This window comes from Manis pentadactyla, chromosome X (genome assembly GCF_030020395.1).
Source record: "Manis pentadactyla isolate mManPen7 chromosome X, mManPen7.hap1, whole genome shotgun sequence".
NCBI lineage: Eukaryota > Metazoa > Chordata > Mammalia > Pholidota > Manidae > Manis > Manis pentadactyla.
This window is the reverse complement of record NC_080038.1, coordinates 92,224,847-93,378,279: the sequence shown is the minus strand read 5'-3', so window position 1 is coordinate 93,378,279 and position 1,153,433 is coordinate 92,224,847. Positions and strand designations below refer to the sequence as shown.

The window sequence follows — 1,153,433 nt, the reverse complement described above, 5'->3', positions numbered from 1 at the left end:
TAATTTTCAGATATGACAGTAAAAGCATTATGAAAAAAGAAAAAATTCAAAAACTGAGCTTAATCATCAAGATTAAAAATGTTTGTTTTGCATAAGACAGCTAAGAGAATGGAAAGCAAGCCAAAGAAGGAGAGAAAATATTTGAAGAATGTATTTCTGATAAAGAAATTACATGAAGACTATATAAAGAATTCTCCAAACTTAACAGTAAGAAAACTAAAAACTCAATAAAGAAATAAGTGAAAGATTTGAACACTTCACCAAAGAATATAAACAGATAGCACACAAGTATTTGCAAAGATGCTTGACATAATTAGTCTTACAGAAATGAAAATTAAAGCCACACCTATTAGAATGACCAACATTAAAAAGACTGACCATGTAAAATGTTGGTGAGGATGTAGAAGAACTGAAACTCTCATACATTGCTGGTAAGACTATAAAATGTGGCCGCCATATTGGAAAACAGTTTGGAAAACAGTTTGGCTGTATTCTTATAAACATATACTTACCACACAACTGAGCAAAGCAATCCCACTCCTGCACTTCTGTCCAAGTGAGGTAAACACTTGTGTTCACACAAAAATCTACATGAGAATGTTTAAAATAGCTTTATTCATAACTACCCACAACTAGAAACAACCAAATGTCCCTCACCAGAGGAATGAATAAACAGATTGTAGTATATCCACACAGTGGAATATACTACTACACATATGAACATAAACCCATACTATTCAACAATAAAAAGAAATGAATTTCTGACACCTGCAACAACATGATGAGTCTCAGATTCATTATTCTGAGTGATACTTATATACTATGTGATTCCACTTACATGTTATTCTAGAAAGGGCAAAACTATAAAAATGTAAAACAGATCAGTAATTGCCAGGGATAATAAGGATGTGACTATATAGGACTACACAGTTGACAAGAGATTTTTTGGGGGGACAGGAGGAGAGGAGAAGGCAGCGATGGAACTGCTCTGTATCTTGATTGTAGTGGTATTGGTTACATAACTCTACATTTGTCAAAATTCATAGAACAGTCACCTAAAGCAATGAATTTTACTGTATATAAATAAAAAATGATAAAAAATTGATGGACTCAGATATACACACACAGTGTGAAAAAAAATCATTTGCCTAGTTTTCTAAAAGTAGAGAGAAGTTCAAGAATGAGTAAGAGTAAGACCAAAGATACTATGATGTATACGGAGAAATGGCAACAATGTATTATTACTAAGGAGTAATGCTGAAATAGGAATGAATTTATGGAGGTCCTTGTATGCCCTGCATGCCAGAGTCCAGCTCCAGCCGAGGTGTGGGTCACGAAGGAAAGGACAGCGTCGGCGAGTGAGGAGATGAATGAGAAAATGAAACACCCGATCAAGGTTGAAACATCTCCTGACATCAAGTGGCAGGGTCTTTATTTTTATATCTTTTTAAGGTTTACATAATGTTGAACATTTTTCTTTAATCATGAATAATACAATCCTTTTCTTGTCAGTTTCTACATAATTCCAGCTTATTACCCTTAAGTAAATATCATCATTTCCTCTAATAGTAGCCGTTTAGCATTTAATTTTTAACTTTCCCCTAGTCTATTTTGATTAGTGATTCATGTGAGCTACGTGCTAGGTGCTAGACAGAAAATGGCATGAGACAGCGTGTGGGCTATGATTTTTACTTTTAAGTGTGTAAGGTTATATAGAATTTAAGATATGTGTCTAAGGCTATATAAAGTTTAAGCAGGTTATATAAAATGCAAGCTATATGTCTTTTGCTTATTGAGTGTAACACTATATTATTAATTAAATCCTATCCTACACATGTGGGTTTAGGCTTACATCTAAAGTCTAGGGATGGTACTCCTATCACCCGGAAGTTTTGACATTCTTCATCATTCCTACGAATACAATAGGAACACCTTATTCTTTCATAATATTCATTCCAAAATTTCAGATGTTTACACCTTTCCTCCTGCGTCCACAGGCACTAGGGCCTTGCAGTCCTCTTTAATCTTTCATGTAATAACACTAAATCTGCTCTTACTACTTTACCATTAATACAGTAATATTTTGTCATAGATTCATCATTAACTTCTATATATGGGATGTTTGTAAATGTAAATCCTCCTATTTTGCTCATAAATTCTTTCCTCGAGGGGGATACCAGAGGCATCCTCTAATATTATAAGCAACATAAGGGGGGCCGTGGGCAGTGAAGACTATTAATCTCTTTTTATTACTTTGTTGTTTTATGTAAGTTTCTTGGGAGAATGGGTTTTTCCATGGCCCAGGTTCCCATAACTCCTTCTCTGCCAATATTCTAAAGAAATCCTGGTTAGTCATGTTTGAATTGTTACAAAAGGGAGGATAAACTGCATCTAGTTTTAAGAAAGGCTTGGGTTGTTCTGCCTCACTTGTTTGTGGCAGTATGCCTGGAACAGTTGGTCCCATAACACTGCTTTTGTTTCCAGAATTGCTGCTTTGATCAAAATTTTGGGTTATGTTATTTACTAAAGATGAATCAATCTTAGATACATAAGATTTCCCATATATGAGCCCAATCACCAACATCATAACTGCAAAAATAAGTGCGGGAATTAGCAGGGGCCAGCTATGAGGTTTCCTGTTTTCAGGATTCCTCCTCGTGCCTGGGCCTTGTCAAACAGCATAAGCAGCATGACCCGCGCCACCTGCAAAGGGATTTTGACCTTATACTATAGGGAATGGGAGCTATTGAATGTTTTTGATGAAGAGAATGATATGGCTGGCTTTACATTTTAGATAAATTAGTCTGGCTCTGATATAGGGAAAGGATTTCACACATAGAAAGACTGAAAGCAGAGAGATCAGTGTTTGCTATCGTCCTAGTGAAAGATGAAAAAATCCTGAGGTTAGGCAGTTGTAATAGGAATATAAAGTAGGGGAATGTTTCTGAGATCTATGGAGTGTGGGTACATAAGCCCAAAAGAGCTGGAAGAGAAGTAATGAACTCAGATAAGGATTTTTAACTTTGAAGGGCTTCAGGGTACCTTCTTCTTACCATCTTGTTTCAGCCATAAGGGAGAGAATCAGTACTACTTGATCCTATTCTAATTTCCATGTTATGAACACAGACATGAATCCCAATTTTTAAATAACAGAGACTCACGTTTTTCAGATGTTTCTATGAAATCCAGATGGCAAATAAATAACAGTGATTCAATAACCTATAAGTCAGGATGACCATATATTCCATTTGCTAAGAGATAGTCCCTGTGTATTCCTGATCTCCCAGAATTATAGTATATCAATAGTCATGCTTCCTTTCATTCTCAAATGTGCCCTGGTTTGGATGGTAAATTTACGGTCACTCTAACCTATAATAGCTTCCCCATTTGACTATTTTTCAGGCAAAAAGAAAAAGTAAACATAAAAATGTCAATAAATTCATCTTCTGAATATAAACCAAGAGGGATTTGTCCACCTACAAACTTAAAAACAAATGGAAAGCTATATAAAATGAACATAAAAGTAATCATTTAATAACATAAATGTACCAAATTAATGGACTTGATCCTCAAATAGAGTTCTTCACATTTACTTTTCTTCCCTTTGTACTAAATTTTGTGTAAAAGTTAAAGCCTTACTATGCCTTGGTACTTAAAAATTTCAACAGAGTGCCCCAAGGCTTTGAAGGGAATTAGGAGGTTGTGACTGGTTGCTAGGTACCTGACTGTTCTCCTTTGAAGAGTCATCCTTCATTCTGTCTGCTATAATCCTGTGAGGAGCCAAAGCAAGCTTGCTCCATAGGGTTCCATGTGAAATATCAGGAATTCTGCACTAAATCATCACCTCTCTCATGCTAGGTCCACATGGGGCAGACAGGAGAGAAAGAAGCATAACAACTTTGTTTTGTGGCACACTGTTCTGTCACATCAAGATTGGTTTTTGATACACCCCAAACCCTGTTTTCACACTCTGACCATAATGCTAAAATATAATTCTGGCCTGTGTAAGCCAATATAAAAGTGACGGAAAAATTGAGTTACTGAGCAAAGAAGATCGGAAGAAAAATAAAATTGTATTTTATTATTTCTACTCATCCTACTTCCATAAAGGACTTGAGGCAATAAAAGAAATAAGTAGTTTTTGTAATGAATTACAGTCATTGTTAGCACTAATCAAATGAGGAGTAGCCAGTATGTTGCCTTTTTTTTTAACTTCTTTTGCTTGATCTTTAGTTTTAAAATAAATTAAGAGTACTACAAACCTTCATAAGTTCAACAGCTTGAATAAGATACTAACTCAAAAGATTAATACTTGACTCTTTTATCTCTGTAACAGTCTGATACCTTCAAGCTTTCTAAAATGAAATTGAATTTGAATAAGGATAGCACTCCTAAGGTCTGTAAATTGTCAGTTCTCAAAAGGTTCCTTCTTTATATTCCATATTCTCTTTCTAAAGCCTATGTGACAGATAATTTAGACCCAATTCTAACTATAAGATGGAACATGCATATATATTTTTATCTCCCAGATAAAAATATATATATATATATTTTTCCCAGAACAGTCAGGTACCTAGCAACCAGTCACAACCTCCTAATTCCCTTCAAAGCCTTGGGGCACTCTGTTGAAATTTTATTTTTAAAGGAACTGATGTGCTCTTCAGTTCCATTAAACCTCAAAGGTATCTACATAAACTTTATCCACAGAAGATGTTTTGACATGGTCAGCATGGACTTTTGCAAGGAGATAAAGGAAAGGGTTCCCTTCAGGTTCCCTTACCCCAGAAGGACCCGGAATAGGTACTAAACCAGTTATCACCACCATCTTTTCTATTATTTATTATGTTATACTGTAATTTATTTCTGTATCTATCTCCTCCACTATACTCCATTAATTGCTTGAGGGTAGGTATGGTTCTCATTCATCTTTATTTCTCTGGCACCTAGCATGAAAGGAATTTAGTAACTTGTTGAACAAATGAATAGAGTCTCATTTAAATTTTGCTAAAGACCATATATAAAACTCTTTAACACTGGGCTTCTTACATAGTAACTGTTCAATAAATGTTAACTGTTATTTGCTGTAATGCGGTAAGATAGAGCTAAACTGGAACAGATTCCTACTGGCTATTAAGTTTGCAGGAATATTACTAGCTGGCTGCTAAATTGTTGATAGAAATAGTCCTTGATAGGAATATTTACACCATGGAAATTGGCAAATGTGACAATTCCACATACAGATACACCTCCCCACTTCCAAGTTGGCAGTTAAACATTTACCAGCACATCACTGAGATCAGATAACATACTATCCTGGGACTTGAATTTTTTTTAATGTTATTGATGTGCATTTATAATGTGTACATGTGATATGTGTTGTATATAGGAGAGAGATGGGAAATGAAAGGGGAGCATGTGGAGACAGGAAAGAATCAAACTGACATGAGACAGATTAACAGAAGAAAAAAAAAACTATTCATGCCTTATCCTTCTGTCCTAGATTCTGAGCTCTATTCATGTGCTCTCATGGGTATATGTTACTTTGTGAGTTTTCTGAAATCACTGCAGGAATTTATAGCAACTTCCTAAACTAGACTATTTAGTAAAACCCTTAGTTACAACATCTGCTTCTTTTGGGCTTTCCCCATCTCCCACTGAGCCTGAAACAGGGCTCCTTACCAAGTCAGTGCCTAATCAATACTATTGACTGATATTAATTATTAATAACATTTTAGATAGTACTCTTGTTTCTATACCTTTCCAATGACTACAAAATCTACAAAACAAAGTAAAACAAACCCATAACGTAAATTATTTATATTGATAAACAGTGTATATGATATTAATTATAACAAATCAATTAACAACTGATATACTCCTACAATTTCTAAATAATATCCAGTAACTAATATTTTCAGTTTCAACTTCATACTATAAACTGTTGGTGAAAAAGAAGTTTCCTGTACCCCTTAAGGTTCTTCCAGCTAATCTAAGAATCAAATTGACATGAGACAGATTAACAGAAGGAAAAAAAACAAAGTTTAATAACATAAGAATGGGGTATCCACCGATATAGATTCCAAAGACATTCAGGGAGAATGAGGTATAATATCATCCAGAACCAAGGAGAAGGGGGTAAGGGTCTGAGACTTCAAAGGAAAAGGGAAGTGATTCACAGGAATATGAAAAGAGTAAATGTTTGGTAAACCAAACACTTGATGGGCCACACAAAAACAATGAGGCACAGAAAAATTTTAACAGGCTTTGTCACATTCTTTCCTGTTGATCACCCCTGGTTTACATAATAATATATCTATCTATTGATAGCTCTCCTCCTGGAGCAGTTCCTCCATCTAAATTGTTTTTATGCAGTTGAGGGTAGCAGGGAGGTTAAAGTGTTATAGTAGGGTAGGTAGTTAGCCAGACAAGACAGGGAGGGGGTTGGGGGACATTGGCTGGTGTTTACATTCAATTAGATGTTTGTTTATATTATGAACATTCCACGTAAACTGTTCTCATGGATGTGGGGAATGAGAGTGTAGATAACAGACCTGCCAAGACTGACTGGTTCCAACATGGAGACACTGACCCAGGTTTCACCTCAAAATACATCATATGCTCATTAGCATACTAAAAGTCACACCCCTTAGCATATGACAGGTCCAAGGCAGACCATCTAAAGACAAAAAGAGGACATCTACCTATTTCCCAGAAATCCCCTCCCTATTCTGATAAAACCCCCACCTAACCTAATAAATATTCCACCCCCTACTTAAACCCCAGCTGTAAGACCACCCAACCTGAATAACCACACCGTGCTGCTCATCTCTGGAGCATGCCCACACTCCCTCCTTGAGTGTGTAAGCTGCTTTATTTATCTACTCTTTGCTTGTACCTGCTGCGTCTGCTCATGACTTCTTTCTCAGAGTTAAGAAACCTCTCCCAGGTTGAGGTCTCACCTAGAGCACAGGACGATCTCCCAAGATTGGATTTACCACCAACAAAATTATCTTTCTGAGTCTTTTGGGCCTTGATGATTTTCACCTCAAAATAATCTGCATGCCAAGGTGGCATATCTTGGGGCAGCCTGCCTTTGGTCCCTACACTATAGATGTTTCCCTACAGTGATCAAATCCACTAACCACTTCTTAGAACCACTGCATTTCTGATGCTGGGGTTCTTGTTTGAAAAGTCAAAGAATGAGCTTCACAAACACCCAAGGTAAGAGAGCCAGGGAGAGTCTTTTATTTAGAAATAAAGTGAGAGGAAAGAGCTCCTGGCTCACTCCAGGAGGGGACAAGAGAGCCCGTGATGGTGCGTTGTCTAGGAGTTTTATAGGCAGATGAGGATTTTTTGAGAACATAAAAAAAAGGCTTAAGGGTGTGGACTTGTAACACCTGCCCAGGTTGGCTGGGTCATTGTCTGATTGCTAGGGCTGTTTTACAGTGAAGTCACGGGTTATGCTGAGATACCCTTGTGAAACACTCAAACATTCCAGGCCAAGTTGCTCCTGGCCTTTTGACCTTTAACTGATCTCACTGAAGATGTCTATATCTTTACCCTAGAGAATTAGTACCTTGACTTTGCATAATGCTTAACACAGAGTTTCAATAGGAACTTCTTTTCCCATTGTAGCATTGCTCTGACTGTAAATATTCTGCCCTACTTTTCCCGGAGGACCTCACCCTACTCTGACTACACCCACTGTTGGATTCTCCCAGAGGAGGACGCCGCCCCAAATCACTCACGGAAGGCATCTCTTGATGCAACAAGCAAGAGGAATTTATTCAGAGGCCAGCTAGCTGGGGTCCATGCGTTAGCCCGACGCAGCGGGTCTCAACGAGGACCCCGAACTCACAAAGCCAGAAGTTTTTATAGCATTTTCAAAGGGGCAGTATTTTCTACAGTCACAATACAGTGTTTTTTGTTTTTTTTTTTCATAGACACATAAATTTTCGGCTGACGCCTCATCCTGGGGGTCTGATTAGATAAAATCACTTTCGGAATGTTTAGGGTGGTTCTAGCAAGATAAGCTTAACTGATTGAGGTTGGCTAACTAAAGGTCACTACAATTAACACTGGCTGACTAACTTGTTTTTCAAAGTTCTAGTAATTTTTCTCCTTCTAGGTTAGAAAATGGTGTTTGAGCCTTTAAGATGGCTGTGCTTATGCTAACTTTTGATTCTTCAGGTTCTACATTTCCCCACTTCTCTTTGAGGGCATTCCAATCATGGAATGTTTGTATCTTCTTGTTGGGTGAGTGAATAATATTGTTGCTTCAACATTAGTACATGAACGGCACTCACTCTTTCTCTAACAAAAGTTATCAGCCGATTCAATATGCAGGGTCCTAAAGTGAGGAGCAACACAAGGATGAGTAAGGGCCCAGCCAGAGTGGATATCAAGGTCGTAAACCATGGGAACCTAGTGAACCAAGATTCAAATAGCCCTTGGCCGGCTTCTCGTTCTCTCTTTCTCTGGTCTAGCCTCTCCCTAAGCTTTGACATTGAATCTCTTACTATTCCGGAATGGTCTGCATAAAAGCAGCATTCTTCCTTTAAAGCTGCACACAATCCTCCTTCTTTTAGAAACAGCAGATCCAGCCCTTGTCTGTTCTGCAAGACTACTTCAGAGAGGGAAGTCAGAGATTCTTCAAGTTTAGTAATGGATTGCTCTATGGTTTTTAGGTCTTCATCAATAGCTGTCCTTAGTCCCTCATAATGTTGGTTCCCTTGGATAATAGCAGCTGTCCCTGTTCCTACTCCGGCTGTGACTCCTATCCCTAACAACACAGCTAAGGTCAGCGAGACCGGCTCCCTCCTATATCTATGCCTAGGTTCAAATTCAGCTATGAATGAGAGGTCATCATGATACATCAACCTGGGTACCAGCTGAACCATGATACAGAAATCGCGGGAGGAGTTGAAGGCAGAAGTAGAGACACATGGGGTCACTCCAGTGTTACAAGCCCACCACCCTTCGGGAGGAGGGACTAGATACTCATTTTCACCTGAGGAGATCACAGCTATGGTTTCATTACACAAAGCTTTATGGGTGGGGGGGACTGAACCTAAACATTTTCCTCTTCCAGTTACTTCAGTCAGAGTTAGCTTCTTGTGGCTTCCCCAGCTACAGATCTCGTGACGGGTTGTCCTGTTAAAACTGCCTAACAATCCCAATCCTTCATAATAAGGCGGCCCAGAAGAGAAACACAACCAACAGGATTCAGTAGTGTTAGGGTTGGTGGTATTTAAGACCTGAAAAGCCCCTTCAAGGAGGTTGAGAAGGCGTTGTCCGGTGCCAGGAAAGGAGGTGACTCGACCAAGAGTGGAGGTGGAGGGAGTGGTAGCAGAGTCCATAGGTGGGGCTAGGGCCTGTTTTGGGGCTGGGGCTGGGAGACGCGGTTGATCCCGCAAGACAGCGTTGGGTCCTACTGGGACAGCCGGAAGAGTCTCTACCTTAAGCCTGAGCATAAACAAGACTCCATTATCATAGCCACTCTGGTAGAGTCTTAGTCCCCACATAAGCCCTTTTTCCCAGTTTGTTGCCCTTTTTCCTGCATCTGTGAAAGAGATGTCAATAGGGTTGCAGGTGGGATTAGTCGTGCATTGGGCACGAGCGGTATTCCACTGGATTTTTATGAGGCCTAGAGGAGATTTCCCTGCGCTTCCTGTCAGCCAATGGCATGTCCCTGTTTGTTCACAACCCCAGTTTTTGCAGAAAAAATCTGTCTTCCCACCACACTGTGAGGCCTTGGCACTATCGGCTGAGGGGGCTGGGCATACATAGAAGCAGGTATTCTGGAGCTCTTTCATGGTCCCAGAGCCCCAATGCACTGTATAATCTCGAGTACCACATCCGGGTACCCCAACTTTATCTTCATACCATGGGTCTTGTTTGAAGAGAGTGCACAAATCTACAGTGAGGGTAGGCCACCAAGTTCCCCTAGGGTGTTGTCCTGTTAACTGGACTACTACTTGTTGGGAAGCTGGGGTAATGATTTGCCATGTGAGTAACCTGGGTTCATGGGGGTTAGGGTTCTGGAAGGTGGGAAGTAACTGGGTCATTAGAATTAGAATTGTTAGTGACACAATCATTTTTACACAAGCGAAATTTAAGAGGGTTATCAGTTCGAATTACTCGCCAGTCCGGGTCTGGTTGAGGCGCTTTCTTCAGATGTGAAGCATGTATCCAGGAAGAGATGCCATCTACTTTCACAGCTGTAGGTGTGGTCAAAAGGACGATGAAGGGTCCTTTCCACCGAGGCTCAAGATTGTCCGTTCGATGTCGCCTTACGTAGACAGAGTCTCCCACTTGGAACGGGTGAGGTACTGAAATGTCCTCTGGCCGATAGGCTTCTCAGATAGAGGCCCACACTTCTTTCTGCACAACTTCCAGAGCCCGTAACCTTTCAAGCAGAAACTTATTAGTCACAGATTCAGGGGATACGTGGAGGTGAGCTGCATTTAGCGGAGCCGGGGCTCCAAACATTATTTCAAAGGGTGTTAGTCTAAAACGGCTGGGGGCGTTTCTAACTCGGAATAAGGCGAAGGGAAGGAGGACCAACCAATCATATAAACCAGTCTCTATGGATAATTTAGTCAGGGTCTCTTTTAGAGTTCTATTCATCCTTTCTACCTGTCCTGAGCTCTGGGGCCTGTATGCACAATGCAATTTCCAATCCGTCCCCAAAATCTTGGCCAATCCCTGACTTACCTGGGCAACAAAGGCAGGGCCGTTGTCGGAGCCGATTACCTTTGGGATTCCAAACCTGGGAAATATTTCTTCAAGGATCTTTTTAGACACCGTCTGAGCTGTCTCAGTTTTGGTGGGGAACGCCTCTGTCCATCCTGAAAATGTGTCTAGGAAAACTAGAAGGTACTTATATCCATACTTAACAGGCTTGATCTCAGTGAAGTCAACTTCCCAGTAAGCTCCTGGGCGATCCCCTCGAAGTCTTTTCCCGGATGTTACTGGATTTTTACTCACATTTACTAATTGGCAGGGAACACAATTTCTTACAACCTCGTCAGCCAGTTTTCCTAATCCAATAACATGATAAGGGGAGTCTTGAACCAAGGTCTTTAGGTTTTTTGCTCCCAAATGTGTCAATTGATGCAATTGCCTTAAGTATTCTTCTGCCTCTCTCTTAGGCAGGACAACTCTCCCTTTTTCAGACTTGTATATCTCGTGGGGTGAGGAATTTTTAAACCCTAATATGTTTATACAAGCGAGGTCTTCGGGTGTATACTGGAAGCTCTTAATACAAGTGGCCTCCAGGTACACTTGGAGGGGTAAGATATTCATTCCCTGGGCTGCTTGTTTTGCAGCTTGGTCTGCCCTTCTGTTTCCTTGAGCTATTAGAAAGTCACTTTTTTGATGCCCAGGGCAATGTATTATTGCCACTTCTCTAGGTCTATGGCTGGCTTCTAACAAATTTAAAATTTCTTGCTTGTTTTTAACATCTCTCCCGGCAGAAGTCAATAACCCTCTCTGTCTATAAATAGCCCCGTGTATGTGAGCGGTGGCAAAAGCGTATCAGCTTTCGGTATAGACGGTAAGTCTCTTACCTTCTGCCATCTTTAGAGCCTGAGTCAGATCGACGAGCTCTGCTTGCTGTGCAGAAGTGCCCGTTGGAAGTCCACTGGCCCACACGATTCGGTTATCATCCACTACTGCAGCTCCCGCCATTCTCTTACCATCCATAATGTAACTGCTCCCGTCTGTATACCAAGTCAGGAGTCCTGGTCCTTCTAAAGGCTGATCTTGTAAGTCCTGGCAGGTCCCCGCCTCCTCAGCCAGGATTTCCTGGCAGGTATGAAGTACTTCTTTTTCCAAATCGGGGAGCAGAGTAGCTGGGTTTAGGATGGCGGGTGGGGCAAATTCCACACGTTCACGATTCAGGAGTAAGGTCTGGTAGTGAGTCATTCTGGCATTTGACATCTATCTTTCGGGTGGTTGCCGGATTATGCTCTCCAATGCATGTGAAGCAACCACAGTGAGTTTTTGTCCCAGTGTTAGTTTGTCAGAATCTTTAACTAAGAGGGCCACAGCTGCTACTACTCTCAGGCAGGCAGGCCACCCACTACTCACGGGGTCTAATTTTTTTGACAGATAGGCGACAGGTCTCTTCCAAGGTCCCCATTGTTGTGTCAACACTCCTCGAGCTACTCTGCTCTGTTCGTCCACGAAAAGGACAAATGGCTTAGTTACGTCTGGCAATGCTAGAGCGGGTGCTGAGAGGAGGGCTTTCTTGATATCATCAAAGGCCTGTTGTTGCTCAGATCCCCAAACAAACGGGGCTGTCCCCTTGGTAAGGGGGTACAGAGGGGCGGCCAAGGAAGCATATCCGGGTATCCACAATCTACAAAACCCCGCTGTCCCCAGAAACTCGCGAACCTGGCGTGCTGTAGTGGGGACCGGAATCTGCGTCACAGTCTGTTTCCGGGCTTCAGTAAGCCACCTTTTCCCTTTTCTCAGGGAATATCCCAAATAAATCACTTGTTGGCAGATCTGTGCCTTCTTAGCAGATGCTCTATACCCTAATTTGGCAAGTTCAGTCAAAAGGGCTTCAGTGGCCTCTTGGCAGGTCTCCCGGGTGGGAGCGGCTATCAATAAGTCATCAACATATTGCAGCAAAGTTACCTGTGGGTTTGAAGCTCGGTAGAAAGCCAAGTCCTGATGTAAAGCCTCATCGAAGAGGGTGGGTGAGTTCTTGAATCCTTGTGGCAAACAAGTCCAGGTCAATTGCCCAGTAGTTCCTGTGGTGGGATCTTTCCACTCAAAGGCAAACAGCGGTTGGCTGTTCTGGTGCAAGCGCAGACAAAAGAAAGCATCCTTTAGATCTAAAACTGAATACCAGATGTTTTTTGGGGCCAGGGAGCTTAGTAGGTTATAGGGATTTGGCACGGTGGGGTGAATGTCCTGTGTCCTTTTGTTAACTTCTCTTAAATCTTGTACTGGTCGGTAATCTCCCGTTTCTGCCTTTTTTACAGGCAGCAAGGGGGTGTTCCATGGGGATTGACATTTTACTAATATTCCCTGTTCCATAAGCTTCTGGATATGTGGCCTAATTCCATCCCTGGCTTCTTTACTTATTGGATATTGCCTCACAGTCACTGGTAAAGCTGAAGCTTTTAGTTCTATGATTACAGGGGGCTGGTTCTTGGCGAGCCCCATGCCCGCCGTCTCCGCCCAGGCTCCTGGGAATCGGTCGAGCCACTCCTGACTAATTCGGGAGGGCTCTGGTTCCATAAAAAGACAGTATTCGTCTTCCAATCTTATGGTCAGAATACTCAAGTTCAAAGGCTTATTTTCCTGATTAGTCACCAGAGGTTTCTCAGCTTGAAAAGATATTTGGGCTCCTACTTTGGTCAAGATGTCCCTTCCTAACAGGGGCGTAGGGCATTCCGGTATAATGAGGAACGAGTGACTTACTCGTCCTACTCCTAAGTCTACTGCTCTTCGGGTGGTCCATGCATATTGTTTCTTGCCTGTAGCTCCAATCACCCAAGACTTTTTGCCAGAGAGAGGGCCCTTGTCTTTAGTTAATACAGAATGTTGAGCACCAGTGTCTACTAGGAACTCAACGGGTTGCCCCTCCACATTCAGAGTTACCCTGGGCTCGGGGAGGGGTTCCGAGCCCCGTCCTCCCTAATCTTCGTCTTCCAGCAGAGACAACACCTTTTTTGGAGGCTTCTGCAGTGGCTTTTTAGGGCATTCTTTCACCCAATGTCCTTTCTCTTTGCAGTATGCACATTGATCTTTATCCAAAGGAGGCCGGTTGCCCAGGTGCCCTGCCTTACTAGTTCTACCACTAGAGGGCGGGCGTCCCTTACCTTCTACTACTGCGGCCAAGATTTTTGTTAAATTTCTCTCATGCTTCCTATCCCTCTTTTCCTCTTTACTTTCTTTTTCCTTTTCCTTCCTTAATTCCTTCTCTTCCTCAGTCTCTCTCTTATGATAAACTTTCTCAGCTTCTTTCACCAAATCTCTCAACAACAAATCCTGTAAGCCTTCTAGTCTCTGAAGCTTCTTTCTAATATCAGGCGCTGATTGCCCAATAAAGGCAAGAGCCACTGAAGCACTGTGTTCCTCAGAAGTGGGGTCAAAAGGAGTATACCGCCTGAAGGCTTCCATCAGGCATTCTAAGAACACTGCGGGTGCCTCAGCGGCTCCCTGACTAACCTCTCTTACCTTGGCCAAATTGGTGGGGCGCCTTGCAGCCCCGTGAAGACCTGACACCAGAGCCTGGCGATAGATGGTTAGTCGCTCCCTACCTTCTGGAGAATTAAAGTCCCAGTTGGGTCTGGTCAGTGGGAACCCCCTTTCTATATCATGAGGGAGTTGCGACGGTTGTCCGTCAGCTCCAGGCACGTTCTTTCGTGCTTCCAGGAGGATCCTTTCTCTTTCTTCCGTGGTGAAGAGTACCTGTAAGAGCTGCTGACAATCATCCCAAGTGGGCTGGTGAGAGAACATCAGGGACTCTATCAGTCCCATTAGTCTCTGCGGTTCCTCTGAAAAAGGAGGGTGGTTAGCTTTCCAATTATATAAATCAGCAGAGGAGAATGGCCAGTATTGCAGAGGTTGGAAAGGCGGGTCTCCTTCCTCCCCGAGAATGGGGGCCCCATAAGACCTGAGGGGAAAAATACCTGATGGGTCCAATGCGGCCCCTCGGCGCCGCCGAGTTCCCTGGGCCGGTCCCAGAGCTGGCCCCGATGCCTCGGTACCAGAGGCTAGAGGCATCGGAGGTGCCGGGGCCGGAGGCACTGGGGCCTCGGCCGCCGGGGCCTCGGGCGCCGGGGCAGAGGCAGGAGGGTAAGGAGGGGGATCATCAACCATGAGCAAGTCTTGAGTGTCAGGGTGTATTTTGGTGGTCTCTTTCCCTTTTCCCCGAGGTTGAGCCTGAGCCAATAAGACTCGAGAGTTCTCTTTCTTTCGCACCCAGGGCTTTACCCAGGGCGGTGGATTTTCCACCAATTCTTGCCAGACCACAATGTAGGGCTGCTGATCCGGATGTCCCCGAATTGAATTCTGGAAAACAACAGCTTTTACTGCAAGCAGAGTGGAGAGGTCAAAAGTCCCCTCCGGGGGCCATCCAACGTTAAAAGTGAGCCACTCGGAGGTACAGAAAGTCTGCCACAGCCCTTTTTTAACTTCTACCGACAAGTCATGCGCCCTTGCTCTCACTTCTGTCCAATGACCTAACGTCAGGCTAAGGGGGGTCGTCACGGTCTGTCCCATTGTCAGTATAACAATTATTAGACACGTAAAGGACACATAAAACAGAGACACACAGAGATTAAACACACAGCGGCCGCTTTTTGTCTTCCTCAGATTTCTGACCAAGAACCGGAAGGAATCAGTGGGCTGATACTCTCGGCGCCCAAAAACCAACCCTATCTCATCCATTCACTTTTGCGGAAAAACAGGTGGGAGGCCACCAGGCGTCCCTGGCCCTCCAAACTCCCCAGGGCGTCCCCCAGGGTTGCAGCCTGCGGTGCTCCAAGTACGTCTACCAACCGCAGTCACGACCCCTTACGGGACCGGGACGGCTGCCAGACAGAGGGTACCCTTTTCAGAACTCCGACCGGTCTCACTGAAAAGCAGAACACAGAACACAGACAACTCAAGGCGCCACTAATCTTACCTCTTCCTCCAAGAACAGCTTCGGGAGTGAAGCGGGGTGAGCGCACGATCCCAGACGAGCCCCCAAATGTTGGATTCTCCCAGAGGAGGACGCCGCCCCAAATCACTCACGGCGTCTCTTGATGCAACAAGCAAGAGGAATTTATTCAGAGGCCAGCTAGCTGGGGTCCATGCGTTAGCCCGATGCAGCGGGTCTCAACGAGGACCCCGAACTCACAAAGCCAGAAGTTTTTATAGCATTTTCAAAGGGGCAGTATTTTCTACAGTCACAATACAGTGTTTTTTGTTTTTTTTTTTCATAGACACATAAATTTTCGGCTGACGCCTCATCCTGGGGGTCTGGTTAGATAAAATCACTTTTGGAATGTTTAGGGTGTTTCTAGCAAGATAAGCTTAACTGATTGAGGTTGGCTAACTAAAGGTCACTACAATTAACACTGGCCGACTAACTTGTTTTTCAAAGTTCTAGTAATTTTTCTCCTTCTAGGTTAGAAAATGGTGTTTGAGCCTTTAAGATGGCTGTGCTTATGCTAACTTTTGATTCTTCAGGTTCTACACCACCTTCCCTGTCTCATTTCTTCCAGATCTCTGTTGGGTAGAAAAGAGTTAGCAAGCTTTCTGTAAGGGACCAGACAGTAAATATTTTAGGCTTTGTGCATCATATAGTCTCTGTTGTAACTACCTAAAAGCAGCCATAAACAGCAGTAAGTGAATGATGCAATGAGCATGAATGTGTTCTGTGGGTAAAATTGTAACATTTCCAGAATATCTTGCCTGGCTTTAGCACATCTGCATATCAATAGGCGTTCAGAGGTGGAAAGAAGTTTGGCTTTAGTGCATTTGCATCATTCCTCAGGGTGGAGAGAAGTTCATCTCCATATCAATGAGAATTACCTGGGTAATGGAGGGCTTATCTGTACCTGAGATGTGAGGGGAGGGCCTTTTTTGCTTCTGCTAAAGCAGGAAATAGAGAAGAGCCCTGACTGGAGTTTTGTAAGCAATAAACAGATTTTAAACTTTATTTCTCCCTCTGACTGATTTCGGTTTTTAGAGGTATTTTGCACCAGGATTCCCTCTTCCGGGACTAACATGTTCCATAAAAACTTTATCTACCACATCAGGCAGGCCATAGTTTGCTGACCTGAAGTAGAAGATTCTGTATCACCAGAAGTCAAGGTCTCCTCTTGTACTTACTCCAGGCAAAGATTGCTCTCATTCACATCGATTTGTCCTTTTTTCAATACAGAAACCCATGTGGATCTTCCTTCTTCAATATAAACCAGTGAGTTTGATCCAGACACATGTGTTCACAAAATGTTGAAAGTAAGAAAGACACATTTGTGCACATGTGTCTTTTTTTCCCATTTCTCCTTTACTCTTTTGTCCTTATGTAAATGCAAAGCTATATGCTGTTCTGCTGATTTTGGAGGAAAATACACACAAAGAAAATTATTTGGTTCTAGTAGGGGAGATGGGCAGGTTCATGGTCCAAGGCTGGGGGAATTTTAACTAAAGAAGTCTAGACTGACAAGTATAGAAACATTTTGCTTTTCATCCTCTACCAGTCATGCCAGAGGAGTGACCAGTTAAAGAAAGCAGCCCTGCCCTCTCAGGGGGACCTCGCTAATTCCCCCTAAATCTGTTCAGTTCCAAGTGCATGATACTCCTTCCCATGGCGCTACTTCTCATGACATTGACTTACTTAACCAATTTGAAGAGGATTAGGGGTTCCATTGGCACTTACAAATGAGTTTCCTGTGGTGGAATGAGAAACATGTTCTGGCAGCTTTGAGCAGTAGCACAATGAGGTAGAATATCAGATAAAGAAGTCCAGAGATTGTATCCTACTTTGAATTCAAGCTGATATCAGAAAGGCCTTAAAGGTTCTGTTTTAATTTGAAAATTGAGATTTACCAGAAGCCAAGAAAGACAAACAGTCCTCATCAATGCAGCATTTTTGCAAGTTTAATCCACAAGTTCACAGTTTCTTTGACCCTTGTAGTGCTTGAGATTGCTTTGCTTCTCCCAGAACACCATGCAATAAAAGGAAGCTGATCAATGAAGAGAGACCTATGCTGCATGTGAAAAGATAGCTATGGGGAACTATAAAACCATTTTATTTCATGGTTGAATATATCTAATATTTTTCCAATATTTTCAATTCAGAATTTTTATCCTGCTTAAAGCAAAACAAAAGAAAAAGAAAGCCCTTTATTTTAACTTTTGAAATTTGTTAGAAACACTGAGTTGGCCTTTGTTCCTGAAGAGATTTAGTTTATTTATTTTGAGAAGGGAGACAGTACTGAGTCGGATATTCCAGCTGTTATAATTTTGAAGTAAGTATAAATGTGATTTAGAAGCATATTCACCTTGCCATGTGCCTGCTAGTGAAAGATAGTAATGAAATCCTCAGCAGACGTACCAATTGCAGCAATCTTAATGAACTGGAGCCTGAAAACCATCAAGGAATAGCCACAACATCTACAATACAGAGAGCAAACAAGGGAGAAAACAATGATAAACAGGCAAAATGTTAACAGTTTATTCTCTGCAAGACTTGCATCAAATATCCCCCAGTTTCTCTCCATAAACAGAAGTGAATATGGACTACTTCCCCTTTCACCAAAACTGAATGTTGAAGAGAAGCTCCAGTCTCATTGACTAATTCAGCTGTTCCTTTAAACTGAATTTTTAAACATATGGGCACACAAACCAATCTATATGCAGAAGAATTCTTTGAACAGCATGTAAACGATTTGGGATTACATGCTAGGTATCACACAAGTGAATTTTCACAGTACAAAATAATGAATTTCTTTATTGTGACACTTGAGATAACAATATTAAGAATCTCAGCTCAACTTTAAATTTCTCCCTCCAACTGCTGCAGTTTCTTAGTAGGAGTATAACAGCATCTTTAGCTTCTGGTTTCTTCCACCAAATAAGAACTGTTCATCTCTACTAAAGAATGGTTCATCAATCTTTTCAGTCATTCAGTCATTCAATAAATATCCACTGAGTAACTCTTACTTGTCTAGTATTATCTTAAGCACTGGGAAGGAAGAGAGAAATATGTCATAAACACTCTAAAAATTACATTCTTATTAGGCATGAGAGAATATATATAGAAACTGGTTATATCCAAAAAAAGTGAAAGGGGAACATCCCTAATTTAAGACTTTTATTTCAATCCAACAAATGTCCTTTTCACCATTGTAAAACATATTGACCTTGTGTTTTGGTTTATTCATGTGTGTCTGAGAAATTCCTCTTGTCTGCCACCCCTTTCTTGAAAAAAATTACTAAACTAGGACCTACCATTATATGCAGGTTGCTGACAACCAGGACAGAGCAGGCAGGGATGTGGAAGTGACCTGATGAAGCTTGTTATTAATGATGTGTGAGGATGAAAAAGTTCAGCCCTGAGATTTCTATTGATATATTTACTGGTGCACAGTACTGATTTCAGCTGCTAATTCTGCTGCAGCTCAGTTGCCTGGGGTTTTGCAGGTAAGTGGAGCCAATGTGGGGAAGAGGAGACAGGAAAGGAGAAAATGTCTTCAAATATGAAGGTACTTTATGATTTAAGTAGGGTTGATATATAATTAGTATGCACTGTCTAGGCATCTCGTCTGGTCACTCAATATTCTAATTTTACCCTGGATGTAGGAACCAAATTTATTATATAAAGAACCCAGAGAATTGAAAGAAAATGTGGCATATACATACAAGGAAATATTATTCAGCCTTTAAAAGAAGGAAATCCTGCTGTATGTGGCAGCATGGATGAACCTGAAGGACATTATGCCAAGTGAAATAAGCCAGACACAGAAAGATAAATACTGCACAATTCCACTTACATGAGGTATCTAAATAGTCAGACTCATAGAAACAGAGAGTAGAATGGTGGTTACCAGGGGCTGCAAGGAGGGGGAAATGAGGAGACACTGTTCAATGGGTATAAAGTTTCAGTTATACAAGATGAGTAAGTTCTAGAGATCTGTGGTACAACATTGTGCTTATAGTTAACAATACTGTATTATACAGTTAAAAGTTTGTTAAGTGGGTGTAGGGAAAATGGAAGTTCCATGGCCAGGATCCTCACCTGATCCTAATCTTGCCCACTGTGTATGTGCAATGATGTAATTCTTAGCCTTTTGCACAGGCACATGCTTGCATACTGTTGGCAATAACCCATTATTGCCTGTGTTGCTATAAAAAGAGCTCCGCCCAGTGCTAAGAGCAGAGGAGAGCAGAGGCTGGAGGTGGAACAGGGTCTGGAGCAGAGGCAGCACCTGAGGCAGACTTGCTACTTGCAGACTGCCCTGGAGGCAGACAGGATTCTAGCACCTGACCTACTGCCATGAGAATAAAGCTTGTGTAAGCTCCTTTTTACCTCAGGCATTCCATTGTTATTTTCTGGTCTCACCAAATCCAGAATGAACTTGCCTGAAGCTGGGAACCCACTCTTGGCTGGGAGCTACAGATGGCAAATTTAATGTTGTTTCTTACAATAAATGGGAACAAAATAAAATTTTGAAGAAGTGCCAAAAAAAAAAAAGAATTAGGGTTTTTGAAAGTGTTGCCTTTGAACTCAGGGCAGAGGTGCCTTCTGAGATGAGTCTTTAAAGGACAAATAGGAGTTAGGCTTGCAAAGGGGGTGGGGGACATTCCAGTCAGAGAGAATGCACTCATAAATAAGAAACATGGCAAGTGTGGGTGAACTTACAAGTAAATAAGTGAGGATGAAGAGAAGGGGTAGAGGCCGGAAATGTACACAGGGTGCAAATCATAGCTGGTCTCATATGGCATGTTATAGAGTTTGAATTTTATCCTAAGAACCATAGGGAGCTATTTAAAGGCACAGCAAAACATATGGAGGAGTGGGGGACCAGTCATGTGATCAAATTTGCATTTGAGAAGGGTACTCAGGCTGCCACTTGGAGAATGGATTGGATTGGGCAAAGGCAGGGAGTGAAGGTAGTTTTGAACAGCTGAAGTATGCAGTTTTGCTGTACTGGTACATCAGAAGGGACAGGTTACCTGACTTTGGAGATACTAGTAAGGGGCAAATAGACTCAAGAAAATTGAAGCTGTCAAGGTAGTGAATGTCTCACTATAGGAAAGAGCAGCTATAATGGGATTGGGGAAGGAGTGAATTGGAAAACTTGGAGGTAATAACCAAAGAATGGATTCTTGGAGTATTAGATTTCTTAGTTGGTGTGGTTTACATTAATTGTGATATTGTGCTTTATAATAAATACATATTTTGGTCTTTAGTCTGTTATTCCTGGCTCAAAACTCCCCAAAGCCTTGGAATTTCCTAAGCAGTAAGAGCAAAGGAAACACCTTCTGTTATAATATTTGGTATTTTGTCCTTAGTTACTGAAGTCCAGTTCAGAGTCATAAAGGTGAAATGAATGTCTTGTAATCCATAATAAGCCCCTCTCAACTACAACTGAGTTTGTGTTAGTGATGTGACTTCTGGAAAACCTCTAAAGATGGATGGAGGGGCTAGTTGCCAGGGAAACTAACTAGGATTTGAGGGTTGGAACTGTCAGTCCCACCCCCTGGTTCCCAGGGAGGAGGAAAGAGGGAGGGGAAGCAGGTTGAATCAATCACCAGCATTCAATGAGTTCATCAACCATGCCTCTGTAATGCAGCCTCCATAAAAACACAAAAAGATTAGGTTCAGAGTGCTTCCAGTTTGGTGAACCAGAATGCATCCATGTGCTGCCATGCTGGCCCTAAACTCCACTAGCAAGTTGGTCAGAACACAGATAACAGCCTGGACTAGTGATTGCCATCTGAAGTCAGGGGGGCAATCTTATGGGAATGAGCCCTTAACCTGTGGAAACTGATGCTGTCTCTGAGTAGGTAGTGTCAGAATTGAATTGAATTGTAGGACTCTAGCTGGTGTTGGAGAATTGTTTGGTAGGGGGAAAAAACCCACACATCAGAATTGGGTGCAGAATTGTAGTGTAATGAAAATATCTATAGTGTAGCCATGGAAGATGAATGCAGAGCTAAGGGTAGAAGTGGACAAAGCACATAGCTGCAAGAGATTCAGAATTCTGATTGTGTATCAGAATCATCCGTAGTAGTTTTAGAAGTTGCAGAAGCTGAGATTCCCATTCGGAGGGATTCTGATATAATAGATGGAACTCAGACAAGTGCACTTTATTTTATTTTATTTTTTAATTCATTTTGTTATCATTAATCTACAATTATATGAAGAACATTATGTTTACTAGACTCCTCCCTTCACCAAGTCCCCCCCACAAACCCCATTACAGTCACTGTCCATCAGTGTAGTAAGATGCTGTAGAATCACTACTTGTCTTCTCTGTGTTGCACATCTGTCCGTATGCCCCCCCGCACATTATACATGCTAATCATAAGGCCCCCTTTCTTTTTCCCCACCCTTATCCCTCCCTTCCCACCCATCCTTCCCAGTCTCTTTCCCTTTGGTAACTGTTAGTCCATTCTTGGGTTCTGTGATTCTGCTGCTGTTTTATTCCTTCAGTTTTTCTTTGTTCTTATGCTCCACATATGAGTGAAATCATTTGGCACTTGTCTTTCTCTGTCTGGCTTATTTCCCTGAGCATAATACCCTCTAGCTCCACCCATGTTGTTGCAAATGGTAGGATTTGTTTTCTTCTTATGGCTGAATAATATTCCATTGTGTATATGTACCACTTCTTCTTTATCCATTCATCTACTGATGGACACTTAGGTTGCTTCCATTTCTTGGCTATTGTAAATAGTGCTGCCATAAACATAGGCATGCATCTGTCTTTTTCAAACTGGGCTGCTGCATTTTTAGGGTAAATTCCTAGAAGTGGAATTCCTGGGTCAAATGGTATTTCTATTTTTAGTTTTTTGAGGAACCTCCGTACTGCTTTCCACAATGGTTGAACTAATTTACATTCCCACCAGCAGTGTAGGAGGGTTCCTCTTTCTCCACAACCTCGCCAACATTTGTTGTTGTTTGTTTTTTGGATGGTGGCGATCCTTACTGGTGTGAGGTGATATCTCATTGTGGTTTTAATTTGCATTTCTATGATGACTAGCGATGTGGAGCATCTTTTCATGTGTCTGCTGGCCATCTGAATTTCTTCTTTGGAGAACTGTCTGTTCAGCTCCTCTGCCCATTTTTTAATTGGATTATTTGCTTTTTGTTTGTTGAGGTGCGTGAGCTCTTTATATATTTTGGAGACGTGCACTTTTAAAACACTTTTCCAGATGTTTCTATGCACAAGTTGAAGTTGGGAACCTCTGAGCTGAAGTTGGATGGATTGTCCATACAAACCCTGAATGTCCAGATGACAGCAAATTCAGGCAAGATAGAAAGCAAAGTCCTCACTGAATGTGAGCTAGTGAAAAGCTAATCATCAGTATGTGAGGAATGAGAAGAGGAACTGATGGTGGCATAGCCAGAGTGCAAGAACTTGAAAGGAGCAAAGGTTTTTCTCTGGAGGTTGAAGGAGTTAACTCAGCCTCAGAGAACAAAGGGTGAAGGTGTCAACCTCACCTCCCAACACTGACTTCCTTTAAACGGGTTCACACAGCACAAAGCTGTTTGCTTATCCCCCAGTTTGCCATTGGCATTTCCAATTTCTATTTCACTTTGTTCTAGGAAGAAATGGTTTCACGGATGTTCTCACATTCTGAAGCCGTACTTTCCACTTTTCAGAGCTCATTGCCATCTTTTAAATATTTCATTTACTTTTAGGTGACCATAGCCTCTTGAGGGGAAGGGTGAATCCTATGGACTTGTATCCAGAGATTTTAAAATGCACCAGTTTCTACAAGATTCAGTTTTGCACTTCATTTTGGTTTTCAAGATATTTGTGCGAAAGAGGATGAGGACGGAGTGTTATTAGGTAATGTAATTAGATCATTTTCGATAAATGGAATTCTATAAAATACATTATGAAGCATTTGGACTAAAGGAAATCCCAAATGACTATCTCTCTAATAGCACTAGTGACTGTCTCTCATAGGAGTAGTAGTTTTAGTAGTGATGGTGGTGGAGGTGGTGGTAATGAAGTATTACAAATAAATGTAGAGTTCATCTATTATAGTTTATTCCTTATCTTTTAAATTGTTTTCATTATAAAAATAATGCAATTTCCATGTAAAAGTATTAAATAATTCAGAGATATCTAGAATAAAAGTAAATGTTCTCTTTCCAGAGCAGCACTCCCAACACTGCTTTCCCAGTGTGCATCTCTTTCCAGAACTTACCCTATGGATTTATAAAATGTACACATATATATAAATATGTAAATGTATTATACATTTTTCTGCAACTTCTCTTTCTGTTAGCAATATATTCACAAATATCCTTCTATGCCAGTATATTTGGATTGACCCCCATTCTTTTTAGCATCTGTGTAGCATTTCACACTATGGATGCACAATAATGTTTTTAACACATGTCCTTTCTTAAAATAATTCTTCCATAAATTCCTTATACACATATTTTTGTGTGCATATATTTGCATATAATATTGTGTGGTAATATTTCTGTAACATATATACCTAAAAGAAGTATTACTAGGTCAAATGGTATGCATATTTAAAATGTTGATAGATTATTGCCTGAGTGTCCTTCAAAAAAAATTTACATTTCTACAAATACTGAGTGCCCATTACCCCCACCCTCCTGCCAATTATGTATATTATCAATCTTTTTCATTTTATAAATTAGGTTATTCTTTTTATTTGCATTTCTTTGATTACAAGTAATGTTTCTTTTATTTCAGAAAAGGCTGAGAGCATCTTTTCCTGTTTTATTAGCAACATCTCTTTTCCTTGAATTTCTTCATATGCATTAGCCTTTGTAGGGGGGATTGCCTCCTTCTTAATGATGAGTAGGAGTTCTTTATGTATTGTAGGTATGAACTCTTTGTTTATTATCTACATAAAAAATATTTTCTCTACATATAATGCCTGTCTTTTAATTTTGTTTAGTATGCATTTCATAATACAGAAAGAAGTTTTTAATTTTCATGTAGTTATAGCTTTCTGTTTCTTCCTTTATGGCTTCTGGCTTTTAAGAAATACTTTTCCACACTCAATATTATTTTAAAGATAGGTATTCTTTTACATTTTCTTCAAATGTATTGCTGCAGGTTGAGTTCCTCAGTATGCAGAATCTGAGACAGAGTTTAGCCTTCTGGATGTTTATGAGGAAATACTCTTGGGACCAACACCTGTGCAATGGAAGGAAAGGAAGCAGAGTGGTCAGAAGAAGAAGCTGAGCTACCATGTCGGGCTAGAGACAATCTCAGCCCACCTCACAGGCAGCTCTGGGGCTGAAAGGCCCTTCAAAATTTTCTTGAGTTGGGCTGAGACAGCCAAGCCTATATATTCCTACATTTCATCACTCACTGGATGTGGGCTACCCTGGGCAGGGGTGTGACCCTGGGTAAGGGGATCTTTGTAGCACAGGCAATTACTGAAGCATCTGAAGACTGTCTACTGACAGAGCTCTCAGCAGCTGGAGCAGTAAGTCCTTCACTGAAGACATCTTGGCAGGACTTTGCAGGGTCTACCACATACATGTTTGGGTTAGAGTCTGTAATCCATCTGGAATTTATTTTTGTGTATGATATGAGGTAGATAGAAGTTCTGATTTTCCTATTCAAATAGCCAATTCTTCCAACATTTTCTTAATAGTCCATCATTTTTCATGTATTTTTAGTCATTTTTTTAAATCTCAGGCAAAACACTCATTAATTTGAAATCTACTTTTGTGGTATTTGTGATAATGTAGATATAATGTGGATATTGCCTTTTAAGTTAAGAGGAAAATAACTGTCTTAGTTCAGACTGCTATAACAATGTACCATAAACTGGGTGGTTTATAACAACAGATATTTATTTTGCATGGCTCTGTAAGACAGAGGTCCAAGATCAGGATGCCAACATGGTCAGGTTCTAATGAGAGCCCTCTCCAGGGTTACAGATTGCCCCACCTTCTCATTGTATCCTCACATGGCAGAGAGGGTCAGCTCTCCCCCTCTTATAAGGACACTAATCCCATCATGAGGCCTCCACCCTCATTACCTAATTGTCTCTCAACTTCCCCACTTCCTAATTCCATCCTAATGGGGGCTAGGGTTTCAACACGAATTTTCAATGGGGCACAATCATGCAGTCTGTAACGTTAATCAAAAAACAGAAGAATGTATCAGATCAAGAGCTACCAGAAAGAATTTTCTGTGGTTGAAGGTTTCTTTTTTTCATTAGTGTCATAAATCATCAAAACCAGAAGGGAACATAGTGCATATTTTCTAGTCTCCTCATTTCCCAGGGGAGAACTCTAAGGCCTGAAGAAGTAAGGATAGATTAAGAACTAGAACATAAGACTCTTGACGTCCAGACCAGTGTTATTTCCTCTATACTAGGTTGGTTGCTTCTAATACATCATTTTATAATATAGGCCTGTGAGGCTTTTTAACACTGTCATTAAAATATTTGTTTATATTCATGTATACTTTCTAATATGTCCTCTAGTTAAAAATAAGGAAACAACATTTCTTTAAGTAATATTCTGTAATATTGACTCTTCACAAAGCTCAACTGGGCTCTCTTCTCATCATCTAATTATTTGAAATTAGGGTAACATTTTTTGTACTGGCCCCACTCTCATAGAAACCACAGAGTAATTAGCAAGTCGAAGGCACACCAAAGGCAGATGATACTATATTGGCTTGTAAGGATAATTGTAAGTTTACTGATAAAAATCAATTTTTATCGGCTCACTTATACTCCATAATAAGGCCACTGTGGCACTTCCTGCTCAAGGTACCAAGTGAGAGCTAGTGCGTATTTGATTTTAATAAATACTGTCTGTGGGAAGCCCGGACAGGAATGAACAGATGTTGGAACCATATGATAATAGTGTGGCAGGGTAAAAAAACCTGTGCATTTATATGGCACACCTGGTGTTTATGATACTTTTGCAACTTTTATAACTACAGCATCTGGCCCTTTGCTGCTGTTCTTTAATTTTCAAATACCCAGGATCTTATGTCTCTTGCAGTGTAGACATGTCCATCAGAGGGAAAAAAAAAGCAGTAAACATGTCACAAATCGTGCAGAGAGACTACTGCCTCCCCACAAGGAACTTGTGTTAAAATCATTAGTGAAATAGAAAAATATGAGAAAACATTTAGCTCAGCCTTTCCCAGGGAAAAAAGACTCACTCAAGGATTACTAGATCAGCCCTCTGCACTGCAAATTTTCCCAATATTTTAATTTGTGATAAGGTAAATTGTAGAGAATATCTGAAATACATATTGCAGTCTAGGCTAAGTTATGCCATTTTTATTCCTTTTGATTTAAGTGATGTGGATTGAGGGGGACAGAGAATATAATTTGATATAACTCAAGTTTGATTGAATTTTGTGATTTTTTTCTGAGCTTTAGGGAGTGTTCATAAGCTAAAAGTTACCAAATGTAAAATAGTCCATGTAATTTTTCAGTCATTCTAATGAGTAAATTGAATTAGTAGTGTAACTCACCCCAAGTTGAGTTTTAAAAGTCACATGACCCACACACACGGCTTTATAGTAATGTTCATTTAGTAACTCTAATTTTCTGAGGCTTTCTGGACTAGAACTTGGTAGAAACTTCAGAGTAGTGAATAAGATCTAATTTCAAATCATGCTCTCTGAAGATGACCCCTTTTGACAGGATCCTTCTTTCAGAAAAAAACATCCTACCTGGATTTCTGTGATGATGAGCCTGTTAGGGTTTGTCAGATGTCACTTGCATTAAGATTTTCATGAATTGGTTAGATTTCAGTGACAACCTGAAATCCTCAGATCAACCTGAAACCACTAACTTAGGGATGGAGAACACCTAGTTGGCTAGTGGATCATGTATTCTTTCTCATTCGGCACCAGGAACCTTCAACACAGGGCTCCAAGAGACCACTTCTAAGCATTGAGAGTTGGCTTAAGAGATAAACAAGGAGTGAGGGAGAAGCAGCATGAAGCAGGAAAGAAGAAAAAACCAGTTCAAGGATGCTTTGTCAGGCGGGCCACCACTATGAGTGCCAAATCCTGTAGGACCATCTAATTTGCTTTATGAAATGCACCCCGAGACCATCCTTCTAAAAGAAAGGGAAAAGCATTGAATCATCAGCTCTGTTTGCCATTGGCTAAAGGTTGCCCTGCAGGGTATTAACTTCCCCCAACCTACTCCAGGTTGCTCCTGCTTGAATGTCAAATGCCTCCTTGGAGCTTGTCTAGGCAAAGAATCAGAGAAGCCCTGCAGCCAGAAGTGAGAGGCATTCATGTCTGGACAAAGACAGGGCCTTGCCAGGTGGTCCCTTGCATTGAAGCTGTTTGAAGCCTATTCAGTCACCCAGGTGTGACTGGCTGGGTGAAGAAACCAGAGGATTTGAAGTGGTACACAAGGAATGTTCAACATACCCTATACAGGACCTGCCACTGGGAAATTACTAAAGTGCTTCGTACAGTGGTAACAAGCAGAAAGCTGTTTGTTTGTTTTATACAGCTGTTGTTTTTTAACTCCCTCACATAATTTAAACCTGAACTGTTTAAGTTTGTTTCCCTTTCAATTAGTATTAATGAAATAATGCCACTGAGATTGGTTACTATGATAAGCATCAAGGAACAGATGAAAAATGGATTTTTTTTGTTAGTATTTTATCCCTATTAGCAAGGAAATTCCATAATCATGCCATTACACATAATTTTGAATAAGCAGCTTCTCATAATTATGAGATATAGAGTTATGGAATCTAATTTAAATAATTCCATTTATTCTCTGAAGTTTTTAATCATATCTGTGATTTTTTTCAAGACCAACAATGACAGGTTTACCTTTCGTGAAAGAAGACAATTTACTTATCAACAAAATCTTATTGTATCATAATTGTTAACATGTCTATTTCCCTTCCTGGCACTAATTTAAAATATTTTGAAATAATAAAATTGCTATAACTTAGCTTTGGAGATGCTTCACAATACTCCTACTTAGCCCCTTTGCTAAAACTTCCCAAGCATACATCCATGCATATTAAGAATGAGGTGGAGGGTTGAGAGGGGGAAGTTCATTTTTGAATGCAGTGTTATTACTATCTGCCATTTATTGAACTCTCAGAATGGGCTACTTGCTGTGATAAGAAAATGCTATTCATATATCATGTCATTTAATACTCACCAAGTAAGTGTTTTTATCCCCAATTCGCAGATAAGAAAAGTGAAACTCAAAGAGGTTGAGTAATGTCAGTAGTCACATTGTAGTAACTGATATAGCCAGGATTCGAATGAGTACCTTTTATTTTAGCATTAAGGCTGTTGTTCAGTGAATTTTGCTGCCTTTGATTTAGATGTCTAGAATGACCAAGTCTTTGTGTACTGAATCCCTTAGAAATTTGGTCCTTTGGTAGGTGTCTGTAGCCAAGTGTTTGGAGGAATCTGTCATTGCTCACTCCTTCTGCAGCCTAGAGCTATGGACACCCTGTCCAGTTTGGCTCCCAGGTCCTGTCTAGAAACTCTCAGCCACAGTCAGATCACATTGCTTGGCTTTGTTCTGGTATAGTCTTAGAGCATTCCAACATCACATTATTCCTCAGGAAAGTAATGAATAAAAACCAGCACATTACTCAATTATTTCTCAATAAAACTGAGGAAAAAACCCAACCACATGTGTGTTCATCAGTTCTCATCATCCTTACAGATGTTCGTTTTGAGAATTTTTAATGAAGTTTCTAAACATTATATCCTCAACTGTACTAACAATTTGAAAGCTTTGATGCTGTTTGGGCTTCTTTCACAGGAATGGTCTGCATGGCCTCTCTAGTCACTTTAAGCCCATATCACAACCATCTACATTCTCAAATATTGAATTCAACAATATTCTTTAATGTCATTAAACTCACCCATTTTAACATGTCCAAGTACACATGTGGGTACTTAATGAAATTATTATTCTTTATTTCTCATCCAGTAGAAAAGACCCAACTTAGGCAAAATTGGTTAGAGGCAATATTCTGGGCTCTTTATTTCTAGAACATGTGTGGCTCAACCTGGAGGTAACCACATTATCTCTGCCCAAGTCTTAGCAAATGTTTCTCTATAATTGGTAATGCTTGACTAAATTAGCCTGTATGTCATGAACCAAGACTGCTGAAAAACCATAGGCTTAATTAATTGACAGGTAGAACATGTCTTTCTACACATTCTGGTTCCTGTTGGAGCACTTGTGTGTTCAAATGGGTCATCACACCAAGACAGAGGTCAAACCTTTCATCTTGTTTTGCTTCAAGTTTCCAATTGACATATGATACCATTTAGTGGTAATAAGAATGATTAAAGCACTATAAAAAGTGTCTAGAGCAATAATTAGCTAACTATACATCAGAAGAACAAAAGATACTTAGAAAGTTTGCTTACCTAACTACTAAACTTTGCTCTGGGACAGGTCAGAGTTCTTCTGCTTGGCAAGTTGTTAATGTCACTTCCTTCATTGAGCAATCTACAGATGATGGGGAGAGTTGAATTACCTACAGAGAAATTTCTGAATTATGGGCTCAAGAATCGTTGTGACAGCTTCTGAGAGGGAACAAATGCTTTCCTGAGATAATTGTACCACTATCTCAAATCTTCACGTTGACCCTGGCTCATGAGGGAGTCATGATCACCCTGTAAGTCACAGCAGTCTAACTGTTGGAATGAAGGATTCCAATATCTCAATGATTAAACAGCATAAAGGTTTAGTCCTCATTCACCACATAGTCTGAATATGTGATAAATAGGAATCCTTCTACAACGCCATTCAGGACCCCAGGCTCCTCCCGCGGTGTGGCCTGCCATCCCCAAGTGCCTCCGAGTCATCCTCTGGATCCTCTGCTTCTGGCTAGATGACAAGGAAAGAGAGAAGATGGGAAAGGTTCACCTGTTCTCAATCTGTGACACACATCATCTCCACTCACATTCCTTCAGCAAGAACTCATTGTGAATGGCCCCACCTAGATGCAAGGGGGCTAAGAAATGTAGTCAAGTGGTATGCCCAAGGAAGGGAAGGACGTGGATTGCCCCTGACACAACCAAAACATAGAGCACAGTCCAAAGTGATTCACCATTGCAGCATGTCCTTCATTCACTATGTAGTACTTACCAAATGAGGCCATTACTTTATTTGTTGACTGGTTGAGGTTTACTTGTCTGTCTCCCTAGCAAGAATGTACTGAGGACAGTGACCATGTTTGTGTTTTGCACTATTGTATTCTCAGTTCCTGGCATACTCTCTGTTATTTTGCAGGCACTTAAAGAGTGAAATGAATGAATGCCAGTGACAAAAATGAGGCAACAACTATAATAGTTCCATAATTCTAAGATGTACGAACTAATGAATAACAGGTTTTCAGTACAATGGGAAATTACCATCATAATAAACATATATTGATGATAAGACACATCCAGATTTCAGAAATACTAGTCTTAAAAATGTATAAAAGTTAATGATAATTCTGCTGATGGGCTCTGAAAAGTTTCACTGAGGACATGTCATTTGAGCAAATGGAGAGATGGTATTGTCAGGTTAAAAACAAAGCAGAGAAACAACATTTTGGATGTGGAAAATAACATGCAGAAAGACCTTACGGCTTGCTCCCTTTGGGAACACTAAGTAATTTGGTACAGTTAAAGTGAAGAGTGCTTGAGGGGAGGAACTAGAGATGAGTCTGGAAAGGCAGGCTCCAGCAATGAGATGTCATTGACAACTTCTAAACAAAGAACTGATGTTGTCAGATTGGTGTTTTACCAAGTTCATTCTGGCAGCACTATGAAGGGTATAGCTGAGGGGGTCTAGACTGGAGTCAAGGAAACCAGTCATGAGGCTGCTAGAAATGTGGGAGGTGAATAAAAGGGTGTTTGTTATATATGTCAGCTCAACAAAATACAGTATAACAGCATAATATAATCTCTTCTTTACAAAGGATAATGAAATTTAAGGAATAAAAAAACATTTGTCCTATGGGATTATTTATTGTAGACAATTTCTAATAACCACATCAAATTAGGTTGAACCACCCTATGAAAAATAGAAATCACTGTGTTATACAGAACTCTTCTTTATAATTATATTCTTTGCTAGGTCCTATTTTGAAACCCAGCTTTTTCTTCTATTTTTCCTATTAAGATCATTCGATCTCTATCACCTATTAAACTATGGGGATGGGGTATTTTGCCCTCTTTATGCCCATCCCCAGAGCTAGCCTTTCTCCTGTGTAAATAGGAATTTATGCATTACTTTTCAATAATTTGTTTACAGATTTGAGGCACTCCTAATACTCCTCTTATTCTTAACAGCATTGTGATTATAGAGCTGAGAAATATAAACTTTCCAATGACTGCACTTCTGAGAATACTGAAAAGATGGTGTGCTTTCTAGATTGATCACAGTTTAATGAGAAGAACACAGGGGCTTTTATAGTCAGACTGACTTGAACTGAGTTCCAGCTCTGCCACTTCCTAGCTGTGTGACTTTGCACAGGTCACTTCACCACCACTTCACTGGGTGGTTGTCAAAAGCAAGCTGAGCTAATACAGGAAAAGGGCCATGGACACTGCCCAAGGGCTAAACTAATATGGATTGCATCCACCCCCCAGGGCCCTAGCCAGCCATCTAACTGCCCACATGCTCAGATGCACCCTTCTTCTTTCCACAGCAACACTATAATTTGAATTGCATTCACATAGTGGTTCAATTATTTTTTTCCTTTTGTTGTATTTATTTATAGAAAACATTTTTGTATAGCATTTCTTGTCTCTCGTGTTGCATTTGTAAAGTTGTTTCCTCCCCTAAGTGCCACAGTAGACAATTCTACCCTGTTCTTCCCATCAGCCTTTACAGCATTTTCTTCAACAAGATTTTGGTTTTTTAAAGTTTGTTTCCTTATCAGCAATAAAATTAGTTAAAACATCAGATCAATAGCAATCATTTCTTAGCTGTTCCCTTTAACATATACTTTGCTTTGTGTATTTCTTCCAGTTAAGCACAGCTGACCCTTGAATAACACAGGTTTGAACTGCAGAGGTCCACTTACACATGGATTTTTTGACAAATCATATTGGAAACATTTTTGGAGATTTGACACAATTTGAGAAAATTTATTTTCTCTAGTTTACTTTATTACAAGAATACAGTACATAATATATATAACACATGACTTTTGTGTTAATTGACTGTTTATGTTACTGGTAAGGCCACCAGTAGGCTATTAGTAGTTAAATTTGGGGGGAGTCAAAAGTTATATCTGGATTTTAAACTGCATGGGGATAGGGTCAGCATCCCTAACTGCTGGCTTGTTCAAGGGTCAGCTGTAGTTCCATAATGGTGCATCCATAAATCCCCAATCTTTCTTATTAAAAAATTTTTCTTTGTTTTTTCAAAGCTGTAAGCACTACTTCTCTCCCATTAAGGAAAGAGTTTCAGTGAAATCTCGATTTTCTAGTTTCCAGTTTAATGCACACAACTTTATTATCTTTTTTAGTAGGTGTTAATACTTGGATTCAATCTCTTTGCCCTGAACTTTTACTGAGGTTTCAGCATTTTAAAGCCTTTCTTCCACTCCCACACATCTAGTTATTCTTAGTCTGTAATCATTTCATTTAGGGCCTGGCTCTGTTAGTTTTTACTTAACCTCTAAGTATCACCACAAACATCCTCGCTTATTCCTCCTACACGACTGCTCTAGCTATGCAGACTTGAGTATATTAAAAAACAGTGGCTTCCTGTGCTGCATTTAGTACTTCTGTGTATGTGTGCGTGTGTGCGTGTGTGCATGTGTGCGTGTGTGTGTGTGTGTGTGTGTGTGTGTGTGTGTGTGGTGGTGGTGGAGGTAGAGGTGGTGGTAGGGAATCCCTTAACAAATTTTGTGTATCTTAAAAGACACTTTTTCTCTTTATTTTACAAGGTGGACAGAAATCATGTTTTCCATGCAATTTCTCCTTGCTACATTAAAAGCAACCTAAGTCAGTATTGACATCACCTGGAAAGTGGAGACTGGCTCAGCAGCTCCTTCAGTGAATTGAAGCATCCCCACCCTCTGCTGATAAAGAAAGGGACATTACAAAGAGCACCCCCTGCTTCCAGCCTTTAACAAAGAGTCATCTCCTAAACCACCGAATATACTTAGAGAACATATAGTACAGTCTTCCCTACTCCATCAGCATTTCTGAATATTGCCTTGGGCAAGTCTATGGTTTTAACATTTTCAGTTGTTAAGCTAATGGGATCAAGACATCTATAGTATTCATACCCTGAACTCATGAATTGTTTTGATTTACATTCTGGAACAAAAGTAACCACGCATAAAAATGCCAGACTCCAATCTAGTTGGGTTCAGCAGATATTTATTGAATGCATACTGTATGCCTCTAGTCTAATACATGGACCCCGTCTGATTTATAGAGGATATTTTCATACTGATATTTTGGGTTCCTGGATCCCAATTCTACCACATGTGGTTGGGAATTTTCCTCAAACATCCAACAAGCAATTCTTGGACACCAACTGTGTGTCCTTCACTTCAGCTTAATTCTGATGCAGTCTATTCAGAGACAGCATCAGATTCCACAGGTTAAGGGCTCTGCCTCTTCCCATTCCCCCAACCCCGACTTTAGATGCCAGTCACAAGTCCAGATTGTCACATGTGCTTCTGACCAATTGACTGTCTCTTTGGGTTCAATTACTTAGCTACAGTGGCTCCCAGAACTCAGAGAAACATTTTACTTACTTGATCCCCAGTTCATTATAAAAAGGATATAATTCAGGAACAGCTAGATGGAATAGATGTATAGGGCAAGGTGTGTGGGAAGGGGCACAGAGCTTCCATGCCCTCTCTGAGCTCCTCACTCTCCCTGCATCTCCACATGTTCACCAACCTAGAAGCTCCTCAAACTCTGTCCTTTTGGGTTTTTATGGAGGCTTCATTACATAGTCGTGATTGTTTATCTGGTTGGCCACTGGCGATTGATTCAACCTCCAACCCTTCTCCATTCCACAGACATGTGTGGGGATAGAATTATAAGTTCCAATCTTGTCAACTATACCTCAATAAAAAATAAAAATTAAAAAAATTAAAAGTTAAAAAAAATTCCAACCCTCTAATCATATGTTTGGCTCCACTGGCAACCAGCCCACATTCTTAGATGCTTTCCAAAAGTCTCCTCACTAACGTAACAGGAGACAACTTTATTGCTCTCATCACTTAGGGAATTTCAAGGGTTTTTAGGAGCTCTGTGCCAGAAACAGATATGAAGACCAAATATATATATATATTTTTTATTATTATAAATCACAATATCAGAATTGATGAAGAAGATAGGCCAAAGTCTGGGCCTCGCTTTCCTTATCTAGAAATCCTAGAAGCTATTGGGAGTTCTTCAAATCTTTAAAAACCTCTGAAAAGTCAACGTTAATCTTCCTTATATCTTTCAACTCAAAAAAGATTTCCAGCATTTGGGGACAGGGAGAGTACAGAAAGCCACAAAAGACCCGTGTAAACTACTTTAGGCAACATATCAAAGGAAAGTGAATATGTTGGCATTTCTTGATTACCTTCACCCTGGTAAACCTGTGTCACCCAACTGTAGACAGATATGTGCAAGCTGTCCCCTGCTGTGATGGAGGTCCTCAGATTTCTCCATCACAGTCATTTGGTCATTTAGAATGACCCAGTGTAACTCTGGGGGAAAATTCCAGGGCAAAATACCTCTAAAACCAAAATCAGTTGAAGGGAGTAATAAAGTTTAAGAAAACCATTTATTTCTTACAAGCAGTCGTCCCATCTCACTCTTGACCAGGCTGCAGCAGCAGAGAGCTCCACTCATCCTCTCCAGTTCAGATAAACCCTCGCAGGCCCTTGTAATTACCTATTGCTATTTCACCCCTTGGACTACTGCTCTTCACCCCTTGGAAACACCTGTTGATATGCAGATGCACTAAAGCCAGGTGAGAGTTTCTGGAAATATTACAATTTTACTCACACCCAGGCAATCCAAGAAGCAATTGGTTCCCATACACTGACATCTTCACCTCTCCTTTGGTGCCATCACACCTTCACCCACACCTACTGTGAGTAAAGATACAACCATTTTTTGCCAATATAAAGGAGGAAAAATCCTCTTCTATCTTATTTGGTCTCTGGCTGGGCCTTAGAATTAAACTGACATAAAACCAATATATAGAAGAAAAGCATACATATTTTATTGACTTTTTGCATATACAAGAGAATAAAGACCCAAAGAAGCAAGCAGAGCACAAAGGCTGTGCTTTGTCTATACCTCTTAGACAAACAAACAATAAATTTGTGAACAATTGACTAGACAAAGAGGTTTTGGCCATTGATAGGAAATGGTAAAGAAGTAACTAGGTTTGTTTATGCAGTCTTCTCTGCCCTGAATTCCCTATCTCTGGTGATAAGGATGTTTTCTATTCTGTTACAGGGAGGATACCTTTCACATGGGAGATTTATCTCCTGCTTTCAGGAGGACAAAGGAGGGTCAGAGTGTCCTTCTTATACCAGCTATTTAAGTACCTTTAATTAAAAATAATCAATATGCCAAAATGGCATATTTTAGGATGACATATTCTGCTAGCCTTCACCAAAATATGGGGAATGTTTTCCAGTCACGTGTGCTAGAGCATTGTTTTTGCAGCAGTGTGAGGAAAGAAAATGTTTGGGTTAGGTGAGGGGCTGAGAGAGACTGAGTTGAAGGCCCAAGGGAATGGAATGCCATCTACATTGGGTCCTTTGGACTGGCTTTGGAACTCTATAGAGAGAACAGGTTAGAGGGAGAAGCTGAGGAACAAAACACAATCCTGCTACCCAAAGACAACATCCTTGACACAGAAAATGTCCATACCCTTGTAAGGGAGAAAAAATAATTTTCCCTCTACCCTTCTTGGTTCTAGGCTAAGAGCCCCCTGTAGTAAAAGACAGATTAACAAGAGAAAACTAAACAGAAGTTTATTGACATGTTTACCTCACTTATATATAAAAGAGACTTAGGAAACAAACTCCCAGAGATGTCCCAAGTCACCACCTTAAATATCATCTTCAGCTAACGACAGAAAAAAGATGTTGAGGGGTGGGGAGGCCAATTATAGGAGGTCACCAGGAAAAGCACAGTAAATGATGGTAAGTTTGTTATATACATTTAATTTGGTGCCTTCTCCATTGATAAAATCTCTTGTGACTTAGAGTCAATCTTCTCTTCCTGGTAGAGAGAGGGAAATATCTACAAATGGAGATTTCCTTAATAAGTGTGAATGTTCCTTACAAAAGTGTAACCTCTACTCTGGTTTCAGAGATTCTTCTGTGTCTGCTGTTTCTTAGAAATAATCAGCTCAAAATGATCTTCATGACAAAGAGGCATATTTTGGGGTGACATATTCTGCTACCCTTCATCATTATGGTCTTTAACAGCAGTGAGGTCTCACCAGAATATTTAAAGGGAATTGGGTACAAACAAATGGGAGTTAGAAAGGAAAAATATAGAAAATACTGCTCATGAAAATAACTGACAGGCTTGTTTGTAAGCTCATGTGAAGCACTTCTCTGGGGACTCTCAAAAATAACTGGGGAACATTTGCAGGTTGTAAGGCTGAGACCCTGCTTTACACAGTTGGAATTTAGCAAGTCAATGAATATCTGGGTTACAGCGGGTAATACTTTTCCCCATACTGGCATACAAAGCACAAGGTACAGAGAGCTACAACTCAACATTGTGATGTTGTAGCCTCAAAAAGAATTTAGCCTACTAAATAGCACATCTCCAGAAATGAAAAATTCTGTAGTCACTCTGTAAGGAACCCAGACCCCACCTCCAAACTCACCACAACACATATACACACATATTTAATCTTGTTCGATTTAAAAGCAGCTTGCAAGGCTGCCTGATCAGTCTGTGCCCTTACCACATTCCATCCCCTATCCCCATGTCTTGCCTGATGGTTTCAGCCCTGGGCAAGTTCACTATGGATTCAGTGAGACCGAGGAATGATAATGGGACATTCTTGGGGTGAAAGGGTTTATTAACCAGCTTGTTCTCCCAGTGATAAGTTGAGTACTAGAATTACATCTGCATATAGTCTACAGGTCTACAATCCACCTCTATCTCTGCCTCCACCCAGAGCCCTGGGCAAAGCGCTTTATACAGTGATTCAGTCAATAATAGCTTATTGCCTATGGGTGTGGAAGCAGTAGCCTAGTAGTAGGCCAATTACATCATCAAGTAGTTTAGGGTCAGGTGAGGCTCCTGACCTTAGGAACTTCCACTTTCCCCATCCCCTATCTCCCAGTAAAGTGCACTTGCTCTTTTGAAACATTTGGTTTCTTCTACAAAGTGTGATCTTTTCTTCATAGTGTCCAGTTGCCTGCAGGAAGAAAAATCTTTTACCATCCAGTTTCTCAGTTTCTTTTTCACACCCTCCAAAGCCCCCATTTTTTAAAATTACTCCTTAGGGCAAAGGTTTTGCCTTACTCGTCATTGTCTTTTCTTTTTTTGTAAATTTTTTATTAAGGTGTGATTGATATACATTCTTATGAAGGTTTCACATGAAAAAACAATGGGGTTACTACATTTACCCATATTATCAAGTCCCCACCCATACCCCAATGCAGTCACTGTCCATCAGTGCAGCAAGATGCCACAGATCCACTATGTGCCTTCTCTGTGCTACACTGTTCTCCCTGGGATCCCCCACACCATGTGTACTAAACATAATACCCCTCAGTCCCCTTCTCCCTCCCTCCCCACCTGCTCTCCCACACCCCTCCCCTTTGGTAACCACTAGTTCATTCTTGGAGGCTCTGAGTCTGCTGCCATTTTGTTCCTTCAGTTTTGCTTCATTGTTATACTCCACAAATGAGGAAATCATTCAGCATTTGTCTTTCTCCACCTGGCTTATTTCACTGAACATAATGCCCTCCAGTTCCATCCATGTTGTTGCAAATGGTACTATTTGTTTCTTTCTTATGGCTGAATAGTATTCCATTGTATATATGTAGCACATCTTCTTTATCCATTCATCTACAGATGGACACTTAGGTTGCTTCCATATCTTGGCTATTGTAAAAAGTGCTGCGATAAACATAGGGTTGCATATGTCTTTTTGAATCTGAGAAGTTGTATTCTTTGGGTATATTCCAAGGAGTGGGATTCCGGGGTCAAATGGTATTTCTATTTTCAGTTTTTTGAGGAACCTCCATATTGCTTTCCACAATGGTTGAACTAGCTTACATTCCCACCAGCAGTGTAGCAGGGTTCCTCTTTCTCCGCATCCTCACCAGCATTTGTTGTTCTTAATCTTTTCGAGGCTGGCCATCCCTACTGGTTGGTGTGAGGTAATATCTCATTGTGGTTTTAATTTGCATTTCCCTGATGATTAGTGATGTGGAGCATCTTTTCATGTGTCTGTTGGCCATCTGAATTTCTTCTTTGGAGAACTATCTCTTCATATCCTCTTCCCATTTGTTAATCAGGTTATTTGCTTTTTGGATGTTGAGGTGTGTAGGTTCTTTATATATTTTGGATGTTAACCCCTTGTCGGATATGTCCTTTACAAATATATTCTCCCGTCCTTTGCCATATAAAAACTTTTTAGTTTGATGTAGTCCCATGAGATCATTTTTGCTTTTGTTTCCCTTTCTCAAGGAGATGGGTTCAGGAAGAAGTTGCTCATGCTTATATTCAGGAGATGCTTGCCTATGTTGTCTTCTAAGAGTTTTATGGTTTCATGACTTACATTCAAGCCTTTAATCCATTTCAAGTTTACTTTTGTGTAAGGGGTTAAACAGTAATCCAGTTTCATTCACTTGCATGTAACTGTCCAGTTTTACCAACACCAGCTGTTGAAGAGGCTGTCATTTCACCATTGTATGTCCATGACTCCTTTATCATATATTAATTGACCATATATGGTTGAGTTTATATCAGGGCTCTCTAGACTTTTACATTGTTCTATATGGCCTTGTGCCAGTACCAAATTGTCTTGATTACTGTGGCTTTGTAGTAGAGCTTGAAGTTGGGGAGCATAATTCCCTCTGCTTTATTCTTCCTTCTCAGGATTGCTTTGGCTATTCAAGGTCTTTTGTTGTTCCATATGAATTTTAGGATAATTTTCTCTAGTTCGTTGAAGAACACTGTTGATATTTTGATAGGAATTGCATTGAATCTATAGATTGCTTTAGGCAGGATGGCCATTTTGACAATATTTATTCTTCCTATCCATGAGCATGGGATGTGTTTCCATTTATTGGTATCTTCTTTAATTTTTCTCATGAGTGTCTTGTAGTTTTCAGAGTATAGGTCTTTCACTTCCTTGGTTAGGTTTATTCCTAGATTTTTTTTTTTATGCAATTGTGAATGGAATTGTTTTCCTGATTTCTCTCTCTGCTAGTTCATTGTTAGTGTATAGGAATGCCACAGATTTCTGTGTATTAATTTTGTATCATGCAACTTTGCTGAATTCAGATATTAGATCTAGTAGTTTTGGAGTGGATTCTTTAGGGTTTTTTATGTACAATATCATGTCATCTGCAAACAGGGACAGTTTAACTTCTTCCTTGCCAATCTGGATGCCTTTTATTTCTTTGTGTTGTCTGATTGCCATGGCTAGGACCTCTAATAGTATGTTGAATAGAAGTGAAAAGCCCCCATTTTATCCCTTACAATCACCACTTCCTCTTCCCTTTGTGTCTTTCCATCTTCTTTCTATACTCCACATACCTCTCTACTAGGGTGAGCTTAATTTCTCTAGGAGCAAAAGGATTGAGTTTTATCCCCCAGGGAATTTACATTTGACTACCAACCAAAAGAAATTAATTATACCTGAGGAAAAATGGAACTCCAGCAAAAGGTCCTGTAAAGTTTGTGTGTTGTGGATAAAGTAAAGGTTCCTATGGCCAGGATCCTCACCTGATCCTAAACTACTTGATGATGTAACTGGCCTGCTGCTAGGCTACTGCTTCCACACTGTAGGCAATTAGCTGTTATTGACTGAGTCACTATATAAAGAGCTCTGCACAGTTCTCTGGGTCGAGGCAGAGTCCAAGGAGGATTACAGACCTGCAGACGGTTGGATGCAGACATAATTCCAGTGCTTTACCTATCGCCGGAAGAACAAGCTGGTTAATAAACCCTTTCACCCCAGGGATGTTCCATTGTCATTCCTTGGTCTCACTGAATCCATAGTGAGCTTGCCCAGGGCTGAAATCCATTGGCAAGACATGTGGAGAGTGGGTATTTACAAATCCAACCACTTAACAGTTGCATACTTTAGAAAATGGAGTAGGCTCCTTCATTTTTGTAAGGCCTTGGAACTTCAAATCTACACATCCCACTCTTTGCATCTTTTCTTGAATTCCATTTCCTTACACATTCCTCCCAAGTTTTCCAGGAAAAGAAGCATTTTCCAATTATCACAATAAAATCTAGATTCTGCTAATCCTAGCTGTTTTCTAGGCAAAGAGTAAAAACATACCTCATATAAGATGAGAAACAACTGATATTCTTGGGTAGAGGGATTTTCCTGGTCACCTCCATGTAGTTACTAAATTATATTCTGAGTAGCTGTACATTCTAGGGTTCCTTTCATCTGAAGAGTTTGAGATCTCTTATTGGTCTAAAATTTGAAATAATAATAAAGGGTCTCTTGGTAATTAGTGCAAAATGGTCTTAATATGGTCTTGAAACAATACCAAAATGGTCTGGAAAAAGCCATCATTGGGAAAGGGGTTGTTCTTGGTTCTAGTTTGCAGTAATGAGGACAGGACCTTAGTGGGTGAGCTTAAATTATGCTGTTTTGTTATTCAGAAGCACTGGGATTGAGACTGATCCACAGGAATTGTGCATTCATAAATAGAAGTAGGTTAAAGTAATTAATCCTATGTCTTACAGTGCCAACATTCTCTCCCTTAAGAGAAATTACCCAGAGTCCAAGGCAGCTAACGGCAAGGTGCAGTGATAAAGTGGTTGAGTTCTCTCTGATTTGGGACCTGTTATTTGTTTCAATATATATTAGTCTGATGTGTATGAAGCACATGTTTTAAGCCAAAGAGCAAGTGTAAATTTGGCATAACCTCATATCCTTCACAGTCACAGAAATGGAAAATGCTTTCAGAAACATTAAGTCACATTTTTAGAAGCAACTCACTGGAACTATTCAAGAAGCAATTAGAGGCCTTCCTCGGGGTAAAAAGCTTCAATAAAATGAGTGGGTGATTTCTCTTGGTATTTTTTATATTTCTAGTTTCATGCTTAATGAAATGGAAGCATGAGAAAGAAGCTCTGCCTAGTGCTGTTTTTTTCTAGGGTAACTTTGTAATCATTTTGAAAATTATAACATTATTTAGGCTTCTGGAAAAATAATTGCATTTAGGAGTCTTACTCCTACCATGTTAATCCTGGATCTAAGTTACTCATTCATTCATCTGATAGAAAATACTGAAACAACCTTTATATATTCATTCGCAGAACAAAAAATAAAGATTATTCTGCAATCTAAGATTTTGCCAGCACAATAGTATGCATATTCCTTTAGAGCAAACAGAGAGTGCCAGGTATGTACCAGACATGGTGCAAATTGTCTGTAGATAAAGTGAAGTTTCCTACAGCCAGGATTCTCACCTGGCCCTGGGTGGCTGACTCACTACACACGTGTGGGCAATACGTTGTTATTGACTCTATATAAAGATCTCCGCCCAGTGCTCTGGGCAACACAGTGGCATGGCTTCAAGGCTCAGGAGAGCAGAAATGAGACTGGAATGGTAGCAGTACTAAGGACAGAGACTGAGATGGCCATTGGGGTAGAGAGGCCCAGAGGCAGAGACCGGCTTGCTGCATGCAGACTTGCTCTGAGAGGATGGGATTCTGCACTTGACCTGCCACCATGGGAATAAAGTTGAATATAAATCCTTTCACACCAAGAACTTCCCACTGTCATTTTTTCAGTCTCATTGAATCCATTGTGAACTTCTTCAGGGCTGAAACTCATTGGCAAGACAGTGTCATAAGTAAGTTACTCCATTAAATACTACAAAATCCTCAGACATAGGAATTTAGACATTCCCATTTTAAATGTGAGGCAACTAAGACTCAAAGAGGTTAAGTGACTTTGCCCCATTAAGTGGCAGAGCTACTCCAGTGAGGTTCCAAAGCCCATGGAATAGCATGTATTTATCACAGTATATAGCTTCCTCCATATATAACATGGTTTTAGGCCACATAAGTAAAGACATATGCCAGTCTGTGGGCATTAGCACCAAAACTCCTAGTCTGACACTGATTAGAGAGAGCCCCAGGCAGGTGTGGGAGAACAGAGTTGAAATATAATGTGCCTGGAAAATATAGTCACTTGCTGGCTCAGCAACAGATTGGAAACCCAGGGACTGTTAGTTCTCCTCAAAGCTTTTTTAAGCACAGATGTGACCTTGATCTCACTAATGAACCATGCTGGCCTCAGTTTTCTCATCTGTGACTTAGAAATAGAGACTTGGAATACTTTGAAACTTAACCAAATGACAGGAAATTTCAAGAACCTAGACTCTCATACTTAATGTACAACATTACATAGTTCTATATGGAGTTAAGTATATACTGTATACAGAAACGTGAACAAAAGACCTAAAAATGCTATTCCCCTGTAGGAAAAAGAAAGCCATGTAGGTTTTTTCTCTGCTAAGCAATGTCACCTTGATGGATATGTTAAAATAGAGCATTGAGAGAATGGGAAGTTATGTCTTTTCCACGAATAATCTTTTTGAATTTTGTTTACAGAGTTAGTCAAACTAATATAGTTTTAATAAATATAGGGTTAATAAAATAGTATTTTTGAGCTTATGAATTGTTAAGCCTATTTTTTATAATGATTAATGATGAATCATTTTATAAATCCTGGGTAATTTATCAAAAGAGCAGCCTGCCTTTAAAACAGGTGTCCTGGGAACTCAGAACCTCCATAATACAAAATTTTTTGATTCTCTAATTTGGGGAGCTCTAAGTCACTGGCAAATAGAAATAAAGACAAGCAAAGTAGAAGATATCTACTCTCAGTTATCCATATTACTTCCATCTTCATGGGACTTAACAAATTCACCTATAACAAAATGTAAACTACAAGTAGAGTCAATTTCAAAAGAGATCTAGCAGTGTTATCTAAAAAAGATTGTGTAGCTTTTATAAAAGTATTTGTCTTTCAAGTGTTTTGTCCCTGATGTGTTATGTTAAAGGATTTTTTACAAAAAGGGGGGAGTAGCAAAACTGTGTGTCTGCTCCAGAGCTCAGATGTTTTAAAAAATATGAACTGCTTCCCTGGAATTATTTTTTTAGAAGGAAGGGTTTAAACTTTATTTTAAATAGAAGGTATAAAGTTGCTGTGACAAAGATCAAAGAGGAGACCAAAGAAGCTGATAACTTCCCACTGAATTCCACTTCTCTGAACGTATGAGATCATCCTTTGATTGAAAAAAAAGAAAGACTGTACTTTCTTCTTATTGAGGTAAAATGGGTGTATAACATATATTTCAGGTATACAACATTATAAATCGACATCTGTATGTACTACAAAGTGATCACTACTAAAAGTCGAGTTACCATTCATCACCAGCAATTGAATCCCTTCACCAATTTTGCCTACCCTCACCCTTCTGCTCCTCTAATAACCATCTGTTCTCTGTATCTGTGAGTTTGTTTTTGTTTTGTTCATTTGTTTTGATTTTAGATTCTATATATGAATGAAATCATATGGTATTTGTCTTTCTGCATCTGACTTTTTTCACTTGGCATAATACCTCAAGGTCCATCCATGTTGTTGCAAATGACAAGATTTCATTCTTTTTTATGGCTGAGTAATTTCATATATCTTATCTTCTTTATCTATTCATCTATAGATGTACACTTAGGTTGTTTCCATTTCATGGCTCTTGTAAGAAATGCTACAATGGACATAGGGGCAAATATATATTTTTGAATCAGCATTTTTGTATTCTTTGGATAAATACCCAGAAGTGGAATTGCTAGATCATATGGCAGTTCTATTTTTTATTTTTTTAAAGATTCCCTTTTCTCCACATCCTCTCCAGCACTTGCTTTTTCTTGTCTTTTTGAAAACAGCTGTCCTAACTGGTGTGAGGTAATATCTCATTGTGGTTTGGGTTTGTATTTCCCAAATAATTAATGATGAATGGTGTTGAACATTTTTTCTTGTGTCTATTGGCCATTTGTATGTCTTCTTTGGAAAAATGTGTATTCAGATCTTCTGCCCATTTTTTAAGCAGGTTGGTTGTTTTTTCCTTGTTGAGTTGTATGAGTTCTTTATACTTTTAAATACTAATCCCTTAGTGGATATTTGATTTGCAAAGATCTTCTCCCACTCAGTAAATTGCCATTTCATTTTGTTGATGGTTTCTTTCACTGTGCAGAAAGTTTTTTGTTTGATATAGTCCCATTTATTTATTTTTACTTTTGTTTCCCTTGCCTTTGAAGTCAGATGCACAAAAATATCACCAAGACTGTTATCAAGGAGCTTACCACCTATTTTCCTCTAGGAATTGTAAGGTTTCAGGTCTTGCATTCAAGACTTTAATCCATTTTAAGTTAATTTTTGCATATGTTATAAGGTAGTGGTCTAGATTCATTCTTTTGGATGTGGCTGCCTGGTTTTCCCAACTCATTTATTGAAGAGACTTCCCTTTCTCCATTGCATGTGCTTGGCTCCTTTGTCATAAATTAATTGTCCATGTATTTCTGGATTTATTCTGGGCCCTCCATTCTGTTCCATTGATCTGTGTGTCTATTTTTGTACCAATGCAATACTGTTTTGCTTACTATAGCTTTGCAGTATAGTTTGAAAGAAGGGAGCATGATACCTCCACCTTTGTTCTTCTTTCTCAAGATTGTTTTGGCTATTCAGATCTAATATGGCTCCATACAAATTTTAGAATTATTTTTCCTAGTTCTATGAGGAATGCCATTGGCATTTTGATAGGGATTGCATTGAATCCATAGATTGCTTTGGGTAGTATGGACATTTTAATATCAGTTCTTCTAATCCATGAGCATGGAATATCTTTCCATTTATGTGTCTTCTTCAGTTTTTTCATCAGTGTCTTATAGTTTCAGTGTACAAGTCATTCACCTCCTTGGTTAAATTTATTCCTAGGTATTTCCTTCTTTTTGATGTACTTGCAAATGGGGTTGTTTTCTTAACTTTTCTTTCTAATACTTCATTAGTAGTGTATAGAAATGCCATAGAGTTCTGTATATTGATTTTCTTATCCTGCTACTTTACTCAATTTATTTATTAGTTCTAACAGTTTTTTGGTGGAATCTTTTGAATTTTCTATAGATACTATCAAGTCATCTGCAAAGGGAAAGTTTTACTTCTCCCTTTCTGATTTGGATGCCTTTTATTTCTTTTTGTTGCCTAATTGCTATATTTAGGACCTCCAATACTATGTTGAATAAAGGTGTGAGAGTGGGCATCCTTGTCTTGTTCTTGATCTTAGAGGAAAATCTTTCAGCTTCTCATCACTGAGTACAATGCTAGCTGTGGGGTTGTCACATGTGGCCTTTATTATGTTTAGCTACATTCCCTCTATACCTGCTTTGTTGAGAGTTTTTTTAACTATAAATGGATGTTGAATTTTCTCAAATGCATTTTCTGCACCTATCAAGGTGATTATATGATTTTATCCTTCTCTTTGTTAATGCGGTCTATCACATTGATTGATTTGTGGGTGTTGAATGCTCGTTGCATCCCTGGAATAAGTCCCTCTCAATCATGGTATATAACCCTTTTAATGTATTGTTAAATTCAGTTTGCTAATATTTTGTTGAGGATTTTTGCATCTCTGTTCATCAGGGATATTAACTTGTAATTTTCTCTTTTTCTTTGTGGTGTCTTTGTCTGGTTTTGGTAACAGGGTAATGCTGGCTTCATAAAATGATATTGGAAGTGTTCCGTCTCCAGTTTTTGGAAGAGTTTGAGAAGCATAGGTATTTGATAGAATTCAGTGGTAAAGCCACCTGGTCCTGGATTTTTGTTTGTTGGGATTTTTTTCATTACTGATTCAATCTCCTTATTAGTAGTTGGTTTCTTCATATTTTCTATTTCTTAATTCACTCATAATATTTTATGTTTCTAGTAATCTATTCATTTTATATTGTCCAATTTGTTGGCATATTTGTTCATAGTAATCTCATATGATCCTTTGTATTTGGTACCAGTTGTAATTTCTCCTCTTTCATTTCCAATTTTATTAGGGCTCTCTCTTTTTTTGTTGACAAGTCTGGCTAAAAGTTTGTAAATTTTGTTTATCTTCTCAAACAACCAGCTTTTAGTTTCATTGATCTTTTCTATTGTTTTTGTTTTTAGTATCTATTTCATTTATTTCTGCTCTGATCTTTATGATTTCCTTCCTTCCAGTGACTTTGGGCTTCATTTATTCTTCTTTCTCTAGCTCCTTTAGGTGTAAAGTTAAATTGTTTATTTGATATTGTTCTTGTTTCCTGAGCTCTGTAACTTCTGTTTGGAACTTTCTTATGTGTTCTGTATCTTTAGTGAATATCTCATTGCATTCATCCATTCTTCTCCCTAGTTTGCAAACATCTTTATGGCCATTACCTTAAAGTCTTTATCAGATTGATTGCTTATCTCCATTTCATTAATGTCTGTTTTTGATGTTTTGTCTTTTATTTGGAACATATTCCTCTGCCTCTTCATTTTTCCTGACTCTCTGTGTTTGTTTCTATAAATTAGCAAATCAACTGCCTGTCCCAGTCTTGAAGTAGCCTTGTATAGGGGATGTTATGTGGAGCCCAGAAGCACAGTCCCCTCTGACTTCAAGAGCTAGGTGCTTAAAGGACATCCCTTGTGAGGGCTGCTGTGGCAGGGCTGCATCTGTGGTACAGGGGTGGGTAGGGCCGGTACCCAGTCCAGCTGAAACATGTTGTTGTGCTGCAGGTTGGGCAGAGTTCTTATCTGGGTCCACCCACCCTGGCTCTAGCAGGTTAGAGATAGTTCCAAAATTGGTACCCAACAATGCTGACATTAGCAAGGTAGGATGAGGTTGCAAATATGGCACCTGCCAGTATCTCCATCCTCAGAGATAGTCCCAACATTTTCCCACCTCTCCAGCAAGCACTTTAAGATTAGCAAGTGGGTCTCTTTCACATACAGTCCAAGTACTTTTTACACTGGTGCTTTTGCACTGCTTCAGGGAGAGAGAATCTATATGCACGCCCTCCCTACATTTCTGATTTTCCTGGACATAGTCCCTGTTGGTAATCAAAGCATAGCATTTGGGGGCTCATCTCTCTCATGCAGGATCTAAGGGTTGAGGGTGCCTTATGTGGAACACAACCTTCCCACTCTCAGGGAAAGTTCTGTGATTTTTGAGATCCCTCCCAATTGTGGGTTGCCACACCTGGGATGGATGGGGTGTTTTGTTCTGTTTTTTGGTGAGATGGTATCTCCACCTCTCCTACCCTTCTTGATGCTGTCCTTTTTGTCCTTTATTATGGAGGCTCTTTTCATCCAGTTTTCTAGTCTTTTTCAGAGGAAATTATTCCACACATAGTTGTATTTCAGTTGCATCCATGGGAGAGACTGAGTTCCTGATATTCCTGTGCTGCCATTTTGAACCCAACTCCTGACTATACTTTTGTCTCACATTTTTAGCTTATCCAAAAATAAAGTCTTAATGTAAGTGACCAAGAATAAAGAAATGCTCTAATAATGATACACCTAGATGATAGACTATGCTGCAACCAATATAACATGTTTTAGAAGAATATTTAATAACAGAGATAATTTATAACATAAAAAAATAACAAAACAAAACTATGAGTATGAACTCAATTTAAAATATTAACTAGAAAAGATAAACATTAATGTTGAGAATCTCTGGTAGTGATTTTTATTTGATCCTTTATACTTTTCTATTTCCCAAATATCCTATAGTGAACATATATTTGTTCCACTATTAGACAATGAACATTTTTTAAAGTCTTAAAGTTAAAACTTCCACTTATTTTTAAACAAATGACATGTTGACTTATTTTTATCATTTATTTATATTTCTCTAGAGACAAAAGTTATTCTGACGTAAGGCCAAGAATGACAGAATTTTATTTTTTATATTATTTCTACCTCTCTTTATGTCAAAGTATATGACATTTATACTTGAGAATTCTGTAAATCCAAGCTTGAAATCTTCCATTTCACTTGATGTTTAGCTTTCCTCTGTAAATAAATCCATTGTATTTATAACTGTCAAATGTTAATATTTATACAACCATTTATTTATAATTCATTTATTCACTCAACATTCACTTGTTGAGGAATATAGGTATAATAATACCTCAGTGCGAGGATAGTTTGGAGTAGAGAAAATTAGGTATGTCAGACCAGTTAGGCAAAGTAAGATGCATGCCTGCAACAGGGTGATTAGGATGAGAATGTGAAGAACAGAACAGAGTGAAGAGATATCCTGAGAGTATAAAGAACAGAACTTAGTAACTTTTCTTGTATAGTTATGTACCAGATTGGCTACTATGTACCAGATTGTATGCTGATGTAGATTGTGCAACAGCAAACAAAACATAACTTCTCCTGATTTTTCAAACCTCCAACACAACCTCATTCACTCCTCCTCCTTTTCAATTGATAGTCTGGGAAAACAAGCAATCGGAAGAGAACTTAATTACAATGCCACCTACAAATCTACCAATCTTGCTACACCTTATACTATATATTCTGCCATTATTTCTGCTAAAATGGAAGATCTGACTGCCTCTTCTGTGTGTCCTGACTGTCATCTCCTATCACTTCCTTAAGACATCATTCTCATAACTGCCCAGCTATTTAGCATCATCAAAATTTCCCCTGCTAATAGATCGTTCTAATCAGCACACATTGTTATTCACTCATCTGAAACAAACATTCACTTGAGTTCAATACTTTCTCCAGCCACCATCCCATTCCTCTGCTAAAATTGATAAAAAGAAAAGAAAAAAAATTGAGAGAATTATTTACCTTGGTATCTAGACTTCCTCTCCTATTCTCACTAGAAACCAATCCACTTAGGATTTTGTCCTGATAACTCTCCCAAAACTGCTCTAGTAATTGTCATCAATTGACAATCAGGTTGTAAGATCCAAAGGGAGGTTGGATTTCATGGAGTACAACCTGCATAGTCACACTGAGCCCACATGTTTAGAGGAGCCAAATGCTTGGTTTCATGCTCTGCTGTCACCATCTTCAAATTCTTGATAACTTTTGAACAAGGGCCCCACATTTCCACTTTTTCACTGGGCTCAGCAAATTATATAACTGGTCCTATCCAAAGATTATCTTGAGTTTTCATTTTTCTACTTATCAATAGCATTTGGCTCAACTGATCACATATTTTTTGAAACCCTTTCTTCACATGACTTCATGATCACCACACTCTTGATTCTTCTACTTCTCTGCCTCTCTTACCTGGTTTGTCTTTGTCTTCCTCACTTCTAAAATTTTGGGTATCCCAGAGTTCAGATCTCAATGTTCTCAATCTACCTTCCTTCTCTGAGTGACTTCATTTAGTTACATGACACCAAATTGCATTTAAATACTAATGCCACTCATTCAAATTTATATCTCTAAGCCAGAACTCTTTCTTGAATTCTAACCTAGAAGCAACTGTCTACTCAATATCCTTACTTGGTTGTTCAATAGGTAGGGTGACTCAGTTTGTCAGAACAGTCCCAATTTATATCCATTGTTTAAAAATAAGTCTTTCTCTCACACTCAGAAGTGTAATAGTTTAGAAAGAAAGTAAATGACCACCCTACCAATAGACATCTCAAATCAAACATGTCCAGAAATGAACTCCTGGAATTCTTCTCCATATCTCACATATTCTTCTTCATCACAGTAAAGGACATCACTCTTCACATAGTTTCTCAGGACCAGAGGTGGACTTACTGTGTCATAAAGCCTTCATGACTCCTTACTTCCATGCATCCTCCTAAGACCCTAAAATTAGGTCTTAACTATATATTCACACTGTCACATGGTTTTGTAAAATTTCTTAAGATACAAGTTATTCTGATGTTGAGAAGTAAATTTGAAAAGATACTTTGGAATGTTTCTATAAGGCAAGTAAAAATTTACAGACTCCTGATTTGGCTGAATATAAAAGTTACTCCTTTTGTCTTCTTTAAATTTATTTATTAATGCACAGAGAGAAAATTCAGGTAAAAAATTAATGAAATATAAAGCAAAAGTGATAAAGATGAGTCATTAAATCAATAGAAATTATTCTGACATTAAGAAGTGAATTGAAACATGTATGCCAAAAGCAGTAATCCACTAAGAAGAAAAGATACATTTTGAATAGAAATAATGAATAGGCTCTTGGATTGTTTAAGAGTCCAAATAGTGAAGAGAAGTGAATCACATGAATATATCGGGAAAAGATTTAAACTTCTTGCTGATTTGATACAAAATCCTGACATTGATAAAGATAACATAAAACTCATAATAATGCCCCTACAATGAGCTCACTGATGCAAAACCTGGTTAATGAATGTCATCAGTTCAAATAGTATTTTATATTAGTTACTGTACAAGAATATTTGAAATTCTTTGAAATCTTACAGCTCATAAATTAAGTAAGTGTGATAGAAGTTTCCCAAATTTGACAAAATCCTAAACCTGCACATGGCATTACCGTTAACATGTTGGGAAGCTGAAAGAAATGTGTAAAAGATGTCAGCAATAAAAAAATTGATCGACTACGCTAGAAGATTGACTTCTCAGAGTTTGTGGTCAAAAACTATGGGAAAAAAGATAGTATAGCAGTGTACCAGGCAATTAATTAAGAAGAGTATTGTGTTATTTTCCTGGATTTGTGTCATATGTGTAATATGTATCAGCTTTTTAGAAAAATGATTTATTGTGATAGCTTTTCTCATTCTGTAACAGTTCTCTATAGCTGCATAACAAATTACCCCAAAACTTAGTGTCTTAAGTAGTAAAACATGTATTGTTTTACAATACCTGTGGGTCAAGAATTCAGAAGTGTTTTAGCTTGGTAGTTCTCACTCAAGGTCTTTTATGAGACTGTAGTTAAGATATCAGCTGGGCCTGTAATCACATGAAGGCTTGAATGAGGATGGAGGATCTACTTACAAGATGGCACACTTACATGCCTGGCAAATTATGCTGGCTGTTTGTGGGAAGCCTCAGTTTCTCCCCACATGAACCTCTCAATAGGGTTTCTTATAACATGACAGCAGCTGAATTCCCTTAGAATGAGTGATCCAAGAATGAGCAAAGTAAAAGCCACAACATATTTTATAATTTAGCCTCAGGAGTCAAAAAACATCATTTTACAGTCTTCTACTGGTTACCCAGGTCAGCCCTTTCTAGTGAGTAAAGGGACTACCAAAGAGTATAAATATCAGAAAACAACTATCATTAAAGGTTATCTTGGAGGTTTGCTACCACAGTCCTCCCTCTGGCCACCAAAGATTCATGACCTTCATATATAAAAAATATACTCCCTCTCTCCCAGGTCCCCAAAAAGTTTAATAACATTCCAGCATTAGCTCAGAATTTAGAGTCTCCTCATCTAAATCATGTTCTAGTGTGAATGAGGCTCCTCTAGTCTAGTTCTGGAAGCAGAACTCCTCAAAAACAGTTCCTCTTGGTCCAAAGACCTGTCAACCAAAAAGATAACCTACCTTCTCTCCACACACACAACATACAACAGTAGGAGAGAAATACTATGATAACCACTACAGGCACTCTGGTTCAAGAAGGAAAAAAACAGCAGGCAAACTGGGTCAACAGAATTCTTAAATTTAGCTGGACAAATGTCAGAAGTTCCTTGATTAGGCCTATGTGCTACTCCTGCTCAGGAATTATTCTGCATGACCCTTGGCTCCATCTCCTGAGCTCTTAGTTCTACCCTCTGAGTCCATGTTTGAAGTTACATGATTTTCTCAACCTTCTGCTTACTTATAAATCTTTTGGGGTCCAAAATATTCTTTTCATTTTCTACTTTTCTTTTCCTTTCATTATAAGCTAACAGTATTTCTTTCAATATGATTTTTTAAAAAAAAACCTTTGTGAATATACTCTGCATGTTATTGGGTGTTCACACCATTAGACAAAATCTCCTTAAGCCTTTTTCTAACTTGAACTTCTGATGAGACTGCTAAGACAAAACTTAAGCTTCTTAGAAGGCTTATTTTGTAAATAAATGGATCTGTACATCACTGTTTTGAGGTTTTTTTCAGTGACCTTAGCAAAGAATTTTATAGCCACACTGATCTTCCTCTTCATATCCTGTTTTTCTGATTGACCTGTATTTGATCCTTGCCCCTGGGCCATTCCTTAAGTTTAGCAATTTATACCATCTGGAGAGGTTGAGAATTTTCAAGACATGCAAGACTGGCTTCTTTCTCGGCCTGGTTTTATTGCGAGATAATTGATGTATAATATTGTATTAATCCATGGTGTACAACATAATGATTTGATAAATGTTAAAGTGCTACAGTAAGTTTGGTTAACATCAATCTACATAGTTACAAATTCTTTTTCTTGTGATGAGAACCTTTAACATTCTCTTAGCAACTTTCAAGTTCCAAGACTAGCTCCTTTTTGTTAACAGTAGTTCCTTAAGCTTACTACTCTCTTGTCACATTTTATTGTCAACAGCAAGAAGAAATTAGGAGGCACCCACAACACTCTGCCCAGAAATCTCCATAGTTAGATCACCCAGTTCCTCAGGTGTATTTCCTACTTTCCCCATTAAGGTGACAGTGTTGCTAAACTTCCAATCACTATATTTTCAATCCCTTTACCCCCAGTTTCCAACAATGTCTTCTTACTTTCTTTTAAGCCCTCATCTGCAGCTTCCTTAAGACCCATCAGGATTCTACTAACAGTATTGTCAATGTTCTTTAGGCTTTCTCTAATCTCTCCTTAAAATTCTTCTAGCTTTTTCTTAATATCTTGTTTCAAAACTTCTCCATATTGCATGGTAATTCTACTCCTGGCACCAAAATCTGTATTTTACATCTTTTCCTACAAAACAAATTAGCCTAAAACTTAGTGTCTTAAAATCATAAACATTTATTACCTCACACAGTTTCTGTGGGTCAGGAATTCAGGAATGGTTTAGCTGGGTAGTTCTGGCTAAGGATCTCTCATGACATCACAGTCAAGAAATTTCTGGATGCAGTCAAGATTCCTGGGGAACTTCTTGGAGGTAGGCCATAACACATTCAAAATAAACATTTACCTTCATACCTTATTTTCATTTGTAACTTTATTATGTGTATAATTTTCCATTTCCATAACACCTGGATCACCAATAATTCAGACCAAAAATCTTGACCTCTCTCCTTGTCTTATATCCTATGGTTAGTCTGTTAGTATATTCTGTTAGGTCTACTTTCAAAATATATCCCTAATACAGTCACATATCACATATGCCACTGTTATGATGCTTCTGCAAATGAAAATCATCACTCTCCAAGATTACTGCCACAGTGTTTAATTAGTCTTCCTGTTTCTATCTTTGTCCTCCTACAGTCTATTGGCAATAGAGCAAAGGGATTGTTTAAAGTAAAAGGCATATCATGTAATGGTTTTGCTCAAACCCTCCAATAACGTCCTATCTACCTTATGCAAAAGCCAAATACCCTTACTTGTTCTTTAAGGCCCTACATGACCTGGCCCCTGTCTGACTTTCTGACAGCATAACTGCCTCTCTCCACCTGCTCACTATGCTCCACCTACAAAGGCCTCCATGCTGTTCCTATCTCAAAATCTTTATTTTTGCTATGTGTTTCCTTCAGTGCTCTTTACCCAGATACACCTGTCTTGCCAATGGGTTTCAGCCGTGGGCAAGTTCGCTACGGATTCAATGTGACCAAAGAAATTGACAGCAGAACGCTCTTTGGAGTGAAAGGGTTTATTACCCAGCTTGTTCTCTGGTGGTAGGTCGAGCACTAGCATCTCTGCCTCTGCCCAGAGCACTGGGCCGAGCTCTCTATATAGCACAATAATGGCTTATTGCCTACAGGTGTGGAAGTGGTAGCCTAGCAACAGGCCAGTTAGATCTTCAGGTGGTTTAACTTCAGTGAGGACCCTGGCCATAGGAACCTCAACTTCCCCACACTCCACCCCTCCAGGATTCTCACATTACAATCTACATGCTTTCATTCTTCCTCAATGGTTCCTGTGCAAGAAAGCTGGAGCACTGTAACCAGATTCCACAGCAACAGAGGATAACCAAAACTTAGAGATAATAAAAATTAAGATACAGCAAGATTTTGATACAGGTAACAAAAATTAGAATAATCCTCAAGCCAAAGGAGGTTCCTAATAACAAAATGATAATAATCCTCAAGCCAGAGGAAGGTCCCAATCCACAAAGACTTTAGGGGCAATAAGACACATGTTTTAATGCCACCAACATAGGCAAATCTTGTCCATCAGGTAGGATGCATGCAAGAGAGTGTTCCTGTGATAGGACTGTAGCAGGAAGGGGGTCCCTTCCAGGTCTAGTATACCATGCTTTTACTCCTTTCCACATGGGGGTTACTGAAGGGTCTATATATAGTGCTACTGGAGGTGCATGCATTGGCCATAATGATAAAACAAAACTGTCCGGTAAGATGTTCCTACCTTCTGGCCATTCAGGATATACTACTATGATCTTTGGTGGCCACTCTGCTGTTATTCCTGGAATATACAGGAGGCCAGCTTCCAGGCCTTGTCCCCAGGGTGCCAGGAGAGCCAGCTATCCTTGGTCCATGTGTCAAAAGGTCCAAGGCCATGTCCACTCAATGGAGTCTCCGTGGTTCAGAGCAATTGGTACTGGCAGCATGATGTTATTCTGGTGGCTGAACTTCGGCTTCAGTGATTCTTCCTTGTTTGTACTTGCAGTTGTATAGGGGAGGCAGCCATATGTGTTAACATGTCTACGGGGCTCAGGGCTCCCTTTCAGGGTCTCTCATTCAAACACCATAGCACAGTCCATAAGCAGACTGACCATCCCCCCAGACTATTGGTATCTGACTTTAGTCCAGATTTCAAGAAGCCATTGTGCCTCTCTATCATGCCTGCTGTGGTAGGACTGTATGGCACATGAAACTTCCATTTGATTTCCAGCTGTTGCACCCATTCTTACAGTGTATGTCCAGTAAAATGGGTGCCCTGATCACTCTCAATCACCTGTGGTCGGCCATAGGCAGCAAAGAGATGCTCCAGGCCTCTTTTGGTCATCTGCTGGTCTGCACAATGGGTAGGAAAAGCAACCAGAAGTCCAGTAGCTGAGTCCATACAAGTCATGGCATACCAATATCCTTCTGACATGGGTAGAGGCCCAATATAGTCTATCTGCCACCTGATGAGGGGTATACGCCCCTTAACTATTGCCCCATGTTGCTGGGGAACTTGGTGTAAGTCCCTTTTGGAGCACACGACACACTCCTGCAGTGTTCTACTAACTTCTTCAAAAGTCAAATGCAAGCCTGACGAGTTACAGCCCACATTGTCTTTTGATCAGAATGAACAAATGGTGATGTAACCATTGGGCTTTATCAGAGGCAGGCTTCCCTTCTAACCAACATATCTGGGACAATTTATCTGTTTCATCATTTCCTGGGGATGCCAGTGGCAAATGACCGATCATATGGTATACTGTAATTGTTTTAGTCTGACCACAGGCCCATAAGTCTTGCCACAATTCTTGCCCCCAAAAGGGGTCAGTGACCAACCAGCCAGTTGGCATGGTACCAGGTTGGTAGCCACAGGGTCAAGTCCCAATAGACAGCCCAGCTGTCAAGGCAGACAACTATGGGGGAGGGCTCCTGGCTGATCACAAGCCACACAGCCTGCAACTCTGCTCATTGGCTGCTCTTCAACTCACCATCTTCCATCCACATTATCTTAGTCTTAGGATGGAAAGCTATGGCCCTTCATTTTGGGGACTGACCATGGCTGGAGCCATCTGTGTGCCATGCATCTTCAGCTATATGGTCTCTTCCTTCCTGATAGCGACTCTCTGCTACTAATGGTTCAAAAGCAAGTTCTTCCTGATTTTCACTAGTATACATCACCGGCCCCAACAAGTGTTGAAGTACTTCACTCAAGGGACTACTAGAGGGGGCACTACGCTGCTGTAGGTCAGCATGCCACTTGGCCAGTGTGGTCGTTTGTGCCACACCACTCCTTAGCTTTTGGGTCCAGTCTCATACCCACAACATGATGGGATTGGTGGTTATTACCTTTATTGGGGCCATTCCAGTGATGGGTTCTGTAGACAGCATGGCGTGATACATGGCAGTCAGTTGTGTTTCTAGCAAAGTGCATCATACTTCTGCCCCTTTCCAGAGTTGTGACAAGAATCCAATGGGTTGGCAAGTTCATTCAATCCACTGTCAGATTCCCCAGCCATAACTGTCTTCAGTGACATGAACGTCCAGCTCACAGGGCCTTTATGGGTCTATCACACTCAAGGCCTGCACAGCCTTGACTGCCCATTTTGCTGTAGTAAAGGCAGATGCACATGTCTCATCCCAGTCCCACCTGATGCCCTTTCATACCAACTGGTATAAGGGCTTCAGAATTTGTGCCAAGTGCAGGATAAACCCTCTCCAGTAGCCTAGAAGACCCAAAAACTCCTGTAGCAATGCCACAGTTGTGGGGGTAGGAAAGGCCCGGACTTTATAACTGCTTCTGGTATCACTTTTGTCATACCCGACCAGATGAATTTGACAGAGAAACCAGGTCCCTGAGCCTTGGTGCTGTTCTCAGCCCATCTTTTCTCCTGTAAATGTTGCAGCAGTCTAGGTGCTGTACCTTCTATATCTGAAAGAGAATCGGACGTGAGCATGACATCATCAATATAATGGTATAGGCGCACCATTGGTGGTTTCTCCCATGTAGCCAAGTCCTGGGCTACAAGTCCATGACAGATGGTGGGGCTGTGGAGGTATCCTTGTGGAAGGATGGTGAAAGTCCATTACCATCCTTCCCATGTGAAGGTAAACTGTTCCTGAATTTTCTGCTCAATGTCAATGGAAAAGAAGGCATTAGCAAGATATACCACATAATAATATGTTCCTAGTTCATGGCTAAGAGTATCCATCAGGCCTGCAATAGAGGGGACAGCAGCATGCATAGGGGGTATGACCTTATTCAGTTCTCTGTAATCCAGTCATACGCCAGGAGCTATCTGGCTTTTTCACTGGCCACACTGGGGAATTGAAAGGACTATGGGAGGGCTTTATAATACCCACCTTTTCCATCTCCTGGAGTTTCTCCAATATCTTTATGCCCTCCAGGCAGTTTGTATTGTTTGGTATTAGTCACCCACAGAGGCACAGGCAAAGCTATGGGTGGGTGCCTAGCATGTCTCTCAGAACTGCCTTCACCACACATACTCTCAGTCTGAACTCACCTGCAGTGGTCTGCAACCATAGACCCTGCAGGATATCAATCCCCAAAATATACTCAGGGATAGGAGATATATACACAGTATACTCTTTTTGGGGTAGATGTCCTATTCCCAAAGGGATTTGGGCTTTCTTCACTCTGTTAGCCTTCCCCCCATATCCATCTATGATAGTGGGAGTCCCAGGGAACTGCTCAGGGTTACCATGAAACAGTGAACATTCAGCTCCAGTGTCCACCAGAGCCAGGACATGTTGTATTTTCACTGGGGACCAATGGATAGCTATTTCAATATGTGGCCTCTCGTCCCCCCCTGGTCCCTCAGGGCAGATACCTTGATCTTCCCCTCAGTCAAACTGTGTTCCCCAATCATCTTCCTGTGTGGGCTCAGGTGATGTTGGCTTGGTCCCCAGCAGGAAGTCTTGCAAACACACAGGCCGTACTTGTGGCTCTGTCTCTGACCTCTGTCTCTTTGGTCTTAATGGCTGGAACTGCTGCTCTGGTTTCAGCTATTGCCATAGCTCTAGTAAGATCCTATTTGACTTCCCATCTAATTTCCTTCCATCTGCTCCTGCCTGTATTAAATCAACCCACATCTGGGTCTTTGTAACCTTCATGGGGCCCTGTAAATTCTTCTTGTGTAGTAACAGGTCTTATTTCTTTCCAGATTCTCATTGCTTCAGCCTCTCCTAAGTCTGCTACTCTACGTGTCTCCTCACTTATGGGCTGCCCTAAGTGAGGGGAAAGAATGGCCACTAGAGACCCAAAGAGGGATGTAGGAGCCATTTTTAGTACAATATTTCTCATTCCAGTAGTGAAAATCTTCATCTGGGCCATAACTCTCTGGACTATAGATGGCATTTCTTATGCCTAGCTCTCATAGCACCTGTTGGAGTTCAGCATATGTCTTCCATCTAACAGGAGAGGATTGTAGATCACCCGGATTGGGCCACACAGCCCAAAGTGCAGCCATAAGCCGATCAAGGAGGGAGTGACTCACTGGGGTCTGATGTGCATTTTGTAATCGCTTCCTCAAGGCAGGCTGCACTGTCAGGGAAGATAGCTTTCCCATCTCTGATCCCAACAGAACAATTCCATCCACCCCTAAGTCCCACAGATGCAGGAGTCAAGCTGATATTGACTCCAAGGGCTTCTGCCTAAACCGGGAGCCCAAATCCACCAGCTCAGCCTGAGCTTAGGGGCGGAGCATAGAGTGCTCCACCACCTGGGGTAAGGGCTGCTCCTCTCCTAGGGGTACTTTCAGCTGCTGGGTCTTTATTTTCTTTAGAACCACTGGGTGTGCTTTCAATACAGGAGGCACCAGTGCCTCTGGCATCACTTTTTCATCCTTCTTGAGCTCCTCCATTTCTGGGGCTGATGGCACCTTTCTCTCCCCTCCCCCAAGTGCCTCCTCTGCTACAACCTTTAACATTTCTACAGTGCCTCGCGGCAAAGCTACCCCAATCTTCAGAAGGTCTCTTCCCTTCATCTCAATGCTTCGCAGCTGACGTTCTCGTACCATCTCTGCCTGTGCTTCCCACAGGAGTTTGTCTTTTTCCTTAATGGCCTCTTCCTCCTTCAGAACACCTGGCAGCACTGCCATCTCATCTCCAATGGCACCTTGCTGCTGGTGCTCTCATATCAATGCCATCTTTTTCTTCAGGGAATCCACAGAAGTTGGAGCTCATGTTCTCATGCTACCATTTCTTGGGTCTCCTCTGTAGACCTTTTTAATACTGTGAGAAGCAACCAACTCACAGTCCCTGCTGCCTCCCAGGCACTCTGCTTCTCAAAGGATCTGCTTACTATACCAAGGGCCACCCCTACTGCCTCAAGTGTCACCTCCACTTGCCTCCAGTCCTGGGGTGGTGCCCAGTCCTCTAGGAGGCAAGCCACCTCAGACCACATACCCATTGGGGTACGATCCACTGTTTCCTCATTCACAGGGGCAGCCCACTGAAGCACCTCTCCCATAACAGCAGCTTGTCTTTTTTCTTGGTCAACAGTGAACCCTGACGACTTTTACCAATTGTCTTGCCAATGGGTTTCAGTCCTAGGGAAGTTCGCTATGGATTCAATGTGACCAAAGAAATTAACAGCAGAATGTTCTTTGGGGTGAAAGGGTTTATTACCTGGCTTGCTCGCTGGCGGTAGGTTAAGCACTAGCATCTCTGCCTCCGCCCAGAGCATGGGCCAAACTCTCTATGTAGCACAATAATAGCTTATTGCCTACAGGTGTGGAAGCAGTAGCCTAGCAACAGGCCAGTTACATTTTCAGTTGGTTTAACTTACGTGAGGATCCTGGCCATAGGAACCCCAACTTCCCCACAAGACCTCTTTTTTTAATAATATGGTACATATTTTGCCCTTTAAATCATTTTTTATTGCGTCTCACCCTCCACAAAAAATGTAAGCTCTCTGAGGGCAGGAAATTTGTTTTCTTCGTGGTGGTATTCCCAGCATGTGGAACAAGGCCTAACATGATAGATATTCAAAAATATTTGAGTGAATAAATAGATGAAGAATGAATGAACAATAGAATTTTTGGAGAAATCACATTAGACCTAGGATGATGCAATGTTACTGTGGTCAAAAGGAAAAAAGGATTAAAAAATAAAAGCTATGATTGTGTTTGTTAAATGCTGTAGAAAAGTAGAAGATGATACTGAAAAAAGGACAGTGAAAAGAGAAAGGTCAAATTTGGTGATTAGATTATTTGATAAAGTAGTTGTGATACAGTTGTGGAAGCAGAAATCAGTGCCAGGAGGTAATGAGTCAGATAGGGAAGCATATAGGCTACAAATATCCTTTCAGAAAGAGGATAATGAAAGAAAGGGATGGAGAGGATGGTAAGAGAGGAAGGAGAGAGGTGAGAGAAAGAGAGAACAATAGGAGTGTCTTGCCAATGGGTTTCAACCCTGGGCAAGTTCACTATGGCTTCAGTGTGACCAAAGAAAATGACAGTAAAGCGTTCTTGGGGGTGAAAGGGTTATACCCAACTTTATTTCCAGGTGGTAGGTCAGTCACTAGAATCCTGTTCACTCAGAGCAAGTCTGAGTGCAGCAAGCCTGTCTCTGCCTCTGTGCCCCTCTATCCGCACAGCCGTCCTGCACAGCTGTCCTCTGGGCCTCTGTCCTTGGTGGTGCCACCACTCCAACCTCCACTCTGCTCTTCTGCAGTCTTGCAGCCCTGCCACCATGTCATGCCCAGAGCACTGGGCAGAGCTATTTTTAGAGTCAACAGCCATGTATTGCCCACAGGTGTGCAGTGAGCTAGTCAACCAGGGCCAGGTGAGAATCCTGGCCAGAGGAACTCTCATTGTATCCACAAGGAGAGAAAGCCCAGTGCAGTGGTTAAAATCTTAGGCTTTGGAGTCAAACTATTATGGATTCAAGTCCAAGCTCCACTACTAACTATTTGCATGATTGAGGCAAGTTGCTTAAATTCACAAGCCTCAGTTTTCTCTACTGGGAATGATAATATTACCTCCCTCATAAAGTAGATGTGAGGATTAAGTTAAGTAACTCATGCAAAGGGTTGAGTTTAAGTTTAATAAACATTCTGGAACATCCTAAGAGCTTAGTAAGTGCTATCTTAAGAATAAGGGCCTTGTAGGATTGGGCAAGTGGGTTTTAGTATTTTGATGCCTTTCAGGCTACTGGAAGTCTTGATCATGCTTAAAAACTAAGGGGAATAAGCTAATGGAGAGAAGAGATTGAAGATGTAAGAAATGCATGAGAGAAACAGAAGTGAACCATCATTGATAGTCCTGAAAAGAGTCAAATTGAATGAGAAGAGCCTCTTTCTGACATTGAAGTAGGTAAGGACAATTGAATGTGTGACAAGGAGAAATTTCAAAGAGGGAGAGCTGACTTGTATTTCATAAAACAGAAGGAATCAAGGCATCTCCTGAGAAGATGAAGATGTGGGGCTCAAAGCTGCACAATGCACAGCCTCATTCTTCCAAATTTGCCTTTGCTTTAAAGGCTCAGACATTAGCTCTGTTCAGATATATCTAGTAATTCAGTGTTTTCCACAGTCTCCAGTACAATCATATACTGCCTGTCTTTACAAGAAAGAGAACATAGCAAGTCCCTTTTTAAATGATGATGCTCATGACCTGGTAAGTTTTATATATATACACAAAGTGTGAAGTGCTCATGATAAATCTCAAACTAATTTTAAGAGGTTTTTGTATCTTTCATACTAGGTTATTAGTAAATATTTCATAAATGGGTAGGTAAAATCACTGGGCATTGTACTGCATTAATCAACATGGTGAGGGGGGCGGAAGATGGCGGCGTGAGTAGAGCAGCGGAAATCTCCTCCCAAAACAGCATATATCTATGAAAATATAACAAAGACAACCCTTCCTAGAATAAAGACCAGAGGACACAGGACAATATCCAGACCACATCCGCACCTGAGAGAACCCAGCGCCTCGCGAAGGGGGTAAGATACAAGCCCCGGCCCCGCGGGAGCCGAGCGCCCCTCCCCCCAGCTCCCGGCGGGAGAAGAGCAGGCAGAGCGGGAGGGAGACGGAGCCCAGGGCTGCCGAACACCCAGCCCCAGCCATCCGGGCCAGAGTGCAGGGCCCTCGATACTGGGAAAACAGGGCAGCAAGAACAGTGAGCAGGCACTGGAGGCTGGGCGACAGAGGACATAAGAAAAGCGCGCGACCATTTTTTTTTTTTTTGCTTTTTTGCTGCTTTGTTTTGGCGAGCGCTTTTTGGAAGTCTTAAAGGGACAGGGACCCCAATATTAGGGAAACAGGGCAGAAAGACCGGTGAGCAGAGGCCTGAGGCTGGCACCGGAGAATAAAGAAAAACGAACGACCACCTTTTTTTTTTAATTAAAAATTTTTTTTTTTTTTTAATTAAAAAAATTTTTTTTCTTGTTTTTTTTTGTGGTCGTTGTTTTGTTTTGGCGGGTGCTTTTTGGAAGTCTTAAAGGGGCAGGGCGGGCCACTTAATCCAGAGGTAGGGAATTCGGGATCTCTGGGCACCCTAACCCCTGGGCTGCAGGGAGCAGGGAGGCCCCTTACGGAGATAAATAGCCTCCCAGCAGCTCCTGCTCCAACGCGACTCCACCATTTTGGAGTAGCTGCCCGAGCCAGGCCACGCCCACAGCAACAGCGGAGATTAACTCCATAGCAGCCGGGCAGGAAGCAGAAACCCTGTCTGCGCGCAGCTGCGCAGCACAAGCCACTAGAGGCCGCTGTTCTCCCAGGAGAGGAGGGCCACAAACCAACAAGAAGGGAAGTCCTTCCAGCCGTCACTCGTCCCAGTTCTGCAGACTATTCCTATCACCATGAAAAGGCAAAGCTACAGGCAGACAAAGATCACAGAGACAACACCAGAGAAGGAGACAGACCTAACCAGTCTTCCTGACAAAGAATTCAAAATAAGAATCATAAACATGCTGACAGAGATGCAGAGAAATACGCAAGAAAAATGGGATGAAGTCCGGAAAGAGATCACAGATGCCAGAAAGGAGATCGCAGAAATGAAACAAACTCTGGAAGGGTTTATAAGCAGAATGGATAGAATGCAAGAGGCCATTGATGGAATTGAAATCAGAGAACAGGAACGCATAGAAGCTGACATAGAGAGAGACAAAAGGATCTCCAGGAATGAAACAATATTAAGAGAACTGTGTGACCAATCTAAAAGGAGCAATATCCGTATTATAGGGGTCCCAGAAGAAGAAGAGAGAGGCAAAGAGATGGAAAGTATCTCAGAAGAAATAATTGCTGAAAACTTCCCCACACTGGGGGAGGAAGTAATCAAACAGACCACGGAAATACACAGAACCCCCAACAGAAAGGATCCAAGAAGGGCAACACCAAGACACATAATAATTAAAATGGCAAAGATCAAGGACAAGGAAAGAGTGTTAAAGGCGGCTAGAGAGAAAAAGGTCACCTATAAAGGGAAACCCATCAGGCTAACGTCAGATTTCTCAACAGAAACCCTACAGGCCAGAAGAGAATGGCATGATATATTTAATACAATGAAACAGAAGGGCCTTGAACCAAGGATACTGTATCCAGCACGACTATCATTCAAATATGACGGTGGGATTAAACAATTCCCAGACAAACAAAAGCTGAGGGAATTTGCTTTCCACAAACCACCTCTACAGAACATCTTACAGGGACTGCTCTAGATGGGAGCACTCCTAGAAAGAGCACAGCACAAAACACCCAACATATGAAGAATCGAGGAGGAGGAACAAGAAGGGAGAGAAGAAAAGAATCTCCAGACAGTGTATATAACAGCTCAATAAGCGAGCTAAGTTAGGCAGTAAGATACTAAAGAGGCTAACCTTGAACCTTTGGTAACCACGAATTTAAAGCCTGCAATGGCAATAAGTACATATCTTTCAATAGTCACCCTAAATGTTAATGGGTTGAATGCACCAATCAAAAGACACAGAGTAACAGAATGGATAAAAAAGCAAGACCCATCTATATGCTGCTTACAAGAAACTCACCTCAAACCCAAAGACATGTACAGACTAAAAGTCAAGGGATGGAAAAACATATTTCAAGCAAACAACAGTGAGAAGAAAGCAGGGGTTGCAGTACTAATATCAGACAAAATAGACTTCAAAACAAAGAAAGTAACAAGAGATAAAGAAGGACACTACATAATGATAAAGGGCTCAGTCAAACAAGAGGATATAACCATTCTAAATATATATGCACCCAACAGAGGAGCACCAGCATATGTGAAACAAATACTAACAGAACTAAAGGGGGATATAGACTGCAATGCATTCATTCTAGGAGACTTCAACACACCACTCACCCCAAAGGATAGATCCACTGGGCAGAAAATAAGTAAGGACATGGAAGCACTGAACAACACAGTAGATCAGATGGACCTAATAGACATCTATAGAACTCTACATCCAAAAGCAGCGGGATATACATTCTTCTCAAGTGCACATGGAACATTCTCCAGAATAGACCACATACTAGGCCACAAAAAGAGACTCAGAAAATTCCAAAAGATTGAAATCCTACCAACCAACTTTTCAGACCACAAAGGCATAAAACTAGAAATAAACTGTACAAAGAAAGCAAAGAGGCTCACGAACACATGGAGGCTTAACAACACGCTCCTAAATAATCAATGGATCAATGACCAAATCAAAATGGAGATCCAGCAATATATGGAAACAAATGACAACAACAACACTAAGCCCCAACTTCTGTGGGACACAGCAAAAGCAGTCTTAAGAGGAAAGTATATAGCAATCCAAGCATATTTAAAAAAGGAAGAGCAATCCCAAATGAATGGTCTAATGTCACAATTATCGAAATTGGAAAAAGAAGAACAGATGAGGCCTAAGGTCAGCAGAAGGAGGGACATAATAAAGATCAGAGAAGAAATAAATAAAATTGAGAAGAATAAAACAATAGCAAAAATCAATGAAACCAAGAGCTGGTTCTTCGAGAAAATAAACAAAATAGATAAGCCTCTAGCCAGACTTATTAAGAAGAAAAGAGAGTCAACACAAATCAACAGTATCAGAAACGAGAAAGGAAAAATCACGACGGACCCCACGGAAATGCAAAGAATTATTGGAGAATACTATGAAAACCTATATGCTAACAAGCTGGGAAACCTAGGAGAAATGGACAACTTCCTAGAAAAATATAACCTTCCAAGATTGACCCAGGAAGAAACAGAAAATCTAAACAGACCAATTACCAGCAACGAAATTGAAGAGGTAATCAAAAAACTACCAAAGAACAAAACCCCCGGGCCAGATGGATTTACCTCGGAATTTTATCAGACATACAGGGAAGACATAATACCCATTCTCCTTAAAGTTTTCCAAAAAATAGAGGAGGAGGGGATACTCCCAAACTCATTCTATGAAGCTAACATCACCCTAATACCAAAACCAGGCAAAGACCCCACCAAAAAAGAAAACTACAGACCAATATCCCTGATGAACGTAGATGCAAAAATACTCAACAAAATATTAGCAAACCGAATTCAAAAATACATCAAAAGGATCATACACCATGACCAAGTGGGATTCATTCCAGGGATGCAAGGATGGTACAACATTCGAAAGTCCATCAACATCATCCACCACATCAACAAAAAGAAAGACAAAAACCACATGATCATCTCCATAGATGCTGAAAAAGCATTTGACAAAGTTCAACATCCATTCATGTTAAAAACTCTCAGCAAAATGGGAATAGAGGGCAAGTACCTCAACATAATAAAGGCCATCTATGATAAACCCACAGCCAACATTATACTGAACAGCGAGAAGCTGAAAGCATTTCCTCTGAGATCGGGAACTAGACAGGGATGCCCACTCTCTCCACTGTTATTTAACATAGTACTGGAGGTCCTAGCCACGGCAATCAGACAAAATAAAGAAATACAAGGAATCCAGATTGGTAAAGAAGAAGTTAAACTGTCACTATTTGCAGATGACATGATACTGTACATAAAAAACCCTAAAGACTCCACCCCAAAACTACTAGAACTGATATCGGAATACAGCAAAGTTGCAGGATACAAAATCAACACACAGAAATCTGTGGCTTTCCTATATACTAACAATGAACCAACAGAGAGAGAAATCAGGAAAACAACTCCATTCACAATTGCATCAAAAAAAATAAAATACCTAGGAATAAACCTAACCAAAGAAGTGAAAGACTTATACTCTGAAAACTACAAGTCACTCTTAAGAGAAATTAAAGGGGACACTAACAGATGGAAACTCATCCCATGCTCGTGGCTAGGAAGAATTAATATCGTTAAAATGGCCATCCTGCCCAAAGCAATATACAGATTTGATGCAATCCCTATGAAACTACCAGCAACATTCTTCAATGAACTGGAACAAATAATTCAAAAATTCATATGGAAACACCAAAGACCCCGAATAGCCAAAGCAATCCTGAGAAAGAAGAATAAAGTAGGGGGGATCTCACTCCCCAACTTCAAGCTCTACTATAAAGCCATAGTAATCAAGACAATTTGGTACTGGCACAAGAGCAGAGCCACAGACCAATGGAACAGACTAGAGAATCCAGACATTAACGCAGACATATATGGTCAATTAATATTTGATAAAGGAGCCATGGACATACAATGGCGAAATGACAGTCTCTTCAACAGGTGGTGCTGGCAAAACTGGACAGCTACATGTAGGAGAATGAAACTGGACCATTGTCTAACCCCATATACAAAAGTAAACTCAAAATGGATCAAAGACCTGAATGTAAGCCATGAAACCATTAAACTCTTGGAAGAAAACATAGGCGAAAACCTCTTAGACATAAACATGAGTGACCTCTTCTTGAACATATCTCCCCGGGCAAGGAAAACAACAGCAAAAATGAGTAAGTGGGACTATATTAAGCTGAAAAGCTTCTGTACAGCAAAAGACACCATCAATAGAACAAGAAGGATCCCTACAGTATGGGAGAATATATTTGAAAATGACACTTCCGATAAAGGCTTGACGTCCAGAATATATAAGGAGCTCTCACGCCTCAACAAACAAAAAACAAATAACCCAATTAAAAAATGGGCAGAGGAACTGAACAGACAGTTCTCCAAAAAAGAAATACAGATGGCCAACAGACACATGAAAAGATGCTCCACATCGCTAATTATCAGAGAAATGCAAATTAAAACTACAATGAGGTATCACCTCACACCAGTAAGGATGGCTGCCATCCAAAAGACAAACAACAACAAATGTTGGCGAGGCTGTGGAGAAAGGGGAACCCTCCTACACTGCTGGTGGGAATGTAAGTTAGTTCAACCATTGTGGAAAGCAGTATGGAGGTACATCAAAATGCTCAAAACAGACTTACCATTTGACCCAGGAATTGCACTCCTAGGAATTTACCCTAAGAATGCAGCAATCAAGTTTGAGAAAGACAGATGCACCCCTATGTTTATTGCAGCACTATTTACAATAGCCAAGAATTGGAAGCAACCTAAATGTCCATCAATAGATGAATGGATAAAGAAGATGTGGTACATATACACAATGGAATACTACTCAGCTATAAGAAAAAGGCAAATCCAATCATTTGCAGCAACATGGATGGAGCTGGAGGGTATTATGCTCAGTGAAACAAGCCAAGCGGAGAAAGAGAAATACCAAATGATTTCACTTATCTGTGGAATATAAGAACAAAGGAAAAACTGAAGGAACAAAACAGCAGCAGAATCACAGAACTCAAGAATGGACTAACAGGTACCAAAGGGAAAGGGACTGGGGAGGATGGGTGGGTAGGGAGGGATAAGGGGGGGAGAAGTAGGGGGGTATTAAGATTAACATGCATGGGGGGGTAGGAGAAAAGGGAGGGCTGTACAACACAGAGAAGGCAAGTAGTGATTCTACAACATTTTGCTATGCTGATGGACAGTGACTGTAAAGGGGTTTATAGGGGAGACCTGGTATAGGGGAGAGCCTAGTAAACATAATATTCGTCATGTAAGTGTAGATTAGTGATAGCAAAAAAAAAAAAAAAAAAGGGCAGTTCCTGTGTGGTAACCTCCAACGAGTTCTACACAAGGGTATAAAGGGCATATAAAAGCGTAGGCAAAGGGTCTGTTTGTGTTTATACAGAGGATCAAAGCCTAATTGGGCTACCCCGAAAATGAACTAAGATACGATATGAAAAAGAACTTCCAACATCTGCACCCTCTGGAAGACTCATGCCAGAAGATGATCATCAAAAAACCCCAACAAAGATCCACGCACTGCTACAGCTGTAGATGCACTCATCCCACCAGTTCCTGGTCCTGCCATGGGAATGAGGAAGGAGATATCTAAGCTGGCCTGTGCATACAGTAAAACAACAAAATTGGACTGGATCTATACTGTTGGAACTCAACCAAGAATTTGGAGAAGTGCAAATTGTAGCACTCCAAAGTCTTACAACTACAAACTATTTATTGTTAAAAGAACATATGGCATGTGAACAGTCCCCAGGAATGGGTTGTTTTAATTTGTCTGATTTCTCTCAGACTGTTCAAGTTCATTTGGACAATATCCACCATACCATAGATAAGTTTTCACAAATGCCTAAGGTGCCTAACTGGTTTTCTTGGTTTCACTGCAGATGGCTGGTAATTACAGATATGCTTTGGTTATGTAACTATACTCCTATTATGTTAATGTGTGTGTGCAATTTAAGTAGTAGCTTAAAACCTATACATGCTGAAGTTACTCTACAAGAAGATATATCAAAGAAATAATCAATCTTCCCATGTTTTCTTCCGCCTGCTACTTCTATAGCTTTTCTTCTTCCTTCCTAATTACAACCCTTAAATAGAATTCGTGCCTCATATCAAATTTACCGAGTATCATAATTCTTCCAAGTGGTAAAGATACCTCAAGACAAATGCTGGGCATAGAAGCCACAGGGCATAAATATGCAAAGAAGTAAAAAGCTAACTTTTTCAAACAATAAGGCTTCTCTCTCACTTACCAACTTCACATTTCCCTGTATGGCCCCGGAAGATGACTGGTTAGCCAGAGACGGGTAAGATTCCTCAAGGGAGGAACAACCTAAGACAGGCACAGTCGCAGGGGGGCCATCAGGTGAGAAATTGGGGATCAACAGAGGTGAGGCTTAGAACCTCACCCCCCCGTTCTGAGAGAAATCTTCTGCATACGTGGATGTTTTATTGCCCTGGTCTAGCTTGGATTAACACATAGTCTACAGGCACACACCTGATCATCTACATGTGCTCTCTTACAACACTAAACTATGTTTTCTACCTTTATCTTGTATCTACCTACCACTTCAGCATTTTATTAAAAATAATAATAATAAAGAGAGAAATGTGGTATCCACATATAAATCAAGTATAAAAACCAAATGAGTATTCATATTTGAACTGACTGTTTATAGTTCATAATGCATGAGCAAAACCGAAAGTTTCTGTGATGACTGCCCTTGTACTGTTCACTATGTAACTTATTCATTATGTAAGAATTTGTTCTACATGTAAAAACTTGTTTGTTATGCCTCAGAAGATTGGAGACTGACAAAAATTAGGCTTGGGGTGGATTAATGATTGTGCATTGAGCATTGACTCCCCTATACAGAATTTTATTGTCGTTAACAACCATTTGATCAATAAATATGAGAGATGCCCTCACAAAAAAAAAAAAAAAAAAAAAAAAAAAAATCAACATGGTGTTTGTGTGGTAAAGATTTTCTATTTTTCTGTTTGCTAAAGCTAGTTTACCTAGTAACTTGTTGTTGTTTGTTTGCTGTTGGAGAAAATGGTTTCTTCTAAATTGAATTTGGGAGAAGACAGAGAGAGGATACTGGGTGGGCTGCTCAAATCCATAGTAGGGTAGTCACACCAAAATAATCACATTGAATTGAGCTGCTATTCTACCACTATGGCAGTGAAGGTTAGTAAAAAAAAGTAACACTCACTACTTTCTGGCGACACTACTTCACTCCAAGGTTGACTAAATCTATTTACAACTTTGAATGAAGGGTAGAAATGGTGGTTCAGTGCCTTGCCTGAGGATTTTGGCCCTGGGCAAGTTCACTATGGAAGAGGCAGTGAGATCAAGGAATGACAATGGAAGGTTCTTGGGATAAAAGGGTTTATTACCCAGCTTGTTTCCCCGGTGATTGCTCGAGCATGAGAATTATATCCACAGTGCTCCTTCATATCTGCCTCTACCCAGAGCACAGGGCAGAGCTCTTTATATAGTGACTCAGTCAATAATAGCTTATTGCCTACAGGTGTGGAAGCAGTAGCCTAGCAGTAGGCCAAGTACATCATCAAGTAGTTTAGGTTCAGGTGAGGATCCTGGCCATGGGAACTTCCATTTCCCACACAGTCAGCCCTTAGATGTGAAAAAATGTTTTGGTCTATGAGTATTATTACCATCAACAACAAACATTTGTTAAGTATTCAATACTTTAAGAGTAGTTCTAAGGTCAGAGGAATGATTTTAAATGTCACTACTTAGGAGATTTATCAAGAAAAAGAACACTTCACTTGGAAATTAGTTGGACAGTATTTTAGAAAAACAACTGGGTTATCTAAATCATTGTCTCATGTGTCTGCTAAATTCTAAGCCAATAAAATATTAATTTAATGTGAAATATGTATTGTATTTGTTCACACCTTTAGTTTAGATAGGTTCATGACAGCTGCATTTTTTACATGCTTTCAAAAACATTTAGAGAACATAAGTATTTATTATATATCACTGCTTAAAGCTATCACTTTCTTGCTATTGTACCCTTAGTAAAGTTACTGAACCCCAATGAGAATTGTTCTTGTGGAAAATTTAATTCATTTTATGATAGATTTTAAGAACACAGTGCAACAAATGATAAGGATTGCATATATTTTGTTTCCACTTCAAAACTGTCCATCCCTTAAACCCACACCTTAAAGTTATTTACCAGCCTAAGTGTCTTGATTAGAATCAGGTGAAGAATGGTGCCCTCCCCACAGGCAGAAATGAGACAAATCCTAGAGAAATATAGACTTGTTAAAGGCTCAGGTATTTAAAGAATTGCTTTTCAGGAACCTGTTACAGGAAGTATGTCAGGGAGAGAGGCACAATGCCAGAAAGAATGAAAAAAGGAAACAGGCTAGAAGGGAAGTTATATTCCAAAGAAGTGGCTTTTTAAAAGGAGGGGCACTTCAGGATGTTTCAGGGAGAGATTATTCTGAAACCTTTAAGAAACTGCTGACCCTTCTGAATTTCAACAGTGCTGAAAAAAGTAAATAGTTTTAAACGGGAGTCACAGGAGAATGCTGAGCATGCTCTAAATGATGAAGTGGCCCCAGGTACATATGTTACAAGGTATTAGGCTGGTATTTCAGTTTTGCTTCCTTTTTCTTGTGTCCATACATTAGTGTTTTTTAGTTTATTTACTTGGGGTTCATGGAGTAAGTGAAAATCAACTAGGCCAACTAATTCACCAAAGTTTCAGTGAAGAGAAATATTAGGTAGTAGAAATTGGTACAACCTTTCTAGGAATTTGCATTGAATTTCAAGGCCCTTAAAAATATCTGTAGCCTTGTCTCAGTAATTTCACTTCAAGAAATCTTGAAGAAATAAGTAAATGTGCATACAGTTTTATACACAAGACTATAGAAAACTAGCAATCTTTCCTCCCTTACCTTCCATTACAGATGATTTAGGAAGTACAGAAAAATATTATCATGATAGAAAAATCACCTATAATTCTATTACCTGGAGACACTCTAATTACACTTTTCTTGATGTTATTTTCTTCCAAACCCTGGTGTTAGTTTTCTATTTGAGGAAATGTCAAATTACCACAAATTTAGTCTCCCAAAACAACACAAATTATTATCTTACAGTTCTGTAAAACAGAAGTACAATGCAGGTCTTACTGAGCGAAAATCAGGGTGTTGTCATGGCTGTATCCTTTTCTGGAGGCTAAAGGGGAGAATTCATTTTCTTCCCTAGTTTCTAGTGGCCCCCACATTCCTTGGCTAATGGCCTCCTTCCACTGTCTTTTAAGCCAGCAATGTTATATCATGCTTTCCTTCTACTTCTATTTTGAGATTTTCAGCATGTCATTAAAAGTTTTCTTTAAAGATGTAATTCTTTATTTTTTTAATGCTAAGTACTGTTTAACTGATTTTAGGGCTCTACTGTATTTTATTTAAACATTTTGCTGCTTTTAGACCTGTAGGCTATTTTCAACATGTTTGAAACTTTAATTCAGCACTGCTTATGAATAAGCAGAGATTAGTTTTGAATGCTCTTATACACTATACAGATGAAATTATACAGAATGTATGTGCTTGTATCTGCTTTTTCTCACGCAACATTGTATTTGTAAGATTCATCTAAATTGTTTCATATAATTATAGATTGTTCTTTCTTCTATAGTATTCCATTGTGTGAATATACTACATTTATTTGTCCATTCTACATTGCATATTTAGGAAGTTTCCATTTGGGTGCTGGTGAGCATATGAACACAGTCTTTTGATTATAAACCTAGGAGAAGAATTGCTGTGACAAAGAGTATGCATGTAGTTAGCTTTCATAGATACTACCAAACCATTTTCTGAGGTGATTATGACCATTTCACTCCCACCAGCAATGAGTGAGAGTTCTACTTGCTCCATATCCTTGTCAACATTTGTTATTTTCTTTATCATTTTAGACATTTGGTAGGTTGACTCATAAATTTTTATATATATTATCTTCAGTATAGTTCTATAGTTGCAGCTCTAGGTTTTCTTAAATAGTCATTTAGTAAAGTGTTTTTTACAATTATAACTTGTGTCCTTTTCTTTAAATTGTTGTTAAATTTTAGTTTTAGCACATTGTGATCAAATAATGTGTTTATTACCTCTGCTTTTTGGAATTTGTTTTCTTTTAGAATCTAATGTGTGATCAGTTTTATAAATGTAAAAGGAATGGTTTCATGCCCACTAAGATGGCTCAAACTTAAAAACAAATACAAAAACAGAAAGTAAGCGGTGTTGGTGAGGATGTGGGGAAAGTAAAACCCGTGTACATTGCTGGTGGGAATGTAAAAGGGTTCAACTACTGTGGTTCCTCAAAAAGACTAACATAGAATTACCACATCACCCACTAATTCCACTCTTAAGTTTATATCCCAAAGAATTTAAAACAGGTAGTCAAATGCATGTACACACATATTAATATGAGCACTAATCACAACAGCCAAAAGTTAGAAACAACCAAATATCCATCAACTGATGAGTAAGCAAATCCTGGCATATACATATGATGGAATATCACATAGCCATAAAAAGGAACGGAATACTGACACAAGCTACAGTGTGGCTGAACCTTGGAAATATACTAAGTGAAAGAAGCCAGACACAAAAGGTCACATATTTTTTTACTCCATTTATATGAAATATCCAGAACAACTAAATCCATAAGAGATAGAAAAGAGATTGTTTGTTTCCAGGAGCTGGAGGATAAGGGAGTAGAAAATAATGGCTTAATGGATATAGGGTTTCCTTTTGAAGATGAAAATGCTTTCAAACTAGATTGAGGTCATGGTTGCACAACACTGGGAAGTACTAAATGACACTGAATTATTCACTTTAAAATGATTAATTTTATGTTCCATGAATTTCATCTCAATTAAAAAAATTATTTATGACAAGACTAATGACTACCATACGCCTCTAAGGAAGAGAGAAAGCTTGCAGGACATTTTGAAATGTATGTAAGGTAAAAATAAATTTTTGAATATAATGTGACTTTATGGGAATCATTTCCATGGAACTAATCCCCGTCTTCCTCTGTAGTTCATTTGCCTCCTATGACAACATCAATATCATCCGATACATTTATGTATCTTAAATTTCTCTCCATGAAGGTCACAGTCAGCAAGAAGCTTTGCCCAAATATTGAGTCCCTGAAAATCATTAGGTTTTTCCCTTGTCACTTTGTATACCAGGCATGGTTGCCATCTGAATATTTAAGAGCATTTGTATAATTCTTCAAGAGGAACTAGCTTTTAGTAGGGGTCAAATTTTATCAGAATTCTCAGATCTGGCTCAAGATGCTTTCTCTGTATTTTTTAATGAAATACTGGCCAGCCCTGAAAAGAATCCATCAAAGTAGCTAAGAAATAAAAAAGATTAGGTATGCTTACTTAGGAAAAGAGAACAGGTACGATTACCATTTCAGACTGCAGAGAGTTCATGCTATTCAGACCTTACTGTGCTTGCTGATTAAGAGCCTATTGATAAAAGTGTGATCACTCTAAGGTCACTCAGGATTGCTCTTTCTGCCCAGAGATGTTGTGGTGGTGTGGTCAAGTCATGAAGTTTAATCTTTTTTTACTTGCAAAATAAAATGAAAGATACTTAAGTTATTAGAGCAGTTCAAAATAATGTGTCTAATGGTTGTGCAGTCACTGTCCTTATAATCCAAGCTGACACTAATGACAATGGTGTTTTCTATCTCAGACTTCTCCACCTCTGCAAAGCGATATACAGAGAATCATGCAAGTGGTGTGGCCTGTGCAATGCCCACTCTGTCTTCTCTGACCAGCCTCATGCGAAGCTTTATGGATGTTTGAAAGCAGTGGGCCCAAGAGGGTGTAAATAAGGCAGTAGATGGGGGTTTCTTTTCGGGGAAGAACACTAGAGACATGAGGATAGATGGGAAGAGGTTGTGATTTGATCAGAGAAGGGAAGGAAGTGAAAGAGAGAAAGGCTAGTCCTAAGAAATTTTTGAGGTTTTGAAAAATTTTTAATGGTTTTCCAAATCCTGCTTGCATTCCTTACTAGATGTATGACCCTGAACAGCTACTTCTACTTTACCTTTCTGTGCCTCCTATTCTTCATCCATACAACAGAAATAATAATAGAAAAAGTAATCATCAGGTTGTTGTGAGGAATACATGACGTCAACTCACGTGAAGCATTTAGAACAGTGGTTCTCAAACTGTTGCATGCAGCAGAATCGCCTGGGAGGGTTTGCTAAAATAGAAGGCTGGCTACCCTCTCTCGCCAAGTTGCTGACTTAGCAGGTCTGGGATGGGCTCGAGACTGCATTTCCAGCAAGTTCAGAGATGATTCTGATGCCACTGGTCTGGAACTTTGTAAACCATAGATGATTAGAATGATGTTTGGCATATGGCAAATTAGGAAGTGCTGTTTTATAAAATTACAACTACAATTTATTAAGGATTTCCTGTATGCCGGACACTGTGCAGATTATTGTATGGGTATTGTCTCATGTAAGCATGACCACAAATCTCTGAAGAAAGTACTGTGATCAGCACCTGATCCCAGATGAAGGATGAACACCCAAAGGGGCTGGGAACATTGGCTAAGGCCCATAGCTTATAGGTGGCAGAGAGGCAAATGAACTCCATGTGTCCAGCTCCAGACATTATGCAGGTGAGTGTTCAAATATGTTACTGTCTTCCGTTCCAGTAGTGCCTTGACCTGGCCTTGGGTACTACTGGGTGCTGTTCTCTTTGGCACCAAGGAGCCCTTCTCTTTGCCAGGCGGTAGTACTAGATCTTTAAAAATGTTTATTCTTTCCCATTGTCACCACCCTTATATTCTCTGCCTGCTAACCCCAATCAGGGAGCATTGCCCAGTGGTCACAGCCTATTTCTGGAATGCCCTCTTTTCCTAACACAAATGTGTCCATATTCTATTTTTCATCAATACTTAGCTCAGATGTCATCTTTAGAAAGACCTCCCTGATCACTTCTCTCTCTCTCTCTCTCTCTCTCCTCTCTCCCCTTTGTCTTCTGTCTCTTTCACTTTCAACCCAGAAGAGTTGATTGTACTCTTCTGAGAACATAGTATAGTGGCTAAGAGCACAGGACTAGATTTGGATTCTAAACCTACCTCTGCTCCTCACTAACCATATGACCTTGAACAAGTTACCTAAACTCTCTGGGCCTCAGTCTCTTCATCTCTAAAATGGTGATACAATAGTGCCTACCTTAGAATTGTTGTGAGGATCCAATAAGGTTTTTCCATATAAAGTACTTTTAACACAGTTTAGGGATATATAAAAAGTACTTAAAACATTAGCTACTATTTTATCATACAATCTTTGTAATAAAGTCCATACCTAAAGCCTATACCCAGTGTATCATCTTATCATACTGTATTATCACCGTCTGTTTCCTTACTCATGTCTTTTGCTGGGCTGGGACCATCCTGTGGAGCTCTTGGCCCCTGTAGTCTGTATACTAGTCATTCTCAAAGTGTGGTTCCTGCTTGAGTTCATGGTTCAGGCATGGGCCTGGGTCTACTGCACACTGGGACCCCATTCCTTTGACTTCCAGGGGAAGTACTATTTTTTGTTTTAATTATCTACATTAGTGATTCTCATAGTGTGGTCCTTGGATCAGAAACTCTGAGGAACCCAGCAATCTGTATTTTCAAAAACCCTGCACTAAAGTTTGAGAACAACTGCTCCCCCATACCTGGCTTAAGAAATATCTGATTTCCTAAGGGCCTACTCTCTATTTGCCTTCCTTTTTTTTTTCACAAGGCATATTGGTTTTGAGATTTTTCTAGGGTCATACTCTAGCAGCATCACACTGAAATAGACATTCCTGGACTTGGAGTTCATATCAAGGTTATGAAGAGAAGAAAATACAGATCTCAATATTGTATAGTATTCTTAAATTCACTGAGTGTCAGGCAAGCTGAAATTTTCTAAGACTATGCCATTCCTAGGAGGAAAATATCATTTTTAACCATCCCTATCGCAATTAATAAAGCATCAAAAGACTTAAGGAAAACAAGCCTCTCTCGACAACAACAAAAAACACCCTTCTTTATGCTAAACTAAAACAATTTCCCATTGATTTCAAGATATCTCTTAATCACATATTTAACTCCTCTATTGAATCGTACTGCCTATTTATGCATACACACAATTACTGACAACTGTAGAGAATTTTAACTCCTTGAGGGGGTTCCAGACACAAATCCTCGGTGTAAAAACAAAAGTGTCAACTTTAGCAAAATGCTGTAGGTTTCATTTCCATACTGCAATGCTTGTTTGCATAGATGCAAGCAAGAGTCTAGGCTGGTGAGGCTAAAGAACCTCACTCTTGGCGGAACCTTAGAGACTATTAAATGGGCTTCCTGTGGCCTAGCTATGTAACTCTAAGCAAATCACACCCCCTCTCTGCCACATTTCCTCATCTATAAAATAAGAGCTTTGGACTTGGTGTTGCTTAAAACACATTGCTTCTCTGAAGTTTCTACATGGCCTGAAGGACAAGATTTAGAGTTAAAGTGAGTGAAAATCAAGCTCACCTTCTTGTCAATGGAATTGTAATAACATGACTCTAAGCAGGTCTTGTTAAGGGCTATGTAGAAGCCACTGGAGATCAGCAGACATTAGCAAACTGATGGTGGAGGTGGACTTTCTCTGAGTTTAGCCTGCTTCCTGAGTACAGGTAGGATAAACCCTAGGCCCAGGGCCACTTAGAATCACCTTCCCTGTTAAGGACCACCCAGACTCATGCTGTTTAATTTCTAAACTGCTTCCAGTAAATTGTCCTTGTCTCTAGGACATCCCTTCCCAGTGAGAGTGACTGTGTAGCCAGAGGCTCAGAAAGAAGCGCAACTCCTAGGGTCCATCTGGAGTTCTGCAGGACTTCCTAAGGAGGATCTAGGCTTGGTGTACCAACTCTCCCTGCATGCTTCAGGCCATTCTGCCTTAGAGGCTGCCTCCATCTCCGTGGCTAATGCAGCTTGGGGATTCAACTGAGTGTGTCTTTGAAGTGAGTGCCGGAATGATGCACCCCTTCTTCCATCTATTTTGGTAAACTGCAAGGCATTCTTTAGAGCCTCTTAGATATCTAAGAGTGATCCATAAAATATCTTTGAATCAGGAAAGCTTTTAGATCATTGAGTATTTAAGTGAAGTTTTACATTCTTAAGCTTGAACCTATTTGTCTTATTTGTAATGTCCATTCTTAATAAGTTTTTCTGAAACAATGATCAAAGGAAGAAAGAGCTTCTGATTCACTCCCAAGAAAGGAAGTAGTGATACATTAACCCATTCTCCACCAAGCTCAGCATTCAAACTCATTGTGTTGACAGTGCTGATAAAGCCATGCTAGAGACATGTCTAAAATTACAATTTGCTGCCCATGGCAACATTAATTGGCTCATGTGCTGCCGTGGCAACATTCCCATCAGCTCATCCTATACAATTTTCTATTGCTACCTTAACTTCTAAATGTCTGGATACATAGTTGTAAGTTTGATGCTTCCTGATTTCACATGCCTGATTTTCGACCATTACTCTTATTTTACTGTTGGTTTTCATATTTAAACGCCAAGGATTTTTTTAAGCTAGTAAATACTAAACCAGCCTCAAGATGAACATAAGCATCTGAGTGCCCTGGGATCTGGCAGTTAGACAAACAAATACAGTCTGAGCAGATGCTTGAACAGCCAGGGGAGGCCTTAGGCAGCATGGAGTACTCAGACTGCAGGAGATGCTGGCAGAGCCCAGAGACCAGCCTTTCCTAGTTTGTAAGCAGTCTAATCCCCCAACTTTATGTCTCCAGCTTGGGGGGTTTTATTTCAGGCCTCAAAGTAGGTTCCAGTAGCTTTACCTCACTTCTCCCAAACCTCTGCCTGAAATGCCCCATCCCCCAGAGGCCTATGCCAAACAAACCCGAAGGGAAAACAGTATCCTGAAGCAGCAGAAATGAAACCCCACGAGTTCTAAAATGCTTCCATGAATTTTAAAATAAGAGTTAATATTTGCAGAGCATTTATTTGCCAGTCATCATACCAAGTGCTTTACCTGGATTATCTAATTTAATGCCTACAACAGCTAAGGAGGGTAGACACTAGTATTTCCTCCCATGATATCAACAAGGAAACATGGGCTGAGGGAAGTTAAGTGTCTTGCCCAAGATCCCATCCTAAACCCTGGGCTACCCTGTAAGTTGTATGTGAGGGGGCCACGTGTTCAGGGCTGCTAATGCTTAAGACTATGCCAGATGTGCTGAGCAGCAGGTAAGCTGCGTGCACACGGGGAAGGGGCAGGCACTCAAGCCCAGGGCTGTGACCCTGCAGTCCATTGCCCAAATGTTTATGTCACTATCGCTAGAGTGTAGCTTTGCTGGGAGAGGTGATTCTGCCAGGTACAACTCCACAGATAAAAACCACAGCAGTCAAAAAATTGGCCTGACAGGACACCAGGTGGCAAGAAATAAGGAAGAGAACAGCAAAGGCCTGGGTGATTTGAGGGGAGCCTGAGGATCCATGGGAGGCAGAGAATAAATAGCTTCTACACATGGTTTGCCAAATGCACCTACTGAAAGTCTCATTTTAAAAAATCCAGCCAACACACCAATGAGCAGGTGAATAAGTGGTTGCTAGCAGGTGCACAAACCATAAAAAAAAAAATCCCCTTTTTCTTGCACAGTCCCATCCTTGACGGCTGTTCTCGCTGATTCTATCCTGGCATGCCAAGATTGCTTCAGCGCCTGCCCTTTGAAACACAATTATCCTCCCCAGAGAAGTCCAGAGACTCTGGGTCAGGGAGAGTTCTGCAGGTCACCAAGCTATTCTCCTCAGGCCAAGGAAGCAGGGCAAACAGAAGTACCTTCCAGAGGCTTGAAGAAAATGCACCAGGAGGGAAGAGTGGGTCAAATGGGAAAAGAATGCTCCAGAGAACTCAAGGTGATAGTGACTCTTGAGGAAGGTGCTTGTCTTTTCCTTGAACACATTGAACTTTGTCCTGTGAGCATTAAATCCAGTTTACTTTAGTCATGAACACATGCCTTAGTAGTCCGTGGCATCACACAACTGCACTTTTATCTCCAGGCTTATCCCATTTTGACCTCTTGGCGTATTTCCCCACCAGCCCTCTGCTGCACACCCATCAGTTGTTAATCTGGAGGATGGAGGTAACATAGCCTGATTCTCTCCCCTGGAACACACCCAGCTCTCCACCTTGCACACTATGCTCTCCATTCATTTGCTGAGCGCCTTCTCTGAGCGAGGCTCCAAAAGGTAGTCAGGCCCAGCACCTCCCCACAAGAGAGAAGAGCGAGCCATAAAGAAGTGTTTCCCAAATCTGAGTTTTCCCTGGCCTCAGGAACTACAAGCACAGATGAGGCCACTTAATGGCAATGACCTGGTCCTCTGCTGCTTACCCCACCTGCAATGTGGGAACTTCAGTCTCTCTGTCAATAATGTTAACATTTTCAGCAGAAGGGCCCTTCCAGTTTTTGCTTAGAACCCAGCCCTGGCTTTCCATGTGCCTTAGATGTAGCTAAGGGGGGAGCTGATTCCAAGGGGCGTTTGGTAGAAGGGAGACATGAACTCAGGTCTATTAGATTGCAGAGCCTGAAATCTTAACAACTGTACTGCTGTTGCTATCTCCATACATTGAGCATTTTGCTTATTTGAAATTATGAATTTTCCAGTAGAAATTTTGTCCTTGCATTTACACATTCCCAGTCTGAGTTAGGACTGTGGTCATAGGAGATGCGGGCAAGGCAATAAAAAAATGATTAAAGCCCCATGTCCCTTATAAAGCCAAGTTTACAATCTCTCTCAGCTGTGGAAACTGAGAATTAGGCTTCTAACAAAGCACTTCCTGATTCTAAAGGTAGAGAATCCCCAGAATTTGTCAGCAGGAACACTAGACTGACAAGCCAGGCTGTAAGCTACTGAGTACGAAGTACTGTACAGACTGTTCTCCACTTTTATTTTTAGAGTCTTTTTTGTGTAATAGTAGTAGCTGAGGCTGCCTGCAATCCCTTCTTGGAATACATTCTGCCCTATTTGTCTCCCCTAAGACTATGGTTTCAAATTCATCTAATTACTTCCCTGTGCAGCATTAAATCAAGGTGGCTTCAAAATTGAGATGACCCAGAGAGTTTAATTATCCTCTAATGTGCCTCACTGTGGCAAAGGTGGATTTACTATATAAATAACTATTCTAGAGGACAGCAAGGGTTTTGTTTGCTTTTATTTTGTTTTGTTTTATAGAGACAGAGTATGAGATTTATGTGGCTTTAAACCTTGAGTGCCATCTTTTTCAAGTAATGGTACACTACAGCAAAACTATTCACATTAACTCACTCAGAATCTTTTTCCCTATTTCTCTTAAAAAAGAGACTGAGTCCAGTTTTTAGGAAAACTCAATCAGCTATCACCCCAAGGATTCTTGTTTTTCCACAAAAATCATTGATGTGTTGATGAGCATTGGTGCTATTTATGGTGGGGTGTCATGCCAATGGGTTTCAGCCCCAGGTAAGTTTGCTATGGACTCAGTGTGACCAAAGAAATGACAGTAGAACGTTTCTTTGGGGTGAAAGGGTTTATTACCCAGCTTGTTCTCTGGTGGTAGGTCGAGCACTAGCATTTCTGCCTCCACCCAGAGCACTGGTCTGAGCTCTCTATATAGCACAATAATAGCTTATTGCCTATGTGTGGAAGCAGTAGCCTACCAAGAGGCCAGTTACATTTTCAGGTGGTTTAACTTCAGTGAGGATCCTGGCCATAGGAACCCCAACTTCCCCACACTCCACCCCTCCAGGATTCTCACATTACAATCTACATGCTTTCAGTCTTCTGCAATGGTCCCTGTGTGAAAAAGCTGGAGCACTGTAACCAGATTCCATAACAGCAACAGAGGAAAACAACAACTTAGAGATAATAAAAATTAAGATACAGCAAGGTTGTGATACAAAAATTATAATAATCCTCACGCCAGAGGAGGTTCCAGTCCACAAAGACTTTAGGAGCGATAAGGCACATGTTTTAATGTCACCAACATAGGTAAATCTTGTCCGTCAGGCAGCAGGATGCATGCAAGAGAGTGGTCCTGTGATAGGACTGTAGCAGGAAGGGGGTCCCACACGTTTACTCCTTTCCCCGTGGGGGTTACTGAAGGGTCTATATGTAGTGCTACTGGAGGTGCATGCACTGGCCACAATGATAAAACAAAACTCCCCGGTAAGATGCTCCTACTGTCTGGCCATTCAGGATATACTTCTGTGACTTTTGGCGGCCACTCTGTTGTTATTCCAGGAATACAGAGGAGGCCAGCTTCCAGGCCTTGTCCCCAAGGTGCCAGGAGAGCCAGTCATCATTGGTCCATGTGTCAAAAGGTCCAAGGCCACGTCCACTCAATGGAGTCTCCGGGGTTCAGTGCAGTTGGTGCTGTCAGCAAGATGTTATTCTGGTGGCCGAACCTCGGCTTCAGTGATTCTCCCTTGGTTTGTACTTGCAGTTGTATAGTGGAGGCAGCCATATGTGTTAACATGTCTACAGGGCTCAGGGCTCCTTTTCGGGGTCTCTTGTTCAAATGCCATAGCATGGTCCATAGGCAGACTGACCATCCCTGCAGACTTTTGGTATCTGACTTTAGTCCGGATTTTAAGAAGCCATTGTGCCTCTCTATCATGCCTGCTGTGGTAGGATTGTATGGCATGTGAAACTTCCATTTGATTTCCAGCTGTCGCACCCATTCTTGCAGTGTATGTACACTAAAATAGGTGCCCTGTTACCTGTGGTTGGCCATAGGCGGCAAAGAGAGGCTCGAGGCCTCATTTGGTCATCTGCTGTCTGCATAATGGATAGGAAAAGCAACCAGAAGTCCAGTAGCTGTGTCCACACAAGTCATGGCATACCGACATCCTTCTGACACAGGTAGAGGCCCAATATAGTCTATCTGCCACCTGATGAGGGGTATAGGCCCCTTAGCTATTGTCCCATGTTGCTGTGGAACTCAGTGTAAGTCCCTTTTGGAGCACACGACACACTCCTGCCGGACTCGACTAACTTCCTCGAAGGTCAAAGGCAAACCCACCGACTGGCTACAGCCCACATTGTCTTTTGCCCCACATGCAACAAACGCTGATGTAACCATTGGGTTATATCAGAGGCAGGCTTTCCTTCTAACCAATGTATCTGGGCCAATTTATCTGCTTCATCATTTCCTGGGGATGCCAGTGGCAAATGACCTGTCACATGGTATACTGTAATCATTTTAGTCTGACCACAGGTCCATAAGTCTCGCCAAAATTCTTGCCCCCAAAGGGGTCGGTGACCAACCAGCCAGGTAGCATGGTACCAGGTTCATAGCCGCAGGGTCAGGCTCCGAAAAACATCCCAGCTGTCAGTGCAGACAACTATAGGGGAGGGCTCCTGGCTGATCACAAGCCACACAGCCTGCAACTCTGCCCATTGGCTGCTCTTCCCCTCACCATCTTCCATCCATATTGTCTTAGTCTTAGGATGGAAAGCAATGCCCCTCCATTTGGGGGGCTGCCCACAGCTGGAGCTGTCTGTCTACCATGCATCTTTGGGTATAGGGGCTCTTCCCTCCCGATAGGGACTCTCTCTTACCAATGGTTCAAAAGCAAGTCCTTCCTGCTTTTCACTAGTACATGTCACTGGCCCCAACAAGCATTAGAGTTCTTCACTCAAAGGGCTACTAAAGAGGGCACTACGCTGCTGTAGGTAAGCATCCCACTTGGCCAGTGTGGACATTTGTGCAACACCACTCCTTGGCTTTTGGGTCCAGTCTCGTGCCCACCCCAAGATGGGATAGGTGGTTATTAACTTTATTGGGGACATTCCAGTGATGGGTTCTGTAGCCAGCAAGGCATGATATACAGCAGTCAGTTGTTTTTCTATCAAAGTATATTGTAACTCTGCCCCTTTCCAGACGTGTGACTGGAATCCAATAGGTTGGCGAGTTCATTCAAGCCGCTGCCAGAGACCCCAGCCATAACTGTCCTCAGTGACATGAACATCCAGCTCACAGGGCCTTTATGGGTCTATCACACTCAAGGCCTGCATGGCCTTGACTACCCGTTTTGCTGTAGTAAAGGCAGATGCACATGTCTCATCCCAGTCCCACCTGATGCCCTTTCCTACCAACAGGTATAAGGGCTTCAGAATTTGTGCCAAGTACGGGATAAATACTCTCCAGTAGCCTAGAACACCCAGAAACTCCTGTAGCAATGCCACAGTTGTGGGGGTAGGAAAGGCCTGGACTTTGTCAATAACTGCTTCTGGTATCACTTTGGTTTTACCCAACCAGGTGATCCCCAAGAATTTGACAGATAAACTAGGTCCCTGAACCTTGGTGCTGTTCACAGCCCATCCTTTCTCCTGTAAATGTTGCAGCTGTCTAAGTGCTGTACCTTCTAGATCTGAAAGAGAATCGGACGTGAGCATAACATCATCAATATAATGGTACAGGTGCACCATTGGCAGTTTCTCCCATGTAGCCAAGTCCTGGGATACAAGTCCCTGACAGATGGTGGGGCTGTGGAGGTATCCCTGTGGGAGGACAGTGAAAGTCCATTACTGTCCTTCCCATGTGAAGGCAAACTGTTCCTGAATTTTCTGCTCAATGTCAATGGAAAAGAAGGCATTAGCAAGATCTACCACATAATGGTATGTTCCTAGTTCATGGCTGAGGGTATCCATCAAGCCTGCAATAGAGGGGACAGCAGCATGCATAGGGGGTATGACCTTATTCAGTTCTCTGTAATCCAGTCATACGCCAGGAGCTATCTGGCTTTTTTACTGGCCACTCTGGGGAATTGAAAGAACTATGGGTGGGCTTTATAATATCCACCTTTTCCAGCTCCTGGAGAGTTTCTCTAATCTCTTTATATCCTCCAGGAACTTTGTACTGTTTAGTATTAGTCACTTGCCGAGGCACAGGCAAAGCTATGGGTGGGTGCCTAGCATGTCCCCTCAGAACTGCCTTCACCACACATACTCTTAGTCTGAACTCACCTGCAGTGGTCTGCAACCATAGACCCCGCAGAATATCTATCCCCATAATATACTCAGGGATAGGAGATATATACACAGTATACTCCTTTGAGGGTAGATGTCCTATTCCCATAGGGATTTGGGCTTCTTTCACTCTGATAGCCTTACCCCCATCTCCATCTATGATAGTGGGGGTCCTGGGGAACTGCTCAGAGTTACCATGAATCAGTGAGCATTCAGCCCCAGTGTCCACCAGAGCCAGGACATGTTGTATGTTCACTGGGATAGCTATTTCAAAATGTGGCCTCCAGTACCCCCTAGGTCCTTCAGGAAGGTACCTCAACCTTCCCCTCAGTGGAACCGTATTCCACAACCATCTTCCTGTGTGAGTTCAAGTGAGGTTGGCTCACTCTCCAGCAGGAAGTCTTACAAACACACAGGCCATACTTGCAGCTCTGTCTCTGACCTCTGCCTCTTTGGTCTTAATGGCTGGAACTACTGCTCTGGTTTCAGTTGTTGCCATAGCTCTAGTAAGATTCTATTTGACTTCCCATCTGATTTCCTTCCATCTGCTCCTGCCTGTATTAAATCAACCCACATCTAGGTCCTTATAACCTTCATGGGGCCTTTTAAATTCCTCTTGTGTGTAGAAGACCTTATTTCTTTCCATGTTCTCATTGCTTCAACCTTTCTTAAGTCTGCTACTGTATGTGTCACCTCACTTATAGGATGTCCTAAGTGAGGGGAAAGAATGGCCACTAGACATCCAAAGAAGGATGTGGGAACTGTTTGAAGAACAATATTTCTCATCCCAGGAGTGAAAATCTCTTCATCTGGGCCATAATTCTCTGGACTATAGATGGCATTTCTTATGCCGAGCTCTTGTTACACCTGTTGGTGCTCAGCATACATCTGCCATCTAACAGGAGAGGATGGCAGATCACCCAGATTGGGCCACACAGCATGAAATGCAGCCATAAGCCAATCAATGAGGGAGTGAATCCCTGAGGTCTGATGTGCACTTTGTAACCACTGACTCAAGTGGGGGCTGAACCATCAGGGAAGCCAACTTTCTCATCTCTGATCCCAACAGAACAATTCCATCCACCCCTAAGTCCCACAGATGTAGGAGCCAAGCTGACATTGATGCTGAGAGCTTCTGCCTAAACTGGGAGCCCAAATCCATCAGCTCAGCCTGAGCATAGGGGCAGAGCATAGAGTGCTCCACCACCTGGGGAGGGGGCTGCTCCTCTCCTAGGGGAACTTTCAGCTGCTGGGTCTTTATTTTCTTTACAACCACTGGGCATGCTTTCAACACAGGAGGATTCAGTGCTTCCAGCATCACCCTTCATCCTTCCCCAGCTCCTCCATTTCTGGGGCTGATGGCACCTTTCTCTCCCCTCCCCCAATTGCCTCTTCTGCTACAACCTTTACCTTTTCTACTGTGCTTTGCAGCAATGCTAGCTCAGTCTTCAGAAGCTCTCTTAGCTTCAGCTCAATGCTTTTCAGCTGGCATTTTCTTGCCACCTCTGCCTGTGCTTCCCTCAGGAGTTCATCTTTTTCCTTGATGGCCTTTTCCACCTGGCAGCACTGCCATCTCGTTCTATAAGGAATCTTTTACCTCTTCAATGGCACCTCACTGATGGCGTTCTCATACTGCCTTCTCTTGCATCAATGCTATTTCCTTCTTCAGTGAATCCACAGAAGTTTGCAGCTCACGTTCTGATGCCACCATTTCTTGGGTCTTTTTCAGGAGCATGTCCTTCTCTTCTGTAGACTTTTTTAATACTGTGAGAAGCAGCCAACCCACAGTCCCTGCTGCCTCATTGGCACTCTGTCTCTCAAAAGACCTACTTACTATACCAAGGGCTACCCCTACTGCCTCAGGTATCACCTCCACTTGCCTCCAGTCCTGGGGTGGGGCCTAGTCCTCTAGGAGGCAAGCCACCTCAGATCACATACCCATTGGGGGACAATCCACTCTCTCCCCATTCACAAGGGCAGCCCACTGAAGCACCCCTCCCATAAGGGCAGCCTGTCTTTTTCCTTGGTCAACAATGAATCCTGCTGACTATGCCAACTGTCTTGCCAATGGATTTCAGCCCCAGGCAAGTTCGCTTTGGATTCAATGTGACCAAAGAAAATTGACAGCAAAATGTTCTTTGGGGTGAAGGGGTTTATTACTCAGCTTGTTCTCTGGTAGCAGGTCGAGCACTAGCATCTCTGCCTCTGCCCAGGGCACTAGGCCGAGCTCTCTATATAGTGCAATAATAGCTTATTGCCTAAAGGTGTGGAAGCGGTAGCCTATCAAGAGGCCAGTTACATCATCAGATGGTTTAAGTTCAGAGAGGATCCTGGCCATAGGAACCCCAACTTCCCCACAAGGGGTTAAGTTAGAACATAGCAATACATATGTTAAAATGAGAGCAACACAGATTAAGGTATAGGGAAAGAAAGCCTGTTGACTTTTTATTGTTTGACTCATGTACATTTGAGAAACCAAAATTTTATTTTGCTTTGAGTCCTTCCACTCAATTTCTCTTTTAGTCTTTCCTGCTAAAGAAGAATGCACTATGGCTTCAACGAGAAGATTCTAAATGCTCTCTTAAATAAGATAGCCATCTGTTGTCACATAGTATTTCTGCCCCACACATGGAAATGAATCCACAGCTTGAAAGGCTTTATTTTCCTGCTAACAACAGATAGACTTTCTAGAAGGGTTTTGTTTACCTGCTCCATGAGGAAGTGGAACCAGTTGTTCTGAGACTGCTTTGAGTATGATAGGATCAGGCCTTAGTACCCATTTTAGTTAGCATTTACTTTACACTGCAAAGGGCATGGCAGAGAGACTCTAAGGGTCCCTGGAATGAGGACCTCACCATTCAAGAGGAATTTCCTCATTTCATTTTTTGTTCAACCAATCTTTCATCCTTGAGAAAATCTGTAATCAACTCATACCAAAATAGAGCATAGCAAAGGAGCTACATTGAATTGAATCTGTTTAAAGTCATGGAACTTCAGTGGGACCAAAGAGAACCGGAGCCAGAAGGGAAGGCAGTATGCAGCAGACCACCTTCACCTATGCTGTGCTCTGCTCCCTGCTCGCAGGGCCTGGCTACCTTTGCCATTTTGTGAGTTTTTCATTAAAATACCACACTTTCCCAGCCCTGATGAAAGCAACAAAGAGATACTATGACTAGGCATTCCAATATGGATTAAGAATTTCTACCAGGTGGTTTAGGGCCATGAAACAGCATTGTCCTGCAAATTGGAAACCTGAGAACTAGGCCAGGATTTATTCATCCTTAACCTGGGGGCTTCTGAGCCTCAGCTTCCTCATCCTTAAAAGGAGAATGAGGATTGAAAGAGGATCTCTGTGTTAACTTTCAGCTCTAACATTCTGTGATGTTTCCCTTCTTCTCCTCTTCATCTTCCTCTGGTTTGAGGCAAACCACTGTCTGAGCCTAGGGGACTGTCTGAGCTATATGAGGCACTGGGTCTTTGGACCTGAGCATGTACATGGCCAAATCCATCTTTATTTCCTAGGCAATGAATCACTCACTACCTTCACTCGAACTCTATGTAAATGTGTCTCTCCTTGGGCCCCAGGGCTCTAAGACATGTTAGGTCATCCTTCCGTTTGGCTCTATGATCTCTTCTACTTTTTTTGTTTTATTTTGGCCAGATAAGAATGGTGGTAACACTTTCCTTTTTCATATGCCTCCAATTCAACAAGTATTAATCAAAGGCCTGCCAAGTTCCCACTACTGGACTTGAGGTCATGTTGGATAGAAGATATGTAATATGTATGTATACAACATTTATAAGCTCAAGCTCATTCCTTGGGGAAGGTATGAGATTTACACAGGAAATAATTATATATGGACCAACATCTGTAAGTGGACTGCATCCAAGACAATTAAATGTCATGTCATATAGTGGTGGCTATATAAGTCATGGGCCATCAAGGAGAGAGGGGCTTGTAATGATTTAAGGGAGACTTCCTCAAGGAAATAGGCCTACAACTGGTTCCTAAATGATGGATGGGATCTGAATAGGTGGAAAAGTGGGAAGGCCTTATATGATGGGAGTGCAACCTTAGAAAAGCTACTGTATTCCTCTATTCATTGAGGTTGTTTTGGCTTCAAGCAACAAAAACTATGTAGACTTTTGCTGCTCAAATGTTACCCCTAGACTAGGGGCATCAACATCATCTTGAAAATTGTTGGCAATGAACATCTTGGGTCCCACCACCGACCTACTGAATCAGAATGTGCAGTTTAAGAAAGTCTTCAGGTGAGTTGTATGCCCATTAAAGTCTGCCTAGCGTTAGAGTAGGGCAACTGTTCCCAACGTTGATAATATTGGTGTCAAAAATTGAGAAATAGCAAAATTAAAACCACTAAATCAATAAATAGTATTTAGTGAAAGTTGATTGTGCATACAAGAACAGTTTGCAAACTGGGAGCTTTCAAATTCAAAGACATCTGTTATGAAGCTCAGGGGCATAAAGTTACAGGATAGCTTATAACATAAAAATGAGAAAGTTGTGTATCCTTTTTAATGAATGGTTCTTACAATGGATTTCAGACAGCAGGGATTGGTTAAAAGTGAGTATCTCATACCACTTTAAGGATGATGACTTGTTTCTTTTATGATTGTGACTTGCCAGTAAACTTGAGCTCTGGGCGAGTTCACTATGGCTGAGACCGAGAAACGACAATGGAATGTTCTTGGGGTAAAAAGGTTTATGCCCTGCTTTACTCTCACAGCGGTAGGTCAAGCACTAGAATCACATCCAGATCCAGCAGTCTGCAGGTCTGTAATCCACCTCCATCTCTGCCTTCTCCAGAGCACTGGGTAGAGCTCTTTATATAGTGACTCAGTCAATAATAACTTATCGCCTAGGGTGTGGAAGCAGTAGCCTAGCAGCTGGCCAGTTACATCATCAAGTAGTTTAGGGCCAGGTAAGGATCCTGGCCATAGAACTTCCATTTTCCCCACATATTATCTGAGACATTTGCTTATGTTCATGAAATTAGATTTTGTTTTGCTTACATGGCTTAGATGGCGTTTGCATTAGGAATTCCCAAGTCCAGTGCCCATTTTGTATTTATTTGATCATTGGGATCACCTGAGGAAATTTTTTAAAAAAGTAGTGGATCTCACTCCTATTGGCCTGAAGCTAGCTTAAATCATGAGCAGTGAAGGAGTGTCCTTATTGAAATGTCACTGGAACGTGTCTTGGTATTGAAGAACTAACTCAAGGAGGCCAGGAACCAAGGTAGCTACAGAACAGTGTCAGACACATTTCATGAATCTTCCTTCTAGAGCAGTGCTTCTCAATTCTAACATCTACTCCTAAACCAATCAGCTTTGGACAAAAGAAAATAGGAATGATTATTTTATATCCAGTGTCCTTCTATAGAAAAGGAAAATTCTGAGCTAGACAGCTGCCCTACAAATGTCTGCTGTAATACCCTGACACATATGAGTATGGAATGTGCAACTGGAGAACACACAGAAAGACTTGGTGCCTTCTTGCAGTTGAAAGCTTCTTGGCTTAGATAACTATGATCATGCTCACATGTAATCTTATTTCTTCTTTGTATCATTTGTTTCCTTTTAAACATTTTGTAAATGGCTAATTTCTCAAAATCTCTAACAGTACAAAGCAAAATACCATGAAAAGTAAGTCTGCCTCCTACCCTATATCATCCACCCTGCAGTCTTCTCAGGTTCCCTGCACAGAGACCACCACAGTTAAGTCTCTCACATTTGCACCTTTGCAAAGACTGAAGTTTATAGCTTTGAGTTTGTTGCAACAAGCCAGTGCTATTTGGAGAGTTTCCATAATCATATTATTATGGAAAGACTTTCCAGGAAATAAATTGTATGTTAGCAATCTGAAATGGAAACTTAAGTAGATCAAATTAACATCATAATACCACCTTACCCGTGTATCACAGTACTTTAAATTTTACAAAGCACTTCTATATGCATTATCTCATTTGATCTTACTATTGATTCTGTGAACTTCGGCAGGGCAGGTATTTTCCCTTAATTAAGCAATTTCTGAGGTTCAGAAAGGTTATGATTTGTCCCATAATCCTGTTTCCCACCAAAACAAAAGGAGTTCTGAGGGTATTTTTCACATATCATAAGTTTATTTTCAACACTTCTTATAGCAGCCTGCTTGCCCCTGGCTGCAGAATTCTACTTGGGTTACCCACTAGAGTATGGCATAGAACTCCTTCCACCAATTAAAAAATTCCCTGGAATTTCCCAGCTACTATGATTAACTAACCAAACTCAAATTTAAGGATGGTAATACCTTGCAGTTAACTAGAATTTTCCAGACTACCACACGGCTTCATATCCAGACAAGTATCAATTCAATAAGTATGTCATCCTACTCTGTGCCAGGCACTGTTCTAGGCACTGAGGACACAGTGGTGTACACACAGGCAAGCTCTCTACTCTCACAAAGCTTATATTCCATTGAGGAAAGAGAGACAAAGAAGAAAACAAATGAATATGAATTATAGATGGTAATGAATGCTATAAAGAAAATAAAAACTTGGGCAGGCTGAAGTCCAGGGAGATTTGAGGATAGGCAACAATTTTATGCTGTTCATATCAGAACAGGGATGGCTATCCTATTCTCAGACTTCTAGAGGGGTATGAAGCGACCATTTTAATGGTCTCTAGAAAGAAAACATTGCTTCAGGGGATCAGCAATACTAAATACAGTAGGTATAAAACATCTTCACTAGGTTAGTTGAAAGTGTGCACCATCACTTCCTCCTGAATAATAAGCAATAATGATTCACTGAAATGAATATTCTTCTATAAAACTCTAACCCATTTTTTGCTTAGCCCAGTGCATTTTCAATCTAATAAGAGTTAGAAAAAATTAATTCACATGTGCTCAAATCATTACATTTTTATGTTCAACAGTGTCTGATATATAGAATCTATAAAACTTGTGTTATTACAAACTGATAGGTTGTGATGGTGCATAATAAAGTTAAACCAGCGTTCATAGGAACAATTCACAACCCTAGGACAAAAAAAGCCAACTTCTTAGTGAAATCATCTGCCCTGAAGGGGAATGTTGAACATGTCTTCCTATGTCCACCAGAGAGCCAGTTATCGCATGCCTCTCAGGACCCCTATAATGTGGAATTCCCCCTCAGGGCCAAATCTGGGGTCTACCTTCATTTAGACTCTTAGCAAAATGAACAGGAGGATGCCAGACTCCCTGTCCCAAGAAAGGTCAGGAACCAGTGAACTGAAGGCTTTAACTTACACTATAATAGCAAAGACAGGCCCTTTTTGTTGTTCCACTTGACATCTAACATACAATACTGTGCGCTGCTTTCATTTGGGTCATTTTACATGAGTTAACTTAACTCTCATGGCACTCTTACAAGGATAAGTATTATGTATTAGTTTGTTAGGGCTGCCAGGACAAAATACCACTCAGTGGGTGGCTTAAACAACAGAAATTAATTTTCTCAAAGTTCTGGAAACTGAAAGTCCAACTTCAAAGTACTGGCAGGGTTGGTTTCCTCTCTCCTTGGCTTGCAGGTGGCCACACTCTCACTGTCTCTTCACATGGCCTCTCCTCTGTGCATGTGCACCACTGGTGTTTCCTCCTCTCCTCCTAAGGACACAGTTGTATGGATTAGGACCCTGCCCTACTGGCCTCATTTTAACTTAATCGCCTCTCTAAAGATCTTCTCTCCAAATAAGGTTACAGTCTCAGGTGCTAGGGGTTAGGACTTCAACATACAAGTTTGGGGGTACAGTTTAGCTTGTAACATACTATCCCTATCTTTCCATGAAAAATGAGGAAACTGAGGCAGTAGGCAATTAGATATCTTGTCTCAGGCAATGTACCAATAAGTAGCACAGCTGAGAATGGAACCCAAGCCATTTGGCTTCAGAACTAACTTGCTTTTTTACTCACTACCCTGGAGTACCTTGTGTGCCAGCAAGGTTGGTTACCTACCCCCCTCCTTAAGTACCCCTTAGCAGACTGGTTTCTCTGCAGTTTCTCAGATGGTGCAGGATGGAGACAAACTTGTGACAATTACTACTAACTGAATTTTATTATTGTTTTGAATTTGGGAGCAGGGGAGTGTGGGATAGCATTTGTTTACCCAAAGAACAGTTTGTATGAGTAAGCTCCATGGAAGAGGATAGCTCTGAGGGACACCCCCACCTTTCTGATATCACAATGCCTACTGCTGGGATGCAAACAATTCTGTGAAGCATAGAATCAGTGAAACTTGGCTCCTCTGCCAGGTCACCAATGTCAGGTCTCCTAAGCCCTCTGTGGCTGATGCATTCTGCATTGGTCTCACTTCCTGTTCTCAGGAGGGAAAAGAAGGAAAAGGTTAAGAAAAAGCCTTATCAGGGTAGACAGTAAAGGTGCCCTAAACCCCCTAAAAAACTCCACTCTGGAGATGACAGTGGGGATATCTGTCAGCCTTCTGAGCACCTCCCATCCTGCCTTGCTTGTTTAGAATTACTTGAGCTTATTGTTACTAAGTTTGTCTGCCTTTATCCTTTCTGAAGAACTGTTTTGAACAGAATCTTTCTTTTTCAAAGTGGAAGCAGGAGAGTGAAGTGCAATCTAGTTTCCAGGATGAAAGTTGCATATGTTGTAACTGTAAGAAGTCTGCCTTTTGCAAATATTACAACACCGATAAGATGGTTTTGAGAAATACTTGTCATTGGCTTCCAAGGGCCACATACTTTGCACAAATTTCCAGGTTTATGGAATAAATCCATGATTTTTAAGTGCTTTGAAATGATAAGGCCCTTTTAGATTTCTAAATGTCGCACCTGAAAAGATTTTAAAGTAACCAAGTGTCCAACACTGGCTTTCTTGTACAAAGAAGTCAAGACATTACAATCCAAAGCTACCTATTAGTTAGCTTCAGAACTGGCTTTTTCTGGGTTGTGCTTCTCCCTCTGCCACAGTCAAGAAATGGGCTTGCAAATCTTATCCTTCAATTTTCAAGCTGAAAGAATATTAGAGATTACTTAGCCCCACTCCTTTATAAAGCAAGGAGGAGCCATTTAATGATCTCCAGGGATTTAGGGGCGGTTTTTCTTGTTCACTGCTGCCCGGCACAACATTTGACCTATGATAGGTATTCAATAAGTAGTGTCAAATGGGGAAATGATTAGGGACTCCTATGGCTGGAAAAGACCTTACAAAAGGCCATCTGATTAATTCCCTAACTTTTTAAAAGCCATATTAAATGCTCTACAAGATTAAAGATGGCGGCATGAGAGGTGAGACAGAGGCTTCCTCCTAAAACCGCATATAATACAAAACTATAATTAATACAACTAATCCTGAGACAGCAACAGGAAAGAGCATTGCGCCAGACTGCATACACCTGGAGAAAAGAGCAGACCTCACAGAACAGGGTAACATACCAAAGCTGTGGCCCAGTGGGACCCAAGCCCTTCCCCCACCCCAGCTCACCAGCAAAAGGAAGAGAAACTGAGCAGGGATGGAGTGGAGGCCTGGGACTGCTGAATACCTAACCCTAGAGATCTGCTCTGAGAGCAAAAACCTGCATTTCATGGTGCTTGCATGATACTCTCGTGATTATGGGGTTGGAAAGCTAAGACAGGCAGAATTCCTGGAGCAATTGAGATTCCAGCTGCTTGTGGAAAGCAGGGATCCATATCCGGCTGCTCTGGAACAAAAGATTATACCTGTGTGCTTGGCCCACTGGTTCAGTCAGTGGAGACAGGCATAGCAGCTGGGAAGCAGGAACAGTTCTTTCCTACCCCCAGGCACCAATACCACTCCCCTGAGACCCCCAAGATTGCTTCAGGGGCTGAGCAGCTCCAGAGAGTAGAGCTTCTGGACACTAGAGGGCGCCATATACAACTATGAAACACCAAAGGAACCTTGTCCAGAGTAAAATTATTAATACAACTCCCAAGAAAGATTTAAATGACATGGATCTCATGACTCTTCCTGAAAGGGAGTTCAAAATAAAAATCATTAACATGCTAATGGAAGTACAGAAAGATATTCAAGAACTCAGGAATGAATTTCAGTCAGAGATCCAATCATTGAAGAGGACAAAGGAGGGTATTAAAAGCAGATTGGATACAGTGGAGGAGACGATAAATGAAATAGAAACTAGAGAAGAGGAATACAAAGAAGCTGCAGCACAGAGAGAAAAAGGATCTCCAAGAATGAAAGAATATTGAGAGAACTGTGTGACCGATCCAAATGGAACAATGTTTGCATTATAGGGATACCAGAAGAAGAACAGAGATAGAAAGGGATAGAAAGTGTCTTTGAGGAGGTAATTGCTGAGAACTTCCCCAATCTGAGTAAGGAGATAGTCTCTCAGGCCATGGAGATCCACAGATCTCCCAATACAAGGGACGCAAGGAAGATAACACCAAGACATACAGTAGTTAAAACGGCAAAAATCAAGGATAAGGACAGACCATAAAAAGCAGCCAGAGAGAGAAATAAGATCACATACAAAGGAAAGCCTATCAGGCTAACATCAGACTTCTCAGCAGAAACCTTACAGGCCAGAAGGGAGTGGCATGATGTATTTAATGCAATGAAGCAGAAGGGCCTGGAACCAAGAATATCTTATCTGGCAAGATTATCATTTAAAATTGAAGGAGGGATTAAAGAATTTCCAGATAAGCAAAAGCTGAGAGAATTTACCTCCCACAAACCATCTCTACAGTCTATTTTGGAGGGACTGCTATAGATGGAAGTGTTCCTAAGGTTTAATAGCTGTCACCAGAGGTAATAAAACCACAGTGAAGAAAGTAGAACAGCTAATTACTAAGCAAATGCAAAATTAAATTAACAATCCCCAAAGTCAATCAAGTCAATCAAGGGATAGACAAATAGTACAGAATATGATACCTAATATAGAAAGAATGGAGGAGGAAGAAAAAGGAGGAGAAAAAGAAAAGAACCTTTAGATTATGTTTGTAATGGCACATTAAGTGAGTTGTTAGACTCTTAGATAGTAAAAAAGTTAACATTGAACCTTTGGTAACCATGAATCTAAAGTCTGTGATGGCAATAAGTATATAACTATCGATAATCACCCTAAATGTAAATGGTCTGAATGCACCAAACAAAAAACATAGAGTCATTGAATAGATAAAAAAACAAGACCCATCTATATGCTGCCTATAAGAGACTCACTTTAAACCCAAAGACATACACAGACTAAAAGTGAGGGGATGGAAAAAGGTATTTCATGCAACAAATAGAGAGAAAAAAGCAGGAGTTGCAGTACTTGTATCAGACAAAATAGACTTCAAAACAAAGAAAGTCACAAGAGACAAAGAAGGACATTGCACAATGATAAAGGGGTCAATCCAACAAGAAGATATAACCATTATAAATATCTATGCAACCAACATAGGAGTACCTACATATGTGAAACAAATACTAACTGAATTAAAAGGGGAAATAGAATGCAATGCATTCATTCTAGGAGACTTCAACACTCCACTCACTCTGTAGGACAGATCAACCAGACAGAAAATAAGGAAGGAGACAAAGGTACTGAACAACACATTAGAACAGATGGACTTAACAGACATCTATAGAACTATACACCCAAAAGCAGCAGAATACACATTCTTCTCAAGTGCACGTGGAACACTTTTAAGAATAGATCACATACTAGGCCACAAAAAAAGCCTCAGTAAATTCAAAAAGGTTGAAATTGTACCAACCAGTTTCTCAGATGTATATTGCAATACAGGCCTACCTCAGCAAAGAAGAACAATCCCATATAAGCAGTCTAAACTCAAAATTAATGAAACTAGAAAAAGAACAACAAATGAGGGCCAAAGTCAAGTAGAAGGAGGGACATAATAAAGATTAGAGTAGAAATAAATAAAATCGAGAAGAATAAAACAATAGAAAGAATCAATGAAAGCAAGAGCTGGTTCTTCGAGAAAATAAACAAAATAGACAAACCCCTAGCCAGACTTATCAAGAAAAAAAGAGAGTCTACACACATAAACAGAATCAGAAATGAGAAAGGAAAAATCTCTACGGACACCACAGAAATGCAAAGAATTATTAGAGAATACTATGAAAAATTACATGCTAATGAACTGGATAACCTAGAAGAAATGGACAACTTTCTAGAAAAATACAACCTTCCAAGGCTGACCAAGGAAGAAACAGAAAATCTGAACAAACCAATTATCAGCAACGAAATTGAACTGGTAATCAAAAAGCTAAGAACAAAATCCCTGGAACACTTGGCTTCACTGCTGAATTTTATCAAACATTTAGTGAACACCTAATACGCATCCTTCTTAAAGTTTTCCAAAGAGTAGAAGAAGAGGGAATACTTCCAAACTCTTTCTATGAGGCCAGCATCACTCTAATACCAAAACCAGGCAAAGACACCACCAAGAAAGAAAATTACAGAACAATACCCCTGACGAACATAGATGCAAAAATACTCAACAAAATATTAGCAAACCAAATTCAAAAATACATCAAAAAGATCATTCATCATGATCAAGTAGGATTTATGCCAGGGATGCAAGGATGGTACAACATTCGAAAATCCATCAACATCATCTACCACATCAACAAAAAGAAGGACAAAAACCACATGATCATCTCCATAGATGCTGAAAAAGCATTCGACAAAATTCAACATCCATTCATGATAAAAACTCTCAATAAAATGGGTATAGAGGGCAAGTACCTCAACATAATAAAGGCCATATATGACAAACCCACAGCCAACATCATACTTAACAGTGAGAAGCTGAAAGCTTTTCCTTTAAGATTGGGAACAAGACAAGGATGCCCACTTTTCCCACTTCTATTCAACATAGTACTAGAGGTCCTAGCCATGGCAATCAGGCAACACAAAGAAATAAAAGGCATTCAGATTGACAAGGAAGAAGTTAAACTGTCCCTGTTTGCAGATGACATGATACTGTACATAAAAAACCCTAAAGAATCCACTCCAAAACTAGATCTAATATCTGAATTCAGCAAAGTTGCAGGATACAAAATTAACACACAGAAATCTGTGGCATTCCTATACACCAACAATGAACTAGCAGAGAGAGAAATCAGGAAAACAATTGCATCAAAAAGAATAAAATACCTAGGAATAAACCTAACCAAGGAAGTGAAAGACCTATACCCTGAAAACTACAAGACACTCTTAAGAGAAATTAAAGAAGATACCAATAAATGGAAACACATCCCATGCTCGTGGATAGGAAGAATTAATGTCATCAAAATGGCCATCCTGCCTAAAGCAGTCTATAGATTCAATGCAATTCCTATCAAAGTACCAACAGCATTCCTCAATGAACTAGAGAAAATCATTCAAAATTCATATGGAACCACAAAAGACCTTGAATAGCCAAAGCAATTCTGAGAAGGAAGAATAAAGCTGGGTGCATTATGCTCCCAAACTTCAAGCTTCACTACAAAGTCAGAGTAATCAAGACAATTTGGTACTGGCACAAGAACAGACCCATAGACCAATGTAACAGTCTAGAGAGCCCTGATATAAACCCAACCATATATGGTCAATTAATATACGATAAAGGAGCCATGGATATACAATGGGGAAATGACAGCCTCTTCAACAGCTGGTGTTGGCAAAACTGGACAGCTACATACAAGTGACTGAAACTGGATTATTGTTTAACCCCATACACAAAAGTAAACTCAAAATTGATCAAAGACTTGAATGTAAGTCATGAAACCATAAAACTCTTAGAAGACAACATAGGCAAACATCTCCTGAATATAAGCATGAGCAACTTCTTCCTGAACTCATCTCCTTGAGAAAGGGAAACAAAAGCAAAAATGAACTCATGGGACTACATCAAACTATAAAGTTTCTGTACAGCAAAGGACACCACCAACAGAACAAAAAGGCATCCTACAGTATGGGGGAATATATTTGTAAATGATATATCTGACAAGGTATTAAAATCCAAAATATATAAAGAACTTACATGCTTCAACACCCAAAAAGCAAATAACCTGATTAAAAAATGGGCAGAGGATATGAAGAGACAGTTGTCCAAAGAAGAAATTCAGATGGCCAACAGACACATGAAAATATGCTCCACATCACTAATCATCAGGGAAATGCAAATTAAAACCACAATGAGAAATCACCTCACACCAGTAAGGATGGCCAGCATCAAAAAGACTAAAACAACAAATGCTGGTGAGGATGCGGAGAAAGAGGAACCCTCCTACACTGCTGGTAGGAATGTAAGCTAGTTCAACCATTGTGGAAAGCAATATGGAGCTTTCTCAAAAAACTAAAAATAGAAATACCATTTGACCCGGGAATCCTACTCCTTGGAATTTACCCAAAGAATACAAGTTCTCAGATTCAAAAAGACATATGCAACCCTATGTTTATCGCAGCACCTTTTACAATAGTCAAGATATGGAAGCAACCTAAGTGTCGATCCGTAGATGAATGGATAAAGAAGATGTGCTACATATACACAATGGAATACTATTTGGCCATAAGAAAGAAAAAAATCCTACCGTTTACAGCAACATGGATGGAGCTGGAGGACATTATGGTCAGTGAAATAAACCAGGTGGAGAAAGACAAATGCCAAATGATTTCCCTCATTTGTGGAGTATAACAATGAAACAAAAGTGAAGGAACAAAATAGCAGCAGACTCAGAGACTCCAAGAATGAACTAGTGGTTACCAAAGGAGAGGGGTGTGGGAGCGTGGGTGGGGAGGGAAGGAGAAGGGGACTGAGGGGTATTATGTTTAGTACACATGGTGTGGGGGATCACGGGGAGAACAGTGTAGCACTGAGAAGGCACATAGTGGATCTGTGGCATCTTACTACACTAATGGACAGTGAATGCATTGGAATATGGGTGGGGACTTGATAATATGAGTACATGTAGTAATCACATTGTTTTATCGTGTGAAACCTTCATAAGAGTGTATATCAATCACACCTTAATAAAAAATTTTTTTTAAATAAATTTTTAAAAATCCTCTACAAAATACACATTTATCCTGTTGCTGAAGGCTATCAAAGAAGTAAATTTCACAACCTCTGTAGTAAAGTATTCTATACGCTAATGACCTTCACTGATCAGAAATCTCTTCTCTGATGGATTCTTTGTCCCTCATTTGCACTATTCCCAAGTTGACTGTTTCTTTGAAGGACAGTGTTCAGTTTGTCTGTTATCTCTTTCTCTAGCCTGAATAGTCTTCACCATTTTGATGTTTTAGTCATCTCCTTGGTTCTCCTATAGGACCTCTAAATTTTTCTCTTCCCTTTTAAGTACAGAAATCACTCTGAATGTACAGAAGTCAAATATTAAAAATGATTACAAAAATGTAAATGAGATGTAGATAAAATCTATTTCAAATGCAAATTCATACAAAAATGATGAGGATAAGCCATTTCTCTTTATTACAACAGTACTTTCGAATGGACGGCTGGGTTTGGCAGGAGGGAAAGAGTGAAGAAGAGAAAACGTTTTTTATGTTTTCCTCCATTTTCCACATGAATTTTTTTCAGTACACCTGATGGTCTATGCCTGACAATTCTCTAGGTGACTGCTATTTCAAATGCATTGTCGTGCCTGTTAGTTGAACTGCAAATTGTCACCTCTCTCTCTTGGGAGTACAGCTGCCTAGAGAGACTGAAGAAAAATCAAGAAAATCATTTCTAATTACTGCAGTACTGAGGCTGACCAGAAACATCACAAATCCAACTTATTTCTCACTGGAGTGGTAAAGCCTCAAAGTAGCTGGCTGTTTTCTTGATTAGCAACAATAGTTGATTGTTAAGAATATACTGTGGTTTCCCAGAACAAGACTGTAATTTGTGGGTAAGTTGGAGGAGATAATAAAGGAGGTTTCATACCCTAGTGAGAAACCATCATGGGGTTTTGTTTATTTATACAGCTTGAATGCTTCAGGAAATTGAATTTTTATCATGTTTTTGTACCTTTAGTTTCTAAGCCTTAACCCATTCCTATGGGAAAAAATGTTGCCGAAAGGGCAGCTTGCTAGCTAATGCACACACTGAAATGGCAGAGTGGACACACAGGTAGTTTCTTGACCTTTTTGTTCTTAGTGAAACATCAGAAATAATAATAAACATCTTTCAAATCTCCAAAGAATAGCATCAAGTGAAAAATGGAAATAGGTGTAGTCCCATGATGCTGCAAAAATATTTAGAAATTGGGTTTTCACTCATGTTTATTTCTTTGTCAAAACTATACATGCACAAAAAGAAAAAAAAAACCTATACATGCACAAAGATTAAAGAGTCAGATACTACATCATTCTGTAGTAATAAAATATTAATTCTATAATATCAGAAATATGATTCTATAATAATATGAAAAACAGTTATTCCTTGGCCTCCTCCATACCCTATATATTCCTCTCTGGAAGTAACTAAGTGGACTTTTTTTTTTTAATGCTTAATGCAATTAGTCTAAATCAGCATTGTCCTATAGAAATATGAGAACCCCATGTGTGAATTATAAATGTTTCAGAAGCAACATTTAAAAAGTAAAAAAAGGAATATTTTATTTAAACCAGTACATGCAAGATATTATTTCAAAATATAATCCATCTTTAAAAAATCAATGAGATAGCTTACATTCTTTTTTCTTTCATACTAAGCTTTTGCAATTCTGTATGTAGTTCACATTTATAGCATATCTCAATTTAATGTCAGATTTTCATTGGAAATACTTGATCTGTCTTTAAATTCCATATAATTTTTAAAAGATTTGCATACTCTGGTTGTTTCAGACACACTTAAAAGCTTTCCAGTCATTATATTGAGTATAAGATCTTTACATTTTAATTGGTTAAAATAAATCAGTTTAAAAATTCACTTCCTCAGTTGGACTAACCATACTTCATATGCTCCATAGCCTCATGTGTATGGTGACTATTGCATTGGACAATGCAGGCCTAAATAATATGATTATATTGTTTCTTTGTTTTTCATTTTTGATGTAATACTAACATCCCACTGTCAAAAATAAGATTTAACTCTCTGTCCTGCCCCACCTCACACAAACATATAATAAGCATACTCTCTATCTTCTTATCTTTCCCTAACAATTACATCATTTATTAAATCAACATTAATAGTTAGTAGTTGTCTTTCTTCCCTTAGTTTTCTATATATGTATCCTTTCCCATGTAAAATCCCCTTTAATACATTAAGATATATCAAGCATTATATCAGTTTCACCTTGGCAAAAACATCTCCTGTATCCTTCAGAGTGGAGTATGCCGAGACTGTCACTGTCATTCTGGGAATTACCTTTGCCTGTCTTCTAAGTTGGCTCCCATGTGACTTTTATTACCAGCCTTCCTCCTTCTTGTTTTACTGCTCCATTTTAGTGGAAGATATGCCCTAGTTATTTTCTGGAAAGTATACATGTGAAAGGGGGATGTTTTTTTAGACTTTTCAAGTTTGAAAATAGTTTGTTTATCCAACCTCACCCTTGATTAATAGTTTGTTTGGGTATAACTGTCTAAGTTGAAAATAATTTTCTAACATTTTGAAGGTTTGTCCCATTACCTTCTAGCTTCCAATAATACAACTGAGATTTTTTTTTTGCCTTGCTGAGTCCAATTCATTCTCTTTGAAAGCTCTTTGTCCCAAGTATACTGAAATTGTGTAGTGATGTGCTTTGGCAATGGGCCCTTTCAATGTACAGATTGATATCTTTTAGGAGTGGGAACTCTTCTTGATTATCTCTGTGATTTTCTTCATTACATTTTCTGTTCTTTTTTTCTGAAACTCCTTAATATTCTAATGTTGGGCTTCCTGTACTGATCCTCTAATTTCATTACCTTCTCTCTCCCTTTTCTATCACTTTGTCTTTTTACTCTACATTCTGAAAGATTTGCAATAACTGTCTTTAAAGCATCCTATTCTTTTGAGTGTTATTTCTGGTATCTTTAAATTTCTGAGATGTCTTTCTTATTTTCTGAAAGGGGTGTGTGTGTGTGTGTGTGTGTGTGTGTGTGTGTGTGTGTGTTTAAAACTTGTTTCATGAACTTTTTTTATATCATATATCTCACTGCATAGTCTGTGTCCCTAGTTCCTTTTGTTTGGTTTTTGTTTATGTGTTTGTTTATTGTTTTGGTCTCTGTCATTCATATTAGAGACCTTCCTCACATGTCTGATCATCCTTGGCAATCTGTTCATATTGGAGAATGAGAAACAAAAAAGTCAGTTATAAACTCTGTACCTGCATGTTTCATTGCAGGGTATTCTGGTTGAGTCATTTCTTTGGGGAACCCCTGATTTCAGTATTTTAGGTCTTTCCTATTATGTTGGTTAGATCCATCCAAGAAAATACTTCAGATTTGCTGCCTAGATAACAAGGTTAAAAGAGATAAGTGGGGAGAGCACAGGAGATCTCAAGATTCAACTTGTATTCCTGCCTTCAGTAAAGTACCAGTCCTCGGTGATGATGAGTCCCCTGCCCAGAGCCTCTATTTCCCTTCTACAGAGAATTCATTCCCAATTTTCTGCCAAGTGATGGGAGGGCTGGTTCTCCAGTGCATTGAGAGGAAAGGGGGACTTGCTAGATCTCATTATTTCTTAATGTAAAGTTTGACAATGGAAACTGACTCATTTCTCTTTCCCCATTGTCAGTTTAGAATGAGGCTTTCTTGGGGTTTCTAAATCAGGTATAACTTATCCATGAGCTTTCCAGCTGCCAAATTTTACTGCTCTGGTCAGCTTTCATATTTACCTTTAAGTGTTAGTTTATGCCTCTTAAAATATCCCTTTAACTTTTAGGAGAATCAGAGGCTAATATTTTTCTGTAATCTGCCATCTTTAATTTGAAATCATGCTTGCTATTCTTTTGTGTTTTGGGGATACAACATTAATTTTTTTGGTACAATGATGTATGAAACTGTTCCTTTCCTGAATCCTAACCCATTTTTCTCTTTTTTGAAAATTTTCTGCAAATCCCAAGCTGCCATGGTAATACCTGCCATCCCATCCTTGTAGTAGCGGTGCACAGTGATTCCCAGTAAGAAAATGTGTCCAAACCCTGAGTGTACATAAATAACACTACACTGAACTAAGTGATTCTCACATTGCATTGGGTTTTTCCCTTGATAAAAAAATTTAGGTTGGGAGGGGGAAAGCAATGACAGATGCTAAAGATGCTCTAATTTCATTCTTCTGAATAAGCTCTTTTAATTTATTTTTATCTTAAAAAAATTTCCAAATGTCACCAACAAGCTTTACCTTAATGACTTTCAACTACAACAGCACTTAGGTACTGTATTGATGGGTAGTATCTCTTTTCTCTTCCTTGCCTACTTTAGGCTACGGAGTGAGTAAATCTGTTAAGAGCCCAATATGTATTTGCATCTTCCCTGCTTTGTCGTCTATAATTCCAAATGTCTTTGTTTCTAAAACTGAAGAATTTTTATTTTTTTATTCTGTAGTGTTCTATTTGATGCTTTCCCCATAAACTACTTACTGGATCTCCAAAGTAAATTATAACACATTAAGATGATTCCAATGTATTATTTGTCACTACATCTCTATGTTATGGACATAGACTGGCTTCCTCAGCAAAGAGTATAATTAACCACCAGGCCAACCCCCATCTTCTTACATACAGCCTAAAAGTCAAGGTAAAAAAGATAAATTAGAATAACTACTATTTGTCAAAAATTATTTGAGTTGTCAATTATTATCTAGGAGAGAGTCTGGTGCTGAGCAAGAGCTCCAGAAATCAACCACATTATGTCCAACATGTCTTACAATCAATAAGATAAAGCTTTAACCTTAGGTAGAAGTAAACGGTTTTTCATGGAATATCTAAAAAGCATCTATACAGTAATAGTGGTCTATTTTGAAAGATCATGAATACTATGCTAATCCTAGAGTTATATTACTGTACTTACTTCAAAAGAGTTGTTAGTCCATATAAGACTCAGCATTCACAATAATAATATTTCCAACACAATCCATTGTGTGCTTGGCACTCATTGGCTATTTAGCTATCTATGTCAGAGTCAACATCAGGTGCGACTTGGGTGTTAACGTTTATGAGCCCTACTGAAGGTGTTGGTTCCCGTAAGTGAGCTGATACATAGGAAATATTTTTAAAGTTTAATCTTATGTCCAATTTTATCCCCACCTCTAGGTAGTCATAGCAAGCATTGGAGTTTGGAGGGTGGTGGTGGGCAGTGAGTGGGTCAGGGGTGCATTTGCTGGAACTACTTCAGACTGGAATCTTGAATTCTATTGCTTATCTTCTCTTCACTGACAGACTTGATTTGCCTTCAAAGACTACAGTTCAAGAGATTAGGACAGATAGGAATATATTCTATCTGTGATACTTTTAAAAAGTACTTTTAAAAAAAGAATATAACATACTACACTATAATGCTTTCCAATAGCAAAACAAAGAACTAAGTTTTACAAAGGTTGATGACTGAAAAACTGTAGTTCAGGCAAGAAGTTTTACAGCAATTGCTCAGTTGGTTTTCCAACAGTTCACTTTGCTTTGGTCTGATGGTCAGAACCCAAAAGACAGAAAACTCCAGTAATAAGACCTGAATAACACCTGTCATCCTGCTAAATGGCTTGCTCTGAAAGTCATGGATATATTTCCTTTATCACTGTAGTACATCTCTTACAGAAGTACCCCTAAAGAACAGATAAATGTCTGGATGGCAAAATCCATTGCTTTGGGATAAACTATTGTGAGAGGCCCATGGTATTCAGATCAATACCAAAACAGATGTGCATCACACCATCATGCTAATCACTATGTATGCCGCAGTAAGAAATGGTCTTTGTTAACAAATGCCACAGCAAGAAAGGGGGTCATTTTACATAAATTGCCTATACATGAATAGACACACAAAAAATGGCAAGAAGATCGCACAGAGAAACCAAGGCTCCAGAAATAATTGATTCCCTCCAAACAGAATTTCCCATGGCCAAATCCAGAGTCCTGAATGTGCTGCTATACAATAAAGACTGGGATCCTTCTGATTTACTTTTGGGGAATCTTTATAATATCTGCTCTCTGTCATGGAAAACTGTAGTAAAAGTACACTGCATAGGGTGTGCAGCATGAAGAAGGCTGTGTCTGAGAGGGAATTATGAACAACCAACAGGATATCTTTGGTTGAATTCTGTTACAACCAAAATTGACAGCACCTAGCATAGAGCCTGGTGGGTACCAACTGCTCAAGCAAGAAATAAAGAATAGTGGATGGTGGTGCTGGCTATGATGATGATATTGATCTCACATAATCCAGCCTTAAGAGTTGGACGTATTATGATGTAATGGACATAAATCTTTCTAGCAATCTACTTTTTAATGCAGAAGTCCTGGACTTTTAGAAATTTGGTTTTGGAAGCATTCTGGCCACTCTCTCAACTAAATAGCAGAAAGCAATATGCGAACTAAATCAGGGACCTTCCTGTGTAAATTACTAAAGTTTTAGTCAAAGCCATTAAATAGTCTATTGGAGAGATGGAAATACTACCTTATTTTATAAACTCTAATACATATTTTTTCCCTTTTTAATGTGTCTTCAGTTAGAATGCATGCCTTAGCGAATGGGTACATTTCTCCCTTTTTTTCCCCCACCAAAAAGAAAAAAGAGAGAGAGAGTTAGCAAATGTTTTTGAGAAATATGGTAAGTAACATTGTGGAGGAGACAAGGTGTTGCCCCACATAGCAACGTGTTTCTCTCTTCTTCATCTTTGGTTAAATTTAGAGAAAAGAAGTAGGGTTTCTATAAACTCGAAAGTCAGAAGGAACATTATCTCAGATTAGCCAAGCAAGGTGAATTGGCTCCCTACAAAAGACAAAGAGTAGCCCTTAACTGAGAGGTAAGTACTCTCGCCATTTTGGCCTCCAGTATAAATACCTGGATGTTGAGGCCATACGAGTATGTAATTGACTACAAGTTGTAACTTGAAATGATGTCATAAAATTAGAGATGGGTCAAACTGGTACCAAAATGTACATAAGCACACATTTCTTTTAAAAGACAAAAAAAAAAAAAAAAGCAAAGCAAAATCTTAAAAGCTATAGACAAATTATCTCCTTATAGGTTTAAGCAAAGCTTTTTTGTCATAAAAATTATTTTAATAAGGATGCTTACCTTTTCCCTAAATCACATGTTTATAGTTTATGCCTTACTGCTTGCACTATATGGCTGTGCCATACTACCAGCATCTGGTGGCAGCATACCTAATTTGAGAAGTTTCAAGATGTTTTTTCTTCTTTTAACAAGGTAAATATTCTCTGGAAGGGCAAAAACTAGAAATATGAAGGACAAAAAATATCACACATGCTTATCCAGGTACTTAGAGCCCATCTGTGGGCACTTATTAGTCCACCTCCTTATAGAAATAGACTACTATTATCCCTTCTGACATTCACTCATACGTTTATTTTCTTGGTTGCAAATCTGAAGTAACTTCACCTTGATATGTGTATTGAATCATAGTTTTTTTTCAAAATGTACGGATTGCCAAAAGTTGTAGGTAAGCTTGTGGGCTGTGTGTATGGCTCATGAATGCTTTGATTAACTTGTTAGTGAGACAGGTGGAGTCTCATTATATGAAAGTTTGTCCTGATGAAAAAATCTTAAGTATATGATAACGAACTTGTACAAACAGGGCTTGTCCTACACAAAATGATGAAATGTGTGAAACTTCCCCTCTGTGCCCTGCTACCTTCTCTCTTTTTCAGTACCTCAGATCTCCTTCAGTGACTTTCTCTCTCCAGGGACCTGTTCCGGTTCTCTCCTCCCTGTCCAGAATATAGCTTCTCGGCCACCCCTCCCCTAGAGCCTGCCCAGGGCTTCTCTTGCAGCATTTCCCTAAGCCCAACACCTACATTAAAATTGATCTGTCCTGTATCTACTCTCAAGCTCTTCCAGATTCTTGATGTAGGGGTTTCCAAGCTTCTCTCCACCACAATGCATGTGTCTGATGATATTCACATACAAGACATGGATCCCATTAACAAATTAGGGTTTCTACAATTCTTTGTGCACAATCTGTAATTCTTGCCCACTCAAGAAAACATATCCAAGTACAAAAAATAGAAGTGGTAATATTTTAGGGCTGTCCTTGAACATGCTCTAATTTTATTTTAGAAATAAATCTTTTAAACTTCAGAACTTTTTAATCAACCACAGTATTTATGCAATCTCACAACTGACTGTGACATACCAATATGTTAAGACATCTGAATACACTATTCTGGTCATGGTCTGACACAATATGTTAGCAAGTTGATCTGAGGATCAAACACGTGCTAAAATTTGTTGAGCTGCCTTCCCTTTATCCTCCAAAATATCTATGGTAACATGAGATGGAAGAGAGTAGCGTTTTGATAGATGATTGGGAGAAATATTTGGGTCTGACAGGGCCTTTTATTAGCTTTTAAATAGTATCATGTAGTCAGTTTCATACTCTACCAATGCTTGCACCAGTCCTTTGTATTTTCCTCAGTCTTGGTTTAGTAAACATCTGTGAGATCCATTACCCAGCACACCTTTCCAAAGGACTAACCTCTCTTTGATCTTCATGATTGCCCCTAAAGCTGTCAGACACTGTGGCTCCAGCCCCTAGACAGGCCTGTTGTTGAGCCAGTTTGGGTATGGGGATGACAAGGGAACCAGTTTCCTTCTGGGTGGCTAAACAAGAACATGGCATCCTGAGCCCTGAGGTTGCCATGGCTTTTATGATGTGAGTAAAAGCAGCTGCAAAACCTAGACCTCAGAGGACAACAAAGTAAGCTCAGATGACATCTGAGTTCTCATTTTATTTTCTTCTTGAAGCCCAGTTACATTTCTGTCCATGGACTTTCCGAGACACTCCTTTGTCTTAATTTTTTTGTCTTAAGCAACATTGAGTTGGTATTCCCATTTTCAAACACAGAAATCCTAAGTGAAATATATCATAATAAAATTTCATTGAATGCATTCATAGTCCCTTTCTTAAAGGGTCTTTTGGGGTGTGACTTCAAGAATGCATTTTCATTCTATTACACTTTCTATTTTCTTTTACATGATGAAAAAGGGGGAAATAAAATGTATATTACTCATCTGTTTACATTACGTTTAAAGATAATCTCTTAGAGGGACCAGAGCATGATATTTTTTGTATCAAGCCTAAAGTATCTGGCATGGCACCATATGCATGAGAGAACGTAGTAAATACTTCATCACAATGTTACATTTGATAATGAAAAGGTAAAACTTCAATTGTCCAGGAACTTCGAGAAACACCAAAAAGAGGAAAAGGTGTGATTGAAAGAAGTTTGGCAGATTGGATTTTCCAGATGGCTGCAGTGATAACTCCCATCTTTTATTGCTCTCTAGAAAGCTGCCACTCCTCCATCAAGATGTGTGGTCTACTTCCCCTTTCTCTTAAATCTGTCTGCGTTTGTGACTTGCTTGCAATCAGGAATGAGGTAGAAGTAATGCAGCAGGATTTCTGAGGCTGTCTTTAAAGGTGATGTGGCTTCTCCCTAGTTTGCTGGAATAAATCATTCAAAGCTTTCAGACACCCTGTAAACCATCCAACAGCTGCACGGCTGCCACACTGTAAGGAAACCCAAACAAGCCTTTGCTGGTTCTCTACATGGTGAAGAACTGAAATTGTAGGAATAGAGAGAAAGGCCCAAACAGCCCACCACTGTCCAGCACGAGCCACTGTCAGACTGCAGCTGCATAAGAGACCCCAATCCTCCCAGATAAACCCTTCCTGACTTCCTGACCCACAGAAACCATGAGAGGTGATTACATGACTGTTGTTTTCAGCCTCTACATTTTCGAGTGATTTGTTACATAGTTATAGTAACTAGGACAGAAAGAGTAACCTCAAAATCTTCCCTGGGCGTCTTTGAATATGAGCTGCATGGACAAACTTGAATAGAAGACCTCTAGAGGAATTCTGTTTATCCAACTCTCCAACAAGATGCCAAGACGGGAAAGCATAACAGATTTCAGCAAATCCATCCTAACTAATATTGGTAGCAAATCTATCCTAACTAGTATTGGTACTAATAATATTTCTTTAATTGGCTTTCATCATTTACTGTTTTCTTGTTGCTGTTCTACAGGCATATAAGAGTTATTGACAGACAAAAACATTTGGGAATCAGAAACCTCAAAGCAAAGGGGATGAGCAGATTTATCCTTAGCTGTCTTTTTTTTCTTAAGAATCTATCTCGGCTTAAAAATAAATAGAGCTGGCCTTTCTTTAGAGCAACACCATTTTATTTAGTGCTTTCTTGTATTCATTGCTCCCATATGTGAAACAGGGTGGGAATGAGTCAGATGATGGATTTGGTGGTAAAACTGTTTTGGTTACTCAATGATTGTCAGTCTGTAGTGACGTATAATCACAAAGACTATGCTGGTAGACAATTGAAAGGAAGGAAAAGGAAGAAGAGAAAAATCAATTTAGATATAATGGCTTATCCTGCTAATATACTAACTGACTTAATAGTTACTGTAAGTTCTTCTGATACTCATATGCCCCTTACAAAATGATTGACTCAGATAGCAAATTGCCCATGCAGGTCATTGCCATTCCTCTTTGTAGGACACCATGTAATGTGCTCTATATAACTGGAGGAAGGTGAAGGTCTGGAGAGATGTCTGCGATGGGGTTTGTGGATGAAACAGTGGCTTTATGTGATGTTGAACGATATTTAAGAATTCCCATGTAACCTTCTACATTCAGGGAGAAAAAAAATTCTTCCTGATACTTTAGAAATTAAAATGCAGTCACCTACCCTAACCTCAGTACTCAGGGGAGTTACTTCATCCATGAATTTCCAGGACAGCTCTAGTGTTAACTCAGCATATCCAAATAGTACATGTAAGTTTTACTCAATCATTTAATGGTTTTTCCCATCTACATGTGAGAAAAACTTTGACAGGCTATGAAGATATATTTTCTCTAGGATCCCAGAACATGGAAGCTGTTTTTTGCCAAATGGCACCCTTGTGGTCTTTAAGTTGATGCAGCTTCTGCCAAGTGTCTAACTTTCCCCCAAGGAGGAAAAGAAGCCCTTGGAGAACTGGGCTCATTAAGAATGAAAGGTATGTGAGGTTCACTCAATAAATGTCGAGCACAAGTAAAATTTGGCTCTGTGGGAGGCAGTTCGAGATTTTGTTCCTGATGATCCCTGTTCACCATTCTCTGATAGACTGTTGAATCTGGGAAGAAAACACCTTGTGAGTGAAAGTACATATGGCAAATATTAATGATATTAATGAATACTAAGCCCTGCTCTGCAGAGAAATTTAAAATATGATAGTTCTAGTTAAGACTGATTTCTTCTGGAAAATAAGGATTGGTTCTAGTCAAAATAGTACATAATGGAGAAATGCCCTGACTTAACATATATATGTTTAAGTGATAAAATACTCATTCATGAAACTTAATGTTTGTGGCCATTTCATTATAATTGTCATTATTTTACTTAATCAACATAGTTTTAAGAGCAATCTAGGTAGAAATATATACCCTGGCTCAGACAATGTAGTTACCATATTCCTGAGCAAGCATAATTTCTTTTCAGCTTCACCTTCATTTATTTCTTCAGCACATCTTTTGAAATAAGTGACTTACTCTTGAATGACAGAAATAGGAGAAAACGCTGTGTTCACCCTCCCCTCATCTTCTCACCTGCCAGAGAGCTCCAGGTAATTGTGTTTATTGAGCTGAAATTCACATAACATAAAATAGACCATTTTAAAGTGTAAAATTGAGTTTCATTTCATACATTCACAATGTTCTACAACTATCACTTCTAATTATTAATTCCAAAATATTTTTAGAACTCTAAAAGGAAACTCCATACCCATTAAGCAGTAATTTCCCATTCCCCCTTCCCCGCAGCCCATAGGAACCACAAATCTGCTTTTTGACTCTATAGGTTTACCTATTCTAGATATTTCATATAAACTGAATCACACAACATGTGATCTTTGTGTCTGGCTTCTTTCATTTAGCATAATGTTTTGAAGGTTCATCCACACAGCAGCATGTATCAGAATTTCATTTCTTTTTATGGCTGCATAACATTCCATCATGTGGTATATCTTTATCCATTCATCTGTTGATAGACATTTGGGTTGTTTCCACCTTTTGACTATTGTCAGCAGCGCTGCTCTGAAAGTTTGTGTATACGTATTTGAGTATCTCTTTTCAATTCCTTTGAGTATATACCTAGGAATGCAATTGCTAGGGCATATGGTATTTTCATCTTTAATGTTTCGAGCAACCACCAAACTGTTTTCCACAGCAGCTGAACCCTTTTATATCCCTACCAGCAATGTATTAGTGTTTCAATTTCTCACCATTCTTATCAATACTTTTTACTCTAGCCATCCTAATGAATATGAAGTGGTATCCCATTGTGGTTTTGTTTTGCATTTTCCTAATGGACAATGATATTGAGTATCTTTTCATGTGCTTAATGGCTTCTTGCATATCTTTTTTGGAGAAATGTCTATTCAAGTCCTTTGTCCATTTTTTATGATTGGTTTGTCTTTTTGTTGTTGTTGAAATGTAAGTGTTCTTTATGTATTCTGGATATTAGACCTTTACCAGATATATGAGCTTCAGGTAATTTTGAAATGTACTGAGCTAGTTGTAATATTACACATGCCTAGTTTCAGACAGTTGGTAGTAATCTTTCATATAAATTCCTGGACTTGTTTCAAAGAAAAATGGGGCCTACACCAATTTGTTGGCCTTATATATAGAAAAACCTAAAAAGAGAGTGGAGGACTTACATCTCAAAATCTAAAAGCATCAGCAATGGAAGGAAGATTGAATTCCACATTTTTTATTTCAGTTCAAAAGCAAATGTCTAACTCTCCTTTTGCCCTGGAAAAAAGGGAAATGTGTTTAGAACATGAATTGAATTCCTCTTACCTTAGAAGATTAGTACAGTGTAACTAGCTAGAGGAAAGGCATTTTCTCATTCATAAGAGAAATGGTTTAAGAAACTAGAAATAGCTAGCCTAGATTGCAGAAAACTCAGGGGATATGATAGCTATCTACAAATATTTTAGGGGCTGTCATGTGGAAGAGCAATTAGAATTGATTTATATAACCCCAAAGGGAAAAACTAAGACCAATGGGTAGAAAAACTTCAGGGAGACAGATTTTCAATTCTATAAAAGGACCACACATTCTAACAGTCAAGGTGATCCAAGGCTGGAGTGTGCTGCAGGGGCAGGAAGTGGGCTTCACATCCCCGGACACAGGAATGCATGGCTCTTGAATCAGGTACGTTGGAATCCCAGCTCTGCCAAACACACTACCTGTGTGACTTGGGGCATGACTTACTCTCTTCAAGCCTCAATTTTCTCATACATAAAATGGGGCTAATAGTGGTTACCTTATAAGAATGCTATAGTGATTTAATGTTCCGTCCAGGTCATGCACCTACTAAGTACAAAGGTGAGTAAAATGAACAGGACTCAAAATGAACTGTTTCTCTTTCTTTCTCCCTCTCCCTCTGTTTCTCTTTCCCTTTCCCTCAATCCTCCTCCTCACCCTCTTGTTTCTTCCCCTCCTTTATGATGTAAGTGCTCATAGTTAAATCTGCCTATATTAAATATGCATATAGTATAACTCTTTTCAATTATGATAGTTATGAGGTATTCAAACAATAGGTAGGTAACTCCTTGTCAGGGATGCTATCTAAGGAACTCAATATTGGGTAGTTAACAGAACTAAATAGCTCCATCCCTACTTTCAACCTGGGCTGTGTCAATAAGATGCAGATTTAAAAGCTACAGCATCTTCACTGGTAAGTTTGTTTGCCTTGACAAACTGTTCCCCTTCCTCTTCCCTTCCCTTTTTTTTCCTGAACTAGTTGGTCTTAAAGTCCTTAGAAGAGAAGAGTCCAAGTAAGGTAGCTATCCACACTGTGAGGGACAGGGACAGTTGAGGAGCATAGAGAAGGGCGTTGTAGGCAAAACAGGGTGAGGGGGGCATCTACACATATGGGGATGCCAGAGCAGAAATAGAGTGAAAAGGGTGCCTTGTGAAGAGAGAGCCCAGCAGGAGGTAGCCTAGAAAGAAGTCAGTACCTAAGCCCACATGGGTGATGGCCTGGTAAGGTCTATGGGAACATAGGCAGCATTACAATCAGTCCACACTGGGACAGTGACAGGAGCCTAGCATGGAGTTTGGAGCCTAGGTGAGATAAGAATATTTGCTCAGGGGTAGAGGTGGTACCAATGATGAGAAAGTGAACGCAGGAAGATTTATCAAATAAGAAAATACATTAAGAAAAATGGGTGCAAGATTTCTCATTGTGTAAGAAAAGTTAAAATATGGAAAAGGAAAAAATTAGAATGAACACCGTGGTGTTGGGACGGAATTGCAGTTACTGACTGGTGTGAACTTATGGTTATCAATATATATAAATAGAGAAAATGAAATATAGATGTTAATTTGTGAATATCTGTATATACAGTATATACAAACATATGTTTCCTTGTTCTATTCACGGAGAAGGCCTGAAAATAGTGATACCCCAATAACCATGAGCACAGCCACCACTCAGATCTTGGTTCCTCGATACCCTTTTTCTACTAAAAGGAATAATTACTCTTTGGAGAAATGACTGATTTGTGGGGCAGGGCAGGGAAAATACAGAGTGATCATGGAGTATACTGTGCTAGAAAGTAAGGAGGTGCTCAAAGAATGATGAGGATATGTCTAAAGGACACGAGAGCCAGTTTGAATGTCTCCCACTGGCCAAATCTTGGAATTTACACATCAAAAGTAATACTGTACTTATAGATGACATAATCCTATATATAGAAAATTCCAATTACCCACAAAAATACTACCAGAGCTAATAAACGAATTCAACAATGTTGCAGCATATAAGATCAACACACCAAAACAGTTGTTTTTCTATACAATAGAAATGAACAATCCAAAAAAGGAACTTAAGGAATAATGCCATTTACAATAATATCCAAAAGAATAAACTACCTAGGAATAAATTTAACCAAAGGGGAGCAAGACTTGTGCACTGAAAATTGCACAACATACTTGACAGAAATTAAATAAGATATTAATAAATGGAAAGACATCTCATGTCCATGGCTTGGAAAACTTAATATTGTTAAGATGGTAGTACTCTTCAAAGCAATCTATAGATTGAATGTGTTCCCTATCAAATTTCCAAAGGCCTTTTTTTCCCAGAAATGGAAAAGCCTATCCTAAAATTCATATGGAATTATAAGATCCCTGAATAACTCCAAAGAAAAATGTAAAAGGAGAACAAAGTGGGAAGATTCACACGTCCCAATTTCAAAATCTAACTACAAACCTAGAGTAAGCAAAATACTGTGGTGCTGGCATTATGATAGATAGATATTATAGGCTAATGGAATAGAACTAAAAGTTCATCAGAAAAACCATACCTTTATAGCCAGTTGATTGTCTACAAGAATGCCAAGACCATTCAATGAGAAAAGAATAGTCTTTTCAATAAATGGTGCTGACACAATTGGATATCCACTTGAAAAAGAAGGAAGTTGGACCCCTACCTCACACCAAGTAGAAAAATTAACCCAAATAGGGATCAGCCACATAAATAAAGAACTAAAACCATAAAACTCTTAGAAGAAAGCATAGGGGTAGATCTTTACAACTTTGTATTTGATAATGTATTCTTAGATATAAAACCAAAAGCGTGAACAACAAAGGGAAAAGCATAAATTAGACTTCATCAAAATTAAAAGCATTTTTGCATGAAAAATCATTAAGAAAATAAAAAGACAACCTACAGAAAGAGGGAAAATATTTGCAAATCATATATGTGATATGGGTCTTTTATCCAGAATATATAAAGAACTCTTACAGAGTTCTGTTTTACAATATATCAAGAACTTGGCCTCAGAAGAGACAAACAATCCAATTGAAAAATGGGCAAAGGACTTTAAGAGACATTTATGTAAAGGAGATATTCAAATAGTCAACAAGCACATGAAGATACTCAATATCATTAGTCATTAGGGTAATACAAATCAAAACTTCAATGAGGTTTCAGTTTATACCCACTAAAATGGCTAGAATCAAAACAGAAAATGACAGTGCTGGTGAGGATGTGGAGAAACTGGAACCCTTATACACTGCTGGTGGGAATGAAAATGGTTTAGCCACTATGGAAAACAGTACAGGGTTTTAATCTGGGGATCATGGTAATGTTTTAGGACTAAATAGAGGTGGTGGTTGCAGAGCATTGTGAATGTACTAAATGCCACTGAATTGTTCATTTTAAAATAGTCAGATTTATGTTATGTGAATTTCACCTCAATAAAAATCAATCAGTAAATATTTATTGATAGTAACTGACATTATCTGTTGAATAAAATAGGAAGTCCTGAGCTCATGGTGATAATAACTTTTATAAATAAATAAATTGGAAGTTTGATGAGGAATGGGTCTCTACATGGCTTTAATATGTTTTCTCATAAAATATTAATAAGGTCATTGAAGATGCTTATATTAGAGGAAAGTAGGTGATGGATACATGAGACTTGCTGTACAATATCTTTGTTATAAATCTAAAATTATTTTAAAATAACACATTTAAAAATGTGCTAAAAGGGAAAGATTAAATTCATAGCAGAGATGGCTGGCAGACATTAATTTAATCAAATTACCAAGTGAACACCCCCAATAATGGGACAAATAGAAATCACATGGCACATGATAGGATTCCATAAGAAACTACAGCATCACTTCTGTGATGCTCCTGCCAAAGGTCCATAACCCAGACCTAATTAGGAAAAAACATTAGACGATGCAAATTCAGGGAGAAACTACAAAATAGCTAGCCTTGTTTGTAGGAAATATTTACAAAACTAGTATGGTGGACTGATGGAGCACAAACTTACTTTGAAGCAGTTCAGGGAAAAATGTTATTTGTACTGTAATTGCAACATTTCTGTTATCTGAAAAAGAATCTGAGGTTATTCAAGACAAAGAACAAGAAATAACATCAGTGTAGTAAGGGTGCTGTCCCCTGAGCGCATGGAATGGCACTATACACCACCTAGCCTGTAAGAATTGGATTGCAGTGACTGCTCTGCCTGCGACTTGGGAAGACCAGCTCCACCATTTATCCTAATGCTCTTTTTTTTCTTAGGGTAAGTTATCCATGACACAGCTCATTACCAAGGGAGCAGAGGTGAAGGGGGAAGTCAGGAACACAGGATGCTGCCTGAGGAAGGAGCTATGTGTAGGGGATGGCACCACGTTCCCACCTTGTCTTTGGAGAGAGAGATGATTAGGAGCAGCTAGAGTTTATCACAGCTACCCTAACTGCCTTCTTTTCTCCCAGTGGGCTGGACAGTTGCCTCCCACTTGGAGGACAGCTCTGTGTAACAGCACTTACTGTGTTGCCTCAACTGGTGTCTTGTTATCTTACTGGCAAATCCTTCCATTTTCAGGGCCGCATGCCTGTTCAAAGTAGACTCTTTCTCTTTTTAGTTGAGCTTGGCTTTGTAGTTACACTGTCAGACTCTTTTATGAGGACATGGGGTAAGAGCAGGGGACTTTAACTCTGTGAGGTAAGAGAGTCTCATTTCTTAGCATAATGACCAGGCAGAGTAAAACCATCTAGGAACCACTGCATAAAAGTAATGTCTATCAAGTGTGCAGTTAAGCAGTACCTAAATATAATAAAGTGCAGGCAACAGCATCCACCCAGCCACACATGGGCAGATTACTCCCTTATCCTTTTATATTATGGTATGACAGAACCACTTTCAGAGAGAAATTGGGGCTTCTTCACAGCACTTGTGAAGTTATTACAAGCTTAGCCCCAGTCACATGGGCTGCATCTACAAACACTGTCTCTTTAGAATAAAACTCCCTTTAAAACTCTCTGTCTGCTACTAGACAAGCAACCCATGCAGTTGACAGTGATGCACATTGGTTCCAGTTCCCATCCTTTCTGGGGGCTTTATTTTAGTTTTTGTACTATATTAAGAGGCTCTGGGAAGGGGTATCCTGTGAAGTGAAAGAGAACACAGCACCCACTAAAATCTTCCTCAGTTAAGCTGCTGGTTTGGAGTTGGCAGCGGGGGAGGAGGAACACACAGGTTATTTCTATGAAAGTGACCCTTTGAGCTTGGTAATGACACCACCCTAGCAGGATCACTCACACTCATTTAAGCTGCTTAGATTAGTGCGACTTGGCCCTTCAAGCACCCTCCTTACAGTATAGCAAAGCACTTGCACTCCCCGTTGAAAAGCCACTGACTGAAAGGGGTAGCTTAGGGGGCTCCACCTGCTGATCACAGGTCACAGGGACCGAGATGGAAACTTGGCCTCATTCCCAATGAACTGGCAAGAGAAATTGTTTAACTTGGCATCTGTGAGGTTGAAGCCAGAGTAACTATTATGGCGAACCAAATGACTGTGCAAGCTGATGTGAGGAGGGAAGAGGAGCTACAAGCCTTACAGTAAAAGCTTCTGCTTGCAGAATGGAAATCAGGAGCAGACCCACGGCACATATGAGACTTCAAGGCCCCAAACAGATGAAACAGATGATCTGTCTCAACACTTCCTAGGCCCTGTGTGGTCTGGCTGTATTTCCCGTCATTTGGAGCCTGCAAGATTTCCTGTATTCCTTCACCTAAATCCTTTTTATCTAACTTAGTCTGAGTTAATTTATGTGTTCTATACATAATTGACCCTAGACAAAAATATAGGTAGATGCTTTTTATAGGCAGGTATAATATTTACTGGGTGACTATTATCTTCCAAATATTCATCTAGATGTTTAAAATACAGTAGTGAAAGAAACCAAACCCCAGCCCTATAGAGTTGCTATTTTAGTGGGGTGTATATTTGGCTCAGTTGTCTTGCCTTTCTTTTCTCATCATTCCTATTTGGAAAAAGATAAAACAGCACCCATCATGATTTCTCATTATTCTTATTTGGAAAAAGATAAATCACACCTGGATCATCAAATGAAAAAACTAAAACAATTCAAAGACACCAAAACAATGACTTTTGTGTCCTTTATTTAAGGGAAAATGGTCCATGGCCTGGGGGAGTCCAGTGTCTCACAAGCAGGGGAGGACTCTTCCCAAGAGATTGTGGGCAAGAGGAAGTTTTAGAAGAGGCATCCCATAAGCAGGGCATGATTGGCTAGGAGATCCTCTTTTCTAGGGTCAGGTAAGCTAGCTAAAGCTGAGGTGGTGGGTTGTGATTGTTGTTGAGTTTCCTTGATATTGAGGAGTTTCCTGTAAGTGCAGGCTGACTTAGGTTTACATTTGTGACATGGGCTGGGCCTACTGGGATGGCCTCCATTTTGTGTGTCCCAATATACAAATTAACTTTCTCAGGACTCATGTGATGATGAAATGGGATATGTGCATGTAAATGTACATGGGTATGTAGAAATGGAATAAGTACATTAGAGTCCTTGACACTAAGTATGTGTGCAATAAATGGTGGCGGTAGAAAAGAGAAGCCAAAAAAAAATAAATCTATAGCCAGCAGGAAGCTTGCGAAGGAGGACAAGTATAGACAGGTATGCAGAAGGCATAGAATTCTTTGTATCTTTGCCTTTTGTAATCCAGAAGGTAACTGTCTTTCATCGCTATCAGTGTCTCCAGCAACAATCTGCTTTCCCACGTTGTGACTCATTTATAAGTGTTTACTCCTTCTTACCCTACCCAGCAGAAAGACAGGCAAAGATGAAGAGGGAGCTAGGTGCAGTAACCTTACTCAGTTACTCACTATGACCATGGGTAGATTTTGTGTATGGGGCCTCAAGTACCCCCTTGTTGATTTCTACCTGCCCAATAGAACAAGCCTCATTATAGCCAACCTCACAACTATGTACAGAGAGGAATGCCAAACAGATGGACCAGAACTGGTTCTAAATAAAGCAAGCTTATTCTGACAAGTCCTAAAAACAATATTCATTTAAAGAATTTTCTTTAAAGTATCAATATTTTGCAGAATGGACCAAAGGTGTAGGCACCCATCTTGACCAAAGTGCTTTGGGGGTCAGCTGCATTGGGATCACCTGAGGGGAGGGGGCCTTTAGAAAGATTTCTGGGCTCCCTTCCCCAACCTGGAGCCATTGAGTCAGATTCTCTGTTGACGGGGCCCAGGAATCTACTTCCCTGGTGATTGTCCACCTGGCTAAGCTTGAGAATCACTGACCTGAAATGCTACCATCAAAGATTATTTGGTTTGGTGCTTTGGCCTTTTTAAGATATAAATATTTCTAGAAAAGATAATGTATTAAGATGTGAATGTAATGAGCGTGAGTTCATTTGTAACCAGCTATCCAGCATCACAACTCAGAGCAAGACTGGAACGGAGAGAGAATGATGGTCAGGAAGGCACTGGCTCTTAGTAGAGCTATCACACCAGGGGAAGAAGGAGAAGAAGTCAACACTTCAAATTTTCCCAGAAACCTGTTCCACCACCTAGTAGACAGGCCTTCTGTGGAAGCTTTTCAGTATGCAGTACATTCCATCAGGACTTGTACTTAAGCTTGGGTCATGCCTGTCTGACAGGCGTGCTACTGAGGATGACTGTGATCTTTGCTGTGTGTGTGTGTGTAAAGGGGACCTTCCTAGGTAGGGCTGGTCTTGCCCTTGGTTATGTGAGTGAGGAGGGGTGTGGGGAAGCTTTATGTTCTCCTTTAAAGGCCTTTCTCAGGGGATGGGAGCAAGGATTCACCATGAAAAGCTCAAAGCTGTTCCTTCCCTGGACCAAATTGCGATCACTACTGAAAAACCCCAAACGCTGTTATTGTCCCTGCCTTTCCTATTGCTGAATTTTAAAAAAAGACATCATTAGGTTTGTGGGGAGCAAGCTGCCTTTCTTGTTAAATGCTATAAAGCCAAGCCTTGTGGGCAGCTCTGGCTGATTATCAGGATTTTCAAATTGACTCTTCTACTGTGTAGAAGGAACTTAATTCCGTATCTAATTTTAATCTGCATCCCATGGTCAGGCGTGTTGTGTTAAAGCATTTGTTAACATTTAAAGAGGGGGACTGATTATATTGATCTTTCTTGTGTAAATTGGCCAAGGTGATCAATTTTGGGTTGTAAACTTTTGATGTTTAAATGCATTACCTTAATACCATTTAAGTGCAGTCAATTGTCAACCCCATTAACCCATAGTGTGCAGCCTGCATTCGGAATTTAACATTTCCAGAATGATGACATGAGCAGAATTTAGCAATTTGCACACAAAGTAGATCCGCTATTCTCTTACAGGTTATTTTCTGTGTGTGCTACTGAAACAGTCAGTCATGGGGTCTTGGGCATAGTCATTGACTGCACTGCCAGGAATCCACTCTTCCTCCCTTATCCCGTCTTACGGCAATCATGAGAATGAGCAGATTTATATTAAGTCAGCATTCAGGCAGTGAGAATACAGGTAGGGAAGGATTAATAGTGGCATCTGTTGTTGCAAACCAACAGGAGATAAACACAAAGGCAAAATGTTGTCAGCATGAAGCTACTGACACACAGAGGCAAAGGGCCCAGTGATTCCCATGGTCCAGAAGACGTTCATGGACACAAGGCTGCTTTGACCAGGTGGCAACAGAATCACCAACAAATAATCCTCTTCCAAAGGGCTTTCCCTGCCCTTTGCCCATGCAATGGATTCCCTCTGTAAGGAAAGAACTTGATTAAATGCTGTATCAGTTTGGATTAGGTACAGCTGTGAATGACAGCAAACCCAAATTAACAGTGGCTTAAACATACAAGATTTAATCCTCTCACATGGGACATCTAGAGGTTGACAAGTCAGGACAGGGTAGGCAGTTCCATAAAATTACCAACGACATAGGCTCGTTTAAGCTTGTAGCTCCATCATCCCTAAGGTATGTCTTTCATACTTAGAACCCAAGATGATTGCTTCAGCTCTGGCTAGTGTGTCACCTTTTCACACAATGGAAAGGAAAAAGAGAGCAAAAGGCAGTGCACCATTTTCTTTTAAGGATACTTTCCAGTAGTCACAAATGAAACTTTCACTTAATTGCCCATGGTCAGAACTTAGCCACATGACCATACTGAGGAGGACCAAGGGAAGTTGGGAAATACACTATTAAGAATATGTTCTGAAACTCATAGCTTCCTTACATAGATAGAGTATATATTGAAGGTCACCTAGCTATCTCTGTTCCAAGCACTGTATGGGTTGGAGATGGGGAGAGAATAAGTGAGTCAACCTCTTTTATTTTTGCCCCTGCCATCATGTATCAATGACTCTCCATTTCTCCTTATTCCAACCTATCTGAAAAGTTTCTTCAACCTAAACAAAATGAAACAGCATCCACAAAAATCCAAAAGAAGGAGAACAAGCATATGTCACATCAGCGTTTCTCCCCCAAATGGTCTTAAAGCATTCATTTCACTTGCTCACTTTATATGGCACAGTTTTTTCTCACTTTTACTCTGTTAAGCTAAAAATGTGATTTCTTTTTTTTTTTTTGCAATGCATTTGAACTCTCATTAAAGCACACCAGTTGAGACATTAATGTTTTTAAATAAAGATAACTTCGCTGTGATTTTGGATACCCCAAAAGACACCTACCTACCTACCTAACCTATCAATCATACCTACCAACCTATGGTACCTACCATTCCAGATGTCCTCACTGTCCACTAGATCTCATGGAAACTTGAAGCCTCACAGTGTTCCTATACCATGTGCTGAGGGTTCAAGACCCAGTTCTGGGGTTATTGGGTTCCCCTGGGATTGAATATAGTCCTTTTCTTAGGAATCCTTTATTAGTACCTGAGAATTCTCATTTGTTTGGGGAGGTCTGTTACACACATCTTCAGAAATGAATAAATCTCTAATAGCCATGATTCTCAATCTGTGGATTAGCCATGCTTAGTGATTCCTCCCAAACAGGCTTTGCACAACTTTCTATTATATGCCCCCTGTCTGTCTCTTTGCCCACTTATGTGTGCTAAGGGAATGCAAATTTCAGTTTAACAGGAGCCTAAGCAAAATATATTTGAGAATATAACTTCCCCCGAAATAGTATACAAAGTAAAATAGAAATGATTTAAAAATTATCAGTGTCACATTCACTGATGTGAATAATCAAGAAATGACTGTACAGTAAAGCCTCATTATTTTGGGCCCCAGCAATTTAGAATTTGTGATTAAATTTCTGCACAGTTCCTGTTCAAATTACCATTCCACTATCTCTGAATGAATGGTTAGGTAAGCAAAGTAATGGTGTAAACAAGATTGCAAAGGGGCATGTTTTAACCTAGGAGGGATCGATCTCTTTTTAAAGGCTTTGACACATTACGTATATGCATGCAAACGAGTGCTGCTCATTACAAATAAGTCTTATCTAGTCATTAAAACTCTTGTAACAGGACTTCATTTGGAAGCGTTTTGTTACCAATTAGTTTGTTACTATATATTATTGGAAATAATATAACTACACTTAATTTTTAAAATACATAACTTAGACCCTTCACAAATTGAGATTAACCTTCCCCATGTTTGGCCCGTCTCATTGAGGTTTCCCTGTATGTGTGGAGCTATATTTAGCTAACCACAGGCTGAAACTAGCCCATTTATAGATTAGTAACTATTTCTGCAAATGGGCCAACTAATCCTGCCTACCTGCAAAAAAATATTCAGGATAATTTTAAACTACCTGAAATATTTACAAGCTCTGAGCAAACTCAGTGAAAGCACTCATCAGACATTTAGACTTTGATTCTAGTCCAACCACATCAAATCACAGCCAATGATCTTAAATGATTAGAATAGCACTGATAGTTTGTCTTTGTTTTTGTAGATCTGATCAGCCTAGTCACAAATCAGAGTAATTAGATATGTTTAAAATAATTAGAAACAACAAATTATCATTTGTAGTACATTAATATCAAAGGCTTTTTGGTACAGTAAATCATGTAATCCTGACAGGTGCTTTATTACTAAAGTCCCAAGACTTAGTTCCTTGGCTTTGCCAGTAGGATCACTGGGGAAGCAGTATTTTATTTTAACTAAGAGCATAAGACAACATAGTTCAAACCCCAGGTTTTCTACTTTTACTTAAGCACTCTATAAGTCAGTCTCCTCATTTATAAAATGGGGAATACATTCCCTACTTCAAAGAGTAAGAACTTAGCACAGTGCCTGGGAAATATTATTATAGCTGTCATTACTATTAGTTATAATATTTGCTGAATTTATGTATCAAGGTTACAGAACTAAACAACTTTAAAGGATTCTGACAGCTCCATTGGTTGTTCGTTGCAACATGCTCAGCCAATGAGGTTCCCCAGTCATTAGCCTTTAGACACTGCACAGTGTTGAAATCTCAGTTAACCTTTTTATGCATTGACACTACTTGAAAATCCATTATGAACTGTGTGTGAGTATAACTGAAAAGGTCACTGTGGGATCAATAGTATCTTCCAAACTAAGCACATGTGAAGTATGTCCTCTGATTAGTGAGTGTGGCTGCTATCCAAATTGTCTGCCACCTAGACTCTCCATATGCCACGACATATTGTATAAATGTAAGAAATTCCCAGGCTTGTGGCATTGCAATGATTTTGAAGACATACTCACAGATCACAATTGCCCAACAGAAAAGCTGTATACAGCCTCAGCTGAATAGAACAAAACAGCAAAATGAGTGAAAGTCTGTCTAAAGTCAGCAAAGCACGTTCTTTGTGGTCTCTTACTGAATGGCAAACCTTTCAAAAGGCAGTGTTTATTCCTTCTCAGCATCTCAATCTAAGAACACTGTGTAAACTATTCACTAATCTCTATCCCTTCTAAAATATTTATCATTACTTTACCCACAGGACCAGCCCCAGGTGCATGAGAGAAATTAAAAGAATGAGATTAGTCCTTCCTCAAACTCTACTCATACAAATTAAGAGGTAGAATTTGTCAGATAAGAAAGAGTGGAAGTGGAAGCTTCACTAACTGGTGTGTGTGTCTATGAAGCTGTTAGATATGTCACAAGTGATTTGATGAAAATAATGAAGTACTGATAGTTGGGTATGATTTAATTTCTAAAGAGAGGGAAATTGAAGTGATCCTTCCAATGATGTAACTTTCATTTACTTACATTCCATTAATGCTTTCTTGAGTGACAGCCAAGGGGCAGGGTTACACACAGAAAACAGAGTATTGTATATAACTCTGGGCATATTCAAAGGGAAGTAACTAGACATCAACATCCTCTATTTCGTATGTTGCAACTGGGAAAAGAAAGGGGGTTAAGCACTGGCCCAGAGTACACTAAGGCACCTGCTGCCACCAGGCTTTGTCTTGCTAAGAGCTCCTCATTTCGTTGTGTTCGCTCATCCTCCCTCTCATGGCCGCCCCCCATTCCCTCAGGTCTAGGGCTGGACTTCATTCTTCAAGTTTATTTATTACCAATCGGGGCCTTAAAAATACCACTCTTTTTTTAATTCCTCTTTTCTGCGTAGGACCATGTGTTTTTGGAAGGCTCATGGAGCCACAATAAGCTGTTGTAAATGAGTTCACATTTGCCAGACAACTTATGTTACAGTAAGAAAAGTTTTGGACAAAAAAAATGTAAAAGTCTGTGTTAGGTAAATGATGAAGCCCAAGCACAGACATGTAGAGTGATACTGCCACCTACCCCTCCAGGTCACATTACTGTGTAATAATGGGGAAGTCTACTTACAAGAGTCTAAGTCTCTCCACTTATGAGATGAGTTAAAGAACAGTGACCTCCATTTTTATTGACAAATTCTAAGAGCTAGTATGCTTTTTAAAGGGGGTTAAATAAATGCTAAGCAGTAGTATAAACAAATTTCACTTAAAACAATGAATAATGGAATCTGTGCTTCATTTATCATTTCTAGCAATGCAAATATATCAAAGAAAGCCAGTCATCTTTTTGGCTTTCATGGAAAATTTGCAATTCAGAAATCGTTCTTTGGGTTCTTTACTCCTTCCTGTCCAATCTATCATTGACTATTGAAATTGGTGCCTGTATGTTGGTTTTGTGTCTCTTTCCCAGTGATCTGATAGGGATTAATGGTAGATAAAAGGGTACTCTGTTGAAACAGTGTGGGCCTGAGGTTGAGAGTGGAGGTTAGGCTGGAAAAGGTGAAGGAATGTATGCTGTCAGTCTGGAAATGCAATTAGTAGGCCCACAATGGGAACTTCCATGTCTAAATGCATCCCAATTTCATATTTGTTCCACTTTTCAGAATATATCCTCCATGTTCCATCCATGTATGCCTGTCTTGGCTCTGGTACCCATGCACTAATCACAAACTCAACTTTCTACTTTTCCCATTGGATAGAATGTCTGTCTAATCAAGAGAAATTCTGTATTGCTCATGCTTGAATATTATGGCAGGAGGGTTGTGGTGCAGGATAAGAAAGCACTCTTAAAGAAGGAATAGATCAACATCACAAATTCCTTTTCAAAATATTTGCCCCATACAGTTTGAGTTGGATCTGCCCCTATTAATAAAGTTACTCCCTCATCTTTAAAAAATATGTGTTCAATATTGAAGCATAAAATAATATTTTTAAAATATTAATAAGAAAGAATGGTTATACAATGAGCTTGTGTTCCTCCTACCCACCCAATTTAAAATATGAAATATTACTATAAACTTCAGTCTCCCAAATGCCCTTCTCTGGTCCTATCCTGATCCTATCCATTCCCTCAGAGATAGGTCATCACTACCCTGAATCATGTATTGATCAATCCTGTGCAATTTTTCACAGTTTTGTCACATATATTTATATTACTATATAATATCTTATTCAGTTTAATATGAGTTTAACCTTAAATTTTTAAGAAAGAAGAATGTTATGTTTTATTCTGCCCCTTGCTTTTTTCATGCAATATTCTGAGACTCATCCATGTGGTTGTATGAAGCTGTATTTTACTGATTTTCAGATATGTTATACAACCTGTAAATTTGTTCCACTTTTGATAGACCTTTGGTTTGTTCCAGTTTGGGGAGACTAGGGACAACAGTACTATCAACATTCTTGTCCATGTCTCCAACTGTGTGTGTTTTACCCATTTTGCTGTTATGTTGTTTCTGTTTGTCATAATGATTTGTAGGATACATACAAATGTGTTTGTGTGTGAATGTATAATCTAGATACTAATTCACCATATGTTTTGCAAATATCTTCTCCCAGATTATAGTTTGTCATTTTACTTTCTGTAGGATGGCTTTTGATGAACTGAAGTCATTGCTTGGTTTTAATGGAGTGCAATTTCAACAATCTTTTCCTTTATGATTTGTGCTTTTCGTATCTTCTTTAAGCATTGCTTTCCTACCATATAGAAATAGTTGTTCTCCTAAAGTGCCTTTTGAAACAGGTTTTTTTGCCCTTTACATTTAAGTCTTTACCTAAAAAGGATTTCGTGTATATGGCATAAAACAGTAATCTATTCTGTTACTGTGTAACAAACCACCCCAAAGCTAAATGGATTAAAACCACAATTTGTTATCATCGCCCACAGTTCTGGGGATTGACAAGTTTATGTGGGTCGTTTTCACTTGCGGACCCTCACACAGTTGCTCTCAGATAGTAGCTGAGTCCGGAGTCAACTGAAGGTTTCTTCATTCATGTATCTGATGCCTGGGGTGGCATCCTCTTTCCACATGGCCTCTCCAGGTGACTGACTTAGACTTCTTCCCAGAATGACAGTCTCAGGGTAGTCAGACTTCTTACATGTCACCTAGCTTCTCCCAGGGCAAGTGTTCCAGTAGACAGGAAGTACAGATTGCCAGTTTTTAAAGGCCCAAGCATACAAACTTGTCCATATTCTATTGTTCTGAAGTATTCTACTCAGAAAAGTCGCACAGACTACCCAGTCTCAATGGTAGGAGAAATAGACTCCACTTGTCAATGAGGGGAGTTTCAAAGAATTTGAGACCATTTTTAATTGGCCACAGGATCCAAATGTATTTTTTCCTTTACAGATAACCAGTTGACCCACTAAAACCTGTATGGTGTCACAACCAACAAAAGACCCCTTTTAACTTTAATTTTCAGGGGAGATTTTTCCCTGCCATCCAACACTAAGTTTTGAGGTAGTCAATCTTCTTTAGAATCCCTTAGTCTGTGAAGAGGAGTCTTTCTTTCCAGTTCATCTTTGTGCCGGCGCCATAGCTTTTTAGAATCCTCATTTTATGTGAGAATAGGGGTCTTAAAGCAGATTTCGTATCTGGTCATCCCTGGTCTTTATCTCTGGTTTCCCACACCCTGTAAGGCCATCGAATAGGGAAAGCTCAAATCCAGTTTTGTTAATTCCCCCCAGGCAAAAGCAAGCCTACTTCTCAGGATTCCTGCTTTTGTTTTGTTTTTTTGTTACCTCCTCTGAATATTCCTTACTTTTCTTGACAACTTACTTATGCGTTAAAGACACACACAGAGAAACACACACACACACACACACACACGCACACACACACACACACACACACACACAACTAAACAGCATTGTTGAGCAAAAATCACAAATTAATGAATGCTAGTGTTTTGAGGAAAACGAAGGAGATCAAAGAATAAGCATGGAAACTGTGCTCCAGGAGCGCGGAATTCAATGAAGTGTCATTGCTTCCTTAATCACTATAGTACACTGACTTGTTTGGCTTTGTTTTTGCATTGCTATTGTTATAGAAATTGAAATTTTTGTAGCTCACCCCATGGGGATAGGGGATAGAACACATCCCATCTAGGTAGAGTAAATGAATCACTACTATCTTACTGAATTTACAAATAGCATTCTCCTAACAAGGTAATACTTCAAGCAGCATTTCGTAAATTTGCATTTGTTTTCCAATCATTATTTCCAGGTAGATGTGAATATCTGAGCCTTCAGAAAGAGATGAATAGATGAGGATTCATGGCAATTTGAAAGAGTGGGGTTTTGTATTATAGTTTTTGTTGTTATTATTCTGTATGTTGGTTTTACCTGGGGACACTTTTTTCTATCCTGAAGAGAAAATCATTAAAATGTACAGTTCAAAGAAAGTTTTATTGGCAAGTGAGGTTTTAAAACAAAACTCTGGACCTTCTCACATGCCTGAACCTAGGATGAAATGATACAGTATAGCATTGCTATGGTCTGAATGTTTGTGTCCCTCAAAATTCATAGGTTCAAATCCTAACCCCCAAGCTGTTGATGTAGGAGGTAGGACCTCTACAAGATGGAGGTAGGGCCTTTAGGTGGTGATTAGTGCCCTTATAAAAGAGGCCTCATGGAACCCCTTTGCCCATTCCACCACATGAGGATACAGAAAGAAGGTACCATCTGTTAACCACAATGTGGGCCCTCACTAGGTACCAAATCTGCCAGTGCCTTGATCTTGGACTTCTCAGCTTCTAGATAAATTTCCAGTGTTTATAAGCTACCCAGTCTCTGGCATTTCATTATAGAAGCCCAAACAGATTAAGAAAGCAGTCAAGAACAAGCTCTTTCATGTGACTTTCTAGCTCCACCATTTCTTAGATCAATAATTGTTGTCAAGTCACTTAGTCCCTCAACCTTAGTCACCTCATCTGTAAATGTAGATAAATGAATGTTAAATGAGGTAATACTTGTCAAGTGTAAGTTTAGCTGTGACACTTATCTGCTGGCACTTTAGCACATAAATGGTAGTTGTTCTACTTGTTGCTCTTATGATGATTAGTAGTATGAAATGAGTTGCAGGAATGAAGTATAAAATCAGGGGTATTTGTTATATGTACTACTTGATGGCTAATAGGAAGAAAATTAGTATTTTTTACATATTAAGATGACTGTTTTACCTAAGTTGGCTTAGAACACCTGCACCAAAATGGCTGTGGTAAATTTCCTGCATCTTTCAATAAGGACCATAATAAGTCCTTCATCTCACAAAAGGGAATAGTCTAGTTTGTGGACAGAAACAGTTTCAAGTAATCTAGCTTTCCTTTCAATCATTAGTGTATTTCAGCTAAGGTTGAACAGCAATGTCTACCACAGCAGAGCAAGGCAATAGGAATTAAGAAGAGTCCAATATGTTTAAGATTGTTTGTTGTATTTTTTACTTGGTCAAGAAAGTGTTAACTGAGCTGACTTCTTCAGCTCTTACCATTGCACTTACCATTTTTTTTAATGATCACCAATGGCCTCCATAATTCAGATGTAAGTGGTTAAACAATTACCCTTTGCATTTGGACTGAAAAAAAAAGACAGTCATTTAATTGCTAGTAATTTCTCATCATTATACAAAAGCCCTTCCTCACTTCTCAGTACCATAATAACTGCTAGACAAAACAGCGATTTGGCACACAATAATTCGTTTGGCTACTTAAAAGGCAAACTATAAGTCCCAGTGGCTTCATAGAGTATATAAGCCATAGGGCTGAAAAGCATACTTTCAGGAGTTTTTTAAGAACGAAGGAAAGGGATCTCAGTAAGAGTTGAGGATGAGGGAGCACCTTGTCCTATCCCATTGTTTCTTTCTAATAATGTGGTTGACCAGAGCCACACAAGTGTCTGTGACGGTTTAGTCCTCCTCCTCTTGGCTTCCTCCCCCTTTCAGACTTGTGCCTTCACCCCATACATGATTTCCTTACCATATTCTTGGAAGTGACTTGTTGTAATGACAGATTTGAATGAATAATCCTGTCTTTCTGGATGAAAGAGGAAGAAAAACATACAATATCCATCTTATTCTGTGGACTGATTTGCAGCTGCTCCCAAGCAGTTCACAGAGGACTAACATGGGTTTGATGAGAGAAATCTGGGGTGTCAGGAAGGTCACACCATTTCTGGCAGCTTCCTTGTAAACCGGATCCAAGTAATTTATTCATGATGGTATCTATTTCAATTGTAGAGAGACAGAGTAAAAGAAAATAGAGTCTGAACAGTGACTTGGAAAAGAGAAATTCTTAGGCTTTACTCCCAGCCTAATGTCATCTAGCTCTGTAGCCTGGGTGTGCATCCCAGAAGGGTTCTCCAAGGATTAATTAGCTTCTTAAATGCTTTGAATGTGAAAATGTGCTAAATAAACATATGACAGATTGAATTCACCAGAGGAAAAGAGAGATCTGGAATGGGGCTGGCGGGAGTGAAAACGGTTATAGAATGATAGATTATTGGATGTTTGCTCATTCTATTTTGGAACAATAAAAAGAAAATATCCTTAAGGAGTATATTTACCTTATATAAACTGATGGAGGGGAAGAAGAAGGTGAAGAAATCACCAGAAGCTAATAGAATACTGTGATCCGTAACCAGCGACTAGAGGCAGGAGGCTGACTGAGGACGAGGGTGAACCATATAATAATGTAGAGCAAGGCTCTGTAGCTAGGAGAAGAAAAAAAGCTAATTTTTCAAGAAAGGAAATAGGACACTGATCTGAGGAAGCAGAGAGCACTGTATACAGAAAGAAAGAAAGAAACAAGACTGGATAATTAGGTGGATTTGTCCCAGAGGAAGTAAGTCAGGAGGAAGTGGAGGTGGGTTATATTAATGTCATAGGTAGATGGACACTGTAGTACTAAACAAAGGTTGCTGATCCAAAATATAGGAGTGGAGGCATGATGCAGTGAAAACTACAGGGAATGACTGAAAATGAGATTGAAAATTTACAGCTGTAAGATTATAAGCTAGTCATAAAGGGCTGCTTATTGGGTTGAAAAGAAAAAGAAAACAGTGAAATACTGAGGAAGTGGATGGTAAGACAGCACAATATGGTCCAGAAGGTAGTTTCAGACAGATATTACAATATGAAAAAAGAGAGAAATGGAACGATAACATGAAGAAAGAACAAAGTACTAAACATTAGATGATACTGAGGGTGAGGGGCAGGGCACTTCAGGAAGAGACTTGTACTGTAGTAAGACTGAGTGTGGATCTTAGACATGCATGCTGTCTAGGATTGCAGGAAAGGAAGAGTTCAGAAGCAGGAATATAACAATTGGTATATTATATGGTTGGCTCACTGAACCTAGTGTTTCTTCCCCCCATAATTACATTAGATGTCCAGTTTGCATTTGCTTCTGCAGAATGAATGTGTACATCTGCTCAGATCACTCTGCTATCATATTAGCCTGTCCTTCAAGAAAATAACAATCATAGCTTGCATTCCCAATTAAGAGGTTTGAATATTCCCTATTCCCCATTATTTCCTTTCAAGGCAGTAATTCCACCCAGCACGTTTGGTGGTACTGTCACTAGTCCAGACCTCTGGGAAATCTACTCCATTGATATCACTTATTTAACTCCAGTATTAAATTTTTGACTGGAATTTTGAAGTTAAAATCTTGTTATGAGCTTTTATTTGCTTATCTTTATTTTACACAAAGTTGGACCCAAAGTGCTTACAGAGCATTTCTTGAAACCCAGATCACAAAATTATTGGTGATTTAGCTAGTTACCTCTTCTGAATTGGCTAGATAAAAGCCATAAACCTTAATTACATAATAAAGTTTCCTTCTAAATATCAGTATCCCTAAGAGAACAATCAGCTGCAGTATCCAGACCAAGATTGCATGGGCAAGATCACCAAGTATCCCACATGGGTTTGGGGCACAGGCTGTTCCCAGTTCATAGCTGCATTGCCAGCTCAGCTTCACTTAATCCTCTGCCTGCCCTGCTTTATGTCAATAAAGCTAATTGATCCACAAAAGACAGGGGGGCCTTCATTTGGAATAAAGTCGTCTCTTTAAATGTTTAATCCTGAACAAGAGCAGTGGTCTCACCTGTAAGTTATCCCAACTAGCCCCTCAAGACTGGCCCTTCTACTTATTTCAACAACATGCTTGATATGCTGTTTATTATTATTATTCCCAATAACTTATTCAATACAAATATTAATAAGTGCTCATTGCAGAAAATTAAATAAATGGAAAATCACAGAAGGAAAAACAGAGGCAAGGGACTTGAATTGACATTTCTCCAAAGAAGGTATAAAACTGGCCAACAGGTATATGAAAAGATGCCCAATATGGTCATCAACTGTTCATCAGGGAAATGCAAATCAAAACTATAATGAGATTTTTTTTTCCCCCCTGGTGATCACTAATCTGTTCTCTGTCTCTATAATTTTGTCATTTGGGGAATGTTATATAAATGGAATTATACAGCATGTAATCCTTAGCGATAGGCCCTTTTCCCCTACATTGCAAAATCCCCTTGTGATACTTCCAAGTTGTGCATATCAATCATCGTACACTTCTATATAATGAGATTTTACCTCATACCCGTTAGGATGGCCACGCCACTCTAAAAAAAAAAAAAAAAAGAGGAAATACTAAGTGTTGGTGAGGAGATAGAGAAACTGGAATTCTTGTGCACCATTGATGGGAATGTAAAATGGTACAATGCTATGAAAAACAGTTTGGAGTTTCCTCAAAAAAATTTAAAATGGAATTAGCTTATGATCCAGCAATCAAATTTCTGGGTATATATCCAAAAGAATTGAAAGCAACATTTGCACACCCATGTTCATTGTAGAATTATTCACAACTGCCAAGAGGCAGAAGCAACCCAAATGTCTATCAATGCATGAATGAATAAAGAAAATGTGGTATCTATGTTAAGATGGAATATTGTTCAGCCTTGAAAATGGAAATTCTGTCACATGCTGAAGCATGGATGAATCTTCAGGATATTATACTAAATGAAATGACCCAGTAACAAAAGGACAGATACTGTATGATTTCACTTATAGGAGATATCTAAAGTAGTCAAATAAAATGGTAGCTACCAGGTGGGAGGAGGGGAAATGAGAAGTTATTTAATGTGTATAAAGGTTTAGTTTTGTAAGATGTAAAGGTTCTAGAAATCTGTTGTGCAAAAATGTGAATATAGTTGACACTACTAAACTGTACACTTAAAATGGTAATTTCATGTATTTTTTCTTTAGTACAACTAACATTAAAAAAAAAAAAAGAGTAGCATGAAAAGCCCTTGTGTGTTGATTACTTGTGGACTTAAGCCTGGAACACTACCATGATGTGAATGAGCCTGGGCTAGTCTACTGGAGGATACAAGAACACATCTCAACAGACAGTTACCCAGCCCCCAGACAGCTAACCAGTCGCCAGCCAACCCAACAGCCAATCACAAACACATGCCTGAGTCACGGCAAACATCAGCTAAGCCTGACCCAGATCTGCAGAACCACCCAAAGGAAAACAGCCCAATTTGTTAGCCTGCATATTTTCGAGCTAAATAAATGGTTGTTGTTTGGGGAAAAAAATAAAATAAAACAGAAATCACTCAAAATTCTTCCATGTAGAGGGAACCAAGGTGAATTTATATAAGCTGTTTGTATGTGTTTATGCACGTAATAGTATTCTATAACGCATTTGCACCTTTATTTCTTTAATCCCAATGCCTTGTAATGGGGCATTTAACATGTTTTCAATATTTCGATATTGAAAATAGCACTGAGATGAGTGCTTTGTGGGTATATTTTGTATGCAACTATCACTATTTTCTTACAAGAGTTCTTAGACATTGGATGTGTGGGTGAAAGCTATATAAATGACACAGCTGTCTTAAAAACATTGACTGAATATTTTTCAGATTGAGGAGGTGGATTATCTTTTCACATCTGGTCACTTTTTTAAAAATCTAGCGTTGTTGAACTGCAAAAATCATTTGATTACTTTGGGTGAGCAAACTAAAAATAAATCTATCAGCAATGAAAACAGATATTAGTGGGCAAGTTCTTAGCACAGAGGAGAGACACACAAATGCAACCAAATAGAAAAAAAAACTTATTGCTGCTGTGCCAATGTCTACCTGGTCTATAACATGTAGCAGATTTTTCAGTGCCTGTGGTGAAATGTGGCACACATTTGTGTGAGAAACCAGGCACTAAGAGCTTCATATGTTAATAATACTATGAGATCCACTAAGTTTCTAGTCTGTAAATGTCCCCCAAACATTTAGTTTTATCCACACTCTTGAAGAAATAATACTAAGACCTACTTTTTGCCCACCTTCATCTGTTTTAAATGCCAGCCAATCTATGAATGGTTCATATCAGAAGGCTATTCAACTTAAGACTATCATTAAAATGGTGTGAAACAACTTTGTTTTCATGAAGTAAGACCTCATCCTAGCTAGGTATTTTGGACTTCATGCAAAGGAAACCCTTGTCCTTTTCAACTGAGGAGTAAATAGATGTTTAGTCTTTTTTACTCTCTACAGTATGGTATGACTTGGTTCTTATTTATGCCTACAGATGGAGAAAAGGAGAAATATTTCTGTAGGCAGACTAGAGTACATAGCTTAAACCAACATGATGAGTACAGAATAGGACATTTGGATAATGTTCAATACCAGTGACTTTCTGGATGACTGATTTTTTAGGGGCATTCCTATAAACACAGAAGGTTTAGTTGCCATCAATAATATTTTTAATGGAGTTCTGACTGTTCTTGGTAGTTCTCTGCACATACTCCTTTAAGAATTAGCAAAACTTTGAATCAGCATGTAGGCAACCAATAACCAGCCCACCAAGTTGATTTCTTGACCTCAAATCTTCCAAGGCGCTGCTTAAGAAGTAGCTTTTTCTATAAAGTTAGGGAAGCTAGCCATTTACTACCATCTTTATACACAAAGCTTCCTTTTCCAATATCTGGGGAGTGTTTGTGTATTGGAGGAGGGTCAGTGTGTGCAACTAGGGGAGAATCTCCAATAGTAAAGCAGTTTGGGGGAGATGGTCTCACTGAACCCCAAGAAAACTGTCTTCACTGATACTCCATGACCTTCATTCACAAAGCAAATAGTAAGAATAAATCTTACTGAGTTGTAACAATGGAGCCAAGTCAGTGTGAAATTGAGCACTAAGAACAAATTTTAAAAGATGCTGTCATTGTACTTTGGTAATCATTAAAGTAATTTTGTTTTGGTAGCGGCCATTGGGATTTGGAACCTACTCCCCGCATTTCCACCCCCACCTGCCATTATTAAATGCAAGCAGGGCTTGTTAATATAGTGCTATGAGGAGTGATTTTAACTCTTAGAAGAACAGGAGCATTTCTGATTTCTCTTTCATTTGCAAAGTATTTCATGAGTTTTGCAGACAGCACTGATGAAAGAAATGGTCCAAATACCCATTCACTCTGGCCCTGACACACATACACACACACACACACTCTCTTACTGGCAAGAGGTTCAAGTAAACATGAGTTCTCCCACTTAGGAAAACATTTTTAGGAAACTTTTGTGGTTTTAGCATTTACAGCTTAAATATGGGATTTAGCAAGACACAAAAACATCTCTTTTCTTTCTTGCTTGCTCTCTTTATCTCTCTCTCTCTCTCTCTCTGTCTCTCTCTCTCTCTCTCACACACACACACACACACACACACACACACACCCCTTTTGGAAAGAGAAACTTAAGCACAAAAGTTTCTCTGGTGTATAACCTAGAATTGGTAGATTTACGGTATTTTAAATTTAAGATCTATGATTAAATTCTATCTCCCTTACCCCAAAAATATGGGTTAAGTGTTTTCTTTTTAACCAAAGACTCTTTTATCTTAGAATTTCTCACTGAAGGAATAATTGAAGGAATATATGGCCTGGATACCCCTGAGATATCTTATTTGTAGATACAGGAAATAGAGTGAGATTGTGAGCAAGCAAATGTTTTACACATAAATTGAAAATGAAACTAAGGTAGCAAAGCAATTAACAGAAATGAAAATTGTTCATATTGTTCTCTAGAATTCTTGTGGGTGATGAATTGCCATAGCTGGAAACTGTATTTTCAAGTTGTAAATCTTCATATGACTAACACCTTCCCTGTCTCTTGAAATGAAATTAGAGAACAAATATTAAGATGTAGTATTTATGTATCTGTAAAATTATAATACCAGAGCAACAGCATGAACCTGTACCTGAAATATGGCCACAAGTTATTAGTTGATGGCCATCTTCCCCCTATTAAATTACATGGCAGCAGGTAGATAGAAATGGAGGATAACTGAACCTCATAGCCTGTATCTTGTCAAGGGCTTACAAGATTTCCATTGAAGAGGCCAATTCATGCTGGCAATATTTATTTTAATTTGGATTTCTTCCATGTATTAAAAATTCAGTTGACTGAAAAGGAAGATCAGAGCCATCTTATAAACATCTTTGAAAAGTGCACTTGCCACACCTAAATAGGTATGTTTACTGTAGAATGCTTTTGTAAGTGCATATCTCTGGCACATGTCACAAGTGTTTCAGCCAACTGTTAAACTGGTACATCAGAAACATAGTGCTTCTGTTACCTTCCCTGGTCATCCAGTGTGAGCTGCTTCCTCAGTTTAAAGATTACTTGGAAAAGATTTAGCTAAGAACTTACAACAGCCCTCAAACATGTCCATCAATCCCTGGGTACCATTTATATATACATATATATATTTTTTTAATTGTTGCCTCCATAATCAAAGGACTAAAACCAAACCAATTCCATCAGAGATAGAAAAAGTCAAGCTTTGATCCACAGGTCAGCAGTTGTTAAATCTTGAATCTAATTACATCAGCTAACTCATAATATGGAAGAAGTATTTAGAATCAGAGGACATTGATATATTATAGAAAATATGAAAAGTACAAAGCCTTTAATTCTTGGAATTTAATCAGAGTCTGAATGCCCACTCATCTGGAATGCTGTGAGGGAGATTTCTGTATTGGGTATGTCCTCTGAGGTCCTTTCTAACTTTCTGATTCTATGAGTTGGAGGTAGAACTATTAAATATGAATATTTGAGGCAAAGTCTTACCCTGATTATTTAAATAGCTTTCTTACAGAGACACTTGCATGAATTAGAAGATCCTCCTTTAGGAAAGGTGACAAAATGTAGCCCAGAACTCTGTAACAAAATACCTGGGTGAACAAACTGAGTTTAAGTGTCCACTAGTTTGTCCAATTTATACTACCCTTTATTATAATTCATGTTCCCTTTAATTAAAAATAAGTCTGGAGAGGTTTGGTGATTAAAAAGTGGCCTGTATCAACTAAAACCCCTACAGATAACAATTACAAACACTGGGAAAATATATATAAATAACTGTTATTTGAAGAAACTGGAAAGAATGCAAAGCCTTCAGAAAGTGTAGGGTTTTTGACCTTTGAAAAAAGGAACCCACACTATTTGAGGACCACTTTCGTACTTCTTTTCCCAAGACCAATCCCTAGTCTGAGCATCATGGGGATAGAGGAGAGTTTATAAGCAGATTTGGAAGCACCTGCCCCCACCACAGCCAATCTATGGTTTCTCCCATTCCAGGATTCCAGCCTCGAATTCCAAACACTATAGCAGCCACAAACTCCATCTAACACAGGAGACAGCAACATTTTTGTGCAAAGGGCCAGTAATTGTTTAAGTCTTTGTAGGCCACATACAATCTCTGTTGCATATTCTTCTTTGCTTTCCTTTTTGTGTTTTTATGAACTTTTACAAATGTAAAAACCATTTTTAGCTTGAGGGCCCTAAACAAAACAGACCAGATGTGGCTAGGAGGCAATAGTTTGCCTATTCCTGATCTAATATCTTGGGTCAATAAGATTGCAACATCCAACATACATGTATTTAGATCCCCAGAAGGAGAGGAGAGAGAGAATGGAAAAAAAAAATTTGAAGAATAGTCTCAAAATTTTCGAGATTTGGTGAAAAGCATCAACGTACAAATCTAAGAAGTTGAGTGAAACCAAGAAGTATAAGTACATAAAAAAACAAGGCCCCTCATGATTGAATTTCCCAAAAACAAAGATACATAGAATATCTTGAAAATAACCCTTTATGCAATATTAACTCTAAGTAGACTGAAATGTTTAAGGATGCATATCACAATCCATAGAGCAAACTCCAAAAAAATAATACAAAAAGGCAAACTTAAAAAGCTGTAAGAGTAATTTAAATGGAAACCTTTTAAAAATAAGCCCAAAAGAAGACAGAAAAGGAACAGAGAAACAAAACAATCACATGGCCAAGAAAAAACAAATTGAAAAGCAAAATAATGGACTTAAATGAAACCAAATCAATAAATTATTTGACATGTAATTAGACTGATCTGTCCAACTAAAAGGCAGAGATTTACAGACAGTCTTTTTTAAATGTGACCTTACACTATGGTACAACAGGCAATGTGTTTTGATATAATGACACAGATAGATTGAGAATAAAAGTATAGAAAAAGTTATATGGCACAAACAATAAGCATCAGGAAGCTTGTGTGTCTGTTATTATTAGACTAAGGAGACTTTAAAACGGTATTACCTGCAATAAAGGGGGAAATTTCATACTATAAAAGGGTTAATACATGAGGAAGATAAGACAATCAAGTCTGTGTAGCTAATAATATTGCTTCAGTCAAAGCTGACAAAACTAAAGGGAGAAATAGACAAATCCATACCCTAGGTGGATATTTTAATATCTCTTCTCAGTAAGTGATAGAAACACTAGAGAAAAAAAGTAAAGGTTTAAACATTAGCAACCAGTTTGAATCAATTGACGTTTTTAGAATATCACATGAAGAGCACACATTGTCAAGTGTATCTATAATATGTTCACCAATATAGACTGTGTACTGGGTCATAAAATAATTCAATAAATTTTAAAAATGTAAACCTTACATAATATATTCTTTAACTATAATGGAATTAAATTGGAAATGAATAAGACATACAAAAAAATGCCCAAATGTTTGGAAATTTGAAAACATACTTGACTATAGGGCATTTTCCTATGTTCCAAAAAAGAAGTCACAAGGGAAGTTAGACAATATTTCAAACTGAGTTACAAGGAAAACAGTATACAAAAATGTATGGGTTGATGCTAAAGCAATACTAAGAGAAAACCTTATATCTTTAAGGCTTATATTAGAAAGGGAGAGAAGATTAAAATCAATAACTTAAGCTTCCAACTTAAGAGGCTAGAAAAAGGGTCAAATTAACTGAAAATAACAGAAGGATGAAAATAATAAACTTAAGAAGGAATTTAGTGGATTAGAAAGTAAATAAAACAAAATTTGGTTCTTTAAAAAATTAACATAATTGGTAAAGCCTTGTCAAATTTGATCAACATAACATAAAACACAAGTTACCAATATCACAAATATAAGAAGGAATATCACTACAGATTCCACTAGCATTAAAAGAATAATAAAAGCATATTATTAATAACTTAGATGCAATGGATAAGTTTCCTGAAGAACACAACTTACTAAAACTGATATAAGAAATATAGACAATCTCAACTGAGACATCTCCCCAGAGCATGCAAAAGGGAAACATTTACAGGCAAATGTATTAATCTCTGCTGCTTTGAGCAATGGATAACAACTGAGGCGAACAATAGACTTAAAAAATAGTTTGGGAGGAAAGACTGAGAAATTAGATGTTTTGGGGAATAGGGCTTTGAAAATCTCTGACATATTCCTGGGAATCTGGAAGGACCTGCACATGCTCATAAGAGACCTGATAAAACCCTCATCTCTCACCTCTGGCTGCCTTTCAGATTCTGCTCAAACAGGAAGTGAAGGAAGGTAAGGCAGAGTTCAAAATTGCCTAGTTGAGTATGGAGGGCATATTCCAATAGCACACACAGACAGTGCCCATTTATGAAGAGTAGAAAAATTTTAAAGTTCCAGCCTTTAAAGAAATCTCTGTATAAGAACTGGCTTACCACTAAGTTGAAGGAACAGAGACTTCAGCAGCCATATGCAACAAAGAATAAAGACTACAAAATCAGTTCAGAAAAGTCTCAAACAACTATAATTACAAATGGCAACAACAATCTGATTTACAGCATTGCCACATTATACTTTTCAAAATGTCCAGTTTTCAAGAACAACAAAATTATAAGGTAGGAAAAGAAATAGGAAAGTATACCAAATACTTACAGAAAGAAAGCAATCAAAGGAAACTGTCCTTGAGGAAGCCCAGACATTGGATTTACTAGACAAAGACTGAATCAACAATATGTTTATAGCACTAAAGGAAAACATGTACAAAAATCTAAAGTAAGCCATCAGAAAAATATCTCATGAAATAAAGACTATCAGTCAAGAGATAGAAATTATAAAGAAAAATAAATATAAATTTTAGATTAAAAAATACAGTAACTGAAATGAAAAGTTCACCAAAGGTACTCACTGGCAGATGTTACCTGGCCTGTAAGCTCAACTAAGAATATCCAGTCTGAAGAACCAAGAGAAAAATAAATGAAGAAAAACGAAATGAAAAGAGCCTAAGATTCCTGTAGGATCCAACCAAAACACATCAACATATGAACATGTGCATAATAGGATGCCCAGAATGAGAGAAAGAATATTTGAAAAAATAATGTGTGTAAACTTCCCAAATCTGATAAAAAATATTCTATACATCCAGAAAGGTCACTGAACTCCAAATAGGATAACTCAAAGATGCCCACAGTAAAACACATTATAATGAAACTGTCAAAAGCCAAAAGAAATATAGACCACGGGTAGAGGTAACTACCAGTAACCTAAGAACACAAGTTTATATAAAAGTCAGTATTAATGGTGTTTTTTTACTTTTTATTCCTCTTTTCACCTACCTCATTTAAAAGGGAACTGTGTAGACTCCAAGAAGGGACTAGTGGTTACCAAAGGGGAGGGGTGGAGAAGGGTGGGTAGAGAGGGAGGGAGAATGGGATTGAGGGATATTATGATTAGTACACATGGGGGGGGGGGATCATGGAGAAGACAGTGTAGCACCGAGAAGACAAGTAGTGACTCTGTGGCATCTTACTACACTGATGGACAGTGACTGCCATGGGGTTTGGGGGGGACTCGATAATATGGGTGAATGTAGCAACCACATTGTTTTTCTTATGTAACCTTCATAAGAGTGTATATCAATGATAACTTAATAAAAAATTATAAATAAAAAAGGCAACTGTGTAAGACAATAATTATAATTTTATTTGATGGGCACAGAAGGTAAAAAGATGTAATTTGTGATAACAGCATAGAAGAGATGGTGGAGCTATAATAGGAACAAAGTTTTTAAATACTAATGAAGTTAAGTTGGTAATAATCCTAATTAGATTGTTAGAAATCAAATGTTCATTGTAGCTCTTAGGGAAACCACCAAGAAAACAGTATTCGCCACAGCCAAGTGTAGAAGAAACCCAAATGTTCCTCAGCTGATGAATGGCTTAAAATATCATGGTGTCATACAATGGAATACTGCTCAGGAATAAGAAAGAATAATTAATACATGCAACAACTTGGATAAATCTCACAAACATTGCATTTACCAAAAGAAGCCAGACACAAAAGATCACATACTGTATAATACACTTTATATGAGTTCTAGGATTGACAAAACTAATCTATGGTGATAGAAATCACAACAGCTGTTGTCTATGAGGGGTGGAAATATGACTGGAAGGGGCACAATAACACTTTCTAAGGTGACGGAAATGTTCTATTTCTTGATTGGGGTGGTGTTTACATGAGTGTATAAATTTATCAACCATTATAGATTTGTACACTTAAGATCAGTGCATTTTCTCCATGTAAACTTTGTCCTAATTATAGAAAAAGTATGGTAAATCCTGCAGCTTATTAAATCAGCATTTTTATTCAAGTTACTCTAAATATAACATCAAAATCAGTAAAGTAGTACTAGGGAGAGCACTCTTCATAATTTTGTCAGTGAAAAAGACAAATAAAAAATTACTAATCTGTTAAAACCACAGAGATATCACCTCACACCAGTTAGGATGGCCACCATCCAAAACACAAACAACAGCAAATGCTGGTGAGGATGTGGAGAAAGGGGAACCCTCCTACACTGCTGGTGGGAATGTAAACTAGTTCAACCATTGTGGAAAGCAGTATGGAGGTTCCTCAAAAAACTAACAATAGAAATACCATTTGACCTAGGAATTCCACTCCTAGGAATTTACCCTAAGAATGCAGGAGCCCCGTTTGAAAAAGACATATGCACCCCTATGTTTATCTCAGCACTATTTACAATAGCCAAGAAATGGAAGCAACCTAAGCGTCCATCAGTTGATGAAGGGATGAAGAAGATGTGGTACATATACACAATGCAATATTATTCATCCATAAGAGGAAAACAAATCCTACAATTTGCAACAACATGGATGGAGCTAGAGGGTATTATGCTCAGTGAAATAAGCCAGGCGGAGAAAGACAAGTACCAAATGATTTCACTAATCTGTGGAGTATAAGAACAGCAAAAACTGAAGGAACAAAACAGCAGCAGAATCACAGAACCCAAGAATGGACTAACAGTTACCAAAGGGAAAGGGACTGGGGAGGGTGGGTGGGAAGGGAGGGAGAAGGGGAATAAGGGTCATTACAATTAGCACACATAATGTAGGTGGGGGTCACAGGGAAGGCAGCATAGCACAGAGAAGACAAGTAGTGACTCTAATGGGGTATGTGGTGGGGACTTGATAATGGGAGGAATCTAGCAACCACAATGTTGCTCATGTAAATGTATATTAATGATACCAAAATAAAAATGTAAAAAATTACTTAATCTTGGATTTTTTTAAAAATGAGTCAAGTCATTTATTCTAGGAATAAATACTGTCTTTCCATGCAAAGACCACTTCTCCAAGAAACAACATTTTCTGTATGTATAAACTTCTTTGTAAAGATAGGTAGACTCCTTGAGAAGTCCACCATTCCCCACCTACCCCCAAAAAACATGAATTTTGTATTTTGTAAAAATTTTAGGTAATACTTATGTAGGCACATTCAACTGGGTCTCTGCTAGATTTCCAAAGGGTTCATGTTCTTCATGTAAATACTACTACTTAGAAGATGGTTTCTTTTAAAGTAGTAATGTCAGTCAGAATACCTCTGCTTCAATAGCAGCTAAAATTCATTTCAGAAGTCTAAGGCAGTGAGAAATTCTGCCCGAGGAACAGAGGAGGAGTTTGGGCTGGTTGTTTGCTTCCTTGTCTCTAGTTTATAAAGAGTTGTGTTGTGTGGAAAAATCCTCAGTTTGCTCAAAAGTAACGTCACTTTCCTGAAGAGGATCTTCATTATATTACCTAAAAGTAATGTGTACATTTGACAGTGTTTTTCATAAAATCTCTTTTAAAATGTCTTTTCAATAAAGGGGCTCCCAAGGGGTCAAGTATTGTCACTCTTTCCTCAAATCACATTCACCAATATCTCTTCATACAAAAGGTCTTATTTTAATTTGAGACATCTCAATAAGTAGACATCATTCATTTAGCCGATATTCACTAAACACCAACTATATTCAGGAACCTAGTTGGGGAGAAGAACTTCCATGCCTGTCCTCAAAATGCTCACACTCCAACAATGAGATTTCTTTATTCAGATGTATTAGGTTGGACCATATGATTGTCATTTTTGTAGGCCAAAAATAGTAGATTAATGGCAATTGCATATGGATCAACCTAATGTAATCTGAAAGGTGTTCAACCTAATGCAGCTCAGAAAAAAAGGACAGATCCCTTTCAGATGGGGTTGTGAGTAGATGGGCAAGAGGCAGAAGGATGGAAGTTGCTCATTTGTTTGTTCCCTTTGTGGTCATCATGAAAATTCACTGCCTGCCAATCTAGATTAGATAAACACTTCATTTGTGCTTTTAGAGGGAGAAATGTAAAAATAAGAGGGATGATATATAAAGAGAATGCAAGTGCGGAGCCACTCACAATCTGGGCTTGTGAGTAAGGCACCGTGTGATGCTGAAATGTCTCTACTTAGAGTGCTTACTACCTGAGTTTGGACATGGGGTGCTCTGCATGTGAACACTGGAGGATCTTTGAGGGATGCACACAACCCTTGAAATTGTAAACAAAAGCATCTGTGTGTTGTTACATGCATTTTTCTGGAGGCAGGGGACATGGAAAGACAATGTACAGTGCTCATCAGATTCTCAAAAGGTCCATAACACCAAATAGGTTGAGTACCATTAAGATATGTGCACACAGACTTTGCACATGAGTGCATATACTTGAAGGGAGGCTATGATCAGTGAGCCATAATGTCCAGAGGAGGAAAGATCAGTGAATGATTTGGGAGGGAAGTTTGACACCCAAGGTTAGGAGATTCTCTGCAATGGGTTTGGTGAGAAGTAATGAAGTGTAGGACCATGGCAGTGTCAGAGAGGATGGAGAGCAGAAGGAGAGTGCAAGGGCTGCAGAGGAAGGATTGGCAAGGTTTGGCAATTGATTAACTGAGAGGCTGAGAGAGAGAGGGTCTGAAGTTGATGGTACAATTTTAAGCCTGAGTGAATGAGAGGATCAATTCACCAATTAAAGATATCTTAAGGTGTCAAACATTCTCTACAAAAACCATGCCTCTGTTTTTTTCTCATTTTTTAAGAAACTGGATTGATATTTCAGCTTAACTCTTTATAATGGGAAATTTCAAACCTATACAAAAGTAGAGATAATAGTATGTTGAACTCCTTTATACCCATCACCCAACTTCAACAGTTATCAATATCAAAAGCCAAGTTTCTGGTTTAGCAACAACATAGCCTTAAATTAAATTCTCTGATAGCCCAGTTCTCCATGGATAGGGTTTCCTCTATGATCCCCCTAAAAGGGTATATAAAATTGTGTATGTGTACATTTGTAGATCCACACAGAGAAAGAATCCATAGCTTCTGATAGGCTCTATGACACAGTCCTATCCCATTCTTTCCCCCACCTCCCATCCCAATGGAAGCCCTGGGCCTATAAAAAGAGAATTTATTTAAGACATGATCTCTGGAATCTTGGATATAAATTAAGCATTACTCTTAATAAGTTATTCTGATTCTTCAAAACCAGGGTACTAAGGATACAGTATGTACAATCCACTCAATGAATAAATTCTAAATAATAAGGATCTAAGGGTTGTGTGCATCCCCCAAAGATCCTCCAGTGTTCACATGCAGAGCACCCCATGTCCAAAACCCTGACTCATTTGGGGTCAGGGAGGTCTACAACATGGAATTATGCCCACAGAGGATATGTCTAGATGGGTGTGGTCTATGGACTTTCTGTGAGTACTGGTTTAAAAGTATGTATTAAAATTGTAGGAAGTCAGAGGAGGAAGCTCAACAAGGAGATGGGTGTTGATTACAGTTTTCATTTATGCATTTAGCAAGAATTTATGGACTGTCTATTATATACCAGACACTTTTCTAGGCCCCAGGTATACAGAAACAAACAGTCTCTACTTTTGTGAAACTAATGTTCTAGTTGGGAACACAGATGTAAACATATATCAATAAAATATGGTAACTGCTAAAAATGCAAGACACAAGGAATAGCATGTGCAAATGCCCAGTGTTGGGAATGAGCATGAAACTATCTGTATACTAAATCATGGCCACACTCAGCAGAAACTAAAATCTTAAATGTAGTTGATGCTCAGATAATGAGGAAAATCATTGTGCATGAGGGAATTTGAGGGACAGGTAGGCAGAGGACAGACCTGTGGGGCATTGGAGACCCATAGTAAGGAGTTTGTCTTTGAAAACTATGGGAAGCTTTCAAAGTTTTTAAAACAGGTTCTGGAAGGAGGGAAAGTGAGTTAATATGATCAGATCTGCATTTAGAAAAGATGAATTGCCTAGCATGTGAATATCAGATTTTGGGAGGGGACACAAGTACATGGTGAGTGATCACTTTAGTGGCTATTGTAGAAGTTCAGGTGAGAGATGATGGCTTATGTTAGGATGGTGGTGATGAATAAGGAGCAAACTGAGTACTCTGGAATACCTTAGCCCACTGAAGAATTTTAGCACAACCCATTGCAATGGTTAGTTGGAGCCCCACAACACATACATGTTAAGTAACACATAATTTCCTGTTTGTTCAGCTGTTCAACTAGGGTTAATGCTCTGGGACATGCCAAAAGCCACATAGTAAGTGACCAACTCAGGCCTTGAGCACAGACACATGCTCAGGTTGTGAATACAGATAACAACCACTGGTTAATTCTGTAAAAGCAGTTGATCAAGTGGCCCTATGTAGTCTTAGCCTCAGCCAGTCAACACAACATATTGACTGAATTATGCAGAAAACAGAACTATCCCACAAAAATAGCCTCTAGTGTACAAAGAAATAAGCACCACCTCAGTATGTACAATCCACTCAATGAATAAATTCTAAATATTGAATAGATACTATTGAACCTAGCACTTGGCTCTGCAAAATTACCAAGGGTGATTCACAGTGCAGATATACCAAGGAGCCTGTTTGATAGGGTGATTTATAACTATTTAATGAGAGTATGGGGCAAGTCAATTGTCTTAGGTGTAAGTAAAGGAAGCTTAATGATCCTTTCTCCTAAGCCAAAAAGGTAGCAAGTCTGTTGATTTCCTTCATGATTCATATTCTGCAATGGTGTTTTTTTTTCTCTTATTAGACTCTATGTAAGACTGCCATTAGTAAAAAGGTGGTAACCCTTTAAGACCAGGCTAGCTGAATAATGGAATCCAAAAATGCCATCCTCGGAAGGCCTTTAGTTTCTGGCTGAGATATTGCACAATTTATCTCATGAGCCTCAGTTTACAGAAGCCCTCTCATTGGTCTGGCTGATCCTGCCCTGCCAGCTCTCCAGAATCCCTGACACCTAGAATCTTACCAACCTCCCATTCATTGGCTGCCATCTTTACCACTGTCCATATCTGGGTTAATATCAAGTTCCTAAATACAGCCTATTGTCCTTCATGTGACATTATTGGAAATGTTTGGATGAACAATCTCAACCAGGGGTTCTCGATCTGGGTAGGTGTGAGAGTCACTTAGCAGAGCTTCTTACAAATGGAGATTCCTTGGTCTGCTTTTGTGTTAAACTCACTAGAGGGTGATATCCAGGAATATGAAGTTTTAGAACACATCCCAGGTATTTTGGAAGCAGTGGACCAGTGTTTTGGGATCTCTGAAAACTCTTTAACTTGGGTTTCACTTATAGGTTTCAGATTCCCAGAGCAGGAAAGATGGGTAGGCATGTTGCCCTTTATGCTCCTCTAAAGAAAGAATTTACCATGTCCTCGAGCATGATAATGAATTACACTAATAGTACTAACCCCAATTGGTGCAGAAGAAACATCATTTTCTATTCATAATAGCAACTACAATTTACTGAGTTCTCAGTATGTGTTAGTCACCACGCTGTGTTTTTCACAATTTTTAAAATGTAATCTTTTCTTCAAAATTCCATGAGGATTTGCATTCATCAGATGAGAAAAATGACACTCTGAGGGTTAACCAACTTGCCCAAGAGGAATTGACCAAGTTAGGATTCGAATCCAGGACTACCTGATGACAAAATTCATGTTCTTAGCCACATGACCGTTACCTCACAATAAACAGGTGGCAGACCCAATGAAGGTCTCACTCTTCTTTCAGGTTCTCCAAAGCTCAGAATAAAGTGCTCTGTAGTGTAGACCAGACATCCCCTCTGCAGTTACTGGGGGATCAGGGCAGATAAGACCCAGAGTAGCTGCCCATAAAGAAGGATTTGATCTCACAGGTGAGTCTTATGAAAATGGCTGCATTAACAACCATGAGGCAAAAGCATAAGTGATTTATACATCCTGCTTTTAGGTTATTTCAGCCATACAGTTTCAGTTAGTCTCAGCCACGTGCTCTATTTTGCCATGATCCTGTTATTCACTGTGAAAACCCCGGCTGACCTGAGATGGCCGATACTGCAGGTGAAGCTGCTGGCAGCCGCAGAGGTCCCTTGATGCTACTGTCTTCCTGACCCCTGTAACTCCCCCACTCTCCTCCCCCGTGGTACGCACGCAGTACTCTCTGTTCACTAGCACAGCCAGCTGCTTTTGTTCAGACCGCAAGGAGTGGAATAAACACAAAAAGGTGCCCTCTCCTTCATCATTAAACTATTGTAATCAAGGGAAAGCGCTCTGCTAGTCACAAGAAGTTGATGGATCTGCTGCAGAGCTCCAAGAAGTGGACAAGAAACAAAAGGATTTGGTAACAGATGTGATTCCTGTTGAGTTATTAACATTTGTATCACAAGCTCTATTTCTGCTACATTCACCAGAGACAAACAACATGCTAGCATTGATCCTGCTATTCAGAAAGAAGTTATGAGGTGGCGGAGTACAAATGCCGCCTATTATAAAAATCCTATTGGAATGCTGTACGCTATTACTTGTTCTAAGATTCCTCATAATTCAAATGAAATACTTGCTAATGGTTTTATTTTTAAATGCAAAATTGTACTTTAAAAATAACCTATAAAATGTTGGCACCAAGTACTTACAGAAACATTTGTTTTGGCATTTCCTTTCTCATAGTACACATACCACATTTCATTTTAAATCATGTTACACATATTACAACCTCAATAATGCACCTAAGGAGCACTTACCAATCAAAGAAAGGATTTACCTATTTCTGATTATCTATGGAAATTGGATGAGAGCACAGTGCTCCCTGAACAACGATATCTTAATGTAAAGGGTTAAGCTACCACACATACAGACAATAGAGGTTGTTTAGTTGATGCACCATTCAGCAGCAGGATGGCCCCATGCAAAGATTAGGGGCTTTTCCTTTGCCACCTTCTGAAATGCTTCCTTGGTCCAATTTGTACAACTAAAGATAGTGAAATAATTCGACATTGGCAAAGTGTCTGTCAACTATATGAAGTGACAAATGAGGCATAAGTGAGTTTTCTTTATCACATTTAGATACACAAAAGTGGGAAGGGCAATGTCTAGTTAATCTTTCAGGAAAGTCCAGATACAGAAACTGATACATTCTAAGTTGCTTCTATTCATAGTGCAGCTGCTTGGAAAGATGTGATTTTATATATAGTTGCCCCTCTCAAGAAACACAGGACTCTGATTGCCCTCTTCCTGCCACTTAAGTGTACAAATAGATGGACATTACTTTACAAACCAAGTCAGCCTTTAAAAAAAAAAAAAGCCCTATAAGGGTGCCACCCAGCATCCTTGCCTTTCATTGTGTCCAAAATCTGAAAAACAATTGTCTCAAAGCTTTTCTTTTTGTCTTCAGAGTTAACCATGATTTATCTCATGACCATATCAGGAAAGTTTCTAGTAATGCTACCTAACTTACCATTTGTTTCTTCCATGAGATCGTTTGTATACCCATAAGAATATAGGCAGTTGGGATTTAGGTGGAGAGACCCACCCCCTAAACTCAATTGCAGGCTAAATCCAAAATTATGACAACCTCTATTCAGAAAAAAGTGTGTTTCCCAGCACATTATTCAACTTGAAAATTTCATATTTTGATTCCTTAGGCATTTTTTTTTTTTTTGCATTTAGAGTTACCTCAGGAACCCAAGTTTTTAGAGGTAGAAATAATCTCAGTGTAATGACCACATAATAACTTGTTAAGGCCACTTTTTATTCCAAGTAAATGCTATCAAGGCATGCCAGTCCCCACAGTATAGGGTGGACTGTCTACCTGTTCTTTGGACTGTATTTAAAACAGATTTCTCCTGAAGTGACTCAATATTTCTTAGAAGCACTTGACTCATTTGCTATATTAACTTATTCTTACTGAAGAGAATACAGAATATAGTTCCAACAAATTATGTTTGGATGAGTATCAGCATGTGTACCATTAGCAGAATTCTATGACAATTAATTTCTATTGTTGATTGGCTGACTGTCTGGTTGAACACCAATTCCTCCACCATCTGTTCAGAAATTTCTGACAGGAGAAAAGGAATCTGGTAAGGCAAACATTTTCATCCTATCTTTGGACAAAAGCATACTTGTTGTGCAGTGGTTTCCTCCTGCTTTTCTTCCCAGGTTTGCATACAGCATACAGCACAAAGCTGGGTTTAAAAGTGGAATCCATGAAAAAAATATCAGCAGCTAGCCTGAAGAAGCAGTATTTAGGACACTGAACACACTCAGCAAGATAGAGCTTTAATCAAAGCAAACTAGAACATTATCAGTGGCAATGAAATTTGCTCACAAAGCTGGGCTCATCAGTGTTTCTGCTCCCAACTATCTTTTTCTTCCCACCTCCCTTATTTTTTTCCCCTTCTCTTGGCTCCTTAGAGCTGAAGTAAATCACGTTGTGAAATAAGATGCGTTTGAATAGTGAACACATTAAGATTTCACATTCTGCAACATAACAATGAACCACCTTATGTTAGAATTCAAGCTTGTTAGTAAAGCTCACAAATATTATCATCTCCTGTGGTGGCAATTTCCTATCCATCCAGGGAAGTGATTTTAAGTCCCAGAGCCAACACCAGCCATGACCTGTGAGCTGCAGGTAGGGGTCTCTGCACTGCAGTTCCACATTCCACACTGCACAGTATACAATTCATACTTGTACATGAGGGTGTCAGCATCCCTGATGGATTGTTTGGTGGTGTCATGTTGATCACATAATGGGAAAGGTAGCTCAAAAGGACTTTTTTTTTTTCCGAGCAGCAAGGATATTCCAAGGAACAGTGCAAGGGCCCAGGCACAAGCCTACAGGACCTGTCGACTGTGTGGAGTGCAGCAGTGCAATGTCCATGTCTGAAAAGGAGGCAGGCAGGCCGGTAGAAAGCCTTTCCAGCTAATCACAACTATTCAACAGCCTACCTATTCAGTGGCCTTAGTAAGTGCTGCTTTTCTCTGCTCTAAGCTGTAGTCCAACCCTGGGAGTTTGGCAAGAGTAGAATTGGAGAGCACATGGCCAATCTGATGATGGGTAGGAAACACTTGGAGAATTTGAGACTACCAAACAAAGCAATTGCTACCTCTGAGTGCCATCAGTCTCTCCCTGCCTTCTCTCTCCTCCCCTCTCTTACATAGAGGGGCTTGGAGTCTTTGAAAAAGCCAGAGAAGAAATATACTACCTACCTCCCAATAATAAGGAGGATCAGGTTAGATGAGGAATTCTTTAGGGGATAAATTGTCCATGCTTGGAGTGAAATGGGAAACAATATTTTTTTATTGAAGTAAGGTTGACATACATTAGTTTCAGGTGTACAGCATAGTGATTTGACAATTACATACATTATGAAATGCTCACCATGATGACTGTAGTTGCCATCTGTCACCATACAAAGTTATTACAATATTATTGACTATATTCTCGATACCGTACTGTATATCCCCATGACTTATTTTATAACTGGCAGTTTGTACCTCTTAATCCCTTTTGTCTATTTCACCCATTCCCAACCCCCTTACCCTTTGGCAACCACCAGTTTGTTCTTGGTATTTATGAGTCTGTTTCTAGTTTGTTTTTTAGGTGCAAGCCTAGATTGTTTATTTCAGATTTTTCTTGTTTATTGAGCTAGGCCTCTATCGCTATAAACTTCCCTCTTAGAACTGCTTTAGCTGTATCCCACAGATTTTGAAATGTTCTGCTTCCAATTTCATTTGTCTCTATGAGTTTTTTTATTTCCTCTTTGATTTCTTCATTGACGCCTTGGTTGTTCAGAGTACCCTGTTCAGCCTGCACTTGTTTGTGTTTCTTTCCAGTTATTTTCTTGTAGTTTCTAGTCTCATATGGTTGTGGTCAAAAAAGATGCTTGATATGATTTTAATTGTCTTCAATGTATTGAGGCTTGTTTTGTGACTTAACATGTGATTGATTCTGGAGAATGTTCTATGTGCACTTGAAAACAATGTGTATTATGCTGTCTTTGGGTGGAATGTCCTATATATATCTGTTAAGTGCATCTGGTCTAATATGTCATTTAAGACCACTGTTTCATTACTGATTGCCTGTTTGGATGATCTATCCATTGAGGTAAGTAGGATGTTAAAGTCCATTACTATTATTGTATTATTGTCAATTTCTCCCTTTATATCTGTTAATATTTGCTTTATGCATTTAGGTGTCTCTATTTTGGGTGCATAGATATTTACAAATGTTATATACTCTTGAATCGATCCCTTTATCATATGTAATGCCATTCTTTGTCTCATGTTAAAGTCTTCATTTTAAAGTCTATTTTGTCTGATATAAGTATTGCTATCCTAGCTTTCTTTTCATTTCTATTTGCATAAAATATCTTTTTCTATCTCTTATTTTCAGTCTGTGTGTCTTTAATCTAAAGTGAGTCTTATAGGCAAGCATATAGATGGTACTGGGTTTTTTTTTAATCCATTCAGCCACACTCTTTTTGATTGGAGCATTTAGTTCATTTACATTTAAAGTAATTATTGATAGGTATGTGCTTATTGCTATTTTGTTCATTGTTTTCTGGGGTTTTTTTGTAGTTCTTCTCTGTTCTTTTCTTCTTCTCTTGTTCTTTTTCCCTTTTGATTTGGTGACTTTCTGTAGTGTTATGTTTGTATTCCTTTCTTTATTTTTTGTATATCTATTATAGGCTTTTGGTTTTTAGTTACCATGAAGTTCATATTAATACTCTATGTAATAGCAGTCTGTAATTAAATTGATGGTCGCTTAAGTTCAAACATTCTAAAAACACTACATTTTTACTCCCCGCCCCCAACATTTTATATATTTGGTACCATATTTTACATCTTTTTATTTTATTCCAGACACTGATCTGTTCTGTATCCTCTAATCTGCTGTGTATTTATCCTCTAGCGTATTTTTCATTTCAGCTATTGTATTCTTCAGCTCTGATTAGTTCTTTTTTATATTCTCTACCTCTTTCTTGATGTTTTCACTGAGTTACAGTACTCTTCACTCAGGTACAGGAAGCATCTTTATGACCATTACTTTGGACTCTTCATCAGGTAGATTGCTTATCTCTTGTTTTGTTTTAGTTCTTTTTCTGAGGTCTGTCTTGTTCTTTCATTTGGAACATATTCCTCTGTCCCATCATTTGCCTGACTCTGTGTTTGTTTGTGTATATTAGGTAGATCAACTACATCTCTTGGTCTTGAAGGAGTAGCATTATGTGGAAAGCATCCTGTGGGGACCAGAATGTAATCCCCCATGGTCACTAGAGCATGTGCTTCAGGAATGTCCCCTGTGAGAGGCATGTAACCTTCTGCAGTGGCTGGGTAGTGACTGCTGTGGGTTTGCTGGTGGGTGGGGCTGGCTGACTCCCTCTATCGTTTGACACAGCTGCTTTGGAGGGACATTGGTCCCAGCTGAGGCTGCCCCAAAGGGAAACAATTTCTGTTTCTTTTTTTAATATCAAAATTCTTAAGACAAAGTGTGTCAGCGATTTTGAGTTTATAGAAAAGGTTAACAGTAAGCAAGTAGATTTTTTCAATTGATTTCAGAATTAAACTCTGTACTTCTGAAAGCCTGGAATTTGGCACATTTCAAATCTTTATTGAGGGCTAATTGCTATGCTTAGCTAGGATACAGATGAAGAAAAATGTCTTAAAATTGACAAGAGATCAGAGGAGAGATAATATGCTGATGAGAAACACGTTTGCATTTTCCTAACTCAAAAATAGTTTTCTAATTGGGGGTTTTGACAGGGAAAGTTAACCTCTGAAGGGCTCTGGAATGAAAGTAGATACTCTGATTTCTAATCAACTGTGACCTCGAATGTACGTTGACTGAATTCCTGCTTTAGGAGGAATTAAACCTAAGGTAATTCAGGAGTAAAAGCAAAACTGTTTTCATCTTCCCAGAAAAGTTGAATACCAGCAATAGGAAAAATGCTTCTGAATGGTTTATCCTCCCAGAAGGGGAAAGGAGATTGCTAGAAATATGTCTAAAAGAATAGTGTAGCAAGAGTCTGTTGGGGATCTCACATGCTTACTTACCATGGGAACTCTGAGAAAGCAAGGAATACCACCAGAATCACATGCTCTGGTCCCACAGGGGAGATAAGGATGATGTTGCAGGAGTGAGTGGCTTCTGGGAATTTAGGGACACAAAGTCTTAGATTTTAAAGTGTTCTCAGTCTCTTTTCTTTCTGTGTTGTCCTAGGATTCATTCTCCCAAGAGAAGGAATTTGCAGTCAATATAAATTCCATCTCATAGTCAATGAGTAGAAAATAAAATACTCACTTTGATTGCAGAGGCACTGAGCAGCAGCTCAAGAAAACCTTTTTCTGGAGTCTATTTACCTATTAAAACCATTTTACTTTCTCCTCCCTCTCAGCCAAATTCCTCAAAAGAATGGTCTAGTCAAGATTCACTGTCTCTATCTACCTGCCTCCCAGTCACTTTTCAACCCACTGCATTCTGGTTTTCCTTCCAACCCCTAGAATTCCCCATCCCACCTCACCACCACAATTCCCTTGAAGATGTCCGAAGTATGGTAGCCAGTGGCCTGAATATAATAAAAATCCAAGTGCTTTTTTTAGTTTTGTTCTATCTTGTTCGACCTTCCATGAGCATCTGACATTTGACCTTCCTTCTTCAAGTTCTCTCTTCTTTTGGTTTCTGTTACACTTCTCTCTATTCATTTCATTTCTAATTATCTGACAACTCCTTCTCAGAGGTTTTGCAAGCTTCTCTTCCTCTCCCCAGTCTTTAAAGGCAGGTGCTCCTAAAAACTACCTTCTGCATCTTATACTTTTTAAATTCTGCCTGCTTCTTGTGGGCTAACTCATACACTAACATGCCCTCAGAAATATAACTTCATGCCTGACCTCTCCTTTGTGCTTCAGTTCTCTATATCTGATTGTCTCACTGGCATCTCCACTTGGATGTCTTAATAACACTTCAAAATTCAAACTCTGAAATTTAAATCATCTTCCTCCCCAAACCAGTTACTTGTCTTGTTTTCCTACCCTAATAAGTGACTTCACCATTGTCCCCACAGTAAGTTACCCATGCCAGAAACCAGGTACCATCCTTGATTCTTTTCCATATTTTTCCACATCTAATTTTAATATACTCTACCCCTCAAACCTGCCCATCTGCTATATCCCCATGCCACTGCCTACTAGCTCCAGCCACCACTGCCTGTAGTCTGCCCCCTACAACAGCAGCCTCTAAACTCTTTTCCCCTCACCCCTCCTTGCCCTTTTCCAATTAGTTCTTCCACGCTATAGTCACACTGATCTTCACAACTGCAACTTTGATCATCTCACTCCTTTGCTTGTAACCCGTGTGTAGCTTCCATTACCACTTGATAAAGTCTAAAGTTTTACAATGTATTACAAGGCTCCCCATCATCTACACTTTTCATACCTGCCCAGTCCTATCTCTTATCAGTCCTACCTGTACTGGTGGCAGAGAAATCAATGATGAGCTCAAGCATCATCAAAAACAAAAACTGCAGATGCTAATATTATTGCATAGAAACTATAGCCACTAAAAGCCTTTGGAAAAGGGCTGTTAATTTTTGGAACTGGTTGCATTCCTCTGGGATGAAAAATTTGTTTTTGTCACAGGGAAAGAGTAGGAGACTTTTTGTAGTTAAGATTCTACTTAGGGAATTCTTAATTCCACTCCCCATATACAAACAGAGTGACCACTTCTTCTGAGTCAAGAGAAGGAGGAAGATGGGTAAGCCCTCCTTGCTTGCCTACTCTCTTTATTCCATTGAGCTATCCTATATTTACCAGCTACCACTCACTCCCTTCCCTCCTTAGGTTTATGTCTACAGCTAATATAAGCTTTTCAAAGAGAAATCACCCAGTACCTTTCCCCTGATACAGTGATTCCTCACCTGCTGCTTACTTTCTAAACTCAAAATGGAAAAGGAAACAGAAAAAGAAACCCTTCAACTTGCAAAATAGATGCTGAAAATGGTAAAGATACAGAAGAGAAATCAAACTTGGCATGTGCACATTTCTGACTGAGCAACATACTTTCCCTTTATCTGAAGATCTTTGATTTTGGAGCAACAAAGTTCTAGAGAATTCAAAACAGCATATTGAGCATGTTTAATGCCATATTGTCTCCTGTACCTTTACAAAGACATGCTGAGATGTGTTTCTTTGAATGTTCACACATGTGGTTATTTGAATGTATGATTCAAAAAGAAAAGGAAAAAGAAACAGAAGGGAAAAGACCTTGAGGTGATATTAAGCACCATGAAGCAAAATTGATCTCCCTCTACCGTGTTTCTTCCAGGAAGCTGGTGTGCTCAACAGCATTCTCCAAAACAGAAGCCAAATCACCTACATTTAATGGTTGGGCTCATCAGCTGCAAAGGGCTTTCTAGAAGTTTTGTAAACAATAAAATGAATTCAAATAATGACAAAAAAATGTATGTGTGTGGGTGGGGGGGGGGGATATTGTAGTCCTGAAGAATCGCAGTGGCATTCATCTGAGATTCTACTTTTAGATCAAGTTCAGGAAAAAAGGCTGCCTTACTTCTCAACACTGTATTATGATTCTATACCCTTAATTATTAAATATATTAATGATGTATCTGCTGACTTTTAGAATTATAATTGGAATTTCTCCTGAAAACAGCCATTTGCACATAGCAAATGTCATCAAGAATTAGCAGATGTGGTGTTCCTTTCCGACACATTCAGATTCCCTACAGCCATGAGCTAGTCTTCTAAGAAAGTACATGTATATTGGGTATTTTGTTTTACCATAATGCCATGTTAAAACAGCACTAAAAATCCTACAGTATGGGTGACTATAACTGTTTTTATTACCTGGATTTGCATCTTTCTCTCTGGGCCTTTTCTGCTTTCTCCATCTCAGGATCTCTCTTTGTCAATATAATGGAGGGGGATGTGTGTGTGTGTTTGTGTGTGTGTGTGTGTGTGTGTGTGTGTGTGTTTGTGTGTGTATCTGTCTCTATTTTTCTCCCCCTTATAGCTGTCTATTTCTGTCTTCTTCTGAAACTCTTCCTTAAAGTATGTAACTGTCTCTCTGACTCTATTAGTCTCTTGAGTGCTTGCTGCTATACATCTGTTTTTTTTCTGTCTTTGTCCTTGGTGAATTTCCACTCACCCTCCATGGATGAAGGATAACTTACATGGAAAGCTCTTTCCAGACACCCTACTCCCTTTACTTGCCTTTCTTGTAGCCCTTTTACGTTGGACTATAATCTGCAGTGAGAAGGGATAGTATGGTTGACCATGTCTGTTCTCAGAGCAGTCACACATAATATTGAATATAGTTGAATGATACTGTAAGCTCCCCCGACAGCCCCCCAATTAAAATGTGCACTACTCTAATACTTTAATACTCATAATTTTACTGTTAGACCCTAGGCCATTGCTACTAAAATGAGAGGCAAGGTATGCTTTTCTCAGTGCATGGTCTTGGACAATGGTTTTAAACCAATGGTCCATGCAATGGCACAATAGCTTCTCCGGTAACTTGCTGGGTAGAGGCACATATCTTTCCCTGGGTACACTCATCCCCAGCTCCCTGACACGGCACTTATATATTAGAATGATGTACCTTAAACTTTGCTATGCATCAGAATTCCCTGGAGAAGCTTGTTAAAAATACAAATGTCTAGATCCTACTCCAGAGTCAAACTTGGGGAGGGGGATGCTGGGTATTTGTATTTTTAACAAGCTCCCTAGGGCATTCTGATGCTCAGTCAAGGATGAAAATCAATCATTAGAGAAGAATTTCTCTAGGTTAAGCATTGGTCTCCTCCTGGACCTCATTTAAAGTAAAAATACTTCTAGAAGAGCAACACAGTGAGAAACTAATGTCTTGGGATACATGAGTTTACTATAATGGTTTTTAGGCATGAAGGAAAGCAATAATGTGTTTAGCACACACTGGTCACTGAGCTCCATGATGTATGACTGTTAGGAGAATGCCCCATTCCCATGGCCTTATGGGTAATGCTCCTTCAACTAGACCAACACTCCTGAATTCTCTTCCCACTCTTATTCATTTTCATCTCATTGGTAGGGTTGCCAGAAAAAAAACAGGATACCTCATTGAATTTGAATTTCAGGTCAATGACAGATAATGTTGGTACTATAAGTATGCCCTAAATGTTGCATGGGACATACATGTGCCAAAAGTTATTATTTATCTGAAATTCAAATTTAACTGGGTATTCTCTATTTTCATATGCTACCCATGGATGGAGAAATGAATTATCTGAATAGATCCATTAGTCTCTGTTTTGCATTTGGGTATAAGTAAGAGGACATTCTGGGTAAGTTTGTCTGCTCTGAAGACACAAACTCTCCTTCAGGTGAGCCATCTCAGAGAACAGAGGTAGAAAGAACTCATACGACCATTTGGCTATATATTAAAGTTATACACTTGAGTTCAGCATTATCAGTAATAAAGCTGATATCTTTATCTTCATTTGCCTTAAGCCTGTGTCTTATTTCTCAGTTGGCTTTAAAATCAGATATTAATTATTTCCTCCCCTGAAACCCCAATGGTTATCTCATTTAATCTTCACAATACCTCTGTGAAGTAGGTGTTGTGATCCCCATTTTACAGTTAAAAAATGCTGAGATACTAAGTTAAGGAATGAAAGGAGCAAAGTTTAAACTTTCTAACACATGATTTGGCCTTAGGCATTTGATTGGAGTAAATATTTTCATCCCATTAAAGTGCAACTGACATCTAAATCTGTTTTTTATTTGACCATTTATAAAATACTGGCCTTAAATCACAAGAAAAGAAAAACCCTTCAGTACTAATGGTACCTTTATCCTGTTTGACAAAAGGAAAAGTGAAGTATTGTCCTTTAACTCTCATCCTATGTTGTATGAATGCACAAATAATTTTTTTTTTATAAACAACAAAGCCACTGACCAAGATAAAAGGCAGCATGCCTAAGGGGAAAAAAAATTCCCTCTCCTCAAACATCAATTAGAAACGTTTATTAGTGGTATTCGATTGACAGTTCACATTTATTTCCAAGAAAAGAGAATGAATCCTCGTTAGGCTAGAATGCTTAAGACACTGCAGGTAGAATGTAGCGCTTCAGAGTAATTGCTGAAGACAAGTGACCTTTGGAATCTAGCATTAGTCAGTTTGGGGAAGGGAAAGAGAACATAGGCAAAAGACCTGTTCAAAACTCATCTTTAGTCAATAACCCTTTATTTTAAGCCATGAATATATGCTATGCATAAGTATTAGCTTTCTAAATAAATTAAGGGAAGGTAGGAATAAGCAGTCACTTGAAAAATGATTGCTTGTTGATTCTTAAATGTGGATCTGAATATGAGTCTGTATATCTGTGTGGATCTTTGAGTGAGACTACAGATGAGTTCAGGTGTTTCTATACATACCTGCTGTGCTTGACCCTGTAGCTTGTGAGCTTGCTCTCTCTTCATCTATTACTATATAAATAAAACAAAGACACCTGATGTCAGGCCTGTTCAGCTGGAGTCACTAATGCAAGATATCTGCAGGCTCTGTGCAGCCAAGTTATCAAGGTAGCCCTGAGCCAGACTGAAATATAGAACATTAGAAAATATTTGAGAGTTTCAACCATACCAACTGGTGGTGCCTAAAGTTAGTGCTATTGTCTTAGACCCATTAACTCTTGTGCCTGGCATGATGCTGGGACATCTGGGTGCCGCTTCCTTGCCCCATCTTGCAAATTGGATGGCTCCACTATCAATTCCTGCTGAATCATGCCCAAGGTCACCATGCCTCTCCGGTAGTTTACATTAGATTTTCAATTATTGTCTTCAAAGGTAAGCCCTATACTGCCCTCTTCTATTGTTATTTATTTCTTTATCATCTTGTAGCTATTCTTCATTTTCTGTGTATTGAATTCTGTTCCAGTTCTTACCAGGTGATCATTTCCCAATACCAGGCCTGTGGGTGCCACTGCTGAGAGTTCCCACCTTCTCTGCCCACAATGGTGCAAATGTTGGTCTTTAAAGTCTGTGGACTTTTTGCCTCAACTACACAAAGCTCACTCATCATACCTGTGCTGCTCTAGTTATTATACAAATCCATGTTCTATGAATATTCTAGCTGGCATTTGCTGTTGTAGTAAGAGGGCTTCTTTTGGTCTGTGGTGGTTTTAAGTACAAATAAGAATATCTTCTTAGCTAGGGAAGATTTTTTTCTCCAGTCCTTAAATGTCCTTTTGTGAGTTGCATCTAGTCTTTCCATGGGCTTATGAGACCCGAGTCAATGTTTTTCTTTACCATTGCATATACAGTATGAGTCTTGGGCAAATTGTGAAATGTCTTTCTGTGGTGCCATCCACCCTCCTTCCTGGATAATAATAATCATAAAAATAGCTAATGTCGATAATGTTTCCCAGATCCAACTATGATGTTAAGTTCTTCATTGTTCATTATCTCATTTAATCCCCAGCACAACCTTAAAATGTAGAATTTGAGTTCAGGAGTACACAAACCTTGAGTTCAGGAGTGTTAGCATAGAGCCTAGCACATAGAAGGCCTTCAAATGTGTTGAATGAATAAATGAAGTAGGTTCTATTATTACCCTCCTGTTTTAGAAATTAAGGAAATGAGGCTTGGGGAAGTTGACTATCCCTATATCACACAGTTAGTAAATGGTAGAGCCAAGACTGTGATAGATCCATCTGATTCCATAATCTGCATCCTTAGCCACTATGCTATACTGTGCCATTTTTCAGTAAACCCATTCCCACCCACTGGGTACTCAACAGCCCCATGCCTTCCACAGAGAGTCCCAGTTGGGCCAACCACCAAAAGCAGTGCCCGTGCTCCCTTTATGACATCAAAAAGATCTGCATCGTGAATGCAATCATCCCTGTCAACTCATTTATATCAAAGAGCCCCTGGATTAACATTCTTGTTTAAACCTTAGATTTTCAATCCAGTCACTTGAAGAGGTAAACAGGAGTGGCAATTCCACACAACATGGCAAGCCACTGAATAAATTTTTCTGGTTCAGGACATTTCAACTGGACCTTTCAAATCATAACATGTAGATGTCCTGGTATTTAAGGACATTGTGAGACACGATCACTTTTCCACTACATTTAGCACATTAATATAGAAATGTGGTGAATGGATTCCTTGGTGGTTATGAGTAAGGTAAGAGGTCATGCACTATAGTAAATTATCACATGTGATAGGACACCATGCTGGCTTCTGTCAGGGGGTGGGGACAATAGTGGTACAAAGCTGGATCAGGCAAGGTCCCTACCCTTCATAAGCTTACAAATTAGTTGAAGAGTTAAGGCAATTCAAGAGTGAAATCAATTCCGTAATACATGAGCTGTCACAAGGCTGTCTGTGATTAACTTCCAAATGAGTAGTCCAGACAGTGAAGGCTGAGCTCAAAGGCGTGAGACTTCACTGTGAGCTGGGAAGGCATCACTGCCTAGGTGACATCTCAGAAAGTTACTTCCTTGCCTCCTGGTCTCTGGCCCATTATTTTCAAAGCACTTATCACTCAGATAGTATCTTTTCTGAATGGGCCTCAGCATATTTCCTTATTTAAAGACAATAGCCTGTCTCTATGGCAGAGCAATGCCGTAACCTTCAGCTAGGAACTTCCTCTGCCTAGATTCTATTTCTGTCTACGTTAAAAGGAGAATAAAAATGCAGCTGTTGCCAAATTTGTGTATCAGGTTACCTACTGCAAATACAGATTCCTGGGCCTGGGTCCACCCCCACTGTATCAGAATTCCAGGACTTTATATGTAAAAATACGTATTTCCATTTTGGAATACATATGAATGAACTATGCTTTAAAATAACTAGGGAATGCTGGATGAGACATAAATGAAACAAGATTGACTATGGCTGGTTAATTGTAAAGGCTTGGTTATGATTATCTAGGAGTTCTTTTTGATATTCCCCCATTTCTGTATATGTTTGATTTTTCCATAATAAAAAGTTAATAAAACTAAAAATGAAAGAGTTTATATTTGTCAAAGGCCTCCCAGGTATTCAGATGCGGTTGTTTTGCAGACTGGTATTTAGGAGTATTTAGACAAGATTATCTCTCAAAGCTTTTCCAAATAAGACATACTGTTTTTGTACAAAGAGGATAACACCTGAAATAGGACAAATCAGGAAGTGCCTTTTTTGTTAGGGATACATGTTAGTTTTGGGGAAGATAAATTTAGATGTAACCATAGAAGGTTAAGACAGACACAATGAATACTGGCTATTGTTCTGCATAGAGCTAACGCTCAGGACAGAAAGGTTTTTTTTTGAGGTGGTGGGCACTGAAAAATAGAAGTCTTTCTGATCAAAGTAACAAGTAAGTAAGCAGCCAAGAGGCTCCTTTGGAGCAGTTAGTGATGACATCACTCAAATAAAAACGAAGAGTGATGATGCCAATACCTTTGTAGCATCTTTCAGGCTACATTTACATTGTCCATTTGAAGCTCATACCTCATTCATGAGGTAGAGGAGGAGGCTAAATGAAATGACTTGGGGGGAGGCATTTACAACTTCTTACAATAGTCTAGGATTCAGGGGGCTGTGTTGGCATGGCAGGTTTTATCATTCTCCTTTTCCAAGTGTGCCCACAAAAATTCAAAGCAGCTTGGATTGTTCAGATTAGTTGGACATACCAGTATTTGCAAAGTCTTAGAACAGGTTTCTTCAGTCTAGGCACTTCATAGTATACAAAACGTTTGTGGAGATGGAAGGTTTAGCGTTTGAAAAAATCTGCATCAGACCTTGGGTTTCTTTGGCTGATAGAGGTAAAGCTTCTTTGTGGAATAGTAATTGCTGGAAGGTTAAGTCTTGGGTACTACCCCAAGAAATGATGGAAATGGTGGCATTGTCCCAGAACTTTGGACAAATAGATCTAGCAGACAGGCAGATTTATCCATAAGATCTGAAAATGCAAAGTATGTTTAAAGGCTTCTTTAGAAACATTTGAGAGAAAAGGCTTCCCATTTAAAAGGTTAAGGATTAAGTGTGTTCTTAGGTGTCTGCTTCCTTCATCAGGGCTTTGAATGACCACATGGAGCTCTTCTTCAGCTAATTCCTAGGAATACCATTTTGTCAATCAAATATTTTGTACATAACAATCTGGAAATTTACCTGTCACCTCACAGAATTGTTTATGGCCTTTCCTACATATAAGATAGCATCAAAGTGTTAATGCAGTTGATAGCAGCAAGTCTGAAGTACAGTATCTCAAAAGTACAGTAACTTTTCCACTAATTGGGGGTGAAAGCTTTTCTGCAAAGTTGATCTTGAAAATATTATTAGATGGGGAATGAGGAGACCTGAGTTCTTATCTTAGTTTAACCATTCATTAATCTATATTGATAAGTGGACTTCAGAAAACTTTAAAAGTTGATCCATATGTTAAGCATAGTTAAGATACAAAGAATAGTGACATGCTTGGCGCATCTCAGTTAATGAAACTTTATTTTAATGAACAGCCATACAAGCCTTCCCAAGAAGTTGACCATCGTTCATCATACAACAGTAAGCTATCCTCTCACAAGGAATGTTCTAGTAGTCCATCTTCTACTGCTCTACTGTGTGTGCTTCTGCTTCTCCCACTAATGACCAATGGAGTGGCTCTTTTTGAGCCTTGGATTGAAACTCTTCATGATTAAAGATCTGGTTAGAATTCTTATGCCAGACTGTCACCTCATAGGCCAGAGGGGTCAGCCCATAGGCTTTTGGGCCCACTGTTGATCCACAGTCCAGTTATCTATAGCAAAGTACCTGGGTCACGTTGTAACTCTTCATCTCTTCTCACTCATTTTTGGAAAATCATGCATGTTTTCAATGGAGATGAGGAAAGAAAGTGGGCAGGAATAATTTTATCTAGTGGATACTTCCCAAACATTTCCCAAATGAATTTTTAGCTAATAGGGAGATTATTTTGTATAACGGATTATTTTATTAACTCAAAATTATATATTGAACAAAAACTTTGAGTATCACCAAGGGAGGAAATTTTCCATTAGTCTTCCTAATCATAAGGGTTAATGGAAATATGTACAAAGGATGAGTTAAGATTATCTGAAAAGGATAGCACTTTGACAGAATATTTCCTTTTTGCATTTTTAAATTAACTCTACTTTTATTTGACTTTTATTCCATTTGTCAGCTGGAAATAAAAAAGAGAAGTCACAGCACAAGTGCACATACACACACATACATACACACATAGCACACTCATTTGAAAAATCATTATATTAAAATGGCTTTGCAAACCTTGCAGAAAACTGCCTAAATTACTCAAGACCCATAGTTCTCACCAACAACATCTTAGATGTGGAAAAATGCCCCTTATTGTATCAGTTGAAAGGATAGTTAAAATAGCCACAATTGCCAAAAAAAAAAAATCCAAATAGCAGAATACTTGAGTAGGTAGAGCAATTGTGAGGCCAATCATTTTTATGCTCTTCCTGTAGCATGCTTTTTTTCAGATGGACTATAGGGACAGCATGTGATATTAGAATGTTTGGAGAATTATGACCAGTTAGAAAATAATTTGAATTGTCCAATGCTCTTTAGTTAAGGTTTTCACCAACAGGAGCATTAGCATGTTATGCCTCCATCCAAGGTCATAGGATTCTGTGTGGAGTTTACCTATGCTGTAAGCTGAGGCAACCTAGTCACTCAATCTGACATTTTGAAAATCTAGGTCTTCAGTTATCCCCTGGCCCAAGTGTCCTGCATCTTTTTGTGTTTATGATTTTACCACTTGATTAGAGACAGGGAGTTAGTATTTTTCAATTCTGGGATTTGACTGAAGCTTTCCAGTTTGTTAAGGTGGCTCTTCTGTCCAACACTGGCTCTACTCTTATGTGAAATCCTGAATGGCATGTGGTGCTAAGAAACAACACACAACACATTATGGTAGCCACCCATTCCCCATCACCATCACCAAAAAAATTTTTGTTACTGCCGCTCCTTAATTTCACTTCAAGAATGATAATTACAAGCATACCAGAAAAAGTGGGATGGATAACTTAATAGAAGTACAATTATTAAGTGTTTAGTGTAAGGTGATAGCTACCAAGATTTGACCCTGGCAAACTATAATTTAATAATTTGAATAGAGATCCCATCGTTACCATCTGATACCCATGCAGCTTCTAGAAACAAGCTGTCTGTTTAGGGCAGAAGACAATCAGCAGGGGCATTCAGTTTCATGCTTGTCTGGTCCCTTGGCTGAGGGAGGCAGCCTACAGCTTAGGGATTAAGTGGGTAGGTTTTGATTCCTATAGCCTTGATTGGGTTCTTCTCTCTAGGGGAGTTCGAATTCATGTCACTCTCTCCTACACAGAGAGTCAAAACAGTGTTAGCTTTCAGAGGAAAATAGAGAAGTTTGGACTGTGGTCTACTCTGAGAAGGAACAAAAGGGATTAGTCCTGTCCATTGATTTAAATATTTATTAAGTTCTTACTAACTTTGCTAATCACTATTGTGAGATGCTGAGGATATAGTGATATGTTTTGGGCCCTCAGGGAGCTTACTATCTAGACAAGATGTGCTTTAATCAAATAATCACTCTAGTAGTAATGACTGTTTAATCACAAACTGTGGGAAGTATTCTGATGGAAAGAAACATGATTTTCTGAAAGCATCTAGCAAAGAAAACTGACCTAGAGTAGACGGCTCAGGAGGTTTCTCTATGGTAGAGACATTAGAGCTAAGATCCAGAAGATGAGTAGGGGTTAACTAAGGGTGTGTTTATGTGGGTGTGTGAGTGGAGAGGGGATAGTGGTGATGAAGACCATTCCAAATCCATGGAAGAGCGTATGCTCAGACTCTGCAGCACAAAGAAATGGGATCTGGTCTCAGAACTAAAAGGAAGCCAGCATGTGTAAAGCACAGAGAAAGGGGGAGACTAAAACCTCGTAGACCCTGATAAAGAGTTTGGTCTCTATTGTGATCACCAGGAAACCACTGAAAGGTTTTATTTAGGCAGGTACAAAATGAGAATTTTATTCCTAACATCATGTGGGTATCTTTGTGGAGAATGGACTTTTGGGCAGCAAGAGTGAAAGTGGGGAGACCCAGTTAGAAACTAGGGCAGTAATCCAAATGAGAGGAAATAGTAGATGAAGTCCTGAATGGACTAATCAAGGAAAGTCAATGAATAAATCAGCAAGGAATTATTCAACACCTCTACTCATCATCTTGAAGGGAGATTCATCTTCAGCCTCCCACCTCCCTTTTTGGCAGCCCAGCTTCTGCCCAATTACCAAGAATTCCAATGTAATGGAGCTGAGTTAATAAGGTGTTACTTTATTAAAAGTATTAGCATTTAGGGAAATCTGGAGAAAGAATTGATTCAAGTGCTGTTAACTAGTGTTCTCAGACAGAACAATATTTCTCAATCTGTGATCCAGAATCCCCTGGGGGTTGGAGGAGTGGGAAGGGGGAGGCCTTATAAAAGGTCAAATTCCTGGGCCCTACTCCAGACCTACAACATCAGAATTTCAGGGTAGAGCTGAGGAAAGGGCATGCTTAACAGGCCCCCCTAGGTGCTTCTGATGAGCATTAAAGTTTGAGAAGTGCTTATGGAGGCTACTTTGGAGATTGACTTAGAACAAGGTAAATGCCTCTGACAGAGAAGAAAGGAGTGGGCATTGCAGGCTGAGGATGGTCCTGAGAAACTGTCGAGAAGTGAGAGTCAGCCAGCTGGGTGCAAACAAAGAGTAATAAGTAGACTGACTTTGCTAGGGTGCAGGAGCCTCATTGGGAGCAGTAAGGAATCACCTCGAGTAGGAGAAGGGACAGCATTCCTAAGACAGCAGTCCTGCCAAGCCCAAGATAGACTGAAGGAAGCAATTTCTATAATCCTAGAGTCACTGCATGAAGGGTTCATGGGACTGCAAACTTGGAATTTCTGTCTCTGAAAAAATGAGGAGAGCATTAATACCACTCACTGGTAGCTTAGCAATAATAGTCAACCTTACTGAACTTGTACTGTGTGCCAGGTATTTTGCACAGTATTTATAGGTCTCACATCATTGAATCCTCACAGCATTCCTATGAAGTAAAGACTATAATTATCCCCATTTTATAGATGAAGAAGCTAAAGCAAAGAGAGGTAAAAGAACTTGCTAAGGTCACATAGCTGGTAAGTGGCCAAACCAGAATTCTAACTCAAGTCTATCTTTCAAAATCACACCTTTAGTTACAGTGCTGGGTCACAGGGTCACTGTGGTAACTTACGCCTACAAGAGTTGATAGTACTCTACATAAGGGTGCATTCATTATAATAATCATTATGTATGATGGAGGCTTGACACTGGGGGTCTAAAGAAAATTTGGGTCATACTAAGTCTTGACTAAGGCCTGGATAAGCACTCAATCTCATGTAGTGCTGCCTCAAATCTTGGGCATGAATCCATAGAAAAAGATAGAGATGGCAACCAGCAAGACTGTCCTGAACTATGACTGGGAATTAAGCAAAGTTTACCTCTGTTTATCTCAAATATCCTCTCTCCATCCTGGGCCCTCTCTTGGCTTTCCCAGCTAGCTGCCCAAGTTTCAACCCATTCCCACTTCTTCCCTGAGTGCCTTCCCCAGTTAAGTTCTAGTCTGGTCACTTTATTAAATCTAAGAAATTAATAGCTTCTAATAACTTTGTTTCTGAACATGGGCTTTCTGTCTTAAGGCAAAGGTGTGAGTAGAGCAGCAATTAGGTGTAGGAGTGGTGGAGTGAGGAGCTGCTTCTGGATCTCGTCCTGTCTAGTTCATAGGAAATGTAGGTGACAGGCTGGCACTACAGTGTGGAATTTCCACTGTGATTCAGAGGTGCAATATAGGGCATAGTGAATATTTTGCAGTTACCTGAAACCAAGAAAACTGAGAGTTAGACACTGCAATTCAATATACCAAGATTAAAGCAATTATTGTAAATTAGCTTAATCATTCCTCCATATGCCTTCAGAGGCAGTTTTTTTTTTAACCTATTGTCACTACCAAATAAATGGAGGCTTGTAAATACAGATAAACTTAATTTTTAAAGGATTATCCATGCTCAAAGGTTCCAATGCTTTTAATTAAAAATGTCCTCATTCTATAAGGGAAAGTATCTATATTGTGGCAATGTGAAATACCAGGAGAGCATGTATGAAATATGGGAAAGAAGTGATGGCTTAACATGTGCCTGTTTTGACATTCCACCCACATATTTTTATTTTAAAGACAGCAAGATCTACTCTTAATATGGCCTCTGACGGACCCTGGAGCTCTTCAAGGCCAGAGAACATGGAATAACTGAAATGAGTCCTTCCCTTTCAAGCCACAGATTTTAGACTTGTGTTTCTGGAACACTCCAGCAAGGAATCACTAAGGGACTACTCCAGAGGGAGAAGAGCAGTGCTTCTCAAGCTTTAATGTGCACAAAAATCATCTGAGAATCTGTTAAAATGAAGATTCTGATGCAGTAGTCTGGAGTGATGCCTGAGAAGCTTCATTTCTAACAAGTACCCTGGTAATTCTGATGCTGCTGATCCATTGAGTACATTTTGAGTCACAAGGAACATTCTAGATATAGTGTCCAGTTACTGAGCCCTCTTTGGCTAGTAGCACTTTAAGTCTGAACAGAGTCAGTGGGAAAGTCGCACAGTTCTATCTGGACCAAGTGAAGGACAAAGGAAACACATAGGCAGATAGCTTTCCTTCTCCTCAGGGGTTCAAATACATGGGCTTCAAGCAAAACGTACGAGAAAGGTAGTTGCTTTCTCAAGCAAAGGAAAAAGTATGCCTAGTGGTTCAGAGAATGTGTTCTAGAGTCATATTTCCTGGGTCCAAGTTCCACCTCTATCACTTCCTAATGGACACCTTGGTCATGTCATCTTTTCTCCCTGAGCCTCAGTTTACTTCTCTGTAAACTTGAATAATAGAACCTATCTCAGCATGATTGTGAAGATTAAATGAAATAAACAGAATAAAGCCTTAGAATAGCATTGGCTATAGAGTGCTCATTAAGTGGTAGCTATTGTCAGACTTTCCATCTTTGAGATGATCCCATTTAAGTACTACTGGGCTTTACTAAATCTAAAAGGAAAAGAAGCGATGCAAACTCAACAGTCCAAGCAGGTTTATTGCTAAACCTGAGAGGGACCCCCTCCATTCTGGTGAGCAGAACAAAGAAGGCATCTCTTACAGGCTAAGAGGCTTTTTATGACCAGGTTTTTTCGCAGGGTTTTTGAGGGGATGGGCTTGTGGCTTGCTGACGTGTCCTCTGGAAAATGTTTGTAGCTTAAGTAAAATGAAACCTAGGTTTCTGAGATGGCCGGTGGGCTTATTCAAAATGGTGGTACTCCTGTCTAGGCTCTATCATTCCTGGCTCTAAAGGGGTATAGGAAGACAGGTCGCCGTTCTTTTCTTGGCTACTTCCTGCTGAGAGGGAGTGATGAAGGGGGTTTTCTTATATTTTGAAGCAGGAAAGCCGTTTGGAGGTGTTCTTGAGTAGTTGCTTCGGAGATGGCCGCCATCCAATCCTGTAAAAATCTTTGGAAATGGTTAATTAAGCAGAGAAGGAAAAGAAGGAGGGTGATAAAGGTTAATGGGGCTAGGAGAGGTAGAAGGTAACCAAGGGTTGCAGATGCTGACAGTGTAAGACTTGGACTCAGGCCAGGAAGAGAAAGGTTAGAGTCCCGTGGCTGAGAAGATTGGAGAGGTTGTGTGAGGAGTGTACCTGTAGGGGCTAGTGGAGAGCAATTTTCGGGGGCTGTGGGGATAAGGAGTGCAGCTGATACTCGGACCAGAAAGCAGAGAGGCCAGCCTTTTATCCCAAGGTTGAGTTGTTTGGTCAAATAGGCAACAGGCTGGAGAGGTCCCCGGCCAACTGTGCAAGTAGCCCTAATGTTTGTTCCTTTTTGCTGGCTAAGAATAGAAAGAAAAGTTTATTAGGGTTAGGCAGAATCAAAGCAGGTGCCTTGAGGAGTGATTGCTTAAGGGCCCAGAAAGAAGCAGGAATTAAGTCTGTCTCTGGTACTCTTTCTTGGGGCTCCCCATGGCAGGCCTCATAAAAGGGTTTTGCAATGAGTGAGAAATTTTGGATAGCTAAGAAGCCCCAGGAAGGAAAGAAGATCTCACTTTGTGGTGGGGAAAAGGAGATTATTAATAGCTTGTTTTCAGAAGGTGGGTTTGCAGTGAGTGGTAGGGATGAGGTCAAGACCAAGGTAAGTGACTTTTTGCTGTACCAGTTGAGCTTTGTGTTCTGACACACGGTATCCCCTTTTCTCCAGGGATCTAAGAAGCGCGATAGTATGGGATATAGAATCATTTTTTGAGGGGCTGCAAAGCAAGAGGTCATCAACATATTGCAGCAAGTGACTGGGGGTGAGGTCAAGGGATTGAAAATCCTTTAGTAGTGCTTGGCCAAAGAAGTGGAGGATGTCCTGAAATCCCTGGGGAAGAACTGTCCATGTGAATTGTTGGGTGAACAGAGATATGGGATCTGTCCAGGTGAAGGGAATCAGGGCTAAAGGGAATAGTAAAGAAGGCATCTTTGAGGTCTAAGAAAGTCAAGTATTGAGTACTGGGGGGATATGGGAAAGGAGTGTGTAGGGGTTGGGGACTACTGGGTGGGTAGGAACAACAGCTTCATTAATCTTTTGTAGATCTTGGACTAATCAGAAGGAGCCACCAAGTCTTTTTACAGGAAGGAAGGGAGTACTGTGGAGGGAGTGGGTAGGGATAAGTATTTGGGCTTTAAGAAGGCAACTGATGATGGACTGGAGGCCAAGATGGTCATTGGGGCTCAGAGGGTATTCATTAACTGTGACGCTTGAGTAGGGTCTCTCAAGGCTATTTTGAGGGGTTGGTGGTGTGAGGCTATAAAAGAGTATTTTGTGTTCCAAATGGGGTCAACTTGTGACTTAATAAGCTGTATTGCCTCAGAGAGGAGGGCCTCTTTAGAGGGTATGACTGGGAGACTGAGGGAGGATTCCAAGGGAAGTGAGGGAATGTGTAAGGATGCCTCCATGCTGTGGACAGTGGACAATATCTCTTTTCAGAGGGGTGGTGGGTCAGTGGAGGATTACCAGAAAGGAGTGAGTGAAAGTAATATGGCCCAAAGAACAATATAAAGGAGGGGTTTGAGCTAGTGTTTCAATTAAGCCTTTCAGCCCAACAACCAAGATAGAGGAGGGAAGCAAAGGTCCCAAATATTCAGTAAGCACAGAGAGGCTGGCCCCCGTATTGAACAGAAAAGAAACTTGACTTCCTGCTACCACCATTGTTACCCGGGGATCTGGTGATGTCGTCCTGAGGGGGGGCCTTGAGATCTGGGCCATGTCAATCAATTGCTGAAGACAAGGCCATGAGGGCTGCCCAGTCCTCTCTAGATGTGTCTGGTCACCTGGAGAAGAAAGAACTCAAAGGAGGGGCTGACTTCCTTAGAGAGCAGTCCATTTTCCGGTGACCCCATTGTCCACAGTCTGGATATGGCTTTGTACAAGGCCAGGGATTAGGGCAAGCTTTTGTCCAGTGGCCCAGATTGCCACAGCTGCTAGATGGGTGTGGGGTGGAGCCTTTTGCAGGCTTGTCAGCAGGAGATCAAACTAGGGATGCCAGAATCTGATATTTGGCTTTACCCTGTTCTTCTTTCTCAGTTTTTGTTCCTCATCCCGGTTGTTGAAAACTTTAAAGGCAAGGTCTATGAGCTCTTTTTGGGGTGTTTGCGGTCCGTTTTCTAATTTTTGGAGCTTTTTATGACTATCTGGGTAAGACTGGGAAATGAAGTGGAGGTGTAGGAGAATAAGGCCCTTAGGGGAGTTAGGGATGGTGTTTGTGTTTTTGATCACGGTCTCTGAAAGGTGGTTCATAAAGAGGCCTGGGTTTTCATCTGCCTCCTGGGTAATTTCCCTGAGGCGCTCATAGTTGACCTGACCTGTTTATTTTTATTTTTTTCTATCCCTGCCAGGAGGCAAGTGATCACGGGATCCCAATTTGCCCTACCAGGGTCACCCAGCTGGTATGTCTGCTCAGGGTTTTGGGGCTCAGTCCTGGGGACTGCTCAAGCTACCAGAGCATAATTAGCAGGGTGCTGGTGGTAGAACTCATCAGCATGACTTTCGGCTGCATGCCAAAAAGAGATAGAAAAAGATGGTGGATGAGAAAAAGAGGGTAGATGAGAGAATGAGGTAAATGTCCCCCCAAGTGAGGTCATACATTTAAGTAATGTGGAGGAACTCTTTCCTGAATTTATTGGGATTTTCTGAAGAGGACCCCATCTTTTCTTCAATATGCTTCAGATCATTAATTGAAAAGGAGATGTGAACACAAATGGGCCTTTCAATGCCTGCTACCTCACAGAGGGGTAGGATAAGGTGAGAAACGGTCTGGAGAGGTATTGGGAAGTGAGAGTGTGAGAGTGTGTCTGAGGTGGCGAAAAATGTGGGTTTGGAGAGGGGGTTGGGTTAGAAGAGGCACATGTGCTGGCAGATATCAGAGAGGAAGAGGAGGAGGGGTGTTTGGTGGGGAGCCAATGGTGGGGAGGGATTTGGACTTTGCTGAGGCTGTTGGGGAGAAGGATGATGATAAGGCAGAGGGTCATCAGCCGAGTCGAGCTTGTCAACAGAGGAGGGAACAGGGCGGTAAAGGTGTGATGTTGTCAGGGTAGGGGTAGGAAATTTTTGTTTGGCAATGGAACTTTAGAGGGATTTTGTTTGGTGGGAGGAGATTTAGGGGGCTTTTGTTCGGCAAGAAGGATTTGAAAAGAGGAGAGGGAGGAACAAAGGGAGGGTTGCTCACAGAGGGTGAAGAAGGCTTGGATATAGAGAACCTCTGACCATTTGCCAGTCCTCTGGAGAAAGTTATCAAGATCTCAGAGAATTTGGAAATCGAAAGTACCCTCAACTGGCCAGCATGACCTGTTATCAAGTTTGTATTGGGGTCACATGGAAGTGGAGTAAAAGATCAGTTTATTTGGTTTAATGTCTCCTTTTAATCCCAATTGGGAAAGATTACATAGGAGACAGCTGAGGGGGTGTGTCTCCCTATGTTTTTGAGGGAGAATTGGCCATTGTGGGAGGGTGAGAAAGGGTGGCTGAGGTTTGGAAACAGGCCCCCAGGACATCTCCCTGAGATGGGCTTCCCAGCTGGAGTCTGTGGCCTCCCAGAGCCAGACGAGATTGTTCTGCATGCTGAAAGGAAGCATCCCCCCCTAGTCAGAGTGCAGGACATCCTTTTGTTAAGGTGTCCCAAATGGAGAACAGAAAGGATAAAAGGGAAAAAGGGACTGTGAATCAACTTTCTCTAGGCACCAAGAGAAAGCTGATGAAGCCAGAATCTTACGTTCCTGGGAATGGTGAAGGATTAGTGGCTGGTGGTGGATGTGTAGATTGAGGTCTGGCAAGATGGTCCCTGGACTGGAGTTTGTGAGAGGGGAAGGGAAATGTGGTGAAACATAGGAGGCTCTCAAGGTCTAGGAGTTAGCCAGGGATGAGTTGCTGCTGCCCACTGCTTCCCAGCGTGCAAAAGAGCGCCTCCTGCTCTCAGCTCCTGCTCCCAGGTTTGGACAAGATAAAAGGAAAAGAAGGGATGGGAACTCGACAGTCCAAGCAGGTTTATTGTTAAACCTGACAGGGACCCCTCCATTCTGGTGAGTAGAAGATGTCTCTTACAGGTTAAGAGGCTTTTTATGGCCAGGTTTTTTGGCAGGCATTTGAGGGGATGGGTCAAGAAAAAGGTGGGCTTGTGGCTTGTTGATGTGTCCTTGGGAGAATGTTTGTAGCCTAAGTAAAATGACATCTAGGTCTCTCTGGAATGGCAGGTGGGCTTATTCAGAAAGGCAGTACTCCTGTCCAGGCTCTATCAGAAGTGCTAGCCAGCCATGGTAGTAGTGCCATATCTACTTTTGATGTGACTCTCAAAACAGCTTCAATTTTTTGAGACTTAAGAAAAGTTAGTGATTTCAGATTTAAATAAATGGAATTCTAGGTTAAAGTATGAAAATGGAAGGAAGAACTCCCTGGCAGCAACTATGCTTATTTTGTGCTTTGACCCTTGTCGCTGCTTCTGCCTACATCTTCTCTGGTTGAGAATCACCTCAATGAAGAAAGAATGATTTAAAAATAAAAGCAGATTAGAGAAATGAACTGTGTTCTGTCTCTGCCAGAAAGAAATGTGAAATCTGGGCAATTATCCAGCCTGGGACAGTCTAGGCCCAAGGGGATGGGAAGGGAGAGAAGTATGCCTGAGAAAAGACCTTTCCAAGTCCATCAAATATCCACAACATCACAGAGTTATGAGTGTTGTCCTGGGATAAATAAGGACATTAGACATAATCCCTGTTTCAGGGGCTTATGGTTGGATTTGGGAAGATACTGGAATAAAATACATGCCCTCCACCCCAACACACACAGATAGGCAACCACACATTCCAACCTGTTGCCCAGCTCCAGGGATGACACCTGTTGGTTAAAGTAAAGGGTGTGTCTCTGGGGAGTAAAGATTAGTCTAGAAGGGAAGGTTGAGTCAGACTGTGAAGGTCCTTGAATGTGACACAGAACCTGTGGACAATTAAAAGTTTATGATGTTTTGGTAGGGGTAAGTGATACCATATGCAAAAGAGAATTTTAGGAAGACTAATCTGGTAACAGTATGAACAATTCAATTTAACAAACATTTACTGAGTATTAGTATAATACCAGGTCCAAGGTACAGGGCTATACAAGGATACAGAAAAAAAAGATAAAACCTATACCCTATGCCTTTGGAGCATTTAGCCCATTTAAATTTGAAGTGAATTTTGATAGATATGTACTTATTGTCATATTGTTAATGGTTTTCTGGTTGTTCTTGTAGTTCTTCTCTTTTGTAGTTCCTTTCTTCTCCTGTGATTTGGTGAGTTCCTTTGGTGTTATGTTTATATTCATTTCTCTTTATTTTTTGTGTATCTGTTACAAGTTTTTGGTTTGTGGTTCCCATGAGCTTCATATGTAACATCCTGTGTATGTAGCAGTCTATTTAAATTGTCAATTAAATTCAACCATGTTGTAAAGTCACTACATTTTTACTCCCCCACCCACATTTGATGTTTGTCATCACATTTTACATCTTATCACTTTGTGTATCTCTTGAGTAATTATTGTGGCTCTAGATGATTTTACTATTTTTTAAAAAGTATCATTGATATACAATCTTACAGCTGATAGTCTTATGGGAGTTCCCTTGTACATAATTAGTTGTTTTTCTCTTGCTGCCTTATTATAATGTGTCTTGGTGTGGGTCTCTTTGGGTTCATCTTTTTGGGTGCTCTGTGGTCCTAGACTTGGATATCTGTTTCTTTTACCATGTTAGGGAAGTTTTCAACCATATATCTTTTGGTCTATAAGTAGGTCTTTTGTCCTTTTCTCTCTCTCTCGTCTACTTCTAGGTCCCCTATAATGTGAATGTTATATGTATGCTTGATGTTGTCCCATCCTCTAAGCTATCCTCATTTTTTGAAACTTTTAGATTTTGCTATTCTGATTGGGTGATTTCCACTTTAGTGTCTTCCAGATCGGTGATACATTCTTCTGCATCTCTAATCTGCTGTTGTTGTTTATAGTGTATTTTTCATTTCAGTTATTGTATTCTTCAGCTCTGGTTTTTTTTATATTTTCTGTGTCTTCATTGAACCTCTCACTGTTCATTCCTTTCCAGTCCAGTAAGCATCTTTATGATCATTACCTTGAACTCTTTATCTGTTTTGTTTCATTCTTTTTTTGAGGTTTTGTGTTTTTTTTTATTTTATTTTATTTATTTTTAATTTTTTTTTATTTTTTAGATAATTATTTTTTACTGAAGGGTAGTTGACGCACAGTATTACATTAGTTTCAAGTGTACAACACAGTGATAAAACATTTATATACATAATTCTAGGTTCCAGCTATCACCCTACCAAGCTGTTACAATATCTTGACTATATTCCTTATGCTATACATTACATCCTGGTTACTTATTTATTTTACCATTAGAAGTCTGTCCCTTTTTTTTTTTTTTTTGTGAGGGCATCTCTCATATTTATTGTTCAAATGGTTGTTGACAACAATAAAATTCTGTATAGGGGAGTCAATGCTCAATGCACAATCATTAATCCACCCCAAGCCTAATTTTCGTCAGTCTCCAATCTTCTGAGGCATAACGAACAAGTTCTTACATGGAGAACAAATTCTTACATAATGAATAAGTTACATAATGCAGTCATCACAGAAACTTTCGGTTTTGCTCATGCATTATGAACTATAAACAGTTCAAATATGAATACTCATTTGGTTTTTATACTTGATTTATATGTGGATACCACATTTCTCTCTTTATTATTATTATTTTTAATAAAATGCTGAAGTGGTAGGTAGATACAAGATAAAGGTAGAAAACATAGTTTAGCGTTGTAAGAGAGCAAATGTAGATGATCAGGTGTGTGCCTGTAGACTATGTGTTAATCCGAGCTAGACGAGGGCAATAAAACATCCACGTATGCAGAAGATTTCTCTCAGAATGGGGGGGTGAGGTTCTAAGCCTCACCTCTGTTGATCCCCAATTTCTCACCTGATGACCCCCCTGCGACTGTGCCTGTCTTAGGTTGTTCCTCCCTTGAGGAATCTTACCTGTCTCTGGCTAACCAGTCATCTTCTGGGGCCATACAGGGAAATGTAAAGTTGGTAAGTGAGAGAGAAGCCTTATTGTTTGAAATGGTTAGCTTTTTATTTCTTTGCATATTTATGCCCTGTAGCTTCTATGCCCAGCATTTGTCTTGAGGTATCTTTACCACTTGGAAGAATTATGATACTCGGTAAATTTGATATGAGGCACGAATTCTATTTAAGGGTTGTAATTAGGAAGGAAGAAGAGAAGCTATAGAAGTAGCAGGCAGAAGAAAACATGGGAAGATTGATTATTTCTTTGACATATCTTCTTGTAGAGTAACTTCAGCATGTATAGGTTTTAAGCTACTACTTAAATTGCGCACACACATTAACATAATAGGAGTATAGTTACATAACCAAAGCATATCTGTAATTACCAGCCATCTCCAGTGAAACCAAGAAAACCAGTTAGGCACCTTAGGCATTTGTGAAAACTTATCTATGATATGGTGGATATTGTCCAACTGAACTTGAACAGTCTGAGAGAAATCAGACAAATTAAAACAACCCATTCCTGGGGAATGTTCACATCCCTTATGTTCTTTTAACAGTAAATAGTCTGTAGTTGTAAGATTTTGGAGCGCTACAATTTGCACTTCTCCTAATTCTTGGTTGAGTTCCAACAGTATAGATCCAGTCAAATTTGTTGTTTTACTGTATACACAGGCCAGCTTAGATATCTCCTTCATTCCCATGGCAAGTCCAGGAGCTGGTGGGATGAGTGCATCTACGGCTGTAGCAGTGCGTGGATCTTTGTTGGGGTTTTTTGATGATCATCTTCTGTCATGAGTCTTCCCGAGAGTGCTGATGTTGGAAGTTCTTTTTCATATCGTATCTTAGTTCATTTTCAGGGTAGCCCAATTAGGCTTTGATCCTCTGTATAAACACAAACAGACCCTTTGCCTACACTTTTATATGCCCTTTATACCCTTGTGTAGAACTAACTCATTGGAGGTTACCACACAGGAACTGCCCTTTTTTGTTTTCTTTTGTTTTGTTTTGTTTTTGGTATCACTAATCTACACTTACATGACGAATATTATGTTTACTAGGCTCTCCCCTATACCAGGTCTCCCCTATAAACCCCTTTACAGTCATTGTCCATCAGCATAGCAAAATGTTGTAGAATCACTACTTGCCTTCTCTGTGTTGTACAGCCCTCCCTTTTCTCCTACCCCCCCATGCATGTTAATCTTAATACCCCCTTACTTCTCCCCCACCTTATCCCTCCCTACCCACCCATCCTCCCCAGTCCCTTTCCCTTTGGTACCTGTTAGTCCATTCTTGAGTTCTGTGATTCTGGTGCTGTTTTATACCTTCAGTTTTTCCTTTGTTCTTATATTCCACAGATAAGTGAAATCATTTGGTATTTCTCTTTCTCCGCTTGGCTTGTTTCACTGAGCATAATACCCTCCAGCTCCATCCATGTTGCTGCAAATGATTGGATTTGCCCTTTTCTTATGGCTAAGTAGTATTCCATTGTGTATATGTTCCACATCTTCTTTATCCATTCATCTATCAATCAATGAACATTTAGGTTGCTTCCAATTCTTGGCTATTGTAAATAGTGCTGCGATAAACATAGGGGTTCACTGATCTTTCTCATACTTGATTGCTGCATTCTTAGGGTAAATACCTAGGAGTGCAATTCCTGGGTCAAATGGTAAGTCTGTTTTGAGCATTTTGATGTACCTCCATACTGCTTTCCACAATGGTTGAACTAACTTACATTCCCACCAGCAGTGAAGGAGGGTTCCCCTTTCTCCACAGCCTCGCCAACATTTGTTGTTGTTTGTCTTTTGGATGGCAGCCATCCTTACTGGTGTGAGGTGATACCTCATTGTAGTTTTAATTTGCATTTCTCTGATAATTAGCGATGTGGAGCATCTTTTCATGTGTCTGTTGGCCATCTGTATTTCTTTTTTGGAGAACTGTCTGTTCAGTTCCTCTGCCCATTTTTTAATTGGGTTATTTGTTTTTTGTTTGTTGAGGCGTGTGAGCTCTTTATATATTCTGGACGTCAAGCCTTTATCGGATGTGTCATTTTCAAATATATTCTCCCATACTGTAGGGATCCTTTTTGTTCTATTGATGGTGTCTTTTGCTGTACAGAAGCTTTACAGCTTAATATAGTCCCACTTACTCATTTTTGCTGTTGTTTTCCTTGCCCAGGGAGATATGTTCAAGAAGAGGTCACTCATGTTTATGTCTAAGAGGTTTTTGCCTATGTTTTCTTCCAAGAGTTTAATGGTTTCATGACTTACATTCAGGTCTTTGATCCATTTTGAGTTTACTTTTCTATATGGGGTTAGACAATGGTCCAGTTTCATTCTCCTACATGTAGCTCTCCAGTTTTGCCAGCACCACCTGTTGAAGAGACTGTCATTTCGCCATTGTATGTCCATGGTTCCTTTATCAAATATTAATTGACCATATATGTCTGCGTTAATGTCTGGATTCTCTAGTCTGTTCCATTGGTCTGTGGCTCTGCTCTTGTGCCAGTACCAAATTGTCTTGATTACTACAGCTTTATAGTAGAGCTTGAAGTTGGGGAGTGAGATCCCCCCTACTTTATTCTTCTTTCTCAGGATTGCTTTGGCTATTTGGGGTCTTTGGTGTTTCCATATGAATTTTTGAATTATTTGTTCCAGTTCATTGAAGAATGTTGCTGGTAGTTTCATAGGGATTGCATCAAATCTGTATATTGCTTTGGGCAGGATGGCCATTTTGATGATATTAATTCTTCCTAGCCACGAGCATGGGATGAGTTTCCATCTGTTAGTGTCCCCTTTAATTTCTCTTAAGAGTGACTTGTAGTTTTCAGAGTATAAGTCTTTCACTTCCTTGGTTAGGTTTATTCCTAGGTATTTTATTTTTTTTGATGCAATTGTGAATGGAGTTGTTTTCCTGATTTCTCTTTCTGTTGGTTCATTGTTAGTATATAGGAAAGCCACAGATTTCTGTGTGTTGATTTTGTATCCTGCAACTTTGCTGTATTCCGATATCAGTTCTAGTAGTTTTGGGGTGGAGTCTTTAGGGTTTTTTATGTACAGTATCATGTCATCTGCAAATAGTGACAGTTTAACTTCTTCTTTACCAATCTGAATTCCTTGTATTTCTTTGTTTTGTCTGATTGCCGTGGCTAGGACCTCCAATACTATGTTAAATAACAGTGGAGAGAGTGGGCATCCCTGTCTAGTTCCCGATCTCAGAGGAAATGCTTTCAGCTTCTCGCTGTTCAGTATAATGTTGGCTGTGGGTTTATCATAGATGGCCTTTATTATGTTGAGGTACTTGCCCTCTATTCCCCTTTTGCTGAGAGTTTTTATCATGAATGAATGTTGAACTTTGTCAAATGCTTTTTCAGCATCTATGGAGATGATCATGTGGTTTTTGTCTTTCTTTTTGTTGATGTGGTGGATGATGTTGATGGACTTTCGAATGTTGTACCATCCTTGCATCCCTGGGATGAATCCCACTTGGTCATGGTGTATGATCCTTTTGATGTATTTTTGAATTCGGTTTGCTAATATTTGTACTTCTTTTTCCAATTTCGATAATTGTGACATTAGACCATTCATTTGGGATTGTCCTTCCTTTTTTAAATATGCTTAGATCGCTATATACTTTCCTCTTAAGACTGCTTTTGCTGCGTCCCACAGAAGTTGGGGCTTAGTGTTGTTGTTGTCATTTGTTTCCATATATTGCTGGATCTCCATTTTGATTTGGTCATTGATCCATTGATTATTTAGGAGTGTGTTGTTAAGCCTACATGTGTTTGTGAGCCTCTTTGCTTTCTTTGTACAGTTTATTTCTAGTTTTATGCCTTTTTGGTCTGAAAAGTTGGTTGGTAGGATTTCAATCTTTTGGAATTTTCTGAGGCTGTTTTTGTGGCCTAGTATGTGGTCTATTCTGGAGAATGTTCCATGTGCACTTGAGAAGAATGTATATCCTGCTGCTTTTGGATGTAGAGTTCTATAGATGTCTATTAGGTCCATCTGCTCTACTGTGTTGTTCAGTGTTTCCGTGTCCTTACTTATTTTCTGCCCAGTGGATCTATCCTTTGCGGTGAGTGGTGTGTTGAAGTCTCCTAGAATGAATGCATTGCAGTCTATATCCCCCTTTCGTTCTGTTAGTATTTGTTTCACATATGCTGGTGCTCCTGTGTTGGGTGCATATATATTTAGAATGGTTATATCCTCTTGTTTGACTGAGCCCTTTATCATTATGTAGTGTCCTTCTTTATCTCCTGTTACTTTCTTTGTTTTGAAGTCTATTTTGTCTGATATTAGTACTGCAACCCCTGCTTTCTTCTCACTGTTGTTTGCTTGAAATATGTTTTTCCATCCCTTGACTTTTAGTCTGTACATGTCTTTGGGTTTGAGGTGAGTTTCTTGTAAGCAGCATATAGATGGGTCTTCCTTTTTTATCCATTCTATTACTCTGTGTCTTTTGATTGGTGCATTCAACCCATTAACATTTAGGGTGACTATTGAAAGATATGTACTTATTGCCATTGCAGGCTTTAAATTCGTGGTTACCAAAGGTTCAAGGGTAGCCTCTTTAGTATCTTACTGCCTAACTTAGCTGACTTATTGAGCTGTTATATACACTGTCTGGAGATTCTTTTCTTCTCTCCCTTCTTGTTCCTCCTCCTCGATTCTTCATATGTTGGGTGTTTTGTGCTGTGCTCTTTCTAGGAGTGCTCCCATCTAGAGCAGTCCCTGTAAGATGTTCTGTAGAGGTGGTTTGTGGAAAGCAAATTCCCTCAGCTTTTGTTTGTCTGGGAATTGTTTAATCCCACCATCATATTTGAATGATAGTCGTGCTGGATACAGTATCCTTGGTTCAAGGCCCTTCTGTTTCATTGTATTAAATATATCATGCCATTCTCTTCTGGCCTGTAGGGTTTCTGTTGAGAAATCTGATGTTAGCCTGATGGGTTTCCCTTTATAGGTGACCTTTTTCTCTCTAGCTGCCTTTAACACTCTTTCCTTGTCCTTGATCTTTGCCATTTTAATTATTATGTGTCTTGGTGTTGTCCTTCTTGGATCCTTTCTGTTGGGGGTTCTGTGTATTTCCGTGGTCTGTTCGATTATTTCCTCCCCCAGTTTGGGGAAGTTTTCAGCAATTATTTCTTCTAAGATACTTTCCATCTCTTTTCCTCTCTCTTCTTCTTCTGGGACCCCTATAATATGGATATTGTTCCTTTTGGATTGGTCACACAGTTCTCTTAACATTGTTTCATTCCTGGAGATCCTTTTGTCTCTCTCTATGTCAGCTTCTAAGCGTTCCTGTTCTCTGATTTCAATTCCATTAATGGCCTCTTGCATCCTATCCATTCTGCTTATAAACCCTTCCAGAGTTTGTTTCATTTCTGCGATCTCCTTTCTGACATCTGTGATCCTGCTCCGGACTTCATCCCATTTCTCTTGCGTATTTCTCTGCATCTCTGTCAGCATGTTTATGATTCTTATTTTGAATTCTTTTTCAGGAAGACTGGTTAGGTCTGTCTCCTTCTCTGGTGTTGTCTCTGTGATCTTTGTCTGCCTGTAGCTTTGCCTTTTCATGGTGATAGGAATAGTTTGCAGAGCTGGGAGAAGTGACGGCTGGAAGGACTTCCTTTCTTGTTGGTTTGTGGCCCTCCTCTCCTGGGAGAACAGCGACCTCTAGTGGCTTGTGCTGCGCAGCTGCGCGCAGACAGGGTTTCTGCTTCCTGCCCGGCTGCTATGGAGTTAATCTCCGCTGTTGCTGTGGGCGTGGCCTGGCTCGGGCAGCTGCTCCAAAGTGGTGGAGTCGCGTTGGAGCAGGAGCTGCTGGGAGGCTATTTGTCTCCGTGAGGGGCCTCCCTGCTCCCTGCAGCCCAGGGGTTAGGGTGCTCAGAGATCCCCGGATTCCCTACCTCTGGATCAAGTGTCCCTCCCTCCCCCTCTAAGACTTCCAAAAAGCACTCGCCAAAACAAAACAACGACCACCAAAAAAAAAGAAAAAAATTTTTAAATTTAAAAAAAAAAAAAAAAAATTTTTTTAATTAAAAAAAAAAAGGTGGTCACTCGTTTTTCTTTATTCTCCGGTGCCAGCCTCAGGCCTCTGCTCACTGGTCTTGCTGCCCTTTTTCCCTAGTATTGGGGTCCCTATCCCTTTAAGACTTCCAAAAAGCGCTCGCCAAAACAAAACAGCAAAAAAGCAAAAAAAAAAAAATTGTCGCGCGCTTTTCTTATGTCCTCCGGCACCTGGCCTCCAGTGCCCACTCACTGTTCTTGCTGCCCTGTTTTCCTAGTATTGAGGGCCGTGCACTCTGGCCCGGATGGCTGGGGCTGGGTGTTCAGCAGTCCTGGGCTCCGTCTCCCTCCGGTTCTGCCTATTTTTCTCCAGCCGGGAGCTGGGGGGAGGGGTGCTTGGCTCCCGCGGGGCCGGGGCTTGTATCTTACCCCCTTCGCGAGGTGCTGGGTTATCTCAGGTGCGAATGTGGTCTGGATATTGTCCTGTGTCCTCTGGTCTTTATTCTAGGAAGGGTTGTCTTTGTTATATTTTTATAGATATATGTTGTTTTGGGAGGAGATTTCCGCTGCTCTACTCAAGCAGCCATCTTCCGCCCCTTTGTGTTTTTTTTGTTATTGTTGTTTGGAACATAGTCCTGTCTCCTCATTTTGCCACCGTTTCTGTGTTTGTTTCTATGTATTAGGTAGGTCAGTTGTGTCTCTGTCTTGAAGGACTGACTTTATGCAGTGTGGCCCAGTAGTGAAACCTTCCCTGGTCACCTAGCCATGTGCCCTTCTGTGGACTGCATGCACCCTCTTACTGTGGCTGGGATGTATTTGGAGCAGACTCACTTGTATGTGAAGTTGTTCTGCAATGTGGCTATCTGCGGGGCCTGGCTATGACTACTGTGGGTACACTGATGAATGGGGCTAGACTCTGGCCTGTTTGGCTAAGAGGCCTGACCATGAATGCTGTGGGTATGCTGGTGTTCAGGGTTGCCCAGAGTGTGGCTGGCTGTGAGGCCTGGCTGTAAGAGCTGCAGGTGTGCTGTTGGACGGCACAGGCCTCTGGTGCAGCTGGTCTGAAATCCTTCTGGGACTGTTGCAGGTGCTCTAGTGTGTGGGGCTGGCTCCCTGTGTCAAAGGTCACTTGCTGGGGGTGTCAGTGCCAGACGAGGCTGCCTGCTGGTTGTAGCGGGGCAAGAGGATCTTTGGGAAAGGCATCAGGGTGGGGCAGGACAGTTGGGCAGGGCAGCTTCATAGAGGAACACTGGGCTCAGGTGAGTGGTGCCCGCACAGTAGATGGAGAATGTCAGAAATGGCTCTACCAGTGACTGGCCAGCTAGGTAGAAAGAAAGTGAAAAAAATGGTGCCAGCTAGCACTTTCACCCCAGAAACCATTCCAAGAGATACATGACTCTACAACACACTCCCTAAATTCAATTAATGAATGTCTTTCACGTGTAACCCAGGTGCTTTTCAAACTGCTTCCTTAGTACTGAGACTTGGTGCCAGTGAGGTTGTGCATGTGCCCTTTAAGAGCAGAGTCTTGGTTTACTACTGCCCTCTGGCTCTCCTGGATATAAGCCCTGCTGGCTTTCAAAGCCAGACATTATGGGAACTTGGCTTCCAAGTGCAGGTCCCCCGGGCTTGGGAGCCTGGTGTTGGGCTCAGACCCCTCATTCCTCAGGAAGGGATTCTATGGTTATGATCTCCCTCACACGTGTGGGTTGTGGATCCTGACTAGACCATGTCTTCGCCCTGCCTATCAATCTTGATGTAGCTTTTTCTTTATATTCTTAGTTATGTAAGATTTCTCCTGCTAGTCTTCAGTTTGTTTTCAGAGATAGTGATTCTATATACAGTTGTTGATTTTCCTGTGTTTGTGTGGGGATGTAAACTCAAGATCTTCTTACTCTGCTATCTTGATGCCCCCCCAGTCTATTAATTTTTTTAAATGTAGCTACTAGATAATTTAAAATTACATCTGTGACTTACATTAGACCTCTAATGGGTAGTGCTGTTCTAGATAATGGAGATTTTCAGAGAATGGTGAGTTAAGTCAGGATGGCTGCAGCAAAGGTTGTATGAGTAAGAAAAGGGAAAGTTGGAAAAGGTGAGCCAGGCCAGATTTTGGACAGTGTTGACTACTTAGCTGAAGAGTCTGGACTTTAATTTTGTATTGATCGGTGAGGCACTGCAGGGCTTTAAATGTGGGAATCAGATGATCAAATAGCTGCTTTGGACAGAGGTGAAAGTAAAGGCAGGAAGAACAGTTACGACAGTAATCAGACTGAGGTACTGGGGTCTGGGCTTGGATGGTGACTTTGAAATCAGAAAGAGATGATATAAACTATGCTATGAAGGATTTGATCTGAGTGGAGGTATGAGTATCAAAGGCAACACAAAGTTTTGCAACCTTGGTGATTAGAAGCATGTCAGTGCCAGTGATAAATATGTGAAGCCTAGAGAGGGAGCTGGATGGGGATTGCCTGGGAAAGAAAACAATTTTGATTTTTGACATGGTGAGCTTGACGTGGCTGTCTGAGACATGGGATTGAGGGTATGAGAGAAACAGATTTTTGAGTCTTAGTAGAGATGGTCATGGCAGTCAGGTAATTATAATAATGATTAATATTTGTATGGGATTATAATACACAAAATGCTCTCACATACGTTATTTCATATTATCCTTACAATAGCCCAAGGCTCATAGGGTTTATGGAGCTACTCAAAGTCACACAGCTAGTTAGTAGCTAAGGTACCATGCCAAAACTCACTTTCTATCACTGTAATGAAATAAAATGCCAAGGGAAAATGTAGAGACTCTAGATGATATAATTTCTGTTCTCCCAAACTGGTGCTTGAATTGAGGACCAGGCCCAACCCTGGAAAAACCATCTTAGGTTCTCTTTAGTTGTTTTAAACATCATTTTAGAATAAGGAAACTGAGGTTCTGGAAAGTTCATGTTTATTACAGGACTAGGTAGAAGTCAGATAAAGGCTATGGTAGATTGCATTACTGTTTCCAGTTCAGTTTTTCCTCCCTGTTAGAAAGCACATCCTTGCGTCCTGCCATGAGCCCTGGCAAACTGATGTGCACTTGGTTGTAGAAGTTGTTTTGGCCAATGGGATGTGAGCCAAAGAGTCCTCTACCGCGTATGATCAGAAGCTTTAAAACCCATGCCACGGTTCAGTCTTTTTTTGCTCTTTTTCCTCTGTCATAAGAATGGCGTGTCCCACATGTCTCCTTCAGTCAAGACCTTGAATGAAGAAGGTATATGAAGCTGTGCCACAGATCACCTGTAACTGGACCTTTGCGATGGTGATTGAGGTTTGGGGGTTGTTTGTAGCCAAAGTGCAAACAAGCCAAAGCTGACTAATATTTTCCTGTTACAGGTGCTTTATTTCCATTACACTGACTCTACATAAGTGCTCACTTTTCATTTGGTTAACTTCTACTCATATTTTAGGTGTCCAATTAAATCACTTCTTCAGGAAAGGCTGTTCTTGATCAGCCAGTTTAATTTAGGGCCCTCTCCCCACCATGCACACATACATCATTATTTTCTCCTATAGTATCTGTATTCTTTCCTCCTTGGGCACTTCACTCAGTTGTAATCATATATAGATTTGCTTATCATTGGCATGCTTCACTTGACTGTAAGGTCATGAAGATATGGATTCCGTCTGTTTTTGCTATTATATAGTGCCTGTCACAGTAGTTGTTCAATGGATATTTGTGGAATAAGTGGTGAATACATGAATAGCTTATTGTTAACATGGTGGTTGGATCATAAAGGAGGAAGGATGCTGTAAGCAGGGGAAATAATACTCCTGAAGAACCTTCTAGGTGCAAGGATTAATTACTATTATTTTTTTTTTGGTACTTTTCTTTCGAGGAAACTTTGAAAGTAGTAGCACTTTATAAAACCCTTAAAAGCAGATTCACTCAACAGACTTCTGCAGCCTGGCAGCTTTCCTGCCTAAAACCAGAGAAGCCTGCAGAGGCCTGCAGATAGGCTAGAAGGACACCTTCAAAAGCAAAGAGGACTGCTGCCATAGAATGCTTAGTTCTATGGAGTAAGAGAGTCATCTGCCTTTCTGCTTCTGAGTGGTTGAGACAATTTAGTGAGAAGTGGGAGGGTGGGGAAGACAAAGAGACAATTGGGAAATGGGAATTATGGGCTTGGTATAGTAGATGACTTTCTAGTTCAAACAAGAAAAATTAGGCCTATTTCCCGTCATTTTCACCTGCTGAGAGACCACTTCAGAGACGGCTCTGGACGACATTGCACCAAGCTAGGGATCAAGAGTTTAAAGGTTTGTGCAAAATTGCTGGCTTCTTCTTGACAGGCACATACATATATCTGCATGTTCAGGTGGTGGGAGGGAGGAGGAAGCAACAATTTTGTATTTTAGATCATGAAATCTCTTGTATGGCAAAACCCATGAAGTCCCACAACTTGAACTATTGAAACAGCGAAGCCTCTGGCTGAGGACACAGCAGTGTCAGTGGGTGGAGGCAATGACCCGTGAGGTCCCTTTCCTGCAGCAATGCCCATTACTCCTGTGACCCTAAAGTTCCTGCCTTCTGTGACTGTGGAACACACAGCCAGGATAGGTTACTTAGGCAGGGCAGAGGAGGGGAAGCTTATGGGAATATACTGCACTTTTAAAAAGTAAAATAAATGTAATGAAAAGCAGGCAGCATAATTGCCATGACTTATACCCCATGACATTTGATAATAACAAGGTTGGTACATTACAAATAAGTTCCACATTTACAACTCTGTCTTGATATTTACACTTATTAAATTGTTTAGGGAGGTGGTTCCTAGATGCTGGAGCCCATATATAAAACATATTAGCATAATTGGAGTACAGCCAAATCCCTCAGTGTATATTGCTGATACTTGTTAAAAGCTTGACCTTGGAGGAAAAACCTTCCTCTTTGTCTTCAATCAGTCACCAGCTCCTGAAAATAGTCCTCTGAAATCAACTTTGAGTCATCCACAGTTGGGGTTGCCTGTCCTCAATCCTGACCTTAGGCAGGCCCTCAGCTCCCAGGACAATGGTGAAGGCTATGTTCTCACCTGGGTGAGGAAATTGGCTGTGATTTTCCTTACCTCTACCACACATTCCTTGTCATTTGTTTAATTCACCAAGAGTTGACACTACACATTAATTCATTGAGCAATTGCTTTGTGTAAAAGCCCAGAGATGAATGAGACAGTCATTGCTATCAAGAAACTTCCAGTTTAGTCAAGGACACAGACAACTAACTTTAGTAGAAGATAGAATGAAATAAGGGCCATAATAGGAGTATGAACAAAATGCTATGGCAGCATAGATAACACAATTTATTTTAATGAAGGAAGGAGAATTAGGGAAGGCTTTAGAAAGGCTGCATTGGTCCTTGAAGGATTGATAGAAAAAAAGGGTGAAGTCAGGTGGTGAGGTCATACCAGTCAAAGTGCATGTCCACAGAGTGGCATGATGGTATATACATGTTTAGGGATGTGATAATAGTTGTTTATCACTGGCAAGCTCCAGCATAGCATGGCTGGAGGGATAATGAAGAGGTTTGAAAGTTATGTTTCAGCCTATTTCTGGGACCTTTGAAGCTCATACTAGCTTTGTTCATTAAGGGAAACAATCAGAATTTTTGAAGTGGTCCAAGAAAGACATTTTAGGGAGTAGTCTCCAGCAGTGTGAAGGACGGAAGTGAACTCCTCTGCCTGAATGGGCATTAGGGGAGAGGGAATGATACAGGAGGCTTCTGGTGTTATTAGCCCTTAGAGACTGGGAAAAGTGTAGCGCCCATAATAAGACAGGCAACCTGGCTAGAGGGACTAGTTTGCTGGAGAAGAATGTAATCGGTTGGGAACATACTGAGTTTAGTGTGTGAGCTATCCTTTACAGAGGGCAGGTGGTTCTGGGGTTCAGGAGAGATCTCACAGTCATCTGCTGGTAGGAAATAGGCAAAGCCATGAAAATGGCTAAGATGCCCCTAGTAGTGGGGTGCATACAGATGAACATTGGAGATCCTGCCTATATTTAAGGGTCATGTGAAGATAACCGCTAACGAAGGGACAGAGGAATTTTCTGAGTGGTAGGAGAGGACAGGGTAGGTGTACTTTGTGGAAGAGTTGGAGAAAGTAAGCGAGATGAGGATTAAGAAGAATTCTAGGATTTGGCAATTAGGTGGCCATTGGTGGCCTTGAAGGAGAGAGATTCCCAGGCAGGTTGCTGTTGTTTTTTAATAGGATGGAGGAGACTGGAGGATGCTTGTAGACATAAAGGAAATAAGATGATGGAATAATAGCTGAGAAAAGTGAAAGTCCTCTCAAAAGTACAAAGTACCACAGAACATAAGGTCACAGCAAGTCAGCTTTTTATCCCAAATGCTCTGGAGTCAAAAGGTCATTGACATCTAACAGATGCTTTGATTTTTATTATTCTACTGAATTCTGCTGAGGGGCCTTATTCCTAACTCCTTTTATTTCCCTTCCTTCCCTCCCCCAAGCACCACCATAGGTGCTGTTAGTTTTCAGCCAGGTAAAATATTTCATGGCTTGGTTTTGGCAGAAAGTCTAGGCCACTGTGCTATTATATATCACAGACTTCCATTTGGGTATTTTCAATTTAATTCCTATTGTGATTTTTTTTTCTTTTAGGAAAATGAAGGGACAATAACACAAGGTATTTGGGGGCAGGGAGCTGTGAGAGGGAACAGATTCATAAACCAGGTCCCCTTCCAAAACAAAAGAGTACTAGCACAAACAGAGCCATTCCATGTCCTATGTACCCAGCAGTTGAATGTATTTGGGAGGGAAGCCTATTGGTTCTTTGCGTAGAAAGTATTTAGCATAATGAGACTTGGGCACAATTTGGAAGTTGGAGAGATTCCTGGGAAAACAAGGAAACAGGAGAATTTTCTGTTCCTTTAGAGAGTAGTGAATGTCCAAGAGTCTTTTAAATGTATGGCTTAAAATAGTAACCAGACACTCAATAATTACTAATTAAAGCTTTTTCTAGAAATTATACTCCATCCAGATGCCTTTCTTTCCTGTCAGTATGAGACCAAAACTGAATCAGTACATCTTAAAGCCCAGTCAGTCTTTGTCATTTTTTTGTTTCTTTGAATAGCCATTCATTGTTTTGATTTTGGTAGCATTAAAAAGAAACACGAAGGGAATAGGAAAGGGAAAAAGAGGGAAAGGAAAAGAGCACAACCTTGAGCACTTACCCTTGCCCTCATTACCATAACCACTGTATCACTGAAGTTCTTGTGCCGAATCATGTTCTCCTGTCTGCTCTCTGTCTTTATGACTTGATGCTACTTGCATATACGCTTGTATGAGCCATTCAACAGCAGTGATAATAGGATTGTATCACGTGTCAGAGCTGCAGCTGTGCACAGCCATGGCTTCACTGCAAATATGAGCTCTATCCCTGTGTTCAATTTTTCTGTTGAAAGCAGCTCATCTGTCACTCAGATCTGAAACCTTGGTGTCCAATTTGAATCCTTGATTTTCTCATGCCCTCATGTCTAATTGATTGCCAGTTCTTTTGATGCCACTTGGATGTTTCACTGATGCTATCCTAGTTTAGGCCTTCATTATAAATCAAAAGTATTATTGCAACAGCCTCCGACAAAGTCAGACCTCTGTGACCTCTCCCATCTCTCTCCTATGCAGAAGTTCTAGAATCATCTTTCTTAAGTGCTCCTTATCATTTCTTTCCTCAAAATCCCTCACTATTTCCCTACCATTTATGAAAGCAAGCACAAACCCCACAACTACTGCTGCCTTTCATGGACCATATAGTCTAATCCAACTGAATTATTCAATATTTCCTGTAGATGCATATCAGAGTTTGTACTTCTGCTCATTCCTTCCCTCCCTGCTCAGAAAGGCGTAAGCTCCGTGAGAATAGCAAACACATCTATCTGGTTCACTGTTATGTTCTTAGAGCCTAGTGTTGTGGTTACACAGTAGGTGCTCATTAAATACTGACTGGATGACTAACAGCTTCACATGTCCAAATATACTGGCCCTTCAAATTTCAGTTCACATGCCACTGCCACCAAAAAGTCTAGACTGATACCTCTTTCCCACCTAATACCTACTGCACCTCACCTTTCCAAGTGATTTTTTCCTGAACTGCCATAGGCTTCACCTATACTACCCTTATGACATTGGTCACTTTCTTCCCATCTTGGATTACGATTCTTTTTGAACATGTCCCATCTCCCAGCAGACTGTTAGATCTGAGAGGGAGCTAGGTTTCATTTATGATTGTGTCCTGAAAAGCAACATGCACTGAATGGGTGCTCAATGATTAGAATAACCACACTGGAGGCTTCTGCAAAGCAGAGAAGTTGAGGATTAATTATTTCTAATAATAAGAGCTCCTCAGGTTAGCTCTTAAACACAGAAAGGTGAAAATATTGTTTCAACTTCAATTATCCAAAATATAGGTGAAATACTGGCTGAACCTTTAGTAGCGAAGATCTAAGTGGCTAAAGATTGAACTCTGGCTAATCTCTAAGAACTTGGAACAAAGTCACGGTTTGTATAATTGATGAATTTGCAAGTTGTTTTTCCCTGCAATGGACACCAACTGTAGTCGTAGTTTATTTGCAGTTATTGGGACTCTAGACATCTAAATAAATTCATTCTTTAAATAGGATCTTTGGCTATTGGCTTTCTTTTTATTATAAATCAAAACCATGCCACCATGTTACATACATTGCATATGCATTATCAATTTCCAGGGTGCCACTTCCCTTTGAGTTCTTAGTTATAAGCTCAAATTCCCCTAGTTGTAGATTCTATGGTTTTCAGATTCCCTACTAAGGAATGTTGCCTACTTGGGTCTCTGGGGGAAACCTGGAGTAAACCATTCAAAGGGAAACAATGGTCTTGCCAGGCACTTTGGATCATATCATTTATAGATCTGGTTATTACTTTGTCCAACCCTCTGTCTTCAAGTCAGCCCACCTATGATGAGAGATTCTTTTGAAAGTCCTCCAGAGAATAATTACATACAATCCTTTATTACTCATTCCAGATTTTTACCCCCCTGAGCATTTGAAGCCCATTTGCTTTCATTCTATAATCAAGACAGAAAAACCGTTTTTGTAGAAACAGTTTCCCTAGAGGATGTTAATCACCCTTCTGACTTTTCTGGACTTTTAAGTTGTACAAACACCTCTCCACTACACTGGCAAGAAGTGCTAAAGAATACTTTTAAAAAATCTTATGATTCCCACAGGTAAGTGTGTTTTTGACTATAGCCCTTGATTTCCAACTGACCAGGTCCTTAAAGAAACACTCTTGGGCTTCTTCTGTTCAGTTAAAGCTTCTCCTAGAATGTTCTTATGTCCTATCTTTATATTTTAGTTTGCACCTTTTCCTCATCCTTAATATTAATTATCACAGGCAGCACAATATTTAATTTATATCTTAACTTTATTGAATAATTAAGTATGCATTACACACAGATTACAAGTCATTCTTAGTCTTGCAAAGAGACAGATGTTTATTCCAAGGAAAAATGAGAGCATGAACCCACAGTTCTACTGCTACCTAACTACTTCTGGTTGTCTTGGCGTGGCCACAATCTCCCTGAATACCATCAAAGCACGCTTTGCGGTCACTGCTCCCTTCAGCTGAGGGATTCACAATATCTACAGTAAGTTTGTAAAGAACCCTTCTGTATCAGAGGTAGTTTTATGCCTGCATCATGAATCATAGAACACATTTGGTCAAAGACTCCATAAAAGGGACAGAAGAGCTATCCCAGAGCTCACAGTTGGAACCAATTATTTTTTTCAGGCTAATTGGCGATAGTAGCAAACGTATGAAACCAAAGTGTAGAAACCTGTTTAGCTATTTAACATCAAAGCATGCAGTAGCCTGTGCAAACAATAGCTTTTAGAGACAACCTTGAATTTGGCTTGAGCACTGACAATCCATTTTAAAAAGTAAAAAGTACATTTATGTGCCATGACTAGTGTAGTGAGCTGACTGGTGGCTCCCCAAAGGCATGTCCATGTTTTAATTCCTGGAACCTGTGATGTTACTTTATTTGGAAAAAGGGTCTTGACAGATATAATTAAGATCTTGAGATGAGGAGATTATCACGGATAAGTTGGGTGGATGGGATAAATGCCATCACAAGTGTCTTTATAAAAAGAGGCAGAGGTAGATTAGATATCCAGAGGGAAAGGTGAGGGAAGATAGAACACAGAGAGATTTGGCATCAAGCCAAGGGAGGATGACAGTTACAAGAAACCGCAAGAGGTTTATAGGATTGGATTTTCCCCTAGAACCGCCAGAGAGAGCGCAGCCCTGCCCAAATTGCAAGTTAGGACTTCTTGCCTCCAAAATAGTAACAAAGTACATTGCTGTTGTTTTAAGCTAAAGATGCTTGGAGTAAGCTGTTAACCTAATACAGATTTTAGTACCAGGCAGTAAGGTACTGCTAAAATACCTAAACATTTGGAAGTGGCTTTGGAACTGGACAATGGGTAGAGACTGGAAGAGGCTGCATTTGATTGAAAAATCATAGATTGCTAGACTGTTAGAAATATGAATGTTAAAGGTGCTTCTGGTGAGAGCTCAGAAGGAAGTGAGGAACATTTTATTGGAAACTAGAGGAAAGATGATCCTTGTCATACAGCAGCAAAAGCTTATCTGAATTGTCTCTAGCAGTTGTGTGGAAAGCAGAATTTGTAAAGTTAGGAAAGGAACTTGGATATTTAGCTGAGGAGATTTCCAAGCAAAGTGTTGGAGGTAATGGCCTACTTTCTGATTGAGCTTAAAGTAAAATACAAGAGGAAAGAGATAAAATGAGGAAAGAACTCTTAAGCAGAAAGGACCCAGCACTTGGTGGGTCAGGAAATTTTGAGCCTATTCAGATTGCAAAAGATACTAAAATTAGGAGATTTCCTGTTAGGATGATGTGTTCTGTAGATAGAGCCAAAGGTGTGGCTAGACAACCTTTGGCTAGTACTTAAGAGAGCAGGCATTGACCCATGGATCCATTCAAACATCTCAGTAGAAGCCAGGAATAGAGATGGGATTATTTGGCAAAGATCTGTGAGGACTCTCTTGTCTTACTATTGAATCAATGTGACATACCCGGGAGGCCTACAAAGATTTTGAGAATGTTGCATCAGCAGAAACAGTCCTAGGTTACCCTGAGAGGGACACATAGGACAAAATGAATGAAGGCTGTCAGAAGACCAAAATATTACAGGCAGGAAGCAGGCTGATAAGGCTGCAAATATGTGCTACCCCGTGATATAAAGGATTGCCCCTAGGGCAGAGGCAGAAGCCCAAGTACGGGCACAGAAGCAGAGACTCAATTCATGACCCAGAGGCCAGAGCTGCAGCCCTAAAGCGTTGGGGGCCTGAGACATGGAGAATTATTGTGAGGTCTTGAAACCTAAAGGGATTTTTCCTGCCTGAAGTTTGAAAATCATCAGGACAGGGAACTCCTTTCCATTTTCTCCTTTTTGGAACAGGATCTATAACTATTAACCTTACGCCTGTCCCACCATTGTATTTTGCAAGCAGGTAACTTGTTTCACTGGTTCACAGGTGGAGAGGAATTTTGCCCCCGGGATTTTCACCTAGTCCTGATTTAGCTGATGACATTTGGGACTTTTGACCTGATGATGTTTGGATGAGATTTTAGATTTAGAGTTGTTGTTCCAGTTGATGGGTTGAGACTTTTGGGGGTGTTGGTATGGGGTGAATATATTTTACACAGGGGACAAATTTGGAGGGCCAGAGGTCAGGTTGTAGTGGGTTGATGGTCACCTCCAAAAAGATTCGTCCACACCTTAATCCCTAGAACCTTAATTGGAAAAAGGGTCCAACAGATGTGACCAAGTTTAGGATCTTGAGATGAAATTATCCTGGATTATGTGGGTGGGCCCTAAATTCCAGCAAAAGTGTCCTCATAAGAGAAAGGCATAGGAAGATTAGATACACAGGAAGGTGATGGTGATGTGAAGGTGAAGCAGAGAGGGAATGCTGCCATAACCCAGGTATGCCACTAGCTACCACATGCTGGAAGAGGCAAGGGAAGATGTTGTTCCTCTAGAGCCTCTGGAGGGAGTATGGTCCCTGATTTTGAATATCTGGCCACCTGAACCATGAGAGAATACACTTCTGATGTGTCACACCACCAAATTTGTGGTGATTTGTTATAGCAGCCAAAGAAACTAATATGACTGGTAAACATTTAAAGGGTTTTGCACTTTTAAAAACATTCTGAAGAAAATCTGCATAAATTGGTGCTTTTCACATGGGGCAGTAATAAACCCAACAAAAGACTTAGTATAATATACTAAAAATGCTACTCTCTTGTTTCTGGTGATAATTTTCAAACTGCAACAACACTGCAAATGGCTAGAGCAGGACCATTACAAATCTGGGAAGCAAACCCTTAAATTCAATTATTAAAACTTCATGAAAGACCCTGAAATAGTCCATAATGTTTACAAATAACATATGGGACTGCTTCTAAATACAAAGATATAATTTATTAGTAATAGTTCTTCAATTTTTTTTTCCACAAACTAAAAAATAAGGTAGGTTCACATCTGGAAAAGGTGATACACATTTGTGTTTTCACCTTTAACCAGCTTGGTAATATGGCATGGCAAATACCCCCAAATTTCAGTCAGGATTAATATTTCAAAATAATCATTTTCCCACAGCCGGAAAAGCTGTCAAAAGACTGAAAGAAGCCATACCATGAAGATTCTGAAAAGACTTCATGAAGTCAAAAATACACAGCTTATTTACATGAACTTGTAGAACTTAAGTCTTTGTTGTTGTTACAAAAACAGGGTATGAAATTATGTCCCTAAACTTGTTTGTGTGCGCATATGTGTGTGTCCTCAGATAATTTAAAATGGTAAAATCTCAGATACTGTTATTCTGTCTGATTTCTCTAATGTAGCAGCTTCAGAGCTTTTTAAAGCATAATTGCCAAGAAAGAATGCACTGGAGGAACAGGCAGAAGTCTGAATCACTGTACATCTGTATTAAAGGAAACTGAGCTACTGGTCACTTGTTTACATTATCTCTGGTAGCGACTTGGCAAGCCAGTCATTTGTTCTTTCTGAATATCTAGAATGTGCTTTGGAGGAGTAGAAATAGGATATTCTATATAAGAAATAGTTATAGTAAGAAATCTTTTATGATAATCACAATCATCTGCATGGATTAGTCTTAAAATTGCTCTAGAGAAGTTACACATTATTTGAATGCATATTTTCAAACAACAGACAAGTTAAGTGTAACTTCTACTCTCTCATCTCTTTAAGAAAAATGTACAGCCTATTTTTTCCCCTAGGGCTGTTTGGCAGCATCACTTTAATATGTTAATGTAAGGTAAGTAAATATGATGATGATTGAGAAGTTCACTTGGTCACTGGGATGTGGAATTATTGTAATAGGAAATATAAATATATATTCATATATACACATACATACATACAATTTCTTTTTCTTCTTCAGGCCATCAAGGCAGAATTGGAAAGGGAGTAGGAAGACAGATAAAACAATTGACCTTTCAGACAGTTTCTGCTGCTTCCTGCAGAGAGAAATCTTTTTCCTCTCAGGTTTTCTAGAACTCTATTCCCTGCCTCCAAGGGGGTCATGGGAGAAAGAGGTAACAGAGGCAGTAGAAGAAGTAAACCACAAAGAGTAGGAATTGATATTTACCTTTAAAAATCTAAATAAAGGTAATAGAATTTTCAGGTCTGTCCCCAGCATAAACATTAAAATGTGAGGTTTTTCTCAAAAATAGCCATATAAAGTTATTTGTATAAAGTAGATATATGTGCATAATTAGAAAATACCTCTTTAAATAAAGTTTAAATCACTTTCTCTAACTGCTTCTGTTAAACTTTGGTTTATTTTTAGCAATGATAAGTGCCTGCAATATCATGCTGAAACTCTAGATTGATGATAAATTTAATTTCAAGCCAAAGCAGATGAATCCATCAGCTTTCACTTGTGATAAGATTCTGAATAACTTGACATGGGTGAAGCAGGGCTTTTTTTGCATTTCCAAAGTGGCTTCTCTTACAGAGTGTGCAATATTAGTGCCTCTCCAAATCACATTTGCACTGGCCCTTTCTTTTTCTATGCAACAGGAATTACAAGAGGACATTGAATAATTCTCTTTCTTTTCTTCTCTTCCTTTTTATTTGGAGGGACCTGCATATTTGAGTAAATCTGTAAATTTTTGATAGGCGAAATGTCTTTGAAAGCCTTAGAACTGTTTTTATACCATTCATCATCACCATCAGGTCACACACAATAACAAGTAATCCACATCTTTTCACTAAAATGGAACACGTCTTATGATCCTGATGATTGTGCTCATATTAGTGGAACTGTGGGAGGAGTCTTGGAATAGCTTTACAAATGCACACTATCTCACCCAGCTTCGCTTGCTCTTTGTAGAAATGCAGTTATTCTCTCCCCATTCCTTGAATGCATGTTTTGCTCTCTAAAGGTAAATTTTGTTTACTTAAATATTTTCATGTTCTTTGGCATTGGGAATCACTTGGATGCGAAAGCTCCATTGTGGCGAGAGCGGGACCTTTCCAAAGGTACTCGTCTTGTATCTGTAAGACAAAGAGAAAAAGAACCAAACACACGGTGAGCGTTAGATCTCAGCTATGACACAATGTCAGGTCGAGAGAGGCTTTCAAATAGTCCTGAAAAAAATAACTTCAAATGAATATGTAAATAAGTAACAAGGACCCCAGATCTGAGAAGTACATGCAGCAAGCTTCCAGGCTGAGTTCAAGAGTTCTGCAATCAGCAATAAATGACTTTTCTCAGTAAGTGAAGTCAGAGTGATGAAAGAAATGGAAGAATTCTCTCAAGCACAGTCCCCTTGGAAATAGCAGGCGACAACAAAATTCCTTGGTAAAGATGTTAAATGAAAAGGATCTACGTACAGTGCCTTTTGTTGGAAAGCATTTCAATTCCCCATGAGTTTTCAATCTGCATGTTGGCTACCTCTAGAGGACACCAGCGTGGGCAGAGTAGAAAAGAGTTTTTATTTTTTATTTTTTACAATGATTGCAATATGTGGCAATCAAACCAGCTACTGAGTCTGCCTGATTGTGTGATGTAAACAAATTCAATACATTATATAGTCATTATGGGAATGAATAATGAATAGGTCCCATTCCCCTCACCCATCACAAGAAGAATAATCAGTGTAGAGATAACTGTTGGCAAGAGCTTGGAAAGCAAAGTTTAAAAGCACTGAACGTTGCTGGAAATACTTTCAGCTTTAATAGGAAAAAGGTTTACAGCTCTGCATTGTGATGATGACTATTATGTTATTATCACCTCTATTTTATACTCAGCTTAAATGCAATTGATGTGGGTGAAAATCTCTTTCTGACAAAAGCATAATACACTTAGATTCTCTATTTAGAATGAGACTAGGTCCCTAGAAATAATGACAACCACCAGCACTTACATAAATGCTAACACTTTATACTCGTTAATTTGCTAATTCACACAACATCCCCGGGAGGTAAGCCCATTTCATTTTATCCTATTATCTCTGCTTTAGTGTTGAAGGTTACACAGCAAATCAATGGTATGGTAGGGGATTATAATGCAAAGTTAATGCCTAAATGTCAGGCCTGCTTTGTTCAGAGGTAGATGTTAGGGCCTCCCAAGCTACTACTCATTTCCCGCCTAAGATGATGATGCCCAGGGAACACATTGTCTTGTTCCATAGGGGGGTGCGCTAGGAGAAGTGTTGAGGTTTTGCCATGTACCTTTCTCATCTATGCTAGTGTCTCTTGACTGATTCCCAATAGTCTGTGGTCAATACACAAGGCAAAGCTAACTAGCCTCCATGACCTTAGCCTCATTAACACCATGGTATGAGATCACTGAGCCAAATAGTCATAAGCTTAAAGTGCTTTATGATACAGTAACACCACGGAGAGGTGAGACCGAAAAAGACATTTTCTCTATTCAGAGATATATCTGAGTGATGGATTATTTGGGTATCCTTTTAAAGACACCATTAAAAAATCCATTATGTAGCTTGTGATATGGATCACAATTCAGCTAAAAATGTGAAGATAACATTCCTAGACAAAGGGCATATTACTTAGATGTTACTGGTTTGCATACAGATTGGTTTGGGACTTCCTAGAAAACATTTAAAACTGAGATTGTAATATAATAGTGACCATTACATTGCTAGCATTTAAGCATTCAGTGTTAAAGCTATCAGATATGAGAATGATGGTGCCATTTACAGGATTGTCCCAGCTCAGGGGGAAAAAAAAGGTTCGTGCTTTGGCAGTCCTACATACTAAGGTCAATTGGCATCTGTATTCACTCCAGGAATGCCAATGGCATCCCATATCATCACTCATGGCCCAATGGATTCAAGAGAAATACCACATATAAAAACTCAGCCTCACAGCATTGTAAGAAATGATGTGAGGATTCAGATCAACGTGCAACTTATTGGCAGTGTTTGCTGTAAGAAAATAGACTTCCAGGTCAAAATGAACTGAGGAAAGGGCAATGAAGCTTTTGAAAGGCAAGATAAACAGTGGTTCAGGACCTAAATCCAACTCTTGGAATCTGCAAAAAAAATTATTCTAGATTTCTTCCCCCCCTCCCTCCCTTCCTCTCACTCTTCCTTCTCCATTCTCTCTCTCAATCTCTTAAAAAAAAAATTAGTACCAAATCAGTCCCCATGTTAATAATAACAAGAGGAAGTAATTCTGTAAAGGTCACCACTTCTTCTCTTGAAATGTCAATCTACAACCTTCTTTATGAAAAAATTTCCTTAGAAACAATGGCAGCAATGATTGACCTGGATTTTGTGACTTATTTACAATTCTCCAGTTTTTATTTTAAAACTATTTAGACATGAAATATGTATTTATACCCTAGAGTTATATGGATCAGACCAGAAGTGCAATTTAGAGGATAATATGTTATATGTATGTAACATGAATATATAAATATGTATGTATTCATCTCCATATTCTAATAGTTTGCAATCTAATGATGATACATTTTCACAATTGGATTCATACCTTTTTTGAAGCAGAGATTGAGAATCAATTAATTTTTTTAAATACAACTTCTATATTTATAATATTAAATATTAATGGGTAGAAATCAGTGGCCTGACTCTCATAAGGTCAGGACACATAGGTGACATTAAAATTATAAGAAAGGGGCAAATGTTAGATATTATACTGTTGGAGGTGATGGAGTAATCTGATGATTGTGAGAATGATTTGAATTTCCTATTTGGAAAAATAGGTGGAAGAAGTGGATACTCGTGGAATATTATTTGAGAGCTCCAGTAGACCCCAACCGAACCAAATTCACTTTACTAACCAGTTTCATTCTCCCAACATCACTGATACTAGAATAGTTTAGAAGGCAGAAATAGGGGCCTCCCCTCCAAAAAGTCAGTAGCTTAAAACATATGTGTTTACCTGAGATAGTGTGGAGGAGGTGTCTGTCTTTGTATACTTATGGGGGTTACTGTGCAATGAGATATGGGAAAACACATTTCATTAGAGGATGGGTGAACATGATTTATCATAATCTTCCTCTGCTTTCATTTTCTTAATGCATGAGGTAACATATTACAGGCACACCTTGGGGATACTACAGGTTTGCTTTCAGACTACCACAATAAAGCAAATATAGCAATAAAGTTAGTCAAGTGAATTTTTTGGTTTCCCAGTGCATATAAAAGTCATGGTTAGTCTATTGAGTATACAATAGCATTATGGCTGAAAAAGTATATACCTTAATTAAAAAATATACCTAAAACTGCTAACCATCATCTGAACTTTCAGCAAGTTGTCATCTTTTTGCTGGTAGAAGTTCTTGCCTTGATACTGATGGCTACTGACTGATCAGGGTGGTGGTTGCTCAAGGCTGGGGTGGCTGTGGCAGTTTCTTAAGACAATTAAGTTTGCTGCATTGATTGACCCTTCCTTTCATGAATAATTGTTCTATAGCATGTGATGCTGTTTGATAGCATTTTACTCACAGTAGAATTTTCCACCTCCCTCCTCTGCAGACCTCTACTTCATGTCTCAGCTTAACCATTAGCCTCCTCTGGGGTGAACTTTCCATGCAGCCTTCCCAAATTGGGTAAAGTGCCCTTACATGTTCCCATAACACCCTAGGTTTATCATTATCACACTGCACTTCAACATCTCCAATACAATACCCACAGATGGGAACATTTAAACTTGTAACAAAGGGTCTTTGTGTCTGTGACCTCCCACATTACTGCTTACAGAGGCCTGTATAGTGAAAAAAAGCCTAGAGAGTCTAATATATCCTCATGGCCTAAGAATTCATGAAGGGATTGTATTGTTTGTAAACACAAGGATTGATGCACCTGGAAAGCCTGTGATACACCTCCGAATCCACTGTAGTTGGTTATGCACACCCTAACAGAGTAACGCCCTGTCTTTGAAATACATCCCATCTGAAGGTGAAAAGATTCTGATATAGAGAGTGACCTGTGTTAGGCAGGAAAATAGGCATGAACTGGGTGGAAAGAGAATAAGGCCAGGAAAAAGCCCACTAAAAAAAACCCAGAGTTAATCAGTTAAAGCTCAAAAAGACAGGAGCAACTTGGCCTGGAATGTTTGAATATTCCCCAGATAAAGGAAGATACCTAGGCATAGCTGATGTCTTTATTGTGTTAATCATGCAGGCCCAGCTTATTTTTTAACTAAACCTATATGCTGTTTTTTTCTCCTACAGCCCTAATCAAGTAATTTGCAACCTGGGCAACTAATTTAGCAAGCAGGCCCAGCCTTAAATAACATAGTAAAGGGCAGGAAGGATTCCATCTTAAAAATGAGATTGCATTTTAAAACCCAGAAAGTTATGAAGTAAGATTCTTAACTTACTCTTTAGCAAGCACATAATAGCTCAGCCCACCTTGGGGGCTTGGGCAGGCAGTCTTGTTTGATATGCTCCCAGACCAAGATGCCAGTATCTCAGGGAGAAATCAGAGCAGTAAATTCCTCATGTTAAATTAATTTTAAATATTCAGGGACCACTTAACAAGTCTGTACCCCCAGCCTGTGGTCACATTCCTGAAAAATCCTTATAAGGGGGATCCCCCAACCTTTCAGGGCACTCCTCTCTCTGAGGTGGCCTGCACTTTCTAAATGTATAACCTTTTAACTTTAAACTTTCTCTTTTCAACCCTTCAGTGCACTCCTCTCTCTGGGGTCGCCCGCACTTTCTAAGTGCATAACTTTAACTTTATCCCAATCTTTCAGCATAACTCCCTCTGAGGTCACCCATACTTTCTAAGTGTGTAGCCTTAAACTTTCTCCAACCTTTCAGGGTGCCTCTCCTCCCTGAGGTCGCCTGTACATTTTCTCTCTGTAGGTAAGTAACTTTAAATAAAAGTTTTACTCTGCTTCACTACTGTGTCTCTGCCCTTCAATTCTTTGTTGTGGCAGGGACAAGGACTGAGGAAAATACACAATGCTCCCCCAACAACCTGGTCATAGCATAATGGAGAGAGGGGCATAGTTATACTAAAATTTGCATTCCATGGAGAAAGGGTGGCCAAAACTAAAACAATATTTCAATCTGTTACCAAAAGAGACTACAAATACATTTAACATGCTTCTGTACATTCTGACTATCAGGTTGATCAGCTGAAACCAATGTCAAGCTTTCCCCACTGTCATAAAAGCAAGAAGCTTTATGCTTTTTCTGAGCATAAATTGATTTGGCATTTATCTCAAAAACTTCCCTGAGTCCTGCAGTGAATGGACTAAACCCCTTATTGTATTGCTTCAAAATTCATTCATGCAATCATTTATTCAGCAACTATGTACAAAGCACATCATCCATGAAACACCTGAGGGTCACAAAGTTCCAGATCCATAGCTAAATCTATATCACTAATTTCCTTCTTACTGAAAACTTTGTCAAGTGAAATAACTAAGGAATAAGCATATAGCAGATAAAGCTGAAACAAAACTGTGAGATGAGATGGGGCAACAGACTCGAGTCTGTATGTAGTATGCACTGAGAGTGTGCAATTAATCCTCTAACAAATGGACTGTATGCCAAAGGTACAAGGCCATATCTTGTCTATTACATGAGTAGGTCAAGTTGGGACTGAAAAGATGTGATAAAAAGGCCACGTCCATCATTCATTTGGACAACTATGTGTCTATCTGTTCTCTATGGAACAACTGTGCTTCCTGGAGCTTCATAAGCATGTAGATATATCAATATTGACCTAACATAATGCCCTACTGTACCCTCCCAGCAGGGGAACACAGGAAAAGTGTACCTGGTATATACTGCACATTGTGTTACAAAATATCCCATTTTAATACAAATTCATTGGTTAGAAAATAAAGCAAAAGAAACCTTTATAATTTACTGAGAGCTCTGTTTCCTCCAAAGCTCTTCAAAAAGTGTAACAGATTGACCATTAGTGTGTAGGTATTGTTTCCAGCAGGAAGAGGAAACAGGACTGGGCATATGCAGGCTAAGAAAACCAGGAAAACTTCAGGTTGCTCAGGAAATGTTTATTGAGTAGCTGTTTGCATTCTAAATACTGATGAAAGAAGGATAATTTATTTAGGATGTTATACTGCTATTATCTCATATGAACTTACATTTTCCCCCCCTTGTGTCCCAGAATGCCAAAGCTGTTGTTTTTCTGTGATTTTGGAGATCCTAAATTGAGTGAGTTTCTCACTCACTAGAAATGACTGTAATATGGAAGCTGAATTGGGCTTTGAACTAATTTCTTGGTGGAGGACAGCCAGTTGATCTATTAGTTGACCAGATTGTTTCTCATTATTCTCACCAGAATAGTGCCTCCAAAAAAAAAAAATGTCGAACTCAAACTGTATATGCAATTTGTTGTTCTACTTTTTCATTTCACATCTTATTGTAGAAATCTTCCATGTCATTAAACTTCTGAAACATGATATTTAATGGCTACATACTCTTCGTTTTATGTTGTATAAATATACCACAAGTTGGTTAACCACTTTTCTACTGCTGGGCATTTAAGCTGCTCCCAGTTTTTTCTATTATAAATAAGTCTTACTATGAACATCCTTGTAGTTATATCTTTATGTACACCATGTGTGGAAGTGGCATGAAGTATGCAAAATTAAGCCCAAACTGTATTCTAGAATAGCTGTATTAATTCAAATCCGATTGGCAAAAAGTATATGAATTTATCTCATTGGGTATTAATCTTTTAAAAATGTGTTAATATGAAAGGAGGCTAATGACATCTGATTCATTCTTTTTTCATTTCTTAAAATCCTAGTAAGGTGGAATTTTTCATGTTATTATCTATTTTTATTTCTTCCTTTAAATGCTGGCCATGTCCTTTGTCCATTAATCTATTGGGATCTTAGGTTTTTGCTTTTGTTTTTATTTTTAACTCTACATATTAAAGACAGCAACCAATTGAAATAGTTATTAGAAATATTTTCCTTTGTTAGTTGCCTGTTTATTTGGTTTGTGTTGTGGGCTTTTAGGTTTCATTTTTATTATTTTTCTGTAGCTAATCTATTGATCTTTTTACACTGTGATCTGTTCCTTTATTTTTATGCTTAGAAAGTCTCTAGCCAGAGACATTTGATGAACATTCACATATATCTCTTCTTGTTCTTTAAGGTTTCACTTTTTTGTTTTACATTTAACTACTTAAATGATCTAGAGTTTATTTTGTTATACAATGTCAGGTAAGTTTCCACATTGCTTACTTGCTTGTTTTTTCTCTTGCAAAGAGGAAATGGGTTGTTCCAGCATCATTTGTTGAATAGTCATGAATTTCTACACTGATTCATGATACCTGTTCATACAAATATTACAAATATGTTCCACTATCTATTCTAGGGTACATTTCTGTTTCATTGACATAGGAATTTGTCCAACTATTTTTTGCCAAAACCTGATTTCATTATTTCAGCCTCATAAGATGTTTTAATATCTGGTGAAGATAATCCTTCATAATTTCTATTTTCATTTCAACCATGTTTTTTTAGGGCACATTTTAGAACTCTACATCATATTATAATCACAGAACATCTTGAAAACAACACAGCTTGAAAACGAACCCAATGGGTACTAACTAGGCTATCCTAGTAAGGCTACACAGATGTTAATTTGTTGAGTGCCAATGAGTCAAGTGACTCTCAAGGCCCTAATGATGTTTTTAAGAGTTCTCCTCAGGTTTCTAATTTTCTTAAAGACTTAACAAGCCTCTTTCCCTGTCTTCTGATCACTTTTTCTGCCAGCTGACCACTTTTCCTCTGGAAATACAGCAGAGGCCACTACTAAGGAAAAGTGCATCACCAATTCTACCTAGAGATTTTATAATATGCTTACTCTCATTATATTTACCTTGTCATGACATTGAATAATTGGAATTAAATGTATAGTTTTGTTGGCTATTGATAAAGTCTAGTGCTCCTAGTTTGTAAACCTTATTTTCTCATATTTATAGTATGTTTTACAAATTTGGGTTTTACTAGATACCAGAGGTATTAAACTATATCAAATTATTTTATTCCAACAGAATTATGTACACAGGCTGAAGTGCAAAAATGCATTTCTAGAAGCCAATCAATTAACTCCACTTAACAAATAGTTCTAGCCCTGTTCTACTCTCACTGACAGCATAATGTTTTTAAAACTAGAAACTGGCCATGTTGTGTAATCTATATCCTTCATTACATGCAAATAAATCCATACAAAGAAAACAGAAACCCAGACTACTGCGGTAGTTCAGATTGGCAGAAGAGATGAAAGTTATTTTAACGAGGATGGTAATGGAAAGTGATAATGTTAAAGTAGTTCAGAGGCTACTGTGACTATAGACACACAACTCCCATTAACTGTAATTGGAGTTAAGCACATGTAATGATAACAAAATAGACCCTTAAATGTCTTTCCAATTGGAAAATAAGCAAATGTGTTCCAGGAAGCCGCATGCTTTTGTATGGAAAATAAAGTATTCTAATTGAGATGCACAAATTATTTTCACATTGATATTGTTCAGGGTATGATGCTGGTATTTTTCCTATGTTTGGGGATGTAGATCTGCTAGAGGTAGCGTCTGTACAAAGAATGCTGTTCCTTTTCTTAATGCTCAGCATTCATTATGTTATTAAAGGAAAAGTCTCAATAGTTGCAATGGATTTATTAATTCGGTAGCTTGTTATCAGCATGAAACTGCTGTGCTAGGGGAAAAACAAATTTTATTTTACAAAACTGCAGTAGTGAGATTAAATCACTTTCCTATATTTCATTTTCTTCTTATCCTCCCTGCCAGGTAGTAACTCTACCCTCTATCTCTATTATGAACCTCATATTTTGCAAACTATCAAGTCTCGTAGTAATATAAAGGTACATTATCAAACAAATGCAATTATAGCAACTTTAGGAAGACTGAAATAGTGATAAAAGTAGAATCACATAGTACAACAATATTATTTCAAGGCACTAAAAACTTAATCCATATTAAGCTACAAATGTAGAAAATATGCAATGTTTACTTTTATCTATCAAACATATTTTCATAAAATGTACAAGGAATCTCTTGGGATTTTAAATGACTAGTACTTATGTAATTGATAACTGGAGTATTTAAAAGGATTTTATAAAAGTGGTGTGGCTCAGAGAAAAAAACAACAAAATCAGTATATTGTTCAGTATTTCAACTGCCACAGACCTTGCTATTGATTATCTTCGGACTCAATGTCAAAGCTAGTGAATAGATTTTTTTTTTTAATGTCCTTGGTTTTGTACATTAGCCACGCAATATGTTTGCTTTTTCACTAAGAAATGCAACTGGGACCTAAGACAAATTTTCTCTCTATGAGGTGGAAAGTCTGACGACAGTGCTTACATATCTGGAAAATATGGGGAAAGGCGACAAGTAAAAATATTAATAATGTTAGAAAACAACTGGAAAAGCTCCCAAGTAAATTATATATGTGAAATTTACATTGAAGAGCAAACCAATAGAACCACACAAACTATAACAGAGCTGCTCAGGGGTCCATCACAGTGGCTTACACAGAGCAGTTTCTCAAAAACTGTCTGTTGATTAAGTAATCATCCAATCATTAGCAATGAATCAGGAACTTATCCTTCAGTTCACCTTCTGCCATACTGCTTACACACAAGGAATGTAATCTGCCATTAATATTCAGGAAAGGAAACACTTCTTTCCTTCATCCCTCCTTTCTCCCTCCCTTTCATCCACCCACAAATTTTTACTGCATGAAGTGTCTGCAGAGTACCATGATAGGCACTCTTGCAAGTTATTAGGGAGGAAGGGATAAATGTACAAACAACTATAACATGAAACTAACTATATGTCTCTTATAGCATTGTTTATATAGTCTAAGTATAATGGAAGTTCAGAGTAGAGAAAAATCAGACATACCCGATCGGTGCAAGAGTTGGGGGGGGTCAGGGAAAAGTTCATTCAAATTAGGCCTTAAAAGATAGATGGGGAGATTTCAACAAGAAGAAATAGAAATATATAGTTGTTAATTTTTTATTAGAAAAAGTGAGTGCTATTTCCTTATATTGCTATTTAATTACCAAGTTTGTCCTATTGGGGGGCATGAAAAGCAATGGCTATATAGAGTATCATAATGTCTATACATATTTAACCCTTGTTTTCTAGGAAAAGGAGTAAAATAACACAAGGAAATGCACTGGATTGGCCAGATTCACAGCGATAGCTGTTTCCATAAACTTATTTTAATTTGATTTTTAAAAACAATCCCGAATGATTCACATAGGACAGGAGTTTTTTTCTAAAAGAAAAAAACAAAACAGAAACCACCCAACAGAAATGGGGCCCTCTGGAGTCATCTGAGTAGGTTCTGTTGTAGCCTGGCGAGCACTCTCAAGAGTGGCGGGAGAAGAGCTGCTCAAGGCGTACGTAGATTGCAGTGACTGGGGCCAGCAGTGCTTGGCAAGATGAGAGCTTGAGCAACCATTTGGGTTGGTGCAGATAAATTAGCTGTTAAATGACAATGTGGCTACAGGGTCAGTTCATTCCTACCACCTCTCATCTCTGTGCTTCTCTACTCCATGTCTGACATAGATCCCTATGGCTAGGAATATTAGGCATCAGCCATTTCTCTAACTTTGATCATATGATGGACAATCCTCTGTCATTTTCTGTGACAGTTGTTTGTGATCTGCCTGAGCTTTGTTGCTGATATGCTGACCTAGCATATACTTACTTGTCATCTGATTTTGTTTCTGAATCACTCTAAGACTATATAACCTACTCTTTGGGTTTTTAACATGTACAACCTAGCTCCTGGGTCCGGGCTACCTACTTCTTATTTCTGCTGCTGATGATAGAGTACTCAGCCCAGCTCCACAGCTTCAGTAGCTCCAGGTACTCTGGGGTTATGGAAGCTTGCTGCCTTCTGTTATAAGGCAGAAATGGCAGGCTTACCCCTGCATTATGCCTCCATTTCCCAAAGACAGATCACAGAAATATACCGCTGGCTATGAGTTTTAGAAGAGAATATATTAATCTACAACTTATAATTCATGAGCCTATAAACAGGTGTTTCCCATTAGTAGTGTTCCCCATGTTAGCTGAACCTAATTAGTTAACCAGTTGTATGGACAAAGGCAACCTGTATGGTTAATATCATAGACACTTTAACAGCTGCCAGTGCCATTGTTTTAAAATATAAACTGTCGCTTAAGGTAGAAACCAGTCAGCGGTTGTTTTAAATATGGGCAATTAGGACAGAGTTCAAACATAGCTTCTCAATGTCATATTCATAACTGACAGAAGTTCCTTCGTAATTTTAGTTTCTAAGGCAATCTGTACACAACTTGAGTAAGGCTGAGCCTATAGATGAGTAAAACTGGCTACTGACTAGTAACTTACCCTCATATAAGAAGTCTCAAAGAACCTTTCCTGATTTTTACATCTGCTGGAACAAAGCCAGTCCTCATATTATCAGACAAATGTATAAATGTGGATGTACATCAATGTTCTTTGCAATACTGTTTATACTAGTGAAAATCATATGTAGCCTACATGTGAATCATGGGATTAGATAAATAAAGGATGAGACTTACATACACTAGGGTAATATGCAGCCACTCTAAATTATTATATAGATCTATATGTTCTTGACAGAGGTCCACATTACAAAGTGAAAAACAAATTACAAAAGGGTATATGTCATTCTTTTAGAAAAAAATGTAATTTTTAGAAGTTTCGAAGGATATATACTAATAAAAACTGTGGTTATCTGTGAATGGTTAAGATCATCATTTTTTAAAAATATTTTTTCATGTCTGGATTTTTGGCATTGAGCATGATTCGCTTGGCAAATAAGGGAAGCAGTCTAGATAGGATATAAAAATTCCAGACTTCAGAAAGAAAGCACATACTGTTCTCAATTTAAAGAACAGCCTAGGAGTCAGTAATCTGAATTAATTCACTGTCGACTATACCATCACTAAGCATACTATAATGGAAAGAAAAAAAAAATAAATCAGATACCATTTTCTGCCCTGCTTAGAAATGAAGACCATCGAAAAAAAAAAAGAAATGAAGACCATCGAATGTTCCCTGATCAGAGAGTAGTAGTAGTGGCTTACAAATCTGCTGGCTTTAGAGCAGAAATAAATTTGTTTTCATACACTGTTGTCATTTACAAGTATTTCATGAATCTTACATTCTAAATTCTCAAAGTTAAGGTCTTAAGAAAGGAAACTAGACTCTGTCTCTCTCCAAAGAGATGGTTAAAAATTCAGAAAGATAAGGAAGTATGTCATGACATCATCTCAGAGATTTTGCTTCAGTGGCCAAATCAAATGAGACTTAAATATTGCTTTGTAGCAACATATTACCTACAAATGCCAAAGTCTGTCCTTTGATGGTAAACAATACTGACCCATTTTCAACAACACATGCATACTGCGTTATTCTTCCTGGTTAATGCAGGTGGGGGTGGAGAGGGGAGTCTTGACACAAAGCATCATGTTCCGTCCTACCACCATTTGTACTGGTGCAACATGTGACGATGGAGTAAAGTAAAGCTAACTGGTATATGTAATCTCTGAACTTATTAATGTAGATTACTAGATATGGTTTTTCTAATAAAACAGACCACACTCACACATATGTATCTGCAAAATGAATCTGTCTGAGTATCAGTTTCCTCATCTGCAAGTGAGGATAACAGTACTTACACAGTGGAGTGTTAGAATTAAATGAGATAATCTAGTACCTGGCCCATATTAATCTTTTGATAAGATGTGAAACACACACACATACACACGAGTCAGCCAAGTCAGAAGTGGTTTCTACTTCCAACGGTCATCCACAATTTTGTATTACAGACAAATCAGAGTTCTCTGTGTCTGAGCATGTGGGCCCAAAACATCATTCTGTCACTTAATAGCTATGTTTCCTTAAACTTCTTTTCCCCTTTGTGAACATGAAAATGGTATTTAAAGACCTACATAATAGGATAGGTACAAGGACTAAATGAGACAATAATGTAAAAAGAACAAAATGGTACTTAATACACAGTAAAAAGCTTCTCATTTTTTATATATGATAATATAAGAGTCACATTCCAAAGATTTCAGCATCAAGATCTTATTATACTTTTTAAAGTCTAGACAGTCTCATTATGGAGACTGTGACATGTTTTAGCCACTTTTGGGACAATGGGATAAGATGCAAACAGACATTTTATAAAAGTCTTTTTCAGATTAGCCTATAAAAACAGAGACAATAAAGAACAGTTAGGAAATCAGAATTTATCAAGGTCCTGACTTTCTATTTATTTCACAAGTCATCATGGGCTGGGCTGTTTATATGCCCTTGGGAAGAAATGAAAATCTTCTACAGCAATTTATTTATTTTTCTTATTGTCATTGAGTGGGTACAGAAATGTTGCCAGGCTGCTTTCTATTACTTCTCTGCTTTAGGATTCTGGTTGTCTGGACAGATTTGTCCCTTAGGGTACAAAGAGATTATTTCTAGAGATGCTATCCTAGCTTGAATGATATATTCTAGTAAAACCGGTCACTCCTTTTTCTTTTTTTTTTTTTCTAGGACAGCAGGTTTACCAAGCAACTCACTGACCTTTAATTTGGTTTCCCGAGTAGACCTATTCACTGGAAAGAGAGAGCCTTTCTGTCATAACCTGGCTCTGTTCCCATGTCAGATATATTTCCCTCTGTCAAAAAACTGATCTGCAATTTATTTCAACAATCCTTTCTTGAACACTAATGTGCCTTGCATAGTGCCAGAGAGAAATGAGCCAGTGTCTTCTTTAAGACAGGTATTTTGTAGTGATCATGGCCTTTTAGTTAAAAAATTAGTCTGATGAGAGGTGTTAGGGCTTCTTTTGTAGTCTGGTACATAGTTATCAGTGAAACTGTTTTAGAACCTAGGTTATATTAAATGCTCTGATATAAAAACGAAAAGTCTCATCACCCTTTTTCTCACTTAAACAGGGGGTAGCATATAAAGACAAGTAGAATACTGCTACAGTGAATATTATGATTAGGAGTATATTCTTGTGGAGGACAGAAAAAGAACACTGCCCCTTAGGGGAAGCATCTCTGGGGAGGCTTCACAGAGAAGGCAATGTTCCAGTTGATTCTTAAAGGATAAGAATGAGTTTGCATGGAGGAAAAGTGCATTCAAGGCAAAGAAGACACTGAGAGGAAAGGGAGAGAAGAGATGAGAAAAAAATACATGTGACTATCAGCAAATCGGTGTTGATTAAAAGCAGGGGACTAGGGGCTGTGAAGTTAGAGAGGTAACATCCAGAGATCGTGGGTGGTCTCATGTGCCATTTTAAGGTTCTTAGACTTTAGATGCACGATGAGGGAGTGAAATTGTTAAGAAGGTATGATTTGGTGATCATGTAGTGGAAGAGGCTTAAAGGGGACAAGGTAAGAATTAGGGATTAATTGGAAGATAGAAGTTAGTCAGGTAACTCTAAGATTCCTAGCTTATACATTTGGGAGAATGGTGGTTCTGTTAACTAAGGATATATAAGAGCAGGAGTTGCATTCAAGGAGAAGATGCATTCAGTTTGGGATTTTTCAAGTTGGAGATGCATTTAAAGATACCCAGGTGGAGTTGTCCAGCAGGTAGTTAAATATTACAAGACTGAGGCTCAGGGAAGAGGTCTGGAAAGAGTCTGAGAGACTTGGGAGACTTTTCATAGAGATGGCAACTGAAGCCATTCACTGAGGAAAGTATGTAAAGTGAGGAGAGCAGTGTTCCTGGGAAACACTGATACTTAAGAGATGAACATAGGAAAAGGAATCCATGAAGAAAACAGCAAATATTCAGAGAGGTACAATGTGAAACATTAGAGTGCATGTTATGGAATCTGCAGAGTAAATATTTTGAAAAATGGAACAAGCAATCGTATCAAATGCTGTGGAAAGATGCAGTAAAATAGAGAAAACTATCAGCTTTAGAAATGTGAAGGTCATTAGAGACCTAAATGAGAACAATTTCAGTAAAATAAGGGGAAAAGAAGCCATATTGCAGGAAGCTTGGGGAGTAAATGGAGGCAATGAATATAACTTATACTCAGTTTCCCATGATCCAGAAAGAGGTGATATTTTCATAGACCAAAAGCAGTTATCTCAGGTCATTGTTCCTGACATGCCCAATCCCACTTCTAGCAGAAAATGTGCTGCTCACAGTTTTTTACTTAGGGGAACAACACTGGATAGGCTTCTTTTTTTCAACAGAGACTACTGCATGGACCACAATGGACATATGCTCCCATCAAGAACAGTCAATTCATAGGCTGGCTAGGAACATGACATGCCTTGTGATAAAAGGTACTCAGGAGGGTAATAAACAGGTTGAAAGAGAAATAGAAAAGATGAACACAGAAGGAAATGAAACCCATTTTGTTTCTTGAGTTGTCCTGAGTAAGTTTCTGTTCCACAGGAGTCCAGTAATACAAAGCCATGAATTACACAATGCAGTTGGCTCCTAATGATGGGGCCAACTGCATTAAAAAAATAGTCAGTGAAGCTCACCAGGCCATTATTTCTTAAAGCAGGGTATACTGAAAATATACCTCCTTAAAGCATATGCCCTGTCATCACCTTATAAGTAACTAGCACTCATGGAAATACATACATTTGTTTGTTTTTTTGTATTATATGAAAGCCAAGCAACATGAACTAATGAAAGGCTCACAATAATATAAATAAAGAAAATCAAAGAGTTGAGTCATCCCAGAATGTGATACTATTTCACATCATAATAGATAAGCTGGACACATAAGGACATATGGCAAAGAAGTCAGTACCACCTTCATGGCGTGCAATGAAAATGCAGTCTTTATGGACCAGCTTGCAATTGTTCATTAGCTGTAAATAAAGGGGCAAATGTGCACTGAATGACTTTTCTGTTTTTGATTCTAGCAATCAATGGATTAGATTCCACATTACGCATATTTCAATCCTAGCCTTATCTTCATGTGAACAAGACTTTATAAAATTATAGAGTTGACATCCTATTAAAACTGGATTGTGGGAGTTTCTCAATATCAGAGTTTTCATTCAGTGTAGAGTCTGCTGATCCTGAGTTAGATGACAAAGCCTGGATGTTATTAATGTGATTTTGCTTAGTCTACTTATATAACAGATTTTGTGCATTAGTCTAGGTACAAGGAGTTTATGCCTATTTTTATTTGTCGATATTTGAGTAATAATTTATTAAAAATAGTTTGAAGTCAATTACCAGAGACCCAAAAGAATTAGATTTCCATTAAAATGAATCTATAGATTCCTTTTACTACTATTAAATTTGAGAAACAAGGTACTGGCTGGACTGATCACTATAACCAGACTTTCCTCCATACAAGTCATTCTCCAACCTGCCTTTCCGAGCAGTCTTCTCAAGGAGACCTTACTTCTCAGCTCAAAAGGCCTCAGTGGATTTAAAACAGGGCTGACTTAGCTCAACTTTATTTTGAAGTGGTGGAAAAAAAAAAGACAAAACAATAAAAATTATAATAAGTTAACTTCCCAAAGGGCTTTAGAGGGCTCATAGATTAAAATTCACTGCAAGGTAAAGCATATGACAATAAAAGTAAACAGATTCATTCTAAAGGAAGTAGCTCAGGGAGATTATGATATATTGTAATAAATTTGGCTCTAAAATATATGGCAGCAAAAAAAGTAAAGGAGAAATTTACAAATTATGTACTTTCTCTCTCTCTCTTTTTTTTTTAAACACAAACCCCACTTTATCCAATCAGATTTTTCCCCTATTTCTACTACTCACCCTTGAATCTAGTTAGGTTGGCTTCATAACTGTTCCATGAACACACCTATACACATTCTAGATTTTTTTCTTAAGTGCCCGCCCCTGCCTTCTCCCTCCCATCTTTTAAAGTCCACCCATCCTTCAAAGCCCAATTCAAATCCCACCTCCCTGACACCTCTGACCTTCATTGACTTTTTTTCTCTCGGCACTTCAATAGCACAAACTTAGCTTGCACCACATAATTCAGCTTTACTTTTTACCAGTTTCATACTTTTCACTATCACTTCATGTATTGCCTTTCCAAGATGTTACTTTCATGTTAGCAAAGAATGCATTTCTTCCATCTCTTTATTGGCTTTCTCAATACTAAATAGCCATTCAATATACACCTATTGGTTTTTTTTCTCTGAACAAAACTTTTATAAGGATTTATAGACAGAAGTGTGTCATTTTTTTCCATATAAACATATTTGTGTGGGACAACAGTTTACAAATCCTGTCTTTTCAATACTTTCTTTTAGTATGGGTCTAATTGTGAATCTCTGATATTGGTTTTAGAGATCTCTCTGTTTTTAGGGTAACTGAGGAAAACAGATAATACAAATGGCTAGATTGTGAAGTAGTACATAAAATGACATTTAGCAGAGCTGAGAGCTCCAATGTTGACCACATAAAAACAGTCAATGACTTGAAGGGATAGATACTTCCTTAGAAGACTCTCTTCTTACCAGCCACATTACAATCTTATTCTGAGAGGCTATTTTATCCCATTCTGAACACTTAGTCACAAAATACAATAACCATAAATATCAGAACTTCAAGACCAAAGCAGAATTTGTATGTATTACTTCTACAAGAGCCTCTCTCAGGATTATTTAACTACCTTTTGAAAGATACTCCAATAGTGAATACTTTCTTATAGATTAGAAAAATTAGATGTAGAAAATAGTAAGTATAAAATGTTATACTACATAAATTCCTTCTTTTCTTTAGTAATACAAATAGAATGAAATTCTATTGAAAATACAGGGTATATTCTATTGAAAACACTGTATTTATGAATAGGCCTAATCTGAATGAATATCACATTCCCACCCTAAGGATTTAGGGTTTTTCTTTCAGTTTTTATTTTCTTTGACCTCTGTGTGGCACATGATCCTGTTGACAGTTATTCTGTCCATGAAACTGTCTCCTCTCTTGACTTGTATATTACCACTTCTCCTTAATTTTTAAATTACCTCTTTGCCTGATCCTTAGCTTATAAAAGATCCTTCTGTTTCATTTCTAAGCTACCATTCTTTTCCTTGTCCCTTATATGTTAGTGATTTTCAGAGTTTTATTCTTTGCCCTTTCCCATATTACTCTACATACTTTCCATAAGCTATTCTCCATGGTATATTCATCAACTTGCAAAACTTCAATTACTATACTCTACCTCCTTTATCTAATGGATCCCAATTCTACATTTCCTAGGCTCTAGGCTACAGCTTCAATCATCTTCTATTTTTCCTAATTGTTCTGAAGATATCTCACACTCAAGATCCAAACCGAATTGATTTCATTTACTTTGATACTATTCTCTCCTTTTCATGCTTCCTTATTTTGATGAATGGGGCCATGATATGGGTTGGCTTGGGTCCCCCCTCAAAATTCTTATGTTGAAGCCCTAACCCCCATTATCTCTGGATATAGCCTTATTTGGCAATAGGGTTTTTATAGAGGTAATCAAATTAAAACCAAGTCATGAGGGTGGGCCCTGATCCAATATACCTGATGTCCTTATAAAAAGGAGAAACTCAGACACTCATAAATTGAGAAGGCCACGTGAGAATGAAGGCAGAGATCAGGGTGATGCTTCTGTAACACAACAAATGCCAAAGATTGTCAGCAAACCACCAGAAGCTAAGAGAACAGATCTTCCCTAGCACCTTCAGAGGGAGCATGGCCTGGCCAGCACCTTGACTTTGGGCTTCTATCCTCCAAAATATGAGACAATAAATTTCTGTTGTTTAAGCCACTCAGTTTATGTATTTTGTTACGGCAGGCTTAGCAAACTAATACAGCCATAGTACACCAAGTCATAAAAACAAAAACAAAGCCCCAAATCATCATCCTAGACATCTTCCCTTCTCCTCATACCCAATTGCTCAACAAGTTCAGTTAATTCTAAATCCTGAATCATTCTTGGATCTACTTCTTCATCATCTCCACTGCCACTGCTCTAGGAGAGGCCTTGTTCCACCGCCTAGATTCTTATCATAGACCTCTATTGAACCCCTCCTGCCTCTAACCTCACCCCCATCCCAATCAACCTTCCATGTTGGTAGGAGATTCTGAAAAAGAACCTGGAAGTGGCTTCTCATCACCCTTCACAATACAAAATACAAACTTCTTAGGATCCGAGGCCTCTCACAATTCATTTTACCAGCTATTCATACCTCTACTTTAGCAATGCTGAACTGCTTGCTCTTCCTTAACTATATCATCCTCTCCTATTGCCTCTATAAATGCTGTTCCCATTCTTGAAACATGCTTGTATTCTATTTTCTTTTCCTGCCCAAGAGACTCCTACTCATCTGTTAAGATTCAGCTTGCGTTTTACACTATGATTGTCCCTGTGCCATCTGTCTCCCCCAAATTTCTGTGAGTTCTGCAAATGCAGGAACTGCCATTTGCATCTGTTTCCTTGGTGCCCAGAATATAACAGGCACTCAATAAATGATTTTTGAATGAGCACACAAATGAATATGTTTTTTTTTTAATCCACAAAGAAAGTGAAAAATTAGAGCACAATATTCATGAATAAGTTTGTGTGTGTTATTAAAACTATTCTTTAGGTAAGTTAATTCAGTTTTGATTGCCTTTCTTGGTTAACAGGGCTGGCCATATCTGTCTTTCCTAGTTGTTCGAGATACACTACAAATCTTTTAATTTGCCTGTGTGCTTTGAAGCCTCCAATGACAGAGTTCTATTGAAGATTGGTTAGTTCAACGGTCATTATAGGGCAGAATTAAATTCATCTTTCCACTCTTTAGATCTTTACAATTTTTTTAGGTCTGTCAACTCTCCTTAGGTATCTTGTAGGAGAATCAAAAGCAGTCAATTTGCTGCTACAGTCATATAGTGACATAGGAGAAATGAAACATTGCATTACTACAGAATGCCTAATTGCTACTTTCTACTTCAATAACCAAAATCATTCTTGATACTATTTCATGAAGGGAAAGGGCTAAGTGATCCTCGTTTCTACCAGGTTGTGTAGGTTATTTAACAAAACCTTCCCACCATGACAATCCAGTGAGTTCAGTCATCTCATATTATTGCCTCCAGGCGGCAAATGCTTGAGTGCACTTTTATTATTTTTAAATGCTAAGAAAACCATTCCTAGTTATGCATATCTCCCTTTTCTTCCTCCCTGGGTAGGGAGAGGGCACCATCATACACACACAGAGCTTAGTTAAAACATCACAAAAAACATATTGCCAAAAAATATTCAGTGCTTGTGAAAACAGTAGCAAGTCCCTTTGGACCACAGCATTGAAAGTGTTCCGCTAAACCCTGAATGTGAATTTGCTCAATGGGACTGTGCATGCAGGTGTAGAACAATTATTAGAGTTGATATCTGAATGAGTTCAGGTTCCCATTAGAGCCTGTTTCAATGACCCCATTATTTTGCTTGCACTGCTCCCAGAACTGATCAATTTAATTATTCTGACTAACGAAACATTTAGGACATGAATTTCTGATTCGTTTTAAACCATGTGGGATGTCTAAAAGTGCTTGACTTAAAAAAAAAAACACACACACAATACAGAAGAAATGACTATGAGGATATGTTGGATGCTTGGAAGTAGGGCAGGGCCAAAATCCATGCTGGGCACACAAATGCTGTCTTTACTGGAATGGCTCCTCTGTTTAGATTACTCCTTGGGACCAGTTACATTTTAGCAATTTCACTCTTCCCTGGAATCCTCAAAACAGAAAGTGTTAATTGGGTAATGGGGGTGGGAGCATGGAGGCAAATGAAGATAAATCTTGCACTCCCTGCCATAATGCATTCAGATCCTTAAAACAGCTAATGTTCAGAAGGGCAAATAAGGCACTCTGCCGAGCAAGCCAATTACAGAGATTCTTTGGCAAGGAGAATAAAGAAAAAAGAAAAGTCAGAAAATAGAATTAACTTTAGAGTTGATGTGTAAGGAGTATGGCCTTTTATAGGCAGAAAGTTGAGATCAAATTATGTTTCTTAATAAAAAGCATAGCACCTTTGAGATGCCGGATTTTGACATTAACTTCAGCAATAGTATGTACCTAGGTAAGAAGATACACTGTTTTGATACAGAAATATACTAATTCTCGTAAGTCACAGGTGCTTCATACTTGGCATCCTTAAAAGTAACTGCAACATCACCCTTTCTTCCAGTTTCTATCAATGACTATTAAAAAGTTATGTTTACCCACAGAAAAAGAAAGCATAAGAGTGTAACTGGTCTCCAAAACTTAACAGACACAGGTTTATTTTTCATCACTGAATGCATCCATCCTTCAAAAGAATTGAAGTGACATCAAAGTAGTCCCCTTTGCCCCTTGCCTCCTCTCACTAATGATATGTAATGGCTTCTGAGCCTGCAATAAACGTGTCTGTGTCCAGTCACATTCCCATCATTTTACAATCCAATCCGATTCCAAAAAAAAAAAAAATGGGAAGTCACAGGAGACAAGTACAAGTTCCTGCTTCAAGGCATTCCCTGACATCAGCCTTCAGTTCGTGCTTGTGCTCAAAGTGCCTGATTTGACAAAGCACACAGAGTCAGGAGACAATTCTCTTCACCTCCCCTCCAAAACTGTCTGACAGGAGTCAATAATGATTCTTTCACACAGTTACAATCTAACAATTTTAGATGAAAGTCTGGGGAAACTTTCTACCTATTCCTTACAATATTTTATTAAAGAGGGATGTAAAAATGCATTTGCCTCCGCGGGGCTATTCTCCTCTGGTTCAACTCAATCCATTTTAACAGTTGGCAGTTTGAATAACAGAAGTTACAGGCTGCCATGTACAGACGCTTTGCATGCCACATAAAAGCAAAGGATACAGAGATGGAAGTAAAAACAGAAAGAAAAAAAAGCAGCCTCTCTTCTATAAAAGAATTTCTTTAATAACAGCAGCTGGGAAAAATTTCTCTGAGCTGGTGTCCTTCTCCTACTGTTTTATATAAAGCAGCTACCATACTTTTCTTTCTAGGCTATATCTACTGACAGATTGTCAAATGCAGACTTTTCCCCTTATATTGCAATAATCAAGTACTGTATTTTTAATGCACTCAAAACAAATTTTCTTATTATAACAGTGACAATCCCCCCTATATGCCCACTGTAAAATGATAGATTTTAAATATGCTAATCATAAAAGCAGCCTATCCATAATTATTATTTTTAGGTTAAATAAAATATCAACATTTTTTATTCATGTGTAGGTTAACATTTGCAATTCAGCTTTTGCAATATTAACATGGAATTGAGTATGTTATGGGAAAACCTTTTTTTAAAAAAGAGCAAACTTTAAGACTGGTTCTTTCTTGAGTGGGCTGTCATCATAGCTGCCCACCCATGATCTTCATCATATAAGAGAAAAACTCTGACTTGATGTTAGCCAGATGAACCCATTATTACCTGTTAGCTCTGTCTCTATGACCAGCTGTGACTTACTCGATTTTGAACTTGTGCTTAGAAAGTATGTCTATTTTTATACAATGTGTTGCAATTGCAAGGATTAATAGACACAACATAGTTCACAAGCTTCTGACACATTCAGATTGTAAATTGGTTAGTGTGGAGGAAGGGGAGAGATCAGGTTCTATCATGGCATCTTGATACATGTTGACTAACTACATACCAACCTGTGCACATAAACTTACTTTGGGTGCAATGATGATGTATCTTTAAATGCCAGTTTTCTATAGGCTGGGTCTGAGGGGTTTCTCTTAGGAGAAATAGCTCAGACCAATAAGTAATTAATAAATATGTAATATATATAGTGCCTTCCTGTTGAATGCTGAGCAAAAACTCCAATCTTGCTTCACACACCCCCCCACCACCAATTTTTAGACTCCCTGGCTTTAAAGTACTCCAGAGGGGGAGGGTAGCTGACATTTTGCATCAAATGATTACCTTTCCTAAGCATCCAGTTTCTAGAGCATTTTTTTGATGTACCATTGCATTATCCACTCCGAAATTTGTTACAATTTACTTCCTCTTAGTCCATCCTTTATCAAGAAAGTGAAAACTATTCATCACTATGTCATCATAAACCTGATGACTGATGATTCTTATACCTTCTCTTTTATTGGGCTAAACATTTCCAAACACATCCATCTCTTATCACAGATTCAAGCAAAAAGGAGTTTTTGATATTACATCAGTTCTCATTTCATGCAGGTCAAGAAAGTATTATTTTTTAGAGGATGTCTGTTTTAAAACACTTGTGTAATAGTTTGGGGATAATCAATGCAACATAAGATTTTGGAACTGGAAGGGAATTTATGGATTATTGAAGTCATAAATACTCTGCACAATGAAGATATGAAACTGAGAGGCTTAAAGTAGGGAATGGGATGTAAGGTAATGAACCATATAACTATAATGGTTCTATCACTCATTTATTGGATAATATATGATTATGCTTTTATAAAATATATAGTCATGAAGAAAGAGCAGTAACATGACAGACCATGATTTGTCATATTAATCACTCTAAGGAAGTAATTAGGGAGTAACAATAAGTTTAAAATTCCTATAATTTTATAACAATCACTAATTCAGTTCTTTTGTAAGGAAAAGTTCACTGGACCAGATATGTATGTCCTATCATCATATCTATATATCCTATAATCATATATATGTGGGTAGGTGTGTTATCCATCCTGTAATCTGCATTTTGATGGATATTTATATCATGCAGTGCGCACAAAGTCCTTAAAGTAAGAAAAGACAAGACAGTTGCTTGAGCTAGCATCTTGGTGAGATGCTCTTTGGGATGGTTGGATGGCTATGGATATACACACACAAACATACATAAATGTAGCTAGTATGTATGTCTATGTTTGGTGTTTGGCACCACATTGTCATTAAAAGGCATTAGACTTCTACATAGTTCAGAGAGAAAGGCTAAAAACTCTTCTAGTTGGAAATGTAAGCTGGAAAAGTCAGTGCACTGCCCTCTCTGGTCATTTCATCATGTTACACACTGTTGATGGAAGAAGCTCAAAGCTGCTGGTATCACGTTACCGTTCACTGTCACTGCTTCTGTCAATCTCTGTCCAAACGTTAATGTTACATACAGTAGGTGTTTCAGTATTCGAGACACTGTCTGCAGGGTTTGGCTGTAAGCTGGGTATTTTAACTCTGGCTGATTGGTAATAAATGTAATTCAAAGCCAATGGTCAGGTGAACAAGTTGAATGAAAGGTCTGATTCATAAAGTCTCTCCTCCCAACTACTCTCCAGAAGCTGAATGAGCTGCACATTGTCAATAGACAGATTTAGAACCTGACTAAAAAGCAATACATTTTTTACATGTATTCTTTCTATTTTTTAATTTTGGTATCATTAATATACAATTACATGAGCAACATTGGGGTTACGAGATTCCCCCCATTATCAAGTCCCCACCACATACTCCATTAGAGTCACTGTCCATCAGCACAGTAAGATGCTATAGAGTCACTACTTCTCTTCTCTGTGCTATGCTGCCTTCCCCGTGCACCCCCCCATTATGTGTGCTAATTCTAATGCCCCTATTCCCCTTCTCCCTCCCTTCCCACCCACCTTCCCGAGTCCCTTTCCCTTTGGTAACTCTTAGTTCTTTCTTGGGTTCTGTGAGTCTGCTGCTGTTCTGTTCCTTCAGTTTTTGCTTTGATCTTATGCTCCACAGATGAGTGAAATCATTTGGTACTTGTCTTCCTCCATCTGGCTTATTTCACTGAGTATAATGCCCTCTAGTTCCATCCATGTTGTTGCAAATGGTAGGATTTGTTTTCTTCTTATGACTGAATAATATTCCATTGCGTATATGTACCACATCTTCTTTATCCATTCATCTACTGATGGACACTTAGGTTGCTTCCATTTCTTGCTATTATAAATAGTGCTGCGATAAACATAGGGTTGCATAGGCCTTTTTGAAACTGGGCTCCTGCATTCTTAGGGTAAATTCCTAGGAGTGGAATTCCTAGGTCAAATGGTATTTCTATTTTTAGTTTTTTGAGGAACCTCCATATTGCTTTCCACAATGGTTGAACTAGTTTACATTCCCACCAGCAGTGTTGGAAGGTTCCCCTTTCTCCACATCCTCATCAGCATTTGGGTTCCTCTTCTTTTTTATGTTGGCCATCCTAACTGGTGTGAGGTGATATCTCATTGTGGTTTTAATTAGCATTTCCCTGATAATTAGAGATGTGGAGCATCTTTTCACATGCCTGTTGGCCATCTGAATTTCTTCTTATTTGGAGAATTGTCTGTTCATATCCTTACATGTATTTTTTATGCCACTTACTACTGGGTATCTGTTTTAAAATGGTATGAAATGCTGTTCCATTCACTGATTTTAACTCAAATTTTTTTTCTGAACAACTACCTCTGCATGAAGGGTTTTATTTCTGGAAGCCATAAGCACAATGTGACTAAGAGTAAAAGGAGATGGATGTTTGTGTATATATTGTTCATGTATATGAATCTCATTACATATAACCACATTTCCTATTTATAAAATATTTACCTTTCCTTCCAGACTCCTCTTTTTCTTCTATTTAACAACAGTTTTTCAGTTTATCTTTTTGCATGATTCACGCCAGTAGTCCTTCCTGCCCTCATTTTAAAATACTGGTTATCAGCCAGTGCATATTTCCAATCTCAGTAATATTCCAGCAGTCACATATAAGCTGGCATTGCAGTCACCCCAGTGCATAATGTTATGAGTCAGAAAAGAGTCACAGTTAATATACTTTATTGTACTATTGTACAATTTATTGTACTTTATTCTACCCTTGATACCACCATCTAGTCTAGTCCTTGTAGTTGATTTCTGAGTTTCCACCCCTTACTTCAAAATTTTTGTTTGCATGGTGCTTTACATCATGTACGCTATGTCAATTTCCTGCTGTAATTGGTCAGCATGCCAACATCACGTACCTCTTCAAATACAACTTCAAAGTTTTTTATCAGCTCATAATTTTTACTTAATTGAAATCATTAGTGTAGTAGACACTCTCACTTCATGTTTGTATTCCACTTAAACTGCTTACATAAATTTGAATTGCTTTGTATCAAATTTTCCACATGCCCTAGTAAAGAAATGCTATAGCAATTGTATAAATTTTTTAAAATGAGGAAAAGCACACTTAAATTTTTTTCAAAAATTTTCTTAAAACAAGCCGCATTCTAAACATTTATTTTATATGTTTACAACTATACTATGGGCCCAAACACACTTTCCTTTTGTGGGAAACCAGCCACTTAAAAAGCACTTGGGCAGAAAAGCGCACCACCCTAGGCTCTGAAGATAACTGCCTGCTGAACTGATGCCCGGTTTTTGTCACGTAGGAATAGGGATAATATTTCAGACCTCGGATGGTTACTGTCAGGATCAAATGAAATCTTCTCTGTAGAGTACCAGGCAACAACATGGGGCACACAGTGGGCATTTAATTCATTCAGTGTGTATTGCTGCATATAAATCTGAACCTTAGCTGTGTGTGCTTCATAAAAACATCTCAATGTATCAACCTTGTGGGGAAAAAAAAACTATCAGCTGGCAGGTAAAGGTCAGGAATGAGCTACTGGTTATAGAGAGGAAGGTTGAGAAAATAAGCAATAATAAGCTTACACTTTCGGTATATATTTAGTGGGAGCCAAGAATTCATATTGAGGAAGGATTTAAAATGCAGATTGTCAGGATTTATGAGGAAAGGATTTCCTCTTTTCTCATTACTATAATAAACAGTGATCAAAACATGCCTCATCAGACTTATGGAAGATAACAAAGGGAACTACAACTTCAATTACATCCCTGATTTATAGATAATGTTGCAACATCTCAAACAATGAACATCATATTTTACACAATCTATTTGCAAAGATGTGTGTATATGTGTGTGTTTTAGGGGTGTGATGGGGAATCATTTTTCATTCTATTCTTTTCAAATTAGAATACACTTAAATAACTGTTCCAGAAAGAAAATGCAAATGAACATTAAATACTTACATTCCTTCAAATTCTCTTCTAATATGTGTCAAAATACACGCATTATTGTAGATATAATCAGTGTTTATAGACTCTCTTGTGATCTAATTTTTTCATTTAACATTGTTTGTGTATGCAGTTCCATGAATTGGCAAGCCATGGCACCACCATCAAACTCTACTTGTTTCCTTGTAGCTCCTCCAACACCTCACGTTGTGCTTAGACATTCTAATAGATGTATATTGCTACCTTACTGTTTTAATTTGAATCTTTACTGGCTGGTGAAAAATATGCTTTTCTATGTGACGATTTACTGTGTATTTCTTTTAATGTAAACTTTCTCCTTTTACTTATTTTTCTTTGCTAAATGCTTTGTGCATCATGTCTGCAGGCCCCTGACACATTATGTCCAATATCAACATAACCAAATTTGTTAATTACTCAACCTTGCCTGTACAACTAAATGGTATAGCTATGCGCCTACTCATTGGCAGTACTCCTATGCTTTCAAATCCAATATCCAAATGGTCTCCAATTGCTCTGATACGTCTCTAAAATTTTTCTCAACCTATTCTTCTCACTCCCAGACTACTTCAGTCTCCTCACAGTTATTTTTAAGAAACCTAGAAAGATACCTAAAATACAAACCTGATCATATAACTCAATCTCCAGTTAATAGATTTCTCTTTATTGCTTGCAGAATGAAAACAAATGTTTTGAGTATAGCCTAGAAGGCCTTAGCAATCCAACTCAATCTCATCTACAGCCTAGCCTCAGCTCCCCATTTGTTCCCATAAATTCTACATCTAAATGGCCTACTCACTCTTCCTGAATATCTTTCCGGGACCATGCCTTTGCTTGTGTCACTTGGCCTTCTTCTTAGGCTCTGGTTCCCTTTCTTACTACTCTACCCCAAATGCCTAGGAATATCTTATACATCTTTTAGGTTTCATTTCAAATGTAATTGGCTCCCTGAAGCTTTTTCTGATATTTTTCAACTGGATATGACTTCTTCTATCTGTGAACCTTCGCAGCAGCTTATAGCTTTTTTATTTACCCAGGTAAAATATTTGTTTTATCCCCTTGGAATGGCTTACAAGCTGTTGAGGACAGGGGCTGCCAGTCTCTTACAACCTTCTCTCTGCAAATGCTTTGTACATAGTAGGTGCTCAATACATCTTTCTTAAATATTCCCCAAGACCTGAAAATTCGTACAACAGCATGAGTTTGTCTCCTACATGTTTGGATCATCCCAAGACTTGACACATATATGGACTCAATAAACAAAAGAAGCACAAATGCTTTCAAAGTTATATAACTGGGTAAAAATTTCAAGAAAATATATATTTGTATCTTTTTAAATATCCATGACCCTTGAACAATGTGGAGGTTAGGGGTGGCTAAGTTGAAAACCCATGTATCTTTTGACTCTCCCAAAACTTAACTGCTAATAGCCTATTGTTAACCAGAAGCTTTACCAATAACATCAAGAATTAACACATATTTTGTTTTATGTATTATGTACTATATTCTTATAATAAACTAGAGAAAAGAAAATGTTTTTCAAAATTGTCACAAATCTCGAAAAAGTTTTCTAGCATATTTACTGAAAAAAATCTGCATATAATTGGACATGTACTGTTCAAACCCTTATAGTTCAAGGGTCAACTGTATAAGGCACCCCCCCACTCCAACTTGTCTCAAAAAAGGAAGCTGTCTTATATTCAAGTCCTTACAAATTCTTTAATCATAAGAGGCATTATCTAAATTATTTTTAATATTAAAGTACTCTTTGGAGAACAAATACAATCTCAATTAGTATGAGTTGTAGGTGGTTATGGAGGTAAATTTACAGAATTGCGGGGGGTTGGAGATCATGAAATGTAACACAGATCTAAGAATTATTTACAGGATATGACCTCACAATACTGTTAGATATCATTGTAAAAAAACCTTTGAGAGATCACTTAAAATTTCAATGCAGTAAATACCTAGAGAAGACAAAATATACACATTTAGAATGAATAGAATACTCAACTGATCTAGTGTTATGCAAAAGGATATTTGTGGCTTGGGATAAAAATGACAGTGATGCTATCATACACCAATTAAAGTGTTGTATCTCTATCTAACAACTTTGATGGAAATGAATGTAGTGTGTTCCAGAAAACAGGTGACTCAAAAATTGGCTCTCATACTTCAGAAACACTGATGTCAGAGATATATGTGAAGAACTTGAGCAAAATTATTCTATAAAATGGGACAGTGGGGGCAATATTTCTACATGAAGATATTATTTCACACCATATACAATTTGAATACATCTATAAAACTCAATAAATTTGATATCATAATTAGACATTTCGTCATTTCATCTACACTTCTAAAAGGTTATTTTTGATATTCAAAATGGTCAAAACCTTAAAAAATTGCATTAGGAAAATGGGGGTACCCCTTATCCACCATATTTGTTGTAAATTTTTGAATCTAGGGTGGTACACATGGCTCATTTAGCCCACAATAATAGTAAGAGCTGTAATTTACTTCTTATTTGCTGGGTGCCTTGTACTTCGTTAAGGGACTTGCATAGGTTATATGTCAATGCTTCTTCAAACAATTGTATAGGATAGGTATTATAGAGACATTTTACAAAGGAGGATAATGTACCTTCAAGAAATTAAAAAGCTTGCTCAGGATCATGCAGTTCATATGTGGTGGACATCATCTGTTAAGTTTCAAAGCCCATAGCCCAGGCCACTACACCGTACAGCCTCCTCTGCAGCACTGAGCCTGAATTTCTAAGTCTGGGACTTTGACAGGATGGTGCTTTATATAATAAACAAAGATGAAGTCAAAAGTAGGACAAGAACAAGAAGCTTTGTAATCCATAAATGCATCACCATCTTCAATACTAACCCTTTTAATACATTTTTTATTGTTAATAAATTTTTAAACTAAAAACCTGAAGAATACCATACTCATGATCTATTTAGCCTCATGATTCTATTTCTGGTGTGAATCAGCAAGGGATGCTCTGTATAAAGGAAAGGTTTGTCCTCTGCTTCTCTGACCTTATCTTTCTTAACCATGTGTCTACAGTATACGGATTGACCTGAATCATTTTACTTTTTCAGACATGCTAGGTTTTTATAACCTCTGGGGTAACTTACTCCATCAGTCATGTATAATACTTTCCTTTCCCCATCGTTTACCTCTGGGATGACGTTTCAAGGATACTCCTTAGCTCCAATATTCTTGAGTTTGGTAAACAGGTTAACATATATCCCATCCAAACTTTTAATGATTTCATGATTCGATGGGCTCTGAGCAAAGCCTCATTCAACCATTACATCTTGCAGCAGAAGCACCCTAATTGCTTTGGCTTTTTGTAACAGGGAAACCTCACTCTTTGGTAGTTCATTACAAATGTCTTCTCTAGCCTGATCAGCACCATCAGCTTTTTAAAAAGGAGTAGCTATGAGAATTACCTGCAATATTTCCTCAGGTCTGGAGGACCCTAACCTTGTACTAAAGAAGTAGAACATTTCCTGTTTGGGTGCCAATCTCTTTCCAGATGCTGACCAGCAGAATGTGGATCTTGGTGGCTACAGCACCTTCCAGAGCTAATTTTTTCAGGGAAAAGTTACCAGTCACTCTGAGATGCCTTTTCAAAATTGCAGCTGAGAAGTTGGAGCCTGCCAGCCTGTGAGTACAGTCTGGCTTATTTAATCTTCATTTCTTCTCTAAATGCATTACCTTACCCACATGAAACTCATCTGCCACTTCCCAGCCCACTCATGAACCTCAAGAGAGCTTCCAGGAGTTTATCCTCAGCAGCTTGGCATTTCACTTTCCATGAACTGAGAACAGCTGAGTGTCAACTGCAAACTCTCCTATTTGGTTTCCTTAACGTTTCGACAGAATAAACTACTTCCTCAAAGTAATTAAAGTGATAATGTTTGAAACTGAAGGAGAAATATTAAGTGTAAAATTATCCTCCAATTTAAAAAATGCTCCACACAGTGATAGGCGTTTCTTTTTTTATTTCACCCTTCTTCACAATGATGATGAAAAGTACATCATAACATAAACCTAGATTTAGACATGCTACTGGCCTGTCTCTCTGAAGATACCAAACCGAAGGATTAATCTGCCAAATATCCTACAATGCACTTACTTTCATTGTCATCAATCTTTTCATTTGGTAACCCCCCCCCCCAGGTTGCTTTGTAATTCTATATGCTTCTTACATATTTAAAGAGCTTAATGTTTATCATTACTTCATTTTAAACTTTTATTTCCTACTCTAGGAAGCCTTATTAATTTTTACAATATCCCCTTTTCAGATTGTAAGATAAATAAAATAGATTTCTAGTCTTCTCAGAGATGTCTCGATTGTATGAAGGCTTACTATGAATTCTAAAAAATCAGCTAGCAGAATTATAATTTTCCCATAGACATTTCAACAGAACATAATGAAGACAAAATTTTTAAAATTCTGTTGTAGGTAATTTAGTATGTGAAGGAAATACAGTCCTAAGGTGTTTTTCCACAAAGTAGTGGCATTGGAGTAGGTAATCATTACCTAGGTGTTCCCCTCAACTACAGCCTAGACAAATATGAATTCAACAGTTACAGAGTTACCTTAAGAGCTACCATCAATTTAAGGTCTGTCCTGAACACAGGTTGCTTCGTCAATTAAAGCTCCTGAATGATCTGCCCAAATCCCATATTGTAAGTAGATGCAGCACGATATAGTAGAAAGAGCATGGAATTTGGACTCAGAGATCCTAGGCTCAAAATTTGCTCAGCTACATTCAGGCCAGGATACTAAGAATAAGTCATTTAAGTTTTCTAATCCTCAGTGTGCTCACCTGCAACGTGAAGAGAGTAACCCTATCTTACTGTATTCACAATGTTTCTTGTGAGGATCAAACAAGATATTATAAAATTAAGGTAGTTAATAAACAAAGCTTAAAGTTTTACTGTAATTGGCTTTATTAACTGCAAGGCCTATCTAAAGGTAGACCCCCTTTCAAATGGGTGCTTGATATCTTTTCTACTGTTGGCTCTCTACTTTATGCGACGATTCCTTAAAAAGTATGTATGGTTTTGTGGCCATATTCATGATAAAAACATTTAAGCATTTTTCCATGCCATCTTAATAGGCCCAGAAGAAAGCCTTGTTGCTTTTATTTTATCATTTTCTTTTTAGTTCAGGTTCTTCGGCCCAAGCCAAACTGATGATGCTGAAAACCAAGATATCAAATGACACTGTCATGATCTGAAAATGTCTGCGAAGTCCAATGGGAAGGCTTAGCAAATGTCAGAGTACCTCTAAGGCAAGGCAGATCCTCAGGACAGATAATGATTCAAGAGTTTAGTAGTAAAGATACAGCAGGGTTCTGGGAAAGGCCTGCTTGAGGCTCAAAGGTCAAGCAGCACAAGTTTAATATCGAGTAAAGTAAAAGGTCACTTGGCATTTTGATTAGTGATGCTGAATGGTTGCAGGGTGAGGTTACAGATATAGTGAACTAACACTCCCATTTCAGGAAGTGTCACCATGGATTTTGTAATCCATTTCCCTTCCTTTCTGACAATTAATACCTTAGAAAATCCCAAAGTGAAAAGAAACTCTAAGAAGCAGTCGACTGTTCAATAGTCAGTAGTCTGCTATTGTGTTGCATTGAAAAGGTATTAGAGTACGGATAACTTACAGACCTCCAAGGAAGCGAAATTAACTCTACACATCTGTTAAGAGTGATCCTTCTGGCATGTCTATCACTGACAATACAACTGTTGATTTTTCTTTTGAAGCAAAACAAACACATGCATCAAGACACTACAGAAACCTGAAAGAGGAACTGATCCAAATAGCTGATACTAAATCAAATGATACACATCATCAAACACAGCAGTTGCATATACTGATAAGCACAAAAAGAAGGCGGCAGAAAACTCCCAGTAACAATATCCCAGTACCACCACCATCAATGACAAAATATTCCCAGAAATAGAAAATTAAAGGTTTTTGACCCCCATTGATTCAAGTAACTAGAAGGAATGCTGAGATTTTTGGTGATGTGTGAAAGGTAGCCCTATGCAGTCATAATAGTAAGGATATGTTGCAGTGGTTAGCATGATGAAATCCTTGTTAGTGTAATGATCCATTCTGGTATACAAAGTATAATTGGAGATGGACCTCATTTTCTTCTACATCTTTGTACCTTTAACACTAACATGGGACCTGCTACAAAGCTTGTGGCCAGTAAAAGTGTACAGGATTAAACTTACAGAAACTGCTCTCATGGGCCTTAGAATCTTGTATATAGATGGAGAAAGGGATTCAATAGCAAGTGAGCGAAAACAGATGCTAGGAATTGAGATGAGAGACTCCTTTTCATGTCTGTCTGTATCCCTGGCATCTAGTGCTGTTCCTGGCATGTGGTCAACCCTCAGGAAATGTTGAGCTATCAGTGTGTCACATAGAAGGTAAAATGTGATCAGGGTCCTGAGAGATGGGAGGGATTTGAAGAGGTTTGTTCCCAAACCTCCTGAGCAGCAGCCTCTAATGGAACTAGAGAGGGACATCCCTTCTTTAACCTTATACAAATTTATATGAGTGCCTTCTTCTGAAAGCATGACCTCTTTGTCCATGACACGACATCTCTTTCAATTTTCTGGTAGGTCAGGATTGTATAAATCAGAGTTGGAAGCTGGACCAGAGAACAAACGTCAGTGAATATCTGTCTTGCTGTGGAACAGAGCTACTTTTCACTTTATAGCCTCATGGTTTCAAACTGTTTTAAGTATATATTTTGTTTCAGTTAAATTTTTATTTTGTTCTTATCAAATATCAGGAGATATTTGCCATATCTACCATATACATGGAAACAAAAAGTGAGTACATAAGGTAGAGATGTGACATGTAGCATGGATGATTTTAGCATTTTTAAAAAAGTTTTCAGTGCCTCTATTTATGGTAAATTATGTAAGCCATTGTGACTCTTGTTAGGGATTTTTTTCCCCCCAATATTTATCCTTTTATATTTTTAGATCAGTTCAGCTGAAGAGAAGCCTGTCATGGCAAGGAGGGTTGTTGAAAACATTATTTACAACAACTTATCACCACAATCAGGATTGTCTCAAAATGTATAGTAATAAATCAGATGTAACTTTGATCTGCTGTAACACAGAAGCTGTAATCTATAGCCCTGATTTCACACTTTCTAGTTTGAAGCAGTTTGTTCTCATTGACCTCATAGTAAATAAATGATCTAAATTTGAACATATACATATATTCTAATAAAATACCACTCTTGTGTATTTTATCTTGTCATTTATCACTCTAGACTTTTATCTATCTTAGTTAGATGTAAGATTTTAGTTGGAAGAGTTTTCTCAGCATAAAAGAAAAAGTGTTTGAAAACCACTCTCTCATCTTTTCCCCCAAATTGCTCCCAGAGGTCTCGTTCTAAAACCCAAATTTGATCATGGCCCTCTTCTGTTTAAAACCTTTCAGTGGGTCCTACACCATATAAATGGTACAAATTTTTTTGTATCAGAACCTTTCTTGGCTGCTGTCGATTCGCCAGCCTCATCTCTCACCTTGCCTCTTCACACCTGCACCTTGAGCCATACACTTTTTGTTTCCTGAAGTCCTAGGACCATAGCATAGCCTTCATTTCTCCTGCCTTTTTAAGGAGCTGTGCCTAAAACTAAGATACTGACTACACAGACTGGCATCCATCTACTAGGAAAATAACTTTTTATCCTTCAAAGTTCATCCTAAATACAAAGCCTTCCTTGAGAGCCTTTTTCCACAGACTTGCGTCTTTCTTCCAGTGCATTCACCCAGCTACCTGTATACACCACCATTATCCAAGTCAACATATTTTAATGTGATTAGTTGTTTCCACTTTGGTCTCCCCAACAAGATTGTCAATTATATGAGATTAGTGATGTAGCCTGTCATATCTTTGAATTGGTGATATAGGACAGAATCTGGTTCACATATGTTAAGTAACATAGTCTTGTAGAATAAATAAAATGTGGCTAACTCAGAATTCATCAGTTGCACAGGGACTAGGGTTGATGTTTACCTTTGTTCAGCAAACTCCTTCCCCACAGACAATCTAAAATTAATAGTATAAATAAGATTATAAATAGAATATTTAAAATGCTTAAGAGAACAAACTTTTCAAATCCCCTCAAGTACTTTATAAGCATCAATTTACATACAATTGATATGCTAATAACAATTCAGCCATAGTTGTTCATTAAAACTGGGTCCTTAAGGATCTCCAGTAGGCAAGGGTTTGAATGACTGAATCTTGTTGAGTTAGTTGGAGCTCCTGGACATACTAGAGATAAATAAAAATGCAGTCCCTTAAAATTATTCTATAATTAAAATAATTCCCTCTAAATCAAAATTGACTTTCCAGTTTTGCAAGATGCTTCATTTACTACCATTTCACTTCATTTTATGATACTACTTAATTCCATTCATTGTTATTTTAAGGACTAAAAAATACCCACAAGGTATTGGTAGAGACTTTCTGTTATATATTATAAAGCCCAAATTCTTTGGCATGAAATATATGAACCCCCACCATCTACCACCTGTTCATTCTCTCCTATGTATTCCACCTGTGCCTCCTACCACTCCCCACAACTAACCCTATAGTTCAGTTACACAAACTCCTTCCCTTTCTTGCAGGATACCAGGCCTCTTCATGCCATCATGTTTTTATGCATATTGTTGCTTTTCTCTGCAATGCCTTCACTCATGACCATGAATTCACCCTTGAACGCCATTATTTTTTATCCCCATGCCTTAAAAGACAGTTCCCTAATAAAGCTTTTTTGTTCCTCTAAGACAATTTAGTCACTCTTTTCTCTGTGTTTCCATTGCATTTTGTGGAGACATACATTATTTATGACACTGTGTTTTAATTATATATTTATGCCTACCCTCAATCGAATGAAGTCTTTTGAGTGCACAGACTGCATGTTATTCATCTTTCTATCCCCAGGATCTGGCATTGTATCTGATACAAAGAAGGCACCTGTTGTAGGTTGAATCGTGTCCTCCAAAAAGACATGATGTTGTCCTAACCTGTGATAGCTGTCAATGTGACCTTTTTTGGAAGTAAGTTCTTTGCAAATGTAATCAAATTAAGATGAGGTCATACTGATTAGGGTGGGTCTTCAATCCGATAACTGGTGCCTTTATTAGGAGAGAGTGATTTGGTGACAAGAACACAGAAGATACACAGAGGGAAGACAGCCATGTGACAACAGAGGCAGAAATTGGAGTGATGTGGCTACAAGCCAAGGAATGGCAAGGATTGCTGACAACCACCAGAAGCTAGTGGCGAGACATGGAACAGATTCTCCCTCAGAGCACCCCAAGAGGAACCAGATACCCCGTTTGTGCTAATATATTATGGCAGTCCTAGGAAACAAAACTAATATAGCACCCAATATATTTTTATCAATTGAAAAATAAATGGATAATGAAAGACTTAACAGAGGAAATCCTTTTACTTGGTAGAGGATCTACGTCCAAACAATTTGCCAAAGCAGCCAGCCTCGGCCAACCAAGTGCCTCACAGTCAGCATATGGAGAGTCCGTTTACAACTTCCATGTGTGTTTAATTCTGAGATGCTTCTGGCTAGAGGGAAGGGGATAAACCCAAAACGCATGGAAAATTGACTGCTTCTCTCTACCATCGTCCCCTCTAGGAATACAGCAGAGATCTCAAAGCCACAGCTGAAAGATTTAGAATCATGAATGACTCAATGAAATTGCTTCTCTAGTGTGGGATATTCCCTTTGAAGTTTTGGCTGGTGTTCTGTGCTCTAAAATGGGCCATATAATGCTGGAATCCTCATGTGAACGTTCCCAAGTCTGTGGTAAAGGGAATTGTTGCTACTACTGCTGTTGATTACAAAACTTATTTTAGGGTACTTTTGCAACAAAATTTACACTAATGCACACAATGGGTCTTTATATAAACCCAGATAAGATTTCACTTCTCTAGCTATTTCACATGGGCTTTGCTAGACAAACCTTACCATCCCCTATAGTCAAATAAAATTTTATTGTTCACAAAACACTTTGACACAGTCTTATTTAAAATAAAAATAAAATCACCTTTTATTCATTATTTTTTCATTGAAAATTCCTTTTCTACCTTTCTATCTTTTCCTTAAACTGACATTGATTTCCTAGTTTTTTTTATCTGAAATCCTTTTCTTCATCTGTTTTAAATTTTCCCAATAAGGCTTTTTCCCACTCACCCTATTTACAACTATGGTCCATCACAGTCATTGTAATGATGGCTCTATAAAAATATTTCAGCTCTCACCTTTGTAGCTAGCTCTTCTTATCTCCCTCACTTAAAAACTATAGAGTAAAATAAAACAAAACATTGAGGTAAAGGAAGCCTGCATTTCTTACAGATCTGGTTTGCAGCCAATGGGCACATCATGGTATTTCCTTGTTGGCATGAGAACTATGGCATTAAGAAACATTAGAATTCAATGACATGTACATTCTCCCTCTCTTCCAGCGACCATTCTAAGTCAAAACAGACACAGATGAGTAATGGCAAAGTGTAAGCCCAGAAAGAGACATACATTAATGATGCAGACACTAGAAACACAGATGGTAAAGCATCAAAGAAACCCATACCAACTGTCTCACCAGTCTGTGTTTTTAAACCTCTTCAAGAAGGGCTTGTCTGAAAGTAATTTATAATATTCTGTCCCTGAGGAACCCTAACAGAAATACTGAGAGATCTACAGCTGCCTAACTTGGAGATTTCTACTAGGTTTATAGCGTCTTTTGGTCTGGAACACTTGTGTGGAACAGACTAGTTTCTGGGTCACCGTTCTAAGTAGCCAGGAATTTGATTTTATTTATGTCACACACACAGTAGAATAAGCACTACCACTTACTCAGTGCCAGGAACTAAATTAACCATGTTCCATATATAAATTTACTTAACTCTGTAACTGTATGAAGTAGATAATCTGATTATCTCTATTTTATAGATGGGGCAAATGGGGCACAAAGAAGTCAAACAACTTGCTCCAGTCATGCAACTACTAAGTTGAAGAGCAACTATTAATCTGAATCCTAATTCAGATCCAGGTAGCCTTTTCTTTGCAGTCCGTGTACTAACCATTAGTTATCCAACCTTTCAGAGACTTCCTGAACCTTCTAGACTAATGTGGGTCCAAAGTAGCGAATGCCTTAGCCTTTCTCAGTTTTCTGAATTATGGGTTAGTTTCAGGATCCCATCAGGCTTCATGACTGATTCAGTGTCTGGGGCGTGAGAAAGCTTATAGCAGGTACTGATGAAGTTGTATCAGAGAGGTATGTAGCCTTAGTCTTTGAGAGCTTAAAAATGAGTCAGGCATAAAGGCCACAGGTAGACCAAAGAAAAAATTAAGGACATTTACAAAGCTTTAGACATATCAAGAGATTGTTCAGGTACTGAGAGGAGATGGAAGGAAGGGATTTGGATTCTGTGCAACAATTCCACTATAGGTTAGAACTTGTATACAGGAGGCAATCACTAGACATGCTGCTATGCTCCTGTATGTCTGTGTTACAGAAAGAAATACCATTCGAGACTGATTTCTCCAGCTGACTATGTCTCTGCTAGTTTATCCACCATGACAGGAGGACTAGCCATTAAGCGAACTACATACATTCTAGTAGAACACCAAAGGGAGGCTGGAGAAAATGCAAATGAATTTTAATATGTATATATATATATATATATATATATATGTGAACACATTATATATATGCAAGTACACATATATATAGGCATATACACTAATATATAACTAAAAATTATTAAGAATTTACTATATTCCAGGCTCTGTGCTAAATACTTTATGTAAATTATTTTATTAATCACCACATCAAGCCTGTAATATCGGAACCTATAAAGTATCAGTATATCCCCTTTTACAGGTGAGGAAACTGAGGTACAAAGAAGTATAGTAAGTTCATGAGTGAGAATTTTCAGGGTATAAACTCAGGCTGTCTGGCAGTATAGCCACATAATCTATTGCATATAATTTGAATTAGACCTTATGCCTTCTCATACCCACTTTTTTGCCTTTACATTTACCCAACCATTTTTTTTACCCACCCTTTACATAAAGTGTTTTAAAGTCACCAGAGAATAAAATCAAGGATTTGTTGAAATATCATAAGTTGCAATTCTGTGTTTCAGCACTGGGTTATCCTGGACTTGAATTCTTTCCCTCTTAGGATTTCTATTTCAGGTTGAAGCAACTGCTGCATATATAATATTCCTAGTAAAAATTCCATTCTGTTTATAATTAAGGGAGACTTAGAAGTTAAAGGCAATGAAATTTATCATTGCCATGCCAAAAAGTAAAAAACATTAAAAATCCTTATCAACACAAGAGTATGGTAAAAAAATGCTTGGTTTATTGGCTGAACAACACTCAATTCTTTACTATGTTTAACAAGGAAAAAAAATCAAATGCTATGAAAATGCTGTGAATATTTAATTATCTTAATTAGGATATGTTTTGAAGCAATAAATTTCACATCCTTGCCACACTGTAATAAACTGATGTATGTGCAAGGCAATTGTACAATCAAAATTAAAATACATTCAGTGCACAAAACAGTATAAGAATAACATAAATCCATGTTCCTTATGTTGCACATAAACAGTGTTGAACTGAATTGTGTTGTTCCAAATTCCTAAGTTGAAGACCTAAACCCCAGTACCCCCAAATGTGACTATATTTGGAGTTAGGGCCCTTAAAGAAGTAATTATATTGAAAAGGGGTTGTTAGGGTGGACTCTAGTCCAGTATGACTGGTGTCCTTATAAGAAAAGGAAATTAGGGCACAGACAACATAGACAAAGGAATTTTCATGTGAGGACACAGATTGATGGCAGCCATGTGAAAAGAGAAAGGCCACAGAAGAAACCAAACCTGCCAACAGCTTGATCTTGGACCTCTAGCCTCCCGAATTTTGAGGAAGTAAATTTCTGTTGTTTAAATCGGGCAGTCTGTAGTGTTTGTTACAGCAACCCCAGCAAGCTAATTAATATATGTTTTATGAATAAGCATTCAGCAACTATTTTTAGCCCTTTAAAATTCCTTGACTTAGAAATTCTTTTTCTTTTGGGTTGTTCAGTTAGGAGCATGTGTATTGCTTTTCTGTATGGAGTTGTGTTATCATTAAGACAAACTCTAGCCATCTTGAGACTTTATTTCTTTACCTTATAGGAAAGAAATGTGTACATTTAGAAAGAAAATCATACTGAGTGAAGAATAAAATGAATTAGATGGTGTATTCTGAGGTGATAGTTCTGGAACATAAGAACCTATTCCTCAGAGTATGTATTTGCAAATATAATTTCACCCTGAATGTTATGATCCCATCCATTTGGAAGTTCACTATGTAATTGAGGCTGCATTAATTGCTGATTCAATTTATTAACTATCTATTTCCAATGCTGATTTCCTGATTTCTCATGAAAACTTTTCACATTCTTTTCTCTAAATATGTATAAAAAATCCCATAGTAGGGTTAAGATATTTAGCTTTTTTATTTCTATAGAATGTGGTATATAGTATGAACTCAATAAATATTTCATCAGTAAATGAATGGAATTTTTTCCCCCTTAAGTGGCTTTGTAAATTCCACTTCTCAAAATCATTGAGTGTGTAACTTGGGAGAAAAGGCAGAAATCATTTACTCCAAAGACCTCATTTCATCAAAGGGGAGACTGCTGAGGACTAGAGAGCTTTAGGGACCAGATCAAGTCACACAGGACTAAAATTCTTCTTTGACTCTCAGGGTATATACACTCTTGCCTTGGTCACTAGATGAGTTGGTGGCATCTTAGCATATCACTACATCAGAAACGTTTCTCATACACAACTGTGGAACATCTGACTCATTTTGCAGACTTCATGCTACAATTTGTTGGCTTTTACCTTCACAATGCCATTTCTGGAGAAGGAAAACAGGGATTTTTAAGAAAATGTCTTAGGAAAAAAGTAGATTAGACATTATGGGAGACTTCATGCTTTGGGAATAATCAGAGGGAGAACTCTCCCTAGGGTCTTCTGAAAATAGCTATTGGATTAAACAAATTATGGAGAGAAAAAACTTTTAACGAAAGAAAGCAACCTACTATGACACATATAATAATGGAAATATTAGTTTCAAAGTTCATATAATCAGACAATAGTCAGGAAGTTTTACTAATAATGTTTATCATCATTTACAGCTGTGACAAATTTGAAACCAGGCTTGACTGGACAAGGTTGATGTTACCAGGCAAAATTGCAAGGTAGGTGGCCTACCACCTCTTTTTCAGCACTCCTTCCCTGCCTCTTAATGGGTGTATAGGGCCCTCTTGTTACTCAGTACCCTAGTATGGGGCCCAAGGATATCTCCCCACCATATACCCACGGCTCTACATTACTTCTTCCATTCTCCCTGCTCCTCAATCAAGTATTCCATCCACTCACAATTCAGAGAGTAGTCAGAGTGGAGTACTTACTATGGAGGTATGAAATATTGATTAGAGTTATTCTCATTTGTATTCAAAATCCCCCCACTCCCTTTTTTTTTTACAATAAGATCTTGTTTAACTAAATGCAGCCAAATTGGGAGAGGACATGTAGGAGCCCTTTGGTTGGTGAATCTTCCCAATTCCCCTTATGCATCCCACCTTAGAAGAAAGGTCCTTAACAACTTCACATGCCCTTTAAGTCTTTCTTCTAGACTTCGGAGCTCCGAGTTAAGTGTCGTTTTCACATGCATCACAGTGGGAGATGGTTGTGGCAGAATGTAAGAAACAAAAGGACTCAACAGGCAGCTAAGTGTTCTTAGTTTGAAAGCCCCTGGAAATTACTGGACTCAGTCAATAACCAATTATCTAAAATCTGTATATGAAAGATAGATTTTCCCCAACTTATTATATAACACATATAATAATGCTTTTTGAAATGGCTCATCTGTGTTTAAATAAAAATTTAGTGTGAGTGTTTTTCTTCGACTTTTAAAAGTAAGGACTTGAAAACATAGTCATTATTTTGAGTTCTTCTTTCTTAGAGGAAATTAAAGATGAAACTTTGCATATGTACTTCCCTTGAGATGTATCATAGCTTAAAAACTACAATATTTCTGAAGAGTACAGGTAAATTATTTTATAGAACGTGGATTTGTTTGATGCTTCCTCATGATTAGATTCAGGTTATTTATTTTGGACATGGGAACTGTTCTAGATTAAAGGAGGTTAAAAAGACATTATAACTAAAAGCAACATGTGATATTGGATTTTTTCCTTTTGCCATAAAGGATACTGTCGAATTGATAAAATTTGAAAAAAGTCCACAAATTAGATAGGATTTTATCAATGTTAACTTACTGATGTTGATACATTTACTGTTGCTACATAAAAGAATGTTTTAATTTTGGAGAAATACACACTTGAGTATTTAGAGGTAAAGGGGCATCATGTTACAACTTACTCTCAGACATTCAAAAAAAATAATGAAAGTGTCCATGTCCATGTGTGTTTACAAAAAGGAAGAATGATAAAGCAAATGTGATAAAATATTAATATTTGGGGGATCTGGGTGAAGGGTATATTGAAATCTTCACACTATTTCTGTAACTTTTCTGTAAGTCCAAAATTATTTCAAAATAAAAAAAATTAGAAAGCATAATATATTTTGAATGTTTTTATGCATACGTTAGGTTATTTCCACATTACATATAAACTTAGGCATGAAGATCTGAAAAGCGAGTTTTAACCTGAAACTTTAATTTCTAAATCCACTTTCAGTAAATTAAACCCAAGTACTAAAGCCATTTGACAAGCCAACCTATCTGAAAATGGATCATAGTAAGATGAATAAAAGCAAATGAACTGAATAAAAAGTTAAAATCACATAATCTAATACATTAATAATGTTTTAAAATTGGTTTCTTTTTAATTTAGAACTTAAATAAAATTCTTTCTTAGCACTTGGGAAAATCTCTACCTATCATTTTACAAATGGGCAGGTTTCTCAATATTGCCTTTAATGTACAAGTAACTCAACAAAATTCTGAAATAGATTCTTTTTAAAAATAACAAACATGATTTCACTTTATTTCCATTACAGGTATGTTACTACCTTGCTTGGACATGTTTCAAGTTCTTACTGTGACTAGAAAAAATTTTCAAAAATTTTAGAATCATCTTGTTTGATTAATGAAATCACACCATATTACAAAAGACCAAGTTAAATTAGCATTTTTACAGATTTTTTTTTCTTTTTAAGGTATTCTTCTGCATAGATAACACAAGCAAAATTATACATGGCATATTCGAAAAGCCATTCACAAGAAATGAGCAAAGCATTACACTTTGCTTTAAAGACATGGTGAGGAAACCTAGAAGAAATGGACAACTTCCTAGAAAAATACAACCTTGCAAGACTGACCAAGGAAGAAACAGAAAATCTAAACAGACCAATTACCGGCAAGGAAATCGAATCAGTAATCAAAAAACTACCCAAGAACAACATCCCCAGGCCAGATGGATTAACCGCTGAATTTTACCAGACATATAGAGAAGACATAATACCCATTCTCCTTAAAGTTTTCCAAAAATTAGAAGAGGAGGGAATACATCCAAACTCATTCTATGAAGCCAGCATCACTCTAATACCAAAATCAGGCAAAGACCCCACTATAAAAGAAAATTACAGACCAATATCCATGATGAACATAGATGCAAAAATACTCAACAAAATATTAGCAAACCGAATTCAAAAATACATAAAGAGGATCACACACCATGATCAAGTGGGATTCATCTCAGGGATGCAAGGATGGTACAACATTCGAAAATCCATCAACAACATCCACGACATCAACAAAAAGAAAGACAAAAACCACATGATCATCTCCATAGATGCTGAAAAAGCATTCGACAAAATTCAACATCCATTCATGATAAAAACTCTCAACAAAATGGGTATAGAGGGCAAGTACCTCAACATAATAAAGGCCATATATGACAAACCCACAGCCAACATCATACTTAACAATGAGAAGCTGAAATATTTTCCTTTAAGATCAGGAACAAGACAAGGCTGCCCACTCTCCCTACTTCTATTCAACATAGTACTGGAGGTCCTAGCCACAGCAATCAGACAAAACAAAGAAATGAAAGGAATCCAGATTGGTAAAGAAGAAGTCAAACTGTCACTATTTGCAGATGACATGACATTGTACATAAAAAACCCTAAAGACTCCACTCCAAAACTACTAGAACTAATATCTGAATTCAGCAAAGTTGGAGGATACAAAATTAATACACAGAAATCTGTTGCTTTCCTATACACTAACGATGAGCTAGCAGAAAGAGAAATCAGGAAAACAATTCCATTCACAATTGCATCAAAAAGAATAAAATACCTAGGAATAAACCTAACCAAGGAAGTGAAAGACCTATACCCTGAAAACTACAAGACACTCCTAAGAGAAATTAAATAGGACACTAACAAATGGAAATTCATCCCATGCTTTTGGCTCGGAAGAATTAATATTGTCAAAATGGTCATCCTGTCTAAAGCAATCTACAGATTCAATGCAATCCCTATCAAAATATCTACAGCATTCTTCATGAACTAGAGCAAAAATAGTTCTAAAATTCATATACAATGACAAAAGACCCCGAATAGCCAAAGCAATCCTGAGAAGGAAGAATAAAGCAGGGGGGAATCTCACTTCCCAACTTCAAGCTCTACTACAAAGCCACAGTAATCAAGAGAATTTGGTACTGGCACAAGAACAGACCCATAGACCAGTGGAACAGAATAGAGAGTCCATATATTAACCCAAACATATATGGTCAATTAATATATGATAAAGGAGCCATGGATATACAATGGGGAAATGACAGCCTCTTCAATAGCTGGTGTTGGCAAAACTGGACAGCTACATGTAAGAGAATGAAACTGGATCATTGTCTAACCCCATACACAAAAGTAAATTCAAAATGGATGAAAGACCTGAATGTAAGTCTTACAACCATAAAACTCTTAGAAAAAATCATAGGCAAAACTCTCTTTGACATAAACATGAGCAACTTCTTCATGAACCTATCCCCCCCGGGCAAGGGAAACAAAAGCAAAGATAAACAAATGGGACTATATCAAGCTGAAATCTTCTATACAGCAAAGGACACCATCAATAGAACAAAAAGACATCCTACAGTATGGGAGAATATATTCATAAATAGCATATCTGATAAAGGATTGACATCCAAAATATATAAAGAGCTCACTCACCTCAACAAACAAAAAGCAAATAATCCAATTAAAAAATGGGCACAGGATCTGAACAGACACTTCTCCAAAGAAGAAATTCAGATGGCCAACAGGCACATGAAAAGACGCTCCACATCACTAATCGTTAGAGAAATGCAAATTAAAACCACAATGAGATATCATCTCATACCAGTAAGGATGGCCACCATCCAAAAGACAAACAACAACAAATGTTGGCAAGGGTGTGGAGAAAGGGGAACCCTCCCACACTGCTGGTGGGAATGTAAACTAGTTCAACCATTGTGGAAAGCAGTATGGAAGTTCCTCAAAAAACTCAAAATAGAAATACCATTTGACCCAGGAATTCCATTCCTAGGAATTTACCCTAAGAATGCAGTTTCCCAGTCTCAAAAAGACACATGCACCCCTATGTTCCTCGCAGCACTACTTACAATAGCCAAGAAATGGAAGCAACCTACGTGTCCATCAGTAGATGAATGGATAAAGAAGATGTGGTGCATATACACAATGGAGTATTATTCAGCCATAAGAAGAAAACAAATCCTACCATTGGCAACAACATGGATGGAGCTAGAGGGTATTATGTTCAGTGAAATAATCCAGGTGGAAAAAGACAAGTATCAAATGATTTCACTCATCTGTGGAGTATGAGAACAAAGAAAAAAACTGAAGAAACAAAACAGCAGTAGACACACAGAATCCAAGAATGGACTAACTGCTACCAAAGGGAAAGGGACTAGGGAGGATGGGTGGGAAGGGACAAGGGGGGAAAAGGGGCATTACGATTAGCAGACATAATGGAGGGGGTTGGGGGTACAGGGAGGGCTGTACAACACAGAGAAGACACGTAGTGATTCTACAGCATCTTACTACGCTGATGGACAGTGACTGTAATGGGGTATGTGGTGGCTTGATGATGGGGGGAGTCTAGTAACCATAATGTCACTCATGTAATTGTAGATTAATGATACCAAAATAAAAAAAAAAAAGGAAGCCCACAACCATTAAGCAGTCTCACCCCAAGCCCCTCCTCCTTCCTCTGACAGGATTTACAAAAAGAAAAAGAACTTTGGATGGAAGTGGGCTTGTATTTAATCCCCAATGCCCACATCATTGTACTTTCAATTAAATTAGATTAGAAAACTGGGCCGTGTCATTGAATAGTAGTGCTTTTTCATGATTAAGAAAAGCAACATAGCTCATAGAGCCCTTGTGACATGCCATTCTTTCTAGCCGAAGGCCATCCCTGCTCTTTAGACACATTCAAAAAGGAAGCACAAAATTAGAACTCACAACAGAGGGCCTCAAGGAGTGTCAGAGAGAGTGAATCATACTGCTGTGTCCAGGTTGTATGACCATGTAATCAGACAGGAGAAGAAGAAATTTTCCGGTAAAAATGGCCTTATACACTAAGATTTATGCATCTTATAGCATGAACCTCAATTTCAAAAATGACCTTAAAATTGTGTGTCCATCAAAAATTATGAGGCCAGGGGAGGAAAGAGAGAATATGAATGAAAGAATGACTAGGGAGTTTGGCTTTGGAATGCACCGAGCACTCTAGCATCCTCGGCCTATTCTTTTTCCTAGAACAGAGCAACTTCTGTTGTCAGATATTAGCACATAGGTTTGAACTTAGACTTATCAAAGTGGACACTTGAGCATTTCCATCAGCACTGTTCAGCCCATAAGAATGAATGCTAAACTCATTGCAACTTAGTTCCAATAGGACAGATAATTTCTGGAGGACAAATATAAAAAAGATTCTTAAACAGGGAAACTTGGAGCAATACCACAAAGACCAAAGGATTCAGAATTAGCCAGATCTGGTGTCAACTCCTATCATTTGGCAGTTACCTTAGGTAACTTCCTTAACTTCTCTGGGCCTCAACTGCTTCATCAATAAAATGAGGATAATGATATGTATCCTGTAAAGATTCTTGGAGGTAAATTAGATGAGGGATAGTTCTTGCCCCACATTGGTACAAAAAATGTTAATTGTGTGGGAGCAAAGGTTGGAATGCTGTGAACTGAAATGCGGCATGGAAAAACTGAAGCCCCCTCAAAGGAGGTGTTGGAGCTAGAGTTACTTCTGAGAAAAAGGGTTATCAGCATCCATTCTAAAGGCTGATTTTAAGCCTATAAAGGCTTGGGGAGAAATTCAAACATCACCCCCTATGCAAAATAAGAGACATGCTGGTCATGCTTTACCACCTTAGGGATTTGCTGGCAACTCAGTTATCCACAGATGATTATCCAGACTTTGGCCTTCATCTCCTGGCTTCTTTCTACTTCCTGTTTTACTCATCCTGTTCTGCCTGTTGACATTTATACTTGATTTATACACACAAATATATATGTTATATATATATGTACTCTATATATTTTTACTTTTCTATACTGCAAAAGCTAGGAGAGTAAGTCAACTCAACTTACTGAGAAAAACCTTCCATACCCTAAGCAGAATTTGAGATAGAAAATAATGCATCTGAGCTAGACAGAAGACAAATTCTTGTAAAGTTTTACCATTGGTCTAAGAGGTGATTCCATTGATCCCTAGAAAGGGTAGGAAGCAGGGAGAAAGGATGAGGCATCCACAGGCATTTAGCACTTTCTGATTGAGGTCCTCAGAACCTGACCTCATTCTTTCCTGTGAAGAAGTATAATGACAGTCATGAATGTGAACCACATCTATATTCAAATACTTAGTGCAGAGCAGAGTTGTAAATGGAAATAATTTGGAGTTGTGTATGCTACTTCTTCTTAACTTTCATGAAGAGGAACTTGCATGAGAAAACAGTTAACTTCAAGCATACTTCTGCCTGCTATTTGAAAAAAAAGTGGAAGTAAGTGACACACATGAGGTCGTACAGTCATACTACACAGATAGGAATACACTGTCCACCTTATTGCCTTACTGAGAATGTGACCGTAATTCTGTACTGTGTAGTGGATGGGCATCTTCTATCAGCAGCCTTATGACAGCTAAATGTACTGCTGAGTGGTAGATGAGGCAACTTGGGTAAAAAAAAAGAGTGATTGGAGGAAAATAAAAGCCCACAAGATTTTATGCCTATTTATCAATGTCTCAACCTTTTTTAATTTTAATGGACTTTCAATCTAAGGGCATGTACAGACATATGCAGCTGAAACTAAAATTAAGAGCTGCACTTTATTAGTTGGATGTAAGTTACACATCTGTGTCAATGACAGAGCGGTTTGCTTTTACACTGAGTTGTGACTTCAATAATTATTAGTACCACTATTTGACAATAAAATTCATTTGTGGGGAGGGAGAAGAGGAATGCTTCACTTTTAGAAAAACACTATTTAAATCTCATGCAAATCAATTTCTGTGTTACTGTAGTGAATTTTCCTTTGATTTCCAGAAGATCACCTTGTAGACTTAGCTATATGGATTGGCCATATATTAAGTCTCATTTGAATTTGAAAAACCCCTCTAAGTGAATGAAAATAGATTTTCCCCTCACCACTGAGAAAGAACTAGACCATTCCATTTTAACTCAGTTAAAAAGAGGAGCAAATATTAAAAAGGAAAGAACAGCTTCTGAATTCAATTTCTTTTTTTTTCCTATTAAGACTAAGTTGAAAATTGGATATCCAATTTACCACTGAGAGGATATTCAAATACTTCTGTTCAATACCTCATTGCTTCTAAATTCACTCAAAGGTAAGATTATTAATTCCTCCTGACAGAAAATCAAGATTTAATGAGCAGCTGACAGCCCCTAGGAATTACTAGGGAAACTTAATATGATGGTTTTGACTAAACAATGTGCTTTTACATATATGAGGAACATGCTATGCAGGGTAATGAACATATAGTAAATGTTAATTTAGCTGTTCAATTTTGGACAAGTGATTAATTATGGGACTATATATTTTTATTGAACTTTCAAGGAAAAAAGCTACCTCTTCTCCTACACTGTTACCTAGACTATACATTTTGACGGATGGCCACAAAATTTTCTTGCATTCTTTTTTAATTCAACTAAATAACTATTTTGCTTCTTACTAAGTGCTAGACAGTGGAGGAGATAGAGCAAAACAGTGTTTCTACTTTCAGGACTTCAAATCTAGTGGTTGGTGGAGACAGAATACAGAGACATCTGCAATGCAAAGAGGAAGTGCGTGCCATGGCAGAGGGACAAGCAGAAGTAGCAACCGCTTTGGGGGTGAGTGGGTGGGGTACTAGTGGTGTGTATGTGTTCAAGAGGCAAGTCTTCATGAGGCTTCATGAGGCAATTTATGTTTGAAATGAGTACTGGATAGGGTGAAAACGATGAGGAAAGCCATACAGGTAGAAAAGGTAAGGTATAGTAAGAGAATAGAAAAGCACTCAGTTAGGGTAGAGTACAGTGCAGATTGAAGGAAGCAGTGGAAAACATAGGCAGAAAAGGTCTACTGAGGATTATGCCATGGAAGGCCTTGAATCCAAGTTGATGAGTCCATAGTGTTCCGTTCATCGCACCAAGTAGATTCTAAGTACCTCAGGCATAAAGACTGTTACAATAAATCTTTGCTGTTCCCATAGAAGCCAGGTACAGCATGCTTGGATATAAAGTAGGTCTGCAATAAATACTCAGGGGATTGAATAGGTTGGGAAATTATTTTTCAATGTATTTTTTTCATTTTACTTTACCTTAAGCCATCGTCCTCCCTGCCACCCCCTCAGTTCTATTAAGAAATAATTGACATACATCACTGTATAAATTAAAGGCACAGACCATGATGGTTTGTGAAATAATTACCACAACAAGTTTAGCTAACATCCATCTTTTCATATAGATAAAATAAAAAGAAAAAAGGAAAAAAAAAATGTCTCCTTGTCATGAGAACTCCTAGGATTTACTTTCTTAACAACTTTTCTATATATCATACAATAGTGCTAGCTATAATCACCATGTTGTACATTGTACATTACATCCCTAGTATTTATTTATGTTATAACTGGAAGTTTCTACCTTTTGACCACTTTCCTCCACTTCCCCATCCCCCTACCCCTTACTCTGGTAACTACAAGTCTGATCTCTTTTTCTGTATTTGGTGTTTTTGTTTTGTTTTGTTTTGTTTTTTAAGAGTCCACATATAAGTGAGTTCATTCAGTATTTGTCTTTCTCGGCCTGATTTGTTTCACTGAGAATAATGCCTTCAAGGTTCATCCATGTTGTCCCAAATTGTAGGATTTCCACATTTTTTATGGCTGAATAATCTTCCAGTGTATATATACCATAACTACTTTATCCATTCACCCATAAATAGACACTTAGGTTATTTCCATATCTTGGCTTTTGTAAATAATGTTGCTATGAACTTGGGAGTGCAGGCATCTTTCTGAGTAGTGTTATTGTTTTCTTTGGATAAATACCCAGAAGTGAAATTGCTAGATCCTATGATAGTTCTATATTTTGTTTTTTGAGAATTCTTCATGTTTTCCATAGTGGCTACACCAGTTCACAATCCCACTGACAGTGTACAAGGGTTTCCTTTTAACCAAATTCACACCAACACTTGCTTTCTATTGTCTTTTCTTTTGTATCATTAGTATACAATTATATGAGCAACATTGTGGTTACTAGATTACCCCCATTATTAAGTCCCCACCACATACCCCATTACAGTAACTGTCCATCAGCATAGTAAGATGCTATACAATCACTACTTCTCTTTTCTGTGCTATACTGCCTTCCCTGTGACTCCTCCTACATCATGTGTGCTAATCGTAATGCCCCTTATTCCCCTTCTCCCTCCCTCCCTTCCTACCCACCCACTCCAGTCCCTTTCCCTTTGGCAACTGTTAGTCCATTCTTGGGTTCTGTGAGTCTGCTGCTGTTCTGTTCCTTCAGTTTTTGTTTTGTTCTTATACTCCACAGATGAGTGAAATCATTTGGTACTTGTCTTTCTCTGCCTGGCTTATTTCACTGAGCATAATACCCTCTAGCTCCATCCATGTTGTTGCAAATGGTAGGATTTGTTTTCTTCTTATGGCTGAATAATACTCCATTGTGTATATGCACCACATCTTCTTTATCCATTCATCTACTGATGGACACGTAGGTTGCTTCCATTTCTTGGCTATTGTAAGTAGTGCTGCGAGGAACATAGGGGTGCATGTGTCTTTTTGAGACTGGGAAACTGCATTCTTAGGGTAAATTCCTAGGAATGGAATTCCTGGGTCAAATGGTATTTCTATTTTGAGTTTTTTGAGGAACTTCCATACTGCTTTCCACAATGGTTGAACTAGTTTACATTCCCACCAGCAGTGTAGGAGGGTTCCCCTTTCTCTGCATCCTCGCCAGCATTTGTTGTTCCTATTCTTTTCTTTGTTGGCCATCCTAACTGGCATGAGGTGATATCTTATTGTGGTTTTAATTTGCATCTCCTTGATAATTAGCAATGTGGAGAATCTTTTCATGTGCCTGATCTATTGTCTTTTTGATGATGACCATTCTAACAGGCATAAGGTGATATTTCACTGTGGTTTTAATTTACATTTCCCTAATGACAGTGATGTTGAGCTTCTTTTCACGTACCTGTTGCCTTTCATATGTCTTCTTTGGAGGAATGTTTATTAAGGTCCTTTGCCCATTTTTTAATTGAGTTATTTGGATTTTGCTATTGAGTTGTACGAGTTTTCCTATATTTTGGATATTAATCCCTTATCAGATACACACTTACAAATTTGTTTTTCCCATTTTGTAGGTTCTCTTTTAACTTTTTTGATAGTTTCTTTGGCTGTGCAGAAGTTTTTTAGTTTGTAGTCCCATTTATTTTTTATTTTGTTACTTATGCTTTAGGTGTTATATCCAAAAATCACTGCCAAGACCCATATAAAGGATCTTTATTCCTATGTTTTCTTCTAGGAGTTTCACAGTTTTAGGTCTTACATTTAAGTCTTTAATCCCTTTTGAGTTAACTTCTGTGAGTGGTATAAAATACAGGTCCAGTCTCATTCTTTTATATGTGAATATCTGATTATCCCCACAGAATTTATTGAAGACATGGTCTTTTCTCTATTAAATATGCATGGCTCCTTTGTAAAATATTAGTTGAGTGTATGTGCTTGGTTTTATTTTTGGGTTCTCAGTTCTGTTCCATTGGTCTGTTTGTCTATATTTATGCCTGTACCACACTGTTTTGATGACTATAGCTTTATAGTATAGCTTGAAATCAGGAAGTGTGATGCCTGCTGCTTCCTTCTTTCTTGGGGTTTCTTTGTCTATTCAGGGTTTTTTGTGGTTTGCACCTTCTTCTTAAACCTTCTTTAAAAAACAGACTTTAAATGGCCTTTCTAAGATGGAATCATGAATAGAATGTTAGCCCAATGATTCAGGCAACCATTACAGTTCTGCCTAAAAGAATAATATCATTGCTGAAGCTCAGGGAGTCTGTACCTGAAGCTCTGTACCTCTTGAACCAAAACCATTAAAGTACACTTTATAGGAAAACTGACTTCTAGTTAGTAAATAATGTCATTTTTATATAGGATTTTAGCTTTCAGATGGCTTTCATAGGGAAATAACATTGAAACTAAAATTGGGATGGAAAAATGGAGAAGCAGAAACACTGTGTCCTATACAATGATTTTATTTCTGGTCTCCTCTCTCCTTAGAGGAACACTACAACAAACCAAAAATAAGTTAGTAACAATCCATTTATAAATTTCATTTTGTTGACTGTAATGACAACTGAATCAATTTGGTTTTAGACAATCTACATAATTGTTAACTATCACATAAAATGATATTCATTTAAGTATGTACATTACTGATTTAATATTCTAGAAGCTTTTATTGCTTGGGAAGAGAACATGTTTTATATGCTTGGAATATAATTTAAATAAGCCTTACTCCTTAGTCATTTTCCCCTTCTTTTCCAGCTACAATTTCATGTGGTACTATCTGAATCTCTGGGAGAGCAGAGGGGTGAGAACTGAAGGAGTTTGATAGGTAAGCTACTTCTTGTGTTTTTGATGAAAAAATATAATATGAATTAATCTTTTTTCTTTCAAGGGTCAATAATACACTTACAAAAAAAGTTAAACAATGATTATAATAAAGTAGCAAAGAATCAGTTTACATATGAAGTTGCTGATAGATCTGAGAGTGATAATAAATCATAGTGTCTGACACCAACAGATACTCAGTGTTTACTGAATGAGTAATATGTAAATACTTCTCATTACTATTAGCTTTCAAGACATTCAATAGTAAAATATGTAGAGGCATTCAAAATATGTTAAACAGAAGCTCCACAAGAAGTACCATAAAATGGTAGACATTAAAAATGATTCCACCTAAGAATATGCTAGACTTGCCATGATTTTTTTACACAGTCCTTTAAATTATGTGATAGATTACATATGAAAACCTGTTATGCGCAGCTTCTCCTATTAGAAGTGAATCTCTTTCCGTACCCCTTTAATCTGGGCTGGCTTTTTGACTTACTCTGACCCACAAAATGTAGTACAAGTGACACTGCACTACTTCTGACCCAGACCTCCTGAGACTGTATAGCTTTCAGTCTTGACCTCTTGGTACATGGCAGCGGCCATATAAAACCTGAACTTTCTTCTGGAGAGGCCAGGAGATTAAAAGTGCCAGGCTGAGAGCCTGAACTAACCATGAGGCATTTGAATGAGTCTGTCCTGGGCCATCCTGTCCCAGCAAAGCCTTGGGATAACTGCAGCTGCATGAGAGACCTTAGGTGAGACTAGCAGAATTGTCCAACTGAAGGCAAGTCCAAATGGCAAGATCATAAGTAATTGTTTTAAGCCATTAAATGTTGGGTATTTTGTTTTACAGCAATTCATAATATACACACCTTTTAAATATTAGTACTTATTATTTTTTCAGGCCCTTATTCTTTCTACTCTATGCTGGATCTCAGCCTATTTAATCAGTATTTCTTGGCTTTTAAAAATGTTTCCTTGTCATTTTCTCCACCATATATTGGCTATGACTTTGCTGCTGAGTTTAGCATGTATGTTTAAGGCCAATAAGCACAGTCTTGCATTCCAGGACACAGAATGATACAATCACCACCCAAAGCTCTATCTGGTAAGGGGATTAAGTCCCCCTTGGCTATGTGAAAGGACAATAGGCTAAATTATCAGTTTTGAACCTAAAATACCATCAAGAAAGATCCACTGAGAAGTCCTGTTTCTTCACATTTAACCATAACAGTAAATCACCTTTTTCTGAGCTGATACTCAGGAAGAATTGCCTTTGCTTAGAACCAAATCAGAATATGGGATTCAGTGATCAAACCCATGTCTACATTTACTTATATGTTATATAAATAATATATTTAGTTCTCCAAACAAATACTTTAGCTGCTAATTTGGGCCTCTAGCACCCTTTACCAATTAAATTTTCATATAAACTTTAGCTAAGGTCTAGTCCTACCCTTACCCATCCCTCTACTTGAAGCATGAAAAAACTGATCTAAGGCCTTCTGACTGGGAAGTTGGCATGACTGGTTACCTTATGGCTATGATAAAAATTAATAATGCTGTGGTAGCAGCTCCACAATGCCTAGTAGTCTGCTTAATCTCATGACTCAGATAAAAGATCACCTTTTGAATCAGCTCTCTGCTGATTCTGTTGAAGTCATTTAGGCCTCTATCATGCTTCCACGTAGGCCTATGTGCCAAAACTACCTGAAGAACTGATCATCAACTATCTTTTCAAACACATACTGGAAGTATATTTCACTATCTGCCTTTGCAACTCTCTTTCACAATCCTTGTAGAGTAAAACAATGTTTTAAAGTCCAACATGATCTTAATTGGTAATTTAAACATGTTTACACTTTATTTCTTCTAAGAGGAAATAGAAAACATTTCCTCCTTAGAATTATAGAACTGCATTTATCCTTGTTTTTGAGATTATGCTCCCTGTCTGCCCTCTTTTCCAGGGCATATGATGGAAAGAAAATTTTAGAAAGCAGTTAGTGAAGCCTGATTGTCTTGGCATGTACACACACGCGTGTGCGAACACATACACACATGCATGCAAGAACACCAGAAAAGAGAACCATCACTCTGGGTTTGTCCTCTCCTTCCCAGCCCAAGTGAATCGTGGCATAGAAATGTAGAAATATTTGTATTCTCTTGGGATATGGCAGGAATGGATAGAGTCACAAAGGAAGTATTTCAGATCATTTTATCTTCCTGTTGAGTACTTCAGTAATGTGGGTAAAATTGTAACATTTCCAGAATATCTCGCCTGGCTTTAGTACATTTGCACATACTCAGGGGTGGAGAGAAGTTCATCTCCATGTCAATGGGTAATTACCTGGGCAACCGAGGGTGTGTCTGAACCTTAGATTAAAGGGAGGGGCTGGCTGGCTTGCTTGCTCTCTTCTTCAGGAGCAGAGAGAGATGACCCTGGACTGCAGTTTGTAAGCAATAAATGGGTTTTAAACTTTATTTCTCCCTTTGACTGATTTCGGTTTTTAGAGGTATTTTGCCCCAGGATTTCCTTTCCCCGGACTTACAGGCAATCTGCCCCCTTTTCATTGCATGTGATATACAGGCAATGTCAACTGAGAAGATGACTTGAGATAATGCAAGTCTGCTTTCCTCTGTGATGTGAGTTTGCCTTCCCCTCCCCCAGCTTTGGTTACCATATTACAGTACTACTTTGTGACCTCCTACTGATTCCTCCAGCCTCTGTAAAACTCATTTCATCCCTATTTTAAAAGTGCTAAATGCAAATACCGCAGTGAAATAGTGCTGAGTACCCTGGTAAGTATCTATGTGGATTGGATCCTTGCTAAATGTAATTAACTCTTCTTATCTTCTTTACTTGATTTTTCTTTAATTTCCTTTGCTTCAGAAGCAGAATTCTTGTTTGGCATTTAATATTTGGGAGGAAAAATCATGGTCAATTGGGGAGTTAGGTTACCCATGAGGAATGGGCAATTTTTCCTGTGACTGTAAAGTAGTAGGTAGTTGATTCTCTTACCTCCTTGCTCTTGCTCTCTTTCACTTTCACTTTGTCTCTCTCTCCTGAGAAGTCAAGAGAGGCACATGGATATAGGGACATACCCTCTCTAGAAAGCTCAATGTAGTTGTGTACACAATTACTGGAAAAGTTACAGGATTATGATAAATATAAAATTAAAGTATTTACAACTGGTAATTAGCAAGGGCACGGAGGGTCACACATCTTTTAGAGAAAGTTTCCAACAAGGTTACTAAACCATTGTTTTGCTTTTAGACTATCTTTACAGCTAATTATTATTAACAAGCACTTGTCTTCAAGCTCTGACATTTTTCAGTACCTACCATTTTATACATGATGGATTTGTATACTTATATCTTTTACTCAGCTATATAATGATCAATTCTACATTAATAACTTGGTGATATCAGGTTATTTAAGATTTTCTTTATATTCTAAAATGCAACCTTGTGTTTAAAAACATGGAAAACAATTACATTTGATTTAAGTCCATTAAACCATTCTAAAGTTTATATTACTTCTCTTAATCTCAGCAAGATGCTAATTAATTGCCAGAATATTCTACTGTAGATTTTGCAAATCAATTAAGAACCATTAAAATCTGGTTGGCATTTGTGAGCAAGGGTAAGGAATATAACATTTTATCTCAACTCCTGTGAAAGTGTCCCTTTCTAGTTGACATTTCCAACTTACAGAACTCCTCTTTGTTTAATTAAACACACACACACACACGCGCACACACACACACAGTCACACCCTTGGGGTAGGGGGTAGGAGTGGGAAACAGGACAAAGATAAACAAAACAATAGGAAACTGTGTCCATTCATCTAAGCCTTAAAAAAAATGTAAAGATTTTTCACTCAGATTTTATCAGTGACTCATTGCAGTTCATCTATTTCTCTTTTCTGGATCCTGAATTGAGCCATTTGGGCAAATATTTGCTAATGCCAACAGTGTATCAAGTATGACAAGGATAGAAGACAAGCAGATGGATAATCATGGGCCAATAGCTTAAATTAATGCTTTTGGAAAGCAACATACTTTGTATATAGTGGCATTTCTTTGCTCATTTTTTAAATCCGTAAATTCAACATAATCCTAAGCAACCTATAATGGAGTAAACATGCAATCTGCCTCTTAATGAATGGATATTGTATCCTTATAATGTGGTGGGGTAGTACATGAAGTATAAATTTATGCATATTTTCCTCTATTTTGTTTTCTCATTCTTCATGGTGCCATCCAGTAGGTTAAGGTCTCAAGATAAAATTAAGTTCAGTTATAAAAAACAAAATTACATTTGTTACATAATTTCAGACTCATGCACATTACATGTATCAAAAGTCTAATATTTTTTGAGCTCTTTTAAAGTTGAGTGCCAAAATCAAAGGAATTCATAAATAAATGAGCATGTCAACAGAATTTATATACAGCTGTCCATACCAAGGGCAATTGCCAGGTCACCAGTTTCTTTTTCTCAGGCTATGCCTTTAAATCTAAATTACTCTTCTTTCAGAAGATGACACAGGCTGGTGTCTGGCTCAAACCTAATGAAACTCAAGCTAATTCTAATTTTGAACCTGCAAATTCTTCCAGTATTTGGTTTTTAAAAACCTTAGCAACATTTGAAGGTCAGTATCGAGAAAGGAGATGAAGGACTATATTGTTTTAAGTCAGAATTTAGTGACTCCTTCTACCCTTTAGAGAACCTTGGACTTCCTGCATAGACCTCTCTGGAAGATCTACTCTAATCATAATGAGAATCTGACTACATTTTTTCAGGCTACAGTGCCACACTGCCATGATTGTAGCTAAAGCTCCATAGAGAGTAGGAAGGACTGAAATCATTCTGTCTGCTGATAAATATATTTGTCAATTTATACACTCTTTTTTTTGTAACCTATATATAAAGCTATTTAATCCTTTTGATTAGGTTGCAAAACCAGTTGTCTTAATTCAGTGAACAAGGTTTGTTTTTCTCTTTTCTTTGTATGTTAAGCATTCAGAAAATGAAAATGGTCAGTGGGTCATGAATGCAATCAAAATAAAAAGCAAAAACTAAAGAGACTGATTAAATATAGTTCAAAGTAATCTTATAGTACCAAGGCACTGTCAGTTGTAGAATCTTAGGGGAGGATTGAATCTATGCATAGGTGCAACTTTCTTAATCAGTGTTTTGGAGATAGATCTACTTAGATAGAAATCAACCACATAGGAAAAGTCAATTTAGTTTATCTTCACTTTTGATTTTATTTGAGTAGGAGTTTCTGGCTAGCACAGCATCCTTTTCAATTTGTTTCAGTATAATGTGCAGCAGATACACTTGATTAATGAACTGATTAGCAACTTCTTTAATTATTTTCCAGGAGTTTTTTTCATTATTAAAGCTACAGTGAATCCTTAAAGTTACTGTTCTCTAACTCTGGAACTCTAAAAACTTTAAAAAAACATTTGTTGTTCTGAAAAGAATGAACAGGAAATAGGAGAAATGTCTAATTTCAAAATAGGTTCCTAAGACTTCTCAACATCAAAATCCTGTAACTTTCATTTCTCTAAAAGTTGTAAAAGTTAAGGGGTCACTAAGGTATCTGTCAATGAACACTTTACACACAGCCAAAACGACCAGAATTATTACTGGGGGAAAATAACCACAACAAATATAATAGTTAAGATTATATAAAGCAATGTGGAGAATATTCTGAATGTTATTGATAATCTAGTCATCTTTAAGCCATAATATGTACAGAAACAACAGAAATACAATATTTTGATAATTTAGCACAAAGCTAAGACAGTCTAAATATTTAACCTACTATATTAGTCACCTATTGCTGCTAATATATTACCCCCAACTTTAGTGGCTTAAAAATAAACATTTGTTATCTCACAGTTTCTACATGTCAAGAATCTGGGTTTAATTTAGGTGGTGCTACTGGCACAAGGTCTCCTATGCAGCTGCAACAAGCCGTTGGCCAGGGCTTAAATTTTATCTGAAGGCTCAACCAGGGCAAGAGAGTGAGGCAGGATATTCTTCCCAACTCACTTACATAGTTGCTGGCAGCCGTCAGTTCCTGGACTCATGGGCTTCTCCTTAGACTGCCTAAATATCCTCACAACAAGGCAGCTGGTGCTTCATGAAAGAAAGAGAAAGGAAACGAGATGGAAGCCAGGTCTTTTTGTAACCTAATCTCCAAAGTGACATCCCATCGGTTTTTTCTGTATTCTGTGGTTAGAAGTAAGTAAGGAGGCCCAACGGGTATGGATACACAGAGGCAGGGATAATGAGGGATGATCTCAGAGGCTATTTACCACACATACTAACCTGTTAAAATTAAGCTAACAAATTTACTTACAGAAACCTGAGCTTTATTATTGCACCACCTAAGTGGTTTCTGTCCCTTCTGTCTATTCCTCCTATCATTTCCTAATAGACCTTTCAAATATCAGGTGTGATTCTGAAAGTCTACTGCTCTTTAATGGTTCCTTGCCACATATGGAATGCCATTCAAACTCCTCAATCATGTATTTGGTCTTCCATGACCTGACTTCTTATTCTAGTCACACTGGACTATTTGTAAACACTGTATACTTTTCTCTGTCTGAAATATCTCCCACTCCATACTTACTTCCCACTCCTCCTATTCCATTTTTACCTGTTAAAATTTAACCCATTCACTCAGGACGCAGTTCAGATGCTTATTCTGCCATGAATGCTTCCAAGAGGTCCCTAATAAAATTCAATCCATCTTTCCTCCATATTTCCCTATAATTTAGTTTTTAACCTCTACTACAGAATTATGAATATACATATTAAAATTATTTGTATATATATATGTTTCCTCCAATGTCCTTGAAGACAGGGATCATGGCTTATTTAGCTTTATTTTTCAAACTTTACACTACCTAGCCATGCTTTTAATTCAGCAGTAAATAAATACATTTTTCACTTAATTACTTATGTATAGTTTATATAATCCTTGTATAAAATGCAGACCTCTGTTGGATCTCAGTCAATCTGATGACAACAATGTTGTTATTATTATTATTATGGCAACAGTGTTTTATGAGGTTGCAGAGTATATGATTCTAAATCTAATATTTAAACGTACTTGAAAAGACTGTAAGTAGGCTTTTGGGTTTATGGGTGAGATGGTATGAAACCAAAATGTCACTGTAAGTAGAGGTAAGTGATCCAACGCAGAGATTCTACAAATAGGTATTTCTAGAGTGGAATATTTGAGGCCTTGGTAATTTAATCTACGCTGGTACAAATATTAAATGGCTACTTGTCTTCTAGGATATTTATCATATCTCCACAGTATTCTATTTTAAAATAGCTGATCAAAATGATGAGGATAATTTTCATGTAGTTGTGATGTGTTAAGATCAGACCAATGGAAATTTTTTAAAAAATTAAAAAGTTGACTCATAGTATTTCCATCCTACAGATCTGGAAGTGCTAATGTAGCTTCATATGGTCAATAACACATCTTAGTAATTTGATAACTGGGATTCTTATTCTTGTGAAATTTTATATTGAGTATTCAAAATAAAAGATGGTATTAAGTTTTCAAAAAATACTGTCTTTGTCCGTAAAATGCCATGTATTGTAATACCTGAGTTCCATTGATACACTTGAAACTTATATTCTTTATGATTCACTTAGCTGCATTTTCCTCTAACTTGTCATTTAGTAAACTCCTTGAAATCCTTGGAGTCCCTTGCTTTACACCTGTTTTATTTGTATGGCATCTCCATGAAGTGTAAAGCAATTATCTCATTTAGACAGATCTTCCTGTAAGAATGCATAAGAGATTGGAAAGAACACTCTTTTCTCTGTTGTTTGTATTATTATGTTCACCTATATTACCATGGACAGGGACCAAAGTCTTAATCATTTTCTATTATTTTCATATTTTCTCTAACATATAGTACTTGAAATACTGATTAATGATAATAGGAGTAAATAAATTATATTTGCACATATTGTTATTTTTTAAAATACAAAGCTAGATCGATGGTAGTGATCTTGGCCATTATCTATTCTTTATCAAGTATAATGAACATTTTTGTGGTATTTTATATTTTTAGGAACTTTCTGCTAATTTTAGAATGTTTGACTTCACATTTCATGTCATATATATCATATTCCCAATGCACCTACATTTTTTATATTTTATATTTACAGAAAAATTACAAAGACATCACAGACCTTCCACATACATGCCCACTTTCCCCTATTGCTCTCATTTTACATTAGTGTGCGATGTGTGTCACAACTACTTAACCAACACTGACACATAATTATTAAAGTTTATCCTTTATTTGGATTTCCTTACTTTTCATTTCATTTCCCTTTTCTGTCTCAGGATCTTCTCTAGGATACTGTATCACATTTAGTCTTATCTCTTTGGACTTCCTTAGACTGATGGTTTCACAGACTTTCCTTGTTTTTGATGAATTTAACAACTTTCAGTAGTTATGGTCAAGCATTTCATAGGAGGTCCCTCAATTTGGGTCTGTATGGTGATTTCCTCAGGATTGGACTGGGGTTGTATTTTTTGGGGAGGAAGATCACAGAGGTAAAATACCATTCTTACCACATGAAAGGATCATTTTATCTACATGTCTTATCAATAATGATGTTAACTCTGATCACCTGACTGAGGCAGCCAATGAACCTAATTTTCATAATTTTTGTTCATCCAAAATGTGTCAGAGACTTAAGGAAGTAAACAGAAAGTTGACAGGTAAACAATTTTTTTCACCTATTTTACTTTACATATGTATATACTAAGTAATAGGGTTCATGAAGATGTATTTTTTTTTCATTAAAAGGCTAATGTTGTTGGCTATTTATGGGGAATGCTATTAAAATTTTGAATTAAAAGATTAAAGTTAGGGTTGTTTCACTGAATAGAACTTGCCTTTTGTGCAGTCCTAAATATATAAAACATCAGTTAGCAACTACTATACATTTATAATATAATACTGATGTAATACAATTTATATCTTTCATTGTGATGCCTGAAAAGTCTCATCTCCAATTCCAGAACATGGCCAAGATAATTGTAATATAAATGATACACACAATTTATAAGAATAGGTACAAATGAAAACAGGTTGAAAAATTTAAGTACTCCCCTGCACAAAGGATTTAGGTAATATGGAAGGACAGAAGAATAGAAATACATAAATTAGATGGAACATGACTCATAAATAGATGAGTTGATAATTTGTTAAAGACATGGAAAAGCAAAAGCTGAAAAGTTAAAAAGTACATAAACCAATTCTAGAAAAAATAGGGTAGTTGGAAACTACAGAATTCTGCCATTAAATCAATTAAAAGTACTTTCATTTTTTTCAAGAAGCACTAAGTATTTATATATACCTGGAGTATCATTTTAGGAGAGTTTACTCTATAACTTGTTGGGGAGTATTTATACATTTATATTGATTCTAGTGTAAAATCATTTTATTTTAATTTCTGCTCATTTTAATTGGGTTAGATTGAATACACTACCCTGAGATTCCACAGAGAACTGTTTCTTTAATAGAACATTGCCAAAGGAAATCAACTGGATTCTTCTGAAAATCACCAGAATAAGTTAGTTTTTTTTCATGCTCCAAAAGAAATGAACACAAGATGACTTGTGGTTATTGTGGTAAAGACTGACTGGCTCAGGCAAGAATCATTAATACTGGATAAATACAGTGGAGGGGGATGGGTGGCAGTGTGTAGAACATTATAGTTACGTGGTCTTAAACTATCTCCCTAGAGATTTCTAATTAGTACAGGAAAAAAAACCTATTAAGTGGAGACACCAGGCAACACATCAACCAGGTGATCAAAATGAATATCACCAATGAGAGACAGGAGACACTGTGTGCCTCCAGATGTGAAATCCTAGCACTTCACTTACATAGAATTCCGAACAAGAGTGTGTAATCTGAATCTACAGAAATCCAAATTGAGGAACATTCTATAAAATAACTGACCTGTATTCTTCATGTTTAACAAGATGATACAATGTCAGGAGGAACTGTTCCATAGTAAAGGGGACTAAAAAGACAACTAAATGCAATATATGATCCTGGACTGGATCATGTATTGGAGGGGAAAATGCTATAAAAGATACCACTGGGACAACTAATACAATTGGAAATATGGACTGCGGACTGTGGATTAGATGAATGTATTATATTAATGATAAATTTCCTGAATATGATAATTATGCTGTGGTTACCTAAGAGAATAGTCTTGTTATTAGAAAAGGGTCACTGAATTATAAAAGGGTAAGGGGCGGTTTAACGAAACATATGTGGCCAAATGTTTAGAACAGTGAATCTAAGTAAAGTGCATACAGGAATTTTCAGTATTATTCTTCCAACTTTTCTGTGATTTTGAAAATTATCACAAATAAAAAATTAGAAAAAAGATGAGTTTTGGGAACCCAGTCCTAATCTGCTAAGATAAATGACTTAAGCACTCTGCATATTAAATACAGCAGGCAAAAACAAACTTTTCCATGGCACTTTCAAGTCACTGGGCTAGCTCACTCTACTGTAATTCAACTTTTGTGCTCAGGACAGTCACACAGTCTGCGGAGAGGCTCCTCCTCCTGATGATGAGAAACTAACGTCTTAAGACGGATTTTATTTTATGTTAAGTGAGGAGAAGGGAAATTTATCAGTTTGTTTCTACAGTATGGCAATGATTTCTACTTATAATAAGTTGATACATGTCTTCAAAGAGGATCACAAGAGCAAAACAGGACAGAGTTAAAGCTGCATGTACTTTTGGTTTTGGATTTACCTTTTGGATTTTGTTAACCTATTTCTCACGCTCTCCCATTTTTAATATCTATAACCTGGCAGAGCTACTTCCTTTGTTTCAAATCGCCTACTTGCCGGGTGTGAGGGAAAAGCCTCTTTCTGGGGATGACCCTGAGCCACATTTCAAGATGGAATCAGATTTAGTGACACTTAAGATTTGGGCTAGACTAGAATGCAAAATGAAATGTAGAAGTTTTACAGCTTACCAAACTGCCTCTGCATTCACCCAGAAAAAAGTGTTCCGAAATGTTCAAGCTAGCTTTTCAGAAATATTATAGTTGTAAAATCTGTGACACCAGTAATAGCTGTGCCAAGCATGGGTTTTATTTTAGCAAGTTGTTTACCTATGCCAATGTTTAAATGTACTTCTGTGCAAAAAAATGTGGATAATAGTTCTCTTTATAGAAAAATCAATGCACCCAAATAGTCATAAAATATAACAGTGTATACATGTACATGCATTATGCAAGTACAAATAGATCTACATTGGGCCAGATGTGATCTAATCATTCTGGAAGTTCTGTTTAGGTATATGATACTAAAAAATGCTGAACAGGCTTTTTTCCTCAGAGTGAAGCCATACATTTCACATTACTACTAGCAAATTATATTTGACATGTAATTTTAAAATGAAGTTACTCTAATCTAAAGTAATAGTGCAACAACAGGGATAAGCACTGAAGCCTTTCATAAGACAAAATGGATTTTAAAATTCTAGAGAGTTTTAGTTACAAGTCATTAGAAACGCAATTTAGAACACTTAAAATGCATTTCTTTCAATGGTTAATTACATTAGAACAGCTATTGTTCCAAATGGTGATGGACTAATAAATTATAATAATCACCTCCCTAAAAACTGGATTGCAATGTTTTAATAAGCAGTCTACATGACTAGAGAAGACTTTTTGCAAGCCTGAAAATTTACTTCAGTAAAGTACTGTGTTGGCATACACATGGGTACATATAGATACATGCACATAATAGATAAATATATGTATATATGTATATACATACTTATGGTCTTGTAAAACAGAATGGGACTCTAAAAGGCATTTTAATTGTAATGTATTTGTATGGTAAGTCTGCAAAAATTCAGGTAGCAGATGTTACTAGAATATATATCACATCTAAAAATCATCTCGGATTTATGATGGCATGGTTTATCTAAGTAGATCTTTTTGTATACAGGCCCCCTCCTCTCAATCTACAAAAGTTATCACTATTTACACTATTAGAAACAAAGAAAGGAAGGAAGAGAAATGGAAAGGAAAGGGAAAAAAAAAGGATGCAAGACAGAAGTGGAAAAGGAAGTGGAAATTGAAACATAGTTCTAGTCAGTGAGATGCTAAAGTTTCCTGATAAAAGCAACAGAGAGAACTTTGATTCCCCCCTTTCCCTATTTTTCCTGCCTGGACTGCAGATAGTATGCCTGAAGTTGTGGGAGCAATGTCATGACCATGAAGGAAATGTGAAAAGAATGAGATCCCAGGCCTATCGCACTTGAGCCACTGAACCAAGAGCAGGAGACACCTACTTCCACATTTGTTAAGTGAGAATAATAAGTGTTTATTTGTTTAAGCCACTCTATGTTGGGTTAGCTATTACTTCTAAGCAAAAGCATTCTGACCTCCTCTCTTGCTAATTCCTCAGTTCCCTGCTCCACTGTACTTCTCTCAAACTTTGCTGACAAAACTCCAACTCTTAATCAACCTAATAGTCCAAATGATCTCTATATGTCTACCCAAGTTGATAAAGAGTTACTAGAGAAAATTAAAGAGCCAGAGAGACTATGTCACTATAAATGCATGGACCACAATTTTAACTAAGCCCATTATGCCTTCTATGGTTGCACAGTCACTTACCCTACTCACTTCAAATCTATGACCTTATCACCATCATGGCTTCTATATCCACCCTTCCACTGAAACTGTTTGCATCCAAGGTCCACCAACAAGCTAGTTATAAAATCCAAAAGGACTTCTTAGTATTTACCCTCCTTATTACTACATCCAAAGGGCCACTTCACAGCATCAGTCAGTATCAATTATTCCCTCCTTATTGGAACAGTCTCACTAATTTTTATAACATACTCCTTGTACCTCTCCATTCTTTTATTATTTTAAATGGATTCCAGTTCCCTGGTGAAACTCCAAATTGTCATCTGTTTTCTTGAACATATTAATTATAGCAACTTTTTACTCATGGTAATTTTAAAGTCTATAAGAATGCTAACATGTAGGCCATTTGTAGGTCCATTTCTATTGCCTGATTTTTCCCTTAGTCCATTTGCATCATATGCCTGTTAATGTTCAATTGAATACAGGCATGCTGTATGAAAAACTGTAGAGGCTCTGGATGGTTTTCCTCCAGACAAGATTCATACTACCATTTGTAGGCAGCTAGAGCAGAGGTGGATCATCTTAATCTAATCAAGGGGAGGAATAAACAGAAGTTGAGTTGCAGTCTTCCAAAGGTTCAGTCTACCTCTACTTCACCCCCATTCCTAGAGAGTAGGTTCTTTAAGGGTCCCAAATGAAAACCTGAGGTGTTTGCTTGGGTCGCTTCTCCATGAAAGGTGTGAACATTAACTGTGAGTTGGAGGAAAATTCCACTGTTTTTCAGTCACTTTCTGCTCCACTAGCTAGGCAACCTTATGGCACACACAGTTTAAGAATTTGGCAAATGCCTAAAGGGCAAACTACTGAATGCCAAGTTTACTTCTCTGCTCATCTCTTTACGATTTTGGTCCCTCAAGTACTGATTTGACAGCTCCCAAGTTTTTATTCGTCCCCAGACCCAATGAGATAGCTGAGACTTCTGGTGACTACTTTGTATCACACACCAAGAACTGGCTGTGGATAAAGTGAAGGTTCCTGTGGCCAGGATGCTCACCTGGCTCTGGTTGGCTCGTTCACTACACATGTGTGGGCAATACATTGCTACTGACTCTTTATAAGGAGCTCCACCCAGTGCTCTGGGTGACATGGTGGCATGGCTGCAAGGCTGAAGGAGAGCAGAGCAGAGGCTGGAGTGGTGGTAGCACCAAGGACAGAGGCCCAGAGGATGGCTCTGCGGGCAGAGAGGCCCAGAGGCAGAGACCAGCTTGCTGCATGCAGACTCGCTCTGAGTGGACAGAATTCTAGTGATTGACATGCCACTGTGGAAATAAAGTTGGGTATAACGTTTTATCCCCAAGAACATTTCATTGTCATTCCTTGGTCTCATTGAATCCATAGTGAACTTGCCTGGGGCTGAAACCCATTGGCAAGACACTGGCAAATGTCCTAAAGGGAAATATCGCTAACTTCTCTATAGTTTTCTTACTTGAGAGTTTATCTTAAGCCCTGACATCCTTGGCAGCTTCCCATGCCTTCAAATAATTTTTTTTCTTTCATCTGGCTTATAGATGTTCTTGGTAGAATATTGTTTAGGTTCAAGTTACTACATCATTGCCAGAAGTGGAAATCCTTCTTTGGCTATTTTTTTTCAGTCCCCTCTCCAGGCTCCTTGACATATGATTGAGTCTTAAATATTTCTTCTGCTAGGAACATTTGCCTCTTATCTCCTCTTTTCCTGTTTCACTCCTATAACTCTTTAAGGCATCAAATTAGAATGCTCTAGGAAGTGTTTCCAACTTGCCAAAGTCAGAGTGTCTTGCCAATGGGTTTCAGCCCTGGGAAAGCTCGCTATGGATTCAATGTGATCAAAGAAAATGACAGTAAAACATTCTTGGGGTGAAAGGGTTATACCCAACTTTATTTCCAGGTGGCAAGTCAGTCACTAAAATCCCGTTCACTCAGAGCGAGTCTGCATGCAGCAAGCCAGTCTCTGCCTCTGGGCCCCTCTGTCTTCACAGCCATCCTCTGGGCCCCTCTGTCCGCACAGCCATCCTCTGGGCCTCTCTGCCTGCATAACCGTCCCACTCAGCCATCCTCTGGGCCTCTGTCCTCGGCACTGCCACCACTCCAGCCTCTGCTCTGCTCTGCTCTCCTGCAGCCTTGCAGCCTTGCAGCCCTGCCACCGTGTCATGCCCAGAGCACTGGGCGGAGCTCTTTATATAGAGTCAACAGCCATGCATTGCCCACAGGTGTGCAGTCAGCTGGTCAACCAGGACCAGGTGAGAATCCTGGCCACAGGAACTCTGATTTTATCCACACAGAGTTACGTGACATTTCTATGTCCTTAATACTCGATACTGTTTTCATATTAGCACATAATACAATACATTGTGATTTCCTGTTTGCTTATCTGTACCTGCTTCATGTGAGGACAGAGACAATATCATGTTTACCATTATATTCCCAGGACTCTTCCCACTGTACCTCCAAGTGCTTAGCACAGTATATAGCGCATAGCACAATAAATATTTGTTGACTGAATATCTGGCACTCAGGTGGTGGGCAGCACAGAGAACTATGTGAATCAATGTCCTTTATCACCTTTCTTCACTCTCTTCAGGGTAATCATGCTATGCGGAGTTCCTCATCTCCTTTTCCTCACTGACAGCTCAATTAATATGATTTTGGGAAATCTGTTACACCTGGATAACTTGAATAAAGCCAAGTTGCCCTATAGATCCCTACTGGCATGCAGCTGCATGCAAGTAAAAATCAATCCGAATAAAACATGATTGGAAAACAATGTAAATAGTTACTGAATTCTCTCCAAGGATGCCAAAGGAGGATTCCATTTATAATGTGTAACAAAACAAACATTTTTTTCTATATCGCTAACTCAACCTTTCACACTCAAGGCAGCACATTCCCCATATTTCTTCCCCAATTCCAACATTTGTCCTATACACCTGAAAAAGGAAAGCAAATAAATAGCTCTCTCCCCCTATCTCAGCTCATGCAAGCTCGGTAGTTTACTCTTCGCTCCCAGTATCATCTCTTTATCATGTGGCTCAACTTAGCCTCTCTAATGTATTTAAACTTTTCTGTCTATTTACATTTATACATACATACATACATACATATACATATATATATGTAAAGGACGGCCTGAGAACTGACTAAACAAGCAAGAACTCCTTTTCCTTTCCTTTGGATGGTGGTGCTTGGGGATTACTAAAATATATGTTTTTTTTTTTTTAGTCTTTCATATTTGGATAATTCTCTTTTCAAAAACTCCCTCTGGCACCATATCTCCATCCTCCCTACCTTGTTTTGTTTTGATCTCTAGTCAGTAACTGACCTCATTCATAGTATAAATAGTGTCTCAGTATAAAACCCCAATAACCAAAAAAAAAGGGAAGCAAAAGTTCACCAGTTTTAAAATTCAGTTAGGCTTGATAAAGAACACGTGTCATTTAAAGTCTTTAAAAATGCTTATGAGTCCTATTCTGAGACTTCACAGTCTCAATCTACTTCTTCATCCTCTTATAATTAAACTTGTTTTTCCTCATGTACCACCATCCAAACCAAAAATATAAAATAATCTTATTCAATGTTATTACTTTCATTTAATTGTTAGTACCACAAAAGTGTTTGCTATTGTTTCACTGCAAACGTATAGGATTTCAGTGACATTACTGGATATCCTGGGGGAGACCAACCACCATTTATAACACTGTTTCTGTGGGAAAATGCTTCCTGGATTCCAAACAACTGACATCCACACAGTTTCCCCACTTGAGTAATCAGGATTCAAACAGTAATATGCCCTACATCTGTCTACAGGCCATTTGTAAGATGGGGACTGCCCGTATTTGAAAAACGCATGCTGGTGTGTTGCTTTTAATGGGGGAACATAAATATTAGGATAATGAGATTCCATACCTGAATTTTTCTTCCTAGTTTTCGATTACATTCCTCTATTCTATCAGATTAGAGTCATGTAAATCCTAAAGAAAATTCTGTCAGCACAACAAATGCTCTATTTTTAATCTTTGTAGAATAATTATCCACATGTAAAACACCAGTTAAGTATTCAGGTTACAGAAACTTCTCAATAATTACAGAAATCACAGTTTTTCAGAACCAAGTAGGTATACTGGGACAGAGGTTTTGTTTTAAAAATTCTATGAATTCAAAATGTTTCTTTCATACATCTGTTGAATGTCAATGGCTACCAGCATAAATCAGCCTGGGGCAACAGAGGAGAAAATGGTTAATGGCTATTTCCAGGGTTAGGGAACTGTAAAGCCAGGAGCAACTGAACAACTGGGTAATGAGTGAATGAGGAGTATTCTTATACAGTGCTAAAGTGGCTGACATCAGAGTCATAGTTTGGTAGGGACAAAAATGAGGCCAAGAAGGAAAACCGGAATGGGGCAAATGCTTGTAGAATGCCACATGGAAAAGTACAAGTACAGTGGGTATGATGGACCAGGAAAGCTAGAAGGAGAAGTGGCTGTGTTCACTTAAGAGAATATCAAGAATACCTAGAGGCACAACAGTTTCAAGTGATAAAATCAAAATAGGTGATTCCTGGATCTAAGGGATCAGTGAGAAGCTTGAGTCAAAGTTGACTCCAGGGGTTTGAATCTAGGTGACTGGGCTCGTACTGTTAGAGCTAGAGAAGGCAGAAGGGGTAACGTGCTTTGGAGGGAAGACATGCTCAGCACTGTGCTGGAATGGAGACTAAAGATGATATAAAATTCTATGCCTAGTCTTAGCAGTTTTTAAACAAGTGACAAATGTATATATGATGACACTGGTTTTTGTTTTGCATTCCTTCTTCTCAAGTGGCTTGGTCAAAAAACTTGCCATTCCCATAGATTCCAATAAGAAGAGATTCTATTTTAAGACCTCAAGAGCAGTGGCATTTTACCCTTCTGTTTGATGGGTTACTTTAGGATAAGCATTCAAATCCTTCCTGTTCAGTATCACAATCATCTGTATAAAGCAACCTCTGCATGACTGCTTCAAAGACATCTGTGGAGGCTGTGATCTGCTCAGGGGAAGAAAAGCTTTCTCGAGAAAACTGCACACTCCTGCTTGAGGTTATTTCTGTTAGGAAACTGGTCTGACAAGGCTCCACTGATACTAACTCAACCTGCCAAGCCAAGATATAGTTGTCTAAAGATGATGATGAACTTCGCCAGACAGTCAAAATTATGAAGTGATTGCCAGAGGCCTGCTTTGCTGACATTGATCAAGGTCAGATTTATGTATTTGAAGTAGGAACTGAGAAGCATTTCTCATTTATAGCCATCATGTAAATTAGGTCTACAGTCAAGGGGCATACATGGAACACAGCCACAGGCAAAGGAGTTTCTACCAAAACATTCAACATACACTCCAGAGCATTAGCAGTTTATTGAAGCTCAGATATTCTCTGTAACATCAGTGCCAAAAAGGCCAAGTCAGAAGAAACAGTAGTGGAACCTAAGACTGACTGTATGTAGGCTGGTATATTACAGCCCTTTCATGTTTTTATTTTTCCTAATCAATACATAAGACTGATATACATAGTAGAAAGAATATAACTTTTTATTCTTTGATATCCTTATATTGCACCTCAAAGTCATCCTTTGTTTGTCTGTTTGTTCTTTTGTTCATTCATCTATTCATGTATTCAAACACTTCTGAAGGGCCTATTAAGTTCCAAGTGATATGCTTAAAGCTGGATCTACAAACATGAATAAGACATTGTGCCCCGAAAGAGCTTGCAGTGTAATAGGACAGACAGGTAGGTAAAGAAACAAACGTAAAGCACGATAGGAGTTCAGTGAGGGCAATGTGCTGGAAGGCACCACTAAGGAGGTGTATCAGCCCTTTTGGGGGTAGGGCGAAAGTGAGGTTTAAGAAATGAGCAGGTGAAAATAATACGGGAGGCAGTCTAGGTGCAGGGACACAGTGAGCAAAGTTATGAAGGTATGGTGGGTGGGGTGGTGGATAAGACTGGAAGCTGGGATAGCGTTTAGAAGACTGCTGCAGTAGAGTCAGCCAGGGGTGGTGAGAGATGGAAACAGGGCAATGGCAGTTAGGGTTGCACAGGTGTCACACATTTAAGAACTACTAGTAGGGAAAATAGGCAGGATGTGGAGATTATGAGATGTGGAGACTCAAAGAAAAGGAGGAATCCAAGTTCACACTCAGTTTCTCGCCAGAGTGACTGGCTGGTGCTGTCTACAAAGAATCAAAAAAGGAAGAGATTTTAGAAGGAAAAGCAGAGATAAGATTTAGACACGTTGATGGTGCCTGTGAGACATCCAGATAGAACTGGTCAGCAGGTATTTGGCTATGCAAGTTTGAAGTTCCAGGGAGAACTGTGGGCTACAAACCAGGAGCTGTAAACCACTTGCATGATAGTCAAACACATGACGGTAGGTAAAGTCACACGGAGGGGTTCTTATGTAGAGTGAGAATAACAAGGGCTGAGGGAGGAGCCTTGGTCAACAAGAGCATTTAGTGTGCAAGGAGGAAAGGAAACATCAATGACAGAGGAGAAATTAAAAATATCAGAGAAATCAGGAAAGGGTGTTGTCACACAAAAACCTCTCAAGTATAATTTTGTGGGGAAGTCCACAAACAACTATGGAGATGGCAGAGATTCTGAATTTCTTCCTGGAGTTGTGTTTGAATGGAGTTATAGCAAGGGTGCAATATTTTAATTATCTTCATGTATCTCTTTGTGGGACAGTGTCTGGCTCATTATAAGTTTTCAATGAATAATTATTGAATGGATGACTGTATGACCATTAATGTGTAGACTAGTAAATTACTCAGTGAAATATAAAGGCACATGAGCATGGAAAGCACTTAAGACTTTTTACTATGGCACCTGGGGTACTATCTTGTTGGTAATCAAATGGCAAATGAACATAATGGTAACTATCCAGTCTGGGGATGACTTCTCAGGTAGAGAAGAATGCTCATCTTGGCACCCAAAATGGGCAAGCTGCATAGCTAGCTCATGCATGCTAATCATTAACCCGACAAATATTGAACAAGTGCTATAAATATTTGCCAGATGCTGTTCTAGGCACTGGGGAGTCTTTGGATAACTAGAAGAGTCAAAACTTTCTTCTACCATGGAGTTTACATTTCATCGGGGGAGGAACAGACAGACAGTGAACAAGTAACTTCGTGGCAGGTGGTTATAAATGCTAGGAAAGAAAAATGAAGTAGGGTAAAAGGGGCAAAGAGTAGGGGTACTAGTTTACAGTTTACACTAAAACTTAGTTATCTCTTATTTCTAACATAAAGGTGATCAGACATTTTATGAAAAACGAATTTCAGAAGCAAATGATTTCACGGAAATTGTAATAATAGTAATAATTTAAAATATTTTTAAGTAACGTAGGAAATAGAAATGGGTCATAAAAAATGCAAAAGTAAGAAACAGCTGCTATCTATTTCAAGTAATATTTTTCATGCGCAAATCTGGTTTTGAAACTGCTCTGAATTTACTTGAATGAGCTCTCCCACCAAATCTTTTTCTTTTTTTCCAAATATTGTCCAAAAGGGGAGTGGGGAGGTGGACAAGAGAAAATATGTCAAAACACAGCTTCCACAAGTGAACTGTGGGATTTGTGGAAGCAGAGGAAATAATTTCCTTTGGCAGGGTATATTATTATCAGTACTGGCATCTTTTGGCTAATTGGAATTCCAAAGGACAAAGATAACCACTTAAATAAAATAGGATTATGAATTGTAATTGATATGAATGAGATGTTCAGTCCATTTAATCTCAGTCATTATCTCAGGCTTCTATCTGAGGTTAGTTAGAATTCTTTCAAATGCATTTCTATACATATTAGGAAGGAGGAGCATTCCAGATAGGAGTCAGGGACAAAGGAATACCCCATCAATCTATTTGCCTCTATCTGGCCTCAAAAATAACAGGTGTGTTGGGTATGGAGGTGCAGTGGACAGAGAGGAAAACAAATTTTCCACTAATTTGATTTCAGAGCATAGGCAATAAGAAAAAAAGCCCTTATAAGAATAGATATTCTCTTTGCCTCTAGGCTGAAATGAATTGCCACTGTTTGTGAAAGCCCAGTGAGCAAGAGGTTTTACTCAACTAGCTGCCCTTTTTCTAGGATTTCGAAAGGCATAAAAGGGAATAGCAACACCTTAGAAAATAAAGCAGGCCAGCCCTGGCAGAGGCTGTTATGTAAAAGGTTAAAAAGACTTATATTCTTTGCTTGTCATCAGCAGCTTTACTTTCTTGTGCCCTCCGTTGAGGACTGCCATCTGGTGAATAGACAGGCCACTAGGGAGGCTGCTGAGTAGTGACCAATCAAAACAGTCATCTAGTCTCCCAAATAGCAAGAGGAGTGGTCATGGGCAGGAAAGAGAGATATCTTGTGTTTGTGGTAACGTGGTGCTAGTGCTCTTTCTCCTAGCAAGAGCAAGAGCACACAGAATATTAATAATGAACCTAAGGACAAAAAGTCAGGGTTCCATTTGCCTAAAAGGCATATTGCACTTCATTTGTCAGTAAAACTCAGTTCTTAGTTTTGCCTCTCTGAAATAAAGAATCAGGCTAATTAAAGTGCTAATGAAAGCAGCTATGATTTTTAACCAAATGTACCTCAAATGATGAGCTAATAGTTCAGAAGTATTTGTTGACTGAATGCATGAAAGACTCATTAATCTGCAATTTCATTATGAAACTTAAAAACAGTCATCGTAATACTCAGGGTTATAAGCTCTGTCTAGAGAGGGAAAAGATTATGTGAGGCTTGGGTGTATCACACATGGGGATGCAGCAGCAGTTTGAATGCATATCTAATCCTGTGAATCTCTACTATGGTATAGTAGAAAAAGTGCTAGGCTAGCCATCAGAGGACGTGAGGTCTAGTGTCAACTTTTCTACCAGTGAGGTACGTGAACCTGCACAAGTTCTTAACCTTTATGTAAAAGAAAAGAATTAGTACATGTATTTTAAGATCATTTACATCTTGAAATTTCCATGATGCTAGGACCCAGATGCAAATTACTTGTATTGGCAGATATGCAAATAGTTAATAATCACAAATTCCTTCTATAAAAGCTGTTTGGTTAAATTCTTCTAGGGTTAACATTTCCTCTAAGTTCGAAATAGTTTATAATTTGAAAAGGGAGAGATGCACCCAATTGGTGCTTGATACATGCTTGTAAGTGGAATTAAGATTTTATAACTTCTTAGAAACAAATGAATTTTCTCATGTCCAAGAATTGTTACCAGTCACTTAATTCAGGGGACGAGGAAAGGCAAGGAATGTGTATATGGGAAGAGGGGCATCAGAAGTAGGAAGAGGACTTACTCCAGAAAAAGTATTGTTTTCTATAACATCTTGCAAATATATTCTACAAATGCAGTGACATTTAGTTAAGTGAACAAACACAAAGGTAATATGAGTGTCTTGTTGATGAAGCAAATGGCCAGAAGAACATTTTCGTATCATCCATTTTAGAGATGATTTTGCACTATATTGCCCTAGTTTGTATCTCAAACTGCTATTGAAGACAATGTTGTCTTTTGTCTTCCATTTTACATTGCCTTCATTTTGTCATGATGAGAGCTATAAAACATATCATGCTTTTCTTTCTGTCTTGGCTTCTAGGAAGCTCAGAGCTAAATTTAATGCTCAGTAATTGTTGTCATCCTTAATTCAGGTACCTGGAATAGTTGTGTAAAATTTTCCCTCTAGATTTTAATTGCTTTTTGTTGTAAAATATCTGAAATCTCTCTGGGAAGTAGGTGAAGGATAAATACATTAATGCATACAGGGAGGGAGGGAAGGAGGGAGGGAGGGAAGGAAGGAAGGAAGGAAGGAAGGAAGGAAGGAAGGAAGGAAGGAAGGAAGGAAGGAAGGAAGGAAGGAAGGAAGGAAGGAAGGAAGGAAGGGGAGGAAGGGAGGCCAATTTAGATGGGAGGAGGAAGGATGAGTAACTAGCCCTTGTAGAATTTAAATCTAGAATCGTACCTTGTCAACATGGACCACAGGTAGATCTGGTTAGGATGAAATCAACATGTATTCATGTTCTATTGAGAGGGGGGAAAGCATTTACATATGTGGAAATTAGAGTATATTTTAAAATCATGATCTGAAAAAGTTCATTGGAAATAACTCAGCTTTGAGTAATTAATTCCACAAAAGCACTGTTACTTGTAGGAAGAGTTCTAACTGCTAATAGATGTGGAACACAGAGACCAATACAGAATGTAAAATTCAGTGCCTTCAGCCATCACTGGGACTATACAGGGCAACAGGAAGTTTAAAGAAAAACAAGATAAAACATTTTTGAAAATGCAACATTTGAAAACTCTTTGAAGGTATACAATTTTAATCGTTTCCCTAAAAAAAAAAAAAGAAATACTCTCTGCATACATCAAAAAATCTTTTTATTTCAGTTGGAAAAGACTAAGAAGAAAAGAGGGTTTAAGGATAGCTAAGATTAAAGTAAAACTACATAAAATTCTCATTATCCAGATTGGGTAGGTGAATTTCTTGATTCACTCTTAGAACGGAACACTGGGGAAAGGAGGATGAATGTGTGGAAAGAAGAAAAACAATCTAAGAGGCTGCAGAAAAATGAATAACCAATAAGCTATTTGACAAAGATTGACAGATGGATATCTGGGCCACTGTTTAAACAGTCACCTCTGTTGAAAATTACAGGCATCCTTATCAATCACAGTCACAAGTATACTTCATCTTCTTAGGTTCACAGAGGACTATGCATGGACTGCTATTCCTTTAAACATTCAAAAAACATTTTGAAGGCATCCATGCATTTTAAAAGAAAAGACAGAACATCTAGCTGGTGGATGGCATGTGGCAATAACTATCTTCTAGCCTCTCTTGCAGATCCAGGTGACCTACAATATACTTGCTCTAGGAAAGTTATCCATTTGATTTTTTTTCTTTATAACAGATGTACGTTTTACATGCAATCAGGGAAATGACTAACATAAACCTACAAATGACTAACATAAACCTACAGTAAATCTCTTTTTAAAGTAAGAGATCCCTGAAAGGGGAAAAAATCTCTTTTCAGCTTTCTTAGCTTATCAATTTTGCCAAGTAATATTTTCATTGAGTTTGCTTAAATAGGGGCACATCTGTACACCACAATGAGCAAAACGAAGTAGCCTGGCCTGGCTTTGCACATCTGAAATTGCAACCATTAAAATGTACTGTTCAGAATGTTCAATTCTTTTTATAGGTATCAGGTAATATATGGCCAACTCTCAATTATCTAGGCTAATGGAGAGGAACAGTGGCATGGCTAATTTAAAATAGCAAATAATCCAGAAATTATTTATGTATATTTGGAAAGCCATTTTAAATCCAAAATTACCTTTGAGGTATGAGTCACCATTCAGAAAGATTAGGAACTGAGCTGGCATCAGGAATGCTGAGAGCTGAACAAACTTCATGGATTCTCAAGGCGTTATTATCCCTGCTTCTAGAACTGGAGTGGCTAGAAGCTACACAGGTATTAACCTCAGCTAGGGAGAAAAGCTTACAAATAGAAAGGGCAGGGAGAGTCCTGGAGGATGGTAGCAAAAGAAGTTTCTTGGACAATTCCACATTTTTTCGTTTGGGGATTTTCTCGCTCATTTAAGGATTGAAGCTACATTCACTAGTGCTCTAATACAATGGACTCTAATCCATGGTGAAATCCATGGCTTTAGAAACCAGCCAGATTAAATGAACTCTACTGAGAGGAAATCAGATGGAAAATATAAATTGGAAGGACTTTTAAAACAATTGAAGGGATTTTTTAAAAAAATTTTGAAACATGTTTCTCAGCAACGATTAATAAAATGTCAAGCTGTCTTGGGGATTCTTCTCATCCTGATTTTTCAACATAGTCCTATGCTATTTATCTCCTATAGTTTTAGAGCTACATGTAGATGAACTACTCACTTTAGATCTACATGAGAAATAAACACCAAAATCAAGAACTCCCTTTTTATGTAGGTTTATCTCATTCTGCCAGTTCTGCTTACCAAAAATAAAAGATAGAACAGAAAATAAAACAAAATAAAATGGCCTACGGGCCCTGAGAATCCATACCAGTTTCCATGGCAGTGAGCAGGTCTTTGCATCCATTTAAAGTTTAGGAAGGATTTAATAGCATTTTGGCCCCAAGATGTCTACTCATGTGATTTGCCATCCAAGATTACATTGCCAGTGGCTGGGTCAGCAGGAATTGGCCCAACACTACAGTGCCATTCATTTTCAGAGCTACCTGCCTTTGCAGCTGAGCAGGCCAAGCTCCATGGAGTTCTGCTTCTGTGGCTGACATCTTGCTTACCCTGTAATAGACACCTATTCTCGGGTCTGATGAGCAGCATTACTGGGCGTCTTAACTCAGCATTTGGCTCTATATAATATTATTTCGTTAGTTCTGACATCGGCCATATGTCCAACCTTAGAAAAATTACATTTCTGCCAGTAGGGTTTCCTTTAATAAAAACAGGGCTAGAGGAATGTGGAGATGATGTTTGTAAATAGATTTTTTAAAAAGTCATAAAAGCTATGGGTTTCTGAGAATATGTCTGACTAAGGTCTTAGCAGTTCAAGTTTTTATTAGCAATACATTTTAATAACAATTTATAAAAATGCTAGTGTTTCCCCCCAGTGCCAAATCCTTGCACATATATATATATATATATTTTAAAGCTGGTACAAAACTATTATCACTTTATCCAGAAAGATGTCCTTTCTCACCCCCTCCCTTTTGGTCCTGTCAATGATTCTCAGATGAAAGACATATAAATCATGCATGGCTGTGTGCTTTGTGAAAGTTATGAAAGAGATAGTTTGAATTTGCTAAGTTTTATTATTTAATTGAGAAGAAGAAAAGAAAAGAATCAAGATAGACTGTTGAGGCCTTTGAAGCAGTTTTTCTTCAAACCACGGAACAAATGTTAATAAAATGACAACAGAATTAGACTTACAGCCTGACAGTAATTAATGGGTTCAAATGCTGAGTTTACTGAGTTCAAATGCTCTGTAATAATGTATGACCCTGTAACTGTGAACTAGCCTAGTGAAATGTGTTTGAATGGGGACTCTGGTAGAGGCAGTGTTTGAAACACTATAAAAATTACTCCAAAAGATGGGAAATTGCTTCTGATTCTAGGTTATTATGAATGAGTGAAAAGGAAGACAAAAGAAAAAAAATCAAGTACTAAGAAATTCAAGAGGAAATAGCAAAAAGTTTAATTAGAAAATTATCTAAAAAGAGATGATGCAATATGTGTAAGATAAACAAACTGCCCTGACTCTTCTGTGAAGAGTTTTTGGAATATTTCAAATTGTAGTGACCTGGTCCTTCCCTGAGGTCAGTGAGGCTACTTTTTTTGCAAAAAAAAAAAAAACATAAAAAAATGATGTGATAATGAATTGAGATGATTTTGGAAAATCTAGGACATACCAGAACATGTAGAACAATACTTTAGTATATGTTTATTGTGTATAATTATTTTATTTTTCTAAGTTTTGATTCTCCAAGAAAACAGAGCATGGTTTGTACATTTACACTTCCCACAATACTAAGCTCATAATATTTCCTCAATAAATACTATTGTTTGAATACATTCATATAGCCTGTTGGGTCCTTTTATATGCATGAGTATTGTCCTTCAGAAGTAGATTTCAGTGATCTGGAATCTTTCCAGAAGGAGAAGCTCCTTCTCTTTTGCTACGTAAGGGAAAAAGTCAGATTCAAACTGATATCATGAAAGACTGCTTTGTATAGACAAGTCCATCATTACCCAGAATTCTAGCCTCCTCCAAAGGGAAGTTTAAGCTCTATAAAATATAAACTTTGCAGGGTATGAGCTAGTGCATTTAGAGGATAAACCCATGACTTCCTGTATTTGTTACTTCATAATGTGATGAGTTCATGTGTATTGACCATATATATATAAGAGGGTGGGGGTGGGCTGGGGGTGGAGAGCAGTAGGTACAATTAAAGAGCCGGCATATGCACATTTGCTGCCCTAAATCTCCATTTTACAGAATTCCTAACAATGCAAATTAGGCAGGTCTATTTAAAATTTTCATCTATTCTCTATACTAGATATGTAATCTCATTAGCCTTGACAAAGGTCAAGAAACTGAAAGTAAATCAGTACATAGAGTAGTATGCTTAAATTTTCTTCATTTTTAATTAAGATTCTGCATTACTTCATTTTGCCTATATTTTTTTCTAAGAGTTTTATGGTTTCATGACTTACATTCAGGTCTTTGATCCATTTTGAGTTTACTTTTGTGTACAGGGTTAGAGAATAGTCCAGTTTCATTCTCTTACATGTAGCTATCCAGTTTTGCCAACATCAGCTGTTAAAAAGAGGCTGTCATTTCCCCATTGTATATCCATGGCTCCTTTATCGTATATTAATTGACCATATATGCTTGAGTTTATATCTGGACTCTATTCTCTTCCACTGGTCTATGGGTCTGTTCTTGCGCCAGTATGAAATTGTCTTTATTACTGTGGCTTTGTAGTAGAGCTTGAAGTCAGGGAGCATAATTCCGCCTGCTTTATTTTTCCTTCTCAGGATTGCTTTGGCTATTTGGGGTCTTTTGTCATTCCACATGAATTTTAGAACTATTTGGTGTAGTCCATTGAAGAATGCTGTAGGTATTTTGATAGGGATTGCATTGACTCTGTAGATTGCTTTAGGCAGGATGGCCATTTTGACAATATTAATTCTTCCAAGCCAAGAGCATGGGATGAATTTCCATTTATTAGAGTCCTCTTTAATTTCTCTTAAGAGTGTCCCATAGTTTTCATGATATAGGTCTTTCACTTACTTGGTTAGGTTTATTCCTAAGTATTTTATTCTTTTTGATGCGGTTGTGAATGGAATTGTTTTTCTGATTTCTTTTTCTGCTAGTTCATCGTTAGTATATACGAATGCAACAAATTTCTGTGTATTAATTTTGTGTCCCACAACTTTGCTGAATTCAGATATTAGATCTAGTAGTTTTGGAGTGGATTCTTTAGGGTTTTTTATGTACAATATCATGTCATCTGCAAACAGGGACAGTTTGACTTCTTCCTTGCCTATCTAGATGCCTTTTATTTCTCTGTGTTGTCTGATTGCCATGGCTAGGACCTCCAGTACTATGTTGAATAGAAGTGGGGAGAGTGTGCATCCCTGTCTTGTTCCCGATCTTAAAGGAATAGCTTTCAGCTTCCCGCTGTTCAGTATAATGTTGGGTGTGGGTTTGTCATATATGGCCTTTATTATGTTGAGGTACTTGCCCTCTATACCCATTTTGTTGAGAGTTTTTATCATGAATGATGTTGAATTTTGTCAAATGCTTTTTCAGCATCTATGGAGATGATCATGTGGTTTTTGTCCTTCTTTTTGTTGATCTAGTGGATGATGTTGATGGATTTTCGAATGTTGTACCATCCTTGCATCCCTGGGATGAATCCCACTTGATCATGATGGATAAACTTTTTGATGTATTTTTGAATTCAGTTTGCTAATATTTTGTTGAGGATTTTTGCATCTATGTTCATCAGGGATATTGGTCTGTAATTTTCTTTTTTTTGTGGTGTCTTTGCCTAGTTTTGGTATTAGAGTGATGTTGGCCTCATAGAATGAGTTTGGGAGTATTCCCTCCTCTTCTACTTTTTGGAAAACTCTAAGGAGGATGGGTATTAGGTCTTCACTAAATGTCTGATAAAATTCAACAGTGAGACCATCTGGTTCACAGTTTTTGTTCTTAGGTAGTTTTTTGATTACCAATTCAATTTCATTGCTGGTAATTTGTCTATTCAAATTTTCTGTTTCTTTCTGGGTCAGCCTTGGAAGGTTGTATTTTTCTAGAAAGTTTTCCATTTCTTCTATGTCATCCAGTTTGTTACCATATAAGTTTTCATAGTATTCTCTCATAATTCTTTGTATTTCTGTGGTGTCTGTAGTGATTTTTCCTTTCTCATTTCTGATTCTGTTTATGTGTGTAGACTCTTTTTTTTCTTGATATGTCTGGCTAGGGGTTTATCTATTTTGTTTATTTTCTCAAAGAACCAGCTTCTGCTTTCATTAATTCTTTCTGTTGTTTTATTCTTCTCAATTTTATTTATTTCTGCTTTAATCTTTATTATGTCCCTCCTTCTACTGACTTTGGACCTCATTTGTTCTTCCTTTTCTAGTTTCATTAATTGTGAGTTTAGACTGTTCATTTGGGATTGTTCTTCTTTCCTCAGGTAGGCCTGTATTGCAATATATTTCCCTCTTAGCACAGCCTTCGTTGTGTCCCACAGATTTTGTGTTGTTGAATCACTGTTGTCATTTGTCTTCACATATTGCTTGAACTTTGTTTTTATTTGGTCATTGATCCATTGATTATTTAGGAGCATGTTATTAAGCTTCCATGTGTTTGTGGGATTTTTCATTTTCTTTGTGTAATTTATTTCTAGTTTCATACCTTGGTGATCTAAGAAGCTGGTTGGTACAATTTCAATCTTTTTTAATTTACTGAGGCTCTTTTTGTGGCCTAGTATATGATCTATTCTTGAAAATGTTTCATGTGCACTTGAGAAGAATGTGTATCCTGTTGTTTTTGGATGGAGTGTTCTGTAGATGTCCGTTAGGTCCACCTGTTCTAATACATTGTTCAGTGCCTCTGTCTCTTTACTTATTTTCTGTCTGGTTGATTTGTTCTTTGGAGTGAGTGGTGTGTTGAAGTCTCCTAAAATGAATGCATTGCATTCTATTTCCCCCTTTAATTCTGTTAGTATTCGTTTTACATATGTAGGTGATCCTGTGTTGGGTGCATAGGTTATAACAGTTATATCCTTTTGTTGGATTGACCCCTTTATCATTATGTAATGTCCTTCTTTGTCTCTCGTGACTTTCTTTGTTTTGAAGTCTATTTTGTCTGATACAAGTACTGCAACTCCTGCTTTTTTCTCCCTGTTAGTTGCATGAAATTTCTTTTTCCATCCCTTTATTTTCAGTCTGTGTATATCTTTGGGTTTGAAGTGAGTCTCCTGTAGGCAGCATATAGACCGGTCTTGTTTTTTAATCCATTCAGTGACTATGTCTTTTGATTGGTGCAGACCATTTACATTTAGGATGATTATCCATAGTTATGTACTTATTGCCATTGCAGGCTTTAGATTCGTGGTTACCAAAGGTTCAAGGGTAATTCCCTTACTATCTAACAGTCTAATTTAACTCACTTCGTGTGCTATTACAAACACAGCCTAAAGGTCTTTTTTCTCCTCCTTTTTCTTCCTCCTCCATTCTTTGTATGTTATGTTATGAATCATATTCTGTACTCTTTGTCTATCCCTTGGGTGACATCTACTTAGCCTTAGGAACACTCCATCTATAGGGTCCCTCCAAAATGTACTGTAGAGGTGGTTTGTGGGAGGTAAATTATCTCAACTTTGTCTTATCTGAAAATTGTTTAGTCCCTCCTTCAAATTTAAATGATAACCTTGCTGGCTATAGTATTCTTGATTCAAGGCCCTTCTGCTTCACTGCATTAAATATATCTTGCCACTCCCTTCTGGCCTTAACATTTCTGTTGAGAAGTCTGATGATAGCCTGATGGGTTTTCTTTTATATGTGATCTTTTTTCTCTCTCTAGCTGCTTTTAAAAATCTGTCTTTATCCTTGATCTTTGCAATTTTAATTATTATATGTATTGATGTTGTCTTCCTTGGGTCCCTTGTGTTGGGAGATCTGTGCACCTCCATGGCTTGAGAGACTGTCTCCTTCCCCAGATTGGGGAAGTTTTCTGCAATTACCTCCTCAGGGACACTTTCTATCCCTTTTTCTATCTCTTCTTTTTGTACCCCTATAATGTGAATATTGTTCCATTTGGATTCATCACACAATTCTCTCAGTATTCTTTCATTCTTAGAGATTCATTTTTCTCTTTGTGCCTCAGCTTCTTGGTATTCCTCTTCTCTAATTTCTATTCCATTCTACTACATCTAATCTGCTTTTAAATCCCTCCACTGTATGTTTCATTTCAGATATGGAATTTCTTAATGATTGAATCTCTGACTTAATTTCATTCCTGAGTTCTTGAATATTTTTCTGTACCTCCATAAGCACGTTTATAATTTTTATTTTGAACTCTCTTTAAGGCAGATTGGTGAGTCCAGTTTCATTTGACCCTTTTTCTGGGGTTTGTGAGATTTTGGTCTGAACCATGCTCTTTTGACATTTCATATTTCTGTGTGGTGCCCACTAGTGCCTAGAATTTTCTGTCTCTGGAGCTGTTCAGCCCCTAGAGTGAGGTTGGGGATCATAGGGGAGTGGAGTTGGTGCCTGGGGTGAGGAAAGATCTGTTCCCTGATTCCCATCTGTGGTGCCTGTCTCCGGTGTCAGAGCCAGTGGGCGAAGCACACAGGTGTAAGCGTCTGTGCTTTGCGTCTCTAGCTGTTGTAGGCGGGGCCTCCCTCTGGCTGGCCTGATCCCAGCACAGTGACTGCAGGTTTGTGAACCAGTGCTGGCAGGCTAGGAGGAAGGCGCAGCAGGCTGCCTGTCACAGTGGGAGGCCTCGGAGCTGAGTAGCCAGCCAGGGGGATGGGGCCCCTGAAGCTCCTCAAAGTTCCCAACCAGCTGGGCAGAGCGCACCCAGAAAACCTTGTCCAGATCTCCCCTCCCCCTCACAGCAAGCTCCATGTAAACCCCGTTCCTTCAGCAGCCCTCTCCCTGCTAGGCAGCCTCTCAGACCGCCTGCCTTTCCCTTCCTCCAGAGCAGCCGGGTGTGTATCCCTCCTCCACAAATGGCCGGAATCTGTCTCTCAAGCACTCCATCTGTCTGAGCTCCCCAACGTCCAGAGCACCACACAGTGTAGGTTTCTGCTCCCATAGCAGACCTCCAGGGCTTGGTGTTCAGCAGTCCCAGGCTTCCACCCCCTCCACGGCAACATTTCTCTTCCTCCTGCCAGTGAGCTCAGGTGGGGGAAGGGCTTGAGTCCCGCCTGATTAAGGCTTTCAGACGTTACCCTGTTTTGTGAGGTCTGCTCTGTTTGTGAGGTCTGTGTGCAGTCTGGTTCAGCCTTCTTTCATATTGTTTTAGGGTTAGTTGTATCAATTAACTACTTTTTCATACTATCTGTGGTTTTGGGAGGAATTCTCCGTCTCACCTCTCACACCACCATCTTGAATCCCTCTCTCCATTACTACATTTTAAACTCTCATTTTGTCAACTCTAAATCTATGCAAGGAAGGAGGAATGAGCAATTCCTTCATAATGCAAAGTATTTAGGTTAACAGTGGTATGTTATCTAAGAGGAGGTGTGCAGGATACTAGGGAGTAAAGGCAGTTCAGATTTAAGGGACAGTGGAAATAAAGATTTAAATAAAAGTTCATGTGAGTTTTCTTTTGAGACCTCGTGTTTCATCTACTTCTCATTTTGAATGTTTAAAAGAGAAGAGAGTACAAGAAATTACTTGGTGGCAATGATGGTTGAGGGTGGGGACAGGTGGGGAGGATGGGGATAGTTAACAACAGACAACTGATTGGGTGGGGACACTGGAATGGAGAAATGATGCTGGGTGGAAACCTTTTCCACTTAGGGGCCCACTGGAAGAGGCAATTTCATAATCCTCTTTACCTCCACCATAATATGCTGGCTCTACAAATCCCACCCTTTCCATTTCTGGCATCCATTCACTGGTGCTCTTTTCCCTTCCACTCTCCTCTCAGCACTCAACTCACACTCACTATCTATCCATCAGTTTCTAAGGGCTGTACACTCTGTTGGAGAATGAGGGGCATCTACAGCCTGACTTTTTGAAAAGTTGGTCAACTCTGAGTCTAAAGCAAAAGACTATCTTTTCAAAATGGCTTCTGAATTTCAGCTCTCCAAGACCACAAACTTGGGGACTTTGAAGATGGAGATGCCCTGAAAGACTAATTCATTGTTTTAACATACACAGATACAAAGTCATCTCTTATGAAACATCCACCATTTTAGAAAACTTTCAGAATCAGATCTAATTATGATTACCTCTCATAAAGAGGCTAGATAACCAGGACCTCATCAGGAATAAAAGTTACATTAAGATGTGGCATTATTTTATTAAAGTACCAGAATAAAATATCCTTGACCAATAAGTACTACTGCAGTTTTTTTCTCTAAACACTAGCTAGGAAAAGATTCTTAAAATAAAGATTTTTAAACAGACAGCATTTAGCTGCATTATATAGAAATGTTTGTGTGTATTATGTGGTATTGGAGGGCAGACTCCAGCATGTGGAATCTGTGTGCCTTATTCATTCCACAAATATTCAGTGAGTACACATCACAGGTAAGTTCTGTGGAGGTAACAAAGATAAATTCCTATTCTGTATAAGATAGATGGAGAAATAGAGTGTAGGCTCCCTGAAAGTAGAGTATTTGTTTGTTTTGTTCGTTGTTGTATCTCCAGCATCTACAACAAGGGCCAGCGACCTTCTCCTTCCAAAGGGCCAGAGAGTAAAGATTTTAGGCTTTGCTAACCACATATGGTCTCTATTGTATATTCTTCTTTGTTTTTATAACCCTTTGAAAATGGGTTATAAAATGTAAAAGTGTAAAAAATATTCTTAACTCCAGTCCTGCATGCTAGAATTGGCCCACTAACTACAATTTGCCAATCTCTGGTCTAGGTTATTGCTGAGCTCTAGGCAAAGCACAATGAATATTCATTAAAAATGAATGAATGTGTTCAATGAATGACTGTATAAGCAATGGAGACATGACAAAGATAGCATGGTTAGTGCCTTTCAAGAGCTAAGAGATAAGGAAAGGAGGCAGCTGTACAGAAGTGTGTGTGTGTGTGTGTGTGTGTGTGTGTATACACACATACAGAACTGACAGTCAGGGTTAGAAGACTCAGAAGAGGACAGCTGGAACGACCAAAGAACGTGACATTTATAGCTGACCTTGGATAGGACTTTTAATGAAAAGCAGTTCACAAGAAGTCTAAGTGGAAATCATTTCTGATGACAAATTAAGGAGGCAATTATGGAACTCATGGGTGAATATAGGTAGTTATTTCTGTGTCTTTCAGAAACTATAAACAATTCTGACTTATATTTATTATAGCCATGTAGCTTCTACAGATCTATGTTTATTATAGTCATGTGATAAATTTTGTACTGTCAATGTGTCTATTAGGGAGTCATTCTTAGAGACTCACATGACAATCTGATTAAGGTTGTGAGAAAGAGTATGATGGTCTCAAGCTCATCCTTTGGGCATGCTAATCCTCACAGACCTTTACGTTATAGTAGCTTTCACTACTTCTGAATCTTTCTGGGCTTCAACAGAATTGCATTGAATTTGGACTTCTCTTGTACTTGACATCACTTCCAACACGCAGAAACTAGCCAACTAACAGTCCATGGGGCTGACTGCTGTCCCTGTGTGGGTGAGAGAAACAGTAAATCTGGAATCTGCTTCCTCAAGGCAGCTCCAGTGAGCGATGACTTATTTATCACAGACATGCCTAGGGACACTAGAGAACAGATCGAGGATGCTTACCGGGCAGCTGACTTTACATGAAAAGGTCACTTGAGAGCCAATGAAAACATTATAATCTTTTACTATCATACAAAAAGACTTGCAAGGCAGCAGAAGGTAAAACAATCTATTTACACAACACATACATTCAAAAGCATCATTGGATTTAGATGGTCAACCATCCCGCAGTGCAGACTGAAACGGTGACAGACTATATGTTCCATGTTTCATCAGAAAAGGAGCAAGATGAGAAAGCCCAAAAAACCTAAGAAAGGAAACATCTGGGATGACCAGGACAACACAGGACCCTTCTCATGCCAGGAAAATCTCTACTATGTGGCTTATCAAAGATAATAAGTGCTATGATGAACTTAAGATGATTTCATAGATAATTACCAGAGATATTATCATAAACATATTCCCTTTCTCCAAGAATTTGAATGCAAAATATAGTTAACAATGAAAGTAGGCTGAATCTAATGGAAACATTTTTTTTTTTGATAGCTTAAAAGGAACTCTGGGGCATTACACTGCCTCAGGGTCTCAGCCGTCATCACCGCTCTGCAGCTGTACAAGAGTTCTTCCATTTCATATGAGGCTACCTAACATAGCAGACTCTATTTAGTTTGAAAAAGAAAAATTTGGAAGCAGATTGAATGTGTAAAATTAGACAAGGCATTTCAGCCTGTTTTTCCATTAAAATGAGGGCTAATGGGTACTTATTCCAGTCCTCCTTTCTTTGTGATTTTCTCATTCTTGCTGTTGGGTTGCTCTTATTTTTTCTTTCCGGTCTCTATTTGCTCCCTACTTCCTTTTAACCATTTTTGCCCCAACTTCCAATGTCTTTACTGACCTCATGAGTATTCTTCCCAGGGCTTCTTTTCCTCATTTGGGGAATTTCATTTTTCCATTCACTTCTTGTGCCATTGTTTTTACCATTAAAGTAAAGGGGGAAATGGGAGGACCAAGCTGAAAGAAAAATGTTTGTATCTGGCTCCTTTTAAAAGATTAGACTGAGAATCAAGAGACCTGAGTTCTAGTCTCCACTGTCACTAATCTGCTGTGTGATCTGCAGTAAGCTATTTCACCCACTCTGGGCCTTGTCCTTTTCTGGAAAATGAGAGATTTGGACTACATAATCTTTAAAAACCTTTCTGGCTCTACCATTCCCCATGTATAATTTTCTTGGCAATCATATAGATGACAGTTATTCAGGGAAGTTTAAATACATGTAATTTTTGCTTATATACCTCAATATGCAAGTAGATCTGTTTTGGCCCTTAATACTCACTATGAATTCCTTCATTGTTGGTCCTTTGGAGTACTTCCACTCAATGTATAATTTCTTGAGAAAAGGGACCAGCTCTTCCTTCTCTCAGTATCCTCAGCACTTAGAAGAGTGCCAGTACTTTGTAGCAGTTAATAAATGTTCCTTCTACTTTGTGTTGCCTCATCTCATGACATTTTCTGTTTATAAATGTTAATATTATAGAAGTTTATCACCTTTAACTTAACTATTCAATATCTATGGTTTCTGCCTACAAGTTACCAAGAACACCCAGTTCTTTGGAATATAATATTTTCCTATAAAATGGCAGGGCTAATGGGGAACAACACTATCTTCAGAAAGAGACAGGACTGACTGATAAGGAAATCAATGTTCACCTCCTAAATAATTCACTAAAACTTACTGCTAGGATTCTGCACTGGTATACTACTTGTGTTACTAGAATTTCAGTTCCTACTTTAAATTGTGACTTTCAGAGTAAAAAAGCTTAAAAAGCCATGACTTTTGGAAATGCATTTGAAAAGGCAACTACAGAAATAATAAGTCTTAATAACATTTTGGTTGCTCGAATTCCAGAAGTAAGCCTAAAGTGGTATTATAAAAATTACTCTCACAACTTACACTTTCCATCAATAATAGGATTTTAGTGAGGGAACTCTATTAAAAGGAAGTTCTCAGTTTCATATATTGATCTCACAAAAATAGGAAAAGAAAGTCTAGATCAGTTATAGACCTCAAATTAAAATACTGGCATTTGTTTGGACCACTTTGTTTCAAAAGAATGCTTTTTTTGCATCTTAAAGTTCACATTTCTAACATTTAACGATGATTAATTGTAAAGGACACATGTAAGACTATAATGTAGCTAAATGATGCATTTGTAATTCATGTGAAACAACATAATTAGTTCTCCAAGGGTTCATCAATATATTATTCAACTAAACAGAATACTTGAAAGTCCCACTTGAGTTTTAAATGCAATATGAAGCCTTTATTTTAAGCATGGCTTCCTCTGTATAATATTCTCATAATTATTTTCCAGCAACAAGAAATATTAGGTTGATCATTTTTATTCTAGCTGTTAGCCCCTCATGCTGCGAAGAAAACCACTTCATGGATTCATTTATTTCAATACAAAACTGACATATTTTGGGAGCTATGTTTAAAATAAGAAAAACAAGAGAAGATCTAAGTTCAAAAATGTTGTAAGAGGTGAAATTTGAACTAAAAGAATTATTTTAAAAGCCCACACTTATTAAAAGTTAGAAAATATTTCTATCACTCCATCTGCCCCCCAAAACCTCTATCACAACAATATACAAACAAATAGAAGTCAGTTTTAAGTACAAAATTTGACTCAAGCAAATAAATTACCATCTTTCAATATGCAGCAACATTTTCGTATATACTAAGAAAAAAGCTAGGCCATATTCTTCATTTTGATACACATCTCTATGTACAAGACAAATTCCCTAACACTTTTCACTTAAAAATAATCAGTATATGTTGGCTAAACTTTCAGGTATGAGTTAATGCAAGTCATACAGCTTACACATCTCATAAAAGTTCAGCTTGTTCTTGCAACTACTGTCTGCTCATTGTCTCTGGAAACTCTAAAACTTGAAAAATACATAGTGCTTTTGAAAAGAGGCTGGGTGAGGTCATTCAATGCCTTTTCCTTTGAGACTCCCAGGTAATGATTTTTAGCCACTGTTCTCGGTTTACTTAGAAATCCACAACCCCAAAGAATAGTATTTGTCTTCGTACAGTGGCCTGTCAACGTGCCTCGTTCTATAGAAGAACTCAAATGAGCAGGCATGAAGCCATGGGGCGCAGTCAGTTAAGTACTGCCAAAAGGACTGATGGAACTTTTATTCCTGATGCTGGATTTGGGGAAGGGACGCAGTGGGGGAATGTCTGCTAAATTAGCTTCAGACAACAGTAGCCTGCAGCATTTCCTGTCAGTTAGCCGTTTTCTTTATTGAGGGTTGGAAAATAGAAGGTGGGAGTAAAAAGAAAAGGACAGGAAGGAAGAGAAGAGTGGATTCACAAAGACCCGGCATACGTGCAGGAGTTCAAGTGGAGGATTTAAGAACACATGGCCCAGGATCCCTAAAAGGCACCTGCGAGGACAAAGACCTCCATATAGTACCAAAGGAACAATGCAGGTCAGTTAAGTCACTTGGAAACTGTTTAATATTTCATCCTATTCTGCCTATCTATCTATCTATCTATCTATCTATCTATCTATCTATCTATCTATCTATATAAATAATTGAATGGCTGCTGTGGAATCCAAGTATACTTACAGACATTGTTACCCTGTCGTGAATATGTGTAACAAGTTGTACTGAAATAACGGACAGAAAGAATAGAAAGGCGCTGTGTAAAAGAGGGAGTTTTTTATTAAAGCTAAGCTCATTCGTAGGATATGTAAAGTTCAGGATCATCAGTCTGGCTCTGCAGGTGTGCTCCAAGGACACTACTGGAGACTTAAATTCCTTCCCCCAGAGCATAATTTCGAGACTTATTTAGTCTCAGAAATTAAACTGGCCCCCTTATGAAGTGTCTAGTGTAGTGACACATGTAATTAGGCACTCTGCTATCCTCCTGAGCTAGCTTGTTCTTGTTCACAGTTTCAAAGGAGCCCCCCTGGGGCTGAGCTGGGACCACAGTAGTCTTGATGCACACAGGAAAAGATGAGTTATTTTAGGCATAGGGGTCTCCGAAGGTGAAAGGGCCCCAAGAGACCAACCTGCAAATCCTACCAGCTGAGCTGGGCTATAATAGCTGTGGAACCTAAGAGCAGTACCCCAAGATTCAGAAAGAGAATTCTCAGACCCCTTTATTTAACCCAGCAATTTTACCCATAGTTTTTTACACAAGACATGGAGCAACAGCCAAAAATACAGCTGTTCAGTGAAGACACACTGGGAAAGGTGGTCCTAGCAAACAGGTGTCTCATATCTCCCGTCACAGACCCGGGGCAAACCTACCCCTGAACGCTGTGGCAAGCCCCTAGGAGCATTCTCCTTAGATAACCCCCCTCACCACCCCATGCCAGCTGGCCAGCAAACCAAGAGGAATTTGTTAAGGACATGTTAATCACATTAATGTGAGACTTTGCTCTGTTAACATAGTGGAGACTCAAAGTAGCCATGTTGATTCATATTTATGATTAAAGCTCTGTTACTCTCCCAGTAACAGAAAAGGAGTCGACAACTAGAACATATGCATTAATGTATCACAGTTGTGTGCTTAATGCTCCCTGGCCATGCTACCTTAGGCACCCCAAAGTACAGCATTTGTTTTATTATATGACTCTACCTACAGAGATATAGTTAATGTACAAGTAATAAACAAAGAGGTGTTTTACAAGATCAAAGAAACAGCTGAACTGATCCCAGAGTGTAAGTGGGGATTTACAGAAAGACCTCCCTGATCTATCCATGTCATTTAAATCAATATGGGAACATACTCCTCTCTCCCCTTGGAATCACCTTCTGATATTGTCAGATCCCTGACCCAAACCACACCCTGGACCAGCGATAGGCCTCCTCCCACTGCAGACAGATACCCTGCTGTCTGTTCTCTAGACATTACCTTCTGGTCTCCCAGATTTGGGACCCAACCACTAGCCTTTAGCACTTCTCCCACCCTATGGGTCAATCCTTAGGGACTTTCTCTGGGGGCTCACTTGACCCACTAATCCCATGATGATATCAGACATAAGACAGACATGTTTTGCCATTTCTAAAATGCACACTTTTTCACATAACATCTCTGAGGCTGAGATGTGTCTAACAATTAATGATGGGCTGCAGTTTAATTGGCAGCATTTCTTTCTTTCTTAATGGTACATAAACTAATGTCTGTCTTACAGTTGGTACTATCTTAGATTTAGTGATACACGGCAAGAGTAAACATCCAGTACCTCAAGTCCCCTGATGTGATGGCTCAATATACAGCATATCCTGTGTATGATGCCTGTAGGTTGCACTGCCTTCTTCTGAGATAACTAAGGGTGCCCTTCTAAAGAGGTACCTAAAATATGGACCACAGGGTTTGGTATCACATGACCTCAATCACAGATGAGATAATGGGTACTTGCCAAAAAAAATAACTATGGACTACCAGGAGAGTGCTTTCCAGCAGGAAGCTTCTGTTCTGAACCAAACCAACCAAATCTTTCTTGGAGGAATTTAATGAGACCTGTGCAGAGAGGGATATACATGGTAAGCAGCTGGAGAAGCTCAGAGAGAGGGAATGTTAAGCAGAAGTGGCATGGCAGTGAAAGCCGTGAGTAAACGGACACCTCGATGTAGAAAGAAGAACCAAGAGTATAGGCATCACTGGGAAGTACGAAGAAGAATGAGATAGAACAACAAGAATGGAGGGCGGAGTCACCATAATGGCAAAGCATGAGAGTAGACAGATTAGTAAGGCACAAGTGGAGTGAGGTACAAAGTGACCTGCTCCTAAAGGAAGACTACCGCAGAGTGGTCACAGTGTCACCAATGCTGCTGTCAAACTGCCAGAGCCACTGTTGTAACTGGGACATCCTAGTTTTGATGAGGCATGGCGGGGCAGCCACTGTGTTATTTTTTCCCCATCTCCTTAACACTACTTCACTGAGAAAAACTTCACCATGCTTCTGTTCCTTGCAACAGAAAAAAAACCCTTATACAATATTAAACAACTGCAAGAAAGCAAAAAGTAAAGTGCAAAGAGAGTGTGGTAAGAGTTACAAACTGGCTAAGCCAGAGAAAGGAGGAAGACCTTAGAACACAGGAGTTTAAACACTTGGGGCAGGGTGGGAGGCTAGAGGTGGAAGGCCAACTCCATTCTATCTCTTCTTTTTCCCTTCTGAAAGGGCATTGTCATATATCACAATTTCTTCTCAGTGATAGTATCTTATTGGGACCTGGCTGAATCCTAAAATTGGGCTCTCATTCTCCTCCTCAGCAATAACACTCAGGGTAGAGCACGCTCAGCTCACCTCTTTTCCTCAAATTACCTTGGATTAATAAAACTCACACTCCTTTCCAGCCAACAGATCTAACAATATTCCCATGGTTATTTCAGTGTATTCAGTTCAGCCAACATTTATTAGGGTACTGTCTTTCCATCCAACGTACTTGAAATGGGCCCAAGCTCTTCAGATCAAGGACTGAAAGAAACTACAACTCAGCATTGTATTTATCTCTTTATTTTGAAGTTTCTAAATATGAAAAAGCAAGTTTTAAAATTTCACTTATGGAATATAAAATTATGAGAATTACTTTCTAAGAGAAAACTATCAATCAAAAGCTTCTCCTAATTCAGGGTCACAAGGAACCACTTGTCCAAGTGAAGCACCGATTTGTAGGAGGGTGTTAAAGAGCACTATTTTCATTCTCTGTACTATCTGCTGTGAAGACTGCAAACTGAAACCTGATTATGCTTCTTTTCTTTTTAACATTTGAATGAATTTAAGACTTGAAATGGTAGTAATTCAAATCCAATTTGTTAATCTTTGTAAAGGTGTAATTTTATTACTGTCTTTAGTATCTGAATTCTGGCAATGACCTTCTGGGATAGTTTCTGTCCCTTAAATTCAGTGCTTTTCTTGTACTTCTTTAGTTTTGAAAAGACCAGAGCTTGTTTCACTTGGGTGTCTTTGTTGTTCCTATGGCTTGACAATGTGGAGCGAGCTGTGGTTCTCTTAGATTTTGAATACCTAATAAGCAATGATTTGCTAACGTAACAGAATGATACTCTCCAGGACTGCTCATCACTATAGATCTTAGCATGTAAGGGAAGGGATAAAATGAAACAAAACAGTAATCCTGGCTGAGATATGCATTTGTCAGCAGGACAAGAAAGTGTTCAGACCATATTTAATATGTGAAAACATTCCTTTGAAAACATGCTCTCACAGACTTTTCACCACCTCTCTCTTACCCAGTCATCATGTTCAATACATTTTTAGTCACCTTCTACGATCTTATGTTCTGTCAAATTCATTAATAAAACCTAATTGTCAGAATTCCTGACTCTTCTTTAGACTGGTGGCCTCTGAGGCGTGTTTGTTTTTATATGAGGTCTCAAGTTGCCTGTGGGAACCCTGTCAGTTACCTGGGTACCACTTAAACACCTTTTTGCTTTGACATTGTCAGAATGGAGGGGCAGTTCCAACATGGTCTTTTGTAATTTCTTTTGTAATTTAGCCATTCAAGGGGAAATGCATAGATCAACCTGCACTAAACTTTATTGCTCACCTCAGTGAAGGAAACTGCCCATTAAAATAAGTCTGCTGTTTCTGAGGGGAAAAAAAGTGACTGCTTACAGGCACTGGACAGGGCACATACGTATATGAGCAGGCCAGATGAAACAGTATCGGTACATATATCACTAGAAGTGTAAAATCAAGCTCTACATGTAATTTCCAGTCAATGGGCAGGATGGCCACAAGTAACGTACCACAAAACGGCTAGGAAGTTTTCTCATAGCCTGGATAATTTTATAAGCCAGTTGCCAGACACATACTGTTTTTGGTAACAGATAAGCTCTACGTTGAGTTTGGCTTCATTTCTTAGAGCTCTCTCATTTTCTCTAGTGCTAGAGCCCACAGAGGACTGAGAGACCACTGGTACAAGAAGGATATATTCAAACCAAATGTTAATCTCTTGTTGGTCTAGACTAAGCTCAGAAGATACAGCTTTAGGCAACTAAAACTATAGCTGTACTCTCAGTTCCATAATTGGCTCTCACAAACCTATTTTTCAACAGTTGAAAACTAATCATGTGCTTAAGTTAAAGCTTATATAACCTTGCAGCAAAATGATGATCGTGAAAGTGCCATTTCCATCAACTTTTTGTTTTAAATTGCTCAGAGTATCTCGTGCATATCTGTTTTTGGAAAAGAAGCACAAATTAGATGGAGTTTATTTTTCTTGAAAAGAAATGCTGATCTCTATTCAGAGGCTGCTAATAGCATTATTTCTCCTTCCCTTTTGGTACACAGAGAGGAAGGGAGGGGAGGGGCACTGGGGGAAGGGAGTGTTATAAAGACCTTTTTGTAGAACTGTTTTTTGCACCTTCAATTACCTCATGGCAGGTGCAATGACCACTTTGTGTTCTCTGGAGGACAAAAGTGGCAGTTTGTACTTACAAATACATAACCGTATCAGGAAAAATGAGGCCATGCTGAAAATCTGCCCCAAGATATTTAAAGGACACTGAGTTTTGACTCAGATTTACACATAAGTCAGTGCCAAATGACAAATTTCAAGCTTCACAAGTTCAGACATTGATCAGGGAATTGGAGCTTCAAAGCCACAAAGTTGAATGCTTTTGGACCAAGGAATATTCAACAAAAGCTGTATAAAAATGCATCAATGAAATTTGGTCACCGCAAGTAAAAATCAGCAAGGCACAACAAGGATTTGATGAATGAAGAATGCTAATTTCCATTCTTTGAACTTCCCTGGAAAACGAGAATGGAATCACTGTCAAAAGTTGGTAACTACATTTTCAAAGTGGACTTTTAGTCCACTTGAAAAGCTGTGAAATAATACCATACATTTGTATAGAATGTCATAGCTTACGAATGTTCCTACATACATTACATTTCTTTCTCATATCAAGGTTCTGAGGTAGGACAAATACGATTTATCCTCATTTTATACATGGAAGCATTTAGGGTAAAAGGTTTTCCTGAGGTAACAGAGTATTATGAACTGCATTTTTTGTGTCCCCACCCCGTCACTCCCGGGTTCATGTTTGAAACCTAATCCCCAATGTGATGGTATTTGGAGGTGGGGCCTCTGGAAGGTAATTAGGTCATCTAAGAGTGGGCCTCATGATGGGATTAGTGTTCTAAGAAGAAACATGAAAGAGATGATCTCTCTTCTTTTCTCAGTCATGTGAGGACACAGAGAGAAGACTGGATGTCTACAAGCCAGGAAGTAGGACGTTACCAGACATGGGATCTGTTGGCACTTAGATCTTGGGCTTCCCAGTCTCCAGTACTATAAGAATAAATTTCTGTTGTTGAAGCCACCCGGTCTATGGTACCTTTGTTACAGCAGCCCTGGATGACTAAAATACAGAGCTAGGAAGCATAAAATATTAAAAAATATATATATACACACACACACACACACACACATATTCTAGACAATGAGGGTAAAGACTCTTCTTATTTAGATGTTTAGACATAATATTTGATTATCTTTGGGTGTGAGACCGGTGGTGCTGCTGGCACACTGTGAATTGCGTTTGGTATTTCTAGCATCACACAACTGTCCTAGGCATTTCAGTCCTTCACTAAGTTCAACATCTTTTTTTTTAAGTTCAACATTTTAATGCCCTTCAATTATACATTTACATATGTGTGTATTTAGTTGCCCACATACAGTTAACATTGAAAAGGATATTCTACTCTATGAGAGTAAGCACGTGCCATTATTTTAGTCTGAGATCGTTTTATTTCCTCATTTGGTAAGATGAAGGTATTGACATGACTAATCCATTGAGGCACAAAAAAGTACTGTATAGGTTAGTATAATATTGAAGTAGAACCTCATATTTACTTTCAACGGAGGCAATACGAACAACCTATAGAAAGCCTAATTCTCAGTCAGAGGTATTCAAATCACCAGCTATTGTGCTGTTTTATATATTAATTATTGTATTTCATTCTTGGAACAACCCTATTAGGTAAACATTGTTATGTACATTTGATGTGTAAGGAAATTGAGTTTTAGGGAGGCTAGGTAATTTGACTAAGTTTATGCAACTAGTAATGATGGAAAAGGGGTCAGAATTCAGTTTATCTGATTAAACACTGCTCTTTAACCATTAAGTCCCTAGTGTTCAAACTTCAGTAGTACATAGAAGAATGAGCTAGGGCACTTGTTAGAATGCAGATTCTAGGGCAGCATATACTGTCATTCAGTTACTCTGGGGTGGGTTCTGAGAATCTAAATTTCAATAAGCTCCCCAGGTAATTCTGATACTGCTCTTTTTTTTTTTCAACTAAGTTTGAGAACTAGTGCCATTTATTATACTGCCACAGCTAGCATTGCTTTCCTTGTATTAATTTTGTATGAGTCTTTTTAAAACAAGTCACATATTTGAGGTTATTTCGATTTTTTTAAAATTCATAATGCTCAGTCTCACTGCAATTGAGAAACCAAGTGAACAGAAATTGTGATGTCATATGAGAGTATTGATATTTGCATAATCGCTGCATAGGTATGAAACAACTTTCATCTGATTCAGTGAAGTCAGAAAACAGGCTTTCTGCAGGTTTAAGTACAGGCAGGCAGATAGGTAAGTAGGAGTAAAAGAGAGAAAGGAAAAGAGAAGGGAGAGGGGCAAGAAAGAAGAGAAAGGGAACAAAGTAAAGTAAAGGATTGAGCTACTTTTGAACATAAATAACTACATTTCTCTCAAGAGACAAACAGGTTCTGATTAAAATTTGTGTTTTGACAGCCATGTCTTTTATCTGGTTTTGTTTAGGTCCTTAAACTGAAGACAGGGCACACAATCCAGTTGGCAGTTGTGATTAAGAGGTCAGGCAGTGAATTCAGTACTTAAAAAAAAATCTCTCACTCTTTTTCTTTCTCGGCCTTCAACTGGCACTTTAGTCTCCTAACTTATTCATGTCAGCAGGAAGCTATGGCTGAACACCACCCTCCACTCACAAATCTCCATTATTACCTTTTGCTTCATGGAAATAAATTCAATGACGTTTAGATAATCCAGGCACATATATAGCTTTTCAGTCTCAATTATTGTTTTCTTTTTCGCCTTCTGAACTATTAATCTAGTATGAAAAGCTTAAAAAAATTAAAAGGCTTTTTAGAAAAGGAATCACTTTTGTCCCTATACAAAAGAACAGCAAAAAAGGTACTCCCAAGGACAGAGTCCGTTAAAAATCAGATTATTTCCACCACGCTCCCCTATTATTCATCTGTCAGTAAAATATGTCCTCTCATTGTCTCGGTTTGAATGCCTATTTTTATCTGACCGGAGCTATATGGTCATTTTTGTATTTATTACTAAGTTCTTTAGGTTTCCTCCCTTTCTACCCTCCCCACTCCAGAGCATGTTTTCTGTTCTTAAAAACTGGGCCACATGCCTCTGAGGAGAAAGTAGTGCATTATTTCATTCCCACCTTTTCTTCTCTTTTGGCATCTCTGAGGCCTGCTATGCCCAGAAGTGCTCCTACTCAAGCTGGACCATCAAATCAATTATCACAGCAGTCTGCTTTCTAAATATGAATGGCAATGAATGACAACAGGCAAAGCAAACTTTCAGCTTTGATTTGTCATTGGTAATGTAAATCTTCTTTTTTTTGGCCCCTCCCCTCCTCTTTTTCTCTCTCTCTCAATTTCTCCCAGTCTCTCCCTCTCAATCTGTTCCTCTCTCATGGATGTTGGAGAGGGTCCGGCCTTTTGGCCAAATTCTCCCCCCTGCTGTCTGCAGCTGCATTGTATCAAATCTTCAAATAAAAGCTTCACCTTTGTGAGTCAAAGTCACAAGAGAAAAATGGTACTGGGTGCCATTATTGCTATAAAATCTCTTCTTGCTAACCTCTGAGCCTGATTATTACTGCCTCCAAAGAAGCACAACACTGTGGCATTCTTATTCATTTGGACTGTTTAAAATTCTTGCCTGCTCCAGTATTTGAAGCTTCAATTGTTTTGTGCTTAATGTTGCTCATTTCATATCAAGTTCTTGGTTATGTGAAATACTTTAATTTTTAAAATGTTATTATATCCTAGCTGTTTAAAAAGATTGAGAATGCCATAAAGAAAGAGACTGGTTTAAGCAAATGATAACTAGCTTTCACAATGCTGTATGTGGTCATTAATCCTTCACTCTTGTGAGGAGGTCTACAATTTCTGGTACACTGTAATGCTTTGCTTTTGTTTCTGTTTTTTTCTCTGAAACTGGCAGCAATTCTTTTCATTGGCCAATGATGTCACACTTTTACCAATTATATTTAGAACTATTGCTTTTAAAAATGAGTTCAAAGCAATAACATAACTTGAAAATAACAGGTGAGAGAATAAATTATGCCAACCATAATTATGTGCCATTCTTAGAATACAGATTGTCTTGATTTAGTCAAAGTATGATGAGTTGTATAGGGCTATAGCCCAGAACCAGTTAACTGTTGAATTAAGCTGTTGATTCTGTCATAATCAGTCCACCATAATGAACAATATTCTTCACCTCCTACTTCATGACATGCATACACCGCTCTTTGTGTACTGCAGGTACACGATACAGATACAAAGGAGTATGAATTATAATTCCATCCTTCAGAAAAAACCTAATTGAAGAGATAAGTCACAGATACAAACCAAAACGATGATAAAGGGTACTGTCTGCAAAACATCAAGAGAATGACATAGAAACATGTATTATGTAATGTAGGAAGCAGATTACTTCAAAATAGGGTGGTTGATGGCACCTTCCCAAGGTAGACGAGATCTGCACAATGCTGGAGGGATATGGTGGAGGCATAGATGGGGTTTTCATTAGTACAGAGTTAGGAGAGAGGTTATTCCCAATGGGCAAGCAAACAGCTTAAACTGATTTATTCATGGTTTATTCTTTAAACAATTATTTTTGAGCTCAAAGATCTTTAGTAGCTAATGTATAGATGGTCAACTAATAATGAAGAAAGGAAACCTGCATAAGGTAGAAAAAGTTGTATAAATAAATGGATGAAAGATCTGAAGAACAGTCTCTGTGCAGCTTACCCTTAGGCCAGGAGGTGTGAGATGGTGGATCAAGTTGGCTTTCAGGGACCAGTGATAGCTACAACATACAGGATCCTAGTTTGGGCTGATTCAAGTTTTTACAAGATAGTGTCTGATCTCTTTAGGAATTCTGAGTCACTTCAAAAGAGATCTCAATGGTCAATTTCCATCTAGATGTATAATGGCTGAGGCTATCCTATAGTGGTTGCAATCTATGACTGGTCTAGTCCAGAGTTGGATCCCTTGGGGACTCTTCTTAGACTAGTGTTCAAACTTTCTGTATCAGTTTCCTAGGGTCGCTGTAATGAATTACCGCAAACCAAGTAGCTTAAAGCAACAGAAATGTACTCTCTCACAGCTCTGGAAGCTAGTTATGAAAAAGAGGGTTGACAGCTTGGTTCTTTTTGGAGACTCTAAGGAAGAATGTGTTTCATGCCTCTCTTCTAGCTTCTGCTGGTTGCCATCAATCCTTGGCATCCCTTGGCTGGGAGCTGCGTCACTCCAGTCGCTGCTTCCAACAACACGTGGCATTCAACCTGTGGGGGTCTCTGTGTCCCTGTGTTTCTACCTGGACTTCTTCTAAGGATACCAGTCATCAGATCTGGGACTTACCTTAATTTAGTATGACCTCATCTTAACTTCATTACATCTACAAAGACCCTATTTTCAAATAAGGTCATGTTCACTGGCACAGGGGATTAGGACATCAACATATCTTTTTGGGAGGGCACAATTCAACACCCAACCTTTTTACAGCCAGTTATTAAAGTTGTATTCCTCTAAATGGGATTATATAATCCTATCCCAATGATTCATGTCCCACAATGCTTTTTCTTTTGAACCACGCAAGTTGATGTGACATCTACATTTAATAAATAACCTGACTTTCAATTAAAATGGGATATCTAATTTCTAATCTCATTTAGTACATATTAGAGCTGTCTTTAAAATCTATTCTCTACTTCATACAGCAGGAGCAAGGTACTGAACTCAAAGTTACATTAGGCCCTGTGGGGAGATAAAAAATAATAAAAAAAAGAATTGGCTCCTACTCTCATATAGTTTACAGCTTTGAGGTTTCATTGCATAGAATGTTCACAATGGAAGAGATCATAAAGATCATCTATTCTAAACCACTCATTTTATAGATGAGGCCTTTGAGGCCCAGAGAGGTTAACTAACTTGCCCAGGGCTCACAAAGTTAATTGGGGAAATAGAACATGCAAAGGAAACAAATGGAGGGCACAATTTTAAAGAAACCCTGCAATGGCTAGTGTTTTGCTTTCAGGTATGAGGTATACATTGAAAGTTGATGATGTGCCATAGAGGGATTAGATCGAAGTTTAGTCAGGTGCAATTCTGGAGTAGATGCCAAGGCTCTCCCTCTTCTTCTTTGTCCTGATTCCTGAAGCTTCCAAGATGGTAGAAATGTCTCCCTGACCTTCCTTTTCCTGGGGCATGAGTTTAACTCAAGTTTCAGTTGTCTGGGGAAGCAACACTTTCCAAATAGAAAGGTGAGACATGTTCTCATAGCTGTGCTGCTCTGCCTGTGTCAAATCTCTGATGACAAGCTAACCAGGGAAAAGGAGCCCCCAAGAAGGGTGGAGGCCAGGAGGAAGGACTGAGAAATTATAGATTTGCTATGGACAAGACAGCTGTGATACATGGTTCATTGTTTTCTGTTTCAAAAAGGAAATAAGCAGTATTACTGATTTTGAAGGAAAAGAAAAGGGTACTTTTGCCTAGTTCAAATACAACCAATCATTGGAACATCTTGCGGGTCACCGTGTAAGCTCTCCCTTCTCATTTTACAGAAAAAAGTTTGATATTTTAAAAATGATTATCAGGAATGCAATTAATAACAAACTAATCATGGAGTTAAAGAACAATGAAGTCCCATGACATTCCATCAAAACCTAAATGAAGACTTAACAAAACAAGAAAAAAACTGAAGAAAAAAAAAAAGAGGAAATTACAGGAAGGAACCAATAATTTGTTTATCTTGTTATTTTATAACCAGCATTAAATCATCATCAAATGAGCCTAGTTTCTGACTTAATGGAACTAGCATTTAATCTGACTTGCCTAATAAAAGGATAAGCTTGCTTCTTGCCCATAAAATGCATAAGATTTAAAATTGAAGTAGAAAAGCACCACTTTCCAAGCCTACTATCTGGGGATACATTGAAAAATTAACTATGTTTCTACTAATTCACTCAATATTACATTCAAAATATCCTTTAAATAATTACATTTCTAAGAGCTAACTCTAAGAACTGCAATTTCAAATTAGGTGATTTCAAGTACACCTATATGCCTAGATGTGAATTAACACAAATTTTAGCATCAGCAGCTTGAAAATAGGGCTGCAGAGAAACCAAGTAATGTGTTATAGATTAACATAAACAAATTTACATAACCAGAGATTTTCAAAGACATTGTAGAATGTCACGTTTTCTTTAGGATTTTGAAGAAAGAATAAAATTTGACAGACAATACATTATAATTACCATCTCTATGAATGTGTAACTATGGAATAGAATTTTTGGCTTTACTAGCAATAAGCATTACAGATTGAGTGCTTTAAGTGCATGCATGTCACACTACTTTGGGGATGGTTATGCAAGTGTGACAATACCAAAAAAATGAATTTTCAAGAAATGTTTTTCTTTATAAGAAAGTTACAATGCAAGCTAAGTTTGGAAAGCTCCACAAAGGAGTAACTAACTAGAAGAGTCACTTTTCCACATATCACTGAGTTATGCCTAAAGAGCTGAGTTTTTGTCACTTATGATGTGGCTGAGATGAGGCACTTTAGTGTTTTTTCATTGGAAACTTCATGATCTGTAATTGGAAGAGTACCCCATTACCTACGCATTAAATCCAAATTCTATAATAGTTCCCACACTTTACTTCAAGGGTCAAATACACACACAGAAATCAACATGAGATTTCAATATGACATTTATAGAGAAACCTAATTTCACGTGATAGTTGAAGTCGAAACATACTTCAACTTACTGATTATTTGATTTACCATCTGAAAACTATAGAGATGATTCCCTTCATAACTTTTTCTTTCTAATGCAATGGATGATTTAATTTGAAAAAGGTATATGCTTTTCAAAGAGTAGTACTCATTCAATTGAAAAAAATAAAACTAATTCTACAGCCCAAGTTTTTTTGAAGTTGTATTTCAGAGTACATGTTATGTACAAAAGCACTTTTAAAGCTCTTAAATATTTGGTGAACTTCAGAATTTCAGTCCTCAGACCCAGTATATATATAATTTAATTAAGATTAGGCAAAATGCAAGGTGAACTATACACAACGATGACAGAAAGTAACTTTAGCTTAGAGTGTTTATACTTTTGTTATTTCACCTGTATCATGAGACCAAACTGAACTTTGCCAGTTTATGCAAATCCTTGGTGAAGTGAATGGGCTTAAGTGTAAACATACTTTTATATTACTAGTAAGTTAAACTACTCCTCCTCTTGACTCCAAGTAAAAAGTACAGTTACATTTTATAACCCAATCAAAACACATAGTAAATTACAGGTATATATGACTTACAACAAAATTTGATCATGACTTTCTCAACTCTTTATGTTAATTTGATATGACTTACCTTTAAACATACTGAAATTAATGAGAAAATATGGACATTTCTCTTAGGATGAAAGACTGAGATGACAGGAACTTTGTCTTAAGTATTCATGTTAATGTGTTGGGTTCTAACAACACAAAGTAAAACTGCAATTGAGCTGAATTTCACATGAAATATGGTGCATGCAGGTGGATTTCTAATGTCTTCCTGATGACTCACATACCGTGCTTTATTTTTTAAAAAATGGGTCACGTTGTTCACTTTAGGTTTGTAACACTAATGATATTTTACGATCAGTTTGGGAAGCCCTATAACCTTTCCTGAAATGACCAAGAGATGAAGCTTCACAACTATATTTATTTAGCTAGCATGACAGAATCTAAGACTTGCATTTCAAGATGGCATATCCCCTATATAGCACCGACAGCAAGCCATTTTTCTTGGCAAATAACTGATTGATGGTTCATTCTTAACATGCTTGGAGAAACACATTAATAAGATAACCCATGCCCTTTTCTCCGCTCTGTAATATCTACAGATAATCTCTATTTCAGATGACTCTAAGTAGCTAAACTGGAATAAAAAAGAGCACCTTTCTGGCTCATTAAGGCAATTGCTCAAGCTGTCATTAGCATCACCTCTCTGAAAATGCAGTGCAGGATGCAGTAGGTCTTGTCTGCTGCAGAAACTAATGGCACAGAGCTACCTTTTGACAGCAGGACTAAATTTACATACTTTACATATTCAGTGAGCAAAGGAATAATTTATATTAATCAAATAAGCTATGTTTGGGGGACTCCTCCCTCCCCCATTTGAAATATCCCTATGCATTTTGTAGGCCTAGTCACTGACAACAGCATACTAAATGAGTTAATTGTGCCAAAACAAAAGGGGGCTGTTTCTACTTATTTAACCCTACCTATTTTCTATAGGGCAATTGTAAATTAGGCCTCAGAAGATACATAGCAAGTCATGCCTCCAAAGATGAGCTGCTTTGGTTTTCATCCTCGGACCCCCTAGGCTGACTACCTGTCAGATAAGGTTGATGACAGGATTATGCCTTGAAAAGCTGACAAACCACAGATGTTTATCACTAAATCAAACCTGCTGGGTTTAAACTCTGTGCACTTTAATTATCTCATATTTAATTAAAAGAACTAGATTAAACCAAAAGTGGAGGGGTAAGGGTTCCAGCAAAGGAGAATCAGGGAGTTTGGGGGGGATGACGAAACTTCATTTTCACACATCAAATTTCTCATTCCGAATAAAGCAAGGTTTACATGTAGATGACATTGCAGGCATCATTGTCCTACACAATACTAGAGGTTATCTAGTCCCCCCCAAGAATGATGATCATCTATCCTGGTCTTAACAATCTCCACAGGAAGAGGTGCGGCACATGTTGAGGGCCCTCGGTCAGTTCACCAGAGATGGAGAAAGGAACAGTTTTGTACGTCATCAACCAAAAGATAAGAATGATCTGTGCTCCAAAGACTGCTTTTATTATTCTTTCTCTCTCTCTCTCTTTTTTTTTTAAGGTAAGATAATTTCCTGTCCTTTCAGAGTATCTTGTCTCATAATGGAGGAGTCAAAAGATACTGAATTATTTAACCAGTAAGTACTCACTGACAGTCTTTTCTAGCCATTGGCAAACTTTCTCTGTAAAAGGCCAGGTAGAAGGTATTTTAGGCTTTGTGGGTCACAGGGTCTCTCTCACATCTGCTCAACTCTGCTGTTACCGTTCCAAAGCAGCCCTAGATAATATGTAAGTGAATGAGCATGGCTACATTCCAGAAAAGTTTATTTATGGAAAGTTGAATTTCATATAATTTTCACATCACAAAACAGTCTTCTTGTGATTGTTTTCAACCACTAAAAAATGTAAAAATCCAGTTTAGATTTTAGGCCAGATTTGGTCTGTAGGCCAGTTTGCCATCTCTTGATCTAGTCTACATTTAAGTTACTATGAGGGGAGAAAAAAAATAGTGTGAAACATGGCTACTTTTCATAATGGTTGGAGAAACAAGGACAAAAATATTAAAAGATTGGCAAATAATATAATAAGGGGTTAAAGAGTGTGGGTGTGGGAGTCGTGACTTTGTAATAAGTAGGATAGCCAGAACAGGATTTAGGTAATGAGTAATGTACCAGGAAGACCTAGCTGAATTTATATAGGTGGAGAAGAGGAGGGAAGATAACTTCAGGTGAAAGAAATAATGTGAACCAGGATAACTATGAATGAGCAGGATGCATTTGGGGGAAAGTAAGAGAAAGGCCTGTCTAAGCAGTATCAATTGGAGAAATTAATTCATTCAATAGATCATTATTGATCATGTCTGTGTCGAGCATTATGCTAAATACTAGAGATACTGTGATGAGTAAGCCACAGTTCCTGCCCTCCAATTGCTCATACTCTTGTTAAAAGGAAAAATAAGCAGTTACAGGACAAGATAGGATATGGGATAGGATGCTTCAACTCAAGGGTAAAGCTCTCTGTAAACAAATGTGATAATTTTTTAAATTGTGATAGTTATCGACATTACATCCATTTACATTTAAGGTAGAAATCTGTGATTGAAACCATAAAGGGACTTTGAATGCAAAATAAAAATCTCTTTGTGACTCATCAAGGCCTGAACATTTAAACGTTCAAATTTAACTGCCTTTCCTTAGAGAAATGGCAAGATCATATAAACTTCCTATAAGTAATTTCCAGGGACCCTTTGAATAAAATAATTATTAAAGGAATTATTATTTCATTGGCTTGATTTACTGGAACTGGTCATTATGTCATTGGCCCTAACAACATACATATACCTATCTGTAAGCTTTTTCAGTAGTGAGGGAAATTACCATGGAAAATCCTGGAGTGTTTTTCACTGGAAGTCTTTAAGAAAAGGATTTATTTCTACCTGCACTAGATGGCTCAGGATCAATAATGCCTAGAGCACACCATGAATTTTCAGCTCTATGATTTGAAAATTCTTAAAAGTATTACAATGATTATTTTCACAAATTAATCACTCATTCTTTAAAAATGCAGTGGTGTTACCAGTCTCATTTGAGACAAGAACTAGAAATTCAGCTACAAATGTTCTTAGGAGTATGAGCAAAGAAAATAGGAGCGATCTCATAAATCTTTTGCATGAGCCCCCAAGAGAAAGGCAACATTGCAAGGAAATAGCAGAGTGTGTGGTTTGGAATTAGACAAACTGGTGCTCAGATTCTGATTCAACTGCCCACTAGCTGTGACCCTGGCCAAGCTACTTAACTCCTCTAGTGCTCCATGCTTTCTCTTGTAAACTTGGGAGAATAAAAGCTAATGCTCAGGAATACTGTGAAGATGTAGTGAGATGGCATATGGCACGTAGTGCAAGTGCCTAGGCAGAAGAAAAAGGGGACTGGGTGAAATGAACATCTTGTTGGAACCGGAAACTTTTGCCACTTTATTATCTTAAAAAGCCATGCTGTATAGTTACCCAGTCTTGTTTAAAACAGCACTTAGTCCATTTCTGTAGCTGATCTTGGGCTAACCCTTGTTGCACAAGGAAGATTTACCATTGCAGGGAAGAAGAAATAAGGGGAAAGATTCTCTGAAATGTGCAAATAAATACATAGGTATCATACTACAGCCAGAACACTGAATAAGACAAAATCATGAATAGTACATTTATAATATTGGCTCAGGATAAAAATCAGAATATAGATTATACACAAATCACAATTTTTTCCCAGTGGTTATATGCAGGTGGTGCTGTATATATCACACAATAAAGGGATGAACTGGTTCTTGCCAGCATTCTACCCCAGGCTGCATTTGTGCTTCCTTCTTTGGAAAGTAATAAGTTCATGAATAGATGCTAGTTTTTATGATACGGATGTCCTTCACTATTAGAATCTATTGAATTCAGCACAGACTACATATTCATGAGTGTGCACTCTTCTCACAACAGGGATTTAGACAGTCTACTCCATTAAACATAAGTTTGTTTTTCTTCCAGGTGTTAGCCAGGGAATCACCATTTTGGTCAGTGGCCTTTTCATGATGTTTGTCCTAATGGATGCCACCTGGAAATAAAATCAACTTATGTTTAATGGAATAGATTTTCTAAATCTCCATTCTGAGAAGAGTATTGTTACATGAAGATTTAATTCTAAATAGTAAAAATGAACACAGTTTCATAAAACTAGCTTTGATGCTGATTAAACAAAAACTACATAATTTACCTTTTATTATATATTCACATTATACTGATGATTCTAGCAATTAGAGCCTGCATGCCATCACCAACTTGTTTTGTCAGTTGAATTGTTTATTTTAGTAATCCTACTGAGCTTCCTTGAATATTTGCTGAGGTAAACTGTGCTGTCTGTCAGTCTGTTTGAATTACAAAAGGTGTGGATTACCTTTGTTTTGATCAAGTGATTTGTCACATGGACATACTCTCAGGAACACAATAATCTAAATCATTAATAAATATCAACTAATGTGTTAGTGTGCACACAAAACCTAATGAACTGCATATTCAAACCTTTGTTTCCTTTACAGGTAATAATCAATTTTTTTAAAAAGTCCTTTGAAGTAGTCCGTTCATGCTCAATCGATAGACATACCAAAATCAAACTTAAATAACACAGGCTTGCTAAACATGAAACAATACACACTTGACATTATGGAAGAAATACAAGAAATAATTTTGCCAAATTTTATTTGACCAAGAGGGATGGGGTGGTAAAGGTCATAAATATGCTAGATTTGCACAGTGGTTTTTGTTCCTGGTGTTGAGTTAAGATCAACAAAGATCTGAGCACCTTCCGTGTTTCCATCACTGTGGTAAGTACTGGGGCTAATGAATACAACACAAGTCCCTATGTCTCCTTATAGTCTGGTGTACTTTGAGAACCATTCTTTCCTGTTTACCCTAGGGGAGGATGATGATTACGAAGCGAACAGCAGCAGCCATGCTCATAAGCGACAGTGGCCAGAGGCTGACATTCAGAACATTATAATGGCCTAGTATTCTACTCCCTGGTGTGGACAATGTGATGGCAGTATGGATGGAATGTGGAAAAATACTAAGTGGGAAAACTTTGCTTCTACCTATTTTTTAAAAAAGTATTTCCCTGCCAGCTTGCTCTGATTGACAGTTCTTACAGACTGACCTAATGAACCTTCAGCCTGTGAGCCTTCACACATTCCCTGATAAGCAGTGAACTCGAGTTTTACTGTAGGCATCATCTCCTAAATCCCAGTGATCTGACTGAAGTGGCATGGCCTCCAAATACCACTGCTAACATTTACTGAAGGCCAATCCCAGAAGGAATATTGTCAAACTGATTTTTCAGCTTTTATAGTCCCTCTGCAAATCAGCTCAAATCACATGGCTCCAGGTTGAGAATGAGTACCTAATTGTGTATCCCCATAGAAAAAACATGGTCTCTGCAAGGATTTTTTAAAGGGGTAAATAATGGTATATGAAAACACCAGATGGACACAAGTATATATGCAAATTATCTGCTTATGCCCCTGTAAACTGTGAAATATATTTTAAAGTTATTTTAAAGTTTTAAAAAATCTACCATTTATCTTGTAGATATTTTATTTTTCCATTTCTTCCTTAGCAATTAGAGCCAGATTATGAATGTATAACAGGGAAGATAGGACATATGGCCAGGAGAGGAATGAGTCAGGACTGTGATTCACACCAAAAATATGTCCTGTACAAAGGGAGTCCTTGGGTCACATTTAGAAAAATTCTTCTACACTGTATATCATATTTCATAAAGTATAATGCCACAGGAAATGTATGGAAACCTCTATTAGAAAGGATGAAAATAATGCTTTGGTTTCAAATCTGTATGCAACAACAAGGAGTTAGTCTAACTCTTAGTAGTTTTTTATAAATAACAAGTGATTTACCTTGGAATTAAATGAGGATCATATGAGTCCATACTTGAGGTATGGAAGCTGTGATTAACATTTCAAACTTCTGAAATTACTCTTATGAAGGACTTTTCATATCAGTTATTTTTAAATTAAGTAAAACATTTATTGCTCTAAGTCTTAGATAAAGGGTGTTTCATGAGATTATACTGCTTAGATAGAATTCTAATTTTAGCTTTAAAATTGTCTTCCATTCCTCTTAGAAATGAGAATGACTAATTTAGACAGACTAATTTAAAAAAAGAAATGAAGATATTTTAATCCACAGAAAAAGAGAAAAAATATATACAACACTTTTCTCAAGTCACTTCTTCAAGAAAGCATATTTAACCCAAGAATTTTGGACTTGTCAACAGAAATACCCACAAACATACCTACACACACATTCAAGCTATCCAGGTATCACAATCAGACAGTGTCTAACACCAACATGAAACCAAGCAGGCACCAACAGATTTGTTTTGCTGAACTTCAATTACCCCAAAGCAGTTCAATTTGTATTTTTTCTCTCCAGGCATATGAAAAGTATCCTGATCATTGGTCAGAGTAGTTGAAGTGTGAGATGATAGAATTCTTTTTCTGTTTAACACTTCAGGAAAGAGTCTACAATCAAATTAATTTCTTTACCTCTCATAACTAGCTAACTATATATTGAAGTGGGCATGTGTATTTTGTAGATTTCCTTACAATCTTGATTCTGTAGGTAATGTGAATGACTTTTAAATAGCCAACATGTGCTGGTAAATGAGATCTATCCTCATCAAGGGAGTTACTTTGGGAATTACAGAATCAAGCAATGGTCCTATCATTGTGCGAAACATTTGTGAAGTGCCTCTTTGGGATATATTTAGAGTCAGCCTCACATTCTTTTGAATCGTTTCAATGACAGCAAATCTTTGATCTTTTATAGCAGATCTTTATAGCAGATTTGAGTTTTGGAAAGCAGATGAGTATTTCAGAGCTAAACAGAATAAATAAGCTGGGTAATACCTATGTCTGGTGAAAAACTAGATGCAACTATAAAGAAATGACACTGAATTTCTTCTTTACTTTAAGTCATGGCATTTTGAAGAACATTTATTGGGATAAATAAATTCTTGTTGGTTTGGTAATAAAAGCAATATATTCACTGAAATATAAATAGATGCGTAAGTGTGTGAGTATGTATCAGAATTGTAAAGCTGGACAGGATCACTTATTTTACAGATAACAAAATGAGGCCCAGCACCTAATACCCTCTAGGAAAGTACCCAGTATCGATAACGTGCTTATTAAATGGCAAAATGTTATCTGTGTAGCCAAAATGATGATCTATTGAGAAATACACAGTATGTTTAAAAAAAGTGTTGAGTTTACTAGGAGTATGAGTATACCACACAGCAGTTCATCTGCCTGCTCTTCCCATAGTTCTTTCTTAGAGAATCTGCTCTTCCATACAGTCCCTGGAAGAGGCAAAAAACAATCCTGTGCACTATGTGATCTTATCCATGTCCTGGTTAATTGGAAACAGGTTAGATACTTGACCCAAGGGGGACAAATCCATAGGTTAGCCTAGGCCAGTTAGATTCTGTCACAAAAAGACCAATATCACATAAAGATGTGCACTTGAAGTGAGGGTCACGCTGTCTCACAGCTGTGGCAGTCATGTTTGAGCACAGAAAACTGATGGAGAACAAGAGGAGGCAGAGATGAGTGAGGCCATGGAAGGACAGAGAAAGCAACTTACATTTCTACCTGTTTAGTTTTGGTTCCAATCCAAGGCTCTCAATAGTCTGACTGTTGCTTCTTGTCCTTGGATATCCAGAAGGTCACTTATCATATCCTTGAATAAATCCCTGTTTGCTCAAGCCAGCTTGAGTACATTTCTATTCCTTGTTACCAAGCAAGCCTGAAGACAATGTGTTATTGGGCTTCTATTCACCTCTCCATTAGCTTTCGAATGAAAAATTTAGAAAAATAATTTTAAGTGATTTTATAAAAATAAGTTTTTTATTACTTTGAAATAATTTTAATTAAAATTTTAAATTTAATTCCATGAACGGCCGAATGCCCATGGAGATAAAGTGATTATCTCCAAGTCATTCACATAGTGGCAGGTCAAGGACTAGAAACCATATCTCCTAAGTCAGCACGTAGAACCTATCAGTAGAGTATGCTGGTTCAGAGCATAGACCCTGGAGCCATATGACCTTGGAAATATTACTTAACCTCTCCTTGCCTCAGTTTCCCCATCTATAAAAAGGGGTATTATAATAATAGTACTTAACCTATCCTGTAGGGTTGCTGTAAGAATTAAATTAGTTATCATATGACACAAAGAGTAACAGCTGATTGAACCTGTGTAGGAACCTAACCTAAAGGACAGACATCCTAGGCTCTGGAGCAAAAAAAAAAAAAGAAGATGTTGGAAGGGAACACCAAATAACAGGCAAAGTTCCCTTCCAAAAAGGGCCACGATGAGGACCCCAGGGCCGCCTTCAGTGTACAACAAATATCCCATTTCCCCGGACCCAAGTGTTGGTGCATGACATTTCCTGTCCTAAATTCCCTCGAGCTCCTTGGTATTTCTTCAGAAAACAAAGCTCTGATAGCTTTTTGTTCCATGCAATCAAAAGAGACGTAATTAAGTAAAACACTTACTAACACTACCTTAACTTTTAATTTGAAAATTAAAAGTGATCAATTCCATATACAGGCACAGGCAGTCGGGGATGGCCCATATGCTTCCCATCTCAAACATTTTTTCTAGGGTTCTCACACTGTTTTCCAGCATAGTCAACACAGTACGGTCATTTCTCTCTTTCTGGCTAAAAGTGCTTTATCACCGTCTTATCACTAGGAACTAAATGGCACAGGTTTTAAGAATAAGTAATTAATCACTCTATATCCATTTAGCATCATTGGATTCATTTTGTTCAACATGATAGATAATGGTTTAAGTCTACATTCCTCCAATTAAAATATGGAAATATTCTTTACTGAGGTCTTTTACTCTTAGAAGGCTAACCAAATTCTGGAGCACGATCTATAATTAACATCCTGAAAATAGTTTTTAAAACAGCAAAATAGCAACCTGAGCACAAACCAGAAGAAAAACACGACTGCTGCAAATTGTAAACAACTTCAGATGATTTATAGGAAGAGAATTCTACAAAGCTTCCTTAATGTCAGGATATAACACAGTTTTTAGTGCTATTTAGTTAAACGATAATTATAAAACTCATTGAACTGAATGAGAATTAGGATTGTCAGACAAATGCTTGTAAGGGGTTAATTAATTCATATGAACCACACAGCGCAGCTGAAAATGGGATCATTATTCTAAGCCACCAACTTTGCTTCTCATACTGCCCTCCTTTCTCCATCAAATTCACCCTGTTGCACCCCCACCCCCAGTAGCAAAAGTCAAGAAATAGAAATATTCAAAAGGAAATGTGGGCTAAAGGCATTTTGCAAGGGTACATCAGGGGTAAAAAAATGTCTGCTGGAACACTGGAATGGAAAGATCACTTATTAGTACACCATGGTTCATAACATCCCAAAGGGTTCAATATTTTCATTACGCACTTACAAACATACCCCCACCTCCTTTTTAAATGCCTCATTACAGCTAACCCAGGAGCTTTTTTCTTAAAAAGCTTTCCTCTGAAATTATTAATAATTTGAAGTTCCCTACAGGCCAATGGTATTATTACAGTCAAAATGCATCAATATGTATATATGCTTATATACCCTTTTATGCTATTTTAAATAAAAAAGTATTTAGTGGGAACAGTAAAGAATTTATAAGCTTTATACGGAAAAGCCTAGAGGAAGATGGCAATGTCCCGGATTCCAAGGAAATGGCTCTTGAAGCTTATTAGATAGGTGCAGGAGACTGTAATAGGATTATGAGTTTTGGTTTAGCCTGTCCATCATTTCAAAATCCCCATAACTAAAGGGAATATCTTCATAGGGGTCTGAGTTTAATATTGAATGCTTTATTTAATTCTTCCTATTTATAATGCTGAGTGCTAATTAGTTACATCCACTTTCTTCAGGCTTGTCAATGAGGCAACTAGGAAGCCAAGAACCTACTGAATTAATGGATTAACTGGTTCTCTAACAGTGTGTTCAAGCAACCTAGTTAGCTACTGCAGAGTGTAATGTTAGTATGGGCACAGGAAAGCATAAAATACTCTTGTTATCTTTGGCTTAGGAGCAGAAAACCAACTCCCTGTAAGGAAGGTCTTGATGTTTGATGTGCTAATGAACATTTTAGATATGTAAACTCAGACATTTACTTTCATGTGTGTCAAATATAGCCTATTAAATCCACAATATCTGCTACAAAAAATGAGACTAGTCTTAAAAAAGTTTTTGTAAAAAAGTTTTTTGAAAACAGAAACAAATTTTAAACACAGAAAAGATTGAGATTGAGCCTGACTACCATGAGTTCCTTCATCTACCTTCACTTTTATTGAATCCTGCATCCCCACCTCCCTGAGTCTTCCCATCACTTTCCCACTTTTGGCATTTCACTTGACTCCTTTCTTCTGCAGTTAGATTCTCGAATCAGTCCTTTAGGACCATAAATTCATTCTGGATATTAGAGATCAATTGATGTAGCTCTCTCATAAAACAAGGGGATTAACTGAGATCCAAAGGTCAAGTGATCTATTTGAGGGTCAGGAAAGCTAGGTGATAGCAGATTGGAAAATGAGCCCAAGTCTCCTGATCGCCTGATCAATGCTCCTTCCCTTCTACTTAGCATCATAAGCATCCCACTCAACTATGCCTGAACTCACTGGTATCACTAGGGTGCTGAGCTACCCTTCCAATAACCTGAGATTCCCCCTCCTCCAGACCTTAATACTCTTAGCCTCAAGGAGTTGAGCTATAATTGGATACTGACAGAACACAGCTTAGCTGTGTCTGCTGTGTGCACCCTGGTTATTCTCTATGTGTGCCCAAACTTCCCTTGCCTCCACAGGTTTCCAATTCCATCTTCGTTTCTCATTCCTGAAGGATCTTGCTTTCTACCTTGTTGCAAGAATGAGTCTGTTTCCCAAGAGTTCCGTCCTTTGTCTTTGCCTAGACATCAATTATCTTCTATCCTCTCTATCTTCGTGGTAGAAACAGCTCTCCTTTTTCTCCCCTCATGAAGGTTAACACTCCTACGTTTTATTGCCTTTCTCATTAGCACCTTCAATCTCTCCCTCCTAACTGCTGCCTTTCCTTTAAACCCAAACTAATAAAAATAATAGAAAATAATAGCAGTAACAACTACCTAGTACATACAAAATGCCAATTATGTATGAGGCATCATTTTAGGCACACTGTAAATATTAATTCATTTAATAATCATAATAACCTATGAGGTAGGTATTACTGTTATGCTCATTTTACAGATAAGGAAACTGAAATACAGAGAGGTTAAGGAACTTGCCCACAATACACAACGAGGAAGTAGTAGAACCAGGATTTGAACCTGGACAGCCTAGCCCCATATTCTGTACTCCTAATCATCTCACTGCCTCTTTAACATATGTTATATCTATACCATCACCTTTAGCTCTATTACTTTGGGTGACTTATTGAACTTCCTGGAGTCTCAGTTTCCATATATGTAAAATGAGAGTAGTATTGCTAATTTGTAGGACTGATAAGTGAATTAGTGAGTATATGCAATCTACCATTCCTGGCACATGTGTAGCATTCAAGAGTGACAATATAATAATAGTAATATTAGTAATGATAATAACCAAGCCTAGTTTTTAATCAAGAAAATATTCAAGAATAATTCTCCCAGAGGGAGATAAGTTTTATTATGTGTTTAAGAATCCCTTACAAAGCATTGTCATAAGGACTTTACCAGTGTTAACTCATTAGTCCCCCAAACGACCATGAACTGAATCCTGCTATAATTTCCACATTTGTATGAGAAAACTGAGATAGAGAGGTAATTAACTTCCCCAAGGTCACAAAGCTAGTAAGTGGCAGAACCAAGATTTGGACCTAAGCCGTCTAACTCCAGAGTGTGTACTAGGCAGACTCTCAATGTAATAGTTTGTCATAGGAGGGCAAATTTGAGATCCTCACATGTCATGGGAGAATAGTGTAGATGCATATAGCTACAGTAAGTATGAAAAGATACAGTCTAGTGTGGTGTTCCCCAAATTTGTCAACTCAAAAGAATTATCTGGAGATTAAAACAAAAACAAAATGATAATCCTGGGCCCCATTTCAAACCTAATAAATCAGTCTCTGGGAGTAGAGACCAGTAGAAGTTAATAGAAGAGCAAATCAGAATTATTAAGTAGTTTTTTCAAAATCCCCATGCTTTGGGCTTGTCCCTGGAGATTCTGCTTCAACATATCCATGGTGGTTCCCAGATCTCACCTGTTATCTTCAGGGGATGCTAGGGAGCTAACAAATCATTTTAAAAACTGGTAAAGAAAGGGAAAGAATCAAGCATTTATCCTGCCTTCTCTATACCAAACATACCTCAATGGAAAAATGGCTGATAAGGGTACATTTCTCTTTATAGAAGTATTCCAAACAATTAAATGGGGGGGAAAAAAAGGGGGAATGCTAGAATATCACTCTTTTGAATTAATGGATCTAGGCAATGGTCATCAATAGCTGCTAATAAGAAGTCAACCAGCCATAATATGTTCCACTATAAAATGACACACCAACAACTGTCTTGCTAAAAATATGGAACCTGAAACTGATCTAGTTTCTTCATATAAGTTTATAGGAAATATACAGAGTTGGGAGACAGGCAAAGATATATGTAAATGACACCACTGGGATATAATAATCAAAACACAAACTCTGTCAGACAAATGACCTGGTTGCTTCAAACACAATAGAAAACTATAATTAAAAAAAAAGAGAGAGAGATGGAGAGTTATAGAGGCCAGATGATTACCCCTTGGTATCCACTCCTTGGGACAGTTCTCTCCCACTTTGTTTCTGAGTTGGTCTGTGTGACCAGTAGAATATGACAAAAGTGTTGTCATATCATTTCTAAGGTGAGGACACAGAAAGTTTAATGGCTTCCTCTTTGCTGTCTCTCTTGGATCACTCACGCTTTGGGAAGCAGCAGCCATATTGTGAAGAGACTCGAGAAGCCCTGCAGAGAGGCCCACACAGTGAGGAAGTACACTTGTAAGCAGATTCTCCAGCCTTGGCCAAGGCCACAGATGACTGCAGCCCTGACCAATATTAGAACAGAATCGGTCAGCTAAGTGGCTCCCAAATTCATGACATGGAGAAACTTTAAAATAATAAATATTTGAAATTTTAAGACACTAAGTTTTGAGGGTAATTTGTTATATAGCAGTTGATAACTAATCCAACAGGGATCTCATAGTTTAAAAGAGACTTAATAATAACAAATAGATCTCATTTACTTCCTGATTCAAACTGGGAGGGAAAAAAAGGAGTAGAAAATCCAGGAAATGTGAACAGTGATTATTTGTTATTAAGGAACTATTTTTTAAAATAAGTTATGATACTATTATTTGGTTATACTAGAAATAATCCTTATATTTTGTGGATATGAATATAAACACTTATAGATTAAAAATGTAATGTGTTCTTTCTGTAATTGTAGATTAATGATATAAAAAGAGAATGTAATGCCTACGATTTGCTTGAAAATACCCAAGGGTGGGAGTGCAGATAAAACAAGACTGACCAGGAATTGATCATTGTTAAAGCTGAATGCATTATATTATTCTATTTTATAGATATTGGAAAATTTCAGAATAAAGATTAAGGGAGAAAAAAAGGACTGACTGATCATCAAGGCCCCACATCAGATGAAACAATTACACTAAACCACCCAATTAGGAGAGGCAGGTTACCAACAGCCATAAAGTTCATCAATGGGTACCAGTGCATGCAAATTCATATACTGTCCATACATATCAACATACATGTATCTTTTCTTTTGTGTGGCTATGCTGTTTCTCCCCAGCTAGACATAGGATATTAGCCTGGAAATATTTTTGTTTATTTGTTTGGTTTATTTATAGGTAAGTCTTGCTTTTAAAGCACAAGGTAGATCTGAGCATTTCTGTAGAAAAAAGAAATCAAGGTAAGGCAAGATATTACAAAGAAAAGATGCAGAGGGTAAACTCAAGAAACATGATTCTGAAAGAGGTAAAAGTGAGATGAGGGGCACAATGTGGGCCTCAGGAAGGGGTACTGAGGGAAACAGAGGGACCTTGGAAGGTAAGGTCCTTTACTGAGACTGATGAGAGTGACTCTTGGTTTGAGGGACTGGGGAGAGTAGAGCAAATCTGGAACAACTACCAGGGCATGTGATTCAGTGACCAACAAGTGAGGAGATTACTAAGCAGTGAAGACTCAACTAATGCTACAAGCATACTTCAGACATAAGAGATGAAGATAACATTTGAGATTTCTCCATAAGTGCAGTGAATTTGTTTTTAGTATTCATTTTGTTTTGTTGTTTGTGTTTGATTTTTATATTTAAGAGGAGAGGGTTGAGTAGGAGCTGTTTTTCAACTGTAGGACGAGTATGTACATATTTCTTCTCTTCCTTTGTGGAAGTCTGAAAAAGCCAGGGTCAACCAACAAAGGCAATATCAAAAAAAAAAAACCTCACATTTGAGGCAAGAAGATGTATGGGCCATTTACAAAAGAATAAAGACAATCACTTAAACATTTGTTTCCATGGTCATCCAAAAAGAATGCCTCAATAAATAGCTATGGACACTTAGGAGAGGAAGCTTAGATATAACAATATTGCATAATTTAATAGGACAAACAGTTGTAGAGCAATTTCATTTTAAAACAGAAAAACCTAAAATGAAATCTCAGCTATCCAGAAACCTCAGAGAATGCGTTGATCTGGATAGCTGAGGGTATATAAATTTTAAAAAGCACTTAAAAAAAAAAATCTCATCCATTTTGTATAGTAGTGTTTTGAAGATGTATTATACACTTTGCTGCCTTCATAAAGAGAATCTATTGAAAATACATCTTTGTTGATTCATATAATTATCATGAACATCAAATACTGTGCTGAGCTCTAAATCCAAGAAGGTCCCAAGGCCATACTTGAGGTGTATCTGTTTGTTTCTTCTTTAAATAAAATAGAACTACTCTGTATTTAAAGTTCCTTTTCACTTAAAATGTGTGTTTAAATTATTTTATTTATTCCAATACTATAATCAGCACATGGTCACAGAAGAATATTATGAAAAGTAGGGAAAAAAGTAAAAATCACCCATAATACTGTGATATAGTCACAAAGACTGACAATATTTTGAGGTATTTCATTCTGATTTTTTAGCAAGTATATACATATATTTTACTTCACTGGGATAAGTTATATCCCATTTTTTATCTTGTGCTTTTGCTTTGTAAGATGTTACCTGTCTTGATAATTAATTCATCTCCCCCACTGGAGTCAGCACTGTCCCTTCTCATTGCTGCCAGTGGCTCTTATCATATCTGTCCCCCTCCCAATATGAATTACTATCTGCTTCCAGTTTGCTTGCAGGGGGAGGGGTGGAAAAAAAACCCCAGAAAACCAAATTTGATAGCACTGTGTCTAATAGAAGAGTAAACAGATTTGAGCAAGGGATTAAAAATGCTCTCTTCAGATGAATGTCCATGTGCTGTTGTTTAGGGATTTGATCACATTTCTTTTGCCTATTCAGAGATATTTTTGTTTTTGCCTACTTCCAGCTTTATGGCCATATTTGGAAGAGATAAATGGCATTTCCAGGTAGGCACACTTGCTGGCACTGCTGAATTTCAGAGAAGTGAGGTGTTACTGTACTGCAATGCTACTGAATACCATAAATTGGATGCATGAGTCTGAGCTAGTCTGTGCATCTTTCCATCACACACCTATGTAGACAAGACAGGACCCTGCTTAAATTCATTCTTGTTGAATAAGCAGCAACAGCCTGCATATCTCTTTTCAGGACTGAATTGCTTGTACATCTGTGTCCCCATGCCACCAGGTCCTTGCTCCAATATTAAACTTTATTATATTGTATTATACTAGGCAGAAGCATATGAAATTAATGTTTTTTTAGATCAAAAATTGACAATTCCATATGGCTCAACCTAAGAGTTAATTTTGTGTGTGTCTCTCTTCCACACTAGAGATAGTAAGTAACTCTGAGGGGAAAGTCTACCTTCGTGCCCCCAGGGTCTGGCTATAATGAATATTGAAAATATTTGTTTACAGAATGTGAAAACATATATATGACCTATAAAATGATATAAGTTTGAGATGTACAACATGATAATTTGATATTTGTGCATATTATAAAATGATCCATCACCTTGCATAGTTACTTTTTTCTTTTGGTGAGAACATTTAGCAACTTTCAATTATACAATACAGTATTGCTAACCAGTCACCATGCTGTACATTAGATCCCCAGAAATTATTCATCTTCTAACTAGAAGTTTATACTCTTTGACCAACACCCCTCATTCCCCACTCACCCCCTGGCCCTGGCAACCACCAAACTACTCTTCGTTTCTATGAGTTCAGCTTTTTTATATTCCACATATAAGTGAGGTCATATAGTATTTGTCTTTCTCTGACTAATTTCATTTAGCATAATGCCCTCCATTCAGTCTCTTGTGTTGTTCAGTCCACTATTTCTTTATTGATTTTCTATCTGGATGATCTATCCAATGTTGAAAGTGGGATATTAAAGTCCCCTACTAATCTTGCATTGCTGTTTATTCTTACAGTTTTGTTGATATTTGCTTTAAATATTTAGGTGCTCCAATGTTGGGTGCATATATATTTATAATTATTATATCCTCTTGCTACACTGACCCATTTATCACTATATAGTGATCTTCTTTCTCTCTTGTAACTGATTTTTACTGAAAGTCTATTTTATTTGTTATAAGTATAGTCACTCCTGCTTTCTTTTGATTACCATTTATATGGAATATATTTTCCATCTCTTCACTTTCAGCCTATGTGTGTCTAACTTAAAGTTAAAGTGAATCTTTCATAGGCAGAATATTGTTGGATTATTTTTAATCCATTCAGCCACACTGTGTCTTTTAATTGGAGAATTTAATCCATTTCTGTTTAATTATTGATAGGCAAGGACTTGCTATTTTGTTAATTGTTCTGACTATCTTTTAGTTCCTTTCTTCCTATTTGCTGTCTTCCTTTGTGATTTATTTTATGCAATGGTATATTTCAATTCCTTTTTCTTTATCTTTTATGTATCTATATAGGTTATTTCTTTGTGATAACTGTGAGGCTTACACAAAACATCTTAGAGAACTAACAGTCTATTTTAAACTGATAACAACTTACCTTCAATTACTACAAACACTACACTTTTACTTCAACTCCTCCCACATTTTATGCTATTGATATCACACTTTACATCTTTTTATATTATGCATTCATTAAGAAATTATTATAACTATAGTTATTGTAATACTATTGTCTTTTAACTTTTATTCTAGAGATAAAAGTGATTTATGTACCACCATTACAGTATTACAGGATTCTGAATTTGACTATGTATTTATCTTTACCAATAAGTTTTGTACTTTTCTATGTCTTCCATTGTGACATTACATCCTTTTATTTCAACTTGAATAACACCTTTTACAATTTCTTATTAGACAGGTCTAGTAGTGATGAACTCTGTGAGCTTTTGTTTTTCGGGAATGTCTTTACCTCTCCATTTCTGAAGGAGAATTTTGCCAAGTATAGTATTCTTTGTTGGCAGTGTTTTTTTTCTTTTAGCACTTTGAATGTTTCATCCCTCTCCCTCCTACTCTGTAAAATTTCTGAGAAATCTGATAGCTTTATGGGGGTTCCCTTGTATGTGATGAGTTATTCTCTTGCTGCTTTCAAAATTTTGTGTTTGAATTTTAACATTTTGATTATAATGTGTCTCAGGGCAATCTTTGGGTTGATCTTGTTTGGGGCTCTTTGAGTTTCATGTACCTGGATGTCCACATCACTCCTAAGATTTGGGAATTTTCAGTTATTATTTCTTTAAATAAACTCTCTGTCTCTTTCTCTCCTTGTTCTGGGATTCCCGTGTTGTTTGTCCACTTAATTGGGTCCCATAATTCATGTAAGCTATCTTCAGTTTTTTTCATTCTTTTTTCTTTTCGTTTCTCTGGCTAATTTCAAATGATCTGTCTTTAAGTTTGCTGATTCTTTCTTCTGCATGATCAAGTCTGATGTTGACACTCTCTATTGAATTTTTCAGTTCTGTAATTGTACCCTTCAGTTGCAGGATTTCTGTTTGGTTATTTTTATGTTTTCTATATCTTTATTAGAAGAAATTTTATTTCTGCATTGTCTTACTATATTATTTATTTATCTGTGTTCTCTTGCATTTTACTAGTTTCTTTAGGAAGATTATTTTGAATTCTTTATCAGACAATTCATAGATCACCATTTCTTTGAGGTCAGTTACTGAAGCTTTATTTAGTTTCCTTTGTTGGTGTCATATTTGCCTGCTTCTTCATGATCTATGTAGTCTTGTATTAGTGTCTGTGTATTTGAAGGAGCAAACACCTTCTAGTCTTTACAGACTGGTTTCAGCAGGTAACTACCTCTTCCTATCAGTTCCCCAGGCTGATGGGACTATCTCTGGAATTGCAGTCATGCTGTGTTGGAGCTGGCTCACAGGCTGTTGCAGGGTCTGCAGTTAGTGGGCTTGTTACTAGTGTCATGGTGGGTGTGGATCCTATCTTGTTCCTGGTGGATAGGATGGGCTCTAGGACCTTGTTCAGTATGGTGGTGTTGGGACAAGGATGTGCTTCCAGGTCCATAGTCGGGTTCTTAGACAGCAAGTCTGTTACTGGGTGTGTGGATGGATGTGGCTCCCACCAGGTCCCTGGGAAGGTTCCTGCTAGATCACTAGGTGGATCCCTGGGCAGGCAGGACTTTCCCTGGACTGTGGCTGAGAGGGGCTAGAATTGAGTACAAGGGCTGCTTTAGTGTCAACTTCCAAGACTGAAATCTTCAGACGTAGCTGTGGGGAAGTTGGGGTTCCTACGGCCAGGATCCTCACTGAACTTAAACCACCTGATGATGGAACTGGCCTGTTGCTGGGCTGCCGCTTCCACACCTGTAGGCAATGAGCTATTATTGTGCTATAGAGAGAGCTCGGCCCAGTGCTCTGGGCAGAGGCAGAGACACTAGTGCTCAACCCACCGCCGAAGAACAAGCCGGGTAATAAACCCTTTCACCCCAAGAACGTTTTGCTGTCGATTCCTTTGGTCACACTGAATCCATAGCGAACTTGCCTGGGGCTGAAACCCATTGGCAAGACAGTAGCTCCGGAGGCAAGGATAAGCACATCTCCTCCCAGGTCCCAGGGTAGGCTGGACTGCTAACTGATCTTAGCTGGGAGGTCCTGGAGCTAGGTATAGGGCAAATTCAGCATTTTCAGAGGTGCAAATAGGAGTGTCGTTTACTGTGCTTCTGGACTTTCACAAACTGCAGGCAGGATGGGCTGGAGTCCAGTTATAAGGTCATTTCACTATCTACAGGTGGACCAAATTTGGCAGCCTTGCCTCCAGGGACTGAAGCCAGTAATGGTCCACTTCAGGGTTCACAGTTGAGACTAAGCTCTTGCCAATTATCTGAAGTATGGGTGGGTGTGATTCCTCCCAGGTCCCTCATCATATAGTGCTGGCGGCAGGACCCAGGCCACACACGGCTGTAGCTGTCCTCTGGGGCACAGAGCTATTTTTAGGTATGTAGCTGGGAGCACAGTCAGTGAGTCAGCCACTTAGATGCAAGCCTGCCTTCTCAAAACAGTTTTCCATGGTCTTGGACTTAACCGGGGTTTCACAGTCTCCTACATGGATCCCAAAGCTCCAACAAAAGTACTTTTGTCTGTGGATGGCTGCCACATTATTGTTGTTAAGGAAAAATACAAGCAGGGCACCTTCTATTTCACCATCTTGCTGATGTCACTCCTTACATTTACTTTCTAAATTCTTTCTAGAATGGAATTATGCTGACTTATAAGTATATGCACTATAAGTAGAAAAATGCTTACTACAACATTATTTATAGTAGCAAAAAAAGAAAAGAAATAAATTCAATGCCCAATTTAAGGGTTGATGGAGTGACTTATCATATATCCATATTCTATGATAATATGGAACCATTAAAAAAGTGAATTACAGAGTTCATTAACATATGAAAATGTTTAAAAAGTAAAATGAAAAAGTAGGAAACACAACTGTGTATAAAGTATAATATGAATAATATAAAATATGCATAAAAATACAAGCTAGAAGGAAATAAATCAAAATGTTAATGGTGGTTGCTTCTGAATATAAAGACTGGAGATGATATTGTTGTCTTTATATGTTATATATTTCTAAATTTTCTATAAAGCTCATACATTGTCATTTATAATGTAAAATATTTTAATAGAGAAAAAATATATGACTACGTTTTTGAACTTATTTGGTAAAGGAAAGAGGAAAGGCAAAAGGGAACTGTAATAGGTAAATTAAAATCGAGCGTATATTTAATTCAATAATTTATTCACTCATTCAACAAATCTTTATTGAGGACATACTATGTGCCAGAGACAAAAACAATTTTAGCCATTACTTTTCATATGGGTGACTCCGAATACTTCAGAAGTCCATTAGCACTGTGTTCTGTGTTCTATCTTTCAAAAAATGGAAGTAAACCATATCATTTTAGTCAGATGACTGAAAAATTAGCAAGGGGGGGGAACTGACCACTTTGTAATTCTATAAGTGATGTCCTTCTTCAGGTGGCATAGTTCCTTTTCACAGTCATATTCTTTACCATCAAAATCAAAGATACTAAGAGAACAAGAACCTCTAGTATTTGAGAATAATCCACCCACAGTCATTTCTCAGGACAGCCAAATTCTGATGACCTCAGCATGAAATTCTAGTATCAGTTTTTACAGCATGCTGAATTTGTCATGTGAAGACAACCCCTAGACACTGATAGCTTCTGTTCATAGGTCTCATGAAAGCAAGTGAAAAGTTAAAATATTAATACTGTTATTGCTTCTGATAGAGCTATGGTGACTGTAGCCCATCTGATCATGAGACTTAAATATACATTTGTCTCCAGTAATGGACACTTAAACCAGAAAAACAACATGAAAATCTTTATGGAGATACAACTATAAGTATGAATAAATTGCTTGTCTTAGATGCATATTTGACTATATTGGTTTCTTTTGTAAGAAAGATATACTACTTTTGCAGTCCACTTATAACTAAAATGTTTGAGTCTTTGATTTATCATAGCACAATACTGGTGCTATATATTTAAAATATTTTTCTAGATTGAAAAATAAACAGGAAAAAAAAATGACATTTTAACTCCAGGAGTTGCATGTCCTTGATTCAAAATAATTTTTCTTTCAAAAATTTTATGACATTAGAATAGCTTAGCCAGGAAAATAAAACATTTCCCATATTAGAGACATAGCCACACACACAAAATAAGTCTAAGGTTGAATGATGAAAGCCAGGGTATGGGCAATATTTCCATTGCTTTGTAAATGTGTAATAGTAGAAGCATTAGTTTTCATTATGTAATTATTTAGAACTTGGGGTATGGGGAAACAGGACACTTTATGATTTGTTCTGTTTCATTTAGAAAATATCAGACTTATTCTATATTGATAGTCTGACAGGTAATGCAACTGGAGGTTCAATATACTATATTTACTGTTATTAAACACCTCATAAATTGTGGCTTACATTTTAATTGTTCATTACCTTAATCAATTATAGATATAAATGAACCAATAGCATTTTACTTATTTTCATAATAATGACAGTTTGGGGAATCATAATAAACTTATCTGGTATCACATCTTCTTAACCATCAAATTACCATTCAAATTTTAACAAAAAAGCCCCAGTTTCTTAGATGAATACTGGAAGATCTCTTCATGCAAAACAATATTTCTCTTTTTAATATAATGCAAATTTTGTAGCTGAACATCACATTTCCTCACAGCCTTGAGTTACTCAAGAAGTGGCAGCTGAGGTAGGTATAAGTTGGAACATAAAGTCTTTTCAGGTACTGTAAAAATTTTGAATTTTCCTAGAAGTAATGGCAAGCTGCTAAAGTAAAAGGCATTACTTTAATATAGTAATGATAATAATGAAACATGTAATGTAAAAGCTTTGCTCAAGTTTTAAATACAAAGTTTTAAAATTTCAAAAATTTTTTGCATCTACCATCTCATTTTATCTTCGGAGTCACTGTAGGAAATAAGCTAGGTATCCTCATTTGCGATTAATTTATAAATTAACTTATCAAAGTATAGAAAATGTCCTATCAGTATGAAGATTCCCCAAGTCTCATTGTCAAAACATTTTCATTTTGGGAGGAGTTGGGTGGATTTGCAATGGTAGATTTTCTGAGAGGTTTTCACTTTTTTTTTTTACTTCAAATTTTCCTTTCTTCCTTCAAAACAAAGGTAGATCATTGTGTAGGAAGTTTATTCTGTGACTTTAGGCTGTCACTCAAAATGGCCCATACATCTTAATGAATGCTGCTAATCACATTAATATTCTGTACTACCACAGAAAAGCATAGCATGGAGATATGTTAATAAAAGATACAGGCTGTAATTATAGCTCTTCAGTAAATTGTGGGACATAAGAGCTCCCAGATGGAGAGAGAAGAAAAGAGACAATGCAGTTGAAGGGATCAGGACAGAAGTTGTGGGGAGGTGGGGGCTGCAGAACAAGAAAGTCTCAGATACAAAACAGCCCAAGGAGAGAGTGGAAAAAGTGTTAGAATGGCACCTCGTTCTTACCAGACACCAAAGAGTACATATATATACATATGCATAATATAGCTCATTTTACAAAGTCTGCTTTTCAAAGAGAATTTTATCATTAAAATCCATCCTCCCCTATTCCACATACTTTAAAAGAAACTAACCATACAATTCTAAAGTCATATTTTCAAGCGTGTTACAAGTTAAAAACTGTATACATGCTAATAAATGGTACACGCAAATGTTCATTTAAAAAATTGAGCTATGTAACTGGATTTTATAATATCTTTGAAGACTTCTACCTCCTGATACCCTTGTGCAACTTCCATTAACATTAAAGTACAGACTGATATGTGTTCATCACCTGATATATATATCTAAGTTTTATTGAAGTAAAAGGGTTCTATAGCCACTACTTATTTCTGGGCAATGCAGATTATGAAGGATAGTATAAAAGTTTTTTTTTTTAAGCCTAATGTTTATTTACTACCCTTCATCTAGACGCCACAGCACTGAAGAAACTTGAACTGATATTTGCACAATACATAACAATCACTTGATCCACTGGAAAAAAAAAAAGCAGCTGCTTTGTACATTTAACCATGTTATATAATGCTGAAGACAGAACCTAGTAAATACCATAGCCAATTGAAATTGCATAAGCAATTTTAGTAAGTAGAATGTAAGACATACAGCATCATTCAATGTGGAGTATTTTCACAGCAGTGGTGAAAGGTGCTAACCCATGGCATAATGGGTCCTTCTAAAGGGCACCATGGGGGGACTCACTCAGATAGTGGTCCACCCCATCCTTTGTTCCTTTGACCACAGCTCTCCTTGCTTGTCATTTGAGTGGGGATTTAGTCAGATGAAATTCTCTAGAATTATAATAGGAATTGTTTAGTTAAAAGGCTGGTAACCAATTGAAAATACTACCTCCTCCCACCCCTCCCCAACAATCTTCCTTTTGAATGACCATCAGTTGTTTCACAAGATAAAATACATCTGTATTGTGTAAAGTTGTTTACCTGCTAGTTAGCCAGGAAATATTATTTCGTTTTATTACTTTAATTACAAAAATCATAAAATAAAATGCATATGTAATAACCAATTATGCAACAAATACCTATTTTCAAATTGCCATGGGACGGTTATGGAGTGGTTTGGCCTAGAGCAATTACTAAAACCAGATTTGAATGCTATTATAAAAAGGTGTAGGCTTTCCTTACATAACCCATATTTATATTTATCAATAAAAGCTGAGACTTAGAGCTTGCTCTAATAACTTTGTGGAGAAAGCAGGGCAAGTTTATTATCTGTGATCCCTTCTTTATCTCTCCCTATTACATCTGGGACAGCTCTGTAGTACTTAGGTGATATGACTAAATCTTATTAGTGGAGGGCTTTTTCTATTTTAAGTACAAATCTGGCATTTAAAAATCCCAAAGTAAAAAATTAACATAGAAAATGTCAGGAAATTAAGCAAATTAAAAGATACTGTCAATAGCATGCAGTGCTGTCAAAGGACTAATAACTCCTGTTAAATAGTATCAGGAATGGGTAGTAGGTTTTTGAAAAGTAGAGAGCAAGACAAGAGAGACATTTAATGTCAAAGCATAAAAGATATTTAGAGCACAACAGCTATTACATTAAGCCATCAGTCCTTTGATTATTATTTTATCATCTGTACAGTTGACACAGATGTGTACAAATAACAGTAAAAATCTTTGATGTTTTTAAATTACTATCCTGCACCAGTGTTAACCATGAATCATTACCAGAGCAAGCATAAGTAAGATTCATTTCCAACTTAATGTATTTATATGTTTCAAAACTAGCTTATTTAGGAAAATATAAACTACAAAAATTGTTAATGATATATAGTCCTTTCAAAGCAGTCTTATTTCTTTTTATCTTAAAACTTTATTTTTCCTTCCATGAATGTTTCAAGTGGCAAGTAGTCAGTAATATAAATTACTCACGTGAATTCTGTTTCAGTTAGCCTAAGAAAAATCATAAATGTGAGAAAAAGGCATTTTTAACTTTGTTAAGTTTATTAGAAAGAAAAACATTTATACCATAACAAAATACTAGTTCCCTTGTTCTTCTGATGCAAAATCTTGACATTATTAAAGGCGTTAGAAGAGTAGAACACTTTGGAGTACATATTGAATTTCTCGTTTTAATAATGAAGATGTGGTTCTGTGCAATCTGAAATTAATTTAAAGCTGGTAAAAAAGTAATCTAGTATCTCTGTTTTGTTCTCTTCTATTCAAGTTTAACATGTGGTAGCAGTTTTCAGGACAGCAAGCACAAACGATTCAAATTGGATGTCAAAGTTGAATAAATCAAGTTTTCCCTTCTATTATTTGAATGGAATTTAATTAATTTGATTGCTTTTTAGAAAATTATTTTCTTCTCAATAAAACTTCAATTGATGTAAAATGAACTTCAAAAGCAATGGCCATTTCATAGTGTGATATTCAAATTGAAAACAAATAAAATGATAAGCAGGTGGGAAAAGAGAGTGGAAAAAAATACTACATGAAAAAAATAATCACAGAAAAAAGTCCCTGCTTTGGAGAGAGGCAGCTAAACAAGGTAACCCCCAGTGGCAGAGTCCTCTCATTCTCTGCCCCAAATGCAAGTGAAATAAGACTTCATTTGGCAACAATGTAGTCCTATGACCAAAGCACCAGGAAAAATGTACTAGGGGCTTTGTTTTTATTTTAGCAGCATTTTTGACATTTTATGGCCCATAGAGACATTCCCTGTATCTCATACTTAGGTAACACGCTGTGCATCATCTCTAAAGATCACAGCACTGAGGCTGTATTCATACAGTTCCTTGCTTTGGGTTGTTTTTCTAATAGGGAAGACTGATTTGTAGGTATTCCTTTATACTCTTGCCTAGTCCCCATTATTCCTAGAAGCTGCATGGTCAACTGATGTGAAATAAATTGACAAAGAAACAATGTGCTTTACAAATGTGACTGAAGCATTCACATCATTTAGAAGAGGAAAATCCCAGGAGTAAAAGAGCTTGGGTCTACCTTAAAGCAGAAACTTCCCTGCAGAGAGAAACAGGAAGAAACAGGGCACATAATACCATTGCAACTGCAATATTTCTGAAGTAGAACACAGAAAAGGGTATAAGCTATTCGTGTTTCTAGAAACATTACATTTAATTCCTCTGCAAAAGATTAAGCAGCTTAGTGGAAAGAAGCAGCACATGGAGGGGGAAAACCACAACAACCATGAAACAGCACTGCAAGGAAATTTACTTCAGCTAATATTAGGAAGAAAATATTTCAGAAACTGTCGCCTCTAATAATCTCATACCCTAAGGCTAGAACAAAAAGGCCATAGGTAATTGGTACAGATGCAGCTCTGGACACACAGTTAGGAGGGGAAATTCTGTGATAAATTCTACCTGACCAGTACCCTTTGTACCTTCAATTATACCAGGACATGTACCACATGTTATAAAGCCCAGAAAAGAAGCCCAAAGAAGCCATACTTCAAATTTGAGCTTCTTTTCCAATTTTTAAAAACACTTCTCGCCACATTTAGCTTTAATACCCAAATTAACTACAAGAACAAAACCCATTTGATGGTCAAGAAGAAAAGTATTAGTTTTAAAAGTTATGGATAGTGCGTACTAAACAATTTTTTCAGGAGTTGATTTTTAAAAATCAAAAAATCGTAAAAAGATGTTACTTTCCAAGGGCCATGCTTTGGCTCAGGTAAACAGAGAAGTGCACACAGTGAGTTAGCCTTCAAGTTAGAAAAAAAAAAAGTGAATGAACTGAGGTGTATGTGTTCAAAATATTAGAGGCAAAATTAACATATCAATGATTTACAAGAAAAGTGCTTTTTAAAAAAAATTGTTTTCCATGTCTTGATGATAAAGAACTCTCCTCAGAGTAGAACATAATTATGACCTGGGCCAGCAAAATCTAATATTCTATTTGAATGAATTTGAAGAGACAAAACCAAAAAATACTAGACCTGCTAAACTACTCTGGTTATTGAAATCTGGAACTTTTTTCTTTTCATTGAAAACGTTTACACCTGTCAAGCTAAAAATACCTGCATTGTTGTTTGAGAAGCTTTTATGAAAAGGTATTTTCCCCTTTATGGTTTGTTTTTTTTTCTTCTTCAGAATATATGTATCTTTTTTTAGAGCAAAAATAATCATGTAGTCATTTCACAATTGTGTGTACTAACTGATGAAATGATTTATGTTGCTATATGAAAAGTTCATCATCTACTTGCCGCTTTACTCTCTATCAATGGAGGGGCACCTACAAATTCCAGCGACGATGACATCATAATTTCAAGAAGGCTGGGAGCAAGAGTGCTCCAGGAATGTTCTTCTGTCCCTTGGAGACGTTCTTCATTGCCCTCTTCCTGCCTCCAAGACTGAACAATTTTGTACAAAGTGAGAGAGTGTTTATTTGGATCAATAAGTATTGGTAGTCTTGTTTTTGGTTTGTTTATCTAAAAGAGACAGAATTCTGAGACTTAAATAAAATAGACTTCCAACAATGCTGACACAATTAGATTTCTCCATTTTTTTCTCACCGGTTTTTCCTTCTCACAGCTAATGTGTGGAATATCAGATTGGAATAGTGGAGGTAGGAGGTTTGGGGAGGGAGATAAACAGATAAACAGGATTCTTCCAAAGCAGCAGAAGGGAGGTGAGATATGTGGTATACCTTTGTATACCCCCAGGACTGCAAAGCATGATAAGTAGGAAAAAAGTTAAGAAATTGGAAGCGTAAGGGTAATCTATAATGCACAGATTCTGTGTGGACAGCATTCAGTTTGACCATAATCCTTTTTCAGTGCTTTGCATTTTCCTCTGCCAGGAAGTTTCAGTTCTAAATGAGCCATGCAAACTGATCAATACTATTTATGGTAAGTGGGAAAAAAATATTCAAATTGCTAGATGTGATATTTTTCTTCCCATTTGTCCTTCTCAATCTGATTCCACCTGAATTCAATGTTTTAACATCCTCTAATATCTTCCTAAAAACTCATTATGTTGGAACTTCATTTCTAAATGTTTTTTTTTCTTATCTTGGACCATTACTGCAGTCACTAAGGATGGTCACCTCTTGGTGTCCTCGTGTTATGGGTTTTTAGGTCTATTAACTGAACTTGTTTTAATGTTCTCTGTCGGTGCAGGAGAGTCCATTTAAATTTGGACTGTAAAATGAAATCTACCTACTAGAAAGTTATTTTTAAAGTACTTTTCCTTTTCCATTCAGGGTTGTTTGTTAGATTCCAATTATCTGTTGATATAATAATAAAGTGAAATTCACAGATAGTATGTACAAAAAGGACTGCCATCTCTTATTCTCTCTGACACTTGAAAAAGTACTGACACAGACAACTGCGTTGATGTCACAAACAAAACTAAAACAAACACTTGATTATCCACACAAAGCCATATTGCTTTAGCCCTCCTGATACAATCTTCCCCTCATAGGTTAGCTCCAAATATTTGAAGATAAGCTATTAGTTTATTAGGAAGCCAGATAAACATGTGCAGTTTTGATTAACAGCTATAAGGTTGCTAAAAATCTAACAGATGTTCTAAATGCGCAGTAAAGATGAAATCCATGCACAATAGTATTAACTTTCCAAACAACAATATGAGAGTCAAATCCTTATTTTTGTGTCTTTTCATTTCTTTGTGTTCAGGATATACATTGACTTTCTGAAACCACTGCAGAATTGTGAATAATGTATGAAATAATAAAAAAAAAATCCCTGTTCAGTGCCCAGAGAGTACAGTATTGCTTGCTGTATACTATCTATGCAAGACAAACAATAGAACAGAACAGCAAACCCAGAAATCTCAAACTAAAACCTTCCCAAGTGCAAAGGGAAAATAACATCCTGGATTCTAGAAGTCCCTCAAACAAACAGTTGAAATCCTTAGAATACTTCTAGGTACTAGATAAAAACCCTTGCACTTCAGAAAGATCTGTTCTCCTGAGCAAATCTGTGAGAAAGCTGGAAAAGCAATTAATTGCTAAATTTTATTCTAAAGAGATTCACTAACTCCTGTCTACTTCCCTTGTCTTAGAGAGCATATTTGCAAAGATTGACCAGAAGAGATATAAAACTTAAGCAAAAGCCTGTGATTGTCACTCTATTTTCCCTGCATTTTCCCAGGTAGTATTTAGGAATTTTGCCCTCTAAGTAGTAGGAGGAGAAAAAAAACTGTAATTTGAGTTGAGAATGATAAAGAGGTGTGATTCAAAGGCAAGCACAATGGATGTAAGAATAATAGTAATGGCATATAGTTATATTTTGTTTTTTATATAAACTCAGCATTTTTCTTTACTTGTCAAGCCTAAACATTACTGAGTAGAAAGGGCATGTGAAGGTAACATACATAGGATATTTGAGTTTGCCCATAAAATAAACTCGGCTTTAGTAGAATTCCATTTACAGTGATGTAGAATGAAATTTCTATTTCCTTCATCTCCCAAATTTCAAACTTGAGAGAGAGCTTTAGGTATAGTGTATTGAAAAGGCTTTCCTGTAGATTAATTTTTTTGATAATTACAAAATATTCAACAAGGAGTTATCAGGAGCATACACTATACTGAGGTGCTAGGTGCTAAAAATAAATCATGATCTTTTAATAGTGAAATATAGTTATGAGCCTTGTAGTATTCTAATACTTTGTGTCATCTATATCTTTCAGGGTTGACATTGAGTGTAACCTTAAAAGGCTTCCTGGAATAGGTGAAGTACTATATTAGGTTCAAGGTATCTGGCCTCCTGTTTTTGCAAATGCAAAAAAATACCAATGAATAATAGAAGAACCTTAATCTCAAAAGGTACTATGGCACTTAAGATACTCACTACTCTCTTCCTTCCTTCATTCACTTTGCATTGCTCTCATTTTAATAGACACAAGGAAAGGAACAACCAGGAGTAAGGTTCAAATTGTAATACACAGAAGACCTGAGTCCCAAGGTTTCACAAAATTGGGAGATGGAAAGGGAGTACATTCACCTCCAGGGAAATCCAGCTGCCTTTGGCCATGGGGGCAGCAGGTGGAAACAGCTGGAGAGGATGCAGAGTTTACAGTTTCTCATCCTTGTTTAGGAATATATTCAATGCTATCCTACTGAGCCCATAAGAGAGAAATAAGCCTATAATCACAGCCACCAATTAGAACAATTATTTCCCTTTCATTTTGAAAGCAATTAGTTTTCCAAAAAATTTAAGGTACTTATGACAGTCTGATGAATACCTCGTTGGTTAATATAGTTACAAATGCACAGTGTCTTTTCATACTAGAGTAGTATCATGCACCTGACATATAGAGTCCTAACCATTTATTCCTGGATTGAAGGTTTGTAAATAAGCAGGTGGTTGTAGGAGCTTTGCTATCAACATTAACACGTCTGAATTTTTGACGTGGAATTAAAACTACTAAGAGAAATTTATTGCTGCATAAGAATTGCTTGTCCTAACTTATCCCATATTTTAATATCTAAAGGAAGCCTGTGAAATTTGTGTTCTCATAAAAAAATAAACTGAAATTGACCTTATCTCCTACTGCCCTGCAGAGATCACCTGTGAAGAAATGTGCAGCAGAGCTGATTATACTGTGTAGGAGACCAGACAAGCAAAAGTGATTGAAATTTCTATAGAGAACACCATCAGTGCTTGCTTAGAACAATTTTGCATATAAATAGGGCATAAATGGTCTGTGTTCAATTTGTTCTCTAGTTGTCAAAGAATAATCAAGGAGAGACTACACAGCAATCTTCTTTTTCTGGCTTCTCTAATGCAAACCTAGATCTTAATCAATACATGCGTATGTCTGTCCCAAAAGGAAAATTTCATTTTCTTAAAGAAAAAATAATAAAACAAAAATTATATAGCTAATACAGGTACATACTTCGTCATAAGACTCACATGAAGTGATAAAAAAAAAAAAGACTAAATAAAGTCATCTTAAAAATGAATAGCATTTGGAACTCAATGCTATGTGGTTTCTACCCTGCTCTCAACCCCGCCAAACATACTCTCCTAGAACTGTTTTTGCTAAGGTCACCACCGAACTCCTAATAGTTAAATCCAATGGATCCTTCCCAGTCCTTATTTGATTGCTCCTTTCAGCTGCATCTGGTGCTATTTAGCATTTTCTCTTTGAGAAGTGATACCACACTCATTTTTTTCTCCCCACACCTCCAGAACCAACCCCTTCATGTTCTTTCATGCCCTCCAGCTTTCTAGCTAGTCCTATAATGTGGTTGTTCTGAACTTTTGTGGCACATTCAAACTGCCTAAATAACTTTTAAAATATACTACTGCCCAGGCTCTGACTCCTTAGATTTGGATTTGACTGGTTCAAAGAAGAACCAGACCGGATGTAGTTATTTCTTAGAAGTACCTCAGGGACGCTAGGGTAAACCAGGGCTGAGAACCAATGCCACAAATGTTTATTTTCTCCAAGGTTCTCTCTTGCCCACTGTTCTACTCATTTTCCCTGGATTATCTTACCCACTCCTGTATTTTTAACTGTCACCTGAACGTTGATCAATTCTCCATGATACCTAGTATTCACCCTCTATTTACTGCCAAGAGATAACAAAGCTAACATTACTGAGAACCATAAGTGGCTGGCCTAAAGATTCTTTAATGTGCTTCTTCCTTACCAACCTCCTTTCCTCTTCTCAAGAGAATCACACATATCCTATAACCCACCCATCCCTGACTTTCACCACTCACAAACCAGTTAATTCTAAAGTTGACAAAGATTTTCTGAAGATGGTTCCATCCCTTTTGCCTCCTTCCCCACCTCTCCCCCTGCTTGTACCCACTTAATTCAAGAATATCTTTCCTCTACCCTTAATCTGTTCCCAGTCTGTATGGGCTACAGATGTTCTTCATTTTAGCTTGTAAGAATAGAAAACTCTGCATTAGATGGGCATGATTTACATATCATAGAATAGTTGAGAAAGTGCTTTGTTAACTGTAAAGCAGTAGGCATGTTAAAGTATTTAAACTACATCACATAGTATATGCTCAATAAATGAAATTGAATTAAGAGGGAAAAAAGCCACATATTTGGAAGTAAAACTAGACATAATGATTTTTGATTGACAACCCCACTCAAAACCCTTGAAAGTGCCTAGAGTTTCCCATCAGAATCTCTAGAAGAGACACAACATATCTTTTCATTCTCTAATGACCTTTCTTTCCCCCAAGCCCCAGCATTTAAGGTACGGGAGATACTCTTCACTTTTCAATCCATTAGAACCTGCCTCTTGGCCCTCACTGTTCTGCTGAAACTGCTTGGGGAAAGTCGACTGTTACCTGCTAGATGACAAACCCTTTGGTCTATTTTCAATTATCATTTTCCTTAACTCTGCAGGAAGTGAGCCTGCTGATTTCTCCATTCTGAAATTCTCTGTACCCTGGGTCTTCCAGGTATCACTTTTTGCTGCTCTCTTCCTCCCTTTCTAACCATTTTATTTTCCTCTGTGTCTCTTACCGATTCTTCTCTTTGCCTCTTAAAAACTGTAATTCCCAAACGCACTATTCTTGGCCTTCTTTACCTCTCATTGGACGTACTCTTCCTGGGTGATCCCAAGGTTTCTATAACCACATATATGTAAATGTCCCCCAAATATGTTATCTCCAACCTCAACATAACCTAGTATGGATCTATCATCTACAAATTTTGCTTAATCTTTCTGAACTCTGTTACAGCCCTTGTTAGCACTTAAGGTCATAAGGTCCATGTGTTTACACTCCACTTTGTAAAGAATTGCCCATCAGTATTCCTGACTTTGTCTTATAATATCAAAGGTAAACTTTGGAGGAAAAAGAAACACTCCTTTCCTGAAGTGTGTGTGTGTTTGTGTATGTGTGTAGTTATGTGGTCCTCTATTTGAAAATTTCTGCTGGTTCTTTTTTGCAATGAACTTTTCATAGCTGCCACCATATCATGATACCAAACTTCCATCATATGCCTTCCATATTTCCATTGCATGTATTTGCTATTTCCTTTGTCTGAAATGCCTATTTTCTCCTGTTTTCCTCCAGACAAACCACTATTCCTCCATCAAAACACAGCTCATATGCTCCTTTTGTCATGAAACCCTTCTTGAATTCTCTAGGCAGTTACTTGCTCATTTAGCACTTTTTGTATACTTTTGTCAAGGCAGGTAAATTGTGTACATTGTCTCTCTTCCACATGAGACTCTTGAGTTCTTGAGGACAAGGCCCAGACTTTATTCATCTTTGCACTCCAGGGCTCTAGTACTGTTAACTGGCCCCTAGTAGTTGATCAATTTGGATGACTGCTATGATTTTGTTTGTTAATTGGCTTGATTATATTATTTTTTACTAGATTGAATTGCATATTACAATGCAATAACTGTACTACAGGTTTAGTTGGCTAGTCTACGATTCTAACACTTATAAAATAGAGACTGAGGAACCTCATGGGAAAGAACTCATCTAAGCAAGAAAGCAGTAAATACCTTGGAAAGAATTATCAGCTTGACCTGGTAATAATAAGACAAAAACAAACACAAAATCCCAACAAATCTTGGTCGTCAAAAATGGAGATGTGATACCATGTACTACATAGCATCTGTCATGGGCTTGTCTTTTAGTCTTGCTCTATGCAGCCAAATCTTGTGGAGATCAAGAAGGCTATACTTAAAACTGAACCTGTTTCTCTAAAAACTGTATGTAAGACTTTGAGGCATAAGCAGTCCTGCTTGGTACACTGGAGTGCCATGCTACAGGAAGAGGGAAGCATTTTCCCTCACTTTGCTACTAACCACTATCAAGCTCTGGCATCATGAAGGTACAGGAGTGCCAGCTGCTGTAGCAAACATCAGGTATAGCAATGCATGGCATTATAGGTGGAGGTAAAGGAACAGTGGCAGGTGACTACGTTTGTGAATGCCCCCTGAGAACTTCCAGAAATATTTCAGAGATCCCTAGGGGAGAGCTGAGGTTCTGAATGTGTATATGGAGACAAGAGTTGGGAGAATTTGGGTTCTGTTATTTATGTGAGGTAGAGAGGCCTAGCAAAATGTGGGTTTTGTTTTACTGTAAAGAAATGTTCCTGAACACTTAGAGTGTGTTTTTTCCCTCTACTGAATATCATTATTTCTTGTCCTCTACCTGTTCTCAAATGGTAAACTATACCTTCTCATTTATACTGTCACCTTGCTGATCCATAAACTAGGATCATGTGTCCTGAATTTCTTCTGTTTCTTCATTTAGTTTTCTTAGGTGCCCTGTGTGGTTCTAACACCAAATTACATTGCCTCTGCTTCTTGGTTTCATTTCTATATAAAGCTTCTTGTGTGTGTGTGTGTGTGTGTGTGTGTGTGTGTGTGTGTGTGTGTGTGTGTTTTAATGTCTAGAACTATATATCAAAATCCAGTCGGAGGCAAAATAGCTAAGTTAGGTATCTATTGCTAAGAGGCCTGTTTATATTTACTTACAGTGAGCAAGGAATGAAGAAGTTGTTTGAGGAAGGAGAAGCAAGTTCTAAGTACCTAGAGCTATTCAGTAATAAAACAGATGTGGCATTGTGTATTTATACTTAAAGTATGGGTTCCACTCCTGTGAGGTTTTTCGTTAGTTGTTTCTTTTTCCTCCAAAGTTTACCTTTGATATTATAAGACAAAGTCAGGAATACTGATGGGCAACTCTTTACAAAGTGGTGTGTAAACACATGGAATTTATGACCTTAAGTGCTAACAAGGCCTGTAACAGAGTTCGGAAAGATTAAGCAAAATTCATAGGTGATAGATCCATACTAGGAAAACTGAGGTTCTTCTTTTACCCACCAAACATCTAGAAAGCATAGTCCATATTCAAGGGATGCACGGGCAAGAGGTCAGGGGGTGAGATGGAAGTTACTCTAACTCCTGTGCTGCACAAACATGCACCCCAATCTCATTTATGGCACATATATGACTGTGTTGTAATTATATCACATGGATTGAATTCCTGTTTTCCCAAATGGTATGTGAGCTCCTTGAGGCAAATGTCCTGTTTGATATTGCATCCTCAGTACCTAACCCAGTGCAGGACACCCAGGTGACATTCAAGAGAATTGCTCAATTGTTGAATGAATACTATCAATCCCTATAGTCTCACCATCTACACACTGCTTAGTTCCTGAATTCTGGCTCCCAGTTCCATCCGAATATTAAAAGGATTCCCTTAAAAAGTCATTAGAAAGCTCCCGAATGGCAAATCACAGGTTTTTATCCTTTTCAATTCCACCACATCACATGTCACTGTAGTAAATGCCCACCTTTTCTGCTTTCTTAATACCTCTCTCTTCCTTGGCTTCTAGAACAATAATTCCTTGATTCTCCTCCTACTGCCCAACTGCTCCTAGTCTACCATCTTTGCTCACTGTACTTTTAGTCCCTCAGTGGAGGCATTCTCAAGGTTCTTTTTTTGGATCTCTTTTCTGTTAATAACCTCTCAAACAATATCTTCCACTTCCACACTATAATCAGTATCTCGGGAACTCAACTCTGTTGTGATGAAATCTACACCCGTATTTCCAAGAAACTTCTGGATGTCTTGACCTCAGTGCTCTGCTACCACTTTCAGTTTCATGTGCCCTGAACTGAATTTATCTTCTATCACCACTCCTTTTCCTGATCTTAATAGTTTTCTCTTGTAACCCAGCTGCCCTCCCCGCTAATCAAACTCAAAACCCTAGAATTATCTTTGACTCCTGGCCACTTCTCTTCCCCTAAATTATTTTCTTTGACTAAGAATACGACTTTAGAATCCTAATTCATCTCTCTCACTCCCATAGATTAAATATCCTAATACACAGCTTTGATCATATTCGTCCACTGCTTAAAAATCCTTCAATATATCTTCATTGCCTAAAGAATTATATGCTAACACCTTAGTCTTTTATTCAAATGCTCTATGATGTGGCACCTACCTACTTTTCTGAATTATCTCCATACTTTTACATTTTATATAGCCTATTTTCTTACTGGCTGTACTATTTGTCACTCTCCCAAAATGCATTGCACTCTTACCTCTGTATTTTTCTTAATGACATTTCATTTGACTAACATGCCCATTCTCCCTGCCTTCAACTTCCACTGCTGAAATCCATACTCATCCTTCAAAGTCTCTTCCTCCATGATTCTTTTTCTCATATATCCAATAAAGTGTGATACTTCCATTTTCTGAACTATATAGTATGTTATTAACACCTCTTGTATAATACCTATTATCATCTACCTTATTCTGTAGTCTTTCCATACTATTTATCTTTCCTACAAGACACGAGGCTCTTACACCTAAGGAATTCTTAATTATTTCTGCATCTTCCTTCATGTCTAGCATAGTACTTTTCACAGAACAGATATACAATAAATTAATGAATGCTTAGGGGGCTCATTTGCTAATCTCTGAGTTTGATATCAGTAAAGCCTATAATCTGGGTTGATATTCAGCCAGTATGCACTAGTCCAACCACAGTGGCTACTTTTTGCCTGTGTACATTCTGACTGGTTGGGGCCTATGCTATACCAGTTATTATTATTTTCAATATCATTCCTGATATGATAGTCTCCCTTGAAATGTCTTTTGGTGCCCTTAACTGAAACAGCACACTCAGGTGAATGGACTAGAGGGAGTATTTGGGAGCTCCTTCTGAGTCACCTAATGTGGTAGCTCTTGGGAAGGGGACATAGGCTCAATGTGGAAGATACGTAATTTAGGCAACTAATCATACCATTTATTAACATTTTGATTTTCTAATGAAGAATAGAGACTATCACCTCATTTTGTTTAAATATGGAATTGAAAACACTGCAATTAGAGGCACAATTGTAGAGCTCTGTATTTTACATGCTGTAGTTTCCATCTGTAAGTGACGATAATGGAGATGGCAAGCAGAGCAGTACATCTTTTCTATTTGTGGTTGACTCTGATTTTAGATTTTTTTTTTGTTGCTATTTTCTCGTATTTTACTTTACTTGGAGAAAGCAGTCTTCTTTATAATTTGGCTTCTCTGCTTTTATCTCATCATGTTGAAATGGAGGTTATTGAAAAGGAGCAAGAATGCTGGTGTTGAGCAGGGAAAGTGTAACAATATAAAGTCAGTGGGATCTTGGAAAAGAACCCAATAAGGTGCCTACGAAAGTGAAAACAAAAGGGGACCAGTAGGAAAAGATGATCTAGCTAGGATAGGCAGAAACAAGGAGAAAATCTGGACAAGTGCTGGTTCTGTGGCTTCTAAAATGAGGCAAGAGGATGGGAGTTTTTGCCAGACCCACTAACTCTGTGCCTGTCTTCCCCTCTCCCTCACCTCAAGCTCTGTTGTCCAAGATGCTTTACCAATTACTGCCACTGTCTGTCTTCTAGTTTCTTTTTACCACTGGACATTTGCATTGGCTGCTGCTACCTGGGACTAAAAGGCTAAATGAGTTGATACTTTTGACCCTATGTGTTCATTCAAGGAGGCAAGGCACTCTAGCTACAAAGTGAAGGAGATCCCAATTTAGATTACTTGGAATCAGTACTACAAAATTATACAGCTTGTGAATATATTCTTGGTGTTTCACAGTTGACTACTATATTCCCTTGAGTACCAAACTCAACAGAAACCCATGGAATGAGCTCTCTCTCTCTGTACAGTCTTCCTGGAGTCACTATGAGGTGTGAGACTAATCAGACAAGGGGCCTTAGCAAATGTATTTTAAAAATAAACAGCCCAGGAAGATGATGGTCATTTTTTTAGGGCAAATAACATGCTTTTACTTATCAGCTCCTTAACAGAGAACTGAACTGATAGAAAAATTCCTTCAGTTTGTTTTTTTCACTGCCTATTAATGCTCTGATAGTTCAAGAAAGAGCAGTGAACATTTCTATTTTCCTTAAGAGGTGGAAGGGGCCTCTGATAGCGTGGTAGAACAATCTCGTTTGACAGATAAGGACTGAGGATAGGAAGAATGGCTGGCTTATAGTCACAAATTAGTAGTGCTCCTACCATTCCGCTATGTAACATTACCTTAAAAAATTAATAAGAACATATAAACAGGGATTTTAATTTTCTTTTCTCTAGTCTCCCACTCTTTTTGTATGCCTTCATACATACAAAGGAGTCTCATACTCCAACCGAAACACTTCTCTCATCTCAACCAAATCTTACCTTCAGTCTAATCTACCCATCAAGATTCACCCAAATGTGACAAATGAATAAAACTGATACTGTCTGCTGCCATGAATTTCACCATTGCCAAAAGCTTGCCAAGGCAACACAATGACTTATGACAGTTTCCAGTCCAAATACAGAATATTTTTGAATTGTTGGCTATTCAAGGCAACTCTTATTAATTTAAACAAAGTAGGGTTTACACAATTACTATTCATTTTCCTTTTTTTTTCATTTACTCCTTCATCTAGCTCTACAGTCCATGAAGAGGACTTTTAACATCAACACACCTAATTTCTTCCTCTTCTTCAAGAAAGATATGAATTAAAAACATAAAACTTCCTTAGAGGAAGTGGATAGCTCAACCTACTTGGATTATTCTGAGAGGAGCTATTATTTACCTCAGCCACAGGGTATGAACAGAGGGGGTAGACAACATTCTAGCTCCATTTGAGTGAGGGAAGTTTTTTGTTTCTCTAGTTGTTTCTTCCCAAGATCAATTTTCATAGTCTGGGTTTGTTCTGTACAAAAACACCCAAAAAAGGGGTTTCAATGATTTGGGACTTTTGGGGATCCTGGATTACTGTGTCTCTCCTCTCTTTATTAACATGGAGAATGGACTATACTGCAAAGCCAAAATAGCCTCTAGAAAGAAGCATTATCTCAATTTCCTTACCTGTAAATAGCTAATGTGACATCCTTAGGGCCAATTACTTTTCATGATTTAATTACATTTATGGTTTTACACCACCGTCCACCGAAATCACATGCTCATAAAACAACAATTAAAATATTTTCTATTAAACACAGAGGGGGGGGCCTTGCTTCTGAATTTTTTTGGCAAAGTCTACAGTTATTTGAAGATACTTTTACCAAGGTGAAACCTGTGATCACATAGTTATAGAAGCCTGCTGAGACTTCACACAGGAACTGAGATCAACTGTTTAAAAAACAAAATCTTCACGGGGAAGGTTTTTTTCTTTTTTTTTGTAGTTCGCTCTAAGTGGTCACATTTTTTAATACCATGTGAGCTGGAATGAGTTTTACCTGGATTCCTTGGAATCCGCTTTCTGCGGTCTCGGAATGCTGCTCCTGATTGTAGGGCTTCTAGAAGATTATCCATCACGCCAGTCTCATCACCCTCTGGAGGAAGGGAGAGATCAGAATTAATCTTGGAGCAATGAAAGTTAAACTACAGGAAAATAAAGGGAAAAACTCCTGTCAGATTTACATAATACCCCTAAATTAAAGACATATATCTGTTTTAACATAATGGATCCTGTCAGTTTCTGGCACCACAGACTACTTCGCTTATTATGCACCATTAAGCAAAATTCATGCCAATCCCACTGTTCTTTCAACTTAAAGACCTTGTCTTTTGTATTATTGATGACACGCTCAGTATGCAAATAAACAGTAGCTGATCAGCTACTGCTGCCTTCCTGTTAAGATTCTTATAAGATATTCCTAAGCAAGAAACCACTGACCCGGCTTAATGCAATCAATGTACAGGGCGCGATTTGATGAAGCGGAGTTACACAAGGTTAAAGACTGATTGTATTAATGCCTTCAGCATTCAACCATCATCTGCGATTATCTCAAAAGACACTATTTGCAAAACACATTAGCATTCAATTCCTACCTAATCTATATCCTTTACCTACTTCGAAATGCTGACATTGTAGAAGGAAAAGGTGACCACATCATTTGAAAGGCCACATTTTACATTTGAGAGACATTAGCCAGATTCTCATAATCCCTTTTAGAATGCTGTTGTGTTTCTAAGCTTTCCCTATGGGAAAGAACTGTTCAGAATCCATGAGCAGAGCACTAAAAAGATGTTCATAGAAATTCCTAATGGAAACACATTTTAAACATTTCACCCTACTCTTACCGCTGACAATTCTGGCCATCAAAAACACTTTTAAGATTTGTTAGAACATTCGTCTTCAGGTAACCATCGCCAGACACTCTACTACATTGTGAGTAATCCACAGTGAGCTGAGGCACCTCTTCCCAATGCAGCCTAGCGGATGAAAAGGACCCTAACTAGGTTGCGAATTTAAGTGGTGGCTAACTGTGTGGGTCCAGAGTAGAGGACACTTGTGGGCAGGAGGGTTAAAAAGAGGGAGCGGTGAAAGAAATCAAATTGTTTCTGATGCTATTCCAAAGTTAAATTTTGATCCTAATTTGTTTAAAAAATGGCTATGGGGGTATTAGATCTCAGAAGAAAAATACTCTCTTATGGGGCAAGAATAAGCTAAAATTTTTTTTGATTATGCTCTTCATTTGACTTGAGATTTCTTCAATGCTACCGACATTTACTCTTTTAAAATGAGTTATCCAGGAGAGAATATTGAATGAAAAAATAAAGAGAAGCACAGAGGTCCTCAGCCCTAATATTTGGAGAAAACAGGAAAAATAAAAAGAAAGTGAAACCCCAGTGACTCAACAGGGAAAGGGGATTGTACACTTGTAGGAATATTAAGTCTGAACAATCACCTGCTCTTTACAAAAGAAATAAAATAACTGAGAGTAGTTTGGCATGGCTGGAACAGACCTGGGAGAATTATATTTTATGCAGTACACACTTAACATTTGTTATATCTTTTAATCCTCCCAACAACACATTCAAATAGGTATTATCTCTGTTTTTCAGCTGAGGATACTGGAACATAGAGAGCTTAAGCATCTTGCTCTAGATCACACAGCTGGCATGTGGAGGCGCCCCAGTATGACCTCTGATCAATTTGACACCAAGGCAAACCCTTTTTGCATGACAGCTAGTGTAAGACGAAGGAGAGTAGGCACATGGTGGCCAGATAATCAAAGACCATGATATCTGTGAGCACAATCCTATTAGCTAGCACTCTCCAATAGATATATAGGACAGGCCACAAATGTGAGTCACATAAATAATTTAAAATTTTCTAGGAACCATATATTAAAAACAATTAAAAGAGACAGTTATAATTAACTTTAATATTTAAGTAAATATTTAATTCAACAGACACAAAAAATTCATATATTTTACATTCTTGTTGTCAGACTAAGTCTTAGAAATCAAACGTGTTTATATTTTGGCACATTTCACTTCAGATTAGCTACATGTCAAGTACTCAGTAGCTATATATGGCTCATGGCTACTGTATTGGACAGTGCAGCTATAAACAATAGGACGTGACTTGATCAGATTTACATTTTAGAGAGATTTGTTAGACAGTACTATGGACAATGACTCAAAGGGTGGCCTGACAGAAGGCAGGAGGGTGTTTAGGAGTGTAGTATAATTGTCTTAAGTAAGAAATAAAGGACCGAACTAAAAGGATAGCTGAGTGAATAGTGAGGGTGGATATTTCGAAGATATTAATACAGTCAATAGGACCTGGCTGGAGGGTGAGATCAAGAGCGAGGGAAAGAGTCTAGATGGCCAGGGTTAAACAAACAGGTTTGAGAAAATGTGATGATTTGTCTTTGAAGAAGAGCTAGGTAGAGATATGCAGTAAAAAGTGGGAATGCAAGTCTGGAACCCAGGAGTGAAGTCTGGCTGGAGGTAAAGGTCTGAGTACTGTTGGAAGATGGATGAGACTCCCTTGAGATAATGTCTGAGAAGAGGAGGGGGCTGTAGGATGCAATTCCTGAGGACCCCAACATTTAATAGGCAGTCAGGAGAGGCAGAACTGCAAAGAAGACATGGAAGGAATTTTTAGAGATAAAGAAGTACAATCAGAAGAGAACTGCAGTATAACTGAATTTCATATATCCTCATAGAAACTCATTATAAAGACTATGTAGAAAGATGAATATATGTATACCAATGAAAAGAACAGAATGCAAAACAGTATGTATTTATGCTTTTACATAAATAATATGCAAATATGAAAAAAATTATAAGTAACAACATTATGGATGCCATTTCATTAAAATTCTTTAATGCTATTATATTGTGTATGAACTAAATATAAGGGAAAAACAAATATGACAAAGTAGAGAGTGATTAAAAATAAACCCCTTAGCTTAATTTAGTGGTTGCCATGTGGAAACACTTATCAAAATATACTAGAACACTGTTTCTCAATCTTGCTTTGTTTTCATTATTGTTTTCCCCTCCTCTGTGGGAGTCTAGACATCTAGACATCTCCCTAATCGCCCCATTATATGCTGTGTATCTGGTCATGTACTGTAGCCTTCCACAAACCCTATCTAAGATTTTTCTCTATCCACCTCCCCAAGAATTCATCACCTTGGGCATGATAGTGCCCCTGTTGAGAAGGCATGTGCTAGATTTTCTGTTTAAAAAAAAAAAGCTATGGACATACAATGGCGAAATGACAGTCTCTTCAACAGATGGTGCTGGCAAAACTGGACAGCTACATGTAGGAGAATGAAACTGGACCATCGTCTAACCCCATATACAAAAGTAAACTCAAAATGGATCAAAGACCTGAATGTAAGTCATGAAACCATTAAACTCTTGGAAGAAAACATAGGCACAAACCTCTTAGACATAAACATGAGTGACCTCTTCTTGAACATATCTCCCCGGGCAAGGAAAACAACAGCAAAAATGAACAAGTGGGACTATATTAAGCTGAAAAGCTTCTGTACAGCAAAAGACACCATCAATAGAACAAAAAGAAACCCTACAGTATGGGAGAATATCTTTGAAAATGACACATCCGATAAAGGCTTGACGTCCAGAATATATAAAGAGCTCACACGCCTCAACAAACAAAAAACAAATAACCCAATTAAAAAATGGGCAAAGAAACTGAACAGACGGTTCTCCAAAAAAGAAATACAGATGGCCAACAGACACATGAAAAGATGCTCCACATCGCTAATTATCAGAGAAATGCAAATTAAAACTACAATGAGGTATCACCTCACACCAGTAAGGATGGCTGCCATCCAAAAGACAAACAACAACAAATGTTGGCGAGGCTGTGGAGAAAGGGGAACCCTCCTACACTGCTGGTGGGAATGTAAACTAGTTCAACCATTGTGGAAAGCAGTATGGAGGTACATCAAAATGCTCAAAACAGACTTACCATTTGACCCAGGAATTGCACTCCTAGGAATTTACCCTAAGAATGCAGCAATCAAGTATGAGAAAGATCAGTGCACCCCTATGTTTATCGCAGCACTATTTACAATAGCCAAGAATTGGAAGCAACCTAAATGTCCATCGATAGATGAATGGATAAAGAAGATGTGGTACATATACACAATGGAATACTACTCAGCCATAAGAAAAGGGCAAATCCAACCATTTGCAGCAACATGGATGGAGCTGGAGGGTATTTTGCTCAGTGAAACAAGCCAAGCAGAGAAAGAGAAATACCAAATGATTTCACTCATCTGTGGAATATAAGAACAAAGGAAAAACTGAAGGAACAAAACAGCAGCAGAATCACAGAACTCAAGAATGGACTAACAGGTACCAAAGGGAAAGGGACTGGGGAGGATGGGTGGGTAGGGAGGGATAAGGGGGGGAGAAGTAGGGGGGTATTAAGATTAGCATCCATAGCGGGGTGGGAGAAAGGGGAGGGCTGTACAACACAGAGAAGACAAGTAGTGATTCTACAACAGGTTGCTACGCTGATGGACAGTGACTGTAAAGGAGTATATAGGGGGGACCTGGTATAGGGGAGAGCCTAGTAAACAAAGTATTCGTAAGTATTCGTCATGTAAGTGTAGATTAATGATTAAAAAAAAAAATGCAGTTCCTATGTGGTGACCTCTAATGAGTTCTACACAATGATATAAAGGACATATAAAAGTGCAGGCAAAGGGTCTGTTTGTGTTTATACAGAGGATCAAAGCCTAATTTGGCTACCCCGAAAATGAACTAAGAAACGATATGAAAGAGAACTTCCAACATCAGCACTCTTGGGAAGACTCATGCCAGAAGATGATCATCAAAAAACCCCAACAAAGATCCACGCACTGCTACAGCTGTAGATGCACTCATCCCACCAGCTCCTGGACTTGCCATGGGAATGAAGGAGATATCTAAGCTGGCCTGTGCATACAGTAAAACAACAAATTTGACTGGGTCTATACTGTTGGAACTCAACCAAGAATTAGGAGAAGTGCAAATTGTAGTGCTCCAAAATCTTACAACTATAGACTATTTACTGTTAAAAGAACATATGGGATGTGAACAGTGCCCAGGAATGGGTTGTTTTAATTTGTCTGATTTTTCTCAAACTATTCAAATTCAGTTAGATAATAACCATCATATCATTGATAAGTTTTCACAAATGCCTAGGGTGCCTAACTGGTTTTCTTGGTTTCACTGGAGATGGCTGGTAATTACAGATATGCTTTGGTTATGTAACTATACTCCTATTATGTTAATGTGTGTGCGCAATTTAAGTAGTAGCTTAAAACCCATACATGCTGAAGTTACTCTACAAGAAGATATGTCAAAGAAATAATCAATCTTCCCATGTTTTCTCCCGCCTGCTACTTCTATAGCTTTTCTTCTTCCTTCCTAATTACAACGAATTCTTAAATAGAATTCGTGCCTCATATCAAATTTACCGAGTATCATAACTCCTCCAAGTGGTAAAGATACCTCAAGACAAATGCTGGGCATAGAAGCCACAGGGCATAAATATGCAAAGAAATAAAAAGCTAACCATTTCAAACAATAAGGCTTCTCTCTCACTTACCAACTTAACATTTCCCTGTATGGCCCTGGAAGATGACTGGTTAGCCAGAGACGGGTAAGATTCCTCAAGGGAGGAACAACCTAAGACAGGCACAGTCGCAGGGGGGTCATCAGGTGAGAAATTGGGGATCAACAGAGGTGAGGCTTAGAACCTCACCCCCCCTGTTCTGAGAGAAATCTTCTGCATACGTGGATGTTTTATTGCCCTTGTCTAGCTTGGATTAACACATAGTCTACAGGCACACACCTGATCATCTACATTTGCTCTCTTACAACACTAAACTATGTTTTCTACCTTTATGTTGTATCTACCTACCACTTCAGCATCTTATTAAAAATAATAAAGAGAGAAATGTGGTATCCACATATAAATCAAGTATAAAAATCAAATGTGTATTCATATTTGAACTGTTTATAGTTCATAATGCATGAGCAAAACCAAAAGTTTCTGTGATGACTGCCCTTGTACTGTTCACCATGTAACTTATTCACTATGTAAGAATTTGTTCTCCATGTAAGAACTTGTTCGTTATGCTTCAGAAGATTGGAGACTGACGAAAATTAGGCTTGGGGTGGATTAATGATTGTGCATTGAGCATTGACTCCCCTATACAAAATTTTATTGTTGTTAACAACCATTTGATCAATAAATATGAGAGATGCCCTAACAACAACAACCAAGAAAAAGTACACACTTCCAATTGTAAAATAAATAAGCAACCGGGATGTAATGTATAGCATAAGGAATATAGTCAAAATATTGTAACAACTTGGTATGGTGATAGCTGGTACTTAGAATTATCATGTATATAAATGTTGAATCACTGTGTTGTACACCTGAAACTAATGTAATGTAATACTGTGTGTCAACTACCCTTCAATAAAAAATAATTATCTAAAAAAAAAGCTATGTGTTTGTAAATACCACTGGTGTATTAAAGGAAAGAGATGTAGGCTTCAATCCACCATTACTTTTTCATTTGCTCCATGATAACTTTCAAAGGAGCTGAGCAATTTCCATGAAATATCTAACCCTAAAGAATTAAGGTTTATTTATATCATAAAATTGATTTCTAAAACAAAAAGGAAGCCAGCAGGATCATTTGAAAGAAGTTATTCTTCATTTTAAATGAATTTCAGTGAAATTTGGCCTATGACTGAATTGTGTGAGGTTGACAGTTCATTTAGAATTTCCAAGTTTATAGTACCATTAATTCTTATTTAGATGTGATTAGCAGTGAGTAGCTGTTTTTATTTTTCAGTTTTTGGTCTAACTCAGGGAAAAAAATTCAAGTGTTTGTTTTTTTCCATTGAAAAAGAAAATAGCTTTATTTAATTTCATGGAAAAATGTGTTTTCTTACAACTTATAATATCTGTTCTACTGAGTGAAAGAACATCAAGGAGAAATTTGGTAATGCTTTTTAGCTGCTAAAACGGTAATATATGGGCATGTCTGGGAAATAACAATTCAGAGGCAACTTCCCAATCTTTCATCCTGAAATTAGATCACAGGGACCATTAAGGAGCTAGGCAGGCTATACTGCTGTCCTATGGGCTCTGTGTGTCTACTTATCTCTGAGTAAAATGAAAGGTATGGGTTGTACCTTCTTTTCATGTTTCCAACAGTGTTGGTCATTCAGTAGATGCTAAATGCTTTCTAATCTCAACTTTCAGCTTCAATATTTACCTGTTGAGTTAATTTCCCAGAAGAGTTTGATGATGCCACAGATTAAAATCAATCCTAGGTAAGTTAATTATCTCGGCTACAACTATGTGCAAGATTATTCCCTAATGGCTAACATGAACTTACTCAGAGGCAATACCCTATGGGTTTTTCACATTTCTGCACATTTTGTGAGCAGAGGTATTGATAGCCTTTGTTCTGGACTACGTTTTCTAGGATGTTTTTTATAGTTAATAGCTGTGAAAGACAGAGTCTCCCTCCAGAGCAGAGAGAAGATTTGTTTGCTTTGAAGACAGATTATATTTCCTCTTAGGACAGATGTCAGGCAGGTTTGCTTTTAGTCCATTATAAAAGATTTGGGTTCCCTAAGTCTGGGTTCCTCAGTAGTGGCACAAAACTACTGTGGATATAGCATCCACCTGGGACCACTCTGATGTCTCCCTTTGGGAGTTGGAAGGCAAGGGAAAGGAATGCATACATGAAGCTCACATTGCTTGCTGTACTGTCAATAACACAGTTCTTTGTTTCTAACCTAGGTGTCTTGTCTTCTGCCAGCATCCCTGACATAGGCAGGCTGACTTGTTAGCATGCAAGTAGGGTAAAATCTCTGACCCTTCAGTTTTTTAAAATACTCTGAACTCTCCTTCCTTTTTATAGAGTGTTTTTAATTAGAATACACCTTATTCCTCTAGGAACCTAAACAGCTAGTGTCTTGGACTTTCCCATTAACTGAGACTTGAGTCCAACTTACTATACCTCAAAAATGACTAAACTAAAGCCAATACTCTAAAAGTCATTTCCTATGATCCTAACAACCTGGCTTAAATTCACTATTACATATTCCTTGAATTCCCAATTGTATAATTAAGACTTTGTGGAAATGCTGAGTTGTTCAAAGTTGAAGAAGTTGCCATCAACCAATGAATGTAAAGGGACCCAAAAGAAGCAAAAGGCTTCTTATGAAGGGTATGACCTTACCATGTGAGATAATACTTATGCAGACTAAATGATTATTAAAACTAAAACTATGCTTTCTGTGGGCTCAGAGTTGGGGAAGACTCTTGGAGGAATCACGGCTTAAGTTAAGCCTCTGAAAAGATTACATTAAAAAAGTTGAGTAATAATGGAAGCAACCTAAATGTCCATCAGTAGATGAATGGATAAAGAAGATGTGGTACATATACACAATGGAATATTACTCAGCCATAAGAAGAAAACAAATCCTACCATTTGCAACAACATGGATGGAGCCTGATGGTATTATGCTCAGTGAAATAAGCCAGGCGGAGAAAGACAAGTACCAAATTATTTCACTCATATGTGGAGTATAAGAGCAAAGAAAAACTGAAGGAACAAAACAGCAGCAGAATCACATAACCCACGAATGGACTAACAGTTACCAAAGGGAAAGGGACTGGGGAGGGTGGGTGGAAAGGGAGGGATAAGGGTGGGAAAAAGTAAGGGGGCATTACAGTTAGCATGTATAATGTGGAGGGGGTATGGGGCGGGCTCTACAACACAGAGAAGACAAGTAGTGATTTTATAGCATCTTACTATGCTGATGGACAGTGACTGTGAAGGGGTATGTGGAGGGGACTTGGTGAAGGTGGGAGCCTAGTAAACATAATGTTCTTCATGTAATTGTAGATTAATGATACCAAAAAAAAAAAGTTGAGTAATGACTGATCCAGACACTAAAATCTAGATTTATTAATTCCTAGTGCCTGTGCTCACTTTCTCTCTGTGTCTGTGTGTGTAAGTTTAAAAATACTGTAAGGCACAGATCTTAAGTGAACAGTTTGATGAGTTTTCACAAATGTCTACACCCATGTAACCACCACCACAATGAAGATATTGAACATTTCCATCACCCACAGAAAGTTCCCTCCTGCCCCCACCACCCAGAGGCAAACTCTGCTCTGATTTCTATCATCTTATATTAGTTTTTTACCTGTTCATATCATGCAAATTTAAGAGAGTAAAAAGTGTTGAGGTTCTTTTGAATCAGTGCTCTCTGAAATCAAATATGCATGGTATACATGATAAACCAGGAGGAAAGCAATGGAATTGAAATGTACAGGAGTTAGACTTGGAAAGGTAAGATCAGAACAAAGTTCTAAAGGGTTTTGGATATAAAAGGAAGAAGTTTGAATTTACTTCAAGGGACTCTAAAATGTCATTGGGAGATCTTCAGCAAGATAATGACCTGATAAAGGCAACATTTAAGATCAGCCTCAGAGTAGTACACAAAATGGACCAGAGTGGGAGAAAAATCAATTATACAAAGAATGCCATTTGATTTGCAGTGCCAAATATTATTCTGCATATAACCCTGGGCAAAGAAGGATGGTCAATTTTGGCATTATTGGTGAAAGATTAAACAGGAAAGTAAAGTCAGTTTTGTGAGCAATGTCATGAGCAGTAGTAAATGAAGATTGACAGTGTAAGAAGGCAGTGATAAGTAGAGTGCAAAAAAATCAGTGTTAGAGTCAATCTCTTTCACACTATCAATTATGGTCGAGATTAAGACCATGCTGCAAGATGTATGGATTTGTAGATGACACAAAATTAGAAGACTGCTCACTTATCAAAAAAAGAGGGAAATAAAATTTCTTCTCTGGGATCTAAAAAAAATGAAGGCCCAGGGCTAACAAATAGCTCTTAAAATTCAACACAGGTAAAAGGTGAATACAATATGGTGAAAATAACGCATTGTGCTACAGGACCTTAACATCTACCAGTAAGAGGAATAGTAACACCATAAATGAGTTAAAAGTAAAAGAAATGAAACCATTCAGCAAAGCACTGTATTAACAGACACGACAAAAACCTGAGCAACCTGATGGCAGTCCACAAGCACCCAGAATGCCTCTACCTGATGGGAGGTTTCCGTTAGTTTGCAGTTGATTTGGAAGTGAATGAAGAAAGGAGATAGGGGTGGCTTGGAAAACTAACAGATGGTAACTAAGATAATAGTCCCTGAAGTTATTTAGGGCCATGAAAAGTATTTGAAAAAATCAAGATAATATTCCAAAGAGATTAAAAGAAGGCATAAATAGAATGTCTAAAGTTCTAACAGAAATAATGCAGGCAGATGCTCTTGTTAAAAGGAAGAAAAATTTCAAGAGGGAAAAGAGGACACAGGAGCTTAGAAGAAGTTACCAGAAGCCACAGGATAAGCCAGGGACCGTGTAGTAATTACATGATGCAGCAGTTGAAAATTTGTAAAACAAAACAGGAAAACACTATGCTCCCAGGCTGAGGCCTTGCAAAGTGGTATGTGCTAAAAAGCAAAATTTATCTCAGATCAATTAAAGTTAGAACTATAGGGTAAAATGTTGGTTAGAGAGTTCACTCATTCTGTCATCTCATCTCCTTGCCAGAACAGGTAAAGAACAGTTTCTTCTTATGAGGTAAATCATCAGCTTCCAGATAAACTTCACAGTGAATACTAACTACTCTTCCTCAACAATTTTAATTGAAGGGCTTTTTTTAGATACATTTTACTATAAATACTGTATTCGGGGGGTCACAAGATAAATAGGGATTCCACTCCAAAGTGATGAATTGTGAAGGATGAGGTACTTTCTCCCCAAATAGCTACTTGGTAGGTACTACCTGAAAGTTTGTCAGGGTAACTGAATTGGTGAATTAACTTTCCCTGATGTATCTGCAGCTTAAAGAGGAGCCAGTTAACACAAATAAATGGATTTGTAATGGTAGAGTTTCACCACAGGAATTTTTTGACCAGAGGCATCTTTTTGGCAATTTGCCTACAATAAGACAGCTTGATAGTAAATGGTAGTTAAAAAATAACATTCATGTGTATTCATTTTTTTTCCAGTTAACTATATGCTTGAAGGTTGGGAGAAGAAAATTATACATTCTATAAATAAACAAATACCCAATAAACCCAAATGTTAACACTTACTAGAAAACCACTGTTGATGCCTCTGGTAAAATATCTCATATTCAATTTTTAAATAATTAATATTTCAAAGAGACCTTTGAAATACTCTGTGTGTCTTACCAGAATCAATCATTTACTAAGGACATGGAATACTTGTGAAGGGAAATAAGCAAAAACAAACTTGGAAAATGAACAAATTTAAGTAAATTCAAAACCAAAAGTAAATTAAGTCACTTTTTAGAAAGATAAAACAAAGATGCTTTTAGAGGTAGGAGTATTAATAATATCTGCCATTTATTGAGAGCTCACTATAGGTCAGGCCTTGTTCTATTGGATTTACATTGAATCCCCACACCAACCTGTTTTCTGGGCAAACAAACAGGCATATTTAAATGAACTGACTTGTTCAAGATCACATAGCTGGGAGGTGACAGAACCAGTATTAGAACCTGGGAAGCATGTCTCTAGAGCAGATGTTGGCAAGTTATTAGCCTTAGTGGTCAAATTCAGTCTACCACCTGTTTTTGTAAAGCCCACATGCTAAGAATGGTTTTCATAGTTTAAGTGGATTTCAAAAAACCAAAAGTAAAATAATAGTTACATCAAAATTTCAAATTCAAATTTCAGCCCCTAGTTATATTGGAATATAGCCATGCTCATTCGTTGTGCACTGTCGATGGCTGCTTTCATGCTACAGTAGCAGAGTTGAGTAGCTGTGATAGAGACCTTTTGGCCTGTGAGGCCGAAGATATTATCTGGCCCTTTAGAGAAAGAGATTCCTGACCCTTGCTCTAGAGTATGCACTGTCAGCATCAACATCACACTAGGTACAGACACTGTAGAGCTCACAGTCTGCCTCTGAGAGGCTGAAGGACCTTGGCAACCTCCGTATCAGTAAAACAAGGACTCACCACTGGTGGAAGGCGGGAAAGAACATGAGCAGCCAATGTAAGCCTACATTAAATTGGGATGCTTCCACTTTAGAGAAGCAAAGCCACGAATCAGACAGGATGACAAAGTAATAATTATATATACACTTCTATGTGAATTTACGTTTTAGAGTCCTTGAAGTCCAATTCCAAAAGAAGAGTTACAAAAAGTGAAGAGCTTTTTTCAAAGGTCAGTGGGAGATCTGATTCCAAGTTTTAGTTTCCTGCCTGAGAACCAACCTCTGACATGGAGTAATTTAGCTCCTTTCTTGAAAACATAGCTCCTCACCTGTGAACTTCAACTGGACTGCCATATCAGAATGCAGTACTGAACAATAAGCCTAACTATATTCACAAGAAATACAAACACAAGCCTAGTGGTAGAGAGGAATGGGAAAGGACAGTATTAACTTCTAGAGCACCATCATGAGGTCAAATGTGTACTTGTGTCTTCCTCAAAGCCTGGCACAGGCACAAGCAAAGCCTGGGAAACAAGTGACTTTTCAAGAATGGCTCTCCTGAGACTGCAGTCAGACAGTTTTAACAGAGGTCACATACCACACCAATAATGGCAGCTTACCACTAAGTATAAAAATATTGTAAATGAGGGAACTGGTACTCTTAATTGCTGATGCTCAGATCACAGAAAACAAGTGGACAATTCATCAGTTGCTAGTGACTCTTTCCAATTAGTCTTCTTCCTTTGCTTAGGATTCTTGACCTAGTTTCTACAGTGGGTCATCTTTCCAGTCAGAAAGGTAATAACAGCTTCACTCTACTTTTGCACAACCATTGTTTATCTATTTTTAAAGTGCAAGGAGTCTCGTGTGTGTGGCTGTGTCTATGTCTGTCTGACCACTTTATTTTTTGAATGCCGAGAGAGTGCACATTGCTACAAACTGATTTGTCTTTATTACAACTACCCCTTTCACAAACTGAAGAGCATACCATATCTTTTTAAAAACATGATATTATATCTTTGTGATTTTTTAAAAAAGCAAAAGTAGTTTGAAAAAAGGCATGCATAACTAACCAGTTTTTTGAGCAGTATCAGCTAAGTAAAGGTATAAACATAGAATTGTTTTCATTTTCTTCGCCATTGCTCCTAAACACCCAATGTCCAATCTCCCTTTCATGTCCCTTACTGACATTTCAGGAAGATTCCACAATTTTCCGGTTGTAGTTTAAGTATTAAACTTATATTTACTTCAAGGTGTTTCCTCCATGCATAGCTGGTTAGTCTTTTGGAGCCAGCTACCTGAAGGGGAGAATGAGTGCCATAGTCTGTTCCCTACTCATTTCCCATCCCCCCACCCACCCCATGGAAGAATCAGATCCCCCAGTAGGTTGGGGCAAGGGAGGAAGGAAAAGCGAAAGAGGGAATGTCTGTCATTTTACTGGCTAGTGTTATAATCCTCTTGATTAGCATGTTAGATGGCTTGCAAGAAACCAAGGTGGGGGTTTAGTGTAAGGAAGTATGAAGAAGTAAGGAGGAATATGAAGAAGGCTTCAGCAGCTGCATAGTCAGGACTCACAAAGAACTGAAACATCATTCAAGATACAACCATGACTCTAAGCTTCCAGCTACAGTAGCCCTAATCATTCACTAATGTTATTACTTTAGTTTAGTACCTTGCTGTCTATTCTCAACCATGTGCACCTACTCTTAGTATCTGTTTTATTTCTCTTCTGCCATTTGCGAACTAATTCTCCCTCTTTGTGTCTTTGAGTCCAAACTCCTCAAGAAAAGGAATCTAATTGATTCAACCAGTATAGAACAGTCTCTTTGGAGGAGTCTTTATGATATAGACCAGCCTACAGATGGCTGTCTTTGGGTCAAGAATCCATCTTTGGCCTAACTTGAAAGTAGGAGAGGATCACATGGCACAAAGCCTGGTCAGCAATGCTTAAGAGGCTGCTTATTGCCACTTGCCTCAGAAAACAAAGTGGAGGTATGTACTTCTGATATGCGTTATAATAATTCAATAGTGTAATTTACATTGATGCATCAAAATGGGAGAGGGAAAGATTTACCTTTAAGCCTTGATGTAAATCCCTCAATAATTTCTAAAGAGGAATTCAATAATCGGCTCCAGGAGAATGCCAGTCTGATTCAGAGCATGACTGGATTCTTTCTCAATCAACTAGAATGGATTTGCCCTTTTAGCAATCTCACTGCTGTCTCCTGATAGAACTGAAACAAGTTGCTGAAAGATAATTATTCAGAAAGCAGACCAAAGTGTCATCAGACAGTCTGGGGCCTTCCTTTCTTGGATTCTAGGAAGTGATTTCACTTCCAGGGCTTCCAGTTCCCTTCTGTGATGGAGATACTTTAATTTGAATTCCCACTACTAACTCTCATTCCCATTTCAGGGCCAAGTCATCAGCTACTCCTGAACAACGTTACATACAAAATTTCCCATCATCACAGACTCAGTGACTAAAATTGATTTAATCATGCACAGAGTTCTGCACCCAACCACACCCTTAATTGCTTTTCACCCCCATTTTCTTATTTCTGATTATCTTCCAGGCTTAGAAACTTTCTATGGTCTCTGGTATTTTTAATTCATGTCCAGATTCCAGCAGTGACTAAGGTATACCACTCCTGCACAGGCTATATCTCACAGAATTAGAGTTTCCTCCCTAAGTCTACACTCATCCCTTAACTTGCATTATTGCTACATGAATCGACCTAGTGAATTCTGTTTCTTGTCTATCCCATTACTAAACTATAACTTTAATCACATTATCCCCTTTTCCAAGATTCAGTGCTCATCAGATCCAATCCAAATTCTAATGTTCTTATTATTTCCAGATTTTTCTTTGGCTCCTCCAACCACACCACCCAGGCTACTTCTCTTTATCATTTTGTACATATCCTGAGTGTTCACACCCATATGTCTTCCCTTGTGGACCTAATTTAAGAAATAAAAGGTTAATGTAAATTTTAAAGAGAAAAGCAACAACAAAAAGATCTTTTCACTTTTAAGTTTAAATAGCTAAAGCTTTTAGAAAGGTTATTATGTAAACATACTGTAGCTCACCAGATCTATTCAAGGGGTCAAATTCCTGGAGTGAGTGCGCTAGAAACATAAATGACCTAATTTTAGGTAATTTAGAAAACTTATACAAATACATACTAACAATATTATGCTCCATTAAATAATTAAAATTTAGAAAGACCTTAATTATATGCTTTACTAAATAAAAGGAAGCTGGTCTCCAATAGAAAAAATTTAATTTCAAAATAAATAAATAAATAACTCCCTAAGGCAGAATACTCATAGTAAATTCAGCATACTGCTACTACCATTTAATTGAATTCAACCTTTAAATTAAAAAAGAAGGCATATTAAAATAATATGGTAATTGTATATTAAGTGGTACTGCCTTTTGGTGTTTCAAACAAGGCAAAAGTGATTAACCTCTTCATTACTTTATAATGTTCATCTGGGAAAAAAAACAGCTCTTCCAACTTCAAATTTTCTAAAATTGAAACCCACAGAGCTCCTAAAAATACAGGGCAATAAAGCATTGGGTGCTTCATTAGAGGAAGTCTGTAATTACAGATTACTGAGTAAATAATATGGATACTATTGAATTACAGGGGAGTTTATCAGTTAGTAGAAAATGGGACAGAATTGCAAAATTAGGCATTGATACCCCCAGAGATATAATTATGTTAATTTCTGAACAATATATGATGTTTCTTTTAAAAGAAAGTCATGGGTGATAATCATGCTTAAACAACCTGCTAAAAGCTGTAAATACCAGAGAAAATACTGGCATTTAAAGATCATCATTCTTGAGAGTTTAACTTGTATGAGTGCTTTATTTTAAGTTGATGTGTCTTCCTGACCCGTGCACTTCTTTGATTTTTCTTTTTAAATTCAAAAACTTCCATGGTTTATATCAGATGCCATCGGAACCGTGTCACTATCTAGCTACTACTGTGTAACTATAAATATTTTTATTGAAATGGATAGTGCTGTGGTCAGAGACAGACTTTGAAACAGGCACTTAATTTCTTGCTTGGGATTAAGTGGAAGAGATTTACAATTTCAAATGTGTTTCAACCATGTCTTTGGGGACAGTAGCCTCCAGAGAGAGAAGCAGGGAGGACTTAGTTAATCAGCACTGCTTCAAACATACCCTCAGCACATTCCTTATTTAGTTTCAATTTACTCTTTCAAGCTATCCACACATAACCACTGGACACTTAGTCAGTGGATAGCATCATGCCAACAGAACTGTAAGGCATCCCTCTAAGATGTGTTGCCACAAATAGGTAAATTATGTACTCCTTCCTCTTTTCAGACTAATTTGGAAATTAAGAGAATAAATTAGCTAATAAAGAGCTTTGCCAGTCAAATGGAATAAAAATGAAATGTTTTGAAAAACTACTCATTTGGGATGTAATATATCTGGAGAACAGAGAGAAAAAATACTGTAGATTTTGGCTCTTCAGCCAATAATTTAATACAACAGCCTACTTTTTACATTATGTTTTGAGTATGGCTAAGGTGTTTGCAGACTCCAAGCTTCTACCATTTAGAAAAGCAAGTTATTTTTGTATAGTCCATAAACTGATAAATTACCTCAGATAAATGCTCTATAAAGGGAGGAACTGCTGATTTTATTAAAGAATATTAAAGACTATGTTTACTTTGCTTGTCCACTGAACAATTTTTAATATTCTTATTTCCCTCTTTTTAGATAAGTTAAAAAAAAAACAACTCAAAATCAAGTATCTGTTACTCCTCACAAATGGAGTTAAAAAGTTGTATCTGCAAAAGGGTGGAGACTGAGGAGGTTACTAAACATTCCCTGGCAAAGATTTAAGACCAGGAAATAATTTTGTTCTTTTTATGATTTGCTCACCTAAACTCATCAGTGAAATCTTTGCATACTATCTGATTTCAATCAACTGCTTATTTCCTATTTACAGCCTCTATCAACAGGCGGAAACTGCAGTCCACAAAGAAATGATAAGGATGATTTTTCACTTGGCACTTCTGTGGCAGCTGGTGGTTTTTAGTATAAGGGAAATTTATCCCCATCCTTTAGAAGGAATACACTACTTATGCTTTTATGATGTATAGACTCCTGTGTCTTCAACAGGACTATGATTTCTATTTCAGGAAAAGGAAGAAAAAAATGTACCATGATATTCTTATAGCAATTACCTACCCTGTGAGGCTTTAAAAATGTCATTATATTTGTTTTAGTAACTAAGCATTCACATTAGCACTGTCTTCAACAAAGAAGGAAAAGTATATTTAGAGAATCTGTTCACTGCTGAAGTCTTCTTTATATAGAGTCTAGAGGAAGCTACTTTAAGGTGCATCCTGCACTGCGGAGTAAAGTAAGGAAGAGGTCACTTCCAGCTCGGAATCAAACCTGGAGGAGTCAACATGTGCTGGCTGGATTAACCATCCTCATTTAAGGGGTGATTGGGCCACAGTGGCTCAGGAAACCGTGTTGACATCCAGCTTTACCCAAGATATGACAGTGCCTCTTCATCTCATTAGAATGGCATATTCATTTGGAACAATAATAAAGAAAATGGCTAATTAACTAAACATACTCTATTTTCTCTGAAAAACTACTATGCAAGCAGAAAAACTGTACCCACAGGAGACCAGTCACCAGATTAGGTGACTTCATTAAGGCCTGTTTCCCAGGGTGGCCCTCTGTGAACAGGGAGCAGATTTCCTACCTGAAATATCTCTTTTAATGCTAGAAATCTGCTGGGAAATTCTCTTAAATTTCAAACTGAGCCAGCAAATGATCAACTAAGACAGAATTTGAGTTTCAGGCACAACAAAAAGTGGTTAAGTAATAGTAGGATATTACCTTTCTGTTTGGGAAATTCTATATTTTTTATTAGATTAAACCATGTGATATTACTATTTTTATAGACCAAAAAGAAAGTGGCCAAATAGCAACAATTTCACATAGTTCAAACTAATATTTAGGGATCTAAAGAAGCCATCTGCAATATTACCAACTCTCTGAGAAAACATTTCAAAATAGAAGGAGGTAGGCGAAAGTAGAAGATTGCACAATGCAGGAGGCTATGACAATGAAAATATGCCTTTTAAAATATTTTCTAAAATACATAACTTCATAACATGTGTTAACGCTGTATGAGTTGCCAATACAAGATCAAGACAAGCCAGTGCTCAGCACTCAGCATGTCCTTTTGGCTATTATCTTCATGATGGAGATGTTGTCAGTTTTTCGCTGAGGTCAATAATTTGTGCTTCTTTCCCTAAAGCTTAGGAACGGCTTTGCAAGATCTCCCAGAATTCTGTCCTTTGCTCCGACTAGAGCACAGGGATGCAAGCCAGCTTATCTTGTCATTTTAATGAAACATCTTTGAGGTATGATTTCACTGGGGAGAGATTTAGAAATCAAAGCTTAAGTAGGGTTTGTGAAAGTAAGTTATGCAGTACTGAGAAAAACACAATCTCTAGAACTCAATTTTTTCCCTCAGCAAGCATTAATGAATGTCAAACCTTTATAGATTAGTTAATATACTTAGAGGTAGAGAATACATGTTTGTTTTTCCAAAACCTTGATACAACAAAGCCATCACTGAGAACTGAATAAATAAACCCACTCATTATTGTATTTTTCAGAAGAAAATTCAGCAATATTTGCAAAAACATCAAATTAATTTTTTTCCTATTGTAAGCATAGGAAACAATGACAATTGCTTCAATATTACCTGGAATATCAATATATCTGCCACATTGCACTTTCCTATTAATTGTAATTTTATTTTTGTGTATTAGAATTTATCAGATAGGAAAACAAACCAACCAACTCAGTTCCACCAAGCATCTAATTACATTTTTCATACGTTTTGTCATTTTAGTGAGTTTCTTGTAAAAGAATGCTAGCATGACTTTTATTAATGTCGGAGAGTGCATTTTTTTCCTTCTGATAAAAGAAAAAAGGACCTTTCGCATTCAAAATTCAATTTTTTCTCCTAACATTTCCAATATGACATAAACATATGATAAATAAAATTATTCTAATAAATATTAGAGCCAGTGGACCAGTGAAGGAAGCTCTGAACATGCTGTGAATATATTGAATACTCAAGAGCATCTGAAATATAAAAATCATTGATCACTGAACTTTAAAGAAAAACTGAATAATTCAATAGCTTTCATTAAAAAGAAAAACATACACAATAATAACGATAAACCAAGGTATGTCTACATACCAGAAAGGGCTACAAACATGACGACAAAGTTTGTAAGAGTTTTATGTGGTAGAACATACTGGTTAGAAAAGTCTTATATTTTCTCAACAGGAATATAATTAAGGTTAGGTTTGGAAATAAAACACTTTGCCTACAGTCAAGGAATAAGGAACACCAAAGAATTTTAATGAAAGGAAAAAAAATCACGACTGTATTCAAGAACAATGGAATGTGTGAGGAATACAAATGCAGTCCAGATTTCCCTGGACACCCTTCACTATGGAAGGATTATCGGAGCGATGACACTTTCCTTCTCCTGGGACATTTAGAAACATTCTGTCTGACCATTTGTCTTACAGAGTTACAGACAGACATACCTTGAGGCAGGGAGCTGGCCTGGATAATCTAGAGAGCATTCTAATGTTTTATGGACACTCAATCCCAGAAAAAAAATTCAAAGGATTGCTATTACTCTAAGTGAACTTAGCATCAAGTGCAAACAGACCCAACAATAATGCTGCAGAATGCAATACAATAAGCCCTATCATATTACTCATGGAGAATGTGGTATAAACTATCTACAGATATGATACCGTAAACCACTGGGGATTAAAAGAGAAACAGAAATCTCTGCAGCAAAATATGTGAGACATCCCTGAAGCTATTTGCTCAGAGTATGTAAAGGATTCATCAGAGAAAAATGTTCAAACCTACTTAAAGAGAGATGAGAACTATTTCTTAATATGTCAGAAGAGAGCCAAAAGAGATTGTTTCTTGACAGAAGTTCTCAGGGGAAAAGCTCTCTTTTTTATTTGCTACAGAAATCATGCTGGAATTGATGGGAAAAGATAGACATTTTGAAATAAATAGAAGCGGTCACTTGCAAGAAGAGATTATTTTTTTAGAAGTGGTTCTTGTTAAAAGATTCTCACTTGTATTCAACTTAAAATGTTCATTTAGGTTCCATGAACAAAGGAGTGCAGTTTCCTTCTTTCATTAACCATACCACTTAGGCAAAACACCCAGTCTGTCATGCAGAGCCCTGTGCTCAGAAGGGCCCCCTTCTTGGTTAACACTCTGCTGGTGTCTTGAAATTCTTAATAGTCTTTGAATGAGAGGCCCACACTTTCATTTTGTGAGCCTCTCAAATTATGTAGCCAATGCTGCTAAAATAAAACCCATCTGTAACAATAAACTATCTTGATTGTCCATTTCCTAGAAATTTCTTATTAATACCTATAAAAGATCACAAGGTCTTCAAAATAATGTAGTACTACTCCTGATAATTTCTTAATGCTATTTTCTTTAACAGTCATAAAATCATACCAAAGAAGGAGTTTCCCAGTGGCTAAGTCACTTCCTTTAGAGGCTACACAAACTTTTTCAATCCACTCAAGCACTATTTAGTTAAGAAAACAGTCTCAACCCTCTAATTATCATTGAAAAGGACTGTTTGCTGAAAATAAAATTTAAAGCAGAAATGATTGGAATAGTAGCTTTGGATTTCCTTTCCTCTAAGTTCATACCCCTGAGGGCCTACAGGGCAAAAATGTGGAACTAGAACAAATGGAAACTCACACATGTTTATTTGTGAGAACATCCATTAAGAGCAAACAGAAGGCCTTAAAGTAGCACAAATAAGGATAATTCTAGAACAAGTTACACTAATAGTAAATAATTAATACAAGATACACTTGCTCTTCAATAGACATATTCATAACAGTTCCTAAAAGTTGTGTAATTCATTATCTACCTCCTCTCCAAGACCAAGGAATTCTATTTTAACATACCAGGGACATTGCTACTTCAGAGATTCTTCAGTGATTCACTTTACAATCTAAACACATAAAGAATACAAATGATCATTCTGTAGTAAATCATTCGCTTGAGTTCATTTTGGTATGTGGCAGTTTGAAAAATATGGCGATACCCAGCCATCAAAGCCCTACAGACAACACAAAGACTCTGCTAAGTCCCCTGTAAACTTCCAGTGCCTAGTATATCTCCCACCTTGCCACTGAAAGCTACTTGATTCTGACTGATCAAAAATTACAGGACTGCAAAGCTTGGAATATAAGCCTCTCATTTTCACATGTACAATAATCTGTTATGACTAAATTTAAATAATTAAAAACTATTTTAAGCATTAGCAACGTGGAGTAGTATAGCAGAAAGGGCAGTGGGCTGAGGCAGGTCTACGCCCAGCTCTCCTATTTAGCACTAAAATAGCTTTATGACCTTGAGCCAGTGCTGTCCCGGTCTAAGGTGTCACACCTGTAAAAACAGAAGATGAGTCCAGTCATTGGCCTCTAGGGTTTTAAACTTTAGTGTGCAGCAGAATCAACTACAGAGCTTGTCAAAAAACAGATTGCTGTCCCCTTACTCCTACCCCATTTCTCATTCAGTAGAGCTGGGGTAAGGCCAGACAATTTGCATTTCTAACAAATCCAGGTGAAAGCTGCTGATGAAGCTGCTGATCCAGGGACCACACTTTGGGAACCACTGCCCTAGGAGAATGCTAAGAATTTGAAGTGCAAGAATCAGAACCCATCCACTGTGGCGGGGTTCCTGAGGCACCTGCCAAAGTGTCACAAGGTGTCTACAGAGACTAGCAGTGTTCTTTCAAACAAAGAAGCTCAAGCTGAACAATGGCAGTGCATTAGCCTGCCAAGTAGCAGTCAGAGCAGGGTTGGGGGAAAGGCAGTGGGTGAGCCAGGATGAAGTCAGGAAGTTAACTGAGACTAATAAGATGACGTAAGGCCCTAAATTAGAAAATAAAACCAGGTAAAGTACAAAGCTGGGTGGAATATTTTGGCTTGCTGGCAAACAAAGGATGGAAGAGGATTCCTTAAAGCAACGAGTCAGGACACAGGAGAAACAGCTTTGGTGAGATGGGACTATAGGAATGAAAGCTCCTGTGAGGTTCACAAGAAGGCCAAAGGGCTCTTGCCTTGTGGGCGGGGTGGGACAAGGCTTTGGTCTGTCTAGGCCCAGAGAGTTCCTAAAGGAGCTTTGCTCAAATAGTTTGCCATCTTCACCCAAATGAAATTCTAAAAGACGCACTTCAGGCAAAAGGGGTAATTCCAGATGGATGGTCTGAAATGGGATGAAGAGCAACATGTGGGTAAGTGTAAATGAACAATACTTGAAAATAATTATCATATTGTCTTATTCTAAGGTGGGTAATACAAGAACGGCCCTGCCGTCAATACTGTATGCCTTTCTAACTAGCTGCAAATACTTCAATGTAAGTTTAAAGAATGTGTTATGATAGTCAATTTTATTATTACATAGATACACATAAATAGCCATTTACTTGTGGGCATCCATATAATTATATGTATGTACACATTATATATATATATATATATATATATATATATATATATATATATATACACACTATAACGTTTACTATACTTAACAGGCATCTTTACTAATGAGATCATCAAGCAATAATATATCCATATTCACTTTCGAACATACTGAAGTTCTATTGATCTCACACATATTTCCACATCTACCAAAGCACACAATATATCTATGAATGAATAGACAATACCTAACGAGTCAAGAATTAAGGTCAAAGTTTGATAAATTCTTTCTTATCACTTTTCCTAGATAAAACACCCCTTTAACATAACATCAGTGAAAATAAAAACATGTAGAACAAAAGGTATCCATGTTCCTGAGATGCTCCTAGAAAATTAGTAGAATGGCACAATCGGGCATGACAAAAACATATACAGTAGGAGAGGTTTATTATAACACCTGGGGTATTACATTTCCAAGAAGATTTCGAATCAACCAAATATTTTTTTAAAATGGAGCAGAAGTGAAAAGAGGCCCTTCTACATTGTCTAATATAATTGTAAAAACACAATGTAGAGGGAAATGTAAGAAAACAGAAAGAGACTGCTTAATTTGTTTCAAAGAGAAAATGAATTGCTGAGGCAGTTCTCACCATCTTATTTATATATGGGATTGCTCGCAAATCATGATGTCACCCACCAGGAAGCAATGTATCATCAGGAAGAGTGTGACAGTGCAACCAGCCTGAGGAAGGGGACAGAGGTGCAATAGAATGATAAAGAGGTATCATTAACTCAAAAGATCCAAACGATGTTATCGATAAATACCATATAAAAGCATAACATGGGAATCAGAAGATAGTTTCAGAAACTGCCTATAAGCCAAAAAAAAAAAAAAGAAAAAAAGATGTTTATAACAAAGGACTTACATTTTGTGAACTGAAATTTGGTATTTCTTGAATACCAGAGATTGAACAATGGCCAACTTCCACAGCAAGAATTCCTTTCCCTACCACGCTTGTGAGACAAGCAACTAGTTTCTTATTCCTCACCCGACACCCCACCGCAAAAAATAAAAAACAAAAAACAAAAACCTGACATATGGCCCCAGTTTCCGTTTAAATTACACATTTTTTTCTTTAAGACATACTACTGTCTGAGTAATCAATGTCTGTGATGGCGCCCTCAAGCTGCAGACTTGCACTTTTACTTAGTAGGTAAGCTCCATTCAGTCTTTAGGTACTTTGTCTTCAAAGAGCCACATCCTTCTGAAGTGTTTGCTACTCAAGTCCAGAGCATATAGCATCTTTTCCTAAGGTTGTAATTACCTATGATTTTAAAAGGAAGAATCCATATATTTCCTTATAAAGATGTTTACTTTGTTCCTCTGGGGTCTTAAAATGAGAAAGGGGCCAAGGGAGGATAGGTGGGGAACTGCACTGCCAAACCCTCACTACCACTCCCTTTCTGCTAGTGAGGAGAGAGTAACTTTGGGGGGTTTCATTTACTGTCATGGTTACTCACATGAAAATGGATAGTTTTCACATGCTTGAGCCACAGTTGCTGAGCCTAGATTACTTAAAAGTACAGGCTGTATATACTTTGGGGGCTGGAATGTCGTTACACTTCAAGCTTAACGTAGCCATAGTCCATCTCTGTAGCTAATCTCCACTTCCTCTCAAAACAGGACCAGATAGCCCTTAGAACAAAGCTGCATTGACTCTGAGCAAAGAAAAAGAGATGCAAAGAACAGTATAACAAGACCTAACAGCATAATGGATTCTGGTTATGCCAGACAGAGCTCTGACTCACAACTAGTTGCCTCAAACAAGTAAAGCATCTTTTTAAAACACTGCAGAAGACACAGGGGAGACAGTTTCATATACCATACTGAAGTTCAGTAGAACAAGGTCGGTTAAGCAATCTGTCCTGAGACATACACCTTTCATTTTCCATTGTTTTCAAATAAAAAGAGAGAAATCCCCTTTTCAAGTTGGATTGTTTAAAGGCACCTACAGCTACTCTTGTCTAGCAAAGGATAGGCAAGCTCTCCCTACTGATGCATTTCAAAACAGGTTCAATTGGCAAAAGAAAGCAAGTGCAAAGGGTTTTTGATGAAAGAGGACTAGAGGGAACATATTTTCTTTTCACAGAAATACTGTTCTAAAAAATCAGAGGAGATGGCAACTCAAACCACGGATGTATAGATATTGGTGAAATAAACAGGGAACTTGGAAAACATCTTCAACTTCAAACACTTAATGGCAGAATTACTAGCTTAAAAATTGGGAGGGGGGTTAAGTTATAAAAATGAGAGACTAAAACACCCAAACAAAACAGCGTATTAATGACTTTCAGATTATAGCACGGCCTAACCCAGCCTACTCTGAGAATGTGGTTCTTCCACCACAGAACCGTACAGGTCAGGGAAAAAACCCCTGGAGCCCTGTCCCAGGATCAGCAAGGCTGTGCTGCAGCTCCCTAGACCTGTACGCACCCATCTATTTAGCAATGCTCCAGGTACTTCCTAGGCAGCCCTGTCCAGGGCTCCGTGAATAGGAAAGGCTAACTCAAATTCAGGAACTCTGAAATATCTCCTCTGATAAAGAAAGAGTTTTTTTTTACACAGTGTACATTTAAAGTAGATTATAATACTGGTTCAAACAAATAAAAAGTATTATGCCACCATAGTTAATTGCAGTACCAAGGATGGTTATTTTTTGCTTCCCAAATGAATCATACCATCATCTTTTGAGCTATTATGAAATAGCACGTGAAACCCATTCTTGATTTAGATGACAATCAGGTATTCAAAGTTTAAGTTGTAATGTTTTTTCTAATGCAATTATAATGAAGGCATAACTGCTTTCTTAAACTATTTTTCCCCATTTTTTCCCACTAACTATACTCAAAATACCATCTACTTTATAGATTGTTCATGTGTGAAGGGAATGCCTGACGACTGAGGATTAACTAGGCATAAAGAAGAGAATGGGAGTTTTCATATATAAAAAGTAAGTGAAAAAAATGAAATATATGTTATATGCTGCATATGGTCCTGTGTGAGTGGAGACATACACACGGACATACATACATGTACAACAGGAGCCATTATTTCTTACAGAAGAGCCACACACAGAGGAGAAAGACTAACAGTAACCCCTTAAGTAGGTTAATGGTGCTCAGTTATCAGACAATGATACTGTGATTAGGGTGTGTCACCCCTGCTCAGCACACTGTGGGCACCCAATAAATACTTGTAGAATTAAATTAAAAATCACTGAAAGGTTCTCATCCATAATAATCTTTTTGCACATTTAGTGTAACAATAGATTTTTGTCCTGATTCTGAAGCAGCCTAGGGGCACAGGGATTCAATGTGGGTGGAACGAATATAATTTAAAAAAAAAAAAAAGTCATTAGAGACTCAGTTAGGTTCAGTGCAGTTTGTTGGTTCTATGAATCTGTTAAGTGTAATTACTGACATGAATCTAAATGCATTTGACTGAGAACAGAGCCAAATTAATGGCAGTGTTGGTATATAACAGCTGTTACTCATTTGACACTTTTCAGTAATAACAATTAGAGAATTAAAATATGTTACCAAAGTATTTCTCTACAAATCATTAGGCTGCCTTCAGTGTGTTCTGGTCATTTCTTATGTAGTCAGGTTGATTGTTTTTACCCACCTGCTCCAATATTTTCATGGTTTTCTGCCTAGTAAAGTTACTTAAGGCTTACGGAGGGGGCAACAAGCACATACTATAGAGAAAAGCCAGGTTTGTAACTGCCAGTGTTATGCATTTTCTATGTAAGAACTGATGAAATCTTGTTAAATGTCCAACACAATAAAGACAGCTCATAGTTTTTGCAAATTTGAGTTTCTGTATTTAGAAAGAGCTCTTAATGAGATCTAAAGTATATTACCTATCTTGTTTCACATATTTATTTTTGTCTCCTACTTAAAAGAATATTTTTAGTAGATGTAGAGATTTGTTTTACTGCTAAGGCAGATAGAATGTGAGCTTAGCACTTATTTCTAGTGAACTGATGCCAGAAATGTGACTATTTTAGTTTGAGGTCAGAAAAAAAAATTACTAGTGGTAAGTGGCTCAAATAGGCTACAGGATAAAATAACTAGAACCTTCAATTAATTGAGGGTGTATTCTGGAATTAGTACATATGAAGCCCACTCTCTGGCACTTCTGTGCCACAATCACTGATGCTCAGAATAATGGCGCAGAGACAGTAACAGAGTCCTAATGATCTATCGGTGATCTATATATTGTATGCTGTCTCTCTCTGTACAAAAGCATATTTAAGCACTATATGCTGCATATTTCTACCTGAGCAAAATGTAAAGCCAAAAGTACCCTGGGGGTGGGGGAGGGGTGAGAGAAGGGTTGCGAGTGAATTCAGAAAGATTATGAATGATGAAGAATGATGCCCAAATGGCTTTCTATATACAAAATCAGATTAATCCAAATACCTCTTCCCTTAGGCATTCCAGTCAACCAAGGTTTAATTGCAGTGATTACTGCCATTAATAGTTTTCCTTGATATGTTCACTGAAATAAGTATTACTATGAATGGGATCACAACACTTAACACTTATTAAGTGCTAAGCAAGTGCTAAGTGCCAGGCAAGTGCTAAGAGAGCTGTGTATATGCTCTCATTTAATTCTCAGTAAAATCTGAGGAGGTAGAGGCCATTTTTTCCTTGTTTTATAGGCAAAGAAGTTGAGGATCAGAGAGGTTAGGTAAATGACCTAAAGTTACATTGTTTAGGGGGTAGAGCCAGGATTTGAATTCAGGTTTGCCTGGCTCCCCAGAAAAAGAGGTTGAACTCATTTCAACTGCAGGCTCCCCAGTGAAAGATCTGTCTGAAGTGACATGTCATTGAGGGTCAGTAGAATCACCCAGAAGGATGTGCTTTATTACTGGATGGTTGCTACTGCATCAGCTTCTGTTGCACCTCAATGCCTTAACCCAGGGGTTGAACTTAGAAATTCAAGGAAATGTTTATTGAATAAATGACGGCAGTATGGCATGATGTTGCCTAAAACAGACCTAGAGATGTTTCATTAAAATAACAAAGTCCCAAGTTTATACAAAATACCTTAGTATTTTAGAGCTAAAAGCTCTAAAGACTTGGGCAAATCTTTAGTGTACTGAATAACTTTATTTGGGAGAACGCCCCACAAATCTCCCCTGAGAAAAGAAACCTAGAGAACAAAGAGAAAAAGTACTCATTTCAAATAAACATAGATTTATTGAAATGTTTGCTAATGTTGGGAGCAAGGAAATATAAATAAGTGAATTATCAGCCAGATATTCTGTTCTTCTTCTTAGATAAGGCTTTATGAGGTCAATGATTATTTTTAGGTCCACCATGTATACACACTTGTTTGGCTTTGAAGTAGCATCTGTGCGCTGTTTACCAGCATTTGTGAAATATGGCAGAATGATGGTACCCATATTGTCTCAGTAATTTATGTTATTGGGGAGGCTTTAACATTACTGGGATGAAGTCCATTATTTATGGGTGGTCTAATCTGTAATTTTGGTTACTGTAATTTATGTCTGGGGTATGACATTAGGAAACATAGTTTTGACCTATTCAGATAAAAATAATATAATGTGAAATGAATTCATTTATTTAAAAGGTGTTATTATTTTATAACTTGGAAAACAGAGAAAAACAAAATTGCCATTCACCTCTAAGGACAAAGTTTCGATGTTTAAGTTTATTGGTTAATTTTTGCTACTTCACTCTCAGAAGAGTGACTAATCATCAAATCTGACTAAGATAGCTCATTCTTTATAATCATGCTAGAAACAAATGGACAATTCTTTCTTCCATAGAATCTTATATTAGGAGGAGCAAAAACTGTTCTTGATTAAATCATATTTTCATAAGAAACACATTTGGAGTTTCCAATTTGAAAACATGCTTTTAAAAATGCATTTCTTTTTATTGCTGCCTCCAAGTCCTTGCAATTAATTTGCTGACTTTCCATGAACATGAAAAGAGACTTGTTCGCAAATATTACAAATATTTGGTAAGCTTTTTTGTTCTACCTAGAGAATTAATTACTTTTAGTGGCCCCCAAGTTAGTTATCATCTATGTTAATATAATGAAAGGTTGGAGAATACAGATTATACCAAATACTTTGCATAGTTTACATACTGTTTCACATTTTCGAGTACGTTTATTGATTTAGCATATTTTTGCCACATTTAGTTTTCTCAATTTTACATTTAATAAATGCTGTATTACTATGCATGCTCTAATTATAATTATTTGGGAAATGGTGCAATAAATGTTGGTTAGATGAATGAAATAACCCAATATGTCAAAAAACACCAATGCATAATTATATATGGGTAAAAGTGTGCTGTTCTTAAAAAAGAAAAAGTCTTGGTTGTCAGTGAATCTGTTGCCTGTGAGTCCCACTGCCTTTTTTTCCATCTCTTCTACGAAATTTTTCCTTCCCGTTACCACCTTCTTAAACTGTCACAGGTTTAAACTTCTTTGAAGAGAGAATCAGGTATGAGCGAACTCCTTCCTTTTTTTCACCTTTCACTGTTCTTTCTGAGCTACATCCACCTTGTATTCACCTCTCCTTTCTCGTGCTCGCTACCTTGGTTATCCCCAAATAAACTCCTACCATCGCCTGACTCTCCTACCTCATCACACCCCCTTGCCTGACTTGGAAGACTCTTCACCATCATCCCAACGTTCTTCCCCACTTTCCTACCATTTTCCAATTGAAACCATACTCTGCCAGCGACGGCAAGGAAGACAGTGGCAACAGCAGAACATATTTACTGAACACGGAACTCTTTATCAGACATCAGAGATATCGACAAGTGATTGGTAGGCTAGAGTATAGATAACACCAGGCTCTGTGGGTTATGTCACTCAGCTCTCACAATAGCAAGGAAGGTACCATTATCCCATTTTACAGATGAGGAAGTAAAGGCACACAGAGATGAAACACGTTGTCAGAGATTACATGGGTAGTCTGTTGTGGACCTGGGACTTGAATTTAGGACCTATTCTCTCAATCATTTTTATGTACTTTCCTGTGGGCCAATGAACATATGTTACATGAGGCTTTCTGCCTCATGTGTTGGCGTGAACTACTGCTGATGCTATTCCCATTTACTTGAAGAGTTTTGCCTCTTCTTGGCCAAATACTACCCATCCTTCAGTGTCTAGTTTGACTGATACATCCAGAGACTCTACTTAGCCTTCGTGAAACCTTATGTCATTTTACCAGACTTAATGATTTCCCCTTTTAGATAGTTCTACATGATCTCTATTATATCAGTACAATATTTGCTGGCTTAGCTTTATTTTGCCTGAAGGTTGCAGAATGTCACCCTAAAATATGCCACATTGGCATAAATATTATTTTGAGCTGAAGGCAATTGAGAAGAAGCAGATACAAGAAAAGCTCTCTGCCCTCCCCTATTTGACAAAAGCAGGCCATAAATTTGTAAAGGCATCCCTCTTCCCCTTTTTACTAGGAAGAACAAAAGTTAATCACCAAAGATACTCTATATAGACCCTTATCAGTCCAGAAAGGGCATGGAAGGAACCTACACTACAAAGTTCACTAACTAGCTCTTATCTTCCATTATCTTAGTTCCCCCATATATTTACCTTCCCACAATTTGCCCCCATAGAACCTCAAAGTCCTTTACCTTTATCTAAAAATGTATTTTTTTTTTGTTAAGATGCTATACAGGCAGACCATGGAGATATTACAGATTCAGTTCCAGATCACAATAAAGCGGATATTGCAATAAAGTGAGTCAAATAAATTTCTTGGTTTCCCAGGGCATATAAAAGCTATGTCTACACTATACTACCAAGTCTACTAAGTGTGTGACAACATTACATTCAAAAAACAATGTATATACCTTAATTTAAAAATGCTTTATTGCTAAAAAAGAATAACCATCATCTGAGCTTTCAGTAAGTTGTAATCACTGATCACAGATCACTGTAACAAATATAAAAATAAAAAGAAAGTTTGAAGTAGTGCAAAAATTACCAAAATGTGATATAGAGATACAAAATGAGCAACTGCTGTTGGAAAAATGGCACTGATAGACTTACTTGGATGCAAGACTGCCACAAACCTTCAATTTATAAAATTTCACAGTATCTGTGATACACAATAAAGTGAAATGCAATAAAACAAGGTACACCTGCATAAGCCCAAGTTCTAACCACCCCTTTGAGTTACTCATCACTGAGTGTTGGCAAACCTTTGCACGATACATGCATTAATAAATCTATTTTTCTCTGTTGATCTGTCTTTTTCAGTCTAATTTACATAGCCACTGCCAATCAACCCAACATGGGTAGTGGGAAAACAGTTTTTCCTCCCCTACATATCTCTCTGACAAATTCTAAAATTCTTAAGGATGGGGAATATGTCTTGAACTTTTTCCAGATTCTTCAATGAGCACAAAATGACACTTGCAGGAGCAGCAAGCATATTCTAGACCACGTGTTATGTAATGTACTTAATTATCTCATTTAATATTCACTAAAGTGATAGTAGGTAAATGTCATTTTCCTATATTACAGATGAAGAAACTGAGGCATAATGAGATAAAGGAACTAAACAAGGTCACAAAGCAAGTTGGTGGCACAGCTAGGAATGCTCTCCACTTTTTAAATATACAGACTAATAATTTTTCTGTTATGCCATTCAATGTCTGCAAAAATTACTGTCTCTATAACATATAATCATGTCTTTTTTTCTTTATAATTAAAAAAGTACTGTATTTCTTATCATGGGCTTTGCCTTCTGATCTTCAATTCTCTCAAAAAAGAGCCTTGAAACATGGTATTTTTTATGGCTTTAACTTGAAAGATAAATTCTCTGGCAGCCTGGTTTCCATGATACGTTTACTTAATTCTGAGCACAGTTGATCACATCTAGATTACAGAAATAATCTTTTGTGTTTGCTTCATCCTATTATTTTTCTGAATAATTAAATTTGAAAATATTTCTCTTTGATGTATTATATTACTTTGCATGCCAGATAAATGTATCTTACTATTGTTACTTATTAGCTATATGGGATCATGGGAGATTTTAAAAAAGGGAGGGCTTTGCAATTGTACTAAGTTGATACGAAACAAACTTTTCAGAAAGCATATATGTGTTTTTAAACTTGCTTGTAATTTTCAAATGGCTTCTTTGCCCAAGGGACTCTTGATTTGACTACCTTTGTTAGAGGTAAGACCCTCTGATTCCCATGGTATGTATCTCTAGTCACATGGGCATGAAATATTTCTACACTCTATATAATAATGTATCTCGTGATGGCAATCAAATTTTCTATATATCTCTCAGTGGAAAGGACAATTACAACATTCTTTCAGTGGAAAGTAGATAATACTGTTCTAATTGGACACGTTTAAAGTTCCCTAAATCACTTTCTGATTGTACCTCATTCTCATGTCTCCTAAGGATTCACATTTTATTTAGTTCCACCATGCCTCCTCCCAGGCTCTGCAATTGATTTCTACCTAGTTAACAACAGCATCTTCTATAGGACACTGTGAGAACCTCACTGACACTGAGTTCCAACTTGACACCCAACTACCCAACTCGGTTCTTATTCTTTCTTTTCTGAAAGTTTTCATCTTCTTAAGTTCATTCCAATACCAATGGAAGGATCTCTTTTTGAAACATATTTATAAGTACTAACACACATATACTCTGAAGTGTAAAACAATTAATAATAAAGTATTTGTAACATAGGGGCCACAAATCAAGAACCTAATGGTGAAGTTTACTATTTGATTGATCTGTAAATAGGGATAGAGTAATAATACACAAAAGATGAATCCTATTTTAAATTGGCTTTCCTGTTCAGATCACTCAGCTAAACATTTACATAAAGACTTATATGGATCTTTATACTATGGCTTCACTGATATTTGAAGAGGTAATTAACTAATACTGGCAAATAGAAATATATACTACAGACACAATCGAAGTATTTCCTTCCTTCTTTTCCTCCCTCTCTTTCTCCCTCCCTCCCTCCCTTCCTATTATAGGTATATCTTTAGGGAAATAGTGAAAGGTTGATAAATACTCAGGCAGCGGGAGGTGGATGGTGTGGGAGCAAGGTCATGTTCTTGGCACAAAACTGGACAGAATCTCTTGACTACTTGCTCTTTTCACTATTCACTCCAGAGATTCTCAAAGAGTGGTCTGGGGACTTGTGGGGGCTTCTGAGATCATTTCATATATGCAGGGTCAAAACACGTTTTTGCCTTTTTCTCTCATTCTTTCATGAGTGTTTTGTTTTCCAGAGGCTACATGACGAATGATACCGTATTAGATCGAATGTAAAAGCAGGTACGAGACTCAAGCTGTCTTTTATTGAGCCAGACTTTGAAGAGATTTCCAACACTAGTTTTTTCTCTTCTTACTAAGTTTGAAGAGGATTTTTGGAAAATAAAGCTACTTTTCATAAAAAATATAATTTAACATGTAATAGGTTTGCTACTGTTATTTTAATAGAATAATTTAAAAGTTATGCTAAATTATTTGTGTCCCCGATTTAAGTCTAATATGATAAATGTCCACATATATATATATATAACCCCAAAATGCAACAGGTATTTGGGGTTCTCAATAATTTTGAAGAATATATAAATGCCTTCTGAGACCAAATACTTTCAGAACCTCTGATTTATACTTTAACCTGGCGATCTCATTCAAATGCATGTGTTATGGGTTGAACTGTGTGACTGATTAAGATGAGATCATACTAGAGTAGTTTGGACCCTAACCCAATATGGCTGGTGTCTTAATAAAATAGGGCCATGGGAAGAGACAAACTTGCACACAGGGAGAATGCCAGATGAAGGTCAAAGTTACGCTACCACAAGCCAAGGAACTACCACAAGCTGGGAGAGAGGGCTGGTGTAGTTGCTTTCCTAGCATCTTCAGAAAGAGCAAAGACCTGCCTAGGGCTCCACTTTAGACTTCTGGCCTCCAGAACTGTGAGACAATAAATGTTTGTTGTTCTAAGCCACTGAGTTTGTGGTACTTTGCTACAGAAGCCCTAGCAAATTAATATACCCTAACTTTACTCATCAAAAGACAATGATTCCCAATTCTGTCTAGTCCAAACCTCTTTACTGAGTTTCATACAAACACATACAGTGGCTTCTTAGACATTTCCCATTTTTACCAGGCATATGAAAATGAAACATGTTCAAAATGACACTAATCATTACAACTTTCCTGACAAAAATCTGCTCTAATTTTGAATTATTATTTTTTCTTTATGAAGGGAGCCAGCCACTTTCTTTAATGCCTCCTTCCCTCAATTTCCACATCTAATCAATCTTCAGGGTCAGTCAGTTCTACCTATTAACATCCCTGTGACGATGGTGAATTTTACGTCAACTTGGCTGGGCCATGGTGCCCAACATTATTCTGGATATTTCCATGAAAGTTTTTTGGGTGACATTAACATTTAGATCAGTACATTTTGAGTAAAACACATTGCCCTTTATAATGTGTGTAGGCCTCATCCAATCATTTTCAAGGCCTGAGTAGATCAGAAGACTGACCTCCCCTGAGCAAGAGGAAACTCTGTGAGCAGAATGCCTTCAGACTTGAACGGCAACATTGGCTCTTCCCTAGGTATCCCTGCCATCCTATCCTGCAGATTTTGGACATGCCAACTTCCATAATCCCACAAGGCAATTCCTTAAAATAAGTCTGTCTCTGTATATCCACATCCTGTGGAACTCTAATATACCTCTTATTCTCAACCTTCTCTAACCTCACTACTAGTGTGTTAATTCAGGCCACCTTCATCTCTTGTCAGGACTCTGATAAAACCCTCGTAACCTCTGTTGTCTCAGGTCCTTCCCTTTCCAATCCATCTTCTATACTTCTGTTAAAATGATCTTTCTAAGAAGTCTGAGCACAAGACTTTCCTGTTTGTCAACATTCATAGGCTTCCCATAGCTTTCGTACTTAGCACAGCCAAGAGAATGGACAATCTGTCCCCTACTGCTTTTGTCCTCTTCTCTCACTACTCCTCCACGCACAGAAGGGAGTAACTGTCAGAATTATTGCCATGCTGTGCTCTAAGTTTTTCCTAATTGAGTGATCTTCAGTCAGGACCAGTTTTTTTATCCTTATTCTTAAGTTTGTTTGCTACATTATGCAGATACTATTCCATTTTACCTTGGCTATTTACTTTTTTCTTCTTTTACAATTATGTTATTATATTTATTTCCTAGGTAGAAAAGATAACCATAGTCAATTCCTAAAATTTTTTATACATTTTAAAGAAATGGAGAATAAATTAATGGTATAGATATCATTTCAGATGATTAGGCATGAAGAAACATTGCTGAAGAATAATTGATAATTATCAGTAATTATAATTAGTAATCATAATTCATATACACAATAATTAGTAATTAACTCTGGCCACAAACTGTCTAAGTTCAGATTTTCATTCTAACTCTCACTATTTTTGTGAACTTGGGCAAGTTAACTTAATTTCTAGGTGCCTCAGTTTCCTCATCTTAAAATGAGATAGTAGTACTTTCCTAATAGGGTTTTATGAGTATTAAATATGTTATATATATGTAAAACTTCTTGGGTAGTTCCTGGTACATTCTAAGTGCTATATGTTTGTTGTTTTGTTTTGACAATGGCACTGGTAAGTACCAAGATTCTATAGCCGGACTACTTGGATTCTAATCTTCATGCTAATACTTCCTATTCGTGGGACCTTGGGCAATTCTTATATGTCTTTGAGCCTTGGTTTCCTCATCTGTAAAATGAGATAATAATAGTACCTACCTCATAGAGATATTATAAGGATTAACTGCCTTAAAACATGTGAAAATCTTAGAACAGTGCTTGGCATATGTTCAACATCATGCAGTGCTTGCAATTTTTACTGTCATCATAGTTAGAAACAGACAGTCCATATTAATCATATTATCTTGTATCTCATTTAGATTTTATTTTTAAATTCTCAGCCCACAGTGGCTAAGGCTATGCTTTTTCATTCTTAAATTTTCAGAGTGTAGCTACCTGGTGCCAATCATTTTCTTCACTTAGCCTCTCTTCTTTAAAAATAAAAGAAAATAAAACCACAAAACCCACCTTAATATACAGTCATTCTTGCTAACCAAGAAAACAATTTACTTTATGTGGACATACCAGAATTTCGTTCTTATGCTCACACATGAACAAAATGCCTCTTATTTTTTTCAACTTATAACTGTGCTGTCAATATCCATTATTACTTGAAATGTTCAAGCCCCTAAGGAGGAGGGTTAATTGTTACTGCACTGTCAACAGACATGTGTCAACAAAATGAAATTAGAGCCGTAAGGTTCATCTCCCCATGAGTTTTTGTCTTTTCATCTCACCCTCTTCTTTCCTCACTAATGCCTCAACTAGAACGTTATATAATTTGGTAAAATAAATGAAGAGCAAAAGACTGTTTCAACAACATATTACCTTGCATTGATTATCAAAAATCCTGAGGGCTCAGAGTAAGGTGACAAGAAATAGAGATAATAACCTGAGAGAACTTTGACACAAGGAACTAATATTGTGAATTTTCTACCAAGAACACAGTCACTTTATGGTCCAAAATTAACTAAGTGCAAATACTGTGCATTTCTTACACCTCTTAAAAAACTGGAAGTAGTTCATACCTTTGTTTATATCAATGAGCTGTTTCGTTTTCTTCTGGCGTTCTAACTTTTCTTGTTCAGCTTTCTCTTTTGCAAGCTTTGCCCTCCTAATCTTCTCTTCCATTTCTTTTTTCTTATTGTTTTCTTTCACTGCTTCCTGTACATAGAAACAAAGTTAAACAAAAATCCTTCCATTACTTATATATTGCAGAAGTCATGCAATTTTAATATCACATATACACACATGTGTGCATGTAGGCTCTCAGAGATGGAAAAGTATAGCGGCTTCAAGGTCCATGCGTTTATTTTTGAGAGAAACAAATGATCCTATGACATCTCTTCTTAGAAAAAACTTAGAAATAACTCAGGCTTTAACTGCCATTACATGGGTTGCCAAAAAATTAGGGACATGAATGTTTACAGATTTAGCAATAAAGATGCTTTCTTCATTGTTGAAATAGGACATAGTTTTGATAAACAAGAAAAGGTTTAATATGGGAATATGGCTTAGCAACTATTTTACCACTTTATTGTATATTCCCCCCTTATCTGCAAAATGGGGATGTAGAAAAAAGTCCCTCATAGAACTTTCATCAGGACAAATGAGATAGACTTACTTATAAAGTGCTTAGAACACAAAGTCTGTGACAGTGATGATGGTGGTTGTAGGGGTGGTGGTAACAGTGATATCTAATGGTGCAGGGCATGAAAAATCAGCCCTATTATCACAGGAAAAAATACCTGCAAGTTTAATGGCTTTTTATATGTGAAGATCTTTAGAAATGCTTAAGCATATTTCAAGTTATTGTCTCTCTATTTTTTACAGGTTATTTACAGAACTCAAGTCCATCAATAGATTCCAGTAGATGGGTGGGAGAAAGTTCAAATGAAGTGATCAGCTGGAATAATCACATTAACTTTCTTTGAATTCAGAGAAGTCATTAATACAGAGACATATCAACTGCAGGTTCCTTCCATCAAACTGTTCTATATTTTTTTCTATTATGAATGATTTTACATACTTCATAGCATGTACCAACTATTTCACAAAAACAATTTTGTTCCAAAAACCCCAGTGAAAAGGACTCAATAACAAGAATGTATCTTGTGGCTTAATTTGGTATTATGGCTTAATTTGGAGGTATTTACATTGAAATATTTTTTTCTTCATATAAAAAGACACAATAGTTTTTAAAAACCCTGAGAATATTTTTTAAAAAATCTCCTCACTTGCAAGAATTATTGGTACTTCTCCTTTCTAGTACCCACTCCAGGCTAGTACCTATAGCATGAGGCTAAGAGGACAAAATGATCTGGCTCCTGTAGACAAACTCAAAGATTAACACTTAAAATAAGCTGGAATAACAGAACCATAATTTTATTTTATCTTTTTATGTTTTGAACTGTTTCTTTATTTCTTTTAGTTTTTTTTATATTGAGGTACATACAATAAAATGCACAAGTGTTAGTGTACAGCTTGACGAATTTTGATCTGTGTATGCACTCATGTAACCATCACCCAGACCAGGATGTCATACATTCACAATCAGTTTTAGAGCTGGGTTTCTCAGCCTTAAACTATTGTCCCTTGGGGCTGCATAATTCTTCATTGTGGGAGCTGTCCTGTGCCTTGTTAGATGTTTATCAGCACCCCTGACCTCTGCTCACTAGGTGCCAGTACTACCCTGGGGTGACAACCAAAAATGTCTCCAGAGATTGCCAAATGTTACCCACATTGAGAACTACTAGTCTAGGGGGTTTCATAGAGAGAATTTATTCACAAAAAAGTTTCAAGCGCCTGCTCTGCTGAATCCAGCTTCTTTTCACAGATGTGGAAACTGAGTTCAAAATGAGTTTCAATGTGTGCCTAAGGTCACACATTTCAAATTGAAAAGCTGGGAATAAAACGCATGTCTCTTCACTTCTGGTTTAGTTTTTGCTTTGTTCTTTAAGGAAGAAAGGACAATGGATATGGAACCAAAACCACAAGAAACCAAAGAAAAAACAAATAAGACTTAATCGAAACTAAAAGCTTTTACCCATCAAAAGGACACTGTCCCAGAAGAGAGAACTCAGAGAATGGGAGAGAATATTTGAAAATCATTTATCTGATAAAAAAAATGTAAAGACTTTTATAATTCAACAATAGAAAGACAAATAATCCAATTAAAAATGGGCAAAAGATTTTGAAAGATATTTCTGCAAAGAAGATATACACGTAGCCAATAAATACATGAAAAGATGTTCAATATCATTAATTACTAGGGAATTGCAAATCAAACAATAATGTTCCACTTTATACCCACTAAAACAGCTACAGTAATTTAAAAAATAAACATAATAACTGGAGAGGAAGTGGAGAAATTGGAACTCTTTGCATTGCTGATGTGAATGTAAAATGGTGAGTCACTTTGGAAAACAGTCTGGAAGTTCCTCAAAATGCTAAACATACAGTTCCAATATGACCCAGCAATCATATATACATATCCCAGAGAAAAGAAAACAAATGCTCATACAAAAACTTTTACAAAAATGTTCATTGTTCATAGCAGAATTATTCCTAATAGGCAATAAGTAAAAACAGCCCAAGTGTCCATTAATGGATAAATGGATAAAGAAAATGTGGTATATATCCAAACAATGAACTATTTATTATTCAACCATAAAAAGAATGAAGTACTGATACATGTTGCATAACATTGAAAGCATTATACTAAGTCAAAGAAGTTATACACAAAAGGCCACATATGGTATGATTCCATTTATATGCAATGTCCAGAGTAGGCAAATCCATAGAGACAGAAAGAATGGTGGTTGCCAGGGGATGGGGCTGTGGGGTGGGGGAGTAATTGGAATTTCTTTTTGGGAATGATAAAAATGTTCTGGAATTAGATAGTGGTGATAGTTGCATAACCTTGTGAATAGTCTAAAAATCACTGAATTGTATGCTTCAAAATGGTGAATTCTATAGTACATAAATTTTATCTCAATAAAAACTAATACAATTAAAAAAATATATGTTCGAGAAAAGGACTGAAATAAAATTATAATTCAGGAAAAAAGACAATGTGAAAAGGCAACATATATTCGAGCTCTGATACTAACAAGTTATATGATCTTTAGTAAGTAAAGTAAGAGGAAGCAAGTAGCAGAAGAAAGAAGAGAGGTCAATATTTGTGGATATTTTATTACTGGTGAAATCTCTGATCTGGTAAACAGTCACCAACATCTGGGTGGATTCTTCTATTATCAATCTAAGGGACTATTTAGCTGCTGGGTGCTATAATCATTCATTACAAAGATGGAAAAACTGGTAACTTGAATTTGTGTTTCTTCTTTGTTCTGATGATAACAGCTACTCTTAAATGGAAATCTATTATGTGTCAGATGATTTCAGTGAATAACTTCAAATCTTTATAGAAATTCTGCAAATAACTATTATTTGTTCTCATTTTTTAGGTAATAAAATTTAGGTAGGTAGGTTAAGGGAGATGCCCAAAGCTACCCAGCTACTCAAGTACCAGAACCATGTATCTTTGGGTGCACTACCATAATGCCTTCCAAATATAGTTGCCAGATAAAATACAGGACACTCAGTTAAATTGGAATTTCAGATGAACCATGAATAAATTTTTCAGCGTTAAGTATATCCCATATAACAGCTGGGATATACTAGAAAATTCATGTAATACTTAGGACACACTGATACTTAATGAGTATTCATGGTTTATCTGAATTTTAAATTTAACTGGGTATCTGGTATTTTTATTTGATAAATCCTATTCCTAAGACTGCTGATTTTTTTATAAGCATTCTTTCATAGAGTAAGATCATCTAATGAAGACAACTGAATTTTTACAAAAACACAAAACAAGCCCAAATCTAAACCATATTTTGAGAACGGAAATTTTATATAGATTACATTTTGGCATTATGTGCTTCATGGACTTGAATCATACTGTTGTGTTAGTATTCTACATATATTTCTTGAAAACAGAGCAAAACTAAAAAAAATAAAAGTTTATATGAAAATCTGAACTGATACAGTTTGGGGTAGAAGAAAATAATTACCATCAAAGAATCACTAACAGAGAAATTTGGCATACGTGAATATGTGAAATTCTATAGGAAAGGGAGGCTTGCAACTGCACTTGTGAGACATGGACATAGATCTCAGAAATGATGAAACAGACCAAGTCATAGGTCCATCAGTTTACATCTTAAGTGTTTCAGGAATAGATTTAACTACAAAATAATCGCCCAATTTGAAATGGCATTTGTAATCCTGAAGAGACCAAAACAGAAGTCGAAGAAAATTTCTGTGGTTTGGCATTAATGAAAATGAATGAAAGCATCTACAAAGGCATTTATTTTTCAACCACTACAGCCTGTGGAGTAAGATTCTGGTCCTCATGTTACCAGTTCTGTCTTCATGAAGAGGCCTCACGCTGAAAGGACCCAATTGCTCTTGGTGTTTTTGATGCCGGGGTTCTTGTTCACGAAGCCAAAGAATGAGCTTCACAAACAGTCAAGGTAGGAGAGCAAGGTACAGGCTTTTATTTAGAGATAAAGTGAGAGGACAGAGCTCCCGGCTCACGCCAGGAGGGGACAAGAGAGTCCGTCGTTGGCTCATTGTCTAGGGGTTTTATGCGCGATTGAGGATTTTCAGGAATGAGGTTAAAGGGTTAGGGGTGCAGACTTGTAAGACCACCTGCCCTGCCCCCAAGGTGGGCTGGGTTGTTTGTTTGCTTGGGTTGTTTATAGTTGAGATTGCTTACCAAAGTAGTCTTTTGCCTAGGTTGCAGATTACGATTAGAGAAGGGAAAATAGCACATAGTTACAATTAAAATAAACTGGGCCTTTTAGAGGATAAGGTAAATTTTACATTGTCATGATGTAATTGATACAATAAAGTGATGGCTTATGCTGAGATACTTTTCTTTATCTGCAGAACACTCAAAATTCCAGGCGAAGTTGCTCCTGGCCTTTTGAGCTTTAAGGGATTTCACTGAAGAATGTCTATATTCCTAGTCATGTATACAAATCTTTACCCTAGAGAATTAGTGTGACTCTGGCTTTGCATAATGCTTAACACAGAGTTCTGATAGGGACTTCTTTGCATATTGCTACATTGTTCTGACTGTAATTATCTTGCTCTGTTTTTTCTCTGGAGGCCCCCACCCTACTCTGACTACACCCACTATCCCTGTCTCATTTTCACTCTTCGGCTCTGGCTTTAGGAGATTAGAGATGGGAACTGCTTAATTCTCTCTACTTAAGAAAAAAACATTTCAAAGGAGAAAGGGAAATCTTAACTATGGTTTCCCATCAATAATCCTTAGTTTTATTAGAGTGAAAGATAAGAAATTTCAAGACTTGGTTGAACTCTCCTAAAAATATAAAAGCTGATGGGGAGAGAACTCCTTTGAGTGATGGAATGTATTCTTTTCATCCTAATTCCTATAAAACAAAACCCCAAGATTAGAATAAAAGCATCAGGAGCAAATTTAAGCTCAGGTTAAGAAAAAAAAAAAGAAAGCACCGTAAATACCTGACTGTGATTAGCAACACTTACTATTTGTCAAGCCTCAATAAACATTTTAAAACAGAAACTTATGAGTACTTAAACATCACTCTTAAGTAAGCATCAATCATTATTTCTTAGGTTTGGGAAATGCTAACTGATCAGATTCCATCAATGTACTGTGTCCTGTTAAAAGGATGCTAATGGGGAAAGTGTTTTGGTGGTAACCTCATACAAGATAAGAAATGTTTACTGAAAAAAGTCTCAGTTTTACTGGTATATCTATTTTTCAAGAGTCAGTAAAAAGTACAAAAGCAGCAAAATGTAACAGAAAATGTCTCTAGGATTTAGTGCAAAATATATTCACCAACCTAATTTTAAATCTCTCACTGAAATCTCTGTTGCCTCACTGAAAAATATGAATAAATTAAAAATCTTTTTTCCCTTGCTGTGCATAATTAATAAATGGTCCCTATGGACTAAAAATGTCATATGCAAAAAAAAAAAGTTCATGTAAATGCTAAGACCTCTCATTTATTCCAATTAAGCTTTTTAAGAAATGGATGAAATTGGTAGAGAAAACTCAAGGGCTCAGATGCCAGCCTCATTCATCTAAGGTCTCCATGACATAAGCATCTTCCAGTCTTGTGATATTTGAAAACAAAAACCATCAGCACCAAAAGCCTCTCCTCACTTCCACTGTCTTCAGTGGCTTCCTTATCCCGGTGCTGACTGTAGAAAGCACTTTGCAAGCACTATGATCCTGCTGAAAGCAGACAGTTTCTTCGAGAGATGAGGAAGCAGAGCAATTAGGAAGGAAAATGGATCTTGAAGTCAGATAAACCTGGTTTCAAATCCAAGCTCCCATCATTTACCTTAAAAGCTATGTGACCTTAAATAAGTTTGTTACTTCATTTATTTGAGCTCCAGTTTCCACATCTGCAGAATGGAGACACTGCTATTCAAATCACTTGGTTGTTAAATAGATTAAGGGAAATAATGTTTATAGAAAAAAAGGAAGACAATGCCTGGTACAGTAGATGTGCTTAATACACGGTGGTGCTGATTATTATGTATAATAGAAACATCTGAAAGTTTGAACAGTAAGAATTTGATCATTAAGACACAGATGGCTAAATGCGTTTGTCCTATGACTAGTAACCTACCATCCTGACATAGTCTACCCTCACGAGCATACTGAACATGATTTTCAATTGTAGCATATTATTGGCATCTAAGGTAATTTAAAAAATCCATATATATCACTATCAATCGGCACGCATGGGGGAAAAAAAGCTAGAAATCTATTCATTTTTGGATCATACTGGATACCTATGTGAATATACCTGGCAATACTTGTGATTCATTACAGTATCGGACACTGTATGAGAGTTGTGTCACACAGCCATAAAAGAATGTAAATTGGAAATATCCTGGTGAATAAATTGGTAACTCTGGTGCCAGAGGCATACCATGAGCACACTGCTGAGCATTTCTTCATTATCAGGAATGTTAGAAGGATTCATAAATGATACTATATAAAATCATTTGGCAACAAAATAAGGAAACCTGGTATGTATTACATTGAAAATCTTCTATACACTAGATATGAGTCACAGAGATATTACTTTTAATGAAAACTCAACGATGTAGGTGAAATTCTCTCCACATTTTTATCTTGAAATCTTGAATTGTCCTAGCATCTGATCGTCTCTTAGCTTTAATTCAAACTGTGCTTTTAGAGTTGTTTCTTTACCTTCTTTGTATTTTATGTTAACCACTTCAGAATTTTAAATTGTTTCTTTTAATTGCCTCTTTTTAAAATAACATAGAATGCTTAAAATTTAAATTAAAAAAATGCTGACATGGATATTGTAAATTCCTATCTTTCTTAGATAAGTATGGTGATTCTAAGGCTTCATTTTCTATGCATCTTGTTGAGATTTCTAAAAATTCCCAATCTGTAATTTTATGCCCAGAGTAAAAATGATGGGAAAGAGGACTATTTATTTTGTTCTTCTGAAATCAGGGCCCATAATCCAAATGTTCTAAGTAGAACAGCATACCCCTGTGAACAAAGGATGGCCGTTATGAGCTGAGAGATCCAGTTCAAATTCTAGCTATCTAGGGACTATCATGTTTTATCCCCTGGGGACGTTTACTTTACTGCCATAAGCCTCCTTTCCTTATCTGCGAAATGCCTGTACTTCACGGTTTTGTTTTGTGATTTAATGAGAAATTGCATATAAAGCCATTAAGCACAGTGCCAGGCCCATAGAAAGTGTTCAATGAATGGTGGTGGTTATTATTATTTCACAGTGGGCAATATCAACATCCCATACAACTCAGGGTCTGTACTCCATTTCCCCCAACCCAGGAGTATGCCCGCATATGTGCTTGTACACTGGGTCAAAGGAAGAATCTTTTTGATATGGAAATCTTACAATATCAGGTAAAAATATGATGAAATGAAACATACACTCTTTCTGATACCCACAAACCTTGAATAGACAATAGGACTTGCCCATCCGAGCTGAGAGAAAAAAGGTATAGATAAAATGAGCAATGGGAAGCTTTGGGGAAAAATTCTTGTGTCAATATACCATATTTGACAAATCTAAAAAATGAAACCACAGTATATTTTGCTATGTGGACTAATGGTGAAATTCATGCATTGTGTTACTTAAGGTTCAACACTTCTTGCAGAACTGTGGCATAAACTGAGAGATGAAGTTTCCTCAGGGAAGACACTGGTTTTCCTTTCCTTCTTCTTTTTCTTTTCTTTTTTCTTTTTTTCTTTTTTGTGTGTGTGCTACTGTTTGTTTTTGAACATCTGGAGTTAGTGTGGTCATCTCCATGAGAAAATGAAGCACATACTCCCTGAGGAAAGTTCATTTGTTGGAAAGTGTAAGATTGTTTTTATTTATTTATTGTGAATATTTATCTCATACTCAGGTATTCACTTGGTGTGACTAAAAGTTTACAGAGGGGTCAGGAGAATTAGCCTGTACTCAGTCTTCTACCCCAGTCTTTGCTAAGCTTTCTTATACTTTTTCCATCTTTATCCGTAGATGGTTGCTAGTCCTGCTGGAAAACCTTCTACGGATGGATTTCAAATAGAAGATAAAATGAATAGTATAACCCTTTTGCTTATTGATGGGGTTCTTCCTTAATTCTAGGAATAACAGGAGGCAAAATAGGTAGAGATGGAAAGGTCCAGACCAAAGAACTAAGGTTATAGCAGCAGTGTGCTTTCACTGTTTCAGGTATGTCCTGAGCATGGCAATAAATAGGAAGGGCAATTCCAGGTACGGGACCTTTTCATCATTTTACAAAACAAAATTTTCATTAAAAAAATTATTCTTCCTTCCTTCTTCTCTGCTTCATATAGATATCTAATGTAGTCTTTGCTTGAATTGTTTTGGCTAATGACACTTTTTTGTAATTTGCTGCAGTTGGGAAACACAGACCCCAATGTATGCTACCACTAGCTGATGTACAACTTGGGCCAATGTCCCTATTTGTTAGTACAAGTGAGGGCAAATCCTGAAAAATACCAAAGGTAATAGTAAATTAGGACTCATACACTCTTCCTGATCTTTCTCACTCCCATTTTAGAATGATCATGCCAGGTTACAAATGGGAAGGTATAATATGAGCTGAGTTTTTCAGCATTTGAACAAATAACTGAACAACCAGATAGTTAGAGGGAAAACCTGTATAAGATGTAGCAATTAGCCATTAGATTTTTTTTCTGCTGTGACTGGGGAAAAATCAAGGCTCTCCATTAAAGAAGGGGAGAATCCTACCCTTTCATTAACATCAAGCAAAATTAGATCTTCCTTTTCTATAGTTTCACTGTGTTTAAAGGGCATACTGGATTGAAAGAGTCATGACAAATGCTCGCGGCAGTTTTCAGCTGTAGTAACTATGCTCTGAGAGTCAGTACTTCTGAAGACTTTATCAGCACTATAATACTGGTAACCTTTTTCCTTCCCAGAAATTTCCACTTATGGTACAAGTGACCTATAAAGGTTCTCTTATATAAGATCTCATGAATACCTCATCAACCAATCAACTATGATTGTAACTGAGAGGTATAATTTGTTTTCTCATTGGGGTAATTGAAACCTTGATTCACTTGCTCAAGTACTTAGGTATCTCAGTAATAGACATTGAACAAATGTATTGATACTACAGTTAGATGGAAATTAAAGTCATGCTTATTAACCTATGTAAATATGGTATGGATGATAGATGTATATAGGTCACAGGTAACCTGCTCAGCCAAATCAAACAAAATAGACATTTTTTGCCCTGTTAGATTCCTGAAATACTATGTTTCCTCCTTCCTTTAGACCTAATTATTCTCTCTTCATCTCCTTTCTGTATTATACTGTCTCCCATTGTGGATAAAGTGAAGGTTGCTGTGGCCAGGATTCTCACCTGGCCCTGGTTGGCTAGCTCACTACACATATGTGGGCAATACATTGCTATTGACTCTGTATAAAGAGCTCCGCCCAGTACTCTGGGCGACACGGTGGCATGGCTGTAAGGCAGCAGGAGAGCAAAGTAGAGCCTGGAGTGGTGGCAGTGCTGAGGACAGACGCCCAGAGGATGGGTCTGCAGGCAGAGAGGCCCAGAGGCTGAGACCAGTTTGCTGCATGCAGACTTGCTCTGAGTGGATGGGATTTTAGTGATTGACTTGCTACCATGGGAATAAAGTTGGGTATAACCCTTTCACCCCAAGAACGTTCTACTGTTATTTTTTTGGTCACACTGAATCCATAGTGAACTTGCCTGGGGCTGAAACCCATTGGTAAGACAGCCATCCTTTAATTTTTGATTTCCCCTAAAGTCCTCATCTCTTTCCCCTTCTCCCTTCCTCCTCCTTTCTCTCTGTCAAAGAATCCATCTATTCCTACACAGAGTTAAAGAACAAAAGTCCTTCCCATAGCCTACAAGGCCTTATGTGATCTGGCCCTCTACTACCCTGTGCCCTTATCTTTTCCTGGGTCATTCTGTTCCAGCCTCATTGGTCTGAGTGACCTCAGGACCTTTATGTTAGTGTTCTCTCTGCTCTCAGATAGCTCCATCAAGTCTCTGCTCAAATGTTCCCCTATCAGTGAGGCCTTCCCTGACCACCTTATACAAAATAACCTAACAAACTTCTAGCTCTACCTTCCCTACTGTAGACTTCATAACATAAAAGGTCAAAAGCTAGTTAAACTTGGGAGAGTCTTCACATTTCCTAAGAATTAGCAGCTGGAGCTACTCTATTGACATAATAATCGCTTTCAGCCTGGGGATTCTCAAAACGTTAAATTACCAAGAACATCTCTACACATAGGTCCCTGTACCCCTTATATTCCTTTATTGTGGAAAATCTTAGTGGGCTTAATATAAGAACCATCTACCTTTGAATGGTAGGTTTCTTCCTAACCACAGTAGGTTACAGTTCACTGACCTCTGCATGTATTTTCCTAAAAATGCCAGTGCTTAGTGTTTCGGAGGCCTGATATCTGTGACACTTGTCACACTGACAAAGCTCAACATTCTGCAGCAAAAATACACTCATGTAGAGATTTGTGTTTACAGAGAACCTCCAAGGTTAAAAGAAGAGATGCATTGTCATTTTAAAAATGAGATGTTTGTTTTGAGTGAGATGCTTGCAGGATCCAGAGACATTAGTCATGCCCAGCTTTTATAGTGATTTTTAGTTTAAGACAAAACTGTCTAAGGTTCCAGTGGAAGGTTTATGTGAAAAGTTCCTTGAGTTTATTTGTATAAGTGACTCCCTTTTGGCAGAGGGGGGACTCATCAAAGAAACCGATCCATAGCAGGTGAGGGAGCCAGTTAAGTGAATTCTAGTACGTATTCACTGAAGTAGCCCTCTTGCATTCAGCACAACCAGTTTACTGTTCAGTCTCCTTAGGAAACAAATAAAAAATTAATGTATCTTTCACATGCAGTACCTATCTGCAGATTTGACAGACAAACAGATCTTTGCCCACCAGTGTGGTCGTGAAGAGAATCTCAAAGGTAAATTATTAAAAAGGAGAAGAAAGAAAAAAGAACTGTTATATGCAAATCTCCTTGGATATTAAACTTGCAGTTGGTTACAAAGCGGTCATGCACCTATAATGAAGGCTGGCTGTGATCACCAAGGCCTTCTTTTAAAGCATGCCTTACAACTGCAAAAACATGTGATCTTAAGTTGGAGGAAAACTGCCTCTCCTGTCACAGTCCATTAGAATGCTGAACTGATTACCTAGAAGTCAATCTACAATACATAGAATACACAAGGTTTTCAAATGCAGGTTCCTGAAGACACATTTTTCTTAGTAGGTATTTGAGTATCCCTTTTTCCTTCTGAGGAAGAAAAACAATTGAATTTGACATGCCTCTATGGGCCTGTACTTGATTAAAATCTATGACATACCTTGAGCACATAAAGGAAGTTAATCCATACTTTTTTTTTTAACCAAAGGAACAAAATGAAATTCTAAAGTGACTGACACAGTATTTTAATGGGAAACATCTTGGGGAGGTATTGGTGAGGGGGAAGGACAAAACATGTGATATGTTACAGATCTGAGAGCTAAGTTTACTGCCTTATTACTGTCACCATCTTAGAAGATGGAAGAGGCAGCACAATCAATAAGGTTTTTGATGAGACCAATTTGGCTGTGTTGAAAAGCACCTTGGAGAGTTGGATAAGAATATCGAATTACCTTGACAAGTAGAAATATAGTCTCAGAAGAGGAAGGGCCCTCAAGAAATGCTTGCTCTAGATTTCTGCTTGTGAATAGGGTTCCATGACCTCCCGTAGGAACCTACGCTGATACTTAATCACTTCTAAAAGGAAATACTTCCTTATGTCTAACTAAAAGCTGTCAGTTTCTTAAGCCTGTGTCTTATCTATTGGCCACTGGGAAATAGAAACCTGGTCAATATGTTCCCTAAAAAAATTCTTCATGGAGGTATAACTTGTCCCCAGGAACGACTATTGTACCTGAGTTTCACAAGTGAAGCTAGAGCCTCAAATGCAATGCCAGGAGAGTATTTTAGTCCATCAGATAAAGGTTGGAGGGAGGGATGGGGGCCAGAAAAGGCCTTAGAAAATTTGTTTGGATTCCAAATTAAGCTACTCAATACCATTTTCTAGAATAACAACTCTCTCAAAAAGAGTTCTTGCTATAAATTTAATAATGTTTATTTTTTCCTCTGGGTCTTCTCTACTTGTTGGACATTATTTTTTAAATTACAGGATTTTCTATCCTCATATTTTTTTCCCACAAAAGAAACAGACAAAGCTATAAAAAAATACCTGAAGAGACAGGTTAACCAATCTCTAGTGTAAGGATATTCCCAGCTTTCCATGCTCTAATTATCCTACCATATCATAGCCGTTGTTTTGTAATATTTTAAGACATAACTATAAACTTGTAAGGTTGATTCCAGTATATCTGTTGATACCATGAAGCCTATCCATCAAATAGCCACCTTGGGAAGCCATAAACTTACTTTGGTGAGAACCATTACTTTGGGATTGAAACTCCTCTTTTAGAATTGACCTCTGAATCAAATGCAATCAGTCTCAACAGAGTCACAATATTTTTGACCAGAGATTTTGTTAATCAATTTGACCATACATCTTATTCACAAAACTGGGCTCGATATCACTTTTGGCTGTCTTCAAAAATCAAGTGTACCCTCAAATTACCATGATTTTAATATCCCTGAAAAGACTAAAGCACATGCTATATAACCCTTAGGGAAAATAAGAAACAGGCATTCCAAAATATTAAGGACAATGCCATTATCTTTCAATTAACCCAATGAGGGGGGTGACATTCCTTTGACTCTATACATTTCTGATTTGTCTTTAAAAAATAGTCACACTTCATACATTGCTGATACATCATTAGCACTCTTCCACTAAGATTCAAAAATATTTTTCTAGTGAATTTGTGCATGTTCTTGTCTATACTACCTGTTTGATGTCCTTAATTATATGTTACTAATTCCTCTAACTAAAATCGATCTTATTTCCAGGGGAACATACACATCCCCCCCAAAATTAGTTATGTAAATGAAGTGTTAGACATCACTCTGGACATACTGCCACTGATAATTTTTCTGTCCTTTGGGTGATGGGAAAGGCAGGGAAAGGAAGAAGCGGCCAATGAAGCAGAAAAGTTGAGACAAATGTACCCTTATGTGTATTCAATGACTTGTACTTTCACTGAGAAGCAGGAAACATTCAAAGCAGCACTAGAGTGTGAGTCCTTTTCTAAGTCAGTCCAGACTCTGCCATCTGGAGTACTGCTTTAGTGTCAGTTCAAATAGTATTCTAAAGTCGAGAGTCTAGATCCAGCACCCACTTCTTTTTTTTTCCAGTTATCACTGAGAATGTCACATGGGAAGGGATCAAATTCTTAGCAAATTAAGTGAGATTTCTTTTTCTTGGACTACAGGCTAACAATTCCTTCACAGAATTAAATTAAAATGGTTTTGCGCAATTTACTTTTCACAAAGTCATCTTGACTGCCAATCAGAAATCTGCTCTTCTAAGTAGAAAATGGTTACTTGATGAGTTGTTGTCCTACCTTCCAGGATACTGACAGCAAGAAGTCCTTCCCGTAATTATGGGTTGCACCTTTTCTTTTATTGATGTTGTCAGAACAATCAGGATAAGTTTCATATGTAGAGAAATATATATACCACTAAACAAGAAGTGGAAGCCCAAGCAACACAAATAAAAAGGGAGGCTGACGAAGCATGGAAAAGAATGGCAACACAGTCCCTAGAGGTTACAGGGGTCCTGAAGTTAACCTGACACCTCCATGCTGTATAGTTGGTAAAGGAAATGAAATCTTCATGATTTAGAAGAGAGAGAGCATACCTGTAAACATCTCCTCCCTCAGATTAAATTAGAGACACCCAGGTCTCCTTCCCGAATCATTACTACAAGATACACCCATCCTTTCTTATACAGAATGTTAATATACCTGTTAAATATTTAACATGCATTCAGATATCCATCTGTTTCCCTTATGCATGTCAGCTTCAGTCTTGGCTTAGTTTAACAGCCTCTCAAAGAGCGGGCACTGTGTTGATTTAGCTTGCTTCATGTGTGATGTTACATTCAGATAAGCACCCCTTAGTATAAGCCAATGTAGCACCTAATACAAAGGATGATAACACAGTAACTATTTCTTAATTAATGAAGACAGTGATGATTAATTTAGTGTAAACAGTAGCTTAGCACATGTAATAACAATATTCTTACTTGGGTTTATTGTTTTTGACAGTTTGGCCTTTTTAAAAGAGCTGTATTTAATTTATGGGCAGAACAACTCTAACGCAGAAACAAGATTCACCATGAAGTTAATGAAGAAAAAGCATCAGGACCCCTCATCTGCATGGGAGGGGTGCTGCCAAGGTGTCCACCTGGCCATGTGATTTCGTAACACTTGCAAAAGAAAGATATTTTTCATATTTTTTTATTAAATGATTCCACCCAAATTGTATAAAGGCAGGCCTCAGAAAATCTGGATCCTCTTCTGTTTAAGGGATATATAAAAATCTGAAAAGAACTCTGATGAAGAGTAAGAGAAGTGCTATAAGTTTGGGAACTGCCAAACCATGGACGAAAGATGGATAATTAAGCTCAGGGAGGATGGGAGTAAGGGATATAACTACACCCATGGACATGAACTGGGTATTTATTTAAAAGATAAATCTTATCTTCCACATTTCTCAGAATAATAGGGCCTCAATTTGAATTCTAGGAAAAGAAACTCTGAGAATTAAATAGAATGTTACAGGAAGGATGACAAAGCAGTAGAATGAAGTCAAGTTATGAAATTGCTTTCTCTAGGAACTTATTTGAAAGATTAGCTAGTTAGCTGCTAAAGGGGTTGGGACAACATGCCAAGAGCCTGAGTTATGAGATGAACCCATAGGGAATACCTCAGATTTCTATTCTAGGCTATTTTGGCTATGTAGGTATATATTTCTGAGTCATTAGTTTGTAAAACATGAAAAATAATGAGTATACAATTTCATGTCTCTTTGACACCATGAATCCAGGGTTCCTAGAGCCAGAAAGAGCTGATTTATGAAAATTTATGAAAACAATGCTATTGGATGGATCGCTTCAAAATTGGGTTTGGATGGGATAGAGGTCAGAACCAGAGATATTCTCCTTTAAGATCGTCTTTTCAAAACTTGATAAGAACATTGTTCTATAGTGTTGATTGCCTTCTGGGAAGTAAGCCATTCCATGCATATATGAACATTGTAGCTTCATTCCACAATGGAAAGCACATCTCACTTGTGGTTATATCCTTGATCATGACCTAGATTTGGCCAAATATCACTACTTACTTACTGTTGGGAATATCCTTTTCTTACTTTGCTAATGATCTACTGCCCTCTCCTTTACCTCCTTCCTCCCTAGGTACTATGCCATTATTTATAGAGGAGCTTTCTGGCTTCATCATGAATCTTCTGCTTAAGTTGCTGTATTTATTGGTATAGAGGGATTTTACCATTAGGCTTGACATGTTGAACAAATAACCTACTAGGGGATTTAGGGAGTTTACAGACACACTGGATTTTATTTCCTGTACAAAACTTTGCAATAATAAATGCCATGTTTTAGATTTGACTTCTTTCAATGTGAACTTCTGTATAATGCCTTTCTGACTCACAGATACACTAGTACAGTGAGATACCAATGTTATTTTCTGCATATTATATTTATACTTAAGCTATGATGTATGTAAGAAATTTAATATGACTAGATTTTATCCTGTAAAACTTATACCTACTTCCTTTTTTTAAAGTGCAGCAATTCTCCAAAAAGAGAGGAATTGAAATTTTTATTCTCTTCAAAGGGTCTTTGAAGATGGCAAGACTTAGAAAAGGTAGAAAGATCAGGTATATGTTTGAAGAATATTCCTTCTTTAATGATTTTTATCATAAAGAGAAAAAAAAATCCTAGAGACTTAAGCAAGGGAGTAGCTGGCTATGGATAAATAATGAGGATTTCAGATGCTATATTCAGTCATAAGTGAACAGTAAATCACAAAGTAATACTGACAAAAGGTTGGCTACTAGGATGTACAAGTAAAATGGAGTAAACACGAAGAATGTCCTGTGCCTATTGATAGTTCTTCTCAAGAATTACACTTTGGAAGTATAGTTCACTTTGGGATTTCATAACTTAAAGTGATGGGGTAAATGTAGACGAGTTTAAGTACTTTAGTCAGATATTTGCTGAATCAATGTTGAACCGTCAGAATTGTCATTGAAATAATGAAAGTTTTAAAAAAATCTGGCAGACAGAGGACAGCAGAAGGGGAAGGAGAAAGAAAACAGCTAGAGGGCTTTGAAGCATTTATTACAAAATACCACTTAGTAGATTTCTAGCACAGGAGGAGCATGATTATCAATTACAAATGTGGCTACTGAGCAATAGATATTTGCTGGCTACTTCCATGTGCCACACATTCTGCTGTATGATAAAAATTCAAAGACAAGTAAGATGCATTCACTGCAGAGGAACTCACAACGCAAAGAAGGCAGGTCTAACACATCACCAGCTGTAACAAGTGGAATGTTATAATACCACATTAAAAATGTGATATGGGCATAGAAAATAGGGAGCAATTAATTCCCTGGAGTTAGGGAGGAGGTATTAGGAAAGATGTAATCGAGAAAGTAGCCAATGAATGGAGTCTTGAAGGATGAAAATGATTTCACCAGTGGGTAAGAGATTGTGACCATGATATCATTCCGAGTAGAGAAAAAAAGAGTGGTTGAGGGGAGTTAGTCTGCCAAGGATTTCCAAATGCTACTTTAGACTTTCCTGTCATCCCTAGGAGGCTATTAAAGGCTTCTAAGAAGGTGGGTGTCCCAGTGAGTGGGTTTCTCTATGTTTTAGGAAGAAATAGCTGGCAATGGTATAAAGATAGTTTGGCGGGTACTAAGACTGACGTCAGGATGTCTGTAAAGATAATCGCAGTTGTTCTGGGAAAGGCACAGACACCAAAACCAGAGCAGTTAAAGTGAGGATGATTCAGGCAGAATCAACAAGAACTGGGGATTGAGCAGATGTGACTGGTGAGGGAGAAGAAGATACCAAGTTGTGCCACTAAGCAAGACAGGGAAAATGGGAGGAAGTTGGCTAAAGACATAGTGAGTTCCATTTTGAATATGCTGAGTTTGAGATAGTTGTAGGGAATCTAGTTAAGGGAATCCAACAGACAGTAACTCAAGTCTAGAGCTGAAGAATCAGCTTGCAACTCAGGAAAGAGTAGAAAACATGAGAATAGGTAGGAATTGCCCAGGAAAAACTACATAGGACCAAGGGTGGACCTTGGTAACGCTCATATTTAAGACTGAAGGATGGGGATCCAAAGAAATAGACTGAGGAGATAGTTCTACTGAAAATCAAAACCAAGGTTGTTCTACTGATAATGCTACATGTGTATTGTACTATAAGGTAGAGTAGAGGGAAGTATCAAGTATGAAACCTATATTGTGTACCTAATATAGGCACTAAGTGTTTTGTTCCCAGGGATGCATAAGTGAGATCAGAACTATTGGCTGAGCATGACTTTGGTCTCACACACTAAGGCTGGGGGCACCCCTACAGTCATCCTACTTGGCATGAAAGATGAGTGAAGTATTTCTGACTCAGGGGCAGTATATAAGAAGTAAATGTTACCCAGAAAGGAAAGCAGAAATCCACAGCCCAGTGGATACTACATCTCTTCCAACACAACTCCTAATTCCCACCGTCTCTAAAGCTACCACCTCTTAAGGAGATGTTGCATTTGAAAGTTAAAACGCAAGAGACTGTATCTGTTTTCTATGATTCCCTACCAGAATTTCACCTCAACACCCTTGTTTGCACACTCTGTATTAAGGGTCACCAAGCTTTTTCTGTCAAGGGCCAGACAGTAAATATTTTCAGCCTTGTGGTCACATGGACTCTGGCTCAAGCCTTCATCACTACCTGTGCAGAGCGAAAGGAGCCACAGATGATACATAAACAAATTGCTTGGCTGTGTGCCAATATACAACTTTATTTGCAAAAGCAGAGGGCAGGCTGGATTTGGCCCCTGAGTGATAGATTGCTGATTTCTTATCATATGATGGGGAAGCCATTAACAGAGGATGGCCAATCTGAAAAACAAAGATCATGAAGCTGGATTATGAGACCATAACAGACAGTGTAAGTTGTACAATGTCCCTGATTGGGAAAAAAAGAATCCTAGGCCCAGGAAGATCTGGCAGCCTCATACATGATGTTCTTTCCGAGGTAAAAGAAAGGCCGACTTTCCTCCAAACATCTCCTCTATCAGCTAGCCATGCTGCAAGAAGTTCTTGACAGTGGAATTGCTCTGCTGGATTAAGGTATTGTCCTGAATTTAAAGGGCACACATGTAGTACAGAATGAGTGACACATTAGTACTTCATTAGTTTATCAGATCAACCAGCTGACAGCTGGCAGAGAACAAAGAGCTAGGCAAAAGGAATCCAAGATGAACTAAATGTCTTTGTAACTTCTTTATGATTTTCATATTTTTGGCACTAAAAATATGCTTTTACTCCACTACATGTTTTGCTATACCTCCCTTCTTTCACCAGAGTTTCCTGTCTAGAAATACCCTGGGGGATGTTAATGTTTGTCTTCCAAAATAAAGTATCTGAGTTACCTTGCAGAAGAAGTAGTCACTGAGCTTGAATTAGTATGTGTCTGAAGTATTGCTTTGCTTTGTTTTCCCTTGAAAAAGGACAGATGTAACTTACTCAATTAACAAGGACAGGAGCCATAGCTTTAGATACAATATTAGGAAAAGGACAGATATCTTCTCATGAGTTTCCTCTTTAAAGTTTTGAATTTGACCTGTGTCTAAATGTTGGCAATGTACCATACTTCTAGGTAAAGATCTATGTGGGAATCCTCCATCTTCCAGAAGACAAGGTTATGATTATTTAACTGAAATAAAAAAGCCTGTGGCAAGACTTTCTTTCAAGAGGGACAGAATTCATTTTTATTTTTCCTATACCACATAAGGATACACAGCCTACGGAATAGTTAGGGTCTATATGAAAATCATCTAATTGTAACTAGTGAACTCTTCTAAACAGGAAAATTCAGTGATTCCTATATTCAGGGAAAAATCTGTAATGGCAGCATCTAAATACTAATTTAAAATATTGATTGTACAAGGAACTCTATAACTAAATACTGAAACCTTTCGTGATTGTCATGTGGCCATTCCATTTGGAACAATTTTTCTTTCCATAGCAGCTTTATATTCTAACACATAATAAACTTTTATAATAATTATAGTTTTTTGTCTCACTTTCCTCATTACGAATTAAGATCCATGAGACCAGAGATTTTTATTAACTAAACAGTGCCAGTGCCTAGAACAGTGTCTCTAATTTAGTAGGCACTTAATAAATATTTACTGAATGAATGAATGAGTGAGAAGTAAACAAGCAAACTGGAAAAGCAGAGCTGTCTCATATAAGTATATTCCAGCTAACACAGAAAATAAACAGGGAAAGAATAACTTCAAAATAAGTGAATAATGTTTTCTATTTACATTTCTGTTATCCAAGATTTTTTTAACTATTTAAATGAACACAAGTGTGCATTTCACACATACATGTCACTCACTTGTATTTTGCCAATACGAAAATTTGATAATTCAAACAATGCTGAGCAATGTAATTTTGTGTTATCTGTTTGATAGATACTGTTAGTTGCCAGCACTAATTCATCCAACATCAACCTTTTTACTTGCCACCAGAGCCCTAGATTAGTTTGGCTGTTCACACTCTGCACAGTCAAAAGCCCAGGGAAGGGGCCCTACCCCCACTGCAGGGGTGAATCCTGATTAGTCTAAGATTCTCCCTGATGGTGATTAGTTTAGAGATAGGCACATGATCCAATCCTGGACAACAGAATTTGAAGAAAGAACCTGTACAGGGACTTCCAGAAAATTTTTTCTCTTTGGTAAAAAAAAAAAAGCTTAACAGGAGGCAATACTCTTCTTTGTTATATATCACTGTATTTGCATGTGATGCTTGGAACAACTGCAGCCATTTTGCAACCATGAAGCAACATGCCAAGAATGGCAGAACAGAAATATCTGTAAAATCCCAAGTTCTAGGTTATAACACTAAGCTACTGAATTAACCAATTCTCTAACTGCCTTACCTCTATATTTCTTGTGATATGTGAGAATAAAACTATATTCTTAAGCCAATTTTAATTGTGTGTTTTGTTACTTGGCAGCCAAAACCATCCTCACAGACTATGAAAAACAGCAAATACCAAAACATGCTGGTCTGTTTAAAAGCAGTTAAAAGCAATTATTTTTCAGCACTTACCAAAATCCTTGAGCAACAATATCTACACATACAAGCAGTTACAGTAATAGTTATATATTAATTTGGCCTATGAATTAAAGTCTATTTCCTAAGGGGTTACCTAAAAATATATTTTGCCTAAATAGTGCCCAAATGTAATAAAAGCATATTTCTATGAAAATATTATATGCTTTAGACTTTTAATAAAGTATGAATGAACCACGTAATTATGATGTATTAAAGAGGCTTGATCTTAACGTGATTTTATTTATAAATCTTGTATCTTAAACTAAGGAGCAAGTACTTGGGTAAATACTTTCTTACAGATATTATCTGATGAAGAAGGATAACTTATAACACTAAATATAACCTTCAAAATAAAGTTTCTAATTTTGGGAGGCATCAATCCATAACTTTCATCTAGAGATTATGTCACTATAGTTATATTTGTTGTTTCATCCACATTTTACGTTAATCATCTGTTTTGCTCTTCCTAATCACTGTTGCATTTATGTATCTCTAATGCACAGAAAATTTTAGTTTTGTTTTTGTTTTTGTACTCCTAAACTAAAGACAGTTGAGCAAAAACAAATTTGACATTTACCAAATGGTTCTAAACTATACCATCTCCGGTTTATGTAAATGGAACTTATGTTCACTATCAATGAAATCTGAAAAACTAAAACTAAAATGACTAAACCATCATCCTGAGTAATCCATTCATTTGAACACAGAATTCACCAGATCTTAAAGACTAATAGACACTGAATATCTACATTTTAAAAGCCAAGATTTGAATGGATGACTAGTCTATTTCCTGGCTTTTCAGGAACACCATGCAATCTCTGATTTGCATAGGCCATATCAGGAATATCAGGAAATTCTGATTATAGTGCCACCAAGCACTTGAAGAAACCAAGACAGATAATGAGCAAAAATAGGAACTGTTTCATCATTTTGATTATAATATGTTTCAGATCTTAAAGAAAAAAAAAAGAAACAGGTTAAGAGACTGTATTCTGTGACTTTGAAATATGGTTCAAGGGGAGAATGAGAGAAAACAAGAGGAAAAAAATACATAGATACATATTTAGAAGGACACTTGTTCTGATTTTAAATAATATTTTCTTAAAGCTTTCTGTGATTAAATTACAAATCTTTACATAATTAACAATTTGCATTTGTAAACTGAAAGACAGCCTAATTGAGGTAAGTGATGGCTCTTAAAATCAAAACATGCAAGAGATAGCAGAACACTTAGGAAACACTAGTGTGAATGGGCCCGACTGGCAGAAAATGCAAAGAGAAGGAAAGATTCTATTGGTTTATTTACAGGTGGCTTCCAATCGTCAATGGCAGCATGGTACCAAAGATAGGTATTTAGAAAAAGAAATGACGAAAGGAGACAATTAACATTTCGAATCACAACTGAAAACATAACCAATGGCACCAAACACTAAATGCTGATCGTCATATGCACGTAGGCATAAGTTGCTAGGATTTTGTGAGTAAATATAAATTTAGGGCATAAATTTTGACTTTTTTGTTTTTATTATTATTTTAGGGAAAATACATTCAAAATGTAAAAACATATGCACATGCAGAGAAATGCCTGGAAGGATATGTGCCAAGGTATTAATACTAATTATCTCTGGGTAGCAGAATTTCCATTGATTTTTTTTTGTTTGTTTATTGCTTCCACTTTTCCTACAATTTACATAGATGATATAAAAATTTTATAAGCCGTATGAGCCTTCCCAGATATTGGAAATATTAGTAACTAAACTAAAACTTAGAGTACAAGGCGTTGATTGAAATTTCATTAAAATTACATTGATGTGATAAAAAGATGTATTAATAACTTAATTAGTACACATTTTTAAATTTGAATCATCTATTGTTTTCCACTTAAGACTTAAAAAAAAATCTTTCTCAGATAACCCTGAAGTAGGGTTTCTTAATCTCAATACTACTGACATTCTGGGTCAGGTATTTCTTCACTGTGGGGGGCTGTCCTGTGGACTGCAGGATGTTTACCAGTGTCCCCAGCTTCACCCACTAAATGCCAACAGCACCTTCTCCTTGGTTGTGACAACCAGAAATGTCTCTGGATATAGCCAAATATCCCCAGGGTGGCACAATCACCCCTGGGTGAGAACGACTGCCGTAAAGTAACATTGGACAACTCGTTGATTTTGAAACGATTGATTTTGCCCTAGATAATCTGCATTGACGGCCTATTGCTCTGCTCAGGTCAGCTGCCAGTCTTAAGAAGAAACCGAAGCTTGGTTACTGCCTGTCTACACATGATGGATGATAACTTTTAGATCCTAACAACTGCCTGATCGCTGCTGGTCTGGAAATGGCTGTTTGTTCATTGTGAACGCAGCATGGTAAACTAGAAAACAATGTATGTTTGCCACTAAACATAAACACCAAATAAGATGGGGAAGGACAAAAAGGAAAGGAATTTTTTAAATGTGAAAGGCCATACAGAAGCGAAACAATGGCTGGGCCGTTTCCTCGTCACTGCCTCTTTGTTTTTGCTTGTTTCTTTGTTGTTTTATGTCACTGCCTCTTTGAAGCCTTCCTGAAATCAGACAGAATAAATGCCTCTCTCTCTGCTCACAAGCTCTTTGGGTATATGTATCATGTTCCATTATTAGTATTTGTTCTTTTGCCACCCTTTTCCATCAGAACGTGAGCTCGGGAGGGCCAGTATTTTTTTTCATCTTTGGTCGTTTGGTTCATTCTTTGTTTTCTTCATTAACTCATTCACTGTATTTGACCCCCTGAAGGCTAATAACAGTGATTACTGAGGGTATGGAGATGGACATATTACAGGGTAAAATATGCTCGGATGGAGGTATGAATGCACACAGAAGGGTTATGCAGGCCAGATTGGGAGCATTAGGGAGTGCTTCTCAGATGACGTGACCTGCACCAGTTGGTAAAGCAACTGGGTGGCAGTGGGAGGGAAAAAGTGAGCGGGCATATCAGGAAAAGGAGCTCCATTGGAAGGAAGCCAGAGAGTCCTGCCTCCTACTGCCTTGGGTGTCTTTTCTGAGAAAAGATTGATGAGTAAATGGACAAACAAATAAGGATGAAGCAGAATGAAGAAAAACTCATCAAGCTGAGAGGGTGGTTCCAGGAGCATCAGCCTTTGGGATCTGCCCACTCAGGTTCTCACTGGCAGGCTTTGACTGCAATCAATAGCTTTGGCTAATTTCAAGGCCACAGGAAAAGGTCAGTTTGTGTACCCTACTGCTTATCTTATAACTTTCCTACTTCCTGGTGTTTGGACATCATTCAGTAATAATTTATTTATGAGAAACACTTCCTTGAAAAATTCTATGTGGGCTGTTGTTACTAGAACTAAAGATAATGCATTTTGTCTCCTGGTTTGAGTTCTTACTAGACTTTAATAAGAGAAGTAGGTATTGAACTGATTTTCTTAACGTTTTCAGCATTAACTACAACACTGTGTTGGTTTTTTAAAGGGAAATATTCAGCCTGCCATATAAACAATTCTGACAACTTTTAGAAATAGTTTAAGAAACATTTATGATATTTTAAAGTTTTATAATATTAATCTAAAATGTGCATGCATTTAAAAACCATTTATACCAGTAGACACTTTTGTCTTGTTGGGGAATTAGGTTTTCTTTAAACCATGTATGCACATTTTCTTTTAGTTCCTTATGATATAATGTTTAACTTTTTTATAGAAAGGACAATCATATCAGAAAAATAGGACAACTACTTCTGGCCCAAAGTAGACAAACAGAATACAACAGTTGATAGGTCATATCTTTTCTACAGATGAATTCAGTGATGTTTGTATAATATACTAAAGTCTGTTCTGCAACACAGCTGGGGAATGAGGTATTCTGGTCAAACATTCTGCTTAATAGAGTTACCATATATTTTACATGGATTGCCTATTTTCAAAGTGTTGCAATATCTCAAAATAATTCTAAAGCTGTATAGCCAGGGCGGTCCTAGCTGAGCTCAAAGAGCTCACCTGGGTCTGTGGGATTAAATAGAGGGAGTTGGTGGGCACCTAGGGCTCTATTTGCATGAGAGGATTTATGCTGGTACTTCCTATCTCTGGCTTCTACAAAAAGGAGGATACAGGCCTAGATGTCTGAACAAAAGGGAGGAAGGACTGCAATAGAAGGGTTTATGATTTTCAGATCCCCTCCAGATCTCTAGGACTCAAAATTTGTTTTCAAGCCTCCAAGAAGAAAGGGATCAGAAGAGAAGAGAAAGGAACCATTTTTATGAAGGGGCCTGAATCACAGCTTGCTCTGAACTGAGCATAACATCACTGTAGTACCACAAAGATCGGTGGCAACCCGGAGCAGTAGGAGACTTCCACCTTGGCCCAGATGGAGGCATTGTCACTGACGGCAACCCCAAGCAGCTTTGCCAGCAAAAGGCACTTGGCAGATGGGAAGGTGGTGCTGCAGCGGGAGAGGAAGGGCAGGGCTTTGTCTGCTTTGTTTAATGCTAGATTCACATCATCCTAGAAGAGTAGGCATTCAAATAAATATTTGTGGCAAATGTCAAGTGGTGACTACAGATGACATGTTTTGAGTCCACATGAGATGACTCCAGATGCACTTGTGCGAGTGGAGATCCTGCATGGAACTTGAGTTCTGTCAGTGGGGGTGAACAAGAGATAATCTGGGATATCTGGACTATTGTTACTAAGGTGACCCCCACCTGAATTCACAAGTGATGAGACCTGGAGACATCTGGCTTACACATTGAACTATACTATTTAAGAGTTTCTTAAGGGCATCCTTGAGGAATTATTGGCAAAGCAAAGATGCATCAACTCATAAGGCATCTAATAGAGATTTTACATGCTGGGATTGCAGAAAATACTTTATATTACTGATTAAGACTCTTTTTTGTTAAAGAATGTATTTGGTTTCTTACATAAGTCTACTAGTTTTATAATACTGTGATCAAGTTTCCTTTAAATGTCAAGTGTTTGTGAATTGAAGGTTTAAAAATGTGTCAAAATACCTTAGTTTCCTTGGATCAGGAATTATACACACAATCTTTTTATGCAAAAATACATCCTCATCTCTTTAAAGGCAGATAGTCTTTAACGAATGAATACGATGTTTTGTATATTATTAGCTTAGTCTTTTGACTCTAACTAAATGAAGATGCTCACTTTGGCTCTCCAATTATAGTTTGAGACATGATAGAGGCCTTGTAAAGAGGAAGATGGCTTGAGAGAAATGGCAGCTTCTCAAAATCAAGTATCCCCATAGCCAACATGGCTACGCAAGGAACTCCACACAAGTTTAGATTTTAAAAGAACAATTACTGAAGACAGAAGGAAGAACATTCCTAACTGAGAATTAAGGTAAGACTGACCTCTGTTGTCACAACTTCCCATGCCATACTAGCTATGGGAGCAGTTAAGGCATAATGACAACCACACATTGGCCTCTTGAGTCTTCATTTAGTTTTGATACTGTGCTCCCAAAGTGTCTCTCTGTTCTACTTCTTGTTGTCTTATTCTGCTGCTCTCACTCTCCATACTTTTCTCAGTCTGGAAGGAGAGTTCATGCTAAGTGATTATGGCTCATTCAGCTAATGGTAGACGGTCTGGCCTTTAAAGTGATCACAGTTCTTTTGGTTTTGTAAACTAATTTCAAAGAGTTTAGATTTTATTCTGAGGCCACAGGGAAGTCATTAAAGACTTCTAAGTCAGGAAAGTAAGGTTATCTTGTTTTGTTTTTAATTTTACTCTGACTATAATGTGGCGAACAGATTAGAAGTTAGAAATAGTAAGATAAGTAGACACAGATACCAGTCAGGAAATCATTATTATAGTCCGGCTGAGAAATGGTGGAGGCCCAGAACTAAAACAGTGCCAGTGGGCTTGGAGAGAAATGGACAGATACAAAAGATATTTAGGAGGTAGATGCAATAAGAATGAAAAACGGTGTAAACTCCATGATCGATAGATGTCACTTAGCCTTCTAACACTTAGTCATTTTAACACTCACCTAAGAGCTGTTCAAGAATTGTTAAAATCCCAATTAAAAAAATTGTTAAAGTTTATTTATCAAATCAACAGTGAATAATTATTTTTTTGAGGGAAAACCTGCTACATACAGCATGATCAATAGTAATGGTAACATTTTCTTCTTTAGTATGTCAATGAATCTAATAATCCTATAAAGTCTTGCTCCTATATTTCTAGTATATAAGATATAGAATGAGGACACACACACAACAAATATTTATTGACTGGGTAACACACTGTTCTTTAAAAAATGAAACAAAAACACACAGAAGAGCAGGAAACTGACAGATTGCAAAGAGAAAATAAATATTTTCTATAATTTATTTGGAGCTATGAAAGTTATTAAAGTACAATACTTACCTCAAACACTTTCCCAACAGCTGAAACTAATTTTTATGCCTACAAAAGATACTGCATGGTGGTGAAACCTATAAAGTTCACTGATTTTGAATATTCAACAATGTTCACACGAATATTCTATTCAAAATACCTCGAAAGAAAAAAGACTGTGCAGTCAACTATTTGAACTAGTGGAATAACTGAAGCATAAAGAAGAATAAGCAAAAATGACACTTAGACATATAATGGAATCTTATTTTCTCCTGTGAAATACTGAACTTAAATTTAGGAATTATTAATTAATCTTGCTTATAAGGAGTTTTTAAAACTGATGATCTCAGAGAGGTTAACTAGGAAGAGATTCTTAATTCTGAAAATAGAAATGTTTCCAATTTACATGTATCTTCATGTCAATATATACGACATTTATCATGCATATCTTTAATATCATTAGTTGAGTAAAACATAATATGAATGACATGAATAATTAATAGAGCAGCATCTCATAGAGCTTACCCAATTGTGCTTTCATTAATTTGAGTTTTATTATATTGAAAAAGGTCTTAATCTATATATCAACCCCTTTTGTTTATTTCCATTTCTTCCATCCTTTAGAGGATATCTGAGGAAGGTTTTTTGGTATGTGCATTTGTTTATGCTACACATGCCCAAGAGATCTCCCAAGATGAAACTCCGAGCTCATTTGGAAGTAATTTTTGGTAGTACATGAATCAGAACTCTTATTTTCTTCTCAGCACTACTGGTACTTTATTGCTTCCATCTATAGTCCCGTATGCTTTTAGTGCTAAGAGCCCTGAGGCCAAACACACAAAGCACTAAGAAAATGGGAACTTCTGGCGATTACAATTTTTGTGTCTCTTTCAGGGTTTTTCCCTCCCCTGGGAGAGTGAAATCACTTTAAGCTCACTATGAAACAGGAACATGGTAAGCACAAATGACTGACTGAAGTTGGTGATGTTGATTTAGGAGTGTTCGGCTTATAGGTCAGGTGTAAAACCCTTAAACCTGCTTGTCAAAGTCTGCCTGTCAAACTCGTATGGGTTTTTCCACGCTCTGCCCAAATGTCACATTCTCTATGAAGGCTTCTCTGACCAGCTCTGGCAGGGCTAGGCAGTTCCTCCGCTGTATTATAGTAGCACTTGATATAGTCCTATGGCAGCACTGATCCAATTATACTGCATTTACTTGTGTGTCTCCCTTCATTTGTGGATAGAAACTATTCTCTTCCTCTCATCTCTGGGCTAGAGCAGTACCGAAATCAAGCTGGTTCTCAATAAATGACAATAAAATGGATAAACAGAGAATAATATTCTCTATCTGCATAGCATAGGCTACAAGGTGTTTTCACATAGAGATAAGGAAGACATGGCAGGAATTATCTGTATTTTATAGATGAGGAAACCAATGCCCACAAGGGTTCCACAAACAGCCCGAGTTCAAAATAGCTAAGAAGCTGTGCACTTAGTTCTCATGCCAGTAAAATGACAACAATTTGTAGATAAAAGTGGTGTAGTGTTGACAGAAGTGGTGTAGAAGTTTGCAATAGTGTTCTGTAAGACAGATGGCAATGGCTAGCCAGGACGCAGTGTGGGAACTGGTTAACTGTTCTGAAAGCTCTGAAACTCAATCTCAGCCAGTTTTCAAGAAGTTAACTTACATGCACACAGAACTGGACTTCAGAATATCAACTTCTTTACAATGAGAACGACTGGTGACAAATTATTTCTCTGTACTCAAGCTACATGCACAATGAAGCCAGTAGACAAAAAATATATCCTATTGATTCATACAATATAATGACTGTACCTCTGAAATTGTGACCATGACCCGTAGTCTACTGAATAAGAATAAATTCTTATAAACCAGCAGTACAATCCCTTCATTTTACTAAACAAACAAATTAGGTAGCTAGAAACGATATGAATGACTTAAAGTCACATAGCTTGTTAGTGACAGCATCAGGACACAGAATTACGTCTTCTTAAGAATGATATCCTTACATTTTTAAAAACAAGTTATGATTGAGAAATAACACAAGTATAATACTTAGCCAGCCTTCTAAGCATCTGGTAATATGACTAGACTGTCACTTAGGAATTATCCTGAAAGAAATGCTGCAACATGGAAGCAGTACACTAAATTCCACCCTGTGTCAGTACACTAAGTACTGGGGAGGTGGGGGGGCACACAATGTGATAGGCAGTGTTTTTACAATCCAATCCCTGTTAAAACAAGGTACTTTTTAAGAGAGATTGACAATATAGATTATATTTATTTATTTCCATTGACCTGTAGACACCAATGTTACAAAAATAATTTATTGGATTTATCTTTTCAATAGTCAACTGAAGTCATATTTTCTATTCCCCATTCTTTTTCAACATTTTTTTTTTTTTACCTTTTGAGAATAATCCAAGTAGACATAATGGTATTCATACATTCATGTCATATTTATAACTTTTAAGTTTTGAAAAGTTTGACTACTCACTGTCACTAGAACACATCTTACTATTTATTGGTGAACTAAAAAGTTAAATATGTGTATCTATTTTGAGACAAAGACCAAAAACCAAAATAAACTCATATTCTCAGCAAAAGGAAGACAAATGATTATAAAGTCTTTGGTTTAGTTTCTATTAACAACACTAGGATGTGTTCTGGGTTACATGTCCTACGTGGTGAAAGCAAATGGAGACTGTGGAAGTCACATCACAATCAAATGATTTCAAGGGGCAACAACATTAATTAAGAGAGGGAATCTTATTTAGCAAATGACTGCTTAGGGGATAGAAATATAATTTCTATGTTTGGTAATTCCTCAAACTGCAATGGATTAGTTTGCTAATTGATCTTCCTGCTGGAGATAATTCCTAGAATTCTGTCTTTAAAATATGAATTTTTACCTTCTAGTTTGATATCAACTATTGTACATATATTTCCATACTATCTACTATCAGAATCAGAATCTGTGGTCTTCCACTCCTTCACTTGATGTAGAGGAGAAGTATTTCCACAAAATTTATATAACAAAGCTTTTGCTCCCCTCTGGCAGCATAACTGGCACCATGGTTGCCCACCTCCAGTTAATGCTAATATTTACTATTATCTGTAAGAGTAATGGTTTGAAACAGTAGCCCATATTCGGAAAGGAACTTTAGGTATTCAAGGTTACTTACATAGTCCAATTTAGAATCAGTTTCTCACATAGACTATGAAAGGAACTTGTTCATAAATCACAACATTTTAATGTACTCAGTAAAAGACGATTTTAGATATTAATTTTTAAGTTAGGTCAAATTATAATATTACAGTGTATAAAACTCAGGTCATTACAGTACCAATTCACTCATTTTCTATATAATATCAGTAGAAAAATTCCTATGTATACCCAAAGTTGAAGATAATTCATTTAGGTCCCTTTTGTACATTAAGCCAGCCAACAATTTTTATCCATGTCACAGGTATAAAATATTTGTCAATTCCTGTTAAAGCACTCTAACATGAAATCAGTATGGTCAATAGGTACATAAAATGCCAATAGAAGAGATTATTTAAAGAAACAAATATAGTTTTCAGATGTATTACTCACCAGAAACAAAGTTCGGAAGTTGTTGAGATCACCAAAAAAGTCTTCCATGATCACTGTCTTAGTATCAAAAATAAAGTACTCTCCAAGATTCTCATACAGCTTTACCATGTTCTTGTGCATAGTGGACAGTTTGTCATATTGGTCTCTGGCAGTCTTTGTAAAGCTGTAGCTTTCTGTTAAGGAAAATGTCCCAGTAATATCTCAAAGGCAATGACTAGATGTTAAGATTGAAATATACCATCATTTCTGTAAATACTTATGTATTAGTTTGTTAGGGTTTCCATGGCAAAATGCGACAGACTGGGTAGCTTAAATAACAGAAATTTATTTTCTCACAATTCTGAAGACTAGAAATCTAGTATCAAGTATGTTGGTAAGTTCGGTTTCTTTGGTGGCCTTTCTCCTTGGTTTGTAGATGGCTGCCTTCTTGCTGTATCTTCACATGGTTGCATGTCTGTGCTGTGTGTGTCCCAATGTCCTCTTCTTATGAGTACACTACTCATATTGGATTAGGCCTCACCCTAAGGACCTCATTTTAACTTACCTCCTTAAAAGTCCTAGCTCCAAAACACAGTCACCTTCTGAGGCTCTGGGGGTTAGGGCTTCAACACATGAATTCGGGGAAGGGGCCATAATTGAGCCTGTAACAACTTGATCCCACTAACCAATATAATGACTCCCTCAAGTTGTTATAAATTAGACAGAAGTATTTAAGGTATAACCATGCGGAACATGTTTGCTAAATGAAAGCCCAGAAGTATGAATACCAGAAAACCGCCTCCTATCTTTTTATGAACAAAGTGGGGTAGAAACAGACAGTAACAAAAAACTTAGGGAAGAAAGCCTATATATTCCTTTTTTTTGTATGCATATTCTATATAGATACAGATATAGTGAATTCTATATGTAGGTTATAATACATATGTGTGTGTATGTGTATACATATATTATATAAAACCCAAGGAGGAAGGAGAGATATAGAGACAAAGGGAGGAAGGAAAAAGGGAGAGAGAGATTCTGCCTGTTAAAACCCAGACTGCTGTTTACAGAGCCTGAGCCCAGGGGCCTGAGGAGTATAATTCTTAGCAAATTCCTAGGTGATGCTGAGTTTTCCAGTCCAGGACTACACTTTGAATAGTATGCTCTAGAAAAGGAATTTATTCAGAAACTAGTTATATTGTTGTTTTAAAAATTTTGTCAAGAAAATAAGAACAACAGCAACTACTGTCACAGTAGGTGGATAGCCAGACTCGAGCAGGTAGGGTGTTGGGGACTTTGGCTGGTATTTACATTTGGTTGGATGCTTGTTATATTCTAATACTCCATGTAAACTGCTGTCGGGGATCTCGGGAGTCAGAGATAGGTAACAGAACTGCCAAGACTGATAGGTTCCAACATGAAGGAGACATGGACCCAGATTTCACCTCAAAATACATTATACACTCATTAGCATACTAAAAGTCACACCCTTTAGCACATGACAGTTTTGAGGCAGATTCTCTAAGGACAAAATAAGGCATCTCACCATTTCCTGTAAATTCCCTCCCTGAACGGAGAAAACCCCACCTATCCTGATGAATATTCTGACCCCTGCTTTAACTCCAGTTATAAAACCACCCAACTCGAACCCCACCATGGTGTTCCTGTCTGGAGCACACCGGCACTCCCTCCTTGAGTTTGTACTTTGCTTTATTAAACTACTCTTTCCTTGTACCCGCTCTACCTGCTCGTGAATTCTTTCTCACTCAGAGTCAAGAACCCTCCTTTGGGTTGAGTTCTCACCTACTGCACAGGGAAATATCCCCAGCTGGATTGCCCAACACTACCAAAGCATAAAATGAACCAAATATACAAACATGTGTAATAAAGATATTTCATTATATATAAATTTATACCTACAAAAAGAAATTATAATACTTTCTTCCTGATTGTAGGATACCTAAAAAGCATCTCTTGAGGTGACTTAGAAATATAAAACATAAATAAATAAACTATAATTTCCATCAGCTCAGAAGCAAGACTATTGAACATTTTGGAGCATTTCCTTCTGGTCTTTCTTCTATGGCTAATAACTTTTGAAGGTTAATTGATAAGAATACTTCAGAGAAAGGTAAGTGGGTTTTAACCATGAAAAATAAAGGAAACCAAATTCACCTTTTAAAATCAGAGTTAAATCTATTACAAATCAGTAATAATCACAGAAGTAAAATGTCTTAAAATGGAAACATAACAGGCTTGGAGCTGTCAAAGAAGGGTAATAAGCACAGTTTGGGGTATGCTATTCTAAGATCCACAATAGTATCAATATTTTGTGGTAGTGTTATTTTATCAGGTACTGATAATTGTGTTTTAAAGTACTTGATTTTGTAAGATTTTTCTGAATTTTTCAGTATGTTTTATAACCTGGGGCCAAATTTACTTTCCACAGGAACACAGCTCTAGTTTTACAATGGAAGTCAATGTGGAAAATCAGAACATTTCTAGAAAATTACTTTGCAGTTGACACAGGATACATGATTTCAAAAGTGACATGCCCCCCTACCTAAAGTTCTTTTTTATGCCATGAAAGTATTAGCATTCACACTAGCAACACCACCACCTCTTCCCTGCTAACAAGTTACATTAAACCTTTCAACCTCAAGTCCATTTTGATGTCAACACACCTAAAAAATCAAGGCATTTCTGACTTACTCTACCTTTTTTTTACCAACAAAAGATTTGTCTGCAATTCTGCATACACGTTTTGATTTTACCTTTGACAATATCAGCGTACATTTTTTGATTTTTAAGAAAGTGTTAAACACCCTGTTTAAGAGTTGCAGAAATAAGGCAATACTTGTTCATTTGTGAGAGAAGAATGAAAGTGAGATTTCTGTTTTCTAGTCTCTCTTCCCTAAATTAAACAGACTCACTTTGCAAACATTACTTACTGGTACTCTGTTGGCAAGGCAAAGTACTAAACTGTTTATATATTTCAAAAGGCTCAATATCTGTACAACATGGAGTAAAAGCCGCAGATAAAAAAGGCAAAAATCTGTTTGTTCCCCATTTATCGTAACAATTTTTCACCAGCTCAATTATATCCATGGAGTGATACACAATTTCATAAATTTGCTCTCCTAGAACAAAAACTGATTTCAGAAATTCTGTCTGTATACCAAAGTGACAAATCTGAAAAAAATTCTGGGAATGGTTTATCTTAGAAATAAGAAATGGAAAACAGCCCAATCTCCAAACCCTTCCCTTATCTTCAAAGTGATTACTTTGTAAAAGGGATAGAGGGCATGAGTCAGCACTGAAATCTTTCATAAGTGTAACCACATCACCAAATCCTACTTGAGGCTGCAGGTAAAAAAGAACTAGAACCCATCATTTTGTTAGGCAGGAAAATAGACACAAGCAGGGTGGAGAGAGAATAAGGCCAGTAAAGCCCACTAGAATGGACTCAAAGGGTTAACCAGATAAAACTAGAGAGCCAGAAAAGACTCACAGACTAATGAGTTAATCAGTTGAAGCTCCAAAGGCCAGGAGTCACTTGGAATGTCCAGATATTCCCCAGATAAATAAAAGTATCCCACCACAGCTCATGTCTTCACTGTGTCCAATTAGAACATGCCAGTGTAAGATTTACTTTAGCCTGCTAAAACGCCCAGCTTAATCTTTAACTTAACCTACATGCTGTTTTTTTCCTCCTCCTCAAGCCCCTAATCAAGTACTTTTGTAACCAGGACAGGAGCCAAGCATCATGGTTAACTTTTCCTGCCTATGATGAAAGAAGCCCAGAGATAAACAGCATAGTAACAAGAGCAAAGATTTCATCTTAAAGCTAAGATTCCAGTTTAAAAGCCAAGAAGTTAGGAAGTAAGATTCCTAACTTATTCTTTAGCAAACAGACAATAACTCAGCCCACTTTGGGGGCTAGGCAGGCGGTCTTGATTGATATGTTCCCAGAGGGAAGCTGCTATCCTGGGGAGGAACCGGATCAGAAAATTTCTTCTGTTAATTTTGCAGAATTACCTGGAGGACTGATAATAGTAGAGAAGAGACTTAATATCTCTCACCAAAGATAAACAACTTGAGACCACTTAACAAGTCTACATCCCCTGGCCCTTTGAAAAATCCTTAAAAGAGGGAACCCCAACCTTTCAGAAAGCCTCCTCTCTGAGGAGGCCAGCACTTTCTCTGTCTTTAAGTGCTAACTTTAAATAAAACTTTTATTCTGCTTCACTACTGTGTCTCTGCCCTTCAATTATTCGTTGCAGTGGGGACAACTGAGGAAAATAAACAACTGTACCCTAACAATTTCCTCTGCATACCTTTATTTCATTTAGATCACTTTATTTTCTTGAGCAGCCACTAAATATAAGCTACTGGTTAGTACTATACTAAGCATTATGAATGATACAATGATCATTAAAGCTTAATCCAGACCCTGAGGAAATTTATCACTGAATATTACAAATAATTTGTACCATCATCAATTTGAATTTGTATAGGACTTTACCATTTACAATACACTTTTATTTTTTTACCATTTACGATACACTTTTCCTTCCATAATGCCCCATATTCTTTGCAAGAAAGTTATCAAAAGGCAGAAAATATCACTACTAAAATTTTAGAGTTGTGGAAACTTTAGATAAAGGGCACTCAATAAATCTAGAGTTAGAATGTAGTGAAGGGTAGGAGAATATGCCACCCCCAAAATATGCCTCTTTGCATAGATTATTTTGAGCTGATTGAGAAACCAAAGACACAGGAAAAGCTCTGAAATGAATCAAAGTTATCCTTTTGAAAGGGAAATCTCCATTTGTAAGGGTGTCTCCCTCTGTTCCAGGAAGAGGATGGCTCTAAAGAGACTCAGTGGTGTCAAGTGTATCTATGAGGAAGTTGCAGATCTCTATCAGCATAACAACCTTAAATAGTTTATGGAACTCTCCCACCCCCACCACCCCCATAACTAGCATCCTCCCTCACAGCTTTCTTTTGTCTTTGGGTGAAGATGATATTTAAACTGATGGTTTAAGCTACCTCTGGTAGTTACTTTTTTTTCCGTGGTCATCTCCCATGTATCCATGAGGTATATACATTAATAAACTTCTGTCTGGTTTTCTCTTGCTAATTTGTCTTTTAGTACAGGGGGATCTCAGCCAGGAAATAAGAAAGATAGAGGGAAAATAATTTTTCCTCCCCTACAGTAGACATCATGGTAGTCCCTAACATAATATCTAGTCTAATGTTCTATTCACATGGTAGAAGTGCATAATTTATAATGACAATGACCTTCATGTTGCTAAATTCCACATTCACCCCAACTGTCCTGCTTTTGATGTCTCAGCAGCATCTGCTATATTTGGCCACTTTTCTTGTTCCATGACACACACTGTCATGCTTAAAAATTTTTCTTTTTTTTCTTTTACCCCTCTCACTGGCCACTTCTATAAAATGTTAGCATACCCTGAGGGCTTGGTCCTGAGGCCTCTATCTGCATTCTGTCTAACTGATCTCAGCAATTCACATGACTTTAAATACCATCTATATTGATGACTCCCAAATTATACATTTAGCTCCAGTCTTTCCCCTGAGGTACTACTTTTATAATCAACTTCCTACTTGTCATGTTTATTTGAATTTTTAATTCCTTTTAGTGCCATCTATTGGTAGCTCAAATGTAAATCCTTTACTTAAAACCTTCTAATCATTTCACACAAGACGTGGAATAAAATCTAAACTTCTCAGGGTTTATGAGGATCTACATGATCTGACTTCTACCCAGCTTTGCTACTTAATCTATCTAATTCTCCCACTTAAGCACTACACCTAGGCACATCTACCTTCTTTCTGTCCTTGGAAATACCAAGCCCTCATCCCCAACTCAGGACCTTTGCACTTGTTGTTTTTCTGCCTAGTACATTTCTTTTCCACTTGGTCACTCAATCTCATTTCAAATGTCACTTCCTCAGTCAGGCTTCCCCCAGGCACCCAATCTAAAATATTCACTTCCATCACCATTACTCTGGCTTATTTTATTTCATTCTGAGAACTTATCACTATCAGACAGTCTCTCTTGTTTATCTGTATATGTCTTGTCTTTCCCCTCTTAAAAATGTGGTTCATGAGTAGACTTTGTATGTCTTCTTGACCACTGACTCATCAGCACCTAGGACAGTGCCTTGCACATAGAAAAAGTTGCAGTGACAAAAGAGCATAATAACAATGACAATACATTTTTGTTTTGTTTTTTAGTTTACTCTGTGTGAGGCACTGTGCAAGGCTTTCCATGGATTAACTCAATTAATATGACAGCTTTCTGAGGTAATAATTTGCCTAAGGCCATACAGCTTGTAAGTAACAGTTATGGAAAAAAACTGAGTGTGCCTCTAGAGATCCGTCTTAACTACTATGCTATATAGTTTCTCAAGAAGTATTTGTTGAAGGAGTAAAGACCTCATTATAACACTGCATTGGAGGAAGGGTTATAGAGTTGACTTGGGTACCTAGAAACTAAAAACCCTCTTAGGAATCTTAAGATAAACCAATTCTAAAGCAAATCTTATTTATTGAGAATATTTTTATAGTAATATTACTGTGTATTCAAGAACAAATTTTAATCCCCTCATATATTTTCATCAATCTTGACATTTTAAATATATTTTTAAAAGGCAGGCTTCAATCATATCAATTTTATTTTAAAGTGATGTATGTAATGGGGAATATATTTATGTGTAGAATGATGGTCTGTTTAAGTTAAATCTGAAACTTCAGGCCTAATGTAGTAGATACTGTAGTTGATAACATTTAAAACTGGGCATTTTATCCCCCATATTGGAGAACAGAAATTAAGACTACATTTTAAAGGAAATAAGTCTTAAAGTTATATACTGGGATGCCTTGAAAAGAAATAATTTATTATAATATTTATTTTATGAAAGGCTATTTAGTGGTTCATAGGCAGTTTTGATTCTAGAAAGTGAATGCCATTTTCTTGTCATAGAGATGCAAGATGTCCTTGTAGCTACCTATACATTTCTGTTCTATTTTTAATATAAAATAGGTATATCTATCTAACTGGACTGTGCTTAGGGAGAAGGAGAAGAAAGTAGAGGTTTGAACTGGGTTGTTGCTGCTCTTTACTTGAGTTTATTTAAGATTGACTATAACAGTGACTTTAGAAAATGAGTCTGAAGACTCCTGTTATTGATTTCTCTGGGCCAGGCAGTTTGCCCTTAGCTGAGTTTTGAGAGCACTGAAGGAGAAGCCCGTGGCCATGCTGAGGGTGAAACAGAGCCTCTTCTGACACAGTTTTCTGAGAAACTACTGACTAGAATGATGAGAACACCAGCAAAAGAGCATTTGCTCCTGAATACCCAGATTTCCTGGCCTTGGGTACCATAGGAGATGGTGACAACAGATATAACAGCATCCAGTAGGGTACTTTGGGAAGGATGATCAGATTATCCTGGAATCAAAATGTAGAGTAACCTCTTCACACCTTCTTAAACAACCCTGGGAGTGTTCCAAATATTTAGCAAGAAAAACTCTGGGAAAGTAACGGACTTTCCATGATGGGGGTAATTCATAATAATTTATATCCTAAAATAATAACCTGAAGGTAAAGTGGGCATATCTAACATATATAAACTTATCAAATATAAGAGGGAAAATACAATTTAGAGCAATTTTCATTTTATTAGTTGACTTAAGTTCCTTATTCTACAAACATTTTGATTTTTTCAGCTTGGAAGTTATTCGAGATAAATGTGAACTAATATCACATCATCTTTTCCCTAAGACAAGTGTTCATTGCAGGGTTTATAAACTGAAATGTGTTCAGCATTTTAAAACACTAGAAGGTAAAATGTTAACCTGGAAGTATTATTAATTTTAAACCATTTGATCTTAAAAACACATCTGGAAACTTAATTTATAAAACATAAGCCTAACAAAGCATTTTTATATTAACTTATTTGAAAATTTGATCTAGGGAAGTAGTCTTCACAATTACTTCAGTCTTTACACACTATATAAAATTGTCTAAAGCTTTATCATCTACGTTTTCATGTGGCTATATATGCACATTTACAGATTATATTCCTTAGTAATATAATAGTATGGACTTAAAATTCAACCTAAGATAGGTATAATTCACCCATAAGCATGTACTCAAATAGAAAATAAATTATTTTCATTACTCTTTCATCTGTATTATATATATTTTTTGACTACTTTCGGTAGCTGTACCTACCTGTGCAGAAATTGGTGGAAGGTAGCTGTTGGAACCCTTGCCCTATCACTGGTAAAATAGTTGGCAGGGATCAGGACACACTACCCCAAGATATGGCAGCATGGAACACTGAATATTTTAAACTGAAGGAGTTTGAGAAAACAGAAGAAACAGGAAGGTCACTCTGTGCTTCTCTGGGCCCTTCTTTCCTAAAGCAGATCATAAGAATGAGGTGGCTTCCTTGTACTTGGAGGAAAGGAATATCTTTATCTCTAAGCAAGGACACTAAGAACCCAAACGAACAGGCCTTGCTAAGTTCCCCCCAGTTTACTAAACTTAGCTCATATTCTTTGCCCTACCATATCTTCCCATGACTTTATCAAACCTAGCATAAAAATATTCAGGTTTAATAATTTCTTTGGGTCTCAAGTTCCTAATGAAGTTTTCCATGTCATGTGAAAGTTGTATTCAATAAATAAATTTGTATGCTTTTCTCTTGTTAATTTGTCTTTGTCAGTTTAATTTTTAGACCCAGCCAGGGAACCTAAAAGGGCAAGGAAATCTTTTTTTCCTCTCTTATGTAGTACTGCTTCATCAAATACTAGGCAGAGAAAACTGATTATCATTTTAGTTAATTCTAATGTAATAAGTAAGTAATTGCTAACACAGAAAACTTGTTCCATTAGAACAAAAATAGCATTAGAAGGGCACTAGGGATGAAGGAGTTGATATATCTTACAGCTAACTGAATCAAATCAGCTCTTCAAATTTCACATCTTTCTAGGTTGTACATTAGCTATGATTTTAATAAAGAACTTGAAATTTGAAATACCATTACTATGGAATTGTTGAGAACATGGAAAATGAACTTGAGATCCACTTCACACAAGCTTTAGTTAGCAACCTGGCATAATTGTTCACTTAAATAAAAGGAAGTCACAAATTTACAATCTATTGAAGAATATAGATAGCATTTCTTCTTTCCATAACCTGCCAGAAAAGATTCCTTTAAATGCTAAAAACAAAATGTTAATTGTTCTATTCAATGTGAATATATCATTTTTTACTCCAGATTATTAATATTTCAAAGAAATTTATCTTTTAAAATATTATTAAGGCATATTAGAGTAGCTGGAATTTACTTACAAATCATACACCATGTGATTAATAGGTGTTGGCAAATATTTTAAAATGTGAAAGATTAAAAAGGACAACATGAAATACGTGTATTAATTTGCATTTGGCTATAACACAATATTTTTAAATAGTGTAAAATACATACCAAAAAATTATTTTAAAAATCAGATAAAACATACACATAGGACAAGTAGATGATATAATAAAGCATAGTCAATGATAAGGATTTTAAACCAAAGTTCCCAGTTTTTAACATATAAGAGGCAATTATGTTACTGAAGAGATTAAACTATCTTGTAATGCCCCCACTTTTCCACAGATGGCCTGAGTCAGTTGGGTACAAAAAAAAAAGACTTTTAAAATCAGCTTCCAGTTAAAGCCACAAATGTGATGGTTATCATACAATAAGAGGTACCCTCAGCAGTCCTATTTTTCTTTACTTCCTTTCATTATTTGCTTCCTTGTGTCTTTTGTGAACATTTCTTACCCTTTCCTTGAAGACAGACTCTATATCTTTGCATTCTTAGATACCCAACAGAGTGATTTTTTCATTCATTTATTCAAACATATTTATTAAGTGCCTACTATATGCCAGGTATCTTCTAGGTGCTGAGAATATAGTAGTGGATTTTTGCACAAGGTTATTGGTCATTGCTTTCATGGAGATTACAGTTTAGAGGAAAAACATACCTTAAACAAACAAATTTAAAAAAATTAAATTACAAATTGAAAAATGTAATTTTGCAAAGCACAGGTTGTTAAAGAACATATGTTTGGAAGACTTAACTTAGACTAGTGAGGGGTGTGGGTGGATAGGCCATGAGTCTGGTAATGCCTCTTGAAGGATGAAACATTAAAACTGAGATGCGAAGGGGAAGAGCCAGGATAAGGAGCACTGGGGTAGAGTGATAAGGGCTCTGAAGGATATTAAATACTCTAGGAACATGAAGAAGAGGAAAAAGGCCTAGAATGCTAGAGACTACAAAATAAATGGGAGACAGGAAGGAGATGGTTCCTGAGATATGTAGGGGCCAGATTCTAAAGGTCTCTTAAACATTTTGAAATTTTTCCTGAAAAAAATGTAAGTCATTGAGTTGTAAACACGTAAGTGATATGATCATATTTCTTTTGCTCAAAGGCATAAAAAGTGCTAGCTAAATTAACACGCACATGTGCGCCATGTACAAACAATAACAAAAAACCCTAGGACTAATGGAACACAGGGTACTGTCAATGATAGTAGTCTTCTCACTAGTTCCTAACTCCTGATGAGAAGAGTATATATATTATATAAATATCCAATTAAATTAGTATTTGATAAATTATTAAGAACAATACATAGAATCAAAGGCACTGAAAAAAACAGAAGGTAGTAGGCAATAAAATAACCATCAAGACTGGCAGAATAGGTCACCCTAAAATATGCCTCTTTCATTAAGGATTATTCTGAGTTCAAGGAACTCAGAAATACAGCAAATGCAGAGAAAAACTTTCTCTGACTTCCCCTTATCTGCTTAAAGAGAGATCCTCCAAAAAGAACTCAGTTGTCACAAATCTCCTCCCTGGGAGTTTCATCAACCAGGGAAGACTGACTCTTATTGAAGGAGAGGAGATCAGTTTTGACCCAAAACCCAGACAGACTTTGTCAAAGACTATTATAGCTCCCATCTATTCTTCTAAGGGCCCATTCATCTTTCCTAAAAATCATTTATTTACTCTCCTCTAAGTGGCCTGCATCTCCTGTTCCCTTCCCTTATTAAAATGGAATGTAAGTTACCTGTTCTGGTATTCACTTTGTGTTTTCCTATGGTGTTCACGTGCACATAATATCAAAATTTAACCAATTTGTATACCTTTCTTCCTGTTAACCTGCCTGTTGTCAATTTGTTTCATGGCCTACCTATCAAACCAAGGGACACAGAGTACAAGTCTTTCCTTCCCTACACCTGAAAAGGTATTGAATGCATGTGCAAGTTTCTTTGTAGGCAATGAGTAATCAATGGTTTTTATGTAATGTGATCTCACCTGTTGGTAGGAATGCAACTCTGGTAACAGTGGGAAGGATGGTCTGGAGAGACAAGACACTGAACTCTGGGAGAGGACCTAGGAAGCTAAGAGAGTAGCACTGTGAATAGAATGCAAAGGGTGGAAATAAGAAATATGGAGGAGGTGGAGTCCATGGGGCACAGTGACTGACAAGATATTAGTTGGTTAGAGAGGGAAGTATTGAGGATGCCACTTGAGTTTTCTAGCCCATGTGACTCAGAGTATGTTTTGTGTATATATATATTTTTTAACATAACTTAGTTGCTAAGAAAGGGAACATTATTTGGGAGGGTGGGGTGGATAATGACTAGTTTTAAACACACTGAGTTTGACTATCTATGAAACATGGGGATGGTAATATTTAACAGGCAGTTGGAAATATGTGGATTTCTCGATAACTTAAGAGATCAGCTTGTGTGGCAACAGTGAGGACTCTATACCCAAGGCAAAGGGAGCAAAGACTTCCTCTTGTCCAGATCTAGATCAGAACAGGACCTTAACAGTGCTCCCTTAATAATCTTGTTGGTTCAATGAACATGCCCTTAGTCGGAATATGTTTAGCCTTGATATGTTCCCTTAAAATACAGAATATTCTGCAATTATAACTTTAGCTAAGAGAACAAAATATCAGATCCTGTAGTCTGTTATCAGTTTCCAATGATCATAAAAGATTATTTAATACAAAAAAATTTATTTTACTACAAATGCAAATGAAGCAAAATATGAAGTCAGTGTTAATTTTGCCAAAGGATATATCCTGGGGGAATTGAGTCTTATTATTTTGGGTAGTGACAGAGTTATGGTATAAAGGCCATATGAAGACATATTGCTACAGACCCAAGAATAATTATATACAGTTATGAAATGATGGTACCAAGTATATGAGAATCACTATGCTTTTCATTGTTCTTATTGTGCATGCTTTGTGTTTTTTCATTTTAAAATTTTTACTACACCAAATATTTCTGTTACATCTACTGCTTTGGAATGAATATACAGTTTGTTTACTATAAAACAATTATCTGAATTCTTTGGGCATTTTATTTTTCTTGTTTTCTTACATTTGTTTTTAAATGCCCCATTTCAGTTTTGCAGATTGTTATACTGAATTATAGTTTCCAATCATGCATTTTCAATCCAAGTAGTAGTTCTAAATTCAGCTGATAATACTGTATCATTTTTTTGCTTATTATTCCTTAATTAAAATCACCAATGAAATAAAAGAAATAGCAACAAAGGGGAAAAGTCTTCCAAAAATAAATTTACTCATAAAGATAAGAGACAACTTTGCATTTGAAAGACCTATGAACTGAGAGGTAAGAGATTTAATCCCTTTTTTTTGTATGGACATGGTGATTGTAAGGGTTCCCTTCCCTCAGTAGTAAAATAGAGTAACTACAGTAGAAATTCTTTAAGTTTCCTTCTAGCTGTAAAATGCTAGATTCTATAAGTATTCAGATAAAAAGGGGACACTAACATCTTGAGAAAAAGTGCACACTTTGATTTCCTTAATGGAAATACTTGAATATACTATTTAAGCTAGTTGCTTAATTTTTTTTTTTTTTTTTTGTGAGGGCATCTCTCATATTTATTGATCAAATGGTTGTTAACAACAATAAAATTCTGTATAGGGGTGTCAATGCTCAATGCACAATCATTAATCCACCCCAAGCCTAATTTTCATCAGTCTCCAATCTTCTGATGCATAATGAACAAGTTCTTACATGGAGAACAAATTCTTACATAGTGAATAAGTTACATGGTGAACAGTACAAAGGCAGTCATCACAGAAACTTTTGGTTTTGCTCATGCATTATGAGCTAGTTGCTTAATTTTATATTACGTTGTTCTATTCTAGATTAAAGGCAGGTAATGGTAAAAACATTTTTTGCACGTTTTTTGTTTGTTGTATGATTTCTAAAAACAGGGTTAAGGACCCTAATAAGTACACAGCAACATCATTCTGAATTTAACCTACAATAAGCTATCTCAAAGACAGACATGCTACTCTAAAATACAATAACAATGCTGAAACAAAACTTTGTATTTCTAACCCAACTGCTTATTGAGATTCTTACTTCTTTTCAATCTGGGCTGTTTGTCACCCCTGACACTAAACTTCCACCTCCTAGTTCTGTAAGCTTTGGAGATCTATGTTCACTTATCAGAATCCATTCATGCCATCATAGTATATAAATTTTCTTTAGATGATCATATAACCCTAACCCTAATCTCTTCCTCACTTACTAAAACTTTTTGCATGGTTGAAAACAAGTACATTTCAGGACACAAAGACCAGTAATACCTCAGTTAGGGCAGCCAAACATTTCAGAACATTTCCCTATGTTTATTCAATATGGTAATAACTATTCTGGGCCAGAATTTCCACTAAGAACATTTTAATTGTGCCACACTAGAATCTTCTCAAAGTTGCTTTTTGCACATTTATTATGCTTTTCAGCAAGTCTTCATTTATTTCTTAAGGTTACCTAATATGTATGCATTTATGTGTATGTGTATGTATGTGCCTATGTATGTCTGTAGGTGTACATACACATATTGTGTCACTAATGGATTCTGTGCTTCTTCTCGTATCTATTTAATATATGTCTTAAATATGAAATTGCATTATTTAATCCTGAAAGACATTTTTAGATGTTTTATATGAAAGAAGCTATTCAAACACAGTGCTATTACTTCCAAACAACACATTCCTTTTCTTTTTATTCTTTCCTTTGTTGAAAAGATAAAAATGTGCCCTGTGAAATCTTTCTGCTTGAGGAAAAAAATAACAAAATAACTTCAGTAGTGTTCAGTTTGTGACATGGATATAAACTAGGACTGCAAATCTATCATTAATGTGTTTGCTGTCTCTAGGTGTTTCTGACATCTCACAAAATTATGTGATCTTAGACATCATGTATGTTTCAACATCAATGTGTTATTGAAAGCCAGCACTTGGACTAAAAAAATAAAAGAAAAAAGCAGGATCTCAAAAAGATATGAGCACCTTCATGTTCATTACAGTATTATTCACAATGGCTAAGAGGTGGAAACAGTCTAAATGGCCGTCAATGGATGAATGGGTAAAGAAAACGTAGACCATACATACAACAGAGTATTATGCAACCATATCAAAGAAGGGAATCAATCTATCAGGGGCTACGGCACAGATGTACCTGGAGGGTGTTCTTCTAAGTGAAATAAGCCAGACACAAGAGAACAAATACTGCAGAATGCCACTTAGATGAGGGAGGTATCTAAAGTATTCTAACTCATACTAGAAGCAGAAAAGTAGAATGGTGGTTGCTAGGGCCTAGGAGGGGAAAATGAAGAATTGCTGTTCAATGGGGATAGGGTTTCAGTCATGCAAAATGAAAAAATTCTAGAGATCTGTGGCACAACATTTTGCTTACAGTTAAGAATACTATATTGTACATTTAAAAATTTAAGAGGGTAGATCTCATATTAATGTGTTTTTTACCACAATAAAAAGAAAAAAACGCAAAGTTCTATTTAGGCCACTAACTCTACACACACACACATACACACACACAAATTTTATTAGTATGTCTGAGGAGTCTCAGGGTTCTGTGCAAGTTCAAGGTAGAGGGATCAGTGACTTTCTCTTCCTCCTCTGGCAATGTAGTATACACAGAACCTTGCATAGGAGCCCTGAGGAAGTGTGTGCGTGTGTCTAGAAATGGAGGGAGGACAGAAGAAAATGTCAGTGGATGTACCTAGATACTAGACTTTGAGACTTACATTTTAGAGCAACTTTGTGACAGTGCCATGAGAAGCTTCTAAGAGGCAGAGCTACCCAGGGCACAGCAGAGGAGTTAGAGCTATAGCAACAATAAGATCATTCTGTGATTACGCTGAGTATGAGGAAAGCACCTGACAGGCTCCCTCCTGTAAGCTCTTCCCTGCTAACACTGGGCGGCCTGCAATGTTGCTGCTTGGCAATACTGAAAGTAGTCATTGGCTGGTGTAAAAAAATTCAGATGTAGAAATAAACTCCAAATAAGTGATAGAACAGGTTGTACCTCCTAGTGCCCAGTTAAGAGAAACAGTCTCAAAAACCAAACAAAAAAAACCCACCAAATACTCTAATTGTTAATGTATACTTCTACTGTATATTAATAATTCTATTAATTCTATTGTATATTAACCACTGTGATATAAGATTCACTGTTTTTTTCTAAAGTGGTGCTTCTTGCATGAATTCTCATTTTAGTCAGGGGAGCAGTTAGGGGGAGTGATTGTCACTCATTTATATGTACAAACAAAAATATATCTTTTATCTACAAATGCCCAGTCATTGTCAAGATATAAGAGCAAAGTGTGCCAAATTTTAGGCTGTTAGTTATTTTGCATAAAACACACATTAGCTGAACAACAGATGGCAGGGAAAAAAAAATCAGTTAGACTGCAGTGTGGGGGAAACATACCCAGTAAGTTCTGTAAAGATGGAAACCTGGGCATAAGAGACACCATATTGAGTAAGCAAATGTAATGTCTAATCTGATTCTTTCATCTTTACCACATTTGATTTATCCTGTCTTTATAAATACATTATCATTTTTATCATTATGCCTTAAAGCTATTTTCTGATGGAAAATGGGGGTGGAAAGAATATGTTTATATAGTAATACATCTTGGGAAATACTTAATCTATGAATAAAGACTTTTAATGATGTACAGTGCTTCCTAATATTCAGTAGTGAATGAAAATTAATTTAGATAAAAATACTAATATACTAGCAAAAGAGCTGATGAATATGGCTCTACAGCTGAATATATATGAGAAGTGTCTTGAGCTCATTTTATGAATCAAATTAATAGATAATTTATGCAATAGTAGTTAGCTTATAAATTATTCTTCTCAGTCAAAATAAAATAAAAGTAGAAAATAAGGATAAGTATCTAAAAAGAGCACATAGAAAAGAATAAGAATATTTGCACATTTACTGTTGATTTAGTATTTTTGGCTAATAAAAATGACATTTTATTTAAACTTAATTGAAACTGGGATGCACAAACTAAACAAGAGCAATGGCAGATGTTAGATTCAGAGAAAACAGTAAGATAACCTAAAGCTTAAGGAGCTAATATTATATTATATTTTTAGAACAAAATAACAGTATGATTAAACTAGACCCCAAAATGCTATGCACCTATATGTTTTGATATTATTACAAAACATGCTCCCAGCTAACAGCAGGGAAGAAAAGTGATTCCTTCTGGAGGGGCATCTTTGCATTTAGATGAATTAAGAAGAAATTAATTAAGTGGATTATAGGGAAGGGTATGAAAAACGTTGTTTAAAAAGGCAATATGAGTATTAGGGAAAATGTCAACTTTGAAAAAGGATTAAATACATAACAAAGAAATTTCCTAGGCCCACAGAGACTACTTGTCCATAAAAATAAAACCTGTTGAACAGTCTTATATCTTAGAATGCAGGCACAGAAATTAATTACCGTATAGCTATCCAGTTCATAAGTGGTGGGGAATCTTTCTTGACCTGATTTTCCAACTGTCCCATTAAACAACCTCCTTGTCCTATTTCCTTTAATCTGGCCCTGTTTCCCTCATCTAGAACTGACTGAGTGAAAATACCACAGAGACCCCTATTATGAGAAGAGACACACACAAAAACCAGTACATACATGCTCTCCAGGATAGCCGCGCACCAATTACCATGGCAGGCCTGGAGTGAATGAACCTTTGTTATTGTGATGCTGAGCATAACACGTGCACATGGGCCAAGCAGGAGGATAGTAATCAATCACAGAGAGCCACTGTATTGCAGCATCGCACAACTGCAGACCACATCTTGCTTTCCTTTGATGCCTCTTGGCTGCAACCTTAACTGGAGCAGCAATGTTGTCCTTCTGAGACTAAGTTTTGTGCCATTCTGGACAAGCTGAAAATGGTGTTGTCACAGTCCATTACAATTTTCATAGCAGCCATCTTGAAGCCCTAGGAGGCAAGTCTATTTTGTATGCATAAAACAAATTCCCAAGTCCTGGGTAGGAGGGTAGGTGGTTATTTCAGGCTGCAGTTTTGCTAAGTTTCTAAATCAGTCCTGCTTTAAGTAGGAGCTTTTCTTCTGAGTTATTTTGATGTTAATAATATATGGCTGTCGCATTCCTTGTACATGTTCCCAAACAGTGATACAAGCATTATTAAATCTAATCAGTGTTTATGGAGTATTCCATATGCTACCCACTGTGAATCTTTTGAAATGTCATCTCATTGGATAATGCATAAAGAAAGGTTGGTATGTACAATGACATGCCTGTGTTCCTTCAGTCAAAGATTTTATGAAAAATTTTCTACAGATGGTAGTTGCTTTCAACTTGTATTTGACCATATTTAAAAGGGAATATTTTGTTTATTGGACTGGTATATAATGTATATTTAAATTCACAAAGTCTTTCAGCTCCAAAGAATATAACAGTTAACTTTCTCTTGACTACATTAAAGAACAGAAACAATGCTGCAGGTGACTTAGATCAAAGAAAGATCACGTTCAAATGAGGCCCCCTAGAACCATGCATTTAAGAAATACTTAGAATTGACACTGAAATTGAAAACCAGGGGCCACATCTAAAATACCTAAAGTAATGGGAAGAAGATCGAAGCACTACAAAACTCATTCTTGCCTAAGCCATCTAAGTGGTTGCCCAGACTGGACCACTGCTATGCATTAGAGTCTAACGGCCTTCCTGCTCTCTGTAAACAATCAACTACTAATATGTGGCCATTAAAAGGAATTCTAACCAGATGGTGCTATGTTTCTGAAGATGTGTGTATGTATTTTCTCTCCTTGAGCAATACTACCAAGTACATTGTCTCTAAGAGGCAGAGTTGCAAATGCCGGCTGAACAAGAAAGCACATTGTCAATCACAGAGGAGCTTGCTCACATGCGTGAAGTGGACACTGCAGCTTGTCCATTTACCTCTTCACTCACAGCCACGTGCATAAATAGCAGATCACCACTAGGGGCCACATTCTTTAAACTCTAAAATGAGCAATATATGTTTAAGAAAAACAATTTTCTTTTATAGCTTTACAGTAGTCTCATATAGATGGTTTAAGTTATTACTGCCTGAGGAGATAATACAGAAAGAGCTGATGGTGGTGTTTTTCCTCTGGACATCAATACATTCGAGCCTTAAGCTTCTCTGGACTTTAACGTTGCAGTCCATGTAGGTTCTGCCAGATCTCTCAAACCTCTGTGTTTGAGTACAGACCATCAAAATACGTCTGTAGATTAGAGAGAAGCACTGTAAGAATATTGAGATGTAATCATTAAAAAAATACAAGAGATGAAAAGCAAAAGGAAACTTGGAAAAGACAGATTTTAAAAAAAGTATTATTTGGCTAGTTTATTATATCTACTCTGAATGTGGCTGTTTTGTCGTTTTACTGATCTTACAATGCTTTCCAATGACGATGCCATTCTTTTCTAAGATGTTATTTAACGCTAGGAGGCTATAAAGGGGGGTTTCTCCTTTTTTTATTTCTTTTTGCATATATATCCTAAAGCACTAGAAGTGTGTGATTTCTCTTCTGTTTACTTTTATAGTTAAAAGGAGGACATTCAAAGCCTGACAGGCAGGAAACATTTTTTATAGTTAATGAAAGGAATTTTATAGGAAATGACAGTACAGTTGCCACCAGAAAATATTAAGTGGTACAGCTGACTTTCAGCTACATGAGGTATTTATTTGCTCCTTTTATGATAGCTTTTTATATAGAAGTAAACAATACAACCCTTTTCCTGAGCCCCACATCACCCCCTGCTGAAGACTTGCTAGAACTCTTAGAGAAAGCAGCTTCCCAAATGGAAAAGTCATAGAAGCCTTTGAATTACCAGTAAAATGCTGGTTATCTCTTTAAATATGTTTTATTAAAAGCAGAGTCATATTTAGGCCCCAAAGGGTAATTGTTTCCCTTAAGTTTAGTTATTGGCACAAATTAGAGCATTTAGATACTGAATGCACAAATGAGGGCTGAATTTTAGAATTAGGTCCAATAAGTTATTTGGTTTGGCCAGGAAAAGAACCTCTCTTTTCTGTGCTTGCTTTTTAAGGACTGGGAAAAACTTCAGAATAAACGTTAAAAGCTCTCTATTTGCAAGATACATCATAGTTTACAGCAGAACTGGAGTTACAAGAGACCTTTTGCTATTAATGACCTATTTTTTAGTCAGGAAGAAAATCTCAAAAGTACCATCTCTAATCTAATTTAAATTGTGAATGGTAGGTTTTCAGTTAGAAAGGTGTTTCTTTTGTTTCTTGGTTTTTTCTTCTTGAAAAACTAATCAAAATCAGTTGGATTCCCAAACCTCTCCAAAACTACATATTAAACCAGTGGCTAAGAGTCAGCCATGGTTTCTAGTGTGTTTTCTTTCCATATGCCTTCAGGCACACACATGTAATTTTGTGCTTGAAGGACTTAGCACTTCATAAAGACAGAGATGAACAGTTATAAAACATATAGCAGTGCCCTTTGGAAGTAATTAAAAATATGGCCTTTCCCTGTACTAATTTCCTTGCCTTTTGGCATTGCCTTTTCTATATCCTGTGTGCAGCTTCCCCTCTAACTCACAAAATACATTTTATTTCTTTTGTTCTCTCCCCCAAAGAATCATATGCTTAAACTTACAGAAATGTGCTATGAATAATATTATTAGGCTTCTAAACACATTTTTTTTTTTTAATTGCTAAAACTAGTAAGAAGAAACTCAGGAGAACACTGGCTCTAATCCACAAACTATGTAGACTATTTTCTGTCCTGGAAGTAGGCTTTTACTATCTTCAAATGGGTCTCCAAAGTGAGAAGTATAAACAATATATTTTCATTAAATACAGTGGAACATGTATTTGATGAATACATTAAAATTTAGTTACAATTAAATTTTCAACTCTACTGCTATGGGTTTTTCCATCTGACACTAAAATTCGTTAATCCCCATACTTTAATAAAATTGTGTCTTTCCAAATAACACCACATGCAAATATATTTGTAAAGGTATAAATGAGCATGTCATTTGTTTGAATATGTTAAAATCAAAACATCTTCCTGTATGGTTTTCAACCAAGATTGGAAGGTAACTTTTAAGATCCAGCAAGTGGCCCTTTACTACACATACATATATGAAGATATGTGAATACACATCAGTATGAATTTAATGATATGTAAGTTCATTAAACTTGTATTATGTTTTATTCTTCAATGATAGCATTCTAAAAGGAAAGAAAATTTAGGGGATAAAACATGCTGATGATAAACACATTTTTTTTGCACACTAGGGGTTATGCTAACATCTGAGTGTACGCATTATTTCAGACTTTTTACTGCATAGTAATGGTTTGTTTCATATGACATACTTTGATCTCTGACATACAAAATAAGCCATATTATGAAGTCCTGCTAAACACTTTATCCTTAAATTTGTTTCCGTATACCACAGCAAACATAACCCTAATTCCCTAGTGTATAACATGACTCAGAGGTTAATTCTCTGATTCAGAGGTTAAATCTGCCGAGCATTCTTTTTACCAATCTTCAGCTATTAAAAAATTGTATAATGCTATTCTAAATAGTTGGGCTTAAAAAATGTGTTCATATTCAGTCATCTTACAAATGATATCACAAAGGATAACTGACAACCATAGTGGACTCATAAATATTAAATTAATTACTAATAAAATTTCTACTAATACCATTTGAAATTAAACATATAGCCTTTAATGAAAATATTTTTTATACTTTTCTTTTTACCCCTTCTCTGCTGAGTATAACGTTACATATTTCAAGTAAAAGGAAGGATCTTTTGTTTGACTCTTAGATTTTAATGTAAGAAATTACCCAAGGCTCAGATTTACCTACATACAATGCAACCTCCACTTGAGAAATAATTTGGAGGGTGACCAGTTTGTTCCAGGTTGCCCAGGACTTTCCCAGTTTTAGCATTGGTAGTCCTGCATCTGTGGAAACTCTTCAGTGCTTGGCAAAATCTGCAATGTTGATTACTACAAAGCTCATACTCCAACACACGGTCCCTTGGGCTGTTGAACCACTTATGGTCTGAGTATTTCACAAAAACAAATAGGCTTTTTGTTAGCAAGTAATGTGTCTCTCCGGAGAGAAAAATAACTTCTAAGGAGTATATTTAAATATTTATTATTAAGTAGAGGTTAATGTCCTGAGTGCCTCCAGAACACCAAGTGCTATACTAGACAGCAATTCTTGTTTGAAACAATATTATGAGAATTTTACATTAGAGATACTTTAAAGCTATGATTCCCTATGAAAGAGTTAAATTCTTCCAATTGGAGTAGGAAAAGAGATCATTTTCAAAATTTATTTATTCCTGTTTATTCTGTATGAATATACTCTGTGCATTGCCATGGACAGGACAAGGAACACAGCCTGAATCTTCTTCTTTATTGAAAAAGTGGGATAGAAAGAAAGCATCAGGGAAAGCTGGAGAGACAAGCATCTTCCTTACCACTTTCTCACAATTTTTTTTCATACTATAGAACCAGTTTAACTCATCAATTTTAGAAAATTCTTGAGATAATCAATGGAAAATAGTCATGCTCAACACTTAAGATATAAAGAATTAAGAAAAAACGAGAGTGTTTTGAGAGGTCCATCAAAATACAATAATTCTAATGTGATCTTTGCCTCAGAAGGGAAAAAAAACACTTTCTTTTATAATTCATTTATATTTGAGTTTTTATGACAAAGCATTCTATATTCTGATTTTATTAATAATACAGTTGAGAAGCTTGATCTAAGTTTAATGTTTCTATGGTTTTACCACTATCCTTTCTCCAATTGTGGGTGATGTTTAAGACACTGGTGATGATGTGATATGTTAAAAACTGTAATCATGTTATAGCAGAATGATTACAATCACTGACAAGGTCAGGATACCTTGGTTCTTAAAGTGGGAAAGGTGCAGATAATTACTGTTCCCCTCAGTCATATTCATGCATATGAACAGTAGTATCATCATCACATTCTTTTGCAAATATAAAGTGTAATCTTTCACAACTCTACTAATTTCTCTCTGGTATTATTAGTCAAAAATAGACTCTCACAAAAGGGCTCGTATCTCTAAGATCAATGTGATTTGGTGTTAGCACTGGTATTTCTTCCATCATATCAATGTCAGTTTTAACATCTGGTTGATTTAACTTAAATTATCATCAGGTAATAATAAGTACAAGAGCAATGTGTGTTTATAAACAACTAAAACAGGAACAATCACTCATAAGAAAGAAAAATGGTATTTCAAGTCTGGATTTTGCCTTGCATTCCCTGGCAAGAGAAAGGCATTTAAAAAAAATGCCCGTCAACATCCTACTTAAAGCAGTCTTACAAAGTTATATGAGTTTAAAGAAGTTAATCATAAAAACTACTGACAAACAATGGACAGGACTGAAGAACTTCACTTTACAATCAGTAAAGTGGTGGTTGGGCTGTAAAACAAATAACATTTTAACATTTTCAGTGTGTACCTGCTTTAGTTCATTTCCTACAGATTGCACCAAGGATGGACACAGTGATACTTCTTGTCAAGCTCTACATAAAGTCATGCTGAGTTTTCAGAAAATAATAGGATCATTACAATAGTCATCACGCAATTCATATTCCAGACAATTTGCTTTCTCATCTTGCCTAGACACCTTGCACTGGTTTCTATTACCTTTCTGTTTCAACTGGTGCTGTTCCTATTATGAAAGCTAGTGCACATCTAACTTTCATTTGGCATGGACCCCAATACATAAACACATCTACCCTATCTACATAAGACTGTTGCAGATTTTGCTCAAGGCAAAGGGAAACTAGTCAACTTGTCAAAACACATTTTTTTCCTTAATGGGTAAATAAAGTTTATCTAAGTAGGGCTTGAGGTACAGAAAAAGAACGGACTGTCTCCCTTCATCAGATTGCCTATGCTCCCTACCCCTAGTCTACTCATTTCTTTGCCTTTTATAAACCAGGGGGTCTGAAGATAAGAAAGTAAGAAAAGGATGAACAGAGTGGAAGGAGAAAAAGAGAAAAGCAAAGAGGGGAATGACCATCTATGCTTCTCTAAGTATCTATACATTGTAGTACAGACAAGAAATGATCATCTTTGTATAGTATTGGGGAAGGGTGGGGGTTGCAGAATAGGTGAGGCTGCTCATGTACTAAGGCAACTCGCGGGAGGACACTGGCCACCCTAAGGGCTAAGGGGTTTGATATCTTTGGGGGTTCTCTGCTCTAGATCTCCAAATTTTATATGATTTAGGAAGAATAAAATGTAATTGAAATGTTTATCTGTTTTGTGGTGATCCAAAACCAATATAAATATAGTTGATGCCCGATAAGGTTATTTAGGCAAAAATCACATGAAGAAACTTAGAAAAGACATGAAAACAATGAATCATCAGCTTAATAAATATGTAAAGCTGCTTTTCCCAAGGTTTTCAAATAATAACCATAATACAAAGTTTAGCTGAATAGAATCCACATTCTTCTAATTCAGAAGGAATGTTTGGTCTGCCACTGCAGTAAGACTCTACACGTCTCTCTCTTGATCCTCACAATTGAGACACTTACATGGAGGGGTTATGGTGATGGATGAGGTAAGCATCATCGAAGGGCAGAAATGAAATTTCAACCTCGATCTCTCTTACTCCAAAGATCATGCTGTTTCTACTAAGGCTGTGGTTTAAAAAAAATTTTTTAAATCAAAAGAACACTTTCTATTTGCAAAGACTTAAACAAAAACTCAGTTTATAAAACAGATGAAATTGGAGCAGCTCTGTAAGAGCATATGTATAGGGGGATGGGGCTGGAGGGGGATAAGGTTTCCTCCATCATCAACCTCTGATGCATCTCCAGGGAAATCCCTAGAGCGGTTTGGAGCACACTTTGAGAAATAATTGCACTGATTCATGAAACTGGAAAATTCACATCTACTCACATATTAATTTCCAGTCATATCAGGACTTAAAACACAAACGTTATGTATCTCTGTTATACCACATCATGCCTCACATTTCTTGTTTTATTTGTGTACTTGTTTTATTTCCCTTAGTGGGTCTTTAAGGGCTGAGGGAAGAAGGATAAAGTCTAATGAAAAGAAGAAGGATAAATAAAAGTAAGTATACAATCAACAGCCATAGATTAAAGGTAGCTTCTAGAATAAGGTTAGAATATTGTTTCTCATCATCTCTTCCTGCCTCACTACAAGAATGTCTAAGGGAGGGAAATGTTAAAGATGTGGACCAATTTGCTTCTAAGGATTTTTCAACTGAAACATTTCCTAGGAACAAAACCTGCCTCCAAGGACTTGGGGTACCACTCATGTACACATACAACATGTTATCTTGAAAATAGTAGCTTGAACAAATAGCATGGTTTCTAAATTTGGACAAACTGAATGATACATTTAAGTATTCCTCTAAATTCTTGAACACCTTTTCAGTCCAACTATATTTTTTCCCTTATAAATTCAAATGCAGAAGAAGAAATCAGCCTCCACTGTAGACAAAGATATGTATGACAGAGACTGCTTGTCAGGCAAAAAGATAAAGTCATGCACACTGATAGACCTTTATCTTTAACATGTCCTAGAGAAATACTGTGACCCCTTTTAAAAGTATATTATCAGCACTCTTGACAAATAGCTATCAGTGTTTCTAGTTTCTGATTTAAATGCAACTCAGCAGTATAGGTTTCCCACATTATATTTTGCTGTAATGAACTTGCCTTGTATTTTAACATAACTAAGGAAAACACACTGTCAAATGTTTTACTTTCACTTTTATAGATATATACAATATTCCTGGCAAGGCCATTCAAGTAAGTGAGGATGTAAAGTTTGTTCAACTTGGGCTTGTGTGTATCTACCTTTGTTCCTTCCTGAGAGCACGGTCTTATTTTCCATGCTTGATCACAGAACGTAACGACGATCTTTCCAAGTTGTCTGTACCAACATGTAGTTAGTCTAGCTGAATCTTAAGTGATTTAGAGTGACAGGAAGTCATGAAAGAATATAATAAAACAGGAAGAAAATGAGCTGAGACAACAAAAGTTGAAAGAAGCAACATGATGATAAAAAAAAAATTGAAATCACATTTTTCAAACCACATTATGTAAAAAATAAAAGTAACGCGCTATCCTTCTCACATGAAGATGACCATACTGATCCAATATCAATCAGGGTAACAGGAAAGCCTGAGGATGTTTGTCAGCAATGAGCACAGCCCTACAGCGAACCATGAATGTGATTATCTAGTGCCCACTTGTGAGCACTGGTATACTGTAAAATATAGAGTTCAGTATCTAGGAACAGAAAACTAACTAGCTCAAACAAGTATCAAATTAACAGCCTTGGGCCCACCATTATCTCAATCAATGGCAACTCTGTTTTTACCAGTTGCTTAGGTCAAAGGCATTGTGATTTCTTTTCTTGACTCCTCTCATATCTCATATATCTATTCTGGCATTTTAGTAAAATTCTATCCATGCCCTTGAAAGATTAGAAAGAACTATTAAAAGGCATGAATTATATTGATCAGAAGTGGTCAAATGTTGGCAATTTGACATGCATTTGCAATCAAACACTGGGAAAACTGATAGAGCCACATATTCAACCACTCTTCACAACCCCTATTAACACTACCATGATCCAAAGCCACCATTACCTCTAGCCCTGGATTATTGCAATATCCTCCTATCTGGTCTCCCTGCTTCCAACCTGCCACACTTACCAGTCTGTTCCTAACATAGTAGTCAGAGTAATTTTGTCAATACCTAAGCCAGAGCACATCTTTTCTCTGCTCAAAACCTTTCCACAGCTTCTTGTTTCTTCAAATAAAAACTCAGATCCTTATTACAACCCATATAGCCCTACATCTTTTGGGTTTACAACTCCCTCTTCTCCTCGTGACCTTTCTGACCTAGTCTTGTATTACTCTTGCCCTCATTCAGTTTGCTCCAGGCACACTCAACTCACTACTTTTCCTGGGACACACCAGACATGCTTTTGCTGGAGGGCCTTTGCACTTGTTTTTCCCACAGCCGCGAATGCTCTTTCTCCCTGTGTTTGCTTACTTCCTTTAGGTCCATATTTGGAAGCTACCTTGTCAACCAAGCTGTCCCTGGTTGCTCTATCTCAAATACCAACATACCCAACTCCTTCTTTCTTTCTTATTTTTCCCAGGCATCTAATACTTTCTAACATACTTTGAAATTTTTTTTTAAAGTCTGTTTCTTGTTACTAGTATATAAGCCCCAGGAAGGCAAAAATTTTTATCTGTTCTGTGTACTGTGATGTCCCCAGAACCTGGAACAGCATCTGGCACATTGGTCGGCACTCTTAACTTTTTGCTGAATGAATGGGTCTTAAAAATTAAGCTGATCGATTGGCTAATCACCCTTTATCCTATTCTATGAATCCCATTCATGCTAATGCTTTGGTGGCAATTTTGTCCCTCTGCAAATTCAGAGTGAGGGAATCTCACTGTCTCATGACTCATTAAGTGTTAATAATACAGGAGGGGGTCAGATGAAGCACTCTAGTGAGGATCCCACTAAATTTCTCTCTGGCATTCTTTAGGAACAGAACACCAACTTGACCTTTTCTTTTCTTTCCCTTTCCTTGCCCTTTTTCACTCCAGGAAGGTCACAGTTGCTTGTCCCATGGCTTTCTTGTTACTTCAAGATTAGAAGTGGCAGAAAAGAAATAGGTCTGGGAATTCACCATGCCTTGGGCCCTAAAACTGCTTCCCAGGTCCCCTCACCCAAATGGTCCTCTCTCTCAAGGCTTCAAAGAGATCCTTCATAAGAGGAGATGAGAGCTGAGATTATGCACTTTTGCATAATTGATACATAATCCTGTCATCTATAAAAAGGGTTGTGATCTGACCAATATCTAAAAATAGCACTTTCTTAGTAGACATAAGAAAAGTTGCTGGGAAACATTCTGGCAGCTATGAGGAGATACAGAGAAACACCGTTCTTGAAATGTTATTTATAAAGCATTTTCTATAGCAACACTAGGAAACAAACCATTTGAAAAGTGTAACTCCCATTCCTTTAGGTTATTCTATGACCAACTCACTTCACTGCTAAAGCCCATGCTGCATCAGGAAACATCACATTTGGTAGCTGCTTCATTATTACTGAAGCTTTTGGAAGGCATCAATGAAAATTGGGTCTAAAAAAAGTGAAATTGGGCAAGTCACTCATAAAATGTTGAATAAAATCTGCTAGCAAAGGCTTTTTAACACCTAAGACCTGTAGGTGGTACAGAAGTGAGAGGGAAACGGACTAGAACGAGCAAACCAAAGTGGCAGGATTTGAGGTTTAGAACAGCACTGCCACTTCAAATATTGGCGACTTTCATAAAAACACAGTGTGGGAAGACTTCTGACCAGAAGTGAGTCAAGGTCAGTCTCTAAGACCAGAGTAGGCTAAGCCGTAATGAAATACTGTTTAATTTAATTAGGAAGGTATGTGATTTAGGCCTAGTTCATTCTGTTTCTTTTCAACCTTGCCTCAGTTTTTTTTTTTGTCATTGCTAATATATATGCCTAACTAGTGTTAAGATGGTAGTGAAACAGTTTGAAAATGATTCCTTTTATTATCAAAAACCTTTTGAAACGTAGGAGGCAATATTATCTCAGAGACTCATCAGGGTATATTTGGAGAACATGCATAATCTGCCTTTCAAGCCATCTTGGGCACCAATATTCCCTTAGGGCAAGGTCTCTGAATGGCAGGAGTTAAAATACTAGGTAGAAACAACCAATCTCTAAATGAGGCTGAGTAATGCCAATCAAGTCTTCGGTTAATACATTCTTACAGCTAACAGTCAGTACGTGACAATGAAATTTATACAACTAATGCATGTTCTATTTTCTATTCAGAGTGAATCTAAAATCTATAAAAGCTTAGTAAATATTAAGAAAAAAATAAAAAGAAAACCTTTACATGGCCTCAAAATCTCAGGCAAAATGTATTGCTTATAAATCACATTTAATGATAGTATTCTTCCAATCAACTGATCATTCAATTCTCATAAAAGATTACTATCATGCTTTCACAAAAGGGATTGCCATCATGTCAAAGGGCAAGACTGTTTTTGACCACAGGCAAAGCTGGTTTGTTACATGAGACAGAAAGATTAATCTTGAAACGTGGCCAACACTCGTACTTTCTGCACAAATGCTCTTTTTATTTTCTCTCAATAGTCAGTTATGATTATTTCTATCTTAGAGGAATAAATTTCTAGGGGCCTATAACTAGCAAGATCACTTAGGTGATTCAATACTGGCTTTACCTTCATGTCTTCCTTCTCACAGCAAGGTCCTACTCAAAAACCTTATTTCTTGTACAATAAAGGCTTCTTCCTTAGGCACTCAGGACTCCGAGGGAGCACAGGTCTCAATGGACATTTGCAACCTTACCTTGTACTATCTCATTTACAATTCATTATCTATCCAATAATTCAATTAAAAATAACAATTGACTCATTAACTTTTAGGTTAGGATTCCTCAGCCTTTGTTAACAGTCCCTTTGTTATGGGAAATCTGTATGGCCATTCTTAGAGTTACAGAGCTGAAAATCAATCTCTTTGAGGTAGAGAATGAAGTTCCAAATCAAGTGTTTATGTATCATAAGTGCTTACAGGAAGCTATGCTGATAAATACAAAAATACCCATGGGGAAACAGGTTTGTGACTGTGATCCTTGAAAAAACTAAGCAGTATTCAGATAAATGGAAATTAGAGAGTGTATGTGCATGTGGATAGAGGTGCGGTGGTAAACTGACTACTGGGAAGTGGAGAGATACTGTCCCAGCACACCTGCCCTTGACTGTTTTTTTCTCCCTCTAGGTCAAGCCCATGTTCTTGGTAATGCTGAATTTGGTTCAGGGATGAGGAAAGTGCTTGTAAACATTCCATTAAATGAGAATGTATAGATGGTATAAATCTGAGTGGTAATCATATGGTAATCCAGAATAAGGAGTAGTATAGAAATTTCCCAGATCTGATGATAGCTTACAGGAAGGGGATAGCAGACACATGGCTACCTACTGCTGCCATCCCCCAAACCCCCACTTCCCTTAGCCCCGACCTCTTATGAATCTCTGGGGGACAACGAGAGCTATGTTGAATTCCCTCACTCCCTACAACACGGTACATCCTTGGCTAAGTAAATTGGGAACTTTTCTAAACTGAGAAAGAAAGAGGTGTCAGGTAGCTAAACAGACAAGAGCACGTCCCGCCCTGCTTTGGACCAGAGCCTCCTGGTTCCCATCTATCCCTTATGGCCAGACGGCAGAACATGCCCCCAAACCTTTCTGTTTATGGTTCAGTTTCCTGCCAATATCCGGGCCGAATGAGAAGTAAAAAGCCGGACAGGGCTTCCAGACCACCAACTGGGGTTGGCCCCTGCCACGAAGACTCAAAAGGTGACCCAGAGTTACATCAGGATTCACTATGCCCTAACTGTAGTATGTTTATATTGCGGTTTCGCACCCCCTCCCCCTTACTTTAGTACTTACAAGTGGGGTCTCCGTACTGAGAAGGTTACATAACCTGAAATTGTTAATCAATTTCAGTTAAATGGCATAAGACACGGGGAGGGACTTACCACCATTTTAAAAGTCAATCCTGACCCTAAGAGCAGGGCTGCATATGGTTTCCAGACAGTCCGCTCTCTACCCTTCCTTAGAGTGTGCTTTGCATAATAAACTCCTGCTGTTTGAAACTGGCCTAAGTCTGTCTCTTGATTTAATTCTTTCCTTCAAGAAGACAAGAACGGGGAAACACCACGCCTTCTGTTTGGAACAGAGGGAGGAAGGGGGAAGCAAGGGGGAGTCCTGGGGTCAGGTATACAGTTGAATGTACTGGACCTGATCAGATGCCTTCAAAGACACTTGGCTACAACACTGTAAATTAATTACAGCAGGTTTCTTGAGGCTTCTTTTTTATATACTTTTTATTCAACCTTGTTCAATTTATTTTACAGACAAACCTTTCTGGGGCCAGAGAGCAACTTGAAAATGCCACTGGGCATAAGGCTGTTAAAAGTAGCTGCAGGTGAGGAAAACACTACCCAGCACCACTGGCTGACGCACCACATGGCAGCCCCTGCCTTCTTGACTCCTTTCTTTGCCCATTTTCTCAGCCTGTGATCTCTTAGCTCCTGCTCTTGGCTATGACATAAGACACTGCCTTAGCTCAGCTTAGGACAGATGAGGCCTGCTGCTCTGCAGTGCTCCCCTCCCATGGCTCTGGGACTATGGTGAATCTGATGCCTGCCCACTTTCTACATACTCATTTTCTCTTCTGCCCAGTCCTCTAGTTGTTCTTCTATTAAGGTATGTTTCAGCCACATCGTATTGCCTACTTTGCTGTTTCTCCTTGAAAGTGTACATTATTTCAAAACAAATGTAAACTCAAAATAATGATAGGCCCTTCCTTATGATGAAACAACAAAACACCCTAATCGATACATTAAAAATATAACCCTACTCGGTTGGTAGCAAAATACTCACTTTACAATGTAGCAATGACTATAGCAGCATACAGAATGCAATTTCTGAAAAGAGAGCTTCATGTCAGTGTTTATATGCAACAGCATCCTTTATTAAAAAGGAAACAGCTATAATAAACACAAATCATAGTGACAGCGGGAATCGTGCTATCAACAAACCCATCAAAATGGAATCAAACATCATGAGATGAACACTGTCACAGAGATACATACAAGTGCTTTTCCCATATGGGAGTCTCTGCGACTTCAATTTGAAGCTACAAAACTAGGGCAACTGTTCCTAGCAATATATCTATCCAGGCTGTTTTTGGTGTTATTGTGTTCTCAGTAATGGTTCACAAGGGGTTTCATGCTGTAACACGAGTGTTTTTCCTGATCACAGCTTCACTGCAGTCCCATGTTCTTAATATTGCTATTAGAAGTATTTGAGTTCAGCCACTGTGATGTATTTTCAGATCAACTAAATCAGTTGTTAAACACCTTTAGAGTGGTTTACAGCAAATAATATGTTTACAAACTGAAAATCCTTGGGCAGTGTTTATGGTATGTTGGTATAAATGGATTATGAATTCTGAAAGCAACATCTTTCTTACTAATTAACAATAATCAGGCTTGCATTCATGCATGGCTTTGTAATGTTCTGAAGTCCTAGGTATAATATAATACATATTGTTTATTTACATAATAGCTAAAAGTATTCTGTTCTTCCCTATGTTCAATACCAAGGGTATTGCCAACACATTTCTTAAAGTAATCCTATTTGATTTTGCTTTTCTCCTTCTGAACATTTCAATGGACTTTTCCTATAATCAGGAAGCTTTAAGCTAATAAGGTCTGTAGGCTTTTAAGGTACGGCATATAATGAAATTTTAAGAATTTTTTTCTGTGCCCATTTCACCTATGTCTTATGCATATGACAATAAATTGCTAGACCACCTTTTTCCCAAAGTGAGTACCATGCTTGAGATGTTAAAAGGTATTATTAAAAACACATACACACATATACATATATATATATATATACACATACCACAGCTAATTAAGTTGGGAAACATTGCATACCATAGCTCCTCTTAAAGATTTACAATTGAAGTAGCATATTAAGTCATGAGAAATTCTACAGTAAATAGATGTTTGATCTTTGTTTAACCTAGCATATCCACAACTGATTTGCCATAGACAATCCTCCCACCCCCCCACAACTTCTCTTTACCTTCTTAAAGTTTTAGCATCCCACAGAACAATATTCTGTAGCACACAGTTTGGAGCACTAAACTCAATAAATAAATAATGTCTCCCATGTATAATTTAATGTAATTTTGATATCTCAAAACAACAACATATAACAACCTTCTTTCTTGAGAATGTTAGTTTGTCAAGACTGGTATGAAACATTTTCTGAATACTATGAGACTAAGAAAGACAACATTGGGAATTTGCAGCCCTCTCTGTCTGTCTTATCACATATGCAAGCTACAGTTAGGTGTCTCTTGTTAGTAACAAAAACCAGATGGTCTAGCTTTCCAGTATCTGGATGGATTTGAAAAGCAAGAACAATTGGGAAACAGATCACAATCCATGGGATGCTAAACAAAATTATTTGTCTTTACTGATCAAAGACCCTAAGTAACCAAAATTCAAACCATTAAGGGCATAAACCTTTTATCTCTACAAAGTAAAAAAAAATAAAAGTGATATGCAAATCTAAAAACCAAAAAGTTAAGTCAAGTTCTAAGAGTGTCAAGAGCAACAAAACAAAAGTGAACTGAGATCTTAAACAAGTCTTTCTCACACCATTATGCAAGGTATAGGGGGTGGCTAGTTGTTTGAGTAGATATGGATCTCCCTAGAATTATTTTACTAGTGGGTCTCAAGGTGAGCATATTCATCAGGAATCAGGGCTGCAACTAAGGGATATATAAGACAGACATTTGTTTTTTCCTCACCCAGTTTTGTTAGGAAGGAAAGGACTCGGCTCAGGGTCGCAGGGAAGTCAGATATAGTGAGACGAAAGACCAAAGTCAAGAAAGCAAAGTAAGTTTTAATACACTCTGCATAGAGTAACAGAGCAGGCCTGCCTCAGATAAGACAGGCAGGTGTGGATGCTCATTCTGAGGCTTCTTTTATGTGGTTTTGGCAGGGCAGAGAGGTCCTTGATTGACAGCTGTCAGCTCTCTAGGTGTGTTCTGATTGGTGAAAATGGGGGCTGTGCTGTGCCTGCGGCTCTCATGTTTCTTATCTGGGGGAACTCTGGACATTTCCTGAGTCACTCCTGGACCCTGTGGCTTCATCTGATTAACTCTCTGAGTCATTTCTGGCTCTCTGGTTCTATTTGATCAACTCCCTGAGTCACCTTTGGGGGGCCCTTTCTCCTTTCCATCCCACTCATTTCTGTCTTTCTGCCTAACAGTTTCATTGGCTCTACAGCCAATGAGTAAACTGAGTTGCTGGTACTTCTATAAAAGTATTTTATAATAGGTTGAATAAGTATCCAACATACTGACTGAGGCCTATACAGTCCTACAGTCCTTTGCTGAGCTCTATTGATCTCAACAAACCAGATGAGTAAATACAATGCTACTCAAAGGCCCAATTCACTAGGACTTCAGGAAACTTGTGCAAGAACACAAATCAGCTGTCCCTACCTGGGGGACAGGTAATTCATGCCTGGGGCTGGTCAAGTCAAAAGTCAGTAATGAAGGTTTTCTTAGAAATGAATAGCATTTATTTTATTTCATCAATCTGTTCCTACAAATCTCTGGCTTGAAATTTAAAGATTTAAAAACATCTCAGCAAAAGCTTTAAAATACACTTAACATTGCTAACACACTTTGTGCTTATTCCATGAAAGTTAATCATTTAAGACTGAGTCAGAGGGAAGATGTAAATTATATAGAAAATAATCTGGTAATCCTTCATGGGCCTCATTACCTTGCTCCAAGTCATTTTCCACACTTTGCTTTTTGGTTGTTATTAAAGTTTTTTCTTTTACTGATAAAACTTAGAATATAATTGCACTTAAGGTATCATATGTATCAAATATTTTACTTTAATGTTTAAGCTCTTCATAGAGGGTGTAACTCTAATTGTAAAAATATCTTAGCCCTCTGAACATCATGAGGTCATGAAATATATACATGAAATTTATATAAAAGCTACTTATCCAATTACTTAAATTTTCACAAAATTGTTATGTTGTCAATAAATATGCAGTGATTCTTTTTTTAAAAAAAAAGCTAAGCTAATTGCCAGTTACTAGTATAGTTAGTCACTTTGAATTTGGTAGGGTATAGGAATTAGGTCTTGATAAAATTGGGAAGCCTCCATGAATTACTCTCTCTGTATACAACTATGTATAGTTATGTATGTATTTCACTATTGGTAGTATGCATTCCACATGAAAAAATGAAAATGCTACTTCTGTTTTGCAGTGACAACAAAAGATCTGAGGCTTGACACCTTTGATTTATTCTCAGCATAGGTCCAGAAACAGTCTAATTTCCTAAGACTTGTAGGATTTCCTGACTTCAACAACTTAGATTGTCCCTAAATATTAATCTTTATCACTCACTTGGCAGCTTTTTTCTTCAGAAACCCAAATGACAGGACAACTGACTAACATAAATCTTCTTAGTATGTTCTAAGTTGTGACCATTCGCCAAACAGGAAACCAATCAAGATGCCATTCAAATGTTTTCACTGTTGATCATTATCAATCATAATCTGTTACCAAATTCGAATGGGTGCTTCACTATTGAATACATCTACTATTCTATATCTTATGAGCCATTAACCACCCTAAGAAGCTATATCACCATATATACAATATAGAGAGTTACATACTCTAGGAAGAACAATGGATAATTTTTCCATCAATTACTACAGAGAACTTCTGTCACTTTTTAAATCTTTTGGGTATCAGAAAACCCCCAAAACATATGCATATTCTTAAGAATAGCAAAATATGGTATTTCTACAAACAACATAGAATTGCAAATTACCTATTCAACATTAATCCAATGTTTGTCAGTCTTACAACACACAACTGGGAACAGAATTCTTGTTACATCAGTTTTATCTATAATCATGCTTTCTTGTTCTATTATCAAGCATGGTTCTCAAGCATCTATTGTTCTAAAAGAAAGATGTGCAAGAAACAAATCTCAACTAGTATGTGAGCAAAAACAAAATTGCCATGACTTTTTCAATTGAAGTATAATTTAGTCTTGATATTTGATTTTGAATGCATTTAAATGTATGACATATGGAATAAATTTCATTTATTATGCAGCTTTGATGAACATCTCAAATGAAATTTCAAAAGTCTGTTTAGTTTGGTCACTATAGTTACATCATCTCCAATGTATGTGCATAATCTTTATTCTCTAATTGAAATACAGTATTTTCTGCTTTAGAGTGGTATTTGGCATTCCTTTATAATATCCATTCTGAACATTAACATTCTTCAAATTAACATTGCTGTCAGGGTGTTTAAATGGAAAGAGCACTGGACTAACTTCATGAGGTTTAAGACCTTGTTTTGCCACTATCAAATGGTATGACCTTGGGCAAATCACCCAAAGCTCGCAAGATCTCAAAAATACCCTTAGTCATGTTTAAAGTCCCTGAAAATGCAATCTGTGGTTTTCATCTTCTTAAAAAAATATTCCTCCATTAATGCATCTTTATAAGATGAAGTTCAAGCTCTGCAGTCTATAACATATGATTCTCTGTGACTTTTCCTTCTAGCATTTGCTACCAGCATTCTCCAAAATGTAACACTTTATCCAAATGGGTTGATGGCAACCCTCACTAGGAACTTCATCATATTTAAGCTTCAATCATTATATTTTCATGTGTATTATCTTTGTCACCTCAAAATATAATAGTATTAGTAATATTAATATTAACATTATTATGATTAATGTTAATTATAATTCAAGGACCCAGCCTAAGTTCAAGGTCTTATCAATAACAACTACTGTTATTACTATTTATAGGACACTATGTGCCACACCTATGCTGAGCCCTTTATTTCGCTGTCTCATTTAGTGCTCAGCTAGCTCCTGTTATTTTCCCTCTTTAAAGGTCCTTTTTTATTCTACCTCGAAAAATGTTGTGAACAGCTTAAGGGAGATAGGCCAGCAAATTAACATCTGTCCTAGTTTGTGCAGCAGGCACAAAGCCAGAAAGAGGGAAGAAAACAACTGAGAGTTCCTTGAGAGTAAATGTGAAAATGACATATATCCAATCCATAATTTCATAGATTGTTTAATTAACAAATTCTATATCCTGGGTTGTCTAATGATGAATTTCTATACTTCTGACTCATTCAAATGGATTTTACAAACATGATTTCTTAAATCTTATCATCTAATTTTCATTTTCTTTTAAATGTAACTAGTTACATAAGCATTGTTGCCTTTATCATATAATAGATTTGCTTCTACATTGAAAAAAGGAAACCGTAACAAGACTCTTGACTGTTCCTTCTTATTACTCAGTATAGTATCAATGACATCAGATATCATATTCAATCCACATGTCTATCTTAGCCATTTCAAAAAAAATTCAGTTATATTATGTTCACTATTTATTCAAATTTCAACTACTTACTAAATTCCAAATGCCTAGCATGAGAGGATGAGGAGAAAATTAATTTAGTTAAGATAACAACCAGAAAGAAATACAGTATTAGTTACAGTTGAAGGGATATGTCTTAAGCCCTCAAAATCATAAGCAGCAGTTATGTATAGGATTTAACATTTGCTCTTGACCTCTGAGACAATTATAGCCTGGCAAATGTGTTCTATTTTTTGTTTTTCCAGAAGACTGACTGATAAACTCATTAATTCTTACATCAATCTCAATATCTTGGTATTCTTATATTACAGAAGGAGTAACTGTGGCATTCAAACAAAAGGATTTTCCCAAAGTCATGACTTCAGAAGAGAATCAGAGATATGCCTCAGTTTTCATAGTAAAAACAATCAAATTCCACCCTGTATTTTGTAAGGTGGAAACAAAATAGTGGTAGTAGCAACAGCAATGCTTATCTTGGGGGAAAAAGTCACTCCAATGGTAATCTTGGGGACCTGCCCATTTATCAAAACCACTAGAACCATAGCAATTTTCACTTGTTCTCTGCTTTTGTCCAACAATACAGAAAAAAAAGGAACAATCAGTGTGCTACAAACCACTGAAATAAACTGGCAGAGTAGTATGGGGAATTGTGTAGGATACTTTCACTCACAAGCTCATGTTTGCCACTAGTGCTATATTTATGAGTAAAAATCTACAGGAAAATTGACAAAAACATATTACTGACAGGTGGTTAGAGCCTGTCTATATAAATCTACATTGTACAAGAAAGAAGATAGTATGTCAGGACAACTTCCTTGCTTTCAATCTCTACTGCTATTGTTATACTGTTTTTCACTCTTCAAACAGGCAACTCTGCAGGATCAAGAATTTGCTACAACTGGTAAATGCAAGTCTCAATTTGGATATTTTTAAGAATGTTATTAAGAATGTTATTTCTCAACAGGCCATCTTAGAATTGTTTTCTATTATGATTTGTTGCTTGTGTAATTCTTAGATGTCAGAGTTGGTTACCAAGGTCATGAGTCTGATTCCTGTATGAGCCAGTTAGCTTTGTAAAAAGAAAAAAAAAGGTTCTTTAGAAAGCAACCATAACTACAACCAGCCATAGTGCACATTTATGTCTTTGGTAAGAAGAGGAACCAGACAAAGTATAGATAAGGCTGTTAAGACATTGCAAAGCATATGCACTAGTGGCAGCAGTAGACTTTCGTCTTCATATTCTAATTCCATAAAGTTCACATAAACATTGGGAAATTATGTTGTAAAACCACAATCGCACCAGTTATAGATTAGAACCATTTTCAGAATAAATTGACAACGTGTGTTTACATGTGAAAGAACTTTAAAGATTTCAGTGGGAAAACAAGTAGTATGCACACATGATGGTTATTACATGGTCCAGAGATATACGTACATGATCCAGAGATATACGTACATAGGATAATGTATAATATGGATAATTATAAATCCTATACACAAGTAAGAATATAAATCTGAAAATGTCAGGCATAGATAAATCAATACTTAAAGATAATGTGTTTCAAAGCGATTAAGTCTGATTACAGCACAGGATTAATGAAGGGGAAAAGGAGAATTCCTGTAAGGCCCGATAAGTTTGGTGCCACCCTGTGTTTCTTTAGACTAGGGACAGTTAAAGGCATCTAGCCACGCTTTGGGATGATTTATCTCAGTATAGTATATGAAATGGACTGGAGGGAGGGAGAGTCTGGGGAAACTGGTCAGATTAGTACTTCACTGGTTCTGCGAAGAGGTAATGAGAGTTTGTTCTAAGGTAATAAGAGAAGGTGACTAGATGGATAGAAATCCATTCTAGAAGTAGAAATTATGACACACATCAATTTAGTAAGTGATTTAATGTGGTGAATAAGAGCTTGGATTATAGAGCCAGATGCATGAGTATGAATCTCAGCTCTTCCTTCTACAAATCTTCTGACCTAAGGAGGCTAATTTATCTGCACATGGTTGTTTCAACTATAAAATGGAAATCGTAACAACTCTTTACACATAGAAGTGCTCTGAGGATGAACCTATATAATGAAGGAGGGTAGTGATAACATTAAGAGAAACAGGTTCCAGAGGGAGAGAACAAGCTTAGAATTAAATATACTGAGTTTGAGGGTGTGGGCATATACATCTAGGCAAACATATGCAGTTAGGTCTGGTATGTGGGAAAACAAGCAAAGAAGGGAGATATAAACCTAATAGTTCTGCATGTTGAAGGAGAAGACTGCGAAAAGATGCTCAGGAAAGAAAAGGAAAGAGGGAAATTGTAAAAGCAGATGAAGTGTTTCATATCTAAAGGCAAGGTCTACCATGTTAATGGGGCACCTAAAATATAAATATAATGTCATGTACTTGAAACTCCATGAATATTGGTTGAAAATTTCCTAAATAATAAAAACTACTCTCAATTTTATAATTCAATTCTAGACCTACATATTTTCTAGAGAAAATAACATATTGATGGTAGTGTATAACACATAGTTTAAAGGTTCAGTAGAATATGATATATCTAAATTGTTATGTTAAGTACTATTGATTTTTTCTTGTGGTTGTTCTATATTCCTATAGTTATCTATGCAAAATAAAATAAGAAAAACTAGCCCACCTTCTGTAGCTGGTATGCATATATACAATTTGAATAACTCAAAGGAAAATATAATTTCTTAAAAAACTCCACAGAACCCTATAGAAATAATCTCTATCTTCAGATTCCAATCACAAGGTTATAAAAATGGTACTCAATACATACATATGTCATTTCTTCTCAGTCTCACATTCCTCATATATAAATTAAAACCAATGGTATAGACTATTTCTAAATGGCTTACCGGTCCAACTAAATAAAGATACAATCTTAACAAACATCTTGCTTGGACAGTCTGGCATTGGGTAGCAAAAGAAAACAGGAGGCAGGCCAGGTAACCATCAGATAATCTAGGATGAAACTCAAGGACTGAGAGGTGAAGTCCAGGATAGAAAGCACAGGCTGGTGTGCTACAAGATAAACTGCAAGCCCAATCAGGATAAGAAGGCAAGGAATCCATTCAGGTAGGGTGACAGGTGGACTAGATGTTAGATTTAGCCAATAAAATCTGCTAAATAGCTTCCATCATGCTGTTTTTATAGGAGCTCCTTTGTACACAGAAGCTTGCATTCCACCTGTTCTCAGATGCTAAAATTTTACCGTAGATACTTTTAACATACTATTATCATAAAAGGAGTAAGGTAGCTTTTGAAATTCAAGTATTATGTCTCACAGTAGCCACTCTGAACTGTAATCACTATTTGTGTACAAATTAGGAACAGGCTAAAAATACAAGAAAATCAAGAAAATGTGAAACTAAGACTATTAAAAGAATGCTGTGTTTCCCTGGAGTGTAATTAAGTCCAGCTGCTGAAATTGCAACAAACACCTAAAACAATCTGAACACAGCAATTCTATAAAAATAATCAAGTATTTATAAAATATGCATTTCCCAATTTAGTTATTGTATCTACAATGAAAGACTAGATGTTCCAATATCTAAATCTCTACTCATGATATACAAAAATAATTACAGCAAAGAAATGTCAACAGAAGAGAGCAAAAATAAAAATTTTAAGGCGTGAGCATGAAAGACTACAAGAATTTGAGAGGTGTTGGGTAGGACACAGAACTACTGGAATTTATAGTGACATTTATACAATCTCAAGGAGTAGATTTGTTGGCCTAAATCTATGAAGTTTCACATGTGCTGTTTAACTCTCCTGCTATCACTCAATCCTCTCTTTTTTAAATTATGTAATACTTATCTGACTTGTCAGCTACTGCCTGCTTTTAACAAGCTTCAGTGAGTAAATCTGCTATACTACTGCTCAGCCATTTAAACACTCCTTTGTGCTTATTTCATGTAAATTTCTGAATAGTTATTATTTAGTTTGTTAAATAGGGATTTATGTCTCCACTACTTCCAAACATATTTAAGTAACTTGAGCGACTTAATAAAAGAAAATGAGATATAATGTGAAAATAGCACTGTCAAGGATAAAAACAGACACCATCTAGAGGGAATTGAGGGACTAGATAAGCTAATTTTGAAAACTGGGTGTTGATTTTGAATATAAGTTAACTGGCTAAAGCATGGCGCATGTCACATTTTTTAATGTCTGACTGAAATAAAGCAGATATCTTTCTACACAAAAAAAATCTTGGCATTAAAAAAAAATCCATTAAGTGGATCTTTTTATGGGGGAGCTTTGAAAATAGTAGACAATGACTTCAACTTCTATTTAGTTAAATTCACTAAAATAGTGTACAAACAGATGTTTTAAAAATTGTTTCTATAAATCGCTATTAATAATAAAATTATCAGTATTAGTAGAGTAGAAAAATCGGAGTCTAAGAGTCAGAAGGGTTGATTTGAATCCCATACACATCAATCACTAATCATGCAATTTTTGACAAGTCACTTAACTGTTTTTGACTGTTTTCTTATCTATAAAACAAGGATAATATATCCTTGCCTAAAAACCAAATGGTTGAAGGATCAAATGACAATATTGTATATGAAAGTGTCCAAGTGCTATACTTATATAATAATGGAAGCTATTACTAGTACTGCCACTAGTATTACCATCATAAGAGTTAAAAATCACAGAAAACATAGAGATAGACATACCAGGTTTCATAAAAGACATTGGTGGTACTCAGCCGAACAATCCCTTTTTCCACCTAGTCATCAGAATAATCTTTATAATGAGCCTTAACTTGCTGCCTTGCCTCAATCTTTTCCATTCCCCATTTGGAATGTAATTAAACTCAGGGCCAGCTTTGTGAGCATGAGACCTGTTCAGTCACACGGGCACCCATGCTTAGAAGGGTCTTTGCTTGGTTTAATGCTCTTCTGCTGCCATCTTGAAATTCTTAATGATACATGAATAGGGGCCCCACATTGTCATTTGGTGCTGGCCCCACAAATTACATAACTAGTCCTGATCAAACCTCTTGAAATGAGATCCAAGATCCTTCAGCATATGGCTCAGAGTTACCTCTCCAGGTATTCTAAGGTTCAGTCATAGTGAACAGCCCTCAGTTCCCCAAATGTCCCATGCTCTTTTGACTTCGTCTTTGCTCTGTCTCCTTGCCCTTCTCCCTTTATATTACAGTAAAATGAGTGCAAAGCAAGTGCACCTCCTTTAAAATCCTCAAATACAATCTTCCAGAATCCTGTTGCATTTTGTAATGGGATTTGAGGTAGGTGGAGAAATACCAAGCTCTAAGGAACCCATGAATGTGATAGTAGCTAATCATATTTTTAAAAAACTACTTGCCAAGTAAAGAAAAACAAAAGTGGTAGGATGAGGTAAGGACTTGAACTGCTGTTGTTTTGATTGCCTCAACCTCACATTGAGCATAGTGTTCTGAGTGGCACTGGTCAAAGGACAGGAGCTACCACCATGGTTTTCAGAGCTATAGCTCTTGGAAATTCTAATTTAATTGGTCTGGGACGGTGCCCAGGCATCAGTATTTTTTAAGCGTTCCCCAGGTGATTCTAATGTGTATCCAGGGCTAAGAACCATTGAGTTACAAGAACTTTAAAGAGCAGTAAGTTAAATGAGATGTAGCAGCTTAAGGTGTTGAGGTATCAATAACCCAAGTAATTACCACAGAAAGACTGCTGGGGATGCCTATTAAATGGACAATGTAAATGAAGGCACAACAGACTGCCATTTAAAGCAAATCCAATTGAAAAGATTAGAGACATTTAGCATGTATTGTATGTGTGATTGATCTTGAATATTTGAGTTTCTGAACAGATTAAACAATGTCCATGTATGATGAAAGGCAAGCATTGTGAAACTACCATTTCAACACCTGAGAAGATTATTGACAAATATTATCTTATTATGGAGATGTTATATTTTAATATAAATTGGGCACAATTTCTGCATCCTTGCTGAATGCTCATATTTTTCTCTCAACAATCCTGTATTTGGCTGATAGAGCCCACAGTTCATCTGAGCAGAAAGTAACAGGTTCACCTACAAAGTAACCATGAGAGCAGCAGCACCCTGGATAAAAAACTGATACATTCAGAAAGCATCTGGGAAGAATTTCTCAACATATAATCATTAGCTAACCAAGAAGATGAAATAATAACGTTACAAGAGGGGAAATGCTGCTCACAATCAATCTGGAGCAAATGACATGTTAAGTATATGGGGGTATTAAGTAATCAAGAAGGCTAAAGGGAAAAATTAACCAATTTCAACTGGTTGGCTTTCCACAGCTACAGAAAAATACTCCTAGAGTGAAAGAAGCTCTTAAAAAGAGAAAATAATTCTTTATAGGGACAGAGCATGGCATAGTGGAAAGAACACAGTCTTTGAAGTCCTGGGTTCGAGTTCTGCCTTACTCACAGACTAGTCATGGAATCTTGTGCAAAGGGCTTAAACTCTATGAATTTCTGTTTTTCTCATCTGCAAAAGGGATTAATTGGTAAAATATTAATAATTGTTGAAACTTAATGACAGGTTCACAGGGGTTCATATCATTTTCTCTACTTTTATGCATACTTCATATTTTCCATAATACATAAATTAAAAATAATACGTATCTTGATGGGTTAGGGCAAAGATCAGAAATAAAGGTGAACAGTCTAATCCATCGTAGATGCTATCTAAATGAATTGGTCTTCTTTTCCTAACATAGTGTTCATTATCTTACCTCTCCACTCTCACCCATGTTTCTTATATGCATACTGTTCAACTATACCACCACCCCACTATCATTTCATTGATACAACTTCCAGAAAATTCAACCATGCTCCATTATTTAGGTATTTAGCACCTAGCTCACAGACTCTTTCTCCACAGCAAACCGTACCTAAAAGCACTGTGCATGCCTTCAGTGGCTCTCCTCTTTCTCATGGCCACACATTGGTACTTTGTTATCACCTGGATGACAAAATAATGCTTATTCCACCTATGAGTTCTTGAACTCAAAATCCCCCTCTATGACAGAATCTCAAGGCCTTCTGCCCTCACATATACTCTCAACAACATGTTTTTCAAATTTACAGAGAATTTTAATCTTTTTAACTTTGTGTATGTAATCTGAGTACTCAAATGTGCACTGCTCCTGAAATCTGCAAGTACAACATCCCATTTTGTGAGCACCGTCACACAGCCTTTAAGCCTCTCATTCCCAGTACACCTGCTCTTCACCTGCATAAATCTTTTCATTTAAGCCATTTACAAGTTGACTTCCAGTCTCTTTCTTCACTGTCCAGCACGGTTCCAGGGCTGATCATTTAAACTACAAAATCACTAGCCCTGGTGATTTCCTTTTACCTTTCTATTTCTTCATCTGCCAAGTAAAGCTCCAACTCTAGACCATCTCTACTATTACATAGGGTGCCTGCACGATACTGAAGAAAATCCCTAAACTCCCAAGTAGCAACAACACAAATTCATACTTTCCAACCTCAGCCACGTCCTCAGCATCGTCTATGAACCCTTTTAATTTGTATGTCATTAGTGTTTCCTCCTATTCTGTAGAGCTAATATTCTAAACCCACCATCTTTCTAGTCCCATAAACCAAACTCTCCCAGTCAAACAGAAAATTGAGATCCGCATTTAAGCTGTCCTCTCCATAGAAAAGAAGATCATTTTTCAGAAGATACAATTGACTTTTTTATCCTCTTTTTAAAGAGGTCAGATGTCAACTTCAAAATAGAAGAGCTTAATTCTATACTCTTAATTCTATACTCTTAAAGGCTATGTGACAGTGCTCACAAAATGGGATGTTGTACTTGCAGATTTCAAGAGCAGTGCAAATTTGAGTACTCATCAGTACTTGGATTGTGGTAGCCTGAATGTTTGTGGTGGCAAATGAAAGCACCAGACATCATTAAGTACAGAAATGCTTTTCACAGTCTCACATGGCCTATTAACATATGAAACATTCCAGTTGTAAGCAAACAAAAATATACCTAATATGTAACTAGATATTAAAATTGGACTCTTTTCATATTTGACTGACACACCAATGCAGATAAACATTAGATGAAAATCTCTATAAACAGACTTCCATAAGAGAGTTTTCAAAAAAAATACTTAAAATCAGTTTCATGCATTTCATATTCTCTCTGTTGCGAGCCTTCTCTCACCCACTTCACAAATATAAAAGGTCAGTAGGATAAAGACAGGATTTATAAAGAGATTCTTTGAAGAAAGCTGTTGTCATAATGCAAGACACCTGCCAAGGGTGTGTATGTGTGTAGAGATGTCACATCCATCAATTCAAGCTCAGAGAAGAGGGTTTCCATCAGACTCAGAGCATGAATGAGTTCTCTGAAGTGGGGGCGGGGTGCACAGATGAGCAGTACCTGACTTATTCCTGAAGATGCTAAAATAGCCTAGGCCAGTAGCATAGTGGCAGCTGGGCTTCGATTCCTGTAGTCTCAAGAGTTTTTCATGGCACGGACCTGCACGAGTGTTTTCTATGGCCTAGAAGTGAGCCCGGTGAGACAGAGAGATGACCTGGAGGCTGTATTCAAATCTTATACTAGAGGAACATCTGAGCGGGTGCGGTAAACCAACAGAGAGAGAATCAGTGTTACAACATGTGTGGTGTCAAGCTCTGGGAAAAGTGGAACAAAGTGGAAGTGGCAAGCTGTAGGAAATACATTACTTACATCAGGATCGCTGCAGAGGAGGCTCCCTAAGCAGGAGAAGCACCTTGCTCCTTCTAGTATTCCAATAGCCTAGCTTGGAAAGCACAAAAGGTTTAACTTTCATCTTTAAATCCGTGGGTTCAGATTGTTGGTATTACTAGCACGCTAGAGGCTACTGTTCTAATTTCTGGACTGAGATTGAGTTTGCAATTTAGAGACTTAAGAGATCTAAAGTTAGGGCACTGCCCATGTTTTCCTCTAAGAGCAGGGCAAGATAATCCCCATGGAATAAAAGGCTAAGGAGGTAGTAAGAGACACACAGTCACATTTTGATCATTTTCTATGTTGGCTTGCTCAAAATATGGGTTACAAGTTATAAAATTATAGGAATGACCAAGTTTGTAGTATCCTAACATCTTGATGCATTATTACAAAATGGTGCAACATAGCCTTTGAAGCTAGATTGTCAGCTTGACCATAAGTGAATCTTACAAGCATTTTAGAAAGCTGCACTTGAAAGGTTAATTCATGCATGAAATACAAGAAAGGGGGAAGGGGAATAATTAATTTCAATAACTAGGTTTGCTTCCAGATTTCTTTCACTGTCAATCTGATTGTTATACATCTTTGCCAGTTTGATTCACATTTTGTGCAACAAGGACATTGTGTTTTTTACTTTGTTTTATACATGAAGTAACCCTACAGCTAGGTTAATGACTTTGGCAGGATTAGGGAGCTTATGTCTTTAACTTATGCCTCTTGATTACCAAAAGAATGGTTTTTCACTAGTGGGGTTCAATGCTTTCATTCATCTGATAACTATTGAGTCCCTGCTCTCTGCCAAATACCGTGTTAGGCAATGGGGACAGAGATGAGTAAGATACCTTTGTCCTTTATATATTCAGTCTAGACATGAGAAACATACAAAAACAAGATATGGCACACTGAGCATTCTGTCTCTCTCACTGTAACTCCAAATATTCTGTTTAAGAATTTCCTGGGGGCTGGTGAGAGGAAGAATGGGACTGATGTATGCAAGCGGCCTTCCCACAAAGGCTCAGGACTCTTCATTCTAATGTACTGAATGCAGAAACCATCAATAAGAGATGTCTTTATGAAAGTGACAACCACCACTGTGAATTATCTTGGCCTGTTGGACAACAATACCACGCCAATATTCAGCTATTACACATTGGAAGGCCATGCTGGTTATTAAAATGTTAAAAATGCTTTCATATGACTGGGTAAATAACTGGTGTCCTAGCTGCCCTAGCCCTTCACCCCAGGATTCCATAGACATACGATGACCCAGCACCTAAAAGGTAACCTGGCAAGGTACGGACCTCCTGGACCCTATCCCAGTCTATGATCACAGCCATTTGACTGGTCAGTGCCCAAGACATATCAGTTGTTAAATATTTTTATTATTCCATGCATACAAACAAATGTTAAAATTGGCTAAGTAGACAAAGTCTTCCTTTGACTATGAATTTATGGAAATGGGAATAAGATCCTAAGACATTCGTGTCTAGGCAGTTTTCCCTTTAAAACACTGTTAGAAGTATACGGGGTTTGAGTTTCAGGTGGGACTCAGTATGATTCCTAGCTCTGCAAACTTGTTACCTATGCGAGGTTGGGCAAATTGCTCTGCCTCTTGAAGCCTCAGCTTTGAGAATTAAAGAATAGTGGCTCCTGCAGAGACTGGTATCATCACTGTCATCATCATTTTCACCCTCATTATCATCACTCAGGTAGACCAAGGGTGGACAGTTTCACTTATAATAGGGGTTAAAAACAAACAAACAAAAAAGGAATTAACTTATACAGAACAAATATAGCTTTCCTTATCGATAAGTTGACCGAAAGCAAGCAGGCAAGCAAGTTATTTGCACACACAGATGATTTGGCTGCCAACTGGTTATATGACCACATGCACATTACAAACCTGGCTTAGGGATGGATACTCAGTACACCCAAACTGGATCTGGAAGGTATTTGTCATCTACCATCTCCTACTACCTTTCATTTCTAAACCTGTGTCTGGACATCTAATTATACTATGACATCTTAGTATTTCGTTGGGAAAAAAGTGCCAGAAATGTGATGGTACAAGAGATATGCTAGTACATGAAATTAGCTTTGTAAATTGTGATACAAGTTGTGACTGTTTGGTCCTGGAATACCGAAAATAATATTTTTGGTAATGTAGAAAAAAACAAGCCAAACTGAGCATAAATTAATTGAGAGAGCTACTACTATTATGTTAGAATTGTTTCTCACCGCATTTTAGTTACACCATGCCTTTGGTTGAAATTGTCAAAAAGCAAAAATATAAAGTACATCTACCAGGAGGACAATAAAAGGAAAAGATTAAGGATGAAATCAGTAAAAGAATGCACTTTTCTTAATTCAATTGGTCTTTTATTTGGATATAGTCTTTTAAAAATGCACTGAAAGTCGCTACTGGGAATTGCAATTTAGCACTTCTGGGTGCAATTCAGTTGCAGCTGTGAAGGCAAAGGAACATTAAGACAAAATACAGGTGCCTCATTCTATATATAAGCCTGTGAGACTTCATCTGGTTTATTGTTGAATTCCAAGGGTGTAATTTGACAAATTCATTTTCCCATTCCCTAAACTTCACATCTGACACAACTGAGTTCTTAATCAGTAAGTAAAAATTTCATTTCCCCATCAATGGGTTGTTTTTCCCTTAAAAACAACATACTAAGGTGAGTTTTCAATGAAAAGACTCCCCTTTTTCTCAGTTAACATTAGAAAAGGCTAGCCTTTTCAGCAAGTGTACACCCGGTGCCAGTATTGCATAGCATATTTAATATTAATGCAATACTTTTTGAGTCTTATATATCACACTAAGGAGTTCTGCATTAAATATTTTGTCCACAGACTCCAGTGAACTTTGTTGCAAATGGATATACAATAAATTGTGTTTTATCTAAACCCTTCCCACAGGTCTTCTAAAATACTCCTCTACTTCTAGGTAACATATTAAAGGTATCAGGAGCTTTAAGTGATCTATTTATGAATTTCATTAAGTTTTAAAAAAATCCTTGAAAAGTGACCAGGGAGATCTGTTCAGTCATGAATAGCTACAAATATAGTAAACAGTAAGGGTTTTAATCTATTAAAATCAAATTCTAAAGAAGAACCTGTTCAAGATGGATTATGCTATTCTAATGGTATGTTTATACAGAAATAAATATCACTTTTATAAGAAATACTTCATCTGCATGTTTTGTCCCATGTGAGTCTCAACAGCACTATTAAATATAAAACAATCCTAAGAGGGCATAAAGAGTTTTACTTTCAGAAGTGGGTTTAAAGAAAATGTTTCATGCTACAGAAAGTAGAAATCTTTCAATTTAAGAGTAACTTAATACAAAGTCAAAACACATTTTTACATTTCATTCCCTTTACTTTTGAAACTATGTAAGGTACACCTGCAAAATAGTCATTACTTGATTTAAAGTAGTGATAGCTGAAAGCTGTACAAAAAGATCTGGTGGTTTTAATTTTATTCATCACATTTCTACCTCAGGGACCCAGGGAAATGTCGAGAAGTACACTGCATATTTATAAGCCTCTGGGACCCTAACAGGCTTCCAAATGCCTTGTTTGCTGCAATCTGCTTGTCAAACCATTAAAGAAGTAAAGTCCACACTCTATCCCCTACTGTATGTGCAGACTTTCTGTTAATTAAATCAAAACTCTATGATTGCAAGGATGAGAACTGATATAACTTTTAGTGTATTGACACCTTTTCTAGGCAACCTGAAGACTTCATAGTTCTAGCAACCAGGCTTTCATTTAGAAACATTTTTCGCTGACTATCACATTAAACAAATATTTACACCCTGACTGATTACTAAAAATGTTCACTTAAACTTCAGATTTAGCAAATCTTATAAACATGTCTCCATTCTAGCCCTTAATTATAGCTACTGTAATATAACTCTAATCTGGTGTAGGCCTATTTAACTCTCACACCCAAGAGGATGAACACTAAAAAGGACTAAGACTAAGAAAGCTTATGATGATTATGGACAAAGAAGATTCTAGAATTTTATACTTGGTTAGAACAGTAGGGAGAAAAACAAATCCCTATCTATATATCTACATCTACCTCTACATCTCTCTCAATATATTTATGATATAAAAAATGGGTGATTCTGGTACCCACTTTAAATGCAACCAAGTCAGTGGAAAGGCTAACCCGTTCACCTGTCTTCTTGCTGGTGAACTTGGTCACAGGTGATCAGTGTTACAAGTGTCACAGCCTGATGGCAAACAGGGAGAAGACACCCTAGGAAGCATACTCCTCCACTTAGTTTTACCAGTTGCATTCTGCAACACCATTATGTATAGAAATGTTCACTATCCTTTTAAATCTGGCATGATAAAAGGGAACAACCCCATCAGTGATGAAAAATATAAAAATTATTCACCTCCAGAACATTATAGACTTGCTGGAAGGACATTTTCAATGCATTAAAGCTCAAATATAGAAAAAGATTCAGTTCCTTTCGATCTCTACTTGTTAATTTTTCTACCGAATTAAGTAATCAGGGGCTCTTAAAAGAAAAAGATAGGTTCTTACAGGAAAAATCAGAAAGCACAGGGTGAGATGAGAGAAAAAATTGCCAGTCCAATTCTAAGGACTAAATTTCCAGTTCAAACAGTGCCAATAATTTGCCCTAGCACCTCATTCAGATGGTTAATTTCCTTATCTTCTTCCACCTTTAAAACTAGAGGATGAGACCAGATAAATTTCAAAATTTAGAGGAACCTTAGAGTTCACCTTGCATTTCCATTGTATTCGACATTAAGAAACCAGTCCAGAGAGGTGAACTGCCCTGTTGAAAGCATTCAGAATGCTACAGAACACAGATGTGAATTTCAGATGCTTGAAAGCCTGTCTTGCATCCCTCCCTTACACACAGCATTCTGTCCAGCAAACCAGTGTTACAGAGCCCTCCCTCATCTGAGTGGCTGTGCTTCTATAGTTGTGACAATATATTATGTGGTGCTGATATATACTGCGATTAGTGCTGCAGCAAAGCCAAATAAGAACATGCTTTAGACCTAGTTCCAAAAGCCATGGTTAATTTTGGGCATCCAGGCAATGGAATATTATTCAGCAATAAAAAGAAATGAGCCACCAAGCCTAGAAAAGACATGGAGGAACCTTAAATGCATATTACTAAGTAAAAGAAGGCAATCTGAAAAGGTGACATAATGTACGATTCCAACTGGGTGACATTCTGGAAAAGCCAAAACTATGGAGACAATAAAAAGGTCAGTGTTTGCCAGAGGTTCCAGGGGAGGGAGGGACGGAATAGGCGATAGACAAGTAGGGGAGCACAGGGGATATTTAGGGCAGTGAAACTATCCTGTATAGAACTGTAATGACAGATATGTCATTACCCATTTGTCAGAACATAGATTGCAACACAAAGAATTAACCCTAATGTAAACTGTGGACTTTAGTTAATAATAATATGCCAATATTTGTTCATCAACTGCCACAAAAATGCCACACTAATGCAAGCTGTTTATGATAAGGGAAATTGTGACAGGGGGAGTGGGCATATGGAACTCTCCGTACTACCTCTGCTTAGTTTTTCTGTAAGCCTAAAATGGCTCTAAAATATAGTCTATTAGTAGATATAAAAAAATGTTAGCTTAAAAAAGCTCTTCTTTTCATGGAGCTAGGATAAGAAACGCTAACACTGAAGTATGGCACTCAATCCATGTTTTTGAAATGGAACTGTTCAACGGCTATAGGCATTCTACAAATCATCCCCAATTAGGATAATAGCACAGATTAGATAAAAGTCTCCTGACAAGCTGAGATGTGAGGTAGGCAAAGTGGTAGAGCCAACTCCAAAATCCAGTGAGAGGAGTGTTGGGAGAAGTCATTAAGTAGACTTACCAGATGCTCTTAATTCCGCTGGGATCTTTGGGACATAAACTTCAAACTTCCTCATCCTGGCTGAAGCCACTCTGTCTACACAAGCCTTTCCTGATAACCTTTCCAGAGGTGATCTTTCTCTTTGAGAGAAAGGAGATTTCACTTAATATTTGAAAGGCACCCAGTTAGCTTTGCAGTTTGTTTGTTTGTTTGTTTGTTTGTTATGTAAAGGACTTAGCTTCTCTTCTGGGCTATAGCCAGCTTGGGGCTTGGGTTTTATAGACTGTGATATACACAGCAGGTGCTCACTAGGAATTTCTTGGCTGAATGGACTTTCTTTACCATGTTGAGCATGCTAAACTTTTTTGTTTGGTTGATAAATAGGTTTCTCAATGAAGACACTGCTGCTAAGTTTTACAGAATAATTTATTCATTTCTGCTAATGATTTCGCTTTACTTTTAAACTTTGATGGCCTTCATTTCATGCATGAGTCACAGGAATTTCCAAATTGAAAGAGGAAACAATATTTAGGTCCCTTGTGCAATTGTGGGAACAGACTCAGAAATCAGAGCTAGAAAGAACTATAAAGATTATCTAGTTTAATCATTTTCACAGAAGAGAAAACTGATGACCAGAGAGATAACTGATTCTCAAACAAAAGCACAGCTGGTTTTTTCACAGGATCAGGATTTGAATCCATATATCCTGATTTAGTATTGTAACATCTCACATGTCTTTTTTGTTGCAGCATTATTTTTTTTTCTAGAATATTTTTAATTAATCACATAATACATGACACCTAACATCAACTAGCAGAAATGGTTCTATATGATCATAGATTGTGCCATTTAGACATTTTTAAAAATTTCATTTCAATTATTTCTTGTAACTTAAATACCCTAAACATCTAGCCAGCAATTTAGGTATGGACAGACTAAATTTATGGAGTGGACAGACTACATGTATATACTTCAGGCACAATTCTCATAGAAAGGCTATTTACCATATCTTAATTAATGTGTTTATGTCCAAACTACTTAATATTATACTGAATCATGACTACAGACATTTCTCAGTCATGAGAAGACACCTAAATGGCAAACTCTGGAGAGGATAACATGTAGATACCAGCTTTCATGACAACTCAAAGCATTTTGTAAAGACTTGTCTAGAATGTTGCACTGATAAGGATTATGAAGTCATTTCTGAGAGTAGAAAGGATGCTAATCTAGAATGTCTAAAAATCTGGATTGTTATGCTGGCTCTGCATGGTGAAGGAACTGCATTTGGGGTACTACATGTTTTGGGAGTAAAAAAACTAGATGAGGTTGGAACTTCGTGGCTAATCAATAGGTACCTGGCTTGGTTATGGAATGAACTCAGTGCAATGGATTTGCAAGGTAAGGTCTGACTTCGTCTCCAAACTTCCTACCACATATAATCTTAGGAGTAAAGACAAATGAAAGATAAACAAAAAAATTATAAAGTATTTTTAAAAGCCGGTCTGAAAAAGACGAAAGATGGAAGAAAAATATCACTATTATACACTGACATGATTGTACTGATCCACTACCAATAAGATGCATGACTTCTAGTTGTTTCTTGTAGCCAACATGGGTTCTAATTATCCAAAAGCTCCCTGGTTCTTAAAAAATGTGTTTCTGATGAGGAAATTAACTCAAAGATGTATGTGCAATATCTGTTTAGTTCATGTAGTTTACACACAGAGAAAGCCAAAATCATTTCCTGGCTCGCTCTCTCCATGCACACACACACACACAGACAGACAGACACACACACTGATCACTAGTTTTATTTGCTATGAAAGTTTCAAGGTTCTATTGAGTTTCAGTCATTAGAAGCAAACTGATGATGACCACGTCCACTTTTGCTGGTAGCAAGAGTAACTCTGTCAAGAGTAACTATGTGGAATTATTGACACAGTGGTTAACGTTTCCTAAGGCCCAAATATTCATTAAAATGACTAACGTCAAATTACATGTGAAATAGTACCTACTCAGAGGAAACCTAAGATCACATTATCCTAGCTCCCAGGTGGCCTAGTTAGTTAAACAGACTCCTGGGGCTATTTTAAATGTAAAAATACACCCTTAAACATAGCTTACTGGAAAATACCTGAGTATCACTGAGTAGTATATCATGAGGGTAAATGCTTCCAGACCCCCTCCCTCTTTCTTTCTTTCTCTCTCTCTCCGCCACCCTCCACACACACACACACACACACACACACACACACACACACACACACATATACACAGACTTAGCAATCTCTCATGTAATTATTGGAAGCAACATAGAAAGATCTGGATTCAAACTCAGCTTTACCACTAAATGGATATGAGATCTTGGGAATTTTTATGTCTCTGAGCCTATGAAATGTGACAAGCTGAAGAAAATATATTTAAAGTGCCTAAATGCAGCAATTGGTTATGCATTCAATAAGTGTTAGCTTCTCTTATAAGCCCTGCCATTTCAGATGATGTAATTATTTTGTTTCTAAAATGCACAAAGTTAAAATACTTATATGTAGAAATATATTCAGAGCCCCATCATAAACAAAAACTGTTGCTTCTTGTAGCCATTATATTGTAGATAATGGTATGTATTTTTGTTTACTTATTTTCTATATGAACACAGTGAACATTGCTTTTTATTTGCTGGAATAGGAGATTACATGTGGCCACTGGAATTCCTGTTAAATTCCTGTATCTTATAAATACTCTGGTCTATTTATTTTCCTGTCTTCATTGGTATTTTCTGCACCTATTAATTTATTACCAATGAACTTAATTATTGTTTACTGGTACTCCTTATAGATCATTAATGAGCATGTTAATTAATTACAGGCCTAGCACTATCAAAATCTCTAACATAATGAAAGAACCTCTCCCATCCCATTATAATTTAGGTCTCATTTCAGAGTCATTCCACAGTGGTCCTGTCCAATAACATATTGACTTATTCTTAAAATGATTTTTTTAAAATGATGTTACATTGAAGTTCTCCTTCAATGTTAATTATCAGTAAGGTAACACAAATAAATGCATATTAAGGTTATGCCAACTGAGACAGCAGAAAGGATAATAATTTGTTCACAAACAGGCACCTAAAGTTTTTAACAAGGGGATGCATCATCTTATTATTTATAGTACCTGTCACTCATACAAGTTTTCCCAGAGAACAGAATGGAAAATATAAATATAAACATATATATATTTCCATAGACAGCTCTTCCTCCTCAAAAAGCACAGCAAATAGGAATAGGGCTAAAATCCTATCTGAACTTGACTGCTTGCCTGTGTGATGCTCTTCCTATACAGATCCGATGGAATGGTCAGAGTGCAGATCCAATGCGTTTGCTAAATTCTTCACTCTGATAACAGTATTTGCCATAACAATGGGCACCAAAGCATAACCCTATGATAGTAACCTAGAAAATGCCTGTCCTGGGCTCACATGGTGGCAGTGGGCTTCATGGATGATTACAGTCAGTCTTTTCAGAGTTGAGGACTGATCAATACTATTTAAGTCCTATACTTCTGGTTGCTGAATCACCCTGCTGTCTTTCAAGCATTCTAGTCAGACATTTCTCCTGGGGAAATTTGCCACTCTAGTGCTATTATTTAACTTGGCAAACAGAATTTTGAAAGAAATTCTAAGAGCAAAGTAAAACTGTCTTCCTGATTATTATGGCCAATGTGAATATCATAAGGGCAATTATCTGAAGCACAGTGCTCATGAATACATTCCTCTTTTGTTCATTCAGAAATATTTATTGTACATTTATACAGCACAAGGCCTGATGCAATGTGCTGTGGGGAATAAAAATCTGGATTAGCCCACACGTGTACAGGTGCACGTACCAAAGCCATTGCTTAAATTCTTACTTCAGAAAATGCAGACAATAGCTCTATTAATCAGTTTGTATCTTTAATTGTAGCACTTTTGGTAGGAACTGAATGGTTCAGAACAAGAGTACACACATCTCTATACATTCTCCAATTGATAGCACCTGGTACAATATTTTGCACACAGTAGGAACTCCTTAAGTAAGTGCTTACTGAAATAATGGCATCTGCTAATTACTCTTAAATACTACCTTCTTTTTATATCTTGGTGCTGAACAATTGGAGAAGACAATGCAGAATTCCAGCAGGAGGTATGGGGGATGTTTTCTGATACATGATGTAACAGTCATCATGTGAAAGAAGGTGTAGAATTAGTCTGTGTGGTGTCAGAAAGTAGACACAGGATCAATGGGGGGAAGTTATGAGAAAGGCAGGTCTTGGCTCAAATTCAGAACTCTAGTAATTACAGCTGTCTAAAAGTATAGCTGGATGCTTCAAGAGCTAGTTGGGCCCTTGCCTCATCAGTTTCATAGAAGGGATTTCAGCACTGGATTCAAGCAAAGGTATCAAGTTCTGTGTCAGTGGGTGATGGAGAAGCAGTACAGCAACCTGGTTAAAGGTCCCACCTTCCTGCTTGGTTCAAAATCAGCTCTGCCACTTAGTAGCTATGCAACTTTGAGCAACTTAGCCTCTCTGTACCAATTTTCTTATCATGTAAAATCAAGTTAATAAATGTACCTCACTGTGGTTAATAGGATTAAATAAGTTACTGTCATAAAACATTTAGAACAATGTCTGACATATAGCAAATACTATACAAAATGTCTGTTAAAATAAATAAATGCCATTGATGAGATTATGTCTTAGCACGTACAAAGAGTTTTTGAAGGAATTTCCCACGTTATCTTGTTTTATCCTAATTTTTTGACCTATTCCCCAAACCCCTGGTCAGAGCTCATTGCGTCCACTTCCTGCAAGTTATGACACTTCTGTATATCTCACTTGTGCCATTGATTTCATCAGGAATTTTGCCACGATTGTGTGCTTGGCTTTTCCCCCCAACACACTGTGGGCTCCTCAGTATAGGGGCTCTGTCTTTCCAACTGTCTCCACTATTTGTGTTAACAGTACCTGAACACTTGGAGGTGCTTGATAATTTCAATTCAACTGACAGTTACTCTACCTAGTGTTAACAACGGTAGCAATAGGGGGCTTAAACACTTTCTGCAATTGATATTTACTGTATTGATTTTCTATTCTTTTAAAGTTTGGGGAGACAGGCATTAACCGTGACTTTTAAAACAATACATTTGAGCAAGAAATGGCAAGTGACTTTGCCAAGGTCACATAACTGGTAGAACTAGGCACGTACTCTAATCTAAGTTTCATATTCCTTCCCAATAGAACACCATCTCCAGAGAAGGGATATTAGATTCTAGGTATGACATTTTATTAATACAGTTATTTTTAGGTGGCCAGAGAAATGTTATAATAATCAACATATCATCATAGCACAGTAAATGTGAAATAATGTGCGATGACAAAAGTCTCCTTCAGGATAGGGCTTGGAAAAATACTCAGTTGATTTGGATTAGAATGATTTAAAAATAAGTTAGTATGCATTATTCTGGAAGTAGGGAGAATATAAATAATAAACAAATGAAATGAAGTTCTTTGTAAGTGAAATGAAATTACTCAAGCATATGTAATCGCATGATTCAAGGGTCAGGAATTTGTTTCACTTCACAAATTAATAACAAGGGGAGGAATAGAAGAGTAGGCTATTCCAAATAATCTAGGCAGCTGCCACGAGCAGTACTGCACAAACACAAATGGGCTAGAAACCAGAATTTGCATATTTTCTGCTGGTGCTGTCTGATAGCGGTAAGTTGCCAAGCCCAATAGTGCTTCACTTTTTCAGGCCATGAGGGTTCATTTGGTAAGTGGCTCTAAATGACACACAAGCTCCTTTCACTGAGAGGACTGAGGGCAGTGAGCCGACAGGGCGCAAAGAGCTCACCCTCTCATTAGAGGGAGGAGACTGTTTTGAACCAGACCCTCCCAGGTGAGTAAACTATTTTGGGGGGTCAAAGTTGGACAGCTTGGTTGCACCTTTAGTCTTTTAAGTCACGTGGTACTCCTGTGCACGCTGAAGTCACAAAGATATCAGTGGGGTCTGGGTGCCCTAAAAGAGTTATGCAGGTAAAGTTCCTAATTTATACCCCAGGGCATATCTTATTCAGTAAGGTGGAACTGACACACTGTGATGTGAGTTTTCTATTCCTCTTAGTGAAAGCAACTCTGAAGTTCATGCAATCACTGCTCCTGAGAACAAGTCATTTCAGAAACAATATCTCATGGCCAAATATAGTTCTTGTCTGAGAAGTTAAGAAGATAATGGGACTTACAACCTGTTAGCAGTACAACCAGGAGCTTGGCATGTTCTTTTTTTAGGGATTGTCATTCTTCATCTTAATGAGGGCACACAAACAAACAGAGGTTAAAAAAAAAAATTCAGGACACTGGAAAGGTCAGTAGTCAGAGAACAGTTCTTCCAGGTTTTCTGCTATAACCTAGGAAGCTACATTTTTTAACAGAAAAAATACACATCTTAGTGGATTCAAATATCATGCAAAAAGAATATGTGACAGATGGTAAAGCCGAGCAATAATTATTGCAATATCTTACTTGGATCCAGCTGACGCACCCCATTACATTTCCTACACAGCACTCTTATTACTAATAACTTGGAAACTCTTTGCAGATTCTTAATGTGTACAAAGTCGGATGGAACAATCGATAATTGGGGAGTTAATTTATATTACAAATCAACTCTATGTACAGTCCAAGTGGCAGCATCTGTGTAAGAAAATCATTTCTTTCATATGTTCATGTTTCTGTTGCAACTCATCATTTCTTGGTTTCACAGTATATATTAGAAAGTTTATTCTTGTAGATTAGCTATACTTTGCAACCTCAGAATAAGCAGTTTGTTCTATGCCACAAGACTATTAACCACAGCAAAGGACATTTCAAAAAATAAGTTGTGCTACACTTCAGAAAATCAACAAAAATCACATTTCATGTACACTGCTTGGGCTCAAAGAATTAGCCTGTCTTTTCTGACAAAAACAGCAAAGCACAGTGATTTTTCTTTAAAGGTAAAGTCAAAGTAGATTTGGTAATTAAAAGCATGTATTGATCAAAAGATCCTTCCAAGTGTAAAAAAAAATCACTACACTTACAATCATATTTTTGTTGTGTTTTACTTTACTGAAACAACACAAATTGGGATGTGAAATGCTTTACCTGGATAAAGGTTTGATGTACTGTGTTTCTAAACTTTCTCTTTATCTCCCACTCCATTTTACAAACTAGATTATAGCAGAAAATTACATAAATAGAAAAGTTACAAGATATCCAACCAGCAAAGACTTCGTTTCTTTGGTGGCAGACAGCACAACTGCTTTCTGTTAGCCATTGAACCTGATGTGCTGGTGGCAATCCAGCAAGGTGGCTGACAGCCATTGCACTAATTCTCAGATGTTGCACCTAAAGGTAATACTGTCCAAACTGAGTGAATGAAACTTGCATTTTCAAAGTCAATCATCAAAATAAATGTAGGCAACAGATCCTTCAAGACCACATAATTTGTCTAAAACAGAAAAGAAAATAGCCAACATTTGTTCTTCCAAAGTCATGGGGGAAATTCCTATTTTTTTCTTAAATCAAGAAATATATTATTTATAGTGTCAGCTCCTTTGGGGCAAGTGCATTGACTTATTCTCCATGAAATCTCTAGTACCCAGCTAGGGTTAATCCTAAACGCTAATCTGTTTAGAGAACTGGCTAGTTAGCACACCACACCACTTAATAGCAATAATAATATTATGTATTAGTATTCATCCTATATTAATTCCCCCTTTTGTTAACGACATACCAGCCATAATGGCCTTCTTTCGATTCCTTGAACATACTAGACTTATTTCCATTTACACAATTTTGAATATTCTCCCTGCCCAAATTGCTTTTACCCAGCTTTTTGCATGGCTAGAATCTTTGTATATTTTAGGCCTCAGTTCAAATGTCACCTCCACAAAATGCTCTTTCTGCCCTCCTGATCTAAAGTAGCACCCTGGTCACGATCACATAACTGTTTTATTTCCTTCAGTAGCACTTAGCAACTAGATAGTACTGAATCCCTAATCCTCCCCCCAGCTCCACCCCACTAAAATTAAAGCTCCCTGAGAATAGGGACCTTGTTTGTCTCGTTAATTGCTCTGCTGAAAGCCCCAGGACAGTGCCTGGCACGGAGGACATATTTGACTTTCTAAACTGATACTTGTGTTTTCAGCCTCTCCTCTTTCAGTCATCCTACATGCTACTGGCAGAGGAATCTCATTAAAGTACCACTCCTCTCCGGGCACACAATGTCCTAGCTTTCTACCAAGAGAGTAGAGCATGGTTGGAGTGTGTGTCTCATCTCTACTATTGCCAGCTGTCTCCAGCATTGATACCCTCATTCTGTACTGATCTGGATTGATGAGGAACTGGAACAAAAATAATGGTAGAGTCACACTTTTGCAAATTAAGAGCAATGACATGGATAGGGGACATGCTGACAAGAAAGTAAAGTCATTTTTCAAGAGACAAAAGACTGACCATTCCTGAATTCCTAGAGGGTAAGGGAAGAGGACCAACAGTAATGTTGCCCTTAAAGCCACGGAGCTTCTCTAAAATGCACATGTGCAAGGGCTGATTAACTACCTGACCAGATTGCCCCAATGGCAACAAAGGCATGTACACATGTGTGTGCATGCGTAGGCTAGAATGAATAGCCACTTTTGCTTTAAGTGCCCTTAAATGAATGGCATGTGTATGTATCCATGCATGTATATTTATGTGAGACACACATGCATGTAGAGACAGAGAGAGAGAGAAAAACAGACATATATGTGTGTATTCCCACACAAGGGGAATCACTTCTGCCTTAAGGACATCAGTGTAATACTGTTAAAGCACAAAATGAAATAAAGTTCCAGACCTAAAGTAAGATGGAAAAATATAATACTGCATCACCAGGACTAATACTTCTAAAGCACTTCACAAGAATTGATAATCCAAGATCGTTAGGATATGGTTGAACGATGGTTGAAACATTCCGTTTAAGAAGGCAGGTAAGCATGTATTACCATGCCTAATAAAATGCCTAGTGTATGGCTGGTGCCCAATATAATAATGGACTTCAGAAAGCTATCCCCCCTAAAAAAAAAAGGGTATGATTCCAGCACTGAAATGGTTAATACTCAAACTTGGGAAATCCTGATTATCTATAAAAGGATATATGCTACTGGAATTCTAGACAATTTGAGATTTCACTGAATACTTGTTCAAAGCATTTCATAGCCTTTAATGCAGAGGATTCTAAAAACATGAAATGAATGGTTCATGGCACTTATTTGTGATTTAACTGACAACTTAATGGGAACATTTTGATTGATCTGGAAATATAGAGTTGACTACAATAGAAGAAAAAGAAATCTAACATAATTCTCTGCGTGTGCTATCCGAACAAATAGCCAAGTAAAAGAAGAAATGCATGATATGAGTCTACATTTTGTCAATACAATACGTAGAGGGTTCTGAAGTCATGAGTTCCTCTCTGTAGTCCATGTTCATTGCTTACATATAATACCTGTCAAGAGTTTAGCTAAACTACTTGATATTGGTCCTCAGCATACATTTTGTGTGGCCAACTGGCCTGCAGAGGCCCTGGACTGACACTAGCCCCACCGCCCCCCCAAACAGCATGCCCCAGATAGCCGCCTGCAGAGTCACAAGCAAATACAAGCTCCTGATACGACTTCCCAACAATCCTTGTGAGCAAGAGACTCCCCACCACCTCCCAGGGCTTCCCTTTGTGTGCCCCTTAGATAAGACCCCTGTGGTTTGAATTGACCAACCTGGCCTTGGCCCAGGACTACCAAGGTGCTCCACCCATGGGCTCTAAAAAAGGCATGTGCCCCAGGTTCTACCTCTCACACTTTCTATACCCTGCCTTGACCTTCCTGTGTAGCTCCTTGAGGCCTGCTGTGTACTTCCTCCAAGACCTGTGACTAATAAGCTTCCTTTGTGCTGTTTTGTTGAACTGGCCCATCATCTGACACCCTGGTGCCCTACTTGGCAAATGTTCTTAACAAAGCCACAACAGTACCTTTCAAATCAAAGGTAGATCCAAGTCAAAAGGATCCTTCTTCACATATTTTTGTCACTTGGCTTGCAGGCCAGTATAGTTTTCTGGTTTCCTCATACCACACTAGTTGTACTTTACATTTCCCTGCCTCTTTGGTTAAAATTCTCATCTTCCTTACTTCTAAATGTTAGAATACCCTAGATCTTAGTCCTTGGACCTCTCTTCTCTGTCTACGCTTTCTAGGTAATCTTATCTAGTCTAATGACTTTAAATACTATCTCTGGGCTGATGGCTCCTAAAGTTTTATCTCTAGTCTGGATCTTTCCTTATAGTATAGGCTTAAATATTTAAAACTTGGATGCCTAATAGTGTCTCAAGCTTGACAGATCTGAAATCATACTCTTGATTCATCACTGCCACAACTTCCATTCTTCCTTATCCAGAGGGCCTTATTTCTGTAATTGTTCTTTCTCTTCTTCAATCCTTAAATGGCTTCCCAGTATACAACAAAAACTTACATGATTTCACCTTCACCACCCTTTCTCCTTACCTTCTCCCTCCCTCACTGCAAACAAACCACCGGGTCTTCTTGCTATTCCTTGCATACTTCAAGCATGATCATGCTCACACACTCATACTAGTTACCTCATCATAAACAGCTCTTTCTTCAGTTATTCACACAAATCTTCTCCACTTGATTCAAATCTCTGTTTAAATGTCACTCTCTAAGAAGGGTACCTCACTGACCAATTTATCTTAAAAAAACAAAAAAAAGCATTGCTCTGATTCTTAATCCATTTGCCCATTTTAATTTTTCTTATCACTTATCATATTTTGGTATTATACTACAAATTTGTTTTTTGACGGTATACTGTGGTAGAATATACCCTCAAAGACTTACATATAAAAATAAAAGTTTCTAGTCACTGAATCCCTGGTGAAGAAAATGGAGCTTGGCAAAGAGCAGGTATTTGATAACTATTTGCTGAATGAATAGATGGATTTGTTAACAGTAAGGATAACATTATAGTATTATATTATCAATACTGATAAAATGAATATCAGGAAGAAAATCAACATTTATACATTTTAATGTTTGAGTAGAATAAAGATGAATGTACTACATTACATTAGGAATATAAAAACGTTTTAGATTTGAAAGGGACATTCAAGATTGCCTAATACAATCCCTTTGTAATTAAATGTCTGTGTATTTATTTGCATAATTTGGAATTATCATTTCCTTTTCCTGAATATCTGGGTCCAGGCTAACTTATTGAAAGATGATACTTTTATTTCCTGTAGAGGAAATGAGTATTAAAAAACTTTATTCTTAACAAGATTAAAATTTAAACTCAGCTGGGAAGAAAACATGGCAGCATGAGTAGTGTGGCAGAAATCTCCTCCCAAAACCACATATATTAAGAAAATACAGCAAATACAACTATTCCTAAAAGAGTGACCACAACTAACAGTACACCAGCCAGTCTACATCTGGGAGAAGTCAACATTTCACTGAAAAGGGTAAAGCAAAAAGCCGTGACCCGGAAGGACCCGAACACTCCCCCCACCTCAGCTCACTGGCGGGAGGAAAACAATCAGAGCAGGGAGGGAGTGGAAGATCAGGACTGCTAAATACCCAGCCCTAGAAATCTACCCTGGGAGCCCAGATCCATATTGCACAGTGCTCTGGAGATTGGAGGGGCTGAAAGGCAAAGTATGAGACTAAGACTGCAAACAGGTTCCCAGAAATGGCTGCCCTAGGACAAAAGAAAAGCAGGTGCTTCAAGGGACCTCTCAACAGTTACAGTGCTGCTAGAGGGACAAGGGTTTGGGAGAAGGAACAGGTGAACAAAATCATCCTGGCACACTCAAACCAGCAGGCTGGGAAATTTCAGGAGCTTCAGGCACCATATTCCCCTGGTTGGCAACATAGCCCTGAGGCCCCTTATTGTGATAAGCAGCCTGTGGCGCCTTCATCCCTGCTGGCACCTATGTGCAAACCAGCTGTCCCTGGGATTGCTGCAGACTAGCTGGAAGGCACTGCCACCCACAGCAAATACATAGCTTAAAGCAGAGGGTTCTCCCTACACGCAGCTAATCGGCCCAGACCACAAGGCTGCTCCTTGCTTGCGGATGACAGGCACAGACAGCAGAAATGGGAACTGAGACCAGGAGAAACAAAAGGGCTTTGTTATCATGGTGGAAGCCGCACTGCTCTCCTGCAACTCCCGCCATCACTCTAGGCCATCCCGAGGGCCACCCTGCCCATCGAAGTTTAGGGGATTAATCCAGAGAATGCTCCCTGCATGCAGTTAACTGGCACAGACAGTGGAGACAGGCATGGTGACCGGCAAGCAGGAAGGGACTTTGTCCTCCCAGATGATACCCATGCCACTTGCCGGTGACCACTTCCATCGCTCCAGGACTATGAAAAGGCAGAAGAACCTTCTTTCTGAAAAATAATTCAAAATTAAAGTCAAAACTATGCTAATGGAGCTACAGAAAAATATTCAAGACTAAGGGATGAATTCAGAAGGGAGAAACTGAAATGAAATGAACAATGGAGGTATGTAAAAGCAGATTAGGTGAGGTAGAGGAGATAGTGAATGGAATAGAAATCAAAGAACAGGAATACAGAGAAGCTGACACAGAGAGAGAAAAAAGGATCTCGAGGAATGAAAGAATATTAAGAGAACTGTGTGATAAATCCAAATGGAATAATATTTGCATTATAGGGGTACCAGAAGAAGAAGAAAGAGAAAAAGGGATAGAAAGTGACTTTGAAGAAAAAATTGCTGAAAAGTTCCCCAATCTGGGAAAGGAAACAATCTCTCAGGCCATGGAAGTCCACCAATCTCCCAAAACAGCGGACACAAGGAGGACAAAACCAAGACACATAATAATTAAAATGGCAATGATCAACGACAAGGACAGAGTATTAAAAAGCAGCCAAAAAGAGAGAAGAGATCACCTGCAAAAGAAAAACATCAGGCTATCATCAGATTTCTCAGCAGAAACCATACAGGATAGAAGGGAGTGGCATGATATATTCAATGCAATGAAACAGAAGGGAATAGAAGCAAGAATACTCTACTCAGCAAGATTATCATTTAAATTTGAAAGAGGGATTAAACAATTCCCAGGTAAGCAAAAGTTGAGGGAATTTACCTGCCACAAACCATCTCTACAGTGTATTTTAAAGGGACTCATCTGGATTGAAGGGTACCTAAGACTAAACAGCTGTCACCAGAGAAAATAAAACCACAGCAAAAGAAGTAGACCAACTAAATACTAATCAAATATAAAATTAAATCAGATACCTACAAAGTCAGTCAAGGGATACACAAAGAGTACAGAATATGACACCTAACATATAAAGAGTGGAGGAGGAAGAAAAAGTAGGGAAAGAAAAAAGAATCATCAGACTGTGTTTATAATAGTGTAATACGTGACTGAAGGTAGATTGCTACATAGAAAAGAAGCTGCCCTTGAACCTTTGGTAACCATGAATCCAAAGCCTCCAATGGCAGTAAGTACATATCTATCGATAATTATCTAAATGTAAATGGATTGAATGTACCAATCAAAAGACACAGAGTAATAGAATGGATAAAAAAGCAAGACCCATCTATATGCTGCCTACAAGAAACTCACTTCAAACCAAAAGACATACACAGATTAAAAGTGAAGGGATGGAAAAAGATATTTCATGCAAACAATAAGGAGAAAAAAGCAGATGTTGCAGTACTTGTATCAGACAAAATAGACTTCAAAAGAAAGAAAGTAACAGGAGACAAAGAAGGACATTACCTAATGATAAAGGGGGTAGTCCAACAAGAGGATATAACCATTATAAATATCTATGCACACAACACAGAAGCACCTACATATGTGAAACAAATACTAACAGAACTAAAGGGGGAAATAGAATGCAGTGCATTCATTTTAGGAGACTTCAACACACCACTCACTCCAAAGGACAGATCAAACAGACAGAAAATAAGTAAGGAGACAGAGGCACTGAACAACACATTAGAACAGATGGACCTAACAGACATCTACAGAAGGCTACATCCAAAAGCAACAGGATACACATTCTTCTCAAGTGTACATGTAACATTTTCCAGAATAGACCACATAGTAGGCCACTAAAAGAGGCTCAGCAAATTCAAAAAGATTGAAATTGTACCAACCAACTTCTCAGATCACAAAGGTATAAAACTAGAAATAAATTGTACAAAGAAAACAAAAAGGCTCACAAAATCATGGAGGCTTAACAACATGCTCTTAAATAATCAATGGATCAGTGACCAAATCAAAATAGACAGCAAGCAATATATGGAGCAAACTGAAAACAATAGCGCAATACCCCAACTTCTGTGGGATGCAGTGAAGGCAGTTCTAAGAGGAAAGCATATAGCAATCCAGGACTATTTAAGGAAGGAAGAACAATGCCAAATGAACAGTCTAAATTCACAATTACTGAAATTGGAAAAAGAAGAACAAATGAGGCCCATAGTTAGTAGAAAGAGGGGCATAATAAAGAGCAGAGAAGAAATAAATAAAATTGAGAAGAATAAAACAATACAAAGAATCAATGAAAGCAAGACCTGGTTCTTTGAGAAAATAATCAAAATAGATAAATCACTAGCCAGACTTATGAAGAAATAGAGAGAATCTACACACATAAACAGAATCAGAAATGAGAAAAGAAAAAAATCACTATGGACACCACAGAAATATAAAGAATTAGAGAATACTATGAAAAATTATATGCTAACAAACTGGATAACCTAGAAGAAATGGACAACTTCCTAGTAAAATATGACCTTTCAAGGCTGACCCAGGAAGAAACAGAAAATCTAAACAGACCAATTACCAGCAATGGAATTGAAGTGGTAATCAAAAACTACCCAAGAAAAAAACCTCTGGACCAGATGGCTTCACCACTGAATTTTATCAGACATTTAGAGAAGATACAATAAACATTCTCCTTAAAGTTTTCTAAAAAATAGAAGAGGAGGGAATACTTCCAAACTCATTCTATGAAGCTAGCATCACTCTAACACCAAAACCAGGCAAAGACACGAGACAAAAAGAAAACTACAGACCAATATCCCTAATGAATGTAGATGCAAAAATACTCAACAAAATATTATCAAACCAAATTCAAAAATACATCAAGAGGATCATACATCATGATCAAGTAGGTTTCATCCCACGGATGCAAGGACGGTACAACATTTGAAAATCCATCAATATCATCCACTATATCAATAAAAAGGACAAAAATCACATGATCATTTCCATAGATGATGAAAAAGCTTTTGACAAAATTCAACACCCATTCATGATAAAATCTCTAAACAAAATGGGTATAGAGGACAAGTACCTCAACATAATAAAGGCCACATATGAAAAACCCGCAGCCAACATCATACTTAACAATGAGAAGCTGAAAGTTTTTCCTTTAAGATCAGGAACAAGACAAGGATGCCCACTCACCCCACTTTTACTTAACATAGTATTGGAGGTCCTAGCCATGGCAATCTGACAACACAAACACAAAAAAATGCATCCAGATTGGTAAGGAAAAAGTTAAACTGTCCCTGCTTCCAGATGACATGACACTGTACATAAAAAACACTAAAGAATCCACTAGATATAATACATGAATTCAGCAAAGTTATAGGATAAAAAATTAATCCACAGAAATATGTTGCATTTCCATACACTAATGATGAACTAGCAGAAAGAGAAAACAGGAAACAATTCCATTCACAATTGCATCAAAAAGAATAAAATACTCAGGAATAAACCTAACCAAGGAAGTGAAACATGTATACCCTGAAAACTATAAGACACTCTTAAGAGAAATTAGAGAGGAGACTAATAAATGGAAATTCATCCCATGCTCTTGGCTAGGAAGAATTAATATTGTCAAAATGGCCATCCTGCCTAAAGCAATACACAGATTCAATGCAATCCCTATCAAAATACCGACCTCATTCTTCAAAGAACTGGAACAAATAGTTCTAAAATTCATATGAAACTGCAAAAGACCCCAAATAGCCAAAGCAATCCTGAAAAGGAAGAATAAAGCAGGGGGGGATTATCCTCCCCAATTGAAAGCTCTATTACAAAGCCACAGTAATCAAGGCAATTTGGTACTGGCACAAGAACAGAACCATAGACCAATGGAACAGACTAGAGAGCCCAGATATAAACCCTACCATATATGGTCAATTAATAAACAATAAAGGAGCCATGGACATGCAATGGGGAAATGACAGCCTCTTCAACAGCTGCTGTTGGCAAAACTGGACAGCTACATGTAAGAGAATGAAACTGGATTATTGTCTAACCCCATATACAAAAGTAAACTGGAAATGGATCAAAGACCTGAATGTAAGTCATGAAACCATAAAACTCTTAGAAGAAAACATAGGCAAAACTCTCTTGAATATAAACACGAGCAACTTCTTCCTGAACATATCTGCCCAGGCAAGGAAAACAATAGCAAAATTGAACAAGTGGGACTACATCAAACTAAAAATCTTCTGTACAGCAAAGGACACCATCAGTAGAACAAAAAGGCATCCTACAGTATGGGATAATATATTCATAAATGACATACCCAATAAGAGGTTGACATCCAAAACATATAGAGCTCACACACCTCAACAAACAAAAAGCAAATAACTCGATTAAAAAATGGGCAGAGGATCTGAAGACACTTCTCCGAAGAGGAAATTCAGATGGCCAACAGACACATGAAAAGATGTTCCACATCACTATTCGGCAGAGAAATGCAAATTAAAACCACAATGAGATAGCACCTCATACCAGTTGGGATGACCAACATCCAAAAGACAAACAACAACAAATGCTGGTGAGGATGTGGAGAAAGGGGAACCCTCCTACACTGCTGGTGGGAATGTAAATTTGTTCAACCATTGTGTAAAGCAGTATGGAGGTTCCTCAAAAAACTCAATAGAAATGCCATTTGACCCAGCAATTCCACTCCTAGGAATTTACTCTATGAATATAGGATCCCAGATTCCAAAAGACATATGCATCCCTATGTTTATTGCAGCACTATTTACAACAGCCAAGATATGGAAACAACCTAAGTGTCCATCAGCAGATGAATGAATAAAGAAGATGTGGTACATATGCACAATGGAATATTATTCAGCCATAAAAAGAAAACAAATCCTACCATTTGCAACAATATGGATGGAGCTAGAGGGTATTATGCTCAGTGAAATAAGCCAGGCGGAGAACGACAAGTACCATATGATTTCATTCATCTGTGGAGTGTAATAACAAAGCAAAAGCTGAAGGAACAAAACAGCAGCAGACTCACAGAGACTAAGAATGGACTAGCAGTTACCAAAGGGAAAGGCACTGGGGAGGGTGGGTTCGAAGGGAGGGATAAGGTGAATAAGGCGCATTATGATTAGCGTACATAATGTAGGGGGGGCACCGGGAAGGCAGTATAGCACAGAGAGGACAAGTAGTGACTGTATAGCATCTTACTATGCTGATGGACAGTGACTGTAATGGGGTTTGTGGTAGGGACTTGATAATGGGGGGAATCCAGTAACCACAATGTTGCTCGTGTGATTGTGTATCAATGATACCTTAATAAAATTTAAAAAATTAAACTCAAAGCAATCACTTAAAGATGAGGAAAATAGGTGATAATCATTCATAAGTCCAAAGAATTTTCAATCAATATTAGTATTATTAATCTAAGCATATCTTGGCATTTTATGTTATGAAAAATGTGAATAACATAGATGATACATGCAGAAAAACAAACAGGCATGTTCCATGTGTAGTATGACTGAGTTAATAAAATTACAGAAATCTTCCTTTAATTAACATGTCAACAATGTTAATTTCACTAATCTTTTGGTAATTCTCTCTCACACACACACACACACACACACAAATCAAGAGAATTGCCAGGTTTTTATAAACTTGCAATTCAAAGATGTTTTGCAATCCCAAATTAGATCTTGTGGTATTTAAAAAACCACAATTTTAACACCTAAACTTCCTGCAGGCAGCAGGGTTTCTTCTTTAAGCCTAACCCATTGCAGCTGCATTTCATTTTTATTTGAAAAGACTGATCCAGTGTTTTTATAGCTCTCGATTAAGCTGTTTAAATAAAAAAAGTAAATGTTGAAAGAGGAAACCACTACAGTTAAGCTCTATGTAAACGAGTTATGGGCAAATCTCTGGTGGTTTGAAAGTTTGGTTTGGATATCTAAATCTATTCCAGCCTCTTCAGCCGAAAAATTCCAGCTCCCACAAGGTTAGCAGAGCTTTAGGTTTTCCACTGAATCTGACATAGATTTTCAAAAACACCCACATTCAATCCCTAGCCAATAATAAAAGCAATGTTGGGGAAGAAAAGTTAACAGAGATTTTGAAACATAAAACATCCTCAGTATTTGGTTCAATTTGAGAGATTTCTAACTCTAACTTTAAAACTCTGAGACAGGGACCATGGGTTTAGACAGAGTAGGGTGACAGCCTCCAGGAAAAAGCAAAGCAGGTTAATCATGGCCAGAACAATGTAACAATGGGCAAAGAAATCCCTACCAAAACTCGGTATTAAACATTAAGTAAAGTCAGAGTCACATTAATTCTCTAAAGTAAAAATGTCAAACTAGGAATATAAGCATTCTTCTGTGAGATTAGTTAAAACTAAAAAGCCAGGAGTAACTTGGCCTGGAATGTTTGAATATTCCCCAGATAAGAAAACACCTCAGCATCGCCCATGTCTTTACTGTGTCAATTATACAATACTATTGTAAGATTTACTTTAGCCTCCTAAAGGCCCGGCTTATTTTCTTTAACTTTACCCAAATGCTGCTTTTCTTTTTCCAGCCCTAAATCAAATGATTTGCAACCTAGACAAGTAATAATGGCAAGCAAGCCCAGTCATAAGCACCATAATAAAAACAGGAAGGACTCCATCTTAAAAATAAGATTGCATTTTAAAACAGAAGAAGTTAAAAAATAATTTTCTTAACAAACATGCAATAACTCAGCCTACCTTGGGAGCTGGAAAGGCAGTCCTGATTGAAATGCTCCCAGACCAAAAAGCTGCTATACTGGGAAAGAATCTGCTCCCAGACCAAGAAGCTGCTATCCTGGGAAAGAATCAAAGCAGTAAATTTCTTGTGTTAGGTTAACTTTGCAAAATAACCTGGAAGACTGATAAGAAACTTAGTGTCTCTTCAAAGATAAACACTTGGGGACCATCTGGCAGGTCTGCATTCCTAGCCTTTGTCTTTCAATCACCTATAAAACCCCTAGACAACACACAAAACCCCTAGACAATGCACAAGTATGGACTCTATTGTCCCCTCCAGGCATGAGCTTGGAGTTCTGTCCTCTCACTTTATCTCTAAATAAAAGTCTCTGCCTTGCTCTGCTACCCTGAGTGTTTGCAAATTTCATTCTTCCACTACTTGAACAAGAACCCCGGCATCAACTCCACACATAGTGCAAATCTAGTAAAATCATGGACAAGAAACTATTTGCATTAGAATTGCAACTAACCTAAATCGTCACTGAGGAACCAAAACTTTCAAATATTTTTAACATCTGTAGATAAACTGGCAGAAGGAAAGTTTCATCATCACCTTTTTCTTGGATTCTAATACAGCCTTGGCAGCTCAGCTCAAGCATCACCTTCTCAAGAGAGCCCTCCCTAACTAGGTTGCCAATTGGCATGGCATTATCAATCTCTTCCAGGGCACACACCATGGTTGTTTGCAGAGTTGTTTAATGTCCATCTCTTCCTCCCAAGTAAAACCTCCATGAGGGTAAACATCATGTCATGTCTTTTTTGTTCACCACTGTATTCTAAGTACTTAACACATGGTGAGAATCACTAAATACATATTTGTGGAATGAAAGAACCTTCAAAAACATCAAGTTGGTGCAAGACTTAATATGATAGCTTTCATTATGGAACGTTTCTGAGGAGACATGAAAAGATCAAATAATTTTTAAAAATGTATAATACCATACAAATATATAACTTGGTATTACTGTATTACAAATCCAAACTATAGGGCAGTTAAATGTATTATTGAAGATTTAAAAAAATCTGCCTCATCAAACACACACACACACACCCCTCTGTGATAACTGGAAACAATTCTGATTGTAGTCTTTACTTGAATCAGTAGTTGGCAGCTGGCAAGTATCACCCCACTCAGGCAAATACCATGTGGTGGTTGGAAGCAGGGAGAAGAAGGAAAACAAGAGTTACTGAAGCTCTTTACAACCCACCAAATACTGTTCAAACTCATTAACTAGTACTCTTGATCCTTTGGAATGTGATTTTTTACTCTTTCTTTGTAATACTCTCACTACTCCTAGACAAATAGGTCTACTTGATGTTCTTACAAAACACTTTTGATCTTTACTGTTTGTGTCTTTGCTGAGGTCTGTTTTGTAATTTTCCATAAAACCTACCCCCAAGTTTTCAGTCAGAAGGACTGACTTTTATTTTATAGGATGAATTTCCCATCATGCCTATTGCATTTATCATACCCATATTGTCTTACAATCATTTGGGTATATGGTTGATTCTGTTTACAAATTCTAAGTTTCTGAAATGAAAGGTCCATTTCTGTATACCTCACAGTCCTAATGTTCACAAGGCATATATAGGCATTAAAAGAATGATTAAATATACGTGTGGGCAGAAGGGAGATACAACCTAGAGTGGAGGGAAATTGTGTCAATCGTGCACTGATATCTGAATTTTTAGACTGATATGTTAGATAACCTATGTACCCCATTACACAGCATCTCAATGCCTATAACCAATTAATTATTTTTAACATGCACTATTAATGAAAGCTATTTAATTCTATAATACGGGAACTGCTGGACAAAATAAAGTTTAGTAATAAAAAATCCTGCTTGCAAATACAAAAAGGCTTATCATGTTCAGTTGATTACTTTGAATCTTAAATTGGGATTCTCCTTCAACCCAATCTTAGAATATCTGCATAAAGTCCAGTTTGGGTGAGTTCTTTGAATGCAAAATTATTTTAGTATTTATCTAATCAGGAGGCATTATTAGTGGGTGGTTTGGAGGGGCTGTTTCAATAAAGGCATCAAGTGAATTTCAAAGTCAAACAGAACCACATTTTGGATGACCTATGAGAAAATGTAGCAAAATATTTTCAACTACCACCTTTATAAAATAACATCCTTGAAATAAAATGCCAGCAGACAGCAAATCATGCATTCATTCTCACCAGACATATATTGTGCCCTACCACGTGCCAGGAGTACACAAGATGATCACCACGAAACCTACACAGTAAACTCCCTGCACACGGAGGTTACATTTCAGCTGGAACTGAATTTTATCTCCTCCCTGAAGCTGCTTCAAACTACAACTTCCCATATCTAGTTAACTCGTAACACACTTAGGACCAATGCCATACAATTAAACCTTATTAAACACCATCCTTTGAATGACTTATCTCCTATTGTTGCACTCTTAACTAAATGTTAAGCTTCTTTAGAGCAGAGAGAAACATTGTGCTTCATTTTTATGTTTCAGCTCCATGGTACCTAGTATAGTGCTGGGCTCTGCAGTAGCTCCTTAATAAATATATCCTGATAGACAATAACATGGAAAAAAACCTTGAACCTGGAAAAACTGTTGGTAGAGCCAGTTCCTAATTATCTGTGCTAAAGGCGATGGTTAATGCAAAACAAGGGATAATGTACATGTCATTTCCATTAGGCTTTGGAATGCATTTCCATACTTAACCTTTCATTTAAGTCTCTTGTTTGTGTTAGGTAGAAAGATAGACATGAGCAGCTGGGGCAGGGGAAGGTAAGGATCAAGGAAAAACTGCCAAAACTGCCCAGGTAGGGGGTACCATGTGAGGACAACAGAGGCTTTACAGGGAAATAACTTCTTTAACTATCAGGACCAGGCCAAACCCGTCCCAACCTGATCCCAATGTGGGCACAATCGAACAAAACTGCCCAAACCACACCTCATCATAATCCCATTAAAACAAAATTGAGGTTTTGCTTCCCCCAAAGGGCTTTTGTGTGTGCATTTTGGGGAAAGGCATGCCCACCAAGAGGAATGTATAATTAAAGGGGTCAATTAAATGACATCACTCTGTCAATCAAAGAAGTGCCTCCTAGCTAGGTTGTGGTAAATAGACCCTCCCTAAAAGTCTGGGGCCTTTGTCTACCTAGACTCTGACCCGCGCTTCCCATGGAGTGTATGCAAATAACACTTTCGCTCAGCTTCCCTACTGTGTCTCTGCCTTTCAATTCTCTGTTTTGGCGGGGACAAGGAACAATGAGAACAAACTTGGCCTGTAACACTTGGGTTAAGAGTACATTTTCAATAAAATAATAAAGCTGGAATGTTAACTCCCAACTGTGGGCAAAGCTGGAACGCTGTCTCATTGACCAAACAGGGGGAGGAATGTTGGAAATGCCTACTGCTTTTTTAGTCTACACTATACTCAATTATCAATGAAATCATCCTGCATTGTTTGTTGCTTTCTTCTCTCTGTTAGTTTGACAACCTCGCTGACTATACATACTCCTTCAAAGCAGGAAAAATACCTTAATCTTATTTATAGGTGTCCTAGCATTTAAAAAATCACCTTTCATGGAATCTTAAGTATCCACAAATTCCATTTGTTGTTTCTTTCTTCTACTGAAGTGAAAAAGGTAGGGATTTAATACCTAACATTTGGATACTCCTGGGATAATGAGGTGTAAACATCCTGCTTCCTCCATAGGTATTCACTACATTTTAAAGATTTGTCCCTTTCAGTCTTCAAAAAAAAAGAAAAAAAGCAAACTTAGAACTTACATTAAAAAAAAAAACTTGGATAAAATGCAATTGGATAAAAGAGAACTATGCATATTTATAAAGAATATTTTCCTTGAGGAAAATAATTTATTTCTCACTTGTCAGGTTTAGGGCTGAATGATAAATGACACCTTATGTATGCTTTTTCTATTTCTCAAAACATGTTCATAGTCATTATTATACCTAGTTCTAATAACAACATATGTGAGGTAGGCAAGACAAGTATATTTGCTTCAGTTTTACAAATGGGGAAATAGAGCATTTTTCCTAAGTTCACGAAGACTAAGGTTAGAACTTAGGTCTATTCATACTCAGTTCAAATATCTTTTCATTCAAATGGATTTAATAAAAATCCTTTGATTATATAAAGAACATTAAACTTGGAAAGTACTTTTATATATATATGTATATACTTATACACACACACATATATACATAGATATGGCAAATAAAGTGGACAGAGTATTTTTTAAGTGTGCAAAGTAAAATGGGCTCTCTAGGTTTTGAGTCAGGCCATGATAAAAGAAATTAGAAATCAGTAATTGAGCAGAGTTGTGCACAGATTTGATAATGAATGAATGCCTTAGCAGATCTGAAAAGTCATTTACTAAATGTTTGCTTTTGATAAGATAAGAAGGGTTGATACCTTCACCCATCAGAACCATTTTCAAATCAGTTGCTCAGGACGTTTCTTACTCAAAACAGTATCAGTTGGTGACTAGGTCATATTCTATTCTTAATGATGAATTGTTTTCTGGGAAAGTTTTTCTATACTTCTTTTTAAAAATTTTAATTGACTTTCCATTCTCACCACTGGTGAGTGCCTTAGCTTTAAAGGAGTAGCTGAGATGTAACCCCTCAAGCTGATTATAATTCTTAATGTTTGTCTTATGAAGTATGTGTATGTGTGTGTATCCATCTTCAAAATTCAACTGGATAATTTCAATGATTTTGTTATATATTTCTTTGCATTTCTAACTTCACTAATGAATTGCAACAATGTAATAGGATATTATCCTATTTTTCCTTAGCAACACAAAGGAGAATAGGATTGCATGATTATTAAACACACTGACTTGCTTTCTTTTCCTGCATTTTTTCAGTCTTAACTTTATAAACTAATTCACCTTGTATACCTTAATGGTTAAAAGCAAAGAAAAGAATACTGAATGTTCAATGAAAAGCTAACTTTACTTGCTATAATTTTCATAAGCTATATCTCAAACACATTCTAATTAGAAATACTGAACAGACTTCTATCATAGAAAAACACACTGGTATATTTTTCCACATTATGAAAATAGTACATAATTGAGATTTTGTTGCAAGAGTATATTATTGGAAGTTATACTAACATCACTATTATTGCCTATAAACTGTATTTAACATACCATGTATACCCTTTATAAGTGAAAATAAAAAGTTTTAGTTTTAAATAAAAGCAAAAGGAAACAAGCTCACATTCATTGCTACAATATCCAATTTATGCTCTTATAAATATTGAAATGACTTTAAATCATATCTATGTCTACATATAGATATCTATAAATACTACTTGTTCTATAGTATACATGCATATACAAAAAACAACTGTATTGAGTCATTTATTTTTCAAGCTTCTGTTTTTTAGATCATTTCTACTTAAGATGAATAAACCCCACAGAAAGGTATTTAACTTATTAAAACTTTGCACCTGGTGGGAATGATAAGAATTTGTCAGGTTGGGGATACATTAATTCTTTCAGAAAAATTATGTCCTATGATGTTCTGAAAAAGATGATTTCCTAGGTGAGTCTCTAGTGGCCTCGAAGGGTTTATGCACCCTTTAACTGAGCAGTATATTCATTCTCTTCTCACCATTGGTGCCATGTACCAAATATCTATCAATTCCCTAAAGTTTAAAAAATGGGGCTCTTAATCTATATAATTACAGGCTGAAGTTCAAAGAAGCAAGACTCTTCAAAGAGAAAATTTTTGCGCTGACCGATCCTAAAAAAACATATGTTTCATTCAGTTTCTCAGAATGTGATTTCTATCTAAGAGTTTCAAAGACAATTCTTAAGACCTGCATTTTAAATCAAATCATAATAAAGACACTGGAAACATGTTAGACCCCTTTGTTTTGTCAAACTGAAGTTATACCTGAAAAACAAGCTAATGCTTTCTATTTAATTGCCAGAATGTTGTTTAAAATTAATCATTATACAATGAACTCTAACCTATTGAATAAACATTTATTAAGACAACTTTCTACAAAGCACTGTGCTAGGCTTATTGCAGAATACTTAAAGATGAATGAGTATCTGTATCCTAAAAGATTTTATAAGCCAGTGTGCAAAACAGAACTGCACATAAGCAGAGTATGGGCAAGCCAGCAAGTACAATAATCAAATTATTAAAATGTTATGAGAACACAGGGGACAGGAAAATTAATTTTCATTGCCATGACTAAGGAAGGCTTTCTGGAGGAGATGCTGTAAGCACCTAATTTTTAAATCAGTTTACAAACCTTTGAAAAGGAAAATTTTCCCATTTGTGGGAGATTGAAAAGGGAACAATAAATACTTCCACAGTGAACAAATGTGGAATTCATCTCAGATTTATGAAACTTTCTGACTAGGCAACATAATACCTGGTTACGAGCACAAGGCTTGGAGTCTGAAAGATCAAAATGGACTTATTATGTATGTGATGCCACACATGAGGTTGAATCTTTGAACCTCTGAAGCCTCAGTGTTCTCATATTTAAAATGGGGTTATAATAGTACCAACCTCACAGGATAGCTTTGGAGATTGCTTGAAAATTTACACACACACACACACACACACATTTCTAGCACTATAACTGGCACATGACATTGACTTGACAGTTGCTATTATTATTTTACTATCATTTTATTTTTATTATAAATGATTATACCTTCTATTTCAAATCAGTATGTAGACAATTGAACTAAAAATAAAAGATCCCCAAACCATTCTGAAGAACATATGTCTCAAAAAAATGTTAACAATCTTCCTTTTAAAAAGAACAGTATTTTCCCCACATACTTTGCTAAGACAATTTGCTTTTTAATGTATGTATTATCTCCATTATTGACTATGGTTTTTTAAAAAAAATTTTGTTTTACTTTATCCTGGAACTGCTTTCCCTTAACAGTTTCATAAAAAGTTTTGAACGTCCTGATTTTCTGAGTTTGAGAAAGGCAGGCAATTGAACGTAATGAGAAAAAGTTAAAGTCAGTACTTCCCCCCAGTCTAAAGTTCTCCATTTTTCTTCAAGAGTTAGAAAAGAGTCTGGATTACTACATCCATACTTAAAAAAGAAACACATGGATTTGTTCCTGAGATTTTTAGTTTGTTTGTTTCGTCAATTTTACATGGCATTTGCTTTACAAAGTGTGGATCATCATCTTGCTAAGACCCGTTATTGGCATGTTCTCAAAGGTGATTAATATTACTGTTGTTGAGCTTTTCCATCTCTTAAAAAATTATTCTCCTTACTAAAGAACAGTGGAATACAATTAACATAATTATGGTGCAGCGGAGACCCCCAAATCAGTTTTGAATTGTCTGGTAAGGATAGTGTGCTTCCTCAGTAACTTGATTTTTAACCACTTCAAATGACTCTCCCTCCTACTGTGAGGGAATCCCAGGTGTTGACAGTTAGTTGACAGGGTGTTAATGTCATTAACATTCTGTCAGTTCTTCTTGTCAGTGTGTTAATGGTGCCCCTGCTGCTCAGTTACTCCCTGTCCTCCAGTTGGTGAAATGACTTAGCCAGCAGTCAATCAAAAAGCCAAGCTGATGTTGGGCAACAGACAGCCCTGCCATTGACAAAATCTATGTGAGTAAATGTGGACAGAAATTTGTCAACAGGATATAAGCAGTAAGGTCAACATTGTGGTTAATGTGCTTTTTAGACAGTTTAAGATGTTGAGAATGGATCACCACACACATTTAAAAGTCTAAGAAGCCCTCTTTTGAGAATGGTCTTCTTTCCTGTCAGAAAAAGCAAGCAGCAATAAGGAAAAGTGATGCTTTGATTTAAAAGAACTCTTTCACCGTCACACTCAGGCCAAAAAGACAAAAGCAGCAAAAACTGGAGTGCACCTCTAACGTCAAGTAAAAGGGAAGAGGCCTGAGGAATGGCAAGCAGTCCATGTTCACTGTACCCTCTCACCTCTCTGAAGCATGTGTTATTTTTCAAAGCTTTGAAACCAGAAGTGATTCTGAATGTCACCCTATCAATATTTGCAATAGATGCCAAACACAGACTACAGAACTCCTGGTAACCTTAAAAAATAAAAAGAGATGACCCATAGAAATGAAATTTAAAACCATGGGGCTATGGCAAATAACTATGAGTTGTTGAAGTTAATCTGCCACATCTCAAGCTTACTACAGTGACACAGGGAAAACTGTGGTCAATATTGTTATCAGATATGGAAAACTTGAAAAAACCCATTTAATAAAAGGATAAATTTTAAAAGCTCAAGTATGCAAAATTTGGCACTGATACATAGTAAACATTCAATAAGTGAGACTGAATATTATCATTTTTATAATGTACTAAAAAAGAATATACATTTTATTTCAATTCACTGTACAACTGAACTAAAAACTTGAAGTACTATTATGATGAGCACATTAGTATGAAGAATACTAAGAACTTTGCTTTAAAAAAAATCAGGGTAATAGCAATAACTTTCCCATATAGTTATCTAGATTTTTTTTTACAATGTACATTTCAATATATATAGTACTATTATATCCACTATAGATCATTCCTTTTAATCCTAGAACTCCCTCCTATTATTTATAATAATCCCCCCTTTCTCCTTGTTTTGTAGTCTTATAATGTTTTGCTTATTTTACTCTTTCCATCTTTTTTTTTTTTTTGAGTTAGAGTAAGCAACCAATTTTGGGTAGAGAGAAAGGGAGACTAAAGACAGAGGTGATGAGCTTCCTTCTAAAGCCATTGGCTGTTCTTCAGGAGGCAGGGAACAGCCTCGTCCCCTTCACTCGTAAGAGAGGTTTCGTTTTCTACCCTGGCCTCCCCCATCATCTGGACGTCTACTTTAAAAAGGTATGGATTTCCCATCTAAAACTGACTAAATTTCACATGCTGCTCTAAAAAGGTGATTCAATGTTACTCGAGTTCCTGATAAGATTTATATGAAGAGAAGTTTTATAACTGTGAGCACAGCCTATCACTGTTTAACAGTAATCATTTGGAAGTGCTAAGTAAAAGTAGGAATGTTTTAGCTGCTATACATTGTCTCCAGCTTAATATTCTTTGATTTGACACATACTTACTGAGAGTGCCTACATGTTGTTAGATGGTGTGCATTGTAATGCACATACAGAAATTAACACAGCAGACATGATCTTGGCCATGGGGACAGAAAGACAGGGAAGCATGTAAATGCCAAGACTATAAGCAGCATGAGGTCAAGTTTTCTATCTTGTGCACTGTTGTATTTTCATGGCCTGGCATTACCTAGTATATTATAAGTGTTCAATCAATATTGTAAAAAATTAAGTGTGAACATAGGGTGCTATAGGACTTAGCCAACCTGGAGATCTGTTGAAGATTCAACCTGCATTATTCAGTTGCTCTCTGGCCACCACTGCTGCTAACTACAGCCCTGATGTTCTGAAAGCCCAGAGGCATGGCATTGGTATTTAGTGTTTGAATTGACTGTCTTTAGACATTACTGTTTAAGTTGGTAGGATTACTTTCAAGGGAAACTACTTCCATACTTGTGCCTATAGTTATTCAATTTATAGGGCCAGTGACCTGAAGCAAACAAATTATTGGCAGGGGACAGAAATATCAGAAAGATCATCCAGTCAAAGAATCCTATACTAGAAATAGAATCATGGTTTTAATTTTAAAACAGAATCAAGTATCCCATAATAAAATATCGTTCTCTTTTGGAACTGCCAGAAGAGTAAAAAATATTCAGTAGGCATCAGAATTTATATAAAATACATGCATATGATGAGCATGCATTTTTTCATTTTCTAGAAGATTGAAACTCTCCGTGGGTGCCCAGTGAGTCTTCCAAAGCAAGAATAATTTAAGTAACAACTCTGTAATTGTAATTCATGAATTAGGAGTTTTCAACCAACTCAACTCAATAGTCTAACCTTTTCCCTAAATAAATTGCTGTATATTTTATTTTTATTTTTTTTAAATATGATATGCAAAGTAACAGCTCCATACATTTTAATAAAGTTTTCAAATCCCCTTGTAGACAGTCACACTTTAGTGCCACTTAAAATGAAGAATAACCATTCATCTATAACTTACAGATACAAAAGGCACTGGATTTGTCTTTTAAAGTGCTCAATTACCTGCATAAAGAGAGAAATAAAGAGTCCAGGCCAAGTTCATGAGGGTTTGAAATTACTTTTCTTTTTCTAAATGAGCAACAAAGACTCCTCAATGTTGCAAGCTGCTCTGTGGCCATAAGCCAGCTGTCAAATAAAATGTTAAAAGGAGCAAGGGGATTAGGAATTAAATTCAACATATTATGAGGCAAGAACCAAAATCAAAAGTTGAAAAATGTGGGTGGTGTTTCCAATTAAAGGACAATATATTTGAAAGAAAAATCTAATCATCAATCAAGTTAAATCTTCATATTAAGTATCCCAATGTGGGTACTATGTAATTCAAGGTTATGTTTGAGGATTTCCTGCCTCCAATCACCAAAAATTATGTTTCCAATATTCCTATTATGAAAGTCCTCAGCATCACTAAAGGGACACAAAAAATAAAGTATTAACTCATGAGCCAAAAGACTGAGAATCAAAAAACATTTTTCACATAAATCTAAATTGCCATTCTCAAGTAATTCAAGTTTAGTACCATAGCTTCCAAGTTGGACAGGAAAGAAAGCATGTCAGAGAAGAAAAAGGCAATAGATTTAACCTTGAAACAAGGTGACTGCCACATAGTTGTTGAAGGAATTTACTTATTATCAGATAAAGAATTTACAGTATTCATTCCCTCTAGAGATATAAAATGGTGAATCAATCTGCAGTTCAAGATATTTATTTAAACCCAGAGGAGGAGGATATGGCTTTAACTTTTGAAAACCAAAATGGAGAAAAAAAATCAGCTCTAATGTTGTTTATCTTTAGATACCAGATTTAACATTAAACAATTCAAGCTAAATGCTATTTCTCAAGTTCTTCTAACATATATTTTGTCCTTTATATGAATATACTGCATATACAATAGGGATTTAAAAACATGTATTTAGCAGGAAGTGCTTAATGTTATATAGATAGCTACTAAAATTTATTTAAATACATAATCTACTGATCAACTCATCTATCCATCCATCCATGCATCCATTTTACCCTTCTCAATCCTTTAGTCTATTGATATTAGTCATCTGATTGTCCTTGAAAATGCATGCATGCCATTGGAAAATACCTGCACACACACAAAGAGAAAAAATCTCTGACAAAAAGAATAATCTTTTGTTGATCATTTCCTTTAAGCAACTGGTTACACAAGGAGGTTCTTTTGTTCTGTTTTGGGTCTAATCAAACCTCATAAGATTTATCTTGCATATCTTATTGGCCTTCAAATGAAATTCTTTGAGAAATGGCATTTTTTTCTTATCTCATTGTTCCCTTGCTTACTCTACCTGGTTTAAAACATCATGAACCAAAATTTATGCTGTTAATATAATAACAGCCTATACACATATTCATCTAGTGTGACCACACTGGTAAATTTTGAACTAAACACATAGTAAATACACACACACACACACAGACACACACAGAAACTAACAAAATGTTTAAATAAAGGATATTGTCATCTTTGCCACAAACTTATCATGTTGATTTTCTGTTTGGGGGAATTTCTTGATGTTACGTTCCAGATTAATAACTTGTTGTTCCATTGCTTCAAGGTTACTCTTGAGAATTTCAGCTGAAACTGAAGAACAGTGTACAAAGAGTTTAGAATATTTTACCAGGTATTTCACAAAACAACTAAAAGAAAACAGTATCAATTATTTTTTTTAATGTGGAAGATAGTTTCATGAAGTCAACTCAAGAGTTTTCTGAATTACCGCTCATAAAAATTCTACTCTCCATGAAGTAAGTGAAAATGTGTAATATACCAAATCATTATGCTTAATATGGGAATGTCACCATTTTCTTCAGCCATTAGTTCAAATGAATCCATTTCTATTTAAATTAACTGGTGGAATTTCTAATATTTCATTCTTTAAAATCTAATTTGAAGATTAAAGAGAAACTAAGGTTCAAAGAGATCTTATTTTATTAATGCATGTTCTTGGTTATATAAATGATTTAAGGTTAAATTATATAAAAGGATCAAATATTTTTCCTTTATTGAAATATCCTTATTTTTATAAACCAACATCTACAGTAAAAGTTACTGCCTTTAGTACTGTTCATGCTAAGAGATGTTAAAAATTGCTGTTGATACATAAAAGGAATTCAGAGCAAACCCCAGAGAACGCAAATGCACATACACACCCACAAAGCTTCAATATACTCTCAAACACTATTATTATTTTCTTTAATTACCCCTAACATTCTCTGCAGTTTTCTTTTTCTCTCCTCACTGACAGCCAATAATTTTAAGTATTGTATTCAAACTGCTCGTAAATACATGAACACTTTCCCCATCTCTTATGATGCCTTCTTTTCACAGAGGTGCCTTTTTCTTAAGCTTATACTATTTTATAGATACTCTATTACTGCATGACTGCCAATTATGTAGGAAGACACTTCTATCAATATCAATGGCATTTGGCAGGGCTGTAGTTGAAAATACAAGGTAAGTATCAGAATTAGATAGGTAACCTGTGACACTGGTTCTTAAACTCAGTACTCTGAAACACTGCTCTTTTCATTAAAGGAACAGAAATAGAATAATATTACAATTCTTTTTTTTAAGTAAATACTGGTCTCATTCAGAGGCATATCAGAATTACAATAAAAAATTCAAGAGTGACAAAATCAACCACATGGCAAATTTCAGCCAAACTCTTCTGATACAAATTCATCACACTGAACATGTACACTTTTATAACTCAACAAGGAGAAATTGCCTTAAATATACATTGGAAGTTCAAGAGGAAAATCAAACACCAACATTAAAGACAAATTATATTTTTTTCTATTAATCTATAACTGTTCAAGTAACTGTCCAATTGAGTTCCATTTGTATAGATGTGACAAGATTGGAAATTATTCTTTATTGGAGAAATTTAAGAGAGTTTAGTCTTGCCAAAATTTTGCTAAAGGTTCGACGATCATGACTTGCTTTATTTAAAGGATGCATTTGCTATGGAGGAAATCATTCTCTCTGACTTTAAGTTTTTTCATTTGGGTTTTTCCAGGAGATTCTTCATAATTATTCAGAAAGGTTCTCCTTTCTCCAGTTGGTTGAAAAACTAAAGGTAGGAAACTGAAAAGTTGTTTATGTCATTTAGGTTATAAAGAAGAAATAAATTCATGATAACTTTCTGCAGTTAACAAAATGTGCCCAAAGCCCAAGTTTAGGATACAATAGTGATCCTCCTATGAAAAACAATAATAATTCCAGTACTAAAAAGAGGAGGAGGAGGAGGATTCATTTGACTGTTCCATATAGAAATGGCCTAATCAAGTTGCTATGTAAACATAATTCTAGTTACCTCATATAACAAGAGACAATACTTTTAATCCAGTGAGACTGCTTTTTACCCAAAAGTTGAATTCTGAATAAAAGTATTTTCCAGACATCTGTCTTCCTCAACTTCTCATGTCAAATCCTAAATCCCCTATAAATCCCTCCAGAATTCTAGCAAATTCTCTACCATGTAAAGACACTTTTAAGTAATCTTCCACATATCGCCTTTCACTTGAATGAGAATTTTTTTGTTTCATGTACATAAACACAAAGTTTCTGCTATAAAACCTCAAGTGACTTAATGATAAGGTCTATATCTAATTCTTTGCTTTTCCCTCAGTACTTATCACACATGGTACTCAATAAATGTTTGTTGAATCAATGTGTATAATGCAAAAAGTTTTGGTTCTGATTTGATTTAAATTTCTGCCAACTTCTGCAACCAAATATGCATGTAGAAGTTAGATATAATCATAATGATTGAAAGTTACCATATCAATTATTACGTGAGTATGGGAAGGGAGCAGGAAGCAAAGTGTGACTAATAATATGCAGAGGAGGCAGGGCTGCAGAGATGCTAGACAAATGGGAAATGAGGAACTGGGATAAGGAAAAGAAGTAAAGGACACCTTTCCCTTTCTTCATTAGGCATTTCTACTCTTCCCCTCTGATGAATTATTAATGGTACACCTGAACAAAAGAGAATACTAAAGATGTAATAATCCAATGATTCTGGCCCACATGCAAATACATGGTCAAAGTAAAAGAACAATACCATTACATAACACATATATTCTAAAATTGGTAGAATTGTGATATCTTAGAGTTAGAAGTAACATTGATGGGGATTTGGACTAGACTCCCCAGTTCTAAAAACTCAGGGTATACAGTGTCATAGTCTATGTTCCTAGAAAAAAAAATCCTAAGAAGCTGGCTTATTAAGGCCACAATTATTGGGGGTGATGGTGGGGTGCAATCCCAGGGAACCAAGCATGTGGGACAAGGGAAGAAAGCAAATACAGGAGAATAAGTTACTGAAATGGCTACAGCTTTCTTTACAGCTGGTCACTTAGTGTCTTAGGTTGTTTCCACTGGCGCCAACTTCATGGGCATGTGACCTGTGCAGTCACATGGGGCCACGTGCCTAGACGGGCCCTGTACTTTAATGCTTTTGTTGTCGCCATTTTGAAACTCTTATTAATTACTTAAATGGGCCCTGCACTTTCATTTTGCACTGGGCCCCACTAGTCAAGTAGTCAGACTTGGTCAACAGATAAGAAAACAAAACAACTGAAATTTTCAAGAGTTGGTTAGAGAGGATGAGCAGTTTACCTGTTGGCTCCTTCATATTTCCTATTCTCTCACTAGTGAAATTCTGTTTCAAGTGATGTTAACCTCCTGCTCTGGCTGGATAGCAGGACAAGTGGCCCAGGTTGGAGGGGAGGGGTGACATGAGAAGGGGTGCTCAGTGAATCTAGGTGGTACATAAAATAGATCCAGAACAGAGGATTCACTATATCCTAAGTGGCTTATTCCCTTTTTGACAGTTGATATAATTATAAAAATATTTTGTTGGAGGAGGGAGCCAAGATGGCGGCGTAAGTAGAGCAGTGGAAATCTCCTCCCAAAACCACATATATCTATGAAAATATAACAAAGACAACTCTTCCTAGAATAAAGACCAGAAGACACAGGACACCATCCAGACCACATCCACACCTGCGAGAACCCAGTGCCTCATAAAGGGGGTAAGATACAAGCCCCGGCCTCGTGGGACCCGAGCGCCCCTCCCCCCAGCACCCGGCGGGAGAAGAATAGGCAGAGCGGGAGGGAGACGGAGCCCAAGACTGCTGAACACCCAGCCCCAGCCATCCGGGCCAGAGCGCAGACACAGTTCATGCGTGGGGGGCCCTGGATACTAGGGAAACAGGGAAGCAAGAACAGTGAGCAGGTACCGAGACCTGGCGCCGGAGGACATAAGAAAAGCGCGCGACCATTTTTTTTTTTCTTTGCTGTTTTGTTTTGGTGACCACTTTTTGGAAGTCTTAAAGGGATAGGGACCCCAATACTAAGGAAACAGGGCAGCAAGACCAGTGAGTAGATGCCTGAAGCTGGTGCCGGAGAATAAAGAAAAACGAGCAGCCACCTTTGTTTTTTTTTTTTAATTAAAAAAATTTTTTTTTTTTTTGTGGTCATTTTGTTTTGGCGGGTGCATTTTGGAAGTCTTAAAGGGGCAGGGCGGGACACTTAATCCAGAGGTAGGGAATACGGGGACCTCTGCGCACCCTAACCCCTGGGCTGCAGGGAGCAGGGAGGCCCCTTACGGAGATAAATAGCCTCCCAGCCACTCCCCCTCCAATGCGACTCCACCACTTTGGAGCAGAGGCCCAAACCAGGCCACGCCCACAGCAAGAGCGGAGATAAACTCCATAGCAGCCGGGCAGGAAGCAGAAGCCCTGTCTGCACGCAGCTGCCCAGGACAAGCCACTACAGGTCGCTGTTCTCCCAGGAGAGGAGGGCCACAAACCAACAAGAAAGGAAGTTCTTCCAGCCGTCACTCGTCCCAGCTCTGCAAACTATTCCTATCACCATGAAAAGGCAAAACTACAGGCAGACAAAAATCACAGAGACAACACCAGAGAAGGAGACAGACCTAACCAGTCGTCCTGACAAAGAATTCAAAATAAAAATCATAAACATGCTGACAGAGATGCAGAGAAATACGCATGAGAGATGGGATGAAGTCCAGAGGGAGATCACAGATGCCAGAAAGGAGATTACAGAAATGAAACAAACTCTGGAAGGGTTTATAAGCAGAATGGATAGGATGCAAAAGGCCATTGATGGAATTGAAACCAGAGAACAAGAACGCATAGAAGCTGACATAAAGAGAGATAAAAGGATCTCCAGGAATGAAACAATATTAAGAGAACTGTGTGACCAATCCAAAAGGAACAATATCCGCATTATAGGGGTACCAGAAGAAGAAGAGAGAGGAAAAGGGATGGAAAGTATCTTGGAAGAAATAATTGCTGAAAACTTCCCCAAACTGGGGGAGGAAATAATCGAACAGACCACGGAAATACACAGAACCCCCAACAGAAATGATCCAAGGAGGACAACACCAAGACACATAATAATTAAAATGACAAAGATCAAGGACAAGGGAAGAGTTTTAAAGGCAGCTAGAGAGAAAAAGGTCACCTATAAAGGAAAACCCATCAGGCTAACATCAGACTTCTCGACAGAAACCCTACAGGCCAGAAGAGAATGGCATGATATATTTAATACAATGAAACAGAAGGGCCTTGAACCAAGGATACAGTATCCAGCACGACTATCATTCAAATATGACGGTGGGATTAAACAATTCTCAGACAAACAAAAGCTGAGAGAATTTGCTTCCCACAAACCACCTCTACAGAACATCTTAACAGGGACTGCTCTAGATGGGAGCACTCCTAGAAAGAGCACAGCACAAAACACCCAACATATGAAGAATCGAGGAGGAGGAACAAGAAGGGAGAGAAGAAAAGAATCTCCAGACAGTGTATATAACAGCTCAATAAGCGAGCTAAGTTAGGCAGTAAGATACTAAAGAGGCTAACCTTGAACCTTTGGTAACCACGAATTTAAAGCCTGCAATGGCAATAAGTACATATCTTTCAATGGTCACCCTAAATGTTAATGGGCTGAATGCACAATCAAAAGACACAGAGTAATAGAATGGATAAAAAAGCAAGACCCATCTATATGCTGCTTACAAGAAACTCGCCTCAAACCCAAAGACATGTACAGACTAAAAGTCAAGGGATGGAAAAACATATTTCAGGCAAACAACAGCGAGAAGAAAGCAGGGGTTGCAGTACTAGTGTCAGACAAAATAGACTTCAAAACAAAGAAAGTAACAAGAGATAAAGAAGGACACTACATACTGATAAAGGGCTCAGTCCAACAAGAGGATATAACCATTCTAAATATATATGCTCCCAACACAGGAGCACCAGCATATGTGAAACAAATACTAACAGAACTAAAGGGGGAAATAGACTGCAATGCATTCATTCTAGGAGACTTCAACACACCACTCATCCCAAAGGATAGATCCACTGGGCAGAAAATAAGTAAGGACACGGAAGCACTGAACAACACAGAAGAGCAGATGGACCTAATAGACATCTATAGAACTCTACATCCAAAAGCAACAGGATATACATTCTTCTCAAGGGCACATGGAACATTCTCCAGAAGAGACCACATACTAGGCCACAAAAAGAGCCTCAGAAAATTCCAAAAGATTGAAATCCTACCAACCAACTTTTCAGACTACAAAGGCATAAAACTAGAAATAAACTGTACAAAGAAAGCAAAGAGGCTCACAAACACATGGAGGCTTAACAACACACTCCTAAATAATCAATGGATCAATGACCAAATCAAAATGGAGATCCAGCAATATATGGAAACAAATGACAACAACAACACTAAGCCCCAACTTCTGTGGGACACAGCAAAAGCAGTCTTAAGAGGAAAGTATATAGCAATCCAAGCATATTTAAAAAAGGAAGAACAATCCCAAATGAATGGTCTAATGTCACAATTATCAAAATTGGAAAAAGAAGAAAAAATGAGGCCTAAGGTCAGCAGAAGGAGGGACATAATAAGGATCAGAGAAGAAATAAATAAAATTGAGAAGAATAAAACAATAGCAAAAATCAATGAAACCAAGAACTGGTTCTTCGAGAAAATAAACAAAATAGATAAGCCTCTAGCCAGACTTATTAAGAAGAAAAGAGAGTCAACACAAATCAACAGTGTCAGAAACGAGAAAGGAAAAATCACGATGGACCCCACAGAAATACAAAGAATTATTAGAGAATACTATGAAAACCTATATGCTAACAAGCTGGGAAACCTAGGAGAAATGGACAACTTCCTAGAAAAATACAACCTTCCAAGATTGACCCAGAAAGAAACAGAAAATCTAAACAGACCAATTACCAGCAACGAAATTGAAGCGGTAATCAAAAAACTACCAAAGAACAAAACCCTCGGACCAGACGGATTTACCTCGGAATTTTATCAGACATACAGGGAAGACATAATGCCCATTCTCCTTAAAGTTTTCCAAAAAATAGAGGAGGAGGGGATACTCCCAAACTCATTCTATGAAGCTAACATCACCCTAATACCAAAACCAGGCAAAGATCCCGCCAAAAAAGAAAACTACAGACCAATATCCCTGATGAACGTAGATGCAAAAATACTCAACAAAATATTAGCAAACCGAATTCAAAACTACATCAAAAGGATCATACACCATGACCAAGTGGGATTCATCCAAGGGATGCAAGGATGTTACAACATTCGAAAGTCCATCAACATCATCCACCACATCAACAAAAAGAAAGACAAAAACCACATGATCATCTCCATAGATGCTGAAAAAACATTTGACAAAATTCAATATCCATTCATCATAAAAACTCTCAGCAAAATGGGAATAGAGGGCAAGTACCTCAACATAATAAAGGCCATCTATGATAAACCCAAAGCCAACATTATACTGAACAGCGAGAAGCTGAAAGCATTTCCTCTGAGATCGGGAACTAGACAGGGATGCCCACTCTCCCCACTGTTATTTAACATAGTACTGGAGGTCCTAGCCACGACAATCAGACAAAACAAAAAAATACAAGGAATCCAGATTGGTAAAGAAGAAGTTAAACTGTCACTATTTGCAGATGATATGATACTGTACATAAAAAACCCTTAAGACTCCAACCCAAAACTACTAGAACTGATATCGGAATACAGCAAAGTTGCAGGATACAAAATCAACACACAGAAATCTGTGACTTTCCTATACACCAACAATGAACCAACAGAAAGAGAAATCAGGAAAACAACTCCATTCACAATTGCATCAAAAAAAATAAAATACCTAGGAATAAACCTAACCAAAGAAGTGAAAGACTTATACACTGAAAACTACAAGTAACTCTTAAGAGAAATTAAAGGGGACACTAACAGATGGAAACTCATCGCATGCTTGTGGCTAGAAAGAATTAATATCGTCAAAATGGCCATCCTGCCCAAAGCAATATACAGATTTGATGCAATCCCTATGAAACTACCAGCAACATTCTTCAATGAACTGGAACAAATAATTCAAAAATTCATATGGAAACACCAAAGACCCCAAATAGCCAAAGCAATCCTGAGAAAGAAGAATAAAGTAGGGGGGATCTCACTCCCCAATTTCAAGCTCTACTATAAAGCCAAAGTAATCAAGACAATTTGGTACTGGCACAAGAACAGAGCCACAGACCAATGGAACAGACTAGAGAATCCAGACATTAACCCAGACATATATGGTCAATTAATATTTGATAAAGGAGCCATGGATATACAATGGCGAAATGACAGTCTCGTCAACAGATGGTGCTGGCAAAACTGGACAGCTACATGTAGGAGAATGAAACTGGACCATTGTCTAACCCCATATACAAAAGTAAACTCAAAATGAATCAAAGACCTGAATGTAACTTATGAAACCATTAAACTCTTGGAAAAAAATATAGGCAAAAACCTCTTAGACATAAACATGAGTGACCTCTTCTTGAACATATCTCCCCAGGCAAGGAAAACAACAGCAAAAATGAACAAGTGGGACTATATTAAGCTGAAAAGCTTCTGTACAGCAAAAGACACCATCAATAGAACAAAAAGGAGCCCTACAGTATGGGAGAATATAGTTGAAAATGACACATCCAATAAAGGCTTGACATCCAGAATATATAAAGAGCTTACACGCCTCAACAAACAAAAAACAAATAACCCAATTAAAAAATGGGCAGAGGAACTGAACAGACAGTTCTCCAAAAAAGAAATACAGATGGCCAACAGACACATGAAAAGATGCTCCACATCACTAATTATCAGAGAAATGAAAATTAAAACTGCAATGAGGTATCACCTCATACCAGTAAGGATGGCTGCTATCCAGAAGACAAACAACAACAAATGTTGGCGAGGCTGTGGAGAAAGGGGAACCCTCCTACACTGCTGGTGGGAATGTAAGTTAGTTCAACCATTGTGGAAAGCAGTATGGAGGTATATCAAAATGCTCAAAACAGACTTACCATTTGACCCAGGAATTGCACTCCTAGGAATTTACCCTAAGAATGCAGCAATCAAGTATGAGAAAGACCAATGCACCCCTATGTTTATCGCAGCACTATTTACAATAGCCAAGAATTGGAAGCAACCTAAATGTCCATCGATAGATGAATGGATAAAGAAGATGTGGTACATATACACAATGGAATACTACTCAGCCATAAGAAAAGGGCAAATCCAACCATTTGCAGCAACATGGATGGAGCTGGAGGGTATTATGCTCAGTGAAACAAGCCAAGCGGCGAAAGAGAAATACCAAATGATTTCACTCATCTGTGGAATATAAGAACAAAGGAAAAACTGAAGGAACAAAACAGCAGCAGAATCACAGAACTCAAGAATGGACTAACAGGTACCAAAGGGAAAGGGACTGGGGAGGATGGGTGGGTAGGGAGGGATAAGGGGGGGGAGAAGTAGGAGGGTATTAAGATTAGCATGCATGGGGAGGTGGGAGAAAGGGGAGGGCTGTACAACACAGAGAAGGCAAGTAGTGATTCTACAACATTTTGCTATGCTGATGGACAGTAACTGTAAAGGGGTTTACTGGGGGGACCTGGTATAGGGGAGAGCCTAGTAAAGATAACATTCAGCATGTAAGTGTAGATTAGTGATGCCATAAAAAAAAAAAAAAGGCAGTTCCTGTGTGGTAACCTCCAATGAGTTCTACACAAGGGTATAAAGGGAATATAAAAGTGTAGGCAAAGGGTCTGTTTGCGTTTATACAGAGGATCAAAGCCTAATTGGGCTACCCTGAAAATGAACTAAGATACGATATGAAAAAGAACTTCCAACATCAGCACTCTCTGGAAGACTCATGCCAAAAGATGATCATCAAAAAACCCCAACAAGGATCCACGCACTGCTACAGCTGTAGATGCACTCATCCCACCAGTTCCTGGACTTGCCATGGGAATGAAGAAGGAGATATCTAAGCTGGCCTGTGCATATAGTAAAACAACAAATTTGACTGGATCTATACTGTTGGAACTCAACCAAGAATTAGGAGAAGTGCAAATTGTAGCGCTCCAGAATCTTACAACTACAGACTATTTACTGTTAAAAGAACATATGGGATGTGAACATTCCCCAGGAATGGGTTGTTTTAATTTGTCTGATTTCTCTTGGACTGTTCAAGTTCAGTTGGACAATATCCACCATACCATAGATAAGTTTTCACAAATGCCTAAGGTGCCTAACTGGTTTTCTTGGTTTCACTGGAGATGGCTGGTAATTACAGGTATGCTTTGGTTACATAACTGTTCTCCTATTATGTTAATGTGTGTGCGCAATTTAAGTAGTAGCTTAAAACCCATACATGCTGAAGTTACTCTACAAGAAGATATGTCAAAGAAATAATCAATTTTCCCATGTTTTCTTCCGCCTGCTACTTCTATAGCTTTTCTTCTTCCTTCCTAATTACAACCCTTAAATAGAATTCGTGCCTCATATCAAATTTACCGAGTATCATAATTCTTCCAAGTGGTAAAGATACCTCAAGACAAATGCTGGACATAGAAGCTACAGGGCATAAATATGCAAAGAAGTAGAAAGCTAACCATTTCAAACAATAAGGCTTCTCTCTCACTTACCAACTTTACATTTCCCTGTATGGCCCTGGAAGATGACTGGTTAGCCAGAGACGGGTAAGATTCCTCAAGGGAGGAACAACCTAAGACAGGCACAGTCGCAGGGGGGTCATCAGGTGAGAAATTGGGGATCAACAGAGGTGAGGCTTAGAACCTCACCCCCCCTGTTCTGAGAGAAATCTTCTGCATACGTGGATGTTTTATTGCCCTTGTCTAGCTTGGATTAACACATAGTCTACAGGCACACACCTGATCATCTACATTTGCTCTCTTACAACACTAAACTATGTTTTCTACCTTTATCTTGTATCTACCTACCACTTCAGCATTTTATTAAAAATAATAATAATAAAAGGGAGAAATGTGGTATCCACATATAAATCAAGTATAAAAATCAAATGAATATTCATATTTGAACTGTTTATAGTTCATAATGCATGAGCAAAACTGAAAGTTTCTGTGATGACTGCCCTTGTACTGTTCACCATGTAACTTATTCACTATGTAAGAATTTGTTCTCCATGTAAGAACTTGTTTGTTATGCTTCAGAAGATTGGAGACTGACGAAAATTACACTTGGGGTGGAGTAATGATTGTGCATTGAGCATTGACTCCCCTATACAGAATTTTATTGTTGTTAACAACCATTTGATCAATAAATATGAGAGATGCCCTCACACACACACAAAAAAAGTACACACTTCCAATTGTAAAATAAATAAGTAACCAGGATGTAATGTATAGCATAAGGAATATAGTCAAAATATTGTAACAACTTGGTATGGTGATAGCTTGTACCTAGAATTATCATGTATATAAATGTTGAGTCACTGTGTTGTACACCTGAAACTAATGTAATGTAATACTGTGTGTCAACTACCCTTCAATAAAAAATAATTATCTACAAAAAAAAAATATTTTGTTTACTTATAATCAAAATCAGCCTTCATGAACTCTTTGTGCCCATTAGTTCTTATTTTGCCTTGTAGCCACACTGATCAAGTCTAGTGACTATTTTACAGGAAAGGTATCACTCATATTTTCTTAATCTGCCCAGGCTTAACATACTAGTTCCTATAACTAGTCCTCCTAAGGTATAAAGGTTACTCATTACTTAAGCTCATAAATAATAAGTAACATTTGCTGAGTATTATATGTTATTTTACGTAGTTTTCTGTATTAACTCATTTACTCCTCACAAAAACTCTATGAGGTGTGTAATACTCTCGAGCAGGTGGTATGATATCAACCAAATGATGTCTTCTAAGGTAGTTGTAAATGTAAAACAGTGTCTCTAATACCTGGAAGGCCAGTAAGTTGAAATAAAATCTGTACCCACTGGCACAGGGACATATCACTTATATTTAGGGACAGGCATCGTCTTGGGAGTCAGCTTGATCAAGGTTCTAATCTCTGCCACAACAACTACTGGTTGGGTACCTTGAGCCAGTTATTTAATCTCTCTGGATCTTCATTTACTGATTTGCATAATGAAAATTAATACCTTCCTTAAAGGGTAGTCATTCAAGTTAAATGATTTGATAAATATAAAGTTTCTATAATTATACCTGGTACAAATAGGTAATCCTATAGATATTTATTTCCTTTTTCACTGTCCTCCTCCTACACCTTCCAGCAAATTCCTACTGTATACATACCACTAAGAATTAAACAATTTAGATGTAATCTGAACAATAAAAAGCAGTCATTCCCCCTACCTGCTACCTCAACATGGCCTGATTTAATTTAATATTGCTCTTCTTTCTAATCAAGAGAACTAAACTTAGATTGTGGCTTGTGTTTGGAGGTTTTGCAGGGTACATGGAATTTTAGGTCTGGGAACCAGTGACAATTAGACTAATGAACAGCCAATTTGTTAGAGGTATTAGCAAGGTCCAAATTTAAAGAATATTTCTGGGAATTAAAACCTGTGTAGTAGTCTGCATTTCTCTGGAGACATTTAAAAGTTAGTTATTTGAGCTTTGTAGACTTGTCTAAAAGATAACAGATTTTTTTTTAAGTGTTAGAAAAGAATTAACATGTGCTTACCTGCCTATTTGCCTTGAATACATTTAATTCAATCTTAAGAGTTGTGAGTCAATGTTGCTTATTTAATTGTTTAATTAAGTCTTGGCCTACATTACTTCTAGTATTTCTTGAGGGTGTGTGTATGTGTGGAGAAAGAGAGAGACAGAAACTTTTACTGGAGGTGAGGGGAGTGGTGGGATACCTGGAGTTCTAAGAACATTTAAATACCAGAGTGTGTTAGAAATGCTTATCTCCAGCATAGACTCAGCTTCAGAATATATTTCTGTGCCTGTCATTATATTAGTTCACTAATATAAATTAGGAAGTCTTTAATGACAGTGCAAATATTTTCTATCTGAGTAAATTCCCACTACAGGCATTTTCAATGACTGATTAGTCAGTCTGGTGGCACTTTAATTTTTTCTTCTTCCATTTCATTTTTTACATCTGCTACTGAATTACCGAATCTGAATTATAACACTAAAAATTAAATTATAGCCATTGGGTTCTTTATTATAGCTTTCTTCCTTGTACTCCATAAATAACTTTTTAAGCTCAGTATGCTCTCTGAGTTATACATAAGGAGAAACTTTGCCCACAAGTATTATTTATCTACTTAGTTCAGTTGAAAAATATACATATACTTTTTTCCTGACTTCAAGCAAATATACTAGAGTGGCCTGATCTTCATTCAAAATATTTTAGATGACAGACTTGCTCTAATGCATAATTTTAAGAAAAGTAAAGTGTAAGATAAATGTTTTAAGTGAGATTTTAAATGGAAAGACTCTTCAATTACATAGTACATAAGAGAAATCATATGCATTTAAGGGGAAAGAAATCACAGTACGCTGGTGACATTCTCTAGACCATGTGCAGAATGTGTAATTTTATGTAAATATAAAAACTTTTACAGGAACTCAAGGAATTTTTTTCTCTGAATTAAATATTTCTATTAATTTTACCCATTGACAAAGTAACCAAGCACTTCTTACCTCTCTGCTCTAAGAAAGACCAAGTAAAAATTTATCCTTGCAAGTCTGTATGTGAATTGGCCCAAATATGATTATAAGTACCCTGTAATTTTCTTTAACTGAATATATTTAGTTGAAGAATTACTAACAGCTGAGCGGCACCACATTAAAGTGACTCATCCAGAAAGCATACATAAAAAAGAAAAGGATATTACAAGCAGCCTGAACAATAGTCACAGTTGTATTCTTTCTCGAGTGCATTTATAAGTTAATAGTTTCACTTTATAGGAATGCTGTACAAGGAGATGAAGCAAATGTGTTTATATAATAACAATAATTAAAGATTATCACTGTGGGCTTCTTAAGCCTTTAAAGAAAATAAGTGGCAAATGGCACCCAAATAAGAAATTCTGATTAAAAAAAAAAAAATCTTAAAAAATGACTCATTCATGGGAGGAAAAAAATTTGATAAAAATCACCTTAACAGAAAACACAATTTAACTTGAATCCATACTAAATGAAATTTAAAAATATATGACCCCAACATGTGTTGACAAGGGCCATCACTTGCCCCTCTAACGTGTGCCCTTGGGAATAATATGCAGTTTTTCTAAATTGGATTCATAATATGGCCTGAACTGATGCTGACAGCAGAACTTCCTTAAGAAAACATGAAAACTGCTTTACAAACCATATAAATGTTTAACTCTAAAAACTTCATGAAGCATATGTCAATGTCTGGGTTTACACATTTGTACAAGAAGCTGGCCTGGAAACCTCAATCTGAATTCTTCTTTTTTTTTTTTTAATAAAGAAGTGGAGGCTTCTATCAAAAAGAAAAGAAACAAAAACACTAATAACTATGGGAGGTATGGCTAAAAGACAGGGGAATTAAAAGGGAAAGAAAGCTTGAAACCCTCTGAACAATGATTTTTGATAAAGCGCTGTACCCTGACCAGCAAACCCCCAGCAATGGACAGTCAAAAAGCTGCCTATAAAGAATCCCAGTTCTTTTACCTGCTGTCTCCTCTGCAACTGCTTTTCTGCCTGCAGCAAATAGTATGTGTGAATTTTTAAATCAAAGGCTAAAAAACAAACTGAAATCTCCTACTCTTGTTGTCAGTCTTAGCTCAAGGCCAGGATTGGGAAGGACATATGCAAGCTGAAGCTTTTCTAAAGCCAAGCTGGATATAGTCTTGTTGGGATAGTTTGTTCTCACCATGCAGAATTTTTTTTAAAGCTCATTTTTTCTGCTTGAAATAAAAGATCCCTCACTCGTGACATCTTAAACTGGAATAATTTTAATGGGTCAAGTCAAGTCTTTACTGATTTGAGGTTGGGCTATACTGAATTATTCTCCCCTGGATATTTTATGTAAATGGCTGGAATGGTATTCTCCTCAACAAAAAAGTTTGTCAAAACCTTCATATGCTGATAAATCCTCTATGACAATCCTAGAGTAATGCTGTCACTTGTCAAATCTATGTAATGCATTCTTCTTTCACCTCGGAATTTGAACACTAGTGGCAAAAGGGAAACTTGTAAAAGGAGGCTGTCACTTAATATTACATAGGAGGGCTTAAAATTTATAAAATTATGGAAAAATAAGGGGTCTGGAAAATGTACACTTGTTGACTATAGCTAGAAAGGACAAAATCTTTATTTAAGAATTATGAAATCACAGATTTGTAAATTTGAAATTTTGTGTATATGTTTATATGTGTGTTTAAATTTGAGCTATAATAATATTGTTCAAAAATCACAAAGAAAAAAACATGTAGAAAACTCTATATTGGAATCTAAAAAACAAACGAACAAACAAAACAGAAATAGACTCAAAAACACAGAGAACAGACTGGTGGTTGCCATACAGGAGGTGGGGAGGGGACTAGGTGAAATGGGTGAAGGAGATAAAGAGGTACAAACATCCAATTATAAAATAAATTTGCCACAGGGATGAAAGTACAGAATAGGAAATATAGTCAACAATATTGCAATATCTTTGTATGATGACAGATGGTAACTACACTTATTGTGGGGAACATTTAGTAATGTATATAATTGTCAAATCATTATGTTGTACATCAGAAACCAATATAATATTGTATATCAACTATACCTTAATTAAAAAAATAAATTTAAAAAACCCAACTATATTCAATATTGCCAAAGCTCTGATAAATCAGGTGTGAGAAATGAGGACTGGTTATTTCATACCAAGACAACCACCTGCTTCTTGAATAAACGTTCACAAATGCTTTTATCTGAGCAATCACTTAATGGCAACTTTACTAACATGCCCCTACTCCTAGTATATTATATGCTTAATAAGGTGTGGAAAGATTATATGGATTGATAAACCATTTGAAAACTTTCTTCCACATGCTACTCAGCAAGAATTAAATACATGTAAGATACTGTCATCATAAAGATATAATGCTAAGTTAAAAGAATGTCAGTCTTCTTGAGTGTATTTTTTGGTTGTGGCCAGATTTTCCATGAACTGAGTTCCCAAACTTATCATTAATGAGATTATATGCTTGGCATAGTTACTCTTGCACTTGACCAGGTTTTTCTGGAAAATGTCTGCTGCATGAAGTCTACAGGTATATACATATACAAAGCCATCAACTTTCACCCAAATAATGCTGACTGTCTTGAGATCAGTGTCAGTGCTGAGGTCAGAATGCGTGGAGTCATTAGAGTCCATTTGCGTCTTAGTGCTGTCTAGGTTAGCAGTTCTTCTGTTTGGTAATAGGGTTATAGGTCAGATAAAAAAGATGCTTGAAAGGGTTGAAAAAGCTCATGGTTACATTTTTCTTATTCATTAAATGACTGTGGCTACTAATAGGATTACTGTATACCCACAGATAAGACATTGGCAATGCAAAATAAAGCAACAGGAGGATAGAATTGTAATAATTTTCTAAGTTTCTCACCACTGAAATCACTTTGCAAATGAAACAGAGCTTTATCTGGGCATTACCATCTCATAAATCTATTATACCTTAGGTATTTTTGCCTAATAAGCAAACAATGGATTACAAGAGGAGATGAAGTTCTAGAGGTAGGTGGAGCCTTCTAGGCCATGATAAGGAGTTGAGGTTCCATCCTAAGGGTAATGGGAAAGCACTGAAGTGCTTTATGCAGGAGAGGATGAGTCTATTTACACTTTAAAAAAAGATAACTCTGGGTCAGTGATACTTACACAATTTCAAACAAGGTACTTTTCTCCCCTTTCTTCAACTTTTTTTGTTAAATACATTTTTCTCCCTTTCTGCTTTTGTATTTCTTCTTCTCTCTCCCATACATTAAGGAGAGCTATCACCAAAAGCTTAGAGCCCTACTGAATGAATCCTCCTTCTCTGTGATCCTTTCCTTAATACTTTCTCACCTACTCCTTAGGACAAGCCGGAGTGGGGGCTATTATCACACTGCTGTCACCAAAAAAAAAAATGTTAGCTCTGAGAACTGAACTTTAAAAAGCAAGGTGATGATGTGTCAGGTATGAGCCAGAGCTTCAAGAGGCCTTGCATATTTCTACCTGCTCCCTGCAGCTCTGTCATCATTATGAGAAAGTCACTGGCATGTTAGGTTGCTCGTGCAAGGAGAAGGATGAGGGACATGTGGAACACAATCAACTTGAAAAAGCATGAGCAAGGCCAACCAAGACCAGCTGAACTCAATGAGTGTATAAGAAGGAAATGCTGATTGTTAAAAAAAATAAATAACTGGCAGCTATATGGAAAATGGAAGGAGAGGGTCATGAATGGACAAGGGAAGAAGAGTTAGGAAGCAATTATAATGGCCTAGATAGAAGACGATGGTGGCTTGAATTAGGGTGACTAAAGATGGCTGCAGTACATACTTTACAGTAGAGTTGACTGGGTTTGGGGTAAATTAAATGTGAGAGGCAAGGAAGAGGAAATTGTTAATAATTATTCCCAGGTTTCTGGCATAAACAATGGAAAAAGAGATGTTTGCCGGTGAGATTTGTGGGGAAAGATCAAGGGTCTAGTTTTGGGCCTGCTAATTTTCAATTGCAAGAACAATCCAAGCTGAGATTGTAAATAGGTGGCTGGATATGTGGATCTGGAGCCACAAGACATCTGAACTGGGCACATGAAGCAGGAAGGCATTTGCATACTGATCCCACTTAAGAATAGCTACACTGTTTTATTATACTGCTACGATATAACTTAGCCTACAGTTAGTTTCCTGGCTATATAAGCCTAGGTAATAATTCCTGTATCCCTGACTCATTCCAAGTACAAACATTTCTAGATGTTGGTTAAGGTCATTTTCCTCCGGGCTATGCTTGTAATTTATTCCCTTTTTTCCTCTTTACTCTGCTTTACTGTGAGTTACTCTACACTTGCACAGGTACTATGGATATTCCTATTAAGATATTTACCCAAAAGTCTTGCTCTTCTACTTCTCCTGAAACAAATGTTGCCAGTAACAATCACACAGCTAATTGCATTTGGAGGTGAGGGTAGTATACTAAATAAAAGAGCTGCAGACTTTTAAAGTACACAGTCATGAAAATATGTGCCTGAATTTCCCCCAAAGAGAAAATTGAAAGAGTTGATTGTTTTTTCCTTCAGAGTGCACATAAATGGCACAATAACACTGATGCAAGGGGAAGGGTTAAGGGTGGTTTAGACAATACAAGACAATGTAGGTTTTATTCTTTGGCCTGGCTCCATTTGAGGTTTTCACAGTAAGCAAGTATTCTTCCTGTTGTAGCTCTTCAGCCTTCTTTTACGGTATATACATTTCTAGCTTTCACTGTTGGTTTTGTTTCTTTGAATGGTCATTGCAATTAATTGCTGAGTTTCTTATCAGTGAAATGTTCTTTTAAGGTCTAGAGCACTGCTTACCTGTATTTGGTTAATCAGAGTGGAACAATATAATTACCACTCCTGAGTATATCAGTGGATCAGGATGCTGAACACATCTGCTTTAGTTCCCAAGTCAGTATTTCTGTCACTGCCCTGGATGTGATAAAGTGCTTCTAGAAACTCTCCCCATCAATTTTTTTATTAAATGAATCTAGCTTTCCATCAATTTCAAAAGGTCCATCATCATCCCTCCAGTTAGTCAGCAAGTTGTATTTGCCACTATAATCTTTACTCTTTAGTATTCTAAATGAAGGTAACAATTATGGGCCTTTTACACAAATTGTTTTGCCAACATGTTAAGGATTTGGATATTTTTTAATGGAGCCAGTAATGGACAAGAAAACTCAAATAAGATAAAGAGGTACAAACTTCCAGTTATAAAACAAGGAAGTCATGGGGATGAAAAGTACAGCACAAGGAATATAGTCAATAATACTGTACAAACTTTGTATGGAGACAGATGGTCACTACATTAACTGTGTGAACAATCTGCAATGTATATAATTGACAAATCAGTATGTTGCACACCTGAAACTAATGTAATACTGTATGTCAACTACACTTCAGGAAAAAAATAAAAGATAACTCCCTTCACCCAAACGGTCATTACTTTTAACTTAGGACAACTAGAAATGAACATTCATTATGTAGGTCTATCAATCTCCCACCAAATTCAAAAGCACTATTTTAGTATGAATTTAAAAGTTGCAGAATACATTTTTAAAGGTGTGATCATAGGAAATTCCAGCCATGACATACCACCACATGTCATGCTGCTAATACTTGCTGACAAAATTAATTTAGCCCCGGACATAACATGTGTTCTTCCAGAACAGTTTTTCTAGTAGCTCAAAGTAGCCAAACATTACAAAACATGTTTCAATATTTAGAAAGTTGTGTTCAACCACAATTAATATTAATTTAGGTAATGTGGTAAAACATACCAAGCAGAGTGCCCCGCACATAGGAAGTGCTGAATGAATGTCAGTTGAACCTGAACTGGAATCTGAATGAACAGTATGTCCTACCAAATAGTCCTCCCAGAAGCACATGTCCAAATTAGTCAATAAAAACATCATAAAACCTGGTACCACGTGATACCAGACTTATCCTTTGAAATCTGAAACCTAATTTTGCCATCCCAAGGCTTAAGATCTTTTAGTATTCCAGTGGTATGCTATGTTATGGTAGAAAAACATGACCTTTGAGTCAGACATACCTATTTAGAATTCTTCCTTCACTGCTTACTGTGTGATTCTGGGCAAGTTACTTAATGTTTGTGAACCTTAGTTTCCTGATCTGTGAAATGGGTAAAACAATTTTAACCTCATAAGGTTGTCACGATGATTACCTGAAATAATGTATACCAGGGTATGTTACCACAGAAACTAGCACATTATAGAACTAGATACATGATAGTTCTTTTCATGCTCCTGTCATCTACGGATCAGTACATTTAAGACCCTTCAGCACATGACTTCCAATTGCCTATCTGATTTTTATTCAAGGCTATTCTCTCACGCTTACTTAAGGCTCCTGAAATGCCACACAGAACTGCTCTTTCAGGTCTCCCTCTTTTGCTTCACATTTCCTCGGTCTGGAATGTCTTCCTGCTATCATGGCCTGATCAACTCCTGTTACTCTTATTGTTATCCTTGTTCTTCCTCCTTCTCCTCCTCCTTTTTCTTTTAGAATGTAACACTTTTAATTATTTCTTTGTGGAAGTTTTAAACATAGTTTAAGCATAGTTTTTATTTTTATGAAAGTTATCCATGCACATAGTTTAAACAGTCAAACCATTCTGTAAGTCTGGTTACAAAAACAGCACTTGCTGTCTGCTGCCCCCTATTCTCCACTCCCCAGAGACACGTGCTTTCTTTTAGCTGATTTAAAAAAATATATTTACCCTCCATATTGGAAAAAAAAAAGAGCTAATGTTAATAAGCTCTTAGTTGTTTTTGTTTTTCCCTCAGCTTTATTGAGATATAATCGACACATAACATTGTGTAAGTTGAAGTATACAATGTGATTTGATACATTTATAAATTGCAAAATGATTACCACCATGGCATCCTATCACATTATAACCATTTCTTTTTTTTTTGGTGGAAAGATTTAAGATCCACCTGCTTAGCAACATTCAAGTTTATGATACAGCATTATTAGCTATAATTGCCATGCTCTACATTTGATCCCCAGAACTTGTTTATCTTAAAATTGGAAGTTTGTACCCTTTGACTACTATCTCTCCATTTTCCCCTGGTAATTACCACTTTACTCTGTTTTTCTGGAACTCCCATCCTTCTTGAGGTCAATTTCTCTATGAAGCTCTTCAGGCCTCCTCTAGTTGTAGTAACTCCATTCTCAATGTTCTCATTTTGATTCTTCTAGGATATTTTTCACTGCATTCTAACCGCTTATGTGGCTATTTCTCTCAAAAGAATTTTAGTTCCTTGAAAGCAGAGTGAGACTTTAAAAAATATCTTCTTATTCTCAGCTTCAAATACTTATCTGCCTTACAGTAAAGTGCTTAATAAATTTTGTTTGAACTGAGACACCATTTCTCTCATTCATCCAATTAGCAAACATGGTTTTTAAGGTGTAGACTACCTTGTACTACTAAGAGTCCAATATGATGTTAACAGGAAAAAAAAGAAATTTCAACTTTACTAAAAGGAATTAGAATGTTAAGAGGCTTACAAATATTCATGACCTCTGACACAGTAATATACAAGTTATAGCAACTGTCTTCAAGAAAAAGCCTGAAAGAGAAACCAGGAATTTTAGACAGGTAAAATCATATGGTTTTATTTAAAGTGACACACAAATGACAATCTAGATGACCAGTGATAAGGGAATGATAAAGCAAAAACTTTAGTATAATGAAACTCATTAAAACTTTGTAATAACAGAAAAAATACTTGTGATTTCTTTCACATAATCTGAAAAAGACCATCATATGAAAGTTCATATGTAGTATGACCTTAACTGTGTAATTTATTTTGTTTTGATAATCTCTTTCTAAATGAGAAGAATCTCCCTAATTTAAATGGTACCCCCCATATCACTCACATGCTCATTCTGCATTTCGTAAGGGGGTAGAATATTGGGATTTAGGATGATCTGATAGCTACAAAGAAGGGAATGACCTTTTTACGTATACAAAGAAGTTCTTTGAAGCGACACCTACCCTCCAAAAAAATTACTGGATATGCCTTAGATTATAAATAAACTACCTTTGAGACACAAAGGTTGTTTCAAATCTGTCTTCCTCCATAAGACCTAAACAAATATCTGAACTATGTTTTCAGAATTCCCAATCTATTAAAATATATTCCTGAAAAGTCCCTTCACCCCCACAAAAAGGGACTCATCAAATACACAAGGAAGGGCTCCAGACACTTCTGTGCAACTTAAATAGCAACTAGTCTTGAAAGTCAGAAAAAGGAAAGCTGCTTACATTTTTCATTCATCTAAACAGGTGGGAAAACATTAGGCAAAAATAAAGATGAATAAAAAGCCCAGAGACTTTTAAGTATTCTTTTTTTTTTTTGGTGTCATTAATCTATGATTACATGAGGAACCTTATGTGTACTAGACTCCCCCCAAGTCCCCCCAACATACCACATTACAGTCACTGTCCATCAGTGTAGTGAGATGCTGTAGAATCACTACTTGTCTTCTCTGTGTTGCACAGCCCTCCCTGTGCCCCCACACACATTATACATGCTAATCATAGTGCCCCCTTTCTCCCCCCCTACCCCCGCTTATCCCTCCCTTCCCACCCATCCTCCCCAGTCCCTTTCCCTTTGGTAACTGTTAGTCCATTCTTGGGTTCTGTGAGTCTGCTGCTGTTTTGCTCCTTCAGTTTTTTCTTTGTTCTTACACTCCACAGATGAGTGAAATCATTTGATACTTGTCTTTCTCCGCCTGGCTTACTTCATTGAGCATAATACCCTCTGGCTCCATCCATGCTGTTGCAAATGGTAGGATTTGTTTTCTTCTTATGGCTGAATAATATTCCATTGTGCATATGTACCACATCTTCTTTATCCATTCATCTACTGATGGACACTTAGGTTGCTTCCATTTCTTGGCTATTGTAAATAGTGCTGCGATAAACATAGGGGTGCATATGTCTTTTTCAAACTGGGCTGCTGTATTTTTAGGGTAAATTCCTAGAAGTGGAATTCCTGGGTCAAATGGTATTTCTATTTTGAGTTTTTTGAGGAACCTCCATACTGCTTTCCACAATGGTTGAACTAGTTTACATTCCCACCAGCAGAATAGGAGGGTTTCCCTTTCTCCACAACCTCGCCAACATTGGTTGTTGTTTGTCTTTTGGATGGTGGCGATCCTTACTGGTGTGAGGTGATATCTCATTCTGTTGAATGTGTCTGTTGGCCATTTGAATTTCTTCTTTGGAGAACTGTCTGTTCAGCTCCTCTGCCCATTTTTTAATTGGATTATTTGCTTTTTGTTTGTTGAGGTGCAGGGGCTCTTTATATATTTTGGATGTCAACCCCTTATTGGATCTGTCATTTATGAATATATTCTCCCATACTGTAGGATGCCTTTTTGTTCTATTGATGATGTCCTTTGCTGTACAGCTTTTCAGCTAGAAGAAGTCCCACTTGTTCATTTTTGCTTTTGTTTCCCTTGCCCAGGGAGATATGTTCATGAAGAAATTGCTCATGTTTATGTCCAAGAGATTTTTGCCTATGTTTTTTTCTAAGAGTTTGATGGTTTCATGACTTACATTCAGGTCTTTGATCCATTTTGAATTTACTTTTATGTATGGGGTTAGACAATGATCCAGTTTAATTCTCTTACATGTAACTGTCCAGTTTTGCCAGCACCAGCTGTTAAAGAGGCTGTCGTTTCCCCATTGTATGTCCTTGGCTCCTTTATCGTATATTAATTGACCATATATGATTTGGTCAATATCTGGACTCTCTTTTCTGTTCCACTGGTCTGTGGGTCGACTTTTATGTATTCTTGCAAAAATATAGATAAGCACATTATACACATACAATCTGGTCAAAGACCCTTCAAATTTTTCAGATGCCTCATTGATCATTTTCAAAATAAGGAAAGGAAAGTGAAACTGGTCATGAATACAAGTACCATGAGATAATATCTTGCATATTGTATGTTCTCAAATATATATATACATTTGAATTGTTTGGCTATTCTAAATTAGAGATTGTTAAACTACTGCCCACAGGCCAAGTCTGACTCGTTGCTTATTTTCATATAGCCTGTAAGCTAAGAACGCTCTTTACATTTATAAGTGGTTGAAAAAGAAGTGAAAGAATATTATTCTTGATACATGAAAATTATATGAAATTCAAATCTCAGTGTCCATAAGTAAGGTTTTATTGGAACATGGCCATTTACATATTGCCTATGGCTGCTTTTGCCCTACAGCAGCAGAGCTGAGTCCTTGTGACAGGGATTCTACATGGGCCACAAAGCCTAAAATATTTAATATCTGGCTCTTGACAGAAAAAGTTTGCTGATCTGTGTTCTATTTTTTTTAATTGAGATATAATTGGCAGATAATATTGTATTAGTTTTAGGTGTACCACATGATGATTTGATATATGTATATATTATGAATTAAGTTTAGTCAACATCCATCACCTTACACAGTTACAAATATTTTTTGTGTGTGACGAGAATTAAAAAATTTACCCTCTTAGCAACTTTCAAATATATAATATAACACTGTTTACTATAATCATCATGCCGTATATTACATCCCTGGTATTTATGTTTAGCTCAAAACATATTATAAGATTACAGAAGTACCCTATATAAGTGATTTATTTATAGTTAACACGGGCTTTATAATGATACTCCAGTACATTTCAGGAAGTTGGTAAGTTACACATCCCAATAACACACACTCATTTCATTCTCATAACCAGCCTATAAGATTTTATCCTATTATCCCTATTTATATATGAGAAATATGAGGCAAAGAGAGATTCAATAATTTCCTGAGAGTCCATACCTAGTGTTTGAAGTTATGTAGTCTAGTCTGTGCACTTACCAAGCTGCTCTACTGCCTCTTGGGAGTAAGTAAAGGCAAGTTTTAGTTAAGCAGCATTTACAAGTACGGGAAGTATGAGCTGAACCTGGTAAGTTAAGTTCTTAATTTAGCACATACTTATCTAGTGTCTGTTAATGGCACAGCCTTGTAATAGCAAAGGGCAAGGGCCTGAGAAGAGCTAAGCACAGCCCCTTTCCTCATGGAGCTTATAATGTAGGGAGGTTGAAATAAGTACATCTCCTCCTTGGTTCAGGATGATACATACACCTCATTGGCCCTGACTATCTTTGGAACTCACGTCTATGGCTTCCCCATATGTTACCAAGATGAGTCATATGGGTAAACGGAATCAGACTGCATTGACCAAGGAAGATGTACTCTTTAGTGAAGGGATTTTCTCAAACAGTTCACGTTTCCCTGATGGAACAGGAAGCCAGTCTGGCTTGCAGATTTGGAGAGAGATAGTTTAAAAGAGAAGAATGATCTCTTTTAAAATTTAATCCTAAACATCCAAGTGGTTCATCCCTTAATTTAACATCATAGGATTGAGACCAGGGTACAGGTTCCAACATGTCTCAGTTTTAAGTTAGGAATCTAAATTTAATATTAAATAATTTATAACTGCCATCAAATGTGACTGTTCTCAGAGGGAACAGTTCTAGATCTAACTTCATGATATACAATCTAGGACCCTCATGTCTGGCTCTAAGTCCACTTCTATACAGTAGGAAGAAGATCCAGATGGCTAAAATAATCTTGCAAAAGAACAAAGTTGGAAAACTGACAGTACAGATTTCAAGACCAACAATAAACCTACAGTAATCAAGAAAATATTTGAGTCCAAAACACACGCACAGAGGTATATTCAATTGATTATCGACTTAGAAACAAGTAATTCAGTAGGATCCAGGATATACATAAATATCCTCTACAAATCAGTAACAAGAAGACAAACTAAAAAAATGGGGGAAAAGTTCTGAAAAGACACTTTGCAAAAGAAATAGGAAAGGTCAAAACACACATAAGAAACACCTAACATCTTTAGCCACCAGGGAAATGAAATTACAATAACAATGAGAGATTGCTTTTCACCCACTAGTTTGGATAAAATTAGAAATACTAGACTGGTAAGTAGAAAGTATCACATCAGCTCTTGAAATCATCATACATTGCTGATTGTTGTATACAGAGGAACTTCACTTTGGAATAGTTTGGTGGACTGAAGTCAAGTTAAACACATTACTACCATATGTCCCAGGAATTCCCCTCCTGGATGCTTAATCAAGAGGAATGAGAACATGTCCAGAAAAATATGTATATATTAATGATATTAATAGGTTTATTCATTAAAAAATGGAAATATTTCAACTGTCCATCAACAAAGAGATAAATTATAGTAGTAAATAAAATGTAATGCTAGTCAGCAACAAAATGGAATAAAAAGAAAATAACAAAACAAGTACATCCACAGATGTATAATTTGACTAGAGTATCAGACTGTAACACACTAAAGAGTGAGTAGGAAGAACATTTATAAAGGGGATGAGGGATAACCTATTCCTTCAGACACGTGAATGTAAATCAAAGGGATAGTTTCAATTTTTGGTCAAGAATGAGAAAAGATGATCTGGGTGTAATGAAGGGTGGACTCTGGGCCTTAAGGGGAACAAACAGTTCAGAATTGCTACTGTGGGGAAAAAAGAGAGGATTAGACTTAAATGGAAAGCTATCCTGATTTCATTAAGACCCTAAGATTAGAAATCATGGGATAGTGGATCTCATCAGGTAGACTGTGTGACTGTTTTCTCTGTAGGACTTGGAACTGGAACAGGGCAAATAGAATAGCAGGGTGACTGGACAGAAGGCCACAGAGGGTGGGCTTGAAGAAAAGTGTGGGGATTCCACCATGCTAGACAGTGTGTGCTTGAAATGCATGTGTCAGGTTAAGTGGCAAATGCAACTAGAGGGGAACTAACAGCTTAGAAGGAAAGACAGAGAATAAGGGAGGGTAAAAGTGAAGTCATGATGAGGTCAATGGACAGGCTCAAGAGGCACTAGCTGCATGAGGATGGTTGTGGATAGAAAGGTACATTTCAAAGCTTGGGATCCTGGAGGTACTCAAGTTCTATCTGATGACAAAGTCTATTGCTTACATGCTTATGAGGAAGCTGAACTGGAGAGAAAAATTCATGCTCATGGAATCAAGGCCAAGGAACTTTGAGGCCAAGTTGTAGAATGGGACTCATTGTCAATGGTAGAGTCATCAGCATTTGTCTCCTATTTTCTAGTAAATAAACATATTTCCTTCTTGGTTTTTGTATTGCTTTTGTACTTTCGTAATTTTCTTTCTTGGAGGATGTTTTTATTTTGTTTCTTGTTTTGATGGAGAGTTATGTTTAGAAGGGAGCATAAGTCTATGGACGAGGGTATGATTAGCATAAGGTGAAAATCAGATTTTAGCAGAGCAGTATTTCATTACATCTCTGGGGGAATGCAGAGTGACAAAAACTGTGTTTTGGTTCATGGAATGACATTCACATAAACATCTTGAACAATTTTGTTTCCCACATTTTCCAAGAAGATAGTATAAAAATAACTGGTAATTCTTTAAAAATGAGAATGGAGTGTTACTGTACAAATGGTTTTTAGTTATTGATACATTTCATTCATAAGTTACACAGATACATTGGGATATTCTTAACATGGCAGTATAAACTTCAAAGCCTTTTCTTTTTCTTTTCTTTTAAAAAACATTTTCATAAAGTATCATAGAGTAACAGTGAATTATTCTTAATTACATACATGCTGTGTACTTACCATATTTATTGTAAATGGTCACAGTTTTCAGACATGAATATATAACAGTAAAAAAATAAATAAAAAACAGTACATTCAGATGTTAAGAGATGAATGAACTATTTCCTGAGTGCAATCCACATATGTTTTATAAGCCAATTAACTCTTCTGGGCCTCTGGAGGGTACCAAAAGAACCCTTTCAAGAGTAACTTACTCAAAAAGCCTGAAAGAATTAATATGCCTCAAATGTGTCCAAAAGAATGCAGTAAACAGTCACTTTAGATCTTTGACCTAATGTGTAGACTTTGCTTAGCGGATTTCTACTCAGTAAAACAGAGAAAATTCACCATGTACCTTTAAAATCTGCTTTGATGAAATTCTAAAGGTTCACATGCAAGAGTCTTCAGGGAATGTCTGATAACCATGGGACAACACAGTAACAACAAAAAGAAGGCTGGTCTTGGAATCAGAAGACCTGTGTCCCACACTTTCTCCATGACTTTGGATAAGACACTTAAACCTCTTGCAAGCTTCTCCTTTCTTACCCTATGCAACAGAAATAATACCGCCTGCCTTAGTGGCCTCATAGGGTGGTCATAAAGATACAAATGAGTTGTGAAAATTCTTTGTAAATAGTGTTTGTGACTTAAAAAACTTGAGTTGATGGTATTAGAAAGTTTGCTACAGGGAAACTGCAGCAGCATGGGGCCAAAACAGCTGCCTATTTCTCATAAGTTTCTGCATGTAAAGGTAATATTTAGAAAGGAAGGCACAGTACATGGCATATATTTTTGATAGGAATCTTCAGGAATGACTCTCAGCTACAGCAGGGATATTTGTATTTATTAGAATTCAATCAAATCATAAAAATAATTATGGTTAACTTTAGATCCACAGTATATAATATAAAATGTCTAGATACCTTCATTGTGATATCTGTGAAGATTTATTTTTTATTTGAAAAGAAATGATTACTTGACATATGGAAAAATTATTTGAGGCCAATACCATAATGCTACTTCAGGTCCAAATACAAATCTCTTTCATTTTATAAAGCAATATATGTTCTTTCTCTGTTCCATTTGCAGCCTTTTGTGCTTCCTTCCACCTTCTGTATGGAAGCATTCTCAATACCCTCTCTTCTTTTTTCTATGAACTCATTATCACAAAGCACTGCTTTTAAATCAAGGCTTTCATTATTACATGTAAGCCAAGGATTCCCAAATCTGTATATCCAAGCCCAACCTCTTGTTTGAGGAAGAGTCTTCTCTTCTCACATACCAGCTAAACACATCCAATTGGTGTTCCATGTCCTCAGAGGTAACATATTCAAACCTGAGCTACCATTTTTCCCCAGAAACCAACATCTATTTCTGATTATTCTGCTTTCCCCAGTGGTACCACCATTTTTTCAACTGTCATTGCTTAAAACCACAGAGTTAGTTCTTACTCTTTATCCTTTTTTTTAACCACATTCAGCCAGTCACCAATCCTCATCAATTGCTATTTTTCAAAGTGCCTTTTAGCATCCATCTTTCCCTTTCCACAGTAGTTGCCACTTTCCTGAAGCTCACATCACCTAACAGATGACTGCAACTGGGCTCCCTGCTTTCAAATTCATCTCACAAATGCCTCCAGGGGGATTTTTTTTCTTCTTAGAACACTGATGTCACCATATCACTCCTTGATTCTATGAGTTAAAATTAAAACCTTCAATTACATTTGAAGTCCCAAAAGCTACCACAAGTTACAGAATGTAATTAGAAACTAATGAATATGACTAATATCCTGAACACAAATCAAGAGGTTTTTAAGATAGAATGCACTAAACTAATACAAATTAATAGGAGACTACAGGGGCTATCCTAAATATAAAGAATAGTCACTATCTCTATGGTGGACACAAAATGTAATAGCTTTTATAAACTTCATAGACCAGCCTTATTGCCTCTGGGGATTAAAAGGCACCAGGGTCCTTTTGGTAAACACGTGGACATTGCTCTACATAGATGGACAATGAGTGGTACATTTGTGTTACATTACATTTTTCTCTCCGTAATGAGGGGTATAAGCTATGGTTTAAATCACTTCTTTAAATAAGCAAGTCACATTTTATGCAGCAAATCCCTCATTGATCTTGCAAAGACCAATTCTCAGCTACATTTTTTAGCATGACAGAGAGAAATCTCAATTTTGCCAAGATAATCTTGTTTTATTGCATTTCTACAGTTTCCTCTTTGCAAATTTTTAGTAGTGTCATCCTTTAATGAGTAGCGAGGTACAGGGACTCTAATTTTATTTGAGATTTTATTCATTTAGGGGGAAAAAGTTCTATTACTTTTCAGAAATAGAAAAACTATGTCTTATTTACATAATTATAAACTGCTCATTTTCTTTTCTCCATTAGCAGAATATTGCTTCCTAATAAAGGGTATGATCTCAGAAAGAAAAAAGTGAGCATACACTAATGAGTAGTACTAGAGCAACAAGCAAAGTTGGAAAAAACTTTTTTTTTTGCTTATCTTACCATACATCAACAGAGTTCATTTTCTACATGAATCCTCTTCTGACAAAAATAGTATTTTCAAATTTTCCACCATAAACAGAGAATCCAGTGTTTGACCCCAATCATTTTAGGACTCATGATCTCATACTATGTGTAGTCAAAAATTTAAATATTAGGTAGGAAAACCACCATTTCCCCCTCCCCCTAAGATCTGTTCTACACACCTACTGAATTTTCTAATACAAATTTGAGGGCAAGATACAATATTATGAATAGTTTAAGGATTTAAACACTTGCCAAGGAATAACCTGGACTTTAAAAAACTGCATCTCAGTTTTGCAATAAGTTTAATTTAAGCATACCATATATTCACTAACCTGGATATAATAAATGGCTTTGACTTTCCGATTAGTGGCTCTTCTGTGATCTAAAGAATCTCCTTGTTTTGTTTTAGTATTCATTATCACATTTAACTTTGACTTTGCAAGGTTTATAAATAATTCTTTTATTTTAGAATAAACTAAAACCTATTTGAAACAAGTCATTAAAAACTTTCACTTAGAGTCAACCTGATTAAATCCTTTGCAATCATTTTATCAAGGAAATTATATTCATGTCACCTTCTTCACGGTCAAGAGTCCTTTTAGTACTTCTCACTGAGCCTAGCATAGTGCATCATGCAAAGTAAGACTAAATACTGGGAGAAGTAAACAAACATGTTACTATCTAATGGTCTAATTATTAGTCAGCTAAGAATAAACTACATCAAGTCCTCAATAATAAATGGACAGAATGGGGAGATATCCTTCTGTTATTAAAAATGTATCATGCTGACTGACATTTCTTCAATGATTTTGTAAGTACTTTACTGGGCTCAGAACACTTCAGCACCACAAATAGTTAAGGTATTTTGTTAATGCTGATCATATTAGGCCAATGAATAAATGTGATACAAATTTTAACATTAATGTATTTTCTATTTTGTTATGGCATACTCACATATATTAAATGTGACTATTGGAATATATATATATTTCTACTAATTAATGTCCTCGAGGGAATTTTGAATTTAATGGTTGAACCATACAAAACTGCCATTTTTGTAGGCCGGTATATCCACACCAAGGTATAGATAATAGATCAAGTTCTAATTCCACCCTAGGAAGCAGAATTCTTCTGACTTCACTAATCACCTAAATATTTACATTATATACTTTTAAACAGACCTTCATTCTTCACCCTTCAGAATCAAGTCTTCAGATGTTTTAATTATATTATGTAATTCCTAACATAGTATTTCCTTTTATAGCCTTACATTTTATCAACTATTCTCCAATTTATGGTAGAAAGGTCATTCCACTGATAATACCTGTAAGACTTTCAAGTTTTCCTGATCCATTCTTTTATTCAATCATTAAACATGGGTAAACATTCTGGGGTTGGCACCATAATTACAGTTTTTAGCTCTTCTTTCTCTTAGTTCCTAAGAAATTTATAATCTGTTCTGCATCACTTAAACATCTGACTTTCTTATATTGTTCTCTAAGTGTTTCTTATCTGCCAATCCTCTCTCTTCAGTAAGAATGTAAGTTCCCCTGGATCAGAGGCATCACATTTTTCTCAGAGGATGTTCTGTGCTTAGGCCCCACTAGAAGCCCTTCCTATTTATCTCCAATTAGAATTAATACTGCCAACAAAATTATGCAAAGGCCACTATTAGCTTCTCTTCTACAGGTAGTATGTATGCTACCAATAACATAACATTCACAATAGAGAGAAACAAGACAGATACCTTCAGGTTTTTTTGTTGTTGTTTTGTTTTTTTATACCTTAACTGGGAAAAATGACAAGAGCCTATGGGAGTTAAGTTTGTCTTGGGAGAAAAAAAAGAATATTCGAGGTATAAATACACAGTGGCCCATGTTTATACTGTAGAAAAGAGAGAAAATGATGGACTTAAAATATGAAGTTAACATTTCTAGTGAACATGAGTGAGTAGCAATGAAGTTTTTAATATACTAGACATGACTAGAAGGATAATTAGAAAATCAGGAAAAGTCAATTAATCAAAGAGTTCAGTTATGGTAGGTGTTCACAAAACATGATATACATCTTAAATATTTTAACTAAAGAAGTATAAATAATATTAATTTGCCAGTCTTTCGATGTAGAGCTAGGGTGTCCATTTGAATTAGCATCCTCAGATTGGCTCTCTATAGAGGCTTGCTTGCTTATATACCACATCTAAATGAGTTTCTAGATTGAAGTTCCTAGAACTTAAATACATTCATGAAGCAATCTGAGTACAGAAGGCTTTTGGATTTGATTATCTTTTCTAAGTTTGCTCACGCACCCTTGATTAGATAGCAATTTTTTAAAATTAACGTACTGAAAAACAATCTTACGATGGTTTCACATACACAACACAGTAGTTCTACATTCACCCACATTATCAAGTCCTCATCCCCTCTACTGAAGTCACTGTCTATCAATGTAGTAAGATGTTATAGAGTCATGAATTGTATTCTCCATGCTGCACCACCGTTCCTGTGTCCTACCTATACTGTGATTGTGAATTATTGAAATTATTGTGCCCCTTAATCCCCTTCTCCCTCCCCACCCACCCTCCCCAACCCATCCCCTTTGGTAACCATTAGTCCCTTCTTGGTTAGACAGCAAATTTAAAGTGACTTTTTCAAGCATTTCCAAAGCATTCAACATAATTTTCATAAAACATGACATATTTTTTAAAACATTATTTCTTGGTTCACATAATGTTTAATTGAAGGACATATTTGCACTAACAAGTACAACTGGCAAATATGGGAGATTTGCAGAATAAGCACAATAGACTCATGGTAAGCCAAGATCTCAGATGTTAACAGCAGAAGTGCCAGTGGGTATTCGAGAATAGCCTGCAAGCTACAAGCAGTCAGAGTGCTCTGGGTATTGGTCAACACCTTACCTCCAGTGAATTGTGAGCACTGATTTCTCTGGCAACTTGGTTTCAAAGAGGTTGGTTAAGAGACTTTCTACCATAAAGGTGAGAGCATGACAGAGAGCCCAACAACTGATGCATTCTTTTGGAACTCCTTCCTGAGATCATTTTCATTTCTTGGAACATTCAAGTATTTTGAATTGGAAATTTTATAAGACAGATATCTTTCTAAAATGAGTGATTCGTGTAAGGATTAAGATGCCACTGATGTTGGAGCTCATCTAATCTTAGAAAACCATTCCTCTGTCAAATATGTGTTGAAAAACTGGGAGAGAACACAGTATATTTCCCTGGAGAAACATTACGGCAAATAATAATTCACCTAGAAGTAATTTACAGCATTCATGAACACATACCAAAAGTCAAGGAAGTAAAAGCAACACATACACGTAGCATTTCTGTTTAACAATCTTCCCTTCAAGAATGAGAGAGGAAAATGAGTTTGTTGTTAGATTTGCACACAATTAGAGAGAAGTAGGATCATTAGAGGCAGAAAATGGTTTATTGATGGGCCTCATTGTTCTCAGTCCATAAATGAAACCATTTTGCTCCTAATGGCCATAATCCCCTCCTTAATCTTGACAGTGCTAAATTACAGCTGGGTATCTAATGATCTCAATCTTCCCCTTTGTTTATTAAAGCATAAAAAGATTAAGCAGATACTAAGTGACCTGATGATAGTTAAAGAAAGGCCATATCATAATTTTACTGACTAAACTCTGTGGTGATTACCAAGACTGGCATTAGTCACTACCATCTAATTAAAAACCTTGAAATGTTGAAAACTGCTATTTTCAGAAGCCTACAGCTAACTAATGCAGTAAAACTGAAACTCAAATAAATTTATACCATCATGTCTTTACAGTTAACAGAGGTCTCATCAGGTCAGGAAATGGTTGCTTTTCATGAGTACATGCTATTTCCCTTGATATTCAAGACTAATCTATTCTTGTGGTTTTCATCTAATTTTAAGCTAAAAAGGATAACAGTTATAGTTTTCAATAATTTTCTTTGCTTTGGGCTAGGCCCACTGTCCATTTTTGAACCAAAAACCCCCCAAACCTTCAATATATATATATAACTGCTGCTTTCTGAATTACTAATGCCAGATTTCTTTCACTCGTACATACCGGACCCTACAAATCAGGGTTGGGTTCAAGCTGTATATAAGGACAGACACTACTAATTTAATTCAGTAGAAATATGACTTTTACTACGTTAGGAAACATATAATAAATATCAGTTACCTTATGTATTTTAGTAATTAGAAAATATACACAAAAATGGAGAAATAAGTCTGAAAAATATAAAAAATGATATTTCTAACTTGACCTATATTAAATCACATTTGTATAAATATAAGTCAAATAAATGAAAATAAATTAGAAATTAACAGTGTTTGAACTTAAAATAATCAAGCCATGGTAACAATAATAGAATGGAACAATATATTATTTTCCACTAAAAGATGGTGGGGGCTACAACATTAAAAACAAAAAACATAAAAACATAAGCTCATGTATATCAATGTGAATCACTCCTATTTGAGAAAATAACACTATAATGAGATAAAATTTAGGTAAGGAGAATTAGAAATGAATCTATAACAAGTCAACACTGAGATAAACTGTCTAGAAATTGGAGTAGAAAATCGAACCATATGTACACTAATAAAATTTCTGCATTTAAAATAGTAAACATAAAATTAAAAAATCTACTTTGGATTCAGAAATAAAGAAAATTCACGGACAAGAGGAAAACTAAGATCCATTTTCACTTTAACAGAACAAAAACCACAAAACAAAGTATAATTTCCAGAAAATTCTCTCTCAAAATTCAAGGGTCACAATATACTAGCACTGTGCTTTATTTTAAGCTTGTAAATGAACAAAGACTTGATATTATGGCCTTTAGATTCATCTTTAAGAAATTATTCCACAGTATCATATATCTTAAAGTGAATTTAGAAGAAATCCAAGAGGTGATTCATACTTAACATGTGTTTTTATAATTAAAAATTTACTTTAATTTCTTCAATATAGGTTAATTTGCTTTGGTTGGAAACAGTTTGACATTCACAAAAACATGTTTTTTAAATCCAATTAATTAGACTTTCCTTTTATTCTTCAAATACCAAAACAACAAAATGGAGGAACAAGCCTGGATGTGGTTGAGACTGTCGTCAAAAATGCTTGCTTCAGTGCAATACTACAAGGTTTGCTACACAAATGTTAACTAACATTTAGATACTGTTGGAATAACTTCACCTAAATATAAATTCTTCGGTACAAAGCCTAATTCAACTTTCATCTCAGTTCAAAAAACTAAGCACTTTTAGACTAAAGAGACAGACATGTAATACCAGTCATTTGTGTACTTTATAGTCAGTTCATTCCAATCTAATAACTGTCTCGGAAAGGGGAAAAAAAAAGCAAAATCGTTTTGTTAAATTGTGGGAGTTTAATACTATTATTTTGGGCACAATTTTGAGCAAGAAATTCCAGTGACCACCATAAGAATTAGTTCTTTTGTTTTTGAACGAAAAGCACACTATTTAGCTGCCTCTCTGTTGCATCAAATGTCTCTGTGTATACAGTTACCTCTGAGTAGACATATTAGCAAAAGAAGATTTGGTTAATAAATTGCCCATCACCGAACCCTCTCAAAGCACTTCTAGAGACAAACCTCACCACCTGTGCAAATAGTTTTAATTGAGCTAGACTCTCTGAAGATTTGGAAAACTGTATTTCATCTTTATTTAGCTGCAAGATGAAACATACATGTACATGGTTTATAATTTATTGTTTTAGCCAAACTCAAAATAAGAAATAAAAAAGGTTAGGCCATACCAAACTGCTATTTTATAGTTCAAAAATGGTTGTGCACTGGCACTTAAACATGGTTTGACCTAATACAATATGTGTTTGTTTCAACCATGCCATATGGCCAAAAGCTTCAAATCAATGCACTATGCATATCCTCTAAGGGCACTTTACCTATTGGAAATGGCAGTAACATTTGCAAGGGATGCATTTTTATGGAAAAATAAGATTTTAGTTAAAGACCTTTTTCAACTTAAATTAGGCCGTTTCCTTTTTTCTGTTTTTTTAATGGAAACAAGAATTTCAACTAAAGATGAGAAAAGCACTTGCTCACTTGAGTCCTGAAACTAAATGTAAGAAGAGAAAAAGAGATCACTAAACTGTTTTCACCAGTATTTGCTCCCGCTATATAAACAGATTGTATGGCAAAGCTATGTATATGGGTATACATACATATGTGTATATGTGTATATATATCTATGTGTGTGTATATATATATACAAAACATACATACAGCATGTTATTATCAGGGTTGTTACATGTATTATTATTTATGACATATGTGTAAATATATATATATGTACACACACACACATATATATTATCAGGGTTGTTACATGCGTTAATTATTATTCACCTAGAGACCAAGGACAGTGAACACTTTTTTTCTACATATCAGATTAATTACAACACACAAGGACATGTATTTTAAACAGCATTTTAGACAACTTAAGGAAAAGAATGCTTTTACAGGAACGGTTTGCAATAGGGGAAGCTATATGATGACAGCAAGTAAGATTTGAGGCCACAAGCCACAAAGTGGAGTTTTGAAACATTGAGAAATTGGCACAGCTTGTTAGCACATCTACTTCTCTGTAACCATGCCAACAGTGCCATGGAGCGCCTCTTTTCCCAGCTACCATCTGCTCCCACACCACCTTCCCCGCTCTCACCTCATCCCCAGTGCACCGTGCCCACTCCTGCCCCTCCCTGTTATGTCACTGCCATAGCAGCTTTACTACCCATGGGGTGGAGCAGATGGAGGAACAGAAGTGTTTCTAGGTAAACCTACATCTTTAGATTGTTGATCTATTTGCTCTCCTCAAGACCCAAGTTAAATAATGACATTAAAGGTCATCTTAAACTCTTTTTTTTTTCCCTTCTACAATTTGTAAGCACTGATAAGGTCATCCTGAAAAACAAAAGGGCTTTTTAGGATGAAAGTTATGGGTATTCAGGATTTTTAACAACAGTCCTTTCACTTCTTTAGCAGGGAAGTACAAAAGTGGCAGAATCCTAGGGGTAAGGCCCAAACTGAACTACTTGCAGCAAAGGAGAGCCAGGGAAATAGCATTCTGACAGAAGGTGAGGTACAACTGGAAAGATGGAAAAGGCATTATAAAACAAATGTGGTTTGACAATAAATACAGGTGCAATTTTCCACTCCCAATGTTTACTCTGCCAACAGTCTCGAAATATAAACTCGAAATAAAAAGTCCCCCCTTCCTACCCTGAAAGGAAAATATGTCTGAGACTTTACTGAATCACTGATGATTTCACATGCCTGCTAAGAGACCTATTTTCAGTTTCAACTTGTCCTTGCCAATCTTCTAAGTGGTCTATAATTCTCAACGATGACTATTTTACAGATGGTAAATCTAATCATTCTGACATCTATAAAAGGTAATCAGTTCGTGAGCAAGATGAAAAGTGATGGTGCAGAAATATGAAAAGTCTATCTTGGGATGACAATAAGGCTACAACTATGGGTAAGCATATACCTTCACCAGGACAGTTTCTCTTTAAAATTCTACTTCTATTTATGGATTATTAATATTCCTAAAAAGAAAGAAAACCTATATGGTCAGTGTGTATATATATCTGTTCACATTTATTCAATGAATTTCATTATAATTTTAGCTGTGAGTGAATCCCTAAGAATAAAAATGTGGCCCAAAGATGTGATTTAAAAAAAATGACAACAGCACTTTAAGACTTATCAGATTATGGGTATGTCTTTTCCTCTTTTACCTTTATTTTTCTTACTTTCTGAAGAAAACCTGTTTATCTTCTTTGACTTATGTTTTTCCCCAAGTAACAACAAAATAATAATCCCAACATTTACTTCAGAGTCAACAAGCAAACTATTTACATTTAATGTTCCCATATAGTATCTTATAAGAAAAGATAGTCAAATAGTATGATACACTTAATGTATGCCTGTTGTCTGCCATAGAAAACACTAAATACTAAAATATAGCACAGCTTTACATTTTACTATTGACATAATTCCTTGCTCCATGATTTGCTTTTAGAAGAACATGCTATACAAAGGAAGCATTTGGCATGCATAATAAGCTAGCCTATGCCAGGCTGTTAATTCATACATGCAAAACATATACATTGTACACTTAGAATATTTATGAAGGTTGAATAATTTATCTCAAGACTCTCTAGCAGAAGTCTATATTTGGAAGGGGCCTAAGATATCCTATTCTGATAATAACATTATTTTATGTATGATAAATAACATTATTTTATGTATGAGTTACAGTATTCCATAGAAGAAAATTTATTGGAATATATATTGGGTTTGATTTTTTACTTCTTATATCAGTAGGCAGCATTTGAATTCTCTTGCTTGATCATGATGCTAAAGTTGGTAAAGCCAGTGGAATTAAACACATATACATGTGAGATATCTCCTCTCACAATAACAATGGGGATCATTAGTCAAACTTTTTACATATGCATTTTATATTGTTACCTTTACCAATCAGCTCAAATGGCATCTCACATGGAAAGCTTGTCCTAACCCCTCAAAACATAAGAGTTCTACCCTTCGAACTACTAGAGCATGCCTCAGCAGTGTTTCAGAAACCCTAAATTTCTTGTTCCAAAAGTGTCTGTTGTTGAATTAACAACAAAAAAGTATGAATTAATACCCACATGAAATTGTGAATAAATATGAGCTTAATTAGGGAAAGCAGAAAATGATGGGCAAACAGCTCCTGCCCTGGGGGGTGGGGTGGGGGGACAGCACCATGGTTTTCAGAAAAGTGAGGTGGCAGTGGTGGATTAGAGTCAGGCAGCTGCAAGCAGATCGTGGCAGCCACAAGCACAAGGGCTTTGGAGTATGATCAGGGAGGTGGCAGGGTAGGTACCCATGAGAAACCTGGGGACGGAGGCATATTTTCTTCTTACTGCCTCAGGTGAGTTTCCAAAGCAGGGGGCCAAAGGAATCAAGTGGGAATTAGAGTTCATATCATGGTGACTTAAACTATTTCTCTCTTCAGTGTGGCCTGAGCAAACAAGATGAATTTGAAGTGAGATGACACAATACCGTAATTAACATTAAGAGTGGTACAGGAAAGCTGATGGGCCTAGCTCTGGTTCTTATTGTAGAGCTCAGAAGACCTGTAGCAAATATATTTCTCTTTCTATTTGATTCCTGTCCTTAGCCTCTTGGACTTTAACCCATGCTATAGTATAAATTGTCTAGTGTTAAACTGATTAACACTATTATACTCACTAAGTGTTGTGTGAGAGAAACACTGTGGTAAGTATGGCAGAAGTCTCTGTCTCATATATCCCTACATTGCTCTTTCCTAACTTAGAATCTAGTAAGAAAGACAAACATATCAAACATATGGCTTAAGGGAGAATGGCAAGAGTGCCAAGAATGACAAGGGAAGTGCTTGACTGTTCAAAGGAAGAAACCATTCTCTCCACTGGGGGTATTGCCACTGAAGCCAAAGAATTTGAGATGGGGTTCTCAAAAGATTGACATATTTTATTTATAAAATGAATTCTTCTGTTAGGGTCACACAAATATCACAGCCTGAACTTTCTTTCCTACCCACCTACCTTGTTCTCTTAGTATTCATTGCTTTTTTAAGAAAATCTGTCACATGAGCTAACAATTTTATTTATAACCCACATGACACTCCTCTGTATGATTATGAAATATCTTTAATGTAGTCAACACCATTTAAAAGAAGTTTCTTAGAGAGTAGAGTGGTGCTTATCAGGGGTTGGGAGGTGGGGGAATTAGAGAGGTGTGGATCAAAGGGGACACAAGTCCAGTTAGAGGAGATGAATAAATTCTGGGGATCAAATGTACAGCATGTGATTAGAGTTAGCGGTACTGTCCTATACACTTGACAGTTGCTAAGAGAGTAGATCTTAACTATTCTCATCACAAAAAAGAATTAGTAAATTATACCATGTGATGGAGGTATTTGCTAATACTAGGGAGGTAATCATATTGCAATATGTAAGTGTATCAAATCAACACATTATATACTCTAAATTTATACATTGTTATGTGTCAAATGTATCTCAATAAAGCTGGAAAATATAAAATTAAATAAATAAAAGAGGTTTCCCACTGAGACCTCACAATATCTATATTGGTAAAATGGTATTCTTTGCTAAGAAAAACTACATATAACATCTCTGAAGTAACTCCACCAATCCTGGACTGATCCAGCTGTTAGTTAAAAATTCTGTCAACTGGTTAAGCCTGGTTAATGTGTCTGACACTATCAGAAACAGATTAATCACTACACAAATAATGGAAAGTAATATAACTTTGGTCTCAAGAGTTGATTGTTGAAATTATTGGATCAATTTCATAATTATATCTTCAGAAACAAAACATTTTTAAGTGTGTAAGCCATAAATGAAAATATAAATTTTCCTCACTATCAACAAGATATATGCATTCTATATAAATACATATTAACCACATGTATTATATGGATGTGTGTCTATATAGGTAAATGTATTTTTTTCCATTTTGTGACTATAATTAAGCAGCAGAGGGTAGGAGCTGTTTGTCAACTCCCCCTTTATTTATCTAACAGGCTTTGACATAAAATATGGGGGTTTACACACCATCTTGCAGTCTCTAAATGTACAATCTCATGGCTACAAAGGCACATGAAGGCCTGCTGGGTGAATGACAGAAGACTCACAGAAGAGTTACTCCCCTTAGACTTCATCTTCAGTGATTACATGGCTGATTGTGAGCTAAGAACTCAATTTTCATTTCCCTTTCCACAGTGATATAATTTACTTCACAGGGCTACTCACAGTTAGAATTAGAAATTAACAGTTTTTGTAACAACTGGAACCTATTTTTCTCTTAGTGTACATGAATGATTCATGTCACTGTTAATAACAGTTGAATTATTGCATGACTAGGAAAGAAAAATCTGCTCAATGTGAAATGTTGCCCCAACTCAGTAAAAGGCTTTTTTAAAGTGATCAATTGCTGAGATTCAATGAAAACAAAACCACCATACATCCAAGAAAACTGTATTACAAGGATCCTGAGAGGAAGACCAGTGGACCTCTGTCTCTCAGAAAGATACAAATTTAATGAGACCATTCTATTTCCTTTATGCAAGTTGTTATTAAAAACAAAACAAAACAACCTATTCATCTAGATTGCATTCTATATAGAAATTGAACGTTGGAGATTTGCTTTTAGGTTAGATTATAGGAGGCTAGGCCAACTCCATCTCTAAAATTTGACCAAATTAAGCATGTTCTATCTAAACTGTGTTTATTATTGTAGAAAGAAATTTGAATAACTCAAGAAAAACAAAACCCAATATACCATATAATAAGCACTTTAAAATTAGGATTAATTTTCTTAGGAAAGGAGTTCTGAGGAAAATCACAAATACAAAGACATTATACTTTTTAGCACATACATAAAATAAATGCTTTTTTTTCTCTCTTTGCAGTGAAAAACATTACATTCAAATTTTACAATCAATATAGTTTGGCCTATGGAATGTCATGGTAGAAGATTGGCCTCTTAGTTATCAAGTAGCATAGATTTGATTCCATGTGCCTACAGTCAGCTACTCCCTAGTCTATGGATGTTAGATCCTTTCGTGACTGTTTTTCTGCACATGAAATTCCCTGTTCTTATATTGCTTCCTTTTTTTTTTTTTTTCACTAGACAACCTTCTACTCATCCTTCAAGATCAAGATCAAAAGCCAGATTCTCAGTAAAACTTTGCTGGACTTCCATAGGCAGAGTTGCGTCCACTGTACTCCATGGCACTGAGGTTGATATGGTATACTATGAGTTAGTGTGATAATAGTACAATTTCCTTGCTTAGATATCTATTTCTCTTGCTATAGTGTGGGGTTCTGGATGGCAGATACTACAACGTATTTATATTTGTAACCTCAAAGTGTCTGATACATAGATGTATAATAACTGCTTATTGAATAAATTAGTGAAAATGAAAATATAACCACTTTAACAAAATGATTCTCTACAGTAAATCAAGAGTACATTACATTTGCCTATTGCCTAAGTGCATCCAGCCCTTTACTAATATTTAATATACTTAAGAGTTATTGGAAACATTTTTTAAAGATGCAAACCAATATTTGCTGCATCTTACCATCTAATAATGCAAAACAAAATTCTAAAACATAACATATAATAGTATTTAGATGGCTTTGGTAACTAATGGCAATTTGATAGGAAATGAAAGAATCAGCTTAGCTTTTAGTCTTGATGATATGAACACCATAATGCCACACAGCGTGCATATTTTAACATTTCAATGAAAATGAATTTCTTAATATTGCGACTAAGTGAAAGCAGAAGCATTCCTAAGAGAGTGTGATCAGTAGCAGAGACGGGGGAAAAAAAGTAAGAAGAAGGAAACAATCTTTCCTCCTTTAGTTTAGAAAAATCAAAATGTGAACCACATTTTCAATTAAAGTTAAAGCCTGAAATATGTCTATTATTTTGTCATTTGAACACGTTTATCTCATATCTTAGTAATAAGTCTCAGGTTGCTACTTGTTAAAATTCATATTCTCCAACAAGAAAAACATGTACAATTCTTTTACAGTGAAGGTAATTTCTATAGAGAACAAAACATTGATCAATTATCAAAATTTCACGTGATTTTTAAAAATTTTTTAAAATTCTAAACATCACCAACCCAAACTGCATTTGCTACACATTTCAACCATTCCTTTACAGTATACACACAAAATTAACCATAATGATGGTTGTAGAATGGTGAAAACACCCAAACCTTCCTTTCAACTATTTAACCAATGACTTCTTTCTTACAGATTTGAAAGTTATATAATGTAATAAATCACAGATGCTTCCTGTGTATGCAGTAAACAAAGTACTTTTTATATAGATTACTTCATTTAATTTTAGCAACATTCTCAGTTAAACAAATGTGACAACCACAGTTATTTTACAGGAAGAGGCTAATGCTGGGAAAAGTTATAAACATGCCTAACCAATATCACATAGTCACTTGCAGAGTAAGGATTAAAAGTCAGATCCTTTGACTCTAAATCATGTGGATTCCATCCACCCACCCATCTACCCTCCCATCTACCCACCTACCTACCAAACACTGCTTTCATCTTTAATAACCCCTATTTGCAAAAAAAAAACCAAAACAAGATTCATATTATTTACTACCTCACAGGTTATCTTTACTTTATTCTAATGAGAAGAGAGGACCTTGATCTTAAAATTAATATAATAATAATCACCTAGACTACTTAAACAAGACAGAACCAAAATCAGGGCTCTCTAGCCATGCAGCTGATTTCAGTAGAAACCCAAGCCAAAGTTCTAACATGATCTTTCTTGAATAACCTACAAAATAGTAATCAAGACTATTATTTATTTGTACTTGCCCTATAATATAGACTTTCATTAAATACTTGTCATATTGTCATGCTGTCTCATATTCTGACAATATTATGTACTCCTATCTACACTTTACAATGTTAATTCAAGTGGCATCTTATGCTAAATATGGATATTTTTATTCAGCAGAAGAGAGAATAAGGAAGGGTACACTATATTATTTCAAGTCACATTAATTATGCTTGAGGATTTTAGAACTAAAATTTATCACTACATGGAGAGGTAGAATCATCAACAAATATTACTAAAGTATGTATTGAAGTGGGCCCAGATTTTCTTTTCCTGCCATCATCAAACATAGATGTTGACTGATAATACTTCAGGCCAATTGTTCTATGAATTTATGGGTCTCTGGTTTGTTATTTTTTTAAAGTAAAATTTATTTTTTATACTAAAAGACTGCTGCTCTCTCTCTACCCAAGGGCAAGTTTTTAAAATTTCAAATCTGGTTATGTAGCATACTAACACAGTTTATGGAATAAAAAGCTTCAGAGCCAAGACACTGTAATTTAGTTAACTGCACAATATGCTAAATGACACTACTTATTTACAAAGTGTTCAACTGCAGAGTAGTTCTGTAATACGCTGTGTAAAGATTCAGAGGAAAGATAGAAGAGCAGAGTTCTACAAATTCTGGTGTTGAGTCAGGGAAACGGTATATAGGGATGGAATTCATATGTTCTGAGTGTGCAGTATGACAGTAGCTGGCTGCTGGGATACAGGAGTCAGGAAAGAAAAATCAGTTGCTAGATGGCAATCCCAAACCAAGGAAGCATCCAAAAGTTGTACTCCAAAGGCCAGTATGACCCATGGCTGGCCAACATACTAATTCCTTGCTTACAAAGTGTTTCCAATGTGGTGCACCAAAGGATTACCTCCTTTCTCTACCTCTCATCCATACCATCCTATGACCACGACTCTGATTCTACAATGGAAAGTAAAGAGGAAATACAAATGTTACAAGGCTACTTGTTTTCTTTGATTTTTTTGGTACTCATCTGTTCCATGAGGTAAGTAAAACCACCATTGGGATATCCTTTTTACTGAAAATGGATACAATATTTCCCATACTCTCAACTTATCTTACAGGTAACTCAAAAAATGAAAACACTCCTTGTTAACTGGAACTAGGGGGAGGTCAATGTTTTATTTAAGTAAGTAGATATGTTCTGCTTGTCCAAACAAGGCAAAATGGGATCAAAACAAAATAATATCCAGTAATGCATAAGTTTGTAGACTCACTCTTTATGCTGATCTACTTTATGTGTGGTTTGAATCTTTCTACCCCATGGGCCTGTTTTAGCAAAACAATATTTCAGTTTGTTGAAGATAAAGTGCACTGTGCATTGATTTCACTGTCTTGTCCAATTTTTTTGCCAACAGGGACAGAACAAAATTTTAAGATAAGAGTGCTTTATAACAAGTCCAGCCCCAAGTAGCTCCTGGCCTCATTGGAATTTAATGAGACATTCCGTCTAAGAAATAAATTAAATGACATTTTGGGATCATGTTTAATGAAGCGGGTATCTCAGAAGCTCTAGATTGCAATAGTGTTCTTATAATCTGTGGAGAATAGGGCAGGAGAACGTCATCAATCATTTGGGACAAAATGGCACTCCGTGGACTAGAAACTGTTGAACCTCAGTAGCTCTTAGTCTCAATCATGGCCCAGAACTGGTTTCTTGTTATGTCAGTACCATAAAATAGTTTGCATGTGTCTATATTAATTCCATAAGTCAGTATCTCATCATTGTCATAACCGCATAATAACAGTGTTTGTGAAACTCTAGAATGAATGAAGCCAGGACAATGTTGGAAAAGTAAACTAGAAAAAAAAAAAGAAAATAGTGAAACTTTCCTATGACAGAAATGAAAGTAAGTGTGGCATGCCTAAATGAAATGCTAAGAGCTATACTAGTTAAGAAGAGTCTTCTGTTCAAATCATATCAAAAAGAGGGTAATAAGTGGTCCTAACGATAGGATGCAGTTTGCCAATAATAGTATAGTTTGAATAGACCTACAAACTCAATTGGCATCTATAATTCCAAATATAGTTATTTCACTTAAAAATTAAGGGGGAGTAAGTTTAAAGTATATTACTACTTACAAATACAAATATACTAAGTAACTATACATAGTTACAGTTCTTGATAAGATTTTTGAAAATTATAATCATATGCTATATATAAACAGAAAATGGGGAAACATTATAGCAAATATGTGTTATATGAAGAATTCATGTGAAATAAAGATCAAAACACTTGACCTAAAACAACAAATGGACACAACAGAAAAGAAGTGGTGAAGTTAATTTAAAAAATGGGAAAACATTCCCTGTCATTTATAGTCATGGGAATTCAAATTATAACAAAGGAAATTTCTACTCTATATTTATTGGCACAATTTTTAAAAAGATTCATTTTTGTTTTTACAATTTTATTGAATTTGTGTGTTCATTTCTTTTGATGACCAACTGTCTCAATCACTTTTTGGAGGTAGGAGCAATATAAACAAAATAGATAAAAACTACTGTTTTTGAGGTTGTGGTGTAATTCATATATTTATTCCTGAAGATTATATACAATGATAATATAATCCCTCTGAGAGGTAATTTTTTTCTAGAAAATTCAAGAGCAGCACAATGTTTGCAGATCTTGGCACACTTAAAGGAAATATTCAAAGGAAGCAAGGGTATATATAGTTAAGAAATTATAAAGTTATTCTTCATAGTGAAAGGTTAGAGGTCTTTGTGTCTTACAGTGCAATACTAATTTAATGAAGTTTGGCACATCAATTTGAGCTAAGATTACACAAAAAGTAAAAATAATTAGGAAGAAAATATAGTGACATAGAAAAAATGTGTTTTAAAAATATTAAGTGTAATAAATGCAAACAAAGACCATATAATTCTCTAAGCACTGTCTATAGACAAAGACTAGGGGAAAAAAACCTTAAAAATGGAGACAAAAGAACTGATCAAAGTCTTCAATTCTTGAAAGAGGAGATTTAAAACATCCTTTTACTTCTTTAATGTTGTTTAAAAAATAAATACGATAAAAATTGAAATAACACAAAGACTTACATAATAGTCCACTTAATTCTGGACGAACAGAATGAGCATCCTACTCAAAAGATATTTTTTGTAAGAACATTTGTTAGAATATTTTATTATCTTTAAACACCCAGAAATTCTACAATTCCTCCCTAAATATATATTGCCATAGAAAACAGACTATTCTGCATATTACATTTATATAGTGTTTTGTCAAACATTCCCTTTTGGCAAAAATAGCTAAAAGAGAAAAAACAACCCTTATCTAAATAGTAGCTAATGCATTAATTAGATCCAAACTAATCTGAAAACAGACCGAAACAAATTAAGCAAATTAAATTCTATTTTGAAGTAAAATTTATTCTTATATAACATGAATCCCAGAACTGGTTGACTCCTTGAGAGTTAATCTGCCTTTAGGCAGGTGAATATAAAATCAACAGATAAATGTGTTTCTACTTCCTTTTTGAGTTCAAGTAAGCTTTTTGAAAACAGAGACCATGTCTTATATATTATTATGTTGTTATCACCTATTATAGTATTGGTTCACAGAATAAGTTCTTGATGGATATAGGTGGATAAATGGATGGACACAAAAAATATTTTTAGGGAAAGACACAGGAGTTTTGTTTTCATTTCCATGATGGTTCACCCTGGTGGCAAAGTTCTTCCTTTTGCCAATTAAAACAAGAATTTCGGTAGGAAGATCACCAGTGCACATGGATAGTCTACTAAATAAATGGGTAATAAATGATAAGCGGCAGAAGTATTATCTTTGCATAGCTCCATGAAATTTATTAATCAAATACTATGCAGAAGTTAAGACAAACCTTAGTATCTCAACTTGATGCAAGGAAAAAGTAGGGGTCAAATTCTGGCTCTTACACTTCCCAGCCTTGCAACTTGGCAAGTTACTCTCAGTTTTATCACTATATAATGGAATGATAATAGTTTCTCCCTCTTCAGGTTGTATTAAAGATTAAATAAAGCCATGTAAAACACTTAGAACAGTTCTGATATATATACTTCAAGCTCAACAAATGTGAGCTGTTATCATCATCATCATTCTATTTACTGTTACAAATTTCCCATAGACAATGCCCATTAAGTGCTTGTTGAATGCATAGATTTCAACCTAACTTGCGTTCTTATGTTTGTATTGTTAAAGTACTTCAATTGAACACTGTAGACATTGTTATATGGTATCTACACTATATGACTGATAACATTTTTTTACTTTACCTTTTGTTTATAAGTGATTAAATTAAATATGCAAATATACAGTTCAGCTATTAATTTGGTCAATAATGCCAATAAAGATACTGCTAGCATGAGAAAGGACTGGTTAGGAGCACTGCCAAAATTCAATAAAATGATAGTAGGTTTGATTCATGATTCAAGAAATCGGCAGTGGCAAACACTAGGAAGCAATAAGGAGATAATTGGACATCACCACAAGATACTGAGCTCAGAATGAGGGAGATGCCAAAAGCCAAAATCCAGAGCATGTTTAGAAAACATAATTAAGATAACTGATAACAGAAGGGGCGGAAGATGGCGGCGTGAGTAGAGCAGCGGAAATCTCCTCCCAAAACAACATATATCTATGAAAATATAACAAAGATGACCCTTCCTAGAATAAAGACCAGAGGACACAGGACAATATCCAGACCACATCCGCACCTGAGAGAACCCAGCGCCTCATGAAGGGGGTAAGATACAAGCCCCGGCCCGGCGGGAGCCGAACGCCCCTCCCCCCAGCTCCCAGCGGGAGAAGAGTAGGCAGAGCGGGAGGGAGACGGAGCACAGGACTGCCGAACACCCAGCCCCAGCCATCCGGGCCAGAGTGCAGGGCCCTGGATACTAGGAAAACAGGACAGCAAGAACAGTGAGCGGGCACTGGAGGCCAGGTGCCGGAGGACATAAGAAAAGCACGCGACCATTTTTTTTTTTGCTTTTTTGCTGTTTTGCTTTGGCGAGCGCTTTTTGGAAGTCTTAAAGGGATAGGGACCCCAATACTAGGGAAACAGGGAAGCAAGACTGGTGAGCAGAGGCCTGAGGCTGGCACCGGAGAATAAAGAAAAACCAGAGACCACCTTTTTTTTTTTAATTAAAAAATTTTTTTTTTTTTTAGTGGTCATTGTTTTGTTTTGATGGGTGCTTTTTGGAAGTCTTAAAGGGGCAGGGCGGGACACTTAATCCAGAGGTAGGGAATCCGGGGATCTCTGGGCACCCTAACCCCTGGGCTGCAGGGAGCAGGGAGTCAAATTACGGCGATAAATAGCCTCCCAGCCACTACCCCTCCAATGAGACTCCACCACTTTGGAGCAGCAGCCCAAACCAGGCCACGCCCACAGCAACAGTGGAGATTAACTCCATAGAAGCCGGGCAGGAAGAAGAAACCCTGTCTGCGTGCAGCTGCCCAGCACAAGCCACTAGAGGTCGCTGTTCTCCCAGGAGAGGAGGGCCACGAACCAACAAGAAAGGAAGTCCTTCCAGCCGTCACTCGTCCCAGCTCTGCAAACTATTCCTATCACCATGAAAAGGCAAAGCTACAGGCAGACAAAGATCACAGATACAACACCAGAGAAGGAGACAGACCTAACCAGTCTTCCTGACAAAGATTTCAAAATAAGAATCATAAACATTCTGACAGAGATGCAGAGAAATACGCAAGAGAAATGGGATGAAGTCCGGAGGGAGATCACAGATGCCAGAAAGGAGATTGCAGAAATGAAACAAACTCTGGAAGGGTTTATAAGCAGAATGGATAGAATGCAAGAGGCCATTGATGGAATTGAAATCAGAGAACAGGAACGCATAGAAGCTGACATAGAGAGAGACAAAAGGATCTCCAGGAATGAAACAATATTAAGAGAACTGTGTGACCAATCCAAAAGGAACAATATCCGTATTATAGGGGTCCCAGAAGAAGAAGAGAGAGGAAAAGAGATGGAAAGTATTTAGAGGAAATAATTGCTGAAAACTTCCCCAAACTGGGGGAGGAAATAATCGAACAGACCACGGAAATACACAGAACCCCCAACAGAAAGGATACAAGAAGGACAACACCAAGACACATAATAATTAAAATGGCAAAGATCAAGGACAAGGAAAGAGTGTTAAAGGCAGCTAGAGAGAAAAAGGTCACCTATAAAGGGAAACCCATCAGGCTAACATCAGATTTCTCAACAGAAACCCTACAGGCCAGAAGAGAATGGCATGATATATTTAATACAATGAAACAGAAGGGCCTTGAACCAAGGATACTGTATCCAGCACGACTATCATTCAAATATGACGGTGGGATTAAACAATTCCCAGACAAACAAAAGCTGAGGGAATTTGCTTTCCACAAACCACCTCTACAGAACATCTTACAGGGACTGCTCTAGATGGGAGCACTCCTAGAAAGAGCACAGCACAAAACACCCAACATATGAAGAATCGAGGAGGAGGAACAAGAAGGGAGAGAAGAAAAGAATCTCCAGACAGTGTATATAACAGCTCAATAAGCGAGCTAAGTTAGGCAGTAAGATACTAAAGAGGCTAACCTTGAACCTTTGGTAACCACGATTTTAAAGCCTGCAATGGCAATAAGTACATATCTTTCAATAGTCACCCTGAATGTTAATGGGTTGAAAGCGCCAATCAAAAGACACAGAGTAACAGAATGGATAAAAAAGCAAGACCCATCTATATGCTGCTTACAAGAAACTCACCTCAAACCCAAAGACATGTACAGACTAAAAGTCAAGGGATGGAAAAACATATTTCAAGCAAACAACAGTGAGAAGAAAGCAGGGGTTGCAGTACTAATATCAGAAAAAATAGACTTCAAAACAAAGAAAGTAACAAGAGATAAAGAAGGACACTACATAATGATAAAGGGCTCAGTCAAACAAGAGAATATAACCATTCTAAATATATATGCAACCAACACAGGAGCACCAGCATATGTGAAACAAATACTAACAGAACTAAAGGGGGAAATAGACTGCAATGCATTCATTCTTGGAGACTTCAACACACCACTCACACCAAAGGATAGATCCACCGGGCAGAAAATAAGTAAGGACACAGAAGCACTGAACAACACAGTAGAGCAGATGGACCTAATAGACATCTACAGAACTCTACATCCAAAAGCAACAGGGTATACATTCTTCTCAAGTGCACATGGAACATTCTCCAGAATAGACCACATACTAGGCCACAAAAAGAGCCTCAGAAAATTCCAAAAGATTGAAATCCTACCAACCAACTTTTCAGACCACAAAGGCATAAAACTAGAAATAAACTGTACAAAGAAAGCAAAGAGGCTCACAAACACATGGAGACTTATGTTGTTGTCGATAATTGTGACATTAGACCATTATTGTGACATTAGACCACAATTATGACAACAACAACACTAAGCCCCAACTTCTGTGGGACACAGCAAAAGCAGTCTTAAGAGGAAAGTATATAGCAATCCAAGCATATTTAAAAAAGGAAGAGCAATCCCAAAGGAATGGTCTAATGTCACAATTATCGAAATTGGAAAAAGAAGAACAGATGAGGCCTAAGGTCAGCAGAAGGAGGGACATAATAAAGATCAGAGAAGAAATAAATAAAATTGAGAAGAATAAAACAATAGCAAAAATCAATGAAACCAAGAGCTGGTTCTTCGAGAAAATAAACAAAATAGATAAGCCTCTAGCCAGACTTATTAAGAGGAAAAGAGAGTCAACACAAATCAACAGTATCAGAAATGAGAAAGGAAAATTCACGACAGACCCCACAGAAATACAAAGAATTATTAGAGAATACTATGAAAACCTATATGCTAACAAGCTGGAAAACCTAGGAGAAATGGACAACTTCCTAGAAAAATACAACCTTCCAAGACTGACCCAGAAAGAAAAAGAAAATCTAAACAGACCAATTACCAGCAACGAAATTGAAGCGGTAAACAAAAAACTACCAAAGAACAAAACCCCCGGGCCAGACGGATTTACCTCGGAATTTTGTCAGACATACAGAGAAGACATAATACCCATTCTCTTTAAAGTTTTCCAAAAAATAGAGGAGGAGGGGATACTCCCAAACTCATTCTATGAAGCTAACATCACCCTAATACCAAAACCAGGCAAAGACCCCACCAAAAAAGAAAACTACAGACCAATATCCCTGATGAACGTAGATGCAAAAATACTCAACAAAATATTAGCAAACCGAATTCAAAACTACATTAAAAGGATCATACACCATGACCAAGTGGGATTCATCCCAGGGATGCAAGGATGGTACAACATTCGAAAGTCCATCAACATCATCCACCACATCAACAAAAAGAAAGACAAAAACCACATGATCATCTCCATAGATGCTGAAAAAGCATTTGACAAAGTTCAACATCCATTCATGATAAAAACTCTCAGCAAAATGGGAATAGAGGGCAAGTACCTCAACATAATAAAGTCCATCTATGATAAACAAACAGACAACATTATATTGAACAGCGAGAAGCTGAAAGCATTTCCTATGAGATCGGGAACTAGACAGGGATGCCCACTCTCTCCACTGTTATTTAACATAGTACTGGAGGTCCTAGCCACGGCAATCAGACAAAACAAAGAAATACAAGGAATCCAGATTGGTAAAGAAGAAGTTAAACTGTCACTATTTGCAGATGACATGATACTGTACATAAAAAACTCTAAAGACTCCACCCCAAAACTAGTAGAACTGATATCGGAATACAGCAAAGTTGCAGGATACAAAATCAACACACAGAAATCTGTGGCTTTCCTATACACCAACAATGAACCAACAGAAAGAGAAATCAGGAAAACAACTCCATTCACAATTGCATCAAAAAAAATAAAATACCTGGGAATAGACCTAACCAAAGACGTGAAAGACTTATACTCTGAAAACTACAAGTCACTCTCAAGAGAAATTAAAGGGACACTAACAGATGGAAACTCATTCCATGCTCGTGGCTAGGAAGAATTAATATTGTCAAAATGGCCATCCTGCCCAAAGCAATATACAGATTTGATGCAATCCCTATGAAAAAACCAGCAACATTCTTCAATGAACTGGAACAAATAATTCAAAAATTCATATGGAAACACCAAAGACCCTGAATAGCCAAAGCAATCCTGAGAAAGAAGAATAAAGTAGGGGGGATCTCACTCCCCAACTTCAAACTCTACTATAAAGCCATAGTAATCAAGACAATTTGGTACTGGCACAAGAGCAGAGCCACAGACCAATGGAACAGACTAGAGAATCCAGACATTAACCCAGACATATATGGTCAATTAATATTTGATAAAGGAGCCATGGACATACAATGGCAAAATGACAGTCTCTTCAACAGATGGTGCTGGCAAAACTGGACAGCTACATGTAGGAGAATGAAACTGGACCATTGTCTAACCCCATATACAAAAGTAAACTCCAAATGAATCAAACACCTGAATGTAAGTCATGAAACCATTAACCTCTTGGAAGAAAACATAGGCAAAAACCTCTTAGATATAAACATGAGTGACCTCTTCTTGAACATATCTCCTCGGGCAAGGAAAACAACAGCAAGAATGAGTATGTGGGACTATATTAAGCTGAAAAGCTTTTGTACAGCAAAAGACACCATCAATAGAACAAAAAGGATCCCTACAGTATGGGAGAATATATTTGAAAATGACACATCCGATAAAGGCTTGACGTCCAGAATATATAAAGAGCTTACACGCCTCAACAAACAAAAAACAAATAACCCAATTAAAAAATGGGCAGAGGAACTGAACAGACAGTTCTCCAAAAAAGAAATACAGACGGCCAACAGACACATGAAAAGATGCTCCACATCGCTAATTATCAGAGAAATGCAAATTAAAACTACAATGAGGTTTCACCTCACACCAGTAAGGATGGCTGCCATCCAAAAGACAAACAACAACAAATGTTGGCGAGGCTGTGGAGAAAGGGGAACCCTCCTACACTGCTGGTGGGAATGTAAGTTAGTTCAACCATTGTGGAAAGCAGTATGGAGGTACATCAAAATGCTCAAAACAGAATTACCATTTGACCCAGGAATTGCACTCCTAGGAATTTACCCTAAGAAAGCAGCAATCAAGTATGAGAAAGATCAGTGCACCCCTATGTTTATTGCAGCACTATTTACAATAGCCAAGAATTGGAAGCAACCTAAATGTCCATCGATAGATGAATGGATAAAGAAGATGTGGTACATATACACAATGGAATACTACTCAGCCATAAGAAAAGGGCAAATCCAACCATTTGCAGCAACATGGATGGAGCTGGAGGGTATTATGCTCAGTGAAACAAGCCAAGCGGCGAAAGAGAAATACCAAATGATTTCACTCATCTGTGGAATATAAGAACAAAGGAAAAACTGAAGGAACAAAACAGCAGCAGAATCACAGAACTCAAGAATGGACTAACAGGTACCAAAGGGAAAGGGACTGGGGAGGATGGGTGGGTAGGGAGGGATAAGGTGGGGGGGAAGTAGGGGGATATTAAGATTAACATGCTGGGGGGTAGGAGAAAAGGGAGGGCTGTACAACACAGGGAAGGCAAGTAGTGATTCTACAACATTTTGCTATGCTGATGGACAGTGACTGTAAAGGAGTCTATAGGGGGGACCTGGTATAGAGGAGAGCCTAGTAAACGTAATATTCGTCATGTAAATGTAGATTAGTGATACCAAGAAAAAATAAAAAAGGGCAGTTCCTGTGTGGTAACCTCCAATGAGTTCTACACAAGAGTATAAAGGGCATATAAAAGTGTAGGCAGAGGGTCTGTTTGCGTTTATACAGAGGATCAAAGCCTAATTTGGCTACCCCGAAAATGAACTAAGATACGATATGAAAAAGAACTTGCAACATCATTACTCTCTGGAAGACTCATGTCAGAAGATGATCATCAAAAAACCCCAACAAAGATCCATGCACTGCTACAGCTGTAGATGCACTCATCCCACCAGTTCCTGAACTTGCCATGGGAATGAAGAAGGAGATATCTAAGCTGGTCTGTGCGTACAGTAAAACAACAAATTTGACTGGATCTATACTGTTGGAACTCAATCAAGAATTAGGAGAAGTGCAAATTGTAGCGCTCCAAAATCTTACAACTACAGACTATTTACTGTTAGAAGAACATAAGGGATGTGGACATTCCCCAGGAATGGGTTGTTTTAATTTGTCTGATTTCTCTCAGACTGTTCAAGTTCAGTTGGACAATATCCACCATATCATAGATAAGTTTTCACAAATGCCTAAGGTGCCTAACTGGTTTTCTTGGTTTCACTGGAGATGGCTGGTAATTACAGATATGCTTTTATTATGTAACTATACTCCTATTATGTTAATGTGTGTGCGCAATTTAAGTAGTAGCTTAAAATCTATACATGCTGAAGTTACTCTACAAGAAGATATGTCAAAGAAATAATCAATCTTCCCATGTTTTCTTCCGCCTGCTACTTCTATAGCTTTTCTTCTTCCTTCCTAATTACAACCCTTAAATAGAATTCGTGCCTCATATCAAATTTACCAAGTATCATAATTCTTCCAAGTGGTAAAGATACCTCAAGACAAATGCTGGGCATAGAAGCTACAGGGCATAAATATGCAAAGAAGTAAAAAGCTAACCATTTCAAACAATAAGGCTTCTCTCTCACTTACCAACTTTACATTTCCCTGTATGGCCCCGGGAGATGACTGGTTAGCCAGAGACGGGTAAGATTCCTCAAGGGAGGAACAACCTAAGACAGGCACAGTCGCAGGGGGGTCATCAGGTGAGAAATTGGGGATCAACAGAGGTGAGGCTTAGAACCTCACCCCCCCTGTTCTGCGAGAAATCTTCTGTATACGTGGATGTTTTATTGCCCTTGTCTAGCTTGGATTAACACATAGTCTACAGGCACACACCTGATCATCTACATTTGCTCTCTTACAACACTAAACTATGTTTTCTACCTTTATTTTGTATCTACCTACCACTTCAGCATTTTATTAAAAATAATGATAATAAAGAGAGAAATGTGGTAACCACATATAAATCAAATATAAAAACCAAATGAGTATTCATATTTGAACTGACTGTTTATAGTTCATAATGCATGAGCAAAACCGAAAGTTTCTGTGATGACTGCTCTTGTACTGTTCACTATGTAACTTATTCATTATGTAAAAATTTGTTCTCCATGTAAGAACTTGTTTGTTATGCCTCAGAAGATTGGAGACTGACGAAAATTAGGCTTGGGGTGGATTAATGATTGTGCATTGAGCATTGACTCCCCTATACAGAATTTTATTGTCGTTAACAACCATTTGATCAATAAATATGAGAGATGCCCTCACAAAAAAAAAAAAAAAAAAAAAAAGGACAGACTTCCAATGGTAAAATAAATAAGTAACCGGGATGTAATGTATAGCATAAGGAATATAGTCAAGATATTGTAACAGCTTGGTAGGGTGATAGCTGGAACCTGGAATTATGTATATAAATGTTTTATCACTGTGTTGTATACTTGAAACTAATGTAATGTAATACTGTGCATCAACTACCCTTCAATTAAAAATAATTATCTAAAAAAAAAAAAAAAAAGATAACTGATAACAGAGATATGGAAACTGGGTCACAGGTCATTAAAATAAATCTGCCAAATGATATAATTCCTGCCAAAGATGCTTTTAACGTGTCATAAGAATACATCATGCCAAGTGTGCCTTACCCGTAACATCTTAAAAGCATTCCCTGACCCTTGACAGGTACGACTATTTTTATTTTTTTGATCAAAGATACTACTTTAAGTTCACTAATTTAAAAAAATTGTTTTAACATAATCTCAGCAGAGCTTAAAACGGGTCAAATGCTAAATGAATGTGTTTAATTATTACTCAGCATCACAGAAGACATGACTAAGATGTATGGATATTATAAATTGACCATTTGAATATATGCATTATACATAACTCTGTACATTTTTTATGTATGATCCAGTCTTTCAATGTGCCTATTTAGAAAAGATTTTATGACACAAGTATCCATTTTCCCTATTAAACTTCACAGTGAATCTGAAACAGCATTTTAGGACTCTATGATAAGTATATTCATAATCATTCTGATATTTAAATACTTTGGCCTTTTTATAATGTGTCATTTCCAGTAGCCCAGAAGAGGTAGAGTCAAAGAATGCCAATAAAAAGGTGTATACTTTTATTATACTTGGTCTAGCTCTTTTAAAAGTAGGTAACCTTTAAAAAGTATTTATGGCAAGAAAGGAAATATAAAAGACCATATATTCAGATTTCTTCATGGCTGAAAAAGTTTCAAATAACTCAATTCCATAGAAATCAGAATAAAAGCCAAAGCATTAAGTTGCTATTAATATCGACATGGTTTAAGGAAGTCCCCTCTCGTCCCCCAGCCCTGGTTCCAATCAGACCTGAAAACAGCGGTTGGTATTCAAAGGTCCCAGTTTCAGTACTGAGAAGAGTAGTGTTTCACAAGAACTAGAAGATTCTGAGAGATAAAAAAAGAAGGAAAAATAGACTTTGCCACAATAAAGGGGCAAGGAGCATGATGTGAAGGAAGAAATAAATGTCCCTAAAGCAAGTTTTCCATAAATGATTGCTTGGGAGACTGGAATGTAGAATTATGCCACTGGCAAATATTACACATATTATAAATATACATAAACATACATAGACACATATGTACATATGGAATAAAAGCAATTTAAGTTATAGTTCTTGATAAAGCAAGTTATTTTTACAAGCCCAATATTAGTTTTTATGCTGACTATATATATATATATCTTTTTATTTTATAATCTATAAACTTAATATATAAAGACATATATGTACATACATATATACCTTTGCATACCAACTGCCATTTTCAGGTCTGATTGGAACCAGGGCTGAGGGACAGGAGGAGACTTCCTTAAACCATGCTGATATTAATAGCAAATAAATCCTTTGGCTTTTTCTCTGATATCTATGGAATTGATCTTACTTGAAACTTTTTCAGTAATGAAGAAATCTGAATATATGGTCTTTCATATTTCCTTTCTTCACTTACGTACTTGCATTTTCTTTCTTCATCTTAGTATGTGTAATATACATATTTAATCATCCAAAACAGTCCTATGGAGTGATTGTTTAGACCAAGGGTAGCTGACTATTATCAGGGGAGACTGCAATAATAGGATGAGGGAGAAACTCAGTGAACACTGCCTTTTTGCTGAAACATGCTGATGACTAGTCTTTCCTCCTACCTGCTGTCTTCCTGGACTCCACCCTCACAAGCTACCTTGTTCTTTGCTTATTAATTCTTCTTTATATATTTACTTCCCCTCACCTTTAATAAAATTTGACCACTGTTCACATGCCAACCTGCCTTCCTTTCTTACCAAAGTATAATGCTGTCAGAGTGTGAGGTGGATTTCTGATCTGAAAATATCAAATGAATGCATTGAGAAATCACTGTAACTATGATAAAGGAGAGCCACATTGCTTAAACTATGTAGGTGAATTTCAGTATATTTGATTAAACCCATCAAGTGCTTATTTATCTATTGTTAGCACTACACTAACAGAAAAAAATGTCATAGCTGGTATGGAATGTTTGTGTGAAGCACTTATAATTTTCATGGAAAAGATCAGAAGGAACAATATACTTATGGCATTGATGATTCTGCAATTAGTAATGACATTTTACATAAGGATCAACATTTATTGATTAAAAATGCAAATACATAAAATACAAATTCAAATGCATTGGTGCCTGTATACATACACACACATATATACATTTACATATATATACATACATAGGCACCAATGTATTTGACATATATATATATGAAAGAATTTCATGACCATTTAAAATATCGGACAATTTTAGCCTAAAAGATATTAACATATTATGTTCTTTTATATATATATGTATATATACACACACACACATATACACACACGTGTGTATGTACACATTATATAAATATTTTTTTCTCCCTCCTCACTGATTTGACCAGCATGTTATAGAGGTAATACATAGCATCCTTAGGTTTCTTGTGGGTCTCTCTAGAGTCACCCAATGAGTTTTTTTTTTTTGAACATGAGATGAGCTTCTCAACATTCATGACACATGCACCAGAACCATTCATTCCCATTGTCTTTTGAAGGAAACAAAGGGTTTCAGCTGACTATCATGGATCTGACAGTCTCTGACTGAGTCCTTTAAAGCTCTCTAAGTGAGGCAAACATAGCAGGTTTGCTTCAGAATACTGAGCAGTCATTTCTATTTATTTTTATTCAACTAGAAATACACAAGACCTGGGAAATACAAAAAAAGAGTTAAAATAACTGGTTTTGAAAGAACAACCTGGTCAAATGGTAGTAGCAAATATTTTAGTCTTTGACAAACAACCTGGTAGTGGTCAGGATCATAAAATGACCTGAAAGCCTCAAACTTAACCTAGGGAAAAAGCCAAAGAGTAGTGATCATTAAGCAGAAGCTACAAATTCTGTAATTTGTATGTACAAATGTCATCCTCCTCTGCCTGTGGTAAAAAAATAGAACTGAAACAAATACCATCAGTACTAAGTAAGGCACCTTGAATGTATTTTAAAAATGCAGAAACAGCTCATTCTGCACTACAGAATTATCTTCAAAAACAAGTAGGCTAATTAAATTTCTTATGTATTATGTCAACTGTTAGATACCTAAAGGAAGTTTATAATTTACACTGTAACCTTGTAAGGCATGAATAACCATCCAAATGTTTCTCCTTTTTGTGGAAAGATTATTTATAAAATTATAAAGATTATTTATGGATCAGAGTATTCTAATTAGAAGTATTGTTAAAATGAGGGACATACTTAAATTGAAGCACATTTATTGGGCAGATATTAAAAGGTTTAAGGAAATACATTTAAAATTGTATAATCGTAGAAGGAAAATAAAATGGAAGGTAAATAGAAATTCATGTCTTGTGTCACTGCCTAAATGTTTTACATACCATACCTGTGCTACCTCTCTTTCCTTTCATGTGCCAGAAAAAAAATGCTTCTTATCTAATACATAAGTGTGTAGTGAGAATAAGTTATATTCCTCATGTGATGCATTCTGAGTTACACAGGTTATCTGTACATCCACATACATGTCTATACAGATTAGACATAAACGATAAACTAGAGAGTATACTTTATAACTGTGATGTGCAATGCATACCCGAAAAAGTTTCTCTGATCTTGATATAATCCATCAATCTGCCTCATAATCAAATAATGGAAATAATATAGTTAACTCATTACAATGGAATGGGCCAGTTATTACATTAAAAAACATTTTTCATTTTCATTTTCTGAATGAAAATCAGATGTACGCCAGCCTTACAGACATATTCTGAACACAGAAATCTCCTTTAAAATATCTATACAGTGATATTCAGTCCATTTTCCATATTTTAATCTTGAAACTGTTGGTAAAGGGAATAGTGAATATTTTTTCCTCTTTCTGTAACAAACTTCCTGTACTAGCTCATAAGTGAAATAATTCATGTTATTTCTCGGTATCTCTACCACTTCTCTGTTTATTAACATTTGATGACAAATCCCTTGTTATTAGCTTGTGAATTTCATACCACTAGAACCATATTTTCTTCCAACGAATTTCTGTTAGCATCTGATGGCATCCTAATGCCTATAATCTTCTGTTATATCCTGCTTAGCTTCAAAACAGCTAAGAAGGGGCAGTAACATGGAACTGAATGAAGGAAGGTAAAATGTAATACTGAAAATCCCCTTTTTTATTGTTCTTTCTCCATGCACTGTAATATAAAAAAACTACACACACATGTATCTGCAGATTTTTCTATGTGTATAACTTTAACTCCAATTCTGAGTTCCCAGACCCAGTGAGAAGCTACCAAGCTTTGCTACCCTGTGCAACTGTCACCACATGCTTCAGGAGACTAATAGTTTCTTAAGACTTGAGTGGTACACTTTTTCATATGTTGTATCCCACAGTTTTTAATTATTTTATCAAATTCTTCCAGAATTGCTTTATTTTTAAATTTTATTTTGCAAAACATTGACATATCAAATCATTGTGTTTTACTTACATGTGCATTGTTTTATTTGCCTATAAGTTAACTATCCAGCTACTGAAACAAGCTCTTCTGCTTATATACATATGCAATGTTTATCACTGCTGCATGGATGTTTAGTCTTATAGTTTTTAAACAATGTGGTGTGTCAGCTTCCTATTTCATTAATATGTGGAACATAATGTTTCAACACCATGAATTTGCAAAATGGTAGGCTGGTATGGGCTACCTTAGGGTTTGTACAACGTTCTATTTTATCAGCAATGTACCTCCCTTTAGTCATTTCCCATCATATCAATGAGATTAGTTAATGGCAATTTCCAAAACACACCTAAAGGGACCATGCCACACTTAGGTACACTTTAATAGTACTGCAATATTTATTTTGATACCTATAATTTCTGAACTGTTATATATCTGGATGTACACATGTTTTAACTATTTCCCAGAATATACCATTTGCATTTTAATTTTGTTTATACATTTTGGTGGATTACAGAATATACTAATCGATACATATCTAGTAAACTTTATCTGAGGGTTTTTCCCTAAGCTTTCATGCTTAGCAAGCCCCATCGTATCCTAAGTCACCTACATTTTGTTTTCTTTTTTATTGATTCATTTTATTAACTTCCGCTTTTTAAATCTAAGACAGAAGGATATTTATTTTAGAATACGGTGTGAGGAGGGGATCTGGCCCCATCCAAATAGTTTAACCAGTTTAGCAGAACTACTGATTAAGTAATCCATCCTTGAGGAAGGTAGAGTCTGGGAAGTGATTTTGATGGATCAAAAATAAAAATGTGCTCTTGAAATCTGAATGTGGACTCTTCCTCTTGCTAACATAACTAATATGTTCCTCTATAGAGTTAAGCTATGAAATGGCTCATTTAATCACATTTAATTGAGTTTATGATTTTTTTTTGGTATCATTAATCTACAGTTACCTGAGGAACATTATGTTTAACAGACTTCCCCATTCACCAATTCCACCCCACAAACCCCATTACAGTCACTGTCCATCAGCGTAGTAAGATGCTGTAGACTCACTACTTGTCTTCTCTGTGTTGCACAGCCCTCCCCATAGCTCCATCCATACTGTTGCAAATGGTAGGATTTGTTTTCTTCTTATGGCTGAATAATAGTCCATTGTGCATATGTACCACATCTTCTTTATCCATTCATCTACTGATGGACACTTAGGTTGCTTCCATTTCTTGGCTATTGTAAATAGTGCTGCGATAAACATAGGGGTGCATATGTCTTTTTCAAAATGGGCTGCTGTATTCTTAGGGTAAATTCCTAGAAGTGGAATTCCTGGGTCAAATGGTATTTCTATTTTGAGTTTTTTGAGGAACCTCCATACTGATTTCCACAATGGTTGAACTAATTTACATTCCCACCAGCAGTGTAGGAGGGTTCCCCTTTCTCTACAACCTCGCCAACATTTGATGTTGTTTGTCTTTTGGATGGTGGCCATCCTTACTGGTGTGAGGTGCTATCTCATTGTGGTTTTAATTTCCATTTCTCTGATGACTAGCGATGTGGAGCATCTTTTCATGTGTCTGTTGGCCATCTGAATTTCTTCTTTGGAGAACTGTCTGTCCAGCTCCTCTGCCCATTTTTTAATTGGATTATTTGCTTTTTGTTTGTTGAGGTGCGTGAGCTCTTTATATATTTTGGATATCAACCCTTTATGGGATCTGTCATTTGTGAATATATTCTCCCATCCTGTAGGATGCCTTTTTGTTCTATTGATGGTGTCCTTTGCTGTACAGAAGCTTTTCAGCTTGATATAGTCCCACTTGTTCATTTTTGCTTTTTTTCCCCTTGCCTGGGGAGATATATTCATGAAGAAGTCGCTCATGTTTATGTCCAAGAGATTTTTGCCTATGTTTTTTTCTAAGAGTTTGATGGTTTCATGACTTACATTCAGGTCTTTGATCCATTTTGAATTTACTTTTGTGTATGGGGTTAGACAGTGATCCAGTTTCATTCTCTTACTTGTTGCTGTCCAGTTTTGCCAACACCATCTGTTGAAGAGGCTGTCATTTCCCCATTGTATATCCACGGCTCCTTTATCATATATTAATTGACCGTATATGTTTGGCTTAATACCTGGACTCTCTATTCTGTTCCACTGGTCTGTGGCTCTGTTCTTGTGCCAGTACCAAATTATCTTGATTACTGTGGCTTTGTAGTAGAGCTTGAAGTTGGGGAGCAAGATACCCCCCACTTTATTCTTCCTTCTCAGGATTGCTTTGGCTATTTGGGGTCTTTGGTGGTTCCATATGAATTTTTGAACTATTTGTTCCAGTTCATTGAAGAATGCTGTTGGTAATTTGATGGGATTGCATTGAATCTGTAGATTGCTTTGGGCAGGATGACCATTTTGACAATATTAATTCTTCCTAGTCAAGAGCATGGGATGAGTTTCCATTTGTTAGTGTCCTCTTTAATTTCTTTTAAGAGTGTCTTGTAGTTTTCAGGGTATAGTTCTTTCACTTCCTTGGTTAGGTTTATTCCTAGGTATTTATTCTTTTTGATGCAATTGTGAATGGAATTGTTTTCCTGATTTCTCTTTCTGCTAGTTCATTGTTAGTGTATAGGAAAGCCACAGATTTCTGTGTATTAATTTTGTATCCTGCAACTTTGCTGAATACCGATATTAGTTCTAGTAGTTTTGGAGTGGAGTCTTTAGGGTTTTTTATGTACAATATCATGTGAGTTTATGATTTTATACTTAATTCAGGCTTAAGCTCTATAACAATACTATTTATTCTCTTCCTGCCCCTCTCATCATGGTGTTTGTAGCAAGTTACTCCAAAAGGTGGAAGCACTCAAACAAATATGACAATTTGAAAACATTTCTAGGACATCAAAATAGAATAGGATGTTTGACTAAGAATGGTATCACTGTCAGGAGGGAAGGAAGAAGGCATATTTTAAGAATAACATATAAAGAGAGGTGCTGGCATGGGACTGAGGCAGAACAAATGTAAGACTTGGAGCCATATGTCTTGAGACTCTAGTACTGACCCCCTCACACACACGCTTACTAGGTAGTTGTATAGTTCTGGACACATAGCTTGGATATCTGACCTCCGTTATGTCATCCATAAAATGGGAATAATAGCACCCATGTCCTCAGTGTGTTATTGAGAAAAACAAAGTTTGACAAAGTGTGTGAAAGATATACTGAAAACCAAAAAGGAATAAATGTGTTCATAATAATAAAGCATTATTAAATAAAGTATTGTACAAATTATTATGATCATAACAAACTTACTTATAGACCAGGAATTAGAACCCATCATACATAGATTGAAATTTTCTACGTGGCTTGATATCCTAATTCTAACAGAGAAAACAATTGACTAGGCATTTTCTTGGGTCAGATAATAAGTCGTAAGGATGCTAAAATCCTGCTTGATAAACAGCAAAATTTTAAAAAGTGAATATAACATATAATCAATGTATCATACCAATATTCATTCCATTCAACTCAAAAGCATAAACTTTACCAGAAAATGAAATAGCTTTTCCAGAACCAGGAGGCAGCCAAGTGGAATGCAGTAAACATCTTTCTTAAATGGTACCAACAGGAGACAACTAGGTATTAGTACAAGGACAACAAAAAGTCTTAAATTTTTGACAAGATGAATGTACCTTTAATTCACTTTAATGAAAGAAGACACAAATCAATAATTAAAAAGTGTCTGACAAACTAACAACTATGTAATGAAAGGAATCAAATGAAGCACTGACATATCAAAACTATGAAGGATGAATCTGGTTAAAAAAAGGAGAAAGGAAAATGACAAAGCTAAGGTTAATTTAACTATATAAATGCATTATTTAGGAAAAAGAGTAGGTAACTGATTGCTTTACTCAGTGCTCTGGACCAGGAATATGGGTGCTTGGCTTCTAGTTTCAATCCCATGATTTCCTGGTACTGAATCGTAGGTAACTCTCTTGACTTCTCTAGGCCTTAACTTTTCTCAACTGTCAAATAAAGAGATTAAGTGAGATCAATTGATTTCGGCTGGAAGGATTCCAGAATAGATGCCAGAAAAGAATGAAAGAAGGTAGAAAGGAAGGAAGAAAGGAAGGGAAGGAGAGAAGGAGGAAGAAAAAAGGTGGGGGGTACTAACTTTCTATACTGCCAAACTAGGCTATTATTTTAAAAGAAAAATTACCATTTAACACCATCACTACCTCATTAAACTAGGACCTTTTGTCATGAAAAATTATGGAAAGGAAATAATATCAGAATAAAGAAGCAGTTCTTTATATTGAATACATTTAGCTTACCTTTCTGAGTGAGTGAGTGACTGAATGTGTATGTGTTTGTAAATTCTCATTTACACAGGCTGGGACAAACATTAACAGATTGACAATGGCCCATGGACCAGTGTTTTAGAACCAATAGAGCCCAAGGACACCACCTCTAGTACTTACATTCTGTGGGTCAACGTTTTAACACACTTTTTAGTTCACAAAATTGGTATATGTATATTTAAAAAACATGCATTAGTTTTGGGTGTTGGGGTGGGGATGGAGAGGACCTTCTACTTTTAATTTTAAAAAAAGTACTTATTTTCCATTTCGATAAGGCAAAGTGTCTTGTCAGGGATACATTCTTTCTTTGTGTGTGGTCATTTGCATATTAGATTCATTGGATATACTAATCTCTAGTTTCTCGGTCCTTCCTTTTGAGAGTCACAGCAATCTTTTCAGCACTGATTTGGAGGGCAATGAAGCTCATGCCACTATCCAGTCATTTTTCCTTAATCAACCTAAGATTTATTTATAAATTGATGATACTATGAAAACAGAAAGTTGAATGGCCTCAAGCATAAAAAGCATCCTGTTATGTCTGGGATCATATAAACATAGAAAACGAATGAATAGGTGGTTTCTAAGAGCTGTTCTCCATAGTTAGCAAGGTAATTTAACTACTGTGCTAATACAAACAGAAATAAGGGTTACAATTTGAGCAGCCCATAGCCTATATCCTTTTTCAAAATTTTACTTTATTGGGTTAAGAACATTTATGAGATCTACCCTCTTATCAAAATTTTTTAGTGTACATTATTGTTGATACAAAGTTGTATAGCAGATCTCTAAAGTTTATTGATCTTGCTGAACCAAAACTTTATGCTCGTTTATTAGTAACTCCCCATTTCCCCAACCCCCAGCAACCACCATTTTGAGTCTATGAATTTGACTATTTTAGATACCTCAAATAAATGCAATCATGCAGTGTTTGTCCTCCTGTGACTGCGTGATCCAGCAACCCCACTCCTGGGTATTTATCCAAAATAGTTGAAACCAGGATCTCAAAGAAGTATCTGCACTCGCATGTTCGTTAAAGCACTAGTCACACTAGCCAATTACGGAAACAAACTAAATGTCCGCTGACAGAGGAATGGATAAAGAAAAACTGTTGTATAGACACACCATGGAATACTGTCGAGCTTTAAAAAAGAAGAACATTTTGCAATATTCAACAACATGGATGAACCTTGCAGACATTGTGCTAAGTGAAATAAACCAGTCTACTTGGCTATAGAGTAGTGCTGAGAGAGTACGGTGGGACCCTTGACTGTCTGCCTTAACCCTGCTTCCCAGGGATGATACAAAGTGCTTTTTCAGTATGTGCCCTATTTAGAATTTTGAAAGGAAGGACTTCACTTAAACTGCTTGCAAGAACAAATCCAACAAATGTGTGAGTTTCTATTTCTATGTATGTGATCCAAGACCACTTAGCATTAGAAAGAGGGGACTGCTACACAGAGAAGTAGGGGGGGAAAGAAGAGGATTTTGTAGGACTAGGACCAAGAACATTGCCTTTTGAATTCAGGTAATGCAGTGGGGTAAACAGTGACAGTGATTCATATTCTAGATTTCCGCTCACCCAGCTCATTCAGCTCACCTTTGAGCCCCTTTCTTGCTAAGGAGCACAAGGGACAGCACTCCCAGTGAGGCTCGCCATGTCTTCTTTCTGAAGCTACAAAGTGTAATTTGAAAAGTTTCTAAAAGTTAACACAATATTAAGTTTAAGCTCTGTTGGTAGTACTAAGAGCATGGCTTTTGAATTTCCAACACTGGACTGAAACAAAAAGCGGCTCACAGGAAAGCATTTAAACCTGTCAACCCTTTTCACAATTAGGGCTTGCACATCCTAGAATCACAAATCTCTCCATTTAACCCTATACCATTTTAACTAAAAACCCGTATCCCTCAAAATATGGGTGTTCTGAAGGCCAATACATTAGACACAAAGAATAAGCAACAGATACTATGAAAACACATGGACTCTGGTTGAAAAACAGAGCACATCATCAGTAGCTAAGCTAGTGACTAGAGACCAAGGGATTAAACTCTAAGTCTGTTTCTGCTACTTCTTTGTCATTTAAGACTGGAAAGCCATTTTGATAGTATGTGAAACAGGCATTTTCTAGCAGCCTTGGAGTTTCTCTCCTGAGCCAAAACACCCATGCATAGAGCACAGAACTAAATAGGCCAAGGAAGAGTGTTCAGAGTCCGTGCAGGTGGACTTTGCTGCCCACCTGCTGACAGTCTCTGCCTCTGCAATCATCCTACGTGCCTAGTTAGGTGCGTCTCAAGGACCTGGCCCTACAGAGGCAGTGACACACACTGCATGCTAGCTGCAAGGCTGCATTTCCTAACAATAAATCCGACTCGCCTTTTGTTTTCGTTTTGGCTAGGAAAAAGGCAGGATTTCTTTTTCTCTCTTTTTTAATTGCTTTTTCTTTTCTTTCTTTTTTTTAGCTTAGTTGAGGCTTTAATTTTATATTTTTTGACAATTTAGGATTGGCAGTTTTTAGAACCAAATTTTTTTTTATATGGTAATGGCAATAGGTGGTATTAGATATCATTTGTAATTCACTATCCATAATTCTGAGATAAATCTAGGGACACAGTTTTCCTGTAGTGTCTAGCCATTAGTTAGCATTGAAGGAAGGGAAGAAAGGAGGAAAGGGAGGAAGAAGGAGGGGGGCAGAAGGAAAAAGTTCTGATAAAAGTAAAAAGTTTTTGGAGAACAGTATCTTTTGTGTCTTCTTTCTCAGAGCCTTCTCTCTGATTCATACAACCTATGAGGCCACACCTTTTCTCCATTCTTCCCAATACTACTGCTACAAGACCTCTAGTCAACCCCAATTATCAATTACTCTGAGTTCACATATGGCTTTTGTTCCATCTCCTTTCTCTTGACTTTCCTTCCTTAGTAATCAGGGTGCCTTCATTCATCTCTTCAACTTGCTTATACACCTGAATTATTTTTCCCAGCTCTTCTCTTTCTATATCTACCTAATTTAAAATTACTACATCCCTTCCTCCTTATTTTCAGCTAAAATAGCAGTCTTGGCACAATGAAGAAAAGGTAATCTTGCCAACTCCTCTGGCTGTTATTTACCTTTTTCATTTCTTAGCTTTTTGCTGGTACCCTGTCCAGCATATGCTCACATATATCCATGGAGCTCAAAATTGTACTACTAGGGAATATAAATGATGATGGCAGTTTCAAAGCAGGAAACACAAAAATGCAAACATTACTATCATTTTACACCACTCTACAGAGAGAATGTTTTCTATGTTGCATGATGTGGCATAAATGTGCTTCTATTACCATAATAAAACATTTTGAAATAATTTTTTTAAGTATGCACATATGAACACAATTAAAATGCTTTGTAGCATTGTAAATCCAAAGTAATTTGGAGAACAACCTTTGTTGTTTTTACTGGAAAACTAACATCTGTCTGTTATTAAAGTTATGCAGAGCAAAGAACTCAATTAATTTTGTTCTGTGTTAGTTAAACTATGTACTCATTATTGAACAGTCTGAAGTTAAAATCAATTAAAACAGTACAGCAAACATCCAGTCATTTTTCAAAAAATACATTTATCTATCTCCCTTTTCCCTTTCATTCACAATTACTGGTTAAACAGAAGGAAGCAACAGTAAAGCCATTTTCTTATGTTCACATCTATTTACATAGGATACAGCAGTCTATTGTTTCTGTTTCCTCCCTTCCTGCTCACATTATGTAAACTCTTCTGATCTGCCTTTAATGACCTCCTAAACCTGTTCTGCAGAGGGTCCCCAATAACTATGCTGTCACCAAACTTGAAGTCCAGACACCAGTTTATACTTTTAAACTTCTTTGTGGCAGTTGATGACACTGTTTTATGCCCTAGTATTCTTAAAAGACACTTCCCTCACTTGGCTCCTGAGACACAGCATCAGTTTTGTTTATCCTCACTCTTTCTTAATATTCCCTTGGCAATCCTTTTCCACTTCCATCCTAACTGCGGCCATGATTCAAGATTTTATCTGCAAACCCTTCCTCTTCTGCCCCAAAGACTCTCTTCTTTGAATTTACTTATTAGCTTTTTGGAAACAACTCGCAAATCTCTCTCTAGGTAGAAACTGCAAACTGTATGTTTAAAATCACCCAGAGTGTGCTGGCACCATTATAAACCCATCATCATTTTCATCCTGCCCTGTTCTTCCAGTAGATATCATTCCTAACTTCCTTGTTTGCAAAAAGAATTATCATCAATCAACCACCTTGGCTCAAAGCCTTTCCTTATTTTCTGACTTCTCCTTCCCAGTCTCAGATTTTGTCAATTTCCCATTCTATGACTAGACTGTCTACTTAATTCACATTACTACAGACTAGTTAAGTACTCATCATGTCTCACATGGAAGGAAATAATAGCTACTTAACTGCTCTTAATCCCTACCCCTTCTTCTGATACATTTTCCATACTTCTGCTAGATGAAGTGGCAGTTGATGACATACTCCCTGGTACTGAAGAGTGGTCATTTCTACTATATGAATGTAAGGTCATCATGGTGTGTAACAACTTACTATTCTATTGGATCTGTAAGGGGAAAAGCCACAAAAATATATGTAGAGTGGGATCTCAGAGACAGGATGAGGTCATTCCTGGTAACAATCACCTTAAGAAAAGGCATGCCTTTCATTTTCGAAACAGGAATTGAGACAGTGGGCCTTAGGTAGACAGGCAAGAGGACATAGCTTCTCTTGGTCTATATTCAAGGGTCATAAAATCCAGGATGATAATCCTGGAAGATAAGTATCAAATGACATTAAAAACATGGAAGCAGACCAAAATACTGGAAATGAGGAGTCAAGGCAAAGTCTTTCATTTTCCATAGGTCTCCTTGTGGAATGGGTCAGGTCCTGTAGGCCACATTAGCTAGAGGGGGATTAGAATTCTGTACTTTATAAACCAGTTTGTTTAGATTTATTATGCTTTCCCTGTTTTTCCCTTAGTAAAAGTCTTGATTAAAGTATCTGTTTCTCAGTTATGTTAAAGAAAAGGAAGCATCTTCAACCCTGCCCCATGTTTGGGTATGCCAAACAAAAGGCTTTCATGAGCTTATATATCATCATGCTAAAAAACAAAAGGTAGCATGGATTATGTAAAATAACTGATGCCAAAATACTGACAACACTTCCTTAGACAAAATTAATTGGAAGGTAAAAGCATAAAATATTTGTATTTCATGATGACTTTGGGCAAAGTCTCTCCATACCATTCTGAGAAAGGAAAAGGCATATGGGTGGGATGACAATACAGTTGGGTAGTTTTTAATTTTGTTAAAAAATTAAATTCAAAGGCTACTAATTATTATATTGGTGTCAACCCAATAGGAGTTTCTGGTAGTGAATCCCAGGCATTTCTTCTTGTTGCTGACTTTTTCAATATGTCAATGACACAAAAGATGTTTGAAGTTAAACTTGTTAAATTTGCAAATGACAAAACACATGAAGGGATTTCTAAAATGACAGATGACAGAATCGGTATTCAGAGTTTTTGTAACAGGTAGCAGTGGTAAGCTGAAACCAAAGTTAAATTTAACAGGGATAAACACACATCTTACAGGAAATTTAAAAAACAAAACAAAACAAAACTCAATGGCACAGGGTCCAGGATTTGGGATAATCTATATTGACTGTAGTTTATATTTTTAATAAAAAATGAGGATTTTAGTTGACCATAGGGTCAACATGTGCTCACAGCAAGATGAAATTACTATAAAAGCTAAAAATCTCAGTGTGTCATCGATAATGTAAGATGGGAATATATACTGTAAAGATTTGACTTTTAAACTCGTAACGCTTAAAGCACTGTTCAATTGTATTCTGCAAAGAGCAGACACTATTTAGAGTAAAAGGTTAAATCATGTATGGCATTTTAGGAGGGTGATTGACAAATTATAATAAATGAGAAGGGGAGCAACCAACATTCTGGAGGGGTCAATAATCAAGGACTGGTTGATAAAACTAGGTATACATGCCATAGTAAAGTATATTTGAAAGGTGAAAAAAAATGGAAAGAGCTTTACATATTTGAATAACTATTATGAGGAAGAGGTAAATCTTGGATTCTATTGTATCACTTAGGACAGAACTGAGAGAAAGCTTACAGGAAGAAACATCACAATTTAGTATGAAGAATATATTTTTAATGGGACAGGAGCCCACAGAAAGTAAGGCACTCCATGTCATTAGACACTTATATCTCAGGGGTGTTCTAGAAAGTACTGCGGCATTGGCAAAAGAGATTAAATTAGATGATCCTCTAAGGCCCCTCACAACAAACAAGATTTCATTATTTTATGAAACAAGTGTTACCCCAAATCATATGAGAATCACAACTTCAAAACTTCTACCATTTTTCAGTCTGCTACTCCTTCAGAGTATTACAGTTCAGATGCTGTGCAAACAAAATTCCCGACTGCCCTAACATTACTAAGACAGTGTTTTGAATTCATTTGCCAATCATAATGATTGGTCTCACTGAGGCCTATATGCCTTAACCCAATCTCCCAGGTTCCAGAGCACATTTGTAAAAAGGCTAGCTGGATTTAGGATTTCATCTTATGATTGTGGAATAGAGATTTTTTCATGTGAAGTTAAGGAACAAAACTTGCCTCATTAGACTTTGACCTAAACAGCTAAACTTTCTGTTGACAAACTTTCTCCTACTACTCTGTGATATGAACATATGTATATACACATGCATGCATGTAAATGTATGTATATGCAATGTATGGATATATCTGTATATATAAATGACATGATGCAGTGATAGAATAAAGGTAAAGGAAAAGAAATATGACAACACAGCCACATGAGATATAAAACATTGTGTGCAACAAAGACAAGCTACTATCAAGTTTCCAAATTGCAAAGTAGAGGAAAGCCCTTGTTTGTCAATGATGGAAAAATGACAAGAAGAACAGAAGGGAAAAGAGGAAAATCAAAGTTCATGGCCCTGATGGCATATAACTTAATAGAGAAGCTATAATCGGAGCTCCATGGATGTATGATTTACTCCAATAAACATTTTTTCCATGATAACCATCTCATTATTTGGCCACAATTAGAAGTATTTGTGAAATAAAGTCTCTAAAAATGGGAAGTTTCACCTGGTATGGGGTTATAGTACTATATAAATCAACAAAAGCCAGTCAGAAGTTAATTGTGCATTGGCAAATTACATTTTGCTACTCATTTATATTTGAAGATCAGTACATTCAGTTCCATATCAGAGAATCTACAAAACACAAATAACGCCCATTTTCTTTCTCATTTTTTGTTGTTCATGCAGCACATATTTATCTTAATGAGTATATGGATTTTTAAACGATAGCTATAAAATAAAATAGCACTATTTGCATTTCAGAGTAATCAGTAATATCCAGCTTGAATTCTGTCCAGAACTAAAATGGTGCTAAAGAGAATCTGTTTCATGCTGATCAGTTCAAAATCTGAAATTATAGCTTTAAAAATCTGCTACAAAATGATAAAAATGCTTCTTGCATGTGATATTAACGCAAGCAAAAATAATCAGTGTTCACCTTTTAAAAAGACTGAAATTTACACAAATTTGACTTTATTTCGCTATCACCCAGGACCTGCTTAACCGCTTACAATCTGATCTTTGTCATTTCCATTCCCCTGAAATTGTCCTTGTAACATCAGCAATATGACCAACATCAACAAATCCAAGAACTTACTTTTTCATCCTAAACCCACTTATTTTTTTCAATTTTAGATGGTTGATTAACCATTTTCCCTTCCATAGGCTTTCTAAACAATGCTTTAGCATGATTCCCCTGCCCAGCTTTCCTAACTTTTCCTCCTCTAGCAACTCTTATTTCCGTAACCCAAGTGACCTCTTATAATCTCATAATTTTAATTATTTCCTTTGTGGGGATACTGCACAAATGGGTAATTATTAATACCTATGCAAACACTTTTGTGTTCATCTCCCTATTAGACAACTCGAGCTATGTACTCAATCTATATTTAAAATCAGAGAAGTTCCAAAAATAATTTCTCTCCAAACAGAATCTTTCCTCTGAACTAAACAACAACAACAACAACAAAAAAGTCATCCCTATTCAGCAAGTTATTCAGGGTCAGAATTTTCTTTGATTTTTCGTTGTCCACACACACACACACACAAAATCAAGTGCCATTGACTTATTCTTCCAAATGTTGTTGCATCTATTGTGGTTTAGGTTCTTCTTGCTCCATCTACTGTGACAATCTAATGATTCTTTCCTCCTCCCTTCATTTTTCCTCCATCTATTTTATTAATTTCTATCAGAACAATCTTCTCAAAACTACCTCTGGTAATGTTCCTTTGTTACTTAAAATTATTCAATAGCTGCACTACTGCCTTTGAAATAAAATCTAATCTCCTTAAAATGGCACTCTCTTTCATTAGAATTTCTCTCAATACTATGAACATAACCTATGCTTTGCTAAGATGGACTACTTGCTGCTTCTCAAATTTACTCTGTACTTTCTTCACCTTGTACCTTGGTATAATTTATTCTTTCTATACCTTAAATTTCAACTTCTTTTCTTCCCGCTACCTTGCCTATCCCCCATTGGCTAGACCAAGGTCTCAATCTATTAGATTCCCCATAAAGAATTTTACCACTTCCTTATGAATGAAGTGAACCTTTCATGGGCCTCTAACTAGAAGGTGCCCTACCTTCTCTGAATTCCAAGGTATTTTATGTACTGTATTTCAGGGTCCATTTTTATTGTTAAGGAAACTGACAAGTGACAGCAAATAGTGAGAGGCAAAGCAAATAGTTAATGGAACACTTATGTCCTTAATGTGTTTGTAAACCTTTCACAATTATAGGATATTACATATGAACATGTGATGATCTTTCATAAAAAATAAATTTATAGAACATTATTTGTAACAATCTATATATTACATAAATGCTAACATAGTTACCTACTTATATACCTAATCTTAAAAACATCTATTATTGTCACATTAACTAAAACCAGGACTGGGATGAGGGTATGGCAGGAAAGATTTTGTTAAAAGTATACACTCAGAGTTTGGGATCACCACAAAATTATAACCTCCCATTCAACCAATAAACATTTAACACATACATGTAAGTAACCTCACCACCATCACTAATACTGCTTTACAAGGTATATGACAGATGCTGGGTTAATTTAAAACACAGGATAGTGAAATAAAGGCAAAGAGAAATATAATCCAGTCACAGCATGGCTAGATCATTGTCCTGAAAAGCTAGGTACATACTAGTCTTTAAAAATTAATAATAATAACCACCAATAACCAAACAATCACCTTTCTTTTCCATATCTTAAAACATAGTAATACCATCCTAAATTTTCTGTGTACCATTTTCTGGGAAACTCCTAAACATATCAAAACCTTTAAATTAAATTTGGTTGATAACTCTGCAGCACAGAGAAATACTACTTTATTGGTAGAAAACAGGAGCACATAGTGTTTGAGTCATTGGTCAAGGTAAGAAAAAGCATCAAGGTTTTCTTATTCCCAATCTAGTGCTTTATTCAGTAGACCAGGAAGAAAAGACAATTAGCAGGGTGATTTTTTTTCTTTTAAGTTGATTTTTCAGAAGTATAACAAAAAAGGGATGCTGGAAGAATAAACAGGAAATTCCAAAGGAAAATCTCTGAAGGAGAAAAATGTTTTCTGAAAATATAGTAATGAAGGAACAAGGAGGATTTTATTGGCGGGGAGGGTGGCAGGCGTGAAGAAAGGGAGGAAAACAGGAAAAGGAAATAGAGCACAACTGAAGACTTTCATATAGGCGGGTATTCAGAGTATGCATTCTGAAGACAGATAAATGAGGAAATTGAAAGCAGCAAAGTATAAAGTACACAGTCAAACCAGTTGGGAGGGAGCATATCCAAGTGGTTAGAACACTGGAATGTGCTGAGATCTAAATTCTAATCCTACTCATGCCACTTCATTGCTATGTGATATTTGACAAGTTATTGGTAAGGCCTCAGGTTCCTCATTTGTAAAATAAGGTTGGACAGCACAGTATCTCAAGCCCATTATAGAACTAACAGTTCATGGTATAGGATTCCAACAGTTACACCCAGCTTCGGGAAGGAGGACAGGAAATTGCTCAAAGTCTATGAAGCTCGCTATATTTGGCAGTGCCGTCACATATCAAGGAATAGATGGAATCTAGAATCTAAATTCACTTTTATTCAACTAATCAAATTTAACATAATAATCACTAATAAGAGACATTAATATGATGTATGCTAAGAGAAATGAGGGTGTAAGAAAAAAACTGAAAGATAAAAGAGGGCAAACAACGAGGAAGGACTCTCAGAAAAGGAAAGGTTAAAAAAAAGATAAACTACTTATCATGGGTCAATTCTACCTAACTAAGGCATGGCGGCCATTCTTAAGAATCACATGTTACAGTAAGAAAAGAGCTTCTTTCTTGCTGTTGAGTGGTAGAAGCAGCTAGAGGAAAAAACCCTCTAATTTTTATGGTCACTTTCTAATACAGAGGTTCCCAGTTTTATCCATCAACTCCCTAAGCCTTGAGCTGTAGGTAATTCATAGAGCAACATAAAAAACAGAACCTTGCAAGCACTCCATTTGGTGAGTCTTCTGAATATACTTGAGAAAGATCGCTCCACCAATTATTCCATAAAGTAGACAAATGATTCACAAAAACACCAAAGAAGATATGTTGTCAGTTAATTTACATAGGCATCATATACCTGGAAAGTAACCGACTTTTTACACATCTTTCATTTGTAAAAATATTTTTAGTTAAGCTGGCACTAATCTTTGCAGTCTTGCCAAATGCTTGGAATGAATTTACCAGAGCAAGCAGCAACTGGCTAAAGTAGTCATAGGCAGTTGTCAGCTATTTTACTGCAAATCATCAGAACAAATGACCAAAGGGGTGGGGTGGCGGTTTAAAAAGGCAGCGATTCAAATACAACCGGTATGTTAATACAAATATAGTAATTAATCTCCATGTAGGCTGACATCAATGTTACAAATAATATCAATTGCCATTCAAAGCCCAGTATATTGCCATTTTGGCTGCCAGCAGAGTCGAGAGGGCAGTCAAAGGTATTTCACTAACTGAGAATGGAAGAATACAGTCCTTGGAAAATTTTAGTTGTTTCAAGAATTTCCTAAAAGCAGGGCTCAGAAAATTTTTTATGTTTTTCTCTGCTTTTGATTTCACTGGTCAAATAACACTTTATATTTTTTCTATGATGTCACTCAGTATAGAGCTATGGCACCATCTATTGTGACATTATTTAAATGCTGATATCAAATGACAGCCTATTAGATCCTGGAGGAATAGAACAAGAATTCAATGTTCAAGGGAATGTAAACAATTATTTTCTCTAACAGTTCCTTCTGAGACCATAATGATAGAAAAGGTAGTTGCAAAATAGAAGCCTCAAACCTGTTATAAGTCGTTTCTAATTTATTGGAAAAAGGCTCATAATGTAATGTGTGTACATGACTACCTTGATCAGCAGTAGAACTATGGCTATTAACAACAATTTTTCATCCAAGTGGCCAAAAGCTGTGTTAATGGCTATTATAATCCTTTGGTTAGACATCTCCTTTGGAGTATCCAAAATAAAATCCTTTTCTCGTTCCTTTCTCTCTTCATCCCCAGAATACATGCTAGTGTAATAGGCAGCATATCCTAATTGATACAGTCTTTGCCAAGTCATTATTCTCTACAGGGGGTCAGCCCTGAGATGGTGGCTGCAAATGTCAGGTCAAACTCGTTCAGGTATCTCTCCTTAACAAATATTTTAAAGAGGTTGTTTTAATTTGGAGTTTAGAAAGCAGAATCAGTCAAAAACAATTAAAACAACATACTGGAATAAAGCATACGTAGTTTTAAAGATACTCCTAGGAACCTAGCTCAAGGAATTAGGTTTCAGAAGGATCCCACATTAATTCATTATTTAAAATTTGAATGTTTCATGGGAAAATAACTTTAGAGTCATAAAGGAATCAGACTATTTCATGAAAGCTTTATAATACTTTTTCCCCACTAATATCTAAGAGAACTAAAGCTATATTAATCCAATCTCCTCCATGGTTAGGAGCTCTTTCTGTAATCAAGTCATAATGCATATGCATCAACATTTCTTACAGTAGTGTCCTCCTTCTCAACACACATGGAAATACAATCCTAAAACCCAGGTATAATTTCTCTTATTTTCTTTTCTGAGCCCTAAGACTTAATTTCAAAACTTTATACTCTGTTTTTGACGATCTGTGGAAACTTAAGCAAGTCTCAAGTTCCAGTTTCTTCAAAAATATATTATGTGCCATATAATACATGCTTAATAAATGTCTTACTATCATTCACTGCTCAGCACTGCTATTGTAGCTACTATTCTATTAAACACCTTTTCTCACTTTTTAAAAACACTAGTAAGAGGGACACTTAGGATTTGTGTATACTCAGTCCAAAATTCACATGGTTGCCAAAAAGATACACAATTATAAATCTACACATACTAGAGATTTTCATAAGGAAAACCTGTATACTTAGCAACTATTTATTGTATATGCTATTGTGGATAAAATGAAAGTTCCTGTGGCCAGGATTCTCATCTGGCCCTGGTTGGCTAGCTCACTACACACGTGTGGGCAATACGTTGCTATTGACTCTATATAAAGAGCTCCACCCAGTGCTCTGGGTGACATGGTGGTACAGTTGCAAGACTGCAGGAGAGCAGAGCAGAGGCTGGAGTGGTGGCAGCGCCAAGGACAGAGACTGGGATGGCTGTGCAGGCAGAAAGGCCCAGAGGCAGAGACCGGCTTGCTGCATGCAGACTCACTCTGAGTAAACAGGATTCTAGTGATGGACCTGCCACCATGGAAATTAAGTTGAGTATAACCCTTTCACCCCAAGAAAGTTCTACTGTCTTTTCTTTGGTCACACTGAATCCATAGTGAACTTGCCCAGGGCTGAAACCCATTGGCAAGACAGCTATGCATCATAATCGTGTTAACAGAGCAAATCAAAATTCCATTCAGTCAGAAACTATGTTCCAGCATGGGGGTTGTCTCTAGGGATACAGAAATAAAGTTCAACAGAAGAGAGTGTAGTTTTAGTTGCAGTATTCAGGGAAGCCTACATGGAGGGGTGGCAAATTAACTGAACCTAAAATTATGAATGGGATTTAGATTTTCAAAGTCTTGGCTATAGGAAATCTATGTGTAGAGAATATCATATGGACAGGAGTAGAAAAGTGTAACCTGTGAATGGTGAATAGAAGGTAATTATTTCACCTGAAGTACATAATCCTTAGTGGGAACTTTTGGGAGACAATTTGGAACAAGGGGACTTGACCTTCAGTTTCAGACCAGAGTATGTGGATTTCGATTATTTAGTTTTCTACATATGCACTAAAAAAAGTCCCCATCAGATCCATCTGTTAAACTTCATTTGAGTCTTCTCACCACCTAAAAAAATAATGTTTTAGAAGGCTTTATTTTTTTTCCCCCTGATTCTTCAAGCAATGTATTTCTTACTGGGAAATGTTCAGAGGCTATACAAAAGTGAAAAGAACATTTTATCTTACTTTTAATGTTTTAGTAAATGCAATGTTTGAAAAGGAAGTGAAAGATGTACATGTTTCTGCAAGCACGAATGATATCCATGCTATTTGGCCTTTTGTAAATCTAAACTGAGAGACTACTGATTGTCAATTCAGTTTCTAAGCAACATCAACATCAGGTAACATGCAATCTACATTATCCCTTTTGCTGGAAATCACAACAGAAACCTCAAAGGGGAAAAAAAATTATTGACTGATTCATCACGTGCCTCAAGATAGTAGATGAACTGGAAAACTACAGAGTTCAAGTAGTTGCAGGTTGAGAAAGAGAAAATGCATAAGTTATATTTATTCTCAGAAAGTTGAATCCCCTCCCAATTGATTTAAAAATATTTTTTTAGTTCTAGAAATCTATTTCAAATCTTCTATTCCATTAACTATCAGTATAGCATAGAAATTAAAGCTCCTCCAGTACACCACAGACATACATATACATATCCAAATGGTGCTATGTTTGATTCTAGAATGCATGGAAAGTTCGTATTTCTACCTATAAGGTATGTGGCATAGCAAATACTATGTGACCTATAATTAAGTGAAATGGAGAGTTTCTGATTTAAAACTTGCTAAAAAAACAAGTAACTGCTGAAATTCTATCCAGATTTTTTCTATGGATGGGACCACTTCCTGCCCTCCTCTCTACCTTCTGCTGCTGGGTATTTCTCCTTTTCCAGTGGAACCTTTCCAACTGTTGCTATGGGAGCAGCTCTTCCTATGTCCTCTCTGTATAACATGGTTTCCAGACCTTCCACCAGAAGAGTATTTCACTTTTAGACACATCCTGGTGGACTAACCATCTAAATCTTTAAGAATATGTCAATGAAAGCCCATTTTTACATATTCATATGTTCATTGCAGTGTTGTTTAAAAAAATCATGTTGAAAACTGGAAATAGCCTAAGTGTCTAATAATAGAGAATTAGTTATATATAAACCATGCTACATAGTGTTATACATAATAAAATTATTAAAAATCATGAAGTATATTTAGTGAGAAGAAAAGATAAACATGTTATATTGTTATGGAAGAAATCATAGTAAACATATGTATACTGTCTTTTTATTTTGAGTTTAGAAAACCAATTTATAAAAATGTACAGAAAAAAATTTAAATGCTATAAACCAAAATATTAGCACTGGTTATAATGGGATCACAGAAAATATTAATTTTCTTCTTTTTAATTAAGCCTTTCCTAAATTCTCTAAAAGAATACTATTACTTTTGTAATAAGAAAAGAGCAATTCATTTAAAGAACATGGTGAAAATGTAACTGTTTTAGAAGAAAATACTTATTTTTATCAATTCCAACCTTCTCTCTTTAACCTACTCCAGTCTGGCACTTCCGCCCACCACACTCTATCCAAACAGCAGTTGTCAAGGGCAGGTTGTCAGATCCCATGTTTAATTCTCAGTCTCCATTTTACTTGACCTCATTTTATTTCACAAATTTGATCACTCTCACCACAAAAGACTTCCTTCAGGTGGCTTTCAGGACACCACTTAATTATTATTTTTATGTCACTGCTTGCTGTATAATCCCCTTTTATGTTTCCATCTTCTAGACCCCTAAACATTACAGTGTCTCATGCCTCAGACTCCAGACCTCTTCCCTCTTATATCTGTAATCCCTCTCTTGGTAATCTTACCCAGTCTCATGACTTCACAGACTATTTATATGTACCAGTGGCTCCTAAATTTATATAGGCAGGTTGCATCTTTCCCTGTAAGTCTGGATTCATATATCCCACTGCCTTCTTGGCATCCCTATTTGAAAAACTGAGAGGAATCAGAACATTAACATGTCCAAAAGAAAGTCCTTACACCTGAACCTAAGTTTGCTCCACCTTCAGTCTTCCTCCTCTCTTTAACAACTCTCTTTTCAATTACTCGTATCAAGGAAAACAAAAAAGACCCTGTCTTACCAGTGGATTTCAGCCCCAGGGCAAGTTCACTCTTGATTTGATGAGACTGGATAATGACAATGGAAAGTTCTTGGGTATGCAACTTTATTCCCACAGTGGCAGGTCAATCACTAGAATCCTGTCCACTCAGAACAAGTCTGCACGCAGCAAGCTGGTCTCTGCCTCTGGGCCTCTCTGCCCCTGCAGCCGTCTCAGTCTCTGTCCTTGGCCCTGCCACCACTCTAATCTCTGCTCTCCTGAAGACATGATGCCCAGAGCACTGGGGGGAGCTCTTTGTGTAGAGTCAATAATAACGTATTGGCCACATGTGGGTAGTGAGCTAGCCGACAAGGGCCAGGTGAGAATTCTAGCCACAGGAACTTTCATTTTCCCTACAGACCCAAAGTGAGGATTTACTCATTTTTGACTATTCTGTTTTTCTCACCTACTATGTTCTCTAGCTTTAAAATATGCTAAGAATGTGATCTCTTCTTTTCACGCTGCCATCACCTGCTCTAAGCCACTATCATTTCTGCCTGCATTATGAACAAGACTCCTAACTGCTCTCCGAGCTTCCTCTCTTGCTTGCCTAAAAATGATTTTTGAAACAGAGCTACCATGATCTTTTCAAAACCTAAGTTATCCAAACACATTATTTCTCTGCTCAAAAATTTCCAATACCTTCCCATCTCAAAGAAAAAGCTCAAGTCTTTACAGTGGCCTTGGAGGCCCTACCCACTCTGGGCTTCTGTAATGAATGTGACCTTTTCTCTGAATATTCTTTCTCTTGCTCATTCCATTCTAACCACTTGGTCCTCTTAACTTTTCTGCAAACCCCCAAGCACACAACTGCCTTGGGAACTTTGCTGTTCTGTGCTAGAACACCTTACCTCTGACCATTCACACTCTTATCTTGCTTTCTGACTCTCCATAATGTTTGTCACCATCCTTCATACAAAACCATTAATTGCTCATTTGTTTATTGTGTTCCTCCCCAACTCCTGAATCTAAACTCCAGGAATCTAGCGTTTTTTATTTATAGTTTTTTCACTGCCATATCCACAGTTCCTGGAGTGTGACAGTAGTTGTCTGACAGTAGTAGGTAACCAATAAATATTGTTGAAATGAATGAAAGAAAATAAAGGGGAATATCTTTATGACCTCAGGGTAGAAAGTTCCTTACACAAAACACAAGCAGTCTAAGAAATAAAGGAACTGATTGATAAAAAATTACATTAAGATTTTTAAAAATTCTGTTCATTAAAAGATATGGTTTTAAAAAGTAAAAGTAGAAGCCTCAACTGTGATAAGATATTTACATTATATACAACTGACAATGGATTACTATCTCCAATATTTAAAGAACTCAGTAATAGAATTAAGAAAAAGATAATCCAAAAGAAAATGGGAAAAAGACCTAAATTTTTTTGAATGGCCAATAAAAATCTTATCTCATTAGTGATCACAGAAATGCAATTTGAAACCACAGCAAGACACCGTTTTATATCCGCTAGATTGACAAAATATAAAAAGTTTGATAATACTTAAAACTGGCCAGAATGTGTAGTAAAGAAAATACTAATATCCTGCTACTGAAAGTATAAATTGGTATAATTGCTTTGGAAAAAAATATTTGGTATTATCTAGTACGTTTGAAGAAACATATAACCATGACTCGGTATTTCTAATCCTAGATTTATACTGGAGCAGTTCTTAATGACTGGTCTAGGGACACTAAGGGTTTCTGAGGCTGACCCTTCAGCAGGTCCGTGAGGTAACAACTACTTTCATAATAATGCAATGACATTATTTGAGTTTTTCACTCTCATTCTTCCACGAGTGTGCGGTGGATTTTCTGGAGTCTACATGATAATGTCATTATTTTGATGGATATGCAATGTGTATTTCTATGCTTTAAAACTATCTGTTTTAATTTTTACTACAGTAAGTATTGATACATTTAACCCACATAAGCAGAAGTTCTTGGGGTCCTCAGTTCTTAAGAGTCTAAAGGGGTTCTGAGATTTAAAAAGTTTGAGAATAGCTACCCTAGAGGAAAATCTTTTCACAGGTATATCAGGATGCAATAAAACACTGTTCACATCAGCTGTATTTATATTAACAAAATACTCAGGAGAGGTGTGGCAACTGCATGCATGCTGACAGCAGAATGGATAAGTAAATTGCAGTGTATTGATACAACGGAATGCTATATGATGGGGAACTGATATTCAGGTGTGTGTGTGTGTGTGTGTGTGTATACACAAACACTGGTAAATGTTAGAAATACAATGTTTGGTGAGAAAAACTAATTGTAGAATAATGCATATTTTATGATTCCAAAATATAATAGTTCAAGTCTGAGCAAAAGTAAATTATATATTATTTAGGGATAGCTCATGGTCAAAGTATAAAGAAAAACAAAGGGATGATAGATATATAGCTCAGGACAGTGGTTACTTCCGGAATGGGAGAAAAATAATTGGGCCTAAGAGGAATACAAAGAAGGCACTTACAAGGGCACCAATAGTTTCATTTATTCAGTTGGATGGTAAGTTCATGGGATTTTAAGTTATTATTCTTTATATTTTACATGTTTTGTTTATGCGTGTGTGTGTTCTTCTATAACCATGAAATACTTTGTAATGGTTTTTAAAATGTCTTTATAACATTTTAAAAATGTTTGCCTATAAACTTTTTCTCTAGTCTTTCTAGAAGGAAGGGAGTTGGGTCAGACACTATTCAATTGCCCTTTTAGTCCTATGTGTTTATTCTTTTATTTTCATTTGTGCATTTATGTATTATGTCCTAACCTGCTTTCCTAAAACAGTTATCCACATTTCTCAGTCTTTCCTAAACATTTAATCATTCTACCATCAATAATGCATCAGAATGCCATCAGTCATAATTGACCATCTTATTGACGTTATATATCACACAATGATCTTCAAGGCCTTAACAAGCAGTAGGATCTATTACATTATGCCAAAGGCTCTTTTTTTCCCCATAAAACAGCATTCAGCAATGATATCTTGACTTTTTTCCATATTATATAATTACTCGGTATTTAATACATAAGGTGATAGTTAAATAAATGTAGTTTTGTAAGAAAAAAAATCAAATGAAGTATTTAAAATTCTAAGAAGAATAATGTTAACATCTATTTGGCTATTCTCAAATAACTCATAGTATTAACATCTCTTTTAAAATTAAGGAAGGGAGACAAGTAGTGATTTTATAGCATCTTACTATGCTGATGGAGAGTGACTGTGAAGGGGTATGTGGGGGGGACTTGGTGAAGGGGGGAGCCTAGTAAACATAATGTCCTTCATGTAACTGTAGATTAATGATACCAATAAATAGATAGATAGATAGAAAGATAGATAGATAAAAATTAAGGATGGGATAGTAAAGCAATATACAAACAGATTTACTCTTCCTAAACAGAAAACACAGAGACAGAAAGAGAGAGAGGATGGATGAGATAAAAAGAGAGAAGAAGCAGGAAAAGGGAAAGAGGAAGGCAGTGTCATAAGGAGCTGCAGTTTTAGTATGCAGAATACCTTGTGCTTGCTGTCTATACTTGTTTGTTCTGAAACTGCACCAGTATGAAGAATGGATGTAAAATGAAACATTCACAAACCAAAATATCATAATTCATAGGTTAAGATTTAAAGATTCCTATTTTGATAATGTTTCTTTGGAAACTATTTTATGTTGCCCATGAAACACTAACCCTGCCAACAAAAAAATGCTGCAACTTTTTCTCAGCCTTTAGGTCTTCATCTAAATGGCAACCCTTCAGAGAAGCCATGTCTGAACAAACATACAGATGTAGCCCTCCTGCTGCACCTACTGCACAATATTATTGCCCGTTACTGTAACTGGTATTATTTCCTTCCTAGCATATATTAAGCCACTTACTCATTAAAGAAATCAAACTTTGATATATTTACATTGTAATTCTTGACAATATCTACCAAATAAAATGGTAGCATAAACTGATGTGAAAAGTTGCTACTGCTGTTCAACTTATTCTGTATAAAATTTAACAAAAAAAGCCAGGCTCAAAATTAATATTGGTAAATTCTGAGGGTCCACAATCAAAAAGAAATTGAATAGCAAAACTCAGAAAAGACACTAAAGGCTAGGCCAAGAGGAGTATGGAACTAAATGCAAGCATGAAGGCTATGGGATATATGCCACAAGCTTCTTGTACATGAAGAGCTGGAAATGAGCTCCCCGTGTAAGGCTAAGCACTTGGAAAGGTGGTTCCGTCTGGTAAACTATGTCTGGAAAAACTTTAGCCACTTGTTGACAGGTATGTCAGCATAATAAGCTAAGCATGTCAAGCTGTGGGAAGAAAAGTAGGATGCCATGCCTTACCAACCTGTGTGGAAACCCTGTGCTGAAAAATTAATATAAAAATTGGTAAAATTTAGTTGAGGCAGAAAAACAGAATCCTTTCAAAATGGCACCTCCACAATTCAGAGCATCTGGAACTTCCAAAGAAAACAATTTCTGCTGAAGGTGAACTCCCAAGTAAAGAATTACATATCCTATGAACAAACAAACCATTAAGAGAGAAGAGAAATAACAAGAATAAGCAAATATGAAGTTCAAAAAACAAAAGTAGTAAAATCAACTATACACAAAATTAGTCAAGGGATACACACAAGATACAGATTATGACATCTTATACATAAAGTGTGGAGGAGGAAGAAGAATAAAAGAGTGGTACTTTTAGACTGTATTTGAAATCAGGCAGCCATCAATTTAACATAGACTGTTATATATTTAGAAAACTACCTATGAACCTTTTAGTAACCACAAACCTAAAGCCTGTAATAGACACTCAAAACTTTTAAAAGGAATCCAAGCATTGCACAAAGAAAACCTTAAAATCATGAGAAAAGTATAAGGGAGGAAGAAAGGAACAGAGAGGAACTACAAAAACAACCAGAAAACAATTAATAAAATGGCAATAAGTACATACCTATCAATAATTACCTTAATGTAAATGGACTAAAAGCACCAATCGAAAGGCATGGGTGGTAGAATGGATAAAAAACAAGACCCATCTATATGCTACTTATAAGAGACTCATTTCAGACATAAAGATGTACAAAGACTGAAAGTAGAGAGATGGAAAAAGATAGTTCCTGCAAATAAAAGGGAGAAAAAAGCAGGAATAGCAGTACTTACATCAGGCAAACAGACTTCAAAACAAAGAAAGAAACAAAAGAAAAAGAAGGATATTACATAATGATAAAGGGATCAGTGCAATAAGAGGATATAACAATCATGAATATCTATGCACCCATAACACAAACACCTAAGTTTATAAAACAAGTACTAACAGACCTAAAGGGAGAAACAAACAATAGCACAATCATATTAGGGGATCTTAACACCCCACTTACATCAATGGACAATTCATACAGACAGAAGATAAATAGAGAAACATAGGCATTGAAAGACACATTAGACCAGTTGGACTTAACAGAGATATATAAAACATTCCACCCAAAAGGAGCAGGATAAATTTTTTTTTCAACTATACATGGAATGTTCCCTAGAGCAGAACACATATTAGGACACAAAAATGAACTCAAAAAGATTGAAATTTTAGCAAGCATCTTTCCAGATAACAATGGTATGAAACTAAAAATAAATTACATATGGAAAACCAAAAATCCAACAAACACATGGAGGATAAAGAACATGCTTCTATAATCAATGGATAAATGAACAAATCCCAGAGGAAATAAAAAAATACATGGAGACAAATGAGAACAGAAACACAACAGTTCAAAATATGTGGGCTGCCTCAAAAGTGGTTCTAAGAGGGAAGTATATAGCAACACAGGCCTACCTCAAGAAACAAGAACAATCTGAAATAAACAGGCTAAATTCACAACTGAAACTAGAAAAATACTATATGAAACTAAAAGGTAGTAGGAGGGACATAATAAAGATCAGAGCAGAAATAAAAATAGATTAATAAAACAGTAGAAAAAAATCAACACACTGAAGAGATGGTTCTTCAAGAAGACAAACAAAATAGACAAACCCTTAACCAGACATATCAAAAAGAGAGAGAGAGAAAGGACACAAATAAAATCAGAAATGAAAAAGGAGAAGTTACAATTGACACCACAGAAACTCAAAAATTATAAGAATATTCTATGAAAAATTATATACCAATGAATTGTCCAATTTTGAAGAAATGGGGAAATTGCCAGAAAAGTACAACCTTCCAAGAATGACCCAGGAAGAAACAGAAAATCTGAACAGATCAATTATCAGTAACAAAGTTGAACAGGTCTCAAAAAACTCCCAACAAACAAAATTCCAGTACCAGATGGCTTCACAGCTAAATTCTACCAAACATTTAAAGATGAGGTAATACCCATTCTTCTTAAAGTATTTAAAAATAAAGGAGGGAATACTTTCAAACTCATTCTATGAGGCCAGTATCACTCTAATACCAAAATCAGACAAAGACTACAAAAAAAGAAAATTAGAGACCAATATCACTGATGAATATAGATGAAAAAATCCTCAACAAAATATTAGCAAACTGAATTCAAAACTACATCAAAACGATCACCCATCATGACCACACAAGATTTATTTCAGGGATGCAAGGATGGTACAATATTATAAAATCAATGTGATACACCATATTAACGAAAGGAAGGATAAAAGCCATGTGATCATCTCAATAGATACTGAAAAAGCCTTTGACAAAATTCAACATCCATTAATGATAAAAACTCTCAACAAAATGGGAATAGAGGGAACATAATTAAACATAATAAAGGCCATATATGACAAACCCACAGCTAACATCATACTCAATGGCAAAAACCTGAAAACTTTTCCTTTAAGTTAAGGAACAAGACAAGAATGTCTACTCTCACCACTTTTATTCAACATAGTACTGGAAGTCCTTGCCATCAAAATAGACATGAAAAAGAGATAAAAGGCATCTAAATTGGTAAGGAAGAAGTAAGACTGTCACTATTTGTAGATGACATGATACTATATATAGAAAACCATAAAGACTCCACCAAAGAGCTATTAGTAATTAGTACTAGTAATTGGATTCAATGAAGTCACAGGATACAAAATCAATATACAAGAATCTGTTGCATTTGTATATACTAACAACAAACCAGCAGCAAGATAAATCAGGAAAATAATCCATTTAAAAGTACATCAAAAAGAATAAAGTTCCTAGGAAAAAAACAGACCAAGGAGATGGAAGACCTGTACTCTGAAAACTGTGAGACACTAATGAAAGAAATTAAAGACACAAATAAATGTAAATCTATCCCATACACATGGATAAGAAGAATTAATACTGTCAAAATGCCCATCCTGCCCAAATAAATTTATAGTCAATGCAATCAAGATACCAATGGCATTTTTCAATGAACTAGAGCAAATAATCTTAAAATTTATATGGAACTACAAAAAGGACCCCAAATACCCAAAGCAATCTTAAGAAAGAAGAACAAAGGTGGGGGTATTATGCTCCCTGATTTCAAGTTATACTACAAAGCTACAGAAATCAAAACAGTGTGGTACTGGCATAAAAACAGACCCATAGATCAATGGAACAAAATAGAGAGCCCAGAAATAAACTCACACACATCTTGTCAATTAGTATATGATAAAGAAGCCATGGCTATATAATGGAAAAAAGACAGTGTTTCAATAAATGGTACTGGGAAAACTGGGCAGCTATATGCAAGAGAATGAAACTGGATTATGGTCTAACTCCATACACAAAAGTACACTCAAAATGGATTGAAGATGTAAATATAAGACATGAAAGCACAAAACTCTTAGTGGAAAATAGGCAAAAATCTCCTGAACATAAGCATGAGCCATTTTTTTCTGTGCATATCTCCTTGGGCAAGAAAGATAAAAGCAAAAATAAACAAGTGGGACTACATCAAACTAAAAAGCTTCTGTACAGCAAAGAACACAATCAACAAAACAAAAAGGCAACCTACAGTATGGGAGAATATATTTATGAATGACTTATCCAATAAGGGGTTAACATTCAAAATATATAAAGGACCCATGTGACTCAACGCCAAACAACCAAATAATCCAATCAAAAAATGGGCAAAGGATCTGAACAAACATTTTTCCAAATAAGAAATACAGACGGCCAACAGGCATATGACAAGATGCTCCATATTGCTAATCATCAGGGAAATGCAAATCAAAACCACAAGAGGTATTACCTACTAAGCAGTTAGAATGGCCACTATCCAAAAGAGAAAAAATAACAAGTGTTGATAAGAATGTGGAGAAAAGGGAACCCTCCTACACTGCAGGTGGGAATGGAATTGGGACAATCACTCTGGAAAGCAATATGGAGGTTCCTCAAACAACTAAAAGTAGAAATACCATATTATCCAGTAATTCTACTTTTAGGAATTTACCCAAAGGCAACAAAATCCCTGGTTCAAAAAGATATCTGCACCCCTATGTTTATTGCCACAATATTTACAACAGCTAAGATATGGAAGCAACCCAAGTATATGTCAATTGATAAGTCAATAAAGAAGATGTGCTACACACACACACACTGGAATATTATTCAGCCATAAAAAAGAAATTCTGACATTTGCGACAACATGGATAGAGCTGCTACAGGGTATTATGCTAAGTGAAATAGACAAGGGAAAGACAAATACCATGATTTCACTTATATGTGGAATCTAAAAACAAAACAAAATGAACAAAATAGCAGTAGACTCATAGACACTGAGAAGTGACTAGTGATTACCATGGGAAAGGGTTTGGGGTAGGTGTGTGAAGATGGTGAAGGGGATAAAGAGGGACAAAAATCTCAGTCATAATATAAATTAGTTACAGGGATGAAAGTACATCATAGGGAACACAGTGAACAGTTCTGTAACATCTTTCTATGTTGACAGATAGCAACCACACTAGTTGGGGTGAGGATTTAATAAAGTATATAACTATTGAATCACTATGTTGTATACTTGAAAGCAATATAATATTGTATGTAAACTATACTTCAAAAAAAGTCAAAAAATAAAAAAATAAAAATAAAGCTATGATGCAAATGGTATTCTTACCTTCATTTTATGACAAAACTGTGGCACAAAGAGGTTAAGAATGTAGCACAACATCAGCCAGTTAGTCAGTGGCAGAGAAAGAACTTGAATCTAGCAAGTCTGGCTTCAGTGTCTTTGCTTATAACTACCACACTATACTGCTTCTTAGCAGATGACTTGCAAGGCTTACTAGATATAGCTGAATAGATAATTAGTGAATTGAAAAATAATTCTAAGGAAATTGACTATATTAAGGTAACATTAAGAAGAAATATTAGGAAGATTTTAAGAAAGGGTATTAAGAAGAGATATAAAGAGAGGCATACTATGAAAGGAAGGTTAAACTTGGGGGGACAAAATGAGAATGTTGCAAATGTATCTTAAAATGTTGCAGATTAAGAGACTGCAATGTTACAGAACTGAAGAATAACATGCGTCCTGGAGATTGAAAAAATGCAACATAAACCTAAAACTCTGGCTGCTTCTTAACTGAAATATAGTAACAAGACATGTTTTCTTTATTGATAATGATGAACTTCAGGGAAAGAGTGAAATGGAATGTACACCTATCTATTGCTCATCTTTTAAAGATATTTTGGTTCCAGGGCTGGAATAATATTCCTAGAAAAACACTTTTATTAAACTACTCTCCTACTTAGAGTTAGTCCACATAGTCTTAATGCATCAATCTAAACTCAATTTAACTTTTCAAGTTCTACATAATAGTTCTATCATCTAACTAGACCTAACTGGACCCAGAAGCTAATTGTTTCGCTGTCATCTGCAGATAAAATGTTCTCTCTGCCTATGCATTTATTTCTCTCTGCTGCCCAATACATATATCCATAGCAAAGTTTAAGTGGTATCTCCTCTGACAACTCTGGTTCATATTAATTCCTACCTTAACCGAAATTCTAGAGTCAGTATTACACAGAGTAATATGAATTTCAGGACAACATGACTTGAAGTTTAATGTTGTGGTTCTGGTAACGTATGGCCTTAGAACTTGGTTTCACAATGTTACAGCTTTAAGAATCTGTAATTATATGACTCTGTATTTCCTGTAGTTCTAGAAAATTGGCGTAACCTTCACATTGTGTTTATGTGACTTTGAGGTGAATTTCTTAAACTTTCTGAGTTTGGTTAATCTCTTGAAAAAAAGGAAAACTCCACAGGAATGTTACAAATTTTAAAAGAGCTAACATATGTAAAAAACATCTACCACTACAACCTGCTACAACGAAAGATCTCAATTAAGGTTAGCATCCTCCTTCTGTTTTTTTTTGGGGTGGAGGGGCAGGGGATAGGGGAGTAGATGTAGCTACCTGTCATACCAGATTGGTCTCTGGAGAGACCAAATCTCACTCTTCTTTGTGTCACCTTACAGTATCTATTACAGAGTATTATTATGCACAGTAGATAATGTTCACTTAATTTATGAATTATATTCTTTGCCCATATTTTAATACTACTAATCTTAAGAAGAAATGTTCATCAGGAAACCAGGCTAATGGCAGTCTTTAAACTCTATATCATATTTGTATTAAAACCTGATCAATGATCATAAAGATATGGAGGATTTAGTCAAAATAAAACAATGATGGAATTTGTGTGCATTGGAAGGATAAACACTCTTTCTTGCCCATTTCCATACTGTGCTAGAATATACATGACAGTGAAAGGTTGTAGAATATACCACCCCAGAATGTGTCACTTTAACAAAAGGACTATTTTGAGTTGAGGGCAATTAAAAAGGAGAAAAGGCAGGATGATTCTTAACCACTTGAGACAACTCTAGACTCAGTCTAGAGATCACACGAGAGGAATCTACATAACAAACCTTACTAACTAGCCTTTAGCATCCATTGATTTTCACCATATATTTATTTTCCTTTACACAGTTTTCTGCCCCTAGGAGCTCAAAGTTCCTTTTCCTTTGTCTTTTCATTGCTCTACAAAATGTATTGTTCTTTTGTTAAGGGTTATGTAAGCTCATATTTTAACCATTCTCTTGATTTACCATCACTGAATACTCTCTTGAGTATGCACATCACATCTTAATGAACTTCTGTTTGTTTTTCTGTTGTTAATCTGTCCTTTGTCAGACTAATATACAGGGCCCCAGACAGAGAACCTAGCAGGACAGAGAAGAAAACAAAAAAGTTTTTCCTCTCTACAACAGGAGGAAATTTAATAAAAAGAATTTGGCAGGGACTTTGAAATGCCAAATGTTCTTAACTAATTTTTTAAAGATCTATCATACTAGAAAAAATAGATCCACCAGAACAGTAAAGAAAACATTAACAATTACCAGAAAATATATATTCCCTATTTTTTAACCACTATGTTTGCATATTAAACATAACTTACTGATAATTATACTTGGAAAAAACATTTAAAACTTGTGAGGCAACTATTTAAGATAAGGCCAACCAAACTTGGTACTTTAGGATTAATTATTGACAGTAGTAAAAGCATTCATATTGACACACATACAACATATGCCCAAATTGTGAAGTCTTACACTTCAAGCACATGAACTTCCTACCTATGCTCTATAAAGCTGTCCTTCATAATGCCTTTTATTATTCTACCTAAAGAAACAGAGTAGTTTATTAATCTGTGAACCAACTTTCACTAATGCCTTTTTGTTATAATCTTGTTAAATTTTTTCCTCTTGCTCTTAATACAAAGATATCTGAGGCATGAAGTCAGCTGACTATTTTAATAGACCTATTTTTACTGGAGTAAGTCTATTCAAGGTTTATTTATTAGTTCCATGGAGAGTAGGTAACCTTTCTGCTAGAAAGGTTTAGTTTTAAAGATTTGCCATCTTGAGAAAGTTTTATGTATGAGTCTTGCTGTTTTATTGACCTCTCACTGATTTGTACTATTCATATCACAAGCTCTAATCATGAGCTACAAAATAATCAGAAAGAGAAGATTAATCCAGGTAGAGGAAAATACCCATAATGAGGTGGTGGGACAGAAATACAGCAGAATGAAAAAGCCAAAAAGAGTTGTGCAGTACAAACAGGCAGGTTATCTGCATGCTCTGTGGGTAGATGAGGTGGTGTGGAGCAGAGGGGCTAAAGGAAAGAAAAAGAGGCACCTACACAAAACTCAGAGGAGAGCTGACCTCATTTAAGATCATCATACTAATAATCCAAATTGGACAGGAAACATTTACATAACCTAAGAAATCATGTAACTTGACCCCAAAACCCTTGGCCAAGACTACTTCATATGTAAAGCCCAGAAGGAAGGAAATGTACGTATTTATTGAAGACCTCTCTGCCAGGCACTTTGCTGGGCACACAGTTTACCATGACCTACCTCTGTGTACCTTTCCAGCCTTATCTTATGCCACTCTCTGCTTTCTCTACTATTTTCTAACCACACTTGCTTTTTAGGATTTTTGCCATGGGTTCATTGTTATCCCTCCCTACCTGGAAATCCTGAATGTCACATTCATCAACCCATCTAACCTGAAACAGAAGCACCCATCATTTCCTTTTATAGTACTTACCACAATTCATAAGTATATATTTATGTATCTCTTCATTTGTCTTCTGCATCACCCACTAGACTATAAGCTCCATGAGGGTAGAAACTGTATCTATGTAGTTCACTGTCACATCCCTAAGCATACTGCCTGAAGTATAGTAAATGCTCAATAAATATTAATTGAATAAATGAATAAACTTGTATAATAATCCATTTAATATTTACAACAACATTAGAAGGTAGTTATTATCTACATCTTAAGAGAGAGGAAAGTATGGGTCATCTAGGTGATGCATCTTGCCTAAAATCATGCACATAACCAGGAAGCACAGAGCTGAGATTCAAACCCGGATCTTTCTGATCCAAGAAACTCTTTATATTGAATAATATCCTTGTCCTATGATGAACACCCCCCCAAAAAAAAACCAAACAAGGAAGAAATGTTATTTGTAACAAAGTTTCCCCCTTGGCAACTCCTCAAAACTCCTCAAATCAATAAGAATTCAAAGGAAATGATTACTCCCTTGATTGAAAATTTATTACTTTAAAAAATTCTGTTCCATGTATACCAGAGCAGCACACCAATAGAATTTAAGTATTTGGTAGGTATCACTATGTAAACCATGTATAATAATTTCTGTATTTTTAGTATTTTTTCCAATAAGCAATTATGAATTGGTAATAATATTTAGGATGTGGTAACTAGGGTACCGTGAAAATGGCTGAAAGCAAACAAGACCAAAATCCAGAACAAACTCTAGGTTCTGAAAGGTTTCACCAGATTTTAATTTTAAGTAAGATTAATTTATTAAATGGATTTCAAAATCTACAACTATAGGTGAAAAAATGTAAGTACCCCCATGCAGTGGAATACTGTGCAGCCAGGGAAATTATGCGTTAGAAAATGTTTAGTGAAAAATTTGTGCTCTCTTGCATAGAAAAAAAAATCAGATTGTAATTCAGTTTATGAGAGCAGTTTTGAAATCTGTACCTGTGGGTGTGCACAAAGACTTGAAGGATATAAACCAACATGTAATCAGTGACTGTTCCTGGTTTGAAGGATTAAGGGTAATTTAGATTATTCTTGTTATGTTTGTCTTTAATCTTTATGTGTTTACTAACTCTTCTATTGTATTTTAGTTCTTATCACCAGGAAATATTATAGCCAGAAAACTGTGATTAATTCAAAAGAAATACATTTCCATTTAAAAAAATCTGTTAGGTACCTGCATATGTGGCTATGAAAATATGTAAAAAACTCAAACTGTCGGTTTAACCTTTCAATCCCCATGGCACTCACTAATCTTTGGACAGAATTAACCAGTTGTTTGGCTGTAGTGTTGATACATCATGGAGTACTTTTACAAGCCATTACTCAGTTGGAAACACAAAGTATTTTGGCTCATGGCTCCAAGAGAAGCTCCGAGTTTCTTGGCTATAAGGACTAATTAGATTGAAAAAAAGTTTTGTTTAACTCTGTCAATCAGTTATATTTACAGAGCTAACATTTGTCAGACAGTTTCTATAATTAAGGAACTACAGTATATGAATCCATTTAAATATTCCACGGCATAAAAAGTAGTATATGTTAATTTGAATGTTTACTACATGTTGAATCACACTCATACCCAATGCTACAGGTTGAAAATGCATATGCCAACTTTTAAACCCAGGGTGACTTCTAAAGGTGAGTTATGAACCCCAACTGAAATAGTGGGGTTGTAATGAAAATGCTGACAACCTTAACTATAGCAGCATGAACAACACTGACTATAATAAAATTCTTGTTCAGATATAACTCACATAAAAAGTAAAAGCCAAGGGCTGTGAACAGCTCAGTACATTTAAGTCATTTTTCAACACATTTAAAATCCATACAATTCTGTATTTCTTTCAAAGCAATACATGGTGGCTTTTCAGACCTCCGCATTTTGTTTCTAATCTAAAAATCTGTATGTAGTAATATCTCATATAACTACCTGTGAAACATTTTTCCCCTTTATATTCAGCTAGTGAGAGTACCAATGAAACTTTCATGAAATAAATATTATTTCTGTTTGGCCTTGCTTTGCATTTTCAATATCCCTGGGAATGAACTTGTTCGGTAAATTCAGGGAAATAAGAAAAGGCCAAGCAAATTCTGATTTGCAAGCCTGTTACAGTGACTCTGCATTAAGACTGCCAGTGTAAAACTAAAGAAGGTAATACTGTTGCACAACAGTTTAATTAGCACTTTATTTTTCCACTGAATGTCAAAGGAGTGATTTCTTTTTCCTTTCATGCAAATAATGATAAAAAAAAAATCAGAGGAAATCAAGCACGAGTCACAAAGCTCTAGCAAAAGCAACAGTGACAGTCACTATTTTTCAATTAAGGTGTTCCAGTACTTGCACACTCCCAGCCCATGCACACTGCACATTTGGATGGGTGGCAGCAATCACTGCTGAAGAGGACAGTGCTGACAAGGGACAGAGTTGCTGCTATTGTCCACAGATACTCCCTCAACTCCGGCTGGCAGAAACTGAGAATGCAAGAACCTGGAGAATAATGTAGAATCAATTTTACTTGTATTAACTGTTTCTAGCTGAATCTGGAAATTACTTATGGGAGATGGAGCTCTTTGTTTCCTCCAATCTCAGATATTTGCTTATAATTTAAACATTATAACATTTCAACATGAATTTGGTCCTAAACATCATCTTGCAAGTAGCTTCATTAATCATAATCATTTCCTATTGTTTTAAGACTGTGGAAGACAAGAGTAAAGCATAGAATGAAGATGACTAAATGATTATGGGTGTTAGAGGAGCAAGAAAAAAAGGCTGTTTATAGATACACATTTCTTCTCATATACAATAAATTGTGAATGTGATTTACTTTGTAAAATACTGTATTTAGAGGGAGGCGATTTCTGCCATGATTAACACCCATGGAAAATTAAATTATATTTTGCAAAATATTTGAACTTCACAAGCCTTTAATATCACAGCAAGGCTCAGCATACATTTTTATGCATTAGCTACTTTAAATGACAGTAAATCTTAGATAAATAATTAGTTCTGAGAACAGAAATACAGACAGAATATAAAACATAAGTATGCTAACTGTTTGACCATGCTATACACTTATTCTGAATTGTGATCAGGCAGAATAAACACTTCTATTCTATATACTTCCTTCTAAACTTAATTGATGACATTGAATCTGAAATTACAGCTAATTCTAGAACTCTTATTTTACTTTGGAGTGTGAGAGATATGAGACTGTTCGAAGTGAAATCCGTTCAGGGAATCATAATGTTTAGAAAAATAATACAGGTAATTTCAAATTCTCACATATATTGCTTATGGGTAATATCTGCATACAAATACTATTCCTGCTGCTTCTGCAACCTTTCTCCCCATTGGTGGTTTCCTCATCTACCACTCACATCACACCCCAAAGCCAAAAGATAAATTTTAAGTCCTGCATTTTTCCAAAATCTCTCCTTTCCAGTCTCACTGCTATAGCTCCTTAGCTACTAAAAAGAGGGAATCCAGATCATACAGGACTTGATATTATTATAAAGTAAGATTTGATTGAATAATGGAACAGTTGAAGTTGTGCTTGTAAATCATTAAAAGAGAAGCCCTCAAGGCTAAGAAATACGTTTCTTTTTGGGTGTTAATTCCACATCTGTTTGTTTACATGTTAAAGACATGACAGTGTGAAGAATTCTGTAACCTACATTGCTGCCTTTGTAAAACAGTCATAAAGATAGAAGAATTAAAATGTCAGTGATCAATTTCATGTAATCCTTTGTAGAAGAGGACCACATAAACCAGGTAATGCTTCTGGTGTTGGACCAAATGTAATTCAAGATAAAATGGTTATCTACATGCACATGGAATTTATTAGAATTTCACCTTTCTTGTCTTTATTTTGGTAAATAGTATTTCTCATGTAAAACAATTAGCTGCGCTGATGTTAGGCTCACTGTTCTCAGGAAGAACAGTTGTCTAACTTCACTGTTAGTGATACAAAAGCATTTGAAATTTGATGCTCATTGTCACATGCCAATGGTGGCAGGCCTTGGAAGATGTTATACTAGTATTATCACAAAACCCTTGTAAACCTTCTATTTGATCTGTACCTATGTTCAAACTGCATCCATTTCCTGAAATCACCTGCTTGCTTTAATTGCCTTCAGACTGATTAATTTCAGAGCTTGCAAATACAATCAAAATACAGACACACACATCAGTCTTCCCTAAAAAGAAAACAAAAACAAGCTGCTGGTTACAAGTAGATATTCTGACTAGATGCTGAAGGGATTTTTAATATTAAAATATATAGTAAGGAGTTGAAACCATAAAACTCAGAAAAAAACATAGGGGAAAACTTTGACATTGGTCCTGGCTATGATTTTTTGGATTTGATACAGGCAACAAAAGCAAAAACAAACAGGTGGGACCACATCAAACTAAAAAGCTCCTGCACAGGAAAGTAAACAACAAAATGAAAAGGGAACTTATAAAATAGGAGAAAGTGTTTGCAAGAGACATATCTGATAAGGGGTTCACATATAAAATATATAAGGAACTCACACAACTCAATAGCAAAAAAGTAAACTACTCATTTAAAAAAGGGTCAAACAGCCTGAATAGACATTTTCCCAAAGAAGACATACAAATGGCCAGTCACATACGAACAGGTGCTCAACACCACTAATCTTCGGGAAAATGCAAATCAAAACCACAAGAGATATCACCTCACACCAATTAGCATGGCCACTATCCAAAAGAGAAGAAGAAACATGTTGGTGAGGATCTGGATAAAAGGGAACAACTGTACACTGTTGGTGGGAATGTAAATTGGTACAGCCACTATGGAGATTCCTCAAAAATAGTATGGGGGTTCCTCAAAAAAGGCCAAAAAAAGTACTACTATATGATCCAGTAATTCCCATTCTAGGTATATTGCTGAAGGAAATGAAATCACTATCTCATAGACATATCTGTACCCGCATGTCCACTGCAGCATTATTCACAGTAGCCAAGACAAGGAAACAACCTAAATGTCCACTGACAGATGAATGGATATATTTATGTATGTAACTATATATATAGCACATATTTATACATATATAATGGAATATTATATTATGCAGCCTTAAAAGAGAAGGAAATCATGTCATTTGCAACAACATTTCCCCAAGGCAATGGTTCAGTATTCACTAACTCAAGTGTTTGTGCTGATTTTATAGAACATAACCACTGCAAATAATAATAAGCAATTGTATAGACCACATAGAAGACATAGAAAATACAAAAATACTACCGACAGCCAATGTCACTGTTAAGTATTATGATTGATAAAATTTGGTTCTTACTACATATTGTTTTATTTATTATAGTATTTGCATTCACCACATCATTAATGTTCATTGAAGGATTGATTTTATTTAAAATATATTATATTATATGTATGTCCTATGATTCATTTTAGTATTTTTCCTAATTCTTACTATTTGGGATATTTCTATTTATCCATTGTTATACAAAATGTTACAATGAAATTTTCATGCATAAATCTTGGTGCCCATTTCTGCTCATCTTCTTAAGACAAATTAAAGGTTTGCAGTTAGTTTGAGGCTCTTGATATATTTTGCTCTCCAAAAAGTTGCAATCATCTTGAACACAGATCATATACATAACTATCCCCTACACCACCCATATCAGCACAAAGTATATGACATAGTTTGTTTTCAACCTTTGCTAATTCAAAAGCTGAAAACTTGTATCTTATTGTTTTATGTGCATTTCTTCCAGTAGAGATGAGGATGAATATTTTGGGTATGTTTTTCTTCTGAGAATGTTCTGTCCATGTGCCATTTGCCCATTTAAGTATTAGAATCATTTCTAATGGAATTCTAAGTAAGCTGGGATATCAACTGAGGTAACTAATGGAAATGTTTGAGATAATTCATTTTCCTTTGAAGAACACCTATTTAGTGTGGTTTCTAATAGTAAAAAATACATGAATAAATGCACAAATTAATTTAAAGCATGCCCATGCTTCCAGGGAATAGCTAACTAAAGAAAAGTGACATATTTAACACAAGGAATAAAAATGTGCAATTCAGGGACAGCAAATCCTTACAGTATTGGAGTTAAATAAATGTGTGTAATTGATGACCATGTCCCTCAAGAAGGGTGGGCAATGGAGATACTTATATTTATTCTTTGTTCACCATCAGAAGGTGTATTACTGTTTTCCATGGATACATAGGACAAATAATCAACTGGATGAAACCCTAAATTCTAACATCACTTTTATATATTTAACAGTTTACTGTACTATTAGAGTTAAACTAATGTTTGCAGCTGTTTGACTTCACTGGGTGTTTCTAATTATAATAATTAGTGTTACCATTAAAAGAATTTACCAAGGTTTATATTGCTTTCTCAGTTTATCTTAAATTTATTTAAAAAATCATAATTTATATCTTTTTCAACTGTGTTTTTGATATTACTGTCGGTGTTGTTATAGTAAAAAAAAAACAAGGCATATAGAAGTAGACAAAATCTTAGCTCTTATTGTGTGACCTTGAGCACTTTGCTTAATGTTTCTGAGACTCATCTCATTTTCTATAAAACCATTCTTAATACTGTGCCTGGCACTTAGTAAGCGCTCTATAAATGGTAGTGATTATTATTACCACTATTAGATATTAGAAAAAAGTGCATAATTAAGTGAAGAAGCAATAGCTACCATAAACATTAGCCTTGGGTTTTCTGTACCAAATAGAAGCAGAATCTATATATTTAAAACACATTTAAAAGAAATGCTTTATTATCATTTTTATTAGTTTTTATAGTAATATTTTAAATTCATGCCTTTTTTATTTTCACCTAAACACTTACTATTAATTACTTAGAATATTCAATTAAAACTGTATGCTTTTTTTCTTCCATGTTTATACATACTAAGGACAAAGATATCTGAACAAAATAGAATATTAGAAATTTTATGATCAACTCTTAAATGTGGAACAATGATTCTTCCATCAAAGATAGAGAGATGCCATCCAAAATAAGATGAAACTTTGTGATCATATTTTTAGTCTTATTTCTAAAAAACTACAAGATAGAAAAATAAAAGAGCATATAAAGAATCTCCATTAAAAAATATAAAAAATGTAAAGAAAATAAAATTAATGACACCATATATTATTTCAGAAAGTTTTATGATTTAACAAGTAAATTTTTACCTTCATTTTTACAGCAGAACCAAGCAGACATAAAAAACCTGATCAAAATCATCTAGAATTAACATCTTCATGTTTGCTAGCTTGAACAATAAACCATTTATATATAAGTTTTCTCCTAAGGCATTTCTACATTGAGTATCTACTTTTATTATCATAATCACTTGGAGGGATAAGTATGGTCAATATGAACATCTCTATTTTTTCAAATTAAGAAATATTATTGTACAAATGAGGAAACAGGCACTGAGAGGTCATAAATCCAAACTATAATCCAACAAGTAGGTAGTAACAAAGTTGAAACTAGAATGTATACATTATGATCCCCATCCTTGGACATACTACTTCTAGCAGGCATTCCTTCAGACATGACTATATCAGAATCCTTTGCCACTGAGCCACTACCTTCCAGTAGGAGTCAGGGGGGTTTTCCTTACTATTTCAATTATCTCCTAATAAAAATGCCAATTTCATTCTGTTTAACATGGAAATACTGTTAAGGAATTAAAAGTGGAGTCAATATAAAATTGATACAAGTAATACCATATTTGCTGTTAACAAATTTACTTCATCAACTTGGAGACTTCAAATTCTAGACAAAGACTCCAGTTAAATTCCAGAAATCACACCAGCAGAGTAGTTCCCTATGACTCGGTTCTGTGTTCAAGCCATGTTTGAAATACATACAAAGTGGAAAATAGAGGCAACTGCTTAGTTGTCTCTGGTACTGTTCTTTACTGAAGTCCTCAGCGCCTATGTCCCTAAAGCAGGCTCATCCTTACTGATGAATCCATCAGAAGAACTGGTAGTGGTGAAAACTGCAGTAATGGTAACCAAGTTGATCACCAGATTCCACTGATTTTCCCTCGTGGTATAACAGAAACCCCACTCAGGGTATAAGCTACTTCTTACTTATGACTCTGCTGTGGCAGCAGACAGCTGGTTCCTTCTTTATTTCTGCCAGCGTTTCCTTTTCCCTTTCTCTCCCCTCTCTATCTTGACATTACCACTTAACATCAATCGTTTACCCTCCTTGAATCAAACGTGTCCTTGTGTTTTACTTCAGGAGTCAAATTATAACACTTGATATGTGAATTTTCACTTTTTAACTAAGGAGCTTAAATCCACAATGAGATAAAACTGAGCAATATTACTACATATGCTATTTCCTAACATTGAAGTAAAGACACAGTGATAACAATGACAGCAGTGACAGGTTAGTGGTGAAAATTTAACTCAGGATGTGCTCAGGACATGCAAGGATTCAATAATATACAAGACAGCATATTATTGATAACAACTATGGAAAGAACACTCAGAATGTTTACATGGTATATAATGTGCTTGATGGGATTTTTCTTTTTTTTTAAATATTGAATTCACCAATCCACTATTAGACTAAAAGACACTTTGATTAAATTCTTAAGTGACATACACGTTACTGAAAAATACTAATTATTTATAATAGCGTCAGATCAACTCTGACAGCAGGTATTTATACAATGCAATCATTATAACTAAGCACAGATAAAAACATGTGGACCTTTTAACCTTTCCCAAGTCTTTTCGTAAGTCATTATATATTTCAAAAACTTGAATGACTGGCTTTTTTAAAAATGCTTTTTGAAGCATATGTACATTGTGCACATAGGTGACCAGCTGAATGAATTTTCACAAACTAAACACCGCTGTAACCAGGATCCAGATCAAGAAACAGAACATGACCAGCACACCAGAAGCCCTCAAACAGTCCCTCTTTGAGTCATTAATCCACCCTAAGAGTAACCATTTTAGTGACCATCTTGCACTATAGGTCAGTTTTGCCTTAAAAGAGCACTATTAAAGAGTACTTTTGAGGACCTGGTTTTCTACTTATTGCTTAATGTGTAAGAAGTTGAAATTAAATATCTGCAAATATACTTTAGCAAATTTAATACCCAGAAAGTTTCACTGTCAGGTTAAATAAAGATAGCAGCTAGGATCAGGTTAATGTCTAATAAACATTCACTGACCTGAATTTACTTTGCCAATATTGTGTTAGATTTTGCCCAGAGAAAGCAGACTAGTGAAATCATACATGATTTCAGAGAGCACCATGCTGGGATGCAGCCATAAACATGGAAACCCTTACATTATAATGCAAAGGAGTATAGGGTCAAATACCAAACTAAGAATTTCAAATAAATACTATGGTAGAGGAGGGAAATGAAAACAATGAATGCCAAAACAGCTGGGCAAGTCTTTACGGTGGGACAAGATGTAAGCTGGGCCTTCAAAAAGATACATAGGGCTCAAAAGGGCTGAGAGAAGGGGGTAGCATTTCAATTTGGAAAAAGTACAGAAGGTTAGGCTCAGAGACTGGTGTAAAACACACAAGCCATGCATTCAATTCTCTAGAAGAAAAAGATTCTGAGATGCAAAAGCCAAGAAACCCTGACAAGTGCCTATATGTCTATAAAAATTTGCTGATTTATCTTGAGACATTTTACTCAAATCTAAATGGCCATGGACTCTGTCTCCTTTCACTGCTACCTGAAGATATTAATATTTTCAATACATAGTTTCCTCTAGAAATGAAGATTAATTAGAGGGTTTATATGTTATAAATTGAAAACACTGCTTGGTAATGACTAGAGTACTGACCAGCAAGAACACAGGGCTTTCTTTCCTAAGTTCTTTTGACATTTTAGGTTGAAAATACATTTCCTATGCATGCTTTGGACCTCTCATTGTTTCTATTATTTTAAAGAAATCACTACATTAGAAAAAATAGGGGTGATTTGGTGAGAGTAGGGAAGAAAGACATATAACAAACTGGAAAATTTATGAATTTAATCCCCTAAAACTTAATATTCCCCTAAATTTTAGAAAATGTTTATGTTATCAGTAGGATAGAATGTAATTCATTCAGCAACAATTATTTATGATACTTTAAAAGTATACACGAAAAAGTCTAAAGGAAGCTAAACGAACAATTCATCTTTTTTATTAAAATGATGCAGTGGTCTGATGTGTACTCAGTTTTACTCAGACTGCTAACATATAAGTAAGGTCAATTTTGACATTTTGTTATACTAGTATATTATTACACTGTGCTTCTAAAAAGTTAGACTAAAACTAGAAGTTTAAATCTGCTAGGAAATCCTACAGTTTAATACTTTTTCATATCTTGAGTCCTGTGAATCACTGTATATTAAATGCTCTAGAAACAGTAGGATTTTGTTCCATACTCAAAGATTTTTTCCATAAAACTAACAGTAGACAATATGAGAGTAATTTTCATCAGGTGTTAGAATAAAAGAAGTTTCAGCAGTTAGATAGATATTACATTGAGACAGTTGGCTGCCATTAGTTCCTGTGAGACTTTTAATCCTTACTGTTCACCATAAACCTTTATGGTTTGGTGGCCTCCATAAGTTTAGATCCTCTCCACTATTAGCTCGATTGTCCAATTGTAACTCTCTCCTTGAAAGAAGTAAAATATGGACCAGGAAATACTGCTAAGTCCCAGCGTCCTCTTTATTCTAACTTATCTTGTTTCTCCTCTTGCATTTATAGTAAACAGTAATTTTCATGTAGCTCTTCTCTGTTTGTCAACATCCTACAATGTCTTATTTTGAAATATACCTGCTGTACCAAAATGAAAAGCAGTAATTCAATTTAATACACATTTATTGAGCATTTACTTCTCTCTGAGAGGCAATGTGAGCACTGAGAATATACGGGCAAATGGGGCATATTCCTTGCCACTGAATAACTCAATCTAGGAGGTACAGAGAGAAGCAGACCATTAAGCAAAATATGAAAATATGGCGTGTGCTGTATTACAAATAAGGTTAAATTGTTACTGTGATACAGAGAAAGGACAGGGTAATTCTGTCAAAATGGAGCGAGAGAGTCTGTGGAACACTACGGAGAGAAAGGAGCATTTACACTCCAGTAAATCTTTTATTTGGTCAGCATTTACTTTCTATGTGTTTTCCAATATGTGAGCTTGAATCTCTGTTGTATATTTAAGACCACAGAGGAAGCAAAAATAGAGCTGAAATATATGCAGTAAAATAAGTCTAGACAAGGTCTGCAAACCTTCATGGACTCTGCCACCCAGCTGTGTGATCTTGGGCAATTCCTTCATCATTCTGGACCTCAGTTTCTACAACTATAAAATGATGAATCTGAACTAAATGCCACCCTGGATCCCTTTTAGCAGGGACATGATCTCTAAAGCTTCTGCCAGCTCTGGAGTTTCAGAAAACGTTTTGGTTGTTTTTGTTCCCCCAACATTTTTTACTCTGTCACTTTACTTTTTATTTCTTCTTTGTTTATAGATTTTTTCCCTACAATATTTCCTGTAATCTGAACTTTCACCATTATTAATCCTGTGAAGTCATGTAGATGCACATCTAATCAGAGTTAGTAACATGACATGGAAAGATGGAAGATAGCAAAAGGTAGGGCCATCAAAACTTACAATAATTAAATTAATTCATAAGAAATTAACACTGCTTATAGGACATTTCACTAGCTTTTATTTTGTAGGATGGCACACATTTAACTGAACTGAAACCCATTTCAGCTTTACATAAAAACTTAGGATTAACAGTGCCTTTAAATACATTAATATAATTTTTCCCTGTTGAATGGAATAGTTTCAACTAAACTTTACTAACCCCTTTGGTTTAATCCTGGAAGGCTACCTATAAAAAACTGGAGTTCTAAATCAAACTGTAAAAATCCTCAAAGCTGAAAGTTAAAGTTGCAGCCACAGGGGGAAAAACAATGAGGAATTTATAAAACACTAGTCTAGTGAACCAGCAATGTTTTTTTTATACATATATATAAAACATATGCATATATGTATCTACTAAATAATTATATATTTACATATATAATTTTTAAAATCAATCATGGGGGACAAGGTAATTGTGGCTTATCAAAAGTGTTTTCAACATTTTAAAGGCATCAGAGTCTCTATAGCAACCATTTATTTTTCCTTCTCTAAAGACTCACTGGGATGTCAAACACGAATGAGAATCACCTGGAGATTTGTAATTTAACCTGGAATAAAATGACCACAGCAATTATTTTATAAATTATTTTATTAATTTCACTGGTAATAAAATTACATTGTGCTGTTTGATTCTGAACTTCATCAGGGCTATGACACCTGTTTTGAAGGAAGTTGGGTACTTCCCTCCCTTACCCTGCTTACTTGCCTCCCTCATCCCTGCAGTAATAACTAAACAGATAAGTAAATAAGTGAAACCAAACCAAAACAAAACCATTCTATAATTTTTCCAGCCATGTTTCATAAACTTTTCCCACCCAAAGACCCCTAATGGAAGAGAAGATTGAAAACACGCCCTTAGGGATCTGCTCCACGTGTTAAATTTCCTTGAAGTCATCTGTTTTATTTAAAAAATACATGTGGATTTTGCATTCTACTCCATAACATATATTGGTTTTAATGTAAAAATCATGTGTTTTCCCACAATATCTTTGAATTACAGAGCTCTAGGAAAATATGCTAAGTTTATACCACAGCTTTGTATCTTCCAAGACGCATACAATTTTAGAAGCTTAGCTTTACAAGGAGTAAAGAAAATTATAAAATAAATTTTTCTGTGGATCCCACATATTTCCTGCCTTCAGTTTTCCATTCACTTCAAGGTATTTTTTTTTTTTTGGTCAGTTAATTTGAAGCCTATAACTCTAGTGCTGAACTGAAATAAACTTATTTGCTATACCAGACAGAAAATATTTTTACTCTATCAAAATAGGTACTCAGGTTCTAATAATACAAAAAAAAAAAGTATTAGCAGTCATAAATTGTTCCTTAAATATGAATTATATAATATAATCATTAACCAAATTAGTTTCATCTTATCTATATCCCTCTTGTTTAAAAAGAAAGGTGCTTTTTTATTTTTGAAGGTGATCATCTTACAAGGAGATAATCCATCATCAAATAAAGTGAATTATATAGTGTTGATCTATTAGTATTTTGCTGGTTGACTGTGAATATATATATATATGCTATACACAGTAGTAGAGGTGACAGAATGTGACTCATACAGGACTGAAATATATATTAAGCAAACAAGACAAGTTAGACTCAAATACCAAGGAAAAGTAACTATAAATAAGAGGTAATTGGCTTGCCCTTTCACCACATTTGGTTTTTGTTTTTTTTTTTCCTGCAGATTGAATTCAAACATTAAAAAAAGAAAAAAAGGGGAAGTGGATTTTGAACAGTAATTTGACAAGTAATAGTCAGTTGTCTTAGAGGACAGGGCAGGTGAGATTTCCAGGCATGGGATGCAGCATGAAATCATACACAGAGACAGGATTATTAGAAAGGAATAAAAACAGCTCAAGAGAAAATATGTCTGGGCACACTGAAATGAGATCTAGGAGGAAATGAAAGAAGGATGCAAGCAGGTGGAATGTACTTAAGAACTTTTTGAGTTGAGAACTCTGAATTTCATAGGGAAAGAAATAGAACTAGTTAAATAACTTGAGAATGGGATTGCTGCAGCCCAAACTGTGAGACAGGAAGGAAGAGGATTTCTGGCAACAGTCTTTTGAATACACTGGCAGGAAGAATACACAAAAGCAGAAATAATCAAAATAACAACAGAGATTTTGCTCTTGAAATGGAAAGGGAGAAAGAAGTCAGTGATATTGTAAAAGAAAAATATAGAAGGATTTACCAAAAGCCCAGACACAGGAAACACACAAATAGAACTGAATACAATACAAACTTAGCTGAGACTGGGGGACCTATAGGCATCCTTATCATCATTCCTTTCTAACAAAATAAATCACAACACTTTAGCTTTCATAGCAGTATATCAATAATTTCTACTACTACTACTACTACTACTACTACTACTACTACTACTACTGAAGATAGTGGTATAGCAACAGCTGCAATATTCACTATGTGAATTTTACTGGATGCTTTGAATATGTTAACTCAATTAATCTTACTATTACTATCATTCCCATTTCATAGATGAGGAAACAAAAATTTATAAATTTAAATTACTAGCTCAAGATTATAGAACTAATAAGTAACAGAGCTAAGATTAGAACTTTATAATATGTAACTCAAAAAGGTGTGCTCTATAGGCTACCTTCATCAGTAGCAGTAGTGGCTCAAAGCATGTTTGACACAATAATGATATAGACATAAATGATAGAGATATAAAAAGGTATTTAGACCTGAAAACCACAATGGGATATCACCTCACACCAGTTAGGATGACCAACATAGAAAAGAATAGGAACAACAAATGCTGGCGAGGATGTGGAGAAAAGGGAACCCTCCTACACTGCTGGTGAGAATGTAAACTAGTTCAACCACTGTGGAAATCAGTATGGAGGTTCCTCAAAAAACTAAAAATAGAAACACCATTTGACCCAGGAATTCCACTCCTAGGAATATACCCTAAGAATGCAGGAGCCCAGTTTCAAAAAGACATACGCACCCCTATGTTTATCACAGCACTACTTATAATACCAAAAAATGGAAGCAACCTAAGTGTCCATCAGTAGATGAATGGATAAAGAAGATGTGGCACATATATATCACAATAGAATATTATTCAGCCGTAAGAAGAAAACAAATCCTACCATTTGCAACAATATGGATGGAGCTAGAGGGTATTATGCTCAGTGAAATAAGCCAGGCAGAGAAAGATAAGTACCAAATGTTTTCACTCATCTGTGGAGCATAAGAACAAAGCAAAAACTGAAGGAGCAAAACAGCAGCAGACTCACAGAACCCAAGAATGGACTACCAGTTACCAAACGGAAAAGGACTGGGGAGACTGGGTGGGAAGGGAGGGATAAGGAGAATAAGAGGCATTAGGATTAGCACATAATGTAGCAGGGGGCACATAGGGAAGGCAGTATAGCACAGAGAAGACAAGTAGTGAGTGACTCTATAGCATCTTACTATGCTGTTGAACAGGGACTGTAATGGGTATGTGGTAGGGACTTGATAATGGGGGGAATCTAGTAACCACAAAGTTGCTCATGAGATTGTATATTAATGGTACCAAAAAAAAAGATATTACTATAAAAAATATAAATAAATAAATAAAGGTATTTAGACCTAAAAATCAATGCTGATATAAGCATCATTTCAGATTTCATTACACTGTTCTGGATTATTTTGACTAAAAATCTGTTTATCAGATATATTTGTGTAAAGTATCCTCAGTATAATGATCAAATCTATTATCAAAATATTGACATCATTGTATTTAAGCATATTCTTGATATCCTTGCTCTCAAAATCTTTCTGAAATTGAATCTGCATTTTGAACATATAAGAGGGCAATCAAAAAGTAGTAATAGCACCGAATTGACCTAATTTCAGAATTAGTCTTGTTTGTGACATGTTTCCTGTTTCAAATTATAATACACATTTCTAACTTGCTATTATTCCACATTTGTTACACGTTAGTAATTAAGTTTCCAGTCACAAAGGTATGTTTTTAAATCCAAGGGCCAAGATATAGAAGTTCTTTAGAAAAGCAACTTCCAGAAAGCTGCTATTATAGTGGTAGTGAGTACAATCTTCCATCATATTATAAAGTCCTTTTTTATAAAAGGGAAAGAAAATAAATAGTACTATGGAGACATAGTTTGTATCCTAGTGTTATTCTGTCCTTGGACCACAAAATGAGATACATTGGATTAAATTAAAGAAATATGTTGAGGATTTGACTGACCAGCCAAAATGACTGCTGAACAATATTATACAAACAATATTCTGGGTTTTATAGACACTTTTTTCCCCCTTCAAAGGACATTAACAGGTTTATATGGTTTGTAATAAACTTGGGAAACGTATATGCTTTTGAGTCCTTACTGAAAGCCCTCAGAGTTATAGAGAAATGGAATTACTACAGTGCAATTTTAAATATAAGATTTATGGCTTACTTTCCTTATCTGAGCGGTAAAATGTACTTCTCCACTTACATAATCTCACCCTCAAAAAATGTTTCCTTGATCCTTCCTCCTTTCTTTCACTTTTCAACTTCCTGCAAGAGTATAACATACTCACTAACCAACAAAGCTAATTAGCTAGAATTAAATCTTGGAGAGATTGTTGTTCCTCCTTTCCTAACCCTCAGTGCCACATTTTGCCTGTTCTAGTCCTTCAGTCAGACCCTGCTGCCTACAACATCAAGACTAAACTGCTTAGCACGACTGAAATTTCTTGAGATGGCTGCCTTAGTGCTCCAGTCTTAGAGTTCAACTATTCTTTTACCTACCCTGATCTCTGCTGCCACTGTGCCTTTGCTCATATCGTTTGCTCTCTGGAAAGCAAGCCCCTTTTCCATGTCTGTAAAAATCCTGTCCTCATGCTTCACCCTTTTGGCTTCTTCCACAAAGCCTTCTCTTATCTACTCATTCAAAAGTTCTTTCTCATCTAAATTACAGTTATTATCTTTTTGTGTAGCGCTTCTCATATAAAGTATTTGTACATGTCTTTTTTTACCTTCTAGATTTTAAACACATTCTAGCAAGAATTGTCTGACAACCATTTTGATTTCACCAAAAGTCCCATAGTATGTTTCCTTTGCAAACAATATACACTGAAGTGTTTATGAAATCAATGAGTGAACATACTACCTGACCAGAGATATAAAAGTTTCAATAACCTAGCAGTATTAAAAAAAATAAACAGAGTCAAAAGAAGGTCATTAAAATTACTCTGCTATCAAATATAAGCTAATGGAAATTATCTTCCTGCTTTTCTATATCAGTAAACAAACAGAAAAAAATACAATTAATGTTTACAGATTATTTAATCCTACCATGTAAAATATAATACTAAGGCAAGAAATGTCTTAAAGCAGTTACAAATCAATTACCTTTGCTTGCACTCTCTACATGTTCCAGTTCTTCAGGAAATTTCAGGATATCCCGGTACTTTTCCTCACAAATTTCAGCAATAAAATGTAAAAGGGTTGTTTTTTGATCGGCTGATTTAGTATCTCTGATCTGGAATAAAAGAACAACACATTTTTTTACTATTTTTCAGTAATGTAAAAATCAACTTTTTTCTTAAACAAGTGAAATGAATAAATAAATGAACTCAATTCGTTGTAACTAATTTAAATTTTTTTTTTTAAAGTTTGGGGTAAGTTCCTAACGTGGTCTAGTAACAATAATCTGGAATTTAATGAACTCCATATTTGACAAGTGAGAAAGGTGACCAAAAAAATAGAAAAATTAAATTTTAGTCTATATTTTACCAATGTCTACATTATTATGGCAAAATGAAAAGTAGGAGAAAATAACATTTATTTAGGTATTGATAATAATAATCTAAGTTAATGGTATCAGAATTCTGGTCTTTATCACAGAAATAGATTATTGAAAGACGGATTCATTTGTAAGGTTATATTTATTCTAACATCACTGATGCAAATTAATGTAAAAGAATAAGCATATTTCATCCTCCTTTATTTTCATGAGCCATCAAAAAATAATAACTGAAAACTCCTCATGCTGATTTATAAACAGAATCAGACAACACAATTGTGATGATAAGACAAATTTTATTTGTTTGCTTACATATTGTATTTCCCTTTTAGAGACACTAGGCAAGAGATGCTGCCGTTAGAATGATAAAATTCTTTCAAATATAGGACAAAGAAAAACATATGAGATCTAAGTGTTTTCTTTAATATAACTACCATACTAGAGTAGGCTACATGAAATCAAGGATTTACTTAAAAACAAAGGATAAATATGGCATAAAGTATTAACTTTTCTCATTCTATTGGATGTTTTAATCCTGTAAATATAAGCTAATGGAAATTACCTTCCTGTTTTTCTTCTATCAGTAAACAAGCAGAAAAAAAATACAATTAATGTTTATAGATTATTTAATCCTACCACGTAAAATATAATACTAAGGCAACAAATGTCTTAAAGCAGTTACAAATCAGTTACTGATGGGTTTGTCCATTGATGTTCATACTGATTTGGGGTTTTTAGTTTTAAGGATTACTCTGTTTCAAATAAATAAGTATTTTTTTGCAAATAGGTTTATGAAAAGGCTGTGGAGGATATTAAGGTAATTACAGAATAATTTAATCCTTATTGTTTTACTGACTAAGGAAAAACAAAAACATTGCAGTTAATCAATCATGCCCATATTGAACCTTTTTTGTGCTACAGTTTTAACAACTGTTTACATCCCAATGATAAGAACAACTTAAAAGAAATAATAGTCTCAAGGCTCAAAACGGAGGCATGATGTTGACAGTTCAAGGGGTCACAGTTATTTCTTTTAGAACTTCTGGTAATGCTTTATCCCACACAGGTGAAATATTTAAAACTTTTCATTATCATGCTGATACACCACTTTTAAGCACTACAAGGTTGAAAGGACACAATTCAAGGACAAGCTGTAAGAACAAAAGCAACAAAAACCTCAAGGGCAATTTATCTTAAGTAGGGTTTGTAGCTGTACAGGAATAAAGGGGAGGTTAACTTTCTCAAGAGGCCTTAACTTGGGAGTAGGATGTTATACATTCACAAAGTGCATTGTTTTCAGAGTATGCTGGATATTCCAAATAATAAGGAAATTACAAATTACCTGAATTCCTAAATCCTAAAATACTAAAAACATTAGGTGCTTAGGGAAAATTAAAGGTGCATCTTCTAAAGGAAATTGATCTGTATCTTATGACCTCTGTGGAGATAATACATATATAGAGACACACAAAATAACAACAAAAGCCCACCTAATTTTTCCAGACACAAAATTGTACAAGTGTAATTTTTTTTTTCTTAATGCACACGGCCAGCAATGGAAAGGAAAATACAAATAGACAGAATTCTGCTCATACTTTAGCATGTTATGGGTGATTTAAAACTTCAGCTTTTGACATGCATACTTACAGGTGCTTAATTTTTAGAAATTTTAAATTCATGAATATATATTCAGAATCAGGTCTATTAATTTATGTCTAAGAAATTTATTAGACTCAATGGTTACATTTTAAAAAGATAAAGCATAACATTTCAGTTAAATAAATATCTCGGCATCTTTGTCAAAATCAGAAAGTTGTGGACAGAGTATGCATATACTTGTTTAGAACTGTCACAGTCTTTTCAAAGCATGGGCAAATATGGCCAAACGCCTATCTTGTCAAGCTGAGAAGTATCTTAGTTGGTATGGGAGACAAACTGCTAAATCTGTATTGCAATATTAATTTTTCAAATAACCTCACACGGAGTCCATTTTAAGGTTTCAAACTGGCAGGAAATAATCATAACAAATATGTGGCCTTTTCAATGTTTTTCTTTATGTATGATCTTTAGACCAATCATTTTAAAATACATATATAACATTAAAATATAAAAGGAAGGAATTTTTACTTATTAACGTATATTTGCATTTTATTATCATGTCTTCAGCCTCTCTTACCTTGACTTCCATCATTCACTTATTACCCATTGTCTCACTCTCAGGACCTACTGTATTGTTCAATGCCAGCTCAGAAGGCAAATAAGAACATTCACCCTCATCAATTCTAATGGCTAATGGCATTTATCCAATAATTTGTTCTTCCAAGTATAATAAGTTGGATATATACATCTCTTGGGGTAGTACAAAGGTAATTTAATCTGAGCATGTACAAGATCACTTCCACAGTGTTTGGATTAGTTAATTAAGAAATAACATTGATTTCCAATTGATATCTGGTTATCCCAAAATTATTTTAATTTTATAGTAACCTAAAATATGCCAGTAATACTTGTCCAGATTGCCTAACTCTTAGTGGTGACTACACTGTGAGCATTTCAAGGTTTGCTCCAGCCAAGAGCCAAATAAATGCCTTTTCACCTTCCTACTGTGCTTTCCCTCTCTCCCTCTCACCAGTCACAGTTAGGCAGTGGTATGAGACAGATACAGAAATTCTCTTTATAAGAAGCAAAAGGATGAACAAAATGGTTGCCCTATAGTTCTCTGTCTTGTATGTATTTTCAAACAATAAAAACTCAAACAGTTCCAGAAATTGGAAATAATTTGAAAGAGCCAAAAATGTTTTATAATATGTTAATATGCTGAGTTATCAATAACAATAAAAATAAGATAGACTAATTAACTATATTCACTGATAAAGTGCCATCAGTTAATAAACCATATGGTGATTTTAACTGTAGTCTGACCAATAATGGTTACACATAAAGATTAATAATTAAATTTATACTAATCATATCTACCTAATCTTTAATAACTTTCTGAAATGGTACATGAATACAGAATATCTTTAACAGAACAACAGCTATTTCTATAGCAAGTTTTGATAATTTCTCTTTTTTTCTAATAAATATGAGTGCTATATTAGGAAAGATAATGTTTACATTTGACATGCTCAAATACATTTCCAAAACTTTAGTTAGGCAGGTAGCAAAATCCCTGAAAAACTAATTGTCTTGTGAAAGACTTATTCAAATACTCTCTCACTCAACCGTGAAAATATGCAGTCTTTGAAATCAGGCAGTGGGAGCACACAGAAGCCAGCACTCTCAGCCAGGTAGTCCAAGACAACACCATTTTAATTGTCTATGTCAGTCAACACTCAATCTTCCTGTGAAGAACCCCTTCTGTAGGTAATTTTCCCTTCTGCTGAGATTCAAGACTATTTCTTATTGCTCTGTCCTCAGTGAGAACTGCAAATAACTGGTAACTATCCTCTGCATAACTCCCTCCCACAGAGTGAAAGTTCCCTTCTCTGTGTCATGGTCTCAAAACCAAGCCCATTTCAGTTAGTTTAACCTCTCCACACAGATGTGAGTTTTCAAATGTTTCATTTTGTCAGGGTAATCAGAATCCATTCAAAGTTTCCACTGCAAAGGCTCCCCTCATCTACTAGAAAAGCATACAGACTTTTTGGGTTTTGCACATAAGGCTCTTGGTGAGCTGGCCCTTGCCTACCTTTCTAACGTGCCCCCTGCTACTTCCTGACACATGCCCTGTTCTTCACATAAGCTCCTACTTGCATGGGCTATAGAGCAACACTTCAAACTAAACTCTACCTTGTGTGTGTGTGTGTGTATGCTGCGCGAGTGGGTGCAAGCACACATGTACATGCAACCATGTCTATACAGAGAAGTTGACTAGAAAGCCAGACCTTTCCAGGACATCATATTTGTTAAGAGGTGGGAACGAATGCCAGAATAAAGTTATAATATGACACACAGGGAACGGAGCACAATATGTTTGTTAAGGGAGGCACATTAGGAATAAAGCAAATATGAATGTAGAAGTACACTGAATGATCCACTGTGGGCTACGGACTGTGTTAGGCACCAGGGATCAAAGATAAATGATGCATGGTACCTTGGAATCCTCAGGATGTTCAGAATTTAGGAGAAAACACAAAATTATACAGAAAAGAGGTGACAAAGCAGAGTAATTTGGTGGCAAATGTCAAAAACTAGTATAATTAAAATGGTAACTAGGGCAGAAGTTAAAAAGGCAAAGAAAGGACACATTCAAGACACATTGTGAAGACAAACAGGATCAAGTCACTAAAAAGAAATATCTGGGATGAGGGAAAGGGAAAAATCAAAGACTCCAAAAGTTTTAAGTTCAGGTAATTAAAAGAAGGGTTGCATCGTGTCAATAACTTAGAAACCCATGACTCTAGAGTGAGCTGGCTTTAGTAAGGAGGTGGCAGCTCATTTTTTTAAGCATAAGTGGTAGCTATGTGTAGATAATCTATGAGAAGGTGCCATGGCCATTCCATTCTCTCTGCTTCATTTTAGCCTATAGAATGTTACCTAATTATGCTTCTTAAACATCCATATGACCATGTTCATGATACTATGACCTTGGGCAAGTTACTTAAGCACTCTCTGTCTGAGCTTTCTCAGTTATAAAATGGGAATTGGATAGGCACTTATGCTCAGAGGCTTGGAGAACTGAGTCAGATAAGACCATCATGACCATGACCATCCTCCAGATTAGAAGTGATGCGCGCTACTATCCCTCACCACCCTCTTCAACTGTGCAGCCTCCTGGCTGCTGCCCGCGGACTCACACAGCATGTATCCCACTCAAAGCCTTTGCAAGTGCTTTGTCTCCACCTGGAGGGTTTCATACCTGCATAGCTTGTTCCTTCTATGTTTTCAAGACCTATATTCAAGTCACTTTCTCATGATGGTCTTTCTTAGCCACTGTATCTAAAATTACAGTTCACTCTCCCAGTATCACTTACCTTCTCCATCTTTTATTTTTCTCCACAGCAATGATTTTGTGAGCCTATGGGCCAGGCACCTGGATAAGGGCTTTATAGGCATCACTTTATTTTATTATTTTATTTTATTTATTCTATTTTATTTTATTATTTTATTTATTTTATTATTTTATGTTATGTTATGTTATGTTATGTTATTTTTTTAATTCTCAAAACAATTCAGTGAGTCAGTTATTCAAAGCCCATTATATACCTAAGGGACTAGGTTTAGAGTGCTTAAGTAGCTTGACCTAGGTCACACAGCTGGTGCCAGAACACAGCATGGTAACTTAAGTATGCTGGGTGCTTAATACATTCGACTGAATTAAGTGATGAAGAAGATGTGCAGGGAAGGATGAGAGCAGAGGGAAAGGTCATTCAGGGAGAGTAGTACTAATGAACCTTTTTCAACTTCCCTGCACACAATTAATAAATTTTGTTTTTGTTTTCCCACAGTGATTTATTTATGCTCTAGTTACAGCATTTATTCCAAAATATGTAATTTTGTTTACACAATCAGCCTCATGTACCATATTGTGAACTCCTCAAAAATCTGGACTATATCAATTGTGTCCAATAAATGTTTGTTGAATGAATAAATGCTATAGAGAGAAGACAAAGATAATTAGAACTGATTTGATGATTATAGAAATCTTTGATGACCTTCAAGCACAGTTTCAGTACACTGCTAGGGAACAAAATTAAAAAGGATGGAGAGCCAGGAAAAGGTGGTAACATGTAAGGTAATTTATGCAAAATAATGATGGTGGACAATCACTAGATAATATTTGAATAGTTAGAGGGAGCAGTAGAGCCAGTAGCTGAAAAATGGTGAGGCTAGTGACAAAAGTTATTATAATTATTTTCTCCAAATAAGTTCAGCATAATTAGGCCTAGGAGGATCAGGAAGTGGTGGAAATAAGAAGTAAAAATCATAGGAATGGAGAATGAGTGGGCATTGACTACTTCAATGGTTCTCAAATCACGAACCAGCATTATCAGCATCACCTGGGAACTTGTTAGAAATGCAACTTTCTGGGTCTCACATCAAATTGACTGAATCAGAAACTCTGAGGTTGTGGTACATCTATCTGTGATTTAACATATTGGAAAAAAAATCTGCTATCATCTCTAGGTGATTCTGATAGATGCTAAAGTTTGAGACCCACTAGACTACTTAGATAGAAATTCCCAGGCAAGAAGGGGCTTGACAATTGTCCACAGTTTGCCTAGACCCTCTCATAATTATGTTTTCATGTAACAAGCTGAAGTGTCAACATGATTTCAAAGCTTAGTATCAATTTGAAACCGGAGAAGAAATGTCTAACAATTTGTGGTATCTGAAGGACTGAATCATTCTGAATGTTCTTAATTAATTTACACAAAAAGTAGACAGATTTGTATAATAATTTACCATTTATTTAACCAAGAGTAGATGACACAAACAGTATGTATGCTCCATGCTGTGAAGATTCTGGATATATTACTCATAAGTCTTCTCAACTGTCCCTCATCCTTCACCTAAAACTGTATTGAAAATACACTTACATGATGCTGTAATGTCTTATCTACAATGTATTACCAGAGTGATGGACTAAATAATCCAGCAGATCACTCATGCCCTCCAACTCCAACTCAAACTGCCAACTCACTTTTACTGGCAAATTTGAATTGTTGCTTAAATGTTTACTCAATAATTTTGATTCAGAACACCAAATTGTAGTTGCAGACATCAGGTTTCAATGTTTTCCATAAAAGTCTTGCATTGCCAATGTATTTCACCAGTCCTAATTTCAGGCTAATGTGTACTTGGCTCTAAGGAGACAAGTACTTTGACCCATATGCCAAAAAAAAGTTTATTCATATGAACCTGCAGAGATCAGACCATGGGTGAATGTAAAGAAAAGGAGGGACAAAAGAGTAGGCATGAAGGCCAAGAGTGAGAATGTGTTCGTACATTACCATATATCATACAGGAACAAACCGTGGAACTTATGCCCCTACCTAAAGAAATATCACACTCAGTTTGCAGAAAGGCACAGAGAACTAACAGGATGAGTTAAGGAGCAAATACCCAGCCAGCTGCAGGAAATGTTCTCATCCAGAAAGAAGCAAGAAAGTACAAGAGCACAAGAGGAACACACGGTTTTCTTGTGCAAATTGCTGTCAAATGAATATTTATCACAGACGAAACTGATTTTCATATAAAGAATATAAGAAATGAAGTTGTAAAGCAGTGTGGATATTACTTGAGAAGTTTCAGATACATTTAAGCAGGTCTACCTTTCAAGATAGAAGTCCATGTCTATAGAATGCATCTGAAGGAATGCTTTTCAGATCCCCCCAGCCCCATTTTGTTCCCTGGTGCTTATGTAAGTGGCCATTATGACACTCAGCAAACTTATCAACAGGTCCTGAACTCAGGAAAAAATAAGATTGCCTAATTTCTTCTCTGAGTCAAGGAAAGAGTTCTGACAGCAACACTACACAAGACATTTATACTTGATTGTCCTTAGAAGGGAAGAAGATACTGAAATGTAGTGAAGGAATCCGGTAGAGTCATTGGAATATACCCATCTAAATGACCAATATTATTTGATAATTCAACTTCTTCAGTAAAAATTTTCCCTAATCATGGCTTTTTTTTCCCCATTATATTCATACACTCATAGAACAGTTAATATTTGAGCAATCATGAATGCTCCAGTGCATACATCAAAACAACTACTACTGCTTGCCAGTCTTGATATAGCACATGAATTCTAATGTTGGTCTCCTTTATTTAAACAAAATTAAGTTCTGTGCTCTCTGCCAAGGGTTGTTTACAAATTATTGCTTTCTTCAACACCACCACACGCTGCAGTAACACTGAGAAAGATAATGTATTTTTAAGGATTGCAATTACCATAAAGACATTAGCTCTGCAGCTAGACCAGACAGGTTTAATACATGTTTTCCTGGCTTGATTTCTAAATCCCTCACCAAAAATGCTTTTCTGGGTACTACATGACTAGGGCTGACACTAATTCAACCAAATGTGATTTACAGTGGAAATATGTCTTAATTCTTTGTGTAGGCCCGATTGTCCCTTTTTTACGCTCTTGACTTAGGTATTATAATAGTATTTCCAAAAAAAAAAAGGGGGGGGAACAGACGATAGCAATTGTGTAAAAGGCAAGCAATTTAAGAGTTCTACACTTGTTAGCTTAATTTATGGTAGCAATCTGTGAAAGGAGAACTTAAACTCGAAACCATGACAACATTAAATGGCATAAGGATTCATCTCCATTGCTACCTTCAGAACCAGCAGGGCATTTGTGATGTTGGTTTCCCAGAGAAGACAAATTTTGCTTTCTTCTCCTCCTACTTCACCTCTCAGGATTTTCCTTGTAGCCCCACTTACTCAAAGAGAACACCCTGCATATGAATGCGGCCCAAGTAGCCAGGATCATCGGCAAATCAGCAATTATTTGTATTTATTTTAGGAAAGGCCAGAAAGAATTAATGAATTATGTCTATACTTTAGAAAAGACAAGCTGGTCTGGTATTTTCAAGTGCTCTTAGTTAATCAACCTATCTACAGTAGGCTTCCCAAAGAGAAACTCTTCGGAGAACTGTTTTAACAAAAATCAAATTATTGTAAATTGCTATAGACATAGTTTACAAGCATGAATATTTCTCAGGTGTTAAGTGGTTTCTTCTTGAAAATGGTTTAAGCATTTAAACTAAAACTTTTAACCTTTATTGTCATGAGTATTTTACTTAACAAAACTGTTTTATATGTATGAGGTTTGAGAGTGGGTGGAATAGATTTTTGGGTTTTTTTTGTTTTGTTTTTTCTCTGTACATAGTTTTAAAGATTATAACCACCATCAAAAGAGCACAAAGAACTGCTCTTGCTATGTATATACACTGGAAATAAATAGCATTTGGAGGTTCAACATTGGTGGTTTTAGCTATCCAAGAACAAGTTCAAAGGTCCAAGACACATAATATTGCTAAAGCATAATTAGAATCCAGCATAGAGGAACAGCTGTTTAGGGGTGAGTTATGGAACTATGCTCATGTTTAGAGGTATATCCACTCCTTCATTTTTCACTACTACATATTCCATATATTTTCACTCTTACTGTTCTACCACATGAATTTAACTAATTTTAGTTATATTCCCCTGTTGAACATTCCATTATCTGGTTTGCATTTTGTGTGTGTGTGTGGGGGGGGGTTCATTATAACTCATATTATTACAGATGCTGCCGTGAACTTTCTTTTATTATAGTGAAATAGACATAATATAAAATTTACCATTTTAACCATTTTTAAGTGTACAGTTCAGTGTCATTAAGTACATTCACATTGTTGTACAACCATCATCACTATTGAATCCCAGAGCTTTTTCATCATCCTATACTGAAACTCTGTACCCATTAAACAATTCTCCATTCCTCTCTCTCCCCCACTCCATGGCAACCACCATGGTACTTTCTGTCTCTATGAATTTGATTATTCTAGGCACCTTGTATAAGTGGGATCACACATTATTTGGTTTCTTTCACTTAGCATAATGTCTTCAAAGTTCAACAATGTTGAGGAATTTACCAGAATTTACTTCTTAAAGGCTGAATAATCTTCCATTGTATGTACATACCACATTTTGTTTATTCATATATCTGTTGATGGACACTTGGGTTGCTCCAATGGGTACTATGAATAATGTTAGTGTGAATATGGTATACACATATGTTTTCAAGTCCCTCCTTTCAACTCTTTTATAAATGCACTGAGAAGTGGAAGGCTGCATCATATGCTAATTCTTTGTTTAATTTTTTGAGTAACCACCACACTGTTTTCTACAATGACTCCCATTTTACATTCACACCAGCAATGCACAAGGGTTCCAATTTCTCTATATCCTAACACTTTATGTTTTCTGATTGATTATATAGTAGCCATCCAAATGGATATGAAGTTTTATCTTGTGGTTTTTATTTGCATTTCCCTAATGATTGATGATGTTGAGTATCTTTTCATGTGCTTACTAGCCATATTCTTTGGAGAAATGTCTATTAAGGTCCTTCTCTCATTTTTTAATTAGATTGCTTGTTTTGTTATTGTTGTTGAGTTGTAAGAGTTCTGGATATATTCTGGATATTAATCCCTTATCTGACATGTGATTAACAAATATTTTCACCCATTCTATGGGTCACCTTTTTACTCTGTTGATCATGTTTTTGGATTCTTTGATCACTCTTGTTCATGTCTCCAGAGTCCTTATGTAAGACTTTCTCTAGAGGATATCCTAGGAATGCCATTTTTGGATATTGTCCCTTCAACATTTCTAGATAGTACCAAATAGTTTTCTGAAATAGCGGTACCAAGTTACATTCTCACCAGCAGTTCCCTTTTACACATATTCTTACTCATACCTGACATTATTAGAATTTTAAAATATTGCCAACCTCACGAGTATGAAAAGATATCTTACTGTGGTTTAATTTAAATGCAGTTGTGAATGTAAAATGGTATAGACACTTTGGAAAAGAGTTGCTTTTTAAAAATAAACTCATACGTTCCATGTGGCCAGTGTTCCCACTCCTAGGCATTTACCCAAGATTAATGAAATGTATGTCTTGTATGTGAATATTAATAACAGCATTGTTTGTATCAGACAAAATGAAGAAACAACCCAGATGTCTACCAAATGATGAATGGAAACAAATGTGGTGCTGCCACATACTGAAATATCACTCAGCAATAAAACTGAACTAGTGATATATGCCATAACATGCTAAATGAAGTCACACCAACACAAAGTAACACAAAAGACTATAATACTGGATGATACCATTTGTATGAAATTTTAGAAGAGGGCAAAAATATGGTAACAGAAAGCAAATCACTAGTTACCCGAAGCTGGGAGTGGGGACTGGCTGCAAAGGGACATGGGGAAAATACAGATTGATGGAATAATTCTGTATTTTCTATGTGGCAGCGGTTACACAACTTTATACAAATAACAAAATTCATCAAACTATACACCTAAAAATGAATAAACATGTTTGTATGTGAGTTATAGTTACTTTAAAGTTGGTAAAATCACTTAAAAAACAAATTACAAGACAAGGCCAGATATGACAAACCCACAGCCAACATCATATTTAACAGCGAGAAGCTGAAAGCTTTTCCTTTAAGATTGGGAAGAAGACAAGGATGACCACTCTCCCCACTTTTATTCAACATAGTTCTGGAGGTCCTAGCCACAGCAATCAGATAACACAAAGAAATAAAAGGCATCCAGATTGGCAAGGAAGAAGTTAAACTGTCTCTGTTTGCAGATGACATGATATTGTACATAAAAAAACACTAAAGAATCCACTCCAAAACTACTAGATCTAATACCTGAATTCAGCGAAGATGCAGGATACAAAATTAATACACAGAAATCTGTTGCATTCTTATACACTAATGATGAACTAGCAGAAAGAGAAATCAGGAAAATAATTCCATTTACAATTGCAACAAAAAGAATAAAATACCTAGGAATAAACCTAACCAAGGAAGTAAAAGACCTATACTCTGAAAACTACAAGACACTCATCAGAGAACTTAAAGAAGATACCAATACATAGAAACACAGCCCGTGCTCATGGATAGGAAGAATTAATATAGTCAAAATGGCCATCCAGCCTAAAGCAATCTACAGGTTCAATGTAATCCCTATCAAAATACCAACAGCATTCTTCAATGAACTAGAGCAAATACTTCTAAAATTCGTATGGAACCACAAAAGACCCTGAATAGCCAAAGCAATCCTGAGAAGTAAGAATAAAGCAGGGGGGATTATGCGCCCTGACTTCAAGCTCTACTACAAAGCTACAGTAATCAAGAGAATTTGGTATTGGCACAAGAAAAGACAGACCTATAAACCAATGGAACAGACTAGAGAGCCCAGATGTAAACCCACGCATATATGGCCAATTAATATATGATAAAGGAGCCATGGACATACAATGGGGAAATGACAGCCTCTTCAACAGCTGGTGTTGGCAAAACTGGACACCTACATGCAAGAGAATGAAACTGGATTATTGTCTAACCCCATACACAAAAGTAAACTCAAAATGGATCAAAGATCTGAATGTAAGTCATGAAACCATAAAACTCTTAGAAGAAAACATAGGCAAAAATCTCTTGAATATAAACATGAGCAACTTTTTCCTGAACTCATCTCCTCGGGCAAGGGAAACAAAATAAAAAATGAACACATGGCACTACATCATGCTAAAAAGCTTCTGTACAGCAAAGGACACCATCAGCAGAACAAAAAGGCATCCTACAGTATGGGAGAATATATTTGTAAATTACATATCTGACAAGGGGTTAACATCCAAAATATATAAAGAACTCACATGCCTCAACAAACAAAAAGCAAATAACCCTATTAAAAAATGGGCAGAGGATATGAACAGACACTTCTCCAAAGAAGAAATTCAGATGGCCAACAGGCACATGAAAAGATGCTCCACATTGCTAATTATCAGGGAAATGAAAATTAAAACCACAATGAGATATTACCTCACACCAGTTAGGATGGCCAACCTAGAAAAGACTAGAACAACAAATGCTGGCGAAGATGCTCCACATCGCTAATTATCAGGGAAATGAAAATTAAAATCACAATGAGATATCACCTCACACCAGTTAGGATGGCTAACCTAGAAAAGAGTAGAACAACAAATGCTGGCAAGGATGCAGAGAAAGGGGAACCCTCCTACACTGCTGGTGGGAAGGTAAACTAGTTCAACCATTGTGGAAAGCAATATGGAGGTTCCTCAAAAAACTAAAAATAGAAATACCATTTGTCCTGGAAATTCCACTCCTAGGAATTTACAAAAAGAAAACAAGTTCTCTGATTCAAAGAGACATCTGCACTCCTATATTTATTGCAGCACCATTAACAATAGCCAAGATATGGAAGCAACCTAAGTGTCCATCAGTAGATGAATGGATAAAGAAGAAGTGCGTACATATACACAATGGAATACTATTAAGCCGTAAGAAAGAAACAAATCCTACCATTTGCCACAACATGGATGGAGCTGGAGGATATTATGCTCAGTGAAATAAGCCAGGTGGAGAAAGACAAGTACCACGTGATTTCCCTCATTTGTGGAGTATAACAATGAAGCAAAACTGAAGGAATAAAATAGCAACAGACTCACAGCCTCCAAGAAGGGACTAGTGCTTATCAAAGGGGAAGGGTGGGGAGGGAGGTAGAAGGCAATTGTGGGTATCATGATTGGTGCACATGGTGTGTGTGGGGTCCTCGGGAAGACAGTGTAGCTCAGAGAAGACAAATAGGGACTCTGTGGCATCTTACAACACTGATGGACAGTGACTGCAATGGGGTATGTGGGGGGGAGGGGACTCAATAATAAGGGTGAATGTAATAACCACATTGTTTTTCTTGTGAAACCTTCAGAAGAGTGTATATCAATGATACCTTAATAAAAAAAATTTTTTAAGACAAAAAAAATAAAATGTAGTGGGTATAACATTGTTATTTTAAGTGAATTAATAAATATTTTTAAACTTCTAAAAAAAAAAGAGTAATACATATTTGGTCACTCGTAAGACCAAACACTTATTTCCCAGGTATATTTGGTTTTTATCCACAGTTCCTGAAAACACTGCACAGTGTTAAAGGTGAAAAGTGTGTCTTGTCATGTTAATAAGAGACTTTTGGACCCCTACCCAAGGACAGGGCTGGAGGATGAATCAGCCAATGACCAATAATTTAGTCAATCATGACTATGCAATGAAGCCCTCACAAAATCCCCTGGAAGGGCTTATCTCTCTGCTCTCTGGGATCCTGCCTCTTGGTCAGAGAGAGCTTCTAACACCTGGGGAGATAGAACGTGACCACGTGCCACTGAGCCAGGCCCCAAGCACCCTGAGGACAGAAGCTCCTTTATTTGGGACCATGCCCTGTGTCTCTCTTCATCTGGCTGTTAACTGGTATCCTTTATTGAACTGGTAAAAGTAAAAAAAAAAAAAAAAGAAATTACAAGTTATGCTCAAACCTCTTAGTTGTGAATACATTTTGCTTCTGAAATAATAACATAACAAATAAAAGTCCTAAGCAGATGCTTTCAGAAGTTGACAAGTACCCTGGCCTTTCTCCTATATTTCATGAAAACTGAAATTTGGAAACCTAAAGGGATCTGACTGGACAGCCACACTTGATGAAAAATCCTTGACATCATGTACCGGTGACTCTCTAAATCTTTTAATAGCTTACAGTGCTTTTCTACTTCCCTCTGCACAGGTTTCTAAGTAAAATACTCTGTTTTAATATAAGTATCTGGTTACTTGCTCAAAATTTAAGACTGAGCTACTCTCTCAAAACAATCAGACTCTACATAGTTTCTCTTTCCTGATACCAGGTTGCTTACATCCCTGAGTGATCCCTCATACTGAGGATTAAATAGTGACTTTCTTCATTCTTATTTAGCTGGAAAAAAAAAAAATCTCATGACATCCTCTTGCTAAAATAGTTATTTAAATTTTTTTTTTTTTTTGCCCAGTTAGTGAATCAGGAAGGGTAGAGACATACATACAGGAAGGATCCATACAACAGTCATTGAGTAATATCATTATATTACTGTTTTTGATAGGTACTAATAAATTTTATCTAAAAATTTAAAAAATAGCTTTTAATTACAGTAGGAAATATGTAGGAACTTATGAGAAGCAGTTTTAAAGATACTCTCTTATTGTAGCAAAAAAGGGAAGAGAGTATTCTAAGAAGCCAGATTGAAAAAAAAAAAAATGGTAAGGCTTTGTTTATCTCCATAACAAAGTCAGGAAAAGCAAAATCCGAGTAACTGGGGAGAGAAGTACAAGCGGTAAATGGGGCTGGCATTGTGTTTTCCTTTCTAAAGAAATGGGGCAGCTTTACAGTATAGGTTATCATCTAAAAGAGTACTTTATTATCTTACATTTAGTTAACCCATATTTATAGAAACATAGATCTGTTTTATGTGTGCTATCATATAATAGCCATTTCCCCACTGCCCCCCGCCTCACTTCTCCCTATTTCCCTCATTGTTTCGTTTACATATTGTATTTTTCTATATATCTGGCAACTACCTCACAAGGCCCTGGAGGACTGGTGATATATATGTTTTATTTCTCTTTAAGTCTGCAAAGCATCTAGCACATGGTTCCACATAAAGTAAGGGCTCAATAAATGTGGCCAACTTGCTGCCTGATTACTAGCTAAAAAAGTATTTATAAGTATATATAGATAGTTCTTAGATTCCCTAAAATTATCACAGGGTTAATTGGATGTTCAGAATTTTATTTGAATATTAACTGCTGCTTTATTAAACCCCTTCCATGGTCATCAGCCCTACATCTTAAAGTCATGCCATGCCTTCATTAGTACGGCTTCATTTGACAGGAGAATCAGTTTGTAAGATGATTGGTCGCATTCAGTCACAGTGGCCACATTTTTTCAACAACAGTTTCATACAGAGTTGAAATCCCCTTCTAACAGAGTTTTTATAGAATAAAAAGGCATTTGTTTTCAAACTTAGTAATTATATTCACTAAATGCTGTTCATGTTGTCAACTTTCCCCCACTGTGAGAATTACAAAATCAGTCATAAGATTAAACTCAGAAAATGACTACAGCACTTCACAGAATACTAAGCCAGCTGGGTTCATTTAAATCCTCTATGGAAACAGTCTTTGTGGTGAACCAAATAAGACCTGCAGCTAGTCCCATAAATCATCATTTCTTTTTTTTCTTCATTTGCTCCATTGCTGAAATTGTTTATTGCCACCGTTGCTATATGGGGGACTCATCAAGAACCAAAACAAAAAGGTTTTGTGCACTAGAGATTATTCATTTCTGCCAGCCATACTACCCAACAGAACAGTAACCTGCACCCATTACGGTTTAGTCACAATGACATCAACAAGTATGGCTATGGCACAGTATTAAGTTGATGCTGTTTTTCATATCAATGTATGAAGATACAGATGTATTCACTTTTTTGTTTCCTAGAAATGGCTTGATAGTTAATGAGTCATAAATATATTAAATAGTCATAAATATATGACTCAAGCCATATATGAGTCCTTCACCAAAACCAAATTTTACCCCTCACTACAGTTCTACATACAAATACATATTACTGGTTTTTTCATAATTCTTACTGGCAAAAGATAAGGAGCATAATTCAGCAACTCTACTTTGCATTTTTAAATGCTCCTTACAAGTTTGTCAATTTATGTATGAGAAGAAATATTTAATTAAATCCTATTTTTCTCTGATCACCCAATTTTGAAAATCATCCCTGATTCTCACTCTCATTCTTTTTCTTGCTTACTTGTGTCTCTCAATCAGTCTCTCTCTCCACAAACACATGCATGTGTACACAAACAATTTTTGGCATGGTCTGGCTTTTAACTCCTTTTCTTTGGTCCTTCCTCTGATAAAAAACTCAAAAATTGGAATCTCTTCCACACCAAAAAGGTCATGTGTTTGCATAGGGGATTACATTAACTAGGCACATTAATTGCCAGTGCACAAGGTGAGTGTATGCTGTCTGTATTCATATTACCCCTCACAGCAAGTTATCTAGACATATGGGAAGCAGACAGTACTGTAACGTGGAAGTTAAAACAACAGATAACAGCATAGACTTCACAATATTAACAATCACAGTTAGGGGCCTGGGGCATGCATGTGTGTTTGTGTGTTTAGAGGACAGAACATTTTCACATATATAAGTAAAATCAACAGAAAAAGAAGTTAAGTGAGGAAAAAATGTCTCCCAAACAGTATTGACGAGGAATGCTAATCAAGTCTGCATCAGACAAGTTACATTGATGAACTACTGTTCTCTAGAGAATTCAATAAATTGAAAATTGGGAGTGGGAGGTAAAATGAAGTTTTCACAGAGCCTAAACTATAGTGTTGTAAATGTGGTAATATCTAAACAGATTGTAATCAAATTCTGAGAAAACAAACAAGTGCTACATTTAAAGTATTAGCTGATTAATTTGCACCAATGAATATAAGTTAATGAGTATTTCAACTTAGAGAAAAATCTTTAACCTCATGGGTCCTTTTTATTTTAGAGGCAAATTGGAGAATAAAGGTGTGAGTTTGTTTCTTTAAATCAAGAGCTCGAGTTTTCAAAAAAAGGTATTCTGATAAACATACTCTTTCATAACTATACCAATTTGAAGTACATCTACAAAACTGGCTAATTCCTGAGCCCAACGTGATCATATACTTTTGCACCTGCTGACAGAGCAGTTAGCCTTTTCTCCCATCTTAATTCTGTAAGGCTACAGAGAATAAGGAAGATACAATGCATCTCTACATTAACATAAATTTGGAAAATGTTGTGACCGTTTGGAAAAACTGTGATTACCATCTTAGAAGAAAGCACCTCTAAAGACAGAAACACTACTTTCAAGTTTTCTTTCTACTTAAGGAGTTAATCTGCATGTGCAGACAACTACAGTACAGAAATAGAGACCGGGATATGCTAAATAGGTGAAGGAGATCAAGTGTACAAACTTCTGGTTACAAAATAAATAAGTCACAGGGATGAAAAGTACAGCATAGGGAATATAGTCAATAATATTGTGATAACTTTGTATATGGCAGATGGTAACTACATTCATCATGGTGAGCATTTCGTGATGTATATAAATGTTGAGTCAGTATGTTGTACACCCAAAACTAATATAATGTCAAATATACTTCAATCTTTTTTAAAAAGAGACTATGTACCCTATACTTTAGAAGAAGGGAAAGAGCTGGTTTTCTACCTGAAGGACAATCTTCAAACCACCTGGTGTATGTTCACAGGATCACAAAATCAGGGAGCCATGAGCTGATGTTTCCAACTTTTGGAGGGCTGCATTTTTAAAGAGAAACTCAGAAGATGTAGGCCGTGTTTCATTCGTATTTTAAATGGCCTGGAGGATAAAGGACGTAAGGACTTCAGATTTGACTTCTGAACTGGTATCCAAGCTTTTTAATTATTGAAGAAATGATAAGACTGAAGCAATCTCTTACTATTACCATTTGCTTATGTGCACAAGTCCAAATCCACTGATTAATAGTATGTGCTTTAGGATATATAACAAGTAACATATGAGAATTAAAAAGCTGTACAAAGAATTGTTTCTTTAAAAAAATAAATGTGGTGTTCTACAGATTTAAATACCTTATTGACTTAAGCAATATTAATGCTTGCTGTTTGTGAATTACGAGTTTTGGTATATTGATTTCCATGAAGTACTGTGGGAAACAAAAACGCATGACATAACTAGAGAAACTCAATCTAAAATGTCACCAATGACACAGTACCATAATGGTGCAACATTCACCCTTAAGTTCAAGAAATGATTTAGTGTTTCTCAGGGATGAGAGCCTATTAAGCACAATACAGTAAAACACAATGGACTTAAATAAAGGTCAACCATCAAATAAGCTGAACAAAGGAAAGCATTTAAAATTAAGAATGATATATGTATGTCATTCTAGGGTGCTTAGTTAGTTCAGGTCAAAATGGTGAATGTTCTTGCTTCAGTGTAATATAATGAGACACAGACAAGCCCTTAACTTGAAATGTTTGTGACTAGTGGTCGTGAATTGCAAACAAATGGTACGTACGGTGTGTCGCTACATCATACAAATGACATTTTAAAATGTGCAGTGGCACGAATGAGCTCCTCTGCATTTTGCTGTAGCACTGGATCTATATCACTGATTACAGTCAATGATTCAGGGAGATCACCAACTGAAAACTCTTTCCTGCAAATAGCCCCACAGGAAAGAAAGTTTAAAGGACCCACAGGGAAAAAAAGGGAGTTTTGGAAAGAGGACCCAACTTCCATCCAGCCCCATATTTGACTGTTTAATTTTCCCATACACACAATTCTTCCAAGACAAGTTACCTCTCTCAAAGCAATTTTCTTCTCAGTAAATTATCAGCTACATCTCCCCCAAATTCAGATAATGCTGAACACCATCTGAGAGGAAAAAGCATATTTCAGTGAAGCTACAGAGACCATCAAATTCTAAAACTAGCTTGAGCCACTGAAATAGTTTGAGTCCCAGAAAAGTTGGAGTCTGACCCTGATTCTGACACTAAGTGATCCTGGGTAAGACATCTATCTGGAGAACACATCCTCACTTGGAAAACACTGAGAACAGCAGCCAACCTTGCCTACAGAAAACTGATATGCTCTGAGAGCCTATACATGCAATGCCAAGTGATAGCTCTATTATTATACAGATTATTAGGTGCTATTTCATCGCAAACATATAGATTCTACTGCCTGGATACATTAACGTCTATTAAGAGAAGAGAACCCTTCTATTAATATGCCTACAATTATTTCCAATTCAATTTGAACAAAAGAGATTCCTCATTTTACACACTACCAGAAATTCAGGAAAGTCCCCACATGATTTTTCCCATTTTCAGAATTCTGTAAGTGGCAGAGTTAATTCTGTAATGCTTCCTCAAAATGAGCCACATACAGCCAAACATTCTGTTACAATGTAGTGAGAGGTACTGTACTACAAGGCTTCGGATGAGGAAAACCTAGACTTAACCTGAACTTGGACATTCACTAGCTTTCTAATCTTGGCAAAATTACATAACCTCACAAGGTTTTAGTTTTCTAATTTGCAAAAGAGTTAATAATAATTAACCTCCCTAGATCACAAGAAACGTACTTATAAAACACAGGCAACTAGATGTGTGGATTATTGACTAGAATGTATTGATCTTTGGTAGGGTCTTTCATTATATCCTATAGTGGTTATTTTCTACAGTATCTTTGGTTTTAGATTAACAGTCCCATATTTATTTATTAAGCCAAATGTGAGGGTGAGTTTATATTTTTAGCAAACAATACATTTTTATGTTTTTACAAATAAACCATAGCAGTGTCACAATTACATATCAATAGCTTTTCTGGTAAAACCATACCTTTTATATCTGTGAGGAACTACATTCTCTCATTTAAAAAAAAAGCTAACATTTATGCTGAACACGCACAACAAATTCTTTATATAATCAAATTGCCTGGCTTTCATTCTGTAGTAATTTATTGAGGGCTTCTGTATACAATAGACACTATGGATATAATGTAGAGTAAAATAAACATCCAAACTCTAGGAATTCTGAGTCTTGAAAGATAAAGGGGAATAAAAATCAGAGTAAAGTGTGGACAGTTCTATAATATTTGTCCTCACAATGTGCAGACCAATGGGAACCAAAGAAGAGCTAAAGGACAAAAACTAGATGAAGAAGAGTAAGTAGCAAAGGAGATCACAAAACTGCTAAAGGCAAGCTGTTTAGTAACATGTTTAAAAAGAGATAGAGACATGGAGTATAATTAGGAGACCAGGGCCCTACCTCTAGTTTCTGAACTAAAGTGACCAATTTTCCTTGTGCCTGGTACTACCCCAATTTTCACACAGAAATTCCTGCATCCCAGGAAAGCCCTCAGTCTTACACAAGCCAGGGTAGCTGTTTATCCAGCTTTATGGACCTGTTATGCATTGTGTCCTCCCTCACCACATCCAAATCCACATGCTGAAGCCCTCAACCCCAATGTGACTGCACTTGGAGATAGGACCTTTAAGGAGGTAATTCAGGTTAAATGAGATCAAAACGGTGGAGCCCAATATGATAGGTTAGTGTCGTTAACAGAAGAGGAAAGGACATGAGACTTCCCTCCCTCCCTGGCTCCCCTTCTTCCTCTCCCTCTCTTCTGTGGATACAGAGGAAAGGCTATGTGAGTATGCAGAGAAAAGGGAGCTGTCTGCAAGCCATGAAGAGAGCCCTCACTAGACATCAACCAGGCTAGCACCTTGATCTTGGACTTCCAGTCTCCAAAACGGTTAGAAAATAAACTTTGGTTGTTTAAGCCCCCCAGTCTGTGGTATTTTGTTATGGCAGCCTGAGCTAACCAATACACTAACCAAAGTATTTCACTTCTCTGAGTATCAGTTTTCTCATCTGCAGACTGAAGAGGCTAGACTAGATACTTTTATATGATAAGGTTCTCAGTTTATATGGACATAGTTCACATTTCAGCTAAAAATTACTAGACATTGTAAAATTCTTTCAGTATTTAGACATGACTTTCTCCTAGGTCCTTGTAGGCTTTCTCTTGGATTATATTTTTCAAAACTTTATTTCCATTTACAGTAGTCCTCTTCCTTACAAATCATATTTTCTGGCAAGTTATCTTCTATTTTACAATGAAACTGAACCTATTTCACTCTTGTTACAACTTCTATGGGGGAGATGGATGCTTTCCTCTCTATACTTGAGGTGATGCCTATCATGTTCTGTCGCTAATAGCATGTGCCAACCTCTAGGAAATGAGGCCTTTCTATGTTACATATGCTTTATATAAATGATGAATTTTAGAAAAAAATAACACAATTATATTATTACATTAATCTTAATGATTGAAAGTAAGAAATCTAAAATTTCCTCCACAGCAAATATAAATATTTTCATCAGGTTCTTTGTATGGCATATTTTGCACATCATCCTGCTGTATCATAATTTGTTTTCTCTCTCCAACCAGAATGACAAGAAAGTCACAGTATGGGTGAAGGAGACATTAAGTTAAGGCAGAAAAAGAAAGTTTTTTTGGCCTTCATGAGTTATGATGGGCTGGGAATAATTTTTTTTAAGTTATAGAGGCAAAGTATCCAAACTAATATGCAAACAATTCTAAATCCTCTCACAACCTGCCTACCGATGCTACCATTTGCTTCCAACATAAACCCAATACTCCAGGTAGTGTGGTTTTCTAATTCATCCTCAGACACATCATGATCATTAAAAAGAACTTCTAATATCTGTTTAACATTGTAATTTTTCAAAGCATGCTGCAAAGATAATTTCATCTGACCCTGAAAACAAACCTATAAAAATAAACAAGGGTCACTGTATTTACTCATTTACAGATGAGGAAACAGGTTCAGAGAGAGTAGCAAGTGACTAGCTAGTCATTGGCAATGTGGACGCTAAAGTGTAGGTTGTGTGCCCAGAGTTCTCCTGTCTTTTAATGTAATGGATTCTTCCCTTCATATAACCTAATTCTACCTGCCCTTTGAGATCTTTTTCTTCCCATTTACTAGTACTGCCCATTCCCAAACCCATCACCAAAAATTCCACCCTCCTCTGAAGTCCTGCTAATCTCACTGGCAATTAACTTTTCTATTAACTGACAGTGTATCTTGTGACATTACACAATATTCTGTATGTCTATTTCCTGGCTTCTCAACTGTATCACAAACACCTTGAGGTTTTTAGTGTCTTCTGAATTATTTGTATCCCCCTGGTGTACCCACCATCTGTTTTGTTTTGCCTTTGTTTGGACCTGCCTGATATTCATTCACCTATTCACCTGCCCCTGCCCCTTGGTATCCCTACCTTTGGTGAAGGCCTCCTCTAGGGCATAACCCATCTTCCACTGCAGATAGTCTTGGTAGCACAGTCAAACAAGATTCTTGGCCCTCCCTTGACAAGGACTGTTCTTGTAATCCACACTAGTCCAATTACAGTCTCTCCTTCTAATTAGAGTTTGAATCAAACACAAAAGAAGGAGGAAAATAGTTAGAGTAATACACCCCAAAGGCAACTTCCTGAGAAGATTTCCCATTTATTCCTGCTCCCTGCATTCTCAAAGCTGCCATCACTGCTGCTCTTTTAGAGGCCAAGTTCTTCAGCCTTTCCTCAGTTTCTGGCTGAGCTGCCTCATATCTTCCCAATAAATTCAATTTTTTGCTTAAATCATGCAGTCACTCTGTTGGCTGCAAACAAAAATCTTTATCTGATACACCCACAAAGCTTAGTGCCTAGGGAGTGCTACGTATTTTTCAAAGTTGTATTCCTATGCAGATTAAAGATGTTATTGTACCCTGAAAAAATAACAAATGACCCTGAAGTGCAACACTGCTATTGGCTAGAATTTTAATATCCAACAGGCAAGCATGGGCCAAGCTAACACTGGGAATTCATCTGCATGGAAATGAGTTTTATTACAGATCAGCACTCTGGCTGGTGACTCACAAAGTGATAATTCACTGCTGCAAATTAACAAAGCGTTTTGTGGTGAGGGTAGTACTTACAGTAATGATATCCTTTAGAGATATTTGACATTTAGGTTAACCCATCTGTTTTCCCTTTCTTTCCAAATATTATAGGAGCCAATTGTAACCACCTGAAGTTTAATATTACTTTACTACAAGATCCGATAAGCTTAACTGCTTATATCACGGCTACTTGTTAACTAGGTGAATATTTTAACATACTCCATAGCTTCTTATGCAAAGTGGTAGATTATAGTTTTAAATTCACTGAGAAAGGAAATTGTCGTTAGAATAATTAAGGTGGGTAAACGGTATCATTTTTAAAGTATAATCAGTACTCTACCAAGAAAATTCCCTCTGCTATTTTTTTAAGGGAAAAAAACATTAAGAAAAAACAACCAAGTAATCTTTTATAATGTAACTGGAATTTAGCAGCAATTCTAGCTAATCATACATCAGTAGTTAGTTCAGTTTTGAAAAGATTACATACATAAGCTAACCATTTCTAAGTACTTCAGTAAATTTCTGTCATTTTAGATATTCGTATCTACTCAGAACCCTTCGTATTCCAGGAACATCCTTTTTTTTTTTCCAGGAACATCCTTTTAATCCTAGCCATTATGGGAATATCATGCATGTATATGATTTCTTTTCTTAATGACATGTATTTTCTCTGAAAAAAAAATCCTACTGAAAAGTGGGGTGGGGAGGGATATTTTAAAACATTTATTTCTTTCTCTTTTAGAACACCTATTACTACATGATAGTATTTCCCACAATATTATTTTTTTATTTTATTTGAAGTTGGCAAAAATCTTTGTGCTGAATCCTTTGAGCATACATCTAGTGATAGATGTCAGATCAGTGTTGTGTGGAAGAACTTTTATTTGACAGGTGGATGACAGGAAGAAACCTCTTTCCAAAATAAAAGATGTAACTGTAAAATCCTTCTGTGAGATTAATATAATCTTTTGTCCCTGTGTATAAGGGACTTATTCATTCTTGCTTCCAAAAAATCAATTCTTGTAACTAATTTGAATAGTGTGAAATTAAGACACTTAAGAAAAGGTACATATTATTTCAAAGTAAGATAGTTTGTGTTAAATGTCTTTTTTATATGAGTTATATGTGAAATAGATATATGACATAAATTTATAATGATATATTCTTTTAATTTATAATATTTTGATAATCACCAACCATGAATACATCCAGATTCATTCACTGGGCATACAGCATATACTCAAAGCAAGAAGCATCTTGGTAAGAGATGACTTTATTGAGTATATGGTATAAAATACCATGAAAAAGTCTTAAATATTTAGTTTTATCCTACAAATCTGTCTGTGATTTATTCCCACTTATTATTAGTAAGCATTGCCTTATTCTCTCTGGCATTATCAAATAACTTCACATGTCCCCTAGTATCAATAGGAGAGGAAGTAAATATATTTTTTGTTTTTCTGACAAAATCTAGTATTCTTGATGATCTTCCCTGTCTTCCTTGCTCTCTTTCCTTACACCCCTCAAAAATAAATCAGGGGTAAACAGATACAATTCCATTATTCATCCTATTATCCATAGATGTTAGTCTTTATGTCTATCTGTGTTAGAACTACCAAGAGCAAATCATTTTCGAGACATATTAAAATACTAGTCCATACACTGCACATCTATTTAATGCATGAAAAGGAAAGACATTTATATCCATTCCTAGATTTGGGATTCCAGTTATAATACCCTTCAAGAACTGACCAAAGTTCTGCAATGTTTTTAGATGTGAGAGAAAAAAAAAAGCGAAAGAATGGTGAAATGTCAAAGACAGATTGCCTGTTTTCAGATTTATTTTTTTCTCTAGCCTTTTTAGAGGCCTTCACCTCAGAGCCTGTTCAGCTTTCTCTCTATAACAGATCTTTTCCTTGAATAAAGTAGTTTGCTCTAGCCTAGAAATGGACATATACAATCACTTTTGTGCTTCTCTGTTTCTTTGTTGACTTCTCACAAAGTTAGAATCTCGAAAATAATACTATGAAATGGCTAGATCAAATCAATATGATTGTCACTTGATTTACTTCATCTTTTAGTTAGTGCATTAGATACCTACTACAAGCTTAGTAACACAACACTATACAACAGTCAACAGTATTATTTTCTTAGAGTAGAATAAACAAAACATATTAAAAAAGAAATTTCTGGCTATTTACCTCATTGAATGTAGGTACTCAAATACTTTTTTTGAGAGACATAGAATAAATGCAAAGATATTGAAATACAAAACTGCATCTACTCTATAAAAGCAATTTTTTCCCTGATCTACCAATCCAGTAAGATTTGATCAGCAAAATTTTACTACTATACTACAGAAGAATTTTCAGTCTTTGAGATTTTGCTGTAGCAAGATTTCAAAAACTTATTTATCTGTTTTAATTGAGATACAGTCTGCCCCTTAAAGCATACTTTTTTTTTGGCTTATGTACCATTGTAATTTAGAGTGACCCCTCTCAGAGATGAGACCTTTGTTATAAATTAGCCGTATAAAATGCCATCTTACCTTACAAAGGAAGTTGATCTTAAAACCCAAAGACTGGGCATTTCGTGAGCCTGAGTTCATGTAGTTTCCAACCAAAAGAACTAACTCTAAAAGTCTGTTAAAGCTTTCACTTTTCTTTAGCTCTTCACAGGCAAGAGTCACTGCCATGATGCTTGGTTTGATGTTGTTTATGTGGTCTTCAAACGTGAGCTTGAAAAGAATGCTGTTGAGACGCGGATGCAACATTTTCACTGAGCTCATCTGCAAGATAAGGAATGCTCTGTAAGAACAGATTGAAAGTTTGCTATATCTCTCTCTAGTGGGGATAGTTTTATAGTCAATACTCTAAAATGTCTGCATAGAAATAATTTTCTCTGGGTTTTAAAAAATATTATTTTTGTTTGTTTTAGACATTCCAAGGAAATATTTTTTTTATCTTTTTTTTAATCAAAGTTTAAATAATAGTTGTATGTTCAGTTTTAGACAAATAAACTAAAATCTTTATAGCATTAAGAAAATGTTATTGGAGCTGAACAGTTGCTACAGGTTAACTACATAATCATTAGTCATCAGTGGCATTTACACCACCACAACTCTGTCCCTGAGGTGAACTACGAAAATTTACAAATATGAAACTGAGTTGAGCAAATAGTTGGCCCACAGATAAAAGATGTACATGACAGACAATGTAAGTAGAACCACATTTCGTAAGAAATTACCTATCACTATGCTATTTGAAATAAGAGGACTCTGAATAATTTTTGAACCTATTCATAAAATATATTAAACATTTATATATGCTCTAAAGAATGTCACTGTTTGACAGAATGTTGATGTTAAATAATTAGGTTATGGTAAAATCACATAAACTTACTTTTAAGGACATTATTCAAAAATTCTATATTGGTTTTTTCTAGAACAGTTCAACTTAGGTTTCAATTACTTGTTTCGTAATATTGGTGCACATACTGTATTTCCTTTGGTATAGTGCCCATGATTCTTAAGTCATTAATTTCTTATAATTTTTAGTCATTAATTTTTTATAACTCCAAGTCATTTAGCTAGTGTTAATTCAACAAAGGAATTCTGGGACACAGGTAGGGGGAGGGTAGATACACATAAACATATACAAGGTCATAGATAAAGGAAATAAACTATTAACGTGCCTAATTACATTTTTTTTTTCCAGTTTCTCGACTACAAATACCATGTACAGATTAGGCACTGAGCTATCTGAAGATGATATGAAAAGAATCTGACAACATAAAAAAAAAGTCCTTAAATTACAATGTACCCTTCAAAAGCATCAGAACAGCTGCTGAATAGACCATATCAGCTCTAATACAGAAGCAAAGCATGGCCCATCATATTTTGTCTTTGAAATGAACTTGTCCGTTAAACATGGGTGTCTGTCTCTCCAAAGACTAACCTTTGTCTTCTGCTAATCCCCTTTCTGCTATACACTTTCATGCTTTTGATAGGCAGGTGTATAAAAGTATGCTGGGAATATCCCCTTGTTATTATATGTATATAGGTCATATTACTTATTACTAGCTTTTTTATATGATCAGGGTAATATACAAACCATCCTACTGTTTCTTCAGTATTCAACATGGTAATTTGAGGCACTACCACGTACTCACAAAACATTGCCAATTTAGCCTAAAACTCATAATACATTCACTTGAAAACTATAGCTACTGATAAAACTAGATGGGTAAACATAACTTAACTGCTGAAGATGTTCACTGAAAAACAGAGAAAGTTTTAAACTCTTATAACTACAATGTTTAATGAAGGCTTCATAGTAGAGGGGATACAAATGTATAAATATATACATACATACACAGAGAGAGAGAATCAGGGCCAAAAGGAGGGTGTAGAGAGAAAGAATGGTGTGAGAAAAGATTAATAGGTAGAAATATATGAGGTACATACGTTGGAGCAGAATATGGACCAAAGTACCTGAAACCTCTGTGTAAAGGCCACAAAGTTGGAAACTAACCACATGTCTGTGTCTGTGTCTCCACCAATGAGCAAATATCCTTGTGTACATTTTCTGGGACTCTAAGCCTTTATATATGTTTTTCTGCCTTCATTTATACCTCTACCACTGTCTCCAAATCTCTCCCACTTTATTTTCCCTTTCCTTTCACTGGTAAATGGATATCATTAGCAAAGAAACATATTTTCTATCATTTTATATGTTAGGGAATAGTTTCTCGGTCTTCCTGATGGAGAAAAAAGCCATAGAGTGACTTTGACCAGGTGCTTGTCATCATGTGTCTGCCCCTTCTGTCCATGCCTTGTGGACTGAACTCACCAGGGTGGTGGCCTTGGTACTAGATCGGCAACGAATTTAAACCTCAGGCTTACATGGATTTTTACTCTTGCTTCAGTTCTAATACTACTTGTCTTCATTCATATTTTTATCATTTTGGGGCTTTGTATTTGCATCCTTGGCCTACAAACCTAGAAACATGGATTTGATTTTTTTTTTTATACCAGCTCCAACCGAAATAATGTGACCAAAAATGCAGTTTAATAATAACAGTAACAATAATAACAGCAATTAACATCTATTGAGTACTTTGTGCCAGACATTTTTCTGCATTCTAATACATACACAAACACACACACACACACACACACACACACATGTTCATTTGAATCTCAAAACAATCCCAGGAAAAGATTATTAACATTAGTCTCATTCTAAAGATAAAGCAAGTGAGGCCCAGAGATACTAAGTAACTTGCCCAAAGTCTAATTATTTGTTTAACACCTAGGGATTTGAATTCAGACATTTTGGCCACAGAACCCAGATTCTCAGCCACTATACCGCAATGCCTCCTGAGTCATATTGGGAGCAATATGTATGATTGGTTGGAAGAGAAATTAGTGGCAGGGAGACCATCCGTAAGTCCTCAGAATGACCCAAGAAACAGGTAATGAGCTAGGATGTTGATAGTAGGAAGGGAAAGAAAACAATGGAAGAAGAGACATAATTGAGGAAGAATCAATGGGACTCAGTTATGGGAGGAAAAGTAAAAGATGGCTCCAAGGTTTTAAGTCTGTTGTGAGGCAGAATATTGTTGGCATTAATGAAGGCAGAAGGAGGTGCTGATCGGGTGTGGTTTACTGTTTGGTCGGTTGTTTTGTTTCAGAGAAAGAGGGTAACTCAGATCAGAATTGCTTCCCCTGTGATCTGCTGCTGCCTATACTACAGTAAGCTAATCAGGGACTAAAGAAGTGGGGGCAGGTAGAATTTGCAACTTAAAAGCAAATTCAATCAAATTATTGAATCTAGAAACTCTCACGTAGTCCGTGTAAAACTAATCTACCTAGTTTCTCTGGTCTTCAGTTCCCTTATATGTAAAGTAGTAGAAATTTCTGTCAAACAGTCATGTTTTGATGATCAGGAGCTAAATAAATGATCCATAAATATTACTTCCGTTTTTTTCAATCTCTGCCTCTACTAGAATTGTGGAAAGGTGGGGTAAATGTGCTATATCTACAAATGAAAAAACGTTATTTGGCTATTACCAGAAAGTTTTTATTACCATTTAAGTGAACTTGGTTCATCATCTTCTTAGACACCAAATAGTGTTTTACTACAAAGACACTTAACTTCCCATTATTAGTGCTCCAAATATTGTAGTCATATTTAAATCATGTTAAACAAAATGTAATTTAATTCCTTGCCAATATTGTAACATGATGAATTTCTTGGAATTGTCTCTCATTTTCCATGCTTGCCATTCAATCTTAAATTTTACGTACAAGGTTGAATTACTGAAACAGACTACTTAAATGTGTTCCCTGATCCCTTTACCTTTTACCTCTCCAAATCCTTGCATAAATAGTGAAACTATACCTCTATAATAGGGAAATAAAGTTGCTTTCTTGATGTTTTGAGTTTTAAGTATTATTATGATATCTGGCAGTATTTGGAAATTCAGTCCTTAAGAGACTAGTGTGAAAATAAGACAAAACCAAGTGAGTTCCACCTTCCCCAAAATCCAGCTATGCCAGAAAACAAGATGGATTCTGCCAAGCTAACTGAGGCCAAAACAAAATGGAGTCATGCAGCCTTGTATTAAGGGGAAGCCACACATACATTCTGTGTCCTCTGAAGAACCACAAACTGACACCTGCTGCCTGAAGCAGAACCAGCCCAAAACAGACAATGGCTGGGAAGTCAACCAATCAGCTGTGACTTGCATCAGCCACTCAGGATTAAATGGGCTTGCATCCCTCATTTGAATAAGCAGACTGATATGGGAACCTGGGCAGAAACTTTTATTATAAAACAACCCCCTCTCTTTATTTCCTCAGAGTATACTTTTGGCTTATAGCCAAGAACTATGCCTCCATAGTTTGCAAACTGTTTTTTAGCAATAAAGTTCTCCTTCATTAAATTCCCTGTACTACAGAGAGATTTGTTAACAAAAGTATAGGAGCTGGCTACTAAATCTGTGATACTGTGGGAGGCAGGGTTGTTGATGAGGAGAGTGTATACAGAGAAGCCTCAAAGACTGCACTTCATGCAATACCTAGCACAGGGTCTTGCATAAATCAGGAATTCAAATATTTGCTGATTAGTTTTTTTAAATTTATATAAAGTCATATTTTAGTTTTAAGCATACAACACAGTGGTTGAACAGTTACCCATACCCATATTATTAAATGCTCATCCCAACTATATGTCAGCATGGGAAGATATTACAGAATCATTGGCTATATTCTCCATGCTGACTACAATCCCTGTGACCAACCTACATCATGATTTAAATTTTTGTGCTCTTTTACCCCCCTCACCTGCTCCACCTATCCACCTCAGCCCCTCCCCCACAGTAACCACCAGTGGCTTCTCGTCTATGAGTTTACTATTGTTCTGTTCATTCTGTTTTGCTTTGAATTTATACTCCACAAATAAGTGAAATGATGTAGTATTTGTCTTTCTCCACCTGGCTTATTTCACTGAGCAAAATACCTTCTAGACCCATCCATGTTGTTACAAATGGAAGGATTTTTCTTTCTGTGGCTGAATAATATTCTCTATTCTGTACTACTGTCCCTGTGACCAGTTTATACTGTGATTGAAAATTATTGTGCCCCTTTGCCCCCCTCCCCACACCAACCTGCTCTAAACCTTCCCCCTTGGTAATCACTAGTTATTTCTCAGTGTCTACGAGTCTACTGCTGTTTTGTTCCTTCTGTTTTGCTTTGTTTTTATATTCCACAAATAAGTGAAATTGTATGGTATTTGTCTTTCTCCACCTGGCTTATTTCACTGAGCATAATGCCCTCTAGCTCCATCCATGTTGTTGCAAATGGAAGGATTTCTTTTCTTTTTATGACTGAATGGTATGTGTATATGTACCACCTCTCCTTTATCCATTCATCTATTGATGGACACTTGGGTTGTTTCTATATCTTGGCTACTGCAAATAGTGTGGCAGTAAACATAGGGGTGCATACGTCTTTTCAAATCAGGGATTTTGTTTACTTTGGGTAAATTCCCAGAAGTTGAATTACTAGATCGAATGGTATTTCTATTTTTAGTTTTCTGAGGAACCTCCATACTGCTTTCCACAGTTGTTGCACCAATTTACATTCCCACCAATAGTGTAGGAGGGTTCCCATTTCTCCATATTCTCTCAAACATTTGTTATTTCTTGTCTTTTGGATAGTGGCCATTCTAACTGGTGTGAGGTGGTATCTCATTGTGGTTATAATCTGCAATTCCCTGATGATTAGTGATGTGGAGCATCTTTTCATGTGCCTGTTGGCCATTTGTATTTCTTCTTTGGAGAAGTGTCTGTTCAGGACCTCCACCCATTTTTTAATTGGGTTACTTGGCTGATTGATCTTAAAAGCAGTCCTTAGCTGACTAACCATTTTCCTGATCTTCTCTCAAGTAGTACAGATTGTCTACTGAACAAAAATAAAAACGGACGGTAATATTTTACTGTCCCCAAAATAATGTCTTCAGCTGAGGTATCAAATGGAAATGCTAGGGAATTAACTTTGTTGAACTGCTATGACTAGATACAATCTATCGCTAGTCAGCTTGATTTCAGAAAGAGGTTGTATGTTGATAAGGGGGTAGGAGTTGCCCTTCCATTTGGCAAAATTTCTTCATTTGATTTCTAGAACAAAGTGTAGTGCACTGCAGGTGACAAATATGAACAGTGATTTAAAAAGTAAATAATTCTAAAATGAATGAATGAATGGATGCATTCATTCATACAAACTGGAACTTCAGTATCAGCAAAGTGCTGGATTGGGAAGAGGATGCATAGTGGGAAGAGGTACCACAGTAGGCTGATGTGGGGAGGAGGAGGGTACCCTACCTCATAAGGCAAGTCATTTGCTACCACATGGGTCATCCTAAAAATACTGCCCAGGCCCAATCTTACCCCAAATTCAGAACCCCATATAACTATTCTGAAGAGTACGTTAGAAAATATTCCTTAATTCTCAAAGAAGAAGAAAAACCATTCTCTGCATTCTCCAGATCCACAGTGTTAACTGTGGAAGAAATCAAGATGTTTGAATTACACAAACCTGGACTTGAACTATAGCTCTTTTACTTTCTAGTTTATGATGTAGTGCAAGTTACCTAATGTTTCTGAGACTTCATTTCCCCATCAGTACAAGGTACTCCTTAGATTACCCATGCAAGTTGCAGTAAGACTTAAATGAGACACTATGTGTAACACTTGGCATAGTAGCTGACACAATGTAAGCACTCCAGAACAGCAGCTATTGTTATCACCCTCTTTAGTCACCCTCAGAAATTCCCAAGGAGGAGGATTCATGGTCCCTGACTATTCTCCCAAACCTGATGGAAAGTTTCTTTCCTCCACAATTAAGGAATGTGTTTCCAGGATTTGATGAAGCATTGCGCTCATTATCTATTGAACACACTGTAAATGCTGTGGTCCCTTCAGCCAGTTTTAATGCATAATACACATTTACTCTTAGAAATGTTATAATTGAAAATGGATTACCGTAAAATCAACAGACTATGGAGTAAGTGAAGCTATTTGGGCCTATCTCTTAACAGGAGCCACAAATCGTATGCATTGATCATATTAATAGAATTTGCTGCAATCTTGTGATTTTTTTTTTCTTTTTTGATCAGACCAGGGTGCACTGATAGACAACAGCTGAATGTCCATTAGAAGATTTGGGTGTGTGGGTAATGTCTTGGATAACTGAGCTTAGAAATAATAGGAAGCACCGAGCAATATCCCCAGCCACAGATATGATTATTAAAAGGCTCATGTCTCATAAAGGCACTTGAATGCACCTAAGTGATATAAGTAAATAAAAGAAAAACTCTGCTGAAATGTATGTTTGTTTCTAGCTGTGGTTCCTTGCAGCATTTTAGTTGACTGGCATCTTTTGTTTTATAATTCATTTCTTGAAGTGCTGTGGGATGTTGACCATGGTGTTGTATTATGGAGGGGATTTATATGTGTTACAAGGTACTTGTCTATCAAATCACATCAAGCAGCTATCATTTCTTTAGCTGATCTGCACTATATTAAAAAAAAGTGCATTGACAGCTTCAGTGAGAGCAGCTACAAGTGGGTTATTTCCCCAAAGAGTTAGACACAATTTTGTTTATATAATTTGAATTTTATACACTTCACTACCTACGCAGCTGGTGAATACTGATCTACTGCCAAACTACCATAAGAATCTAGAGGAAGAGAAAAAAAGCACAAGGGTAAAAACCATGAGTGAAGGAGGAGGAGAAGGCCACATGCCATCCCTGTAGTCATGTGTCACCTGTGTTTAAGATCATTTCTATTATCTTTCACTTAGCACTGCTAAGAAACACACCTTCAACTGCCATCACATGTAAGCATAACTTATCCTCTAGTCTCTTCAAATTATAATGTTAAGAATTTTAGAATTAACAGATATATTGGTAACAAATATCCATTTGTTACAAGGTATGTTCCCCAAATAGTTAAACACTATTAGGACCCATTGCACATGGAACATACAGAATAACTTTGCATCAGTGACTATAATCAAGGTTATGATAATGAAGGCACATTAAAAAGGCTAGATTTAAGTTAGGTAGAATTGCATATAAAAGTTGTGATATCCAGATTCAATGACTAAGCACAACTCTAACTGGAAGTATGGAAATAAAGCAGGGACAGCTATGATTCTCTCTTAAACACATGATTTTCTTACTCTCTTTTAGACAAGAACCTCTTCAAAAGTAAGATATCTCTACATCACTGTACTTTCTGCAGTACAACTAGTACCTGGACTGGACAAAATAATTAATATATCTGCTATATGGAACCAATGGCAAATGTTTGTATATTAGATTTTAGGAGAGATAAGAGCCAGAGTTGATCTGTAAAATGAGGCTTTGGAAAAACAGTGTTGAAAATCAATTCTATACCAGAAAAATAATGGTATGCTAATGAAGGATATTTTCCCCAAAGATAAGTGATATGTGGAAATTATGCACCAACAAACATCTACTAGACTTTAATCTGGAAGAGAACACAGTAACAATGTCTGCCCCAAAGGACACTCTGAATGCAGAAGAATCACACTAAGAATTTGAGCAAGAATTTCAAAAAATCCTTCTGCAAACAACTGAGGCCAAGAATGGTCATTCGAAACTACTGTGGCACTATGTTGTTGTATTAGGGACTACTGATATATGGAAGGGAAGAAAGGGTTTAATTTTTTATTTTTCAGTTTAATGAAAAGCTGTCAATAGCAAAACTGATTGACATCCATAGATTTAATCTGATTATTTGGCTTTCAGGCGGTTTTATTTTATTTTACTTCAAAAGCTGATGGAAATAAGCAATCCTTTTACAAAATGGATTATTATGAGAAGTTAATAAAATGAACAAGAACATGAATACATGGATTTGAAAATGAGTCATGGTGGGTTTGCTTTTACTTGATCTCAAAATTATTAAGCCAACTTTTTCTCAAGTAAAATGAAATGAACATCCAAAAGAGTTAGCATTCATACTTACAGAAAGAATGAAAATAGAAACAATCAAGATCTTACATATCAAAACACTGAACACTCTGAATGAAAGCAGCTAAAATAAAGAAAAATGTGATTTTCCCAAAGAATACACAAACCTGAATAATGATTTAGTATTAATGGAACAGAAGAGCTACAATTTACCATCCCAAATAATTGCTTTTTATGATATGTGGGACAAAAAAAAAACATTTACGAATTTCCTTTTTACCTGGTTAAACTATCTTGAAGAGATCTCATAAGCTTTTAAGGGACTTTAAAAAAATTAAAAAGCACACTGACTATATAGCAGTATTTCCAACTGTAAAGCATAAATCCACTCCTCCCACACTCCTTCGTGTGTTGAAATAGAAAAAGAAAAAAATAATAAATGTGATGTCAGCAAGATCACATAATCTGTGCTTTCCATTATAAATGTTTTTATGCTCAAGGGTATCTCAACATCTTTTCGTTAGATTATAGCTTTAGAATGTTTTAATTGAAAAATATGGGTAATTTTGAAGTCAGAAAAACAAAGGAGCGATTACTAAGAGAACTAATTATTGCCTTCTTCTTCTCAGAAGATGTGTTAGTTTAATAGATACACACAGTATGGGTCTCCATCCTCCGTGCGAGACAAGTGGGAATTTCCATAGCTTTGAGGTTTGAGAACAGCTGAGCTGCAAACACACTCTGAAGAGTCTAAAAGCTCCTGCTGGGGGTTCTAACAGGCAGAGCTTTCAAAGATCTGTGCTTTTTTCCAGCAAAGGTACAGCACATAATTACAACGGGGTACCAAATTCAATTCTGTGGGAGGCAGGTTGGAGACAACTCAGTAGGAAGTTATGCAGTCAATCTACCCCCCTAAAGAAAAGGATTATTGATCATAGAAGGTGTGGAAACTAGCATAGCCCTCTTCTTAGAAGGTCTGCCTCTAGACAGAGGCAAGGTCCCTGTTATGTTTTGTTTTTTTAATTCCTTTTTTCTTTTTCTCTTTTTCTTTGTTTCTTTTCAACTTATTACATGTGAATATAAGCAAACCCAATGATGAGGCTTCTAAAAAAAAAATGTTTAAAGAAAACTTAGTAGCCCAGTCACTGTCTCAGATGTTTATTTCTTTCAAAAAGTCAAAGTCAGGTTTTTTTCCAGTTTTGCCAATTTTACTGTTTTATGGTTGTTGATGATGATGATTTTAATGAATCTTGTAGGAGCAATCTCACTTCTGGCATATGTCTAAGAAACTAATGATGAGGTTTTGTTTTTAATCATCAAGGAAGCTATATAATAATGGGAACTCTACAGGGTACTGGCAAGGGTTATAGAACAAAATTAGGAAAGAATATTTATTGTTAGAACAAAGAAATAAAAGAATGACTAAGGAGGCTAATTTTTCAATGTTATCAAGTGCCGTATGGATACAGGATTAGGGATGAAAAGGGCCCACTTGATTTTGCATTCAAGCTAATACATTCAACAAACATTTGTTAAGTACATATTATGTGAACAAAATCACCATGCTGCATGCACTTAAAGAAGTTACAATCTAGTGGGGGTTGCAGACATTCAGTAAATGAGCTCACAAATAAACATGTAATTAAAAACCATGGTGATTTCTGGAAAGGAAAAGAAAAAAAGTACTCTATGAGAGTCTATAAGGGAGACCTAATTTTGATTGATAGCTAAGTGAAGCCAACACTGGGGGGACACTTAAGCTGAGACTCGAAAAATAAGCGGGAGAGAGAGTCAGGCAGCAAGTAGGAGGAAGAGGGAGTAGTGTGGTTAATGGGCCAAAAGGCAGGAAAGAGCATGGTAAATTCCCAAAACAGAAAAATAAAAGACAATGTGGCTGAGGTACAATGAGTGAGAAGCCAAGCAGCAAGAAATAAAAGTAGGAGAGGTGGTAAATCGTGGTAAGGAATTTATATTATAGCCCTAGTGCCATACAATAGCTACAACAGAACTGATACTTCAAGCAGATAAATAATATGATGCAATACAAATGAATTCCAGAAATGCCACATGAAAGGCTGTGCCAAGTCTGATTTGGAGAAAGGTAAAAGCATACATGAGGAAATCTTAGCAAGTATAAACTCATAGTGTAATTGTTAAAGGGAATGACTATGCTGGGGGTGGTGAAGGCACAGATGAAAATAGATCTGATGTATATTTTAAATGCTATTAGGAGGGCAATTAATGACCTCTCTTAGATCAGTTTCAATGCATTAAGGCAGAATTCTGACTGCCAATTGTTGAATAGTGAATGAGAGTAAGGAAGTAGACAGCAAAAGGAGACTGATCTTTGAAAAAACTAATACTAGGAAATGGAGAGAGGGCAGCTGCTATCAGGGACCTCAGGGTCAATATAGGATTTTTATTCACCCAGCTATCCATCTACTCATTCATTCACTTTTAAGCCCTAAGAGACATAAAGTATTTTCCCTGAAGAGAAGGGCAGAGTGCAGAATGACAAACTGTAGAGGCAATAAAATAAGACATAAAGTAGGCAGGGGCTAATAATGCCCAAAACAAAGATAAGTAAATGAGCTTTCAGTAGAGCATCTCACACACACATGCACACACTCACCCACACAGATACCAGTACAGTACAGAACAGAGGGTAAAAGCACTATCTAGTTGAAGAAAACAAAAACACTAATTTGAAAAGACATATCCCCTATGTTCATCTCAGCATTATTCACAATAGCTAGGATATGCAAGCTACCTAAATGTCTATGGATAGATGAATGGACAAAGAGAAATGTGATATAGATACATAATGAAGGTACTCACCCATGAAAAAGAAAGAAATCTTGGCATTTGCAACAACATGAATGGGCCTAGAGGGTATTAAGCTAAGTGAAATACGTAAAAGAAAAACAAATACCATATGATTTCACTGATATGAGGAATCTAGAAAACAAAACAAATGGACTAACAAAACAAAACAGAAACAAACTCATAGATACATAGAACAAACTGGTGATTGCCAACGAGGAGGTGGGTGGAGAAGTGCACAAAATAGGTAAAGGAGATTAAGAGGCATGATCTTCCATTTATAAAATAAATAAGTCATGTGGATGAAAAGTACAGCATAGAGAATATAGTCAGTAACATTGTAACACCTTTGTATGGTGACAGAGGATAACTAGACAGTGTTGTGACCGTTTCACAGTGTATGTAAATATTAAATTACTATGTTGTACATCAGAAACAAAAACAATACTGTATGTCAACTGTTTTTCAATAAAAGTAAATTAATTAAAATAAAATAAAAATAAAAGCACTGCCTATGAAGTCAGACTGCTTTGGTTAGAATTCTGCATCTACTATGTAACTTTGGACAAGGTCCCTATTCCCCCTTGGCCTCAGTTTCCTCATCCATAATATGGAGCTAATAATAGGGCCAACCTCATAAGAATGTAAGGAATACATGATATGGTAAGTGAAAAAACGCTTAACGTACTATCACATATGGTAGTTCATTATATTTTTATTTCTATCAATAATAATAGTAACAAAAATATTCCCTTTTTCTGAGGGTGGACAGAGAATAGGTTCATAAAATACATGGCTAGAGATAACTTTGTGGGTGCAAGAAATATCATAGGTTCTGTCGCCTATGTGCTTTCATTTTTCTTCAGTGAGGAAGTGATTAGGTTGTTTGTAGTACATGAAAAGAATGGGCAGGGGAGGAATAGAAAACTTGAGACCAGGTAAGAGGTGGTATAGCTGCTATGGAAAAATGAAAGATTACTGAATAGGAACAAGTAAAATAACTGCTGAAGTGGCAAGGGGAGTCCCACTGACGTAAAGGCTAAAATGTCATAAAGACACCAAATCACTCAGCTCACCAAAGAGAACAGGGAGATATAAAGCAAGAGAGTTAGAGGCATCATGAGAATGCTAAGGAGCTCGGGTTGCGTTTTGTAAATTCTGGGAGACACTGAAGGTTTCTGACACAGAAATCACACGATGAATACAGATTTTAAGAAGACTACACTAATAGTATTGATGGGGGAAGAGAGCTGAAGCCAGACACCCAGTTGTGAGCTTCTCTCATTAGTGCAGATGATTCTACACATTTCCAAAGCTGTCCAGAAAGTAAGATACCAATATATTTTGAGACTTAAAAAGTATTTGGGCATATTTACACAAAAGTGAATTTAATTTCATCATAGATTAGGAGAAAATATGTTACAGCATAATTTTTACTTTTACAAATCTTAACTATGCTATTTTTAACCTCAGGCTTACACTTGGGTTCAATAATTGTCCTATAATTCAATACAATCAATGTTTATCTAATGTCTACTGTATGTAAGATATTGTTCTAAACACTGCAAAACATACATGTTTAAAAGACCAAGACATCATTGTTTGAAAAATCCTTTCCTCGGTATGAGATTATCTAAACTTTATTTGGCAAATCCTGATGGATACCACTGATGGTAATTTACATAGCATAAAGTACTTTGTAATGTCCTTGACTTTTTTCCCTACAGACGTGTAGCTAAGGGTGGGCAGAGGAAATAAGAGGACAAGTTGACTTCATGTACACAGCCTGAAAATTATTTATGGTTATGTGCATAAACAAGAAATCTCCTCCATTTCCTATTTTGCTTTTAGTTCAGAAAGTATATTGCTTTTTATGTCCCCAAACTTCATTTCCTCAGTGTGGCACCAAGGATATTCCTCTTGAAGGACTTGCTTGGCAAACTAAATCTTTCAAGATAAACTGCATTCAGAAAAAAATGGCTTTGGAGAAATTGTGCAGTGTACCTACTGTAAAACTCATAACAATCATGACACAGCTGAATTCTCAGATGGTATATAGCCTTGCTTCAATTATAATATGAATTCAAGCAGCTTAGGTTTCAAATGTGGACTATGGTCTAGATTATTTTATTATTTAATATTGCCCTAAAGCACTACTATTTTAGAAGTAATATCTAACCAATGCAGTTATTCTAATTCAAAAATGAGAAAATTTTTTCCTTAGGTATCTTTACATGCTCTATCTCACTCAAAATACACATCCCTGATCTTTTCAAGGACTTGACAGAATCCTCCTACATTAGTGTATACAATTCCCTATCTGAGAACTAAAAAACTCTAAATATGGGTAAGCAGTTATTACATATGTTCAAAAGGAGCATTCTCTGTCCCATCTATCACAATATTTCTTTAAACAGGATTTTAAAATTGTCAAGTATCAAATCATATCAATGAAAATATATTACTATTAAAAAGGTTATAAAATATTTTAGATGAAGCAGACACACTGTATGACTATTAGGTCCAATAGGTAATTTAAAAAATCTTAGTATTCAAATGTAAAATCGCATGGAGCCAGAGTAAAGCTGGCAGCCATATTACTACTAACTGTTCGTTCATACAGTGAACAAACTTGCATTGAACACTTAAGTACAAAATAGCTTTTTCTTCGGTATATTAAGTAAATCATCATGCCCTCTTTCCCACCATTTTATCCCCATTATTTGAATAGCAAATTTGGGGCATGCTTAAAAACGTATATTCTTTAAAACAGCTGATACCTTGTCAACATTTGTATCCCTTAAAATGAAGAGGGAATAAGGAAACATAATTCATTCAACTAATGATTTAACCATACTAATGCATGATGTGCATTTATGATATTTTTTTTCCCCAGCTGAAACAGTGTAGTTAAAGCTTTCAATTAATTAATGACACTCTATAGGAAATCTGAAAAGTCTTGTGCTTTCACTGACACAATATATACCACATAAAAGAGTCTCTAGAATATTGGTGCTTATCTATTCACTACCCTTTCTTTAGCCTAAATATCTTTGGGCCAAATTATAATACCAAGATTTAAACAGAAGAAAAGGTAGTCAATAAAATAAAATACTTTTCATATAATAGAATTAAATATCAGCATTAGTATGGAGGAGAGCTCTTGAGGTATTTCATAGAATATAACTCCTAATTTATTTATTTTTCTATACCATCATAAATAATAAAACATAAACAGGTTTTCATTTTTGTTTTTTTTCTGGACAGCCAGAAGCTATGTAGTTATACAGTTAAACAACAACAAAAATTGAACAATTGAAATGTTTTTCTTTTCACTGTTTCTGACAAGTGTTAACTCCCAGCTGATTTTGTGGGGCCTTATGCAAGATACATACCACAAGTCCAAACTGTTCAGGCTCACAGAGGTCATTGTATTCGTTTTTCAGCTGTGCTAATTCACTGAGTACCTCCTCCTCAGGAAGATATTTTGCAAGGTTCTAAAAAGAAATAAAACCATAAAAGTTTAGTATTTTATTATTAGGACTATCAAATATGCATTAACAACTCTAAAAGTGATAAACTAAGATAGTAGATAAATTTCTCATTGTGGTTCTGTTATAGCACCGGTGTATCCTCCCCTTCTCACCAAAAAATTAACCAAAAAGTGAACTATAATTCAATGTGAATAAATATATAAACATGTTTGGTTTTTATGCCCTACAATACATAAACATTAAATAAAAAGATCATATAGGAATAAATGAGATTCCAAAATTGACTAACCTCCTGGATAGTCTCAGACATACAGCATAATTTTTTAGCCTAATTAGTCAATTCACACAGAAAATGGAACAAGTCTATGGAGAATTAGATCATGTGTAATAATAATAACAGAAAAAATCAGCTTTTCATAATTGGCAAAATTTGGAATGATCTTCAATCTTATAAACCATATCAAGTCTGTAGAAAAAAAAAATCAACATTACTTATAATGTCTGCATTTAAATACACATTGCATTCCTACTTTAATGGAGAATGAAGCAAAAGCGATGAAGTCTGATGCATGCTCAAGTTTTGTACCTAAGAGAAACAAAATTGATAAATACTTCTCCACCGAGTTTATCCAGGAGTTTGGTACAATTCTAATTATTACATTAGCAGGAAACCAATATTTTGGGGGATTGTATGGCATTTCAAAAGATGTATGAAAGGAAGGAAATGCAGGAAACAAAGATTTAAGAAAGTAGGGTTGGGAGGATTCAAGATGGCGGCATGAGAGGTGAGATAGAGAACTCCTCCCAAAACCACAAATAATATGAATATGTAGTTAATTGATACAACTAACGCTAAAACAGCAACAAGAAAGAAGGCTGAACAAGACTGCATAGAGACCTCACGAACAGAGAAGACCTCACGAAACAGGGTAAAGTACAGAAGCCTTAATCAGGCGGGACCTGAGACCTTCCCCCACCCCAGCTCACTGGCAGGAGGAAGAGAAACGGAGCAGGGGATGGGATGGAAACCTAGAATTGCTGAACACCCAGCCCTGGAGGTCTGCTTTGGGAGAAGAAACCCACACTGTGTGGTGCTTTGGATGTTGGGGAGCTCAGACAGGTGGAGTGCTTGAGAGATGGATTGTGGCCATTTGTGAAGGAAGGGATCCACACCCAGCCACTCTGGGAAAAGGGAAAGGCTGGACTGAGAGGCTTCCTACCAGTGAGAGGGCTGCTGAAGGAGCAGCGTTTGCATGGAGCTTGCTGCACGGGGGAGGAGAGAGCTGGACAAAGTTGTCTGAGCACGCTCTGCCCAGCAGGTAGGGAACTTTGAGGAGCTTCAGGCAGCCCATTCCCCTAGGTGCCCACTCAGCTCCAAGGCCCCCCACAGTGACACGCAGCCTGCTGCGTCTTTCTCCTGGCCTGCCGGCATCGGTTCAAAAACAGCAGTCATTGCGCTTGTGTCAGGCCAGCCAGAGGGAGGCCCTGCATACAAGAGCTAAAGATGCAAAGCATGGAGGGTTACACCTGTGTGCTGGGCCCACTGCCTCTCACACTGGAGACAGGCATGGAAGTCAGGAATCAGGAAACATCCTTCCTCCCCCAAGGCACCAGCTCCGCTCCTCTATGACCCTCAACCTCACTCTAGGGGCTGAGCAGCTCGAGAGATTGGAGCTTCTGGGCACTAGTGGGCACCAAACAGAAATATGAAAAGTCAAAAGAACATGGTCCAGACCAAAACCTCACAAACCCCAGAAAAAGGGTCAAATGAAACTGAACTCACCAATCTGCCTGAAAGAGAGTTCAAAATAAAAATCATAAACATGCTTATAGAGGTACAGAATAATATTCAAGAACTCAGGAAGGAATTTAAGACGTAGATTCGATCATTAAGAAATTCCATATCTGAAATGAAACACACAATGGAGGGATTTAAAAGCAGATTAGATGTAGTATTAGATGTAGTAGAAGAGACAGTAAATGGAATAGAAATTAGAGAAGAGGAATACAAAGAAGCTGAGGCACAGAGAGAAAAAAGAATCTCTAAGACTGAAAGAATATTGAGAGAACAGTGTGACCAATCCAAACGGAACAATATTTGTATTATAGAGGTACCAGAAGAAGAAGAGAGAGAAAAGGGGAAAGAAAGTGTTATTGAGGAAGTAATTGCTGAAAAATTCCCCAATCTGGGGAAGGAGATAGTCTCTCAAGCCATAGAGGTGCACAGATCTCCCAACACAAGGAAGACAACATAAAGACATATAATAATTAAAATTGCAAAGATCAAGGATAAAGACAGACTTTTAAAAACAGCTACAGAGAGAAAAAAGATCACACACAAAGGAAAACCAATCAGTCTAACATCAGACATCTCAAGAGAAACCTTACAGGACAGAAGAGAGAGGCATGATATATTTAATGCAATGGAGCAGAAGGGACTTGAACCAAGAATACTATACCTGGCAAGGTTATCATTAAAATTTAAAGGAGGGATTAAACAATATTCCAATAAGAAAAAGTTGAGAGAATTTACCTCCCACAAACCACCACTACAGTGCATTTTGGAGGGACTCCTATAGAAGGAAGTATTCCTAAGGCTAAATAGATGTCACCAAAAGGATAGACAAAGGATACAGAATATAACTCACAACATACAAAGAATGGAGGAGGAAGAAAAAGGAGGAAAAAAAAAGAGACAACTTTTAGATTTTGTTTGTAAGAGCACACAAAGTGAGTTAAATTAGACTGTTACATAGTAAGGGAATTACCCTTGAACCTTTGGTAACCATGAATCTAAAGCATGCAATGGAATAAGTACATACCTATCAATAATCACCCTAAATATAAATAAAATCAAATGCAAATGCACCAATCACAAGACATAGAATCACAGAATGGATAAAAAACAAGACCCGTCTATATGTTTACAACAAGAGACTCACTTCAAACCCAAAGACATACACAGACTGAAAGTAAAGGGATGGACAAAGATATTTCATGCAACTAACAGGGAGAACAAAGAAGGAGTTACAGTACTTGTATCAGACAAAATAGACTTCAAAACAAAGAAAGCCACAAGAGACAAAGAAGAACATTACATAATGATAAAGGGGTCAGGCCAACAAGAGGATATAACTATTATAAATATCTATGCACCCAAAACAGGATCACCTACATATGTGAAACAAATATTAACAGAATTAAAGGGGGAAATAGATTGCAAGGCATTCATTTTAGGAGACTTCAACACACCACTCACTCCAAAGGACAGATCAACCAGACAGAAAATAAGTAAAGAGACAGAGGCACTGAACAACATATTAGAAGAGATGGGCCTAACGGACAACTACAGAAGGCTCCATCCAAAAGGAACAGGATACACATGCTTCTCAAGTGCACATGGAATATTTTCAAGAATAGATCATATACTAGGCCACAAACAGAACCCCAGTAAATTCAAAAAGACTGAAATTGTACCAACTAGCTTCTCAGATCCCAAAGTATGAAACTAGAAATAAATTACATGAAGAAAATCAAAAAGCTCACAAACACGTGGAGGCTTAATAACATGCTCCTAAATAGTCAATGGATCAATGACCAAATAAAAACAGAGATCAAGCAATATATGGAGACAAATGACAACAATAAATCAACAACACAAAATCTGTGGGATGCAGTGAAGGCCATGCTAAGAGGGAAATATATTGCAATACAGGCCTACCTCAGGAAAGAACAATCCCAAATGAACAGCCTAAACTCACAATTAATGAAACTAGAAAAAAAAGAACAAATGAGGCCCAAAGTCAGCAGAAGGAGGGATATAATAAAGATTAGAGCAGAAATAAATAAAATTGAGAAGAATAAAACAATAGAAAGAATTAATGAAAGCAGGAGCTGGTTCTTTGACAAAATAAACAAAATAGATAAACCCCTAGCCAGACTTATCAAGAAAAAAAGAGAGTCTACATACATAAACAAAATCAGAAATGAGAAAGGAAAAATCACTACGGATACTACAGAAATAGAAAGAATCATTAGAGAATATTATGAAAAATTATATGGTAACAAACTGGATAACCAAGAAGAAATGGACAACTTTCTAGAAAAATACAACCTTCCAAGGCTGACACAGGAAGAAGAAGAAAATATCAATAGACTAATTACCAGCAAGGGAAATAAACTGGACATCAAAAAACTACATAAGAACAAAACTCCTGGACCAGATGGTTTCACTGATGAATTTTATTAAACATTTAGAGAATACCTAATACAGATCCTCCATAAAGTTCTCCAAAACTAGAAGAGGAGGGAATACTCTCAAACTCATGCTACGAGGCCAATATCACTCTAATACAAAAACCAGAAAATGTCACTGCAAAAAAAGAAAATTACAGACCAATATCCCTGAGGATCATTGATGCAAAAATGCTCAACAAAATATTACCAAACTGAATTCAAAAATACATCAAAAAGATCATCCATCATGAACAAGTGGGATTCAACCCAGGGATGCAAGGATGCTACCACATTCAAAAATCAATAAACTTAATCCACTACATCAACAAAAAGAAGGACAAAAACCACATTATTATTTCCATAGATGCTGAAAAGCATTCGACAAAATTCAACATTCATTCATGATAAAAACTCTCAAGAAAATGGGTATAAAGTGCAAGTACCTCAACATAATAAAGACCACATATGACAAACCCACAGCCAACATTACACTTAAGAGTAAGAAGCTGAAAGCTTTTCTCTTAAAATGGGGAACAACACAAGGATGTCCACTCTCCCCATTTCTATATTTTAATTTTAATTTTTCATTAAGGTATGATTGATATACACTCTTATGAAGGTTTGGCATGAATAAACAATGTGGTTAACACATTTACCCATATTATCAAATCCCAACCCATACCCCAATGTAGTCATTGTCCATCAATGTAGTAAGATGCCACATTCACTATGTGCCTTCTCTGTGCTACACTGTTCTCCCCATGATCCCCCAAAATATGGGAAATAAACATAGTATCCCTCAATCCCCTTCTCCCTCCCTACCCACACGGCTGCATACAGCCCTGCCCTTTGGTAACCACTAGTTCATTCATGGAGCCTCTGAGTCTGCTTCCATTTTGCTCCTTCAGTTCTGCATCATTGTAATACTCCATAAAAGAGGGAGATCATTTGGTATTTGTCTTTCTCCACCTGGATTATTTCACTAAGCATAATTTCCACCAAATCCATCCATGTTGGTGCAAATGGTAGGATTTGTTTCTTTCTTATGGCTGAATAGTATTCCATTGTGTACATGTACCACATCTTCTTTATCCATTCATCTACAGATGGACACTTAGGTTGCTTCCATATCTTTACTATTGTAAAAAGTGCTGTGATAAACATAGGGGTGCATACGTCTTTTTGAATCTGAGAAATTGTATTCCTTGGGTAAATTCCAAGGAGTGGGATTCCCGGGTCAAATGGAATTTCTATTTTTAGTTTTTTGAGGAACCTCCATATTGCTTTCCACAATGGTTGAACTAGCTTACATTCCCACCAGCAGTGTAGGAGGGTTCACCTTTTTCCACATACTCGCCAGCATTTGTTATTCTTAGTCTTTTCAACGCTGGCCAACCTTACTGGTGTGAGGTGATATCTCATTGTGGTTTTAACTTGCATTTCCCTGATGATTAGTGATGTGGAGCATCTTTTCATCTGTCTGTTGGCCAACTGAATTTCTTCTTGGGAGACCTGCCACTTCATCTCCTCTGCCCATTTGTTAAAAGGGTTATTTGCTTTTTGGGTGTTGAGGTGTGTAAGTTCTTTATATATTTTGGATGTTAACCCCTTGTTGGATATGTCATTTACAAATATATTCTCCCATACTGTAGGATGCCGTTTTGTTTTGTTGATGATGTCCTTTGCTGGACCAAAACTTTTCAATTTGATGTAGTCTCATGAGTTCATTTTTGCTATTGTTTCCCTTCCTCTAGGAGGTGAGTTCAGGAAGAAGTTGCTCATACTTATATTCAGGAGATGTTTGCCTACGTTGTCCTCTAAGAGTTTTATGGTTTCATGACTTACATTAAAGTCTTTAATCCACTTCAAGTTTACTTTTGTGTATGGGGTTAAAAAATAATCCACTTCCATTCTTGCATGTAGCTTTCCACTTCTGCCAACACAAGCTGTTGAAGAGGCTGTCATTTCCCCATTGTATGTCCATGGCTCCTTTATCATATTTTAATTGATGAAATATGGTTGGGTTTACATCAGGGCTTTCTAGTCTGTTGTACTGGTCTATGGGTCTGTTCTTGTGCCAGTACCAAATTGTCTTGGTTACTGTGGCTTTGTATTAGAGCTTGAAGTTGGGGAGCATAATTCTCCCTGCTTTATTCTTCCTTCTCAGAATTGCTTTGGCTATTCGAGCTCTTTTGGGGTTCCATATGAATTTTAGGATGATTTTCTCTAGTTCGTTGAAGAATGCTGTTGATATTTTGATAGGAATTGCATTGGATCTATAGATTGCTTAAGGCAGGATGGCCATTTTGACAATATTAATTCTTCCTATCCATGAGGATGGGATATGTTTCCATTTATTGGTTATCTTCTTTAATTTCTCTCATGAGTGTCTTGTACTTTTCAGAGTATAGATCTTTTACTTCCTTGGTTAGGTTTATTCCTAGGTATTTTATTCTTTTTGATGCAATTGTGAATGGAATTGTTTTCCTGATTTCTCACTCCGCTATTTCATTGTTAGTGTATAGGAAAGCCACAGATTTCTGTGTATTAACTTTGTATCCTGCAAATTTGCTGAATTAAGATATTAGATCTAATAGTTTTGGAGTGGATTCTTTAGGGTTTTTTATGTACAATATGACATATTTGGCAAACAGGGACACTTTAACTTCTTCCTTGCCAATCTGGATGCCTGTTATTTCTTTGTGATGTCTGATTGCCATGGCTAGGACCTCCAGTATTATGCTGAATAGAAGTGGGGAGAGTGGGCATCCTTGTCTTGTTCCTATGGCCTTTTTTATGTTGAGGTACTTGCCCTCTATATGCATTTTCTTGAGAGTTTTTATCATGAATGGGTGTTAAATTTTGCCAAATGCTTTTTCATCATCTATGGAGATGATTATATGGTTTTGACCTTCTTTTTGTTGATGTGGTGGATGATGTTGATGGATTTTCAAATGTTGTACCATCTTTCCAACCCTGCCATAAATCCTACTTGATCATGATGGATGATCTTTTTGTTGTATGTTTGAATTTGGTTTGCTATTATTTTGTTGAGTATTTTTGCATCTATGTTGATCAGGGATTTTTGGTGTGTAATTTTATTTATTTGTGGTGTCTTTGCCTGGTTTTGGAATTAGAGTGATGCTGGCCTCATAGAATGAGTTTGGAAGTATTCCCTCCTCTTCTATTTTTTTGAAAACTTTAAGGAGAATGGGTATTAGGTCTTCATTAAAAGTTTGATAAAATGTAACGGTGAAGCCATGTGGTCCAGGAATTTTGTTCTTAGGTAGTTTTTTTATTATGACTTCTATTTTGTTGCTGGTAATTGGTCTGTTCAGATTTCTGTTTCTTTCTTGGTCAGCCTTGGAAGGTTGTGTTTTTCTAGAAAGTTGCCCATTTCTTCTAGGTTATGCAGCTTGTTAGCATATACTTTTTCATAGTATTCTCTAATAATTCTTTCTATTTCTGTGGTATCCATACTGATTTTTCCTTTCTCATTTCTGATTCTGTTTATGTGAATAGACTCTATTTTTTTCTTGATAAGTCTGGCTAGGGGTTTATCTATTTTGCTTATTTTCTTGAAGAACCAGCTCTTGCTTTCATTGATTCTATTGTTTTATTCTTCTCAAAATTTTATTTATTTCTGCTCTAACCTTTATTATGTCACTTCTTATACTGACTTTGTGCCTCATTTGTTGTTCTTTTTCTAGTTTCATTAATTGTGAGTTTAGACTGCTTATGTAGGATTGTTCTTCTTTCTTGAGGTAGGCCTACATTGCAAAATACTTTCTTCTTAGCACAGCCTTGGCTGCATTGCACAGATTTTGCAGTGATGAATTATTGTTGTCTTTTGTCTCCATATATTGCTTGATCTCTGTTTTTATTTGGTCATTGATCCATTGGTTATTTAGGAGCATGTTGTGAAGCCTCTATGTGTTTGTGGGACTTTTCATTTTCTTTGTGTAATTTATTTCTAGTTTCATCCCTTTGTGGTCTGAGAAATGGGTTGGTACAATTTCAATCTTTTTGAATTTACTGAGGCTCTTTTTGTGGCCTAGTATATGATCTATTCTTGAGAATGTTCCATGTGTACTTGAGAAGAATGTGTACTCTGCTGCTTTTGGGTGTAGAGTTCTGCAGATGTCTGTTAGGTCCATTTGTTATATTGTGTTGTTCAGGGCCTCTGTCTCCTTACTTATCTTCTATCTGGTTGATCTGTCCTTCAGAGTGGGAAGAGCATTGAAGTCTCCTAGAATGAATGCATTGCATTCTATTTCCCCTTTTAATTCTACTGGTAATTGTTTCACATATGTTGGTGCCCCTTATTGGGTGCATATATATTTACAATGTTTAGATCCTCTTGTTGGACTGACCCCTTTATCATTATGTAATGTCCTTCTTTATCTCTTGTTAATTTCTGTGTTTTGAAGTCTATTTTGTCTGATACTAGTACTGCAACATCTGCTTTTTTCTCCCTGTTGTTTGCATGAAATATCTTTTTCCATCCCTTGACTTTTAGTCTGTGTATGTCTTTGGGTTTGAGGTGTGTTTCTTGTAAGCAGCATATATATGGGTCTTGCTTTTTTATCCATTCTATTACTATGTGTCTTTTGATTGGTACATTTAGGGTGATATTGAAAGATATGTACTTATTGCCATTGCAGGCTTTAGATTCGTGGTAACCAAAGGTTCAAGGTTGGCTTACTTACTATCTAACTATCTAACAACTCACTTATAGAGCTATTTATAAACACAGTCTGATGATTCTTTATTTCAATCCCTTCTTATTCTTCCTCCTCCATTCTGTGTATGTTAGAATATTTTATTCTCTGCTCTTCTGTGTTTCCTTTGACTGCTTTTGTGAGAAGTTGATTTTATATTTTGCCTTTTGTTAGTATTTGGTTGGTCTGCTTTCTTGCTGTGATTTTATTTTCTCTGTTGACATCTATTTACTCTTATGAATGCTTCCATCTAGAGCAGTCACTCTAACACACCCTATAGAGATGGTTTGTGGGAGGCAAATTCCCTCAACTTTTGCTTGTCTGGGAATTGTTTAATCCCTCCTTCATATTTAAATGATAATCGTGCTGGATATAGTATTCTTGGTCCACGGCCCTTCTGTTCTGTTTCATTGCATTAAATATATCATGCCATTCTCTTCAGGCCTGCCATTCTCTGGGGCCGCACCGGATGGGGAATGGACGGGAGGCTGTTTATTGCCGTGAGAGGCCTCAGAGCTGCGCTGCCTGCCAAAGGGTTAGGGTGCCCAGAATTCTCTGGTATTTCCAGCTGCTGAGCTGAGTGTGCCCAGATGCTTCCGTGCACCTGTGCAGCCCCTGTCCCTTAAGACTTGAGAAGTCTGACAATAGCCTGATGGGTTTTCCTTTGTAGGTGACGTTTTTTCTCTCTCAGGCTGTCTTTAATACTCTGTTCTTGTCCTTGATGTTTGCCATTTTAAATATTATGTGTCTTGGTGTTGTCCCCCTTGGGTCCCTTCTGTTGTGAGTTCTGTGGGCTTCCTTGGTCTGATCAACTATTTCCTCCCCCAGTTTGGGGAAGTTTTCAGCAATTATTTCTTCAAAGACACTTTCTATCCCTTTTCCTCTCTTCTTCTTCTTCTGGTAGCCCTTTAGTGCGAATATTGTTTCGTTTGGTTTGGTCACACAGTTCTCTTAATATTATTTCATTCCTAGAGATCCTTTAATCTCTCTCTGCCTCAACTTCTCTGAATTTCTGTTCTTTGATTTCTATTCCATTAAGGGCCTCTTGTACTTCATCCAGTCTGCTCTTTAGTCCTTTCAGAGATTGATTTATTTCTGTAATTTCCCTCCCAACTTTATCTGTTAGCTCTTGCATATTTCTCTGCAGGTCCATCAGTGTACTTATGACCTTTATTTTGAATTGTTTTTCAGGAACATTGATTGAACATTGATTAAATCTATCTTCCCAGGCTCCTTCTCAGGGGTTGTCTGTTATTCTTGTCTGCATCAAATTCTTCTGGCTTTTCATGGCGATAGAGGTAGTTGTGGGCACCTGGTACATGTGTCAGCTGGGAGAAAAAAGTCCCTTCTTACTTGCTGGTTGCCTTCCTCTCCTGGGAGAACAGCAACCTCTAGCAGCTTCTGCTGGGCAGCTGTGCACCAATGGGGCATCTGAGGCTGCCCCGAGCAGCTGTGAAGGAGGCTCTGGGCAGCTGCTGTTGGCACGGCCATTCTCAGGCTGCTCCCCTGCTATGGCGGGTCCATGCCCTAGGGGGAATGGACGGGAGGCTGTTTATCACTGTGAGGGGCCTCAGAGCTACGCTGCCTGCCAAAGGGTTAGGGTGCCCAGAGTTCCCCAGTATTTCCAGCTGCTGAGCTGAGTGTGCCCAGATGCTTCGATCCAGCTGTGAGGCTCCTGTCCCTTAAGACTGTAAAAAAGTGCTCGCTTTTCTTCTGTCTCAGGGGCGCTGGCTGCAGGGACCCGCTGGCACATTTTACTGTTCCGTTTCCCTAATATCCAGCACACCATGTACTGTGTATCTGCGCTCCAGGTGCGGATGACTAGGGCTGGGTATTTAGCAGTCCTGGGCTCCCTCTCCCTCCTTTCTCTGACTACTTTTCTCCAGCCAGGAGCTGGGGTGAGGGGCACTCGGGTCCCACTGGGCTGCACCTTGTATCTTACCCCCTTCATGAGGCACTGAGTTCTCACAGATGTAGATGTAGCCTGGCTGTTGTACTGTATCTTCCGGTCTCCCTTTTAGGAATAGTTGTATTTGTTGTATCTTCAAAACTATATATGGTTTTGGGAGGACATTTCCACTGCCCTACTCACACCGCCATCCTGGCTCCTCCAACCCCTGACTCCCCAGTTTTATTCTGGAGGTCCTAGCCACAGTAATCAGAAAACACAGAGAAATAAAAGTCATCCAGATTTGCAAGAAAGAAGCCAAATTGTCCCTGTTTGTAGATGACATGATATTGTACATAAAAAACCCTAAAGAATCCACTCCAAAACTACTACATCTAATATCTGAATTCAAGAAAGTTAAGGGATACAAAATTAATACACAGAAATCTGTTGCATTCCTATACAGTATAGATGAACTAGCAGAAAGAGAAATCACAAAACAACTCCATTCATAATTGCATCAAAAAGTATAAAATACCTAGGAATAAACATAAACAAGGAAGTGAAAGATGTATACCCTGAAAACTACAGAACACTCTTAAGAGAAATTAAAGAGGACACGAATAAATGGAAATTCATCCCATGCTCTTGGCTAGGAAGAATTAATATTTTTAAAATGGTCATCCTGCCTAAAGCATACAATCCCTATCAAAATACCTATAGCATTCTTCAATGAAGTAGAGCAAATACTTCAAAAATTCATAAGGAACCACCAAAGACCCCGAATAGCCAAAGCAATCCTGAGAAGGAAGAATAAAGCAGGGGGGATCTTGCTCCCTGACTTCAAGTTGTACTACAAAGCCACAGTAATTAAGACAATTTGGTACTGGCACAAGAACAGACCCATAGACCAGTGGAACAGAATACAGAGCCCAGATATAAACCCAAGCATATATGGTCTATTAATATATGATACAGTTGCCATGGTTATACAATAGGGAAATGACAGCCCGTTCAACAGCTGGTGTTGGAAAACCTGGACAGCTACATGTAAGAGAATGAAACTGAATTATTGTCTAACCCCATACACATGTTGGCAAAATGGATTAAAGACCTGAATGTAAGCCATGAAACCATAAAACTCTTAGAAAAAAATATAGGCAAAAATCTCTTGGGCATAAACATGAGCAGCTTCTTCATGAACATATCTCCCCGGGCAAGGGAAACAAAAGCAAAAATGAACAAGTGGGACTATATCAAACTAAAAAGCTTCTGTACAGCAAAGGACACCATCAGTAGAACAAAAGACATCCTACAGTATGGGAGAACATATTCGCAAATGACATATCTGATAAGGGCTTGATATTCAAATTATATAAAGAGCTCACGCACCTCAACAAACATAAAGCAAATAATCCAATTAAAAAATGGGCAGAGGAGCTAGCTAGACAGACACTTCTCCAAAGAAGAAATTCAGATGGCCAACAGGCACATGAAAAGATGCTCCACATCGCCAATCATCAGAGAAATGCAAATTAAAACCACAATGAGATATCACCTCACACCAGTTTGGATGGCCAACATCCAAAAGACAAACAACAACAAATGTTGGCAAGGATGTGGAGGAAGGGGAACCCTCTTACACTGCTGGTGGGAATGTAAACTAGTTCACCATTGTGGAAAGCAGTATGGTGAATCCTCAACAAACTCAAAATAGAAATAACATTTGACCCAGGAATTCCAGTCCTATGAATTTACCCTAAGAATGCAGCAGCCCAGTTTGAAAAAGATATAGGCTGCCCTATGTTTATGGCAGCACTATTTACAATAGCCAAGAAATGGAGGCAACCTAAGTGCCCATCAGTAGATGAATGGATAAAGAAGAAGTGGTACATATACACAATGGAGTATTATGCAGCCATAAGAAGAAAACAAATCTTACCATTTACAACAACATGGATGGAGCTAGAGGGCATTATGCTCAGTGAAATAAGCCATGCAGAGGAAGACAAGTACCAAATGATTTCACTCATCTGTGTAGTATAAGAACAAAGTAGAAACTGAAGGAACAAAACAGCAGCAGACTCAGAGAACCCAAGAATGGACTAACAGTTACCAAATGGTAAAGGACTGGGGAGACTGGGTGGGGAGGGAGGGATTAAGGGAGAAAATTGGGAATTACGATTAGCACACATAATGTAGTGGGGTGGTACACAGGAAAGCCAGTGTATATAGAGAAGACATGTAATGATTCTATAGCATCTTACTATGCTGATGGACAGTGACTGTAATGGGGTATGTGGGGGGGACTTGATAATAGGGGGAGTCTAGTAACCATAATATTGTTCAAGTAGTTGTACATTTACGATATCAAAAAAAAAAAAAAAAAAACAGGCCAGAAGCCTAGGAGACCTGTGTTGAAATCCTCTCTTTGCCATGTTTGAGTGGAATTATCATGGGCAAGTTACTGGTCTCAGTTCCCCAGTCTGCAAAATGGGAGAATCATAAATAGAACCATCCTCAGAGGACTATGGAAAGGATTAAATACAAGCATGCTGGAAAGTTCTTAGCACTATAAAGTTGTCAGTATCTACTTTCATTTTTAGTTAGTTACAAATTATATGAAACACACTAGAAAATTAGGATATAATGCTGAAGACTGAAAATTAAGTTTTTGATTAAATTCCATCAAAGTTAATCTCTTGTGGTTGTCTATCCCAGTCTTTGGACTCCTAAGTGCTGGTAGATTTCTGCACTGAGATGGGAAATAGATTTATGGATGTAGCACATTCTTCTGGGTGGTTACTTTATTCCTGCTCTCTCATCCTCTCCCCTGAAAAAATTTTTTATTTTACCCTTTTAGTAAAGCTTCATTCTCTTTTTTTTATTGAGCTATAACTTAAATAAAGTAAAATGTGCACATTTAAGAAAAAAGAAAGTAGGGTTGACACGAAATGGCAGAAAAGGAAGTCCCAGTGATTGGTCCTTCTGCCAAAGCAGCCAATGAGTTGTAAAGACTGATTTAAGTAAACTATTCCGGAGTTATGGAACCTGATTGGATACTTACAACTCGGGAAGGGTTTAATGAAGGGAGATAGTGCTGTTTTCTGGTAAGAGAATGACATGCACAAAACTGATTCCATACCCCATTCCTCAATACTGCTACGAGGAGTGTCTGAATTTCTGGAGAGACTGGCTGATGCCATGGTAGGTAATGGGGACCTGGATCTCCAAAATATTGGGATGTACATTTTGATTGGTTTAGCAGTTTCATGACAGACCAGTGTGATAGTTGCCTTGGTTTCAACCCTCTCCAGTTGTAGCAGCTTCTCCTGATTGCTTCTCCCAGAAGATTTCAACAGACATAAATATCTCCCCTGCCTTTTGGAACCAGATACTTAATGATCTTTGTCAGATCACTGGCTGACTGCAGAGATAATGAAACCCAAACTTCAGTGTCCACAGACATGGAATAGGTATTGTTCAAAATTTATTTTGAAAAGTTACAAACAAATGGCTATATCCCTCAGCAGACAAAAATGAACAGTCTCTGAGGAGTGGAAAAATCAAATTTTCAGAGTTATACTCCAATGTCCAGATTTCAAAAACAAAAAATTTACAAAGCATATAAAGAAAGAGAAAAGCTTGGCTTATATACAGGGGAAAAATAATGGGATTGAAATTATTCCTTAAGAAGCTCAATTGTTGGAGTTACTAGTCAAAAACATGAAATCAGCTATCTTGAATATACTCAATGAGCTAAAGGAAAACTATGGACAAATAACTAAAAGAAATCAGGAAAGTGATGTATGAACACAATGAGACCATAAATAAAGATATAGAAAGTGTAAAAAGGAACTAAACAGAAATTCTGGAAGTTAAAGTACAATAACTGAGATGAAACATTCACTAGAGGGGTTCAATGTAGATTTGTACAGGTAGAAGAACGTATCAGTGAACTTCAGGATAAGTAAATTGAAATGACCCAGTCTGAGAATCAGAAAGAAAAGAGAATGAAGAAAAATAAACAGCATGAGGGACCTGTGGAACACAATCAAACACACAAGTGTGTGCTTCACAGATTTCCAGGAAAGAGACAAAGAGGCAGGGAAAATAGATACTTGAAGAAATAATGGCTGAAAATGTTTCAAGTCTAATAAAAAACATTACACATCCAAGAAGCTCATCAACTCCAAGTAGGACCTCAAAGAAGTCCACACTGAGGTACTTTTAATCAATATATCAAAACATAGAAAAAAGGAGAATTTTGAAAGCAGCAGTAGGAAAGTAGATTGTCACACTTAAGGGATCTTCAATAAGATTAATATCTGATTTCTCCCATAGGAGCTAAAAGACAGTGGGATAGCATATTTAAAGTCCTGAAATGAACTGATAACCAATAATTCTTTATTCAGCAAAACTGTTTTCCTCCAACAATGAAGTAGAAACTATCCATTCAACAACAGATAGAACAAGTAGACAAAAGAATTACAAGGAAATAGAGGACTTGGACTACACTAAAACCAAGTAGATCTAACAGATATATAAAAGCATTCCACCCAATAACAGCAGAATGTACTTTCTTCTTAAGTGCCCATGAAACAGTTCCAAGATAGACCATACACCAGGCCACAAAACAGGTCTTATTACATTTTAATAGATTTCAATCATAAAACAAATCTTTTTTGATAACAATGGACTATAACTAGAAACAACAGGTGAAAAGAAGAAAATTCACAGATATGTAGAAATAAATAACACACTCTTAAATAACCAATGGGTCATAGAAGAAATCACAGGGAAATTAGAAAATATCATAAGATGAATGACAATGAAAACTTAACACACTTAAAACAAAAAAATGGGATTCAGCAAAAGCAGTCTTAAGAGGGAAAATTATTAACAATAAATGCCTACATTAAAATAAGAAGAAAGCTCTCAAATAATAACCTAACTGCATACCTTAAAGAACTAGAAAAACAGCAAACTAAACCCAAAGCTGCAGGAAGAAAATACTAAAGATTAGGGCAGATATTTTTTAAAATAGAGAATTGAAAACCAATAAAGAAAAATCAATGAAACTGAAAGTTGATTCTCAAATTGACCAATCTAAAAAAGAAAGAAGACTCTAATAATTAAAATAAGAAATGAAACTTGGGGTATTACTACTGATTCCACAGAAATTAAAAGGATTATAAGAGGATACTATGAATAATTATATGCTAACAAATTGATTAACTCAGAAGAAATGGACAAATTCTTAGTACTACAAAAATTAATTTAAAAAAATTAATTGAAAGTCACAGTAGAACTATAACAAGTAAGGAATCAGTAATCAAAAACCTCCAGACCAAGAAAAGGCCAGAACCTGATGGATTCACTGGTGAATTCCACCAAATATATACAGAAGAATTAGTATTAATACTTTTCAAACTCTTCCAAAACAATTAAGAGGAGAAACAGTTCTTAACTCATCATATGAAGCTGTCATTACCCTGCCACCAAAGCTGGTCTAAGACATTACAAGAAAACTACTACAGAATACCTTAATCAATACGGATACAAAATTCCTCAAAAAATACTAGGAAACTGAATTTAATAGCATATGAATAAAACAATGTACCATGCCCAAGTGGGATTTATCCCTGGAATGCAGGGCTGGTTCAACAAACAAAAACCAATCAATGTAATACAGCACATTAATAGAATGAAAAGGAGACAAACAAACATTCATTTTAACTGATATATAAAAAGCCTTTGACAAAATCCAACACATACTTGTGAGAAGAATACTCCTTAAACTAGGAAAAGAAAGAAGATTTCTCAACAGAATAAATAAAGGTCATGTAGGAAAGCTCACAGTAAACATCATACACAATGGTGAAAGAATGGAAGTTTATCTGCTAAGATCAGGAACAAGGCAAGGATGTGTGCTTTCACTGCTTTATCCATAATGATCTTGGAAGTTTTAGCAAGAGCTGTTAGAAAGAAAAGGAAATAAAAGACATCCAAAGAGGTGGAGCCAACATGGCGGCGTGAGTAGGACAGTGGGATTCTCCACCCAAAAACATATATATTTTTGAAAATTCAACAAATACAACTAATCCTAAAAGAGAGACCAGAAGACACAGGACAACAGCCGGACTATATCCACACGTGCGAGAGCCCAGCACCTGGTGAAAGGGGTAAGATACAAGCCCCGGCTCAGCGGGAACCGAGCACACCTCCCCCCAGCTCCCGGCGGGAGGGAGAGGTAGCCCAGGACTGCTAAACACCCAGCCCCAGCCACCCGCACCAGAGCGCAGACACAGTGCATGCGTGGAGGGCTGGAAACTAGGGAAACAGGGCAGCAAGACCTCTGAGCGGGTTCCGAAGCTGATGCTCCTGTGACAAAGAAAAGCGAGTGCTTTTTGAAAGACTTAAAGGGACAGAGATGTAAAAGCTGGACAGAAACAACACAGGTCACAGCCCAGTGGCTGGAAATTACAGGGAAAACCGGGCGCACTAACCCCCTGGCCAACAGCTCTGAGACCCCTCACGGAGGTAAACAGCCAAACAGCCTCCCCGCACATTACCCCTCCAGGCGCTGCAAAAGCAGAGAAGCAGCCTAAGGCAGACCACATCCACAGAATGGGAGATTCCTCCATATCGGCCCGGCAAGACACAAAGACCCAGTCTACATGCAATTACCCAACACAAGCCACTAGGGGTCGCAGTTGTCCCAGTAAAGAAAGGCCAGTAGCAAGTGAAAAGTTCGGCCCTCCCAGCTGACAGTCAATAGCACCGGTCAACATGAAAAGGCAAAAAAATATGATCCAGACAAGACTAACCCAGACAGCTTCAGCATCTGCTACATCTTCCCCTGAGAAGGAACCTGGGGAGATAGATCTAACCAGTCTTCCTGAAAAAGAATTCAAAACAAAAGTCATAACCATGCTGATGGACTTGCAGAGAAATATGCAAGAACTAAGGAAGGAGAATACAAAAATAAAACAAGCTCTGGAAGGACTTCAAAACAGAATGGAAGAGATGCAACAGACCATTAATGGACTAGAAAACAGAGAACAGGAACGCAGAGAAGCTGATGCAGACAGAGATAAAAGGATCTCCAGGAATGAAAGAATTCTAAGAGAGCTGACTGAGCAATCGAAATGGAACAATATACGCATTAAAGGGGTATCAGAAGAAGAAGAGAGACAAAAAGGGATAGAAAGGGTCTTTGAAGAAATAATTGCCGAAAACTTCCCCAAACTAGGGGAAGAAATGGCCTCTCAGAACACAGAGGTACACAGAACTCCCATGACAAGGGATCCAAGGAGGGCAGGAACAAGACACATAATAATTAAAATGGCAAAGATCAAAGACAAGGACAAAGTATTAAAGGGAGACAGAGAGAATAAAAGGTTACCTACAAAGGAAAACCCATCAGGTTATCATCAGACTTCTCAACAGAAACCCAACAGGCCAGAAGAGAATGGCATGATATACTTAATGCAATGAAACAGAAGGGCCTCGAACCAAGACTACTGTATCCAGCCCGAATATCATTTAAATATGAAGGACGGATTAAACAATACCCCAGACAAGCAAAAGTTGAGGGAATTTGCCTCCCACAAACCACCTCTACAGGGCATCCTACAGGGACTGCTCTAGATGGGAGCACTCCTAAAAAGAACACACAACAAAACACCCAACATATGAAGAATGGAGGAGGAGGAATAAGAAGGGAGAGAAATAAAGAATCATCAGACCACGTTAATAATAGCTCAACAAGCGAGTTAAGTTAGACAGTAAGATAGTAAAGAAGCTAACCCTGAACCTTTGGTAACCACAAACTTAAAGCCTGCCATGGCAATAAGCACATACCTTTCAATAATCACCCTAAATGTAAATGGACTGAATGCACCAATCAAAAGACACAGAGTAAAAGAATGGATAAAAAAGCAAGATCCATCCAAATGCTGCTTACAAGAGACTCACCTCAAACCCAAAGACATGCACTGACTTAAAGACAAGGGATCGAAAAAGATATTTCATGCAAACAACAGAGAGAAGAAAGCCGGTGTTGCAATTCTGGTATCAGACAAAACAGACTACAAAATAAAGAAAGTAACAAAAGACAAAGAAGGACATTACATAATGATAAAGGGCTCAGTCCAACAGGAGGATATAATCATTCTAAATATATATGCACCCAATACAGGAGCACCAACATACCTGAAACAAATATAAACAGAACTAAAGGAGGAAATAGAATGCAATGCATTCATTCTAGGAGACTTCAACACACCACTCACTCTAAAGGACAGATCCACCAGACAGAAAATAAGTAAGGACACAGAGGCACTGCACAACACACTAGAACAGATGGACCTAATAGACATCTACAGAACTCTACATCCAAAAGCAACAGGATACACATTCTTCTCAAGTGCCCATGGAACATTCTCCAGAATAGACCACATACTAGGCCACAAAAAGAGCCTCAGTAAATTCCAAAAGATTGAAATCCTACCAACCAACTTTTCAGACCACAAAGGTATAAAACTAGAAATAAACTGTAAGAAGAAAGCAAAAAGGCTCACAAACACATGGAGGCTTAACAGCACGCTATTAAATAATCAATGAATCAATGACCAAATCAAAATGGAGATCCAGCAATATATGGAAACAAACGACAACAACAACACTAAGCCCCAACTACTGTAGGACACAGCAAAAGCAGTCTTAAGTGGAAAGTATATAGCAACCCAGGCATATTTAAAACAGGAAGAACAATCCCAAATGAATGGTCTAATGTCACAATTATCGAAATTGGAAAAAGAACAAATGAGGCCTAAGGTCAGCAGAAGGAGGGACATAATAAAGATCAGAGAAGAAATAAATAAAATTGAGAAGAATAAAACAATAGCAAAAATCAATGAAACCAAGAGCTGGTTCTTCAAGAAAATAAACAAAATAGATAAGCCTCTAGCCAGACTTATTAAGAGGAAAAGAGAGTCAACACAAATCAACAGTATCAGGAATGAGAAAGGAAAACTCACAACGGACCCCAAAGAAATACAAAGAATTATTAGTGAGTACTATGAAAACCTATATGCTAACAAGCTGGGAAACCTAGGAGAAATGGACAACTTCCTAGAAAAATACAACCTTCCAAGACTGACCCAGAAAGAAACAGAAAATCTAAACAGACCAATTACCAGCAACAAAATTGAAGCGGTAATCAAAAAACTACCAAAGAACAAAACCCCCGGGCCAGATGGATTCACCTCGGAATTTTATCAGACATACAGGGAAGACATAATATTCATTCTCCTTAAAGTTTTCCAAAAAATAGAGGAGGAGGGGATACTCCCAAACTCATTCTATGAAGCTAACATCACCCTAATACCAAAACCAGGAAAAGACCCCACCAAAAAAGAAAACTACAGACCAATATCCCTGATGAACGTAGATGCAAAAATACTCAAGAAAATATTAGCAAACCGAATTCAAAAATACATCAAAAGGATCGTACACCATGACGAAGCGGGATTCATCCCAGGGATGCAAGGATGGTACAACATTCGAAAGTCCATCAACATCATCCACCACATCAACAAAAAGAAAGACAAAAACCACATGATCATCTCCATAGACGCTGAAAAAGCATTTGACAAAGTTCAACATCCATTCATGATAAAAACTCTCAGCAAAATGGGAATAGAGGGCAAGTACCTCAACATAATAAAGGCTATCTATGATAAACCCAAAGCCAACATTATATTGAACAGCGAGAAGCTGAAAGCTTTTCCTCTGAGATCGGGAAGTAGACAGGGATGCCCACTCTCTCCACTGTTATTTAACATAGTACTGGAGGTCCTAGCCACGGCAATCAGACAAAACAAAGAAATACAAGGAATTCAGATTGGTAAAGAAGAAGTTAAACTGTCACTATTTGCAGATGACATGATACTGTACATAAAAAACCCTAAAGACTCCACCCCAAAACTACTAGAACTGATATCGGAATACAGCAAAGTTGCAGGAAACAAAATCAACACACAGAAATCTGTGGCTTTCCTATACACCAACAATGAACCACCAGAAAGAGAAATCAGGAAAACAACTCCATTCACAATTGCATAAAAAAAAAAAAAATACCTAGGAATAAACCTAACCAAAGAAGTGAAAGACTTATACTCTGAAAACTACATGTCAATCTCAAGAGAAATTAAAGGGGACACTAACAGATGGAAACTCATCCCATGCTCGTGGCTAGGAAGAATTAATATCGTCAAAATGGCCATCCTGCCCAAAGCAATATACAGATTTGATGCAATCCCTATGAAACTACCAGCAACATTCTTCAATGAACTGGAACAAATAATTCAAAAATTCATATGGAAACACCAAAGACCCCAAATAGCCAAAGCAATCCTGAGAAAGAAGAGTAAAGTAGGGGGGATCTCACTCCCCAACTTCAAGCTCTACTATAAAGCCATAGTAATCAAGACAATTTGGTACTGGCACAAGAACAGAGCCACAGACCAATGGAACAGACTAGACAATCCAGACATTAACCCAGACATATATGGTCAATTAATATTTGATAAAGGAGCCATGGATATACAATGGCGAAATGACAGTCTCTTCAACAGATGGTGCTGGCAAAACTGGACAGCTACATGTAGGAGAATGAAACTGGACCATTGTCTAACCGCATATACAAAAGTAAACTCAAAATGAATCAAAGACCTGAATGTAAGTCATGAAACCATTAAACTCTTGGAAGAAAACATAGGCAAAAACCTCTTAGACATAAACATGAGTGACCTCTTCTTGAACATATCTCCCCGGGCAAGGAAAACAACAGCAAAAATGAACAAGTGGGACTATATTAAGCTGAAAAGCTTCTGTACAGAAAAAGACACCATCAATAGAACAAAAAGGAACCCTACAGTATGGGAGAATATATTTGAAAATGACACATCCAATAAAGGCTTGACGTCCAGAATATATAAAGAGCTCACATGCCTCAACAAACAGAAAACAAATAACCCAATTAAAGACAGTTCTCTAAAAAAGAAATACAGATGGCCAACAGACACATGAAAAGATGCTCCACATCGCTAATTATCAGAGAAATGCAAATTAAAACTACAATGAGGTATCACCTCACACCAGTAAGGATGGCTGCCATCCAAAAGACAAACAACAACAAATGTTGGCGAGGCTGTGGAAAAAGGGGAACCCTCCAACACTGCTGGTGGGAATGTAAATTAGTTCAACCATTGTGGAGGTACATCAAAATGCTCAAAACAGACTTACCATTTGACCCAGGAATTCCACTCCTAGGAATTTACCCTAAAAACGCAGCAATCAAGTTTGAGAAAGACAGATGCACTCCTATGTTTATCGCAGCACTATTTATAATAGCCACGTATTGGAAGCAACCTAAATGGCCATTGATAGATGAATGGATAAAGAAGATGTGGTACATATACACAATGGAATACTACTCAGCCATAAGAAAAGGGCAAATCCTACCATTTGCAGCAACATGGATGGAGCTGGAGGGTATTATGCTCAGTGAAACAAGTCAAGCGGAGAAAGAGAAATACCAAATGATTTCACTCATCTGTGGAGTATAAGAACAAAGGAAAAACTGAAGGAACAAAACAGCAGCAGAATCACATAACTCAAGAATGGACTAACAGGTACCAAAGGGAAAGAGACTAGGGAGGATGGGTGGGTAGGGAGGCATAAGGGAGGGGAGAAAAAGGGGGGGTATTAAGATTAGCATGCATGTGGGGGTGGGAGAAAGGGGAGGGCTGTACAACACAGAGAAGACAAGTAATGATTCTACAACATTTTGCTATGCTGATGGACAGTGACTGTAAAGGGGTTTATAGGGGGTACCTGGTATAGGGGAGAGCCTAGTAAACATAATATTTGTCATGCAAGTGTAGATTCATGATAACAAAAAAAAAAAAAAAAAAAAAAAAGCAGTTCCTTTGTGGTGACCTCCAATGAGTACTACACAATGGTATAAAGTGCATATAAAAGTGTAGGCAAAGGGTCTGTTTGTGTTTATACAGAGGATCAAAGCCTAATTGGGCTACCCTGAAAATGAACTAAGATATGATATAAAAAAGAACTTCCAACATCAGCACTCTCTGGAAGACTCATACCAGAAGATGATCATCAAAAAACCCCAACAAAGATCCACACGCTGCTACAGCTGTAGATGCACTCATCCCACCGGTTCCTGGACTTGCCATGGGAATGAGGAAGGAGATATCTAAGCTGGCCTGTGCATACAGTAAAGCAACAAATTTGACTGGATCTATACTGTTGGAACTCAACCAAGAATTAGAAGAAGTGCAAATTGTAGTGCTCCAAAATCTTACAACTACAGACTATTTACTGTTAAAAGAACATATGGGATGTGAACAGTCCCCAGGAATGGGTTGTTTTAATTTGTCTGATTTCTTTCAGACTGTTCAAGTTCAGTTGGACAATATCCACCATACCACAGATAAGTTTTCACAAATGCCTAAGGTGCCTAACTGGTTTTCTTGGTTTCACTAGAGATGGCTGGTAAATATAGGTCTGCTTTGGTTATGTAACTGTACTCCTATTATGTTAAAGTGTGTGCACAATTTAATTAGTAGTTTAAAACCTATACATGCTTAAGTTACTCTACAAGAAGATATGTCAAAGAAATAATCAATCTTCCCATGTTTTCTTCCGCCTGCTACTTCTATAGCTTTTCTTCTTCCTTCCTAATTACAACCCTTAAATAGAATTCATGCCTCATATCGAATTTACCGAGTATCATAATTCTTCCAAGTGGTAAAGATATCTCAAGACAAATGCTGGGCATAGAAGCCACAGGGCATAAATATGCAAAGAAGTAAAAAGCTAACCCTTTCAAACAATGAGGCTTCTATCTCACTTACCAACTTTACATTTCCCTGTATGGCTCCGGAAGATGACTGGTTAACCAGAGACGGGTAAGATTCCTCAAGGGAGGAACAACCTAAGACAGGCACAGTCACAGGGGTCCATCAGGTGAGAAATTGGGGATCAACAGAGGTGAGGCTTAGAACCTCACCACCCCTGTTCTGAAAGAAATCTTTTGCATCCGTGGATATTTTATTGCCCTTGTCTAGCTTGGATTAACACATAGTCTACAGGCACACACCTGATCATCTACATTTGCTTTCTTACAACACTAAACTATGTTTTCTACCTTTATCTTGCATCTACCTACCACTTCAGCATTTTTTAAAAATAATAATAATAAAGGGGGAAATGTGGTATCCACATATAAAACAAGTTTAAAAATGAAATGAATATTCATATTTGAACTGACTGTTTATAGTTCATAATGCATGAGCAAAACCGAAAGTTTCTGTGATGACTGCCCTTGTACTGTTCACCATGTAACTTATTCACTATGTAAGAATTTGTGCTCCATTGTGTAATTGTTGTGACTAATGCTATAATATAGCCCTCCTCTGACTTAATATAAATAGCCCTCTGACTTAAAAGAACTACCAATATTGATACAACATATAATCCAAAGAAATTAAGAACATCCATTATTTTCCTTCATTAATATATTTTTATAGAATGCAAAAGTAAGTAAATACCAAAGTATTATTTCCATTTGTCCAGAATATTTTTGATTCATGTAAATTACTCAATTGTTTTAATTTTTTTTCTCTGTTAATGGGATTTTCTGTGAAGTATATTATTAAGAAAAACAAAGAATCAGTTTGTTAACTTGCATAATTTTCACTACAGGAAGACTAAATTAGAAAGATTAAGAACATTATTAAAATGAGAAAAAATCAATTCTGCATATTTCAAGCTTTCATCTCTATTTTAATTTTTAACTGTGAAAATAAGTACTATACAATGAATCAAGCCTAGAAGAAAATTTTATCTCAGAATGTGGAACTTGTTATTTTGTTTCTCTTCTAGCTATAGGTAACCTGTTAACTCATCTTCAGAATACAGGCTCCACAGTAAGTGACATCTCTTTTCTTTCTCTGTTCAGCTATATGAAATATTTAACACACTCAGTGGGTGTAAATGAGTTCTGATTCTGGATACCATTTTATGGCTGAGTTACAGGCTTCTATAATTGCCAGTGCTTACTTAGTAGGTTCTATTTACAAATAAGGTTTGGAATAAAACTCACTCTCTTACATGTGTAACAGATGTAGACTATTGCTTACTGAGTCAGCTACCTCTAAATCCCCACGTTATAAGTGGCTATCACAGCCAATAAGCATAACTGATTTTCTTTTTATATACATACTAAACTTCATAGACAAAGATGTACTGTCTGATTGGACATGAATATTTTTTCATGCCCATAAATTCTTGAATAGAAAAGGAAGAAAAGTAAGAAGAGAGAGAGACATAGCAGTACCCCTTTGCCTGGTTTTCCTCACTCATTAAAAGCATGTCAAGACAGAAAACTGAAAAAATGTAGAGGTTTAAGGCACAATTTCAGAGTAATGTGGACAGCTCTTGTGATCAGCTGCAAGTCTGTTTGTATGATGGAGTAAGGGGCCTGCTGGGAGACAAATTCCCTGCCTAATGGAAGGGAAGTGGGTATCACACAGTCAGCCTGGGCTCTGTAAGAAGCCTGCATTTTGGAAAGGACTGTGGTGATTCTGGGTGTACCTTATTTGTTTCTCGGATGTATCTCCAGGCCTAGTCTGCCCACTCCAACATAGTCAAATATCTGAGTGCTGTGGAAATGGAGCTATGTGATAAGCACCACTTTGATACTCTCTCATTAAGTGTATTTATGAAAGAAGAGAAGGTAAGAAACACATATTTCTATATTTTGCCACAGTACACCCCATGCCCTTGGCATATAGAGGGCTTCAATACACACTAGCTGTACCCCATGGGAAGCTCCTCCCCTCCCCACACATACAGTTATCCTTAAGAGAGGGTTCCAAACAGGAAATGAGGAAAATCACTTGCAGCCGCCACAGGGAAACTGACGAAATTAGCTCACGGGATGTGTAAGGTATTACATGAGACCCCTAGAAACATCTAATGTTGGGGCTTTGGGAAAGAGCTGGGATCCTGCAATAGCAGTTAGGAGCAAGAAAAATACAGTAGAACTGATGTGGATTGGGCCAGTTTTTGAAACAATAAATTTAATATACCTTTTGACTTCAGGTATCGTATTGATACCACTAGTCCTATATTCTCTAAATAAATTGCGAAGATGAGTCAAGACACCCTCTGCACTGTAAGTAAAAAGCTGTTCATAGTAGCAAAGGCTAGAGATTATATTTTTCAATATAACTTAGATTCTGACAAACTGTAAGTTGATAGGCAAATATACGATAAAGTTTCAACCCTTCCATTTCTCCCTCCTGTTGCTCCTGCTTACTACTGTGCTTCCCTTTAAAATGTTTCAGGATTTCTGTTCAAAAGATGAATTCTAGGTCAGTATGAAAGTTTTATCCTAGAAAATGTCAATGAGCAGAAGTTCACGAAGAAAGCAACACAGCGAAAGTAGTAACTATGTCACCAAATGAGAAGATTTTTGTTCATCTTTTATGCATCACAAGATCACTTTCTGATGACTGTCACTGTTATCTGAAGGAATTTCTCCTAACAGACCATAGGCTTTTAACTCCTTTTTACATTTCTTCAATTACTCTATAATACTTCCAAAACTTTATTTTCTTTAAATGTTAATTGCATGCTTAAAGGTTAGTTAAGTAAAGGTATTGAACCATAATGCCCTTTCTTCTTGCCAAAACATAACCTTTCTTTTTTGTCTTATATCTCATTAAGTTAGTTTAGTAGTAGGAGAGCAGAGTTAGGTTCACTGTGATCAAATCTATTATCCCCACATAAATGGTTTTGAGTCAATATTTCTCCTTAAAAATTTATTATTTATTCCTTTTAAAATTTATTTTTACAAAGTGTATTTTATATATATAGATACATAGTATATATAAAGTGTATGCACATATATATATATATATAAACACACAGGGTTTTATATATAGGCGATAAATATATGTACTACATATTACATAAAACAGTATTATTTTAACTTATGTTGAAAAATATTTTAGTTTTTTAAAAATCTAAATAAGTAATATTTCCCTAAAGCCTTTGATAAATCTCTATAATATTAACACAACCATCCCCCATTTTGCCTAGACAAAAAACTCAGGCCCTTAACTGTTATAATTTAAATTTTTCAACACTTTTTTAGGGCATATCGCTTAAATTGTGTGTGCATTTAATGTTTTTAAGTCACATTCATGTATTCTTATTCTTTGCTTTGAGTTAAATGACACACACTGATACCAGGCCTGGTTCTATACTTACTTTGTGTTTTACCCACCCACTCAGCTAATATATACTAGCTGCAGACTATGTGATTGCTGCCACATTAACCACTGGAGAGTCTGCCCCCATGAATAGTACAGGGGTGAAAGGGATATGTATGCTCTTGCCTACACAGTGGAACCGTAACAAACATATGATTGACAGCAATTTGTGTTGCATTTGATCAGCTAATCATTTATTGTCAGCTGGTCATGCTACAACTCTCTTCTTTTGGTTTGATATTCCTAACATTTCTGTACCTCCTAAAAGAGACTCTAAAAGTCCATTAAAGTATGTTAAAGTGCTGAATAACTGGCCGAAAGCATTCTGGGGGAGCTTTTCTAGCCCTCTTCACAGAGCCACTCCTTACAAAATATATTAGTTGATAAAAGGACACACAAGCATTGAAAACCTGAGAGAAAATTTCCTGACCTTGGATTATAAAAGTGTGTCTAACAAAGAGCAGGCTTTTACAGGTTTCTTACCTATTTATTTATTTATTTATTTGCTTACTTACTTACTTATTTATTTACTTTGATATCATTAATGTACAATTACTTGAACAACATTATGGTTACTAGACTCCCCCCATTATCAAGTCCCTCCCCCACACCCCATGACAGTCACTGTCCATCAGCATAGTAAGATGCGATAGAATCATTACTTGTCTTCTCTGTATATACTGCCTTTCCCATGTCCCTCCCCTACATTATGTGTGCTAATCATAATGCCCCATTTTCCCCCTTATCCCTTCCTTCCCACCCACCCTCCCCTGTCCCTTTCACCTTGGTAACTGTTAGTCCATTCTTGGGCTCTGTGAGTCTGCTGCTGTTTTGTTCCTTCAGTTTTTTCTTTGTTCTGATACTCCACAGATAAGTGAAATCATTTGATACTTGTCTTTCTCTGCCTGGCTTATTTCACTGAGCATAATACCCTCTAGCTCCATCCATGTTGTTGCAAATGGTAAGATTTGTTTTCTTCTTATGGCTGAATAATATTCCATTGTGTAAATGTACCACATCTTCTTTATCCATTCATCTACTGATGGACACTTAGGTTGCTTCCATTTCTTTGCTATTGTAAGTAGTGCTACGATAAACATAGGGGTACATATGTCTTTTTCAAACTGGGCTGCTGCATTCTTAGGGTAAATTCCTAGAAGTGGAATTCCTGGGTCAAATGGTATTTCTATTTTGAGTTTTTTGAGGAACCTCCATACTGCTTTCCACAATGGTTGAACTAGTTTACATTCCCACCAGCAGTGTAGGAGGACCTATTTATTTTATTTGCAGCTTGGCACAGGTAGGGAACTTTTCCAAAAGAAATTACTCTAAATTCCGAGACTTAAATTAACTCAGTACCTTAGAAGGCTGATAGACTCTCCCAGGATCAACATCACCTCAGTGTTCTAATAACGCCAAATAAACAGCTCCAGGCCTCACCATGCTTACCAATTTTCAAGTGTCATGTTTCTAACTGACAGTCCCACCCAGATGTTCCATCTTTAACTCAAATTGAACAAATATAAAGGAGAATTTATCCTCCTCTGACCCCCTATCCTTACCTCCTATCAGCTTTTCCTAACAGACCCCATTCTGCCAAAAGGACTGGTATCCTATTTTCTATGATTTCAAACTCAGTTAGAAGTTCTCATGATTCTTCCCAGCAAAATCTCCTTTGGGTTCAACACTGAGTTTTACATTCTACAGTCACAAACCTGGGCCAAGGAAATCACATGATGTCCAAACATTTCCTAATTTAAGTTTAATTAAATTCTTCAAAGTGTTCTCAGCCTAGATTAATGGAGTCTACAGATATATTTACTACTTCTGTAATTATAAAAGGAAAAATTGTGACTACTCTGTACAAAAAATTCAACTCTGCCAATGCCCTTTCCTTCTTGTAGAAGAAATGTATTGCCTTCTAAAATAATTTATATGATTTATAATTAATCTAAAAGATAATTACTGAAAGTACTCCTTTGATGCTAAATATCTTCTACTTAATTTATGTCCCATTTCATACTCAAAAAAATTGGAAATCATATTAAATCTAAAAGGTGATTTAAGAATTTAAAAAATATAGAACATACAGAATGAATGAATATGAATACTATTGAATAGCATATGAGGTGTATATGCCCATGTCTAAATGCTATAGATTCTTCCTAAGTATAATACATATGGTATTCATGTTACTAATATTCTTTTGCAAACTATATATCTTTCATATATTTTATATGAACATATTTCAAATAAAACATAAAGTATCTTCTCATAATAAGATGCCAAGCTGATATTCTCAGATACGTAACAGAATAAATTTTTATTAGCTAAAATAAACAATGGATGTACAACATCCTACTTATGCTACACTCTAATTTCATCAGATATCACCTTATCACCATGACAAACTGCCACAAATACAAGGATGCATTATTATAAAATATTATATATAGATGTTTTCAAAGTTGAATCCTACCCCAACAGTCAAGATGACTATCTAGGGTAAATGTAGAGCTTGAAGTATGCTAACAGCTTACAAGGCTTGAAATGAGAATAGTGCAATGTACTTTATGTGGAATACACTGAAGAACTATGTGGAAATTTCATCCAAATATACAGGGGTGTATGCTAATGCTAGAGCCAATCACTTCACTTTAAGGAGTCAGTGTTTCTCCTTCATGATCTTTGGGCATATGAAATGATGCAATTCTTTGTAGACTATGAAAACTGGACACTAAAATAATGGCCATAGAGTTAAACAAAATATACTATATCAGAATGTCACCACTCCTATGCAGATCCAAAGGTAGACACACTTCACTGTCTAGGAAAACAATCCACACACCAAGATGAGGTTGTTTGTATTTCTGAGATCATTACAGTATCAGTAAATCACTTCAATTAATTCAAAAGATTTATAATACATGATTGGCTATCATTTAGTATTTACTTCTCTGTTTTTGTAAGTACTGATTATAGACACCGGCATCCTTAAAGAAAGAGAAAGTAAACATAAAACATCCATAATACAGTAGAACTTTTGATGAATCACACATCCATGTCAAGTTATCAACATGCTTTTTAACTAAGCAGAAACAACACTTGGCATCTGTGGACCTTAAAACACATTGACCTGAATATGGTGGCAGATTATCATTATCTAATATGTATCTCCCAGCTTCCCAATAAAAGATTGAGATACTTTAGAAAAGACTTCTATCTGACTAGTTAAACCAGACAATTGACTAGGATCCGTCAATTTACAGAACACACAAAATTATTTTAAAATACCTTCAGATGAAAAGCTAAGCAGCTGAGAAATTCAGAAAAATTCCCATAGCTTTCCCCTATTCCCCTCAAGGAAAGAAAACTAAAAGAAAGCACTAATCTAGCATTATAACGAAACACTGAAGGCTAAGACTGCCCTAGGAGCATCTACCAATCTCCAGTGGTCTAGAGTTTTTAGCATTAATAGGCCTCAAATACAGGATAGTCTACAAAGCCTAAACCTTTCAGAAGATGAGAGGGTACATTCAATTCCTTATGTAAATCTAAAACCCCAAAAGACAATATCCCCAGGAAAGAGTTTACCATAAAGTAAAAACAAAGCCTGCCCACAGAGGAAAATTGTATAGCATCTTCTTTGCTTTTATCTTAACTCTGGGATTGGGGATAAGGGCTTTTTTACCCTGTAAACCTCCAAGCACAAGACAGCCCCCATGCAGGTTTCAGCCAGGGTTTAAAATATCTAGTTTTCAAAAAAACATGCTGAGATGTAAAGTGATTATTCTTCGGTAGTGCTCATGGACACCTGACAGTAATTCATGTAGATTTTCAAGAAGGAAAGTACCTTTAAACTTCAGTTTCAAAATATTTCCACAGACGAAGACTTAGCAATCATTAGTTCACAATAAAAATACAGTTAACACAGGAAGAAGCAAACAAAAATTAGTAAGAATCAGCAAAAACAAATATAATTAGACCTAACATTCAAAAAACAAAGAATGTCTAAATATAAGAAATATAATAATTGACATTAGAAACTCATTGGATGGATAAAATGAAAGATGAAGCATAAATCATAAAATGATTAGAAAACTAGACAACAGGCCTGAAAAAAAATCCACTGGAGTACAGAATATAAAGACAAAATATGGAAGAGATGTAAAAACAAACAAACAAAAACCAGAACAGAGTGAGAATGTTTAAAATATGCTCAGACTTACAGAAGGCAAGACTAGAAAGCATGGGAGAAAGATAATACTCTAAATGAAAATAGCTAATAATTTTTCAGAACTGATAAAACAGAACAATCTTTAAATTCAGGAAGTCCAATGAATCTGGATAGAAAGAAGGATGAAGAACAGAAATCCACATCAAGACACATCATAATAAAACAGCACATCAAAGACAAAAGCAAGATAAAAAACTACAATAGACAATTACCTCCAAGGAATGTTAATTTGCACCACAGCTTACTTAACAGCAGAAGCCAGAATAATCTTTTTATACTGCTGATAGAAAAAAATCTGTAAGCTAGAATTATACCCCCTTAAAAATATCTTTTAAGAACCAGGGTGAAATAAATACGTTGTCAAACAAACAAACAAAAAAGTGTTTATTATGACCAGCATCTCACTAACAGTACTTTAAAAAGATGCTACAGTAAGAAGTAAAATGATCCTAGAAGGATTTGCCATCATAGAAGAAGAAAGGTATAACACATAAGTTAAATATATGAGTAAATCTAAGCAAACATTCATGAAACAATAAAAATAATGTCTAACTTGTAAAAATAACCAAAACAATGAACAACAGGTAAATTAGAAGGATGTCAAAAATAGTTTTTGAAAGTCATAAAGAAGGATGTAGATACATAGACACACACGCCATGTTCAAGGATAGGAAGAATTAAATATTGTATGGATCGCAATATATGCAAATTTGTCCAGATAGTTTATGCAATTCCAATCCAACATCCTGAGAAAATTTTCTTGTTGAAACTTGACAAGCTGATTGTAAAATTTATATGGCTGAATGAAGAGATATATCCTTTAATGTATCCCTGAAAAAAAGCAGGAGTAAATATGGATAGACTTCCCCTATCACATATTAAATCTTACTATAATGACATAATTAAGAATGTATGATATCTGTATAGGGATAGACAAATGGGCCAATGGATCAGGACTGAAACCCCAGAAACAGAGCCATACTTGGAAACTTGATACAGACAGAGGCAGCATTACAAAAACTGGGGAAAAGATACATGATTTAATAAATAATACTGGGACAATAGCTATTCATATGTAAAAAGATGAAATTGTACCTGTTTGTCACAGTATATACAAAAAACAATTCCAAGTGGATTAAAGACTTAAAGGTAAATGACAACTACCTTAATATTTTAAAAGCAATTCCTATATGGAATTTCTTAAATTGGGTGCAAAAACACAAAGTCTAAAGTAAGGCTGATGAATCAAACTACAGTAAAAATAGCACCAACTGTTCATGAAGAGAAAAGACACCATGAAGAAAGTGATATAACAAGAAAATGGGAAAATACTTGTAACACATAAGCAACAAAAAAAATTACTATTCCAAATATATCAAGAATTCACACAAGTCAACATGAAAAAGGCAAGCAACACAAGAGGAGAAAAAATGGACAAAAACCTCAATCAAGCATTTAACAGAAGAGGAAACACAAATGTCCCCACCAAGGGGCTCAATTTCATTAGGATTAAAGAAATAACCAATTGAATACAACTGAGATTCTTTTTCATATCTGCCAGACTGGCAAAAATATATAATCCCCACAATATTAATTGTTCAGGATGTAGAACATTGGTTTTCAACAACATCATAACACAAAAATAACCTGGGAATCTTTTTCTTCTTAATGGTACATCTAGAATAGCCAAAGAAATCTTGAGAAAAGAACAAACGTGGAGGCATCACACTTCCTGATTTCAAAATATATTACAGAGCTATAGTAATCAAAACAGTATGGTACAGGCATAAAGGCAGACATATAATAGAACAGAACTGAGAGCCCAGAAATAAACCTATGCATATATGGCCAACTGATCTTTGACAAGGTTTAAAGAATACACAATGGGGAAATGACAGTTTCTCCAACTACTCGTGCTGGAAAAACTGGATATGTACATATATAAAAGAAAATGAAATTGGACCCCTACATTACACCATACACAAAAATCAACTCAAAATGAATTAACTGCTTACACATAAGATCTACAATTTTAAAATTCCTAGAAGAAAACACAGGACAAAAGTTTCATGGTATTGGTCTTGGCAGTGATTTTAGACACAAAAAGCAGAAGCAATAAAAGCAAAAAAAGACAGGTGGGACTATATCAAACTAAAAAGTTTCTGCACAGCAAGGGAAAAAAATCAATAGAAAAGGCAACATTACAAAATGGAATAAAAGATTTGCATACAGTAGATCTGATAAAGAGTTAATTTACAAAACATATAAGAAATTCCTACATTGCAAAAGTAAAACAAATAACACATTAAAAAATGAACAAAGGACTTGAACAGACATTTCCCCAAAGAAGACATACAAATAAAAATCACTAATTATCAGGGAAATGTAAATCAAAACTACAATGAGATACCACCTCACACAAGTTAGGATGGCTATTTAAAAAAGAAAAAAAGATTAGTGTTGGAGAAGTTGTAGGAAAATGAAAACATTACACACTGTTCGTGGAAACACAAAATGGTGCAGCCACTATAGTAAACACAATGGAGATTCTTAAAAAAAGTAAAGAACTACCATATATATAATCTAGCAATTTTGCTTCTGTGTATATAGCCAAAAGAATTGAAATCTGGATCTTGAGGAGATATCTGCACTCTTGTGTTCATTGCAGCATTATTCACAAGATACAATCTAAGGAAACACAGAAATGTTTACTGACAGATAAATGGACAAAAAAATATGGTACACACACAGGAATACTATTCAGCCTTAAAAAAGAAGGAAATCCTACTATTTGGGACAACATGGACAGATCTGGAAAACATCATGCTAACTAAGTCAGTCAGTCATAGAAGGGCAAATACTGCATGATTCCATTTACATGAACTATGTGAAACAAAGTAATAGAAGCAGAAACTGAAACTGAATGATTGTTGTCAGATGGGAGGAGGAGGAAATGAGGAGTTGCTCAGTGGTTATAAAGTTACAGTTATACAAGACAAGTATTTTCTAGAGATCTGCTGTAAAACATTGTGTCTATAGTTAACAACATGATATTGAGCACTTAAAAATTTGTTAAGAGAATAGATCACATGTTACATGTTCTCACTACAAAAGCCAAAAAAAAGAAAAAAGAAAATGGACATGGAAACTTTTAGAGATGATGGATATGTTAATTAACTTGATGTGGTGATGGTGTCATGAGAGTATATATATACATATGTCCAAATTCATCAAATTACACACACACATATATATATAAGATATATGCAGTTTTTTGTATATCAGTAAAGCTGGGGGGAAAATGGCGTATGGGTCCCATCCCCCAAAATTACGGTTTAACTGTTCTGGAGAGAGGTCAAGGCAACCATATTTTTCTGCTTCCCTAAATGATAATAATGTGTGGCTGGGTTTGAGAGTTATTCATTTAAAGCAATGGAAATTCTCATACAGTGTTGGTAAGAGGATAAACTGACACAAGCACTCAAGAAAATAATTTGGTAACACTTGATAAAACTGAAAATGCATATGCTCCATAATGCAGTAATTATAAGACTCTAGAACCAGTCTCAAACTATTGTATTATGGAATCACATGGAAGGCTAGTTAAACACAGATTGCTGGGCTACAACCCAAAGTCTGATTTGGGGGTAGAGATTTGGCTTTCCTAAAGTGTACCCAGATGATGCTGAAGCTGCTTTTCTAGCAATCACACTGAGAATTCTGATCTAGAGGAGCATGTATAAGAACATTATTTGTACTAAGAGTATTTGTGATAACAACAACAATAACAACAGCAATTATCAAACAAAAAAATAGGAACAATCCAAATGTTCACTGACAGGATAATGGGCAAATGAATCATGGCGTATTCACACTATGGCACACTATTATCAAAGCAAAAATTAAAAAAAAAAGCTAACACATGTCAAAATGGATGGATTTTTTTTTTTAATGAAAAATTTAGAAGTAGAACATGCATGCAGTATGATTCCACTCATGCAAACTACAAGAGGAGGCAAAAATTAAACATACAGTTTAGGTATACATCCAGATAAGATAAAATTATAAAGAAAAGCATGGTATGATGAGCCCAAGATTCAGAATAGTAATTTCTTCTGAGAAGGGGTAAACAATGGCCTTCATAAATATTGGTGATGTGGGCACATATGGTTATATTTTATTAATGCTATGTCTTGAACTGTACACATACAGCTGAAAATCAGAAAAATTCCCTAATGATTATTTTGCAAAACTTAATTCAATCTTCTGTCTTCAGATATTCTTGATTACTCTGGGAGAACTGTTGCCTTAAAACTTGACAGTTTGAGACTTAAGCTTCTATTCATCTGCTTCAGTTCAATACTGATCTCTTCCTGAGATAGTCAGGGACATTTTTCATCTGGTCATCATCATCTAGATAATGACTTCACATTTTCAATGCCCAGACACACTCCATATTTACTTTTCCTTCATAGGCTAATACTCCCTGAGGCTTAAACTCATCTATTTCAAACTTTTTTTAAGGAAAAATAATTGTTGGTTTTTGCAGACTCTCTCCAAATAGCCCATCAATTTTCACATTGAGAATTGCCAGTTAAGTTTTGAAAGAATGAGATGAGACAATCAGATGATCCTGAATAATTCATACACATGGGCATTCATTTGTACATGAACTAAAAGGAACTAGCCAAACAAAAATTGAAGAAATACTACAACAAATCATAAATTTTGTTTAAACTATTTTCCTCTCAAACAGCATTCAATTTATTTATAAAAATAACCCATAAAGTATATTTGGCCTGGGCACTGAGTTTCTAACAGATTATAAAGCCAATAACAGTCTTCATAGCAATCCTAAAAAATTGACTGTCTTTCTAACTAGTGACATGTGCTAATATTTATTTATAAACATTCACTGAGCAAACTTTACCACTACTCTGTCATCAAATGTAAAGCAATGGATTAGAGTATATGTAAAGAGGATCTAGAATATATGCCAATGCCAAATTCCACAAAAATAAAATGGGTCATTAATTACCATGTATAAGACAATATATCAACAGAGTGATTAAATACTGCGTTTTTGTTTGTTAGACAGAATTTAATACTTTGGGAGTTTTGGCTTAACCTCAGATGTAGTCTGACTCCAAGCAGTCACTCCATCATCAACTAAGTATCCATCCTCTGATGTCTGCCCTCTTTATGACACTTGACCCGTTAGCCCTTCTGAGACCTGGGCATAAGATTAGATAAGGGAAGTCTATATATGTTCAGTATCTAAGGAAGATAATCTGGTAAATATCCCCAAACTCCTGTTTAGGTAAGTTCAACCCTTCTCTAGAACTGTGGCAAGTCCCCCATCCAAAGGGGAAGCATACCTTCACATTATATTCATTTCATACAGCATCTGTTGTATTTATACTACTCAGAGGTTCTTCATGGATTATGGCACCCAGTAACAAAAGCTTCCCAATGTGTGACACTTCTCATGACCAATAGAAAATATCTTCATCTGTTTTTAAAATTATGTATAACATGGAACTTACATAAACTGGACCTACTGGCTGCACCCTTTTGATCTAGTGTGCCACAACACTGCTTGAATGCACTTAGGCTAGTGGAGATCACCAGTATTCCCTCGGCTGAACAAAACATCCCCAAAATAAATAGTTGAAGACCAGAGAAACTGCATAGACTAGGATAGTTTCACCTTTCAGTACAAAATTTTCAGAATAGAGTCATCTATGACAGAAATGTTTAGAACTGGCAGAAATACCTACAACTAATGATGACTCTATATAAATATTATTTTGATATTGCAAGGAATCATTGTGCTTACTTTCCTAAAGACCATTAGTTCCATAAAGGAGGTTGGGGTAGCTCCTGCAATTCTCAGAAACCCTTGAGAGAAATATAGACCTTAATAGTCAAGAAGGGGAAATCTATAAAACTGATAATAAGTTTAGCATGGATTGCTTACCCCTAAATACATACAGCCCTGCAGAGAGGGATCAGTCTAATAATTTCACAATCTCTAATTTAGGTTACCATCAAATCACATGATACGATAACATTTAGCATATAAATAGAACACGAAATCATGTATATGACTCTAGTTACTACAGTTCATGTAAAAGAACTTAAAAATGACTAAAACAGATGCATATGATATGGTTCAAGCTGCCAGCATCACACACAAGATCATTTTCAAAGATCATTCCGAAAAGCTACAAATACCAGTACAAATAGCAGATGAAGAAGAGAGAGAAAGCTCAGTGTGGCATAGAATGTAGGGAGTATTTCTAGGAGAAAGTAGCTTTAATTCTTGTTTTTAAAGATAGGAAAAACACCTTACAGAAAGAAGGACAAGTGCAAAGGCAAGTTACGTACAGATTATTCAAAATCAAGACTTCAAGAAACTCACCAAATCTTTGAGATTAACTAGAGATCCCCTAAGGGGGAGTCTTTTAAGACAAACAAACAAAAATAGAACGCAGTCACTGCTATTGCTTCCTAAGGAGGAAAACTGATGGAGAAAAAAACAAAACCTAGTTGAGTCAAGTAACATGCACTGAATTGGAGGCAGCTTAAAGACAAAAAGACCATCTAGGAAACAACAGTACTAAAACTGCTGATGAAAGATAAGTCTAGTCCAGTGGAAATGGAAGATTATAGTGGATCTAATAAATTTTCAGTGAAAGGATCACTAAGAATGCATGATGAACTGGAATGGGTCTCAGGCAGGGTCAAAGAAGAGAGAAGTGATGAAAAGAACTCCAGGAGAAAAGGAAGGTAGGTCTTTATTTGGGGGAGGGAACAAGAATATGAGTTATTTGGGGAATGCTCTTTCAAGTAATGCTTGAATATTCAAGTGGGGAGTTAATTATCTTTACTTTATGTCTAGAAAAGGTGAGAGGTTAGGGCTAAGTAGATAGCCAAGGGACTCATCTATATTTCTGTTTCATTTGTTTAGCATTTTACAGTTTGCAAGTATTTTCACATATGCTCATAATTACTTTTTCTAATAACCCAGTTTTGTAAGTACAAAATTTTCTCCTTTTACAGGCAAGAAATTTAAGGGTAAAAGAAGATAAGTGATTTGCCCAAGGTTGCACAGGGTATAAGTGACTAAAACCCAAACACAATGCTTTTTTGTTTTTCCTACTACACTAAAAGTATTTTAAGAATAAACCACCGAAGAGTAGAAACTCCAAGGAGATGATGTAGCAATTAGTCACAGTGCCCAAGGAAGAATAGAAGACACCTTATTTGCTTGTCCTAGAAAACAACTAATTTTTCAACTCTATTCAGCTATATGCATATACTGAAGAAAACTTAAAAAATGAAGGTGAAAATATTTACTTTTATTTTTCTCATAAAGCTGAAAGACTTCATTTCATTAAAATGGTCCATCACTCTGAATCCTTCATATGGGATAAAATAAATGACAGCCTTATTAGTATTTTCATTTTACTAAAATGCTGCTTATTAATGCAGAAATGGAATTCAATGCCCCTTATACAGCATTAAGTAAAATCAAGTCTTTATTTCTTGGTACCTGATTACATACTTCACAACACAAATGATAATGAATGTCAACGAAGACATTTACAATCCTTTCTAATACTGGAAGAAGAAATTTTAAAGGATAATGTAATTTCCACTTTGACTTCCAATGTAAGATATTGCACAATCTGTTTACCTAGTAACTTTTTGTGGCTACATTTTATTCCTGTCCATCAGTAAACTCTTCAACCTATTCACCCATCTGCATACCACAGCAGGGAAAACTACAGGTCAAAGGATAGAGTTAAAAAAAATAATAAATGAACGGAGCATTATATGACCTGATTTGTGATCCTAGATTAGCTGTGTGACAGACATAAACCACTTTGAGCCTCAGTTTCTTCTTCCATAAAATAAGGGAAATAAGGGAGATACTTCATAAAGTTTATTTTAGCCTTAACTTTTTTTTTGATCAAGACCTGTAATTTTTTAATGTATGCTAACATTCCCTCATATGTTTTAATTCACTGTACCATATTTATTCATACTAAAATAGCAACTATGATTTATTGTAAAGCCATATGCCTTGCACTGTGCTGTGTATTTTTTTTGGTTATCATTAATCTACAATTACATGCAGAACATTATGTTTACTAGGCTCCCCCCTTCACCAAGTCCCCCCTACAATCCCCATTACAGTCACTGTCCATCAGCATAGTAAGATGCTGTAGAATCACTACTTATCTTCTCTGTGTTGTACAGCCCTCCCCATGCCCCCCCCACATTATACATGCTAATCGTAATACCCCCTTTCTTTTTCCCTGCCCTTATCCCTCCCTTCCCACCCATCCTCCCCAGTCCCTTTCCCTTTGGTAACTGTTAGTCCCTTCTTGGGTTCTGTGATTCTTTTAGCCTTAACTTTTGATAGTCTCTGATTCTATGACCAAGACACAGAGGCTAAATTAAATTTGAATACATTGTGTACAGTTTGGAAGAGAACAGTCACATATTAGTAAAGACCTCATAGAAGACAGATTCTCCAACTGGAAGAGAAGGAAAAATAAAATCTTCTGAGCATTCCTCCAGGTAGAATTTTCCCTATCATGTGTTTTCTCTTCCACATCTTTTACTACCATTCCTAGGAAGTTATCCTGCTTGCAGTCTTTCATGTAAAGCCGTATCTCTGAAGGTTACACCCATGTTAACAAGTGATTCCTCCCCTCTCCCTGCTGTCACATAGCAATCCCATCTTATTTCTGGCCAACTAAAAACACTCTTTAAGCCACATTTTAGCATTGTCATCTAAGGTTGTCAGCTCCTAAATATTTATCTTTTATGATTCTTTATTAGAACAAATACCCAAAGTACATATTACATCATAACTAATTATTTGAAGTGGATCACACCATTTCTGATTAACTCTTTAATATGACAAATTCTTCTACTACCAAACTATTTAGACAAGGTCATGTTCTCAATTTCAGGTAGTGTGATTTCTACAAATATTGTCTACTAATACTCACAATAAAATATATACTTTCACTCGTAATAGATGCTGATAATTTTATAAATCCATGATTTCATATATGTTGTCATATATTCTAAATATAACATATATGATTCTAATATTACCCAACACATTAAAATAAAAAAATCCTGAACAAATAAAATGCTAATACAGAAACATCAGGTCCTTATCTAAAACATTTTCAGATCATTTGCCCTAAGGGCCTCAAATATTATCTCATGCTTAATAATAGTACAAACACTGAAACTACATTTTGCAACACCGAAGAGATGTGAATAACGTAATTTCAGTAACATGTTAAAACTTGTGGGAAATAACTGATGGATAGGATTTTGTTTCATTTATTCAAGTGGAATGTTAAAAAACTATAAAACATTTTAGTAATATTAAAATGTTTTTATAACATTGTAGAGTCCTCGTTCCCACCAATTAGAGTCCCCAAAAATCAGCTCCACTGACTAACTTAGATTGTAATTCAAGTATATTTGTCTCCTTGGAAGACTACCTTAGCCCCTCCAGCAAATGAACAGAAATACAAAATAGCAGATGCCATATAAAGGATCAAAGGCTTAAGTGAAGTTTTTGAATTATATTCTCAAAAACAGTAGACTATTCCTGGAGATCCCCTTTGTCCCTATTTGATATCGCTATTTCTGGGATTCTAGACAGTGTATAGAAAGAAAGAAGCCCCAGGAAAATTATCACCCTGCTGATAATTCTTTCTATTAGGATAGAAAACTGACAGCTAACTACTCAACTGAAGGTTTTGAAGGGAAATGTTTAAAAATCCCAAACCGAACTGAACTGTCCCAGTTACTCCAAAAGACATTTGTTGCATTCCTACCATGTGATCAGTAGTGCACTAGGAGGACTTTTACTTATGTTATTTAATTTAATGCTCACAACAAACTCATGAGTTATTTAGAGGATAAAGACAATAGGCCCAGAGAGATCAGGTAATTTTCTCAGGGTTCACAAGGCTGGTAGGTGGCAGGGTTGGAATTCAGTCCTGGATTTCTGCTCCAAACTGGAAGTTATTATCACTACATTATTTGACTTACCTAAATGACATATTTAAAAATGTATACATAAAAGATTTTTTAAATGGTGTAAAGTGAATTACTCAACACTATTAAGTTGTTAATATAAAATAAAAAAAGACCTGGTATATGATAGAAGAAAAAAAGTCAGCTCACTAATATGATTGCCTGTATTCACAACTGAAAAATAATTATGGTCTGTACTTTAAATAATGCTTGAACTAGGGATATTTTCATGTTAATGAGAATGCATCCTGTCATAAGTTGAATTTAACATGACTACTTTACACTTCTGGGAAAGAGAGTTTTTAAACACATGGAATCAAATTTTATTTTGTTTTTGTCTCATCAAGTGTCCAAAACCTTTATCATGAAGCTTCTAATAAACACAGAAAATAACAGCAAATGACTGTAAGCTTATTAAATTCTGAAACATTACTGCCTATATTTCAGAAGTAAAAGTCATTCTTAAGACAGTGGTTCTCAACCAGTGACAATTTTATCAACTAGGAGACATTGGTCCATATCTAAAGGCATTTTGGTCATCATAATGGTGGGAAGCAGGGACTGCTACTAGCACCTGCTGGGTAGAGGCAAGGGACATTGCTAAACACCTTATAATGTACAGGACAGCCTCCCACAAAATAACAAGTATTTAGTCCAAAATGTCAGAGTACCAAAGCTGAGGAAGAAGCCTGTCGTACGCATATACTTTCAGCACTTATCAAATATTTTTAGACATATTTATAGTATAATATTTAAGATACACAGAGATGGATATGTAAAACAACGAGTCTATGTGACTACCACTGAGCTTAAGAAATAAGGTGGTCAATCTCTCTTGTGTATTCCTTCCTGCCTCTCTCTAAAATATTTTTAGAGATTATTTAAAATATCTATCACATTATAGCTATATCACAACTGGGTTAAAGTATGTCATAGCATGTTAATTACACTCTATTATGTTAAATTATACTACAATTAACATATGGAACTATCATATGGCTTTGACTGATTTGATGACTATGTACATCTCTATTTTACACAGGAGATCTAGAATTTTAATACAACATTGCAAGAACCACATGGTAAACAAATATTTATTCCTTGTATATAGGAAGGGATGTCTTGATTACTTCCTAAATATATAACAGGGGGACAGTGGCTTTACAGATACAATCAATTACAAATTTATTATAATTCATTAAATATATGACTAACCTAACAGTCTCCAGTTTCAAAGCAATTTACGTAACACAAAATGGAGTAGGAACCTAGTACAAAAAAACAAAACAAAACAGTGTAATTGTTCTCCATCTTTGTCAGTTTAATTGAAAGCACTGGAGCATGGACTTTCTGCTTCCCATGTGTCTCTAGCTAAGGAACTTTTGCCTTGTGTCCACAGGTAGCCTCATAAGTACACGTTAGAGTAGGGGTTTTGGTATAACCATGCTTCTCATTTTCTAGTTCAGGGTTCTGGAAGTCTGAGTAAAGAGAGGGCGCTTTCCAAGTTCTGTAATTTCAAGAGAATTCTTGGTGTACCTCAAACATCACCTCACTTCAAGAGACCCAGTGGATTTCTAATATGGAAGAACCAGAATCTTAATGAAGATCTATCATGGCTTAAAGTCTACAAGGCAGCAGAAAATATGATCACTGAGGCCACGTATTGCTCAACTATTAATAAGACCTGTATTTTGCTCAATGTGTAAACAGGCTAAATTTTTATTTTTTTTACAATTTAATTAATTAGTACAACGAAAATTAATTGTTTAAAGAGCTACCTTTTCTTTCTTTTCGAAATAGTCTAGTATCACTTGTGGACAACCCCACAACCAGGGACAATGACAAATGACATACTGATATTAATTAACAATAGGCAAAGAGCAGCAGATGGAACTAAGCAGTCATTACGTTTGCTTGGAATAGGTGTGATTTTAAAAACAGACTGAAAGTAGCAAACAGGGTCAAAGAAAACTCTGATGAAGAAAGGGAAGAAAAAAATCACTCGACTAACCAGTAAGAAGCAAAAGATGAAAAAGAACACCAGGTCATGGATAAAAGTAGTTTTAGATTTCAATAGCATGCCATAAAGTAATTATTTATTCTACCATGAAGAGAAATGGGAAAGAAATGTTTTATGAATGCTGCTATTATTGCTAATGTTTCATTTTCCCTAAAGAATTATGAAAATGAACATGGTAAGAGAAGTTGTTATTTAAGAGAAAAATGTTTTCAAATTCTGCAATACTAATGCCATTATAGCCTTAATTGATATACTGGTAGTCTTCTAAAGTCATCAACCCTTGTAAAGCACACAAACACATGCAGACTCACAAGCCTGCATAAAATACAGATGGTCGATAGCCACGTAAATAGATCAATGATTACAAAGATGGATTGAGGAGACAAAAACGAGCTGTACTATTACACATGCATGAACTTCCTGACTATAAGAATAATTATGCTCTAGAACTGGTTAATTGAAGGAAGTTGAAGAATCTTTTTTCCTTGCAGAATCGATAAATACCCATCTATCTTTGATGACTTAGGAGTAGCATTGCCTGGAATCAGGGGAATGGATTAGATGTCCTTTGCTTCATTCTAATTATTTTATCAGGACCCAATAATAAGTAATACAAATCATACAACCTATTTAGAGATGTAAAATAACATTTTTTAAAAACGTAATCATGTGTACACCTACAGACCCTATATATCGGGTATAGTGGTGGATACATGAACAGATTTCAAAAAGTAATACAGCCAGAATAAGTGGAAATTATCTGGGGGGAAAATGTAAGCTGGAATATTCCCATGCATGTTTCACAGTAAGACATGGATGGACATATGTCTCTAAGTTTCCAGGTATGAAGAAGGTACCCTAGGGCTATATGCATTTCACTGAGGGGGTATTTAATTAAGAGAGATTAGGACTCTTTATTTTTAAAAATATTTTATATAAAAAGAAAATAATGAAGGAAAGGATGGAGGCAGGAAGGGAGGGTAGAAGGTAAGGAGGAAGGAGGGACTAGAAAGAGGGATGGAGGGAAGGAGAAGAAGGGAGGGAGGAAAGGTCAGAGAAAACAAAGGACGTGGAGGGGAAGCATGCCCAGAAGAAATGCATCTGTGCCTTAAAAATAAGGGAATGAACCAAAAGACAATAAACAGAACATTTCCTTCAGGATTTCAGATGTCTGGTGTGTAATGAAGATTGTTTTAAAAACTACAAGAAAATAACAACCACTTTAAGTAAGTCACTGCAATTCAGGATATCAAATAAGCTATCTTTTCCCTTGATCTCATTCTCTTACTCCTCACTCCTTAAAACTCTCCTGTGTTGGCTTTTTGTGGCAGTCCAAGATTTGCTGGCTCCCATTGTTCTGATTTCTCGAACACCATCCATCCGCTCAGCCTGTGTGCTCTCCACAGCTGTAGTCCTTAACCTGCAATTTGTCACTTTTTTTCCCAACTATCAACCTCAGAATTTCTTTGTTCCTCATACTCTATCAATCACTTCTTTGCAAATGACTCCAAAAAAATCTTTATTTTCTGTCCTAATCTCTATTCTAATTTCCAATACATATTCTAATGCAATGTATCTGAAATTTTTTTTCTCCTCTCCCCAGGAAATATTTTCTCTCCTGCCTGATTTGCCTCTTTTTGCTAGTAGTGCAACCTTTGTCTCATCAAGATTTTTTTTACAGAACTATTTTTTTTCTTCTTATTTGTCCACCTTCCCTTGTTTCTCTATCCCCACTGTTTTTTAGGACTTCATTGTACCTTAAATTAAAATTGCAGTTATCTCCCTATCTGTAATCTCTTTTCACCAAGGCATTTGGCATGCAGCAGTTACAGAAATCTTCCTAAACACATATCTGACCCTATCCAAGCTTAACAGCTTGCCATTCAAGTTGTCTACAAGAGATCAAAAAGTCTCTTACAGGAGCTAGGAATAAATCAGTGTGTAAAATGCAGTAGGGCAGGGGGAAGGGATATGCCAAAATAGAAGGTATATGTGACATTGAAATTCCACCATTGAAGCATTACAAAGGCCAAAGAAAACATTATGGGTCACTAATTCATGATCCTTATGCCTCTACAATATGACTCCAACTAATCTTTTACATACTCTTTCCCATTGCCATTCTTCTGAATGGCACCAGACTTCTGAATTGTACCAGAATAAGGATATTTTTATTTATATGCCTCAAGCCATTGTCCACCTCCCTTTTCCTAGCCCTCTCTAACTGAATCCTAATGTGGTTCAAAGTTCAGTTCAAGTTATACTTCTTCCAGGAAAACAATCTTAACTACAGCCCAGCCTAGCCTACAGCTTCCTTTCTGGGCATGTCTGTACTAGTTTCTTTTTAAAATACATTTTATTTTTTAGAGTAGTTTTAGGTTCACAGCAAAAGTGAGCAGAAATTACAGAGAATTCCCATATATCTCCTGCCCTTCCTTGTACATGCATAGCCTTCCTTGCTATCAACATTCCCCATTAGAGTGGTACATTTGTAACAATCAATGAATCTACATGGACACATCAATATTGCCCAGAGTTTACATTAGGGTTCACTCTGTTTTGCGCCTTCTATGTGTTATGACAAATGTATGACATGTATCCACCACTACAATATCATACAGAACTGTTTCACTGCCTCTGTGATCTTACTATTCATCCTTCCCTCCCCACTAATGCCTGGCAAACACTGATCATATTTCTATCTTAGAATATTTTTAAGGGAAACATCTAAGTCATTTAACTGGGAAACTTTCATCTTTTTTAATTTTTTCCAGTTTTATTGAGACATATAACATTGTGTAAGTTTAAGGTATAGAATATCTTTTTCATATATATATATTTTATGTATATATTGTGAAATGATTACAACAATAAGGTTAGGTAACACATTAGGAACATTGTCTGCCAAGATCTGAGGACTGCTTGCTATAAGCTCCACCTACCTTCTCCACCTCTATGTGATTCCTCCATAATCAACTACCACAGTTTCCCCCAGTAATCTCTATGAGGTGAATCCCAAGTGGGCCTTCTCAGAAGCTCCCACAATGCTGGGGGAGTTGGATGTCTACAAGGGTTCTATTTTCCCACTGGAAAAACCATAGGCCCAGGTGGTGGTTCTCTCAGCGAGGCATTGTGCCTATCTAGAAAGGGGTAATGTGGTCAAAATATAGCCGCTCCTCTTATCCCTCTAATGTGGTCCTTCCTGGTCTCTGTGATCTAGAAGTGTGCTTTAGCCTCAACCCTGGGTCTGACGTTTTCACAATGGTGTCATCTATGGATAGTTGCTAGGGGGACTCAAGCTGAGAATGATTTATGTCTGCCATTTTGACTGGGAAAGTTTTGTACCAGTTTCTACCCTTTTGTTTGTGCCATGAACCTTTTGTTTGTGCCATGAACACCAGCTTATGGATCCCTTCTCAGAATAAAGTAAAATACATAGGAATACAAAGGAAACCTATTATACTGAAAGTTATCAACATATTTACAAAAATTAATTCTGAAATAATAATAGATGTATTTTTCAGGAAATCAAAGAAATAATATCTAGTGGCAGCTTTAATAACTAGTGTAATTTTGAAATAATAATGACTATAAACAATATTTCAAGGTATATGCCACAAATTGATATGACATGAAAATATTATTTCTATTAATGACAAACTTAGAGGTATTGTTAATACTACTTTGGTCTGTTGCGTACATTGTTAATCAAATGAAATGCTAAATATTAGTGAGAAGTTAAAGAAAATAAAGATGTAGTATTTTTCATCTAAGTTCATAAGCCCCTGAATTCCCCCCATAAGTCCCCAAAGTATGCTTTAACTCCTGGTTATCAATCCCTGCTTTATACACATCTTTGGAAATTATTCTATGATTTCCTTCTATGTATTGCCTTCTATGTCAATCTTTTTTCTGCATATGCTTTGTGAATATGACCACAGTCTCCCTACCAACATGAATCTCCTCAGCATTTGACAATCACTCTAATGCACTAATGTTCTAAAAATGAACAGTTTTATTTTTCCCTTAATACCTTAATCACTTTTTTTAAACTGCTAGCTTCATTTCTTTGTCAGTGTTTTACATGTGTGTCTACAAATACTTAATTTTTCTACAGTATTTTATTTACCACTGATATCCTAAAAACACTTAACTGATCTTAGATTCTTTTCTCTTAATAGATCAAATTAAATTATACTGAAGCATATTTTCCAAGCTGAAATAATGACTCTGCAAATCACCTAAATTTAGTATGCATTATTTGGAACTAACTCATAGGGATATTAAAAGCTCTTCAACAATCTCAAGATATGGTGTACTTTTTCAATGTTTCTATGTATCCCTGTATTTTAGGACATTTCACCTTCTTCTACATAGTGAATTCAGTTTCTAGCTTAAATTTGAAATAAAGGAGACATTAGTATTTTTATTAATAACCTTAAATTTGGGCTTGATCCTGCTGATTAAATCAAAGGTTTTTTGTTTTGTTTTTTTAAATCTATTTGTGGGTTTGTTGGTTTCAGTAAAACATTTATCAAGTAATTAAATCTATTAGTTGTCTGGCAGGGAAGAGCTTATTGACCCAAACTAGTAGAGGTAATACTGGTTTTAATTCAAGTATTTGGGAAGCAATATGCCCTTAATTGTTTTTTTGCTGTTTTTGTTATTATGCGGAAACAACCATCTCAAATGAGCAACAAACTATGATTATGCATGGACTTTAGCACTGTAATCCAACAGAATTTACAACAAAGTTAATCTGATGATACATATTGAATTCTATGCATTATCGATATGCTACATGATAATTAGACTTACATGGTGAACAGCTCATCTGAATGGCAAATTGATGTTACTCTTGCATCACTGCAGCAAGCGTTTCTGGGATGGGAGGGAGAAAAAGGCACTGGATTCTAGTCTTTTCTCTTGCCTGAGAGAAGCAGTATTCTCTGGGTGCCAGAAAATCAAATAATTGTTTCAACCCAGGACCTTACTCTTTACCAACCCAGAACCTGTTTCAACTGAAGACCATCTGAGGAGATACTCAGATGTTTGATTTGTCTGGATAAATAAATGCTAACTTTAATAACTCAGGTGAGTTATTCACCATTTGTGTCTCATACCCAAGCAGCATAATTCCAATCATGCAGACTATTAAATTACATGTTAAATTGTTTTCTCCTACAAGCAGAACTAAGAAAATCAGTTTTGATTAAGGCACAGTAAGAAATGAGAGGAAACTTCAGAGTAGCTAGCACTGAGAAGGAAAGTAAGCTGGCTTGAAAAAAATGTTCTTAGAGGTATGCTTTCAACAAAAAGAAGGCAAAAATTGTAGGGGGGATGCAGGAGATAACATACACAGATTTGTGAAAAAGAGAGATAAAGCCTTAGAAAAGGGCACAGAGGTCTAGAAAAGAGGAAGAAATGAGACAGGCCCCGGTCAATGCATCCACAACAAACAGAAAATGCATGAAGCACTGGGTATAACATGCACAAAAAGTAGCCCAGCTGTATCTATTATTTGCGATTCTCCTTCACTCACCTTCCCAGATGGCAATCTAAGGTTTAGCATAATAATGTGATTTCACAAGCAGTTATTTTGATTGCACAGGATAAGATTAAACCAATGAATTCAAGAATTTAGACATAATTTTTTGCCATCTTCAAATTATAAGCAATTCATTCCTCCCAACTGGACCAGGCTTAGGCAATTTAAAGAGAAAAACAGATATGTATTGTTATGCTATAAAATAAAGAGAAACAGAAAAAGAAATAAATCCACAATAAGACTTCTATATGTGCACTTTAAAAGCTTGTTGCATATTAGAGGGATATTAATAAGCGGGAATCTTTCTTTGTTTCTTTCATTCCCTAAAGAGTAGAAAACATGACTTAAAAAATAACAAATGTTTTTAATGTGACTGGCAAATAGTAGTATTCTGCATATCTACATTCCTTTTTATTTACCAAGGCATGTGAAGGAAAAGCTACACAGTTTTAAAGGGTAAAATAAATGGCTACATTGATTAACTCTTCACAATATAGTTCTATTTTACTACAATGTGATTATACAGAAAACACTAGAAAGCTTCAACTATTGAACAGGAGTCAGAGGTTTGCCTTATTATACTTTAAGTTGTCCAATTGGAAAAAAAAAGAGGGAGAACTATATCACGTTTAGGCTCCACGGTATACTCATTCTGACTACTGTACAAAGAATCATGCGATTTAGGCAGGACAAATGTGATCAGCTCTCCATTTCAGCTCAGAGAATTATGGACTAGCCAGTTGCATGGAGAAAACCTTGTTTTTTTTTTCCTTTTCCACAAAGGGATTTCTTATCAAAGTGTAACTCTTGTTGAGATTAATACAATCTGTCATAACGAAGACCCTATACAAACTCCTTAAACCTCAGTCCTATAGAAAATAAACATATCTATATTTGAAACATATACATGAAGTAAACAGTAATCCAAGCCTACAAAAGGAGGAACTTCCACATGGACACAGTGTTAATGCTCAAGTGATGAACACCGGTTCTCTGAGATTTAGGGATAGTTTGTGGGGGATATGGCAAAATTAGTACAGCATTAACTACTCGGTCTTCTTAAAATCAAAGCAAACTAAATGGCTCAAAACCAAACAATAACAAAATTACAATGACTATGCCCTTCTGTGAAAAATCTGTGTAGTTCTTCCAGAAACTAAACCAGAAAGGGCCAGACATACCAAGAATTCTAATAATATGTTAGATCTGTAGAGTGTATTACTCTATAAAGTACTTTATTTGGCTTAACCCTCATAGTGATCCTCTATTCTCAGATGAGGAGACAGAGGTTTAGCAAGCTGAAATAGTTTTCCCATAGGAGGCAGAATAGATCAGAAAGAACAATGGCTTTAAAGTCATGATAGACCTTGTTCTGAATCTCAGCTCTGCTACTCTGCCACTTATCAGCTACATGACATTGGGAAATCTCTCTAAACCTCAGTTTCCTTATCTGTAAAATGAGGATGGCAGTACTTATCTCACATAATTGTTGTAGGATTCAATGAGATAATATACGCAAAGTGTTTGCCACAATCTCCAGCACATGTTAAGTCCCCGACAAAGGACAAATTTCCCATTTACCCGTTGATCTAAAGCAAACTAACCTCTTGGCCTCTCTGCTCTTACGTGCATTATACAGTAATAATAGTATCTACTTAACAGTCATTTTGGCAAAGAAATACATGCAACTTTATGCACTGTAAGTGCCAGAGAATGATCTATCTACATATGCATAAACTTATATTTAAAAGGACATATATCTAATAAATGGAAACATACCTAGAACCTAGATCTTCTATGTTGAGTCCTGTAGCAACACAACTGGATACTCCTGATTCTATTATCTGAATATAGAACATTTTTTCATAAGTCCATTAAGATAGCAATACAGAAACACCTATGAAAATGACTTTTAAAAGGAAAATATGCATGTTACCTGAATTAAGGCCTCACTCAACATTTCTTCGTTAACCTCCAGAACAATGTTCTTTATATCTTCATATGACATACGATATGATCCTAGGAAGATAGCTAAAACAAAAATTGATTTTATTAAAAATATAACAGCTTCAAAAATTTTAAGTCCTAATAAATACCTGATTCCCATTCACAGACTCTCAATATGAAATTTCTGTCACTGATATAAATTTAGAGTTATGAACAAACAAAAGTAGTTTCAATTAGATGGACTACACTACTCACCTAGACAAAATGGCCTGTTATCTCTAAGTCTCTAATGTTTACAGCTTGTGCATATTTATGCACAAAATAAAACTCCTACTAGTATCATTGATGACTACCTGCATGTGTATTTCAGACTGAGCTGATACAAAATGGCCCATGAAAAGTTAGAGATTTCATTTCAAGTTGACCTTTTAATTCAATGGAGAATTTAGTGTGTAGAGCATCAGATGCATCCTACCCAGTACTTGCAGAAATAACAATAAAGTAACCAATTACAAAAAAAAATCATATCAACCTACTTTGCAGTTCTCCCACATAAGAAAAAATTAAAGTATCTGAATCATCAATATTCTTTGCATTCCTGACATTTAAGTGGTGTACTATTAGATGCTTTATATGTTGAACCATGATTTCCCTTGTCAACTTTTTCTTCAAGGGATACATAATTATGTCACATTAGATAATAAACCACACCTAAAAAGCTTACACTTTCTCAGAAAGTATTTTCAACACAACATTCCACTTTAACCTCCACTAGACATATTTTTTAAAACACATTTGTGTGCTCATCACCAGAACATGAATATAGTCCCAAGATTTTTTTAATTAAAAGGTATAAATAACTTCCTAAACAACAAAAAAAGTCCTCACTCTCCAGACAAATGGTTACCGTAAACACCAAATGAGATCTCCATAATCTAAAAAAGTAATGTTGACAGATATCAACTAACAATTAAGATCATACTGTGTTTTCCAAAAACATACTGAACATCTACTTTACAAAGAAAATGTACTATCAGGTAAGCAGTGTACACGTCACAACAGCCATTAGGAGAAGGTTTTTCTGACAGGAACATTCCTACTGACATGAGAATGATGAGCTGTTTATTTTAATCTGATTCCCTACAGCACATTCTTTAACAAAATAAACCCCCATGGTATTTCTTTGCATAATTAGAAATACTTGATGTGTTGAAATTTCTCATGTGTAGCGTTTTAGTATCCTCAGAATATGAACACAGTCTAGTGTGGTGACAAAAAGAAAAAAATGCTGAAATTCAATACAGAGGGGAGAATATGTCAAAGTAAAACTAAGGCCTACTTAAATGAAGATGAGTTTAACTGTCCCACAACTTTAGCAAAAGTCTACTTAATGGTCGACTGGTTTGTTAAAGGCTTTAAGGGTCACTAACCAGTTTTAAAGCGCAATGGTTATCAATTTAACTAGCTCACATCATATTATTTCAAATATAAAGGAATATTTAAGAAAAAAGATTTGCCTAATGTGACCACTGAATACTCCAAAACAATCACTCACAGGCCTAGGCCAAAGGGAAAAAAAATAACAGTCTTTGCAACTCTGCCTTAGGTCTCACTATGTCCTCTAATAATGCTTAATTATCAGTACTTTCCAAACCTTTATTATTCTTAAATTTCATCTGAATGACCAAGGTTAAACTACTGGGGTCTCTATTCTGGCTGAACGACAGAAAGGCAACTGAAATTATCTTTACACAGAATTTTGTTTCTCGCAGATATAAATATACCTGTTCCAAGAAGCTACAACTTTGTTTAAATACATTGAAAAACTTCTCACCACGGCCACCACCACCACCACCACCACCACCACCACCACCACCCCCTACTCAGAAAATATGACATACACAGATTCTGGGCTATTTTAGGATCCAAAACTCTCAATTCTTTCACTTTCTTCTTTGAAGGCAGTGTGTTTTCTTCTGCAGTTTCTGAATTCGTTTTAACTGAAACAAAAATATTGATTCATAAGCAATAATGGTACTAATCCAAATACACAGAATAACATTAGTAAGGCATGTTAACTACATTAATAAAGCTCATGCCAAAATCAATAAATGTGTTTATTTCATTAGTTCACGGAAGAGAATAAACATAAAAATATAGACCTGTTTAGAGGTTTCCCTACAAATTAAATATCAGCACTTAAGCAGAAAAGATAAGCCAAATAGAACCAAAAATCAATTGCTGCTTCTTACTAATGTGCAACATTAATTACTCTTTTACCAGGCACCTACAGTAGCACTGGAATTAAACATATAGTAAAATCTCCCTAATTTGGACTAATTGAGGAAAGAGGCAGACATGCATTTATCCTAAAATATGCTAAAATTCAGCCATGTCCTTAATTCACTGAACTGCTTTAAAGTACCTAAGCTAACTTTAACTGCTAAACAGGTTGCCATATAAAAATTCCTGCTGAGACTGCTTTGAAGAACAGATAGGAGCCATTTACAAGTTGCACAACAGCAGCACCCATTTGCATACACATAATTAACAAACCTCAGAGACATGGGTCTTCTGAGGTTAGCTTCATTTCCCTTACCATTTTTTAGTACTTTAGTTAGTTTAGTTGCTTTCTTAGAGCAAAAGATGAATTTTGTCGTATATTCAGAAGGTAACTCTCTCTAGTTCCAGCTAAAATGGCCTGAAACAGTGAACTGTGAACAATGCCAAGAAGTAGCTTTAGTCCACACCCCCCACCGAACCTCCATCAGCCCTCCCCAAAATAAGCTACCCTGAACACTGCAGTTAATTCAATGAGACCTTCTGCTATGAAAATGAAGCTTAACATCAAATCCCTAAACCCCTCCTATACAGAAATTCTACAGCTCTCATTGTATTCATGCGTTGGCAGTTTACCTCTTCTAATATAAAAACAGGGTTGTAATGGAACCATGAAACAAAATACTTGAAAAGTAAAGCCAACATTTTTTTTTTCAGTCAAGTAGAGTGATAAATTTTTGCCCCCAGACATGCTTCTAAACTTCATCACTGGATCCATATGGCCCGACTCATGCTGTTTCTTTATGACTCAAAAATACAACTTCATCTTGAGGCAATAAATATTATTTTTCATTTTAATTTATCTGGTCTTTGTTAAGGAGATCACAAATGAGTTATTGATTTTCTTTAGAGGAAAAGCAACACACGACCACAGGACACTTTTGCTAAGTTATTCATTCATAGATGTTAGCATCTGGAAACTTTTGAAACATCTTATCGAATACAGAAAAATATTACAAGTCTATTAAGGGCCCCTTTGTTTTAATGGTACAAAACACAGGAAAATTACATGAATTTACTATAAAAATGACAGAGCAGATAAACTACCTGAATAACTAAACACCTAACAGTTCTAAGCTTTACAGGTATGACCAATCTAATGCAGCATCTGAAGCAGAGTCTGAGCAGACTAGATAACAACTGCACTTGAAAATCATGATCTTATGAGAAATGACAAGCAGTTTACCAGCTTTATTCAACACAATAGAGTTATTGCTACCACTGGAAGAAAAATGACTTTTAACATATTTCTTTTAAAATTATCACAAATGTTCCTCAAAGAATCTAAGAACACAGTGTCTTTCCTATGCAATAATTAGCATTTTAATTTTTTCTAATGTTCAAGCCACTCCCAGCTTAAGGCAACTCTATGTAAAGTAATGACAGTACAAGAGCCATTCTCTTTGCCAATTAAAAAAAAAAAAAACTTATCTGAATCATACTGAAATTGGTTCCAGAATCACTCAGAAATTTTAATACAGTCAAGGAAGTAGTCAAGGAAACTGTCCTAATCTCTTGATAAGCCTTAAACCTCACTGTGTGAGACTAGTTAACCAAGTACATAAAGGATGAAAAATGCTGTAGTAAGAAGTGTATATTAAAATTATTCTGCAAACTGACGACAGACTTCTGACTAACCCAGCCATTAATAACATTCATTTTGTATGATTTCATATTTTTACATTTTTTTCATCAAAATAATTTCAACCTCTCCCCTTTGCAAATGGACAAGTTGTTTAAAATTAAATTAGATGTCTTAAATACCAGAGTTCAGTTTTGTTTTATGAATCATGCACATAATTCTTGTATAATTTGGCTTTATCCTGGGTTCAAGAAATGGTAAGAATTCCTGGAGGAGGCACTGCTGTTCTGAGAATCACTAGCACAAAGCTAGCTTAAAATAACTCTTTAACTAGTCAGGATTTCAGAAACAATAGTGACCGCCATGATCAGTAGATATTGACCAGTGGCTACAACCGTCTTTGGCTTTCTTGTCTTTAAAAGCATTCCTTAGTGATCACAACCACAGACTTAGATGAACAGAGAAATATGAAGAAAATGCAATGACATATGAAATATATCCAGATAGTACTGAATGCTTCATATATTAAAAATTTCCCGCTTTCATAATGACTACAAAATACAACTTGTCCTAAGATGCTTTTATTCCATATTATGTTCTAATGCTTATAAAACTTAAATATTCCATAACCTGATTAAAAAATGGGCAATTCCATAACTTGAAAAACTTGAATAGACATTTCTCCAAAAAAGATATACAAATGGCCAATAGATATATGAAAATATGTTCAACATTCCTGATTATCAGGAAAATTCAAATCAAAGCCACAATGAGGTATCACCTCACATATGTTAAGATGGCTATTATCAAATAAACAAAAAGTAAGTGTTGCTGAGGATGTGGAGAAACTGGAACCCTTGTACACTGTTGGTAGGAATATAAAATGGTGTACTGCTATGAAAAACAGCATAGAGATTCATTTGATCCATTTGATCCAGCTATTCCACTTCTAGGTGTATAACCAAACAAACTGAAATCAGACTCTTAAAGAGATATCTGTACTCCCATGTTACTGCAGCGTTATTCACAATAGTCAAGATATGGAAACAATCTAAACGTCCACCAAAGGACGAACTTATAAGAAAATGTGGTATATACATACAATGGCATATTATTCAACCATAAAAAGTAAACCTTGACATTTGTGACAGCATTGATGAACCTTCAGGACTTCATGTTTAGTAAAATAAGCAGTCACAGAACAAAAAATACTGCATGATTCCATTAATGTGAGGCATCTAAAATGTCAAACGCATAGAAACAAAGAGCAGAATGGTGGTTGCTGGGGGAAATAGGGAGGTGCTGTTCAACGGCTGTAAAGTTTCAGTTATACAAGATGAATAAGTTCTAGAGATTCTCTGTACAACGTTGTGCCAAAAGTTAACAATACTGTATTGTGCACTTTAACATTTAAGCAGGTAGACTGCATGTTAAATGTGCTTATAGCAATAAGAAATAAAAATTAAATTAACTTCAAAACTTAAAATAAATTATAGTGATTATACACTTATTTGTAATTACTTGGATGGGACCAGAGAAAAGCTTTTTTAAGTCTCAATAGAAAAACTTCAAGAATTGATTTTGTCATCAATGGCCCTATGATCCTCAGGTTCATATAGAGGCCTCCAGTCAAATGTGATCTCTCCTTGTGCAAAGGAAAAACCATATAGCCATTGGGTTTGAATCTGATGGATTAAACTGAATGCTTATGGCACTGCTAATCAACCAAATAATAATGAAACATTGTAAAATACTGTCTATAGGAAGATAATGATATAGCAATAAAGACATAGGTATTATTATTAAAGATATGTTAATATGGAGATACTGATTATCTAAGATAAAGTATCCACTAGTTATTCTTATACTTCCTTTAATACATGGATTTTTACATGCAGTTGTGCTAAAAATTTATTCCTTTACAACTGAGGGTTGCTCATCAGCATAAATAAACATGGTTATAGTTTTTCCCCAATCTGATTTAGGCAATGTTTAGGAATCCCCTATTAATTTCCACTATCCCAGAAGATACACAGAACATGCGACATGATGTTTGTAATTTGTAGCAAATATTAAGATATTATAAATGGGTAACACTGAGTGATTTACATAGTGCTAACTAACCATAAATCTTAATTTTATAACTACTCTACCTTAAAATTCCAGTGAGAAAGACTGGTTCCCCAAATCAGCATCTATTCATTCAATTATTCATCTAGTGAATACTTGTTGAACACCTACTTTGTGTTAGCCTAGGATGATCATACAGTGGTACTAAAGACTTAAATGTCTACTCATATCCCTTAAATATGTGTTCTACTAATAAACTACTAATTATGTGAGTATCTCCAAAAGATATCTAACATTTATAATTTTTTTATCAATAATAATATGGTTTGAATGCATACATGCATAGCACTCAGCAAATTCTCTTTTTGCTACTGGGAGCCATAGTGCCATATAAGAGAATATTATACCTTTGAGTCAGCATCAGCTAATGTGTTATATCTTATAATAAGGAATATGTAGAGAGTTAAAGTATGACACTTTCTATTAAGTATATTATATACAAATCCAGGGTAAATAAAGCTAATAGTAGTAGTATTAGAAACCACATTGAAAATTAATGTAATTTCATGCATACATGTATGTATATTCAACAAGTAAATGCCCAACAATAAATATAATGCTAAATGGAAAAATAAGAGTGGTGGAAAGTGGTGCAGGCAACATTATACCAATCATGTAAGTTAAAATACAGACTAATCTTATATATTGTTTATAAATGAGTATACATATGTAGCAAAATTATCAAAACATGGAATAGATACTCAGCTGATTGATGACAGTGCTAATCTTCAGAGGAGAGAGTAATACTGGAATAAGAAGAACCCTGGAAACTTCAACTTTATCTCCAATGTTTCATTTATTTAAAAGCAAAGATCTGTAGTGAGTGTGGCTAAATGTTAATGTTTGTTCATTCTGGGAGGCTGATAGATGGGTGTGTGCTAGAAACTTACCCTTGGCAATCACAAAGCCCGAGTGTAGACAGGAATCAGAAACAATAGGGGAGAGAATAACAAAACATACAGGTAAAGCTTAGTCGGTTGGTAAGCAAGCACAATTTTGTTTTCAATTGTTTTTTAATCTATTTTATGAGGAATAACACATTTGTTTACCAAACCTTGAGCGGGAAAGCTGATTGCAATATGCAGTACAAGATTGCATTGCCATCTCTTACACGCTGCATATTGCAGCTGTGAAGCCTCCCCTCTCCGGGTTGCCTACAGCTGTGCACTAACTAAGGCATCCCACGGAAAGGTAGATTTCATTCTGACACCTGCATAGTACCTGAGGCCATAGCAGTGGCATTACCAGGAGGGTTCCCGAAGTTTAGAGCACATTAAACAAGACTAATGGTTCTAATGGTGGGACTCACACACACATATTTCGTAATGATTTCCTAATTAAGGAACAAATCTTACTGGTTGTTAGTTTAGACGAGAATCCCCCAAATCAGGAAGCACATGTTGCTGCAAATTAACATCTGCATAACTAATATACTTGTACACCTGTTCATTAAGCCAATTACTGAACACTGCTAAATGTCACCAGAACACTATGTTCAACAACGTGCATAGCTAATGTTGTGTATTTTCAATTGGGCCTCAATAGCTCAGCAGGTAATGTATATTTAGGAAGGACAAATAAAGGTGTCATAAAGGTTTTAGGGAGAATCTCCTTTGTTTGAAATGATAATTTAAATACCAAAATGGAAATGTGGTTCTTACCTCAATCTAGTATTTGACAAATGAGGTGGTGGAAGTCATTTGTTAACCTTAACCTATGTAGAAGGAAGTCTCTTAATCAGGCTATAGGTAATCCCTTTACCCACACGTTGGCTCTGGCTTTGTGAGGATGGACTGATATTTTTCTGGTCATCTCATGCATTCAGAGAACCGTCCTGTTGTGTTAAAATTTACCAACTCATGTCACAAATTAATAACCCCATCAATGAACACCAAGAGCTAAGGGTATCAGACAAAAAGGAGGACTAACAAGAGCATAACAGTAGGAATTATGATACTAAAACCAGTACCTATAGGTTAATAGGACTTTTCTGGCAGAGGGGGGAGCATCCATCACATCCAGGCTTTTCTTTTTGAATGTGATCCATCCCAGGCTGGTACAAGTCCTGCACACTTTAGTTTACTGCAGAAGGCAGTTAACCTTGCAAAGCAGGACTGAACACAATACTCCCTGAAATATTTGTAGCCAGGGTCTCATTCTGACAGTGCAGGATTTTCAGTCTGGGGTTCAGGTATATCTCAGTATGCCTAGAAGGTCAGTGTTTCAGATCTCACCAGGGATTTGTTCAAGTGAAAGACCACTGGGAAACTATATATCCTAAAAGAAACTTCTCATCTCCTGGCTATTTCTACTTGATTATCTAATAAGTTTCTCAAATTTAGCAAATCCTAACCACAGCAGAGCAGGAATGAAGTGACACATACACCAAATGGTGGCTGAGGCCTAGATGTATATCAGAATGTATTAGTGAAATTCAAATAAGCAGAAATTTTTAACAATGTAATTACATGTTACGAGTAGTGGGGGGGCTAAAGGACTCACTGCTTTCAATGTACCTAATGAATTTTGTCTTCTTCACAACTGTATTATGTCTGATGCTTGTATTTCTTATCACTAGTATCAACATGCTCATTTTCTTATTCACCACTTAAAATTTATAAAAGAAAGTCACACTGTAATGAAAATACTACAATGCCTACACAAACATTTCCTGTACAAATAATATAGATATAATGCTATAGAAATAGAAATATTGGCACAGCACTATCGTATCTGCAAAAATGCTTCAATTCATTGTACAAAAAGCAATGTAAGTGTCCCAATGAATTTTAATCTCTGTAAAGGGTACTTTGAAGGTTAAAAATACAAAAGTAAAGGACTACCCAGACATTATATACACAAGGAAGCCTCCCCTGGAGAATTCCTGAATCAGTTGGAAAGAACTAGAGAGACCACTAGTTCCTGCAAGAATTCAGGTTTATTCCTCATACAATTGTTTCTGTGATTTAATTTCTATCCCCAGATTCATATGACCTTGGATATTCAAGGTAGGTATTTCTGTTCATCTGCTCAGGCTTCCCTAACAAAATACCACAAACTGAGGGGCTTCAACCACAGAAACTTATTTCTCAAAGTCCTGGACCCTATAAAGTTCAAGACCAAGGTGTTGGCAAGATAAATTTCATTCTGAGGCTTACTGTATTGGCCTACAGGTAGTCATCGTCTTGCTGCGTGCTCATATGGCCTTTCCTTGGTGTGTGTGCAGGGAGAAAGAGAGTGAGTGAGCTCACTGGTGTCTCTTCTTATAAGGACATAGATCCGATTGGATCAGGGCCCCTCACTTATAACCTCATTTAACTTTTTACTTCCTTAGAGGCTCCATCTCCAAACACAGCCATACCGGGACCTAGGACTTCAATATATACATTTTGGGGAGACTTAAACATTTAATCCAAAGCAGCATCCTATTTCACAAATAAGGAAACTGAGGTCCCCAGAGACTTGCAAAAGCTCTTAGAGAAAAGTTAAATGCTGTCTGACCCCAAAGTCCTTGTTTTTGCCACTAGGGTCCACCATTTCCCTTAAACACAGAAGATTCACAGTTGCCTATCACATATTTATAGTTAAATAATTCAAGATAAGAGGGTTCAGTAGAGATGTTGAACATACCCCAAGCTTTAACATCTCTCCCAGAGTTCTTCATTGTGGCCTAACCAAAATACTTTGTTGTGCCTTCTTAAGTACTAAATCAAAGCAATGTTTTTTTGTTTTTTGTCTTTTGTTTTTCTATGCATGGCTAGGCATCCTTGCTTGCCCAACCCTAAATCCTGAGTTTGGTGGTCAGTGATCCCTACAGGAGATGCTGGGTGCTATTTATGTTTTCAATGACTGACAGAGAAAGATGAAGAAGAGGACTAGAAATGGAACACTGGCTTGGGCTACGTGTTCCCACCCAGTCCAGCCTTGTAAATTGATTTTGTATAATATGAATGAAGAACTAGAGTCAGAGGCTTAGAGATTGTGTCAGGAACCCAAGGGCTCAGAGAAGTCCCCAGAGGAAAAAATCGTGCAGAGTAAAGCAATATGCTTATAAAAGACATGGGCTTGATGAGGAAGCCCAAGGCAAAAGAACGTTCGCTGCTGAGTTATGATCACCTCCACCCTCACAGACCTCTAGAATGAACCCGGAGAGCCTTTGAAAAGCAGATGAGGCAAATTCTAGAAACTGTACATGGGAGTTCTGGATAGGCCAGACAGTCATTACTTTAGCCTTTGTGGGTCACACAGTTTCTGCTAGAACTCTTCAACTCTGCCATCATAGCGTGGAAGGCAGCCAGAGACAAGAAGTAACAAATGAGTGTGACAGTGTTCGAATAATACCTTATTTACAAAAATAGGTGGTGGGCTGGATTTGGCCTGCCATAGTTTATGAACCCCCCCCCACATACACACACAATAGGTGCTCAGTAAGTGCCCGGCCCCTCATTCCCCTTCCTTTGGTAACTTGAAATCAATTTATCCTTGATTCATGCTTTGAAAATATGAGTAAATGTTCATCATTTCCCTTGCAAAGTAGCATCTAGAAGTGCCTTACTATAACTGTTGATTCTGTTTTTCAAAGAGCACTCACATAATCAAACACATTTATACTTCTCATGCTTTTTCAAATGTGTTAGTCTTATAGGGATCAATGATTTGATTCCAAACCATAACTGGCTCTTATTTAACCCCTATATAGTCTCTTATGACTTTATCATATGTGTATATGTAAAATGACCATAAAGACGAACAAGACTTAATAAAATTATAAAATTAGTTTCTACTATCCCATCAATATTTGGGTAGAACAAGAGCTCATATGGAGCTACAATGTTTGGTAATGCTTCACTTGGGATATGCTGGTTTAAGATAAAATGAAAATCTGAGTTCTATAAAAACACACACATAAGTCAGGCCTTTGAATTTCATATAATACAGTTCTCTTACTTTATGTACATAAAAATATTATGGAGCATCTCAATTTGGTTTATTGCTGGCTGAGCTCGAAGGAAAACAACCATAGTTACATTGTCTCTGTTTACCCCTTTCAGGAATTCCAACTGGTTTCAATTTTAACTTTCATTAGTAATTTTCTTTAGTTCAGAAACTACATCATGTATTCTATTGAAGGCAATCCAAGCATTTGAAAAACTTAAAGAGGGGTAAGAGAGGGGGTACCTGAATGTTTCCTTTCTTTTTTTTTTAAGTCAAGTTTACTCTGTTGGTGACTTTCTGCCTGCAACTGGTAAGCAAAATTTGAGGCCATTTTGGAAATATAAAAAGACATGATAAGAATGAAATTCGAATAAGCTTAAAGTTATACTGTTTTTAGGATAAACAGACTCAAGACCCTCTTCCTTCCCAATCTAAGATCCTCTCTTTTATGCTATCAAGAAGGCAGAATATCTGGCATTTATTTCTCTGTCCTTACTTACTTTCTCTCTACTTGTAATCTGGCTTTGAACACACCCATAACTATGGAGTTAGAATGTCAGAATCTCTAGAGGTAGGGCCTCAAGACCTGTATCTCTTAAAAACTCCTCAGGTATTTCAGTCAGCAAGGTTTAGAAACAACTGTGGCACAAAACACAACACTGTAATAGCTCAGTAAGTACTACCCAAATCAAAAAGTGCAAATATCATCAACAGTCACCCATGGAAGTCCTCTTCATAATTTCTTCTAATATTCAGAATCTAACACTGAAGGCAACACTTGGTCAACAATTAGATTCATAGTAGCGACAAGAAATGAGATTTTAAGAAAAAGCAAAGGATCCTCAAGGCACACTCTATTTTTAAATCAACTATCAACTAGATAAATTCCTGAGGGCAAGGATCTTGCCATATATATATCTATAATATATCACTTTGCTAAGTATATTGAAGTTTTAGGAATAAATAAAAATGTGTTTTATGCATTAAAAACATGTATACCCATAATACCTACTAAAATTAATATTAGAACCATTGCCTCTTTCTCTTTTTATAGATGTAGTTGTCACAAAGCTTGAAGACAAAGAAAAAAACAGTGATTTGATATTGAAAAGGAAAGCAAGAAGTAGTTAAAGACAGTTTATCCTTGCTTAATGTAAATGTGCTCCTATTTTACTAAGTCACTGAAAACAACCAGGGTACATAACAGGTTGGAATAAGAACAGAAAAGAAAAAAAAATTATTCCATAAAAAACTGAAATCCTCAAAAAAGAGAAAATTCATTCTAATCAAAATCCATAGCTTTGCTAGACAAAATGCTAAGAAGTAAACCATAGCTTGGTTTCACTGTTTTTGTATACCATGTAGCCATTTTAAAGCTTGTGTGCCTTAGACCAATAGATTGCAAGAACTAAATTCTAATAAAGTATATATTCCTCAGTAAAATGTTCTTTTCTGTTAGGGTCAATTTCAGTTATGTTCCTAGGTAGTATATTGATACCTATAAACAATGAGAATGATGATAACCTGAGTTCAACATGTAAGCTATTTATCAAAGTAAATTAAGTCAGCTTCTATGAAATCTACTCAATAGATTCATTTAGTTTGATGTTGAGCCACTGATAACCACAACCAGTGTGTGTGCATATGGATTATTAAATATATCATAGTAAGGTGGCTTCAGTTTAATAGTGAGCTTCCATGAGGTACTTTACTCTACTGAATGCCAGAAACAGTTTGGGTTGTAAGCTTTTAAGAACTTGAAAAAAAAAAAGTTCTTGGAAAAAGGCCCAGTTATAAGAAACTGTCTCCTATGAGACCTATCTTTTAATAATACTATATTCTGTGCTGTGAAGGATCTTTAACATAACTACAAAAGATATGGTATGAAACAAGAACATACACCTCGTCATTTAGTACAGACTACTTGGTAATTGCCTACTATGTGCCTGGTCACTAAGTTTTTGAATCCAAGAGGTAGGTAATAGAGAGTCCTGTATTATTTATTAAGGCATACATAAGCTGAAAGCAATGTTTAAGATTAAACACTAAATCTCAAGGCAAAGCAAATCTCAAATGTACATTGCATGCTCAGTGTATGGCTCCCAAAATTCTATGAAATCTGTAGACTACAGATAGAGCTATTACCATATAAAGTAAAATACATCTCATAAAGATTGGAGTGAAACCTGCATTATGTTAAAAAAAAAAATCAGAAATCCCTCAAATTGAAGGTTTTGAAGGTTTACCAGAAACTTAAAAGAGAAAATAATAGTCCAGGTAAGAAGCAACTGCTAATAGTTGCAGACAGCAAATAAATTTGACTAGATCAGGACAGCAACCTGCTGACTCTTTTTCCTAGCAAACTATTTCAAACCTGCTGTGCTTGCCATTAGGCTTGGCCTTTCCTTCACCCCAGCCACTCAGCCCCATCACTGCAGGGTCTCATTGTTGCTTTCCTCATGGCAGCCACCAAAGCGTGCCTCTGCTTTTAGCCTAGAATGCTTTGAATCTGAACATAAGCACTGGTTATAACTGTAGAGCAGGAAGTCAAGACATAAAATTTGGAACAGAGGTGTCAACAAGAAATACAATCAAATTAAAAGCTTGAAGTTGGCTAATAAGAAATAATAGATTTTTATTTCTTACTGGAAAAGTATGCTAAAATAGCAGGTAAAAAAACAGGAACTCCAAAGTTGGGTGTGATAATCCATGAAGAATAATGAAAGAAGCACTAATATACCTGGCTTTCCATTTTGATCTCACGGAAATAAATCTGATAAGACATTTTAAAAGGCAGAGATTACATCTGCTTTGTGGTGCAGTATTTTTTAAAAAACAAGGCATATAAGATACAATAGGAGTAAATGACTATAGAAAATGAAATGATTATACTTATTTAAAATCACCCCTGCTGGTCTACCTCCAAAATATATACATTCCTAATATATTATGGGTATGACTTGAGTTGTTGTACATACTGTTATTCTGTATGCCTAATATAGAAGAAAAGATTACAGGTTCTAATTTTAAGTGATTTTTGCCTATTGTCCACCTAGGACAAGTCTACCTAAGATAGAAAAGGCAAGACAGGACTCCTAAATGACTGCATAATACTTTGAGCTTGCCTCCCTTCACACCTTTGCTGTCAAACCAATATCTATCCTTTAAGCCCAAATAAAGTGTTACTTTCTCTATGAAATCTTCTCCAATTACCACTATATTTTTGACCACCTACATCAACAGTATGGTATTTTCCACATGCTGCCCTACTTAATTAAGGCTCATGTACACGTCTTATTCCCTTTCCTAAGTTACAAACTCACATGGAAGATGACATGGTTGGTACAACTTTGTCTCCCATATCCAGCCCAGCTCCTATAGCATCTAGAAAATGATACTCAAGAAATATATGAATAAAATATGTGAAATGTTAGAATGGAAAAATGATTAGGGTGCAGGAAAAGAAATGCTTATTTGATGATGATCTGTCTTCAAGATGTAACTAAAGTCTAAGCAGTGACGGAACATTCAGTGAGAAAGAATCTAGAACAGAAGATTAGACCCTGGAGGATGCCTGAAGTTATGGACACAGAAAGGGAAGAACAGCCAAGTAAGAAGACAAAAGGAGTTATCAACAAGTTGTGAGAAACGGGGGAGCAGCACATTGTCCCCACAATGAGAAAGGAAAATGTTTCAGTAAGAGAAAACAATCAACAGTGTCAAACATAGCAGAAAGGTCAAGCAGAGTCTAAGTCCTAAAAAAAAAGACCAGAAGAAAATAGGCCATTTCAGATGACAGAGAGCAATTTCAAGAGAGCAATGACAACAGAAGACATATTATAGGATATAGGAAGAAGTGGACGGAAACACTGAGTAAAGACCACACCTGATAAATTTAATAGGAAAAAAAAAAACCTATACAGTAAGAAAGAGACAGAAACAAAGTGATTGAATCCCAGCTTTGTATAAGTTTGCCTATTAGAGGAAAGCACCTGATTGTCAAATTCAAGAGCAGCTTTTATGGCCAAAATGATTTCAGAACAAACCCAGCATACAATGATTTACTGGACAAGATCAATAGAAACTGTGCAAAAGAGATTATACTGTTCAGCGATCCATGTTGCATCAATATCTATAATGGAATGAGACAAGGTGATACAATGGCCTAAAGGTTCCTGGAATTGATCGTTAACAAAATCAACCAGGAAAATAAAAAGGTCCACATAGAGAGTAAGCAAGTACCACACCCATTTTGCTGATGATAAAATGCTATTTTCCAGTGACATAGGAAGAGAAAAGTAGTGTATAGCACTACCATCAGAGCTATGCTGGAAATTATTGTTTAGAGAACCAAATGTTTACACAACAAGGATGGCCCATAAGGACCTGTCAATGTTGATGGTAAAGGAACAATTCCATTTATCTGAGTCAACAAATGAACAAAATTGGTATGCTCAATGGTTAATGCTCCAGAAGTAGCAGTCCTGTGCCATTTTTATTGGAATATAAAAGTTACTGAATAACAAACTGCTGATGAAGATTAGGACACTATTAGCTCTGTCACATCAGGGCTAACTAAAATGTGAAGTGTTTACCTACAACATTAGCTGTAGGAAATAAACTGGCTGCCACCCAATTACCCATGGTGTCCTGAAGGTGTGAAATCTGCTAATATGCAAACCTAATGGTAGTTATTAAATCTTCTCTCCACTCCAAGTACAGATGGACCAGCTAGGTGGCCTACCAACAAGACAGTAGGTGGCTTTCTCAACTCACTGACTACATCTGTAGTCCTATTAAGAGAAAATATTCAAATGAAAGATTTGCTGGGTCAATTTTGTGACAAAAGCATGCCACCTCAAACAATTTCAATGAAATACAGTTAAAGCAATAGTTAAGTTCTGAGCAGGGAGCAAAGTGTTACCCTAGGAAGGGAAAGGAGTTCCATGGTTAATGATCTTAAGAAACCTATGACAGCCAACACAATTGTCAAATTAACATTTTAATTTTCAAGTTTTATTTAGAAAATAATCACCTATACCTTCCCGTGTCTCTGTACATTCTATGAATGATCATTTAGCAATATAGCACCCAAAGAAAATCAAACATTTAATTTCCTCCCTAATATCAGTTATTATTAATGATGTGGATTATTATATTATCTCCTATTAAATGAATGCTTTAGATTCTATATCTCTATCCCTTAATTACCATAATAACTATTCAAAGTAAATATCCCATTTTTACTATACAAAAACTTAAGCTCAGAACAGTGAAGTAATTTTGTCCAACAAGTAATAAATCTGGGATTCAAACCCAGATCAGTATAGCTTTCAGTCCATAATCCTTCTACTACAGCAAGCTGCCTCCCTTAGCACCTTTGTTTATCATGTCATTAAGTGAACTAGCATGTAAAACACGAAGCAGAATGACTGGCACCTAACAGGAACCTCCATCAATGCCAATTCCCATTCCATGGCCCCCACAATCATTCTACAAATACTGTACTCAGTGCAGTCTAACTAAGTGAGCTATACAGAGAAATGGGATTCTATGAAGTTACAGGTAAACATATCAACATACCAAATTCCATCAAGGAAAAGTCTGGTTTAACAAAAAAAACAGAAGTAAATCAATGAGTATATCCACTGATATATTTAATGGTAATTGAAGTATGATACAATGACTCCACTGTTTTCCAAAGGTAAGGATGATTATTCATTAGTAGTTTTCTGGGTTAGCCTTCTAATCTATATGGTCATTATCTGTTTGAAAATAAAGAATCTCAGTATGAATTTTGCTTACGTAATTCCAGTAATTTATAATCTACAGTAAAAATACACACTCAAAACATAATATAAAACCTAGCCTTCTACATAGAGTAGAATGAAATTTCACTGGCATAAAATACCTTTGGGAATGAGTTACCTCTTGGCAAAATAAAGAGTATCAAAATAATAACAAAAAACCTGTCAAATATAATAAGAAAGAAGACATCGCATTTTCAGCAGTTATTAAATGCTGGAGTTTACCACCACATAAGGCTCTTGCAGCTATACACTCAATACTTGGCCACATTAAAACCTTTTAAAGTGTGTAATCAATGAAACTGAAATGCATAAACACATAAACCAAAAAAAAAAAAAAAACTATCTCAAGCTGATCACTTGAAAAATGAGAGCACCATTTTATTAAATGAGACATGCATTAAGAAGTCTTTGCTCTTTGTTCTCTTCACTCTTTCCTACAATTGTCCCATTGCTTTAATATCTGAAATTATGTAACACCAGATACGGGTGATTTTTGCTATCTTCCAAATCTATATTAATATGTGTGTTACATATATATCCATAATATCATACACATCCATATAGGAAAGTACTGAATTTATTAGATTACCAACACAGGTTGTTCTAGAAACTTTCTCTTCAATGACTTTAGAGACCAGAGACTTCCCTGACAATCAATCCCATGCTTCTGACCAGCCTTTGGTTTTCAACACTACATTCTCTTTTACTACCTACACCTTAAATGTTAGTGACCCCAAGGTCCCCATGCTCCTGTCTTTTTACTTTATATTCTCACCCTGTGTGATCTGTTATCCTGACTTTGATCATTAATCTACACGCTTATATTTCCTGAATCTGCGTCTCTAGCCCCAGCCGTTCCTCTGAGTTGCAGACTCATAAATGTAATTTCTTACCTTTTCCCACAGGACCTTCAAATAAAGAGGTTCCAACATGAACTAATATCCTATAATGTGAAAAGCAGTTTGTCTATTTCCTATATTGGTTAAAGGTATCAGAAACGAATACATATAATACAAGAAACCATCAAGTCATCTTTGACCCTTCTTTCCCTAAGCCTGCCTAATCCCTTCAAAATTCTGTCTCCATTTCCACTGCTTTGTTTAGAACCGTCAACAATTTATTGTTTAGGTCATTCATTCATTAATCCATTTACACTATAGCTATGCAATATGGTAGGTGATGTGAATGCAAAAATTATTAAAGCATAACCTCTATTTTGAAAGGGAACATATGGATAACACAACCAATGTATTAAGGGGTATAGAAGAGGTATGAATTTACAGTAGTCATCTGGATTTTTGTTGTGCATGTTTTTCACTCTACACAAATTTCCTTTACACATTCATTACTGGGGTTACCTTTCAAAAATATTATAATGTTATTTATACTTAATTTTTTCACTACCTATAAAGCTTAGTATGGCATTCAGGACCTTTCAAACCTAGCTGGAAATTTAAGTAATAGCTTCCAGATATCCCAATACTCCAGCCATACTAGAGTATGCACCATTTCTAGAAAAAGCCAAGAAATTCCAAGCCTGTATGTCTGCTGAAAGCTCTTTATATCCCACTCCTCAGCCTGAAAACGTTTGGCTGAGCTAAAATACCATCTCCTCTGGGATGCCTTCCTGAACTCTTCCAAGCAGAATTAATTGCTCCCTCCTCTGGTCCTCCATGGCTTTTTGTTCCTAGCATGGATGTAGCACTTAATACACTGCATTATCACTAGCTTAGATATACAGCTTTCTGATTAAGTCTGAGCTTCTTAAACCCATCAGTCATATCTTGACCATATTTGTTATCAGTAGAAACTAGTATTATTTGGTATATAATAGGCATTGAAAAAAGTGCTTGCTGAATTGAATGTAAGTACTAAATTGCCAAACTGTAAAAATTCCTAAAATTCTATGTGTTAGAAATTAAAACATAATCTAAGCCAGGCTTTCCATAGTTGTGGGATGTCAACCCTTATATCCATAATTTAATTGCATTTAAGATGCCACAGTCATGCATTGCTGCATATTACACACAGTAAGGGTGATTCCATGACTGATTAATGCTTTCTATTTCCATCTCTAGCATGAAACTTAACAGCTGGCATATGTATTTCCCTGGTAAATCCATTGTTGGTGGCAGATAACAACCAACATTTTCCTATGGCAAAATCCTAGTGTCAACTCACTCTACATGATAAGCAGAGGCTCTGTGAGTGCTTCAAGAGCCTAAAGCAACTACATGAAGTCAGCTTTCACTCACCCTCCAGTTGTGAACTGAAAAAATCACAAACCATGCACATTCACACAGAAGTACAAATGCATTCATTATTAAGAGCCCATTAGTAAGATAGTGTTTGTGTAGCCTGTATTGACATTTTTTTAGTTCCCCCGCATCCTTTTTTCAAAATTTCTTTTGTGGGTAGGAGGGGAGAATTCTGTGAAAGAGGAACCGGAAGTGATAACTATTGACAAAACATAGTTCCTGCCCATGAAATCACCTCTTGATTCATTCTGATTCTTCAAAAGGTAGTTACAGTAATTTTCCCTGCTCTAAAAATTAGTATTAGTAAGTAATTGAGCTGGATCAGAAAAAGACTGGGTATGATTTCTGTATTCAAGTACCAATGTCTCTTTAGGAAACTGCTACATAATTACAAAGTCATTTTCAGATGCCATGTGTCCACATAATAAAGGATCACTTGAACTTCTGTTTCTGAAAGTACCATAGAATATGTAGACCCATCCTCACCAAAAAGAACTAAATGGGATGAATATTTTAAAAATAATTGAAGGTGCATAGATAATCAGTCAAGAAAGTAAGATATACCTGGAGGCCAAAACTAAATGAAAGAGGAATCCAGAGAGGCAAACAGCAGGAGAGCCAGCTTTGACCTTGAATGAATTTGCTAAACTTGAGCTTCAGGTTCCAAGGCCTCAAGTATGGGGGAATGGAAATCAAGCCCAGTGCCTGATCAAAGCGGAAAGAGTAATAGAAAATGGCCTTATAAAGCCCAGAGGATTAAAACTCAGAAATTAACTTTCTCATCTCCCAAGGGTGCCTAAGAAGAAAACTGCCCATCTCAAACTTTGGTACTAAATGGAGAAGATAAAAATTTCTGGGAATCCCCAGTCAAAAACCAGTCTTCATACAGCCTGAATTCACACTTCAAGAGCCTATAAAAATCTTAAGCCGAAATTTTGACATGATTCTAGGTTGGTAGCAAGTTAACAAAAGCAAGCATGAATCTCCTCTGAAGAATATTAACTTTCACATGAGACCTTAAAATATTTCCACAGAAAAATGTACAAGAAACAATAGCATGTTTAATATGTTTAAAGAAATAAAAGAGATTGAAATTATCTAATAAAGATCATGATACAACTAAAATGACTAAGCAGATCTGAAAAGGAACCAAATGAAATTTCTTAAAATAAAAAAAAGTAATAATTAAAAACTTAAAACTCAGGGGATGGGCTTACCAGCAGATGAAACAGCTTAAGAGAAAGTAATGAAGTAGAAGGTATGGCTGGAAGAATTTTCCAGAACATACTGCTTGGAGGTAAAATATGATAAAAAATATTAAAGAGAGGTTAAGAGAAATGTAGCAGAGTGACAAGGTACAATTTCTACAATACAATTTCCAGAAGGTCAAAAAAGGGACAATGGAGCAGAGGCAATATTTGAGGAGATAATGGCTGACAATTTTCCAGTATTCCAGAAAGACATAAATACAGATTCAGGAAGCTCAAAAAATCCTCAGTAGGATAAATAAAAAGAAACCAACACCTAAACATAATGATATAAACTCTTTAATACCAAAGATAAATAGATGATCTTAAGAGCAAATATACAGAAAGGACATTACCTTCAAAGGACGAAATATAGATTGAGACCTAAGTTATCAACAACAACAGAAGCCAGATTTGGAGAATGATACATTCAATGTATTGAGAGAAAATAATAACTTAGAATATCCAAAGAAAATATTTTCCAAAAAGATAAAAATCAGAGCATTTTCAAACAAACAAACAAACAAACAAACCTGAAAGTTTGCCACTAATAGACTTCCACTAAGAGAAATTTTAAAGGACATACTTCAAAAAAGGAAAAAAGATGCCAGAAGGAAGACTGAAAATATACAAAGGCATTATGATAAAAAAAAGGCATAAATACATGGGCAAATTTAACCAAATAATGACTTCATGAAACAATCACAATAATAATACTAGCTTTGTTGGTGATGTGCATATATTGTGACCCAGTAATTTCACTCCTAGGAATATCTTTTAAAAGATTTTTGCACAAGACTACACTGGCATTTCTAAGCCTACTGGACAGTTGATAACTAGCCACCCAATCTCAAGGTTTCTAAAATCATCATATTCCTCTGAATTTGTTCTTCCTCTTCTTTCCTTTCCCTAGTTAAAAGAATTGCCATGTTCCTAGTCACACAAACTTAAAATTCCAGAGTCTTCTTTAACTCTTCCCTATACCTTATTACACAACAATTTTAAGTTCCCTACTTCTAGAGGTTCTAACTTAAAGGTACCCTCTTATTCAGGCCTTCAGGCCCTCTCAAAACTTCCTTTAAATAAGTTTTGTTTGGGGGTGGGAGGGGAGAACAAGATGGCAGAGTAGGAAGACAAGGTGGAAACCTCCTTCAATACACAAAAAGGAAGAAAATACAGGAAGTACAATTAAACCTGAAACAACCTGAAGACTGCCAAACAGACACCTAAATCTGAGTAACAAGAAAAGACCACACAGAAAAGGATAAAGTGGCAGAGCCACTATGGAATAGGACCCAAGCTCTCCCCAACCCCAACCATAGGCAGGAAAAGGGGAACAGAGCAGGGAGGGGATAGGAGCCCAGGAATATTACACCACATTAACAAAAAGAAGATAAAAATCCACATGATCATTTCAATAGATGCTAGAAAAGCATTTGACAAAATTCAACATCCATTCATGATAAAATCACTCAACAAAATGGGTATAGAGGGTACACACTTCAGCATAATAAAGGCCATATATGACAAACCCACAGCCAACATCATACTTAATCATGAAAAGCTGAAAACTTTTTCTCTAAGATCAGAAACAAGACAAGGATGCCCACTCTCCCCACTTTTATTCAACAAAAGTTCTGGAGGTCCTAGCCATGACAATCAGACAACACAAAGAGATCAAAGGAATCCAAACTGATTAGGAAGAACTTAAACTGTCCCTGTTTGCAGATGACATGATATTGTACATAAAAAACCCTAAAGAATCCACTCCAAAACTACTAGATCTAATATCTGAATTAAGCAAAGTTGTGGGATACAAAATTAATACACAGAAATCTGTTGCTTTCCTATACACTAACGATGAACTAGCAGAAAGAGAAATCAGGAAAACAAGACCACAGTAATCAAGACAATTTGGTACTGGCACAAGAACAGACCCACAGATCAGTGGAACAGAATAGAGTCTGGATATTAACCCAAACATATACAGTCCATTAATATACGATAAAGGAGCCATGGACATACAATGGGGAAATGACAGCCTCTTCAACAGCTGGTGTTGGCAAAACTGGACAGCGACATGTAAGGGAATGAAACTGGATTGTCTAACCCCATACACAAAAGTAAATTCGAAATGGATCAAAGACCTGAAAGTAAGACACAAAACCATAAAACTCTTAAAACATAGGGAAAAATATCTTGAGCATAAGTATGAGCAATATTTTCCTGGACACATCTCCTCAGGCAAGAGAAACAAAATAAAAAATGAACAAGTGGGAGTACATCAAAGTAAAAAGCTTCTGTACTGCAAAGGGCACCATCGGCAGAACAATAAGGCATCCTACAGTGTGGAAGAATATATTCATAAATGACTCATCTGATAAGGGGTTATCATCCAATATATATAAAGAACTCATATGCCTCAATACCAAAAAAACAAATAATCTGATCAAAAAATGGGTGGAGGACCTGGACAGACACCTCTCCAAAGAAGATATACAAATGGCCAACAGACACATGAAAAGATGCTCCACATTGCTAATCATCAGGAATTGCAAATTATAAACACAATGAGATGTGAGATATCACTTCACACCCGTTAGAATGGCCACGATCCAAAAGACAAGAAATAACAAGTGTTGGCAAGGATGTGGAGAAAAGAGAACCTTCCTATACTGTTGGTGCGAATGTAAATTGGTGCAACCGGTGTGGAAAGCAGTATGGAGGTTCCTCAAAAAACTAAAAACAGAAATACCATTTGATCTAGTAAATCAACTTCTGGGAATTTACCAGAAGAAAACAAAATCCTTGATTCAAAAGGATGTATGTACCCCTATGTTTACTGACACACTATTTGCAATAGCCAAGATATGGAAGCAACCTAAGTGTCCACTGATAGATGAATGGATAAAGAAGATGTAGTATATATACATAATGGAATATCATTCAGCCATAGAAGGAAAAGAAATCCTTCCATTTGCCACAACATGGATGGATCTAGAGGGTATTATGCTGAGTGAAATAAGCCAGATGGAGAAAGACAAATACCATATGATTTCATTTTATTTGTGGAATATAAAAACAAAGCAAAACAGAAGGAACAAAACAGCAGTAGACTCACAGACACTGAGAAATGACTAGTGGTTACCAAGGGGAAGGGTTTAGGGCAGGTTGGTGTGGGGAAGGGGATAAAGGGGCACAATAATTCACAATCACAATGTAAGTTGGTCACGGGGATGATAGTACAGCATGAAGAATATAGTCAATGATTCTGTAACATCTTACTACATTGACAGATAGTAACTGCACTAGAGGGGGTATTTAATAATATGGGTAACTGTTGACCCACTATGTTATACATTTGAAGCCAGTATAAGATTGTATATCAGCGATACTTCAATTAAAAAAAAGTTTTATTCATGTCAGTCTTCTAAGATCCTCAATTCTTCCAAATATCTTATCAACTAACGTCTGCATTTCTTAGTCCAGCATTTAAAGGCCCTTATAATCCAGTTCAACCATACCTTTCTAACACTCTTTCTTGCCATTTCCTCTGAAGCTAACCCCTCCATCTCCAACATGAACTCTGCCATCTAGTTACATCATTCCTTACTTGATGTTGCCTGGGGAAAATGGCAATATAAGTTCCAGGGTTTTCAACACACAATTTGTTCTGCTGAAAACTTCATTTTTCCTCATCTTAGCCACACTATGAAATGCTTCAATCTCACCAATCCTTAAAACCCCAGTTAAGTTACCTCCATATTCATGATGTTCTCCACTATCTCCCCTTCCCTCCCCCCTTCCCTTATCCCCCAAAAACCAGCACCACTTCATCTCAATGTCACCTATAGGACTTTTATATGTCTGATATATTCTTATTAGTTGTGTGCATGTGTTATTCTTGGACATTAGACCCCTAGATGTAAAGGATCATCCTTACAGATCTTAGCAAAGTAGCTTTCATGTAGCTCAGTAAATATTGTTTGAATTAACAAATAAATTGCCTTTAACAAGCACACATTCAGTAATTACTCTATTGAAGGCCTATAAACTGAATCATGAGCATCAAAAATCCCTGTTGCCAGCTTTTATTTTTAACCAAAGCAGCTAATGAGGTAAATGATAAAAAATCAGGTTGGCCCAAGTTCTTCACAGGCTGTCTCTCCTCAGATGAAATGGGGAAAATGATACCTCTTTCACCCAGATCGGTGATTTTAGTACAGAAATGAGCCATGGAAATGAGGCTGGCTGCAGTTTTCATTTTCCTTCTTATAGATAAACCATGAAGCTAATTATAGAAATCCCATATTAACCTTAAAAATATTTTCAGTTATTCAATAGAAATGTCCATCCAATTCTAAGGTTATGATAGATATATCCTCTAAACCATCAAAATGTTTTGGGGGCAGAGGACAATAAAAACAGGGAACAATGCAAGACAGTTATATCACCAAGATGCCAAAGAAATATACAGTCTGAAATGTTAAAGCAGAGAACAGATATGTGTCTGTAGAACATTGAGAATACTTCAAATTCCAGATTCTGCAAACATCTGCTAAGCAAAACCCCCCAAACCCACCAAGCCAGCAGCTGCATCATCTATTCACATATTCCCAAAGCCACCTGGAAAAATGCAAATTGTACAGCGTTATTCGTAAAAGAAAATAAATAAAAGTCTCTGTTGAATTTTTACCCTCCTTGTATCATAAAAGTTAACAGCCCTGCCAAGGGATATTGTACAATTAAGAATAAAAATCTTAATGACTTAAATATTCTGTCTTCAATATCACCTTAATTACACGATAGACGGCCAAAAGGGGATAAATGTGATTTGCTGTAGAAACTTAAAGTCTCTGTAAAATCAATAATAAAAATGAGAATGAAAGTATATTCAACATTCATATTGTTTTAGGTATTAAATAAGACCCAAATCTAAATACAGGGTTTTAGGAGTTTGTGGAAATTGATCCTTAAAAAAAAAAAACACTCTGTCAACCTACAAACCATGTTACTTCCTTCATGACACATGATTGTAAATTCAAAACACAATATTTCACATAATTTGCTTTAAATTGAGTGAGTAACATTACTGAGAGTAATGAATGCACAGATAATCACTGAGACAGTGTAAAAAACAAAATAGAAATAAATGCCAAGTTTTCCAAAGATGAGACAAATCAAAGAAAAAAGGACTACAAAAAAATCATAAATCACATGGATATATTAAATAGGATCCTGAGGCAATGATCTAGTTTAATGTAACACTCAAAGAGCATAATGAAGTTCTTCTGTTCCCTTAAGCTAAGTGAACATCTTTGTATGGTTTCACAAAACTGACAAATTTGAATAAAGTTCAAAGATGATTCCAGTTTCAGTGATTGTCAGACTATTTCCTTTCCAGAGAGGAAGAAAAAACCAACATGGTTCAATTATTTGTAGTTTTGTTGATATCTCATATAGATGGGGTCAATCTAAAATTCTTCGAATACAGTCTCATAATTATGCTACTACTACTTAATGAAATGAGTGAGAATACATAATTATTCATAAAGTAAGAGGCAATAAAAGGAAAAGATGAATCAAAAAGAAGCACTGGTTAAAAATAAGTACGCAGTTTGGACACATCAAGAAAATATTTCAAAAAGCAAGCAATCTGATTAGCACTGTCATGATAAATGCGGAAACAGTATACCAGCAATGCCAAGATATGGTTTAGAGAAAACTTAATAGTTAAAAATATGTGATTTTAATAAAAAAATATTTTGAGACAAAAGAGATAAAAAGTATACCTATTTTCACTTCCGGATATGGCAATGATGATGACTAGAAGAAAAACATCAAATGCTATTACACTGTAAACCTCGAGTTCTGACCTTATGCCTTAGCAGCCTAATGAGAAATGAACCTGACAAGCTGGTCTAATGCAGTTTGGCAGAGGGAGTGGACTCTATTACCAGCTTTACTGGAAACACTAGTAACTCAAACCACTTTTAAAGAAATAGAGCTACCTGCACAATGCCTTCAATGTTCAATTAATGTCTTGAGTATAACAGAAAGTATCTAAGTGTGTTAACTAGGTTTCTGTTGCTGTAGCTCAGTGTATGCTCATTGCTAGAAAGGTCAAATTATCAAGCAATGCAAGAGTAAAGGGGAAAAATTTAGATGCTTAGGAGAAGGAAAAGAATTAAGCAGGGTGATTTCAGAAAATAAAATAGAACATTGAATGTAGGAGTTTTGAACTGAATTTTGAATAGAATTATTCCATTCACTGAATATGTAGGAGTTGTTCCATCAACTGTTATTCCCAACTATTCAAAAAGATCAAAGAACTATTTATATACATATAGCAAACTCTGTGAAACCCCATAATCTGAGAGACTTTTAAAATTGAAGGTATAAGTAAATTCAAGAAGTTTTTTGTCCATCTATAGAGCTGGATTATAGTGGATTATTAAAGCTATTATTTAACTGTAACTTTTTTGGGGTAGAAATAGATTGTTTTCTCACCAGAACCCCTTGTCTAATTCTGTTTAGCATTTTAATTTATTTTAATAGGTAAGTCATTGAAGCAACTCAAATAGAGTATTAATATATGATCACTATATAAGTTAGCAGTATCTTCTTTATGTTAGGGGAGGAATTTGCTATTTCCTCACCTTCCACAATAATTATTATTTTAAAAATTAAACATGGACAAAATGAAAAACATACTATTAAAGGAAAGGAGATTTATATTGTCCAAAAATATCAATGTTGTAAAAGACAAAGAACAGCTGTGGAAGTGTTCCAGATTAGACGCTAAAGAAGAAATGGAGCCAGAGATGGAGTCTGGGGAGGAGGAGGGACAGAAAGAGACAGAATGGAGGGGTTGGGGAAGGGATTGCTATCAACAGTAGGTAAGCCTGGGTGAAGATACATACAAATGTTCTTTGCAATTTCTTTAAGTTTTAATGATTTCCCAATAAAAACTTAAAATATAATTTGTCTTTTCTTACTGTTTCTTAGTCTACCAAGATATGTTATTTTCCTGGTCTTACTTTAAAGAAAATTATTTGAATGCCTTTTAAATGATATCATACAATAAAAGAAAAACCAGAAGCATTAAATCACACCATCACTAACAGTTTGGAAGCTTCTATCAAGAGAGTACAAATATACATAACATATATTTGTATCTATCTACACTAAAAGCTAAGATACAATTTTCATAGAGCTGTTTCAATTTTTTTCTTCTTAGAATCACAGAACAGAATCAGAGGATCCTTTAAAAATATCTTAATATAACTTCCTCATTTTTCTGTGTATGGAACTGAGATCACATAGTCAAAGAGAACCAAGGCTAAAACAACAGGATTCCTCTTAAGTCTTTCTACCTTTCATAACATATACTTGGCTAACTTGAAAAATCTGCAATGTTTCACATAAATCCTTTACATACTGTTTCTATGAAACAGAGTAGAAAACATAGTTTATTTCTGATACTGTTGTGTCAGGTAAGTGGTTATTTAAAGTAGTTTATCATTACATATTTCTTTTCAACTAGGTTTTTAAAATAAAGAGTACTCTGTAAACCTAATTGATCACTCTAAGCTTGAAAAATTCATTATATTCATAGCTAGCATCATTAATATCATTCCATTTGAACTGTCCTGATTAAATGTACCAGTTGAACTAGATAAACACAATGGAATCCATTTTCACTGGGCTACCTCTAACAATGCATGTAGTGATTTTCATTCAGTCATCAGTTTATAAGGTAATTGGTTTGCCAATATTTAATTTTCATACTATCCTTGTAAGATAAATAGGTAGTAGCTAGCATAATTCAGCTATGGCTTTTTTTTCCATTTTATCTTCAGATGTGTTGGTCTCCCTCTCATTTACCAAAGACTTCAGCAACTGCTTTGGTCTTTTTGTCCACTCTAACTTCTGTTGTTTTCACTGACTTCATCCACATTCAAGACTTATCTACTTTCTCAATTTCTTGTGCATCTTCATTGTTATCTTTTCCTGAATTCGTCCAAAACCTTTCAATCCCATGATCAACCATGGCACCAAAAATAACTCAATCTACCAAATTTCTATTCAATAACAGTATCTGATGACCTTTTCTCCTGTAGTTCCAGCTTAATCAATCAAGTAACCCTGATGAATCAGTCTTTAAGACCACCAGACCTTTGACTTACCATTCATCACTCCTCTCCTGTCCTCAATTCCCTCCCCATCTAGTTTAATTCCATGGCCAAATAAGCATTTTGAGGCGTTAGAAACACTGTCAAACATACTATACTCAACACGCTTTCCCCTTAATGTTTCCACTGCATTTTCTAGGCCTGAATTTGTATAGCTGAGTGTTTTTTTTTTTTAAGTGTAACTGGGAAGAGTCATGTCACTCCAAATAATCATCAGTTACAAAGGAACACACAATATCACCCCACAATCACAGCAATACTTTATCAAGAGTTATTTCAATTTTTTTTCAAACTACTCCTCCTCAAACCAACCCACACTGTAGCTGAACTGTTAGGTAATGACTATGCTGCCTAATACGTGAGAAACTTGAAACCATCAAATGGAAACACCCTAATAATGCCACCAGCAAATAGACCTGCATTTACACCATGTTCTTTTCTATTACAAAGGAAAGGATTCTCCTAACAAAGGTCAGTTCTTCCATGTATGGATCCAGTACCGATACCTCTTCCGTTTTTTCACTTTTCATTTTCTTATCTCTCTCCTATATCTTCAACCTTTCCTTCTTAACTCTTATTCCCAGCAGCATTCAGAGATGCTTTAGCATTTCCCATCTTCACACAAAAATAAAATCAATACTATACCTCTGGTAGATACCACCATCTCCATACTCTTTCAGAGCCAAAATTCTCAAGAGTTGTCTAGCCATAGTGTACACACTCATTCACCTCCTATTTCACTCTTCAACTCATGCCAACATGACACCTAGGTCAAACTCTCTCCTGAAATTTCCTAAGGTATCAATGATCTCAATCATGCCAACTCAATGGATATTTCATGGTTCTCCTACCTAATCACTCAGATCTCATCCTCCTCCTTGGAATATTTTTTTTCTTATCTTGGTTCTATGACACCACACAGTCCTACTTTTTTTCTGGCAATACTTTCCTTAATTTACTTGGCTGAATCTTCCTCCTTTATCCAATTTCTGATTGATAGAATACACCATGACATGGCCCCATACTTCCTTCTCTTCGCCAAGTATAGACTTTCACAAAGTAATTTCATCCAGACCCATTATTTTAATATCATTTTTATAACAATGATCTCAAGTTGATTTTATATCTATAGCTAATCTCTGGAGTTTCAGATGCAAATCCAACCACTTATCTTCCAGTCATCTTTCTTATATTCTTCGTCTAAAAGGTATCTGAAATGTAACAACGGCAAAAGCAAAGCTCTTTATTCCTGACTCTTTACCCTGCCACTACCCAAGTCTTCCCCTTCTCAAAAATTGCTCCAGCCAAACAAACAACTAGTCTTTCTTGATTCCTTTTTGACCTTTATCCCACACATCCAATTCATCAGCAAGTCTGTTGACTCCCTTTCAAAACATATCTCAAAAGCAACCAAAGCAAACTGAGAAAGAGTGAGCTGCTGAAGGAGGAAATCCAGGAGAATATAGAGTGGTGCAAGCCAATATATGAATTTCCTCTATGATAGACAGAGTAGTCAACTGTGTCAAATGCTGCTGAGAGGTTCAAATAATTGAGAAACAAACACTGAAGGTCTCTGGTGATCTTGAAGAGTAGACTCTATGGAATGATGGGGTTGGAAGTTTAGATGGAGTGGACTGGAGAAAGAGAGTGAGATAAGAATGTAAACACAATGACTAATAGAGAAATCATTAAAAAGGGTTTTGCTCTCTGGGAAGCAAGAGAGATGGGGAATCAATGGAGAATAGTTGGAGAGAACTAGGAGGTTAGAGTAGTTATTTTTATTTTCTAAGAGAGGATATACCAGAGCACATTAGTATGCTGCTGAAAATGATCTGCTTGTGAAGAAAAAAATAAATACACATGGGGAAAGAAGACAAATCACTAATGGGTGGGAACCACTACACAAGTGGACAGGTTATCCTTCCATAGATGCAGGGATTCTTTTTATCCATAGTAATAGGGAATAGTATGAGTACAGGTGCAGGAAAATTTGGTAGATTTTTCAGAGGAAGATACAGGGACTTTTGATTTATGCTTCTAGATTTGTCAACAAATTATTAGGCAGGTCAGTGGAGTATGTGAGTCTGTGAGTCTCTATGTGTCTGGTTGGAGTGCGCTTTGGGAATTGAGGAAAGGGGCATGAAAGAAGTTAAAGAAGAGAAAAGGTATGGATTAGTTGTGTTAAATATACAATACTAGGAAACTTACAAAATAGTATTTTCTATTTGGTCATGTGTATGATTTAACAAAAAAAGAATTAATTATACACACACACACACACACACACACACACACACACACCAGTTTCATGGATCTCTTTCTTTTGCCGCAAAATTATAATTTCTTATTATACAGCAAAGTATTTGTGGAAGATAAAACAATGTTATATATTTTCTTTGTTCTATGCCCAAACAGAAAACTCATGTTACAATGATTCACCAATGAAATGATGCTCTTATAGACAAACAAGTTATTCATCTGTCTTTATAGAAGTCTCTTTCTGTATAGAAAGGTCATAAATTAATAAGACTATATAGAAGCATGCAATTAATATTGCATTGTGGTAAAAATTATGCCCATTTCAAACTTGTTTCTATTATTCTGTGGTTTACCATTACATGATCTGAAAGCATGATGTCTTAATGTCAAGAGTATTTATTTAAAATTATATCAAGTAAGCAAGTTGTATTTACAATACCAGGAACACTAGCTGAAATTGTTTGCCTTCCTTTAAGCATTTTAATTTAGAGCTTTCTAAATGCAAATTAGGGAAAGAGAGTCTCTGCTCACTAGATGGTTAAGTAGATATTTTTTCTCTTTTTAATATTTCAACTGTATTAGTGGTGTTATTTTATTGGTAGTATATTTACATAAACCCTTTATGCATGGCCCTCATAATACCTTATAAATATTAAAAGCTGTCTACAATTCCCTCCTACTAAATCTCTTCAATATATCATTAAAATTATCCTTCAGAAAAGGCAAAATATTAGTATTTTTATATAAAGAAATAAACTGATATTCTGGACAACTGACTTCCCCAAGAGAAAAAAATGAACAATATCAGAATCTATTACCATCTTCCCTGGTATTTAAATATAAAATAAATCCATGAAACTTAAAACACCCCAAACTATAAATTCCCTCTTTTTTGGCCTCTCAATTCTCTGTTCCATTTTTATAACAGGGTAACTAAAACACTATGAAGCTAAGCAGCATAAGGGAGTTTTCAAAGAGTCATTAAATCCTCACTCTCCGTCAAGCAACAATAGGAAAAGAGTTTGAGAAATAAAGCTTTTTGTGAAAAATGACTCATCTTAAATTCTCTAAAATTTAAATGCTAAAATTGGGAAAACTTGCTCACATTCACAAAAAGGCATTTATTCATTTGAAAAACTACCAACAGGGAAAACAGTTCTAATCCCAGTAACACTTGCAGCCATAAATTTGTGAACTTTATCATCAAAAAATAATGTCCACTCTGTAGACATTACCAGCTTTTACTCTGGACAGAACAAAATATCTCATTTTAAACATCTAAATAAGTAATATGAACTATCAGAATTAATGTCAATATATTTTAATCTGTAGCTACTGCTAGACAAGTATGCTTTAAAAATCCAAACTTTAAGGTTGTTTAAAAAATGTAAGCATCTCCAAAGGATTTTAGGTTCACTTAAAAGTAGCTTGTTGAAAAATTGATTTGTTTTGACATTTTAACTAACTATGGTGAGCTCCAAATTTTAGCAGTTTTTCAACATAAACTCACTTAAATTTGCTCTGATGTCAACTTCAGTAGCAAACAAAACAAGATAATAAGAAGGAACATTCTTTCCAGTTTAGTGATAATAATTGTTTCATTTATTTTATTCTTACGAGACTACCAAAGTTAAATTGACCTCACTAAAAAGAAATGAGCACAAATAGTATTTCAGTCATTCAGGTTAAAATACAAATACAAACACAAAAATGTTGATATTATGATAGATAGTAAAAATCAAAGGTCAATCGTTCTTAGTCTTTGAAATGTATTATAGTTGAAGGAATTTTGACTAGACTTTATTTTCAATGACTGACTCATTCTCTGGGTTTTATTTTATGACATTAGCAATGGTCCAATATTCATTCAAAGAAAACATAAATCAGAAGTTTGAGGAGAGAATAAAGGACTAGCTTCCCTTTTTTACACACAAAGTGGACTGTAGTTCTACAGTCATCAGGAAATTTTTCCAAAGCACATCCACTGGTCATGAAGAGTCACATGTTCAAAAAATTAATCAAAGAAATGTTACATTAACATACATGGTTCAAGGAGAACTCCAACCTGGCTTACTACAATATAACAGTCATTACTGTCACAACAAATTTTAAGTAGTGATTAATAGCAACATTTTCTGTGTACATTGTTTCATCACAGTAGCAACCATACTAGAAAGATATTATCATGACTCAGAAGAAACTGAGATTCAGAGAGGTTAAGATACTTGTCTCTGGTTGCATAGCAGCTAAGATTTAAACTCAGATTTCCTGACTTCAAATTATACAATCTCAATTAAACTCTTGGAAGAACAATAACAATTAACCTCTGCAAGACTGACAGTAGATTATGTAGGAATTTACCAAGAAATTATGCTAATGCCTAGCCTGGAGGTATCATGTCCAGCTAGTCAATGTATAATCTTACAACTAAAGAGAAAAGGAATGACAGACTAGGAAAGAAGATGAATTAACTTAGGCCTATATTCTTCATTTCTGCTGGTGTGTGTGTATGTACATCTGTATGTCTGTATTTACTTATTTATTTATTTGGAATGCTTTGTTCCAGTAACAAAAATTATCTGCCCATTCATTGCTGACCCACTCAAGGAATGTAAATATTATAAATTCTCACTAATTGATAGATTTACAGCAGAAAATTTATAAGGGGAAATTCATTAAGTTAAGTAAAAGTTCCCATTTACTTATGTTTTCCCACTATCAACATATAATTAGTTCTGAATAAAAACTCTGCTTTTTCAAATGCCTCCACTAACTTCTAACAGGATGATACGAAGAAATATCCATCACAAACAGGGAAATGCCCAAAACAGCTACCAGTTAAAATAGCCCCCACACGTCATTTCCTTGCAAATAAATGTCTGACACATAATTGGAACATGCCACCCAAGTATGAACTTAGGGAAATACTTCACAAACTGAAATTGGAAATCAGTAATCAGTGAGTTGTTATACCTTCTGTCATCAAAGGGTTCCTTTTTCAAGCCTTTCTCACACATTACCTAATTTCATCACCGCAGGTGCACAGGTCGGCGACTTCCAGCAGCATCTGTTAGAGCGTCTTAACATACAAAGCACTCAATAAATAGTTATTGGAGGAATGTATGGTAGAAATGAGTGAATAAATGAATAAACCAAAGAAGAGATGACTTAATACTATCATCAAAAGGTAAGTCAAATATTAGTATATGTTAAACAGAAGAACATCATGCATTTGCCAAAACCCAGAGAACTGTATAACACAAAGGGTGAATCCTGATGTAAAACCATGGACTTTAATTAATAATATATATGGATATTGATTCATCAATTGTGCAAATGTACCACAGTGATGCAAGATGTTAATAATAGGAGAAATGCAAGATGTTAAAAAAATAGGAGGGGAGGGGTATAAGAGAACTCTGAACTTGCTGATTAATTTTTATGTGAGCCTAAAACTCCAAAAAGAAAGCCCATTAAAAAAATGAACAGCATATTTTCAAAACAAGAAATGCCAGCCCTGCCTGAAAAGCTAACCTTTTATTATTAGTAGTAGTAGTACTAGTAGTAGTTTCAAAAGAGGAAAAACAAAAAATGTGAGAAGAGAAAAAGAAAGAAATGTTATTAATACTTCCAGTGAAAGGTTGGAGTCATCCAAAGAAAGACTGCAAAGAGAAACACAATGAACACCACATGTATTATTTATTATTTTGATTTCTAAAATGTAGCACTGCACAAGCGCCTCCAGCAACATGTATAAAAATGTGTCAATCTACATATTAAATTGAAAACCCTTCAAAACAACCCAAATACAGACTAATAAAGCTGAGATATACATGAAATTCAAAGTACGTTCAATGCAAGGACAAGTCTCAAATCACTGGAAAAGATAAACCACCCAGAGGAAGGCTTGCTCAAAGCCCTGACATCTAATGATGTGAGCTACAGCCCTGTCAGGTCAGGAGGGAATTTCATCTCAGTACCCAGTGTATTTCTAGCCTACAACATCTCCAACAGCCCAGGCTAGGAAATGATGGTTGTTCAACTGCTGTGAGACCTGTAAGAGCTCAGATTGACAGAGATATGTTTATTAAGTTATGCAAACTGTGGAAAACAGTTTCTTTTATCTGACTATGTTAACAAACATATAAATGTATTTAATCAATGCTTTTAATAGTAATGCTATAGATAGAACACCACCACAAACACCATTCTGGACAAAACTTCAAATGGCTAGGTTATTTGCCAAGCCTACAAAGTGCATGACAAGAAAGAATCATGCACTGTAATAGCCTGCTTTATTAGATTAAGAAATTATTGCACTCCCATATATAGAGTAGAAAGTAAATGTGTAATGAGATCAGTACCAACAAAGTCTCTACAACATAATGTGGCTGTCAGGGAATCAACCAAGTTCACCATTCTTCAGTACAGTCTGTGGTGCCTGAGAAGGAAACCGAAAACAGTGTCTCCATATTTGATTCATCAGAACTGTAAGGTTTTTAGACAATGATCTGCAAGATCATTTTCAGGTTTAATATGCTTTGCTTTAATGGAATAGATATAACCCACTTGAGTCTTAGAAAACTTGAATGTCCTACCCATGTGCATGTATGGCTCTACCATTATAAGAGCTCAAAGCCAATACATGTACAATGACAGAGAACTTCTCCCAGAAAGCAGGATAAGCTGGCTCAGCTCCAGACACCAATACGAAAGATAGAAGTGGGTTGAAATCCTGCCAAGAGACTGTCACAGATAGACTCAGGAAGGGGAATATGAAAATAACAAAGCCAGCTCCATCTGAATGGAAGCAAGGGATAATGAATAGCACTGCTTGTACAATTTTCCTAAGTCTGTATTATAATTATTATACTCATTTCTGTTTCCCTGGAGTAACTTAAGTAAAACTTTTCTATGTAAAAGGGAAATTCTGGTTTAGATGTTTCCACCAAGTTTCCAGAAAAACACAGACAAAAACTGTAGTAATCCTAAAGTACTTCAAAACAAAATTAAAAGGCAAATGAAAACTTAGAGAAAACATGCAAACTGCAACAAAGGTTACAAAAGGTTAATATAAACATACAAGATCTTTAAAGAAATAAGAAAAATATTATCTCTGTAATACAAAATTGAAAACTATGAACAAATAATGGACAAAAGAATATATGTGGTCAATATGTATCAAAACAGTTGAACGTAATTTGTAAGCAAATATATACAAATAAAAATGATATGCTTTTTGCTCATCAACTTGGCAAATTATTTTTTAATTATAATAGTGTTGGTGATGGTTCTAAATGACATCTTGGCAAATTATTTTTTAATTATAATAGTTTGGTGATGGTTCTAAATGACATCTAATGATGCCACTCATTTATGTCTGGTAGGAACATAAATTTGAACAGTCTTTTTAGAAACAATTTGGCAATACATAACAGGAACAAAATAACTTATATCCTTCTATTGGTGAGCTCAATTAGAGATTTACAAAAAGATAAATACATGTAAGACTATTCCATGTGGCATAACAATAATTGGAAATGATCTAAACATTGAACAACAGGGAAATAGTTAAATAAATCATGGTATATCCTTATAAAAGAGTCTATGCAGTCACTAAAATCATGTATTTGCAAAATATTACTGTTCATGTTCCAAGAATACATGAGGCTCAAAAGCAGGATATAGTATATATTGTATATATACAGTAAAAACTATTTTATAAAGTAAGGCTATAAACACAGATAACAACCAAAAAGAACACAGGAAACTATCACTGAAAGAAAAGAATATATAGCAAAATAGGAACAGTGGCTATCACACTTGGGTGATATAAATTCAGGAGATTTTTTTTTTGTAAGTTTCTTCTATACTTTAAAAATGGTATAAAATAACCATATAATCCAGAAATTGGACATGAAGGGGAATATGAAAACACCCTACCAAGGTAATTCTTGGGGGAAAGGGACCCCATGTTGTGGCAATGGCAATGTCGAGACAAATAGGCCAGGTTACAACCATTTCCAAGAACAAAAGGTGTATGGAGAAAGAGAAAGGAATACATATATGCCTGAGATCTAAGCAACAGAAAGCCCAGTACAATTTCCTCACAGCAGTATTGCAGCATAGTACACAAGAGACAGACTGAGGTTATCTATTGCCCAGCTAAACGGAGAAGTTGGTTCAAGTATTATTTTCATTCAAGTCAATATTTAATTATACTCTATTACAAACAAACAAAAAAGTGAGCTATACATTCAATTGTATGAACAACTTGGATTCAAAAGTGAGTTCCAGATCTATACTTCAAAGTTGTGTGACTTCAAGCAAAATACTTAGCCCTTAAATATCTGTTTTTCAACTGTAATTTTGAGGATACTAAAGTACCTATAATTCACAAGGAATCTGCTAGCATTAAATGAGGAGTCTTAGGTAAATTCATCTAGCACATTATGTAACATATTCTAAATGCTTGACACTCAGCATGTATTCTCTGCTGTTTTGATGACTGTCTTGTATCTAGTGCACCTCCCTAAAGTTAATATCCCTAAAGTTAAGTATGTTCCCATAAAGTGAAGAGCAGTCATGCAAAGAATTAGCCTGACTCATGACCTACTTTTGGCCAGTCAACTCTTTCCTCAAAGTACTCTTAAAATGAAATGGGAAAAAAAAAAATCATGTGCTTTTTGACTTATTCAAAGTTGGGACACATAGAATGGTGGTTATTTCTAAATTTTTATTATTTCTATTCTATTTTTATCACCAACGTTACTAACCCCCTGCTCCACTTATACATATTACATGCATATAAAGGTATGAGTTAGTATTGTGTGTAACCATGAGAGTACTGAGCATGGTAAGGGCAGTACAGAGTCTGTTTTTCTGCTACATGGCATATAGCCCTGGGACCCTACATACACATAATCTGTTATTTAGAAATAGTTTATAAAGTAAGTGTATAGACTATGACAGCTGTTTTTCTTCTAATTTCACATCTCAAAAACACTGTTTTCTTCACAATTATTGACTTTTGTAGTCATTCCTAAGATGTTTGCAAACAGAAAACACATGAAAACTATTATTAAAGTCAGATATAAAATATTAACATTGTGTACTTTACATAAAATCCAACCATACATTTAACTAAGCAATCTAATGTTGAACTCTTCTGAAGGGGGTGAGAGTGGTAGAACTAAGCTTAATTCCTCAAATTTCAAGTCTTTAATGGTTAGAAAAGTAGTTTTAAATTCTAGATGTTCCTATGTTAATTTTCAAACACTAAATAAAGAATAAAAATATTATTTAAATTGAATGGAATGTGTAATATTTAAATAGATATTATACCCCTGGATTTTTTTCAACTGGACTTTATCTATTTTTGAATATTGTTTCTTCTACCACTTCTTTGGTTCCCCTTCCCATGAGCCTTAAACAAATTTAAGCTAATTCCATTCTCTCTCTAAATCCTTCCTCAAGATTGGTTATTTCTTTGGTAAAGACATTTTAAAGGCCTCAAAGAAGTGAATCCAAACTTTTCAACTCTCTGGCTAAATATTTAGTCTAGAACATAAGGTGTCCAGATCACCTTATTTAAAATATCAAGGTGATACTCAATATCTAGCACATCTATAATTCAAGAAACTGGATCCAAACTACTTGCTAATTAAGTTAATTGGCTGTATGTAAATGGTAGCTACTGTTTCTGACTTTGTGTATTTGTGACTTGGTAGAAAATAGGTCCATTTCATTGGATCATACTATTTCATGATATGCAATTTCTTTTATTGCTCTAAAAATTGAGACTATGCAGAATCAAAAAGTTAAAATACTATTTTTAAATTCTTTATACAGCATAACTCTTGAATTTCTCTTCATTAACTTCATGCAAAAATCATTCCCAATAATGAAGGAGTCCCACAGATCAAGACTACTTATATGAATGCATTCATATTTCATGCTAATTAGTCCCTGTACATGTAATCTCTTTCCCTGATGTGTCCAGTACATGTGTCTCTGTCCTAGATTGCTCATTAAGTCTGCTATAGTTCATCTGAGCACTGCATCACTGTGACTGAATTAGACATTTCAGAATCTGAGGCCTCTGATTCCTTCCTCTGTGTATTTCTTACAAAATCTTACAAGGAAAGCTCTGGTAGCATTGTAGAAATAATGCATACAGTAGTCGATATGTTCTGTAAGTGTATAAACAAGGTTATCACAAAGGTAGACTGCTACCCTCAATGCCTCCATTGTGCATGCAGGTAATATGCCCGGTATCTGACAAGGCTTGAGAAGTAGCAATCCTTATTCCTTTTAATGGGGACCTCTGAGACCCACAATATCTAGAAAAATACCATGCTCACTGTTACACAGAGACTTTTCCTAGATTACTGTATATCCAGGCCACACACACACACACACACACACACACACACAGTCTTTTCTTTTTAAATTAAGAAGCAGAGTGTTCAGTGGTTACAATGGTAATATATTCCTGCCTGAACTATAATGTTCTGAATCTAGTGCTTTATAAGTGACAGAAGGAGGTTATGTTTAAACAACATAGTGGTGCAAGGGTCTCAAGTATGGATTAATTTTTAAATCATTACATGGCATAGTTTGATTTCTATTTTTTTTCTAGTCCTACGTTATGAAAGAACATTGCTGGAAGATGAAGTTTTTGACTTTTCTTTCAGAACCGGTTCTGTACCATCCCAAGGTGAGATATTTTGCAGACTTCACAATTCCACATTGACTTTCGCTTTCCTATTTTTTGGAACCTTAGGCTAATATTTAAAAAAATTCTACCCTGTATGTACCATATAGATTGTTTTAAAGACCAATCTATTTCATGTATGTTTTACTCAGAATGTATCTGAAACTGTTAATTATCTACACATCAAGAGTAAAAGTAGACTACAATGCTTATTGGAAAAATCATATTCTATTTTTGACTTTCTAAACTCTAATTTATAATTCTGACCAAATGCTATCTAGCAATATCTGATCCCTTTTATTTTTCATTCCTAGAAGTAATAAAAGTATTTGCCATTAAGTATAATTCACAAAACAATATCACAGCCTGAGAAATGTATACACTAAAAATGTCCATTCTATGAAAATTAACAAAATCAAAACTTCAGAATTTGTGTCATTTAAATTTGAAATTCCTATTAAATCATCAATAGCCTTTGATAGAAAGCAGTAAGAAGTTGACTTAAGACATTTTCAGCTGGCGGAGCAGTTCATTCACGCTAATTACGAGAACAACTTAGATATAAAATATAGAGTTGTAATCAAAAGAGCAAGTTGAATCATTCTGGCCCTTTAAATCTGGTTATATTTTCTTTTAGGGACCTGCATGTTTAATATTTATTCATATCTTCATAATCATCAAGATATGGATTCATATAACAGTTGTAGATTTTTTTTAAGAGTCTGTAAAATTACCTTGATCCTCCAATTCTTAAAAAAAATAAAAATACTCATATGTATCCCAAAGTACCTGACCCTGAGAGAATCCTAATGACAGTGACTTTAGTTTTCCAGCTCTTTTCTTTCAAACATCTTTGGAGAAAGTATGTGATTACGCATGTTGTTATACTATTTTGAAACTATTTTATTTTGATTAATATGGAGGCTTTAAATAATTTCATGAAGTTCTCTATTTAGTTAAAAGTAACTTGCGGTATATCAGTGAACATTTTAAAAGGAAGAAAACAAAAAGAGAAAGAGAGAAAAAAACAAAACCCACACTGCCAGCAGCAGAGGAACTAATGCAGACGACCTTTCAAAAAGACATTTACTATCTCCCCAATGTAACTGACTCATTAGATCTGGCATCATTCTGGTCCCCGATGCTGTTATGTTACTTTGGAAAACAAGTACATTTTGAATGTGAAGATTCCAAATACTTAAAGTTGCTAATTGGTTTTAAGTGTTTTCTAATCTTGCTCATAAAAATCTCACTTTTTCATTTCTTGACACAGAATGGATATTAAGCTAGATGTATCTATGGAAACATAACTATATCTGAAGATCAAATATTCTCAACAAAGTTTTCATTGTAGACTAGGAATTGTTTTTCTAGGGGAAATAGAAAAGTCTTTGTGGGTGGGTGGCAGTAGTTTTGAGACTTTCAAAATACAGAATTCACAACTTGTGGAAAGGATACCAAGCAAGGGTTACAGGCATTCCTCAGGAGCATTATGGTGTCTTGCATGGTATTACAGCTATTCAAATCAAGTAGGGCTGCAGTAAATAGCTGTGTGCAGTAAACAATTAATCATCCCTATAGAGATGCTAGCAAGGGAAATTAAATTATTTTGACTAAAAATAGTTCACTGAATTATTTGAGAAAAACACAAAACTACCAAAGTAGTTAGTTATAACTCAGACTATCTTAAATAAAGGAGTTCCATCCGTTAGGCAAAACTGAAACAGTGCATAAAATAAAGTTTTCTATAATATACTCTTTTAAAAATGTTCTAGGAAACTTACACAAGTTCTTGTGTAATTAGGATAATCTCTTCTAAATTATTTTTTATGCTAAAATTTGTGGACTTGAGGGCTTTTGAAGTAATAGGAGATGTAATAGGAGATGTAAAAGGGAACCAGAGTGAGAGACCACACCAACCTCCAGGAGCTCAAAAATTAAGGAAATAAAACTAGTAAAAAACACACATAATAGCTATTATCAGCTACGTAGTGGCATAAAATTAGAGATTAGTTCAAAGAGTTAGGCACTAAATTGCCCAACCCACATTTAAAATTCCAATCAAGACGACAGTGATAACCTCAGGAAATAGAACTATAATTTAGTAAATTGAGTAATATAACATAATAACCCTTATCAAGTTCTAGGAATTAAATTTTATACCTTCTACATCTATAGAATTTGCACCAGCCTCTGTTACCAGTACTTTAGTTTGGGTATGTGCAATGTCTTGTCTTGCCTAGATTTCTATTGCAATAAACTCCAGGCAGGTCTCTTCCTCAAGTCTAAATGTCCACATCCTCAACCAGGTCTCAATCATCTTCCACACCATAATCAGAGTGATCTTTCTAATGTTTTAATCGGAAAATGTCACTTCCCTGCTCCAAATTCATATTCCAATTGGCCTTTAGGATAAAAACCCAAATTCCTAAATACTGCATACTACGCCATTAATGAGTTGGTTCCTTCTGGCCTCTATCCACTCCTTTTTTACTACTTTCCCTAGAAGTACACTGCCCACCAACAATATCAAACAGTTTAGAGTCTCCTGAATACACCACAATTTCTCATACTTAACACATGCCTCAATTGTAAACTTTTTTTCATTGAATAATTCTTATTAAACTTTTGCAACTCAGACCTGGCATTGATATCCACTGGGAATTATTGCTTATTGCCCTTCTTCTGAGTTCACTGACCCTCTCTCCTCTGTGGTCCTATAGTACCTACTCTCATCTGTATTCTGGTGTTTGTCGCATGTTACCATAATAATCTACTTGCCTATCTTCCCCACTATACTTGAATTCCATGAGGACATAATCTTTTTTCTAAATCCATAGCATAAAATGTAGTGCCTAGAAAAAGTTAGGCACCTAATAAACATGAAATGACTGAAGAAAACAGAAAAGTACAACTAGCATTTGCAGTTTAAAATCTTATTAACAAGATTAGATACAGGTAGGCAGCCCCTAAATGGAATGAGACAGGGACAAAAAGATAGGACTACATTATGCTACAAAGAGCATCCTTTGGGATAGATAGACTGTAAAGTTTATGAAATTATGGGTTTTTTCATTATTTCTCCAACTTTCTGTGTAGTGTAATCAGAGTTTTGGTTTTCTCCTCCCTGTAGGCTCTAATGAAAACATCACCTTCATTTAAAGGTAATTCCTCAAAATTTCATCAATCCACATTCTGGTAAAAACTAGTTATGGAGACTTCTTGTGGGGCTCCAGGAGCCAACAGCATCTAAGCAAAAATGGCTTCCCTGAGGTGGTAACCTGCGGATACTGGCTATAGCAAACATCCACTGTCCCCCTAAGTAGTATGACACACACTCACACATTAGAGCTGAGAAATACTGCAAAGGATGGTTCATCAGTGGGTCTTGGGCAGCCAGAACAAATCAAGATGGATGTATAAAGAGGGTAAAAGAAGTACCTACTGAGTGAGACAAATATCTTAAAGTGCTAAATAAAGCACTTGTTGAACTAAATAGGAAATGAAAATCAATGCCCAAAAATACGCAAATAATGGTGAGAGGTTTCTAAAATATCCTGTCTTATATTAAAATTATTTTAAGCATATGTCTCTTATTCACTAAAATTTAAACCATGAGTTAATTTAGAATCATTAGCTATACCATCATAGTATCGTTGACAGTACTGTATTTCCACAGTGCCATGAAAAAACACTTCACTAAAAATCCAAAGGGATTAATATAATTTTCTCCTAATAAATGAAATTGTTGACATTATATACACACTACATTATATCTGAATCAGGTAGAGCCAAATTGAATAAGGTGATTTCAAACACACATAGAGACCATGAAGGGAAACACTAAAGCTATTATAGTAAAAAACTGAACGTGAAAATATGAGTTCTTTGTTCCTGTGATTTATATATTTCCCTATGCTGCCAATATAGTTTATATCTTATGGGTATACATGGTACATGTAGCATAACTTTGTAATATTAAATTATTAGTAAGTATAACAAAACCATCAAAAATATTTGCATCACACTTTATTTAGCACTTTCAACTGGAATGATATTGTCACACTGCATTCAAACATAACTATCTGGTGGAAGGAAGAAAAAGGAAAGACAGTGGTGACTGTGATTTTGCTAATATATAGCAACACATGACTTGTTTTTCTGTTCTTTCTCTAGTATTCAAGTATTTCTCTATCAGTAATAGCCTTATTCATTCTACCTTTTAAGGATTTCTCAAAACAGTTCTCTCAACCCCTACCTACTATCTTAGCTTCTTCCTCCAGAATTCCCTTCAGGTCTGAATTATATTAATTGGGCAATCCACAGGTGGTTAAACACTGTATTGAGATATTTGTCTTCTTTCTCTATCTCCTACTCCTCAGTCCATAGAAAATAATTAATTAGGCAGAATTTGTGAATATTTTCCTACATGAAATGAGATCATGTAAAGCCATTAGAGGAGGTGATACCAGCAGGTGTTTGGTGTGATGGGGCCCAGTGAAGACTGTTAAAGTAGAGTCTGAGAAAAAAGTGGTCACAAACTGTTGGGAAGAAAAGCTGAGCATCCTAAGATAGTGGGCACCATTATAACTAAGATAGTGTGCACCAAATGAAGGAAAAAAAGGGTTCATACTTGCCAAAAGCTATAGTAGTACTTACTACAAAGCCATAGCAATCAAGATCGTGATCTATTGGCATGAAGATATAGATCAATGAAACAAAACTTGGAATCCAGAAATAATTCCTTCTATTTATGGCCAGTGGATTTTGGACAAGGTGCCAAGAAAATTGTAGCAAAGAATAGTCTTAACAAATGGTGTTAGGACAACTAGATATAAAAGTGCAAAAGAACTGAGTTAAATAAAACAAAAAAAAATCATAGATGATGCAAATGTTTGATCTTGGATTAGGCAATGGTTTCTTAAATATGATACCAAAAGGACAGCTAGCAAAAGAAAAAAAAATAGATTGGGCTTTATCAAAAGTAAAAACTTCTGTGTTTCAAAAACACTGTCAGGAAAATGAAAAAACAATGGGAGAAGGTGTTTGCAAAAATTCAACAGTAAGAAGACAGAAACCTAATTAAAAATGAGCAAAGGACCTGAATAAATATCTGCAAAGAAGACATACAAATATTCAATAAGCACATGAAAAGCTGCTCAGCATCATTAGCCATTGAGGAAATATAAATGAAAATCACAGCAGTACCTGACCTTATGTCCTTAGGATGGCTACAATCAAAAGACAGAAAATAACAAAGGTGGGGAGGATGTGCAGAAATTGAAACTTTCCTACATTGCTATAGAGAATGTAAAATATAGAGCCACTTGGGAAAACAGGCAAATCCTCAAAATATTAAATACAAAACCATGATATGGCTCAGTAATTCCTACTCCTAGGTATATACCCAAAAGAATCAGAAACAGGCATTCAAACAAATAACTTCTACACCAATGTCAAAAATAACATAAGGTAGAAACAACCCAGCTGTCCATCAACTGATGAATAGATAAACAGTATGTGGTATATCATGGAATGGAATATTATTAAGCCACAAAAAGGAAGTGCTGATACATACTACAACATTGATAGACCTTGAAAATATATGCTAAGTGAAATAAGCCAGACATAACAGGTCACAAATTACATGATTTCAGTTTCATGAAATGTCCATAACTGGCAAATTCATTGACACAGAAAGTAGATGAGTGATTATGAGTGGCAAAGGACTGAAGATAGGAAGTGAGGAGTGACTGTTAACAGGTAACAGGGTTGTTTTTAGGTGACAACAATGTTCTAAAATTAGGTTGTGGTGATGGCTGTACGATTTTATGGATATACTAAAATCACTGAATTATTAAAAAGAGAGTGTGTATGTCTCAAGGAGGTCTTATTGTGCATAACATGAAGATGAAGAATAAGAAATAGCTAATAGAGAACTTGAGAGGTAGTAACTAGAAGCCAGAGCCAGGGTAGTTTTAACAGAGTAACAACCATGGACATTATACTGCCATGAGTCAATGAAGAAGCTGGATGTATGAGGCACAACAGGACGTAGATGCCATGATTGAAGTTGATTAGCCATAAAGGGAACACAAACAAAATCCCTTAGATGCTAGGATGACAGGCACATTGAAAACAACTCCATGAACATTTTTCAAAGATCTTCTATGGAATATTTTAGTCTCATTACTTCTATAATGCAATTAATTTTCAAACATCTTAAGAAGATTAAAGTGGTATTTATGCAAATGACCAAGCTTATATATGACATTGCCACAGCTTTTTACATAATACAGCTTTTTAAATTAAAAATTGCAGTTTAGAACTTTTCCCATTATTGTTCTGCATCAATTATTTTTTTTCCTCAAAATAAAGACTTGGATGTAATTGCATGAAAAGTAAAAGAGAAACAAAGGCAGACTCAGTGTTTACAAGCACCCCTGCTTGTTGGAAGCTCTGGTCTCTTTTGGTGACAGTGGAATGCTGCTCTTTACATAGGCCCATTGTGCAGTGATGAATGAAATGGCTACTGATGCTCTCTAAATAAAAGACTCACTCTCCCTCAACAGAAGCAGGTGCTATCGAAACGCTACTGTTTGCACAGTGACTTTCCAGATAAAAACTTTACACAAAAGGCACATACAAATAATTCCTTGGAGGCCTCCCCTGTGAATCTCCTAGACAATAGCCCAGCTGCAGTAATGCCATAAGTGTCATTCTTAAGGTCAATTTGGTATCGGTGCTTTTTTTTTTTTAACAGCAGTACTACAAGCATATTTATAAGGCGTGCAGCACACAGAATTTGACATTTGAGGTTATATATCATTACCTGATGAATATCTTAGTATAAGACCTTTCCTGCAAACAATCTTTTGGCTGTTGGTGCTTATAGCTTTAACACAATTAAGCACTGGCAAGAAATAACTTTATAGCACTTTATCACCCATCATACTCTAGACGAATCTATTATCTTAAAAAGTGACAGCTGCATATATACTTTACTTATTTTGCAAAAAGAAGAATTAGATTTGCAGCTTATAAAAATGTAAAGTGCTCTTATTATTAATGATAATTCAACAATCCACAGAAAGGGCTATGTTATTTTGAATTTGCTTCTGCACATAATTTGCATAAAATCTCCACTCCTTCATGGTCTTACGCAATTTCATTAATATGAACATTAGAATGAATGAAAGCACAGATGAGGCTTAGGTTTACACCTGAAGTTATATCAGCAGGTTTTCATATGCATCTATCTTGGTAATTCTAAAATTCCCGTAATACCAGGTGTGTCTGAAATAAATTATGGGATAAAACAGCTACTCCACTGTGAAAATGAGAAGAAGAAAAACATACAGAATCATCTTTTTTTTAAAGAATGCTAGAATACTGCTATAGTCTTTTTAGAAGCATTAGCAACAGTATAATTAATGTTTAGCAAATCTTCATACAAGGCAAGCTAAGGAAAAACAGAGGCATCCTAGAGAAAAGCTAAGCAATGTGCTTTTAAAAATTATCTTTTACATGTGAGAAAACAAAGCTATGCTGCTTACAATCCCGTAATAATATACTTACCAGAAGCTTCAAGAGGAGGTCTGATATTCTGGGTAAAAATATTATTTACAAGCAGTTAGAGGACAGGAAGAAGGTAGAGCAACATTTCTTAACCTAAACTTAGAACTGAAAGATCAAGAGAGCCACCTGCAGTTTGAAGTCCAGAAATATGAAAACTCCCCTGACCTTCTAATTAAAATTTCATTGTTTCTGGGGATGATACTCCCAGCATTCTTTGGTTATGAAAGCACATCACAGTATAACGCAGATATACTCTAAAAGCAAATTCATGTTTTATGTTTTGTGAGGCTTTTAAACTGAGTCTTTTTTTTTTTTTTTAACAATTCTATGTCGGTGCAGTCAACAAGGACTCGAACCTATTCATTGAGCACCTACAACACTGGTTACTTTTTATTTCCGAACCAAATGACAGCTGGACTTATAAAGGATATTTTCCTATCATCTATGCAACCTTACCAGTCCTCAAATAATAATCTTCAACTTCTCAGGACATGATCAAAATAAAAAGTTTTGTTTTTTAAAGTGAAGTTTCCATTTTCAAATTTGGATTACAATGATTCCCTCCATCCCTACTTGGGTACCACAATGTCCTATGGCCCACATTAAATACACCCTCACATAAAAGTATTCCAGTTAATATAAAGTTGTCAGGTGAGAGCACAGTCTATTATGAACCACCAGTCTGTGTGGAATATTAAGAGGTAATGCCATACTTGTATCGGCATCAAAGTCTCTGTGGGACATTAGGGTGTAAAGATATCAATTTAGGCAAGGAGAAAAAGTGACTTCCCATTTTCAGCTTTCACAATGGGGTAGAGTCTCTTTCATCTGACACTTAGGAAAAAATTAGTTGAAACAGTTTATAAGTCTGTTTATCATTTATAAAAATTATCACACAATTTGTAGACTGTTAAAAATGTAACATTTGCTTTAGAAATTATTGTGCAGTGAAATCAAAGTTTTCAAAGACACTCCAGGATCTTACAAATCTCACAATTCCAAAGAGTTTGACAATATTAACAGATAACATTAAAGGTAATATCATAGTTTTAGCAAAATCTATACATAAAATAGAAATATTTATCTGGGTAAAATAGCCTAAGTATAAATTAACATCTAAAGATTTCTAATCTGCCTATAATATAAAGTAACAATATCTATCTTCCCATGGGCACTGATACACAAGGAAACCCCTAATATCTCATTGTAATTGCAGGTGGCTAATATTTCCTCCCAGACCAGAGCATATATATTTTTAGAGAGACTATAACTTGGAAGGATGAAAAATATGTCTGCATATATATGTGTGTGTGCGTGTTTATTCATATTCAAATGTCTGATCATTAACTGGTATTTATTCCAACTGAAATCTGACTTCCTCTTGGTAACACTGAAGTAGATTTGTCATATTCAGCTATGTTGTAGTGGTAAATGTTTTATGTGTTACGACACTGTCAAGATAAGGAGTTTAAACTGTTGATTTATAGAGGTAAAAAGTAAATTGCAATTAAAATACTGAAACGAAAATCTTATCTATACCAACACACTATAACCTTTTCTCTTAATTATTACATCTCTGATTCTATAGGCATGAAGCCAATTGTGCTTCCACTATGACATCCTCGAACACATTTACTAGTATAGAGGTTAAATGCATAGATATGTTTGTCATGTAACAATTGAAAACAGAAAATACTTGCCCTGGCAAATCTTTCCACTTGATAAAATATCCTGGTAGTCAAGAGGAAGACTATGATGAAGGAGTTAAAAGGATAAGCCATGGAGCCAGACTGCCTGGGTTCAGACTCCAGCTCTTTGACTTACTAGCTGTGTGACTGTTGGTTCCTTTACTTAATCTCTTTGTGCTTCACTTTTCTTATTCAGAAAATGAGGATAGTATCAGCTTTCACTGGGGTATTGTGAGAATTAAATGAATCATCTAGAGCAATGTCCAGCACATAACAAGTGCTAGATATGTATTCGCTGTTATTATTAAAGCCCTTAGAATAATCGAAATCAATTAGTAGATATATAGAAAGATACTACAACCATGACATTTTTGATAAAAATTAAACAGAAAGAAAATAGAATTAATGAAAGAATAAGAAAAATAGAGAGTCTAACTTCTAACACAGAGCAATTAAAATCTGTATCACTTCCAATGGTAACACAGCATTATGAATAATTTCAAATTACTGCTAAGAATAAATACTAAAAAGAACACCAAATAATATAACGGATGTGAATGAAATCTGTGATTGCCAAATACCTAATAACCTCTTTATATCACACATGTACTTATTTTTTTTTATTTTGGTATCATTAATCTACAAATATATGAGGAACATTATGTTTACTAGACACCCCTCATCACCAAGTCTCCAACACATACCTTTTACAGTCTCTGACCATCAGTGTACTAAGATGCTATAGAGTCACTACTGGTCTTCTCCGGCTTGTACAGCACCCCCTCATTATACATGATAATCATAATGCCCCCTTTCTTTTTCCCTCCCCCTTCTCTCTCCCTTCCCACACATCCTCCCCAGTCCCTTTCCCTTTGGTAACTGTTAGTCCATTCTTGGGTTCTGTGACTCTGCTGCTGTTTTGCTCCTTCAGTTTTTTCTTTGTTCTTATACTCCACAGATGAATGAAATCATTTGATACTTGTCTTTTTCTGCCTGCTTATTTCACTGAGCATAATACCCTCTAACTCCACCCATGTTCTTGCAAATGGTAGGATTTGTTTTCTTCTTAAGGCTGAATAATATTTCATTGTGTATATGTACCACATCTTCTTTATCCATTCATCTACTGATGGACACTTAGGTTGCTTCCATTTCTTGGCTATTGTAAATAGTGCAGCAATAAACATAGGGATGCATATGTCTTTCTGAAACTGGGCTCCTGCATTCTTAGGGTAAATTCCTAGAAGTGGAAATCCTGGGTCAAATGGTATATCTATTTTGAGCTTTTTGAGGAACCTCCATACTGCATTCCAGAATGGTTGAACTAACTTACATTCCCAACAGCAGAATAGGAGGGTTACACTTTCTCCACAAGCTCACCAACATTTGTTGTTGTTCGTCTTTTGGATGGTGGTGATCCTTACTGGTGTGAGGTGATATCTCATTGTGCTTTTAATTTGCATTTCTCTGATGATTAGCGATGTGGAGCATCTTTTCATGTGTCTGTTGGTCATCTGAATTTCTTCTTTGGAGAACTATCCATTCAGTAACTCTGATCACTTTTTTATTAGATTATTTGATTTTTGTTTCTTGAGGTGCGTGAGCTCTTTATATGTTTTGGATGTCAACCCTTTATCAGATCTGTCATTTATGAATATATTCTCCCATATTGTAGGAAGCCTTTTTGTTCTATTGGTGGTGTCCTTTGCTGTACAGAAGCTTTTCAGCTTGATATAGTCCCACTTTTCATTTTAGCTTTTGTTTCCCTTGCCTGGGGACATATGTTCACGAAGAAGTTGTTCATGTATATGTCCCAGACATTTTTGCTTATGTTTTTTCTAAGAGTTTTATGGTTTCATGACTTACATTCAGGTCTTTGATCCATTTCGAATTTACTTTTGTGTATGGGGTTAGATAATGATCCAGTTTCATTCTCTTACATGTAGCTGTCCAGTTTTGCCAATACCAGCTGTTGAAGAGGCTGTCATTTCCCCATTGTATATCCACGGCTCCTTTATCATATATAAATTGACAATATATGTTTGGGTTAATATCTGGACTCTCTATCCTGTTGCACTGGTCTGTGGGTCTGTTCTTGTGCCAGCACCACATTGTCTTGATTACTGGGGCTTTGTAGGAGACCTTGAAGGTGGGAAGCGAGATCCCCCCTGCTTTATTCTTCCTTCTCAGGATTGCTTTGGCTATTCAGGGTCTTCGGTGGTTCCATATGAATTTTAAACTATTTGCTCCAGTTCATTGAAGAATGCTGTTGGTATTTTCATAGGGGCTGCATTGAATGTAGATTGCTTTAGGCAGGATGGCCATTTTGACAAGATTAATTCTTCCTAGCCAAGAGGATGGGATGAGTTTCCATTTTTTAGTGTCCTCTTTAATTGCTCTTAAAAGTGTCTTATAGTTTTCAGGGTATAGGTCTTTCACTTACTTGGTTAGGTTTATTCCTAGGTATTTTATTCTTTTTGATGCAATTATGAATGGAATTTTTTTCCTGATTTCTCTTTCTGCTAGTTCATCATTAGTGTATAGGAAAGCAACAGATTTCTGTGTATTAATTTTGCATCCTGCAACTTTGCTGAAATCAGATATTTGTTCTAGGAGTTTTGGAGTGGAGTCTTTAGGGATTTTTATGTACAATATCATGTCATCTGCAAATAGTGACAGTTTGACTTCTTCTTTACCAATCTCAATGCCTTTTATTTCTTTGTTTTGTCTGATTTCCATGGCTAGGACCTCCAGTACTATGTTGAATAACAGTGGGGAGAGTGGGCATCCCTGTCTTGTTCCCAATCTTAGAGAAAAGGCTTTCAGCTTCTCGCTGTTAAGTGTGATGTTGGCTATGGGTTTGTCATATATGGCCTTTATTGTGTTCAGGTACTTGCCCTCTATACCCATTTTGTTGAGTTTTTATCATGAATGGGTGTTGAATTTTGTCGAATGCTTTATCAGCATCTATGGAGATGATCATGTGGTTTTCATCTTTGTTTTTGTTGATGTGGTGGACAATCTTGATGGAATTTCGAATGTTGTACCATCCTTGCATCCCTGAGATGAATCCCACTTGATCATGGTGAATGATCTTCTTGATGTATTTTTGAATTCACTTTGCTAATATTTTGTTGAGTATTTTTGCATCTATGTTCAACAAGGATATTGATCTGTAATTTTCTTTTTTGGTGGGGTCTTTGCCTGGTTTTGGTATTAGAGTAATGCTGGCTTCATAGAATGAGTTTGGAAGTATTCCCTCCACTTCTGCTTTTGGAAAACTTTAAAGAGAATGGGTATTATGTCTTCTCTATATGTCTGATAAAATTCAGCAGTCAATCCATCTGGCCCAGGGGTTTGCTTCTTGGGTAGTTTTTTGATTACCGATTCAATTTCATTGCTGGTAATTGGTCTGGTTAGATTTTCTGTTTCTTCCTTGGTCAGTCTTGGAAGTTGTATTTTTCTAGGAAGTTGTCCATTTCTTCAAGGTTTTCCAGTTTGTTAGCATATAGAGTCTCATAGTATTCTCTAAAAATTCTTTGTATTTCTGTGGAATCAGTCATGATTTTTCCTTTCTCATTTCTGATTCTGTTAATGTGTGTAGATACTCTTTTTTTTTTAGTAAGTCTGGCTAGGGGCTTATCTATTTTGTTTATTTTCTCAAAGAACGAGCTCTTGGTTTCATTGATTTTTCTATTGTTTTATTCTTCTCAATTTTATTTATTTATTCTCTGATTTTTATTATGTCCCTCCTTCTGCTTACTTTGGGCCTCATTTGTTCTTCTATTTCCAATCTCAATAATTGTGACTTTAGATATTCATCTGGGATTGTTCTCCTTCTTTACATAGGCCTGGATTGCTATATACTTTCCTCTTAGAACTTCCTTCACTGCATCCCACAGAAGTTGGAGCTTTGTGCTGTTGTTGTCATTTGTCTCCATATATTGCTTGATCTCTATTTTAATTTGGTCATTGATCCATTGATTATTTAGGAGCATGTTGTTAAGCCTCCATGTGTTTGTGAGCCTTTTTGCTTTCTTTGTACAATTTATTTCTAGTTTTTTACCTTCGTAGTCTGGGAAGTTGTTTGGTAGAATTTCAATCTTTTTGAATTTACTGAGGCTCTTTTTGTGGCCTAGTATATGGTCTATTTTGGAAAATGTTACATGTGCACTTGAGAAGAATGTGTATCCTGCTGCTTTTGGGTGTAGAGTTCTGTAGATGTCTATTAGGTCCATCTATTCTAGTGTGTTGTTCAGTGCCTCTGTGTCCTTACTTATTTTCTGTCTGGTGGATCTGTCCTTTGAAGTGAGTGGTGTGTTGAAATCTCCTAGAACCAATGCATTGCAATCTATTTCCTCCTTTAATTCTGTTAGTATGTCTTTCTCATGTGTTGGTGCTCCTGTATTGGGTGCATATATATTTATAATGGTTATATCCTCTTGTGGGACTGACCCCTTTATCATTATGTAACGTCCTTCTTTATCTCTTGTTACTTTCTTTGTTTTGAAGTGTATTTTGTCTGATACAAGTACTGCAACACCTGCTTTTTTCTCCCTATTGTTTTCATGAAATATCTTTTTCCATCCCTTGACTTTTAGTCAGTGTATGCCTTTGGGTTTGAGTTGAGTCTCTTGTAAGCAGCATATTGATGGGTGTTGCTTTTTTATCCATTCTATTACTCTGTGTCTTTTGATTGGTGCATTCAGTCCATTTACATTTAGGGTGATTATTGAATGTACTTATTGCCATTGCAGGCTTTAGATTCGTGGTAACCAAAGGTTCAAGGGTAGCTTCTTTACTATCTGATCGTCTAACTTAACTCGCTTATTAAGCTATTATAAACACAGTCTGATGATACTTTATTTCTCTCTCTTCATATTCCTCCTCCTCCATTCTTTATATGTTAGGTGTTTTAATCTGTACTCTTTGGTGTTTACTTTGACTGCTTTTGTGCATAGATGATTTTATTTCTTGCCTTTAGTTAGTATTTGGTTGGTCTGCTTTCTTTGGTGTGATTTTAATTTCTCTGATGACATCTACTTAGCCTTAGGAGTGCTTCCATCTAGAGAAGTCCCTTTGAAATATCCTGCAGAGGTGGTTTGTAGGAAGCTAATTCTCTCAACTTTTGCTTGTCTGGAAATTGTTTAATCCCTCCTTCATATTTAAATGCTAATTGTGCTGGATACAGTATTCTTGGTTTAAGGCCCTTCTGTTTCATTGCATTAAATATATCATGCCATTCTCTTCTGGCCTGTAATGTTTCTGTTGAGAAGTCTGATGATAGCCTGATGGGTTTTCCTTTGTAGGTGACCTTTTTTCTCTCTGGCTGCCTTTAATACTCTGTCTTTGTCTTTGATCTTTGCAATTTTAATTATTATATGTCTTGCTGTTGTCCTCCTTGGTCCCTTGTGTTGGGAGATCTGTGGGCTTCCATAGTCTGAGAGACTATTTCCTCCCCCAGGTTGGGAAGTTTTCAGCAATTATTTCTTCAAAGACACTTTCTATCCCTTTCTCTCTCTCTTCTATTTCTGGTACCCCTATAATGCGAATATTGTTGCGTTTGGATTGGTCACACAGTTCACTTAATATTCTTTCATTCCTGGAGATCCTTTTATCTCTCTCTGCCTCAGTTTCTCTGTATTCCTGTTCTCTGATTTATATTCCATTAACAGCCTCTTGCAGCTCATCCAATCTGCTCTTTAGTCCTTCCAGAGATTGTTTTATTTCTGTATTCTCCCTCCCAACTTGATCCTTTAGCTCTTGCATATTTCTCTGCAGGTCCATCAGCATGGTTATGACCTTTATTTTGAATTCTTTTTCAGGAAGATTGGTTAAATCTATCTCCCCTGGTCCTCTCTCAGGGGTTGTCTGGGTGATTCTGGACTGGACCAAATTCTTCTCCTTTTTCATGGCAATAGAGGTAGTCATAGGCATGTAGCACATGTGTTAGCTGGGAGAAAAAAGTCCCTTCCTGCTTGCTGGTCACCTTGCCCTTCTCTGCTGCCTGTGCTGGTTACCCGCACACCAGGAGCAGGTTCTGGGTTAATTTACTGAGCCGCAGTGGGTGGGGCAGCTCAGAGCCCTGCGGGGAAAGGCAGGCACGCCGGGTGTGCTCTTCTGCGAGAATGGTGCCCCTTCTCGCCTCTGCATGCGCTGGACAGGTGCTTGCCGGCGGTGGCCCCATGTCTGTCCTGGGTGGCTGAGCACCAGGAGGCAGCTCTGGGTGGCTGGTTGGGGCATGGCCGCTCCCAGGCCACTCTGCTGGGGCCGCGCGGGAGTGGGAATGAATGGCAGGCTGTTTATCACTGTGAGGGGCTTCAGAGCTACGTTGCTACCCCAGAGGTTAGGGCCCCTGAAGTTCCCTGGGATTCCCAGCTGCTGGGCTGTGTGTGCCGGGACGATTCCATCCAGCTGTGTAGCCCCTGTCCCTTTGAGACTTTCAAAAAGCACTTGCTTTTCTTTTGTCTCGGGGGAGCTGGCTGCGGGGACCCGCTCGCAGATTTTACTTTTCCATTTCCCTAATATCCAACACACCATGCACTGTGTGTCTGTGCTCCCGGTGCAGATGACCAGGGCTGGTTATTTAGCAGTCCTGCGCTTCCACTCTCTCCTTGCTCCGACTCCTCTCCTCCCACTGGGGAGCTGGGGTGGGGCGATCACTTGGGTCCCACTGGTCCGCAACTTCTATCTTACCCCCTTCATGAGGTGCTGAGTTCTCACAGGTGTAGATGTAGCCTGGCTGTTGTACTATATCCTCTGGTCTCTCTGTTAGGCGTAGTTTTATTTGTTGTATTTTCAAAAATATATATGATTTGAGCAGGACACCTCTGCTGCCCTACTCATGCCGCCCTCTTCCTTCCCCTCTCTTCCCAACATGTACTTATTTTAAGGAACATATATCTGTCTGAAAAGATTGATTTTGAGAACTATTTTTAAAAGTTAAAAATCATTATCTTGGAATGCCAGAATTTCAGATGACATTAATTTTTTTAATTTATATATATTTTACCAAATTTGTCAGTGATTTTTTCCAGATTCATAAAATTACTTTACTAAAAATGAATTGCTCTTCTTTAATTTTAAAAACATTATTTTCAGAAAAAGAGCTAACTTAATATAAACTACTCTGCTTTAAAAAGAAAATTACATATCTGTAAAGATATCTACTTAGTGAATAAATAGGTTTTCTTCTGTCAAAGGTCATCTTAAAGCCATCGAAACTTTTATCTTTCCATCTAACAGAAGGAAAACAGCATCACACCATACTCTAAACAAAGGTGTTCAAGATGGACAACATACATTGCCAAACAGTGCGAACAACTTTAGTGAAAATGTATGTAGCATTTATGGGAGAACCATTTTCACAGTTTCTCATAACCCTTACAATAACCGTAAAACTAGGTAGGTCCAGTATTATTATCCTTAATTTACATTAGAGGAAATAGGTTCAGACAAGAAAACTGGCTTACTTGATATCAGGGCTAGGAAGTTACAAAGCTGGGATTATAACCTGGCTTCCAATAGATCTTTTTGTACTGTAACTGTTTCTTTACAAGCCTCTCTCTCCACTACAGTATAAGTTCCCTTATGATAGTAATCATGTCAATTTATCTTTATACCTCCAGAACAAGGAAAAGTATTCTGCACAAATAATGCTTAGTCAATACTTTCAGAGTAACTATTCCGTACTTTAAATACATACAATACATTCTACTCAACCAGTCTCAGAGTATACTCCTTTTTCCCTACTCAACTGTTTCCCTAATCAATTCAGATTTTACTTATTTGCTGTATTTCAACATTGTTGACCATTACTAATTTCTAGATCTTAACACTGTTTGAATTCAATTCTTTGGTCTTTGGGAGAGTCCTGTATAATATTTACTCTAAAAACATTACCTAGGGCTCTCGATATCCACTCATATAACAATAATTTTTCAGACTTTCTCTGCGCAAGTCCCTAAGGACACCAAGGTACTGAAGATGGTTCCCACCCATGAAGATCTCACCTTCTGTGAGGAAGAAAGACAATTTACTTCTCAAATTGTTAAAGACATCATAAGAAAGCAAGAGTTGTCTTACCTGCAACTTCCCTTGGTATAGCCTAAGTAATCTTCCTGATGTGTAATAACATGTTTTAGGGAGTAACAATGGTTACAGCTGCAAAACCATTTTGCTACTGCAAACACAAAAGACTATTGTAAATTAGAATAAAGCCCCATAAGATATAGCTACATACACACATCACAGATCACTAAGGAAAGTAGAAATTGTGTTCCTGAGTCAGCTCAAGCAAGAGTTTATTTAAAGTATTCAGGCTGACGCTCACTAGAAGTGTTTCCTATAGTAACATTAACCATCCCCTGTTAAAATGTATTGATACTAAAGCTGGTGTTAACTAGATTACCTCAACAGAGAAGTGAATGGGTCAACCACAGGCACCACATAGCCAAGAGCTTAAGTTTTCCTTGTTCTTTAGGATTTCTTTTAATCCAGCTGATGTTTCACTTGAACTGGCATTATTCCCATTAGCTTTAGGGTGCAGATAGATTTAAATTACAGGAGTCTTGGCATTAACAATTTGACATATTCCCCCAAGGATGTGTTTCACATAATGATGTGACAATCCTAGTCTTTCCTGATTTTTATAACTTCACTAACAGCCTTAGTTTTTTAGCGGAATACTCTTTTTATGTTGCCAGTGGAAGATATATTACTCATACTTAGAATAGTGGTAAAATATCTTAAAATTAATATTAGTTCAAGCAAAAATCTATTAAGGTCTACTACACATTCAGAGGGAGAAAATGGTTAAAATAATTTGGGTAACTATTCCTAAGAAATACGTCTTCAATATCCAACTAACATTTAAACAGTGAAAACACATAGTGAGCAATTCTTAAATCTAAACTGAAAACAACACTAGCCTTGCTTTAGGGGAGGCAAGGGATAAATGGATGCATATAGTAAAGCAATAGACCACTGTCAAGGTCCTAGATTTTATTTTGGATGGTGAGGTCAGAGGAACACACTATATTACCAAAAATAACTAATTAACTTAATAAACAAATTAATTAAAAGTGAGTCACCTCCAAATCAATGATGAGTGGGTTATAAACTAAGGGGTTACGATTAGTCCAATTCTCTAAATCTGAAGTCCAAAAACCTTAGAATAACATAATAGCACCAGTCATACAAAACTGAATACACTCTACCATATGATCAAGCAATCATGCTCCTTGGTATTTACTCAGAAGGATTGTAAACCTATGACTACAAAAGAAAAACAATCTGCACCCGAATGTTTAGAGTACTTTTTTTCATAATTGCCAAAACTTGATAGCAACCAAGATGTCCTTCAATAGGTGAATGAATAAACAAACGCTGGTACATCCATACAAGAGCATATTATTTGGTGATAAAAAGAAATAAGCTATCAGGCCATGAGAAGACAGGGAACAACCTTAGATGAATATTGCCCAGTGAAAGAAGTCAATCTGAAAAGATTAGACAAACCCATGGAGGTAGTACAGCAGCCCTCCTTATCCAGTTTTGCTTTCTGCAGTTTCAGCTTGCCCACAATCGACTGCAGTCTGGAAGCAGATGATTCTCCTTCTGACCTACAGTTAGAAAGCCAGTTGTGGCTGAACACTACATGAGGTCAGGTGGGGTTAAGAATTAAATAAAATGGAGGACTAAGAATTAAATAAAATGTATTGTCATGAATTTAATTTAAAAAAGTATTTTAATCCATCTGTGCTATCTCAAAAAAATTTAACTCAGGAAGTTAAATTCAGTGAAACTTACCTTGAACATATGACTGTAAAATGAACTAAAAAGGTCCTAAATTTCATTGAGATACTTCCTAACCCAACCTACTCCATTTGAATTATCTCTGAATTCATGAGATTATATAATGCTTCATCAATGTTTTACTATAGTTCTGACCTTTTAATATACTATTTATAATCTTTGAAAATTGAGTTTTTTTCACTTACCACCATCAACCAAAGGAAAAAAAGAAGGTAAAAATTCTAAACTGCTGATATCCAGTAAATAAAATGTTTACAAGGAAAGGAAAAGACTAATGGTAACTATTTATAATCCTTTCCTCAAGGGACCATATGAAAAAGATTTAGTGATTATCATGTCTGTATTGAGAGACACATCTTACTTAGGATTAAGGTTTTTCCAGTAATTTTGTTTGACCAATACTTATGAAGCATTTTCTAACAGATGTCCCTAAAAAGTTCCTTCAATTGACCTCAGGCAGATCCAAGAATAGCATTAAAGAAGAAGTGATACACAACTTTATACACAGCTTCATGACGGGTCCAAGAATAGCATTAAAGAAGAAGGGGTACACAACTTTATACCCAGCTTCATGACAGGAGCCAATGACAAATCTCCCAGACCACCACTTTTGCCAAGGACAAAAATCACACTTAACATTAACCAGGATGACTAGATCATCAACAGGTTTTTGTTAGAAACTGATACACTATCTCCTGCTCATCATACGACCCCGAAGAGCTCTAGTGTAAGCTGAGGCAACTACAAACAAAAATGGGAGAAATGATTTAGGCAATGGTACACTTTAGGAGATTAAAGCAAATTACATTGTGGTGGGTATCTTGGACACTACAGAAGCAGTGTTAACAGTGAAATACAGAGCAGCTACATACAGTTCAGGTGGCTACTTCTGAACAATTTTCTTTGAGGAGAGACAGGAGCAACTTCTCAAAGGTATCAACAGCACCCCATTCTGTAAACATTGTCCAGCAATGAAGAATAAAAAGGTAAAAAAGGAATTCCATGTCCTTATCCTTAAGAATAAATCTGGTTAGAGAGAGCATGAACTCCATCAATATGGCCAATTCCTTACACAGCCTACAATATACACCACATGTATGCTTATAAACAAAGTTAACTATCTATTTCTCCTAATTTTATTGAATTTTTTTTCAGAAAGACATTATGATGACACTGAAATTACCATTCTAAACAAAAAGTCAAGGATGAGTTCATTTTAATACTTCAAAATGTGTTTTTACTTTCTGCCAAGTTGTATAAACTCATAGGCTAAGTGAGATGTGCTCCAAGACAAATAAGAACAAGTTAACCTTAAGAAAAACCGAGCATCAATTTTTCATAAATTAGCCACTGGTGGGTTTGCATTTCATGAAAAGAAAGATTAAATGTCAATTTCACATTTGGTGAACTCCCCCACCTACTGATCCAAATGAAAACAGAAGAAATCCATCACTGACATATTGACAGTTTGTGATTTGTTTCAAGACATACCTTTTTACCAGTATTCTAGTCTGAACATAATATATTCCTACTATACAAAGTTAACAGTAGGTCCTGACATAATCATTTTACTTACTTCTAACAAAAAGGCGGACTAGCTTTTTAAGACGTTGCTAACAACACAACTGTTTAAATATAATTTACTCAGATCTAAAGAAAGCACACAAGAACTGATCAATATACAGTTTCAGTGAATAAATCTGAAGTTGGAGCACTCCAGTTATGGCCATAATTTTCTCTTACACAGATCATCTGCCACAAACTGTTAGATGATGAAAAGGCTACTTAAACAGAGATTTGAGGCAGTATTTGCTTTAACTAAGGAAGATGGTTACAAAGGCACCCCATATAAAAAATGTCATGTTAACATGTACATACACATATTTGCATGTGAGTCATGAATCATAGATAAAAAAGATGCTTAAATAGAAAGAAAAAGAGTAAATTTAACATAAGGTCAGATGATTTTTTGGATGATATTTGTTACTATATGAAGCTTGGAAGGATTGTCAGAAGCCAGGTCACTTAAGGAACAGAGTGAAGGTAAATAGGAAAGACAGTATGGAAATTATTGAATTCAGCCATTTTTATTGTGCATTCATGGAAATCAAAATGATGCTTTCCCTAAAATGAAACACCAGAGAATGGATGGAGTGCAGAGCATTTACAGAATAAAAAAAAATGGCATTACCATCAAAGGGCCCTTTTTTTTTTTCTTTGGTATCATTAATGTACAATTACATGAACAACATTATGGTTACTAGACTCCCCCTATTATCAAGTCCCCACCACATACCCCATTACAGTCACTGTCCATCAGGGTAGTCAGATGCTATAGAATCATTACTTATCTTCTTTGTGTTATACTGCCTTCCCCGTGTCCCCCCCACTACATTATGTGTGTTAATTGTAATGCCCCCTTTTCCCCCTTATCCCCCCCTTCCCACCCATCCTCCCCAGTCCCTTTCCCTTTGGTAACTGTTAGTCCATTCTTGGGTTCTGTGACTCTGCTGCTGTTTTGTTCCTTCAGTTTTTTCTTTGTTCTTATACTCCACATATGAGTGAAATCATTTGGTCCTTGTCTTTCTCTGCCTGGCTTATTTCACTGAGCATAATACCCTCTAGCCCTTTTAAAAATAATGGTCATTAAAAATGCTTATTGGTTCACAAATAAAGGTGGCATCAAGGAATATTTTAAGGTAAAGTTGATAAATTTCAATTACTCAAAGATATATACATAGCCTAACTTCCTTTCTGCATATTTTTATTTTTCATGATATTTATATAATTTTTAGATAATTAAAGTGCCTCTTATCCCATTCTTCCTGAAATATGTTTCTTAATGTGATCACTATCCTATCTTTAAAGAGAATGAATCAAAAATCTTATTTTAAAAATTAAATCAATTCCTTTAAGGATGAATTTCTCCAATATACCAAAAAAAATGCAAAGTAAAGTAGATATAAAGGTGGGATATGTTCCTAAATCATATGCATGCTTCAAATCTGCATGATAATAAAGCAAAATAAGAGGAAGAAGAAAATAATGGCATTCAATACTCAACATTTACTATGGACCAGACCACTATTTAAACACTGTAATCCTTTTAACTCTTATGAAAATCCTCTGAGGTAATATTATTGTCCCTCCTACTTTACAGATGAGGAAACTGAGATGTAAGAGGTTAGGTAACCCACCAAATGTAGCTTAGCTAGTACATGACAGTGCCAGGTTCCAACCAAGCACTCTGACTCCAGAGTTCATTCCCTTTACACACGACACTGAAGTTGCGGAATCTCCTACCACTGCAAAAAAGGTGATGGTAGCTCACAAGCAGTTTTTAACCAACAAATGTCTGTAACTAGATCTCAGAGAAATAGAAGCTATGGCGCTGATCTGATTCAAAATGTTGAAAAAGTGGATGCTAAGGTTTTATTGCAGAATGAGAGAAAAAAAGATAAAACTGTTTCATAAGGGAGAGTAGGCAATAAGTATTAGGCGAAATAAAGGCAAAGAAAAGCACACAACAAAAGCAGTAAGTCTAGAAATCTGAAACAAAAGTAGAAGTGAATTTTAAAAAAATAAAATAAAATTACTCTAAGAAGCAAAGCCAAGAAAAAAATCCAACTCCATCTTTAAACCCAAACAACCTGGTTCTCAGATACAATGATGGACTGAAACTGCTAGTTTTGCCCATAAATCTCCCCTGAATTCTTTTCCTTTCTGTTTTTTCTTGAACTACTATCTAACCTTAATCACTATCACCATCCCCACTTTTCTACCTCTTTTTATTCTTTGGCCATCAACTATGGCTACTTCCTATGGTTCCTCTCCTTAGTAATAATCTTAGAAAACTTGACTTTCCATATCTAGATTTTTAGTTGCCTAAAACTCATCTCTAATTACACATCCCAACACATCATGGCAGTTAACACACTAAAAACAGAAAAAGCACAGTGCGTCACAAAAAGGCTCCTCCCTCTTTCTCCATCACAAAGGCCATTCCCTGTTTCCTTAGGTTTATCAGACAGTGAATCCTTTGGCTCCATAGCCAGTGGTCACTGATGCTTTAAGATGTGCCTCTTCCTTTCTAAGTCCACTGCTATTTACACAGTTTATAAGCTTTCATTACCTTCCCCCTGGGTGGCTAAAACAGTCACATAGCTCATGCTCCTGCCCAAAGCTTCTCTCTTTGCACTGTCCAGATCCAGCTGCCATATGAGTTCATCTCAAACATCCCTGCAAGATCCACCAAGGTTCCCTAATACCAGTTGGATAGAACTAACTGCCAGAATTAGTTTTCAAAGAACCATTTGAGCAGTTCTTCCATCCTCATTTCTACTTGCTACCTCCTTAAATTCATTTCTCACTATTCCTCAATATGTATTTCCTAATCCAGTCAAACTGACTACATTGTACACGCCAATCCAATATAATTTTTTAAGCCCCTTACCTCTACACCTTTAAAAGTAAACTACTTAAAATATCAAGACCTTGGCTAACTCTATACACAAAGGTAAACTCAAAATGGATCAAAGACTTAGAAGAAAACATAGATAAAATCCCTCAAACATAAATATGAGCAATTTTTTTCCCAAATATATCTCCTTGGGCAATGGAAACAAAATAAAAAATGAAAAAGTAGTACTACATCAAATTGAAAAGCTTCTGTAAAGCAAAGGACACCATCAGCAAAACAAAAAGGCATCCTACAATATGGGAGAATATATTTGCAAAAAATCAAACCAATAAAGGGTTAACAACCAAAACATAAAAAGAACTCATATACCTCAACACCAAAAATACAGCCCAATTAAAAAAAATGAGCAAAGGACCTGAACAGACATTTCTCCAAAAAAGACATACAGATGGCCAATAGGCACATGAAAAGATGCTCCACATTGTTAATCATCAGGGAAATGCAAATCAAAACCACAATGAGAAATCATCTCACACCAGTTAGAATGGCCACTGTCCAAAAGACAAGAAATAACAAGTGTTGGCAAGAATGTGGAGAAAAGGGAACCATCCTACACTGTTGTTGGAACTGTAAATTGGTACAGCCACTGTGGAAAGCAGTATGGAGGTTCCTCAAAAAACTAGAAATACAAATACCATATGACCCGGAGATTCCACTTCTAGAAATTTAACAAAAAACTGTTGAACCACTGCATTGTATACTTGAAACCAATATACGATTGTATATCAATAATACTTCAATTAAAAAAAATTAACTAAATAAAAATATATATCAAGACCTTGGGTAATTTAAATAGTTAACCACACATATTTACTGGGGTGTGGGTTGTAGAAAATTTCACATTTATTGAATGGCTACCCTAGCAAAGGAACTGTGTAACATGAGTCTTCATCACAGCAGTGAGAAGTAGGTATTATTAAGGAATTTTATACCTAAGGACAGTGAGGTTAAACCATCTGTCACATGGCACACAGCAGAATCTCAGTCCAAAGTTATGCCAATTATCTTTCCTATTCATTTCCTTTGCATATTCCATTTCTCAACCCAACTGGAAGCACAGGAAATCTTGCTGCTTCTCTGAATCAGCCAAGTCTTCTGTGCTGTTGCTGCTTTTTGCCTGCTAGTGCTCGAAGCTTCAGACATCCCAGCTAATTTAGTAACTTAGAAACAAAGGTACTGCAGCCTTTAACTTATTTAATGCTAGCACTTGGGCCCCAACTACTAAGGCATGGCGCACACACTGACAAGTGCACAAAATGACAGCTGACAGCAAGGGAGAAGACAAAATACCTATAAAAAGCAGACACAAAAACTATTAAATGACAGCAGACTCGGACCATGAGCCTCTCCTGGTATTCTCTCTGTGCATTCCTCTCCAGCTGAAAACTGACAAGCAGGAACAGAGCAGCTGCCCACCCACTTTCTCCAAGGACTATTTTCTGTTCAGTGAACACATGAAGAAAACAAGGGGAGGGGGGCGGTTATAATGCTAATCCCTTCAGTTTTCTCTGTGTGTAGTCCATGACTGCTTCCTATTCCTTGTAAAGATGCCCACACAACAGACCAAAGCAACAGGCAGCTCTCAGAAACTCTGTTAACAAATTTCAGGAGGCTTCTTAAGGCACCATCTTGTTCTTTCAAACTACTTCCCTACAGCGAACTCTTACTCATTTTCCAAGGCCCGAGGCTCTTTCTTCTCTGATGCTTCCCTAAACATTCACAGGAAATGTGTCTAATGACATGCACAACCACCCCAGGAAGCTCTCGGGGCATGATCCTTGCTTTACAGCTAAGGCAACTCTGACTCCAGGTTTCCAAGGTCAGGTATAAAATACGTTTGTTTAACTTCAAAGGCTACATTCTTTCCAATAATATGTTTTTCCAAACAACTTCTGTTATTTGAAGATACTAGATTCAATAGTCAGTGTTTTTTAAAGCACATTTGGTTTATCTTATTTACTATTCATAACAATTGTGTTGGGAAGTTATTATTAAACTCAGCCTATAGAGTCCTGAGCATCAAGTAAGCTTGAAAACTTGTTGAAAGTTATACGGGTAGTAAGTAAAAAAACAAGGTATAAACCCTTATCTTTTGCACTAAATCTGGTGGTTTCCTCATAATTATAGAGCTGCCTCCAGAACCTTAAAAATATCTCCAGCACAGCATATATTATTTACTCTATAATTATTTATAAGTCATCTTGAACAACTCCAAGAGTGTAAAATCCTGAAGGATAGAAGTTATGTTGTATTTAATATTTATATTTTTCATTCCCACTGTCATATATGAAATGCAATTCACATGTGAACAAAAGACCTTGAGTCAGACTGAATGGGCTTAAACCCCAGTTCTGTGATTTCCATGAGAACTTAGGGTAGTTACTTAACCATCTGGAGCCTCACCCACTTTTTTTTTTTTTAATTAGGCTTCTCAATAGTATCTACTTCAGAGGGTTGTAAGGATTAAAGGAGAGAATGCATGTGATGTGCACAGCACAGTGGCTATTACAGGGTAAGCCTTCGATAAATGTTAGTGGCTGGTGCTGTTATAGTTGAGGCCAATCACCTCAGAAACTTACTTCTTTCAGCATTACAGCTGTCTGCCCTATAAAGCTTTCCCACATGAGGCACAGTTAGGAATATCCCCCGTGCTCCTATTGCATTTTAACCCACACTACTACCACACGAAATGGCTGGTGATTATCTGGTCTAATGTCTATCTCCCAAGCTGCAAGAATCATTCCTTCTGGGCAGGAATCATCTTACTCAATTCGTAACATCATCACCTAAAAGTGCCTCACAAGCAAGCACAAGTCCCTTTACCTGGAATACCTGTTACTATCTTCTCTATCCAGAAAATCCCTATTCCTTCTTCAGAAATAAAAGTATCACTTCCAATGTGAGGCTTTCTCAGTTGTCTCAGGCTGAGTTATAATTCCCAGAGCAGTTTTTTCACACCTTGACTACAGTACTTACCACACCATAGCATGATTTATTTATCCATCTTCATACCTGTCTCACTAGACTGTGAATGCCTCCATGTCAGGAATCTCATTTTATTCATTGTTTTAGGCCCAGCCCAAGCAGAACCTAACATATGGGAGATACTCAAGAACTATTTGTTTGGATAAATGACTGATGGATAAATGAAGCAAGCAAAGAGTAAACAATACATAATGCACATGTTAAATGGAATTTGAAGTATTTTGAGGTAACTAGGCTTCAGGTCACCTTTTATGAATTGTTATGACTATTACAGGGAAGGGTATTTTTAGAGGAATTCATATCTTTATGGGTTATTTCAGTTTGAAGGGATAATGGGAAAATATATACATAGGTAGGCATTTGGAGCTAAAGCAAGATTTTGCTTTCTGTCTTGAGTTATTTAGAGAGCAGAACCATTTGAAAATTTCAGCATAACCATAAATAATATTCCATGGGGGTAGACTTTAAAAAGAGATATAGATTTAGATGGTTTGAATACATGTTGTAGTTTTCTGCTTGTTAAATATTTTTCTAGAAAGAGCAAAGAGAGAACAAATAGGAAGAAAGCTGGAATAGGAAACAGGTGAAAAGAAGATGGAGAGATAAAGACAGGAAAGGGGGGTGGTTGGCATTTGAAAACTAGAATGCGAAAGATGTACAGGCTGTCTTAAACTTGGACTACAAAGTTGTCTGGCTTTAATCTAAGATTATGCAGCCTGACAATTTTCACAAGTACTAAATTTATTTTATAACAATGAAAATAAAGTCCTATAGCATTTTCCTCTGAGAAATCATTCTCTGCTATTTCCTTCTTAAATCTCTTGGTGATTTGGGGGGAAATAAAATGAGAATTAGAAGTGTTAAGAAAACTTGGAACAGAATTTATTTTTGTTCTATCTCATGAATAATTATATATTGAAAAGTGATCAGTCAGATACAGTGGGTTAAAACAATAAGCGAAGGGAGGATATTTAGCTCTTGAACTAATAATGAACAATTAGAACCTTCTGTGGAATCAACGTAGTCATACTTTAGCAAAATGCCTATTTTATCTGTTGACTTTACTCCCACAGAAGCCACAGCATTGTAAATGGAACTGCAGCTTTGTACTCAGGTATTCCTTTCTGCAGCTGGCACAGGAGTGGGCCACATGACACGGATGCCAATGTACATGTATTCATTACAAGCTATGGCTTCTTTTCATTGGAAAGTAAAGATAACAGATAAAGTTTTTAATAATGTACCCAAGCTTAGATATATAAAAACATGTAATGCTTAAATACACAGTTATTTGAGCAAATGAGCAGTTAAGACTATAGATACATGGATTAGATTTGACCTACTGAGTAACAACAGACTCTCAACCAGTGAGACTAATACACATTCATGGATTAATGACTTGAATTATCAAGATAGTATTTTTTTAAACAGGAAAGCTAACTATATGAAGTATTTCTTTCTCTGATCTCAGAATGTTCATTCTGATTTCAAGAAAACTAAACTTGCATAAAACATTGTACCAAATTGGGAAAATCAACATTCTTCCAAATGCACAGCTACTTAAGCACATGACCAAATATGACTATCTTTGCCAAGCAAGGTGGAAAAAATCAAGGCTGCAGGTACAGTCTTCATTGCCTGATATTTCTAGGACCTGCTCTCATTTTCAGGGTTACAAAGAAGGAATAGGCAAAGGTAGAGAGTTCAACACTAATATACACCATACTAATAATGAATACATTTGGCTTGGGGTTTTAAAGAGAACATAAATCTCCCCAACTCCTGTATTTGCCTAGTTTTGTATTATGTAAGCTAATTTAAAATAAATCTGTATACCCTGAGCATTTCCCCACTGAGGTAGTTAGTCAGGAAATAGCTTAAACTAACACCCGATGGTGTTGTGAAGGAAACAAAACAAACAGATGACCTGTTTCCTACCCTCAGGAAGTTAGAAATGGGTTGAGGACACCAAAGAGAACATTTAAAAGTAACTCAAGAGCATTTAGAAAGCAAAATGTACACCTTAATAGAATGCATATTAAGAAAATGAAAGGCTCCACTCAGGCATAGTTAGCTCTCCTCAGTATTCTCAAAGCTGGTATCAGGAATAATTAGAAGTAGTAAACAAGATTGTGAAGGAGGTAAGTGCTGTGATTAGCTGAGTCAGAGGCACCAAGTATTTCATTTAGGGGAGTGGTATGTGACAGGGACATGAGCACACCATGTAACACATATCCACAAGAGAGGACAAGCAGATTGCTCTGGCTGAGGCAAGAGTACAGTTCATTTGCACTGAACACTGAGTTTGAAAACTCCAGGGGTTGGATAGTGAACTGGCAGATAACAAGAGGAACATGTGAGGAATTATTATTTTTACTGTCATAATCAATAGTGCTATTGGTATTTTTCATTTAAAACAAATATTGCAGTTTCACAAAATTCATAAAATAGTTATATTTTAAATGCTTTATAAAAACTCAAGTTTATAGGAACTTGAACCTCTAAATTAAGAGTTGAGAGACAACAATCAATAACATTCAGCTAAAAACAGATTGAATGAATCTTGAAACTTTTAGCAATCTCTATTTCCTGAAGACAGGAATTTTCCATTCCACAGGTGTCATTTACTTTATACGTGGGCAATTTGGAAATACTACATTCCTATCATTGATTTCTTCTTTAGCCTCTGTCTTCTATTCACAATGGTTAAAAAGCCAAATCCTGAGTTGTTCTCTTCTTTTGTCTTTAACCTTACCCCCTTCCATTCTCAAGTGTAACTTGTTTCACATGTTAGGTACATATATATACAGTACCATAACAGATATCATTGGAAAGATAACTTCATAAATTATATTTCAGAGTTCACTTTTATCTTGGAAAAACCAAAACAACTGATATTTATACCAACATTTCATACATTTACTACATGGTGCTCAGACTGAAAGAATTCATTTTTCAAACATGAAGAAAAACACACAGCCAAATTTCAGCCATGAAGGACTATTACTAAACTATCAGAAGAGCTATACTCAAAATCAAACTCTTAATCACTAGCTTTATAACCTTTAATTAGACACATTTCTGGCCCAGTTTCTTTTTCTACAAAATAAGATTTCTATACTAAGTGACAGGCAAATCACAGACTCTATAGGGAGGTTGAATAGGTAGTAATGGTCTCGAAGGTGTCAACCGTATGTTCCGCAAACAGATGACAAAGAATTGACTATACACCTAGACTAAAAAATGCCTGCTGCCATAATAAGCAAATGTTATTAATAGTGACAAAAATGATCAAAGAACTACCATGTCTAACATGTGGCAAGCACTATTTCAAATATGTATATTAAATCAACTGTCACAATAAACCTAAGTTAGATAATATTATTATCTCCATTTTTTAGATGAAGAGATTGAGATATTAAGTATCTTACCCAAGATCACGCCAGTTACAAAGTGGTAGAAGTGGGTTTTGAAACTAAGGAGTCTGCTTCAGATACTGTTTTCCTAATTCTGCTTCTCTAAACTACCCAGCCTTATTTGTTAATGGGCCTTTTCACTTTTTACCATGATCCCCTGCTGATGAGTATAAAGTACAAATGACACAAGTAAAATTCACTAATTTTTATTCAACCATAAAGGGCTACCTCTAGCAGATGAATACAGGTTAATCAATGTTTCATTTTTATCATCAAAGACAATTATAAAGTTAATATATGAGTTTGGCTTCACCCAACAATAAAACCATTACTAATAGTAAAGTAATCCAAGTTTTTAAACGAAGAATGATTAATGTGCCCTCCATAAACTGACCATTAGCAATTAGCATTTCTTTCCTTGGGGTGGGGGAATCATTAAAAGGAGTTGGTTCTCTCTAAAACAACTTCCATTTTTTCTTCCCAAATCAAAAAGCTACTCAGTAAAACTATGGCAGAAAACATGTGGGTAAAATAGATTTTAGGTGTATTTTTTTCTCCTTCTTTAGTGATTAATAACAGAGTCTATTCACATACTCTAAACAGAAATGCCACAGAGGTTAAAGACTAATATATATTAATTACTATTTTTACTAAGGTGCACTATAAAAATTTCTTCAGAGTATAACTATCTTTATTGACTGGCAAAATGCACAACTTAAATCATAGGAACTAGAAGCTAAGGATGTCCTTTAAGGAAAAAGCATTTGCTTCATCTGTAAAATGCTGTTATTTAACTGTGAATACAGCCTCCTACAATTTAGTCTTATAAAAACTAAGCCAGCCTTAGTGGACAATGACATTTGTAAGAAAAGCATGAATTACACAAATGATAGTTGATTGCCTACCTTAGACACTTTAGCACTAAATTCACCATCTTACCTTTAATGTTTATGCCATCTATTGAAATATCTTTTCAAAGCAGGAATATTAAAAGCACGACATTTAATATAATCAAAATGATCACAATCATCAGATGAAATGAGAAAACCCAGCAAAGTACATAAGACATTGAAGGCTGTTAAGAAAATGGAGATGATATCAAGGGGGCTATGAATACACCCTGCCTAGGGAAAGGGCAATGACAACTCAAGGTCTTCTGAAGGCCCATGAAACTCACAAGCTCTCAGAAAATGAAGAATAGCTGCGTCCAAAGCTTTGAGACTTTGAGACACATCTATAATCATTGGTAAGCAAAAGTCTCATGATTCCGATATGCCATACAAAGTTTACCAGAATTAAATACTTCAGTGAAGTTCTTAGGAAAAAATCCAAAGCAAACCAAACGAAGGTACTGGAGAGCCATAGGGTATGCATCCATTTACTAAATATGATTCAAAACCTTTAAGGCCATTTATACCTTAGGACAGCAGGTGTGGGGGAATATCATGCCATAAATACCATCTAAGCCTCTCTCGCACACCAAAGACAAAGAATTCTGAGGGATAATTTCATACTTACAAAACTCCTAGGTACCACAACCATAACATCTCCCAGGATAAGTTTAAAATATTGCTCCATATACTGTATTAGGACATATATGTGCATGCAACTAAGTATGAATAAACAAACATCTACAGAGAAAGAGAAAGTGATCTTTGTACAGATTAACGTAAGAATTTTCTATTCAAGTAATTACTGACATCAATAAAAAAGGTAATCCTGAGATCTTCTGATACTATATTCACATGTCCATTAAAGCGTAGCTGAATATACCACCCCAGAATATGCCTATGTGGAGTAAAGATCATTTTGAATGGATTATTTCTGAAAAACAGCAGACACAGGAGAAGCTCTTAAAACAATAGAAGCTACCCTTCAGTAAGGGAAATTTACATTTATAAAGAAAATCTCCATGTGTTAGGGTATCTCTTTCTCTGCACCAGGAAGAGAAGGAATGGCTCTGAACCACAAGAGGGTCTGATCAATGGAGAAAACCTGGACTTAAAACTACATAGCAAACCTTACCCTTGTTTACTGTGCTTTTCCGGTGACCTCCTATAACTGGTCTCCCTCTGCTCCACTATCTTTCTTTTGTCTTTAGATGAAGATGAAATTTCATCACACTTCAAGATGGCTTGATCCCTGGGGGTTTTCTCCCCAGGTAAATGTGAGGTATACATGTTAATAAACTTTTGTTTTTCTCTTGTTAATTTGTCTTGTGTTGTGTAGGGGCCGGCCTACGGCCGAGGCTGAGTCCCACTATGGCTGAACACCGCCCTTCCACTCTAGTTGACCAATGCCCTAAGGTGGCGCACGCTTCCTGGGCGCCACCCTGCCTGGTTTGGTGGCATTAGCATAAGGAAGTTGCTCCTATAGGCTTGCATGATCTTGATCACCATAGGCCAGCTTCCTTTATATAAGGCATAAGCAGGAAAGAGAAGCACTCACTCACTCTCTCACTCTCTCTCTCTCTCTCTCTCACTCACTCACTCTCTTTCCCACTCTCTCAATCTCTGTCTCCCTCTCTCCCCTCATTCTTCTTCTCATTCGCTCCCCCCGGCTGTTGCTTCTTCTCACTCGCCTTCTCCCGGCCTTCCGAGCAACAATAAAGAACTGAAGTGAACCAGGTCTGTGTACGTATCGCTGTCGTCACCGCAACAAGGGGCGAACGCGGTATTTGGTGCCGAAACCCGGGAGTTTTTCTCCAACCACCCAGAGGAGAAACTAGTGGACGCAGACGCCATAGAGCTTCTTACCCTGAAGCAGTACCTGTGGACCCCGTTCGGAAGGATTGCTCGGGAAGGCGCCTCAGATGAGAAGGGTGAGTGGACCAACGAGCAAAGCAAATGTAGGAGTAGGAAAGGAGATAGCAAGCGGCTGTGGTGGGGATTTCTGTTTTGTCTGTCCGTCATAGTGTTCCTTGTTGTACTGTTTTGTTTTGTCAAAAATGTTATGAAAAGTTAGGGCGCCAGTGAAAGTTCGCGGGATAGCGACGAAGCCAGGAAAGTTCGCGGGAAAGCGACGAAGCCAGGAAAGTTCGCGGTATAGCGACGAATGCAGGTTAGCGATAAGAGTTCCCTTTACCCATAAACTTAGAAGTAGCCTTTTATCCTTTAATCGCTAACATGGGATCTGAAGAGTCTCGAATTAGAGTAGAAGAGCCTTTGAGAGCACTCCTGAGGGCCAACGGAACCTCATTAAAAACAAAAACCGCAAGGGCTTTCCTCCACACGGTGGAGAAGCATGCTCCGTGGTTCCTAGATGCAGGAAGAATCACTACCCCCGTGTGGGAAAAGTTAGGCGAGGATCTGCGCAGGGCAGATCGCAGGGAGCCGCTCCCAGCTGGGACGCTCCCCATATGGGGGCTGGTTAAGAGCTGCCTAAAGGAGAATAAACCTAGTTGTAGAGAAGCCATAAGGGAGGGAGAGGAGATTCTTGAGGAAGTGAAAGAGGAAAGAGCCTCTGCGAGAGCATCTGAAAGTGGATCTACACAGGGGGGGTCCTCTGATGAGGAAGAGGACCAAGAATTATCAGGAGAAGAGTTAGAGGCTAGGGCTGCTCAGAGAGGACATCGGCCCACATTGTGCTCCTCACTGAGCCGACTGAGAATAAGCAGAGAGGAAGGAGAGACTAGCTCAGCCCCTCTCCCCAATAAGAGCAGTAAGGTAGAAGAGATTGTGCCAACCGCCCCAAATTATCCATTTTGCTCTCCAACCTATAGAGCAGAGCCACCCCTTTACCAGAGTTACTCATATTGTGGTGGCCAGGGGTGCCAAGAACAATTGGGCAAGAATAGATGGAGGGAATGGCTAACCATGGAGGGGAATGCAGCCTTCCCAGTAATAGAAGATCCAAACACCCAGCAAAGATACCATCAAGCCCTAGATTTTAAGCTTGTTAAAAGCCTAAAGGAAGCTGCCATCACCTATGGAGTGCAAGCAGCGTTCACTGTGGCCATAGTGGAGTCATTAGCCACTCAGAATCTAACACCAGATGATTGGGCTAATGTAGCCAGAGCATGCCTTACTGGAGGTCAGTACCTGCTATTCAAAACTGCGTGGGCAGAGCTTTCTCAAGACACTGCCCGGCACAACGCTGCCGCAGGGAACAATCAGTAGAACCTGGAGATGCTAATGGGCACAGGACCTTACCTAGGACAGCATAATCAGATAAATTACCTGCCTGCTGTGTATATGCAAATAGCTACAGCAGCTGTCAAGGCCTGGAAAACACTCCAGGGCATTGGTGATTTACAGGGTCAATTATCTAAAGTACTCCAAGGACCAAATGAGCCTTATGCAGACTTCTTGGCAAGGTTGATGCAAACTGCAGGCCGTATATTTGGAGATGTTGACTCAGCAATGCCCCTAGTAAAACAGTTGGCCTATGAGCAAGCAAATAAATGGTGCAAGGAGGCTATCAGGCCTTGGAAAAATAAAGATTTAAATGTGTACCTCAAAGTTTGCAGGGACATCAATGACACTGTAGTGCAAGGACAGGTAATGGCTGCAGCCATAACTCAGGGACTGCAAAATGCACGCAGCAGGGCTACCCCTTCCGGGGCATGCTTCTATTGCAAGCAGATGGGTCATTTAAAGCGAGATTGCCTGAAATTATGGCGATCAGAGGAGCCCGTGTGGGTTCCTCAGTGGCCCCTTACCAGAGAGAAAAAAGAAGCAGCCCACACATTAGTGCAAGAGCAAATTGCCGCAGGGCATCTTCAAAGTTCTACTTCCCCATGGAATACACCCATATTTGTCATAAGAAAGAAGTCAGGAAAATGGAGATTGCTGCATGATTTAAGAGCTGTAAATAATCAGATGATTCTCATGGGATCAGTGCAATTAGGTTTACCATTGCCTATGGCCCTGCCAAAAGGTTGGAAATCAATTGTAATAGATATCAAAGATTGTTTCTTTTCCATCCCTCTTCATTCTGAGGACTGTAAAAAGTTTGCCTTCACTGTACCAGCCATCAACCATGATTGCCCAGATGAGCGGTATGAGTGGAAAGTGTTGCCACAAGGCATGGCAAATAGCCCTACTATGTGCCAGTTGTATGTGCATGAGGCCCTGGCAGAAGTTAGAAAAAAGTTCCCTGATGTAATTATCTATCATTATATGGATGATAGTCTCTTATGTCATGAAAAGAATAGTAAAGTAGAAGAAGCCCTCTGCTTCTTGCAAGCACACTTTAAGATATGGGGTCTGGAACTAGCACCAGAGAAAATACAGGCAACTTGCACCAAACAGTATTTAGGAATTAAATTGGAAGATACTATTGCTAGGCCATTAAAAATAACCATAAGAACAGATCAATTAAAAACCCTTAATGATTTTCAAAAACTACTTGGAGATATAAATTGGGTAAGGCCATTCCTAAAGCTTACAGATGAAGAGCTCAGTCCATTATATGAGACACTGAAGGGCGATTCTGATTTATCATCTCCGTGCTCTCTCAGTAAGCAAGCCAAGGAAGCCTTGAGCCTAGTCCAATCCCGCTTGCAGTTTGCCCAGGTAGATAGAATAGACTATGGCAAATTGCTATTCCTTATAGTGATACCCAGTAATAATAGCCCAACAGGGGTACTTTGGCAGGAAGGGCCAATTCTCTGGGTATATCTGGCCCACTCTCCAGGAAAAACATTAAGATGGTATCCTCAGAGTATAGCTGATTTGATCATCAAGGGAATCAGAACAGCTATAAAAACATTTGGGATTCCCCCAAACATGATAATAACGCCTTATACTGCTGAGCAGATTGAATGTCTTACTGCATGCTGTGATGCATGGGCTGTTGCTTACACCATCACCAATGCTTCCTTTGACAACCACTACCCAAAACATCCTTGGCTACAGTTCTGCCTCTCTAATCCCGTCATCTTTCCTAAAAACACAAGATGTAATCCCATACCCAAAGCCAAGGTGGTGTTCACTGATGGGTCAAAGAATGGCATTGGGACTGTGGTCACTGGTGACCAATCTTGGACATTCAATTTTCCAACCACTTCAGCCCAACAAACAGAGCTGTTGGCTATAGCACAAGCCTTTACGCTTTTCTCACAGGAACCTTTTAACCTTTTAGCAGATAGTCAGTATGTAGTGACTGCTGTGTCCATCTTAGAGAATGTAAGTTATATTAGCCAGTCTTCCCCCGTTGCCAACATTTTTAGAAAGCTACAACAACTAATATGGACTCGATCAGAACCTTTCTTTATTGGACATGTAAGAGCCCACACTTCCCTCCCAGGACCCATTGCTGAGGGAAACAGATGTGCCGATGCCCTGACCCGTGAGTTTAACATCTTAGCTCTATTTGACCCTGTAGAACAAGCTGCTCAATTTCACAAACAATTCCATGTCAATGCACATACCCTTCGCCTAAAATATAATATTACTAGAGACCAAGCAAGAGCCATAGTAGTCAGTTGCAAATGGTGTGTCACACTCCTACCCTCCATCTCAGAAGGAGTTAATCCAAAGGGGCTACTCCCCAATCACATTTGGCAAATAGATGTTACCCATATTCCAGAATTCGGTAAGATGAAATATGTCCATGTGTCTGTAGACACCTGCTCAGGCATCATTTTTGCCTCTTGCCATACAGGAGAAAAATCTGGAGATGTCATATCTCACTGCCTCCAGGCATTTTCAGCCTGGGGAAAGCCCAAACATTTAAAAACTGACAATGGGCCAGCATATACATCCCAATCGCTCCTCAGCTTTTTAAAAACAATGGATATCACCCACACCACGGGCATTCCCTATAACCCTCAAGGGCAAGGCGTGGTAGAGCGCGCCAACCTGACCCTTAAAAATGTTCTCTATAAACAAAAAGGGGGAATAGGGGCAGACTTCAGATCCCCCAGAGACAAACTTAACATCATATTGTTCATTTTAAATTTTTTGACATTGGACAAAGATGGCCACAGTGCAGCAGAGCGGCATAATCGCCGTTCCAGGCCTAAAGACATGCCCGCAGTTATGTGGAAGGATGTATTGGAAGGATCATGGAAAGGCCCGGATCCAGTGTTAATCTGGAGCCGAGGCTCTGTTTGTGTTTTCCCACAGGACCGAAACAATCCCATCTGGGTGCCTGAACGCCTGACACGGAGAGTGGCAAGACCAGAACCGGAAGTGCGAGATGCCGATGCCACTGATGCTCATCCTGCTACTGATTCTTCAGCAGGCGATAGCGGAACACAGAGAACTATGGGTTCTGGTGAAGGCTTGGCCTATTCCACTCCCAGTGACTGAAACTGCACATACCTTTCCTGCCTTTTTCTCTACCTATAGTACACTTAATCTCCCATATCTGCCTTTTGACAGCTCTATGTGTTACTGGCATTCCTTTCATAACCTCTCTAAAGCTGCCAATCTGTCGAGGAAATTAGGCAAGATGTTATCCACCAATTGGTCCAGTGAGTTTGATGTGCTCACCACTCAGCTATGGCTAGAAATATTGAATGTTAGTCCCCAAAAGTTAGAGGCGCTGTCTGTAGCTCAGTTTGCTGAAGCCGTGCTAAATGCCACCAAAGCCTGGTCAGGCATGGGTGTTCTGTTCCATGCAATGGCAACATCGGAAAGTGCGGGCGATGGCTCTGGTGCAGGCCATGGCAGCTATAGAAGAAGGCATCTCCCCTAGGGTGTAGCACAATATGTTGGACCAGTAGTCAAAGACGGGTAAGATCAGGAGGTACGCATACCAACCTAAGACAGGGCGCAGACCTTAGCTGTCTGTTGCCTTATGACGGGTAAGGATGCTGCACCTCCCTGACAACCTAAGACAGGCATGGTCCCCGAGCCTCATTGTGCTAAAAAACAAAAAAGGGGGAGATGTAGGGGCCGGCCTACGGCCGAGGCTGAGTCCCACTATGGCTGAACACCGCCCTTCCACTCTAGTTGACCAATGCCCTAAGGTGGCGCACGCTTCCTGGGCGCCACCCTGCCTGGTTTGGTGGCATTAGCATAAGGAAGTTGCTCCTATAGGCTTGCATGATCTTGATCACCATAGGCCAGCTTCCTTTATATAAGGCATAAGCAGGAAAGAGAAGCACTCACTCACTCTCTCACTCTCTCTCTCTCTCTCTCTCACTCACTCACTCTCTTTCCCACTCTCTCAATCTCTGTCTCCCTCTCTCCCCTCATTCTTCTTCTCATTCGCTCCCCCCGGCTGTTGCTTCTTCTCACTCGCCTTCTCCCGGCCTTCCGAGCAACAATAAAGAACTGAAGTGAACCAGGTCTGTGTACGTATCGCTGTCGTCACCGCAACAAGGGGCGAACGCGGTAGTGTTGAGGTGGAAGCAGTCTTAGCCAAGAACCTAGGAAGGTAGAGGGAAAATTATCTTTCTTCCCCTATTCCATATATTCATTATATTTCAGTATTAGGCCTTTAAAATTATTGTGTTTATATAACTATCTCCTTAAAGAGGGCCAAAGTGAAAAACACCATTGCCAAGTAACAACAGAATCTCTTGTTTAGGTGGTAATAAATCTGATTGTTACCATACACTGCACTAACCAGGTGATAGGTAAAATCTGAATGAGAGAATGAGAAAGCATTCCAGCTTTTCTTTATTACCTTTATTTTGTGACTTCATTAGTTTGGAGTGTGACTTTGTAGATCAAATTGTGGATGTCTAAATTCAGTATAAAATATCAAAAATACATTAGGTCAACATAATTACCAATGTTTTTGGAATATCTTCACAAGTATATTTCATCCAAATGCATAGAATATAAACACTCATTGAGAATGACATAAGTACAGCTATTTAAACTGAGTATCTATTAAGTAAGAATTGTAACTATGAACACTAAGTTTTGACACTTAACACACTCTTTAATTAAGGCAATATTTAATAAACTCATGGTTGTTCCTAAGAAAAATAATGAGCAAAATCTGGCCTTATCATTAGACAATTTCTTAAGAAATGTGACAGTATTGTCAGTGAGAATTCAATCACCTAGTTAATTTCTGTCAACATTTTACTGACAAAAATGCCCTAATAGAATCCTTGACCTTCAATAAAGAGTTTAAATGCATCAAGCACAAATCTTTAAGTATTTTTCAAAAGCATACAATAGCAATTTTGACATTTTACAAGGTCATTTTTCAGAAGCATAAATGGATAAAGGTTTCATTCTGTAAAATCAGTAACGTAACTTTTATTAAATTGTATAAAATTAAAATTAATAAGGTCAATCATAGTTGATGCTTTCTTTACTAGCAACAAAAACCATGTGACAAAAATAATTTAAATCAAAAATGGTAATTTCCACATTTCCCAAAATTATACTCTATTTTAAATGGGGTAGTCTGAGTATGGAGCTTTTTACTAGAGAATTAACTTCCACAAGAACTACTTTGAATTTCAGAGATTCTTGGCTATTTGTCTGATGGTATTTTTATCTCTAATTGAATAATGGAGATAAATAAGTATATAACTTAATATGGCACTTCATAAAAATTTAGGGTATAAGTAGAATAGAAACAATTAATGACTTGTATTTTTAAGCCTTTCATTTTTCAACCTTACTTAAGTAGGACTGTTTGCTTGGTTTGGTTTTTATGAAGATGCCTGATTTTTATAATTTTTTTCACTAACTAAAATCCTAGACTCAGAGAATATGCTCTTCAGGTATTAATTGCCTGAAGAACCAATATAATAGCGTATTCAAATAGTCTTTAGAGAAGGCTAATCTAACACATTTTATTTGCCAATTGTCTCCTTTGCAAACTGCAATGTACATGTACATAGCTGTAATGAATAATACATTAATAAAAACTGCCTATTTTGTATAATGAATTGGTCCCAATTTTATTCCAAAATGTGGCTGAGAATATCCAGTTAGGCTTCAACTATAGAATAATGTCCCAAATCCATATACCAGTCCAGACTGCTCTTGTGAATTCCAGACCATGTGATTTTCTAGTTACTGAACATCTCCAGATGAGTATCATATTCAACAGGATCCACAATTCCTTCTTTCTTTCTTTTACCCAGCTTACATTCCTTCGGTGTAATCTTAGTGACTGGTGCCCCAGACACCTCCTGTCGTCCTCAACTCCAAAGAATTCCATTGTGACCTCCATCCATACCAATCCTCAGAAGATGCTAATGTTAAGATTACTAACATTCTCCATGCTTCCAAATCTAAAAGATATTTTGTTGCCCTTATCTAACTTCTTAGCAAGATTCTACTTGATTAAACTGACCCCTTCTTTATTCCTGTAATATTTTCCTCTCTTGGCTTTTATGATGACACATTTTCTTCATTTCCTACTTCTTTTGTTGGCATTTCATTTGCTGGTTTTCCTTCTGTATCTACCCTTGAAATGTTGGTGTTCCTCAGTGATTAACCCTGGGCCCTCTTTCTTTTCTGTCTCTGCAATTCTTCTTTAGGTAATCTCATCCATTCTCATGGTATTAAGTTCCACATACATGTAGATAAACTCCCATCTATCAAACCCAGATATTATTTTGAGCTCCATACATATTTTCTATATACAGTGGCCTATAGGACCTATCCATTGAACTATCTTATATCTCATACTCAGTATATCTGAAATCTAACTTTTATTTTTCTCATTCTTCCCCATCTCAGAAAGTAGCATCATGTTCTACCATATGGGAATCATATTACACTTCTTTTACCCACTTCTTCCCTGTCTCTCACATCCCCAAATTTAATACCATTAACAACTGTTAATTTTACTTTCTAAATATTTAGCTCCCTTACATCCCCACTGCCACTGCCTTAGTTCAAGTCATTAAAATCGATCCATTAGACTATTATTAAAAAGCCTCCTAAATGCTCTCTCATCAATTTTTCACTTTCCTACTGGAAGTGATCATTCTAAAATGCAAGCTGATCATACCGATGGAAACCCCTAATTAAAAATCCATTGAAGGTTAACCATAGGTTATAGTAAAAAGGTCCTATACTAGTGGGCTCCAACCCATCATCTCCTTCCTGTCCTTCACACCACATTCTCCAACCAAACATTTTATGCCTTACTCACAACATGTGATGCTTTATCACACCTACCCTTGTTCATGTGGTTTCATCTGTTCTGAACACCCTTCTCTTTCTACATATACCTCCAGTCCCTATTCAAATGTTGCTTTTTCTCTGAAAACATCTGGATTCATCTTTAATCATTCTTCAGTAATAAGAATATTATTCTTTCACGGCTCTCTATAGCAGTCACCACATTGCAGCAGTCATTACTTTATATATACCAGATCTGTCATGTATCTACCTCTCTTTTGAGAAATAATGAGCACCTTGAGGATGTAAACCACATCTTATTCATCTTTACATACCTAACAGCCAAGAACATGGTGGCCTGAGATACAATACTCTCTCCCTAACAGCCAAGAGACTGGTGTATTGCCCTTCTTCACCAAAAAACCTACAATAGGACGTGCTTCTCCCTGTGGATTAGCATGAAAGGCCCTCTAGAGGGCCACAACCAGACTATTTTGTCACATTGGTGTGTGATATCATCAATTCCAAGGTAAAATGCACAGAGTTCTTATTTTTACAAACACTTTATTGAAATTTGTAAATCAGCAACTTTTAAAAAAAAACAAAATAGATTCCACATTTTCTCTATAATAAAGCCATCCAAACTTGCTTGCATCTCAACATGTCTCTTGAGAAAGAACATAGAGTTGTTGCTAGCATAGGAGTAACTGTCCAATACCTTGTTTACAACCATGTAAGCAGTTATGATACAAATATCATTTATTAGCTGAATTTTGTCAGGCAAAATTCTGCTCTAGATCTTCTTCCCAGTATCTCTTCAACTAGGAGTAAATTTCTAGACTTCTTTTCTGATTCCCTACTTAGAGACAGCCCCCATGTTCTGCCCTTACACTACCTTCCACATCATTCTCCCTTATTAATTCTGCTTCAATTCATTGGGCATATTACTACTCAACCCTATTCCCTCAGCTATAACCAGTTCTGACCATCACACATGGATTACTGTGGATATACAAAATGCAAAGCAAAATCAGATAACTTTATAACAGAAATACATTAATAAAATCTGAAATATGAGAAATGAGGAAACTATTATTTGGGGAAGTGACAGAGAGAGGATGGAGAGAGCATTCTGTACCAAGCCTATGGCCTAAAAGAGAGAGAAACATGGTAGACTGAGATATAATAACTTACTATTGTAAAATGTCACCTGTTACCTGAATTTTGTCAGGAAAGCCCTGCTCTAGATCTGCTTCCCAAAATACTTTCAATTAGGAGAAAGTACCAAAGTATGGAAAGGAATATGGCAGATAATATGGCTGTGTTAAAAAGAGGAAGTATAGATAGATCTTTGTCTACTATATGCTTTTATTATCTTGGTTATCACTGTTCTTTATCCAATCACCTTTGGTGGTTCTATGGAGATTTAATGCCAACTAGTCAATCAAAATACCATCATCAATAATCTTCCTTGTTTAATAGGCCCAAATGGATCCAACCTCCCTATACTTATCACTAACCTTTGAGGCTTAACAGTGGTCTAGCAGCATGCACTTCAAGGGTATTTCCCTATACTTGTGAAACATATCTATGAACTTTCAGTTATTATTACAAAATTCAGGAATTATAAATTAGTTAAGGTGTGGGTCTTAATATGCTTGACCACCTAGAGATGAAAATATGTTTTCAGGGGGAAAGGACAGTGAGAGCATCTCTTTGAAAAGATATTAAAGAACAGATTTTCATTACTTCCTTGCTGTATTCTGCGTATTCTGAAGTATTTCTTCTTTCTAAAGAAACACTTATAAGTTGAGGCACAGTAACTGCACTTAAGGTACACTGAAGTTAATGCCACAAACTAGCTTAGAGACAGAGAAAACAGACTGCTGGCTATATATGTGTCCACATATATACAAAGAAGCTGATTCTTCCAGTCATCCATTATGGAAATGGAGCTTTCATAATGTACTAACTTTTAAAAGCACTACATTGATTAAACAGAAAACCTCTTACAGCTACTGATATGATGCTACTTTATCCCCAGTGAATAGCAAGAAAAAATAAGTGATGATTTATTGCACCACTTGATGAAATGTTAAAGGAAAAACGGTATCGAGGCAATTAGCAAATTAATAAATCACAGCATAGTAAAAAAAAAAAAAAAAGGCACAAAACAGAATGCCTTGGTTTGAATCATCATTCCCCCATTTATTATCTGTGTTATCATGGGCAAGTTACATAATTTTTCTGAGCCTTATTTTCTTCATATATAAAATGGGACTAATAATAGTAACATCAAAGAGTTACTGAGAAGATATAATGAGTTAATGCATGTAAGACAATTATAACAATACTCGGGCACATAGTAAATTTTATATAACAATGAGTCATTATTATTACATTTCCTTCCCAGCCTCCATTGTGAGTTTATTTATTTAAATTGGATTTTCTTTTTAATGTATAAGACTACAATCATTCACCTAGAGGTCAGGAGGTATGTAAATTGCAATTAAATATACTACATTTTGAAGTGAAGGGGTGCTGAAGAGAGAGAGAAAATGCTGATATATATTCCAGATTCCACTGATACTGACATAATAATTATAGCAAATGTAACTCTCCAGGGTACCATTTCCCTTATTCCTAACAAAGAGAAATAATTAATCAGCATTAGTGGAATTAGCTTTCTGCTAGCAAAGGAAAGGCAAAAAAGAAGAAAGAATGAAAAAGCACAGGAGCAGGAATTGCAGAAAACACTTTGAGGCAAATAAGAAGAGCTCAAGCTAGCTGAGTCACATGCAGTGCCTGCCTATCCTATGGCCTTCCTGGGCTGTCTCTAGAGACTATGACATTATTGTACAAATTAGAGGAGGGCAGTCCCTTTGCCTGGATGTAGACCTGTGGGTATATAGCTTGGCAAGTAGAGTCAGCACCAAACTGCAGCCCCTAGTCAGCCTTTCAGCAAGTTACCTTTTCAAGAAAAACAACCATGACAGAAGCCCTAGCTTTTAATAACATGCTCCTAGAAAGAACTCGCTTGGAATATAAAAATGAAAATATTGGGTTCTTCCAATCCAGGCACAAATCACTTTTTGTACTGCTGAGCTTTCTACCTTTCTCTAGGTTGAACTTGGCATTTCCCCTTTATTAAAGTCCTAGCATGAAGAAAGAATTACTGATCAGACAACAATCCACTGTAGCATAGGCCATTTTTTTTTAACTATGCAAAAATGACTGAGATTTTGTGTAGAAACATAGACAAATTTATACAAGCTGAAGGACAAGTTTATGTGGACAACTTATACATAAGACACTAAAACATATTGGTTACCTTTCCACATATGTATGAACATGCATGACTATACATATGTCTTAAAATCCCCATTATGACATCATTTCTGGAAGAGAAAAAAACTACTAGAATTGTGATTCCTTTTATATATCACTAACTCAAATTGCCAAGAAATAAACAAACATTGGAAACAGAAGGGAGACCAGGTACCTAAAGAGGTGGTTTGGAACCTTCTTACATCTTTTCCAGAAGCCCTCCAAAATAATTTCTTTGGAGCTACTAATTAAAGACATTAAGCCCTCATAGAGGTAGGTTAGCATATCTCAATTTCAAAATACTTTTCCACAAGCACTAGAATGCTTGAAAAGATGATCAAACAGAGAAGTTACATTATTTTCTTGAATGCAATTCTCCAATGCTTTCACAAATGAAGTTGTTATACTGGTGCTTTACTACCTGTCTGCTGAACTGAAATGAAGTTAAATATCACAATGGATATGTATCAATGGTCATGGATAAAGTTGGAAAGCTCAGCTAAACCCACCAAGGACTTGGATTTGGTGCTAAGTTTTCTGGGCTATAAAAGATGAGGACATAACCAACAAACACAGTTAATTTACTAATTCCACTCATTCTGTATTTCTAAGTCATCAGAGAGATGACTGCTTAAGCATGGGGCACCAAGAAATGAGTGAGGGCCCTTTGGGATCTACCAGAAATAATAACACAGCCATAACAAGAACACTTCAAAATTTACAAGAACATTTCTGTCACATCCAGTTTGGTAAGTTCCCAATAATTAATTAACGCTAAAATGACCCTCTAATGTTAGAAGAAGGTAATGTATAAACTTGAAAAACGGGTAGGGATTATTATTTCTATTTGGAAAGAAGACTTTGGAACATGGCACTTCAAGCCACTTCACAGAAGATCCAAAAGAAATGACCTACATTTATTTCTGAAATCAATGGCGTTTTTATCAGTACACTTTCCAGGCCCCTCAGGCACACAGAGAATGTAAAGACCTTTCTTAGATCACAGATTTAATTAGAATGAGAATAAAATTCTCTCTTCCAGAGCAAAATTGTTCGCTTTGTTATTAATTCACACCTTGTAGAAGTATGAGTTCGGCCTAGAGTAAATCAAAAGAAGCACTTAGAGGCACAATGTTCATTTGACCAAATAGTTAAACACAAAGAAAAAAAGTAAAAGTTGCCTTTACAGTCAAATCAAAAGAGGACAAACCCCTAGAGTTGAAGCAAAGGTTAATGCTAAAGTAATACATATTAGTTCCATGCATCAACACCAAGCTAATTCAAGCTGCATTGTACTTCCCACCTTAGGAAATAATGGCATATTCCAAAAATGGTTTATCTTGATTGTCACCTTGTTTTAATCCCCTGACCACTTTCCTTTCGCTGCCATTGTCCTCAGTCTTTTCTGATTTGGTGGCTAGAACTGGATATTTACTAGACAGTATTTTATTTGGCTCAAGCCCCAAACCTACAAGTGATCAATAATTTCCTTTGTTTTTATCATCCCATCAACAATTCCTATTGGCTTCTGCTTCTGAAGATATGTATTTTAAATTTCTCAGTTGATATGCTTTTAAAGTTACCTTCCTTAAGCATCACACTCCTCCATATAAGTAATTCTCTATCATATTACTGTATTTTATCTTGTTCAGAATATTTAATGGTGTCTGAAATTCATATTAATTTAATTATGTATTTATTATTATGTATTTTCTGTTAGACTGTAAGTTCTAAAGGAGTAAAGGTCACATCTGCCTTAATTACAGCTATATCCCCCGAAGGCCTAGACTAGCAATAGGACAGATTAGGTGCTTAATATATTTGTGAATATAAGAATGCATAGAAATACAAATTTGTGACAACTCTTAAGAGACTCACAGTTTCTAGAAAGACTGTTTACAACACAACTTCTTGAAAATAAAGTACTTTTCTACAAAAATATAAGCAGCATCCTTAAAAAAAATACAATCAATACTTCTGTAAAACAAGTACCTAGTAAAGTGGTAAGCATATTATACCAACTTCAACAGTCTTTATCACAAACGTAATTTTCTTTTTTTTGGATACTCTACCTGCTGCCCCTCCACTTCCATTTTCAAACTTCTAAATACAGGCTGACTGCCAAAACCCACTGAAACTTTCGATCATACTGAGTTTTGGGAAGCAACAAGAGGATTCAGATAAAAACAAGGCAGAAATAAGCAAATTACTAAGCAGAAGGTCTCTGGAAAATACTGTCCAGTATTGCATACAGTGGTTTGGTTAACATAGAACAGTTTAAGCTTGTCTAAACAACAGAAACAATTTGGATCCCAGGAAATTCTTGGAGGTAGTAGAAGACCTAGTTATGCTGAGTGTCAGTATGCAAGCAAGGCCAAAGTACAGAAATACAGGGACGCTGACAGGGCAAAACAAGATAAACCAAATAAATCCCTTTTCACCACAGAGAATTCAGTTATTCATTTTGTGGGCCACAGGCCTAATGGAGCAATAAGCATTCTGTGAGAAGTAGTATATAGTATATGATAGAAATTCAATACATATTTGTTGAATGAGCAGATAAGACAAGGAGCACAGCCTCAATGGCAGTTTGAAAGAATTGCTACAATAAAGCTGTTATCTCATTTCTATAGTAAATTAAGTCTCTATGTAGGCCATCATTACTTATTATATATACATAATAAAATATATGTATTACTTATTATACTATATATATATATAATATATAGTATACCTGTACACAGAAATATACTTCCCTGAGCATCAGTTGAGCCAAGATTTGTGAACTACAAATTCATCACTGTGTTGATTATGTAGGTGTCTACATCTACCAAGAGAGTAGAGATGCACATGTGTGAGGGAAATAGGCAGATGGAAACTATTTTACATAATCTAGTTACAATGAATTTAGATTTACCAGAAAGATTTTTAAAAATTATTTCATCTTTCATTAAAATTTAGTCTCAAGAAAATCTGCAATCACTGCTTAGTAATGGAGATTAGCTCTGAATATCCCTTGGAAAATGTATTGCCCACAACTAGCAAATTCTGTACAGTGGTTAGCAAATTAATATATTAAGCCTATTACTTGGTTTACTTAACTCATAGCTGGTGCCCTCACTAAGAGTTATTAGTGCATCAAAATGTTGTCTCTTCTGCCAAGAGCCGTCTAATATTACAACTGCCCCAGATACCCACCTTTGTATGGCAAGGGAAATAGGTTGCTTTAATTGTAGAACTTTCAGGGCATGCATCCCTAATAGCAAAGGCATTATTAATACATCCATTCCTTAAGTTTTGTATTTCTATTACACAGACATATGTAAGTAATAAACCAGGGTATATTTTCATTTCCTCTACAAAAATCACAATGATTAATTTTAATGTGATAAGTAAAATGTTGATGTTCTATAAGTAGCCATTCCACACACTACAATGTTGTCCTAGCAACTGTGCTATTTTCTACATGAAAAGTTGCTTGGTTCTAAGGTGAACTTCCTTAATGGCAGTGTTCAGGCTAAAATTTGTTTAGAAATACTCAAAGCAACCTGATCTTGGGTAATTACTCACAAGTTAAATTCTTCATAAATGCAGCTATTAATATGTTGCAAATGCACATATTATTAATATTACCATGTATCAAAGCCCATTTATATAAACATTTCTGATGATTCAAATTTAAAATATTTTATGTAAATCCTCTGACCTGACCTTAATTCATAATTGGGAAGTGCAGAAAATTTGAAGGGAATGCCTATGGATAACAAACATTTTAGTGAGCCAGTGCTAATAGGCATTAAATAAAATGATTCTTATAAATAAACAGAAACTTTTCACACAAAACTAAAAATGACACAGCATGATTAACAATTTGACAAAAACTCTTATAAAATTAAGCTGTCCACAACCTTTAAAATGGCTTATACATTTTCAATAACTTTTTAAAGCAAAAAATATATGTTGATAAGTTGACATATTGATTTATTTCAGTCAAAGACGCATGCTGTCATGTCAATGCTACACACAGTCACCTCCTAGTACACATCTGGAAATGACCTTGAAACACAAACCCCCCACTGCAAAAGACTATTAAGAAAGCACTAATATTTACATTATAGGTATGAAATGTAATTTAGGTGCTTAGATTACAGCATTTCTAGAAGTCACATGAATCGGTGAACTCCAGGAAGGTAGAAGTACATTACTGAAAGAATCTGACTCTATATATATCAAAAGCAAGATATAGTGATATTGGTCTAGAATCCTCAGCTTTTCATATAACAGTGAAATAAGTTTGCAAAACATAAGTCCCTATAAAACAATGCAGAAAGACTTCCTACAAAGCAGTTTCAACAGAAAACACCTTTTGGTAAGAATTAACACATAATTGGAGGAGTTCAGTAACAACAGCATCTTCTGTTAAGAGTTTTTCATGTCCTCCCCAAATTGCAAATGTCACCTTCAAAATTTGATTCTAAAGTAAATTCACTTAGATCCCAAGAATGAATATTGTTCAGACTCAGAAGCAACTTAGACAGAAGTGTGGATAGTCTGGAAATTCTCCCACAGCCAGCATCTATCACTGAACCAGGCTAACTCTCTTCTCTGCTGTCACACCCATTCCTGCTTCCAGATAAACCCCAGACCTGCCTGGGCATGTATTAGGTTAGTTCAATAGGACTGTGGTTTCTGTGATCTATACCTTATACATATAAAAGGAACCCCTAGATATATAACTTATACCATGTAAACAAACTAGAACCTGGAAGTTTGTATACTAAGAGCACTGTGTTCAAACTCAGCTTTGCTATCTGCTACCCTTGTGACCTTTGGGTAACTCAATCTACCTGTGACCCAGGTATCTCGTCTATAGAATCAGAGATAATAACTGTCTTACAGGTTTTTCTTTCACAGGAATTAAATGATTAAATACATATATAAAACATTCAGAAGAATATGTGATATATAACAAGTGCTTTATGAGTCAAGTCTTTTCTGTCTCTGTTTCCATTCTCCTATTAGATAAATGCTAAATTTCTAGAACACATGTACTTCCCTGGTTGTCAACTGCTTTATGAGCTAAGGAATGTAGAGTACCATCAGTGACCAGCCAACAGAATGCCCACGGACCATACTGAATCTAGACAGTCCATGAATAAATTCATTTTACATATATTTATATTTATTGCTACTCTAACCACATCAAGCCTGAGTGGCCTCTTACCAACAATATCACTGGCTGTTGCTACAAGAGACAAAAAATGGAGATGGGGGAATAAGACAAGCTACATAAAACAAAGTCTAACAACTTAAAATAACACCCAATACAGTATAAGCACTCTGTAATTCTTACAACCATGGAGGGTTTTGTAAAGATACAGGATTTTCTGTACGTGCGGCCCTTGAGAAACTCAAGGCATGAAAAAGGACCTATATAGCATGTTTGCCAAAGATGAAGAGGCTATTTCTCTCTGCTAACAAAGGTTCAAGATTATCTTCGAAAAATCTCTAAACAACCCCTAGTAGATCTGGCCATATAAGGTTGTTCTCACTGCTTCTTTTACTTCTTCTTGCTCCTAGAACAAGAGGACACAAAAAAGCCTGAGCTAAAAATACTGAAATACAAGAAAAAGACTACTATAAAAACATTGTATTGCGGTGACCTTCCACATATACCCCAAAAAGTTCCATACATTCATTCTACTCTATTAAAGCAGACAACTGAGAGCTGCTACATGTACCACATAAATACTAAATTATAAAAAAGAGTGTCGATTTAGAAAGTGTAGTAGTCATAAAAATCAGAGAAAATTCTTAAGACTACTACTTTATTAAGTCCTAATTCGGATCTAGTTGAATTAATTAAACTTAATTATTGGCAATAACTCTCAAGCAAATATTATACAATAGACAAACGCTGAGGCACAAATATTATCTGTCCAACAAGGAAAGTGATAATGGTATTTTGAAAAACAGGATTAAATCTAAGAAAGCTGATAATAAGTAACTGCTTCGATGACTCTGAAGGTATGAAGAAATGCAGACTATTACTGAAACAAAGTGAAATTATACCATAAAATTAGGTTAATGATGAAATGACTTTGGACAAGTAACTATTTCTCCCAATAAAGCTTAGTTAAAACATATCCAGTTATGTCCCTGAAAATAGCAAAATTAAGAATTTGCTGACTTGCCTTCTGTTCTATAAGATTAATGTGATATGGTTATATCCTAAACTGATAAGGTACTAAGTTGAAAAAGCACTTTCAAAAGTCTTCAACATTAAATAATGTTAAGATCCTTGTAGTATGAAGCTATTCCCAGGTACTGCAGGAAGCAAATACTACCAAGTTCACATCTATAACAGAAAAGGCTGTTAAGAATGGTTAACAGTTATCTATGTCACTCTATATATCTTCCTGAGGCCAATTATGTAAATTGGTTAGAACAGCACATCCAGGTCATGAGTTCAATGCTTACTGGATCAGTCACCTTGGTTCTGCACCATGGATACAAACTCTACCCTTAACCTATTGTCATCATAAATGAGTATCATTGGTCACAAGAAGCATTTGGCAAAAAGAGATGAAATGATCAGTTTACAAATGTTCCTACCACTAGAAATCAAAACAGTACCATAGCCATTAATTATGGTAGGTAGCATTATCCTTACACAAGGATGACAGATGATGTTAATAGACCAAATAACTTTTAAGCAGAAAACATTATGAAAAATCTCACTGCATTCATAGGTTATAAATAAGTGAACCTAAAAAAGAATGCGGCTGATTAGAAATCATCACAGGAAAGCATAAAAAATTATAAATTTTAAGGAATTTTAAATTCTAAAGAAATACCTTAGCTAAATTATGCCTTAGTCTGAAATATTCAAAAAGGGCTAGATGTGTATCCCCAAGTCCTGTTTCAAATCTAATACATTAACTTCCTATGATTTTTATCTTTGTATATGTTCAGTTTATGCCCTGAAATGCATTAGGAAACTGTGTAATGCCAAGTAATAATATTATTAATAAAATTAATGTCTATAAACTATGATACAATTATTTTAGAAACATATTCTGATCCATCCAGGCACATATATTAACATTTGATAACTAATAAATTATTAAAATACTTAAATTGTCAGCATTGAGAAAACAAAAGCATGTGAACTAGAATAAAAATGCCAGTAATTAACAAGAATGTGATCTGATTGGTATTATAAGAGCAAATAGTAAGTAAAACCTAATAGAGGAGTGATAGCATCTTTATTATTGTTGTTAATGGAACAAAAGGTACCAAATCATGCCAGCTTCTCTTTTCAGAGACAATTACAAATATCCTAATAGCATCACATGTCACAGAGTACTTACTTTTGTTGCCTTCTATTAAAAGCAATTACATGCTAGGAAACAAGACATTTCTCACAAATTGCCAGGAGCGTATTATCAGTCTAGTCTTATCACATGAAGCCAGACAGCTCTGTGAGCCATTTGAATGGAGGGAATATTGATAATTCACAAAAGTCGTATTTGCCAGTTGTATGCATCACATAGTTTGTTTGGGTTACTATAAAATTTAAAATTAATTTAAATTAAAAATATGATCCTTAAGTCACTACCAATAGATGACAAAGAGTACAAGGAAATGGTGTTGGGGAAGCAGGGAAAAACCAACTAGTATTAATATTTGGCCACAGATAAACCAAAGACAGACCACACATATGTGGAGGATTTAGCCAGCGGTGGCCAGCAACTTTAATATATTTTCAGTCTTTCTAGATTCATTTTATATTGGGAGAAACGTTTTTCAATATCTATTATAAGCAACTTTTTTTTAGTGGGCAAATTGATTCATTGAATTCTGACACTTTCTGAGTATATTTTTACTCAGAAATATATGAACACTCTAGGTAGGATTGGGTAGGCAAAAATATGGTACTTTAAAGGGCAATGTCATATATAAATAGCCTATTGTTGTCCTGTAGGACAGACAAGTATATCTTGAACTGAAATTTCTGGCAAAAGAGCTTTAATAGGCATAGTCAAACTACAGAGAGCTGCAGTAGTATTTAAAAGCACAGGCTGTGGATTCAGGCTTCTTCTAATGCACCCTATTTCCATGTTTTTGCTCATACAGCAAGCATAGCAAAGTAGTGAATCATGCAGGCTGTGAAATCATCCTGTTTAAGCTTGATTTCCAGCTCCACTTTGCTCATCTACAAAATGACTACAATAACAGTATCTACAGCATAGGACAGGGGCCAAAATTAAATGAAATAATCCATGTAAAACACTTAATACCAAAGTACAAAGGCATATAGTAAGCACACAACAAATATTAACACTTATAATTGTTAAAATTGTCAGTTTTATTGTAAGTCTATGATACATGTTTATCTTCATTCTCACAAAACTCTATTGATGGTTTTTCTATTTTACTGATAATTAATCTATTTTAAAGTTTTTTAAACAGACAATAGGAAAGCAAATGGTTTCCTTAGGATCAAACAACAAATCAGGAACTATTTAACTTAGCCATAATAAAGTTTGGCTTATTTAAGAGGACCAACCATATATTTTAAAATTTTGACTAAATCAACCACAGGCCACAACTGAAAAAAAAATCTGTTTTTTTGAAAAATTTTAAAAAATCTGTGGAAGGATATATATATATATATATATATATATATATATATATATATATACACACACACACATACACATGTACATAAACATATGTGTGTGTATATATATATATATATATAAACAAGATATATATAAAAAACTATATGTATATAGTTTATGTGAACAAATGAACAACCTACAAGAAATGGACAAATTCCTAGAAATGTACAATCTTCCAACACTGACCCAGAAAAAACAGACAATCTGAACACACCAATTATCAGTAATGAAACCGAATTGTTAATCAAAAAACTCCCAACAAAACTCCAGGACCAGATGGCTTCACAGATGAATTATACCAAACATTTAAAGAGCTCATACCCATTTTTCTTAAAGTATTTCAGAAAAAGAAGAGGAGGCAATACTTCTAAACACATTCTGTGAGGACAGTATCACACTAATACCAAACCAGAAAAATACACACACAAAAAAACAAGAAACAGAAAAATACACCTGATGAACATAAATGAAAAAGTTCTCAACAAAATGTTAGCAAATGAATTAAAAAATGCATCAAATGGATCATCCATCATTACCAAATGGGATTTATACCAGGGATACAAGGATGGTACAATATTTGTATAAAAACCATATGAACATCTCAGTAGATGCTGAAAAACCATTTGACAAAATTCAACATCCACTCATGGTAAAAATGCTCAACAAAATGGGTATAGAGGGAATGTACCCCAACTTAACAAAGACCATGGGAAACCCACAGCTAACATCATACTAACTGGCAAAAAGCTGAAAGCTTTTCCTCTAAGTTCAGGAATAAGACAAGGATGCACGATCACCACTTATATTCAACATGGTACTGAAGGTCCTAACCATGGCAGTCAGACAAGATAAAGAGAAAAAAGGCATCCAAATTGATAAGGAAAAGGTAAAACTGTCAATATTTGCCAATGACATGATACTATATATAGAAAACCCTAAAAACTATACCAAAAACTATTAGAATTAGTAACCGGACACAGCAAATTTGCAAGATACAAAATCAATATACACAAATCTGTTGCATTCCTACATACAAACAATGAAGTGGCAATAAGAGAAATCAGGAAAACAATTCCATTAACATTTGCATCAAAAAGAATAAAATACTCTAGAATAAACCTTACCAAGGAGGTGAAAGACCTATACTCTGAAAATTATATGACATGGATGAAAGAAATTGAAGAGGAAACAAATAAATGGAAATCTAATCCATGCTAATAGATAGGAAGAATTAATATTTTCAAAGTGCCCATCCTGGTCAAAGCAATTTACAGATTCAATGCAATCCCCATCCAATCACCAATGGCATTTTTCAATGGATTACAGCAAATAATCTTAAAATGTATATGGAATCACAAAAGACCCCGAAAGGCCAAAGCAATCTTGAGAAAGAAGAACAAAGCTAGGGGTATTATGCTTCCTGAGTTGAAGCTACACTACAATGCTACAGTGATTAAAACAGTGTGGGCTGGCACAAGAACAGACCCATGGATTGATGGAACAGAATACAGAGCCCATGCATATATGGTCAATTAATATATTACAAAGGAGCCATGGACAAACAATGGGGATATGACTACCTCTTCAACAGCTAGTGTTGGTAAAACTGGAAAGCTACATGCAAGACAATGACCCTGGATTATTCCTTAATACCATACAAGAAGGTAAAGTCGAAATGGACTGAATACCTAAATATAAGACATGAAACCACAAAACTCTTAGAAGAAAACATAGGCAAAAATCTCTTGAACATAAGCATGAGCAATTTTTCTCTGGACACGTCTCCCTGGGCAAGGGAAATGAAAGTAAAAATGAACAAGTAGGGGGAGATTAAAGATGGCAGCATGAGAGGTGAGACAGAGGCTTCCTCCTAAATCTGCATACAATACGAAAATTTAATTAATATAACTAATCCTGAAAGACCACCAGGAAAGAGGGCTGTGCCAGACTGCATACACCTAGAGAAAAGAGCAGACCTCACAGAACAGGTAACATACCAAAGCTGTATCCAAGCGGGACCCAAGCCATTCCCTCACCCCACCTCACTGGCTGGAGGAAGAGAAACAGAGCGGGAAGGGAGTGGAGACCTGGGACTGATGAATACCTAACTCTGGAGATCTGCTCTGGGAACACAAACCTACATTTAATGGTGCTTTCATAATACTCTCGTGATTAGGGGGTTGGAAAGCTAACACATGCAGAATTCCTGGAGAGACTGAGATTCCAGCCACTTGCGGAAAGCAGGGTTCCATATACGGCTGCTCTGGGACAAAAGAAAGGCGGGCAGTCTGAAAGACTTCCTAAAAGGAAGCTCTTAGCAAGAGGGCTGTTAAAGGGGCAAGGATTGCACAGAGCTTACTGCTCAGGAGAAAGGACAGGTAGACAAAATTGTCTGGGTGCACTCTGCCCATCAGTTTGGGAGCTTTCAGGATTTCCATGTGCTCCATCTCCCTGGTTGGACACACAGCTCCAAGAACCCCCTCCGTGATAGGCAGCGTACTACACCTTCCTCCCGGACAGCACCACCTGGCTCGCAAACCGGCAAACCCTACCCTGGCTGAAGGCCACCCAGAGGGAAGATGGGTCTACAGAAACAAAAAACGTAAAGCACAGAGGCTTATACCTGTGAGCTCAGCCCACTGGTTCAGGCAGTAGAGACAGGCATAGTAGCCTGGAAGCCGGAAACAGCTCTATACCCCCACAGGCACCAATACCACTCCCCTGCAACCCCCAACATTGCTGCAGAGGCTGAGGAGCTCCACAGAGAGAAGCATCTGGATAACAGAGGGCGCAATATACAAATATGAAATATCAAAGGAAACTGGTTCAAAGTAAAATTAATATAACTCCTGAGAAAGATGACATGGACCCCATGACTCTTCCTGAAAGGGAGTTCAAAATAAAAATCATCAACATGCTAATGGAGGTACAGAAAGATATCCAAGAACTCAGGAATGAATTCGGTTGGAGATCCAATTGTTGAAGAGCACAATGGAGGGTACTAAAAGGAGGTTGGATACAGTGGAGGAGATGATAAATGAAATAGAAACTAGAGAAGATGAATACAAAGAAGCTGAGGCACAGAGAGAAAAAAGGATCTCTAAGAATGAAACAATATTGAGAGAACTGTGTGACCAATCCAAATGGAACAATATTCGCATTACAGGGATAACAGAAGAAGAAAAGAGAGAGAAAGGGATAGAAAGTGTCTTTGAGGAAGTAATGGCTGAAAACTTCCCCAATCTGGGGAAGGAGATAGTCTCTCAGGCCATGGAGATCCACAGACCTCCCAACACAAGGGACCCAAGGAAGACAACACCAAGACACATAGTAATAAAACTGGCAAAGTTCAAGGATAAGGACAGACTACTAAAAGCAGCCAGAGAGAGAAATAAGAACACATACAAAGCAAAGCCCATCAGGCTATCATCAGACTTCTCAGCAGAAACCTGACAGGCCAGAAGGGAGAAGCATGATGGAGGTATGGAAAAATATTCAATAATGCAAGAATGAATTCTGGTCACAGATCCAATCATTGAAGAGCACAATGGAGGGTATTAAAAGCAGATTAGATACAGTGGAGGAGAAGATAAATGAAATAGAAACTAGAGAAGAGGAATACAAAGAAGCTAAGACACAGAGAGAAAAAAAGATCTCTAAGAATAAAAGAATATTGAGAGAACTGTGACCAATCCGAACAGAACAATATTCACATTATAGAGGTACCAGAAGAAGAGGAGGGAGAGAAAGGGATAGAAAGTGTCTTTCAGGAGGTAATTGCTGAAAACCTCCCCAATGTGGGGAAGGAGATAGTCTCTAAGGCCATGGAGATCCACAGATCTCCCAACAAAAGGGACCCAAGGAAGACAACACCAAGACATATAGTAATTAAAATGGCAAATATCAAGGATAAGGACAGACTACTAAAAGATGCCAGAGACAGAAAAAAGATCACATACAAAGGAAAGCCGATCAGGCTGTCATCAGACTTCTCAGCAGAAACCTGACAGGCCAGAAGGGAGAAGCATGATGTATTTAATGCAATGAAGCAGAAGGGCCTGGAACCAAGATTACTTTATCCGGCAAGATTATCATTTAAATTTGAAGGAGGGATTAAGCAATTTCCAGACAAGCAAAAGCTGAGAGAATATACCTCCCACAAATCATCTCTACAGCCTATTTTGGAGGGACTGCTATAGATGGAAGTGTTCTGAAGGTTTAACAGAAGTAACCAGAGATAATAAAACCACAGTAAAGAAAGTAGAAAAGCTAATTACTAAGCAAATGCAAAATTAAATTAACTATCCCCAAAGTCAATCAAGGGATAGACAAAGAGTACAGAATATGATACCCAATATATAAAGAATGGAGGAGGAAGAAAAAGGAGGAGAAAAAGAAAAGAACCTTTAGATTGCATTTGGAATAGCATATTGAGTGAGTTAAGTTAGGCTATTAGCTAGTAAGGAAGTTAACCTTGAACCTTTGGTAACCACGAATCCAAACTCTACAATGGCAATAAGTACATACCTATTGATAGTCACCCTAAATGTAAATGGACTGAATGCACCAATCAAAAGACACAGAGTCACTGAATGGATAAAAAAAAAGACCCATCTATATGCTGCCTACAAGTGACTCACGTTAAACCCAAAGACACACACAGACAAAAAGTGAAGGGATGGAAAAAGATATTTCATGCAACTAATAGGGAGAAAAAAGCAGGAGTTGCAGTACTTGTATTAGACAAAATAGACTTCAAAACACAGAAAAAAACAAGGGACAAAGAAGGACATTACATAATGATAAAGGGGTCAATCCAACAAAAAGATATAACCATTATAAATATCTATGATCCCAACACAGGAGCACCTACATATGTGAAACAAATACTAATTGAATTAAAAGGGGAAATAGAATGCAATGCATTCATTCTACAAGACTTCAACACTCCACTCACTCTGAAGAACAGATCAACCAGAAAGAAAATAAGTAAGGATACAGAGGCACTGAAGAACACATTAGAACAGATGAACCTAACAGACATCTACAGAACTCTACACCCAAAAGCAGCAGAATACACATTCTTCTCAAGTGGACATGGAACATTTTCAAGAATAGATCATATACTAGACTACAAAAAGAGCCTTGGTAAATTAAAAAAGATTGAAATTGTACCAACCAGTTTCTCAGAGCACAAAGGTATGAAACTACAAATAAATTATGCAAAGAAAATGAACAATCCCACAAACACATGAAAGCTTAACAAAATGCTCCTAAATAATCAATGGATCAATGAACAAATAAAAACAGAGATCAAGCAATATATGGAGACAAATGACAACAATAATTCAACACCACAAAATCTGTGGGACGCATCCAAGGCCATGCTAAGAGGAAAGTATATTGCAATACAGGCCTACCTCAGGAAAAAAGAACAATCCCATATAAGCAGTCTAAACTCACAATTAATGAAACTAGAAAAAGAACAAAAAATGAGGTCCAAAGTCAGTAGAAGGAGGGACATAATAAAGATTAGAGCAGAAATAAATAAAATTGAGAAGAATAAAACAATAGAAAGAATCAATGAAAGCAAGAGCTGGTTCTTCAAGAAATTAAACAGAATAGATAAACTCCTAGCCAGACTTACCAAGAAAAAAAGAGAGTCTACACACATAAATAGAATCAAAACCAAGAAATAAAAGGCATCCACATTGGAAAGGAAATGTTAAACTGTCCCTGTTTGCTGATGACATGATTTGTACATAAAAATACTAAAAAATCCACTCCTAAACTAGTATATCTAATATCTGAATTCAGCAAAGTTGCAGGATACAAAATTAATACTCAGAAATCTGTTGCATTCCTATACACAAATGATGAACTAGCAGAAAGGGAAATCAGGAAAACAATTCCATTCGCAATTGCATCAAAAATAATAAAAAACCTAGGAATAAGTCTAACCAAGGATATGAAATACCACTACTCTGAAAACTACAAGACACTCTTGAGAGAAATTAAAGAAGATACAAATAAATGGAAACATCCGTGCTCATGGATAGGATGAATTAATATTGTCAAAATGACCATCCTGCCTAAAGCAATCTACAGATTCAATGCAATTCCTATCAAAATACCAACAGAATTGTTCAACGAACAAGAGGAAATCATCCTAAAATTCATATGGAACCACACAAGACCCCAAATAGCCAAAGCAATCCTAAGAAAGAAGAATAAAGCTGGGAGAATTATGCTCCCTGACTTCAAGCTCTACTACAAAGCCACAGTAATCAAGACAATTTGGTACTGGCACAAGAACAGACCCTTAGACCAGTGGAACAGACTAGAGAGCTCAGATATAAACCCAAGCGCATACGGTCAATTAATATATGATAAAGGAGCCATGGGCATACAGTGGGGAAATGACAGCCTCTTCAACAGCTGGTGTTGGCAAAACTGGACAGCTACATGCAAGAGAATGAAACTGGATTATTGTTTAACCCCATACACAAAAGTAAACTCGAAATGGATTAAAGATTTGAATGTAAGTCATGAAATCATAAAACTCTTAAGAGGACAACATAGGCAAACATCTCCTGAATATAAGCATGAGCAACTTCTTCCTGAACACATCTCCTTGAGCAAGGGAAAGAAAAGCAAAAATGAATTCATAGGAGTACATGAAACTAAAAAGTTTCTGTACGGCAAAGGACACCATCAACAGAACAAAAAGGCACCCTACAATATGGGAGAATATATTTGTAAATGATCCGACAAGGGGTTAACATCTAAAATATATAAAGAACTTACACACCTCAACACCCAAAAAGCAAATAACCTGATTAACAAATGGGCAGAGGATCTGAGACAGTTCTCCAAAGAAGAAATTAAGATGGCCAACAGACACATGAAAAGATGCTCCCCATCACCTATCATCAGGGAAATGCAAATTAAAACCACAATGAGATATCACCTCACACCAGTAAGGACGGTCAGCATCAAAAAGACTAAGAACAACAAATGCTGGGGAGGATGCAGAGAAAGGGGAACCTTCCTACACTGCTGGTGGGAATGTAAGCTAGTTCAATCATTGTGGAAAGCAATACGGAGGTTCCTCAAAAAACTACAAATAGAAATACCATTTGACTCGGGAATCCCACTCCTTTTAATTTACCCAAAAAATACAACTTCTCAGATTCAGAAAGACATATGCACCCCTATGTTTATCGCAGCACTTTTTACAATAGCCATGATATGGAAGCAACCTAAGTGTCCATCTGTAGATGAATGGATAAAGAAGAGGTGGTACATATACACAATGGAATACTATTCAGCCATAAGAAAGAAACAAATCCTACCATTTGCAACAACATGGATGGAGCTAGAGGACATTATGCTCAGTGAAATAAGCCAGGCATAGAAAGACAAGTGCCAAATGATTTCCCTCATTTGTGAAGTACAACAATGAAGCAAAACTGAAGGAACAAAATGGCAGCAGACTCAGAGACTCCAAGAATGAACTAGCGGTTACCAAAGGGGAGGGTTGTGGGAGGTCGGGTGGGAGGGAGGGAAAAGTGGATTGAGGGGTATTATGTTTAGTACACATGGTGTGGGAGATCACAGGGAGAACAGTGTAGCACAGTGAAGGCACTTAGTGAATCTGTGGCATCTTGCTGCACTGATGGACAGTGACTGCATTGGGGTATGGGTGGGGACTTGATAATATGGGTAAATGTAGTAACCACATTGTTTTTTCATATGAAACCTTCATAAGAGTGTATATCAGTCATAACATAATAGAAAATTTTTTAAAAAATAATGAACAAGTGGGACTACATCAAACTAAAAAGCTTCTGCACAGCAAAGGACATCATCAGCAGAATAAAAAGGCAACCTACAGTATGGAAGAATGTATTCATAAATGATATATCAAATGAGGGATTAACATTCAACATATATAAAGAACTCATACGACTCCACACCAAAAGAAAAAAAAAGTACATTAATACATTAATAGACATTCTTCCAAAGATGATTACATATGACCAATGGGCTCATGAAAAGATGTTCCACATTACTAACCATCAGGGTAATGTAAATCCAAATAACAATGAGATATCGCCTCATAACAGACAGAATGGCCACTATCCAAAAGACAAGAAATAACAAGTGTTGGCAAGGATGTGGAGAAATGGGAACCCTCACACACTGTTGGTAGGGCTATAAATCGGTGCAGCCACTGTGGAAAGCAGTATGGAGGTTCCTCAAAAAACTAAAAATAGACATACCATACAGCCCCGCAATTCCACTTCTAGGAATTTACCCAAAGAAAACAAAATCTCTGATTTAAAAAGATATATTTACCCCTATGTTTTTTGCCACATTATTTACAATAGCCAAAAGATAGAAGCAACCAAAGTTTTTATCAATAGATGAATGGATAAAGAAGATGTAGTATATACACACAAAGGAATATTTTTCAGCCATAAAAAAGAGAGAAATCCTAGCATGTGTGACAACATGGATGTACTTACAGCATATTATATTAAGTGAAATAAGCCAGGCAAAGAAGGACAAATACCATATGATTTCACTTATATGTGGAGTCTAAAAACAAAATGAACAAAACAGAAGTAGACTCAGAGAAAGTGAGAAGTGCCTGGTCTTTACCATGGGGGAGGGGTTGCGGTGGATGGGTGAAATAGATGAAGGGGGTAATCTCTGTCATAATATAAACCAGTCACAGAGATGAAGCATTTAAATAAGAAAATAGAAAATAAATAAACTAGACACACACACACCCCTATATGAAGTGAATTACTAAATCATAGGAACTTAAATGGGCAAGTTAATTCTTTAACAAAGTACTACAGCCATACTCAGCTCTGCTGATTTCTGGTATTTAACCAGGTATAAGAATTTTCATACATATATATTTTTTATACATATAAAAAGAGAAACATTATTTTTCTGTCATAAAATATACATATATATATATACATATATGTGCATATAATATAATCTCACTGGATGAATTATTTTAAAAAATACACTTCCTACTATGTGCCTTAATTTTGTTTTATTTAAATTATTTAAAAAAATATTTTTAAAAATGAATTATTTAAAAAAATGAATTATTTAAAAAAATACACTTCCTACTATGTGCCATACTTTATTTGCCTTGGTACTATGAAACTAAGTACACATAACTTTAATTCATTTGTGCATTTGTTGAAGACACTTATACTTGCCAGAAGCTGTGGTATATGCTCAGAAACAATAGTAAACAAAGTGGAAATACTTCTTTCTCCCTGCAAGAAGTTCAATGTCTGATGGGGGACACAAATGAATAAAGACTATTTATAATACATTGTGAACACTGAACCCTGATGGATGTGTCATCTAAATAAGAGGTCAAATGAAGAATTGGTGAGCAAATGTTCAGAAAGTTGTAAAGTCTTGTAAGTGTTCTCTGTTCCAGGAACAAAGAAGTTCAGGCAAAAGAAAATATTGGGGGAGTGAAAAGGTAATGACCTTGAAATACATGAGGAGGAGTTTAAATGTCCCCTTGAAGACAATGGGTAGTCAGTAAAATCTTCTAAACATGGGAGTACTGTGATAGTTTACACTTTAAAAAGACAATTCTGACTAGGTTGCAGAAAACTGATCACAAGGAAATAACTGAATGCAAAGAGACCAGTTAGAATTCTGTTGAAGTCATCAAGGGTAGAGATGCCATAGTAGCTGTAAATACTAAGAAATCAAATTGTATATATCCATGTGACAGGCAGCTTCTAAAACGGCTCCAAAATGCTCCCTGCCTCCTGGTATTCATGCCCTTATGTAATCCCCTTCCTGTGTGTTAATTGCTTATAATGTTAAAATTAAGCTACAAAAGACTGTGACTTCCTTCTTGCTTTCACTCTCTTTTCACTCCTTGATGTGTACTCTTCAATGAAGCAAACTACCTTTAGTGAGCTGCACCATGAAGAAGCCCATGAGGCAAGGAGCTAAGGGAAGCCTCTGGACAACAGCCAACAAAGAAGTATGGAGGTCATCAATCCAATACTCTGGAGAAACTGAATGCTGTCAAAAATCATGTGGATGAGCTTAAAAGCAAATCTTTCCCCACTCAAGCCTTTATATAAAACCACAACCCTGACAACATGAAGCCTTGTGAGGGACCTTGAGGCAGAGGACTCAGCTGAACTCTGCCAAGATTTCTGAAACTATGTGAAAATAGATATGTTCTTTTAAATTTCTACATTTAGGGGACAATTTGTTATGTAGCTATAAGGTATTACTAACATTATCCACAACAATAAAATAAAAAGTTAAAATTCTTTCAGTCTGACAGTCATGCACACAATTTGTGTACCTGTTTTCAAGTGCAACTGTATTCCTAGAATCATATGTTAAAATGGAACTGATATTTTTTAAAATATAATTTTGCACATCTTGGGTCACCTCCTGTGCATTATCTGGAGGGTACCTATAACAAAATTTAGCTCATTCAATCAACACATTTACAAGATGATAAACATTATAGAAAATAATGATATGCTCATAGAAACAGAGATGAGATTTGTGGTTGCCAGAAGCTGGAGAGTGGGGGGTAGGGGGCATTGGGTGAAGGTGATCAAAAGGTACAAACTTTCAGTTGTAAGATAAATAAGTTCTGATGATGTAACAAAATGCATGATGACTATAGTTAACAATACTGTATGTGAAAGTTGGAGAGTAAATCTTAAAAGTTCTCACCTCAAAGAAAAAAAATTTTAATGTAACTATGTGAGGTGATGAATGTTAACTAAACTTATTACTGTGGTAATCATTTTGCAATACAGACAAATAATTTTGTTGTACACCCAAACTTATACAATGTTTTGTATCGATTACATCACAGTAAAAAGAAAAGGAATAAAAACAAAATGAAAAATAATGATGTGAATGAAAATTATAATAATGTTAATATAAAAATAATACCAAAAAGCATTGTTTAAAATTAGGAAAACTAAGTAACAACTAGACACTACTGAACAACCTATTAAAATAAAGACTTAAATTTGCTCTCACCAACATGGACTAACAGTATTACTTACAGATAATGACTCACAAAAGATACCAGAAATGAACTAAAATAAATATATTTCTTAAACAAACTGGAGAAATCACTTGTTCTTATTTCTTATATCATGCCAGATATAGTCTAGAACTGGTTTAACTGCCATCAATATACAGTTAGATTTGTAGTTTTGTAGTTTTATATAGTGGTGTTAAAAATTTCCAGTAGATTTCAACATAAATGATTTCTATTTGCCAAAGTAAAACTAATTTATCTAGAACAATATTCTAAATGTGAATGAGTACCTATGTGAATTGTAAATGCTATCAAACTGAACACCTGTTGCTGTGCCTAATCAATACAATGTCTGTCATCAAATATTACTGAAATTGGGAGAGACAGTCTCACTAACTCATAGCTAGAAAGTGTCATATTAAAATAACACTAGATGTTGATAATGTTATGTAATCAACCTCAAAGGAATCTCATGAAAAACTGATTTCAGTGCTTGATGTATCCCATGTATATTATTATATCCTTACCAAATGCCTAATGACATGAAGACCTCACTCCTCCATTCATTATTAGAAGAGACAGACCCCAAGTCATAGCAATGCTTTACAATTGATAGATTCCATGAAGAAAATACCTAAAACACCGGTCAGAAAAAATAACCTTATTCCCTTCCATGAATGTTCAACTTCCTAGCTTTGGCTTAAGCTCTAAAGAACTATCTTCAGTGCCAAGAAAATGGGATTACACACTTCCACAAGATGAAATATGTGAAACAACAGCATTAAAAAGGGATCAATCAGAAGGGCAACAAAATATACAAATTACTAAGGACATAGAAGTCATTAAAAGTCATTGTTGTAACATAGGAAAGTGACTAAGAACAAACCTGGTTCACACTCAGCTTTGCCACTTAATAGCTGAGCAAATAAGACATATTGTTTTATCTCCCACAGCCTCAGTTTCTTCACCTATGAAACAATTAGAATTGTATCTAGCTGTGACATAAGGATTAAATGAGATATAGTTTTAAAATGCTTATCACAGATCCTGGAACATAATAAATGCTTAATAAATGTGCTATTATTGTTTTTATGATTGCTATTATTCCCATCATTAGTATTGATGGTGTTAGCAGTAGTACAATGACCATATCATCAACAATATATAAAGATAGAGCAATCTTGAAGCTACTCATTCAGAAGGCTGAAGATACACCATCTCAACTTCTCTCTACAATTAGTGACTCTTATAATTAAACAACGTTAGTATCTCTGGCTCACATGTTTCTTGTTCCCTCTTCTACATAAAGGAAGTGATGGTTTGATGCTAGCACATGCCAAGTGAAAATGAATGTATGTGGGATCATAAGTTAAAACACTTAAAATGTTAATTAAAAAAAAACTTTGACAAGCATATTAAGTTTATATATAGAAATTCAAAGAATTTTGATATGATAAAATGATAAAATTATATATAGATATGTATGGTTTTTAGTTGGCTGCTTGAAAAAATTAAGCCTTCTTGGTTTGTTTTCTTATGTATTAGAGGTTATACCACAGAGCATGCATATTATGTCATTAAGATGACAAATTATTTGTTAGGATACCAGGTCTCTCAGGACATTTTAGCACCATCTTATAGGGGGTGTGCACTCTGAAACTGACATCTCATTATTTTCAAGTCATTTCCAACAATTTCTATATAATGAAGACAGAGGTGAATTAGATTTTGCAGCTCCTGTTTTTTTTTTTTAAACTGCTGCACTAAATACAGAAGACTATATTTAGCAACCAATCAAGGGCAGGTACCTTCAAAAGCAGCCAGCTGATTTTAAGACTAAGAAACACAATTTAAAATATGATCCTAGAGAAAAAGTGCTTTTACATAAATAGATGTTCAAACTCAGTTTCACCATAATTTTGAAGCTATGCCCAATATTTCAAGCATTGCAAATTGACATTTTTAAGTATTTGAAATATTAATAACACCTCAATTTTCTATTATTAAAGCTAAATTACACAACAGAAGCATATTATTGAAGAAGTTAAATTTTATTAACCTCTTATGTTTATTTCTTATTTGTTCCAAGCAACATTAAAACCAAAGAAATTGCCTACAACTTCCACACACACTTTTTGTTCTTCTTGAAGCCTCTAGAGAAACCTAGAATTTCCAACTAGAATTAGCAGTTATAACCTACATATTCTATTATTATTTCAAATTTAGTTAATATTAATCATCATTACTTTAATTCTTATATGATATCACTATATCTGTAATTATTATAGATGTTAGGGAAAATGACATTATTACTATAGCTTTGATATTTATAAGTCCCCAAATATTATCAATTCAAATAATAAACAAAACTAGTACATACAAATTCCAACAGTTATATATGATGTATATTCCAAAGTACTAATGGGGTCTTTTCTAGCTGCCTCTAATATATGTATCTTTCTTTTCATTAACCCATTGAGCATTTTGATAAATTTTTTCATACAACATCATTACGGCTCATAAGAAGAACCTACATATATCATGAGCATGGGAACAGAGGATTTGAAAACAAGAAGAGACCTCAGAAATTAAAAATCCATACTGGTCAGAGTATCATCATTTTCTTGCCTAGCCTACTGGTATTTATTCACAATCAATGTTCCATCACCTATCTTGGAATCCCTATCACGTATCTGTCACCAAAGGCCTACTTAATAGTTAATCATCAAATTATTGAACACTTAAAGAACAAAACTCCATCTCCTCAGTGTGAAGTTCACCTTACCACTTCCATCTCCAAGTCCCAACCCAACAAGCTGTGTGCTTTCAACACAACATGCACTTTACCCTGCCCAATCCTTTGCTAACAGTGTTTTCTGCCTAGAATGCCTTCTTTCTTTCTTCCCCTATTAAGATTCTATTTAAATTTCAAGACTCAGAACAAATTATACCATCTCTGGGATCTCCATTTACACTGCTCAAAACTAACTATTTCCATTGTGTGCACCTATAGCTTTTTAAAAATATTTATGTTAACATTCAATGAACTTGACCAAATGTAGTATTCCTCTCTTTCTCCCTAGATGATGAGTTCCCTGTTGCAGGGACAAGACCGTACTTACTTCTCTCCCTCCGATTTAGTGGACATATAATACCTCGCACACAGTGGATAATCTACAAATATAAATTAAAGGAAATGGGAGATCCATTCTCTCCTAAAATAGATATTTCGTTCATAATAGAAGATAAAAAATAATTTTCTCTACAACTCAGTAATTCAAATAGAAAATACAATTTAGTGGTACTTTCACATATTAAATATTACACATTTAAATATGATAGGTATCAGAACTAGTGTATTTTAAAACTTAGCAATTAGAAGCAACTTTAAACACCTAAGTTAAACACTTTCTTAAAACACAGACCAATAATACATTACAATGCATTTAGGAAAAACAGAGACATGAGCTCTCCAAACTACTTGCAGTAGAGGAATTCTCAGGTTTTGGAACACTGAGTAAAAGAGCTTTGGAAATAGGTTTTAAAAACAGTGAGTTTGTTGAACCTTCCAGAATGCAGCTGGATGAAGGGCAAACCGCAATAGAATGGGAAGAAAGTGGTGCTCTGGAGCTAGGAAAGCCAGGGCAGTGTGTTTCCAGTTCACTGGAGCCAGAGCTTCCTGCTGATTTCTTACTGATCCTGCCACCTATCGACCAAATTATGAATCAAGGTACTGCAAGTGACAAGGCATTTCAGCTGTTACTAGCAATCAATAGTTATTGTCATTACATTAAAATAAATGGTAGTTTTGTAGCCTTAAAATTTGTTTTCACTATGTTACAAATGCTTGAAATATGTTATGATGCTTAACTGTTCTTTAAATGTCCCTTCACAAATAAACCTTAGTAAAAGTAATGGTACTGCAAGGTGCACCTCATCTGATTTGTACTCAAATATTCAAAATTAGGAAAGTAGAAAGAGTAGTAGTATCAGATACCAACCTCAGAGAATCAGAGTTAAGAGGAATGGAAATGCAGTATTCTCAGCAGTGATTATGAGAGCCTTGATATGATTTTTGCAGTTTTACTTTGATTAGGTTTTAGCAGCCACAGAAAGAATTACTTCTATTGTAACTGACTGGCTCTACCAAGTGCTGCTCAGAAAAGCAGGAAAATTCTCTTGCTCAATTAACAGTTGTATTAAATGACAATAAACTACAAGCAAAACACATATATACACATACAAATAGCATTATGTTAAATGAAAGGGAAAAGGGAATTAATATTTATTAAATGCCCGCTATAGTAAGCTCTATGCTGGGTGCTTTAAATATATAACCTTATTTAATTCTCACAACACTACTAGGTAAATATTTGTCTACTCATTTTATGGATGAGAAAATTCAGTCTCAGAGGTTACAAGTATCACAGCTGGAATGCAAATATGTGTGACTCCATTTCCTCTGGCTTTTACCACTACACCACACTTTAGAAACTCTCTAATGGGTTTTATACTTACTTCTATGTCTCAAACTTCATTTCCTGCATTTGTAAAATAAAAAGTCTGGGCTTAATCACTTCTAAAATCCATACTACCTCTAAAATTTTAAGAAACCTATGATTCTTGTGGGACACAATACAAATACATCAATAAATAAAAGAGCAACTGCTACAAAATGTGCAAAGAACTTAAGGGAGAAATTCACAGAGAAGGAGATTAAAATTGCCTATGAATGGAAGAAAAGCTGCTCAACATCATTCCTAATTTAAGAAGTAAAAACCATAAAAGAGATGATTTACCATTTTCACCTCTGAGATGGGCAAAGGTTGCGGGGAAACAGATATTCATATATATTTTAGGTGGCACTATAAATGGACACAAGCTCTTGGGAAAGCAATTTGGTAATACCTATCAAAATTATAAACGTACACAACATTTTATCCAGAACTTTCACTTCTAGAATTTCTCCTACAGAGAGATCCCATGTTAATAAAGGTATATATGTAAATACGTGTTTACCACAGCCTTGCTTGAAATAGCAAAAGACTGGAACTGATCTAAATATCCATTAATTGGGAACTAGTTTAAAAAAATAACAATAAGCCATTCACAGAAATCTATGCAGTCTGTTAAAAGAACACAGTGGATAAACACAAGATATTGTGGAATAATATTCAAGTACATAAAGTAAAAACAGCAAGAAGTAAAAAAACAAAAAAATGATAAATACACATATGCTTCTAGAGGCATAGACTATCTCTAGGAGACAATGTAAGAAATTAGTTAAGAGTGGTTTTCTCTGGGGAGGAACCTGTAAGTCTGGGACAGAAGGGATATGCTTACCAATGTATATAGTGTGGTTGTGGTTGTATTTTGCTAGATGAATACCTTGATATAAACAGATTTTACTTTTCTATTTTAAAAAGTGATTATGATAAATGGTAATCTCTGTAGTAATTGAAGAACTCTTTGGTGTTCAGTCTACTGTAGCAAATTAGAAGAAAATAAAAAGACCTAATGGCAGGAATTATTTTAAATGTTAAAATTCTTCAGAATATTCTAATCACTCCAGATTTCTGTGTGTGTGTGTGTGTGTGTGTGTGTGTGTGTGTGTGTGTGTGTGTGTGTGTGTGTGTGTGTGTGTGAGGACAGAAGGGCTGAAAAGGCATAATTTTCACCTCTCCCTCTCTCCCTCTCTCTCCCTCTCTCTCTCTCTGAATCTTCCAAGATTCACATTCTCACATCCTAGGGCATGTTATGACAAATCAGACAAATGAATGATAAAGGTGCTAATTCCAAGGGCATGGGCTTAAGGAATATATCAATTTCTTAGTTGTAAAGACTCATTCAGATTAAAGAAAATCCTAAGTTTAACTGAACTATCAATTCTGCAAGAAGTAGTAAAATAGTAATGTCAAAATAAAATACCCAAAATGCACAAACCATACTCATAAATTACAAGATTTAGAAGTTGCCTCTCTACTACCAAAATTATATGAAGAGCACAAATATTTAGAATGTGCTCATAAATGAAGCAGTCTATTATCCTATCAGTAAAATATACTTATTAGGTACCAGATTTTGGTACTATTCCAGAAAATCTGCTTATAGAAAATAACTATAAAATTTCTTAGAAAACCAAATTGGTAAGAAGTACAAATGTAACAGGAAAGACTATTTAAGCATTGAGGCCCCAGTCTTATGCCAATTTCATGAAAACTTCTGAGGTATTAGTATTCTATTATACCTTTTTCTCTTACATGGTCAATCAACAAATTCATCAGCTCCATTTCTGAGTAAAAATGATCACTTTACAATAGAGGGGTATAACTCACATATAAACAATAAAAAGAAAACTAATGTTTTCAGATAAATAATTTAAGCAAAGTAAGATTAAAGGAGAAAGAGCTATCATTTAGTTGCTGGGTAAAACACAGTTAATAGGTTAATCTATTCCTGATTATACTCTTCAGTATGGAAAGAGTATATGTGTATACATCACTAGCAATTTTTAGCAAAGCACTGAATTCAATATATAAGAATATGGAATTTATTATAAAAATAAAATGTACCTTTTCTCTGGGTAGCAAAATTCAATGCCAATTTTGCAAAGAGATCTGGATTTTCAAACTTTTCCTCCTTAACTTTTAACCAGAAACAGTTTTCAGATAATTGTGTGGGCTCAATCTGAAACAAAAATAACAAAGATAAGTGTCCAAATTAATACCCCATATTAATTATTCAAAGAATTCATTTTCACCAAGGTTGAATGAGAATTCCTTTATTCATCTATCTACTAAATCAATTTCAGGATCTGTCAAACTAACAATTTTTAACTAAATATTCATTGGGAAAGTTGCAGAATCTATCTGTGAACAGAACAGGTATACGATAGCAATAGCATGTATAGCAAATTACATTTTTAAAAAACTTCTACTGGAAGAAATATTAAAAATAATTTGTTAAATCTTTCCTCCAACTCAAACACATTCTTATTTCTCCTGGATTTTTAAAAATGGGGAAACTGAACTTCAGAGAAGTGAATTCTCTCAGTTCACTGACTAGGTTGAAGGCATTCACCATAATAGCTGACATTTGCATATCTCCTACTATGCATCAGTACTGTGTCAAGTGATTTGCAGATATTAACTCATCTAATCAACTCCTCACAATAATCCTTTGAGACAGAACCTATTATCTCTATGTTAAAGATGAGGAAACTGAGACCCCAAAAGCTTAAATGGCTGTTTAAGTTGGCAAATGACAAAGGTGACTTTTAAAACCAGTCAAAGTAGAGGATTCAAGATGGCAGAATTAGAGGTGAGACAAAGAACTCCTTCCAAAACCACATATGTTACAAAAATATAGTTAATACAACTAATCCTAAAAAAGAAACAGGAAAAAAGGCTGCAAAAGACTGCATACAACTAGAGAACAGAGCTGACCTCACGAAACAGGGTAATGTACCAAAGCCTTGATCAGGCAGGACCCAAGCCCTTCCCCCGACCAAAGCTCACCAGCAGGAAAAAGAGAAACAGAGTGGGGAGGGGGTGGAAGCATAGGACTACTGAACTGCCTGGAGAAATAGCTCTGGAGATCTGCTATGGGAGCAAAAACCTACATTGCATAGTGCTCTGGAGATTAGTGGGTTTTGAAAGCTAAGATAGGCAGAATACTTGGGGAGACTGAGATTGGAGCCATTTCGTGAGGACAGCGAACCACATTGGCTGCTCTGGGACAAAAGAAAGGCAGGCGGTCTGAGAGGTATCCTAGCAGCAAGAGGGCTGCTGAAGGGGCAGGGTTTTCAAAGAGCTTGGTGTGTGGCAGAAGGGATAGGTGGACAAGGTTGTCTAGTCGCGCTCTGCCCAGCAGGATGGGAACTTTCAGGAGCTTCAGGCACTCCATACTCCTGGCAGGCTACTCACCTCAAGAGCCCCCACTGTGATACACAGCCTGTTGCAACTTCCTCCTGGACTACCAGCCCAGCTTGCAAACCAGCAGTCCCTGCCAAGGCATCAGGCCAGCCAGAGGGAGGTGCCACCTATGGCAGCTACAGATGCAAACCACAGAGGTGTGCACCTATGTGCTGGCCCACCAGTTCTGACAGTGAAGACAGGCACTGAAGCCGGGAAGCAGGAAACATCTCTTTTCTCCCAACAGGCATCAGCGCCACACACCTGCCACCACGAACATCACTCCAGGGGCTTAGAAGCTCCAGAGACTAGGAATTCTGGGCACTAGAGGGTGGCACATACAAATATGAAATGTCACAGGAACTTGGATCAAACAAAAATCTTGCAAACACCAAAAAAACACCAAATAAAACTGAACTAAAAGGAGGGGCGGAAAATGGCGGCGTGAGTAGAGCAGCGGAAATCTCCTCATAAAACAACATATATCTATGAAAATATAACAAAGACAACCCTTCCTAGAATAAAGACCAGAGGACACAGGACAATATCCAGAACACATCCGCACCCGAGAGAACCCAGCGCATCGCGAAGGGGGTAAGATACAAGCCGCAGAACTGCGGGAGCCGAGCGCCCCTCCCCCCAGCTCCCGGCAGGAGAAGAATAGGCAGAGCGGGAGGGAGACGGAGCCCAGGACTGCAGAACACCCAGCCCCAGCCATCCGGGCCAGAGTGCAGGGACCTCGATACTGGGAAAACAGGGCAGCAAGAACAGTGAGCGGGCACTGGAGGCCGGGTGTCGGAGGACATAAGAAAAGTGCGCGACCATTTTTTTTTTTGCTTTTTTGCTGTTTTGTTTTGGCGAGCGCTTTTTGGAAGTCTTAAAGGGATAGGGACCCCAATACTAGGGAAACAGGGCAGCAAGACCGTTGAGCAGAGGCCTGAGGCTGGCACCGGAGAATAAAGAAAAACGAACGACCACCTTTTTTTTTTTTAATTTAAAAATTTTTTTTTTTTTTTTTTTTTTTTTTTGGTGGTCGTTGTTTTGTTTTGTTTTGGCGGGTGCTTTTTGGAAGTCTTAAAGCGGCAGGGCGGGTCACTTAATCCAGAGGTAGGGAATCCGGGGATCTCTGGGCACCTTAACCCATGGGATGCAGGGAGCAGGGAGGCCCCTTACGGATATAAATAGCCTCCCAGCAGCTCCTGCTCCAACGCGACTCCATCATATTGGAGTAGCTGCCCGAGCCAGGCCACGCCCACAGCAACAGCGGAGATTAACTCCATAGCAACCGGGCAGGAAGCAGTAACCCTGTCTGCGCGCAGCTGCGCAGCAAAAGCCACTAGAGGTCGCTGTTCTCCCAGGAGAGGAGGGCCACAAACCAACAAAAAAGGAAGTCCTTCCAGCTGTCACTCGTCCCAGTTCTGCAGACTATTCCTATCACCATGAAAAGGCAAAGCTACAGGCAGACAAAGATCACAGAGACAACAACAGAGAAGGAGACAGACCTAACCAGTCTTCCTGAAAAAGAATTCAAAATAAGAATCATAAACATGCTGACAGAGATGCAGAGAAATACGCAAGAGAAATGGGATGAAGTCCGGAAGGAGATCACAGATGCCAGAAAGGAGATCGCAGAAATGAAACAAACTCTGGAAGGGTTTATAAGCAGAATGGATAGAATGCAAGAGGCCTTTGATGGAATTGAAATCAGAGAACAGGAATGCATAGAAGCTGACATAGAGAGAGACAAAAGGATCTCCAGTAATGAAACAATATTAAGAGAATTGTGTGACCAATCCAAAAGGAACAATATCCGTATTATAGGGGTCCCAGAAGAAGAAGAGAGAGGAAAAGAGATGGAAAGTATCTCAGAAGAAATAATTGCTGAAAACTTCCCCACACTGGGGGAGGAAGTAATCGAACAGACCACGGAAATACACAGAACCCCAAACAGAAAGGATCCAAGAAGGACAACACCAAGACACATAATAATTAAAATGGCAAAGATCAAGGACAAGGAAAGAGTGTTAAAGGCAGCTAGAGAGAAAAAGGTCACCTATAAAGGGAAACCCATCAGGCTAACGTCAGATTTCTCAACAGAAACCCTACAGGCCAGAAGAGAATGGCATGATATATTTAATACAATGAAACAGAAGGGCCTTGAACCAAGGATACTGTATCCAGCACGACTATCATTCAAATATGACTGTGGGATTAAACAATTCCCAGACAAACAAAAGCTGAGGGAATTTGCTTTCCACAAACCACCTCTACAGAACATCTTACAGGGACTGCTCTAGATGGGAGCACTCCTAGAAAGAGCACAGCACAAAACACCCAACATATGAAGAATCGAGGAGGAGGAACAAGAAGGGAGAGAAGAAAAGAATCTCCAGACAGTGTATATAACAGCTCAATAAGCGAGCTAAGTTAGGCAGTAAGATACTAAAGAGGCTAACCTTGAACCTTTGGTAACCACGAATTTAAAGCCTGCAATGGCAATAAGTACATATCTTTCAATAGTCACCCTAAATGATAATGGGTTGAATGCACCAATCAAAAGACACAGAGAAACAGAATGGATAAAAAAGCAAGACCCATCTATATGCTGCTTACAAGAAACTCACCTCAAACCCAAAGACATGTACAGACTAAAAGTCAAGGGATGGAAAAACATATTTCAACCAAACAACAGCGAGAAGAAAGCAGGGGTTGCAGTACTAATATCAGACAAAGTAGACTTCAAAACAAAGAAAGTAACAAGAGATAAAGAACGACACTACATAATGATAAAGGGCTCAGTCAAACAAGAGGATATAACCATTCTAAATATATATGCACCCAACACAGGAGCACCAGCATATGTGAAACAAATACTAACAGAACTAAAGGGGGATATAGACTGCAATGCATTCATTCTAGGAGACTTCAACACACCACTCACCCCAAAGGAGAGATCCACTGGGCAGAAAATAAGTAAGGTCACGGAAGCACTGAACAACACAGTAGAGCAGATGGACCTAATAGACATCTAGAGAACTGTACATCCAAAACCAGCGGGATATACATTCTTCTCAAGTGCACATGGAACATTCTCCAGAATAGACCACATACTAGGCCACAAAAAGAGCCTCAGAAAATTCCAAAAGATTGAAATCCTACCAACCAACTTTTCAGACCACAAAGGCATAAAACTAGAAATAAACTGTACAAAGAAAGCAAAGAGGCTCACAAACACATGGAGGCTTAACAACACGCTCCTAAATAATCAATGGATCAATGACCAAATCAAAATGGAGATCCAGCAATATATGGAAACAAATGACGACAACAACACTAAGCCCCAACTTCTGTGGGACACAGCAAAAGCAGTCTTAAGAGGAAAGTATATAGCAATCCAAGCATATTTTAAAAAGGAAGAGCAATCCCAAATGAATGGTCTAATGTCACAATTATCAAAATTGGAAAAAGAAGAACAGATGAGGCCTACGGTCAGCAGAAGGAGGGACATAAAAAAGATCAGAGAAGAAATAAATAAAATTGAGAAGAATAAAACAATAGCAAAAATCAATGAAACCAAGAGCTGTTTCTTCGAGAAAATAAACAAAATAGATAAGCCTCTAGCCAGACTTATTAAGAACAAAAGAGAGTCAACACAAATCAATAGTATCAGAAACGAGAAAGTAAAAATCACGACCGACCCCACGGAAATGCAAAGAATTATTGGAGACTACTATGAAAACCTATATGCTAACAAGCTGGGAAACCTAGGAGAAATGGACAACTTCCTAGAAAAATACAACCTTCCAAGATTGACCCACGAAGAAACAGAAAATCTAAACAGACCAATTACCAGCAACGAAATTGAAGCGGTAATCAAAAAACTACCAAAGAATAAAACCCCCGGGCCAGATGGATTTACCTCGGAATTTTATCAGACATACAGGGAAGACATAATACCCATTCTCCTTAAAGTTTTCCAAAAAATAGAGGAGGAGGGGATACTCCCAAACTCATTCTATGAAGCTAACATCACCCTAATACCAAAACCAGGCAAAGACCCCACCAAAAAAGAAAACTACAGACCAATATCCCTGATGAACGTAGATGCAAAAATACTCAACAAAATATTAGCAAACCGAATTCAAAAATACATCAAAAGGATCATACACCATGACCAAGTGGGATTCATCCCAGGGATGCAAGGATGGTACAACATTCGAAAGTCCATCAACATCATCCACCACATCAACAAAAAGATAGACAAAAAACACATGATCATCTCCATAGATGCTGAAAAAGCATTTGACAAAGTTCAACATCCATTCACGTTAAAACCTCTCAGCAAAATGGGAATAGACTGCAAGTACCTCAAAATAATAAAGGACATCTATGATAAACCCACAGCCAACATTATATTGAACAGCGAGAAGCTGAAAGCATTTCCTCTGAGATCGGGAACTAGACAGGGATGCCCACTCTCTCCACTGTTATTTAACATAGTACTGGAGGTCCTAGCCATGGCAATCAGACAAAATAAAGAAATACAAGGAATCCAGATTGGTAAAGAAGAAGTTAAACTGTCACTATTTGCAGATGACATGATACTGTACATAAAAAACCCCAAAGACTCCTCCCCAAAACTACTAGAACTGATATTGGAATACAGCAAAGTTGCAGGATACAAAATCAACACACAGAAATCTGTGGCTTTCCTATATACTAACAACGAACCAACAGAAAGAGAAATCAGGAAAACAACTACATTCACAATTGCATCAAAAAAAATAAAATACCTAGGAATAAACCTAACCAAAGAAGTGAAAGACTTATACTCTGAAAACTACAAGTCACTCTTAAGAGAAATTAAAGGGGACACTAACAGATGGAAACTCATCCCATGCTCGTGCCTAGGAAGAATTAATATCGTCAAAACGGCCATCCTGCCCAAAGCAATATACAGATTTGATGCAATCCCTATGAAACTACCAGCAACATTCTTCAATGAACTGGAACAAATAATTAAAAAATTCATATGGAACCACCAAAGACCTCAAATAGCCAAAGCAATCCTGAGAAAGAAGAATAAAGTAGGGGGGATCTCACTCCCCAACTTCAAGCTCTACTCTAAAGCCATAGTAATCAAGACAATTTGGTACTGGCACAAGAGCAGAGCCACAGACCAATGGAACAGACTAGAGAATCCAGATATTAACCCAGACATATATGGTGAATTAATATTTGATAAAGAAGCCATGGACATACAATGGCAAAATGACAGTCTCTTCAACAGGTGGTGCTGGCAAAACTGGACAGCTACATGTAGGAGAATGAAACTGGACTATTGTCTAACCCCATATACAAAAGTAAACTCAAAATGGATCAAAGACCTGAATGTAAGCCATGAAACCATTAAACTCTTTTTAAGAAAACATAGGTAAAAACCTCTTAGACATAAACATGAGTGTCCTCTTCTTGAACATATCACCCCTGGGAAGGAAAACAACAGCAAAAATGAGTAAGTGGGACTATATTAAGCTGAAAAGCTTCTGTACAGCAAAAGACACCATCAATAAAACAAAAAGGATCCCTACAGTATGGGAGAATATATTTGAAAATGACACATCCAAATAAAGGCTTGACGTCCAGAGTATAAAAAGAGCTCACACGCCTCAACAAACAAAAAACAAATAACCCAATTAAAAAATGGGCAGAGGAACTGAACAGACAGTTCTCCAAAAAAGAAATACAGATGGCCAACAGACACATGAAAAGATGCTCCACATTGCTAATTATCAGAGAAATGCAAATTAAAACTACAATGAGGTATCACCTCACACCAGTAAGGATGGCTGCCATCCAAAAGACAAACAACAACAAATGTTGGCGAGGCTGTGGAGAAAGGGGAACCCTCCTACACTGCTGGTGGGAATGTAAGTTAGTTCAACCATTGTGGAAAGCAGTATGGAGGTACATCAAAATGCTCAAAACAGACTTGCCATTTGACCCAGGAATTCCACTCCTAGGAATTTACCCTAAGAACACAGCAATCAAGTTTGAGAAAGACAGATGCACCCCTATGTTTATCGCAGCACTATTTACAATAGCCAACAATTGGAAGCAACCTAAATGTCCATCGATAGATGAATGGATAAAGAAGATGTGGTACATTTACACAATGGAATACTACTCAGCCATAAGAAAAGGGCAAATCCAATCATTTGCAGCAACATGGATGGAGCTGGAGGGTATTATGCTCAGTGAAACAAGCCAAGCGGAGAAAGAGAAATACCAAATGATCTCACTTATCTGTGGAATATAAGAACAAAGGAAAAACTCAAGGAACAAAACAGCACCAGAATCACAGAACTCAAGAATGGACTAACAGGTACCAAAGGGAAAGGGACTGGGGAGGATGGGTGGGTAGGGAGGGATAAGGGGGGGGAGAAGTAGGGGGGTATTAAGGTTAACATGCATGGGGTGGTAGGAGAAAAGGGAGGGCTGTACAACACAGAGAAGGCAAGTAGTGATTCTACAACATTTTGCTATGCTGATGGACAGTGACTATAAAGGGGTTTATAGGGGAGACCTGGTATAGGGGAGAGCCTAGTAAACATAGTATTCGTCATGTAAGTGTAGATTAGTGATACCAAAAAAAAAAAAAGGGGCAGTTCCTGTGTGTTAACCTCCAATGAGTTCTACACAAGGGTATAAACGGCATATAAAAGTGTAGGCAAAGGGTCTGTTTGCATCTATACAGAAGATCAAAGCCTAATTGGGCTACCCCAAAAATGAACTAAGATACAATATGAAAAAGAACTTCCAACATCAGCACTCTCTGGAAGACTCATGCCAGAAGATGATCATCAAAAAACCCCAACAAAGATCCACGCACTGCTACAGCTGTAGATGCACTCATCCCACCAGTTCCTGGACTTGCCATGGGAATGAGGAAGGAGATATCTAAGCCGGCCTGTGCATACAGTAAAAACAACAAATTTGACTGGATCTATACTGTTGGAACTCAACCAAGAATTTGGAGAAGTGCAAATTGTAGCGCTCCAAACTCTCACAACTACAGACTATTTACTGTTAAAAGAACATATGGCATGTGAACAGTCCCCAGGAATGGGTTGTTTTAATTTGTCTGATTTCTCTCAGACTGTTCAAGTTCAGTTGGACAATATCCACCATATCATAGATAAGTTTTCACAAATGCCTAAGGTGCCTTAATGGTTTTCTTGGTTTCACTGGAGATGGCTGGTAATTACAGATATGCTTTGGTTATGTAACTATACTCCTATTATGTTAATGTGTGTGCGCAATTTAAGTAGTAGCTTAAAACCTATATATGCTGAAGTTACTCTACAAGAAGATATGTCAAAGAAATAATCAATCTTCCCATGTTTTTTTCCGTCTGCTACTTCTATAGCTTTTCTTCTTCCTTCCTAATTACAACCCTTAAATAGAATTCGTGCCTCATATCAAATTTACCGAGTATCATAACTCCTCCAAGTGGTAAAGATACCTCAAGACAAATGCTGGGCATAGAAGCCACAGGGCATAAATATGCAAAGAATTAAAAAGCTAACCTTTTCAAACAATAAGGCTTCCCTCTCACTTACCAACTTCACATTTCCCTGTATGGCCCCGGAAGATGACTGGTTAGCCAGAGACGGGTAAGATTCCTCAAGGGAGGAACAACCTAAGACAGGCACAGTCGCAGGGGGGCCATCAGGTGAGAAATTGGGGATCAACAGAGGTGAGGTTTAGAACCTCACCCCTCCTGTTCTGAGAGAAATCTTCTGCATACGTGGATGTTTTATTGCCCTTGTCTAGCTTGGATTAACACATAGTCTACAGGCACACACCTGATCATCTACATTTGCTCTCTTACAACACTAAACTATGTTTTCTACCTTTATCTTGTATCTACCTACCACTTCAGCATTTTATTAAAAATAATAATAATAAAGAGAGAAATGTGGTATCCACATATAAATCAAGTATAAAAACCAAATGAGTATTCATATTTGAACTGACTGTTTAGAGTTCATAATGCATGAGCAAAACCGAAAGTTTCTGTGATGACTGCCCTTGTACTGTTCACTATGTAACTTATTCATTATGTAAGAATTTGTTCTACATGTAAAAACTTGTTTGGTATGCCTCAGAAGATTGGAGACTGACAAAAATTAGGCTTGGGGTGGATTAATGATTGTGCATTGAGCATTGACTCCCCTATACAGAATTTTATTGTCATTAACAACCATTTGATCAATAAATATGAGAGATGCCCTCACAAAAAAAAAGAAAGGACAGACTTCCAAAGGTAAAATAAATTAGTAACCGGGATGTAATGTATAGTATAAGGAATATAGTCAAGATATTGTAACAGCTTGGTAGGGGGATAGCTGGAACCTAGAATTATGTATATAAATGTTCTACCACTGTGTTGTACACTTGAAACTCATGTAATGTAATACTGTGTGTCAACTACCCTTCAATAAAAAATAATTACTTAAAAAAAAAAAAAAAAAAACCCCAACAACGATCCACGCACTGCTACAGCTGTAGATACACTCATCCCACCAGCTCCTGGACTTGCCATGGGAATGAGGAAGGAGATATCTAAGCTGGCCTGTGCATACAGTAAAACAACAAATTTGACTGGATCTATACTGTTGGAACTCAACCAAGAATTAGGAGAAGTGCAAATTGTAGCGCTCCAAAATCTTACAACTACAGACTATTTACTGTTAAAAGAACATAAGGGATGTGAACATTCCCCAGGAATGGGTTGTTTTAATTTGTCTGATTTCTCTCAGACTGTTAAAGTTCAGTTGGACAATATCCACCATACCATAGATAAGTTTTCACAAATGCCTAAGGTGCCTAACTGGTTTTCTTGGTTTCACTGGAGATGGCTGGTTATTACAGGTATGCTTTGGTTATGTAACTATACTCCTATTATGTTAATGTGTGTGCACAATTTAATTAGTAGTTTAAAACCTATACATGCTGAAGTTACTCTACAAGAAGATATGTCAAAGAAATAATCAATCTTCCCAGGTTTTCTTCCGCCTGCTACTTCTATAGCTTTTCTTCTTCCTTCCTAATTACAACCCTTAAATAGAATTCGTGCCTCATATCGAATTTACCGAGTATCATAATTCTTCCAAGTGGTAAAGATACCTCAAGACAAATGCTAGGCATAGAAGCCACAGGGCATAAATATGTAAAGAAATAAAAAGCTAACCTTTTCAAACAGTAAGGCTTCTCTCTCACTTACCAACTTTACATTTCCCTTTATGGCCCCGGAAGATGACTGGTTAGCCAGAGACGGGTAAGATTCCTCAAGGGAGGAACAACCTAAGACAGGCACAGTCGCAGGGGGGCCATCAGGTGAGAAATTGGGGATCAACAGAGGTGAGGCTTAGAACCTCACCCCCCCGTTCTGAGAGAAATCTTCTGCATACGTGGATGTTTTATTGCCCTTGTCTAGCTTGGATTAACACATAGTCTACAGGCACACACCTGATCATCTACATTTGCTCTCTTACAGCACTGAACTATGTTTTCTACCTTTATCTTGTATCTACCTACCACTTCAGCATTTTATTAAAAATAATAATAATAGAGAAAAGTGGTATTCACATATAAATCAAGTATATAAATCAAATGAGTATTCATATTTGAACTGACTGTTTATAGTTCATAATGCATGAGCAAAACCGAAAGCTTCTGTGATGACTGCCCTTGTAATGTTCACCATGTAACTTATTCATTATGTAAGAATTTGTTCTCCATGTAAGAACTTGTTTGTTATGCCTCAGAAGATTGGAGACTGACGAAAATTAGGCTTGGGGTGGATTAATGATTGTGCATTGAGCATTGACTCCCCTATACAGTATTTTATTGTCGTTAACAACCATTTGATCAATAAATATGAGAGATGCCCTCACAAAAAAAAAATAAAAAATAATTTAATTAATTAATTAAAAAATAAATAAATAAATATATAAAAAAGGACAGACTTCCAATGGTAAAATAAATAAGTAACCGGGAAGTAACGTATAACATAAGGAATATAGTCAAGATATTGTAACAGCTTGGTAGGGGAATAGCTGGAACCTACAATTATGTATATAAATCTTTTATCACTTTGTTGTACACTTGAAACTAATGTAATGTAATACTGTGCGTCAACTACCCTTCAATAAAAAATAATTATTAAAAAAAAAAAAAAAAACTGAACTCACCAAACTTTCTGAAAAAGAGTTCAACATAAAAATCATAAATATGCTCATGGAGGTACAGAAAAATATTCAAGAAATCAGCGACGAATTTAGGATGGAAATTCAATCATTAACAATTCCATATATGAAATGAAAGACAAAATGGAGGGATTTGAAAGCAGATTCGATGTAGTAGAAGAGACGGTAAATGGAACAGAAATTAGAGGAGAGAAATACAAAGAAGCTGAGGCACAGAGAGAAAAAATGATCTCTAAGAATGAAAGAATATTGAGAAAAATGCGTGACCAATGTAAACGGAACAATATTCGCATTATAAGGTTACCAGAAGAAGAAGAGAGAGAAAAAGGGATAGAGAGTATATTTGACAAGGTAATTGCTGAAAATTTCCCCAATCTGGGGAAGGAGAAACTCTCTCAGGCCATGGAGGTGCACAGATCTCCCAACGCAAGGTACCCAAGGAAGACAACACCAAGACATATAATAATTAAATGGCAAAGATCAAGGACAAGGACAGATTTTTAAAAGCAGCAGGAGAGAGGAAAAAATCTCATACAACGGAAAACTGATCAGGTTATGAGCAGACTTTTCAACAGAAACTTTACAGGCCAGATGGGAGTGGAATGATATATTTAATGCAATGAAACAGAAGGGCCTCAAACCAAGAATACTTTACCGAGTAAGGTTACAATTTAAATACGAAGGAAGGAGTAAACAATTCCCAAATAAACAAAATCTGAGAGAATTTACCTCCCACAAATCACCTCTACAGTGCATTTTGGGGGGACTGGTACAGATGGAAGTATTCCTAGGCTAAATAGCTATAACAAGGGGAAATAAAACCACAGCAAAGTAAAACAAGTAATTACTAAGCAGATGTAAAATCAAATCAACTACACACAAAGTCAATCAAGGGATAGACAAAGAGTACAGAATATGATACCTAATATAAAAAGAACGGAGGAGGAAGAAAAAGGAGGAAATAAAAACAACCTTTAGGTTGTGTTTTTAATAGCATACTAAGTGAGTTAATTAGACTGCTAGATAGTAAGGGAATTACACTTGAACCTTTGGTAACCATGAGTCTAAAGCCTGAAAGGGCAATAAGTACATACTAATCAATAATTACCATAAATGGAAATTGTTTGAATGCACTAATCAAAAGACAAAGAGTCACAGAATGGATAAAAAAACAAGACCCATCTATATGCTGCCTACAAGAGACTCACTTCAAACCCAAAGGCATACACAGACTGAAAACAAAGAGATGGAAAAAGATATTTCATGCAACAAATAGGGAGAAAAAAGCAGGAGTCGCAGTACTTGTAGAAGAAAAAACAGACTCCAAAACAAAGCAAGTCACAAGAGACAAAGAAGGACATTACATAATGATAAAGGGGTCAGTCCAACAAGAGGATACAACTATTATAAATATCTATGTACCCACAAAGGTTCACCTACATATGTGAAACAAATAGTAATAGAATTAAAGGGGAAATAGAATGCAACACATTCATTTTAGGAGACTTCAACACACCACTTACTCCGAAGGACAGACCATCTAGACAGAAAACAAGTAAGGAGGTAGAGCCACTGAACAATGTATTGGAACAGATGGACTTAACGCACATCTACAGAACATTCCATCCAAAAGCAACAGGATACACATGCTTTTCAAGTGCACAAGGAACATTTTCAAGAATAGACCATATACTGGGCCACAAAAAGAGCCTTGGTAAATCCAAAAAGATTGAAATTGTACCAACCAGCTTCTCAGATCAAAAACGTATGAAATTAGAAATAAATTACACAAAGAAAACAAAAAAGGCCACAAACATATTGAGGCTTAATAACATGCTCCTAAATAATCAGTGGATCAATGAACAAATAAAAACAGAGATCAAGCAATATATGGAGACAAATGACAACAATAATTCAACACCGCAAAATCTGTGCGATGCATCAAAGGCTGTGCCAAGTGGGAAATATATTGCAATACAGGCCTACCTCAGGAAAGAAGAAAAATCCCAACTGAACAGTCTAAACTCACAATTAATGACACTAGAAAAACAAGAACAAATGAGGTGCAAAGTCAATAGAAGGAGGGACATAATAAAGAATAGAGCAGAAATAAATAAAATTGAGAAGAATAAAAAAATAGAAAGAATCAGTGAAGGACAAGATAGTTCTTCAAGAAAATAAACAAAATAGGTAAACACCTAGCCAGACTTATCAAGAAATAAAGAGCCTACACACATAAACAGAATCAGAAAGGAGAAAGGAAAAATCACTACAGACACCACAGGAATAGAAAGAATTATGCAAGAATACTATAAAAATTATATGCCAATAAACTGGATAACCTAGAAGAAATGGACAACTTTCTAGAAAAATGCAACCTTCCAAGGCTGACCCAGGAAGAAACAGAAAATCTGTATAGACCAGTTAAGAGCAGCAAAATTGAATCGGCAATCAAAAACCTACCTAAGAACAAAATGCCTTGACCAGATGGTTTCACTGCTGAATTTTATCAAATATTTAGTGAAGACATAATACCCATTATCCTTGAACTTTACCAGAAGGTAGAAGAGGAGGGAATACTTCCAAACTCATTCTATGAGACCAGCATTACTCTAATACCAAAACAGGCAAGGACACCACAAAAAAAGAAAATTACATACCAATATCCCTGATGCAGAAATAGTTAACAAAATATAAGCAAACTGAATTCAAAAATACATCAAAAAGGTAATCCGTCATGATCAAGTACAATTTATTCCAGGGATATAAGGATGTTACAACATTCGAAAAACCATCAACATCATCCAGCACATCACCAAAAAGGACAAAAACCACATGATCATCTCCGAAGATGCCGGAAAAGCATTCGACAAAATTCAACATCCATTCATGATTAAAAACTCTCAACAAAATGGGTATAGAGGGCAAGTACCTCAACATAATAAAGGCCATATATGACAACCCACAGCCAACATTATACTTAACAGTGAGAAGCTGAAAGCTTTTCCTTTAACATTGGGAAGAAGACAAGGATGCCCACTCTCCCCACTTCTATTCAACATAGTTCTGGAGGTCCTAGCCATGGCAATCAGACAACACAAAGAAATAAAAGGCATCCAGATTGGCAGGGAAGAAATTAAACTGTCCCTGTTTGCAGACGACATGATATTGTACAAAAAAAACCCTAAAGACTCCACTCCAAAACTAGTATACCTAATATCTGAATTCAGCAAAGTTTTAGGATACAAAATTAATACTCAGAAATCTGTGGCATTGCTATACACTAACAATGAACTAGCAGAGAGAGAAATCAGGAAAACAATTCCATTCACAATTGTATCAAAAACAATAAAATACCTAGGAATAAGCCTAACTAAGGAAGTGAAGGACCTATACTCTGAAAACTACAAGATATTCCTGAGAGAAATTAAAGAAGATACCGATAAATGGAAACACATCCCATGCTCATGGATAGGAAGAATTAATATTGTCAAAATGGCCATCCTGCCTAAAGCAATCTATAGATTCAATGCAATTCCTATCGAAATACCAACAGCATTCTTCAACGAACTAGAGAAAATCGTTCTAAAATTCATATGGAACCACAGAAGACCTCAAATAGCCAAAGCAATTCTTAGAAAGAAGAATAAAGCTGGGGGATTATGCTGCCCAACTTCAAGCTCTACTACAAAGCCACAGTAATCAAGACAATTTGGTACTGGCACAATAACGGACCCACAGACCAATGGAACAGACTAAAGAGCCCTGATATAAACCAAACCATACATGCTCAATTAATATATGATAAAGGAGCCATGGACATACATGGGGAAATGACAGCTTCATCAATAGCTGGTTTTGGCAAAATTGGACAGCTAAATGCAAGACAATGAAACTGAATTATTGTTGAACCCCATACCAAAAAGTAAACTAGAAATGGATCAAAGATCTGAATATAAGTCATGAAACCATAAAATACTTAGAAGACAACATATGCAAAAGTCTCCAGAATATAACTTTGAGCAACATCTTCCTGAATGCATCTCCTCGAGGAAGGGAAACAAAAGCAAAAATGAACTCATGGGACTATATCAAACTAAAAAGTTTCTGTATGGAAAAGGACACCATCAAAAGAATAAAAGGGCATTCTACAGTATGGAAGATTATATTTGTAAATGACATATCTGGCAAGGGGTTAACATCCAAAATATATAAAGAACTCACATGCTTCAGCATCCAAAAAGCAAATAACCCGATCAAAAAATGGGCACAGGACATGAAGAGACAGTTGTCCAAAGAAGAAATTCAGATGACCAACAGACAGAAGAAAAGATGCTCCACATAGCTAATCATCAGGGAAATGCAAATTAAAACCACAGTGAGGTATCACGTCACACCAGTAAGGATGGCCAGCGCCGAAAAGACTAAGAACAACAAATGCTGGTGAGGATGCGGAGAAAGGGGAACCTCCTACACTGCTGGTGGGAATGTAAGCTAGTTCAGCCATTGTGGAAAGCAATATGGAGGTTCCTCAGAAAACTAAAAATAGAAATACCATTTGACCCAGGAATCCCACTCGTTTTAATTCACCCAAAAATTACAACTTCTCAGATTCAAAAAGACATATATGCCCCTGTTTATCACAGCACTTTTTACAATAGCCATGATATGGAAGCAACCTAAGTGTCCATTAGTAGATGAATGAATAAAGAAGATGTGGTACATATACACAATGGAATACTACTCAGCCAGAAGAAAGAAACAAATTCTACCATTTGCAACAACATGGATGGACCTGGAGGATATTATGTTCAGTGAAATAAGCTTGGCAGAAAAAGACAAGTGCCAAATGATTTCCCTCATATGTGGAGTATAACAACGAAGCAAAACTGAAGAAACAAAATAGCAGTGGACTCAGAGACTCCTAGAATGAACTAGTGGTTACCAAAGGGGAGGGGTGTGGGAGGGTGGGTGGGGAGGGAGGGAGAAGGGGATTGAGGGGTAGTATGTTTAGTACACATGGTGTGGGGGATCATTGGGAAAACAGTGTAGCATAAAGTAGGCAAATAGTGAATCTGTGGCATCTTACTACACTGATGGACAGCGAATGCATTGGGGTATTGGTGAGGACTTGATAATATGGGTAAATGTAGTAACCACAATGTTTTTTCATGTGAAGCCTTCATAAGAGTGTATATCAAGAATACCTTAATAAAAAATTTAAAGAAAAAGAAACATGCATAAAGAAACAAAAAAAAGCTTAAGCTTATTATCAAGACTGACACAATCCCATTCACTAAGGACTAATCTTCTAATGAAAATATAATTACCCACACCACCACTTCGGCATGTGACTCAGGCAGGAAAAGTACTTACAGTGATATCTGACAATACCTACATAGTAAACTGGCTTGACCAGAATAATCATAAAATCAGTTTTAAAGTTAAGCATATACTTAGCCTTGCTTATAAGAGGAAATGCGGTATAAATGGTTTCGGAATGTAGTTATTTTATATCAGGCACAGTCCAGACGCAGTGAGCCCACGTAGTTGTGTGTGTAAATGCTATGATATTTTAACTTAGAATTTAGCATAGAGTGTAATGTTACTTAAATATTACAAGGCAACATGATGTACTGAAAAATGCATAGTTCTAATCTTGAGTTCCTGTGTAGTGAATAAGAACACAATCTCTGGAGCTACCCTTCCTCCCTTCCTCCCTCCCTCCCTTCCTTCTGGTGTTTTTTTTTTTGGTATCAATATATAGAATCACATAAGCAACACTGTGGTTACTAGATTCTCCCCATTATCAACCACCCACCACACACTCCAGTAACGTCACTGTCCCTCAGAGTAGTAAGATGCTATAAAGTCACTACTTGTCTTGTCTGTGCTATACTGCCTTCCCTGTAGCATCCCCCCACTTTATGTGTGTTAATCATAATGCCCCTTATTCTCTTTCCCCTCCCTTCCCACCTACCCTCCCCAGTCCCTTTCCCTTTGGCAATTGTTAGTTCATTCTTGGGTTCTGTGAGTCTGCTAGTGTTTCGTTCTTTCGGCTTTTTCTTTTTTCTTATTCTCCACAGATAAGTGAAATCATTTGGTACTTGTCTTTCTCCACCTGGTTTATTTCACTGAGCATAATACCCTTTAGATCCATCCATGCTGTTGCAAATGGTAGGATTTGTTTTCTTCTTATGGATGAATAATACTCCGTTGTGTATATGTACCACATCTTCTTTATCCATTCATCTACTGATGGGCACTTAGGTTACTTCCATTTCTTGGCTATTGTAAATACTGCTGCGATAAACATAGGGTTGCATATGTCTTTTTGAAACTGGGCTCCTGAATTTTTAGGGTAAATTACTAGGAGTAGAATTCCTGGGTCAAATGATACTTCTATGTTGAGTTTTTTGAGGAACTTCCATACTGCTTTCCACAATGGTTGAACTATTTTACATTCCCACCAGCAGCTCAAGAGGGTTCCCCTTTCTCCGCATCCTCACCAGGATTTGTTTTTCCTAGTCTTTTCTGTGTTGGCCATCCTAACTGTTGTGAGGTGAGATCTCACTGTGGTTTTAATTTGCATTTCCCTGATAATTAGTGATGTGGAGCATTGTTTCATGTGCCTGTTGGCCATCTGAATTTCCTCTTTGGAGAAGTGTCTCTTTAAATCCTCTGCCAATTATTTAATAGGGTTATTTGCTTTTCGGGTGTGGAGGCATGTGAGTTCCTTATATATTTTGGATGTTACCCCCTTGTCAAATATGTCATTTACAAATATATTCTACCATACTGTAGGATGCCTTTTTGTTCTGCTTATGCTGTCCTTTGCTGTATAGAACCTTGTTAGCATGATGTAGCCCCATTTGTTCATTTTTTATTTTGTTTCCCTTGCCCGAGGAGATGCATTCAGGAAAAAGTTGCTCATGTTTATATTTAAGAGAGTTTTGCCTATGTTTTCTTCTAAGAGGTTTATGGTTTCATGACTTACATTCAGGTCTTCAATCCATTTTGAGTTTACTTTTGTGTATGGGGTTAGACAATAATCCAGTTTCATTCTCTTGCATGCAGGTGTCCAGTTTTGCCAACACCTGTTTTTGAAGAGGCTGTCATTTCCCCATTGTACATCCATTCCTCCTTTATTGAATATTAACTAATCATATATGCTTGGGTTTATATATGGGCTCTCTAGTCTGTGCCATTGGTCTATTGTTCAGATTTTGTGCCAGTACCAAATTTTCTTGATTACTATGGCTTTGTAGTAAAGCTTGAAGTTGGGGAGCATAATCTCCCTGTTTTATTATTCCTTCTCAGGATTGCTTTGGCTATTTGGGGTCTTTTCTGTTTCCATATGAAGTTTAGAACTATTTTCTCTAGTTCATTGATGAATGCTGTTGGTATTTTGATAGGGAATGCATTGAATTCGTAGAGTGCTTTAGGCAGGATGGCCATTTTTATAATATTAATTCTTCCTATCCATGAGCACGGGATGAATTTCCATTTATTAGTGCACTCTTTAATTTCTCTCAAGACTGTCTTGTAGTTTTCAGGGTATTGGTCTTTCACTTCCTTGGTTAGGTTTACTCCTAGTGTATTCTTTTTGATGCAATTGTGAATGGAATTGTTTTCCTGAATTCTCTTTCTGCTAGTTCATCATTAGTGTATAGAATGCAACTGATTTGTGGGTTAATTTTGTATCCTGCAACTTCACTGAATTCAGATATTAGATCTAGTAGTTTCAGATTGGATTCTTTAGAGGTTTTTATATACAATATCACGTTATCTGGAAGCAGGGATACTTTAACTTCTTTCTTACCAATCTGGATGCCTTTATTTCCTTGTGTTGTCTGATTGCCATGGCTAGGACCTCCAGTACTACGTTGAATAACAGTGGGAGAGTGGGCATCCCTGTTTTTGTCCTTTTTGTTGATGTGCTGGATGATGTTAACTATTTTTGCATCAGGGATATTGGAATGTAATTTTCTTTTTTTGTGGTGTCCTTGCCTGGTTTTGGTATTAGAGTGATGCTGGCCTCGTAGAACGAGTTTGGAAGTATTCACTCCTCTTTTACCTTCTGGTAAAGTTCAAGAAGAATGAGTATTATTTCTTCACTAAATATTTGATAAAATTCAGCAGTGAAACCATCTGGTCAAGGCATTTTGTTCTTAGGTAGGTTTTTGATTGCCGATTCAATTTTGCTGCTCTTAACTGGTCTATACAGATTTTCTGTTTCTTCCTGGGTCAGCCTTGGAAGGTTGCATTTTTCTAGAAAGTTGTCCATTTCTTCTAGGTTATCCAGTTTATTGGCATATAATTTTTCATAGTATTCTCGCATAATTCTTTCTATTCCTGTGGTGTCTGTAGTGATTTTTCCTTTCTCCTTTCTGATTCTGTTTATGTGTGTAGGCTCTTTATTTCTTGATAAGTCTGGCTAGGTGTTTATCTATTTTGTTTATTTTCTTGAAGAACTATCTTGTCCTTCACTGATTCTTTCTATTTTTTTATTCTTCTCAATTTTATTTATTTCTGCTCTATTCTTTATTATGTCCCTCCTTCTATTGACTTTGCACCTCATTTGTTCTTGTTTTTCTAGTGTCATTAATTGTGAGTTTAGACTGTTCAGTTGGGATTTTTCTTCTTTCCTGAGGTAGGCTTGTATTGCAATATATTTCCCACTTGGCACGGCCTTTGATGCATCGCACAGATTTTGCGGTGTTGAATTATTGTTATCATTTGTCTCCATATATTGCTTGATCTCTGTTTTTATTTGTTCATTGATCCACTGATTATTTAGGAGCATGTTATTAAGCCTCAATATGTTTGTGGCCTTTTTTGTTTTCTTTGTGTAATTTATTTCTAATTTCATACGTTTTTGATCTGAGAAGCTGGTTGGTACAATTTCAATCTTTTTGGATTTACCAAGGCTCTTTTTGTGGCCCAGTATATGGTCTATTCTTGAAAATGTTCCTTGTGCACTTGAGAAGCATGTGTATCCTGTTGCTTTTGGATTGTTCTGTAGATGTGCGTTAAGTCCATCTGTTCCAATACATTGCATTGGTCACACATTTTTCTCAATATTCTTTCATTCTTAGAGATCCTTTTTTCTCTCTGTGCCTCATCTTCTTTGTATTCTTCTTCTCTAGTCTCTTTGTCATTTATTCTCTCCTCCACCATATGTAATCTGCTTTTAATACCCTCCCCATTGAGCTCTTCAACAATTCCATCTCCGACCCGAATTTATTCCTGAGTTCTTGAATATTTTTCTCTACCTCCATGAGCATGTTAGTGATTTTTATTTTGAAATCCCTTTCAGGAAGATTCATGAGGTCGATGTCATTTAAATCTTTCTCAGGCGTTGTATTCATAATTTTGCTTTGAACCTGGTTCCTTTGGCATTTTGTATTTGTATATGGCACCTTCTAGTGCCCAGAGGCTCTACTCTCTGGAGTTACTCAGACCCCAAAGCAATGTCGGGAGTCACAGGGGAGTGGTATTGGTGCCTGCAGAGAAGAAAGAGCTTTTTCCTGCTTCCCAGCTGCTATGCCTGTCTCCACTCCCTTAACCAGTGGGCCAAGGACACAGGTATAAGTCTCTATGCTTTGCATTTGTAGCTGCTGTAGACAAGTCTTCCCTCTGGCTTGCCTAAAGCCAGGGTAGGGTTTGCCTCTTTGTGAGCCACATGGGGCTGTCCAGGAGAAAGGCGCAGTAATCTGTGTATCACGGAGGGGGTCCTTGGAGATGTGTAGCCAGCCAGGGAGCTGGAGTGCCTGAAAATCATGTATGCTCCCAACCTGCTGGGCAGACTGCACCCGGACAATTTTGTCTACCTGTCCTTTCTTCTGAGCAGTAAGCCCTGTGCAATCCTTGCCCCTTTAGCAGCCCTCTTGCTGTTAGGATGTCTCTCAGACTGCCCACCTTTCTTTTGTCCCAGAGCAGCTGGATATGGATCCCTGCTTTCTACAAACGGCTGGTATCTCAGTCTCTCCAGGAATTCTGCCTGTGTTAGCTTTCCAACTCCCTAATCACGAGACTACCATGGAAGCACCATGAAATGTAGGCTTGTGCTCCCAGAGCAGATCTCCAGAGTTAGGTATTTTGCAGTTCCTGGCCTCCACTCCCTACCCCCTCTGTTTCTCTTCCTCCCGCCAGTGAGCTGGGGTGGGGGAAGGGCTTGGGTCCTGCTGGGCCATGGCTTTGGTATGTTACCCTGTTCCTTGAGGTTTATTCTTTTCTCCAGGTATATGCAGTTTGGTGCCATCCTCTTTCCTGTTGCTCTTTCAGGATGAGTTGTATTAATTATATTTTCCCATTATATACAGTTTTAGGAGGAAGCCTCTGTCTCACCTCTCACACCGCCATCTTTAATCCTCCTCTCTGTTTATCTTGATAATAAGCTTTTACAAGACATATTATTTTACAATATGTCTTGTAAATAACATTGAAAAAAACCTTTCATATATCATATCAGAAAACAATTAGGCTATGTCATTACTGAATACTGTAAACTATTCTACACTATCTGAAAGTTTAAAACAAAAAATATTATAATTTACTAAGAAAAAAAATACTAAGGTAAAAAGGTTTGATAATGAAAAGATTATATTTCAATATAATACAAAAACGCTATAAAAGAATGTTATAGTTCCTAAGGTTAACAATAGTAAGAGGATCAGAATTGTGTTTCATTTGGTGATATGTTTTGTATATTATTGTCTAATGACATTTTCACTTTTATTTTCCTGTTTCCTTCTACATTAATTTCAAATTATCTGTAAAGTTTCCGATTCTCTAGGTACTAGACTGAAGATGAACATAAGATGGTGCACTCACAAAGGAAAACAAGATTCAGCAGCCACATTCTCAAACAGTATACAATATTTACACACAGCAGATACAGTTATTCACTCATTAATGATCCCCTATGGCTAGACAAAACCAGGAAACTCTAGAATTACCTGTGACCAATTCATTCTCTTCATGGACACCTCGGGCTTATATATTTTTTTCTGCTTCATTCCATAAGGTAGAACAGGTGGTGCTCCAAAGACAGGTGGTGGTGGTGGAACACCAGGCATTCCAAGTAAAGGAGGTGGGGGAGGAGGTGGGGGAGGAGTGGGAGCTCCTCCAGGTAAAGGTGGTGCTGGTGGAGGTGGTAGTGGGGCTGGCCCACCACCTGGTGGTGGAGGCGGACCCGGAATTCCTGATGAACCTGGGAGTCCATGTCCCTGAAATATATAATGCAATGTTTAGAGGCCTGTAGCAAAATATAGCAGCAAAGAAAACTTATCAGTATATATCTGTGGGTTAAAGATTATGTACATTTAATTTAGCAACATTCTAAGAGTTTAACAGTACATGAAAAGACTTGCATAGATTTTTGGTAAGCTTTAAAAACTCTGGACAATGACTACTGTTAACACATGAATGCTAGGAAAGTTAGTATTCTCAAAGATTTTGTAAACATTCCTCCAAAATAATGAAAAATTACTTTTCATTATAAATATCTACCAACAAGAAGTACTGTATGGAGCTTAGGCTTGTTAGACTAGTTGCTTTGAATAGGGAATAAATAATACATGGTCATAGATTTCATCTTCTTGGGGGCCAACTACCTTTACAAAGAATCTGTCTCATAGCACCAGTAACTTCATTGTTTTCTAATACCAACAGTTTATACTAAGGAACATCCATTTGCTCTATCACTATATTACATCCATAGTAATATGTGTTTACCAATATTTTTAGATCTATTATTTCTTTTTATCCTTATTATAACCCTGTAACATAGGTACTTTAACCTCACCTTCATCTCACTGCTTATAGATGAGAAAACTATAACTGCAAAAACATTAGATGGATACTCAAAGGTCACACAGTCTAAAATCTGATTACAATTTGAATGTGGTTCTTCTCATACCTAATGTAGTCCTCTTTCCACTACAGCAGACTACCTCCTCATGAATAGGAGTCACTTGCCATGATGGGGGTTAATGCACAGAGATTGGGTTACAAGGAGAGTATAACTTACTTCTACAAGAAAATAACTTCAGACTCATTCTGCAATCATAATAGATGGCAGATTAAGGAGACCTTTGCATTCCATATTGTCTACTTTTTTGATTAACCTATACCAGTTTCTTTAAACCATTACTGATCACAGTGGTTCACTTTCCAAAATAAATTACTGTAAGTTGAAGTTGTTTATTATAAACATTTCTACGAAACTCCTACCAATGAACAGATATATTTGTAATCAAGATGTGACATTAGGTTTACCAAATGAAAGGTTTAAAAACAATGAAATTTCTTGGTATAGTATTATTTTTATTTGGGGAGGAAGTCTTATCTTTATTAATATGAATTTCCTACTTGGATTACTGAAATATGGTAACTAAACTTATAAATATCTTCATAAAATAAATGAGTTGAAGCATACTTTGAAACAATCAATTTAAAAGACTGATCTACTTACAAAAATATTTTTTAAAATTACTAATCATAGGTAGATAGGATCATGAAAATGTTTCTCATAATATTTGATGTGCATTATACAAATATTTTATTTACATATATGAATGTTTATGTGGTTGTATTTAACAAATGACAATCCTCTCCTGGAATGCAATCTTTCCTAAGATCAGGAAGAATTAAATATAGGATTAAACCGGCAAAACTTTCTTTTAATTTCATTTTTAATGCAGCAAAGTTATAGAAGAGAGTCTTATTTTTATAACTGATTGAAATCAAATAAATTCTAGAGAAAATCAATATACTCTTTCTGGGAAGTTCAGGGAATTAGTAATTTACAAGTTTTGTGTATAAATGGATTTGTTGAATAATTTGAAAAGTAAAATGTATATTCCATTTTTTTAATACTAGACAGCAAAGATTAAATACATGTTTGTAAACATCAAACTTTGCCTTGTAGTAGAGCTTATTCATGGTATAAAACTTGTGCAGCCATAAATATGCTATTACTTTAACATAGAATTTTACTCAAGTTAAATATATATTTTAAAAATTTAATAAAGAATCTCAAACATTTATATTAAATGCCATCAGTCTTTGAAAATCAAATCGTATCAGCCTTTTTCTTACCTCCCATGAACAATTATGAACAGGGCAATAATATTAGGCTATAATAGAGCACTGAGATTGAATACAGTAAATAAATAGTTTAATACTTGACACCATTTTGGATGCACTAGAAAGGACTATGTGACTTTCCACATTTACAGACCACTTAATATAATAATAAATAAGCAACTACTCACTAAATGGTAAGGTTCTATGCTAGGTGTAGTAGGGCCTTGAATGAGAATCAGAATAGTAAGTAAAGAAGACATTGTCCTCAAGATGCTTATGCTCCAGTGGAAGAAATAAAGAAGGCTCACAAACAATATGATATGATTGGTCTACAAAAGTGATATCCAAGTTCAGGGAAATTCCCTAATGAGGTTTTTGGTGAAGCTTTCCAAAGGATGTTTTACTGACCTTACCCTTAAAGGATGTTTCCAGGCACCGATGAACAAGGAAGGGCATTTCTGACAGAGAATCACAGTCCACATTTCTCAACTAAGTTCCACGAAAACACTATCTCCCGGGCAATGTTAACAGGGAGTCAGAGTTAAAGGGTTCTGTGGTTAAGTGAGTTTGGGAAAGCTGTATCAAGAAGAGTTAGACAAGTTTCTTCAGAGCAGACTATCTCAGACCCTTTAATATGTTAATGTGTATAGAGATTCTCCAAGTGGAGAATTTCAAGTACATCAAATTTATTGGATTCTGGAATGCTTTCCTCATAAAAAAACCTATTAGCATCTTTGTAACTAATACTTGGGAAATGTTAGCACAAGGAAAAGTGTGGAGACAGTAAATTCTAAATGTTAAGGGAGGAAAGGTGACTTAGCTGCAACAGAAGCTGTAGTTAGGGGAGCTGTCAGAGACTAGGCTGCAAAGGGTCGATAAGGAAGCCCAGGAGAGAAGGCCTTCAGATTCCTGGTAAGGAGATTTTTATTTAATCCTGAATGCAACACATAACCACTGAGCATATTAAAGACTGAAGTGACAATAATCAGGGCAGTGTTTTGGAAGATTCATTTGCTCCTGACATAAAGGATGAATTTGAGGAGGAATAAATTATAGGCAGGGAGAAAAGTTAGGAAATAATCATAATATTCCAAGCAGGAGATAATGATGGTGGCCCTGGAGGGGTTCTGGGTTTGATGCCAGGGAAAAAAACTGGAGTAAGAGCTGACTTAAAACAGCGACAAACAATTTGCCAAAGGGTGGGGCAGGGAAAAGGCAAAGAAACTCCAGTTTCACTATAGAAAAAACTGGTGATAAAACATAAACAAGAATGGAAACCAAACTAGTTTGAGGAAAGGGAGGTGACTGGAAATAATGGGTTTGAGTTCAACATGCAGCAGGACATTTCCACATAGAGAGTTATCAAGGGCTAGAAATACAAGACAAACTCAAGGGCCCTGACACCTACTAAAAGGAGATATTTGAATTTACGATACTGAATGGGATATTAGTGCAAGGACATACAGAGAAAAAGAGTAGAAGACTACAGAATGTCACCATCTGGTGGATAAAAACAAAGAGAAACTGAGTTCTCAGAGACGTGAAAAGGGAAATCAGATGGTACAAAAAAAGAGAAAGATTCAGTGAAAATAAACTGTTAAATGTTATACATAAGTGAAATAGGCTACAGGTAGGAAAAGGTCACTGCATTGGGCAATTTGGGGTTCATTGGTGACTTCTGAAGTCATTGTTCAGAAGACTGATGGGAACAACTCTAGTCAATCAACACTTACTGAATATCCACTATGTTAAGAGGAAACTTTCCATTTCTTAATATTCATTTAAAACATAAAACGCATTGAGACTACTTAATCAGTTCTGAAGTTTAGAGACCATAATTAAGGCTTTAAGTATATATGGGAGCTTTTCACCATAAAGAATGTAGGTAGAAACGTAAAGTTTCTAGGTTTCAAAATTATGGTAGTCAAGATTTAAACAGGTCTCAAAAGGCTTTTGGGATAATTAAAATTAATGAGCATTTCCACATTCTTTTTGAAAGAAAACACAATGTATCCAATTTTTCAAACCATCATGAAAATTTTATCTCAAAACAGTTTTGCTTATGTAATACATTCTATTAAAAATATTCAGGGCAGTTTAAACCACTAATGCCTTATTTCTATCCAAACAGTAAAATGATTTATTGTCCTGGAAAATCAAATCTGTCGAGTTACTTCAACTAAAATGTGAAACTGCCAGAAAGTCTGCTTCTGGTCACATTTTTCCTTCCATCTAACAAGATAATTTTCTACCATCAAACTCACTGTGACATGACACAAAGTCTATATCTTGTTTCATTACCTGGGTTCGAAGTTGCTGGATTTCTGTTTCGAGCTCTTTGATTTTTTCTTCTCTTTTCTGAAGCTCAGCCTGAGCTTCCTGTCGAGCTGTGAATTCTTCATCGAACTGCAATGATCACCACCATAAATGTACATTTAATAATACATTTTTGAGAAAGCTTTAAGGAACATTATGTGTTAAATAAGTAGAGTGCGTCTTGCTTCACTGAATTCCCAGGTTACTCAGAAAATCCAAATTCTTGACTATTTTCATGACAATTAAGCACCCCTGTGGGAGTTGGGGTATTTGAGGTGGTAGTAAAAAAGAAATATGCCCTCAACCCAAGGTAACAAACCCATTACCCATTTTCACTGCTGAAAAAAAAATTACAAAATTTTAAAATGGGGAATGAAGAAATTTCTCTTTACACGTAATGGATATTTTTATTGTTTTGTTATTGAAAGTTACCTATCTAGAGTGAATACTGCTTATACCCAGCTATAGAATGTTTGCCCTTTAGTATCAGTGTCACTTCAACTCATTTTAGAAGTCTATGCATTATGCCAATGTCATCATTTCTGTTTCTAAAAGTGATCTATCTTAGTGTCTAGAATTGTCCTTCAAGTTTGTGGAACTACAAAAAAGTATGTTCACTGTTGATAGATACTCATCCTCACAATGGATTTGAACTTTGGAAATTATAAAATGTCATTCAGATTCAAGTCAGAAGAAAGAGTGGGTGAACAAATTGGATAATCATAGTGCTTGGGTCAGATCTGAACTACTACTTAATTCTTTTATTCATCTCTACTTGGATCCTGGGAAAATATCCCACAGAATTTGGTCCAAATCATTCTGATCTCTTTAAATTTCAAACCTACACCAGCTCTTCGACAGTAAGTGACCTTGTTTCCTAGGTCACTGAGAAGATGAAACTTTTTTCCAACTTGACTACTATTTAAGATTAATCTGATTCTATGCTCCCACCCTCCCTCCCAAAGCCAGCTTCTCCTGTGAGCCATTCAACTATGGTGTCTACCCAAGCATACTGTACACAATTTTCCTCCACATGGTTCATTAATTGGTACATTTGAAGAGAGGCCCCAATGTTTCCGCTTCTAATTTAACATGATGGGTTTACAGATCTAGAGTAGGAATCATAGAAGCCTGACATATGTTTGCTGACAGACTTTTTACAAGTCCACAAAACTTACCCTCTCCTTTCAATGATGAAAAAACAACAAAAGATCCAATGAGAGTAAGTGGCTTACTGAGTCACAATTAGTGAGTGGAAAAGCTGAGATCAGATCTTACCACTGCTGCTTCTCATTCTAGCGCACCCTCCACCCCACACCTTTTGCCTCTACTGCTTTATACTGCCTCTTAAAGTCACCCAGAATAAGAGAGGGAATGCAGACAACCACTGGGAGACCATACATGTTCTCATTCTAAGTGTGGGTGATGAGAATAAAGCATCAAAGGCTGAAATTTCTTTTTTATTACTTCAGGACTCTTTTTCTCATAATATGCTTACAGAAAATTTTATCAGATGGATCATCACAATTTGCTCTAGTCCTGTGGTTTCTCACAGTGCCAGCAAAAAATTGAGATTCTCAGATTTCAAAGGGAATTTAAAGGTGCTACTTAAAACAAGAACATTAGAGATATAAAGGTCTATTAATCAAAAAGCATTCATTTTCATCCACCAATAAAAATGACAGCTTCACACAAACATTTTATGCTCGAGCTCTTAAAATCTATTCTAGTAACTGAAAGAGCAAAGACATTTCTTCAGGTGCCCTGAAGTAACTTCAGTAATACTCTATAATTTCTAGCGTGATAGCAAAAGTGATTATCTAATCTCCAAGGTAAGTCATAACTTTGAAGAGACAGCAATATGTAAGCACTTTATCTTGCTGTCAGAAGGCTGAAAGCTGGAGAGCTTTTAGACTTGTGCTTCAATCTTTCTGCCTGCCACCAACAGGAGAGAAATGCTATACTAACAATCCATACGGTCTAAAACAAAAAAATGCAACTTTGGGGAGAAGCTAATAAAATCGTGGCTATGCATTTATGAAACAAACAAAAGATAATCTGAGATCTAAATTTTAAAAATAGTCATAAAATTGGCATTTACATAAGCCATTAACACACAAAGGAAGGAGAACCTCAAATTTCACCAAGTATATGTGAAGTAGCAGCATTATTTAAAAAATGATAATTACAAAATTCAAAGAAGATAACTATAAGCAGAGAGAGACAGAGAGAAAACATTGCATCATTCTGTTGCTATCAATAGCACTGACTTTAAAGAGCATAACAGACTTGCTAAACATCTCACAGTTCTCCAAGTACCTATTGTGAGAGCTGCAGGAAAGCAATGGGTGAATATATTTTAGTTGATTGGTTCTAAATATATCCTTCCAGCAAACTAATTTAATTTCATTTACCACTTTAGTTGAACATGACTAGTGTTTTTCTTCCATAATGGATTCAAGGTGTTGAGGAGGGAACAGTAACAGCCTTATCTTATCAAGAAAGAAATCAATATTCTGTGGTTCTGTTTGAACCCAGAAACATAAAGTACTACATAACTGAAACAACATGCATAGGTCCACATAAAGAAACAAGAGATAATACGTACTGTGATTAATTGTTAACTTATCAATTATGGCTAATATTATAAGCCTTACCCTCTTTGAAAATTCCACTGCTTTTTGTTCACTCTCTTCAACTTTCGCCTTGTTCACACAAGAATCTAAGATTGACAATCAAGGATTAAAAAATTATTGCACCAGATCTCTAGGCAAAATATGGCTGCCAGCCTGTAATTCTATTCTGTAGACAGTCATTTTTATGTCAATTGCTATTAAAGGGAATTTGACCTATACTACACATAAAACATAAACTATTACATTTTTTTTTGCATACTAACTGAATTCAATGATAGTATTGCTGAGGCACAAAACCAAGCAGTTAAGAATATATTTGACTAAATTATAATCATTTTAAAGGTATTTAATTATTTTCCAAATTTGACAATTATAAAATGCTTTTAAAAATTTGTTATAGTTTATTATGGATGGAGAGGTGCCAAAGAATCTACGCTTAAGATTATTTACTCAAAATAACCTTTAACATAAGGCTTAGAGGGAAAGATACAATACCATTCATTAATTCAGGTTTCTTAAAGAAAGACTTCACTTAAATAACTTCTGATCTAGGGCAGAATGTAAATGATGAAATGAACATCAAACTTCTCAGGTTTCAGCAAACATTCCAGAATATAACTAATTGAAGAATCTCTTTGGGGCAATATTCTCATTATTGCATATACAGTCTATTCTGTACCTAGCAACTTCACACCTATTTATCCAAAAGAAATGAAAATATGTGTCTAACCCAGACTTGTATATGAATGTCCACAGCAGATTTACAAAAGCCAACAAGGAGAAGGAGCCCAAATGCCCATCAATAAGTAAATGTAGAAACAAATTAGGGTATGTACACATACTGGAATACTTCTCAGTTATAAAAAGCAATGAACTATTGATATATGCAATACAACAACCTGCATGAAACTCAAAATAATTATGCTGAATGAAAGGAAATAGATAAAAGGAGAATACATGTTGAATGTTTCTAGTTATATAAAGTTTTAGAAAGTGAAACTTATCTATAGTAAGAGAAAGCAGATCAGTTATTATCTCAGGATGAGGAGAAGTGGGAAGGCCTGAGAAGGAGAGTCTACAAAACAATGCAGGAACTTTAGGGATTGATAGAGATATTTAACATCTTGACTGTGATGGTAGTTTTAAGGGTACACACAAATATCAAAAAGGATCCAATTTTATACTTTAAATATAGGTAGTTTTCTCTCATGTCAAGTATACCTCAATAAAGTTTTTACTTTTCTTTTTTCTTTTAATGAACTGTAGCTGGAGCAAGCCAACTAAGGAAGGAATTGGTAAGTGATGAGATCAAAGAGGGGCCATATCTGTGCTGTGTGGACAGTGGTTGGTAACTACTTTTATTTAAATTTCAAGGGGAAGGCACTGGAGAGTTTTAAGCAAAGATATGATCTCATTTATGAAAAATACTAGAATTACAGCACTGTGAAACAAGATTGACTGTGCTCAAGTCCACATAATCTTAAAACAGAGATGCAGAGATTCCTAGTTCTTGAAGCACCAGCTAATTATTGTGTGTATGTGCATGTGTGTGTACGTGCATTCAAATGAAAGTTCCACAACGTTCATCAGTTACTGAAAAAGGCCTCTGACCGTGAAATATTAAAAATCACACATATATTTGACTTAACTGAATTTAATGTTGAGGAAACCAAAGCCTAGGGAAGTTAAATGATTTATTCACAACCACAAAGATGACACATGGATAAAGTAATAATAGGTTACTGATGCTGACTATCCACTCTCCTTGATTCCTTCATCTCTTCCCACCCCAATGCTCTTGATTAACAGTACACAATCTTAACTACCTGGCAAACAGTACATAAAATAAATGTGTGTAGAACACTAAATGAGCTAGCCAAAATCAACAGTAGGTTATGTGTGCCAACTATGGTCTATAATCAATTAGTAAGCCAATATAAATATTTAGAAATATTCCCCTATAACACTATCAACAAAAAATGAAATAAACTATTGGGTTTATCAAGCTCAGTGAAAAACATGCAATAAGGACACCATTCACATTAATTGCTAGGCAAGTTAAATTGGTACGTGCTTTCTGAAAAGCATTTGGCATTTCAAGGTTCATACTCTGACTTATAGACCTCAATCCTAAGGAAATAATGAGAAAAAAACAACATTTATACAAACAGTCACAGCAGATTCACTTATAATTAAGAAAACCCAAAAATAATCTAGATGTTTTCCAAAAGAAAAAGACTAAAGATGATTATGATAGTCCATAAAATGGAATATTATACAGACATTCAAAGCCACATTTTGAAGGTTAACATGGAAAAATTCTCATAATGATTCATGAAAAATCAGATAAAGAAGAGAGACAGGGCCGGCGAGACCTGGAGTGCCGGCGGCGGTGAGGACATAGCCTAACTCCTCACAGACAGCTCAAACTCAGAAAATGTTCATGCAGGTTTAAAAAAAGTATATGGAGAGGGGCGGAAGATGGCGGCGTGAGTAGAGCAGCAGAAATCTCCTCCCAAAACAACATATATCTATGAAAATATAACAAAGACAACCCTTCCTAGAATAAAGACCAGAGGACACAGGACAATATCCAGACCACATCCGCACCTGAGAGAACCCAGCGCCTCGCGAAGGGGGTAAGATACAAGCTCCGGCCCGGCGGGAGCCGAGCGCCCCTCCCCCCAGCTCCCGGCGGGAGAAGAATAGGCAGAGCGGGAGGGAGACGGAGCCCAGGACTGCCGAACACCCAGCCCCAGCCATCCGGGCCAGAGTGCAGGACGCTCGATACTGGGAAAACAGGGCAGCAAGAACAGTGAGCAGGCACTGGAGGCTGGGCGACAGAGGACATAAGAAAAGCATGCGACCACTTTTTTTTTTTGCTTTTTTGCTGTTTTGTTTTGGCGAGCGCTTTTTGGAAGTCTTAAAGGGATAGGGACCCCAATACTAGGGAAACACGGCAGCAAGACCGGTGAGCAGAGGCCTGAGGCTGGCACCGGAGAATAAAGAAAAACGAATGACCACATTTTTTTTTTTTTTAATTAAAAACTTTTTTTTTTTTTTAATTAAAAAAAATTTTTTTTTTTTTTTTTTTGGTGTTCGTTGTTTTGTTTTGGCGGGTGCTTTTTGGAAGGCTTAAAGGGGCAGGGCGGGTCACTTAATCCAAAGGTAGGGAATCCGGGATCTCTGGGCACCCTAACCCCTGGGCTGCAGGGAGCAGGGAGGCCCCTTACGGAGATAAATAGCCTCCCAGCAGCTCCTGCTCCAACGCGACTCCACCATTGTGGAGTAGCTGCCCAAGCTAGGCCATGCCCACAGCAACAGCGGAGATTAACTCCATAGCAGCCGGGCAGGAAGCAGAAACCCAGTCTGCGTGCAGCTGCGCAGCACAAGCCACTAGAGGTCGCTGTTCTCCCAGGAGAGGAGGGCCACAAACCAACAAGAAAGGAAGTCCTTCCAGCCGTCACTTGTCCCAGTTCTGCAGACTATTCCTATCACCATGAAAAGGCAAAGCTACAGGCAGACAAAGATCACAGAGACAACAACAGAGAAGGAGACAGACCTAACCAGTCTTCCTGAAAAAGAATTCAAAATAAGAATCATAAACATACTGACAGAGATGCAGAGAAATACGCAAGAGAAATGGGATGAAGTCCGGAAGGAGATCACAGATGCCAGAAAGGAGATCGCAGAAATGAAACAAACTCTGGAAGGGTTTATAAGCAGAATGGATAGAATGCAAGAGGCCATTGATGGAATTGAAATTAGAGAACAGGAACGCATAGAAGCTGACATAGAGAGAGACAAAAGGATCTCCAGGAATGAAACAATATTAAGAGAACTGTGTGACCAATCCAAAAGGAACAATATCCGTATTATAGGGGTCCCAGAAGAAGAAGAGAGAGGAAAAGAGATGGAAAGTATCTTAGAAGAAATAATTGCTGAAAACTTCCCCACACTGGGGGAGGAAGTAATCGAACAGACCACGGAAATACACAGAACCCCCAACACAAAGGATCCAAGAAGGGCAACACCAAGACACATAATAATTAAAATGGCAAAGATCAAGGACAAGGAAAGAGTGTTAAAGGCAGCTAGAGAGAAAAAGGTCACCTATAAAGGGAAACCCATCAGGCTAACGTCAGATTTCTCAACAGAAACCCTACAGGCCAGAAGAGAATGGCATGATATATTTAATACAATGAAACAGAAGGGCCTTGAACCAAGGATACTGTATCCAGCACGACTATCATTCAAATATGACGGTGGGATTAAACAATTCCCAGACAAACAAAAGCTGAGGGAATTTGCTTTCCACAAACCACCTCTACAGAACATCTTACAGGGACTGCTCTAGATGGGAGCACTCCTAGAAAGAGCACAGCACAAAACACCCAACATATGAAGAATCGAGGAGGAGGAACAAGAAGGGAGAGAAGAAAAGAATCTCCAGACAGTGTATATAACAGCTCAATAAGCGAGCTAAGTTAGGCAGTAAGATACTAAAGAGGCTAACCTTGAACCTTTGGTAACCACGAATTTAAACCCTGCAATGGCAATAAGTACATATCTTTCAATAGTCACCCTAAATGTTAATGGATTGAATGCACCAATCAAAAGACACAGAGTAACAGAATGGATAAAAAAGCAAGACCCATCTATATGCTGCTTACAAGAAACTCACCTCAAACCCAAAGACATGTACAGACTAAAAGTCAAGGGATGGAAAAACATATTTCAAGCAAACAACAGTGAGAAGAAAGCAGGGGTTGCAGTACTAATATCAGACAAAATAGACTTCAAAACAAAGAAAATAACAAGAGACAAAGAAGGCCACTACATAATGATAAAGGGCTCAGTCAAACAAGAGGATATAACCATTCTAAATATATATGCACCCAACACAGGAGCACCAGCATATGTGAAACAAATACTAACAGAACGAAAGGGGGATATAGACTGCAATGCATTCATTCTAGGAGACTTCAACACACCACTCACCCCAAAGGATAGATCCACCGGGGAGAAAATAAGTAAGGACACGGAAGCACTGAACAACACAGTAGATCAGATGGACCTAATAGACATCTATAGAACTCTACATCCAAAAGCAGCGGGATATACATTCTTCTCAAGTGCACATGGAACATTCTCCAGAATAGACCACATACTAGGCCACAAAAAGAGCCTCAGAAAATTCCAAAAGATTGAAATCCTACCAACCAACTTTTCAGACCACAAAGGCATAAAACTAGAAATAAACTGTACAAAGAAAGCAAAGAGGCTCACAAACACATGGAGGCTTAACAACACGCTCCTAAATAATCAATGGATCAATGACCAAATCAAAATGGAGATCCAGCAATATATGGAAACAAATGACGACAACAACACTAAGCCCCAACTTCTGTGGGACACAGCAAAAGCAGTCTTAAGAGGAAAATATATAGCAATCCAAGCATATTTAAAAAAGGAAGAGCAATCCCAAATGAATGGTCTAATGTCACAATTACCGAAATTGGAAAAAGAAGAACAGATGAGGCCTAAGGTCAGCAGAAGGAGGGACATAATAAAGATCAGACAAGAAATAAATAAAATTGAGAAGAATAAAACAATAGCAAAAATCAATGAAACCAAGAGCTGGTTCTTTGAGAAAATAAACAAAATAGATAAGCCTCTAGCCAGACTTATTAAGAAGAAAAGAGAGTCAACACAAATCAACAGTATCAGAAACGAGAAAGGAAAAATCACGACGGACCCCACGGAAATGCAAAGAATTATTGGAGAATACTATGAAAACCTATATGCTAACAAGCTGGGAAACCTAGGAGTAATGGACAACTTCCTAGAAAAATATAACCTTCCAAGATTGACCCAGGAAGAAACAGAAAATCTAAACAGACCAATTACCAGCAACGAAATTGAAGCGGTAATCAAAAAACTACCAAAGAACAAAACCTCTGGGCCAGATGGATTTACCTCGGAATTTTATCAGACATACAGGGAAGACATAATACCCATTCTCCTTAAAGTTTTTCAAAAAATAGAGGAGGAGGGGATACTACCAAACTCATTCTATGAAGCTAACATCACCCTAATACCAAAACCAGGCAAAGACCCCAACAAAAAAGAAAACTACAGACCAATATCCCTGAAAAACGTAGATGCAAAAATACTCAACAAAATATTAGCAAACCGAATTCAAAAATACATCAAAAGGATCATACACCATGACCAAGTGGAATTCATCCCAGGGATGCAAGGATGGTACAACATTCGAAAGTCCATCAACATCATCCACCACATCAACAAAAAGAAAGACAAAAACCACATGATCATCTCCATAGATGCTGAAAAAGCAGTTGACAAAGTTCAACATCCATTCATGTTAAAAACTCTCAGCAAAATGGGAATAGACTGCAAGTACCTCAAAATAATAAAGGACATCTATGATAAACCCACAGCCAACATTATATTGAACAGCGAGAAGCTGAAAGCATTTCCGCTGAGATCGGGAACTAGACAGGGATGCCCACTCTCTCCACTGTTATTCAACATAGTACTGGAGGTCCTAGCCACGGCAATCAGACAAAATAAAGAAATACAAGGAATCCAGATTGGTAAAGAAGAAGTTAAACTGTCACTATTTGCAGATGACATGATACTGTACATAAAAAACCCTAAAGACTCCACCCCAAAACTACTAGAACTGATATCGGAATACAGCAAAGTTGCAGGATACAAAATCAACACACAGAAATCTGTGGCTTTCCTATATACTAGCAATGAACCACCAGAAAGAGAAATCAGGAAAACAACTCCATTCACAATTGCATCAAAAAAAATAAAATACCTAGGAATAAACCTAACCAAAGAAGTGAAAGACTTATACTCTGAAAACTACAAGTCACTCTTTAAGAGAAATTAAGGGGGACACTAACAGATGGAAACTCATCCCATGCTCGTGGCTAGGAAGAATTAATATCGTCAAAATGGCCATCCTGCCCAAAGCAATATAAAGATTTGATGCAATCCCTATGAAACTACCAGCAACATTCTTCAATGAACTGGAACAAATAATTCAAAAATTCATATGGAAACACCAAAGACCCCGAATAGCCAAAGCAATCCTGAGAAAGAAGAATAAAGTAGGGGGGATCTCACTCCCCAACTTCAAGCTCTACTATAAAGCCATAGTAATCAAGACAATTTGGTACTGGCACAAGAGCAGAGCCACAGACCAATGGAACAGACTAGAGAATCCAGACATTAACCCAGACATATATGGTCAATTAATATTTGATAAAGGAGCCATGGACATACAATGGAGAAATGACAGTCTCTTCAACAGGTGGTGCTGGCAAAACTGGACAGCTACATGTAGGAGAATGAAACTGGACCATTGTCTAACCCCATATACAAAAGTAAACTCAAAATGGATCAAAGACCTGAATGTAAGCCATGAAACCATTAAACTCTTGGAAGAAAACAAAGGCAAAAACCTCTTAGTCATAAACATGAATGACCTCTTCTTGAAAATATCTCCCCGGGCAAGGAAAACAACAGCAAACATGAGTAAGTGGGACTGTATTAAGCTGAAAAGCTTCTGTACAGCAAAAGACACCATCAATAGAACAAGAAGGATCCCTACAGTATGGGAGAATATATTTGAAAATGACACATCCGATAAAGGCTTGACGTCCAGAATATATAAGGAGCTCACACGCCTCAACAAACAAAAAACAAATAACCCAATTAAAAAATGGGCAGAGGAACTGAACAGACAGTTCTCCAAAAAAGAAATACAGATGGCCAACAGACACATGAAAAGATGCTCCACATTGCTAATTATCAGAGAAATGCAAATTAAAACTACAATGAGGTATCACCTCACACCAGTAAGGATGGCTGCCATCCAAAAGACAAACAACAACAAATGTTGGCGAGGCTGTGGAGAAAGGGGAACCCTCCTACACTGCTGGTGGGAATGTAAGTTAGTTCAACCATTGTGGAAAGCAGTATGGAGGTACATCAAAATGCTCAAAACAGACTTGCCATTTGACCCAGGAATTCCACTCCTAGGAATTTACCCTAAGAACACAGCAATCAAGTTTGAGAAAGACAGATGCACCCCTATGTTTATCGCAGCACTATTTACAATAGCCAACAATTGGAAGCAACCTAAATGTCCATCGATAGATGAATGGATAAAGAAGATGTGGTACATATACACAATGGAATACTACTCAGCCATAAGAAAATGGCAAATCCTACCATTTGCAGAAACATGGATAGAGCTGGAGGGCATTATGCTCAGTGAAACAAGCCAAGCAGAGAAAGAGAAATACCAAATGATTTCACTTATCTGTGGAATATAAGAACAAAGGAAAAACTGAAGAAACAAAACAGCAGCAGAATCACAGAACTCAAGAATGGACTAACAGATACCAAAGGGAAAGGGACTGGGGAGGATGGGTGGGTAGGGAGGGATAAGGCTGGGAGAAGTAGGGGGGTATTAAGATTAACATGCATGGGGTGGTAGGAGAAAAGGGAGGGCTGTACAACACAGAGAAGGCAAGTAGTGATTCTACAACATTTTGCTATGCTGATGGACAGTGACTGTAAAGGGGTTTATAGGGGAGACCTGGTACAGGGGAGAGCCTAGTAAACATAATATTCTTCATGTAAGTGTAGATTAGTGATACCAAAAACAAAGAAAAAAGAAAAAAGAAAAAAAAAAGGGCAGTTCCTGTGTGGTAACCTCCAACGAGTTCTACACAAGGGTATAAAGGGCATATAAAAGTGTAGGCAAAGGGTCTGTTTGTGTTTATACAGAGGATCAAAGCCTAATTTGGCTACCCCGAAAATGTACTAAGATACGATATGAAAAAGAACTTCCAACATCTGCACTCTCTGGAAGACTCATGCCAGAAGATGATCATCAAAAAACCCCAACAAAGATCCACGCACTGCTACAGCTGTAGATGCACTCATCCCACCAGTTCCTGGACTTGCCATGGGAATGAGGAAGGAGATATCTAAGCTGGCCTGTGCATACAGTAAAACAACAAATTTGACTGGATCTATACTGTTGGAACTCAACCAAGAATTTAGAGAAGTGCAAATTGTAGCGCTCCAAAGTCTTACAACTACAGACTATTTACTGTTAAAAGAACATATGGGATGTGAACAGTCCCCAGGAATGGGTTGTTTTAATTTGTCTGATTTCTCTCAGACTGTTCAAGTTCAGTTGGACAATATCCACCATATCATAGATAAGTTTTCACAAATGCCTAAGGTGCCTAACTGGTTTTCTCGGTTTCACTGGAGATGGCTGGTAATTACAGATATGCTTTGGTTATGTAACTATACTCCTATTATGTTAATGTGTGTGCACAATTTAAGTAGTAGCTTAAAACCTATACATGCTGAAGTTACTCTACAAGAAGATATGTCAAAGAAATAATCAATCTTCCCATGTTTTCTCCCGCCTGCTACTTCTATAGCTTTTCTTCTTCCTTCCTAATTACAACCCTTAAATAGAATTCGTGCCTCATATCAAATTTACCAAGTATCATAATTCTTCCAAGTGGTAAAGATACCTCAAGACAAATGCTGGGCATAGAAGCCACAGGGCATAAATATGCAAAGAAGTAAAAAGCTAACCTTTTCAAACAATAAGGCTTCTCTCTCACTTACCAACTTCACATTTCCCTGTATGGCCCCGGAAGATGACTGGTTAGCCAGAGACAGGTAAGATTCCTCAAGGGAGGAACAACCTAAGACAGGCACAGTCGCAGGGGGGCCATCAGGTGAGAAATTGGGGATCAACAGAGGTGAGGTTTAGAACCTCACCCCCCCTGTTCTGAGAGAAATCTTCTGCATACGTGGATGTTTTATTGCCCTGGTCTAGCTTGGATTAACACATAGTCTACAGGCACGCACCTGATCATCTACATTTGCTCTCTTACAACACTAAACTATGTTTTCTACCTTTATCTTGTATCTACCTACCACTTCAGCATTTTATTAAAAATAATAATAATAAAGAGAGAAATGTGATATCCACATATAAATCAAGTATAAAAACCAAATGAGTATTCATATTTGAACTGACTGTTTATAGTTCATAATGCATGAGCAAAACCGAAAGTTTCTGTGATGACTGCCCTTGTACTGTTCACTATGTAACTTATTCATTATGTAAGAATTTGTCCTACATGTAAGAACTTGTTTGTTATGCCTCAGAAGATTGGAGACCGACGAAAATTAGGCTTGGGGTTGATTAATGATTGTGTATTGAGCACTGACTCCCCTATACAGAATTTTATTGTCGTTAACAACCATTTGATCAATAAATATGAGAGATGCCCTCACAAAAAAAAAAAAAGGACAGACTTCCAATGGTAAAATAAATTAGTAACCGGGATGTAATGTATAGCATAAGGAATATAGTCAAGATATTGTAACAGCTTGGTAGGGGGATAGCTGGAACCTAGAATTATGTATATAAATGTTCTACCACTGTGTTGTACACTTGAAACTAATGTAATGTAATACTGTGCGTCAACTACCCTTCAATAAAAAATATTTAAAAAAAAAAAAAAAAAAAAGAAGAAGAGAGACAGACATGCAGAGAGAAAGAAAAAAATTTCTGATCAGAACAGTGAGATTAGTGGTTTACTCTGCCACTTACATAAATCTCTAGATTGCCTAGAATAAGAGAGCATTAGTTTTAAAATCGGGAAGAATAATACATGATAAATAATAATAAGGAATTTATCTTTGAATATTACTGAAACTGTCCTATGCTATAGAGTAAATAATAATATATAATCGGCATTCAACAGTTTTATTTTCTTCCTATGGAGTAAACAATAATATATAATTGGCATTCAACAGTTTTGTTTTCTTCCTTTAAAGATAAGACAAATGAGTTCATGTTTAAATCTCAGCAATGGCGAACTTGATTAAGTATAAATAAAACTGCCTAACTGTAAGGTCACATAACATAACATATTTCACAAAAAAGGTTTCACATCATCCTTCTGGGATTACTCCAGAAAGTATAGCTAAACTATGAGTCTAGGATGATATAAGGTCATTTCTTCAGCAATGCAAGTAGATGAACCTGATCATCTCAAATTCTTTCCTAGTTCTAAGATCTATGAAAATATAAATTTATCTATCTTGATATAATTAAAAGGTCTTAAATTACTGAAATAAGCCTGTATTTCTTTTCTTAAACTTGAACACTAATAACCTAGCTGTATTACTAATTAGACCCTATTGTGCACATGATTGCTAAAAAATCACTAAGGTCTAAGTATAAATAGAACCAAAGGATTTCAGAGTAATGTTTCTAAAAGGCAACACATTTGAAAAGTTATATGCTAAAAAACTGGATAACCTAGAAGAAATGGACAACTTTCTAGAAAAATATAACCCTTCAAGGCTGACCCAGGAAGAACGGGAAATCTGAATAGACCAATTACTAGCAACAAAATAGAATTGGCAATCAAAAAATTTCCTAAGAACAAAATCCCTGGACCAGAAGGTTTCACTGCTGAATTTTATCAAAGATTAATTGAAGACCTAATACTCATCCTCCTTAAAGTTTTCCGAAAACTAGAAGAGGAGGGAACAATCCAAAACTCATTCTACGAGGCCAGCATCACCCTGTACCAAAGCTAGGCAAAGACACCACAAAAAAAGAAAATTACAGACCAATATCCCTGATGAACATAGATGCTAAAATTCTCAACAAAATATTAGCAAACCGAATTTAAAAATACGTCTAAAAGATCATCCATCATGATCAAGTAGGACTTATTCCAGGGATGCAAGGATGGTACAACATTTGAAAATCCATCAACATTAACAAAAAGGACAAAAACCACATGATCATATCCATAGGTGCTGAAAAAGCAAAATTCAACAAAATTCGACAAAATTCATCGTCCATTCATGATAAAAACTCTCAACAAAATGGGTATAGAGAGCAAGTACCTCAACATAAAAAGAAAGGCCATATATGACAAACCCACAGCCAACATTATACTCAACAGCGAGAAGCTGAAAGCTTGTCCTTTAAGATCAGAAACAGGACAAGGATCCCACTATCCCATCTTTTATTCAACATAGTTCTGGCGGTCCTAGCCATGGCAATCAGACAACACAAAGAAATAAAAGGCATCCAGACTGCCAAGGAAAAAGTTAAACTGTCCCTGTTTGGAGATGACATGATATTGTACATAAAAAACTCTAAAGACTCCACTCCAAAACTACTAGATCTAATATCTGAATTCAGTAAAGGTGCAGGATACAAAATTAATACACAAAAATCTGTTGCATTCCTATACACTAATGATGAACTAGCAGAAAGGGAAATCAGGAAAACAATTTCATTCACAATTGCATCAAAAAGAATAAAATACCTAGGAATAAGCCTAACTAAGGAAGTGAAGGACCTATACTCTGAAAACTACAAGATATTCCTGAGAGAAATTAAAGAAGATACCGATAAATGGAAACACATCCCATGCTCATAGATAGGAAGAATTAATATTGTCAAAATGGCCATCCTGCCTAAAGCAATCTACAGATTCAATGCAATCCCTACCAAAATACCAACAGCATTCTTCAACAAACTAGAGCAAATATTTCTGAAATTCATATGGAAGCACAAAAGACCCCAAATAGCCAAAGCAATCCTGAGAAGGAAGAATAAAGTGGGGAGGATTATGCTCCCCGACTTAAAGCTCTACTACAAAGCCACAGTAATCAAGAAAATTTGGTACTGGCACAAGAACAGACTCATAGACCAATGGAACAGACTAAAGAGCCCAGATATAAACCCAAGCATATATGGTCAATTAATATATGATAAAGGAGTCATGGATATACAATGGGGAAATGACAGCCTCTTCAACACCTGGTGTTGGCAAAACTGGACACCTACATGCAAGAGAATGAAACTGGATTATTGTCTATCCCCATACACAAAAGTAAACTCAAAATGGATCAAAGACCTGAATGTAAGTCATGAAACCATAAACCTCTTAGAGGAAAACATAGGCAAAAATTTCTTGAATACAAACATGAGCAACTTTTTCCTGAATGCATCTCCTCGGGCAAGGGAAACAAAATAAAAAATGAACAAGTGGGACTACATTGTGCTAAAAAGCTTCTGTACAGCAAAGGACACCATCAGGAGAACAAAAAGGCATCCTACAATGTGGGAGAATATATCTGTAAATGACATATCTGACAAGGGGTTAACATCCAAATATATAAAGAACTCACACACCTCCACACCAAAAAGCAAATAAACCTATTAAAAAATGGGCGGAGGATATGAACAGACACTTCTCCAAAGAAGAAATTCAAATGACCAACAGGCACATGAAAAGATGTTCCACATCATAATCATCACAGAAATGCAAATTAAAACTACAATAAGATATCACCTCACACCAGTTAGGATGGCCAACATAGAAAAGACTAGGAACAACAAATGCTGGTGAGGACCCGGAGAAAGAGGAACCCTCCTACACTGCTGGTGGGAATGTAAACTAGTTCAACCATTGTAGAACGCAATATGGAGGTTCCTCAAAAAACTAAAAACAGAAATACCATTTGACCTGGGAATTCCACTCCTGGGAATTTACCCAAAGAAAACAACTTCTCAGATTCAAAAAGACATATGCACCCCTATGTTTATTGCAGCACTTTTTACAATAGCCACGATATGGAAGCAACCTAAGTGTCCATCAGTAGATGAGTGGATAAAGACGAGGTGGTACATATACACAATGGAATACTATTCAGCCATAAGAAAGAAACGAATCCTATTAATTTGCAATAACATGGATGGAGCTAGAGGATATTATGCAGAGTGAGTAAGTCAGGAAGAGAAAGACAAATACCAAACGATTTCCTTCATTTGTAGAGTATAACAACGAAGCTAAACTGAAGGAACAAAATAGCAGCAGACTCCCATACTCCAAGAAGGGACTGTGGTTACCACAGGGGAGACGTGGAGGAGGGCAGGTGGGGAGGGAGGGAGAAGGGGATTGTGGGGTATCATGATTGGTGAAGATGGTGAGTCTGGGGTCATAGGGAAGACAGTGTAGCTCAGAGAAGACAAATATGGACTGTGTGGCATCTTACTACACTTATGGACAGTGACTGCAATGGGGTATGGGGGAGACTCGATAATAAGGGTGAATGTAATAAGCACATTGTTTTTCTTGTGAAACCTTCATAATAGGGTATATATCAATCATACCTTAATAAAAATAAATAAATAAATAAAACCAATATCCACATAAAAAAAAAAGCAAGGCATTCATATATAGCATAATGTTTTTTTATGGGGCCCTGATTTTTAAACTCCATTCAAGAGTGTTGAAACTTACCAAATAGGTTAATATTTTAAGTCACACAGGCAGAACTCTCGTGATCATCATAATTAACAATTACAGGGATTGAGTACCCAAGGAAATACTGATTTACCAGATATTAATAGAGGAGGTTCATTGAGAAAGCTACCTTTAAGATGTGCCTATTATATAAAAGAGAGTAAAACAATCAAAGGACATTGAGGATTATAATACATACCTATGAGATGAGTGAGATCAATGTCTAATCTTTGCCTGTACTTGAAATCTGGGTCCATGCCACTGCAGTGCAACACTATCTGTGAAACACACTCCTCAATTATTTTATAATACTGTGGCCTACAAAAAGAGAAAGTATTCTTGACTAACTTTTCTACTCACACAAATCAATTTTCTTTAGAAGTGCTTCATCATGATAAAAGAATTAAGTCTTTCTCCTCAGGAGAAAAATGTCTAAGCTTAAAGATGGTCTGGACATTGTAACACAAAACCCTACTGTGAACTGATCAACTGTGAACACTTAGTAACTGAATACTCTAGTTTGCAGGGATTCTTGCTTGTGCACAAAGATACTTATCAACCTTATTTACTTAGTTACGCTATTGTTCCTAAAGTTAATGAAAACAAATGGCCTATTAGCCATATAATCCATGAGTACAGAAATGGATCTACGCCTCTACAAGTTCTCAATTTCAATAAGGGGTGAGTGTTTTGGCATTAGGTGGCAAGCAGTGGCTTGAATTTACTACAACAGTTTTACTCAAGACTAGCAATAACAGCTTATAAAACTAGACTGAGCCACTTATATTACAGACTAGTTCAAAGAACTATTTATGTGCATATTTAAAAGATACATTTTATAGAAGTATGTACACTTAATATGCACTGCTATAGCCTCAATTTGTCAAAAGTGTCAAAGGTTTCAAAACATTTCCAAATTCTGTAATCTATCAGGGTAATTCTGACTTTAAAAATGACCACTTGCATACTTCAAAAAGTTCTAAGAGGCATTTTTTGCATTCAAATTTGGGGAAAATATAGTATTTATCAGTGGCTAGTAAATTTGACAGAGAAAAATCAGTGAGAAATACTGCTATAGGCAAATTATGATATAAACATCCCTAAAATTAGTGTTCTGATAACTAACCAACCTACTAAAAGTTTGCAAATGAAGCCTAACAGATTCTAATTGCTTTTATATATCTGTTGTCATGGGGCTGGTCTCAAGAATAAGAATAAATAGTAATACATATTACAAATCTGAGGCTTTCTCAGGTTATCATCTAGCTTAGGATAAATAATACTGGATTAAAATCACTCTAGTCAAGGACTCTTTGGGTAAACAAGGAAAACAATTGTTCCCTTTGAGACGAGGTTAATTATCAAGTACTTGTTACACTTCTACCTTATATCAATGTGCTCGGGATGAAAGGATGTCATATTAGAGTAACTTCTCATTTATTCCAAGTTACTGAGATTGTTTCACACAAATTATTTCCCTGAGGTAACTGCATACCTGTGGGCACAGTACCCCTTTAATTGCCCAAACATATTTTAGAAAACAACAATCATTTTAAATGCATTACCACCTTTCCTGCTTTAAAAAAAAATCATATAATTTAATATTTAAACATTTTTCTTTGTCTCTGTAGCACTATGAGGCCCATCAGTTACTGTACTGGTCTGAATTGTAATAGTTTTCCATATATCTTTAGAACTGTCATTTATATTGTGATGGTACCTAGCCCCATGGTACCTTCCTTTCTCCCTTTAATCAAGCAAGCTGTAAGAAATCAGAGAACCTAGGTTGCCAAAATTACATGCCTATTAGAGTATGAAGAATAACTAAGAGTCTTGAATAGTTAAATATTTGATCATGGTCACCAGTTTATGGGTATCAGTCACTCAGAAATGTTTCTCTAACTAACTGGTTTTCAGATATATTCCTAGTTACTAGACTCTAAAATGTCTAACTTTGTGGATTATTATCATCATCATTTATTTTGAAGAATGACATTACTGGATATAAAGCTGAAATATTAGCATTATAATTTTCTTAGATAAGATCACATTAATTACTAGATAATACTATAAAAGAGAAATAAAAGCAAAACCTTACTTATTAAAATGCATAAGAACTTAGAAGTTCTACCACGGACTCTTTAATGCCTACTCTGTGCTACCAATATCTAGCAAAGAAAATTCATCATGGCATCAGTTAAATCTGTTGGGTTCATTGCTACTAAAAGTCCTGTTACTGGGGTACCTCGTTTTTATAAATAGATCCTCCTGGCCCAGTTAAAACTAAATTAATAGCCTTAAAAAGATGTTACCTAAAGTTGTTAAACTCTTATACTGTACATACATGTTTATGCAACTACTGCACAACCCCAACTACATTCTTAATTTGCCTTTAATATCTAATTCAAAGCAAACAAATACTACTCTCATAACTTCCTCTTACCTGATAAAATAATCATTTCTGATCAGCAGAAAATGTTGTAGAATGGATAATAAGTAATTTTCAGCAGCAGTGTCCTTTAACATATTATACAGAAGATGGTATACTTCATTCATATCAGTGGAAAGTAAGTAAAGGAAAAACATCAAAGATTTCTTAATGAAAGGTTCATTCATAACAAAAAAAGCTTCATTTTTTAAAAACACCGATGTTCCATTTTGTTTCCATTTCTATTTCTAAACTCCATGATCTAGTATTTAAAAATGTACATAATTTATGGAATCACTGTAATCTTTTAATGAGACAGAGATTTCCAAGATGATTTAAGTATCAAAACCTTAAATGATCAGTTATGTATTATATTTTAAATTCCAGATTATAGCTCGAACCATTGGAACAGCAATGCCATTAACAGAAATGGTGTTCTCTTAATCTTCCTGTGATTGTGATACAGGACTGATACTATTCATGTAAGCCACTACCTTCTCTATTTTCACTGCCATGTAAAATAGAGGGCAAATGAGCATTGTGTGGACTGCTAAAAGATCACAAAACCAGTTTTATTTTATACAGATGAAATACTAAATTCAAAATTATTATTGTTTCCATTCATTTGTATTGCATTATTTGATAAAAGATGGAGAGTAAAGACAATGCAACTTGAAACATTTTTCTTAGGGTATAAAAGGAGTGGTAGAACTTTAAATGCTTTTAGTAAACTAGAAAAGAGATTTCAAAAATGGATTCACTTTTATCATAAAAGTGAGAGCCTGGAAAATCGATGTAAGAGAAAGGTAGGAGAGGAAATGTAATCCAGCATCCTAAAAATAACCTGAAATGTCAACATTTTCACTGAAGTAGAATTAAGTATATGATGGATTACTTCTTAGACCCCATGTAAGAGTGCTGTGTTAAAGTCTCATGAGGTCCTTTAAATGGCTACAGAATGGATCAAAGTAGCTATAAGATGAAGTTGGATTATAAGAGAATTGTATATAAAGCAAGAAAGTAAGGTATGTATTAACTGATATAAAAAGCATTTGATATATGGAAACCACTGCAGACTAGAACCACTAATGATGGATAAGAAATTACTAGAAATTATCCCTTATAATAATGAAATTGTTATTCATTGCATACACGTTTATCCAATACTTATGTGTAAGACACTCTTCAATAGCAGCACTGGAGGAAAAAGATGAAGCAACATTTCTGCCCTCAGTCTCACAGGAGTGTAGAATTCTACATAAATAAGACAGGAGGGGAATATTTCTTCCAGTTTTTTTGTTGGGGTGGAGGAAGAAGAAAGAAGACATCACAGAGAAATCCAGCTCAAAAGTCATTCTGGTTCTAAAACACTTCGCAATTTCTCCAGAATCCATAGGTAGGAAATTTAATGGGTGTGAATCAAATAGCCAGCAATGCTATGATTTAAAAATCATTCTGTATAAAATCATTGCCATAGGTCATTAAATGCTAATTGTGTTTAACACAAATGTTTCTACCACACAGCAGTTACAGTCAGATACTATCATATTTAAACATTTTTTTTTGTAAGGAGCCAAACTATTTAGATTGAGAATAAGGCATTTACTTGAATTGAATTACATTACTAAACTACTGGAGTACCATTTAATAAACTGAAAAAGTATATTACCTATAGTCATATAGAACTCAGTGAACTTTGCCCAAAAAATCCTTATACATGAAGTACATTGCCTTAGGCTCTTGTCTATTCAAGATGAGTGAGCAGAATATACCTATAATACAGCAAGCCATTGTGCAGACTTCAATGCAGTCTGTGTAAATCATCAGGACAGTCTGACAATTCTTTAACATGAATCTCAAGGACAGCATCATAATATAAATAAATGGATATAAATTGGGCTGGCAGACAAGAATTCTAATAATGGTCCACAAAATCATATGCAAATCCCTTTGTCACAATTCATGCAAAATGATTTTTGTAGTTTGTCAAAAGGATATTCCATTTCTGCTCGAATGTCATTGAGACGGTGTGACAATTCAGTTAGGTCATCTTCTTTGTTCTCATCAAATACTTTCAACTGAATATCAAGTTCATCATTTTCTTTTTCTTTTAGATCCTAATATGCAAACATAAAACTTAGCAGATGAAAATAGTTTGACAACACCATACTTTGGTAATAAAGGCCAGACACCATTATTCATTTACATATAGAAGCAATTTTAAATATTGACCCAGGCACTTGGTTTCCTGAAGAAAGTAAATGTACTGTTTTTCTCTTTTAAAATAAAAGAATCTTTTTGCATTCATTGTATTTTCTTTTCATGCCACAGATTTTGATTATTCACATTTGAAAATTAGCGATCATGAAAAAAACTAATTGCTAAAAACCCAATTGAAGGTTGTCATTTTGACTAAACACACTAATGGAAGATCTCAAAAGAACCCATGCAGTTAGAACATTCACATATGCCTCTGGCAAAAAATGCAAATATAGATCAATTGTATTAATGAAGAACAAATGCAAGGATATATTCAAGCACAACAGTCCCATGTATGGCGCTAAAAGTTGTAAGACATTTATTTTAAATGATATTTTGTGATTTTAAAGCAAAAAGGCATCAGCAATTTTTTAAAATCAAGCTGCATGTCTAGCCTCCTCCCCTACCTTTCATTTCTCCTTAGCCTAATCACAAAATACCAACTTAGGCATGAAAGTTTTGCTTTTGTAATACATCATATGCACATGCATTACAAACCTCTGATAATTTTCAAAATAATTGTATAAACAAAGTCTTTGGAAGCATGCCACACTAGAGATTGTTGGGCTTAATATATATCACCTGGAATATCTTTTAATATGTGTCCATTAAGTTGCAGCTTTCAAAGCTCAAATCGATAATCACAACTGTGGATGCTCAAGTGTGATACCAAAAGCGGAAATAGGTTGTTCAGAGCTGAGCTTGAACTCCAAAAGGAAAAGCAAGCATGGTGTACTTCAAATTATGTCTATAAAACAAAATAGGATGCATTTCTTGTTTCGATTTTGTTTTCAATAGAACAATTATAAATGGGGATGTAATGGCTATTACTGAAGCCAAACACAAATGTATGCAATTTCTATATTTTTTTTAACATTGACATACATAACAATTTACTGGAAATTCACCTACAGAGCATATGAAATAGTTATTAACATTACTATAAAATTTCATATAAAATACATAACAAATGTATTTATACTTAGTTTCCTCTTTTAGGAATAATTTGCTTTAGGTCTAGTTTTCCACTTTTAAGGGGAATGAAGAAACCTATTGGAATGCAAAATTAACATCAATGGGTCATATTATCAGGTGATTTCTGAGCTTTATTCAGAAAAGAGCAGAAGCTTGACATGGTATAGTGGACATGGCAGAAAACACCTTTAACACAATTTAGAATATGGACTTTTCCTTATTTTTATGCCACAATATATACTTTCTTAGATGTACACTACACAACTTGAAAACATTCAAATAAGTTTGAAAAATCAACAAAATCTAAGTTAAGTACTATCATTTAATTAGCATCAGAACTTTATAAAACATGGCATTAATCTGCATGATTAGAATATTTTCAGTGAAAATAACTGGCTAAATGTTTAATTCAGTTTTTAATTAGGATAACACTTTATTTATTTAATACATAGGGCATAGAACATGTAAGCACAATAAAAATACAGACGTATATATGCAACATATTATTTATTAATAATGGTTCATTAAAATAAATATATATGCATATATACATACACATACATATATAAAGCTTCCTTTCAGTCAGATATCAAACCTTGAAAGATATATATGAATCCTTAATTAACATTTAATGAATAGTTTTTATATAGCACAAATGCGATGGATATATTATAAAAGAAAATGGAAGTGTACCACTAAAGTTTTATATTTAAAAATGTAGAGTATCATAAAATTACTCTAAATTATATTTTAAAATGTAGAGTATAAAATTAGTAATAATAATTACTAATTTTGTAAAATATTATAAATATGTTTTAGTTACTTTTTAATCAGACCTACTATATAGATATGGAAAATTTTTGGCAGATTCTCTGAAACATATAATTAAATCTATAATACAGTATACTTCAAAGGAAATTCCAGTACCAGTATGGCTGATTACCAGTCAAGAAATCAAAATTGAGTCTGAGTCTTCAAAAGAATAAGAAGGGGTCTGTCAGTCTTTTAAAAGAGATTATGAATGCCAGCTGTTAATGGACACAATTTCCTACTAACTTGTTCCTCCACATATCTGATTTACCTAATATTTTCTTAACTTATTTAACTAAGTAAGGCAGACAGAGAAATTTTCACAAGAAATAAATGTGAGTTTACTACACAGCAAATAGTATTTTAGAAATCACTGTAAAGTATGTAACAACTCATTTATCCTAACTTACTAAAACAAAATTATGAAAATTGCATTTTCCATATAAATGAAGTACAATCTCCTTTTAAACACCGTAATTTATCCATAGAGATCGGAAAATTGAAAACAAATTTTTACAGAATTAAAATAATTGTCCTTATCTTGAAGATTCTGATAATTATATGGAAAAAGTTTCACTCTACTATAATATTATGATGGTCTCAGGGGTTACTGAAATACTAAGAACTATTCCTTCCTAAGATTTAATGATTCCAGTTCTTTATAATTTTTTATCCATGTATCTACAAAGTATATTAGCCCTACCCACATCTAATTTGTTGCTTTGAATATGATATATTCTAGAAAATTAGGAAGTGCCTCCTATTAAAGATAGTATATAAGAGCAAATTGGAAAAATTAAGGATTTAAAGACTCATCTATGAATATATTATTAAACATCTATGCATGTGTAAAGATACTTAATGTTCCTATAAATTCTAGTGGCTTGAATTTAAGTATTTAGTAAGTTACATAGTTAATTAGATAGTAGTTGACATGCTAGGTACATTTAGAATATATTAAAGCATGACCATCTGCCCTTTGCTCAAAATTGTGATGATAAAACTACAAGAACAAGAGTAGTGAGATAATGATATTACAGAAAGGGTCTCTAATCTCAGGGTCTATCTGCCTGGATTCTGATTCTCATCTTATATCAGAAATGACTGTGTAGGATTTTCTTTTTTAAATCAAACATCTCTGCTCCACTCCCAATAAGATTTTGATAGACTCCCTTTAGGGGGACATGCCCAATGTCTTGGTTGAGAACCAGGGCCACATTTAGTTATGTTTTACCCCCTTAGGTAGAAAAATTATTGCAAATCCTTGAAGGTTCTATTCCAAAATTTTAGGAGGCAGAAACATGACACTTCCCACTTTTCTCTTGCTGAGGAGTCACACAGATCTGAGAAGCAGGGCATGGTGAAAAAACATGATAGTTAAAAAAAAATCTAACTAGATGCATGTATTAATAATACATATATTAAGAAATACATGGTGCTACAAGAAGCCTTATATACAGCTATAGGGCCAAAGGGGAAGTGTAGCTTAGAAACAATGATATGAAATCCTAGTTGTCAATGTAACCAAAAGTCATTACTCAACAAACCATGAGACTACCGAACCTAGCAGCAATGAACACAACCAGCCAAAAATACAAAAGGTAAGGACAGAAATACTGTGCCTTCTCTTTCTGAAAAGATAAGGATTTAAATAAATTAAAAAGAGAATCACAGTGTTCTTGACAAGCCAGTCAGTAGTATAATGAATGTTCAATAGACAGGTAAATGAAAGATGGAAGAGTAACAGCAACAACTGAGGCAGAAAACATGACATATTGGTAAATGAGTAGAGGATGATGCTATGGAGCCCCTGCAGCCAGCAAGTGTCCAAAGAAAGACATTACCCAGAAACAGAGAACCAGCACACAGCACAGTGAAGGCAAGCATGGAAACCAATGAGTAGGCAACCCTACTATCAACCCTAAAATCAAGACTATCATGTTATCTCTAGCCACCTAAGGCCATAGACTTTTCATGAGGAATGATCTGTGACAAAACGAGAATAACTACATATACTCTAACTAGTGAATGTGCCTAAGTTAACTGAGTACTGAACCTCTATACTGGTCACTCAAAATGCTGCTTTGGTTCACTGTAACCAATTTCTTGGTTTTTAAAAGTCATGAATTAGAGAACCATTCAAAGTGGAATTGACATAGAACTTTCTAAAACCAGATAGACCCAGTCATACATCTTATTAAAATGGGTTTCAATAAACCCAACTGTACATTTTATGATGACTTTTCAACCACCTTCAGTTAAGACTATTAGAATACAAGTTATAAATGCATGTCACACACTCATTCCTCACCAGAAAATTTCCCTGATTTTGGTATTTCTAGTACCTTAAGTCTTACATACATGGTCACTAACATGTATTTTGTTTTGTTTTTTCTTTCCCAAGTCTTTTTTTTTTTTTCCTCCCTTACTTTTACTTCTTGTTTTTCAGGTGTGGTCTGAGTAGCTTAAATGAAGAGATGAGTGAGATTTTACTTGTCTCCTTTAACAATGCCATGCATAGTCTTGAAAAAATCCCTTTTCAGTTAACTAAAACATAAAGTCACAGTAGTTGTATTTGTATTTACAGAATAAGTGTGCTCATTTACCTCAGATCAAGCCTATAAAGTTATTTTAAAAGTATTTTAACAGTATCATAATTAGAGCAAATATTCAATTTAAGAAATAAAATTGTTTTTCTTTAGAAAAGTTCCCATAGCATGATAACAAGAATACCATTCTTAAGTAATGTGTCTAGACTATACTAATACAAATTCTGTGTATACTTATGATGAATGAAAATGAAATCAATCTAAGTTACCAAAGAGGAAAGCAAACAATTTTAAATGAAAATTGAGAGGGGAAAAAAACTTGGTCTTTTATGTTCTCAGTACTCAGAGAAAAGAAGTTCTCTTTCAACTTTAAGAAGACAAAAAAAAAAAAAAAGTACCCACAATACATCACTCCTGGACACATAATTAGATGATTTCTGAATTACTGGTTTATATAGAAACTGATACTACTGAAATATCAAAAAGCTTACAAAATGCCTAACGCTTTACAAAAGAAAACAGCAAAGCACACTTATTTACTCTATGAGTACTTTTGTCTAAAGAAATAAAAATGTTAAAGCTCATCAGCATAATAAATGTGTACATTCAACTTACTGGTAACATTGCTTTTAGTCCTGAACGCAGGAATTCATTCCTTAAATGTATACGAAAATCAAGCTCATAAGGAGAAGTGACCAGGGCATTTATAAACTGCATGCAGGCCACCTGAAATCAGAAAGCAAACTTTGTTACCAAAAAGAAAACATTTTTAAAAATTAAGGAAATATCTACTTAATGTATTTAGGTAATTATTTTCCCACTCACTAAAGGCATGTATACATACATACATATATATGAAAAAGGCAAATATTTATACAAGAATAAGGATGCTGACTTTACAGTATAAACAACAAAATTAACAATAAAGTTTCTAATGTACAGAATAATTCCAATGAAGATATGATAGACGGTCAAGTACTGCTATACTTTGCTAAACAATATGAAGGAATATTAAATTCTAAGAAACTCAAAATTCTAAAATTATGCATACAGAGCCCTTTAAAAAGATTATGAAATGTATCTTTCAGATCCAGCTGTCCTCAGAGTGCAATTGGCCTCAATTCTATATGGTTATAAACACATTTCTAAAATAAACCAAAGTTATAGAAGTACCCTGTTATTAAACAAGGAACAGTGATAACTTGGAGAAATTATTACATTGATTTATACTCTCTCCATCCTATTATTGGGATGCACAAAATACACAGTATCAAAATATATGATTAAGGTGAATTAATTTGCTCTGCATAAAAAATGAATGCCAGTGAATTAAGATCAACTAGAAGGTACTATGACACAAATACTAATGTGTACTATATGATAAAGTAAATATAAGGGTAAGAGCTTGTTTCAGGAGAAGGTGATTAATTAATTGTATTGACACTGTAAAATAGGCTTCACTTTTCTTATCTTCTGATATTGAGGATCCCTATTATAAAAGGGATTTATATTCTGGTAATTATAAATTAAAAGGGAATCACCAAAACGCTAATTGCCAAGTGTTCCATACATGATTCCTGAACAGCATTTTTAGAAAATGCTGCTCATGTCCAAGGCACCTGCCTAGTAGTTTGAGAGAAGAGCTACACATTGAAACTGATTATTTTTAAAGTATGCAATCAGTAGTAATGTGTTCAAAGAGCTGACTGCAAGGGGACTCTGGAAAAATACCAGATTTAGCAAAGATGTTAAGTATATATAGAAGGGGACACAAATTAATAGTTAGAATGGGAAAAACACATCATCAAAGGAAAAATATTTTAAATGTATTTTTACTTGACTTATCCAGACTTACTATTACGATAGTTATTTTTTTCTACTAGAGAAAAAAGATTAAAAGGTATATATCTTTTATTTTTATATCTATAGCTTATGCATTTAAGCTGTTTTTTGGGAGATTAGCACATCTACCTCACATCCAGGTTCAAAAATCTAAAGTTGCATGTTTCAAAGGGGATGACTGATGTTGCTTGACATTGCTAGATACCTAAATGATAACTGAAGAATGTAGTCCAATTCCTATGAATGCTCAAATGTCAAGATAAAACACCTAGATGACTATTTTCCACAGACTGAGCATTGCTAAAAAGATATTTTGAATAAATTATTATGATGATTATGCCTTAATGGGTTATTCAACCTTCCTACTTACAACAAGAAAACCTGTCTTTATACAGTTTCAGTAGGCTGGGATATGTCTGCATAATGTACATGTCCCTGGCTATATTATCATTGCATTTGCTTGAATGATCCTTGTTATGCTACAACTATGACACGACCCAACAAGCCAAAGTACATGTCCAATCCAAAATTGATAGAGAGAAAAGTTGCCATCTGCTAGGATTGTTTTTGCCAGAAGACATTCTAGCTTAATGGCTTGTATTAATACCCTACAAGTAAAGAGAACATTTCCATAAAAAACAAGTTAATGAGTCTTGGAACTGTACCTTTATACCAATAGAAGTATTTCGATCAGATGATAAAAGGAGTAAAATTCAATAAAATTAAAGAATGTATCAACATCAAAATAACTTTACATTTCATAAGATAAATGTTGTAATGCTACTACTCACTTTACAGATATACATTAACATATAACTGAATATTGAAAAAAACAGAAATTGCACCCATTGACTATAGTATAATTAGGAGATGCTTTGAATTCAAGTAGTTTAAACAGGTAATGGCACTGGTTTATCAATATCGTTGGTTATTAAATTCTCACAGATATGAAATTAATGGCAAAGATGAATAGTCATAGCATCATGTCATTTTCCAACATAATCTGCCAAAGTAATACTCTTTTGTAGAAATACTTACATTGTATGAATGTGGAGAAAAAAAAATATCGTCTTTTTTTCCTTAATGCTACTACACAACTACTGCCCTTTACAGAGGACATGAACAAATCAATCCAAAATCAAAATAATTGCTACTATTTACAAATACAAAATTTAAAAATTTAAATATAATTAGTTTAAAAGGCAGAATATATTATTACTTAATTGTAAACATGAAGTGCCCATTGCATGGATTCTGAATTCATAGCTAAATACAAAGCCCCAAACTATTATTATCATTTTTATTTTGTTATTATCAGTTGCCAGGTAGTATTAGGTATTTTACATAAGTGACCTCTACTCTCATCCTCATAAAAGCCACACAGTGTTACTATTACCCTTATTTCACAGATGATGAAGCTGAGGCTCAAAGCAGTTAACTTAAACAAGGTCACAGAGCAAGGAGGAAACGCATGATTCTAAACCCTATCCCTTTACTCCAAATATAGAATGATTTCCAGCACATTCCAGATGCCTCATAAACTCCATTCATAGATTCACACAACAAAAGATGTTAAGGATGGATAAGATAATAAAACTTAACTAGTGCATCATGTTTAATATACTAGGAATGTTTAGCTTTGAAACTATAAGTTAATTAGACAAATTATTTTAACAATATGTTGTCTAGTATATAAAGCGGTTATATGTCAATTATACCACAATAAAGACATAGTCATCATAATATATAATGAAATGCAAAAAAAAAAGGAAAGGTAGAAAATAGTTCCTAGAATGTGTTATATACCACTTTATACATATCCTGAACAGTAAAGACAACATCACATCACCAAAAGTAATGGTCTCCACTCTCCTTTATCTCCTACCACCCCACTCCCTACTCAACATACATGTGCATGCAAATACACATATACACATATATACACTAGAGCTGTGCTGTTCAATACAGAGCCACTAATGACAATTTAAATTTAACTTAACTACAATTAAATAAAATTTAAAATCCATTTGCTCAGTCTCACTAGTCACAGTTCAAGTGTTCAACAGTCACACTAGCCACAGGCTAGTAGTGGCTTCCATTGGACAGCACAGAGAAAGGACACTGTGGGAAGTTTGATTGGATAGCACTATACTGGAGACTAAATAAAAAGGTTTCTGGCCTAATCTCTAAAACCTAAGCTCCAAAGAAGTATAAAACTCATTCTTGAATAATGAAAGGTTCAAAATTGTATGTTCAATTTCCAGGTATATAAATCTTTAAGAGCAAGATTGAACTATATTGTCCTCTTACCAAGCAAAAATCAATCTGCTTTTAAAAAATAAATCCAAATCCAGGAATGTAAAATAAAGAATGATGAGATTTTAAAGCTACAGAGAACATTAAAAAATACTCTGTCCCAATATGCTCCTTTAAAGGTAAAGAAACTGAAAACCTAGAAACATTAGATGATTTGCCTAAGATCATATAGCTAATAATATGCCACAAAGATTAGACTAGAATGCAAGCCCCATGACTTTTAGTTTTGGATTCTTTCTACCACACTACAATGCACAAATCTGGCACTATTGAATAGCATTTTTCTTTGTACTGGAAAGAAAACAAGTACCCTTGAATCGAATATCACAAAGTCCATTATCCAGATTCCTTCTGTTGCTTAGTTTCTTTATAATGGCTTTAAGTTTCAAAATGCTCTGCCACATCTGTTTTTAATACAGCTGCCATGAGAAATAAAATTTTAAAATCACAGGAAATCAGTGAATTTTCTCCATTGTTAATAAATACGTTAGACTAGGACCACAATTCTGATTTTTAACTGGTAAAAACAGTTTCCATATTTGCATTTTTATTCAATGATCTCCTTTTCTACATGACATCAATATAAGCTCTTGAATGAATGCATAAAGATATGCAGATAAAAACCACCAACTTTGTGCATATGATGAGTATCCAATAATTTGTGCCATGCATAATTATATACTAAACTGAATTACTATCAGTTTTCCACCACACAATGATCCTTCCTTTATTGTAATAGTAAACTCTCTTTCAACAATAAGCATCCGCATGCTTTCGTCACAGGATGCTATTGTCTTCATTCTGGGGTGTAGGGTGTGGTATAAAGAGTGAAATATCAAAAAATAGATTACAAACTTTCTAAAGGCAAGGCTCTTTGTTTAGGGATTTATTCTGTAATTCCTAACTGCCCCCAGTAAACTGCTTAAAATAAAATGGCTGCATAGTATTTATTTATTGAATACTTGCAATAAACACAATAAATAAATATTTGTTACTGAAGATTGCAATGTTTCTTCCTGAAGAAACTGCATTCAGTTTTTTGACCTAAGTGGTAGACAGGAAAAATATTTAAACATGAAATATCTTAACAAAATTACCGGGAAAATGCTAGAACCTTTTATTTACTTTAATTTAGCAAGCTCTGAAAACTATACAAACATCTCTCTGTTTGACCACAATTCAGAGAGCTATGGGGTACAATAATTACCAACTCTAGGGCATTCTCAGACAGATTATCCATATTGCCATTAGTTATGACAAATTGTGCTTTTAAAATTTTATTGGCACTGTCACACACTTGACCTTATTAAGTACTTTGTTGACATTAACAAGGTCTTTTTTTATCCTAGCCTAGCAGCAGTTAGAAAAAAAAGATGGTTCAAGTCAAAAATAAGTAACAACCAAGAAAAATACAAATATACAGAGTAAGTTAATTAAGTCAAGAAATGAAGGAGGATTCTAGGCAGGATGAAGCCATGTACAAAGGTATGGAGGTAGAGGGATGAAACAGCAGAAAATATTCAGGAAACTGAGTACAGCATGACTGGACCAACAAGTATATGTAGAAGAGTGGTAGAATATTGGGCTAGAGAGAAAGCAACAGGCAGAGGAGGAAGTATTTTGTGTGGCACAAGACTACACTTAGGTCCTGTAGGCTATGGGAGTCCTTTGTAGGAATTTAAACAGAGATATAACAAGATTTGCATTTCAGAAGCAAACTTTTTGGAAGATTACTTAACATGGACTAGAATGAAAGGCAGAAAACGTGTAAGGGTCCAGGGAAATGCTAAAACAGTGAGATGTGATAATGCCCAGAGACAAAGAAATGGTGGCACGGTTGGTGGAGGAGGGACACCCCACTAAGGAAGGGAAGTACAACACTAAGGAAGGAGAATTAGTAGAACCTGGTGACTGAGGGAATAGTGGACAGAGCCTGAGTAGATTAGAAGATGACTATTACATTTTTGTTTTATGCTACCTGGTGGATAATGCCAAGGTTAACCAGGACTGGGAATACAAGAGAGAGGCAGGTTACGGTTAGAGAGGGACCTGGAGAGAAAGGAGAAGGATGGAGGAAAGGAAGAAAGATACAGTTAAGGGCAATACTACATTTGAAATCCAGTCATGAGGCAGCTGAATATATGAGGTCTGTGAGTGAGGAAGAATTTGGAATAAAAGAGTTCAGCGAGATTCATCACAAAGAAGTGCTAGTTGAAGTCTTAAGGATGGATGAGGCTTCCCACAGACAATGTACAGATCTAGCAAAACAAAGGACCAAAGGACTAAGGATCAAGCTCCAGGAGTCAGTATATTTAAGGGCCAAGCACAGAGATAGGAGATTTTTAAATGTAACATAGAGGTAAAAAAGAAAAATAAGGAGAGCCTAATATCATAGAAGTTGAGAGAGGATAGAGCTTTGATAAGTGATCAATAGTGTCAAATGGTGCTGGGGAAGCCCATATGATGACTTGAAAATCATATATTGCTTTTTATACTGTGGAGGTCACTACTGATCCTCCATTACTGAAAACAATAGACTTTACAATTATTCAGTTTTGAAGCAGATTTAAAATAAAAGGCATCCATTTAAAGTCAGACATTATTTTTTCTAAGTACTTGAAAAATGACTACATTGTACAAAAACCTCTATACAACCTCCCCATTGTACTAATTCTACTGTGAAAATGGTAGTAATATAAAATGGTCAATATGTAGAACAAGTTTTCTAAGTAATATTAGGCATTCACTCAACACTTAATATTTAACACACCTACTTACTTTTCCACAAATTTTCTCCTTATTCGTAAGCTGTGCTGCCTTGCTTCGTTATAAATGTACCTCTGGTGACAAATGATAAATGACTTACGCAAAGCTACTCCCTCATACGTGATGGTCTGAGTGCACTAATAGCTAATTTACAGATGTGCTTAGAGTATAATCTCAACACTTGAGCAGCACTATGGAAAGAAGCTACAAAGCATCAGTCCATATATCTGAAGTTTTGTCACTTTCTTATACAAAATATCACAGATTTGTTATTTCCTTGCACTCTGGAATATGATTAAAATGTGACTTGGTGAGCTATGATGTAACACAGAGATTCCCTCAACTGCTATTGAGGTGTGTAGGGCTACTTGCCCTGACTAAATGAAATCAAATATTATAACCTTCGCATTTGAGCTCCAGTCATTTATTATGTTTACATCTCCTCCTCCCTTGCTTTTAATCTGTCAGTTGTCACTTTTTGATCATCTCAGTGTACCAGCTGGAATAAACCCTGTTCTAACCTTTGAACCTCTGCTTCTCATCTAATGTGGATGGAAAACACATAATCAGGCTTGTTAAGACACCAAAGGAAAAAAGAGTAAATAAGCTTTGATTAAAGGCCCAAAGGCCTTGGTCATTGTGAGGCTTACTTGATGGATTAGGTGACATTTGCTGGCTGCTCAGATTATTTTATTTTATTTTATTTTATTTCTTTTTTGGTTCTCAATTATATTTCAAAATGATAAATCAATCAAATAGGTGAAGTCAGGATAAGTCAATCTATTACACATCAGTGAAGTGTATATTTACCACAACATTTTTGTGTTCCATATTTAATTACAGCGCACATAATTTTGTTATTATTTTCAGCATGTTAGAAAACATTTTTTAAATGCATTAGATCATGCTAAATACACTTCTGTATACAGCTCCTGAAATATGTTAAGACATGACATCTTCCAGACTAAGAGCAACCTGTGGAGACTGGGGCTCTTTTTATAAGACATCATTGGCGGTCAGCATACTACTTTCTCTTTCCACAAACAATTATTATTAATGCTCAGTATACCCTAGCTTTTCCTAGTGGATTATACAAAAATCAGTTCCAATTATATGTTGGTATTGCCTCACTCTGTCTTCTTTGGTGAAGAGACTGGCAGATTATTCTGGCCTCTATATTTACCTCCTGGAAGCCCTTCTCCTGCCTCCTACCCTACCATAATATTGCTTCTCTAGCAGCGAAGATAATTCCTGGAAAATTCCTATATAGTATCCTTCAAGACCCAGTTAAAGTGTCACCTCATCACTGATACCTACCCAGATTTATGCAGTACATTCCCAAATTTGCCTTCGTATTCTCATAAACCTTACCAGGAAGACAGGGATTTGGGCAGGGCAAGGATGGTATTTCAAGTAAAGTGTTCTACATGATAAAGTATTAGAGGGCATTTAAAAGTCTACAGACTATTTGGGAAACACTAGGTATAGTATCGCTAGAACATACAGTCCATCTGGGAGAGTTACAGGCTCAATGGCCAGAATGTTATATTTGGGCCACATTGAAAAAGGTCATATGTCATGATTAGGCTTTTCATCTTTCTCAAGGAAGGAATAGGTCATGAGCATAGGTTTCTAGAAACCCTACTAAGTTAAAATCAGATTTATTTTTTAATGATAACTGATAACACTATAGCACATTTGTCTGGAGGGTAATGTATCAGTGTGGAGTACTAATTAGGAAATTGTTGGGTACTGGTGGGAGAAGGTTAAAGGCAGTGGGGGTAGAGAGAATGGATAGATTTAGTCATAAGACTTGATGATTGATTGGATGCAGAGAACAAAGAAGAATGAAGTCTTGAGGAAAATTAAAGATGGGGTAAAAGATGATCCCTCTAAAATCTAAATTAAAAGACAGGAAGAAGAGTAGACTTCTTTGGTGGGAATCAGATAAAGGGGAAGTGAGAATGAGCTTAGTTTTTATAAAAGGGGGTACCATGTAATAGTTAAGAGCATATCTGGAGCCAGACTTCCTAGTGTCTAATCTGGGCTTTTTCTCCTATTTACTTTGTGACCCAGGGAAAGTTATCTAACCTCTATGAGCTGATTCAGTCAATTCATCTATAAAATGGGGATACTACTACCATCTCTCTCGTAGAATTGCTGTGATGTTTAAAATGAGGTGACATACGTATTTAGAACATTGGCACATGGCTTATAAATTCTATTTTTAATTTCTTAGTTTTATGGTGCCCATAGACATATAGGTACTTGGACATGTAGATTTGAATAGAGAGAGATATTAGTAGGGCCTATAAATGTGGGGAATCACTAGAACATAGTTGGGTGTTAGAGAAGCAATTGAGAACATTCGAGAGGAAAATAAAATACATATGTATGTACACAGAGAAGAAACACAGAAGTAAGAAGAGGAGAAACACATGAAGGTGGAGAAAGAACAGTTACACGTAGTTAGAGAACAGGGAGAGAATAGTGCCTGGAAAACCAAAGGCAGTACAATTTTCAAGGAGGGAGGTAATCAATAGAGCCAAGAGGTCAGGATTGGAAAGAGGCCATTGGATTTTGAAATTAAAGGATCATTGTTGACCTTTTTAAGAAATGTGAAGAAGTTGAGTTGTGAAAGGAAACTTAGAAAATAGAAAACAAGTGTAGATGATTCTTTTAGAGACATGGATTATAAAATGAAAAAGGAAGATGAAAAGCTAGTTCGAAGAAATGTAGGATCAAAAGAAGAGACTTGAGGATGCTACTAAGCTAAAGGGAAGTCAATGAAGAGAGGGTATATGAATATATATGATTTATTGTCTATTTCTTGAACTACTAAAGATAATAAAAATCCTACTATAGGTACAAAATTTCATTTTAAAAATGGGCTAGAAAACCTCTATGAGAAATTAATAATGTGTTTAAAATTTTTTTTAAGAATATAGTTGTTATTTAAAAATATAATTAGTCCTGCATGTTAACAGAATTACTTCCTGAGACTGTAATAACATTTTGAGAAGTCTCAGAATACTACAGAAATAGAAAACTAATTGTTAACATGCAGCACTAGTTATATTTTTTAAAATAACAGATTTAAACTTCTGTTTTTCATTGGGTATTCTGAATATATTTTTGAACTTTTAGGTGATATTTTTTCATTCACATGAAATATTCCCAAATAAACAGACCCACTTCACAATTCTTGTGAGAGTAATAGCCTCTGTGTGTAACAAATCACTAAGTTTTGTAGCTTATCAAAACAGGACATTTCAAATTGTGATTTGCATATGCTTGCTTCTGTAATCAATAGTCAACAATTTTCTTGAATATCCAGGAAGATGTCTAGGATTCCTCCATATGTTACTTGTTAACAATTTGCCATTTGATAATTCCACTTTATCAGTCCAGCTTCCTGAAGGCTAGCAAATGTCATTTCCATCTCATTGTTTGGGGTGAACTACTCTATGGTAGAGGTATCATTTTAAAGGTCAGACAATGCAATGAAAAGTTTGGTTATATCTAAAACAATTCCTCCTAAACATACTTTGCAAGACAAATACAAACTCCGACATATAACTGAACATCAATGACAGTTAGGTAAACCCAATCACAGGAAAAAAATCAAAGATTCCAAGAAGTCATCTAAAAAGGACAGTTTTTAAATCTTTCAGTAGAGACATTAAAATTGTTGAAATTTTATAATAATCATATTGTAAAAAGGAAAACACTGGAAGGAACTACCTCAAATATTAAAATTGCTATATATTGGAGACTTAAAAGGCACACCATAAAAGCTTATCCAAAATGTTCATCATAGTTGTAGCAGAAGTAACAATTAACAGAGATCTTTTAATATTTGGAGAGGGATTATGGTTTTGTAACACTACAATATTCTCTTTGGACAAGTCAATTCATCTAAGTGCTATTCTTTCAAACTCAGGAGAAAAAAATAAATAAACTTGCCAGTACATCATAATATAATAAAAGAGAAGAAATTTTTTGTTTTACATCAGATAAGAAATTTTAACATTTAAAGACTTACTACTAAACAATTTGATAGAATTACATGTGAAACAATCTTCTCTTTGCTGAATGACACTACAGGAGTTTAAAGAATATTTCCAAAAGAGTTTCACATGGTGAATGAAATGACAAACACTGTATAAAGAAAGAGATGAGCATCAGAGACCAAAACCTGGGCATCAAATTCTGACTCTACCACTTACAAACTGTGTCACCTTAGACAAACTATTTAATCCCAATAAGCCTTGGCATCTCATAAGCAAAATGGATATGACAGATACCTACATAGTTAAGTTTTGAGAATTAAACCAGATCATGTACCCAAATTTAAAGGTTTAGTCCAGGATCTCACACCGTAAATATGGTCCAATACCAATAATACGAGTTCTTGTGAATCAGAACAAAGTTACCTTGCATAAAAAGGGTCATTTCCTGAAACCATCTAAGAAGAGATCAAAGTTTTATCATTTTCTAAAGGCAACATTTAGGCTGGCTCTACAAAGGGCTATCAGATTAGACCCTGACCTAAGACTTGCAATTCAATCTGCCACTATTCTGGTGAGTCAGACTTCTGGGTGTTGTGTAAATGTTTGGTTTTCTTAAATTTCTACAAGAGGTCCACAGAATTCATTAACACTTGTTAGGATGATGGCATGGGCTAAATAGCTTACTTTCTTGCCCTGATTATTGGTAAGGCTTTAATCTCCATGGTTTATTACATTAATTACTATATTTCTACCCAAATATTAATGATAATTGTAATCATCATATTTATAACAATCCAAAGTACTTTTCCTAATTTTAGACCAATTGTTATTCTCACAGACAAAACTTCTAGCTTTTATGAATGACCAGTAACAGGAAGAATTTCATTTCTACATTCCATTCTATTTAAATGCTAGCTATAATGGAGTTGGTGTCATACAAAATGAGTACTCTAAATATAACCCTAGAAGCAGTTTAAGACAAAACTAACTCACCTGTAACTGCAAAGCTTCATGATTTTCTAATCCTTCCACAATTGGTGAAAATCGTTCCCTGTTATTTCTTTCTGCTGCTGTAGTTATAGCCCCTAAGAGTTTCTCTAGACTAAAGAGGAAAAAATGAACAGAAATGAAAAATGCATCTTACTCACAAAATATACATATGGGTTATCTCTTTCAGGTTTCCCTTCCTCTCTGGCTCTTTATGTTTACACACACCTTTACAATTTAAGAATTGTGTTCCTGTCCACATATTTCTGTAAGTCAAATACTGATAGCTTTAAATAATTTTAGGTCATCAAAATGAAAATCCATTAAACAACTTGAGGGAAATAACTTTTCTGGGTGGCATTTTAAAAAAGATACTTAATTGATAAACATTGGAATTTTTAATTTCAGGTTTTGATATTTCATGTGTTGACATTAATATAACTTAAACATAACATGCTACCTACAATTATTAACTTTTTTTCAAGTGTAAACAAACAATAACTTTATAATAAGGTGCTGGAAAGAATATGTATTTTTAAAAGAACTTAAAAAAGTCAACACTCTTTAAAAATGGGCCAAGAAAAAAACTGAAAGAGAAAGCTTAGGTAGTTAGAGAAACATAATTAAATAGCACAAGGACCTTATTCACCTGAACAAAAATACAGGAAACTATCACTGTACAGTGTCTGAATCAAGTTAACCTCTATGTAGTATACTACTCTTAACCAAACAAGACCTGAAATTATAATTAAATTATAACAAATATACCAGGATAGGTTGTATCTGAATTAAGCAGTGAAAAGTTAATTGACTAGAAAAATATTTCTTACTTTTCTATAAACTCATTTTTCTATAAAACCTAAGGAAAGCTTACTTTTGCACATTACCTCATTCTCAGTTTGTTCTCACTGACTTAAGCTTAATGCTAGATGATACTTTTGTTTCACATGTACCCTTTGGTTTCTAAGGACACTAGCCAGCAATAAGCAACATCTCATTTTATTCTGAGAGGTATGAGAAAGTCAATGTATTAGAACATTCTTAAATCTTTGCAAGGCCCTGTTCTGATTCAAACTGAAAATATTACTGTCACAAAAAGCTCTCAGAAGAAATATTTTAGTTCATGCCCTTAGCAGATATTTCATTCTTTATTACAATGTTTTCTTACTAACTGGATTTATTAATGACATCAAATCTGGAATTTTGCTTTGATTCACTATTATTTCCTTAAAAAAGGTATGATCTGATGTACACTCAGCAGCAACTTGCTGAAATTGGTGAGTTTCAGCACTCTGAGTAATTACCAACAGCCCTTCTGTTTTTTTCTTTATAACAGGTTAGTTTATTTTACTCTACAAATCATTGTTTTTCACTAGCACAGGCAGATAAAATAAAACACTACTATAAAATAATAGTACAAATAAAAGCATCTAGTCAATTCAGTTAAAGACATAAAATCTTGTGATGTGCATGTGTATGAGCCTGGGGTGTCTGTGTGTGTGTGCATGTGTGTGTATAGCTAATATTGTTCTGTGTATTTAGCTAAAATTTTCTGTGATTTTTTCCCCACTTTTCTTATGATTGTTTCACCTTCAGCTAGACAAACTTCTATTCATTCACTTTGAACAAATTTGACCAATTTCTCATTAAGATCCTCTGTTTAAACCCATCTTTCAAAGAATCAAGAAAGAAAATGCTAAAATGTAAATATGTGAGATAAAACTGCCAATAATATTTTTCTAAAATTTAATACTATTTTCATGCAAGGTATCTAAATAAACAGAACAAAAGTAGGACTTGTTAATTTCTCAAGTGTCATTTTCCATGCAGTTAATATAATAATATAGCAATACTTACATGTTCTCTTCTCCAACAATGCAAATAGCAGAAAGTATTTTTACTATTTCAGTCATCATGTTGGGTTGTTTGGGGTCAATTGCTCTTGCCAGTAGTAAAAGACTTCTTTCATCTCCTAGAATCCTTTGCAGTCCAAACTAAAAAATAAAAAACAAAAAAGAACCATCATTCAAAATGTCATTGTAACATATCTTGAATTAACAAAATGATTTTCTAAAAACCCACACCTCCACTATGAGGTTCTACCTGATTTTAATTATATGGATGCTTTTCAAATGCAGTTATTTATCTTTGTTTTTTATTTGAAATGACTGCATCTCAGAGTTTTTTCCCCTTGATCAGATATGATCTCCGTTAGCCTCCCTAAAGATTTGGAAGAAATATGGGAACAGTCAGTATTTCCTCAGCAAAGAACAAGTAAAGCACATACTGATAGGATTTTCTAAAGTAATTCTACTTATGTCATTGAGTCTCCTTGGAGATGTCTGGAATTCATGGTTAAATTCTCCAATATGTTTGTGTGGAAAATCAAGTTGAACAAAGAGGATATAACGTTGAAAAGCTCTTTTGTATACTATATGCCAGTAAGAAGCAATAAACCTCTGTATGGATTTTCCCATACCTTTTCTCCCTCATCCTCCCCCTTTTGGGCAGCTGTGCTGCATGACAGAAGCTATGAACCCAAAGAAATGGTGCCTCGGTTTTAGTAAGTGTCACAGTCAGGTAAGCAGAGACGATACCGTTTTCACTTATTTTCTAGGCTTGAATATGCATGCGCATGTACATTGAAAGAATGAATAGGTAAAGAAATGTTAAAGAAAACTTGGCTTTTTGCTACATTAAGAAGGTAATATTTTCTTTGATCTTTCTCCCACAAAGTACTTCTCAGATTTCTTATAAAGTGTGTTTGCTTCTTTTTACCGTCTAATGGTGAAATCTGACAACATTTCATTGGAGCAAAATTGCCATTGCAAGTTAACCTTTAGTTAAGCACTAATACATGAATATTTTCATGGTTCCTAACTTAACTTCCAAGGAATTCAAGGGGGTGAGGGGAGAGGAACAGAACAAAAGCCCTTAAATGTGACTTTACCATAGCTCATAATTAAGGGAACATAAGAGACAACAAACACACACAAAAGGAGACAAAAAAGATTAAAAAGAAAAAAAGCTAAGAAAACAAGAGAGATATGTATAAAAGTGGCTAGTAGATAAGGAATAGTAAGGAAAATAAATGAAAAATATATGGATAAAATTAAGATAGATGATTGCCATGCAATTACCAAACTTAAAATAACAGCTTTAAAAATTAATGAGACTGAGAGTGATGCCACTTAAATTTTCAAATTTCCATTTTTTGTTTAAAAGTAGTTTCTAATATGTAGGGACTGAAAATAAAAATGAAGGTATAAGAAATGATGGAAAGCCATGCATCTAAACATCAGAGCAATATTACAGCAATAGAAGTTAAGCACCAATGGATTGCTTTTTATGATCCTATTACTACATGCATTGTATAAGGGAAAAGAGTTTTTGAAGTATGTAAACTCCTTGGGCCAAAAAACTTGATGTTTAAGTCATTTAGATGAAAGTTTCATGCTTGATTATGACAATTTATTACAACATGAAATGGATATATTACTATATTTTTATCTTGAATGTGTAACTTATGCCTATTATTTGACACCACTGTAACTTAAGAGATCAACCATTTATTCATGTTCTGAGCACGTATGTTCAATACATTAACATACCCTAACTAAAGTTTAATCTTAAGTCAAGCCATCGTGTTCTTCAAAACTGCCAACTTCTTAAGTAATAAGTAATTATGTATTGACCTATCAACTTACGTCTTATGGGAAAAGGTTCTACAGGAAATCTCACTAATATGACTTTCTCTAGTAACTATCCTGATTACAGTTACTTAGTATCCTGGGAAGCTGTGAGAGGAGACAACATGAGTCAATGAGAATTTAGAGTAAAAGGTCCTATAGCTAATTTTACAGATGAAGGTACTGACAGCTAGAGAGGCCCAGTGACTTTCCAAGGACCACTCAACTTAGTGACAAAGCATGAACTGTATCTCCTGATTTCTAGTACCGTATTGTCTATTATTTGTCTCCCTCAATTGCAGAAAGAGATCTATCTTGAGCTGTGGAGATGCAATGTTCATTAAGTGCTTTCTCGTTAGCCATCAGGTTATGCATAACTGCTGCCAAAGACTTAGGAAACAGATGTTGAGCAATTCTATACTAGTACTGATCGAAATCTTTCTGGAATAAACTTCCAGGAGCAACACAATTAGTTTATATTCTATACAGGAGTCTCATGTCAGCTAGCAAGCATCCATTCCATATGACAAAAAATTATTTGCTGATACATGTGTGTATGAAATACATATATTTATATATAATCCCATATGCTTACGGAAGATGGTTACAGATTGCTTAAACAGACAATCTTATTGCATTGGTTATTAATAGCTGTATATTTATATTACATTAATAGCTTTATATTTGGCAAGTTTTGGTTATTGCTATAATTATTTATTTCTCATATATTTTGAGATTACTAAAACACCATGTATGGGGAATTATGTTATTAGTGAATCAGTCAGTGACATTCTACCTACAGGAATATAGAGCAAATCATTTCTAAAACAGTAACAATTTATAGAAAAAGTGACTATAACTTCATAACCTGAGCAAAGACTATTTTTAGAAGAAAACTTTTGTCTAGAATTCAGTCTCTTATAATGCAACTGGTATCATACATATACAAAAAATCCTCACTATTTTCTAGAAATGTCTTTTATGTATGTTACCTCCTGATAGTAATTGAACATAAAAGAAAATCTTAACCTTATGATGCGCTTAGCAAACAAGTCAAAGCATAGCTTTGAATTTTCCTTTTCAACGGAATAAAAACACTCTATAAGGAAATAATATTCAATATATCACACTTAAATTTTACTACCATAAAAGAAAAAAGGTACTGTCTAATTTGGGAACAAGACTTGCATGTTTGCATGATTACAAAAACCTAGCAGGAAGTATTTTGTGAAGCGAATATATTTTAAGTAACATTTAAAAGAAACGTATGATGATTTGTATCACAAAGACCCTTTGTAAACTGAATGAGAACACACTATTTTTTCTGTTTCATACTTTCAGACTGTTGGACAAGTTGTCACCTTTTGTGACAGAGGCAGAAATAAATACTACTTACCTTATTATTCATAAATGCTTTGAGGCACTGAATAAGTTTATGCTGATTCTTCTTGTCAATATTTTCTTGCCTGAATAAAAGAAAATAAAAATACATTATGTTGTTGTGCTTAAAAGTTTTCCCTTTTTGTAATTTTTTTTCGTGTTTATTCTTACTGTTTCTTGTCCAGAAGCTTTTCCAGCACATCCAATAAGAGTCCAAGACCTTCATGGCCAAAGTTGTTAACCCAGCTATGAAATAAACAACAACAAAAAACGTATAAGTAAGTTTATTTATTTAAAATATTAAATATCCAAAATTAAATTTTTACTTTCATATCTGATAGTCTTGTATTTATATCACTTTTCATTCTTTTCTCCATTCTCATTGCTTCATGCAGTGACTCTTTGAGGATGACTCAAAGATCTTTACCTCAGTCCTAACCTTCTCTTCCCATCTGGAGTTGCCCATTCCATAGCACTACCTTCTTGTTGCACCCAGAATCAAATACTTAAGCCTGAACTCACAAGCCATCTGTACCTTCCCCACTGCCTCTGTTCCCTAAAATCAAAATCCTCTCCCACTCTCCCATGCTGTTTATAACACCACTATCCTTCAAGTCCTTCAGACTTTAAATATTGGCATAATTTTTGATCCCCCATTTCTTTCGCCTTGCATTTACTCTGCTCATTAACCCAACAAATACTTACTGAGTGCCCACTAAGTACCAGGCATGCTCTAGGTCACAAAGATACAACAGGCAACAAATCTAAGCCCTTACCCTCATGTAGCTTACCATCTAGAAAGAGGGAGACAGATGATAAACAAATAAATAACTACATAATACAATGTCAGTACTTTGATGCTATGAAGAAAAGTCAATCTCAGTAGATGAATCAAGGAGTGCCAGGATGTTATTATTTAATGTGTGATCAGGGAAAGATTGTTTGATAAGGTGGTATTTGAGTAGAGCCTTGCAGGAAGTAAGGACTTTCCCAGTAGAGAGAATAAGGGCAAACAGGGTACTAAGGTGGCAGTTAGGGTGCTTGGAATATTCCAGGGAATGTGAGGAGACCTGTGTGGCTACAGCTAAATAAACAGGCTTATTAGAAGAACAGCAAAAGATTAAGTCCCATGTGTGGTACAAGATTGGAAGACTGATCACAAACACATAGTACTTAACTTTCTGTCATCTAGTCATGAATATTATACTTCTAGAATATCTTCTACTCATGCCCCCTCCCTCCTTTCCATTCCCTCTGATAACATTTTAGTTTAATCCTAGTTACCTTTCTTTTAATGTGCCAGGAGCCTCCCAACTACAGTCTCTGCAGCCTCATTCTTCTATTCATTTTACAGAATGTTGGATTAGATTGTACATAACCATAGTCTTCTGTCCAAAAATTTCCTCTGGACTACCTAACACATTTCTAGCCCCTCGGACCAACATTCTAATCTAGCCTCAACATACTCCTCCAGCCTCAGGCCTTAAACCACGTGTTCCAATACAAATCAGACAAATTCTCTTTCTTCCCAGAAAGTCACACCAGCTCCATCTCTCCAAACCCTTCAAGGCTCAAACTGACCATCCATTCCTCCATTAATGTTTCTTCCCCATAAGTCCTCCAGGAAAATATGAGCCCTTTCTCCTTTGAACTCCCATGTACCTTTATCTCTTACTGCTTGCCATTATGATGCTTGCTACATGTGTCATACCCACATTTCTAGATTATAAATTCTCCAGACATTTATATTATCTCATTCATCTTTCTGTCTCCTGTAATGCTTAGCAGAGTGGCTTACATATAGTCAAGGCCAAATAAATATTTGCTAATTCAAATTTTATTAAATTTACTGGGTTATGTGGTTAAGAGAATCAGCAGTCTATTATTGCCCAAGGACGTCACAACTATAAGTTAATATATATAACAGACTCCTGTGAAGCAATAATTAAAACCTATATTCTACATATTTAAATCATGATTATATTTCTACTCCACAGTCTTTCAACTATGCCTCATATCCACCTACCTAAGGTAAAGCTTATCAACAAAGTAAAGACCTAAATTTCTAAGAGAATATCAGTACGTTTGTCACTGATGATATTCTTTCATCACTGAAGAAAAATATATTAAAAAACAGCTCAAATATTCAGAACTAATCACATCCACAATATATATGGAAACTCATTTTAAACAAATTCTGCTTTAATTTCCATAGTGGAAATGAGAAAAAATCAATATGGCATTGTAATGATAATTGGCAGCAAGCTACTATTCAATCGAGGCATGTAATCAACCAGTACAATGAGCAATTTTCTCTAAAGACTCTCAATAATCAGAGGGGTGGTGGCGGAAGTATAAAAGGGCATCAGCTCTAAGCATAACATACTGTATTTAATCAATCACAGAGAGAAATCAGCAGATATCATTACAGCACAATATACCCTACAGCAACCTTAAAATAATAGGAATCCTGAACAAATTCACATATGCAGCTCTTGGTATTTGCTTTGGCATTTGAGAAGATAAAATAAACCATGATTTCCTTAAATTTAACACTTACAAATTGTTTTTAAGATTCTGAGTTTTACTTATATTCTCTGCATACCTAATGCTATTAAAATTATTAGGGTTAGTTCTTTCTTGGCCTAAGGAAGTGTTTGATGCAAGAGCATGATTTCATTTGTTCACTTGAAATCAGTCACCCATACATACCAGACTGCTTCAAATTTTGCAGTTTATGGTACTGTAGTTTCATTCAGTGAAAATTACTATCGGTCAGAAAAAAAATAGGATATAATCATAAAACTCAAGTGTGAGGAGGCAGGGCCTATTTATGAACTAGGCAGTGAAAGTCTTAATAGAGAATATTTTAGGCCAGCGGGCAGAAGAGGCCTGTTAAGAATCCTCAGAACTTTTAAAGTAGAGAAAATGGGAGTCCAAAAGGAACCTGCTGCTAGGGGGATAAAATAATTCTGATATAGCATGACGACATCAAGAGGTTAAAAGGAAGGGGTGCATCTACACATACCTTTTTTCTTTTTCCTCTTGCCAGTAACATTTTTCTGTCTTTCAGGCATCAAACACTTTGTAGCCTCTACCCAGACGCTTACTATTTTCTAGATAGATGGATGGATGGATGGATGGATGATGGATGGATGGGTGGATGGAGATGGATGGATGGATGGATGGATGGATGGTAGATAGATAGATAGATAGATAGATAGATAGATAGATAGATAGATAGATAGATAGATAGATAGATAGATAGATAGAGAGATAGATAGATAGATAGATAGAGAGATAGATAGATAGATAGACAGATACATAGATAGATACATAGATACATGGATACATAGATAGATACATAGATAGATACATAGATACATGGATACATAGATAGATACATAGATAGATACATAGATACATAGATAGATTTTAGCCAATACAAACGTGCCATGAAATGATGAAGCAGTTTAAAAACAAAATGTTGCCTATTGCACGTAGCAGGAATTTTGATGCTGCAATAGCAGAAGTAAGCATTAATTAGTGGTTCTAAAAGTGTGTGTCCTAAACCTGCACATGAACATCATCTTGCAACTTGTTAAAAATACAGATTGTGGGGCCTCATTCCAGAACTACTCAATCTGTAACTGGGAGTGGGGCCCAGCAACTTGTGTTTTAACTACTCACCTAGGTGATTCTGATGCTTACTCAAGTTTGAGAACCACTGGCACAGAACAATGGTTTGCTGATAAGTGGAGAGAGCCGTTCTCAGGCAGGACTCAAGCTCAAAAGTCAAGAATGTTTTAGGTATCCTCCCAACATACTGTGCATTCCTACTGCCAAAGGTCAGAGACCACGAATCCAATCAAAGCAAGTCTATTTTGGTATATTTTCCAGAGTATATAAAAGCTCTGAGTTATTCAGTAATAACTGGAATATCTAGAAGTCTTAAACAGTTGTTGACTTGATTTAAAATCTGACTCAGAGACTGAAAATAAAGGAGGAAATGTTTTGTAGTATCGCAGCCATGAAATGAGAAATTGCAATTTATTATGGATTCTCAGTTTATAAGAGATAAAGATGCACCAGAGGGTAATGAAGGACCACACAGAAGAAAAAAATGGGGAAGGACAATGATCTCTTATAATCTACAGAACCACTCTGAAACCTATGAGTTTTTGTTCTTTTTTTACTGAGATATGATTTACATACAGTAAAACTTATCATTTTGACAAATGTATAGTTATGCAACCTCCAACACCAACCAACAAGATATAGAAAGATATAGAACATTTCCATCAGTCCAAAATATTGCCTCATTCCCCTTTGCAGTCAATCTCTTTCCCTACTCCCAGTCCCTTGGCAACACCTACCTGGCTGGTTTTCCTATAGTTTTGCTTTCTCCAGTATGACATTAGAAATGGAATCATACAGTATGTAGGTTTTTGCATCTGGCTTCTTTCACTTAGCACAAATATTATGATATTTAACCATTTTGTTGCATTTATCGGTATTCTATTCTTTTTTATTGTATAGATATACCACCATTAGTTTATTCATTCATCAGTTGATGAATATCTGGGTTATTTCCAGGTTTTAATGATTATGAATAAAGCTGCTGTAAATACTCACATGTAAGTATTTGTATAAGCATGTGCTTCATTTCTCTTGGGAAAATAACTAGAGGTGGAATTGCTGGGTCTTACTGCAAGTATATGTTTAACTTTTTAAAAAACTGTTTTACAAAGTAATTCTACCATTTGGCATCCCTTCCGCAAAGTAAAACAGCTCCAATTGCTCCAAATTCTTCTCAACACTTTATACTGCCAATCTTTTTAATGTTAGCCATTCTGAAAACTGTTTTCAAATAAAGAAACTGAGAAGCAAAGTAGATAAATAACTTGCCAAACATCACTCAACAAGTATCAGTTCTAGAACTCACACTCAGGTCTGCCTGTAAAGCCCATGTTGATTTCAATCATATCATTAGAAATTACTAACAGAACCAGGACATTCTTTACTATGATACCTGGCTAATGGCTCCACCAATATCTCACTGAAGACAAATCAGTGACTCTTCCAGAATTTCCTTCAGCTTATATCTATATATCTAAGCCTAGAGACATAAACATATGCTCTGCATTATTTAAAAGCTCCTTCATTTCTTTAGGTGTGATAGGTGCTTTTCAAAGCATGTTTTTAATGTCTTTTAAAGTCTTCATATGATTTTTGCTTCATAAGAAATCTAGCAAATACCATTAAGGAAAGCTATCTGAAGACTAAAACTTCCAATCAGATTTAGGTACGGCAACTAACTTATTGGAAAAAATAGGGCCAGAATGTAGCTTATACTGTGTGTGTGAGTGTGTGTGTGTGTGTGTGTGTGTGTGCGCGCGCGCGCACGCAGGCTATATTGTCCACAATTTCACTTTTTAGGTATTAACATACTGACAATTTTAAGTCATCAAATTACCTAAATTGAAATGTTGTTTCGACATGCTTCACATCCAAGGTGATGTTTGTGGCCATCACTTGTCAAGGGACCAGGTGGAACAAATGAACCACCCAAACAAAAGCAATAGAAAGATCAGTCAGGACAATTAATTTATAAGTGGGAAAGAGGCCAGGATTAAATCTGAAGACTGAAAAAGGCAGGAAGATTATACAGGTAACAAAAGGACTGACCCACAGTGAAACAGTATTTTCTGACCTTAGGTATAAAAGGCTTGGCTAGAGTCCAAAGTCTGGTTCATCACTCAGCAATTTAAAAATTAAAGCCCTTTTCCCAAGTTTATTCAAAGGTCAGGAAAATATCCCACCACTCATCTATGGAGTATGCTGAGACCACAAATGTCATGGTTAAATGCATGAGCTTTTGAAAAAGACCAATCTAGTTTCCAACCCAATCTCTACCATATTCTAGATGTCTGATTTTTGATCAGTTACTTAAACTCTTTGAGCTTGTTTTCTCATCTTCACAATAGGGATGAAAATAGTACCTACACCCCATAAGGTCTTTATGACTATTAAATGAAATAATGCATGTGAAACAGCACAGTGAATCTTGTATTAAGATACTTTTTTAAAAAAGTGAAAACCAAAAACTTGAATGTTCTTTGAATCTTCTAGTCCAAAATACAGTACAAATTTTAGGCATAAATTAAAGACTCCTTTTCAATGATATTAACACTTGATAGCATTTCATCATTCATTTATAGATAAGCATTTTAACTAACATGGAAGATATATAAGAATCTAAACAGACACTAGACTTTTTCAGCTGATTTATTTTTCTAAAAAGATTTCATAATTTAAGTATTTGGTACTCATATTACTTCATATGTCTTAACTTGTTACTATTCAACTCTGCGTATATTTATTTCTCACTCTAGTGCTAAACAATTCATATTGGGATAGACATGGAAATTACAATGGTGGGGGAGAATGGGGTGTAGAGAGTGAATCTATTTATAGTTTATGCATCATCCTGACAGACAGAATTATATCAAAATATATTAAGGTTTTAAAACAGAATTCTATCCCAAGCTTTGAGGACATCTGAGGTCATTATTTTGAAAGGGCCCTCTTATACTGTTCAGCATGATCAAAGGAAAGAAAATTTCATATTTAATTAAAGTAAAGTTATCAGAGGACTTAATCCATGAGAAAGTAAGATTCTCACCTCTCTAGCTCTCCAGGGCACAAAAAAGTAAGGAAAACTCTATAAATGTACCTACTGTACAAGGGAATGATATTCTGGTCCCTCACACATACATGTAAAGGAAAACCTCCACAGTTTCCCAAAACTTCAACCTTTCATCCATAAATTGGACATTCAGACTCTGAATTATGTAGATACAGCTCATGTAAATATGACTCGGAATCAAAGATTTAGTGGATGGATGAGTTCAGTACACTCTACACAATATGGACACAATGGGAAAAACAGACTACATGTACATTTATGATTTGATTGTCCAGATACATGTCTCTTTCAAAAGAGTTAAAGCTGAAGTTAGAAAGTTCTGTCCTGAGCCCTATAAGCTCAGAAGGCAATTGGTCTCCAGTGCAGGAGTGCAATATTAGTCATGTCATCCCTTCATCATCGTCTGTGCAGTGCTAAAGGCTAGTAGTATAGACGGTTATGTGTTCTGTACAAAAGACATTATTTTTTTTCTCTAATGGTGTTCTATTCCCATGTGTAATCTCATAGTACAACCCAAATCACTGGAACATCAAATAAAATGAATGATAGTTCAGAGTTTCCTGGGGGAATTCAGAAAGTTGGTAAAAGTATAACATATGAAACAACTAATCCAAAGGGTTGAGGAGACTTTAAAGATGACTATAAATGGAATTTACCCATTTTAATACCAGGAACATCTTCTTTTAATACCAGTGTTTCCAATGTGATGTTTTTTATTACAATTAAAACCAAACCTTACTTATATGCAAAGCCCCAGGTGATCAAAACCAATGTACAACCCAACACAAACAGTATCATACACGCAATCCATGGATCAATTATCTCCAGACAGTAGCCAAGAAATATAAGTATTTTCAGTCTTTTTAAAGGCTATTTTGATCAACAAAATCAACTTCATGGATAATTCCACCATCAATATATACACCCATTAAAAACTAAAATGTTAAAAACAATATGGATTTGTATATGCTATGACTGCCTTGGTCTTAGTCCAATAAAAACATATGCTATCTACTCAGGTTTGTCTAGATGAAAGTAAACACAGTAGCCTTGGGCATTTGAATTTCCTTGGACACTATTCATCATGGTAGATTAATGCATGAACTATCTCAGTCCAATTTAAAGTACCTATTAGATGTAACACTGCCATTTCCAGACATTTGTGCACATACCTTATGAAGCATGACACTCACTATTTATTTCACCTGATTCAAAGGTTGAGTATTTCAATTTTCCAGCTCTGTCTCTCAGTGATTTTGACTTCAGTGTTGAGATAGATCACAATTTCCTTAGAAAACACCAGAGAAGACATTTTGTCTTTCTCTCTATTCTCTGATATTCACTTAAGAGGGTTTTATCTGCCTGCATTTCCTTTCCCTGTCATGTCTCACTGGAAAGCTCCTGCTCTGTTTCATGCTACTCACACATTTTTTAAATCCTCACAGAGGAGAAAATGTATGCTCTTTCTAGTTGTTTGTGTTATATAAAAACAAATTCCTGTTCCATATTTGCAACAAATTGTAAACATTTGAGTCACATATAAAAATCTACTGAAGGCAAGTCAAAATTCTCTCTCAAAGGACAAAAGTTCCTTGTTTATTAAGATCAATTTCTTAAGCTCTCAAAATTACTCTGGAGACAGTCAAAATGGCTTAATTCCAAATCTGTTAAAATGTCCAACAGATTACAGAACAAAGAATATTTTCCTCCTCATCCTCCTTTAAAAATCATTTTTAGAAAAGTACAAGAGATCTTATCATGTAGTAATGATGAAAACAAAATTTGCAAAAAAATGTGAATGAAAATGAAAATTGAGTCTTCAGTCTATAGTAAATAGAAGGGAAGCAAGGGGAAAGAGCATTCCACATATTCAAGCAAAAGCTAGTCATATTTTAAGTTATCGTCATGTGTTTGAAATTGTGAATATAATTATGTTAGGACATTTACTAAAGTCATTTCTTAGTGATATAACCAGTCAAACATACAATAAAATTCTAATTCTACTAGAAAAATGTATTGGTTTATTTTCCTAAGCTAAGTAATACAGTTAAAATTCTATCATGCACTCCACAGGACATCCAATTTCTTTTAGTTCAGTGGAATTTTGTTCAAATGAACTTATTCCAAGAAATCACATTCCTAATCTGTAAACCCTGGCAATGAAACAGAGCTGACATCAAGTTTATCTGTTCTAAGGTAAGAAGTTCTTTGAATGCAAGGAAAACAGCACATATCACCAGCACATTTCTCTTTTTCTGAACTACTCTGCATATACTGTCTGATTCAGGTAGGCAGCAGACAAGTTAAATGAATTTTCTTTCACAGTAACAGGGGTAAGGAGAGTTGAAGGGTAACAGCTATTTGATGACTGAACAACAGAAATGCAACAGTCCTCCTCACCTACCAGCTGCAGTTCTTAAAACATAATTAAAGACATAGTATTAAAAACATATACTATCTCTTTCTTAGGAACTTCATTCTGCATTTTAGTCCTATAAAGGTTTTATCTGTATGTCATGAACATGTTTATTATTATTATTTTTGCCATTATTACAGCTGTAGATGTTTAACAACATGGTTTATAGCTATGTTGACAAAGATCAAAAAATTTAATGTTCACACATATTTTTAGTACAGGCAACCAAACCAGAAAGAACTATTTCTTTGAGTCCTCACTGTGATGTCAAAAAATCCCAACAAGTCCAAATGTTTAACTGTTTCAGAGTATGATCTATAATGGTAACTGTTCTGGTCTTTTCTGGTTTGTTTTTATATAATAATTTAAAACCCTTTCCTCCTAAAACACGGAAAGATACTATGGAAATTATGTGTGTATCTGAATGCACATACATGCACTCTTAAACATGGTTAAATACCTTAATATATTCAACTTTAATAAATTTTTTCAAAACAATCATTGAATGATGAATAGTCAAAACCTTTAATAACCCCACATCGAATAACTTGAGAATTGTTGAGGCTTATCTAAGAAATATTAAGTCAAACATGTCTCATTATTTTTCTTTTCCTCAGTGATATACACCATCTAAAGCAACAATGGCAACCCAATAACAATAAACATATTCATGACATACAGACAAAAGTTTCAAAGGACTAAAATGTAGTATGAAGTTCCTAAGAAAGAGACATTAGCCTTCTACTATATTCAACCTGGCTTGTACTCAATTTCAGAAAAACCTAGTAACATGGCTACTCCTAAAAGACGCACATTTACACTTGATAAGTCAGAACATATAAATGTTTTTTAAAGAAAGCGTAATGTTCTCATTGCTGAAGTAACTTTGGCCTTCTTCAAAATTGCAAGAACTTTCTTTTCAACTGGAACAGTTAAAAACCAAAACCAGCACTAACAATTTAACATGATTTTGTCTTCATTTACAAACAAATCTCCCTAAAGGGATACACACTGATAAAAGTAGCTTTACTGGTTGTGAAATCAAAATAAGTGATCCCATATTTACTCCTTCGTTTTACAGATGAAAAAACTAAAGGATTTGTGACTTATCTTAGGTCACAGAGCTTGTTAATGGCAAAACCTTGATTGGAATCCAGCAGTCCTCAATACTTACATACCCTCCCATTCAACTACATTACCAACAACATAAAAATCACCAATTATGTTATGAGCTATTTGGTTATCTTCCTTTCATGAATGAATATTGGATAAAAGTTAAATTTTATAAAAATACCATCAACATGTATATTCAGAAGTGAAACCAATACCAATCAGCTTTTAAAAAAATTATTTATTATGGATTCTCTCATCAAGGCAGGGGAAACTTTACATAATAAAAACACTGGATCCTATACACTAACAATGAACTAATAGAAAGTGAAATCAGGGAAACAATTCCATTCATAATTGCATCAAAAAGAATAAAATACCTAGGAATAAACCTAACCAAGGAAGTGAAAAACCTATACCCTGAAAACTATAAGACACTCTTACGAGAAATTAAAGAGGACACTAACAAATGGAAACTCATCCCATGCTCTTGGCTAGGAAGAATTAATATTCTCAAAATGGCCATCCTGCCCAAAGCAATCTACAGATTCAATGCAATCCCTATCAAATTACCAAAAGCATTCTTCAGTGAACTGGAACTAATAATTCAAAAATTCATATGGAACCACCTAAGACCCTGAATAGCCTAAGCAATCCTGAGAAGGAAGAATAAAGCAGGGGAGATCTCGCTCCCCAACATCAAGCTCTACTACAAAGCCACACTAATCAAGACAATTTGGTACTGGCACAAGAACAGACCCACAGACCAGTGGAACAGAATTGAGACTCCAGACATTAACCCAAACATATATGGTCAATTAATATACAATAAAGGAGCCATGGACACACAATGGGGAAATGAGAGCCTCTTCAACAGCTGGTGTTGGCAAAACTGGACAGCTACATGTAAGAGAATGAAACTGGATCATTGTCTAACCCCATACACAAAAGTAAATTCGAAATGGATCAAAGACCTGAATGTAAGCCATGAAACCATAAAACTCTTAGAAAAAAACATAGGCAAAAATCTCTTGGACATAAACATGAGCGACTTCTTCATGAACATATCTCCCCGGGCAAGGGAAACAAAAGCAAAAATGAACAAGTGGGACTATATCAAGCTGAAAAGCTTCTGTACAGCAAAGGACACCACCAATAGAACAAAAAGGCATCCTACAGTATGGGAGAATATATTCATAAATGACAGATCCGATAAAGGGTTCACATCCAAAATATATAAAGAGCCCCCACACCTCAACAAAGAAAAAGCAAATAATCCAATTAAAAAATGGGCAGAGGAGCTGAACAGACACTTCTCCAAAGAAGAAATTCAGATGGCCAACAGGCACATGAAAAGATGCTCCACATGGCTAGTCATCAGAGAAATGCAAATTAAAACCACAATGAGATATCACCTCACACCAGTAAGGATCACCACCATCCAAAAGACAAACAACAACAAATGTTGGTGAGGTTGTGGAGAAAGGGGAACCCTCCTACACTGCTGGTGGGAATGTAAATTAGTTCAACCATTGTGGAAAGCAGTATGGAGGTTACTCAAAAAGCTCAAAATAGAAATACCATTTGACCCAGGAATTCCACTTCTAGGAATTTACCCTAAGAATGCAGCAGCCCAGTTTGAAAAAAGACAGATGCACCCCTATGTTTATCGCAGCACTATTTACAATAGCCAAGAAATGGAAGCAACCTAAGTGTCCATCAGTAGGTGAATGGATAAAGAAGATGTGGTACATATACACAATGGAATATTATTCAGCCATAAGAAGGAAACAAATACTACCATTTGCAACAACATGGATGGAGCTAGAGGGTATTATGCTCAGTGAAATAAGCCAGGCAGAGAAAGACAAGTACCAAATGATTTCACTCATACGTGGACTAAAAGAACAAAGGAAAAACTGAAGCAACAAAACAGCAACAGAATCACAGAACCCAAGAAAGGACTAACAGTTACCAAAGGGAAAGGGGCTGGGGAGAATGGGTGGGAAGGGAGGGAGAAGGGGAGGAAGAAGAAAGGGGGCCTTACGATTAGCATGTATAATGTAGGGGGTGGCACGGGGAGGGCTGTGCAACACAGAGAAGACAAATAGTGATTTTACAGCATCTTACTACACTGATGGACAGTGACTAATGCAGTGTGGGGGGGGGACTTGGTGAAGGGGGGAGTCTAGTAAACATAATGTTCCTCATGTAATTGTAGATTAATGATACCAAAATTTTAAAAAAATTTTTTAATAATAAAAATACTGGAGATACCCAAGAATATACTTTATGTCTGCTTCCCATATACCAAAAATAAAACAATTATTTGTTCAGCATAGATGCAGAGCCCTATCATACTGCAATACATTACTGTGGACTACAGACATACCAATGATGTACAGATCTGGAAACATCCACTTCAAAAAAGTAGCAATTGTTAGGTGATATTTGACCTGACACAGAATACCAGTATTAGGAAGCATGTGGAAAAAAGGCATCCATTTGACTTTAATTCGGGAATAACAGTCTAAGGTTATTAGCTTTAATTGCTTCCTTACCCAGCAGGAATGAGGTAGTCAGCCATTTCAAGGTAGCTTCTGATGGGGTTCAGGGACATACTATCCCCAAAATGTGACACCCTGACATACTGAATATCTTAAGCTGAAGAAATTTGAGAAAAGGGCAAAAACAAGAAAGTCACTCTGACCTCATTCCCCTGCCCACCCTTCTTCCCTGAAAGCAGGAGATAGATCTCCCATGTAAAAGGTACACTTCCTGGACCAGGAGGAAGGAAGACGTTCTTACCACTGCAGACAGGGAATTTAGGGGCCTAGAAAGCTGTATAAACAACGCTTGTTAAACTAACGCTTATTTTCCTAGTTACTTCACCATTTACTACCCCTTGCTCAAACCCCTTTGTCTTGTCATTTCTTCACAAATTTGTTGTTTTTTGTCTAAAAAGTACAAACACTTCCTGCTCAGTTCACTTGTTTGGGTCTTCATTCTCTTGTGAAGTCTCCCACATGCGTGCAAATATTCAGTAAAATCTGTATGTTTTTCTCATGTTAATCTTTGTCAGTTTAATTTCCAGACCCAGTCAGGGACCCTAAAAGGCCAAGTAAAACTCTTTCCACTCCAACACTTCCTGCTAACTTCCTTAACTTCTCTATCCCTTTGTGCCTTGCCTCACTTACTCTGGCTATTCTGAATTGTTAATAAATCCAGTGGATTCTTTTTGCTGGACCAATCAGTTCCTCTATCAATTCATGTCTCCAAATGAAATGAGGCCCAAACTAGATTATTAACAATGGAAATGTAAAAACTATGCCAGTGATACTGCAAATAAGAAAATGGGCAAATGTGATGTACAAGGAGTGTCAAAGATAACTGCAAATCATATACACAGGATCAGGGCCAAAACCTTGAATGGTGGATGATCTCTCTAAGACAAAGAATATATAGAGGATTATACTTCTGTAGACCATCAAAAGTAGTTGACTAGTATTATGTGATCTCAAATTTGTTGTGAGTTCACAAACTAAAAAGTCCAGCATCATGATTATATATAGACTCCACAGAATTGTGTCTAGTAGGGTGCTTATATCTCTACTATTTGATAATTCATATTTACCAAGCATCCCTCATATCATTATGTTTCAGAAATTTCCAGCCACATATTTGAAAAATCAATATGCATATATATAATTTGTTCTTGCCCCTTGAAATTAACTTCTCTTTAGCTGTCTTTAACTTTTAGTATTTCAGTTTTCAAAGATCATTTGAAAGAGTTGAGAAATACATTAACGTGAATGCTTGCATCAAACTACTGTCATCAGCAAATTAAGATACATGATTTCAACATGTAAAATCATTATTACTCATAAACAATACAAAAATAATAACACAAGCCAAAATTAATGAAAAGCCTGCATAATAACAACTCAGCACACCACATCCTGCATCTATTCCTGGGAGAAAGTAATGATGAATAGTAAACTGACAGAGAAGTTCTTTTAAGGTACAAAATATGTCATAAGATCAGAGAATAAACATCCCCAGGTCAATGTCCTATACCACTTATACTTAAAATATTTTTCCATTTTAAATGCTAATCATGATGCTGACCTCAACAACACTACAAAATTCTTAAGCATTTTCTGTATCATAGAAAAATGCATTAATGTTTAATATAGTTTTAGTGCCAGATCCATTTCAGGGTATTCTTATTCTTTGACAAGTACTAATTCACATATGGAAATTTATAATAACTCTACCTTTTAAAAAATACACTTAACACTCCAGTTTAGTACTTGGTCTTCAACACTTTTTGACTAATGTACCATCTTAAAAAATGATCTCCAGGAACCTCTTTTAGAAGTTTCGTCAAGAGTGCTATGGTACAATATAGCCTTGCCCCATAAAAAACCTAGAGCAGTACTCAGTGCTCAGGCAGTAGCCTCCAAAATAGAATTGGACCCAATCTACAAATTTTCAGTAGCACTGGGTGGTACAGAACACACCTAACAATTATGAGTGGGTTGAGTCTGAGCATATGAAGGCTTGAGATTCATATTCATATGGCAGACCACAAAGCTATCTCACCTGGAGCTGATTTAGTTTTTCAAAGTACTCTATAACATTATACAGCGTTCTATATTCTGCCTTCAAGCATTCCATCTCAACAGAAGATTTGCAGGTTTAAAATACCTGATCTGAAAGGCTATACACCTATAGCTTTGCTGACCAGGTGGGAAATCTCCCCAAATTAGCTGTCCATTATCTAACACCAGTCGAGCAGCTGGGGTCATAGAGCAAACACTGTTATCTAGAGCACACAGATCTTCTTTCAATCAACCACAGAGCACCTGCACTACAGGTGCAAGCAGGCATCTTAATTGTGAATTGTCAGCTATCCAGCTCCTATCAAAACCCCAGCTGAGATGATAGGTATTCCAGGGAGAGAGCGGGAGGGATATTTCTCAAGTACACCTCAGTAGCAGGTTAGATTACTGGGAAGCTGCATACCAGTACTATTACTCTGAGTCTTTGTAGAAACATCATGACCTTGATTTTTTTTTAACTCAAGTCCCCCATGTAGGAAATACATTTATAGAAAGCCTCTGTACTTTATGGAAAACTATCAAAGACTCACTCTACTGTGTGGTTCAGTATTACTCATTTAAAGAATCACAGAATAAAATTCTCTGAGTTCAGAATTAGGAAGAATGTCCTTCCTGGGAAATAGATGCACTGCCATTCATCAGATAATAGCTATGTCTCTCAGTATTCTTTTTTTCCCCTTGGCTACAAGGAAAATTGGAACTATTTTATACTCAAATCATTACTTGGCACTGTCCTATTTTTGAAAGTCCCACCTTCCCTCCTTGTTTACTTGGAGCTTGTATTTTCACTCTCATCTTGATGGTAGTGGGATATCTGTATCTTTTATTGAAAGCTGTAATTGCTTTAGTAATAGTCCCATAATAATAAAAGAAGTATATAAAGCTCTAGTATGTGTCTAAGATCATTAGTTAAATTCACATAAATCAAAATACTTAACATGACACATATTTATAAGCAGTTTTTCCCAAGACTTATTTTGAATATACAGAAAATGCAATAAAATGCATGGTTTAAAATGTAAGGAAGTTAGCTTTATATTAACAAATCCATTAGTGTGCCTAGACACTGTTGCTAGAGTTTATATACCTTTATAACTACACGTACAGTTGTAAGTTTCAGCTATTTTAGATAACTATTATACATATACATTGATTTTCTAATTAAAAACACATAATTTAAATGAAAAAATGCACTGTCCTGGTGAACCTTCACATGTCATGTAATAATAAAATAAATGCCAACATAAGAGCCATCATTTATTCTTTCTTAATGCCTCTGTCTCATACTAAAGCAATACTTCAGAAATTTGAGTCAGTTTTTGCTATTCCTATATTTTTCTTTAAAAAAAAAAAATAGCTCCAGTTTGCTTCTATTAGGAGTTTTATATTGGATCCTCAAGTTAAAATTGTGTTTTGAAGCTAATACTATATGATTAAAAAATTCAACAGTACCCACTTAATTAAATGAGCTTGGACATGGTGGCTGTCAATTCAAACTTTTAGCTGACCAAGAGCTTAAAAGAGAGCATAGAAATTGACATAACTGCACTGAATTTACTATTTTCTATTCTATGTAAAAATGTACTAGGATCTTCTAAAATGACTCTGCATTTAAAAGTTAGAGCAAACAAATTTAAAATACCAATATTAAACAACCCTGTTTTTGTAATACTGCTCATAATGCTGCCTTATGAGATGTGCTCACAATTTTAAGTCCTGTTCACATTTCTGCATCATAAAAAATTGTCTTCATTATTCCGTCTTTCACAGGGAGTCCAATGTAAAATGTTCTAAGAGTATTGATCTGTGCCTACCTTTATATTAACTTTCTAAGTAGTGTTGATTGCTTTGCCAAGTTTTTAGTAAGTTTAATACAGACTCTTTAATAGTTATTAATACCCAGAATTCCAAAGATGCTTTCTATTCTTAATTTGTATCACTATCAAGAGTCAGCTATTTTCATTTTGATGATCATGTTAAAATGCTCATTTGCAAGTACACTAGAAAAATATTTTTAAATCTAAGGGAAGGTAGAAAATATAAAGTAAAAACAAATACTCCAGAGGTAACGCAAGTAGCTACACATATATAAACTCTAAAAGATGTATCCATTTTCATCTGGTTGAAAACATTGGTTGAGAAGCTATCATCATGGAAAGTGAACAGACCCTATGCCTTGAGTTAGGCAGACAACTAGGTTTCCAAACAAAACACAGAAAACAGTTTCATAGTGGGGTAACATACACCTCAAGCTGTAAGGCAATTTCAAAAACTCTGAAAAGAATTCTGTGCAATCACAACTCTCTCATACTATTGTTCAAACCAGTATTTCCTGTTTTTGCCATGTGCTGAAAAACCTTTGTGACAATGATTTATTGCTACACATTTCTTTGGGTCTTTATAAAATGTATATTCAAATACCTACACATCCTGTAATGGTTTGACTGTGAATAAAGTTGTCCGAACTCATTGGTCATTCCTCAGCACGTACTGCTTCCTTTCATAAACTTTAGCAAAGGAGTATGAACAAAAATCTGTAAATAACTAAGTTCTTATTCTAAAGACACAGACAATGGTATGTGCAAAGTCTAATGCAATTTGTGATGGGAGATTGGGGTTTATTATACAGTCAAAACTCATGGATGTTAAGGCTGTTAAATAGAATTGTAAACATTCAGTTGCATTAATTCACCATGCAACCATAAAAAGACCATTGCATACAGCACACTATGTTGTATGTAGCTTATAAATATGGTTCAAATCAAACCAATAGATTTCATTTCTATGTGGAGGAAGTCAGCTACATTCTTTTCCTCTGATTACATCTAAAAAATGCACGGCCAGAAAATATTGCCAGATTAATGCAAATTCATTCTCACTACTGAAGAAGCATAGGTTGTTATTGATGGTGGGTCAATACCCACATCAAATCACACATTATTGTATATAAATTACACATACCAGCCACCATGAAACAAATAAGAGAGCAAGAGGGTCACTTCCCCAGAGGAGTCTAAAATCTAAATGAGAATAGCAGACATACATGCATGAAACTATTATAAAGAATAAGTAGGTTCAGGTGAACTTTTACAGTAAATATTGAGTGACTATAGAGTAAGGGAGTGATTTTGGATATGGCCAGTTAATGACGGTTTATAAAAGGGATTTTTATATATTTGCCTATAGCAGAAAAAAATATAATGAAATGACTTTCTCAGAGCCTTTACCATCTGAGTGATTAAATACCATACAAATTTGAAATTTATGGCTCCATTTACTATTCTGAAATGACTATGCTTTGAGAATGTTTAGTAAAGTTATTAGTGTGTATGTGTTTATATATTTATTTTACTAGGGGCTGAACAAAAAGAAATCAGTTGAAACTGTGGAAAGGAAGGAAATCAGCCATGACAGGGCAAAGCCCAGATTCTAATGAACATCATAGGTATGTAACAGAAATTTAGGAACTGCTTTTTTCAATAATTTACAGGAAATTACAATACCTGTCTGGAGTTGGTAGAATATAATATTTATAAATGCAAGAAAATAATGAAATGCTAGGAAATCTTTCAGTCCTATGGGGGGAACATTTTTCTCACTCTTTAAAATCACTTCTAGGAAAAGATGGCATAGTAGGAAGGCAAGGAGGAAAACTCCTCCCAAGTATTCACAAGGAAGCAACTACAGCAAATACAGCTAACACTGAAAGTGACCTGAAGACCACATTGAAAAGGGTAGAGTAGCAAAGCCAAGACTGCTTGAATAATAAGAAATTATTAGAGAATTCTATGAAAAATTATATGCCAATAAACTGGACAAACTACAAGAAATGAACAAATTGCTAGAAAAATATAACCTTCCAAGACTGATTCAGGAAGAAACAGAAAATCTGAACAGACCAATTAACAGTAATGAAATTGAACTGGTAGTCAAAAAATTCCCAACAAACCAAACTCCAAGACCAGATGGCTAAATTCTACCAAGCATTTAAATAAGAGCTAATATCTATCCTTAAAGTATTCCAAAAAACAAAAAAGGAGGGTATACTTCCAAACTCATTCTACAAAGCCAACATCACTCTAATTCCAAAATCTAAGACAATACAAAAAAATAAAATTATATACCAATATCCCTGATGAAAAAGCTAAAAGCTTTTCCTCTAAGATCAGGAATAAGACAAGGATGCACACTCTCTCCACTTCTATTCCACAATGTAATGGAAGTCCTAGCCATAGCAATCAGACAAAATGAAGAGATAAAAAGCATCCATATTGGTAAGGAAGAAGTTAAACTCTATTTGCAGATGATACCATACTATACATAGAAAACTGTAGACTCCATCAAAAAACCATTAGAACTAATAATTGGATTCAGCAATGTTTCAGGATGTATCTGTTGCATTCCTATATACTAACAACAAACTAGCAGAAAGAGAAATCAGGAAAAAAATCCATTTACAATTGCACCAAAAAGAATTAAATACCTAGGAATATACCTAATCAAGCAGGTGAAAGACCTACACTCTGAAAACTAGAAGACACTGATGAGAGAAATTAAAGATGACACAAATAAATGGAAATCTACCCCATGCTCATGCATAGGAAGAATTAATATTGCCAAATATGACCACCCTGGCAAAAGCAATTTACAGATTCAATTCAATCCCTATCAAAACACCAACGACATTTTTCAATGAACTAGAGCAAATAACCCTAAAATTTATATGGAACCACCAAAGACCCCAGATAGCCAAAGCAATTTTGAGTAAGAAGAACAAAGCTGGGGGTATTATGCTCCCTGACTTCAAGCTATACTACAAAGCTACAATACTCAAAAAACAGTGCGGTACTGGAATAAGAACAGACCCACAGATCAATGAAACACAACAGAGAGCCAAGATATAAACCCATACATATGTGGTCAATTAATGTATGATAAAGTAGCCATGAATATACAATGGGGAAAAGACAGTCTTTTCAATATCTGGTGTTGGCAAAACTGGACAGCTACATGCAAGAGAATGAAACTGAGTTACTCCCTAACACCATACAAGAAGGTAAACTCAAATAGATTAAGGACCTAAATATAAGACAAGAAACCATAAAATGCTTAGATGAAAACACAGGCAAAAAGCTCTTGAGAATAAGCATGAGGGGTTTTTTTCTGTACACATCTCCTCAGGCAAGAGAAACAAAAGCAAAGATGAAGTGGGACTACATCAAACTAAGAAGCTTCTGTACAGCAAAGGACACCATCAACAAAACAAAAATGTAACCTACAGTACAGTATGTGTGCATAAGTGAATTACCTGATAAAGGATTCACATACAAAATATATAAAGAGCTCATACACCTCAACACCCAAAAAGCAAATAACCCAATTAAAAAAATGGGTGGAGGATATGAACAGATACTTCTCCAATGAAGAAATTCAGATGGCCACAAGCACATGAAAAAATGCTCCACACTGCTAATCATCAGGGAAATACAAATCAAAACCACAATGAGATATCACCTCATGACAGTTAGAATGACCACTATCCAAATGAAAAGAAATAACAAGTATTGGCAAGGATGTAAAAAAAGAGAACCCTTGTGTGCTGTTGGTGGGAAGGTAAATTGGTGCAGCCACTGTGGAAAGCAGTATAGAGGTTCCTCAAAAAACTAAAAATAGAAAAAGCATACAACCCAGTAACCCCACTTCTAGGAATTTACCCAAAGAACAGAAAATCTCAGATTCAAAAAGACATAGGCACCCCTGTGTTTATTGCTACATTATTTATAATAGTCAAGATATGGAAGCAATCAAAGTGTCCATCAATAGATGAATGGATAAAGAAGTAGTAGCAGATAGTGGCTGTACTAGTTGAGGTGAGCATTTAATGATGTGTGTAACTGTTGAATCACTGTGTTGTATGGTTGAGGCCAATATAATATTGTGTATCGACTATACTTCCATTTTAAAAAAAAGCACTTCTAAATACCAATCTAGTTCTAATAGCAAATGTAATAGGATTAAAACTAAGCAAAAAGGAACCTAGAATATAGAAGTTTAGAGCTGGAAGTTCCCAGTCTCATTTACATATGGAAAAATCAAGGGCCAAAGAAGTCACTGATTGGACTAGTCACAGAAAGTGAGAAATCTAGGACTAGAAATCAGACCTCCTGACTGACATTCTAATGTGACTTAATTATATAATACATTCATTCTCAGAATTTAATGCCACAGAAAATTTTTCTTTATAAAGGGAAGAAAGTCATCAAAATTTAATTGCATTAATGATAATAGCTCTACTCTACATAAGGACAGTTCTGTAAGCAGTACATGGTTCGGCTTTTTCAGATCTTCTAGTTAATGTTTTTACCTAGATAGGATTTAGCTTCATTTTGTTAATTTCAGTGGTTTAAGAATAATTGTCATTTGCATGATCGTAGTGGGTTGATAGCATCCATTCCAAACAAATGACCTTGGAATTAGGGTCTTTGTACATATAAATAAGGAAAGGATGGCAATGACATCATACTGGGATTGAATTAGAGTGTACCCTAAAGCCAACTAGAGTGTCCTTAAAATAGACAGAAAAGACACCTGAGACACAGAGAAGGCCATGTGACTTCAGAGGCAGAGACTGGAGTTATGCTGCCACAAGCCAAGCAATGCCAGTAGCTGGAAGAAGCAAGGAAAAAATCCTCCCTAGAGCTTAGGTAGACCTCCCTGCCAACATTTTGGTATCAGACTTCTGGCCACCTGAACTGTACGAGAATAGGTTTCCTTTGTTTTAAAGTCATCCAGATTTTGGTAATTGTTATGGAAGCCCTAGGAAACTAAAACAATAATATTAAATGATTCCTGCTTAAAACTTCAAGGATTCTTTTACTGTTATATAAGACACTATGCATTCAAAGAGATTCATCCTTCTATAGACTATTTTTCTTTGTTTTCTGTATAATTTCCTTATTATACAAAGTATTCTCATTTTTGGGTTTATGATTACATTGGCTTCCTCCTTTACTGATTTTGTTGTTTCATTGCTCTTGTTTATTTGTTCCTGTGTAGTAGGAAGACTAGCTGTTTGCTGTGTTCGTTTGTGTGAGGGAGATTCGGAAGGAGGGAAGAGTTAGATTAAGTCTTACGGTTGTTGGTGGGTTTAAATCTAGTGGAAATAGAATGTATGCTTTATTCTATGTAATGATTATAGGCAATTTCTAAGGAAGAAGTGTTTTTATAAAAACAATTTAGAAGTTCTGGGTTAATAAAATTAAACAAGTTTTGTTCCTACAGGACTTCTAAATGCTTTTTTAGAAACAATGCTAATATTCACTGTGAGTTCACAAGAGGGGAAAATACTACACTGCACTTCTAGAACCTATCTGACCATGAGATGTCGACACATATCCCATCACCACTAATTTTGGGGGTATAGTCAGGGGTAGCTTAAGGAGCGTATCACCTTACCAGGAAGCAGATTTGGGGATCACGGCGACATGGTAGATAGAAATCCAAGGAGGGACCACTGTTTGAGACTGCTTACTAAACATTGGCAAGAATTCTCAGGATACTAAGAGGAAAAGTAAAGATACCAGTGTGCCCTGTTTTTTCCTGCTCCCCAAACCCATGCATATACACACAGGCACACAAGCAGTATTTCAATGTAGCAGTGTGTTAATCTTCCTCATTTACTAAGGCCACAAGGAATAACTCCTAAATGATGAATAATACAGAATAAATACAACATAATCCTTGACCTTCAGGACATGTCCATGCAGTAACTTCCCTTCTCACTTTATTAAAGTTCCTGTACTGACAAACTTCTATCCTCTCAAGGGAGCACTCCCCACAGCCACCTTCTAAGGGAACTGTCCTAGGTGAACAAATTCTGGAACACATCACTTTGCCTCCCTCTCCATTACCAAGCACAAAACTAACTCTATTAGGGAGAGCCACCTGACCTATGGTGTGGCAAGCACTGAAGCTGGCCTGCATACTGAGGTGGCCTAGCATGAAAAGCTTTGCCTAAACAGAAGCCAATGGAGTTCAGAGTCTCCCCTTTAGGAATTTGAACTGGGTAATACAGAGACAGCCAATAAATATCAGGAAGAGATAGACTCATGGAGAATCTGTCTTAACAATGAAACAAATCATGGGAATGTGCCATGGATTTTTGTGCTGAATCGAGGGAGGTGTTATGATCAAAATAACCAGGTTCTATGACTACTTTGGGATGGCAAATGACCTTATGTATCAGCCTCCATGAGGCACAACTATACTGCTGTCCCAAGAATTTCTGTGAGACTTCTAGCTCTCTTACTGCAATTTGTAACCCGGTCTCCATGCTTCCACCTAGAGCTCTCCTATAAAAATGCAGGTCAGGCCATGCCAGGATGCTCCTCAAAAACCCTCCAACAACTTCCCAGCTCGCTCAGTGTAAAAACCAAAGTCCTTTCAAAGGCACACAAGACTGATCTTTGCCACCAGCTACACTGGGCCCTGTGACATTCCTGGAACAGGCAAAGCATTTGCTCTTGCTATTTCCTGTTTCTAACAACATTCCTCCTCCACCTGACCACACAGCTCTCTCCCACACTTCCTTTAGACCACTGCTCAAGTGTCACTAAAATCAGCGAGGCTTTCACTGACCATCTGATATAAAATAGCAACATCCCCTCCCCAGCACAGATCACAACCTGACATTTTATGTGTGTGTGTGTATATATATATATATATTTATATATATATATGTTTTCATTGTCTGATTTATCCTAGTAAAATGTAAGCTCCATATAGACAAGAGGAATTTATCCTTATTATTCCTCTATAGAATATCCATCTGTTATATAAAAACAAACCACATAGTATTAAGGTCTAGTCATTGAAGTGCTTCAATTTAAGGTACTAACAAAAAAAATTAACTCTTAATAGTAAAATAATGTTTTATTAATTTTTTGTGTAATGGTAAACTGACAAATAACATATGGGTGGCATTTGCATTACTAGCAGTATCATCCCCAGTGGATAGGACAAAGACGTCTCAAATTTTACTACACAGAATCACGTGGACATAAGAAAAAGACAGACGTTTCAATGCAATGATATATATTCTGAAAATATACTTCAAAAAAGAAATGCATTGGCATACAAACCATGTAGACTTCCACACAATTTTTTTTGTATCATTAATCTACAATTACATGAGGAACATTATGTTTACTAGACTCCCCCCATCACCAAGTCCTCCCCACAAACCCCATTACAGTCACTGTCCATCAGCATAGTAAGATGCTGTAGAATCACTACTTGTCTTCTCTGTGTTGCACAGCCCTCCCCGTACTCCCCCCAGTATTATACTTGCTAATCATAATGCCAGCTTTCGTTTTTCCCCCCTTCCCACCCATTCCCCCAGTCCCTTTCCCTTTGGTAACTGTTAGTCCATTCTTGGGTTCTGTGAGTCCGCTGCTGTTTTGTTCCTTCAGTTTTTTCTTTGTTCTTATACTCCACATATGAGTGAAATCATCTGGTACTTGTCTTTCTCTGCCTGGCTTATTTCACTGAGCATGATACCCTCTAGCTACATCCATGTTGTTGCAAATGGTAGGATTTGTTTTCTTCTTATGGTTGTATAATACGCCATTGTATATATGTACCGCATCTTCTTTATCCGTTCATCTACTGAGGGACACTTAGTTTGCTTCCATTTCTTGGCTATTATAAATAGTGCAGTGATAAACATAGGGGTGCATATGTCTTTTTCAAACTGGGCTGCTGCATTCTTAGGGTAATTCCTAGGAGTGGAATTCCTGGGTCAAATGGTATTTCTATTTTTTTTTAATTTCATTTTGGTATCATTAATCTACAATTACATGAAGGACATTATGTTTGATAGACTCCCCCCTTCACCAAGTCCCCCCCACATAACCGTTCACAGTCACTGTCCATCAACATAGTAAGATGCTACAAAATCACTACTTGTCTTCTCTGTATTGCACAGCCTTCCCCATGCCCCCCACACACCATACATGTTAATCGTAATGCCCCCTTTCTTTTTTCCCGCCCTTATCCCTCCCTTCCCACCTGTCCTCCCCAGTCCTTTTCCCTTTGGTAACTGTTAGTCCATTCTTGGGTTCTGTGCTTCTGCTGCTGTTTTGCTCCTTCAGTTTTCTTTTGTTCTTTTACTCCACATATGAGTGAAATAATTTGGTACTTGTCTTTCTCCACCTGGCTTATTTCACTGAGCATAATACCCTCTAGCTCCATCCATGTTGTTGCTGGTATTTCTATTTTGAGCTTTTTGAGGAAACTCCATACTACTTTCCACAATGGTTGAACCAGTCTACATTCCCACCAGCAGTGTAGGAGGACTCCCCTTTCTCCACAACCTCGGCAACATTTGTTGCTGTTTATCTTTTGGATGGTGGCAACCCTTACTGCTGTGAGGTGACATCTCATTGTGGTTTTAATTTGCATTTCTCTGATGACTAGTGATGTGGAGCATCTTTTCATGTGTCTGTTGGCCATCTGAATTTCTTCTTTGGAGAACTGTCTGTTCAGCTCCTCTGCCCATTTTTTAATTGGATTGTTCACTTTTTGTTTGTTGAGGTGCGCGAGCTCTTTATATATTTTGGATGTGAGCCCTTTATAGGATTTCTCATTTATGAATATATTCTCCCATACTGTAGGATGCCTTTTTGTTCTATTGGTGTACAGAAGCTTTTCAGCTTGATATAGAACAACTTGTTCATTCTTACATTGGTTTCCCTTGCCCGGAGAGATATGTTCACGAAGAGGTCACTCATGTTTATGTCCAAGAGATTTCTGCCTATGTTTTTTTCTAAGAGTTTTATGGTTTCATGACTTACATTCAGGTCTTTGATCCATTTCGAATTTACTATTGTGTATGGGGTTAGACAATGATCCAGTTTCATTCTCTTACATGTAGCTGTCCAGTTTTGCCAACACCAGCTGTTGAAGAGGCTCTCATTTCCCCACTGTATGTCCATGGCTCCTTTATCGTACATTAATTGACCATATATGTTTGGGTTAATATCTGGACTCTCAATCCTGTTCCACTGGTCTGTGGGTCTGTTCTTGTGCCAATATCAAATTGTCTTGATTACTGTGGCTTTGTAGTAGACCTTGAAGTTGGCAAGCACGATCCCCCCCACTTTATTCTTCCTTCTCAGGATTGCTTTGGCTATTCGGAGTCTTTGGGGGTTCCATATGAATTTTAAACTATTTGCTCCAGTTCATTGAAGAATACCGTGTGTATTTTGATAGAGATTGCATTGAATTTGTAGATTGCTTTAGGCAGGATGGCCATTTTGACAGTATTAATTCTTCCTAGCCAAGAGCATATGATGAGTTTCCATTTCTTAGTGTCCTCTTTAATTTCTCTTAAGAGTGTCTTGTAGTTTTCAGGGTATAGGTCTTTCACTTCCTTGGCTAGGTTTATTCCTAGGTATTTTATTCTTTTTGATGCAACTGGGAATGGAATTTTTTTCCTGATTTCTCTTTCTGCTAGGTCATCATTAGTGTATAGGAAAGCGACAGATTTCTGTCTATTAATTTTGTATCCTGCAACTTTGCTGAATTCAGATATTAGTTCTAGTAGTTTTGGAGAGGAGTCTTAGGTTTTTTTACGTACAATATTATGTCATCTGCAAATAGTCACAGTTTGATGTCTTCCTTACCAGTCTCAATGCCTTGTATTTCTTTGTTTTGTCTGATTTCTGTGGCTAGGACCTCCAGTACTATGTTGAATAACAGTGGGGAGAGTGGGCATTCCTGTCTTGTTCCTGATCGCAGAGGAAAAGCTTTCAGCTTCTCACTGTTCAGTATGATGTTGGCTGTGGGTTTGTCATATATGGCCTTTATCATGTTGAGGTACGTGCCCTGTATACCCATTTTGTTGAGAGTTTTTATCATGAATGGATGTTGAATTTTGTCAAATGCTTTTTCAGCATCTATGGAGATGATCATGTGGTTTTTGTCCTTTTTGTTGATGTGGTTGATGATGTTGATGGATTTTTGAATGTTGTACCATCCTTGCATCCCTGGGATGAATCCCACTTGGTCATGGTGTATGATCCTTTTGATATATTTTTGAATTCGGTTTGTAATATTTTCTTGAGTATTTTTGCATCAACATTCGTCAGGGATATTGGTCTGTAATTTTCTTTTTTGGTGGGGTCTTTGCCTGGTCTTGGTATTAGGGTGATGTTGGCTTCATAGAATGAGTTTGGGAGTATTCCCTCCTCTTCTATTTTTTGGAAAACTTTAAGGAGAATGGGTATTATGTCTTCTCTGTGTGTCTGATAAAATTCCGAGGTAAATCCGTCTGGCCCGGGGGTTTTGTTCTTGGGTAGTTTTTTGATTACTGCTTCAATTTCTTTGCTCGTAATTGGTTTGTTTAACTTTTGTGTTTCTTCCTTGGTCAGTCTTGGAAGGTTGTATTTTTCTAGGAAGTTGTCCATTTCTTCTAGGTTTTCCAGCTTGTTAGCATATAGGTTTTCATAGAAGTCTTTAATAATTCTTTGTATTTCTGTGGAGTCTGCCATGATATTTCCATTCTCGTTTCTGATTCTGTTGATGTGGGTTGATTCTCTTTTTCTCTTAATAAGTTTGGCTAGAGGCTTATCTATTTTGTTTATTTTCTCATAGAACCAGCTATTGGTTTCATTGATTTTTTTCTATTGTTTTAGTCTTCTCAATTTTATTTATTTCTTCTCTGATCTTTATTATGTCCCTCCTTCTGCTGACTTTGGGCCTCATTTATTCTTCTTTTTCCTATTTCAATAATTGTGACTTTAGACTATTCATTTGGGATTGTTCTTCCTTCTTTAAATAGGCCTGGATTGCTATATACTTTCCTGTTAAGACTGCTTTCGCTGCATCCCACAGAAGTTGGGGCTTTGTGCTGTTTTTGTCACTTGCTCCATACATTGCTTGATCTCTATTTTAATTTGGTCATTGATCCATTGATTATTTAGGAGCATGTTGTTAAGCCTCCATGTGTTTGTGAGCCTTTTTGTTTTCTCTGTACAATTTATTTCTAGTTTAATACCTTGTGGTCTGAGAAGTTGTTTGGTAGAATTTCAATCTTTTTGAATTTACTGAGGCTCTTTTTGTGGCCTAGCATGTGGTCTATTCTGGAGAATGTTCCATGTGCACTTGAGAAGAATGTGTACCCTGTTGCTTTTGGGTGTAGAGTTCTATAGATGTCTATTAGGTCCATCTGTTCTAGTGTATTGTTCAGGGCTGCTGTGTCCTTACTTATTTTCTGTCTGGTGGATTTGTCCTTTGCAGTGAGTGGTATGTTGAAGTCTCCTAAAATGAATGCATTACATTCTATTTCCTCCTTTATTTCTGTTAGTATTTGTTTCACATATGTTGTCGCTCCTGTATTGGGTGCATATATATATATATATATAATGGTTATATCCTCTTTTGGACTGACTCCTTTACCGTTGTGTAATGTCCTTCTTTATCTCTTGTTACTTTCTTTGTTTTGAAGTGTATTTTGTCTGATACTAGTACTGCAACACCTGCTTTTTTCTCCCTATTGTTTGCATGAAATACCTTTTACAGCCCTTCACTTTTAGTCTGTGTACGCCTTTGGTTTTGAGTTGAGTCTCTTGTAAGCCGCATATCGATGGGTCTTCCTTTTTTATCCATTCTAATATTCTGTGTCTTATGATTGGTGCATTCAGTCCATTTACATTTAGGGTGATTACTGAATGATATATACTTATTGCTATTGCAGGCCTTAGATTCGTGGTTACCAAAGGTTCAAGGGTAGCTTCTTTACTGTCTAAATGTCTAACTTAACTCACTTATTAATCTATTATAAGCAAAGTCTGATGATTCTTTACTTCTCTCCCTTTTTATTACTCCTCCTCCATTCTTTGTATGTTAGGTGTTTTATTCTGTACTCTTTTGTTTTTCCTTTGACTGCTTTTGTGAGTAGTTGATTTTATTTTTTGCCTTTAGTTAGCATTTGGTTCGTCTGCCTTCTTTGGTGTGATTTTCATTTTCTCTGATGACATCTACTTAGCCTTAGGTGTGCTTCCATCTAGAGCAGTCCCTTTAAAATATCCTGTAGAGGTGGTTTGTGGGAGGCAAATTCCCTCAACTTTTGCTTGTCTGGGAACTGTTTAATCCCTCCTTCATATTTAAATGATAATCTTACTTGATACAGTATTCTTGGTTCAATGCCCTTCTGTTTCATTGCATTAAATATATCATGCCATTCTCTTCTGGCCTGTAAGGTTTCTGTTGAGAAGTCTGATGATAGCCTGATGGGTTTTCCTTTGTAGGTAACCTTTTTTCTCTCTCTGGCTGCCTTTAATACTCTGTCCTCCTTGATCGTTGCCATTTTAATTATTGTATGTCTTGGTGTTGTCCTCCTTGGGTCCCTTGTGTTGGGAGATCTGTGGGCTTTCATGGTGTAAGAGACTATTTCCTCCCCCAGGTTGGGGAAGTTTTCAGCAATCATTTCTTCAAAGACACTTTCTATCCCTTTTTCTCTCTCTTCTTCTTCTGGTACCCCTATAATGCAAATATTGTTCCATTTGGATTGGTCACACAGTTCTCTTAATATACCTTCATTCCTGTTGATCCTTTTATCTCTCTCTGCCTCAGCTTCTCTGTGTTCCTGTTCTCTGATCTCTATTCCATTAATGGCCTCTTGTACCTCATCCAGTCTGCTCTTAAGTCCTTCCAGAGATTGTTTTATTTCTGTATTCTCCTTCCTAACTTGATCCTTTAGCTCTTGCATATTTCTCTGCAGGTCCATCAGCATGGTTATGACCTTTATTTTGAATTCTTTTTCAGGAAGATTGGTTAAATCTATCTCCCCAGGCTCCCTTTCAGGGGTTGTCTGGGTAATTCTGGACTGGGTCAAATTCTTCTGCCTTTTCATGGTGATACAGGTATTCGTAGGCAGTTGTCACATGTGTCAGCTGAGAGAACAACATCCCTTCCTGTGCCTTGCCCTTGTCCATTGCCTGTGCCAGTTACCCGCACACGGGGAGCAGCTTCCAGTTTTATTTCCTGAGCCACCATGGGCAGGACAGCTGTCGGGGCATTCCAGAGTCCTGCGGGGAGTGGCAGATGCGCGGGGTGTGGTCTCCTGAGAGAACAGTGACCCTTCGCACCCTGTTCCAGCTTCCTTTGTCTGTGTTGGGCTGCCACGTGCTGGCAGGGCCTGAGACTGGCCCGATCGGCTGCGGAGGAGGCTCTGGGCAGCCACTGTGGGCACAGCCACTCTCGGGCTGCTCCCCTAATGTGGCAGGGCCACGTGGGAGGGGGAATGGATGGGAGGCTGTTTATCGCTGTGAGGGGCTTCAGAATTGCATTGCCACCCAGATGGTTAGGGCACCTGAAATTCCCCGGTATTCCCAGCTGCTGGGCTGTGTGTGCCCAGACGGTTCCATCCAGCTGTGGAGTCCCTGCCCCTTTAAGACTTTCAAAAAGCACTCACTTTTCTTTTGTCCCAGGGGCACTGGCTGCGGGGACCTGCTCACAGGTTTTACTCTTCCGTTTCCCTAATATCCAGGACACCATGTGCTGTGTCTGCGCTCCTGGTGCGGATGACTAGGGCTGGGTATTTAGCAGTCCTGGGCTCCCAATCACTCCCCACTCCAACTCCTCTCCTCCCGCCAGTGGGCTGGGGTGGTGGTAGCGCTCGGGTCTCGCTGGGCCACGGATTGTATCTTACCTGCTTTGTGAGGTGCTGAGTTCTCGGAGATGTATATGTAGCCTGACCATTGTAGTGTATCTTCTGGCCTCTCTTTTAGGAATAGTTGTATTTGTTGTATTTTCAAAAATATATATGGTTTTTGGAGGAGATTTCAGCTGCCCTACTCATGCTGCCATCTTGGCTCCTCTTTTCTCACATGATTGTTTTTTAATCAGTGAAAATATAAGCTCAATGGATGTTATAGTGTCATTAAAAATCTAAATTATATGGTTAAGTTCTCTACAACTATAAACTTTTGTTTCCTAAACTGGTAAATGAATACACAGGTCTTTTATATTCTCCTTTATACTTTTTGCTGGAAGATTTCATACTTTTTAAAATTCAAGTCAGGCAAACGTTAATGAAAGAAATAAAGGCAAAATATTTAGTATGTGCCAAGAGTGAAAGGAGAATATTTAAAAGACTTTCCCTTTTGTGACATGGTATAAAAAAGTGGTTAAGGGCCCCGATTCTAAAGACACACTACCTGGGTTGGAATCTGAGCACTGACACTTAACGGCCACATAACCTTAAAATGGAGCAATTTATTTTATCTTTCTGTGCCTCGAGTTCCTCATCTACAAAATGAGAGCAATACTAATATTAAAGATACTTTGGTGGTATGTGCACATTTCAAGTTCTTAAAACACTTCCCAGGGGATAGAAAGTGCTATATATGTAAATGTTTTTCAATATTATTTTTGAAATGTCTTTAAAGATGCCAATAGGGCATCCAGGAAGACATTTGGAGACAGTTTGAATTTTAAGAGAGGTCTGAACTGGAAATATACTAAGAGGCACAAAGACACACACACACACATTCTCTCTTAGAACAGTGCCTTGCAATAATAAGTACTATATAAATGTTAAAATGTTAACTATTACTTTTAATAAGCATTTTAGAAGCCAATTGTATTTAAGCTTATTAAAATAAAAGTTAAAACTTAAGTGCATATAGTAGGCACACACTAAAAGTTTAATGAATAAAAATAATTCTTAGTAGTGACCTTTTTGGATTCACCATAAAAAGTTAATGCAAGTCTAAAAAATACAAGGATTTATATTTCTCAGATCATACTCAAAATATAAATCTAAGTTTAGTAGGTAAAAGCAATAAAATTATTACTAACAATTATAGCCACAGCAATAATATTAGCTTTGACTTTTCAAATTTACTGTGTTATTTCAGAATCCACTTCAATAAGAATACATGCATTTCAAAAACAACCCCAAGTGGATTATAATCATCAATTATGTTCTCCAGTTTCCTCAGGCTTAATGTCCCTGACCAAAATGGTTGACAGTATTTCCCCAGGATTTGTATCTTACCTTCAGAGGTTTGGCTCACATATACGGAACACCCAGAGAGATAGGGGAACCCTCGCCAAGTTGTTTACTGTCTAAAAACTGAAAAACTAGTATGGATGCCAAGTAGATGGTTTTAAATGTATTTTTAATATCTGCTACCCCTAACATGCACCAAATATGCATAGATAAGAGAATCCAATTGTTTTCTGTTTAAAAATGTTTATTGATTTGCACTCACATTATAGCCAGACCTACGTACTATTCTTCCATTGCAGTCCCTTACCTGTGGCAGAATCCCACTAAAGTACATGAATCTCTTCTAAAGAATAAGATGGGTAGAAGTGCTGGGGTAACTGACAAAGCTAAAAAGAAGGCCAAGGAACATAGCGCGAGGACAGTTCCCATCTGAGGATGGAGGAGAAAAAGGGTTGGTCCTCAGCCTTAAATTCAGGTGTATATATCCCAACACATCAGTTCCCAGGCACAAAGGCAGCTGAGAAGGTTTCTTTTTTAGTTACTATTTTCCTAGCAATGTCTGCAATCCATGTATCATGTAACTAAAACACTGTAATTTAGTCTATCATCATACTGTATTTGAAATAATCACTAAATTTAATCACATTTTAAGAAAAAATTATTCAAAGATGAAGCTGTTTAACATAGGATAACCTTATTTTTAAAAAACCATAAACCTACGGTAATAAGAGCAAATCACTGAATAAACACTTAAACTGAGCATCTGAATCCATAAATTAAATAAATCTATAATTTGCTGTCTTTAGCACATTTGAATTAGTATACTTAGCAAGAGATAACAGGACTATAATAAGCTAAATGCAAACCTAGAAAATAAGTCTAAAGTACAAACAACAGAATTTTTTGTGGTTTTTTGTCTCTTACCTGGCTCTCTGACTGCATCTACTTTCTCCTAATACATAGATATTTCAGAAAAAGAAGCTGCTACACAATAATAATTTTCAACTTTTTCTGTCTTTTCTTCCCCAAATTCATCCATCCAGGAGTGTTTGCATTTGCTTGCTGGTAAATGCTACGAAAAGTCCAGTCAGCTTATCCACTGCCATCTCCCTCTGAGCTTCAAAACAGAAAAGTTCCAAGTAGCTGGAAAAGCAGCAAGATTCCAAAGGATGCCAATTGAGAGCTTTTGTTGAAAGAAAAACAACAACAACAAAAAAAAAACCTACTTCCTAACAGTCAACAGTTCAAACTCATAGCTGGTGATGAGTGTCTTTGGAAAATGAAAAATCTTTTCACGTCTTCAATCAGCAGGTTTAAAATGCTCCCCATCCACAGTGGGGTAGATATGGTCCTCAACGGTCAGATAGTCACTAGCTTCCTTGCTGGCTCTGAGGCTCAGGCTGAGAAGCTCGGTCTGGAACTTGTGGATGCTCTTTGCCTTCCCAACAAGGACAATCGTAAATCAAACGCAGAACCTCCTTGTAGATGAAGTTGACAACGGCACCCGCTATTCTTTTCGGCTTCCTCCATTTCTGATGCGGCAACTGGCTCACTTTGCCCAGTACCTGCTTGGCGGGCTTTCTTCAGCATCGTGGGTGTGTTGACCGTTTCCAGGATATGTGTGGTGAACCCATTCATGTCATACCGGACTCAGATTTTCAGTATCTCAAGGATCTTCACTTCCACAGAATATTTGAGGATGCTGATCACTTTGATATATACTCCCACTGGAAGCGTAGTCATCCCCTGCTTTGCTTATCTCTGCCCAGCCCCTGGAGGACCTCAATAGGCTTGGTGGTCATATAATCGATTTTGTAGTGAATGTAGTTTGGAGCTCTCTCTGCCTGCCTGATTATCCCCATGAAAGAGACCTGGGAAATCTCGATTTCCCTAATCTTGAAGACCTTATCAACAACCATGGTGGAGGTGAGCAGCTAGTTTTTACAACAAGGTATAATGTCCCAGATTCGGGCCCTAGATCTTGGGGCCTTAGCAGCAGAAGTTGCACTGCCTTGAGATGCTCTATCATTGCTTCACCGGCTCCACCTGGTAGCTCCCAAACCCATTCTTACTCATCTTAAAGACAATACAGACAGAGGACGCAAAGGATTTGGCTCTCGTCAGTGAACTCTGCAAACGGCTTCTCACTACCGCTTGAATGCTTGGGCTTATGACGACACAAGCAGCTTTGCAGGACCTATTAAGCCAATGACCTATCAGAATGCAGCTGCCTCCAGCCAGTCAGGACCTGCCACCTTCTCACCCTATCCCATAATTCTCTAGAGTTGTCTGGTAGTTGCTGGGATACATTTTGAAAGCCCCACGTGTAATTTCAAGACTTTATTTTCATTTACATAAAAACATATTTTACTAGGTTTCCTCATCCCCACTTCATTCCTAAATGCCACTTCTTCTACAGTCACTTCTTAGAGATTCATTTATTCACTCATTCAAGCAAAAGCCATTCCAACAGGTATTTTCAGAGAACATAAATGTACCATAGTAGGGTAACGTAGGTTACAAGCTGAGAGAAAAAAAACACCACCCCAGTTACTCTTCTCAGAAAACGCACATCTTTGCTAAAATCATTAAAACCAGATACATTCCAGAAGAAATGGCCAGACATCCACCTTTGAATGATTATCATATTCAAAGGCAAGTCACATCTTATCATTGCCTTTTAATTTTCTTTTATTATAGAATTGTTTTTTTCCAGTTATTCTGTCAAGTGCACTATAGGTAAAAATAAATATTTCAATTTATACATAAATCCAAATGAGCTCTAAATTACTTTTGAGGCTTTGTGGAGAAGTAGGAGAAATACAAGCTGTGGGTCCCATTATATATTAGAAAAAACATGAGTAAAATAAAAATGTAGTTTCTATGTACACTAATTCAGTAATTTCTGAACTTGAGTTCACCAGTTGTGTAAGTAGATCCCAGAATATTTTCATATTACACTGAAAATCTATTTTTCCTTATAACAACATTTTATTTAGGATGTAATTAACTTAAGGCTTTAAAAATCCTTTGTTGTTAAGAGCCTAAATATGTAGAGTTTTGAGGAGTTTATTAATACTGTCTCTCACTTCTTTCATTGGTTAAAATTATTTAATTTTTGCTATCCCAAATTACAGAAATGTGTGAATAGTATACCTAAAACTTGTAGAAGAATATAAAATCATATTTACTTCTCAAGTTAAAAAGGAATAAGATAATAGAGCTAATATACTTAATTTGTTTTACAAATAAATATATAATCATTATCTGAGCACACAGATTTCCATGTAAATGTGTGTATTTAATTTATAGATCCATGTTTTATGTAATCAAAGAAGAATTAAACATCCAAGTAATATCTGTACTCTTTACATCGCACATTAGAGACCAGATTAACTATATTATTGAAATGCTCACTACCTCAATCAGACATTGCTGTTTTATTAGCTAACATCGGACTTCTGGTCAGAAAATCCTAAGGTTAAAATTACATCACTGATTATATTCCCAAAAACTATATATGGTACAAATTGTATGAATCATACCAAAACACTAAGAACCACCTACCTGACAGGATTGCTGGTTAAAGAAACCCTCAGAGATTCAAGGCAGTTAAGAAGTTTCTCATCTGAAATACCAGATCGTAATTCATGAACATATTCTTGTGAAGACAGGGTGCATTCATGTTTGCTGTTTTTCAACCCTCCCTATAAAAAGAAAAAAAGATACCATTTTAGAAAATAGGATTTTTTTTTAACTTTTGAAATAAAATAATGCATTGAATATGAATTTTTACTGTATAAAGATATGTGCAGAGTGCTTAAAAATTCTTGGTCATAGAATTGATACTGTAAAATCATGTTCTGTATATTTCAACACTCTCCTTAGCCTCATTTAAAGGAAAATTACATTGCTAGTGCTCATGGCTTGAATAGAATATGGGTTTGAGATGCATAAGGTGTCACTAACCAGGATCCTTAAATTTACAATCCAGACATTTGGATTAATATTAGCTGGCCTTCCCTAGCCTACAGGTTGAACATTTAGAAATCATTTTATTAATTTTCCTAGTTAAGACATTTATGTTCTAACCCACAAAATATAGTCAACAAAATTTAATATAAAACAGTATATATAACCTAAATCTATTGAAATATATTAGAGTACTGGCCTATCTCAAAAAACAAGAGAAAGTAGTTATCAAAATGTAAAACAGTATAGTCTCCAATTAGCATGTTAGTTAATCAAATTAGTCTAAAGCATTCACCAATTCCCAACTTTTCCTTCCTAACTACATTACTCCCATGTTGTAGATTAATCTTTAAAAGTCATTAAATGCATTTATCTGATCACTCGTTTTTAGCTTAATCTCCAATATACATGGGGTTATTTCTAGAACTCATTATCCTATCACACAGCTCCTTAGCTGCATCACTTTGCCATAATTATGTAAGCGGTTTGGGAAAAAGACTGGGAGGAAAACATCATCAACACATTCGTTGTACTAATAATTCATAGTTTCACATTCTAGATATACGTAATCATAACTGTCCCCTTTTCTTTATTACAAATATATCCCCCTGAATTATAGTTTGAGTCCCATTTTCTAGGTCTGCACGAATTACATTCAGTTTCTGCTAAGTATCTAAGCTAGAATAAGAAAAGCAATTTTTTTTTCCATTTGGTAGAGGACATATCATTAGAGGCTATAGAATTTTTAAAAATGTGTTAATAATGAGAAATGGATTCCCTAGGGTTTTATACTATTTAACTTTTTATTGAGAATGCCTCCTCAATATAGAAATTGTCAATCACTCTTAATGTCTGAATTTTTTAATTTCCATTAAATAGTAAATGTTTAAAGTCTTATGTAGGGGACTGCATTTCCTTATAGTGCTGTGGTACTACCACTATTACAGCACTTAAAACACTGGAGCAGAGGTCAATATTTGTTTCTATCTCTCTTCTAGACTGGAACTCCATGTATACCAAGTATCTAACACAGTGACTGAATTTAGTGAGTCTTAACACAAGTGTGCTGCTATTGCATCTGTCCATAACAATTACAGAATAAGAAACACCGTTTCATACTTTCAGCTCCCGTATTTTCTGTAGTGGCCACTGACTTGATTTTTCTTGCTTTGTTACGCTACACAGATGTTCAATAAGTCTACTGGATGAATCACCACATAGATGGCACAGTAAGCAAAAACATCACTCTGAAACAATTTCCACATTTCTATAACTTACTTACCTATCTCTTAAGGCTACAGATCCACAAAGAATAACAGAGCAAGGAAACATTTATGCCATAAAATTTTGCAAGTCTAGAGTCATATTACCACTTTCATATGATCCTCGAACTTTTCCTTAATTAATGGATAACAAAGGCCCTACTGATCCTCCCCTGGAGGCTTGTGTATAGAGCTATGCCTGTAGAAGGACTTTTGAATTTGCTGTTTTCTCTGTCTGGAAGATTCTTACCCCTGATCTCTCATTTGCTGGCTCTTATCACTTAAGTCTCAGCCCAACTGTAGTCTCCCCTCCACACGCTGGTTATCATCACAACACCATTTAAAATCTCACTTACAGTATTAGCTCTATAAAAGTTTATCTCATTTAGCATTTTATTTGTTTACTGTGTCTTCATTAGAACATAAGCTCTATGAGGCAGAATTCTTGCCTCTCTTGTGCACTGCATTATCGCCAGTTATTAACACTATGCTTGCACAGAGTAAGAACTCGAAACATATTTCTTAAATGAATGAATGGGTGGACAGATGGATAAACAAATGGGTGAATGATTGATGAGTTTCAACATGCTGAAGCTTCCAGGCTCAGTTTAGTTTTGCTTCAGCATATCCATTCTAAGACATTCAATTTACAATATATTCAAAGATGTTAGTATAGAGCAGGTACATTGATAGAATGTATGGCATGCTGAGGACAGCTCAAATTGCCACTGGGTTTGAATTACAGCACCCTCATTTACCTTCTAGGTAATTTTTGAGCAGGCTATTGAGCTAATCTCTATAAACCTATTTGCTCTATAGGGGTGATAAACACCTACCCCTCAAGTTCGCTAGGAAGATTAAGCAAGGCAATGCAAAGAAAATGCCTAAAACAGGCATTTCATATGTATTGTCTCAGTGACTAAGCTGCTCAGAAAATACTGGTTCTCTTCGTCTATATAGCTGTAGCTGAAATACTCTTTATGAAATGATTGGACCAGCCCTTCACCTTGGAACTGACCCCTCCCCCAAGTCTCAGAAAAGAGTTTAAGTTATATAATTTAGGATACTCTATGGTTATAAGGAATGGAACAAACAATCTAATGGAGCAAGACAGAAAATCTATAACCTTACAGAACAAATGCCTTTTATTAAGCTTATAATAACTTTGGGGTTTCAACGTAAGTTCCTATTTGAAAATTGTGAAAACATGACAGCATGTAAAGGCTGAGCTGGCCCTTAAAGATCAGCTCTTCTAATACCCTCATTACAGAAATAGAAAACAAGGTGATGGCCCAAGTTCACATAATTAGTGAGGTTGCAAGAATAAAATGCTAATATTCTGGTACTCAGGTTACTTCTTTTTCTGATGTATGCCACTTTTCCCAGAATTGAATAAAAAAGTAAAGCAATAAGTATTTAATTCTGAAATCACTATTACAAAATGTCAAAGTATCTTCAGCATAGTCAATATGATGCAACATAATATTAAAGAAATCACCTAAAAACAAAACAGTGCAATAAATTAAACTAATTCTCACTATATTTAATAGGGCTGTAATACAAGAATGGCTTATTATTAACATCTTGTTCTGATACTGAACAAAGGAAACAACTAGATAATGGATGGATAATAATGGAAATTTTAATTAGCTGCTCTGTATGAGATTAATGAAAATTACCATTGTGCCCATTTGATCTTTAAAAAATAATGCAGACAAAGTTAGCAATTAGCATACATCATGTTATTCCAAAGCTAGGTGAACAAAGAGCTTCCCTAATTTGAAGCCATTCCTTAATTTGAAAATCATTGGGGTAGAGATTGTACTATTCTGAGCTTGTATTCTAAGATACTACATAAAAAAATCAAAAGGTACTTTGGGTCCGTTTAATAATCATGCTCCCTTACTCTCATATGAAATGTTTGTATCAAAACCAGACAAGCAATATTCTAAAAAGAACATTTTAAGTTTGCAGTGGAGATACCACTTCCGATTTTAGATTGACTTAGTTTGAGCAAAATCTGTCATTCTTTAATGTAAACACAGATTTACTTACAACTTGAGGAAAGGCTTCATAGTTCTAAGCTGTAAAGGTATCTTGCTGCAGCCACTGGAAAAAGGACTAATTTGTACGCAGGTCTTTTCAATTACAGTATGTACACAAATAGCAATTACTATCGGTGGTGTCATCTTCAAGTAGGAAGGACCATATTATTGTTATGAAAATACTAATACCATTACTGTTACTGACCAGGATTTATAAACCCTAATGCAGTCAGGTTTCTTTGGCTATTTTAATCAAGTGAGTTTCTTATCTATCATTGCATTTCTCCGACAGAGCAATGTTATAGATGAACAAATTTGGAATTATATTTACAAAGGTCTACAGTGCTGTTCTTTGAGAGGCTCCTATTACTTAAGAAGCATAAGAAGTAGAAAAGCCATTTTCCTCATCAGCAGTCCTTGAATTCCAGTACAAAAAGGAAACACAAAACAAGTGCCTGATCCAAGTCAATCTACCCATTTATTCTAATAGTGATGTATTTGATGGGCTACATGGCTCTGAATATATTGCTAAACCTTTAGATGGCTTCTCTCCAGTTATGTAAGAAAATCAACTAGTAAAGGGAGATTATTAGAGTTAAGTAATTCATGTTTCCACAAAATACAAAATGTACTTTAAGACAAATATATTACATTACAACATTTCAAGCAATTTTGTTTGGATTATGCTGTGGAAATTATTTAAATTGCATGAAAAGTGTAGCATAAAAAATACTATCCATTATCAATTCAGGATATGTAAGATAAAAGCTTATACAGGAAATTAGTATCAGAAAATAACTTTCTGTAGTGTCGTTTCCCATAGCAGGACCCAATATTTTAATTAAGAACGTTTCAGGTGCCAAAAGTCATCTATGCAAAATAAGATAACATATCCTAAATTCTAGGGCAGAAAAGGCAATGGTTTTTACAGGAACGTAGAAGCATCATAATTCTTCAGATAATACACACTATTTCTCCCAAAAGGAATTGACTAAGCTTATTTAAATGTGATTAGCTAAAATGTTCCAAGTATAATTTCTATGAAAAATCATTTATTGTTTACTTATTGAAGGTCCTACATATTAAACACCAGATAAGCATTTCACCCCCAAATTATAGAATCCAAGACCATCACAGAACGAATACTTAACTCATTCTTTCAGCACATGTACTATGAGGAACATCAAGTACACAAAGAAACTCTAAATATATATTTAAATTCTATGGCCCTATTGTTAATTCTTCTATTGTAAAACATATTTAATTTATAGAGTATGGAGGAAAATACTTCATACTAACATAAAGTAATTACTCAATTAACTACACAATGAATTTTAATTTTTAACATTAACCTAAACAAAAGGGTGATATTAATTAAGTAGCATGTTGATCCCAAAACACTGAAGTTCATTTCTTATAAATCAGCAGCCCCATTTGATTGAGAAATTCTCAGAGACATCAACAATGAAAAGCTAAACCACTGTTAAAGGATTTGCTAGTGAACGTAAACATTTACTGATACTCAACATTAGTCAATATGTATAATAAGGAGTTAATCTGACATGTTTCTCTTTCATATCAAACACAATAAATGTGTAGTCTATTCCATACTTAAAATCTACCCCTAGGTGCCTTTAAAAACTAGTATTTAGCAATTACAGTGAAAAGTGTACATATGGGTGAATAACACCAAAAAAATCTTTAGAACTATCCAGTGTGGCTACCAGCATTTTTTATGAGTCTTTACCACCTCCCAGAGTATTTGTTAAAATTTAAGCATTATGTTTATCTTTTATTTGACAGAGACCCATGAGATATATCAGATAATGAAATGTAAACCAAAACTAACCCAGGGGTTCTTAACCCTGGGTCCCAATTCAAGGAAGACGTGAACTTGGAAGGGGAAAAATAACATCATTATTTTCAGTAAGCACTGGCTTGAATTTAACATCTCTTTGAATTATGAATGTAGGCAACAGACCACAGTGGTATAAGGAGCACCTACAACTCCGTCACCATGACTAATAGAAGTCACAGTTCTTTTCTTATCGTACCACACATGCCACATTTGTGGATGTCACTTCCATTCACCATTTATTCAAAATTGCCCTAGCTATACATGCTACCACTTTGTCTGGTTATTTAAAAAATATTGTAAAGAAACCCATTAGTGTGTCTCAATTTCTAAATTAAAGTTTCTATTTTGACATAATTATAAATCACATGCAATTGTAAGAAAACTGCAGATAAATCCTTTATTTCCTTCAATGGTAACATCTTGCAAAACTATATTACAATATCACAACTGTGATATGGGCAATGAGAAATCCCTCCTATCTTATTCAGAGTTCCTTAGTTTTACTTGCTCTTATTTGTGTGTGTGTGTATTTGTGTTTATTTAGCACTGTACAGTTTGATCATATAGAGATTCGTGTATCCAACAAGCAGAATCAAGATACAGAACAATTTCATCGGCATAGGGATCCCACACGTTGTCCTTTCATAACCACACTCAAATCCCTCCCAAAACCCTCCAGCCCTAGCAATCACTAATCTATTTTTCATTTTTGTAATTTTATCTTTTCAAGAATGCTCTATACAGGAAATCACACAGTGGTAACCTTTTGGCATGGGCTTTTTCAGTCAGCATAAGGCCCTAGAGATTCATACAAGTTACTGCACTTATCCATAGTTTGTTCCCGTTTATTGCTAACTAGTATTCCATGGTATGGACATACTACAATGATTTAACCATTCACCCATTGAGGACATTTGGGTTGTTTCCATTTTCTGTGTATTATGAATAAAACTGCTATGAATATCTGCGCACAGGTTTTTGTATGAATGTAAGTTTCTATTTCTTTGTAATGTGTCATAATTTAAAAAAATAATTTGGTAAGTATATTTTGATATAATTGGTTTCCTTTTTAATCCTATGCATTTTATGTTTTACATTTAAAAACATGATTCTGAGAAGGGGCCTATAGGTTTCACCAGACTAGCAAAGGGGACAAGACAGTTAAGAGCCCCTAGAATAGCATGTTTCCTTTATTTTTAAATCACACTATATTTACTGTATCCACTGCCCTATAAAGATAGAGAAAAGCATGCTATCATTTTAGGTAGAGAAAACTCACCTATACAAATAATGATGTAAAAAAATGGGTAGAATTCGATCAATAGGATAAGCAATATATTTGGCAAAGACAGTTTCTTCACTGTGCCATTTAAAGATGGGAACAATAGTGTAAACTTCATCAGCATTTATTATGTTGGGCAAAAAATATAAAGATATTTAAATATAATGTTTTCCCTCCCTGCTTCACCATTTTTTAGATCCAGTTCTAAAAGTAACTTTAAACATTGTAACAAAGCTACTTCAATAATACTTTTTTGCAGATTATAAATGTTTCCTACAGCCTAGATAGAAACTACATTTTAAGTAGGTAATGAGGCTATAAGATGTAAATGAAATAAAGAAAAATTCCTTCCACAAAACGAAAAATGACTCCATTATTTTCAAGCCCCTAGGCTTCCAAACACTGTAGTAAGTGCTGTCAGCCAGAATGAACACACTGAATTTTATTCAATTCCTTGCCTACCTGCATGAATAGTGCCTCAATAGTAAAATATTCAAAGGACAGCAAAACAAAGAAAAGTAAATGATGTGTGACTAATTGACATGTAAATAAATGGATGTGTGTTTTTGGCATTGAATGAGAGTCACAGATTTTGATATTCAAAAATGCCTTACATTTCTATAGCAAACAGCTTTCACAACTTTTCCTATAAATACTCTTTTATCTGAATCTAACAACAGGGGGAAGATATTACTAAAACCATTTTTCTTTTTTGCAGTTGTGAAAATTGAGCCATGGAGAAGTCATGAATTGCCTGTGACTATATAACTAGCAAATAATTGTCAGAAACAGGCTAGAACCTAAAATAGAGAGTTCCTTTCTGAAAACAATACAGAACTGTCTTTAAGAGGGCACAGTTTGCTCTCAATAGAAGATTATTACAAAAAGAGGAAAAGTGGGCAAAAGCTTCTGAAATGTTCCTTCCCCTCAATAGCTGTGCGAGTTTAGTCAGGTTATTACTTGACCACCTGGGCCTGAGGCTTCTTCTCTGCAAAATAGGAATAATAAAGGATCTGCCCTCTGGGTTGTTATAAGGATAAAATAAGAACCCAGGTAAAATACAATGTCTGATATATAGTAAGCACTCAATTAATGTTTGCTGCCATTATATATTATTTCATCATTAACTTAAGGAGTACTTTCTTTGAAAATTGCCTAGTGAAAGAAAAACTGGTGTTACAAAATTACTAGTTTCTGGTCACCTTATTCAGGTGGTGCTAAGGTGGGCTGCTGCTTTTTCTGAGATGTTCAGGGAAGGATTTCTACCTTAGACAGATTCAGTTATTTTCAAACTGTATTCTGAGAGATCATACAGTTCCTTAAGGTATTTTGGGGGATGAAGAGGAAATGTGCAAAAAAGAAGGCTCCTGGGGAGCTCTCCAGATCCTCCCCTCCCGAACCATGATGGTGCCTGCACATTTATCTACTTTATCTATTCCTATGCCACATACGATTTCTTATGGATAAGCTGCTTTGATGTTAAATAAAATAAAATTTTAAACCCACCGAGCTACATGATCTCAAAGGTGCTGCCCTTCTGAATCTACGATTCAGAATATGCCACCATTTGCATACTGAAGTCAAAGCTTTTCTTTTTTAAAGTATAAAATTTTAATTGACTGCCATACACTCTGCACACACATTGATTAATCAGGTTTTGACTTTCTTCAGAAAAATAGCACTGTAGAGAGACAAAGCATCTATCTCTTATTGTGCATATGGTGTCCTTTAGAATATTCCCACTCCACATTTATCGAGTTCCTGTGAGGTTCCAGGCCCTGGGAGTACAGAGAGAAGCCAAGACATACTCTTGCCATCAAAGAGCTTACTCTTTGGGAAGAGGCGAGGGAAAATAAGCAGACTGTTATTAAACAACGAGATAAGTGCCATGATAGTAGTTACAGGGTACAACAGTTTGAAAGATGGATGGTCTGATCCTACCTGGGGGAAGAAGATCATGTGAGCTGTAAAAGGTCAGTACAGGTTCACCCAAGGTAAATAAGGTTATTTTAGTCAGAAGTTCCAATAAACATTGAGGCACAATGTTTGGGGATTTGAGAGTAGATATAAGCCTGGAGCTCAGGGCTAATGTTTCTTAAACTGGGATCCTTAAACATATGGCCTCTGAGTTGTAGTAGGTAATCTTAGAATTCTGCAGCTTCATTTCTTCAGGTAATATGATAAAGCTACACATAAACTGGATCATTGGGATAACCATGTTATAACCAAGTCCTGCCATCTAATCTCCACATCCACATTTGCATATAGGATCACACTGTTACGGGGAAGTATGACTTTCAGTGTCTCAGGCTAATGAAAACAGAGATGGCCTTAGTATGAAACCAATGCATTTTCTATTGAAGAGCATACAACATTGTGGCATGCTTTACTAATCAAAATGTAACCGTAGATGGAGTAGAGAAAACTGATCGTACAATTGGTCATCTTATAGCACTCTCAGCATGGAAAACTCCAGAATGCTTGCGAGGAGTTAATACCTTCACGTTGTGAAGAGCAATTTAGGCGCAGCAAAAGATCATTTATCACTTAAGATAATGTTAATGTAAATCTTATTGGTTTTGCATTTTTTCATTTATATGTATATTTAAAAGTTGAATAAAAGCTATTGGCATGTTTTATATCTTATTTTGTGTTGGCATATATTTAAAATTACAGTTAAAATAGTTTAAGTCAGCACTGGAGTCTTTGAAAATGCTTTTCCTTTAAAAGGGGTTTATATTTTGCTCAAATTTGGGACACTGCCATAGATAAGAAGGCAGCACTGGGAGGATTTAGGCTACTGGGTGATATTATCTGTATTGTAAATGACGGCTTAGCCAGGTGGGTATGCAGAAAAGCAGCTGGGGGAGAGAATGGAAGCAGTAGATCTGTTTAGAGTCATTTAAAAACATCAGGGAAGAATACGATGATGTGGTAACCATTACATTGCAGTGAGAAAGACAAGACCGGATTAGGTAGTCGTTTAGGACACAGACTTACTTCACTTAAGATCAGTGAATGGAGATGTCAGGCTAGGTAAGAAGGAGGAACTAAGATATTTCCCAGGTTTAGGCAGCTGATCTGAGCTAAATGATAATGTCATCTGCATATTTATAGACCAGAAAACTGAGGCTTAGAAAACTTGCATAATGTCACATTATTGGTAAGTGGTAGAGTCTGAATTTGATCTCAAGTCTTTCTGACTCTGAGGCCTGTGTGCTTAACAACTGAACAACATTGCATCCATATTAGAGTTGATAAAGTTGAGTTTGGAATTCCTACAAAGAATATATAAAGTGAGAGGACAATGCCAAATAAGAAAATCTGAGCTGTGTTTACATTTAGAAGCAGACAGCAAGAAGTACAGAATAGAATATTTCATAGATAGACAAGAATGAGAGGGAGGGGATACTTTAATTTGTATATATGCAATTGAATACTCAATTTTCCTTTATGTGATCTGACCCCTAAAAAATTACTGCAGCATTAAAAGTGACAATTTATTTACACTAAAATCAGCTAGTCCATCAGTGTTTGGTTTAACTGAAGAAACTGACACCTTTGGTATCAAATAGTATTTTAGTAGGATAGTCTTCTGGTTAGTGTTTAAAAGACGAATGATTTCTTTAGGTCAGAATATAAACTCTAAGAATACCTGTAAGTTCATCCTTTTTGGTTTCATTTCAAGACACTGATTTTACCTAACAAAGTCAAACATTTGTTTGTATATTCTATGGTAGTGATGGATTTATAGGTTATTCAAGCTTTTTGTGATAAATAATTCATCTATGCTGCACAAGAACCAATTCTAGTTCTCAAACAGCATACAACGGATATCACAAAATACTGCTTGCTCAAAGCCCTAGCCTAACTTGAAAGAACAACCTGATAAGAATACCGAGCTATTGCTTGAGCATGTAGTCATCATGGGGTTTTTTATAAAAATACAAACAGTGCTCTGGCTCATAAGGCTATATATCATGTTACAGTTAGAGGTCATGTCAATAGCAGCAACAGTGTAATATTTCCCAATATGATGGCATGACTTTCATAGATTACCAACTGTTTCTGGTGGGAGCATTCTTACCTCTAAAGACCTAAGCTGTGAATTTGAACATAAGAAAACAGATAGTCCTGTTTCATCAAAGTAATTATTCTAAAAATAACATTACTTCATGAGGGTGTTGGACTAGAAGACTACCTCTAAGGTCACATTCGGGTTGAACATTCCACAGCTCTGGGACAAAAAAAGGATAAAGATATTGCCTGAGGCTTGCGAGAAAGACTGGCCACAATCAAGACAAAAAAAAAAAACAAGGCAGAAGCTCATATATATAACCCTGGATGGTTTATTATTTTAGCATGGCATTTACTTCTCAGAGAGAAAATTAATATAATCTAACACTTCAACCCATACACACACACGTCTCTAAAAGGCTTCATTGCCTTCTACTACTACCCAAAGTAAAAGGCCGATGTTAAATGTCTTTAATAGTTAAGATAATCAGTCATGTCTTTATAAACGTCCTCATAAAATGAATGAGACTTTTAACTTATCAATATATAAGTGAAGGTTTTTGTACAGCAAAGAATAAAAAAGCATAACTTGTGATGTTAAGTGTATGTGTACTATGCAAACACAATTTACACCACCCAAGTCTGCTATCAGTCAGAGGGCTCAGCTGCCAATTCTACATTTCTTTAAGCAAAATAAGACAAAGTAAAACAACAAAAAAGTCAGCCCTCTGGAGCTCAGTATGTTAATGCACTACTCTGACATTTTCAACTAGTACAACTATGGGCAAAACACTTTCACAAATAAGAGGCTGCTATATGATATGTGTCTTCAGAAAAAAATTAGGAATCTTGAAAAAACAAAACACCTGAAGGCCCCTTGGGTTTCTTCAAAAGTTGTGGCATGTCATTGACAAGTACTGATATTGTTATGCCGGTCCACTTCGTCAAAAGAATATAATAAGAGTTTCTAGGAACAAGAAATGATCCCAAGCATTGATAGCAATGTAAACATACACTGAAGTTCCTTTGTGGAAAGAAATATTCATATCCTATCAAAGACTTATCTGATCCCAACTATGTATAGTCACAAATCCCATTTACATACCCAACCAACCAACGCATTATAATTGTTTTACTCCCTTAATATAGTGGGAGAAAACTGACTCTGGAGTCATGAAAATTTTATTTTGAATCCAGTATTAACTACTTAAGTCTATTTAACTACACAAATAACAATTTTCCCGAGTTTCATTATGTCTTACAGAATTGTTTTGGGGATTTAAATATAAATAAATATAACATGTCCAAAACTATACCTGACACAGGTATACAATGGATATTTACTGTCTTATTGTCACCATCCAACTTCTTGAGCATACTATGTGCCAGTCACTGTACTAACTCACCTTCCGTTGTTATCCTAATCCTTATAAACAACCCTACAAAGCAATAATTATTGCCAATTTACAATGAGAAAACCAAAGCTCGTGAAAATTAAACTTATCTGAGGTCACACAGCTAGTGTTAAGTAGTAGAGATCCAAATTCTGGTCCATTTCAACTCCTTGCTGGGACCTGCAAAGGCCTGTGCAATTTTATTCTTATCTACCTATCTCCATGACTTCATCGGACTCCATGCCCCACATCTGTTCAGTACTCTCCAGCCACACGGGTGTTTACCACACTCAGACACCCCAAGCCCATTCCCACATAAGGGCCTTTGTATGTGTTCTGCTCTCTGGTGGGAAGGCTCTTTTCCTGAATTTGTGCATGGTTGTCTCCTTCCCATTAATCAAATGCCACCTCCTCACATAGGCCTTCATTGACCATCTTACATAACGTAGCCGACCATTAAAATAACATCTAAAAAAATCACATAACTCTGGGTCAGTCTTTGGGGGCTCTTGTTACTATTTGCTATTTTCTTTGTTTACTCATCTGCTGATTACCTGTCACCCTTCATTAAAACCTTAAGTCCACGGCAGCAGGGGTTTGTCTCGTTATGAGCTATATCCACAGTCTAGAGCATAGTGCCTAGAACACAGGAGATCCTCTGAATATTTTTGGATGAATGAATGAATGGATACATACACAGCCTGAGCTTTTAACTCAGTTATTTAAATGTATGCAAACACACAAACACACAAATCCATACCAGATTTGGAAATTAGATGAGTTACAGGTGATTTTTTTATGACACAAATTCGGTAGAAAGAACTTGTGGCACATTTCCCTAAAATACAGCATAGTCTATCAGATACATTCATTAACCTGCAATGAGAACAAACTCCTTGCCTTCAGATTCCCTTACTTTTAGAAAGCTATACCATCCATAAGTTCTGGAAACAAATCTCTAGATTCCTGATCTTACACAAACCTATGGATCAACCCTGCTTCTTCATCACACTGGGATCTATAAATCAGTCCATTTGATCTGTCTGGTCTCCTGACCAGTCAACATCACACATAAATCATTTTAGATGAGCAGAATGTGATCCAAGACATTTTGCTAAACTAGGTTGCCAATTAAAACACAACACCAATAATACTAAGCAGGCAGTGTGCTAAACAGGTAAACTTACGGGAATGGATATTAAGTGTATATTATGGCACTTAGATTTTAAGCCTTGTTCAGTCAGTTTGCTTTGTGCCATCAGCCACACACAGATTCTCTGGATAAATCTGTTTCCTCCTCTTATGAAAATGAGGGTGTTGGACTAGAAGACTACCTCTAAGGTCACATTCGGGTTGAACATTCCACAGCTCTGGGACAAAAAAAGGATAAAGACATTGCCTGAGGCTTGTGAGAAAGACTGGCCACTATCAAGACAAAAAAAAAAAAAAAAAACAAGGCAGAAGCTCATATATATAACCCTGAGAGCCCAAGTATCTACCCAAAAGTGAGATTCCATTAGGATCATGAGTCCTGCATGAGTTGCCAGAATTTCAACTTGATTCTCTTTCCCTGCATGGATACTAAGGTAAACACCTTACTTACTCCCAAGATTACTTACTGCTCCATCATTAGTCTCAATAGTTCTTTATTTCATCCAGTAGCCACTATAAGTTTTACTTATTCAGCAGACTTCCTCAAGGGCACTAATGGCTTTTTTGTTAATGGTTTACATAATTCATTAGGACTACATCTATTGTTAAATGTGTGATACACTTTATATATCACTAGAACTTTACAAAATACTAGGGTTGGAGGAGGGGGCTTCTTTGCACCAATGTATTTTTCATTTACTGGAACACACAAATCTACATGGAATGAAGCATTTTTATGAGAACTATCATACGCATTAGTAAACTGATTGATGTAGATCTCACAACTAATTTGTGACAATCCAAAGTGGACCCTGCCATTACCACTAAATAGGACCAAAACAAATTAGAGCTATTTTGAAACATAACTGACATTTGAAAGCATTGAAAAAGTATAACTTGGAATACTAAAAATTGCTACAGACCCACTGTCAAACTGGCTAAATCCCTGAGAACAAAAAAATAAAACAAAAATTAAAGGGCAAAAGTGTTACTCTTATCCCAGAAAATAATCACTTGTATGGCTTTTACACAAAGCACAAACCCTCAGTAGTCAAAATAGGACTAATTTGAAATAATCTAGACCTAGGATAGCCTTGACATCAGAAATGTGAATTTTGATGAGTGGTAAATGCCTTGAGTGCTTAGATAGTGAGATACATGCACAAAATATTATTTTTACCTAAGATATTATTTCAAAAAATGTTTTAGCTCCTATGCTGTATAGTTGGCCCTTGAAAAATACGGGTTTGAATGGTACAGGTCCACTTACATGCAGATCCTTTTCAATAAATATATTGGAAAAATTTTTGGAGATTTGTGATAATTTGAAAATATATTTTCTTTTCTCTAACTGACTTTACTATAAGAATATGGTATATAACACCTATGACATATAAAATATGTGTTAATCAACTGTTTATGCTATCAGTAAGCCTTCTGGTCATATTAGTAGCTATTAGTTGGGGAGTCAAAAGTTTTATGTGGATTTTTGACCAAGCTGGTGGTTAGTGCCCCAAACTCTGACACTGTTCAAGGGTCAATTTACCAGTTTTCTTAGGAGTAGATGACATTTACATGCTCCTTATATTTTTATATCTCAACCTGCAGATTAATTTCTTCAGTCAACATTTATTATGCAACTACTATGTGCTAGATACTGGGTATACAAAGATGTCTAAGACACAGCCCCTGACCTCAAGGAGCTCAAAGTCAGACTGAAGAGTATTTTCTTTACTAGGACAATTTCTAATGAAGACTTCTAAATGAAGCCTAGGATTATTTAAATTTGTCACTTGATTCTTCTAATAATCCCAAGATTTTCACTATTCTTAGAGGATACTCATTCTAGATTAGAAAAAGATCAATTTATAGACAGAACCTTGCCAAATTCAGAAAAAACATTCATTCAAGCAATAAACATAAAGAAATTCCTTTTCATGCCACTGTTTCAGAGCCAACTTCTTAAAACACATCATAAATTAGTGAGGCAAAACACTTTTATACTACTTTTAGACTCATCATGTTAATTCATGGTGGTTTTTTTTAAGAATTCTTACATTTTAAAGTAATATTTGATAAAGACAAAAGAATATCTGTAAAATAGTATGATTCAAAGCAGAAACTAATTGTTCATGAGCCCAATATCACTTTTCAGTACATCTGGAGAAATGCTGTAGTCAATCTATACTTTGTATAAATAGCCAATAACGGATATGCTAGTAAATTAAACTGGGGATCTAAAAGTTTGAAAATATAAAAATTAATTTCTATTTCTGAATTTTAGATTGATTTTCGTTTTTGGTCTCTAATGTTAGAACTTGTCTGGAAGAACACAAAATATAGTAGAAAAAATACTGCATTAATTCTTCTAGCATACCTGTAAAGTTGAGACATATTATCCCCATTTTACAGATTGGGCAAGTTCTTTAATCAAATTTGGCCATGACACACAATGACAAATGGAGCTGGGAGTACAACCTAGAGCATCTGACTTCGAGTCCAGTGTCCTATTCATTAGTCTTTCTTTCTCAGGCCTTTGGTACTTCTCATTGTCCTAAAATACAGTCCGGGATCTTTTATTCTCCAAAGTACTGGCTCAGTTGTCAAGGCCACAAAGATACAGAACTTAGAAAAAAAGATAATTGCTTTAGTTTAGGGACTTAACAGAGTAATGAAATATCACAAAGTAATAAACTAGGACAAAAAAAGGTTCCAGCTACAGAAAAAATACACCATGTACCTACTACCTTCAGAATAAGTTGTATAAGATTCAAATATGTATGTAAAGTAACATATTTCATTAATAGATTAATTTGATAATGCAGTACACACAGCTATATAGAAATTATGCACTTATCGACACAGAATGCAGTTAAAGAAACTAAAAAGCCCTGCCCGTATGGTGAGAAGGAGATTATTTTATAATGCTGGTACTACCATGCAGACTTGGCATAATCTTTCTGGAAAACCATCTTATAAGAAGAACCAAGAACCTCAAAAAATACGCATTCTCTTTAACCTAGTCATGCTACTTCTAGGAATGTACCACAGGATATAATCTGAATTGCAGATCAAGCTTTATGCTCTAAGATGTTCATGACATTTTTTTAACAGGGAAACTTGTAAACATTTTAAGAAACCAAATGTAGGGAAATGGAGAGATGAACTGTGGCATCTATTAAAATGGAATGTTATGCAGCTGTTAAAATGTTTTCCTGGTATAGAAATATACCTTTGAGTCAACACTATGTACAATGAGATACAAAACTCTATGCACAGTACAATTTCAATTATGTAAAAATGTTTCCATTATCTAAATAGTAAGCTATGGCAATGTTAATAGTAATTATCCCTGAGTAATAGAATTTCAGATGTGTATTTTCCTCTTTAAAACATGCTGTGCTTCTAGATTTTCTAAAATGAAGATTATTACTTTAATAATTAAAATACATTAAATATTATTTCAAAAAGAAAGCTCTATCATCTGTTTTGGTCAAATTTACTCATACACACATTTATATGGGTTGAATAAAGAAATGGTGAGGCTAAAAGAGAGAAGGGATGAAAGAAAAAAATAAATAATAATAAAGGAGAGACACAAAACAGGAAAGGAAAAAATGAAGAAAGTAATTAAGAAAATGAGAACACAAAAGAAAACCCTTCCTTCACATCAAAGCAGGTACACTTTTTCCTGATTCAACAAAAAAGATCTGTACTCTCTCAACCTCAACCCCTAAAGGGATGTTTATTCAAATCTGTATTACCTTCTGTTTGTTAAAACAGGCCTCAAGACATATCTTTATGGCAGACATTTATAAGTAAAACATATTGATGAGGGGAGGAGAAGGTGAGCGAATATGGATTACATACCACCTGATGTTCTATACTGAAGCGGAAAAGAAAGAAAAAAGAAAAAAATGACCTTTCCTTTAAGGGGTTTCTCACATATACTTCCTTCAGTTTAAAATTCTTTCTCAAGTCTTAATATCCTCTCATGGATTACACAGTGAATGATTAAGACAAGCCCTACACTTTGCCTTAAAAATTGCAGAGCAACCTGGGATTCCTTGAAAGACCAATGCAAAATCAGTCACAGTAAAACAAATCAGCAAATAGTGAGATGAGAACTTTGACTAACTGTAGGGTGATGGTGCCATTTTCACAGTCACTAATTAGTATAAATGAATATTAAATCAGTCTTCTACTTTTAAATAATGTATGTTGACATATCCGTGCATACATGCACACACATACATAAATCTACAGAGAAATCTTTCTAGTCCAAACCCCAGATAGGGTCAAGATCACCTAATTTACACTAGCATTAAATGGAACTCTCTAGCTACTGTTCAATCCTCAGCATTCAAGTTAATTATTCATTGAGTGTCTACTATATATAAGTCACTATGTTAGGTATCATAGGTAAAACAGAGACAAATGAGACAGTCTTCGCCTTCAAGGAACTTAAAGAGAGGAGGAATGCTTAACCTCAGTGAGGTGTCACCATTACGATGGTCCATTCCTTCAAATACTGAGTTATTCATTCAATTCAAACCAGTACATTAAGACCTACTGTGTGGCATCTATCCTTGGTGTTAATGAACTGATGACTAAGAAGACAGTACTTAAATTAGAAGTTGAAAATATAAATCTTAAGGTGTTTACAATACTCACTGAAGGCCCAAACCATACAGATTCCATTCAGTGAATATACACTGAGCATCTCCCATGTGCCCAACACTGCTGACTCTGAGGGTGTGGGAGAACCCAAGCAGACCATGAGCTCTGCTTGAGGGATCCATATTTTCTAACAATAAAAGTAGAAAGTGAACAATACAGGATTGTATGGGAACACAGGAGGACCCAGAAAGGCTTCCTGGAAGAAGGACTGTCTAACATGAAACCTGAAGGATAAACAGGACTTAGGAACAGGGAAAACTAGACAAGTTTGACAGGTGAGGGGGAGTGTTCCCCGTAGAAGGTAGAGCATCTGTAAAGACGCAGCAATAGGAGAGAATAACATAGTCATGGAAATGGAAGAAGTTCAGCACGGTTGTAGGTATATGCAAGCATATGACAGAGGAAGAAGTTATTTTCTGGGGATCAGAAGCTGGTGAAGTAAATACAGGCTAAAACCAGAAGTCCCCTGAAAGCCTCATTAAAGGGCTTGAACTTCATTCAACAAGGTGAAATCACTGAGAAATTTTAGGCTAGGAAGTGACACATTTAGATTTGTGAGGAAACAGAAGAAAAGGAGGCAAGGCTGGAAGGAAACAGACCAGTTAGGAGGCTGCTGGCATAATCTAGGTAAAGAGGATGGTAGCCTCAAATGGGAAAGTGACAGTGGGAATGGGGAAAGGATGGGTCTGGGAAATATTTTAACAGAACGAACAGAACATGCTAACAGACTGGAAGTAGAGAATAAGGAAGTGCGAGGAATCAAATGAAGGCCAGGTTTCTGGCTTGGACATGTGGAAGTATGGTGGTGTCCATTCCCCAAGTTAGAGAATACAGAAAAAGGAACACAGATGTTGTTGCTGTTCTGTTCCTGCAAGATCTGTTTTCTTATAACTTTTACATTGTTGATAATAGTTGTGTTGTTGTTTTTAAATCCTCAGTGGAATAAGAGGACTATTCTAATTGAACTTTCCCATCACAGCCCTTGAATGATTTCGAGACAAGTATATCCTGCCTAAGCCTTCTCTTTTCAGCTTTCAAACATTCCCAAATGAGAAAAAACATGCCAAACACTTAAAGCGGTTCCTGGTCCACAGAACATGATCAATACAAGTTGTTATCATTATTCATTAGCAGCATGGTTTAGCATGCCTAATATTATTCTTAGAAGTCTGTGTCATTCCCATTTTCTCAGCAGTGCCTTAAAAATAAAGTTTGGGGAGAATATAAAAAAAAGGCATTAAAAATCCCACCATCCTGGGAAAGAGAGAAGATGGTGGCGTGAGTAGGGCAGCAGAAATCTCCTCCCAAAACCACATATATTTTTGAAAATACAACAAATACAACTATTCCTAAAGAGAGACCAGAGGATACAGTACAACAGCCAGGCTACATCTACACATGCGAGAACTCAGCATCTCACAGAGGGGATAAGCTATAAGCCGTGGCCCGGTGGGACCAGAGCACGCGCCCCACCCCAGCTCCCCGGTGGGAGGAAAGGAGTCAGACTGGGGAGGGAATGGAAGCACAGGCCAGCCAAATACCCAGCCATAGACATCCGCACAGCAGACACATATTGTGTGGTGTGCTGGATATTAGGGAAACAGAACAATAAAACCTGCAAGAGGGTCCCCGCAGCTGGTACCCCTGGGAGAAAAGAAAAGCAAGCGCTTTTTGAAAGTCTTAAAGGGACAGGGGCCCCACAGCTGGACGGAATCATCCTGGCACACTCAGCCCATGAGCTGGGAATCCCGGGGAAATTCAGGCACTCCAGCCCCCCGGAAGGCAGCGCAGCTCTGAAGCACCTCACGGCAATAAACAGCCTCCTGTCCATTACCCATCTGGTGCAGCCCCACCACAGCAGGCGAGCACACTGAGAACGGCCGTGCCCACAGCAGCTGCCCAGAGCCTCCTCTGCAGCCGCCAGGGCCAGACTCACAGGCCCAGCCAGCACAGAGTAGCCCAGCGCAGACAGAGGAAGCCACTGTTTTTGCAGGAGACCACAACTGGCGCATCTGCCCCTCCACACAGGGCTCTGGGCTGCCCCGAAGGCTACCCCGCCCACGGAGGCTCAGGAAATAAAACAGGAAGCAGCTCTGAGGAGGGCAAGCTCACCAGTAAGCAGGAAGGTACTTTGTTCTCCAAGCTAACACATGCGCCAACTGCCCACAACTACCTCTATACCATGAATAGGAAGAAGAAACTGATCCAGTCCAAAATCACCCAGACAACCCCTGAGAGGGAGCCTGGGAAATATATTTTTAAAATCTTCCTGAAAAAGAATTCAAAATAAAGGTCATAACCATGCTGATGGACCTGCAGAGAAATATGCAAGAGCTAAAGAATCAACTTAGGAGGGAGAATATAGAAATAAAACAATCTCTGGAAGGACTTAAGAGCAGACTGGATGAGGTGCAAGAGGCCATTAAAGGAATAGAGATCAGAGAACAGGAACACAGAGAAGCTGAGGCAGAGAGAGATAAAAGGATCTACAGGAATGAAGGTATATTAAGAGAACTGTGTGACAAATCCAAACGGAACAATATTCGCATTATAGGGGTACCAGAAGAAGAAGAAGAGAGAAAAAGGGATAGAAAGTGTCTTTGAAGAAATAATTGCTGAAAGCTTCCCCAAACTGGGGGAGGAAATACTCTCTAACACCCGGAAGCCGACAGATCTCCCAACACAAGGGACCCAAGGAGAACACCACCAAGACACATAATAATTAAAATGGCAAAAATCATGGACAAGGACAGAGTATTAAAGGCAGCCAGAGAGAGAAAAAAGTTACCTACAAAGGAAAACTCACCAGGCTATCATCAGACTTCTCAACAGAAACCTTATAGGACAGAAGAGAATGGCATGATATATTTAATGCAATGAAACAGAAGGGCCTTGAACCAAAAATACTGTATCCAGCACGATTATCATTTAAATATGAAGGACGGATTAAACAATTCCCAGACAAGCAAAAGTTGAAGGAATTTGCCTCCCACAAACCACCTCTACAGGATATTTTAAAGGGACGGCTCTACATGGAAGCACTCCTAAGGCTAAATAGATGTCACGAGAGAAAATAAAATCACAGCAAAGCAAGCAGACCAACCAAATACTAACTAAAGGCAAAAAATATAATCAACTGCTCACAAAAGCAGTCAAAGGAAACACAAAAGAGCATAGAAAACAACACCTAACATATAATGAATGGAGAAGGAAGAATAAGAAGGGAGGGAAATAAAGAATCATCAGACTGTGTTTATAAAAGCTTAATAAGCAAGTTAAGTTAGACGATTAGATAGTAAAGAAGCTACACTTGAAACTTTGGTAACCATGAATCTAAAGCCTGCAATGGCAATAGTACATATGTTTCAATAATCACCCTAAATGTAAATGGACTGAATGCACCAATCAAAAGACATAGAGTAACAGAATGGATAAAAAAGCAAGACCCATCTATATGCTGCTTACAAGAGACCCACCACAAACCTAAAGACATACACAGACTAAAAGTCAAGGGATGGAAAAAGATATTTCATTAAAACAATAGGGAGAAAAAAGCAGGTGTTGCAGTACAGTATCAGACAAAATAGACTTCAAAACAAAGAAAGTAACAAGAGATAAAGAAGGACATTACATAATGGTAAAGGGGGGTTAGTCCAACAAGAGGATATAACCATTATAAATATATATGCACCCAATACAGGAGCACCAACATATGTGAAACAAATACTAACAGAAATAAAGGAGGAAATAGAATGTAATGCATTCATTTTAGGAGACTTCAACACTATACTCACTCCAAAGGACAGATGAACCAGACAGAAAATAAGTAAAGACACAGAGGCCCTGAACAACACACTAGAACAGATGGACCTTATAGACATCTACAGAACTCTACACCCAAAAGCAGCAGGATAGATATTCTTCTCAAGTGCACATAGAATGTTTTCCACAATAGTCCACATATTGGCCACAAAAAGAGCCTCAGTAAATTCAAAAAGACTGAAATTCTACCAAACAACTTCTCAGACCACAAGGTATTAAACTGGAAATAAATTGTACAAAGAAAGCAAAAAGGCTCACAAACACATGGAGGCTTAATAACATGCTCCTGAATAATCAATGGAACAATGACCACATTAAAATAGAGATCAAGCAATATATGGAGACAAATGACAACAACAGTACAAAGACCCAACTTGTGTGAGACGCTGCAAAATCAATTCTAAGAAGAAACTATATAGCAATCCAGGCATATTTAAAGAAGGAAGAACAATCCCAAATGAATAGTCTGAAGTCACAATTATTGAAATTGGAAAAAGAAGATCAAATGAGGCCCAAAGTCAGCAGAAGGAGGGATATAATAAAGATCAGAGAAGAAATAACTAAAATTGAGAAGAATAAAATAATAGAAAAAATCAATGAAACCAAGAGCTGGTTCTTTCAGAAAATAAACAAAATAGATAAGCCTCTAGCCAGACTTATTAAGAGAAAAAGAGAATCTACAAACATAAACAGAATCAGAAACGAGAAAGGAAAAATCACAACGGACCACACGGAAATACAAAGAATCATTAGAGAATACTAGGAGAATCTATATGCTAACAAGCTGGAAAACCTAGGAGAAATGGACAACTTCCTAGAAAAATACAACCTTCCAAGACTGACCAAGGAAGAAACAGAAAATCTAAACAGAATAATTACCAGCAATGAAATTGAAGCGGTAATCAAAAAAATACCCAAGGGCAAAACTCCCAGAACAGATGGATTTACCGCAGAATTTTATCAGATATACAGAGAAGACATAATACCCATTATCCTTAAAGTTTTCCAAAAAATAGAAGAAGAGAGAATACTTCCAGACTTATTCTATGAAACCAGCATCACCCTAACACCAAAATCAGGCAAAGACCCCACCAAAAAAGAAAACTACAGACCAATATCCCTGATGAACATAGATGCAAAAATTCTCAACAAAATTTTAGCAAACTGAATTCAAAAATACATCAAGAGCATCATACACCAAGTGGGATTCATCTCAGGGACGCAAGGATGGTACAACATTCGAAAATCCATCAACATCATCCATCACATCAACAGAAAGGACAAAAACCACATGATCATCTCCATAGACGCTGAAAAAAGCATTCAACAAAATTCAAAATCCATTCATGATAAAAACTCTCAACAAAATGGGTATAGAGGGCAAGTACCTCAACATAATAAAGGCCATATATGATAAACCCACAGCCAACATCATACTGAACAGTTAGAAGCTGAAAGCTTTTCCTCTAAGATCGGGAACAAGACAGGGATGCCCACTCTCCCCACGTTTAATTCAACATAGTACTGGAGGTCCTAGCCATGGCAATTAGACAAAACAAAGAAATACAAGGAATCCAGATTGGTAAAGAAGGAGTCAAACTGTCACTATTTGCAGATTACATGCTATTGTACATAAAAAACCCTAAAGTCTCCACTGCAAAATACTAGGACTAATATCTGAGTTCAGCAAAGTTGCAGGATACAAAATTAATAGACAGAAATCTGTCGCTATCCTATACACTAACAATGAACTAGCAGGAAGAGAAATCAGGAAAACTATTCCAGTCACAATTGCATCAAAAAGATTAAAATACCTAGGAATAAACCTAACCAAGGACGTGAAAGACCTATACCCTGAAAACTACAAGACACTCATAAGAGAAATTAAAGAGGACACTAAGAAATGGAAACTCATCCCATGCTCTTGGCTAGGAAGAATTAATATTGTCAAAATGGCCATCCTGCCTAAAGCAATCTACAGATTCAATGCAATCCCTGTCAAAATACCAACAGCATTCTTCAACAAACTGGAACAAATAGTTCTAAAATTCATATGGAACTGCCAAACACCCCAAATAGCCAAAGCAATCCTGAGAAGGAAGACTAAAGTAGGGGGGATCTCGCTCCCCAACTTCAAGCTCTACTACAAAGTGACAGTAATTAAGACAATTTCGTATTGGCACAAGAACAGACCCACAGACCAGTGGAACAGTCTTGTGGAACAGACATTAACCCAAACATATATGGACAATTAATATACGATAAAGGAGCCATAGACATATAATGGGAAATGACAGCCTCTTTAACAGCTGGTGTTGGCAAAACTGGACAGCTACATGTAAGAGATTGAAACTGGATCACTGTCTAACCCCGTACACAAAAGTAATTTCGAAATGGATCAAAGACATGAATGTAAGTCATGAAACCATAAAACTCTTAGAAAAAAACATAGGCAAAAATCTCTTGGACATAAACATGAGCTACTTCTTCATGAACATATCTCCCCATGCAAGGGAAACAAAAGTAAAAATGAACAAGTGGGACTATATCAAGCTGAAAAGCTTCTGTACACCAAAGGACACCACCAACAGAACAAAAAGGCATCCTACAGTATGGGAGAATATATTCATAAATGACAGATCCGATAAAGGGTTCACATCCAAAATATATAAAGAGCCCCCACACCTCAACAAAGAAAAAGCAAATAATCCAATTAAAAAATGGGCAGAGGAGCTGAACAGACACTTCTCCAAAGAAGAAATTCAGATGGCCAACAGACACATGAAAAGATGCTCCACATCGCTTGTCATCAGAGAAATGCAAATTAAAACCACAATGAGATATCACCTCACACCAGTAAGGACAGCTACCATCCGAAAGACAAACAACAACAAATGTTGGCGAGGTTGTGGAAAAAGGGGAACCCTCCTGCACTGCTGGTGGGAATGTAAATTACTTCAACCACTATGGAAAGCAGTACGGAGGTTCCTCAAAAAGCTCAAAATAGAAATACCATTTGACCCAGAAATTCCACTTTTTGGAATTTACCCTAAGAACACAGCAGCCCAGTTTGAAACAGACAGATGCACCCCTATGTTTATTGCAGCACTATTTACAATAGCCAAGAAATGGAAGCAACCTAAGTGTCCATCAGTAAATGAAAAGATAAAGAACAGGTGGTACATATACACAATGGAATATTATTCAGCCATAAGAAGAAAACAAATCCTACCACTTGCAACAACATGGATGGAGCTAGAGGGTATTATGGTCAGTGAAATGAGCCAGGTGGGGAAAGACAAGTACCAAATGATTTCACTCATATGTGGACTATAAGAACAAAGGAAAAACTGAAGGAACAAAACAGCAGCAGAAACACAGAACCGAAGAATGGACTAACAGTTACCAAAGGGAAAGGGACTGGGGAGGATGGGAGGGAAGGGAGGTATAAGGGCGGGGAAGAAGAAAGGGGGTATTATGATTAGCATGTATAATGTGGTGGGGGGAGCACGGGGAGGGCTGTGCAACACAGAGAAGACAAGCAGTGATTCTACAGCATCTTGCTATGCTGATGGACAGTGACTATAATTGGGTTTGTGGGGGAAACTTGGTGAAGGAGGGAGTCTAGTAAACATAATGTTCCTCATATAATTGTAGATTAATGATACCAAAAAAAAATCCCACCATATCAAAAACTAGTGTTTATACTGTCATATTATCTTTGATTACATGCTGACATTTTATATCGTTGAAAGCATACATCACACTACACATGTAATTTCTTTTGACTACTGTATCAAAAGAATGTTTTCATTGTTCTACACAGCCTATATAAATCATTCTAGTGCCTAATTGATATTCTCCTATGTGTTTGGACCATAACTTAAGCATTCCCTTCTTTTTTGGAATTAAGGTTATCACCCACCCCCATTTTCCATTAGTATGAACAGTCCTACAAGGAATCACTTTTTTCTTCTTTTGTTTATTATCTCCTTAGGACAAATTCTCCAAAGTACTACCTAACAAGGGTCAAAGGGTATAAGCATTTTGTGTATTCTGTCAAATTGCTTTTCAAACAGATTTCATGCTAGCAGCATAATACAGTAATGTACAAATTTCACTGTATTAGGTAATGTCACTTCTGTTACTTCCAATTGAATATGTGAAGAATGATACCTCACTTTTAAAATTTGCATTTCTCAATTGGCATGTTAAATTTTCCCCAATTCACTGATCTTAATTCTACATATGTGTATTGTCTGTTTCTTTTGCACAGTTATCTGTCCAAACCTAAATGTTCCTATCATGCTCCAGGCAGTGCTTAGATACTAACAATACTTATGCCTGTGTGATAAACTTGTAAATATTTTTCTCAGTCTTTATTTCTGAAATTTTCCATATACTTTATTAGCTTTTATTTATTCAAAGGAGTAAATCATTTTATTACCTCAGTTTATTCAAAGCTTAAAAGTTTTTACGTTAATATTTACTTTTAATCTATGATTTTGCTATATAATATGAGTTGCAGACCTCTTTTTCCCCCAAATTTATAGGCAGATTTATAAATGGTGTAGGGATGCATATCTCCTCCCTGTTTTTTATATTCTTACAAAATTACTTTCTATCAATCAATCCATCAATATTATTGGACTTTTCTTTACTTCCTCTTATCTACATGAATGTGTGCACTAATACAATATCTCTTTTTTTAGAATCTTAATGTTTTAACAATTACTCGGGAAGATGGCGGCGTGAGTAGAGCAGCGGAAATCTCCTCCCAAAACAACATATATCTATGAAAATATAACAAAGACAACCCTTCCTAGAATAAAGACCAGAGGACACAGGACAATATCCAGACCACATCCACACCTGAGAGAACCCAGCGCCTCGCGAAGGGGGTAAGATACAAGCCCCGGCCCCGCGGGAGCCGAGCGCCCCTCCCCCCAGCTCCCGGAGGGAGAAGAGCAGGCAGAGCGGGAGGGAGACGGAGCCCAGGGCTGCCGAACACCCAGCCCCAGCCATCCGGGCCAGATTGCAGGGCCCTCGATACTGGGAAAACAAGGCAGCAAGAACAGTGAGCAGGCACTGGAGGCTGGGCGACAGAGGACATAAGAAAAGCGTGCGACCATTTTTTTTTTTTTTTTGCTTTTTTGCTGCTTTGTTTTGGCGAGCGCTTTTTGGAACTCTTAAAGGGACAGGGACCCCAATATTAGGGAAACAGGGCAGAAAGACCGGTGAGCAGAGGCCTGAGGCTGGCACCGGAGAATAAAGAAAAACGAACGACCACCTTTTTTTTTTTTTTTTTTAATTAAAAATTTTTTTTTTTTTTTTTTTTTTAATTAAAAAAATTTTTTTTTCTTGTTTCTTTTTTGTGGTCGTTGTTTTGTTTTGGCGGGTGCTTTTTGGAAGTCTTAAAGGGGCAGGGCGGGTCACTTGGTCCAGAGGTAGGGAATCCGGGATCTCTGGGCACCCTAACCCCTGGGCTGCAGGGAGCAGGGAGGCCCCTTACGGAGATAAATAGCCTCCCAGCAGCTCCTGCTCCAACGCGACTCCACCACTTTGGAGCAGCTGCCCGAGCCAGGCCACGCCCACAGCAACAGCGGAGATTAACTCCATAGCAGCCGGGCAGGAAGCAGAAGCCCTGTCTGCGCGCAGCTGCGCAGCACAAGCCACTAGAGGCCGCTGTTCTCCCAGGAGAGGAGGGCCACAAACCAACAAGAAAGGAAGTCCTTCCAGCCGTCAGTCGTCCCAGTTCTGCAGACTATTCCTATCACCATGAAAAGGCAAAGCTACAGGCAGACAAAGATCACAGAGACAACACCAGAGAAGGAGACAGACCTAACCAGTCTTCCTGACAAAGAATTCAAAATAAGAATCATAAACATGCTGACAGAGATGCAGAGAAATACGCAAGAAAAATGGGATGAAGTCCGGAAAGAGATCACAGATGCCAGAAAGGAGATCGCAGAAATGAAACAAACTCTGGAAGGGTTTATAAGCAGAATGGATAGAATGCAAGAGGCCATTGATGGAATTGAAATCAGAGAACAGGAACGCATAGAAGCTGACATAGAGAGAGACAAAAGGATCTCCAGGAATGAAACAATATTAGGAGAACTGTGTGACCAATCTAAAAGGAGCAATATCCGTATTATAGGGGTCCCAGAAGAAGAAGAGAGAGGCAAAGAGATGGAAAGTATCTTAGAAGAAATAATTGCTGAAAACTTCCCCACACTGGGGGAGGAAGTAATCAAACAGACCACGGAAATACACAGAACCCCCAACAGAAAGGATCCAAGAAGGGCAACACCAAGACACATAATAATTAAAATGGCAAAGATCAAGGACAAGGAAAGAGTGTTAAAGGCAGCTAGAGAGAAAAAGGTCACCTATAAAGGGAAACCCATCAGGCTAACGTCAGATTTCTCAACAGAAACCCTACAGGCCAGAAGAGAATGGCATGATATATTTAATACAATGAAACAGAAGGGACTTGAACCAAGGATACTGTATCCAGCACGACTATCATTCAAATATGACGGTGGGATTAAACAATTCCCAGACAAACAAAAGCTGAGGGAATTTGCTTTCCACAAACCACCTCTACAGAACATCTTACAGGGACTGCTCTAGATGGGAGCACTCCTAGAAAGAGCACAGCACAAAACACCCAACATATGAAGAATCGAGGAGGAGGAACAAGAAGGGAGAGAAGAAAAGAATCTCCAGATAGTGTATATAACAGCTCAATAAGCGAGCTAAGTTAGGCAGTAAGATACTAAAGAGGCTAACCTTGAACCTTTGGTAACCACGAATTTAAAGCCTGCAATGGCAATAAGTACATATCTTTCAATAATCACCCTAAATGTTAATGGGTTGAATGCACCAATCAAAAGACACAGAGTAACAGAATGGATAAAAAAGCAAGACCCATCTATATGCTGCTTACAAGAAACTCACCTCAAACCCAAAGACATGTACAGACTAAAAGTCAAGGGATGGAAAAACATATTTCAAGCAAACAACAGTGAGAAGAAAGCAGGGGTTGCAGTACTAATATCAGACAAAATAGACTTCAAAACAAAGAAAGTAACAAGAGATAAAGAAGGACACTACATAATGATAAAGGGCTCAGTCCAACAAGAGGATATAACCATTCTAAATATATATGCACCCAACACAGGAGCACCAGCATATGTGAAACAAATACTAACAGAACTAAAGGGGGATATAGACTGCAATGCATTCATTCTAGGAGACTTCAACACACCACTCACCCCAAAGGATAGATCCACTGGGCAGAAAATAAGTAAGGACACGGAAGCACTGAACAACACAGTAGAGCAGATGGACCTAATAGACATCTATAGAACTCTACATCCAAAAGCAGCGGGATATACATTCTTCTCAAGTGCACATGGAACATTCTCCAGAATAGACCACATACTAGGCCACAAAAAGAGCCTCAGAAAATTCCAAAAGATTGAAATCCTACCAACCAACTTTTCAGACCACAAAGGCATAAAACTAGAAATAAACTGTACAAAGAAAGCAAAGAGGCTCACAAACACATGGAGGCTTAATGTTTTAACTATGTGATAATTACCTGCCACCAAAATGTTGTTCCTGGTTCTCAAGACTGCATTTTATATTCTTGTCAGTTTCCTTTTCCATATATATAATAATTTTGTTAAATTCAATAAATTCACTTAAAATTACTGTTTTTATTTCATTGTAATTATGTTAAATGCATAAATTTAAAAAATATAAATTTTATATCTCTATGGTTTTATTCATCCCATCTAGAATTGTACTGCCTTTACATTTATTTGTCTTTTTCTATAGCTCTCAAAGTGATATAGATTTAATTTGTAGATTACATACATCTCCTATTAAGTTCCTTCAAATTATCTTATACTTTATTAGTATTATGAATGTGACCTTTTTCATTGCTTTTTTTTTAACTGTGATAAAATATCCATAACATAAAAAATTTACCATCCTAAGCATATCATTGTGTCCATTAACTGGTTATTATTGTTATAAAGAAATGCTATTAAAAGCAGACCAGTTCACTAAATATTAAATTAAAATTTTACTATTTAATTTAGGTACACAGTCAGCAAATAACTTCATCCTCCTCTCAAAATTCCAACCTTCAACTGGAAGATGAGACAAAAACAACACATGTCTCTTTGATTTCTAGTCCAGGATTTTATTGTCTTTAGAGGTATTTTTCAAGTTTTTCTTGGTTTTATCAATCAATCCTCATATCAGTCAACAGAAGCAGAGAAGTGAACATATCTTGTCACATTGCAGATGCATATTTCATGTTGTTAGTGTGTTTCATCACATTTATAAATGACTATTTCCGGACACTGACACCTTCAATCTGCAGGCTCAGTTATAACCGGCAAACTCAAAATATTTAGGATCCTCATCACTGCCTGTAAGTTGTGTCTAGATTCAGCTTTGCTGTCCAAAGTCTGGTGCACAGTTTACTTAGGGTAAACATCCCCTGCTGGGACAGGAACTTGCCCTGAACCCTAATGTGACATCATGCTAATCTTTTCCCTAATAACTGAATACAGCATCCTACAGTATGGATCCCAAGGTGTGGCAAGAGTTTTTGCTCCAAACCAGACTGATCACCTAGAATTACAATGCTGTCAAAGGAATGCCTAGAAGATCAAATAGTTGCATCCTAATTACTAGATCAGAAGACTCCTTGGATATTGTCAATGGATCAGATAACATGCCACTTCCCACACTTCTTTGACTTCATCTATGGCCACTCCACACGGGATTCAATCAAGTTCCAAAACTCTGACTCATGGATGCAAATTTACTTCCTTTTTAACCACTGGCCATTACATAGGTGGTCACAGTAGACCTCAAGATTGAAACAGCTCAATCTTATATATTATTATATATTATATAGCATAAATAACCAGTATCCACTATGAATCACTTTCCCCAGGACCCTGGAATACAAAAGTAAAGCTAGCTAGATATGTACTTCGAGGGAATCAAATGAGCACTGTCTTTTGTTCATCAAAGATTTTATTACTGGTATATCAACAAAAAAGAATTCCTACACACATATACTTTGCACCAAACATTTACTTTGACATAATAACAAGTCATTTTAACAGGAGGAGAAATTGAGATACAGTTTTCATAACATCTATATAGTTGACTCCCTCTACTGGATAAAAACTTACAGCTTAGCTTCCATATAATACGTGTACCTTACATTATACAGTAAGTTATAACTTAAAAACATTTGACACTATGTCATTTAATCATTGTAACAACCATGTGTGATATTCAGGGCAGATAAGATCAGAACAAAGAAAACAAGGTCCAAGCAAGTTGAGTGTGCTGCTGAAATCCAAGCAGCTTTATCACTGGCAGAACAGAACCCAGGTGTTTTGGCTACTCTTGGTTCACTGTTTTGTTTCTACATCATGTAACAGCCTTTTTAACGTAAAATCTTGGGAGAAACTTCCAACTCTATAATAAAGTCAGCATAATTTTCAATAAATGTGTGAAATATATCTAAAATTACTTGGTTTAGTATCCTTAAAAGATAGATTTTTCTACGGACACAACATACATTTCAGGAGAAATTACAGAAATATGTATCTAAAAGGATTTTAAGCATTTCTTTGAAAAAAAATAGACGATCCCTAGAAATACTACTTGGGGATTTTTACTACTATGATAAACCTATTCTAACTTTTTATTCAAGTAATAATTTGTAATTTCTGAACATTTTAAAAAATAGGTGACCATTATCCTTCAGTGTACTTTTTCACTTTCCTATAAAAATGGAAATACAGACCCACAGATTATGTAAACAAACCTTCAGAAGTTTCAACAAGTGTTATAATATACTCAAGTGTTGACATTATATTCATGTATAATACATCAGAGAATGAAATACTAAGACAAGCATCTGCGATCTCTCCCTAACTTCAAATCAAACCAAACCAAAAGCAACCCTGAATACAGAAGAATACTTGCTTTTTCCATTTCATGGTCTGGTGAGAATGTGCATATCTTCCATTTCAGTGGTTATACTGAAAACTCCTGAAGTGCAAACCATGTTTTTTGTTTCTTAAGGCTATCCCTTCAGCACCATACACCAGCGATACTTGATAAATACTTGCTGAAAGAGTGAATGAGCAGGTACAGGCAAGTTTGAATCATCAAAAAGCTTGTTGGGTTTTCCTCTCTGTGCTTTGTTTTATTATAATTTTTTTAATATAAGGACAAATAAATATTCAACTCTTGTGAAGTACACAAATCTAATTAGATACTGTGCTACTGAAAAACAATACCAACTTTAAAGAAAACACAGTGTCACTACAGTAAAAGAGCACCACAGAAAGAAAAAAACTTGAATTCTGTTTTTAAATCTGCTAATGCATTTAGCAGCCATAGAGCTTCTTCTTCAACTTTGTAAGATCTGGGGCATCTGAAGGCAGCTAATAAGACACCTTTTATCACCCAGAGGGCCCAAGCATATAGTTACCTAGAACAGACATACTGAAATATGTTGTTGCATGAAACTTATCTAGTAAACACCTCAATTATGACTTACTGGGGTCAATAGATCAGCACCCAATGAGAGCTAGTCTGCTTATTAAATGATATATATGTAATATCACAGTGGCTCCTTATAAACATCTTTCATATTTTGATCCAGTCTTCCCCTCCACACCACACACGCATGCTTATGGATTAGTTTTTGTTCAGCATTTGTTTTTCCACATTCCACTATTAATCAAAGTAGCCAATGACATTTGACTGGCTACCATATTTCCTTCCCAATACTCCCGTTATAGGCAATTGAATTAAAGTCTGTCCCAGAGCTTCATTCAAAATAAAATCTAGATTCAATAAGATTTATCTCCAACAAGGTTCTAAAAATGCCATATTTTATTATTTCCATGCTATTCTAGAGCTCACAGTGTTTAAAGAACTTGAATTCTTAGCTTTAATTATCCTCCATCTCAGATTCTGTTTAGATATTTAAAATATATATATTGTACATATATATTTTATATATATATAGTATATATATTTGAAATATTAGATTCTAACTTGCCCACACTGAGAAAATTTTCATTCTATTTTCTTTGCTTATCTAATCCTTATTCATCATTAAAGATTCCACTTAAATATCAATTCCTCAAGAAAGCCTACCCTGTTCTCCCAAACTAGATTCCTCTAATCTACTGGATATCTCCTTTAGGCACTCAGGATAATTAAAATAAATACTGGTTTTATAGCTGTCTCCCCTATCTTTATGAGGATAGGAACTATGCTATACTTATTTATTGCTGCATCTGCTTGCACAATATTCAGCAGAAAATGTGTATTCAATAAATGAGGACACAACAAAACATATTCTTTTCCCAATCTATATCATATTTATTTAGAAATCAGAAGGCTACATAACCCTTACTCTCATAAACTACATAATAAACTCAATCCTAATTTGAAGGGTATTACAATAAGAGTTAGAAATGTTTGATTTTTTAATGCCAAAGCCATAACCTCAGCTTTCAATTCTTATCTGGATAAAGTATGTTTAATCATGAATTTAATTATACCATAGTTTCTTTAATTGATTAAATGAAGAAAAACCATCATACTGCACCAACATTTCAGAGAAAATCTGAGAAGATATAAATTTCTAATTTGTGGTTTAGATATTTTAAACAACAGAAAGATGGACTAATAAAATATAAAGTTAAAAAACTAAGAAATTTAAAGTGTATAATGGAGCACAAATTAGGTTATTAGATTAATAATTTTAGAATTAAGAAGGAAGCCTAGATTTAATGAAAAGAGAGCTGCTATAAAATATTCACTCAATACCTCAATTTTCAATTCAAATGCATCTGAGATGTTCCTAAACACCAAAGATAATATTTTAAGCCTGCCACTTGGTCGTTTAATAAGACTTTTTTGTTATTCTTCTTCACCTAATGGTACTTCATTTCAAAATGCGTTCATATAAAACCCTTAACAGAACAGGCTAGGCTAGCCAAGGAAAATAAGGTTTAGGTGTTTTTTATCCTGCATGCCACTACTTTGCACATTTTCATTCATATCGTTTAACTACTGAAAAGATGAAGCCATTTGTGTTTTTGTTAGTTTCAAGATAAATTTTTGTACAATATTATTAGATTCTCCCATTGTGATGTAAAGGAAATAACTAGTGCCATTAGAAGGACTTAGCTCTGGATTAAAATGAATAAGAACACAACAGGAAACAGAATTTCACCAGTACTGTAGTACCTAGTATTTTCATACATCATATAAGATAACACCAGTAATGTTATTAGTGCTGGTATACTATGATACAAACTGAAACTACCTCCAATAATTTTAAAAGCATGATTTTTCCATTTCAAGAATAAATCTAGAGCTAGTATATAGATCTTCTCTATTCAGTTGTCAAAAGCAAACATTAAACATTTAAATCTAATACATGTACAATGTCACATGTGACTGGTGACTTATCCTCCATTAAACTATGAAACATAAAGTAGTTTTCAAAAAACAAAACCAATAAAATTCTATGGTTTTGAAGTGCAATTAACCCATTTTAGAAGCTATAACTAGTAACAGATATAGGAAATAGTAAACATTTTAAGATGGGTTCAGAAATATATTCATAATGTTTAGGTAAACTTTACAGCTATTTCTGTAAAGTCCTAAAATAGAGAACAGTAAGAATCAGCAGCAAATCTATTTATCAGTATAGGTATCTTTGAAATGAATGTATTTGAATATATTAATTGGAAATGGGAATTTCTCTTTAATGTGAGAACCAACAGAACCGAGGGTGATCTTTTTGTCTTAAGATAACTAGAAGTCTAAAACAAAAACTCTCTGTGATCCTTTTGAGTTTGTAAACTTGAAAAAGACATCTAGCATTGTTCTGTGAGGTAGAAAAATCAAAGGATTAAAATTTAATATTATATAATGCAGTCATATACCAAAGCACCAAATGCTGTAATAATACTTTTTAAGTGAATAGAACTAATAACATACAACTTAGTATCTATAATATTAAGTGTTAAAACTTCTTGGAATAATTTCCTGTAAATTACTAAGTACAAGAAAACTATACATAAATGTGTTGTCTATTAAGCAAATTCAGTAGTCTTTCCTCCCCCATTCCCCATCCCTCAAAAATCTAAAAATAAAATTATTTATACAAACTGTGTGTCTTCAGGATTTCTTAATGGAAAAACACTGGCTGGCCGCATAGCCACAACACCTGAGTCAAGTCTCAATTCCTCCATTTTCAGTACCTTTTGAGAGCAACTCAATAACTCTCTGAAACTTCATGTATTAAGTAGGGATATGAACTAGGGATAATAATCCCTTAAAATCCTCAATGGGCTGTTTTGAGATTCCTATTTAATTAAGGCAATTTTTTACCTAAAACCTGCTACAAGTAAGACTGTAACTTCATTTGCATTGGGAAGCTTTGACAGCAGGGGCTCTAGAAAAAAGCTTATTTGCCAAATGTCCATTCACTGAAGGATCCATTAGCAAAATTTACAAGGTGTACCAGAAATTTTTTTCTCAATTATTTTAAAATCTCAAATAAGTCACATGGGATAGACTGGAGAACAAAAGAAAACTGGGGAGTCAGAGCTAGGCTTTTGGACACCTCAGATTCCATATTATTTGGGATCAGCCATCCAGGCCAGTATGTCAACTGGCCTTTGCATCTTCCCCTCCATAAACAGTCTCCCTTTGCACACCAGCTCCCTCCAGCTGTAGAAGCAAGGAGCTAGGTAGAGAGAAGTATTCCTCAAAACATTGTTATGAACACAAAGACCCATGGAGTAAAACTTCAGAGAAATCGTAAACACCTAGCAAAAGTACTTCACTCACTTTACTTGCTATGAGCTTGACATGAACATATCAAAAGAAGCATACGGTCACTTAATAATTTCAAGAATGCTTCTGAAAATGAAGTTTTGGTAACTTGGTAAATTTGATCAATTCAATCAATTTTGACCAATTAGACTAGACACTTGAAAGAGCTTGGAAGCACAGGAACCATTTCCTAATGGTCTTGGGAATGGTCAGTGCTTAGCATATTATAAGAATTCAAAGGACATTTGGCTGAATCAGAATGAAATAAAAGAGAACTCTGATGTCTATCTTCTTTCAACCTACTAAAATTTAATTAAAGTCAATTAACAATTGAGATTTAAAATATGAAATCGACTAGATAACTGACATTCTAAAATAAGGGTTTTTACAGATAGGTAATACACATTCTGAACTCATTTATTACTAAATAAGAATCTGAATAAAAAAGTTTTAACTACCATAGCAAACAAAATATCATCAGTCTGCTCTGTGAGTCATCTATAGTGGAATTCTGATGGCATATGTACAACTACTTCTCTTTCTCAATCCAAAGATTGATTAGCTGGAATGACTATTTGGCATGAATTACAATATATTGTGGCAAATTTAATTTTCTCATTAAACTTTTCATGACTGCACTCTTTTTTGGTTATTGTTCTTTAAACTCTTGTTGATGAAAATATTTCTGAAAAAGAAACATCCACATTTCTGCTTCGATAAGTACGTTCTAGGAAACAAAGATCTTGATGCCTTCTCAGGGTTATCATTGTGAATAACAATTATCATTGTACCTCACTGTAGAATGGGGAAAAAGAAAAAACAAGAAAAATAAGATCTACACAAAATCTTTGCTCATCCCATTACCTAATCTCAGAATCGAGATACCATGCAAACCAAATATTATTTACTTTATTAAAGTTTCTATTTCAACTGCTATTTAAACTCGGGTTTGTAAACGTAGAAAATCAATATGTTTGAAAATAACTTCAAGTGTTGCGTGCCTCATAGAACGAAGCAATTACTATGATTAGAAACATAAGACATAATAATAGTTCTTACTAACCTCAGTTTATATAGAAGCAGACACTACAGGATGAAAATCTGGAATAAACAGGTGATGTGCTTCTACTTTTTACCTTTCTATGCTTTTTCTGTGAATGAAGAGCCAGTTGAAAATAAATCAGGAAAAAAGCAGGAAGCATGGTAGCATCTTAAAATATCTACTAGCTGTACAACATAATGGTTAAAAGAATAGATCCTTGAGTCAAATTACCTGGGATGGTGCCACTTAATTAGCTATGTCATCTTAGGAAAGTCACTTGACCTCTCTGTGCCTCAGTTTAGGCCTCTATAAAACTGAATAAAAATACTACTTACTTCATTTGGGAAGTTGTGACAAATGAAATTTTTTTACACTTCAAACAACTTCTGGCATTTAGTAAGTGTTCAGTAAAGACTACCAATCATTGTTACCATCTAACTAGGTAACTTATCTCTGGATTACATCTATATTTAATAGAAGATAAATGCTTTCTTCAGATATGAGACCAATTAGATGTAAATATACCATGTTATATTATGACAGCTAGAAACACTATAAGGATCTGGTCCAATGGGGTTTATTATTTACTGCACCAGAAGAACCTTGTTGAAACAACTGCAGTATAAACCCCAAGGACAGAAATATCACACGGTGTCTAGAAATAAACTTATCCTAGCCTTTTTACTGAAAAAACAGAAGTGAACAAAATGCAGAAACATATTTGAGCCCCTTTAATGCTCTATTAAAAAAATAATAGAAGCTTTTCTGACTATTCTGCTACACTTTCTTAAGGACAAATCTTCATTGCATTTGTAGAGGCACTAAAAGATTCTTGAGCTATTAAGCAATACAAAGATTACTTCATTCTTCTGAATACCTGTACCAGGTATGCTTTAAATGAATAGAAATAGTATCAGTTCATTATTTATTCACACAGTTTTTGCAATATTTTACCATGTACTTGTTTCCAACCCAAAAGTATTCAAAATCTCTAGTGACTTCATCATTCATAAGGCAAGATCTTTATCAGTTATCACCTCCTGACAAATGACAAGTGAGTAGAAGGAGCCTAAATCTAGATTAGAATAGGTAACAAAAATATTTAATAATCATGAAATAGTATAATGATATCATTATACATTTTGGCCCTACACCAACAATGGGCAGCCTTAGGGAAGGAAGCACTTCAGGGTAAGCAAGCTTTGAAAATAATGCTTATGTTTTATATACCAGATTCAAAGAAAAAGGTCTGAGAGGTGCATTACATAAAATCAGAAACCTCTGACCCCAATATTATAGCTGTAAGTGGATAATGTTCTAATTAATATTTATGATGGCCACAGAACAGTCAAATGACAGTTTTGTTGCCATCTAATGAAGTTATGATTTAGGATACCATTATCTTTGACATACCTTGCTCCCCGCACCTCTGATGGAAAAAATCATCACCATGACTGTCACTATTCTTCATCAATTAAGGATCTCAGCCAAGAGGTTTGTGCCCTTTCAGATTGTATTCAGAAAGGTAGAATAAAAATAAATGCATTTTACCATGATCTTCCTCAATTCCCTACTTTTTTCCAAAAAATGATCAGCAATGCAGAAAAGAAAATTACTCTAATAGCTTAATGTTGACTGATTTTGAGTGAATGGTCAATTCACTTACAATAGGCTGAAAATGCATCGAATTGCAAAATAGTTCAACCTCTGTATCCAATTATTCAACAAAAAACATTTCTTTACCGTTATGTGCTGTGGAACATATATGTTGCTAGGCACTGTAGAAAAAAAGATGGGGAATATGCTCTCAAGATTGACATGAGCTATAGCCCCAGGTCAAATAGATTAGATTAGCAGGGGAAGAAACAACACAGTGGTTGACCTAGCCGTAAAAACATAATAATAAAATATTCTTGTATGACAACTTACATTTTTACTTACACTGTCTATGGGTGGTCTGGACAGCAAAGCTTAATCCTGTTATCTCTCCATTAACGACTAACCTAGTTACTATACCATAGAGAGAGAAGGGGATTATGCTCATTACAAGTCAACCACATATCTTTAAAGGCGATATAGGATCATATCGGCACGGTAGATGGGAAAATACAAATTATCTAATTTGGTTCACTACCTTGTGCAATTCTTCAGCATCATTTTTAAAGAGTGGCCTTTGATCATTCATAATATGAATAAAACAATAACAACAGCAACTACCATTCACTGAGTCCCTACTACATGCCAGGCACAGTGCTAAGGAGCTTTACTACACACATCATCTTAACCCTTATGCCAGCCTGCAAGGTAAGCACTGTCTCCTACATTGGAGATAAAGAAACTGAGGTTCTGTCAATCAGTGACTTGTGCACGGTCACACAGCTTTTAAGAGGAAGAGCCAAAATTGGAGTACACATCTTCCTGGTTCCAAAGTTCACACATTCTTTCCAGTACATTTCACTGCCACGTCAATGTTCCATTCAGCTTCTCTTAAGATACTGGACAAAATCTGAGCATTCTGAAATATCAATCACCTAGTTCTTTTAGTGATGTAAAATACTCCTCATCGTAACTTATTCGTTGGTTCTACTTCTTCCTTTTGGGCCTATAGAGAACAAGTCTAATCCTTCTTTTACACCATACTTCTTTAGATACTGGAAATATCTATCAGGCTGCCCTTGAAATTTTTCCTTATGTTTTGTCTTTCCACCCACACAGGGAGCAGCAAAGGATAAGGGCCATAGGAGTCGGGAAGGGGGCAAAGGAATGGTAGCAATTAGAATGACAATGAGGCAAAAAGGGGCAATGCATTATAAGGGATGAATCTAAGCCATAAAATCTTCTCTCAAGAAACACTTATTAATATATTTGCTGATTCCACTAGACCTGAACTTTCCAACAGTCACAGTAACTATACCATTAAAACAGGTGTGATACAGAACTCAGGTTAGGCATACCAAAGGCAATTAAGATTTCAGACAAAATTCATACTATGAAACATGGAACCAAAAATCCCTACCAGACCCCCCTACCCAGACCCTGCCAAAAAAGCTATCTTTTATCCTCTGTGTAACACTTCAGACTTTACAAAATACTATTAAAAATCACTAAATAAACTCATGGCTAGGAAGAATTAATATCGTCAAAATGGCCATCCTGCCCAAAGCAATATACAGATTTGATGCAATCCCTATGAAACTACCAGCAACATTCTTCAATGAACTGGAACAAATAATTCAAAAATTAATATGGAAACACCAAAGACCCCGAATAGCCAAAGCAATCCTGAGAAAGAAGAATAAAGTAGGGGGGATCTCACTCCCCAACTTCAAGCTCTATTATAAAGCCATAGTAATCAAGACAATTTGGTACTGGAACAAGAGCAGAGCCACAGACCAATGGAACAGACTAGACAATCCAGACATTAACCCAGACATATATGGTCAATTAATATTTGATAAAGGAGCCATGGACATACAATGGCGAAATGACAGTCTCTTCAACAGATGGTGCTGGCAAAACTGGACAGCTACATGTAGGAGAATGAAACTGGACCATTGTCTAACCCCATATACAAAAGTAAACTCAAAATGGATCAAAGACCTGAATGTAAGTCACGAAACCATTAAACTCTTGGAAGAAAACATAGGCAAAAATCTCTTAGACATAAACATGAGTGACCTCTTCTTGAACATATCTCCACGGGCAAGGAAAACAACAGCAAAAATGAACAAGTGGGACTATATTAAGCTGAAAAGCCTCTGTACAGCAAAAGACACCATCAATAGAACAAAAAGGAACCCTACAGTATGGGAGAATATATTTGAAAATGACACATCCGATAAAGGCTTGACGTCCAGAATATATAAAGAGCTCACACGCCTCAACAAATAACCCAATTAAAAAATGGGCAGAGGAATTGAACAGACGTTTCTCCAAAAAAGAAATACAGATGGCCAACAGACACATGAAAAGATGCTCCACATTGCTAATTATCAGAGAAATGCAAATTAAAACTACAATGAGTTATCACCTCACACCAGTAAGGATGGCTGCCATCCAAAAGACAAACAACAACAAATGTTGGCGAGGCTGTGGAGAAAGGGGAACCCTCCTACACTGCTGGTGGGAATGTAAACTTGTTCAACCATTGTGGAAAGCAGTATGGAGGTACACCAAAATGCTCAAAACAGACATACCATTTGACCCAGGAATTGCACTCCCAGGAATTTACCCTAAGAATGCAGCAATCAAGTATGAGAAAGACCAATATACCCCTATGTTTATCGCAGCACTATTTACAATAGCCAAGAATTGGAAGCAACCTAAATATCCATCTATAGATGAATGGATAAAGAAGATGTGGTACATATACACAATGGAATACTACTCAGCCATAAGAAAAGGGCAAATCCTACCATTTGCAGCAACATGGATGGAGCTGGAGGGTATTATGCTCAGTGAAACAAGCCAAGCAGAGAAAGAGAAATACCAAATGATTTCACTCATCTGTGGAATATAAGAACAAAGGAAAAACTGAAGGAACAAAACAGCAACAGAATCACAGAACTCAAGAATGGACTAACAGGTACCAAAGGGAAAGGGACTGAGGAGGATGGGTGGGTAGGGAGGGATAAGGGGGGGAGAAAAAGAGGGGTATTAAGATTAGCATCCATAGCGGGGTGGGAGAAAGGGGAGAGCTGTACAACACAGAGAAGACAAGTAGTGATTCTACAACAGTTTGCTATGCTGATGGACAGTGACTGTAAAGGAGTATATAGGGGGGACCTGGTATAGGGGAGAGCCTAGTAAACAAAGTATTCGTCATGTAAGTGTAGATTAATGATAAAAAAAAAAAAAAAAAAGCAGTTCCTGTGTGGTGACCTCCAATGAGTTCTACACAATGATATAAAGGGCATATAAAAGTGTAGGCAAAGGGTCTGTTTGTGTTTATACAGAGGATCAAAGCCTAATTGGGCTACCCCGAAAATGAACTAAGATACGATATGAAAAAGAACTTCCAACATCAGCACTCTCGGGAAGACTCATGACAGAAGATGATCAGCAAAAAAAAACCCCAACAAAGATCCACGCACTGCTACAGCTGTAGATGCACTCATCACACCAGTTCCTGGACTTGCCATGGGAATGAGGAAGGAGATATCTAAGCTGGCCTGTGCATACAGTAAAACAACAAATTGGACTGGATCTATACTGTTGGAACTCAACCAAGAATTAGGAGAAGTGCAAACTGTAGCACTCCAAAATCTTACAACCACAGACTATTTACTGTTAAAAGAACATATGGGATGTGAACAGTCCCCAGGAATGGGTTGTTCTAATTTATCTGAATTCTCTCAGACTGTTCAAAGTTCAGTTGGACAATATCCACCATATCACAGATAAGTTTTCACAAATGCCTAAGGTGCCTAACTGGTTTTCTTGGTTTCACTGGAGATGGCTGGTAATTACACTTATGCTTTGGTTATGTAACTATATTCCTATTATGTTAATGTGTGTGCACAATTTAATTAGTAGTTTAAAACCTATCCATGCTGAAGTTACTCTGCAAGAAGATATGTCAAAGAAATAATCAATCTTCCCAGGTTTTCTTCCGCCTGCTACTTCTATAGCTTTTCTTCTTCCTACCTAATCACAACCTTTAAATAGAACTCGTGCCACATGTCAAATTTACCGAGTATCATAATTCTTCCAAGTGGTAAAGACACCTCAAGACAAATGCTGGGCATAGAAGCCACAGGGCATAAATATGCAAAGAAGTAAAAAGCTAACCTTTTCAAACAATAAGGCTTCTCTCTCACTTACCAACTTAACATTTCCCTGTATGGCCCCAGAAGATGACTGGTTAGCCAGAGACGGGTAAGATTCCTCAAGGGAGGAACAAGCTAAGACAGGCACAGTTGCAGGGGGCCATCTGGTGATAAAATGGGGAGCAGCAGAGGTGAGGCTTAGAACCTCCCCCCTCATGTTCTGAGAGAAATCTTCTGCATACATGGATGTTTATTGCCCTCGTCCAGCTCGGATTAACACATAGTCTACAGGCACACACCTGATCATCTACATTTGCTCTTTTACAACACTAAACTCTATTTTCTACCTTTATCTCGTATCTACCTACCACTTCAGCATTTTATTAAAAATAATAATAATAGAGAAATGTGGTATCCACATATAAATCAAGTTTAAAAATCAAATGAATATTCATATTTGAACTGACTGTTCATAGTTCATAATGCATGAACAAAACCGAAAGCTTCTGTGATGACTGCCCTTGCACTGTTCACCATGTAACTTATTCACTATGTAAGAATTTGTACTCCATGTAAGAACTTGTTCGTTATGCATCAGAAGATTGGAGACTGACGAAAATTAGGCTTGGGGTGGATTAATGATTGTGCATTGAGTATTGACCCCCCTATACAGAATTTTATTGTTGTTAACAACTATTTGATCAATAAATATGAGAGATGCCCTCACACACACACACACACACAAAAATATATATATATATATATAAACACACTTCCAATTGTAAAATAAATAAGTAACCGGGATGTAATGTATAGCATAAGGAATATAGTCAAAATATTGTAACAACTTGGTATGGTGATAGCTGGTACCTAGAATTATCATGTATATAAATGTTGAATCACTGTGTTGTACACCTGAAACTAATGTAATGTAATACTGTGTGTCAACTACCCTTCAATAAAAAAAAAAAAAAGAAAAAGAAACAAACAAAAAAAAATCACTAAATATATAAATTAGTAAAATATTGGCACTATTGATTCATTCAGCCAGAAGATTCTTCAGTTTCAAATGCAAATTATAATACCCAAGATAAGCATATTTTATCATTGCTTGCTTTGTTCAATGTGTGAAGTAAGAAATTGGACTAAGTGAATATGGATATAATTGGATAAATCTATACATTTGCTTTAGTTCAAAGGGTAACTCTGGTCAATACTGCAAGTTTCCTAATTGACGGTACTCAAATAAAAACAGTATAGTGTTATTGTGGAGACCCTAAGAGATGCACTGTTTGAAGTAATTTTTATTTTCTTTCTACGACTGCCAGGACTTTTCACACTCAACTATAAATAGTGCTTTTGCTTAAATTTATACTTTATATCAAGTGAAATTAGAAAAATTAAAGGTGAAATATAAAAAATTTCATATTCAGATCTATGTCAAGAACTTCATTGAATAAAATTCATCTCAAATAATAATTATACATGCAGTTTCCCGGCTTCCCTACATGGAATAATTATTTGTTAATCAGGCTTAAGAGAGACAGAAACAGGGAAAATTGCTTATCATCTCATTAAAGAAAAGGGTAACTCATCCCTGTCTTTTGAACATGGAAACGGTGCCTCATCAATAAATCAGCTTTCTACACACTTAACAGGAAAGCCCACCAAGACGACAATGTTCTCTAATTTATTGATAGCATGTTCTTTTCACTAGCAGTTAGGCTGGTTTGGGTTTGTAGGATTAATGTTATTTTAATTGGGTAGTCACCCTAGTATCTATGTGAAAAGTAATCAGTGTATATTTGCAAAGGGTTGAGTACCTCTTCTAAATATCTTTGAAAAGCTGTCATCAACTAGTAAACACTATGCCACTTATAAACAAGGACAAGCAATGTTTGACAGCTATCATTTTAATTTAGTAGTAAAACTGCAATGCTATCTTAAGATATTTACAGCACTTTCTAACTTAAAAATCCAGGAAGAGAAATGAGGAATTTATGACAGGAAGACAAAAATCTTTTTATAAGGAAAGGTTTTTGCTACTAAAAATGTTTAATGATAAACTGCCTTCAGGATAAGTGGGACGAGCCCATATGTAAAACCAGATTAATGATGAACTAAGAAGAAATGTGTTTGCCTTACCAAAGTGTTTTAAAAATAAATCTTAAAATATTATTTTTCATATCTCATAACCACAACTGAATTATAAGGAGACTGTTAAAGCTTGCTAGCTTTTAAGAGTTCTGGTTTGGGTAATGAATGGTGTGATCAGTGTTTTCAATGAGTGGGGGTTCAGCGAGGGTTAGTATATTGATGTGAAATAGTACTTCCTCTGCAATATGTTAAATATCCTTGAAAAATCTGTGTGTCAACATAAATTTCCTAGACTCATTTTAGTTTACTGTCATCCACAAAACCATCTGAAACTGAGATATCACCATGTACTATGGTGAGTTAGGAAATGTGACTGCCAAAAACAATTTAACATTTAGATCTTCAGAGTTTACATACAAATCAATGACAATTTTACTATTTACATTAAAAAGATGGGATTTATTTTATGTTATCCTATTTGGGTTGAAGCTAAATCAAAAACTTGACTTTCCTAAAAGTAAAGGAAAAGTGAAATCAATGACTTAATGAAGCATACTGATAGTCAGTGAAGAAAATATGTGACAGAGTGACTATTACCTTTAAATCGTGCATTTAAGCAAATTTCTTTAGTGAAAAATAAGCCACTTTACCTATGTAAAGCTTATGCATAACTGAAAAGAAGGAATTGATTGATGGCAGTTTAAATCGTTACAATATGTTTTCATTTAGCATGTGTAGTCAAGAATTATGAATGTGGATTTTGGGTGCCTATTGATAGAACAGTTTTGAAATTCATCTTTGTACTACTTAAGAAATATGTTCACTAATAAAATTAATGGAGTAACATAGAGTACAGAAAGAATATTGAAATTAGTTATTGGCATAACCGAAAGGGTATATGCTTTGGGGGAATGAGAGAAACACGTATTTGAATACTATCCTACTACTTATTTACTCAGTAATTTAAGCAAGTGATTTAACTTCTTCAAGCCTAATTTATAAATCTCTGGTTATGTATCTCATACAGCAATGTGAGGATTTCGTAAATTATGACACTTAAATAATGCTAGTTTTCTACCCCTTTCCAAAAATACTTCTGAGACCCCTTCTTATAGACAAAGAATAGATAACACTAATTAATAAGAGCTTTATGCATTCGGTAAAATAGGTTTCTGCTAAGGTCCTCTACCAGGCAATGCATTTAGCTTACTCTTCATTAATTGTATTTCTTTCAAAGAAAAAGTCTGCAATTCAAACGCTTTACTAATGTAGATGAGTCTCTCCTTCTACGGTCATGAACTAACTAGCATTTCACACAAGTACACTACCAATAATAACCTTTCCAAAGCTGAGTATACGCCAACATGGGAAATGGGAACATAAGCAACAATTATTAAACTTGTGCACCTTGCAGAAGTGAGGGTTATGAGGTCGAAATGCCTGCACCATAATACTCATCATGCTTGATTCAGCTGATCTAGTTAGCCACCATTGTTACCTCCTACCTCCACCAAAGTTTATTTCTTTACCCTGAGTCTGCACTTTCAAATCTAAGATGGCATTCTTCAGTCATACCTGGATTCAGATCCCAGCTCTGGCATTTACTAGGTGAGTGATTTCGGTAATTAGTTGACTTCACTTCGTTTCAATTCCTCATCTTTAAAATGAAGAAACTCTACCAACTGCACAGGGTTACTGCCAACACTAAATGAAATTATGTATATACAGCACTTAGGAGGCATTTAATACATTTTAGTTTGCTCCCCAAATGGAACTTCTAAGTTAGTATTCTCAAAGGAGTTCCAATGGATTTTAAAAGCCGTGAACAACATAAAACTCCACAAATATTTACTACATAACTACTATATTCTACTTTGGTGCTGGTATTTCAGGGATAAATTAAACATATGTATTATACAGCCTGGCACCTAGATGCTCAATAAATGTCAGTTGTGTTTGTTTCCAGCCCAAGGAGTTTACCATCAAACAAACATGAGAGAGACATAAAACTACCATACAATATCAAAAGCAAGAAACCTGTGAATTAAAAAGTGTTATGAGAATACAAAGAAAAGACTAATTCCAACAGAGGGGAGAGATATTATGGAAAAAGTAATGACATTGGACCTTTAGGGTGGCTTGAGGGAAGAGGGCATTCTATGAAAGAAGAACATCATAAACAGAGGCAAGAAAGTCTGTAGTGCATTGGGAAATTATGAACAACACAGATGGGCTAGAGTGCCAGATATTTGGGTTTGCAGGGGTATGGGGAGAGGGGAGGGAGGGAATAACAGGTAATGCAGGTGAAAAGCCAGGCTTCTAAGGAGCCTGTCTGTCATGCTGCGCCGGACTACTGCTAAGCAACAAAGAACAACAAGATGAGATTTATCTTTAGAAAGAGAACTCCAGAGGCATTTTCAGGAGGTAAGAGCTGCTACCTGTGAGGCTCTTCTAAAAGTCATTGCCTAGAAATATGGAAGTGGGAAGGGAATGGAAAGAACTCAATTATTTCAAGAGACACTTCATTGGTGAGAGTTTGAACTGTGGATGAATGGAACGCAGTGAGCCAGCTTCATTCACTTCCTGAGCTCTTTCTCTGTTTGCCCTCCTCTTCTCAATTCTACATTTCTCAATTCCCAACTCACATGATGGGCTTTATATCACCTTATTTGGTAAGAGAGTTCTACAAGCATGAAGGTTAAGAGTAGAGAACCTTACAACTGCTTAGAAGAGACGAAAGAACCATGCGAAAAGGTAACTCATTTCCTTCCAATAAAGAAGAGAGCATGGAGAGTACAAGCCATCTACACACACGGGTCCATCTCTACCAGACAGCACACAAGACAAGGAAGGGAAAAAGTGGAGAACAAGGGGTTGCACAAAGAACAAAGGATAAGTTTGGCTCTGGCATTTGCTTCTTCCCTCAGTGTGATACCTGGCCTCATTTACTCAGTGGCCATATGAATTTGAGTGTCGTTTAAACTCCCTGAGCTTCAATTCCTTCATTTTGAAAAAAGAGATAACAACAGAAGCCAGCTTCTTTGGTTGTTATAAAAATTATGTGAGATGATTCAGGCAAGGGGCTTGGAAGAGCACTAGGCACCTAATCAATCAGTAACTGTTATCTGGTGATAGCAGTGCACTGGAAATGCACTTTCAAAAAGAACAAAAAGACATTACCAGTTAAGGGGGAAGAGAGATCTTTTTCAATGCAAAGATGTGATTGGCAATTTATTTTCAAACTGCAAAACAATTAGTTGTTATTAGTTGAGCCTACAGCAGGGTATGGCTTAAATGACACATAGAGATTCAAAGAGAATAGAGTCAATGGATATTTAATAAGAAAAACAGCATCAACAGGAATATCATTAATGATATGTGATGACTCCATTCCATTAGATATCCAGACTGAAACAAAAAGAAACTCATTTACACTGAAAAATGAACAAACAAACAACAGGGAAAGGCAACTGAAGGATAAAAAGAAATCAGAGACTGCCAGACTTATTGTAGAATGAATCTGGGCCTCGTTTCCTCATGGGGAAATTATGGAGGTCCAATAAGATCAGTGATTCTTGGTTGAGAAAGTGAGCTCCCCTCCCTCAGCTGGGGGACTCATCAGGTCATGTGGAATGCACTGCTCCCCCAACTAGGAATACAGCTCCTCTCACCTGCATCTTTTGATAATGCCTTACCAAGGAGGGATGGCCTACTTGGTGAACCACTAGCACTATTCTCATGTGCCATATTATCAGGGACATTTGGATGGAAAAGAAATTGAGACTATAAATCTGCACTGTCCAACATGGTAGCCACCAATCATGGATGGCAACCAATCACTTGAAATGTGGCTATTTGGAATTGATGTGCTGTACATGTAAAACACTACATTTTGAGTTAGTACCCCAAAAATGTAATATATCTCATTAACAATTTTTATTGATTATTATTAAAATTATAATGTTCTGAATATACTGGATGAAATAAAATACATTACTACATAAAGTTCCCTTTTTTTAACTTTTTTAATGTGGCTGCTAGAATATTCAAAACTACATATGTGTCCCACATATTTCTTCTACACAGCTCTGCTCTAGATGGAATTTTTACATTCCTTCTGGTGCAATAATTCTATGCTATCATGATTCCACTGTTAAAAGGGTAAAATAAAGTATAACTAGTTCTTGCATCTTTAAAAGGAATAATGCAAAAATGTTTAAAAAGTCCCAAACATAAGACTGACACTAAATACCAAACTGACACTAAGTACCACCAAATACAAAAGAACATTATAAGTACCAACATTAATTTTAAGAAATGATATTTAAGTTTATTACTTAAAAGCATTCACACACTCATGGTAGGAAAGAAAAGTTCATGCCCAAGGTAAAATATTCTTTTGTTTCAATTAAACTCTTAAATTAATGTTTAACATAATTTGACAAAAATTAGATATTTAATTGTTTTAGGAATTTAATTGCTTTAGAAGCCGCTCGTTGGTGTAGGAAAAAAATTAAGTCTCTTTAAATTAAAAATGACAATGTACCATTTTTCTAAGAAGTAATTAAACCATGGTTGGCAGTTTAACATAGAGATATTCTCTACAGTATTTTACTTCCTGAGTACAGGCAGGACATTTGAATTAGAGGAGGGAAGAGCATTAAACTTTATTACACATGATGACTGAAAGCTGAGCACTACAGACAAAAGTATATAGACAAAAGGGATATCTGCAATGGGGGGAGCAGTCTAAGCACAGTTTTCAGTTCCTCTGATCATGAATAAAGCTTCAGTTTGGGAGTCAGAGAGACTTGGTTTAAATCTACTCTGCCTGATTCCAAATCCCATGTTCTTAAGCATTTCATAAATCTTCATACATGTATATGATGATGATTATGGACTTGTATATAAACACATACACACACTCTTCATCCCTTGGCCAAACTTCTTAAATAAATAATTTAGAACTGCCTCCTTACAAAACACTCCTGCGCACATATTTGCCAAGCTGTATTTACCTACACCATTTTGCCCTAGTACTTTTTTCTTATAAATCTTTTCCTTACAGCTTCTCTAAAATACTTCTTCTTATACCAGTGTATCTAGTAAAAACTGACACTATATGTGATGTAGATGTAGTATGGGATTTAGGTGTTTTCCCCTGTAATTAACAAATGAGAATTATATGTGGTTATGAAGATTCAAACATATAGCTAAAAATTTGATGATAAACATTAGAATCCAAATTTTCTGGCAGAACTACCTTCTCTGATAGCACATTTAAATACTGACTTAGGGAAATTCATTACAATTCTGCATAGGTTTAGCTCCAATATTAGAAACATGCCTCTAGGCTCATTTGTACAAGAGTTTCTTATTCAGCATCTCAGCTGCACAGGTTTCCACACAGAAATGAGCAGGTAAAAATGGTTGGAGCTTCATAATGAGTCAACATTAACATAATTACTTTCCATTTCATCTATTACAGTACGCTGTTTGACTCTCTCATTTCTTTTCATTTCAATCATTCCTTTAGAACACCCACAAGGCCCTGTTAAAGAAATGAGACTTTAGAGGCTGTGCCATAGAAACTGAGGTGCGCTAAACAGTTTTGAAATTTTCCCTTAGAAATGATCAAATGTTCCACACTCACATAAATGGTATAATTTTGTACTCTAATATAATATTTCTTTACATCTCTTAAAACAATATATACAATTAGATAATGACATGAAAGTGATTTACTTTGGCATCACAAAGTGTGACTATAAAATAACTATACTGTTTTGGTTTTTAACAAGTATAACTTCATCTTCCATATGTGCATTGTCTATCACCATTATCTCAGGGGCTATATATGCACTATAATTATGCTGCCACTGCTCAAAACGTTTCTGAACATCCTTTTTGGATGAAGGAATCACCTTCAGGGACAGTTTACTACCCAAACAATAAAATGTGTCTCATTGCTTTATATTTTAAGGCTAGGGTTTGATTAATTTAGTCACCCATCTTAGTCATCAAGTATAAGGCAGAAAATCTTGGCTATTTCCAAAGATTATTTCCACTCTCAGAAGATGAAGATTTACTACCAGCAAGGATATTCAAGAGAAACAGCACGTGAGTTCAAATAAAAGCCCCAGCACTTACTACCAAGCAACTTATTGAACAGCTTACTTAAATTCTGAGTCAGAATCTCCCAACTTGAAAAATGGGGATTATAATATTTGTTCTCGACCATATAATGAGGATCTCTGGTAAATAAGATGATATCTTTAAAAGTACCAGTATGGTGCCTAATAAGAGGTAAGGGATCAATAGATGAACACTGTATTTACACTGTGGGAAATAAATTCTAGAAGCCACACATGAAATATCTTAGTAAAATAGTTCTTGTGCTTTTGACAGTGGTGCAGAAAGTCCTACTCCATTTTAATTACAGAATTACCCCCATTTAATATATAGATTCCTGGAAGCAACATACACATTTTTATAACCAAATTCCAAGTCTCCTTTTGACTTACAAAAATACAATCAAAATTTTTAAGCACCTACTATAAGCAGGCACTATTCTAGGCACTGAAAGAGAAAAAGGAAGTAACAGTTTCTGCCCTTAAGAAGTAGAATTGACTAAATACTTATTTCACTTTGACTTGTTAGACCAATAGGCTTCACTACCTCACCGTAAAGTTCATTGGCTGCTGCCTCAGCTACACACATACAATTACACAGTAAGCTGCTAATAAGATGTAAACATGTTCATGCATGAAGCTATTTATAAGGTTCTTTTAGGAACTGGCCATACCTAACCTAATATGACATAGTTCAGATTTTTATATCCATACTTCACAAAATAAAAACACCTTTACCTAATAATTAAATTACAAAATAACTAATATCTAAAACACCAGTTCCTATCTTCCCAGTGACAGCATTTTACTTTGAAGCACCTAAGAAGAGGAATGTGTTACATGTGAATTTTACTTTACCACTATTTTGGCTAGATTGTCTCTATTCCTGATATTAAGTATACCTGTATTGCTTTAAAGTGAAATTAATCAAGTGCTAAGATTACAAGTTGAGAAAAATAGAGCCATCATGCAAAATAATATTTTGCAGCTATTTTTTTCCTATTCTGTAATGAGTATAAATAATTGGTCTAGGTCAGCCTGATTACTTAGCCTATCAGAGGAAAGAATTTTATGTTCATTAAATTATGCAAAATCCAAGAATGTTTTGCTAATAAACTAGAATATAACTAGCTATATAATTATATAGAAATCAATATGCCTTTGAAAACAGTCATTTATCAAGAGAAAATTCATTCCATAACCAAATGGAATTTTATGAGTACCTTAACTCTAGATAACAAAAGTTCTCTAAATCATTAGATTAAGTAATCCTATAAAGCAAAGACTTGGGCATAAATTCCTGACTAGCTTTCAAGGCCCTTAACACCACTGTTGTTAAAGCATCCATTCTTAACTACAGTGATGCAATTACAAAAACTAGGCTGATGTCAAGTGTAATACTCAGACACCATCTTTTCAGTACAACAGAAAGGACCTATTTTATTATAGTTAAGTAAGTAACTGTGTGCATAACTAAGTAACATTCTTTTGGATAAAAGCAAATATCTACTAAATTCAAAGATATATTTTAAATATAAAACCTAAAGGTTAATAAGACAATACTCAAGGCAACAATCATTTAAATTTTATAAAATACAGAAATATCTTCCTTCTGCTTTGGCATTAGCTCTGATGGGGTAAGGGAGGGTGAAAAATGATTAGAAATTGCCCCCTTGCCCCTTCTCCTTTGGAAAGGTATTTAAAATCACCAAACATGGGTTTTCCATCCAACCCAACAATCCTCAGGTGCTTTTAATGCTCTCCTGGGGTCAACCGAGATAGCCATGGGAGAAGGGAGGCATCTCTTTCTCCTCTGTGTAAAGGAGCAGGTAGAGGGTAAAAGGGAGGACCCATTCTCTGGCTACATAATAACAGCAGAAACAAGAATCTTGCTAGAGCTTGTGCCAGCCTTTGCTCTCAGTTCTCATAAGCTCTTAACACCAAATGGACTCACTACACTAACTGGCTACATTGGCTTTGTTTTTTCACTTCCCACTAAATCTATACAGGGGCAGCACAGCATAAAGGTAGAAAATGATTTCCAAAGCTAGACTAGCCTAGGCTTCAAACACTGGGTCCACCATTTACTAAATTTGGAACTCTGAGCAAGCTACTTAACCTCTCTGGACCTCAGTTTTCCCACTTGTACAGTAGAAATAATAATTGGACCTACCTCATTTTGCTGTGAGGGTAAAATTAGTTCATATATTAAAAGTGCTTTGAACAGTGCTCAACACACAGTAAGTGTCCAATTAATACTAGCTGCCATTTACTATAATTATAATTTCCTTACTTTCTAGCACATGCCTTCTTTTTGTATTGGGCTAGTTTCCTCATTACCATTTTTCAAATTCTATCTTTGTTGTTCCTCTCCCAGTAACATCCCTTAAAGTCCAATTCAACTGTCATCTACTCCATGAAGTCTTTCCTGCTGTGGAAGAGGCAATTTAACCTAGTAATAAAAATGCTTCTGGAGTCAAAAGGATCTCTCAGCTCTGCCAGTAACTAGCTATAATCCCTTGGACAAACTAACCTCTCTCAGCAGATCTAACAGTAATGTCAACTTCCTTGAAATCAAGACACGCTATACTTTTTTCTGTAGTCTCCATAACTAATTGTACTGTTGAGTAAATAAAAGGAGCTCATTAAATAACTGTTGATTGAATTGGCTTGTCTTTCCAGCATGTTCTACAATAGAGTATACAAGAAAAGTTGACTATGACCTAATACATTTTAGTTTCCACCAAGAATTTTCACTTTGCAAATGTGATCAAAAGGTAAAAGTAATGTTTACAAAAATGTCCTTTTTTCCTAATGTAGCATATTACTAAAATTTAAATAAGGGCTTCCAATCATGTTAGATATATAACAATCTGTAAACTTGTATATTACATGTACCTATTTTCACCATATGGCTTTGATATTCATTTTGAATACCATATCTGGTAATTTTCTTAAAATCATTAATTATGCATGAATGATTATTCAACGGAAAAACTTAGAATTACTAGAAATTTAAGAAAAGGGAGACCATGACACCTATTTCAAAATACTTCTTCAATATGTATCTCAAATTGTTGATCAGGAATACTGTCTCACTGCTTGATACAGATCACCAGCTGAAAAGTTATGATGAACAGTATGTTCTAAATGCAGCTGATTTTAAGAAACAATATTTAAACATTCCTTGACATACTAGATTTTCAGTAATGTTGATAAAATCCTGTTATCTTCAGTATGAGCAAGCAAGAATATAAAGCACACAGACTATTGCTCTCATGTTTATCTCTATATGGTGATAAGCCCCTTTGAAAAGTCATCAGGCTGAGTAAGTGAAAGATCTGTGGACCTAATTTTTCTGAACTCTTATATAGTGATATATTTATTTTTTTAATACCTGAACCTAAACCTTTAAAAATTTTGGCCAGTCTTGAATAGGACTATTTGTCTTCCTATGTAAAATGTATTACACTATTTATTTTAACAGAAGGCTACAAAAAGGGAACAAAAATATGTATTTAAAATACACTAATCAGTTTCCTACCTTAACTATAGTTTTAATTATAGACTAATTGAAATACATAATACCAATTTTAAAAATATATTACAAAGAACAATTAAGGATAATAAAAAATTTCCCTTCAAATTTTTTCTGTATATAAATCTCTTATACCACTTTGCAAATCATTCAGTAGTTTTTTTATTTCAAAATTCCTTCAGCTAACCCCTCCATATACTTTACAACTAAATCTGTGCCTCCATATAGAACTTGCCATCTTTGTGTGTCCCCCTCAAAAATACTCATTTTCAAGAAATGCCTAGAAAAAGGTAAATAACAAGGGAGATAGATAATTAGTCACATACATCTATCCAAGTCATCACAAATAACAATAGAAATCTAAACACAAGCAATTTTTACCTAAAGTCAATGATTCTTCCATTGTTTGCAAATCATACATAAGTGTACCCTCTCATGTCTTACTTTTTTTTTTTGTTATCATTAATCTACAATTACATGAAGTCATGTCTTACTTTTTAAGAAGATGTATGAAAACCAGGAATTTTCAAGCTGGGAAAAACCTGGAATGATTGTCAACAGCAACTTTAAGAGATCAAAAAAATAAGCTATCTACCTAGGTCATGTTTCTATCTAAGTGCAAAGTGTTCAAACTGACATAAAGATCTTCTTGTGGTCTGCCCCTACTTGCTTGGCACTTAACTATCAAGAAGACTTTCCTATCAGTAAACTTGGAAATTTTACCATGCAACTTCCTCCACCAGATAGTTCACAGAACTTTAGCGTTGCCATTGGTCCTTGAGGAAACCCATTCTGTACTTCTCTATCCAAAAAATAATCTTTTTATTGCCACCCTTTTTTTTCCTCATTACCAAATTGGTTTCCTTCTCCGTATGATATACAATGTATGACATCCCATAATGACTCAATTTGTATAGTTTTAGCCATGGCACACTGTCAAAATATATGTGAACAGAAGTTGGGAGACGTTTTGTTTTTAGTTATGAAAGTAATGCATGTTCACATTGAAAAATATATCAAACAGTACAAAAAGGTATAATGTGAAAAGTAAACATCCCTCTTAGCACATGAAAAGATGTTCCACATCACTAATCATCAGAGAAATGCAAATTAAAACCACAATGAGATATCACCTCACACCAGTTAGGATGGCCACCATCCAAAAGAAAAACAACAACAAATGTTGGTGAGGATGTGGAGAACCTTTGTTCACTGCTAGTGGGAATGTAAATTAGTTCAACCATTGTGGAAACCAATACGGAGGTTCCGCAAAAAACTAAAAATAGAAATACCATTTGACCTGGGAATTCCACTCCTAAGAATTTACCCAAAGAAAGCAACATCTCAGATTTAAGAAGACATACGTACCCCTATGTTTATTGCAGCACTATTTACAATAGCCAAGATATGGAAGCAACCTAAGTGTCCATCAGTAGATGAATGGATAAAGAAGCGCTGGTACATATACACAATGGAATACTATTCAGCCATAAGAAAGAAACAAATCCTACTATTTGCAACAACATGGATGGAGCTAGAGGGTATTATGCTCAGTGAAATAAGCCAGGCATAGAAAGGCAAGTACCAAATGATTTCACTCATTTGTGGAGTATAACATCAAAGCAAAACTGAAGGAACAAAACAGCAGCAGATTCACAGACTCCAATAAGGGACTAGCGGTTACCAAAGGAGACAGGTGGGGGAGGGCAGGTAGGGAGGGAGGGAGAAGAGGATTGAGGGGTATTATGACTGGCAAACATGGTATGGGGGGATCATGGGGAAGACAGTGTAGCACAGAGAAGCAAATAGTGACTCTGTGGCATCTTACTACACTGATGGGCAGTGACTGCAATGGGGTGTGGGGGGGGGACTCGATAATATGGGTGAATGTAGCAACCAAATTGTTTTCTTGTGAAACCTTCATAGGAATGTATATCAATGATACCTTAATTTAAAAAAAAAAGAAATAATAAAGGGCCAAAAATTACTGGTGATTATAAACACTCTTCCCTTCTTCCTGAGTTTAATGGGAATTCTTCACATATTTTACCATTAAACATAGCAGTGAGATGTGGTTTGAGATTATGTTTTTATCATGTCAAGGAAGTAAGTAAATTTTCCTACTTTTTTTAAAATAAGGAAGCATGCTCAATTTTATCAAAGACCTTTTGATAATATACATTAAGATAGTAATGTTTTACTTTCCCCTTTCTGTGGCATTTTAAAAGGCTAAGTAGAATGCAGTCACCAGATTTATCTGCTTACTTATACTTAAAAAATAATAATAAAACCTATTATTTAGGCATAATTTTTCCTGGCGACAATGTGCAACCTTTCCACCAAATGACGGATATCTGTATAAATTTCTGTGGTTGCTTCCTTATTATCATAAACACCAACTTCCCTAGTACAGAAATTGGAGTAGAAAACTCTACAGTATAAAAATTGAATCAAAAATTTTTATCATATGAATCAAGATTTCCCAAAGTCTTTTGTGGGGCACTAATAGCCCATGAGATGATAATTAAAGCCCTGGAACCACCTAAGATTCAGCAACAATTAAGATAATTAAAGTTGATTTTTCTACTGTAGGACATTTAGGATTATTCACCATTTTAAGGTACACTAATTCTTTAAAGTAGGAGAGAAAATGTATACCATGCAAAATCTCATAAAGTTCTTTAGCTAAGATACCTCCCACATCCATGTATAACAAATACCATCTCAGTGAGCACTGTAATTGAAACATACATATTGGGAGAGCTGTCCAGCCAATCTGACTGCTCTTACTGCTGTTGATAATCAGGATGCCTGCCAAATCAAGAAGCCTATCTCAAGTAGGTGAGAAATTGACTGATCCACTAAGAGAGAGATGAAAAAAAAGAAAATTCTAGCACCATTCTGATCTCTAATTGTCTCACCAGCTCCTATTCACACTTGTTTCATGCACACAGACTACTGTGAGATGCAGCAGTTCGCAAAGTGTCCTCAATGGACTTCTGGGTGTTGTGTGGACCTTTTCAGAGGTGTATGCAAGGTCAAAACTGTTCTCATATAAATATTAAAACAACATTTGACTTTTTCACTCACATTTGCTCACAGATCTATGGTGGAGTTTCCCCAAAGCCTACATGACCTGGGATTAATCATCATTCTTATGGCAAATGGAGTGTGTTCCCATATATCCTTTTGTTTTAAAATTTCCTGTTTTAAATCTAATCAGGAAATAACAATGGACATAACCCACAATTAAAAAGTTCTTTGGGATCCCCAATAATTTTAAGAGTGCAAAGGGGCCCTAAGACCAAAAAGTCTGAAAGTTGTTATAACTTATTGGTCTAAGTGAGTTTTGTCCCTCTAACATAAATGGTTTTGCTATCTCTTGAAAACTAGCTCTCCAGATCTTTTGAAGTGTTAGTTTTATTTTTAACCTAATATTCTCTCTTCACTTGTACTATAGTTTCATAGATATGTAATTTTTTCTTTGCAATAGCTTCCTTAACTAGGCCAATTTGCCATTCAAGGAATCCTTTTCAAACCCTTTGTTTGCACTTTCTCTTTAAATCTTTAGCTAATAGTTTCCCCTTCCTCTACAATAAGAAATTCAGGTTATTTGAAAAGTGTTACATAGGTAACAGATAACAGGTAGAGCCTGGAATATTAGAGGAATTAATTAAAGTTACTTACTCCAGTCTTCAATTATTGATATAGATTATTACCTAGTTTTATTTTCTAAGGATCTTTCATTTTAACGGGTCATTCTAGGGTTTATACAAATATTTAGCCAAGAAAACATGTCCAAGTAAAGGAATGTGTTTCACAATACATTGTAAACTTATAACACATACTTGTCACCTCATTAAAAAATAATTCCATTCAAATGTTTAAGCAATTATTTTTCCCTGATAACCCAAACATGAACTCTTTAACATAATAACTTCAACTACCCTACTACTAGCTATGTAGCTCTGTAACTAGCTATGCAACCTTGGATGAGTCACTTTCCTTTCCCTCTTTCAAAGAAGGGCATTGGACTAAATGATCTCTTCCAGATCCAAATAGCTTCTAACACTGCAAATCATGCATTCTCCTTACCATTCAGCTAGGTCAGCATGAGAAATCCTTCCCAAGACAAAGTGTACAGATACGCAGCTTAATATGTCCGTATGTGATGTTTCATAATATGGCAGTATGTGATGCTCACAGAAAATGTACAACACTGGTAAGCCACATGTAAGTAACTGATAGTAAAGTGCTTCTTTCTATGTTATTCTTATTATAATTATTCACTTTTCATCTCTGAGGTTTTTAATGGCTTTAACCATTAAAACCACCATATTTTAGATGCACTTTAAGTTTGAACTGGACTTGAGTACAAAACTGCAGTGAAAATAACACTTAAACTGTGATATGGAAAAAAGGACTTGAGGAAAGAATAATCTTTTCAGGAGGACTTTATTTGAACACTGGACAAAATTTAAAGACATACATATAAAATAAGTGGTAGAGAGGAGACTATGCTTATAAAATTTATTCTGAAGCCTTTTTAGAGGATGAATTCAGAGACAGCCTGTGGATAAAATAAGTGAACCAGGTGGAAACTGATAGATTCTAAGGAGGGTTTACTTTGGAGAACACAGCGAAAGGGAGGAGTGAAGGATAGCTCAGGTGTAGGTGACAGAGTAACAGCGACAAGAATCAGAGAAAAAGCAGATAGGAGTGGCTACAGGTGGTAATAGGGAAAACTGACAGAATCTGTATTAGATATATTAAGTATAAGATGCCAGTAGAACATTCAAGTATAGCTTAAAATAATCAGTATTATGGGATTGCTAATGCAACATGTTCTCATATAACAAGAAAATAAAACAAAAAAGATAAAAGAAATTTAATCTAAGAAAATATTATAGCTATCTAGATTTCTAATAGACCTACTTACATAGCAAGAGATAACTCCTATTTCTAGTTTTGCAACTTACCATAATTTCCTACCCACATAAACAGGGCCAACAAAAAATACACTTAAAAATCACCATGAAGATATACTGGTACCCATTTATAACTGACAATATCCTTTAACAAAATAATATAAATAAATGTAGTAATCAATTTATATCAAGATTTTGAAGTTTATTGAAATGAAAATTTTATGTGATTAGCAAGGTATTTAAAACTTCCAAGGGAGAGAATAGCTTATTTTAGTTATACATAAACGACCACTTACCAAAGGATGAAATGTCTCACCTTAAAGATATACATAAGCAAAGCAATTATCTTTGCTAATATGCATTTGCTAATATGCAGCATAGGTTTATGATATGTGGTGTATGTTCAATTTAAACTTTTACATAAATAATTAGGGGATAAAATCATATGGCCAAGGGATCCAACTGTTTATATATGCAAATTAAGTGACATTTTCTTACATAGCTCCTTAGACTGGTCTTTTGAGAAAATCAAAAACATTTTGAGGGAAAAGCATCCTAATGAACATCTGTAGGTAAATTAAATTAGTATATTTGTTCCTCACAACTATGCATGATGTTATCATCCTTCTGAATACATTATCTAATACTGAAATTGTAAAGCATTTATTTGTTTGTTTTTTAAGAGCTATTGCCATGAACATGGACAGTGGGACTTCTACTTGTAATACAGAGAGCAGATGGGAAGATGTTACCAACTATCAGACTTGTTTTTGTTTTATTCTTCACATCTGTACCAAAGCTTTTCAGTTCCAATAAGTTAATAATTTAAGGACATACAATTTCCCCCATGTGTGCTCTTCAACTTTGAATGTCTGGTGCTCAGTTAAATTTCATCTGTTTGCAATTTTTTCCCTTACAAGGCATTATTTTTAGCTTCTCAGCCTATTAACAAAACACAAAACCTGGTGGCAAATCTATTTCTAAATGTTAATTCCTGTTAAATCTATTATCATTATAGTCTCCCCCAAAGCAAACTCCCCATAATGTGGTCAAAATTAATTACTCATATGATGCCCTGTCTAAACTCGAGATCCAGATGTGACTAGAAGATCATGATATGGAAGGAAGGTAAAGATATTTATGTACCTGTTTTCTTGTTTTCCCTTACCAACAGGATACAGAACGTATTTGTCTTTTTTAATATCTGAAAGAAAAAGCAAGCAAAAGAACTGCTATAGGTTCCTTCACCCTTTGCTCTAGTATCATGAGCAAAATGGATTTAAATAATATTTCCTCTTGATAAACTCAGAGTTGATAAACAAGGCAGAAAGAGTTTTTTAATTCTATCAATGAATTCTACACTGTGAACACTAAGTGGGAATAAAGATAATATAACCCAACTCATTCTTCTTGATATTTTTGCTTCCTTTTGTTTCATCCCAAAACTAAGACAAACTCATTGCTGAGAATTTGGAGAATACAGTCAACATAAAGAAAGAATATCACCATAATTTTCCATTTAATGAGAAACAACATTTTAACACATATCGTCTTTTATCCTACGTACAATATATTCCTAATATTGAGGTCATACTCTATGTTGTATACACATTTCATACCCTGCTTTTACCACTTCATATATCATGAATATCCTTCATATCATATACAGAAGATTGTTTTTAATTTTCATGGATTAATTACTTAACAACCCCTTATTTTTGGGCATCTGTGCTCTAAGTTTTCACCATCAGAAATAACGGTAACGCGAACATCCACGTACAGATACCTTTTTTATACATCTGTTTCATTAGGACGTTTTTCTAGAAACGAAGTTGCTGAGTGTCAGTATAAACATTTTCATTGCTTGTGTTTCATTCTAATAAACTGCCTTCCAAAGAGGTTGGACTGTTTTATAAATCAAACACCAAGAATGCTTCTCAGCACCCTCACCAATTAATTATTTTAGATCTCATTAATCTATTAAATTGCACCATTCTTTTAGTAGCAACTTTTTTTTTTTACCAGTAAGGCTGAGCATATGCATACCCACAAATGCCCATAGACATCCATATAAGGCCACCCTTATGTACCATACACACCATGTACATCTTATATATAATTTAGGCTGTATGAATATTTTGTTAATTTACTCTTGCTCATATTTCTATTATATTTATTTTTCTTGTTGCTGAATAAGAGCACATATATAAAAGTATTAATCCATTATCAAAATTTTATAAAGTTGTTCCAGATTCATTTGCCATTTAATAATGCATATTATGTTCTTGGTTTACAAAAGTTCCTAATTTGTGTACATTCAAAAATATATTTTCTTTCATGTCTTCTAATATCATTATACCTAACTCTAATTGTTCTAAAATTTATGCAGATGTATGATATGAGGTAAGGAATCAATTTATATTTTCCCTTCAATATTTTGTCAGTTGTTCCAGGAACACTTTTCTCTACTCATTTGAAATGTCTTTAATATAACATTTAAAATGAGAAAAACCCTGTTGCCATCACTGTTCTTCTATCTGGCACATTTCATTCTCAGAAATGCAGCAGCTATAAATACTAGCCACCTCTCTATCTGGTTAGAAATTTTACAAGGCATCAAAACCACCCTTGAATTAACACAATCCTTTTCATTCAAACACCAGGGCACTATTTATGTATTCACGCTCCCTTTAATTTCATGTACAATCCAACAGCAAGCCAGTAAGTACTGGGAAGGTAAGGAAGAGAGGAACACGCTATTCTAGAAACTAAATCCAATATTACTTTGTTTTAATAATTTATAACTACATAATGATTATTTTGGTATTAGTGAAATAAAGTGACAATACAAGAAAGTAGAGTTTAATGTGAATTTGATGGTTTCTTATGCTTAGATGGTCTAAAAGATCATTGTTCATAAGATTTAACTGCGCATCTATATGTCCCTTAAGAAACAGTAGATAGAAAATTTCAAAAACTCAAAGACAAAAACCACAACCTAGCAGGTATGTCTTTGTTGTTTTAAAAGCAGCCAAAACAATGTCTTCAACAAGAAAATCTAAAGCCGACGTACAGAATTTTGCCCGTTGTGAGACTTGTATGTGGGAGACTTATGCTATTATGTCTATGTATATAAATGGATTATAGAGCTTTAGAAAAAAAGTTCACATCGTCTTTAAAGTGTTTTCAAAGTGAAAATAACTTTTTAAAGAGCTAAAAGTCAGACCTGATATGAGTATTAGTGACAGCAAACTATCAGAGTTACATTCAGTCTCCCACTTTCAAAGGCGATAAAAGCTATATAATAGAACCAAATAAATAGTGCCATCTTAAAGTTATGGGAAGGTGATTGATATTACATTTAAGGTTGAAAACTTGACCATTAGCCAAAAGGCAACTTAAAAAAAAAAATCATTATTTTAAAGTTCTTAGCATATTGTTTAGAGAATTTATTTTAATTCCAACTGTTTTTCATAACTTCAAAAATGTTAAATGTCTGATTCAATCACTGAGGAGATGTGGATGTGATCATCATTGGTCACATACCCATCCAGCAAATTCAAAAGCTCTACATTCCTGACCCCTACCACCCTAGCTCATGGACTGTCACAGCTTCCTCTGTGTGCACACATGCAAGACAGAGATTGAAATCTACAGTAAAGGGAAAAGTCAATAGGTTCTGCTGTTTAGCCAAAAGGAAAAAGAGCAAAGGAAAATATAAAATAAATAACTTAAAATGAAAACTTGAAACATGAGTTCGCCTGTGCTCACTACTAAGTGAAGCTTACATTACTATAACTTCCTTCTGGCTTACAACTGGCTGGAAAGTTCTCAAGGAAGTGATTTTGTTCTAAAGATTGATAGCAGTTTTCACTCAGTTGACATACATAAATAGCTCTATTTGATCTAGCCCCTGCCTCACTCCATGATCTTTTCCCCTCTCACTTGCCCCTCACACCACTTCACATCCAAAATGACTTTCTTCCTGTTTTTCCACCATGCCAAGTTCTTTCCAACGTTAAAGCTTTTGCTTCAGCTCTTCCCTCAGTCTGGAAGTGTATTCCTCTTGATCTTCCCATCGCTGGATTCTTCATATCATTCAGCATTCAGATTAGAAATCACTACTTCAGAAAAGCCTTCTCTGATTATCAAGTTAAAGGAGTCCTTCTGTAACTATCATCTCTCTCCACTTTAATTGTCTCCGTATCACTTATGGTTGTCTTGTATTCTTAGTCAATGACTTGCTCAGTTGGTCAATACTCTTCACTGCAAATTTCACAAGGCAGGGATTTTTGTTTTGTCTAATGCTTTATCCCCAGGACCTAGAACACTGTCATATACTACATGTTCAATAAATATTTCCTCAGCAAATACATTTGACTGGTTTGCATTTTTGTTTGTTTTTAAATCAGTCACTGGATGGCAGCATAGGAAGACACTGAACTCACTTTCTTCCACAGACACAGCAAAGCTACAACTGTATATGGAATAATTCCTGCTGAAAAAGAACTGACAACTAGCTGAACAGCTTTTTCCACATGGGATAAAAGGGACACCTCCAGACAGGTAGGAGAGGCAGACATGAGTTCTCACCAAAAACCTCACCTCTAGCATGGCAACACACCAAAGGGAGGAAACTCATGGGCCTGAAGCCTCTCCAAGAAACAAGGATTTTGTGCCCCACATCACACACCCCAACCCTTGGGACCGACAACCAGAGAGATGAGACCCCAAAAATTACTGGCTTTGGAAACCAAAGGTAGTTGTGTCCAGGGGATTTGAAGAGTTATGGGGATGTGAGAAACTCCTTTTGCAGGGCTGGTGCACAGACTCATGAGTCCTGAGAAGCAGCATATAGGCAGCAGTTTGAGAGGTGACTGGATTATACGTGAAGGTGACACAGTTGCTAATTTTAAAGCATCTGCCAGGGGGAGAGGGATTAGTCGGGATTTTCCTCGGGGACACAGGCACTGGAAAGCATCATTTTTTGAACACTCTCTCTACTTTGCTAGTGCAGGTGGGCACATAAGGACATGACCTCACTAAAGTTAAGGGCATACCTTACCCTCAGAACACCCCTGCAGCCTTCTGAAAGCTGGAAGAAAGCACAGTCCACACAGAGTATGCCCCTTGATCACCTGGCCCTGGTGGCCAAAAGGGCTTGCATTTCTGAGCCCCACAGAACTACAACAATTGGAAAGACAGTTATGCGCAGGGTAGCACACCAAGGCATTGCACAGACTATAGACGGAAACTCATCCTCAGCTGGCCTGTGAAAAAAGTCCATGTACTTGCCCTGGAGTATCCACCTGAGGCATAGGCTTCAGGCTTGCCACACATCTAGAGGCTACAGAGGCACTCTCAGGGAATGTAGGCAGGGAGACATCATCTTTGAGCTCTCCCTTGGCCTCACCACAGCTCACTGGTACCTCTTAGAAAGGAGCTTATACACTCACTTGAAGCCCTGATTTTTGCCACTGCCACCAAAGGGACACCTCCAGATCTCCTAGTCTAGAGGCCAGCAGGGATTATGACTGCAGAACCACAAAACTGTATATATTTGCATTATTTTAAAGCTGCTGCCTGAGGATCTGACTTCTAGTCAGCCTGAAACTAGGTTATGACTGAGATCACTCCCTTTGGAACACTAGCAGGTCTTGGTACACTCTCATCAACTGAGACTCATCAAGAATAAATCAGGCTACTTAGATATTCACAAAGGTTTGAGAAACAGTGAAGAGCTGGGAGGCAAGCTGAATAATAAGTTTCATCTCTTATGCAAGGCCACTCCTTGCACACTGGGAGAGCTATCTGTTTTACCTAATACATAGAAACAAATACAGAGGGTCAAGCAGAATGAGGAAACAGAAGAATATGTCCCAAGTTAAAGAAAAATAAAAAACCTCAGGAAAAGACCTTAATGAAATGGAGATAAGCACTCTACAAAACAAAAAGTTCAAAGTAATGGTCACAAAGATGCTCACCAAACTCAGAAGAAGAATGGATGAACACAGTGAGAACTTCAACAAAGAGACAGAAAATATAAGAAAGTACCAAAGAGAAATGAAAAACTGAGAAATATACTAGATGAGATCAACAGCAGACTGGATGAAGCAGTAGAAAGGACTAGGAAGCCTGGAAGACATGGAAGTGGAACTCACACAGAGTAGAAAAAAGAAAAAGGAATTTTAAAAAGTGAATATAGCTTAAGGGGCCAATAGGACATCATCAAGCAGAATAACATTCACATTTAAAGGCTCCAGAAAGAGAACAGAAAAAGGGACAGAAAACTTATTTGACAATATAATGGCTGAAAACTTCCCTAAACCAGCAAAGGAAACACATATCCAAGTCCAGGAAGCACAGAGAATTCCAAATAAGATTAACCTAAAGAAATTCACACCAAGACATATTATAATTAAAATGTCTCAAATTAGATAAAGAGAGAATCTTCAAAGCAGTAAGAGGAGTGATTTGTTACATAAAGAGAACCCCCATAAGACTACCAGCTGATTTTTCAGGAGAAATTTGGCAGGCCAGAAAGGAGTGGAATAATGTATTTAAAATGCTGAAAGGAAAAAACTTCCAACAAAGAATACTCTATTAAAGGTTGTAATTCAGAATTAAAGGAGAGATAAAGAGCTTTCCAGACAAGCAAAAGCTAAAGGATTTTATCATCAGTAAACCAGCCTTACAAGAAATTTTACAGGGACTTCTTTAAACTGAAGAGAAAAGGCATTAACTAGTAAGAAAACAAATGAAAGTAAAAGTCTCACTGATAAAGGCAAATATATAATAAAGGTAGTAAATTAATCACTTACAAGTAGTATGAAGACTAACTCCAAAAATAATAAAATTAACTATAACTGCAATAGTTAAAAGATACACAAAATAAAAAGATGTAAAATATGACATCAACAAAATAAAACATGGGAGAGCAAAAACACAGAGCTTTTAACATGTGTTCAAATTCAAGTTATACCAACTTAAAACAGACTATTTTGTACACACACACACACATATACAGACAACACACATATGTTGCCCCTGTTATATGTGGACTTCGTGGCAACCACAAAGCAAAAACATACAGTAGATAGGTGAAAGATAATAACAAAGGAATCTGAACATACACATAAAATGCATCAAACCACAATGGAAGAGAGCAAGAAAAGAAAGGGACAGAGAGGAACTACAAACCAACCCGAAAACAATTTTTCAAATGGCAATTAAGTACATACCTATCAGTAATTGCTTTAAATTTAAATGGACTAAATTCTCCAATCAAAACACACAGAATGAATAAAAAATTAAGACTCATCTATATGCTGCCTGCAAGACAGTTGCTTTAGATCTAAGGACACATGCAGACTGAATGTGAAAAGATTTTTCCATGTACATGAAAATGAAAAGAAAGCTGGAGTAGCTATACTTACAACCAGACAAAACAGACTTTAAAAAAAGACTGTACTAAAAGATAAAGGGCATTACATAATGATAAAGGGGTTACGCCAACTAGAGGATACATAATATTTGTAACATTTCAAATATTTACACTCTCAAAAAGGAGCACCTTAAATATATAAAGCAAACATTAACAGACCTAAAGGGAGAAATTGACAGCAATATAAAAATATTAGGAGATTTAATACCCCATTTTACATCACAGAAAATCAATAAGCAAACATCAGCCTTAATCAACACATTAGACCAGATAGACTTAATATATACAGAGCATTCCATCCAAAAACAACAGAATATTCATTCCACTTCTGGGTATTTATCTGAAGAAAATGAAAACACTAAATTCAAAAAGATATATGCACCAATATGTTCATAGCAGCATCATTTACAACAGCCACAACATGGAAACAATCAAAGTATCCATCAATGGATGAATTTATTAAGAAGATGTGGTCCACATATATATAATGGAATACTACTCAGCCATAGAAAAGAAAGAAATCTTGTCATTTGCAACTATATGGATGGGCCTTGGAGGTATTATCCTAAGTGAAATAAGTCAGACATACATTGGCAAACACAATAACATTTTACTTTTGTAGAATCTAAGAAACGAAACAAAATAAAACAAAACTCATAGAGAGAACATATGGTAGTTATCAGAGGGGAAGGGGAAGTGGGGGTGGACAAAAAGTATGAAGTCGGTATACTGTATGGTGATAGATGGTAACTAGACCTATTGTGGTGATCACTTTGTAATGTATACAAATATTGAGTTATTATGTTGTATAACTGATACTAATATAATGTCATATACCAATTTTACCTCAACAAATTAATTAATTAATCTGTTATCCAATTACCTAAAAACACTAGGAGAACTTATCCCATAACTATACTGGTACTAAAATGAAAATAAGGCTTCATTTTCATTGATAAAGGAAAAGACACACAAAAAAAACTGACAGAAAAACAATCATCTATGAGGGATCTTGATATTCTGATTACTTCTAAGAACAGATGAGGTCTCAAAGAGTATGCCTTTAAGTATACCTTATCTGGAACATAAACCTGCTCCCAGAATATTTTAGGATCAACTACCTATATTTCTAATAAGCTTTCTCTCTCCCATATTCATCAATACAATGAAAGCTGGACAAAAGTCCATGCATCTGCCTCCAGTTGGATCTGGCCTATTTGTCTCTCATTGCCATAGCAAACAAGGCTATGGTCCTCAACCAGGATATGAAGCATCAAAGCCCACAGGAAAATTTGAAGCACCCTTTTGCAATATAGTCTCTCCTGCAATACAGCATCACACAATTTGGAGGAAACACCCAGTTCCCACTTCTTCAAGCAGAGGGAAAGAGAAGGCTGGACCATATATTCAACATTCTAAATTTGTGGTTGAGGATGCCCAAGGGGGGGGCCTATCTTGAAGAACTGATGAGACTTGGCATACTCTAGGTGGCAGGGGGCCACTGAAAACAAAAAAGATTTTGGTGACATGCTGCTACTTCAGAGGACACAACAGCAGGCAGATATCAGAGGGACCAAGAGATTACAAGCTTCTGAAAACAAAATGCAAAAAAAAAAAGACAACAAATCATTGTAATTAGGAATCTATACACATAAGTCCAGAAAACACATGCCCCTAAAAAAAGCTTTGCAAGACCCCCAGAATCTCTAGCAAGACTGACTGGCAAAGGTATTTCCCTATATGAAGCCAGTTTCTAAAGACTTGGAGAGGTGACTTTTTTTCCAAATACACAGATAATGCCACAAGTTATAATGAATACATACACACAAACCAAGGAAAAATGGCTTGATCAAAGGAACAAAATCTATAGAAACTGACCCTAAAAAAAAAAAACAGAGGTATATGAATTACCTAACAATAATTTCAAAATAGCTACTATAAAAATGTTCAACGAGCTCAGCAAAATGACATATGATCAAATTGAGAATTTCAAACAAAGACCTAGAAAATATAAAAAGAACCAAACAGAAATATAAGACCTGAAAAATGCAATAATTGAACTAAAAATTTCATTAGAGGCATTCAACAACAGTTGATCAGGCATGAGAAAAAAATCAGTGTACTAGAAGAAAAGTCATTTGCAATTACACAAAGAAGCAAAAAGAAAAAGGTATGAAAAAGAGTAAAGAAAGCCTCAGGGACTTATGAGATAACAAACAAGAAAAATGGTATACATATTATAGCAGTCCCAGAGGGGCAGGAGAGAGAGAAAGGGGTGGAATTTGAAGAAATAATGGCCAAAAATTTCCCAAATCTAAAAAAGTAGACATTATTAAAGAAGCCCAATAGATCTCAAATAAAGAAATCCACATTAAGACACATAATCAAATTGTCAGAAGTCAAAGAAAAGGAAAGAATTTTGAAAGCAACAAGAAAAAAGCAATTTGCCACATACAAAGGAACAAAGGCGAGAGGTCACACTCCCTCATTTCAAAACTTATTGCAAAGCTACAATAATCAAAATACTATGGTGCTAGCATAAAGACAGACATACAGACCAATGGAATAGAACAGGGTACACATATACAGTCAACTGATCTTTGACAAGGGTGCCAATAAACAATGGGAAAATGATAGCCTCGTCAACAAACTATTCCAGGAAAACTAGATATATACATGAAAAATAATGAAACTGGACCTACTTACCTTACATCATTGACAAAAATCAACTCAAAATGGCTCAAAGACTTAAATGTGAGACCTAAAACTATAAAACTGCCAGAAGAAAACATAGGGGAAAAGTTTCATGACGTTGGTCTTGGCAGTGATTTATTGGTATGACACCAAAAGCAAGGGTAACAAAAGCAAAAATAAACAAGTGGGTCTAGGTCAAACTAAAAACCTTATACATAGCACAAGAAACAATCAACGGAGTGAAAAGGCAACCTACAGAATGAAAGTAAATATTTACAAACTATATATCTGACAAGGGGTTAATATCCAAAATATGTAAGGAACTCTTAGAATTCAATAGCAAAAAAACCACAAATACCCTGAATAAAAAATGGGCAAAGGACCTGAATATCTTTTTCTGCAAAGACGTACAAGTGGACAACAGATACATGAAAAGATGCTCAATATCACTTATTAGGGAAATTCAAATCAAAATCACATGAGATATCACTTCATACCTGTTAGGATGGCCATTATAAAAACAAAACAGAAAATAACAAGTGCTGACAAGGATGTGGGGAAATTGGAACTTTTGAACACTTAGAATGGGAATGTAAAATAGTGCAGCCACTATGGAATATAGTACAGAGATTCCTCAAATAATTAAAAATAGAACTACCATATGATCTAGCAATCCCACTTCTAGGTTTATCTCCCAAAGAATTGAAATCAGGATCTGAAAGAGATATCTGCACTCTCATGTTCACTGCAGCATTATTGACAAAAGCCAAGAGGTAGAAACAACCTAAATGTCCACTAAAAAATGAGTAAGAAAATATGGTATACATATATTCAATGGACTATTCAGCCATAAAAAAGAAGGAAATCCTGTCATATGCTATAACATGAATGAACCCTGATGATACTTGTTAAATAAGTCAGTATCAGAAGAATAAATAAATACTGAATGATTCCACTTATATAAGGTATTTAAAGTAGTCAGACTCATCACAGAATGAAGTAGAATGGACTAAGGAGAGAGGGAAGCAGGGAGTTGCTGTTCAACAAATAGAAAATTTCATTCATACAAGACGGAACATTCTAGAAATCTGCTGTTGAACATTGTGCTTATAGTTAACAATACTGTATTACAGTTAAAAATTTGTTAAGACGGTAGATTCATGTTCTTTGTTTTTCACCATAATAATTTTTTTAAAAGACAACTATATATAACAGCTGGTTTCTGCAAACATATTGATTCATTCCTAATTAGAAACAGGGAGATTCCTTTTTTTTGGAATAAGAGGCATTCTCTTCCCACTACTCTAGGACTAGAGAATAAAAAAAGAGATCATATCCAAATCTCCAGAAAAGGTGGAATGAGGAGAGACAGAGACAGAAACACAGATAAAGGCAAAAATAGAGAGAGAGAGAGAGAGAGATCCTGTTTACATCAGATACCTAATGGATCAGCAAGCAAAATCACCTGGAATATCAGGAAACATTTTTGGCTAGATGTTCACAAAGTTAATAATTTACTATTTTATTTTTATATTCAGTTGATGAAATATACATAACCAATATTTACCAAGCATGTCTTAAAACACTATTAAAATACATAAATACATAAGAAACCACTTTTGAGAAAGATGATGAAGGTAAGATCTCCAGCATATAATTTAAAACAATCATCAACAGAGAAAAATTTAAGAGAAAATGGTGAGAGATCTTTAAATGGTGATAGCCTTAAAAAATCATAAAATCAAACCCTAATCTTATAGCCAACATCAATGATCATTCTTTGGTATTATCTAGATTTCCATTAAAAGTTTTTTATAAATCTCAATGTGGTATTTCAAGTGTATTTCTATGTATGTTCTTGACAGAGTAGTAGCTGAAAAACATCTACACTATTTCTTCTGTGCCAGCCTTCCTTTGATGAATAAATGGCTTAATAAAAATGTTTGGAGTAGGAAACCATTCATGTTGAAAATGTGAAATGTCTTCTTTAATGGACAATTAAGCATTACCACATCTGTGTGAAGTGCATACATTTTTTAATGTAAACTTTTAAGATTTAAACCAGCCTTGCAGATATATGCAGAATAGGAGGTAGGTGGGGAAAGAATGCACAATTTTTTTCCTTCTGCCTAGCAGAAAATCCGTTGTCACTATATAACTGTAGAATAATGATTAGTCTTTAAAGTGATACATATCTGAATTCTCTCAGACTGTTCAAGTTCAGTTGGACAATATCCACCATATCATAGATACGTTTTCACAAATGCCGAAGGTGCCTACCTGGTTTTCTAGGTTTCACTGGAGATGGCTGGTAATTACAGGTATGCTTTGGTTACATAACTGTACTCCTATTATGTTAATGTGTGCGCACAATTTAATTAGTAGTTTAAAACCTATCCATGCTGAAGTTACTCTACAAGAAGTTATGTCAAAGAAATAATCAATCTTCCCAGGTTTTCTTCCGCCTGCTACTTCTATAGCTTTTCTTCTTCCTACCTAATTACAACCCTTAATTAGAATTCGTGCCACATGTCGAATTTACCGAGTATCATAATTCTTCCAAGTGGTAAAGACACCTCAAGACAAATACTGGGCATAGAAGCCACAGGGCATAAATATGCAAAGAAGTAAAAAGCTAACCTTTTCAAACAATAAGGCTTCTCTCTCACTTACCTACTTAACATTTCCCTGTATGGCCCCGGAAGATGACTGGTTAGCCAGAGACGGGTAAGATTCCTCAAGGGAGGAACAACCTAAGACAGGCACAGTCACAGGGGGGCCATCAGGTGAGAAAATGGGGATCAGCAGAGGTGAGGCTTTGAACCTCACCCCCCCTGTTCTGAGATAAATCTTCTGCATACGTGGATGTTTTATTGCCGTTGTCTAGCCTGGATTAACACATAGTCTACAGGCACACACCTGATCATCTACATTTGCTCTCTTACAACACTAAACTATGTTTTCTACCTTTATCTCATATCTACCTACCACTTCAGCATTTTATTAAAAATAATAATAATAAAGAGAGAAATGTGGTATCCACATATAAATCAAGTATAAAAATCAAATGAATATTCATATTTGAACTGACTGTTTATAGTTCATAATGCATGAACAAAACCGAAAGCTTCTGTGATGACTGCCCTTGTAATGTTCACCATGTAACTTATTCACTATGTAAGAATTTGTACTCCATGTAAGAACTTGTTCGTTATGCACCAGAAGATTGGAGACTGACGAAAATTAGGCTTGGGGTGGATTAATGATTGTGCATTGAGCATTGACCCCCCTTTACAGAATTTTATTGTTGTTAACAACCATTTGATCAATAAACATGAGAGATGCCCTCACAAAAAAAATATATATATATATATATATATAAACACACTTCCAATTGCAAAATAAATAAGTAACCGGGATGTAATGTATAGCATAAGGAATATAGTCAAAATATTGTAACAACTTGGTATGGTGATAGCTGGTACCTAGAATTATCATGTATATAAATGTTGAATCACTGTGTTGTACACCTGAAACTAATGTAATACTGTGTGTCAACTACCCTTCAATAAAAAATAATTATCCAGGAAAAAATAAATAAATAAATAAAGTGATACAGGTACTAGTGTAATTGATGACATTTTGTAAATCTTATTACATTTTTTATTTATTCTACATCTATGGTTCATTTGAGTTAATCAGTTCTGAATGGGATTTTCTCTATCTATTGAGTATGTTAAATCAGACCCATTATGGAGACATAAGAGAGTAGAAAAGATGGCACCTTGATTAAAGTATCTAGGAGCTAGAGTGATATATACTACAAAGGGTCAGGAAACTAAATCTTCCCAATTAAGGATGGGCCAAAAAATGAACAACTTTTATCCCAATTGTTCTTTGAGGCACAAGCAGGTATTTTTAATTCATATGTAAAATGGACATCAAAAAGGGCTCACATATTTTTTAGGGTCCACAAGGAGATTTTGTTGTTGTTTTTCTACAATACCAAACCTCATTTGTGGTGGACAGCATATGTAGGAGCGAGCACGGTCTTCCCCAACCTGAGCTTCAGGGACCAGATTCCCTCTAAGGATCCTTTCTGCACCAATAGGCTCCTCTCCTCAGCAGGGATACCCATGGTTTATAAAACTGTTAGCTCCATATTAGGTTTTACGAATTCCTGGCATCCTTTTTCCTCTGCCTAGCTTCTCTTCTATTTAGGACTCTTCCTTAGTCCAGACCCTGTTCCGAATGGGTCCCAGACTCTGTATCTCAATTTCCTGGACTGTTCATGATTTTTCTTCAACACTGAAACCTGTGTCTGGACCAATGACATTTACCTGTATTCCCTCACTTACTTAAAGCTGTCCACTAGCCCTGCTGGATTATTATTGACCTGGTTTCTTCTCCGATGAATCCAGGATATCTATACCTTTCCTATCTTGTTGTGAGAGTAAAATACATACAATTGGTTAACCACAAATATGAATGTGTTTAATGTTAAAGTAGTATGTCCAATTTAACAGAAACCAGAAGCCAGGAAACTAAGCAAAAGTACACTGGATCATATATAGTTAGAACCTATAAAATGTAATTAAATTCTAGTCTTTAATTTTTCAAATTACAAGCTCCATGTGCGTTCTAACCTGAGTATCAGTGATTAATCGCCATGTTGGAAAACTGAGAACTATCCATACAATTAAAGTAAAATTACATAAAAAGGAAAATTCCCCAAATCAACTATATAATTCTGAATACTGAAGTAGAAATTCATGATACAACTACCAAGGTTTCTGTGTAGAATAATCACCAAACATCCTGTAAAATTACACCTATAGTTATTCCAATGATACTTAGCAGTAACATAACAAACTAAGAACCCTCTATTCAAATTTCACTTTCCAGGTTTCCCAATTATAGTGATGGTGAATTATGTGAAAAGTCAGCAACCAGGGCAGATGTTACATAATTGGAATAGGTAATTTCCAATACTGTGTGATTTGAGGATTACTGTCAGGTCTGATCTGCCTTCACCTTTACACCTAGCCAGAAATACCCAGCATTATTCCACTCAACAGATAATATCAGAAAAACTATCTCCAAACACTGTTATAATGGCTTCACATCACCAGGTATTGCTAGTAAACTTTCTCATATTCCTCTACATCTTATTTTTACATTAGAAAATCCACATTCCAAAAGACCCCGGTTCAGGGGCTGAAGTGATAGGATATTTTCAATCTAGGTCTACTTCATCAGGTGTAGAAACATTACAGTGAAATACTCCAACATGAGGACTGTGGGGAGCAAGGAACCCCAATGAGAGCACTGAAAGAAAAACAAAAGTGTGGGCAGAATACTTCCCCAGAGAGGACTATTTTCCCTAACATGGTTCCTTATGGTATCAAAGGCAGAAAATGTTGACATGCCATGTTTTTCTTTAGTTTTGATCTACTAATTAATTTAGGCACTGAATTCTTTCAGGAATGAAGGGAGAAATAAGTAAAAACCTACTAAGTAAACAAAATAGCAGGTGTTTGTTTGGCACACTCCATTACCTGGTTCCCATCTGTGTTCAAATATCACTGTTCATCCTATGTCAAATTGTAACCCTCACCCCTGATACTTTCTACCCTGCTCTATTTCAGTTCTTTCATCACAGCATTTAACCTGAGATTTTATCCACCTATCTATCAATCTATCTATGTGTGTACATGTATGTATTTGTATGTATATGCATGTACATGTTTGTGTTGTTTCTCTTTGTCCTCACTGTAATGTACTCATAAGCTGCTACAGTGATGCCTGGAACATAGCAGGCACCCAAATACATGTTATTTTCCCTGTACTAAATTCTCACAGGTTGCCAGGGTTGTCATCAGGGAATTCACCTTACATCTTGGCAGTATGACAGGGGTATTAAACAATTTCAGTGACTCTCTTCATTCCCTGTGAGATTAAGGGCTTCCACATTTGGAAATGACACTCTGACAAATTATATGCTTTTCTCAAAAGTTTTAAACTAACTCCATTTAGATTCAAAGAATATTTGTGCCTCACTAGAAAGACATACTTATTACTACCCAGAAGCAATTCCTTTGCAAGATGATAGTTATCACTTATTTATGCTGAATAAATTATTTTTAAATTTTAGCACATATTTATAACTTTATTTTTGGAACACTAGAATGAATTGAACTATGATCATTGTTCAGTTAGAATGATCTAGCACTCCTTTTGTATAATTTTCTAAAATTAACTTGCCTATCTCAATTACTGTAAAATGATTTATATGTGAACAAATACTAAAATTAATACTATTTCATATTATTTTGAATACAGCTACAAATGACTTTCCTAATAAGAGTTTTATAAAGTGTACCTTTCCTTCTCTTACCTTTCCTTTAACCAACAAGAGAACTTATTCTTTTCATTGCTTCTTATCAAAGCTTAATAAAACACTTCTTTTCACCATCTGTATTTGCTAAGTGGGGTGGGGGATTAGGACTTTGAGGGAAAGAGAGGAGAGAAAATAAATGTGAATATTATAAGTTTCACTTTAGATATTCAAATTTGAGAAGATGAGATAAAATAGTGATGCCTCCTAAGTATCTGGAAATATAAGACCGAAAGGCAGGTGAGAAGTCTGGATTAAAGATGTAAATTCATGAGCATCCACATAAGGTTGATAATATGCACTCATAATGGCAGGTAAATTTTAGCAGGGGAACAAAGGGCCTTAAACGAAAGCTCAGGAATTAGGCAAAATTATTGGATCAGGAAGATGGGAAGCTAGGAGGAAACAGAAGCAGGATACAGATAGGAAGAAAGCACAGGAGTTTCAAGAAAAATGGGTAGTAGGTGGTATCATATGCTAAAAAGAGTTTGAAGATGGTATTTGAGAAAAGGACTTTGGATTTGGACTCTGAGAAAAGATAACCTTGGTCATAGATAATCCTGGAAAATGCTGTAATAGAGTACATGTGCAGAAATTATGTTACCTACAATTGAAGTATTCTCCTTTGTTCTGCATGGCTACACTAATGCTACTGTTAGACACGTGTTGAGAATAAAAAGTTAAATATATAAATTACATAATGTAAGCTGTGGAGCTCCTTCAGCTTATTAGGATTAAGGAAAATAACTAATTGGTTAAACTAAAGGCTAACATATATCAAATTTTCTATATGGAGTTTTGTGATTAGGGAAACATAAATTGATATATGGAGTCTCTAATGTCTTAATTTTTTAAATGAAAACATCACCACATATTATGTATAACTTAAGTTCATAAAGAATATATATTTTTAAAAGACTGACAACAACTGATCATGAGTGTAACTACTGGTAGGGGTATAAATTAATCCATCACTTTGGATAACCATTTGGCATTACTACAATTGAACCTATATATATAACCAATGACATAGCAATTCCATATAAAAAATCAGAAATTCATGCACACATGTGCAAAAACACATGTACAACAATATTTACAGCAAAGACACAAATGTCTGTCAATATCTGAATTTGTAAGTTAATTTTGATACATTCATATAATGGAATACTATAAAGCAGGGGTTGACAAACTATAGCCCATGGGCCAAATCTAATCTGCAGCCTATTTTTGTAAATAAAGTTTTATTGGACCACAACGACACTCATTCACTGACATACTGTCTATGGCTGCTTTTGCATTATGACAGTCAAACTGAGCAGCTGTGACAGGGACTGTATAACGTTCAAAGCCTAAAATCTTTACTGTCTGGCCCTTTACTGAAAATGTTTGCTGACCAGGGCTATATAGAACAATAAAATGACAAACTGCAGTCACACTCAAGACCATGAATGACTCTCACAAACATAGGATTGAAAGAAGCCAGGTACTAAAAAGTAGATTCTCTGTGATTCAATTCACATAAAGCTCAAAAATAGTCCTAAACTATAATGTCCCAAGTCAAATTAGTAGTTATCTTTGGGGAGGAGGAAGGTAATAGGAATTGGGAGGACAGGTAATGTTCTAACTTCTTCAATTTGGTGTTGGTTACATGGGTGAACTTATTTTGAAATAATTCATTAAGGTGTATTGTATGCTTATGGTTTGTACACTTTTCTGTGTATTCCTTCAATAAATGAGTTTTTAAGAGATATGTAGAAAGATTATACACCAAATATTAATAGTAGTTACCCCTAGAGTATAGGATGGCAAGAACGAGAGATTATATTTTTACTATATATACTTCCATATTTTTAAACTATTATTTTAAGCCATCCTATTATTTTAGAAATGTGAAGAGAAACTAATAAAATGATACATATTATTAAATATATTTACCATGACATGGTTCTATATTTTTATCGACAGGACTAAATATATTCTGAGTACTCAAGTGGCAACTGCAGGTCAGAAATTAAATGCTTAATCACGCCATGCCTCTAAGTTTTGTGAAACAACAATACAAAATATATTTTATAACTGTTGCTCTTTAGGTTTTATCTAGAAGTTTCATAATCTTATAAAACCTTTTCACATGGTTTTTAAAACACGATCTTAATTATCTTTGTCAGATTATAGCTGTTATAATCCCCTATCTTTAGTAATACTGTGCATTAACATGATGGTCTTAACTGTCCCCTCAAGCTAATTCCCCTCCTTTTCAAAGAGATAAAAGACTTCAGGAATTGAAAGTGACATTAAAAAAAAGGTGTTGGCATCTACCAATTGTTGCTTAAAGTAAAGATTTAAGAAAGAAATATTTCTGCATGATTTAATGATTGCTTGCTGTAACAAAGTTCTTTTGTCTGGTCTCTAATACAACTCCCTAGATTGTCTTGTTCAATATGCAACAAAACAATGATGTAGCGGTTTTGGCAAAGAGCCCATCTCCCTATTGAGGTGGCATTACAGGATAATAGCTGCCTAAGCTATATAATTCAATGAGATATATTTTAGTATTAAAATATATGTTAATCAGTTTTTAAAGCTGCAATGTTCAAAACTCAGAACAATATGTAAAACATTCCTTTACCAAAGGGAATGACTAATCTTCTGTATGGCTTTGATAAGTTACAAGAAATAGGTTTATCTCAGAAGACTGGTTGTGATTAATATGCAGTTCGTAAAGCTCCTTAGCTCTGTATGGTCTCTCTCTAACTGAATCTAATAAAGATAGGTCACGCATTTCTCATATTCCTTTTTCACCCATGACAGATCTCTAATAGGATTTATATGCATTTGATATTAATTGTATCAGAGACTGCACCAACTGCAATAATCCTTCATCTCTTTGCCTTTTTAAAGCTATACATAAATTACAAAGTTTTCCATTTTTGTTTGACTGCAGCTCTCACTGACGATCAACCATGTTAATGACAGAGAGGTAGGGAAAGATTAAGAACTACCTCACCTAGTTCACTGAAATACCAAGTGATACCAAAGGCTATAAACCCAGGGTTGATGGCTATTGTAGCTATCCTTTCCCTTGTGTCAGAAGAACTCAAGTATGTAACATAAGTGAAAACCTTGCACTCTGAATTGGAGAGGAAAAGACAAGCTTTTAATAACCATCTCACAGAGGGGTGCTGGCAGTAACCCATCGTTCTGATGAAATACTGCTTTTCTAACCATCTACAGAGACAACGCGGGAAATGTAAAAATGAGATAGTGCTACCTAGAATGAAAAACCAAGTGTCCTGGGGACTCAATCTAAAATAGTCCTTAATTTTAGTTCTGAACTCAAAAGAGTCTTCACTCATGTCTGGGGAAAAAGAAATGTATCTTGTGAGACTATTCAAATTATAATTGCAGTTAAGAGAAGTGGATAATTATATTTTCATATTCTATATTCTGCACTTATGGCATAAATAGTGAAAAATTTCATTCTGCAAAAGAGCATAGCAAGGGATTTGAGAAATAATAGAATGTTGCTTTACACTCTATCAAAACACTTGGCTATTAGTGAATAAAATCCAATGGAAAAAAAAGTAGGTCAAAATTGTAGTGATTTTCTTTAGTTGAAACAAACTACATATGAATTCGGCATGTAAATATCTCTCAAACATATAGGAATTTTAAAAACAACCCACAAGGAAGTCTGTATGACTGTTTAAACTTACAGGATTACCTTATGGTTTTATATATATAATTTTTGTCCTTGAATTAGGTTGCTTTTAAAATACAACACCCAAGAAAAAAGTGAACACAAATTGAAAAGTCTATTAACTAAAGAAAGGCAACCAAATGCACCTCATCCATTTATAAAAGCCACAGTAGGTCTAACTGGTACAAGACTGGCCCTCCATCTGTAAACAACTGGAAAACTAGAACACGTGAAACAACTGTTTTGAGACACTGGACCACAGGAAGCACAAGGCTGTGATCCCTGTAAGAAAGGAGACAAAGTAAGCTCTAAGTCACCCCAGCTGTGTGTGGAGGCACTTGCAACGTTACAGCTCAGGAAGAAGGAAATCATGCAGAGTACTGCAGTATCACAATGCAAAAGGCAGATGAGGGATCAGGGAGGGTGAGGTAGCTTGCATTTATGGGGCAGAGTACCAGAGGAAGAGGAATCCCCACAGAAAAACAGTTCCAGACATCCACAACGGAGTATTGTTGCTGAATATCGATTATCAGTCCACACATAAGTTGGGGAAATGCAATGAGGATGAGCACACAGCACGACCGGAGAAAGAACGACTACCAGAGAACAATAAACTCAAGCCTCACTGGAGATCACACAGGGCTGTGAGACATGCTGATCAGCCAGAGTAGATACACTTCACTTAGCATTCAGGGACCAGAAAAAGTCCACACTTTAGGAACAGAACTAAACTTAGCCCTAGAGGAAATGCTGTGTTACATTCATAAAAACAAAGTTTAAAAACAGGTCCTGAAATGATCAAGTTTGATCTACATATAAATTAATTGCCAGAACAAAGGGTAACACTCTTTAAGACAGCCAAATTATAATCCACAACAATATCACATTCAAATATCTAGTATCCAGTCAAAAATTACTAGAAAACCAAAGCAGCAGGAAAATATGACATAAAAAGAACAAAAATCACTCAATAGAAACCAGTCTAGAAGTGACAGAGATGATGGAAATAACAATTTTAAAACAGATATTGTTGATATAGTCAAGATTTAAAGAAAATGTGAACAAAATGAGAAGAGAAATGGAACTATTAAAAAAAAAAAGACTCTAGAGCTGAAAACTACCGTATCTGAAATGAAAATTTCCCTGTATGGGCTTAACAGAAGATTAGATTGCAATATAGAAGATGAGTAAAATGGAAATAATATCAGTAAAAACTACCAATCTGCAGTACAAAAAGGAAAAAAAAATGACTGAAAAAATTATCAGAGAGCTTCAGTGACATATTGGACAATATAAAGTGATCTAATAAAGAAGAAGTTTCCAAAATGGATAAAGGGATGAACTTTTTTAAATATCCAAATAAATGATGGCCCACAATTTTCCAAATCTGATGAAAAATATCAATTTACAAATGTAAAAATCTCAGTGAACTCCAAATAAGATAAGCATAAAATAACCTCAAGGTATATTATAATGATAATGTTGAACACCAGTGATAAAGAAAAAAATCTTAACAGTAGCCAGCAGAAAGATGTGTTACATAGAAGGGAACAGAGTTAAAATGATTCCTTACTTCTCATCAAAAACAGTACAAGCCATAAGAAAATGGATGACATAGTTAAAGTACTGAAAGAAAACAAACCAGAAAAATGAAAAACACAAACAATTGCCATCTTGAAATTCTGTGTCCCATGAAAATATCTTTCAAAAATGAAGGTAAAATAAAGACATTAGTAGCTCAAACATAATCTGAAAGAATCTAATCAAAGAAAACTTGCCCTACAAGAAATGTTTGAAGGAAGTCTTTAGGCTGAAGGAAATTAAAACCAGGTAGAAACTCAGGTCCACATAAAGGAATGAAGAGTACCAGAACTGTGTGTGAAACAGAGTATAAGAATAGATAAGACACTGTTTCCAGTTTATTTTCCTTAAAATATAATTGATTATTTAAAGAAAAATATATAATGTATGGTCAGACCTATAACATATGTAGAAATAAAATGTATGACAACAATAACAAAAGATAAGAGGTGGTAATGTAAGTATGCTATTGTAAGGTTCTTATATAGGATGGCATATAATATTATTTAAAGGGAGATTGTTATAAATTAAAGATGCGTACTGTAAACCCTCTAGCAACCACTAAAAATTAAAAATAAAGAGGCATATCTAATAAGCAAATAGACAAGATGAAATGGAATAGTAAAAATAATATACGAATCAAAAAGGCAGGAAAAGGAATGAGGTCAGATGAAACAGATAGAAAACAAACAGCAAGATCATAGACATAAACATAACCATATTGATAACTATATTAAATGTAAATAGATTAACCATAACAATTAATAGGCAGAGATTTTCAGACAGCGTTAACAATACATATATACAAATACATGCTATCTACCAGAAACTCACTTTTAATATAAAGATACAGGTGGTTTAAATGCAACAATGTAGGAAATGATATACCATGCAAATAATAATCATAAGAAAGCTGGAGTAGCTAAATAAATATTAAGCAAAGTAGACTTTAGGACAAAGAATATTACCAAAGACAAAGAAGGACATTTCATTATCATGAAATGGTCAGTTCACAAAGAAGACAATCCTAAGTGTATATATAATAATAGAGTTCCAAAATATATGAAGTAAAAACTGACAGAATTAAAGAAGAAATAGACAAATCCATAATTAGAGTTGGTGATTTCAACATGCCTTTCAATAGTTGATAAAATAAGTAGACAGAAAATCTTTAAGAATACAGAAGACTCAAACAACACTATTAATTGACTTGACCTAAATGATGTTTATAGAACACTTTAACCAAAAGCAGAATGTATCATCTTTTTCAAGGGCACCTGGAATATTCAATAAAATAGACTATATGCCAGACCACAAAACTAGAATTAATAAATTTAAAAGTAATGAAATTAAGCCATCATCACTCTTCCCTCAAATTTTCAATTATTGAGGTGGCAGTGAAGTAACCTGCCACCTATCAGGAACTAGTAGAAGACCAGAATATACAACAAGGAGGTCAGGATTCATTTCAGCACAAAGAACACTGCTCTAAACTTCTGTTGAAATGGTAGGTAGAGTGGTGGCCACCAAAAAGATATGCCCAGATTCGAACCCTGAGAACCTATAAATATTATATTATTCGGAAAAGGTCTCCTTACAAATATAATTAAGGATCTTGAGATGAGATCATCCTAGATTATCCAGGTGAGTACTAAATCCAATGAAAAGCATCCTTATAAAAGACACACAGAGGAGAGTCAAGCCAGAAAAAGAAGACCACCTGAAGTCGAAAGAGAAGATCGGAGGAATACAGACGCAAGCAAGGGAATGTCTGTAACCACCAGAAGCTGGGAAATGCAAAGAAAGAATCTTCCCTAGAGTTTTCACAAGGAGTATAGACCCCTAGTAACTTGATTTCAGATTTCCGGCCTCCAGAACTGTGAGATAATAACTTTCTGTTGTTTTAAGCACCTAAGTTGTGGCAATGTGTGATGGCAGCCATAGGAAATGAATTCAGCCACATAGGTGAGAGTTTCTCTAGAGTCTATATATTACAGTAGATTTCTAACATCATAAGATATACTTATCTTCAACTTGAATTGATACTGACAATTTACTCTCCAACATGACTGGACCTATTTACACTCCTATGAGCAGAAAATGAGAGTTTCTAATAGCTGGTGTTAGCAGATTATTGAGGTGGGGGGTGTAGGTAGCAGTTTAATGAGTGTGAAATAGTATTTGGTTATTTGAATGTTTCAAGTGGTCTGGGCAACTAGACTATCTGATTTCCAAGGCCTCTGTCAACTCAGAAAGTCCATTTCCATGATTTTTTCATTTAACCATTCGATACACCTTTATTGAGTGCCTACTCTATGTCAGCCAGGAACTGTGAACAGCACTAAAGACACACATATGAACAAACAACTTATTGTCTGTCTTTCTACCTTGAAAGCTGTCTTACTTCACTAGCTTTTCTCTACTCTATATGCCCATTAAATATTTACTGTGCATTATATTATTTTTTTATATACTGTCTTACATTAAGTTCTTATGAAAATGCCATATGCACATTCGGACACTACATATATATGTATATCTTCACATGTGTATGTTTTCTCTGAACTAGATTGTAAGTTGTGTGTGAATGAGATTCCATTTCTATCATACTATTTTTACAATGGCTAGTCTAATGTTTTTCACATGAAAGTTCAATCTTTTCTGAAAGTAATCAAATGTACAAAATGACCCAATCACAGATTTTTTTTTTAACCTCAAGCTATATTCCCCTAGTCAGGGGTTGGGATGGCATTTTTGCTCTGAATTATCTACTTTCTTATAAGACAAAGAAGGTAACTTTCTGATAATGAAGGTAACTTATGGTAAGGCTGGTAAAGGCTGATATTTCTGGTCAAAGTACAAAGATGGTCTCAGTAAGATATTGAACGGCTTATGGCAGGGACAGGGTGGAAGCAGAGAAAAATAAAATCCTGGGACACTAAATTCAATTACTATCAAGTTGCCAGTCCCAATAACTCCTCTTTTAGCAAAGCAGAGTTTGATGATTAGAAGAATGTAACAGAAGAATAAAAGAGATGTATCTTGACTTAGCAAAAAGACCAGGGACTTTGCCATCAGACTTGGATTTCCTTCCTGATTCCATTCCACAAATACTATGACTTTGGGCAAATTATTTTATTACTCTAAGTTTCAGTTTCTTAATCTGTAAGAAGAGTAAGAATTCCATCTCCCTCAAATGAGATAAAGGTGAATGCCTGGTGCATAGTAAGTACTCTAATATTAAAGTTCTTATCTAACTTCCCTAATAAAAAGGAAACAGAAAAGATATGAGTGAGGGTTAGCAACTGAGTAATAATTATCAAAAGTCTTAAAATAGGCATACCTTCTGACCCAGAAATTCTATTTCTTGTACCTAAGGGAAAAAAATTAAAGCTCAAGGTTGCATAAATAAGGATGTTCATTTCAGAATTATAAGGGTTAAAAACTGAAAACAACCCAAATGTCTTTCAATAGTGAAATGGTTAAATAAATTACTGTATATCCATATAATGCATGACATATGTCTCCCAAGATGGAAGGGAACAGTATTAGTAAGAAGATTTTTAATACTCCTTTCTAAGCCCTCCCTTTCTCCTTGCCCTGGAAGAACAGATTTAGCTAATTAATGAAATTGTAGAGATTCTGTCACTCACTAAGCCTCCCATCTCAGTGGGGCAGGGTTAGTCTTGCGTTAAAGGTCACTGCTCACACGCTGACCCAGACCTTATCTCCTTCTCTTCACCTGGGCCTATGTGCCCTCTGTAACTCCATGGTCCCCACCTCTGCTTTATTTCTCCCAAGTAAGCCCAATAGGATCCTCCTCTACCCCAAACAGTCTGCCTTTTCTTTGAAGGAATGGGTATCTACCAAATCTGCACCATAAAGGAATACTATGGAGCCATTAAAAATTACATAGCTTTATATATTTTGACAGAGAATTTTTATGTATTTGTAAAGACAATCATACTATCTTGCTGACTAAAACTGAAAAACATACACAAATACAAACACTGAGACTCCTTTATCATGATTGTGAGACTAAGGTGCATTTTGGTGGGGTTGGAGGAGGTCTGTTTTCTTAATTAACTTTTCTACAAGATGGCTGTACTATCTGTAAAATTCAAAGAAAAAAGTAACACAAGAAAGATCAGTAATAAAGTGCACAATAGGGAACAAAATCAAAATAGATAATAAGCTAGAGTGACCTCTTTCAACACTCCCTAATGGTCATATAAGATTCTAGAACTAGGTTTCCAAGTATGATTTCCTCAAAAAGAAGTTCTAATATGGTTGAACCAACTCCAATAACCCAAAATAATGAAGCTTTCAATATCCTCAAGTCGTACTGCTCCTGGAACTATTACTCTACGTAGTAAGTAAACCATGATACAATAAAATTAGTCCTCATAACAGGTAACAGGTAGTGTGCTCTGTAACAGCAGCATTATAAAGAGATTCTACTGCAGTTTCATTATGTTTATTCATTGACAAGTATATGGTTTGCAAAGCACCCAAATTCATTACTAATAATTTAACTAACACCTCCTTGGAGCCTATTTTAAAGTAACTTCCATTTCAAAATGTAATGATATTGAAATAAAAACATTACCAGGCCTACACAAACAAACCCATTTTAAAATATCTAAAATTTAAATAAATTAACATTGAAATGAACAAACCAACTCTAAGTCTCCAAAGTTACATTAAATTTACATACTATTGAAATTATGCTTTTATAACAACTGAAGTGTTAAACTAACTGCAGCATACACAATTTCATATATATCACAGTATTCAAATTAACTAGAATATTCAATCTAACCTGATAGAAGAAGTATCCCCACCCCTATATGGGTTATACAAGCAGTCCTGATTTACAAGTGGGTTGTGTTTTAAAATCTGTGTGTAAATCAATTGGCAACAAACACTGGAACATATTTAATAAGAAAAACAAGTTTAAACAAAATGCTTAAATGCCAAGGCTATTTGATAAATACAGTTAACCCATAAAATAACATACTATTGTAATAATAACAGTTCTAAGCACTGAACTCCCTTGCAACTGGTGGCAAGGAGGCTTGAGACCAAGAGGACACCCTGAAAGCTGAGTTGCTCACTGGGGAGAAGAGGAGCATTGCCCAGCTCAGGGAGCAGTCCCGAAGCCCAGAAACAACAGAAGAGAGTTCCAGCACTACAGGGTCTGAAGACCCATATTTAGGAGGATAAATGACTTGTAAGAGCAACCAAAGGAAGAGGAACTGTACAAAGCCACACAGAGACCAAGATTGTGACACAAAGTGTTCCTTCACAGTTTTGAATTTAAAAATAAGAGATGATAAGGCTGCATTTCATTTATTGTAAGTAGATTCCCCTACTAGAAATTCCTGTAATAATAAGGAGCCATCTTCCATTTGTTGCCTAGGCTGACAACTATAAATATCCCTGTTGCCCAAGAGTGTCTGGGGAAAACCTACTTGATATTGCATCATGGCACACAGAATGCATTTGCGTAGGAGGCAACATAGCATAGCAGTTAAAAAGATCAGTCTTTTAAAAGCAGTTACAAAGATCTGATTCAGCATCAGGCACAACCTTGGGCAAGTTAGTTAACTTCTCTAAATTTCAGCCTGCTCCTAAACTGGAAATAAAACTAATGACCACCTCATAGATGGATAGTGAGGATCCCATGAGGACATCCATGAAAAACATTTATCACAGTGACTTGCACACATTGTAAGTGGTCAGTGTAGGTTACTGGAGAGTTACCTAGCAGAGGTGCTGGGACAGGGTGGACCTTCATGTAACAAAACTGGCAAAATTCCTTTCCCAGTTGATCTATCAAACTGCCAGCCTGCCAAAGAAATGCATTCTGGAAGTCTGAAAATCACATTTTTTTTTCCTTCCCATGAGATGCACCAGGGTTCCAGTATCTTTATCCTATTTCTATGCTTAACTGCATTCCCTCTCCCCACAAAGTATTAAGATTTTTTTGCAAGCTCTACAACAAAGCCACAGTAATCAAGACAATTTGGTACTGGCAAAAGAACAGATGAACAGACCAATGGAACAGACTAGAGAGCCCAGATATAAACCCAAGCATATATGACCATTTTATTATTATATGATATATGATATAGGAATTAACATACGATAAAGGAGTCATTGACATACAATGGGGAAATGACAGCCTCTTCAACAACTAGTGTTGGCAAAACTGGACAGCTACATCCAAGAGAATGAAACTGGATTATTGTATATCCCCATACACAAAAGTAAACTCAAAACGGATCAAAGATCTGAATGTAAGTCATGAAACCATAAAACTCTTAGAAGACAACATAGGCAAAAATTTCCTGAATAAAAACACGAGCAACTTTTTTCTGAATGCATCTCCTCGAGCAAGGGAAACAAAAGCAAAAATGAATTCATGGGACTACATCAACTAAAAAGCAAAGGATACCATCAACAGAACAAAAAGTCATCCTACAGTATGGGAGAATATATTTGTAAATGACATATCCGACAAGGGGTTAACATCCAAAATATATAAAGAACTCACACGCCTCAACACCCAAAAAGCAAATAACCCAATTAAAAAATGTGCAGAGGATATGAAGAGACAGTTCTCCAAAGAAGAAATTCAGATGACCAACAGACACATGAAAAGATGCTCCACATCACTAATCATCAGGGAAATGAAAATTAATACCACAATGAGATATCACCTCACACCAGTAAGGATGGCCAGCATTGAAAAGACTAAGAACAACAAATGCTGGTAAGGATGCAGAGAAAGGGGAACCCTCCTACACTGCTGGTGAGAACGTAAGCTAGTTCAACCATTGTGGAAAGCAATATGGAGGTTCCTCAAAAAACTAAAAATAGAAATACCATTTGGCCTGGGAATTCCACTCCTAAGAATTTACCCAAAGAATATAATTTCTCAGATTCAAAAAGACATATGCACCCCTATGTTTACTACAGCACTATTTACAATAACCAAGATATGGAAGCAACCTAAGTGTCCATCAGTAGATGAATGGATAAAGAAGATGTGTATACACAATGGAATACTATTCAGCCATTAATAAACAAATCCTACCATTTGCAACAACATGGATGGAGCCGGAGGATATTATGCTCAGTGAAATAAGCCAGGCAGAGAAAGACAAGTACCAAATGATTTCCCTCATTTGTGGAGTATAACAACAAAGCAAAACTGAAGGAACAAAACAGCAACAAACTCTCAGACTCCAAGAAGGGACTAGCAGTTGCCGAGGGGTGGGGGGAGGGGTGGGGGGAGGGCAGGTGGGGAGGGAGGGAGGGAGAAGGGGACTCAGGGGTATTATGATTGGCACACATGGTGTAGGGGGGATCACGGGGAAGACAGTTTAGCACAGAGAAAGCAAATACTGACTCTGTGACATCTTACCATACTGTTGGGCAGTGACTGCAATGAGGTATGGGGGGGACACTATAACATGAGTGAGTATAGTAAACACATTGTTTTTTCATGTGAAACCTTCGTAAGAGTGTATATCAATAATACCTTAATTTAAAAAAAGATTTATTTGCTTCATCAAGAACAGGAAACATCTTTTAAAAACAATGTATTTTATTTGTGACCTATTATTTTCTATGGAAATCAATCTCAGATATATTAATGTGAGGCACTGGGGGTAACAAGGCAAAATGCATTCCAAATTATAGAAAGTATTTCTGGAAACTGCCCTCTTTCACTCGATGCAGTTCTGTAGTTACACCCATAACATTTTTAATTATATTAAGCATTGAATAAGTCATGGATATCTATTTTACCCATGAGCTTTTCGTAAGAAGAGCTAATTACGAATCCTTCATCCAGCATAATCGGTGATCTATGAATGTGTGTTGTATACTTGAAACATATCTCTTTAAGTATAACAACTAAAGGGAAAAAAACTGCTAACCATTCCTGATGGAAACCTTTTGAAAATATATTACACCTACACTGCACTGATGAAGAGCACATTGAATCTCCCCTTGATGACTCCTCATCAAGATCAATTTCTATTCTGTCCAATAATACAGCAATGCCCTCTGAAACCACTGAAAAGCACCAGGCTGTTTCTCTCTCTATGAAATAACCAAAGACTACTGTATTTTTATAGTTCCTCCTGCTGCTGCTAGCTGTCACATCTCACTGTCAATAGCACCTAATGTTTTTTTTTCTTTTCAAAACACAAGATTAACTGGGTGAGAGCCTGAGTTGACACCCACGATTCTCTAAGACACACAAGAGTCTTTCTTCCCCTTAATTTGCAGAAATGTGGGCAATACTGCAAATAGTTGAGATAACTCAGAATACTGAGTTCCTGATAAGGGGGTCTCTGCTGAATACAAAACTGCCATAATTATATTCCAAAATGCAGGAAGGTAAAGCCTAACTGATAGAAACCTTTAAAATCAGAAAACATGTTATCACAGATAACTACGTAAAGCAGTAATCAAAGGTGATTTTCTATCAATCACCATGGAGATGCCATCTATCAGGGATTCATCTAAATAGCTCAGAAATGAAGCTTTGAACATTTTAAGACATGTGATATTACAACAATATGCCCAGATTTTCTGGAATTTTCACTCTTTCCTTTTATTGCTTTCTTAGCTCCTGTCCTATGAATAAACCAACACACCAACCAAAATAAAGTGAACACTGAATAAAAGCTGATATAATATTATGTGGGTCTGCAACTATCTGTAACCAGGAATCAACAAAGAGTATGGCCTAGTTGTCTGTATTTGCAAGAGGACATGGAACATAAGCAACTACTTGTAGTGAGCTTTCAAGCTCTGTTGGAGGGTGGGGAGGACAGGTATGTTTAGTACATTCATAAAGCTCAGGACGGGAATTCACCAACAGCACAAGTTGATGAACAGGCATTTAAACAACAAAGGCATTAGAGGCACCCCTAATAAAGAACAGTAACCTTAATCTCCCTGTCCAACGAATTAAACGTAACACTAGTTTGAAGTAGTAAAAGAAATGCCAACCAGCTTCCTTTTCCTACCAAAAGTGATATTTACACAAATCCGTACTGTGCAGAAAAGCATTACCATGGCAGGTCTAAGACTGAGGCTTGCTAGCAGGATTGACCCTTTTTTGGTGTCTGGGAACTTGGTTTTGGGGAGTGTTCCCACCACTCCCTAACTGACAAGTTTGGTTTACTGCACCTGCTTGTACAAATAATATGGATTACATGTACAAGCATGTTTTAGTTTTAGGCCTCTGGAATTTTGGTACATTCTAAAGAGAGTGCCTACATGGCCAGCCCTCAATACAAACCTTAGGTACTAATTCCATAATGGGCTTCCCTGGGCAAGGGCACTGCAAATGTATTGCTGCTGCATTTTCACCTTGAGGGAAGAGAGCACTGTATGTGACCCCTCATGGGAGAGAGACAGCATAAGAAAGCCTGCCCATGGATTCCTCCAGAGTTGATGCATACTCTTCCCCTTATGATCTCATAATATATCCTTACTATATCAGTATAATAAATTTTAGCTGTTAATGGAGCTATATTCTGAGTCCTGTGAGTCCTTTTAGCAATCTCCAAATGTGAAAGTGGTCTTGGGAACCACATGTGGAACTGTTCTGAATGTGGGAGAAAGAAGAAATTAAAAATTATTAATACTTGGGTCCCACCCTCAAACTGCTTATCATCTAGTAGGAGAGTTGAGAAGGTATACTGGCAAAAAAACAGTAAACATGGATCAGTCATTCAAAATTTTAATGAGCATCTATTATATTCCTTGCAATGTTAGGTAATAGGCATAATAGGAGTAGAAAGATTAAACATATCCTTTGTATAACGGGTACTTACAGTACTAATAGAATTAGTACACAGTCACAAATGTCCTCTTGGAAATGACAATGCTTGCAGTATGAGAAACAAAATGATGTTAACTACACCCGTCATGGACATTCCTATTCTTTCTGACCTATAGTTTGACTTGCACAATTTACATACTTCCTTGGCTAACACTAGGGACGTTAATTTTCCTCAAAATATTTTTGAAGCGCAGGGTGACAGGCCCTAAATCTTGCTAGACCCTTAAAATATTTGCTGTAGGAGGAGCCTCCTAGAATTTATAAGCTATCAACTAAGTATGAAGCACAGTGCAAGATTTGCTTTGAATAGAAACATAAACATAGTCCCAACCTTCAAGTATCCCATGGTCTCCTGAGAGAGACACAGAAGTAAACAAATCATTGGAATTCCAGGTTACAGGTTGAAGAAGTTTGCGTGAAGGGATATGACGATGCAGAGAGGAGACCATAACTGCTGATCTCTACCATTAGCCGCCATTATTGTTAGAAAACAAATGTGTGAAAAGGAGCTGACAATTCTAACACCTGAGTGGCAGAATCTTAAAATTAACTGTAAGATTATTACTACTATCTCTACTTTAAAATAGTTATACATTTTTCCTTCAAGTTCTAAAATTAGGATATTTTATCAAGACATAATTTCACTTGGTACAAAAGCTAGTATAAAATATTCCTTTTATTTTATAATAAGGATGATGCCTACCATCCTGATCAGCAACGGTATTGGTGAATAAATTACATTAGGCTCCTTACAAACGTACAATTTGCATTCCTCCCATTAGAAAAAGTTTCCAATGTTGAAGGGTGTGTTTATTTCTATTTGGCATTATGTTGAAAAGGAACTTAATTTTTCAGCCAATTTCCTTTATACCAAGAAAAAACAATTTTAATAAAGGGGAATAAATCTTGAAATTACTTTTAATCACTTCATTAAATTTACACCTCTTTACCTTAAAAAAAAATCACCAACTTTTTTTCTTCACATAGAATATTACAATCTCCTGTCTTTGAAGACTTCAAAAATATATTAGTTCAAAATCCATTTCTTGGTTCCCACTGAGATTTAAATTACCTGAAACTAATAGCCTCACTGCAAGAGTTCTATTCCATGGCTTGTAAGTTGAATTCACCAGCATGACATCTATGTTTTATATATGTAAATTCCACAGGTTTACTGTAAATTCATGACATCGACAACAACACTGGTTGCCTAAAAGATTGGTACTGCTACTGAAACAAATACACAAAATGAGACAGGAGGTAGCCATAATTTTTCCTGCTTGCCTATTTTATTACGGTGATTATGGAGAAACTGTAGATACTCCAAAGCTCAAAAACTAAGACAGCAGCTGAAAGCAGTGCAAACTATATGAAAAAGAAATATTTGCATATAAATCAAGGTAAGCAATAAGGTTTACATCATGGTACATAATAGAAAATTATTTTATTACAGAAGCTCCTGCTTGCATACTAGCTTCAATTACTGCATTTTCTAAAATTTGGCACAGGCTATATTAAGAGAAAATTTACTAGCAATAACATATACTGTATTGACCAGGATTATCCTTTACCTTTAGAGTTCTTCCTAATATTGTAAGGAATCTAGTCCACAAAACAAAACAGTAATTATTACTGGAGTAAACATAAAAGGATTAGTGTCAGCATCAGGGGAAGTAAAGCACAATGAGGTGCTCCAGTCTGTGGCTCGCTCACTTATTCTCTGTAACTATTTCTTTCCTCTTTAAATAGCTGTGCAAGTAACATTGTCACTGCTCATCAAATTGGAATCAATAGTTTATGTGAAGTTTTTTTAACACAAGCACAAACTGACCTAAATACATCTGTTATCTTTTCTGTAGCAAGAGTTGCATTTAGAATAACTATTTCTGTTACCAGTCTTGATACTCTCACAAAAATCTGCTTACAATCACAGCTATTCACAACAGACAGGACTAATTCCAAGTCCTAATTACTGAAGCTCCATTCTCCACAGTACCTTAATTACTCCCTGGTAATCAGGTGAGCACTTACAGCAGGATACCAACCTCTTCACAGGTTATCAAGGGGCTATTTAGTTCATTTCAGCTGCCAAATTCTTGATTACTTCTGCACTAAATAACTTTTATACTACGCAATAGTGTAAAGTTCCTCCGATGGTGACAGGGGACTTTCAGTACCTTTTTGTGGAAAAGGGCCTGCAGGTACAATCTTGTTTTGGATTAACTCCCTTGGTTTCTTCAAATAGGAACAGGTTCCCTCAACCTTGTGCAAGTCTCACTTGACTTTGCTCACCTCCCTGCTCCTCTATTCCACAAGGATATTCTCCTCTGCTCTTCTATTTGTGCCACCAGTTCCAGTTCATCATTCTGCTCTCCAAACGTGAGCACTCCCCTGTATATATGTCCCTCTACTCTTTTCTGTCTACTCTCTTCCCATCAGGGAGCCAAAGATTTTAACTATGGCTCCTATATGAGGCCTCACAAAATAACAGCTCTTGCTCTCTCCCCTTTTGCCTAATTTCTGTTCAACTTCTCCAGAAGCTTGTCAGATCTTTCCACTTATATCTAACTACTTCTACAACCAAATTCATTCTCGGGTGCCCAAACCAAATCTGTTTCACTCCCCTAGTAATGACAATAACAGCAATGGCTCACATGTAATCCACACAACATATCTTGGAAGCAGATGCTATTTTTTGTCATCACCATTCCACAGACAAGAAAATCAAGATTACACAGCCTTCCAGGATTCAAATCCAGGCAGAATAACTCCAGAGGCTTCCTCCTTAACCACAGCTACTCACCATCTGAGACTACCTTAGCCAACCTTACAAATACGGTTATTCTCTAAATTGCAGTCAGGGTCCAGCCAACATTTCCGAGGTCTCCATTTTGCATTGATGATTTCCTCCACTGTAATCCAATATCTAGACAGTTCAAATAGATACCACTGAAGCCCAGCTTTATCATCCAGGCCCTGATGCCACCCAGTGCTCTCAAAACTCAGGGACCACATACCATTATGTCTTCCTCCCTCTAATGAAGCAAGGCCTATACATACTGCAGGGATATTAGGAAGGAGAGATACGTTTAAGTTGTTTGGCCACATTCATTTTTTCAAATTGCACACCTTTTATAAACCCTAAGTGTCAAACAAATGAGCCTAATTTCACTCATTTGGTTACAGATGCTTCTATTTACACAACTATCTTTACATATATTTGAGAAATGTCTCATGTTTGGAGGAATCTCCTCCAAAAGTACCAAAGTTAAAAGGACTAAATTTTATTTCAATCAATATGCCAATTCCACACACCTATAAGAAATCAAAGGCCAGAATATGTTTCTTGATTCAAACTAATAGACCAATGAACCAATAAATTGAGATCTTAATATGGATCTTAATATTTTAATAAAAATAAATGGCTTATTTGTTAAGATGATATACACATTCATCCTGTTCCAGTGTTACTCTTAGCAACATGAAAGAATTATGAATCTGTAATTATGTACTCTGGCTGTGTTGCAATTCACAAAGGAAACCATTGCACCTATGTGGAATACTAAAATCCCAAATTAGCTGAAAAGCAGATCAATAAAGCAAAATATCTTCTGACCTAGAATCAGTAGGGAATAAGACGTTCTAGGAAAAAATATTCCAGGGAGTTGAAAGTTTCCATTCAAACACATCTATGTTAAGTTTTCTTGGTTGAAATATGTATGCCTGTCTACAATGACTATGATACTTCCCAGTGATCTGAACATGTTACAGTATGCCGTAGATAAAACTGGGATTTTCAGATGCAGATGGATGGTACCTAAGACCAAATGACCAATTAGTGCATGCCACAGGTTCCACATTCACACAATATCCTTAGGATTTGTTCAACTACCAGCGGATTTTTTTTTTTCGTACAGAAACAAAACACACAGAATAGAGGAGTGATTTCCACAGTGGGAAGGGAGGGAATGTTTTCTAGTTAAAAGCAGCCATCTTCAGAATCAAAGGTGGGAGGAGAGGGGGCAGAGTTCTCAAACTGTTGACCTTCCTCATCTGCAGTTGAGGACTACTACAGGAGGAGGAGCCTTGTAACTTTGCTGAAAAGCTTCTTTACTCTTTGACCTGATGATAAACAGAGCTCTTCTCCATTTGTCTTTATTATACTTTTCACCATCCAGCTACCTCAGTCACTCATATAAAGTCCACTAGAAAACTGTTACCACCCTCCCAACTCTGCATTTGTCACTGATGGTTTTAATATCTATAAGCCACTGATACTGAGGCTACCACTGATCATCTCCACTCTCCTCCCCCTTCTTAGTTTTTTTTTAAGCTTCTGTGCATGAAGGCTATGCTTTTCAAGTCAGTTACCAGCCTGAACATGCCTTTTTCTCTTGTCATCAAAGAAACGACTTAATGTGTAAAATTTAATCCCGAAGTCTTCTTTGGCTCTAGCCCTGGGTCTCACTGGCACACTCTTGTGCTCTCTCACTTACTCTCTTTTTACTCTCTTTCTCCTCCATCCCTCTCTCCCATTTTAGTCATACCTCAGATTTTCAGGACTTTGCTCACCACCACAGTAGATCACCACCCTTCCCCACCCCTCACTTGTATGTAGAGTGATACCTGCACTGGTTATTTTACGAGTATTAAAAGATTAATCCTTGGCTTATTACTAAGAGTTCACTGTGGTCTTTCATGTATTGGATGCTTAAAACTAAAGAAGCCCTTGTGGGGAAACAAAACACTTTATGAGATGTTAATACAAGGGCAAATTCATGAAATAAAAGGATCAGTTTCTACACTAGAAAATGTGACTCCTCCCCCCAACTTCCCTTACACTGTGGGAAGAGAATTACAAAACAAATATATTTATCAATGATTTACACTAGCCCAACTAGACCTTAAACTTTAAAAGAGGGTACTTTTCTCCCCTATTGCTATTTTTTCTCCTCAGAACCCAGAAAATACCTGCACATTCAATAAGTACTCAAGAAATATTTTTAAATAAATAAATAATGTAAGAAATAGTGAGGATAAAGAGTGGGGCTTATATATCATTAAATAGTAGTATAAAAGTCATAGATTTCACACCTTTGAATCTGTACATTTAAAAGCATTATAGGATCATTTTTACACCTCTATTTTCAATACTATTACTTCTACTTCTTAAAATTGAAACCTATAAGTAAGAGAAGATGCTTAAATAAATATATGTGTTTTAACACATTTGGGTGTTAGTTCAGTCTCTCTCTCACTATTTCCACATAACAGTTATCCGGGTATACTGTCTTAACTAAGCTATTCGCCTTGCATGAGAGCTCTATAAGAAGGATCTAAATAATTAATTTATTAATAGTTGTTCCTTATATAAAGAAATTATCTCATGTTTTACCTTCATCCATAAAATGCTTATCTACAGTTATGTGGTCTTTTTCTTGTTATTTATATGACATAACATTTCTAGGAAAATAATTTGAACATAGACCCAAAAAACAATTCTGGCAATTATGAAAATGTGTCAGGAAAATTCTTTTTCCTAAGAGGCAGCAAGTAATGTTCATATAATGAGAAACTTTCAGAAACTCTTTCCCAGTCACTCAAAGTAGACTAATTAGAGGGTCAGAAATCAAGATATGGATATGAAATAGAGGGTAGAATGCAATAGAAGTAATAAGGAGAACTCCTATCCAAAGGGAAATCTTTATATTTGAAGGCTAATGTTACATCAGTATGGAGGAAATAGATTATGAAGAGCCACAAAGCTTTTGGCTAAACTTTCCCTTGATCCTATATACTACAAAATCCATCATCTGTTCTGAAATATAATGCCATGATTCTGTTGCCCCCTCATAACTCCTTGACCATTTTGACACAATCTACATTTCAGCCACGCAGTTAAAAAGCCAAATGAAACTGCTGCTTTTCACAACCCCTCAATCTAGACCAGTAAAATTAGTTCAGTTTTTACTTAAGAAGAGCAAAAATTCGTCATTTCCACCTTTTATCTTATTTTATGAAGATCAAGGACAGCTAATTTAAAGTCCTAATTCAATATCCCAAGAAAGGAAATACATTTAAAATTCACACACACACACACACACACTCTTTAAATAAGGGGCACACAAAATTTACATATTTAAATGGCTATTTTCTCTAAGATTGGTGGTTTACAACAAGGTTTCTCAAAGACAAAACTTTTTTTTAAGCATATTAAAGTAGTGTTCTATTAGTGGGAATTGATTTTATAAGTCAATCAAAAAGAAACATGAGCATATTAGGATAAACAGAAACATCTAACACCAGGCATTTTATAAAAGAGCTACAGGATTAAAGATGGTGGTGTGAGAGGTGAGACAGAGGCTTCCTCCTAAAACCGCACATAATACGAAAATATAATTAATTAATCCTGAAAGAGCAATAAGAAAGAGGACTGCGCCAGACTGCATACACCTGGAGAAAAGAGAAGACCTCACAGAACAGGGTAATGTCCCAAAGCTGTGGCCTGGCGGGACCGAAGCCCTTCCCCCACTACAGCACACCAGCGGGAGGAAGAGAAACAGAGAGGGGGGGACAGGAGGCCTGGGACTGCTGAATACCTAACTCCAGAGATCTGCATTTCATGGTGCTTTCATGATACTCCCGTGATTAGAGGATTAGAAAGCTAAGACAGGCAGAATTCCAGGAGAGACTGAGATTCCAGCTGCTTGTGGAAAGCAGGGATCCATATCCACCTACTATGGGACAAAAGAAAGGCAGATAGTCTGAGAGACTTCCTAACAAGGAAGCCCTTAGCAAGAGAGCTGCTAAAGGGGCACGGATTGCACAGAGCTTACTGCTCAGGAGAAAGGACAGGTAGACAAAATTGTCCGGGTGCACTCAGTCCAGCACATTGGGAGCTTTCACAATCTCCAGGTGCTACAGCTCCCTGGCTGGCTACACAGTTCCAAGGACCCCCTCCGTGATATGCAGACTACTGCACCTTTCTCCCAGACAGCCCCACCTGGCTAGCAAAGCAGCAAAACTTACCCTGGCTTTAGGACAGCCAGAGAGAAGATCTGCCTACAGCAACTACAAACGCAAAGCGTAAAGGCTTATACCTGTGTGCTCGGCCCACTGGTTCAGGCAGTGGAGACAGGAAGAGCAGCTGGGAAGCTGGAAACAGCTCTAACCACCGACAGCACCAATACCACTCCCCTGCAACACCCAACGCTGCTTCAGGGGCTGAGCAGCTCCCCAGAGTAGAGCGTCTGAATACCAGAGGGCGCAATATACAAATATAAAATGCCAAAGGAAACTGGTTCAAAGTAAAATTAATATAACTCCTGAGAAAGATGACAAAGACCTCATGACCCTTCCTCAAAGGGAGTTCAAAATAAAAATCATTAACATGCTCATGGAGGTACGGAAAGATATTCAAGAACTCAGGAATGAATTCCCGTCAGAGATCCAATCGTTGAAGAGCACAATGGAGGGTATTAAAAGCAGATTAGATACACTGGAGGAGACGATAAATGAAATAGAAACTAGAGAAGAGGAATACAAAGAAGCTGAGGCACAGAGAGAAAAAAAGGATCTCTAATAATAAAAGGATATTGAGAGAACTGTGTGACCAATCCAAACAGAACAATATCCGCATTACAGAGGTGCCAGAAGAGGAGGGAGAGAAAGGGATAGAAAGTGTCTTTGAGGAGGTAATTGCTGAAAACATCCCCAATCTGGGGAAGGAGATAGTCTCTCAGGCCATAGAGATCCACAGATCTACCAACACAAGGGATGCAAGGAAAACAACACCAAGACATATAGTAATTAAAATGGCAAAGATCAAGGATAAGGACAGACTACTAAAAGACACCAGAGACAGAAAAAAGATCACATATAAAGGAAAGCCGATCAGGCTATCATCAGACTTCTCAGCAGAAACCTAACAGGCCAGAAGGGAGTGGCATGATGTATTTAATGCAATGAAGCAGAAGGGCCTGGAACCGAGATTACTTTATCCAGCAAAATTATCATTTAAATTTGAAGGAGGGATTAAACAATTTCCAGATGAGAAAAAGCTGAGAGAATTTACTTCCCACAAACCATCTCTACAGTTTATTTTGGAGGGACTGCTATAGATGGAAGTGTTCCTAACGTTTAATAGCTGTCATCAGAGGTAATAAAACCACACTAAGGAAAGTAGGACAACTAATTACTAAGCAAATGCAAAATTAAATTAACTATCCCCAAAGTCAATCAAGGGAGAGACAAAGAAGACAGAATATGATATATAACATATAAAGAATGGAGGAGGAAGAAAAAGGAGGAGAAAAAGAAAAGAACCTTTAGATTGTTTGTAACAGCATATTAAGTGAGTTCACTGAGAATCTTAGATAGTAAGGAAGTTAACCTTAAACCTTTGGTAGCCACGAATCTAAAGTCTGCAATGGCAATAACTACATACCTATCGATAATCACCCTAAACGTAAATGGACTGAATGCACCAAACAAAAGACATAGAGTCACTGAATAAACAAAAAAAACAAGACCCATCTATATGCTGCCAACAAGAGACTCACTTTAAACCCAAAGACATACACAGACTAAAAGTGAAGGGATGGAAAAAGATATTTCATGCAACTAATAGGGAGAAAAAAGCAGGAGTTGCAGTACTTGTATCAGACAAAATAGACTTCAAAACACAGAAAAAAACAAGGGACAAAGAAGGACATTACATAATGATAAAGGGGTCAACCCAACAAGAAGATATAACCGTTATAAATATCTATGATCTGACCATACAGGAGCACCTATATATATGAAAAAAGTATTAACTGAATTAAAAGGGGAAATAGAATGCAATGCATTCATTCTAGGAGACTTCAACATTCTACTCACTCTGAAGGACAGATCTACCAGACAGAAAATAAGAAATGACACAGAGGCACTGAACAACACATTAGAACAGATTGACCTAACAGACATCTACAGAACTCTACACCCAAAAGCAGTAGAATACACATTCCTCTCAAGTGCACATAGAACATTTTGAAGAATAGATCATATACTAGGCCACAAAAAGAGCTTCAGTAAATTAAAAAAGACTGAAATAGTACCAACCAGTTTCTCAAACCACAAAGGCAGGAATCTACAAATAAATTACACAAAGAAAATGAAAAATCCCACAAATACATGGAGGCTTCACAGCATGCTCCTAAATAACCATTGGATAAATGACCAAATAAAAACAGAGATCAAGCAATATATGGAGAAAATGGCAACAATAATTCAACACTGGAAAATCTATGGGATGCAGCCAAGTCCGGACTAAGAGGAAGTATATTGCAATACAGGCATACCTCGGGAAATAAGAACAATCCCAAATAAGCAGTCTAAACTCACAATAAATGAAACTAGAAAAAGAACAACAAATGAGGCCCAAAGTCAGTAGAAACTGGGACATAATAAAGATTAGAGCAGAAATAAATAAAATCGAGAAGAATAAAACAACAGAAACAATCAATGAAAGCAAGAGCTGGTTCTTCGAGAAAATGAACAAAATGGATAACCCCCTAGCCAGACATATGAAGAAAAAAAGAGAGTCTACTCACATAAACAGAATCAGAAATGAGAAAGGAAAAATCACCAGACACCACAGAAATACAAAGAATTATTAGAGAATACTGTGAAAAATTACCGGCTGACAAACTGGATAACCTAGAACAAATGGACAACTTTTTGGAAAAATACAACCCTCCAAGGCTGACCAAGGAAGAAACAGAAAATCTGAACAGACCAATTACCAGCAACGAAATTGAACTGGTAATCAAAAACCTACCTAAGAACAAAAACTCTGGAACAGATGGATTCACCACTGAATTTTATCAAACATTTAGTGAAGACCTAATACCCATCCTCCTTAAAGTTTTTCAAAGAGTAGAAGAAGAGGGAATACTTCCAAACTCATTCTATAAGGCCAGCATCATTCTAATACCAAAACCAGGCAAAGACACCACAAAAAAGAAAATTACAGAACAATATCCATGATGAACATAGATGCAAAAATACTCAACAAAATATTAGCAAACCAAATTCAAAAATACATCAAAAAGATCATCCGTCATGATCCAGTAGGAATTATGCCAGGGATGCAAGGATTGGACAACATTCAGAAATCCATCAACATGATCCACCCCATTAACAAAAAGAAGGACAAAAACCACATAATTATCTCCATAGTTGTGAAAAAGCATTTGACAAAATTCAACATCCATTCATGATAAACATTCTCAACAAAATGGGTATAGAGAGCAAGTACCTCAAAATAATGAAGACCATATATGACAAACCCACAGTCAACATTATACTTAACAGCAAGAAGCTGAAAGCTTCTCCTTTAAGATCAGAAACAAGACAAGGATGCCCACTCTCCCCACTTCTACTCAACATAGTACTGGAGGTCCTAGCCACATCAATCAGACAACACAAAGAAATAAAAGGCATCCATATTGGTAAGGAAGAAGTTAAACTGTCCCTGTTTGCAGATGACATGATATTGTACATAAAAAACCCTAAAAAATCTACTGCAAAACTACTAGATCTAATATCTGAATTCAGCAAAGTTGCAGGATACAAAATGAGTACACAGAAATCTGTGTCATTCCTATACACTAATAATGAACTAGCAGAGAGAGAAATCAGGAAAACAATTCTATTCACAATTGCATCAAAAAGAATAAAAAACCTAGGAATAAACCTAACCAAGGAAAGGAAAGACCTATACTCTGAAAACTACAAGACACTCAAGAGAAATTTAAAAGATATCAATAAATGGAAACACATCCCATGCTCATGGATAGGAAGAGTTAATATTGCCAAAATGGCCATCCTGCCTAAAGCAATCTACAGATTCAATGCAATTCCTATCAAAATACCAACAGCATTCTTCAAGGAACTAGAGAGAATCATCCTAAAATTCATATGGAACCACAAAAAACCTCAAATAGCCAAAGCAATTCTGAGAAAGAAGAATAAACCTGGGGGGATTATGCTCCCCAACTGCAAGCTCTACTACAAAGCCACAGTAATCAAGACAATTTGGTACTGGCACAAGAAAAGACCCATAGACCAATGAAACATAGGCAAACATCCTCTGAATATAAGCATGAGCAACTTCTTCCTAAACGCATCTCCTCAAGCAAGGGAAACAAAACAAAAATGAACTCATGTGACTACATCAAACTAAAAAGCTTCTGTACAGCAGAGGACACTATCAACAGAACAAAAAGGCATCCTACAGTATGGGAGAATATATTTGTAAATGACATATCTGACAAGGGGTTAACATCCAAAATATATAAAGAATTTCCACACCTCAACACCCAAAAACCAAACAACCCGATTAACAAATGGGCAGAGGATACGAAGAGACACTTCACCGAAGAAAAAATTCAGATGCCAACAGACACATGAAAAGATCCTCTACATAGCTAATCATCAGAGAAATGCAAATTAAAACAACAATGAGATGTGACGTCACACCAGTAAGGATGGCCAGCATCGAAAAGGCTAAGAACAACAAATACTGGCGAGGATGTGGAGAAAGGGGAACCCTCCTACACTGCCGGTGGGAATGTAAGCTAGTTCAACCATTGTGGAAAGCGATAGGGAGGTTCCTCAAAAAACTAAAAATAGAAATACCATTTGACCCAGGAATTCCACTCCTAGGAATTTACCCAAAGAATACAACTTCTCAGATTCAAAAACACATATGCATGCCTATGTTTATCACAGCACTTTTTACAACAGCCAAGATATGGAAGCAACCTAAGTGTCCATCAGTAGATGAATGGATAAAGAAGATGTGGTACATATACATAATGGAACACTATTCAGACATAAGATAGAAACAAATCCTACCATTTGCAACAACATGAATGGAGCTGGAGGACATTATGCTCAGTGAAACAAGCCAGGTGGAGAAAGACAAGTGCCAAATGATTTCCCTCATTTATGGAGTATAACAACAAAGCGAAACTAAGGAACAAAATGGCAGCAGACTCAGAGACTCCAAGAATGAACTAGTGGTTACCAAAGGGGAGGGGTTTGAGAGCACAGGTGGGGAGGGGGGGAGAAGGGGATGGAGGGGTATTATGTTTAGTACACATCGTGTGTGTGGGATCACGGGGAGAACAGTGTAGCACAGAGAAGGCACATAGTGGATCTCTGGCAACTTGCTGCACAGATGGACAGTGACTGCATTGGCATATGGGTGGGGACTTGATAATATGGGTAAATGTAGTAACCACATTGTTTTTTCACGTGAAACCTTCACAAGAGTGTATATCAATAATACCTTAATAATAAATTATGAATAAACAAAAATAAAAGGCTACAGTCCTACTAAACGAAGCACAGAGATGATTTACACATTTTGTTTTAGTTGCAATGTATGAAGCTTACCCAGATTTTCATAAATAAGTATCTTTAACTGTTAAGAGTTTTAAAATTGTGTCTCTTGCAATCTTTTTTTATTATTATTAAGGTATGATTGATATACATTCTTATGAAGGTTTCACGTGAAAAAGCAATGTGGTTACTACACTTATCCATATTATCAAGTCCCCACCCATTCCCTAATGTACTCACTGTCCATCAGTGCAGCAAGATGCCAGAGATTCACTATGTCCCTTCTCTGTGATACACTGTTCTCCTGGTGATCACATTCTCACCGGATACCCCTCAATCCCATTCTCCCTCCTTCCCCCACCCACACTGCCCTCCCACACCACTCCCCTTTGGTAACCACTAGTTCATTCTTGGAGTCTCTGAGTCTGCTGCCATTTGTTCCTTTAGTTTTGCTTCGTTCTTATACTCCACAAATGAAGGAAATCATTTGGCACTTGTCTTTCTCCACCTGGCTTATTTCACTGAGCATAATGTCCTCCAGCTCCATCCATGATGTTGCAAATGGTAGGATGTTTCTTTCTTAATGGCTGAATAGTATTCCATTGCATATATGTACCACATCTTCTTTACCCATTCATCTACTGATAGACACTTAGGGTGCTTTCATATCTTGGCTGTTATAAAAAGTGCTGCGATAAACATAGGCGTGCATGTGTCTTTTTGAATCTGAGAAGTTGTATTCTTTGGGTATATTCCAAGGAGGGGGATTCCGGGGTCAAACGCTATTTCCACTTTTAGTTTTTTGAGGAACCTCCAAATTGCTTTCCACAATGGTTGAACTAGCTTACATTCCCACCAGCAGTGTAGGAGGGTTCCCCTTTCTCCACATCCTCGCCAGCATTTGTTGTTCTTAGCCTTTTAGATACTGGCCATCCTCACTGGTGTGAGGTGATATCTCATTGTGGTTTAAATTTGCATTTCCCTGATGATGAGTGATGTGGAGCATCTTTTCATGTGTCTGTTGGCCATCTGAATTTCTTCTTTGGACAACTGTCTCTTCATATCCTCTGCCAATTTGTTAATCGGGTTATTTCCTTTTTGGGTGTTGAGGTGTGTAAGTTCTGTACATATTTTGGATGTTAACCCCTTCTGGGATATGTCACTTACAAATTTATTCTCCTATACTGTAGGAAGACTTTTTGTTTTTGTTTTGTTGATGATGTTCTTTGCCGAACAAAAACTTTTTAGTTTGATGTAGTTGCATGAGTTCATTTTTGCTTTTGTTTCCCTTTCTCAAGGATATGGGTTCAGGAAGAAGCTGCTCATGCTTATATTCAGGAGATGTTTGCCTATGTTGTCTTCTAAGAGTTTTATGGTTTCATGACTTACATTCAAGTCTTTAATCCATTTTGAGTTTACTTTTGTGGATGGTGTTAAACAGTAATCCAGTTTCATTTTCGAGCATGTAGCTGTCCAGTTTTGCCAACACCAGCTGTTGAAGAGGCTGTCATTTCCCCATTGTATGTCCATGGCTCAGTAACATATATTAATTGACCATATATGGTTGGGTTTATATCAGGGCTCTCTAGTCTGTTCCATTGGTCTATGGTTCTGTTCTTGTGCCAGTACCAAATTGTCTTAATTACTGTGGCTTTGTAATAGAGCTTGGAGTTGGGGAGCATAATTCCCCCTGCTTTATTCTTCCTTCTCAGGATTGCTTTGGCTATTCGAGGTCTTTTGTGGTTCCATATGGATTTTAGGACAGTTTTCTCTAGTTCGTTCAAGAATGCAGTTGGAATTTTGATAGGAATTGCATTGAATCTACAGATTGCTTTAAGCAGGATGGCCATTTTGACAGTATTAACTCTTCCTATCCATGAGCACGAGATGTGTTTCCATTTTTTGGTATCTTCTTTAATTTCTCTCATGAGTGTCTTGTAGTTTTCAGAGTATAGGTCTTTCTCTTCCTTGGTTAGGTTTATTCCTAGGCTTTTTACTCTTTCTGATGCAATTGTGAATGGAATTGTTTTCCTGATTTCTCTCTCTGCCAGTTCATTGTAAGTGTATAGGAATGCCACAGATTTCTGTGTATTAATTTTATATCCTGCACCTTTGCTGAATTCAGATATTATATCTAGTAGTTTTGGAGTGGATTCTTTAGGGTTTTTTATGTACAATATCATGTCATCTGCAAACAGGGACAGTATAACTTCTTCCTTGCCAGTCTGGATGCCTTTTATTTATTTGTGTTGTCTGATTGCCATGGCTAGGACCTCCAGTACTATGTTGAATAGAATTGGGGAGAGTTGACATCCTGGTCTTGTACCAATCATAAAGGAGAAGCTTTCAGCTTCTTGCTGTTAAGTACAATGTTGGCTGTGGGTTTGTCATATATGGCCTTTATTATTTTGATTTAATAATTGCCCTCTACACCCATTTTCTTTGAGAGTTTTTATCATGAATGGATGTTGAATTTTATCAAATTCTTTTTCAGCATCTATGGAGATGATAATGTGGTTTTTGTCCTTCTTTTTGTTGATGTGGTGGATCATGTTGATGGATTTTTGAATTTTGTACCATCCCTCCATCCCTGGCATAAATCCTACTTGATCATGATGGATGATCTTTTTGATGTATTTTTGAATTCACTTTTGCTAATATTTTGTTGAGTATTTTTGCACCTATGTTCATCAGGGATATTGGTCTGTAGTTTTCTTTTTTTGTGGTGGCTTTGCCTGGTTTTGTTATTAGAATGATTCTGGCCTTATAGAATGAGTTTAGAAGTATTCACTCTTCTTCTACTCTTAGAAAAACTTTAAGGAGGATGGGTATTAGGTCCTCACTAAATGTTTGATAAAATTCAGGAGTGAGTCCATCTGGTCCAGAGTTTTTGTTCTTAGGTAGGTTTTTGATTACCAGTTCAATTTCATTGCTGGTAATTGGTCTGTTCATATTTTGTTTCTTCCTTGGTCAGCCTTGGAAGGTTGTATTTTCCAAAAAGTTGTCCATTTGTTCTAGGTTATCCAGTTTGTCACCATATAATTTTTCACAGTATTCTCTAATAATTCTTTGTATTTCTGTGGTGTCTGTAGAGATTTTTCCTTTCTCATTTCTGATTCTGTTTATGTGAATAGACTCTCTTTTTTTCTTCATATGTCTGGCTAGTGGGTTATCCATTTTATTTATTTTCTCAAAGAACCAGCTCTTGCTTTCATTGACTGTTTCTATTGTTTTATTCTTCTCAATTTTATTTATTTCTGCTCTAATCTTTATTATGTCCCAGTTTCTACTGACTTTGGGCCTCATTTGTTGTTCTTTTTCTAGTTTCATTAATTGTGAGTTTAGGCTACTTATATGGGATTATTCTTCTTTCTTGAGGTAGGCCTGTATTGTAATATACTTTCCTCTTAGCACAACCTTGGCTGCGTCCCACAGATTTTGCGCTGTTGAATTATTGTTGTCATTTGTCTCCATATATTGCTTCATCTCTGTTTTTATTTGGTCATTGATCCACTGGTTATTTAGGACCATGCTGTGAAGCCTCCATGTGTTTGTGGGATTTTTCATTTTCTTTGCATAATTTATTTGTAGTTTCATACCTTTGTGGTCTGATAAACTGGTTGATATAATTTCAGTCTTTTTTAATTTACTGAAGCTCTTTTTGTGGCCTAGGATATGATCTATTCTTCAAAATGTTCCATGTGCACTTGAGAAGAATGTGTATTCTGTTGGTTTTGGGTGTAGAGTTCTGTAGATGTCTTTAGGTCCATCTGTTCTATTGTGTTTTTCAGTGCCTCTGTCTCCTTACTTACCTTCTTTCTGGTTGATCTGTCCTTCAGAGTGAGTGGAGAGTTGAAGTCTCCTAGAATGAATGCATTGCATTCTATTTCCCTTTTTAATTCTGTTAGTATTTGTTTCACATACGTGGGTGCTCCTGTGTTGGGAACATAGACATTTATAATGGTTATATCTTCTTGTTGGATTGACCCCTTTATCATTATGTAATGTCCTTTTGTGTCTCTTGTTACTTTCTGTGTTTTGAAGTCTATTTTGTCTGATACAAGTACTGCAACTCCTGCTTTTTTCTATTAGTTGCATGAAATATCTTTTTCCATCCCTTCACTTTTCATCTGTGTATGTCTTTCAGTTTAAAGTGTGTCTCTTGTAGGCAGCATATAGATGGGTCATTTTTTTATTCATTAAGTGACTCTATGTCTTTTGTTTGGTGCATTCAGTCCATTTACATTTAGGGTGATTATTGATAGGCATATATTTATTGCCATTGCAGGCTTTAGATTTGTGGTTACCAAAGGTTGAAGGTTAATTTCCTTACTAAGAGTCCAGCTTAACTCACTTAATATGCTGTTACAAGAACAATCTAAAGTTTCTTTTCTCCTCCTTTTTCTTCCTCCTCCATTCTTTATATATTATATATCATATTCTGTCTTCTTTGTCTCTCCCTTGATTGACTTTGGGGATAGTTAATTTAATTTTGCATTGGCTTACTAATTAGCTGTCCTACTTTCTTTACTGTGGTTTTATTACCTCTAGTGACAGCTATTAAACCTTAGGAACACTTCCATCTATAGCAGTCCCTCCAAAATAGACTGTAGAGATGGTTTGTGGGAGGTAAATTCTCTCAGCTTTTCCTTATCTGGAAATTGTTTAATCCTCCTTCAAACTTAAATGATAAACTTGCCGGATAAAGTAATCTCAGTTCCAGGCCCTTCTATTTCATTGCATTAAGTACATCATGCCACTCCCTTCTGGCCTGTATGGTTTCTGCTGAGAAGTCTGATGATAGCCTGATTGGCTTTCCTTTGTATGTGATCTTATTTCTCTCTCTGGCTGCTTTTAATAGTCTGTCTTTATCCTTGGTCTTTGCCGGTTTTATTACTATATGTCTTGGTGTTGTTTTCCTTGGGTCCCTTGTGTTGGGAGATCTGTGGATCTCCATGGCCTGAGAGACTATCTCCTTCTCCAGATTGGGGAAGTTTTCAGCAATTACCTCCTCAAAGACACTTCCTATCCCTTTCTCTCTTCTTCTTCTTCTGACATCCCTATAATGGAAATATTTTTCCGTTTGGATTGGTCACACTGTTCTCTCAATATTCTTTCGTTCTTAGAGATCCTTTTTTCTCTCTGTGCCTCAGCTTCTTTGCATCCCTCTTCTCTAATTTCTATTTCATTTATCGTCTCCTCCACCATATCCAACCTGCTTTTAATACCCTCCATTGTGCTCTTCAACGATTGGATCTCTGACTGGAATTCATTCCTGAGTTCTTGGATATCTTTCCGTACCTCCATTAGCATGTTGATGATTTTTATTTTGAATTCCCTTTCAGGAACAGTCATAAGGTCCATGTCATTTAAATACTTCTCCGGAGTTTTATTAATTTTTCTCTGGACCAGGTTCCTTTGGCGTTTCACATTTGTTTACGGCACCCCCTAGTGTCAAGAAGCTCTACTGTCTGGAGCTGCTCAGTCCCTGAAGCAAAGTCAGGAGTCACAGGGGAATGGTATTGGTGCCCTGTTCCATGAGGTCTGCTCTTTTCTCCAGGTGTATACTGTCTGGCGCAGTCCTCTTTCCTTTTGCTCTCTCAGGATTAGTTGCACAAACTCTATTTTCTAATTGTATATGATTTTAGGAGGAAGCCTCTGTGTCTCCTCTCATGCTGCCATCTTTCATCCTCTCCGTGTCTCTTGCAGTCGTAGATTACTTTACCATTAAAGGTGCCAAGAGAAACTATATTCTGAGGTGTACACAAAAATGAATTTAGCTGGTCTTAGTAAGTCACTAATCTGAACATGGGTGTTTGAACATGGGTGTTATTTTTATAAGCTTTTGAAATAAGTACAGCTGTCTTTTCAATAAGGACTGGGGGGAAAAACTTGCACAGCTCATGAAGCACCTCTACCAAAGCCTCAGATGAAGAGCATGAAAAGAAAACTGTTTGAAAAGCATTGCTCTAGATGATCAAACACTATGGCAACCCACATTCCTATATGCAAATGCCATTGTTTTTTCAGAGAACACATTTGTGGGTATTTATAGATTCATGCTTGGTAACAGCTAAACTGTCATGACTTTGTAAAAGAATAGTGAAACTCTGAAAGTAAAGACGTCGCAAGGCATTCTAATTCAAATAGCAATCTAAGATTTTTTACGTCTGATAAGATACAAAAGGAGATTTTAATATTTAGAATATTCAGAACGACTATGCAGCAATGAATCTAAACAAGGCCCAAATATAACAACTGCAGTGAACAAATGTATCAAGTCAAGACTTTTCATCACTTCAAACCCCACTATACTTCTTTAATGTTTTCTTCTGGTAAGGACGGGGAGGACCGAACTGCACCTGGTTGAGAGTTAATAAATTCGTTTGGATGAAATTACCTCATAAAGTGCATAACAAAAAGATGGTAACTGTTTAATTTCTTTATTTTCTGTTCTCAGTAAATAATTGAAAGGCTTTCACAGAGTTTCTGCTAATAAGCTATAGCAGTGAAGTGAATTTAAATAAAGAACTCTTTAGTCCAGACTTGTATTTTAAAAAATTAAAAGGGGAAGGGAAAATTAAGGAAACTTCTACTTTATGGAAGAATGCCAGATGATAAATGTAGAAGAAATGATGAAATTAGAAATTACTATTTTGTAAAACCCCAGTTATAATTTGATTCAGGCAAGAATCAACCAATGTTAAAACCATGTAAAACATTGCTGAGGCACAGGTTATTTACATGATCTGAAAGCATAACCCCACATATCACTTATTAATTATAAAGATAAATGGGAGATACTCTCTCAACCAAATGATCACAGTTAATAGCACCAATAATGGGGCAAACTGATAGCCATGTTCCTCATGTTGTGATGCACTGAGGACAAACATCAACTACATAGCATCCTTGACAAAAATGTTTATCCTGAATCTAATTATGGGGAAACAGACAAATGCAAAATGAAAAGCATTCTGCAAAACAACTAGTTTGGTCTCATAAGAAGTTGATTAAAATCACCCAAAATATTTTATAAGCTTTTTGAGTGAATGTTAGTGAATTTTTTTTTTAAGTCTAGGTATTCTTCTAGATTAAAGAAGACTAAGTAATGACAAATGTAACACGACCCTGGATTGGTTCCTAGAGAAAAGAAGTTAAAAAGAACAGTATTGTGACACTTAAGAAAATTTAAACATGGGCTGTATATTTAGATAATAGTGTATCAGTGATATGTAAGACAAGCCTGAATCCCTTAAAAAGATACATGTGAAGTATTTAGAGGTGAAGTATTACAAATCAGCAACTAAGACTCAGAAAAGAGAAAAAAGGAGAAATAAACAAACCAAACAAAAAAGAAAATATAGGAAATACAACGTAATGTTAACAATTAGAGAATCTGGGTGAGGGATGTGGGTATTCATTGTAAAATTCTTATAATAACCGTATATATTTGAAATTTCTCAAAATAAGTAATTAAAGCAAATGATGAGATACAGTAGTGACTTCCTACACATTCAACAATAAAAAGGACAAAATAGGTAATATAACTAATTCCTTTATTAAAGATATTAACTGCCAAAATTCCAATCTTGTTTTAATTCAGTTCAAATGGTTAATTTTTTATAACAAAGAGCTTATAAAATATTTTGGGTGATTTTAATCAACTTCTTAAAATGTGATAACTCAAAAATAAAAATTATGCACTTGTATACTCATACACAATCTGATGTGACATTTTCTAACTGGACTACATTAAAACAAAAGCATGAAATTATTTTAGCAGCTCTTTCAGCCTAGTCATCTGTTTAATACAACTAATTTTTCCAAATGAAGATTTTTTGCTTCCTTTGCAACAGTAATTCAACAGTGCCTCCCAAAAGTAATGAAAATAGAGGCTTACCAAATTTCATGAGACTTATTAATACATTTTCTGCTACTCTGTACCCATTCAGCACCTATAGATTTTTTCTTCAAATTATTTATATCTCACAAATAAAATGTATCACTATAGTTACCTGACACAATTGGGATTTAGTGTTCTTGCATATCTTGACAGCAATTTGTATGTTATGTTTATCCAATAATGGAACAGATCATGGACATTTTTTGTTAGATTTTTTTAAGTTATCCAGGAAAACATGCAAAAATGTCCTATAACTGTTCATATCTTCAAACACTGCTAAAGATAAAATCAGACCATAATTATTCAATGCATCAAATTCTTTTAGATATTGGGTTTGCAGTAATCAGACTGTAATTAAATGAAGTAAGGGTGCCAGGATTCATTAAAATACTACTTTGCTATCAAAAGCAATGATCTACCAAAATTATCACAATCAGTTTACCTCATCATAAAATAGGGATGGATTCCTGATGGGGAAGCATAGCAACAAAGAGTGGTAGAAACCATATTAAAAACAACTATGCAGCAGAGGAACAATCGGCTATCAGAACCACAAACCTCAAAATACTACTACAGAAATTTCCCCACTTCTGAGTTTGTATGACCTTAGTTTTAGGAAATCATTGAACCCCTAATTTATAGAGTTATACAACATGCAGCTGGAGAAAAGAGCTCAAATAAAATGAGAAAAGGATACCATGGCACCATGGTTTAAAATGCAGTTATTTTAGTATTTGGATGGAGGATTAGGGATAATCCTCATGGTTGTTTGTGCCTTTTCATAAAGAGAGTGACTTTAAATGTAGTCTGTGGTCTAGGGGCCTTCTTAAAAGTCTGGGCTTTCACAAGAGTTGTAACTATAACTGGCATCTCAGCTGACACTGAGGAATGAGGGAATGAATGTATGCATGTGTCACTGTAAGCTGGCACTTGCTATGGACTTTCTTCCAAAAATGTATATCAGGAACTACCATGGGAATCATTTCTTTGATTATTACTATAACATGGATTTCAATGTGTAGTGTGTTTCACAGTTTACACAGTGCTTCATAATTCTATTAACATGGCAGGGCAGGTACAGATAAAGAGACTTGGGCTCATGAAAGGCTGAGTGTTTCACCCCAAATCCCTCAGCCATTCACAGATAGAGCTATGAGCCAGACCCCAGGACTTCTGAATCCAAACACTGTAACTTTCACTGTTATAATTTATGCTATAAGCATCCATTTTCTGTGGTGGCTTTCCTATGGGTATGATTCACTTTGTTCACCAGGCTGTGAGCAAAAACAACTGGAAAAAAATCCTGATAAAACATCCAGGATGTTTCCAGTTAGTGTGATGAAGAATGATTTGGGGGTTTCCTAGATTATGGGGAAAGAACAGGGGGCAGACAGGCTCTCAATATTTTTTAGTAACAACTGTATACAAAAATCACTATCAATAGCAGTGTCATCACTAAAACAAAGGAACTAGGCACTACACACACAGAGTAAATGAGAATGAGAGCATTTGGATTGGGTATATTATCAAGTAGTACTTACAATTCTGAGGCCTCAAACTGTACAGTCCAAAAGCAATTAAAAAAAGGCAGCACAATATGGAAAAGTTATAGCATGTAGGAGAAGAGGAAGCTAAGGGGCCACTTAAACCTCCAAGTACCTAAGAAAGATTGCGTGGGTGATGATGAACAATCGTGCTCAGTGGAAGCAGGAAATGTATCAAGAGGAAAGAGACCTAAACTGCAATAAGATAAATTTATTTTATTCTTTAAAAAATAAGATTTTAAGATGCTGGACTACATCTCCAATGGAAGAAGACTATGGTTCTTGAAAAGCATTATAAAAGTAGCTTTCTGATTTCACTTTATATGCTGTTCAGTATCAGAGGATTTGTGAATATGTAGAGATTGAACAAAGGGATGTTTAATTATTTTATCACTGTTACAGCCTAGTGTGTTTTAAAATGTCTAAGGTGTATTAAGACATAGTCCTTGCCCTTTGAGAGTTTATAAGCATTTTAATTACATACTATTAACTAAACAAAACTAATGTTTAATTGAAATTAATTATGAAAGGCAAGAGTGCATAAGAAAGGTGAACACTGATGATATAAACTCAAAGAGGCACAATGTGTAGTCTATTTTAGACATTGGGAAAATGGCTTGGAAAGAATTAAAGGCCCTTGTTAAAAATGGGATTATTTCTGATATTTATATCTGGTTCATAAAGCAGCAGTATGTCCTTCCTCACACTGAAGTTGTTCGGTATGTTCTGTTCATCTGAGTTGATGTTACCTGTTAGCAAATATCTGCTATGGAAGCACAGAGACCATGTCTGCTCAGTCATTTTGGGTCCATAGGGCAACATTTGCACAGACGTTTTTAAATCTCTGTGATAAGAGTATCTTTCCCACCGGCTGGGCTCGCTCTCTGTTGTGGCCATGCCTATAAGCATCCTCCAGCTGGTGGAAGACAGCAATCATCTATTAGCTATCAGTGAAAGACGAAATAACAATGTTAGAAAAGGTAAGCACCCACGGTGATGATCATTATCCACAACTTCTTGGAATCTACCAAATTCTTACTTAGGTTTTGGTTAAGAGGCCAAGCTCTGAAGTCAGTCTGACTGGGATCAAGTACTGCCTCTCCCAATTACTATGCAGCCCCAGACAAGGTACTTGCTTTTCTAAGCCTCGCTTTCTTCATCCATCAAATGGGGATGATAACTGTTACAACAATTTAGTTAGTTTTTACATGGAACTGGCTTAGCACAGTGTCTGGCACTTAGTGTCCTCTAAAGGTTAGCTATTATCAACTGTTAAATACAACAGAATGAATACTGTATACTATACCAATTTGCTAGGGCTGCCTTAACAAAGAAAAACAGAGTAGGTGACCTAATCAACCAAAATTTATTTCCTCACAGTTCTGGAGGCTAGAAGTGCAAGATCAAGACATCAACAAGGCTGGTTTCCTCTGAGGCCTTTCTCCTTGTTTTGCAAATGGCCACCTTCTTTCTGTGTCCTCACAGGTCTCTCCTCAGGGCACGCCTCTGGTGTTTCTTTGCCCAAATTTCCTCTTATAAGGATACTAGTTAGATTGGATTAGGGTCCACACTAAAGACCTCATTATAACTTAATAACCTCTTTAAAGGCACTATCTCCAAATACAGTCACATTCTGAGGTACTAGGAGTTGGGGTTTCAACATATGAATTTTGGGGGACACAATTCATCCCATAATATATACTTTCTCTTTTACTGTGTGGAAAGCAAAAGCATTCTGTGCAATAAGAAAATCTGAAATAAGTCTGAGGAAAAGTCTCCTTTCTCCTATAACTTTTCAGCTTTTGAACATAGAGGGAACCTATGTAAGCTTTGAGAGGATAGACAGATACATGGATGGATAGACAGAAACACACACACACAAACAAACACACTATATCTAGTATACAGTTGCCATCACACTTTGTAAAATAGTGCTCCAAAGCCAAAACTACACACCAAAAAAGAATCATCAGTGGAAATAAATGAATTCGCTAAAGTATACAAAGTAGTTATTTCACACAAAGCACAAAAATTACATTGCACAAGCAATTACTTTCTCTTTAGATCACAAATTATTTGAAGAAAGGAACCATGACAGATTAGTAAAAAGTTACAAACAGATCAGCATAAAAAGTAAACCCAGAGGGGCGGAAGATGGCGGCGTGAGTAGAGCAGCGGAAATCTCCTCCCAAAACAACATATATCTATGAAAATATAACAAAGACAACCCTTCCTAGAATAAAGACCAGAGGACACAGGACAATATCCAGACCACATCCACACCTGAGAGAACCCAGCGCCTCGCGAAGGGGGTAAGATACAAGCCCCGGCCCCGCGGGAGCCGAGCGCCCCTCCCCCCAGCTCCCGGCGGGAGAAGAGCAGGCAGAGCGGGAGGGAGACGGAGCCCAGGGCTGCCGAACACCCAGCCCCAGCCATCCGGGCCAGAGTGCAGGGCCCTCGATACTGGGAAAACAGGGCAGCAAGAACAGTGAGCAGGCACTGGAGGCTGGGTGACAGAGGACATAAGAAAAGCGCACGACCATTTTTTTTTTTTTTTTTTTTTTTGCTTTTTTGCTGCTTTGTTTTGGCGAGCGCTTTTTGGAAGTCTTAAAGGGACAGGGACCCCAATACTAGGGAAACAGGGCAGAAAGACCGGTGAGCAGAGGCCTGAGGCTGGCACCGGAGAATAAAGAAAAACGAACGACCACCTTTTTTTTTTAATTAAAAATTTTTTTTTTTTTTTAATTAAAAAAATTTTTTTTCTTGTTTTTTTTTGTGGTCGTTGTTTTGTTTTGGCGGGTGCTTTTTGGAAGTCTTAAAGGAGCAGGGCGGGTCACTTAATCCAGAGGTAGGGAATCCGGGATCTCTGGGCACCCTAACCCCTGGGCTGCAGGGAGCAGGGAGGCCCCTTACGGAGATAAATAGCCTCCCAGCAACTCCTGCTCCAACGCGACTCCACCATTTTGGAGTAGCTGCCCGAGCCAGGCCACGCCCACAGCAAGAGCGGAGATTAACTCCATAGCAGCCGGGCAGGAAGCAGAAACCCTGTCTGCGCGCAACTGCGCAGCACAAGCCACTAGAGGCCGCTGTTCTCCCAGGAGAGGAGGGCCACAAACCAACAAGAAAGGAAGTCCTTCCAGCCGTCACTCGTCCCAGTTCTGCAGACTATTCCTATCACCATGAAAAGGCAAAGCTACAGGCAGACAAAGATCACAGAGACAACACCAGAGAAGGAGACAGACCTAACCAGTCTTCCTGAAAAAGAATTCAAAATAAGAATCATAAACATGCTGACAGAGATGCAGAGAAATATGCAAGAAAAATGGGATGAAGTCCGGAAAGAGATCACAGATGCCAGAAAGGAGATCGCAGAAATGAAACAAACTCTGGAAGGGTTTATAAGCAGAATGGATAGAATGCAAGAGGCCATTGATGGAATTGAAATCAGAGAACAGGAACGCATAGAAGCTGACATAGAGAGAGACAAAAGGATCTCCAGGAATGAAACAATATTAAGAGAACTGTGTGACCAATCTAAAAGGAACAATATCCGTATTATAGGGGTCCCAGAAGAAGAAGAGAGAGGAAAAGAGATGGAAAGTATCTTAGAAGAAATAATTGCTGAAAACTTCCCCACACTGGGGGAGGAAGTAATCAAACAGACCACGGAAATACACAGAACCCCCAACAGAAAGGATCCAAGAAGGGCAACACCAAGACACATAATAATTAAAATGGCAAAGATCAAGGACAAGGAAAGAGTGTTAAAGGCAGCTAGAGAGAAAAAGGTCACCTATAAAGGGAAATCCATCAGGCTAACGTCAGATTTCTCAACAGAAACCCTACAGGCCAGAAGAGAATGGCATGATATTTTTAATACAATGAAACAGAAGGGCCTTGAACCAAGGATACTGTATCCAGCACGACTATCATTCAAATATGACGGTGGGATTAAACAATTCCCAGACAAACAAAAGCTGAGGGAATTTGCTTTCCACAAACCACCTCTACAGAACATCTTACATGGACTGCTCTAGATGGGAGCACTCCTAGAAGGAGCACAGCACAAAACACCCAACATATGAAGAATCGAGGAGGAGGAACAAGAAGGGAGAGAAGAAAAGAATCTCCAGACAGTGTATATAACAGCTCAATAAGCGAGCTAAGTTAGGCAGTAAGATACTAAAGAGGCTAACTTTGAACCTTTGGTAACCACGAATTTAAAGCCTGCAATGGCAATAAGTACATATCTTTCAATAGTCACCCTAAATGTTAATGGGTTGAATGCACCAATCAAAAGACACAGAGTAACAGAATGGATAAAAAAGCAAAACCCATCTATATGCTGCTTACAAGAAACTCACCTCAAACCCAAAGACATGTACAGACTAAAAGTCAAGGGATGGAAAAACATATTTAAAGCAAACAACAGCGAGAAGAAAGCAGGGGTTGCAGTACTAATATCAGACAAAATAGACTTCAAAACAAAGAAAGTAACAAGAGATAAAGAACGACACTACATAATGATAAAGGGCTCAGTCCAACAAGAGGATATAACCATTCTAAATATATATGCACCCAACACAGGAGCACCAGCATATGTGAAACAAATACTAACAGAACTAAAGGGGGATATAGACTGCAATGCATTCATTCTAGGAGACTTCAGCACACCACTCACCCCAAAGGAGAGATCCACTGGGCAGAAAATAAGTAAGGACACGGAAGCACTGAACAACACAGTAGAGCAGATGGACCTAATAGACATCTATAGAACTCTACATCCAAAAGCAGCGGGATATACATTCTTCTCAAGTGCACATGGAACATTCTCCAGAATAGACCACATACTAGGCCACAAAAAGAGCCTCAGAAAATTCCAAAAGATTGAAATCCTACCAACCAACTTTTCAGACCACAAAGGCATAAAACTAGAAATAAACTGTACAAAGAAAGCAAAGAGGCTCACAAACACATGGAGGCTTAACAACACGCTCCTAAATAATCAATGGATCAATGACCAAATCAAAATGGAGATCCAGCAATATATGGAAACAAATGACAACAACAACACTAAGCCCCAACTTCTGTGGGACACAGCAAAAGCAGTCTTAAGAGGAAAGTATATAGCAATCCAAGCATATTTAAAAAAGGAAGAGCAATCCCAAATGAATGGTCTAATGTCAAAATTATCGAAATTGGAAAAAGAAGAACAGATGAGGCCTAAGGTCAGCAGAAGGAGGGACATAATAAAGATCAGAGAAGAAATAAATAAAATTGAGAAGAATAAAACAATAGCAAAAATCAATGAAACCAAGAGCTGGTTCTTCGAGAAAATAAACAAAATAGATAAGCCTCTAGCCAGACTTATTAAGAAGAAAAGAGAGTCAACATAAATCAACAGTATCAGAAACGAGAAAGGAAAAATCACGACGGACCCCACGGAAATGCAAAGAATTATTGGAGAATACTATGAAAACCTATATGCTAACAAGCTGGGAAACCTAGGAGAAATGGACAACTTCCTAGAAAAATATAACCTTCCAAGATTGACCCAGGAAGAAACAGAAAATCTAAACAGACCAATTACCAGCAACGAAATTGAAGAGGTAATCAAAAAACTACCAAAGAACAAAACCCCCGGGCCAGAAGGATTTACCTCGGAATTTTATCAGACATACAGGGAAGACATATAACCCATTCTCTTTAAAGTTTTCCAAAAAATAGAGGAGGAGGGGATACTCCCAAACTCATTCTATGAAGCTAACATCACCCTAATACCAAAACCAGGCAAAGACACCACCAAAAAAGAAAACTACAGACCAATATCCCTGATGAACGTAGATGCAAAAATACTCAACAAAATATTAGAAAAACCGAATTCAAAAATACATCAAAAGGATCATACACCATGACCAAGTGGGATTCATCCCAGGGATGCAAGGATGGTACAACATTCGAAAGTCCATCAACATCATCCACCACATCAACAAAAAGAAAGACAAAAACCACATGATCATCTCCATAGATGCTGAAAAAGCATTTGACAAAGTTCAACATCCATTCATGTTAAAAACTCTCAGCAAAATGGGAATAGAGGGCAAGTACCTCAACATAATAAAGGCCATCTACGATAAACCCACAGCCAACATTATATTGAACAGCGAGAAGCTGAAAGCATTTCCTCTGAGATCGGGAACTAGACAGGGATGCCCACTCTCTCCACTGTTATTTAACATAGTACTGGAGGTTCTAGCCATGGCAATCAGACAAAATAAAGAAATACAAGGAATCCAGATTGGTAAAGAAGAAGTTAAACTGTCACTATTTGCAGATGACATGATACTGTACATAAAAAACCCTAAAGACTCCACCCCAAAAATACTAGAACTGATATCGGAATACAGCAAAGTTGCAGGATACAAAATCAACACACAGAAATCTGTGGCTTTCTTTTTTACTAACAATGAACCAACAAAAAGAGAAATCAGGAAAACAACTCCATTCACAATTGCATCAAAAAAAATAAAATACCTAGGAATAAACCTAACCAAAGAAGTGAAAGACTTATACTCTGAAAACTACAAGTCACTCTTAAGAGAAATTAAAGGGGACACTAACAGATGGAAACTCATCCCATGCTCGTGGCTAGGAAGAATTAATATCGTCAAAATGGCCATCCTGCCCAAAGCAATATACAGATTTGATGCAATCCCTATGAAATTACCAGCAACATTCTTCAATGAACTGGAACAAATAATTCAAAAATTCATATGGAAACACCAAAGACCCCGAATAGCCAAAGCAATCCTGAGAAAGAAGAATAAAGTAGGGGGATCTCACTCCCCAACTTCAAGCTCTACTATAAAGCCATAGTAATCAAGACAATTTGGTACTGGCACAAGAGCAGAGCCACAGACCAATGGAACAGACTAGAGAATCCAGACATTAACCCAGACATATATGGTCAATTAATATTTGATAAAGGAGCCATGGACATACAATGGCGAAATGACAGTCTCTTCAACAGGTGGTGCTGGCAAAACTGGACAGCTACATGTAGGAGAATGAAACTGGACCATTGTCTAACCCCATATACAAAAGTAAACTCAAAATGGATCAAAGACCTGAATGTAAGCCATGAAACCATTAAACTCTTGGAAGAAAACATAGGCACAAACCTCTTAGACATAAACATGAGTGACCTCTTCTTGAACATATCTCCCCGGGGAAGGAAAACAACAGCAAAAATGAGTAAGTGGGACTATATTAAGCTGAAAAGCTCCTGTACAGCAAAAGACACCATCAATAGAACAAGAAGGATCCCTACAGTATGGGAGAATATATTTGAAAATGACACATCCGATAAAGGCTTGACGTCCAGAAAATATAAGGAGCTCTCACGCCTCAACAAACAAAAAACAAATAACCCAATTAAAAAATGGGCAGAGGAACTGAACAGACAGTTCTCCAAAAAAGAAATACAGATGGCCAACAGACACATGAAAAGATGCTCCACATAGCTAATTATCAGAGAAATGCAAATTAAAACTACAATGAGGTATCACCTCACAACAGTAAGGATGGCTGCCATCCAAAAGACAAACAACAACAAATGTTGGCGAGGCTGTGGAGAAAGGGGAACCCTCCTACACTGCTGGTGGGAATGTAAGTTAGTTCAACCATTGTGGAAAGCAGTATGGAGGTACATCAAAATGCTCAAAACAGACTTACCATTTGACCCAGGAATTCCACTCCTAGGAATTTACCCTAAGAACGCAGCAATCAAGTTTGAGAAAGACAGATGCACCCCTATGTTTATTGCAGCACTATTTACAATAGCCAAGAATTGGAAGCAACCTAAATGTCCATCAATAGATGAATGGATAAAGAAGATGTGGTACATATACACAATGGAATACTACTCAGCTATAAGAAAAGGGCAAATCCAATCATTTGCAGCAACATGGATGGAGCTGGAGGGTATTATGCTCAGTGAAACAAGCCAAGCGGAGAAAGAGAAATACCAAATGATTTCGCTTATCTGTGGAATATAAGAACAAAGGAAAAACTGAAGGAACAAAACAGCAGCAGAATCACAGAACTCAAGAATGGACTAACAGGTACCAAAGGGAAAGGGACTGGGGAGGATGGGTGGGTAGGGAGGGATAAGGGGGGGAGAAGTAGGGGGGTATTAAGATTAACATGCATGAGGGGGGTAGGAGAAAAGGGAGGGCTGTACAACACAGAGAAGGCAAGTAGTGATTCTACAACATTTTGCTATGCTGATGGACAGTGACTGTAAAGGGGTTTATAGGGGAGACCTGGTATAGGGGAGAGCCTAGTAAACATAATATTCGTCTTGTAAGTGTAGATTAGTGATAGCAAAAAAAAAAAAAAAGGGGCAGTTCCTGTGTGGTAACCTCCAACGAGTTCTACACAAGGGTATAAAGGGCATATAAAAGTGTAGGCAAAGGGTCTGTTTGTGTTTATACAGAGGATCAAAGCCTAATTGGGCTACCCCGAAAATGAACTAAGATACGATATGAAAAAGAACTTCCAACATCTGCACTCTCTGGAAGACTCATGCCAGAAGATGATCATCAAAAAACCCCAACAAAGATCCACGTGCTGCTACAGCTGTAGATGCACTCATCCCACCGGTTCCTGGACTTGCCATGGGAATGAGGAAGGAGATATCTAAGCTGACCTGTGCATACAGTAAAACAACAAAATTGGACTGGATCTATACTGTTGGAACTCAACCAAGAATTTGGAGAAGTGCAAATTGTAGCGCTCCAAAGTCTTACAACTACAAACTATTTACTGTTAAAAGAACATATGGCATGTGAACAGTCCCCAGGAATGGGTTGTTTTAATTTGTCTCATTTCTCTCAGACTGTTCAAGTTCAGTTGGACAATATCCACCATGTCATAGATAAGTTTTCACAAATGCCTAAGGTGCCTAACTGGTTTTCTTGGTTTCACTGCAGATGGCTGGTAATTACAGATATGCTTTGGTTATGTAACTATACTCCTATTATGTTAATGTGTGTGTGCAATTTAAGTAGTAGCTTAAAACCTATACATGCTGAAGTTACTCTACAAGAAGATATATCAAAGAAATAATCAATCTTCCCATGTTTTCTTCCGCCTGCTACTTCTATAGCTTTTCTTCTTCCTTCCTAATTACAACCCTTAAATAGAATTCGTGCCTCATATCAAATTTACCGAGTATCATAATTCTTCCAAGTGGTAAAGATACCTCAAGACAAATGCTGGGCATAGAAGCCACAGGGCATAAATATGCAAAGAAGTAAAAAGCTAACTTTTTCAAACAATAAGGCTTCTCTCTCACTTACCAACTTCACATTTCCCTGTATGGCCCCGGAAGATGACTGGTTATCCAGAGACGGGTAAGATTCCTCAAGGGAGGAACAACCTAAGACAGGCACAGTCGCAGGGGGGCCATCAGGTGAGAAATTGGGGATCAACAGAGGTGAGGCTTAGAACCTCACCCCCCCGTTCTGAGAGAAATCTTCTGCATACGTGGATGTTTTATTGCCCTGGTCTAGCTTGGATTAACACATAGTCTACAGGCACATACCTGATCATCTACATGTGCTCTCTTACAACACTAAACTATGTTTTCTACCTTTATCTTGTATCTACCTACCACTTCAGCATTTTATTAAAAATAATAATAATAAAGAGAGAAATGTGGTATCCACATATAAATCAAGTATAAAAACTAAATGAGTATTCATATTTGAACTGACTGTTTAGAGTTCATAATGCATGAGCAAAACCGAAAGTTTCTGTGATGACTGCCCTTGTACTGTTCACTATGTAACTAATTCACTATGTAAGAATTTGTTCTACATGTAAGAACTTGTTTGTTATGCCTCAGAAGATTGGAGACTGACAAAAATTAGGCTTGGGGTGGATTAATGATTGTGCATTGAGCATTGACTCCCCTATACAGAATTTTATTGTCGTTAACAACCATTTGATCAATAAATATGAGAGATGCCCTCACAAAAAAAAAAAAAAAAAAGGACAGACTTCCAATGGTAAAATAAATTAGTAACCGGGATGTAATGTATAGCATAAGGAATATAGTCAAGATATTGTAACAGCCTGGTAGGGTGATAGCTGGAACCTAGAATTATGTATATAAATGTTCTACCACTGTGTTGTACACTTGAAACTCATGTAATGTAATACTGTGTGTCAACTACCCTTCAATAAAAAATAATTATTTAAAAAAAAAAAAAAAAAGTAAACCCAGATAACTTTGTGATGGGGGGAGTCTAGTAAACATAATGTTCCTCATTTAAGTGTAGATTGTTGATACCAAAATAAAAATTAAAAAAACAAAAGTAAACCCAGAAAGCTTTCTGTGTCTTTGATTGCTGCTCTTGAAGTTCATTTTGTTTTCTATATTGTTTTGATAAGTAATTGTAGTTGTATGTATGAATAGCATATGTGATTGATGTAAAAAAATTACCTTAAATGTTACTAGGGACATGGCCATTAGTTAGAGATGCAGGCCCACAAAGAATTCAGTCCCCAAAGCATTTCATACAAGCATATACACTGGATACTAATGACTACCTGCTGACCACTAACAGAAAATACCTTGGCAAATATGTACCGTCAATAAGACTCAGTGGGACAGAGTCAGACTACAGGAATTTGGGGATGAAGGCAATGTCTTCCTGAAAAAACTGATGCACAAACCTAAAGAAATCCATGGACTATGTAGCTCAAATGAGAAAATATGTGAAGGGCTTGAAAAACTGTAAGGCACTTTATAAACCTAAGGTGGCATTTTTAACATTATCCTTCTGCCCTTATTCCATTCAAGGAGCTAATTTTGGTTCAACCAAACAGTCCTTTCCTAATAGAGAAGCAGATAAAAGAAATTTGATTAACTAAAATGGGAAACGGAATTTAAAAATGTGAGAAAAAGGCCAACATTGGGTATATAGTAAGTCAATGTAAATCTTTAATATTGATCATAATCTTACTGTTTCTACTTCTTTCCCTGCTTACAAGACTGCCTGAATCAAGAATGCACTGCTTTATAAAAATATTCCTATCCCATGCCACTTTAAGGTTTATAATGGCAAGGGAAAATTGTACACAGAGCTTTTAAAAGATACATAGTACTACTATATCAACAACAAAACAAACACTAAAAAACTTGTAATTACCTCACACTATATGGCAAATCAAAATTATTCCCATCATTGAAAACTAAAAAAAAAAAAAATAGTCAATGCAATATGAAATAACAGCTATACCATATGGGATATGTATATGGGATAACATAGTAGTCTCACTTCATTCTTTTACATGTGGCTATCTAGTTTTCCCAACACCACTTTTTAAAGAAACTGTCCCTTCCTCAATGTGTATTTTTGTCTCCTTTCTCATAAATTAACCATACATGCATGGGTTTATTTCAGGGTTCTCTGTTCTATTCCACTGATCTATGTGTCCAATTCTGTACCAGTACCATACTGTTTTGATTACTAAAGATTTGTAACATACTTTGAAATCAGAAAACCTGGTGCCTGCAGCTTTGTTCTTCTTTGTAAAGATGCCTTGGTGATTCAGGGTCTTTTGTGGTTCTATACAAATTTTAGGATTATTTGTTCAATTTCTGTAAAAAAAAAATTCCACTGGGAACTTGAGATTGCATTCAATATGTAGACTACTTTGGGTATCACAGACATTTTAACAATATTTATTATTCTAATCCAGGAGCACAGATTATCTTTCCATGTGTGTCTTCTTAAATTTCTTTCATCAGCATCTTACAGTTTTTAGTATATACGTCTTTTATCCCCTTGGTTAAATTTATTCCTAGGTACTTTATTCTTTTTGATGGAATTATAAATAGAATTGTTTCTTAATATCACTTTCTGCTATTTCATTGTTAGCATATAGAAATGCAACAGATTTTTGTAGGTTGATTTTGTACCCAACTTTACTATATTCATTTATTAGTTCTAACAACTTTTTAGTGTAATCTTTAGGGTTTTCTGTATGTATGTATGGATGGATGGATAGATAGATAGATGCATAGATAGACAGATATCATGTCATCTGCAAATAGTGACAGTTTTACTTCTTCCTTTCCAATTTGGATGCCTTTCATTTCTTTTCTTTGCCAAATTGCCTTGGCTGGGCCTTCCAATTCTACACTGAATAAAAATGGTAGAAGTGGGCATCCTTGTTTTGTTTCTGATCTTAGAGGAAAAGCTTTCATTTTTCAAAGTTGAGTATGATGTTAACTGTGGGCTTGTCATATATAGCCTTTTTATGTTGCTCTACATTCCTTCAATATCCACTCTGTTGAATTTTAATCATAAATGGATGTTGAATTTTGTCAAATGCTTTTTCAGCATCTATTGTGATGATCCTATGATTTTTATCCTTCATTTTCTTAATGGGGTATATCACGTTGATTGATTTGTGGATGTTGGACCATCCTTGCATCCCTGAAATAAATCCCACTTGAGCATGATATAGGATCCTTTTAGTATATTGTTGAATTCATTTTGCTAATATTTTGTTCAGGACTTTTGCATCTATGTTCATAAGCAATACTGGCTTATAATTCGCTTTTTGCAGTGGTGTCTTTATCTGATTTTGCTATCAGGGTAACGCTGTCCGTGTAGTGCCTTGGAGGTGGTAGACTGCCAAGAACCTTTTGACTGTTACAGTCCCATGGAATGCAGGAACACAAGCCTCACTGGCCACTAGGGCCAGGCAATTAAGGAACAAGCCCTGCATGTACTACATGTGCACTCCTGCTTCAGTGAGTCTGGGGGCATTAGCAGGGTTTGGGTACTGTCTGCACTATCAAGGTAGAGGGACAGCACAAAATTGGTGCCCTCCAGAGCTCTGTCTTTGAGGAGAGTACCAACAAACTTCTTTCTCCTTTGGCTGACGTTTAAAGATTATTAGCAAATGAATATCCTTCACGTATAGTATAGGTGCTTTTCAAACTGCTGCTTTTGCACTAGTATCTAGGGTGAGTGAGTTGGTGTGCAAGCCTTTTAAGATAAGTACCTCAGTTCCTTAAAGCCTTTTGGGTCTCCTGGATGTGAGCCCCAATGGTTTGCAAACCCAGACATTTTGGGGGTTCACTGCTCCATTGTAGATCCTAAGAGTTGGGGTACCTGATGTAGGGCACAAACCCCTTGCTCTTCAGGGAGAATCTCCAGACTTCTGAGATCCCGCCCAACTGTGAGTTGTTGGACTGGGAGAGCAGTTTTATGGAAGACCACATCTCTGCCCATCCTGTCTCATTGTGGCCCTTTTATCCTTTGTTGTGAAATAGGTGTTCAGTTAGTTTTCAGATCTTTTTAGAAGGATTTGTTCCATCTGTACCTGTAGATTTTTGTGTTCACAGAAGGTGAGTTCAAGATCTTCCTACGCTACCATCTTGGCCTGCCCCTTCAATTCCTACACTAGTTTTAAATGTCGTATATCAAGCATCAGATTTTAAATGTATTCTTTTACCTGACTATATATACAAAGAAATATCCTCAACAGAAATTTCTAATATGATCACAATTAAAATACACAGAAAATAAACTTGCAGTATAAAATTCTACATGAAAAGTACATCTTTTTGTTTCTAATATCAGGATATATTTAAAACATAACCACCCCATATCCATAAATATGAATGCAATCAATTTACAAAATAGATTTCTAAACATAAAGTCAATATTCATTCTGTCTTTTAGACATTTCCAAATGCCCAAGGTAAAATGGCTTGCTAATATTTTATAATCTACATTAGCTTAGCATTCCTTAAACAATGAATTTAATCTGCCATGATGAAATAATGTGATTTAAGACAATAAATTAAAAGGGAGGAGATTCATAAGAAATTGTTGAATAGCGATTTAAATAATAAAGCACTTCAAAACATATGCAGATACTCCTTTCTGAAACAAGTATAATACACAAGCTGGCTAGCAGTATTAAAAGATAAAGAAATGGGAAGGTAGCTACTCACTGCACATAATGAATGTGAAATTAGAAAAGACATAAATTGAAACTTTAATACTGCTTGTGCTATTTTTTTTCTTTAAAAAAAGCTTGTGCTATTTTTAAAAGATCACTTATAATGTACTATCATTAAATAGTCTCAGGTCTTCTTTTCACCTGATTACCAAATGAATTTCTCTACTTTATATATACTAGTTAAAAATAATTGTATTATTTTTATTCTGATTGAATTTTGATTTCTAACAGAAATTTCACCACCATAAAACTAAACATTTTACAGTAGCAACTGTTCTATAATTTCTAAACCCATAAGAAAAAAACAATCAAATTGGAGTGCAAGAAAGCCATGTTTTATCAGAAGCAGCTACTTCAAACTCCAGTAATCAATGTTTTGTCTCCCCCTTCTGGACTACACAATTATTTTTTTAAAAATAACAATGGCAAAGTAAGATTTGATCTTTTATCACAGGATACATTCAAATAATTGGCCTGACACAAGCTAACACTACATGAAGTAATCATTAAGATACTACTTGATCAGTAAACTAATAAAACTTCAATTTAATAACGCAATAGCAGCTTAATAGCCCACAAACACATACTGCTACGCTTAGTGGTATTTTATGGTGTATAATAAGATTACTCAATGGTTTATTGTAAGGAACACATCAATGGCATGTTGAATTTATTACCTTGAGCCTGCCATAAGTTTATGCTTTCAACAAGAACTTTCTTTCAGTATGACCTTCAGCAGGCTTGGGGAATAGATTCATTTGGCTCCATTTTGAGAAAAAGGTCCTGCTATAAACACTCAAGCAGTGCCCATGATTCCTATACCCCAATTAGGGCCAAGAAACACAAATTGCACATCCCAGATCGCTCTCAGCTTTTGTTCCTAACTTTATCTATGATGGGGTTGTCTTTAGAAACATGGCAAAAGATACAAATGTGACATCTTAGTTATATAAAATGGCTTATCTGGTAAGCAATACTATAGGCCACCAAAATGATTAGCTCTTTTCTATCTGAGTCACCTAGAAGTACACATGGCCTTCACTGTCTAGTACAGATAATGAAGCTTCAGTTTATAAACAGGTAAATGTTATGAGAATGATAAACAACATATGTTCAGCAGAATTGTGCAGAGAGTATATTTGAAATAGTAAAAATAAGAGTCTGAAACAGATAACCAAATTATACAATTCTACTCTTAATGCTACAAGTGCTAAAGAAATGTTCTTGCATGCTGATAACTTTATTCTTGTTTTTCTGATTTTACTAATTTCTCCTTAATTAACATGACTCACTGGGCTCATCTTTTACTCCAAATTTAGTCTTGCTCCTGACTTCTCGATGAATGCTAAAGTCACCATCATTTCAACCCATGCTTGAAATTTTAGTCATTTTTGATTCACATGTCTCCTCTGCTCTTTTTAATCATTTGCTGAGGCTGATATATTTTACATTGGCAATCTCTCTCATCTCTACCCTCCATTTAGTTCTTATTAACCACTCTCCAGATCAGGGTCTTATTACTTAAACTACAGCAACAGCCCCCAGCTTGATCTCTCTGTTCTAGTGCCTAACCTCTCCAATTTTCACTGCTCCATTAATCTTTCCCAAATACAGCTCAGATTTTGTCATTCCATTGCTCAAAACCTTCCAGGATTCCTCACTGATTTTTAAAGTACCAACTCCTCAGCATATCCCTCCTAAAATGACCTTGACCTACTTTTCCAAATTTACAACCCACTACTATGCTTAACCTACATCAGTCACCTTAATTAGCTCTTGGAGTTTGTTATTAAATACCCCCCTAGTCCCCCTTTGCCCACCCCAATCTCACCACAGCAGCCTCTCTGCTATTGTTCAAGTAATCGAGGCATACTCCTGCCTCAAAGCCATGGCACTTGATGTTCTCTGTCTACAAAGCTCTTTATTACATATTTATACGGCTCTCCCCAGCTTAATTCATGTCTTTATTCAAGTATCATTTGTTCAGAGGGCTCATCTATCTAAAATTGCACATCCCAGATCGCTCTCAGCTTTCTCATCTTGTTTTTTTCCTTCATAGCACTTCCCACTACTTCCCATTTTATTTGGTATGTGTCTTATTATTGTCTGTCTCCCCAACTGGAATGTAAGCTCCATGAGGAATTTATCTGTTTGGTTCATCATTCAAGCACTTAGAATAGTATCTGGCACATAATCAGTGACTAGTAACTTTCTGTTTAAGAAATGAATGGAACTGTGGTTAGAGAGATTAACAAGGCAACAGGAAATGAATGAGTGGTAAATCAGGGATTCAAATTCAGGTCTTTCTGATGTCTGAACAAACACTATCCCAAAACACACTACTGCTATCCTAGGCACTCAACTACTTATGCCATTTAATTACTTCATATTTAACACTGTAAGGTCTACCCATTGTAACACTATTTTCCAATTATCATATGTAATCATGTCAATTCTTACTTTTTTTTCCCCCATAGAAATGGTGATTGTTTTTCACCAGTGGATAAATTATTCCTAGCTTGCAGTGAAATCAAATCAATTGTTTTAGTTGTTTTCTAAGTCTGTTTTATACAATGTATTACTAAAAAAATAAAAAGTTTTTATTTTGCTTCAAAAAGTCGTACACTTATTTAGAACTAGAAGCTATTGAAAAAGTTGTTTACTTTTTTCTATCTCTACCCTACTCCAAATTCTCTTTTACTATTTTAAGATTCCTACAGGAAGATATTTTATCACTTCCCTTCATGGATGGTATCTATAACAAATCTTCAGCTATTTTATAAAATCTTTAAAAAACCTTGTCAATATTATCCTGAGACCACCTATGAATTAATTTTTTTCTCAAAGCCCAACAGTAATCTACAGCACATAATACACAGCTTTCAATAAATAGACAAAGAATTCTCATTTCTTCATCCAGTTGAATCTTTCCTACTAATCTTGACCCAGAATAAATCCTATCAAATAGCACAAATCTTAAATACTTGGCAAAAAAAAAAAGCAAAGGCAGCTCAATCTTATCTCATTTAATCATGTAATCTTCATGTCTGTATGTTTTTCAGACCAAGTATGTTGTAAAATTCAATACATTTAATGAAAACTGTTATTTAGACCTATATTTAACACATTCAACATAAATAATAAACTTCAAAACTATCTTCAATTTAGTATTGTTATCCTCATTTTATGGATGGAGATTCAGAGAGGTTAAGTAAATTATCTAATGTCACACAGCTAGTATATAGGAATAGCTAGTAGGAATCTGAACCCAGGTCTATTTGCCTATAAACCTATGACCTCTACTAGAATTTGCATCCCTTCATCGGGTCTATACAATGGATATAAAAAGACACACAGTGATAGTATTATTCAAAGATATACATTATGATAAACAAAAGTAAAATTGGATTATTGTAAGAGAAGTCCTTAAGGAACATATAATGTAATAGAAAGTATAGGACAAAACAGAAAGTAATTCCATGAAAGTTAAAAATAAAATGCTACTGGGCTTCAGATAAATTACTAGGTGGAATTTGGGGGGTGGGGAGAATGGGAGTAGGAATCAGGTAGACTTCACAGAAGAGCTGTGGAAGATGGGCAGAATGTTAACAAAGGAAGGAGAATTTTCTGTGCCAAAGAAGTTCAGATGAGCAAAACCAGAAGCAAGACTGCATGAGGGGATGGTTATGTTCAGGTAACAAGCAGTTTTCCAACCTAATTTGTAAAGCAAAATTTATAAAGGAGAATAATGAAAAGTAAGGCTGACAGTAGTTCAAGATCAGGAGGGCCTCAAATGCCTCCATTTCTACTTCTAATCGACATTGGAAAGACAAAAGAAAGACAGGGTCACATAGACCTAGTTCATTAATATTCCATCTTTCCAATTTCAGTCTGGCTTCTGCATCACTCTTTCTTTGACTAATGTATATAATCTCTAGGCAACCATAATATTTAAAGTGGTTATTCTAGAATTTCTTCTCTCTCAAACACTTCTATGAAATTCTCATCTGCCCATTTTATCAATGAATAAACACTTCCCTCTTTTGAAATTAATGAGACCATGACAAATAAACCCTTTTGTACCTGACTTTCACCAGAGTTTTTTTTAAATATTGTGTTTTCATTCCTCTCTCAGGTCTCAAGAAAACAATAAAAAATCTTCCCCCTTAAGGTAGTTCTCCCGCCTAAACTCTAAAACTAATCTCCCAACACTTCCTCTAGAAGCTGATTCCTATAATTTATTCCCTTTAGTGCAGTATTTGAAACTCCAATGTGAAAAACAAGTCATGGATAGGATGATAGGTATGAAATAGTTCATACTGAAGATAATCACAACACATGTATCTCATTATACTGTCTTTCAAAACATTCTGGAACAAAATTTTTCCATGAACCATGCATAGCCTCCTTGCCTGCCACTTTGCAACCTTTACTCTATTGCATCTCAGGCCCTATCTTTATTCTGTTTACCTGTCTGCCCTCTCCACTTGACCTAGTACTTTGAGGGCAGGAGCTATGCTCATTGAGAAAGAAAGACATTCAAATTATTTATTATAATAAAATACGTTAAATGTTAAAATACAGCTATATATACATGGTATTTTGGAAAAGAAGAAGTTATCTAGGACAGCATATCCTAAGATTGACAGGAAGCTTAATCTTGATGGAGATTTAGGAGCTTGCTGAGCTCACTAAAGAAGAAAAGGGCATTCCACCTCAAAGAAATAGAATATGCTTGATTTAGAGGTATTAAAAAACAGGATGTTAAGGAATTGCCAAGTATTCCTGTACAGATTAGAGGCTGGGCACATGTAAGAATGCAGCTGGATATGAAATTAGAAGGAGGGTGGAATAAGATCACAATGGGCAATAGGGAACCATTTGAAAGTTTTAAGGGGGGGAAACAGCAAGATCTCTAGTTAACACTGAAAAAAATGCATGGGTGGGATGAGAGAACAAAGACTAGGAAACCACTTAGGAGGCCATGGCTATCACAGATGTGTTAAATGATCAGTCTGAACTAAGGAAGCAACAGTGTGAGTAATTAGGGAGTTGAGGGTTATTTAGGAGAAATAATCAACAGAACTTGGTAACTGGATGTGGAGAAATTGGTAATATTTCACTGGCTTCTGGAAAAGATGATTGCATGGTGCCAAGGCCAGAAAATACAGACTTTCTTATGGTGCCAAGACCACAAAATATAAGCTGGCTCTGGCCAACATTAATATAAGCTCAAGATTCCATTATCACCCCAAACTCATTCTTCTTATTTAACCTATTTTTCTACATTTAGCCTCCATTTCCATACAGGTGCTCACTGACTCACACACAAGTCTTCCAGGCAGTCCCCTAAATAAATCCCTTTCTATCCTAATCCAGTATTTTTCAAGTATGTGCCTCAGCCTACCTCAACAAATCTCCTGTAGTACTTGATAAAAATGCAGAGTTCTTGGCCTATCCCAGACTCCATGAGGGACAAAATTTGCATTTTGATACACTTTCCAGTTTGAGCATCATTAGCCTAATCCAGCCTACCTACTACTATCAAATTTATTTTTCTTAAACCCTGCTTTCCTCATACCATTCCTTGCTGAAACTAATTTCTAATCATCTCCCTGGACTTCAAGACAGTCTTTCAATGAGATTTTTGAAAGCCACACACTGGAAAGCCAATATATATTCTTTGTTCCAACAAAGTCAACCTCATCTCTCACTTCCCTCTTCTCCACCTCTACTCCCCAACACAATTTGGTTCTTTCTCCAAGCCTTTGCATTGAATATTATTTCCATAATCTGAGAGCTTCTCCATAGTCAAATGCTAGCCATTCTAACTATTCATGAAAGCACAGCTTAAGTCCAGAAATGTGCATGGTGTGTTCTCTAACTACTCTAACCCTACTTCTCTCTCCTGTTTATGAATTCCTATTACACCTTACAGTCAGCATGCACAATTTAAGGTTTGATTATTTCAACATAAATTATTAAAACTGTAAATTCTTATCTCACTCTTATTTTACAGTCATCAGTGCACCTGGCACAGTTCTTGGCACATAACAAGCCCTAAAGAAATACTTGCTATTTTTTAAATTATCCCAAAAGATGGATGGTTTTCCCCTATATGTCATATGAATTAAGTTAAAAAAAAGAAGAAATCAATATTCAAAAGCAAAACAAATCTGTAATGTATTCACTATCCTAGATAATGCAGTACTTAGTAATGCTAAAGATACTGTTTCCTGCCCTGTTCTGTAAATGTACATTGCTCAGTCGTGGAGAAAAGGTAATCACAAACAGTTCTCAGTTACCATACAGGCTATTTTTGGAGTATTATGTAATAGTGTATCATGTAATTATGGCACTGAAATACAGTACCTTGAGTATAAAACCTCTGAAAGACAGCAACAGAAACAACCATAAAAGGCAATGTAAGCCAATCACTTCTACTTACCATTTAATAACTGAACCTCAGAGAAATTACATAACTTGTCCAAAGTCACAGAGCCAATTAGTAGCCCCCACAAAGACAAGCACTCAGGCCTCCTGACTGAACATCAGGGTTGTCTGCATTACACTGTGTGCTTGGTGACACTAAAATCAAAGTGAAATATTTTAATAAGAACTCCTGTCAGCATAAACCAACCTTTTAGGAGTGTCTCCCTGCCATACTTAGAAACTGAGGTAAAACACACAATTTCATCAGAATCATAAGGACTGACACAGGCACATGGTTTTTAAAAAAATAAAACTTTCTAAGACAAAGTATACAAGCATATTCTAGTTCTAAACATTTCCCATAACCACAGGAAAAATACTTACCATAGCTAAATTCTAATCACCTGATCTTATATTCATCTCACTGCTTTGGCAAGATATACGTCAAAAGAAGAACCAAATACATAAAATACTATAAGCAAAAGCACAAATCATATCTACAGGTAAAACACATCTTTTGTACTCACCATAACTTTACTTCCAACTATCTGCATGCAGAGGTCAACGGAGAGTGGTTATGGTGTAAAAAAAAAACAAAACAAACAGCAAAAGTATTAGTAATCAGAAGCTTTTCACAGAAGTTAAGTGTTTAGTAAATTAGTAAACAGCTAACCCTACATATACTTCTAATACTTTAGATCTAGAGGCCAAAACAAACATACCAGTATTAATTTCTGCCCTATTTCAAAAAACGTATAATGTTAGTGGAATAAAGATTCCTAAATAAAAGATTATTACTATTTGAGGATTTTTTTTTTAATGTACTATAATGGGCTTCTCATACAGTGCAATCTAAATATTAAGTTATGCAAGATTAAATTGGGCATCAGATATTTTACCAGCCTAGGGCCCCTCAAAAAATTATCAATAGAAAACTAAATTTTTTTCCAAATATTGCTTATTTTTTCCCTTGTTATGACAGGTATACTATTAAGGATAAAATAAGGTGTTTTAGAATATAAATGTGTCAGTTAAAGTCATGCATTAAGAAATGAACTTTAGGTAGAAAACTGGGATATTTTATATTGTTGAGAATTTAAGGTTTACAATATTGTTTTGTATTACACTTGAAAATTACAAAGAAGATAGATTGCTTATGATTCTAGTTTTCTAGGTCATCCTAGCACTTCTATTATAAGATCAGAGTTTTCTATATAATGTGAAATGAAGAAGCAGTTTATATCTAAGCATGCAGATATTCTTAAGTAGGAAACAGTTCAAAAATTGCAACTTCAATTGAGCTTTCCTAATAGATAAGAGATTAGATCATTTCTGAGAGGCAGAATTGTTTAAGAAAGCAAGAAGTAAAATCATAGGCCCAAACATACTTTTATGCTAAAATCCAAACAGAAATTAAATCATTGTAATCAGATTATTACACTTGAATATCCAGCAATGTCCAAAAAAGAGCTGATCGACAATCTAAAACCATTAATCTGATAGCAGCTATAATCAAATCAATACGTGTTCTATTTTTCAGCTGGTACTTTAAAAACAAAAATCAAATAAAATTGAAATCCCAGTAATAATCCTAAATTGAACAGGACACAACAAGATACAAGAAGATAATGACAGTTTCCAAGCAAATTATTTCAGAGGAATCCATGAATCTCCAAACAAAGAGGCAGTTTCTTAAATATTCATTCAATGGACTATTTATAGGCAGCGATTATTTAGTTGAATAAAAGCCTCTTTGGTGCCATAAACAGTCTTCTGAATTGAAAGATATGCTATTGACCTAAATTATTTCCTCCCACCAAAAACACAAAGGTCTTATTGTCCCTTGTTTATTTGGCACAGACAGGAGACTAATAAAAGAATTCAAGCCTGTCTTAACAATTAAGGCAGGTCTATACTCAGTGAAACAACCAGAATGTGGCCCATTTAATGATTCATTCGGATTGCAAAATGATTGCATTTATCTAAAGCACATACAGCAAACAGATTATACTGGCCAAGAGAAGCTAAGAGAAACGGGTTTGGTCATGTTTGGGTTCAGCTGTTTCATCATATTCAAGCAATGTCTGGAAAAGAAGACCTGAGAAAGAAAATATCTGATAATGGCAAAAACAAAACCACAACACATGTATACACACACACACACAGATACACTGCCCCTTTCAACTATTTATTATACAGGTCAATCTAAAAAAACCTACAAATGTATTTGGTAGCACAATTTATTTCCTATTCAGATTTTGTTAAAATTAATGATACCTCTTAATGGCTCATGTGTATTCAAAAATATAATTTTACGTATTTTTAAATCTCAACTTCAAAGACTGTGATGAAGTCAGGAATAAGCTAGTTTCTTAATATCCTAATAAGGACATTGCATTTGGCAAATTAAAGCTAGGATTTCAGTGACTAATTTTTCCTCATAAATGTCTGTATGGGCTAAGATATAACATGTACGATCACCTCTAAATCACTGATGCATTGTGCCTCTTTAAGGATTATGAACTGGTATGGCAACACTTGCAATATTAACAAAGCTTGGTTATTTGAAAACATATCTTGGTATTTTGAAAATACAGGCTCTTCCAGATTATTTGTGGCCAAATTACCTACGCGTACCAACTACTACAGATCAGGTCCAAAACCACAGTTGTTAAGGTGAGCAAAACGAGTCCAACTGCAAAGAGGTACTTCTCAACTCCCTTAAAGTTCATTCATCCCTAATGAGAGTTACTCAGGCTTATTCCTTTAACATTCACACAACTTAACATTCTCTATTATGGAATTTAAGAGGAATTTAAAACTGTTTTGAAATAGTTTTAATTATATCTTTTAATTTCCTTTATATTCTCATTCCATGTTTTATTTTAGCAAAGTTAATTATATAAAAACGCTTCATTTGCTTAAGAAAAAGGTTTTGAGCACTTACCTGTGTATGAGTTCCATCCTGCTTTACTGTCCTTACCCAGGAACCCAAGAGAAAGACGGACATTTCTTATTGAGCTCCTATTTGATTTGTTTTTCAATTCCATACAAAATGACTAATGCAGGTGTTAAAGGGGAAAATGTACAATTTATGTTTAAATTTAACTATAATTCTCACATATTGTACATGTGACTATAAAACATTTTTCCACAGGGACTCTAGCCCTTAACTTTGTTTTTATTTCAAGATGCAAGTTTTGTCTACTTACAAAAAAGCATTTTCATAAAGGAGGGATTACAATCTTACCTACATTAAATGAAGAAACGTTTTTAATCAGTGTATGAATATAATGAAAAAGCAAGGGTAAAAAAGTGGAAGAGATGCAAAACAAACCTAAATAAAGCCTAATGAAAGACAGCAGGATGGAAATCTTGGTTATGCATGGCAAACAGCCATACTTTACATTATAATTTATGCAGATTTTATTGTCATGATCATGAAGAAGTCAAAAGATGAGAGGATTGTTTGTCACTGGCATCCCTCACCTTCCAAAGGAAATTATATAAGCAGTTCTCTTTATTTTAACAACAGAAAAATGGTACTAATTAATGTCTTCCCAAGGTGAGAAAGCTTTAAACATGCTTATTAACAGGCTTTCTGCCATCATAATATTTGGTCCATGAAAAATATTAGCAAATAAAATGTATAATCTTGAAACGCTAATGAAAGTGCTGTGCACATGTCAGATGCTCATATTTACACTGAATGAAACAAATAAGGGTCATATTCTAAATAGTTACAGTACTGATTTTGTGGCTAACACCTTAAACATAGACTTTCATGTCTTTGAAGAAACATTCATTTTCTACCTTTCAAATAAAGTAATTTAAGAGTTCAGCCAATATTTACCCAAATGTTAGCATTTTAATCTGAAAAAATGATTATATAACTTAAAATGTGCATTTCGTTGGTCAGTTGAAGAAGAAACAATACGAGAACAAATGAAAACAAGTTTTACAGAGACAGAGTAACGACCCAAACGTTAAGGAATAAAAGCTGCATATAAACTTCATTATACTCAATCCCACTTACAAAAACAAAACCAACAATTGAGCCAGAAACACTAACAAACTCTTGTCATTAAAAACCCCACACGATTATTCATATTATTATCTGTACTTTGCACTCAGATTTAGTTACATAGATTTACTAGTGTATTTGCCTTCAGGTATTTGAAAAATAACACCGAGTGCATACCCTGCATTTCCTAAAGCACTTTACTGTGAACAATAACTTGAGTGCAAATATGAGAAGAGATTCATCAGAATTTCAGAGTTAAAGCCCTATGCATCACCTAATTCTATTGAAAACGACGCTCATGGCAAATTTCACTTATCACTTGAAACATATTTCTGCCCTTGGATACCAGAAGCAAATTAAAAAACATGCTGTTGCTCTGCTCTGGCAGAGCTGCAATGCGTTACACTTTAATAGTCCAGCATTTAGATTTAGCTTGCTTAAAGTATAATACCGAATCAATACAATTGTAGAATTCAGGGCAAAATGCATCAGTAATTGCCACTGCAATTACTGTACTCAAATAGCATTAATAGGAGAGCCAAATAATTTTAGAACATATTTTTCCAACAAAGAATTATTTTCTTCACTGGTCAACTTTTTAAATTTAAAATATGTATGTTTTACATGTGAATATATGTGTGCATGCATATAATATATATTTACACACACAGTACCACACACAAAACTGTGTGTGTATATATATACATATTATATTTGTGTATATGTACATACACATAAATATATAAAATACATATAGACATAGCAATTTTATAAAATCTAGATGGGAAAAGCTTTTTCTTTACAGAAATTTAAAAGGTACATTTCACCATTTCAAAAATACATTTCTTTCTTACAAAAAGAAATCAAACTCGAAAACTATTTCTGGAAACATCTTAGGAAGTGAATGAAGCAACATATTCCATTAAAACACCAAGTTTTTCCTGCTGAAACAAATCTTCTCAAAAAACCCTACTTTCAAGTCTTTTGAGATTCACACAAACTGATTTGATTGAAGTTCCTATTAAGCACCCTCCTTTATATTAAATTAAGCTGTACAATAATAATTATGAAGCAGCTTATGTAGCATCACATAAAATGAAAAAAAAGCTAAACCACATAATTAAAATATTGCTAATTCAATGCAAGCAGACACCACACATGTAGCTTTAACATAAACTTTGTTAAAGCATATGACTGGGCTATGTTTGTGTCTTCTCAAAATCCAAAATTTTCATATAACAAACTTGTATTAAGTACAATACCTGCAAACTGCTGTTAGTTTTAGTAAGTATACAAAACCACTGCCCCAAAACTTGCTGAATTAACTCAGAGCCTTCTATCCTTAGTCTGTTTTTTTATAATAGTGGAAGTCTTTCTAATTATGTTCAGTTTTGAAATATATACTAAATGTATAAAAATACATGTATAAGTTTTTGTCTGAATACCCTATGTGAATACACTGAGGCAAGAACTTCCAGATCTGAGATTTGTTTGTTTTTAAACAGATAATGCTAAGCTCAGTATGTCAGGAGCCAGGAAAATCTCACTACTCACAGATTTGGCAGTAGCAGAAATATACTGGACAACCATCTCACGCTTGGTGGTAAAATCTTTGTTTCGTAAAGGAGCTTTTCGTTCTTCATTAAGGTTCATGTCCTCCTGTTAAAAAGAACATTTATTGTGAGCATTACTAAATTTCTGCTTTAGAGTTTCATAAGTGATTACTAGATATTAATATTCTCTGTCTTAAAATAGTAAGTCATGCTGTTTACATTCATAACGATTATGAAGCAGCTTATGTAGCATCACATAAAATGAAAAAAAGCTAAACCACATATTAAAAATATTGCTAATTCAATGCAAGCAGACACCATACATGTAGCTTTAACATAAACTTTGTTAAAGCATATGACTGGGCTATGTTTGTGTCTTCTCCTCAAAATCCAAAACTTTCATATAACAAACTCGTATTATGAAAGTTACAATACTAATCATTTTTGTGGATCCTTCACTATTGTTTTTCACTCTAGAAACCATAATCTTGTGTAAATTGTACCATATATTCATGGTTCATATCTCTACCTAGTGAACTAATGAGGAGAAGGAAAAAATATTTTTAAACCATTGCACAAAATAAATAGGCAGTTTATAGCATAGATATATATCATGCAGGCTTAACAAAGTTATTTATTTACACCGATAGCAAAAACAAGCACTTTACTTTTTGGTATATGCTCCCTTAGGATCACTGTTTTCTAGAAGAGTAATTATGATTTGTAAATTAATAGGAAATATATAATACGTCACTGAAGAAAAATTAATGAGAAGTTGCTGGATTTGTAAAAACAAAAAATAATCAGAAATATATTTAGTTGTGTTGGGGTAACAAAAACCACTCCTTGGAGGGAAAAATATTCGGTTATAAGAACATATTGTTTAGTGGTTCAATAAGCTAAATTTTGATTGGGAATGTTTATTTTGTAATACACAAGCATATTAACACTTTCACTACACAAATTATTTTTCTTCAATTTTAAACTCACTTAACCCTTGCAGTATATTAAGACACTCTTGAGAGAGTCACAAACCAAGTTGGAATGACTATGCTTCAAAAAGCAACACCAAAAAAAAGACAACCTACAGAATGGGTGAAAATGTTTACAAACCATACATCTGATAAAGGACTTGAATCCAGAATATATAAAGAACTGTTACAAATCAACAATAAAAAGACAAATAATACAATTACAATGGGCAAATGATGTGAATAGACATTTCTCTAAAGAAGATATACAATGACCAATAAGCACATGATGTTCAACATCATTATTCATTAAGGAAATGCAGTCAAAATTACAATGAGATCCCACTTCACTCCCACTAGGATGGCTAGGATAAAAAACATTATAATAGCTAATGTTGGTGAGGATACAGAGAAACTGCAATCCTTACATATTGCTGGTGAGAATGTGAAATGATTTGGCCACTTTGGAAAACAGTCTAGCAATTCCTCAAAAAGTTAATATAGAGTTACCATATGGCCCAGTTTATACCCAAAATAAATGAAAACACATCCACACAAAAACTTGTACATGAATGTTCAGAGCAGCAGCATCAAAGAGTAGAAACAACCCAAATGTCCATCAAATAATAAATGGATAAACAGGTGGTATGTCCACATAATGGTATATTACTCAGACATAAAGAAGAATGAAGTACTGATCTTCTACATGAATGAACCTTAAAATCACACTATGCTAAGTGAAAGAAGCCAGTCACAAAGACCATATGTTGTATGATTCCATTTATAATAAATGTCCAGAGTAGGCATAGCTACAGAGATAGAAAGTGGAGTAGTGTTTGCCAGGAGCAGGGGAGGGAGGAAGAATGGGTGTGTGTGTGACTGTTCATAGGCATGGTAATTCTTTTCGAGTAACAAAACTCTTTTAAAATTGACTGTTGTGATGGTTGTCCAACTCTTGAAATATACTAAAAACACACTGATAAAGGCTGGCTAGGGAAATGCAAATTGAATGGCTACTCGTACCCACAAATAAAATGAGTTATTATTTATGAAGTTATTATTATTTAGAAAAATGCCTGATAGTTAGTAAATGCTATCTTTGTTAAATAATTCACGGTTTAGTAGGGAAAAGATATGCAAATAAATAACTATAAAGGAGACATGTGTATAATGCTTTGGGAACACAGAAGGCAGATGGAAAGGTCAGAGAAGTCTTCATCAGGACTTGAGACTTGAAGGATGAGAAAAATAATAAAGCATAAGGCTAGCTAGGAGGTCACAGTGGTCTTCTGTCATGTTTGGCTGCCCAACAACATTTGAACACGTCATCTACATTTTAATACAAACTCACAGTGTCAATTCCACCTAACCAAAGAAGAATCCATAAAAACTACATTTGTTGGACTCCCTTATAACAAGAGTACAAGCGTGTAGTAGCTTCATTTCCACCAGTGAAATGCATTTATAACAGGTGTAGATTCAGAAGTGAATTATGTAAGGAAGCATGTCATGAGTAAGCCATCCATTTTGCAGTGTGGGTGACAACAGAGATGACATGGTTAAGGAATTGATTGCAGCACAACAATTTTGTCCAGATGGTTCTGGGTGTGATGAGAGCTCCTAAATCAAACTGTATTTCAGTCTGATTCCTATAACGTTATCTGGAGTTTGGTTCTGCAACCCTTCTGGTTTAAGAGCTACCTAGTATGTCTTAATAACATACATCAATTTAAACTAGCTAGAGTGGATTATCTTACATTGAATAATTTGGGCTGTGGAAATAAATGATAAGAGTTTCAACTAAGAGAGATGGTAAATTGGACAGAGGGAATAAACTCAAGAACCATGTAAATGTTATTTGAAGGCAGCATTCTCTCCTCCAGACTATAAAGTTTACCTCCCAGCTTCAACTTATTTCATGTGACACATAGGTTATTATCCATCTCTCTCTCTCTCAGGCAGTCTGTGGTTTGATAAATGCAAGGAAGGAAAGGACTTCCACCTTCTTCATCTTGAAATACTATGCTTCTATTAATTCAGCCTCCAATTTTATGACCTTATTGGCAAGCACATCATTCTGCTGACTCATCTTCTGTTTGTTTCCATCAAAACCCTTAAGTACTGCTCACATATGCTAGGCTATGTCTCTGCTGCCTCAAGACATTCTGGTTAAATTATAGGCTCCTGCAAATGTGGTCAGCATGAATCTGCATCTGCCAAGTAGAATCAATTCCTGAACACTGACAAAATTGAGTGCCTGCATTTGTGCACTTCACAGCCAGGTTTAAGAATGTGGTAGTACCTCCTACGGCAATCTCTAGGTAGAGAGTTTGCTCTCCTTCCAGTGACATTTCTGCATTACAATGTACCTCCATTCAATTTTAATGGCATACACTGCTAAGATCATGCCATCAAAGTAGAACCATGGAAGTAGGCAGTCTACTAAGGGGAATATGAAATTATACACCTCAGAAGAATGTTGTCAAGATTAAGTGTAAGCATGCACATCAAGCCTGGTGCATATCAACTAGCCTTCAAAAGAATGCTAGTTATTAATGCTATTATCACCCCATCTCATCTTTTTAAACCACTTTCCACCTTATCCCTTGTGTTTTAATAATTCAAGGTGTGTGCAGCTCCCTCCATACTCTATGCCACAACACACTTCCATCACTGTGCTCATGATGCTGTTCTCTCTGCCTAGATGTTGTCATCTTCACCATCCTCTCCCTCTATTAACCACATCCCACACCTCATCCCACCCAAATCCATGTCTTTATACTTGCACGAACTCTTCTGATTTCCCACAAATACCTCAGTTAGAAATGACTATATTCATTCTATTTTCATATTAATTCCTATTTTGCCGCACTTATTTCAACTATCTGATAAATCTCTCTCTCCTAAACTATAAACTAACTGAGAGCAGAAATTGGGTCTTTTTTATCTGTAGTCCCAGCAAAGAGCATAATTCATGGAATGCACTAATATTTAATAATTATTTTCTGAACCAATGTGATACTTAGGACCTATTCACTAAATATTTTAATTTACTTTACAGCTATGAACACTTTTTATATATGCTGTATAGGTTGATTGGGAATAGGTACCAGTCATATCAACAGAAGAGACCATTTTATTCTTATAGAAATAAGCAGCATACTAATAATTAGGGAGCTAATACTTCCAAATCATTAACTCCAGTTTTATAATGCAATCATAAAACTAAATAGAGCAATATTCATAATAGAGCAATATTCATAATTCAATATTAATTCTAAACAATGTAATTGAATATGAAACTACTTCTAAACACACTTCAGGTTTTATAGTATTGAAAACACAAAAGCAAGCTTTTAGTATATTTAACATTTAGTTAGTACTTCTACAATATATAAGAAGATTGTGGTATTTTGTAGTTTTAAAAATTGTTGCTTGAAGTCTAAATAATTGACCATTTATAATATTTTAAACCCATATTTGTAAACACTAAGCCACTTTTTCTCCTTCCACTTATGCCATGATGCAATTTTCCCATTACAGCAAATTCTTTCACTTCTTCAGTAAATAAACATTGTATTCTTAAAGTTTTTACTTAGATGCCATATAAGAATAGAATCAAATGAGGTTAAAAGTTGAACCAGCTGCCTATTCATTCACTTGTATTCTCTTTCATTCATTCATTTCATTCTCTTTCTCCTTCTCCCTCTCTCCCCCCATAAATATTTAAAGAGGTGACAATATAATTTTTTAATTTTCTCATCTTCTAAGGTTTTCTCTTTTCCTAACTCTTCCAGTTTTCCTACTTTGCTTTATGAGACATAAATGTCAACCTTTTACATTTTACATCTTTTCTTTCCCTATAAGAGAGAATACTTTTCCCCTCTTTCTATAAATTTGCTATACAAGTCTATGTATTTTCTGTAAGTTGTTTCTGTTTCTGTGTCTGTCTTGATCCCAATTTAAGACTGGATTTTCCACTTTCTGTTCTAAAATCTGAGCTGGACTTCACCATCAAATGCTTGCCCTTTTCCTTCTGCTTCTCAGTAGTAATCATTCAAGTAGTCTTTAACTTCTATGTTTAGGGGGCCTGTACCCCTGAGGAGAATGAACCAATGATACTCTAGTAACTAAAACTGTGCCCGAGCATTATTACAGTGATGTTTGCTTGTTTTAGGGTTATAAATGAACCGATTTTTACAGAATTAGTTTAATTTATTCTTCTCAAAAGATATGTTTCATAATTCTTCCAGCTTCTGTCAACTGAAAATGATAGAATATTTCTTTCTAAAATTCCAATAAAACGTCAAAGATTTTCTACATAATTAAATAATTGGCCAATTCTACCTGGCGTTAAATAACTATCTCATGTTTTCAAAAGATCCAGTTAACCTTCCCTATATGGACTGTAGCCACAAAACACATAGAAGCTCACATGGGAAACAGTTAAAGGAAAAAAAGTCCAAATAAATTATCACTACAAATAGTATAGAGCCAAGAGCAGAAAAAAAACATGATATTAAAAAAATGTTACTGAGTATGATGGCACAAAAACTCTTCATTTATTTCTGCTTTCAGGTCCTATTAGAGGGATATAACTTTGAATAATTACATATACCTCTTTACCATCAATAGGGTAAATTCAGAACATACATTTAGATATTAGAAAACAAATATTATTTTCACTTTTCCATAATTCTTAAATCCTGAGCTCAGCATTCAAACCAGTGGTTTCCAAAGTCCAGGGATTGCATAAAGGATCCACGGCAGTTTGTGAAACATATATATTTTTTATTCAAAAAATATAAGAAAATAAACTTCAATAGTTAACATGAGAACAACACTGGAGCCTTCACAGGACCCCTACATCCAAATTGTACATGAGATGTCTTGGGAGAAGAGTACAATATTCCCAATGCATATTTTTTCAGTCAGTGTGGTACAACATACTGCAGTTTACATGTGCCTGGTTAAATGGATTTACTGGTTATTTTATCTAGTTTTTAACTAAATCAATCTTCAAAAAATATCCCAACAAAATGGAAGATGGCTTTTAAAGATTACTGCAAAGACAACAGATTGAGGATGACAGGATAATACAAAAAATGCAAACACAAGGGAACAAGAAAATGTCCGACCAATATATCCCCTACTCATAAGTCTGAGCCTTTCATCCATCATATCACATAGCAAAAATAATGAAAATCTAAGGCTAAGAAGCTGATCCCACAAGATTAAAAATTATTAAGGTTAACTATTTGAAATATGGATGTGTACCAAATATCAGCAGTGACTCTCACTTTATGTGCATTACTGTACCTTAAAACATTAGCTACTAATAGTAAAAAGTCACCTCAGATCAGTAGACCATTCCAAGTCCAAGCATTCAGAGCATGACAAAAGCTTTTTCAATTTTCTCAGCAATAATTAGAATCATGTGACACTCAATCCAGTACCTTAGTGAAATTTTGTGAGCATTATGTCATGTGTTTAGAAGCGACTTATGCACATCTTTAACAGCAAAAGACCAGAAGTGCTGTGGCACTGGGAAAATACTTGGTAAAAGCAGTTGAAATACTACATGTAAAACAACATGGCAATAAACTAAAACACACTCCTTGGTCAGCAAATACTGTCAGAAGACACATAGAAATCATTGCTGAAAATTTGCTAGAACAAGTATCAGAAAAATTACTCTGTGGGAGGTTTATCATAGAGTTGAATGAAAATACAGCTTTTTTTCTTAAACAACACAGCTTTTATTATTTGCTAGATTGTTTCAATAACGAAATTTAGAAACTGCTTTTCTTTGAGCCACTAATGGAACAATCTAACAGAGAAAACAAATTACCAACATCAATGACTTACTTAATGAAAAGATGTTTAAATAAAACACTAGGTGGGAAGGATTCCTGAGTAAGTTACTCTATAAGTAAAATTCAAGCCATGGCAAGAAAGAAATTGGAACCAAAGTACACAAAGAGCTACACAGAGTCAAGAACGTAGTTCTGTTTTAAATAAAAGCAAGGTATTTCAAAGATGGAAAGTATTTACAAAACTTCCAAATGAGAAAGGAAGTGAGCATAAAACAATGTTGCACCTTACAGAGATATCTCTGGTTATCTTGAGACAAAACATTTTAAAACTGCTGAAAGTTAGCATGACTTAGACAATTTTCATTCACCAAAAAAACAGATGTAATCTCTTAACAGTTTAACAATTAGTAAGATGGTAACTGCTTTCCAAATGAACTTCAGTGAAAAAGACAAACATCTGCTGACCCAACTTCCAGGGCATTCTCCTTCACCCTGGCATGACTCACCTCCTTCCTTCTTCTCGGCATTAGATACAATGTCTACAGTGGACATGAGTAGACAAACACAGGGATGAGGTATTCCACATATTAAGGATGTGGAAGGAAAAATGCAAAAGCCCATGTCCCTAATGGTATCTGTTGAAGCCCATTTTTTAAAGCCCATTTTTGAACACATTTATTAAAAAATATCAAAATGCAGCCCTCCAGAGTAGTTGCAAGAACAACTGTCAAGAAGGAAGGTGAAAATTTACTAGCCATGGTTCAGCAGGAAACCTGTGCTTGATTCATGGATTGTACCGAGAAGAAGTTAATACCATGAAGTAATGAGTGTTGCTAACAATGTTCTTGTTCCACTTGGACCCATTTATCTTTGTCAGATTTATGTTTCAACTATAACAGACATTAAACCAAATATCAAAATAAAATGAACTTGGAACTAAACCTTCTAATTACCGTCTTCTTTTAAATAAGACATAAAAAATAACGACACACTGACATTGTTCTCCAGTAAAATATTATTAATCATGACAGCAAAGGCTTTTGTACTATTAATAAGTAAAATAAATTCATTTTAAATCATTTTAAAATCTTGTTCATTTCACGTTTTTCTCATTCTTTCCTATGCATTTCATAATATACACAGTATTAGTACATACATATAAGTATATAATATTAAATAAAATACATTGTGGTTACTTGTTCAAACCAATATATTTTTCTCTAACAAAATAGGAAATCAGAAAGGTTCGAGATAACAACACTAGTTCAGAGGTTAAGAAACTTCTTCTGTAAAGGGCCCGACCATGTCTTCGGTCTTACGAAAACATGGGTCTTTGTCACAATTGTTCAGCTTTGCAATTGTACCACACAAGAAGCCACTGACAATGTATAAACAGATGGCTGTGGCTACACTCAACACAATTTTATTTATGAAAACTGAATTTCATATAGTTTTCACATGCCCTAACCAGTGTTTTGATTTTTTTTCAACCATTTAAAAATATAAAAACTATTCTTACTTTGCCAGCCACACAAAATTACCTAGAAACAGGAATGGTATCTTTGTCATCTTTATGTTCCCCTGCACCTAACAAAGTAGCTGACATTCAATAGAGAGCTGTCAACTAAGCTTCTATGTGACACTGAAATTTGTCTTTGCTTTAACTTTTTCACAATTATATCTTATGTTCTGCTATATAACCCTTTTCAGAACATAAACTCCTTGACAGTAGGGATTTTTCTTGATTTATTCTCTGCTCTCTCTCTTCACAGCTTAGAACAGCACCTAGCATATAGAAGGCATTGGGCCTTGAACTAAGTTATTCAAACTTTAAGAATGCTATTTAATGCCAAAAAATAAAGACTGAAAATCGGAAGTGATGTTGGGTTCTGGAGTATATTCATGTCTTCTCTGTTACCTCCCTGAGCCCTTCCCCTGAGTGAAGCACCCAGAGCAGCCTATTTACAGCTGTCCACTACCATGGAAATCATTCGTTTACTAGCTTGTCTCCCTGACTAAACCGTAAGCTCCAGGGGGCAAGGGAGGTACTCAACTTTGTACCTCCACCAGGTAGCACTGGACCTGGCACATTGCACATATCAATATGTAAATGACTGTGGAAATGCATTTATGGCAATAAGTACTATTAGAAGCTTTCAAACAGAAAACATATTTCAGAAAATATTTCTATGTACAAACCAAGAACAGAGGCAGTGAACTGTGAAATTCACTAGTCACAATCAGTAAATTTGCAAACCTAGTTCCTTAAGTTCCTCTTCCTGGGACTCTTATCCCACTACTCCCTCAGTTGTGAACCTTTGGTGAGAATTACATATGGAAATTTAAAAATGATCCAGATTCCAAAAGAACATGTAGGATGTGAACAGTCCCCAAGAATGGGTTGTTTTAATTTGTCTGATTTCTCTCAGACTGTTCAAGTTCAGTTGGACAATATCCACCATATCATAGATAAGTTTTCACAAATGCCTAGGGTGCCTAACTGGTTTTCTTGGTTTCACTGGAGATAGCTGGTAATTATAGGTCTGCTTTGGTTATGTAACTGTATTCCTATTATGTTAATGTGTGTACGCAATTTAATTAGTAGTTTAAAACCTATACATGCTTAAGTTACTCTACAAGAAGATATGTCAAAGAAATAATCAATCTTCCCATGTTTTCTTCTGTCTGCTACTCCTATAGCTTTTCTTCTTCCTTCCTAATTACAACCCTTAAATAGAATTTGTGCCTCAAATCGAATTTACCGAGTATCATAATTCTTCCAAGTGAAAAAGATACCTCAAGACAAATACTGGGCATAAAAGCCACAGGGCATAAATATGCAAAGAAGCAAAAAGCTAACCTTTTCAAACAATATTGCTTCTCTCTCACTTACCAACTTTACATTTCCCTGTATGGCCCCAGAAGATGACTGGTTAGCCAGAGACGGGGAAGATTCCTCAAGGGAGGAACAACCTAAGACAGGCACAGTTGCAGGGGGACCATCAGGTGAGAAATTGGGGATCAACAGAGGTGAGGCTTAGAACCTCACCCCCCCATTTTGAGAGAAAGCTTCTGCATCCGTGGATGTTTTATTGCCCTTGTCTAGCTTGGATTAACACTTAGTCTACAGGCACACACCTGATCATCTACATTTGCTCTCTTACAGCACTAAACTATGTTTTCTACCTTTATCATGCATCTACCTACCACTTCAGCATTTTATTAAAAAAAATAATAATAATAATAGTAATAAGGGAGAAATGTGGGATTCACATATAAATCAAGTATAAAAATCAAACAAATATTCATATTTGACCTGATTGTTTATAGTTCATAATGCGTGATCAAAACCAAAAGTTTCTGTGATGACTGCCCTTGTACTGTTCACCATGTAAGAACTTACTCACTATGCAAGAATTTGTTCACCATGTAAGAACTTGTTCGTTATGCTTCAGAAGATTGGAGACTGACGAGAATTAGGCTTGGGGTGGATTAATGATTGTGCATTGAGTATTGACCCCCCTATACAGAATTTTATTGTTGTTAACAACCATTTGATCAATAAATATGAGAGATGCCCTCTCAAAAAAAAAAAAATGATCCAGATTCCATTACCTTTAGAACTGTTTACTGGGTAAGTTTTGTCCCACCTTTATAAGCTTTTCTTAGGAGGCTGTGTAAGAAAATACACGGTCTAGAAATGATTCTAAGTGTTCTCTGAGTCTAATGATATGGAGTAAGGGTATTGGGACTATAAATGTAACCAAAGGAAATTATGCTATCTGGACATTTTCTAAGGATCTAGTCTTTTCTGAAAACTATTTTCATATTTTATTATAGATTTTAAGACCTAGTTTACTATTAATTTATTCTGCAATATCTTAAGCATTTATTTAAAGTACTTATGCTGAGAGCACTCAAAGGTTCTCATCCAAGCTAACCAGCTCCTAAAAGACTGGTGATGGGTGAGAAAGAAACCCACCAGAGCAGTCAGGGAAAAACAAGTACACATGGGTTAAAGTATAATTCCAGGGGCCGAAATCAAATATTCTCTCTAACTTGATGAAAGGCAAAAGTGAGAGAACAAAAACTAAAAGCTTTAGGATTATTTATGAGAATTCTAACAGATAGAATATGGGGTAATTCTGTATTTATTCCATATAACTATACTATCATTAAGTTATGCCAAAAATGCAAAATATACTGATATAAATTGCTGAATAGAACCAAGTGTAAAATGAGATTTGCATGTGGAATCATACATTAAACACTGCCTCTAATAAATAAGGTTGAAAATGAAGTGTGCCTAGCAATTAATCATAAATCATCACTACCTTCATCTTTGGTACCCAAGAAAACTATTTAATTACCTGTATTAGCACACAGTCCTTTCTCATTTATGCATATGAATCCAGGGTCACCAGTATAAGCTGGACCTCCATGCAAGAGAGCCTTGTGTTAGCTAACAGAAATCAAATTCCAATGTGAATTTCTAAGGAGTCTCTATATGTTTATATTTTTAAGCTAAATATAGAAATCCCCTCTCCTCCAACTCTCTAAAAAAACAGCAGTCGCATACAAAAAAGCAGTAATATTCAAAAGGAAATGCACATGTCCAGACACATTTCCCTCCTTGTTCTAATGGCATTAATTCAGTTTGGATAAAAATAAGTTGTCACTACTAAACAGTTAATAGTCCTTAAGCACTATATTCAACATAAGAAAACCAGTTCAGTTACACTCAGTAAGCTCAAAGGCTATGAAACTTAGGACGCTGAATACAGGCACATGTTATTTTATTTGTGCTTTGCTTTATTGTAGTTCACAGGTAATGCTTTTTTTTTTCTTTTAATAAATTAAAGGTATGTAGAAACCCTGCATCAAGCAAGTCTATGAGTGTTATTTTTCCAACAGTATTTGATCACTTCGTGTCTGTCACATTTTGGGAATTCTTACAACAGTGGAAACTTTTTCATTAATATTATATTTGTTACCATTATCTGTTGCAAGTAATCTTTGACGGTACTATTTTCATTGCTCTGGGGTGCCACAAACTGTACCCATGTAAGAAGTGAATTTATCAATAAATGTGTATTCTGACTACACGAATAACCAGCCATTCCCCCATCTCTCTCCCTCCTGTTAGGCCTCCCTATTCCCTGAGACACAAAATTGAAATTAGGCCAAGTAATACCCTTACAATGGCCTCTTAATTGTTCAAATGACAGGAATAGTCACACGTCTCTCATTTACAATTAAAGCTAGAAATGATTCAGCTTAGTGAGAAAGACACGTTGAAAGCTCAGATAGGCTGAAAGCTAGGCAGGCCTCTTGTACGAAACAGCCAAATTGTGAATGCCTCCGATAGGCTGAAAGCTAGGCAGGCCCTTTTAAGAAACAGCCAAATTGTGAATGCAAAGGAAAAGTTCTTAAAGGAAATGAAAAGTGGGTGAACACATGAGTCATAAAAAAGCAAAACAGTCTTATTGCTGACACTGAGAAAGTCTGAGTGTTCTGGATTGAAAATCAAACAAGTCACAACATTCCCTTTAGTCAAAGCCTAATCCAAAGCAAGGCCCTAACTCTCTTCAGTTCTAGGAAGGCTGAGAGAGGGGAGGGAGCTACAGAAGAAAAGTTTGAAGCTAGCAGAGATTGGTCCATGAGGTATAAGGAAAGAATCCATCTCCATAATATAAAAGTGCCAGGTGAAGCAGCAGTTGCTGATGGAGAAGCTGCAGCATGTTATCCAGAAGACCTAGCTCTGATAATTAATGAAGGTGGCTACACAAAACAGATTTTCAGTGTAGATGAAAACAGCCTTCTAATGGAAGATGCCATCTACGCCTTTCATAGCTAGAAAGGAGAAGTCAATGCCTAGCTTCAAAGTTTCAAAGGACAGGCTGACTTGCTTTTAGGGGTGCATGGTGACTTTAAGTTGCAGCCAGTGCCCATTCACCATCCTAACAACCCCAGAGTCCTTAGGAATCATGCTAAATCTACTCTGCCTGTGCTCTATAAATGCAACAACAAAGCCTGGATGACAGTGCATCTGTTTACAACATGGTTTCCTGAATATTTTAAGCCCAATGTTGGGACCTACTGCTCAGAAAAAAAGATTCCTCTCAAAATGATACTGCCCACTGACAATGCACCTAGTCACCCAAAAGCTCTGATGGAGAAGGACAAGATTAATGTTGTTTCCATGCCTGCTAACACAATATCCATTCAACAGCCCATGGATCAAGGAGTCATTTCAACTTTCAAATCTTACTATTGAAGAAATACATTTCCTAAGGTTATAACAGCCATAGATAGTGAGTCCTCTGATGGATCTGGGCAAAGTCGATTGAGAACCCTCTGGAAAGCATTCACCATTCTAGATGCCATTAAGAACATCGGTGATTCATGAGAAGAGGTCAAAGATCAACATTAACAAGAGTTTGGAAGAAGTACATTTCAACTCTCATGGATGACCTTGAGGGGTTCAAGACTTCAGTGGAGGAAGTAACGTCAGATGTGGTAGAAAAAGCAAGAGAACTAGAATAAGAAATGGAGCTTGAAGATGTGACTGAACTGCTTTAATCTCATGATAAAGCTTGAAAGGATGAGGAGTTGCTTCTTACAGATGAGAGAAGGAAGTGCTGTCTTGAAATGGAATCTGCTCCTGGTGAAGACTGTTGAAATGACAACAAAGGATTTAGAATATTACAAAAACTTAGTTGATAAAGTAGTGGCAGGGATTGAGAGATTGATTCCAGTTTAGAAAGAAGTTCTGTTGTGGGTAAAATGCTATCAAAGTATCACTGCTACAGACATTTGTCTGCAGAAGAGTCAACCAATGTGGCAAACTTCACTGTTGTCTTATTTTAAGAAATTGCCACAGCCACTCCATCCTTCAGCAACTGCCAGCCTAATCAATCACTAGCCATCAAAATCAAGGCAAGACCCTCCACCAGCAAAATTATGACTCACTGAAATCTCAGATGATGGTTAGCCATTTTTAACAAAATATTTTTTTAATTAAGGCATACACATTGTTCTTTTAGTCATAATGTGATTTCACACTTTATAGACTACAGTATAGTGTAAATATAACTTTTATAAACACTGGGAAAACAAAAAATTCATTTAACTTGCTTTATTGCAATATTCATTTTATTGCAGAACCAAACCTGCAATATCTCTGAAGTATGCCTGTAGTTATTCAATTAATTTACTTATATTTAAAGAGGCAAGGAGGAGATTTTCACCAATCTTAACTAGAAGCAGTACAAAATGCCTCTATTACAAATATGAACCTCATGCAAATTTGAGCTTAGAGTTAAAGAAGATGTGTAATACTACCGTACTTCAGTCATCTTTTAAAGTTACCAAAATAAAATATGTAGTTAACAGTACTGTTGCTTTGGTACTATTACCTTTATCTGCTTGTGGGAAATTTGAAAACACAGCTCTAGACAGAGGAGGGGAACAGGATGCGTAAAGAGTAAATTTAATTTACCCTATGCAGGAAATTATAAAAATTACACAAAACAGAGTTTTTTTTTTCATTTTTGAAAGTTTTAATGAAAGAACTACTTACTAATTTTAAATTTTTAGTCAGTGACCATACTCTACAAAATTCAGCTTTACAAATTACTAAGGACATGCTAATAGTGTATGCCTCATCAAATAAGCAATCATCTAAACATTTCGAATTTAGAGCTTGAAATCTGTCAGACTGCTACCATTACTCAGACAGTCTATCTATACTTGTTTCATTGAGTATCCACAATATGAAAAGTGACATACCAAAGCAAAGAATGGGTGTCAGACTCCAGAGAACATTAGCAATCTACTAATACACTAGTAAAGTAAAACCTAACCATTCAGATCTTTCTGTTAACTGGACTCATTCCAGGATTTTAGTTAGCTATAGAATCAATTGATTTTTTAAATGAGCTATAAGTAATTAAGAGTTATAGTAATAAAAAACGAGTTAATACTTTTAAAATGTTCTGTAGTAATTTCCTGTTTAGCCCAATATCCTCTCTTATCTGCATCTACAAACCTGTACAATGAGAACTGCTATTGATAAAATATGATCCTCAGGTATAACAAGAGTTTCAATTATTGGAGTAAGATAGGATTTGAATATTGCCCTTCCTTATTTACACTTCTCACCAAAAGTTTCACCAAAGTATATTACCCAGAAATTCCAAATAATAAATTGTATTAGCAACTCTAAGGTAATTTATTTCTTATCAAGCACCTCATATACTATTAGTGTGTATAATGTTGTGCTATTCTATACAATTACTTAAAACGTTTTACACCTCAGGGTATGTATCCTAAAACACATATAGACTATTTAGGCCAAATGGTCTAAACCTTTATTTGTAGATCTTGAACGTCTAAAAAAGCTGGATCAATAGGAACAACACAATAAAGGATGAGAATCAAGAAAAACAAGATTGTCATAACAGCCATCATGTAGGACAAAAACATCTATTACATTATTTGTACAAGGAAGAATACCTATAAAGAGTGAAATAAAAAGGAAATTCTATATCTGGAAATCCACTTCTGTGTTTTAGAAACAGAACAACTTAAGTGTCTTTTCCCAATCAACTTTGATAATGGAATTTTAAAGTTTTCCATTATGAAATTGTTGGCCTCTTTCTTTTCAATTGATGCTCTGCAAAAAGCAATTACAGACAACTTTCCATTATTAGTAGGAAATAATCCATTCCTAGCTGGTTTCCCCTACTACCTAACACTCCTCTGAGTTGTCTTCTACTTCCACTAGTTTGTGTGCAAGGAAAATGTACTAATTTTCTATTTAGCTAAAATGAAATATTATTAGACAGATGTTACAAAAATGCCATTTCTTTAGACTTTTATGTACCTAAATTTAAATTCCAACTCAGCCACTTGCTAGCTTAGGCAAGTTACAAAACCAATTTATTTAGCCTCTCTCTATGCCTCAATTTTCTTACCTAAAAACAGAGTATAACTATGCTTCCTACTTTGTGGCATTGTCATACAAGGTTTCACTGAAATAATACATGTAAACAGTATAGTTATATGTCTGGTCTATATGTGCACAGAAAATGAAAGCTATAATACTCCATAAAATAACTTGTTCACTCTAAATTCATTACAGCCAAACTGAAGATAATATTAAAAATATGTAACATTCAACATACAAGTAAGGCTTTTCTCAAAGAAGAGATACAATCTTTAAAGAGTTTTTTATTGATCTTTGGTTGTTACTTTTAGTCAAACCATATTTCTCTGACTTCTCATTCCAACATTCCTACGGAAGGAAAACTTCCCATTGGGAAAATGTGGTTCCAGGTTGTACCTTTCTTTAAATCACATTTATGAATCCACAAGTAAATCTTAAAAAAAAATCCACAGATTTAAAGAGGACAGTGGCAGTTTCCTAATCAAACATTAGAATTAATATTCAAATCACAAAATAGAAATGTTGTAAAAAGTTTGAAAACATTGTAAATGCTATACACAAATTGGAAAAATTAAAAACTACCACGAATCATTTTTGCTTAAGGTTATAATCACATAAAAGGCAGGTGTGTCACTAAAGCAGAGTGAGAAAAAGAGTAATAGAGGAAAATATCAAAAAGTACAGTGGGCCCTTCAGGATCATATAGGACCTTATAGGCTATTTTAAGTATACTGGCTTTTGTACAGTGAGAGAAATGGGGAGGCATGGTAGAAATTTAAGAAGCCAAGTGACATGATGTTGTTCAGGGTAAAATTTATGTGCTGGGAATGGAATGTAGAGGGTTATGATGGAACCAGAGAGACCAGTTAGGAGCTGTGGTAGTCCTAAGTGTCCTACCAGTATTGTGGCAGCCCAGATGAGACTTCAACCAGTGTGGGACCAGTGAAGGTGGTAAGAAATGGTCAGTTGTTGCAAGTACCTTACTTTGAAGGGAGAGTTAATGGGCTCCCTAATAAATTGAACTTAGAATATGAGAGTGAGTAGTCAGGGACGATTCCAAAGTTTCTAGCTTTGTAAGTAACTGGACAGATGGATACACCATCAACTGAGAAGGGGAAGGCATTGGGAGGAGCAGGTTTGGATGGGAATATTAGCAGTTTGGTTTTGGATATGTTACTTTTGACAAGTCTAGTAACGAACCAAGGAGAGATGTTGATTATGGAGGTAGGCATGGCAACTAAGCTGGAGGTATGTTTGAGAATTGTGAGCATAGAAATGGAATTTAAAGCCATACTACTGAATGCAATTATAAAGACAGTGTAGATGGAGAAGAAAAGATGTCCAAGGATTTATCCTTGGGCCTCTCTGACATTTTAAGTTTGAGGACATATAAAGAAATCAGCAAAGAAGACTGAAAAGAAGCAGAGAAAGAAGTAGGTGCAAAACCAAATCAGTGTTGGGAAGGGGGTGGCATTTCAAATTAGACAGAATGATCAGCTGCATCAAATGCTGCTGCCAGGTCGATTAAAGTGAGAACTGCGACCTGACCATAGGATTCAGCTGCATGAAGATCTTTGGTGACAATAATAAGAGTTTTGATGGACTGCTGAGATGGAAGCCCAGCCAGAGTGATAAGAGAGAAAGTAAGAGGAGAGAAATCTGAAGCAGTGAATATAAACAAAATTACTGGAAGGTGTGTTGCTTCAAAGGCGAGTAAAAATAGCATGGTAGCTGGGAAGGGAGATAAGGTCAAGAAAAGGTCTTATAAAATGATTCAGCATGCTTCTATGCTGCTGGAAGAGGGGAAAAAATTATTGGAGCAATATCCCTGAATAGATGAAAAAGAATGGAACCTTGTATACGAATGGAAGGATAGTAATATGAAAAGTTCATCTATGGTGACAAGTAGGAAGGCAAACTATGTGAGTGTAGATTCTAACACGTAGATGGGGTGATGGGAGTCTGTGGAAGTTCTCTTCTTAGTGCTTCAATTTCCTCACTAAATTAAGCAGCAATGTCATCAGTAGAGAATAAAGATGAGGAAGAATTCTGAGAACTGAACAGCAAAGTAAAGGTGTGAAGTAGATAACTAGGTGCATAATTGAGGGGCTAGATTAGGGACAAATACAATGATTGAAAACTTAAGAGCCTACTTGGGGCTTTGGAAAAGGAATCTGTTTCAGAATCATTAATAGAACAATACTAGATTGGAGCAGGCAATACCTGGAGCCAGGAGGAAGACCAGTTAGGAAGCTGTTTTCATAGTCCACAAGAAACAACTAGAGAGGGATACTGTCTAAACCAGAGCAAGAGCAGCTGGAGGGCATTTGAGGAAACAGATGTAAGAGTCATTGCAAAAGCAGAACCATTGGGATTTGGCAAGGAATTAGAAATGACAGAAAACAAGTGGAGTAGAAGATGGCCCACAAGTGTCGAGCTTAAGTGAACTGGAGTTGGCACTGCCATACTAATGAACTCGAACTATTTCAATACAGCAAAAATTAGTAACCAACTGGTGATCAGGTTCAAGTAGTAAGCATAATTTGAGTGAAGTCTGAGAAAAGAGAAGAAAGATATTAAAAGATTAAAAGTGTTAATAGTGTCAAAGAATGCTGCTGTTTCTGTTGTCTTCATCCTTGTTCTGGCTGATTAAGATATGACAACCAAGTGGTAAACTGAGGGACTGTCTAGGTGATCAGGAAATACTGGCAACTGAAGAAAGAACAGAGCTTTCTTTGATAATGGAAGGGAATGCAACAAATATTCATAAACTTATTTATACAGAAGCTTATATGCCAGGCACCATTCCAGGATTATCATCTCCTTTAATCCTAAAAATAACCATATGTGGTAGATCCTCTTAGACCTTTGTTGCAGTTAAGGAGAATCAAGTTTAGAGAGGTTATATGACTTCTGCAGAGTAATGCAATTAATGGCAGAGCCAGCACTCAAACCCATGTCTGAATGACCACAGAGTCCAAGTTCTTAAGCACAACACAATACATGCTCTGCAAAACTCAGCATCTGGGTAAGGTAATATGGGCTGTTGAGCTTCTGAGGAGAATATCAAAGCTAAAGATCTTAGAGGTGGAATCATTCCAAAGAATGACACATTCCAAAGTGTAGTCATACCTGTAATTAGCTAAATGTAGAGATGTAGAGGTCAGAGTTTAGGAAATCAAAGAACTAAGAGCAAAAACACACTGAGGGATTATCAACCTAATAGTTGAAATTGCCAATGGATAGCAAGGGATAAGTCAAAAAGACAGCCAAGTGCTATCATCATCAAGGAAGCTCAGCAGATAATTGACCTCATAAGAGAAAGGGTTTTTAAAAGATGGTTCAAAGAAGATGGCATGGAAGGAGCAGCAGGAAAAAGGGTATATACCACAGGACTAGGAAGAATGGCTGATAAGGACAGGAATATCAGGACTTGTGTCAGGGGAAAAGCCAGGTACTTGTGGCTAGAGAGAAGGAAGAGTCAAGGAAAAGTTTAAATATAAAGGGAGTTTGTTTGTATCCACTCAACAACTTTCAACGAATATTTATAAAGGCCTGCTAAGTCTTCCAGGTACAGCAGAGGAACAGGAGGAGTGGTGACAAGATGCTACAGAATGGACAGGGTTTTTCAGTAATTCTTAACCCTTATTTTTGTGTGGGTGAGGGGAACCTTTGAAACTCCTAGATAAAAAGACATCTACCAAAAAGAAACTTACAAAAATAAGTGGGATAGAATTATAAATGAATGAATTATGAATCAGGATCTCCAGTTCTCTGGTCAAGTAAAGCAATGTAATATGACCCAATACCTCATTTCTATACTCTCCTATCACAAACTGCTGAATACTCAAAATATTATATTTATTACCAAAGATCTAATCTAGACAACAAGCTAAAAATACAAGAAACATGCTAGAAAATGTAGGATATATGACTTCTGCTAACAGAACAAAGTTAGAGGAATTAATTCCTCTGTCTCCTCTTCTGCTTTTTTTTCATGTCCTCTGCCCTCCCAACTCTACTTCATATACCCAACAAGATTCCTTTTGCTGTTTTCAGCAAAGTGGACATAGGCCTGTTTTGCTTTATAGAGAGAGTAACACAAGGATCAGTTAGCTGAAAAATTGATTCAGTGTGCCAGAGACTACTAAATACTTGAGAACAAAAATAAGTAAGACAGCCCCTGCTCTTAGGTGCTCATAGTAAAAGAGACAGACAAGTAAGGATGTTTTAGCTCAAAATACAGATATTTTTTAAAACACTTCTACTGTATCAACAAGTTTCTGGTCTTCCATGAGGTAATATAAACATTGTTCTTATAAACACACCTACCTGAAACCCAGGGTTATTCTGGGCACATACATTTTAAAATTACAACAAAATTAGGGGTCTAACTTACCATCATTTTTTCAAAGAGATCCAGTACTTCCTTTTCTGACAAATACAAAGATCGTTCATCGTATAAGGGCTGAGCTGCTGGAAACTCACTCATCGCAACTTGAGAATCAATAGGATGTTGAATAAGAGGTTTTTCTTTTTTGACAGTAGATTTTCTGAAACTTGTAATTCGATCACGCTGCAAAGAGGAAAAAAATAAGAAGCCCTAAGGAAGAGATCAAGAATCATGGACATGAAGAATTGAAACATCAAAATGGCATTTAGTATAATATATATCATTATTGTCTTCTGACAAAATGTTATTTTAAGTAGCAAGCTCCAGTTAGAGATTGTACTATTTTGAAACCTTGAAGTAGCTCTTCAGTCTCAGAAGTCTGGGGTGTGAAAGGTATTCCTTAAAAGTAAAACTTAGTCCCTTGTCATTTCTGTTTTGCACAGGAAGTGAAAAACGTCCTGCATCAAGTCATGTGGTTGTTTGAGGGAAAATGTGTTTTTGGTAGCAACTTTCAAACCATGAAGAAAAGAGAAAAAAAATAAAAAGAGCTGCCAATATCTAATTCTAAGAGGAAATTACAGTGTTTCCTTCCTGAATATGCCAAAAATTTTGACAAGTATCTATAAATTCTTCGTCAATGTAGTAGTACAGTACAGTGGTACAGAGCATAGACTCTGGAACCAGACCACCTGGGTTTGAGTCTGCCATTTGCTAGGGTCTGAGTAACCCTGTGCAAATTACTTGGTCTGCTTTTCTCATCTCTAAAATAGGGATATTAGTTGATGTATGTTAAATAAATAAATAATATTCTCTACAACCTAGGGTTATCGTGCGATTTAAATAAGTTGGTATGTTTAGTGTGCTTAGCTATCTACTACTATCATTGTTACTATTACTATTATTATTAATAGTTCCACAACCTTTTTCTTCCCTAAAAAGTGTGACCAATGAGACATTACCTTTTTCATTTACTGCAAATATAACACAAACAAAACTATCTTATTCTTACAAGTGAAGCATCTGCTGTTTTATGGATATGGACTCCAAACCACTGATACCACGTACAATCTCTAATAATTAGCTTACTATTTCACATAAAGTGAGTTAACGACTCCAGTTGCATGTAAACAGACCATTCTGTTTTAAGCCACAAAACATTAAACATCAAAATTAGTAATGACCATAAAACTGAATACAACTCTGTTTTATTCTGTTTGCTGTTAGGAAGCACATGCATACTGCCAGCTCATGTTAAACCTGAAGACATGTTAAATATGAGGAGAGCACATCTTCACTGCCGTGTTACCAAGTTATTATAAATGACTTCAACTATACAAAAAGCATCACAAAAGTTACTACCACAACGTATGTATATTTTTGTTAACATACTTTTTATTTTGATTCAAAGAACACTTTTTTTTAATTAAAAGGTGTACTTTGAAAGAAACATGAGCAGTTTTAAACAGCTTATTTGGGATTACAAAAACTATTTTACTACGTGGTTGCTTACAAAGAGACTATATAAATAACAATATTTTAGAGCTGGGAAGAAATTTGAAAAATTATCTAGACCAACTCTCTCATTTCACACAAAAAGTGACTCACTAAATTCATGAGCCCCTGGTTCCTATCCCAGCATTCATGTTAAGATTAATTTCTTTGAATCATCTTAAACTATACTTTCAAATTTTCTTTTAACTCTTTAAGGAAAATTAAATTGGTTTAGACATTCAGTATATCTTCAAACAACTCAAGAAAAAAATATTAAGCAATTCCAAATAAGCTGAGTATGTATCCAATAGTCAAATTTCACTGAAAGATATGGTGGACAAAAAAGCATTTAAATATGCAATCGATGATTAAATCCACTTACCTCTGCTCTGGTCCCTTCATATCACTTAGTATTTACTTTTGCAGTGCTAGGATTTTTACTGAGTAGCGTTATTTACATATATATTTAATCTTCCACTATGCACTTCATCTCTATCTAGAAAATTGGCTTTTGCTTTCAACTATATCTTGATAAAAAAAATGAAGTTGAGCCATATATTTTCACCTCCTTAAATCACTAACCTTATTTTGCATTATTTGTAGGTAGGTAATTTCACAAAGAAAAAAAATGACACTGGTTAAAATACCATTTCTTTAAAGTTTAGCTATAAAAGGGCACATTTAAATTTTAAGCCCATTACCTTTAGTAAGTTTTACTACAATGGATTCAGCACAAAAATATTTAAGGGTTTAAAATTTAATAGCACATATCTGACTAACATATGAACTTAACTTCCTTTCTATTTTAAATTAATTTCCCCCAATATTAACATTAACATTTACATATTTATAGTCAATTTTCTTAGCTATCAAAAGAGGAAACATCTGTGTTTTCCAGAGCTAGTGTTACATAGAGATTTTAAAAATTTTTGGTTAAGGTATATGTCAGGACAATAATATCAAAATTTTGTTGAAATCTAATATAATTATTCATGTTAATATTCAAAAAAGAAGTCACTCTATTGACAGTTCTTCCATTCTGCTGTGTTTTGTAAACATCCAGAAATTTTACTTACATATCTCAATGCTTTAATGTCCATCCACTTTAATAAAAAGGCAACATGCACAAGTAATGTAATAACATGCTACTAAGACCACCTTACCACATCATCGGCCAAAGTTTTTATTTGAATGTTCTATTAAAACCAAAAGGAGAAAAAAAAGAAGAAATACCTGTCAGGTAAGGGAAATACATTGATCAAACAAGAAAATAATTAAATGATTCTCATATTTTATCAACTATAACTAGTCAAAAAGAATTTGGAAGTTTAAATATGTGAACACATACATCTTTTACAAAGGGAAAAACAAAACAACCATTTAAAGAGTAAAAGTGAAGCTTTGGTGGGAAGTGTATGTTTCTCAAGATGACTCCCAAGGTCCCAAAGTCAGATTTGGATCATGTATCATTACCGCAGTGCTCAAACAGAAGAAAAAACATAGCAAAGTCATAAGGCCTTTCAGGTTTTTTCAGTGGTTGAGAAGATCAATGTTTTAAAAAGTAAACAATAGGAGAAATGTCACAGTTAATGGTAAATATAATGAAACAGCTCAGTCTAGAACCCAGAAACATGTGGTAGATATTTAAAGGACACCTTTATAAACATCCTAGGTTAAATAGAACTTACTGATTCTGTTAATATATGCCCATTTCTCAAAAACTCCAACAATTTTTTTTGCATGTGGTTTTTTGCTTCTAAGCTGAGAATCACTGCAAATGGTGTATTCTAGTTAATAAAGTACAATGGTTAATAAAAACTACCACATCACATAGATGGGCACCACTATTTGAAGAATTAGAGTAGAACAATACTAAAGTAATAAAGCAATACTAAAGCAAAGTAATATCTAATAATTTAGTAATCTTCCATGATTCATAAAATACTTCACGATCTTCAAATAATAACATATGACCAGCATGAAGGGCAGTTGTTATTATAAGTTTGTTGAAATGCCAATTCAGAGATGTAATTAGGAAAGAACCAGATTTTTTTTTTTAATTGTCTGTTAGGAATTGAAGTTAACCCTTCTGCCAAATCCTGGACATTTCTTTCTTTCAACAGAAGCCAAATGATGTGCATCAACTTGGTCATACATGTTCACATCCCTTTTTACTAAGAAAAAAATTCTCTTTTCACTGGTGGGGGAATTCCACTAGGAGTTTTATGTAAGGAAGAATTATTTGGTCTCAGGAGCTCATGAAATTGTCTTCAAGTTCTACTAACCAAAGTCTACTAAAGATCATCCTCCCCTGGATAAGGTGAGACAAATATACTATTATATGTATAGTTCTTTTTCTACTTTTAATCTATCGATTCTCTCAAGGATCTACTTCTTCATCTTTGTACCATGTCTTCATCACATCCTGCTGATACAAACCCCAATTAATCTTTCCTGCCTCGGGAAAAAAAGAAAAAGAAGTGGAAATATTTATATCAGAACTGAAGCCATTTTACGAGAGATCAATTCATCCTAAGACCATCGCTACCTGACACTTCTCTTTAATTTTCCCAGTGGGTTTCAGAAAACTGTATTATGCACAATGACAGGCTTCACAATTTCCTGTAGTGTAAGATCAGGGTGAGAAATGTCAAAGACTCAAAAGTACCTCAACTACCCTGCTACCATCCGGACGTGCACCTGCCCACTTGTGTTATTATTAGACAGATATACAGTTATATATATATATATCAATCAACTTCTGCTTTACTTTTCATCCCATCCTTTGGGGTTATAAACTCAAGATTGGAAAGACATCTATATCTTCAAAATGAGAATGTAAATTAGGAGAAAAGATGATTTGATTTGGTCAAATTCTCTAAGTTAAAGGATACATATGGAATGCTTTAAATCTGTATTTCAATTGAGTATATGTTGACAGTTTAATCATGCAGGACAGAAACAAAGAAAAAAGTATTGCTAACAATTTTTCCACCTTGTCTTATGGGGCAAGACATGAGTTTTCATCTCTTCCCCCACCCCCAGACTTCTTTTTAAATAAACATATGTTTTGTCCATATTAAATCACAGTATGGAGTTAAAGGCTATTAAGCTAGACATTATTTGAGATAATCTGGTCAAAACTGCTCACTTCAGAAATGATGAACCTGAAACTTGAACAGTCTAAGAAACCTGCACAAGGACTACAGATATGGTTATTATTAACTCTTAGTCAACATATGACCTTCTCAGTTATTATAACCAAACTCTAGGATATTAAGGATTGAATTACTGAATTGAAACAACTCATGGTCATCTTAAATTCACAGATAGCCCCTTGGGTAACTGCCTTTTGCCATCATTACCCAGGGAGTCCAGCATCATCCCAAAGAGCAACACCATGGCACCAACTGTCCTTCCCCAATACCTTATATCTCATCTACTGAACTCACTTTGACCAATTACTCTATGTTCTTTGAGTTGCTAATTAGTTACTCCCCATATACAATCTATATGAAAATTTAGATTCTTCAGTCTTTCATAATTCTTAAACTTTACCTTCTTAGTTATTCCTTAATACTGCTACAATTCTAAGAATCAGGCTACTTCCCTTAGCTTTCCAGGTGGGTGGCAGGAAAGCAAAAATGGGTATATAGTTAAAAACCCAATGTAATAGAAATCCACTTGCTAACATAATCTGCAATTTACTGTTACTATTCTTATTATTACTATCATTGTCAGTTTCTTCTACATGAGCAAAAAGGGGACAAAATGTTGTCTCAGAGGGACAGGACAGACTTTCCAAAAGGACAGTAACATTTATGTTACTAGTACCATCTGCATTGTGTTAATTCAGGTTGAAGACTTCCATGTCACCTTGGTCTCCTCACTCTCCATTCCCTATTGCCACGTGGCTCTCAAGTCCCATGGTAATCTTTCTGCAGACCCCTCTTCATTCTCACACAAACCATCCCAGTTCAGATTCTAATCACCAGCAACAAGCTCCTCATAATTACCTCTGCTTCCATTCTCTCTTCTTTTCAAGAGTGATCTTTTCTTAAAGCAAATATCCATTTAAGTCATCACCTCCCCTTACCTAGATTTCTGTAATAACATCCTTTCTTTCTGCTTCCACCTTTCCCTTCCTATAGCCAACTTGGAACATACCAAAGTGATACCGTTAAGACTGAAGTCAGATCATATCATTCCTCTGCTCAAAACATTCCAACAACTCTCTACTTCCATTCTGAGTGAAAATCGAAATCCTTACAATGGCCTACAAAGTCCTATTGATATGCATACTCTCTATATCCCTCTAACTGCATCTAGTACTGTCCCTTTCATTCATTCAGCTCCACTCACAATGAACACCTCACCATTCCTCAATAAGGCAGTAAGCCACATTCATTGGCTCTTCCCTCTACCTGGAATGCTCTTTTCCATTATCCATATGCTTACTCCATCACTCTACCCCCATTTGAGTTTTGGCTCAGTGAGGCCTACTCTGTCCATCCTATTTAAATGGAAACAGCCACCTCCTCTGCACACTCTTAGCACTCCTGACCTGCTTTACTGTGCTCTACTTTTTCTTGTTTCATCCAATAAAGTGAGTTCCATGAGAACAGGGACCTTCGTTTGGTCAGGGACAAATCCTTAATGCCTAGAGCACTGCTTGGCACATAGAAGCTCAATAAAAATTATAGATGACTATAATGCTCCCATTCATATTCAATGGCTACTAATGACCTACAGAATAAAGGCTAATATCCTTAATATGGCATTTAAAACCCTGTATTATTCAACCCTAGGCTACCTTCTATATCTTCCTCCCTGATCCATATTCTATAAAAAACAAAAATGGAAATCCTTTTTCCAGTGCATACCCCATCATGTCCTGTTTTTACACTCAATGTTTTCTCTACCTGGAATGCTCACCCAACTAGATATATTTCTATTTCCAGAGCTTCTCCTGAGTTTAAAGTTTGGTTATTAATAAACCAAATTTTGACCCTGGTCAAAAATAAGACTGAAGGAGGATTATGCTTTGCTCCGTCTTTTCTTAAACACTTTTTTTTCTTAACAGGCATCTTCAAGAATGATAGAGCACCCAAAGGACTATAGGAAATTTTACCCATGTAAAAAATTATCCCAATTACTTGTGATAGAGAACCATAAAGAAAAACACTCTGCTTCTGATTTCTTAATTTACACATTTCATTCAGCTACAGAGTGTATATCGTACATAACTATGCACATTTGACTATTACGGATATTTTCGCATAGATTTCCCTCATGTAAAAAAATCTGCCTTCATAAATACCTTCTTGATACCATTACTTAGAACTCTTCATTATAACTGTTTAGAAAAAAAGAAATGTGATTTATTAAAATACAAAATCTTTAAGTATTGAAGAGACTGAGTTTCAGAAGAGGTGACTATTGGCTGCTGCTGCACATTAAAAACACATTGAAATTAAACTAGATAACTTAGAAGAAATGGACAACTTTCTAGAAAAATACAACCTTCCAAGACTGACCAAGGAAGAAACAGAAAATCTAAACAGACCAATTACCATAATGAAATTGAATCAGTAATCAAAAAACTACCCAAGAACAAAACTCCCATACCAGATGGATTCACTGCTGAATTTTATCAGACATTTAGGGAAGACATAATACCCATTTTCCTTAAAGTTTTCCAAAAAATAGAAGAGGAGGGAATACTTTCAAACTCATTCTATGAAGCCAGCATCACTCTAATAACAAAACCAGGCAAAGACACCACAAAAAAAGAAAACTACAGACCAATATCCCTGATGAACATAGACGCAAAAATACTCAACAAAATATTAGCACACTGAATTCAAAAATACATCAAAAAGATCATCCATCATGATCAAGTAGGATTTATTCCAGGGATGCAAAGATGGTACAATATTTGAAAATCCATCGACAAAAAGAAGGACAAAAACCAGATGATCATCTCCATAGATGCTGAAAAAGCATTTGACAAAATTCAACATCCATTCATGATAAAAACTCTTAACAAAATGGGTATACAGGGCAAGTACCTCAACATAATAAAGGTCATATATGACCAACCCACAGCCAACAACATATTTAACAGCAAGAAGCTGAAAGCTTTCTAAGATGGGGAACAAAACAAGGATGCCCACTCTCCCTACTTTTATTCAACATACTACTGGAGGTCCTAGTCACGGCAATTAGACAATACAAAGAAATAAAAGGCATCCATTTTAGTAAAGAAGAAGTCAAACTGTCACTATTTGCAGATGACATGATATTGTACATAAAAAATCCTAAAGAATCCACTCCAAAACTACTAGAACTAATACCGGAATTCAGCAAAGGTGCAGGATACAAAATTAATACACAGAAATCTGTTGCATTCCTATACTAATGATAGACTAGCAGAAAGAGAAATCATGAAAACAATTCCACTCACAATTGCATCAAAAAGAATGCACTTAGGAATAAACCTAACCAAGGAAGTGAAAGACCTATACCCTGAAAACTACAAGACACTCTGAAGAGAAATTAAAGAGGACACTAATAAATGGAAATTCATCCTATGCTCTTGGGTAGGAAGAATTAATTTTGTCAAAATGGTCATCCTGCCTAAAGCAATCTACAGATTTGATGCAATCCCTATCAAATACCGACAGCATTCTTCAACGAACAAGAGCAAATAGTTCTAAAATTCATATGAAACCACAAAAGACCCCAAATAGCCAAAGCAATCATGAGAAGGAAGAATAAAGCAGGGGATATCTTGCTTCCCAACTTCAAGCTCTACCACAAAGCCACAGTAATCAAGATAATTTGGCACTGGCACAAGAACAAAACCATAGACCAGTGGAACAGAATAGAGAGTCCAGATATTAACCCAAGCATATATGGTCAATTAATATATGATAAAGGAACCATGGATATACAATGGGGAAATGACAGCCTCTTCAACAGCTGGTGTTGGCAAAACTGGACAGCTACATGTAAGAGAATGAAACTGGATTACTGTCTAACTCCATACACAAAAGTAAACTCAAAATGGATCAAAAACCTGAATGTAAGTCATGAAATCATAAAACTTTGAGAAGACAATATAGGCAAAAATCTCCTGAATATAAATATGAGCAACTTCTTCCTGAATGCATCTCCTCGAGAAAGGGAAACAAAAGCAAAAATGAACTCATGGGACTACATCAAACTAGAAAGTTTTTATATGGCAAAGGGCATCATCAACAGAACAAAAAGTTATCCTACAGTATGGGAGAATATATTTGTAAATGACATATCTGACAAGGAGTCAACATCCAAAATATATAAAGAACTCACATGCCTCAACACCCAAAAAGCAAATAACCCTATTAAAAAAATGGGTGGAGGATATGAACAGACAATTCTCCAAAGAAACTCAGATGCCCAACAGGCACATGAAAAGATGCTCCACATCGCTAGTTATCAGAGAAATGCAAATTAAAACCACAATGAGATGTCACCTCATGCCAGATAGGATGGCCAACATTGAAAAGAATAAGAACAACAAATGCTGGTGAGTATGTGGAGAAAGGAGAACCCACTACACTGCTGGTGGGAATGTAAATTAGTTCAACCATTGTGGAAAGCAGTATGGAGGTTCCTCAAAAAACTCAAAATAGAAATACCATTTGACCCAGGAATTCCACTTCTAGGAATTTACCCTAAGAATGCAGACTCCAGTTTGAAAAAGACAGATGCACCCCTATGTTTATCACAGCACTATTTACAATAGCCAAGAAATGGAAGCAACCTAAGTGTCCATCAGTAGATGAATGGATAAAGAAGATGCGGTACATATACACATTGGAATAACATTCAGCCATAAGAAGAAAACAAACCCTACCATTTGCAACAACATGGATGGAGCTAGAGGGTATTATGCTCAGTGAAATAAGCCAGGCAGAGAAAGATAAGTACCAAATGATTTCACTCATCTGTGGAGTATAACAACAAAGCAAAAACTGAAGGAACAAAACAGCAGAAGACTCACAGAACCCAAGAATGGACTAACAATTACCAAAGGGAAAGGGACTGGGGAGGATGTGTGGGAAGGGAGGGAGAAGGGGGAAAAAGGACATTACAATTAGCACACATAATGTAGGGGAGTGGGCACCGGGAAAGCAGTATAGCACAGAGAAGACAAGTAGTGATTCTATAGCATCTTACTATGCTGATGGACAGTGACTGTAATCGGGTATGTGGTGGTGACTTGATAATAGGGGGAATCTAGTAACCACAGTGTTGCTCATGTAATTGTATATTAATGATACCAAAATTTAAAAATACATTGAAATTATTGTATTGGTTACAATTAAGTTATCTGTAATAGAAAATGAATTATTCCTGCCACACAACTGTCCTCATATAGTGGTCAAAAAGAAAGGTACAAGGAGTTCAGAACAATAACAAAAAATACCAAAATGAACATGTTCAGAGAACTGTAAAGAGCTGTCTTTGACAAGATTAAATCACAGTTTTATGTAAACTAACCTTTAAAACATATTTTTAAATGGTTTTATTAAAATACATTCTTATTTATAATGATGTTCGAAAGGGACAAGCTCTCAAATGTATCTGAATTTAATTTATAAAGGTGCCATGTGTCTCTCATACCACATGCAAGCAGACATTATGGATTTTACTACTGTGTACCAACTGTAGAGGTATTAAGGAGTTAAAAAAATAAAAAAACAAAAATAACCAAAATAACTTTATTAGAGTCACACCCCTGAATTAAAAGCACTGATTAAAGTCATTTTAGTAAGTTTCTACTGTGCAAATCTAATGATAATGGTCAATTAGTATGAGGGCATATTGTACCAATAAGTATAGTGACCATATATTTTCATTAAAATCAACTCTAGAAAAGCAATAAGCTTATGCATTAGTCAAGTAATCAGAGTTTATTAAACTTCATTTATGATCAGTTATATTAAATATAACTTAGTACAGTATTATATGAGTATTGTATAATTATAGAAGTATCGCTCCAGAGTCTCAACCCCTTAAAAACAAGAGAAAAGGATGATTTACTTATAAACTCTAATGCTGAAGTTCTGATTGAAATCCAAGCTACAAGCATCATTATTGCATGAAAATTAAGTTTTAATTTTTTCAATCAAGCAGAAATTAACAGAAACAGCAAGATGTGAAGATTCAGCTCCCTTATGGCTAATGTCACATGGTAACACAATGCTTTATAAACATGGTGCAATTACTCTAGTACCACAGAAATCTGACAACTAAATTGCACGTAAGTCAAAACTCTTACTACCAACTCAAAAACTCAGTCACACTATTTGACTACCTCTTCTCTCTTAAGGAAATAAGTTGTCCATCACAATAAAGATTATTTACCACCACCCCCTCACCATTTTAGTTTCTTGTTCTCTAAGAAGAACAGGGGCAATATGACACTGAAAATCATGTTCAATTCATTGAACAAATATTTGGGCATCCACTATGCACCTGTTCAGTGCTGGGCACGTGGAATACAATCATAAACGAGATAAGCATATGTTCTTCCCTTATGGAGACTGCAGTCTAGATGAAAATGAAGTGAACGAAAGAACAACTGTATCAGAGAAATTCTGAGAGCTCTGATAGGGTAGTACCCTAAAATTACCTCCATATACTTTGCACAGTAGAAGGGCCCTTAAGGAAGGCCATTCATATCAATCACTGATCCAGGGTTTTAAACCTCTGAACATCCCTGCCCAATACCTATTCAGATCAGTGACAGTCACAGAAGGAAGCTGTTACTCTTCAAAGGCCTACCTTTCAACTTTTCAGATCCTGTTCTCACCCTACATTTTATAAACCAGTAAGACCAAGCAAGCAATCAAGGCTACTTAGTCACCTGACAAACCAAGATGAATATTCTGTTTAGGCATTCAAGTGCTTTATCATAAAGGTTTTTCTTTGTTTGTTTGTTTGTTTTTTAGTTGAGTAACTCTCTGTTGTGTTTGTTTCACCAAGAAAGCTATGTATAATCTGATTTTTAGAACTGGGATCAATTAGAGGTTCACTTCAAAGAAGACAAAAAGAAAACAAATTTTGGCTTTCAAAATCATCTAATTACTACTGCCTACATTTAAAACTTCTCCAAAACATTCTTTAATCTCCTTCCTAACAGCAAGGGTCATTTTCAGGTACCCACATATTGTGTCAGGCACTGTAGTCTTCCATCACCATTAGCCCTTATGAACAGATGGTAGATCAGTTGGCAGTGTGTTAGGCACTGGGATTTAAAGAGATGTGGTACTGCCCTCAAAGGGCAAAAGCCTAGTAGTTGGGAAAATGAGATTACAGGCATTAAGCCCCTATTCTATACCTTACATTGTTGTGGTTAGCATCTCAAACTGTCCATTTCATCATTTTTATACAGCAATGCTTGTATTTCTATTTTTTAACCATAAGGACCCATCTCAAATTTTAATCCACCAGAATTATTGGCTATTACAAAACAAAATTCTTTCTACCATTTTTATGGCAAGAAAAAAATTCCTTTGGGGATTTTCTTCTGAATATGCTCTTCCAATTTATAATGAACAAAGTGTGTTATCTACCAGAAATCAAACATGACATCACAATCTAGGGCTTCAGTCTTCTTCATGAAGAAAAAGACCATGTTACTTCATTGGATACGTTTTGTAAGTCTGTCATAACAAGATGTGCTCAATCTTAAATTGTCTTGCAATAAACTTCAGGCTTTAACTGCCAAGAGGGGTAACTATGATATGGGCACCCAGCAGTTTATTCTGTGTAATGAGCATGTCAGGACTACGGACAAAACGTTCAGGAAATGTATGTTTGCCACTTAGGCTTTTAAAAAATCTGTAGTAATGTATAGGAGGAAATCACTTAGTATCTCAATTAATCAGGAACAATTGCAGGAATAACAGAGGTTTTTGAGAGTAGTAACTTCTTCTGCAGATAGAGAGAATATTTATTTGCTTTGTACTAAAGCACTCTAAGTAGGAAAATCATTTCAACATGGAAGTTCTTTTTCATAACCTAAAAAAAAAAAAGCTTCTTGGTGATGGGTACCATGTAAAAACAAACTAATATTACAGATAAAACTGCTCATCTTTTACAAAAAAAAAAAAGCTAACAACACACATATAAATGTTTCAAAACCCACCACAGTACCTAGTATTTAGATTCTCTTACATCGTGAGTTAGCCCAGTGGGGCTCAATATTCAATAAATATATGCCTTCTTTGTTTTTAAAAAAGATAAATGTCTCAACCAAACATTAATATGTTTAAGTACCCACTATACACCCAGCACTTTATGGCACATAGACATTTAAGAAATGATTCTGCCCTTTAAGCATCTACAGTCTAACCAGGGAGTGAAAACTAACCACATAAAAACAAACATAATTAAATGCTAAACTATGCAATTCTGAGGTATGTTGCTCCTCTTCCTTCCTACCTAGGCACGATCACATGTCCTGTTTTATTATCTTCACAGAAGCAACAGCTATCTGGAATCATCTTGTCCACTCATTTACTCATTTTTGTTGTAGTTTTCAGAAAAAAATTTCCCTAACTGCAGAGAACTTAATCTACCTGTCTTATTCACTTCTAGATCTCTAACACTTAGAACAGTAGCAAGCACATAATACCCGCTCAAATATTTGGTGAATAAATTAAGTACAAAAGGAATTCAGAGAAGAAATAGATAAATATAGCTCATTATATAAGGCATTACACCCAAACTGTTGGATAGGATTTGAATAGCCGAAAGGAGGGGAAGAGAAGGAAATCAAAGAGAAGCAGTATCAACATTTTGCTTTAGGGAAGCGGCCTTATGAAACAAAGTTTCAAGAAGAAGGGTATTAAATTTTGAATATGTGGGGTGAGGACAAATTACAGACAGTCTTAAAAGCCAAAAGAAGTGGTCTAGACTAAGTCTGACAATCATTGAGAGTCTCTATGAGTTCCCGATTCAGAGACAGACATGCAAAAGGTGGTATTTTGGCAAGATGACTTCGATGGTACAGGTCCACAATCTCTTATCTGAATCCCCTAAAGCCAGATTTGTTTTGGAATTCAGAGTATTTCATGTTTTAGAAAGAAATACGGTATGTGTACCACATATTACAAAATACACCCACTAGGATCTAGGGTAAGACCCTAAACCGAAAGTATTCAAGATTGGCAGTCAAACATGAATATTCTACAAAACAGGATAAATGAATACTACATATAGCTTGAAGGCAGATCGGATTTTGTGGCCAAATGATAAAGTTCTGTTTTCAGAGCTTTTGGATTTTAGAATTTCGGTGAAGGGTTGTAGGCTGTAATATTCAATATAACTGGAGAAATAACCAAAGGCTAAAAAATAAAAAAGGTGGCTTGCAGAGATCAGCAAGTTTGGTCTATTCTACCTAAATAGTAGCTATCATTTACTGCGCATTTATTATATGCTAAGCACTATGCTAAGAGCTTTATGTACATTACCTCATTTAAATCCTCACACAGCAATCCTATGATAGAGGAATTTAATGTTCTATTTTATTAGGTCAGGAAATCAAGGTTTGTAATCATTAAGTCATTTGTCTAAAGTCACAAGGATAATAAATTACACAGTTGGGATTATCATTAAGGGATGAGTAGAATCCAAGTTCTAAAACCTGTATCTACATTCTGAAATCTGCCTGCAAGAGTCTATTACAGTGTAACGATGCTGGTTAGAGCTCAAGTTCTTTTTCAGTCTTGGCCTTTCTATGTAAGTTTTGCTCTGCTTAGAGTGCTCACTCCACACCCCCTCCTTATTCATCTGGCCACCTCCTACTCACCCTTTCAGGTCTCAGTTCAGGTTATAGTTGGTCCTGCTGTAGTCTGCTGTGGTTCCTGACTTCTTTTGTAACACATTGCAATTGTCAAATTACAGTTCTCTATCAATGCCAGTCTTCTTTGCTATACCAGAAACTCAATGTATTAAGGACTAAGTCTCTCTTGGTCCCCACTGTGTCTTCAGCTTTTTGCACTGTTTCTAGCACATAGTTAGCACTGAAACCTGTCATAATTGACTTATTTGGAGAGGCAGAGGAGAGAGAGGGAGAGAGAAAGTGAGAGATCCAGTTGTGCGGTGATGAGAGCTCAGACTAGAAAGGTAGCAATAGGAACAGAGAAGGCAGTTACTATATATAAATTTGTTTAAAATTATAGTTGTTATTGAAGCAATGTACCCAGACATCTGATTGTTGTTTGTATTAAATAGGGTAATTTAATATCTGTTGTTGTGATTACTGCTTTTATAACAATAAATAACGTCTAAATGGCCATGATTATTACTCTGGAGATATTTCACCTCACGATGGTTTGCCATGCATCTATTTCAAGTAGCTTTTATAAATAACCACATCATTTAGTTTTCTGATGTAGCTGCTGAATTAATCTAACAAAACAAAATGATTCACTCCTTTAAAGATCCAAGAGTATGAACCATCTACAACTTAAAATTATACCTGGATGGTAAATAAGGTATTATCATAACATACTTTTGATAGGAAAAGATCCATAAAAATCAACCAGTGATTTAAGTTCATTTCACTGTAAGTACTTTTAACTGATATTCTTGAATTTGTAAATAATTCCCAATTCAGGCACTGGTTGTGGTCTAAAAATTCACTTGTATGGCAGTTGTTTCACTCCTGGAACATATGTTTCCAAAGAAGCAACTATTAAAAATGGCTTCCACAGTTAAAGTAGACAACCCTCTCCTCACGGAAAACAAGAACAGTTTATCTGGACTCATACAGGAAGAACTTTTAAAATAAATATTATAACAAATATTTAACACTTAAAAACCTAAGTAAAACATGCTTATATGATAGGCAAATGATTTAAATTTCAGAAAACTTAAAAAGGATCTTTGAAAGAACTGAGGATCAACAAAAATTATTAAATTTGGACTAGAGAGCCTAGAAACAAGCCCAAGCTTATACGGTCAGTTAATCTATGCCAGGGAAGGCAAGAATATACAATGGTGAAAAGAAAACCTCTTCAATAAGTGGTGCTGAAAAACTGGGTAGGTACATGCAGAAGAGTGAAACTGGACCACTTTCTTACATCATACACAAAAATATATACATTTAGGTCTTTAATCTATTTTGGAAGACCTGAAATCATAAAAACTCCTAAAAGAAAACATAGACAGTAAACTCTTGGACATAAGCCTTAGCAATTTTTTCTGGATATGTCTCCCCAGGCAAGGGGAAACAAAAGCAAAAATAAACAAGTAGGACTACACCAAACTAAAATGCTTCTGCACAGCAAAGGACACCATCAACAAAACAAAAAGGCAACATACCAAATGGGAGAATATATTTGCAAGTGATATATCCAATAAAGGTTGATATCCAAAATACATAAAGAATTCATACAACTCAACACCAAACAAATAAATAATCTAATTTAAAAATGGGCAGAGGACCTGAATAGACATTTTTCCAGAGACACACAAATGACCAACAGGCACATGAAAAGATGCTCAATATCACTAATAATCAGGGCAATGAAAACCAAAACTATAATGAGATACCACCTCACACCAATCAGAAGGGCTAGTATCAAAAAGACAAGAAATAACAAGTATTGGCAAGGATATGGAAAAAAAGGGAATACTTGTGCACTGTTGGTGGGAACATAAAATGGTGCAGCCACTATGGAAAACAGTATGGAGGTTCCCCAAAAAATTAAAAACAGACAAACCATACTACCTAGCAATTCCACTTCTGTGTATTTACCCAAAGAAAACAAAACCACTAACTTGAGAAGATACATGTACCCCTATGTTCCTTGCAGCATTATTTACAGTAGCCAAAATATAGAAGCAACCTAAGTGTCCATTGATAGACGAATGAATAAACATGTGTATGTATGCACACATACACACACACACTGAGATATTAGTCATAAAGTTGTCTCTTGCCACTGAAACAACATGGATGACTTAGAGTGTATTATATGCTAAGTAAGATAAGTCCAGAAGAAAAAGACAAATACCATGATTTCCCTTTAGATTCCATATGTGGAAACCAAAAAACAAAACAGATGAACAAAGAGAAATAGACTCATAAAAACAAAGAACCGGTGGTTGGCAGAGGAGGGGGGAGGTGGGGGAATGGGCAAAATAGGTGAACCGGATCAAGAGGTATAAACTTCCAATTATACAATAAATAAGTTACAAAGATAAAAAGTACAACACAGAATATATAACCAATAGTATTCTAATAACTCTGTATAGTGACAGATGGCAACTACACTTATTGTGGTGAGCATTCGTAATGTATATAAATGGCGAATCACTGTGTTGTACCTATAACTATTATTATATGTCAACTGTACTTCAATAAAAAAATAAGTTTAAAAATTGTGTAATTTTTTAACTTCAGATTCTATGCCAAGTGGTGATGACTCTGTTTAAAGCTTTTGTAGCATCTGTTCTTTAGTTTTAAATTAGTTTTAACTTGGATTAGGGATTCTATCTGAAGATAGTGACAAATTCTGTAAAAGTAAAATAAAGAAGACAGTGTAGAAAAATGTCATGTATGTCCCTGTGTTTTACAAATAGTATTATAATAAATGAGTGGGTAGTTTTATATGTTTGACTTTTGTATGATTTTAGGTAACCAGCAATTGTATTAGTGTTTATTCTGTTATACCTCAATTTTCTTCTACATGAACATTGCGTTTTCACAATGGACTCTTCGTGTGTTCGAATTAACTGAGGTAGGGTAAAAACTGCAAATGAGCAACTATATTTAGCCCTTAAAGCCTTGTATACGGTATAAAATCACCATATCAGTTATGATTTACAAAATGATTAACTGTATGTCCCTTTGCCTGAAAAATTACAGGCAGCTCAAGAACATAAGGCCCTTACACATGTACAGGTCAAAGCAGAAGATTCACATTTTTTTTTTTTGATATTGCAAAGTCACAGACATTTTTCAGTCAAAAGATTTTGATGTAGAAAATGTATTTTTCTTTTTCAGCTGGATTTAAGTAAGACAACAGTGGTGTCTCCTATACATCCATACACAGATCACACTTTGTGTATAGTTGGAAACTATGAATAGGCTATTAACCTCTTCCGCAATTCTTTGCCTTTGCTGACACCAACAAACGCTTCTGACCAGCAAAATCAAGTCCTTTCATCAGGGTTCCTAAAAACCAATGACAGATACATATATGTCTCTGCACATCTTAAACTTGCCAAAAACAAAGGTATTGGAGAGGTGCTCTTTGATACAACAGAGGAAGTCTAAGTTATGTCGACTGAATTTGAGAAGTTCTGGACTTACTTTAGTAGTGTTTGTTCAAACTTCTATTTTCCTCACTGCTCAGTAATTTGGTTTCGTTACAGTTTAGTCAATTAGGGATTAGAAGGTTGAAAACGTTAAGATGCAACTGACAGAAGGATCTCTAATTATATGATTGAAATGCAAATATAGACATGCTTAAACATTTATAGAACTTCTCTTACAAGTGTGGCCATGAGTTCTAGCCCCCAAAATGGATAAGCCAGTACCAGAATCACAGCCAGTTTTTCTTTTTTTTTACAAAATTCCTCAATTGTGTTCTCTTTAAGTACCGTTCTATTTGAGAATAATATTACACTTATTTTAAATGAAATTATTTATTTGATGGCCATAATCAATGCTACTGAGGTTTTTGAGGCACATAGGCCCTTTATACCCTGATGCAACACAGACTCAGTTCTGCTATGGTATTTTGCTACAAAGTTCCCAGTGATGGTTGTATTCCCAAATCAGTTTACAAACTCCTATTTAATCTATAATACACCCTCAGATTAGAACTAGTAGTAGTATTCTAACTGCATCCTTCCTTGAAACACTTTCTGTAGAAAACATATGTTCTAACTTAGGATGTCAAAAACCTGATTTTTCCTTTCTGCAGGCATGGCTAGCCATACTAGCAATGGTACAATAGGTGACAGAAGAGAAACTGGTCTTTTGTAACAGTGTAAGGGCTGAGAGAGTAACAGAGGAGAAGATAAAGCCCCTGGGCTTCCCCACATGAAAACCTGTCAAAGCATCACCCCAATAAAGCTCATAGTGTACTACTGTATCTGGTGGCCATATCTTTTCTCCTTGATCAGCCCTGAAATCCCTCAAATTCTCTATAGGATACCCAGCTAATGGCCCTTGGAGCAGCCCTACACTTACTGAATTAATTACTGGAAGCTGGTAATTTCTTAATTTAAATAGGATCTCTCTCAGGTTTGATAATAGCCCTTTCCACCAATGGAGCAATCCGTCATATAAAGAACCTCCAAGACAGAACATTGGTAGACACAAAGCTGAAATGGCAAGAGAGGAGAAGGGATACGTAGCCATAATATGAATGCCAACAACAAAGGGATAATTATAATTATCATTTATTGACTGTTAACTTTGTTCCAGGTACCATACTAAATACTTTCACATGTCTCAAGATTTAATTTCTGCAACAACTCTTAACAATTCCATTATTTGTCCCTTTTTTACAGATGGGGAACCTGAGGCTCACAGATATACTCTACCTTAATCATGGCTCATGGCTATTAAAAGATGGAAACAAGATAATCCAGATTTGTTATTCTCCAAAGTCAATGCTCTTAAACAATATCCACATCAAAGAAGAGTAACTATGAACTCAGTGACAGCTCAAGAAATATCAGTAGCCAAAGGAAAAAATGAATCTGATCTTAGAACAGAGAGCATATAATAAGTATTTAGGGATACCACAGTCAATTCAGCTAGAGGGCAAGGGTATGTGGTTGGGAAGATAGGAATAAAACAAAACAATACAGAAGAATTTTAAAACTAAGAAAATAAACCTACAGAAAAAAATCCAGGTTAGCAAAGAATTAACATCACCCTAAAAAAGTGAAATTAACAGTTAAGCTTCAATATATAGACACAACATTTAACTAAACATATTATAGGAAATACCTGTAATCTCTATGGTTTGCACTGACCATCCAGACTAGCTAATTAGGTGTATCCATACCCCTATTTTTGAGGCTGACAAAAAGTGTATGTGCATGTGTTAGGGGATCTTTCAAGAAGGAATTATTATACATACATGCCTCTGGAACCTAAATATTCAGAGGCCATGGGGGTTTGCTTGGGACACTCTCTTTACCCCAGTTGACTGGCTGCTTGTTAAACAGGGGAATAAGATAGTAAGAAATAAATAGGAAGTTTATTTTTAAAATCAACATTTAAATACATTTGAACTATAAAACTTAATCTGAACTTTAAAAAAAATTAGAAACCAAAAAAAGGAATGTCTGGGTTTCTTTTCCTCTTCTGGAATATACAGCTTCAAATTCTACCTCCTAATCAAACTGCCACAGTTCATAAAGCAATAATTACATCCTGAGCCTACTGCTGCTCCAGCTAGACAGCAAGTCCAAAAAATAGAATGCAGGAAGGAAGTAAGAGCAAGGGGAGGGGAGAGACAGGGAAAGAGAGGAACTGAATGAAATACCTGAATGAAATCTCTTTAATTGCCAAATTGTAGAGGTAAAAACCTGACAAGGAATTGTGTTAATCATTTGTACACTAAAGAAGGAGGAAAAAAAGCTAAACCTAAAGAGACAGTATCACTACTACTAATACTACAAATTAAGATTCACTGAGCACCTGTTAAGTGACAGAAATTATTCTTAGGGCCTTGGTTTAATTAATAATCCCCACAACAAACCTCTAATATACATAGTATTATCCCCATTTTACTGATTAGGAAGCTGAGGCACGCAGAGGTTAAAAAAAACATTTTATAATATTCTCTGACCTTTATGCAGTATCATCATGCCAGTTAATAATATGCCTTCACAAAGTAATTAGTAAACATAAGACTATGGTATGGTTTGAGCCATCATACTACAAATGGAGGCATCAACATATTCCATAGTTCCTTTGCTTAAAAACCATTAAAACTTTTTAACCTAACATCTTGAATCATTTACATAGTTTAGTTTCAAAATTTAAACAAGAGCCATAGAGCACAAAGGTCATGTGCCTCCCATATCACTCATATGAATTTAGCTTGTGCATAAAAGCTATCTATTTTCTGACACCAGTAACACACAGACATTTCCAGGACCTTGACCTCTCAACTAGGAAATACAAAATAGCAAGCAATAAAAATACGCTCTCATGAGCAAAAACTACAGTACCTTCCCATGGTATTTGCATTTAAAAAATATAGAAGGAAATATCATGAAATATTAATGATCACTGTAAGATGAATTTGTAGTTTGGATTTGCCTTAAATTACCTATTCCCATCTTATGTACATAACAAACCCTACAACAAAGATTAAAAACCTTCCCAGTTTCTGCTTTCATCTGCCTAAGTTTAGTTCCAGCAACATACAAAATGAGTACTAACTGAATCCCTCAAAGACTTAAAGATTTCAACATAAACTTTGAGACAGGCAACACGGAAGAATTCAGTCTCTTTGACCTAGCTTTGTTAAACAGAAGCTTCTGCTGAATTCCAGAAAGAAGGCATCCGACTGAAACTTAACAGTCCAACTAAATGAAATCAGAAGGGGGAAAACTACTATAAAATGAGGTCACATGTATAATATGCTGATAGCTTCTACATCAAATACATTGTAACTAAATCATTATAGGGTACAGATTCAAGGGGAGAAAAAACTTGGAACTGAAAACAAATAAGAAAGGATTACTTCAAAAATACCCATTTATAACTGAGTGGTTTGTTGCAAGCCCTCTAGAAGTACATTTATCATGAGTAAAATCTGTCAAATTGATGGGAAGTTTTCTGCTAAAATCCATGTTGATGTGACCATATAGCAAAATGTAACATTTGTTCTTAGTGAAGTGGCTTGAATTTTCTTCTGCCTTCTCCTCTTCCTACCAGAATGACCCAGCTTAACGAATATGCAAGGTTATACTAAAATAATCCCTAAATTAATTATGTATTTAAAGTATTCTAAAAAGGTTTTATCTGAATTTTACACTAATCAAAGATGAAATACTGTGTGACAGAGCAAAATCTAGATGGCTGCTTACTGGAGAGTCTAAGAAGATGCTTTCAATCTCTTCATGTGTAAGTCATAAACTGTGAGGTTCTTGTTAGCACAAACATTGTTTCTGTGCTATATTTCTTGTAAAAATATGTGCTTGAGCTAGAGAGTTTGATATGTGAACCAGGAAGGATGAAACTTTGACCAAGGCTGGAAAGGGTGTTGTAATAAAGAACTACAAATAGATGTATCACATGACCAGGGGGAGAAGAGTTAGGAGGAAAAACGTTTGTAAACTGGGAGAAGCTATTTGTACACAATGTTTATGAACTGATAAGCAAGTTCAGTAAAAGAAGGAATTGCCAAATAACTATTGACCAAATAAAGGGAGACTTCCAGAAAGGTTAAGATAATTTTTGAGTAGGCAATTTTGACCTAAATCCAAGACATTATACCTGAGACTAAGTAAGGAAGTTGCAAGGGTTGGTTAACATTCAACCCAAATTCACCAGGTGCTGGAGGGCAGGGGATGTGGGGGAAGCAAAAAGGAACCATAAAAATCTCAATCACTTTAACTGTAACTAGTTTGGTTTTTTAAATGCCTCTCGGACTTCCAGTTCTGCCCAGGTTTACCATCCTGCCTAAAACAACCAAAAAAAAAAAAAAAAAAAACACCAAACCAACAAATATTTCAAACAATGGTTTGCAAGACAACTGGACATCAGGCGACAAAGTCCAGTGATCCCTCAAAGACAATAAACAAATGAGACAAGCCCTACAATTGTCCTAGCATACTGCCTTGAGAGAGTGTCCAGGTCATGGCTCAGGGAGGTGACCCAGGCAGAGCTCTACAGTCTAAGTTGAGAATCCAAAATCCAAGGGGACTAATCTGCTGGAGTTCACAAGGCAGAGTGCCAGAAAGGAGAAAGCCACACTGAGAACTCAGGAGACCTGTGGAGGTCCACCTTGGTATTAAACAGAGTGCTAATTGGTGCATGTACGTATATAAAGAAACTACCTCAGAAAGAGGAAAGAGCCATTCAAGAGGATTAGAGAGAGGACACTGCCTAGCACTCAGACAGAACTAGGAATAATACCTATTTCTACCAGCCAGACTGGAAAACCTTATAATTAACAAGGCATTGGGTAGAGCTCTCAAAAGGCTCTTGCCTCAATACTAAAGGAATAATTAGCCCTAGACTAAACCTTGCTCTGGTCTTGACAAACAAATCTTAAAAGCAAGACCCAAAAGGATCAACCTGTTTCCAAGCAACTTAACTGCATCCCAGGACAATGCTCTAGAATAAGTATAGCAAATACAAAAATATCTGCAAACTAACAAGGTAAAATTCACAAAATCTGGCATGTAATCAAAGACTGCAAGGCATGCAAAAAAGGAGGAATATGTATGTGACTCACAATGAAGAGAAAAAGAAAGCTGGTCAATCAAAACTAAGCCAGAACTAACATAGATGTTCAAAATTAACAGACAAGGAGATCAAAAGTTACTTTTAACTTGTATTCCATATGTTTAAAAAGTTAAGTAGCAATATGGAAGATACAAAGAAGAGACCCAAATTGAACCTCTAGAGATGAAAATTCAGTGCCTGAGCAGAAAATTCCCTAGATAGGAATAATGGCAAATCAGACATTGCAGTAGGAGAATTAGCATACTTGAAGACATATGCTATCCATACATAGGACTATCCAAAATGAAACTTAGAAAAAAATAGACAAAACAAAGAAAAATGAAAAGAGCATCAATAACATGAAGGACAGTTTCAAGTGACCAAAATATATGTGCAACTGAAGTCCCAAGGGAAAAGAGGGTGGGGGGAATAACAAATATTTAAAGACATAATGGCCAAAAATGTTACAAGTGTGTTTTTTAAAAAAATTTTAAACCCACTGATCCATAAAACCCAATGAACCCCAGCACAAGAAATATAAAGGAAACTATGCCACAGTTTACCTTAATCAAACTGCTGAAAACTAGTGATAAAGAGAAAATATTAAAAGCAGCCAGAGGGAGGAAAAAAAGACATGGTACGTAAGAGGATGGAAAAAGATAAGCCATGCTGACAGTCAAAAGAAGGCTAGAGTGGCTGTATTAATATCAGACAAAGTAGATTTCACAGCAAAAAATATCACAAGAGATAGAAAAGGTCATTTCATAATGAATGATATGGGGGTCAATTAATCAGGAGGATATAACAGTTCTAAATGTTTATGCCTGTAATAACAGAGCTTCAGAATACATGAAGCAGAAACTGATAGAACTACAAGGAGAAATAGACAAACTCACAATTATAGTCAGAAATTTCGATGTCCCTCTCTCAATAACTGATAAAACAAGTAGACAGAAAATCAGCGGGAATCTGGAGCTACTTGAACAACATTATCAATCAACCTCATCAGATTGACATTTATAGAACATTACACCCAACATCAAAAGAATTCACTCTCTTCTCAAGTGAGTGTGGCTTATTTACCAAAAAACAAAGTCTCAATAAATCTAAAAGTAGTCAAGTCATATAAAATATATTCTCTGACCACAACAGAATTACATTAGAAATCAAAACCAAATGTTTCTGGAAATTCTCCAAATGTTTGAAAGGAAATATATTTCAAGTAACAGATGGGTCAAAGAAGAAAGCAAAAGATAAATTAGGAAGTATTTTGGACTGAATGAAAATAAAATAGTAACATACCAGAATTTCTGAGATGACACAGAAGCAGTAATTAGGGGGAAATTTGTAACAAAAACGTCTATATTAGAAAATAAAATTCTCAAATCAATGACCTTTGCCACCTTAAGCAAACAGAAAAAGAGCAAATGAAACCCAAAGCAAGCAGAAGAAAGGAAATCATAAAAGTCAAAATGGAAATCAATAAAACAGAAAAACAATATAAAAAATAAATAAAACCAAGTTGTTTCTTTAAGAAGATCAATAAAAGTGACAAAAAAGAGAGTAAGAGAAAAGACCTCACATTATGGTTTCACTAATGTATTCCACCAATTGATTGTATGGAAATGATTTCAGAAAACTGAAGGAAATGCAAACTGATTCTTGGTTTGGAGATAGGGATGAGGGAGTTGGAGAGGGACCCCAAGAGACATAGCCCCTGGTGGGAGTGTGTGTGGATATATTCATTATCTTGATTGTGGTGATGATTTCACGGATGTGCACAGATGCAAACTTAGCAAGCTGTACACTTTAAATATGTATGGTTCCACGCATGTCAATTATATTTCAATAAAGCTGTTTAAATAGATTGATAGAATAGACAGGTAAATTACTATATACCAGTTACCAACTTATCTCCATTTACAAGACAGAAATAAAATAACAGGACTGAATTTATTCTTTAATATACTAGAACATACATACTCAAGTCACTTGTTCCCCAAAATAATAAACTCTAATTAGCATTGCAGCCACTCTAATATATGAGACTCAAAAGCAAAATGTGACCTTGAAAGTGGCTTTCTCATATCCCTTATAAACTAGTTTTGAATACAATTCCCAAACATTCCAAAAAGTCTTTTTAAGAAATGGTACCAGCATCATTATAAAATAAAAACAAAACCCCAACACCCAGGGTGACTATACTGAAGGGACAACAACTGAACATATTTACAACGATTTCTGGGCTTACTATTTTATACCCTTAGTTTATCATCTGTGATGACATTTTTTAACACTGGGATTTTACAGTGTTAACACCAGTTTCACACTAACCAGATGACTGAAAGACTTGTACGGGTGACCCTGTTCAGACGCAAGGTACCCAAAACACACAAAAGGTTTCGGGTTGTGCCGTTTGCTCTGGAGCCATATCACAAGACCAAATATATATTATACTATAATATATATTAATAATTATTATATATTAACAATTATTAATATATAATTAATCTTATATAATTAAATTAAATATAATTAATTTGATATAAATATGATTAATAATTGATAATACATACTAATCTGAGGTAAAGAAGACAATGGAGGCATCTTATTCTCATGCTATTATGTCTGTGAAATAATTTTTATGACAACTCCTACTTTTGGCTGTGTTTAAATATACATTAAATAGTAGTCACTCCCTCAAACCTTAATCCTTTTTCATCAATAATTGAACATGAAGACACTCATTCTTAATTACATATAACATTTCTTGCAAAATACTCTAGGTCACTGAAGCTTAAGACAGAAGTAAACAAGAGGCAAAGTATCAAGTTACATCTTGTGTGTGCCCCATTTCCTCTTAACTGTGATTGCTTAACTCCAATGATAACAGAATAAATCTTCACTGTTTAATCAATATTGCCATGTGAAAGCATATATAATCCAGCCATAACAAGTGAAGTATTGCAATAAGTGTCTCTAGAGTGTGACTTTCAATGGGATTTGGCTCCAATAATAGTTTGCATCATTAGTCAATAACTGTTGCCCTGGGTTGAAAATCTTTGTTCTGAAATTCACTTTCAACTGCATGGCTAATGTGCTACACAAAAATGAATGATCTGAATGAATGCTCTGCTCCCTAGATTTTTTTTTCTTCAGACTAAAGAGTAATCAAATGAGTGTCAGAAATAAACTACATGCAAGTTTTAAGAGTTAAATTATATATGTATTTTTTACTGTGCAGTATACATTTATAAGAATGCAAGCAAAGTTTAAGCATAGTGATTTTAAAAATACACACACAGAAATTTCCACTTCACTATTTAATTACTAATGGAATTTAAGAAAAGTTAGGAATTATCTCTTGTTTAATAACACACTTCTCAAAAGACTTACCTATTATTTTCTTTGCTAGGTCAACAGCCCTCACAAATTGATTAATGGAAAGCACACTATCTTTAATGCTTAAACATAAACATGCACAAGCACATGTACATATGTGTACACAGAGATACATACAAAGTTTGGGGTTTAGAGAACTCTCATGGCTCTTCTAAATGATGTTTCAAATGGTTTTGTCTAAGTTTTTCTACAATCTTCCAGGTAAAATTCTTCAAGCAAAATAAACTTGACAAATCAAAACAGAATTATCAATCATCATGGAAAAAGAACATTGATGCAATTTGTTTACTGATTCATTCATTCATTCATTTAATATACATTTAATAAATACTTGCTAAAATGCCAGACACTGTGCTATGTACTACAGATAAAATGATGAGCAAAAAATGAAACATGAACCATGTTTTCACACAGCTTAAAAGTAGTAGGGAAGACAGACATTAAAGAATCACATGCACAGGCTTATAAGTGATACAAAGGAGAGAGAGACGTATGCTATGAAAGCATGAAATGGGAAGAAGTTACTGAGTCAAAAGGTAATGAGAGAGAACAAAGCTGAGGGCTTAAGGAAGAGCAGAAGTCTATTAGAAAAAAAGCAGGGGCCATAGCAATAGCCTTTGCAAAATTCTTGATACAGCCACTTTGAAAAACAGTTTGACAGTTGACAGTTTCTTAGAAAACTAAAGATAACTAAGCATACTCTTACCATACTTCACTTACTCTAAGCAGACTCTTTGGTATTTACCCAAAGGATTTGAAACTTATGTCCATACAAAACCTGAAAACAGGTATTTATAGTAGCCTTATTCATAAATGTCAAAATTTGGAAGCAACCAAGATGTCCTTCAGTAGGTTAATAGATAAACTGTGGTAAATCCAAACAACAGAATATTTTTCAGTGCTAAAAGGAAATGAGCTATCAAGGCAATGAAAAGACTGGAGGAACCTTAAGCGCATAAGACTAAGTGAAAGAAGACAATCTGAAAAGGCTACACACTGTATGACTCCAATTCTATGACACTGTGGCAAAGGCAAAACTATGCAGACAGTAGAAAGATCAGTAGTTGGCAGTTGTTAGGGTGGGGGGAGGAATGAGTAGACAAAGAACAGAGGATTTTTAGGAAAGTGAAATTATTCTATATGATACTATAATGGTAAAAATATGTCATTATGCATTTGCCAAAACCCATAGAATGTACACCATCAAGATTTAGTAAAGCTAATGTAAACTATGGACTCTGGGTAATAATGATACGCCTATATAGGGACCTCATTTGTAGTAACTATACCACCCTGGTGCAGTGCAGAGAGTACATAGAAACTCTGTACCTTCTGCTCAGTTTTGCTACGAATCTAAAACTGCTTTGAAAAATAAAGTTTATTTAAAAATAAACATACACACACTCACACACACAATCCTTGAGGCAGGACTGTGCTTGACACTGCTACAAAGACCACTGATTGCAAAAACTGAGGAAGGCATGCTCTCAGAGTAAAGGAAATAAAAACAAAATAAGGAGAGAATGTATACAAGGGAACAAGCTCAGTTCAGGCTGTGAATGACTTTGGCTTACTTTAATCATCTCCTCTGACATGACTGAACTTGGAAATATGTATGAGGGTGGGCCTGTGCACATGCTTGTGCATTCACACTCTCTCTCCTTCTCTCTCTCTCTCTCTCTCTCTCTCTCTCTCTCTCTCTCTCTCTCTCTGTCATTCACACACACACACATGCCATACCACTCTCCACAGTAGGGAGCCAGACCAATTCAAAGACAAGTGATCAAAAAGGGACCAACAGAGTATCTATGCATAAAATCTGCAAAATACCCACATGGACTTGAGATGTCCTTCATAGTTTCAAGTAAGTTACATGTAAACATGTAAAAAGAGATCAAAGAAGGTATATTCTTAGACCAGAGAAACTAAAAGTAGTAGTAACACCATTGTGATAAGGATGGGGGAGTGAGGAGTGGCATAGGTTTAATCCTCTTCTGTCACAGCAGGAGATCAATACATAGTATTTAAAATAGGAATGTAAAATAGTTAAGGTAAAACATAGTAGTATATTATTCAGAGATAAGGAAATAAAGGATCATACAAAACAGTGAAAAGAGTTTAAATGGGTTGCCACTGATGAACAACACTAGGGATAGAAAGCAATAGGGTGTGAGAGTGGTACAAGCCCTCCTTCTGTACCACTGGCTTTATGTACATATAGTACTTTGATAAAAATAAATATCTATTTAAGAAAAAAAATGATAAAAGGAGGAAGTGAAACCAAGTTGGCAGAGTTCTAGAAAGAAAAGAAGAAAAAAATTATTTTAAAAATCCACAGAGGTGGAGGGGCGGAAGATGGCGGCGTGAGTAGAGCAGCGGAAATCTCCTCCCAAAACAACATATATCTATGAAAATATAACAAAGACAACCCTTCCTAGAATAAAGACCAGAGGACACAGGACAATATCCAGACCACATCCGCACCTGAGAGAACTCAGCGCCTCGCGAAGGGAGTAAGATACAAGCCCTGGCCCGGCGGGAGCCGAGCGCCCCTACCCCCAACTCCCGGCGGGAAAAGAGCAGGCAGAGCGGGAGGGAGACGGAGCCCAGGACTGCCGAACACCCAGCCCCAGCCATCCGGGCCAGAGTGCAGGGCGCTCGATACTAGGAAAACAGGGCAGCAAGAACAGTGAGCAGGCACTGGAGGCTGGGCGCCAGAGGACATAAGAAAAGCGCGCGACCATTTTTTTTTTGCTTTTTGGCTGTTTTGTTTTGGCGAGCGCTTTTTGGAAGTCTTAAAGGGATAGGGACCCTAATACTAGGGAAACAGGGCAGAAAGACTGGTGAGCAGAGGCCTGAGGCTGGCACCGGAGAATAAAGAAAAACGAACGACCACCTTTTTTTTTAATTAAAAACTTTTTTTTTTTTTTAATTAAAAATTTTTTTTCTTTTTTTTTTGGAGGGCGTTGTTTTGTTTTGGCGGGTGCTTTTTGGAAGTCTTAAAGGGGCAGGGCGGGTCACTTAATCCAGAGGTAGGGAATCCGGGATCTCTGGGCACCCTAACCCCTGGGTTGCAGGGAGCAAGGAGGCCCCTTATGGAGATAAATAGCCTCCCAGCAGCTCCTGCTCCAACGCGACTCCACCATTTTGGAGTAGCTGCACGAGCTAGGCCACGCCCACAGCAACAGCGGAGATTAACTCCATAGCAGCCGGGCAGGAAGCAGAAACCCTGTCTGCGCGCAGCTGCGCAGCACAAGCCACTAGAGGTCACTGTTCTACCAGGAGAGGAGGGCCACAAACCAACAAGAAAGGAAGTCCTTCCAGCCGTCACTCATCCCAGTTCTGCAGACTATTCCTATCACCATGAAAAGGCAAAGCTACAGGCAGACAAAGATCACAGAGACAACACCAGACAAGGAGACAGACCTAACCAGTCTTCCTGACAAAGAATTCAAAATAAGAATCATAAACATGCTGACAGAGATGCAGAGAAATACGCAAGAGAAATGGGATGAAGTCCGGAAGGAGATCACAGATGCCAGAAAGGAGATCGCAGAAATGAAACAAACTCTGGAAGGGTTTATAAGCAGAATGGATAGAATGCAAGAGGCCATTGATGGAATTGAAATCAGAGAACAGGAACGCATAGAAGCTGACATAGAGAGAGACAAAAGGATCTCCAGGAATGAAACAATATTAAGAGAACTGTGCGACCAATCCAAAAGGAACAATATCCGTATTATAGGGGTCCCAGAAGAAGAAGAGAGAGGAAAAGAGATGGAAAGTATCTTAGAAGAAATAATTGCTGAAAACTTCCCCACACTGGGGGAGGAAGTAATCGAACAGACCACGGAAATACACAGAACCCCCAACAGAAAGGATCCAAGAAGGGCAACACCAAGACACATAATAATTAAAATGGCAAAGATGACAGACAAGGAAAGAGTTTTAAAGGCAGCTAGAGAGAAAAAGGTCACCTATAAAGGAAAACCCATCAGGCTAACATCAGACTTCTCGACAGAAACCCTACAGGCCAGAAGAGAATGGCATGATATATTTAATACAATGAAACAAAAGGGCCTTGAACCAAGGATACTGTATCCAGCACGACTATCATTCAAATATGATGGTGGGATTAAACAATTCCCAGACAAACAAAAGCTGAGGGAATTTGCTTTCCACAAACCACCTCTACAGAACATCTTACAGGGACTGCTCTAGATGGGAGCACTCCTAGAAAGAGCACAGCACAAAACACCCAACATATGAAGAATCGAGGAGGAGGAACAAGAAGGGAGAGAAGAAAAGAATCTCCAGATAGTGTATATAACAGCTCAATAAGCGAGCTAAGTTAGGCAGTAAGATACTAAAGAGGCTAACCTTGAAACTTTGGTAACCACGAATTTAAAGCCTGCAAAGGCAATAAGTACATATCTTTCAATAGTCACCCTAAATGTTAATGGGCTGAATGCACCAATCAAAAGACACAGAGTAACAGAATGGATAAAAAAGCAAGACCCATCTATATGCTGCTTACAAGAAAATCACCTCAAACCCAAAGACATGTACAGACTAAAAGTCAAGGGATGGAAAAACATATTTCAAGCAAACAACAGTGAGAAGAAAGCAGGGGTTGCAGTACTAATATCAGACAAAACAGACTTCAAAACAAAGAAAGTAACAAGAGATAAAGAAGGACACTACATAATGATAAAGGGCTCAGTCCAACAAGAGGATATAACCATTCTAAATATATATGCACCCAACCCAGGAGCACCAGCATATGTGAAACAAATACTAACAGAACTAAAGGGGGATATAGACAGCAATGCATTCATTCTAGGAGACTTCAACACACCACTCACCCTAAAGGATAGATCCACTGGGCAGAAAATAAGTAAGGACATGGAAGCACTGAACAACACAGTAGATCAGATGGACCTAATAGACATCTATAGAACTCTACATCCAAAAGCAGCGGGATATACATTCTTCTCAAGTGCACATGGAACATTCTCCAGAATAGACCACATACTAGGCCACAAAAAGAGCCTCAGAAAATTCCAAAAGATTGAAATCCTACCAACCAACTTTTCAGACCACAAAGGCATAAAACTAGAAATAAACTGTACAAAGAAAGCAAAGAGGCTCACAAACACATGGAGGCTTAACAACACGCTCCTAAATAATCAATGGATCAATGACCAAATCAAAATGGAGATCCAGCAATATATGGAAGCAAATGACAACAACAACACTAAGCCCCAACTTCTGTGGGACACAGCAAAAGCAGTCTTAAGAGGAAAGTATATAGCAATCCAAGCATATTTAAAAAAGGAAGAGCAATCCCAAATGAACGGTCTAATGTCACAATTATCGAAATTGGAAAAAGAAGAACAGATGAGGCCTAAGGTCAGCAGAAGGAGGGACATAATAAAGATCAGAGAAGAAATAAATAAAATTGAGAAGAATAAAACAATAGCAAAAATCAATGAAACCAAGAGCTGGTTCTTCGAGAAAATAAACAAAATAGATAAGCCTCTAGCCAGACTTATTAAGAAGAAAAGAGAGTCAACACAAATCAACAGTATCAGAAACGAGAAAGGAAAAATCACGACAGACCCCACGGAAATGCAAAGAATTATTGGAGAATACTATGAAAACCTAAATGCTAACAAGCTGGGAAACCTAGGAGAAATGGACAACTTCCTAGAAAAATAGAACCTTCCAATATTGACCCAGGAAGAAACAGAAAATCTAAACAGACCAATTACCAGCAACGAAATTGAAGCGGTAATCAAAAAACTACCAAAGAACAAAACCCCCGGGCCAGATGGATTTACCTCAGAATTTTATCAGACATACAGGGAAGACATAATACCCATTCTCCTTAAAGTTTTCCAAAAAATAGAGGAGGAGGGGATACTCCCAAACTCATTCTATGAAGCTAACATCACCCTAATACCAAAACCAGGCAAAGACCCCACCAAAAAAGAAAACTACAGACCAATATCCCTGATGAATGTAGATGCAAAAATACTCAACAAAATATTAGCAAACCGAATTCAAAAATACATCAAAAGGATCATACACCATGACCAAGTGGGATTCATCCCAGGGATGCAAGGATGGTACAACATTCGAAAGTCCATCAACATCATCCACCACATCAACAAAAAGAAAGACAAAAACCACATGATCATCTCCATAGATGCTGAAAAAGCATTTGACAAAGTTCAACATCCATTCATGTTAAAAACTCTCAGCAAAATGGGAATAGAGGGCAAGTACCTCAACATAATAAAGGCCATCTATGATAAACCCACAGCCAACATTATATTGAACAGCGAGAAGCAGAAAGCATTTCCGCTGAGATCGGGAACTAGACAGGGATGCCCACTCTCTCCACTGTTATTTAACATAGTACTGGAGGTTCTAGCCACGGCAATCAGACAAAATAAAGAAATACAAGGAATCCAGATTGGTAAAGAAGAAGTTAAATTGTCACTATTTGCAGATGACATGATACTGTACATAAAAAACTCTAAAGACTCCACCCCAAAACTACTAGAACTGATATTGGAATACAGCAAAGTTGCAGGATACAAAATCAACACACAGAAATCTGTGGCTTTCCTATATACTAACAATGAACCAACAGAAAGAGAAATCAGGAAAACAACTCCATTCACAATTGCATCAAAAAAAATAAAATACCTAGGAATAAACCTAACCAAAGAAGTGAAAGACTTATACTCTGAAAACTACAAGTCACTCTTAAGAGAAATTAAAGGGGACACTAACAGATGGAAACTCATCCCATGCTCGTGGCTAGGAAGAATTAATATCGTTAAAATGGCCATCCTGCCCAAAGCAATATACAGATTTGATGCAATCCCTATCAAACTACCAGCAACATTCCTCAGTGAACTGGAACAAATAATTCAAAAATTCATATGGAAAAACCAAAGACCCCGAATAGCCAAAGCAATCCTGAGAAAGAAGAATAAAGTAGGGGGGATCTCACTCCCTAACTTCAAGCTCTACTATAAAGCCATAGTAATCAAGACAATTTGGTACTGGCACAAGAGCAGAGCCACAGACCAATGGAACAGACTAGAGAATCCAGACATTAACCCAGACATATATGGTCAATTAATATTTGATAAAGGAGCCATGGACATACAATGGCGAAATGACAGTCTCTTCAACAGGTGGTGCTGGCAAAACTGGACAGCTACATGTAGGAGAATGAAACTGGACCATTGTCTAACCCCATATACAAAAGTAAACTCAAAATGGATCAAAGACCTGAATGTAAGCCATGAAACCATTAAACTCTTGGAAGAAAACATAGGCAAAAACCTCTTAGACATAAACATGAGTGACCTCTTCTTGAACATATCTCCCCGGGCAAGGAAAACAACAGCAAAAATGAGTAAGTGGGACTATATTAAGCTGAAAAGCTTCTGTACAGCAAAAGACACCATCAATAGAACAAGAAGGATCCCTACAGTATGGGAGAATATATTTGAAAATGACACATCCAATAAAGGCTTGACGTCCAGAATATATAAGGAGCTCACACGCCTCAACAAACAAAAAACAAATAACGCAATTAAAAAATGGGCACAGGAACTGAACAGACAGTTCTCCAAAAAAGAAATACAGATGGCCAACAGACACATGAAAAGATGCTCCACATCGCTAATTATCAGAGAAATGCAAATAAAAACTACAATGAGGTATCACCTCACAACAGTAAGGATGGCTGCCATCCAAAAGACAAACAACAACAAATGTTGGTGAGTCTGTGGAGAAAGGGGAACCCTCCTACACTGCTGGTGGGAATGTAAGTTAGTTCAACCATTGTGGAAAGCAGTATGGAGGTATATCAAAATGCTCAAAACAGACTTCCATTTGACCCAGGAATTCCACTCCTAGGAATTTACCCTAAGAACGCAGCAATCAAGTTTGAGAAAGACAGATGCACCCCTATGTTTATTGCAGCACTATTTACAATAGCCAAGAATTGGAAGCAACCTAAATGTCCATCGATAGATGAATGGATAAAGAAGATGTGGTACATATACACAATGGAATACTACTCAGCCATAAGAAAAGGGCAAATCCAATCATTTGCAGCAACATGGATGGAGCTGGAGGGTATTATGCTCAGTGAAACAAACCAAGCGGAGAAATAGAAATACCAAATGATTTCACTTATCTGTGGAATATAAGAACAAAGGAAAAACTGAAGGAACAAAACAGCACCAGAATCACAGAACTCAAGAATGGACTAACAGGTACCAAAGGGAAAGGGACTGGGGAGGATGGGTGAGTAGGGAGCGATAAGGGGGGGAGAAGTAGGGGGGTATTAAGATTAACATGCATGGGGGGGTAGGAGAAAAGGGAGGGCTGTACAACACAGAGAAGGCAAGTAGTGATTCTACAACATTTTGCTATGCTGATGGACAGTGACTGTAAAGGGGTTTATAGGGGAGACCTGGTATAGGGGAGAGCCTAGTAAACATAATATTCGTCATGTAAGTGTAGATTAGTGATACCAAAAAAAAAAAAAGGGCAGTTCCTGTGTGGTAACCTCCAATGAGTTCTACACAAGGGTATAAAGGGCATATAAAAGTGTAGCTAAAGGGTCTGTTTGTGTTTATACAGAGGATCAAAGCCTAATTGGGCTACCCCGAAAATGAACTAAGATACGATATGAAAAAGAACTTCCAACATCTGCACTCTCTGGAAGACTCATGACAGAAGATGATCATCAAAAAACCCCAACAAAGATCCACGCACTGCTATAGCTGTAGATGCACTCATCCCACCAGTTCCTGGACTTGCCATGGGAATGAGGAAGGAGATATCTAAGCTGGCCTGTGCATACAGTAAAACAACAAATTTGACTGGATCTATACTGTTGGAACTCAACCAAGAATTTGGAGAAGTGCAAATTGTAGCGCTCCAAACTCTTACAACTACAGACTATTTACTGTTAAAAGAACATATGGCATGTGAACAGTCCCCAGGAATGGGTTGTTTTAATTTGTCTGATTTCTCTCAGACTGTTCAAGTTCAGTTGGACAATATCCACCATATCATAGATAAGTTTTCACAAATGCCTAAGGTGCCTTAATGGTTTTCTTGGTTTCACTGGAGATGGCTGGTAATTACAGATATGCTTTGGTTATGTAACTATACTCCTATTATGTTAATGTGTGTGCGCAATTTAAGTAGTAGCTTAAAACCTATATATGCTGAAGTTACTCTACAAGAAGATTTGTCAAAGAAATAATCAATCTTCCCATGTTTTCTTCCGCCTGCTACTTCTATAGCTTTTCTTCTTCCTACCTAATCACAACCTTTAAATAGAACTCTTGCCACATGTCGAATTTACCGAGTATCATAACTCCTCCAAGTGGTAAAGATACCTCAAGACAAATGCTGGGCATAGAAGCCACAGGGCATAAATATGCAAAGAAGTAAAAAGCTAACCTTTACAAACAATAAGGCTTCCCTCTCACTTACCAACTTCACATTTCCCTGCATGGCCCCGGAAGATGACTGGTTAGCCAGAGACGGGCAAGATTCCTCAAGGGAGGAACAACCTAAGACAGGCACAGTCGCAGGGGGGCCATCAGGTGAGAAATTGGGGATCAACAGAGGTGAGGCTTAGAACCTCACCCCCCCTGTTCTGAGAGAAATCTTCTGCATATGTGGATGTTTTATTGCCCTGGTCTAGCTTGGATTAACACATAGTCTACAGGCACACACCTGATCATCTACATTTGCTCTCTTACAACACTAAACTATGTTTTCTACCTTTATCTTGTATCTACCTACCACTTCAGCATTTTATTAAAAATAATAATAATAAAGAGAGAAATGTGGTATCCACATATAAATCAAGTATAAAAACCAAATGAGTATTCATATTTGAACTGACTGTTTAGAGTTCATAATGCATGAGCAAAACCGAAAGTTTCTGTGATGACTGCCCTTGTACTGTTCACTATGTAACTTATTCATTATGTAAGAATTTGTTCTCCATGTAAGAACTTGTTTGTTATGCCTCAGAAGATTGGAGACCGACGAAAATTAGGCTTGGGGTGGATTAATGATTGTGCATTGAGCACTGACTCCCCTATACAGAATTTTATTGTCGTTAACAACCATTTGATCAATAAATATGAGAGATGCCCTCAAAAAAAAAAAAAAAAAAAAAAAAAGAAAAAAAAAAGGACAGACTTCCAATGGTAAAATAAATAAGTAACCGGGATGTAATGTATAGCATAAGGAATATAGTCAAGATATTGTAACAGCTTGGTAGGGTGATAGCTGGAACCTAGAATTATGTATATAAATGTTCTACCACTGTGTTGTACACTTGAAACTAATGTAATGTAATACTGTGCATCAACTACCCTTCAATAAAAAATAATTATTTAAAAAAAAAAAATCCACAAAAGAAAGCAACAATAAAGAGACAAAATGTCTGAAAAACAAAGTTAGGGACATGGTTGGTAGGCTTGAGGAAGTCAACTGAAACAAAATTTCAACAAACAATATGCAACAATTATAGAGAAGAAGACAGATATGGAAAACAAAGGAGAGCCACTGTAGTGAAATGATATGGCCAAAGTAACGGAAGAGTTAAGATTAGTACCCAGCTTTACCCTGAACAACCTCTTTTTAATAAACCTGCTTATTTAACAGAGTTCAAAATTCTAAGAATTCAATATCTAGTCAGATAATCACTTCAGTTTGTCAAGTATGTTGTCCATTTAGATGTTTCAGGTTTTTAATTTTTTCTGTTTTTACTGCTATAGAATATCCACTTTGATTATGTGCAAGAAGAGAAAATGCTAGCAAATATTATGATGGCATTTGAATAGACTTGTTAAAAACAAAACCACAGGCCCAAAGATGGAGTCACTCATGTTAATGGCCTGATGTCAGCAAACCAAGACTTAATACCTAACCTAACTATATTTTCAGCCCCCCAGGAATGTAACCTTTAACCAGTCAACATGGAATTTCTTGGTCAGCACTAGGAAATTTACTGATAGACCCCTTCCGTTCCCCTTAGGAGAGTGTCCTTGCCTAAAACAATGGATTCTCTGTTAATAATTTCCTCTTTTCCATTCCCTCTCTACCTTTAAAAGCCTTTCCTTTCCTGCAGCTCAACAGAGCTCCCCTCTACTTAGAAAATGGGACACTGCCCAATTCATGAATCGAATAATGAAGCCAATTAGATGTTTAAATTTACTCAGCTGAATTTTTTTTATTTAACAGACTGTTGCATCTAAAACTAATCTAGAGTAACACACAGTGGAACTAAAAGAAAAGGCAAGTTATTTCTGAAAAGGGGAGAGAAAGAATTTTTTAAAAATGAGACAGTCTCCTGTACCTCACATACTTTCTCTGAGAGTTATCATTTAAATATCCAGCTAGCACAGTAATACACAGGCATTCACTCATTTTGTATCAGCAAAATACTTTCCACATACACAAATTCTAAAACTATTATCCTAACCAGTTATTAATTTTTCCCTCTTATCCTACATTGGAGGGTTGAAGAGAGGGTTGGGGGGTGGGGGGAGGTGTTACGTATGTTATGCAAAGATTGACTAGCACTAGCCCTTCAAATCCAAAGTACTAATCCACACAAAGGAACAAGAGGAAAATGTTAATTTTTTGTCCATTAAAATCAACCAATACGAATTTAAAATCACCAGGAAGAAAGATGCAGACAGGACAGTGAAACAGCAACTTGAAATAAAAATTGTGATCTGGTATACCTCTCTGCATGTGAATTATAACCACCTGAATATTATACATACAATCATTAAAGAGAGATAAAGTGTCAGTGGCTAAGTATATTATTTTTTTTCAATACAGTAAGGACAAAAAAGCAGTCCATCAAACTCCCTGAGGATAAATTACTTTATTCATTCTACCCTAAAGGTTGAGCCAGATCAGAGTAAACCTAGGTAGTTGAATGGCAATCCATCTGTATTCGAAAGGAACTTGTTGTAAATGAAAATGGTTCCAGAATACCCCTATCAGACTTCACTTGTGAATGATACTTACCCTAACTCTCTACTAAAAATGAGGAACACAAAGACAAATGTCAAGATACAAATATATAGAATCTCTTGATTATCTAAGACCACAAATGTTACAGAAAGTATATTCCTGGATAAATTCTTGAAAAAATCTGTAATTACAAAACTCAGTCACTATATACTGAAATCTTTCCCTACTTTATCATTTCCACAAAATAAACTTTCCACATTCAATAAATCCCTTCACCTGTCATGGAAAGGATGTTACTGTAAGTCCAGGGAGAGAAAATCCCGGGGCAAAATACCTCTAAAAACCAAAATCAGTTAAAGGGAGAAATTAAGTTTAAAATCCATTTATTGCTTACAAAACTCCAGTCCAGGCCCTTCTCTCTCTTTCCTGCTCCAGCAGAAGAAAAACTGGCCCTCCCCTCACCTCTCGGGTACAGATAAGCCCTCCTTGCCCAGGTAATTACCCATTGATATGGAGATGAACTTCTCTCCACCCCAGACGAATGCTGTAAATGCACTAAAGCCATATTTCTTTCCACCTCTGAATGCCTAATGATATGCAGATGTACTAAAACCAGGTGAGGTATTCTGGAAATGTTACAATTTTACCCACAGGCCACCCCTCCAGAAATCTCACCTTACAATTAATCGTTCCACCTCTTCTGAACAATCTAGTAACATACAATAGCAACAGCAATAAAATCTTGATAATCCTCAAGCCAGAGGATTCAGCCTATGCCGATTAAGTAAATGTACTTTACAGCACAATCTCTCAGTAAGCACAAAATATGTTTCTACACTTGTTTACTATTCCTAACAACCATGCTAGATTACTCACAAAAATTTACCAAGCATTAGACAAAGTCAAGGCTCTCTTTAAGCACTTTTTTCTTGATAACAGCAACACAATCATGATAATTCTCAAGCCAGAGGATTCAGCTAGGTTCAAAGTATCATGTAGATTAAGTCCAAAGCTCATCCATTACTGCCATCACGCAGCAGGTGCAGCCAGGGGGCACATCCAGGACACAAGGACTGTAGAAGCAAATAACCATGATTGTGGGGGGCTACTTTGCTGTTATTCCAGGAATACACAGGAGGCCAACTTCCAGGCCTTTCCCCAAGGTGCCAGAAGAGTCAACCATCACCAGTCCATGTGTTGAAATGTCCAGAGCCACATCCATTTTATTCCTAATTGCTGCACCCACCCTTGCAATGCATGTCCAATGAAGTGGGTACCTTGATTGCTCTCAATCACCGGCGATGGGCCATAGGCTGCAAAGAGATGCTCTAGGCCCCTCTTGGTGGTTTGCTGATCTGCACAATGTGCAGGGCACTCCTTCCAGAATTGGCTGACTTCTTCAAAGGTCAATGGCAAGCCCCACTGATGGGCTACAGCCCACATTGTCTTTTGCCCTGTGGGCACCAAACACTGATGTAGCTATTGGGCCACATCAGAGGCAGGCTTTCCTTCTAGCCAGCGCACCTGTGCCAATGTGTCTGCTTCATTATTCCCTGGGGATGCCAAAGGTAAGTGTCTGTGCCACACCATTCCGTGGCCTTTGGGTCCAGTCTCTCACCCACCCCATGATGGGATAGGTGGTTATTACCTTGGTCAGAGCTTTTCCAGTGATGGGCTCCGTAGCCAGCAAGGCGTGGTACACAGCAGCCAGTTGCTTCTCTATTAAGATGTACCAGACCTCTGCTCCTTTCCATAGTTGTGACCAGGCTCCAGCCGTCAGCAGAAGCAGCAGCAGTGGCAGAAGCAGTAGCCTTAGGCTCGGGCCACAGGTCGGGGTCGGTGCATCCAGCAGCGGTGGTGGTGCCTCCACGACCACACTAGTGTAGACACATGTCCCTCAGCGCGAGTGCCACTTCTCCCCATCATTTCTTGGGGCAGCCCTCCCAAAGGTTGCACCCATTATAACAGATTTTGGGTTCAGAGGAACCCTACCGACTGCACCAGATGTAAGTCTGGAGAGAGGAAACCCTGGGGCAAAATACCTCTAAAAACCGAAATCAGTCAAAGGGAGAAATTAAGTTTAAAATCCATTTATAGCTTACAAACTGCAGTCCCCGCGCTTCTCTAGTTCCTGCTCCAGCAGAAGCAAAATCGGCCCTGCCTTCACCTCTCGGGTACAGATAAGCCCTCCTTGCCCAGGTAATTACCCATTGATATGGAGATGGACTTCTCTCCACCCCTGAGGAATGATGCAAATGCACTAAAGCCATATTTCTTTTCACCTCTGAATGCCTATTGATATGCAGATGTACTAAAACCAGGTGAGATATTCTGGAAATGTTACAATTTTACCCACAGTTCCATTAATTTTTGGTAAGTAAATTTTAAAGAATGCTTGACTACCATGCTCATTCAATAAACTATTTGAAGGCATGTTGGTGTCACTATGCCTTGAAATGACAAGGGACATGCTAACTAGAATTTCATTTCATAGCACATGGAAAATGAGCTTTTATCATACAGTATTATACAGACATGATAAGATTCAGCAGGTGATTACTTTTTAAAGTTGGTTAATTTCAGGAATTATTAAAAGCAAACATTATCTTCAACATACTATTATAACTTACAACATAGAAATACACATTCTTCATGTTCCTCATTCTTCATTCTTTTAGTATAGACCCCTAAGCTGGAGTTCAGAGCAGTCTTCCTTTCATAAACCACACCCTTTATGCATTCTCTACTATTTGCATTTTCTTTAGAAGACAGAAAATAAAGATCCCTGTAAAGACAAAGGAATTCTTCTAGATTTTTGTTTTTTTCCTAGGCTTTCAGTTGCCTCTCCTATGCTTAATTCAATGGCAATCTTTTTAGATGCTTTATCAACTCATGTAAAGGACTTCTACTTAATTTTCATAGAAGGAGCTTTCTTCTCAAATTTCATCAATTTCATGATGTTTAATTAAATTGTATAATTACAACAGCAATTACAGCTGGCATTATAGGGTTGGGAACAAATACAACTGGCTCTTTGGTAAGCATACAACTCAAGAGAGGAACAAAAGGTAGTTTATAAATTATTAGAAACTAATGTTTTCAATGATATTCATCATTTCCCTCAATGATCAAATCGTCTAAGCTTAGAAATTACATACCACCATTTGCTGGCAAGAAATACTAAACAATTTTTTATTAGTTAATTACTGCTTATATTAAGCCCTTTTGAGATATGCCCTTCACTCAAAAGGCCAAACAAGCAGTCCCAAACTAAGAAGAGCCACTCCTCTTGACCAATTTGCCTACTCAACTCCAGAAATCCTGCTGCTGCTGCTCTCATGGAAGCAGTCATGAATAAAGAGAAGTTTCAAAACAGATGGGCTCATAAGTGAATAAAGGCAAGATGTGAAAAGTAAAAAGAGCTTAGATTCAATTACTCCCAAAGGAGAACCTTAAATCAGGGTTGCTTATATGATTATCTGTTCCTCCAAAACATTTTCCTTTCACTGTCTGACTTTATTTATTCATTTTCCTGTGATACATGTTGGCTGTTTTAACAAGCAATTAATTTTTGTTAACAGTCACCTTTTTAGAACAGGAATATAGCTCCTCCAGAATAATTTTGGCATAATTTAGTTCATTTTGATACTTAGGAGAAACAAGTCATATGACATAGGTGAAGAGTTTTGGAAGAAGAGGTAAGTAACTTTGGAAGAGTAAGAAACAGGGACAATACTGGAGGAGGGTCAAAGAAGGAGGAGTGTCACCTGAAGGGAGGGCACCATTATATGGAAAAAGGGTAGAGAAAACGGAGTTGGGAAATCCCAAAGATAAAATTTCACCATTTCAAAATACTGACTAGGGTCAGCCCTATACCTAGAAAAGAGGAAGGAACTCTTTATTAGTCCTACACTACATGGCACATGACAGCCCCCAAGGCCCAGACCTTTACTATTAATAAAACAGCTCATCTGAATGTATATTAAGTAGAGTCTGCAAAAGGAGAGCTACCCTGGGAACCTAACCTCCCTACACAACATGTTCCCAAAGAAACAATGTTCTCTGAGATATAAAAAATAAAGAAAAACGTCTTACAAACACTTTTTGAAATATAGCATGTTCCTAGTATCCACAGAACAAAGACTCACAAAGAAACATTTAAAATACAAAAGAGATAAAGGGAGAAGGAAACTAAAGTTACCATTTGCAGAAAGACCTGGTTGTCATCAAATCACTGTCACCATGACATCCTACAGCAATACATCAACCTTTGCAAATCTTTGACCCCTTGGATAAAATTCTCACACACTCCAAGGATTCCAAGTCACCTCTGCCCAAGGATTCTGTGTGCAACACCTCTGCCAGGGTTAGATTAAGGTGAGGACATGCTATTTTCTGTCTATTCTCGCTAGTGGCAATTTTGTAGACTTTATTTTCCAACTTGTGTGAGGAAAATCAGGCAGGGTTTTGAATACATTTTTTCAGTCTAAATACATACACCCAGGTGGTTTTTAAATGCTCTTCTAGGAGTCACCCTCTTCCCCAACACAGCAGAGGGGATCTTTGCTTCCTAATAAGCTATACTCCAGTACCTAGAAATGACGTCCCACACTCGCCTAAAGTTACATATCCAAAAACAAACTCTCCTTTCCACCTACTTCCATCTCTCTCCTTACTCCTCCATACCTGCTCTTCTTTCTCCCATCCAGATCCCAGTCCAGTTCAGTCAGTCAACAGGATTGGTAACTTGTAAATCCGAATTCTCCTTTTCCCTATCCCTAGTACAACTGTCCTAACTTTAGCACTTCATTTCTTATCTCTACTACTGTAAAAAAATTTTCTGGTCTCACAGCCTCCAAGTGTTTCTCCTTACGTTTTTAAACTTTTGGACCCAGAGTCAAAAACTCAAATGCAAATTCCACTCACAATTGCATCAAAAAGAATAAAATACCTAGGAATAAACCTAACTAAGGAAGTGAAAGACCTATACCCTGAAAACTACAAGACACTCTTAAGAGAAATTAAAGAGGACACTAACAAATGGAAACTCATCCCAGGCTCTTGGCTAGGAAGAATGAATATTGTCAAAATGGCCATCCTGCCTAAAGCAATCTACAGATTCAATGCAATCCCTATCAAAACACCAACACCATTCTTCAACGAACTGGAACAAATAGTTTTAAAATTCATATGGAGATTGGATTAAAGATGGTGGCGTGAGAGGAGAGACAGAGGCTTCCTCCTAAAACTGGATACAATTAGAAAATTTAATTGGTGCAACTAATCCTGAGAGAGCAACAGGAAAGAGGACAGCATCAGACTGCACACACCTGGAGAAAAAAGCAGACCTCACCGAACAGGGTAACGTACCAGAGCTGTGGCTCCGCGGGACCCGAACCCCTCCCCAACCCCAGCTCACCAGCGGGAGGAAGAGAAACGAAGAATGGAGGGAGTGGAAGGCTTGGGACTGCTGAATACCTAGCTTCGCAGGCCTGCACAGGAAGCACAAACCTACATTTCATGGTGCTTTCATGAGACTAGCATGACTACCGGGTTGGAAACATAATACAGGCAGAGTTCCTGGGGAGACTGGGATTCCAGCCGCTTGTGGAAAGCAGGGATCCAAATCCGGCTGCTCTGGGACCAAAACTTATACCTGTGTGCCCAGCCCACTGGCTTAGGCAGTGGAGACAGTCACAGCAGCCGGGAGGTGGGGAACAGCCCTTTCCTCCCCCCAGGCACCAGGACCGCTCCCCTGCAACCCCCGACATTGCTTCAGGGGAAGAGCAGCTCCAGAATAGAGCATCTGGACACTAGAGGGCGCCATATACAAATATGAAACGCAAAAGGAACCTGGCCCAGAGAAAAATTATTAATACAACTCCCGAGAAAGATTTAAGTGATATGGACCTCATGACTCTTCCTGAAAGGGAGTTCAAAATAAAAATCATCAACATTCTAATGGAGGTAAGGAAAGACATCCAAGAACTCAGGAATGAATTCAGGTCGGAGATCCAATCATTGAAGAGCACGATGGAGGGTATTAAAAGCAGGTTGGATACAGTGGAGGAGACAATAAATGAAACAGAAACTAGAGAAGAGGAATACAAAGAAGCTGGGGCACAGAGAAAAAAGGATCTCTAAGAATGAAAGAATATTGAGAGAACTGTCTGACCAATCCAAGCGGAACAATATTGGCATCATAGGGATACCAGAAGAAGGAGAGAGAAAGGGATAGAAAGTGTCTTTGAGGAGGTAGTTGCTGAAAACTTACCCAATCGGGGGAAGGAGATAGTCTCTCAGGCCATGGAGATCCACAGATCTCCCAACACAAGGGACCCAAAGAAGACAACAGCAAGATACATAGTAATTAAAATGGGAAAGATCAAGGATAAGACAGACTGCTTAAAGCAGCCAGAGAGAGAAATAAGATCACATAGAAAGGAAAGTCCATCAGCCTAACATCAGACTTCTCAGCAGAAACCTTACAGGCCAGAAGGGAGTGGCATGATGTATTTAATGCCATGAAGCAAAAGGGCCTGGAACAAGATTACTTTATCCAGCAAGATTATCATTTAAATTTGAAGGAGGGATTAAACAATTTCCAGATACGCAAAAGCTGAGAGAATTTACCTCCCACAAACCATCTCTACAGTATATTTTGGACGGACTGCCATAGATGGAAGTGTTCCTAAGGTTGAATAGCTGTCACCAGAGGTAATAAAACCACACTGAAGAAAGTAGAACAGCAACTTACGAAGCCAATGCAAAATTAAATTAGCTATCCTCAAAGTCAATCAAGGGATAGACAATTTGAAACTACTATATAAAGAATGAAGGAGGAAGAAAAGGAAGGAGAAATAGAAAAGAACCTTTAGATTGCATTTGTAACACCATACTAAATGAGTTAAGTTAGACTCTTAGATAGTAAGGAACGTAACCTGGAACCTTTGGTAGGCACGAATCTAAAGCCTGAAATGGCAATAAGTACATACCTATCGATAACAACCCTAAATGTAAATGGACTGAATGCACCAATCAAAAGACACAAAGTCACTGAATGGATAAAAAAACAAGACCCATCTATATGCTGCTAACAAGAGACTCACCTCAAACCCAGAGATAGGCCCAGACTAAAAGTCAAGGGATGGAAAAAGATATTTCATGCAAACAATAGGGAGAAAAAAGCAGGTGTTGCAGTACGAGTATCAGACAAAATAGACTTCAAAACAAAGAAAGTAACATGAGATAAAGAAGAACATTACATAATGATAAAGGGCTCAGTCCAACAAGAGGATATAAACATTCTAAATATACATGCACCCAACACAGAAGTACCAGCATATGTGAAAAAAATACTAATAGAAATAAAGGAGGAAATAGAATGCAATGCATTCATTTTAGGAGACTTCAACACGCCACTCACCCCAAAGTATAGATCCACTGGACAAAAAATAAGTAAGGACACGGAGGCACTAAACAACACACTAGAACAGATGGACCTAATAAACATCTATAGAACTCTACATCCAAAAGCAACAGGATACACATTCTTCTCAAGTACACATGGAACATTCTCCAGAATAGATCACATACTAGGTCACAAAAAGAGCCTCAGTAAATTCCAAAAGATAGAAATTCTACCAACCAACTTTTCATACCACAAAGGTATGAAACTAGAAATAAATTGTACAAAGAAAACAAAAAGGCTCACAAACATATGGAGGCTTAAGAACATGCTCCTAAATAATCAATGGATCAATGAACAAATTAAAAAAAAGATCAAGGAATATAAGGAAACAAATGACAACAACACAAAGCCCCAACTTCTGTGGGACACAGCGAAAGCAGTCTTAAGAGGAAAGTATATAGCAATCCAGGCACACTTAGAGTAGGAAGAACAATCCCAAACGAATAGTCTAACATCACAATTATCAAAACTGGAAAAAGAAGAACGAATGAGGCCTAAAGTCAGCAGAAGGAGGGACATAATAAAGATCACAGAAGAAATAAACAAAATTGAGAAGAATAAAACAATAGAAAAAAATCAATGAAACCAAGAGCTGGTTCTTTGAGAAAATAAACAAAATAGATAGACCTCTAGCCAAACTTATTAAGAGAAAAAAAGAGAATCAACACACATCAACAGAATCAGAAACAAGAATGGAAAAATCACGATAGATTCCACAGAAATACAGAAAATTATTAAAGAATATTAAGAAAACCTATATGCTAACAAGCTGGAAAACCAAGAAGAAATGGACAACTTCCTAGAAAAATACAACCTTCCAAGACTGACCAAGGAAGAAAGACAAAAGTTAAATAAACCAATTACGAGCAAAGAAACTGAAGCGGTAATCAAAAAACTACCCAAGAACAAAATCCCCGGGCCAGACGGATTTACCTCGGAATTTTATCAGACATACAATGAAGACATAATACCCATTCTTCTTAAAGTTTTCCAAAAAATAGAAGAGGAGAGAATAATCCCAAACTCATTCTATGAAGCCAACATCACCCTAATACCAAAACCAGGCAAAGACCCCACCAAAAAAGAAAATTACAGACCAATATCCCTGATGAACATAGATGCAAAAATACTAAACAAAATATTAGCAAACCAAATTCAAAAATATATCAAAAGGATCATACACCATGACCAAGTGGGATTCATCCCAGGGATGCAAGGATGGTACAACATTCAAAAATCCATCAACATCATCCACCACATCAACGAAAAGAAGGATAAAAACCACATGATCATCTCCATAGATGCTGAAAAAGCATTCGACAAAATTCAACATCCATTCATGATAAAAACTCTCAACAAAATGGGTATACAGGGCAAGTACCTCAACATAATAAAGGCCACATATGATAAACCCACAGTCAACATCATGCTGAACAGTGAGAAGCTGAAAGCTTTTCCTCTGAGATTGGGAACAAGGCAGGGATGTCACTCTCCCCACTGTTATTTAACATAGCACTGGAGGTCCTAGCCATGGCAATTAGACAAAACAAAGAAATACAAGGAATCCAGACTGGTAAAGAAGAAGTTAAACTGTCACTATTTGCAGAAGACATGATATTGTACATAAAAAAACCCTAAATACTCCACTCCAAAACAACTAGAACTGATATCAGAATACAGCAAAGTTGCAGGACAGAAAATTAACACACAGAAATCTGTGGCTTTCCTATACACTAACAATGAACCAATAGAAAGAGAAATCAGAAAAACAATTCCATTCACAATAGCATCAAAAAGAATAAAATACCAAGGAATATACCTAACCAAAGAAGTGAAAGACCTATACCCTGAAAACTACAAGACACTCTTAAGAGAAATTAGAAGAGGACACTAACAAATGGAAACTCATCCCATGCTCCTGGCTAGGAAGAATTAATATTGTCAAAACGGCCATCCTGCCCAAAGCAATATACAAATTTGATGCAATCCCTATCAAATTACCAACAACATTCTTCAACGACTAGAACAAATAGTTCAAAAATTCATATGGAAACACCAAAGACCCTGAATAGCCAAAGCAATCCTGAGAAGGAAGAATAAAGTTGGGGGGATCTCGCTCCCAAACGTCAAGCTCAACTACAAAGCCACATTAATCAAGACAGTTTGGTACTGGCACAAGAAGAGAGTCACAGACCAGTGGAACAAAACAGAGACCCCAGATATTAATCCAAACATTTATGGTCAATTAATATATGATAAAGGAGCCATGGACATAGAATGGGGAAATCACAGTCTCTTCAACAGATGGTGCTGGAAAAACTGGACAGCTACATGTAAGAGAATGAAACTGGATCACTGTCTAACCCCATACAAAAAAGTAAATTCGAAATGGATCAAAGACCTGAATGTAAGCCATGAAATCATAAAATTCTTAGAAAAAAACATAGGCAAAAATCTCTTGGACATAAACATGAGCGACTTCTTCATAAACATATCCCCCCGGGCAAGAGAAACAAAAGCAAAAATGAACAAGTGGGACTATATTAAGCTGAAAAGCTTCTGTACAGCAAAGGACACCATCAATAGAACAAAAAGGTACCCTACAGTATGGGAGAATATATTCATGAATGACAGATCTGATAAAGGGTTGACATCTAAAATACATAAAGAGCTCACACACCGCAACAAACAAAAAGCAAATAATCCAATTAAAAAATGGGCAGAGGAGCTGAACAGACAGATCTCCAAAGAAGAAATTCAGATGGCCAACAGACACATGAAAAGATGCTACACATCGCTTGTCATCAGAGAAATGCAAATTAAAACCACAATGAGATATCACCTCACACCAGTAAGGATCGCCACCATCCAAAAGACAAACAACAACAAATGTTGGCGAGGTTGCAGAGAAAGGGGAACCCTCCTACACTGCTGGTGGGAATGTAAATTAGTTCAATCATTGTGGAAAGCAGTATGGAGGTCCCTCAAAAAGCTCAAAATAGGAGAGATGGCGGCGTGAGTAGAGCAGCGGAAATCTCCTTCCAAAACCACATATATCTATGAAAATATAATAAAGACAACTCTTCCTAGAATAAAGACCAGAGGACACAGGACAATATCCAGACCACATCCGCACCTGAGAGAACCCAGCGCCTCGCTAAGGGGGTAAGATACAAGCCCCGGCCCGGCGGGAGCTGAGCGCCCCTCCCCCAACTCCCGGCGGGAGAAGAATAGGCAGAGCGGGAGGGAGACGGAGGCCAGGACTGCCGAACACCCAGCCCCAGCCATCCGGGCCAGAGTGGAGACACAGTGCATGCCCAGGGGGCCCTGGATACTAGGGAAACAGGGCAGGAAGAACAGTGAGCGGGTACTGGAGGCCGGGCGCTGGAGGACATAAGAAAAGTGAGCGACCAAATTTTTTTTTTTTTTTTTGCTGTTTTCTTTTTGGCGAACGCTTTTTGGAAGTCTTAAAGGGATAGGGCCCCCAATACTAGGGAAACAGAGCAGCAAGAACAGTGAGCGGGCACCAGAGGCCTGGAAACCGGAGGACACCAGAAAAGTGAGTGACCATTTTTTTTTTCTTGCTGTTTTGTTTTGGCGAGCGCTTTTTGGAAGGCTTAAAGGGATAGGGACCCCAATACTACGGAAAAAGGGCAGCAAGACCAGTGAGCAGATGCCTGAGGCTGGCGCCGGAGAATAAAGAAAAACAAGCGGCCACCTATTTTTTTTTTTTTTAATTTAAAATTTTTTTTTCTTTTTTTTTTTTCTGTGGTTGTTGTTTTGTTTTGGCGGGTGCTTTTTGGAAGTCTTAAAGGGGAAGGGCGGGACACTTAATCCAGAGGTAGGGAATCTGGGGATCTCTGGGCACCCTAACCCCTGGGCTGCAGGGAGCAGGGAGGCCCCTTACGGAGATAAATAGCCTCCCAGCCGCTCCCCCTGCAACACGACTCCACCACTTTGGAGCAGAGGCCCCAACCAGGCCACAACCACAGCAACAGCGAAGATAAACTCCATAGCAGCCCGGCAGGAAGCAGAACCCCTGTCTGCATGCAGCTGCACAGCACAAGCCACTATAGGTCGCTGTTCTCCCAGGAGAGGAGGGCCACAAACCAACAAGAAGGGAAGTTCTTCCAGCCGTCACTCGTCCCAGCTCTGCAAACTATTCCTATGACCATGAAAAGGCAAAGCTACAGGCAGACAAAGATCACAGAGACAGCAAAAAGAAGGAGACAGACCTCGCCAGTCTTCCTGACAAAGAATTCAAAATAAGAATCATAAACATGCAGACAGAGATGCAGAGAAATACGCAAGAGATATGGGATGAAGTCCGGAGGGAGATCACAAATGACAGAAAGGAGATCGCAGAAAAGAAACAAACTCTGGAAGGGTTTATAAGCAGAATGAATAGGATGCAAGAGGCCATTGATGGAATTGAAACCAGAGAACAGGAACGCATAGAAGCTGACATAGAGAGAGATAAAAGGATCTCCAGGAATGAAACAATATTAAGAGAACTGTGCGACCAATCCAAAAGGAACAATATCCGTATTATAGGGGTTCCAGAAGAAGAAGAGAGAGGAAAAGAGATGGAAAGTACCTTAGAAAAAATAATTGCTGAAAACTTCCCCAAACTGGGGGAGGAAATAATCGAACAGACCACGGAAATACACAGAACCCCCAACAGAAAGGATCCAAGGAGGACAACACCAAGACACATAATAACTAAAATGGCAAAGATCAAGGACAAGGAAAGAGTTTTAAAGGCAGCTAGAGAGAAAAAGGTCACCTATAAAGGAAAACCCATCAGGCTAACATCAGACTTCTTGACAGAAACCCTACAGGCCAGAAGAGAATGGCATGATATATTTAATACAATGAAACAGAAGGGCCTTGAACCAAGGATACTGTATCCAGCACGACTATCCTTCAAATATGATGGTGGGATTAAACAATTCCCAGACAAACAAACGCTGAGGGAATTTGCTCCCCACAAACCACCTCTACAGAACATCTTACAGGGACTGCTCTAGATGGGAGCACTCCTAGAAAGAGCACAGCACAAAACACCCAACATATGAAGAATCGAGGAGGAGGAATAAGAAGGAAGAGAAGAAAAGAATCTCCAGACAGTGTATATAACAGCTCAATAAGTGAGCTAAGTTAGGCAGTAAGATACTAAAGAGGCTAACCTTGAACCTTTGGTAACCACGAATTTAAACCCTGCAATGGCAATAAGTACATATCTTTCAATAGTCACCCTAAATGTTAATGGGCTGAATGCACCAATCAAAAGACACAGAGTAATAGAATGGATAAAAAAGCAAGACCCATCTAAATGCTGCTTACAAGAAACTCACCTCAAACCCAAAGACATGTAAAGACTAAAAGTCAAGGGATGGAAAAACATATTTAAAGCAAACAACAGCGAGAAGAAAGCAGGGGTTGCAGTACTAATATCAGACAAAACAGACTTCAAAACAAAGAAAGTAACAAGAGATAAAGAAGGACACTACATAATGATAAAGGGCTCAGTCCAACAAGAGGATATAACCATTCTAAATATATATGCACCCAACACAGGAACACCAGCATATGTGAAACAAATACTAACAGAACTAAAGGGGGAAATAGACTGCAATGCATTCATTCTAGGAGACTTCAACACACCACTCACTCCAAAGGATAGATCCACCGGGCAGAAAATAAGTAAGGACACGGAAGCACTGAACAACACAGCAGAGCAGATGGACCTAATAGACATCTATAGAACTCTACATCCAAAAGCAGCGGGATATACATTCTTCTCAAGTGCACATGGAACATTCTCCAGAATAGACCACATACTAGGCCACAAAAAGAGCCTCAGAAAATTCCAAAAGATTGAAATCCTACCAACCAACTTTTCAGACCACAAAGGCATAAAACTAGAAATAAACTGTACAAAGAAAGCAAAGAGGCTCACAAACACATGGAGGCTTAACAACACGCTCCTAAATAATCAATGGATCAATGACCAAATCAAAATGGAGATCCAGCAATATATGGAAGCAAATGACAACAACAACACTAAGCCCCAACTTCTGTGGGACACAGCAAAAGCAGTCTTAAGAGGAAAGTATATAGCAATCCAAGCATATTTAAAAAAGGAAGAGCAATCCCAAATGAACGGTCTAATGTCACAATTATCGAAATTGGAAAAAGAAGAACAGATGAGGCCTAAGGTCAGCAGAAGGAGGGACATAATAAAGATCAGAGAAGAAATAAATAAAATTGAGAAGAATAAAACAACAGCAAAAATCAATGAAACCAAGAGCTCGTTCTTCGAGAAAATAAACAAAATAGATAAGCCTCCAGCCAGACTTATTAAGAAGAAAAGAGAGTCAACACAAATCAACAGTATTAGAAACAAGAAAGGAAAAATCATGACGGACCCCACAGAAATACAAAGAATTATTAGAGAATACTATGAAAACCTATATGCTAACAAGCTGAGAAACCTAGGAGAAATGGACAACTTCCTAGAAAAATAGAACCTTCCAAGACTGACACATAAAGAAACAGAAAATCTAAACAGACAAATTACCAGCAACGAAATTGAAGCGGTAATCAAAAAACTACCAAAGAACAAAAACCCCGGGCCAGATGGATTTACCTTGGAATTTTATCAAACATACAGGGAAGACATAGTACCCATTCTCCTTAGAGTTTTCCAAAAAATAGAGCAGGAGGGAATACTCCCAAACTCATTCTATGAAGCTAACATCACCCTAATACCAAAACCAGGCAAAGACCCCAACAAAAGAGAAAACTACAGACCAATATCCCTGATGAATGTAGATGCAAAAATACTCAAGAAAATATTAGCAAACCGAATTCAAAAATACATCAAAAGGATCATACACCATGACCAAGTGGGATTCATCCCAGGGATGCAAGGATAGTACAACATTCGAAAGTCCATCAACATCATCCACCACATCAACAAAAAGAAAGAAAAAAACCACATGATCATCTCCATAGATGCTGAAAAAGCATTTGACAAAATTCAACATCCATTCATGATAAAAACTCTCAGCAAAATGGGAATAGAGGGCAAGTACCTCAACATAATAAAGGCCATCTATGAAAAACCCACAGCCAACATTATATTGAACAGCAAGAAGCTGAAAGCATTTCCTCTGAGATTGGGAACTAGACAGGGATGCCCACTCTCCCCACTGTTATTCAACAAAGTATGGGAGGTCCTAGCCACGGCAATCAGACAAAACAAAAAAATACAAGGAATCCAGATTAGTAAAGAAGAAGTTAAACTGTCACTATTTGCAGATGACATGATACTGTACATAAAAAACCCTAAAGACTCCACCCGAAAACTACTAGAACTGATATCAGAATACAGCAAAGTTGCAGTATACAAAATCAATACACAGAAATCTGTGGCTTTCCTATACACTAACAATGAACCAACAGAAAGAGAAATCAGGAAAACATTCCATTCACAATTGCATCACAAAAAATAAAATACCTAGGAATAAACCTAACCAAAGAAGTGAAAGACTTATACTCTGAAAACTACAAGTCACTCTTAAGAGAAATTAAAGGGGACACTAACAGATGGAAACTCATCCCATGCTCGTGGCTAGGAAGAATTAATATCGTCAAAATGGCCATCCTGCCCAAAGCAATATACAGATTTGATGCAATCCCTATCAAACTACCAGCAACATTCTTCAATGAACTGGAACAAATAATTCAAAAATTCATATGGAAACACCAAAGACCCCGAATAGCCAAAGCAATCCTGAGAAAGAAAAATAAAGTGGGGGGGATCTCACTCCCCAACTTCAAGCTCTACACTATATAAAGCCATAGTAATCAAGACAATTTGGTACTGGCACAAGAGCAGAGCCACAGACCAATGGAACAGACTAGAGAATCCAGACATTAACCCAGACATATATGGTCAATTAATATTTGATAAAGGAGCCATGGACATACAATGGCAAAATGACAGTCTCTTCAACAGATGGTGCTGGCAAAACTGGACAGCTACATGTAGGAGAATGAAACTGGACCTTTGTCTAACCCCATATACAAAAGTAAACTCAAAATGGATCAAAGACCTGAATGTAAGCCATGAAACCATTAAACTCTTGGAAGAAAACATAGGCAAAAACCTCTTAGACATAAACATGAGTGAACATATCTTCTTGAACATATCTCCCCGGGCAAGGAAAACAACAGCAAAAATGAATAAGTGGGACTATATTAAGCTGAAAAGCTTCTGTACAGCAAAAGACACCATCAATAGAACAAAAAGGAACCCTACAGTATGGGAGAATATATTTCAAAATGACACATCCGATAAAGGCTTGATGTCCAGAATATATAAAGAGCTCACACGCCTCAACAAACAAAAAACAAATAACGCAATTAAAAAATGGGCACAGGAACTGAACAGTTCTCCAAAAAAGAAATACAGATGGCCAACAGACACATGAAAAGATGCTCCACATCGCTAATTATCAGAGAAATGCAAATAAAAACTACAATGAGGTATCACCTCACACCAGTAAGGATGGCTACCATCCAAAAGACAAACAACAACAAATGTTGACGTGGCTGTGGAGAAAGGGGAACCCTCCTGCACTGCTGGTGGGAATGTAAGTTAGTTCAACCATTGTGGAAAGCAGTATGGAGGTTCCTCAAAATGCTCAAAACAGACTTACCATTTGACTCAGGAATTGCACTCCTAGGAATTTACCCTAAGAATGCAGCAATCAAGTATGAGAAAGATCAGTTGTACCCCTATGTTTATTGCAGCACTATTTACAGTAGCCAAGAATTGGAAGCAACCTAAATGTCCATCGATAGATGAATGGATAAAGAAGTTGTGGTACATATACACAACGGAATACTACTCAGCCATAAGAAAAGGGCAAATCCAACCATTTGCAGCAACATGGATGGAGCTGGAGGGTATTATGCTCAGTGAAACAAGCCAAGCGGAGAAAGAGAAATACCAAGTGATTTCACTTATCTGTGGAATATAAGAACAAAGGAAAAACTGAAGGAACAAAACAGCAGCAGAATCACAGAACTCAAGAATGGACTAACAGGTACCAAAGGGAAAGGGACTGGGGAGGATGGGTGGGTAGGGAGGGTTAAGTGGGGGGAAGAAGCAGGGGGGTATTAAGTTTAGCATGCATGGGGGGGTAGGAGAAAAGGGAGGGCTGTACAACACAGAGAAGGCAAATAGTGATTCTACAACATTTTGCTATGCTGATGGACAGTGACTGTAAAGGGGTTTATAGGGGGGACCTGGTATAGGGGAGAGCCTAGTAAACATAATATTCGTCATGTAAGTGTAGATTAGTGATACCAAAAAAAACAAAAAGGGCAGTTCCTGTGTGGTAACCTCCAATGAGTTCTACACAAGAGTATAAAGGGCATATAAAAGTGTAGGCAAAGGGTCTGTTTGTGTTTATACAGAGGATCAATGCCTAATTGGGCTACCCCGAAAATGAACTAAGATACGATATGAAAAGGAACTTCCAACATCAGCACTCTCTGGAAGACTCATGCCAGAAGATGATCATCAAAAAACCCCAACAAAGATCCACGCACTGCTACAGCTGTAGATGCACTCATCCCACCAGTTCCTGGACTTGCCATGGGAATGAAGAAGGAGATATCTAAGCTGGCCTGTGCATACAGTAAAACAACAAATTTGACTGGATCTATACTGTTGGAACTCAATCAAGAATTAGGAGAAGTGCAAATTGTAGCGCTCCAAAATCTTACAACTACAGACTATTTACTGTTAAAGGAACATAAGGAATGAGAACATTTCCCAGTAATGGGTTGTTTTAATTTGTCTGATTTCTCTCAGACTGTTCAAGTTCAGTTGGACAATATCCACCATATCATAGATAAGTTTTCACAAATGCCTAAGGTGCCTAACTGGTTTTCTTGGTTTCACTGGAGATGGCTGGTAATTACAGGTATGCTTTGGTTATGTAACTATACTCCTATTATGTTAATGTGTGTGCACAATTTAAGTAGTAGCTTAAAACCTATACATGCTGAAGTTACTCTACAAGAAGATATGTCAAAGAAATAATCAATCTTCCCATGTTTTCTTCCGCCTGCTACTTCTATAGCTTTTCTTCTTCCTTCCTAATTACAACCCTTAAATAGAATTCGTGCCTCATATCAAATTTACCGAGTATCATAATTCTTCCAAGTGGTAAAGATACCTCAAGACAAATGCTGGGCATAGAAGCTACAGGGCATAAATATGCAAAGAAATAAAAAGCTAACCATTTCATACAATAAGGCTTCTCTCTCACTTACCAACTTCACATTTCCCTGTATGGCCCCGGAAGATGACTGTTTAGCCAGAGACGGGCAAGATTCCTCAAGGGAGGAACAACCTAAGACAGGCACAGTCGCAGGGGGGCCATCAGGTGAGAAATTGGGGATCAACAGAGGTGAGGCTTAGAACCTCACTCCCCCTGTTCTGAGAGAAATCTTCTGCATATGTGGATGTTTTATTGCCCTGGTCTAGCTTGGATTAACACATAGTCTACAGGCACACACCTGATCATCTATATTTGCTCTCTTACAACACTAAACTATGTTTTCTACCTTTATCTTGTATCTACCTACCACTTCAGCATTTTATTTAAAATAATAATAATAAAGAGAGAAATGTGGTATTCACATATAAATCAAGGATAAAAATCAAATGAGTATTCATATTTGAACTGTTTATAGTTCATAATGCATGAGCAAAACCAAAAGTTTCTGTGATGACTGCCCTTGTACTGTTCACCATGTAACTTATTCACTATGTAAGAATTTGTTCTCCATGTTAAGAACTTGTTTTTTATGCCTCAGAAGATTGGAGACTGGCGCAAATTAGGCTTGGGGTGGATTAATGATTGTGCATTGAGCATTGACTCCCCTATACAGAATTTTATTGTTGTTAACAACTATTTGATCAATAAATATGAGAGATGCCCTCACAAACAAACAAACAAAAAAAAAAGTACACACTTCCAATTGTAAAATAAATAAGTAACCGGGATGTAATGTATAGCATAAGGAATATAGTCAAAATATTGTAACAACTTGGTATGGTGATAGCTGGTACCTAGAATTATCATGTATATAAATGTTGAATCACTATGTTGTACACCTGAAACTAATGTAATGTAATACTGTGTGTCAACTATCCTTCAATAAAAAATAATTATCTCAAAAAAAAAAAAAAAAAGTTCAAAATAGAAATACCATTTGACCCAGGAATTCCACTTCGAGGAATTTGCCCTAAGAATGCAGCACTCCAGTTTGAAAAAGACAGGTGCACCCCTATGTTTATCGCAGCACTATTTATAATAGCCAAGAAATGGAAGCAACCTAAATGTCTATCAGTAGATGAATGGGTAAAGATGTGGTACATATACACAATGGAGTACTACTCAGCCATAAGGAAAAAACAGATCCTACCATTTGCAACAACATGGATGGAGCTAGAGGGTATTATGCTCAGTGAAATAAGCCAGGCAGAGAAAGACAAGTACCAGATGATTTCACTCATATGTGGAGTATAAGAACAAAGAAAAACTGAAGGAACAAAACAGCTGCATAATCACAGAACTCAAGAATGGACTAACGGTTACCAAAGGGAAAGGTACTGGGCAGAAAGGTTGGGAAGGGAGGGATAAGGGCAGGGAAAAAGAAAGGGGGCCTTACCATTAGCATGTATAATGTGGGGGGGGCACAGGGAGGGATGTGCAACACAGAGAAGACAAGCAGTGAGTCTACAGCATCTTACTACACTGATGGATAGTGACTGTAATGGGGTTTGTGGGGGGGGAATTGGTGAAGGGGGGAGTCTAGTAACCATAATGTTCTTCATGTAATTGTAGATTAATGATAATAAAATGAATATTAAAAAAAATTCATATGGAACCACAAAAGACCCTGAATAGCCAAAGCAATCCTGAGAAGGAAGAATAAAGCAGGGGGGATCTCACTTCCCAACTTCAAACTCTACTACAAAACCACAGTAATCAAGAAAACTTGGTACTGGCACAAGAACAGACCCACAGACCAGTGGAACAGAATAGAAAGCCCAGATATTAACCCAATCATATATGGTCAATTAATATATGATAAAGGAGCCATGGACATACAATGGGGAAATGACCACCTCTTCAACAGCTGGTGTTGGCAAAACTGGACAGACAGCTACATGTAAGAGAATGAAAATGGATCATTGTCTAACCCATACACAAAAGTAAATTCGAAATGGATTAAACACCTGAATGTAAGTCATGAAACCATAAAACTCTTAGAAAAAAACATAGGCAAAAATCTCTTGGACATAAACATGAGCGACTTCTTCATAAACATATCTTCCCAGGCAAGGAAAACAAAATCAAAAATGAACAAGTGAGACAATATCAAGCTGAAAAGCTTCTGTACAGCAAAGGACACCACCAATAGAATAAAATGGCATCCTACAGTATGGGAGAATATATTCATAAACGACAGATCCGATAAAGGGTTGACATCCAAAATATATAAAGAGCTCACACACCTCAACAAACAAAAAGCAAATTATCCAATAAAAAAATGGGCACGGGATCTGAACAGACACTTCTCCAAAGAAGAAATTCAGATGGCCAACAGACACATGAAAAGATGCTCCACATCGCTAGTCATCAGAGAAATGCAAATTAAAACCACAATGAGATATCACCTCACACCAGTTAGGATGGCCATCATCCAAAAGACAAACAACAACAAATGTTGGTGAGGTTGTGGAGAAAGGGGAACCCTCCTACACTGCTGGTGGGAATGTAAATTGTTCAACCATTGTGGAAAGGAGTATGGAGGTTCCTCAAAAAACTCAAAATAGAAATACCATTTGACCCAGGAATTCCACTCCTAGGAATTTACCCTAAGAATGCAGCAGCCCAGTTTGAAAAAGACATATGCACCCCTATGTCTATCGCAGCACTATTTACAATAACCAAGAAATGGAAGCAACCTAAGTGTCCATCAGTAGATGAATAGATAAAGAAGAGGTGGAACATATACACAATGGAATATTATTCAGCCATAAGGAGAAAACAAATCCTACCATTTGCAACAACATGGATGGAGCAGGAGGGTATTATGCTCGGTGAAATAAGCCAGGCAGAGAAAGACAAGTATCAAATGATTTCACTCATCTGTGGAGTATAAGAACAAAGAAAAAAACTGAAGGACCAAAACGGTAGCAAAATCACAGAACCCAAGAATGGACTAATAGTTACCAAAGGGAAAGGGACTGGGGAGGATGGGTGGGGAGGGATAAGGGTTGGGGGGAGAAAGGGGTACTATGATTAGCATGTATAATGTGGGGGGGAGGGCACGGGCAGGGCTGTACAACACAGAGAAGACAAGTAGTGATTCTATAGCATCTTACTATGCTGATGGACAGTGACTATAGTAGGGTATGTGGGGGTACTTGGTGATGGGGGACGTCTAGTAAACATAATGTTCCTCATGTAATTGTAGATTAATGATACCAAAAATAAAAACTCAAATGCACACAGGTTCTAAGGAGGTGATGTAATTGAGTGATGCAGGTCAACCATAGGAAAGAAAATGTCAACTAACACTTGCCCCCAGGGTGAAATACAATACAGGTGGACAGTGCTAAATACAAGAGCACATGGCCCATTCAAATGAGACAGACCTTATGCGGGTATGGTGCCCTGGTGACAGCCATGTAGGAACACAGGCTCAAAACTACTGTGTTGCAAAATCACTGTGATGTTTCAAGAGAAGCCAAAAATTTGAATTTATATGTGTAAACTCCCAATTTTTAAGAGCTAGCAAACAAATCAAATTTTAGAAACCATACTGCCAACGCTGAAAGCCAAACACAACAAATCTGTGAGTGGGATGTGACTTGCATGGCTGCCATTTTGGAAAGTATACGTGACATTGGTGATTCTCCAACTTTAGAGTATAAAATCGTCTAGGCAGCTTATTAATGCAGATTCTCAGGGTCTATACCAAAAGGATTCTCACTTACTAAAGTCCATTAGGAGTCCAGAATCTATGGGGTTTTTTTAGCAAGCCTTCCTGGTGGCCTTGAGACAACTGGTCCTAAAGCCACTTTTTAACGATTTGGTGTAAAGGGGACTAGAGGATGAAAGAAAAAGAGAAAAATGGAGAAAATGGAAACTCTATTTCTAATGCATTAAATGCATTTAAAATACTTTCAATATTCTCATTTACTATCCCAGAGAAATACAAGTATCACACATGTTTCCACTCTGAAGAATATGCTCATTCTTAAACATGTAATATATGAAACCAGTGAGACTTATTAAGAGATTACTTTTCTCAGTGTACTAGACATTTCAGATCAGTAATATGGCAATGGCTCTAATTAGCATTAAAATATAAGGTGGTCTTTTTAAAAAATCAGGAACTTTTTTTAGTTTGATAAGAAAATCCACTTTAAAAGTACTTACTTTTTAAATAATATTTTAATTGACCCAGTCTGTATGAAAATCCTGAAAGTGAGTACACTATAATACATGAATTCATAGTTCGGTCTTCTGTTTTGAATTCAGAATGCATTTTTCAGATGGGGAGTGTGTGTGTGTGTGTGCGTGTGGTGGGGCAGGGGGTGGGGAGAAGTACCTAGTGACACAGTTCCTAGACCCTTTTAACCCAAATTATTAATCTCTCCTATCTCTAATTCCCAGATATGCATATGGCACTAATCAAATACTGATGTGTATACAAGCGTTCTCCTTATAATACTGTAAATTCCCTGACAATTGGCACCTATATTTCATGACTCTTTATCCTCTGGCACTAAATAGAATATATTTGGAAACTGAACTGCACTACGACATGTATCAAATGAAGGAATAACGTCTATGAGAAGACATAGCCTATTCAATTAAGCAAAAAGAGGAGAGGGGCAAATTCAAGCCTATCATCAGCCCCAGATTTTGGACAGCAAGTTAGATGGTATGGCAAGTGAAAGAGAGACTTGAGAAGTAAATTGTTTCCAGCCCCACCACATTTATGGAGGTCACTGAGAAAGAAACAAAACAGAAAGTACTACTATTTATTTGGGCCACCAAGTCCCAGGGTAATTAATATCAGTGGGAAAGTGAGTAAAAAGACCAGACACTATTTGGAGCTGTAACATACCAGGGAAGCCCCTGCCCAAAGGCCTTTCATATGGCCATGTATTTAGCCATCTGTATTTTGAAGGCTCAAAGGGGATTTTGCAAGAATCTCAAATTTCTCAATAGAAAGCTATCTAGCAAAGGATGATTCATTTCTTAAAGACCTATGTCCTTTTAGAAGAATTTTGTAATCCAACAAGGAACTTGAAAATTTTCCCAACCTACACCTTGCAAAATAATGTCCCATTTCTCTAGCTACAAACCACTGCACAGAAAAACTAATCATTCACTTTCAGTAAAATATATGGTAGGCAGTACCTCTAAACTCAAGAAATAAAAAGTAACCACAAAACATTCAATTTTGGCCTAAGTATCTTTGCCCTCACCTAACCTGAAACACTGAATAACAGTTATGTACCATAACAGAAAGGGTGTTTACTTTTTCTGTTAAGGGAGCAATTAAAGCTTAAAACTTGGTATGCATTTTTAATGTTTTCTGTTCAAATCAACATAATCATTAAAAATAACAATGCTAATAGACATTATTTCATTCACATGTTACAAATCGGGTTTTATTAAGAACTAGAGTTGAACATGGATTAACACATACTGAGGTATCCTGGGTATAGGAAATCCTTTGGATATGGACAAATTTTCATTCCTCTGGTTATTATCTCAAATTCACTTGGACCCCTGTAGTAAAAAAATCTTTCAAAGCTGTAAAAAAGCTAAGTTAACAGTTTCTTTTAATACAAAGCTCACTTGTTTAAGTGAATTAGCCTAAAAAGAGGATGGAGTACAAATTAGAGCCCTAAGACTACTTTGTCATAGTTGTGAGCAATGTATGTCTTTTTACTTTGTCATAAGAGATTCATATGTGAAAATGAAATTAAAGAAACAAATTATGACAACACTTCAGTGAGGAAAATATTACCTAGTTTTGTATACAATAAATCTTCCATCTTCTCTTGGAATATTCTGAGATTATAACTCAGCCTAGACACAACTCGTTCGGTTTGGCAGCAGCACCTTGTATGCTAAGCTATCTGACCTTTAGAGCAGTATCTATTGTAAAAAAACAAAAGCAAAAAACTTAGAGGCACACATCTAGAGAAGGGTCAGTTGGGAGCAAGGACCAATTAAGTCACTACAAAACTGTAAGTTACCAAAGTGCACACTATTTACAGTACATGTTTAATTTCACAAATTCAAAGCTGTCAAATTAAAGCATGCCAAAGGTATCAGAATTAATAGATGCCTTTATATTTATACTACAAACAGGCCAATTAGCACAGAGTTTTGACAAAAGATTTTAGACTTTGTGATATTTCCAATTACAAAAAGTCTGAAGTAAGGTCTGATCATATCACTCCTTGGCTCAGATGTTCTACCTAAGTTACAGAATGAAGTCCAAACTGTTTAAAGAAGCATTCAGTGCTCACCATGACAGAGCTGCAATCTCCCTCCAGACTGACCTGCACCACTCTCATATGTGCAACTGAGCCTCCCCAGGCTAACCCTTACTCTTGCAGTTGTGCACAGGATTCTCACTACAGACAATGCCCCCTTTTCCACTCTCTGTCATCACTGCTCAAGAAAAATTCCCTGAACTTGAAGACTCCCTTCTATTGCCAATCTTTCTATGAAGTCAGCCCTAATACTCCCAGCACTTTTTACCTCTACAGTAGCACTTTCCACATCCCACCTTGTATCATAGGTTTGTACACACAAGACTCTCTCCATTGCTGTGTTCCCAGTGATCTGGGATTATATATTTTGGTACCCTAATGATGCTTAGCACAGTACTGGGGTAGGTTTCTCCAAAGTATTCATTAAATTAGATTAAGTATGGAACAAGAATTTCAGAGCTAGAACTTTTCCCACTGAGTAGCTTGCCCAAATCCTCAGCAGTAAACCTAACCATAAATAGCTCTAAATTAGATGTCTGTTGACAATTCCCAGCCAACTTCTCAAGCTCTATTATTTCTCAACTAACTTAATCCAACAACAATGAAATGTGTTAAGGTACACTTATTAGACTCTTAATAGGAGGAAAAATAATATAAAAACATAAGATATTTCTATATAATATGTAAAGTACATTTTAATAATGTCTAAATTTTAAATATTGTCTGTAACTTCTAAGAAGAAGATAGCATGCTATCATAAAACAGCATGTATTATGGAATCAGAATCAGTAAACCAGAGACTCACTTCCGTTATTTGTAAAATATCAGAAATAATTATGCTTACATGCTTATGATAAAAATTAAAACAGTTATGTAAAGTTTCCACAGCAATGCCTAAAACACTGTAGGTACTCAGTAAATGTTAGTTCCATCTCACCACCTCACTTCTGAGTTGTTGAAAAGTGTTTCATATGATCCCCCATATTCAGTTACAAAGCAAGTTCAATCATAGTCTTCCCTTCAAGATCTCAACATTTTTAAATCAATGACACTTGAAAAAAACCTGCCTTTTACATACGCTAAATTTGCATACATGACGGTACTACCTCTATTAACAATATCCTCCCTTTCAACCTTAGCAAACTATTCTTCATCCTCCAAGACCCAGATCAAATGTAGCCTCTGTGAAGTTTCTCCTCTTCCTACCAGGCACAGTATGTGGTATTCCCGAGAGCACTCTGCTCACACCTATTTATTGTAGAACTTATTACCTAAGACTCCTATGTCCATCTTTTCTCACTAGGCCACGAGTTCCTCAAGAGTAACACCTATGTATAGTTGTGTTTATACCCTCAGTACGATGCCTCATACGTAATGAGGATTTGATATGTGTGGAATGATTATACACTGTAACATAGATTTATAATAAGCACAACTGTGAATATGGCCATGCATGATGCAGAATGAACTGGCTCTCCACAGGAAATTGATGGTTGAAGGGGAATGAGATGATCATGTCACTTCCAGTCAGGCAATAAATATTTTAAGAAGTTATATGAAGAAATGGAAGAAAAGCACTAGGAAATCACTGACAAGAGAACACAGGATAGGAGGTTATTTCAGGCAGATGGGACAATGCAGCTAATAGCTTTACTTAAATAAAGGGGCAACTAGAAAGAGGAAAATGAGAAGATAAAATTAAGTTGCTTAACACTAACCCTAAATATAAAAATAAGCTTGGTCCTGATGAGTTGGGTGAGAAGTAGTCACTGATTTTCACTCCTCAAACAGGGAAGTTAACCTTAATTCAACTGGACCAGAAATCATAAAGGTCAGTCAGTGGCATATTATAGTAATACAGCCAGGTGATCAGTGAAACAAGGGCAAACTTTAGCTTGAATAAGTAAACTTGATAAACACCACAGGAGTGTCTCTGTGTGTCTCTCTCTGTGTCTATGTTGTTGGCGGAGGGGGATAGGGGTATCAAGTTAATTTTTATTCTCCCTGAAAGGAGGAAGAATATTAAAACAACTACTGCCATAAAGTATTCCAGGTTTCAGATGGATCTCAGAGAAATGAATCAACAACTTAATACTGTTTTTAGAGAACTGCACAATAGTTACATGTGTTTCAGCAAACAGTGATATAGTATGGAACTTAGAAGTCAGAGTAGCTAGGAAGGTTTGGCATAAACTGCATTCAAGTAGTACTTGAAGAGGCATATGATTGCCTGCAATTGTACATGGAGAAGAGCAGATAAAGAGTGAGAAATTTTTGAGATGGAAGGCAACAAATCCAGAGGCAGAAGCTGCCAGAGAAGACTGTGCCATGGAATTCAAAATCCATACAGATGATGAATTTAAAATGACCAGCATCAAATGTTGTTGAGGTATTAAGTAATCAGCAGATGGAAAAAACTGTCTTTTAAATTCATTGGCATGAGAATGAATATATTTCTTAGAAGTCAGAAGCGAGGTAAGTGATAAGAGGTATAATTTACAACTACAAAGTTGTAAATAGTCCAGTCCAGCAAATTTCCAGTAATGGAAAAGAAGGAAATGAAAACAAAACAAAACAAAAAATGAAAACAAAAATATGCAATGCTTCCTTGAAGACAGGGATGATCTGGTCCTGTCTCAATTTAAAGGAAAAGACAGAGTGGAGAGTGAAGAATAGCTACGGAGCCACAGTAATTTTTCACACTAAATACACAAAAAGTCAGAGAGTCCAAAGCAGGGATCTTGACAGGCACCCACCCAACCTTAGCCCTGCTGAACTTTTGGGTGGGATAATTCTTTTCCATGGGAGGCTGTCTTGCACACTGAGGATGTTCAGCAGCATCCCTGGTCTCTACTCACTAGATACCATTAGCACCCTCCCCTGTTTGTAACAACCAAAAATGTCTCTACATATTACCAAATGTCCACTGGGAGGTAAAATTATGCCCCACGGATAACCACTGGTATAAATAAAAAGAACACACTTTTTGGGACACAGGAATGCTAAATCCTTCTTTAAGTATTTGTCCAAAACACAAAACTCTTTCAGTTAGATGAGGTCAAAAACAAAAGAAGGTCATCAACAACCAGGACTTTCATATTTGGAGGAAATATGAATTTGTAAGAACAGATAAGAAGGATTTTTGAAATAAATTTAAGTACTTAGTCTGCTTAATTATATGTCTGCTTTCCCAGTTACATAATTATGTGAGTTTAAGACGTCCTTTCCTTCTTGGTTTCATACTTAGTGTACATAGTTCTGGGAAAAGAACGGACATAGAAATTTTAACTTCTTAAGATTAGTTATCATAAGTATGAAGTAGCCCAATTCCAAACATATACTGGTGTATTCATGATCTATTTTATTCATTGCATTTTTTTTTTAATTAAAGGCTCTCTTTTCCTTTCAGGAGGGATGATGGTCAAAGTTAAGGGAACAGAACTCAAATCACATTATGCACTTCTGTATTATTTGGCACTTAAGCCTATAGTTTAGAGCTCTATTACTTGTCACACATCAACACAAAAACAGTTTGTCCGACACTTTATTCAGCCTAATTAAAAAAGATAGCACTTGGCTGAATATGCCACACTTTTATAGCAGCCAATCTTTAGGCAAAGCAGACACAGGAAGCAGCAGGAGAAGGTAGGTGGTTCTTGGCACTCCCCTAAACAAGAAACAATGCATATCGTGTACTTGTATCACAGGAGATAGCTTTAGTTTTTCCAAAGCAGTTTGACTTCACACAAAATTTCATAAACAGAAGGGGAATCAGGAGGGGAGGAGAGATAGAAATGAAAATATGAAGCAGGCAGTATGGCTTGCAACATAACCTGTCCAGAAGCTAACTTTCTTCATGGTTAACAAATAACAAAAAGGGAATTGTATGTAATATACAACAGTAGGCCTTGTGCTGACCATGAAATTATTTACTAGAGGCCAAACTGGTACTTTTCAGATTTATGTTTATTTATCCTTAAAATCCAAAGTCATATCACTTTTATCTCCATGGCTCTTTTCTAGCAAGTGGTCACACATCTGACCCACTATTTCATGGCAGTAATTCAAAGAACTTTAAGTTTTCATTATTTGTGGCAATAAAATGAATGGCCCTTGAACTCTGTCTTCTAAATTATACATAAACATAGTGCAAATCTAGACCAGGTCCAACCATTGCCAGTCTAGAGAACCACTAGGTCTTCAGGTTAATTTAGAGCTACTCTGAAGTTTAGGGTCTCAGGCAGTATAGGAAATCATGGGTTAAAAATATGGATTTTATAGTCACACTGGTCTTGAATTCCAAATTCACCACTGCATATCCTTAGGCAAGTTACTTATTCATTCTGTGCTTTTCTCCTCACCTCTAAAAAACCTGTTGTGAGGACCAAATGAGTTATTACTTATGGAGGAGGATATGTGCCATCAATCCCTGAGCATTCCTGCACATTCCTGCGGGTATGCCAAGACTGAAAGGCCCTGACACTTGGGCCAGGCCATTTCCTAGGGCTGTGTTTATAGGAAGTGACCTTGATGATGAGGTAATAATACCACCCCTCCCAGACAAAAAGCAGGCTTGCTTCTGCTTACCATAAATGTAGTAAATCCTTCAAGCTCAGTGTTCCTCTCCCGTAATGCAACTGAATGCCTATGTAGGTATCTATCCTGGTCTACCTTGTGGGATTCAGAACACAGAGAACCAGTGCGTCATGCTGACATTCTGGCTAGGTTACTGCTTTTGCAATAAATAATAAACTGTCTTTGTCACTGACCCAGGAGTCTTGAGTCTTTCTCAGTTAACCATGCAATAGCAACAGGGGGGTAAGCAGAATAAAATCCCAGACCTTGCACAGTTCTTGACAAATAGATGCAAGGTGCTTAGAATAGCAACTGGCACATATGATACTGTTTGTTATTGAGAATCACCTCTGGGCAGGCTTGAGTACTGTACTTGCTCAGCGAACGAGGACAACCACCCAAGGATTAGGATGACCTAGAGCAGAGCCAGCATTCTCTAAGGGCCTTGCACACAACGCATGGGTAAAACAATGTTGATATGACCTTCACTGAACCACACTAACTCAGACTTCAGAAACAGGACAATAAATTAACTGGTATTTCCACCCATTAGCATTCAGCTTTAAACAGTCATCTTTCATGATCGCTAACTTTTCATCCAACTAGAACCCAGATGTCATGTATTTCTGTTAGGGCAGACTTATTACAGCTCTCAGTAACCTTTGACTCACAGCACATCAAAACTGAATGGAACCTTGAAAACTGTTTGTTTCAACTCCCTTGTTTTACAGAATAAACTGTCACCCAAGAGTAGATAAATGACTTGCCCAGAGTTACGTTTTAAAAAGTAGTCAGCTTACTCTCTATAGAACCTCCTTAAATTGCTAGAAACTAACCCTTAAAAGAAAAAGACAATAGGATAAATTAAATAAATCCTATTTAGCTTATTTCAACTTGATATAACATATTAGATACTCTTAGGTTCTATAAAATGTGGGGTCTTGGAAACATGAAGTAATGGTGCTAAGATCAAAATTCAGTTTGTGCTAGTTTATGGCAACACACAGTTCAAGACAGGTGTGGATGGGAAATGTTTTTTAAATAAATCTCTGTCACATTCAGTAACTGATTTCACATCCAATGGCCATCCTTCTGCATGTTATTTTGTGGCCAGGCAGTAGGGGACACTATTAATAATATTCACAGAAAACAGTAAAAATGACAAGGAATAACATGATCTTCAAAGTTAAAAACAGGTGATAATAGATTACTTAAAGGGAGGGAGTTTAAAGCAGGGATTAGTAACCGAACATATCTTGATCCACAATTAGGTACAACAGAGGTGGTGTTAAGTGTAGAAAATCGGGCCTACAGCCTTGCACAATTCCTGCTTTAAAGTATAACTAATGTCTCAATTCTACTTTACACAGAGATATGGCCACTTAAAATTTAGGCTTTTGTTTCAGACCTACTCAGCTTATATAAATGAGGATTTGGATCTCACAGAAATTCACAAGTCCATCTGAAAATGGTTTGGTGAGGCAAGTATAGGTTATACTGAGGAAGCCTAATTTAGAGATTAGAGAACATGGGTTAGCCCTGCTTTAGTAAAACAAATACACAAAAAGCCAAACCACTGGCATGGATAAAATCCAGCCCATTTTTATTTTTTATTTTTTGAATTGTAAAAATTATTCTTCCCTTTAATAGCTTGTTTAAAGACCATTAGCTACTCAATCAAAGAGGAGGAAAAATGTTAGCTAATGCACTACCAATGGAAAACAATCTGTAAGGTCAGCCTAAGAAATGATTATTTCTAGTCACAAATGTTTTATATACACACTGACTCTTCTGGAAAACAATGATTTTGTAATATGAGGTAGAAGAGCATATTATTAGAGGAAATCTTCTGCCAAATTTTAACCCATCTTAAATTTCTACAGGTTCTTGCCTTATATCATGGGCAATGTAAATGAAAACAAATGGAAGTTATGACACAAACTGCAAAAAAGTTTAGTCTTGTGCATGCAACCTGTAACCATGAGATGCACTCTAGAACAATAATGTCAAGAAAATTACTGGGAGGAGTGCAGAAAGGGAGGAGCTTTAAGTTAGAGAAAGTAACGTACTGAAACTATAGCCTAGGTCCTCAAGGACATAGCCCTCCACATTTGAGAACTGCAAATTCAAAAGCAAATGTAGTCAGGTTTAGGACAACATATTATGTAGATATACACCTTACATTCTGTTTTAGAATCAATGACAAATGGAAAACACCTATACTAAATAAGACATTAAACTATGTCCTGTGTCTTGCTGAATTTTCTATCAGGTATGAGAATAAAATCCATCTGGCTTTAAATGAAGTAGCTAGCCCACATGGCACCTTTGTGTGAATTTTAAAAAGCGCCCCCGGGGAAAACAGTCTTGTGACTGCACTTGCTTTGGTCAGTGATGTGACATCTGTGGTCTCACACCTTTGAGCAGGGCCTAACTATAGTGATCCTGGTCTCCTGCTACACATACAAGTTCAAAACATAAGTGTACAGTCTACACAAGATATTGCTTTCTACATAAAATCTTTCTGAAGAGCTTCAGCCAGTGTAATATGAGATTCTATTAGTGATTGATTTCAATGCACACAAAGCAACACCTCCATAGCTCTGCCCCCTGAGCAGAACAAAAGGAGAAAATGACACCTATCCAGCCCCCAACAATTGTCACTTACTTACCTGATTGGGTCAGTAAATGGTCTGCCTAGAAGTTACAAAGTGGAGATGGATTACTAGTCTAAATGTACTTGAGTCCACAAACTTATAAGCCTATTGTCTTCCACCACAGTAACAGCACAAAACTGCTGTCTGGAAAGTAGTGGTTACACAATTTCTTTAGTAAATCTGTGTGAAATCTAGGCCGTTTGCCCAAGTTGATTCCTCATACTTACCCACTCCACCCATCCCCAGCTCCATCACCTCATTAGTGTAGCCTCATTTTCAGTTTTAACCCAACAAATGTCTAAATAAGCAAACTTAACAGTTCAGAGTTCTTTCTAAAGTTCTGCTCATCCAATTGTCCACATTCGGCAACCTAAAGTGTATCAAAGTGGTTAAAAACAAAGATAAACACCTCAAGTAACAAATGGTACTTGTACTGAAATAAAAACTAGAGCTAGTAACATAAACTTAGTTGTATGTGTGTTATCAGTGAGATGAACACTTTAAAGAACTCAAGAACACATTCATTTTGCCCAACTACCTACAACACTTCCCTGGGGAAAACATTCTTACACATATACCCCACCCCACTTCACAAATTGTACAATGAAGAATGAGTGATTACGCAACCAGTGGGTAGAGCTAAAAACTTAATTTGCTCTTTTCTATGGCATATAATAGCTGCTTTAAGGATTTACCCCACATCTGTATAGTCAACTTTTCCAGACACTTCTGCAGAATTAAAGACAGAAGTGAACCTAACTGGAGCTGATACTTTATGATAGTACTTTATGTGGAGTAACTTTGAATGAGATTTAACCATTAATTTAAACTTGGAATTGTTTAAGGAGCTCAGTGACATGTATATTAAATAGGCACACATTAGATTAAAAATCTACTTTTTGAGGCAATTGGGGATATTTGACTATGAACTACGTTAGAATATACCAAGGAATATGTTAATTTTTAAAGTTGCCAGAGTAGCATAGTGGTTACATTAACAAGAAGTCAGTAATTTTTAGAGCTGCACCACGAAGTATGTAGGAGTGAAATGACATATTTGGGATTTGTATTAAAATACTTTAGCAAGGGAAAAATAAAGGGTGGATGAAGCAAATGTTGAAAATCAAGTAACTGCTGTATGTGGGTAATGGATGGATGGTGGCTCATTATATCATCCTCTCTACTTTCCAGTATCTCTGAAAATTTTCATACATTTTATTTTAAAAAGTTGTATTAACTAGCCCGTATTACAAATAAAGTAAAAACTTTATCTCTTGCTTTTACTAGGTAAGAGACCAACAATTAAGGGTAGATAAAAATTCCTCATTATTTTAAGCAGATCTTTACCAAAACATGTAGATATCTACTACAGAACAACAGGACTATTTTTAAAAGGACTGCACCCAACATCTTTTCTCCCTGGGGTGAGCACCAGAATTGTCAGGTGACTGAATCAATAACTTTGGGGAATAATTCATTACCAATGAAGTTTCTGATTCCTACCTAGGCCTGCCTAAATAACCACCTAGAAGCATCTCACTTGAAACAGGCACCACTATATAGAGCCCTAACAGAAAAAGAGACTGATGGCCAGTTTGCTGCTCTGCATTTGGTAACAGTGTAGCTCACACTCCCTAAAACAATACAGAAAAAAACCTTAATTAAACCAAAGCCTGTGTAAATGGTGATTAGAAAGAATTTTGTTTTCTCCATTCCTTCATAAGAAAGGCACCAATACCCTTTCCCCAAGCCACTTTACATAATGCAAGCAAGTATCAGGATTCTGTTTGAGTGTCTGTTGAAGATACAGCCAGAGTAAATCATTCAGATTGAAACAGATTCAACCTGATCATGTAAGTAAGCTTCAAATTAGTGTGTTAATTTCCTCCTGTTATTTACATCATAATAAATAGCTATATAAAAATATATCTCAACCTTCCTTTACAAGCATCAATTTCGAACTGTCTTCCACAGTGGGTGTCCTCTATAAGATGTCCCCTTGGATATCAGGTATATAACTATATTTCAAGTCACCTGGCCATCATCTGTTTCCTCAGTCTTGAGACAAAATAAAGTATCAAACACCTCAAATCTGACAGAAGGAACTGGTCTCTTCTGCACGTCAGACTGAATATAGGAATAAGAGAAAGTGAGGCTCTTTATAATAATCCCTATGGTGCTAGTGATAACCCAGTAAAATTTAACCAAAGGTGCTGATTCATGTAAATTAGCATGTATTATGTGCATGCTGTATTCAGAGCATCCTGTTATTTAAAGTGTTCTCTGAGACGAGGTTGACAAAGAATATGATTCATTTCAGTGACATGGTGCTACTGCCAGAGCTCTTGGTACTTAGAGTGAACTCTAGGTGGATTACAAGTATAATTGTTCCAAAATATAACAAAAAGAGAGATGGAATAATTTTTCACTTTCAGAGTCCCTGAAGCAGAATGACTCAGTGCCATAGCTAACTTCTACAATAGAAGTGACAGCTTTTGAACTTATCTCTAAGTCAGATCCCTTAACACATCAGTGACTCAGTTTCCTTATGTGTACAACAGCACCAATCTGCCTGACAAGCAGAACGTCACAGATATCTAAGGAAAGCTTTTTTTTAACAAAAAATGTTTAATGCAAATTGATAAAAGAAAAGGGTAGCTGGTTCTTTAAAAAATTACAGTGAAGAAAAGTTAAACTCACATCTCACATTCATTCAGTAGAAAGTATCATTAATACAAGGACATAATACATAATCCTTCAAATGGAAAAAAAGAATTGGGGCAAGAATAAGAAATCAATCAACAAGTAACCATACTATGGTACCTTATACAATAATAATAGATCAATAAAATTGCAAGAAAACCATTAAGCCATCCAACCACAATTAAATTTGATTCAGGTAATATAAGGGGTTAATCATAATGGTCTATATTTGTATAGCAATATATAATTTCCCAAATGCTTCCTCATTCATTACAGTGTTTTATCTAAAGCCACCTTATGAAGCAAATCAGGCAGATACTATCTACAGCTGGTAGATGTTAATCACAGGGCTCAAACTTCTGCTATTAAACAGCTCATCAGAGATCGCAAGCAAATAAAACAACTGGCACCAAGTCCTTTGGTCCTCCATCCAGTATTCTCTTGCCAATAATCTAAAGTCTCTTACCAACAATAATAAAATGTTACTTGGGTCTGTTTTAATACTGTTTCTCTGCATGGAAGTTTAGGGTTCTGAGATCACAAGAATACAAACAAACAAGGGGGTAGGAGAGTTCTCCCAGCCTAGAAGTTTCTTGAATTCAAAAACTACAGAAAGGCCACAGAAGAATGTTCAGATAGGTTTATTTGATGGCGTGTTTTTTTTTAAGCCTCTTTTCAACAATTTACACTCTCAAAATGTCTGGCCTATAGGGAAAGAATTCCAGCTAATAATCATTTACTGAGTAGTTTTGCACCCTAGCACTGGCCTGCAAGGTTTTCAAGAACAGGCATAAAGCAGGACCACCGCCCAGAAGCACTTCAAAAATCTTTGTAGACAGAAGATCAGCATATAACATTCAGATGCTCTATAGTTATGAGTTCAGAATAGAGAAGACCCATCAGTGAGCTGAAGTAATCAGTGAGGTTTCAAGGGAAGAGCAGAGCGAGGGAATTTTAATGCATGAGTTGGGCTGTGAAAGGCAGGTGAGATTCATAAAGAAGAAACAGGGTGGATATTTCAGATCTGGTGAAGATGTTCAGGATGGGTGGTAGGAAGGAGAGGCAACAGAGTGGCAGGAGGAAACTGAGATGCTGATAGATAGGCCTAGTAAATGAAGGAGTGGATGAGCTGCAACTGAAATCTAGGTCTCTAAGCTTTCATGTAACTTTGCTCCTCCTAACTGGTCTTCCTGCCTCCATCTGGGCACCCCTCTCCAAGAAATACACTCCATTATATTAAGTGTCCCTCTGAAACACAATTCTGATTAGGCCAGTATTTTGCTTAAATCTCCTCAATGGTGTACTGTGGCTTTCAGAAAGAAGTTGATACTCGAACATAATATACAAGTACAAAAATGCCAATGGGTTTCAGCCCCGGGGCAAGTTCACTATGGCTTCAGTGTGACCAAAGAAAATGACAGTAAAACGTTCTTGGGGTGAAAGGGTTATACACAACTTTATTTCCATGGTGGCAGGTCAGTCACTAGAATCCCGTCCACTCAGAGCGAGTCTGCATGCAGCAAGCTAGTCTCTGCCTCTGGGCCCCTCTGCCTGCACAGTCATCCTGCACAGCTGTCCTCTGGGCCTCTGTCCTCGGCACTGCCACCACTCCAGCCTCTGCTCTCCTGCAGCCTTGCAGCCGCGCCACCATACAGCGCAGAGCGCTGGGTGGAGCTCCTTATATGGAGTCAATAGCAACATATTGCCCACACGTGTGCAGTGATCTAGCCAACCAGGGCCAGGTGAGAATCCTGGCCACAGGAACTCTCATTTTATCCACAACTCCCTTTTCCCACAGGTCCACAATAAGTATACTTTGTTTCAGCCATTAACATCTACCCACAGTTCCTTTATTGGGCAGGCTACCATATCTCTCTACCTTGGAACATGTTGTTCTTTCAACATATAATACCTTTCCCTGCCCTCCTTCAATTAATGCCTTATTCATCAAGCCTTAGTGGAAATGTCTCCTACTATGGTAAGCCTTTCCTTACCACACTCAAGAATCCAACTGGATTTAAATGCCTTTCTGTTATTTTTTATTTCACCCTCCTATGCATCATTCCTTATCACACAGTTAATCAATAACTTCCCTTCTTCCCTCACTAGACTATAAGCACCTTTATATCACCAACACTCAGGATAAAAATGCCTAGCATATAGCAGGTGCTTAGTAACGGTTGCACAAATGAAACTCATCATGTTCAGACTTTATCAATTAAAATCAAAACATGATTTATCCAATTAAAAACCATATTCTCAAGAAGTTATACAATAACCAGAAAACTAACGTGTTTTACTTCCAGTCACTAGTGTCACTATACTATCTAAAGAACCAAAGGCTTCAGGAATTATACCAAAACGCAAAGCCGAAAAGCAAAAACACCAAAGAATGTTAAGCCACTCTACACCATTGTGTGTGTGTGAACGGTGTTAGCTCTACCTTAACACTAGCTTCTCTTAATGGTTAAGGTACGCCTTAGGTATGTGGAATTCAAGATATAGCTCCTTCATAACACTTTGAGAGCTCTACTACTCAACAAAATTCATTCCATGGTTGACATCAAATTACTAATTAATCTAAGATTCACAGTGTTTGATGGCATGCTACAATCTGGGCCTAACCAGATAATTACATAAAATACAAAGCGCTACTACTATTATGTCATTCAAAATGTGATAAGTCCAAAACAAAGTTGCCTTGAATCAAAATAAAAGGGTTATAAGGATGCATAGAAGAGAATAGTTGAATTATTAAATTTTTATTTAATTCACGTTAAACAGAAGTCATTCAAATCCTGAAATGTTGCTCTGAAAAAAATTCTAATACCTGTCAAAAGGTCACAGATGTAAACAAAAGTAGTTCCTCTCTATAGGAAACATACTTTCCTTCAGTTTTCCAGGATAAGTAAATGAAAACAACTGAATCATAAGCTTTATACTCTATGAATCCACTATAATATAGTTATTGAGTTAATTTTTCTATATAGTGGAAACTTTCACTTTAGCTAATACTATACAGATGTTTCATAATTAACTTTTTACTTCCAGATGAATTATCTTCAATTACGATCACTCGTGTGGCCAGTGCTATTTCCCTTCATCACTGACCTCCTCCTCTCCCCAGTAACTTTGAATAGAATCAACTAGCATTCCCTTTACTCTGACTTTGGTAACCCAAGAGTTCATATTCTTTTATAGGTGACAGATGCCTTTGAGAAACTGATGAAACTGCAGGGCCCAGGAAAAATAAATGTATCTACACACACTCAAATTTCTCTTACAATTTCAGGAGTTTAAGAATCCCTGTCCGGCACAATCACTTATACACATAATTTCTATTACCATATGGCTCTCTTATAATCCCACACTACACCACACACAATTAAGGACTATAACAGTAATTAACATAATACACAAAATACTAAATTAGTCTAAGGTAGAGCTTTATCTTACTAGCAATATTTTAAATTAAGGATCCCAAATGAACTCCTTCCTAAAAGGCCTTAGAAGAACAAGTTGAGCACTTCAATAAGACAACTCAGAACAAGGACTAAGGCATCTATAAAAAGAGGTTTACCAAGTCTTGTTGCTTGCCTTAGTATGGGCTGAAATGTCTTCCTAAATTTATCTTTATTAACTCTGACACATCTGCTTGTAAAATTATATAAGACTCAAAAGTTAGGCTGGAACAAAAAAGAAACTTACCACTGATACGAACAAACTTTTGGATTCAAATACCTGTTCTACTACATCAAGCTATGTTTAACACTGAACTGTGTTAGCTCAGAACTGAAAGTGATACCATCTCATACCTATCTAGTTACCTTGTCTAAGCTAGTAAAACATCAAAGATGAAACAGGACAAATGACCAAAGGAACAGAGATAAGCACTCTGTTGAGAGCATACTTCCTAAAAGTGGAATGTTCCCACTGGTAAACCAAACTATTTGTGGAAACTATCAGTTCACTTTTATTTTTGCTAAAATTTTGGTCACTGCTTAAGCCATAAATTTTTACTGGATTAAAAAAAAGCAAACAGGATCACTCTTTTACCACAAACTGATAAATTTCAAAATCACGACATCAGAATTTTTAAATACATTAAAATATGTTGATAAACTCACCAAACTTGTCTAAGTTTCATGATGGTGGGGGCACCCATTGAGTCCACTAACCCTCTGCCACCAGACAATTCACAAAGAGTTTGTAACTCAGTTTCTTCACTTGTAAATACTGGGTTAACAGAACACAACAAGGAAACAAGTTTTTTCTCAGTTTGCCTCAAGTTAGGATTGGATTCATGAGACTATAAACTGGTCATTTTATTCTACCCTACTATGTCCCTTTCCACATAATGGAAACTTGCATATTTCCTGAAACCATAACGCTTTGATCAACGTTTTCCAATATGGACAGTCTGTAATTGATAGGCAAACAGTTATGTAGGAAATGGCCAGATGCCATAAGAAACAGCTTTAGTTTTATGTCACTGTTTCCTTCCTTATTATAACCAAGTTGCTGGTTAAAACTGAAAACTAGATGTGCAACATGTGGCTTGTGCTTAAGATCCAGACTAAGACCCTTCAGACTGAAGTATTTCCTGAATATGTGCAGGAAAACAGTTTCCCTTCACGCCGCCTGAATTAGAAAGTTTATTGATAAATGTCGGTGTAATATTTACCGTGATTGGGAAAAATTGTTTTAGCCAATATACTTTGTTAATTTGACCGGCTTTTAATTAAGTGTCACTGTTATTAAATCATTTTTATATAAACTGAAAAAAAAAAAGAGGAACCCTTTTAACTGGTTAGTTGAGGAAACTCCAGTATTTCCCAATCTAATACCAAGCCCCATAGATTTCATTCCTCCCCACTTTTAAGTCAGTGGCAGGAAATGGACTGCTACCGCTGTTTTCACACACTCTCAGGACAGTGAGATTTGTGCAGTCTGTCTACTGCTTTTGAGCGTTCCTAATCAACTTAGTGGAAGTACTGTGTGCCATTGCCTACTACACACACGGCAGGTGGTGGTACCTCACCCAGGCTCCAACACCCATGTTCCCCCCACTCTTCCAAAGAAGTGTTTTTTGGGAAAGCACATGGAGAGGCAAAGAGAAAAAAACGCACGTAGGAGCCTCTTCCTGAGATTTCTGCTCAAGTAGAAAGACTGGGGGCCTACACTGTGTGTTTTTCTGGGGGTTTGGGGTTTTGGGAGATTTTTTTTTGTGGATGGGGGGCTTGAAAGGGTGGTTTGATTTGCATATCTGTGGGCGAGCTTCCAAGTATTTGGACTTAAACGAAGAAAGGTTCCCCTGCCCGTACCCTAAGCGTTAAGAGGAGGCAGAACCCAGCAAATGACAGAGGTGGGAGGGGAATGCAATCTCGCGAAGAAGGTTCGTGCCCACAAGTTAGACACAGCAGTCCCTACCCGGTACTCGGGGTCTCCCCAAGTTGGGGTGGGGCCCTTCTCCTGCCTGTTCTGCTTCCCGGGCTGACAAGAGTGGGAAGGGGGTCAAGGGGAGCAAGGGGTGCTCTTCCGCCCCCACGCCGTCACCGCGCCTCGGCGTGGCCGCTTCTTTAGCGGCTCCCCGAGTTGCACAGCGAGGTCGCGGTCACCCTTGGGAGGGGGCCCCGGCTCCCCCGCGTTCAACGGCAGGAGGATCCCGGGGCCCTCGCTGTCCCCAAGGCCGGCGGGGGCTGCGGGAGCACTCACCAGTTTGGGTTTGTTTTTCGTTTCCTCTTCGTTGGCTGCCCGGTTCCCCACGCTCCGCTTGTTGCTCCGGCCCCCACTGGGTTCCTCGCCGCCGCCTCCCGCTCCCGACGCCACCGCGCCGGGCTGCTCCATCTTTCTCCGGCCCTGTCACCTGTGCCCAGGAACCCCACCTCTCCTCAAGTGAGGAAGTCTCTGGGGCGGTCCCGCTGTCCCGCGCTGATTCGGCAGCACCTCTTGTAAGAAGAGCGTCAGCCGCGAGCTGCCGATTTCAGGCACCCCCGACGCAACACGCCGTTGCCACTACTCGGCGCTGGGGCAAGCCCTGCCCCTCAGCAGCTGCAGTCACCACGGTCGCCACCGCCCTCAGGGCGGTGTTGAGGGCGGAAGAAAAGTAGATCCTATCTCTTTAAGAGGGCCTCAACACACGTGATTCATCAAAGTGCCCGCAGGCAGCCGCCCGGGCACGGAAAGCTGCTTCCTACTCCCTGGGCCGAGCGGGCTCCCGCTACTGAGCATGCCCGGCGCAGCGTCTGGAGCCGCGGGAGAGGACTTTAGGCTGCGGTCAAGCCATGATTGCACTTCCTAAGGGCCAAACGTGAAATGGGAGGCAGCTAGTCCAGAGAGGTGGTGTCGCCCATTTTAGAGATGAGGAGACTGAGAGCGCGGGGAATTCATGTATGAATTTCACTGACAGGTCTACCTGAGTGTCAGCGTCCACTAGGGTAGGCCCAGCACCTTCCCTGGCAGAGGCCTTGTGGGGCGGGGTTTGTCCTGGTACCCTGTGTGGGATGGGGTTGATTAGCAAGGCAACTGGCATCCCATTCACCACCATAGGGAACGCTGACTGTTTTGCCTGGACAGACGGTCTGGGTCAAAGTGGAAAGAGTGTGCTTTCTGTTGCCTTGATTGCTTTGCAACCAAAAAAATACAGTCGTTCCTTTATTCCCTTGCTGCTACATGGTGCCCACTGCTTATTTCCAAGGGGGTGGAAGGCTCTTTAACCAAAGCACCTGTAGAAAGCTGACAATTGGATTGAGTGCTATTTTCAGTTTCCGAACTAGTTTGGGTTTAGGGTTGTTGTGGGGAATGAGTAAGATCGTGTGTCAAAGCCTTGCTTAAAATGTAGATCTCTAGACAAATGCCAGGGGGTTTTGTGCAGCAGCAGCAGCAGGGCCCTGAAAGCATTGTTAGTCTTTAGTCCTTGAGTTGTCAGGAAGAAGCCCTCACTGTATTTCTTTCATCCTTTTTAAACACGGCCCTTTAAAAATAATGTTCACATTGAGAATGTTAGAGGGGCAGAGAGCCAGAACTGAATGAACCATCATAGAATAAAAGCACGTATGCTAGAGAAGCTACCTGAAATGTAAATTCAGACACCAAGCCTAAAAACATCTCCACATGCCTGTTATTCAGATACCTTCAGGCTATGACTCCTTTTGCCCTTCTTCCCTTCACCTAAATTCAGCTCTGCTGAATCTAATTTGTTTATGAACATATTTATTGACAGTGCATTAGGATAAATTTGACCATGCTAGAGGCGTGAGGAGGCAATTAACTTGGACAGTAGAGTGAAGAGAACTTTAGATACCCGCCAACAGTTTTAACCCTGGCTTTCCCATTGTCATTAACTTTGTTTTTAACTGTGCAGGTGGTAAACTTCCCTAGGACAGCAAAGAGGGAATGTATGCTCCTAGACAGGGTGGACAAGTAGCCCTAAGGTAAATTTGCTTTGTAGAAGTTCCTATTTGAGTTAAAACTTGAAGTATGTTTCAAATTCAACTCACTATGCGTATGTGCACACACACGTGATTTAAATTGCTTATATGTTTCCCCTCCTGAAAAATTCGGTGAAAATGGATGCTGCAGAAAAACCTGACGTGTGTGTCTAATGCTTTCATGTAATTCCTGTTTGAGAGAGAAAGGTGTGGGAGAGGGTTCTCCATTCTCGTACGTTGCTCAGTGATCTGCTCAGGGGACACTTATTAAGCTCCTTAGACTATACCCAGTACTTTACAGAGTGCTGTGGATTGGAAAGATGAAGCTGACACAGTTTCTGCCCTTTAAAACTTTATAGTCTGCTGGGACAGACAGGCTATTGAAGACCTGCCCTTTAGTAGGACAGATAGGACCAGGGAGCCCATGGAGCACATGAGGGGGGTAACCACCTGAGTGTCAGAAGCTCCAGGACACCTTCCCAAAGAAGATGATACTTGAGCTGAGTCCTAAAGGTCTGTTAAAGTCAGTAACTGTTTGTTGCCAGCCTACTAAGCATGAGGCGCTAGGACTGTAGGGGCACTGAACAAGACAGATACGGTTTGCTGTCTAGAGCTTTCAGGCGAGTAGGAAAGATACTAAACAAAAATGTATTGAGCGATTACATGGCAAAGAAGCAGAATGAAGAGCATTCCAGGCAAAAGAAATGACAGTAAGCATGTGCAGAGACCCTAGAGTTAAGAAAGTGGAGTGGGGAGAGAGGTGGCAGGGGAAGGCAAAAGGTTGCTGTTGCCAAGAGAAGGAGCAAAACACATAAGCAGCTTCCAGATCATGAAGGTCTCTACGTGTAGGTCTCATTGGTGTTGTTTTAAAATGGGGGGCGGGGGGAAGGCGAAGGAGGCATTCTAGCATAAATGACATCTGTTTGGAGTGTGCAAATAGACTTGAAAATAGATGGACATTATTTTGAATGTAAGGTTGGCTTTCTCCATCCTCAGGCCCAGTGAACCTACATTTGAAATCTAATTAGAGGTGCTTATACAAGACGCATAATCTTTACTGCAAAAAGTGAAAAAAAAAAATGACTCCTGTTTGACTTTATTGTGGTTATCTCAGCTCTGTCTTCATTCTTGATGTTTTTTTTTCAGCATTTTGCTCCGGTTAATGTAAACAGTAATTGAAAACAAACATCCTTCCTTCAGGCATCAAGGGCAGTGGTCTCTCTTGGAAGTTAACACATGAAAGGAGCCACTGCCCTCTCACGAGGATGCTCTGTCCACGGATTGAGAACCACACATCTCACTGTGTGCAGTCCTAGGGCTGATCTCACTGCACCTACTTCCATATTTTTACCTTCCTCGACCACACAAATATGCTGGTAAAGGGAAAGACATCTTTTCTCAGATGCTGAAGAAAGGAGGAGGCTACCACCATCAATCGGTGTATCAAAAGCATATGTTAGACTTGCTGACCTGGTGTTCTCTCCCTCTGGCCTCTCGTGAGTTTAGCACCCAGTCAACTTTAAAACGCCATCCGTGGGAATAAAGAAAGATAAAAGGCTGCTAAGCTCTATCTTTCTTCAAATTGACCTTACTGCCATCTGTTACCCCAGAGGTTTCTGAGGATCCTTCTAATATCCTTCTGGCTTTCTCTGTCTCCCTTCTGCTGCGTATTCTCATCTAAACAATCTAAGTCATTAATAGAGAAATTAAGAAAACATGGATTAGACAGAAATGAGAAATAACCACCTCCAGAGTCACAGAGAAATATTTATGAATTAAAGTGTGCCTGAGAATAAACAAGTATTTATTAAGCACATACTATGTGGCCTACACCAAACTAGATATCACATGGATAAAAAAGTAACAGACATCCTGCTGTAATGTCATATGCGTCTTCTAAAGAATCTCCTGTTCTGCAAAATTGCACACTAAAAATAACAGGGCTTCCAGGAAAAACACGGTTAGGCAAGATCACTTAAATCTAATGGAACTGTGTAACCAGAGCACTAATGAACACAGTAACCATTCTAATAAAAACACTCACAAGGTTAAATCTTCACTGGTCTTTGCACCTGGTACCTCAGCCATCAGTGCTTGGTAGCCTTCAAGCATCCTCTTTTCCAGTATGGATCCTCAGGGGTATTCACAGTTCACAGAGGCCACTTTCATCAGAATTACAAATCTAGTTGAGGAGGGCCCAACTTTTTAAAAACGCATGATGAAAGGTCTTCACAGCTTCATTATGAGTACTTAAAGCTTCACCAGATATTTTAATGTCCTGGGAAATGGAGAGGTTGTTGAAGCCACTAAATCAGACACACAAAAGGGCAGAATCTTGAGCAGGATTGTCCTTTTTCTCTTAAAGTCTTCAGGTATCACCAAGACACCTCCTTAATGGGGAGAAAGCTTGCTCCTCATCACTTGGAAACTTAAAGTGCTCAGAAACTTCACACGTAAAACAACTGGACTTCTACAGTATTTGGACATCATTCTCCTATTTGCCAGCAGTTAATATACTATTTGTGAGACACAAACACTTGTAGGAAAACAGATTGTAAAATATGAAATTTGTGCCATCATAGGTATACAATCTACTTGACAAAACAAACAAGAAAACAAATGTGTGGAACAGTAGGAGAAAATTAGCTGCCTGACTCGGAGGTACCGACTCTAAATTCAACATGACATGATGAAGGGGTGAGATTACTTGGGTTTAGAATAGGTGAAGAAAAGTTTTTAAGAAGGAAGTAGAATTTGAACTGCCAAGGCATGAAGCAGAAATCAGACTTGAATAGGCAAAGCAAAGAAAGGAAATGAGGAAAAGGCGACATATGGAATAGCCTGGAAACAATACTGACCGATAATGAGGGGCCAGTGGGGCTTGAGCAGAATGATGAGAACATAGATGTTGAATAATAGTAGGAAACATGGTTGTCCCCATGGAGTTTTCCCTGTTTGGAAACAGATTTGAATGTAAAACGTAGTAGTAACTGATAAGGATCTTTAGCAGGAAGGTTATAAAATAAGGAAGGAGATGGTCTGATGGTGGTTTCAGAATAACTTTGAACACTGATTTTCAAAGTTATCTTTTCCTTTAGAATATGACCACGTGGCTTCTCTCTCATCCTCTGAGGTGACCCTTTGAGGCACCGCTGCTGAACTCTAGGTAAAACTAGATAAAGTCCTGCAGGAGAAAGAGGTGAAGATTTGAACTAGAGTGACCCCAAGGAAATGAAGAGAAAGGAATGAATCCAAGAGACATTGAAAGGAACAAATTGTTCCTCTCCACAGATCACATACAGGAAACAAAGGAAGGAAGAGAAGCTAAACAAGAATTACTAAAATGTTAGCCTAAGGAAATAAAAACCTAGTAGCAAACTGGGAGATGGTATCTCAACACATACTAATGATTGACAGGCACTGCCAGACCAAGAAGCCTGAAACCTAGAAACTAAAGAGACTAATTAGGGCAGGAGAAGAAAGCTAAGAAGGTTCCTGTAGTCACAAACAGGAAGAGTCTGGGCAGGCTGGTGAAGCAGAAGGGTTGTGTAACAGTAGGCAATAAGCAGGCAGACAGCTAGACTCTAGAAATCCACAATGGATATCTTGGCAGGCAGGCAGAGAGTAGAATCCAGAGAGTCTGGTGGCAGGCAATAGGCAGAGGCTGTAGCAAGCTATATATAGCAGGAATCCTGTCATGGGGGTTGGGATTAGGAAGCAAATTAGCAGTGCCTTAAGAGGTCTGATAAGACAGTGCTAAACAAGGCTGGGCACCAGGCCTAAAGGAATAGGCATATCAGATGAAGTCCCTGAAGAGAGGCATACACGGGTGAATGAAAATGGCACCTGAGACACCCAGTTACAACTGGTCTGAGATCATAGTGGACCAGAAGCGATAGGATCTGCTTGATGCTAAGTCACCAAAATACTGAAATAGTGCTCCTTAAATCCTCTCTGACCAGGAGCAGGATTTGTTTCCATGGAAGAAAAGTGGGCAACAAGAAAAGGCCTGGAAACAGTCATAGCCAATAATGGCCACTTACCCAGAGGTAAAGGTTAATGTGTTCAGTTGTGATGGTTGCAGGGTTTGGGGCAGGAAGCCAGTCAGCTAAAACACAGCCCCACAAAAATGAGTCCAAGGCGCATAGTGCCAATTTCTCCTTTTGGAGAAAGTGCCGAAACTGGTAGAGACTGAGAATTCCCAGATTTGTGCCACCCATGGTTGCATACAGTATGCAGAAAACCAACCCCCTGAATTTTATCTGGAAATAATATGCTTCAAACAAAACACAGACTTCCCTGTTAACCCCCAGGGATTTTCAAGAGTGGCTTAACAGATCATGAATGGTAATTGTCCAATCTATAGGTTACTAAGACCTAGGTGTACTAATAAATGGTGAGAAAAAAAACTGTCCATTTGCTTGCTAAATTATGTGGATCAGAGAAACATACATTGGTGTTCATAGGGATGCTGTTCATTTTATGAAATTGCGGTCTTTTAACAAAAATAGTTACATAAAAATAGTCTTTTGAACTGTTGCTCAAAAATGAAACAAAAATTATGTAATTGAAATCCAATCTATTCTCTCTTTTACTTTGTAGTTTGTGTTTATTTTCTCACCTTTTCAAAATATAATTAACTACATGAAAATTAAGGAACACGTGGTGACATCTGTAAATAATCTGAGCATCATTGGTTGGACAAATCTTAACAACAGGCTTATTTTTGTTTTATATATTCTCCCACATAAATCTTAACAACTTTATTGAGATATAATTCACATACAATTTACCCTTTTAACATGTGCAATTCATTGGTTTTTAGTATATTCACAGAGTTGTACAACCATCACTGCAATTAATTTTCAAATATTTTCATCACACCAAAAAATAATTCCTTCCTTAGCCATTACCCCTCCCCAGTCCTCCCAAACTGCACTCCCTCCCCAGCCCAGGGCAAGCACAGTCCACTGTATGTCTCTGTAGATTTGCCTATTCTAGACACTTCACAGAAATAGAGCCATACAATATATGGGGCTTTGTGACTGGCTTCTTTCACCGAGAATAATATTCCCAAGGTTCAT

General features: G+C 36.8%; 2 protein-coding genes and 1 long non-coding RNA gene across 8 annotated transcripts; 1 reads left to right on the top strand and 2 right to left on the bottom strand.

Moving 5' to 3' along the window:
- Positions 1-193,288: 193,288 nt before the first annotated feature.
- Positions 193,289-1,147,113, bottom strand: DIAPH2 (diaphanous related formin 2). Of its 6 annotated transcripts, none has more exons than XM_057495928.1 (29): positions 1,146,635-1,147,112; positions 1,071,107-1,071,139; positions 1,068,459-1,068,635; positions 1,048,324-1,048,428; positions 1,043,273-1,043,293; positions 909,394-909,533; positions 874,121-874,195; positions 873,966-874,035; positions 870,738-870,874; positions 868,887-868,995; positions 857,572-857,682; positions 852,362-852,480; positions 850,379-850,495; positions 848,135-848,253; positions 833,534-833,598; positions 830,862-830,966; positions 826,430-826,699; positions 803,854-803,968; positions 695,663-695,761; positions 693,751-693,845; positions 642,613-642,714; positions 627,436-627,675; positions 601,337-601,466; positions 491,061-491,185; positions 409,046-409,210; positions 378,134-378,269; positions 341,704-341,799; positions 315,735-315,860; positions 193,289-198,493 (listed from the first exon to the last, which is right to left on the bottom strand). In XM_057495928.1, the coding sequence occupies exons 1-29, from the start codon at positions 1,146,764-1,146,766 to the stop codon at positions 198,429-198,431; spliced, it is 3,399 nt and encodes a 1,132-aa protein (XP_057351911.1). In that variant the 5' UTR covers positions 1,146,767-1,147,112; the 3' UTR covers positions 193,289-198,428. The 6 variants fall into 6 exon arrangements, with proteins under 6 accessions (XP_057351911.1, XP_036775523.2, XP_036775522.2 ...); XM_057495929.1 differs by lacking the exon at positions 315,735-315,860 and adding an exon at positions 341,058-341,177 and having other exon boundaries at positions 198,387-198,493; XM_036919628.2 differs by lacking the exon at positions 1,071,107-1,071,139 and having other exon boundaries at positions 1,146,635-1,147,113.
- On the top strand, positions 362,149-379,212 carry LOC118929475 (uncharacterized). The gene is made up of 5 exons (XR_008995265.1): positions 362,149-364,202; positions 367,321-367,403; positions 372,136-372,208; positions 374,741-374,786; positions 378,939-379,212. It is a non-coding gene; the product is annotated as an uncharacterized LOC118929475 (long non-coding RNA).
- On the bottom strand, positions 905,758-908,136 carry RPA4 (replication protein A4). The gene is given in 5 exon segments (XM_036919648.2): positions 905,758-907,261; positions 907,263-907,322; positions 907,324-907,580; positions 907,583-907,800; positions 908,090-908,136. Coding segments are annotated over 5 exon segments (717 nt in total). The 3' UTR covers positions 905,758-907,126.
- Positions 1,147,114-1,153,433: the final 6,320 nt, after the last annotated feature.

Bases quoted from the DNA above. Each gene is read 5' to 3' on its own strand.
- DIAPH2 (XM_057495928.1), bottom strand. From the start codon at position 1,146,766: ATGGAGCAGCCCGGCGCGGTGGCGTCGGGAGCGGGAGGCGGCGGCGAG. The intron at 909,534-1,043,272 runs GTGAGTACAAAA...TTCTTTTTATAG, and splicing joins TAGTTGGAAGTAAAGTTATG to GGAGGGTTGAAAAACAGCAA. The intron at 341,800-378,133 runs GTATGAACTACT...CCCTTCCTCCAG, and splicing joins GCTCATTGATATAAACAAAG to AGGGTGATGAGACTGGCGTG.